This window comes from Chiloscyllium punctatum, chromosome 22 (genome assembly GCF_047496795.1).
Source record: "Chiloscyllium punctatum isolate Juve2018m chromosome 22, sChiPun1.3, whole genome shotgun sequence".
In the NCBI taxonomy this organism is placed as follows: Eukaryota; Metazoa; Chordata; class Chondrichthyes; order Orectolobiformes; family Hemiscylliidae; genus Chiloscyllium; species Chiloscyllium punctatum.
Genome location: NC_092760.1, coordinates 66,646,900 through 67,800,332, shown reverse-complemented (window position 1 = coordinate 67,800,332; position 1,153,433 = coordinate 66,646,900). Strand labels below are relative to the sequence as shown.

Below are 1,153,433 nucleotides of genomic sequence, written 5' to 3'. Positions count from 1 at the left end.
TTGACAAACCTTCTGAAATCCTTCAAAGATCTGACTAATAAAATTGTTGAGGTGGAGCATGTGGATGTAGTTTACTTGGACTTTCAGAAGGCTTTTGACAAGGTTTTACCTAAGAGATTAGCATGTAAAATTGAAACTGTAAATTCATAAGGAGCTACAGATACAGAGAGATTAGATAGGTTAAGTCAAATGGGCAAAAATCTGGCAAATAGAGTGCAATGTCAGAAAATGTGAAATTGTCCATTTCGGTAGAAATAAGAAAACAAAAAACACATTGTCTAAATACTAAGAGGTTGCAGAGTTCAGAGCTGCAGAGAAATCTGGGTGTCCTTGTGTATAAATTGCAGAAGGCACATCCTTCACAGGTAGAAAATAATCAAAAAAGCTAAGACTCTATTGATGGAAGGACATTAATGCATTGGAAATAATTCAGCTAAGGTTTAGTAAACTGATATATGGAATGAGCAGAGCAGATCGCCTTATGAGCTAGGCCAGCATCCGTTGGAGTTTAGAAGAGTCACAGATGATTTAATTCAAACATACAATCCTGAGGAACTTGATCAGACAGATGTTGAAAGGATGTTCTATGTGGCAAATCTAGAAGTATGGGTGAAAAATACAGAGTCAGCTATTTAAGCATAGATTAGGAAAAAAGTGTTCCTGAGGACTGTTGAAGGGTGCTTTTGTGACTTGAAGCCTGTGTCTAGTGCCATACTACAGGGGTTGGTGCTGGGCCCCTTGCAGTTTGAAGTGAACATTAGTGATCAGACATGAATGTAGAAGGCATGATCAGCAAGGTTGCAGATGACATGCAAATTGACAGTGGGTAAACTGTGAGCAGCAAAGCCTTCCATGACAGGACAATATAGATAGGCTAGTCAGACAGGCTGAAAAGTGACAAACAGAGGTTAATCTTGAAAAAAGGTGGGAGGTGATACATTTTGTGAAGTTTAACAAGGTAAGGGGGTACATGTTGAATGGCAGGACAGCTTCAGAGCGACCTTGGTGTGCATGTCTATAGATCTGTGAAGGCAGCAGGAAGATACTTAAGGCAGCATGTGGAATACCTGCCTTTATTAGTCAACGCATTGAGTACAATTGCCAGGAAGTTATGACAGAGCATTATGTAATATTAACAGCCACAGCTGAGTACTGTGTGCAGTTCTGTTCATCATACTATAAAGGAAGATGTGATTGCATTAGAGGAGAGTGCAGAAAACAAATCACGACAATGTTGTCTGGGCTGCAGTGATTCAGCTAAGAGAGACTTGATAGGCTGGGGATGTTTTCCTGAGAACAAAGAAGGCTGAGGAGGATTCTGATTAAGTTGTACAAAAGTTAATGGAGCATAGACAGGGTAGATAAGAACAAAATTTTTCCCCTTAGTAGAGGGATTAACAATCAAGCTGCACAGTTAAGATTAGGACCAGGAAATTTAGAGGGGGTTTGAGAGCTGCCAGTCAATCTCATTACCTAACTCTAGAGCTGCTGGCTAACTGCAACCAGCCCAATGGAACATCAGACCTAGGCTTGCTGGGGAAGACTTAGATAGCTTAAGAGAGAGGGTAAGGCAGGTGGATTTAAATCCACATGGAGAGGAAGGAAGAGTGGGGTGGAGTGCTCCTGATGAAAAAGGTGCACCCCAGGGGTGGTACAACCCACCTTTGTTTAAAAAGTTCTTTTGTAAAATAAACAGGTTGCCCTACTCTTTTTCGACTGCCTGCAAATTAACTGTACTAATGTATGGACAATTGACCTGTCATTAATTAAATATGGCAGTTGTGCTAATTTCTGAGTTTACTACCACCCATATTACATGGGTTAGGTCAGGGATAGACAGGAAAGTGGCAGATTGGGCACCCACTTACTTTAGGAGCCTCCCCACCCCTGTCAAAAAATACACTGGGGGCATGTGAAGTCTAGCCCCCACCCCCTAGTCAAATAATTTGCCTTTTACCTATTTCAACGTGAGCACCTCTATCTTGTTGCAATCAAAATTCACTATATCAATCTGTCAACAACACTTTTTTCATTCCACTCGAGATTGAGTATCCACTAATTGTCCATTGCCTTCTAAAGATTTCAGAAATGTTTCTATATAGAGAAAACACAAAATTAGGTTATTGTTGTCAATGTCCTGCAACTTGACTGGAACCATTGAACAGCCACGTCAGACCAGGAAACAAAATTCCAATGTCAGTTCTGTGATTTTATTATGTTCTTTCTCACCTCACCAACACCATACACACACTTCTCTAATGGTCAGCAATACATAACAAAGTACTTAAGTCAGGTTGAAAAGTAATAGAAATAAATTCAGATCATCTAATGTTAGATGTTAATCTTAACTTTTTTTTTGAAAGAAAAAGGATCTTTTGGAGTAAAAGATCCCAAAAGGTTCTTAAATTTACCTCACCAAGAATTTAAGTTCACTGTGCCCTTTCCTACATCAGTCATTATTCATTATAAATGTAACAGCCTCAATCCTTCTTCCGCATTAGGAAAAAAATAACCTTTTGTATTTAAAAAAAATTCAACAACTTTTGAATAATCCATTAGGAAAGACCGTAGAGATTAGTAGTGTTGAAGATGCATTAGATTTCACACTTGGTAAACTGGAGATCAAAAACAAAGAAGCTTGATGGCATAACCAGTCCTGACTTTTACCTTTAGCCAAGAGTAATTGCTTATCAGTAATGGCACAACTGAACAAACAGCTTTTAATTTGTTATTCCAGTTTGGATTCAATGCAACCTTGCAGTTAGTATCAATGACTATCACAACATTTTAAAACTGGATGCTCAGAGCATCCATGTCATGATAACTGCATTGTTGTGCAAAACAGTTCTACATGTGTAGCTGCCATTCTAAGTTCAGACTGATTTAAATTATTTGACAAGTGTGTAACTTATTTTTCCTTAACAGTTTTCCCCTTCCTTTTTGGTGTGGGTTCTCTACATTTACTGTTCTTAGAGCACTACATCTCACAGAAGCCGTCATTCAGATGTGAGCGTGGGCAGCGTGATGCAAGAGAATTCAATTGTGGGAGAGCAATACCTAGCCTTAAGAATACTCACACATGCATACTTCCAGCAGGAGCCTGTGAATGTTGAACAGGAATTTACTAAATGCAGTAAATGCAAAAATCTAACTTTCAGCAGTTGTCTCATGGGGTTCTATGCATCCAATTAACCATCACAAAATGCAAGAACTTGAGTGGAAGAGGAGTGCAAGGATCAAACCTCATCTTTACTTCATTCCTTACATATATCTTGATCACTAGTTTAAATATGCACAAACTACAAAGATAAATTTATCCAGTTTCAGTGTAGTGGCAAACATGTAATTTTCGAGAGAATTAAAAGCCAATGAAAGCAAAGACAAATTGACAACATCCTGAAATGTTTATTTGCACAAACATATAGGTTTACTGAAGTTACCAAATGCAGTAAGGTTTATTTCACCTCCTTTTAGTCCAAACCCCCACAATTTAAAGAGGATAGATTTACAAAGTATTTTACAATATATTCATTTAAGCACTTATTCAGCTCACGTCTTAAAACTTGAAAAAAATAGCTTTGTGTTAATACAAGAATGAATCAAAAGAACAGAAGATACTTTAATAGCCATCCGAACGAACTGAGATAGTCACTTCTATCTCAGGCGTTTTGCTCCATTTGAAAATCACCAAATAATAAAATTCATGAGATTATTCCAACCTCAAAAAACATCAATATTACATTGTACATCAAAATTTAATGACAAAAGGTTTTTTTTTATCTGAATTTGCTGGTAGCTGTTAACAAAGAAGTTATTAATCCTCTTCAGTTCTCTAGAGGCATTCTTAATTAAGTGCAATTGTGCTGCTGAAAAGCACCTGTAAATGTAAGATTTAAAGCAGTAAATGAAGGGAGAGCAGGCAATTCTAATTACAATGTTATTGCACATGTTGGTGAAACAGAAAAAAAAAGATTATTTTTATTTTGAATGATTTGAAGATACCTGGGATTCTTTAAGTATCAGGTCAGCGATCTCTCTGGTGCTACACTATGTTGTCCACGACATTCACTCATCTAATGATCAATGCAAGCATATGTACCATTTCAATTGGTACATCACAAGTTCTTTGACATATGTGAAGAAACTTTGTTAGGACAATTTCACCTAGAATTCAGGTAGTGTACGAGTTGCAGAAAGCAAAACAGACAAAAAGTAGTTATAATGTAACTCTGAAAATAATGTTACTTTTGGTTGGATGTGTAACATTTAAATAAAGCAACAATTGATTTTTAAGCATAAAACTGAAAATTGCATTGCAAAGTTACATAGACAAAATTAATATGTATAAGCATATGTAGTTCTTAAAATGCTACATTCTAGATCCATTATAGCAATGAATATACTGAACTCCCTATAGACATCTCAGGAGAATTTTAGTACTGAAGCAAACTAATAGTTTAATAAGCTTCAAATTCACTATTACAAGATTAAATTAACCAGCTAATGCATTTGGAAGGTTAAGCACAATAATTTTCTCCAACTAAACTAATTTGAGGAATGGTGGAATTGATTGAAGAGGAAGTTTACTTACTGAAGTGCAATCTTTCGTGAAAAAGGTGAGCGTTGTATTGTGTGACCTTCCCCAATGCACCTGAGCTTACAAGAGGGCAGTATAACAACATGCCAAGTTTAGAAAAACATGAGGAATGTTGGAAGATGTCCATGGTTAATATTTACATTAATTCACAGAACTGGGTAACCTGGCACATGGCAATATTTCAGATTAAAGCGATTTCTTTAAAGTGAAAATAAATCAATTTCAGTACCTCTTTTAGGCAGGGTGAGGAGGTGGTTCATACTATGTTTACCTTTTTTTTAAAACCATGAGCATATTTAGTCTTGATTCTCAACTTGCGTCAACAAAAAAAAATAAAATTTAAGTCCTATTTTGTCGCCTGTAACATTATCCTGTTCCACTGTCTTGAGCCTTGCAACACAGTTTATCATTAGGACAAAGATAGACCAACACTGGCTTTTTCAATACAATTAAAAACAAGTTGCTATAATGGATAGGACATTTGTTGTTGCAGTTATTAACATGGGCCTGCAGCTTACCACCAAACATCTGACCACAATTATACAAGTGGAGCAAGTACCTGAGCAAAGGGAGAACTGTATAACTACACATCCGATTAGGAGAGTGTAGAGCATACTGTCCCACTGACACTGTATATTCAAAAGATAAATAGAACAACAGCCTATAACTGCACATTAGGAGTTCAAATATTTCAAAACTGGATTTTATCATCCCATGACCCATGACTTTGGGTGAGCAGTGAACACAAGTGACTATTTCACTTATATAAACCGAACGTCTGTTTTTTTCCAGCTAATTTCATGAAATAGCATACTTTTTATTTAATTAATGGCTGAGCAATTTTAAAAATGTGCCAATGATGCGAAACTTCACTGCAGTGGAATTAAAACACTGCATTGCAGTGAATAATCACTTAAAGCAATGGCTGATCTACCAGGCGTGTTTCCAAACATTCAAAACCAAGATGATTCATCCGTGGAATAAATGTGTTTAAAAAAGCATTGAAAATAATTGACATCCATGTGGAAAAAACCTATGGTGCCTTTAGTTGTGGATAATTCGCAGGCACAAAAGAACTTTTAGATTATACTATCACAAGTTTATATTCCATTTAAAATTATTCCTCAAATAATTTTTTCCATTTATAGCTGGCACAGTAACAAAATCTTGCTTCAGAATATGAAAGGTACAAAACATTTTTAAACACCAAAATCACAACAAATAAAACAGAAACTAAAAGTGCCTAGACAAACAATTACCAAATGTTAACAGTTAGACATAGAAAAAGGAGTCACTCCTTCAACCCTGATCTGCCTGCTGCTTTTGTCTATTTAAATTAGCTTAAAATGTTCTGACCATATACAGTAAGGAGCAGATCAACTGCATATGCCCAACTAATATACACTATGAGAAAACTTCATTATTCAACTACAATGAATAAATTTGGCATTTATAATTAAGCAGCACAGAGCATAGTGAACCTTATAGGTAGGAGTTCCTTGAACAGTATTTAAATTGAGATAATTGTTCCTTCCAGAATATGGTATTTGATATGAAAATCTGAATGCAGTCAGAAGTTCATCCACATAAAAAAAGTTAAAGCCCATGAGAAAATGAAATGCATTGTTTAGTAGACTACAGATGCAGAATCAACTGAAGTATTTCAAAAGATGATGAATATTAACCTAGGAATTAAAGTTATAGATACAGTATATAGAAAAGACATAACAGCAATTTAAAAGAAACAGCTGCCATCACTGAACAACAGATGAGGGAAGTTTGTTGGGCAAAATAATATGGAGATATTTTACTGCTGATTGAGGGGAATTTTGTACAACTACATCAACTGGTTGCATAGGAACACTGAAAAAGCAGCAGGCCATTCAACAAAGTTTCATGATTCAATGAGATAATAGCTGATCTATGGGCTAACTCCATCTACCCAACTTTGGCCTATATCCCCTCAATACCTTTGCTATTGAAGCAATAACGCAATTTAAAACTAACAACTGATTCAGCACCAGCTGCCATTTGTGAAGAGCATTCCAAACCTCTCCTAGCCTAATGTGTAGAAGTGCTTCCGAACATCTATCCTGAACAGTCCAGTGCTAATTTTTAAACCGTGCCCGTAGTCAACCTTGACTTTTCCTGTGGATATCTTGAAGGTTTTGATCACCTTAATCTTCTAAAGTCTAGATCAATACATGCATCTCCTCATACCATAACCCCTGAAATTCATATCACTCTTGTACTTCCTTCAAAGCCCTCTTAAGATTTGGTCCCTAGCTCTGCTCACAGTATTCAAAGTAGGGTCTAATCAAGGTTTTACTTCTGCATCATTATACTCCAGTCCTCTAAATACATGAGCCAGCATTCCATTAGCCTTCTAGATAATTTCCTGCATCTATTCTTGGCATGTTAAAGATCTGTGCATTTGAACCCCTAAGTCTCTTTGGACATAGTATGAAATTAAATAGTTTATCTGGAAAACATCCTGATCTATCTTTTTCTACCCAAAATGTATAACCTTATACTTGCTTACACTGAAATCCATCTGCCACAGTTTACTATGGTTTTCATCTAGCCTATCAATATCCCTTTTAACTTTATGCTATCATTTCTACTGTCTATAATGCTGCCTAACTTGGAGTCATCAGCAAATTTGGACAGTGGCATAGAAAGTAGTGTCCAAGTCATTAATTATTAATGATAGAGGCCCAAACAGATTTTTGTGGACACTAATCACAATGGCATTTTGGAGTACCTGTTATCCCTACTTTCTTTTGCCTACCATTCAACATATTTCCCAATCATGTCAGTAATTTGCCCTCAGTTCCATGGAATCCTACCTCTTAACAGTCTGTTTCAAGTAAAATTCAGTTCAAAACAATTTAAATCCATACAATACACAAGCTCTCTGAAAAGTATAAGGATCTTTCAGGAGTACATGTTCCACATCAGCTTTAGATGAAAGCGTTGCTTGTGCATTCTAGTAACATTCAAAGATAATATGTTGGCTCTTTCATGGAAACTAGCAAGAAGTTGTGGCACGTTAGCTGCTCAAGCCTTAAGATAGTGGTGGTTACAGATTTGCCTGGCTGCTCAGCTAGCCAATCCCTAATACAAAGTTGAAGGGTCAGTGTTTTGGCTCTGACCAGTTGAAGCAAAGGTTCAGTATGAAGTAACGTATAGCAAAACAGTGAGGAAGGGATCTATTCTCTTATGATAAAAAAAGAAATATCTTCAGATATTTTCAGATAGATAAGATGAATTTAGAAGATAGTTGCAGTAATTTCTGTCTGTGTAAGTGCTAATTGTAATATACTGCTTGTTCATACATCAATCAACAATACTGTTCTGCTGGCAGGTGTAACAGCACAACCACTGGGCAAGCTAAAAATTCAGTATAACAAGTGCACATATGGAGTTAACAAGAGAACTTGGAATGCAAATAAAAATCTAGACAAAATATTCAACAAGGAAACTAAATTAGGTTAGTATATTTTAGAAATCAGGGAACAATTGTACTAATCATTTTCACATGAAGACTACTTGGTTCTTACTCCTGTAGTGTGCTGAGACAATAAGGAGTAATATATTGATTTGCAAAAGAGATTCATCGGAGGCAAACTTAAATGCTAAATTCGCTATTTGTAAAATAAAAATTCACACAACATAGTACTCGCAGAGAGATATCCTTCACTGGGTGATGTGGCTCTGCCACTGTGCTAATAGGATAGATCTCGATCAGATCTAGTAACTCAAAACCTAAGCATTCGAGGTACTTTCAGCCATCAGCAGCAGAATTGTATTCAACCACAATCTGAACTCATGGCCCAGAATTTTCCCCAACCTACCAAAACCATTCAGTTAAAGAACTGTATGAAACAGGTGCAGTATTAGACTATTTGGCCCTTGAAGTCAGCTGTTATTTAATAAGGTCAAGATTGATCATTGTGTTTCAATTTCCCCATCTACCCCTGATAACCTTTGATCCCCTTGTCTAACACGAATCCATTCAACTTTACCTTAAACATTTAATGACCCTTCCTCCACTGTTTTCTGATGCAGAGAATTCCAAAGTTTCAACCATCAAAACTTCTCATCTGCACTAAAAGGCCGATTCCCAAATCTAAACAGTACCCCTAGTTCTGGACTGACCCAGAAGAGGAAACATCCTTTCCATGTAAACCTTGTTAAGGCCATTTAGGTTTTATTACAATCGAGACACCCCTCCTCTAAATTCCAGTCAAAGTATGCCCAGCCTGTCCAATCCATTCTTTAGATAATTCACTCAGTCCAAATGTTGATCTAGTAAACCTCCTCTACATTGGAGACAATGCATTTATATCCTTAAATTAAGAAAAACAAAATTAATGTTGCAGATGAATTATCACCATACTATATAATTCAACATACTCTTTACTTTTATGTTCAACTATCTCATAAAGGATAGCATCTCATTAGCCAGTTTGATTATGCTATACATGCATTAGAATACTTAAATCCCTCTGCATCTCAGAATCCTACAGTCATTCTCCACTTAATACATTGCTTTTTCATTCTTTCTGCCAAAGCAAAGAATTTCACATTTTCCCCACATTACTACTTTATCTGCCAGATTTTTGCCTGCTCATTCAACCTCTACCTGCAACTCAGCTCATCTTCATAACATACTTTCCGACCTAACTTCGTGTAATCTGTGAAAGAAATTGAAGCCCTAACATATACTACGTTGGATTCCACTTGTCACATCCTGGCATTCAGAGACTTAATTATGTACACAATGTTTTCTGCCTGCCAGCCAATCTTCTGTCAAGAGAGATACACGTCACCCACTATATGAGGAGTACTAGTGGGCACATCAACAGTGTTAGACATACCAAAACATGAGGAATTAGCCTAGCAAATCTACAACACTACAGCACCTGAAGCCAAGTAGCAGAATCAGCATGCAATATGCAAAACTAAGCAACCCCACAACCAATGGACCAGATCTTGCTACGTCCAATTGTGAAAAGTGGTGGACGCTTAAACAACCAATAGGAATAGATTCTGCAAACTTCCTTCCAATGATGAGAGCGCCCAGCACAGGGAGACAGATAAGGCTAAAGCATCATCATCCATCTTCAGCCTGAGGTGTTGAGTGAATGATCCACCTTCACCTCTCCACCGATGTTGCAGTTCAGATTCCAGTTTTCAACCAATTCGATGCACCCTACACAACATTATAAAATGACTGAAAACACTGGATATTGCAAAGACTATAAGCCCTGACAACTTTCCATCAATAGCATTGAAGATTTGAGTTCCAGGATCTTTTTCACCTCCAGCTAAGCTGTTCTAGTACAGCTACAACACTGGCATTACCCAGGTAATGTGGAGAACTGTTTTTGCATACAGTATAAATCTGAAAACTGGCCAAATCTAACCTGTCCAATCATCTTTCTATTAGTCTCAGATAATTGATGGAACAATCACCTAGTGCTCTCAAGAGAGAGAGACTCTAATCTACTCACTGTTGCTCAGTTTGGACTCAAGATTAGAATGCAGACAGACTCTAACCTTACACCGTTAATGCATTGTCTGAGCTGAGATGACACTTTTTTAAAAATAAAGCCTTAAGTTACCTCAGGAATGTGATTTGAAAGAAATTTGGCATATACATATTAATGAATCAAAACCTGCAACCCATTCAAAAAGATGACAGACTTAACAGCAATCTAGGTTTATTCAATATATCACATCAGTTGCTTGACACGATGATCTTTTGCTATAAATTGAGTCCTTTGATCCTACCCCCACTTGCTAGCTGAGGAAGAAGCAGAACTCCAAAAGCTAATACTTCCAAATAAATCTGTTGCACTAGAGCCTGGTGCTGAGATATATTTTAAGTTTGGACTCTGGCAGGGCCACTCAGCTCTTGGACCAATCATAACTTTGAACCCAAGGGTGAGAATGACTGCCCTGAATATCAAGACAGCATTTGACCTAGTCTGCCAAAGAGCCAAAGCAAAACTAAACTCTGAATCAGCAAGAAAACTCTCCACTGGTTGAAGACACAGAAAGGATGATTGCTGCAGTTGTTGGTGGTTAATTATCTCCATTCATCACTGTAGGAGTTTCTGTAGTAGACGAGGATGTTGCACACCGCTGAACCAGTTGAGACTTGATCCTACAGCCTCCTGGTTGGGGGGAGGAGCACCAACTCTGCACCACAAGAGTTAATTTCTGTGGGTGAATAATTTTAAAATCAACTATTCCGAGATGGTATTACACAACAAGACAAGGTGTGACTTGAACCAATACCTCTTAGCTCAGAGGTAAGGTCACACTATCACTGCATGACAAGAACCTACAGGAGAAAGTGAGGACTGCAGATGCTAGAGTTCAGAGTTGAGAGTGTGGTGCTGGAAAAGCACTGCAGGTCAGACAGCATCCGAGGAGCAGAAAAAAAAAATAGACATTTTGAGCATGAGCATTCCTGATTAAGGGCTTATGCCCAAAACATTGATTCTCCTGCTCCTCAGATGCTGCCTGACCCTGCAGAGCTTTTCCAGCACCACACTCTGACAAGAGCCTATAGTCTCAGTGGGTAGTGATCTCAGCCTAACCCTCTTTAGCTACTTCAAAAGACCTGCTCTCCACTAGAAGATCAGAATTGGGAATATCTACTTCAGTCTGCATAATGTTCAGTAGTACCTTTCCTGACTAGACACTGAAGCAGTTCATGTTCATATAAAGACATCTGAACAACATTCAGACATTTGGCTGATATATGGCCATATAATTACTGCACCCATTGAAAGGTCGAGACTAAGAATTCTTATAATTAACCCACAGATTTGCTCCTCAAAGTCTGTTGACAAATCATTTGTTATTTTCATTTTCAAAAAACAAAAGTGGAAAATAAGATTTATTCATGCAGAATTAGTATTTTTAAAAATTCAGTTTTATTTTTGCTCAAAAGTAAAATCAAGGATGAGATCATTCTTGTCACTAAACTCTATTATATCTCTCACCAAAAATAAATATATTTTGGGGTCATTATTTCTTTGTGGGGGGTGGGAGAGGAAAAGAGAGCACCTTGTTGGGGATAAACTGGTCATCACATTTTTCTACATTTTGACTCTGATTATAGTTCAAAAGACACACTTTCAAGCACTGCTAAGATATCAAATTGGAGAGTTTTTCAATTCTAAAAAGGACAGTTTTATGCATAAGGAAAGCAAACCAATGAATACTGAATTGAAGAAGAGTTCAATAACTTTAGGGTTTGATGTCTCCCATATCCTTACCCCAAATCCAACAACTTTGCCTGGTTATCACTTGTCAAAAAGTCTGGCACTGGAAAAAGCACAGCAGGTCAGGCAGCACCCAAGGAGGAGAGTTGACATTTCAGGCATAAACCCACACTTTTCAATTCTGAATCTCCAGCATCTGTAGTCTCACTTATTAACACGGTTTGCTATTACACACCACCCATTGTTAGCTAGCCATTTCACCCTCCCAGCCAGATTGTTATCTACTCCTTTGTTTGCCTAATTACTCCCCTCTCTGAGCTCTATCCCCACCTACTGTTTACTCTGTACCCCTTCCCCACACCCTATTTTCTGCATATAAACAGATTTTCCTAGCTACCATCAGTTCTGAGGAAGGGTCAGTTGACCTGAAACGTCTCTACAGACGTTACCAGATCTGCTAAATTTTAATTTTTTTTCCCCTCACATTTAAAACATCTGCAGTTTTTGTTTTTTAGTGATAAATGATTAGTCAGTCAGTCTAACACAATAAGTGCATACACAAGTTATTCAAAAACACTCGCTTATTCAGCACTGCCATCCATCAAAATTCCACCAACTCCAACTACTTCATGTTGTGTGTGCACCATTATAATGCCAAGGCCCAAGTTCAGGGATTCCCTTAAAGGTTCTCTATCTCTCTTGCTCCATTAACATATTCATTGAAATCTAACTCTTTCACCAAACAGCTACCATGGTCATTTGCCTCAGTGTCAATTTTTTTTAATATTGCTTCTGTGAAGCTCCTCTGTACAGTTTGCTGCTTTAAAAGCCCAATGCAATTGCAAGTTGTTGTTGCATTACAATATTTAGTAAGTTGCACTACATGATTATCAGACTGTATTAGTAATAGTTCAATATTTTGTTTCAACTCCAACTCTCAGTGATGGTGAGCTGCTAAAAATGTAATAGATTACTTACCAATAAGAAGAAGAGTTCCAACTGCCAGGCCTCCTCCTAAAAAGAAATTAACATTATAAAAATTTCAGTGTCCTCAATAATACAGAAGGTTTTAAAAAGAATTATTCAGAAATAGTTTTACATGAAAAGTTACAAGTTATGAACAAAAACTGAATATTGTACCATTTATCAAAGATAAAATTATAAAAGACAAGTTAGCAACATAAAACCACTCACAAGATAAAAGAAAGAAATCAGCATAAGCCTCAATCCCACACAGCATCTTTTCCACTACAATACTAATAGATATTGGCTAATCCACAAGCTATTCCAAAGAAGAGCAAGGATATTCACCATGGGGTCCTGCACGACATTTTTGTTTGAAACAGAAAAGAAATTTTGGGTGATCCCTTTGCTGTTTGTGGAACCTTGCTGGTGACAAATGTTTGTCTACATTACAACTGACTCCATTTAAAAGGAAATGCCATAAAAGGCTCTCAAGCCCTTTGCAATGCCTTCTAATCACAAAAGGTGCTACAGAAAACGAAAGCTGTTTTTTCTTTTGAATCAGTACACCTAAGAATGTTTAACATGTGATACATTTTCTCACTTGGAATTCCATACAGAACATTTTGACACTGGGTCTAATCCAACAAATAACCTGAGAGAGTGAATGAGCTTCACTGGATTTACTTTCAGTATCTGGCACATTCCCAATTTGCATGTTTGAGGAGATGCATAGAGGTCATCAAGACCTGTGCACAATAATAAACTCCTTTGGTATTTTCTCTAATACTGTGCTAGTTCTCCCAAAGGCTAAAGTTTGTTCAGCTGGCAGTAGTTAAATTGCCAGACTCAGATTCACTCACATTGGTCAAAAGCCTAGTCAACATACAAAAAAGGATTGCGAGCCACTGGTTAGCACACTCAACAAATCTATTTATGATTGCTACACCAGTTGCACGAGCTTACAGGCAACTAAAAAGAGGCCATTATACAATTTTAAAAATGATTAGAAAACCAAAAAATGATTGAAATGCCCAACACAATCTTTTGAACTTGGATAGGGAGGCTATTCTATTCACAATTCCCTAAAAAGCTTTTTTGCATTCATAAAAGGGATACTAATTGGGCAGTTATGATATTTACAGAAGCCCTTTTCCTCCTCAAAATTATAGAACTCAAACTTTGGATTAGGTTATTTTCAAGTGTCTAAACAAATCTGCAAACTACTAGAGCACGGTGGAACGCTCCCTCCAATTCCAAACTTGAAATTTCACATACCGGAAACAAGGATGTGCAAAAGTCAGAAGGATACAGCTATAGTTTTAATTACCAGTCTTGAAAATACAAAGCACTGTTATGATAAAGATTTTGATTCCAGTAACAGCATTACTTTTAAACTTTATTCAAAGATTGACCCAATTTTGAAAAGTCACTATACATACTGGATTACAACTTAGTAGTTCTCTACTAGGCATAGGTATCTGCTCTCAGGTCAAACTCCATTCAAAAGCCATAAATCAAAATCAGTCCTAAACAAATTGTACAATTTAAGTGGTTACTGGAGTTTGATTAATAGAAAGTGACATCTATATAATCCAGTTCTTGTTATCTCAAATAAAACACTTAAAGTTTGATATCAATGTACCCTCTATTAACTGAAGAATTTTTTTGAGAGATTAAAAATCTATGTTCACAATGAACTGCATACATCTTAAGTACAGACAAAAACAACTGTTCTCGAATTTGGAATAATCATGCAGCATTAACAAAATCAATACCCAAATCAAAAGGCTGAAAACATTTGAATAGGGCAAGCCAGCAAATAAAAAATACAACTGCAATATTTTGGGCTGTGTTTTTTCGACATAAACAGGTAATAAAATAGATATTATAAAATTTATCGAAGGCAGGGACCTTGTACAGGACACAGCGAGCTTCAGCTGGAGTGCTGCATTCAGTTTTGGGCACTACACTTTCTAGAAAATATCAGAGAAGGTGGAGCAAAAAGAAAAAAAAAAAATCACAAATGTTTCCAGGGATAGAGAACATATGAAGATTGAAGAAAGAAAAAATGGTTTCCTTGGAGAAAATGCCATTAGGAGATTTGATGGAGGTATTCAAAATCACAAGGGTCTGGACAGTAGGTAGGGTGAAACTGTTCCCACCCATGAAGCTATAAAGTGCAAGTGTTTGTAGATTTAAAAATATGTTGAAAAACAGTATAAAAACCCAGGTCTGGCAGCATCTGTGAAGAGAAATCAGAATTAATGTTTCAGTCGAGTGAAACCTGCTGAGCTTTTCCAGCAATTTCCATTTGTTTCTCATTTACAACATCTACAACTCTTTTGGTTTTTTATATAAAGAAACATTCACATAGCAAATGGTTATGGCCTGGAATGAACTGCCTGTGTGTGATGGAGGCAAGTTCAATTACAGTCTAAGAGATTCTTGGAAAATCAACAAAATCTGTGTACAAACTTACTGGGAGAAGGCCAGAAATGACTAAGTAAATTGTTCAATCAGAATAGACACGATGGTCCAAATAGCCTCCTTCTATGTTATAGCCATACTGTGAAAAATTCCACTGAACTTCAAGTCTTCACAGAATCTCAGAATTATTACAGTGTAGAAAGAGGCCAATTAAATATAAAGAACATGATAGTGAAAATCTGCAACAAGAATAAAAAGGTGCTGGAGTAACTCAGATCTTGCAGCACCTGGAGAGAGAAAAAGAGTTACAGTTGAGTCCAGTGACCCTTCAGCCCATTGCACCTGCACCCTGCTCAATTATCTTGGGCTAATCTCCCAAGAGACAGCCTAACCACCACCCCTTGACATTCAATGGTGTTACCATACCAGGCCCGCTGTCAAGGAAAGGCCACCAGCATTCTCAAAGATCCACCCCACCCTGGCAATATTTTTCTACAACCTCTACCATCGGGGAGAAAGTACAGAAGCCTGAACACACGCACCAGCCGGTTTCAAAACAGTTTCTACCCTATTGTTGTTAGAATACTGAATGGACACAAACTCTTAACATTCGCCTGTACCTGTGCTTTTGTCTTTGCCACCGTTTACCTATTATTTACTTATCTATATTACTTAACTCTGATCTGCCTGTATTGCTCGCAAGACAAAGCTTTTCCACTGTGCCTCGGTACACGTGACAATAAATTCAATTCACTCAATCGCCCACTATCAACAACCCAGGAGTTATCATTGATCAGAAACTCGATTGGGCTCACCACAAATGCAGTGGCCACAAGAATAGGTTAGAGGCTAGGAATATTGCAGTGAGTAACTCACCTCCTGACTTCCGAAAGTCGACAAGGTCCAAGTCAGGAGTGTGATAGAATAGTGCTGAAAATGTGTTGCTGGAAAAGCGCAGGTCAGGCAGCATCCAAGGAACAGGAGAATCGACATTTCGGGCATAAGCCCTTCTTCAGGAATGAGGAAAGTGTGTCCAGCAGGCTAAGATAAAAGGTAGGGAGGAGGGACGTTGGAAATGCGATAGGTGGAAGGAGGTGAGGGTGAAAGGCCAGAGTGGGGTGGGGGCGGAGAGGTCAGGAAGAAGATTGCAGGTTAGGAAGGCGGTGCTGAGTTCGAGGTATTTGACTTGAGACAAGGTGGGGGGAGGGGAAATGAGGAAACTGGAGAAATCTGAGTTCAACTCCAGTTTCCTCATTTCCCCTCCCCCCACCTTGTCTCAGTCAAATCCCTCAAACTCAGCGCCGCCTTCCTAACCTGCAATCTTCTTCCTGACCTCTCCGCCCCCACCCTACTCTGGCCTATCACCCTCACCTTGACCTCTTTCCACCTATCGCATTTCCAACGTCCCTCCCCCAAGTCCATCCTCCCTACCTTTATTTTAGCCTGCTGGACACACTTTCCTCATTCTTGAGGAAGGGCTAATGCCCGAAACGTTGATTCTCCTGCTCCTTGGATGCTGCCTGACCTGCTGCGCTTTTCCAGCAACACATTTTCAGCTCTGATCTCCAGCATCTGCAGTCCTCACTTTCTCCTCCAGTGTGATAGAATACTCTGCATTTGCCTGGACGAGTGCAGCCTCAACAACACCGAAGATGCTTGACATCATCCAGAACAAAACTGTCCATTTGACTGCCACTGCATCCACAAGCATCCACTCCCTCCTCCATTGATGTTCAGTAGCAGGTGTGTACTATCTACACGATAGTACTGCAGAAGTTCACCAAAGATACTCAGACAGCACCTTCCAAACCCATGACCATCCAGAAAGGACACGGGCAGCAGATTTATGGGAACATCACCTCCAAGCTACTCACCATCCTGACTTGGAAACATATTGGCATTCCTTCACTGTCGCTGGGTCAAAATCCTGGAATTCCCACCTTAATGGCAGTGTGGGTCAACTCATAGTAGGTGGACTGCAGTGATTCAAGGCAACAGCTCATTACCACCTTCAAGGGCAACCAGGGATGGGTAATAAATGCTACTTACCCAATGACACCCACATTCCACAAACTGAGCAAATAAAAAGTCCCTGCACACCATTACTATCCTGAAAAAAAAAAGGACAGCCATAGACTGGTTAGCAAGGTTAATATCATATGGAATACAGGGAGAACCAGCTATTTGGATACAGAACTAGCTCAATGGTATAAGACAGAGGTTGGTGGTGCAGAGTTGCTTTTCAGACTGGAGGCCTGTGACCAGCAGTGTGCGACAAGGATCTGTGCTGGATCCACTGCTTTTCATCATTTATATAAAAATGATTCGAATGTGAACACAGAACGTATGGTTAGTAAGTTTGCAGATGCCATCAAAATTGAAGGTGTAGTGCACAACAAAGAAGGGTAACTCAGTAGAACATGATTGTGATCAGATGGGCCAACGAGCTGAGGACTAGCAGATGAAGTTTCATTTAGGTAAATGTGAGGTGCTACATTTTGGAAAGGCAAATCAAGGCAGGACTTATACACTTAATGGTAAGGTCCTGGGGAGTGTTGCTGAGCAAAGACCTAGGAGTGCAGGTTCATAGTTCCTTGAAAGTAGAGTCCAAGGTTGATAGCATAGTGAAGAATACGTTTGGTATGTTTGCCTTTATTAGTCACTGTATTTAGTGTAGGAGTAGGGAGGTCATATTGCAGCTGGAAAATACATTAGTGTACTTTTGGAATACTGTGTGCTATTCTGGTCTCCCTGTTATAGCAAGGATGTTGTGAAACCTGAAAGGGTTCAGGAAAGATTTACAAAGATGTTGTCAAGGTTGGAGGGCTTGAGCTGTTAGGGAGAGGCTGAATAAACTTTGACCATTTTGCCTGGAGTGTAAGTTAAGAGGTGACCTTAGAGGTTTATAAAATCATGAGGGGCATGAATAACGTAGATAGACAAGGTCTTTTCACTGGTGTTGGGAAAGTCCAAAAGTAAAGAGCATAAATTTAAGGTGAGGGGAAAGATATAAAAGCGACCTAAGGGGCAACTTATCCACAGAGGGTTGAGTGTGTATGGAATGCGCTGCCAGAGGAAGTGGAGGAGACTGGGACAATTACAACAATTAAAAGCCATTTGGATAAGTATATGATTAAGAAGTGTTGAGTGGGATATGGACTAAATGCTGGCAGATGGGACTAGATTTATTTAGGATATCTGCTCAGCATGGACCAAAGCATCCATTTCTGTGCTGTCTGACTCTAACAACTTCTTCAATGCCTCAACTGAACCTGTCTCCACCACATTTCTAGGCAATGCATTCTATACCCTAACTGTGCATAACAAGGTTGTCCCTCACACCACCTGTGCTTTGTTTGCATATTACTTAAATTCATGACTCCTTTTTCTTGTCTCTTGTACAAGCAGGAACAATTTCATATCAGCATACTTTGCACATGGTTTTGAAAACCTCAGTCAGGTTGACATTCCAGGTCACCCCTCAACCTTCCCTCCAGGGACAACAGTTCAACTATAAAATTAGACTGAAGAGGTTGGAAGTTTCTCAAACCTGGAACCATTCTGGGAAATCAATTCTGCATTCATTTCAATGCCTTTGCATCATTCTTATAACCTAAGATCAACAAGTGGGTTGTACAAGCTCAACATCACCTCCCTACATTTGTACTCTATGGTCCTGATAAAGCCAAAAACATCCTGCTTTACTTACTGTTCTCTACACTTGTTCTACCACTTTGAAAGCTCTGCACATACATACAGGAGAAAATGAGGACTGCAGATGCTGGAGATCAGAGTCAAGAGTGTGGTGCTGGAAAAACATAGCAGGTAAGGCAGCATCGGAGGAGAATTGACATTTCAGGCAAAAATCCTTCATCAGGAATGTACATGCATGCATCCAGGTCCCTCTGCTCCTGCAGCATCTGAAGAATTGCACCCTTTTGTTGTTTTTTCAGTGTCCTCCCAATCATACTTCTCTGCATTGAACCTCACCCCCACCAATTTAGCCAGTCCACCAACTTGTCAATGCTTTTTTGAAGTTCCACAATATCGTCCTCATAGTTCATAATACTTCGTCTGAAGGTTTGGAAAGTATCCCCGCACTCCAGATAGTCAACCCCCTGGGCGAAACAAGGAAAAATTATGAACAGCTGAGTGTCCCTTGCCCGATCTGTTCCTTTGTCAATCAGGGGTCAGTTACGTGGGGTGGGGAGGCTGAGTCTCGAATTACAGACACCCTCTACTTGCGTCTTCAGTTACAGGAACCGGGCTCACTGACCTATAATATAGTCTAGAGACGGTACCCCAGTAGACAGTAACAGCTGCCCATTCCGCAGTGACGGCCGAGTCCCAGGCACCCGTTGGCTCCGTATCTTCCGCTGAAAACTCGTGCCACTGCAAGATGCCATCTTCGCACGGCTGTTGTCCGCGTTGCACTTTGGGTAAAAGGCAGGGGCGTGGCTGATAGGCGTGGTCGGCAACACCAATCAACAGCGTCCTAGGAAGGGCTATCCAACCAGCGCTACTGTTTCTAACCGTCGCTGTCAGGGGCGCATAATAGCTTATTTGTGATTGGTTTATCCCCTTACCTTCCGTACCAGCGGGTCTTTGAGAGCACGCACGGCTGACGTTGTGAAAGCCTCGTGTTAATCTTCAGTTTGAGAAGAAAAGGTACAGATTTGAACTTTACTTATTTTAGAAGCCGTTGTTACTATTACCAATGTCCTTGATTTAAATGAGTTAGACATTTAATGGCACCGGAGATTCAAAGCTGTCAAACCGTAGCCAACTGTCACTGGAGGGTATTTGATCAAATGCGCATGCGCCTTGTTGGAGTTGCTGTTTGGAGTGCTGCGTTGGAACTACAAATCCCACAGTGTGCTGTGGAGGACTTGAAAGAGAGAAATAGGAGTGAGATCCAGTGGAAAGTGGATCTATGTCATGTATGACTATCGACAATTAAAAATAATGAACTTCTTTAGAAGAAGGGTCACTGGACTCCAAACGTTAACTCTGTTTCACTCCACAGATGCTGTCAGACCTGCTGAGTTTATCCAGCAATTTCAGGTTTTATTTCTGAGAGTTAAAAATAATGACTTGATTCCATTTCATCAGTCAAATCATTGCCAGTAGATCATTTGCAATGGCTGCTTCTGCATTGTTCTTTTTGATTACCGTCCCCCCACCCCCACCCCAATATTTTGACCCCTCCATGGACTGTAGCCTGCTTTGTTACAGTTATCACCTCGTTTGACCCTGTTGTCACTAAGGTATCACATGGCTTAACCAACATTCAAAAGTGAGTTGATTCGTGTGTGGGCTCTCTCATCAAAAAAGAAAGCAACAGAGGTCACAAAAATATGTCGTCATAATGTCCAGTGTACTTAAAATACATTTCTACGAACAACCCCCTTTTCTAAAAAACGTTTGCATATTGTCATTTACTGTGACAAGTTAACCAGTTTGCCCATTCTATTAAAGAAATTGTTATGAACAAAATGATTATTTATTCTCATCAGTTCTGCCTTCATTCATCCATAATCTCTCAAGAATTCAAGTTATTATTATTTGCTTTTCTCATGTCTGTGTGATGTTCCACCTATGTGGGAATACTATTCTCATGGACAGTGCTTGCTATTTTTCAACTTTTTCGTGGTGTGTCGACATTGTTGGCTAGGCCAGCATTTATTGCCCATCCACAATCATCCTTGAGAAGGTTGTGGTGAGCTGTTTTTTTGAACTACTGTATCCTTGGTTTGTAGATATACCTACAAAATTATTAGTAAGGGAGTTTGGGAACAAGTGAAGGAAGGACAACATCGTTCGAAGTCAGAATGATGTATGGCTTGAAGGCAAACTTGTAGATGGTGGTATTTCCATGCACTTCCTGCCCTTTTGTTTCTAGATAGTACAAGTCATTGGTTTGTGAGGTGCGATCAAAAGAGCCTTGTTGATTTGCTGCAGTACATCTTGTAGATGGTACTGTCTGCTGCCAGTGTGCATTTGCTGTATACATGGATTGCCCAGTACAGTGTTTGGTTAATGGTAGCCCTCGGGATGTTAGTTATGAAGGATTCAGGCATTTGGAAAAAAACATACCAAGATATACCTTTCTCATCATGAAGCAAGCCATGTCTTGCTGCTTGCTGGTAACAAAGCACTCACCCAACTGACTTTGGTAGTCTGCTTTGTGAAACCATCAACAGGACCTCTATCTCCTTATCATGTTCAGACTCTAGGGTTTTAGAACCAACTAGGCAAAAGTGACGACTGCAGATGCTGGAAACCAGAGTCTAGGTTAGAGTCGCGTTGGAAAAGCACAGCAGGTCAGGCAGCATCAGAGGAGCAGGAAAATCATTGTTTCGGGCAAAATGGGGGTGGGAATGGAGGCAGGGAGCCTCCAGAGTGGAGAGATAAATGAGCTCAGCACCATCCTCATAACCTGTCCTACCCTGCCAATCTCCCTTCCCACCTATCCATTCCACCCTTCCCTCTGACCTATCACCTCCATCCCCACCCTCATTCACCCATTGTACTCCTTGCCACCTTCTTCCCAGCCCCCCACCCCATTTATCTCTCCACCCTGGAGGCTCCCTGCCTCCATTTCTGATGAAGGTCTTTTTCCCGAAACGTTGATTTTCCTGATCCTCGGATGCTGCCTGACCTGCTGTGCTTTTCCAGCACCACTCTAATCTAGACTCTCGGGTTTTAGAAGCTGACCAGCTCTCAATTGTGATTGATGGTTTTTATGTATAAATTTCTCCACAGAGGGCAGGTGTATGCCACTGTTGAATTTCTTGGAGCATTCCACAGCAATGTGACCAGACCTATCCATTGCAACACTGGGGACAGGAAGAGCCAAACAACGTCATGACACTTTGTGTTTGCATAATGTGGATGTCCACAACTATGCCTAGATGTGGCTATGTGGATAAAATGTTGTGAATGCTTTCCCCCCACTTTATCTCAAGATTTATACATGTCCCTGAGAACAAATTGCCTTTTTAATCTCTCACTAAATAACTCAGGTGATTTCCACACTTTGTGAGTTAAAAATTGGTTAAATTTGAACCATTTTCAACAGCTAGGCAAAAGTGAGGACTTGCAGATGTTGGAGATCAGAGTCCAGCTTAGAGTGGTGCTGGAAAAGCACGGCAGGTCAGGCAGAATCCGAGGAGCAGGAAAATTGACGTTTCAGGCAAAAGCCCCTCATCAGGAATCTTTACAGCAGCTGATGACCAGGTTCTTACCTGCAATGGAGAGGGAGTATTTTTCCCATGTTTGCACTGTATTCTTCCAGTTATACAGTGCATATGTGGGCACCTTCAAATTATATTCCCAGCCCCTGATAGTGAAGGGGACAAAGGACTGGTTGATCCAGCTTCCAAATGACACAACTTCACTCTTGTGTCAAATTATCCTGGATCCCAATCTCTTTCAAGTAGTTGCAGATGCTCATCAGTCTGTGCACTGACTGCACGTCTGAGCAGAAGACAGTAAATTCATCCGTTTACTGGAGGCTTTAATCTCAGTATCTTCACTACTTGGACAGTCAGCCCTCTTCTGCTTGCAAAGGATTCCATAGAACACATGAACATGATGGGAGGAATTTTAATTGCTGCAGCAGGGGCAGTCTTGAGCTACCTGGCTGTAAACCTGAGGTCTCTCCCTACGTTCTCCAAGCTATTTACCTCCTATTCATACTTTAAGACGCTCTTTTTCCTTTTGACCAAGTTTTTGGTTTTCTACCATACATCGTTCAGTGCCAGACTTGCATTATAACACTCTTCTGAAGAGCCTTGGGATGTTTTAATGTATTAAAGCATCATTACATGGAAAAGGTTTTTGTGCAAATTGGATGTGTTTTTAAATATAAAGAACACAAAATACAAGATGAAAAACATCTATGCAGAAAGAAACAGAGTTAATTCTTCAAGTTTGTACCCTTTCATCAGAGTTCAAATTGGGTTGCACTGATTGCATAAACGATGCGGAGACTATATTCCAAGCATGATTAAACTGATCAAATTGTCCGAGAGAGATTGCAAATAATTGTAAACTCATATGGACATGTTAAGAATTAGGTATGTAAAGCCACATTGTATGTACATTGAGTTTGATTAATCAAAGTAGCTTTTTCTTAATATGTTAATTTATTTTAATGTTTAGATTTACTATTAAAAGAAAACGTAATGTAAACTTGCTGAAAATAGTCCAGTGTACTGACTGAGCATTTAAATTATATTTAAAAACTATGAGGTGAAATTCCGCTTCTTGAGTTTCTCAAACTACAGATAGTGCATCAGTGGCTTGTTTGATGTGCTCATCGATTTCTTCTTCCATTGAGGTCAACACGGTTCTTGTTCGGTTTGTAAGTTTGCTCACTGAGTTGGTAGATTTGTTCTCAGACTTTTCGTCACTACGCTAGTGAGCCTCCGTTGAAGCGCTGGTGTTCTGTCCCACTTTCTGTTTATATGTCTTGGTCTATAAATATCATTTCAGTTTTTCTTTCACTGGTTGCTAAATGGGGTTCAAATTAATGTGTTTATTGATGGAGTTTCAGATTTGGACCCTATTTATCAACCTCTGAAAAGAAAAGAACCAGAAGAGATATCACCCATCTTAACAGGCCAAGACACTTAAATAGAAACCGGGACAGAACGCCAGTGCTGCAATGAAGGCTCGCTGATGACGTTACCTAGCATGGTGATGAAACGTCTGAGAACAAGCCTAGCAGCTCAGTGAGTAAACTTACAACCTGAGCTACAAATCTCAAAAATCACAAACAGTTTTTGTTTACTAAATCATTTTTATGTCATGGGAGTATGATATTTGTAACTGATTTGAATTTATTATGTGAATATCAGTGTTTGTTATTTATGTGCAGTTTTTAATATTTTGTTTCACATGCTGCAAATTAGCTTTCTTCAACTGCAGCCCCAATTGCCTTAGAAAGTTCCAATCCAGTCTTTCAGGTAGGGCATTTCAAATCCTAATTAACCTCCTGCACAAGATAATTTCTTCCCCTTTCCATTCTAGCTTTCCCTGAGGCATGTTACACTTATCTGCATTAAATAGCCTCTGCAATGTGTCTATCTATTTGACCAAATCATCCTGAAATCTGCTACAGTCCCATTTGTTATTTACAATGTAGATATGCTTTACAAACTTCAACATTGTTCTGAGTTTGTAAAGAGAGTACAATTATATATAATAAAATCAGCCAATGATCCCTTGAAGTCCTCACTGCACATTAAGCTCCTACAATTTAGCTAATTTCATACTTGCCTTACTGCTATCGCGTTACAATCGTGTAATTATGTCTTCTAATTTCTAAGTAAGTTTGGTACTTTATCAAATGACCTTTGAAAGTCCTTATATAAAACTTTTACAGCATTACCTTTCTCAAGTCTCATTCTTACTTCATCAAAGAAGTAATAATAGAAAAGGATATTTTCATTGGTCTAATATGAGGAGTTGTTTCCACATGCAGAGTAAAATCTTATGTGTCAAAGGTCAAGTATACTGACTGAAGAGCCAGCAAAAGACCCATACTGCTTCTGTTCAGACAGTTGTATTGAACCATGAGCCAATCAGGTAGCTGAGAGGCCAATAATTGGTATTTCCCCAGGAAATCAATACCCTAGGGGAGCAGAACTTGCTGACTGATGGCTGTTTCCAATTATAGACTGCAGCTCTTTAGCTTAACAGTGCCACCATGGACCTGTGGCTGCTGCTTGAATAACCGGCACTCAGGATTGCAGAGCCATCCAGGCTACAGTTACATAATGTCAGAGTAATTGGCTTGGTGGAGGCTATTGGGAGAGGGATGTTGGAAGAGTTAACAGAAAGGGCAGGGACATGGCTCTCAGCAGGCTACCCCTTCCTCATTGAATTCAGTCCCAACTATTGGGGCACTGAATGCCTTTGTTAGGGGACCATGAACACTAGGGAAATTGGCCACATGGTTTTAATTGTTTTGCATTCCACATAGTATTGAGTTGCCGAGCAGAGGCCGATAGCCAACTTCGGTACCCACGAGGGTGGCCTTAACCAGAAACTTGGGTATATGTCACATTACAGGTGACCCCACTACACTATACACACACTCATACACAAGCACACATATACATTAACTCTTACGTGCTCACACTCTAATGCAGCCCCTCTCATACACCTGCTGTCTCTCATGCACACACGTACACTCCACACACTCTCACCCACACGTACACCCTCTCACAGGCTTCTGCTCTGTCACACCCAGGCGCACACTCTACCAAGCACGCACACTCTCATACGCACACTCACATGCACACACTCACACTCTGTCTCCTCCCCTCCCAACCACACATACTCTGTCTTTCCCACACATGCATGCACACACACATATACACATATACGTCTGCAAGGTGAATTTGCATTTGCAGAATTGTATTTGCAAATACATTCTATTTTGTTCCAAAAGCGCACAATCTGTAGGCTGTCAATCCGTGTGACATTTTATAAATTAATACTTTGGAAATAGAACCAACCTGACTCAGGATTGGAATACATACAGACTCTAACCTCACACCTTTAATGCATTGTCTGAGCTGAGATGTCACCTTTTTGTATAAAACCTTAAGTTATCTTGGGAATGTGATTTGAAAGAAGTTCTGGGATTTATGTATTCGTGAATTGAAACCTGCAACCCATTCTAAAAGATGAAAGACTCAACAGCAATCTAGGTTTGTTCAATATATCAAGTCAGTTGCATAACACTTCGATCTTTTGCTATAAATTCTGTGTCTTATGATCCTGCTCTACAGCTACCTGATGAAATAGCAGTGCACTGAAAGCTAGTGCTTCTAAATAAACCTGTTTGACTAGAACCTAGTGTTGTGTGATTTTTAACTTATTCCACATGGCAACAGCCCAGTCTGCAGCTAAGTTAATAACAGTGGTTATTAGTTAGGCAATTAGGGGCATCAATTGTTTGCAGTAGAAGAAGATTGACCGTAAGCCTTCCCACTCATAACTTAATTCTGAAGGAGGCAGGTAAAATAACTCTACAAAACCTGCTATCCTGTCAAGTTACCTTTTATTTACACGTGCATAACACAAGACACTGACCTAGTTAGTTCAGTGTTGGCTGTGAGAGTGAACAGAACCCCTGAATCTTCTGTTTTTTTTTCTTTTTTTTACCCCCACACTACCTCCTAACTGCGGTAGTGCTTATTTTTTCCCCCAGCACCCATGTTGTGTGTGTGCAGGTGTGAGACACAGTGAAAGACACAAGGTGCACGAATCTTTATTCAAATTTCCACCACCAGGAAGAAAGGAAACACCCGAGTAGCCTGTGACAAGCAGTGCCCTTCACATCAAAGGGCAATGCTGAGTGATCAAACTTTTTTTTAATTTCAAAAATATACTTTATTCATAAAATAATTTGATGGTCGGTACAGTTGGTCATGCCATACATACATAAACATTTGCACACAGAGATCAGAATTTATCATTTGTATATACAGGTCTGTACGTTTATCAATCATATATCCATATATTTAGCTGAGGCGTCAGCAGAGCCCAAATGACTGTGTGGGCCCCCTGTTCTTCTTAGGCATGCAGATGTTGCACGGTGGTCTTCCCCCACCACGCCTTGCCGGCAGCTGCCCCAAGCTTCAGCGCATCCCTCAACACGTAGTCCTGGACCTTGGAATGTGCCAGTCTGCAACACTCAGTCGGGGTCAACTCCTTTAGCTGGAAGATCAACAGGTTTCGGACCACCCAGAGAGCGTCCTTCACCGAGGTGATGATCCTCCAGGCACAGTCGGTGTGTGTCCCGGGGAACAGACTATAGAGCACAGAGTCCCATGTCACGGCGCTGCTCGGGACGAACCTCAACAAACATCACTGCATTCCTCTCCAGACTTCTTCTGCATAGGCACATTCCAGAAGGAGATGTGTGACAGTCTCGTTCCCTCCCGCAGCCGCTTCGAGGGCAGTGTGCGGTGTGGCTGAGAGTCCGATCTCACAGGCAGAGCCCTTCTCACCACCAGTCAAGCCATGTCTTGGTGCCTGTTGGAAAGTTCTGGCAATGAGGCATTCTGCCAAATGGCTTTGACAGTCTGCTCAGGGAACCGCTCGATAGGATCCGCCCTCTCCTTTTCCCGAAGGGTCTCAAGGACACTACGTGCTGACCACTTCCTGATGGACTTGTGGTCAAAGGTGTTTTTCTTCATAAACTTCTCCACAAAGGACAGGTGATATGGAACAGTCCAACTACTTGGAGCATTCCGCGGCAGCGGGGCCAGGCCCATCCTTCGCAACACCGGGGACAGGTAGAACCTCAGTATGTAGTGACACTTGGTGTTTGCGTAGCGGGGATCCACACATAGCTTGATGCAGCCACACACAAAGGTGGCCATCAGGGTGAGGGTGGCATTGGGTGTATTTTTTCCCCGTTTGCCCAGATTTTTATACACTGAGTCCCTTCGGACCCGGTCCATCTTTGACCTCCATATAAATTGGAAGATGGCCCGGGTGACTACAGCAGCACAGGTTCTGGGAATAGGCCAGACCTGTGCCACGTATAACAGCAATGACAGTGCCTCACACCTGATGACCAGGTTTTTTTCCCCGCAACCGTAGCTTCCATCTGCCCAGTTTCTGCCTCACTTTGCTGATGCGCTCCTCCCAAGACTTGGTGCATGCCCCAGCCCCCCCGAACCAAATACCCAGCACCCTCAGATGGTCGGTCCTGACGGTGAAGGGGATCGAGGATTGGTCTGCCCAGTTCCTGAAGAGCATGGCCTCGCTCTTGCCTCGGTTTAACAGTCAAGGGGATGCAGGGATCAAATCAAAAGTCTTCTGTTTTTTTTACAGAACCTCTGACACTTTTTTTTCCAGTTCTTAGAGTGAGCAGAACCCCCTGACTCTCCTGTTTATTTTTTTTTACAGAACTTCTGACACTCCTGTTTTTTATTTTTTTTTTGCTTATTTTTCCCCAGCACCCGTGTGTGTGCAGGTGTTTAAATCTTTATTCAAATTTTCACCACCAGGAAGAAAGGAAACAGTCGGGTGGCCTGTGACAAGCAGTGCCCTTCAAATCAAAGGGCAATGCTGTGTGATCAAACAGTGAAGGGGAGGGCAGAGATCAAATCAAAAATCTTCTGTTTATCTTTTTTTTCTTTTTTTCTTTCTTTTTTAGGATGTCTGACTCTCCTGTTTTTTTTAAGGTGGAGTCCTTGCAGTACATGCACACTGGTCCAGCTCCCTCAACAGCCAGCTCTCAGAGTCAGCTGACTCTCCTGTTTTGTTTTAACCCCCACACTACCATCTAACTGCATTAGTGCTTATTTTTTTCCCCAGCACCCATGTTGTGTGTGTGCAGGTGTGACACACAGTGAAAGACACAAGGTGCACAAACCTTTATTCAAATTTCCACCACCAGGAAGAAAAGAAACACCCAAGTGGCCAGTGACAAGCAGTGCCCTTCACATCAAAGGGCAATGATGTCTGATCAAACAGTGAAGGGAATGGCAGGGATCAAATCAAAAATCTTTTTTTTTCTTAACCCCCACACTACCGCCTAACCGCGGTAGTGCTTATTTTTTCCCCAGCACCCATGGTGTGTGTGTGTGTAAGTGTGACACACAGTGAAAGACACAAAGTGCACGAATCTTTATTCAATTTCCACCACCAGGAAGATAGGAAAACACCCGAGTGGCCAGTGACAAGCACTGCCCTTCACATCAAAGGGCAATGCTGTGTGATCAAAACAGTGAAGGGAACGGCAGGGATCAAATCAAAAATCTTCTGTTTTTCTTATTTTTTTTCTTTTCTCACGCACAGTCACACACTGATTCAATCTCCAAAAGGGGGAAAAACACCCGAGTGGTCAGTGACAAGCAGTGGCCCTTCACATCAAAGGGCCTACTCCTGTTTATTTTTTTCCTTTTGTTTTCTTTTTTTTCTATTTTAACCCCCACACTACCGCCTAACTGCAGTAGTGCTTATTTTTTCCCCAGCACCCATGGTGTGTGTGTGTACAGCTGTGAGACGCAGTGAAAGACACAAAGTGCACGAATCTTTATTCAATTTCCACCACCAGGAAGATAGGAAAACACCCGAGTGGCCAGTGACAAGCACTGCCCATCACATCAAAGGGCAATGCTGTGTGATCAAAACAGTGAAGGGAACGGCAGGGATCAAGTCAAAAATCTTCTGTTTTTTTTTATTTTTTTTCCACACTACCGCCTAACTGCGGTAGTGCTTATTTTTTCCCCAGCACCCATGGTGTGTGTGTGTGCAGGTGTGAGACTCAGTGAAAGACACAAAGTGCACGAATCTTTATTCAATTTCCACCACCAGGAAGATATGAAAAACACCCGAGTGGCCAGTGACAAGCACTGCCCTTCTCATCAAAGGGCAATGCTGTGTGAGCAAAACAGTGGAGGGGAGGGTAGGGACTAAATCAAAAATCTTCTGTTTATTTATTTTTTTTTTTTTTTATTTATTTTTTTTTTTGTTAACCCCCACACTACCACCTAAGTGCGGTAGTGCTTATCTTTATCCCCAGCACCCATGGTGTGTGTGTGTGCAGGTGTGAGACTCAGTGAAAGACACAAAGTGCACGAATCTTTATTCAATTTCCACCACCAGGAAGATATGAAAAACACCCGAGTGGCCAGTGACAAGCACTGCCCTTCTCATCAAAGGGCAATGCTGTGTGAGCAAAACAGTGGAGGGGAGGGTAGGGACTAAATCAAAAATCTTCTGTTTATATCTGTCAGCCAGGTCTTCCTGATTGGACCGCATTAACAGCCCCATTCCACCTGGCTGACCTCATTCCAATCTGTCTACATCCAACACCCCTCCCCACCCCAAAGTCCTATTGCGTAGACTTGTTCTTTTTCCAATAGCTTCTCCTGGGGCATTTTCGCACCAGATCTGGTTCCTCTAACTCTGCCTTGGATACTGACGATCTGTATGAGACCATAGTCCACCTCTTGCACCCACAGCTTCTTAGCCAAAATTCATCTTCTTCTTCTTCTTCTTTAGCTGATAATGACATCAAGGCTGCGATATCTGCTCTGTACTTCTCATCTTCAGAGATTTCTTCGATGCTAAGCAAAGGGGGAGAACCCATGAGGTCATCAGCCTTGCTGATGTTCTGTGGGGCTTGGTAAGTTTTGCCCCTGCCCTGTTTTGAGGTTGCACCTTTTGCATGGTCCAAGTGCTTGGTAAGGACCGCTTCTCCTACCTGAACTTTGTATGCCACAGGACCTGACCTCGCGTCGACCATGCCTCTTATCCAATTGGGCCATCTCAGTGATTTCAACACCAAACTTTATCCCCAAAGTAAGCTGCTTCTCTTGCTTAGAGGAGTCTTGTGTCCAGTATAGGTGTTCCTGATCCCATTCACCCTCCCACTTGAGGTCTGGGAAGATCAGATTTAACCTGATGTGGAGACCTTTCCCCACTAGAAACTTGCTGGAGCTGTACCTGTAGTTGCATGAGTGTTAGTCCTATAATCAAACAGGAATTGGGACAGTTTGGTATCAAGTGATGCTATACGCTGTTTCTTTTAGCTTGCCTGCAAAGGTTGAACTGCTCTTTCTGCCAGACCATTGGATGATGGATGATATTGAGTTGCCCTTATATGCTGAATGCCATTTGGCTTTTGGAAATACTTGAAATATATGCTAGTGAATGATGTCCGGTTGTCTGTGACCAACAACTCTGGGAGTCCATGTATTGCAAAAGATGGTCACAACTTTTCAATTGTCAACCCCCTGTTTGATGAATGAACTCCATGCACATTCAACCATGTTGAATGGATGTCCACAATGATTAAAAACATAGAGCCCGTGAAAGGATCAGCATATTCAATGTGTACGTGGCCAAGATTTACCTGGCCATCCTCATGAACATGGGGAGCTGCTGGTGGTAATGTTTTGTCCTTGTTGGCACTCTGAGCACTGCATCAGCCATGATTGAATGGCGGAGTGGACTCGATGGGCCGAATAGCCTTACTTCCACTCCTATGTCTTATGGTCTTATGGTCTATGGCACCACCCAGGCAGCTACATCAGCATCCAATCCTGACCACCAGATATGACTTCTCATCAATGTTTTCATTTGGAAACATCTGGATGACCCTGGTGGAGTTCAACCAGTATCTAGTGGCAACCTTTGCTTGGAACAATCACTCCCCATAATAATATACTGTCCTGTCTGGTGATCAGGTCTTGCCAGGTCCAGAAAGGTCTCAGTTCTGATTGTGATGGTCCTTTTGTTTCCCCCATTACCAACAGTTTTTTAGTTTTGCCAAGATGGGATCCTTTTGTGTCCACAGTCTGATATTGTCAGTGGTGACTGGAAAGGTATCCAGAAAGTTTAAAATCAGAATGGATTCTTCTAGTGGCAGCACCACCAGTGGTGTATCTGCCAGTGGGCGGTGGCTCAAGGCATCACATATGAAACTAGGCCTCCTGAATGGTGACCCAACTTTTAATTGCATGGACTCAGAATAAGAGCCCACCACTGAATTCGACTTGAAGCAACGGGCAGCATGGCCCTGTCCTCTTTACAAAGCCCAGCAGGGGGTTTGGAGTCCGTTACTAATACAAGTTTACATCCTCAAAGATATCAGTGGAACTTTCTCACACCAAAGATTACTGCCAAATCTTCCTTCTCTCTCTGGGCATATTTGCACTCTGCATCAACCTAAGTTCAGGAAGCATCTCCCGGGTGTTCCTCCCCACTGTGCCACTGGTGATCCAACACTAACCTGGAGGTGTAGCATGTTAGCAATACATCTCGCTTGGATTGTACTGTGCCAACAGTTTAAATGAAGATAGCCCTAAAGGCTACATATTGGTTACGAGATAATTTCCAGAGCTGATCCTTTTTCAATAGCAGATGTAACGGTGCCAGGATGGAGGCCAGATTACACATAAACTTTCCATAGGGAAGACCTAAGCTCTGGTACAGACGTGGGATCCAAGGCACCTTTGATCACTCTCATTCATCTTCCAATGGGTATAAGGTTTTAGGGACTGTATAGCTCAAGTAGGTCACTAGTAGTGCTTGGAACACACATTTTTCCCTCCTTCGGTGCACACCCACCTTGCAGAAATGTTTAAGCACCATGTCCAAATTCTCCAAGTGCTCTTTATTGGTCTTTCCAGTTATAAGCACATCATCTAGATAAATGGTGACTTGGGGTATACCTTGTAAAATGCTCTCCATCACCTGCTGGACAATGGCACAGGCTGGTGATACCCCAAAAAGCAATCTCGTATATTGATACAAGCCGTTATGGGTATTAATTGTAGCATACTTCTGGGAATCCTCATCTAATTGCATTTGCAAGTGTGCATGGCTCATCTCCAGCTTTATGAAGGACAGCCAGTTTTGCGTGCAAGTCCTGTATGTGGCAAGTGGTTTATCATTTATCTGAAATTCCCACAAAGGCTTCATAATCGGTATGACTGGTGCTGCCCATTCTGCAAACTGCAGTGGTTTGATTATTCCTTTGCTTTCCAGCTTCCTGATTTCTACCCATAAGGCAAATTGCACTGAGCGGGCCTTGCAAAATCATAGAATTGCTTCTTGATCAACATATAATGTGGCATTGGCCCCTTTGATAGTCCCTAGCCCTTCCTGAAGAGCATCTGATATTGAATTAGGACTTCACTCAAGCTTCCTGATGAAGGGCTTATGCAGAAGTGACTCTCCTGCTCCTTGGATGCTGCCTGACCAGCTGTGCTTTTCCAGCACCACACTCTTTGACTCTGATCTCCAGCATCTGCAGTCCTCACTTTCTCCTTCACTCAATTAACCATTTTCTAATCGAAAAATGTCAAGCCAATCAAGTTGAAATGTTCTCAACTAATTTCGGCCCATCAAGCTTGGGCCTGAGCCTTTTACGATAGTTGTTGCTAACTGAACCAGCTGCTTCTCATAAGAGACCGGAACCGAAGTTGTAGGGGTTCTGTGGTATTGGTTTTCAGCATGATTGAGGTCTTATGCATGTTAAGGGTTGGAGTCCAGACCAAATTTTGTTAAAGACTGGTACTACAATCACTGATACAACTGTGCTTCAATCCATCTCCATTAGAACTGGATGACCATTTATGGAGTTATACAGCGCAGAAACAGACCCTTCAATCCAACCAGTTAATGCTGACCATAATCCCAAACTAAACTAGTCCCACTTGCCTGTTCTTGGCCTATATCCCATTAAACTTTTCCTATTCATGTACTTAGCTAAATATCTTTTAAATGTTGTAACTGTACTCCCATCCACCACTTCCTCTGGCAGTTTATTCCACACACAAACCACGCTGTGCTAGAAAAATTGCCCCTTATGTCTTTTTTTAAATCTTTCTCCTCTCACCTTAAATATATGCCTGCTAGTCTTAAAATCCCCCAACCGAGGGGGAAAAAAACACCTGCCATTCACCTTTATCTGTAACCCCCTCAATTATTTTATACATCTCTGTAAGGTTACCTCTCAATGTACTATGCTTCAGCGAAAAACAACCCAGCCTATCCAGCCTCTTCTGAGAACTCAAACCCTCCATTTCTGGCAACATCCTGGTAAATGTCTTCTGAACTAGACATTAATTCTGATTTGGATCTTGCCATTAATTTAACTGTTCCAAACCAGTAGGTGGACTTATCAGCATGTGCACACTTTTGGATACTGGCCTGTGAGTTCTCTTACTCAAATCAGGCCTAGTGGGACTCTTTTGCTGTCTCACGTCCACATACTGGCAGCAACTACAATGGTTGGGATTGAGAAAATTTTAACCATTTGGCTTGGGCTTTGCGTTGTTTTGGGGTTTTGCTATGGGCTGACCTAGAGTCCTTCTGTTCAGGATATGTCCTCAGTGAGGCTATGCAATTGCCTTCACTCAAATGGTTGGCCTGGCAACTCGCATATCTCATAAGTCATATGCTCCACTTGCCACATTTTTAATGACAAAACCTTCCTGAAGTTCAGTTGGGGTTCAGCTTAGTAGGCGCTTTTGCATGGTTGCATCATTAATACCACCTACAAAATGGTCTTTCAGCACCTCACTTAGGGTTAACCCAAAATCGCATGCCTCTGCAAGTCATCTCATCAAAAGTCCTGATATGCCTGCTCCTGGTCCTCGAACTGCTGGGTAAAACTGAGGGCATTTCCAAATTAGATCTGTACTAATTGAATATTTAAATCTTAAAACTATGTAAAAGATTGTGAATATAAATAAATACATGTAGTTTGTTGTGTTTGAAATTGATTGATCTATTGCACTCATTTGGCTAATTTTTCCTGGATTGTACAAATATTAGTGACAAATCCAAAGGAAATCTCTTACCAAATAACTGAAGAACTGCAAATCCTAGAAATCAGAAACAAAATCTGAAATTCAGCAGTTCTGGCAGTGTCTGTGGCAAGAAGGCAGAGTTAATGTTTCAGGTCCAGTCACCCTTCTTCGATCTTTTCTTCAGACCCTTTCAGCATTTTCTCATTTTGAAATCTCTAACTTCATGTTTATACTCTTGGAGATGAGTACTAATGTATTGCAATGGATCATATATACTGTGGCCTCAAATAATTTAATGTTTTAGTGAATGTTGAATTTTAAATATCACATGCATACACTTGATCATTCTTAAATCCAAAAATTTCATATTCACAAGTCAGCAGTAAAATGTGACAGGAAAAGCAGGCACCAGTTGCTGAGTAGGAATCAAAGCTACCAGTAAAGTACAAGGAGATGAAAATTACTAATACAAAATTAGCGTGTGAGCAGACAGATATTAATAAAACAGCTAACAAGGTGCAGAAGAAGAAACAGTGAAGTCAGTCAAAATATTATTGAAAACTCTTCCAAGTGTAAGTAACATGGAGATGTACTATTAAAAATAAGATTTGGAACATAACAAATACATTAAATAGTTCATAAGTAAATCAGTAAACACACGTCTATTTTATATTTGAAATGCATACATAAATATTTCCCTTCATTTCTCCTCAAGTCCTTGAGTAAAGATGCTCAATCAAACAGCAGTCTCTTAGAATGCATTAGTGTCACTCTCTGCCTGTCACTGGAGACTGTAATGCCCAAAATACATCTGTGTCGACGTGTATGTCACCTTGATGGACCAGAATACACTGAATACAATTAAGGCTGCCTCTTTCTCCTCAAATTAAGACCGGTACTGGAGAGGGATGTAAAATTTGGTGCTTAGAAAGTGTATGTAAGTGAGAGGGCTTCAAGTTCTATCTTAGGGCAGAATTATAGGAGGTTCCTGATTGGCATGGGACATTTTTGTTTCCCAGCATATTAATTAAATGCCCACTCAAGAACCTGAATTGCCAACCAAATGCAGACAACCTGACACAAACTCCACCACTGGTGTAATTGTGATGGGGCAGGAATGGGTGAGTAGATAGTGGGCACACTGCCTATTGGATTTAATGAACACACACCCTCACTTTCAAAGCCATCCATTAAATGTCTCTGGTGTGATACAAAATAATAAAAAAAATCTTATTTTAAATGCCAGGCATCTGTATCAGTTGGTGCATATTGTTGAATTCTCAACTTTCAAAATAGTAAGGAATATTAAAAGTAAAAAGGTATGTTTTTATACATAATTCTTCAGACAGGATAATAGAGTTGAGAAACTAATTTGCCAATAAAAATGTTAATTCCATGAATAAAATTACGATCGACCTTACTTGCTTATTTTAAGTCAATTGTTATGATATCATCAGCCATTGGTCTAGTGGTTTTGTGGCTGGAGTAGTAAATCAGATAATGTTCTTGGGCTCTTGCCATGGGAGATGATGGAATTCCAACAAAAATCTGGTTGGAAAAGTCCAATGATGACCATGAAACCATTGCTGATTGTTTTGAAAGTCCCTCTGGTTCTCGTATGTCCTTTTGGGAAGCAAACTGCTATCCTTACATGGTCTGGCGGCACGGTGGCACAGTGGTTAGCACTGCTGCCTCACAGCGCCAGAGATCTGGGTTCAATTCCCGCCTCAGGCGACTGTCTGTGTGGAGTTTGCATGTTCTCCCCGTGTCTGCGTGGGTTTCCTCCGGGTGCTCCGGTTTCCTCCCACACTCCAAAGATGTGCAGGTCAGGTGAATTGGCCATGCTAAATTGCCCGTGGTGTTAGGTAAGGGGTAGATGTAGGGTGGGTTGCGCTTCGGCGGGTGCGGTGTGGACTTGTTGGGCCGAAGGGCCTGTTTCCACACTGTAAGTAATCTAATCTACATGTGACTCCAGATCCACAGCAATGTGTTTGATTCTTAACTGTCCTCCAAAATACTTTACCACACTTTTCTGTTGTACTAGTCTAAAGGAATGAAACTAGATGGATAACCTGGCACCCACAAAGGCACCAACAAACTGCAAACACAGGTCCCACTGACCCCGCAAAGACCTTCTTACTGATATCTGAGCTAGTGCCAAATTAGGAGAGCTGTCTCGCAGACTATTTAAGCAATACCTTCACATAGTCAAACTTATGGAATTATACCTTTTGTACACAATGTCCCAGACAATGCTTATATCATTCCTGGGTATTTACTGTCTCACTAGCGAGACAGACTAAACAGAGGTGGCAGCACAGTTGTATACCGTTGGGACGTAGATGCTGTAGGAGTTGTCAATAGGGACTCCAGACCTCATGAAGTCTCATAGTACCAGGTCAAACATGGGTACAGAAACCTACTGATCACTGTTTACCATGCCTCACTTGGCTGTTGAATCACTATTCCTCCAAGGTGAACAGCACTTGGAACAAGCACTGACGGTGGCAAAGGTGCAGAGTATATTCTGCATAGGGACTTCGATGTCTATCTTAAAAAATGGCTCAGCAGTACCACTGCTGATAGACTAAATGAGTATTAAAACACATGACTGCCAAGTGGGGTTTGTAGTAGGTGGTGAGGGATTCAACAAGAGGAAAAAATATACTTGATTACATCTTCATCAAATCTCCAGCCGCAGATGCATCTATCCATGACTTTGTTGTTGTGTGACTGCCACATACTTCTCATGGAGACAAAGTCCCATCTTCACTTACAGAATATCATTCATCATGTTGTGCCACCATCACCTTGCTAAACAACGATGACTTTGAACTTTTACAGATCTAGCACTTTAAGATCTGACAACTATGAGACACTATGCGCCATTAGCAGCAGTTGAATGTACTCCAAAACAATCTGCAGCCTCATTACCCCACATATCTCCTATTCTACCATTACCATCAAGTCAGAAGCTCAACTCAGGTTTAATGAAGAATGCAGAAGGGCTTGTCAGGACTGGGACTGGTTTATGTTTGGATTATGATTAGACTGAAGGATCTGTTTCTATGCTGTCTGACACTGTGTGACTCTATGGCCAGCACTAGGCATATCTGAAAATGAGATGATAAGCTGTGCAACCCACAAAACAAGACTACTTTCATACCAAACAGCATAAGCAACATGTGACACAAAGCGCTCCCTCAACCAATGGATCAGAACTAAGCTCTGCATCACTGACATACCTTGTCATGAATGGTGGTGAACAATTAAACAGCTTATGGAGGAGGAGACTCCATAAGCATTCCCATCCTCATTAATAGGAGAGTCCAGCATATCGGTGCAAAAGGTGAGGCTGAAGCATTTGCAACAATCTTCAGTCAGAAATACCAAAAGAATGGTCCATCTTCGCAATCACCAGATGACAGTCTTCAGATAATTCGATTCACTCCACACAATATCAGGAAACAGCTGGAAGTGTTGGATACTGCAAAGGCTATCGGCCCTGACGACATTCCAGCAATAGTACCGAAGACTTGTACTCCAGAACGTGTTCCTAGCCAAGTATGTTCTAACATGGAATACTGGCATCTGATCAATTATATATAGAAAATCACCCTGGCATTTTCTTTACGCAAAAAGTCCAACCGAGTCAAATGCAGCCCCATTAGTTCTTCAGCTCTGTGATGGAAGATGCTTATCAAGCAGCAAAAATCTGCTCACTGACACTGAGTTTGGTTTTCATTCAGGGCATTGAGTTCCTCATTAAAACCACAGTTCAAACATGGAAAAGAGTTGAATTCCAAACTGGAAATGATGTCAAGACAAGCATTTGACTGAATATGGCATCAAGGAGAACTGGCAACACTGGAGTCAGTGGGAATCAGGAGTTGGAGTCGGACCTGGCTCAAAGCAAGATGGTTATGGTTTTCGGAGGTTAGTCAATTCAGCTCTGGGACATCTCTGCAGTTACTCAGGGTAGTGTCCTTGACCCTACCATCTCTCGGTGCTTCATCAGTGTCATTAAGTGCGAAGTGGGGATGTTCACATTGATTACACAATGTTCAGAATCATTTGTGAGTCATCTGTTGCTGAAGCAGTCCATGTCCAAATGCAGCAGGACCTAGACAGTAACTAGGTCAGGGCTGCCAAGTGGCAAGTAACATTCATGCCACATAAATGCCAGGCAATGACCATCTCAACAAGAGAGAATCTAACAATTGTCCCTTGACATTTAATGGCATTAACATCACTGAGCCCCACTATTAGTATCCTAAGAGTTACCATTAATCAGCAACTGAACTGAAGTAGCCACATAAGTCTTTTGGATACAAGTGAACATTTGAGACTAGGAGTCCTGCAGCAAGTAACTCACTCCAGACTCGCTAAAGCCTGTTTACAAGACACAAGTCAGGAACATGATTAAATTCTCCTTATGTGTTTGGATGTGTGTAGTTCCACCATCATTCAAGAAGTTTCCCATCTAGGATATAGCAGCCCATCTTCTTGCACTACATCCACAAATATTCACTCCTTGTATCACTGACTGTCAGCAGCAGTAGGGTGTACCATCTATGAGTTGCATTGTAAAAAATCACCAGGGCTGCTTAGATTGTCCTTCCAAACTCTCAATCACTACCATCTAAAAACAAGAGCAATAGATATATGGGAACTCCACCAATACCATGTTACCATCCCAGCCACTCATCATTATGACTTGGAAATATATTGCTGCTCCTTCACTGTTACTGGGTCGAAATCTTTGAATTTCTTCCATAACAACATTATGGGTGCAGCAAATGCCCTGCGGTGGTTCAAGAAGGTAGCTTATCACCACTTTTTGAAGGGAAACTAAGGGCAGGCATTAAATGCTGGCCATCGATGTCCACATTCCATGAATGAATAAAATTAGGCTTAATTGCCATATTATAAAGTAATAAGCCTTACAATTCACTGTAAGCAGGAGATCTATGAGTAAAGTAGTTAACATTTTGAATCTAACATGCATTTCCTGTAAATGCCACATATCAAATTGGTTTGTTGTTGAGTTCTGTTCCTCCAATTGCAACCACCGCATTTAAATCCCTATCGTCATTAAACCACTATTAGCAGTTATTTCAACTATCTTGGCCCTAACCTGAGAATTCCTTCATTAATCCTCTCTGTTTTTTTTCCCCCATTCTATCCTCCTTTAAGACACTACTTAAAATTTTGGTTACTGGTCATATGCCTCCTTATTTGACATGCTGTGAAATTTTGGCCAGGATTTTAAGGAGTGGTAATCATGTGATGATTAGCAATACAGTCCTTTTTTATGTTAAGAAAGAATTCTGAATCTCTGACTCTGACAGAACATGTAACGGTTCACTGAGAGTGTGCTGGAAATCAAACCCTCTATTCCTGGAATTATCATAAAAGTTAAAGATTTTATATAAGTAAACAAAATTCCACAATTTTCCTGTCTTTTAGACCCAAGTTGACAGAGAGCTTAGGAAAGGTTTCTTTACTTAACAACTATAGTGATTTATTACAAATAATAAGACTCTATTTAGGTATAGGTAAACAATTATGAAGCATCTCAAATAACTCTTCTGGTTAAAATCCTTACCCATTTATAAGCATCCACATGCACAATTGGGAAGGCAATTCACTGGTCTCTGTCCACAGGGTTTGTGCAAATGATCTCTTTGCTGGTTAGAACACTGTTTCTTGATCTTCGTTTCCAAGAAACTTGCATTTGCTTGCAAGAGGCATGGAGTGACTGTTTCTTACTTACAAATGGTCTCTAACTTACTAGTTGAAAGTTACAGCTCATGCTAACTGGTAAGGCATAAACTAGCTTCTTTCATTCTTAAGGAGGTTTTTACTGCTAGAGAAAAGAAACAGATCCTGCTCTGGCAGAGATTTGATGACTCTCAAAAGAGCAAAGAACAGTGGAGGGCTGGAGCAGGCCCTTCGACACACCAAGCTTGCACTGACACATGATGCCTTTCTTGACTAAAACCTTTCACCTCTACATGGTCCATATCCCTCTATTCTCTCTCTATTCAAAAATCTATCAGGATGCCTCTTAAATGTTGCTATTGTATCTGCCTCCATCACCTGCTCTGGCAGCGTGTTCTAGGCACTTACTACCCTCTGTTTAAAAACAAAAACTCACCCCTCACATCTACTTTAAACTTATTCCCTTTTACCTTAAACCTATGTCTCCAAATAATTTATATTTTTACCCTGGGAAAAAGACTCTGACTGTCCATTCTATCCATGCCTCATGATTTTGTAAACTTGTATCAGATTGCCCCTCATCCTTCAATATGCAAGAGAAACATACGAAGTTTGTCAAATCTCTCCTCATACCTAATACCCTCCAAACCAGGCGATTTCTTGGTAAACCATTTCTGTACCCTCTCCAAAGCCTCCACTTCCTTCTGGTGGGGTGGACCAGAACTGTACACAATAATCTAAATATCGCCTAACTGAAGTTCTATATTGCAGCAACATGACTTGCTAATTTTCATACTCTGTCCGAACCATGCCATTTGCCTTTTTCATTTGGAGATGCCGCTATTGGGCTGGGGTGTACAAAGTTAAAAATCACACAACACCAGGTTATAGTCCAACAGGTTTAATTGGAAGCACTAGCTTTCGGAATGCTGCTCCTTCATCAGGTGATTGTCAACCACCTGACGAAGGAGCAGCATTCCGAAAGCTAGTGCTTCCATTTAAACCTGTTGGACTATAACCTGGTGTTGTGTGATTTTTAAATTTGCCTTCTTGACTACCTTGTATTACCACCTTCAGGAAATTGTGCATCTGCATGCTTAGATCCTTCTATATGTTGATGCTACTTAGGAGTTTTTTACATTTACTGCATACATCTTTCCTGCAATAGGTTTTCCAAAATATATCACTTGGCATTTGTCTGGATTAAATTCCAACTGCCATTTCTCTGCTCACATTTCCAGCCTATCTACATTCTGCTGTATCCTCTGGCAAACCTGCTCAATATTTGAAACTCCCCCAATCTTTGTGTCAGCCACAAACTCATTCTCCTCCAAATCATTACAAACAACAGGAGTCCTATCACTGATCCCTGGGGAACAACATTGGTCACAGATCTCGAGTCTAAAAAACACTCTTCCACTGCTACTCTCAATCTTCTAATGACTAAGCCAGTTCTGCATCCATTTTACCAGCTCATTGCGGATCACATGTGACTTCACCTTTTAATCAGCCTGCTATAAAGGACCTTGTCAAAAGCCTTGATAAAGTTCATGTAGTCAACATCTACTATCTGTCGCTCATCAATCATCTTTTACTTCCTCAAAAAATTAAAATAAAGTTTGTGAGACATGACCTTCCCCACACAAAGCCATACTGCCATACTGTTAATATGTTTGTACTATTCCGAATGTGAGTGAATCCTATCCAGTGAATCTTTTCCAATATTATCCCTACCACTGACATAAGGCTTACTGGCCTGTAATTTCACAGTTCATCCCTTTCGCTCTTCTTAAATAAAGGAGCTCTCTTGTGACATAGTGGTAATGTCCCTACGCCTGAACTAAGAAACCCAGGTTCAAGTCCCACCCACTTTAGAAGTATGTAATAACATCTCTGAACAGGTTGATTAGAAAATTAGGTTAATTTTTGAAAAAAACAAAGGAACAGCTATTCTCCAGTCCTCTGGGCCCTCTCCTGTGAGGATACAAACATTTTATACAAGTCCTCAGCAATTTCCTTACCTGCCTCTCTCAGCATTCTGGGATAGAGCCCATCAGGTTCTGGGACTTGTCTATCTTAAGGACTGTGACTGTAATGCTTGCAAAATGCTGTGACTGTAATGCTGGTGGGCGGCACGTTGGCACAGTAGTTAGCACTGCTACCTCACAGTGCCAGAGACCTGAATTCAATTCCCGCCTCAGACAACTCTTTGTGGAGTTTGCACATTCTCCCCTTGTCTGCGTGGGTTTCCTCCGGGTGCTCCGGTTTCCTCCCACAGTCCAAAGATGTGCTAGTCAGGTGAATTAGCCATGCTAAATTTCCAGTAGTGTTAGGTAAGGGATAAATGTAGGGGTATGGGTGGGTTGCGCTTCGGCGGGGCGGTGTGGACTTGTTGGGCCGAAGGGCCTGTTTCCACACTGTAAGTAATCTAATCTAATCTGGGTGGCACGGTGGCACAGTGGTTAGCACTGCTGCTGCACAGCGCCAGAGACCCGGGTTCAATTCCTGACTCAGGTGACTGACTGTGTGGAGTTTGCACATTCTCCCTGTGTCAACGTGGGTTTCCTCCGGGTGCTCTGGTTTCCTCCCACAGTCCAAAGATGTGCAGCTCAGGTGAATTGGCCTTGCTAAATTACCTGTAGTGTTAGGTAAAGGAGTAAATGTAGGGGAATGGGTGGGTTGCGCTTCGGCGGGTCGGTGTGGACTTGTTGGGCTGAAGGGCCTGTTTCCACACTGTAAGTAATCGAATCTAATCAAAACATCCGACCTCTTTTTTTTAATATTGACATGACCTAGAATATCAACGTGCACCTCCCGAGACACCTCATCCACCGTATACTTCTTCTTTGTGAATACTGATGCAAGGTATTCATCAAGGAAATCACCCACATCCTCTGGATCACATATAAGTTTCTTCCTTTGTTCTTGAGTGGACCTCTTGCTCCTTATATATGTATAAAATGCCTTGGGATTTGACAAAGACATTTCATAGCCCTCTCCAGCCTCCTATCCCTTGTTTGAGTTTTTCCTACTATCTTTATATTCTTCGAGGGTTATGTCTATTGAACCTTGGGTTGATACAGATTTTCTTCAGGGAGGCAGTGTGGTCTGCGGATGCTGAATTTGCAAGCGCTGCTTAACATCATTATACTCTGAAATTGCAGCATCTGTGTCCTGAGGGTCACAGACCACAAACTTAACTGGAACAGCCACAAAAACACTGACTGGAAGCATGTTAGAGGCTGCAGTGAGTAATTCACCTCTGTGATATTAAAGAGTTAATTTCCTCTGCTGATCTGCAGGAAATTGGATGCCCCGAGGCTTAGGTGGGATGCCTCTGACTTACATACTAGATTTGTAAGAAATTACACCATCATCTCCTATAATTTGGAGCCAGTTACACGGCCACTTTCTTGCCATTCAAAAGCCTATTTACATTTTCATCCTGTATTCAGAAATCTATAAGAACATTACAGTTGGAATTTGACTACTTCCTGTAGTTAAAAAATACAATTCACATCAGATCTGACCATTAAGGGATGATTTGCTTTGTTTCTGGAGTTAATGTCGTCACTGCATTGTGTCTTGAGTGGCATGTGACTGTGAGGGAGTGACTGGGGGTTGTCTTGTGAGCATTACAGACCGTGTTGTAAAGATTTCGTATAAAGGAAGAACTGTTTCCTTTGTTCAGAGAGCTTCCCTGGACACACCTCGCAGGCATGGCGAAGAGTGTTCAGGGGTTCTCCAAAGCTTGTATTGTACTGTGCTTAATAAATTTTGCTTGTTCACAGGAGTTGGCATGTTGTAGTTGCATCAAGTGTGTAAGGGTCTCAGGGAAAAACGAACTTAACTGGATTTTTCAAAGCATTACTGACATCAATGAAGCACAAACCAAAACTGTGACTGAGTAATTTCCAATAGCCCAGATGAGTGCAGTTGCACCAGCTCTCCAGAATCTCGACACTATGCAAAAGAACAGCCCACCTAACTATTGGTACTCTATCCACCATTTTAAATATTCACTCTCTTCAGGACTGATATGCATTGCTTCAACGTGTGCCATCTACAACATGCACTGTACTGACTAGCTAAGCTTCTTTTTGACAGCACCTTCCAAATCCAGGAGTACAAAGTCAGCAGGCACATGACAATACGACCCTGCAAGTTCCCCTCCAAGTCACACCTCATCCTGACCGAGAAATATATTTCCATTTCTTTACTGTTGCTGAGTAAAAATCCTGAAATTTTCTGTGTAACAGCATTGTGGTATGCTTAAAGCAAAAAAAAAAAATTGGTTCACGAATGCTTTCTCAAGGAGTGGACAAATATGCTGCTTCTCAATGATGCACACATCTCAAAAAAAATGTTCTTGTGACACCAGTCAGTGAAGACCAGAGTACTCACCATTTCAGCAACATCCCTCTCTGAATCTTAGCTTTCAAAACAATATTAATTTTTGATATGGTGGCTCTTGGTGAGATCTTGTTGTTTCTCAACTGGGATCTGTTAACTTATTACAGGGCCTACACATCAATATGCAATTAATTGTATGAGAGTACCTAAATTTATTTTGAGAGGAACTCAATGGAAAATTCTTAAAAATATATTTCTTTCATCTTTCTGTTTAGATGTTTACAATTTTTCCTCCATTTCTATCTTCTTTCTTTGTTTTTAAACATGATTTTCTTTGATAATGTCACCCTTATCATTATATTTTTAGCATTCTTTTATTTCTGGAATCATTGACAGGACCATGCGGTTTATATTGTACAGAATATGCTGTACAGATTCTGCCAGTAAATTTGCTGCTGACAGTTAGTGGCAGGACTTGGAGCAGTAACAATATTTTATACCAGCTTGTGCCATAGTATAATGTCACTAAAACCTACACTGAATGCTGCTACACAGCTAGTGACAGGTAGAGATAAAGCAAGCTGTAAGCATTTAAGAAACCATTATTATTTCTGTCTGTTCAGGAAACTTTTTAGAGCATTCTTCTTAGAGTACGTGGACTAAAGGAATCATAACAAAATATTGCTTTATACTTTCAGATTTTGGCCTCGCTTTTTGCATTAACTTAAAATGTTGTTGTTATCACAGAGACATTAATGAGTTTTATGAAAATTTATAGCTCAGGTTGAGGTTCTGGATGTAAGTTTGCTCGCTGAGCTGGAAGACTCGTTTTCAGACATTTCGTCACCATACTTGGTAACATCATCAGTGAGCTTCCGATGAAGCACTGGTCATAGAGTCATAGAGATGTACAGCATGAGAACAGACCCTTCAGTCCAACCTGTCCATGCCGACCAGATATCCCAACCCAATCTAGTCCCACCTGCCAGCATCCGGCCCATATCCCTCCAAACCGTTCCTATTCATATATCCATCCAAATGCCTTGTAAATGTTGCAATTGTAGCAGCCTCCACCACTTCCTCTGGCAGCTCATTCCATATACCTACCATCCTTTGCATGAAACAGTTGCCCTTTAGGTCCCTTTTAATATCTTTCCCCTCTCACCGTAAACTTATGCCATCTAGTTCCTGACTCTCTCACCCCAGCGAAAAGACGTTGTCTATTTATCCTATCCATGCCACTCATAATTTTGTAAACCTCTATAAGGTCACCCTTCAGCCTCTGACGCTCCAGGGAAAACAGCCCCAGCCTGTTCAGCCTCTCCCTATAGCTCAAATCCTCCAACCCTGGCAACATCCTTGTAAATCTTTTCTGAACCCTTTCAAGTTTCACAACATTTTCTGATAGGAAGGAGACCAGAATTGCATGCAATACTCCAACAGTGGCCTAACTAATAACCTGTACAGCCTCAACAGGACATCCCAACTCCTGTACTCAATACTCTGACCAATAAAAGAAAGCATACCAAATGCCTTCTTCACTATCCTATCTACCTGCGACTCCACTTTCAAAGAGCTATGAACCTGCACTCCAAGGTTTCTTTGTTCAGCAACACTCCCTGGGATCTTACCATTAAGTGTATAAGTCCTGCTAAGATTTGCTTTCCGAAAATGCAGCACCTCAGATTTATTTGAATTAAACTCCATCTACCACTGCTCAGCCTATTGGCCAATCTGGTCAAGATCCTGTTGTTATCTGAGGTGACCTTCTTCGCTGTCTACTATGCATCCAATTTTGGTATCATCTGCAAACTTACTAACTGCACCTCTTATGCTCACATCCAAATCATTTATGTAAATGACAAAAAGTAGAGGACCCAGCACAGATCCTTGTGGCACTCCACTTGTCACAGGCCTCCAGTCTGAAAAACAACCCTCCACCACCACCCTCTGTCTTCTACCTTTGAGCCAGTTCTGTATCCAAATGGCTAGTTCTCCCTTTATTCCGTGAGATCTAACTTTGCTAACCAGTCTCCCATGGGGAACCTTGTCGAACGCCTTACTGAAGTCCATATAGATCGCATCTACCGCTCTGCCCTCATCAATCCTCTTTGTTACTTCTTCAAAAAATTCAATCAAATTTGTGAGACATGATTTCTCATGCACAAAGCCATGTTGACTATCCCTAATCAGTCCTAGTACCTCGCCCATTTTCTGCGTCTCCACACAAAGGTTGCCTTGCTGATCTTTGAGGGGCCCTATTCTCTCCTTAGTTACCCTTTTGTCCTTAATGTATTTGTAAAAACCCTTTGGATTCACCTTTAATTCTATTTGCCAAAGATATTTCATGTCCCCTTTTTGCCCTCCTGATTTCCCTCTTAAGTATACTCCTACTGCCTTAATACTCTTTTAAGGATTCGCTCGATCTATCCTGTCCATATGTTACATAAGCTTTCTTCTTTTTCTTAACCAAACCCGCAATTTCTTTAGTCATTCAGCATTCCCTACACCTACCAGCCTTTCATTTCACACTAACAGGAATATACTTTCACTGGATTCTCATTATCTTATTTCTGAAGGCTTCCCATTTTCCAGCCATCCCTTTACCTGCGAACATCTGCCCCCAATCGGCTTTTGAAAGTTCTTGCCTAATACCGTCAAAATTGGCCTTTCTCCAATTTAGAACTTCAACTTTTAGATCTGGTCTATCCTTTTCCATCACTATTTTAAAACAAATAGAATTATGATCACTGGCCCCAAAGTGCTCCCCCACTGACACCTCAGTCACCTGCCCTGCCTTACTACCCAAGAGTAGGTCGAGTTTTGCACCTTCTCTAGTAGGTACATCCACATACTGAATCAGAAAATTGTCTTGTACACACTTAACAAATTCCTTTCCATCTAAACCCTTAACACTATGACAATTCCCAGTCCATGGGAACCTGGACTGTAGCTTTAGGGTACAGGACCTTGAGTGTAGGGAGGTTAGGAACAAGGCATCGATCTCGAAGGAGGGTGCCGGTAAACAGGATGGTGGCTTGAAGTGTGTATACTTCAATGCCAGAAGTATAAGAAATAAGGTAGGTGAACTTGCAGCGTGGGTTGGTACCTGGGACTTAGATGTTGTGGCCATTACAGAAACGTGGGTAGAACAGGGACAGGAATGGCTATTGCAGGTTCCAGGGTTTAAATGTTTTAGTAGGGTCAGAGGTGGGGGTAAAAGAGGGGGAGGTGTGGCATTGCTTGTCAAGGATAGTATTACAGCGGTGGAAAGGACGATGGAGGATGACTTGCCATCTGAGGTAGTTTGGGCTGAGGTTAGAAATAGGAAAGGTGAGGTTACCCTGTTAGGAGTTTTCTACAGGCCTCCTAATAGTCCGAGAGACGTAGAGGAAAGTATTGCAAGGATGATTCAGGAGAAGAGTGAAAGTAGTAGGGTGGTTGTTATGGGGGACTTTAACTTCCCAGATATTGACTGGGAAAGCTATAGCTCGAGTTTGTTAGATGGGTCGGTGTTTGTCCAATGTGTGCAGGAGGGTTTCCTGAAACAATATGTAGACAGGCCAACAAGAGGTGAGGCCATACTGGATTTGGTTCTAGGTAATGAACCAGGCCAGGTGTTAGACTTAGAGGTAGGTGAGCACTTCGGGGACAGTGACCACAACTTGGTGACTTTTACTCTTGTGATGGAAAGGGATAAGTGGGCACTGCAGGGCAGGAGTTATAGCTGGGGGCAGGGAAATTATGATGCGGTGAGGCATGACTTAGGATGTGTGGATTGGAAAAATAGGCTTCAAGGGAAGGACACAAATGATATGTGGAGCTTGTTAAAGGAGCAGCTATTGGGTGTCCTTGAGAAGTATGTACCAGTCAGGCAGGGAGTAAAGGGTCTTGTGAGGGAGCCCTGGTTTAATAAGGAATTGGAATCCCTTGTAAAAGGGAAGAGGGCGGCCTATGTAAAGATGAGGCGTGAAGGTTCACTTGGGGTGATTGAGAGTTATAAGGTAGCCAGGAAGGATCTAAAGAGAGAGCTAAGAGCAGCGAGAAGGGGACATGAAAAGTCCTTGGTTGGTAGGATTAGGGAAAACCCTAAGGGTTTCTATAGGTATGTCAGGAATAAAAGAATGACTAGGGTAGGAATAGGTCCTGTCAAGGATAGTAGTGGGAAGTTGTGCGTGGAGGCAGAGGAGATTGGTGAGACACTAAATCAATACTCTTCATCAGTATTCACTGTTGCTGATGTGAATATTGAGTCACAAGTGATTAGAATGGATGGCTTTGAAGTATGTAGGGAAGAGGTCTGGGGAATACTGGAAAGAGTGAAAATAGATAAGTCCCCTGGGCCTGATAGCATTTATCCTAGGATCCTCTGGGAAGCTAGGGAGGAGATAGCGGAGCCATTGGCCTTGATTTTTATGTTGTCGTTGTCTACAGGAATAGTGCCAGAAGACTGGAGGATAGTGAATGTGGTCCCCTTGTTCAAGAAGGGGAGTAGGGACAGCCCTAGTAACTAAAGGCCAGTGAGTCTCACTTCTGTTGTGGGCAAAGTCTTAGAGTGAATTGTAAGGGATAGGATTTATGAACATCTGGATAGGAATAATGTGATCAAGGATAGTCAGCATGGTTTTGTGAAGGGCAGGTCATGCCTCACAAAACTTATTGAGTTCTTTGAGAAGGAGACCAAGGAAGTGGATGAGGGTAAAGCAGTAGATGTGGTGTATATGGATTTTAGCAAGGCGTTCGATAAGGTACCCCATGGTAGGCTACTGCAAAATTTACGGAGGTATGGCATTGAGCTTACATTAGAGGTTTGGATTAGGAATTGGCTGGCTGGAAGGAGACAGAGGGTAGTAGTTGATGGTGAAGGTTCATCTTGGAGTGCAGTTGTTACCGGTGTTCCACAAGGATCTGTTTTGGGACCATTGCTGTTTGTCATTTTCATAAATGACCTGGAGGAGGGGCTTGAAGGCTGGGTGAGCAAGTTTGCGGATGATACGAAAGTCGGTGGAGTTGTGGACAGCGAAGAAGGATGTGGCAGGTTACAGCGGGATATAGATAAGTTGCAGAGCTGGGCAGAAAGGTGGCAAATGGAGTTCAATGTAGCTAAGTGTGAAGTCATTCACTTTGGTAGGAGTAACAAGAAGATGGATTACTGGGCTAATGGTAGGCTACTTGGTAGTGTGGATGAGCAGAGGGATCTTGGTGTCCATGTACACGGATCTCTGAAAGTTGCCACCCAGGTAAATAGTGCGGTGAAGAAGGCATATGGCGTACTGGGCTTTATTGGTAGAGGAATTGAGTTCCGGAGTCCTGAGGTCATGTTGCAGTTGTATAAGACTCTGGTGCAGCCTTATCTGGAGTATTGTGTACAGTTTTGGTCGCCATACTATAGGAAGGATGTGGAGGCACTGGAACGGGTGCAGAGGAGGTTTACCAGGATGTTGCCTGGCATGGTAGGACGATCGTATGAGGAAAGGCTGAGGCACTTGGGGCTGTTCTCATTGGAGAAAAGAAGGTTTAGGGGAGATTTGATAGAGGTGTACAAGATGATTGGGGTTTAGATAGGGTTGACAGTGAGAACCTTTTTCCGCGTATGGAGTCAGCTGTTACTAGGGGACACAGCTTTAAATTAAGGGGAGGTTGGTATAGGACAGATGTTAGGGGTAGATTCTTTACTCAGCGGGTTGTGAGTTCATGGAATGCCCTGCCAGTATTAGTGGTGGACTCTCCCTCTTTATGGTCATTCAAGCGGGCATTAGATAAGCATATGGAGGTTATTGGGCTAGTGCAGGTTAGGTAGGCTTTGGTCGGCGCAACATCGAGGGCCGAAGGGCCTGTACTGCGCTGTATTTTTCTATGTTCTATGTTCTATGTTCAGAAAGTTAAAATCCCCTACCATAGCTACCCTATTATTCTTACAGATAGCTGAGATCTCCTTACAAGTTTGCTTCTCAATTTCCCTCTGACTATTGGGGAGTTTATAATACAATCCCAATAAGGTGATCATTCCTTTCTTATTTCTCAGTTCCATCCAAATAACTTCCCTGGATGTATTTCCTGGAATATCCTCCCTCAGCATAGCTGTAATGCTATCCCTTATCAAAAATGCCACTCCTTCTCCTCTCTTGCCTTCCTTTCTATCCTTCCTGTAGCATTTGTATCCTGGAACATTAAGCTGCTAGTCTTGCCCATTCCTGAGCCATGTTTCTGTAATTGCAACGATATCCCAGTCCCATGTTCTCAACCATGCCCTGAGTTCATCTGCCTTCTCTGTTAGGCCCCTTGCATTGAAATAAATGCAGTTAATTTATTAGTCCTACCTTGTCCCTGCCTGCCCTGGCTGTTTGACTCGCTTCTGTTCTCAACTGTACCAGTCTCAGATTGACCTCTTTCCTCACAATCTCCCTCACAATCTCCCTGGGTTCCCCCCCGCCCCCCAACCTTACTAGTTTAAATCCTCCTGAGGAGCTCTCGCAAATCTCCCTGTCGGTATATTAGTCCCCTTCCAATTTAGGTGTAAACCATCCTTTTACAGGTCACGTTTACCCCCAGAAGAGATTCCAGTGATCCAAAACCATGAATCTTTCTCCCATACACCAGCTCCTCAGCCGTGCAATCATCTGCTCTATCCTCCTAGTCCTACCCTCACTAGCTCATAGCACTGGGAGTAATCCAGATATTACTACTCTGGAGGACCTCCTTTATAAATACCTGCCTAACTCTCTGTAATCTTCCTTCAGAATCTCAATCTTTTCCCTTCCTATGTCGTTGGTTCCAATGTGGACAATGACCTTTTGCTGGCCCCTCTCCCCTGTGAGAACATTCTGCACCCTCTCTGAGACATCCTTGATCTGGCACCAGGGAAACAACACACCATTCTGCTTTTTCACTGCTGAATCGTCTGTCTGTACCTCGGACTAGAGAGTCACCTAACACAATTGATCTCTTGGAATCTGATGTACCCCTCGTTGCATTACAGCCAGTGTCAATACCAGACACTTGGCTGTTCATGCTACATTTCCCTGAGAATCCATCAGCACCGCCCCCCCCCCCCTCCCCCGCCACATTTCCAAAACAGCATATATGTTTTAAATGGGGATAGCCACACCAGGCTCCTGCACTAGCTGCCTACCTCTCTTACCTTTCCTGGAATTAACCCATCTATGTGACTGTATCTGAGACTTTCCTCCCTTCCTATAACTACCATCCATCACATACTGTTGCTGTTGCAAATTCCTCAATGGTTCTAACTGTCTCTCCAACCGATCCATTTAATCTGATAAGATTCGCAACCAACAACATTTATTGCAGATATGATCCGCAGTAACCCTTAAACTCTCTTTAACTCCCACATCTGACAAGACACACATATCACTCGACTAAAGGCCATTTTTGTTCCTTCACAATCTACAGCCCCAGAAAATAATACGTTTGTATTACTCTACAAAACACTGCCCCAGGTTAAATTGATAGTCATGGCCTATATTTTAAGTTTAATCAAGAGACATATCTCAAAAAACATATAATCAAGAAAGAACCCACTCTACTTACTACTGCAGACTTTCTGTAGATCCCACTTAAAAACAATACACTTATCTGCTTCTGTGCTGTGAACTTCGCCCAAACAGTTCCTCTAAGATCAGTTGTGAATTTCAGTTTGTTAATTTTCCCAGACGCACTCTGATGTCCAGCGATACATGAATTCAAACAGCAAAGGCAGTAACTGTGGAGGTTTACTGCTTGTCAGTTTCTTTCTCTCTCTCCTGCACTGACCTCACCATGTGCTTCCTTTGTCTGTTCTTCTCCCTTTTAAAACTGCTGTTGTTTTGACTTTCTCTTTCCAAACTTCCAAAAGAATGCATCAGCATATAAAACAGTAATTGCTGCTCTTGGAATTCAAGAAAATCACCTCCAACACCTAAAATACCTCAATAAAGGAGCAGCTGTTACACCCAGCAATTTTTCCCATCCTCCATCTTGGATTACCCAGAATGGTGTTATGACCTGCTTTTTCCTTTATGTGTTTAGGTTTTCTTGAGTTGGTGATGTCTTTCCTGTGATGATTTCATTTCCAGTACTTTTTCTCAGAGAGTGGTAAATGACATCCAAGTTGATGTGATGTTGATAGAGTTCCGGTTAGAATGCCATGCTTCTGGGAATTCTCATGCATGTCTCTGTTTGGCTTGTCCTAGGATGGATGTGTTATCCCAGTCGAAGTGGTGTCCTTGCTCTTCTGTATCTCGGGATACTAGTGATAGTGGGTCATGTCTTTTTATGGCTCTTTGATGTTCATGTATCCTGGTGGCTAGTTTTCTGCCTGGTTGTCCAATGTAGTGTTTGCTACAGTTCTTGCAAGGTATTTTGTAAATGATGTTCATTTTGCTTGTTGTCTGTGTAGGGTCCTTCAAGTTCATTTATTGCTGTTTTGTGTGTTGGTGGGTTTGTGGGCTACTGTGATGACAGGAGGTCTGAGTAGACTGGCAGTCGTTTCTGAGATGTCTTTGATATAGTGGAGAGTGGCTAGGGTTTCTGGACGTGTTTTGTCTGCTTGTTTGGGTTTTTTGATGAGAAATTGGCAGACTGTGTTCATTGGGTATCTGTTCTTTTTGAATATGCTGTATGGGTGATTTTCCTTGGTTCGTCGTAGTTCCTCTGTGCTGCAGTGTGTGGTGGCTCATTGAAATAATGTTCTAATGCAGTTTTGTTTGTGAGTGTTGGGATGATTGCTTCTGTGGTTCAGTATTTGGTCTGTATGTGTTGTTTTTCTGTAGACGCTTGTTTGAAGTACCCTATTGACTATTCACTCTACTGTGACATCTAGGAATGGCAGTTTGTTGTTGGTTTCCTCCTCTTGTGAATTTTGTACCAGTAAGGATATTATTGATGGTCTTAAAGATTTCTGTTAATTTGTTTCATTTGGTTGGTGACAAAGGTATCATCTAAGTAGTGGACCCAAAGTTTGAGTTGGATGGTTGGCAGAGCTGTTTGTTCGAGTCTCTGCATTACTGCCTCTGCTAAGAAACCTGATATCAGAGATCCCACGGGTGTTCTGTTGGCTTTTCTGTAGGTTTTGTTATTGAACGTGAAGTGGGTGGTAATGCGTAGGTCCACTAGCTTGATGATGCTGTCTTTGCTGATGACGTTGCTGGTGTTTGGTGTATGTTTTTGGTTCTTCTAACAATGGAGTTAATGTTTCTTTGACCAGGTTGATGTTGATGAATGTGAACAGGACTGTTATATCAAAGGAGACCATTATTTCATCCTCTTCTGTCTTGGTGTTTTTGATAGTGTTCAGGAATTCTTGGCTGGAGTGAATGGAGTGGTGTGAGTCTTCTACTAAATGTTTTAGTCTTTGGTGTAGTTCCTTGGCTAGTCTGTACGTTGTTGTTGTTCCAGGTAGCGAGACTATGGGTTTGAGGGGGGCTCCTGGTTTGTGAATTTTGGGTAGTCTGTAGAAGCGTGGTGTGTTAGATCCATCTGGTTTCATTTTTTGGAAGTCTACTTTGTTTAATTCTCCAGATTTCTGAAGTTTTTTGTGTAGGGTTGTGATTCTGTTCTCTAGTTGTGGGGTCGTGTCCATCACCACCTATTGGTAAGTTTCGCTATTTGCCAGCAGTGTGTTCACTTTCTCAATTTAGTCTGTCAGTTTAAAATGACTGTCAAGCATCCTTTGTCTGCAGGTGGGATAACTACATTGGACAAATAGGCAGAAACTTGCCACCAGGATACATGAACATCAGCTAACCATAAAAAGACATGACCCACTATCACTAGTTTCCCTAGTATCCATAAGGAAGGACACCACTTCGAACTGGGACAACACATTCATCCTAGGATAAGCCAAACAGTGACATGCATGAGAATTCCTAGAAACATGGCATTCTAACTGTAACTTTATCAACAAACACATTGACTTGGACCCCATTTACCACCCTCTGTGACAAAGAACAGGACATAACATTACAGGAAATGACATCACTAACCCAAGGAAACCTAAAGACATAAATAGAAAGCAGGTCATAACACCAGTACTTCACCGGAGGCTCACTGATAATGTTACATAGTATGGTGACAAAACATCTGAAAATGAATCTTCCAGTTCAGCAAGCAAACTTAAATCCATCACAGAGACATGGCTGAAAGAGGGACAGGATTGGCTGCTTAACATTCCAGTATATCAATGTTTAAGGCGAAATTTACTCACTCCCAACCACATTCTCTAATTCTTGCATAATTTGGTTTTGTTTACCTTCCCGCAATTTGACACCTTCATCTGAGGACTACTTTTTTCCTTATCCATAAGAATCCAAACACTTATAGAATTATGGTCATATTCCCAAAATGCTCCCCCAGTGAAACTTTGTTCACCTTGCCGGACTCATTTTCCAATACCGGGTGCAGAATAGCCCCCTCCCTCATTGGACTATTCACATACCGTTTCAAAAAAAAACTCTCCTGGGCACACCTAACAAATTGCTCCCCATCCAAAATCTCTGGCATTCAGGGAGTCCCAATCTATATGGGGGAAGTTAAAATCATCCACCACAACAGCTGTGTTACTTTCACATCTTTCCAGAATCTGACTGCATATCTCTTCCTCTATCTCCCATTGGTAGTAGGGAGGTCTGTAGTACAATCCCAGCATTGTGATTGCACCTTTTCTATTCCTGAGCTCTATCCATAATGCCTTGCTGTAAGATCCCCACAGGGTGTCCTCCCTCAATGCAGCTGAGTTATTTCCCTAACCAGTAATGCACCTCCCACACACCTTTTGCTTCCTCCTTTGTCTCGTCTAAAACATTGATATCTTAGAATGTTAAGATACCAATCCTGTCTCTCTTTCAACCATGTGTCTGTGATAGCAACAACATCACAATTGCATGCATCAATCCAGGCTCTAATTTCATCATCTTACTGTTATACTTCTTGCATTGAAGCAAATACATCCAAAGCCTCTAATTCCGCTGAGCTCACTAATCTCTCCCATGTTGCTCTTCTTCTTAGCTATATTTGCCTTAGTCTCAAGCTTTTCCCAGTCTTTATACTTACTGATCTGCTGCTCCACACTAGTTTAAACCCTCTGAGTGGCACTATGAAACCTCCCTGCCAGAATATTGGTGCCCCTCCAGTTTAGATACAATCTGGCCATCTTGTACAATTCCAACCTTCCTTGGAAGATTTTCCAATGATCCACATATCTGAAGTCTTTCCCCCGCACCAGATCTTTAGTGACGTCTTCAATTATATTATGTCTCTTGTACTATGTCTCTGTTTCTAGCCTCAGTAGCACGTAGCATAGGCCATGTATCATTATTATTCTAACTCTTACTGTACTGCATTTGGAACAATGTCAACTACAGGTTTAGGGGTGCAAAAATCAAAATATTTCAGAAGTTTTGAAGTGCAGAGAGGTGGAGATGGAGTATATCATTTACTTGTCAAATTGAGGGGTCTTTTCAATCAATATTTGAAGACATTTGAGCATATTTGAAGTCTCCTTCCAGCTGGCAATGGAGAAAGATTAGGAAGGTGGAGGTTTACCTCTGACAACAACCTGCCACTTTATAGCACTGCTACTACTGCAGCAACCTGATCTCCCTGACATCTATCTAATCAACAGTACTAATAGCTCTCATTCAATATAAAAATCAACAGCACAAATTTATCCAATAGGCCAACCTGTATGAAAAATAAATCTCTCTACATTTAATCATTCACTTCATGTTACATTAGAGTGTCACTACAGATGACAATTTCAAGAAATAGGCCTGATGAACAGGCTGAAGTACAGGAATCTGAGTCCAACTCTCATTTGGGAAGAAATAAATTCTAGTAGATAAATGGAGTGTGGGTATTAAAGGGTCAACAAGAATTTAAAAGTTTTTTTTAAACCAAAGTGAGCAATTGATTGACTCATTTTTCTTAGGACTAAAGCATCAGTAGAATTCTGTCAGTGCTAGTTTGATAGCACAAGTATGCAAAGAAGTAAATGAAGCTACAATAATCAGGATGTGGAGGGAAGACAATAACAAAAGAGAAAGATTTGCATCTTGGATTTTATTTCTCTTAAATATATATTTACTCTTTAAAAGAAGTTTACACATTTGTAGTTTGCTACAGACTATATGCTATAATCTAGGTTTCACAGTACTTACAGTTACATTCAGTAAGGATTATTTATAATTATATAGTTACATTAGGATGAGGGGTGTTAATCTTGTCACTTGTCAATGGTAAATTAAAGAACTGCAGGCTAAGGGATAATGATAATTAGAATTTATTAGACAGTCTACTGTCAATTCAAAGTCACTTAATTTGAATTACTGGATAATTCAAATTCAAATTGTGCTAAAATAAAGTGCTGTTTTATTCCAGTTGCTTAATTCAGATTACCAGATAATTCTATTACTTTATGAAAAAAGTCAGTAAATGAACAGCAAACTGAGTAGAATTGGGTCAGATTTCATTTTCTTGTACACGGGCACAGTGAAAAAACCTTTTAAATTGAGATATTAGAGTTGTAAGAATATGAAGAATCAGCACAAGGTCGTTCATCGTCTGATGAAAAACCAGGTATAATGAATAGGTATGAATAGGTAATTGTTTTTAGAATAGTCATTTTATGATCAAATTAAGTTAGCAGAGAGATGGTGATCAGCAGCTTGTAATATAATTATGAACCCTTTAGTGTTAAATGGATTATTGTTAAAGATAAATATTTAAATTGAACCCACTTGCTGTCATTTGCCCCTATTTAACAGCGTTGTTTCAATTATGGAAGCATTACTAGAATTTTCTTCGGATATATTAGATTTTACTGGAGAGAATGTTGAGTCGAAGCAGTAACAATATTCTATACCAGCTTGTCCCACAATATAATGGTGCTAAAATATAACATTTCATAATATCACAATTCAAGAAGCCTAGATTCCAGTTATTTTCAGTGCTCAAGCCGAAAAGAATAATGTTTGTGCGAAGATTTGTAGCTTGGGTGCTCGTTGTTGTGATTCTGTTTGCCGAGCTGGAAATTTGTATTGCAGACGTTTCGTCCCCTGTTTAGGTGACATCGTCAGTGCTTGGGAGCCTTCTGTGAAACGCTTCTGTGATCTTTTCTCCGGCATTTATAGTGGTTTGAATCTGCCGCTTCTGGTTGTCAGTTCCAGCTGTCTGCTGCAGTGGCCAGTATATTGGGTCCAGGTCGATGTGCTTGTTGATTGAATCAGTGGATGAGTGCCATGCCTCTAGGAATTCCCTGGCTGTTCTCTGTTTGGCTTGTCCTATAATAGTAGTGTTGTTCCAGTCAAACAGGAAGACAGCTAATGATCCGCATCCATGAACACCAACTAGCCACGAAACAACACGACCAGCTATCCTTAGTAGCCACACATGCAGAAGACAAGCAACACAAGCAACAGAAGACAATCAACGAAGGTTCTGAAAGCACAGTCATACTGATCTCAACATTAACAGTTTCTATCTCTATAGATGCTGCCAGACATGCTGAATTTCTCCTGAATTATGTTTTTATTATGAATTTTATTACATTGGCATCATAAAATGATGCTTCCTTAAAGTACCCTGTCAGCTTAGAAAATGCTAGCCAGTTTCTCTAATGTCCTTCCCAATGAGCACTTATGCTTTTGTCAATTCAGCAAGCTGCCAAAATCAATCCCATCAATTTGACACATATCACAGCCTCCCATAAAGGTCAGTATTAAAGGTAAATAGGATGATTCATTAAGGCTTTTATGTCATTGTAACTACAATCCCATTCATAGAGTCATAGAGATGTACAGCATGGAAACAGACCTTCGGTCCAACCCGTCCATGCTGACCAGATGTCCCAACCCAATCTAGTCCCACCTGCCAGCACCCGGCCCATATCCCTCCAAACCCTTCCTATTCTTATACCCATCCAAATGCCTCTTAAATGTTGCAATTGTACCAGTCTCCACCACATCCTCTGGCAGCTCATTCCATACACATTCCTGCTGACTTTCTCTGCCAGCTCCATCTAGACTTTTTTTTGATGGAGGAAGGTGTCCTTTTGCCAATCTCCAGCATGAGAACCATTCACTAAAAGCCTGGAGGAGAACTTGAAGAGTCAATGTTAAACCAATGGTCTTACAGCTTTAGGATCCTCCACTTTGAGTGGCAGCAGCAAGAGGGGGAATGGAACAAGCTTATTGTTAGAGATATTATTTCCTCCTTGGTAAAGGAGCCAGAATGAGACTCTGCTTGCAATGTAACACGAGAATGGAGCAAACCTCTGGCCTTCTCCACACTGCTTCAGTATCAGCTCTAATTGCTGCTCTTTTTCCACAACTGTATGTGAAAAAAAAATGTGCAGGTTAGGTGAATTGGCCATGCTAAATTGCCCTATAGTGTTAGGTGAAGGGGCAAATGTAGGGTAATTGGTCTGGGTGGGTTACGCTTCGGCGGGTCGGTGTGGACTTGTTGGGCCGAAGGGCCTGTTTCCACACTGTAAGTAATCTAATCTAAGTAAGTAATCTAATCTAATCAAATGCCAATGACCCTAAGGCTGCCAACAACCTGAAATATGTGGTCATTTAATTTGGTGACGGAGATTGACTTTCAGTTTATGCTTTGACCCCTTCGCACAGTTGTCCTACCATAAGCCCGATATTTATTTAGGAACCCACACAGCAGAGGTTGGCCAGCATTTCTGTCCATCAGCCACTAATCGGGAGCAGGAGAGAACAAACAATTCACTTTCCTTAAGCCACTGGAATGTGTTAAATACAATCCACAGCACAAATTAGAAATTGAACCTAGGGACTAGATTTTGTTGTCTCACAGTTGAAGGTGAGTCAGCAAGACATGGCCACTGATTAGTATAAGCAGAAGTTCTATTTCTGTTGGCAACTATTTTGTGGGACAAGTCACAGGGTGTGGATTAGGAAGCCTTCCCACCTCAATCAGTAGGCATGAGGTCACAACTTCCACATGGTAGACAGCCTTTAGGAACCCTCCGGAACCCTGCTGAGTGTGTACCTTACCAAATGCACTTTGGAAATGTATTGGATCTACTGGTTCCTCTTTACTTATCCTGCTGGTTATTTTCTCAAAAATCTAATAAGTTTGTCAGGCATGATTTCCTTTTCATGTTGACTGACTCTATTTGAGTGTATTACATATTTCTAAATGCTCTGCTATTGCATCTTTTATATTTGACTCTAACATTTTCCCAATGACAGATGTGAAGCTAACTGGTCTATCGCTACTGCTTTTTATTTTTCTCCCTCCTTGATTCAATAAGGGTGTTGATTCAATAAGGTCTAATTCCCTGGAACTTTTCCAGAATCTAAGGATTCTTTCAAGAATCCATCAGTTCATCCACTATCTATTAATACCCGAGGATGCAACTGTCAGGTTCAAGGGACCAATTGGCTTATATTCCCAGTAGCTTTCCTTGTACTTTTTCTCTAGTGATAGATGGTATATTTATTTCATCCCAAAATTGAGCCGTTACATTGTTTAGTAGTTTTGGAATGTGATACTCTTCTATTGTGAAGATTGTTGCAGAGTATTTACTCAATTGCTCGGCCATTTTCTGGATGCCCATTATTATTTTCCCAGGTTATGTAATTCAGGGTTATGTTCACTTTGTCTTTTTATGTATTTAAAGAATGTAAAGAAGCTCTTACTGTGCTGTGATATTACTTGCTATTTAATCCTTTGTTGTTTTGTTCTTGCCTTTTTTATAATTTTCTACCTTATTTGGTATTCTTCAGTTGATCTTTAAAACTTTCCTAAGTTTCTGGCTTACCACAAATCTTTGCTGTATTGTACTTCTTTTATTTCAATTTGATGCTATCCTTAACGTATGTGGTCAACAATAGTTAGTTTATCTCCTTCCTAGAGTCTTTCTTCCTCACTGGAATATATCTCCAGCCTCCTTTTCCAGCAATCCAATGTTCACTATTGCCTTTCTGTTACCTTTCAGATATCTTGAAAAAAAACTCTTGCAATCTTCTTTTATATTACCATCTAGCTTACCCTTATTTCATCTTCTCCCCTTTATGCTCTACTAATTTCTAAAGACTTCCTAATTCCTTTGGCTTCCACTAATCTTTTTCTTTTGCTTTTATACTGCCTCATCCTCCCGGAATATGTTTGTTCTTCCTTGGGATGAATTTCTACTATGCCTCCCGAATTGCTCCCAGAAACTCCTGCCATTGCTACTCCACTGTCTTCCCTGTTAGTGTCTCCTTCTAATCAACTCTGAACAGCTCCTGCTTCAAAGTCTTTGTAGTTACTTTTATTCAATTATAATACTGTTACATCTGATTGCACTTCTCTCTCTCAAACTGGAGGGTGAAATCTATCATATTATGGTCACTGTCCCATAGGGATTCCTTCTCCTTAACCACCAATCAAGTTTACCTCATTAGATATCACCAAATCCAGAATTGCCTGTTCCTCAATGGGCTGTTCCACAAGCTGCTCCAAAAAAATTCTCAGAGACATTCTGATTCTTGAGACCCCTACCAAACTGATTTTCCCTGCCCACCTATATATTGAAGTCCCCCTTGATCATTGTAATATTGCTTTTCTTACATGCCTTTTCTATCTTCTGATTTTCTTCTTCCACGCATCCTGACTACTGTTTTTTCCTTTGAGATTCCTCAACTCTATCCACACAGATTCCACATCTTTTGACTCAATTCACTTCTTGGTATTGATTTAATTTAATTTCTTACTAAGAAGGCATCCTACCCTTTCTGCCCATCTGCCTGACATAGCGTCATACAGCATGGAATTGGTCCAAATCATTCGTGCTGACCAAGTTTCCCAAACTAAACTAATCCCTCTAAACCTTCCCTATTTGTGTACTTATCCAAATATCTTTTAAATGTTGTAACTGAACCTGTATCTACCACTTCCTCTGGCAGTTTATTCCACATAAGAACCATCCTGTGTGAAAGCATTGCCCTTCAGGTCCCTTTTAAATCTTTCCCCTCTCACCTTTTACCTGTGCCCTATAGTTTTGAACTCACCCACCTGAGGGAAAAGGTCTTTTCTATTCACCTTATCTATGCCCTTTGTGATTTAAGAAACAAGGTCATCCCTTGACCTATTATGCTCCAGTGAACAATTTCTCAGCCTATCCAACCTCTCTTTATAACTCAAGTTCACAGCTCTCAACCCATTGCAAAACCTACAACATCGTACCTTCCAATTTCAATCTATGCTACAAGCTGCTTTACTTTGTTTTACCTTGCTGTTCACCAGGACTCTGGGCCCAGCATGATTCCTGTCAAGCCTGTCCTATCAGAATAGCTCCCTCCTTCCCCAGTTTTGATGCCAGTGTCCTATGAATTCGAACCTGTAACTAATTCCCCTTTTACCTTCAATCTGGAAAGGAAGAAGAATAACTAGAGAGAAAGAAGGACCCCTCAAGGACCAAAGTGGACATGTATGTGTAGAACTGCAGGAGGTGGGTGAGATCCTCAATGAGTATTTCTCCTCTGTGTTTACTGTGGAGAAAGACATGAAGACTAGGGGACTTGGGGAAGTTAGTGGTCATATCTTGGGGACAGTCCATATCATAGTACAGGAGGTGTTGGATGTATTAGAATGTATTAAGGTGGATAAATCTTCTGGTCCTGACGAGATATAACCAAGAACACTGAAAGAATCGAGAGAAGTAATTGCGAGGGCCCTGGCTAGGACTCACCTTCATCCCCCTCCGTCCACGCATCAATGAATTTAATACACGCCGTGACGTCGAACAATTCTTCTGTCGCCTTTCACAATCAGGACTCCCGCCCACCCCTTTGCCCACCTCCAACACACTGCATCCATCTGGACACCCCGCGCTGGCCTATTACCTGCCCTCGACTTCTTCATTTCCAACTGCCGCAGGGACATTAACCGCCTCAACCTGTCTACCTCCCTCCCCACTTCAACCTCTCACCTTCACAGCGCGCAGCCCTCCAATCCCTCTGCTCCAATCCCAACCTCATCATCAAGCCAGCGGATAAAGGGGGCGCAGTGGTAGTCTGGCGCACTGACCTCTACACCGCTGTAGCCAAACGTCAACTCGAGGACACCTCTTCCTACTGCCCCCTCGATCATGACCCCCTCCCCCATCACCAAACCATCATCTCCCAGACCATACAGACCCTCATCACCTCAGGAGATCTCCCACCCACAGCTTCCAACCTCATAGTCCGGGAACCCCGCACTGCCCGGCTCTACCTCCTTCCCAAGATCCACAAGCCTGACCACCCTGGCCGACCCATTGTCTCAGCATGCTCCTGTCCCACTGACTTCATCTCTACCTACCTCGACACTGTCCTATCCCCTCTAGTCCAGGAACTCCCCACATACGTTCGAGACACCACCCACGCCCTCAACCTCCTCCAAGACTTCCGTTTCCCTGGCCCCCAATGCCTCATCTTCACCATGGATATCCAATCCTTCTACACCTCCATCCGCCATGACCAGGGCCTCTAAGCCCTCCGTTATTTCCTCTCCAGACGTCCCCAACAGTACCCTTCCACCGACACTCTCATTCGTTTGGCCGAACTGGTCCTCACCCTTAACAATTTCTCCTTTGAATCCTCCCACTTCCTCCAGACCAAAGGGGTAGCCATGGGCACCCGTATGGGCCCCAGCTATGCCTGTCTCTTTGTTGGCTACGTAGAGCAGTTGATCTTTTGTAATTACACCGGCACCATTCCCCACCTCTTCCTCTGCTACATTGATGACTGCATTGGCGCCACCTCATGCTCCCGCAAGGAGGTCGAGCAATTCATCAACTTCACCAACACATTCCACCCTGACCTTAAATTTACCTGGACCATCTCTGACACCTCCCTCCCCTTCCTGGACCTCTCCATCTCCATTTATGACAACCGACTTGACACTGACATTTTTTACAAACCCACCGACTCCCACAGCTACCTGGATTACACCTTTTCCCATCCTACCTCTTGCAAAAATGCCATCCCATATTCCCAATTCCTCCGCCTCCGCCGTATCTGCTCCCAGGAGGACCAGTTCCACCACAGAACACACCAGATGGCCTCCTTCTTTAGAGACCGCAATTTCCCTTCCCACGTGGTTAAAGATGGCATCCAACACATCTCGTCTACATCCCGCACCTCCGCCCTCAGACCCCACCCCTCCAACCGTAACAAGGACAGAACGCCCCTGGTGCTCACCTTCCACCCTACCAACCTTCGCATAAACCAAATCATCCGCCGACATTTCCACCACCTCCAAACAGACCCGACCACCAGGGATATATTTCCCTCCCCACCCCTTTCCGCCTTCTGCAAAGACCGTTCCCTCCGTGATTACCTGGTCATGTCCACGCCACTCACCCTCCAAGCCTGGCACTTTCCCCTGCCATCACAGGAACTGTAAAACCTGCGCCCACACCTCCTCCCTCACCTCTTTCCAAGGCACTAAAGGAGCCTTCCACATCCATCAAAGTTTTACTTGCACATCCACTAATATCATTTATTGTATCCGTTGCTCCCGATGCAGTCTCCTCTACATTGGGGAGACTGGGCGCCTCCTAGCAGAGCGCTTTAGGGAACATCTCCGAGACACCCGCACCAATCAACCACACTGCCCTGTGGCCCAACATTTCAACTCCCCCTCCCACTCTGCCGAGGACATGGAGATCCTGGGCCTCCTTCACCGCCGCTCCCTCACCACCAGACGCCTGGAGGAAGAACGCCTCATCTTCCGCCTCGGAGCACTTCAACCCCAGGGCATCAATATGTACTTCAAAAGTTTCCTCATTTCCCCTTCCCCCACCTCACCCTAGTTCTAAACTTCCAGCTCAGCACTGTCCCCATGACTTGTCCGGACTTGTCCTACCTGCTTATCTCCTTTTCCACCTATCCACTCCACCATCTCCTCCCTGACCTATCACCTTCATCCCCTCCCCCACTCACCCATTGTACTCTATGCTACTTTCTCCCCACCCCCACCATCCTCTAGCTTATCTCTCCACGCTTCAGGCTCACTGCCTTTATTCCTGATGAAGGGCTTTTGCCCGAAACGTCGATTTCGAAGCTACTTGGATGCTGCCTGAACTGCTGTGCTCTTCCAGCACCACTAATCCAGAATAATATTTTTGAGTCATTGTTAACCAAGAGTGAAGTCCCAGAATACTGGAGGGTAGCGAATGTTGTGTCCTTGTTCAAGGAGGTCTGCAAAGAAAAATCTGGGAACAATAGACCAGTAAGCCTAATATAAGATAAGTTACTTCAGAAGATTCTGAGAGCTAGGATATACATGTATTTGGAAAGACAGGGTTTGATTAGGAATAATTAGCATGGCTTTGTGCATGGGAGATCATACCTCACAAATTTGCTAAGAGTTCTTTCATGAAGCGACCAGGAAGGTTGATGAGGGCAGGGCAGTCTTATATGGATTTCAGTCAGGCCTTTGATCAGGTTCTGCATGGCAAACTGCTTTGGAAGGTTAGATCGCATGAAATCCATGGGGGCTAGCAAATTGGATACACAATTGGCTTGATAGTAGGAAGCAGAGGATAATAGTGGATGGATACTTTTTGGATTGGATGCCTGTGATTAGTGGAATGCCTCAGGGGTCAGTACTGGGCCCATTGCTGTTTGTTATCTATATTAATGATTTGGATGAGAATGTACAATGCATGATTAGTAACTTTGCAGATGACACTAAAATAGGCGAGATCATGGACAGTGAGGAAGGTTGTCAGAAATTGCAGCAGGTCCTTGACCAGCTGGGGAAGTGGGCCGAGAAATGGCAAATGGAGATTAATATAGTTAAGTGTGAGCTCTTGCATTTTGGAAAGTGAAATCAAGGAAGGAGTTTCATGGTGAATGATAGGGCCTAAAGGAGCATGGTGGAACAGGGGGACCTTGGAGTTCAGGTACACAGTTTTTTGAAAGTGGAGTCACAGTTCTTTGAAAGTGGAGTCACAGGGCAGTGAAGAACTTTTGACACACTGGTCTTCATCTGTCAGGGCATTAAGTATAGAAATTGGAAAGTTATGTTGCAGTTGTACAAGATGTTGGTGAGGCCGCACTTGGAGTATTGTGTTCAGTTTAGGTCACCTCGTTATAGGACGCATGTTATTAAACTGGAAAGAGTGCAGAAGAAATTTATAAGGAGCTTGCCAGGACTCAATGGTATGAGTTATAGGAGAAGTTGCACATGCTAGGACTTTTTTCTTTCTGAGGGGGGATTCTTATAGAAGTGTACAAGATCATGAGAGCCAGGGAAAGGGTGAATGTACTCAGTCTCTTTCCCAGGGTTGGGGAATCAAGCATACAAAGGCATCAGTTTAGGTTAGAGGGGAAAGAATAAAAGCGAACCTGAGGGGCAACCTTTTTACACAGAGGGTAGTACGCATGTGGAATGAGCTGTCATTGGAAGTGGTTGGGGCAGGCACATTAACAACATTTAAAGCACATTTGGACAAAATGCACAGATAGGAAAGGTTTAGAGGGATATGGGCAAAGTGTGGGGAAATGGGTTTAGCATTGATGGACATTTTGATTGACGTGGACCAGTCTGGGCTGAAGGGCCTGTCTCCATGCTGCAGGACTCTATGACTCCATGACAGTATGAAAGTAACCTAGATAAAATAGTCAAATTAGTAGCTATCACCAATGAACTTGTGGTTGACCTGTGATGTAATTTTTTCGTTTTGGGCCCTGAGGCTTCAATTTATCCTGTTTTAAAAAACAATTTTACAAACTATGAGCCAAAAAAAAACTCTTTGCACCCCACATCTTGCAAGGATTCCATCCCATTCCTTCGCTCACATTGTATCTGTACAGATTATGTCACCTTCCAACACAGCGCTGTTAATGTGGCTTCCATAACCATGGTTTGCCATCCACTGTGGGTGACGGGGCCCCCAACCATATCCGACCTATCACCTGTACTTCTGCCCTTGTCCCTTCCCATCACGCGCAACAGCGTGATTGGGTCTCCCTTGTTCTCACTTTTCATCCCACCAGCCTCTGCATTCAAAGGATCATTCTCTGCCATTTCACACAACTCCAGCAGAATTCCACCACCAAAAATATCTTCCACTCATTCTCCCTGTCTGCATTTTGCAGGGATCGTTTCCTCCAGGGCACTCTAGCCCATTCCTCGACCACCAACACCACCCCACCTTCCCACGGCGCCTTCCCATATAACCACAGAAGGTGCAGCACCTGTCCCTTCACCACCTCCCTGCTCACCATCCAAGGGCCTAAACAATCTTTCCAGGTGAAGCAGCATTTCACCTGTAACTACTCAATTTCTTGTGTACTGTATACGCTGCACTCAATGTGGTCTACTCTACTGGGTGGGTAACCACTTTTCAGAACACCTCCGGTCCATGTGCAAGCATGACCCTGACCTTCCCATAGCCAGTCGTTTTAATACAGTGTCCTGCTCATGTGCTTACTGGAGGAGGAACATCTCATCTTCAAACTTCTGGATTCAATTTTGAGTTTAACACCTTCAAATTGTGAACCCTTTCCTTCCCTTTCTTTTAGCTTTGCGTGTTACATCTCTGTCACCATCTCCCCTCTCGCCTTTCCCATTCTGTTTTTTCGAGTCGGGCAGTTAGACACACCATTGTTCTGCCATTCTCACATTCTGATCACTCAACCTGAACTATCAACATCCTTTCTCCTCTAGCACTTCAACCCCCCGACCTACTATTGCATAAGTGCTGCCCCCTCCACACTTCACGTTAGCTCTGATGAAGTCATCTAGCACGAGCTTTGCCGCATTGAATTCCCCTCTGCATTGAACTTCCCCCGCTGCCTTCAAACGTCCCAAACTGTGTACTCATTTGGACTGTCTCACTCCTTTCTGAATGTGCAAATTTACTGATCATGCACTTTCAACAGATTCTCTCTTAAATAGAGCTGAGATGAGCAGAGATGACCGTCACTGTTAAGATGTGGAAGTGCCAGTGTTGGACTGGGGTGGACAAAGTTAAAAATCACACAACACCAGGCTACAGTCCAAACAGGTTTATTTGGAAGTACTAGCTTTAAGAGGGCTGCTCCTTCACCAGGTAGCTGTGGAGCAGGATCATAAGACACAGAACTTATAGCAAAAGCTCACAATGTCATGCATGCAATGATACGATATATTGAACCAACCTGGATCGCTGTTAAGTCTTTCATCTTTTAGAATGTGTTGCAGGTTTCAGTTCATTCATCTGTAAATCCCAGAACCTCTTTCAAATCCCATTCTCGAGATAACTTAAAGTTTTATATAAAAAAGTGACATCGCAGCTCAGACAATGCATTAAAAGTGTGAAGTTAGAGTCTGGCCTTTTTCCCCCTTTGAACCTAATTCCCAGATATATTCACTCAACCTCCGTGTCTCACTCTGTCTCAAGCAAAGCATCCTTCAAACTTACCCTCCTCATTACTTGGAAGACTACAAAATCTTTTGAAAGTTAAGCTAGGGTAATTTCAAGGGGAGTAAGCATGGCACGTTGGTAAATTAATATTGAGGAATGTCAGAGCTGAAAAATGTGTTGCTGGAAAAGCGCAGCAGGTCAGGCAGCATCCAAAGAGCAGGAGAATTGACGTTTCGGGCATAAGCACGTCTTCAGGAATGAGGAAGGTGTGCCAAGCAGGCTAAGATGAAAGGTAGGGAGGAGGGATTTGGGGGAGGGGCATTGGGAATGCGATAGGTGGAAGGAAGTTAAGGTGAGGGTGATAGGCCGGAGAGGTCAGGAAGAAGATTGCAGGTCAAGAAGGCGGTGCTGAATCCGAGGGTTGAGATAAGGTGGGGAGAGGGGAAATGAGGAAGCTGGAGAAATCTGCATCCATCCCTTGTGGTTGGAGGGTTCCTAGGCAGAAGATGAGGCGCTCTTCCTCCAGGCGTCGTGTTGCCATGGTCTGGAGATGGAGGAGGCAAGGACCTGCATGTCCTTGGCGGAGTGGGAGGGGGAGTTAAAGTGTTCAGTAAAGGTTAACTGCATAGAAGTACCAAATTTTAGGCAGACATCAGTTATGATGGAGCTTCTCTCAGAGAACCCAGGAAAGTCATATCTGTAATTTTAAATGTAAGCAATTAGGCTCAAATCTGTTATTGGCATTTATAAGGGATTACCAAGCTCTTAATAGAGATTCTTCAGTGCAGTTATCATTCTATCCCATTTCTTGAAGACTCTCTGCAATCCATATCATCTTTGGCTGAAAGAACACGCTGAAAATAAGGTGTTGGACCTACTCAGCAGGTCTGGCAGCACCTGTACAGAGAGAAAAGATAATGTTTTGAATTGAATACAACTTCTTTAAAATAGATATCTGTTGATGTGTCTCTCCTAAATTGCAGCACAAATTGAGGAAATGCTGATGATTGTCCTTACATGATGGTTTAAATTTTAGAGCATTGACATATTTGTTAGTCTTGAGACAATAAATAAGACTTTCCCCAGTTTTGAATGGAAACAAAAATCCAGAGAAATGTTTGTAATTTTGCATTGCAACTCCACATGTAAAATATCCCTTCAGGTTGAAGGAATAAGAGAGATTGTATGAATACTTTGATTTTTATAATAGGTAGCTACGTCAGAAATAGTGACACAATTTTACACATACTAGGGGCAGTGGGAAAATAAATAGAGAAAATTTTCACCACTGGCTGATAGCTAACAGCTGTCACAGTAATGCTTCAGCAGTTCACAATCTCATTCACATTCATAGTTTGTGGTTTAAGAAATGGCAGAAAATTGGAACCTAAAGTACTTGGTTTGAATTGCATACAAGGGTACTTGAGACTGAATCAAAAAGCCTATTGATCGCCTTGCTGTTAACGTGCTAGAGCCCTTTGAATTGTACAGTTACTTGCAAATGTTATATTATCAAAGGATAATGCTCATGAAGCATGCGGACATTGGTTCAAAACAGTCAGCTGAGCTGTTAGTACAATGTTTTGGATGTGTTTTTACATTTTAACATTTCTCAACGATACGTATGTCTAATGAATAGTCATAAAAAGTACAGTGTAGACTTCCTAATCCACTTCACTTTACATATGTTTTGGAATGCTTCTTGTACTAACTGTTCAGTATTTGATCATTCAAGGAGGAGACATTTCACTGCCATTAATAATATTTGTGCTTCTAATCTTCTCGATGGCATCTGCCATTATACTGCAAAGCCTGTTTCTTTCTCATTCCTGTTATGTGATATTATTTGTCTGTCGATTAAAGTTTTGTGCTCACTAAATCAAATTAGCTGCAGCATCACCCGAAAATAGAGTGAACCATCGTATGATCAAACTCCCTTATGAGGCATGCTGTGTAGTGAAACAAGGTATTTTGGTTGTTTGGATACTCATAAGTGTCTCACAGCATGTGTTGGCAACTATGATCTCAAAGAAGATGACTCCATTTACCCCGCCTTTACACACATCATAATGGAATGAGTTTAAACAATAACTCTAGAGACTAATAGGGACATTTAATCTTGGAAATTCAGGCTGTGAGTGGTTGATGGCGCAACATAATTCAAGGCTGCTTTGGAATGACCAGATGCTTTTCTCAAGAGCTAAAGGTTTTTCTCTGGCATCTTTGGATGATATAAATATGGATGTAAACTGAAAGGAACAGTGAGTGTTACAGAGAGGTTTTGAAAACCAAAGAGATTCTTCTTGAATGCAATTTTAGAATTTAGTCTTAAATTATCATCTAGTTTTCTGAAACTATTTCAATGTAATTTTTGAATCAGATTGTTTTGATTAAACAGCTTCCTTTCAGTGTGAAGGAGAGTGAAAACAATGTAGGGCATAGGTAAAAATATGTCTTTGAGCTGTGGGAATTCAATGTTCTAAATATATGTAAGTTATAGGAGGATCAGAAGGCTCACCACAGTAAAATGGCTTTTAGTGACTCATTAGAGTTATAATTGATCATTGTAAATGTTGACTTTTGCAAAAGCCATGTATATGTTAAAATTAGTTAATAAAAAGTCGTTCAACATACAATGCTTTAAAATGGCAATTTGTTTGCACATGTTTAATGATAAATTATTCATAAGTAAATACATTTCTAAGTTTTACTTTACCCTGAACTATATTGTGATGTTTCGGAAGCAGTAGGAACCACAGGATTTCAAATCCTATTTGATGGAAAGCTTTTTCTTATACTGTAACTTCACATGATAATTTGGCAGACTTTATTAATGTGTATTCTGCTATTTAGTATTTTTTGCATATGTATTCCAATATATAAGAGACTCAAACTGTATCAACAGAATATTTTTGAGCTTCAATATGTTGTGTAGAATTTGAAAATCATCAATGACCATTCAGGAAATGAAACAAAAATATGGATCTGACTCTCTGTCATCAGATTTTTGATATTTGATGTTGTCATCTGAAATTCCTCTGAATGTAGGCTCAGTTATAAATTTGACATTTATTGTGAAACAAGGTAGCAGAAAAAGGAATTGCTACTGAATGCATTAAATATTCATAGGCTAATGGTCTGTGGTAATATTTCAGAGTGTGTGTTATTTAAAATTGCTGGAATGACAATAATTGCAATTTCTACAGATTAGATAGAACATACACCTGACATTACTGTTACTGTCTTTTAAACTGAAGGGTCCACTCTGTGAGATTAATTGTAGTTATCTTATTAAAATATCTACTTAATCCTTATCACTAGGATCACAGATAAATATAGTCAGAAAATTTGATGGTTATACATAACACTAAATTTGGTTTGGTAAATGACTGAGTTTTCTCAGGCTAAGCTCATAGTATGCTCACCTCAATGGGAAATGTGATGACATGATATAACGGGAGGCATGAAGAAAATTAGTTTATGATAGCCCTGGGTCTAGTTTATACAATTACTGCTACATGGAAATTAATGGACTGGAATTCATAGAGTTAGAGAACACACCTGATAAATTTTGACTAGAAGTTATTGAATAGGAAAATATTTAATATACCTTTTAAGACAGTAACCTTAATTATTTTTGAGCTCAGTTGAATAGGAATTGAGAGTATTGTGCAGTGTGGACATCTGGGAATATAGAAGATATGAATGATCAATAAATGTACCTGGGATTTCTTGTTGTTTTACATGTCAGGTGCTTCAAGTTATAAATACATTTCCAAACATTGTGCTTTAATTTTAATAAGGATTACTTGATAAAATAATTGTTCACTTGCAAAATAATTAATTATGGCTAAAAGTTATTTTCACAATATTTAATAATGATGTCAAAGGTTCTTAAGAGTGTTGTATGAAGAATTTGAATTAGCAGCAATGAATTGTATTTATAAGTGCATTCAACATAGTAGAACATGTATGTATTAGAACATGTAACATCAGTTCATTGATAGCAGTGTGCATTATGAAATGAATAATATATTAATGTAATAATAAATTATCTCCCTTCTTGTTCCTTGCCCTCAAAATAATTATACACTTCCCTGCAATTAATGATAATGGCTCAATTGTGAGAGGTGTAAAATATTCTCTATTTGTTTGCATTGTTCCATAATATTTTCTCTACTTATTTTACTAATATTGACAAAGTTTTAATTCACACCTTTCTTCTAAATAATGATTTATCTGCAATGTATTGATAAAGTAAAAGGTGGTGTGTTAAGTTAGTTCATTGGTTTCAGTTAAGCATTGTTACTACGTCATTATTTAGATGAGAGGGCTCTGGACCAATGCTATTAAAGGAATTGTCTGCAAGTTTGTTTTTGCAGGGTGGCAATCAGCTTCTTCCCCGCTCTGATTTCAGTGCTTTTGCATATTTTTGTTGCCTCTCAGTCTACTTGCTGCCCCTTATTTTTACCTGTTAAGCTGGAACAACTTAATTTGACTGTATTCAATAACCACAGCAACTGATAGTAGTTGCTGCTCCTTGATAAGGATGCTGTTAGCTTTTTCTGTATCACTAATCAAGACAATTCATAAGAATTACCAGTGAAAAGGGAAAATAGCTTATCCAATATTGAACTTGCTTTAATAGTTGACAGCTATTCTCTGAAATAAACCAAAGAGTTATGGATACTGTAGACCTGAAACAAAAACAGAAATTGCTACAGAAACTCAACAGATTTGGCAACATCTGTGGAAAGAATGCAGAGTTACCATGTTGAGTCTGATGATTCTTCATCAGCATAACTTCATGAAGGTGAAATCATGCCTAAAAAATTCTTTGAGGAGGTAACGAGCAGGTTAGGTAAGGAGAACCAATGGATATAATATATTTGGATTTCCAAAAGACACTCAATAGGGTTCTGCATATAAAGCTATTTAATACGAGAAGCACCCATGGTGGTGGAGGTAGGATGTTAGAATGATTAGAGGATTAACTAACTGATGGAAAGCAAAGAGTTGGGATAAAAGGGGCATTTTCAAGATGGCAACCTGTAACTAGTGAAGTGTCATAGGGATCAGTGCTGGGGCCACAGTTATTTACAAGTTTTTTAAATGACTTGGATGACAGAAGTGAATTTACTATTGCTGAGTTTGTAGATAACATAATAATATTCAGGAAGGCAAGTAATGACGATAACTCAAGTAGTCTCCAGTGGGATATAGACAGGTTAAGTGAGTGGGCAAAAATGTGGCAAATGAAATTAATATGAGAAAACGTGAGGTCATGTACTTTGGGAAAAAGAATAGTAGAGGTGACTATTATTGAAATAAAACTGCAGCACAGAGATTTCAGATTTCTTAATCATTATTAATAGGGAGGGCTTGCTAAAACTGTATAATGCACTAATCAGACCACAGCTGAATACTGTGGCCCCTTACCGAAGGAAAGGAGATCTGGCATTGGAAGCAGTCGAGAAAATGTTCATTAGGCTGAGCCAGGGTTTAGAGATTTTTGTATTGGAGAGTTGAGTAGCTTGGTCTTTGAACACATTGGAGTTCAGAAGAATGAGAGGTGACCTTACTGAAACATGTAAGACTCTTAGAGGGGAGAAGGTGAAACATGGAAGTAAGAGAGCTAATAATATAAAATAAGAGAGCAAAAGTTTTCTAGACATCTAAAAGGTAAGAGAGAGCCAAGAATGGACATTTGATCACTGGAAAATGAGACATGAGAATTAGTAATATGGATCAAAGAAATGGCAGAGAAGCTGAATAGATACTTTGCAGCAGTTTCCACAGTGGAAGATGTCAGCAACACACCAGAACTTAAAGAGAGTCAGGGACAAAGGTGAATATAGTGACTATCATGAAGGAAAAGATGCTGGGGAAGCTGAAAAGTCTCAAAGTGGATTAGTCAGCTGGACCAAATGGGCTACAGCCCAGAATTCTGAAAGAGATAGCTAAGGAGATTGCTGAGACATTGGTTGTGATCTTTCAGGAATCACTGAAATCAGGGCGCATCCCAGTGGACTGAAAACTGGCTAATGTAACACCCCCACTTAAGAAGGGAGAGGGGCAGAAGACAGGAAATGAAAAAGGCTGATAAGCCTGGCCTCAGTCATTGTTAAGATTTGAGAGTCCATTATTAAGAATGAAATTATGGAGTACTTGGAAGTGCATGGTAAAATTGGGCTGAGTTTACATGGCTTCGTCAAGGGGAGGTCATGCCTGACAAATCTGCAAGAATCCTTTGAGGAGCTATTGAGTAAGTTAGACAAGGAGAACCAGTGGACGTGATCTATTTAGATTTTTCAGAAGGCCTTTGACAAGGTGCCACACAGTAGGTTGCTAAATAAGATGAGAGGTACTGGCATGGACAAAAAAATTGGCTGACTGGTTGACAGTAGACTGTCAAGATGTAGGAATCTTTTTTCAGGATGGCAGCAAGCAGTTAGAGGATTTCCACATGGTCTCTATTGGGATCACAACTATTCACATTATGCATTAATGATCTGGATGAAGGAACTGAGGGCATTGTTGCTACATTTACAGATAATACTAAGATAGGTGGATGGACAGGTAGTGTTCATGAAGTAGAGAGGCTTCTGAAGGACTAGGACATGCTAGGCAAGTGGGCAAAGGCATGGTAGATGGAATGTAATGTGGGTACATAGAACATAGAACATAGAACAATACAGCACAGAACAGGCCCTTCGGCCCACGATGTTGTGCCGAACTTCTAACCTAGATTAAGCATCCATCCATGTACCTATCCAAATGCCGCTTAAAGGTCGCCAATGATTCTGACTCTACCACTCCCACGGGCAGCGCATTCCATGCCCCCACTACTCTCTGGGTAAAGAACCCACCCCTGACATCTCCCCTATACCTTCCACCCTTCACCTTAAATTTATGTCCCCTTGTAACACTCTGTTGTACCCGGGGAAAAAGTTTCTGACTGTCTACTCTATCTATTCCTCTGATCATCTTATAAACCTCTATCAAGTCACCCCTCATCCTTCGCCGTTCCAACGAGAAAAGGCCGAGAACTCTTAACCTATCCTCGTACGACCTACTCTCCATTCCAGGCAACATCCTGATAAATCTTCTCTGCACCCTCTCCAAAGCTTCCACATCTTTCCTAAAGTGAGGCGACCAGAACTGCACACAGTACTCCAACTGTGGCCGAACCAAAGTCCTGTACAGCTGCAACATCACCACGACTCTTGAATTCAATCCCTCTGCTAATGAACGAGAATACTCCATAGGCCTTCTTACAAACTCTATCCACCTGAGTGGCAACCTTCAAAGATCTATGTACATAGACCCCAAGGTCCCTCTGTTCCTCCACCTGACTAAGAACCCTACCATTAACCCTGTATTCCGCATTCTTATTTGTTCTTCCAAAATGGACAACCTCACACTTGGCAGGGTTGAACTCCATCTGCCACTCCTCAGCCCAGCTCTGCATCATATCTAAGTCCCTCTGCAGCCGACAACAGCCCTCCTCACTGTCCACAACTCCACCTTTCTTCGTATCATCTGCAAACTTACTGACCCACCCTTTGACTCCCTCATCTAAGTCATTAATAAAAATTACAAACAGCAGAGGACCCAGAACTGATCCCTGCGGAACTCCACTTGTAACTGGGCTCCAGGCTGAATATTTACCATCTACCTCCACTCTCTGCCTTCGACCGGTTAGCCAGTTTTCTATTCAATTGGCCAAATTTCCCTCTATCCCATGCCTCCTGACTTTCCGCATAAGCCTACCATGGGGAACCTTATCAAATGCCTTACTAAAATCCATGTACACTACATCCACTGCTCTACCCTCATCCACATACTTGGTCACCTCCTCGAAGAATTCAATAAGACTTGTAAGGCAAGACCTACCCTTCACAAATCCGTGCTGGCTGTCCCTAATCAAGCAGTGTCTTTCCAGATACTCGTAAATCCTATCCCTCAGTACCCTTTCCATTACTTTGCCTACCACAGAAGTAAGACTAACTGGCCTGTAATTCCCGGGGTTATCCCTATTCCCTTTTTTGAACAGGGGCACAACATTTGCTACTCTCCAGTCCCCTGGTACCACCCCCGTTGCCAGTGAAGACGAGAAGATCATTGCCAACGGTACTGCAATTTCCTCTCTTGCTTCCCACATAATCCTAGGATATATCCCGTCAGGCCTGGGGGACTTGTCTATCCTCAAGTTGTTCAAAATGTCCAACACATCTTCCTTCCTAACAGGTATCTCTTCTAGCTTAACAGTCCGTTTCACACTCTCCTCTTCAACAATACGGTCCCTCTCGTTTGTAAATACTGAAAGAAGTACTTGTTCAAGACCTCTCCTATTTCTTCCGACTCAATACACAGTCTCCCACTACTGTCCTTGATCGGACCTACCCTCGTTCTCGTCATTCTCAGGTTTCTCACATACGCATAAAATGCCTTGGGGTTATCCTTGATCCTATCTGCCAAGGATTTTTCATGCCCTCTCTTAGCTCTCCTAATCCCTTTCTTCAGTTCCCTTCTGGCTATCCTGTATCCCTCCACTGCTCTGTCTGAACCCTGTTTCCTCAACCTTATGTAAGCCTCCTTCTTCCTCTTTACTAGACATTCAACCTCCCTCGTCAACCAAGGCTCCCTCACATGACTATTTCTTTCCTGCCTGATAGGTACATACATATCAAGGACACGTCGTATCTGCTCCTTGAAAAAGTTCCACATTTCCACCACATCCTTCCCTGACAGCCTATGCTCCCAACGTATGCTCCTCAAATCCTGTCTTACAGCATCGTAATTTCCCTTCCCCCAGTTGTAAAATCTACCTTGTTGTGCGCACCTATCTCTCTCCATAACCAAGGTGAAAGTCACAGAATTGTGGTCACCATCACCAAAATGTTCACCCACTAACAAGCCCACCACTTGTCCCGGTTCATTACCGAGTACCAAATCCAATATGGCCTCCCCTCTGGTTGGACACTCTACATACTGCGTTAGAAAAGCTTCCTGGACACACTGCACAAACACCGCCCCATCCAATCTACTTGATCTAAAGAGCTTCCAATCAATATTTGGGAAGTTGAAGTCGCCTATGACTACGACCCTGTGGCTTCTGCACCTTTCCAAAATCTGTTTCCCAATCTGTTTCTCCACATCTCTGCTGCTATTGGGGGGCCTATAATAAACACCCAACAAGGTGACTGCACCTTTCCTATTTTTGACTTCAGCCCATACTACCTCCAGAGGCAGATCCCCCTCAAACTTCCTTTCTGCAGCCGTTATACCATTTCTAATTAGCAATGCCACCCCCCCCCTCCTTTTTTACCACCCTCCCTAATCTTACTGAAACATCTGTAACCAGGAACCTCCAACAGCCATTCCTGTCCCTCATCTATCCATGTTTCCGTGATGGCCACAACATCGTAGTCCCAGGTACCGATCCACGCCTTAAGTTCACCCACCTTATTTCTGATACTCCTTGCGTTGAAGTATACGCACTTGAGCCCATCTCTGTGTCCGCAAGTAGTCCCTGTCAGTGCTACCATCTCCACAGCCTCCCTACAGTCTTGGGCATCCTGACACACAGCTAGCTTACTTGCTGGACTACAAGTCCGGATCCCATCCCCCTGCCAAATTAGTTTAAACCCCCCCGAAGAGTGCTAGCAAACCTACCCCCCAGGATATTGGTGCCCTTCTGGTTCAGGTGCAACCCGTCCTGTTTATACAGGTCCCACCTTCCCCAGAATGCAGTCCAATTGTCCAAATATCTGAAGCCCTCCCTCCTACACCATCCTTGCAGCCACGTGTTCAACTGCACTCTCTCCCTATTCTTTGCCTCACTGTCACATGGCACCGGCAACAACCCAGAGATGACGACTCTGTCTGTCCTAGCTTTTAGCTTCCAGCCTAACTCCTTGAGCTCTTGAATGACCTCCCCACCCCTCTTCCTACCTATGTCGTTGGTGCCAATGTGTACCACGACTTCTGGCTGCACACCCTCCCCCTTAAGGATTCTGAAGACACGGTCCGAGACGTCTCGGACCCTAGCACCCGGGAGGCAACAAACCATCCGAGAGTCTCGCCCATGTCCACAGAACCGCCTGTCCGTCCCTCTAACTAGAGAGTCCCCTATAACTAGCGCTCTCCTCCTCTCCCCCTTTCCCTTCTGAGTCTCAGAGCCACAGACCCCTTCACTGCAGCTTACACCTGCAAGGCTGTCCCCCCCAACAGTTTCCAAAGCTGTATACTTATTTTTTAGGGGAACGACCACAGGGGAACCCTGCACTGCCTGCTTCTTCCCCTTCCCACCTCTAACTGTTACCCAGCTACCTCTGTTCTCCGGCGTAACTATGTCCCTGTAGCTTCTATCAATCACCCTCTCAGCCTCTCGAATAATCCTCAGTTCATCCAGCTCCTGTTCCAGTTCCCTAACTCGTTCGGTGAGGATCAGGATCTGATTGCATTTCCTGCAGACGAAGTCGGCAGGAGTATCGGTGGTCACCCCTATCTCAAACATCCTGCAGGAGGAACATTCCACCGCCTGCGCTGCCATGACTGTACACTTTGTCTCCAAAAACAAGAACACTGAGTCAATAACACTGAGTCACTTACCTGTGGACTTTAAAGTTAGGTTAGAGGAGGAGGGTGGGAGGGAGGCCCTACGAAAGTAGGACCTGGGGTCTAGAACACACTCACTCAAATACTAATCACTTACCTTCCCGCCCAGCTATGCGCTCCAACCTCATTTCCACTGCCCGCTACAGGTAAGTAATTTTGAAACAAACTGTCTTACCTTAGCTGTAGTCTCCCGGGTTCGCTTTTCCTCGGCCGCTGCTCCCACTCAACTGACCGTTGGTGATTAAAGGGTGAGTATTTATACTCACAGTTCTCCTTCCCGGCTGCCCCTCTGTTTGCCGTCACTTCCTCTGCTGCTCCCGCTCTTTTTGTGAAGAGAGAGAAAAAAAAAACACCGCTGCCCGCTACAGGTAAGTAATTTTGAAACAAACTGTCTTACCTTAGCTGTAGTCTCCCGGGTTCGCTTTTCCTCGGCCGCTGCTCCCACTCAAAATTAACATGTGGTGTTATATATTTTAGTATGAAGAATAGAGACGTAGACTGTTTTCTAACTGGGGAAAGGCTTTAGAAATCTGAAGCACAAAGGGACTTTAGAGTCCTAGTTCAGGATTTTCTTCAGTTTAATGTGCAGGTTCAGTTGGTGTTTAGGAAGGCAAAGGCAATGTTGACATTCATTTCAAGAGGGCGAGAAAATGAGTAGAGATGTACTGTTGAGGCGACATAAGACTCTGGTCAGACCATATTTGCAATTTTATAAAATGTTTTGGGCCCCATATCTAAGGAAAGATTTGTTGGCATTGAGAGGGTCTAGAGGAGGTTTACAAGAATAATCTTGGAGGTGAAGAATGTATTAAATGAGGAACAATTGAGGACTTTGTGTCTGTACTCAATGGAGTTTAGAAGGATGAGGGAAGAATTTGATTGAAATTTGCAGGAGATTGAGAGGCCTGAATAGAGTGGAAATGGACAAGATGTTTCCACTTGTTGGAGAGACTAGGACCCAAGTGCACAACCTCAGATTGAAGGGATGACCCTTAAGAATTGAGATGAGGTGGAATTTGTTCAGCTAGAGAGTGGGGTTTCTATGGAACTCATTGCTGCAGAATGCTGTTGAGTGTAATCAAGATTGAGGTAGACAGTTAGATTATTGACTAATAAGGGGATTCAGTGTTATGGGGAGAATTCAGGAGAATGAGGTTGAGAAACATATCAGCCATGATCGAATGACAGAGCAGACTCAAGGGATTGAATGGCCTAATTCAGCTCCTACATCTGATGATCTGATAGTTTCAAAGGGTAGATGCAGCTAGAAAGAGTCTAATCTCTGAGTAAGTGTTGTCCATTTAAGACCGAGATAAGGAGGAATCTCTTCTCTAAGGTAGAATTCTTTATCAGGAAAAGCTGTGGAGGCTGGGTCATTGAGTTTATTCAAGGTCTAACTGGACAGATTTCCAATCATTAAGGTAATCCAAGATTATGAGGTAAAAACATGGCAGTGGAATGGAGGAATATCAGATTAGCCATGATCTCATTGTATGGCAGAGAGGACTCGATGGGCGAAACAGTTTATTTCTTATAGTAATATGAATTTTGTCTTATGGTAATATGAATTTAAATTGGCTTATCTATTGTGGTGGAATTTGAATACTTGTCTTGGAGCTGTCATCCATTTCTCTAGAGTAGTGATCCAGTTGACATACATAATAGCCAGCACCAGATGGTTTGGGACCAAAACTGAGGTGTGAACAGAGTCTTCTGCAATTCAGGAATCAAAGAATAATTCGCATAGTTGGTGAAATGTGTTTTTAAGATGTTTGAAATGCTTTCCCAATTGTTTGTATATCTGAGGATATTGTTTAAAAAAATAGGATAAATAGACAGTCTTTTCCCTGGGGTCGGAGAGTCCAGAACTAGAGGATATAGGTTCAGGGTGAAAAGGGAAAGATATAAAAGAGACCTAAGGGGCAACGTTTTCACGCAGAGGGTGGTACGTGTATGGAATGAGCTGCCAAAGGATGTAGTGGAGGCTGGTACAATTGCAACATTTAAGAGGCATTTGGATGGGTATATGAATAGGAAGGGTTTGGAGGGATATGGGCCGGGCGCTGGCAGGTGGAACTAGATTGGGTTGGGATATCTGGTCGGCATGGACGGGTTGGACCGAAGGGTCTGTTTCCATGCTGTACATCTCTATGACTCTATGGCTATGTCTACATTACCACATCATGCAGACAAATGTAGAGTTTGGAAATATTGGTCAGAATTGACCAAAATGAATCCAGGAACATTTCACTCCTAGGTTTGATTGTTGTTGTGGAAATTCAAATTATCTTACAGAATGTTAAGGACATCCCAGTAGACTAGGAACAATGAATAAAATATCTATTCAAATGCAGATGAAGTTTTAACTCTGAATCTGGAGTTCCATCAATTTTGTGTTTATAGCTAACAGCATGATTTCATCGATTATCAGGAAGAAAACTGAATCTTACTTGTATGAGAATGATATAGTAGAAAGAGTAGATTGTGTTTCACCACACACTTTAACTTGTTAATGAGTGTGATCTCCCAAATGGAATGTGACAATATAAATAGATCATTGATTATCAAGGAAATTTAAGATTATCAGGGAAATTTCAGATGCGTGATTCCAGGTTGGGGGGAAATACTGAGTGTACGTGCCCAGCATTAGTTCATGTACTTTATTGTTTCTGTTCTACATGAATTGAATTCAGAATGTGAATTCATCTGACCTGCAGATGATATTAACCAGTGTGCTTGCAACTTAGATCAGGTGGCCAAGAACCTAAAAAAATGAAGTTGCTTAAGATCTACAAATGGGTAAATTATTGCAGATGATATTTGGTACAGACAAGTCCACAAAGAAAGATATTGGGAAAAAATAATGCATGTCTGGTATCTTACACATTTTATGAATATAGTTAATAATGAGTTGAAAGGGATCAGGTATTGATTCCACACTTTTTACATTAAATAATTGTAGAGCAGTAATAAGCTTATATCACAACCAAGTTTAAAGGAGTGCACTGTCTCACTCTAGTTGTACTAATCCACTGGTTGCTATATATATAGGGATTTACTCAGTTACCAATATGGTTAATTGTATGCCTTCTCTATATAAGGTTCAGAATAGAAAGATCAACAACCAGGTTTCTCTAATAAACAGTAAAACTATTGATTTCTTGTTAAGAAAGACTTGTTCAATAAAAGTGCAAAACTTGTTAGCGCAGTTTGAAATATGAAAATATAAATATTTACTCCTGTAATCCAACGCATCCACAAACACATGTATACCCGCTAGGTAGTGAAAAAAATTAAATTCTCTGCAGGGATTGACTTTGGAAAAAAAAAGTCTTTGACAAATCCTACCTTGTTCACAAGGCGAAAAAGGATAAAGAATGAAATATTTCAGAGAGGTTTAGATTTGTTACAGATGTAAACAGTGTTAGCAGTTGGGACCTTTGGAGATACAGCTTGCTCAGAAATTTCCGAGAATAAATACTTAAGACAAATTTCAGGGTAATGGCTGAACCAGGCTTTTGATTTTCCACACTGAACTCACAACATGAGACTCTTAGGCCAAGATTGAGCAGAGTAGCTTCTTTTCTTCAGCAGCTATAACCCAATTAAAAGCGAAATAATCACCAAACTCAATTCCTGACAGCTATAAAACCAGTCAGCTGGTTTCCATTAAATTAGTTCAAGCAACCAGCTCAAGCTATGTGACTTTCAAGATGTCTTTAAAAAAGATCCCATTGCCCTTTCTTTAATTTATTTAAAGAAAAAGGTTCAGTAATCCAAATGTACAACTGTCCACAATCCTTTAGCAAATCATCAAAAATACGAAGACTGAAGCATATTCATAACACTATATGAAAGAATGATACATAATATTCCAAGTCAAGTTGACGAAAAGTTGGAAGAGAATTTTAAAATTGCAGAATACTTTGATCAAGCTAAATCTTGGCACTATATTCATATTTGGTCACCAAGGAGAAAGATTCAGAATTTCTTTTAACATATTCCAGGAAAGTGGAAAACAATGGCATTTATTGCCCATTTCTATTTTCCAAGGGAAGTAGTGAAGATTTCCTTCAATAGGAGCAATCTATATTTGTGTTGGAATGTTTTAGAACATTATCTCAGAGGTGATGAAGTGACAGCCAAGTATCTTTGTCATGCTAGGTGTCTGACATTCAGTATTAGTTGAGTGGAGGTTTTTTCCCCAACTACATTTTGCAAAGAGTGAGGCTGTATCTTTGGTCCCTTTCAAAAATTGATTTCATCATCATTGTCTTTGTTCTTTTTTCTGGAAAATGTTTGAGGTTGAACCACATTATTTGCAGCCTGTGTGTCCCCTGACTGAACTTCAAACTTCATATTCTCTCCCTCAGCAAACCGTTTTCTTTTTCATTTTTCATTTCTGTAGCATCAATATCTTTGCTCTGTCTCTGCTGAAAACCCATTCATTCACTTGACCTTTCCAATGGTCTCCTGTCTGCCTCCCTTCTTCCCACATAAGAGGGCATTAGGACTAATTGGACAAAATCTTTTAAGATTACTAAATGCATAGGAATGATAAATGTAAAATTATTTCCAGATATATTTCCAGAAGCACATCTGTGAAAAGAACAGTATGGTATAGGGGGATGTCAAGAAGTTCCTCTTTGAATATACACCAGTTAATACATGGAATTTGCAGTGCTGAGAAGATTAATACTTCAGATTCATTCAAGAAACCGTGACATTGCATGATGTACATGTAATTAATGGATGTCTCAAGGTTTGGAAAATTTGTTAATTCTTAGGTTATGTTGTTAAAGACCATAAGAAATTGGAGCAGTAGTAGGCAGTTCAGTCCCTCAAGTGTGCTTTGCCATTCTCTAGGATCATGGCTATTCTAGTAATCCTCATATCCACTTTCTTGCTTTTCCCCCGTAAACCTTGATTCTCCTACTCATCAAGAATCTGTTGATCTCAGCCTTAAATATCAACAAGGACTCTGCCCCTACAGTTCGATGAATCAAGGAGTTCCAAAGACACTCAACTCTCTGGGAGAAGAAATTCCTCCTCATCTCAGTCTTAAAATAGCATCTCTTTGTTCTGAGACAATGTTCTATGGTCCTAGACTCTTCGTAAGGGGAAACATCCTCTCAACATTTACCCTGTAAAGGCCCTTAAGGGTCTCTTTTAGAAGTTTAAATGAAATCATTTCTGTGTCCTAAGCTCCAGTAAGGAGATTCCCAACCAGTTTCATTTGTTCATTTGTCAATCACTCCAAACCTGGGATCATCCCAGTGAGCCTTCTCTGAACTACTTCCAATAAAATGATAGCTTTCTTTAAATAAGGAGAGCAAAGACCAAAACTGAGGCAACACAGTGGCTCAGTGGTTAGCACTGCTGCCTCACAGCGCTAAGGAACGGGTTCAATTCCAGCCTCAGGCGACTGTCTCTCTGTGTGGATTTTACACATCCTCACCTTGTCTGTGTAGGTTTCCTCCGGGTGCTCTGGCTTCCTTCCACAGTCCAAAGATGTGCAGGTTAGGTAAATTGGCCATGCTAAATTGCCCATAGCGTTCAGAGATTTGTAGGTTAGATGCATCAGTCGGGGTAAAATGTAGAGTAGTAGGGGAGGGAAATGTGTCCGGGTGAGTTACTCTTCGGAGGGTCAATGTGGACTTATTGGGCCGAAAGGCCTGTGTCCACATTGTCGGGATTCTAAGATCATGTCGGGATTCTAACAAAACTGCTCACAGTACTCCAGATGTAGTCTGACCAGACAATTGTGCATTTTTGGTAGGTCTTCGCTTCTATTACAGCCCAACACTCCCCACCCTTGAAATAAGGGCTGGCAGTCCATTAGCCTTTCTGATTACCTGTTATACCTGTGTGTTAGCTTTCTGTAATTCTTGCACCAGTATCCCTGAGTTCCTTTGCAGGCAGCTTTCTGAATATTTTCTCCTCCAGTTAAATAATATTCTGTTCTTGTTCTCCCTTCCAAAATGAGCAATGTCATATTTTCCCACATTATATCCATTTGCTAACTGTTTGCCCACTTACTTAACCTATTAGAATCTCCCCGTAAAATGTTTGTAACCCTCTCACAACCTGCCTTTCCACCTGATTTAGTGTCATCTACGAATTTGGCTACAGTATATTTATTTCCTTCCTCCAAGTCATTAACATATATTTGAAACAGTTGCGATCCCAGCACTGATCCCTGTGGAACCCTACTGGTCACAAATCGCCAAATCAAAAAAGAACCCCTTATCCCTACTCGCATGTTCCTGCTCATGAGCTAATTCTCCATCGATGTCAATATATTAGCTCCAAAACAATGGGCTCTTAACTTATGACAACATTTTATGAGGTACTTTATCAAATGCCTTCTGAAAGTCCAAGTATGACTCATCCATTGGTTCTTTTCTATCCACTCTGGTTGAGACTTATTCAGAAAACTCTGATGAAATAGTCAGACACGATTACCCATTCATGAAGATATGCTGACTCTGCTTGATTAGATTATGATTTTATAAATATTCTGCTATTACTTCCTTAAAAATTGATTCCAATTCTTTACCATTATAGATGATGGGCTAATCAGCCTATAGTTTCCAAGAGTTGCATCCCTCCCTTTTTGAATGGGGATCTCACATTAACAGTTTTCCAATCCTCTGATACTTCTCTAGAATCCAATGATTCTTTTGGAAAATCATGACCAATTCATCCACTATCTCTGTAGCTACATTTTTTAGGATCCTAGGATGCAAGCCATCACACCAGGGGATTTACCTGCTTTTAGCCCCATTAGTTTATCTACTGATACTTCTTTAGTGATGGTGATGGTACTTAATACCTCTCTCGTATTTTCAAATATTAACAGAATTTTCAAAGTATCTTCCACCATAAAGATTAATGAAAAATATCTGTTTAACTCCCATGCCATCTCCTTGTTTATTGAAATCATCTCCGCAGATTCCTTTTCTGAGGGGTCTATGCTCACTTTGATCTCTCTCCTTTTCATATATTTAAAGAAACTATTATTGTCAGTTTGTACATTCGTTAACTAGTTTTTCCTTGTAGTTTATTTTCTCAGTATTATCTTTGCTGGATTCTGAATTTATTTCAGTCTTTGGGACTATCACTGACTTTGGCCTCCTTTATATGCTTTTTCTTTCAACTTACTACTTTCAACTTTGTGGGCGGCACGGTGGCACAGTGGTTAGCACTGCTGCCTCACAGCGCCTGAGACCCGGGTTCAATTCCCGCCTCAGGCGACTGACTGTGTGGAGTTTGCACGTTCTCCCCGTGTCTGCGTGGGTTTCCTCCGGGTGCTCCGGTTTCCTCCCACACTCCAAAGATGTGCAGGTCAGGTGAATTGGCCATGCTAAATTGTCCGTAGTGTGAGGTAAGGGGTAGATGTAGATGTAGATGTAGGGGTATGGGTGGGTTACGCTTCGGCGGGGCGGTGTGGACTTGTTGGGCCGAAGGGCCTGTTTCCACACTGTAAGTAATCTAATCTAATCTAATCTAATCTTACTACTTTCCTAATCTCCTTGATTAACCGTAGTTGATTTATTCCTCTCAGAATTCTTCCTCCTTATTGGGATGGGTTTTTGCTGAGAGTCATGAATTACCTCCTTAAATGTCTGCCTTTGATTGCTTATTGTAATTCCTGCTAATTTATCCACCAGTTCACTTTGATGAACTGTATTCTTATTTCATTGTAATTCTCTTTATTTGGGTTAGACACTGTTGTTTCTTTTCACTTTTCAGCTGAATATTAAACCCTATTATATTATGATCACTGTTTTCCAAGGGATCGTTTACTCTGAGGTCATTTGTTAAACTTGCCTCATTACCCATTAGCAGATCCAAGATAGTCTGCTTCCTAGTTTGTTCCATGACATATGCTCTAGGAAACTATCTGTAATGCACTCTAAGAATTTATTGTCGTCGCTACCCTTTCCAATTTGATTAACCCAGTCTATTCTCTGACTTTGTATCCTATTATCAAGTAGTATTTATACAACAATGTTCAATATTTTCCTCTCCAATCAATATTTTCCTGGCTTTGTTGCTGGCTGCTCTGCACTAGTTCAACATATTGAGGTATTTTTCCTTTCTATACACTACACTTGCCCATGTTAAATTTCAGCTATGATACCTTAGCTTACTCCATAATTTCTAGCTGGCTCATCCAATTCCAATGCTTATATACTGTCAATCTATGTGACAGTATTGCAAATGTAACCAGTTTGCATGGAGATTCTAAATGCAAGTGATTGATGCAATTTAGAAACACTAAAACATGGACCACATCTAACTCAGTAATTCTGCTACCTTGACTGCTCTTCTCTTATATTTGCAAATGTTACTTCTCGATGGGAGTTGTAGCTGCTTCCTGACCTCTGCAAATTATCTTTCTGCAATAAATAGCAGAAATAGTCAGTCCATTCACTCATCCATTTTTAAACCTTAAATCATTCCTGTGTTCAGCTTTGTTCCAAAACAGATCTGTTCATTGGCTGTCTCACTCCATAACTACCATTACTCTGGATCTTGGAAACTGTCACTCCGAAGTATTAAACTTCAAACTCAAAACGCATCATCAAATACCTTCAAAGAGTCATAGAGTCATGCAGATGGAAGCAAACCCTTCTGTCTAATGAGTCCATGCCAACCATATTCCTAAACTAAACTAATCCCACTTGCCTGCACTTGGCCCATATGCCTCCAAACGTTTCCTGTTCATGAACTTTGCCAAACGTCTTTTAAGTGTTGTAACTGTATCTGCATCCACCACTTCCTCTGGGAATTCACATACAAACCACTCTGTAAAAAAGTTGCTAAGCATGTCCTTTTTAAAACTTTCTCCTTTCACCTTAAAAAATCCCCTTAGTTTTTTTACCTACCCACCATGGGGAAACGACACTTGCTATTCACCTTATCTATGCTCCTAATGATTTTATACACCTCTATAAGCTCACCCTTCAATCTTCAATGCTCTAGTGCAAAAAGTTCCAGCCTATCTAGCCTATTTTTATAACTCAAACTGTCAATTGCCAGCAACATCTTGGTCAAGCTTTTCTGAAGCCTCTCCAATTTAATAATATCCTTCTTATGGTAGACTGAGCAGAAGAGGCCTGTGGAATCTCAAAATGACAACTCAACACCAATACTCAAAGATCTGAGCAATGATGGCAAGCATGCTTAAATGCCTTCTTAACCACCCTGTCTACCTGTGATGGAAATTTCAAATAATTATTTACTTGAATCCCTCAGTCTGTCTGTTTTACAACATTGCCCTTGGCCTTTGCATTAATTGTATAAGTCCTACCTTATTTGTTTTATCAAAATGCAATACCTAGCATTTATCCATCTGCCATGCGTCAGCCCATTAAGACAATTGATCAAGATCTTTTGGCAATTTTAGACAACCTTCTTCACTGTCCACTATGCCACCAATTTTGGTGTCATCCGCAAACCTAGTAACCATGCCTCCTATATTCTGATCTAAATAGTTTATATAAATGACAAATAAAAGTGGTCCCATCCCTGCGGAACACTGCTGGTCACGGGCCTCCAGTCCAAAACCCAACCTGTTCAGCCATGTTATATCACACTTTCATGGCAGTTCGAATTTGGATTTGAAACAGGACCTTCTAGACCAATTATAGGGACACTTGCACAGTACCACGTGACCCACTCCACCCATCCAACTTGATGTTCGTTGCCTCCTAATATCACACTTTTAATTGCTTTGGGTAATTTTCTACAATAGAGATCTGATATAAGTGCATTTCAAGTGATCTTTGTGATATTGGTTAAGTATGATTAGCCAGGAAATTCTAGAAAAAGTGGCAAACGTTATTTCGTATCAACTTGAACCAATACAAAAGGCAAATGGGTTGTTTGATTGATAATGTAAAAATCCCTCACTACTACTGTATAAAGTCAGCTTAAATTGTCTGTTGATTTCCAGGAGTGAGCTTGAATAAGAACCTTTAAATTCAGAGATGAGAGTGCTGTCCAATTGTGCCAAGTTAACAACGCTTTAATTGTGACCCACAATAATTTAGAAAATTGCATATTTTTTGTCAACTCTATAAATCTATTGTCTAAATACAAAAATATTTATTGAATAGTAACCTGTTCACATCTGACATCTAAACCCAATACTGTTACCTGGGTCACCATTTGCACATTTCCCAGAAGGACTATATATCTGGAAGTTTGGATTACTACTGCTGATAGTAGATTCTCGTCTCCAGGTAAATATATTCAAGACTAATAGTTACTTTTTTTTTCTGAAATACACTGATATTTTCCAGTGTTTAAATTTATTTCGATGAGTGCCTAATATTGCTGAGTGATGTATCGAGGGTGTGAAAGGCTGGTCAGTATATTTTCAGATGTTTATAGTATATTTACCAAACACAAAGACAAATCAGGCAAGACTTCTTCATCTAGTATTATTCACACTGTTATTGTACATTAAAATAAGTCCTATGAAGACCCTCATGTAATGTTACTTGAGGAATGGAATGTGAAGCATGCACATTGATATTCAGTTATTGTTCAATAGCACATTCCCATGATTGCAATTACTACTTTAGATTTAGAAAATTGTTGTAGAAGAGATCCTGCAAGCTCATGATGGTGAGGAGAAATGTTTATCCAGAAATTATTACCACCATGCAAATTGCCATTCTGCAATATGCAGAGCTGCATCAATATAGCTATAGAGGTGTCTTTCGCACTAAATTATTTGAATCTGCGTGTATCTTCCACTGTATTTAATACAGTAACATATGTGGGCTCATGGTTAGCTGAGAATGGTAACAAGCAGTAATATAATTGAGTTCAGATGAAATCTTAAATGCCAAGAGTGAAGCTCAATTACTTTATAATCATCTACTGAATTCTAAAACGTAATTACAGTTTTAAAGACAGCCCCTAGTGTGGGTTTTTTATAATGTATATTGTTTCCACTTTATATGCAGTCTTTATTCTGTCTTTCAGCCAACAGCAGCTGTCGGTGTGGGTGCTGAGGCTTTGATATTGTATGTCCTTCATGTGTGACAATGCTCATACAAGTGAATTAGTGATAGTGATATCATTACTTAAGTTTTACCATGCTATAAAAAGCAGTTTGTTATTGGAAGCTTTATGTCTGGTCTGTGAATATCGCTTAGCAGGTTGTAGCTTCTTCAAAAGCTGCAAAGATGGTAGAATACTTCTCAGTATTCATCAAAAGCCAACAAAGATTTGTTGCTAAATGATGTGGTGAAAACAATTTAGAATTTAGATATTGATTAACTTTACCTCTTATGAGCAATGTAGTTTTTTTTTAGTGCTTTGCTTTAATTGTGATGACCAACCTTGTTTCACTGCATCTTAAACTCTACTTATTGGCAATTACTGCTGGGATAAACATTGTACACTCTCTTTCATTAGATTTAAACACTCTCAAATTTGTCCTTCGTCACTGCCAGGCTTAAATGCTACCTCTGCTTTCCAAAATTCTCTTAGCATTGTAGTATGGTGTATCATAAAGTTGAAATCGGAGGCTTAATTACATTAAGAGTAATAACACAGCCGAACCTATTGAATACACAGTGGATCACATCATTTTTATCCTGTATTAGCTGAGCTAAGCAACACAAACAGAATAATCAACATACTATTTGGCTGTCATCTGCAGTGTAGAGACTAGAGATCACAAGGAGTTTTCCCTTGCTACAGTGATAGCCTTTTTATTTTAGACTCCCATCTGGGAGACTATGAGCACATTATCATACTGAACGCAGGGTTTTGTGTAATCTGCTTAGTGGCGCTGCAGTCCAGATCCTTCATTGCATATTTTGCAATTTATAATTTAAATGAGAACGCTGTTCTGACAGGCTTTGAAATTTATTAAAACTCTTTTGTGCATATGCTTTTGTTCTTGACTAATAGGCTCAGCATATTTTGGATGCTCAAGTGAAATGATTAATTTTTATTCATGAGTTTTAAAGTCTAGGGATTAAATGTGGATTGATATTGCTGTTCCCGTTTATGAGTATGAGATGAGAGGTGTTTTTTGTTAAATAAGGAGGAAAGAAAACAGTAGCTTCCCTGTCATAACTGATCAGTAACAGGAATACAATTCTATTACATAATGTCTTGGATTGAGACATTTGGAGGCTTATTTATCCAATTTTGTAAGCTGTCATGCATAGCTTCTGTTTGTGCACTTTTTGGCTAAGCGTGAAAGTATTAATGCCAGCGTTAAAAGTGAAGACTCAAAGCTGACAAATGGTAAATATAATCATTTAATGTTTGAAAAAAAACTTACTCTTAACAGAAAATAGTAAATCAACATAACCCAAACTGAAGTGAATCAATCAAAAGTGTATTTTTGTGTTTGAATCTATAGATTTATGTGCATTACTAATATTAACATAGATGATATATATTTACTTTAAACTTTTTGGGAGAAGAAAGGCACTGTACTAAAAGTTGTACATTTCTCTTCTGCTAGGTGTTTTCGGATTTCAGTGTCTCGATTGAAACTTACTTTTTAGGGAGCATACTGCAAGTAAAAGTACTACACCAATAGGTGATCTAGCGTGACTTTTATCCTCCTGATCATGAGATAATGCTCGCAAAAGCAGAAGCCTGAAAATGAGAGAAAAATAGTTAACCTTGTTGCTTGAAATTGGAAAAAAAATTCACTTCTCTTGAGGAAAAATGCATTGACTTAATGGAGAGATCTAATTTCTATACTTTTTATGATGGAAGTTGTTGAATAATACCATCAAAATCTGAATCAAAACTGCAATGCAAAGAAACAATGAACTGTTTTAAAGAAAAAATACTTTAATCTTATATTTATAATGAAAACTTTCAAATATTTGATTTCAAATTTACATTTGATAAACATCTTATTTCATGGTGTAGTTAATGTTTGTCAAAGTTATTTAAAACATTCTCATTGAAGAAATGTATTACTTTTAGTGAATTCAGATTAAGAACTAATTTGTTCTTTTAAAAAGTCTCTATTTTAAGTTAAATGTAAGAATAATTTTAACAAATATTTGCAATTTAGAAATAAAACACAGATGTTCTGCTAATTGGAGCGTTTATTGATTTCTCTGTAGTATTGTGAAAACTGTCATTTGTAATCCCCTGTAAGGTCAGTCCAGGTGTAAATTTCTAGCAAATCAGTACGCATTTAAATTGAAGTTGGAATTATGTAGTGAAAAAATAAACGAGAACAATGCCCTGCTTTGCAAAGAGCTGTCAGTCAAAGAGATATAACGGGTGATACATTAAAGCTTGAAATGATCAACTAATTTATGTGAATCCTTGTCGTTTCAAAGAGAAAAGAAAATGCTTTATTAGTACAGAGTAAAGCCTGGCCACACAAAACAAGGCAAGTGCATATGGATAGTTCCTTGATATTGTTCACTTGCCATGTAATCTTATTATGCAAAGTTCTAATCTTCACCTAGAATGAATGCCCTTGGGTCACAATATAGTCATATCAGGGTATTTTGGGTCATGCTTTGTGATCCTTGGCTTATTCTTTCCAGTAGAGCTGGGATTTGAGAGCATCCCCAGACACTCTCAAAAATCAGTAGCAGAATCAGCCAGAACCTGATGCAATGTTTGGAAGGCGAGACCAACATGAGGTCCCTGGTAGGATTAAAGTTGATTTGTAGCTGCAGGATTTTCTAACAGATGTATTATTGGACAGGGAATAGAGGCCACCGGCACAGTGAAATTGGATCACATTTGCCATTCTTACTGCATCCACTGGTTGCTAAAGCAGCAGCTGCATGTGGATTTTACTTCTTTCAGGTGAAGTGACTTGCAAGTCATTTTGAAGGAATGAGATGAAAGCAGCTTTGGTGACATTTCTGATGCCTGTAAGATTTAGTACAAATGTAATGCGATTATTGATAAACACCTTCAATGTTGGGAACCACCTGGCAATATCACTGCCAGGCCCTGGGAAATAATCCTTTCCCACCTCTTTACTCTCAGTTGGGAACTCAAAGTGATTTCTTCTATTTTGCGCTCAATAACAAATGTAAACAGAGATGGTTTCAATAAATACTGAACTTTATTTATAACCGTAGGCATTAGTTTTGAAGCATTTTTATTTTTAATTACTAATGTGTTCTCAAATGGGTTTTCTTGAATTGTAAAGATAAATGTGAAGCAAATCATGAACAGTAGATGAAATATTTTTGTATATCAACTGTTTCTTTATTACAAATATTTATTCTGTCAAATTTTTAATATTCATGATCAAACGTACAAATTTTGTAGGCAAATAGAAATTGCTTTGTGAATGATGTTACGACACAGGGTAAACCCTCCTGCTTAACTTACACCACCAACACAGAAAAGATTTATCCCATGCAGTAATTTATGCAAATTCAAGAGGCCAAGAACAATTTAAAATAAAAATTAATAGCCTTATTTCTTAAAGTATAACAGCAAATAATTAACTAGCAACTATTTATAACTCCTTCCTCTAACCTATCTTTTACCTTCTCTTTCTTACAATGCTAGTCCGATAAACTTCCCCCCCCCCCATAAAAAAATCAAGTTTTCAAAACCAGCCAGATGTTAAATCTTTTCTTCATATCTTCCTCGGTCTTCTTCTTCTTCTTAAGGATTTCTGTTTCACAGATTACTGATCGATAAAGGTACCTTTAAGAGAGCTATTTTTCGGGCCGTCTCCACATGTTGGTGGCATGGCAGTTCTCCTCCCAACTGTTCAATATTCCCTGGTCTTATACCCACAAAGCATCAGATTGTGTCATTGGTTTTTAAGATTGTCAATATACTAAATTCAAACTTGATTGGAATTTCTTTTTTTTGGGGAGGTATAATTTAAACTGATTGGCCTAATTCGAATCTGTTTTTGTCTCCAGGCAACCAGCTACACTAACTGCTGGGTTACATGCTACATTGTATCTTGTTGAGAACATTTCATGCTATCAGATAGTTAAAGGCTAGCAGAACTTTCTTAAAGATACAGTACACTCACATCTTCATAACACTGAGAAGATATAACATAAGCACGAAAAATTGCCTGTCCTCTTCCGAAGTGCTATTGTTTATCAAGTTTTTAAATATAGATCTCTTTGAGTGAAACTTTGTTCTATTCATTAAAATTATCTACTGAATGTAACCTTCTTTTAAATTGGTATTGTGTTGCCACTGAATCAGTTTCTCTGTATTTCCATTTGCGATAAAAGCAAAAGCAGACTGCTCCCTCTCTCAAGCCACCTTTTCCATTTGTCAAGATCATTTCTTAGTCTCTATCTTTGCTACAACTTTACATGCTGCCTCGATGTTTCTTCATTCCCTTATTATCCAAAAAATTCAGTTTACAATAGGCCATTTGAAATGTTCAAAACCCTTTTGAGAGAAGTAATTTCTCCTAACCTCAGTATTAAATAGCTAACCCTTTATTTTGAGACTGTGGATTATAGATTTCATATTGGGTTCTTGGTAGTTAACGTGTATTGCTGCCACTAGTTCTCCTTTCTAGATCTTCTCTAAACAACATGTTCAGAAATGTTCTTACAACTTCGAGAATAACTGGGACTTGAACCCTGGCTCAAAGGTAAGGACACTACCTCTGGACCACAAGAAGTTTCAAAGTGGTCACAATAAGACTCAAACCTTTTGATGACATCACCATCCGTACAGAAGTTAGATGCCTTATTAATTAGGCTATATGGTCACCAAATATATATATTTTTAAAATCAATCTGTTCAGACATGTTATGACACACATTTGGGGCAGGTGAGACTTGAACCTAGAACTCCTAACCCTGAAGTAGGTACAATACTGCGGTGCCATAAGAACCCCTGATCCTCCTTTCTATACAAGGTCTAATGGTCTGTCTAATTATTGATGGTAGGGGATAGACCAAAAGTGAGTCTAAATTAAATGAGGCACTTGCCTTAGAGAAAAACAAGCAGAAAATTGCATGATAGTAATTCAAACTATTGACTAGTTTGAATAATTATCCAACACAAACAGGAGCCAATGATGACATTTCTCTTTCCATCTTTCAAGACTACCTGAATACCAAGCCAGGCGTATGTGACATAATCAGATTGAGTGGAGTTTAATATACCTTTCACATGAGCAAGTGACTGAAGTGTCAGTGGGGGAGCACTTTGGGACAAGCGATCATACTTCTGTTAGCTTTCAAATAGTTCTGGAAAAGGACAGAACTGATCAAAAAGTTAAAATTCTAAATAGGAATAAGGCCAATTTTGATTATATTAGACAGGAACTTTCAAAAATTGACTGGGGGAAGCTATTCGCAGGTAAAGCAATGGTTGGGAAGTGGGAGGCCTTTAAGAATGAGATAACAAGAGTTCAAAGACATTATGAAGGGCAAGGCTGGTAGGTGAAGGGAATGCTGGATGACTAGAGAAATTGAGGTTCCAATTAAGAAGAAGAAGGAGGCATACGTCAAGTATAGACAGCAGGGATTGAGTGATTATGATGTCCCTGACTTCTTCATGTGCAGGAAGTGTGTCCACTCTTGTTAGACTGCATGATGGTTCTGAAGCTGCAGATGGACTCACTTTGGAGAATCCGCGATGCTGAGGACGTCGTGGATAGCACATTTAATGAATTGGTCACATTGCAGCTTAGGATTGCTGAGGGAGGAAGGGAATGATTGACCAAAAGACAGAGAAAGAGCAAGAAGGCAGTGCAGGTGTCCCCTGCGGTCATCACCCTCCAAAACAGGTATACCAGTTTGAATACTGTTGGGGAAATGGCTCACCAGGGAAAGGTGGCAGTAGCCAGGTTCATGGCACCGTGGAAGGCTCTACTGTACAGAAAGGTGGGAAAAAGAGTAGAAGTGCTATAGCCATTGGGGAATAAATGGAATGAAGTCCTACAAGCAGAATTTAGGGAGTTAGGAGCCAAGTTAAAAAGTAGGATCTCAGAGATCGTAATCTCAGGTTTGCTACCAGTGCCACGTGCTAGTCAGATTGGAAATGAAAGAATAGGCAGGATGAATGAATGGCTTGAGAGATGGTGTAGGAGGGAGGGGTTCAGATTTTTGGGACATTGGGATTGGTTCTGAGGGAAGTGGGACTATTACAAATTGAATGGTTTACACCTGGGCAGGGCTGGGACCATGTCCTCAGGGATGCTTTTGCTAACACTGTTGGGGAGGGTTTAAACTACTGTGGCAGGGGGATGAGAACCAAATGAGGAGGTTAGTGGACAGTAAGGAGGTAGTAACTAAAGCCTGTAAGGAACTAGATAATGAAGTCAGTGTAACTAAGGGGAAGAGTAGGCAAGAAATAGATGATGAATGCAAATGGAAAGGTAGTCTGAGGTGTTTTTGTTTTAATGCGAGAAGTATAGTAGGTAAGGCAGATGAACTTAGGGCTTGGATTAGTACCTGGGACTTGGTTGAGGGAAGGGCAAGATGCTAACTAAATGTCGCAGGATGTACATGCTTCAGGTGGGATAGAGAGGGAGGTAAATGGGGTAAAGGAATTGCATTACTGATCAGAGAAGATATTACAGCTTTGCTGAAGGAGGGCACTATGGAGGACTCGAGCAATATGGGCAGAGCTCAGAATTAGGAAGGGTGCGGTAACAATGTTGGAGCTATACTACAGGCTTCCCAACAGTGAGCGTGAAGTAGGGGAACAAATATGTAATCAGATTATGGAGAAATGTAGGTACAGCAGGGTAGTGGTGATGGGAGATTTTAATTTTCCCAACATTGACTGGGAATCACTTGGTGTTCGAGGTTTAGATGGAGCAGAATTTGTAAGGGGCACCCAGGAAGGTTTTCCAGAGCAGTATGTAAATTATGGGCGGCACGGTGGCACAGTGGTTAGCACTGCTGCCTCACAGCGCCAGAGACCCGGGTTCAATTCCCGCCTTGGGCGACTGACTGTATGGAGTTTGCACGTTCTCCCCGTGTCTGCGTGGGTTTCCTCCGGGTGCTCCGGTTTCCTCCCACAGTCACAAAGATGTGCAGGTCAGGTGAAATGGCCATGCTAAATTGCCCGTAGTGTTAGGTAGGGGATAAATGTAGGGGTATGGGTGGGTTGCGCTTCGGCGGGTCGGTGTGGACTTGTTGGGCCGAAGGGCCTGTTTCCACACTGTAAGTAATCTAATCTAAAAAAAAATAGTGCAACTCAGGTAGGGGCCAAACTGGTGGTACCCAGCCAGGTGGTTGATGTTTCAGTGGGGGATTACTTTGGGAATAGTGATTACAGTTCTGTAAGTTTTAGAATACTCATGGACAAAGACGAGAATGGTCCTAAAGGAAGGACTTCCTAATTGAGGGAAGTCCAACTATAGCAAAATTTGGCAAGAGGTGGAGAATGTGGTTTGGGAGTAGCTGTTTGAAATCCACATTTGATATGTGGGAGGCTTTAAAGAGAAATTGATTAGAGTGTAGGACAGACATGTCTCTGTGAAAATGAGGGATAGAAATGGCAAGATTAGAGAACCATTAGTAACAGGTGAAATTGTGAGATTAGCTAAGAGGAAAAATGAAGCATACATAAGGTCTAGGTGACTGAAAACAGATGAAGCTTTGGAAGAATATTGGGAAAGTAAGAGCAAACTGAAACGAGGAAATAAGAGGGCTAAAAGGGGTCATGAAATATCTTTAGTAAACAGGGTTAAAGAAAATTCCAACGCCTTTTATTCGTATATAAGGAGCAAGAGGGTAACGAGAAAAAGGATTGGCCCACTCAAGGACAAAGGTGGAAAGTGTGAAGTCAGAGAAAATGGGTGAGATTCTTAATGAGTACTTTGCTTCGGTACTCACCGAGGAGAGGGGCATGATGGATGTTGAGGTTAGGGACAGATGTTTGATTATTCTAGGTCATGTCGTCATAAGGAGGGAGGAAATGTTGGGTATTCTAAAAGGCATTAAGGTGGACAAGTCCCCAGGTTCGGATGGGATTTATCCCAGGTTACTTAGGGAAGCAAGAGAGGAAATAACTGGGGCCTTAACAGATATCTTTGCAGCATCCTTGAATACAGGTGAGGTCTTGGAGGGCTGGCAAAACACCACCAGTGCTTCATCCGGAGGCTCACTGAAGTTGTTACCTAGTATGGTGACAAAACTTCTGAAAATGAATGTTCCAGCTCAGCGAGCAAACCTACATCCAGAACCTCAACCTGAGCTACAAATCTTCTCAAAACTCATTAACATCTATGGGCACAATACGTTAAAACTGTCCCAAAAATGGAAAACCAATGCCATCCAACAGAGCACCACCTGCAAATAGCTGTACTTCCTGCACGAATGCCTAAGGAAACAGGTATTACTTAAATATTTTAAGTACACACTTCCCTTTAACACCCCACTAGCCAAAAGAATAGTAGAATAAAACAGCCACAGAATGCGTAGAGAAATGATTAATGATGCCCACAACATACTCTGTAAATATAACCGGGAAATTTTGCACCAAAAATCTTTACTCGCTAATGCAACAGACCATGAATAGACAGACACAGCACAACAAGCCATAGACATTAGACAGTGACAAACACAGAAAATGAAAAAACTAGACATGCAGAAAAAAAAAACTAGACAAAGTTACACAAAATAACAACCTGACAGCACAGAAGTATGGATAAAAATCTGATGTGACCGACCCTTAACAGGCATTGAAAAAGCCATCTTAGTAAGAGGAATAAATTACAATTTCCAGGATGCAGACAAGAAAGGTTTCTTAGCATTATAAACAACACTGAAAGACAATCACTCACAGAAGAAACCCAGCACACCATCAGACAGATAGTCACACCAACATTAAGCAAGAAAAAAGAAGGATGCGCACTCAATACACAAGAAAGAAAAGGATTAGAAATACTAAAAAAGGTAACATTGTTATCCTACCTGCAGACCAAGAATGCATGACTCATTTTAAATCAAAGAAACTATATTGAGAAAGTGAACGCACTAATTGCTGATACCACACTTACCAACAAGTGGTGATAGACTCGATCCCATAACTAGAGAACCGAATCGCAGCCCTACTCAAAAAACTTCAGAAATCTGGAGAAATAAATAAGTCCGACTTCCAAAAAATGAAACCAGATACATCCAACACAACACACTTTTATGGATAATCCAAAATTCACAAACCAGGAGCCCTCCTCAGACCCATAGTCTCGCTACCTGATACACCAATTTACAGATTATCCAAGGAGCTACATCAAAGACTAAAACTCTCAGTAGAAGACTCAAGCCACTCCATCCCCTCCACCCGAGAATTCCTGAAGACCATCAAAGACACCAAGATAGAAGAGAATGAAATAATGGTCTCCTTTATGTAACAGCCCTGTTCACATCCATCAACATCAACCTGGCCCAGGGAACACTGACTACACCATTAGAAGAACCAAAAATACATACACCAAACACCACCAACCTCACCAGCAAGGGCAATATAGTCAAGCTAGTGGATCTATGCCTGACCACCCACTTCACCTTCAACAACAAAACCTACAGACAAACCAATGGAACACCCATGGGATCTCCAATATCAGGGTTCTTAGCAGAGGCAATAATGCAAAGACTCTAACAAACAGCTCTGCCAACCATCCAACCCAAACTTTGGGTCCGCTGCATAGATGACACCTTTGTCATCACCAAACAAAACAAATTAGAGGAAACTTTCAAGACCATCGATAAACCCTTACTGGCATAAAATTCACTAAAGAGGAGGAAAACAACAACAAACTGCCATTCCTAGATATCACAGTAGCAGGAACTTCAAACCAGAATCCACAGGGAAACAACACATACAGACCAAATATTGAACTGCAGAAGCTATCACCCCAACATCCACAAATGAAGTTTTGTTCGAACATTATTTTAATGAGCCACCACACACTGCAGCACAGTTGAACTATGAAGAGCAGAGGAAAATCACCCATATAGTTTATTCAAAAAGAATGGGTACCCAATGAAAATAGTCCACAGATTTCTCAACAACAAACCCAAACAAGCAGACAAAACACGTCCAGAAACCATGACCCACTCTCACTAGTAGACTTGCATATGGATGAGGAAGGCACCACTTCGACTGGGACAACTTAACCATCCCAGGACATGCCAAACAAAGACATGCATGAGAATTCCTAGAAGCATGGCATTCCAACCAAAATTCTATGAACAAACACATTGATTTGAATCCCATTTACCACCCCCAGAGAAAAATAACCGGATATGACATCACCATGGGAAATGATGTCACCACAGGAAACTACATCACCAACCCAAGGAAACCCAAACACTCAAATAGAAAGTGGGCTACACCACCAGTACTTCATCCGGGAGCTCACTGAAGATGCTATCTAGTATGGTGACGAAATGTCTAAAAATGAATCTTCCAGCTTAGCAAGCAAACCTATATCCAGGATGAAGAACTGCTAATATTGTCCCCTTGTTTAAGAAGAGTATCAAGGATAATCTAGGTAATTAGAGACAGGTGAGCCTGATGTCAGTGGTAGGGAAGATGCTGGAGAAGATACTGAGGGATGGGATGTATTTACATTTGGAAGAAAATGGATTTATGAGTGATAGGCAGCATGGGTTTTGTGCAGCGAAGGTCGTATCTTACCAACTTAATAGAATTCTTTGAGGAAGTGACAAAGATGATTGATGAGGGAAGGGCTGTAGGTGTCAGAAACATGGACCTCAGTAAGACGTTTAATAAGGTTCCCCAATAGGCTGATGAAGAAACTGAAGTTGCCTGGGGTCCAGGGTATACTAGCTAGATGGATAGAGAACTGGCTAGGCAACAGGAGACAGAGAGTAGTTATGGAAGGGAGTTTGTCAAAATGAAGAACTGTGATCAGTGGTGTTCCACAGGGATCCGGGCTGGCACCACTGTTGTTTGTGATATACTTAAATGATTTGGAGGAAGGTATAGGTCATCTAATTAGCATGTTTGCAGATGATACTAAGATTGGTGGAGTACCAGATAGTGAAGGGGACTGTCAGAGGATGCAGCAGAATACAAATAGATTGGAGAGTTGGGCAGAGAAATGGCAGATGAAGTTCAATCTGGGTAAATGCGAGGTGATGCATTTTGGAAGATCCAATTCTAAAGCGAACTATATGATAAATGAAAATGCACTGGGGAAATTTGATGTACAGAGAGATCTGGGTGTTCAGGTCCATTGTAACCGGAAGGTAATACAGGTCAATAGAGTGTTCAAGAAGGCATATGACATGCTTTCCTTCATAGGACGGGGTATTGAGTACAAGAATTGGCAGGTCATGTTACAGTTATGTAGGACTTTGGTTTGGCCACATTTAGGAACTACAGTTCTGGTTGCCACATTGCCAGAAGGATGTGGGTGCAGAGGAGGTTCACCAGGATGTCGCCTGGTATGGAGGGCGCGAGCTATGAAGAGGGGTTGGGTGGATTAGGAGGTTGAAGGTGGACCTGATTGAGGTCTACAAAATCATGAGAGGTATAAACAGGGTGGAGAACAAGAAGCGTTTTCCCAGAGGACTCAATTACTAGGGGTCACGAGTTCAAGGTGAGAGGGAAAACGTTTATGGGAAATATGCGTGGAAAGTTCTTTATACAGAAGGTGTTGGGTGCCTGGAATGCATTGGCAGTGGAGGTGGAAGAGGCGGGGCAGGGAGCAGAGGGATACAGGATCCTTGAAAAATAGGTGACAGGTTTAGATAAGGGATTCTGATAGGCACAGGCTTGGAGGGCCAAAGGGCCTGTTCCTATGCTGTAATTTTCTTTATTCTTTTATTCTAATATAAGGGCAGTCGTGTACATTCAAGGGGGAAATCGGGAGGGCAAAAAGGGGACATGAGATATCTTTAGTAAATAGGTTTAGGAGAATCCAAAGTGATTCTGTCCACTAACTAAGGGCAAAAGAGAACCCAGGGAGTGGATAAAGCCCCTTAAAGATCAATATGGCTGTCTGTACGTGGAAGCACACGAGGTGGGTGAGATACTAAACAAACCTCTTGTGTCGTTATTTTCTGTGGAGAAGGACATGGAAGCTATGGAACTTAGGAAAAGATGTAGTGATGTCTTGTTCAAAAGAAGAAGTCTGGGTGTCTTAATATGCACAAAGGTCAATAAATCCCTGGGACCTGATCAGGTGTATCCTAGAACTTTGTGTGAAGCTAGGGAAAAGATTGCTGTGCCCCTGGCTGAGATATTTGTATAATCGATAGCCATGGGTGAGGTGCTGGAAGACTGGAGGTTGGTTAATGTGGTGCCATTATTTAAGAAAGGCTGTAAGGAAATGCCAAGGAACTACAGACTGGTGAGCCTTATGTCAGTGGTGGATGAGTTGTTGGCGGGATTCTGAGGGACAGGATTTAGACGTATTTGGAAAGGCAAGGACTGATTAGGGATAGTCAGCATGGTTTTGTGTGTGGGAAATCATGTCTCACTAACTTGATTGAATTTTTTGAAGATGTGGCAATGAAGATTGATGAATATAGAATGGTGGACGTTGTCTATATGGACTTCAGCAAAGTGCTCAACAAGGTTCTGCAAGGTAGACTGGTTAGAAAGGTTAGATCACATGGCACCGGGGGAGTTAGTCCATTGGACACAAAATTGGCTTGAAGGCAGGAGATAGAGGGTAATGGGGGAAGATTGTTTTTCAGACTGGAGGCCTGTGACCAGTCGAGTGTCATAAGGATCAGCGTTAGGTCCACTGTTGCTTGTCATTTATAGAAATGTTTTAAGATGAGCATATCGGAGGTATGGTTATTGAGTTTGCAGATAATACCAAAACAGGTGGTGCAGTGGACAGTGAAGCAGATTATCTCAGAGTACAATTGGACCTTGATTAGATGGGCCATTGTGCTGAGGAGTGGTAGATGGAGTTTAATTTAGATAAATGTGAAGAGTTGCATTTTGGTAAGACACACCTGGGCAGGACTTATAGTGGTAGGGCCCTGTGTAATGTTGCCTAACAGAGCGATAGAGGTGCAGGTACGTAGTTCTATGAAAGTGGAGTTTTAAGTAGACAGTAATGAAGAAGGCATTTGGCATATATGCTTTCATTGGTCATAACATTGAGCGTAGGAGTTTGGATGTCACGTTGTGGCTATATAAGGACATTGGTGAGGCCACTTTTGGAAAATTGCATACAATTCTGGTTGCCCTGTAGAAGGATGTTGTTAAACTTGAGAGGGTGCAGAAAAATTTACAAGGATGTTGCTAGGAATGGAGGGTTTGCGTTATAGGGAGAGACTGAATAGGTTGGGGCAGTTTTTCCTGGAGTGCCGGAGGCTGACAGTTGACCTTATTGAGGTTTATATTATCATGAAGGGCATGGATATGTGACGAGCCAAGGTTGTTTTCCCAGGGTGGGGTAATCCAAAACTAAAGGACATAGGTTTAAGGTGACAGGGAAAGGATTTTAGAAGGACCTGAGCAATAACTTTTTCATGCAAGTTGTGGTGCATATATGGAATGAGCTGCCAGAGGAAGTGGTGGAGGTATGTACAGTTACAACATTTAAAAGACCACTGTGGTGGGGGGGGTGGGTGTAATCCAAGATGACAGCAAACTAAGAGGATCGCGTTGCAGAGCTTCACACTGCAGCACAACAGGACGAGCTTTTAACCTGCCCATCCTGGACCATTGCAATATCCTGGGGCTCTAGAAAGGTCGTGGAGTCCCAGGAAACTGAAAAGTTAACTTACCTGCTTTTCTTACCATCCAGAGATGCTGAAGAATGCAGGAGGAGTGTTCGAGGCCGGGCCTGTGGTCCAGCCTGCAAGATCCTTATACTCGATTACCTATCAGGTCCTGGGGAACGAGCTCGTGAAGTCTCGCGAGATTTTGGGGAAGCCGATGAAGGAGAAGCTGGCCCCGATCTCTATCATGCTGCAGGAGCATGAACAGCAGCTTGGAGACCTGGAAAAAAGGATGGATGAGGTTGAGTACAGATGAGGTGGAAGCTGATGCCAGTTCCATCAAGGATAGAATCCAAGCTGTGGAGACGCAGGTTCATAGTTTGTGCGACCAAGTGGATAATCTTGAGAACAGGGGTGGAGTGGAGAAGGTCTTAACAGGCTTTCTAGAGTGTTGTGTCTTTCTGTAGTCAGCTGAGACTGCTTTAAACCAGGTAGCAACCTCAGATCAGGCTGGAATAGTCTTGTGTTGTGGCCTCCACTGCTAGTCCTGGGGGGAGACGATGCCCTGCTTGTGCAACCTACATCCATCATGACCTCCAGTCCCTGCTTGTACAGCGAGGCACTGATTTCCCTTGGCATATTTTGTCAGATGCATATGTCAGGAGCTGTGCAGGACAGTGCTTGCCTGAGTGCACAACAGGCTTTCAAAGATGGGGTGGACTCAAGGTATGCCAATGAGTTCTGGAACATCAGCTAAGTGGCGATTTGTACTGGAAAAGGCAGAAACTAAAATGGGGCTGGAATTGGCCATGAGTAGTGTCATAGGACTGTGGAAGGTAATCGATCCAATTTGTTTGGGAGGATATGAGACAACATGTTCGGTTTTGTGGTGGAAAACCCTTGAAAAAGCTTAGTACAACTCAGAGTTCACTAAAATAAAAGACTCTGCAGAAATATTAGCATTTACATCCAGGGCATGAACGCAAACTTAATAACACTACACTCAGATTAAAAAAACGTGCATGGCTGTTGTCTTTGTTTATGAATATTTTATCGGTTACTGTTTGGAAGAGACAAACTAATAGGTCAGTCTGACCACAAGCCACTTCAAAGTATTTTCTTCAAATTGCAGGTCCAAAGCACCTGCATAGAACATTGCTCAGTTTAGAAAGATACCTTCTAAATGTGCCATGCAAGCAAAAGACCCAGATGTGTATTGCTGACATGCCATTGAGAACTGCAATCCTTCTAAAGGAAGAAGACGATAACAGAATGTGAAATCTTCTGGATTGGAAGTGAAACAGCAACTTTATATTCTGTAGAAATCGTCTACCCAGCCAAGACTTTGAATCTGATAGCCAAACATCTTGCTCACATCAAGGAAATTAACCAACAAGATGAATCTCTCCAAGTGCTGCAAAATATAGTCATGGAAGGATAGCCAGAAATCATCTCTGTGTTCACCAAAACTTACAGTGATAAATGGACAGGCCTAGTTGGCATTTTGAACAAAGGAAGTAGAGTAATCAACCCTAAAGGGTTGAGAGAAGAGATGCTAAAGCACATTCATGCAAGCCACCAAAGAACTGAGTTGTGTCTGAGAAGGCAAGATTAAATCAGAGTAAAGAGATTAAGAACCATATCTGCTAGTGTAGTGGGCATAAAGAGTACCAAGCTAAGTGAGCTAGACAGCTTCAAGTTACACATGATATGCTAGAAAGACTATGGATGACGCTGGAAATAGATGTCTTCACTCTGGAACAAACTGATTTCTTATTCAATTGTGGAACATGTGTATTGCTGGTTGAGCTAGAATCTGCTTGGCCTTGAGAAGGTAGTGGTGAGCTGCCCTTTGAACTTCTGCAGTCCATGTGCTGTAGGTAGACCCACAGTGCCATTAGGAAAGGAATTCCAGGATGTTTACCCAGTGACACAGAAAGAATAGTGATATATTCCAAGTCAGAATGGTGAGTAACCTAAAAGCTTGCACTTGGTTGTGTTCCCATGTATCAACTGCCCTTGTCTTTCTAGATGGAAGTGGTCATGGGTTTGGAAAGTGCTGTTCTAACTATCTTTAGTGAATATCCGCAGTGCATTTTGTAGATAGTACAATCTGCTGCTACCAAGTTTGGTGGTGGAGGGAGTGAATGGCACTGCATCCACAAAAAATCAAGTAGGTACTTTGCCCTGGATAGTGTTGAGTTTCTTGAGTGTTGGTGGAATTGCACTCATCCAGTGAAGTGGGGAGTATTCCATCACACTCCAGACTTGAGGCTTATAGATGGTGGACAGGCTTTTCGGAGTCTTTCAGCATAAGCTGTGAGATCAGTGGACTTCAACAGGTCCCAGTGAGATTGTTGAATGCTTAAAAACTCACTTCAGTCATTCCAGTACACTTCATTATGGCACTCCCAACATTGTGATGAGCGACAACGGTCCTTAGTTTGTAAATGAAGAACTCAACCACTCCATAAAGATCTTGCCCCAGTCAAATGGAACTAACACTCAGAGTAAGGTGGCAGTGAAACATGCCAAATGGGTCATAAAGAAACCTTGAAAATCCAGCACAGATGCAAGGCAATCCTTAAGTGGCAAAACACATCTATTGATAATATGGAAAATATCATGGCACACCTTCCTCATTCCTGAAGGACTCATGCCCGAAACGTCGATTCTCCTGCTCCTTGGATGCTGTCTGACCTACTGCGATTTTCCAGCAACACATTTTCAGCTCAGCTCAAAAGTGAACTTGGGACCTGTATAGGAATTGTTGTCACTGTGGAAATGAGTGACAAGATATATCTTCATAACAGCAACCATGTATACAAAACTAGAGAAGCTGTTCCTTCATTGCAGGCAGCCAATCAGGAAGATGTAGAGTCACAGATCAGAGATCAACCATCGGAGTCAGAGGCCCACAGCTCTCCAACAGCAAAAAAGGAGCAACAGATACATAATGACACAAGTGACACTGGAATGACACTCCACAGAAAAGAGTTAGTATCTGGATGAATAGGCAACAGCTTGGGTCATTCACAATGTTAATAATGTACATAAATTTCATTTTTTGTTTTTTACGTGCAATGTAGGCTGACTGGATGGAAGTCCTATTATGTTTCTTGGATTACCAGAATCATGTGAGCTCTGCAAATGAAGTATTGTAGTGAAGCAACCATCTTCCAAGCAATTCTAGGAATTCCCCCTGCTCTCCCCAAATTAATGCACTAGGACTGAACTTTCTGCAGCAACGATCATTGTCTTTGTTATCGCTTTTTGTAATCCCCATAGCATATACAGCTGAACTCTGTTGCTATCCACACTCCTGAAGCTGCTGGCAGCTCCTCAGAGCAGGACTTCAATTGAGGGGCAGAAGTCCCACTTTTAACTTTGGTGTATTAAGGTTGCAGTTTGGACTTCTTCTGGGTGTGCTGGCTTTTGCCAATTTCCCTTTTGGAGGATAGAACAGTCCTCTTTGGTAAGCGAGCAAGTTTTTAAATGTCATTTTAGTTAACTGGTTTCCAACATACTAATGTCTCAGATTGATGGACTCAGTGGCTGTCCAGTCAAAATCTAAATTTAATCTAGATCAGAATCTAATGCTGTTGAGCAACATTGGTGATGTGACTAGAATCTATTTACCACAGCTTGTACCTGCTGCAGAAATTGTTCCATGGTATAGTAGCATACAAATGTTTGAAGCATTCCAGGAAAGTCATAATAATATAAAAATTGGTTAAATAAAGAATTGTGCTATATGGATTAAATTCCCTGTTAACATAATAGATGACTTTTGGAGGAATATGTTAAGCATTCACATGCTTCAAATTTTGCCTTTGCTAATATAGGACCACAGTTTTTGCAAGTCAGACTACTGCAACTTTCCATATTTCTACTAAACATAGTAATTTATCTTTTCTATCTCAGTTTATGCCCTATAGTCATTAACATTTACTCGGCCATATTGCCTTCATTTTATTTAAGATTCTCTTACAGTAGACAATCATTTCTGTAATATTGGTGACGATCATAGAGTCCCTACAGTGTGGAAACAGGCCATTCAGCCCAACAAAACCACACCGACCCTCTGAAGAGTATCCCACCCAGACCCATTCCCCGATTAATGCAGCTAACCTACACATCCCTGAACACTGTGGAAAATTTAGCATGGCCAATTAATCTAACCTACTCATCTTTGGACTGTTGGAGGAAACCGAAGCACCCAGTGGAAACTGATGCAGACGCTGATAGAATCTGCAAACTCCACACAGACAGTCGCCCAAGGCTGGAATTGAACCCAGGACCCTGGCGCTGGGGCAGAAGTGATAGCCAGTGAGCCACCGTGTCAAAAATAAACTAATATCTGATTTTTATATAGCATGTTTACTGTGATTTGACTTTACTGTATTCTTTCTTTCAGGATTCTGGCTTTCATTTCTGGAGGAGATCTAACATGTTAAGAAGATTGTTTGGCAAGGTGCTGGGATTCACAGGCTTTACCATTCAGTATGGCTGTATTGCCCACTGTACCTTTGAATACCTAGGAGAAATTGTCATGGTATGTCTTTATGGCTTTCTTTGTGACAAAGTATTGTATTTTGCAATTTATTGTTTTTTTCTGAAAATCAGTGAAACTTCGTGGCAAAGCTGCAGGGACTAGAGAGTTGTTTTTCGTGAGTTAATTCTCCTGAGTTCACACACTGATAATCACTATAGCTGGAACAGAAGAATAAAAAGAATTGTAGATAATCTAGTAATATAATCAGTTACTTTGATATTATTAGCTCTCTGTAACACTTTACTTAGAACTTGACCACCATTTTACCTGTTATAAATACCTGTTGAAAATGTAGGAAAAAAATAGAAAGCATTAGTTAGATGTGCTGTTGTGGATTATGGAAACATTGCTTCAATTGTAGTGCTTGCGGGTATTACCTAAAGATTATTTATTATTAGCATCAGGAAATAAAGCATATCTCTGCTTTAAAAGTCTGGACCAAATTTTCTTCCATTTCTGTGGATCTGTAATAAATTAATGACCAGAGTGTATATCATCTCTGTTATGTTGTGGTCGGTATGTTAACATGTCTAGGAGAGATATGCTCACGATATTATAAACTGATCGTAACATGTGTTCTGAGGGTATAAAGATCTCATACTCCATCTTACCTTGGAGTACTTGAAGCATGACACTTTTGCAAGCATGTTCCTCTGCTGTAAACCTATAGCCTGATATTAGTCCAGACACCTGAGGAATGTACTGCTTAAATGTAATAATTAGCTGTAATAAATATCTGATGGATGAGAGAAACATAAGGATTGCAGTATCACGTCAAAGGCATGTTGGATGTAAACTCACACCATGGAGCAGTGGTGACTGTCTCTAAAAGATTCCAGTATTTTAGAGACAGGTATGTGGAAAACTAATTGAAGACCAACCAGATAACAGCTTTAGAGAGTAGGAGATTTGGAGGTGGATAGTTCCTTACCTTTAGGTAGCATGGGTTTCTGCGAGTGCAGTCAGCTGAACAGATCATTAGGTAGGACATTAATCACCAGAAAAATAATATTAATTTGTTCAACTTTAGGACTAACAGACTCAGACTCAGGTCATACAGAAAGCAACACCAATACTCCATTAACTAGATTGTTGAAAGATGCTACTGGAACACTGGAAAGCCATTTAAAGATAATTGGGAGGGGTAACACTCTTAATCAGAGATAGTATTTGTGCAATAGTGATGTCTTGATTCAGGAGTTCAGGTTATAGAATCTGTTTAGATGAAGATGAGGAAATATAAGGGTAAAAGTAAGAAGTGATCTACATACCTCCAAACAGTAAACCATAATGTAGCATGAATTTATACAAGAAGAACTATTGACTGATGGTGATATCAAGGGCCAGCAATAATTGTGGGTGATATCTTAATATAAACTGGAAAAATCAAATTGTTAATAGATTAGATTAATTACAATGTGGAAACAGGCCCTTCGACCCAACAAGTCCACACCAACCCTCCGAAGAGAAACCCACCCAGACCCATTCTCCTACATTTACCTCTCTACCTAACACTACAAGCAATTTAGCATGGCCAATTCACCTAACCTGCACATTTTTGGACTGTGGGAGGAAACCGGAGCACCTGGAGGAAACCCACGCAGACACAGGGAGAATGTGCAAACTCCACACAGACAGTTGCCTGACGCGGGAATTGAACCCAGGTCTCTGGTGCTGTGAGGTAGCAGTGCTAACCACTGACACCATGCCGCCCACAAATAGTAGCCTTGATGAGGAGTTCATTGAATACTTTTGAGATTGTGCTGCTCTGAGAAACTTTCTAAAACTGACCACAGAGCTAACAGTATTAAGTAAAGACACTAAAGTAAAACCAAGAACAGTGAATGCTGAAGATCTAAAACAAAAGCAGAGAAATTCAAGCCTTGCAGCATTTGTGGAAAGAAAGCAGAGTTTATATTTTGAGACCAATATCTCAAAGAAGGGCCACTGGCCTCCCTGTTAACTCTGCTTTGTCTCCGTAGATGCTGCCAAACCGACAGAGTTCCTCCAGCAATTTCTGTTTTTAAGTAAAGGCACCTCTGGGTAGCAACAGTCATAATGTGAATAAATTTTATATTCAATTTGAAAGGGAGAGGAAGATTGGGATGAAGGCTAGCATTTTAAATTTGAAAAGGGACAACTATATGGGCATGAGCTAGCTAGCTTAGCTAGTTGAAGTCAGTTGGGATATTAGGCGAGCAAATAGATCAATAGTGAAACTGAGACAAGCATTTAAAGGGATATTTCAGAATAAGTATCATCCTATGGTAAAGAATAATTCGAAGGAGAGGACCCATCATCCATAGTTAGCTAAAGAAGTTAAAGAAAACATCAAACTTAAGAAAAAAGCATACAATTACACAAAGATAGGTGACAGGTTAGATGACTGCTCAGAATGACTAAAAAAAAGTTAATCGGGACAAAAAATAGCGCATGAGAGGAAACTAGCTAGAAATGTAAAAACCATAACAAGAGTTCCTATAGGTATTTGAAAAGGACAAGTAGTAGAGTATTGGTCCTTCAGATGTTGAGAATGGAAGTTAATAATAAATAATAAACAAATGGTAGATGTAATGAATAAATATTTTGCTTCTGCCTTCACTATAGAGGACAGAAAAAAATCCCAAATGCACTTGTAAATCTGAATGTTGAAGGAAGAGAGGAACTCAGTCAAATTATAATCTCTAGGGAAATGAGCAAACTGAGCAAACTGATGAAGCTGTAGGTTGATAAGTCTCCATGTTGTGATGGACTTCATCCTTGAGCCTTAAAAGAAGTTGTTCTTATTTTTGCAATGTCCTTTAAATTCTGGAAAGGGACCGTGAAATTGGAAAATATTATATACTCAAGAAGGAAGAGAGGGAAGATACAGGAAACTAAAAGGCATTTAACTTTGTTTGTCATGGTGAAGCTGTTAAAATTGATCATTAAAGAGGTTATAACTGGGCACTTTGAAAACTCAAGGTAATTGGGAGGACTCAGCATGGTTTTGTGAAATGGCAATGCTGTTTAACTAATTTATTGGAATTTTTTGAGAACTAATTGGCACTGTTGAAAAGGGGATCCAGTTTTCTAAAATTAATTTATGGGGTGTTGGTTTTGCTGGTTTGAGTCATCATTTTCTACTCAGTTTAATTGTCATTGAGAAGGTAGTGATGAGCTACCTTGATGAACTGCCACAGTCCATTTGTTATAGATACAGTGTTGTTTTGGAAGGAGTTCCAGGATTTTAACCCAGTAACAGTGATTAACAGAATATATTTCTGAGTCAGGAAAGTGAGTGGCTTGGGAGGGAACTAGCAGTGGTGGTATTCCTCTGTATTTATGCCTTTGTGGTCTATCAGGTTGTGATCATCAGTTTAGAATAGAATAAAACCATTGAATCCCTACAGCTTGGAAGCAGGCCATTTGGCCCGTCAAGTCCACGCCGACCCTCCAAACAGCATCCCACCCAGATCCACCCCACTACTGTAACCCTGCTTTTCCCGTGGCTAATCCACCTAATCTGCACATCTTTGGACTGTGGGAGGAAACCCACACAGACCCGGAGGGAACATGCAAATCCACACAGACCGTCATGTGAAATCAAACTGGAATCGAACCCAGGTCCCTGGCTCTATGAGGCAGCAATGCTAACCACTGAGCCACTGTACTGCTGTTTGCTATTGTTTAAGAAACCTTGGTGAATTTCAATTGTGCACCTTGTATATAGTACACAATGATGCTATTGTGCATTGGTGGTGGAGGGAGTGAATGTTTGTGGATGTGATGCCTATCAAATGGGCTGCTTTGTCCTGGATGGTATTAAGGTTCTTGAGTTTTGGAACAGTAGTCATCCAGGCCAGTGGATGAGTATTCTATCATATACATAGCCTGTGTTTTCCAGATGGGGGATATGCTTCGGAGAGTCAGGAGGTAAGTTAGTGTCTACAAGATTCCTAGCCCCTAACCTGCTCTTGTATTTAAATGGCTGGCCCAGTTCAGACTTGGTCAGTGATAAACCCCAAGCTGTTGATAGTTAGGGATTTAGTGATGATAATGCCATTGATTATCGAGAGACAATCGTTAGATTCCCCCTTGTTAGAAAGTCATTACATTGCAGTTGTGTTGCACAAATGTTATTTGTCAGCCCAAGACTGATTATTTCTCCAAATCTTGCTGCAAATGGACATGGACTGTCTCCGTGTCTGAGCAGTTGCAAATGGTATGAATGTCGTGCAATAATCAGTGATCACCTCCATTTTTGACTTTATAATGGAAAGAATTGATGAAGCAGCTGGAGATGGTTGGACCAAGGATACTACCCAGAGGAACTCCTGTAGCAATGTCCTGCAGTTGAAATGACTGTTCTCCATTAGCCAAAACCATCTTTCCTTATGCTAGATATGACATCAATCAGCAGAGACCCTTCCTCTGATTTGTATTGAGTCAAGCTTTTTTGTTAAGAGCTCCTTGAAATCATTTGATCAAATGTGGTCTTGATATCAATGGCAGTAGCTCTAACCTCCCCTCTGAGTACTTCAGCTTTTATGTCAATGTTTGAACCAAAGCTGTAATGAGTTCAGGACTGTGGTGGAACCCAAACCGAGTGTTAATGAGCAGGTATTCCTTGGCAGCTGCTGCTTGATAGCATTGTTGGTGATCCTTTCCATTGCTTTACTAATCAAGAGTAGACTGATGGGGCAATAATTGGTGAGGTTGGATTTAACCTGCTTTTGTGTATCCGACATACTGGGAATTTTTTCATATTGCTGGATATATTCCACCATTATAGATGTATTGAAGCAACTTGGCCAAGGGATCAGCAAGTTCTGGAGCATAATTCTTCAGAAAATTGCCAGGGCCCATAGCCTTTCCAATATCCAGTGCTTTTGAGGCATTTCTTGATATTATGTGGTGTGAATCGAATTGACTGGATAATGGCTTCTGTAATGTTGGGGTTCTCCATTAGGAGAAAGTGAGGACTGTAGATGCTGGAGATCAGAGCTGAAAATGTGTTGCTGGAAAAGCGCAGCAGGTCAGGCAGCATCCAAGGAACAGGAGAATCGACGTTTTGGGCATAAGTTTCCTGAAGAAGGGCTTATGCCCGAAATGTCGATTCTCCTGTTCCTTGGATGCTGCCTGACCTGCTGCGGTTCTCCATTAGGAACCAAGATTGATCACCTGCTCAGCACTTTCTGCTGAAGACTATTGTAAATACTTCAGCCTTGCCTTTTGTACTGATTGCTGGGTTCCCCACCATTGGGGATGGGGTAATTGAGGACCCTCCTCCTCCAATGAGTTGTTTCATTGTCTACCACCATTTGTAACTGGATTTTAGAGCTTAGATTGGATCTGTTGGTTGTGGAATTGCTTGGCCTTGCCTATCACTGTTCTGTCTGTAGTTCTGTTTTGTAGCTTCAACCGTTTGACAACTCATTTTCAGGAATGCCTGGTGATATCATTGGGTCCTGAGTCAAAGCTTTGGACTTCAGGGCAATTCCCTCCTGACTCTATGCAACCATGCTGCCACCTCTGCTGTGTATGTCCTGCTGGTGGGACAGAACATAGCAAGGATGGTAATGGTGTTATCTGTATGAAATATGATTCATATGGATGACAAAGTCAGACTGTTACTTGACTTGTCTGTAAAGTGGCTCTTTCAATATGGGTACTCAGAAAAGAGGACTTTGCAGCTTCTTCAGGTCTGTGACGTCATTGTCATTTCCGACGTCAGTATTAGGTGGTTATCTGTTTCATTCCCTTCTTTCTCAGACATTTTAGTGGCTTGATACAAATGAGTGGCTTGGTAAACCATTTCAGAGGACTGTTGGAGTCAACCACATTGCTGTGTTTCTAGGGATCACATGTAGGCTAAACTAACTAAGGATGGTAAAGAAGTCCTTTCTAAAAGACATTAATGATCTAGATGAGTTCTTACAGTAGGGATTTCATGGTCATCATTAAAACTTATAACTGATTTTATTTTTCTTTTTTGAATTCACATTCCACCCTCGGCCATGGTTAAATTCAAACCCAAGACATGAGAGCATTACTGGATCTCTTGATTGCTAGTCCAGTTATAATACTGCTACATCAACACTTCCCCATACTGCTGATGTAATATAAAATGGACTTCCAGAATACAGTTTGCAAGGTTCCATGTAAAAAGATGATGTGCAAAGTAGGAACTCATGCTATATACTACATGAATAAAATATTGGCAGGAAGTGGAGTGTAAGTATAAGTGGGTCTTTTTCAGATTGGTAGGATGTGACAAATGGAGTACTGCAACTTCTTGTCTAGGAACCTTAATGTTTTATGATTTATACCAATGTCTTAGATGAGGCAACTGAAGGCATGGTGGCTAAATTTGCAGATGACACAAAGATAGGTAAAATGGTTTGTTGTTAAGCTGACAACTAAGATGTACAGCTTAGGTACGTTTGCAAATATTTTCCAAATGGAATGAAATGTGAAAAATGCACAGTGTTATGAAGGTGCAAGGGATACTGTACCTTTTAAGAGAGTTAAAAGCTAGTACAACAACCTGGCACAGTACCAAGTGTTCTGAACAAGGTAACAATGTAACATTTGGTCGAACATCTAGATTAGCTGGGTTGCTTGGAGACAATAAAAACAAATTCCAATTTGGCCAATCAGTTTAAATTATACCCCAAAATACCAAACATCAATCAAGTTTGAATTTAGTATTTTGACAGTATTAACACCAAAGAAATCATCCGATGCTTTGGGGTATAAAACGAAAAGAAAAATTGATCAGTTGGAGGAGAACTACCAAAAGACCAACAGATGTAGGCTGCTAGTAAGAACTCTGAAAGTACCTGTCTGAAGAAGGAGTTTGCACAGGAAAAAAGACCAACACCAACCTGGAGAGACCAACGTACAGAGGAAGATACCAAGAGAAAATTCGACAGCTGGCTGGTTTGAAATTTGAATTTTTTTGTAAATCTTAATCTGGGGTTTTATTGGACTAATATTGTCGCGGAGAAGGTAAAAGATAGGTTTAGATAAATGAGTTGTAAATAGTTGTCATTTAATTATTCTCTATTAGACGGTAAAAAATTAAATTGTTAGTTTTTACTTTAAATAGTGACTTTTGGGATAGTTCTTTGCATCTCAAATTTTAATAGATTACAGTATAGGTTAAATCATTTCGATGTTGCAGGTTTACATTACCAGGGAAGGGTTACCCTGTGCAGTAACAGTTTGGGGACTCGTCCGCAATTTGATCTGCTTTGGGCAGATTTGAATAGATTTGGGGGTACAATAAATCCAAGTAGATTTAAACACTTGCAGGTTAGTGTCCTACATTTTTAAAAAAAAACCGAGGTGAGACAATTTGTTTAATTTCAGTGACTTGCGGTTGATTAATTTAAAAGTGAGAGAAATAGCTCTTAAAAATTGCTAAAATGGTTCTGGGGTTTGAAGATGATTCTCAAATTTATCAAAAAAGTTTAGAAGGAAAGAAAAAGGCCATACCTTTAAGAATTAGAAAATAGGTCAGATTTGTGTTTAACCAAGGACAAAAGTAAAGCAAAAATTATAAGGGAATTACTCAAATACTTAGGTGTGTCAAAGAAACAGACGAGTGCAGTCGAGGTAGAAAAACTTAAATTACATTGAGGAAAATGGAGTTAGAAGATAAACAAAGGGAGAGAGAAGAGAGGGAGAGAGAGAGAGAGAGGAAAAAGAGAGAGAGAATGTTCTTTGCTTCTAGAGGGAGTGAGAAAGAGGGAGAAAAAGGGGAAAGACAAAACGAGGGAGAATTTGAACTTGACAACCACCTGATGAAGGAGCAGAGCTCAGAAAGCTATTGCTTCCAAACAAACCTGTTGGACTATAACCTGGTGTTGTGTGATTTTTAAATTTGTATACCTCAGTCCAACACCGGGCGTCTCCAAATCTTGAATGTGAGAAGTTGCGAATTTGTCAGCAAAGTTAACAGGATGGGGATTAAAAGAGACGGTCATGATATATGCAAATGCATCAAAACTCTGCCACATTTTGTTGAGAAAAATGTTGAAGCCTTATTTATTTCATTTGAAAAATTGACTAGGGAAATGAAGTGGTCCGAGGATTTATGGGTAATGCTAGTTCAGACTAAACTGGTAGGCAGATCTTGTGAGGTATTTGCCGTGCTGTCAGATGAGGGGTCAAGAGATTATATAGAACAAGTTATTTTAAGTGCTATGGACTGGTACCAGAAGCATACAGACAGTGGTTCAGAAACATAAAGAAGGAACCAGGTTAGACTTATGTTGAGATAGAAAGAATTAAACATAGTCATTTTGATAGATGGATGCGCGCTTTAGAGATAGATAAGACTTTTGAGGCTCTAGGAGAGATTATTCTGCTAGAAGAGTTTAAAAACTCACTTCCAGAGATATTAAGAATTCACGTGGAGGAACAGAAGGTGTAGGAAGTGAGAAGGGCTGCAGAATTAGCAGGTGAATACAGGTTGGTGCATAGGACAAGCATAGGCCAGAATTTCATCCTGTGAGGAATAGAAGTTAGGAGAAGGGGTGATTCTGCACTATGAAACCAAAAGGAGAGAGCATTAGTAAGAGTTTACTACAGGCTAAAAAGGAAGCCCAAGAGGGAGGAAAGGAGGTGAAAGGCCTCAGGTGTTTCCACTGTGGTAAAGTGGGACACGTAAAGTCACAGTGCGGGTCATTAAAGAAAGGCACTGTGGGAAAAGATGTGGTAAAAGAAGCTAAGCCAGTGGCATTAGTAAAAGTAGTAAAGGAGACCCCAAGAAGAGTCAAGGAGCTGCAGGAGAGTGCACAGCCGGGTAGGGGCTGGGTTTGGAGTTAGTACCTGATCTCTACAAAGAATTCACCTCTGTGGGTAAAGCTTACTCAGAAAGAATGGGGGAGAAGGACAAGAACTTACAGTGCTGAGAGATATAGGATCTAACCAGTCGCTGATTGTAAGATATGAGCGAATATACACTCTTTCTGATCTGTTACCCGAGAGTGTGGTAATTTGTGGGATAGATGGACAGAAATTTAGTGTTCCCCTATGTAAGATCAGGTTGGAGTGCCAGCTCAAGACTGGGGAAGTTAAAGTGGGGGTGATTGACAGGGTGTCAGTTCCAGGAATTCAATTTGTTCTTGGGAATAGTTTGGCAGGATCCAAGGTGGGAGTGACACCCCTTTTGTGGAGAAGCCCAAGGAAGACCAAGAAACTGTGGAGTTAAAACAGAAATATCCTGGTATTTTCCCAGACTGTGTAGTAACCAGATCCCACTATCATAAGTCACAGTATGAAGCGAAAAGTAAAGAGAAAGATGAAGGAGTTGAGGTTCAGTTAGCGAACACCCTGTTTGACATAATTGTGCAGGAAAAATTTGAACAGACAGAGGGTCAGACGGAAGTGTTTAGTGCTGAAAGGCTAAGGGACTTGCAACAGCAAAACAAGACAATAAAAGATTTATATGTGGATGCATACTCCAAAAGGGAGGCAGAGAATATTCCTGAGGGTTATTACCTGAAAGGTAGAATCCTAAGACGGAAATGGAGACCACGGCAGATTAGTGCTGAGGAGAAATGGGCCAAAGTGCACCAGAGTGTGTTGCCGGTAGCACACAGGCAGAAGGTGTTACAGGTAGCACATGCAATACCTGTAGGATGTCGCCTAAGGGTACGAAAAACTCAGGCTAAGGTACAAAAACATTTTTATTAGTCTGGAATGCACAAGGATGTGGTTAGTTTTTGCCGTACGTGTCATACCTGCCAATAGTAGGTAAGCCACAGGCAGTAATAAAACCAGCACCTTTGTGCCAATTCCCACATTTGAAGAATCTTTCACGTGGGTTATAATTGATTGTTAGGTCCCCTCCCAGGAACTAAAAGTGGGAATCAGTACGTGTTAACCATAATGGATGTGTCTACCAGATTTCCGAAGGCAATTCCATTACTGAGCATCAAGGCAAAAAAGGTGGTAGAGGAGTTTGTAGCTTTCTTCAGACGGTGTGGGCTATCCAGAGAGATTCAGTCGGACCAAGGGTCAAATTTTGCTGCTAGGCTGTTTAAGGAGGTTATGGATAGCTTAGGTATACAGCACTTTAAATCCAGTGCGTATCATCCTGAATCCCAGGGAGCTTTAGAAATATGGCATCAGACCTTGAAGACCACGTTGGGAGCATACTGTCAAGATTACCCGAATGATTGGGATAAGCGTATCCCATTCGTATTGTTTGCCATTAGAGGTGCCCCAAATGAATCTACTCAGTTCACTCCCTTTGAGTTAATATTCAGACATGAGGTGAGAGGCCCTTTGAAATTAACTAAAGAAAAATTGACAGGACCAAAGTCTGAGATCTCACACAAATTATGTTTCGGAGGTTTGGGAGAGACTAAATCGAGTAGATGAGTTAGCTAAACAGCACCTCAAGAGAGCACAGTTTCAAATGAAGCAGGTGGCAGATAACAGCTCTAAGACGTGGATATTTTTCTGAGGGGATGACGTGTTCGTACAGTGATAGGCGATCCCTTCAAAGCCAGGTTTCGTGGTCCCTATCAAATGGGGAAAAAGTTGAGTCAGGTGAACTATCTAGTAAAGATGCCAGATAGAAAAGAAAAGGTATCGGGGTATGTCATGTGAACATGTTTAAACCATATTATACTAGAGAGAAAGAACTGGAGAAACAGGTATTAGTTTCTGCCTGCTAATCCAGGTGTGTTGCCATTTTTAATTTTAAAAATCCCTACGTTAACTGGAACTGTGTGCTGCTGGAAGGTGGAATCTATATTTATGACAGTGATATTCTGCACAATGATCCATTATTGAATTGTAGTCACATGGTTAAAAATGTAACAACATAAGAAATAGGAACAGGGGTGGTCATTAAGCATCATTGATAAAGGTCATGGCTGAACTTCAACATCAATTCTACTTTCCTTGATCATTTAGTACCCAAAATTGTCTCAATTTGACTCTTAATATTTCATTTAATGAGTATATTTACAGCTGTATTTCACAGAAAATTGTAATGAATCATAACTAAATGATTGAGCCCTTATCCTGAGACTCCTTGTCCTGAGACTATGTCCCTTGCTGTATACTCTCCAGCCAGGGGAAATGTCCTATTAGTTACTATCGTGTCAAACTTCCTACTTTATGCATTTCAATTCAATCATCTTTAATTCTTTAAACATCTGGTGAATATAGGTCCTTTCTGCCCAATCTTGTGTCATAAATTCAGCCCTCTTATCCCATGATTCAATCTTGAAAACCATTGTTGCATCCATTATCAGGCAAGTGCATCTTTCCTTCATTGAGGAACCTATGTTTGGTGTCACCAACCTCTATCTAATTGCAGCAAGATTTCCTTATACTCCAAAACCTTTATAATAAAGGCTAAAATACCATTGCCTTTATTTGTGTGCCTGCATGCTAACTCTGTGATTTAATGGCATAGTAGGTAGGAACTAGAGTAGGCCATTCATCCTGCCAGTCAACATGATTGTGGCTGATCCTATACTTTAATGTCATTACACACATTATCCCTCTGTGCTTTGTCACCTTCAATATCTTGATATCTGTCACCCTCTGTCTTGAATATACTTAATGACCGAGCCTCCACAGCCCTCTGAAGTTGAGAATTCTGAAGATTCATTACCAATTATATGGAAACAATTGTTTTTCGTCTCAGTCCTAGTCCTAGGAATGGAGAGAATGAGGAACTGAACGAAATGAGTATTAGTCAAAAAGCAGTTTTCAATAAATTATTGAGACTGAAAGTTAACAAATTCCTGGGATCCAATGCTGTATTTCTCAATGTTGAAAGAGGTGGAGTGTAAAGACTAAATACATTGCTAGTCATCTTTTGATATTTTATGGATACTGGAATGGTGCCTTCAGATTGCAAGCTTGCAAATGTATCCCCATTATTTATTATTATTTTTATTATTGTCAAAGGAAGGTGGGCGAGCCAAAACAGGGAGCAACAAACTTATTAGCCTGACATTAGTAATAGGAAAAATTATTAAAATCTATAGTATAGGATGTGACAACTGCACACAGGAAAAAATGACCTGATTGGGCATTGTCAACATAGCTTTATGAAAGGGAAATCCTATTTAACAAACCTTTTGAAACATAGATGCGATGCATTTGGATTTTGAGAAAGTGTTTGAAGTGGTATCACCAAAGATTAGTAACACATTGGGTGAGAAGAAATACACTAGCATGAATTGAGGATAAGTTACAGAAAATAAACAAAGTAGGAATAAATGGGCTATTCTCAGACTGTGGCTAGTAAGTACTAAAATACTTGGTCCTAGCTGTTTACAATCTATATCATTGATTAGGTTTTGCAGTTCAAATGTAATATTTCAAAGTTTACCAATGACCTGAAAAAAAGTGAAAATGTAGTTTGTGAGGAGAATGCAAAGAAGCTTTAAGAGGATTTGGTCAGATTGAATGAGTGGACAAGAATGTGTCACATAGAACATAATGTGACTAAGTATGAGGGAAACATCTTTGGTCAGAAGAATTGAAGTGCCGCATATTTCTTAAATGGTGAGAATCTGGAAAATGTTAATGTCTGAGAGACTTCTGTGTTTTTGTTCATAAGTCAATGAAAGTTAACATGCTGGCATAGCAAACAATTAGGAAGAAAAATAGTACGTTTGCCTTTGTCATAAGAAGAGTTGAGTACAGGAGTAAAGATGTCTTCCTTCAATTGTATAGAATCTAGGTAAGACAACACTTACAGCATTGGTTATGTGTAGTTTTTGACTTTTTATTGAAGGAAGGATAGATTTTCATAGGGGAAATGCAGCAGAAGTTCACTAGACTAATTCTAGGGTTCGTGGAACTATCCTATAAGGAGAGATTGTGGAGACAGGGCCTGAATTCTTAAAAGTTTTAGAATAAGAGGTGATCTAATTGAAAGTTATAAAAATTTTTAAGGTGCAGAAATGAAAGATGTGGAAGCTTGGTTATTGACTACGTTGAGGAGATAGATTGACAGATTTCTAGATACTAATGACATTAACGGAAATGGAGATAGTGTGGATGATTGGTCACAGTCTGGAGTGGTAAAGCAGGCTTGTGGGATGAAAAGCCTACTTTTGCTCCTATGTTCCTGTGTCCGAAGTGGCCTAACTTTTATTCTGAGACTCTGTTTCCTAGTTCTTAATCAAAAGTTCTAGTTCTAAAGCATCCTTCCTGCATCAACCTGTCAAACCCAATAAGAATTTTATTTTATAATTGAATGAGATCGTGCCTCTATTTTGTGTCTTATAAAACAAAAATAGGATATTTACCATTGGAGAGTGAAAAGGGAAAATAATGGCAATATTTTTCTTCCTTTGAAAAAAATCTTTCATTGAAATTTCAGAAGAATACCTTAGAAGTTTTAATACCACAGTCAGCAGAAACTTCAGGTGTTCCAAGAAAGATTTTTCAACATGCTTGCTTAAATATGTTCAATAATTTTGCTTAAAATGCGGCAATGTATTTTCCTTCATTTGCAGTGTTCCGGTCCTTCCATGGAGCCTACAATTAAGACCTATGATATAATCATCTCTGAGAAACTCAGTCGACAGTTTTATCGCATTGAAAAGTAAGTTGCCACAAAATTACAAGTATCAGAATCTTCAAAATATGTAATTTTACTACGTAGATTCATTTATTTTGTTAAATTGTTCAGAATACACAAACGAATATGTTTCCTCTAATCTCACTTGGAATTTTGTTCACAGAGGTGATGTGGTAATTGCTAAAAGTCCCAATAATCCCAAAATGAATATTTGCAAACGAGTGATTGGTCTAGAAGGAGACAAAGTATGCACAAGTGGTCCACTAGATGCCTTTAAGACCCATAGATATGTGAGTATTACTTTCTTTAGGTAGTTGCTTCAACAATAATCATTACATTTGAACATTAAGTAACAACAGCTAAAGCCTACATAGGCCAACAACACATCTAGTGAGCATGTAGAAAGTTACTGAGAGGTAACACTATGATCTTGACAATTGCGTAAAAGTTTTGAGGATAGGAGTGATTCATCACTGTGATTGTATGTCTGTGAGATATATTGCTAGAAAAGGGTTGAATCCGTTTTGCTGAGATGACAAGACTGTTGCATGAAGAGAGACTGAATGAAATACGGCTATATTCACGTGAATTTAGAGGAACAAAGGGAGATCTTCTAGAAACCTGTAGAATTCTAACAGGACCAGACCAAATAAATGCAGGAAGGATTTTCCTGATGACCAGGGAATGCAGAACTAGGGATCACAATTTAAGGAACTGCATAGGCCATTTTGGACTGAGATGAGGAACTACCCAAAGAGTAGTGAGTCTTTGGAATTCTTTGCCACAGAAAACAGTTGAAGTCAAAACATTTATTGTTTTCAAGAAGGGGTGAGATATACGTCTTGGAGGAAATGGATCAAAAGGGATAAGAAAAAGTGTGAATGGGGTCTTGAGTTGAATAATCAGCTATAATCATATTGAATGGGGAGCAGGCTCAAAGTAGCAAATGGCCTACTCCTGCTCCTATGTTATGTTTTTATAATGTCTACATTAAGATCTTTCCCAGTTGCCAGACAGATGGGCAGAGGGGTTGAGGTTGCCTTGTTACTTAGAAATCAAATTAAATCAATAGCAAAAAGTGATACAGAGCTGGAACTCATAGGCTCTAGTGGGGTAGAGTTGAGGATTGGGAAGCTTTTAAAAACCAAAAAAAGCAGTAAGGGAGGAGAAGATAAAATGTGAGAGTGAGCTAGCTAGTAACATAAAAGAAGATTACAAGAGGTTTTTTTAAAGCTATTTGAAAGGTAAGAGAGGCAAGAGTGTACATTGGACCACCTGAAAATGAGGCTGAAGAAGTCATAATGGGAACAAAGAATTGGTAGAGGAACTGAATAGGTACTTTGCATAGTTTTCACAGTGGAAGACACCAGCAGCATTCCAGAACTTCCACAGAGACAGAAAGTAGAGGTGAGTATATTGGCCATCACTAAGGAGAAGGCGATGGGGCAGCTAAAAGATCTAATGGGGGTTAAATCATCCGGATCAAATGGATTACGACATTGGTGGTGATATTTCAGGAATCACTGACATTGTGGAGGGTACCAGGGACAAGAAAAGAACAAACATAACACCCCTGCTTTAGAAGGGAGAGAAACAGGAGACAAGAAACTATAGGCCAGTTAGCCTGACTTCAATCATTGGTAAGATTTTAGAGCCCATTCTTAAGAATGAAATTTGCAGAGTACTTGGAAGCACATGATAAAATTAAGCTGAATCAGCCTGGCTTCTTCAAGGCGAGGTCATGCCTGACAAATCTCTTAGAATTCTTTGAGGAGGTAATGAGCAAGGTAGACAAAGGAGAGCCGGTGGATGTGATCTATTTGGATTTCCAGAAGGCCTTTGACAATGAGACTGCTAAATAAGATAAATGTTATGGCAAGATACTGGCATGGATAGAAGATTGGCTGGCTGGCAGAAAACAGAGAGTCAAGATAAAAGAATCTTTGTCAAGATGGCAGCCAATGAGTAGTGGAGTTCGGTAAGAGTCCGTGTTGGGACTGCAACTATTCATGTTGGACAAAGCAACTGAGGGCATTGGTGCTAAGTTTGAAGATGACGCAAAGATAAGTAGGGAAGCTACAGAAGGACTTGAACAGGCTAGGAGAGTGGGCAAAGAAGTGGCAGATGAAATACAATGTGGTAAAGTGTGAGGTTATGCATCTTGGTAGGAAGAATAAAGGCACAGACTATTATCTATAAGGGGAAAGGCTTTGGAAATTTGAAGCGCAAAGGGACTTGGGTGTCCTAGTACATGATTCTCTTCTGGTTCACATGCAGGTTCAGTTGGTGGTTAAGATGGTAAATACAATTTTGGCATTCATTTCAAGAGAGCTAGGAAATAAGAGCAGAGATATACTGATGAGGCTGTATAAGGTTCTGGTCAGACTGTATTTGGATTATTGAGTGTAGTTTTGGGCCCCATGTCGAAGAAAAAATTTGCTGGCATTGGAGGAGGTCCAGAAGAGGTTTACAAGAATGATTCCAGGGATGAAGGACTCCTCATATGTGGACAGTTTGAGGACTTGATGGAGTTTAGAAGCATGAGAGGGAATCTGATTGGAATTTACAGAATACTGAGAGGTTTGGATAGAATGAACATGGAGAAGATTTTTCCAATAGTAAGAGAAACTAGGACCCAAGGGCACAGCCTCAAAGTGAAGGAGCGACCCTTTAGAACTGAAGTGAGGAGGAATTTCTTCAGCTAAGGGGTGGTTAATCTATGGAACTCATTGCTGCAGAGCACTGTGGAGGCCAAGTTATTGAGTATGTTTAAGACAGAGATAAACAGACTCTTGATTGGTAGGGAGATTACTGCTTACAGGGAGCAGACAGAAGAATGGGATTGAGAAACATATTACCCATGACTGAATGGCAGCACAGACATGATGGGCCATTTGGCCTAATTCTGCTCCTTTAACTTATGTTCTTTTGTCAAATAAACATTGCTCCTGTGTCTATATCTTATGATCGTAGGCTCTTTTATTAAAAGTACATTGGCAGTCTCTTCTGAATATGTTGAGTCAATGACTATGCTCAATGACTATGCTCAAGATAACTAAAATGTCAGATTTCAGTCTTGAATCATCTTATTTGTTCAGTATTACCATCAGCTGGAATCATGCCAATATATCCACAGCATTATTTATTGCTCACTTCTGCTTTAAGCTCAGCAGTGATTCTACTGCAATAATCATTGGGAATCTTTTCCTGTAAGAATTTTGGACAATGGTTGATTTATGAAAAGCATTGAGTAAATAGATTTGAGGGTGTATTAGTTCACCTCTATTTTTATTATCTAAATACAGTGAAATAGGACAACACATCATGGAGCTGTATCTATAGCCTTTGATATGACTGTGCTATAGGTAATTAATTGTGTGACCCTTCTAAAGTCCTACTTAATCAAGTAAATTGATGGCAAAATTGAAAGCTTGGGCTCTCTGGAGTAACCAAACAGGGTTAATATTTAATTTTGAGCATCAATTGCTATCAGTATGTTATTGGCTTTGAAAGCACTGATATTTCATCAGGGATTATGATTAAAATGCTTCTTGTCCAAACACATTGCTTCTATTTGCCCTTGCTTTTAATACTATTTGCTTTAGCTTTAAGCCTTGTTTTGCCATATGGTCAATGTTGCCAACGTTCAGATTTCTTTTCCCATTTTCATTCAAAGAGTCACCAGATTAAAATACTCTTGGCATCATAAACCACTGATTTGTCATTTAAACAGGAGGAGTGCCTGATGTCACTTTATTCAGCTAGGATCTGTAAATAGGGAACTGTCTGCTTTGTCACTCAGAATAATAAAAGCATGAGTTACACATCTATTTCACGGCAATAACTTCTTCACAATCAATCACTACAAATTGCTAATGCCCAAGCACTCGCTGATGTTGGGGAAATTTGTTTACTCTTGTGTTTAAGTGGAGCGTATTACCAGGATGACTCAGTTCATTCATCCTGGATTTCTATGGCCAATATAATTGCAGACAAAGATTCATTAGTTAGTAGATAGTTTACATTGGATGGTGAATGGGTGAGGGATACCAAGGGTTATGCACAGTGGTTAACCCTGAATCATTTTCCATATCAAACAACACTTCTGCCTGTGGTGATTACAACTCAAAGTGCTGTGTTGATGTCCAAATCAGTTATCACAAATGGTAGATACACTTTGCTTGCAGCAAGTGGTAATTGGATATGTTGATACTCCCTTGTTGGATTAAAAATATTGTTTGCTTTACGTACCAACTACATGACTCACCTTTGACTTATATTGGTTGTTGTTCTGCAATCTGTTACTTTTGGCACTTTTACACTAATGAGCTTGTTGCTTATTCAGTGTTCTGGCCTTATATTTCCTTTAATAGATTAATATGGTTTTAACTTATGACCTGGTATTGTTCAAGATGGTCAAAACGCGTGGTACAGACAATTGAGTATACATTGTTTGGGATAAATTTTACATGCACCCATTATGCATGTTCCAGCTTGACACTAGCCCACCTTCCCACCCAATCCCAAGCTCACTCCCAAAATATGCCATGAGGATGAATTCCAAAATTGCCAGCCTGCCTGCCTGCCATAATGAACTTGTTCAGATTCTGTAAGCACATGATCAATACCAGTTAACCTCGAGGAATGCACCTTAATAGTTATGTTGCTTTGCAATTATTTGATTTTTTGATCTATTTCTTTCATATATTCCATCACTAAAAGGACTCTTTTCTGTTGTATACATTACTATAATGTTCCTAAATTCATCATTGGCAATTGCCCTTTCTCTGCCCCATTATTATTTAGAAACTTAGTTGAGGTGTCCCCAGTCCAGTCCCCAATCATTTCTCCAATAAATGACATTCAGATTGTGTAAGCAATAAATCCACTGATTTCCTAAAAGATTACCTTTTTGCATTCCATTTCCAGTTTCTTTTAAGCATTTTTCATTGGTGGCTTGCTCAATAGGAAGAGTATTTTGTTTTGATTCTCCTTTTATATTTATACTTTTGCATGTATATCGATGATTCCACAGTGCCATTCCTATTGGATTCTCCTTTCTTTGTGTTACTCCAATGTGAGTTGTAAAGACTGCTGAGAATGAATGTTTTCCTAGAATTTTTTTTAATGCTTCAAACATTGCTCCAAATGTCTTTCTTTCTGAAAACCTAAATTCTATTAACACTAGGATCCCCTGACAACAGCAAATGTCTTTGACTTGACTGTGAATGCTTCCCATGGACTTCCAGACAAGCCCAGTTGGTTGAAGCACATGCAGTATGTTTGCCACACAGGCAGTTGGCAAATGCTGTAGGTGCGTTATTAACATAGCACTGCACTGTACAGCAAGGTGCCTATCCCTGTATTGATCACTGTTGTCAAGCCTGACAAGGAGTCTGGCTCTTTTCTAAATAACAAATCAAGGCAGAAGCATTGTAAGCTTTTAAGCCCTGAGTGAGATGCCATCATGCCAAAAAGGTATGGCATGGCATGGAAGGCAAGGCAAAGCATGACAAGGCAGAGCATGCATGTTGGTGTTAAGTGAGTGAGTGTTCAGAGGATGAGGTAGCAACCTGGTCCAGTCTCTGAGCTGCTTGCAGCAGCACTTCAATGATAGTAACCAGTGTGCTCCAAAGTGCAGGATAATAGTTCAAAAGCATACTGTAAATGGATTTGAGTTGTGGCCTGATGGAGAGACTGATAGATGTTGGATAATAGCATGCGGCTAGTGCTCTGGAGTGTGTCCTGTTGCATCAATGCTGGTGGCCGAGACAGCTTTGGAGGGGCGGCGCAAGCTGTGGTTACTGAGTACCCAGTTTAACTTCATGCCAGTAATGCTTGACATAGATTTTTTAAATCCATCTCATGGTACAGTAGGAAACTGTACTAATGAGATGAGATTTGGTGTTAATGAGGATGTTAACAAGCAATAGTCACTATTAATATACATCTTGTCACTGCCCAGTGAGAATGTCCTCTCAACATCTGCAACCCTGTTGGAAAATGAAAGTAGTTGCTCCTGATGTCATGATAGGCCTCACTTGACATCTAATGCAATTCTCCCAAATTCCTTGTGATAGCCTGTATCATTCAGGGTTGTATAATTTTAGCACAATCTAACAATTTAAGGGAAAGCACTAAGTTAGAAATCTCCAAGTAGAACTTTACAATCTTGTATATAGCCTCTTAAATCCCATGATATGTTCTTCTACAGAATATTTATCCTGCTTTATAAATTTATCAAAGTCAGACCATTTCTCAAATGCATTTAATAGGCCAGTCTCTGAATACTCAGTCTTAAAGCTTCTTCTGCCTCTTAGGGGTACCTGAACTGAGCTGGAAAATAGTAACCCACCAGCTTTTGTCTCACTGTGGCAGTTTAACACAGATGGTCAGCTACAACTTGTGCCTCTCAGTGGTGACTTCATGCAGAAGGCGAGGCAGTAGCTTGTTAGAGTTTTATTGAGGTATTGGGAACATTGTAGTGTCAATGGAAAAGTCTGGAATATGTGCTTCTGAAGGGCATTGATAATGTTGTATCAATATCAGAAATAGTGTATGTGCCCGCGATATACACAAATATGAAGAATATGGTGTATGAATGAGGAAAGTAGAAGTGTGGTGGGGATGATGAGTCCAGTTGGTCAGGAGGCAAAACCACAGTCAATCCATTAGCTGAGCCATTTTTAATTTGTCAGGTTGACCACACAGTACTGCTTTCTTTGCACTGAAGCTCCTGATTGGTCATGGAATTCAACTCTGCTGCCATTCCTACGTCTTTCACTTGGAATTCATCTGCAGCTGTCAGTAGCATAATGTGTCCTACTTGAATTTCCTGAATACTGACTCTCTCAAGATACCAGTCTTTACATTTAATTTAGCCTACACATCAACAAATGAAGTAAGTGAGGAAGGAGAGCTGAGGACAAACATAAATTGTTAGAAACAATAATAAATTTTGGGGCGGCGTGGTTGCTCAGTGGTTAGCACTGCTGCCTCACAGCACCAGGGACCTGGGTTCGATTCCAGCCTCAGACCACTGTCTGTATGGAGTTTGCACATTCTCCCCTTGTCTACGTGGATTTCTTCTGGGTGCTCCAGTTTCCTCCCATAATCCAAAGCTATGCAGGTTAGGTGAATTGGCCATGCTAAATTGCCCATAGTGTAGGTTGTATAGGCTACGTGCGTTAATCAGGGGTAAATGCAGAGTAATAAGGTTGGGGAATGGGATATTCTTTGGACAGTTAGTGTGGACTTGTTGGGCTGAAGTGCCTGCTTCCACACTGTAGGGATTCTATAATAAAAAAACAATGAGCACAATCAGAAAACCTGCATGAAGAAAGTGAAAGCAACAATGGAAAAGGTTGCAATGAAAATGAAATGCACTTGTGTTGAAAAATGGTTTGCATTTACATAGCTCTAAAGTACTTCACTGCTAATACAGCACTTTTGTAATGTTATTCATGGTATTGTAGGATTTCCTAAAATGCTCATTAGGAGAAGGTGAGGACTGCAGATGCTGGAGATCAGAGCTGAAAAATGTGTTGCTGGAAAAGCGCAGCAGGTCAGGCAGCATCCAAGGAGCAGGAGAATCAACGTTTCGGGCAGAAGCCCTTCTTCAGGAATGAGGAAGGCGTGCCAAGCAGGCTAAGATAAAAGGTAGGGAGGAGGAACTTGGGGTAGAGGCATTGGGAATGCGATAGGTGGAAGGAGGTTAAGGTGAGGGTGATAGGTCGGAGAGGGGATGGGGGGCGCGGAGATGTCGGGAAGAAGATTGCAGGTCAAGAAAGCGGTGCTGTGTCCAAGGATTGGGACTGAGATAAGGTGGGGGGAGGGGAAATGAGGAAGCTGGAGTAATCTGCATTCATCCCTTGTGGTTGGAGGGTTCCTAGGTGGAAGGTGAGGGGCTCTTCCTCTTGCATGTCCTTAGTGGAGTGGGAGGGGGAGTTAAAGTGTTCAGCCACAGGGCAGTTGGTTGGTGCGGGTGTCCCAGAGGTGTTCTCTGAAACGTTCTGCAAGTAGGCAGCCTGCCTCCCCAGTGTAGAGGAGGCCACATCGGGTGCAGCGGATGCAGTAAATGATGTGTGTGGAGGTGCAGGTGAATGTGGAACAGTCCATCTTCAGCAGCTACACTGGCACCACCCCCACCTTTTCCTCCGCTACTTCGATGACTGTATCGGCACTGCCTCGTGCTCCCACGAGGAGGTTGGACAGTTCATCCACTTTACTAACACCTTCCACCACGACCTCAAATTTACCTGGACCGTCTCAGACTCCTCCCTCCCCTTCCTAGACCTCTCCAATTCTATCTCGGGCGATCGACTCAACATGGACATTTACTATAAACCGACTGACTCCCACAGCTACCTAGATTGCACCTCCTCCCACCCTGCCTCCGGTAATATTCCCAATTCCTTCGCCTCCGCCGCATCTACTCCCAGGAGGACCAATTCCAATACCGAACAACCCAGATGGCCTCCTTCTTCAAAGACTGCAATTTCCCCTCAGACGTGGTTGACGATGCTCTCCACCGCATCTCCTCCACTTCCTGCTCCTCTGACCTTGAACCCCGCCCCTCCAATTGCCACCAGGACAGAACCCCACTGGTCCTCACCTACCACCCCACCAACCTCCAGATACATCATATCATCCTTCGTCATTTCCGCCACCTCCAAACAGACCCCACCACCAAGGATATATTTCCATCCCTTCCCCTATCAGCATTCCAGAAAGACCACTTCCTCCGCGACTCCCTCGTCAGGTCCACACCCCCACCAACCCAAACTCCACTCCCGGCATCTTCCCCTGAAACCGCAAGAAATGCAAAACCTGCGCCCACACCTTCCCCCTTACTTCCCTCCAAGGCTCCAAGGGATCCTTTCATATCCGTCACAAATTCACCTGCACCTCCACACACATCATTTACTGCATCGCTGCACCCAATGTGGCCACCTCTACATCGGGGAGACAGGCCGCCTACTTGCGGAATGTTTCAGAGAACACCTCTGGGACACCCGCACCAATCAACCCAACCGCCCCGTGGCCGAACACTTTAACTCCCCCTCCCACTCCGCCAAGGACATGCAGGTCCTTGGCCTCCTCCATCGCCAGACCATGGCAACACGACGCCTGGAGGAAGAACACCTCGCCTTCCGCCTAGGAACCCTCCAACCACAAGGGATGAATGCAGATTTCTCCAGTTTCCTCATTTCCCCTCTCCCCACCTTATCTCAGTCCCAACCCTTGGACTCAGCACTGCCTTCTTGACCTGCAATCTTCTTCCCGACCTCTCCGCCCCTACCCCCACTCTGGCCTATCACCCTCATCTTAACCTCCTTCCACCTATCGCATTCCCAACACCCCTCCCCCAACTCCCTCCTCCCTACCTTTTATCTTAGTCTGCTTGGCACACCTTCCTCATTCCTGAAGAAGAGCTTATGCCCGAAAAGTCGATTCTCCTGCTCCTTGGTTGCTGCCTGATCTGTTGCGCTTTTGCAGCAACACACTTTTCAGCTCTAATATGCTCATTGTTTTCTTTTCTGTTTCTATCAACATCTGTTTGGCCTAAGATCTTTCTCCTCATTTTCTTTCATTTTGTTTGACATGAAGAGAAATATTGCAGCCAAAATTAACCACATAAAGATTTCACGTACACAGAGATAATGACAATTGAATCTGGTTTTAGTTTTTCTGCTTTTTATTTGTTCATGGGGTATGGGTACTTCTGGCTAGGCAAGTATTTATTGCCCATTCCTGTTTGCCTTTGATTTGAGTGGCTTCTTAAGTCATTTCAATGGACAGTTAAGAGTCAATCAATTGTGGGTTTGGAGTCATGGCCAAACCAAGTAAGAATGTGATTTTGCGTTAATGATTCAGATTTATTTTCACAACAATCATGGTCACCATTAGGCTAGCTCTTAATTCCAGATTTTAAATGACTTTAAATTTCAACATCTGCCAGGGCAGAGTTTGAACAAATGTCCTCAGACCATTAGCTTGGAGTTCTGGATTACTAATCCAGTAACATTACCACGCGTTAAACATTAGTTGGGACATAAGGAAGAACTCTGATCATCTTAGAACTTTGCTGATCTTTGTATAGTATCATAGGATCTTTTATGAATTTGAGAGGGTCTCAGTTGATGTTTTATTTGAAGACAACATGAAGGACAGTAACTATGTACACTGCTGAGACGTTATTGTAATAACTGATATCTATATTCAAACTGGTAGTATTTTTTCTCTCCAAGTTGTTTACATTCCATTGATATATTTCATAATTATATGACAATATGTACAGTTCTTTTAATTGTCTGCTGTGAACCTGACAGGCTAACCCTATGATAACATAGTGGTTTAGTAGCTTGGTATGAGTGAAGATACTTATTCTGGGTGTCAGTATAAGAACCCACGTGGATAATGTGGAAAAAAAATTCATGAACCTGGAAATTACACTGTGCAATATTGTTAACACTGCCATTAAAATATCAGACCAGGAAATTTGATATGAATGCATTAAGTGTTCACATGATAATATCACAGCATATTTTCCAGGCTGTTTCCTGTAGATGTCATATTTTAGTGTATTATGAAAGATAATTTTTAATGTACTATCACGGAGAGTAAAGAAATAATTTTTAAATTTAGCATTCAGAATAACATAAACATCACTCTCAAACAAGATGGTGAAGAAACCTGGGTCTATGAGAAATATTGTATAATGAGTTAAGTCAGCTGCCACACCCATAATTGTGAGTTCAACGTCAGTTCTGTCATTGTGAGTGGTCTTCAATCTAATTTAGACACTTGCTAACTGCCTTATTCCATAAATGTCATTTTGGCACTTAGCTAAAATATCAGGAGCAGGGGATAATAGCAGGGGATAATTTCAGTACATGTGCATTTTGTTTTTTTATATTACAGATAGGGTCAAAATTATAGTTTGTAACCACACTTGGCTATACCAGTAATGATGGCCATGCATTCACTTGTTGAATTTAGTGCCAGCAAACATAGGAAAAGAACTTTTAACGTGTCCGCGTTGCTGATAATTCAATGCTTTTTTGCATTAATAATTAATTTATCAGGTAATTTGAATATAGGGATATTAACCTCCTCCTCCTCCTCCTCCTCCTCCTCAAGATGGCGGCAGAGTAGCAGCGCTGTGTTCGAGCTCTTTCACTTCTGTCTGCTTTTCTTGCTTCTTTCTTTTTGCTTTTGCTTTTTATTTCTTTTCTCTTTCGTTTTAAGTATTTTGCATCTGTGAGGCATTGGTGACAGGTTATGCCTGAGTGTGAGAGGAGCTGGCCAGGGACTTGGTGATCGAAGGCTGTGACTGGGCCTTGCCTAAGCATGTTCTGGGATCTGGCAAGGGACCCAGCAATTGGAGGTTGCGAGTGGCCCTTGCCCGAGCATGTTCGGGATCCAGCAATTGGAGGATGCGAGCAGGCTCTGCCCAAGCGTATCCTGGGATCCAGCAATCAGAGGCTGTGAGCAGATCCTACCAAGCATGTTCCAGGACTACGTTGCAGCATCGGTAGTTATAAAATTGGAGGTGGCAGTGGCAGCAGGAGGAGAGTGGGCGCAGTAGTGTCAGTGGCAGCAAGCATTCAGCTCCTCCCGACACTCCAGACTATGGTTTGGCCCAGGAGCCTGCTTGGAGATAAGACTTTTAATACTTTCGTATCTGGATTTTTCTGATTCCTTTTAGCTTTGTTTCCTTTCTTTCTGCTGGTTTTTAAGTTCCGGTTTTGTAATCGAGTATGTAACCAGGATGCCCCTGGCTATGTTGGTGGAGGTGAGATGGTAGTGAAGAATGGTGACTTTTGTTCCAGCAGCGTGACAAAGGGGACTGACCACCAGGCTGGTGGCCCGTGATGAAGCACTTAACAAGAAGGATTGGAAAATTGGTTACTTTCTTTACTTCTTCATTTTTCTGTCTTTATATTCTTTGTTTTGGTTTACTTTTTTGTGTTTTAAGATGACACCGGAGAGTGGCAACACTATACAACACTTTTCACAGTATTTTGTAACAAGATACATGTGACAATAAATAAGCCAAATCAAATCAAAAGATAATAATATAACAATGTGAGAATGAAGTGATTTAAAATAATTAAAATATCAAATAATTTTAATTAAACAGCTTTCAGTTATGAGTAGACTGCATATAGAGTGCTCAAAAATTTCTTTCAGTGAGATTTGTTATCATAGAGTTGGAAGGAATCTAGACTTTTGAAATATGTACATTCCCCTAGCTACCAAAACATAGTGAGGAAGAACTTGGTTTGCTTGGTGGCACTCAGGATCTTCAGATCAGGAGATTATGTTTGTTAACCTTACATTAGACTGATAGGTTTCTTGATATTTCACTATCAGAGATATCATCCTTGAGTAAAATGTCAAAGAAATGTCTCAGTAGTGGATGTTGAAGAGTAGTGTGTTCGACATGGTCTGTATTGTTTCAAGTGGTCAATGAGGACAATTCAGTCTTTTTTGTAATGTGTTTAGAGGCATTCAACTGACTGGCATACACTTTACAACATAGAATAGGAGCAAACTTTTTTAATAATAGCTGATAAGACTAGTGAAACATTGGACTTGAGACGTGTTGAAAATCCATAATTCACATCTGATATTTCTGAGGCCCAAAATCTGTAAGTGGTACGTTGAAGATGACTAACATTAGAAAGTGGCTCAAATGGAGACCTGAGAATAGATAATCTCCCTATCGTGTTGAGTGTCAGCTTGGCTCAATGGCCCCAGTTTTGTACCTGACTCTGAATAAACTCTGTTCAATTTCCATCCCTGAAATTTTAAGCATACGCTGTAATCTATTTGACACCTCTTTGTCATACTCATGGAGTGCTGCATTTCTGGATGCCCCATTCACCAGATATTGATTCCGGTGGACAGAAAATATTCTCTGGCAATATTAAAATAGCTGTTTCCACCCCTGTCCTAGTCAATATTTATTCCTCCATAAACATGACTAACACACAGCTATTTATTTTAATGCTCTGATATGCATATTGACTGTGAGATATTGAGGACTTTGTGTATCCTGATTAAATGGAAAGCACTATAAATTCCTTTATTTTCCTTCTGTCAAGAGCAGTTAGTGGTGAAGGGAGCCCCAAAACAGGGGGGAAAATGAGTAAGCATGGTACAATCATGATTTATTTTCAAATATTAATTTAAATTTATTTTTCAAGGATCTCAACAATATATAGTAATAATGACTGAATGACTTAAGGCACAAGAGACAATTACAAAATTTGAGTGAAATTGACAAAATGTGGAAGGGTAGTAAAAAGTGAATAAGATAGTAATAGAATTTCAGTAGGCTTAGACAGACTGGATGTGGACAAATGGCAAATGGAATTCAGTACAGGAAAGTGTAAGATGATATGTTTTATTATGAAGAATGAAGAAAGACAGTACAGACTGAATTTTTCAACTGAGACATTAAACCAAGGTTTTGTCTACTTTCTCAGGTGTATGTAAAAGATCTTATAGCACTATTTAAAAGAAGAACAGAAGAGTTGTTCAATACTTATTCCTCAATCAATATCATCAAAGGAAAAATATTCTGGTCATTCTTGCGTTGCCGTTTATGGGAGTTTGCATTACATTTTCCTACATTACAATAGTGATTAAACTTTAAAAGTTTTTGTTGACTGTAAAGCAATTAATGATGTCTGATAGATGTAAAAGGCTCTATATAAATGCAAGTCTTTTTTAAATGGCACAGTTTCAAGGGAGTGCAAAAACACACCTGAGATTTTCGTGCACAAACCTTTGAAGGTGGCAAGATCGTTTAAGAAAATTATTAGTAAAACATATGGGATCCTGATCTTATAAATAGAGCTGTAGAGATAGAGCACAGAGGAATTTGGGAGTCTTTGTGCATAAATCACAAAAATCTAGCACATAAGTTCAGCAAATCATAGGCTTTTATTTCAAAGGGAATGGTATTTAAAAATAGAAAAGTCTTGCTAAAACGATAAAAGACACTGGTTAAACCATACATTGAATCCTGTGAACCGTTTTGATTACCTTACCTAAGCAAAAAATCAGGCATTTGAAACAGCCCAGGGAATCTTAGGTGTGGAGTAAATGTCTCATGAAGAGAAGTTGATCAAGTTAGTCTTGATTTATTAGAGCTTAGAAAAATTCAGGGTGACCTTATTGAAACATACAAGATTCTTAGAAGACGTGAGAGGATAGGTGAAGATAGAAACAAACACAGAAAATGCTGGAGAAACAGCATGTCTGGCAGCATCTGTGGAGAGAGAAATAGAGTTAATATTTCAAGTGCCATATGACTATTCTTCAGAACTATGCTCTCTCCAAAGATGCTGCCAGGCTTACTGAGTTGCTTCAAAGTTTTCTGTGTTTGCTTCAGATTTTCAACATCCACAGTACTTTTCTTTTTGATGCAAAAAAGTTGTTTCCCCTAGTTGTACAGTCTAGGATCAGAGGGCATAATCTCCGAGTAAGGATCAATCCAGTTAGAACAGAGATAAAGAGGAATTTCTTGTCTCAGAAGGTAGTGAATTTGTGGAGTTCTTTACCCCTGTGGGATGTAGAGGCTGTGTTGTTAAGTATATTGAAGGCTCAGATAGACAGATCTTTAACCAGTAAGAGAGTTGCGATTTATGGAGAAAAGTTAAGAAAATGGGGTTAAGGAGTGTCAGATCAGCCATGATTTCATTGAATAGAGACAAAAGAACTGCAGATGCTAGAATCCAAAGTAGTCAGGTAGGAGACTGGAAGCAGACAGCAAGCCAGACAGCATCAGGAGGTAGAAACGTCGACGTTTCAGGTGTAACCCTTCTTCAGGACTGATAAATAATTCATTGATTTCATTGAATAGCAGAGTGAACATGAATTGCTGACTGGCCTACTGCTGCTCCTACACCTTATGATCTTACAGTACAAGAAAATATTTTTAGACTTCATAAAATATTAGTCCAACTTCATCTGGAATGATTTCTGCAACTCTAGCTGCTACAGTTTAAGAGGCAGCATGAGAAAGAACCTTTCATGTAGTGAATGATTTATAATACAGTACTTGAGGGCCAGTGGAACCAGATTAAATAGTAGCTTTCAAAGTATACTAGATAAGTCATTGAAGGAGAAAAATTTGCAGGGCAATAAGGAAGGAGCAGAAGAGTGGGATTAACTGCATTCTCTTTGAAACAGTTGATTGGTGATGTCATTTTTTTTGCTGTAATATTTTGAGTTTCTGTGGACTATATTGCAGATTTACAGTCCTGTTTAAGGGAAAGAAATTTGACAGGAATGCAGTACATTTCAGCATAACAGTTTGCCTTGGTTCTTTAATTAGCTGCCATTTGACGAGTCAAAGACATAAATTTAATTATGGCTTGGTCATTTTGTTCAGTGATATTTTACTTCCTTTCATCATTTTTTGCTTAAATCAAGGGAGGCAACACCTGTTGTTTATTGGGGGAGAAAAGCCTTTCCTTTGTTCGACGAACACCCACAGGCAAAGAAGCAATTACATCTGTGACTTTGTACCAAACTACAAGACACCATTAAAGATCTCTGTGGGGATAACCAAAAAAGGGGAACATTCTCTTTCAAAATGTCTCAAAATTAAGTTAAATAAGGTTCAACACATTTTTCTATCTCCAATTTCCCAAAGATAAGTGTGGTAACACCTGTGAATTAAGTAAAATTAAGATCAAACTTCTTTTGTGTTTTGACCATTTATAGTGTTCCAGGTGTAATTTAGCTAGTTATTAAATTTCCATTATGATTGATATACAGGTTACTCAATAGCTCTGTTGAGCAGCATGGTGATTAAAATACACCTTGGCCCTAACTAATAAAACAAAGCATGTTGTTTGAGATAGCAGTTGGAAGGAAATTTTGTCATACTTAGTCTAGTTAGCTGCTGCTTGCACAGCTAGGTCTTAATGTTTGCTTGTGTCATAAGCACAGATACGGAATAATCCTCAGCTCTGCAAATACAATCTGGGAACAGAACGTTCTGTGTTTAAATTCAACTATAGGGTTTAAGTGCAGAAATCAATGTTGACACCCTTGTGCAAAACTGAGGAAGCATTGCACTGTCAGAGGTGCCATCTTTTCAATGAGATGCAAAACCAAGGTATCATCTGCTATTTCAACTGTATGTAAAAGAATCCATGGCATTATTACAAAACAAAAGGGGAGTTATCCTCAGTGTTCCGGTGAATATGTTTCCCTCAATCAACCTCACCAAAAAGATAGATTTTCATTTCAGTGTTTGTGGGAATCTGCTGTGCATAAATTAGCTACCATATTACTTACATTACATTGCACTTCGTTGGCTGTAAAGTGTTTTGAGATGTCTAGTAGATTTCTTCTTTATTTTTTCACTTGTGGGACATGGACATCACTGACATTTATTGCCCATCCCTAGTTCCCCTTGAGAAGTTGGTGTTAAGCTGCCTTCTTGATCCTCTGCAGTCCATGAGCTGTAGGTAGACCCACAATGTCCCTACGGAGGAAATTTTAATATTTTGACTCAACGACACTAAAGAACAGCTTCATATTTCCAGGTCAGGAAGGTGAGTAGCTTCTCAATTGTACCAGCCTCAGACTTATCTCTTTTCTCACTATCTCCTCCCCCCTACCCCATTACTAGTTTAAAGCTTCCCAAGTAACATTAGCAAATCTCCCCGCCAGGATTTGATCCTCTTGCAACCTGTCCTTCTTATACAGGTCACTTCTACCCTAGAAGAGATTCCAATGATTGAAAAATGTGAAGCTTGCCCCTTACATTAGCTCCCCAGCCACATATTCATCTGCTCTGTCCACCTGTGCCCCCTCTCACTTGCACATGGAAGCAGAAGTAATCCAGACATTACTATCCTCAGGGACCCACTCTTTAAATCTCCTGCCTAATTTCCTCTATTCTCTCTTTAGAACCTCACCCCTTTCTCTCAAACTCCTCCCGGCCACTCGCCCCTTTGAGAATATTCTGCACCCTTTCCAAGACATTCTTGACCCTGGCACGAGGGAGGCAGCACACGATTCTGATGTTTTACCATCAGCTGCAGAAACATTTGTCTGTGCCCCTGAATACAGAATGCCTTCTGACCATCGATCACTTGGAACCTGACGTACCCCTCATTACAGTAGAGGGTCAGACTAACAAGTGCAAGAGGTGGGACATCATGTTGAGCTTGTACAGGATGTTGGTGAGGCCACTTTTGGCGTGCAGTGTGCAATTTTGGTTGCCCTGTTATAGGAAGGATATTATTAAATTGGAGAGGATTCAGAAAAGATTCACAAGGATGGTACTGGGTCTGGAAGGTTTGAGTTATAAGGAGAGGCTAGATAGGCTGGGACTTTTTTCAGTGAGGCATAGGAGGCTGAGGGGTGACCTTATAGAGGTTTATAAAATCATGTGGGGCATAGTCAAGGTCATTTCCCTTGGGTGGGGAGTTCAAAACTAGGGAGCATTTCATAAGGTGAGCGAAGAAAGATTTGAAAGGGACCTGAGGAGTAATTTCTTCACACAGTGTGGTTCATATGTGAAATGAACTGCCAGAGGAAGTGATAGATGCAGATACAGTTACAACATTTAAAAGACACTTGGGTAGGTACATGAATAGGAAAGGTTAAGAGGGATTTGGACCAAATGCAAGCAAGTGGGACAACTTCAATTTGGGAAACTTGGTCAGTATGGATGAATTGATCTGAAGGGTCTGTTTCTATGCTGTATGACTCTATGACTCTGTCTTCACCACAACATCCTGCACCGTCCTCTTCTACCTCTCATCAAGCAAGTCAAAAATGGCAAACCACCGTGGCTCATCACACCATCTTGCCTGCTTTCATACTAGCTCAGGCATTACTTCAGGCATTCAGGACTTTGTTTTGAAGCTTTCGTATGTTTCCATTAGGTGACTTTGCACTCATCTCATGTATCTACACAGAATTAATTTTAAAGCTGTTAGCTTCTTTTCCTAGTACTCATTCACTTTACACTTACTTGGATACTGCCAGTCTCTGTTGCTTGCATTGTTTGTTAGGATTTGGAGAGCCTGTGTTGGACTGGGGTGTACAAAGTTAAAAATCACACAACACCAGGTTATAGTCCAATAGGTTTAATTGGAAGCATTAGTTTTTGGAGCGCCGCTCCTTCATCAGGTGACAACTACCTGATGAAGGAGCGGCGCTCTGAAAGCCAGTGCTTCCAAGTAAACCTGTTGGACTATAACCTGGAGTTGTGTGATTTTTAACATTGTTTGTTAGTGCATTGGGACAGGCAACAGCTTGTCACAGCTCAGAGCAACTGAACAGTCAAGGTGCTGATCATGTTGCTGTATGGCACAATGTCAAACCTACAGCATCTGCCAGCAGCTTATACGGAAGCATACTGCATGTGCTTCAAGCAAACTGCCCTGTGTGAACAGGCAGCAGTCCCCAGTGGAATCAAGGTAGACTATAGTCAACTAGGCAATACCGGCACAATCAATAGCTCAACTGCCTCCGGTGCAGGGGTTTGGTTACTGTCGGTACTGGAAGGGTAGGTGCAAGCAGCCCAGAGATGACAGTAGGTCAGTTGGGTGTTGCAGGCTCTTAAATCTGAAGAGCAGGCCAACACAAAGCAGGTGACTGAGTATAATAATATTAAATGGAAGAGCAATTTGTAGTGATGCATGAGCGAGGGAGATGATATAGCATCCCCAATGAGTTTTTCTAAAACATAGAGGGCACGAAGGATTATTCATTTGGGAAAATAAGGGGTGAGAGCTATTGAGTGGACATAATGCATGCAAAATGGGGTTGTAAGCTTGGTGAAATATGAATGCAGTAGGAGAGTTAAAGTGAATGGAGGCCCTGTGAGTCTGAATAGCAATGAGAGGATTGTGGTACTTACCCTTGTGAAATGCAAAAGATCATTAATATCCTCCATGCACTGCTGCATATTGTGTTTAACCTGGCACACTGTATTGACCTAGGCCAATATTTTCGTATACAGTGATTGAGTTGAGTGACATGGCCTTCTTTGCCAGTCAGCAAAAAAAATGCACTGCCCTCCTTTCCTAGCTATTCCAATACAGCTGCAACACTGGAATCTGACCAACAAAGTGGAAGGTTGCCCAGGTATGTCCTGCACACAAAATGGTCAAATCCAACCTGGCTAATTACTGCCCCATCAGTCTACTCTTGATCATCAGTAAAGTGATGGAACATGTCATCAACAGTGCTATCAAGCAGCACCTGCTTAGCAACAATCTGCTCACTGTTGGCAAGTTTGGTTTCGTCCAGAGCCACTCAGCTCCTGACCTCAATACATCCTTGGTTCAAACATTGACAAAAGAGCTGAATTCCAGAGGTGAGATGAGAGTGACAGCCCATGACACCAAAGCTGCATTTTACTGAGAGTGGCATCAAGCAGACCTAGCAAAACTGAAATGAATGGGAATCAGCAAACTCTCTGCTGTTTGGAAACCTGGCACATAAGATGGTTGTGGTTGTTGGAGGTTAGTCATCTCCGTTCTGAAACATCTTTGCAAGGCAGTGTCCTCGGCCCAACCATCTTCAACTACTTCATCAATGACCTTCCATCCATCTGAACATCAGAAAAGCTGATGTTCACTGATGATTGCACACTATTCAGCACCATTTGCATCTCTTTTGATATTGACACTGTCCATGTTCAAATCCAACAAGGTCTGGACAAATTCCAGGCTTCAGGCAACAAGTGGCAAGTAACACAAGTAGCAGACAATGCCCCTCTCCAATAACTCAGAATGAGTTCAGTTATGTTGAGAGTAAGGCAAGGCTGAATGGTCTTTACTTTAACATTTGAAGTGCAATAGGTAAGACTAATGAGTTAAAGGTGTGGATTGACACACACAATTTGTGACATTGTTGCCATCAGAGAAAAATGGTCAAAGGAACTGCAGGACTGGCAACTTAGCATTCCAGTGTACAGGATCTTTAGGCAAGATAGAGGAGGGTGTAAAAAGAGTAGTGGAATAGTAGCACTATTAATTAAGAAGTCAATTACTGCAGTAAGGAGAGATAATACCTTGGAAGGGTCTTCAAATGAGGTTTTGTGGGTAGAACTTAAGTATGTTAAGAGGGCAATCACATAACTGGGAGTGTATTATAGGCCCCCAAAGAGTCAGCAGAAAATAGAGGAGCAAATATGTAAACAATTCACAGAGGTGTGTAAGAGTAGTTTGAATTAGGAAAGTCATAGTATTAGAGTTTTGGGAGGAAGGATTTCTTGAAATATATCCAGATGAGTTTTTGTATCAATATCCAGAAGGCCCAACAAGGAATAGTGCAGTGCTGGATCTGGTTCTAGGATAAAAAACCAGCCATGTTTTCAGTGTGGCATTAGAAGAACATCCTAATGATAGCAACTGCAACCTGCTACACTTCAAATTTCTTATGGACAAGGAAAAAAGGTGGCCTAAAGATGGCTTGGGATTGGGGGAAGGCAGATTTTATTAAATTAAGCAGGATCTGGCCAAAGTTGACTGGGAGCAGTGGAGGGCATTCAAAAAGGAGCTGGAAATAAAATAGATCCAACATGTACCCTTGAGGGGTAAATATAGGAGCAATAAGTTGAGGCAATCCTGGATGGCTAGGACAATTCTGGTCTGGATGAGAAGTAAGAGAAAGGCTTTCAGCAAGTCCAAAGGGAACAATTCAGCTGCACTTCTAAAGGAATATAGGAAGTGCAAGAGGGAACTTAAGAAAGCAATTAGAAGAACAAAAAAGGGGGCATGAAAGAGGAGCTGCAAACAAGAATAGGGAGAATCCTAAGATATTTTATAATATTTTATATTAAAGAGAACAGATTAACCGGGGAAAGAGTACAGCCCATTATGGAACAAGGGGGAAATCTGGGTGTGAAGCCACAGGATATTGGAAGGATACTAAATTAATACTTCTCTTCAGTCTTTACTCTGGAAAAGGAGAACATAAGTATGGAATCAGGAAAAGGGACTATGAAGAACTTAGAACAGTTTGACATAGGAAACAGGGCAGTATTGGAGGCTCTGACATGCTTTAAAATGGACAAATCCCCTGGCCTGGATGAATTGCATCCCAGGCTGCTGAGGGAGGTGAAGCAGGAACTTAGAGGGGGTCTGACGCAAATATTTAATTCCTCTCTGACCATGGGAATGTGCCAGAAGACTAGAAGATGGGTAATGTGGTTCTACATTTCAAGAAAGGGGGTAAGAATGAACTAGGAAATTATAGACTGGTAAGTCTCTCATGAGTGATGAAACTATTTGAGAAAATTCTAAAGGAAAGAATTAATATCCACTTGGAAAGTCAGCCTGGCTTTGTCAGATAGAGGTCATGCCTAAAAGCTTGTCAGAATTTTATGAAAATGTGATTAAGTGTATGGATGAGGGAAGTTTAGCTGATGTAGTTTATATGAATTTCAGCAAAGCTTTTGACAAGGTATCACATGGGAGACTAATTAAGCAGTTTAAGACACATAGAATTCAGGGCAACCTGGCAAGATGGATCAGAAACTGGTTTAGTAATAGGATACAAAGGGTAGTGGTAGAAGGCTGTCTGAGTGACTGGAGCTCAGTGTCCAGCAATGTACCACAAAAATCAGTACTGGGACCCTATTGTTTGTTATGTTCATAAATGTATAAATAAAAATGTGGAGGGAGTGTTAAGCAAGTTTGCAGACAACCTAAGATTGGTAGAGTGAAGAAGATGGTTGTAGATTACAGGAAGATATAGATAGGTTGGTCAGATGGGCAGAGCAGTGGTAGATGGCACTTAACCTTGTTAGATGCACTTTGGAAGAAGAAACAAAATGAGGGAGTATTTAATGAATGGCACTACACCGGGTAGCTAAGAGGAACAGAGGGATCTTGGGGTAATTATTTACAGATCCTTAAAGTTGGCAGAGCTTGATACTAGGATAGTTAAGAAGGCATATGGGAAACTTGCTTTCATCAGTCATGGCATACAGTATAAGAGCAAGGAGGTAATATTGAAGTTGTAGAGGGCATTGGTTAGATCACAGCTGGAGTATTGTAGGCAATTCTGGTCACCTCTCCACAGGTAGGAAGTAACAGCACTAGAGGGGGTATAGAAGAGATTCATCCGATGTTGCCTGGGTTAGAGAAATTGAGCTATAAGGAGAGACTAGGTAGGCTTGTGTGTGTTTCCTTAGAGCAGATAAGGCTGAGGGGGGAACATAATTGAGGTGTACAGTCTGTTCTGGTAGAGTACAATAGTTCCATTCCCATGAGATCCCGTGTTATAAGAAAATCGTGTAATAGCAGCACCATTTAAACCAATGAGAGTGGAATTGCATTGAAGCCAGTATAGGTTAGGAAAGTTCATGTTCCATAAATAATGGTCTAAATTCTTCAATTGCGTTATCGCCAATTCGTGTTAAAGAAACACGCATTATAGCAGGACTGACTGTACAAGATTATGATGGGTATGGACAGGGTGAGCAGGGAGCAGCTGTTCCCCTTGGTTGAGGAGTCAATCATGAGGGGTATAGTTTTAGGGTAAGGGGCAGGAGGTTCAGAGGGATTTGGGAAAAAAAATATTTCACTTAATGGCAAGGTCCTGGGGAGTGTTGTTGAACAAAGAGACCTTGCAGGTTCATAGTTCCTTTAAGGTGCCATTGCAAGTAGACAGGGTAGTAAAGAAGGCATTTGGTACGCTTGCCTTTATTGGTCAGTGCATTGAATAAAAGAGTCGGGAGGTCATGTTGCAGCTGTACAGGACATTGGTCAGGTTACATTTGGATTACTGCATTCAATTCTGTTCTCTCTACTATAGAAAAGACGTTGTGAAACCTGAAAGCATTCAAAAAAGATTTACAAGTATGTTGCCAGGGTTGGAAAGTTTGAGCTATAGGGAGAGGCTGAATAAGGCTGGGGCTATTTTCCCTGGAGCATTGGAGGCTGAGGGGTGACCTTATAGAATTTTATAAAATCATGAGAGACATGGATAGCATGAATAGTCAAGGTCATTTCCCAGGGTAGGGGAGTTCAAAACTAGGGGCATAGGCTTAAGGTGAGAGTGGAGAGATTTAAAAAGGTCCTAAGGGGTCATCTTTTCATGCAGAGAGTGGTGCCTGTATGAAATGAGCTGCGAGAGGAAGTGGTGGAGACTGGTACAATCACAACATTTAAAAGGCATCTGGATGGCTATATGAATAGGAAGGTTGAAAGGGAAATGAACCAAATGCTGGCAAATGGAACTATATTAATTTAGGAGATCTGGTCACCATGGTTGAGTGGGACCGAAGGACATGTTTATATGCTGTACATTTCTATGACTCTATGACAATGAAGGCAAATGTGCTAAACACCTTCTTAACCATTCTGTCTACCTGTCATGTGATTTCAGAGATCTTTGTACCTGAACCTTTAGGTCTGCCTGTTTGACAACACCACCCAACATCCTACCATTAACCATTTAAGTCCTGCCTTTGTTTGCTTCAACAAAATGCAGGGAGCTGCTGCCATTAGCTTACTACTCTGACTTCTATGCATTGGTGCCATCTAATTTCTCAGGAAATGAGGAGATTTGGAAGTACACAGACATAAGGCATGTTTAGCTAATAATGAGAAAATAAGGTAGTCACCACACATTAAAAAGATTCTGAATTCACCATTTAAACCCTAAGGGAAAAAGCAGAACATTTTCTTGACATCAAGAATCTGATTTTTCCTATTATCGCCACATCTTGCCATTGCTCAAGAGAGTGGAAAATGCTATGCTAAATTTTTAGTCAAAAAGCACGTTGTCAGCTTTCATACAAGTACTATGTTAGAGGGATTGAAATCCATCCTTTTCCATTGTCTCACTATGGCAAAGTTGGTAGGGGGGCAGGTGAGACACTGTTTCTGCCCCCAAGATAGCATAAAAGGAGGCAAAAGTACATGTGCATCCATGAGGAGTTGGACAGCTACCTTCAATCATATGTAATTCTGGGTTCTATCAAGTAGGTTCGAACCATGTTGATTTTGAGTTCAGCAGGAAGCTGGTGATAAATTCAAAGACCTTGAAATTTCCTGGCTAATGGGTCAACCTGCACACAACATTCACAAAAGATTTTTTTTGGCCAGAAGTTGAAGATTGAAGTTTACATACCTGTTATAACAATCTGTTTTCAAATACTGTGCACATACGTGACTATATGCACCGTATTTGAAAACAGGTTGTTGGGTATATCAGGTCCAAATAGTTACCTGTTGTTTTAAAATGATCTTTCTCTTTAAAAAGCCACATAACAGATTACTAATTGAACAAAAATAAGAATCAGAAAAAGAAAATGGTAGTTGAATCAAAATTATTTGAAATGAAAGCTGTTACATAGTTAGATTACCTGTCAAAACTTCATTACAGCACCAATCATAATCAGTTGGCAACACTCCTATGTCAGTTGACTCTTGTCAAGCTGTGAGCTGAAGACGGAAAACGAGAGGAAAATTGGAAACTACTGTACACAGTACATGGCTGGGTTGGCACTTCAGTGCAATGCTGGAAGTTGTTGCGTTGTCTGGATTGTCATTCTTTCGACAAAACATTAAACAGAAGCTCCACCTGCCTATTTGATGAGTTAGAAGATCGCAGACTACTATTTGAGGAAGTGCAGGGAATTCTCCCAGTGTTCTAATATTATTGTCTCAACTATTATAACCATAAAACAAATTAACTGACCACTATTTCATTACTTTTTAAAAACAACAATACTCGGTGCTTAACCAGTTACCTTATTTTCTCATGCAACAGTATATACAATGTAATTCGTTAATTGCGCACAAGAAAGACATAATATGACCCTATGTAAACACAAGTTTTTTTTTAATGTGTCCTTCTTGCGAATGTCTTTGCTGGAATATTTCGCAATTCATTGCAAGGACGTAGCAGTCAAGACGTACAGCATCACAGCTGGTGGGAAGAGTAATTACCGGCTGAGACATTTTACACCAACAGTTGTCACTTAAAATGCAGACGCAAGAATTTATAATAAAAACATGACAGAATGTGAATGCAGATGCAAGATTTTTAATATTTGTAGATGTAATAGTGTTGCCATTGTTTTCTGACAAAACTCAGGAATTATTCTGCACAGGATGTAAAATCCCTGATTTTGCTTGGACCAGAAGAAAAGCTTTTATTTTTGGTTGTGATACAGTTGTTAAAATAAATTTTAACAATAGCACTTTATCCTGTTATACAACAGAACCTGGCTTCCTTTAACGCAGTTCATAAATGGTGAGACATTTTGCCTTCCTGTTGTGCTGTCATTTGAATGTCTGTACTTTGAGTTTGAACAACGCTGTAAAAGAGGTTCATTGTACATGTCTTCTCACAGGAATACAATGGCCTCCAATTAGTCTACACAGTAATATTTTATAAGAATGTATAAAAATCCATTATTTTCTATTTTAGTTCTTTAACTGAAGATAATGTATGTGAAGATAGGTGGGAGGAGGCACATTTGGAACATAAAGAACAACATAAGGGCTGAACGTTTTGGTATTTTGTGCTTTATTCAATACTAACAATAGATGTGCAATTGTAGGGGCTTAGCATGTGAAACAATGGAGAAGTACATTAAACAAAAGCGTAACTTGTGTCTTTATTTTACCTTGTTGATAAACCACTATCTAATGCTCAGAAGATGATTCACTTGTTGCCTAGTACTGAGAGAGCCTTTGTATTGTTTATGAATATAATTATGTTGTTCATTTGAACAAGTGATAAAATGAACTATTGTTAACTGTGTGGGTGGAAACTGCTGAAGCAGAGATAGCTTCCAGGATGTAAGTGACGGAGTCTAGTGTATGTATTTATGTGATTAAGGGCACAATTATGTAATCAATGTTATCCAGCATTTTGGTGATGGATTATTATGCCCCATACCAGAAACAGATTTAAATCTCAGAATCCACTTGCATTCTAATCCATGTGCATCTTGTATTGGTAAATTGGCCAGCTAACTAGTACTACTAATAGTACTGAAGCACTCTTCATGGGCAATATTGTAAATTTAGATTTCAGGAATACCTCTTCCAACTTGAATCAACCTGTTGTTGAAAAGGAATTCAGCCCTCCCCTCATAACTGTAGTAGAAACAGGGAGGATGAGAGAAGAGTTCTTACCTAACTTAGGGACTATCTCCCACACCCCCCAAAAAGAAAATACAAATAAGCTGATCACTTAATGTAATCAATATATAAAATTACATTTCTCCTGCCCTAAGGAAAAGCAAAACAAAATCCAGAATTTTAAAGAATATTCCTTTATTTCAACTTGTTAAAATTGTAATTTGTTTAATCAGATTATGCAGTGTAAACAAGAATATACCTTTGAGTTTTTGCAGGTGATATCTCAAAAGAGGAGCAAGATAATACCTCACTAATAAAATTCTGAGTCAGAACTAGCGGCTACTTCTGGAGGCAAGAGTGTGGTACTGGAAAAGCACCGTGATCAGGCAGCATCCAAGGAGCAGGAAAATTGATGTTTCGGGCAAAAGCCCTTCATCAGGAATGAGGCTGGGAGCCTCGAGGGTGGAGAGATAAATGGGAGGGGCGTGGGGCTGGGGGAAAGGTATCTGGGAATGCACTAGGTAGATGGAGGTGGCAATAAAGCTGATAGGTTGGAGGGGAGGCTGGAGCAGATAGGTGGGGAGGAAGAAGGACAGGTGGGATGGGTCATGAAGACGGTGCTGAGCTGGAAGGTGGGAACTGGGGTAAGGTGGGAGGGGAAATGAGGAAACTGGTGAAATCCACATTGATGCTACTTCTGGAGGCAATGTTTTCAGCTAAATTACAGATTTCGACATTGATGTTGAGGTACAGTTACAGATTTTCACTTGGCTCTTCATTTTCAAGTGTTGATTATTTAACAGAAATTGTACATTTGTCATGTAGCATAAAGTCATCAGCAGGGAATTCAGTTACAAAGAGTGAATATTGTATTATTTGTCCAGGTATCAGTGATTGCACTTCCGACGTAATTTATTACTTAAATATCTTGAGGATTTGATAAGGGTCTTTATAAAGGCAGGTTGGGATTAACAGCTTGCAAAAATAAGGACAATACAAACCTGCCAACACAATTTCCTTCAAACACTTTCTTCCTTTTTGCAGTTTACAGTATGAAGAGGTGTTCAATGTGCAGTGTGATGTAAATGTCAGCATTCTATATTCAAAAAGTACATAGGATATGCCCAAACCCAACTGCCGCAAGTACCTTTCTATGACCACCATGCTTTGGATGTGTATGAATTAAGTGAACAATTCTTTCAAAGTTTGCTTTCTTCATTCAAACATAATATATCCCAGCCACATTTATGTTCAATTTGCAAATTCATTGTGAACCTTGGTGTAGTCTTTTTACATGATACAGTGCAGAATAATACTTGAATCCATCACATGATCCTTGCCAACCGTCAATGCCTGTCCAAATTCTGGAGTAACCAGCTGGCGTATCTCAGATGCCAGTGAATGTAGGAGATGACCTTGTTGAAAAGTACATGATTCTTAGAGGACATGACAGGATGGATGTGGAAAAGTTGTTTTCTGATGTGGGAAAATCGAAGTCTGGAGGGCATAATCTTAGAATAAGGGGTCTTATACTTACAACAGATGAGGAGGAATTTCTTCTCTCAAAAGGTTGTGAAACTGTGGAATTCTTGACCATACATTGCTGTTGATTCTGGGCCATCATGTATATTCAAAGGCTGAGATAGATAGTAAGGGAATCAGGAGTTATAAGAAAAAGACAGGGAAGTGGAGGTGAGAATTATCTGATCAGCCATGGTTTCATTGAATGACAAAGCAGATGATTGGCTTAATGGCCTACTTCTGCTTTTATGTCTTATGGTGGGTGTGTGTAAGTAGTGCCCATGGAATGTGATTTGAGATGTTGATGCCCAGCCTCCAACATTGTTTTGGAACAAGTGACCAGCTGACTTTGCATTTGGTAGTACGGGAAACTGAATATTAAATAAATAATGTGCTGTTAGTAAGACATTTAATAAACTATAGTCCATCCTTAATTGGCAAACCCCCTTTGTCTAATTGAGAACTCACTTTGTCGCTCGGTAGATGCATAAACAATGCAGAGAGTTGCACGTGACCTTGTCGTAAGCCTCACAGGACTTCTTATGTAATTCTGCTGCATATTTTGCCATAGCCCACATCACTCAGGCCCCTATAGTATCTTGCCCAGTATATTTAACTTTGATTGGAAGATCTAGACCATTATTTCTTAATGAACAGCTGATTGTTGACTTCAGCACAAAAGCTGAGAAGAGGTTGAGAAGGAGAATTCTTCATGGAAACCTCCTGAAAGTTATCAAATGATGAAAGCATTAAAAATTCTTATGTTCTTGATCCAAGTTTATTTGTATGGCATAAGAACAGTGCTGAAGTAACTCAGCAGTTCTGGCAACATCTGTGGAGGGAAAAACAAATTTAACTTTTTGAGTCCAGTGACCCTTCCTCAGAACAAGCCGGACTCAAACTGCTAACTCTGAGTTAACCGCTGAGCTTTTTCAGCATCTCTGTTCTTTGATTCAGATATCCAGCATTTGCACTTCTTTGTTTTATTTTCTTTGCAGGGCAGTATACCTTACTTAACAAAAAAGCCATGGAAAGCTGCCTTAAATGGGAACAAAGGGGTGAAAAGTCACTCCAAGTGTAGCAGGTTTCAGGACAGCAATTAACCCATTGAGTTTGAATTCACAGGAAAATGGAATCCCACTCAATTGCTATTGAACAAACATTTGTGAAACACTTCTCAGGACTGTGCTTGAACACTGCTTCCCTGTTTACCTATGGTTTCAATCTGTGCACTGTGCTTTCAGTTGCTTTACATATCCCAGTGGATGAGAATTTGCAACATTTCCTTTTCAGAATTTACTTAATGTATGACTGTAGTCATTGATTGTTATTTTAAATTTCATTTATTGGAAAGACAAATGTTAACTCTTTCATGTGGAATACTTGATAACTGCAATGCCAGTATTGAAAGCTGGAACATTATTTGTTTTCTTTTTACATTTCTACTATATCATTCAAATTATATTGGACAATAGTTGTAGCTGCCAGACCTATATTAAGTGGTCGTGGGGTGTGCGTTTGAGGGGTGGCATGGGGGGAGAAATAAAAGACGTATTTGTTTTCATCCTCATTGAAAATAGTCTAAAGACCATTCTCAAGAATATGTTGTTTTGAAATTTTAGTTTCATAACAACTTCACTTGTTAAATAATAAATTAGTGCATAGACAAAATGCATCTTCAAAAATGGCTCTTTGGAGCTTCTTAAAGCAGCAACAAGCAGCTTAAAATACTACATATAAAGAAAACATGACTCATTTATTTGCTACATTTCATGACTCCTGGATGTATTAAAACATTTTATAGGCAACTATTTTTTGAACTGTAGTCACTTATAATATGAGAGCCATGGCAACCAATGTGCATTCAACAAGCTGCCACAAACAGCAATGTGATAATGACCAGATAATCTGTTCTGTGATGTTGGCTGAGGGTTAACTAGAAAAATAACTTGCCTCATTCTGGGATGAAGAGTTTGTTTGATAGAGAAAGGTTGATCAAGATATGCCATTACAGTTTAGTAAAATTAGAGATAATCTTATTGAAACATACAAGATCCATAGGGGGCTTGACAGTGTCTTATTCCGAGCCCCCATCCACTCCTCTTGCAATTTCCTCCTCCCCAAAACCTCTCTTGAAATCTCCTTCTTCACATTCCTCTTGCAACCTCCACTTCCCCTACCCTCCTCTTGTAGACTCCTCTGTTCCTCTTCTTACAGCCTCCTCTCTCCCACATCACTCTTCAAAACTCCTCCTTTCCATTCCTATCACAGTCTTCTTCTCCCCATATGCATCGCTTCCAGCCTTTTCCCCCTGCCCCTTTGTGGAACTCCCATTTTGACAATAATTCCTAAAGTAAAAGAACCTGCAACGTAGAATCTGCACATTGTACAGGTATTCAAGGTATGGTCTTATCAGTGTTCTGTACAATCAAAGCAAGTTTTCACTACTCTTTGACTCAAATGCTGTTGCGGCAAAGGCTAACATACTATTAGCCTTCCTAATAACCTGCTGCACCTGAATGTTAGCTTTCAGATATATTGACAAGGCAGCCTAGATCCCTTTGCACGTCTAAACGTTTTAACCTCCTACTGTTTAAGGAATACTTTGCGTCTGTGTTCTTCCTATCAAAGTGAATAACCTCACATTTTTCCACATTATGTTCTATTTGACATTTTCCTGTCAACTCATTAAGTCTGTCCAAATCTTCTTGAAGTTGCTTTGCATTTTCCTCACAGCACACATTCTCATACAGTTTTTGTTTGTCATCTGTGAACTTATAAATATTATATTTGGGTTCCACATCCAAATTTTGGCAGGTAGATTCCAGGTCCTGATCCTTGTGATACCCCAATATGGAGAAAGTGAGGACTGCAGATGCTGGAGATCAGAGCTGAAAAATGTGTTGCTGGAAAAGCGCAGCAGGTCAGGCAGCATCCAAGGAGCAGGAGAATCGATGTTTCGGGCATAAGCCCTTCTTTAGGATTCCTGAAGAAGGGCTTATACCCGAAACGTCGATACCCCAATAATCACAGCTTGCTAACTCAGGAAAAACCCATTTATTCCTTTCTCTGTTTTCTGCCTGTTAGCCAATCTTAATCAATACTAGTACATTACTTCCCATTGTATGTGATGTGCTTTAATGTTGCTAAAAACGTCCTTTAGGGAATTTTATCAAAAGTTTTCCGAAAATCCCAAGTATGCTATATCCACTGACTCCCCTTTATCAATTCTGTAAGTAGCATCCTCAAAACAAAACTCCCAACAGGTTTGTCAAACATAATTTCCTATGCACAACTCCATGCTGACTAAGTGCAATCAGATCATTATTATCCAAATGTTAATTCATCATATCCTTTGTAGATAGTAACCCTAAATTTGCTGGTTCAGCCAAAGAGAGAAAAAACATATGAAGCTTGCCCTATTGAAAGGTCAGTAAGTTGGATGGCGACTTGCATTTTCTAAAGAGATATATGTATGTTTAAATGAACTGCTGCAATCCATCAGGGTGATACAATTCGTCTAGGTAAGGTCTGTTAAAACCAGATGCGGGATACCACATGTGATAATTGACCATTTGCCAGCAAAATCAAGTGTGGTTGATCACAGGGTTGCACTGTATAACTACCATATGGTAGTTTAGACAACAGAAAAGCCGCAAGGAAGTAGCTTGTACAAGAAGCATGAGAATGCTGGCCTGGGGTCTAGGTTTGTAACAATTAAAAGATAAGCCTCTCAGCTAGGTCAGGAACGGGAGTCATCTGATCAAAGACTGGGGATTGGGACAGAGTTGGCTGATCACCTGTTTTGCTCTGATCCTCAGACAAGTCCATGTAAACCAGATCACTTGTGATTGTAAATATGGTACAGGCAATCTTTATAACGTACTACGATTTTTTCAGTTTTCAATAGTATACCCTACTTCAGTAAAGAATAATTGGGTATACCCTGTTGCTATGACTGCCTTGGATTATTGATATTCAGAGTAAACCCGATGGACCAGCCAATATTTTCATAACAGATTTTAACATTTTCTTACTTCTGATGTAAGGCTAATAGGTCTGTAATTCCCCACTTTCTTCCTCCTTAAGTACTGGGAAGAAACTTACGAACTTCCAATCTACAAGAACCAAATGAGAATCTGTAGAATTTTGGGAAGTGATTACCAATGTACCCTCCATGCCTATAGCTAACCTTTCTAACAGTCTGGTTTGTTAGATATCAGTTCCTGAGAACTTAGCAGTTTTCAGCACTATTAATTTCTCCAACACAGCTTCCTCATTACTAAAATTAAAAATCATATAACACCAGGTTATAGTCCAACAGGTTTGTTTGAAAGCACTAGCTTTCAGAGTGCTGCTCCTTCATCAGGTGGATCTGGAGTAGAGGATGAAGGAGCAGCACTCCAAAAACTAGTGCTTCCAAATAAACCTGTTGGACTATAACCTGGTGTTATGTGATTTTTAACTTTGTACACCCCCAGTCCAACACTGGCATCTCCAAATCCTTATTAACACTAATTTCTTTCAATTTCTCATTCTCCCTCGCATCATGAATCTCTAATTCTGGATGATTTATTTTATCTTGCTTAATGAAAACAGGTGCAAAATAATAATTTAGTTTCTCTGCCATTGTTCTATTCCCCATTATAAATTGTCTTGCCTTTGCCTGTAGTAGATCCACATGTTGAGACTTTTGCTATCTATTGTTTTTGTTTTGCTTTTTAATATTTATATCTATTCTCTTTTTTAAAATCATGTTTCCTGGTCCTCATTTACTGTAATCTAAGATCCTTCCAAAACTCAGGTTTATTACTATTTTTGGCAACATTATTGGCCTTTTCTTTTTATCATATATGATCCACAACTTACTATTATTAGCCACGGTTGAGTGACAGTTTTGGGGTTTAGAACATAGAACAGTACAGCACAGAACAGGCCCTTCAACCCACGATGTTGTGCCTACCACTGACCCCCTTGTATGCACCCTCAAATTTCTGTGACCATATGCATGTCCAGTAGTCTCTTAAATGTCCCCAATGACCTTGCTTCCACAACTGCTGCTGGCAATGCATTCCATGCTCTCACAACTCTCTGTGTTAATAACCCACCTCTTACATCCCCTCTATACTTTCCTCCAACCAGCTTAAAACTATGACCCCTCGTGTTAGTCATTTCTGCCCTGGGAAGTAGTCTCTGGCTATCGACTCTATCTATGCCTCTCATTATCTTGTATACCTCAATTAGGTCCCCTCTCCTCCTCCTTTTCTCCAATGAAAAAAGTCTGAGCTCTGTCAACCTCTCTTCATAAGATAAGCCCTCCAGTCCAGGCAGCATCCTGGTAAATCTCCTCTGAACCCTCTCCAAAGCATCTGCATCTTTCCTATAATAGAGTGACCAGAACTGGACGCAGTATTCCAAGGGTGGTCTAACCAAAGTTTTATAGAGCTGCAACAAGATCTCACAACTCTTAAACCCAATCCCCCTGTTAACGAAAGCCAAAACACCATATGCTTTCTTAACAACTCTGTCCACTAGGGTAGCCATTTTAAGGGATCTATGTACCTGCACACCAAGATCCCTCTGTTCCTCCGCACTGCCAAGAATCCTATCCTTAATCCTGTACTCAACTTTCAAATTCAACCTTCCAAAATGCATCACCTCGCATTTATCCAGGTTGAACTCCATCTGCCACCTCTCAGCCTCTCTGCATCCTGTCAATGTCCCGCTGCAACCTACAACAGCCCTCTATACTATCAATGACACCTCCAACCTTTGTGTCACCTGCAAACTTGCTGACCCATCCTTCAATCCCCTCATCCAAGTCATTAATAAAAATTACAAACAGTAGAGGCCCAAGGACAGAGCCCTGTGGAATGCCACTCATCACAGACTTCCAGGCAGAATATTTTCCTTCTACTACCACTCGCTGTCTTCTGTTGGTCAGCCAATTTTGAAACCAGACAGCTAAGTTCCCCTGTATCCTATTCCTCCTGATCTTCTGAATGAGCCTACCATGGGGAACCTTATCAAATGCCTTGCTGAAGTCCATATACACCACATCCACAGCTCGACCCTCATCAACATTTCTAGTCACATCCTCAAAGAACTCGATAAGGTTTGTGAGGCATGACCTGCCCCTCACAAAACCGTGTTGACTGTATTGAATCAAGCCATGCTCTTCCAGATGGTCATAAATCCTATCCCTCAGAATCCTTTCTAACACCCTTGCAGACGACAGACGTGAGACTTACTGGTCTGTAATTGCCGGGGATTTCCCTATTTCCTTTCTTGAAGAGAGGAATTATGTTTGCCTCTCTCCAGTCCTCAGGTACGACTCCAGTGGAGAGTGAGGATGCAAAGATCTTCACAAGTGGCGAAGCAATTGCATTTCTCGTTTCCCAAAGCAGCCGAGGACAAATCTGATCCGGGCCTGGCGACTTGTCAATCTTAATGTTTGACAACATTTTCAGCACATCAGCTTCCTCTATCTCTATCCATTCCAGCATGCACACCTGCTCTTCAAAGGTTTCATTCACTACAAAGTTAGTTTCTTTCGTAAAGACAGAAGCAAAAAACTCATTTAGGGCTTCCCCTACCTCCTCAGACTCCACACACAAATTCCCTATGCTATCCCTGATCGGCCCTACTCTTTCTTTGACCATTCTCTTATTCCTCACATAAGCGTAAAACGCTTCTCCCTAATCCGTTCTGCCAAGCCTTTCTCGTGCCCCCTCCTGGTTCTCCTCAGACCATTTTTGAGCTCCTTCCACTCCTGCCTGTAATCATCTAGAGCTGAGCTTCCTCCACCTTATGTAAGCTACCTTTTTCCTTTTGACGAGAAGCTCCACCGCTCTCGTCATCCAAGGTTCATTTATCTTACCACTTCTTGCCTGTCTCAGAGGGACATATTTATTCATCACTTGCAACAACTGTTCCTTAAACAGTCTCCACATGTCTATAGTGCCTTTACCATGGAACAATTGCTTCCAATCCATGCTTCCTAACTCATGTCTAATCGCATCAGAGTTTCCTCTTCCCCAATTAAATATCCTCCCATTTTGCCCAATCCTCTCCTTCTCCATAGCTATGTAGAATGTGAGGCAGTTGTGGTCACTATCACCAAAATGCTCTCCCACCACAAGATCTGATACCTACCCTGGCTCATTTCCGAGCACCAAGTCTAGAATGGCCTCTCCCCTCGTAGGCCTGTCAATGTACTGTGTTAGGAAACCCTCCTGAACACACCTTACAAAAACAGCTCCATTCTGCTTGAAGGAGGTTCCAATCAATATTGGGAAAGTTAAAGTCACCCATTATAACAACCCTACTAGTTTACACTTTTCCAAAATCTGCCGACCTATGCTTTCTTCCATCTCCCTGCTGCTATTGGGGGGCCTGTCGTAAATCCTTAACGAGGTGACTGTTCCTTTGCTGTTCCTAATTTCCACCCATACTGACTCAGAAGGCAGATCTTCCTCGACAATGGAAGCTTCTGTAGCTGTGATACCCTCTCTGATTAGTAGTGCTACACCCCCTCCTCATTTTCCCCCCTCCCTATTCTTTTTAAATGCTCTAAACCCTGGAATATCCAGCAACCATTCCTGCCCCTGAGAAACCCATGTCTCTGTTATGGCCACAACATCATAGCACCAGGTACTGGTCCATGCTCTAAGTTCATCACTTTTAGATTGAAACCCTCCTTGAGGTCAACAAGTCCCACTTGAGATGAAATGACCCTCCCTAAAGTCAACCAAACCCGCCTTGAGGTCAGCAAGACCCACTAAAGGTCAACAAGACCCACCTTGAGGTCAACAAGATGCACCAGAGGTCAACTGACCCTCCGTAAGGTCAATAAGGGTTTATGTGCCTTTCAGAAATGCAAGGTTTTATAGTAATTCTGTAAACCTGATTACCTATGTTCTATAATACCAGTTAACATATTGTCCTCATCCACCTCAGCCAATTTTGTCCTTCATACCTCCATAATTTTCTTTGTTCAAATTTAATAAGCTAGCTTCAGATTGAACTATCTCACTTGCAAACAAAATATAAAATTCGATCTCATTATAGTCACTCGCTTCTGAAGGTTCATTTTCAACAAGATTATTGATAAGTTTTTACCTGTTACATAACACTAGGTTCAAATAGCCCATTTACTAATCAGTTCCTCAACATTCTGCTCTAGAAAACCATTCCTAACACAGACAAGAAACTAAACATCGACAGCACTCATTTTTAAAAATTGTTTTGAATCCCTACAGTATGAAAACAAGCCAATTGACTCAACAAGTCCACATGACCATCCAAAGAGTAACCCACCCAGACCCATTCCCCTACTACTTTGCATTTACCCCTGAGCCATGCACCTAACACACCCCTGAGCAATATGGGCAATTTTCTAACTTAGCCAATTCACCTAATCTGCACATCTTTGGACTATGGGACGAAACCGGAGCACCCAAAGGAAACCCATGCAGACATGGGGAGTATGTGCAAACTCCACACAGACGGTTGCCTGAGGCTGGAATCGAACCCGGGTCCCTGATGCTGTGAGGTGGCAGTGTTAACCACTGAGCCACCGTGCCTCTGTAGTTTGGTTTTCCTTTTGTTTACGTAAAAGAAAATACTTTTTACCATAATTAAGGTTTTCTAAAGAACTGCTACTATATAATAAACTTCCTGTGATGTTGCTTATAACTAATTCCTGAAATAAATAAATTTGAGTCAATTTTCCTCTATGTGACAAATAACTAAATCAACTTTGTTAACCATATATCTTACGGGGAATCTAAGGTGGCGGTGATCTGAGAAGATCACACTGCAGAGCTTCGCATTGCAGCAGGAGCAGGACGGTCCTTTAACCCACCCAACCCCGGTCATCAGGATTTCTTGGGGCATTGGAAAGATTGTGGATCCCCAAGAAACATTTAAAAATTGACTTACCTGTATTTTCAGCTGTCCAGAAATGCCTAAAAAGGGAGGAGGAGCATCTGAGGCCGGGCCTGTAGCAGCCTCAGAGCCGATTACTCTCCAGGACCTGGTGAACCAGCTCTCGAAATCTCGTGAGATGTTGGGGAAACAGATTGAAGAGAAGCTGGCTCCAGTCTTTCTCATGCTGCAGAAGCATGAGCAGCAGCTGGGAGACCTGGAGAAAGGACGGATGAGGTGGAGCACAGGGTCACAGCGGTGGAAGCTGATGCCAGTTCATTCAAGGAAGAGATTCAAGCCCTGAAGACGCAGTATCGTAATTTGCGTGACCAATAATCTTGAAAACAAGGGCAGGAGAAAAAACATTCGGATCATTGGTCAACCTGAGGGTAAGGAAGGTGAATGGCCTGTGGAATTTGTTGAAGATTGGCTTCTGAAATTTCTTGACTTGGAGACTGGCATGAGAGGATTGAAGATAGAGAGGGCTCACCAGGTCGCAGCACGGAGGTCGCGTCTGGGTCAACACCCTTGTCCTTTCCTGGTGCGGTTCCATCATTACCAGGATAAGGAGAGAGCCATGGAGGCTTCCAGACTCCAGGGGAAGGATCCAAAGGCCCTAATTTATGAGGGGTTTAATATCATGTTTTTTCAGGACTTTTCAGCGGCGGTGATCCAGAAACAAAAATCGTATGATGGTGTCAAGAGAAGATTGAAGTAGCTTGGGATTCAGTATTCCCTGAGATATCTGGCAGTGCTTCGGATCACCTTAGATGGATCCATGCATCTCTTTGACACATCGGAAAGGCAAGAGACTTTGTGGACAAACTAACCTAATTTAAACAATTGTAGTGTGTATAAATATTGTTGCTTGGGTATGCGTTTATCATTCTGTAAAAGAAATGGAGGCAATCCGGTTGGAGCTTTGTTTTTCCCCTTTTTTTTCCTCTATTGATAATAATTTGGTTCAAACTATGTCTGGCTGTGGTTAAGATGTACATTTTAAATTTCTAAATTAGGACATACCAAAGGATGGTGGGGTATTTATTTCCCCCCTTTTTTTATGAAAGAATGTTTTTTTATTCATATTGATATTCTATGGGGCGTTTATTCTTTTTAGCTTGTGATTGCGATGTGGCTGTAGCTGGGAGAAGTGAACGTGGTTGAGATGGTTAGATGCCTATTTATGGGCAGTTTGGGATGGGTAGTTGCCCCCTCCGGGCAGGGGGTGAGTTCCCCTACTCAGCGCTATTGGCGCTTTATATGTTGGTTTGTTTTCTGGTTTTTTGTTGTTTTTTATTTTTAATAATTTTGTATGTTTGTTAAATGTAGTGGTTTTAGTTTATGTAGTTTTTATATTTGGTGGACCATGCAACACTAAGGCTCGGCAATTTGTGGTTCAGGTTTCTCCTCTCTGGAATTTAAATGTAATTGCAGAAGATTATGGCTAATGATTTGATTAAATGGAATATCAAGGGAAGTCACTCACCAGTTAAGAGGAAGAAGGTACTCTTGAATCTTAGAAAGGAAAAGGTGGATATTGCTTTGTTACAGCAGACCCATTTGGATGACAAGGAGCATCTGAAATTACAGCAGAATTGCTTTAACCAAGTTTATTTTTCATCATTTAAGAGCAGAGGTAGGGGAATGGCTATATTGGTAAGGAAAAATCTCTCATTTAAATTGTTGGAATGTGTTAAAGACACATATGGAAGGTTTGTAATTCTTAAAGCCTTGATAAATGGGGAAGAATATGGCATTTTAAATGTTTATTGTCCCCCAGCTCATCCTCTTAAATTCTTTTTCTAAACTGATAAGTCTCAAGTCTCGGCACATCATTATAGGGGGAGATTTTAACTGCCTCATGGACCCCACAGTAGACAGGTTGCCTAAAGGTCCCTTGATACCCTCTGCACAAACTAAACAGTTATTGGGTCTGTGTGGGGAATTAGGGTTGGTGGATGTCTGGAGGTGTCTCCACCCTAAAGTTAGGGATTTCACATTTTTCTCCAATCCGCATAGTTGTCACACAAGGATTGATTTTTTTTCTGACCCCTGCGGTAACCCTGGATCTGGTGGCATCCTGTATGATTGGTAATATTGCCTGCTCTGATCATGCTCCAGTGTACCTCATGGTTAAAATTAAGGATGTTACAGTGGATTCAAGGTGCTGGTGAATGGACACCTTTATTCTCATGGACAGCAAGTTTGTGGAGTATTTCTCTAGGGAACTTCAGGCATTCCTAGACATCAACATAGGCTCGGTTGATAGCTCATCTGTTCTCTGGGAAACTGCCAAAGCTTATGCCAGAGGGTTAGTTATTTCATATTCCACCAGTAGGAAGTGGCAGAAGGGTGAGCAGCAACGTCTCCTTGAAGCACGGTTGAAGGCAGCCGAGAAGGCCTATTTTGACAGACCCTCGTTGGTCAAACTACAGAGGATTACGGCACTGCAGTCTACACTAAATTCCATGCTCACGTAGACGGCAAAGAAGGAGCTGGCTTTTGCAAAGCAAAGGTTATATGAGCATGGTGACAAGCCAGGCAAATACTTAGCATACCTTGCCAGAAAGAGGAGTGCCCCACAAACCATTACAGCGATTAGGGAAGGGTCTGGGAACCTAACATGTGATTCTAAAAAGATTAATGTGGCATGCCAGAGATTCTACTCTAAGTTATATCAGTCTGAGAATTGTGAGGAGTGGCAGGCCAAAATGGAATCCTTTCTTAGAGATTTGAAGCTCCCGGGTGTGACTCCTGAACAACAGTCCTTTCTCAATGCCCCATTATCAGAGCAAGAAGTGCAGGAAGCTGTGAGGAAGCTTCAGAGTGAAAAGGCGCCCGGTCCTGATGGACTTCCCAGTGAATTCTGTAACGAATTTATAAGTATACTGTCAGGCCCAATGCTGAATATGTTTAATGATTCATACAGTCATGTTTGTCTCCCACCATCTCTGAGAGAGGCCAATATTTCACTTATTCTTAAAAAAGGGAAGGATCCGGAAGACTGTGCTTCATACAGGCCCATCTTGCTCTTAAATGTGGACTTTAAGATCCTCTCTAAGGCTCTTGCGTTAGGGCTGGAGACTGTGTTACCCTCTATTATTAAAGAGGATCAAACGGGCTTCATAAAGTGTCGCAAATCCTCCAATAACGTTAGAAGGCTGCTTAATGTAATTCAAGCATGCCAACAGCAGCCAATACAGGGATTGGCGATTTCTTTAGATGCAGAGAAGGCATTTGACTGAGTTGAGTGGCCGTACCTTTTCTATACTCTAGACCGGTTTGGTCTGGGCGAAGTTTTCATAAGATGGATAAAGGTTCTCTACAGTGTACCTCTCGCTGCGGTCATTACCAACAGGGTACGATCAAGCAATTTTATTATTTCCCCTTTCATCATTACTTTTTACATTGGTGATTGAACCATTGACAGAGGCCATTTGTGGGGACCTCAATATATCAGCTCCAGAAGTGGGGTCAAAATTACATAAGATCTCGCTGTATGCAGATGATGTTCTAATTTTCTCGGCAAATCCAGCAGTTTCAGTGCCTTGCCTGATACAATGCACTCTCGTGTTTGGCGCTTTTTCAGGGTATAAGATTAATTTTATTAAATCAGAGGCTATGCCTATGGGTGGTCTTCCGAAAGAGTTGGCTCTTGAGAGTGACTATAGATTCCCATTTAGGTGGTCACAGGGGGGGTTTGTGTATTTGGGCATATTCATTACTCCAGTTCTGGATTGGCTGTTCAAAGCCAATTTTACTCAATTATTTGAAAAAATTAAACAAGATCTCCAAAGATGGGAGACACTTCCAGTCTCAAGGTTGGGTTGGATAGTGCTTATTAAGATGAATATTCTCCCTCATTTGCTATACCCTGTACGGATGCTCCCACTGATTTTCAATAAACAAACACTCAGGAGACTGAACAGTTGGTTCAGCTCCTTTATCTGGCACTGTAAACGGCCCCTCATTAAATTAGCCAAACTGCAGTGGCCTCACAGATTGGGGGGAGTAGGCCTTCCGGACATTAAAAATTACCAATTAAACTCGCTTTTGACCTACGTAAGTGATTGGGTTTGTGGGGACCCTCTTTCAATATGGCTAGACCCTCTTTCAATATCGAAGCCTCCCAGGCAAGGTGCCCCCTTACCAGTTTGCTGTTTTTGGACAAAGTGAAGACAGTTAGGGAATATTGCTATAACCCAGTAGTCATCAATACTGTTAAAGCATGGAGGGCAATTCGGCAGAGGGAAGGTAATATTGGCAAAACATCTTTGTTTACACCTTTAGTGGGTGTATGCCGAGTTTTCAACCAGGTATGATAGATTCAGGATTTAAACATTGGGCAGCTAGGGGTATATCTTTCATGGGTGATTTATTTGAGGGAGATGTAATGATGTCTTTCGATTAGTTAGTACGGAAGTACGAGTTACCTAATAGAGACCTCTTTCGTTTTTTTCAAGTTAGGGATTTTATTCAAAAAAGACCACACTTTTGACTGATCCCTATAAATCTGACATAGAAAGAGGAGTATTAAGGGCTAAGAGTACACTCTCTGTCAGTACTCTATATCACCAATTGGGGGGTGCCACCTCAGATGAGTCTGATCGACTCTGCAAGATGTGGGAAAAAGAGCTGGGTGTTGAAGTTTCTTCAGAGGCATGGGAGGATATTTGGGAGAATGCATGGAAGATATCAATTTGCAATAGGACCCATGCTTTACAGTTGAAGATTCTCCACAGGGTCCACTTAGCCCCAGACCATTTGTTAAAATTTAAACTAGGGGTATCTTCCCCAAGTGCAAGGTCTGTACGGGTACTCTTACCCATTGTCTTTGGTCTTGTGACAGGCTTCAAACATATTGGAGCACTGTGGTGGGTGCAATGGAGAGGATTTGAGGTGTAGGGATGGAGAAGGACCCTATTTCGCTCCTTTTGGGCCTACTCATTATATTTCCTTCAGACTCGCATAAAGAAAAACTTTTCAATATTCTTACATTCTGTGCAAGGAAGAATATCTTGCTAGGTTGGATACCAGAAAACAGCCCAGGCCTGTCGGGTTGGCGGAAGGTTATTACGGAGCATATTCCCCTGGATTTTCTCACAAATATGGTACACCACAAAACTGAGAATTTTTACAAGACATGGCAACCCTCTTTGAAATACTTGGACACAAATTTATCTGCAACACTAACAAGGGCTTTTATATAGCCGTAACGATTGTGTTTCATGAGTCCAATATCCAGGGAGGAGGAACTGTGAATGTATGAGTGTTTTGTTTGGTTGGGCTGAGTTATTACTATTTATTTGTTTGTTGTTATGTATTTATTTAGTTAGTTAAATAGCTAGTTTAGGTTTTTTTTAATTTTATACTTCTCTATATATGTTTATACATTCGTATAGGAGGATGGGTTGGGGAATTTTTTTTATTTGGGTTTAGTTTTGTACTGTTTTGAATTGCATTGTTTTGTATTTGTTGTAATATTTAAAAATCTATTTTTTCTTAATAAAAATATATTATAAAAAAAAATATACCTTACAATGTTTGGGAATATAATAGATGACTTCAGATGACTTGCAAAAGCTAGGTGATCTCTGTTTTCAGTCTTACGAATAGCCTGAAGTCTGGAGTGCAGTTGGGATTTTTAATGCAGTGTCATACTGAGCTAGTGTCTTCTGGAGGGAACCATAGTTGAAAGAGAAGAGGAAGAGACAAAGGGCTAGAGTGTAGAGAGCAATTGGAAAGGGCTTCAATGTAGGATAAAGTGGGGAAGGGAGTAAGGAAAAGTGTATAGCTAGGGTGAGTGGTAGTGGTGATGCTGTAAATAGGAGTTAGAAGTTACAGTATGCCATGTGTGAAAAGTCTGGGGTGCAGACCAGCTGAATGTGTGAGAAAGGTTACCTGGAAAATGGTAAAGCATGAAGAGGGCTTGAGGATCAGAAAGTCACAAGGTTGACAACAGCAACCGAGCAGCAGGATTGTTGAGAGTGAAGTGTAATTTAAACAGCAACAATTTGCATAGCAGCTTTAATGTAATATTCTGAGACACCTTTTAGAAATTTTACCATGAACGTCATAGACAGCTGACTAAAAGCTTGGTCAAAGAAATAGTTTTAAAGAGCATCTTAATGGTGGACAGCAATGCATCAAGGCTTAGAGAATTACAAACCTTAGGGTTTTGGCACATGAACGCATGATCACTGATGGGGAGATGCTGAAAGAGAATGTGGGGCAGAATTTTAAATTGAAACCAAAAACTTGGAAGAACTTTGGACAGTTAACATTTTGATGAAAATACTCAGAAGTACCATAAAGACAACTTTATGGGTGCTGTGCTTGTGTGGAACTTTGTATATCTATTTTAAAGGCAGGGTCTTATAGCGGTCTGAACAACATACGCTATGGCAAGATTTATAGCAGAATCATATGAGAAGTCTGGTGAAGCCTATCTCAAGGTCAGAAACAATTTGCTGCATCTTTTAACCATCTACTGAGCAGTAAGGCGAGTTTCTCATCAGGAAACAATGAGTTGCTAATTATGGCAATCATAGCTTACTAAATGCCTTATTAAGGCACAACGTATCTCATTTGTATTCAGTTTCCAATCTTACCTAATGCAGTGAAAAAGCTAGATATGAAAAATTCTCAACATGGAAGTCAGAGCGGGTGTCTGGCAACCACAGTCCACCACTGGTAACCACTGCTCACCTTGAAATAGCATCTCAGTGCATGATCCATGCACGCCAACCACATGCATCCCTTGTCCATGGAAATTGACATCCAACATTTGACAAGCTTTTGCGATCCTCATAGCAACTCTCCAATCCACTTGAACGACACTCAGTTAGTATAACAGCACAAACTTGCATTGCAACCAACATTGAAAGGCTGCTGCAAAGACAATTTGTATGCATGGACAGGCACCCAGCTCAGATTGGACAGGCTGCACCTCAGGGCTGTTTACTTGCTCTCTTAGTTTAATGCAAGCAGCATCCTTACTTTTCCTAGCCTTGTCTTGTTGTGCCAATATTAATGCAGTCACAAACAGTCCTCAGTCAAGAGGGAGTACATCTTGTTATAAGGTACTGTGCTACATAAATCTCACACCTGCGTTGTGTGTGGCACAATACAGTACATGGTAAACACACTGGACTCAATGGACTGAATGCCCTGATTTCATAGGGATTCTGTGATTCTGTTATGGAGTTCTGCAAGGGTCATTGTTGGGACCACAGTTATTCAAAATATACCTTAATGAGTTGGACAAAGGAACTCAAGGCATTGTTGCTAGGTTTGCAGATGACCCAAAGGTGGAAGGACAGGTAGCGTTGATGAAGCAGGCAGGCTACAGAAGGACTTGGATGTGCCAGGCAAATTGGTAAAGAAGTGTACAGTGTTTCAAAGTGTGAGGTTTATAGAAAGATTAGACATTTAATCTATTTTTTAAATGGGGAAAGGCATCAGAAGCCCAAAGGGATTTAGGATTCCATGTTGACAACTTTCTTAAGTTTAACATGCAGGTTCAGTTGGTGGTTAGGAATGCACATGCAAGAGGGTTTGAGTACAAGAACAGAGATACACTGCTGAAGCTGTATAAGGCTCTAGTCAGACCACATTTGGAATATTGTGACCAGGTTTGGAATGCATGTGTGTGTGCCTTTCCAGCACACACTGAGGGTCCTGAACCTGGCTGTCCATAGTAGCTATTAGGCGAAAGTGAGGACTGCAGATGCTGGAGATAAGAGTCAAGAGTGTGGTGCTAGAAAAGCACAGCAGATCAGATAGCATCTGAGGAGCAGGAAAATTGATATTTTGGGCAAAAGCCCTTCATCAGTAGCCACTAACCTATCTATCAAGGTAGCAAGTGATTGTGTGTAGCTTCTGGGAAATAAAGGTCATTGCGTCCCTTATTTCTGTCTGTCGCTACTGTTCCTCTATGTGCATGTGGATGAAGTCTCTTACTGCTGACACTAAAGGGTCCTCTTCTGCCTGGTGCTGAGCAGATGCCTAGAGTTTGGCAGTCCTCTGAGTACCAGCACCTGACACTCCTATATTGTGGCCATTTCAGGGACATGAATAGAGCAGGGAGAGGAATGGTTGTTGCAGGTTCTGGGATTTAGATGTTTCAGAAAGGACAGAGAAGATGGTAAAAGAGGGTGAGGTGTGGCATTGTTAGTCAAGGACGGTATTACTGTGGCAGAAAGGACGTTTGAGGACTTGTCTACTGATGTAGTATGGGCTGAGGTTAGAAACAGGAAAGGAGAGGTCACCCTCTTGGGAGTTTTCTACAGGCCTTCGAATAGTTCCAGAGATATAGAGGAAAGGATAGCAAAGATAATTCTGGATAGGAGCGAGAGTAACAGGGTACTTGTTAAGGGGAACTTTAACAATCCAAATATTGATAGAACTACTCTAGTTTGAGTACTTTAGATGGGTCAGTTTTTGTTCAATGTGTGCTAGAGTGTTTCCTGACACAGTATGTAGACAGGCCAACAAGGGACAAGGCCACATTGGCCAAGTGTTAGATTTGGAGGTAGGTGAGCACTTTGGTGATAGTGACCACAATTCGGATATGTTTACCTTAGTGATGGAAAGGGATAGGTATACATCGGAGGGCAAGGGTTATAGCTGGGGGAAAGGCAATAATGATGCGATTAGGCAAGATCTAGGATGCATAAGATGGGGAAGGAAAATGCAGGGGATGGGCACAGTTGAAATATGAGCTTATTCAAGGAACAGCTGCTGTGTATCCTTGATAAATATGTACATATCAGGCAGGGAGGAAGTGGTTGAGTGAGGGAGCCATGGTTTATTAAGAAAGTTGAATCTCTTGTCAAGAGGAAGAAGGCTTACGTAAGGATGAGACATGAAGGCTCAGTTAGGGTGCTTGAGAGTTACAAGTTAGCCAGGAAAACCCTAAAGAGAGAGCTAAGAAGAGCCAGAAGGAGGCATGTGAAGTCGATGGCAGATAAGATCAAGGAAAACCATAAAGCTTTCTCTTGGTATGTCAGGAATAAAAGAATGACTAGAGTAAGATTAGGGCCAATCAAGGACAGCAGTGGCAAGTTGTGTGTGGAGTCCGAGGAGATAGGAGAAATGCCAAATCAATATTTTTCATCAGTATTCACACTAGAAAAAGACAATGTTGTCAAGAAGAATACCGAGATACAGGCTACTAGACTAGACAGGATTGAGGTTCACAAGGAGAAGGTGTTAGCAATTCTGGAAAGTGTGAAAATAGATAAGTCCCCTGGACCAGTTGGGATTTATCCTAGGATTCTCTGGGAGGCCAGGGAGGAGATACAGAGCCTTTGGGTTTGATCTTTATGTTGTCATTGTCTGCAGGAATAGTGGCAGAAGACTGGAGGATAGCAAATGTCCCCTTGTTCAAGAAGGGGAGTAGAGACAACCCTGGTAATTATAGACTGGTGAGCCTTACTTCAGTTATGGGTAAAGTGTTGGAAAAGGTTATAAGAGATAGGATTTATAATCATCTTGAGAGGAATAAATTGATTCGGGATAGTCAACACGGCTTTGTGAAGGGCAGGTTGTGCCTCACAACCCTTATTGAGTTCTTTGAAAAGGTGACCAAACAGGTGGATGAGCGGTAAAGCAATTGATGTGATGAAAATAGACTTCAGTAAGACATTTGATAAGGTTCTCCACTGTTGACTATTGCACAAAATATGGAGGCATGGGATTGAGGGTGATTTAGCAGTTTGGATCAGAAATTGGCTCGCTAAAAGAAGACAGAGGGTGGTGGTTGATGGGAAATGTTCTTCCTGGAGTTCAGTTACAAGTGGTGTACTGCAAGGATCGGTTTTGGGGCCACTGCTGTTTGTTGTTTTTGTAAATGACCTGGATGAGGGCGTAGAAGGATGGATTAGTAAATTTGCAGATGACACTAACATCGGTGGAGTTGTGGATAATGCCAAATAATGTTGTAGGTTAAAGAGGGACATAGATAAGCTGTAGAGCTGGGCTGAGAAGTGGCAAATGGAGTTTAATGTGGAAAAGTGTGAGTGATTCACTTTGGAAGGAGCAACAGGAATGCAGAATACTGGGCTAATGGTAAGATTCTTGGTCGTGTAGATGAGCAGAGAGATTGTGCCCATGTACATAGATTCCTGAAAGTTGCCACCCAGGTTGATGGGGTTGTTAAGAAGGCAGATGGTGTGTTAGCTTTTATTGGTAGAGAGATTGAGTTTTAGAGCCATGAGGTCATGTTTCAGCTGTACAAAACTCTGGTGCGGCCACACTTGGCGCATTGCATAAAGTTCTGGTCACCGCATTATAGGAAGGATGTGGAAGGTTTTGAAAGAGTTCAGAGGAGATTTAATAGGATATTGTCTGTTATGGATGGAAGGTCTTACAAGGAAAGGCTGAGGGACTTGAGGTTGTTTTTGTTAGAGAGAAGAACGTTGAGAGGTGACTTAAATGAGACATATAAGATAATCAGACGATAGTGAGAGTCTTTTTCCTTGGATGGTGATGACTAGCATGAGGGGACAGAGCTTTAAATTGAGGGGTAATAGATATAGGACAGATATCTGAGGTAATTTCTTTACTCAAAGTAGTAGGGGTGTGGAATACCCTGCCTGCAAAATAGTAGATTTGCCAACTTTAAGGGCATTTAAATGGGTCATTGGATAGATATCTGGATGAAGATAGAATAGTGTAGGTTAGATGGGCTTCAGATTGGCTTCACAGGTCTGTGCAACATTGAGGGCCAAAGGGCCTCTACTATGCTGTCATGTTCTATGTTCTAACTGTTGCAGTAAGGTGAATACCTCATTGCGGATCTGATTGTGATATGGGAATATTGCCCAATCAATTGGAGAAACTAGACCGATTTGAGTAGTTTTGCAGCTCTAACTTGTTTGCAACACAGGAATTAATTTGTCAACCTATATAAAAGTGTATTTTCTCCAGCAGACATTGTCTTTCAGGCACACTAATAGTTAATCTGAATGCACCACTTCATGAGCAATTCTGATTAGATTTTCCATGGAGAAAGGAATCAAAATATGATGGAGCACAAATTTATTACCTTCTCATTGCTAGTGATACCTGTCCTAAGGAACTCAATGCGCAATACACAACCACTTATCGCATAATGAAAACTTATGTTCACAGATGGGCCTCAATAACTTCATTCCTCAAGTACTTTGTGTACATCACAACAATCAATACATGAACTGTTAATATTATTTCCTTATTTGGAATGATTGTAGAAAGAAAACAGTTTTCACACTACAGTGTTCCCATTAATAGACTGTGCACTGTGTTTATCCCCAGGCCTAAGGCCACTGATGGTGTGTTGCCTTTTGGATTTAATTCATCACTGTTTTTTTTAACTAACATTTAACTTCTACATTGTAGAAATGATAATACACATCACATATAGATAATTAGAGGTCTTCGTCATTTTTAGGTCTAGATCATTAAGTTGCAGAATATGAAAAGAGACTTTAGCTGGTTCTTGATGTCCATTATCAGAATATAATGTGCTCTTCCAGCATTCAGTATTGAGAACTGTGGACTTAATTAGAGCTCTGACAACCGACTCTGATAAAGTGATGAGATTATTCATAATTGATGTCACAATCAATTACCATTTGATTCTTTACAGGGCTACTGGCAAGTCTAGCCTTGGTGCAGGCCCCAGGATGCTGATCATTGTATGGCCGTCCTGTTCATGCTGAGTCTGTGACAGCAGGCCAGATCTTTCATGAAAATTCTAATGACCCCTTTTGAAGTCTAATAAATTAATGACCTTGTCATCTTACTTCAACCCTTGCAGCTTCATCTTGGAAACATTTTTTTTTATCATTAACTAACTTTTTGCAAAACGGAGTACAGACCAAGCAGACGTGACATATTCTCATTGTCGTAGCCTATGCTGTACTACTGTAAACTGTTAATTGTTAATAAACAGAGACAGGGATTTGATATGGCAGGTATAAAATAACTGAGAAAGCACTCAAAGGCCCTTTTAAATAGGCCATGTTCTAATTGGACCCTGAGAGACCAGCATCTCGGAGCTGACTCCTAGGATTGACTAAATTCAATTCCCTTATTCTGGTGACAGAATCATACACACACAAAATGTCTGCAAGTATGCTGCCAGGAGAATGAAGCAGTTCAATATGTGTACATACTGGGGTCAACGCGTGAATGATTATGAATCCAAATTACAAAGTTAAAAATCACACAACACCAGGTTATAGTTCAACAGATGCATTTGGAAGTACAACAATTACCTTGTAAAGGAATGCTTCCACTTGTGGAAGAATCTTAAACTAAGGTTCACAAGTATGAGTTGGTTACTAAGAACCTCAGTAAGGAATTTCGGAGAAACCTCTTTACCTTGCTTTGTAAGAATTGTCGTGCATAAGTAAGAAATGCCTTTGGCCTTTGCAACTGCAGGAAATATCAATTCCAAGGTTTGTTTTTCTTGATATGCAAAGAGTGCACAGAACTACTCTCGTACCTTTGTATGTACATAAGGATGTTTAATGAATAAAGTATATTTTTGCAATAAAAAAGTCTTTACCTTCTCTATGGCTAGAATGTGGAACTCCCTATCACATGGAGTACTGAGTCAAAAAGCACAGAGCAGTTACAGGGAAGCTGGATAAACACCTGAAGAAAAGGGATCAGTAAGATGTGCTGATAGGGCTATTTGAAGTAGGGATGGTGGGAGCTTGGGATATCTATAAACACTGGGAGGGTTAGTTGGGCAAATGATTTCATTCTGTGTTGCAAATTCTAGATAATTAATTTAGCAATAGTGTAAGGCTGATACAAGCATACAGTATTCCAGTCATTGGTAATTCTGGACAAATCAGATCCCAAAGTAAAACATGGATTGATAAACTAAGTTTCCTTTTCCTTTACTATAGAGGTCAGTCACTGGACATATTCACAAGAGGCTGCAATGTGCTTTTAACAAAACAAAACATAAAAGTTCATTACACTAAGAAAAGCACAATTTACTTTGTTGTGTGCAAGAATGATTGAAACAATCTTATTACAAATATCAGAAAGAAAGATACAATTTTCTTTAACGGAGCAACAACTTTACAGACACTCAAACCTCAGTGGAAAGTCACTGCTATCTTCTTGCTCAGCTGGCTCGACCATAATCAGTTTCCTTTTGACAAGTTTCTGTTCATTCACTTAATGCTATTTAAGTCTGTTAATGTATCTCCCTAAGATACTTGAAGCAAGCTGCTAATGTAACTCACATTACTTTAAGGAACATGGGTTGTCTTCTGCTTTTGGAGATTTCTTCTCACTGACCTCTAAGCTTCTTAGAAGTTTATTAGCCCTGATTACTTGGAGACTGGCACGAACTGCTGTTATGAATCTCTTCCCTCTGAATGAATTTGATTCTGCTGTCCCCACCTCCCTCTCCCACACCTATCTCTCTGGAGATTGTTAACTCAAATCCAAAAATACCGTGCAAATACCTCACGTGGCTTTCTGGTCATTTAGCTTAAATTGCATGACTTCTTGTCAAGCTACTTTGAACTCACCGTTCAAAATGACTGATAACCTTAGATTAGATTAGATTACTTACAGTGTGGAAACAGGCCCTTCGGCCCAACAAGTCCACACCGCCCCGCCGAAGCGTAACCCACCCATACCCCTACATCTACATTTACCCCTTACCTAACACTATGGGCAATTTAGCATGGCCAATTCACCTGGCCTGCACATCTTTGGACTGTGGGAAGAAACCCACGCAGACACGGGGAGAACGTGCAAACTCCACACAGTCAGTCGCCTGAGGCGGGAATTGAACCCGGGTCTCAGGCGCTGTGAGGCAGCAGTGCTAACCACTGTGCCACCGTGCCGCCCACTAACCTTTTAAAAATAATCAACCCTTCAAAGAACAGAAAACTAAAAGCCATTTTTATTCTACATTAAAACCCAAGTTCCCAAATAACAATAATATATTTTGAACTTTTGTCACACAGTACTCTAAAAGAACACAAACTGGAGTTTCAAATGGGGCAATTGTTTAAGTCTTTTACTACTGAGAGTGGATAGTTCTATTGTAGAACTCTATGTGATATATAGTTCAGAACTGTGACAGTTCTTGTCTAGTTACAGTTTGCAACATTAAATAACATCTGAATTACTGAGCTATGCTACAAATGCTGATTCTCAATCCCATATGTACACCAGAAATATTTGCAAATTACTACTGCTGACAGTAAAAGCTCAAAATTCATCAGTCCTCTTCTCAAGTGAATTAATTTGGCTCTGATGTATTAATTAGATGTGAAGATGCAGATGTTGGACTGAGGTGGACAAAGTTAAAAATCACACAACACCAGGTTGTAGTCCAACAAGTTTACTTGGAGGTATAAGCTTTCGGAGCGCTATTCCTTCATCAGGTAGCTAGTGAGGCAGGTTCATAGGACGCAGAATTTATACTAAAAGATCAAAGTGTCATAGAACTGATGTGGGTATTAAACAAACCTAGATTATTGTTAAGTCTTAGAATGGGGATGCAGGTTTCGAGTGATTAATATGTAAATGCCAGAACTGCGAGTGTGTCTGAGAGAGAGCGTGTGTAAGAGAGAGGGTCTGTGTGAGTGTGATTGTGTGTAAGAGTGTGTGCCTTTGTGTGCTTGTTTTTGTGTGAGTGTATAGTGTAGTGGGGTCACCGGTAGTGTGACATGAACCTAAGATCCTGGTTGAGGCCATCCTCATGGGTACCAAACTTGGCTATCAGCACCTGCTCAGCAATTCTGCTTTGTTGCGTATCCTGAGGTCCACCTGAAGATCCAAGGCCAAATGTTCTTGACCGCTAAAGTGTTCCCCAACTGGGAGGGAATATCCCTGTCTGGCGATTGTTGCGTGATGTCCATTCATCCGTTGTTGTAGTGTCAACTTGGTCTTGCCAATGTACAATGCCTCAGGGCATCCTTGCCTGCAGAGTATGAGATAGACAATGTTGACTGAGTCACATGATACCTGCTACGCACATGGTGGACAATGTCCCCACTTGTAATGTCGACATTCTCTTGCAGGTTTCCCACACACTCCCTTTCTCTGTCTGTCTGTCTGTCTCTGCTTCTCTCTCTCTCTCTCTCTCTCTCTCTCTCTTCCCCCCCCCCCCCCCCCCTCTCTCTCTATCTATCTATATATTCTATTTTGTTCAAAAAGCACACAAGTCGTAGGCAGTCAATCCTGTGCATTTTCTAAATTCCTACTTTGGAAATAAAACCAGTCTGACTCAAGGTTGGCATGTAGACAGACTGTAACCTCGCACCTTTAATGCATTGTCTCAGCTGAGATGTCACCTTTTTTTACATAAAACCTTAAGTTATCTTGGGAATGTGACTTGAAAGAAGTTCTTGGATTTACATATTAATCACTCGAAACTTGCATCCCCATTCTAAGTTATTAAAGACTTAACAGCAATCTAGGTTTGTTCAATACTTCGCATCAGTTGTATGGCACTTTGATCTTTTATGATAAATCCTGCATCGTATGATTCTGCCCCACTAGCTACCTGATGAAGGAGCAGTACCCTGAAAGCTTGTTCTTCCAAATAAACCTATTAGGCTATAACTTGGTGTAGTGTGAGTATTAATTAGAAATAGTCTAATTATTTTGTTTCTATTCAGACTGCAAATTTGTTAACATATGTGGTATACTTTGTACCCAATACACCAGAAAGCTCCTAGTGCACATTATCTGCAAAATGAGCATCAATCTTCCCACTTTCACAGGCATAAATTATCAATAAAATCTGGCCTGCAGATATCTTCACATGCTTCCATGTCAACACCATGAATAGTGATAATATTAGGGCAACACTGTAGTTCAGTTTAGAATTAAATGACATTTCTTACAATTTTCAACAACATTACATACTTACAATTGAAGAACAGCCAACTGAGCCCTCAAACCTGTTCTGTCATTTCGTGAGGGTATGGCTGATCTCACTCCATATTCCTAACTACCGCTGATAAGCATTCATCCCTTGTTTGTCAAGAATCCAACTACCTATAGAATAAAAATATTTGAGCATTGCTTCCATCACTAGGAAGTGACACGCAATGCTCTTGAAGAAAAAAACTTCTCATCTCTATCTTAAATTAGTGACCCCTTAATTTTAAACAGTGAGCCCTAGTCTAGATTCTCCCTCAAGTGAAAACATTCTCTCCACATCTACCCTTCCAAGATCCCTCAGAATCTTATATGTTTCAATCAGGTTGCCTCTTCATTTTCAAAACTTCAGACGATAGAAGCTTAGCCTGTTTACCCTTCCCTCATAAAACAAACAACCTATTTCTTTTATTAATCTGGTAAACTTCTCTGAACTGCCTCAAATGCATTTTCTTTTGTTAAAGGAGACCAATCCTGAACACAATACTCTAGCTCTGGTAATTAATGCGTAACCACTCTAATTTACATTCAAATTCCCTCACAATAAACAATAACATTCTATTAGTTTTCCTAATTACTTGATGTATCTGCTTACTGATCTTATTCAATTAATCAACTAAGACACCGAGATCCCTTCGCATCTCAGAGCTCTGCAATCAGTCATCATTTAAATTATATGCTTGTCTTTTGTAGCCTCCTTATGTCCTTTTCACAGCTTACTTTCCTACCTATCTTTGTATTATCAGAAAGCTTTCAGCCAAACCTATGGATCTTCATCCAAGCCATTTATATCAACTCTAAAATAATTGACAGCTTTATTTGCATATTGCCTTTAATGTAAAAAAGGCAGCTTCCGGGTTGTAATGGATTCTGTTCTTGAGCACATTAGCAAGTTGAACACAATACAGGACAATATAAAATAACCATTCATAAGTATGAGGAAATTAGTACACCCCATTGAGGGTCTTGTTTGTAAATACGAGAGCTTGAAATCAAACGTTCGTAAACTGGGAATACCTGGACTTCACAAGAAAACAAATTAAGATATCAATATTTCCACAAAGGAGTTAATGAAGTCAGATAACCAAAAGCTTGGTCAAAAAGGTATATTTTTTATTTTTCTATTCATTGATGCAAAGTGGGTGTTGCTGACCCGGCCTGTATTTACTGCTCACTCGTATTTGCCCTTGAGAAAGTCGTTGAGAGCTGCCTGCTTGAACTGCAGGAATCCATGCACTGTAGGTACATCTACAATGCCGTTCGGGTGGAAGTCTGAGGATTTTGATCCAGCAACATTGAAGAACAGTGATATATTTCCAAGTCAGGATGGTGAGTGGCCTGGTGGAGAATTTGCAAGCAGTAGTACTTCAATATGTCTGATGCCCTTGTCCGACTAAATAGTAGTGTTCAGGTGTTTGTTCTGCTCTCTAAGAAACCTTCGTGAATTTGTGCAGTGGTATACACTGCTACTACTGAGCATCGATGATGGAGAGAATGAATATTTGTGGATGTGGTGTCAGTCAAGCTTTGTCCTGGACGTTATCAACGTTAGCATGTCCAGGCAAGTGGGAGTGTTCCATCATATTCCTAACTTGTGCCTTATAGATGCTGGATGATTTTGGGGAATCAGAAGGTGATTTGCTAGCCTCCGACCTGCACTCGTAACCATAGTACTTATATAGCTAGTCCAATTCTTTACTTATCAACGTTAACCTCCAAGATGTTGATGCTACAGTTTCAGTGCTGTAAGGAAAATGGTTAGATTCTGTCTTGTTGGTGATGGTTATTGTCTGGTCCTTGTATGGCACAAATGTTACTTGTCATTTGTCAGCCCAAACCTGGATATTGTCCAGGTCTTGCTGCATTTGGGCATGGACTGTTTCAATGCCTTAGGAATTACGAGTGGTGCTGAACATTGTGTAGTCATTAAGCAGCATACCCTTTTGTTACCTTACAATGGAAGGGAGGTCATTGATCAAACAGTCGAAGGTGGTTATACTTTGGATACTACCTTGGGGGACTCCTGCAAAGATTTCCTGGTGTTGAGAATACTGATCTTCAACAACCATAACCATTTTCTTTTATGTAAGATATGACTCTAACTAGTGGAGAGTTATCCTTCAATTCTTGTTGACTCCAGTTTTACTCAAAAACTCATGATGCCACACTCAATCAGGTGCAGTCTTAGTAAGACGGTGTTATTTTCTGGGTCTGTAGATCGTGAAGGAGCAAAAATGGCCTTTGCAGTGATATGTACTTCTTGTCAGATGTGGGAGTTTAAAGAGAGTTTAAGGGTTACTGTGGGTTATATCTGCCATAAATGCTGTTGGATGCAAATCTTATCAGATCGAGTGGATCAGTTGGAGAGACAGATAGAAGCGATGAGGAATTTGCAACAGCTACAGTATGTGATGGATGGCAGTTATAGAAAGGGGGGAAAGTCTCAGATACAGTCACATAGATGGGTTAACTCCAGGAAGGGTAAGAGAGGTAAGCAACTGGAGCAGGAGTCTTTTGTGGATATACCCATTTCAAACAGGTATGCTGTTTTGGAAAATGTAGGGGGGGATGGATTCTCAGGGGAACGTAGCACGGACAGCCAACTTTCTGGTATTCAGATTGGCTCTAATGCAACGAGGGGTACGTCGGCTTCCAAGAGATCAATTGTGTTAGGGGATTCTGTAGTCCGAGGTACGACAGACATTTCTGTGGCCAACAGAGAAAAAGCAGAATGGTATGTTGTTTCCCTGGTGTCAGGATCAAGGATGTCTCAGAGAGGGTGCAGAATGTTCTCACGGGGGAGAGGGGCCAGCAGGAGGGCATTGTCCACATTGGAACAAACGACACAGGAAGGGAAAAGGTTGAAATTCTGAAGGGAGATTACAGAGAGTTAGGCAGGAATTTAAAAAGGAACTCCTCGAGAGTAGTAATATCTGGATTCTTCTGATGGTACGAGCTAGTGAAGGCAGGAATAGGAGGATAGAGCAGATGAATGCATGGCTGAGGAGCTGGTGTATGGGAGAAGGATTCACATTTTTGGATCATTGGAATCTCTTTTGGGGTAGAAGTGACCTGTACAAGAAGGATGGATTGCACCTAAATTGGAAGGGGACTAATATACTGGCAGGGAAATTTGCTAGAACTGCTTGGGAAGGTTTAAACTAGTAAGGTGGGGGGGGGTGGTGGAGGGGGGACCCATGGAGATAGCAAGGAAAGAGATCGATCTGAGACGGGTACAGCTGAGAACAGAAGTGAGTCAAACAGTCAGGGCAGGCAGGGACAAGGTAGGAATTATAAATTAAACTGCACTTATTTCAATGCAAGAGGCCTAACAGGGAAGGCAGATGAACTTAGGGCATGGTTAGGAACATGGGACTGGGATATCATAGCAATTACAGAAACATGGATCAGGGATGGACAGGACTGGCAGCTTAATGTTCCAGGATACAAATACTACAGGAAGGATAGAAAGGGAGGCAAGAGAGGAGGGGGAGTGGCATTTTTGATAAGGGATAGCATTACACCTGTGCTGAGGGAGGATATTCCTGGAAATACATCCAGGGAAGTTATTTGGGTGGAACTGAGAAATAAGAAAGGAATGATCACCTTATTGGGATTGTATTATAGACCCCCCAATAGTCAGAGGGAAATTGAGAAGCAAACTTGTAAGGAGATCTCAGCTATCTGTAAGAATAATAGGGTGGCTATGGTAGGGGATTTTAACTTTCCAAACATCGACTGCGACTACCATTGTGTTAAAGGTTTAGATGGAGAGGAATCTGTTAAGTGTGTACAAGACAATTTTCTGATTCAGTATGTGGATGTACCTACTAGAGAAGGTGCAAAACTTGACCTACTCTTAGGAAATAAGGCAGGGTAGGTGACTGAGGTGTCAGTGGGGGAGCACTTTGGGGCCACTGACCATAATTCTATTTGTTTTAAAATAGTGATGGAAAAGGATAGACCAGATCTAAAAGTTGAAGTTCTAATTTTGACAGTATTAGGCAAGAACTTTTGAAAGCTGATTGGAGGCAGTTGTTCGCAGGTAAAGGGACGGCTGGAAAATGGGAAATGAGATAACAAGAATCCAGAGAAAGTATATTCCTGTCAGGGTGAAAGGGAAGGCTGGTAGGTATAGGGAATGCTGAATGACGAAAGAAATTGAGAGTTTGGTTAAGAAAAAGAAGGAAGCATATGTTAGGTACAGACAGGATAGAGCGAGTAAATCCTTTGAAGAGTATAAAGAAAGTAGGAGTATACTTAAGAGGGAAATCAGGAGGGCAAAACGGGGACATGAGATAGCTTTGGCAAATAGAATTAAGGAGAATCCAAAGGGTTTTTACAAATATATTAAGGACAAAAGGGTAACTAGGGAGAGAATAGGGCCCCTCAAAGATCAGCAAGGCAGCCTTTGTGTGGAGCCACAGAAAATGGGGGAGATACTAAATGAATATTTTGCATCAGTATTTACTGTGGAAAAGGATATGGAAGATATAGAGTGTACCGAAATAGATGGTGACATCTTGCAAAATGTCCAGATTACAGAGGAGGATGTGCTGGATGTCTTGATACGGTTAAAGGTGGATAAATCCCCAGGACCTGATCAGGTGTACCCGAGAACTCTCTGGGAAGCTAGAGAAGTGATTGCTGGGCCTCTTGCTGAGATTTTTGTATCATCGATAGTCACAGGGAGGTGCCGGAAGACTGGAGGTTGGCAAACGTGGTGCCACTGTTTAAGAAGGGTGGTAAAGACAAGCCAGGGAACTATAGACCGGTGAGCCTAACCTCAATGGTGGGCAAGTTATTGGAGGGAATCCTGAGGGACAGGATGTACATGTATTTGGAAAGGCAAGGACTGATTCGGGATAGTCAACATCGCTTTGTGCGTGGGAAATCATGTCTCACAAACTTGATTGAGTTTTTTGAAGGAATAACAAAGAGGATTGATGAGGGCAGAGCAATAGATGTGATCTATATGGACTTCAGTAAGGCGTTCGACAAGGTTCCCCATGGGACACTGATTAGCAAGGTTAGATATCATGGAATACAAGGAGAACTAGCCATTTGGATACAGAACGGGCTCAAAGGTAGAAGACAGCAGGTGGTGGTGGAGGGTTGTTTTTCAGACTGGAGGCCTGTGACCAGGGGAGTGCCACAAGGATCGGTGCTGGGCCCTCTACATTTTGTCATTTACATAAATGATTTGGATGCGAGCATAAGATGTACAGTTAGTAAGTTTGCAGATGACACCAAGATTGGAGGTGTAGAGGACAGCGAAGAGGGTTACCTCAGCTTACAACAGGATCTAGACCAGATGGGCCAATGGGCTGAGAAGTGGTAGATGGAGTTTAATTCAGATAAATGCGAGGTGCTGCATTTTGGGAAAGCAAATCTTAGCAGGACTTATACACTTAATGGTAAGATCCTAGGGAGTTTTGCTAAACAAAGAGACCTTGGAGTGCAGGTTCATAGTTCTTTGAAAGTGGAGTCGCAGGTGGATAGGATGGTGAAGAAGGCATTTGGTATGCTTTCCTTTATTGGTCAGAGTATTGAGTGCAGGAGTTGGGAGGTCATGTTGCGGCTGTACAGGACATTGGTTAGGCCACTGTTGGAATATTGCATGCAATTCTGGTCTCTTTCCTATCGGAAAGATGTTGTGAAACCTGAAAGGTTCAGAAAAGATTTACAAGGATGTTGCCAGGGTTGGAGGGTCTGAGCTACAGGGGGAGGCTGAACAGGCTGGGGCTGTTTTCCCTGGAGCGTCGGAGGCTGAGGGGTGACCTTATAGAGGTTTACAAAATTATGAGGGGCATGGATAGGATAAATAGATAAAGTATTTTCCCTGGGGTCGGGGAGTCCAGAACTAGAGGGCATAGGTTTAGGGTGAGAGGGAAAAGATATAAAAGAGACCTAAGGGGCAACTTTTTCACGCAGAGGGTGGTACGTGTATTGAATGAGCTGCCAGAGGATGTGGTGGAGGCTGGTACAATTGCAACATTTAAGAGGCATTTGGATGGGTATATGAATAGGAAGGGTTTGGAGGGATAGTGGGCCGGGTGCTGGCAGGTGGGACTAGATTGAGTTGGGATATCTGGTCGGCATGGACAGGTTGGACCGAAGTGTCTGTTTCCATGCTGTACATCTCTATGACTCTAGTATGTTAAAGAAACAAGAGTGAGGTTGAGAGGTGAAGATTTGAAGACAAAGCATCATACAGCTTGAGACCTGGACAACTGAAGGCATGACCACCAGTATTGCAGCAATTATGACTGTGAATACATAAGAAGCTAGAATTAGAGGAATGCACATATCTTGGAGCATTGTGCGAGACTACGAAGATAGTGAGGGCAAGATCTTGGAAGGACTTCATAATAATAAGAACTTTAATATGAAGGCATTGCTTGACAGTGAATGTCATCAAGCATGGGGAAGAGGACTTGCTGTGAGTTAAGGCATAGAAAGTAGACGCTTAGAAGATCTTGAATTTACAAAAGATAGAATATTGGAGGCCCACAAAGGATGCTTAAGAATAATCAAGTTTAGACATAGCAAAGACATGGATGAGAGTTTCAGCAGCAGATAGCTAAGACAGGGGTGAAGTCAAGTAGTCCATGAAGATGGAAAAAGGCAGACTTAGAAATCGCACTAATATGATGTCAGAAGCTAGACTTGGAAAAATGTCACTTCAAGTTGCAAATGTTCTGGTTTAATCTTTGACTTTTAGCAGGGACATTGATGGAATCGGTATTTTCGGAGCAGAGAACCAAAAATAGTTGATTCAGTCATCCCTGTATTTATTTGGAATAAATTTCTGCTCATTCAGTTCTGGATATCCAATAAGAAGTCTGATCATTTAGCACTATTAGAGGAATTGAGAATGGTGTTGTTGAGGTAGAACTGGTGGCATCAGTCTACATATGAAAATTAATGTCTTTGCTTTTGGATGGTGTTTCCAAGGACAGACGCAGATTTGACATAGGTGAGCATTGTAGGTAATAGAAGGCATCACAAGTCATGTTCAGCCTATGATTAGATAGATAAAAATGGAACCATGAGAAAATAGTCCCATTGAGTAGAGAACAATGGAGAGGATTTGGAGGAGATGTTTTCCAAGAAGTTTTTTTTGTTGATATTGTTCTATGCTTTGTTTAGGAATGCATTTACTCTTTGTTCATCTCTCATATTTTTAAAGTGCAAGTACTTTGCAGTTGCACTTCTGTTAGACAGTCTTTTCTCATCTAACTGTTTTGTTGCTATACTATTAGCATGACAGGGAGACAACATACTAGACAAAACTGTATCTTCCCTGAACAAATCGGAGGAAAGTGCCAGAGTAAACAAAGGTAATGAAGATCGACAAAAGGTGAATTATTGGAGAAATTTTTATCCTAAAACAAATATGGTAATTAGGCATTCACATCAATCAGTTTAGTCTCGCCTACTTTGTTTAAAAAAGAATATGGGTCACACTTGCCTCTTCAGCACTATTGCAAACATCGTTCTGTGGAAGCTTTCATTGTGAAATTACACCCAAACTAACTTTCCACTTATTGAGATGAATTTGGAGTTTTTTTTATTATTCATTCACATGATATGGGTGTCACTGGCCAGGCCAGTATTTATTGCCAATTCCTAATTATCCAGAATGGATATGAGCAGTAGTTTTCTTCCCTGAAGGACATTAGTCAAGCATGGGATGGTGGCATCTCTGCTCGACCAGCATTCATTGCCTATCCCTGATTTCTCCTGAGAAAGTGATGATGCGCTCCTTTGATAGACTACTGCAATAAATAGGGGTGGCAGGGGAGAGGAGGCGGCACGGGCCGATGTTGGTACACCTACAGTGCTGTTAAGAAAGGAGTTTCATGATTTTGACCCAGTGACAGTGAAGGAATGGTGACACAGTTCCAAGTCAGGATGTTATGTTGCTTTGTGGAGAAACTGCAAGTAGTGGTATTCCCATGCATCTGCCCTTGACCTTCTAGTTGTCAGAAGTCACAAATTTGGAAGGTGCTATTGAAGGAACCTTGACATATTTCTGCAGTCTATCTTCCCTTTGGTACAGATCACTTCATCAGAGTTGGAGGGAGTCAATTTAGGAATGCCTCTTTAGCAGGCTTCTTTATCCTGGATGGTGTTGAGCTCCTTCAGTGCCGTTAGGGATGCAATTATCCAGGCAGGCAGAAAGTATTCTGTTATACTGCTGTGAATAGGTAACTCACTTGTTTGGATCCCAGCTGATGTTATTAATGGACAAGTCAGATCCAGAATGAAAATCTAGCTTGACAGATCATATTTTGTTACTTTTTTTTAAATAAGATGGTCTTTTACTTTTAATACAAAAGCTTATTAGAAAAAAGAAATGAAGAAAAAGAACAAACTATTTACATATAACAAAGGTTTAAAGATTGTGAAACACAGTAAAGTACAACACCATTAATTCCAACAGCACCCCTTTACAGTATTGACACCAGAGAGAGTTCCTTTCTTATCACATCTATAGGGCTCAACTTAACTAAACTAATTTAGACTTGAGAATCTGATGGTCTATTTGTTGAGTATTCACACAACAGAATTTAGACTTTCTCAGCCTTAAATAACCTCTTCAGGGTATTAATGAAACATTTCTATCTGGAACATTAAAGATAAACTCCTTTCACAATAATAACCTATTTCTTAACAGCCCTAAACTATCTAGTTTCTTCAGGCAAAATTGTTCACATCCAGCTCAACTCGGACTTCTGCAAAACTGAACCATAAGCTGACTTCTTCAAGCTGTGGCTGTTTCCCTTAAGCCAAAAAAACCCTCACTGCATATATTATCTGAAGTCTAATGGACTACAGTATTTACTTTATTCACCCCTAAAAACGCTGTGTTCACAATTTCGTGTTAGCCTCCAAGAACAATCGCTAACACTATGTTTTTTAAACAAACCAAGGCCTTACAAATTAATCATTAACTGCCTTCATAGACACAGAGGAAAAACTTAATGCCACTCGTTCAAAATCCAAACTCCAAAGTCATGATATTAAAAACATACATTATTCACACATTTTACATCACATACTCACCATAAATTCCCAGCCTCTGACCTCATGTTACAATATGGCTGGTCCAGTTCAGCTTCTGGGTCAATGATGATGTCAAGAATGTTGTTTAGTAGACAATTCAATAATGTTAATGCCATTGAATGTCAAGCAACTATGGTTAAGATTTTTCTGAATGAGATGGTCATTGTGTGGCACTGTGTAGCATGAATATTACTTATGATTTACCAGCCAATGTCTGGATGTTGTTCAAGCCTTGCTGCTTATCAACATGGGTCAAGATTAAAGTGGTGCTGGAAGTACACAGCAGGTCAGGCAGCATCCGAGAAGCAGGAATATCGACGTTTTGATTCTGCCCGATCCTGCAAAACGTTGCGTTTCCTGTTCCTCGGATGCTGCCTGACCTGCTGTGCATTTCCAGCACCTCTCCAATCTTGACTCTAATCTCCACACTTTCCCCTGCTTATGAACATGAGCTACTTCAGTATCTGTGGAGTCTTAAATGTTGCTGAACATTGTGCAATCAATTATTAGTAAACATTCCCACTTCTGAACTTATGATGGAGAGAAAATTAATTAATGATGCAGCTGAAAATGTTTGGGTCTAGGATGCTACACTGATACACACTCCTGAAGCAATGTCATTGGACTGAGATCATTCACTTCCAACAACCAGCGTCACAGAGGAATCACATATGTTTCATGGCACTGAAAGAGACCATTAGGCCCAACATTTTTTCGCCAATCTCCTGCTTTTTCCCATGTGCTTGAATGTTATTTTTATCAACATAATTATCCTTTTGAATGCCTCAATTGAATCATAACTGTCTTCCTTTTTTCTGGATGTTACTCCAACCACTGGAGAGTTCTCCACTGATTCCCTTTGATCCAGTTTTGCTAAGATTCCTTGATGCTGATTGCAGTCAAGTGCTGCTTTGATGATAAAGGAATCCCTCTAACCTCACTTTCCAGTTACTTAATAGCTTGATATTTGCTTTTTTGACTAGCATTGGCACTTAAAATTCTGCCTCACAAAATTCATCTGCAAGTGACAACATTGTCTTCATAACTTAACTTCTCCATTAGTACTTGGTGTTCTGCATCTGCCAGTAAAACAGACAAAGCTCATTAAGTTTCCTTATGGAGGGTCCATCACATGATCATAGTTTCACAGGAAATGAATGACAAGTGGCCAATGAGGGATATTCTAAGGATATTCTATGTCTCTGTGTAGTGATGGAAAAACCTCTTGGATGTAGGTAGAATAGTGAGGGAAGAGAAGTGATAGATCATCATGCAAATCATTCCCTGCACTGTTAGTTTTTGGACATGCTCAGTTTCCTACTGTTGGTGTTCATTTCAAGTACAAAAAAGAAGCTGCAGCTCGCCTACTGCTTAAATCTAGTTCTATGAATATTTAATGTGGGCCTTTACTATAAGTTATTGTACTAGTTCCCTGCTACTCAAAGACAACATATCAAAGATTCAACTTATTGTTGACCCATTAATACCAGAAGGTAATTCATAGCTGGTGAGGTGAGCGTGCACATGGGCTTAATAGTCCCAGTGTCAATTTTACTGTGCAGTGGATTCTGCAGTCAGTTTAATCTCGAGTTTGACAGGAAGTAAGGATGTCTTGTTCTCTGCTGCATATTTGACAATCTAATAAAACCAACAAAAACTGATCACAACTTTAGAGATTTACACAGCTCTTTGGAGGGTTGGTGCAGAATCGATGGGCCAAATAGCCTCTCTCTGCACACAGTAGGGATTCTGTGAGAGTAGCTAAAGTGATCATTGCTCTCATATAAACATGAGTAATTATTTGGAATGAGGAAATGGTGAATATATTGAACAAATATGTTATGTTTTTGTCATGATAGAAGACACAGGTTAGTCAATGCATTCAAACATGTTATGACATAACTCTGGAAAAGATAAGACTTGAAATTGGGCGCCTGGTCCAGAAGGAGGAATATTACTACTCCATAGCAAGAACCCAAGTTATATACCAGAAATAAAGGCTTATATGGGGCCAAAGATTTTGAGGGAGTAATTAACATTAGCAGAGAACAATTATTAAAATTAAAGGGATTAAAATCTGGCAATGTTGTAGTGTTATTTCCACTGAACTAATAATCCAAAGAGCCAGGTACTGTTTTGGGGCCCCTGGTTTGAATTCCACCATGGAAGAATTTGAATTTTTTAAGAACTTATGATCAAAGTTTAATTATGAGTACTCAGTTTACTAACCTACTTTCAAGGGAAGTCTGCTATCCTTACTTGCCTGGCTGACATGTGACTCCACAGCTCAATATAATTGACTCTTAACTGCACTCCAGAATATCCTAGCAAGTCACTCAGATATACCAAACCACAAAGTAAAATCCAATTACCACTTTGGAAGTCTGCTCTCGATCATCAGAAAACTGATGGAAGGGGTAATCAACAATGGTATCAAAAACACTTGGTTAACTTTAACCTGCTCAGTGATGCTCAGTTTGGGTTCTGCCAGGGCCACAAACCCTGATCTCATTACAACCTTGATCAGACTTAGACAAAAGAACTGAACTCCAGTGGTGAGGTGAGAGTGGTTGACCTTGATAGGAGTCCTGGCTAAACTAGAGTCAATGGGAATCTGGGGGAAAAGCATTCCACTGGTTGGAGCCATACCTATTACAAAGGAAGATCATTGTGGTTGTTGGAAGTCATACAACTCAGCTTCAGTACCTTTGCAGTTTATTTGCAGGAGTTCCTCAAGATAGTGTCCTAGGCACAACTATTTTTAACTGTTTTAGCAATGACCTTCCCTTTGTCATTGGGCTAGAAGTGAGGTTGATGATTCCACAATGTTCAATACCATTTGTGATTCCTTAGATACTGATGTTGTCTATGTCTAAATGTAACAAGACCTGAACAATATCAGGATATGGGCTGACAGGTGGCAAGTAACATTCACATCACACAAGTGCCAAGCAATGTCCAATTCCAGCAAGACAGGATCTAACCATCACTCCTTGACACACAATGATAATTTATATAAATGATTTGGACGTGAGCATAAGAGGTATAGTTAGTAAGTTTGCTGATGCCACCAAAATTAGAGGTGTAGTAGACAATGAAGAAGGTTACCTCAGATTACAACGGGATCTTGATCAAATGGGCTAATGGGCTGAGAAGTGGCTGATGGGATTTAATTTAGATAAATGCGAGGTGCTGCATTTTGGGAAAGCAAATCTTAGCAGGACTTATACTGTTAATGGTGTGTTGCTGAACAAAGAGACCAGGGAGCGCAGGTTCATAACTCCTTGAAAGTAGAGTTGCAGGTAGATAGGATAGTGAAGGTGGCATTTGGTATGCTTTCCTTTATTGGTCAGAGTATTGAGTACAGGAGTTGGGAGGTCTTGTTACGGCTGTACAGGACATTGGTTCGGCAACTATTGGAATATTACGTGCAATTCTGGTCTCCTTCCTATTGGAAAGATGTTGTGAAACTTGAAAGGGTTCAGAAAAGATTTACAAGGATGTTGCCAAGGTTGGAGAATTTGAACTATAGGGAGAGGTTGAATAGGCTAGGGCTGTTTTCCCTGGACCGTTGGAGGCCGAGGGGTGACCTTATAGAGATTTATAAAATCTTGGAGGGGCATGGATAGGATAAATAGACAAAGTCTTTTCCCTGGGGTCGGGGAGTCCAGAACTAGAGGGCATAGGTTTAGGGTGAGAGGGGAAAGATATAAAAGAGACTGAAGGGACAACTTTTTCGCTCAGAGGGTGGTACATGTATGGAATGAGCTGCCAGAGGATGTGGTGGAGGCTGGTACAATTGCAACATTTAAAAGGCATCTGGATGGGTATATGAATAGGAAGGGTTTGGAGGGTTTGCTGGCAGGTGGGACTAGATTGGGTTGGGATAGCTGGTCAGCATGGATGAGCTGGACCAAAGTGTCTGTTTCCATGCTGTACATCTCTATGGTAAAAACAATGACTGCAGATGCTGGAAACCAGAGTCTAGATTAGAGTGGTGCTGGAAGAGCACAGCAGTTCAGGCAGCATCCGAGGAGCAGTAAAATCGATGTTTCAGGCAAAAGCCCTTCATCAGGAATACAGGCAGAGTGCCTGAAGGGTGGAGAGTTAAGCGAGAGGAGGGTGGAGGTAGGGAGAAAGTAGCATAGTGTATAATAGGTGAGTGGAGGAGGGGATTAAGGTGATAGATCAGGGGCGGGGGGAGGGTGGAGTGGATAGTTGGAAAAGAAGATAGGCAGGTAGGACAAGTCATGGGGACAGTGCTGAGCTGGAAGTTTGGAACTGGGGTGAGGTGGAGGAAGGGGAAATGAGGAAACTGTTGAAGTCCACATTGATGCCCTGGGGTTGAAGTGTTCCGAGGTGGAAGATGAGGCGTTCTTCCTCCAGGCGTCTGGTGGTGAGGGAGCAGCGGTGAAGGAGGGCCAGGACCTCCGTGTCCTCGGCAGAGTGGGAGGGGGAGTTGAAATGTTGGGACATAGGGTGGTGTGGTTGATTGGTGTGGGTGTCCCAGAGATGTTCCCGGAAGCACTCTGCTAGGAGGCGTCCAGTCTCCCCAATGTAGAGGAGACCGCATCGGGAGCAATGGATACAATAAATGATTTTGGTGGATGTGCAGGTAAAACTTTGAAGGATGTGGAAGGCTCCTTCAGGGCCTTGGATGGAGGTGAGGGAGGAGGTGTGGGCGCAGGTTTTGCAATTCCTGCGATGGCAGGGGAAGGTGCCAGGATGGGAGGGTGGGTTGTAGGGGGGTGTGGACCTGATCAGGTAGTCATGGAGGGAACCGTCTTTGCAGAAGGCGGAAAGGGGTGGGGAGGGAAATACATCCTTGGTGGTGGGGTCCATTTGGAGGTGGCAGAAATGTCAGTGCATGATTTGGTTTATGCGAAGGTTTGTAGGGTGGAAGGTGAGCACCAGGGGCATTCTGTCCTTGTTACAGTTGGTGGGGTGGGGTCTGAGGGCGGAGGTGCAGAATGTGGATGAGATGCATTGGAGGGCATCTTTAACCACGTGGAAAGGGAAATTACGGTCTGTAAAGAAGGAGGCCATCTGCTGCGTCCTGTGGTGGAACTGGTCCTCCTGGGAGCAGATACGGCGGAGGCGGAGGAATTGGGAATATGGGGTGGCATTTTTGCAAGAGGTAGGGTGGGAAGAGGTGTAATCCAGGTAGCTGTGGGAGTCGGTGGGTTTGTAAAAAATGTCAGTGTCAAGTTAGTCATCATTAATGGAGAGGTCCAGGAAGGGGAGGGAGGTGTCAGAGATGGTCCAAGTAAATTTAAGGTCAGGGTGGAGTGTGTTGGTGAAGTTGATGAATTGCTCAACCTCCTCGCAGGAGGATGAGGTGGCACCAATGCAGTCATCAATGTAGCGGAGGAAGAGATGGGAAGTGATGCCAGTGTAATTACGGAAGATGGACTGTTCTATGTGTCCAACAAAGAGACAGGCATAGCTGGGGCCCATACGTGTGCCCATGGCTACCCCTTTGGTCTGGAGGAAGTGGGAGGATTCGAAGGAGAAATTGTTATGGGTGAGGACTAGTTCGGCCAGACGAATGAGATTGTTGGTGGAAGGGTACTGTTGGGGACGTCTGGAGAGGAAACAATGGAGGGCTTGGAGGACCTGGTCATGGCGGATGGAGGTGTAGAGGGATTGGATAGCCATGGTGAAGATGAGGTGTTGGGGTCCGGGGAAACGGAAGTCTTGGAGGAGGTGGGGGGTATGGGCAGTGTCTCGAACGTATGTGGGGAGTTCCTGGACTAAGGGGGATAGAACAGTGTTGAGGTAGGTAGAAATGAGTTCAGTGGGGCAGGAGCATGCTGAGACAATGGGTCGGCCAGGGTGGTCAGGCTTGTGGATCTTGGGAAGGAGGTAGAACCGGGCAGTGCGGGGTTCCCGGACTATGGGGTTCGAAGCTGTGGTTGGGAGATCTCCTGAGGTGATGAGGTTCTGTATGGTCTGGGAGATGATGGTTTGGTGATGGGGGGTGGGGTCATGGTTGAGGGGGCAATAGAAGGAGGTGCTGTCAAGTTGGCATTTGGCTTCAGTGGTGTAGAGGTCAGTGTGCCAGACTACCACTGTGCCCCCTTTATCTGCTGGCTTGATGGTGAGGTCGCGATTGGAGCAGAGGAATTGGAGGGCTGCACGTTGTGAGGGTGAGAGGTTGGAGTGGGGAGGGGGGTCAACAGGTTGAGGCGGTTAATGTCCTGGCAGCAGTTGGAAATGAAGAGGTCGAGGGCGGGTAATAGGCCAGCACGGGGTGTCCAAGTGGATGCAGTGTGTTGGAGGTGGGTGAAGGCATCCTTGGAAAGTGGGCAGGAGTCCCGATTGTGAACGTAAGCTCAGAGGCGGCGGAAGAAGTGTTCGACGTCACAGCATGTGTTAATTTCATTGATGCTTGGACGGAGGGGGATGAAGGTGAGTCCTTTGCTGAGGACTGATCGTTTGTCCTCAGTGAGGGGGAGATCAGGGGGAATGGTGAAAACTCGGCAGGGCTGGGAGCTGGGATCTGGTGTGGGTGTAGAGCTGGGAATGTGGCGGAGCTGGTAACTGAAGTGGGTGTGGTGGTGGGGGGGAATGGGGGTGGAGTCATGAGCAGTGGTGGTGTTCCCCTCAGGGTTCTGGGAGGCAGGGATGGTGACAGTGGGATCTGAGGGGGGCGTGTCAGCAGAATGCGGGTGAGTGGCATTGGTGGGGGCGGAAGTGGTGGCAAACATGGCAATGGGGGGGCGGAAGTCACTGAGTGTGTGACATCAGCGATGATGTGAGGGGCGGAAGTGATGTCACGTGTAGTGCATGAGAAATTGTGAGGGGTGGAAGTGGCCATGACAGGGGTGGAAGTGACATCAATCAGCGTCGGGTTGGTGGCTGCACGAGCCGCATGGCTAATGGCGTCCGAGCAGTTCCAGAGGCCGGGCTAATCTACTGGAATGTTTGGGGAGCGCTGGTTATGAAGGTTGGTAGATAAAAGTTTGTTGTACTTACAGTTTTTGATGTTTGAGATGGAGTTAAAATACCGTTTGTTGAGAGTATGAATTCTCCTGAGGATGTAGTACAGAGTGGTCCTTTGCAATTTTGAGAGAATATGGCCCTCAGCTGAGGCAGGGCTGACTGCAGAGAGGTTAGGTGCCAGCACATTGCTGCGAGCGTGGAGTGGAGGATCTTGAAGGAGAACCGTTGCTGGTGTTTTTGAATCTGTAGTCTGTACTGTTTGCCCTGTTCGGTTCCAAACTTTGCTGGTTTAAAGGTGGTCCGGAGTCCGTGTGGGATGAGTTGGTTACGGAGGCAGGCACTGAGGAAGCAAATGTGGCTGTGGTAGCGAACTTGTTTCAGGACATGGTTGAAGAGCTTCAGAGCAGAGGAAATGACTTGGGAGTTGCAGTGGGAGAGGGACTCCCTGAAATTCTTATGGAGAGAGGAGGAAAACTTCTTCAAGGCAGGCATCCTTGCAAGAGGATTTGCAGTCGGGTTAAAATCAACTAGGTAAGACATTGTCATTGCTGAAATCCCACTATCATCATCCCTATGCATTACTGTTGACAGAAACTGAACTGGAATAGCCATGTAAATACTGTGTTTGCACAAGCAAGTCCCAGGTTAGGAATTCTGCAGCAAGCTGCCCTGCCAACATCTAAAAGCCTTTCCACCATCTACATGTCACAACTCAGAAGTGTTATGGAATATTCCTCAGTTGCCTGAATGAGTGCAGTTCAACAACACTCAAGAAGCTTGGGGGCATGGTGGCACAATGTTTAGCACTGCTGCCTCACAGCGCCAGAAACCCGGGTTCAATTCCCGCCTCAGGCAACTGTGTGGAGTTTGCACATTCTCCCCATGTCTGGGTGGGTTCCCTCTGGGTGCTCCAGTTTCCTCTCAGTCCAAAAATGTGCAGGTTAGGTGAATTGGCCACGCTAAATTGCCCGTAGTGTTAGGTGGAGGGATAAATGTAGGGGAATGGGTCTGGGTGGGTTTCTCTTCAGAGGGTTGGTGTGGACTTGTTGGGCCTAAGGGCCTGTTTCCACGCTAAGTAATCTAATCCTTGTTTGTGTTACCATCCCAGTTGATGTTATTCCTGGAAAAGGCAGAGCGCAGACTGAAATCTTGCTTGGCAGATCGTATTTTTATTTTTATTTTTGGTTTTAACGAGATAGTCTCTCAATGAAACATAATCACTAAAATTGCAGATTTGATTGTAACAATAAAACAGAAGTTTATTATGCAAAAGAAATTAAAATAAAAATGAAAACTCAATTTTGCAAACAATAGACCTTTAAAGACTTTAAAACCCATGATAAAAATACAATCTTATGAATCCCAAAAACATTCCTTTACACGACCCAAAAGCACCCCTTTATAGTACACACAGCAGAGAGAATTTCTTTTTCTTATCACCTCTATAGGCTTCATGTAATTGTAACTTAACTCCCAATCTGCAGAATCTGATAGCTTGTTCCTGGAGACTTCATACCCCGAGCCTAAACTCTCTCAGCTTCAAGTTAGTCTTTTGGATTTCACTCAAACACTTCTGGTCTGAAACTATTATGAAACTCCTTGATCAGGGATTATCTATTGTTTAACAAATCTCAACAACTTCTCAGTTTTGCAGGAGCAACTGCTTTATACATCCATATCAGCTTCAGTTAAGAATTTTTCAAAACATCCCCTAACCAAAACTAAAACTGAAAGTTTTCTCTTCAAAGATAGGTTGTTACCCCCGAGCTTTAAAAAAAAATCCAGAATATTAATGATATTAAAATATACACATACGAAACACCTTAAATTACAATTGGCACAACATCCACAAACGTTTAATCAAGAGTTGTAGGAAAAAGGCAGGAAAGTGGAATTGTGGAATATCAGATCAACCATGAACTAATTGAATGATGCAGTAGATTCAATAGGATGAATTCCTCACTCTGCTATCATGTCTTTTGGCCCTACTTTCAAGGACAACTGGGGATGGGCAATAAATATTGGTCCAGACAGCAACAACCACATCCCATGAATGTATAAGTTTAAACTGTAGTATACTTGAAGTTCCAACAGGCATTGATAATATGCTACTCAAAGATTAATACATAAAATAAAAGCTCTTTGAACTGAGGGTAATATTGCAGCATTGATAGAGGATTGCCCCAATGGACAGGAAGCAAAAGGTAGGGTAAAATATTGCATTTTCAACATGGCAGGCAGGGATTGGTGGAGTGACACAGGGATCCATTCTGGGGGTCTCATCTTTTTCAAATTTTTGTCTTTTATAAAATGACAGTTATATATCTATGTTTGCTGATGATACAAACCTAGGCAGATTGCAAGATATGAGGAGGACACAGAGAGGCTGTAAAGAAGTATAGACATGTTAAGTGCATGACCATCAAGGATGGAGTAAGATGTGGAGAGGTGTGTCACTATTTATTTTGGATGTAAGAATAGAGATACATAATATTTTTAAAAGGGATGAAACTTGTAAATGTTGATATTCAAAGGGATTTGAGGTACTTATAACAAGGAACACAAAAGTTTGTATGCAGCTACAGTGAACAATTAAGAAGGCAACTGGTATTCCAAAGGGATTTGGGTGTAATAATATTAAAAAGAAATTCAATTGTAATGTTTTGAAAGACTCCACTGAAATACTGTGGGTAGTTTTGGTTTCCGTATTTAAACAAGGATGTACTTCCCTTAAGCAAATCAAAAGCTGACAAATCTTCAATTTATATACAGAACCGCCCCTTCTCTTTATTGGGTTTTCTAGGTGTTGGCTTCAAAAGCTGTCCTGGATGTATTTTAAGAATTTCTTTCCATTAAATCTTTCATGGAATAACTGCACCCAATTAATGTAGGAGGAAATTCCCCACTATCATGCCCCTATTATTACTAACTTCATAAAGGCTACATAAAGTAGGAGTGTAAGGTTACATCTTGTTCTTTGCAGAAAAAGCTTAAAACTGAGCTCTTGCTGAAGATTCGTGCTGGAAAAACATCACCTTGAACTTACATTTCACATATTTTCTGTTTTGGGCACCTTAAAAGTGAACCTGGAGATAATGGTTTCCAATAATAGTAGCTTGGCTTGTAAGGCATTTTTATGACCTAGGTTAACAGCTTCAGTACAGTAGCAGCAAAACAATTAAGAATAATACTTGTGGAAAATGAATAATCATGAACACTATTTTAGAAAACGTAGTTAAACATTACTCAATTGCACCCATCCTGTCTTTATTTCACAGGTTCCTGTTCTAAACTGATTAATTCTGACTCTATTTACATGACTTTTCTTTAACATTTTTCTTCCTCCTTCTCATGGGCTTGTCTTTAACCAAACAACTCCTTGATTGCTGAGACACATTAAGTTTGCTGTCACCACACTTTGAACCAGATGATGAGCAAAATTGTTGTGAGTTGACTTATTGGCTTTTGCTCAGTATCTTTCCCAGGCACCCCAGGTGAAAATGGGACTGTCTGTAACTAAGACCGCTGATCAAACAGCTTAGACAAGCAGCCTGTCAAAACACCAACACATTGAATCACCCAAGGCCTGCTTATTTCAGGGTTACTACTGTGTACAATCCATTCCAATCCTTATCTGTTCAATTTGGCCCTATTGTGAATTTTATACCCACCATTAAAAAATTTTAAATTTTGCCTGAAAATGTGTTTGATTCACATTATGTAAAGCATTCTCAGCCTGTTAGCTGGATTTTAATCTTCAGCTTCCCAGTGTTGGCTTAAGATGTAACCCTGTCTTCCAAAAAATTGATGTCTCTCGTCATTAGTTTAGAATTAATTTTGATTTTTAAACCAGTTTGCTATTTCACGTAAATTAGCTTCCATGTGGACTTTTATAATAAGCATTTCCAAAGTGAGCACAAAAATATAATCCGTACAACTTTGCAAAACTCTGAACAGACTAAATTGTGTAGCTTTAACCTAACAGTATCTGAAGGTATGTCCTTGTGAGCTGAACTGAGCCTGTTTCATTGCGTCTTGGAGAGCCAGATATAAATATTTAAATCAATATTCCCATTAATTTGGAGACATCTCAAATTTCCAGTGTTAACAACTGTTTTTGTTATGAATTATCTTCTCCTGAGACATTATCCCAAGTTCAGATGCTCATGAAATTCAAATGGAATCTGTGAGCAAAGAAAACAAAACACAAATAAGACTGTGATATCTGGGTTCACAGGTTAAACTTGTTTAATGCATTTTGCTCTTAATATATTTGTACAAAAGTAACAATTTCCAAATGAGAAATCTACACATCAATGTTGACTATTATGGTTGCAGTTTGAGACAACAAATTCATCAGTAATTCACTCCACTGCAAACAAAATACAAAGTACTAAAGTAAGTTAGTCTGCATAGGAAAGAGTTCCTCTATGACTCCTTTCCTCTATCAGTTGGCTGCACAGATTCTATTGCAACTGTCAATGAGAGATACAAGGCTGTACTATAAACAAGGTAGTTCAGATGATTGGAACTTAAAATAAGGAATGAGGTTTAATGACAGAACATGATTTCTACTCAAATATTAAATGACAATTTTCTAGCTGTATCAACTATCTGAACTATACTTGCCGTAATGGTATGAGTTGCCTTTCCTTCCTTGGCCAGAGAAACTAGAATATACTGCATATCTTAAAAATAAAAGATATTACATGATTATGATAAGTATGTGTAAATTGAATCGCAATTAATACGCAAGCATGATCTTGTCCTTGTGAAGTTGTTCCTTGGTCATTTTAGGAAATTTCAGCAATTTTTGAACAAGAGACTTCTATCTTAAATTCTTCTTGGATGTGGAAGAATAACAACTGCTAATAACAGTTAGTCTGACAAGGCCTGGTAACTGAATGGCCTGTAAATGAAACACCTTCCCCACTAGAAGCATAAAAGGTTATATGCTCATTTAAAAAAGGGCAGAAGCTCCACAAGAATTAAATGGCCTTAAAGGTCACCTCCTTGACATGTTCAGCAGTAGATTCATCAGGTACAGTCCTTTTGTTTATCAGCATCCAAGGTCATTATTTTACAGTCTAACAGTTGCAAGTTGGGACCTAGCCTGCTGCTGATGCTGAAGGCACCACCCAATCTATGCAGCTAATTTGAAAATGCCACAGTCAAGGCTATGAATACATACAGTGTTATCATAGAATTAAGACTTGCCACAACTACAGACATATGAGGCAGATTAAAACACATTTACATCAGTTTTCTGGAGCTTATTTTTCCTGGAACAGGTTACTGTCCTGAAACAAGACCATATAGCTAGAGGACAGCCACTCCATACCGAGGAATCCCACCTGCTCTAAGCACATGCCATAAGTACGTTGGAAGGATTTGCAGGTTGCTAATAAACATGGGCGGCACGGTGGCACAGTGGTTAGCACTGCTGCCTCACAGCGCCAGAGACCCGGGTTCAATTCCCGCCTCAGGTGACTGACTGTGTGGAGTTTGCACGTTCTCCCCATGTCTGCGTGGGTTTCCTCCGGGTGCTCCGGTTTCCTCCCACAGTCCAAAGATGTGCAGGTCAGGTGAATTGGCTATGCTAAATTGCCTGTAGTGTTAGGTAAGGGGTAAATGTAGGGGTAGGGGTAGGGGTATGGGTGGGTTGCGCTTCGGTGGGGCGGTGTGGACTTGTTGGGCTGAAGGGCCTGTTTCCACACTGTAAGTAATCTAATCTAATCTAATCTTTACCCATGTATTAACACTATTTTTGGGATCGTCAGGCAGAATGGCACTTGAACCCGGAACTGCAGAAACATTATTTGCCATGTCACAAGACCTTCAGTGTTGTAATATTCTTAGGGCAAGCAAGCACAAATAATTTCATTTCCATGTACTTTTCAGTTATACTTGGCACCTTGAAATATTTATATTTTTATGAAATATTTCTCTTTAGGTACCAAAAGGTCATGTTTGGTTAGAAGGTGACAATCTACAAAATTCCACAGATTCCAGGAATTACGGACCTATTCCTTATGCCTTAATTCGTGGTCGAGCATGCTTTAAGGTAAACAATGGCAGCAGTCCAAAATGTACAGTTTACGATATGATATCCAAAAGGTCTACATTTACTTCTTTGAATAAAATTATGTAGGATTTTTCAATATACACTGATCATAATGATGGAAAAACATTAAACAAGCAAATAAGAAGGAAACAATCATATTAAATGTTCATTTTTATTTTGTAGATTTGGCCACTGCACGAATTTGGTTTCCTGAAAGAAAGCCCTAACAGCACTTCTCCACGATGAATTTAGTAGACGGCAATGATTTATTTCTTAGTCAAACAGACATTTAAATGAAAACCAACTTCAAACCGGATGTTTTCCAATCAGAGACTTTTTAAGCACTGGATAAAGTGGTGGTGATTTTTGACCACAATATGCTGTAATCAGAACCGTTTGCAATAATAAAGAAATGCTACAAGAAGAGAACGAGGTGCACAAAAATGTTGGAGAAACTGAGGATCAACTATTAACAGGGAAACCGCTTTGGTACTGTATACCTTTATCCCCATATTTGCATGACACAATAGGCAATTGGTAATTTGCCCTACAAAATATACAGGTAAAATCAACTACAATGCTCTGGCATTGTAGTCCTATACAAAGGCATTAGTGAACCAGTTGGGGCTTTATGACAGTTACATTTTATATTCATTTTTGTTACAAATACCTTTTTATTTACAGTTTTTAAAAAAAAAATTGAATTCAAATGTTCAACCCCTTGAGATAGGGCTTAAATTCCTATTTTCTGAGTTACTACCACAGGCCTGTGGCCTACTTATCCAGTAACAGAATGGTGTAATTGTCCCATTTGTAAAAGTTGCATATGCTGCTATTGGCTGAGATTTCAGGAAATCACAGGTGAAAGATGTAATGTTTATATTGAACTTGTACTGGTGCTGGAAAATTCCTAAACCTTAATGCCTGACCAGAAAAGTGTATTTTCATTTCACATTCTGCATATTTTGGACAGATTGAGGGATGAGGGTGCCTTCTCCAATTTTCCTATTATTTTTACACTGAATATTTACCACAATTCAAAATTCCTGCCTTCAGCTTTTTTAAGATTTGATTTCTTCAATTATGAGCCAATTGCTATTTATGTTGCAGAACCATATCTATTGAAACATAAGCTGCTAAATCCACTTATAATGGAAGCGGAATTCGGCAATAATGCATATCTTGCACATGTGAGAATACGATTGTTCCAAGCTAGACTTCACATGTCTGGCTGGAACCTAACTCAGGAAGCAGTAACAAGTCTACAGACACCAGTGCATTGTTGGGTTGAATGAGCTGGCTCATTCTTGCTCCCAACAAGTAAACCCCAGCAAAATGACTGTGATAGCAACTGTTCATACCTGCCAGGATTGAGTTTGGCATTGCTAGTTTTATTTCATCAACTTGCCTCTGACTATTGTCAGTACAGGAAATCTTGTATTCTAATGCTGTAATCACTCTAATTATATTTTCTCCGATATGATGTGGAAACATCGAGCTATATAAAGGATTTGTATTGCATTATTGTAGGTGTTCACTCATACCACATCTTAAAATGCCTCCATACCACATACGGTGCCAAATTTGCTCAGTTGGATGCCAATGTCTAAATGTTAACTTAAGATACCAAAACAGGTGCTAAAGGACAGCTGACATCAACCAGTTTATCTCATTTATGAATGACTGCACTTGTGATTGTGGAATTTATCTTGTAAAGAATCAGACCAAACTCAATGGGCGAAATGGGCCTCTTTCTGTCTGACTAAACCCCTGTTGGTCAATGTCTTTTGGTGATAGAACACCTACAGCATTTCAAATTTCTGTATTTTGTTGATTTAAAAACAGAACTGTAGGAATTAGTGTTGAACTTCTCCAATAAAAAATTTATTGTATTCAAAAAGATGTATTTTCTCACTGGCAACACTTGGTTGAGGAGTCTTGACTATGACAGAATTTATATTGCATTTAGTCAGCCTAAATTTCCAAGTCATATTTGAATTATGTTACAATCCTGTTACAGGCTGTTAATGTTTAAAGAGAAATCCAATACCTTACAATTAAGTGATAGAACTATGCCATGAAATTTCACATTTTTTGTAAAATTTATTCATAATCACATTTATTTATAATAACATTGATATAAAGCAAGGATCATTAACTTACCACAAGTACTTATAAACTGCAATATTATGACATGAGTTATACTTCTATTTCCAACAAGATCATCCCACCTGAGGCTTCCCTTATACATGAGGAGGATCTTAAAGGATAATGTAGCTTTTTTTTTTAAAAGGGAGGAAGTGCTGGGTGTCTTGAAATGCGCAAAAGTGGATAAATCCCCAGGACCTGATCAGGTATACCCTAGAACTCTGTGGGAAGCTAGAGAAGTGATTGCTGGGCCTCTTGCTGAGATATTTGTATCATCGATAGTCACAGGTGAGGTTCCGGAAGACTGGCTAACGTTGTGCCACTGTTTAAGAAGGATGGTAAGGACAAGCCAGGGAACTGTAGACCAGTGAGACTGACGTCAGTGGTGGGCAAGTTGTTGGAGGGAATCCTGAGGGACAAGATATACATGTATTTGGAAAGGCAAGGACTGATTAGGCATAGTCAACATGGGTTTGTGCATGGGAAATCATAGTCTCACAAACTTGACTGAGTTTTTTGTGGAAGTAACAAAGAGGACTGATGAGGGCAGAGTGGTAGATGTAATCTATATGGACTTCAGTAAGGTGTTTGACAAGGTTCCCCATGGGAGACTGATTAGCAAGGTTAGATCTCACGGAATACAGGGAGAACTAGCCATTTAGATACAAAACTGGTTCAAAGGTAGAAGACAGAGGGTGGTGGTGGAGAGTTGTTTTTCAGACTGGAGGCCTGTGACCAGTGGAGTGCCACAAGGAGCGGTGTTGGGTCCTCTGCTTTTTGTAATTTACATAAATGATTTGGATGCGAGCATAAAAGAGATACAGTTAGTAAGCTTGCAAATGACACAAAAATTGGAGGTGTAGTGGACAGCAAAGAGGGTTGGCTCAGATTACAACAAGATCTGGACCAGATGGGCCAATGGGCTGAGAAGTGGCAGATGGAGTTTAATTCAGATAAATGCGAGGTGCTGCATTTTGGGAAAGCAAATCTTAGCAGGATTTATACACTTAATGGTAAGATCCGAGGGAGTATTGCTGAACAAAGAGACCTTGGAGCGCAGGTTCATAGCTCCTTGAAAGTGGAGTCGCAGGTAGGTAGGATAGTGAAGAAGGTGTTTGGTATGCTTTCCTTTATTGGTCAGAGTATTGAGTACAAGATTTGGGAGGATGTTGCGGCTGTACAGGACATTGGTTAGGCCACTGTTGGAATATTGTGTGCAATTCTGGTCTTCTTCCTATTGGAAAGATGTTGCGAAACTTGAAAGGGTTCAGAAAAGAGTTACAAGGATGTTGCCAGGTTTGGAGGATTTGAGCTCTTGGGAGAGGCTGAACAGGCTGGGACTGTTTCCCTGGAGCGTCGGAGGCTGAGGGGTGACCTAATAGAGGTTTACAAAATTATGAGAGGCATGAATAGGGTAAATAGGCAAAGTCTTTTCCCTGGGGTCAGGGAGTCCAGAACTAGAGGGCATAGGTTTAGGGTGAGAAGGGAAAGATATAAAAGAGACCTACGGGGCAACGTTTTTACACAGAGGGTGGTACGTGTATGGAATGAGCTGCCAAAGGAAGTAGTGGAGGCTGGTACAATTGCAACATTTAAGAGACATTTGGATGGGTATATGAATAGGAAAGGTTTGGAGGGATATGAGCCAGGTGCTGGCAGGTGGGACTAGATTGGGTTGGGATATATCGTTGGCAGGGATGGGTTGGAGCGAAGCATCTGTTTCCATGCTGTACATCTCTATGACTCTATGACCAACTCAAAAGGTAGGCCTTAGCTCTCTGGAATTCACTTAAAGTTTCCTCAGTGTTCCAGCTATTCTCCGTGAGATTTTATGGGAATTCACCCATTAACTTTTAGGCAAAGTGACTGAGGTCAACTGTTTTTGGATGTTATGACTGGAGATGGCTCAGCTCCTTTTTCTGGTTGCTAGCAGATACACAACTGCCTTTTCACAGACATTCAAGCGCACTGAGTTAACGTTTATGCAATAACGTTTGGTCAGGACCAGTATAGTTTTATTCCAAGAGCTTCAAGCTAAGCAAATATTTCAGTGTCTTTCTCTGTCACATTTCTCAAACTGAACTCAAGTCCCCACTACTTCCTGTGCTGCAAGGGATACAATTGGCCTACAGTTAAAAGAGATACAAACATTTTTGAAGGGTCACTGGACCCAAAGTGTTAATACTGCTTTCTGTCTGCAGATGCTCCCAGACTTGCTGAGGTTTTTGTCCAGCAAAAGAACATTCTAATCTCCATAGCCCATCTCCATGACTATGTGGCATGCTTCAGAATGTTCTCAAATAGAAATTGAAACTTCATCTTCAACACAAAGCTTTAATTCTGTAACTATTTCAATAATTAATCTGCTCATGGATGCAATTATCCACTGTCTAGATGTTTCAGGTCCTATCAAGTAACCCCTTTTGTTTGCAAGCTGGTTTCACCCTCTTTTGATCTGGGAACTATCTACATAATTTGAATCTGTTATTGAAGTCGGATAGATTTTCTCACTCCAAGAAGCTAAAATGAAAGATTATTTACTGCTCTACCTCTCAGCTTGCAGTATATGCATTGATTAGTTTTTAACTATAATTAGCACCAAGATTGTTTGAATTGAATTCACTTAAGATGCATATCGATTTCTTAAATAGATGTTCCCTTTATCTCGCATTGGAATTTAATTCCAAAAACTATAAGTTATATTCTAAAGCAAATGAATTATGAACTAGATGTTTGGAACAAATGCATTTTTCCAAATATAGATGAGAGACAATCAAGCAATGAGTTTTTGGATTAGATTCCCAACAGTGTGGAAACAGGCCTTTCGGCCCAACCAGTCCATACCGACCCTCTGAAGATTAACCACCCAGACCCATTTCCCTCTGACTAATGGACCTAACACTATGGACAATTTAGCATGGCCAATTCACCTGACCTGCACATCTTTGGACTGTGGGAGGAAACCGGAGTACCCGGTGGATGCTAGGAAATTGTTTCCGTTAGGCGAAGAAACCAGGTCCCGTGGACACAGCCTTAGAATTAGAGGGGGTAAACTCAGAACAGAAATGCGGAGACATTTCTTCAGCCAGAGAGTGGTGGGCTTGTGGAATTCATTGCCACGGAGTGCAGTGGAGGCCAGGACGCTAAATGTCTTCAAGGTAGAGATTGATAAATTCTTGATGTCACAAGGAATTAAGGGCTACGGGGAGAATGTGGGTAAGTGGAGTTGAAATGCCCATCAGCCATGATTGAATGGCGGAGTGGACTCAATAGGCTGAATGGCTTTACTTCCACTCCTGTGTCTTATGGTGTTACCAAGAGGAAACCCATGCAGACACGGGGAGAGTGTGCAAACTCCACACAGACAGTCATCCAAGGCGAGATACTGGATTAGTGGTGCTGGAAGAGCACAGCAGTTCAGGCAGCATCCAATGATCAGCGAAATCGACGTTTCGGACAAAAGCCCTTCATCAGGAATAAAGGCATTGAGCCTGAAGCGTGGAGAGATAAACTAGAGGAGGGTGGGGGTGGGGAGAGAGTAGCATAGAGTACAATGGGTGAGTGGGGGAGGAGATGAAGGTGATAGGTCAAGGAGGAGAGGGTGGAGTGGATAGGTGGAAAAGGAGATAGGCAGGTCAGACAAGTCCGGACAAGTCATGGGGGGGACAGTGCGTGTTCCGAGGCGGAAGATGAGGCGTTCTTCCTCCAGGCGTCTGGTGGTGAGGGAGCGGCGGTGAAGAAGGCCCAGGACCTCCATGTCCTCGGCAGAGTGGGGGGGGGGGGGGGAGTTGAAATGTTGGGCCACGGGGCGGTTTGGTTGATTGGTGCGGGTGTCTCAGAGATGTTCCCTAAAGCGCTCTGCTAGGAGGTGCCCAGTCTCCCCAATATAGAGGAGACCACATCGGGAGCAACGGATACAATAAATGATATTAGTGGATGTGCAGGTAAAACTTTGATGGATGTGGAAGGCTCCTTTAGGGCCTTGGATAGAGGTGAGGGAGGAGGTGTGGGCACAGGTTTTACAGTTCCTGCGGTGGCAGGGGAAAGTGCCAGAATGGGAGGGTTGTTTGTAGGGGGGTGTGGACCTGACCAGGTAGTCGCAGAGGGAACGGTCTTTGCGGAAGGCGGAAAGGGGTGGGGAGGGAAATATATCCCTGGTGGTGGGGTCTTTTTTTGGAGGTGGCGGAAATGTTGGCGGATGATTTGGTTGATGCGAAGGCTTGTAGGGTAGAAGGTGAGCACCAGGGGCGTTCTGTCCTTGTTACGGTTGGAGGGGTGGGGTCTGAGGGCGGAGGTGCGGGATGTGGACGAGATGCGTTGGAGGGCATCTTTAACCACATGGGAAGGGAAATTGCGGTCTCTAAAGAAGGAGGCCATCTGGTGTGTTCTATGGTGGAACTGGTCCTCCTGGGAGCAGATACGGCGGAGGCAGAGAAATTGGGAATACGGGATGGCATTTTTGCAAGAGATAGGGTGGTAAGAGGTGTAATCCAGGTAGCTATGGGAGTCGGTGGGTTTGTAAAAAATGTCAGTGTCAAGTCGGTCGTCACTAATGGAGATGGAGAGGTCCAGGAAGGGGAGCGAGGTGTGAACTGAACCTGGGACCCTGATGCTGTGAGGCAGCAGTGCTAACCACTGAGCCACCGTGCCATCCCAAATTAGTGATTAGGGTTGAAAATGTACATTTGTGTTTTCCAGGAAGTTAAAATAAGAGCAGCAACAGGATTGGTTTTGAAACTGAGGAGAAAGTGTAGGGGAATGGTGACTGCAGGTGCCATTTCATGGCAATTTCAATTTTAAAAAGATATCAATGATTCAGTGTCTAGCTTATTAATTTATAAATAGTACTGAAGTGAATAATGTTGCAACATATCTGTTTGTTAGGCATAGTACAAGTGAGATTAAAATCTAAAATGTGATTTTTTTTTAAAATTAATGGATAAATGCCAATAAATATCCAGGGAATAACCATACATTCAACACTTCAAACATATTAAAACATATTTTACAATTTAGGTAAACAAGATTATTCATCCTTTATTCACTTCAACAATGTCCATGTTCACACCTCAGACACTGATCCCAAGCATAGAAAGACTTCTTCTCTGCCTTAAGACATCATCCACTTAATATATTTTCCTACAAAGTCACATTATGAGTGCATGCTTCACTGCTGTAATGTATTCATACAAACATAAACTGGTCCTATTATTTATCCTCCAGCTGCTTAAGAAGACATTAGTCATTCCTAAGCATTTGCAAGAAAAAAAATGAGTGTTGAGAGGATTTTCATTTCAGACTCAGGCTATTTAAAAGTTAGGCCGACATATTACTAAAACTTGCATTCTAACCTTTTGTTTTAATTCAACTGATGGAGTCATTTAAGTTTCAGCCAGGCAGCTCCATAAATCAGTACTTCATCACAGTCAGCATTTCTAATATTCATTCTGCATGACAGCTGCTAGGCTTCTGTGGACGATACATTCTAAAAGAAAACTCAATTGAAGGATATCAACTTCCGTTCAAGATCTCTATGCTGAGAGAGCAAGAGTTGCAACAAAGGAGAAATACGTTTTCTTCCACTTCTTCTTTTGAAAGAACATATTCACCACCGCATCGACAATTGTATTTGTAGCACTGATCAGCTTGGAAAAGAAAAGTATAGTCTGATTAATATTTCTGTGTTGCATAAATCAAACTTTTACAATGTCTGGACCTTATTAAAATATAACATATCATTACATCGGAGTTCTATTGTTAAAAAAAGTGCACATTTCTAGTGCTTTTAAATTCAATAGAATGTTATTAACTATACATATGCTTCGGTATTACATTAAGATAAAACCAGCTGTTCACTAATCTGATACATTGTTCAATATGGAGGAGAGGTTCAAACTCTCAACCTCAATCACCAAGATGATTTGATTTCATCTGTCTAAAAGTGCTCTCTGCTCTTACTCCAAGTTGATAGTGGAAATTTCCAACCCGAGTACACCAAACCTCTTGCTTCTTTGACCCAACATTGATAAACTTCAATTTCTCAGGACAAGTAGACTGAGAATGGAAGAAAAACACTTTGGCTAAAATTCTGCTGTTCCAAGTCACATGAATATATCACAATTTTAGGTTCCTACATAGTCTTACACCATTTCATCTAAACAACCACCTCTAGTCTTGCATTTTCTGCTTCCCCCACTTCAGCAGTGTATAGCATGGAAACAGACCCTTCAGTCCAGTTCGTCCTTGCTGACCAGATATCCCAACCTAATCTGGTCCCATTTGCCAGCACTTGGCCCATATTTCTCTAAACCCTTCCTACTCATATACCCATCCAGATGCCTTTAAATGTTACAATTGTACCAGCCTCCAACACTTCCTCTGGCAGCTCATTCCATACACACACTATCCTCTGTGTAAAAAAAAAGTTGCCCCTTAGGTCCCTTTTAAATTTTTCCCTTCTCACCTTAAACTTATGCCATCTAGTTCTGAACTCTTCCAATCCAGGGAAAAGACCATTCTATTTACCCTGTCTATGCTCCCTCACTATATTATAAACCTCTAAGGTTACCCCTCAGCCTCCAATGCTCCATGGAAAACAGCCCCAGCCTATTCAGCCTCTCCTTGTAGCTCAAATCCTCCAACCCTGGCAATGTTTTGTAAATCTTTTCTGAACCCTTTCAAATTTCACAACATCTTCCGATAGGAGGGAGACCAGAATTGCAGACAACATTCCAAACGTGGCCTAATCGATGTCCTGTTCAGCTGCAACATGACCTCCCACCTCCTGTACTCAATGCTCTGACCAACACTTTGTTCATTTAACTCTACCCTTTTGTACACTCTCTCTTTCCTACTCATTGTTGTGTAAACTTCAGCCAGACTCTGGTCTCTGGAAATCTCTCCCAAAGCTTTCAACTTTCTCACTGAAAAATGTCTCAAATTCTCTTTGATCAACTTTGCAATATTGCCTCATCTATTCTTTGCTTTCTTGGTTTGGCTTCCTGCCTTCCCATAGTGCACTTTCTGAAATTGCGTGGATGTTGTACAAGTTAGCTGCACTAAATGTTGTGGTAGCACTAGTAATGATGATGTCTCTATAATTAAGGCATGGCCCCATAATTGCAAGTTGCAGGTGGGATCATTATTGGTGCTGTATTGCTGGTGTTATTCTCAGTTTCAATGAGCTATTACATAATTTCAAATTAAAAATACAGTGACCAAACCTAATCCATGTAAAAATATCAAAAATTGCTTCTCAAAGCTGTATATTCCCAAGGCCAATGATCCAAGGTACCATTGCAAACGGACATCCCACTCTTGGAAGAGAATACTAATAACAAAAAATAGCTGTGTCTTCAACACATTGCTCTGGAAAGTGTTCAAAAAGAAATAATAATTGGCAAAGAAGCAAATACGTGACAGCCCACACAAAAAAAAAACCAAATTACATAGCCTCACCATACATTCCAACCTAACTTCTTTCTCTTGCAGCGTTGGGTCATTTCCCAGGCTGCAAACTCTTCCTGACAATAAATACTACAGTGCTTGGAATTTATGTTCTGGCATGGTTGAGCTCACTGGGATTCAGGGTGGGTAACCCCAAAATGGACTGCTGAGGATTGTGAAACTCTGTGCTTTTGCATTGTGAAAAATGTTTGAAAAGAAAGATATGAAACTGCCCTCCAGGTCTCACCCCCAGCATCCTGACACACTCCTATGTCAGCAGGGAACTTTCAGAGATACAAAGTTAATACCTAAATCCCTTTGTCATTGAGCTTTCTTCCCACATGTCCTCACTACTGATTACAAACAATCAAGTGCAGTTGCTTGATTAATATTGCATCACATAATGCCCACATACAGTTAGTTATTTTTAAGCAGTCCTTGAACTTCCCAAACCATATCCTATTGCATAGTTGACTTTATAGTTTTTGTAATTAATGTAGCAGCCATTTTCCATATATCCTCCATGTTGAGCAACACTTGGAGGAAGCACTGAGGTTAGTAAGGGTGCAAATGTACACTGGGTGAATTTCAACGTCCACCACTAAGAGTGCTTGGCAATAGCACAGCTGATTGAGCTGATCAGATCCTAAAGGACATAGCTGCTAGATTTGTTTCTTCCCTCACCACCTGCCACAGAACCAGAGGGAAAAACACATATCATCTCATCATTTGCAGTCTGCCTCCAGCTTGTACGTGACAATATCAATTAAGAGTGGCCATCACACAGTCCTTGTGGAGACACCTTCACATTGAGAATATCCTTTATTCTGTTGTATAGCACTACCGCAATGAATTGGCACCAACTTTGAACAGATCATGCAACTCAAGATAGTACTTCATGGATACCCAGCCAGCCATCAATAATAGCAAAACTGCACTCCAGCGTAACCTGCAACCTCATGGCCTGCATATTACCTACTCAACGATTACTATCAAACCAGGAGATTAACCCTAATTCAATAGAGTACAGGACAGCATGCCAGGAGCAGCACCGGGCATACCTAAAAATGAAGTGTCAACCTGATGCAGCTGCCAAACAGGACTACTTGCATGCCAAATAACATAAGCAGCAAGTGATAAATAAATCTAAAACAATCCCACACCAATGGCTCAGATCCAAGCTCTGCAGTTCTGCCACATTCAGTTGTGAATGGTGGTGGGTCAATTAAACAGCTCACTAGGGGAAGAGGCTCCACAAATAGCCCCATCCTCAAATAATGGAAGAGCCCAACATGAGTGCAAAAGATAAGGCTAAAGAACTTTCAGCAATCTTCAGTCAGTAGTGCCAAGCTGATAATCCATCTCGGCCTCCTCCAGTGATCCCCAGCATCACAGATACAGTCTTTAGCCAATTTGGCTCACTCTACGTGATATCAAGAAATGGTTGGAGGCACTGGATACTACAAATGCTATAAGCCCAGACAATATTTTGATAATAGTACTGAAGACTTCCGCTCTAGAACTTGCCACTCACCTAACAAAGTTCTTCCAGTACAGTTAGAACACTGGCATGTACCCAACAATGTGGAAAATTGCCCAGGTATACCCAGGTACACACAAAAAGTAGGACAAATCCAACCCAGCAAATTACCATCCCATCAGTCTACTCTTGATGATCAGGAAAGTGATGGAACATGTCATCAACAGCATTATCAAGCTACACTTGCTCAGCAACAACCTGATCAGTAATGCCCAGTTTGGGTTCCACCAGGGCCATCCAGCTCCTGACTTCATTACAGCCTTGTTTCAAACATGGAGAAAAGAGCTGAATTCCAGAGGTAACATGAGAATGACTGCCTTTGACGCATTTGATCAAGTGTGGCATTAAGCAGACCTAGCAAAAGTGAAATCAATGGATATTGGGAACAAATTCTCCACTGGTTCAAGTCATACCTGGCACATATGAAGATGGTTGTAATTGGAGGTCAACTATCGCAGCTCCATGACATCGTTGCAGGTGAACCTCAGGGACCTAGGCCTAACCACCTTCAGATGCTTCATCAATGACCTTCCTCTATCAGAAGGTCAGATGTGAGGATGAGCTCTTATGATTGGATGATTTACACCTTCTCAGATGCTGCAGTCCATGTTCAACCACAACAAGATCTAGCCAATATCCAGGCTTGTGCAGAGAACTGCTGAGTTACATTCATGCCATACAAATGCCAGGCAATGACCATCTCCAGTAAGAGACAATCCAACCCCCACCATTGACATTCAATAGCGTTGCCAACAATGAATTCAGACTATCAAGATCCTGGGAGCTATCACTGATCAGAAACTCAAATGGACTCACCACATAAACAATGGCCACAGGAGCAGATCAAAAGCTGGGAATATTGTGGCGAGTATTTCACCTTCTGACTCCCCAAAGCCTGTCCATCATCTACAAGTCAGATGTGTGATGGAATACTCTCCACTTGCCTGAACAGCTGTGGCTTCAATAACACTAAAGTAGCTTTACACCATTCAGGGAGTGCAGCCTACTTGTTTGGCATCGCATCCATCTGCATTGACACCCTCCACCATTGACACTCAGTAGCAGTATTTACAAGATTCACCTTCCAAGCCCACAACCACTTCATCTAGAAGGCCAATGGCAATAGATAATGGAAACACTACCACTTGCAAGTACCCTCTAAGCCATCACCATTGTGATTTAAAATATATATCACCATTCCTTAATTGTCACAGAGTCAAAATCCTGGAATCCCTCACTAAGGACATTGTGGGTCAACCTACAGCTCATGGATTGCAGCAGTTCAAGAAAGCAACACACCACCATCTTCTCAAGGGCAGTTAGGAGAAGGCAATAAATGCTGCCCAATTAGCGATGCCCATGTCCCATAAGTAGTTTTTTTTTAAATCAAGAAGGCACAAAAGAAATGAAACGAGTAATGAGTTCATTTATTCTTGTTGACATTGGTTGAGTCCAAAAATATGAACCAAGGCACAGAAAACTCATTTATTTAGCTTCAAATCTAAAATTTCCACCTGAACCATCAGCATGTCTCATCTGAAGGATGGGAACTCAGACAATGAAACATACCCCCACTACTGCACTCACCTATCAGCCTCAATTGTGCATGCAATCTGCAACTCACAACCCTGACACAGGAGTAATATCCATTGCCACTTATATCAAGAGTTTCAAAACCTTCCTAACCTCAGCAACTTCCAGATAAACCAGCACTTATTCTTACCTGCAACCCAATGCATGTCTTCTAAAGGGACTTGTGCATCAACTGGCCACGTCTGTGACATGGTCACTTCTGAAACATAACAAGAAAGAGCAGTTAATTTCATCAACAGACAGTAATAGTTAATTTTGCAGAAATATGTCACATTTTCAAATAATTAATTTTCCCTTAGTCTTTATTATGTAGAATGTAGAGAACAGAAATGGATCACAGTTCAACTGGGTCTATGCCAGCATTTATGCGGCACGACGCATTTTATTCCCATCAACATCTTCTACTTCTTTGTCCCTCGTAATTATCCAACTTCTCCTTAGGTGCATCTATGCTATTTGCCTCAACTACTGGTAGCACATAACCAATGCATAACAAAATTTCTCACGAGCTCCTTATTGAATGTATTAGTCATGATGTGGAGGAGTTGGTGTTGGACTGGGATGGACAAAGTTAAAAATCATACGACACCAGGTTATAACCCAACAGATTTATTTGGAAGCACCAGCTTTCGGAGCGCCATGCCTTCATCAGGTAGTTATGGAAAATAAAACGCAGAATTTATAATAAAAGATTACAGTGTCATGCAGCTGAAATGACATATTGAACAAATCTGGATTGTTGTTAAATCTTTCATCTTTTACAATGTTTCGGTTCATTAATATGTAAATCCCAGAACTTCTTTTCAGTCACATTCTCAAGATAACTTGAGATTTTATAACAAAAGGTGACATCTCAGCTCAGACGATGCATTAAAAGATGTGAGGTTAGTGTCTGGCTGTATCCCAATCTTGAGTCAGACTGATTCTATTTCCAAAGTGGAATTTAAAAAATATTACATGTATTGAGTGCCTGCAGATTGTGCATTTTTTGAGCAAAATAGAATGTATCTGCAAATATAAATTCACTCCATAGACTTATCTGTGTGCGCGCGTGCATATGAGGCGGGGGGGGGGGGGGGGGGGGGGTAGAGAAGACACACACACACACACACACACACACACACACACACAGAGTGAAAGAGACAGAGAATTTATTAGTGAGCATCTCATCTTTCTGTACAACCCCTAGTTTTGACCTGCTGCGCTTTTCCAGCAACACATTTTCAGCTGATCTCCAGCATCTGCAGGCCTCACTTCCTCCTCGACTGATTTGTATAATTTGAATCAGCGCAGCAAAGGAGATCTGCTTGCTCCAGACACCTGCTAACAGAGTAATTTACAAAATGCCTTGTAACTTAGGGCAGAACAGATCAGAGCTCAAACGAAAATGCAAAACTGGAGCGGAAATAGACCATTCGGCCCATTCAAACCTGCTTGTCATTCAATAAGATCATGACTGATTTGTCTTTCAAGTTCCTTCTTCACATTTACCCCCTAAATCCTGATTCCCTTGCCTGACAAGAATCTACCTCTGCCTAAAAAAAATTCAATTACCTCACCGCCACTGTCTCCCGAGGCAAAGTTCTAAAGTTGGACAATCCTCAGAGAATAAATTCATCGTCATCTGCGCTGAAATGGTGACCCATAATTTTTAACAGAGACCTGAGTTCTGGATTCACTGACAAGGGAAACATTCTTTCCATATCCACCTTATCAAGATCATCCAGGATCATCTGTGACCATGCAATCTTTCTTCAGTACTGCCCTCGGGGTGTTAGACTAGATCTTACATTTCCGATCTGCAATCGAATGTAATCAGTTGATTCAGAATTGAGTGTGCTTCCAGTGGATTCTAAATAAGACCGACAGAGCTTTGGGCAATATTCTGACATAAATGCGTTGATGCCAAGTATTTACTGCAAATGGCAATACAACATGTCTTCCACATCAAATATCATTATTTGACCCAAATTACACGATATCCACTTTGGAATTGATTCTCAATTTTTGTTTCTTAGCATTCCTGTTAAGGACATTAATTATTTTGTTACGTTAAAAACTCTACATAAATACAACTTATTGTTGTATTGGAGTAGAAGCACAAGCTTAGTTAAAATATATAAATAAAAAGAAAGTGAAAGATGTGGATGAAAAGATAATCCGGGAGTCATAATCCCTGAAAACACAAGGCACAGGCAAATAATAGTGAAACAGAAAAGGCCAGTAGATGTTTTGGTTTCATAGAAAGCAGCAAAAATTTATAGAAGACATTGATTGGGCTACAGTGAACAAATTGAGCACAAGTTTGACAGACTAGTGAAAGGACATTAAAACCATTGAAAGTAAACAGCACAGAACTATCAGATTGATGCAAGAGATGGGAAGCTCATGTTCTAATCAGATGCATCAGTATTACAACTGAGTAAAGATAACTACAAAGACATGAAGGAGGAGCTAGACAGGGTTGATTGGAAGGGGATCTTAGCAGGGAAGATGGTGAAGCAGCAATATAGGAACGTGAGAGGATAATTTGGCAGGCACAGCAGAAATTCAACCCAAAGAAGAATAAATATATTTGGGGAGGACAAGGCAATTGTAGCTGAGAAGGAAAATCAGGAAGAGTATAAAAACCCAAACAGAAAAAGTACAATGTGGTGAAGATTAGTGGGAAGCCAGAGAACTGGAAAGCCTTTAAAAAACAGCAAAGGATAACTGAAAAAAAACAGTAAGTGGGGAGAGATGAAATATAAGAATAAGCGAGCGAGTAATATAAAAGAAAATTGCAAGAGTTTTTTTAAGGTATCTAAAAGATAGAAGATAGGCAAGAGAGTGTGCATTGCACTGCTGGAAAATGAGGTTGGAGAAGTAGTAATGGGAAACAAAGAAATGGTGGAGGAACAGAATTTGCTTCAGTTTTCACATTAGAAGACATCAGCAGCATACCAGAACTTCAAGAAAGTTAGGGAGCAGAGGTGAGTGCAGTAGCTATCATGAAGGAGATGGTGCTGGAGAAGCTGAATGGTCTGAATGATGGACCATTGGACTATACCCAGAGTTCTGAGGGAGATAGCGGAGGAAATTTCAGAGCCATTGAATCACAAAGTCAAGGAGGGCTGGAAGATTAGTAAGATAACATCTCTTTTTAAAAAGGGAGAGAGGCAGATAGGAAACTATAGACTGGTTAGCCTGTCCATAGTTGTTGGTAAAATTTTAAGAGTCCATTATTAAGAATGAGATTGCAGATTACATGCAAGTGCATAGTAAAGTAGGGCTTAGTCAGCATTGCTTCAAGAGTGCATAAGGAGTACAGTAAGGGACTAAGTATGTAGTCTTGCGTAGTACTCGTGTTGAGGATTATGGTGGAGGTGTTGTTGCCTATCCTTCTTGAATCTGATTTGCGGGTCAGGGAGTCAAGGATCCAGTTGCGGGGGGGGAGCAGAGTCTGAGATCTCGGAGATTCAAATGAGCTTTGATGCTGTTGAAGGCAGAACTAAAGTCAATAAATAGGAATCTGACATAGATGTCCTGGTTATCCAGACATATGGCCTTGTATCCAGGGATGAGTGTAGGGCCAGGGAGATGCTGTGGACCTATTGTGATGGTAGGTGAAATATAATGGATCAAGGAAATCTGGGAGACTGGAGTTGATGCATCCCACTACTAGCCTCTCAAAGCACTTCATAATGATGAAGGTCAGAGTCACTGAGGTAGTCATTACGGCATGTTGCCCATTTATAAATCAAATGCTGCTGTTGTAACAAGGGAGGTCACTTTCAGGAAATGTGCCCCATAGCAACTTACAGCCACAGAAAACAGAAGATCGAAGACATACAAAGGTGATATAAGGTAGTAGTCTCTAGTACAAGATAAAATCAAACTTTTTCTAAGGAACCCAAACCAAACATTTTATCATGTTGACATGTGTGTCAATTGGCATCGCATGGATTTCAAGTTAGACACAAGAACAAATGTTATCAATCAGCAAGCCTCAACTGCCAAGACAGTGTTTACAGCCAGCAGAAGTTCAACGACATGGTCCATGGAGCACTGCACTTAAGGCTAAAAGGTATGCTACAAGCAATTGTCCACCATAGACAAAACCAAATAATAGAAGATGAGAAACAAAAATTGCTGGAGAAACTCAGACGGTCTGGCATCATCTGTGGAGAGAAAGCAGAGTTAACATTTAAAGTCCAATGATCCTTCTTCAGCACTGATGATAGGTAGGAAAAGAATTGTATATGCTAAAACGCGGGTGGGAAGGGGCAGGTGTAGAATAAAGGTGTAAGCAATAGGTGGAGGTACAGCCCATAGGAAGAGAAGAGGAGTTAGGCAGACAACGAATGGAGAATAGTAAGCCAGGGAGAAAGAAGAGCTGTCTGTAAAAATAACACCAAGTTTCCAGTTTCCTGCCACTTCAACACACCACCATGTTCCCTGGCCAACATTTCTGTCTGGGGTTTGCTGTAGTACTCCAGTGAGGGTCAGTGCAAGCTGGAAGAACAGCATCTCATTTTCCACTTGTGGACCTTATAGCCTTCAGGACTCAATATTGAGTTCAATAGTTTTAGGGCATAAACAGAGTTTTTGATATCCTTTACCCACCTTACATCACAGGATCTGGCATCAAGGCGGCATGGTGGCTCAATGGTTAGTAGTGCTGCCTCACAACTGCAGGGACCTAGGTTCGATTACAGCCTTCGGTGACTGTGTTACATTGCATGCTCTCCCCTGTGTCTGCATGAGTTTCTGCCAGGTGCATGGTTTCCTTCCACAGTCCAAAGATATGCAACTTAGGAGGATTGGCCACACTAAGTTACCCTGTAGTTTGGAAGGATGTGTAGGCTAGAGAGTTAGCCATTCTAAGTGCAGGGTTATGGGGATAGTGTGGTGGGATGCTGTTTGGCGAGTCAGTGGACTAGAAGGGCTGAATGGCCTCTATCCACATTGTAGGAATTCTGTGATCACATGAGCTGCTTTCAGCACTACCAATTCATTTACACCTACTTGTGGTCCCAAAATCAGATAATTTTTCTCCTTAGCTTTCCATTATCTATCCCTTTCTCTACCTGTCTTTCTCCCCCTCGAAACTCCATCTCCACCTATTGTGTATTCCATCACACCCACCTTCCAAGTGTTAGCCTGTATACCACTTTTTCTTAGCTTTCATCAGTTCTGAAGAAGGCTCCAAAATATTGACATCCACATATGCTACCAGACCTGCTGCGTTTCTCCAGCAATTTCTGTTTTCTGTTTCAGAAAAAACATTCCCCACAGTGAGCATTTGATCATGAATTCATCCCTCATTAGAAAGGCAAGAAATATTACCTTCTCAATATTTCTTAAAAACATACAACCATTCTGTAATCATTTTGTACATATCTAACTTCAGTTACTAGAGTCTCTGCTGGACCTCGATGGCTCCCCTGTGAAGATCATGAAGAGCACCAAATTTCTTGGCATATACCTGGCGGAGAATCTCAGCTGAACCCTCAACACCAGCTCCGTAACCAAGAAAGCCCAGCAGCATGTCTACTTTCTCAGCAGGCTGAGGAAAGCCCAGCTCCCACCCCCCCATCCTCACCACATTCTACAGAGGGTCATTAGGAGTACCCTGACCTGCTGCATCACTGCCTGATTCGGGAAGTGCACCGTCTTCGTTCATATGACCCTACAATGGATAGTGAGAACAGCTGAGAAGATCATCGGGGTCTCTCTTCACTCCATTACCAAGATTTAGTTCACACACTGCATCTGAAAGGCTAACAGCATAGTGGAAGTCCCCACACATCCCTCACTCAAACTCTCTTCCATCCTGCCATCAGGCAGAAGATACCGGTTTCTCACGGCCAGACTGTGCAACAGTTTCTTCCCCCAAGCCATCAGGCTCCTTAAGACAGTTTAATCAGACACTTTCCCATCTAATATTATTTTGTATTGCTGCTAGGAAAATATCTATTCATCATTCTTCTGTTACACTGTAACTTGCATGTTTTGCACTTCTTAAGCACTTTATGCTATGTATGATTGTGTCGTTTATGCTGTCAATGTAGCACCCTCAGGATTGGAGGAACACTGTCTTGTTTTTACTGTATCAGTTGTATATGGTAGAAAGAACAAATAAAAATTACTCTACTCTAAATATAGCAAGGTACTACACCTCTGGTCAAAATTCCTGAAGGAAGGTCTAGAGCCACAAGTATGACAATGACTTAATACCACTAACCTCTAGTGACACACAAATGATGTAGCCTGAGGTATTGTACGCAATGTTGCCATAAACCTAGCATTAAAATGTGAAAGTCAAGATTCCTTCACTAGTTTAAGAGGGTAAACATAGAATTTAAAAATAAATGGTTGTTTTCTTTTCATTCACAATGCCATATTCAAAACCTCCCAAATATGACAATATGGGAGGTCTTCTATCAGCCTATCACGCCTGCATTTTTAAAAAAAGTTATCAAATTAATCCCACTTCTCTGCAATTCTCCATAGCCATGAAAATGTTTCTGTTTCACGTAGTTAATCAGTTTGCTTTTGAAAGTCACAATTGTAATTGCCTCCCTCACCTCTTCACACAGCACTTTTTTGATCACCATAATTCCCTTTGGAAAGGATTGTCAACTCATCAACCTCCTGGCTTTTTCTTTGCTAATTGCATTCAACAACAGTTATAGAAGGTGAATAAAACTTTTATTATCAAAACTATTCAAGCATTTTGGTCAAATCGATAGGAACCTTGAGAAAAAAAGCAGGAATTAAATGAAATTTTACAAGATTTTAATACAACTAATAAAGTTAGTAAAGAAACTTGTGAAATTCCTGCATCTTAGACTTAAAAATCACACAAGTTATAATCAACAGGTTTAATTGGAAGCACTAGCTTTTGGAGCATTGCTCCTTCATCAGGTGGTTGTTCTGATGAAGGAGCAGCACTCCAAAAGCTAGTGCTTTCAAATAAATCTGTTGGACTATAATCTAGTGTTGTGTGATTTTTAGCTTTGAACATCTCAGTCCAACACCGGCACCTCCAAATTATATCTTAGACTTAACAGTGAAGGAGGTGGTGTTTAAGTAAGTCAGCCATATTATTTCCAATGGCTGGCTCTTTTCAGTATCATTTTTCTGGTTTTCATTTCCTTCATCAATATAATAGATTCGGATTTCATGATCTCTTGTATATGGCAATCTCATTATTCATTTTGTACAATTTTTTTTAGAAATTGGACTAATCAATTCAGTCTCAAATTCAAAAATTGGCTCCCCTGGTTCTGCACTGCCCGAAGAGATACAAATCAAATGCCACAGCTTTGCTGCCAATGTGTAGGCTGCCATTGAAATTATTTGAGCAGAATAGCTAACTAACTGTCCCTGCACTACCCAAAGTTCAGAAGAGTGCTCTTGTGGGTGACCCTATGTGGGTCAGCAGCAACATGTGAAGCCATGGTAGCATGATGTCATTCATCTCTAGTGGCTGATGTGACAATCAACTTCCATCAGTACACTTTGCCGCTCCTTCCAAGTCGGTCACCAAAGTCCTCTATTGCAGGACTCATCTGTGACATTTAATTAAAGCACAACACGGTGGATGCTGAAAATCTGAAATAAAAACAAAGTACTGGGGAAACTCAACATGTCTGTTGGCCTCTGTAAGGGGAGAACAAGTTGACTTTTTGGCTCCAAAGAAGTCACACCTTACTTGAAATATTAACTCTGCTTCTCTCTCCACAGATACTGCCAGACCTTCTTAGCTTCTCCAGCTTTCTGTTTTAATTTCATTTGTGATCTTGTCATGTGGTGAGCTGGTGCAAGAATCAGCTTTTGCAACCAAGCCAGGGACAGTGACTCATACTTGGTGACTTACTTACTGTAGATCTCAACTCTGTATCAGCTCTTAGACTACATTAGGTGTCAGCATCTAAACTGGTGGTTCTGTGTCATTGCAAATCTAATGGTAGGACCTCCTTATTACTGATGCCATTTCACTCCTTCCTTTAGGGTTGTCGCTGGCAGGGATCATTTCCTGGCTATCTTTAAGCCGGAAATAAAATTATGTGTGGGAGGGTGGATTAGTGGAAGGTGGAGTTGGGTAGAAATCCACCTTTTTGATTAATTATCCAATTCTTTTCTCCACACATTTTGACAGTCCATTACAAATTATAATCACACTGCATTTTGTTTGCAAATCATAAACTGATATTTTCTGGCTCTTGATCCTTCAGGCACTGAAAATAGTCCCTCTTTTAATGATTCTTCTCTCAAACTTCCCTTCCTAAACAAAAGCCACAGCTTCATCAATCTATCCACAAAACTGAAGTTGTCATTTTCAAAGTGTAGTGATTGGAATGAAGTCAGGCAGGTGGACCTCATAGAATAAGAGTTCCCTAATTTGGACTGTTAACCTGCTCAGGGAGTCCTGCCTGACGGATATAAACTAGAGATTCAGGGGGTCTGTTCACTCTAGGAGCCAGCTCTGAGGTGGTTGGGTTAATGTCATGTACTATGCACGTGTAAATAAAGGATGACTTGGTGACAGGATATCAGTTATTTCACAAATATTTCCTGTAAATATGTTATGCAGTGCCTGTAAAGCTTTCATATTCTTCCTGAAGTGTAGTTCCCCAATTTAGACAATATGCCAGTTGAGGCTAAACCAGTGACTTTTTTTAAAAAAAAAGAAAGGTAGTTAATGATCTTAACTGAGCCTTCACTTCCACAAACTCTCAATTTTCTGAATCTACCATCTCAAGTAATTCTTACCTTACTAGATTGTGGTGGATTTGTCAGTGATTGAGTTCATAGCTCACTCCAAAGACTAGGAGCATATCATTCAGGCTTATGCTCACAGTGCAGCACTGAGATTGTGGTACATTGTTGAAGTGCTGTACTATGTGTGACTTGTTTAACTGACATTTTCTCTGGCCCGCAGTTGTCTGTAAATGATCTCATTATAATCTCCTTGCTTTTGTACTTGTGACTTTATTTACATAGAAAACATATAGGATCTTAGCCTAACAATGTTGTGAAACTGCACTGCCACCTTCAATAGTTTGTGCACATATATCCAAGGCCTTTGCTCCTTCACCCCTTTAGAGGTGTGCCCTTTACTTCACATTGCCTCTCATCATTCTTCATGACATTTCATCACTCTTTTCTGCATTAAACTTCTTCAGTCCATTTCAGCAGCTCAGACTATATACTCTTGAAGTCAGACTTTATTAAGTAAATGAGGTAAGTAAATCTTCACACACAGGCTGGTCTCAAATTGCAGCACTTGTGCCCAGAAAATGGTGGGAATGGACTTTCTGCCAAATGAGCAAAGCTTAAATGTAAGTATTTAATATAAACAGTGCCTTTTACAAATAACATCCTGAAGTAAATTAATACTTTTGTAGTGTTCTAGATAACATAGCAGCCAGTTTGTATACAGTAAATTCTAACATAGACCAACTTGATAGTGATTGTTTCATCTGTTTCAGTGATGTTGGTTTAGGGATGATAATATTCTTTGAAATTGTGCTGTGGGATCTTTGATGCCAAGCAAGGGGCCAGAAAGAACCTCAATTTAAATACATCACACATAACACTGTACTGCACTTCCAACAATGTACCATGCTCTCAAAACTGCACTGGCAGCATAAGCCTGAATGATATGCTCCAGTCTTTGGATTGAGCTGTGAACTCAAGCTCTGACTAATTCACCACAATTTTAGGCAGTCAAGAATTAGTAGATGATAGGTTCAGTAAATGGAGAGTTCGTGGATATGAATGCTTAGTTATGATCATTTCACTGTACCTCAATATTTCAAAAGGCGCAATTATTCATTTGAGAAATGATAGACTGGATCTCCTTAGTATTTTGATAACTGATTTGACATGCCTCAAACTCTTTTGGTGCACCTGAATTGATTTACTAAACTTACTGTACTTCAACAGTGAGAAAATATACATTCACCACTCTGATTACAGCCATAAAATTATTAGACTAGATTCCTTAAAATGTGGAAACAGGCCCTTCAACCCAACGAGTCCACATCAACCCTCCGAAGAATAAACGACCCCGACCCATCTCCCTCTGACTAATGCACCTAACACTATGGGCAATTTAGCATGGCCAATTCACCTAACCTGCACATCTTTGTGATTGTGGAAGGAAACCGAAGCACCCGGAGGAAACCCACGCAGACATGGAGAATGTGTAAACTCCACACAGACCTGGGCTGGAATCGAACCTGGGACCCTGATGCTGTGAGGCTGCAGTGCTAACCACTGAGCCACCGTGCCGCCCACTATTGTTCTTCTGAAGCACACTCCTAACTTTTCTCTCTGCATGACAGCCTATTAGATGAAACAATTCTGCATAATGAAATTTGAACATGGTGAAATGAAATAGATAAAATGCCAAGAAAACTGAACAGTGGAAATTGTATACGGAATCAGAAAATGCTGAAATTACACGGCAGGTCAAAAGAGAAAAATAAGTTTTGATGTTTCATCAGAACTAGTTAGGAGTTTCTTGGAGTTTTGAGACATGGATGCTGGCAGTTGCTGAGTAAAGGAGTCTTAATCTCTTTGAAAATATTTATTTTTGGTTTATATTTAACATTTAATAAAACTTGTTTTAATTCTAAATTTCCAGGCTTTAAGCAAGGTTTTACAAACACTCCACTGGAAGATTAAAGAAATTAAAGAAAGCAGCTGAAACTATTTTTTCTGCAACATATAAAGCTTAGTCCCTCAATGTGACTTAGCACTTGAGTGTGGCTTTGAATAGTGTTGGGGGCTTGGCATTTAGGGTACTGAATGATAGTCAGAGTTATACAGCACAGAAACAGATCCTTCAGTCCAAGCAGTCCATGCTGAAAATAATCCCAACCTAAACAAGTTCCACCTACCTGCTCCTGGCCCACATCCCTTCAAACATTTCCTAATCATATATCCATCTAAATGTCTTTTAAACATTGTAATTGTACTGCATCCATCACTTCCTCGGGAAGCTCATTCCACACTCAAACCACCCTCTGTGCAAACAATTTGCTTCATGTCTTTTTTTAAAATCTCTCTCCTCTCACCTTAAAATGTGACCCCTTGACTTGAAATTCTCCATCCGAGGGAAAAGACAACTCCCAGCAACTCCATCTATACTTCTCACTAATTTATAAACTTTTATCAGGTCACATCTCAACTTCCTACGCTCCAGTAAAAAAAATCCCTGCCTATTCAGCCTTCCTTTATAACTCAAACCTTCCAGACCCGGAAACATCCGGGTAAATCTCATCTGAACCCTCTCCAACCTTCTTATAACTGGGTGACTAGAACCAGACACAGCATTTAAAAAAGGCCTCACCAATGTCCTGTACGACCTCAAAATAACATCCCAGCTCCTATACTCAAAGGACTGAGGAATGAAGGCAAATGTTCCAAATGCCTTTTTAACCATCCTGTATATATGTGATGCAAACTTTAGAGAACTATGTACCTCACCCGAGGTCCCTTTGTTCTACAACACTACCCAAGGCCCTACCATTAACTGTTTAAGCTCTACTCTTGTTTGTTGTACAAAAAATGCAATACCTCGCATTAATCCAGATTGAACTTTGTCATTTTTCAGCTCGTTGACACATTTGATCAAGATCCCTTTGTAATCTTAGAAAACCTTCTTCATGAATTTGGGTGTCATCTGCAAACTTACTAACCATGCCTTCTTCATTCTCATCCAAATCATTTATGAATGACAAACAAAAGGGGACCTAGAACCAATCCCTGTGGAACACCAGTGGTCACAGGCCTCTAGTCCGAAGAGTAACCCTCCACCATTACTCCGTCTCCTGCCATTATGTGTCCAATTGGCAAGCTCTCCCTCAATCCCATGTGGCCTAAATTTACTAATTAGTCTACCATGCTGAACCTTGTCAAAGGCTTTACTAAAATTCAAATGAACAACGTCAACTTCTCTGCAATCAACCACCTTTTTGGTAACTTGCTTAAAAACTCAATCAAGTTTATAAGACACAATTTTCCTCGCACAAAACCATATTGACTATCTCTAATCAATTTCTGGCTCTCTAAATGTCCAGAAATCCTATTTTTTATAATCACCTCCAACAATTTACCCACAACTGAAGTCAGACTCTCAAGTCTATAGTTCCCCAGTTTCTGCTTACAACCTTTCTTAAAGAAAGACACATTAGCCAACCACCAGTCATCAGGTACTTCACCTTACCTTCCCATAACATTCTGGGATCCATTAGATCAGGTCCCGGATATTTATCCAACTTTATATTCTCTAAGACCACCCGACCTTCCTCTTAGGTAATGTTAACTGTTTTAAAAACAGTGAGATGAGGGAAGAATAATTCTTTGTTCTTTGTGCTTTTTCTAACTTGCTCATCCTCCAAAAATTAGTTCTTCCTCTCCTACAGGGCAAGAACCTAACAGTTTGGCAAACATCTAATAAGTGATTATGGTCTATTCTGTTCCTACATTTGTAAAAGGAGTATAGGATACCAGCAGTAAAGTTCATAAAATGTTTAAAACAAAACAAACAATTGAATAATTCAGTAGTGAATTGAAACACATTAAGAATGGCAGGATGGGTGAGGTGTCATGACTATAATATATCAGGAAATCTGGGTGCCAATGCTAATATGGGCAAAGCAAAAATGTCTGTGGTAAGGTCTTGTAAGAGAACAGCTCTGCTTTGGAGTATATGAGTTGGATGTCGATTAGCAAATACTGAGACACACCAGGGTGGGGGACTGCTATTTCCATACTTTGAATGATGAGGCAGTCCATTGCTTAAGTCTTCTGATTTGGTAAGTGATCAGTGACAGAAAGTATTGATCACAAGTGAGGCAGGAAAACAGATGCAGAGGGTATGAGTGCAGGAATCTCAGCCTTTGCAATTTTTGAACAGTTCTGAGGTTCTTTCAGGTGTCAGGGCTGCAGGGTGGATGGCACTGTGTTAGTGAAAGCCTTTCAAGTGGGGAAAGTAAAAAACAATATAGCGGTAGTAAAGCACAGTATAATGAGGAGGATCGACACCAGTTGCTGCAGCAAACCATAAGACTATATTAAAAATGTTTGAATATACTTAAACAATTAAATAATTCCACAGATCCACTGGCCTCCAAGAAATTCCTCCTCATCTCAGTCTTAAATTGCCAACCCCTTATTCTGAAATTATGCCCTCTGATACTAAATTCTCTCATGAGGGGAAACCTTTCCACATCTACCTTGTTAACTCCCCTAAAAATCATGTATATTTCAATAAGGTTGCTCTCATTCTTCTGAACTCCAGTGAGTACCCGCCCAACCTCCTCAACTCTTCTCATAAGACAGCCCATCAGAACTGGGATCAGCCTAGTAAACCTTCACTGAGTCCCCTCCAATGCCATTATATCTTTCCTTATATAAGGACCCAAAACGGTTCACAATACTCAGTGGTTTGACTAGTTTCTTGTATAGTTTTAAAAAGACATCCCTACTTTTATATTTCATTCACTTTGAAATAAAGGCTAACATTCTATTTACATAGAACATAGAACAGTACAGCACAGAGCAGGCCCTTCAGCCCACGATGTTGTGCCGACCATTGATCCTCATGTAAGGTAAACCTAATGTACGAACCCTCAAATTTCTGTGACCATGTGCATGTCCAGCATTCTCTTAAATATCTCCAATGACCTCGCTTCCACAACTGCTGCTGGCAACGCATTCTATGCTCTCACAACACTCTGTGTAAAGAACCCGCCTCTGACATCCCCTCTATACTTTCCACCAAACAGCTTAAAACTATGACCCCTCGTGTTAACAATTTCTGCCCTGGGAAAAAGTCTCTGGCTATCAACTCTATCTATGCCTCTCATTATCTTGTACAACTCAATTAGGTCCCCTCTCTTCCTTCTTTTTTCCAATGAAAAAAGTCCGAGCTCAGTCAGCCTCTCATCGTAAGATAAGCCCTCCATTCCAGGCAGCATCCTGGTAAACCTCCTCTGAACCCTCTCCAAAGCATCCACATCTTTCCTATAATAGGGCGACCAGAACTGGACTCAGTATTCCAAGTGCGGTCTAACCAAAGTTTTATTGAGCTGCAACAAGATCTCACAGCTCTTAAACTCAACCCCCCTGTTAATGAAAGCCAAAACACAATATGCTTTCTTAACAACTCTGTCCACTTGGGTGGCAATTTTAAGGGATCTATGTACCTGCACACCAAGATCCCGCTGTTCCTCCACACTGCCAAGAATCCTGTCTTTAATCCTGGACTCAACTTTCAAGTTCGACCTTCCAAAATGCATCACTTCACATTTATCCAGGTTGAACTCCATCTGCCACCTTTCAGCCCATCTCTGCATCCTGTCAATGTCACGCTGCAGCCTACAACAGTCCTCTATACTATCAACGACACCTCCAACCTTTGTGTCGTCTGCAAACTTGCTAACCCATCCTTCAATCTCCTCATCCAAGTCATTACTAAAAATTACAAAGAGTAGAGGCCCAAGAACAGAGCCCTGTGGAACGCCACTCACCACTGACATCCAGGCAGAATATTTTCCTTCCACTACCACTCGCCGTCTTCTGTCAACCAGCCAATTCTGTATCCAGACAGATAAATTTCCCTGTATTCCATTCCTCCTGACCTTCTGAACGAGCCTACCATGGGGAACCTTATCAAATGCCTTGTTGAAGTCCACATAGACCACATCCACCACTCGAGCCTCATCAACTTGTCTAGTAACATCCTCAAAGAACTCAATAAGATTTGTGAGGCATGACCTGCCCTTCACAAAGCCTTCCCTATTATCTGCTGAACTTAATATATTAGCTTTTCATGATTTTATGCACAGGACTCTTAAACCCTTCTGTGTTGTAGCTTTCTGCAGTCTTTCCCTACTTAAATAATATTCAGCTCTTCTATTCATCCTCACATTTTCCCCATATTATATTCTGACAAATTTTTGCCCACTTGTTTAATCTGTATCTTTTTGTAAATTGTGTGTGTCATCCTCACCACTTGCTTTCCCACTATGTTTGTGTCATCTGCAAACTTGGCTACAGTACATTCACTTTTCTCAACCAAGACAGAATATATTCTAAGTAATCATGGCCCCAGCACTGATCCTGTGGCATTCCACTCATTACAGGTTGTTTTCCTGAAAATGCTGCTGTTGTTCCAAATTTCTTCTATTTGTTAGCCAATTCTCCTTCCATCCTAAAATACCGCCTCCAAATGTGTTAGGACCAGTGTTCTAACAATCTAGGTAAGGAAGTAGAAAGGGCTTTAAAATAAATTGTGGACAAAAGGATAAATTTGGGAAGGTGTGCAAAGAGTGTAAACAAGGCAAGAAAGAAAGCTTTTAATATGGGAAACAGCAAACAGACCATGGTAGAAATGGATAAAAGTGTACATATTTAAAAGTAACTCAACAGACAAGGCTAAAGATTACAACAATTTTAGAAGTCACAGGATGCATTCCAACAAGAAATAAAAATTTCAAGTGGAAGAGCCATCAATCATGGTTAACTAAAATGGTTAAAAATAGTATCAAACTTAAAAGAAAAAGCATATAATTGCACAGATGGGTGATAGGTCAGAAGATTGGAGAATATAATAATCAGCAAGGACTAAAAGGTTAATAAGGAGAAAAAAAATTAGAGCATGAGAGAAAGCTAACGAGAAATAACAGATATTACGAGTTTCTACGGATAGCTTAAAAAAATGAAAATAGAGAACAAAATCAAGACTGAGCCAATATAGTGAGTCTGGAAAACTAATAATAAAAAGGATATAGCAGATGAACTGAACAGGTATTTTTCATCTACCTTCACTGCAGAGAATACAAGTAACATCCCAGAAATAGCTGTATATCAGGAAATTGGAGAAAGAGGGACTAAAGAAAATTTCAATCACCCAGTGAAGCAGTACTGAGCAAATTGTTGGAGCTGCATGCTGTTAAGTCACTGGGTCCTGATGGACTCTATTCAAAAGTCTCTTTTAAAAAAAAGCATCTAGTAAGATAGTTGACATATTGATTCTAATTTTCCAAATTTCCTTCGGCTCAGGGAAGGTTCCATTAGACTGGAAAATGGCAAACATAACGCTGTATTCAAAAACGTAGGGAGACAGAAAGCAGGGATTTAAAGGCGAGTTAACTTAACATCTGTCATAGGGAAGATGTTTGCAGACAGAATTAAAGACAAAGGGTGGTGAATATCTGGAATGGACTGCCAGAGATAGTGGCGGAGACAAGTACAATTTTGTCATTAAAGAAACTTTTGGACAGGTACATAGGGTGGGATAGGGAATGAGGGATATGTATTAAACGCAAGCAAATGGGCATGGATTAATTGTCAAAATTGGGTGGCATGGATAAGTTGGACCAAAGTGCCTGTTTCCATGCTGTAAACATCCAAGACTCTATGCTATAGTAGGGCTCATGGGGCTACAAATGAAAGGATTATCAGCAACCTCCCAGAAATGCCTCCATTCTTCTGACTACAAGGTAGAGTGCTCTTAGGAGGCAAGGACCAAGCAAAACCATGTTCCAACACAAATTATTGCTTTCCCCTGTCCCCATCATTACCGAGGAAAGCTTCTTTTCCACCTTAATTCTCATCCAGGAGCCAAGTGACATTTTCAAAATTACGAAATGGATTAGTTGGGTACGCATGCATAAGTTATTTCCACTTCCATGCATGTCCATTACAAGAAGCATAAAAGTACAAGATAGTTATGAATAAATCAAATAGAAAATTCAGGGGAAAGTTCCTCAAATGGGTAAGAGTTTGTGATATTTGTTACAACATGGAGAAGTGAAAGCCAATGTCATGCTTACTGTTTTCCCACTTAAGTGAATTTATAAGGGTGGAAAAAATAGAAGGGTATAAAAATAGGGAGGGAGGAAACTTGTACAGAACATAAACACTGGCATAGACCTGTTGGTCTGTCTATCCAGATTACATTTTATGTAATATCAACTTCTAATTAATTACTGTAACATCACTGAGTATCATGAGTACATGCAAATTGAATAAAGACAAAAACAAGTATTTTGAAGAATGGTGTCACTGACTTAGTTTTAGTCTCCACCGATTTTGACTTATGGCAGCAATCACGTGAATAGTTAGGAGCGAGTTACAGGACTAATTTAAGCTAAGAGTTCAGATGACATTATAAACAATAGAATCAAAAGGCAAGCAGTTTATAAATGTCAAGTTATTCCCCTGATTGCATCATAGGCTTATAACTCACTACCTGACAATCTGTTATGGTATAACATCATCTTGGACTATGGGAATAATTCCCCTCTCTCAGCAGCATAAGTGATGGCTGATCCTGCACATCATGTCCTTAATGTGCAATGACATTCAGACAAGAGTATTAATCCCTTGTCATATCATCACTGTATTATTTATTTGGCAGCTGGTTACCAGAATCTAGTGTTTTTAATATAAGCAAACGGTACATAATTTGATAAAATGGATAGAGGATGTTACATTTATTTCCACTTAGTTCACAGCAGTGATTAAAAAAGATTCTAAATTACAGTCTTTTGCATTGTTTGTATCCTACGTAACATAATAAAACATTAAGGAGGCAGCAGTAGTCTTAAATCCTGCAAATGATTTTCTCCCTCTAATTGAAATGTGCTCTTATTGTAGATGTATCTGAAGGTGTGGGTGGTTGTATTTCCAAGCCGCACCTCCTCCTTCACATAAAGCTTACAAACAGCACACACTCCATTAATTAACTCCTTTGACTAGTGTTCATCTACTGCTACCTGACAAATTATACCCAGATGTTATTGGAGTAAGAACAAGCACAGATCAAAGTTGCTGAGGGAGATGTGTTTGATCTGTCACAAGTACCAAGTCTGTTGATGGAAGCAAATTATTTCCCTTTAGATTAATCCTAAGCAAAGGGCCACTAGGGGAGAAACTGACAGTGAAAGCTTCCAGCCAATCAACAGGCTTTACAAGCAAAGTCCCACAGGACCTTGGGAAACAGCAGTGTAGCCATGACAATCTGCTGCTGTACATCATTTATTAACCCAATGCTTGCTGTCTGCCAGCCACTTTAAAGTTGGATCAAGTGGAAAAGGTATCATTGATTTTCTGAATATAAAAGAGATTGACTTAAGTATTTAACTTAGAGGCAATATTTGACATGATGACAGAGGTTCTTAGTTTCTTTTCACTGCCAAATGTAAATGAGGTACCACAAGAACATGCATTAATAAAGAAAGACAAGAGAGTTTGGATAATTGAGATATAGATAATTTGAAACAATCACAATGTTCCTAAAATTTAAAAAATATTTATAGCCTTAAAAACAGACTGTTCTCAAAAAATAAAACAAATGCTCTTATACCCTTTATGCTTCAGACAACTGGAGATTTGGCATTGGATGCCATTATATAGTGTCTTCAACACTGAAGCAGGGATGTCAGACTCTTAGCTTGGTTAAAAAACAGTCACTCTTTGCATAGAAAAATTGTTTTGATCATACAATTTCTACAGTATTTTGCACATCTGGCAGGCCATTTGTACTCATGGTGCCTGACCTGGGGTGAGATGTGCAAAAATGCAATTCTCTTTGTTAGCATCGCCAGGAAAATGTTTTGCATTGAAGAGGCACAAAAAATGTTGGGGGTCAAAAATCACATTTTTAATCCTCACCGAAACTTTAGATTAGCTCCTTCACATCATTTTTTTTTCTACTCAGTTGGGCTAAGCAGTGGCTGTACACTAAGGTTCTGTGAAAACTTTCATCCATTAGGTTTATGGAGAGGCAAGAGCCATGTTTGAGAACTGTTAGATGGCCCACATTCCACACTAATAGTTCTACCTTTCAGGATGTAATGGAGGCTAAGCTGCCCAGATGAAACTGGAGGTCGATGCTGGGACTAGAACTCCAATCTCCTAAGCTCCATTCTTCCATTACCTTCAAATACAATCCTCTTCCTAAATGAAAAAAAAATTCCTCATTATAAATCTCTGGTTTGTGGAGCCTGAGTGGAGCAATGACAGCTAAATAGGGAATTGACTTCGAGTTACACACAAGTGGCACATCTGGTGATCCACTTTCCTTATTTGAACCCATGATAAATGCAAATGGCAATGAGATGAGGAGTTCTCAGAAGAAAATGAAAAGTCATGAAAACATGATGAGGAAGGCAGATGGTACAGCATGGAGACGGATCTAACGTTACAGCTTTGTGAGAAGGTGTTTGTGGCACAGTTGTAAAGTGGAGACCATGAAGGTTGAATTCAGGAGTTTGGCGAAGGAAAGTAAGATTGAAGATTATACTTTGTGGAACTCAGTTGAGTGGGAATTGCTGTTTGATGACAACTGATGGTAAAATCCGTGAAGGAAAGCAACTGGAATTCTATCAGAGGAAGATCAGGTCTTTGAAGAACTTCACATTAGAAACTGGAACCATTCATGCTGACAGCACTTCCTGAGATCTAGCTTTGTTATAGCTGCTATTTATTATGAAGTATATATGGACTTTGTTTTGCCAGCGAATCCTGTATAATTTTATTGAAAATTGGAATTGTTTGGTAAATTTGGTTTCTTTTGACTTGTTGATCTCCACAGGGATCATAAAATCTCAAAACATTTACTTAAATTTCAAAAGGTTGCACACACAATAGACTCTTCTATCCTGTGACATTCAACATATTTTAAATAAAGCATAAACACAATTTGTCCAGATAATTAAAATAAGCTTTTTAATACCCAACATTCTTGTACATCTTTAACGCAAATTATTTTGCTAGAAATGCGAACAAAAAGTATTGTGTTTGTACCCATATCACTCCAGGTCAGGCAGCATACAGCACACCTACCAGACATACAAAATACCTTGGTCTCCATAGTTTGTTACAAAGGGTGAGTTGCCAGATTGCTTTCCAAGGTAGAATCAGTTGCTATCAATCAATGCATGCTTATTGCTCTTTGTATCCATTGGAATTTCACTCTGTTCCTAAAAAGTACTGTTCATAAACTTTAGTCCATTTATTTTATAAAAGTCTTTCATAATTCCAAAGCCCTATAACAAGTCACCTCTCAAACTGCAAGTTCAGATGTGGAATATAAATAATTTCTCGTATGAAGAAAATCAAGGATCATTCTTGAAATGGTTATTTTTAAATTTTAACTACTGAACACATCCCGATGTGAAATGAAGCTGCCAGCATCACTGGATCACACTAATATAGTGGAGAGGGAAAGAAGTGCAATTGTCACATAATAGTGAAGGGTGATGCTATTTTTATAAAGAAACCATTAATTAGCTGTAATCTTTGCAAGATTGACCTACTTGTGACTGCCCCCTGTTATGATGTGATGGTTCAAAAAGTAATTTACCAAGAAAATCCTTGTCACATATACACAGAATACAGTAAGGTACTGAAACTGTTTCCTAACCACAGGGAGCGCCATTTTCAGAAGATAATATCATATTGCTGAACAGTATTCTCAGCAACAGAGACCCAATTGACTGGATATGGCACAATATCAAAGATAAAAGCCACAATTAAAAACCTATAAAATAATTCATTCTTCAACTTTCAATGTTCTTTAATGTTACCAGTGTAGGCTAAATATATGACAACTGCATACAGTTTCAATTTGCACCAATGCTAAAGGAGCCTCTGCTAGATTCATTCAGCAACCTGACTCTGTCTCCAGAAGTACACTGCAACCTCAGCATTAGTCACAATGTCTGTGTCAATGCAGCCTTAAAAGACTCTGTTGTTTAACAGCACATTTTTGTTTAAAAATAACCATGTCGACTATAAATATGGAGTTTTAATGATACACAAAGATGAGAAACAGATAATTAGATATTACAATTCTGATATTAAAATGTCTGACCGCTCCAGTCTTTCATTTTATTTTTAACAAGTTGCAGGTTTCAATAATCTGACTACATATGATCAATTATTCAGTTGTGGAGACAAAAGCCTCACTAAACATTTGAAAATGCAATCTAGACTGATAGTTCTATACTTTGCTGAGGGGGTACTGGACCTTTGGAGGTGCCAGCCTTCATGCAAAAAAATTCAACTGAGAAAGCTCCAACTGTCCTTTGAACAGGACTTAAAATAAAAGAATGGGAGTTCTGCTAGATTCCAGGGCAACATATCTTTAAACAAATACTTCTAAAAACAGACTTTCTGTATATTACACCCTGATATTTCAGTTACCTTGCAGGTCTGCCATATTTCACTATTTTACCATATTACAACAGTGATTACTCTTCAAAAATATTTAAATGACTGCTAAACATTTTGGGATATTCTGGGTGGGCTTATGAGCTTTAACATAAATACATGATTTTTTAATCCAAATTTAGTCTTCTAAAATTACAATAGGATGTGCTCTAATGAAAGTCATGGAGGGATTCTGTGTATGTCGTAAGGATGTAGCAGAGGGTATTCGAAACTTATCGAACCAAAAGGCAAGTTGCATTTATGAATAACCTGGTGGAGAAACATTTCTGATGAAGGACTGTTCGTGTACCATGTTCCCACTTGACAGGAGTACAGGTTCTAGAAAACTAATTTGCTTGCTCATTGAGCCAGTAATTAGTGGACTGAATCAATGCCTGTATAATCTGTGTGAACTAGTATTCACAATCTCTTCTGGAAATCTTTCGAGATTAGATCATTGTTGCTTTTCAATTGGTTTTAATTTACGTTTTACAAATGGTGGAATGGTGGAGTAGGTGTCAGATTTTCCTTCTTTGGATTTTTTCTACTGGAGTAAAAGGGCAGCTTTCAGAGATGTTGTGAAAAATTATTGTCAACTTAACTTATTTTTACAGAATGATTTTGACCATTTATTCCAATTAACCAATTTGTTTTAAACAGGTCAACAACTCATTTGAAACAATTAGAATATGATCGGAACCCAAGGAGAATGCAATTATATTTTATCTCATTAGCTTTAATTGGGCTGTTTATATTTAAACAGGTTCAGTGAATATTTGTCTCAATGTAAAGTATTTACTCACTTTAAATTGTATGCCAATATACACTATTGACAAATTATCCTTGCCATAAACGTAAAATAATTTCCACTAAATGTCTATGCTACAGCATTACATAATGGTTGTCATTGTACTGAGATATGCAGCATTGAGGTGAAGGAGCATGCTGTAAGTGGACTGGAGATATGCCATGAGGGATCTTAGAAGTTGGCACATATTCGATTAAAATATCCATAAACATGCAGAAAGTTCTTCCTAACATTGCTGAACACTGAGTCATAGAAACATGAAGCATGAAAACAAATGCTTCGGTCCAACCCGTCCATGCCGACCAGCCCAATCGAGTCCCATATGCCAGCACCTGGCCCATATCCCTCTAAAACTTCCTATTCATAAGCCCATTCAGATGCCTTTTAAATGCTGCAATTGTACCAGCCTCCACCACTTCCTCCAGCAGCTCATTCCATACTCTGCATGAAAAACTTACCCCTTAGGTCTCTTTTATATCTTTTTCCTCTCACCTTAAACCTATGCCCTCTAGTTCTGGAACCCCCCACGTCTGTTTATCCTATCCATGCCTCTCATGATTTTATAAACTTCTATAAGGTCACCCCTCAACTTCTGAAGCTCCAGGGAAAACAACTCCAGCCTATTCAGCCTCTCCCTATAGCTCAACTCTCCAACCCTGGCAACATCCTTGTAAAGCTTTTCTGAACCCTTTCAAATTTCACAACATCCTTCCAATAGTAACGAGACCAGAACTGCACACAATATTCCAAAAGTGGCCTAACCAACGTCCTGTACACCTGCAACATGACCTCCCAACTTCTATACTCAATGCTCTGACCAACAAAGGAAAGCATACCAAACACCTCCTTCATATCCTATCTACCTGCGACTCCACTTTCAAGGAACTATGAACCTGCACTCCAAGATCTCTTTGGTCAGCAACACTCCTGAGGAACTTACCATTAAGTATATAAAGCCTGCTCTGATTTTATTTTCCAAAGTGTAGCACCTCATATTTATCTAAATGAAACTCCATCTGCCACTCTTCAACCCACTGGCCCACCTGATCAAGATCCTGTTGTAATCTGAGGTAACCTTCTTCGCTGTCCACTATACCTCTAATTTTGGTGTAATCTGCAAACATACTAACTATACCTCCTATATTCACATCCAAATCATTTTTATAAAATGATGAAAAGCAGTTGGCCCAGCACCAATCCTTGTGACGCACCACTGGTCACAGGCCTCCAGTCTGAAAAACAACCCTCCATCACCACCATCCGTCTTTTATCTTTGAGCCAGTTCTATATCCAAATGGCTAGTTCTCCCTGTATTCTAGGAGATCTGACCTTGCTTACCAATCTCCCATGAGGAACCTTGTCAAACACCTCACTGAAGTCCACATAGATCACATCCACCACTCTGCCCTTATCAATCCTCTTTGTTATTTCTTCAAAAACTTAATCAAGTTCATGAAAAATGTTTTTCCCACGCACAGAACTATGCTGACTATCCCATATCAGTCCTTGCCTTTCCAAATACATGCAAATCCTGTCCCTCAAGATTCCCTCCAACAACTTGCCCATCAAAGTCAGGCTCACCAGTCTTTTGTTCCCTGGCTTTTCCTTACCACCTTTCTCAAATAGTGGTACCACATTAGCCAACTTCCAGTCTTCCAGCATCTCACCTGTGACTATCAATGATACAAATATCTCAGCAAGGGGCCCAGCAATCACTTCCCTACCTTCTGACAGAGCTCTTAGTCATGGGGATTTAGGTTCTGATCAGGTCCTGGGGATTTACCCACTTTTATCCATTTCAAGGCATCCAGTACCACCTCCTCTGTAATATGGACATTTTTGAAGATGTCACCATGTATTTTCCCACATTCAAAATCTTCCATGTCCTTCTCCACAATAAACACTGATGCAAATTACTCATTTAGTATCACCCCCATCTCCTGCAGCTCCACATATGGGCTTCCTTGCTGAGGTCTGAGAGGCCCTATTCTCTCCCTAGTTACCCTATTGTCCTTGTCCTTAACATATTTATAAAATCCCTTTGGATTTTCCAAAGCTATCTCATGTCCCTTCTTCGCCCTCCTGGCTTCCCTCTTTATTCCTACTACCTTTATACTCTAAGGTTTAATTTGATCTCTCCGGTCTACACCTGAATACGCTTCCTTCTTAACTAAAACCTCAAATTTTCCGGTCATCCAGCTTTTCCTACACCTACCAACCTTTCCTTTCACCCTAACCGTCTCTGGACTCATGTTATCGCATTCCTGAAGGCTTCCCATTTTCCAGTCATCCCTTTACCTGCAAACATCTGCCCCCAATCAGCTTTTGAAAGATCTTGCCTAACACCATCAAAATTAGCCTTGCTCTGATTTAGAACTTCAACTGTTAGATCCGGTCTATTCTTTTCCATCAATACTTTTAAACTAATAGCATTGGTTCCAAAGTGCTTCCCCACTGACACCTTAGTCACCTGCTTTGCCTTGTTTCCCAAGAGTAAGTCAAGTTTTCCACCTTCTCTAGTAGGTACATCCACATACTGTTCTTGTATACACTGAACAAATTCCTCTCCATTTAAACCCTTAACACTATGGCAGTCCCAGTCTGTGTTTGGAAAGTTAAAATCCCCTAAACTGAAGGGTCTATTTCCATGCTGTACATCTCTATGACTCTATAACCACCCTATTATTCTCACAGATAATTGAAATCTCCTTACAAATTTGTTTCTCAATTTCCCGCTGACTATTAGGGTGTCTATAAAACAATCCCAATAAGGTGATCATCCCTTTCTTATTTCTCAGTTACATCCAAATAACTTCTCTGGATGTATATCCATGAATGTCCTCCCTCAGTACAGCTAGAATGCTCTCCCTTATCAAAAACACCACGTCCCCTCCTCTCTTATCCCCCTTTGCATCATTCCTGTACCATTTGTATCCTGGAACATTAAGCTGCTAGTCCTGTCCATCCCTGCGCCATGTTTCTGTAATTGCTATGATATCCCGGTCCCATTTTCCTAACCATGCCCTATATTCATCTGCCTTCCCTGTTAGATCTCTTTATTTGAAGTAAATGCAGTTTAATTTATCAGTCCTCTCTTGTTCTCTGCTCTGTTCCTGCCTGTTTGACTCACTTCTTTTCCCAACTGTACCAGTCTCAGATTGATCTCTTTCCTCATTATTTCCCTGGGTCCCACCCTCCTACCTTACTAGTTTAAAAATCCTTCCAAGCAGTTGTAGCAAATCTTCCTGCTAGTATATTAGTCCCCTTCTAATTCAGGTGCAATCCATCCTTCTTGTACAGGTCACTTCTGCCCCAGAAGAGATTCCAATGATCCAAAAATATGAACCCATCTCCCCTGCACCAGCTCCTCAGCCACACATTCATCTGCTCTATCCTCCTATTCCTACCCTTACTAGCTCGTTAACCAGGAGTAATCCAGATATTACTACCCTCGAGGGTGTCCTTTTAAAATTCCTCCCTAACTTCTACATTCTCCCTTCAGAATCCAATTCTTTTCCCTTCCTGTGTCTTTAGTTCCAATATGTACAATGACTTCCTGGTCCCTCTCCCCTTTGATAACATTCGGCACCCTCCGTGATCCTGGCACCAGGGAAACAACACACCATTCTGATTTTTTGCTTTTGGCCGCAGAAACATCTGTCTGTGCCTCTGACTAGACAGTCCCCTATCACAATCGATCAGTTGGTGCCCAATATACCCCTCATTACATTACAGCCAGTCTCAATACCAGAAACTTGGCTGTTCGTGCTACACTCCCCTGAGAGTCCATCACTCCTACATTTTCCAAAACTGCATACTTGTTTGAAATGGGGATAGCCACGGAAGACTCCTGCACTACCTGCCTACCTTTCCTGGAGTTAACCCATCTGCCTGACTGTTTCTGCGGCTTTTCTCCTTTGCATAACTGTCATCCATTACACCCCCAGCTCTTTTAAATTCCTTATCGCCTCTAACTGCCACTCCAACCAGTCCATGTGATCTGATTGTCTTTGGTTGCAATTCTTCTTCCTACAGACATAATCATCAGTAACATGGAAACTCTCTCTAAACTCCCATATCTGCCAGGAAGAGCATATCACCCTACTAAAGGCCATCTTTGCTCCTTCACAATCTCCACACTGAGAAAAAAAGCACTTGTCTTTTTGATCTAAGAGATCATGCACCACAGTCACATACGATGCTGTTTGTGAATTTGAATAGTATTACTTAAAAATGCAGGATGTGGTATAGCACTAAAGATGAACATGAATTTAGGATACAACACACAATCAAGGGCCTGGAAGAGAAAAAGGATGGGTGGAGACAAAATTAGTTTAAAAGCAAAGAAGTGGAGAAAGAAGTAATTACAGTAATTTTTACAAGGGAAAAAATATCCTGGAGATGAGGGAATTATTTACAAAATCAAGTGGCATGGTGATCAGTTGGGGGAATTTAGGTAGTTAGCAGATTAGAGGGAATGGGGGCCAAGGAAGGAGAAAATGGAGAGGGCATAAGCCAGACAGGAGAGAAACTGAACACATATTTATGGTAAATGTTATGACATTAGATGAAACTTTAGAAGAATTTCCATAATTGAAGTTTCAGGTAGAAAATGTCAAACAGTAATATTGGAGCAGAAAATTTTTAAAATGCAAAATTGCAATTAAAAACTGACAAAGACTAAGACATACACTATAAAGTAAGAATTTCTAAATTTTTATGCTGCAAACTGTATACATTGGAGTCTTACAGACCAAGGATAAACTTTATGTGAAGGTCGCCATTAATTCTGCATCACTCAAGATGGTATAGAAATCTAAGGAAGATTTTTCAAAACTGAACTTTAAGAAAAGCAAGCTGGTGATCTGTTACCAAGATAAAATCATTCCTTTTCATAAGTGAAACAAAGCCAACAGAGTGACCACATCAATTCTATTCAACATGATTTATCTTCAAACCCTCGATGATTAATCTTTGCCATAGTGCCAAAGTGGAAAGACATAACTTTGCTATTCTTTTGGCATTTGCCAAAACCATGGGCTCAACTTTACCAAAAATTGGCTAAGCATCAATTTCAGTGAATTTGATGGAAAATTTCATTTCGTGAGCTCTAGTTAATTATCTCTACAATTTGTCGTATTACGTACACACTATACCTCAATGGCACCCTTCTCATACTTTCAAGCACTCACCAACAGTGGAAGTACTTGTCACTGCTGTGACCTCTCAGGATTCTCAGTGCTAACAGCATATGTTAAACCCAGTTTTGTACCAGGTTAGGTGCTGCCAAACAGGAGCTGCACACCACAGTTCACAGTGTGGGGGGGGGGTGAATAAAAAATTTATGATTTGGAGGGCACTTGGACTAGGTGATACTTAATTGCTAATACAAGCTCCCACTCGTAAATGAATTCCTATCTTACATCATCACCTGACTGATTGACTGCCATTATAACTGCAACTACAAGAATCAAGCCACATAGAATATTCATACGCAAATGGCCATACCATCATATAGCCCTGTCCCTGTACTCATTCGCCAATGCACTAATGCCCAGTATTGTAAGGCCATCTTTTCATTGTCAAATATGAGCACATCACATGCTGGAAAACCTTCAAATGACTGAAACTGTTAACTTGTGAACAAAAGCAAAAGCAAAGAACAAACAAAAAAAATTTCTTTTGGGAACAACCAAGTATTGTTTGCTTTTCTAGCAACAATAAAGTTACAGTCAATGAATGATCACTGCAGAGCACCTCAAATGGATAGGACAAGAGTATCAGTTACAGGTAGTGTAGGGGTCCTTTGAGAGGGAAATCAGGAGAGCCAAAAGGGGACATGAGAGCTTTGGCAGATAAGATTAAGCAGAATCCAAAGAAATTCTACAACTAATAAAGGGCAAAAGAGTAACTAGGGAGAGAATAGGGTGCCTTAAAGATCAAGGCCTTCTATGTGTGGAATCATAAGAGACGGGTGTGATCCTGAATGATTACTTTGTGTCAGTATTTACTGTGAAGAAAGACATGTAAACTAGGTCATTTAGGGAAATAAAGAGTGATGTCTTGAAAAGAATCAACATAACAGAAGAGAAGGTCTTAAAATACAAAGGTAGATAAATCACCGGGACCTAATCAAGTGTATCCTAGGACTTTGTGGGAAGCTAGGGAAGAAATTGCGGGCCCCCTAACAGAGATAATTGTTTCAACAGTAGCCCCGAGTGAGGTGCTCGAGGCTAGCTAATGTGGTGACATTATTTAAGAAAGGCTGCAAGGAAAAGCCAGGGAACAACAGACTGGTGAGCCTGACCTCAGTGATGTATAAGTTGCTGGGGAAATTCTGAGAGACAGGATCTACATACATTTGGAAAGACAGCGACTGAACATGAATAGTCAGCATGGATTTGTGCTGAGAAATAGTGTCTCACAAAACTGATTTGAGTTTTTCTGAAGATGTTACCAAGAAGATAAATGAAGGCACAGCAGTGTCTGCATGGACAATGGCAAAGCCTTCATAGAACATTACAGCGCAGTACAGGGTCCTTCAGCCCTCAATGTTACGCTGACCTGTGGAACCAATCTGAAGCCCATCTAACCTACACCATCCCATTTTCATCCATGTTTATCCAATGACCATTTAAATGCCTTTAAAGTTCGCATGTCTACGACTGTTGAGGGCAGGGCATTCCACACCCCTACTATTCTGAATAAAGAAACTATCCCTTCATCTGTCCTATATCTATCACCCCTCAATTATGTCTTTCCAAATGTATGTAGATCCCGTCTCCCAGAATTCTCCCAGCAACAATCTGGACTCCCGCCCACCTTCCAAGGACCCCTTCGCCCACCTCCAACACACCGCATCCACCTGGACACCCCACGCTGGCCTACTACCCGCCCTCGATCTCTTCATTTCCAACTGCCGCCGGGACATTAACTGCCTCAACCTGTCTACCCCCCTCCCCCACTCCAACCTCTCACTCTCACAACGCGCAGCCCTCCAATCCCTCAGCTCCGATCCCGACCTCACCATCAAGACAGCAGATAAAGGGGGCGTGCAGTGGTAGTCTGGCACACTGACCTCTACACCGCTGAAGCCAAACGCAAACTCGAGGACACCTCTTCCTACCGCCCCGTCGACCATGAGCCCCCCGTCCCACCCCGTCCCATCACCAAACAATCATCTCCCAGACCATACAGAACCTCATCACCTCAGGAGATCTCCCACCCACAACTTCCAACCTCATAGTCCGGGAACCCCGCACTGCCCGGCTCTACCTCCTTCCCAAGATTCACAAGCCTGACCACCCTGGCCGACCCATTGTCTCAGCATGCTCCTGCCCCACTGAACTCATCTCTACCTATCTCGACACGGTCCTATCCCCCCTTGTCCAGGAACACCCCACATACGTTCCAGACAACACCCACGCCCTCCACCTCCTCCAAGACTTCCGTTTACCCGGCCCCAACGCCTCAATTTCAGCATGGATATCCAATCCCTCTACACCTCGATCCGCCATGACCAAGGCCTCCAAGCCCTTTGTTTTTTCCTCTCCTGATGTCCCCAACAGTACCCTTCCACTGACACGCTCATTCATTTGGCCGAACTGGTCCTTACCCTTAACAATTTCTCCTCTGAATCCTCCCACTTCCTCCAGACCAAAGGGGTAGCCATGGACACACGTATGGGCCCCAGCTATGCCTGTCTCTTTGTTGGCTACATAGAACAGTCGATCTTCCGTAATTACACTGGCACCACTCCCCACCTCTTCCTCCGCTATATTGATGACTGCATTGGCGCCAACACATGCCCCCGCGAGGAGGTCGAGCAATTCATCAACTTCACCAACACATTCCACCCTGACCTTAAATTTACCTGGACCATCTCTGACACCTCCCTCCCCTTCCTGGACCTCTCCATCTCCATTAATGACGACTGACTTGACACTGACATTTTTTACAAACCCACCGACTCCCACAGCTACCTGGATTACACCTCTTCTCACCCGACCTCTTGCAAAAATGCCATCCCGTATTCCCAATTCATCTACCTCCGCCGTATCTGCTCCCAGGAGGACCAGTTCCACCACAGAACGCACCAGATGGCCTCCTTCTTTAGAGACCGCAATTTCCCTTCCCACGTGGTTAAAGATGCCCTCCAACGCATCTCGTCCACATCCCGCACCTCCGCCCTCAGACCCCACCCCTCCACCCTCAGACCCCACCCCTCCAACCGTAACAAGGACAGAATGCCCCTGGTGCTCACCTTTCACCCTACCAACCTTCTCATAAACCAAATCATCTACCGACATTTCCGCCACTTCCAAAAAGACCCCACCACCAGGGATATATTTCCCTCCCCACCCCTTTCCGCCTTCCGCAAAGACCGTTCCCTCTGTGACTACCTGGTCAGGTCCATGCCCCCCCCACAACCCATCCTCCCATCCTGGCACCTTCCCCTGCTACCGCAGGAACTGCAAAACCTGCGTCCACACCTCCTCCCTCACCTCCAACCAATGCCCTAAAGGAGCCTTCCACATCCAAAGTTTTACCTGCACATCCACTAATATCATTTATTGCATCTGTTGCTCCCGATGTGGTCTCCTCTACATTGGGGAGACTGGACGCCTCCTAGCAGAGCGCTTTAGGGAACATCTCCGAGACACCCGCACCAATCAATCACACCGCCCTGTGGCCCAACATTTCAACTCCCCCTCCCACTCTGCCGAGGACATGGAGGTCCTGGGTCTCCTTCACCGCCGTTCCCTCACCACCAGACGCCTGGAGGAAGAACGCCTCATCTTCCGCCTCGGAATACTTCAACCCCAGGGCATCAATGTGGACTTCAACAGTTTCCTCATTTCCCCTTTCCCCCATCTCACCCCAGTTCCAAACTTCCAGCTCAGCACTGTCCCCATGACTTGTCCTACCTGCCTATCTCCTTTTTCACCTATCCACTCCACCCTCCTCCCTGAGCTATCACCTTCATCTCCTCCCCCACTCACCCTTCACAACTTCCTCCACCAACCCATCCTCCTGTCCCAGCACCTTCCCTTGCCGCTGCAAGAGGTGTAAAACCTGTACCCACACCACCCCCATCTCCATCTAAGGCCCCCAAGGAACCTTCCACATGTGGCAAAGACTTTCCTACACATCCTATGCTACGTTCTCCCCACCCCCACCCTCCTCTAGCTTATCTCTCCACACTTCAGGCTCTCTGCCTTTATTCCTGATGAAGGGCTTTTGCCCAAAGCGTCGATTTTGCTGCTCCTCAGATGCTGCCTGAACTGCTGTGCTCTTCCAGCATCATTAATCCAAAATCTGGTTTCCAGCATCTGCAGTCATTGTTTTTACCCCCTCAATTTAAAGCTATGTCCCCTTGTGCTAGTCATCACCTTCAACAAGGTTCTGCATGGTAGACTAATTAGTAAGGTTAGATCCCATGAGATTCAGGGACAGCTAGCCAATTGGATACAAAATTGGTTTGATGGTAGGAGACAAAGGCTGGTAGTAAAGGGTCATTTTCCATTCTGGAGGCCTTTAAGCTGCGATATGGTACAAAGAACAGTGCTGGATCCACTGCTGTTCACCACTTATATAAGCGATTTGAATGAGAATATAGGAGGCATGGTTAGAATGGCACCAAAATTGGCAGTATAGCTGTCAGTGAAGAAGGTCATCTGAGACTTAAATGGATCCTGATCAACCAGTGGGCCAAGGAATGGCAGATCCAGTTTAATTTAGAGAAATGAGAGTTATTGTGTTTTGGTAAGATAAATCAGGGTGGGACTTATACATTTAATGGCAGTGTCCTGGGGAATGTTATCAAACAGAGAGAGACTTAGGGATACAGGTATGTAGTTTCTTGAAAGTAGCATCACAGGTAGACAGGGTTGGAAAGATGGCATTTGGCACACTTGCCTTCTTCAGTCAGAGCACTGAGTACAGGAATTGGGCCTTCATTTTACAGCTGTACAAGACATTGGTAAGGCCACATTTGAAGTACTGTGTATAATTCTGGTCACCCTGCTATTGAAAGGATGTAATTAAACTGGAAAGGGTGCAAAAATAAGTTTCAAGAATGCTACTTAGATGGGAGAGTTTGAGTTACAAGGAGAGGCTGAATAGGCTGGGACTTTTTTCTCTGGAGTGTAGAAAGCTGAGGGGTGACCTTTTTGAGGTTATAAAATCATGAGGAGTATAGATAAGGTGAATAGTCAAGTTCTTTTCTGCAGGGTAGGGGCATCCAAAACTAAAGGGTATAGGTTTAAGATGAGAGGGGCAAGATTTAAAAAGGGACCTGAAGGACAGCCTGTTCTCACAGACGGTGGTGCGTGTATGGAATGAATTGGCACAGTGAGTGGTAGAGATGGGTACAATTACAACATTTAAAAGATATTTGGTCAGGTAAATGGATAGGAAAGATTGAGGGAGATATGGGCCAAATGCAAGCAAATGGATTTAATCTGTTTGAGGGACAAAAGGTGGAGCCAAAGGCTCTGTTTTCATTCTGCACAAGTCTATGACTCTAAATCGTGTCTGTCTTGTTCAGTCGAACGCTGCATCATTTTGTCATTACTGAAGCTGATGTTTCTTCTGTTCAATATACTCATCCTCCTCCTCGAAAGATAGTGTCCAACATCCATCACAACCTTCTTTGCCTGCTCCAGTTGTGATGAACACAACATGCGAGGATTATGTAGCAAACTCCATCTGGACTATACAGCATGCTACTACTACTACTACTACTACTACTATCCCATCTCTCCAATACACTTCTCTACCTTGCAACCAAAACTGATCCAAGCATCAGAACCTCACTTCAACAGGTCTATTGACTGTTACACAATTCCTGTCATAGAAGAATAGGCTGCACTGTATCTGTGCATTTATCTGTGTAATGCAGTCATTCAGAGAAAGTGAGGACTGCAGATGGTGGAGATCAGAGTCGAAAAGTGTGGCACTGGAAAAGAAGAGCAGGTCAGGCAGCATCCAAGGAGCAGGAGAATCGATGTTTTGGCATAAGCCCTTCATCAGAAAGGTGGGGTGGAGGAAGGAGGCCGAGAGGTAAATTGAGGGGGTTACATTTGGGGATGGGGGAAAGGTAGCTGGGAAGGCAATAGGTAAATACAGGTGGGGTGTCATCGTGCTGGGTCGGAGCCGAGGGTGGAGCAGATAGGTGGGAAGGAAGATAGACAGACAGACAGGTGAGACAGTTGGAGTGTTGGAGACTGGTGCAGAGTTGGATGGTTGGATCTGGGATGAGATAGGGGGAGAGGTCTGAGGAAACTGGTGGAAGATGAGGCGTTCTTCTTCCAGGTGGCAGGTGGTGAGGATTTGGCGGTGGAGGCAGCCCAGGACTTGCATGTCCTTGACAGAGTGGGAGGGGGAGTTGGTGGTTGGCCACAGGGCGGTGGAGTTGTCTGGTGTGTCCCCCCTAGAGATGTTCTCTGAAATGTTCTGAGAGTTGGCTTCCTGTCTCCTTAGTGTAGAGGGAAACCAGAGAGCAACAGACACAGTAAATGAGGTGTTTGGATGTGTAGGAAAGTCTCTGCCACATGTGGAAGGTTCCTTGGGGGCCTTAGATGGAGATGGGGGTGGTGTGGGTACAGGTTTTACACCTCTTGCAGTGGCAAGGGAAGGTGCCGGGACAGGAGGATGGGTTGGTGGAGGAAGTTGTGAAGGGAATGGTCCCTGCTGAATGCTGATAGGGGTGGGGAGGAAAACACCTTCCACCCAGACCTCAAGTTCATCTGGACCATTTCGGACAACTCCCTCCCCTTCCTGGACCTCTCCGTCTCCATTTCTGGCAACTGATTCAACATGGACAGCTACTTCAAACCCACCGACTCCCACAGCTACCTGGACACACCACCTCCCACTCTCCCTCCTGTAAAAATGCCATCCCTTACTCCCAATTCCTTCGCTGTACCTGCTCCAAGGAGGAGCAATTCCAATCCAGAACATCGCAGATTGTCTCCTACTTCAAGGACCACAACTTCTCTTTCCACGTGGTCAACAACGCCCTCCAATGCACCTCCTCCACTTCTCGCACCTCCACGCTTGAACTCCACCCCTCTACCAAAACAAGGTTAGAACCCCCCAATCTCACCTTTCACCCCACCAATCTCCAAATACAGCAGATCATTCTCAGTCATTTGCGCCACATACAGTCAGACCCCACCACCAGAGATATATTTCCATCCTCATCCCTATCAGCATTCTGCAGAGACCATTGCCTCTGCGGCTCCCTCATTAGGTCCATGCTCCCCACCAAACCACCCTCCACTCCTGGCACCCAGCTACCTTCCCCCAGGCCCACAGCCCCTCCATTTCTCTCTCAGCCCCCTTACCCCACCCCATATTCCTGATGAAGGGCTTATGCCCAAAACATGATTCTCCTGCTCCTCGGATGTTACCTGACCTGCTGTGCTTTTCCAGTGCCACAGTTTTCAACTCTAATGCAGTAATTAGCCATGGTTAGAAAAGATAGCCCTAGTCTCCTAGTATCCATTTTTGTATGGCATCCAGGCCATGAAATGAAACAAGAACATGAGAGTTCTCATTGATGGCAGCTTCCAGAATACCTGATGCAGACTTCCTGGATGTGAAACCAATGATCACAGATACTTATACACTAATGGAATGAAACCCCTTTACAATGATGTCCTCAGTCATATTAAGACATGGTGCGCTCAATGCAATGTCTGTACAGTCTACAGCACCCTACCCCTGGGGGAAGCCAGTTTTGTTGGCAATGCTTACAGCCCAGACTGAAGCACTGACCTTGTCATGATGAAACCATATGGTACAGTACGATCTGGCAAGAAGTGCATCAACAACAGTACTGATACACTTGTGGGTTGCGAACTGAAATTCCACACAGGACCCAGCAGATCCTCAGAAGCAGCCAGTTACATAAACCTGAGCATAGTTGTCACTTTGATGGCCACGGAGATAGAACTGCTTCAGATTGCAGATTTTGCTCCAGCAGTTGGCAGAGCTCTGTGACCACGTCTTGGGATATGGCAATGCATCTCATTTATACGGAGGAAATGGTATGAAAGATGATAGATTCTGGGTTTCTCATATATCTTCCGATTTGAAGGGACCTTCTGCTATAACTTCTTCACGTGGAGGATGCTCAACAGCTGCTGGTGTTTGTTGCTGGTCCTGGATTTGCTGGCCTATCTGTTCCCCTCCCAATTCTTTGCATCTTCATATAACTGCAGCAACAGCAATGATAACTTTAGTGAATAGAAAAATAAAAAACAGAGGAAGTTCTTAATAATGTGAATAGTCAGCACTCGCATCATAAGCAAAAGATGGTTTAGCATAGTCCTTGATACAGTAGGACATGCAGGACTCCAACAAGGAGGGCCATGGAATGCCAAATGGACTTCTGACCAAAGGAACCATAATTTGAAATTTGCAATACAAGCCATTTTGCACAATTACAGTTGGAGATCATAAGAGTGTTCAGAATACTGAAACTTTGTTTCCACAACCTCCTCACACCTACTCCAAGAAAGGCAGTATTTTATGGACATTTGTGAACTGTAAATATTTGCCAACAAAAATCAACTTCATGCCCTCTCAAAGTCTATCTTGGATTGTCTTGGTGAAACATGGCCTGCAGGTGATTGCTTGAAGAACGGTTGAGATTATTTCTGCTTTACATATACGATTATGATCCATTTTGATATGGTCATGATGGTTTATGACCAGGATTTGCATTCCACAGAGTCAGATACTACATGCATTTTACACACAAGGAAAACATGTATTGTGTAAGTGCATGAGTACTGCAATTGTCCCTTGCCTCATGTTGCTCACAAGTAGAGCTGCATGCTCAATACACAAAAAAAAACTTACTCCATTCACTCAGGGTGTGGTTGTAGCCATTTTCCACTACCATTGCGCACTCCTGATTTGGATGAGGGTGGTAGGTAATGCAGTTTGCCCTTGGTAATGTGAGTTGCAGGTTCAGCCTGGTAATCAAGTGGTCCCCTGCACCTCCAGATTCCCTTTTTTCCTCACACTCCCTGTCAAACACCATCAGTACTGTACTTCCACACATTCCCACCAACTCTTTCATTTGTGCCTTCACCTTCCAAATGACACACAAGATCCAGTCCTACAACTTAGACACACCAACCATTGTACGATATCGTAACCTGTTAAAGTCAGATTGATTAGGACCAGTGGCTCTTGCTTCAAAAATAACCCATGTCTCCAATGCACTATTGTCCCTCACATGTATGTTTAGTTCTTCCATCACAATTATTCTCCCCTCTGCAACCCAGCACATTGCCTTCAATCTGCACAAATAACCTTTTTGCCTTGGAGTGTCGAAGGCGGAGTGGTGATCTTGTAGAGGTTTATAAAATCATGAGGAGCATGGGTAAGATGGATAGCCAAGATCATTTTCCTATAGTGGGGGGCAGGGGGGGGGGGGAATAAAACTAAAAGGGGAAAGATTTAAAAAGGACCTGAGGGGTAACTTTTTCATGCAAAGAGTAGTGTGTGGATGAAATGAGCTGCAAAGGAAGTGGTGGAGTCAGGTACAATTACAATACTTAAAAGGCAACTGCATGAGTATATGAATAGCAAGAAATATGGGCCAAATGCTGGCAAATAGGATTAGGTGGATTGTGATGTCCAGTTGATGCAGATGAGTTGGACTGAAGGGTCGATTTCTGTGCTGTATGAGTCTATGACTTCCCCAACTTCCCTACTGCACCAGTGATCCCAGATAATGCCCCTTGGGCAAACCCACAGGATTGACTGTGGTTCATTCCCTGACCGATGTGGAAGGACAGCCCCGACTAATGAGTGACAGATCTCTATCTGATCTCTGTGCAATTCCTCAGTTGACTTATCACAAAACCCCAGAGGGGTTGAACCTGACCTGCAGGATCGGCTGTGGGTTTTAAATAAGGGATTTATCTGTAGCCATGGTGATTTATTTCCTTAAGACAGCCTGCATGTATGCAAGTATGTGTGAGTGTGTGTGTGCGTATGCACGAATGTGTCTTTGTGTATGTGAGTGCAAGCGCGTGCGTGTGTGTGTGTATACACGTGTGTGAGTGTGTGACAGGGAGAGAGCGTGAGCGAGAAAAAATTTGGGAGGCTAATGAGAATTTACTTAGCTCGTGAGGTTCTTACAAGAAAACAAAGTAAAAATTCTGCATTAAGTTTTTAGTTAGAAGGTCATGGTTTTTATTTTGATCAGGGAAATGACTATTTCATGGATTAAACAGGTTATGGTCTCACTTTGTCATTTAGCAGATGTCTTGACTGAAGCTCAGTGTATAAAACAATTGCTCCTGAGAAAGGAAGATAGTTTAGGACTGTTAAGAATTAACTCAGTGTAAAAAGTTTCATTTAAAAGTTCCAGACCAGAAGCTGGGGTTGATTAAAATCCTTTGGGGTTATGTAAAGCTGAGAAGTTCTAAGCTCAGTTACATGATAAATCAAGGAAGTGGACATCACAATCAGGCACTAAAGCCATCGCTAAGTCAAACCCTATGGGGGAGAAATGGGATTTCTCTGTGGTTGTTAGGTACTGCAATGGGATGCTGTTAAGGGTTCATGAGTTTGCATTTTTGCTATGTATTTCAAAATCTTTACCGTGATATTTGTAAAGACTTTTTTTTCTTTTTTACCTTCATTTCTTTCGCACAGTTTGTTTTTATTATAAAGACCAAATATGCACATTGACATTCGTGTTTCAATGTAAAGCCACCTCAATAAAATCAAAAATAGAGCAAAATACGATCCATCAAGCCAGATCTGAGTTTGGGATATTGCTTGTGCAGTAATAACATCAGCTGGGATTAAAGCAATATAAATCATTACTTTATTTGTACTATTGTTTTCGCTTTACACATTTATATAACTCACCCCTAGAAATGCCCTTAAGGCTGTGAAACACTTTGGCTATTTGGATCAATTTAATCAAATGAAGGTTAAAATCCAAAATAAAACTTGCTTTCTTTACTGAATTATTCTTAAAGCTGTCCAAATAAAGTTAGGACTAAACAACTACATTCTCATGCAACAGCTGATAAAAACCGTTGAGAGTCCAGAAATAGCCAGAAAGGACAAGCCTCTGTGAACTCCTGTCCTGCTGGCTTTGATCTGACAAAGAGGGTGGAGCGATTGTGCAGCTCCATTGTCTCAACTGTCAGATCAGAGAAAATACTGTAAGACTCATCATTAAGGTTTATGGGGCTGCAATTGAACAGGATTAAAAATAAAATCTACTGAGATCCTTTTAGACAGAGAATAACATTAAATAACTGTTAGAGACTTGGCTCAATAATACTTTACTCTGGCTTTGCTAAGGCATTTACAATTCCAAGAATGGACATGTTCTTTCCCAGCTGCGCAACTTTATTTATTGAAGGTTACTCTTAAGCTAGATCTTGAAATGATCATCAAGCTTTAATGCTCTGACTTTTTAAGAATACACTATAATGAATTATCAATACATTGAAACAGCTTGTAAAATTCTTTCCATAAAACATAGACTTCCCTCCCTAACAAGGACCTATACATATGTTATGCCCAACTGTGAAAATATACAAAAAGATTTTTTTTAAGACACTAAATATTATGGCTAAATGATAGACATGAGAAAAGATCTTCCCAAATCAAAATTATTTATTTTGAAAAGCATTCCTGACAGATAAACTTTGTCAGATATTGGCCTCTGATATTTATAAATAGATGTTTCTTATATGATTGGAGGAGAATCTTGTGATAAACACATGCACTTATCTATTGCTGTCAATATGTTGATTCCAGTGGACATCAGACTTGCCATAACCATTATATATGGGGAAGGGGTTGGTGATGGGGTGGTGGTAGTGGTGGTATCAAGATAGTTTAGAGTCATAGAGATGTACAGCATGGAAACAGACCCTTTGGTCTAACTCGTCCATGCCGACCAGATATCAATGCCCAATCCAGTCCCACCTGCCAGCACCCAGCCCATATCCCTCCAAACCCTTGCTATTCATATACCCATCCAAATGCCTCTTAAATGTTGCAATTGTACCAGCCTCCACTACTTCCTCTGGCAGCTCATTCCATATACGTACCACCCTCTGCGTGAAAACATTGCCCCTTAGGTCTCTTTTATATCTTTCCCCTCTCACCCTAAACCTATGCCCTTTAGTTCTGGACTCCCCGACCCCAGGGAAAAGGCTTTGCCTATTTATCCTATCCATGTCCCTCATAATTTGGTAAACCTCTATAAGGTCACCCTTCAGCCTCCGACGCTCCAGGGAAAACAGCCCCAGCCTGTTCAGCCTCTCCCTATAGCTCAAATCCTCCAACCCTGGCAACATCCTTGTAAATCTTTCCTGAACCCTTTCAAGTTTCACAACATCTTTCCGATAGGAAGGAGACCAGAATTGCACACAATATTCCAACAGCGGCCTAACGAATGTCCTGTACAGCCGCAACATGACCTCCCAACTCCTGTACTCAATACTCGTTTGAAAAGTAAAAGTATTAAAATACATTCTCTCAAACTGGAACTCAATTTTTTTATTTAAAATTTGCTGAAATGGTCATAAAATAAGAAATGGATATGTCATCGTTAGTAATCCCAACACACATTTGTATTCAATAAATTTACAATGTGAAAATTACTGACTTGTACATAGTACATCCCATCAGATATTCTTCGAAAGATTCTTACTATCTGTTGGACATAGTCTATAAATTGTCTGCAAAGTACAAATCACAACGACCATGGAGAAGATCTTTCTCCAGTGCTAGTTGTTCCATCCCAATTTATATTATGACCTGAATGAATTAACAATAGAGAATAGCTTCAAAGGAGCTCAGAAACAGTATATTGTTTGCACATGCAGATAATTTGGATGATACTCCCAATTTTCAATCAACAGCAGATGATGGGCAAGAATCAAATGGCAGTCATCAGTTTAAGTGTCAAAATAAGCAGGAGTAGACAATATTTTTGACGAGTCCTTCTTAAAGGACAGTAAACAACAGAACTATTTCAGAACATTGCGCTACCAGCTTCACATATTCTTCCCTAACAAAAAATAAAAGCAAGGCAAGTTCAATTGCTTTCTCTGCTAAGATGTAGCTAAGATGCAGAAACATTTACCACTTTTTTTTGAAAGATTGCAAATTGATTTTAATCAATGAAGCCAGCAACATTCCAACCTTTTTTTGTCATTTTAATTACAATGTTAATGGAAAACGGACATGTTCTTGTTTCAGAAGTGCAGAGAGCAATTTCTGACACTATTCCTGCCAGACTATTAACAGACCACAGTAATATCACACGTACCTTCAACTTCCCAAACACTGTGACAATCAAGTGGATAAACAGTTACAACTGTCAAATATTCTGGTCAGATACATGGATATGTTCCTACTCATCTTTACTTCAAAGCACTTCAACTTCTATGTCTTAAAATACAGTCTTTCATTAGACTATTGCATAAAATTGTGATGGATATGACTTCTCAAAATCAATGGATGTACATGAACTATAGCTTGTTTATATACAGGCATGTTTAATGTACAATTCCTTGAAACAATGTAAACTAGCATAAGGATTACACTAAACTAGCATAAGGACTACACATAATAGTTTTCAAAAAGTTATACTTTTTAAAACAAAAAAAATCACAAAATGGAAACAAGCTATCTAAACAGATTGAAGGCTATGTGAGTTACTTCTGATAAACTCAACTGTTTATACAATCACCAGTTGCACAGAACCTCTAAAATTATCAATTATTTTTATTATATCAAAGGCCACATCATTAATGGTAAAGGTGGATTTAGTAACATTAGTACCAGTAATTTCGAGACGAGAAGGCCGGTTCATAGATGCCAGTTTGCCATATTTAATTTCTTAGAATTTTAGAGTCCCTACAGTTGGAAACAGGCCATTCAACCGAATAAGTCCACAACGACCCTCCGAAGAATATCCTACTCAAACCCAATCCCTATTACTCTACATTTACTCCTGATTAATGCACTTAGCCTACACATCCCTGAACACAATGGGCAATTTAGCACAGCCAATTCACCTAACCTGCACATCTTTAGACTGACAGGGGAAACTGGAGCACCAAGAGGAAACCCACACAGACACGGGGAGAACGTGCAAATTCCACACAGTCGCCAGAGGCTGGAATCGAACCCGGGTCTCTTGCACTGTGAGACAGCAGTGCCAACCACATTGCATATTTACAAGTGTGATTTAGCAATAGAATTGAATGGAAGTATCAGAGTAACCTTCCTCTAACTTGGGAAGTTCTCAACTTAATCAAGCAAGTGTCAAAAGAATATTGTCTTATTTGATGTAATCCAACCTTTGGGATGGGAAAGTAGCAAATAGAATATTAGTAATAACACAAGTACATTAATAATCCAAAATTTCAACAGGAAAAGCAATTCAATATTCTGGTACTTGTATACGTCTTTTAAAAACAGATTATTAATATAATAACTGACTTGTAAATATAGCAGACATCACAAAAAAAAGTAAAATGCATGGTGATCATAACACTGGAGTCAAGACTGATTACAAAACAATATCCTCGAAATAATTAAAATAACATATTGAAATCAGGTGCAACAGTAGACTAGAACAGAGTTTCCTTTCGGATGTGCAGGGGTTGGAGGGCATGCCTAAGCAAACAAAATCTAACTGGTAACATAACAGTACAGGCCTAAAAATCATTGCAATAGAGAAAGATTTCTTACAATGCCTTCACAGAATTAGAATCACTAACTGGATGCAGATGTGGCGTGTCTTCATCAGACACATTGAAAAGTGGTGGTGCCTACACATCAATTTTGGTCAAGAGTATATTGCAGTGAATGACTGTTTTTTTCCACAAGCAGTACACAACTATTGACTTTTTCTCTTCCCCTCCCCCATTAGCTGTGTAGAATAGATTTACATTTGTTGAAGCTGTAATGGAAGTCTGAGGGTACCCTGTCCTGGGGCCAGAAAAGAAGACAAGCTATCACATCATGTAATGGCAGTCCATCTGTGACAGACCTGACCTACATTTTTCCTCCTATTGCTCACAACTGTCTGCCTGTGCTTTAAGATGTTGTATTATAAGTAGAAAGGAAGCGCATATCAGGTATGACTAGTTAATGCCTTTAGTGAATCTAGATTTAATCTTCCTCATAGCCATTGAGTACTAATCTTCCAGCAAATAACATGAACAATTAAGGAGTCATTTTGTCATTTCATCTGAAATTCTCAATACAATAGTATCATTCAAAACTATTATCCATAGATCATGTTGAATTCCATTTCATTAACAAAGATGTCCAAAAAATGCAGCAAGGGTTTAGGCATTTGCAAATCAGGTTATACACTGAATTTATAGTTAGCAAAGAGAGAATTCACATTTTAAAAAAATGCAGAAAGTAGATTTAGTAAAAGTATGCAGAAAGAAGATTGCTCTTATCATGGCTAGATATAAATAATCTGAGTCGATAAAATCCATAAAAAGCTTCTTTTAATTTAAGTGATACTGAATTGGTGACTTAGAAAGTTGCCTTCACAAAGCAGAACCTACCACGACGCTGCAGGTCATACTCTTTCTTTGTTTCTTCATTCCCTAGTATTTTCCACGCCTGATCAACTTCGATGAACCTCTGTACGCACTCCTCAAGTTCTCCCACTGGCACATCTGCATTCTGTTTGTCTGGGTGATACTGCTAATCAGAAAGTGGATGGGGTAGGGGGTAGGGGATGAGGGAAGAAGATCGGAAAGTAAAAAGTTGGGTGAAAAATATTAATACGTAGCTCAGAATTTGTATTTGGAAGGGCAGTGGAGAGTTAGGCGATCAGTATTACAAGTTAAGACTGTTGGGCCCCAGAGACTGCAGTCAGGTTAATTAAACTACAGGAGTCACAGACATCGATGTCACAACCTGCTCAGATAGCATTTTATGGATAATTTGCTGTTGGCATTATGGACAATTTGCCAGGAGATGTTGTGAACAGGACGAAGCAGCAGCAAAAAGAGGGCAGGAGATGTGCAAACAAGAAAAATAACAGACAAATCAAATGTGCAACTATTGAAAATGCATGAAATTAAGAAAACAGTATTTTTTTTTTTAAATTGAGCAAATATTAGTGAATCCAGTTAATAATTATCATCAACTAAGTTAATTTGTTCAGCAGTTATACCAACATAGGAATGCATTTTGTTTATCTAACGGAGAAAATTAATTACAAATGCAGAGAATGGTTATAAATAAATCCTACTCCTATTATATTGGACTGAAAATCCAACACAGGGAGATGCTTGAACTGTCAGTTTACGATTAATTTCGTTGCAATAAATAAGGAGTACAACCTATTTTGTCTTTGACCGTATTAATGTCACATCTTATAGCTCCTGATGGGGTCTGACATTAGCAGGGTGAAACCATATGAAAAATCTATCTTGCCACTGAAATGATAAAACCTTCCACATACTGTATTACATTTGAGAGAACACCACTAATTAAAACAGAGTGTGGTCTCCTTATCTACATCCCACTAAATTAATTACCAGCTGTACTTTATGCACTTTAAAATGTAGTATTGGACAATGTAAATGGTGCTTGACTTTCTCTTCTCTGAGGAGCATTGCAGTCCTTTCAAACATAATAATAAGAAAGCCTTAATACAAACAGGTTGCTGTCTGGGAGCACCTCTCACTTGACATTTAACTCATTGTTCTTTGTCCTCTTTTATTGTGGAAGTACCTATGTAGCATTTAATTAAAACAAGAGCACATCTGCTCGTAAACGTTTAAGCTTCCGTAATCCACTAAACACATCTTTTGTGATCAAGGTAAAAGATTCAATTTACTGAAAGGTATTGAGTACTGTACGAGAGACTGAATAGACTGCTTCATATAAGCAGGATTATATCGATTGAGAAAAACTGCAGACTGAGTTACATAACACAAAATGCAAGTGTCAGGACTTTTAAAAACAGTATTACCTTTGAACTCGGCAAACCCAGTTGAGTTCTTACTATATGATTACATTTCTTTTTCTATGCAATTTTACTATCTAAGCTGCCAGAATGGCAACTGCCTTATCACTACATGTACACATTACAGTGAAAAGCTTTAATCACATTTTGCCCAATTTTTAGAAACCTTAGATGAGCAATGGGAGTTTCATCTGCCAGCCCTAATTAGCACTTGATTGAGTTTTCATATGTTACATTAAAAGGAAACCCCAAAACTATTTAATGGTATCACTTAACTCTACAGTGACAGAATTTGGTTTGAAAATTATGGAGCTTTCTTGAACACAGCAATGCATGCTTGCAGAGGTTTGTGGTCAAAGGTACACTATCATTTTGTGCTGAAAATCAGTTTGAATGTCTGATCTCACTATCAAAACCGCAAAAGCACTATTTTACTTTGTAATGTGGATGTACATCCTGCCTCTTTCAATTGCAAGCAATAACGAATTGTTTCAAAACAGGGGAAAAAGCCAGCTAATCGAAAGTAACAATGTAATGTTAAAACAATGCATGCTACCTACATTTGCAGAATGGTCATATTCGTAACCTTAATGGACTTAGTTGGCCCACTTGTCGAAAAAACATTTTCCACGACTTAAGGGCTAACCAATCCCCAAAGGCACAAGGAAGTTGAATACAAACACAGTTCTCAAATTGTATAACTAAAAACTGGTTTTTCAGTGCACCATTCGAAGGAAGCAGCTCCAGCTTATGGCAGCCAGATTGATAGGGGAAGGGGACAGAGACACTCAGAAAAGGCAAAATACAGCTGATGCCGCAAATCTAAAATCAGAACTAAAAGTGCTCAAAAACTCAGAAGGCCAGGTAGTATCTTTGGAGAAAAACACATTTAATGTTTCAGGTCAAGTGAATTGAATTCTGATGAAAGGCCATTCGTCCTAAAATGTCAATTTGGTTTCTCACCAAAAAAAAGGTGCTGCTTGAACTGCTGAATTCTTCGAGCAGTTTATTTTTACCTTAAAAAAAAGGCAAAGTACAATTCAGATTAGAAAATAAATTTACTACGTTCTTAGCTTGCCATTAAGTGTCACACAGAAACAAACTTAAAAGGGAAAATTTTAATTCCTCAAAAAAACTATAATCATATTTTTGTTAAATAGGGGCATCACAAAAGAACAAAAATGTGGAAAAGTGGAGTCCAGGTAGATGTCTTTTATGCCTGGATGATGAACAGGAATTTAGGCCAGCTTTTTTTGTGGATAACTGGTTTCCTGATTTTGCATCTATTGGCTCATCTCTGTTTTTAATATTAAACTCTAGTTCTGAATTCCTCTCTATCTGCTTTATTTAAATTGTTTAATCACTTTAAGCACCTTAATCTTGTTGACACAAGAAAATACAAATCAAGTTTATGCAATCGTCTGTTATAATTTTTCTCCCAAACTTACAATAAAATAAAATTATAACCAAATGGTAGCCATCAGGACCTCATTCACATCATAAAACTACACCCTTTCCCTGAACCGAGGTCACATTTATCCAGTCTGTATACCCATACGATGTGCATCTGCTGCTCTCCAGGCACCCAGCAACCTGGTCCTTTAATCTGGCTGCATTTTTGGACACCATAATGTAAATGGTGATCTTAACAATCCAAACCGTTTCATCACAACATCCCTCCACAAGTCACACAGATATGTCAAGTCTCCATAATAACCACTGCATTCACTAGTTCAGCATCAGTGTACCAGAAGTACTCCCTGCTGATTGTGAATCGCATGATGCGATTTACTATCCTTGCAATTCATGAGCTCAGCAGTGCCCCAAATTACTGCAATTTATTTTTCATAAAACCATCAAGTCCTGTCGCATGTCCTCTGTATAGGATAGTCCTCTTAAGGATACAACATTCATGGCACTGAACTAAATGCCTATGATTATACTGCATGATTTATGTGACATTAGTCATGGTGGTGTTATGAAATAATTAGTTACATATAGTGCATCACACCTGGCTACAACTAATGAACAAATTGGAGAACTTTTGAGAAAATATTGTTTGAAGAAGATAAAAATCATAAGCCTAGAATTTTACTACGTTTTTGGTTCAATATGCCTTGGTTTTTGATTTGTTACAAGCTATTTATATCTCATACATATTTTAACTCTTTCTCTGCAATTAGTTAGTTAATTTTGAACTCTATTTCAGTCATGGTTAATGGCAAAGAATTCTACATTCTAATCACTGCTGATTTTATGCTCCCAACATCTCTTACTTCTTTGTGTTTTTTTTAAAATAGTCTTAGGAACTAATAAAAACAATACAATGTGCATTTTATAATTTCAAGACTTCTATCAAGCCATGTTTTAAACCATAGTTCAAGTAAAAGTGCCCTCTTAATTGCAAATTTGCATTCTTGGTTTATACGAGATGAACTTGTGTTGAAGCTCTTCTTTCATTCGTTATTTCTTTCTACTACCAGTCCATCCATTCTGAAACATCCTTTCCATTACTTATCTTGGATAGCATCCTGCTACTGCTTTAAATCTGGAAGGCTTCTGATTGGTCCTTCAGTTTTGAGACTAGCTCACCACTCTTTAATTAGAACATGCCTTCTAACCCCATGGTGTGGGCTTTTTGACTTGCAGCAAAATTTATAGCCACAAAAAACTTTTCAAATGAAACAATGGTTATCCCATTTTACGTCCAGCTACAGAGGCGGGATATTTTAATCTCGTTACATTGTTTATTGTGAAAAACCCACATACTTAATTCTTAATTTCCACTCAATGAAACAGTTGAAGAATAACATGCATGAATTCATAACATATAAAACTGGGTACATTTTTTCTAATTCTTTCATGTGGGTTTCACTGGCTTGGTCATCAATTACTGTCCATCTCTAGCTGCCCTAAAGGTCAGTTAAAATTCAACTACGGTAGATCTGGAGTCACATGTAAGCCAAACCAGGTAAGGACAGCAAGTTTCCTTCCCTACAAAAAAATCGTGAGTCAGATGAGTTGTTACAACAAATAACTGAATTACATGGTTACCATTACGCTAGCTTTTCGCTCTGGGATTTTTACAGAATTCAAATTTCACCAGTTTCCATTGGGGTATTGAAAGCTAAGTCCCCGAAATACTGGACTGGCATTCTAGATTACTAGTCCACTGACACTGACTATACGCCACCACCTGCCCCAACATGGATGGTTACACAAAAATGGGAGTAGGCATTTAGTCCTTAAGTGCCTTTTCTGCCACTCAATAGACCATGATTGTTTGGTGACCCAAATCCGTACACCTGCATTTGCCCCACAGTCCTTTACACATTTGACGAACAAAAATCTATCAATCTCAGATTTTAAATAAACAATTCAACCAGCATTAACTGCCACTTTTGGAAGAGAAATCCAAATTTCTGCCACACTTTGCACGTAGAAGAATTTCTAACTTCACTCCTGAAAATGTCTGGTTCCAATTTTAAGGTTATGTACCCTTGAACTGGACTCCCAACTATCAGCAAATGGATAAGTAAAGATCGCAGATTTTCCCATTAAAAAAAAGTTGCTTTTACATTGTATATAAGCTACTGAGCTACTCCAAATTGCTGAGTATTTTAATCAGATTTGCATGTGTCATGGAACCTCTCATGCAAGCTTTGATGCAAATCTCTCATATCTGAAAACAGCTTCATCTTATTACAAGTGATGAGCCACTAGTGACAGCAAACTCATCATACACTACAACAAATTAAATACATAGTGTAAAAATATAACTTGTTTTTGTGAAATCTGAAGGTAAATTACTTGTATCAAAACAATCCTCCATATCTTGCATTGTGGACACCTTAGTTCATCTGGCCCCAATTAGGGACAAGGTCTTGTCAACACTTCTATACTTCCATTCATTAATTTATCATTCTGTCAAATTAGTAACACTGCAGTGGTGCCTCAGTATTCCCGAAGCAGTGTTACCTGTTGTCTGCTGAAAGCAAAAAAAAAACAAATTGTAAGGTCCCAAGGTAAAGCACCTGTCCAAGATTAGACGTTTACAAGGTTTGATTACAAAAAAAATTTGAACTACTTTCTTCTACAATCAAGTGGGCATATATAATTCCTTGATTTGTTTACAAATGAGAAATTGCATTTATATAAAACCATCACATTGGACAACTGTGCAACCAAATAATTACTTTTATGATGCAACCACTGACATACATGTAATGGTAAGGTCAGAAATAGCAAATGAGTTAACTGGGCAGATAACCAAATTTTGGCAGTGTGGCTGAGAAAGGAATGTTGACCAAGAGATCAGATGTATCATGGTCTTCTTTCAATTGTACATTCCAAACCTCTGACCTCTGCCACTTAAAAAAATAGAGGGCAGCAAGTCCATGGGTACATTATCACCTGCAAGCTCCTCAGCAAGCCACACAAAGAACAAAGAAAATTTACAGCCCAGGAACAGGCCGTTCAGCCCTCCAAGCCTGAGTCAATTCAAATCTACTGTCTAAACCAGTCACCCAATTCCTAAGCATCTGTATCCCTCTGCTCCCCACCTACTCCTGCATCTGTCCAGACTCATCTTAAATGAATCTACCGTGTCTGCCTCGACCACCTCTGCTGGCAATGTGTTCCACACACCCACCACCCTCTGTGTAAAGTACTTGCCGCATGTATCCCCCTTAAACTTTTCACCTCTCACATTGAAAGCATGTCCTCTCGTTATTGAATCCTTCACCCTGGGAAAAAAGCTTATCTCGATCTACCCTGTCTATACTATTCATGAATTTGTAAACCTCAATCAGGTTCCCCCCACCCCCCACACCCACACTCACAATCTCCTTTTTTTCGAATGAAAACAAACCTGACCTACTCAACCTTTCTTCATAGCTAGCAACTTCCATATCAAGCAACATCCTCATAAACCATCTCTGCACCCTCTCCAAAATGTCCGCATCCTTATGGTAATGTGGCAACCAGAACTGTACACAGTATTCTAAATGTGGCCGAACCAATGTCTTGTACAATTTTAACATGACCTGCCAGCTCTTATACTCAGTACCCCGTCCTTGGACCCTTGGGTACAATGGACCTGCACTCCCAGATCACTCTGCCCATCAACTTTTCCCAAGGCTCTTCCGTTCATTGTATTGAATTAGACTTCCCAAAATGCATCACCTCACATTTGTCTGGATTGAACTCCATTTGCCACATTTCCACCCAACTCTCCAGTCTATCTATATTCTCTTGTATTCTTTGACAGTCCCTTATGCTTTCTGCTACTCCACAAATCTTCATGTCATCTGCAAACTTGCTGATCAGACCAACAGTGCCCAATTCCAGATCATTTATATATATATAAAAACAACAGTGGCCCCAGCACTGATCCCTGTGGAACACCCCTGGTCACCTTTCTCCATTTCGAGAAACTCCATTCAACTACTTCTCTGTCTCCTGTTGCTCAACCAGTTCTTTATCCACCTAGCTAGAACACCCTGCACACCATGTGACTTCACTTTCTCTATTAGTTTACCATGGGAAACCTTATCAAAAGCCTTACTAAATTCCATGTATATGACATCAACAGCCCTTCCTTCATCTATCAACTTGGTCAATTCCTCAAAGAACTCTATTAAGTTGGTAAGGCACGATCTCCCCCGCACAAAACCATATTGCCTATCACTGATAAACCCATTCTTTTCTAAATGTAAATAGATCCTATCCTGCAGTACCTTCTCCAGCAACTTTCCCATCACTGACGTCAGGTTCACACACCTGACTTGGAAACATATTACCATTCTTCTATCTTGGCTGGCCTTGTCTTATACTATCTGGAACTCCCTGCCTCATAGCATTGTTAGAGTGCCTTAACAATGCCAGCTGTTATAGTTCGAGGTAGCAGTTCACGACCATTCGCTTATAGGCAATAAATGCCAGTCTGCCATCAACACCCAGGTACCATGAATTTTAAAAAAGTCAGCTACACTTCTGCATTATTAGATATTATCACTTTGCCATGACTACATATATGGGGCAGAAGGTGGGGTGATGGCAATATTAGTGGACTGGTTATCCGGAGATCCAGGTTAGTACTCTGGATGTATGCGTTCAGCATGGCAGACATTGAAATGCGAATTCAATTAATAAATTTGGAATTCAAATCTACCTGTGATGGTATAAAACTATCATTGATTCTGCTTTTAAAAAGTCACATAGCTCATTAATGCACTTTAAGGAAGGAATTTGACCATCGTTACCCATTCTGGCCTAAATGTGACTCCAGACCCACTCTTGACCATGCTCTTAAAAGGCCTAGCAAGTCACTGTGTAAGGTGAATTAGGAATGGGCATGAAAGAAAATGTAAAAATCAGTTATTGCACTGCCTACCCATTAAGTGGCGTTCATTTGTTGGACACTCAGTAACATCAGTGAGAAGTTTAATACCAAGATGCATGAAATACTCTTGCAGATCAAAATTTTAAACGTTATTTTCAAATGCTGTAATGTTAATTAGAAAATGCTGGACCCCAGTGATCCATTGGCCAGACTATTTCTTCCAATGCTTCCAAAAATGATGTAACACAAAAGATGTCAATATAATTTTTTTGGAGGTGTCATCACATGGTTGACTCTCAACTATCTTTTGAAAATACAGACCTAGTAAGCCACTCAATTATAAATGCACCAAGTGAAACCTTATCCATATGGATTTCTGCAACTCATGATGCAGAATACTACATTCGAAGAGCACTTAAGAATGGGAAATAGATGATGACTTTGCAATCACTATCCACAACATAAGAGTTAATATTTTTATAAAGCATGGCTAATGAGAACATCTTGTTAATGAATTATTTTACCCAAAACAAATCCCCAACTCGTAACAAATGTTAAAAATGCAGAACCTTTACAATAGTTTGAATGTACACAAACTATCCACTAGCATGCCAAAGCAGAAAGATCACAATTATTAGTCAGTGGGTTAACTATAGAAAAATCCAAGCATGGTGTCAAAAGCACAGACTCCTCACATTTGAATTGATTATTCATGTTACCGTGTTGGGAATTTCAATCATAATTTTCCAGTTGTATATGTGTGTCTATCACAAGCTTGGGTTTGCTAATTTCGCAGGTTTGAACAGAAGTGGAAACATACAGACTGTTAAAATTAACAGTAAAAATATACATGAAAAAGTGTAAAATCTGGTCCTCTATTTTTCTCAATTGAAAAAGCTGTGTGTCACAAATAGGCAAGAACTTGAAGACATCATCTGGAGTCTCTAAATTCTGTCCATATAAAATGTATAGTAAATGCAAATTTTAGTTTTGACAAATTGCGTCCATGCTAAATTTAAAAAGGAAGTCCTAGTTCTCCTTATTTCTCTTGAATGCTGGCATCAAAGTATAGCTTACAAAATACCTTCAGAAAATTTTCTCAACCATACAAACATGTAAAAAGTTTTAATAATTACAATTGGGTCTGTGCAATCTGCCATATCATGTCATGATGTAATTTCTATATGTTATCAGACCTCACTACCCATTTCGAGTAATCGCCTTGTAAATAAACAGGGTGTAAAAACGTAGGTCAACTTAAGAGAACAAAAACTAAGTGTGCATGTTAAAAGTCTGAAGCAGAAAGAACAGAAAATGATGGAAATGTTCAGCAGGTCTGGCAGAACCTGTTACATGCAAAATAAAAGGTAACATTTCTATCATAACTCACTTTCATAGCCACATCTCTTTCCTCAGCAACTATCTCCCACTCAAGATGGACACCACATGGATTCCACTAAATTTTCACCTTTAAGACCAATACAATTACAGAACATCTCATGGACATTCAGCAGTCCTGGAAACAGGCTTAATGTGATGGGTTATCACGTGCACAGATTTGAACTTTTCCTTTCACAGTAACAACAGAGTCATGTCAGAAAATTTCCTTTATAACTGATTTTCATTCTAGGGAGATGGGGATATGATAGCTTGACTTACTGAACAAACTTAGATTGAAGACAGTCATGGGAGGTGGTCAGCAATTGAGATGAATTGATCAGAAAGCCCGTCTCAGTTGTCCCCATTTTTTGAAGGGTTTTTTAAAATTCATTCACAGGATGTGGGCATTGTACACTACGGCAGCATTTATCTCCAATCCCCAATTGCTTTGAGGATAGTTCGAACCACGTTGCGTGGGTTTGAAGTCACACACAAGCCAAACCAGGTAAAGATGTTAATTTCCTTTCCTAAAAGGACAGATGTGAACCAGATGGGTTTTCCCCAACAATTGACAACCTCATACTCACTCTATGCCATCTCTTTAGTTCTGGACCCGGAACACAGCTAACGAGAGAAAAAAAATTATCCCAACTCTGGCTAACCAACAGAAAACAATCTTTTATCCAAGCTAATAAACTGTCCCTAACCCCATCTTAGCCTATGTGCAACACCTATCAAATGCCTTCTGGAAGTCCAGACATACAACATCTACAGGATCTCCATCATCCATATTGCTTGCTACATAGAGTCATACAGCCCGGAAACAGATCCAACCAGTCCATGCTGAAAATAATCTCAAACCAAATTAATCCCACCTGCTGCTCCTGGCTCATATCCGTCCAAATCTTTCCCATTCATGTATCCATCCAAATGTCTTTTAAACACTAACTATACAAGGATCCATCACTTTCTCAGGAACCTCATTCCACACGTGAACCACCCTCTGCGTAAACAGTTTGCCTCATGTCTTTTTCAAATCTCTTTCCTCTCACTTTAAATATGTGCCCCCTAGTCTTGAAATACCTCATCCTAATGAAAAGACAACTAGCATTATCTCAATCTATACTTTGCATTATTTCATAAACTTCTTTCAGATTGCCTCTCAACCTCCTATGCTCCAGTGAAGAAAGTCCCAGCTATCCAGCCTTTATCTTTATACTCAAACTTTTATTTTCAAAGAACTCTAGTAAATTAGTCAAACATGATTTACCCTACATCAAATCATGCTGACGCTGATGGGTTGCAGGTTAACTTTCCAAATGTCCTGCTATTACTTCCTTAATAATGGCTTCCAATAATTTCCAAACTACACATATTAAACTAGCTGGCCTGTAGTTTCCTACTTTCTACCTCCCTCCTTTTATAGAGTAAGGGTGTCATATTAGTATTTTTCCTGGTATCTCCCACATCAAGAGAATTACAGATTATAAGCACTGAATCCACTTTCTCTCAGACCTTAGGATGTAGACTTGTCTGCCTTCTTCATTCCTAATAATTTGCTCTGTACTTTTTCCCTAGTGATGATGATGCTTGTTTAAGTTTCTTGCTTTCTTTGACCCAGAACTGCCTGTTATTATTGGAATGATACTATTGTCCTCCACCATGAAAACTGAAGCAAAATATTGAGTTAGATTCTCTACCATTTCTATATACCCCACTATTAAATCCCTAGTCTCATCTTCCAAAGGACCAATACTCACTCAAGATGGAATTTTTACAACATGATTTCTTAGAAATAATGTAAAATAGTTTAATTTGTGCTGTATGCTACCTACTTTTTAAACTGAAAATCAAGTGTTTTTGCAGAAGCAACTAATCAAAGCTTTCAACATCAGAGATGGGGGTGTCATTGTTTTAATTACTGAAAAACTTGAGTTTTAGGGAACATGAGGTCCTTTTGCTAATAACTGCCTCGCAATCCTCTCTGAAGTTTGAGTTCTATTCCACAATTCCAACAAGGAGCATAAAGAAGACACCCCTGAAGCTACAAGTTTCCCTGAAATCTTACTTTCTTGAGAAGTTTGAGGACCTGAATTTCCAAATACTTGTGTTTATAGACATTTTAATGCTTCACGTAACTGCACCCCAAATCTCCTTGAACCTCCACTGTCTTTTGGTTTACATAATTTATAAAGTATCATGACATTGCTTTTTTTTGGATGCAAAGTAGATAATTTCATGTTTCCTGACAAGGAAATCATTTGTCATCAATCTGCCCAATCACATTCATATTGGCATTTGAGAAGGTAGTGGCGAGCTACCTTCTTGAATCACTGCAATCCATGTGGTAGGAGTTCACCCAGTATCTCTCCTTGACATTGGTAAAGTTGGATATAAATCTATTCTGTCATTTAAGTTGTTCATGAATACAATGAATAGTTGAGGCGCCTTCGTGGATCCTATGGGTTACCATTGGTCACATTCTTCTAATTAGCTTACCCAACAACTGGAGGAAGATGCCTCATCATCTGCCTTGGAACGCTTCAACCACATGGTATCAACATCAACTTCAACTGTTTCCTTATCTCCCCTCCCCCCACAACTTCTCAGATGCAACCCTCCAAGTTGGCACCACCCTCTTGACCTGTCCTATCTGTTCATCTTCCTTCCCACCTATCCGTTCCACCCTCCCCTCAAACCCATTACGAGCACCCCCTACCTGCATCTACCTATCGCCTCCCAGCTACCTTACCCCCCCATCCACCATTTATCTCTCAGCCCCCTTTCGTCCTCCCACATTCCTGATGAAGGGCTAATGCCCAAAACATCAACTCTCCTGCTCCTCAAATGCTGCCTGGTCTGCTGCGCCTATCCAGCGCCACACTTTTCAACGCTGATCTCCATCATCTACAGTCCTCACTTCTCCAGTTAGATTACTTGCCCATTACATCTACTCTCTGTTAAGGTTAATATTTGCCTTCAATTCCAACAATTGAAAAACATCATGAGAATCATACTGATCCTCGATAACCTGTCAACTTATGCAGAGATGAACCTCCTATGCTCAAGTCCAATTATGAATAAGTCACTCATCCTCTGAACAATCATAATCTTAATTGTGTTCACGGTGATCTTTCTGACTATGGCCTCCTATAATGTACCAATGAAGCTTGATGGAACTACATTTCATACAGTCACAGAGTTATACAGCATGGAAACAAACCTCAGTTCAACTCATTCACGTCGACCAGTTATCCTGAATTGATCTAGTCCCATCTGCCAGCATTTGGTCCATATCCTCTGAATCCTTCCTATTCATGTACCCATCCAGATGCCTTTTAATAGTACCTGCATCCATCTCCTCTGGCAGCTCATTCCATATAAGCACCACCTTCTTCGTGAAAAAGCTATTCCTCACGTCCCTTTTAAATCTTTTTCCTCTCAGTTTCAACCAAATATTGGACTCCCCTATCCTGGGAAAAAGATATTGGCTATTCACCCTATCTATGCCCCTCATGATTTTATAAACCTCAATAAAGTTACCCCTCAGCCTCCAATGATCCAGGGAAAAAAGCCTTTCCCCATAGCTCAAACCCTCCAAGCCAATCCAGTCCTTATAAATCTTTCCTGCAACCTTTCAAGTTTAACAAAATCTTTCCTGCAGGAGACTGAGCAGAATTGAATGTATTATTCTAAAAGTGGTCTCAATGTCCTGTATAGCCACGTGACATCCCAAATCCTATACTCAATATACTGATCAATGAAGGAAAGTGTGCCAAACGCCTTCTTCACCACAATCTTCCTGTGACTCTACTTTCAATGAACTATGCACCTGCATCCTGGATCTCTTTGTTCATCTTTGATAAGGCCTTCTGGACTCAACACAAAGTTGAATAATACCAAGCCAAAACCTGTGCTCTTTTTGCTCTCGAGTCATACAGCACAGGAAAAAAAAGCTCTTCGATTCATTAATTGCACCAAAAACTACCTACTTAATTATTCAAATTCAATTTACCAGCACTTGACCCATAACCTTGTATGTCATGGCATCACAATTGTACATCTGGGAGTGCTAGTACAGGATTCTCTAAAGGTTGACTTACAGGTCGAGTCAGTGGTTAAGAGGATTACAGGCTTGCGAGAAAGGAGCTCAGAAATGGACTGAGGAGAGCCAGGAGGGGGCACAAAAAAGGCTTGGCAAGAAGGATTAGAAGCCAAAGGCATTTTACTCATATGTGAGGAATAAAAGAATGATCAGGGAGAAGGTAGGGCCAATCAGGGATAGCGGAGGGAACTTGTGCATGGAGTCTGAGCAGATAGGGGATGCCCTAAATGAGTTTTTTGCTTCGGTTTTCACCAAGGAAAGGGAACTTGTTATAAAAGAAAACTTAGAGGAGCTGGGATACAGTCTTGACCAGATCAAGATTGATGAAGTTGATGTGCTAGAAATTTTGGAAAACATTAAGATTGATAAGTCCCCACGGCTAGACCAGATTTATCCTAGGCTGCTCCGGGAAGCGAGAAAGGAGGTTGCTAAGCCGCTGGCGAGGATATTTGCCTCCTCACTCTCCACGGGAATCGTACCGGAGGATTGGAAGGAGGCGAATGTTGTTCCTCTGTTCCAGAAGGATAATAGGGAAATTGCTGGCAATTATAGACCAGTCAGTCTTACGTCTGGTCAGCAAAGTTTTGGAAAGAATTCTGAGGGATAGGATTCATGACTATTTGGCAAAGCATAGTGTGATTAAAGGCATCAAAGGCTTTGTGAGGGGCAAGTCATGCCTCACAAATCTTATTGAGTTCTTTGAGGAGGTGTCGTTGACGACGGTAGAGCAGTAGATGTGGTGTATATGGATTTCAGCAAGGCATTTGATAGGGTTCCCCATGGTAGGCTCATTCATAAAGTCAGGAAGTATGGGATACAGGGAGATTTGGCGATCTGGATTCAGAATTGGTTAGCTGACAGAAGGCAGAGAGTGGTTATACATGGAAAGTATTCTGCCTGGAGGACAGTGTTGAGTGGGGTCCTGCAGGGCTCCGTACCTGGGCCTCTGCTCTTTGTAGTTTTTATAAATGACTTGGATGGGGAGGTTGAGGGGTGGGTTAGTAAATTTTCAGATGACACAAAGGTTGGAGGTGTTGTCGATAGTATAGAGGGCTACTGCAGGCTGCAGTGCAACATAGACAGAATGCAGAGCTGGGCTGAGAAACGGCAGATGGAGTTCAACCTGGATAAATGCAAAGTGATGCATTTTAGAAGATCGAACTCGAATGCTGAATATAGGATTAAAGACAGGATTCTTGGCAGTGTGGAGGAATAGAGGGATATGGGTGTGCAAGTACATAGATCCCTCAAAGTTGCCACCCAAGTGGATAGGGTTGTTAAGAAAGCATATGGTGTTTTGTCTTTCATCAACAGGGGGATCGAGTTTAAGAGCCATGAGGTTTTGCTGCAGCTCTACAAGTCCCTGGTGAGGCCACACTTGGAATATTGTGTCCAGTTCTGGCCGCCCTACTATAGCAAAGATACAGAGGCTTTGGAGAGGGTGCAAAGAAGGTTTACCAGGATGCTGCCTGGACTGTAGCGCTTACCTTATGAAGAAAGGTTGAATAGGCTCAGACTTTACTCTCTGGAGAGAAGGAGGAAGAGAGGAGACCTGATAGAAGTGTACAAAGTAATGAGAGGAATAGATAGAGTCAGTAGCCAGAGACCTTTCCCCAGGGCAGGATTGACTGGTACATAGTTTGAAGATATTAGGAGGAAGGTATAAAGGAGACGTCAGAGGTAGGTTTTTTACACAGAGAATTGTGAATGCATGGAATGAGTTACCAGTGGTAGTGGTGAAAGCAGAGTCACTGGGGACATTTAAGTGACTGCTGGACATGCACATGGATAGAAGTGAGTTGAGGGGTGTATAGGTTGTTACTATATTTTACATTAGGATTAAATCTCGGCACAACATTGTGGGCCAAAGGGCCTGTTCTGTGCTGTACTTTTCTAATGTTCTAAAGCAAATGTAATGTTGTCATTTATTTAAAGAGGGTCAGAATGTAAAAGTAATGAGGTGCTACTAAGACTTTAAAAAGCTCGGTTAGGCCCCATTTAGAATACTGTGTCCAGTTTTGGGCTCCACACCTCAGGAAGGACATACTGGTACTGGAGCATGTCCAGCGGAGATTCACATGGATGATCCCTGGAATGGTAGGCCTATCATAAGATGAACAGCTGAGGATCCTGGGATTGTATTCATTAGAATTCAGAAGGTTGAGGGAATATCTAGTAGAAACTTACAAGATGGCTTAGAAAGGGTGGACACTGGGAAATTGCTTCCGTTAGGCAGCGATACAAGGACTCTTGGGCACAGCCTTAGACTTAGAGGGGGTCAATTTAGAACAGAGATGAGTAGACATTTCTTCAGCCAGAGTGTGGTGGGCTAGTGGAATTCATTGCCACGGTGCGCAGTGGAGGCCGAGACATTGAATGTCTTCAAGGCAGAGATTGATAAATTCCTAATCTCGCAAGGAATTAAGGAATACGGAGACAGTGCGGGTAAGTAGCGTCGAAATGTCCATCAGCTCTGATTGAATGGCTGAGTGGACTCGATGAACCGAATGGCCTTACTTCCACTCCTACTTCTTATGGTCTTATCTCAATATTCATGAGTGTTATGAGGGCTTTTGCCTCTACCACTCTTACAAGCAGCGAGTTACAAATACCCACCACTTTTGGTGGAATAAAAAAGTTCTCATTCCTTCTAAACTCTTTGCCCCTTACCTTAAATTTATATCCACTGGTCACTAATCTCTCAATCAAGGGGAAAAAGTTTCTTCTTGCCTACCCTGTCTATAAAGCAGGAGAATCGATGTTTCGGGCATGAGCCCTTCTTCAGGAATCCTAAAACGTCGATTCTCCTGCTCCTTGGATGCTACCTGACCTGCTGCGCTTTTCCAGTAACACATTTTCAGCTCTGATCTCCAGTATCTGCAGTCCTCTCTTTCTCCTACCCTGTCTATACCCTTCATACATTTACACATCTCAATCACGAACCCCATTAGTCTCCTCTGCTCCGAATAAAACAACGCCAGTCCATCCAAACTCTCTTCAGAACCAAAACTGTCTAGCACAGACAACATTCTGGTATATCTGCTCTGCATCCTCTCCACTGCAATCCCATCTCACCTAATAATGTGGATTCCAGAACTGCACACAATACTCTAGTTTTGGTCAATTTTTCAAACAAATTCAGCATAATTGCCCTGCTCACAAACTCTGTGCCTCGGCAAATAAAGGCAAGTATCCCAAATGTTTTCTTAATCACTTTATCTTCCTGTCCCGCTATCTTAAAAGAACTGGTGGATATGCACACGTAGATCCCACTGATCCTTAGAGTCACAGATCATAGAAACCCATAAAAACCCAACAGGCTACTCAGTCCATTGAGTCCACACCAACCCTCTGAAGGCATTCCACCTAGATCCATCCCCCTAGCCTATCCCTGTACCTCTGCACTTTCCATGGCTAAACCACATAGCCTGCATATCCCTGGACACTATGGGCAACTTAGCATGGCCAATCCACCTAACAGGCACATCTTTGGACCATGACAGGAAACTACAGCACCCGGAGGAAACCCATGCAGACACAGGGAAAAACATGCAAATTCCACACAGACAATTGCCAAAGGGTGGAATTGAACCCAGGCGCTGCGAGGCAGCAGTGCTAACCATTGAGCCTGTGTGCTTCCCAGGGTCCCACTATTCATCACATATCCCCTTACCTTGTAATTATGTTTCTATGTTTCCTACTTATTTTCAAACAGCTTTTGTGTTGTTAATGATTCTGCTTTTCACATTTCCATTACTTATAGGAGACCTTCCGTTTCTTTACTTAACCTATACCACCCTCCAACCTTTTTCAGTTCTGATAAAAGGACTGATAAAACCAGCATCCTAAATTTGCAGAATTTTCAGTTTGTAGGAAATTAAACAATGAAAAATGCCCCTCTAACCCAAAATATGGCTTCAACACAACTTCACCATGGGGCAACATGGCAGTTCAGTGGTTAGCACTGCTGCCACACAGCGCCAGGGACCTGGGTTCAATTCCAGCCTTGGGCAACTGCCTGTGTGGAGCTTGCACATTCTTCCAGTGTCTGTATTGGTATCCTTCAGGTGTCCCAGTTCCCTCCCACAATCCAAAGATATGCAGGTTAGGTGAATTGCCCATAGTGTTCAGGGATGTGTAGGTTAGGTGCAATAGCCAGAGTTAAATATAGGGGTAGGGGGAATGGATCTGGGTGGGTTACTCTTCAGAGGGGCAGTGTGGATTTGTTGGGCTGAAATGCCCATTTCCACACTGTAGGAATTCTACTGTACTTGTAAACTAAGAGTGGAGTTTTATAAGAGTCTGTACAACATGGGCTATGCCAAGAAATGTGGCAAAATTGCAGGAGAGATCCAGCAAAGTCATCTTGATATTGGAAACAATTCACTCCATTTTTTAAACGAAGTTTCAGGCTTTGAGGTGAGATTCTACATAGTAGGTGAGTTGGCTATTAAAAGGGAATATTGTTTGTTAACAACCTTCTGAACCACAGATTTTTTTCACCAATATGATGCCACCATAGGAAAACTACATGTCAAGAATTCTTGACATGCAATTTAGAACAGGTGCTTGGTGACATCAACTTGCCAGTGGTTGCAAACAACCTCCATGTTGCTCATCACACAACAGCATCTCAGGTCACGATCCAAAAGGCACCAGTCACATGCTGTCAGCCCATCAGGATCTTCAAGGCAACTCTTCGATTCACTTGGAGAATGCTTAAGTACAAACCTGTATTGCAGATCACTCTGACAACTATCACAGAAAAGCTGCTGCAAAGACATTTTGCTTGCAAAGACAAGCATCCTGGGGCATTTCATCCTTGACAAGTGAGCAGGCAGTACATAGGCCATTGAGGATTAGGGGTGTGGATGGTTTGATGGGAAAAACAAGAGCAAATGAAAGAAGTTGTTGCATTCAAAGGAGAGTGGCAGAGCATAAGCTTTGATGTGGGTGGGTGCAGTCAAAAAAATAGAATGAGAAAAAACCAAAAGAGCTGCAGATGCTGAATGCAGAAATAGAAATAGAATGAGTCTGACACAGCAGAGAGAGAAGAATGTGATGCTTACCCTGACAGGTACAGATCATTGCACCATTCCTCCAGACTGTAGATATGGTACTGACCCGGTAGCAACCTTGGATCAGGTAATTAAGAGTCTGGTGGTGTGCCTTCATTGGCAGTGCTATGGGAAGTGGACAGCCCTCCTCTGGACCACTAATCAAAGGGCCATTTTCCCCTTTTCTAACATGTTCAGCAATATGACCTTTGATAAGTAGAACAGCTTTGGGATGCCAGTGCTCATCTTGGTGCACAGGCAGCACACACACTAGGGATGCTAGCCTTTCAGTAGGTATTGGGTGAATGGCAAGTTTCCACATGAATGATGAGTGGTAGAATGGTTAAAAACAGATGAGAAAGGTACCACAGGAAGTTGATGAGATAGGTTTGATAAAATGCAATGAGATCTCTCACTAGGCCTCCTGAGAAAAATCCTCTGTGAAACTTGATGAAACTGACTCAGCTAAAAGATGCAAGATTCACGTGTATGTAATTGTTGCCAACTGAAGTCACACAATATCCCACACAAGCATCAGAGATTCTCAGTCTTCTCTTTGACCAATCCCAACACCACTTCTCTGGAGAGAGGTGCATTTTCTCATTTCTCCCTTCCAAGTTGGGAAGTGCGTGCTCCATAATCAGGTAAATGGTAAGCCGTTTTCACAGTTTATCTTACAGTCACTTCAAATGATGATCAAGACACCCAAAAGTCAAAACAAACAAGAGCTGTATAACTTAAATGTTGAGCTTTAAAAATAGACACGGGCACTTAAAAAAGCCATAATAACTACTTGAAAATTCACATGACAATGCCAGTATTGTAGTAAAAACTAGTCAAAATTGCTCACATAGTCAGTTCCTAAACTCTGCTTTGCTTTTTCTGAAAGGGTGAGAAAGATAAGAAAACAAACTGTGCAATTCCCCTTGGGACGGAAGAGGAAGGAAAGTTAGTTAGTTGAAGGACACCCTCAGACCATCTCCCCTGCAGCTAGTTTAAGAGCAATAATAGGAAAAGCAAATTACAGTGTCAAACACAATAGGATCTAAAACAGGGAAAAAAACAGAAAAGAGTAAAATGCTTCATTGCGTAGTTACGAAATTAATTGAGTCTATTTTGGCTTTTATAAAGCTAATTTTAATAACTACCTGTTTTATTTTATTTGTCCTTTATAACAGATCCTAATTTGCAACAGGAAGCTGCAATCATACATTGAAATCAACAGCAAGGTTATTGCAGAACTTAATGTACTGTCATTGGGCTGATGACCCTGAAGCCCAAGGATATCCTCTTAGAGTTTAGGTCTGGTGATAAAATGTCTTTATACATTGATAACTTCTCCGCACTAGAATTAAACTGCTGTCATGCACAGTTCATTTCAAAACACAAAGAAATGCCAAGATAATCATGAAACAAGCCACCAACTGATCAGAGCCCTGTAACCTGCATCAGAAGAGGGCATATCTAATATTTGGCATGCACACCAACTACAGAAGGCGGCTTCTTTCATTTCTAATCCAAAGTAGTTAATAAATTATATTCTTGATTCACTAAGATGACGACATTTTAGCAAGACGAGAAAGGCAGATACCGAGCCTGAAACAGATTCCAACAATATCACACTACTGCCATCTAATGCCTGTGCAAAGCAAGAAAACCCTTTCAAATTTGTGTACAAAAAAGGCCTGCATCTTTGTGTTATGAAGAGAAGAGTAGATTTTAAAGGGAAGGAAACTTCTTGATTATCCATCTAGATTAACTCATATTAGTTGGGCCTTCCCCTTCAATCATCAAACTAATTATTAGTAATCAAGAGAGATGACCGTTGTTTGTTTGACCAGCTTCTTTTGAAACTTCCAGATAACACCAACAGTATTTACATGAATTTTTTTTGGATAATTCATTGTAATATTGAACTTAACATAGAGGTAATTACTCTTCTATTGAAAAACACAGCATTCGATCATAAAATTTTAGAAGATGTATTAAAAGTTACTAGCTGTAGTTATTGGCAAATGAAAACAACAATCTGGATTGGACACACCTAGGAACAGACATTTAATTCAAATGAAAAGTTGTTGACACATTGCGTAGCGTGGCTGTACTTGCTACTGTATTGTTCAAGGGTTTTATTTTCTTGTAAATGACCATTCTGCAGCAGATTATAACTCAATAATAAGAATTTCAGACCCATCAGAACATGGTCTTGATGGTCTGGCAGCCATCAGCTTCAAAGAAGTTTCTGGAAGTTTTGCTGCTATGTCCAGTCAAATGATTACACCAGAGATTTTTGCTGGACTGTTTACTATGTTTTTAAAATAGTAATTAAATACATAGCTATGTGTTAACAACTAGCTTTACTTCATTCATTACAAATGTGCACAAATACAATTATAATAGGGACCCTGAAGATGCCTACACATCCAACACCATGATTGTCTGTCACCTCAGACAATCAACTGAAATAGTTTCCACACAACACATATTGTACAAAGTACATCAATTTTGCTGTTAAACCTCCTTTCAAATTATTAGTGATCATGATCTTGGCTGGTTCTGTAAAATGTTTTTCCTTCCTGAACACAGTACATGCAATTGTCGATTGGAGATCCTTTGGCGCAGCAAGTCACATTCATACCTCTGAATCAGAAGCTCCAGGTTTGAGTCCCATTCTAGAACTTGATGGCAAGCACATAACACAGGGAAACAGGTTGCTTTTCAATGCGCACATCTTTTCACTTCAGCACAGAAGAGATTCACCATGATATTGCCTGGGCTGGAGCAATTGAGCTATAAAAGGAGAGACTAAATAGGCTTGGGTTGTTTTCTTTAAAGCAGAGAAAGCTGGGGGCAGATGTGACTGAGGTGTATAAGATTATGAGGGCTTTGGACAAGGTGTGCAGCTGTTCCCCTTGGTTGAGGGGTCAATGATGAGGGGGGGCATGGTTTTGGGGTAAGGGGCAGAAGATTCAAAGGGGATTTGGGAAAAATGTTTTTCACTCAGAGGTGGGAATCTAGAATTCACTGCCTAGGAAGGTAGTGGAGGCCAGAAACCATACTACCTTTAAAAAATATTTGGATGAGCACTTAAAAAATCATAACATTGAAGGATGTGGGACATGAGCAGGAATTTGGGAGTAGGGCACCTTTAGTGGTAGTTATTGTCAGTACAGACTTGATGGGTCGATGGGCCTTTTCTGCACTGAGAGAGTCTATGCCTCTGGCAGGAGGTAAGAGTGACAGCATTTCTTGATCGGCCATGCTTGATACAGAGTGCTACCTCTTTACGATCACATCTGACTTCAGGCTAGCTAAGCTTTTCAAGAAAAACAAGCTACAGCCAAATTAATCAAATGCTTGTATTTATTTGCTTCTGACACAGAAAATCTTTACATATAAGCTTCATTACAATGGTTACTTTCAAAATAAGAACACCTACACCACCTCACGTGGGCATCTGATGTCAGGCCCATAAGTTACTGCAATGATGCCAAACAGTGTGCATTTTGTTTTGGAAAGCTGCTTTGAACCACTTTAATGTGCCTGATAAATATAAAATGATGTTTGAAGAGCAAAAGTCAAGGGTGACACTAATAATACACTACACTATCAAAGGTAACACCTTTCAAATGAGATATTCAGATGAGATCCTATCATATGGATGTTAAAAAAAAATCACAAATCACCAGAGCAGGAGACTTATCTGCAGTGTCCTGGACGATATTTATTCTTCATCACAAGAGTCAGATTACCTAGTGTTATAAAATGTTGTTTGTGAGAGCTTACTGTGTGCAAATTGGCTGCTATGTGTCCTACATTACATTTCAAAAGTACTTCATTATGGTGAACTGTTTTGCTGTGTCCAGTGATTGTACCAAGTCATACATAAATGAAAATCTTCTTTTCTTACATATAGTATTCTTAAAGAATTTCACCAGTATTACTCCAATATTATGGTATTATTTCCCCAACACTACAGTGAGTATTTCATTGGCTTCAAAACGTTTTGGCACTCTTCAAGGCTTTGAAAAGCTCTATATAAACACACATTCTTTATTTATTTCACATGATCAGTTAAATCCTGGTCTTACTTGCTTAAGTGGACAGTGAAACCATTCCTCATAGTATTCAGAAAGGAGCAGGGAGCTTGCTTGGTGTCTACTTCAACATCTTTTCATCAATCCCCCACTACCAAAACAGGAGCAGTTCATTGTTCCTGTCCATTTAGAAGATGACTGTCTGCTTACGGTATATTAAGCAGTAAGCCTGGAGAGGTGCATTTCAAATAATTAGGAAAAAAAAAGGTGCAAATATTTAGATTAGATTAGATTAGATTAGATTTACAGTGTGGAAACAGGCCCTTCGGCCCAACAAGTCCACACCGACCCGCCGAAGCGCAGCCCACCCATTCCCCTACATTTACCCCTTACCTAACACTACGGGCAATTTAGCATGGGCAATTCACCTGACCCTGCACATCTTTGGACTGTTGGATGAGGTACAAGTGAAGGAAAATATTGTGATGAATTACATTAAACAAGATGAAAATTATATAGATTGTATTTTGAAATTTTTTGTTTCAGTCTTCAGAAAGGTTAAAACAGGCTGGTTTTGACAAGTCAAGAAAGTTGAGGCAGTGCTGCTTTTAGCTATTTGAGAACTTAATCAATCCAATTCTGCCCTCTAGCAAATGTTCTGTGGCTTACAGTAATGTATGGGCTATTTACTAGGAAACAGTTCTAAAATTATTATGAAGACAGAAAACGACTCATCAAACCTTCTGATCATTAACCACTGTTTACATTTTGGATCATTTGCTTGAACAAAACACTGTAAATCAGGCACTACTATAGTGCTAAGGCCAATTAACACATGGACACACAATGTAGGCTTGCTAATCTGTCAACAGACAATACTGCCTGCAGTCAAGATCACAGATATTTAAATAATGTATCATGCTCTCACTAGGTGAGAACCTATTGCATGTTTGGTGTGTTTTTTAAGTGCAGAGTTTTTTAAAGATGCAAACTGTTTAGATGATTGCTTACTTTATAAATTGAATGTGGAATAATATGAATTTACTTCTAAGTACTTTACGAGTTGAGTAGTAGAATAACTTGTACTAATTTTAAAAAACGAAAGAACTGCAGATGGTGGAAATCAGAAACTGTTTTCTCTCCACAGATGCTGCCAGACCTGCTGAGTATTTTTTCAGTAATTTCTGTTTTTGTTTGTGAACCTGTACTAGTATAGTGCCTTGAAAGCAGAAAATATCTACAGGACTATTATCGAACAAAATTTCTTGCCAACCTCCTTCAGTGAAAAAATTGTGGGGTCAAATCCCATTCAGAGAATTCACCTCAAAATCTAGGCTGACGCTCCAATACAATACTTTCAGAAAGGCTGACCTTTCAATGCAATGTTAAAATATCTGCCTTTTCAGGAGATGCAAAAGATAGTGATACTATCATGGAAGAACAAAAGGAACATGTCCTGCCTTTTGGACAATATTCAGACATCATTACCCACTCACTTAAAAAAAAATCAGATGTTTTGGTCTTCATCTCACTGCTGATGGTAGGAACTTTCAGCAATAATTAGCTGCCAAACTTCTCACAACACAATACTAACTACACTCCAAAACTATTCATCTAACTGCAAACACTGTGGATCATCATGAAACTATGAATAGCACTATGTACCAGTAAACGCAAGCTCTTTCTTCTCCTTTCCACTGAATGGAGAACACAGCAGATTACAATATCTGTATAAGCAATAAATCATAACATATAATCTAGAGAAAAAAGACAGCTCTAGAATATTAGTGGGGATGGAAGAAGAACAACAACAAAATGACACCCTAAGCCACATAAGACACAGGACCAATGTGATAGAGATAGATTTTCAGACGCTTTTAAAAGGAGAGTGAAGCTAAAACATCCCACGCAATATTCAGAAAAAAATGTATGGATGCCTTTGGATCATGTGAGTTCACAATTCTTTTGAATAACAACCACCACTACATCTTATATATCACCTTTAACATAGAATCCCTACAGTGGGCCCACACCGACCCTCCGAAGAGTCCAACAAAGAGTAACCCATCCAGATCCAGTCCCCACCCTATTACTCGACATTTACCCCTGACTAATGCACCTAGCCTACACATCCCTGAACACTACGGCCAATTTAGCATGGCCAATTCACCTAACCTGCACATCTTTGGATTGTGGGAAGAAACCAGAGCACCCAGAGGAAACCCACGCAGACATGGGGAGAATGCGCAAACCTCACAATCGCACAAGGTGGGAATTGAACCCAGGTCCTCAGCCTGGCAAGGCAATAGCGCTAACCACTGAGCCACATATGATAGAATTCATACAGCAGTTTGAGGGAGAGAAGCTGGAATCAGATGTAACATTATTTTGAGTAAAAGGAACTGCAATGACATGAGCAAGGAGCTGGACAGAGTTGTTTGAAAAATGAGCCGAGCAGGGAAGACAGTGGAGCAGCAATAGGAGAGGTTTATTCAAGAGGCATAGCAGGAATTCATCCCAAGCAAGAAGAAACATACTAAGGGAAGGACTGAAGCATTAATGTGGTGAAGATTAGTGGGAAGCCAGCAGATTGGAAAACTTTTTTAAAAACAGCAGACGATAACAATAGAAGGAGTTAAGGGGGTGGGGGGGAAAATATGAAATATGAAATGTGCTAACTAGTAATATAAAAGGGGACTTACAAGAGTTTTTTTGAGATATCTAAAAGTTAAGAGAGAGGCAAGAATGGACCACTGGAAAATGAGGCTGGAGAAGTAATAATGGAGAACAAAGGAATGACAGAGGAACTGAATAAGTGCTTTGCATTGGTTTTCACTGTGGAAGACACCAATAGCATACCAGAATTTCAAGAGAATCACAGGATAGAGCTGACTATACTGGATATCACTAAGGAGAAATGCTGGGGAAGCCAAAATGTCTGAAGGTGGATAAATCATCTGGGCGAGATGAACTACATTCCAGATGTCTGAAGGAGATAACTGGGAGATTATAGAGGCATTGGTAGTGATCTTTTAGGAATCACGAGAGTCCCTGAAGGCTGAAAAATGGCTAATGTAACACTGCCATTTAAGAAGGGAGAGGGCCAGAAGACAGGAAACTATAGATTGGTGAACCCAACCTTGGTCGCTGCTAAGACTTTAAAGAGTCCATTTTTGAGGACGAGATTGCGGAGTACTTGTAGAACAGTGATGTAGGGTGGGGTGGCAATTGCTGATTAGTCTTAGAGAGCAATGGGCAAGATAACACCTAAATCCAGGGCCTGGCTCATAAACAAAATATCAAATAGTGTTTGAGAAAGCAGAAAAATAAGAAGAAAGTGCTCTGCAACAGTACAGTCATAGAGATGTACAGCTTGCAAATAGACCCTTCGGTCCAACCAATCCATGCTGACCAGATATCCCAGCCCAAACCAGTCCCACCTGCCAGCACCCGGCCCATATCCCTCCAAACCTTTCCTATTCATATACCCATCCAAATGCCTTTTAAATGTTGCAATTGTACCAGCCTCCACCACTTCCTCTGGCAGCTCATTCCATACACGTATCACCCTCTGCATGAAAAAGTTGCCCCTTAGGTCTCTTTTATATCTTTCCCCTCTCACCCTAAACCTATGCTCTCTAGTTCTGTACTCTCCCACCCCAGGGAAATGACTGTCTGTTTATCCTATCCATACCCCTCATAATTTTGTAAATCTCTATAAGGTCACCCCTCAGCCTCCAACGCTCCAAGGAAAACAGCCCCAGCCTATTCAGCCTTTCCCTATAGCTCAAACCCTCCAACCCTGGCAACATCCTTGTAAATCTTTTTTGACCCCTTTCAAGTTTCACAACATCTTTCCGACAGGAAGGAGACCAGAATTGCGCGCAATACTCCGACAGTGGCCTAACCAATGACCTGTACAGCCGCAACATGACCTCCCAACTCCTGCACTCAATACTCTGACAAATAAAGAAAAGCATACCAAATGCCTTCTTCACTATCTTATCTACCTGCGACTCCACTTTCAAGGAACTATGAACCTGCACTCCAAGGTCTCTTTGTTCAACAACACTTGCGAGGATCTTACCATTAAGTGTATAAGTCTTGCTAAGGTTTGCTTTTCCAAAATGCAGCACTTCACATTCATCTGAATTAAACTCCATCTGCCACTTCTCAGCCAATTGGCCCATCTGATCAAGATCCTGTTGTAATCGGAGGTAACCTTCTTCGCTGTCCACCACACCTCCAATTTTGGTGCCATCTGCAAACTTACTAACTGTACCTCTTATGCTCACATCCTAATCATTTACATACATGATGAAAAGTAGTGGACCTAGCATCGATCCTTGTGGCACTCCACTGGTCACAGGCCTTCAGTCTGAAAAACAACCCACCATTTGAGCCAGTTCTGTATCCAAATGGCTAGTTCTGTATTCTGTGAGGTTTAACCTTACTAACCACTCTCTCATGGGGAACCTTGTTAAACGCCTTACTGAAGTCCATATAGATCACATCTACCGCTCTGCCCTCTTCAATCCTCTTTGTTACTTCTTCAAATACTCAAATCAAGTTTGTGACACATGATTTTCCATGGACAAAGCCATGTTGACCATCTCTTGCCTTTCTAAATACATGTACATCCTGTCCCTCAGGATTCCTCCAACAACTTGCCCACCACCGACGTCAGGCTCGCTGGACTATAGTTCCCTGGCCTCTCCTTACCACTCTTCTTAAACAGTGGCACCACATTAGTCAACCTCCAATCTTCCGGCACCTCACCTGCGACCATTGATGATATAAATATCTCAGCAAGAGGCCCAGCGATCACTTCTCTAGCTTCCCACAGAATTCTAGGGTACACCTGATCAGGTCATGGGGATTTATCCATCTTCATGCATTTCAAGACATCCAGCACTTCCTCCACTGTAATATGGACATTATTCAAGGTGTCACTATCTATTTCCCTACATTCTACAGCTTCCATATCCTTTTCCACAGCAAATACTGATGCATAATACTCCTTTAGTATCTCCCCCAATTTTCTGTGACTCTGGATCTTTGAGGGACCCTATTCTCTCCCCAGTTACCCTTTCGTCCTTCATGTATTTGTAAAAACCCTTTGGATTCTCCTTCTCTTGTATTTGCCACAGCTATCTCATGTTCTCTTTTTGCCCTCCTGATTTCCCTCTTGAGTATACTCGTACTGCCTTTATACTCTTCCAAGGATTAACTCGATCTATCCTGTCTATGCTTCCTTCTTTTTCTCAACCAAACCCTCAATTTCTTTCGTCATCCAGCATTTCCTATACCTACCAGCCTTTCCTTTACCCTAACAGAAATATACTTTCTCTAGACTCTCGTTCTTTCACTTTTGAAGGCTTCCCATTTTCCAGCTGTCTCTTTATCTGCGAACATTTGCCCCCAATTAGCTTTTGAAAGTTCTTGCCTAATACCGTCAAAATTGGCCTTTTTCCAATTTCTATCTTTTTCCATCACTATTTTAAAACTAATAGAATTATGGTCGCTGGCCCCAAAGTGCTCCCCCACTGACACCTCCGTCACCTGCCCTGTCTTTGTACACAAGAGTAGGTCAAGTTTTGCACCTTCTCTAGTATGTACACCCACATACTGAATCAGAAAATTTTCTTGTACACACTTAACAAATTCCTCTCCATCTAAATCCTTAACACTATGGCAATCCCAATCGATGTTTGGAAAGTTAAAATCCTCTAACATAACCATGCTATTATTCTTACAGATAGCGGAGACCTTCTTACAAGTTTGCTTCTCAATTTCCCTCTGACTATTAGGTGGTCTATAATACAATACGAATAAGGTGGTCATTCCTTTCCTATTTCTCAGTTCCACCCAAATAACTTCCCTGGATGTATTTCCGGGTTATCCTCCCTAAGTACGGCTGTAATGCTATCCCTTATCAAAAACGTCACTCCCCCTCCTCTTTTTCCTCCCTTTCTGTCGCATTTGTATCCTGGAACATTAAGCTGCCAGTCCTGCCCATCCCTGAGCCATGTTTCTGTAAGTGCTATGATATCCCAGTCCCATGTTCCTAACCATACCCTGAGTTCATCTACCTTTCCTGTTAGGCACCTTGCATTGAAATAAATGCAGTTTAATTTATTAGTCCTACCTTGTCTCTGCCTGCCCTGACTGTTTTATTCACTTCTGTTCTCAACTGCAAGAGTCTCAGATTGATCTCTTTCCTCACCATCTCCTTGAGTCCCACCCCCGCATCTTACTCGTTTAACTCCTCCTGAGCAGCTCTAGCAAATCTCCCTGCCAGTATATTAGACCCCTTCCAATTTAGGTGCAATCCGTCCTTCTTGGACAGGTCACTTCTACCCCAAAAGAGATTCCAATGATCCAAAAATGTTAATCTTTTGCCCATACACCAGCTCCTCAGCCATGCATTCATCTGCTCTATCCTCCTATTTCTGCCCTCACTAGCTCGTACCATCAGGAAGAATCCAGATATTATTACTCTCGAGGACTTCCTTTTTAAATTCCTGCCGAACTCTCTGTAATCTCCCTTCAGAATCTCCACTTTTTCCCTTCCTATTCATTGGTTCTAATGTGGACAGTGACCTCTTGCTGGCCCCTCTCCCCCTTGAGAACATTCTGCACCCTCTCTGAGGCATCTTTGATCCTGGCACCAGGAAAACAACACCATTCTGATTTTTCGCTGCTGGCCACAGAAATGCCTGTCTGTACATCGGACTAAAGAGTCCCCTAACACAATTGATCTCTTGGAACCTGATTAACCCCAAATTGCATTACAGCCAGTCTCAATACCAGAAACTTGGTTGTTCGTGCTACGTTCCCCTGTGAATTGATCACTCCCTACATTTTCCAAAACAGCATACTTATTTGAAATGGGGATAGCTACAGAAGACTCCTGCACTAGCTGCCCACTTCTCTTACATTTCCTGGAGTCAAACCATCTATGTGACTGTATCTGTGACTTTTCCCCCTTCCTATAACTGCTATCCATTACATACTGTTGCTGTTGCAAATTCCTCATTGCCATTAACTGTCTCTCCAATCGATCCATTCGGTCTGATAGGATTCGCAACCAACAGCATTCATTGCAGATATATTCTGCAGTAACCCTTAAATTCTCTTTAGAGACTCCCACATCTGACAAGAAGTGCATATCACTCTACTAAAGGTCATTTTTACTTCTTCACAATCTACAGACCCAGAAATAGCACCATCTTATTCCTCTACAAAACACTGCCCCAGATTAAATTAATAGTTATGGCTTATATTTTAAGTTTAAATCAAGAGACATATCTCAAAAAAGAACCCATACATTTAAAACAATTCACTTATCGGTTTCTGTGCAGTGAACTTCACCCAAACAGTTCCTCCAAGATCAGTTGTGAATTTCACTGTTTGTTAATTTTCCCAGATGCACTCCAATATTCAGCGATACATGAATTCAAACCGCAAAGGCAGTAACTGTGCAGGTTCACTGTGGTGTCAGTTTCTTTCTCTCTCTCTCTCACTCTCTCCTGCACTGACTTCACCAGGTGCTTCCTTTGTCTGTTCTTCTCCCTTTTAAAATTGTTTTGACTAAAGGAACACAGTGAAATTTGAACTAGAATATAAAGCTAGCATTAGTGATGGTGACACCTAACAGCATGGTGGCTCAGTGACTAGCACTGCTGCCTCATAGCACTAGGGACCTAGGTTCAATTCCGGCCTCGGCAGCTTTCTGTGTGGAGTTTGCACATTTTCCCTGTGTCTGCGTGGGTTTCCTCAGGGTGCTCCGGTTTCCTCCCACAGTCCAAAGATGTGCAGGTCAGGTGAATTGGCAATTCTATGTTGCCCATAATGTTAGGTGCATTAGTCAGAGGGAAATGGGTCTGCGTGGGTTACTCTTCGGAAGGTCGGTGTGGACTTGTTGGGCCAAAGGGCCTGTTTCCACACTGTAGAGAATCTAATCTAATCAATTGTCATAAATAACTTTAAGATAATAAATGTCCCATATGGGGCAACACAGGAATATTATAAAACAATGATTGACATCCTGAGATATTAGGACTGATGCAATAAAGAGACAGGATTTCAGAAGCTTTTCAAAGGAGGAAAGTGATCTAAAGAGGTGGAAAAGTATGGGGAAAATTTTACTTAGCTGAAGGCATGGCCACCAGTGATGGGAGTAATTAAAATCAGGGATATTTAAAAGGCTGGAATTAGAAGAGTGTGGATACCTAGAAGGGTTAGGGACAGGAGACTGAATGCATAGGAGGGGCAATATTATTTGAAGACAAGAATGAGAGCTTGACTGGAGCCAATACAATTCAACAAGTAAAGAAGCAATACGGGAATGGGAAATGCTGCGAATCGTCACAGCAGAAAAGATCTCAATGATCTCAAAGTTAACAAGGATTGAATGTAAGAGACCAGTCAAAGGTACATTGGAATAGCCAAGTATCGAGGTTTGATGAGGTCACAAATAAGAATTTCAGCAACAGATCAACTAATATGGGGAGGGGCTGAGCAAGATTTCAGTGGTGCAAACAGGCCGCCTTGGCAAGTATCCAATTGGCAAGTCTGCACCAAGATTGCAAACAGACTGGTTTTTATCTGGTTTAGTCTCAGACTGTTTCCTAAAAGAGACAGAGTCAGTGCTCATGGTCTAGTTCATTTCAGTAAGTAGTATTATAGTTTACAAAAGTGAAGGCATCAAGACAGGAGGCAGTGGTGAGGTCGATCTGGAGTCAACAGCATATATGAAAATTAATATTGTGCATTTCTATGATGTTGAGTAAGAACAGCAGGTGTTTGAAAAATAGGATAGAGCAAAGGATAGATTCTTGGAGAGCACCCAGAGGTAAATGTTGAGGAAGTAGGAAGATAACCCATTTCAAGTCATAATCTGGCATGACTAGATATCTAAGAATGGAACCAAGTGACAGCAGACTCATCCTGCAAGGTAACAGTGAAGAAGCACTGCAGAAGGATGGCATGATTAACCATGACAAAGGCTGCAGATAGATCAAGATAGATGAGAATGGATGGTTTACTTTTGTTGCAAAAAGCCAAAGTGTGATTTGTGACACTGATTTGATTGTTTCGCTCGCTCCTAAGGTAAAGCAGAATTCCTGAGTGCAGGGATTTAAACACTGGAGTTTCTGGAAAAATGGGCACAGATTTTGGAAGTGACAATAGGCTCAAGTGATTTGGAAGGAAGGCATGGTCAAAGGCTGGTCCTTTACAAGAGATGAACAATAATGGCAGATTTAAATAGGAGGGTGACATGACCCAAAGACAAAGAACTGTTAACATGGGGGACCTGCAGTAGAAGATGGATGATGAGTAGTTTAGGCAAAAAATAGTTAAGGAAGCTGAGAATGTTTCTTAAAACAAGTTGAGCTTAGATAGGGGAGATAGGAAAGAAACAACACAAAAATGAGAGTTCGGGTCTGTTAGGGAGAAAAATGGCAAAGAAAACTAATTGAATACTCTCGATCACAGAGACAATGAATATCACAAGCTACTCAATTAATTTTTAAGTTGAAGGTCAAGGAGACTGGAAGACATTTTCAACAGACGTTTCAGAAAAAAAAATTTTAAACACAGAATGACAATGTTCAGTTCTCTTTAATTATTTTGGCTGTAAATTTTGCTAATTTATTTATCCATCAATCCAGTGAATGTTTGCTCTAAGAGGGCTGGGTGACTTTGAACAAGGTGACAGAGGAGGGGTCAAAGAACATTTTTAAGGCAGAGATAGGTAGATGTTTAACAAAAACAAATTGCTGAACAAACTCAGCAGGTCTGGCAGCATCTGGAAAAAAAAAGCCGGGCAAACAAATACATTTTTGTTAGGCAATGGTTACAGGAAGTAAATGAGAATATGGAATTCAACACAAACAGAAAAGTAATAATGTTGTTCAACGGTGAACAGACTCAAAAGGCCAAATGCCTTTTTCTTGCTCCTAATTGGTATGTTGCCTCTCCTTCTAAAGTATTTAATTAGCCCAGCATTGATCATGTTTTTCTCTTTCACCAGCCTAATTCCCCCTCACATCCATCAGTGACTAGCTACCCCAGTCTACTTCAAACACAAACATAACACACTGATGTGGTGTAAAAAGACTGTACTGTAAACACCATAACCAACTCATGTCACTTTCACTCCTTTTGTTTCATTATTTGAATATCAAACTCTGGGAATACACTTCATGGTGAACTGGATGACACAATAGGATGAAGCATTATAAAGTGTCATACACAATATATTATTCTGATGTTATAATGAGGCTATGTACATCTAAGATCCCAAACTCGTTCATAACACATTTCAACTGTTAAATAGTTGAATTATTTCCAAATGAATAGCAAGTGCCGTATTGAAGCCATGCAAGAAGTGACAGAAGAAATAATCAGTTAATTCAAGTAGCTTTGGCTCAAAGTTCTTATTGAAAATAAAAGCAGATGATGATAGAAATAGTCACCAGGTCTGGAAACTTCTGTGGAGGGAGAAATCAAGATAATGATAGGAACTTGCACTGTTTTGAGTGGTGAGTCCAGCGGTGAGAAAGTTTGGAAAGTACACAAGATTGTACCCAAATCAATTCTACATCCTGAGCTTGCGAACCAAGGTCATCTCTAACTAGTCGCAAAGCACTTTCTCACAATACCTTTGAACGACTATAGATGCGGGAGATATAAGAACATTCAAATTCAACTTCTCAAGCCTCCTCTGCAGTTAAACAAGATAATGCTACAGCAAGATCTGCCGTAAAGGCCATATTCCCACCTATCCATTTTAAAAATATCCTCGGCCTAAAAAGGTATTCAATTCCACCTCACACTGGGAAAGTGAGTTTGAAAAACCTGACAAATCTTCACAGAAAAAAATAATTCTGGTTATCTTCTGCTTAAATGAATAAAACATAAGATTTAGGAGCAGAAGTAAGCCATTCAATCTACTGTATTGTGTTTGTGCCACTATTTAATAAGATCATAGCTCATCTGATAAATTTCAACTCCACTTTCCTGCCTTTTCCTTATAACCTTCAATTCCCTTACTGATTTAGTCTATCTCAACCTTTATATATTTAATGACCCAGCCTCTACAGCCATACATGATAAAGAATTCCTGAAAAGTCAAACTGTGGTCACTTTCCAAAGATCCAGCTTGGTTTCAATCCGAATTGAAAACATTTCATCATTCTGCAGCTGACAGCACTTTGAATTAGTTGACAAGAAACCCGGTAGACCTGAGGAAGTCAGTGGAATCCAGCATGTTTTCAGACCCTTGACAAACAGGAATGTTTTTGTTTTCACATTTTGTTTTAAAAATCCACTCTGCAGAGGCTTGTGTTTCATCGTTGTTTCTACATTTGGAATTAAAGGGATTAGAGTTCTAATTCTAGATTACAGTTTAGATATTAACCTGCATTTGCTACTCATTTTAATGATAGGTTTTGTATTATAATAAATTGATTATTTTGAGTTCATTAAAAGAAGCCTGGTGAACAGTCCTTTTGTTCTGGATAGCAGTACAAAGGGAATAAATTGGCCATGTTGGTGATTAAGTCAACACATTTATACAAATGGTGTGACTGGTGGAGCAATGGGGCTTGATTACCAGTATATTTCTCCTGACACAGTGGTAACAGAATAAAGGAGACAAATACACTATTTTCCAATGAGGAGATATTTCCATTGTCGAGGGAGTTTTAGGAAATAAAAATCAATGCATTTATTATTTCAGCAGCCACATCTTTTAGAACTCTAGGGTGAAATTCATCAGGACTTAAGGACTTGCCAGCTTTTAGTTCAAATAATTTTCTCTTTTCCTGGTGAATGTAGTAGGTTTAAATTCCTCCTTCCCTTTCTTCTTCCGATTCATAATTATTTCTGGGTTACTGATATGTTACTTATATACTCAATAGTGAAGGCAAGACAGATAATATCACTTCATCAAACAATTTGTTATATTCCACTATCAATTCCCCAGATGCACTTTCAGAGGACCAATGCTCATTGTATTTACCCTTTGCCTTTGTAAATGCCTGTAGAATATTACATCTTTTTACATTTTAAAAAAAGTCATCACTGGATATTAAGGGCAGCACGATGGCTCAGTGGTTAGAACTGTTACCCCACAGCACCAGTGAACTGGGTTCGACTCCAGCCTGAGGCGACCGTCTGTGTGAAGTTTGCATGCTCGCACCATGTCTGCCTGGGTTTCCTCTGAATACTCTGGTTTACTCTCATAGTCCACAGGTAGATAGGATAGTGAAGGAGGTGCTTGGTATGCTTTTCTTTATTGGTCAGAATATTGAGTACAGGGGTTGGGAAGGCGGCTGTACAGGACATTGGTTAGGCCACTGTTGGAATATTGCGTGCAATTCTGGTCTCCTTCCTATCCGAAAGATATTTTGAAACTTGAAAGAGTTTAGAAAAGATTTACGAGGATGGTGTCAAGGTTGAAGGATTTGAGATATAGGGAGAGGCTGAGCAGGCCGAGGCTGTTTTCCCTGGAGCATCGGAAGCCAAGGGGTGACCTTGTAGAGGTTTACAAAATTATGAGTGGCATAGATAGGATAAATGGACAAAGTTTTTTCCCTGGGGTGGGGTAGTCCAGAACTACAGGGCATAGGTTTAGGGTGAAAGGGGAAAGATATAAAAGAGACTTAAGGGACAACCTTTTCACGCAGAGAGTGGTACGAGTATAGAATGAGCTAGTATATTCTATGGTGGAAGTGGTGGAGGATAGTACAACTGCAACATTAAAAAAGGCATTTGGATGGGAATATGAATTGGAGGGATATGGGCCAGGTGCTGGCAGGTGGGACTACATTAGGTTGGGATATCTGGTCAGCATCGATGGGTTGGACCAAAGAGTCTGTTTCTCTATTACTCCATGTGCAAATTAAGTATATTGGCCATACTAAATTGCCCCATAGTATCCAAGGATGTGTTGGGCTAGATGGATCAGGCATAGTAAATGTGAGGTTACAGGATATAACAGGGTCTGGGTGTGATGCCTTTGGTGGATTTGTATGAATGACCTTGTTCCACAACGTAAGGTTTCTATGAGGATGTGCATAACATCACTTATATCCATTCCTAATTGCTCTTCAGAATGTATTTGTGAGCTGCCATCTTGAACCACTGCAGTCCACTTGCTAAAAGGTATACCCAAAGCAGGATTGGGAAGAGACTTCCAGGATTTGGACACAGTGAAGGAACAGTGATATTGTTCTAAGTCAGGAGGGTGCCTGACATGAAGTGGAACTTGCAGTTGGTAGTGTTTCCAAGTATGTCCTTCTCGGTCGTAGAGTTCACAGGCTTGAAAGGTGCTTTCTAAGGAGCCTCAGTGAGTTACAGAGTATTACAGCATGGAAAGAGGCCCTTCAGCCCACTGTGTCCATTCTACTCAGAAAGAACCTAAGTAAACTAATTCCATTTCTTGGCACTTGACCTGAAGCCTCATATGTTGCGGTGTTTCTAGTGTTCGTCTAAATACTTCTTAAATGTTGCAATGGTTCCTGCCTCTACCAGCTTTTCAGGCAATGAATTCCAGATACTCACCAGTCATTGAGTGACAGAAGTTCTCCATAATCTCCCCCTAAACCCTTGTAGGTTACTTAAATCTATGCTTCCAGGTAATTGATCTCCCTAAGGGAAGAAGTGAATTCTCATTGACACTATAGCTCTTGATAATCTTGCACACCTCAAACTAGTCTCCCCTCAGCCTTCTCTGCTCCAAGGAAAACAATCCTGGCCTATATAGGATCTCTTCACAGCTAGAATCTCCTCTGCACCATCTCCAATGCAATCAAATCCTTCCCACAGTGCGATGGAAAGAACTCTATACGGATCTCATCTGAAATATGGTATCCACTGCTGCCACTGTATATCGAGGTGGAGGGAGTGAATATTGAGAATGTTAGGTGGTGTGCCAATCAAGTGGGCTGCTTTGTGCTGGTGGTGTCAAACTTCTGGAGGTTTGGAGTCACAGCCATCCAGGCAAGTGAAGAATATTCTAGGCCACTTCTCATTTGTACCTCATAATTGGTGAACAGGCTTTGAGGAGTCAAGAAGAGTTACATGTCACAGAATTCCAGACTTTTAAAATGCTCTTGTAGTACGGTATTGATTTTGATACGGATATGGCTGTTCCAATTCAGTTCTGTTCAATGATAAATCATTAGGTGTTGACAGTGGGGGATTCAGCTATGGTAACCTTCTCCTGTATTCCAATTTCTCCCTTCTTATTCATTATCTCGTCATCCTTTGCTGTTCTTTATACTCTGTCCAAGTTCCTGACTTGCAATTCATTTTTGCAAGACTACAACAGATATTACCTTACAATTTAATAAATTTTAAGCTTTTTAATTGGCTACGGATGGTACACTTTTCCCTTGCATTGTCTCTCACTGAATTAAGGTTAACTTTCCCAAAATTTGGCTAAGTGTCAATTTCAGGGGAATTTCATGGAGGGTTTCTCTACAATCTTTACTCTCACAATTTTTTGCTGAACACCTCAGAGTATACATTGCACTTCCATTTATGACTCTCATGCAATCTAATAGTCAGGAGCAATGAAATGCCAGGACCTTACACTGTTCACACCATTAATACCATACTTAAATCCCAGCTGCAAACCATTTCAAATGCTGCCAGCCTTATCTGAAGTAGTCATCCAGGTCAATGCTTTGTCCGCAGTCCAGTAATTGCGCAGCAGTGCCACAAGAATGTTAATGACATTCTACAGTCTGCAAAGGTTAACTGCCACTATCTTGTCCTTGCTACCTCATACTTGATCCTCTGCCACTGCACCTCTCTCTCTCGAAGGCACAAGGTTTACTATTCGAAGTATTGCATGCAGCAGCTTTCCTCAAATTGCTCTCACCCACCTCAACTTGCCAAAATACTAATGCTCCTTCCCTCTACACTTCCTACTCATTCAGAACACCTCAACACCTTTCATAACCAAGAACAGACTAGCCCCTGACTGACCACAGTTCCTCTTTATTGAACTAAGGGCTGCTCCCCTTTGAACTGCTGGACATGTCAATTTGATTGAATGCTACACCTGCATGTGCTTCACACACTAACATGTGCATCCCCTTGACTGTTCATTGTTGGCAAACAGGAAAAGCTAGCTGGCTTTCAGTATGTAATAAAAGGCAAGGCTAAACAAATCAAAGATGCTGTGAACATCCAAATAAATGCAGTGAGCGAACACTAAAGAAAGCAAGAGAAAAGGCCAGAAATGCACCCTATTCTGATACATGAAATGAGCACCTGTCCTTGCACATAAAGTAGCATTGTAATGTAAGGTGTAGATGAGTTTCAAAGTGCAGTACAGGCAACCCCCAGGCTGCCAAGTTGATTTGTACGCAAGTTGGACCACAATACAGGAAAATATAAAATAGCTGTTCATAAGTAAGTATGATGAAACATTCACATGTCAGATCTTTAAAATTAGTATTAATACACTCCTGTATGGGATCACATTCATTAAGTATGAGCAGTCATAAGTCCTCCTCTATTGAAGAAATGAATTTCAATGTGAATTAGGATGAGATATGCTATGATTATGTGGTGAGGTGCTTTTTTGATGCAAACCTCTGTGGACGGAGGATACAGGCATTCACTGCCTATGGGGTGTGCTCTGAGATGTTAGGAAATGCACGTAAAGATGGATGCTCAGAGAAGAGCTGTGACTATCAGGTGGTCACTATGACTTTCAAGCAAGGAACTGGCATTGTCTAATTTGTCTCTGGTACCTGGGAAAATAGCAATGCGCATAGAGGTAGTGAGATAAGATGATAATGAGATGTTAATATTTTGCAAATAGGTTCCTGCTACTCACTAGCAAGATTCTGATCCAGCTATTAAATCGGATTTTCTTTCCTTGACATTGAATATCTCATTTTCCCAACTTTCTCACCACTGACCTCGTCATTCACAGACTGATGAAATTCAGTTCCACACATTGTTAGTATTTGGGAATTTGGAATCTAAAGGTAAATATGCTTTTGGTTTTTTGGTTTTTGGTTCTGCGACGGTCAACTTACATCATTAGTACCTTACTGGACTACAACGACTAGATCCTACGCTATCCACTGCAGTTCTCTTCCAGCCTAAAGTAGATATCATGAACCCGGCACCAGGTAGGATACACAGCTGTCTGGATTTATGATCTCAACTGTCAACTCCCCTGACCATCTTTATACTTCTTCAAAATTAATGTTCAACTACACTCCTGTTCCACTCCTATTCACTCCTTTCTTGATTATGTGATTATACACTTAGTTCCTGAGAAGTACAGACACATCCCTAAATCCAAGATCCTCAAGCCTCAGTGAGGAATGATTAAAAAGTATTACATTCAAACAGCAAAGAAGAATACAGCACAGGAACAGGCCCATCTACCCTCCAAACCTGTACTGACACACTTTGCCCTTCCATGCAAAAACTGTCTTCACTTACAGGATCCGTATCCTTCTATTCCCTTGCTATTTACGTATTTGTTTAGGTGCTTCTTGAATGCTGCTATTGTGTCTGCTTACACCACCTCCTCTGGCAGTGCCTTTGTGCAAAATACTTGCCTCGCACATCTCTTCTAAACTCCCTGCCCCCTGCACCTTGAACCTAAGTCCCCTAGTAATTGATACCTCCACCCTGGGACAAAACCTCATACTTTCTACATTATCCATGCCATTCACAATCTTATAAATTTCTATTAAGTCACCCCTCAACCTCCTGTGTTCCAGTCAAAACAAACCCAGTCTATCCAACCTTTCTTCATAGCTAAAATACCCCATATCAGGAAATATCTTGGTAAACCTTTACTGTACCCTCTCCAAAGCATCCACATCGTTCTGGTAGTGTGGTGATCAGAACTGTACGCAACATTCCAAGTATGGCCTAACTAAGGTCCTATAAAGCTGCAGTATAACTTGTCTATCCTTATATGCAATGCCCCTTGCAATGAAGGCAAGAATGCCTAAGGCCTTTTTACTACCTTATCTACCTGAGCTACCACCTTCAGTGATCTGTGAACCTGCACACTCAGATTCCTCTGCATATCAATACTCTTAAGGGTTTTGCCATTCACTGTATAATTTCCACCTGTACTTGACCATCCAAAATGCATCACCTCACATTTGTCTGGATTAAACTCAATCTGCTATTTTTCTGGCCATGCCACCAACTGATCTGTATCCTGCTGTATCTTCTGACAATCCTCCTCACTATCTGCAACTCCACCAAACTTTGCTTTGTCTGCGAACTTACTAATTAGACCAGCTACGTTTTGTTCCAAATCATTTATTTAGATCACAAACAGTAGAGATCCCAGCACTGATCCCTGTGGAACACCTCTTGTCACAGCACTCCGTTCTGACAAGCATCCTTCCACTGCTACCATCTGTCTCTTATGACCATGCTGGTTCTGTATCCAGCTTGCCAGCTCATCCCAATACCATGTGACTTCACCTTTTGTACCAGACTGCCATGAGGAACATCAAAGACTTTACTGAAATCTATGTAGATAACATCAACTGCTTTTCCCTCAATCATCTTTGTCACCTCCTCAAAAAACTCAATCAAGTTAGTGAGGCATGCCTTTCCCTGGACAAAACTTATTCGTGATAGACAGCATAGTTAATTTGCTTCTAAACACATTCAGATTTATCGCTGAGAATATTTTTCAATAATTCCCCTACCACCAACCTGACACTTACAAGCCTGTAATTTCCTGGATTATCCCTGCTCCCCTTCTTAAACAATGGGACAACATTGGCTATTCTCCAATCCTCTGGAACTTTTGGCCAAAGAGGATAGAAAGATGTCTTTTAATGCTCCAGCAATTTGTTCTTTTGCCTTCCTCAATATTCCGGGATAGATTACATCAGGACCCAGGGTCTTATCTACCTTAATACTTTTTAAGGTGGACAACACCTCTTCGGTTTTAATAGTAACTTTGCCCAAAAATTTGAAACTCTCTTCCTGGAGATCATCCTCCACCAATTCCTCCTCTTTGGTGAATACCGACACAAAGTATTCGTTTAGGACCTCACCTACCTATTCTGGTTCCACAGATTCCCTCCATTGTCCTTGAGTGGGCCAACCCTTTCCCTGGCAACCCTCTTTTTTTAATATGTATAAAAATCCTTGGAATTCTTTTAATCCTGTTTGCTACGGCCCATTAAATACCCATTTTAGCCCTTCTAATTCTTTGCTTAAGTTCTTTCCTAATATACTTCAAGGCCTTCATCAGTTCTTATTCTCCTAGACCTTATGTATGCTTCCTTTTCCTTTCTGACCAAAGTCATAAATTCCCTGGTCATCCAAGGTTCATGTAACTTGCCCCATACCGATCCTTCATTCTCACAGAAAAGTGCCACTCCAAAGGTATGTTTATGTCAAGTCACAGAACTCGTGACAAATATGCCACCATAAATGTCCAACGGATCAAATTTTCTCTCCAGCTTTCAGTCCCATATTGTTTTGGACCAGGATGGATCTTCTCAGTCAGGTTAGATCAGTCGTTGTTACTTCAGTACAACATTCAGCAGTACAATTTTTTAGCTTATCATCATTGATCTCATTATTTTTCTTTACCTGCTTCATCCGGTGTCAAAATGGGTCTTTTTTACTATCAGTTTATGTAACGGAGTTTACATAGTGTAATTATTTAACTTAAGATATTAATTCATTTTTTTTGTTTCAGATTTATAAATACTCTCACATATGGGATTTCTCTTTGATCTATCTTTTGCGACTTTACCATTCACTTAAAACATTACCATTATTCACCTGCTTACAGTGAAAAACAAACAGGAGTAATGCTGCTTTTCAATACATGTTCCTGCTCCACAAAAAAAAACTCACCAATAGGACTAGTTTCTGATAATTTTGTCTGAGCTCCTGCATACTGTGTGACGGACTTGCACCAAGAATTTCATACCAGTCCTTTTGAAGAATATTTTCAGATGTCATCCTTCAGCAGCTTTTCACTTTCGTATTGTCAGGATAGTTTCTTGAAAAGTAAAACAAACATGATGGTAACTGATTTTCGTCCTGTATATTTAATTTTGTAACTTGACAACATGAAACAATAAACAAACTTAAAAATGAAGTCTAGAAAGCAGAATGCCAATAAGAAAAGAACTTTCATCAATCCAGAATTCTTTAATAGTTAAGGGGAGAAAGATTTTTTCAGAAGCTAACAATGTATTTTCCTGCACATATTTTTTTAGAATTAAGGATCCAATGGGTACTAATATTTAGCAGATGAATTTCATCAATTTCACCACTTTCTTATTCTTTTTCAATTTCTCATTAAGCTATCTCTATTTGCAAATCACACAAGGCATGAGGGTTCATAGAATAGCTTCGAAAAACAAAATTTGTATGATAAGCTAACAGTATGCAAGTGCTTAAGAGGAAGCCAGACCAACATCTAATGGAGAAAAAATGCCACAGTCAAAATTTTAAATGTGGAAAAATGGAACAAGGCTCGAGTAGATCATAAGCACCAGTATGGACATTTTGAATTGAATCCTGTTTCTGTATTGTATATCCTCTGTACACCATTCTGTCTTTCTTGAGTTTACGAAGTCCCATTCTCCTACTTTGTTTGAGCTGTTTGTTGTATTCTTCACTGTGACGATCCAGTATCATTTTAAGAGCTTTGATTAATTCAGTATTCCACACCATTTGTGATAATTTATTCAGAGCTGTGAAAACATTTCTTCAATTTCCCATATTGTGTATCCAAAATTTATCAAAATCGTAGCACCTGGTCTTTGATTTTACAATCAGTAAAATTCTATTCATTAATATGTTTATTTTATCATTCTGAACACCTGAGGAAATTGCAATGTCAAATCTCAGATTTTGGAAATGAAAATATATTTGTTCTGGTCTTTCCTTGATATTCAGGCCAATCATTTGAATAATCTACTAAACAGTTGAGGGAGCAATCTTCATTTTTAATAATTTTTGTATTTTCTCTAAATCACTGCTGTTATCTAATAGTTACTCAGTTCCCACCAATATCAACTTATGTTTCTGCACTCTGATATACAACATTATTAATCACTGTTCACAAATGTGAGGTATATGTCAGGTCTAATTTCGCTGTAAAGAATGTCAGATTCACAGTTGATGAATCTCTTCACATTCAACTTCAAATCTTGCTATGACATAGAACATCACAAATCATATTTAACTTCATATTTTAAAACAAGGTTGGTATATAGAAAGAAATTCAAATTGAAATGATATTTTGCACTGCCACCAGAAATTATATTTTAAACTCTTGAAAACTTGTTTTGTGAAAATATTGCCACTTAAAACAGCACATGAAGACTGCAATATAAGCAATAAATGCTGAAAAACAGAATAGGCCAGGCAACATCTGTGAAAATAATTATTATTTTATAATATTACATATTCTGATCCTAGGATGCAAGTTTTTTTAATTGCATGATAAAATCAATAGCTGGATTCTGAATGCAGCACACCTGGGGACTTTTATTGTACATTACAGGATGGCACAATACCTCACCTTGTTGCTTTACAGGTAAAACATCTGTAACTGCTTCAATTCCATTCAGGAAAATTGCATCAGTTTTCAGTAGAACTACAAAGAGGGACAAAAAGAAAATAGCAAAATCAGAAAACATTAAGAGCCTTTTTTTTAATAAAGCAAGTTGACAGAGCAGCAGATAAAATGACTGTTGCGGCACAAATGAAACTCAATTCTCCAATTATACAGTCAGAGAGCTGGACAGCATGAAAACAGATCCAACTCATCCATGCTGACCAGATATCCTAAATTAATCTAGTCCCATTTGCTAGCATGTGACCAATATCCCTCTAAACTCTTCCTATTCATATACCCATCCAGATGCCTTTTAAATGTTATAATTGTACCAGCCTCCACCACTTCCGAAGCAGCTTATTCAATACAGGCCCCACCCTGTGTGTGAAAAAGTTACCCCGAAGATTCCTTTTAAATCTTCCCTCCCCTCTCACCTTAAACCTATGCTCTATCGTTTTGGACTCACCCGCCCTGGGGAAAAAAAGCTTGGCTATTCATCCTATCCATGCCCCTCTCGATTTTATAAACCTCTAAAAGGATGCTGTAAAACTTGAAAGGGTTCAGAAAAGATTTAAAAGGATGTTGCCACAATTGGAGGGTTTGAGCTATAGGGAGAGGCTGAATAGGCTGGGGCTGTTTTCTGCAGTGTCTGAGGCTGAGGGTCGACCTTATAGAGGTTTATAAAATCACGAGGAGCATGGAAAAGTACAGAGACAGGGTCTTTTCCCTGGGGTGGAGGTGTCCAGAACTAGAGAGCAGAAGTTTAGGGTGAAAGGGGAAAAATTTAAAAGGGACCTAAGGGGCAACATTTTCACACAAAGGATGGTGTGTATGGAATGAGCTTCCAGAGGAAGGAGGAGGAGGCTGGTACAATTACAACATTCAAAAAGGCATCTGGATGAGTATATTGGAAGGTTTTAAAGGAATATGGGCCAAGCGCTGACAAATGGGACTAGATTAGGTTAGGATACCTGGTTGACGTAGACAAGTTGGACTGAAGGGTCTATCTCTACGCTGTATATCCCCATACTCTATAACTCAAATGTTCCAATCTGGATCCAAATACAGGCAGACAACCCTTTATCCAAAATTCCAAAAGCTCCAAAGTCCGAAGGTTTTTTTTTGTAAAGTTTATTTTCTCATTAACAAGGTTGTTTGGTGTCCAAACAGTTAACCCAAGTCCACATCCACTCGATGCGTGTCACTCAGATGCAATATGTGGGGGCATGGCCCAGCACTGACAGGCCTCAATTTTGTTTCAGAGCCCATTTTACTCACAGTAAGTCTATGCATTGGAAAGATTTTTTTTTAAATTTCACCATCAAACTGCCAATTATTTTAAAATGCAAAAAATTCTGAATTCCGAAAACCAGCTGGTCCCGAGCATTTCAGATAAAGGATTGTGCATCTGTACCTATTTTTGCCATGGTCAGGGGATTAGATCGTTCCTTAACCTAAATTCTAGAGAATAAAGGCCTAATTTATCCTCATAATGTACACCTGAAATCAAGGTATCATCCTTGTAAACCTGCTTTGAACTCCCTCCAGGACCAAAATACCTTACTAAGGTGTGGTGCCCAGATCTGCTCACAGTCCTCCAAATGGAGTCTAACTCGAATTTTGTATAACTGCAGGAAAATGTTTGCATCCTGATACTCCAGCCCCTTTACATATGAAGGCCAGCATTCTAAGAGCCTTCTTGACTATTTTCTGCACTTGTTTAGGAATTTGAAAGAGCTATGAACCTGACTTAGATCCATGATTATTAGACTACTTTGACATTGATCATCTTTCCTTATTTATCAGTATACGAACAAGGAACAAGAGCCTACTCCACCATTCAATAAGATCATTGCTGATTCTCACCTCAACACTACATTTCTGCAAATCCTTGATAATCTTTAACCTCTTTGTAATCAAGAATCCATCTAGGGACAAAGTTTCAGGACCAGTGACCTGAATTGACTTTGCTTTCTCTCCACAGATGCTGCCAAATCTGCTGAGTTTCTCCAGCAATTTCAGATTTGTGTCCATGCACCAGAATGAGGGAGGTGATGGTCTAGTGGTACTATTGCTAGATGTAATCCAGAAACCCAGGTAATGTTCTGGGGACTTAGCTTCAAATCCTGCCACAAGAGATGGTGGAATCTGATTTCAATAAATATGTGGAATTAAGAGTCTAATGATGTCCACTGCAAGAAAAACCCATCTGGTTCACTAGTATCCTTTAGGGAAAGTAACTACCACCCTTACATGATTTGGCCAGATGACTCCAGATCCACAGCAATGTGCGATTGACTCTTAACTGCCCTCTGGGCAATAAATGCTGGTCTCGCCAGTGATGTCCTCATACCCAGAATGTATTTTGAAAACAATTTTTTTAAAGAATCCAACTAACTCGGCCTTTAAAAAAATTAAAAATTCTGCTTCCACTGCGTTTTGAAGAAAGGAATTCTAAAGACGAGCGAATTTATATCATTTCCCTCAACACCTAATATGTTTCTGTAGCACCTGACATAGTAAAACAACCCAAGACATTTTCACAGAAGCGTTTTCAAACTAAATTTGACATAATCCAATTATATTGTGCAACTGCGCCGAAATTGGACGGGGGCCGTCAAGTTAATGCCTTTTCTCCACATTTTTGTTGAATTTTGTAACTTTTCTCCCACACACAGACACACGAGCTGCAGAGATTCTGTAGTACCAATCACTCACAACAGGTTACAAAGTATTCCAAATGCAAGATGTTACTTGCTACAACGGCACGCATCCTTTCTGTAGTCAGGAAATTATAGGATCAAATCACACACACCGGGGTTTTGAGTCTGTATGTCTGACGGAGTGCCAAAGGAGTGCTGCACTCCCCGCGGTACCATCTTTCAGGTGAGACGTTAAATCAAGATACCGTATGGTTCAACTGCACTTCAAGCCGAGAGGATACCAGGGCCGCCTCGTATCTAACCTGCGCGCGGATTATTTGTTTAACGGCCGCCTGTATACCCCGATCGCCTCGTTACTCACAGCGGTGCTGATACCTTGGCGCGGCCCCGCCTTTCAGGCCTCGCCGGCTCCTGTCCCCCGCGCTGTGGCCACGAGCCCCTCGCACGCGGCCTCAAGCCAACGCCGCTCGGATCGGAACCAAGTGCGGGGGGCTGCAAACGCTGCCCGGAAGCGAGACGCTGTTGCAGGACCGGAAACCTTTGAGTGTCGGAACCATTATATTATTTTGACAGAAGGAAAGGAAGCCGTTGTGGGTGGCGCGCGCTGAGTCGATCGGAGAATTCGCCCCACGAGCAGAAACTCCAACCGAGTGGCCTACTCCATTTTTATGTTAACTACCAATGCATGGAAGGGATGTGCGCCATGTTAACAGCAAAGGCGGCAGGAGATTGAGGAGGTGGCTCAAGAGCAATGGGGCATGTTTGGATGGAGGTGTTTCGATTTCTTAGCAGAGAAAAAGCACACATTTGGATAAAAATTGAAAGAACAGTGGATCAGAAACAAAAAAAAACAAATTGCTGAAAGCTCACCAGGTCTGGCAGCATCCGTGAAGAGAAATACGAGGTGGAGTGAACCTTAGAACTGCAAATGGGTGGCACGGTGGTTCAGCGTAAATCATTGACTAATGTTATCAAACAACTGAAATAGGTACGAAACAAAAAAAAAAATCCAAAGAACTGTAGATGCAGGAAATCAGAAGTGAAACCTTTTGAAGGGTCCAGATGGATCTGAAACATTAACTCTGCCTTCTTGCCACAAATACTGCCAGGCCTGCTGAGTTTTTTTTAAAGCAGTTTCTGATTTTGTTATTGAGATAGGCAGGTTGGGCTGAGTGGCCTCGTGATGTACGATTATGTTGGAGATAGGAGGGCTGGTTTAGCACAGGGGTGGAGCTCACGATATGGAATCAGTGGTATGGGAAGAACAGTGGATTCTGGGGTATGTGATAAAAGGGCAGCTCTAGGCTTGGAGAAAGAAAGATTTTGGTATGAAAATGGGTCAGAGTATAGATTAGACGTTTGACTTACAGTTGTCATTTACTGATATAGTGAAAAGTGTTTGCTTTAGCACAGTGAATGGAAATATATAAAATTTGGATTTGGGGCAACTGGAAAGCAGTAGGTGAGGAGTAAAATTTAAAAGTCAAGCAGGTTAACTTTTTTTCAATTTAATTTACAGCTTTTAAAATCTAAAAGAAACTGAATTTAGATCAGCATCCAGCTTGGTGGTTAACTGTCAATCAGTTGGAAGTGATTGCTCGGACAGGAGCTAATTACTGAGAACTGGGCATTTAGTCAGCATTTACAACAAGCAAATTACTGTAAATCTGAAATAAAATTAGAAAATGCTGAAAATATGTATCAAGTCTAGCCACATCTGTGGAAAGATAAATAGAAACAAGGATGATGGCCTTTCACCAGGGATGTCACTGCATACTTAGCTAATTAGTTGTGCCTTTATCCCAGAAATCTGATCCTCAACACAGGCTTTTCAAACTGTGGTACTTGCCAAAGTCACTGAGGCAAAAATGTGATGGAGGGACATCAATCAATGAAGTTGATGGGCTGAAAAACCTTTTAATCAGCAAAACTACAGCTTTTAACATTTTGCTGCCAAGAAGTATCCAGGTATCCAAACCATATTTGTCAAGGCTGCAACTTGATTTTACAATTGATGAAGATAATCAAACCTTATCCAATCTTACATTTGCTGCAGTGGCTACATTAACACAATTGCAGGGAGTCTTGGAATGCACAAATGGCAGTCAAGACACCCTATAATCATGTAGCCAAGGAGACGACTAATTTTAAAGTATTTCATTCTATAGATTTTCAGTTGGAATGTGCTCATTTGAAAGTTTTCATTCATGTCTGTGCAAAATATCCTGGAAACTGCTGTGGTTTCTTCATTCTGTTGCAGTCACATTGCCTACAGGTTTTCACACCTCTAAAAAGTGTTAGTCTACTCCCTCGGCTTGACTAATGAAATCTGTAGGCACCCTTACGACTAATTCAAAGGAAAGTCTACAGGACGCACGTGAGCATGAGAGCAGGCATTGAGCAAGCTATTGAGTTTCAGTGATCCAGTTCAGGTACCTAGTAAGTTCAATGGATTCTCTTCAATGTACATCAGAATGAGATTCAAGAATTTGTGCCTTGTGCAACATTGCTTTGAAGAGAGATATAGAACTGCAAAAGAAATAAGGTCATGATCCCTCTACATCTTCAAAAAAGGAACCTGATATGATCAGAGTGCCTGTAGCTAACTACCAGAGAATTCTGCAACAGACTCATGGAGACATAGTTCAGATAAGCTTAAAGAATATAACCACATGCTGTTCTTTGCTGCTGATCCCCATTTTACAGAGTCCACCCTCTCAGTCTGTGTCATGGTGATGATGACTCTCTGCACACCTCTCAGTCTCCAATGTTTCATCCTTGTGGTCACCTTTCAATTTTTTGATGCTCAAGACTTCCAAGAATTGTCATTTTCCCAGGCACTGCAGCCCATAGAAGAGAGCAGCAGCACACCACAGATTAAAAGATTCCTTCATTTGAGCTGACAGCAGGTCTGCAAATAACTTTAGAGGCTATTATAGAATTGTGATCTGCACATGATGAGTCAATGAGCATGAATATAATGCAGCCAGGCCAAGGAATGTCCTGCTGGCTCACCAGAGGACAAAGTCACAGATGAGTTTTGCTTTAAGAGACTCAGATGAGGCCCTCAGTAGGGCAACACAAGAATATTAACGTCATATATAACAATTTGTCAATATGGCAACCTTTTCCTGAAAAGAATGATGGTGTCCAAATCCAAGTTTGTGGAGGGTCTGCAACTGTTGCTCCATCTCCTTGTGCTTCTGACCTTGAGTTACTGAAGTTACAGCCTCTAAAGGTGTTGGAGCTTTTTTGTGGAGTCTTTTGCTTTCTTGTGCGGGTTTGACAAAAGTTTGTGCCCAGCTAGGAGCTCTCAGTATCACTTACAAAAATGTAACAAAGTACTTCCAGAGATGATATAATAGTTGAAGTTATTCAAAGCTAATTTAACTGAAGGGATGGTGTAAATATGTTAAAACCATATAAGACATAAATAGAAAAAATATCTTCGATATTAAAAATCGGATTTTAACCTTTCGTTTTTTTCAGGTCAGGGATTTTATTCAAAAAAGGGACCACGCTTTTGACCGACTCCTATAGATCTGTCACGGAAAAAGGGTGCTTCATGCTAAAAGTACTCTGTCTGTTAGTACTCTTTATCATGTGTTAGGGGGTGATCTTTCAGAAGACATTGAGTGACTTTATGGGATATAGGAGACAGAGCTAGGGGTTGAGATCTCTATGGTGACATGGGAGGACATTTGTGAAAATGCAAGAAAGATTTTGATCTGTAGTAGTACCCATGCCATGCAACGAAAGGTTTTGCATAGGACCCATTTGGACCCAAACCATCTTGCAAAATTTAAGGTGGGAGTACCTTCATTATGTTCCAAGTATAAAATGAGTATTGGTACTGTCACTCATTGTCTGTGGTGTTGCTGCAGGCTCTAGACATATTGGAGTGCTGTGGCAGGAGTAATAGAGAGGGTCTTGGGGATCAAAGTTAAGAGGGACCCCATCTCTCTTCTACTGGGTATACCCAATTTATCTTCTTTAGACACTCATGGGAAAAAAAGTCTTACTTTTTCTCACACAGTCAGGATATTATTTTGATGTGTTGGGTCTCTAAGAACCCCTCAGGTCTGTCAGGTTGGCATAAGCTAATCATGGAACACATTCCTTTGGAATTTCTTATGAACATTCCACACTGAAAAACTGAACATTTTTATAGGATATGGCGGCTCTTTGTGGACTCTCCAGATGTAGATTTATCTGCCATCATAACTAGGGCTTTTGTGTAGCCATGATTATCTGATTTAGTGAACTTTATGCACTTGAAGGAAGAATTTCGAATGAATTCACGTGTAATACTCAATGCTGTCGGAAGTCGGGAGCTAATGTTTTATTGTGCTGAGCTTTTTTTTTATTGACTTTACTGAGTTGTTCATCTTGCGCAAGAGAATAGTTGTGTTTTGTTTGCATTGTTGTTTCTTGTATTGTATATATAATATATAGTGGTGTTTTTTGTTGTAATTTTATAAAAATATTTTACAATAAAAAATCTATTAAAAATAGAATTTAAAAATTTCTAGAAATACTAGAATTTAAAGCTGACTGTTTTTAGTTCATATCACCAACTATTCAAAGCATTTTACCTGCAAATAAATGAACAATTAAAGGTGGGGTTTTCTCCAGTAATAATATTTAATGCTGACCAAGTGTGTTAGTTTAAGAAAATCTTTGGGCACATCTGTTAATACTTTATTTTCCCTCAAATTGTTTCCACTCTTGATTAACTGTTCCCTTTTGCTTTAATAAAAACTTCCCTTCAAGAATATTCACTAAAATATGGATCAGCGCTTTTTTTCATGAAACACCACAAATGAATATTTATATTACAACGGGGACTGCAATTCAAAATGATATAAGGATGTAAAGCTTGAAACGCATGTTATAAGCTACAACATGAGACTTAAAGATAAAAATCTTTGAAGGACCCCTTAAAATGCGTAGCTACTGAATGTCTTCATACTGTGTCAGCAGCAATGCTTAGGGTGTCTAGATCATCTGTTATAAATATGTTTTGCTTACAGCAATTTAAAATCAAATTCAGGTATTAACTGTTATTTGAATTGTTTGTAATGACATTCTTGTAAATAGCAAAATTTTACATAATAAATAAGTATCCATTGTGCATGTCTAGAAGCCCAGTAAACAACAGATATGAGTATGTATTTGAATTGATTAATGTATTTTTCTCTGTATTTGAATCTAACCAAATTCATTACTTACTTATTCCAAGAATAGAAATAAGTGAGATTTCCCAGATTGCATTCCATATCAGGCTTGGATTTTTCCCCAAATTATTTTGTACTTCATACATTTCCTTCTGAGCTGTAAATGACTGCATGATTATATTTTCATTTAATTGCAAATAGATGTCACTTACTTTAGCATGAAAAGATCTTCAGTCATGTGCAATATCTACTTATTTGCAGAGATCGTGTAGCATTGTACGAAACTACATTTAATTCAATAAACCGATTACGGCAAGTTAATCTTCAGAGTCATGCAAGTCTGCAAGAACAGATTACCGTAGTTTCTAGATCATAAAGAACAAGATTCCACTACATCAAATGCTTTGACATTCTTGACTGAAAAAATTGTGCCTAGAAAAACACGTGGGAATGAGGTCTCAGGTGTGTAAGTAAAAACATTTCCAGTGTTAATCTGTTCAGAGTTTGAATCTGCATCTCATCTCGATTAATGACTTTAAATGCTGTTTGTTAATCTTTACTAATTTAACACTGAGGTACAATTGTTATATGTCACATATTCAAGAAAAACTTTAAACAACAGTTTATAACCAAGAGATGTCTCAAATACTGACATACAGCCTTGCTTTTAGTGTGAATAAATGAAAAGGCATACTGAAATTAAAGCATAAATTGCTTTAATCTCTGAAAAGGTTTGCTGTGTTCCAAATCCAACAAGATATGGCTGAAGAGTGGTTGGGGTTGTAATGAAAATGGAGTACTGTAGTCATACTCTGAAATTGTGGAACTCAATTTTGAAGATATGCTGCAAACAACAATAAGAGGAACAAGTAGATAATGATTTCATATAATGAAATCTTGCCCAAGAAATTTGTATTCCCGTCACAATATTTAAATCACACCACAAGGTCAAATAATAAATAATTGTTTCTACCAAATAATATTTGCAAATCAATATGAAAGCCATTTCAATAGCAAAGTTAGATAGCCCGTAGTTCTTTAATCACTTAAAATGACCAGGGATCATGGAAATTTGGAACCACTTAAATGAAACAGCATTGATTCCAACTGTGCAGTTGAACACATTTGTTATGAAGAAAAGGAAGATGATGACATAAGTTTTTTAAACAAACTAATTAGAAAATATTGCATATTTGAATTTTTTGATTACTGAAAATTATTTTGGCAATAACTTGAGACTTGATGCATTTGGATATGCCCTTGCCTGAACTTGTCGTATTTACCAGACAATAGTGACAAGCACCATTAGCCTCACCATTATGTTGATGACAAATCTCGGTAATTATGATTATTATTTATACTTCATAAGCAGCAAAATGCTTTGCAACAACCTGATGACATGAAAAACTTGTCTATAGCTACAGATGTTTTTAGTTAAACTACAAAATTTAAGGCGATTTGGGAAGTAGACAAACAGAGTGGTTGAAGCAAAGGTGTTGCTTCACAGCACAAACTGAAAAGCAGGAAAATGCAAAATCATGATATAGCAAAACTTGGCAAGATTATAATGTTAAAACTCAATGATTTTCATTAAAAATACGGACATAGGAAATTTTAAAGGAAATATTTGTTTTCAGAAGTATGGCAGAAAAGGAAATACACACAACTATACATCCCATAAGTATAAACTATGATTTGTTCATGGCGAGTTATGAGAATGTATTCTGCCTTTTATCATCTTATTATTGTTTCATTTCTTTCTTTGCTTCGTGCACTGTTCTCTTTGTCTTTGCCTCACATAATCTATATTTTTTTCTTGATTTGTTGTTTGCCTTTTATCCTGTGGTTGTCTTCTGTTTTTTTCATGTGTGAGAGGACTTTTTTTACCATATAATATTTCAGTTATTATCCTCCTCGATGATGTTTTCTACCTAAATGCTGTACATGACCTCCTTCATTAATCCTTAACATACCTTAAGACTGATCCAACCGGAGAAAGAAAATATTTTTGTGACAATGATGCAAGTTTTGAAAGGTAGTGCCTCTTTCCCATTTACTCAAATTAGTAGCGGGTTGGAGCATTTGCCACTCAAATGGCAACAGCAGGTAACATTCAAGAAGTTCAACACAATCCAGCACAGAATAATCTGTTTGATCAATGTCAATCTTCAATTTTGGTTCATTTGCATTCTTTCCGTCATCAGCATCATGTTTAAGATTTGAGCTGCAGAATTCTTTGCATAAATTCACCAAGATTTCAAAAGCAACACCCAGTGTTGAAACTTTAAACTGTGTTATCCAGGTATTCCATAGTTTGTATTTCCTGTGTAGCAGGAGACCTCATTTAATTGTGTCACCGTTATGAGACTTCTACAAGCATAAACAGATTTATTAGGTAACACACTATCCTCTTATAAATGCAACATTTTGAAAAATGACATTTTGTTGTTCGAAGGAATGAAAGGTAATTGTCAACAAGGAAGTGGTCAAGGGGACAATTTCATAGCCTGTGGTTATTGACCAAGAAGGTTTATCCAGTTTATTGGCATAGCATAGATTACCAAAGTTTGGGAGAAGATTTGTAGCTCGGGTGTTCGTTGTTGTAGTTCTGTTCACTGAGCTGGGAATTTGTCTTGCAAACGTTTCGTCCCCTGTCTTGGTGACATCCTCAGTGCTTGGGAGCCTCCTGTGAAGCGCTTCTGTGCTGTTTCCTCCGGCATTTATAGTGACCTGTCTCTGCCGCTTCCGGTTGTCAGTTCGAGCTGTCCGCTGTAGTGGCCGGTATATTGGGTCCAGGTCGATGTGTTTGTTGGTAGAGTCTGTGGATGAGTGCCATGCCTCTAGGAATTCCCTGGCTGTTCTCTGTTTGGCTTGCCCTATAATGGTAGTGTTGTCCCAGTCGAATTCATGTTGCTTGTCGTCTGTGTGTGTGGCTACTAAGGATAGCTGGTCGTGTCGTTTTGTGGCTAGTTGGTGTTCGTGTATACGGATCGTTAACTGCCTTCCTGTTTGTCCGATGTAGTGTTTTGTGCAGTCCTTGCATGGGATTTTGTGCACTACATTAGTTTTGCTCATGTTGGGTATCGGGTCCTTTGTTCTGGTGAGTTGTTGTCTGAGCGTGGCTGTTGGTTTGTGTGCTGTTATGAGTCCTAGTGGTTGCAGTAGTCTGGCTGTCAGTTCAGAAATGCTCCTGATGTATGGATGCTAGGACTATGCTATGATGTAGGACTGCACAAAACACTACATCGGACAAACAGGAAGACAGTTAACGATCCGTATACATGAACACCAACTAGCCACAAAACAACACGACCAGCTATCCCTAGTAGCCACACACACAGACGACAAGCAACATGAATTCGACTGGGACAACACTACCATTATAGGGCAAGCCAAACAGAGAACAGCCAGGGAATTCCTAGAGGCATGGCACTCATCCACAGACTCTACCAACAAACACATCGACCTGGACCCAATATACCGGCCACTACAGCGGACAGCTCGAACTGACAACCGGAAGCGGCAGAGACAGGCCACTATAAATGCCGGAGGAAACAGCACAGAAGCGCTTCACAGGAGGCTCCCAAGCACTGAGGATGTCACCTAGACAGGAGACGAAACGTTTGCAAGACAAATTCCCAGCTCGGCGAACAGAACCACAATATAGATTACCAAACCTGAAAGTAGGGTTGATGAACATGGGTAGGTAGGAAAAGAAAGGGGTTCCAATTAAACAAGCCACCACGTTTTTGGGGTCGACCAGATCTTCCCCTTCACTACTCTGAGGAGAGTACAAGGACTGTTAGCACCAAAGACTGCAACATTGTTAGGGACAATCATTTCACTACTCAAAACTGCTGCCCCGGCTCCTCTGTTCTATGGGACACCTTCAGGATTGGTCATACACATTCTTAATTAATTAATGTACTATATCTAAACTGCTTCTTATAAAAACTAAAACAATTGGAAAACTGCTACAAATTATTGACTGCCTGCATTAGGTAACTGTGTTCATAAATTCCCCAAAATCAACAGTGGTGTCAGCAATGGGATATCACAGGAGGCTTTATTTTGAGGAGCTGGGAAGCACTCTTAGATTATAACGAAGTGTGTTGAGTAATTCTTAAGTGAAACAATAGTTTTTGCATTAACGAGATAGTGGTTGTCAAAGATGTTGTGTAAACCAGGGCAGCTGGTCCAAAACCTACATTAGGTGAAGTAGAAGACCCGAATAAATGTTAAGAGTCTATTTTAAGAAGGTTCAACAAGGTAAGATTAAGGTAAAAGGAAATATAGAATAAGATGGCCTACAGGACCCATAGCTCTGCAGCTGAATAGTTACAAAGAGTCTTAGGGAGAAGTTGCAAAATAAAAGAGAAAGTGTCGGCTTACAAAGTCAGTTAAGACAGGTGATAGAAACGTAGTGAGGTACACAGAAAAAAGTGTTAGAACAAGACAGTCAGGTATGTGTAGCAAATGTGAGGTTGAGGGGATAACAAGGGTTTGCCAGGGAGCTCTGAGAATTAAATCAACGAAAAGCTTCCTCAAAGCAGACCAAATCCTTTGTACAATCTAAGTGAAGAACTCCAGATGAAAATTAGTCAACAAAGGTCACCAATTGCTGAATTCTCTGCCAGTAGGATTAGTGACTGATGAGTGTTGCAAAGGAAGTATGAGAGTAATTTCCCTGGTGATTTCAGGCATTGGTAGGTCAGTATTGTTGAAAGCAAACCTTTCCCTCTCTTGTACAATGGAACAAAGCCTATGTATGTCGTCATAAAAGCCATGGCTAAAACTAAGCAAGAAGAGTTGTTGCTAATGAGAAGTTGTTGCTAATGAGAAGTTCACAAATACACACAAACATCTGTCACCACTTGTGTTTAAGAACTTCAGGGAAGACCTGAATGTCACAATAGATATGCATTCTGATATCTTTCATGTGGAAATGAGAAATGTTTGGAATATCTTACCTGGAGTTAGAAAGTGATGATTTCAAACACATCCTCCTAACTGCCTGCTCCCTAGACATAAAATCCATTTGCAGTTCTCTTTTTATTGTGAAAGAATTGCTTGGGAATTTAGAAGAGGACATAAAAAGGGCACTGGGAGAAGCAAATATTGATTTCCACTGTGTATGAATTAGTATCAAACGGTCACCCAGTAAAAGTTCCAGTGTGTTAGCAGAGAGGTTTCATAGCTGCTACCAAAAGACCTGGTTAGAGGAGGGAGAAGGTCTAGATGCGGGTGAATACTGTGACTCTCCAAGTTTCAACAGCTTCTTTTTAAAAGGGCTCCAGCCATAAGTCAAGTGCATTGGGTGTTTATGCCAGTTAAACAATGGTCCGCGATGAGTTTATCTGTTAAAATAACTGAGCAAAGACGCAGGTCATAATAACCTTTGAGAATTTGGGAATTGCTTACATTATAGCTGGTGAGGGCCACTAACCCAGCCAGAAATTAGGATCACCTAAGAACCAAATTTGTTGTTTCCATTGCAATTGTCTACACCAAGCAATAGTATGCTATAGTAAACAGGGGATGAGAAAGAGTTTAACAAGGAGAGCAAGAAGTACAAATTCTTTCCCCTTCTGTACAAATAAGTCCTGACTCATATGAGCAACATTTCGAGGGACCAGAAGCGGCAAAAACACCATGAGATCAGACAGGGACTTGGCAATGGTGACTCAAAAGCTTAGCCAAACAAGCTAGAGTCTGTTATGATTTCTCCAGACCTCACAGGGAGAGATAGTGTCATCTCTCTGATATGATGGTCATGGGAGACCAGTAGTCCATACTGATGACAGTGGAGGTCTTCAGTAATTAATGTTAGCCAATTCTTATATGAGCTTTATCCAGGAACCCTGTCCAGACTCCACAAAAGGCTTGCATTGTTTCCAGAAGAGCGAGAAATTTTAGAAGTGTTTCAAGGCTAATCAGGCAGGAATTTAAAAAAAGGGTCTTCAAGGATAGTAATGTCTGGATTACTCGTGGTGCTACATGCTAGGGAAAGTTGGAATAAGAGGGTAGAGCAGATGAATGTGTGCCTGAGGAGCTGGTGCATGGGAAAAGGGTTCACAGTTTTGGATCATTTAAATCTCTTAAGGGGTAGAAGTGACCTGTATTAGAAGGATGGATTGCGCCTGAATTGGAAGGGGATGAATATACTGGCAGAGAGATTTGCTAGAGCTGCCAGTAGGATTTAAATGAGTATGGTGAGGGAGTGGGATCCAGGGTGATAGCGAGGAAAGAGATCAATCTGAGACTGGGGCAGTTGAGAAAAGAAGCAAGTCAAACAGTCAGGGCAGGCAGGCACAAAACAGAGAATAGGTAGCACTGGTAAATTAAGCTGCATTTACTTGAATGCAAGAGGCCATAGAGATGTACAGCATGGAAACAGACCCCTCGGTCCAACCTGTCCATGTCCACCAGATATCCCAACCCAATCTAGTCCCACCTGCCAGCACCCGGCCCATATCCCTCCAAACCCTTCCTATTCATATACTCATCCAAATGCCTCTTAAATGTTGCAATTGTACCAGCCTCCACTACTTCCTCTGGCAGCTCATTCCACACATGTATCACCCTCGAGTGAAAACGTTGCCCCTTAGGTCTCTTTTATATCTTTCCCCTCTCACCCTAAACCTATGCCCTCTAGTTCTGGACTCTCCGACCCCAAAGAAAAGACTTTGTCTAATTACCCTATCCATGCCCTTCATAATTTTGTAAACCTCTATAAGGTCACCCTTCAGCCTCCGATGCTCAAGGGAAAACAGCCCCAGGCTGTTCAGCCTCTCCCCATAGCTCAAATCCTCCAACCCTGGTAATATCCTTGTAAATCTTTTCTGAGCCCTTTCAAATTTCACAACATCTTTCTGATAGGAAGGAGACCAGAATTGCACGCAATATTCTAACAATGGCCTAACCAACTTCCTGTATAGCCGCAACATGACCTCTCAACTCCTGTACTCAATACTCTGACCAATAAAGGAAAGCATACCAAATGTCTTCTTCACTATCCTATCTACCTGCGACTCCATTCTCAAGGAGCTATGATCCTGCACTCCAAGGTCTCTTTGTTCACTAACACTCCCTAGGACCTTACCATTAAGTGTATAAGTCCTGCTAAGATTTCCTTTCCCAAAACGCAGCACCTCGCATTTACCTGAATTAAACTCCATCTGCCATTTCTCTGTCCATTGGCCCACCTGGTCAAGATTCTGTTGTAATCTGAGGTAACCCTCTTCGCTGTCCACTATACCTCCAATTTTGCAAGGAAGGCCGATGAACTCAGAGCATGATTAGGAACATGGGACTGGGATATCATAGCAATTACAGAAATGTGGTTCAGGGATGGACAGGACTGGCAGCTTAGTATTCCAGGATACAAATACTATAGGAATGATAGAATGGGCAGCAAGAGAGGAGGGAATGTGGTGTTTTTGATAAGCGATCGCATTACAGTTGTACTTAAGGAGGACATGAAGGGCTTTTGGACAAAATGTTGATTTTCCTGCTCCTTGGATGCTGCCTGACCACCTGTGCTTTTCCAGCACCACTCTAATCTTTTCCAGCACCACTCTAATTTCCAGCATCTGCAGTCCTCACTCTCGCCATTGCTGGAAAAATAATCCATGGAAGATATTTGGGTGGAACTGAGAAATACAAAAGGGATGATCACCATATTGGGATTGTATTATAGACCTCCTAATAGTCAGTGGGAAATTGAGAAACAAATTTGTAAGGAAATCTCAAGTTATCTGTAAGAATAATAGGGTGGTTATGGTTGGGGATTTAAACTTTCAAAACATAGACTGAGACTGCCAGAGTGTTAAGGGTTTAGATGGAGAGGGAATTGTTAAATGTACAGGAAAATTTTCTGAGTCAGTATGTAGATGTACATACTAGAGAAGATGCAAAACTTGATCTACTCTTGGAAAATAAGGCAGAGCAGTGACTAAGGTGTTAGTAGGGGAGTGCTTTGGGGCCAGCAACCATAATTCTATTAGATTTAAAATAATAATAGAAAATGGTAGACTGGATCTAAAATTTGAAGTTCTAAATTAGAGGAAGGCTAATTTTGATGGCATTAGGCAAGAACTTTCAAAAGCTGATTGAGGGCAGATGTTCGCAGGTAAAGGGACGGCTGGAGAATGGGAATCAGAAATGAGACAGTGAGTCCAGAGACAGTATAGTCCTGTTAGGGTGAAATGGAAGGCTGGTAGGTGATGAGAATGCTGGATAGTTAGGGAAATTGAGGGTTTGATTAAGAAAAAGAAAGAAGCATATGTCAGGTATGGACAGGAGGGATCAAGTGAATCCTTAGAAGAGTATAAAGGCAGTAGGAGTATACTTATGAGGGAAATCAGAACGGCAAAAAGGGGACATGAGATAGCTTTGGCAAATCAGTTCAAGGAGAATCCAAAGGTTTTACAAATACATTAAGAACAAAAGGGTAACTAGGGAAACAATAGGGACCATCAAAGATCAGCAAAGCAGCCTTTGTGTGGAGCTGCAGGAGATGGGGGTGAAACTAAACGAGTGTTTATTGTGGAGAAGGACATGGAAGATATAGAATGTAGGGAAAAAGATGGTGACATCTTGAAAAATATTCATATTACAGAGGAGGAGGTGCTAGATGTCTTGAAACGCATAAAGTGGATAAATCCCCAGGACCTGATCAGGTGTACCCTAGAAATTTGTGGGAAGCTAGGGAAGTGATTGCTGGGTCCCTTGCTGAGATATTTGTATCATCAATAGTCACAGATAGTCACAAGCCAAGGATCTATAGGCAGGTGAGCCTGATGTTGGTTGTGCGGACGTTGTTGGAGAGAATCCTGAGGGACAGGCTTTACACGTATTTGGCAAGGATTGATTGGAGATAGTCAACATGGCTTTGTGCATGGGAAATCATGTCTCACGAACTTGAGTTTTTTGAAGTAACAAAGAGGATTGATGAGGGCTGAGAGGTGACTGTGATCTATATGGACTTCAGTAAGGCATTCGATAAGGTTCCTCATAGGAGACTGGTCAGCAAAGTTAGATCTCATGGAATATAAGGAGAACTAGCCATTTAGATACACAACTGGCTCAAAGAAAGAGAGTAATGGTGGAGGGTTGCTTTTCAGACTGGCGGCCTGTGACCAGTGGAATGCCACAAGGATCGTTGCTGGGTCCACTACTTTTCATCATTTATGTAAATGATTTGGATGTGAGCATAAGAGGTATAGTTAGTAAGTTTGCAGGTGACACTAAAATTGGAGGTGTGTTGCACAACGAAGAACATTACCTCAGATTACAATGGGCTGAGGAGTGGCAGATAGAATTTAATTTAGATAAATGTGAGGTGCTGCATTTTGGGAAAACAAATCTTAGCAGGACTTATACACTTAATGGTAAGGTCCTAGATAGTGTTGCTGAACAAAGAGATCTTGGAGTGCAGGTTCATAGGTCCTTGAAAGTAGCTTCGCAGGTAGATAGGATAGTGAAGAAGGCGTTTGGTATGCTTTCCTTTATTAGAGTATTAAGTATAGGAGTTGGGAGGTCATGTTGTGGCTGTACAGGACATTGGTTTGACTACTTTTGGAATATTGCATGCAGTTTTGCTCTCCTTCCTATTGGAAGGATGTTGTGAAGTTTGAAAGGGTTCAGAAAAGATTTGCAAGGATATTGCCAGGGGTGGAGGATTTGAGCTATAAGGAGTAGGTTGAATAGGTTATGGCTATTCTCCCTGGAGCATCTGAGGCTGAGGGTGAGTTTGTAGACATTTATAAAATCATGAGGGGCATGGTAGGGTAAATAGACAAAGTCTTTTCCCTGGGTTGGGGGAGTCCAGAAGTAGAGGGCAGAGGTTTAGATTGAAAGGAGAAAGATATAAAGGGAAGTAAGGGGCAACTTTTTCATGCAGAGGGTGGTGTGTGTATGGAATGAGCTGCCAGAGTAAGTGGTGGAGGCTGGTACAATTCCAACATTTTAAAAGCATCTGAATGGGTATATGAATGGAAGGGCTTCGAGGGATATGTGCCAAGTGCTGGCAAATGGGACTGGATTAGGTTGGGATATCTGGTCAACATGGACAAGTTGGACAGTAGGGATTGTTTCCATGCTGTACACCTCAATGATGCTGAGACTTTAATTGATTTTCAAGAATAGACAGCTAAAGTCTCACTTATACTTTTATCTGATGGTTGGCATTTCCAATAATGCAGCATTTCCTCTATTACACTGAAGTCTCACCTTAGATTTTGTGGAGAAAGTGAGGACTGCAGATGCTGAGATCAGAGCTGAAAATGTGTTGCTGGAAAAGCGCAGCAGGTCAGGCAGCATCCAAGGAACAGGAGAATCGACGTTTCGGGCATCAGTCCTTCTTCAGGAATGCTTTCCTTTATTAGAGTATTAAGTGTAGGAGTTGGGAGGTCATGTTGCGGCTGCACAGGACATTGGTTTAGATTTTGTGCTCAGGTTTTGAAATAAGCAAGACAAAGCAAGTATTTAAATCACTCATTTTATAATGTTAGTTCAGCTTAAAATGTTTCACAGTCAATGGAGTACTTTGGAAGTGTAGTGACTTTGGTACTATATGGAATCATAGCCCTCTGTTTGTACAAAAACAAGGCCTGACAAATGGCAATAAGAGAAATGATTAAATTAATAATTTTAGTGATGTTAGTACAAGGTAAGTTGGGAACTTACTTGAATATCTCATCAGAGAAACAACAGTGTAGGATATGACAGTATAGAGTTGTCTCAATATCGTCTGAGGCTATGTGCTCATGTCTTTAAAATGCAGCTTTCCCTCACAATTTTTTGATGCAAGGTGCTATAAAATGGGCCATGATTTATGTACCTAATTTTGTTTCTAGATTCTCCTTTATTATTTATTTTTTGACCAGCACAGCATAAATGGTGGGGGTTGTGGCCATTGCTTCTCACCCATGATGTCACTGGCACTGAACTTTATGATGTCACAGCAGATGGAGACTACATGAAATACCTGTGTCTGGTTTAGTCAACAGTTGAACAAAATAAACAGACCAAGAAAGAGGGACTGCAAAACATTGGTGAGTATTGAGCTATTTAATAGTCTAACATTTAAGAAGTGTTGTAAGTGATACAAGTAGAATGTGCAAAATGACACAAGAACAACCTCAAAGGATTAGTCAATGAAGACGATTCTGCAGTAATTAGCGATTCCAATAATAGTTCTTGAGGCTTATCTGGAGTAGGAGGGATGATGCCACTGTTGGTATTTGGTGTAATCAGTGCTGTATCAATATGAAGCCCAAACAGTTTAGCATATCCCCCTGTGATATTTTAATATAGACACTTTATTGTATAACACCTGAGTCTGACATTGAACGCTTGGTAATAATGTGATGCAGATCTGTGGGACATCATCTCAATTGTAATGTTGAAAGAACCAATTCAATTTTGCTGAGATACAATTTGAAGGAGTATGAAGTTTGCATAATGAAGACAAGTGACAGCATGTATTCAGGATGATCAAGAACTTGCCTCAATTTAATGATACATTGCTTAATGCATTGTTGGGTGTAATAAGGAGTAGGAAAGAGAAACGGGACAAAGAATGTTGCTGCAAAGTATGCAAGGCTGGAGGTGACAACAGAAGACAACAGCAGGAAGATTCTTTCACATCCCTGGATTCAAAGCGAGAACAACTTTAATGACATAATTGCATTAAGATAGGCTGTGCACTTCACACACCTCTCCCTTTTCCACCATCCCGACAAATTCTGCAACTTTTCAAGCTTACTAAATCATAATTCCTCAACCATTTATTCAGCAAGCATATCCTTGGTTCTTTGTCTGTGAACTTCCCCTCATGCCCATCTATCCATTGATTACTACTATCCTCATTCATCCTTCTTACACATATTAGTGTGTGGACCTTATAGACATACATAATGTTCAAATCTGCTGAATCCAATAACAATAACTTATATTGATATTGGACTTTGAATGTAATCAAAATCCTTAAAATGATACACGGAGGCATTCTTAAATTATTTTAGGCACATCAATAGTTTTAGGGCAGACAACTAAAATGTTTGGTTAAAAAAGTAGATTTAAGAAAAATAAGGTGGGGAGATTTAGGGAGGGAATTCCTAAGCTTTAATATTAAGTAGATGCTCCCAATCATGGGGCGATTAAAATTGGTTATGTTCACGAGTTATATAAGTATTAGAAGAGCAACTATCATGGAAGGTTGTAGAACTGGAGGAGATAAGTATGAACCAGGCCACAGAGAAATTTAAAAGCCAAAATTTTTAAAATTGGGACTTTATTTAACTGGAAGCCATTATAGGTTAGCAAGCATACAGATGGTGGATGAATAACATTGGTGCAAAATAAAACAGACAGGGGTGTGTTGGATGACATCAAATTTATGGATAGTAGTAGGTGGGAAACCATCCAAGATTGAATTAGAATAATTGAGTCATGAGGTAACAAAGGCATGATTGAGGGTTTCAGCAGCTGAAGAGCTGATGCAGATGTGGAGGTGGGCAATGATTGGAGATGGAAAGAAAGAATCAGTTTTGGTGATAGCAAGGATAAATGGTTGAGGGCAAGGATAGCATTTCAAAGTCAGAAGTAACTGTGTGGGAGTAGAAGAGAAACTGTTGCTGGTGGTTTTCTAGTTGTAATTAGATAAATAAGAATAGAAGCAGTTGGAAGCATTCTACCAAATGGATAATGGCAGGAGGATTGTGGACTGATGAACAATTATGACAAAGGCTGCAAACATTTTTTTAAAATGAGTACTACAGATAGTTTTGTCACAGTCTTGTGAATTGTCATTTGTCACATCCAAATAAGTTATTTCAGATGGTGACAGGGGTGGAAGTCTGGTAGGAGGGATTCAAAATGGAATTCTTGGAAAGACTGACACAAATTTGAAAGGCCACTATACATTCAATGACTGGAAGAAAAAGGGAAAGGTGGCAGGTAGACCAACAATTTGCAAAAATGGGAAGAGTTAAGAGGTTTTTTTGAGGAGAAAGAGAGATGATGGTGGCAGATGTGAAAGAATGACGGTCAGCATCTGAGGATAGAAAACAGTCAACAATGTCAGCTAAGAGGAAAGGCAAGTTAGTTTGTCAGGACTTTGGTTAGAATACGTTAAATTGAACAATTTGAGCTCAAAGAGGAGAAGAGCAATGATAGACGAGAAACTGAAGAAGATAATGTTTAAGAATCCATCAGGTGAACAGATGTCATCAGATGTTCACAGGAAGATGCTTTAAAACAAAAGGAGAGGGAGAAGACCAAAGATGTTTCTCCATCAATTTCACAGATGACTGGCACATCTAAGAAGAAAGGAAAAAAATCCAAAATACTTAGAATCAAAAAATATTATGATCTCTCAGTTACTCAAATGTTATACAACACTGTCACGCTGATTTGATTTGAGGAGAATGCAATATGATCATGAGCCTAATGCAATGTTTCAATGCTCTTACCTTTCTACTACTGCTTCTCTCTGCCAGTAGATATTCATAAAACAACATACACTATTTCCTGCAAAATTCGTAGTTCTTTCTGGGGCTATGCCATTGCTTAAATTTGCATTACAGTGAGTCCAATTTGCTAGTTAGCTGAAAATCACTCGGTGACATTCAGTTCTCAAGTGAGCAACTGCAGACAGTAGTGGCATGAAGTACTGCGTTGATAAGAAAGAGTCTGTGTTGGAGGGCATAGTCTTTTCTAAGCTCTGCTCAGCTGAACATTGATGTTACCTTCTGGAGGTTGTCAATGGAAAGAATAATAATATTGTGGTAGCAGAAATGTTTGACAAATTGGTCACTCTTCCATGTACACTGTCTATGATTGCTAAGAGAATGGAGGAATCCTGCTCAAACTTGAGTCGACTGATGTCACAGGCAATTATGTTGATATCTGTTCACCGATCGTCCAACTGCAATCAGACGAGGCCATGGAGGTCTTGACCACAGACTCTAACTGCCAATATATCTAACGCTTTAAAGAGGATGGCAGATGCTTTAGCTTTACAACATGTCATTGATGTGTGCAAAGATACATTCCAGTAGACAGCTGTAATTAAAGAAGTGGCTCATGACGGATGATGCCAAAAGAGGAGGTGAAAATAGGAATTCTACTTAGAACACTCTCACGTCTCACCTATTGAGCCCCAGTTACATGCTGACTCCTCAACCAGTACCCAGCATACTCCATTTTGTCCCAATGGCTCCATCTGCCCCCGCACAGGTGAAGGTGCTGTGATTTCTGGAGGTCATTTGTCAAAAACATCTCCACATCAGAATAGGATTCTTTGCCATCACCATGTAAGAACAATATCAACAGGAGAGCAAAACAATGTTGTTTCAGAAAATATGCACATGGGAGGTGAACAAAATATTATATTGTTAGTTTTTCATTGTTTAAATGGAATCACATAAACTTTATTGCTTTGTAACACTTTTCTATGTTCTTTGATTGCAAGGTGGCAACACAGCTTTTATTGATGTATGGGCAGACATGAATCTATGGGGTCAAGTAGGATGGATGTGCAATGGGTCAATGATTGGACCGCTTTACTGCTTTGTGTATGAAAAATTGTGAGGTGAGGAGGGTACAGAGTCATTATGAGATGTGATTGTTACATCAGTCCAGTGACTAATAACCCAACAATCTCTGGCAACCACGACAGCAAGCTGAATGGCTGTTGCTATGTTAAGGTCACTACCTTCATCCTCCCTCCACTCTTTCTCAGTTATGAACCCAAAATTATATGTCTCTTTCTGCATGAATGCTGAGTAATTACAACATTTGCTTTATTTATTCCAAAAGCGTGATTCTCATTCACTTGTAAAACAAATAGTGTTGTGATCAGTAAAGTTAAAATTTAGTGTGTATTATATCTAAAATTAAAATAACAGACAAATCCTTAAATCTATTCCTTAATCTTTATCCTTAGTTCCTTACCAAAGAGCCAACTCAAAATTTACAGTTCCCATTCAGAAAATGATTAAATATGTAATTATCTATATAGTCTGATATTAACTAATCCAAGTTATATTAACAGCTATACAACTAAACATTATATTTTGATTGAATAGACAATGAAATTACAAGTTAATATTTCATTATTAACACTTCTGATAACAGACCAGCATTTTAACATATAATACATAATATTTGAGCAGGTATGATCAACTAATAAAATTCATAAATTTAATCTTATGAACTGTTAAAACAACGAACTTTAGATGCTGGAACTCTGAAATACAAATTGAAAGTGCCAGAGAAACTCAGCAGATCTGGCAGCATCGGCAGAGAGAGAAGCTGGATTAATGTTTCGTGTTGAGGGACTCTTCTTCAGAACTGAAAATGTCTGGGGCATAGGCAGCTATCTGTAAGTATCCTATTCTCTTCTTACCCTTCCTTCTCCCCAACTTCCATTATCAACATGAATACGACCCTTCCCCAGATATTTTCAGTTCTGATGAAGTATCACTGGACTCAAAACATTAACTCTACTTCTCCCTCTACAGATGCTGCCAGACATGCTGAGTTTCTCTGGCATTTTCTGTTTGTCTTATCAAATGTAATTTTGGTGTGCCACAGTAACACGGCACCTACTCATACAAATTAATAAAATTCATGTCCAAGATTAGCATAAAGTTGAAAAAGTTATTTTCTCATTGAAAAAGTTAACAGTTTTGACTTAAGAATCTATAGGATATATTAGAAATCTAGTTAGTACGGCAGATAAAATATAATAGATTTAGATTTTATTGGCATTTGTTCTTAAGTACGGGGTAAAAGAGTACAGTGAAAAGCGTATAATGTTGCTAAACATGGCACCACCTTAGTTACAAAGTTGCAGAGCTGCAGTCAGTGCTCGCTGCTGCCATAATCCAGGCTTGTGCTGGGCCCCGGTGGCTGCCACAACTCGTTGCCACCACTGCCTCCACATCTCCAAGTTTGTGAACATTCAAGGTGCATGCTGGGCTTCCTCCGTGCTGGGTTCATTCGGGCTAGGCATGTTCGAGGTCCACCGCAGGTGCCATCCGAGCTCACGAGGTAAGTAAGGAAAATAGAACGTAAAAAACCAAACAAGAAAAGAGAAAGAAAAGAAATGCAGTTGGAACGAATGACCTCCCACTGTGCCACCATTTTGCATTTCGATATGGCTAAGTTAAGATTAGCCACTGTTGCAGGAGGAATGTAGGTGTTGTATATTTCTTAAATTCTAAAAGATTGGAAAGTTGACATCCAAAACATTTTGGCAATCTTCTCAGTCATTGAAAGTTAAAATGTAGCTGCAACTAGTAATTAGGAAGTCAAGTGGTATGTCAGCATTTATTGCAAGAGGATTTGAGTATAGAAATAAAGATGTCTTGCTTATGTTTGAAATATTTGATTCCCTTAGCTAAAGAAGGATATCTTTCCATAAAGAGAGTGCAGTGTTAGTTTGCCAGAATAATTCCTGAAATTGGAAGACTGTTCAATGAGGAGAGACTGGTCCTGTATTCTCGAGACTTTTAAAGAATGTGAGGTGATCTCATTGAAATTTATAAAATTCTTGAAAGGCTTGGCCAGGATATGTGCAGAAAGGATGTTTCCCTGGCTGAGGGGTAGAGAATCAGGGACAGAGTCTCAGAATAAGAGCCAAGCCATTTAGGACTGAGATAAGGAGGAATTTCATCATGCAGAAGGTAGTGGATCTTTAGAATTCTCTCCCCCAGGGATTGAAGAAGTATAGTCATTGTATACATTGAAAATAGAGATTGATAGATTTTTTGATAGTACTATCATGAAGGGATATGAAAAAGATGTGTTGATGTAGATGATTAACCTATGATCCTGCCTCACTAGCTACATGACAAAGGAGCAGTACTCTGAAAGCTTGTACTTCCAAATTATCTTGTTGGACTATAGCCAACACATGCACCCTCCCACAGACTTATACCCCATTGCACTCACATACATGCACACTGTCTCTCACAGACACTCACATCCCCACGCACACCCACCCACATGCACACACTCACTCGATCTCCCCTGCAACACACACATAAAAGTTTGAGGGTGAATTTGTACTTGCAGAATTACAATTCATTTTGCTCAAACATTGCATAAATTCACATACAATTCGGCCAATCCCACTTTAGAAATAGAATCAGTCTGACCTAACATTGGGACATAGACAGACTTTAACTTCACACCTTCAATGCATTATCTGAGCTGAGATGACACCTATTGTTAAAAGCTATCTTGTGAATGTAACTTTAAAAACATTCTGGAATTTACATTTGAAGGAGTCGAAACTAACATGATCACTCTAAAAGATGAAGGACTCAAGCTAAATTTGTTTCATATTACATACCAATGACACTGCAATCCTGTTGCTATAAATTCTGTGTTGTATGAGTCTGCTCCACAACCACCTGATGAAGAAGCAGCGCTTAGAAAGCTAGTGCCTCCAATTAAACCTGTTGGCCCATAACCTGGTGTTGTGTGACTATTAACTTTGTCCACCCCACTCCAACACGGGCACCTCCAAATCATGTTCTTCCAGTTATGTGTAATCAATTTAGTTGTCACACCTTTTCCTGGTATTTTATTGACCTTTTATTGACCTTTATGAACATCAGCATGAGGCATCACTTTCTGTCATGGAGATATCTTTTGTCTTTTATGTCAATGATTTTCTCCTTATTGTTCCATATAAGATTGAATTTGAAAAAGGAAATGAAAATGATATATTTTCTATAATGAACAGCTAATCTGCAATAGCAGTTTTTACTGGCATAATGAGTTGAATATCGTGTCTGTGATTACACTGTCTGTAAAGCACAGACTCTTTGATTGCTCTACATACTTTCTCTAACTGTGGATTATTCCATAGATAAAGAAATGAGATAAAAAGGCCTGAATCTCACAACTGAGTGAGTGTAATGACATACTGAATGAACTAAGTTGAAGTAATAATTATCTAGTGAATACTGTTTGAATTTGCATTCTTGTTTACTTGACTATTTTAAATTGGATTAACAACTGGCTGAGATTTCAAACTATTACATCCCTGGCCGTCTCCTGCTTGCCAACATGCCCACTGTAGGCATGTCCCACATGATGACACAATGGAATCCCTAGGCAACTTTAACCAGAAATTATTCAGTGACTGATTTGTCATTTAAACCCAAGCAGAGAAGGTCGAGTAACTTAAGTCAGTTTTTGTATTTCTGTTTCATTATGTTGTCAGCTTGTCTCTCCCTTCTCAAACAAGTCTTCTCAAGTCCCCTACTACACCCCCTCTAAGAACATCTCACGGGAATCCAGATCCTTAGTGAATACCTCCCATGGCAGGAAAGTCTTCTCCCAACCACCAGCCAACTAGTATTTCCCATGAATGGTACTCATCAGCATGCAGATGAGGCCAAAGAAATAGAACTTCCAAGGTCCTTAAATTTCCTGTGCATCTTGGCCACTTGTCTGGAAGCATTTTGGACTTTTAAAAGATTTCCACTAGCAGAGGATTAAATATTAAAGTTCTGAAAGATACAGGGAACAAAAATATTTCAGGTTGTGATTTTCTTTGTCCTGCAACCCAAGGTATAGAATCCAATGAACATTTGCTAGTAATTAGGTAGATTTATTTTAGTAGGCGACAGAATTGTTTCTCTTTGTTGGCTGCGACAATTAATGATTGACCTGTGAGTTAAGCCTGATTACAAAGTGCTTTGGTCACATGGTTTTTGTGTCTAGCAACTGTTGCTAGAGATCCTAGGCTTTGGTTCTTGCCTGTGATTCATTGTGGAAGAGTTTATCAGTGGACAACCTTGATGATAATTGCAAACTTTGAAAGAAAACATCAAAGAAATGGAAACAGCTTCATAGAATTTTAATTCAGGTACATTGGAATCTTTTGATAGTTGTGCTCTTAATGAAAACATGATTTGGAGATGCCGCTGTTGGACTGGGGTGTACAAAGTTAAAAGTCACACAACACCAGGTTATAGTCCAACAGGTTAGAAGCACGCTAGTTTTCGGAGCGACGCTCCTTCACCTGACTATCACCAGATGAAGGAGCGTCGCTCCAAAAGCTAATGTGCTTCCAATTAAACCTGTTGGACTATAACCTGGTGTTGTGTGACTTTTAACTTCATGAAAACACTTCTTGATTTCCTGTTTATGTACCAGTAACTGAGGCATATGAAAGGGCTGAGTAAAGAACAAGGGTAAACTAAAGAAGTACTTATCTTTTATAGATTAAAATTTACTAAAAAGTAATGGGGTACGTTAGACTTAATTTTAATGTGAGGACATGGATTGCATTGTAGTACACCTGAAATTATTTTTTGTTCTTGGACTGATTAACATGTATTCTAACAAATAATTGTGACTGGTTCAGATAATCAGCAAGGCAAAACCACACAAAGAAATCAGAATAACAAAATAAAAAGTGAACAGTAAGTACATCACATTGAAGACACTCCAGTAAAGCTAATTAATAGCAATCATTAAAATAAAGAGCAACAAAACATCTTTCTAATAAGCCTTAAACCTAGATTCTGATTTTAGTCACTGTCACGTTAATTCCAATTTGGTATATAATCGGGTTTAAATGTATCAAATGTATGTGGGTGGATTTAAGAACACTGCTCCAGTATATTTTTGCTACCCATTTGGCAATTGTATAGCATAGATACGTGGAGAAAGATAGCCTCAACTTCTATGTCCAAATCTAAAATAAGTGTTAGTGAAAGCATAATGATAATGATAATGTTACTAGACTAGTTGTCCAAAAGCCCAGATTAAGATCTAGAGACATGAGTTCAAATTCCATGATGGCAACTGCAGAATTCAAATTTAATTAATTAAATAAAACTGGAGTAAAAACCTAGTGTGAACAATGGTTATCATGAAACAACTGGATTGTCATAAAACCACTTGGTTCACTAATGTCTTTCAATTTTAGAGAACGAAATCTGCTGACTATATATGATGTGTTCTATAGATGAATCCAGCCTTGCAGCAATATGGTTAAATTCTATCTGCCCTCTGATAATGCCAAGCAAAACACACATTATTTGCAGGCAAGTGGCTCAAAACCACCCTGACAAGGGCAATTAGGGATGGGTAATATACACTGGCCTTTTCAGCACAGCACAGTGCTCATGATTGAACTGAAAAAAAAATGACAATCATATTTGAATGTGTGCGGCATATTATATGAGTGGACAGGCCATACTAGATATACAAAAAAAGTGAGAAAATAGCACCAGCAAAATTTACACACAGTTCATATCTCTCAACTGTGCTCTTTCTTGAAAACCTGAAAAGATGACTGATGATCATTCAGGAAAAGAAAAGTCAGGCATATCTGTTTCCTTGAGTCAAATAGCAGGAGTCCATAACTTAACTGATCGCCTTAAAGTGGAAATGCCTCCTTTCAGAAGTAATCAATTTCCCATTGAAAGGATTTTAATGTCTCCTTGCAATAGATGGAAGGGAAGATCATTGTTAATTTGACTTTGTTAAGGGCATGTGATCAAGTTCTCCTGGGATTTACAAGATTTGAACAAAACTTGAGGACCATCCCAAATTTAACGTCTGCCTTGGAGACTCTTTTAAGTACAGTAGTGTTATTTGCTCCCTGGGCATTTAATGACCAGAATTGTCCTTGTACAACTCCATATTTATATATTTTTTAAAATGAAGCAGATCTTAGCAGGAGTTATACACTTAATGGTAAGGTCCTGGGGAGTGTTGGTGAACCAAGAGACCTTGGAGTGCAGGTTCATAGCTGCTTGAAAGTGAAGTCGCAGGTTCTGGTCTCCTTCCTATCGGAAGGATGTTGTGAAACTTGAAAGGGTTCAGAAAAGATTTACAAGGATGTTGCCAGGGTTGGAGGATTTGAGCTATAGGGAGAGGCTGAATAGGCTGGGCCTGTTTTCCCTGCAGCGCCGGAGGCTGAGGGCTGACCTTATACAGGTTTGTAAAATCATGAGGGGGATGGATAGGATAAACAGACAAGGTCTTTTCCCTGGGGTGGGGGTGTACAGAATGAGATGCCATAGGTTTAGGGTGAGAGGAGAAAGATATAAAAGGGACTGAAGGAGCAACTTCTTCACACAGAGGGTGGTGTGATTATGGAATGAGCTGCCAGAGGAAGTGGTGGAGGCTGGTACAATTGCAGCATTTAAAAGGCATCCGGATGGGTATATGAACAGGAAGGTTTTAGAGGGATAGGGGCTGGGTGCTGGAAAGTGGGACTAGATTGGGTTGAGATATCTGGTCAGCATGGACAAGTTGCACCGAAGGGTCTGTTTCTGTGCTGTATATCTCTACAATTCAATAACTATGACTCTATATCTTCTGTACATACCCTTTTGGGGTCTACTGTAATCTTTTTGATGATGGACTGAGAAACTCTTGTTGGACAAGGAGAGCATATGCACATCACTTAACAACAAAGTGGATATTTACATTTATATACTATCTTTAATGTTGAAAAATTAATCCAGAATACTTCACAGTGAAAGCAAAAGTCATAATTTAATCTTACTGCATCAAAAATCTGTGGAAATGTTAAAACAAAACCTACCCCGCTTCTTTCATTGTCGATAAAGACAGGTAATTCCAAAGACAAAATTTATTTACAAGCGAAACACTACTTTAACTTGAGGCCTGGATCAAGGACTGTTTCTTAAAATCCTTTTTCTCAAAACCTGCTACTTTTCTATCAATTCTAGTTGTATAAACAGAGAGACATTGCTCTGACATTCTTATTGCTTTAATGGTCTGTCTGCTTGCTAATCAACTACCCTCGCTCATGGGTGTATAGTCTCCACAGACATTTCATGTTGTGTCCATTTAATAACAGCATCTTCACTATAATTAAGAATTGATGACACTCTGGAAAAAGGTACAATTGCTTGGTATCCCCAGTCATGCACTCTAATGAACATGGAATGAAAAATAGACAGACTGAGTCAGTTACGACATGTTGATATGTGATGGATTCACACATAACCCCTACTATTGTGTTGGAAATTTCTGTCCCGAAAAATATTAGAGCACCAATGTAATTTGCAAGAACTTTCATGAATATCTCATAGAAATAATGAGATTTTGGAAATTTACTTTTATAGCTTATGTTTCTTCTGCACCATGAACACACTGTGGCTTTTAGTATGTATATCGTACAACAGCAATTTGCCAAAATTTCTTTAACAGCGCATTCAAAACTTGTAACTCAAACAAACAGAAGGACAAAGGTGGGAGTGATTTGGAACATCATTGACTCTAAGTTTGCATCCATTACACAACATCCTATACAATTTTCTTTTGGAGGATGTGAGCATTGGTGGCAAAGCCAGCATTCTTTGCCCATCCCTAATTGTCCTTGAAAAGTGGTGGTGAACTGATTTCAGTTTCAATTCATGTACACCCACAGTATTGCTAGTAGATTTTAAATATTTTGACCTGGAGCAGTGAAGGAATGTTAATATAGCTCCAAATCAGGTTAGTGTGTAACTTGGATGAGATTGTGCTTGTGGTAGTGCTCCCATGCACTTGCTTCCCTCATCCCTCAAAGTGGTAATGGTCTCAGGTTTGGAAGGTGCAACTGAAGAACCCTTGACAACTTGCATTACATCTTGTAGAGGTGCTGCAATGGTACACCTATAGTAGGGGGACTGTATTTTCAAGTTGGTAGATTGATTCCCAATCGAGTAGCCTGCTTTGTCTCAAATGTACTATTGGAGCTGCACTTATCCAGGTAAGTTGACAATTTCCATCATGCCCCTGACTTTAGACTTGTATGTGGTGGACAGGCTTTGGGGAGTCAGGAGTGAGGAACCTGCAGTCACAGTTCTCAGCCTCTAACTTGTTCTTGGCATCACAATATGTACATGGCTGGTCCACTTAGGTTTTTAATGAGTGGTAACCTCAAGAAGTTGTCATGGGGGATTTAGCAATGGTTAATTGTCAAGGGGAAATGTTTAGATTCTCTCTTGTTGGATACTGTCCAGCTCTTTATGCACATGTATAATTAGTGTCTGATAAAGTTAGGCTGACACCCCAGACATTCATTACTCTGTTGAAAAACCCGAGCCCTTCCTTGATTGACAACTTTCTCTCACTGATATCTGTTGTCAACTTCACAATGTTCATTTATGGAAAGCTACGAGGTTTCAGGTAAAATACATTAAAAGATCAAGTTAATTGATACTTTCTTTGGCTTATAGTTGAAAGGATTTTTTTAAATAGTAGAAATTATTTAGTGCATGTTTAAGGTTTTTTTGAACATTTCTGATTATCACCACAGTTTGTTCTTTCTATACAGAATAGTAAGTGAATGTGAATGAAAGTGTCATGGGGGCATGACTGAGTGGGTGGAGTAGCATAGTCTAACACAGAGACATGTGGAGCGGAGGTATAACCTGAAGTGAGGGGCCATGTGGGTGGATGGGACAGCATGAAGTGGAATAAATGGACCATGAAGATGGTGGAAGTGAGAAAGTGTGAGGAGAGAAGATGAGAGGTCCATTCTTTCCATAGCATCTGCAATGGTTTTCCAAAGAACCCAAAGTGTTTAACTCATCTCAGTCCTCAATGGCATCCTCTTATTTTTAAATTGTGCCCCCAGTTCCAGATTATTTAACCATGCAAAACATATTACCGGCATCATCTCTATATATTCCTACAAGCATTTTGTAGGTTTCAATTAGATCACCTCTCATTCTTCGAAACTCAAGAGGATATGAATCTATTTTGTCCAATCTCTCTTCATAGGCCAACCTTGCCACTCATTCTAGGAACAAGTTTGGTGAATGTTCATTGCTCTCCCTCTTTGGGAATTATAATATCTTTCCTGTGATAGGGAGAATCACCTTGATACCCATCTGCTATTATGACTGCCTCTGACCTTTTTCTCAAATCAGCTGACCAAGCTGCAGCTGAATCTGCTCCTCTATGCAATAACCATTCGACAAATCTATTTCCCATAGCTGGAAGCCTGAGCCAGAGATTTTCCTAATACCCACCATCCAACCTCAAGGATGAGGATACAGGCCATTGAGACTGCCTTATTGACAGTCACATCAACTCAGTCGTTAAAGTTATCTAACTTGTAGCTGAGTGTCTTAGCATGACCACTGACCACTGAAAATGATTGGTGAATTCACCCTAACTACTCATCATTGCCTACTTATTTACTTTTGAAAGCATTAATTTTATGACAGTAAAATCCACATAAAAAAGAACAAACAGTCTGCCCCTAGACATAACATAACAGAGGCTATTGTCAGCTCAAATCACACAGTGAGATGATAATAGATTAAGCATGTACCAAAATGAATGAAAACTTCCCTCTGTTTATATTTAATTTAGCCCAAAGGTATATAATATGTTTTGGCTCCAATCTTAGGCTATAATTATTGCCCCTCAAGTTACAGATGTGACCTTGATTGTGCAACTGTGTCAGAAGCTAATGTTGGTTGGTCACTTCTGTATTCCTCAAGGGGCGTACTTTTCAACTTGATGCATTTTATTTCTACACAGTATCCTAGATCCAATGACAGAGATTTCTATGAGCATGATGTTTTGTTTAAAAAGGATATGTTTCCTGCTGAGCTTAGGAAAAGAATAAGGAGAAACATTCAGAATGAATGATAGTGAGCCAACACTAATTCTATTAGGTATTATGAACTGTGAGGAGAATAGTGTGCAACTGAAAAAAGACATTGACATGTTCATGGAATGGGTGGGCAAGAGGCAGATGAAATTTGATGCAGAGAGATTTAAAGTAATTCAATTAGACAGCAAGATATGATGTGAAAAAAAATCATAATTGTAAAATGGATGCATGAGCAAAGGGGCCTGATGATATGTGTAAGAATGTATTGAAGATGACTGGGCAGGTGACACAGCAGTTAAAAACTAAATGAGATCCTGTTCTTTATAAAAAAAATTTCCAAAAATATAGTTTTTCATCAATTATCTATAAATAAATACAAGTTCTAAACAGTACTGGATACATTTTGCAGAAAATACATTCGAATTTTGACATTCTCTCATTACAGCTTCAATCCAGTTGCAACAAGCAGACATTTTCTAAATATGAAAGGGAACGATTTACATTTCCATTAAGGTTTAAAGAGTATCTTGAAATTTAACAGACTCTCATTATATTTTGGCAGAATGACCTTAGACAGAGGCCTTTCCCCACTGAGTTTTCCCGGCAGCTGTCCCAAGCTGTCCCTCAACACATATTCCTGGACTTCGGAATATTCAAGTCTTCAAATATATTTATTAAAATTATTTATTTTAAGTTTGGGTTTCTAGTTTTTGATTAGTAACTGATATTTTTTCTGTATGTCTGAATCACTTCTAAGTATTCTTTTTATAATTTTTTTTATAAAAGGGCTTTTGAGGCTTTGCTTAAGAGTGGATCAGTTTTGTGCACTCCTAATGGATTTTTGTTTATTATAGATTGTTTGCAACCGAACAAGGTAAATAATGGGGCCTCAATGTTTGTTAGAGGCTTCTGGAACTTGGTTTTTTTTGAGCTTAAGGGAGACACTCATAACTTGGGCTGGGAAACTTGGATTTCAGTTTTCACTATGAGTGGAGCAGTCATGTGAAGCCCTCAGAGCAGGATGGCTGTATAGATCTGATAGATACTTCAGAGAAGAGAAGGATAAATAGTGAGCATAGGTTACCTTAAGAGTGAGGAGTTAGCATTTGTCCCAGACCAGAAGTGTTGTGATAAAACCTTAAAGAAGTTATTTAAAGCTGAGCACATTTAAGGAAGTGCATAATTGTTCCAGGAAAATGTAGTTTGCAGTTCTAGTCTAAAAGATGAAGTTACAAGTAACTAAAACCTACCAAGGTATTACATACTGGGAATCTATATATGAGTGGTGTTTTGGGTACCATAAAAAAGTTTTTTTTAAAATTCATTTGTGAGACAAGGCTGTGGCAACATTTATTGCCTGTCCCTATTTGTCCTTGCAAAATTGGTAATGAGCTGCCTTCTTGAACTGCTGCAGTCCATATGCAGTAGGTAGATTCCCCCCCCCCCCCCCCCCCCCCCAATGCCATCCAGCAGGGAGTTATAGGATTTTGATCCAGAGACACCGAAGGAATGGATATATTTCTGAATTAAGATGGTGAGAAGCTTGGAGGAGAATTTGTTCCCTTGTATCTGCTATTCCTGCCCTTCTAGATGGTAGTGGCCATGGGTTTGGAAGGTGCTGTCTAAGGATCTTTGATGATTTTCTACAGTGCTTTCTATAGATGGTGTACACTGCAGCTGCTGAACATCAGTGGTGGAATGACTGAATGTTTGTGGATATGGTGCTAATCAAGTGGACTGTTTTGTCCTGGATGGTGTCAAATTTCTTGAGTGTTGTTGGGATTAGACTCATTCAAGCAAGAGGAAAATATTCCATCACACTCTTAACTTGTGCTTTGTATAAGGCGGAGTCGCTTTAGGGAGCCAGGAGGTGAGTTACTTATTGTAATATTCCCAGCCACTGATTTGCTGTAGGCTAGTCCAGTTCAGTGTTTCGTCAATGGTAACCCCTAGAGTGTTGATAGCAATGGCAGTAATGTTGATCAGTGATTGTAATGCCATTGAATACCAAGGGGTGGTAGTTATATTGTATTTTACTGATGACAGTCCTTACCTGGCATTTATTTGATGCAAATGTTACTTGCCACTTGTCAGCCAATTGGATATTGTCCAGATTTTGTTGCATTTGAACATGGACTGTTTCAATATTGAAAAGTTGTGAATGGTGATGAACATTGTACAATTGATATCAAATATCTCCACTTCTGACCTTATCATGGAAGGAAGGTCATAGATAAAGCAGCTAAAGATGGTTGGACCTGGGACACTACTCTGGAGCTAAGATGACTGACCTCCAAAAACCACAGCAAGTTTCCAATGTGAAATGTGAACCTACAGGATTGACTTGTGCAACAATACAGTGTTAAGAATTTGAATGAATGTTTTGTAAATTTATGGCAGGGTAATCATTTGAGGTTATAAATTTTGTTACCTTTTTTTCTGGTCACCTTTAAAATTTTGAAGTCTTTTCATCACTTTTCCAAAGTTCTCTCTTGTTTGTTTAGTGATCAGTTTCCTTTCATCTAGCAAATCCTTTATCCAATAATCTCAGGACCAACTCATTTTCCAGAAAGGTAATTTTAGGTTTTTGGGTTGATTATAGTCCGTTTGTGATTATTGGTTATTTAGGCCCTTTGGATAAAGACTTCACTTAACCCAAATGGACCTAAAAACAAAATTGTTTCCCAATGGTCCAATTGGACTGAGCAGACTTGAAAAGACCTAAAATCAAAGTTTTCTGCCCCAAAGGGCTAGAACTCAGCAGGTCAACAAGGTCCATTCAGGTCTGCTTCCAGCCTTTTCAGTTTTCGGATATACAGATAATGGATCCCTGACCTGGTTCAGTACAATGACTGCTAAGAAACATGCTGTTAACCAAGTTGAAGGTGGATTCTACCAGTTGCTGCAGCTATAGAAAAGTAGTGAAAACCAAATAAGACTGTTGTATCTGGTAAATTCTAAAGATGTTGAACAACAGAGTTGTGAGAATATTGTCTTACAAGATATCATGATGCACAGGCAAGGTATCTGTTTAAACACAAAGATGGCAGTTTTACATGTATCAGTTGTTGGTGGATCTGCTCATAATCTGTAGCAAGACTGATGGAGATCATACAGGGGTCAAGTTGTTGTCTGAGCATTTTAGATAAAAGCATTATCTAATTCAATTTCAATTTCCGTCTCTTGGTTTGCAGTTCTACACTTCACAACATCTTGAGTGCATATTCAAATATTTTGTAAGCATAACAAAGGTTATAAAGGCACAGTCAGATATCGCTGATATATGAAACATGTACTTATACAACTACTAAATTTGAAGCTCTATAGAAGGTTCACTGGACCTGAAAAATTAATTCTGCTTTCTCTCCACAGACGCTGCCAGTGCTGTTTAGTTTTTCCCAACAATTTCTGTTATTGTTGCTGAATTTGGTCTTTTTGGATATGCCTTACTATGACAGACGCCACCAAAACATTATAATAGCAAAATATTATGAATGCTGGAAATTTGAAAGAAAATGCTGAAATTTGTCAACAGAGCTGGTAGCATCCATGAAGAGAGAAGCAGAGTTAATGTTTTGGATTTATGATCTTTCATCAGAATTGATCAATATAGTGTTTAGTACAGTGATGATAATAGTTTACCTCTGTTATATTGAAATAAAGTTAGTTTTGAATGTTGTTGCATATTATGAAAGCAATACTATAGCATTTTGCAAATATGAGGGGCATGGATAGGGTAAATAGGCAAAGTCTTTTCATTGGGGTCGGAGAGTCCAGAACTAGAGGGCATAGGTGTAGAGTGAGAGGGAGAAGATATAAAAGAGATGTATGGGGCAACATTTTCACGCAAAGGGTGGTATATGTATGGAATGAGCTGCCAGAGGAAGTGGTGGAGGCTGGTACAATTGCAACATTTAAGAGGCATTTGGATAGGTATATGAATGGGAAGGGTTTGGAGGGATATGGGCTGGATGCTGGCAGGTGGGACTAGATTGGGTTGGGATATCAGGTCAGGATGGATGGGTTGGACCGAAGGGTCTGTTTCCATGCTGTACATCTTTATACAAAAGATATATACAAAAGATTAGGGATTCTGAGTAATCCAAGATGGAGGACGGGAAAAATTTCTGACAGTAACAGCTGCTCCTTTTTTGAGGTATTTTAGGTGCTGGAGGTGATTTCCTCGAATTGCAGGAGCAGGAATTACTGTTTCATATGCTGTTTCATTGTTTTGGAAATTTGGGAAAAAAAGTCAAAACAACAGCAGTTTTAAAAGGGAGAAGAACAGACAAAGGAAGCACATGGTGAGGTAATTGCAGAGAGAGAGAGAACCTGCACAGTTACTGCCTTTGATGTTTGAATTCGTGTATGAATAGGAAGGGTTTGGAGGGATATGGGCCAGGTGCTGGCAGATTGGACTAGATTGAGTTGGGATATCTGGTCGGCATGGACGGGTTGGACCAAAGGCTCTGTTTCCATGCTGTACATCTCTATGACTCTATGACTTTATGAAAAAAGCTATAAAGAACAGTGATTTTTCCTTATTTCTACCATATCTAACATGGTCTTTCTAAATTTATGCAGCTCTTTTAGTACAATATAAAACTGACTGAGACATTTCACAGAGGCACTATGATAAAATTGGGTACTGAGACAAAGAGGTGTTATGAATTTGGTCAGATGTAGATTTTAAGCTGACCTATAATGCAGTAAATTACCCAAGTGAGGGGAATGCTATTGAACTTCAAAACAGAGGAAGCACATTGGAGGAAATGGTGATGTGTCAAAGGCTGGACATTTAAGATGATGTGGGGTAGTTATTAGCAGAGAGAAAAAATTGGAGATTAAATTAAAATTATTCTCATGCTGTGTTTTTCTAACTAACATATATACTTGAGTTTTGAAGAGCATTTTTAGGCTGAAATTAGGGGGTCGACTTATACACAAGGTATTGTTTTTGAGGGATGAAATTCATGCTTGGCATGAGTCAAAAAAATGGACAAACAAGAGCCAGATCTCTATATAACATAATAAAAAACAAAAGGAAAAATAATTATTGAATATTTATCTACAAAATAACTGTCTCCATTCTACCTGCTAAAGTAGAACAGAACTGTCTGTATTCCAGTTACCAGCACTGTAAAGTGCATGTAGGTCTACACGTATGCACAAAAGTTAATAGACATACAAGCAGATGGTCAGGCCATCTACCGGGGCTATTTGTACAACACACAATTCATGAAATAAAAACAGAGAAGCAATAAAAACAGAAAAAAAGTTTAATTGTATTTTATTAGAAAGGACTGCATGACACCGTTAATAATATACGATAAACAATTTACATCAAAAAACTGATATTCACAGCAAAAACTCTTCTCACCGTATATCACAAATATTATGGGATAGCTGCTTAAAACAAAAGTTACCGATATATGCAAAGGTCCATTAGAATTCTTCAAATTCCCTGTCCTCATCAATTGCACCACTGAATAATTCATTCCACTTGTCTGAGTCAAGCATGTCATTGTATAGATCATCTTCATCTGCCCTCTCAAGGTGATCAATTTATGTGTCATCACTTCCATCTGACCATAAATAATCATCCTCTGTACCATTTAAAGCATTAAAAATTCCACATTTTTTGAAGGCTTTCTCACCAATTTCAGTTTTAACCCCCTTCCAGGACTCAACAATCCACTCATATACAGTTGCAAGTAATGAAGCATGCATGTTGCCACCCTTTGTAAAGCTTTTATCCCCTTCTTGCATCCAAGTGTCCCATTTCCTTCGTACTAAGTCCTTAAAAGGTTTAGTGGTGCTGACATTCAGTGGCTGCACCATGCTGGTAAGGCCTTCAGGAATCATTGCAATGTCAGTATTGTTATCTTGAAGTTCACTTTTCACTCTGTGTGATTTGAACATATCCCAAACCAGTAAATGTTTTCCTTTCTAAGTCCACCGGGTCACATATTCCAGATCTCCCCAATCCAAGTCTTGCAGTCACCTTCATCCATACACCCCCTTTTTCATTGATGAGGACAACAATACCTTTCGGAAATTTCTGTTTGGGCTTGATTTTCTGCTTAAAAATCACCACAGGCTTTAACTTTGTTCCATCTGCCATACAACCAAGCACCACTGTGAATCGACTCCTTTCATGGCCAGTTGTCTTAAGCAAAACTGTTTTTGCTCGAATTTCGTCCACAGTTCTGTTTCCTGGCATATCAAAGTGCCTTGGGATTTTGTCCATATCGCCAATGCATGAGAGCCTGTACCCGTTTTTCTTCCGACTTCTGATTACAAAGCGATGGAACCCTATTAACTTGTCATTAAGTTCTGCTGGTAGACGTTGGGCAATCTTAGTTTTCTGTCTAAGCACTAAATCTTACTTTTTCATGCACCTACTGCATCATCCAGCACTGGCTTTGAAATCACTGAATTAATTTTTTTTGCTTCATTTTTGGCACGTATTCTTATGCATTGCCGAGTCACTATGATTCCATTCTGATGACACTGAATTACCAAGTCAGCAATCTTTTCTTCTAGTTTTGGCCACTTGTTCAGCTTTCTTCAGTTGGCATACTTCGCTTTTGGTATAGCTTTTAACTCTGGCTTATTTCCTTCAATCTCAGACAAGTGGGCGGCACGGTGGTACAGTGGTTAGCACTGCTGCCTCACAGCGCCTGAGACCCGGGTTCAATTCCCGCCTCAGGCGACTGACTGTGTGGAGTTTGCACGTTCTCCCCGTGTCTGCGTGGGTTTCCTCCGGGTGCTCCGGTTTCCTCCCACAGTCCAAAGATGTGCACGTCAGGTGAATTGGCCATGCTAAATTGCCCATAGTGTTAGGTAAGGGGTAAATGTAGATGTAGGGGTATGGGTGGGTTACGCTTCGGCGGGGCGGTGTGGACTTGTTGGGCCGAAGGGCCTGTTTCCACACTGTAAGTAATCTAATCTAATCTAAAAAAGTTTTTCAGAAATACAGAACTCCATTGCAGCTACGTTATTGTTGTTCTTCTCTGCAACTTCAATAACTTTTAGTTTAAACCGTATACTTGTTTCTTCATGATGCCATTTTGTAAGAAAAACTTGGGTGAGTTTTACAATACGTTCAGACCACAACTGTACGTGACACCTACTTCTATGAAACTGAAAGTCGAGGTTGAGGGTTACCATAAGGTCCCATTGATGTTTGCATGCACAGGTCACATATATGTCTGTAAATATTACATAAATAAATATATACTATATCTATCTATCTATATATATATATATATATATACACACATTATGCAAATATATACTGGTGCGCGTAAGCATGTAAATAATAACACATATATATGTGTATATAAATACTTACGCATACCAGTATATATTTGCACAACGTGATTTTCAAATTGTTAAATTAAGTGTTGATAGCTATGTATACCATGTGTATATAATAATTATCAACATTCAATTTAATGATTTGAAAGTTGCGTTGCACAAAAATATACTGGTCTGTGTAACATGTGATGACGCAGGTATTGAATCAAAAATGTGTATTTGAATCAAAAACGTGCAAATCATGTCCTTTAAGGCTGCATATATGGTCAGGAAGAGACTGCTGAAAAACTAGGGTAGACACAAGGTATATGAAAAACAGCAGATGTTTTTGGCCAAAACTAAAGGATTGGCTTATACATGAGGTCGACCTATACACGAGTACATATGGTAGAGGCTTGCAATTTATGTGCTCCTCACAATCTTCAAATTTCTCTCATAAACCAAATGTTAATTGGTCCATTAGTTACTTTAAAGGAAAAGGTTTGATTAGCAAAAGCATCAATTTCCCAAGTTCCAGGCTATTTATGAGCAATAGAATCCAGGCTAAATCAGTCGTTTAAATCTCTTTCAACTTCAGAAAGTAGTTATTGGAAACTGTGGTGGATATTTTTGCAAATGTCATGGAGAAATAGTCATACCAAAAACTGTATCGTCTAAAAAAATATATAAAATGGCACCCATATTAGAAGTTACTGAAAATTGCAGAAAAAACTATTCTGCAAAGAACAGCTAACTGTTTAATAATTTCATCAAATAAGTTTTTCCCTAGTGCAATTGATATTTGAATTGGAAAATTTATATGCCTTTTATTGAACAGCCATATAAACAATAAACTGGCAAAGTGAATGATTGTTCTATGCATTTTTGTGACTCAACCTTTACTGTTAATTGAGATGGGAATTATCTCAAACTATTCTCCCTGCTTTCCGTGCGATGTTCGAGTGGAGAGGCACTTTGACTAGTGTCTTTTGTAGCTCATTAGCAATTTCTTTAATGAGCTTTTTTATCTCTCTGTGATAGATAGATAATGCAACAGACAAGTGACAGATTGTTTGCCATTAATTATTTCCATGTTTCAAACCCATTACAAAGCAATTAGAAATCTGACAGTAGATTCACTCTGCATTACTGATAATCTAAAGTGATGAGAAGTGAGAGGTGATGAATATTAATTATCTCTTTTCATATAATTATCATAAATTATTACCTTGTCTTTCATGTCATTAAAAGTAAGTGTATATATGAAAAACATTGCCATGCACAAATGGTGTTTTGTAGTATTGTTATAGCCTTAATAACAGTGTCCAGAGAAGCCTTAATTGTTTTGACATGTAAAAGTATTATTAGATTATGGTTGTCACAATTAAAGTATTTGTAGAGCGATCCTTTCAAGGAATAATTCATTTGAACTTTCTTAAACTTTTAAATTTCCATATCACTTTGAAGTGGCCTTCAACATAAATGTTCTAGTCATGATTTTAACAGATTAGAGAAAAAAATGCGTCTGATTAGTAAGTCTGAATAGGCTACTCATCCGCAGAGTCAGACCCAATGACCAATATACATACATATTCAAACCTGATTCACTGGTTGCAGTAAGGAGTAGAGACCTTCAGCTTATATTTCTTCTTAGCATTGAGACACAGGTCAATTGTAACATCTCTACCCCCAGCCTGACTAAACAATGCCAGTGATGAAATCAGCGTTTTCCTAATTTGTCGGGCCGAAATCTACATTGGGAAGTGTGTTTACCATTGGTATGTTTGCAGTAAAAATATTTAGTACCATACTGATTAACTTATGATGGGTTAACTGGATAAAAATCTATTTAACACAGAATTGAAGGCTGTAATAATTGAGGAATGCACAGAGATGATTTGATCTGATTGTATTAGTTTGTTCAGGTAACAAAATGTGTGGCAGATACAATGTTAGCCAAATTTTTCAGTGTGTTTGAAAAGAATCAATTGAAGATGCTAATATTTTTGCTCTATTCCCTAATATATCAACTCCTCACTCTCATCTTGGCCATTCTCCCAGCATATCTCCACTCTTGAACATGCAAGGGATACAGGCTTGAAAAAATATGGCAGCCATTCATTTATTCATTCATTGCCAGATTCAGCTGGACAAAGCAAAACATTATCGTGTCCTATTTTTATCTACTAAAACTGCTCACACTTTCAGCATTTCTCCATGAGACCTCCTGTTCCTTCCATCCTATTCACATGAAACCATTGACCATCCAACTTCCTGGTCCTCACTTGATTTTGGTAGCTAACAGCTCCCCCCTCTCTCTCTAGTTACTGCTTTTCTCTTTAAATGTATTGTCGTGATCTCCTCCTCAAAAAAACCTTGACCCCACTGTCCTTGCAATGTACCGCTCCAGCTCCAAGCTCCCTTTCTTTTCCCAAAATCTTCTCTTTGAACATGTTATCAGCTGCCAAAGTCTGTGCCCATCTTTCCCAGAACTGCATGTTTGAATTTGTTCAATTTGATTTCCCTGCTGCAATAGTGTTGTAACAGGTCTTATGAAAGTCACAATGAGATCTTGCATGTCTGTGGTACCGGTGTGGGAAAAGATTTGCTTACCCACAATAGGCCCACAAAAGCAAATTGGCCAAATTGTACCAGGGCACCCAGAATTCGCGAGCAGCTCACAAACTGGGTCAGACAGTGCGCAGACAATGGAATACACTTAAAGCTCCCATGGACATGACAGAGATCTCAAAACCCGAAGGGCAGTTTCACAACCCAGCAATATCAAAGCCACACAAAGAGCATGACAGACAGAGAGACCCCACAGGACAATGGAAGCACCTCACCACTTCAGAAAAGACTTTAACACCTACCTGTGAATATGAATGGAACCATGATACTGTCAGGATGTTGCATTGTGTGAAGGAACAGGACATTCATCCGATAAGCTGTTTTCCAATTTGCATCCTTGCAACTAAATTACTCCATTTCCAGAAACATTGTAGTTTCTCATTTCTTAATCAGTGTCATTTTGTAGCATTACTATAAAACTGGTCTCATCCCCAGCTCTGGGAGGAGAAAATCTGATCAGTCTGTGCAGACTGTCAGTTCTGTGTCAGCCTGAGTCAATTTCTCTTCCAGCAATATCGCTTGCAATAAACTGTTTGTCAGTTTCACTTTGAGCTGTGTTACGTGATCTCTAACCTATTGGGCAAATTTCTCTGACAATAGGAAAGCTACACATTTTCTCCTCCTTAACCTGTCTGAAGTCCTTGGCACAGTTAACCATGCTATCCTCCTCCAACACCTCTCCATTATTGTCCAGTTGGGTGGGAAAGGTTTGTCTCCCCCTTCCACTCCACCAAGGACATACAGGTCCTTGGACTCCTCCATCGCCAGACCATAGCAACACGACGGCTGGAGGAAGAGCGCCTCATCTTCTGCCTAGGAATCCTCCAACCACAAGGGATGAACTCAGATTTCTCCAGTTTCCTCATTTCCCCTCCCCCCACCTTGTCTCAGTCAAATCCCTCGAACTCAGCACCGCCTTCCTAACCTGCAATCTTCTTCCTGACCTCTCCGCCCCCATCCCCACTCCGGCCTATCACCCTCACCTTGACCTCCTTCCACCTATCACATTTCCAACGCCCCTCCCCCAAGTCCCTCCTCCCTACCTTTTACCTTAGCCTGCTGGACACACTTTCCTCATTCCTGAAGAAGGGCTCATGCCCGAAACGTCGATTCTCCTGTTCCTTGGATGCTGCCTGACCTGCTGTGCTTTTCCAGCAACACATTTTCAGCTCTGATCTCCAGCATCTGCAGTCCTCACTTTCTCCTCGAAGATTTTAACCTACTGTGAATCCTCTTGCAAGGTTTGTCTTACCTGATTATATTTATATCTATCTAACCATAGCTGGAGAATCACTTGCAATTACTCCTTTTTGCGTTTACTCACCAACTCTTTTGGTCTCCTTAAGAATCTTTCCTTGACTTCCTCCGATTTCCCATCTACATGAACCCATTGAGCAACTTTATGGGAATGGTAGTTTTGACACATGCCGAAAACAACCAGCCGAAAGTACCCCAGTATCTTCTCTTGGCTCTTCCACTGTTGCAGTTATCAAACTATTTATCTGACATTCAGTTTCCTCCAATTAAATATTGGGAAGAATGTTGCCATTTTCCTTTGTCTAAGTTCTGTTCGCAAGCTACTAACTCCACCCCTCTTGCTGGCAACTGACAGAAACTAAACCAGTGCATTCACAATCTTAGTGTTATATCTGCCCTTGAAGTGAACTTTCAATCTCTATTTCTACCTCCATAACATTGCCTGACTTTGCCTGCCTCTGTTTATCTGCTGTTAAAACCTCATGTTTTATCTGTAGACTTGACTATTCCAATGCATCTTGGGCACATTCTTTGCTCTGTAAATCATTCAAAACACTGCAGCCTGTGACTTTACTCAAGTCATATGAGGATAGAGTGGGAAAATGGCATTGATAAGCTATGTTTGCTTCCTAGATTAGATTCCCTACAGTGTGGAAATGGGCCATTCGGCCCAAGTCCACACCAAACCTCTGAACAGCAACCCACCCAGACCCATTCCCCTACATTTATGCTTGCATCTAGCACTACGAACAATTTAGCATGGCCAATTCACCTAACCTGCAAATCTTTGGACAGTGGGAGGAAACCAGAGCACCCGGAGGAAGGATGGGGAGAATGTGCAAACTCTACATAGTCAATCGCCCGAGGCCGGAATTGAACCCAGGTCTCTGGCGCTGTGAGGCAGCAGTACTAGACAGTGAGCCACCGTGCTGCCCCAATCAAGCAAAGTTTGAATTTTAAAATTCTTATCTCAGTTTTAAAATCCCTTCATGGCTTCTCTCAGCCTCATTATGAGCAGCACGGTGGCACAGTGGTTAGCACTGCTGCCTCACAGCGCCAAAGACACAGGTTCAATTTCCACCTCAGGCGATTGACTATGTAGAGTTTGCACATTCTCCCCCGTGTCTGCGTGGGTTTCCTCCGGGTGCTCCGGTTTACTCCCAAAGTCCAAAAATGTGCAGGTTAGGTGAATTGGCCATGCTAAATTGTCCGTAGTGTTAGGGGAAGGGGTAAATATAGGGGAGTGGGTCTGGGTTGCGCTTTGGTGGGTCAGTGTGGACTTGTTGGGCCGAAGGGCCTGATTCCACACTGTAAGTAATCTAATCTAATTTATCTCATCCCTTCTGATCCCATAACCTTAAAAAAAAATTGCCATGTGGGCTAGAGTAAATAGACACGGTCTTTTTTCCTGGAGTGGGGGAGTTCAGAACTAGAGGGCATAGGTTTAGGGTGAGGGGGAAAGATTTAAAAGGGACTTAAGAGGCAACATTTTCATGCAGAGGGTGGTGCATATATGGAATGAGCTGCCAGAGGAAGTGATGGAGGCTGGTATAATTACAGCATTTAAGAAGCATCTGGATGGGTATATGAATAGGAAGAGTTTAGAGGGATATGTACCAAATGCTCGCAAATGGGTCTAGATTAGGTTGGGAGGCCTGGTTGACATGGATGAGTTGGATCAAAGGGTTGACTCTGCTTTCTGGCTACTGGTGCTGCTTTTCTCCATAATCTCAGGAGTATTGCATCTCATACCACAAATTCTGTAGCTAATATTTGGTGCATTTTAAACTGATCATATTTTTTAAAGGCACAAGTTCTAATTTATGTAATTAAATAGTCTATGGAGAATGTGAAGCTAAAGGACAAAGTTTAAAAATAAGACTGCTGCCATTTAAGGCAGGGACACGGAAGAATTTCTTTTAACAGAGGATTGTTAATTTTCTAATTCTTTTCCGAGACAACAGTTAGTGCTGAATCAATTGAATGTACTCAAAGCTGATTTGGACAAGAGAGTTGAGCATTATAGGGTTTTACAGGAAGATAGAGCTAAGGCCATAATCAGATCAGCCATGATCTTATTGAACAGCAAAGCAAACCTGTAGGGCCAAAATACCAACTCTTCCTCCTATATATTTTGATGGTAAGGCAAGTAAATTTTGATTGCTGCTTGTTGTGGGAAGATTACAAAATGGAAACTGTTGTATCTGGTTAACAGCAGAAAATAAGAGTTTGAAATGCAGTATTTCTTTCTGGTCTTTCTATATTTTTGAAAATTTGATATGTTCTATTCAATCTGCAACAACGCCTGTAGATTGGTTGTTTGCAAATGTTACTCCACTGCTTATGAAATGAGTGAGAGAGAAAACTACAGACCTATTATCCTGATGTCAGTAACAGAGAAATTAGGAGAATCTGTTGTAAGGATTTGATTACTAGTTATTTAGAACATAATTGTCTGTTTGGGCAGGGTCAATATAGATTTATAGAGAGAAAACCATAATTAACAAATCAGATACAGTTTTTTGAGGATGCTACTAACAAAATCGATATGAGTGAACCAGTGGATATGGTGTAGTTAATGAGATTCATAAGTGAAGTTAAAGTTCGTGGAATTGACGTTGTAAAATAGCAAAGATTGAGGTTAACAGCAGAAAACCAGGAACAAAAATAGCTGGGCTGTTCTCAACTTGGCAAGTGAATGTGGTGTACTTCAAGAATAAATGTTTGAGCCAGAGCTGTTCACAATGAAAGATTTGGATGTGGGAACTAATTATAATAATTCCAAGTCTGCAGATAATGTAAAACTCTTGGTGGGAATGTGAGTTCTGAGCAGATTGCAAAGAAGCTTCAAGGTAATTTAGGTCAGTTGAGAGTGGGGAAGAGGTTTGCAGATGAATTACACTATGGATACACTTGAAGTTATCCACTTTTGTAAAAGGATTGAAAGTGGAGTGTTTCTTTAATGGTTAGAGATTGAAAAGTGTTCTGTCCAAAGGGACCTAGGTGTTCCTGTTCATAAATGAATGAAAGCTAGCAGGCAGGTAGAGTATGCAGTTTGGAGGCAAATGGTATTTTAACCTTTATTGCAAGTGGGTTTGAATACAGAGACAAAAATATCTTGCTTCAGTTTTATAGAACACTGGTGAGACTGTATTTTGAGTGTTGTTACTGTTCTTGTCAATACTGCTTGCCATAGAGGGAGTGCAGCAGAGGTTCACCTAACTGATTCTGAGGATGGTGGCACTGTCCTATACGGAAAGATTAAGTTTATTTCTGCTCTTGTACTCTCGGCCTCCTGAAATAAATGCTAACATTGCATTTGCCTTCCTAATTGCCACTTGAACCTACATGTTAACCTGAAGAAAACTCTAAACTAAAATTCCCAAATCCTTTTATGCTTCAGATATCCAAAGCCTTTCCCCAATTAGAAAATAGTCTACTGCCTCTATTCCTCCTACCAAAGTGCATATCCTCACACTTTCCCTTATTGTATTCCATCTACCAATTCTTTGGCCACTCTCCTAGTCTGTCCAAGACCTTCTCTAGCCTCCCTGCTATCTGCTCAACTTGGCAACAATGCCCTCAGGCCCTTTGTCCAGATCATTAGCGCATAATGTGAATAATTGTGCTGCCATCAGAGACACCTGTAGAACTGCCCTAATCACGGGCTGCCATCCTGAAAAATACCCCTTTATCCTTGGTGTCTGTCTTCTGCCAGTCAACTAATCGTCTATACATACCAGTACCTTGCACTCATGTCATGGGCTCTTATCTTATTTAGCAGTTTGCTGTGCAGCACCATGTCAAAAGTTTTCTGGAAATCCAAACAGATCAAGTTCACTCCTTTGTCTCGCCTGATCATTACCTTCTCAAAGAATTCTAACAGATTTATCAGGCATAACGTCCCATGATGAAATTGTGCTGACTCAGCCTAATTTAACATGCATCCTTAATAATGGATTCTAAAGTCTTACCAAGGACCGAGGCCAGGCTAACCGCCTATCATTTTGTCTTCTGCTTCCCTCCCTTCATAAACAGGGGTGTTACATTAGCCACTTTTCAGTGCTATGGAACACTCCTGACTCCAATGATTCCTGAAAAATCACCTCCAATGCCTCCACAATCTCCTCAGCTATCTCCCTCAGAGGTCTGGAGTATAGTTTATCTGGTCCAAGTAATTTATCCACCTTCAGACCTTTCAGCTTGCCTGGCACTTTCTCCTTAGTGATGACCACCACACTCATCTCTGCTCCCTGGCTTTCTTGAAGTTCTCTTATGCTGCTGGTGTCTTACTTTGAAAGCTGATGCAAAATATCTATTGAGTTCCTCCGCTATTTCTTTGTTCCCCGTTACCACTACTTCAGCCCCATTTTCCAATGGTCCAATGTCCATTTTTGCCTCTCTCTTGACTTTTATTTATTATAAACATTTTTTTGTATTATCAGCAAGCTTACTCCCATATTTCACCTTCTCCTCTCTTACTGCTGTTTTAATTTTGAAAGGCTTCCCAAACCTCTGGGTTCCCACTAATCTTCACCATATTCTTGCTTTTTCTTTTGCTTTTATGCTGTCCATGATTTCCCTTGTCAGCAATGGTTGCCTCATCCTCCTCCCCCGAGTATGCATCTTCTTCCTTAGAATAAAGTTCTGCTGTGGCTCCTGAATTACCTGCCATTGCTACTCCACTGTCTTCCCTGCTAGGAGCCCTTGCAATCAACTCCAGCCAGCTCCTCTCTGATATCTTTGTAGTTACCTTTACATATCTGATTCTAGCTTCAGCCGCTCAAACTACAGGGTGAATTCTATCATATTGTGGCCACTGTCCTCTAGGGCTTCCTTCACTTTAAGCTCCCTAATCAAGTTTGCTTCATTAAACATCACAAAATCCAGAACTGCCTGTTCCCTAGTGGACTATAACTATAAGCTGCTTCAAAAGAACATTACACAAATTAGTTTTCTTGAAGTCAGCTACCAACCTGATTTTCCCAGTCCACCTGCATATTGAAATCCTCCATTGTTATTGTAAAAGTGCCTTTTTTACATGCTTTTTCCATCTCCTGCTTTATTTTCTTCCTCACTATTGCTAGGAGGCCTGTACATAACTCCAATCAGGGTCTTTTTTACCATTGTGGTTCCTCAACTCTACCCTTTTGACTCTACGTCACTTTTGCTATAGATTTAATTTAATTTCTTACAAACAAGGCAACATTGTTCAATGTGCCTATCTACTTGTCCTTTTAAACTTGCATGATAAAATTTTCTGTTTCATTCACAAGATCTCCCAGATCTCCCTCTGCTGCACTTCCTTGGAATCTCTGTCCATTTAAATGGGCAGCACGGTGGCACAGTGGTTAGCACTGCTGCCTCACACCGCCAGAGACCCGGGTTCAATTCCCGCCTCAGGTGACTGACTGTGTGGAGTTTGCACATTCTCCCTGTGTCTGCGTGGGTTTCCTCTGGGTGCTCTGGTTTCCTCCCACAGTCCAAAGATGTGCAGGTCAGGTGAACTGGCCATGCTAAATTGCCTGTAGTGTTAGGTTAGGGGTATGGGTGGGTTGCGCTTCGGTGGGTTGGTGTGGACTTGTTGGGCCGAAGGGCCTGTTTCCACACTGTAAGTAATCTAAATAAAGTCTGTCATTTGATTCTTCCTACCAAAGTACATGACCTCATGCTTTCTGACGTTAAACTCCAGTGCTGCTAAGTTCTTTTCCATTTACTCATGGAATGTGGATGTCACTGGCTGGGCCAATATTTATTGCCCATTCTAGTTGCTCTTGAGAAGGTGGTGAACTGTTGATGTTGGTTCATCCATATTGCTGCTAGTAAAGGGGTTCCAGGATTTTGAAGTAGCAACAATGAAAGAATAGAGATATAACTCCAAGTGTGAATGGTGAGTGGCTTAGGGAGGTACTTGTAGGTCACAGTTGGTTGTCCTTCTAGATGGTAGCAGTTTATTGGTTTTAAAGATTCTGTCTGAGCAACCTCAATTAATTTCTGCAGTGCATCTTGTAGATGATACATATTGTTGCTACTTAGTATCTGTGGTGGAGGGAGTAGATGCATGTGTGAATGTAGCCAATTAAATAGGCTGTTTCATCCTGATGGTGTCATGTTTCTTGAGTTTTGTTGGAGCTGTACTTAGCTAGGCAAGTGGGGAGTATTCCATCAAGCATTTAACTATGACCTTGTAAATGGTGGATGCACTGAGGAGAATCAGGAGGTGGGTTACTCATTGCAGGATTCCTAGCCTCTGCTGTGCTCTTGTAGTCATAGTATTTCCATGTTTAGTTCAGTTGAGTTTCTGGTCAATGATAATGCTCAGGATGTTAGTAGTGGCATATTCAGTAATTGCAATGCAATGGAGTGGTGGATACATTCTCTCTTGTTAATGATGGTCATTACATGGCATTTGTGTATCATGAACGCTATTTTGGACATAGACTGCTTCAGCTTCTGATCATGGAATGATGGCCATTCACTGATGGAATAACTGAAGATGGTTGGGCCTAGGACATCCCTGAGGAACTCCTTCAGCAGTTACCTGGAGCTGAGATGATTGACCTTAGCTTTGCGAAAAAATGGCAGCTATGTATTGAATGCATGGGGTTGCTGTATATGTGAACAATCCCACTGGATATATTTAGATCTAATAATTAGGAGCATGACAAGAGCTAATCATTTCCCATCAAGGAGAGGACAAAGTCTTTGTTGAGCACGTTGACTTTCAGAGTAGCTATTATTATTATACGCAACATGGAAGGACAATAAGTAGCAGGAAATATTTGAAGTAGGTGGAAATTCACCAGTCTTGGTCAAGATTTTGAGGTTGAACACGAGTAAATAAGATTCAGGTTTGAATTATTTTACTTCAGGATTTATCATTTTTCCCACCTTGGTTTCAGATACATTGACAGAGGCATGCACGAAACATCGTATTAGCCATCAGCGTGTTGGCAATTTCCAACAGTTCTTGGCTAGACAGCAGCTTTACCCTGATATTGAACTAGCACTGACTAGAGTGACAAAATGCCATGCCTCTTAATGGGCTAGGATGGAATTGGGTGGGGGAGAACATATTCAGGGACATAATGGATAAAATCTGGGAACTAAATAACAGTCTTGTTTTGTGTCAATTGTTTAATTACTTGTCAGCGCAAGCTGCTCAAAAACGTTTCAAAGCAATAAAGCAACTTGTGCTTCCTGTGCACTACGCATAAATTGAGGAGATTGACAGTATTTCACAGTTTACATTGGTAGCAGCTGCATGAGAAACACTGTTATTGTATGAACTGTCTGGATAAATTGGTCTGAAATGAAAACAGTATTCCAGTAGAAGTTGCCCTGGATCGAATCCGAATATAAGTTCTGGTGATAAGTTATTGACCTTAAATGTGAACTCTGTTTCTCTGTCCACAGCTGCTGCTTGATCTATTGGGTATTTCCAGCATTTTCTGTTTTTATTTCAGATTTCATGCGTTCAGTTTCAGCTCAAGCTGTAGCATTCTCAACTCTGAGAGAGAATGAACTGGGTCAAGCCCAATCTGAGAGCAAGTGTCATTGTGACACTCAAGGTGTGCAGCGCTATTAAAGATGCTGTGCTTTGGATCAGATGTGAAACCAGGGTTCCACATGTATCTTCTGGTGATTTTTAAATACTACCATGATGCTAATGTGTGTGAGTGATCAAATGGCCTTTATTACTAGAATATTTGAGTAATAGAGTAAAGGTGTCTGTGCAATTGTGTAGAACTTTGATAAATAAGGTTATATTTGAAGTAATTTGCATTTTGATCACCTAATGAAGGAGGTACTTACAATACAGGAGTTTAAAAAAAGGCTCACTGCACTGATTCCTGAGATGGTGACATTTTCCAATGAGGAGAGGTTTTTTTTATTCATTTATGGAATGAGAACGTTTACTGCTTATTGTTAGTAACCCGTGAGAAAGTGGTGGTGAGCTGCCTTCGTGAACAGCTGCAGTCCATTTGGTGATGGTAGACCCACAGTATTATTAGGGAGTAAGTTCCAGGATTACCCAGTACGCATGAAATGAGTATTGTTAGCCAAGCCTGAACATTGTCCAGGTCTTACTGCTTGTACACATGGACTGTTCCAGTATCTGAGGAGTCTAGAATGTACAGAACATTGCATGATTATCAGCAAACATCCCCACTTCTAACCTTACAATGGAGGGAACGCATTAACAAAGCAGCTTAAGATGGTTGGGCCTAGGACGCTACTCTGAGGACCTTCTGCAGAAATTGTCTGAACTTGAGATATCTGATCTCCAACAACCAGAACATCTTCTTTTGTATGATTCCAGCTTTGCTAGGGCTCCTTGATGCTACTGTCAGTCAAATGATGACTTCGTCAAGAATATCATTCTCCTGTGGAATTCAGCTCTTTCATTCATGTTTGAACTAAGGTTGTACATTCTACTCTCTTACCACTCTCAGAGCTTCCTCCAAATGGTGTTCTATGTGTAAGAATACTGAAACATCCGCCTTCGGTGTTGGGGCAATATGTTGTAATCATTTGGAGGTTTCCTTAATGAAGTTTGACCTGATACCATTCATGCACTCTGGCATCAATTTTAAGGAATCTGAGGGCAACTCCCTCTGAACTGCATACCAATGTGCTTCCACCACTGTTGGGTCTGTCTTGACAGTCAAATAGGACATACTCAAGGATGTTGATGGTGTTTCTTGACATTGTTTGTAAGGTATGATTCCATAGGTCTGACTAAGTCAGGCTGTTGCTTATCTAATCTGAGAGGCAGATCTCTCCTAATTTTGGCGCGAACCCCCTGAGGTTAACAAGCATTTACAGGGTCGACCAGATTGTGCTTTTCCTTGTGCCCTAGTTGATGCCAGGTGGTCTGTTTGATTTAATTCCTTTATTGAGACTTTCTAGCTGTTGATAAAACTGAATTGCTTGCTTGGCTATTTCAGAGGGCAGTTGAGAATCAATCACATTGTTCTGCTAGGAATGAAATGATGCCTTGATGTCAAGAACATCACTCTCACCTCACCTATGGAATTTAGCTCTTTTGTTCATGTTCAAACTCAGGTTGTACATCCTGCTTGTTTACCATACCTGTGGGGTAGCATGGTGGTTCAGTGGTTAGTACGACTGCCTCACAGTACCAGGGACCTGGGTTCAATTCCAGCCTCGGGTTACTGTCTATGTGGAGTTTTTTACATTCTCCCCGTGTCGGTTTGGTTCTCGGTTTCCTCCCATAGTCCAAAGATGTGCAGGTTAGGTGGATTGGCCATGCTTAATTGCCCACAGTGTCCAGGGAGGTGTAGGTTGGGTGGATTAGCCATGGTAAATGCAGGCTTACAGGGATGGGTAGGGGTGAGTCTGGGTGGGATATATTTCGGAGAGTCAGTGTGGTCTTGTTGGGCCGAATGGCCTGTTTCCACACAGTAAGGGTTCTACTGAACCCATTACAAATTGAAAACTTGTCTATCTTCTCATTATAATTATTCAGTGTCCAAGCAGTCACTGGACTCTGGTGTAATAAATTCCACAGAATCATAATCCTTTGAGAGAATTAATTCCTCCTTGTCTCTGTTTTAAATATACCACACTTTAACCTAAAACTATGACTTCTCATTCCACATTGCCCTACAAGGGGAAACACCTGCTCTGTGTCTGCTTTGTCAATTCCACTTAGCATTTGTATACCTCAACTAGATCTCATCTCATCCTTCTAAATTCAGGTGAGTATAAGATTTAGCTGCTTCATCTCTCCTCATAAAACAAGCCTTTCATCTCTGGAGTTAATCCAGTGAACCTTCTCTGAACTACCTCCAATGTAACCACTCCGTCTGGGTAGGGACAGACTCAGTCATCAGAAAAGTAAACTGTAAACAGGACTCCGACTGAGAGGGGGAGTGAGGACATAGAGTGGAAATGCTTTGAGCAGATTTCCCACTTGTTTTGTTCTTTTGTGGGGCTTGAACACTACTGGCAAAGCCACAATTTATTGCCCATTTCCAATCCCCTTGGAGAATATGATGATACATCATTGCTCTAAACCAGGTCAAAACATAAAATTCAAGTCCATTTTTGTTATTTCTTTTGTGTGGGTTTTTGTACGATTACTGGGAGTGACCAAGTTTCCAAGAAAAGTACCTCAAAATAAGTAAACACTGGCTTATATTGTAATTGAATTATCTGACAATTCGGATGGTATATTTAGATCCATGTTAGGCAAGTTGCTCAGAGAATAATTAAAATTTGGAATCTGCTATCACAGGGAATGATTGAGCTGAAGAGCATGGATACATTTAGTGGGGAGCTAGTTAATTAAGTAGGGTAAAGAAACTGGAAGATATATTAGTGGGGGTGAAATTAAAGATAAAGGGAAGAAGTTTGTGTGGAGCATAACAGGAGCGTACACTTATTTGGCCTAATAAACTGCTTCTATACAGTAATTCTACTCTGCAATTCCATGTAGTGGTAAATCTAAAGGTTTTCTTTGTAGAACTTAACTGAAATTACTGAACATAATCTCTGAAAGTCTATCAATTGCACTCTAGAATGTGACTCATTTTGTTGACCTAGTACGGTTTTGATTATAGAAATAGATACAGGAGTTCTTTCTGCATTTTTAGGCTTGGTTATTAGTTTTCCCCTTGCACAGTAACTAGGCTGAATGATTGAATATATATCATGATTTGGAGATGCCGGTGTTGGACTGGGGTGTACAAAGTTAAAAATCACACAACAGAGACTATCTCGGGGATCCAAGATGGCGGCGACCCAGCAAGTCTGAGTATATAGTGCTCCTCCCAAGACTTGGGTAAAGTGGGTCACCCACCCCCACCACACTCACCAAATCATTTAAAATAGCTGTTTAATTTACTTAGTTGCTTAGTATTAAATTTAAACAATCTAATCTTTAGTAAAAATGACCGAAGGGAAGGGAGCCCGCAGCTCTCAGCAAGCAGGAACCCCTCCCCCACCCTCTCCAGCTGCAGCAGAGGCGTCCAAAGTCGCCCCGGGGGACTTACCTACGGTGGCAAGCCTTGTGGAAATCATCTCTAAACTCGATGCGAAGATCGACTCTTTCATTGAAGAGTCCCGAAGTCGATGGGACTCACTCTCGGCCGCGCTGCAAAAGCACGACCGAGACATTAAAGAAATCGAGCGCCAAGTCGGAGGGGCGGAGCTAAAGGCTGCGACCTCCGAAACTACAGCGCAATTGGCCGTGGATCGGGTCTGGACTCTCAAACAGCGAGTCCGGACCTTAGAGAATCACATTGATGACCTCGATAATCGAGGTCATCGAAAAAAATATTCGTTTGCAGGGCCTTCCCGAACGGGAAGAGGAAGGCAAGCTTACAGCGTTTCTCGAGCAGTGGCTGCCACAGCTTTTAAATCTGGAGGCTGGATCAGGCCAGGTAAGGGTGGAATGGGCCTACCGGGTCGCAATACGCGGGCCCAGCTCGAACCAGTGCCCCCGCCCGGTCCTGTTCCGGCTGTAGAGCTATAGAGAGAGGCAGATACTCATAGAAGCTTCTAGAAATCTTGGAAAAGATTCCCAAGCCATGATCTATAAAGGATCCAAGATCATGTTATTCCAGGACTTTTCCCCAGCTCTGGTCCGAAAGAGGAAGGCATTTGATGAGGCGAAGAAGTGTTTCAGGGACTTAAATATTCAGTACTCCTTACGTTACCCAGCGACGCTACGCTTTAACCACGAAGGATCCGTGTATAACTTTGGATCGCCAGAAAAGGCTAAGGAATTTTTGGACTCTCTTAGATAAATTGTAAGAGATAATGGATGTTGGTTTGCCTTTCCCCCACTCTGGTTTATATCCCCCCCTTTTTCTTTTTTCTTATCTTACTGTTTAATATTATCTTGGGGGGTGGGGACAGGGATTTATTTATTTGTTCTCTATTTAACGATTTTCTCCCCCCCCTTGGGGTTGTTTTTTTTATTATTCTATGTATGTATGTGGGTATGTATATATATTATATATATGTGTGTATGTATGTGTATGTATGTAAGCCGGGGGTTTTAGTTAATGTTGGTGGGGGGAGGTGGTTACCTTATTCTATTTTACCTCTGTCTCTAGGAGCGGGGTTGTTTTCCCTTGTTATTTTGTATTATTATATTTAATTATTATTTGTTGAGGTTGTAATTTTATAGTTATATATGTTTATACATGGTATTAACATTACCAAATATATCCAGGTGTTGGTGTGGGTGGGTCGGGGTGGCAGTAGGGTGCTCACTGTTAACTCTAGCTTTGTATTATATCTGAATTCTCCTCATCCTATTGAGGAGCGCCTGGGTCAAGGGTGGGGCATTGGTTGGGAGAGGATACGATGGACCTTTGGAAAGGAAGTGACACCCCCTGGGAACAAGGGGGAAAATCTCCATTTAAATACGTTTTTGTTTATTATTTAGAAATAGTTTTGTATTATACTGTTATGAGTGTATTAGAGAGCCTTTATTTTTGTGAATTTAATATGCTCTATGCTCGGGATGTTCTGGATAGGGTTTTCCCCTCCCGAGGGGTCTCGGATTTGCCCGGATGATTATGGTTGATCAGTCGGTTAAGTGGTGCACCTGGAATGTCAAGGGGAGTAATTCGCCAGTCAAAAGGAAGAAAATATTATCAAATCTTAAGAAAGAAAGAGTTGATATAGCTCTCCTACAGGAGATACAACTGTTGGATAAAGAACACTTGAAATTACAACAGGGTGGATTTGATCAGGCCTTTTTTTCTTCTTTTAGCTCAAAAAGTAGGGGAGTTGTTATTCTTGTTCGGAAGAATTTCCCTTTCAAAATCCTAAATCAGATAAAAGACGAATCTGGACAATCTATTTTGATTAAAATTGGAGAGGAATATGGGATTTTAAATTTGTACTGCCCCCCGGCACACCCCTTTAAATTTATAACGGAAGCCTTTTCAAAATTGATGGCTCTTGGTGCCCATCATATAATTATAGGGGGAGACTTTAATTATATTATGGATCCGGAAATAGATAGGATTCCCAAGAGTACTGCTGGAGTATCTCCCAGATCTAGACAATTGGTGGATCTGAACAAAGAATTAGGATTAGTAGATGTATGGAGATGTCTTCATCCATAGGGCAGAGATTTTTCTTTTTACTCCAATCCACATAAATGTCATACCAGAATTGATATGTTTTTTGCCCCCTCGATTTTTTTAAATTCCATATCATCCTGTAAAATAGGTAGTATAGCAATTTCCGACCATGCTGCTGTATATATGGAAACCAAGGCGAAGAACAACGGGACATCCCCTCGGCATTGGCGTATGGACCCCTTCCTAATGAAAGATAGTAAATTTGCAAAGTACTTCTCTCAAGAATTTAAAACTTTTTTAGAAATTAATTTAGGTACGGCTAGCAACCCATCAATGATGTGGGAGACCCTCAAAGCTTACGCACGCGGTTTGATCATCTCCTACTCAGCGACCCAGAAAAAATTAAAGGGAGAACAACAGTGTCTGCCTGAAGCTCACTTAAAAGCAGTTGAAACAGCATATGCTGATAGACCTTCTATTATTAAATTGCAAAGGATTACGGCCCTTAGGACAGCTCTCACCACTACGCTTACCCAAACGGCTAAGAGGGAAATATTATTTGTAAAACAAAGGTTATATGAATTTGGTGACAAACCGGGTAGATACTTAGCATTTCTTGTAAAGAAATAAAAGGCCCCTCAAACTATTATGTCTGTCAAGGAAAGTACGGGTATTTTGACTCATGATCATAAAAAGATTAATGCAACCTTTAGAAAATTTTATTCTGACTTATATAAATCGCAGGATTGTGAAGACAGGACTAGGAGGATGCAATTATTGTTTAAAAATTTGACCTTTCCGGGCCTAATTCCGGAACAGGTATCAGTCTTAAATGCTCCGCTAACAGTCCAAGAAATACTTGACGCAATCAGGCAACTTCAGAGCGGTAAGGCACCTGGCCCAGATGGTTTTCAAGCTGAATTCTATAAAGAATTTGCAGAAATATTGGCTGGTCCACTTATGGACATGTATAACTATGCATAGTCAGGGCTGTCTCTCTTCGCTGAAAGAGGCAAATATCTCTCTTATCCTTAAAAAAGGAAAGGATCCAGAAGATTGTACATCATGCAGACCAATATCCTTGCTAAATGTAGATTTTAAAATCCTTTCTAAAACATTAGCATTGAGACTAGAAAGGGTACTGTCACATATCATAAAGGAGGATCAGATGGGGTTTATTAAGGGCCGTAGATCATCCAATAATATGAGAAGGGTTTTGAATATGATTCAAGCCTGCCATCAGGGAAAGATACCAGGAGTAGTAGTTTCATTAGACGCAGAATAGGCATTCGATAGGGTTGAATGGTCATATTTGTTTTACACATTGGAAAGGTTTGGCATTGGAAAGGTGTTTACCAAATGGGTCTCAACATTGTATAGTGATCCCAAAGCAGTTGTGGTTACCAATGAATTAGGTTTGGATAGCTTCAGTGTGGGTAGGGGCTGCCGTCAGGGATGTCCTCTCTCGCCATTGTTATTTACGCTAATAATTGAACCACTAGCAGAAGCTACACGAGCTGATCCTAATATAACGGCCCCGAGGATTGGTACAGGTAAACATAAAATTACCCTTTATGCAGATGATGTTCTTCTATTCCTCAGTAATCCTCTGATGTCCGTACCTCGCTTAATCTAAGTTATTAATACATTTAGCGCATTCTCAGGCTATAAAATTAATTTCTCAAAATCGGAGGCTATGCCAATGGGTGGCCTTGCTTTGATACCCCACTTAGTGGACGGATCCCATTTTCCCTTTCGTTGGTCCCTGGAGGGTTTCTTATATTTAGGCATTTTTATTACCCCAGTATTTGGTCAGTTGTAACCAAATGCAAAGTTTGTAACCAAACTTTGTGCATTTACTGGAAAGGATAAGGCAGGATCTCCAGCGATGGGGAGACCTTCCAATTTCTTGGCTGGGTAGAATAGCACTAATTAAAATGAATGTCCTGCCCCGTCTCCTATACCCTATGAGAATGCTTCCGGTGATGCTGCTGAGGCTGGCACTACGTAAATTATATGGCTGGTTGGGTTCCTTTATCTGGAATCATTAAGCTGAAGAAGCTACAGTTTCCACAGGCAAGGGGAGGATTGGACTTCTCAGATTTTAGGAAATATCAGTTAAGTTCCCTATTAAGTTACATAGCTGATTGGGTCTTGTCTGATCCACAATCAATCTGGTTGGACATTGAGGCTTCTCAAGTAAAATACCACTTATTAACCTTTTATTTTCAGACAAGAGGAAAATCATTACGGATCACTGTAAAAACTCTATAATACTAAACACAATTAAAACTTAGAATATAATGCGGCAAAATGAGGGCAACTCACATAAAACATCCCCTTATGCGCCGATAGTGGGAGCATGGGGATTCTAACCAGGGTTTACAAATGCCACTTTTAAACTCTGGAGATCCAGGGGTATCTCATGTCTAGGGGACCTATTTAAAGATGGGGTCCTGATGTCTTTTGAACAGCTGCGTCAGAAATTCGGATTACCTAATTCGGAGACCTCTATCGATACTTCCAAATTCGAGATTATATAAAGAAGAAGACTACGTTATTAGATAGTCTTTATAAATCAGATAGAGAATGTAGAGTACTACGACCAATGGGGGTATCTTCCATCAGTACTACTTATCATTTACTACATGGACAATTTGCTTAAAACATGGGATCAGGATTTGGGACTAGAAATCTCTATAGAAACATGGAATGACATTTGGGAAAACGCCAGAAGAATCACCATCTGTAACAGAACTCAGGCTATCCAGCTGAAGATACTTCATAGGGCCCATATAGCACAGGATTGATTGGCAAAATTTAAGGCAGGAGCATCTCCAATGTGTCCCAAATGTAAAATAGAGGTGGGCACTCTTGTACATTGCCTATGGACCTGTCATAAGATCCGTAGATACTGGACTAAAGTAGCAAGTACCCTGACAGAAATTTTAGGAACGGAAATTAAAGTGGAACCTGTATCTCTCCTTTTGGGCTTTTCGAACTTTCCCTCCCTGGACATGTACGGGAAGAGACTATTTTCTACTCTCTCTTTCTGTGCAAGGAAAAATATTTTGGTAAACTGGGTGACTGAGGGCCCCCCTGGATTTTCAAATTGGCAAAGATTAATTATGGAATGTATTCCCCTTGACTTCCTTACAAATATGGTGCACCGAAAGACTGAATTATTTTATAAAATATGGCAGACCTTCTTGAATTACATAAATACAGATATTTCGGCTATCCTAACAAGGGCTTTTATTTAATTGAGAATACAAACCTGGCTGGTCTGGGGCCCCTTAGGAGAGGAATCCCGCACGAATACGGGTTTTGTTACATTTGATGTTAACACATTCCGAGCATGTATCTCACTACCCAATTACTATGTTATCCGTTGTTTTTTTGGGTTTTTTTCCTCTCTCTCTTATTTGAATAATGTAAGAGACTTAAATATACACTCTGGTTAGTTGTAGGTTAGATTAGTAGTTAGTTGAGTTTTGTTTTTTTTCTCGGTATTTTTCTTTTGTTAAATTTTGGCTATTGTATATTTAAGATTTAATTGTATATCAATGTTTGTTCTTGAGAGTTTTTTTTATTTTTGTAAACTTGTAAAAATGTTAAATTTCTAATAAAAATATCTATAAAAAAATCACACAACACCAGGTTATAGTCCAACAGGTTTAATTAGAAGCACTCTCGCTTTCGGAGCACTGCTCCTTCATCAGATGGTTGTGGAGGACACAATTGTAAGGCACAGAATATATAGCAAAAATTTACAGTATAATGTAACTAAAATTATACATTGAAAAATACCTTGATTGTCTGTTGAGTCTTTCATCTGCTTGAATACCATGATAGTTTCACTTCTTTCATGTGTAAATCACAAAACATCTTTTTAAAAGTTGCATTCTCAGGTTAACTGTAACAATTGGTGTTAGCTAGACAATATATTGAAGGTGTTAGCCCCCTGTGTTCTCTGTCTATGCCATGATGCTTAGATTGGATTCTAATCTAAAAAGTGAGATAACAGAGTTTTACCTGAATTCATGCAGTTTTTGAATTGAATATACTCTCCATAAAATCAATGAACTTAGCAGAACTAAATCCTGTGTAATAGAAAGAAAATTTAACTAATTCAGTCAAAAGCAGTCACAATATTTATAAAGGGCCTTTAGCACAGTAAATGATTGAAGGTGTTTCATTAGAATTATCAGAAAAAAATTGACACCTAGTCACAAAGAAGGCTGTTCAAACAAAAAGCTTGATCAAAGATGAACTTAGATTTCAAGAAGCTTCATTAAGGAGGGAAGAACAGTAAAGAGTAAGAGAGATTTATGGATGACGTTGTCATTTTCATGGCTTGACAATTGAAATTGTAGTTCTAATAGGAAAGCAATAATGCACAGAAATCCAAAATCGGAGTAGTGTAGAGATCTCACAGCTGGAGGAAGCTATAGTGATAGGGATGAACAAATGGAAACAAAAATCAAAATATTGCAGGTGCTAGAAGTTAAAAGAAAGAGCCAAGAGGAGACATGAAAAGTTGTTGGCGGATAGGATCAGGGTAAACCCTAAGACTTTGTACAGGTATTTAAGGAATAAAAGAATGACAAGAGTAAGATTAGGGCCAATCAAGGATAGTGTGTGGAGTCAGAGGAGATGGGGGAAGCACTGAATTAATATTTTTCGACAGTATTCACTCTAGAAAATGACAATGTTGTCAAGGAGATTACTGAAATACAGGCTACTAGACTAGGTGTGATTGAAGTTCACAAGGAAGCGGTATTAGAAATCCTGCAGAGTTTGAAAATAGATAAGTCTCCTGAGCCAGATGAGATTTATCCTAGGATACTCTGAGAAGCCAGGGAGGAGATTGCCGAGCCTTTGGCATTGATCTTTAAATTGTCATTGTCTACAGGAATAGTGCCAGGAGACTGGAGGATAGCAAATGTGGTTCCCCTGTTCAAGGAGGGGAGTAGAGACAACCCTGGTAATTATAGACCAGTGAGCCTTACTTCAGTTGTTGGTAAAATGTTGGAAAAGGTTATAAGAGATAGGATTTATAATCATCTTGAGAGGAATAAATTGATTCGGGATAGTTAGCACAGTTTTGTGAAGGGTAGGTCGTGCCTCACAAACCTTAGAGTTCTTTGAGAAGGTGACCAAAAAGGTAGTTGAGAGTAAATGAGTTGATGTGGTGTATATGGATTTTAGCAAGGCATTCGATAAGGTTCCCCACAGTAGGCTATTGTACAAAATGCGGAGGAATGGGATTGTGGGAGATATAGCAGTTTGGATCAGTAATTGGCTTGCTGAAAGAAGACAGAGAGTGGTGGTTGATGGGAAATGTTCATCCTGGAGTCCAGTTACCAGTGGTGTACCGCAAGGGTCGGTGTTGGGTCCACTGCTGTTCGTCATTTTTATAAATGACCTGGATGAGGGCGTAGAAGGGTGGGTTAGTAAATTTGCAGATAACACTAAGGTTGGTGGAGTTGTGGATAGTGACAAAGGATGTTGTAGGTTACAGAGAGACATAGGTAAGCTGCAGAGCTGGGCTGAGAGGTGGCAAATAGAGTTTAATGCGGACAAGTGTGAGGTGATTCACTTTGGTCGGAGTAACCGGAATGCAAAGTACTGAGCTAATGGTAAGATTCTTGGTAGTGTAGATGAGCAGAGAGATCTCGGTGTCCAGGTACGCAAATCCTTGAAAATTGCCACCCAGGTTGACAGGGTTGTTAAGAAGGCCTACAGTGTTTTAGCTTTTATTAATAGAGGGATTGAGTTCCGGAACCATGAGGTTATGCTACAGCTGTACAAAATTCTGGTGCGGCCGCACTTGGAGTATTGTGTACAGTTCTGGTCACTGCATTATAAGAAGGATGTGGAAGCTTTGGAAAGGGTGCAGAGGAGATTTACTAGGATGTTGCCTGGTATGGAGGGAAGGTCTTACGAGGAAAGGCTGAGGGACTTGAGGCTGTTTTTGTTAGAGAGAAGAAGGTTGAGAGGTGACTTAATAGAGACATATAAGATAATCAGAGGGTTAGATAGGGTGGGCAGGGAGAGCTTTTTTCCAAGAATGGTGATGGCGAGCACGAGGGGGCATAGCTTTAAATTGTGGGGTAATAAATACAGGACAAATGTCAGAGGTAGTTTCTTTACTCAGAGAGTAGTAAGGATATGGAATGCTTTACCTGCAACGGTAGTAGATTCGCCAACTTTAAGTACATTTAAGTTGTCATTGGACAAGCATATAGATGTACATGGAATAGTGTAGGTTAGATAGGCTTCAGATTGGTATGACAGGTCGGCGCAACATCAAGGGCAGAAGGGCCTGTACTGCGCTGTAATGTTCTATGTTCTATATTAAAACACACACACAAAGCAGATCGCCAGCATCTATTGGGCTGAAATTAGTCAGTGAACATTCCAAGTCTAAGATTCTATTCTTGTCCTGAGAAAGGGTTCTCAATCTAAAACATCACACTAAATTTGTCACAGATGCTATCTGGCTTGTTGAGCACTTTTAACAGTTTCCTGTTTTTGTAATCACAAACTGATAGTGCAAGATGGTTGGACTAACAATTTATTTCTATAGTGTTGTTGAACAGGGACCTAAAATTTGCATCACAGGTGGACAGAGTAGTTAAGAAGGCATTTAGCACACTTGCCTTCATTGCTCAGATCTTTGAGTACATGAGTTGGGATGTTATGTTGAGTTTGTGCAGAATGTTGATGAGGCCTATTCTGGAGTACTGTGTGCAGTTCTGGTCGCCCTGTTATATGAAGAATATTATTAAACTGGAGAGAGTTTAGAAAAGATTTACCATGAACTTGCTGAGAATGGAGGGTTTAGTTATAAAAATAGGCTGGACAGGCTGGGACTTCTTTCACTGAAGCATAGGAGGTTGAGGGATGACCTGAGAGAGGTGAATAGATAAAATGAATAGCAAAGGTCTTTTTCCTAAGGTGAGGGGAGTTCAAAACTAGGGGTCATATTTTTAAAGTGAGAGGGGAAAGATTGAGGGGCAATTTTTTTATACGGAGAGTGGTTAATGTGGGGCATGAACTGCTAGGGAAAGTGCTGGATGCAGGTCTTTTAGATTAGATTAGATTACTTACAGTGTGGAAACAGGCCCTTCAGCCCAACAAGTCCACACCACCCCGCCGAAGCGCAACCCACCCATACATTTACCCCTTACCTAACACTACGGGCAATTTAGCATGGCCAATTCACCTGACCTGCACATCTTTGGACTGTGGGAGGAAACCGGAGCACCCGGAGGAAACCCACACAGACACGGGGAGGATATGCAAACTCCACACAGTCAGTCGCCTGAGGCGGGAATTGAAACCAGGTCCCTGGCGCTGTGAGGCAGCAGTGCTAACCACTGTGCCACCGTGCCAGGTCTAGTTAGAAAATTTTAAAAACATTTGGATAAGTACATGAACAGGAAAGGTTTCAAGGGACATGGGCCAAATGTAGGCAAGTGGAACTAGTTCAGTTTGGGAACATCATCAGCATGGACTAGTTAGACCGAAGGTCTGTTTCCATGCTGTTTGACTCTGTCTCTGTTATGGATTATGATGTAGAGGTGCTGGTATTGGACTGGGATGGACAAAGTTAAAAATTACACAGCACTATGTTATAGTCCAACAGGTTTATTTGGAAATACTAGCTTTCAGAGTGCTGCTCTTTCATTAGGTAAGTAGTAGGGCAGGATCATAATATACAGAATTTATAGCAAAAGATCACAGTGTCATGCAATTAAAACTATATACTGAACACACCGAGATTGTTGCTCAGTCTTTCATCTTTTAGAATGGGTTGCAGGTTTCAGTTCATTAATATGTAAATCCCAGAACTTCTTTTAAGTCACATTCTTGAGTTATCTTAAGGTTTTGTAAAAAATATGACATCTTAGCTCAGACAATATATTAAAGGTGTGAGGTTACAGTCTGTCTGTATCCCAATCTTGAGTCAGACTGGTTCTATTTCCAAAGTGGGAATTTGGCAACTACTGGCCAATCCGACCAAAGGACACACCTGTGAACTGAACAGGTTGATCAAGACTTTTGATCCAGTCCTTCAGAGTACCCTATGCACTCTCATCCCATGTACTTCTCACATATGGGAATTCTATTGCCTTCCAACAATAATAAAGCCAACACACCTGGTCATTCCATCGTGTCAAGCAACAGAACCCTGAGTGAGAACCTCTCTGGCCATGTCGAGGGCACCTTGAAACCCATTAGACAGGGGACCCCGGGTTTCTGTTACGACACTACAAATTTCTCACAGAAATTCAGCACCCACGGACTAGTCAAACCAGGAACATACCTCGTCACTACACCAGCAAACCCAATGATGACAGCATCACTGCGACAGCCTCAGTACTCAATACCAACAACTGCCAATCTCCGAGCACCATCCTACAACTCATCCACTTCATCCTTGATCACAACGTTTTTACCTTTGACAACCAGTTCTTCATCCAGACACATGGAACATCCATGGGGACCAAATTAGCACCCCAATATGCCAACATTTTCATGCACAAGTTTGAATAAGACTTCTTTGCTGCGCAGGATGTCCAACCAGCAATACATCAGATATATTGACAACATTTTCTTCCTCTGGACCAATGGCAAGGAGTCACTGAAACAATTATACAGTGATAATCAACAAGTTTCATCCCGCCATCGGACTTACCATGGACTATTGTTTAGTATCTGTCTCACTTTTGGACACATGCATATCCATCAAGGATGGGCACCTCAGCACCTCACTCTTCTGCAAATTCATGGATAACCTCATGATAGTGTATCTCTCTTGCCTCCACCCTAAACATATTAAAACCGTCATCTGCTACAGACAAGCCCTATGCATACACAGGATCTCTTCAGATAAGGAGGAATGTGATGGACATCTGAAGGTGGTGAAGGATGCCCTCGTAAGAACAGGGTACGATGCTCAACTCGTCGATCATCAGTTCTGACATGCCACAGCGAGAAACCATAATGACCTCCTCAGGAGACAGATATAGGATGCAACCGATAGGGTACTCTTTCTTTGTCCAGTATTTCCTGGGAGTAGAGAAATTATGCCGTGTTCTTTGCAGCCTACAACACATTATCGATGACGATGAGTACCTCACCAAGACCTTCCCTATGCCTCCATTTCTCACCGACAAACAACCGCCAAATTTTTAACAAACCATTGTTCGCAGCAAATTGCCCAGCCTTCAGGACAACATGGACACAACACCATAAAACCCTGTCATGTGTCAGAGTGTCAACATGGATACCACCATTACACATAGGGACACCACCCACCATGTGCAAAGTAGGTACTCATGTGACTCAGCCAATGTTGTCTATCTCATATGCTGCAGGCAAGGATGCCCCGAGGCATGGTACATTGGTGAGACCAAACAGACATTATGACAGTGGATGAATGGACACCACGCAACAATTGCCAGACAGGGATGTTCCCTCCCAGTCGGAAAACACTTCAGCGGTCGGGGAACATTTCAGTAGTCAGGGATATTCGGCCTTGGATCTTTGGGTGACCATCCTCTCAGGCAGATACGCATCAATGTAGAATAACCAAGTTTGGTACCCATGAAAATGGCCTCAACTGGGACCTTGGCTTCATGTCACATTACCAGGTGAACCCACTACACTATATATATATATATATATATATATATGAGCACGCATACACACACACTCTTACATACTCACCCACTCACATAGACCCTCTCTCAAACACACGCTCGCTCTCAAACACACACACATACATCCACACACACAAACCCAAGCACACACACCCTCTCACAGGCTTATACTCCGTTACATTCACGCACACTCTACCAAACACGCACACTCTATCATGCGCACTCACATTCACACACACACTCACACACTCTCTCTCTCCCATATAGAAGTCTATGGGGTAAATTTGCATTTGCAGAATTGTAATTGCAGATACATTCTATTTTTCCTCAAAAGGCACAAAAACATCAGGCAGTCAATGCAGGCAGTCAGTCCATATACAGAGGAACCTTGAGTATCTGAACAAGATCGGCAGGCACTATTTCGTTCGGAAAATCGATTATTCAGATAATCGGTTTTAGCTTAAACAGGGGAAGCCATACTAATCTATTGCTGTGCTGTGGTGGAGAATTTGTTTAAATCTATAATTTTAATGAGTCTGCCATTTAAACAAACTAACCTTTGCAATCTGCAAATTACAGACTAAAATGAGAAGAACTAAACCCTTACCATGAAATCCCAGCATTAAACAAGGTCTCAAACAAATTCTACAATTGCAAGACCATTTATAGTATCAGTTTCTGGAAACTCAGTCTCGTGATAGAAAGACGGAAGCTCTGCCTCGCACATGCATTTATGTTCTTGACCATTTTTTTAAAAAATGAACAGCCCTGTAAAGTGCCAGGAATACTGTGAAACACTTACTTTTGCAAAGGGCTGTGTAACAACCTTTACCTAAAATATATCCAGTCTCTGATGCTTGAGCTGCTTGTGTTTCTTTGTTTTGCCAGCGTTTTCACATCTTCTTCAGTACAGGTAAATCGAATACACTTACCTTTTTGATGTAACATTTTTGCGAGTCCTTGAAATCTTCTTTGGATAATCCAATATTCGGATAATCGAGATTCAGATAATCAATGTTCCTCTTTAACATCTTATAAGTTACTATTTTGGAAATAGAACCACTCTGACTCAAGATTGGGATACAGACAGACTCTAACCACAAACCTTTATTACGTTGTCTGAGCTGTGACATCACCTTTTTTTTTAATAAAACCTTAAGTTATCTCAAGAATGGGGCTTAAAAGAAGTTCTGGGACTTACATATTAATGAACTGAAACCTACAACCCATTCTAACAGATGAAAGATTTAACAGCAACATAGGTTTGTTCAATACATCATTTTAATTGCATGACACTGTGGTCTTTTGTTAAATTCTGTGTCTTATGATCCTGCTCCATGGTTACCTGATGAAGCACTCTGAAACTTCCAAATATAACTGTTGGACCATAACCTGGTGCTGGATGATTTTTTACGTTTATCGATTATGGCACTGGTTTTCAGTTTTCACATAAAGAGTCAGGGAATACTATCACAAAGGCCTGAAAAAAAATCAAAAAACGGAATATTGCTGGAAATATGAAATAAAGCAGACATTACTGGAAATGTTCAGCAGCTTATGGAGTATTGACTTTTATGGGACTGAAAAAGGCCCTTTGACCCATTATGCACATGCTGGTCATTAAGCACTTATCTACTCTGGTCTCATTTTCCCACACTTGGCCTATAGCTTTGTTTGCTGTGGCATGTCAACTGATTATTTAAATGCTTCTTCAATATTGTGTTGGTTCCTATCTTTAATGTTCTTTCAGGTGAGTTTCACCCTCTGGGTGAAAAAATTCTTCCTTAAATCCCTTCTAAAATCCGTTGGTTACTAAGGAAAACTATTTCTTCCTATTAACCTGATCTTTACACTTCATAATTTTGTACACGTCCAACCTATTTAGTCTCTCCTCATAGCAGAAATGCTCCACCCAAGGCAATATCCTGATAAATCACTTCTGCACTCACTCTACCTCAACCCCAACCTTCTGAAGAAGGGTCACTGGAGTCGAATCATAATCTCTGATGTCTCTCCATTGATGCTGCCAGACTTGCTGAGTTCCTCCAGCAATTTCTGTTTTTGTTTCACATCCTTCTTATTGTGTAATGGCCAGAACAGCACACAATCTCCAGTTGTGGCCTAACTAAAGTCTTACAAAGGCTCCATATCAACCTCCTTACTCTCATATTCAAGTCAGCATGACAGCATCTGTGGAGAGAAATAAAGTTAATGTTTCAGGCCTGTGACCTTTCAAATCACAAATTCTGGCAATAACATAGAATTTTGGTTATGGCAAGCCATGGATTTCCAAGTATTCGTTTTATTTTTGTATTTCATTCATGTCTGCACGGCGTAGGCACTTAAAGTGCACATTGATGCAGAAGGAGGACGTAAGTTGCAAAGCATTGTCAAAAATTTTTTTAGAGATGGGTTATGCAGGCCAGTGTGCACTAGAACTTTCTTTGAGCACAATATATGCAAATTACTAATTGAATGACTGCTAATTGCTAATTAGCAACTCAAAGAAGTAGAATTGTGATAATTCTAATTAGAAAGGCATGGAGAGTTAAAAATATCCAGTGTGTTTTAGCACCTGTGTTTAAGGGACAGTAGCATCATTTATTTGATTTCTTGGTGCAACTAGCAATGTAATTATTTTGTTCCCTTTAAGAAGTGAAATTCAATTGAGTGACTTTTTATTTGAATAACAAAGATTTAAAGTGCATGATTTTTTTCCCAGGGTAGAGGAGACACAAACAATATTCTGAAACATATTGTAGAATAATGTCTACAACTGAAGAGGATTATAACTTTTAAATACTTTGAACTTGCTCTAAACTGATTTTAAATATCAATAAGATTCACAGTCTTGTTAATATGAAAAGTCACAATGGCTAATGTTCCTAATTGGCTGTACATGTAACATATATTGAGATGGTAACTATCAGTGACAGCCAGATATTGCTGCTGCGACTCAGCTTTATTTGATTTATCTGCAAATCAGTGCATACACACAGCACATTGGTAACAGTTTACAAATGATTAATAGTTGCCATATTCAAGGCAAGGCACTTAAAATGCTTAATAATCTGTTAGCACATGTCCCAGTAATAGAGGAGAGTCAAGTTCATCTTCCATTAACTCTGATTTGGGGTTACACGACTGTAGTTGTTTTGGCACTTAAAGACCCAGTAGACTGAAAGCTAGTGAATGTAACTTCTTTTTCAAAAAGGGAGGAGACTGAGGGCAGGAAACCACAGGGCAGTTAGCTTATATGTTCTAAGAAAGATATTAGAAGCCATTGCCGAAGGTTTTATGGCATGACACTTGGAAAGGTTTGAGGAAATCAGACAGAGCCAACATTGTTTCGTGAAAGGGATATCATATTTAACCAATTGAGAGTAGATCTTGGGGTAGTAATTGGCTGTGTTGGATTTGTTCTGCTTTTTGTATAGGATATAACTGGGCAACTTTCCACATTGCCATATTGATGCCAGTGTTGTAACTGTACTGGAGGAGCTTCACCAAGGGAGTGGCAAGTTCTGGAGCTTTATTAGTATTATTATTAGTATTACTAATACTTGAATTGTTTAGTTACCCAGCACCATTCATAACTGGATGTTGCAGGACTGCAGAGCTTAGATCTGAGCCATTGGTTGTGGGATTGTTTAACTGTCTGTCATTTGCTGCTTATGCTGTTTGGCAATCCTGTTTAGTCGCTTCACCGGGTTGTTACCTCATTTATAGGTATGGCCAGTGCTGCTCCTGATATGCCATTGCACTGGGGTTGATCACCTGCTTGATGGTAATGGTTAAATGGAGGATATTACTGGCCCATGAGGTTGCAGATTGTGTTGGAATACAATTCTGCTGCTGCTGATGGCCAACAGCACCTCATGGATTAGTGGTGCTGGAAGAGCACAGCAGTTCAGGCAGCATCCAACGAGCAGCGAGGGCTTTTGCCCGAAACGTTGATTTCGCTGCTCGTTGGATGCTGCCTGAACTGCTGTGCTCTTCCAGCACCACTAATCCAGTATTTGATTTTCAGCATCTGCAGTCATTGTTTTTACCTTGTTGATTTTAGCACCTCATGGATGCTCAATCTTGGAGTTGTTATATCTGTTTGAAGTCTTTCACATTTAGTATGGTGATAATGGCACACAACACGATGGAATGTGAAGATGGGACTTTGTTTACACAAGGTTTGTGCAGTTGCTACCCTTACTGATACTCTCATGGACAGATAAATCCCCAGCAGCAGATTGATAAGAATGAGGTCAAGTACATTTTTCCCTCTTGTTGGTTTCCTTGCCATCTGCTGCAGATCCAGTTTAGAAGCTACATCCTTTAGGACCTGACCAGCTCAATCAGTTGTGTTACTGCTGAGCCATTCTTTTGGTTTACATTGAAATCCCCACCAAAGTACATTTTGCATGTTTGCCACCCTCAGTACTTCTTCCGTGTTTTTCATCTTGGAGCACTACTGATTCATCAGCTGAGGGAAGATGATATATGGTAATCAGCAAGAGGTTGCCTGCATAATCAACATTCCTTTTGCATCCTTGGAATTTGTGTGGTAATTTCTACATGAATTGCACACTTTTGACTCCAGGGAAAAGTCATCTTCTTCCATGATAGATCTATGTTGTATAAAACATTGAGTAAACTCTATTCCTAAATTATGAAACTGAGCTCCTACATATACAGCAAAGTTGAATTTTATATTGTCATATAGATACCAGTTTTACATAATTTGATGTTTTTAATGCATATTAGACAGATTAGGTACTGGAAGTGACAATAACTGGGTTCCAATAGGACACTTAGCTCTAGATGTTATTACTGTCATGATGCAGACATTACCAAAAGATTGGAATATTAAAGATGAAATGAAATTAACTGCCCTTGACATCTACATCTTAACTGCATTTGGCTGATTGTAGAAGCAAGGAGTCCTAGTAAAATTGAAGTCAAAGAGTATGAACGATATGTTTTTGGAATGTTTGCAGTCATACCAAGCACAAAGAAAGATAGTGGTTGTTGTTGAAAGCCAATCATCTCAGTCCCATCACTGCAGAAGTTTCATAGGGTAATGCCAAAGTCCCATTATCTTCAGCTGCTTTAACAATGACCTTCCCTCAGTCATAAGGTCAGACATGTGTTATTCACTGATGATTATACAGTGTATTATACCATCTTCAACCACTCAGAGGGTGATGCTGTCTATTCCTTCTCTGCAGCAAGAGTTGGATTAATTTTGGCTTGAATTTATATATTGTAAATATCAACTGTGCCACAAAAGTTCAAGACAAAGATAATCTCTCACCAGAGGGATCCTAACCTCTGCTTTTGGCATTCAAATCCCTCATCAACTCCGTGAGGGTTGCTATTGACGAGCAATAGAACAGACACATTTGGCATTGAATTAAGCATCACATGATAAAAGCTGGATTGATTAGGAAAAGTCAGCACAGATTTCTAAAGAAGAATTTACGTTTAACTAACTTGCCGGAATATTTTCAAGAGGTAACAGAAAGGCTGGATGAGGATAAAGCTGTTGATGTACATGAACCTCCAGAAGGTATTTGATACAGGGCCACACAACAAATGTGAGGAAAGTTATAGGTCGTGCAATAAGAAGGTCAGGGGCATTATAGATGGAAAACAGGGAATAATGGTCAAATTGATGTTTTTTGGACTGGAGAAAAATTTGTAATGGAGTTCCCCAAGGTTGGTATTAGGATCCTACCTTTTCCTAGTATACATTAATAATCTACATTTTTGGTGTGCAGGGCATTTTAAAGTTTGCAGATGACACAGAACTTAGAAGAATTGTAAACCATGAGGAGGATAGTGTAAAACATCAAAAGGACATAGATAAATTGTTAGAATAGGTGACCATGTGGCACGTGAGTTTCAATTTAGGGAAGTGTGAGGTGATGAATTTTGGTAGGTAAAACACTGAAATATAGACTGATAGAGTCATAGAGGAACACAACAGAGGAAAAGGCACTGCGGCTCATCAAGTTTCTTCAAAAACAACCACCTACATTTTCTAATCCAATTTTCCAGCACTTCACCGATAGGGTTTCTCCCACACCACCCTTACTGGCAATGAGTTTCAGATTTGAGTAAAATAGATTTTCCTCACATCCCTCTAAACCTTCTGCTCCTTACCTGAAATACATACTTCCCAGTCATTGATCCATCCACCAAGGGGAAAAGTTTCATCCTGTCTGCCTGGTCTATGTCCCTCATAATGTAATACATCTCAATCGTATCCCCCATCAGTCTCTTCTGCTCCAAGGAAAACAGTCCATTCAATTTCTCTTCATGAATGAAACTGTCCAGCTTAGGTGATATCTTGGTAAATCTCCTCTGTGTCTTCTCTAGTACAATCACATCATTCCTTCAATTTGGGTTCCAGAACTGCACACAATACTCTTTCTGTGGCCTCTCCAATGTCTTATACAGTTCTAGCATAATCTCTCTGCCCTTAAAACTCATCCAATATGCCTTCTTCACCACTTTATCTACCTGTCCTGATAACTTAAGGATCAGGTGGACATGCACACCAAGGTCCCTCTGCTTCCCGGGGCCCTACCATTCCTCATGTATTCCCTTTCATTGTTTGTACTGCCCAAGTACATCATCTCACATTTATCTGGATTGAAATCCATTTGCCATTCATCAGCCCATCTGAGCAGCACATCTATATTCTCCTGTAACCTAAGGCTTTCCTCCTCACTATTTACCATCCATTTCGTGTCATCTGTGAACTTACTGATCAACCCTCCTATGTTTACATCTAAATTGTGTTACACATACTACAGATAGCAAAGGGCTCAACACTGATCCTTATATAACCGCATTGGACAGAAACCTCAAGTCATGAAAACACCTCTCAACCATTTCCCTCTACTTACTGCCACTCAGCCAACTCTGGATCTGATTAGTCATATTTCCTCAGATCCCATGGGCTCTTACCTTCACTATATGTGTCTTGTGCAGGATCTGATCAAAAGCTTTGCTGAAGTCCAAAACAAAATAAGGGTACAATTACAAATAGGGTGTAAGAACAAAGGAACCTGGATGTATGAGTGCACCGATCATTGAATGTGGCAGGACAGTGAAGAGAACAGTAAGTGAAAGCATGCAGAGTTCTCAGCTTTATTAACAGGGGCATTGGGTACAACACCAAGGAGGTGATATTGAACCAGATGTTGGTGGAGTTAGGTTCACTGAAGCATGCAAGAGGGCATCGGGTAATTATTGGATAAATATAATGTGTAAGGATATGGGGAAGAAGTAGGAGATTGGCACTCGGTAGTGATGCTCATTTAAATACACGGGAAGACTTTTGTGATTCTGTGACAGAGGCTGGGAATTTCCCTTTAGAAGTTAAAGTATGGTGATGAGTGAATTACGGATTGTTGCTTATGCTTTTTCCAAGGGCAAATTATCTTATGCAATTTGTGCTTCTCATGTCATTACGATGCAAGCATAATGTTTTATGATTGACCTAATGAATCATATGAAATGAACAAGCAGGAAATTTTCTCCCCTGGTGAGATATTCTAAGATCAAAAGATCTGCTGCCACAGTTAAAAGCCTGTTTCACTTAGAAACTGGAGCTTCACTCATTGAAATCCAGGAGACTTGAAGGAGCCTCTGGTGATAACTGCCGAACTCACTGATGAAATTTCACTTGTATTATTGGATGAAACATGGGACAAAGGAAGGACATCTTCCTGGAAGATGGTACCAGGAGGCCACCCCGTCAACCTTATCTGGCCTGGATCAAAATAGCAATGCAGGCCAGTACCACTGGCCCTCAAAAATGCAACCAATTGCAGTGCCACAAGAAAATAAATGATTTGAAGTGCTCTGAAAGTTAAGTGGTACCACTTTCTTTCTGCAAATTCACACTCTTCGGGACACCTCACAGTCTAATGCTGTCCAACACAGGTAGCTCAAGAAGGATCCAAACCGCCAAGCCCCAGCTTCACATCCACCTCCTGTCCATCAACATTTCCTGGGCACTGCACGTCCTGCATTTACGAGGGATGGCAGAGTTCTGCAAGGTCACAAAGTGCTACTTCACCATTTGCTATCATATTTATCTTTCTCTTCATCTGATTGTCGGTCATGTTTGCTGACAACAGTGTCAAGAGGACTGTAGAGAGGTGTGGGACCTAAAGATCCTCACCATCTTTTGAGGAGCAGGCAGTAGAACCTCCTGGAGAATCCTGGGATAGTTCCTGTGCCAGTGGAGATACAGGAATGGTTCAGCCATTGATGATATGGTCAACCCTAGATAGGAAGAGGAATATCAGGCAGTCATGCCAGAGACCCTGGTTTCGAACAAAAGGTATGGGGTTTATCCATGTTCTCAGAACTGTGGTGGCTTTGACATGGGAGCATTTGGTTGCCTCCATAGAAAGGGTGGTTGCCACCTTGGCAGCTACCCAGGTTCAGCAAAGTATTCAGTAGCTACTGGATATGTACTCAGATCTGCTGTAGGTACTCAGCAGCTCCCTCCAGGCCCTCTCAAGGAGACAGTTTGGTGCAAGCGAAAAGGAGAACTGACAGATGGGTAGCTCAGAAGCTTCTTCTCAGGATACTCCAGAGCTGCCCTTCTTCCCAAGGCTACTCTGTCTAATGACTCCATGGCTTCCAACAGCTGAGCATATGCCTCAAAACTATGCTGGACAGGGCCTTCTGGGATGAGAGCCCCCAGAGGATAACTGCTAAAGTCTTCTAAGAAATACCATTCAGCAAGCTCCCTTCTTCCAGGTGTGGGAATCATCCGTATAACGAAATGTAGTGGGAGAAAGAAATATCTTTTAAGGATACATTGGTGGCATAGACGTTGAAACTTGAATCTCTGCACTTTTGTAAATATATGTCTTTTGATCTCTGCTAATATCTGTTGTAGTCTTACTACGCAAATAGAAACTGGAAAGGTTCTCAGAAGTGAAAGCATGTTCCACCATTGATAAGATATGTAGTTTTTTTAACTGCCACACCTTTGTACCTGTCTCATAATCATTCGAGATTGCCTCATTTTTCACAGAAGCACACAAATTATGGATCGGTGACAGGGTTTCCACATCACTTTTAGAATCATAGGGTCATAGAGATGTACAGCATGGAAACAGACCCTTCGGTCCAACCTGTCCACGCTGATCAGATATCCCAACCCAATCTAGTCCCACTTTCCAGCACCCAGCCTATATCCCTCCAAACCCTTCCTATTCATATACCCATCCAAATGCCTCTTAAATGTTGCAATTGTACCATCCTCCACCACATCCATTGGCAGCTCATTCCATACACATACCACCTTCTGCGTGAAAAAGTTGCCCCTTAGGTGTCTTTTATATCTTTCCCCTCTCACCCTAAACCTATGCCATCTAGTTCTGCACTCCCCGATCCCAGGAAAAGACTTTGTTTATTTATCCTATCCATGCCCCTCATCATTTTGTAAACCTCTATAAGGTCACCCCTCAGCCTACGACGCTCCAGGGAAAACAGCCCCAGCCTGTTCAGCCTCTCCCGATAGCTCAAATCCTCCAACCCTGGCAATGTCCTTGTAAATCTTTTCTGAACCCTTTCAAGTTTCACAACATCTTTCTGATAGGAAGGAGACCAGAATTGCATGCAATATTCCAACAGTGGCCTAACCAGTGTCCTGTACAGCCACAACATGACCTCCCAACTCCTGTAGTCAATATTCTGACCAATAAAGGAAAGCATACCAAACGCCTTCTTCACTATCCTATCTACCTGCAACTCCACTTTCAAGGAGTTATGAACCTGCGCTCCAAGGTTTCTTTGTTCAGTAACACTCCCTAGGACCTTACCATTAAGTGTATAAGTCCTACTAAGATTTGCTTTCCCAAAATGCAGCACCTCGCATTTATCTGAATTAAACTCCATTTGCCACTTCTCAACCCATTGGCCCATCTAGTCCAGATCCTGTTGTAATCTGAGGTAACCCTCTTCGCTGTCCACTACACCTCCAATTTTGGTGTCATCTGCAAATTTACTAACTGTATCTCTTATGCTCACATTCAAATCATTTATGTAAATGACAAAAAGTAGAGGACCCAACACCGATCCTTGTGGCACTCCACTGGTCACAGGCCTCCAATCTGGAAAACAACCCTCCACCACCACCCTCTGTCTTCTACCAATAACACTGATGTTCATGATAAGATTTAGGGAGGAACCAGGGCTAGAGTTGTTCAATTGATGGACCATGCACACACACACCCACTCACCTCAGAGAATTGATGGCAGAAGCTATCATGTTATCTGTAGACTCCAGGAGGGAAAGGTCTATCTCAAAATCATGCTATAAAATTTAAGAGTGTTGGCAATAGCCACATCACCATGTCAAAATCTCATAACTGTAGACCCAAATTAATGGAATAGCTTAACATTGATAGCTGATAATCGTGGATGTATTTCAAAGATACAGTGAAGGATTATTGAGTCATGAAATGGTTGCAGCATGAAAAGAGGTCCTTCATCCCATAGTTTTTGTGTGGGCAGCAAACACCTGTTTATTTTAATTCAATTTTCTAGCACTTAACTGTAGCCTTGCATGCTCACATTTCAAGTGTTCATCTAATTTGTTCTTAAAATTTATGCTCCTTACCTTGAAAATGTGTTCCCTCGTTATCGACCCTTCTACCGTGGGAAATAGTTTTCTCCTTTCTACCTTATAGAATCACAGAATCCCTACAGTGTGGAAAAAGGGCCTTCAGCCCAACATGTCCACAACAGCCCTCCAATGAGTAACCCACCCAGACCCATTCCCCTACCCTGTTACTCTACATTTAACCCTAACTAATGCACCTAACCTATACATACCTGAACACTAAGGGCAATTTAGCATGGCCAGTTCACCTAACCTGCATATCTTTGGATTGTGGGAGGAAACTGGAGCACCCAGAGGAAACCCACACAGACATGGGGAGAAGTGCAAACTCCACACAGACAGTCACCCGAGGCTGGAATCAAACCTGTATTCCTGGCGCTGTGAGGCAGCAGTGCTAACCACTGAGCCACTATGCTGCCCAATCTATGCTCAAACTTGTACACCTCAATCAGCTTGTTTCCCCCTCAACCTTTTGCATTGTATTGCACAGCCGTACGGGGTAGTGAAAATGTAAGGTGCATAAGAAGCATGTGGAATGGCTTGGTAATATTCACTAGGTAGTTGACTTTCTAAGGCGGAAGTGGGTTCTGCAGATGCTGGAGATTAGAGTCAAGATTAGAGTGGTGCTAGAAAAGGACAGCAGGTCAGGCAGAATTCGAAGAGCAAGAAAATCAACATTTTGGGCAAAAACCCTTAATCAGGAATGAGGCTGATTTATTTCAGAGGTGTAGATTCTCTAAGTGAAAGATGCAAAGATCACCATAGAGCAACTTTCGAGAAGTGCATCATCACAAAAATGTTCAATATATTCCAGCTATTTTAGTGCTAACATTGCTCCAAGCAAGGTTTTCTCACATGCCTTAGCCTTTGTAAAAGTGAGGAGATCTGAACCAGAGTAGAAAACAAAAGTCACCATTTTATTGCACAGATAGGGTTCATCCATTCTAAATCCACATTTCAGTATTACTTTGCAAGCCTCATTGTGATTTTGTCTTTAGTTACACTGTCCCTTAAGGGATGTCAGTTTATTTTAACTTGGTCCATGTATTCCTGCTTATTTAGAAAGAGTAGCTCATTCTACTCACTTGTGACATGATCCCATGAGGTGCTGTGTGAAAATACATTGTGGCCTGATTGACATCTTGTCGTCTCCCAGGTCTCCAATAGTCAATAGCAGCTAACTTCAAGCCAAGATTAATGGCAATTTTTTGGGCTAATCTAAAAGAGCCTGGGAAGGGGTAAAATCATCGTAATTCCAGAGGACCATAGGGCTGCCCTCTCATTAGAGAGAGACAACTGATAGTAGTTTAACCTGAAGATAATTTCAGGATTTATGGTGTTCCAGCAGCAGTAGATGTCTCGAAGCCCCTGATTAAGAATAAATATAGTTAATTGGGAAGGCAAAGTTAATTCCAGCAACTTGTGCAATTAATGAGATGCAAATGCATGCGTGATAAATTTCTCCACTTGACGCCAAGGGAGTTGACTTGCCTTCAGAAGAATGAGAATGTTGTTGCTAAAATTTATGCCAACAGTGAGAGCCTGTTTTTCAAACTTTCACTCAATTAAGTCCCCAGGCCAGCCACTATTTTCACCATCTCTGGGAGCAGAAAATCACACTCACAAAATCTGTGGCTACACTAACTGTGTATTTTGTGATAGTGACTCATTTGCTGACTCCTCAATAGCTTTCCATCATCTCAAGACACAAGTCAGAAGTATGATGGAATAAAATGTGCAGTCAGTTGATGAAGAAGGTTTTGGGAGTCCACCTTCACTCAATTTCAGACTTATTCACAAAGTGAAATATTACTTATGAGTAGTTTCTAACCTAATATTAACGTTGGTGGTGGGTTACTATGTGTTTCTTCATATTTATTTTAATAAATTCAACATATCTAACTCTACAGCGTTATCTTCTTCCAAATTAAGGTTGAACAATAAACTTTATGACACTTTCTAAAAGTCAGCTGATAGTTCAGTTTGGCCGTGTTTCGGTTACCCAGCATTATGTTTAACGCATCCAGAGCTGCTGCTTTGGCCAACAGCTGAATAGATGAACTGCATTCATTGTCACAGAACCACAGCTCACAAAATATTGATGTGAACCCTCTTCATCAAACACAATTGCAACTCTAGGTTTTAGCACCTGTGGTGTGGCTACATCTCTCCTTATGCTCTTTTGAGTATATCAATTAACCAAACTAACTAAAGAAAGAATGACACCCTGACTACAAGATATGATGGTATTTTACATATCACTCAGGGCAGATGAATTACTGTGGTATTTTTTAAGTGCATGTTGTAGTTTGGAGCCATGGATAGTAAGGGTACAGGCTCCAAAATTCTTCCTGTCACCTGGCTGCCCCAAAATCTCCCTACTATTACCATTAACATTGACATGTATTGGAAGGACTTGCAGATTGATAACATGTTTGGTAGCTTTATGAACTGTAAGTAAGTAATCTAATCTCTTTTGAGTAAATCAATTAACCAAACTAACTAAAGAAAGAATGACACCCTGACTACAAGATATGATGGCATGTTACATATCACTCAGGGAGGATGAATTGCTGTGGTATTTTTACATGCATGTTGCAGTTTGGAGCCATGGATAGTAAGGGTACAGGCTCCAAAATTCTTCCTGTCATCTGGCTGCCCAAAATCTCCCTGCTGTTACCATTAACATTGGCATGTATTGGAAGGATTTGCAGATTGATAACATGTTTGGTAGCTTTATGAACTGTACTTTCTTTGTTCATCAAATGCTGAGATTCTGCGTCAGAGACATGTGTTTCTTTATGTTATCTTTTAAAACAAGATCTTTATTATTTAGAAGTTGTAGTTGTAAGGCTAAGAAGCAATACTGGAAATGTGTTGCTGGAAAAGCGCAGCAGGTCAGGCAGCATCCATGGAGCAGGAGAATCGACGTTTTGGGCATAAGCCCTTCTTCAGGAATTGGTGCTTCTGCCTGAAGAAGGGCTTATGCCCGAAACATCGATTCTCCTGTTCCTTGGATGCTGCCTGACCTGCTGCGCTTTTCCAGCAACACATTTTCAGCTCTGATCTCCAGCATCTGCAGTCCTCACTTCTTCTCTAAGAAGCAATACTCAGAAGATGTAACTGTTTGACATCTTCTGGCTTGCCCTGTGAACTTCTTTTGCAGCATTTCCCAAATTTCTTTTTTCATTATTTCCATTAGTTTTAAGTTATTTGTTGAAAGAGCCATTCAGCATTTTTCCATTGTTATACCAGCTTGCACAATGATTGCCCCTCACCTCTCGATGCTTAAAATTAATTTGTACAATTAACATGCTATCCACGAGTGTGGATGAGTGAAACTTCAGACCACTTAAAATGCTCAACACATATCAAAGCTTTATTGGCATCCAATTTATCATATTAAAAATTCATTCCTTCCACCACCAGTGCACATGGCTGCTTTAATAAGACACATTATAAAGCAGCAACTTATCAAGGCGTCTTGACAGCGCTTATGAAACCTACAACCTTTATCACCTAGAAAATAAGAGCACTAGACACATGGGAAAATGACCACCTGCAACTCCCCTCCTTGTCACATACCTTTCTGACTAGAAATTATATCACTGTTCCTTCATTGTCACTGGGTCAAAAGCCTGGAGCTCCCTTTCTAACAGCACAAATGAGACTGTCTACCCCACGAGCTATGGATGCAGTTCAAGAAGGTGGCTCATAACCACCATCCCAAGGACAATAAATATTGGCCCTGTCAGCGATGCCGGATCCCATGAATGTATAATTTTTTAAAATCCAGTTAAGATTTAAAAGTAAAGTGAAAATATGGAAATCATAAATATTAGCATGACATTCTTTCAGAGACAGAAATGTTGAATTTCAGGTGCTTCAAATTGACAATATTTCTAACGTATACATTTAAATGGCTTGTAGATTTTCTTATGATTATTTTGATTCAGGTTCAGAAACTAAGGCTTGTTAAATCATATTGCAATGAACATGAATTAAGGTGATCACAGGATTTTTATTTAGTTTCATTGTTTCTGGGTCTGTTTTATCATTTCTAACAATGTTTTTGCTCTAACTCAACTCTCCTTTTTCCCTTCTAGATATGAAATGGGTAAAAATCAGAGGCCAAAGAGTGCAAGCACATCTAGCAGCAAGACATCTGCGACTACAGCCAGGGGCAGTGTGCCATATACCGATTCTCTGAGATCACAATGCAGCAGCTTGGAAGATGCTTTAGTACAAGAATATATTAAAGAGATCAGTAAATTTCCTTCATCATCCCAGCGTTTGCCAAGGTAAAAAATTTAGTACATTGAACTATTATTCAACTGCTTTTGTGGATTAAAGATTTCTTAATCAAATAAAATGATTGAAGTAAATACCTGGTGGAAAAATACAAGAAAAATAAAAGATAAATAACTCATTCGTAAATGTAGTAAATAAATTAGAAGTTGCGACTGGAACACTGATGACTGTATTTTAGAGGCAGCTATTAGAATGATAAAAACAGGAGTAACCAATTGAAATTTTGGATGGGTTTTTAATAACCTCAACTGAAAGGAGGGCTATAGAAAAAAAAACAAAAACTACAACAAAATAGTATCTTTCCTTCCATCCTGACAATAATATCAATGCAATATAGTGATTGCTGACCTGTATCTATTCAGAGTTTAGATCAGAGTGGTACTGGAAAAGCACAGCAGGTCAGCTTGCTGTGCATGCTCAACTCTCAAACAACATGAAAAGAATGGAAGACTTGCATTTACCTAGCACTTTCCATGATAGTTAGACCTTTCAACACCTATAGTCTATGAAGTACTTTTGCAAAGTGCCCACTGTAGTAATATAAGAAACTTGACAGACAATTTGCATACAGTAAACTCCAACTTGATCATGACCTGTTATTTTGTTGTTGATTTGAGAGATTAGTATTGGACCAAGATGTCATGGATAACTCTTCTTCTGCTGTTCTTCAAAATACCACCATTGGATATTTACATTCACCTTGACAGGCAGCTATGACTTCAGTTTAATGTCTCTTCTGAAGCATGGCACCACCAACAATGTAGAACTCCTTAGTACTTCACTGACATGTCAGCCAGACTTTTGTGCTCAAGTTCGGGAATGGGATTTGAACCAGAGCCATGTGACTCAGAGGTGATGCTACAAGCAGATCTTTAATGATGTTGTACAAACGTTTAGAACTTCCCACTTCCGCAGTAGAACAGAAAGGAGGTCATTTGGTGCTATCTGGATCGGAGGTGCCAGTCAAATTTACAAGATAATTACTATCTGTTGGTAATGATTAGTGATAGATGGTATGAACTGAGAGAAAAAGTGAAGGACCAATGGACTGAAAAAGAGAATGAAATGTGAAAAGGAAATAGTTAATTAGAAAGGAAGGAAAAGAAATAATCAAAGGAGGAAAAGGCAAGGCGAATAAAGGAGCGGGAATGAATGAAGAAAAAGGGAGACAGTGGGAATAAAAGGTACAATGGATGGAACAAGTGAGATAGAGAGATAAGGGGAAAAGCAGTAAAAATGAGTGAGATAAATGAGAAAGGAGTGAATGATAAAAATGGGGCAATATTAGCAAGGTGGGATTAAATTGTAAATTGGGAAAGAAACATGGAATATCTAGGAAAAGAAGGTGAAAAGGGAAGACAACTTGTAAGAAAGGGAATCAAAACTAGAAATACAATACATATTGTATATCAACAGTCACATTTAAGAGCTGTGTTCAACCATTTTTTTTGTTAAATGCTTGTATATCCAGTGAGAGTATTTTTCTTTGTACTTCCTTTTTTTCTTCTGTCTTTTTATTCTGTAATATTTGGAAATTTTGATACTTGGAAATTTTGTTGCCTGATTTTGACTTCATGACAAAGTAACACTCATTGCCCACCCCTAATTGCCCTTGAACATTTTAGGTTTTGAGGAGAGGTCACTGAACCTGAAATGTTAACTCTGATTTCCCTCCACAGATGCTGACAGACCTGCTGAGCCTTTCCAGCAATTTTTGTTATTGCTCTGAAATACTTAGTGGCTTGATTGGCCACTTTTTGCACGTTCCTTTCATGAAAGGTCAAAAATGATCCAATTTGTTTTTGTACCAGCTCACATATTACCCCATTTTATTTAAGCTTTTTTCTGAGCAACCTCTTCAGAGATGTTACACAGCTCTGGAGCAGATGGAATTTGAACAAGGGCCTCCCAGTGCAGAGATAAGGACACTACCACTGTGCCACAAGAGGGCTCCTTAGCTCACATATTTCCTCTGTTTCTCTCCCTTTGCAGATGAGGTTAGATCTGCTGGGTTTCTCCACCATTTACTGTTTGTTTCATGTTATGACAGACCGCTAGAGCAGATAGGACTTGAACCTGGGCCTCCGAGCCCAGAGGTTTAGACATTACTACTGTGCCACAAGAATCTCTAGCTCACATATTACCACTTTAACAGAGTGCAACTGTCAACAATTATAACAATGCCTCATAAATATTATTATATTACTAATGGTGGTTATTAGTTTAAAAAAGCTAAATACTATTGTTGTGAGCTCGCACTATTTAGACTGCAATGAGTTCTACTCAAGGACAAATAACAGATTATCCATATCCATATCAAACATTAATCCCAGTTGAACATGTAATGATAAAACTTTGCATTTCAACCTTTGCATACAAATATAGGTTCTAGTTGAGAAATTGTCTGGTCTTAATTCAAGGTGGTGGTGGTGTACAAAGCTTCACCCCTTGCAATCAGTACAGTTTTGAAAAGCAGATTTGAAATATACAAATCCAGCAGCTTTTGCTTTGTTGCTGTATTGATGTGGTGCTACTCCATTCTTTCAACACTTAAATTCATCTCCTAAAATGGAATAATACAGAAGAAAGAAACAATTTGCACGTGTATAGCACCTTTCACAACCTCCAGCTGTCCCCAAATGCTTTACAGCCAATTAAGACATTTTGAAGTGTATTTGTTACTTTAATGGAGGAAACATGGTTGTCAATGTGCATAAGGCAAGATCCCATAAACAGCAATGAGATAATGATCAGTTTTAGGGGTGTTCGTTAAAACATAAACTTCAACACAAACTGCAGGGAGATCTCCGTTGTTATAATTTGAAATACTGTAATGTTATGGAATTTTTTTCTTCCATCAGACTAAGCATGTGAAACCCTAGTTTAAAATTTCATCTGAAACATAGTAGCTTCAACACTGCTTCACTGGAACTGATAGCATAGATTTTAATCTCACATCTCTGGAGATTCACTTAAACTTACAATCTTCTGACTTAAAGATGCTGCTGAACTACAACTGACACACAATTTGGATAAACAACTTCAGACATATTACATCGGGTAAAAGTAAAATACTGCAGATGCTGGAGATCTGAAATGAAAACAGAGTGTTGAAAAACCTCAGGCCTGCAGAATCAGTCGAGAAAGGAACAAAGTTAATATTTCAAGTCCAATATGACTTCTTTGGAACTCTCTTTTATCTTTGTGGCTTGATTATTTGGATTGCAGGAGGCCAACATGCATACACTGTAACTTAGAGAGCTGATGCCTGTACACAGTTCTTCTTCAGGCAGGCAGAAGTGTGTACTGCAGATGCTGGAGATTAGAATCAGGATTAGAATGGTGCTGGAAAAGTACAGCAGGTCAGGCAGCATCCGAGGAGTAGGAAAATCGACGTTTCCCGAAACATCAGACATAAAACACCTTCAGTTCTCTTACCTTGTGGAGCAATTCCTAAATATCTGCCCTCATTGAAAGGCTGTTGATGCCAAATAAGTATGATTTAAAGCTAGAAGACAAGGGTTCAGATCAAGTATACATCATATCAACCAGCAAATGTCCCACTATTGTTCACAATTTTAGATGCCGGCTGTCAAATTGCCTGCAATTTAAAAAAATTAATGTTGCTTGGAATTAAGAAAAACATTATGCTTTTAGAACATTATCATGCCAAATATTAGCCATTTGTGGATACCTTTCTCAATACTTCATTTTTAATGAAAGAATCAGGAAGACATTATATATGCATTATAATAAAACTTACAGACTTAGTGGATTTCCAGCAATTGAATACAATTCTTTCTGCTGTTGTAAATTGTTTTATTCAAAGGATGTACATGAAAGTCGTTGACCGTGAATTCTAAGACTCCAAGATAAGCAGACAGATAGAAATCTTTTAAAGTTCCTGTTGTGTTGGCTCTGACTTCAATAGAAGGCAGACATAACAAACTGTTACCTGGGCCAATTCTACTGTGACCTGTCTAATTCAACTGGACATTGATGACTGGCATATGCCTGAAAAGCTGTCCCCAGGGTTCCTAACAATGTCACAAGTACTGAGAGTGGGTGCTGCAGCCTGCCTCAATGCTGTTGGCAAAGCTGTGCACTCTTCAAGGATACATGAAATGCATGAAAATGCTTAATCAAAGTTCAATCTTTTTAGCCTGTGGCAGGGAACACTCATGCTGATTATTAATGGCAGAAAAGTAACTTATGGCTGGCATATAGAAGCAAAATGTTATTATGTATTATGATTTTAGACTCTTTAATTTAGTACTTTCCTATCCTTCCAAACCACCCCTCTCAATTTACCTCTGTGTAAAGTGTTAATATCGAATGCTGCCAGGACATGTGTAATGTTGTTAACAGCAAGATAAAAGTCCAATCACAGAAGATTGTTCCACTTCAACTCTGTGAATTTCTTATTCCAAATAAACTAACCTTATTGCTTCTATAAGTGAGATAGACAGATTAGTACAACAATGCTAAATTGTGGACACTTTTGTATTGTGCATCAATGGCCACTGGTAACTGGGTTTGATATTGTTCACATTCATTGTCCGTAGCCTTGGGGTCAGTGCAAAAATAGCACTTGAACTCATCAGCCTAAACAGGCTTTAAACTTAGTCTCCAGGGGTGAAAGAACATTACTTTAACTTACTCAGCACTCACTCCATTATAATATAAAAGCAGACAGTCTCTTTTATTTAGATTTTCAAAAAGAATTTTCTTTTTTTTTAAGAAGTGTATGCAGGAATATTGCAAGTTGTAACCATATATTTACTTGCAATTTCTGAGTGATAAGCTTGATGAGTCAAGTTATTCTTATTGCAATATTGTAGAGCACAAATTAGATAACCTATTAGGAATAAATGAATAAATTGACTAATTCAGAAAAAACTTGAAAAGTTTGGTACCATTATTTATAATTTTTCACATATCCATAGATATTAGTAGTTCTATCCAATAGTGATATTATTCATTGTTTATTTCTAACAGGTAGGGCAGCATAGTGGCTCAGTGGTTAGCACTGCTCATCACAGCACTGGGAACCCGAGTTCAATTCGATCCTCGGATGACTATGTGGAGATTGCACATTCTCCCCATGTCTGTTTGATTTCCTCTACATACTCTGGTTTCCACTCACAGTTCAAAGATGTGCAGGTTAGATAGATTGACCATACTAAATTGTCTATAGTGTCTGGGGATGTGCAGGCTAGGTGTATTAGCATAGGAAATGCAGGGTTACAGGAATAGGGTAGGAGGTGTGAGTCTGGATGGGATGCTCTTCAAAGGAGCTATGAGGACTTGATGGACCAAATGGCCTACTTCCACGCTGTAGGGATTTTATGATTCTAAATCTAGGCATGACAGAGGGCCAGGCCATCATACATTTATGATTCTACAAATAAGAAGTGTAGTTAGAAGCAAATAAAACTGCAAGCTAAACAGCCTGGATTTCAAGAACTTTTAGCTGATTTGACCTTACACTCTGGAATTCACTTCTGGAATCCTGTCTGCTTTGATGTTCCTCTTCCCCTTTTAAGAATTTATGCCATCTCTTGCGCTTTCCTTTGGTTATTGCTTTTAACTTTCCTTCTTCTTGACTTTGGCCCCTGCTTCATGTAGCATATTGGAATATTCACCCTGTGAATGTGCTAAGTTTTAAAGAAACTGTTTCTTGGCAATTCACAGAAGAAACCTACACTGACCTTGGGGAGCGAGGTGGGCAGATGAAAAGATTCATCACTGATGGTTTTTGGAAGAGCTTTAAAGAAAGTGTGTATAGTGGAGGCACGTAAGAATTCAAGCAGGGAAGGGTAAGGAAGAGAATTCCACGATGTGAACAGGTGGCGGGTTGAGTGGGACCCTGAGATATCAAAGTTAAAGAGAGGTGTATGAGAAGCTAGAGTCAGAAGAATAGAGGGGTTTGTGATATATTGGAAAAGGCGTAATAAAATATCATTCTCATTTGCCCTTTTGTATTCTGGGTGGTAGAGCTTGTCTTTAGATTATTTTCCTAAACCGCCCTTCTGAGGTGGGTGGTCTCTTATGAATCTTTATCACCCAGGAGCACAAGTACTAGAAACTGCATCCTGTTAAGAATTGTGCTAATATGAAAAACTCATTTTCTTATTATGGACTTCAATCCCTTTTTGTACGGATATGGTGGCAGTGGAAGCACTGATCTGGCATGGCTCTGGAGGAGGTCTTTCTCATCCCTCACATGTTACCTGGCAACACAGGAAGGCAGTATGATGATTCAAATCACTCTGCTACTGTCCCTTCTCCCAGCTGAGTAATTGGATTTGGAATAAAATGTTATGAAGTGTTTGTCACTGCAAGAGCTGCCAGCCTTGGACTGTGAACCATTTAGGAGTCACTCCAGTTACCACTTCAAATGGTGCGTTTGATGTTGGAGTTTATCGACTCAATTATTTTTTAAAATACTGATGCTTATTTGCAGGGCATGTTTTAGACATAATTCCCTTTGGAATCTTTAAATTTTACAGTTTGAAATTTGCTTTAATTGAAACATTTTAAAATGCTTTCAGCTCTATTTTAACACAATACAACTTGCTGTCATTGCACGAATAGACAACATACTTAATGTATCTGTGTGATTATCTGACTGCAAACATACGGAAACATACACATTGCACAATACTGGTAAGTTAAGGGCATTGTGCAATGTGACATTTCTACATTGTAGATTAAATAGAGAAGGCAAGGTAAATCTAGAAGTTAAATGGGATTTAAGTGAATTGCACAACAGCATTGTGTCAGTTAGAAAGTCAAGAATACTAACACATGGTAATGGATTAGAAGGTTTTTTTGTCTGCAGTTGGTGGATTGTATATTTAAGTAATGCCTGCCCATGCGAATTCTCACAAATAGTTGTAGTGTTGGAAGAAAAAAGAAGAGTATTTGACATGCATGTAATACTTTGGCATCAAGCCGCAGCAAGTCTAAAACCCTGCCAACTGTCATTATCCTTCTGGTAAATTCAGTTCTTATAAACTGTGTGATAGCACAGGACTGCATAGTTCCCATTGAACCAGAGTCTGTCTGAGTAGCAGCATTTTCCACTCTTGAATGGGACTGTTGGCCTCATGGGGATTCATGTCTTAGAATGTAGTAAGTGATTAGATTGGCCCAGATTTTAAAATGCTCCACTGTTCTACTGCTGCTGAAAGACATTTCCTATTCTTCCCCGCCAGCTTTGTCAAAGCAGTGGATTATCTCTGTGGTCTTCTTTGTGGTGTGTAGTCTAACCTAATGCCAGTTTAAAGGCTTGTGATATGTAAGAAAATGTGCTCTCTTTCTCCACATCTCTTTAACCTGAGGATCACATAACTAAGTTGGAACGAAGATTATAGTCTTTATTACATTTATGTTTGTTGAATGAAGATGTTGGGATAAAATTTGATTTGTATTATCATAGTTTATCAATTTTTTAGTATATGTTGTTGTAAAATAAAAGATACATCAAACATAGGGATCAGCTATTGTTACAAACACATGTCCAGTGCAATTACTTCATGCACATCTTTGGAATTGGAAGATATAATGCAATTCTTAAGATTATTCTATACATTGCCTCAAAATGACTATTGGCAATATTGTTGAAAGTTGGTTAACTTTGATCATAAGCAGTTCCTAGACTGTTGTTGTAATGGAGCCATTAATCTGACTATTTTAAATGATAAGACACTTCTGTTAAAATCACAAACAAATTAAAGTAATAGCATTAAAATAAAGGCTTTTTGTGTAAAATCTGAGAAAGTCCCCGTGCAGAAATGGAATACTGAACCAATCAAACCACATGTCACCTTGTTAAATTGCACTCTGTTCTCCTGTCTCATTGTCATTTTCATTTAATATCTCAACTAGTTAAGTTCGCAATCCTGTTCTACTCTTAAATATCCTTTTTACCAAGTAAATATCTAATTGCTTCCTAAAATAATTGATAGACTTTGTTTCAACAACATCTTGTGGCACAGAATTTCATATTCGAGCAACACTCGTATCATGATAATTTTTTTCTAGCTTCCCTCTTAATTATTTTTGTGTTTTCTTAAATATGTACAGTGTTTGCCACTATTTACTCTCACATAACTCTGCATTAACTATAAATCCTTTAACACCAGATATTTCAATATTTTTAGGATCTGTGTCTTGTTTATAGACCTGAACAAACATATTTAAGGTTACTTTAAAGTTCAGAATAAAGCTTTCTAAACAAAGATATTATTTTCAGTATTTATTTTGCCAACACAGTTCCTTGAATCAAGAATAATATATAACATTCATTTTAATATATATTGTGTTTGATGTATTAAGAAGGAGAAAGATTTAGTTTAAGTTTGGATTTCTTCTGTTTGTTATGCTGAGATGTTTGGAAGTTTGTTTATTTGCATTTTGATGAGAATTTTACATTATTGAGCTGAAAGCATTTTTTAAAAATGGAAAAAAAACTATAATTGCCTTGTGACAAAAGATAGAGCTAGAGAGGGAAATATACAGAAAGGTAATTATGCAGTCAGTCTGTGGGTATGCTAAAAAGTAGAGGCTGAACTGTTAAAGGTTTTAGTAAAACAAAGGCGGAAACAAAAGTGCTGGAAACTGAGTTTTGGGAATTAGTGTTTGCACTGAAGTTATAGTTAAAGTAATAGTCAGTTTAGTTTATAGTTTGTTTTAGGTATTTCAGGAAGAAATACCAGATGAAGAAAAATAGCATCCAGTGGATGCACAGAAATTAATTTGAAGGAAAATAATTTTAGTTGTGCCAGGCTGAGTTAGAAACTTTAATGTGAAAATTGTGGGTGATTTTTCACTGAGGTTTGTTTGTTCGTAAGAATATTTGTGTAATGAAATACATAGTATGAATTGAACCTTTTTTGGTGTTTTGTAGTGAGACTTATCCAATTCTTTTGCCCAGTGTAATATTGTTCTTTTTTCTTGTTTAATAAATATTTTATTTATTGTGTTAAAAGTACTTTGAAAGCCTGTTTTCCGTAACTGACCTCCATGGTTAAAAGCTAGGTTTTATTGACTTGTCCGGTATTAATATCAACTGGAATCATAACAAATTGGGACTTACTGCTGGGTTAAATTCTTTGATTCAGTGAATTCTGTGGTCTGTGAATCTTTAAGTGCGAGGAGGTACTGGACATAGGAACAGAAGGTTTGCTGTGAAGTATATTGTATGGTTTGAATTTTAAAATATCTTGGACTGTTGCTAAGACTTTTGTAGGAGTGAAAAATGTAACAGTGAATTATTTTAATTATTTGACTAAGGCTCTTCTGAGAAAGTTAGCGCATAAGCTGAAGATAGAAATAAAAGATCTTGAGTATTCCTGCAGATGATGGAATTTGAATAAAGTAAAAATCAGAAACTAAGAGATTAATGATGACCATAAAACCATTGTCAATTGATGGAAAAACCCATTTGCTTCACTCATGTCATTTAGGGAAGGAAACTGCATTCTTACTAGGTTTGGCCAACATGTGACTTCAGACCCAAAGCAACGTATTTAACTCTTATTCGTCCTCTGGGCAATTAAGACTGAGCAATAAATGCTGCCTTAGCCAGTGATGTCCACACCTTGTAAATGAGTACAACGTATTACCCATCATTTAAAGCAATGTTCTTCCCTTTTCAAATTTAAGTGCAATCCGATCAGCCAAAAGAAAATATAGGATAAATAGTTCATTGTTAGTGCTGTATGAATCTAAAACCTAACACATATATTTATTCATTGGTCTTCTACTTACTTGTCTCAGTGTTACACATATGATTGCATATTATTTGTCAGTGCCTTGAAGCATGAATTGTAGTTTGACTCTGCTAGTTCGTATAACATTCCATCCATTGGGGATCTGAGAGGCAGGTGCAATAATTGGACTTGTTTATCTTCATGTGGGAAAACGCTGTTTCAAAGACTTGAATTTACAATCTTAACAATGACTTCATTACATGAGAAAGGTCCATAGCTTCACTTGTCAATGCTTCCTGGTTGATTATATAATGGTAATTGACAAAAGATCATTTCTGCAATATTCAATAAAACTTACGTTTGTGCAAACTGTGGCAGGGGCACTGTCATTTGTGATGGAAACTAGTTTCTTGGTTGGAATGTTTCTCTCAAGCACATATCTTTTGACTTTGTCGTAGATATCCTCAGTCCTTGTTCCCTCTTTAAGTGGCAAATGGGTGTGAAATGTAATGATAATTGTTATGATTGAATTGCAGCAAGAAGCATTCACAGTCCTTCAGGTTTGTATCTAAGATAGCGCCATTGTAAAAAGCCATTGTAAAAACTTTCACCATGCTCCTATACTTCTGTTCTGGAGTACAAGTGGCAAGAAAGGATATTCTATTCTATCTTTTCTAGATCCCACTATAGTTGTTGAAAGACATCTTTGGACAAAGCTTTCATTCATCTTGCTATTGTGGAAGCACGTAACGGTGTGCTCTGGATTGCTGTTATTATTTCTCTTTTGTCCTTGCATCTCTGAATGAAGAGTCAGCAGCCACAGCTTTTGCTTCGTTAATTACTTTGCCATCTGCAAATGATTTCTTGTATTTTGCCAGGAGATGATAAATGCAAAGTGATGCTTCAGCACAAGCCTTACCTTCTGCTGTTGATTTGGGAAAAAAAACTGTTGAACTTTCATAGTATCTTACAGCTCATCAAGTTCCTTTGCCCATAGATTCATTACCTTCTGAGAAAATAAATTCTTCTTCATCTCTGACTTAAATCAGTGATTGTGTCCTCTTGTATGAGACTTGCCCACAAGGGGCAACAATCTCTTCACATTCGCCCTGTGAAGTCCTCTAAGAATGTTATATGTTTCACTACGGTTGCCTTTTATTCTCCTAAACTCCAATTAGTGCAGATACACCCTCTTGCTTCATAAGATGGTCCCTCCATATCCAGGTTTGACTGAGTGAATCCTCTCCTAACTGTCTCCAATACCTGTTCACAGTATTCTATGCTTTGTATAATTTTCACAATACTTCCCTATTTTTATTCCCCATTGCCTTTGAAATAAAAAGCAATATTCCATTTTTGTTCCTTCTTACCTGATGAACTTGTATACTAACCTTGTCTTGTGATTTATGCATGAGAACTCTCAATCTTTTTGTGTTGTAGCTTTCTGCAGTCTTTCTCCATTTATACAGAATTCAGCTCTTCTATTCTTCCTGCCAAAGTGCCTAACTTTATATTTCCCACATTATCTTCCATCAATAAAGTTCTGCAATACTCTAATATATTGATTTCATCCGTCAATTCCTAGGATATTTCTTGTTTATTTGCTTACATTGCCAACACAATGATAGTCTTTCTGGAGCAAACTGAGACATGATGCATCAAGCTGGCAAAGTCTGTTAGCCATTTTTCTCCGTTCACATGACTTCCTGAAGCAAACATCACATAGCGGCATGATGATAGACATGTGTGCGGTGAGGGAATGTGGGTGGGCTGTTAGGGATTCTGCATTTGATCAGTCAATCATGATCTATGTGTTGAGATCATAGATTTAACATTGAATGGAGAGAAAACTGAAAGTGAAATCTTACAGCTAGAATTAATGCAGAAAAACTGAAAGAACTACAGATGCTATAAATCAGAAGTAAAAAAAAGGCTCAGTGACTCTGGGAGCATTTGTGGAGAGAAATCAGAGTTAACATTTCAGGACAGTGATCCTTCTTCAGAACAGTAGATCAATTGTGGTTGAGCAAAGGAGTGAAAGGTTATTAAGGCTTGGCAGGAATGCTGATTTCAGGTAAAGGTTCAGATCAGCCCTGACCTCATTGAATGGTGGAGGAGGCTCTGAGGAAAGGTTACCAAACCTGAAACATAAACTCAGATTTCTCTCTATAGATGCTGCCTGACCTGCTGAGCTTTTCCAACAATTTTCTGTTTGTGTTTTAGAATTAATAAAGGTTCAGTTGTAAATGAAAACAAAAACCTGAATTGGAGGAAAAAGAAAGTCTCAGGATAGTCAAGAAAATTTTCCCTCAGTTATTGCTGAAAAGAATCAGATCAGTGCAGGTCCAGAATATTTTATTTCAAAGGGACTAATATTTCCTTATCGTTCTAATGCATAAGGCAAACCAATAAAGATATTGAGAGATACTGGATTAAGGTAGTGTTGCTGCTGAGTGATGGTATGATTTATCATCTAGGGAGGTTAATGAAAGAAAAGAAGTGCATCCGTTGATAGTCAGTCATTAGGCCAGTTCAGTTATATAGAGTTGAATTAAATTTAAATAGTAAGTGAAGACATTGTGGTTGGAGTAGTGTCACAAATCCATATTGAATGAATTCATTTCATCCTGGGGAATAACCTGACATGTTCAAAAATATAAGCCTCACTGACTGTATTGAAACAACCATTGAAAGTAAAAGAAAAATATCCCTGATTATTTCCTGATAGTATTGTGACTAGATCTCAGGCTCATAGAATTAGATAGGAAGGGGGGAAAGCTGTGAGAATGAGACTAACATGTTTGTCCACTTTATTCATCAGAAATGTAACAGAATTGAGATCTATATCAGAAAACCAAATCAAAGCCAATATCTGGATGTTTTTACTTCAAAGACAAAGTGACAATTGGGAAATGTAGACCATCTCAAATCTCAACCAGTGAGGAATGGGCCATAGTCCATCAAGTGGTAGTTCTATCTAGATATCATAAGAAAAGTTTACAATGGCACATGAAATTCAAATATCTGATCACTTAGGTATTAGAAAACTGCAAGATAAAATGTTAAGGTACATTATTTGCCATTGTTACATAATGATATGGACATATTTTGCCAGACAGCTGTATTAGGTATTAGGAAACATCAATTATAATTAAATCCATCTCCTTAATTCTGATGCCAGTTTTTGAGGACTCACTTTGTACATTCTTTATATCTTATAGTTGTGGTAATGCTACCTAAAACTAGAAGTTGGAATCACTAACTTTTAACAATTATTAATGTTCCAGCAAGATTTCCTGAGGTAGTGCCTTTTGATAGTGTTATAGCAAAACTGCTGGAGGAAAATTACTTTTTTTTAACTAGATATGATTTACCGAAAGAAGTACAATCAGATCAAGGTTTAGTTTTAAATTGTAAGATAAAAGTATCTCTGAGCTTCAAAATGAAGGCTTGAAGGGCTGAAGTTGATTATGTGCTAGTTTGAGATCAGCTATCATAATATAATGGTTTGCCAATAGTGGACAAAATGTGAAGGAGAATGCTGTTCATGCAGTATTTAATGAGATGTTGGTGAAGGCACATGAAAATGGAGCCTCGCACCTGCCAAGTAACTGATTTGCCTTTCAATTAAGGAATTGTTAGTGCCTAGTTTCTTATGAGAGAAGGGAGAATTGCAAGACAAACATAATTGAGGTGAGTTGGTATATCAAGGAGGTGCAAGTGTTAGAAAATAAGGTGCAGTCACTTATCAGGAAGATTCTGATCATTGGTGTTGAAACCATAGGAAAAATTAGAATGGATAATGTCTGTCAGTTGCCTGTAGTGCCAAAACTTTGAGCTTTGCCATTTTTACCTGCCATGTTTTTCATTTTTTCATTTTCTTTGAAAACAACTATTGCAAAGATAGTGGTAGAGATGTTAATCTAGTTGTTTGCTTAATAAGGATTACTGATGGACATTAGTTCATTCAAGTTTTTAATATTATGTCTAAAATCTTTCAGGATGTATGAGTAGACTAGGTATAATACAATTAAATTTTACCTACTAGGCACAAAGAGCTTTAGAAGGGTACCATCAAATCATCAAACAGGGCTTACTGTTATGAATATCTTCATGCTTGGGGGAAAAAAGGCTGGAATTTCTTTATTTGCCTCCCATAATTCATAGAACATAGAACATTACAAAGCAGTACAGGCCCTTCAGCCCTCAATGTTGTGCCAACCTGTGGAACCAATCTGAAGTTCTAACCTGCACTATTCCATTCTTGTCCATATGCCTGTCCAATGACCAAACAAATGCCTTTAAAGTTGGCAGGTCACACATCAAATGTGTCTACTGGGCTTAGTCCTTTACAGTTAGTTTACAGGCATGAGATATGAAATCCTCTAAATCTAATCAAAGAAATACTTGTAGGACAGAAGGCTGAATCCTTCATGCGAGCCTATGTATCTGTATTCGAGAAGCAGCTCACAGGAGCTTGCAATGTAGTTCACCAACACCTTAGGGCAGTGCAAACAGAGTTTGGCTGTTAAGTATGCCAAATCCTGAATATTTCAACAAGGTGATGAGATCTTAGTATTACTGCCTTTATAGGGTGAACCACAGAACAGTTCAATAAAAAGGTTAGGCAAAGTAAACTATTTGATTAACGCACATCACCTGAGAAAGATTCATCTCTGTCATTTGAACATTTTTTGGCTTAAAACATGCTCTTCTGCTCAGCAGAGAACATTCTTGATTCTGTATGCCATTGAGAGATTCTGGCATTTTTCATCCTTTTTAATCTGAGCTTCTTCATGACCTATCTTTTTCATTTAGATGAGAATTCACCTGGACCTTGAATTTTTTGTATTATGCACTTGATATGGTCTGATAGCACTAAAACAGTGACTCCAGTATCTAATTTAAATTTAGTGGGATGTCCATTTTCTTCTGGTTTAACACTCCAGTGTTTGTTCTCATTGTTAATTTGTCCTAAGAAAGTTTTTTTTCCCCTGTTCCTGTGGTTTTCTGACTCCTACAAATGTGGCATTGCTTTAAATATATGTTCTTTTGACTGTCTGTCACCTGCATTTTAAAACAACAGGTTGTTTTAAAATGGCCAACTTTTACATAGTTGTGGCACATTTCCCCCTCTGCTGAGCATTCTTCATGTTTGTGTGGCCTGTTTCCACCACACCAGGGACTTTTCAGGATGATGAAGGGCTTTTGCCCGAAACGTTGATTTCGCTGCTCGTTGGATGCTGCCTGAACTGCTATGCTCTTCCAGCACCACTAATCCAGTATTTGATTTTCAGCATCTGAAGTCATTGTTTTTACCATATATTCTCTGTGTTAGTGAATTGAGATTTTTGTGTGTACTTTTCCCTTTGTAACCTACAAACTGACTCCTAGATATCTTTTACCTGTGGTTCATCAATGTCTACTTAAATAAATACCGAGTTCTGTTACTGAGGTTCTAACTGAATACTGCTTTTGTAAATGTTAAATCTTCCTTGGATTTCAATAGGTCTGATCTGCAATTTCAATCATAGTTGGTAGCGAAACAGTTTGAATTACAACCCTTCATAAGTGCAGTATTTTGCCAGCTGTAAAAATCACAGTTGAACAAGTTTATGTTTCTCCCTTTATTTCCTTCTATTAAAACACGCATATTCAGTAATTAGCCTTTGGCAAGCATTGAAGTATATGCTGACACCCGGATGCTACTTTATACAATGCTATATTTATATATTGTTATTTTTATCAACACTTACTAAGACATAGTTAATGATTGCACCTATAACAAAAAGTAATGCACTGACCTGTTTTCTCTGACTTTTATTTTTAAATATTAGGGCTGTTCTGTGCCTGGTGAATCTTACTTTTCATAGAATAGAATCCCGACAATGTGGAAACAGGCCCTCCAGCCCAACAAGTCCACATTGACCCTCCGAAGAGCAACCAACCCAGACCCACCCCACATTTACCCCTGACTAATGAACCTAACCTACACCTCCCTGATCACTCTGGACAATTTAGCACGGCCAATTCACCTAAACTGCACATCTTTGGACTGTGGGAGGAAACTGGAGCACCCAGAGGAAACACACGCAGACACAGGGCGAATGTGCAAACTCCACACAGACAGTTGCCTGAGGCTGGAATCAAATTCAGGTCCCTGGCGCTGTGAGGCAGCAGTGCTAACCACTGAACCACCATGCTGCCCAAATCTTATGCTGTAACCTCAGCCGGTGCACGAATTGAACCCACACTGCTGGCATCATACTGCATTACAAACCAGTGTCCAACTAACTGAGCAAAAGAGCCATACACAGTTCAGTCGTCCCATTCATGTGCCTGGTGGTATGGACCAAACCAAACCTCCTTGCAAACATATCAAGGAGATAGCCGAAAGTCTAACTTTTGTCTTAGTTAATGGGAAGTGTAAAGTAGGTAAAAACAATGACTGCAGATGCTGGAAACCAGATTCTGGATTAGTGGTGCTGGAAGAGCACAGCAGTTCAGGCAGTATCCAATTAGCTTCGAAATCGACATTTCGGGCAAAAGCCTTCCTGATGAAGGGCTTTTGCCCGAAACGTCGATTTCGAAGCTATTTAGATGCTGCCTGAACTGCTGTGCTCTTCCAGCACCACTAATCCGGGAAGTGTCAAATACTGTGTTTCAGATGTAATTTGATTGGTCATGCTACTTTGCTTTAAGCAAAACACTCTTTATTCTGGCCCTTACGTAAAATACGAACGAAAGAAAGAAGAATTGGTTTAACTTTCACTCTATTGAAATGTTTTATGACTATGACTAACAGATTATTTAACTACTAAAAAAACTGTTCCAATCTCGTACCTTCCCAGAGATGCATTGTTGGCAAAGGTGAAGTCAGTAAAATGGGTTATCTCACATGTGATTCTGCCAGCAGAAAGAGAACCCAACTTTTAGCTGAAACCGTGAGAAAATTCTGGTAGAGAGAGAAAGAGACAATTTCCACACTAACTACTTAAAGCTAACCTAAAACCCTTGGTTCTGTGGGAATCTGTCTCCACCCATTCATATGACTTCTATTGTTCCAACTTTAAAAAAAACCCCATGGCCTCACAAGCTGTTTACTTTCTTGGTTTAAAACAGACAGCTTGATACTTCAGTCCCAACCTCTCTTCATAAAATAAAACCAGGACAAAATACTCTTCTTAAAATCATAATATCATCATGCTGGTGTGGTCTCTTGATGGCGTTGGAATGTCTACTTGAGATGTAAATCAGCTTCTTAGCAGCCACTAAGCCCTGGAACATTTCTTTGTATGCTCCTGTGTCTGATCCACTGCTCATGGCTTTTGGTCATTGCTGTCTGGTCCCTAGGTCTGTTTTCCAGCTTTCTCTATTGATAAGTCCTTGGAAGTTTTTTTTATTAGTTCTATGGACCTTGATATTGCTGACTAAGTTGCTTTCTTTTTAACCTCTTCCTCTGCCACCAAGTTTTGTCATGTGTTTTAGTTCAAGCACTGTTTAGTCTCTCAAAAGCATAACACTTGAGTCCATGGTACTTCCTTCAAGGATCATTTATTAGAAGCTTGATCAATACACATGTTGACTTCACACAAGGTCAGAGCTTCACATGAGGTCCTACTAGCCCTCACTAATTAATCATGTGAATAAGGCAAAAAGGTGTGGATGCTGACAAGCTGAAAGAAAACTGAGGTTACTGGAGAAACTCAGCAGGTCTGGCAGCAATTGTGAAGAAAAATCAGAGTTAATGTTTTGGGTCCAGTGACCCTTCCTCAGAACTAATGGTAGCTAAAAACATGTCAGTTTATATGCAGAAGATAGGGTGGGGAGAGGGAGTAAGGAGTAAATGATAGGTGGGGATACAGCTCAAAGAGATACAACAGTTAGACAGACAAAGGAGTGATAATGTTCTGGCTAGGAGGGTGAATAGCTGTTAATGGAGACTGTTAGTGGCTAACATAGGTAGTGTGTAATGGCAGACTATGTGATAATAAGGCTTGGTGTGTGGGTAGGGGACTATGACATGGGAGAGTTCAGGCCCTAAAATTATTGAACTTGATGTTGAGTCCAGAGGGCTGCAGAGATCTAAGTGGAAAATGAGGTGTTGTTCTTCCAGCTTGCACTGAGTTTCACTGAAACACTACAGCAAACCTCACTCAGAGATGTTGGCCAGGGAATATGATGGTGTGTGAGAGTGGAAGGCAACTGGAAGCTCAGGGCCTTTTTCTCAGGCAGAATATAGATATGAACAGTACTCCAGATGATTCTCATTAGTGCAGTAATGGTGTCCCTTTGCACCAGAAAACCTGGATTCATGTCCGTCTGCACCAGATGCATCACATAGCATGTCTGAATAGACTGGTTAGAAATTTCTATACAGTCGGTTCTGATATAATGCGTGGTTCTTCAATGCGATTTGGCTTTAACATGATTGAAGAATTTAGACTATTATTTGGAGAACACAAACTTTCCTGACCTGCATTGGCTATAAGGCGATTCTGGCTCCATTAGTTTAAATGGCGTGGCTATTGAGCAATTTTCTTATAACATGAGATTGCACAAGAACAGAACTATTGCGTTATAGCAGAAGTGACTGTACAGTCTGGTGAACTTGCAATCCTTTTCAACGCATCTTAAATTCTGAGGATTATGGAATGAACTTCATGGTATTAGAATGTTCACAACAATTAAATAGGAGTTTCATTGAATCTGGCTAAATAAAGTAGAAATTTTTTGTTTAAATTTGCAACTGTAAGTTTTTTTATTGTCTTCTTCCTTTTTAGAAAGTGTCGATCACCATACAAGATGACAATCCACATTCGTACACAAAGGGCTAAACCACCTTTGCGGTCTCCGGTTGGATCTCTTCCATGTTCACAGACCAGACGATCAAGATTTCAAAGTTCCATTGAAAGCTGTGGTGTGGTTTCAGACTGCGAGAGCAGCAACTCAATCCATAAAAAGAAAAGCAGCCTTCGATTTCCAAGGATCAAAAGATGTTTGAGTGCTCCCCCTGGATCAGTTAGGTAATTACATCAAGGCCATCAAGGTTGCTTTAAATTAATTAACTCTTTCTCATTACGTAAAATGAAATCTAGAATAGCTGGTTTCCTCGTTGATACCTCAACATATTGCTCTGGAAAAACATCTTGCAGGTAGTACAGGAATTCATCTATCATATTGGCATTGCTAATGTGGTTTGCCCAATCAATATGTGATTTAAGTCACCGATGATTACAGTAGAACCCTAGCTACATGTTTCTATAATTTCCTATTTAACACTATCCCCTATCTTACAACTACTCTTTGGAGATCGATATGGACAACTACCGATCTAATGTTTTCTGCACCTTGTTGTTTCTTAGCTCTAACAAGGCTAATTTTATATTTAGATTTTCTGCATCAGTATCTTATTTTCACAATTGCATTGATTCCATCTTTTCGTAACAACACACCAGTTCCTTTTCACATCTGTCTGCTCTTTCCAAAGTTTGAATGCAGTTGGATGTTCAGTTTCCAACCTTGCCCATCCTGCAGTTACAATCATATCATACCCGCTTGCAACTATTTGCACTATTCATTTTTCTACTTTATTGCAAGTGCTCCATGCATTCCAACATCATGCCTTTAGATTAACTTTTGACATTTTTACACACGTTTTACACAACGGCCCTAGTTTCTGCTAGCCCTTGTATCCTTTGCTTTCCACTTTTGCTTTCAGTTTGGTATTGTTCATTTCTATCTTACTGTCCCTGACTCTTGTCTCCCTGCTCAGGTTCTCATCCCTCCTTCCACTCTAACTTAAATTCTCCCCCACATTACTAATAAATACCCCTGTTTGTACATTGGTTTCCTGCTGTTCTATAACCCATTCAGCCTGTATAGATTCCATCTTCCCCAGAATCCGTTCCACTGCCTCAAGAATCTAAATTCCTCTGTTTACACCATCCTTCCAACTATGCATTCATTTGGTCTGTTCTCCCATTCCTGATCTCACTAACACAGGGAGTAATCCTGAGATTACTCCCTTTGAGGACCTGCTTTTTCATTTACTTCCTAGCTTCCTATATTCTGGTTGCAAGAATTCATCCCTCTTTTTACCTATCTTGTTGGTACTGACATAGATTAAAACCTCAGGGTGTTCTGCCTCCCTCTTCCGAACTTCCTATAGCCATTCGGTAGCATCCTTGACCCTGACACCAGGGAGATAAATACCATCCTGAGGTCACGTCTATCTGTTCCCTTCCTGATCAAATCCCCTATTACAATTGTATTACCAATCTTTCATTCTTACATCACCCTCACCCCATGCACCTGGTGCCACAAACTTGGCTCTCATTGCATTCCCCAAGAAACCATCTTCCCCAAAAGTATCCAAAAGAGAAAATCTGTTAGAAAGGGAGACAGCATCAGGAGACACCTGCGCAATCTGGCGGGTGATTTTACTTGGTCTGCCTTCACCCTTTCTGCCTGTCCACTCTTTAACTGTGGTATAACTACTTTGCTGTGTGTGCTATCCAAGTTCCTCAGCCTGTGAAGCAAATCAACTAGAATTATCCATGCTTCCCAAATTGTACTGTTTTCTTATTAAAATTGAACAATCAAAGTAAATTACAAAATAATAACAGATTGTATCACTCTTAAAGAGAACTGGAATATGTTAATACCTTCAGTTTCTGTATTAAATTATCCACTGTCCTTTAATTCTTCTTTGATGGTGTACATGATCTTGATCTTGCAGTGATTATTTTCCATTTTAGTGATTAAACATCTTGGAAGGTTGACTCATTTGTCTATCCATGGAGCACATCTTCTATTGGAGGGCCTACTTTTTTTTGTCTCTTTGGAGGCTGAAAAACACGTTATATTGTGCCCTGTTTGTTCGCAAGTTAAATTGTCAAAATTACATTTTTGTTTCGTTAAACCCAAAGATCCAAAGAAACAAAAAGTAACACAACAGCCAGATTCCTTAGTGTCTTAAATTATTTCACAGGTTGTATTTATAGGCATTGAGAAAAAAAAAGCTCTGTGTAGTAACAAGAAACAAAGAATTGCAGATGATAGAAAAATGAAACAAAAACAGAAATTGCTGGAGGGGGTTGATCATTGGACCCAAAATATTGACTCTCCACAGATCAGTAAGGTTGATGAAAGTATATTTCTCTATTTCAGATGGCAGTTCAGGAGCATCAAGAGGTTGTGAGATCTGGGGAGTTTCTCTAGCAATTTCTGTATTGTAATATATAGCCTGAAATGCTATTAAAGTTTGGTCTCAGACAATGATGCATCATAACAATGCAGACATTGGTGAGTCAGTTCCAGATTACCATCAGAATTACGCTGAAGCAGGCTATCCAGTCCAACAAGTTCATGCTGCCATTTTGCCTCATTTGAGGCTGAATAACACATGTAATTTTAAACCCCATAAAATAGAGCTTAAAAAATATAAGAATTAATTTCCCATGAACAGTAACATAGAAAACTGCTAACATATAATAAAAAAAGATGGGAATGAAATTTCTCTATCCCAGGATATGAAATGGGCTTATATTGAATCAGGATCTAATTTTGCTCTACATTTAATTTCACTAAAATTTGTACAGCAATCATTCAAATTCTTTTCAGGGACTCATTTCTTAATTCTACTATTACTTTATTTGGTTTAAATTAAAAATGTCAGCATTTTTGAACCAGTGTAAAATAAAAACTGACACAATTTATAACAGGCTGCCAGTTCACTCCAAGCCCATTTTATGTTGCTGTCATAGACCTGTTTCACGTCTGCTCTGACTATCACAGTACACATCGCTTTCCATATAGTTTTTGTTACAGATGCAGGATGATCTCACAGCTGAACTGCCATCTGAAATGGAGAAATATTCTTTCATCAACTTTACTGATCAAACAATAATGGAATTGACTTTTGATCTTACTGGATCCAACACCATAGTAAAATAAGGCATTTTGCACAAACATATCTGCCTTTACAAACAAACAGTGTGTACTTTGACAACCATTGGCGATCTGTTAATATACATAAAAAAGATAATTTATTTAAAACTGAGAGCTTATATTCCAAATCTCACTCTTTGTGATAGTTACAAACGATATTTTTCACGTCATTAACTGGAGTCTGTGTAAAATTTCCCCTCCAAATGATGCACTGTCTGATTTGGAACAATTTTGTTATGCCTTCACTGTCACTGGTGCAAAAAACTTAAACTCCCTCTCTGACAACATTATGTACCAACAGCAGATACACTGTTTGATTCAACAAGGTGACTTACTACCACCTTCTCCAAGGCAATTGGAATTGCAATTTTGAAGAACATTTGTAGCTCAAGTTGTGGATCAGGTTGTAAGTTTGTTCATTGAGCTGGTAGATTTTTTTCTCAGATGTTTCGCCACCATGCTAGGGATTGTCCAAGTCGAACTAGTGTCCCTCTTTGTCTGTGTGTATGGATACTAGTGATAGTTGGTCATGTCTTTTGATGGCTAGTTGGTACTCATGTATTTTGGTGGCTAGTTTTCTGCCCATCCGTCCAATGTAATGTTTGCATCACATACAAAATACCCTGCAAGAACTGTAACAAACATTATATTGGACAGATGGGCAGGACACTAGCCACCAGGATATAAGAGCACCAACTAGCCACCAAAAGACATGACCACTATCACTCGTATCCATACACACAGATGAAGAGGGACATCAGTTCAACTGGGACAATACATCCATTCCGGGACAGGCTAAACAAAGACACACACAGGAATTCCTAGAGGCCTGGCATTCAAACTGGAACTCCATCAACAAACACATTGATTTGGATCCCATTTACCAACCTCTCAGAAAAAGAACCGGAAGTGATATCACTCACCACAACAGATCAAGCCACATAAATAGCAACTGGGACAGAACACCAGCGCTTCATCGGAAGCTCACTGACAATGTTGCCTAGCATTGTGACGAAATGTCTGAGAACAAATCTACCAGTTCCACAAGCAAATTTATAGCCTGGCAATTGGATATTGTTCAACATTGCCAACATCCCAGATATTGCATAAACAGTGTCCTTGGATGGAACTCATTGGTTTATGAAATGGCTGAAATTAGCCAGGATTGTCTGAAAGTAGCAGGCCAGAATGGTAGCTAAATATCAAAACCATTCTGAAGAACCCCAATGACTCACTAGTAAAGTCAGCAGTGATCACTATTAATAATCTTATTGAATGAATCAACAAGCCCAAGGGACTGAGTCATGTTTCATAGATTGGAATCAGAATTGTAGAATGCTTATAGCACAGAAGAAGGCTATTTGGTCCATTTTGCCTCTGTTGACATTTTGATTCAGCAAGTTACCTTGTGTCATTCCCCTTCAATCTACCTGCAGATCAGTACATTTTTCCTTTACAGATAATAATTCAGTTCCCCTTTGTATGCCTTGATTGAACCAGCCACCATCTTTCTAGATCCTAACCACTTGCTGTATAAAACAAGTTTCCTCATGTCACCATTGTTCCTTTCACTAATTATGTTAAATTTCGGTCCTCTGATTCTTGATTCTTCCAACATTGACCAACAATGTGAGCAGCTTCTCCTTAGCTATTCTATCCACTTGCTTCATGATTTTGAATATTTCTTTCAAATGTCCTCTCAATCTTTTCATCTTCAAGGAGAACATTTCCAAACTATCTATTGCACTAGACTGGTATTCCACATCCCTGGAATCATTCTTGTCAAAGATTTCAGCATCATTACAATGTCTTCAAATCCTCCCTAAAGTGTGAGGTCCAAAATTGGACATAGTACTTCAGTTGAGGTCATACTAATGATCTGTATAGGTTTAACATAACTTCCTCGCTTTTGTGATCCATTATCCCTATTGATGAAGTTGAGGATGCTGTATAATTTATGAACCATGTTCCAACCTCCACTGCTACTATCAATGCTGCTATGTTCCAAGTTCCTTAATCACTGATTTATAGGAACTTTCTTGTACATAACAATTCACTTTGTTTATTGCATTTTACACACACTTTGCTACTCTTGTATCATAGCCATTCATGTTGTTTAATAACTTGGATAATTTTCCTCTTTATGCAGGAAGGCACACTCTTCGTTATCCTCAAGGCTTCTATCAGGTCACAGAAATAGCAAAGAAAAGCCACTCTTTAAACGTCAGCAGTGGATCATAAAAGTGACGGCTTACAAGAATGGGACAAGTGACGTGTCTGCAAAAATAACAGCATCTAGCATCAAACTGGTAATGGCTAATATATGAGTTTCTTTGTCACACTAGGTACAACAGCATTAAGAACCATTTCTAGTTCCATTTGGTTCTAGTAAGTGGCTTAACAAATTTCATCTTTACGTCTTAAATCCTTCAACCATTTCAGAATTTATTAGGCCATTAAGTAATGCTAATCTTCCTAAAGGTTAAGCAAACCCCTGAGAATATTAATGGAGGCTCCTACTAGTAGTATGAAGAAGTAGAAATGGCATGTCAATGAACTCATCTGGGGACTAGAGAATGGGCAAAACAAAACCCCTTTTTGTGGACTGATATCTTGTACTCTAAGAATACCTGATGCAAAATTTATTGTTTCTAAGAGTTTAATGTCTGTTATAGGACATCACACAGACTTTGGAGAGTAAGGAGTGGGTCACAAGCAAGGGCTACACTTTCAGGCATCAAAATAGTTCCTAATCAAAAACATATTCCTTTTGAAGATGTTGTCATAATATCTCATTGTGGAGGCTAGAGGAGCAAATGTGTTCATCCCAGAGTCATCACAACTGCTTTCTGTTGCTCACTCCAATCCCCTTCAGAGGTTCACTTTCAGGCTACTGACATTGAGGGAAATGGATCGATATTAACATACATTTGAATTAAGAGTATAATTGGCCATTCAGCACCACGAGCCTGCTCCACTGTTCAATAAGGTTACTGCTGAATTGACTGTAACCTGAAATCAGCATTCCTGCCTACCCTTGATAATCTTTCATTCGTTTTGCTTCACCACAATCTATCTACCATTCTGAAGAAAGGTCACTGGATCCAAAATATTAATACTGATTTCTCTCTACAGATGCTGCCAGACCTGCTGAGATTTCCAGTAATAAGTAAATGAATAAGAAATGTTTGTAGGGATATGGGCCAAGTGCAGGCAGGTGGGACTAGTTTAGTTTGGGATTATGGTCGGGATGGATTGGTTGGACCGAATGGTCTGTTTCTGTGCCTTAAGACTCGATGACTGTGTGACTCAATCCTGCTTTTGCATCTGATTTCCAGCATCCGCAGTTCTTTCAGTTTTTGTTCCCAAATACTCACAACTCTGACAGAATTTTTATTCCACATCTCTGTTTTAAATGGGTAACACGAGTTCGATATTTTCCCATAAGAAGAAATATCCTTTCGATATCCACTCTGACATGATTCTCCCTGGTTTTAATCAGGTCATCTATTTCTCTTCTAAAATCCAGCAGATACAAGCCTATCCTGCGGGCATAAACCCTTCTTCAGGAATGAGGCTGGTGTGCCAAGCGGGCTGAGATAAAAGGTGGGGGGGGGGGGATAGGTGGAAGGAGGTGAGGGTGATAGGCTGGAGAGGGGGTGGTGGCGGAGAGGTCAGGAAGAAGACTGCAGGTCAACAGTCCCAACAGGGGTTGGGACTGAGGTAAGATGGGGGGAGCTGGGGATTCCTCATTTCACCTCCCTTCCACCTTATCTCAGTCCCAACTTGCGGATTCAGCACCACCTTCTTGACCTGCAATCTTCTTGCCGACCTCTCTGCCCCCACCCCCTCTCCGGACTATCACCCTCACCCTCACCTCCTTCCACCTATCGTATTCCCAGCACCCCTCCCCCAAATTCCTCCCCCCTACCTTTTATCTCAGCCCGCTTGGCACACCAGCCTTATTCCTGAAGAAGGGCTTATGCCCGAAACATCAATTCTCCTGCTCCTCGGATGCTGCCTGGCCTGCTGTTTTTTCCAGCACCACATTTTTCAACTCTGGTCTCCAGCATCTGCAGTCCTCACTTTCTCCTCACTTTGATACAAACCTAGCGTGTCCAACCTTTCCTCACAAGTCAGTCCAGATATTAGTCTGTAAAATCTCTGAACTGCCTCCAAAGCATCTACATCCTTCCTTAAATGAGATGTCTAATATTGCACACATACTCCAGATGTGGGCTCATCAGTGCTCTGTATAACTGAGGTATAACATCCTTACTTTGATATTCCATTTCTTTCATGATAAATGATGCAATTCTATTAGCTTTCTTAATTACTGGCTGCTGCTACATACTAATCTTTTATGATTCCTTCACAAAGATAAGATTCTTCTGGAACTCAGAGCTCAGCTAATATGCTTCTTTTTCATTCCTTATGTCCAGCGATTCTCCATTTCCCATGCGATTCTCCATTTACCGCATGTTTGCCAATTCACTTAAGCTAACTATATCTTTTTGTAACCTCCTTACATCCTTTTCACAGCTTACTTTCCTACCTATCTTTGCAATTTTCAGCAAATTCAGCAATGGTTCCTTCCATCCTTTCATCTAGGTCACTTATATACATTGTGAACAGTTGAGATCCGAGCACCAGCCCCTCTGGCACATCACTCATTGTATCTTGCCAATTGAAAAAGACACATTTATGCCTACTGTCAGCTTCCTGTTAAACAGCCAAGCTTCTTGCCATGCCAATTTGCTAACCCACATCTTGAGCTTTTATTTTTCACAATGACCATTCCCTTAAGAAATGCCTTCTAGAAATCTAAGTACAGTACGTCCATCATTTCTCGCAGGACATGTTACTTCCTTAAAGAACTCCAACAGATTGGGAAAGCGTGATTTTCCTTTGACTCTGTCTGATTGCCTTGAGCTTACTCAGCTGGCATGCTCTATAACTTATTTCATAATAGTTTCTAATATTTCCCTGTGAGAGATGTTAAACTAATTGGCCTCTAGATACATATGTGCCAGCAACATCTCCAGCAAACATACTGTACATTCTTCAACCAAATAGACATGTCTCAATATCTATATGAAGCAATCCTCAGTCAAGTTCAAGGGAGACATCCTTTCCTCAGAGGGCCTTGGCACAGTAAGTCAAGTGCAACCTCCAGTATCAGACGAGGGGCTTGACCATGGCCAGTCAGTTACTGATCACTTTGGTGGATCATGATTCTCTCCTTATAGAGGGTGAGGAGATGAATATTAAGCACCCCACCACTCTTCTTGACTTGTTACTCCTAATTGTAAACCTTTTTCTCTTGCCATGAGACAAAGGAAGTGACTGAATGAGATCAAAGTGGCTGGCACCACTACTACCTCTGATTATGTTAGAAATGATGAAGTGTCCCAACTGAGTGAGCAGGCAGAGCAGAAACCCTGAACGGTTAGTTGTGTGAGGTATTGAGTAGGTGAGAGCGAATGAGGGAAGATATTGTGTGCCATAGTGAGAGCGATAGACAATGAGCCTTGGTGGGAGCTATGTGCGGTAGAAGAGATAGAATGAGTGGATATGGGGCCGACCAAGGTCTTTTTCCTGGGGTGAGAGAATCCAACATTAGAGACCATAGGTTGAAGGTGAGAGGGAAAAGATTTAAAAAGTACCTGAGGGGTATTTGTTTCATGCAGAGGGTGGTACATGTATGGAACAAGCTGCCAGAGGAAGTGATGGGTACAATTACAACATTTAAAAGGCATCTGGTATATGAATAGGAAGGATTTATGGGCCAAATGTGGGCAAATGGGACTAGCTCAGATTGGGATGTTTGGTTGACGTGGATGAGTTGGGCCAAAGGGTCTGTTTCTATGCTGTATGACAAAGATTCTATGAGTGTGAGGTAATAGAGATATGGTAATTACACTTGCCCTTGCAGAGGACAGAGGATTATTGATCTTCTTGAGGCATTGCTGAACATTTCTCCAGACCGTGGAAACAGTATTGATATGGGTGACAACCTCAGCTCATGGTACTATGGTCTGGTGGTGTGGTCTTCTCTGCTTGTCCTGAGGGAAGAGGATTGCAGTCGTCATTGATAAAACAATGTATCATTTCAGTACAATTTTTTTCAGTACAATGTGATGTTTCAGTTGGAGTTGGTGTACTTGGTCACCACCTTGTCTCCCTCCAACACAGAATGCTTGGCCATCTGATGCATAGCAGTCTGGATCTCCCGGGAGCTGTTGGTACTGCTCTTGTTGTAATAGGTCAAAAGGGAAGATGCACTCACAGTGTGTTCAAAGATTTAATTGGTGGATGAGTTCTTAATGTTCATGGCCTTGGAGGAGATGCTAGTGTTGGGGTGCACCTCCTTCACTTTGCAGGTGTTGATGGTGTAACTTTCTTTCCAGGACTTCTTCCTCTTCTTGCCGCTCTTTGTGGGTGGTCTCTTCTTTACTTCCTTCTGCCTTCTTGTCAGTTTGAACTTTCCTCTCCTCAATCATGGTGACAGTCAACTGTTCCTCTATTCACATGTCGGGATAATTCACATGAACTGTGCTGGGCAGGTCCAAATTGAAAATAATTGCATAGTTACATGACCTGGCTTGAAAGTTGGCACTGGAGTCAGGGATCCTGGGAGTGTTGCAGGCAGTGTTGAGTACTTCCATCTGTGGCAACTGAGAGCATAATGAACAGGGTGCCATAAAGGTGTGATGCATAGCTAATGAGGGAAATTTGAGAAGATAGCATGAGAAATCTCTCTAGGTCTCATGTAGAGATTCAAGATTCAGGTCATAATCCACGTAATTTTGCAGCAATGACTACTATATCATACTTATTCATTTGCATTTGTGCTCTTGGTTCATTTGTTTTGTTTTCTTAAACATAAAATGTTAATGAGGTCCTAGACCCAATTTTGGAATGGCCAGTGATACCTTTGTTAGGGCACTCTCTCCCTGTTCAAGGCTGTACCTGTTGTTGAAGGTAGACCCAGACAAATTTCTACTTTGGTAAATTTGGCTCTTAAGTATTAGATTAACCTTTCTCTCCAATTTTTGAGTTATTCACAACATATCTTTTCAGTAAGCAATTTGACAAATATTTTCACATGGAAATATGAAGATATCTGTCTTGGTGTCTTTACCCAATGTTTAATTATTCTGATTTAGTGATTTCTCCACTGTATCTAAGAATAGCTCACTGTCTTGTACCTGTTTATGCAATAAAGTAAAGCCAGGAAGTGAAAGTATTAAGGAAATTCATTGAACAAGTTTCTGTCTTTCCTGTCCTTGAGACGTGAGGAAAAGCATATCTTTGTTCAAGGATGTGTGGTGTCAGACAATTGGTCAGAAAGAAAATGGCAGAGAATGACTAAAAATTAATCTGGAGGAAAATATTAGAGTTTGAGAGGAAGCTAGCTAGGAATGTAAAAACAGATCGCAAGAGTTTCTATAGTTATCTAAAAAAGGAAAAGAATAAGCAAAGCAATGTTGGTCCTCTAGGGAGCGTTGAGAGTTAATAGTAGCTAATAAGGAAATGGGAGATGAATTGCATAAATATTTTGCTTCTGTATTCACTATAGAGGATACAAAGAAATATTCCAATAATAGCTGTAAATCAATAGGAGGAAGGGAGAAATAAACTTCATGAAATTACATTCACGAGGGAAGTGGTACTGACCAACTGATGGAGCTGCAAACTAACAAGTCTCTGGGTCTAAGTGGACTTCACCTTCGGGGTCTTGATAGTGGAGGCTAATGGGCCAGTAGATGCATTTGTGTTACTTTTCCAGAATTTCCTCATCTTAGGAAAGGTTCAATCAGATTGTAAAAAAAGCAAGTATAGCCCTTCAAGAAAGAAGGGAAGCAGAAACTGAGAAAATATAGGTCAGCTAGTTTGACATTTGTGTTGGGGGGTGTTTATTAGAAATGATTGTTAAAACAATTAAAGTCATGTTCCTGGAAAACTCAAGGGGTTCAGGAAAAGTCATCACTGTTTCATCAAAGGGAAATCATATTTATGCAATTTTTATTTGTGTTCTTTAAAGTACAAACACACACTGTCTATAAGAGGAATCATATACACACTCTGCACTTGAATTTCCAGAAAGCATTTGATAAGGTGTCACATTACAAGTTATTGTAGAAAATAAAAGCTCAAGGATGGAAAATTTTCTGCCAGGTAGAAAACAGAATATGTATATATTTATTTGCTGGGGTGACTTGATTGAAGTGTGTAAGATCCTGAATTGGATTGAAAAAGTGGACATGGAAAGGATTTTTCCTCGGGTGGGTTAATCCAGAACTAGGGGCTCTCTTTAAAACTTTGGAATTTCCCATTCAGGACTAAGATAAGAATAAATTATTTTCTCTTGGAGGGTTGTGTGAATTTGGAACTATCTGCTTCAGAATGCAGTGATGGCAGGATCAATGAATATTTTAATGACAGAAGCAGATCGATTCTCGTTAGGCAGGGTATCACAATTTACCAGGGGGGATGGGGATAGATGGAAATGTGGAATTCAAAACGCAAACAGATTAACCATTATTCTTTTGAATGGCAGTTCAGGCTCAAGAGTCCAAATGGTCAGCTTCTACTCCTTTTTCATAAGATTTTGTGTTCAGAAGGTCAAGGATTTGAAGGCAATTTAGCTATTTCAACAGCTCAAATTCAATAATTTATAAAAAGAAATTTGAACTTCCAGATAATAGCTATAAAAATGGTATGGCAAGATTTGCATTTTAAGATACCTACCATAGCAAAAGACTAAATATTGCATTGACTAAGCGTTATACTTTAAACCACAAAAAAATGTTTTTTTAAATTTTAGATGAATTGAGAAACACATTTCATAGATAAATGCTAAATTGTCCTTTAAGTAAACATTTGATTCTCCTGAAAGAGTCCAAAATGACTGTAAGGTCCTGAGAGGTTACATCTGATGGCACCTTACCCTGCATGGAAATGTTTCAACAGGAGAACAGTCTTTCAAAATGCTAGTTTCCTGGAAATTTCTCTCCAAATAAAGCTAGGCAAATCTTTCAGTCCCATCTTAACTATCCACGAATTTGATCTTTCCAATCAGAACATAAGCATCCATCAGGATTCCTGAGCAGCAGAGATCCATAGAAACTTTCGGCCTTTGGCTACTCTCTCTCCTTGACTGTAGCAAGCTAACTGTGTTTGAGAATTTTCACAAATATGTTGAAAGTCATTTCTCTAGCCAATTTCAATGGCAACATGAATCATATGGGCCTAGAATCCAGGTTAAAATGCAGATAACTATCCTTTATTTTGCAACAAAATGGACAGGTTAAAGAAAAACTGTTCACAGCTGTACATTCTCTATTTATTTTTCAGACTTTGAGGAGCTTCACAGGCCTGTATACAAACCTTGCATGTTCTTTCTTGTAAATTAACAATTTTTGTTCCCTTTCAACTTTAATCCCTAACAATAAACCACTCTTGCTTGATATCAGGTAGACTTCAGAACATTATTTTTTAATTTTATTTTAAATGAAGACACAGATCCAAATGAATGTTGTAATAGATTTTGAGGGATATGGGAAAACAAAATGCATATTTGAAGAAAAAGGGATGACAGAGAGAAAATGATGTTATCTGAAAAAGTGAAAAAGTAGGCTTGAATAGCTTTATTGAGTTATTAAAAATAAATTGCTGTAACAATCTGACAATCACATTGCTGCCCATTAAAACAACTGAGATTAATACACATTACAAATCAAGCTATTGCACATTTTTATGTTTCATCGCAAGAGTAATTTTAAAAGTCTAATTAATTTAAATTTGGACTTCTGTAACAGTTACTTTTAATCTTCTTTCCACAATAAAATCATGAGAAGAGCCGCAAATATGCTTATGTAACATTACATGATATTACATTATACTCTGTGGCTGTGTTACTGTTGTAAATCCCAACACTTCTTTGAAACTTACTTGAAGATATGCTTTTTTAGACTAGGAGGTGAATATTCATGCTTCTATTGATGCATTTTTTGCACTATGCCCATACCACAAAATACCGCCGAAAATAAATGCATCATTTCATATTAATCACTTTGAAGACCTAAAATCTTGTCTACTTCAAGCTATAGTGAACTTGGTAAATGCATCTTTGGTATTGCTATGCCTGGGGGACAAGCCATGTACTGGGAGAACCTACAAAACTTGTACCATCAATGGGTGCATTTGCACTTCAAACATAGTCTCAGTATGTAATGATTTCAGCTTTGCTTTGAAATTTACTAGGCAGTCGAAGCCAAGAGTTGGGATCTAACTAGATGTTTGAGCAATGAGAGCCTTGGAAATTCCCTGAATTTGAGCACAGTTACTGTAGTGTACAATTGATCCATGCCCATTGCTTAACCAATGCTAATGAACTCTTTAAAATGACTTTTCTGTGCAGCCAGTACTAGCCACATTGCTTATTGCTGGTCAATATTATGAGTGGCCTGTCCAACTTAAAATTAGTCTGCACTGTTTTAGGATAACCTATACCTTTCAAAAGGGGCTGGAGGTTGGGTGCACGATAGCTGGATCAATTGCTCAGAGTCTCTGAAGAGAATCTGACCTATGGAGCATATAGAACTGGACAACAGGGGAACAGTGGGCTCCATGCTACTGAAGAATGTGTAGAAGAGTTGAGATATCTTCTAGCTGCTGGGATTTGGCAGGATGGGAGGTAGGGTTGCATATAGAAAGGAGGCCCACTAAATACACTGTCAAAAGAAGTGGAAGCAGACTGCTGGCGTGAACAATGGCTGGAATGTATGAGATGATTATTTGACTTTAATATTCAATAGAGCATGATGTTCTCTATGTTTTGCTTTGGAATGTTTATTTTGTTGTGGGTCTTATATTTGCATTGTAGCCAATTGGGTGCTGAGTTGTTCAGGTGTGGAATGATTGAGTATAGGATGATTGATGAATGGCAAATCGGGGTTGTATTTACCAGTACAAAACTGGGGTTACGACTTCCCTACAAGCCCAGCCATAAAGGGAATGTCTGGAGGCTCCTTCCTTCTTCTTTCTCCTATAACAGTTCATATGGTAACCATGTGGACTGCAGCAGTCCAAGGAGCCAACTCACCACCAGCTTCTCAAGGGCAGTTAGGGACGGCAATAAATGCTGGCCTAGCCAGTGAATCCCACTTACCATGATTCCTCCTCATGGCCTCTATTCATTGCCCACATCATGTTGTATCCTGTGGGAAATGTTTGCTAGTGCATTCATATCTGAGAGTAACTAGTTTCTGCAGAAGCCTTGAAGTCAGCAAAAGAAATAATTTGGCACCTGTCGCACAAATCCCTATTCACTCGTAGAATGACACACATTGATAGAAAGCTCCAAGCATTTGTAGAATTGTAGCAAAATCCAAAATAAATTAGCCACCAATTATCCTGCAGATGATTGATAATCCTATTAAATAAGTGAGGAGAATGGGAGACAAGGGGTCCTTTCTAATACTGAATGCGTATGTGAGGTAAAGAAAGCATGTCAGGTGGAGCATGCAGCTTCAGAATGGTAATATTATGGCTAAGTAGGCATTGTATGCTGGTTGACATGATCAGCCAGCTCTGAGTATATTTGGCAGATGTTTACTGCATGCATGACGACAACTGTGGCAATATGAGACTGAATTTTCAATTGCCATGGGATCGAGTTCAGATATGAGTGGGTTGCAAAATTATTCACTTGGACAGTGTTGCTGGTTCCTTTGTCTCCACAACATGTTTAGATTTCAAAGGAAGAGTGTAGAGGAGATGGGGTGGAAGTCAGCAATCCACACTTCTCCAAGTAATTGTTTGTCAAACTTGTTATTAAGAGTTTGGGAAGTGATATTTCACAATTTTTGAATTACTATCATTGGAATCATGGAGAATCTGGGGACACATTTAAATTTATTTGTGTAAAGAATAGAATGGAATGGAATTAGGGCACATCAGAGAAGTGTGAAAAGTCTGTATAAATTTGAACTCATGCAGTGGCACAGAGTTGCCATTGTAACAGGTGAGAGGCTTGATTTTGTGAGAACAGAGTCTGCATTCTTGTGAGAATTGTGAGGCTACCTCTCACTATGCCCTGGCTCTCTGGAGCTCTTCATCTGGATAGATGGCTCTCCTACTCTCCATAAATTTGCTTGGCACTTCATGAGGCATCAAAATATTGGCATAAACCAAGCAATGCAAGCCTAATCATGGCTGCTACAGGCCATGTACCTTTCAATTTATCCATCCGTCAATGGATGCTAAATTGTGATTTTCTGATGACAGGCTGAGACGCAGAGATGAAGTCAGTGGCATTTTTGTGGCGTATTGAACACTACACTGGCCCATAGCAGGCTTCTATTTGTAATATATTTACATTTCATGAATACTCCATAGTGATACAAGTTTCGAAATTAAAAAGGTCAGCAGTGCATGTGAATTTCTTGGCATCCAGTTCATAATCATAACAATATAAAAGTAAGAATGGGCCATTCAGCCCTTCAAGCCTGAACTGCTATTAGAGATCATGGCTCATCATCTATTTCCATATACCCTCACTATTCCTATATTCGTTGATGTCATTTCTAACTAGAAAACTACCAGTCTGTGACTTCAACTTACTTAATGATTGAACATCTGCAGCTCTCTGGGGCAGAGAATTCCAAAGATCTACCACCATTTTAATGAAGAAATTCCTATTCATTTCAGAATAGGTTTGTCTTTTATACTGAGACTGTATCCCCTGATTCTAGATTCCACAGCTAGGCAAAACACCTGTTTCTGAATCTGTTTTGTGCATCTATTTAAAGGTTTGCAAGTTTCAATGAGATCATCTCTCACTCTTCAAAACTCCAGAGACCACAAGCCAAGACTCCTCAAAGATCCCTTATAGGAGAGTCCCATTATAGACAGTTCCAATCAGTTTTGTTAATCTCCCTTGCACTTCCTCTCTGATAAGTACATCTTTTTTTTAGGCAGGGTCCAGAACTGCACACAATACTCCAGGTAAGCAGAAGGGCTCTAGTCTACTCTTTATCTGGAAGAAGAGCTCCACAAGGGCAGAGTGAGAAGTAGCGTCACAATACTCACAAGAATGCAGTCTCTCTCTTCTTACAAAATCCAGATAGTCTCACCAATGTTCAATATGACTGAAGCAAGACTTCTTAAGCTCTTATAACTCTAGTAAAAGCTACAATTTCTGCTTCTGCTTGCTACATCTTCATCAGTGACTTATGAACAAATATGTTGAAGTTCCTTTGGATTTTAAAAATCCAAACACACTACTTCCACTAATTCCTCTTTATTGGCTCTGTCACCAAAATTCTCAAAACTGTTTGTTGAGGCCAAAATATTGAATGTTTTCAAGAAGAAGTTACATATAGTTATTGGAGCTACAGCGATTAAAGTGTAGGGGCACAAAACAGGAACAGGATATTGAGTTGGATGATCAGCCATGATCATATTGCATGATGAAGCAGGCTTGAAGGACTGAATGGACTACTCTTGCTCCTATTTTCTATATTTCTAGATTAAAAAAATTATTAGGCATATCAAATATGACCTTTCATGAATCCATGTTGGCACTGCCAATCAGGCAATTGTTTCCTAAATGTCCAGTAAGCATTTTCTTTATAATAAATAGTAGTATTTTCTCAAATACTGATGTCAGGCAAACAGGTCTGTAGTTCACTGTGTTCTCTCTCACTCCTTTATTAAGCAATGAGTTGCATTTGAAACTTTTCAATCTCTGCAGGCATCATTGCAGAATTAATAGAATTTTGAAAGATGATTACTAATGCATCCAGTATCTTTGTAGCCATATCAATATTCATCAGTTCCTCATCAACTTTCAGCCCCATTAATTTATCCAAGACTTTTTAAAATAATTTATTTCAGTTTTACACTCTCACTCGACCATTGGAATTTAACTATCTCAGGGAGTCTTCTTGAAGCTTTCAAAGTGATGTGCTGTTGTCATTTATGTGTAGTTATGCATAAGGTCAATAGTTTTCCTTTCTTAACTCTAAGGTGTGAGAGAGAAAGGAGGCAGATGGACTCTTGCATGAAGAGTCAGAACTGGAAAGGGTGAGGCATTGGTCAGAGTAGAGTAATGAGAAGGTTCAAGAGATAGAGCAGAAGAGTGTCTTGAGGTGAGTTTGGGACATTAAAGAGTGATGTAAAAAGTACCTGGTTCAGTGATGTGAGGCGGTGAGGACAATATAGTTGAGATAAGAGATCAAGGCATCTGAAAGATGGTGTCAGTACTGCTGAAATATATGTTCACTGCATTGTGTTGGATGGCTAAGGTTCTTATGTGGCGTTGTGTTCACTTGTTCAGAAAAGATTTACAAGGATGCTGACAGGGTTGGGGGATTTGAGCTACAGGGAGAGGCTGAATAGGCTGGGACCTGTTTTCCCTGCACCTTTGGATACTGAGGGATAGCCTTATTGATACGACATGGCAGGGAACCCCTTCTGTTATTTAAACCAAGCATCCAGAAAAGCTCACCTTGCCTTGGAATCTGTTAAAATATGAGTGACAGAGAACTCCCAAATTCCACTAGTTAAAGAAAATAAAATCAATTTATCCTTTACCTGTAAAAGTGTTCATTAAACAACAACTATTCACAACTCTAAGCCCCCTTTTCTCTTAACTGCTTATTATCTGCCTTCAACTCTATAACAACATAATGTTCCAATAAAACACTTATTAAAATTACATCAACTTAATTTCAAAACCATACAGCAGTGTCTTCTTCTGGTTGAAGGTCTCCCTGGGTTGTCTTCTTTCTTTAAGTATGTTTCATATGAAAAGGTATCTTTGGTGTAGAGTATTCCTAATTTCTTGGCTCTCAATGGTAGTTGCTTTGTCCAATTTTCAAAATGCCTGCCTTTTTTATATCCCCAACATTTAATCATTTCATTGGTTCGATGTTGGCAAAACAATAAATTCAAACTCGATTGAGTTTTATTATCCTGGGGCAAAACAGCAACCAACTCAGGTATCAATTTCACAGCCAAATGTTACATATTTTCAATTTTCCAGTACACTTTGAAACTGTCATCTAATCATATGACATAGGTGCTTATAAACTCTCAGTGCAGAACAACATTCACACTCTCTTAAAGGTACAGCACACACCTTCAACTTGATAACACCTCCATCTTTAAGAAAAAAAATGAACCATCATAATGAAAATATCGCTTTTTTTTCTAATTCTTAATCCCATTACAATGAAACACAAGGGTCATTAGCCTACGTTCACCTTAATTTCTGCACCCGCATATATAATATTATAATCTGTCCAATCTTATCTATACATTTTCCTTTAAATCCATGATAACATATCTGCTATCACATCTTTATGACCCGCAACATGTACAATTTGTAAATTAAAAGTCTGTGACATAAGACTTCAATGAAATAGTCTCATACTTTTGTCTTCAAGTCATTCCAAGAATGTAAGAGGATTGTGATATGTGTGCACAACTGTCTTTGACACATTGCTCGTCACTTAAACATTAAAATATTGTAAGGCCAGTACCAAACTCAATAATTCTTTTTCGATGGTAGAGTATTTTTTCTGGGGAATGTTGATTTTCTCTGAAAAATAGCCAACTGGCCGTTCAATTCCATCATCATCTGTCTTTGGCAATAAAGCTCCAATTCCTATATTGCTAGCATCGATTGAAACTTTGAAGGCTTTCAAAAAATTTGGTATAGCTAAATCTGGTGCAGTGATTAATTCTGCTTTTAAATTGTCAAATGCCTCCTGGCATTGTTTTGTCTGCTGAAATTTTGTCCTCTTCTTTCATACATTGTTAGCAATGGCACCATGCTGCTGACATTTGGAACAAACTTCCAGTAGAATCTGCTTAGTCCCAAAAATAGAAGCACCTGTTTCTTTGAGGATGGTCATGGAAATTCCTTGATGACCTTCATCTTGGCATTCCTTATGTCCCAAGAATGTCACCTCTTCCTTCATGAATTCTGTTTCCTTTAAGTTTATTACCAGTTTTGCTTCTCTTAATTGTTCAAAGAGCTCTGCCAACTGAACCATGTGATCTTGCCATGACTCACTAAAGATTACTACATCATCCAGATAAACTACACAGTTTGTTAATCAAACCACAACTCTGTTCATGAGTCTTTAGAATGTGGCTGGTGCATTCTTCATTCCAAAAGGCATCACTTTGAATTGGTCTCGTCCATTCGTTGTTACAAATGCAGAAACCTCTTTGCTTCTTCTGATGAAGGTACCTGCCAATAACCATGCAGTAAGTTCAACTTTGTGATGTAACTGGCCTGTCCAACTTTCTCTATACAGTCCTCCAATCTTGATATTGGGTATCCATCCAATTTTGTTAACAGTGTTGACCTTCTGATAGTCCACACAAATTGTTGAGTCCCGTCAGGTTTGGAAACTAACATGATCGGCGAACTCCACTCATTCTGACTCAGTTCGATGATATTTTCATTGAGCATTACATCCACTTCTGGACCTATGTGGCTTTGAAAGGATTAAGTCTGCAGGGGTGTTGTTTTATCAGAACAGCATTCCCTACTTCCACCTCATGGACAATAGTATTAGTCCTCCACATCTTATTCCTGCATATGACCTTATACAACTGCAACAAACCTTTCAACTGAGTTCTTTACTCCTGAGACAGAAAGTTCACTCACGCATCCCACTCTTCAAGGACTTTATTTAACATATTTTGAGACACATCAAACTTCACAACATCTGGATTTGATTCCTCACGCTGTGGGGTAGTAATGAACACTTGTTGCTCAACTTCCCTTTCTCTTAAACTAAGGTTTCAATATATTCACATAACATACCTGATACAAATTTTTTTCTATCCGGTATCTTTACCAGACAGTTTACCTAGCTTAACTTTTGCTCAATCTGATAGGGACCACTAAACCTGGCTTTGAAGGGATCTCCTCCCACTGCTAACAATACCCATGGGAAAACATCCGAATTTTAGAGTTTTTATCTGCCACCTGTTTCATTTTATACTGTGCCCTTGTCAGGTGCTGTTTCGCTAACTCACCCACCTGATTTAATCTCTCCCCTCACCTCAGATACAAATCTAAGTGTCAGATCTCTGACTTCAGTCCTGTCAATTTTTCTTTTATTAATTTCTAAGGCCCTCGCACTTCATGTCTGGATATTAACTCAAAGGGAGTAAACAGAGTTGATTTGTTTGGGGCATCTCTAATGGCAAACAATACAAATGGGATACCTTTATCCCAATCATTCAGATAATTCTGACAGCATGCTCTTAATATGGTCTTCAGGGTCTGTTGTCACCTTTCCAATGCTCCCTGGGATTCAGGATGGTGTGCACTTGATTTAAAATGCTGTATGCCTAAGCTTTACATGACTTCTTTAAATAGCCTAGCAGTAAAATTTGACCCTTGGTCTGACTGAATCTCTCTGGGTAGCTCCTGTGAAGAAAGTTACTAACTCCTGCACCACCCTTTTTGCCTTAATATTCTATATTTGCCTCCGGAAATCTGGTAGACACATCCATTATGGTTAGCAAGTATTGGTTCCCACTTGTAGTTTTAGGGAGGGGACCTACATAATCAATCATAACCCACGTGAGAGGTTATTTGATGCGGGAATTGACAACAAACATGCTGGTTTTATTACTGCCTATGGCTTACCTACCATTTGGCACATATGACATGTACAGCAAAATTTAACACCATTTAGCAAAATGTACACCACAGAATACACCTTCTTTAAAGACTGCAATTTTCCCTCCTACGTTGTTCAAGATGTCCTCCAACACATCTTATCCACATCTCGCACCTCCGCCCTTTAACCCCACCCCTCCAATCGCAACAAGGACAGAACCTCACCTAGTCCTCACCTTCCACCCCGCCAACCTCCGTATACATCACGTCATAGAGTCAGAGAGTCATAGAGGTGTACAGCATGGAAACAGACCCTTCGGTCCAACTTACACATGCCGACCAGATATCCCAACCTAATCTAGTCCCATTTGCCAGCACTTGGCCCATAACCTTCTCAACGCTTCCTATTCATATACCCATCCAGATGCCTTTTAAATAATGCAATTGTACTAGCCTCCACCACATCCTCTGCCATCCCATTCCATACACACACCACCCTCTTGTGAAAAAGTTGCCCCTTAGGTCTCTTATGCCCTCTAATTCTGGACTCCCCCACCCCAGAGAAAAGACTGTCTATTTATCCAATCCATGCCCCTCATGATTTTGTAAACGACTCTGAGTTCATCCCTCAGCCTTCGATGTTCCAGGGAAAACAGCCCCAGCCTATTCAGCCCCAGCCTATTCAGCCCCAATAGCTCAAACCCTCCAACCCTCCACATCATTGTAAATCTTTTCTGAACCCTTTGGGAGAAATATCTATGTCCAAATTCTCTAAGTGCTCCTTATTGATTTTCCCTGTTATTAGTAAAAATTGAGATAAATGACAACTTGGGGTAGGTCATGTACAATGTTCTCCATTGTCACCTTAAAAATTGCACAGGCTGACAAATTTCCCAAACAGCAGTCTCATATACTAGTACAAATCCTTATGGGTATTAATTGTAGCATACTTATGAAAATATGGCTCAGGTCCAGCTTTCCAAAGGACAGCCTCCCTGCTCAATGTGAGGAATTGAATATTTATCCAGTTGCAAAAAAGCCGTGTGTTTAAAGTCTCCATAAAGATGAACTGACTTGTTGGGATTATCAATAGGTGTGACCAGTGCTGCCCATTCTGCAAACTGGAGTAGTTTGATGATTCCTTTGCTTTCCAGCCTTCTGATTTCTGCCTCTACTTTTGTCCATAAGGCAAATGAAAGGAGTGGGCCTTGCAGAATGGTGGAATTGCTTCCTGATCCACATGCAAGGTGGCCTTGGCTGCTTTGATGGTCCCTAGACCTTCCTGAAAAACATCTGGTTATTTAATTGTGACTTCACTCAGACAGCCATTATCTAAGTGAAAACTGTTGAGCCAATGCAGATGAATCTTTCTCAACCAATTTCACCCTATCAAGCTTGGGCCCGAGCCTTTTACTAAATTCAGTGGGAACTGAACCAGCTGCTTCTCATAAGAGGCCAGAACCAAAGATGTACCCTTAATCTGTAATGGTTCCCTGGGATAGATTTTCAGTCTAGCCAAGGTCTTGTGCAAATTTAAGGGTTGGAGTGCAGAGTGAATTTTGTTAAAGACTGGTTCTGTGATTACTGAAATGGCTGCACCAGTATCGAACTCCATCAGAACCAGGTGACTACTTAACCAGATGTTTATTTTGACTGGTTCCGATTTGGACATTGCTAAGCAATTTAAAGTTCCAAACCATCTGTAGGTGGGCTTCCTAAGGTTTGCATTCTCCTGGATACAACCTTATGAGTTCCCTTACTCAATTTAGGCCTGGTGGGACTCTTTTACTGACTCGAGACCACATACCAGTAGCAACTACAATGGCTTGCCAGCTCAGATCCTGGAGAAAACATAACCCATTTGGTCGAGGCTTGGCTTTGTTTTGGGGTTTTGCTGTGGACTGACCTAGAGTCCTTCTGTTCAGGACATGCCCTGAATGACACTGTGCACCTGCCAACATTTCCATCACCTACAAACGAACCTCACCATCAGAGATATTTTTCCCTCCCCACACCTATGCACTTTCTGTAAAGACTGTTCCCACCGGGACCCCCCAACAACTCACCCTCCCCTCCCGGCACCTTCCCCTGCAACTGCAGAATTTGCAAAACCTGTGACCAGACCTCCCCACTCACCTCCGTCCAAGGATCCAAAGGACCCTTCCACATCCACCAAAGCTTCACTGCACTTCCACACATGTCATTTACTGTATCTGTTGCTCCTTATGTGGTAGCCTCTACATTGGGGAGACTGGCCGCCTACTTGCAGAGTCCTTCAGAAAACATCTCCAGGATACCCACACTAATCAACCCCACCGCCCCGTGGCCAAACATTTCAACTTCCCCTCCCACTTTGCCCAGGACATGCAGTTCCTGGGCCTCCTCCAATGCCATTCCCTTACCACCCGACGCCTGGAGGAAGAATGCCTGATCTTCTGCCTCAGAACCCTTCAACCCCATGGTATCAATGTGGGCTTCACCAGCTTCCTCATTTCCCCTCCCCCCACTTTACGGCAGTTTGAAACTTCCAGCTCAGCACCATCCTCATGACCTGTCTCATCTGTCAATCTTCCTTCCCACCTATCCGCTCCACCCTTCTCTTTGACCTTTCACCTTCACCCCACCTCCATCCACCTATTACACTCTCAGCTACCTTCTTCCCCTAGCCCCATCCCCTCCCATTTACCTGTCCACCTCCGAGGGTCCCAGCCTCATTCCTGATGAAGGGCTTTTGCCCGAAACATTTGATTTTCCTGCTCCTCCGATGCTGCCTGACCTGCTGTGCTTTTCAGGCACCACTCTAATCTTGACTCTAATCTCCAGTATCTGCAGTACCCACTTTTGCCCAGCAAAATTTAACCACATCCTTGTGCAGTCCAGGCCAATAGAAATGCATTTGTACCTTAACCTGAGTCTTCCTTACACCTAAATGACCTCCTACTGGTAATTTATGTGCTAACCATAACACTTGCTGTCTGTGTGTTACCGGCAACACAATCTGGTGCACTTCCACCCATCTCTCCTCTGCACTAACCTGCCGTGGTCTCCATTTTCATCTTAGGATTCTATCTTTAAGATTATAACCTTCAGGATTACATTCTGATTCCTTTTCTAAGTATGCATGTACATATCTTGTTGACTCGCCTTTTTGTTGTAAGTCCATTAGCCTTTCAGGAGTAAACACCACTGCCTGACCCTCTGCCTGTTCCGGTGTATCTTGCACCATTACATCAATCAGGGTGTCTGCTAAATGAACCTCAACTCCTTCACCTTTCTCTTTAGGTTTTGCTTCTTGCTATGACTTATGATATAGGGATCTTGTTACTATATGGTCTGGAAAAATTCCAGGCTATTTTTCTTTTAGCTCCTCAGTTCCCTGGTCTTCCTTGGGCTCCTCCACAGCAACGAGTGTCACTCCCACCTTGGATCCTGCTAAAACATTCCCAAGAACAAACTGAATTCCTGGAACTGTTGCTCTGTCAATCACTCCCACTGTTACTTTCCCAGTCTTGAGCTGGGTCTCCAACCTGATCTTACACAGGGAAATGCTAAATTTCTGTCCATTAATTCCACAAAATCCAACTCTCTTGGGTAACATTTCAGAAAGAGTGCAAATATGTTCTTCTCTTACTATTAGAGACTAATTAGATGCCATATCTCTCAAAATTTTAATGTCTTTCCCTTCTCCCCCTGTTCTCTCTGAATAAACTTTACCCAGAGAGGCAAAGTCTTTTTCGAGGTCAGGCACTAATTCAATACCCAGCCCTGCTAGGCTGTGCGCTCTCTTGCAGCTTTTTGACTTTTCTTGGGGTTTCCTTTACTACTTTCACTAATGCCACTGGCTTAGCCTCTTTTACTGCATCTTTTCCCACAGTGCTTTTCTTCAGTGACCAGCATTGTGACTTACGTGGCCCACCTTACCACCTGAGGCCTTTCACCTCCTTTTCACTCTCTTGGACTTCCTTTTTAACCTCTGGTAAACTATTACCAGTGTGCTCGACTCTTTGCTTTATAGTGTAGGATCTCCCCTTCCCCCAATTTCTTTCCCTCACAGGATGAAATTCTTGCTGGAAGCTATATTTTGCCTTATGCACCAATGCATATTAATCTGCCATCTCTGCTGCTCTTCTCACTTCTTAAACTTTCTATTCATCCACATGAATTCTTATCATCTCTGGAAGTGAGTTTTTAAACTCGTCCAGCAGAATAACCTCCCTCAGAGTCTCATAAATCTTATCTATTTTTAAGGCCTGCACCCATCTATCAAAGTTACTAATTTTAATTCTTTCAAACTCAACATAGGTCTGACCTAGTTCCTTCTTTATGTTTCTGAACCGCTGTCTATATGCTTCTGGTACCAATTCATGAGCATTCAAAATAGCCTGTTTGACATCTGCATAATCTCTTGACCCCCCTTATCTGACAGCGCTGTAAATACCTCATTAGCTCTGACTACCAGCTTCATCTGAACTAGCATTATCTATAAATTCTCTGACCACTCCATCTGCCGAACCAAATTTTCAAATGAAATAAAGAAGGCTTCAACATCTTTCTTATCAAAATGTGGCAATATTTTAACATATTTGTATACATCATTACCTTCCCTCTTCATTTCCATCCTGTTAACATGACTTTCCTGACTAATTCGTAACTTTTGAAGTTCAAATTCTCTCTGCCTTTCTCTTTCTTTTTCTCCTCGGAGCACTTCAACCTCAGCGCATCAATGTGGACTTTACCAGTTTCCTCATTTCCCCTTCCCCCACCTCACCTCAGTTCCAACCTTAGCTCAGCACTGCCCTCATGACCTGTCCTACCTGCCTATCTTCCTTTCCACCTATCCACTCAACTCTCTTCTCTGACCTTTCACCTTCGTTCCCACCCCCATTCACCCATTGTACTCTTTGCTACCTTCTCTCACCCTCCTCTCTGACCTATCACCTCCATCTCCACCCCCACTACCTATTGTACTCTATGCTACTTTCTCCCCATCCCCATCCACCTCTCACTTATCTCTCCACTCTGCAGACACCCTGCCTCTATTCCTGATGAAGGGTTTTTGCCCGAAAGGTTGATTTTTCTACTCCTTGAATGCTGCCTGACCTGCTGTGCTTTTCCAGCACCACTCTAATCTATACTCTGGTTTCCAGCATCTGCAGTCCTTGTTTTTACCTAAATGAATAGGAAGAGTTTAGAGGGACATGGGCCAAATTCTGGTAAATGGGACTAGATTAATTTAGGATATTTGGTCAGCATGGATGAGTTAAACTGAAAGGTTTGTTTTCATGCTGTACACCTTTGTAACTCTATGATTCTACAATATTATAATCAGCCTCACTGAGATTGCTTCATATAATGTCTTTTTTAATGCATAAAAGGGAAAGTAAAATGATCCTGCAAATTCAGTCATGTCCCATGACATAGTGAGCAAAACATTGGACACTAATATGAACATTCAATACAAAATGAATGCAGAAAGGCAGGGATTGTTTCTTCCACCATAAAAGAATTGTCCTTTACTGCCTTGTAACCATTAAAGCATAGCAACCTTTAGGCATGACTGTTAATTTAGTTGTCTGACCAAGCTAGGCTCAACAAATAATGATGATGAACACATGAATATGGTGAAATCAATGTAAAGTGAAATCTTTACAAGTAAAAATTAATTTTAAAAAGCATGTGTGCCACATTTGTGCTCTCAAAATTTCTGTTGGTAGCAGTGTAGTTGGGCAGGAAATTTGTGGCCATGAAACAGAGCCTCTCTGTTGACCAGAAGGATCTTTGGTAGGAAATTTATAAATGCAGCTTTGTTTGCTGATGGCATGTTTAATCAATGAAAACCTTTCCTCCACCATCTCACTGAACATGTTTTACATGTCATGCATGCTTCAATATCTAGCTATAGTCATATAGTAAAAGGCAGAAAGAGAGAATGTAGAAGTGAAGTGCAGTTCCAGTTATGATGTGGGGAATGCCATGCTGCTAACAAAATTCTGACCCTGGAGGTCTTCATACATGTTATCCATAAGAAGGATTGTATTTCCTATCACTACCAGAAGGATGAACAGAAAAACAATAGACCAACATTGATAAACACAATTGGACTGCATTAAATGGTTGACTAAACTTGCATTCTGATAATTAGGTCACCCACTGTTGCTTTGATTGGAAAGTTTGGAAGATTCTGGTCACTACCCTGCTTGGTATGGCAGTTAGTCAATAATAAACTTTACAAGAGGCACAATTTTGGTTTATACCACCCTTTTTCCTTAAAATGGTAATTGAAGATTTAAATGCAGCAATTATCTTAGTTTAAAAGAAAACATATTGGGGATGATTTCCTCAGTGCATCATTTACATCAAAATTGGAAACTATAGTCTTTTAATTAATTGACTTTGAAATCAAATCAAACATTTCACTGTGATATCATTATGTGCTGTCTTGCTCTACTACTTATGCTGATTAATTTTTTTGAATTATTAAGAAACAGATTTATTCTTTGATTGTGATACAAGTGTAAAATGGAAGTGCACCCATGATGAAATATCTAATAATCAAATCTCTTTGTCTCCTGATCTATAAAAAAAGTAGCTTTTTTAGTGTTTTATTAATATTGGAATTTCATTTCCATTCACAGTTATTAGAAGCCTGCACTACAAGGCTTGACTTGAATACAGCTGCAAGAAGGGTATTTCTGGCAAACGGTCGAGAAGCATTTGAGCCGAGGGACATTCCTCATAATGCTGATGTTTACATTTCAACAGGAGAGCCATTCATGGATCCATCCAAAAAAATAAAAGGTACAAAATTGACACACAACATGCTGAAAATACAGAGTACATCAGTCAGCATCTGTAAAGTCAAAGGTCATGTTAACATTTGAGCTGAAAACCTTTGTTTCTTTTATCTTGACAAACACTGGTAGGCCTTGAATGTTTTTCCTATGTTTTTCTTGTTTTAGATCTTTGACGTTGACAGTTTCTTTTTATCTTTTTATTTAAAATGTACAGATGAGTGCATTTAAACTATAGTAGCAATTTTTAATCTGTACACTGTCAGAACTACCTTGGCCATCAGGGGCTTACTCCTGCAAAATGACCACTTATAAGTGAGACTTTGTTTTGACCCTGAGACCTCTTGTGGTTGAAAAGACAAAAGCCTTACTCATTTCTAGAGTACATATTATTTATTGACAAATGTGGACAATTTTAGATGAATTTAAATAGACCAAAGAGGTATTCTGGATGCAGTACAATAAAATACACCAGGGACAATACTGAATTTTGATTTTATGTGGTACTTAGGCTAAACTACTCATTACTTAAAACAGATGCAAGAATTGTACATATGCAACTTCCAGCTGCAATTAAGTAGAAAGGTGTGTGAGTACCATGTGTACTGATTGTGGTGATGAGCTTGTATTTGTTCCTCTACAATTCTAACACAGATTCACGCATTAAAAAAATATTATTCCTGAAGGTTTTCAATTGAAAGTTTCAAACCATATCTCTCTAGTTAGTATGACCGAGCAGATTGTGCTTGTGCTGCTTTTAAGTCCATTTTATTATGAACTGCGATAAAGATTTTAAATCCACTTATTTTAAACAATTAAATGCTGCTGCATTAATTTGCTTTCAGACATACACAGTGGATGTCTCTTGGTGTCAATAGCATATCTTTTAATAGGATGTGCTTACTGCTTACAAAACACAGCCTTCAGAGCTTAGTTTTTAAAAATAATTAATACTGATTTGCTTTCAGATCTTAAATGTCGAAGTCCATTCTAAAATCTTTCCTTTTCCATTGCAAACCTCAAAGGTTTTATAATTCTTAGTGCTTAATGATAAGCATTTTCATCTTCTGGAGGACTAGTTTTACTTCACAAATTACACTTTGCACACTCCTTGCATATTAAACCATCAACGTATGCTAAATTAGATTCCATTTTAATATTTAACATTTTAAAAGAGATTGCAATATAAAATCCAATTGTGAAATTTTGGCTGAAATACAATTAATCACCATAGACTTTGGAAGATGAATGTTGAAAAGAAAATCTAGGCTTGATAATCCCTGTATTGCGAAAGCTACTGCAAGTGTTCCAGCTGCACTTTCCCTTTTAATAGACTAAACTGGGAGGACAGACTTTATGCTTTGTTTGTGTTTCTTTTGGCTGTATTTCATGGCGACATGCACTGCTGTTCTTTCAGCACCAAAATGTTGGCACGCAATGCTGAAATTTCATACCAACTCTTGCTGGATCAGCAAGCTTAACCCACAGAAATCTGGTGCTCTGTTATTGCTTTTGACTGATAATCAATCTTGGTGCTGCTCGACAGTTGTCGCTGGGACACAGACTAGAGCAGGTGGCAGATGGGCTTGTCACCAGAGAACAGAGATAGAAGGTATACCAAGGCAGAACATAATGTGCAATGTTCCCATAACTTTAGTAGGGCGTGTTAAGAGAGTTGCAAACGTGATAAAAAGGAGCAGTGTAATGAATAAGTGACTTCTATGATAGTGGCAATTTAGTCAATATTCTGGGGAGAATGAAGTTTCAAATAAATAAAGCAAACTAAACAAAAATCATATGTTTTATACAGCTATTATTTCCAACAAGGGAATAATCCCCTAACTTGCCTGGTATACATATTCAATGCAAGTGATACAACAAAGATGACACAAGAATGGTTTATGTTCTTATCTTGCTTTATTTTGCTGGACAACCTATAGTACCTGTACATTGAACTTTCATTACTTTATGAAGTGTTTCTGAGTGTTGCAACATTGTAATACCAATGTTCAGGTTTGGCTAATTCTTGAAATACTGTAAAAGAAATGCTGGTGCAATGATTTTTCCAAATGAGATGTTATAGGAATATAACTCATCAACTCATAGCCACAGTGCTAATATTGCAAATTCCTAACATTAGCAAGAATGACTGTTAAGATATTTGTTCATTTTTTCATTTATCTACTTGATTTATTTCTACCGGTTCTTTAATCTATTTCCCACTGTATCCATATTATGACCCACCTTATGCACCCAAACAGTGAACCTGATGTGCTTTTACATGTTAGACATATCCTAAAAGTATTGGATGTAGGTTTGCTCGCTGAGCTGAAAGGTTCATTTCCAGGCGTTTCGTTACCTTACTAGGTAACATCTTCAGTGGACCTCACATGAAGCAATGCAGAAAATTCCTGCTTTCTATTTATATGTTTGGGTTTCTTTGGGTTGGTGATATCATTTCCTGTGGTGAAGTCACATCCTGTTCCTTTTCTCAGGGGATGGTAGATGGAGTCCAACTCGATGTGTTTGTTGATAGAGTTCCGATTGGAATGCCATGCTTCTCAGAATTCTCTTGCGTGTCTTTGTTTGGCTTGTCCTAGGATGGATGTGCTGTCCCAGTCGAAGTGGTGTCCTTCTTCATCCGTATGTAAGGATACTAGTGAGAGAGGGTCATGTCTTTTTGGGGCTAGTTGGTGTTCATGTATCCTGGTGGCTAGTTTTCTGCGTGTTTGTCCAATTAGTGTTTGTTACAGTTCTTGCATGGTATTTTGTAAATGACGTTAGTTTTGCTCATTGTCTGTGCAGGGTCTTTCAAGTTCATTAGCTGCTGTTTTAGTGCGTAGGTGGGTTTGTGGGCTACCACGATACCAAGGGATCTGAGTAATCTGGCAGTCACTTCTGAGATGTCTTTGATGTAGGCTAGGGTTTCTGGACGTGTTTTGTCTGCTTGTTTGGGTTTATTGCTGAGAAATCAGTGGACTGTGTTTATTGGGTACCCATTCTTTTTGAATACACGGAATAGGTAATTTTTCACTGCTCTGTATAGTTCCGCTGTGCTGCTCATTGAAATAATGTTCTGATGCAGCTTCGTTTGTGGGTGTTGGGTTGATTGCTTCTGTAGTTCAATATTTGGTCTGTATGTGTTTTTCTGTAGACACTGGTTTGAAGTTCTCCATTGGCTGTTCACTCTACGGTGACTTCTAGGAATGGCAGTTTGTTGTTGTTTTCCTCCTCTTTAGTGAATTTTATACCAATAAGGGTATTATTGTTGGTCTTGAAGGTTTCCTTTAACTTGTTTTGTTTAGTGATGACAAAGGTGTCATCCACGTAGCAGACCCAGAGTTTGGGTTGGATGGTTCTTTAGCCCATAATCAAATGACTTTCCTCTGATGGAATCTTTAGTGTGTTGATCCATTGAAGCTAATTTTACATAACTTGATTCCCTCTTGGACAGCATTACCAATTGAAAAAGCAGTGTGAAAATTTCACTGTGAAATGTACAAGAAGCAGTTCAAAAGTCTGCACATTTGATAATAACTCACAAGGTGTGAATGATAAAATGTGACCTGCTAAATAACTGGATCTGTTCCCTATCTTGCCCAAGTCCATTATCTCAATTTGAATTGGGCTAAAAAAAATTATAACTCTAGGCGACCTGATTTTTAAAAAAATCTAATGTAACCAAAGGAGGAATAGGAAGAATTCTTCTATGTTGTCCATGAACACCTCCTAGTGGTTGATTTGAGAACCAAGTTGGCAGAACTTCAAGTCAGTCTTTTGACCAAGAAATGTTTATGCTTAAGACAGCTTGGTACTCAAAAAAAAACCCATAATGGTTTGAAATAGTTTGAAAACTGGTGAAAGGGAAACGCTGGACAAATGCCAGAAAGTATTTAATCATGCAAAATGCAGTCAACATTTGGATGACCTTCTTGGGTGGAGTCAAAATAAAAACATTACAGCCTTTTAAGAGACAGATAGTGTCACTGGGGTTGGAGAGAATGGAAGATTTTCTTTCTTCTGTATAGATGAATTAAGATGGGCTGAATGAGCTCCCTTATTTATCCTCTCTGTGATCTTGTGATATAATGGCAAAGAATCATGCAATGTTCTAAATAAGGGAATGTCTAGATTTTTTTGTGAAGGAAAAGAATGAGTCTGTTCAGAAAGGAAATCATTGATCATTCACCTGATTGCTGCAAACTGTCTTTCTAGCATGGGTCCTTCTATTATTCGGTCATTTACAATGGAAAGAAACACTCGCAAGGAGAACACTTTGGAAATTGAAGGGCTTACAGCTTCTGTTTAATAACGTGATTGCACTGGCTGTCATCGACTGGATAGCTATGATTTCCAAAGCTTGCATCATTTTTTGCTGGGAGATTGAGATTGCAGAATTTCTCTTATAAACCTCTTGTTTAAACAGGCAGTTTCTCTGGCTAGACACTGACCTTATTCTAATTACTACAGATACTCAAAAAGTGGATAATATGTTTGCCAAATCAAAACCACTTTTGTCTTTGAGTTTGCAAAAAAAGATGACTGTATAGAATGATTACCTGTCTACGAAGGTCACTTAACTCAACTCACAGCATGCAACTAAATTAAATGTATTGGTTATATGTTGGTTTGTGATGACATTTATTACTTAATAACTTGCCAACTAGCTATTTCGAATGAAATGCATTGAGCAGATAAATGACCAGGAAGGAGCGTTTCTTTTTAATTCAAAAGGTACAGCTAAAGGTGAAATGAAATAGAAATTTATCAAACAAGCACGTTATGAATCAAGTTAACACAAACATTCTGATGTAAGTACCCTCTGTGGGAAGTTTTAACAGGGCACTTGAGAACAAGATGCTAATGTTGAGTAAAATTCATCGCATTCTTATATTTGAATCAAGCACACCACACCCTGCTCCTCCTGGAACAAGTCCATAATCTAGGTTGGCATGTCAGTGCAACATTAGGGAGTTTTATGTTGTTGTTCCTCTGAAATATAAATCAAGGCTCCTGCCTGACTATTCAGATGGATGCCAAAGACCCTTTGCTACTTTACAAAGACTTCTCCTGTTGCCATGACCAGCATTCCTCCCTTAAACACCAGCAGCAGAACAATTGACTTTTAGTCAATCATCTTGATGTCTGTATGTGAGATTGTGCTGGGCACAAATTGGTTACCACAAAACAACCATGACGACTCAACAAATAAAGTTAATTGGCTGTGACATCCTGGAAGGTGCTAAATAAATGCAAGTTTATTCCCTTATTAAGTGAGGTACTTAATTGCTTAACACCATTATTGTAAACAATCATTTTTAACAGTTAATAAGAATGTAAGTGAAGAAAAAGAATAATGATGTAACTTTCAAGACATAAGTACTCAAAGTCTTGATTCATTTCAATGATTTCATTCATTGCTGTAAACATTGCTTGAATTAGTTTTACGAAAGCAAACTACATTCTTAGTTTTTGAATTATGTTTCATTGAGCTGTCTCATTTTTATTCTTTACCTTTTATTCAAATGAATTGTTTATGAATTCATTCATTTCTTTGAGACTTTGTCTTATATTCTTTTTCTTCATATACATTAATGACTGTTGATATTATTTGGAGCTACATGTTTAAGGTGGTTTATATAACATACATACTTTGGTGTTTAAATGGAAGCTTTAACACATTTGTCAAAGTGTATTTGAGCCTGTAGTGATGATCAGAGAAAATGTATTTATTTCAGTATTTGCTTGCTGATATCCCCAATAGTGGTTGCTCAGCTAATTCTTCTATCAAACTTAATATCTCCCAATAAGATGTTTCTTTCAAGCCATGCTGGCTTTCAATTTATTTGTAATTAATAATGTCACACTTAAGTCATCAAGTCAATTGATCTCCGAGTCATCAATACTTGCTTTTTTTGTGGAAGGATTTGGTGCCACTATAACATTTCTAATTCAAAATATTCATTTTGGGATTATTTTATATTTATGTATCTCTACAAGAACATTCAGATCACAGATTTTAAATGAGGAGCAAGTGCAGCTGCTGAGGAAAGAATAAATTCACATTACATATTGTTTATTAATTATAAATACATTTCATCTGTAGTTTGTCCTTTTCAAACGCCATTAACGCTGCAATGCCTTGTCATTTGTAATATCCTTTAAAATGGAAGATGGTTAAAGAATATATCTGTACTAGTGAGAATGAACTTCACAAACAGTAAATTCATGCTGAGATGATCTGACGTGACACATTCTGATTGACAGAATATGTGTGAGCTATGTATAATAGAATGCGTGATTGCTGTAGGTGTATGTGTCAGAAAAATGATGGATTCAAATCAGCTTAATTGCTGTCTAATTTGGTAATAGTAGACACCAGATACGATTTCAGGTAACAAGTTAACACATCTACCTTTAGGCATCCAGGAACCTGTATGTCCTGTCATTTTCAGTATTTCAGAACGTGCAGAAATCCATCAGTTTAATGAACCTGAACTTCTCAGTAATATCACAAATGTTTCCCAGAATGTTTGCTAATTTCCATACAGCATGACTGCCAAAACAGATTTAACTGTACAGTGAAATTCTCTTCCATGTAATGGGTTGGGCTATGCAGAAGAAAAGTTAGGTCAAATCGAACTTGCATCCAAGAGGAATGATCATGTCATGATTGGCTGTAAGAATAAATTTGGACAAAGTCCTTGCAAATATGAGGTCATTCTCAGACATATTTTCCATTAGGGCTTACTATATTTTGAAGCTGTGGTTCTAAGATATGCTTAAGCCTTTACTGACTATGTTTTATATTCCCAAATGTTAAAATCCCATTTTTAATGAAAAACTTTGGGGGAATCTGGAGTGATAGGGGTTTGAAGGAGGTCTGTTCTATTCTGGAAGGCCATTTGTTAACATACAATATTCCAGCCAATCTTTACTCAGTCTTACATTTATTTACAAAGTGAAATGTCACAAGCTTTTACCTCCTAATCCAGCAACAGCACACTTTCAGTGTGTCTTCCTTTTATATTTTTTACTAATCAATCTGTTTGGACTTGCTACGGCATGTCATTGTGGCAGATGGGGCTTGATCGTGGAATTTCTGACTAGGAGGAGGGACACTACCATTGTATCACAAGATCCCTTGTCTCTACAAATACTCCAGCATCCCTGGTCAATACCCACCCTGTTGTATATAATTAATGTATAATAATGATTAGAAAATATCTACAATTAACAGGTGTAGAATTATTTTGGTGAAGTTGCAGTTTCCCTACCTCTGAGCCAGAAGGTCTTTGTTCAAGTCCCATTTACACCAAAGGTGTGAAATGACATATCTGAACAAGTTGATTGAAAAGTATCTACAACTAACAAGGACATCAATAGAAGAGATAGATGGTGAGAAGCTTGGGAAAGGACCGAGGGGGAAGCAGATGACAATTGTAGGAATGTTCAAGTGGAATTGGGGCATAGTGATAGTGGACAGTGGAAAGTATCAGCTTGCAGAGAGGATGTCTGATCACCGGGGAGGTTAACAAGGTAGCTTGTTAAATTTCATATGAAATACTTTTGTCACACTTTCTGTTTTTCTTGACCATAAGAAGTGCTGGAAATACTTATTCTGTCTAGCAGACTTCACCTCCCCTGACATTTGTTGTTTTCCATACCTGGGTTAAAGCTGCAAAAGAGACCCACAATCTCAGTAAAATAACTAAATGAGTGATCAACATTTGGATAGCCAGCTAGTCATGTATCTCAGTTGTGCTATGTTTGAGACAAATTGAATGAGAGGTTGCAACTTTTTAATTTGAACTTCCAAATTGACCCCAACAACTTTCTTTCTGTGAATTTTAGATGTCTGTAAAGCATCTGTTTGACTTAATTGGTCACACTCTCACCTGTAAGATTGAAGGAGATGAGTTCAAGCTTTGCTATAGTCTCGAGCTTATTATTATTATTTTACTGGACTTTATTATTTTACTGAGGGAGTGCTGCATTATCATTGAATGAGCTGTTAAACTGAGTTGGTTTTGCAAAGCAAATCTGTAAAGAAACTAGTGGTGCTTTGTCAAGGTTCATCCTGAGCAATTCTGTTATGCAGACTCAATGCTGTCCTTTAGGATGTAATGCACACCAACACAAACACCAGCTACTACTGAAAGACCATCATCTTGGTAAAAGATGTTCCTTGATCTGTCCAAAACATACTGGTTTCCAAGTGCAAGGAGCCTTCAATGACTGGGCATTGCAGATTGTCACATTCTAACTTCCAGGAACAAGTGATATGGATGCATTAAAACTTGGGTCAGTGGTTGCAAAGACTCTCTTTGGAAGGGCTACTGTCTTTAGTCCTCCCACCATAGTACATGGAAAGAAACTGATTTGCACTGCACTTAGCAGTTGAAATTTAAGTATACATTATATAAGACACAACAAATTTTATCAATGAATATACTTTTGGGAGGAAGCAAAGAAAAAGGCTGTAAAATAAGACCATGCCTGCTCAGTTGGATGCCAAAGATACCCCTGCTCTGCTGCAGAAATGAAAGAAATTAATACTGTATATTGCAAAGCTATATTTATCTACTGGAGCCATTGGCCGGGCCTTGGAAGGTTAGTCTGTCGACCTTATAGTATTTAGCTAGCTGCAACTCCAGATATGGTCCCAGAGACAACTTTAAGAAGTGACTGAAATCAAACTGCTGCAGTACCAGCTTAGGATCTGAGGTCAGTCTGGAATGGGAATGAGAGGTATTATCTTCTGGTAAGCCAGTTGATGAAGGATGATAGTGAAGTCAATCTTTATTCAATTTTACGTTTATTTACAGTGTGAAGTATTGCAAGCATAAATGTCTTATATGTACAGGTACTCAAGTGAAAGCCAAACACTTGAATATAATTAAATTATTGTACAAAAGTATGAAGGAAGAGATGGCACTAATTACGGAGCAGTATAATAACTCCTTTAAGATTTTAAGTTTAAGCCAACTTCTGTTTTTGATGTGAAAAGAAATGTGCTTAGGAAATTGACAGGGGCCTAGTATTTGAAACAATACCAGAATACCAGAATGAGGCTCTGATGTTGTTTGGGCAGAGGAGATGGATATCCTAAATTTGACCCTGAATGTTCTCCTGGTGCATGGCCTCATATGTCTCCTTCAACAGTCATTACCAAAAAGATTGAAACATTTATCTTGTTTTATCTACATAATTTAAATGTCACTTTATCTACATAGCAATATGGATGAAATGCACAGTGATACCAGCAGCATAGGTTCAATTCCCAAACCTACTGAGGTTACAATAACTAAATCGGTTTAGGAGAAATTAATCCTCGTTTAGGATTAATCCTCGCCACAACATTGTGGGCTGAAGGGCCTGTTCTGTGCTGTACTTTTCTATGTTCTATGTTCTAACTCTCCTTCTCAATTTTTCCCCTTGCAGTGACCCTCAGGTTAAACCACCACCAGTCGTCTCTCCCTAATAAGAGAGCAGCCCTATGGTCCAGTAGGACTATAGTGACATTACCTTTACAAGCAATGGTCTCGCACATTATGAAAGATTTAACAGGTCATGACCACCATTTGTTCTGATTATAAAACTTGCATAAAACTTGCTTGATCATCGCTTATGTCAATAAAGATAGGGAAACAACACCGGAGTTCATTCTGCTAATTAGCAGCGACACAACCAAAAAAAGTGGCACTGTCCCTTTTAAAAATCTGTAATTTTCACAGAATTGTTATTTAGCAGAAGGAGGCCATTCAGTCCATCATGTCTGCACTGGCCCACTGAATCAGCAATTTGTTTCATGTCATACTCCCACTATTCTCCCTGTAATGCTGTATACTTCATTTTCAGACAACAGTTAATTCCCTGCGGAATGGTTCAATACACCTGCACCTGCCATTTTTCGGGGGGTGAACTCCAGGCCTTAACCAGCCATACATTAAAATATTTTTTGTCCTATGACTTTTGCTAATTTTATATGTGTGCCTTCTCAATCCTTTCATAGACGGGACCAGTTTCTCCCGACCTTTTCTGTCCAGACTTCTGTGGTTTTGAATACTTCTACCAAATCTTCTTGGAGTCTTCTTTTCTTGGGAAGATAGACTTAACTCCTCCAATCTATCCTCATAGTTGAAGTGCTTCATTGGAACCATTCTTGTGATTCATTTCTGCACTCTCTCCAGACTCTTCAGATCCTTTCTAAATTGTGGTACTTAGTATTGGAAGTTATATACCAGCTGAAGTGAGGTAGTATCTTTAATATAACCTCCTTTACTGAGAGTACATTGCACAGGCACAAATGCTGAGTGATGAATGTGTTGAATACAAGAAAAATGAATTGCAATGTCCAATGAAAAATTAACGTTTTTGGAAATTTGAATGCCTGCATAATTTTTCTAGTTTTAGTGCACAGTCATGATTCTGATAATTTTTTGGTTTTCATGTCAATATCCTATCACTTTGAGATGACTCAGGTGATGATTCATTTAAGAAATGCCAATCCCTATTCATGCCTTGCACATTTGAGTTTTATTTTTGTGCCAATCCTAGGGTGTGGAAGAACATTGTGTCATGCCCAGCTTTAATGTGAACCTGTTAAACCCATACAAAGCACTTACATTTACTTAGTTTGACAGTTATTGGACAATAGTGTAGTTAAAAGCTATATGCCATAAACGTGAATGTATATAATGTGGGAATAATCTAACTACACACCAGGTATAAGGCACAGTCAAATTTTGATGATACGATCTGAAAAACTGCTAATGTGGGAGTTATAGTCACCATTGGCAGCAGCACAAAATGGCCAATAGTGAATTGGCAGCCTATTTGCACTCTATTTCATTCTTCACGATTGTGGTGTAGAGAAACATAGTACCAATTTGTGCTCAGCAGGGTTCACCAAACAGTAGTGAGATGAAATGCCCAGCTTGTCTGTTGTAGTGATGTAGGTTGAGTTTTAAACATTGGCTAAGAGACCTGGCAGAATTCCCTTGCTTTTCTTCCAAATAATACTGTGCATTTATATTTACCTCAGAGGGTAGAAGGGATTTCAGTTTACTGTTTCACCTAGAAGGTGGTATTTCCAGCAATTCTGTCTCTGCACCAGGAATGTCAGCTTGATTATTTACTTGAGTCCCAGAGCTGAGAATGCCACATTGAGTCAAGGATAATATCTAAACATGGAGATCAATGCATTTAGTAAATGCCTTTCCAAGATGTATTTATTCTACAAAGTTAAACTTGTTAAATGTTGAGGTTAGGTGAAATCTGCAAATAGCTGTGTACCAACAACTGATGCTTGGGTTTACAAACCAGATGTGAAGAATTTTTCACTTCACCATTCTTCATTCATAATGCCTTGCAGGATGTATGGAAGAAGAGTCTGGAGTTTGTTTGCCTGCTACATTTCAACAACTATATATAGAGATGGTATTGGGGGAAATATATCTCAACAATTTATGAAAGTGTGACCATTCACTCAGTTTGACTTCCTCACAAACGGTGATAAGATTATTTCCATTTTGCCTTTTAGTCAGCCATATCTATTTCAGATGGGGGGAATATTATTCGGTTAGCCTTGCTCACATTGTTGAAAGAACCATAAAGAAGCAAAGCAGTAGTGTTCATTGTCATCATCATGTTGTATTAGCAGTCAGCCAATCAAACACAATCTTGGAGAAGCTTGAAGGGAAAAATATACAGGGTGAAATTTCAGCAAAGGAGGAGAATCCAAGATGGAGTTGAGAAAGAAAGCTGCATCAATAACTGTGATCACTCTCTTTCGTGCTAAACATAATCATTCTTGCTACTGATTAATGCAATTGAATTTGCTATATATTGAATGGTCTTTTCTGATTACCAATTTTCTTTCCTTACCCTGAGAGCATTGAATCTTGTTAAAATTTGGTACTGTGAATCTTTCACACATTATAGTTATCATCTCAAGGTGTATGTAGAAATAATAACCATAGAGTGTGAGCAGGATATTCCATCTGAACAAATGAGTGACAAGCCTTGTGTTATCCTCACCTATGTTCATACATGCATATACAATAGGAAGCAGTAGAGAACAAATTGGAGGAGGAAATCTTGTTGATTTAACCCTTCACAACCCAGGTTGTTGCAGCCAGAGCAAGGTCTAAGGCTCGAGACCAGATGATTGGAGAGTTCAGAGAAGTGGTGGTAGTAGTGGGGAGCTTAGCAGTTGTACACTGCAGTAAAGTGTATTATTTGTCTGCATCCTTCAAACCTTCAAACTCAAGTGGGATCAGACATGAAGTCTAGTGATGTGTGCATTTTAATTGATTAAAAAGCTCATTAGTATTTGGAGACTTAAAGTCAGATTTCTGACCCTCCTTTATGGGTTATTATCCTGACACATGCAATGAATCTTTTATTGAATAGTTACCAGACTAGTATTCCAGCCTTGACTCAGCTTTTAGTCCCATGATATTTAGTGACACAAGGAGCAGCAGATAATTATACCAATCATTTCACATCTCACAGTTATGATATAATCTCAGCACTACAATACATAGATGAAAATCAGTGTTATTAACTGTGAAGATTATTGGGCAAGTTTTATGTAGATCTACTCCCTGTAAAGATTTTATCTTATTTGACTATTTTGTCTATTGCTGTTCCACCCCCCAGTCTTTATGTGATCTATCTACAACTTGTCTATACTCAATGAGGTCCTGAGTGGGGAGTTTGTGTTGTGTATCTACAATCTTGCTCTTGTCTAACCAGGTTCTTCTTCCAGTGGGGAGCATAACTTAAATATGACTTGCATTCCCATCCGATGCTAGTCTGTTTCTCATGGGGATTAGAATGTTAAATGATGTTATGACCCATTGTCCAGTGAAGAATCATGCCGTAAAACTTGCTTTGCAAAATTTAATGTTATTATTTATTACATCACACTAAATTAAACTGAGAAATTGGACTCTGGAGTAGAGTTCTGTTTTTGGTTGCATATCTTCAATGCTGCCTTTACAGGATAATGTGTTTTCACAGTTTGTGAACAACTGTATTCATAAGTGAAGAAGCTGATTGTTGATTGAGTGGTTTTGACACTACAAAGTTATAGAGTCATTCAGCTAGAAAACAGACCGTTCAGTCCAAATAGTTCACGCCGACCATGTTCTCAAATTAAACTAGTCCCACTTGCTGCATTTGGCCCATATCCCTAGGAAGCTTTCCTATTCACATCTCTATCCAAATGTCTTTTAAACTGTACCTGCATCCACCTCTTACTTTGGCAGTTCATTTCACACACAACTATTCTCTGTGTAAAAATGTTGCCTCTCAAGTCCTTTATAAAACTTTCTCAGCTCAACTTAAAAATATGCCCCCTAGTTTTATAGAACATAGAACAGTATAGCACAGAACAGGCCCTTCAGCCCACGATGTTGTGCCGACCACTGATCCTCATGTATGCACCCTCAAATTTCTGTGACCATATGCATGTCCAGCAGTCTCTTAAATGTCCCCAATAACCCTGCCTCCACAACTGCTGCTGGCAACACATTCCATGCTCTCACAACTCTCTGTGTAAAGAACCTGCCTCTGACATCCCCTCTATACTTTCCTCCAACCAACTTAAAACTATGACCCCTTGTGTTAGTCATTTATGCCCTGGGAAATAGTCTCTGGCTATCGACTCTATCTATGCCTCGCATTATCTTGTATACCTCAATTAGGTCCCCTCTTCTCCTCCTTTTCTCTAATGAAAAAGTCCGAGCTCAGTCAACCTCTCCTCATAAGATAAGCCCTCCAGTCCAGGCAGCATCCTGGTAAACCTCCTCTGAACTCTCTCCAAAGCATCCACATCTTTCGTATAATAGGGCGACCAGAACTGGACGCAGTATTCCAAGTGCGGTCTAACCAAAGTTTTATAGAGCTGCAACAAGATCTCACGACTCTTAAACTCAATCCCTCTGTTAATGAAAGCCAATACACCATATGCTTTCTTAACAACCCTGTCATAATTGAAAGCACTGTTAGAGTCAAGGTAATATGTAGGAGAAGGATCATTGCTATTCACTTTATCTACGCCTCTCAAGATTTTACACCTTGGTAAGCTCACCTCTCAATCTCCTACGCCCCAATGAAAAATGTCCCAGCCTATTTTTGTTACTCAAGCCTTCCATTCATGGCAATATGATGGTAAATCTTTACTGAACCCTCTCCAGTTTAGTAATATCCTTCCCATACGAAAATGATCACAACTGCACACAATACTCCAGAAGAGGCCTCACCAACATCCCTTATGACCTTAACATGACATCCCAACTCCTTTACTCAAAAGTCTGAGCAATGAAGGCAAGTGTACTTAATTTCTTCTTAAACACCCTGCCTACCTGTGATTCAAATTTCAAAGAATTATGCATTTGAATCCTTTGTCTCCCTGTTCTCGAACACTACCTATGGCCCTACCTTTAATTGTGTTGGGTAGAAATTCTTATCAAGCATTGACATAAAATTGACCATCAGGTGCACTGTATAGTTGGCATCTGACCCAATACCACCTGTTTGACCATGGCCAAAATAAATTGCTATCCCCTTTACTTTTAATGAATTGGTTGATGTTTACTTACAATGAGTTCAATTCAACTTTATCTGAATGAAAATAGGCTTGGGGGCTTCAAATGAGATTGGAGAACATAAATTATAATTTTGTTTACATTATTACATACAAGCAAAATACCACTGTTCTTTGGCAAAATAAAAATGCAATAAAAGTAATATTGTGGATCCATTACTGAATGATCGACTGATTAGTCAGGGAGGCATGCTAAGGTGAATTTTAATTATGACTAAATTGTGATATTACTCTTCCATACCCTGAACATCTGTTCCCTTCAGGAATAATGATTTATGCCCACTATCAGCATGGCCAGCTTGCTACAGCTTATGTCATGCTTAGTGGGAAGTGATAGAGATTTTAAAGGTATGTGCAGCAAAGTGGAGTAAGGCCAATATGTGTTAAAGTGATAAGGCAGACAAGGGCACTTTATTAGATGGAGCCAAATGTTAACTTTAGCTTTTTTTAACAGACCACATGTTATTGACCAAGAGGGTGAGTTGGACAATGAAAGGAGTAGTGCTTCCTGTTGATAAGAAACGTGGCAAAACAAAACCTGTTCTCTCGAAGCGTCTGAAGAAGCTCACTGAAAACACCTCTGTCAGAATCTTGGTTTTTAAGAATGGAGCTGGGCAGGATGGGTATGAAATCACTACATCACTTGAGGAGAAACAACAGGTAAAAGATAAGCAATTTATTGTGTTATTTTTGGTAAACATCTTCTTTCCCACAGAGTGCCAGCTCTCATCCAGGAATGTGGCTAGAAGTTCTGCTGACTGAGAAAATTAACAACAATTATTTTTTAACAGCGTAATTTACTTATTTTGAAAAGAAAATTATCATTTTTAAACAAGAAGTAAAATAAAACACACATTGAACATGACATAATTATGTTAACAAGTTAGTTTGATGAAGGGCTTTTGCCCGAAACGTCGATTTTACTGCTCCTCGGATGCTGCCTGAACTGCTGTGCTTTTCCAGCACCACTAATCCAGAATCTGGTTTCCAGCATCTGCAGTCATTGTTTTTACCTAGTTTTTAGCTAGCCAGGATCATTTCAATACATATAATTTTTGAAAAAAGTTTTTGTACACATCTCGTCCTGGAGGTTGCTAATAACTTGAAACTATATAGATCATTTGATGATAGGATAGTCCATGTAATAATTGCTTTCAAAATATCAAATTGTTACTGTAATTTGCTTGACTATTTGAACAGTGGTTTTCACAGACCCCACTACTTTTCTCATTTTTTTCTAACTATTTAAATTTACATGTCTGCATCTTATAAGGCATTAGCTACTAATTATCAACACCGTTCCTAGATGTTATATTTCTTTTGGCAATGACATGGTGAAGAGTTATTGTTGGTATTATCAATTAAGGATTTCTAATATTTAATAACGACACAGGAAATCAAACTGTAAGCTAACAGAACTTACCTTAGCTCCCATCTGGAAAGGTATCAATATCTCACATTAACCATGTATCTTGTTTGGACTTTAAGAAACAAAAATGCCAACATTATTATAATAATTGCTAACATTATTAGGCAAGAAACACAGTAGTAATAAACCACACAATAAAAAGTTTGAATAATTTGTAAAGCATTTGCAACCCATAGCAGAGAAAGAAAAATCTTCAATAAATTCAGTAGGGTATCTAAATACAGGAGTTGGTATAAAGTGAAGAAAAAAACACAGGTTCATTTACTGAGGGACAGGGAAAAGTTTAATAGCATTCAGAAATATTCACTCAAGCAAACAAAGGAAAATTCAGCAATTCAAAGAAACTGTGTGAGATTTTTCAATTAGGCTAACATAAATATGTTGATGTTAAATATACTTCCTTTAGAAACAGAACATACTTTTACTCAAAAATTTAGCAAGTACTTCATTGGTTCTTCTTCACAACTAACGTGAGTGCGAGTAGTGGTTTGCCGAACTTACTTTTGCAATATTCAAAACAATTTAGTTGGTGATTTCAACAAGATAAAATGAATCATTGCAGAAAAGCTGAGAGTTGAAAGGGACAAATGGAAATCCTAACAGATATGGGCCAAATGCAGGCAGGTGGAACTAGTTTAGTTTGCAATTATGTTTGGCATGGACTGGTTGGACCGAAGGGTCTGTTTGTATGCTGTATGTCTCTATTATGACTCTATGTCTCAATTTTCTCACTGTTCAGCCTACATTTCTCAAGTCAATCCTTTGATTTAGCACTACTTTTGTCACAGGGGCATTTTTCAATCTCAACATTGAGAAATGTGTTAAAAACAAGGAAATTAAAATGAAGTCAAAAGAGTAAAAAGGACATTAAAAATGTGTATAGTATTCTGGGTTCAAAGATATGGAGGTGTTCAATTCAATTTTGATTGCTGGGTATACTTAAAGGTTCAACAGATGCTTGATTGTGCTTAACTTAGACAATTAGATTTTCTTTCTTCCTGGAGTCTTTTAAAATGTAGATATCACTTAACATTTACTACTGTACATTGTAGCCACATGTGGCTTTTAGTGAAATTGCTTTTACTTCTGTTATTCAAAATAACAACCCTCATTTGAATAGTTTCTAAAAACATTTCTTTATGCATGATACAAAGTGGAAGATCTTCATATGATGGATAGCTCTACTGATACAGTGGTAATTCCTTTAATGTTTTAACCCATTTGTGTAAATTTCCATTGTTGTTTCAGCAAAGTATTTATGATGAATGCATTAATGCTTCTTTAACATATAGATGAAACAAGTTCAGACAGCTCAGTAAGGAGCTGTCCATTCATATGTACAATGTTATAATTTGAAGGACACTTTTAGTGTTGTTAATAAATTATAATTTTGACTGTTTGTTTATTTTCTAATCTAGATTGATAGATTTTTAAGTAACAATTTAACTTACCATTTACACTCATAGAGTCATAGAGATATACAACACAGAAACAGACCCTTCGGTCCAACTTGTCCATGCTGACCAGATATCCTATATAAATCTAGTCCAATTTACCAGCATTTGGCCAAAATCCCTCTAAACCCTTCCTATTCATATACCCATCCAGATGCCTTTTAAATGTTGTAGTTGTATCAGCCTCCACCAACTTACTCTGACAGCTCATTACATACGCGTACCACCCTCTGTGTAAAAAAATTGCCCCTTAGGTCCCTTTTAAATCTTTCCTCTCTCACACTAAACCTATGCCCTCCAGTTTTGGACTCCCCCACCCTGAGGAAAAGACCTTGCTTATTTATCCTATCTGCGCTCCTCATGATTTTATAAATGTCTATAAGGTCACTGATGATGCAGAGAAAATAGCCCCAGCCTATTCGGCCTCTCCCTATAACTCAAACACATACAGCACTTTTTTGCCAATTTTAAAGCAGATGCGTAGAGTAGGTTGGAGTACAGATTTTCTTCTGCAGTGCAGCACGAAGGTGTTGGGGCCCAATTTTGCGGTTTGGTGGAGCAATGGTGCTGCAATGTTATCAATGTCAGAAGTTGACAATACACTGCAACAAGTTTACGATGACAGCTACGTAGTAAATTAGGAATTCACAATATAGATGAGGAAAGGCATCCAGCCATTCAAATTGTCCATCTCAAGATTACAGTACATTTAGATTGGGTAATACTGAACCCAGCAGGGACGATACCTTATCTGTCCTGAGCAAACAAATGTTGAGATTACCTCCTGAAATGAGCATTAGGCACCTTATTAATATACTCAAAGAGGGTAATGATTATTTTTGGATGCCCTTCTACATTGCCTGAACCAATGGTGTTGGCCATGTTTCCAATACTGTCTCAACACAGTGGAATTCTGATGAGGTGAAAGTATAAAGCTTGTATTTTAATAGGGCCTTAGCTGGGGAGATCCAAGATAGTACAAATCAACAGTTTTAAATCCACAAAATTGCTGTGTGTCAGTTTTTTGATTAAGGAAGATGACCAAGGGAAAAGGACAGTGAGGATTGCAACAAGCAGGGCACTCCCCTGCAGCAACGGATCCACCCATGACCACAATGTTAGCCTTCGCGAACGTCCCAGGGGACTTATCTTTGGAGCAAAGCCTGGCCTCGCAGTTCGGGAAACTCCGAGAGAAGATTAATTCAGCGATGGAGGAGACCCGGACCAGGCTGGAACCGATCTCGGCCATGCTGTAGAAGCATGACCAGGAGATCAAGCATCTTGGACAGAGCGTTGTGGAGGTGGAGCAGTGGACCGTGGCTTCCGAAATCACAACAGAATCCTCGGCAGGCCCTGGAAAGACAGGTACAGGCCTTAGAGGAGCAGGTTGACGATCTTGAAAATCGAGGCTGTCGGAAGAACATCCACCAATCGGGCTGTTGTAACAGGAGGAAGAAAGCCAGCTAGTCACTTTTTTGCAGCAATGGACCCTGCAGTTTTTGAGGCTGAAATCATAGGGGGCTGGGTGTGGGTCAAGCGGGCCCATCAGGTCCTCAATGCTCAGGCCCGGATAGGACCAGCACTCCCACCCAGTCCTATTGCAACTCCAGCATTATAGAGCTAAGCAAATGGTGTTAGAAGCTTCCAGAGCAGTGGGGAAGGATATACAAGGAATCAAGAATTATATTCTTCTAAGACTTTTCTGTGGCTGTGATCTGCAAGAGGAAGGCCTTTGGTGAGGTAAAGAAGAGGCTGAGGGAATTGAATATTCATTACACTTTAAGATATCCAGCAAAATTATGTTTCACACATGGAGGGTTTGTGTTTAACTTTGAATCATCAGAAAAAGCAAAGGACTTCCTGGACACATTAAAGTAGACTGGCTGGCTCAAATAATATGGATAATAGTGTTTATTTTATTTTTTTTGTCTGTGGTTTGCCTGGTTTACCTGATTTGTTCTTTTAATATGTGGGGGTCCCCTTTTTCTTTTTCTCTATCTTCTCCCTTCTTTAAGCCCTCCCATTATCCCTTTTTCTATCATTACTTTCTCTTTTCTCTCTCTTAGTATGGGATTATGGGTGGGGGGGGGTGGGGGTGGGTGGGGGGAGGGGGGGAGGAGGTGAGGTTTGGGGGCCCGGTTTTTGTTTTAAATACCATGATTGCCTAGGGTCAAAATATGGATGGGACGTGCTGAATGCCCACTTTTAATTTTCTTGCTATAAGATACATGTAATTTTTTTACATTGTTTTGCCTGGGTTTGGGGCGTGGCTTCAGTTGAAGGAGCCATGGAGGGGTTAGTGGGTTGTGTGAGTGTCCCCTGTGGGCAAGGAGGAAAGTATCCTCTTATTTGTTTTATATGCTGGTTTATTGTAGTAGTCGTTGGAAGTTTTGATTTGATAGTTTTTGTAGTTGTATTCTCAAGTTTATACAAACGGTTTACTGTTTTCACTTGACGCATTATGTGTGGGGTTCTTTCACAGGTGCTCACGGGCTGTCTCAGACGGTTATGGCTAATAGTTTGTTTAAATGGTGCACCTGGAATATTAAGGGGAATCATTCACCAATTAAGAGAAAGAAGATACTTTCAAGTCTTAGAAAAGAAAGTGCCAATGTAGCCTTGCTGCAAGAAACAAACCTAACAGATAAGGAGCACTTAAAGTTACAGCAGGGAGGGTTCAGCCGGATGTTTTTCTCATCCTTTTATTTTGAAAGCAGAGGAGTAGCTTTACTCATCGAGAAGAATCTCCCAATTCAGCTGTTAGACCAAATTAAGGATGAATATGGGCGGTTTGTGATCCTTAAGGCTTTAATTCATGGAGAGGTGTATGGGATTTTGAATGCATATTGTCTCCCGGCACATCCCCTCAAATTTTTAGTTGATGCACTTTCCAGGTTGATGGCCCTTGGAGTGCATCATATGATTATAGGAAGAGACTTTAACCGTCTTATGGACCCCGAGGTAGATAGGATTCCTCGGGGCCTCAAAGGCATATCTCTGCACTTCAGGCAACCTGAGTGGGGAGAAGGTCTTGCCCTCCATCATAAAGGAGGACCAGATATGTTTTATTAGGGGTCGCATGTCTTCTAACAACATTAGAAGAGTACTAAATATGGTTCACGTAAGCAAGCAAGGGTTGATTCCGGGCTTGGTAGTCTCCCTGGATGCAGAGAAAGCATTTGACCGGGTGGAGTGGCCGTACCTCTTCTATGTCCTGAAACGGTTTGGTATTGGAGGGATCTTTGCCAGGTGGGTGGCAGTGTTATATAGTGACCCTAAAGCATGGTTCTCACTAGTGATATAAGGTTGTAAAATTTTAGTATTAGTAGAGGCAGCCCCCTTTCACCATTGCTCTTTACATTAGTGATTGAGCCATTGGCAGAGGCTATTGGGAGGGAACCTAATATAATTACCCTGGAGGTAGGATCAGGATGGCATAAGATCACCCTTTATGCAGATGACATTCTTCTTTTTCTAACTAATCCGATAATATCTGTGCCCTGTTTAATTCAAGTAATTAATCTATTTGCTTCTTTCTCAGGGTATTTTATGAAGTCGGAGGCCATGCCTGTGGGGGGTCTTGTTAAAATACCCGATCTTGGGGGTGGAATCCGATTCCCTTTCAGGTGGCCACAGGGAGGTTTCCTGTACTTGGGCATTTTTATCACCCTGGCCTTTGATCAATTATATAAAGCTAATATTGTGCAGTTGCTCGAGAGGATAAGACAGGACCTTCAATGCTGGAAGGATCTTCTGATATTCTGATTGGGTAGAATAGCTCTGGTGAAAATAAATGTACTTCCTCGTTTATTATATCCCATGCGAATGCTCCCTTTGATGTTGCTCAGGCAAGTGCTACAGAGGCTTACCAGTTGGCTCGCCTCTTTCATCTGGCGTTACAGACGGCCTCTTATTAACCTCGCCAAATTGTAGCTCCCGCAGGGAATGGGGGGTGTGGATTTTCCAGAGTTTAAGAAATATCAATTAAGTTCCCTATTACCCTATGTGGCTGATTGGCCTTGCAGGACTTCAGGTCAATTTGGCTGGACATCAAGGCAGAATGCCCCCTCATTAATTTTTTGTTTATGGACAAGATGAGGACTGTTATGGAGTTTTGCAGAAATCCGATTGTCTTTAATATGGTTAAAGCATGGAGAATAATGTGACAAAGTGAGGGCAATTTACAAAAAAACTTCCTCTTTTACTCCCATAATAGGAATGCCAGGATTATAGCTGGAATTGATGGATTCTGGCTTTAGGCTCTGGGAGTCTAGAGGAGTTTCCTATTTGGGAGATTTATTTCAGGGGGAGGTCCTGGTGTCTTTCCAGAAGTTGACCCAGAAATATGAACTATCCAGGAGGGACCTCTTTCGTTATTTTCATATTAGGGACTTTATATAGAAAAAGACCACATTAATGGTGAGTCCCTATAAGTCTGAGGTGGGGAGGAGGGTACTTCGGTCCATGGGTACTCGTTCAATCTGCACTCTCTGTCATTTATTAGGAGGTAGTGTCTTAAAGGACATTGAGCGGCTGTGTGGGATCTGGACTCAAGAATTGGGGATGGAGATCTTGTCAGAGGCTTGGGAGGATATTTGAAGAAAGCAAGGTAGTTTTCGATTTACAATAGGTCACAGGCTATGCAATTGAAGATACGTCACAGGGCTTATCTGGCACCAGAGCGGCTTGCGAAATTTAAGACAGGAGCGTCTCCAATGTGCCCCAAATGTAAAACGGATATTGGTACTCTTACTCATTGCTTGTGGTTATCCACAAGCTTCGTAGGTATTGGGGCACTATAGCAAGTGTCTTGGAAGGGGTCTTGGGAACCGAGGTCAAGGTACAGCCAGTGTCTCTCCTCTTAGGTTTGTTGATTCTCCCCTCTTTGGATGCACATGGGAAGAAACTGTTTAATATTCTTTCATATTGTGCGAGGAAGAACATTCTGGTGAGCTGGGTGTCAGGACATTCGGGGTGGCATAGGTTAGTTATGGAGCACATCCTCCGGACTTCCTTTCAAGTATGATGCACCAGAAAATGGAACTCTTTTGTAGGACGCGGTGGCCATTTTTGAACTATATAGATGCAGACTTGTTAGCTATATTGTTCAGGGCCTTTGTGTAGCTGTGAAGGCTGTGTCTGGCAGGCTGGGGGCCTCTGGGAGGAAGAATTCCGAATAAATGCAGGTATGCCACTTGATGCTTCTGGTGATGGGGAGCTTTGGTGTGGTTGCGCTGAGTGTTGTAACTTAATTTAGTTTAATTTGCCTTGGTTCACTTTGATTTAATTTAGTTTTCTTTATTTAATGTATTTATTGAATTGTAGTATGGGTAGGGGGGTTCCTTTTTTTCTTTTAAACTTTGTGTAGTAGAGTAGTAGTTTGTTTACTGTTATTGTTGTCATATTATTAGATTGTTATACTGTTTTGAAGTAACTTTAAATTTTGTAAAAAAAATCAAAATCCTTGTAAAAATATTTACAAAAAAAAGGGCCTTAGATATCATATTGGATCAAAGCAGTTTAAACTGTGAATTTGTTTTGAAAATCAGTGATTATGTTGTAATTGTAAAGCCATGGCAACTATTTTGTGCCAATGAGCTGAAAGATCTGTAACTTATTTTTGGGTTGATTGTTCAAGGATAAAATATTTGTCAGAATTTGGGGAGGACTTCTGCTCCACTATCCATGGTGTTCTCGGACCATTCACCTCTTCCTTTTTCTCTTGTTAGATCATTATGATGCACAAAGATGAGAAAATTCCACTTGTGGAGAAACTAAGGGGTGGATTTCATGGTGTTTGAAGTTTCTACCCCTCTCTCCCAAGTGAAAAGAAGTTTGAAACCCTACCCTGGCAGCTTGCCCCATTACCCATCTGTCTTGTTTTAAATGCATTTGGGCAGGAAGTCCAACCTCTGTTTGATTGGTTAGCAGTTCTCTGATCATGGCAGTGCCACTAGAACTCATGGTCACTGCTGGGAATGCATGTAGCTGTGGACCTGAAGTTAAAGCAGGGTACAGCCTGAACCAGGCACAAAGTGCAGTGAGGGAGATAGGGGAGGGGAAATGAGGTGTACAAGGAAGGTGGAGGGGACCACAATGGGGTACTGACATTGTCGGGAGAGCTTCTGTTAAGGTAGATTTTCAGCGTGAGCCTATCATGCGCAAAAGCAGATGGGTCTCTTAATGGCTCTGCCATCACTGATAAAATTGTAGTGTGGGCAGGAGCAATTGGGTAAGTAGCAGGATGGCACCCATGGTATTTTACTGGTCTACATGCCTGCTAACTTCACATCTTCAGAGATATTTGTCTATTTGTCAACTTCTCTGGCTTCATTCTAGTGGTCATTGCGATCTCAGGTGACAGTGCAGTTTAAATAATATTGAATTATCAGCCCATTTTTCATCTCACATGATTTTCTTTTCTTATAAACTTTAAAAATAAAGTGGATTGGGTGTAAAATTTGACTTTTCCTTTGGTCTACTCAGTGATCTCTGGTTTTGGAATCACTAATTACTTTTCTTGATCTCCTCACACCTCACCACATGTTAAAAAGTTTATTAAATATCACCATAACCCTCAATCCTGCTTTTTAGAATAGCCTTCAAAAAATTACTTTTGCCTTTTATATTAGGAATATTTAATTCATTTTATTCATGTTTCTTTTAATTTTCATTTACAGTTTCTAGATCAATGCACTCAAAAAATCAAATTAGCACCACCAGCTAAACGACTGTATGACTGGCATGGTGATCGAATACGGGACCTAAGAACAGGTATGTCCTGACACTGCAAAGTGTCTGTTTTATTGAAGCATGAAATATTGATCTATTCTTACAATATCATGAGACACCCCTATTTTAGAATTCACGGGCTGAATGACTATATTTAATATGAATAGTATTGAGGTGAATATCGGAGATCCTAGAGTCTGCATGGAACATTCTTATCACTGAGTGTGGGTTGGTGAAGGTGAACGACAGTGACATAATCTTGTGATCAACTTGCACCTACATTACGTGGCTCCAATTTGTGGCACAACTCAGTGATACTAGTTCTTGTTAATTTGGAATGATTTCATCGATATCTTAGATTTTTGACAGTAAAGCAAGTAAAGAATTACCTGGTGTAGCTAGTTTGAGCATTGGGAATCAAAATTAACAAAATCTGATGCATTTATTGAAACGATTACACCTCTCTGTGAATCATTTGTATAAATTTGTGTCACACATAATTTGAGCAACATGGATTTATTTACATTCTGAAAAAACATGAGAAAATTCTAAAATTAATGTCTACGTACTTGAAACATTCAAGAGATAAAATTGTGGCCAGCTGCAGTTGCTATGCAGTTTAAGAAACAAACTGGGCATCTCCAATGTATCCCAAATGTAAAATAGAGGTGGGCACTCTTGTACATTGTAAAAACAATGACTGCAGATGCTGAAAACCAAATACTGGATTAGTGGTGCTAGAAGAGCACAGCAGTTCAGGCAGCATCCAACGAGCAGCGAAATCAACGTTTCGGGCAAAAGCCCTTCATCAGGAATAAAGGCAGTGAGCCTGAAGCATGGAGAGATAAGCTAGAGGAGGGTGGGGGTGGGGAGAGAGTAGCATAGAGTACAATGGGTGAGTGGGGGAGGGGGTAAAGGTGATAGGTCAAGGAGGAGAGGGTGGAGTGAATAGGTGGAAAAGAAGATAGGCAGGTCGGACACAGTAACTGAGCTGCAAGTTGGAGGGCATCTTTAACACCCTATCTCGTGCAAAAATGCCATCCAGTATTTCCAATTTCTCCGCCTCCGCCGTATCTGCTCCCAGGAGGACCAGTTCCACCATAGGACACACCAGATGGCCTCCTTCTTTAGAGACCGCAATTTCCCTTCCCACGTGGTTAAAGATGCCCTCCAACGCATCTCGTCCACATCCCGCACCTCCGCCCTCAGATCCCACCCCTCCAACCGTAACAAGGACAGAACGCCCCTGGTGCTCACCTTCCACCCTACAAACCTTCGCATAAACCAAATCATCCGCCGACATTTCCGCCACCTCCAAAAAGACCCCACCACCAGGGATATATTTCCCTCCCCACCCCTTTCCGCCTTCCGCAAAGACCGTTCCCTCCGTGACTACCTGGTCAGGTCCACACCCCCCTACGACCCACCCTCCCATTCTGGCACTTTCCCCTGCCACTGCAGGAACTGTAAAACCTGTGCCCACACCTCCTCCCTCACCTCTATCCAAGGCCCTAAAGGAGCCTTCCACATCCATCAAAGTTTCACCTGCACATCCACCAATATCATTTATTGTATCCGTTGCTCCTGATGTGGTCTCCTCTACATTGGGGTGACTGGGCGCCTCCTAGCAGAGTGCTTTAGGGAACATCTCCGAGACACCCGCACCAATCAACCAAACCGCCCCGTGGCCCAACATTTCAACTCCCCCTCCCACTCTGCCGAGGACATGGAGGTCCTGGGCCTCCTTCACCGCCGCTCCCTCACCACCAGACGCCTGGAGGAAGAACGCTTCATCTTCCGCCTCAGAACACTTCAACCCCAGGGCATCAATGTGGACTTCAACAGCTTCCTCATTTCACCTTCCCCCACCTCATCCTAGTTTCAAACTTCCAGCTCAGTTACTGTCTCCTTGACTTGTCCGACCTGCCTATCTTCTTTTCCACCTATCCACTCCACCCTCCCCTCCTTGACCTATCACCTTTACCCCCTCCCCCACTCACCCATTGTACTCTATGCTACTCTCTCCCCACCCCCACCCTCCTCTAGCTTATCTCTCCATGCTTCAGGCTCACTGCCTTTATTCCTGATGAAGGGCTTTTGCCCGAAACGTTGATTTCGCTGCTCGTTGGATGCTGCCTGAACTGCTGTGCTCTTCCAGCACCACTAATCCACTCTTGTACATTGCCTATGGACCTGTCATAAGATCCATAGATACTGGACTAAAGTAGCAAGTACCCTGACAGAAATTTTAGGAACGGAAATTAAAGTGGACCCTGTATCTCTCCTTTTGGGCTTTTCGAACTTTCCCTCCCTGGACATGTACGGGAAGAGACTCTTTTCTACTCTCTCTTTCTGTGCAGGGAAAAATATTTTGGTAAACTGGGTGGCTGAGGGCCCTCTTGGACTTTCAAGTTGGCACAGATTAATTATGGAATTAATTATTGACTTCCTTACAAGTATGGTGCACCGAAAGACCGAATTATTTTATAAAATATGGCAGCCCTTCTTGAATTACATAAATACAGATATTTCGGCTATCCTAACAAGGGGCTTTTATTTAATTGAGATTATGAACCTGGCTGGTCTGGGGTCCCTTAGGAGAGGAATCCCGCACGAATACGGGTTTTGTTACATTTGATGTTAACACATTCCGAGCATGTATCTCACTACCCAATTTCTATGTTATGTGCTGGTTTTTTTTTCTCTTTCTCTTATTTGAATAATGTAAGAGACTTAAATATACACTCTGGTTAGTTGTAGGTTAGATTAGTAGTTAGTTGAGTTTTGTTTTTTTTCTTTCTCCGTATTTTTCTTTTGTTAAATTTTGGCTATTGTATATTTAAGATTTAATTGTATATCAATGTTTGTACTTGAGAGTTTTGTTTATTTTTGTAAACTTGTAAAAATGTTAAATTTCTAATAAAAATATCTATAAAAAAAAGAAACAAACTGGACATCAGTTTCTCCATAAGATTGGAACCAAAAAGTTTCTGCAAGCAACATCTGTGAATAAATATGACATTTTTAAAACTACTATTTAAACTACTGAGGCATTTAATTATTTGGTATAGTTAGATTTTGCTGTTTTGCAATAGCAGGGGAATAGTAGGATTTTGTTTTGAACTCATCCCCAAATATTGCTAATCATATTGTATTATCTGCTTATTGTATTATCATAAAATTAGACACAATTTAATTGTTGTTGCCTAAAAATGATCAATGTGCATGGAACGTTAATATTGTTACATTGTGAAGAGCCAATATCAAGGAATAGAAATTGATATTCAATGGAAAGCTCTATGAAGGTCAAATTGTCCAGGACAAAACAGCCCATTTGATTGGCACCACATCCATAAACATTCACTCCCTTCACCAGACACTCATTGGCAGGAGTGTGTAATATCTACAAGATGCACTGCAGAAATTCACCAAAGATCCTCAAACAGCACCTGCCAAATCTACAACCACTTGCATCTAGAAAAGACAAGGACAGCAGTTACATGGAAACACCACCACCTTCAAGTTCCCCTTCAAGCCACTCACCATCTTAACTTGGAAAAATATCATCCTTCCTTCACTGTCACTGGTTCACGATCCTGGAATTCTGTCCCTTTCAGCATTGTGGGTCAACCCACAGCACATGGACTGCAGCAGTTCAAGAAAGCAACTCACCACCACCTTCCTAACGGCAACGAGGGACAGACAATAAATGCTGGCCAGCTAGCGACACCCACATCCCACAAATGAATGAATAAAAATCAACAATTTCTGGAAAATATGAGAGCATTTAGATAAACCAAAAGGCAGGCCATTAGAGGTTTTAATTCTATGTGTTAGGGTCCAGAGTCTATAAAATAATTGTGGATTCATTATAACCAGTGGTAAGGCACTTTAAATCATACAGAGAATATGGTTCAGATTCACTAAGGTAATATTTTGAATGGAAAATTCTTGCAAGGAAAGACTTGACATGCAGCAACTACTTTCACTTTAAAAGAGGATATTTAGTGAAGGTTTTTAAAACCTGTAGGTTATAATAGAACAAATAAGAAAAACTGGACATAATAATCCTGTCCTTCAAGATGGCGTGAGAGATGTCAGAAAGGGAAATAAGGGGGCAAGTTGGCCATGGAAAGGAACATTCATTAAGTACTGGGCGAGGATTCCTGTAGGCAACTTTCTTGACTTGCTAGCAGGTAAGGTAAATGTTCAAATAATGGTCACTTAAGGGCCTTAACTTACCTCTCAATCAACTGCCTCTCTGCTGACCAAGAATGATGGCTAGTTCCCTAAGACAGAAACCATGGCAAAAAGCTAGGTGTGTTGGTGGGGTGACCTCCCATGCTCCCCTCAGGCATCTCTTTCTTCTTATAACCCCAACCCATAAGAGGAAAACAAAATCTTAGCTTCTTGTTGTTGGGTATCTGAGGCCTCGAATGTTGGATTTTGGAAAATGAAGCTGCTCACTTATCTTCAACTGTTTTCAAACATCTGTCTGCAAGACTGTGGAGTCTTCTTTATAAATGACAACTGCTGTGTACCATGATGTGTGTTTTGCCTTCAGTCAGGATTTCTTTACATGTTGGGTCAATGCTTATTTTGTCTCCCATACATGGGAATCCAGACATTGCTAACATGATATTGAAGAAACTGAACAAATGTTTATTGCACTTCGCTGTTATGCATTCTGGGTGGAATTGGACCAGATCCTGGTGCTGTGAGGCAGCAATGCTAACCACTGGGCCACTGTGCCACCCTGCTTAAGCTTGTCACACTTTAACTGGCATGAAGTAAAATATCCTCAGGTCACTTATGAAGACACTGTGATGATATCATGAACTTGCTTCTTAGATTCTTTGATCTTGGTGGCAAATCTATTCAAGATCAATATCAAAGAATTTGGATTTTCAGCATTATCAATTTCTATATATAGAAGAAAGAACTAATTTCTTTCTCATTAAAAGCTAAGCTTTTTCAAGACAGAAGATATTTCTAACAGAAAAGGGCAAAAAGAAGCAAAGCTGAGGGCTATAAATCTGTGCTGAGACAGTGAATACTTGGATTATCTGTGTCTCTCCCCTTGAAATAAAACAAATTAATAGCCTGATATTTCTGACTTTTTTTTTAAGAAGTAGCAATTAAATGCTCCTCACAGCACATATAAGAAAACACAGTTGACAAAATATTAAAGAACAGTTTTCTACCGTAACAAGTCTTACCTGCCTCTGGTCCTTTGGCCAGTTTTGCCATTTTGCTTCTCTAATTTGACGTGAAAGTAAAGGGAAGCCTGTGTGGTGCCATGATTCTTTATTTAGTGTGAACTAATGTCTAATAGTAGAAAACTGTAACTGCAATCCTGCATTTTAAACCAACAATGTTGTACAGGTCATTTTGCTATAATGTGCATTTCGTTAATGCGAATTTGCTATAACGTGATTGGCGAATTGGGGACACTGTTTCTAAAGTGCAAACTTTTAAAGTATGTGTTGGCTGTAAGGCGATTACAGCACCAATACTTTAAGAGCAGTTTCTAAAGCTGATTTTTCTACAATGCGGGGTTGCACAAGAACACAACTATCGTGTTATAAAAGAACTACCTGTACTTCTTAATCCAACATTTTTAAATTGACTAAGGAGCAGCAAGGTGAAAAATAAAGTGAAACGGAAGCAAAAGAGAGAAAAATAAAAAAGAAGAAAATCAAAACCAGCAAAAGAACAAATACTGTACTGCCTCTTTTGTCTTAAAAGAAAGAGCAAATATCTTCATTAAAAAAAGCTTGCATCTAATTCTGGATGAGGGCATCCAATGAAACTTTCACTGAATTACAAATTTCCAAACAACATTTGCCGTTTTATTTTATAGATCAATTGGTGGTCTTAGGAAGAAAGCTGTGAAAATTATGCTTTTCATTGGCAAAGAAAGGCTTCACAGAATTAACACAACTGATTCTTCTGTGGATAAGGAGACAGATCCAAAAAAGATCTGAAAAGTTCTTAAAAACCAGCTGAAGGTCCTTTAGAAAGTCATCTTACTCATCTTAATGTATAATGGATTACTAATTCCATAAGTAAAGGCAAAGTACTGCAGATGCCGGAAACTTAAAAGCAAAGTGCCAGAGAAACTGGTAGTATCTATGGAGAGGGAAACAAAGTTAATGCTTCAAGTCTGATATGTCTCTGCTTTGGAACTGTCTGTTTTATGCATTAGCATGACAATACTGAAGTGTCAATACACCAGCTCATCTTGGATTCCCAAAATCTATACCAAGTCGATATGAAGGATCCAGTAGTTGCAGAATTGCCACATATGCACAGACCTTGGCATAGTCACATTTCATGAGATTCAAACCAGATCCATCGTGGTGGAACAGACTACAAGTGGCAGAATTGAATCAGTTAAATTTGAAGGCATTCTCAAATTTAATCTGATATACTTTAACCAGAGTCACTGTGAACAGTTGAAAATGAACAACTACAAGAATTGAAAAAGACCATTTAACAGGAATGGCTTGGCAGTATTAAGGAAGTCCCAAAGAACATTCATTCATTTTGATTATACAGAGACCAATGCTGGCATTTCATAACAAATTATTTTCAACAATCCTCACACCAAAACCACTATGCCAACAAATCATGGTCATGTTACATTCGGGACGCATGAGTATTCAATACATGGCTAGAGCATAAAACTATGTACTGACCTGCAATGGAGCAGGATATTCAAGGTCTATGAGACATGAAATTACATCAACACCAGCAGTGCATCTACATCCATGTGATTTTTCATCCACTTCTATAGGATGAAGGTAGCAGAGGACCTATACAGTGTGTAGTGCACAGGAAAGATTACATCCTTATAACTGATTACTTCTTGAAATTTCCCATTGATTGACAATTTAGCAACATGTCAAGTGCAACCATTGGTGATATGATGACGATGTTTTTCAGGTTAGATGGTGTACTGAAAAATATATTGTTTGAGAAACATACTGAAGTTTATAGCAAACCATTTAAAGATGTGTATTAAATGAAGAGTTATCCATATTGTATCAGCATACCCTTATCCCAATTGAAACAGTCCAGCAGAATATTTGGTAGAAGCCACTAAATCAATGGCGATCAAGTCTCAAGCAACAATACAAGAAGTTTGCATTTATATAAAAGAACTCAGATGCTGGACATCTGAAACTCTCACAGAAAGTGCTAGAAAAACTCAGTAGATCTGGCTGCATCTGTAGAGAGAGAGGCAGAGTCAACTTTTCAAGTCCACTGTTAAAGGATTTGAAATATTTTAATGAAGTTTGAGTTGCTAATTTTGTAAACTCTTTTTATCTGTTTATATAATTACTGAATTGACAGCACCTGCTGATGCACAATCATATATATTTGTCTGGGACATTTTTTAACTTAGAAAAAAGGGAGATGTTGTATTATTTCTCTTAATTAGTATGTCAGTACACCTTTAGTAGAATTGTTCATGATACCGTGTGAGCTAAGAGTATAAACCTCTCAAACTCCACCTTAACTGGAGCTACTTGACCCACGGTAAGCTGATGAAAGCCACCTTCTTTCTGTAACCAAAAAGATTAACACCAGCCCAGACTCATCTGTGTCTGTGAACCTCAGGCTAAATCATTAATTATATTGGCTGACTGCAAATTATATCGAGTTTTTTTGCAGAGATTTCTGCCAGGATGCCTAGCATGTTTTCTCAAAATATCTTACCAAACTTGCCTCATTTACTACTTAACCTGGCACCATGGAGTCCTTCTCATCTGATTTAAGGTCCATTTTACCATGCACTGTACCCAGAACATCTCACCGCTCAGCAATATCCAGGATGTCATTGGCATCCCCTGCACCTGTATCATCTTTAGCAGGCTGTTGTGTACTTGGACAAGCACAGTCAGTCTGCACAGCTTTTCAGACATGCCAGCAAGGGAAGATTGATATCTCACTTTGCAGACCCATACCTGGATATCCTGCTGAACAGGGTGGTGCAGACATAGGATTTTCACTTCTTCCAAGACTAGCAGTGGAGGTCACAACACCAGTCCATTCCAGTCTAGTCCAAGAATGCCATCCAGGTTAAAACAGTCTCAGCCATCTGGAACACCATGAGAAGGAGGTCGGTGTTCTCCACTTCATCAGCGTAACTGCCACCATCTTCCCTCTGGTTACGCACACTCTCTCCATCTCTGCTACTGGGCCTAACGGACAGCAAGGCTCATGCTCCACCATGCTCATTTTTGCCTGCAACATCTTTTCTCATTCACTCTCACCCCTGACACCAGTAACCCTCTTTCAACTACCAGTCACTCATTCTGGACAATCCTCCCCCCACTAAACCTACACCACCCTCTTTCATTTCCCTAATACTTGCATCTCTCTTGTTCAGGAGAAAAATGTCTAACAATAGGGCAGAATGACTGTGGGGGCTGCCCAACATTTGACTCTTCACTGGTTACAAATTATTTACAGTGTGGAAACAGGCCCTTACACCCAACAAGTCCACACTGACCCTCCAAAGAGCAACCCACCCAGACCCATTCCCCTAAATTTACCCCGTCACCTAACACTACGGACAATTTAGCTTGGCAAATTCACCTAACCTGCACATTTTTGGACTATGGGAGGAAACTGGAGCACCCGGAGGAAACCAACGCAGACATGAGGAGAATGTGCAAACTCCACACAGACAGTTGCCTGAGGTGGGAATTGAACCCAGGTTTATGGCACTTTGAGGCAGCAGTGCTAACCATTGTGCCACCATCTGCAACGTCGTCCGCACCGTGTAGACAGCATTTTGCCTTTGACCACCTCAGTGATTGACTGACCATGTACAAGCTTCTGGACTGTTGAAGCCTGCTGTTAACATAGCAGGCCAGGTCTCCCTGCTTGGAGACTATCCTACTTGACTTGAATGAAGCCTTCTGACAATCAAGCTTCCTGCCTCTGTGTCTGTGCTAATCAACAGGATAAAGCAAAACTAATATGAGGCTGCTATTTTTAACCGGCGGGGAGAGGGGGGGCGGCGCAAAACACAAAAGCGCAAGGCAATGCAATGCATAGCAAGGATGCTGTGATCATTCAGGTTGGGTCAAAGTAAATGAGCATAACACAGCAAATGAATAACATGGAGATACAGCTCAGTGTAGTCCATATGCTGAATGCGTATCCCTGAACACAAAGTGTTCTTCTGTAACATTGCCACATTGTAGTGGTTATGGGTCAAAATTCAATATTGAAGTGCAGAAATTAACTGCTACTGGAATAGAGATGTACCATGAGGTTCTTAGAGGCTGGCACAGATCAGATGCCAATGTTCATCGACATGGCGTGGCTGTGGCTGGTGACCATGGAGTATACCCTGAGATGCTGGCATCCAGAATCCAACATGGAAGTCCTTTAGAACAAGTGGTGAGCTGAATTTGCCAGGTATCTGCTCTGATTTCCATGTGCCTTTGCGATGTCTAGATTGATCAGTGCATTCAGTAAGTTAGGTAGCTGCATATTAGTAAGGTGAGTTGGTCTGTTAAAAAAACATTTAACAAGCAATAATCCCCCATATTTGGCAGCTCACTACTGCTGAGTGAGAATCTTGCCATGCCACTTGTCAAAAGAGTAAGAGATGGAGCAAGATGCTCCCAATGCCAGAAATCTCACCAGAGCCCACGTTGCTGCGAACCCTATAAGATTCTGCCCCTAGTGTTAGTATATAACTAACAGTGAGCTGTAGTAAATGTTAATATATAACCAACAGTGAGCTGCAGCTAATGTTAATGTATAACTAACAGTGAGCTGCAGTAACTGTTAGTGTATAACTAACAGTGAGCTGTAGTAAATGTTAGAGTATAACTCGCGCTGAGCTGCAGTGTGTTAGTGTATAACTAACAATGAGCTGCAGTAAATGTGAGAATATCACTCACACTGAGCTGCAGTAAATGTTAGTGTATAAATAACAGTGAGCTGTAGTAAATGTTCTGCCAGATTCTTAAATACCACATTACTCATGTCGGAAGTTATGGCAGATAATGAAGGCACTGTTACATCAGGTAAAGATATTCTACTGGAGGCAACTTGCTGCTCTGCTGCCAGTTGTCCTCTTAAGGGCCTACACATTCCTGGCCTACAGTTACTTCAGCTGGAGACAGGAGAAAAAGCAGTTGGCCCAACAGATTAGCTACTGTGTGCAGGCTGTCTGTTGGGCAGGGGGATTAGGAGAAAGGGGCTCCTCCCCATCTAGAATAATCTATATGTGATTGAGGAACTGGACATAGGGCAAGGTGTGTGACCACTGAGATTCACCTCTCTGCCTTTGTGTCTTATTCCTGTGGCTTGACACCTCTCTTCCTATGAAATAACCCTGGAAGGATATATAATTTCACCCCCTAAATAATATTTATCTTTGCTGTGGTTGCTTCTCTATCCTGGGAGTCTAGGTGTATTGACCTCCTCCGTGGCACTGTTAAGTTCTGAGCCTGCAGTCCCTAATCAGCCAGCAACTGGCACCCGCTCACGTGTGGTCCTAATAGTGTTCGAAAGCCAATTGGACACCACGAGGTGCCTGACTGGCAGAAGATCCAGTAGACTTTCACACTAACAGAAAATGGGTTTCTCTCCTCTTGTCTCTGCCTCTTTCCAATGTTTATTTTAAGACACAGGTTTGTAATTACCCACCCACCTTTCACTATTTCCACCTCAATATGGATCATCAGCTCGGTGAAAGACACTGTTTGGTCTGCCCGAAACCTGTTGATCTTCCAGCTGAAGGAATTGATCACGACTTGAGTGTTGCAGACTGACACATTCCAAGGTTCAGGACTACGTGTTGAGGGACGCGTTGAAGCTTGAGGCAGCTGCCTCCAAGACGTGGTGGGGAAAGACCACTGTGTAAGGTCTGCCTGCCAAAGAAGAACAGGGGGCCCACTCAGTAAGTGGGCTCTGCCGACGCCTCAGCAAAATAGCTGGATAGTCAATGTACAGACTTGTATATACAAAATATTAATTCCGATCTCTGTATGTAAAGCAATGCAATGTGTGCATACGAATAGCATGATCAATTGTATAGATATCCAGATAATTTTATGAGTAAAGTATATTTTTGAGATAAAAAATATTCCACCTCAATTCTCGTCCTGAGACATCTGAAGGCCATGGGGGTGGGGTGGGGGGAGAGTGTGTGCTAGAAAGTCGCAGCTTGCCTCAATCATTCAGAAGCAACCCAGGGATCAATTTCTATCAAACCTCCAGTCTCTTACTTCAAGAATGTGTCAAACATACACATCTGCTGTGGAGAAGGAACCAGACTGATTTTTACCCCACATACTGACAGAAACTGTTCATACTCACTATTTAAGATATTGCTCAAATAATTTTCTTCACTAACAATGAAAGTAAATAAAACAAGAAATGCATATAGATCTGAATATATTCCTCCATAACACAGTCTGAACCCTAGAAAAAATTTATGCAAAAATGCTGTTGCTCATTTTCTTAAGTAGCATTCCATATACTGACCCTGTTCAAAGTGAAAGTACATAGAATTGCTTTCTTTAGCATAACAAGCATTCAGAAATTCTATACACTTTTACTTTGGTTATATAAGCTACTGTTGATATGTCAGCAGAGAAATTAGTTTTAAACCAATAATTTTGTTTGCAAAATTTTCAGACAGGTTAGTATTGAAGTTGTAAGAAATCTCCACATTTAGAAAGCTATTGAAACATGCAATACCAATGTATTATTAGCTCTTTCAGCACAGCAGTCAGGTTCAGGAACAGATTAATCTGCATTTTCTTCTTACATTTTGGAATGCTTGTATGTGTACAATGACCTTGTAATTTAGGTCAGTTAATACTCTAAATTGTTATGCTATATCCCAATGGTAGTTAAGAGATGAGGAAGCTGGGTGGTAGAGTAAGTAAGGGAGATAAAAAATATTGTAAAAGCCCAAGCACTCCCTATGACTAGGCCCCATTCAGAAGCAGCGAGCGTATGATGAGTGCAGTGGTTTTGAATATCACCATTAGCTCCCATGCTGTTTTGAAGCAGGCCTGGAACATGGCAACTTTCTTTTATAGACACATAGCCTCTTCACTCTCAATTTAACCCTACATCTGATGAGCCCGTTACTCCAAACTTGATTTCATGGAACAAGGAGTGGATATAGTTACAAATGATCAATGACAATCCTTGAACTGAAGCAGCAAGCCATGAACGATTTACACATTTTGCTCCACTTGCTCAAGCAGAAGATCTGCCAGCATATTTAATGCATAACCGCTTCAACAATTTAAGATGGGAAAAAATGCACAAATCAAACTACGTTCTTATAAGTAGCAAAGCCTTACTTGATTGCGTGCCTACTGCCCATTTATTGGCAGACTGCAAACCTCCATCAGGCAGACAAAGCTAAAGAACCCAGGTGCAGAACAGCGGCTGTGAAAAGAGGCTTTTTTTTATTTTTCTTTATGATTGTACAAATATATTACCCGAAGTAATTTTTTTTTATTTTCTCAGGAATAAAACCATGTTCCATTAGATGCACTAAGCAACAATAAAGAAAAATCAACATCATGTTCCAGATCTGTAATGTTGCTTCCCTTCAGGCTGGGCCTGTCAATTTAATAGGATCACTGCAAAAGCAAAGCAGCTGTGAAAGATTGCTTTAAGTACAGCAATCGTGCACTTGTCATTCCATTCAGTGGTTAATGAAAAAAATTCCAAATTCAGATAGGCATCAATATTTAAGAAAACTGACTACTCTCGTCAGCACCTGAGGGACAATAAATGTGACGGCGAGCGTATAAACAAAAAGTCACAGCAGCTGTTGCCTTAATTTTGCCTGAGAAAGAGTGATTGGGATGACATACTTGGTGTTTAGACAGCTTTTTGAAAGCTCCATGTTGGTAAATGAGGGCTGCTGCAAATCAGTTCCTGAAAATGAGTTTGAAAGCATGGAAACAGCAAATGTTGGAAATATTCAGCAGGTCAGGCAGCATCTATGGAGAGAGAAGAGTTAAAATTTCAGGTCAATGATCTTCTAATGTCCACAACCTGAAATGTTTTTTTCACCAATGCTGCCTGATGTGGTCAATATTTCCAGCATTTTCTGCTTTTACGCTTTTTATATCAAGAGAAATTTGGTTTTGAAAGCACACGGATTTAAAAAAACAATTTATTTAGTATTGCTGATACTCAAATTAGTGTAATTTTATCAAAATATCATGGGAATTAAAGTGGACTTATAAGATCTATTTATGTACTTTGTAATTCTGAAGTTGTAAATGCAATCGATTTTAATTAAATAATCTCACATTAATCTGTGCTATGAATATGAATGTTATAATATTGGTAATTTGCAAGTTAATTATCCTTTTTTAATACTTAAATGCAACTTCATCATAAGTGCTTAAATATTCACAAAAACATTGACTGTAAATGATACTAGCTGCAGAGGCTAATTTCTGGATGGAAACGACAGCGCAATTCAGTACACTTGCAGTTCAGTTGCATAAAGCTTCATAAAGGTCAGTGGGATATATCTGGCATTTTGCTCGATATCATCTATGACAATCGTAATTATTATACACAGCTGCTCCCCTGGGCTCAAAATCACTTTAGAAAAGGGCTAATGCAAGTTTCAGAACAATGCAAGTTATGTTTCAGCAAGCCTTGCCTCAACTCATCTGTGATAAATGAGAAGATAAGGCAATCAGTGCACACCATGACACTGTGCAGTTAGTTAGGCACACTTCAGATCTATTCAGGTGTGCTTGGTAAGCTTCACAATTCCTACAGTTGGAGGCTGAGTGCATATGTATATATATCGTTTACACTTGGTGGTGACCACTAGTCATCAAGGAGTTGCTCCTATCAGAGCTTCTTCAGGTCATATATGAATAATAGATACTGAGAATTGGGCCTGGTTCTGAAAGCAGTGTAGTTTATAGCTCAGACTGGTGTCTGCAGCTGTGGGTCAGAATGGATATAAGATCCTTTTCTTTTAATGATGTTTTCCTGCAGTTCCATTGCTCGACAAGTGCCTGCAGAATTCCAACACACCTCTCCGTGGACCTGTCTGGGTCTCTAAGGGGGAAGGGTTCATCCCGTCAGGAGCTAGGACATACATCCAGGGAATCCTATGGGCTGTAAACCAAAAGCTGACGCCTGCAAGGAATTACAGTAAGCAGGTGAGATATAACACTTTTAAAGAGGCTACTTTTCAGTTGTATTTGTTATAGTTACAGACAGTGATTGGCACTTATGCCATTAAATAAATGTGACATGTATTACATGTGTTCCAGTACCCAGTGGAGGCCAGAATACTTTCACTGTGATCTCTGAGCCAACAATAATGATGCTAATTGTATCTGTCTTTCAGTGTAAGATGTCATGTGCCTAATCTTTCTGCGACACACTGTGAAATGTTACAGCAATTCACACACTCGGGAATGCTGTGAATGCAAATATTTCATTCTCGAAAAATGACAGACCACCCTTCCCCTTTTCTTCATGGCCATAGAGTTTCTTTTAAGCTACAGTAGAAGTCTAAGTCTTTCAAGTGATACATTATAATGCGTCATTCTGTGCTTTTATCAGAGAATTAACTCATACTTTCAACAATAGAATAAGAAAAAAACGCTTTTAAAAGAACTCTAAGTAAACCAGAATAAATAGAATAGTTATTGGTTGGATTACAGTGAAATAGTATGACGAAGATATTCTGATGATCAATGAGACTACTTAAAAATTTTTAATGCTAGTTCAGCATTTAGATGTGCATAAAATCTATTTTGTAGTTAATTGTGTGGAGATTTTGTAGATGTGGATGCAAACTGATAATAAAAACAAGTTTCTATGATTTCACCACGAGTCAGGCTTAGTTAAATTGTTGATGAAGTCAAATACACTATTTGTCCTCTTAATAACTTTTAAATCAAAAATTGAGACTTAAGCATATACAATCCATTTCCCAACACTGCCACAAACCTTGGCCCTTCCACCTTCAAGTCCCCACTATCCCCCTCCCCGAGACACACACACACACACTTCTTTATTACTTATAAAGTGAAGTTCAGAAAACTTAACACTTTCAGCCACTCTGGGCAGTAGCATCTAATTAGCATTCCCATTACATGGTTGTTTTGGTGGCAGGGATGCTGCAGCTGGAATGCTATTGTGCTCTATCCCTCTGTTTGGGGACAAACACTGCTGGGGAAGGAACGTGTGAAAAAGCCACACCATAGCGACTGAAAGAGGGAGGCAGTGTTTTCTGTAGGCTTCAAGCTGGGTAGCTGTCATTCACTGCCTCTGCACAGCTAAACAGCTCAAAAAAAGAGAAGACAGAACCACCTTTCAATTTAAAGTCCATTCCTTCTTTTTCTGTCCTTAATTTAGCATTTTGTTTTTGCTTACACTTTTTAAAAATCAATCAAACAAAAATTCTGATGAATTGAAATATATATTTTTGCTCTTTGAATTCATATGAAATCATATGATTTGAATTTATAAAAATATTCTATTACCATCTACAAATGTTACTGATTATTAAATATTCATGGCACTCAATAGTGTTAGTGGGAAAGAGTCCTTGAACACTGTAATATGCCAGTTTCTCTGCAGGAGTATAATTCAACAGGTTCTGTACATTCATAGTCCATTCAACAGCTTGGAAGGCTTAATATGTCATCAAAAACTTTGGTGAAATGTTACATTGTTTAAAAAATGTCAATTAGAAGTGTACATTTATTAGTTTCTTAAGTATTTCAGACAAAGTTTCAGGAAGCAAAATATAATTTGCTGAATCTGAATAATACTACATGTCTTTTAATAATCTTTATCTTCATGATTGTCTGTAATTTTCTTGATCTTGTCATTCAACAAGTTTGAACTTCTGGTAACTAAGGCGCTGCATCAATGCTCAATGATTGTCAATGTTCCATTTGAGGTTTCCTTTTCCTCTTTTGCAATATTCATTCATTTGTACTACAGGCTTCCTTATTCAATTCTGACTGCTCAGACATGGTGAAGATTAGAATTAAGGTGGCACATTATACACAACATTTTTCCTTAAATTGATTTTTATTTTACTACATTAAGATATTAATTAAACAATGTCTTCTTAATGCATTCTGTGTCCTCTGTGTGCTTTCGGAGGCAGTGATGAGTAAAGAGAAATACTAGCAAAATTCTACAAAGTTGTCAACCCCATTAAGAATGAGTGCCTGGATTATAACTTGTCTTTTATTGGAATGTGCCAATCATGTATGAGAGCAGTGGTGTAAAAGATAAGCATAAAATTTTGTGCCTAAGGTAGCCAAAGCTTTCCTTGTTACCAAAATTGGAAAGGCTCTAATCCTTTTTGTAGCTATACTGATCTTCTGAAAATAGTGAGGTGAATTGCACTGAATTCATACCTTTGTGTTTTTTTCCTAAAATGATTTTCATTTTAGTCTTGCAATGAACTTGATAGCACTTGACATAAAATGTGACAGAATTGACATATACTGTAATAGGACATTAATGTGACATAGAGCAGTTTAAATTATCTGCAACATTGCAGTACATTTTAAACACTAGGCTCATATACATGTTTAAAATGAAAATAAACTACAGGTTTTAAAATGTGGCAGATGAAAAGTGAATGTGAACATCAAAGTGGAGAATGTTTATGGTTATGTCAGGATGTTGTTCTTTCTAGTTTATCTCAGTAAATTGTATCCATAAAATGAAATCATTCCAGATATTTCAATGTTATTTTAATTGACTTAATCTCATTTAACATATAGCTTTGTGAACGATAATATTTGATTTACGTATAAACACATATAGTTTTACATTTATACTTGTAAATATATTGTTAATATACATCTGTATTGCTTTGTTTATAAACATTTTATGATTAACTGTTTTATATTGGGTGAGGTTCATTGTGGTTAATCATTCTGTTTGCAAGTAAAATGATCCATCTACTTTCACTGTAAGAGAAAATCAGATTGTGCAATTTCATCATTATTGAAGAGTTTTAGAGGATTTATCTGGAGATATTTACATGAGAGTTGCATTATGTATTTGTATTTTTTGTTTGTTTAACAAGTGCAAATTGTAAGATGAACATTAAGTCATCAAATAAAATTTAATTGAATGAGGGAGTTGGGACTGAATTGTGCAGAAACTTATAAATCCACAAGAGGATTTTTAAAAAGATCTTTGTTGTTTTCATATGTGACTGCAGCCAACAAAGAATAATTTAAAGCATTAAATTTAATTGGCATTCACAAACTGAGAAGCCTAATTAACTCTGTCTATAGTACTGTTGCTTGCTACATGAATCCTTAAAGGGACATTCCAGGTTGGGTTTATAAAATACTATTGCAAGTTTTACTAGATTACGTGTAAATGGTTTCCAAGAAATGTATTTATAAGAATTTGAAATCATGGAACAGCAGTTCTGCACATAGGGATGTCCTCAGCTAATTTTCTATTCTCTGCTCATTTACTTAAGTGATAGAACACACACTGACTTCAGTGTCAAATTGAGTGCTGAATATTATGTTGTAATCCCAACAGACATGCTGATTGTGCAATTTAGCTTCATGAAACTATTCAGCTAAGTCTCGCAAACCAATAGCATGATTTTGGAGGGAAAAAGGTTTATACCAAAATCATACAATATAGCTATGTTGATAAATGTGTATGGAAATGTGAATGTGGTGCATGCCTGAGCCAGGCAAAGCAGGTGGGTCCCAAGTTTGTTCACACTCTGCCTTAGGTCAGCTGTCCTCAGCTGCAGCATAAGTAGAGCAATACAATCACCATCAGTGCCCTGAGCAAAGAACAGAAGAAATATGCCAGCGTTTCTAATGAAAGGGAAGTGCAAGTGGACATTGGCTGCTGACTGAAAGTTGCTTGCTGCATGTGGTCAAATAGCTTGTCATCACTCAAATCACACAAGAGAAATGTTAAAATTACACACCACTTAATAGTCCAACAGGTTTATTTGAAAGTACAAGTTTCCCGGAGCACAGCTCCTTCATCAGAAAGCTTGTACTCTCAAATAAACTTGTTGGTCTATAACCTGGTGTTGTGTGATATTTAACTTTGTCCACCCAGTCCAACACCAGCATCTACACAACAAGAGAAATGGACAATAGTGTGATATAGCACAGGAGTTCTGCAAGTGCAGATCCACGTGGGTCTGTGGATCTAAGCAGGAAAAGGAATTGAGGAAATATCTTTTCCTGTTTTATAATATTCCAAGTTTACTGAAGAATAATAGTAATTATGAAATATTCTATGCTTTATTTGCTGTTATTTATGACTACATTGTTCTTAGCATGAATTATTGCACGTTAAAGAAATTCATTATGTAAAATGCTCCAGGATCCTTTTAGAGACATGATTAGTGCTCAATAACTGCAAGCCTTTGTTCCAGATATATGGACAAGCAGGATCTTAGCTGACAAACTGATAAAGTCTTTGAATATGCAAAAGAGTTAACTGTTTCTGGAAAGTTTATTGTAGACCAGCTGTAGTTATCAAAATTTTAGTAAAATCAGGCTGAAAGCTTTGCTTGCCATAAAACTACCTTTACGTTGTACCAATGAGATCATCTTTGTTTTGAGCTGTTATGTTACTGCATTCTATTAGCAGTTTTATTTAACTGTTTAGGATATTGGCATATTGAATTTTGTGTTTGCGCAAGTATAATTTCTGAAGCAATTGAATTTCCCCAGGGCTTCTCCTGTGTATTCTCTAACTTTAGTGGACAATCTGTGGAAAGTTCCAAAAACAGGAGGAACCTGTGAAGAGGGTTTCCCTTTGAAAATACAACCTCATGTTGTTTTGACTTGGCGGTGACCATTAGCCATTTATAAATTAATCTCACACCAACATGACAGTTGAGATTATGTGCTCAGGTCTGGAATGAGGTTGAAATGCCACAATTTCAGACTCAGAGCCGAGAATTCTGCAAACTGTGGCACGTTGAGGTATCTTACGAGTTCAGACTACCTCACAGTATAATATTCAAACAAAGAAATTATTAGAACAGCAACCAAAACATTTTTAAAAAATGTTCTCAGAGTATTTGTAATACCAGTAAAGCATCATTTATGGTCCATTCCTAATTGCCGAGACGATGGAGTAGGGTTTTCCTTTAATTTGCTGCTGTTTGATCCTCTCAAAGAGAGTATCAGGCAAGGAATTCCACGATTTTGACCCAACAATGATGTAACAACAGAGATGGATTCTAAGGCAGGATGCTATGGGACTGAAAGGGAGGCCAGCAGGTAAAAGTCCTCATAGTCTCACCCAAACCATAATGTTGCTCCCTCATTAAAGAGAGATGACTGGTGGTGAGTTTAACTTGAGAGTCATCATGCCTCAGGCAAGTTACAGAGGTTGAGAAGGAGAGTCCTTCATGGTAACCTCAGCTGGTATAAGAATTGAACCTATGCTGTTGACACCATTTTAAACCAGCTCTCCATTCCATCAAGCTAACAGATAAAAGCTCATAAAATGTTCTTGTTCCTGTCCTTCTTGGCTCTTCAAGTAATGCATTTAGAAGGTGCTGGTTAAAAATATACGGAAACATTACGCAGCTCTGCAAAATCATTCTGAAAAGCTTTGAAGTTCAGCCCAAAACGTCATAACTTTCAAGATTTGGGTGTTGTTGGCCAAACTATCATTTACTGCTCATTCTTAAATGCCCTTAGTTATGCTCTTAAACTGCTCTTTCAGCAATTTTATGCAATTGCATGGCTTTCTTGGTCACTTCAGAGATCAATAAGTGTCAACCAGATTGATTTGAGAATTTAAGATTTGAGGGCTTTACCAGAAAATGACAAGAAGGTTTTATTTCCCTAAAGTGTAATGGAGAACAAGTAGGTTTTTATAGGGTGGTTACTTGTTATTGATACTAGATTTTGAAAACATTTTATTGAAACTGGATTCAGATTCTGAAATTATCATGGCTTGATGTTAATTCATGCTCTGTGTGTTACTAATCTAGTAACATAACCACTGCTCTATAATTTCAATGCCTCATTATATTAAATATAATGATAACACTGACAGAAGCCATTAATTGGTCCAGCAAGCCAAAAAAATGTCTGTGAAGGAAGTGAACATGTCAATGTTAACATGGCAATATGCGTACTAAATAATATTTCCATTCCCATTTGCAATTGTGCCCTAGTTCCACCTCTGCTTTGTTCAATTTCTAGTTGGGGCAATGAACCTCAGTGAAAATATGCTGGCCTCAGATGTGCGCCAAGAAATAATGGGTTCTTTGGAGGATGTAACTAAAGTTCAATTCTTGTGTGGGCAGGTGTAAATGAGAAGGCAAAATACCAGCCTCTCAGAAACTAGTCATTCAGGTTTTGATTAGTTTACAAACAAAAACACAGAAATTGCAGTAAAAACTCAGCAGGTCTGGCAGCATCTGTGGAGAGAAATCAGAGTTAATGTTTCAGACCGAGTGATCCTTCCTCAAAACAGGTTTTGGGGATCTGAAGAAGGATCACTGGACCTGGAACATTAACTCTGATTTCTGTCCACAAATGCTGCCAGACCTGCTGAGCTTTTATATCAATTTTGTTTTTTTGTTTTTAATTTCCAGAATCCACAGTTCTTTTTTAAAATTTGATTCATTTCTGTTGTTATTAGTTCAGCCTCTGGGAGACCAACATCTGTCAGCTGCCTCCCAACCATTAAGGCTCCTTTGTATTTCTTGCCTGCTACTCACACAAGGAACTGGATATAATGGTGTAAATACTGTCAACTTGTGTATCCAGACCTGCATCATCCAAATTAAAACAGCACCAATGCAAAAGCAGCTTTAATAGTTTTATTCAGACATTTTCCCCTTCCCTTTAGGTGAGAATTAAACCCCTGCATCAAACTCTGACTATTCATGATAAAAACATATGTGCAGTGCCCAAGGAACAAAGCAAGATATTTCTAAAATATCTCTGCTGTCTGAGGACTTGCTCAAATTGAGGAAAGATGCATGAATAATATGACTGGAGACCGATTCAGAAAATCCTCCAAATTCTAGTGGAAACTCAGTTGAGTTTGCTTGCAAAATTGAAATGACCATTTTAAAGTGTCATGGTAACAAGTGTACAACAGGGAGACTTTGTCAGCAAAGCCAACCCACACAGTCCCATTCTTAAATGTTTATTAGCCAGCTAGCACCTCAAAAGCATTGTCAGCTCCCTGATATACAGAGCTGAGTTACAGCTTGTAAATGAGAAAGAGAGAATGTTATTGCAAGGACAAGGAGATTCAGTCGTAAAGATGGTTTCGCAAATGTCATGGTACAAGTGAAAGAATTGAACTTGCACACACCAGTTCTACTAAGCAATTTTGAATTCTTGGTATAGTGTTGTAGTATATATTGGTCCAATTTGTTTATTTGACACTGTATTAATGTTACAGGTATTGTATATGTTACATGTTAATATTGGGGGCTTGTGGTGGCATCAGAGAGGTTGCAATCCCCCCCCCTCAACACACACACATGAAACCAATTTGGGTTTAGCCAGCTTTTCTATCTGTATTTATTCAAAATAGGCTGGAAAAAAACATATTTCTATACCTTTTACTTCCCAAAGGAGAATACGTTATATTGCGCTAATGTGAATGGTAATGCAATATTGAGGAATGTCATTATAGTTGTGCTGTGTCAATTTGACAAAATCTGAACTTTGTTTTCACCCTTCAGTTCTTTAATCGTATTTGTTTTATTTCATTTGGAAGACTGAACTTAAGGAAATCTATCATTAGGTAAAGTGTAATGCTGGTTACTCAGAATTAATAGAGCAAATTGTGAAGACAAGCTATATAAACTTGGCTTTAATTTTGTTAAATTTAGAAGGCTTAAGAGAGGGGATCTAATGGACGTATTCAGAATGATCAAGGCTTTCTGAAGGAAAGATATAGAGAATCTATTTCTTCAGGTGAGAAAATCCAGGATAAATAAGCATAATCTTAAAATTAGACCCAAGGTACTGAGCTGTGAGATCAGGAAGCACTTCATCATACAACGAATAAAGGAAATCAAGAACTAATTTCTTTGAGAGGTTGTGTGTGATGCAACAATTCAAGTGTTCTAGACTGAGACTGATACATTTTTGTTAGGTAAGGTTTCTCAGTTGTATTGAGGAAAGGCAAGAAATTACAGTTCAGGTACAAATTATAATCTAATGAATAAAATGATAGCACAGACTTGAAGGAAGAATGGATTAGTGGTGCTGGAAGAGCACAACAGTTCAGGCAGCATCCAAGTAGCTTCGAAATCGACGTTTCGGGCAAAAGCCCTTCATCAGGAATAAAGCTTTATTCCTGATGAAGGGCTTTTGCCCGAAACGTCGATTTCGAAGCTACTTGGATGCTGCCTGAACTGCTGTGCTCTTCCAGCACCACTAATCCAGAATCTGGTTTCCAGCATCTGCAGTCATTGTTTTTACCTCGTTGTTTTTACCACCTTGAAGGAAGAATGGCCTACACCACTTCCTATATTCTGTGGTTTATTCTCTCAGTGCAGAGAGCTGTGATATGAGTTCTGGCCAAACCTGTTTCCTCTTTATTTGGTTACAGTAAACTCTGCATGCTTATGACAACACATACAACCATTTTAATATTTAAATGTGTAACTAATACAATGAAAGAAAGAATTTCCGCTTTATAAACTTCAATTAAGGTACATGGCTGCATATTGTGAGCCAGGTTTGACATGGCATTGAAAGTACACCCCATGTGATGTTAAACAAAATCAGTCTAAGGCTCCCATTTACATTAATTTTCCTTAAAGTCAGCTGGTCTGTGCATAGTGTTAACACTGTAAATATAATATTACCAGGATTGGTATAAGCTTCATAACTTGCAGTATGAAAATGTCCTTATGTAAATCTCACAAAATAGATTTTGAATAAAATTATGTTCTCCTATTTTTGTCTCACCATTCCTCTCCTCAACTGATTGCTAGATAGATAAGATCTTAATGACATCATTAAATGTTCTCTCAGTACCCTGATATATAACGTGGTTGTTTGCTTGATTTTAAGTCAGGAGTCCTTGATTTCAGATATAAGAAATAAGAACTGCCTCTTTTTAGCTTTGCTTACTTTAGTTTCATGATTCTTCCTGTACAGAGTTGAATATGAAATAAATTTATAGAATCTAACAGTGCTATAGTAAAATAAGTCATTTGGCAGGTCAGAATTAGGTAAGATGTGGTGAAAAGACTCACTCGACCTCACAAAGAGAAACTCTCCATGAAACTTGATGAAACTGACACGAAGAAAAAATAATGTGGTTGAGCTAGCCCTATGGGGTATGTGCTTTCTGCATAGTGTATAGTGGGTGAATGCACATGGACGTGTCAAATATTGGCATAGGAACAAGATAGGCCATGGTGTTGTTTAAGGAGAAAAGCTTCACATGTGAGACATGCAGAGCATGGTAGAGTTTGGGGGCATACTTTGGTAGAGGGGATTATGAGAGGCCATAGATTGTGTTTGCAAGGTACACTTTGGCTTAAGGGGCATAAGGAGCCAGGGCAATTGTTTAGGGAGGCATACCTTGGTATAGGGGTGGCCAAGATGAGGATCTTTTAAATTTACCTTTCAAAAGATTTATTTGTGCAGACTATGGTGTATAACTCCTCTGAAATTCTGACGCTTTAAAATCTTGCTTGACTTCATGAAAGTTATGAGGATGTAGGTCATACCTAACTCCACAATGAAACCTGGAGGTCTGGAGTTCCAGGCGCTAGCTGGTGATCTGAATCAGCCTAGAGCCTTAAAAAGGCACTCCCAAAAAAATCCAGGAATGGAATTAGAATCCTGGAATTGGATCTTGGCCACCATTTGTAACGAGCTCCCAAATCAATTAGGCTCAGCAGATATCTGGTCCTTAGAAAAGAATCTGATTCAGCTGGGTTTCTGAAAACTGAACTTAAGCTTCGCAAACCACAATGTTTGGGCAAACTGAAACTGATTGAGGAAGGATCACTTGACCCAAAATGTTAACTTTGATGTCTCTCCACCGATGCTGCCAGACCTTCTGGGCATCTCCAGCAATTTCTGTTTTTGTTTCTGATTTTCAGCATCAGCAGTTAATTTGGTTTTTAATAAACAAAACTACATGCATCATTCTTTATATGGAATATGGGTGATGCTTAATCTCAGATTGAATGCTCTGAGGGAAGAGAAAAGAAGTTTGCCTATTTAGAAACTAATGCCTATTTTAAAACTAATGGAAGAATCTACAGTGCTCTTCCTTGTGTCTTGTGGCAAAAGAACCAAGGAGGTTAGGTTGGGAACAACATTGGACTGAGGCACCTACAATCAAGATATGGTAATGCAAGTTTTCCTTTGACGATATAGCTGGACCTAAAGCCAGTTAAACATAGTTTCTTGAGTACTGTGGCATACTTATGGTTGCTTTTCTATAAAATAAATTACTTTAAGGTAGGATAAGAATATTCTTGATGGAATAAACTTAATTGCCTGGCATATGTGGGTACGAACAATATTGTTAAAGCAATCATATTTTCTTTGTTTATTCCATAACAAGTCACCAACTTTATTATATAATTAAATGTTAAATCACATGACATTTCAATTTTATTAAAATGAGGTGTTTGGATTTCTCTATGAATGTTAATGTAACTGGATTATAACAAAAATCAATTCCCTTTGAAAACTACTATTGAATCTACTTCCACTTCCAGGTCATGCAACCAAGGTCATGATATCTTATTAGGTAAAAATAAATCTGATCTCTTTTCTTTTGTTTTTACTTTAATTCTGTGCCCACTGGCTACTGAATCATGCAGCACCAGTAACAGTTTGTGTTTAGGAACTGTTTTGCAGCCAAATATGAATGGTCAGAATATTTATGTTAAAGTTCTGCTCATTCTAGTTTGCAATTATACCATGATCCTATTGTCATCTCAGATTATTGATTTGAACAAGTCACCCATTTGAAGAGTTATTGTCACATGATCCCTCTGAAGGAGAGGTGAGAATTGTGCCACTTTCTAAGTCACACCTTTTTTTGTCTGCAATGTTATAAATCAGTGTATCTTAAGTGAAGCCAGGAGATTTGCTAACAGAGGTAGATAATCAAACTACAAAATAAGGTTGGTTCCATCAGCAGATAATTATTACTGTTAAGGTAGTTACAGTAAGAATCTATCCCCGTTAAAAATAACACAATTTGTTTGAATGTATTTAATGACATCGCAGATTTCTTCTTGTTATCAATACAAACCTTATCGCCCTGACCTATGGGGAAATTGCAGGAGTAAAACATCCCTCTTTAATTTACATTATATAATGCAATTAGCCCTTGTAACAATCCCATACATCACTGAAACCAAACTAATTCCCCAAGGAAAGGCTATAATTGACACAAATCAGTTTTGGATTGCCATCGGACCAAAAATGTGACAGTTCCAAACTTTTCTCGATTAATATTATCACTTCGTCTTCTGATCTGCTTCTATAGTTCTGTAGCTTTTTGTCTGCACTGCAAATTATTCTCTAGCCGAGACGCTTGACAGGCAGTGTGCTAAAATGCCTCTATCAATGACAATTGATCGTCAGGAGCTGAATGCAGTGACCAGCTAGTTTGTCACTCTTGTGAAGTTTTATTTTTCTCCTTATGGGTATCTGTCCCTAATGACTGCAACTGGGAAAGCACTGATGCAACTTTAAAAATCTGTTTTTGGGATGTCAGTGTCGCTGGCAAGGCCAACATTTATTGGCTTTTGGTATTGCCCCTGAGAATGTGGTGATCAGCCATCTTACTGAACTGCTATATGTGGCAAGAGGTTTGCTGACAGTGCGGTTTGGGAGAGATTTCTAGGATTTTGATCAAGCAACATGAATGAATGACAATATAGTTCCAGTAAGGATGGTGAGTGATCTGGAAGGGAATTTGCCAGTAGAGATATTGCTATGGGTGCAACAATGACCCCGCACAGTTCCATCCATGAGGATATCCAGGTCCCTATTGGCAAAGGGCGTGTCAATTTCACTCTGTCCCACATGTATGGGGAAATTGTCTGGAATCAAGAAGGATAACTGCAGACTGCCAATGCCTGATTGACTGCATGGCTAGGCTTGGAAGATGGCAATGGTGCTAGGAATCCCAGAATGTCTGGGCAGTGGCCAATAATTCTACTTGTATTGCGTGGGAGAAGATAACAAGTGGTGCACAGTGCATAAAAAATGAGGCAAGTTAGGGAAGACAGTGTGAAAAAACTGTGGTGGCCTTTGTCTGTCTAGATGGTAGTGGTCGTGGATTTGGAAGGTGCTGGTGATTTGCTCATTGCAAATCAGAATGAGCAGAATTTTATCATGAATATTCTGACCATTCAATGGTGAAATGCTGCAGTAGCATCTTATAGATGGTACACACAGCTGCAATAACAGCTTTGAAAGGAAAGCTCTGTGTTTGGGTAATTAGGATGGTGATAGATTGACAAAGTTTGTGAGGTTCTCCACAACCATTTCGATTAATTTCCCTATTTTAACTTGTTCTCCCACAGATTTGTGTTTTTGATCCTTGAAGTTCTCCACTAGTTTAAATATTAGCAATAAAAATACTCATCAGCTGATGTGAGAACAGAATTTGGTTAAGTGTTAGATGAGACTAAAAACTTGTCTGACATATTGCAAATATTTCAATGTATTTTTACCTTGAAGTTGCTTTGAATTGTAATTCATTTTTCCAAAGTTGTAAAACTCATTTTAAGACTATGAAAAGAAAGAAAGTTCTGAAATTCTGTCACTGCTGAGAGCCTCTGGCAATAGAACTTTGATAGGCAATGCTGAGAGAAATCTTAAGAATTTCGAGAGAATGAAAAATATTTTCTTGATGGACAAGACTATTGAGCGATTGAATGGATAAGATGGCTTGGGAAATCTGTGATTTCAGGGACCAAACCATTGAAATGTTTCTAAGGACATTAGAATGCAGTTTGTGCCTGAGATGGACCGTCAGGTTGTGGGGGTGAAGGGGGTTTCTTAGTGCAAGATGCAGGGAGGTGATGAAACCTAATGCCCAGGACATTGGCTGTACCCACTAATCTGTAAAGTCAGTGTCAAACCTGCTACAGCTGTTTTCAGAAGTCACAACAGAATTAAATATCAATCAGGCCATTACTTAGCTGCCGTGAGGGTTTCTGTACCTTTAAAGGCAAAGATTCCCTCTACAAGAACAGTTATTCAATCAAAGAGCCAGCAGTCCTTTTGTCCCAGTAGCACCACTGGGAGTATTGGCCACTGCTCCCAATAGAGCTGCATTAGAATGCAGCAGGGTTTGGACTAGCAGTCACGGAGGAAGACAAATAAGTAGGTCAGGCTTATTGCAGCTATTCAAGGAGGAGCCAGTGATGCCTTTCAAAGGGGTGGGTTTTGCCACTGAGGGGATCCTCTGGGGGTCATAGGGTGCATCTTTTGGTAAAGCATTCAAGAAATGGATAACTTTACTGGAGCACTTGCCATGCAGTGTACAGCAGGCCCTGACCTCACTACCACTGGTAGAATACCAGCAGAATGATGACATTATATGGCCTCCTGTCTTAGACAATTCCTCATGGTAGAGAATTACTTACTTCCACACTAAAAGTGAACTCTCAGATAACTGAACAGTCTACTGCACGATTGACTGTTTCTGGTACAGGAGGGGTTTATAGGTGGTTGTGCTCCTTTGCCTGTCACTGCTTAACTTTAAGTTGCTATTGGCACTGAGGCTGAATGTGCATTGATCCTTTCCAGATGCTATCCCTCCACTTTGAACTTTCTTAGGCCAAGGTGTCCTAGGTGTTGATCAGTGTTACATGTTTTTTAAACTTTGAGAGTGTCTTTGAAGTGTTTCCTTTGCCCTGCTGGGGCTCACTTGCTGTGTCAATGCTCTCATTAGAGTGTTTGTTTTGCAAGTCTTGTACCAGGCATGTGGATGGTGTCACAAGCCCGGTATAACTGACTGAGTTTGGCTGATGTTTGATGCTGGGGATGTTGGCTTGAGTGGGAATGCTGACAATGATGCTTTTATTTTGCCCTTTGGATTTTCAAGATCTTGCACTGGGAGCACTGGTAGCACTTCTCCCAGGTTTTGAGGTGCCTGCTGTAAAACGCCACATCTCTCAGCCATATAGGAGGGTTGGTATTGTTACTACTTGATGTACCATTGGCCTGCTGCCAGCTTTGATTTCCTGGTCATCAAACACTCTTCCTCAGGAGACACTGCTCTGGTGTGCTGAAAGTGGTTTTAAATCTCATTTTTGATGTCCGCCCTTATTGTCAATGTGGTTCCAATGTATGGAAAGTGGTCAATGTTACTCCAAGGCCTCATCGTGGATATTGATGACTGGTGCTGGACGTGAAAGTGCGGTTGGGGGCACTGCGGTGTGGCATGGCTATTGGTGGAGGACTTTAATTTTACAAATTCTTAGTGCAAGGGCCATGTGTTCGGAAACCTCAGTTATTTGGCTGATTAGCAGTGTCAGTGCCTATGTCATCATGAGAGTCAGGTTAGCGATGGGTATTCTGCCCTTGTTTTCCTTCATGATTCCATAACACTGCTTACTTCTAACCCTACTTTTAAAATTCAGTCATGGGATGTGGGCATTGATGGCTGGACCAACATTTTATTGCCTGTCCCTAGTTGCCCATAAGAAGGTAGAGGTGAGCCACCTTCTTCCACCACTGATGTCCATGTACTGCTGTGCTGTTAGGGAGGAAATTCCAAGATTTTGACACAACAACACTGAAGAAGTGACGATATATTTCCAAGTCAGAATTGTGGGGGGCTTGAAGAGGAACTTGCAGATAGCGGTGATGTTCGCATTTATCGGTTGTCCTTGTTCCTGGTGGTGGTCTTGAATTTAGAGCTGCTAAGTTTGTTTGGTGAATTCAGCAGTGCATCTTGTAGATGATGCACATTGATGTTACAGAATGTCAGTGGTGGAGAGAATGGACATTTGTGGATGTGGTGCCAATCAAACAGGCTGCTTTGTCCTGTATGGTGCCAAGCTTTTTGAGTGTTTTTGGAGCAAATGGGGAATGTTCCATCAGACTCCTGATTTGTGCCTTGTGGATGGTGGATAGGTTTTGGGAAGTCAAGATGTGAGTTACTTGCTGCAGGATTCTAGCCTCTGACCTGCTCTTGTAGTCTCTGTATTTATATGGCAAGTCAAGATTGGTTTCTGGTAATGGTAATCCCTAGGATATTGCTAGTGGGAGGTTCAGTGATGGTAACGTCTTTGAATATCAAGTGATGATATCGCCTGGGGTACGGAGAGTGGTAATTAAATCCTGCACAAAGTCTCCTGGCGTCATCTTATGGAGCAGGGGTTAATACCTTAGTTTTTCCTAATTGGCTGTGTAAACTCTCCTCTAGGTTTTCATCCTTCCTTAAATTGTTTTACAGCAATCATAGAAGGTGGCTGCATTATATAACAAATAAGATCCTCTCCTATCTTAATACCTCCAGCCTCATACTTTAAGCTAAAATTATGCTAAAAAACTAAATCAGGGCGAAGGCTTCTTGTCACACCAGATTGATGAAAATCTTACTTTACAAAAGGTTTGTGCTATTTATACTATAATTTATTGCAACTAGATTCCGTTTTTTATTAAATATGTAAGAAGGGTTCTTTAGATGTAGCCCATCTCTTCTGATAGGCATGCCATAAATACCTGTGTTCGTTCCTCTAGAGTATTAGAAACAGTTAACAGAAAATAAATTTTGAAAACTCCATTGAATTTTATGGAAATGTCAAATATTGACTTAATATTGCTAAGGAAGTCATTGAGCTCTGCTCAGCCAACTTATATTCCTGTTAGATATAGGTTGTTTTTACATGATACATTTTTACACTCTGAAGCGTAAATACAGTCTAAACCAGGAGAAAAAACCTTTGTCATCAATGTACATTCATTTATCAATGAGAATGGGAGGAACATAATGGGCTGCTGAAGGCAGAAGCAGACAAGTCTGATCCACATATCGAAGATTGGTTTGAAGCAGCAACAGCTTGACAACAACCTTAACTTCTCATATAAATGTGACCTAAACACTCAGGAATCCAGATTGCACAGAGTTGAGAAAAAATTTTTATAGCACGGTGGAAAATTAAAAACCTCATTCTGGATCTGCAATGGGTGCTGTGCATGGATCAAACCTAACATCAGTTAAATGAAGTGAAAATTGTATTCTTGTCTTGATAGAGATGAAAATGGATTTCTGCTGATGAAATTGATATACTTGTCACTTTTTAAAATGCTGTTAGCAATTTGCTTCACCAACAAAAGTGCAAATTCCATATGATAGTAGACTCGCGATCTGAGCAATCAATAAAAGCTTCAATAATGTCTGCTTCATTACACTTATAATAAAAGGCTATAGATTCACACAACATAAACGTAAGCACATGTTGGGATGTTTCGAGGGCATGTTTCGGTCGACTCTAGTACAACATTGCCACCTTGAGGCACAGTGCAGTGATGTTTGTAGCTATCCTAATGCAATTCCAGATGGAAACAGCAGGGAGAATTGCCTGATCCTGAATGTCCAGGGAATGTGGCTTTCTAGCCAGGAGGGTGGGATCACAGAATTAACTCTACTGAGCCCAGAAAGGACTGTTAACAAAAAGGGCGAGTGTACAATTAATATTCATTATCATAAGGAATAAGTTACTCACTTACTTCAAGATGAATAACAACCTCAGCTAATATAACTACTAAGAGTGAAGAATGCAGTAAAAGTACTAAGCCATTCTGTCCCTTGTCCCTATCAATTGAAACATGGTTGATCAACACATCTCTATATAGCACTGCATCCCATACCTAATAGTTGCTAATCAAGAAGTTGAATCTCTTGTCTAGAGGAAGAAGGAGGCTTATGTAAAGATGAGACTTGAAGGTTCAGCTAGGGCACTTGAGATATACAAGTTATCCAGGAAGGGCCTAAAGAGAGAACTAAGAAGAGCTAGGAGAGGACATGAGAAGTATTTGGCAGGTAGGATCAAGGAAAACCCTAAAGATTTCTATAGGTATGTCAGGAATAAAAGAATGACTAGAGTAAGATTAGGGCCAGTCAAGGACAGTAATGGGAAGTTGTGAGTGAAGTCCGAGGAGTTAGGAGAGGCGGTAAATGAATATTTTTTGTCAGTATTCACATTAGAAAAAGACAATATTGTTGAGGAGAATACTGAGATATACGGTATTAGACTTGACAGGATTGAGGTTCATAAGGAGGAGGTGTTGCAATTCTGGAAAGTGTGAAAATAGTTAATTCCCCTGGACCGGATGGGATCTATCCTAGGATTCTCTGGGAAAACAGGGAGGAGATTGCAGAGCCCTTTGCTTTAAATCTTTATGTCATCTTTGTCTACAGGAATAGTACCAGAAGACTGGAGGATAGCAAATGTTGTCTCCTTGTTCAAGAAGGGGAGTAGAGACAAGCCTGGTAATTATAGACCAGTGAGCCTTACTTCGGTTGTGGGTAAAGAGTTGGAATGGATTATAAGAGATAAGATTTATAATAATCTAGAAAGGAATCATTTGATTAGGGATAGCCAACATGGTTTTGTGAAGGGTAGGTTGTGCCTCACAAACCTTATTATTAAGTTCTTTGAGAAAGTGACCAAACAGGTGAATGAGGGTAAAGCGGTTGATATGGTGCATATGGATTTCAGTAAAGCTTTTGACAAGGTTCCCCTCGGTAGGCTATTGCAGGAAATAAACAGGCATGGGATTAAGGGTGATTTAGCGGTTTGGATCAGAAATTGGCTCGTTGTTAGAAGACAGAGGGTGGTGGTTGATGGGAAATGTTCATCCTGGAGTTCAGTTATTAGTGGTGTACTGCAAGGATGAGGGTATAGAGAATGGGTTAGTAAATTTCTGGATGACACTGAGTTGTGGACAATGCGGAATGGTGTTGCGGGTTGCAGAAGGACATGGATAAGCTGCAGAGCTGGGCTGAGAGGTGGCAAATTGTCTTTAGTGTGGAAAAGTGTGAGGTGATTTACTTTGGAAGGAGTAACAGAAACAGAGAGTACTGGCTAATGGTAAGATTCTTGGCAGTGTGGATGAGCAGAGAGATCTCTGTGTCCATGTGCATAAATCCCTGAAAGTTGCCACCCAGGTTGATAGGGTTGTTAAGAAGGCATACAGTGTGTTAGGGTTTACTGATAGAGGGAATAAATTTCAAAGCCATGAGGTCATGTTGCAGCTGTACAAAACTCCAGGGTGGCTGCACTTGGAGTATTGTGTGCAGTTCTGGTCGCTGCATTATAAGAAGGATGTGAAAGCATTGAAAAGGGTGCAGAGGAGATTTACCATGATGTTGCCTGGTATGGAGAGAAGGTCTTATGAGGAAAGGCTGAGGGACTTGAGGTTGTTTTCGATAGAGAGAAGGTTGAGAGGTGACTTAACAGGGACATGCAAGATGATCAGAGGATTAGATGGGGTTGACAGTGAGACCCTTTTTCCTCGGATGGTGATGGCTAGCACGATAAATATAGGACAGATGTCAGAGGTTCTTTACTCAGAGAGTAGTAGGGGCGTGGAACACAGTCTGCAACAGTAGTAGACTTGCCAACTTTAAGGGCATTTAAATGGTTATTAAATGAATATATGGGTGATAATGAAATAATATAAGTTAGATAGGCTTCTGATTGGTTTCACAGGTCAGCACAACATGGAGGGCTGAAGGGCCTACACTGCGCTGTAATGCTCAATGTTCTAATTGTGGTTCGTCACATGATATCACTGTAGGGCAAAGTGACGAGGAAGTTCCCAGGACTTGCATCATCCAATATGAAGATTGAACCTGTACTGTTGCCTTATCCTGCACTACACCAGCATCCTAGCCAAGTGAGTTAACCAATCCCTCCCTAATTTCCTTCTCTTTAGGCTATACTCATTTTTTTTTCAATCCTCTAGAGTTTGAATTTCCAAACATTTTCCAAACATAAGGAAGTTACCATTGGTATGAAGTTGTAGTTGCTTCTGGTGATTTTTCAACTTGTGAACCAGAGTTGTCTGCTTCTTCCTCTTTAATCCATGACTTTTCTCTTGTTGTCTTATTGGGAGCGAGTTCCAGATTTCAATTAGACTTTCATGTAAACAAATGCTTTATGATTTGAACTGATAGCCCTTATGTTCATTTGAAGATACCACATAATTTCCAAGCTCATTTCCCTTAATTTTTTGAGCACCACTTTAGAATCATGGTTCTTTAAAGGTCATAATGTTAAATGACATTTTCTAAATTGTTACAAAGTTAGACTACTATGATGAATTAATTTTTATTTTATCATTATTTTCTGTGACACATTAGTTTATAGTAAAAGTGATCAGACTCTGAGTATTAGAGACAAGGGAATTAAAAATAAATTATTTAACAAAATTAAAATTATTTTAATTAGTCGTTATCCCCTTTGCAAATTATTGATCGCAGCTTTTTAAAGGAGAGGATATTCTAGCCCACAGAACTAACGAGATCTGTTTATCAGTGTACCTCCTATCAATCTTCACAGTATGGAACTGTACCTGCAGAATGTTAGGTGTGGCTCAATGGAGTGACAATATTGTAGTCCTTACTCCAACCTGCATTGATTCACTTGTAGCTTTCCTGTTGATTACACATTTTTGACTGATATGGCCATCCAGTGACTTAACTGACTATTGACAGAACTCATTCAAATAGGGAATCTGGGCTTTAGTACACAAGGTACACATGGGTCAAGCTTAGAATCATGTTGTGCCAGCTTTGTAATACAGTTATTTTAAACTTAACATTTGCCTTGCATTCTCTCTGTAGAATCTTCTTCTGTTTCAATTATGCACTATTCACTTTTGCATGAAAAGATGAAATGAATTACATCTTGCAGCAAAATATTCAATTTTTACCAATATTTCAAACAAAGAAATTTGGCTAACATCTTTCCTCACTCTCATGGAGACAATTTAAAATGTAGTAACCCTCACTGCTGTCCAACATTCAGAGGAAATCATTTTGCCCAATTTATTTCTAATAAAATTGTTCATGGTTATAAAAAAAATCTTCTCTGAGGCTTTTCTGTCCCAGTGAGAATAGTCTCAATATCACAAGTGTCCTCTCATAACTTTTACTTCCTATTCCTGGTGAATATATTGCTGTGCACAGTCTACAGATTTAACGTCTTTCTTTAATGGAGTGTCTGAAACTGTTCATAATATTTTAATAATGACCTAAGCACCGTCTTGTACAAATTTATTGATGTCTTTGCTCTTGTACACTCTAAGATTCATATTTCCCTTGGTGATTTTTATAGGTTCCATATTCTGTATTTGTCTGAGGCAGCAAACAGGAAGGTTTACTTAATAAATTCCTTCCAGCTTTCTGATACATTTTCCCAAGGAGTTACAAATGATTTAGTTCAGTGTATTGAATATTTGGAGAGGGAGGCTTTCTAACCCACACATCCATTGGTGGACATGTACTGTAGGATGTCTTTGACAGATGTGTTGAGATTAACTTCATAAATCACAAAATGGGACTATGTATCCTGGGATACATGAATGGTTATGAAATAGCTTCAGAGGAAAAGCTTCATAATGAGCCCTTTCTTTGGATTGCATTGAACAAACTATTAATGAAATGGTGCAATCTTGTAACCCAAACATTTGTGGAACTCAAACTCTCTCACATCTTTGTAAATCTCTAGTTAGGCAGTACTGCTGCCAAGAGTTTGAATTTTATCTGTCTGTAGTTATGTCATTATTGAAGTTTTGTTTGTAATTTCTTCATCATCTCTATACTTCCCAAGGTCCTTTGGTGTATTTGGCTACGTGATCCCTGAGGCCAAGACATTTGAGGGATTTGATGTCTGAAGTACTGACAGTAAATTTTTATGGAAGGTGGTGAGGATCTTTTCCCCTTCTTCAGGCATATCTTTGGTTGTTCCTCTGGAGTCTTCTCCATTCCTTAGCCGAGTGGGAAAACTTGCCAAGGAAGACCGCTACAGTGGCTCCCTCCCCCCCTCCCCCCCCCTATTATTTATAAAGGCCTCTCATAAATATAGGGAAGAATTGGCTGTGTAATTCAGCTTTTTAAACTCCACCATGCTTTAACAAAGTTTACGATGTGCCCAATAACACCTAGTAATTGTAATATATTCATTTTTTTCTGGGTCAAGTGAGAGTTTGTTTGTACACTTATTGTATTAATACCTATTTATTGCTTCAGTTTGCATACCATTGAACCTAGAAAGAGAGATGTGGTTCAAGCTGATGCTTTAAAAGGATTTTTTGTGCTGGGAAAATGATGAATTTAGGATGAATTTAGGGCTTATTCAGCTCTTAACAATGCCAGAGAAGAAAAATGTAGGGTCATCCTGCCTTTTGTGTGCCATCCAGTAAAAGCTAACATTTGAAAAGTCATGAAGGGAACTTTTTACGTGTGAACATCACCTCTGCTCAATTGGTATCACTATTGCATCAGAATTAGAAAGCTATGGTTTCAAGCAGCACATAACCTTCAGGATAGCGTGCAGGATGTGCTACTTCACCAGAGAACATTGGGTGTGAGATGTTTAATCAAAATCCTATCTCTATAGATGGATGCTAAAAATTCTAAAGCATTATATGAACAAGGAAAAGGAACTCTTCTGTTGTTTTAGCAATAATACCTTGTCTAAAGAAAATGACTGAAAGAAAAGATTTCCATGAATATAGTCTTTCATCTCATTGCTATTTGCAGGACTTTCCTGTTTGCAAAATGGCTGCTACTTTCACATTTGTGATAACAACTTTTATTAATTGTCAATTTATGACAATATTTTTTGAGGATGTAAATCTTTGGAACACCCTGAGAGACATGATGAAGAGTTATATCATTAGAAGTTCTTCCTTTACTTTGCTCTAAAATTAAATTAAAGAAATTCTCTGTAGCATTATTGCATCAAGCAACTTTTTTGCGATTAACATAGCCTCTAATTTGGCACAGCTGCTAATGCGGTACAGAAATAAATTAGCAGCTGTAGTGTAAATGGAGATTTAGTGAACCCTATTGACCTCAAGTAAATAAATGTAAGTGCGTATTCTGCCACTAATGTTGAGGATTTGCAATGTGCTTGTTCTATGATGTTGACATTTAGTGTAATAGCCAGTGTTTTAAAGTATATTAACTATATATGTACATGTTGAATAATAAGAGACTGTTAGTTTGCAATAGCAGAATGTACATTTAGTACGAATGCTTTCTACAGGATATGTCCATCATTTCATAAGTCCAATTTATAGCTTTGAATAGATAGGTGCATGAGAAAGAAATAATAGGTTCTTAATGTCTTCTAATTTAGCTCATAGTTGTACAAAATAATAAATAACTGGAAAATATAGCAAAATCTTTTTGATGTTACACAAAACCCTAATATGTGTTATTACTTTCTTTGAATTTACACAGGTATATGTGCTGTCAGATTAGTGCAGAGACTTCGAGTGTGGGAGAGGAGTGGGGGAGGGGTGGGCGGGGTTGTCACAATAATGGAAGTGTGGGTTTGACAGTTCTGCCTGAACAGCTTCAACACCCACAGGTATTATTCATGTGACAACAATCACAAAGCTTCCCCTTGTCAAACCGAGGGGCACACTGACCATAGCGTTCCATCTTCACCTGACATGCCGCCTATTTCGTGACAGCCTTACAGTGCTTTACTCTTGCAGCTGAAACTCCCACACTTCATTTTGAGGGTGGGGTGATGAGTGGACAGAGATATGGTTGATCTTGCAGATTTCCAACTGCTTTTGTCTGCACAGTAGGATAAGAGAAAGACCTTTTGTAGGACATGTGTTTTTTTTGCTGCTTCAATAGTGTTTTCTTTGACTGTCAGGATGAAATATGGATGATAAAATGAATCTTTTTAATCATTCGTAGTCTCTCTATGTTTTATTGGTTTGTGCTCTCTCCTTTCACCCTGTCTGGAGAATGTTAAATATACTATAGTAAAATAGTTCCCCTCCATATTATAGATCTTTAACAGATTACATGCTTTAGAACTGTTGTTTTCTTATGTCTATCAATGTGTACTTGTCCCTTTCTTTATCTTATTCGGTATGTATTTTTGTAGTGCCTAATCCTGTAGTTCACAAAATGTCTTTACGATTAGTTGAAATGTCAGTGAACAAAGAAGTCACAAAATATTTAATCCAACATCACTGATAGTAGTGGAACTTGATGTCAAAAGTAATAAAAGTCAACACAAAACATTCAGCCTTGGTTTTTGAGAATAACAATGCCAATTTTAGACAGAGTTCCTAGCATATTATCAGTCTTAAATCCTATTGTCTGTGAGGAACTTTATTAGGGCTTCAAATAGCATTTAACCCTTTCAATCTGCTGAAAGATAACAGTACCTTTCACCAGATGATGCCAATGAAAATTAATCCGGAAAAATTCAGCCCCCAATATTTTAAAGAACAGATAAAATTACAAACTAAAAAGCAAACATAACTGCTTAAACAATATTAGATTTTGTATCACAATTGTATAAAGTCTACTCCAAATAATTAATCAGCAGATCTGCTTTTATGTATCTTTCACCTTTACATATTCCCTTGAGCCTGAACGACCTGTTTAATCTGAGGTTTATTTTGGAAAATTAAATTTGTGTACGACATGTACTTTAAATTGACACAGTTTAATGAAAGAATGACATGGAATTAGACCCAGACCTTCTGCAAAGAGTTCTGCTTCATGTCACTTCATATTATTTTGAACTTGTTCATGAATCCTAGAGGGAATCAAAGCTTGATCTACTCCCTTCTGAATCTACATAATTCTGTGTGACGGCCCAGTCAAGAGGCGTCTCCCCGTGATATTTAAATCCTCACATAACCAAAAAATGAATTAACCCTTGCAAGGTATTCATTGAAGTATTTACCTCATACAGTTTGGAATGCACTTAATATTATAATATAGTTTTAAAGGAATCCTTTATCAAAAGTCAAGGTCTATTGAAACTTTATGAACAAAATGAGAATTTTTCCATCTCTTGCAGGGAAAGCCCCATTTCCTGCTTCAGCCTCACAACCTCAGCACAAATTCATATCACATTTGTATACAGATCACTGAAGTGGTGTTAGGAAATACTTTGCTCAAAGTTTAAATATTTATGTGTATGTGTAAAATGTATATGTCTATAAATGTACACACTGTGTAACCATTTCAATTTGTAAAAATTCCACAGTATAAAATTGGCTCCCTCTCAGCCATGAATCTTACAGCCTGAAAGATTTGTTTAACTATTATGTTTGTTAAATATCATTAAAAAATTTTGGAGACTCCAAAATCCTTCATGAAATAGCTATGCTGGGCATATTCCATCCTCTATTCCGTGAGGGACAAAAGGCCTTCTGGTTTACCAAAACTAAATTATTACTGTTGCGCATTTTCATCTGCCCTATTAAAACAAATACTTCCATGCTGTAAATGCAGTGGAAATATCAATTGAACTGTATGAACCTTTTGGACTGTTATGTTACAAACCCAAATTAACCATCAAGGTGTTCTAGCACAACTTTAATAATTGACAAAAATTCAATGCTAAGTCGTTGTGTGTGTATGCTCAAATATATGAATCAAATAATTTAGAATCAGTAACTATAATTCATGCTCAGTTTATGAGGCATATCTAGATATTATAATTAATACTAACCCTTAAAATGCGATACCCAACTACAGTATGATGTGCAAAAATATACTTGTATAAAACAGTATTTGGTTGGCACTTATTTTGGGGTAAGATTATTGTTTGTAATGCTTTCCCGTAAATGCTTAGCTTACTTGTATCATATTACTCTCCCTGCTATCTTAATATTGAGTTAACCTTTATTTCTAGCTAGCTAAATTCTCCTTTAAAAAGAGTAAAGAGAATGCACTCCTGTACAGCAAATTAAAAATTTGCATGGCAATTTTCACTAAATGATATTTTAAACATTATGACTGTAAGTGTATTTGTCGGTTCACAAATGTAAACTACATTTTGAAATGCTGGTTTTAATTATTTAGGTTCAATTGCCCATTTGCTACTTCTATTTAAATTCTGCATAAGGATGATTTGGAACTCTGATGAAGGACTCAAACTGCAGTGTAGTATTTTGAAAAAATATTTAATTTTCTACCAGTCATGTAAAGTATTTTTAAACAGCAAGGCAATTATAATGTTTGTTCCTACTAATGTAAATGTTTTAAATAAAGTGGTAATCGTAATGGATATAGACACCTATCAGGAGCCAAGCCATTTTTCAGTAAATATTGTTTTTGTGTGTAGATCTGTCCTGAATCACTGGGCTGGAAATGACCATGGTTGATAATAGAAAAATATTGAACACATTTGCACAAGACTCATTGGTCAACTATTTTAAAAAGAGTGGAGAAAGTGAGGACTGCAGATGCTGGAGATCAGAATTGAAAAATATGTTGCTGGAAAAGCGCAGCAGGTCAGGCAGCATCAAAGGAGCAGGAGAATCGACATTTCGGGCATAAGCTTATGCCCAAAACGTCGATTCTCCTGCTCCTTTGATGCTGCTTGACCTGCTGCGCTTTTCCAGCAACACATTTTTCAGCTATTTAACAAGAGTGTTAACTTGTTTAAATAAATGAGAAACTAACTTTAAGAGTAATGCCATACAAAATGTGGCAAACATCTGTCCTTTAATATCAGTGATCAGCAGTTATCCTCTCTGTTACATAATAACTACAGCAGGTATATTTTATCAGATTACCAATTGTGAAAAAAAATTATTCTGGCACCATCGTCTCAGAATACGTGGGGATAAGTTCTCATGTTCACCTGCGTGGGTGGTAATCTGGTAAAGTGCGTGGACCAATCGATATGAAACCCACCTTAAACTTGTTCCATCATTTCACTGGAATGACAATTAGACACAATCTATAAAGGACAGTCAGTCTTTTCGACCAGGTTACCACCCAGGCAGTGAAGGTGAAAATCTACTGGTAGCAGAAAAATGTTAATGCTGTAGAATGCAGCGCAGATCATTGAATGATGTGATTCCTGTAAGGTCCACGCAATATTAAAAGCTGTCATTTTTATTAATTGATATTCAATAAAACGTGTTAGATGTCTGCAGATACATAATTTCCTGTCATTTTATTCAGTATTTTAAAGTGGGCTAGTCTGAATTTGATGGTGCATAGGGTGCAGAAAATATATTAGAATAAAAGAAATGTAGTTTTACTAGAACATTATGGGATTGTTGATGCTGGAATATGAATACTTAACTTGGTTAAGCCAAAATCTGTGTAACCTTCATGGAGGCTCTAACTTTTACACCTCCTTTAAATAGTAGAGCAACATCAATAGCAAGAATTTTACTCAGCAACAATTTATCAAAACTGTAAACAGTAAAACCAGAAGAGTTTGAGAACTATCGATCAACTCTGTTTTTGAATTTAAGATAAATTTTGTGCTATTAGATTCAGATTTTCAGAACTTATGAATACCTGTAGTCCTTATCTTATTAATATTAATAATAAGCAGCAATCGTTATATGATTTCAACTTGTTGTAGATAGGTGTGGAAAGGCAAGTAGCCATATGCAAAGGCTGACTTTCCCATGATTGATGTATTTCACATTTTGTTTTAAACATAAACTTGTCAAATTTAAAAGACATTATCAGCTGATTAACTATTGATGAAAACTTTAGTAGGTCCAACATACTGTCGAAAGTTCTTTGTTTTTGTATGTTGAACATTGAAAGTAATATAACATTTTCAAAGATTTACTAACTTATACTATGAACAACAAATAATCTTTTTTGGAAATATGAACTAGACAACAAAATTTGCAACTGAAATAGTGGATGTATATTTTACCTTAACGTCTCACTACATCAATTTCTAATTTAAAATTGCTCTATTACACATTTAAAAGTCAAACACTTTTATCAGCACAGCTTCAGGGTAGGTGATTTCACCTCAAAAATGCTGACAGAAGATATAATTTATTTTTATATGAAATATAAAGGTGTATTATGTGCACAGACATTACAACAAAACATTACCACTGAGTTATTCTCAGATTCACTTATTTCACTATGAACGTCCAAAAAACAGTAAGTTGTCATATTTGGTCTCCATCTAAAACCTCCTTTACTTTAGTGAGTTTCTTGTCCACCCCCGCACCACCTTCATCTTCCATGTAACCATGTCTCTTTACCCACCGATCCAGCAATTAGAGCACATACACAGCATCCACCCTCTGAAGAGTGGCATTAACAATGTTGTCACAGTTAAGTTTAATGAAGGGTGAACAAGGCCATGCAAGCTTTGAGGGAATGACAGAGCATTCAGGATCCCGAACCATTCGCTTTTGTCAACAAAAAAAAAGAAAAGAGATCCCATCCTTATAGTAGGACAGGCTCAGCTTAGTTTTTCTTTGAAAAGGGTCAAGTTTTCTTCTGTTGTTTCATCTGCTTTTAAAAAGACAATTCAGTCATTGGATATCTCTCTTTTGATCATTTTTTTGGAATCTTTAACTATTGACTAAATATTTGTTTTAAAAAATCCCTCAGAGCAAGTATTTTACCTACCTTTTTAACACATTGGTATTAGTACTTTTTAAAAAGCATTCCCTTCAGAAACACTGTCTCATAAATCTTCATCACCATGGCCTGTTATCCTGCATTAATGTATATATGCATTCAGAGAACCGTATCATGTTCATAGTTGCCTTCTTCCTTTTCGTCTTCACATTACCTTTGCTATTTTCCCTCTTCTCTCCCTCTGCTCTTCTTGTTTTCACATCGATCTCCAGGAACATCTTCTTCATCCCAACTACTGAATGCTCAGAATCTACTTCCTTTCTGTTATTATCTCTTCCATCACATTGTTTAAAGCCACTGCCCACCACAATCTGTGTGAAAAATCTCTATCTACTGGCATCCAGTAATTATGTGATAGCATTAAATACAAGGTAGATATTCTGTGATGTGGAAAAAGGCAATATGTTCATTTAGAATTAAAGCATAATTGAGGATTTGCTTTGCAGTTATTTGGTGCTACACTAAATAAGGACCAAAGCATTTTATTCTTTATTGAAAATATTCATTTTACAACTGCTTATATGTAATTTATATAAATGTAAAATTATTTTTTGGACTGGTAAATAGAATAAATTAATTAAGAAATGTATTGCTAGATTTAGGGATTTATAGACTAAAGAGAGATATAACTGGAACTGAGTGGATATATTTTCTTGGAACTGCAAAACGTTAAACTTATAGATTATAGAAGGACAATATGTTTTGTTTTCTTTTGTCAGGACTTTGCATGAATTGTAAATTCCATAAAGGAGGACTGACCTCATACAATAGTATTCAGTGTCTTTTTCTGCCTGTTTTTGTAACCTAAATTTAGCTTTATTTGTATTTTAATTAATGTTCCAGATTAATATAGTTTAAGGATTGTATGAAGCGGCTGCTTTGAAACATATACAAAAACTATGTATCATTTTCAGGAAAACTCATTATAACAGTTTTTAAAAAAATCCTAATGTGGTCATTAGAATAAAATAAATCGTTCCTTATATAGTTCTATTTGATTCCCAATTGAGATAATTAATGCTCTATTCCATTACTTCAGCATGCGATTGTGTGCTGAATCCTATCGAATATTTAACTACTTCTCCAACATTATTTCTGATTCTCCCTGGATTAGGATTTTCATTCATTTCAGGTAAAACCACAGTTGAGCAATCTTTGCAGCTTATTTACTCTCCAAATAAATTCAGCCAGAGCCAAAATAGGGATAACAAATAACATTAATTAAGCTAAGCAAAAACAAATAGACATTCATATTTTACTCGAGTGAAGTAGTTAGGCATAAAAAATACACAACCACTGTTCTCAGATATTCCAAAATGCTTCACATATCATGAAATTATTTTGAAGTGAAATCTCTTGATATATAGACTAACAGATCTGAGCATTATTTTTTGAAGCAGTTATTCTATACCCAGTCTATGAATTGCCTATAATAAAGGTAGAATAGAAGCGATTTAGATACTAGATGAGGTCTGTTAAGCAGTGCAAATATAACAGGATATAAATCATTGCAATATATACCATTTTTAGGTTAGAAATTTAGTTTATATGCCTCAAAACTTTTCTGAAAAATGTAGCAATTGTAATTCAGTCTCAATAGATGGTTGCAAAGGAAATTAGTCTCATACTTATAAGTCAAGATTTGCTTTACCCTCCCTCCAGGCATTTATAGCAGACAGCTAAATTCTCATTAGCATCAAAAAAACAAAATGTGTGTGAATTCTGTTACCTATTTATGTGCTTTTACAGTACAATTTCTATTTTTTTAAATGATCTCCTGCTAAGTTTTCACAATCCATTAATTCTTGGATCAACATCAGAAGGAATGACAGACCAAACTGAAATTCCTGTAAGACACAGATGTCAGGATCAAAAGTCAGAGACATTCTGAAAACAGCAGGGAAGCATGCTTGCTGGACCTTAATCGTAACAATTAGTATCTGCCATGTGACAATCCCCTTTCCATTTATATTTCTGTAAGACCAAGCATGCTGAAAAGACACAGTGTGTTTTCTTCAGTTGAATTAAAGTTTCATTTTCTGGTGGACTAATGACTGCCTCTTGACTTATACAAGTGACTTCTACTTTTCTGTCAATACTCTGAGTGTCGTGATGAAGTTATTTCTTTACCCATTACTCACTGATCATGATATTTGTTGTGCGAATACCATTACGTTCCTGTTTATCACAGTCATGTGGATAACTAGTTGTGACAATACTTGCTACATGAAAATCACCTAGCAACCTCTCTGGCCATCTTCATGATCTTCTCTGCCTCTGCTTTACAAGAAAATACAAACCTACGAATAATTTGATTATAATTTCAACTTGAGGAACCAATTTTGTTTTTTTGCATTGTTTAGGTTGACAATGCACATAAAATTTTCGTATATGGGGGTCCTTCTATAAGAGCCAGGAGCACAAAAGTTGAGGGAATAAATTGCTTTGAAGTTTTCTTCTCTAGACATCAGAAATCTGGTAATAATGTTATCGCATAGTAGCTTCCATGGAGAAGACTGTCTTAGTAATTATTGAAAGAACTGAGTAAAGTGAAGGAATAAAGTGGACCTTAGGCATGAGTAAGGGCAACCTTTCTCAAAGTATTGTATCTCCATAACACATTAACAAAGTAAGTGCCTTAAAGGACAATTTAAACTGGCCAGTGTATTGACCGAATGGTAAGATTTTCCACAGCCTCATTTGTGGAAAAGGAAGTAAGCCATGGCTGAGAAAATGTTGGAGAGATGCCTAAGAATGGTACTCCAATGCAGTGTTGTAATCAGGGAGTTTTTCCAGTGATGGGGCCAAGATAGACAGCCCTCTTACTCATGAAAGAAAATAGTTTGGTGAAGCCTTGGGAGCTGAAGGCTCTATCCTGAAAGAAGGTGCTGCAGGCAAAGGAGGCTCCCATAATCCTTGCATTGGCTATCTGCAGGGACATTGGCAGAAGTGGGTATGGCAGATGCTGGAGATTAGAGTCAAGATCAGAGTGATTCCTGATGAAATGCTTTTGCCTGAACAACCAATTTTCCTGCTCCTCGGATGCTGCCTGATCAATCTGGGGGACATACCTTCTTGAGTTATATTGAGAGCATCCCACGCAGATCCATCTCCTATCCTTGTAGCCCTGCAGTTCCCATGGCAAATCCATCAAGCCTGAACAATGCTGGACACTGTGGAAAATTTACCATGTCCAATCCACCTAACCTGCACATCTTTGAACTGTGGGAGGAAGCTGGAGCACCTGGTGGAAACCTGGAGTACCCAGAGGAAACCCATGCCGATACGGGGAGAATTTGCAAACTCCACATAGACATCGCCCAAGGATGGAATCAAACCCACGTCCTGGCACTGTGAAGCAGCAGTGCTAACCACTGAGCGACCATGCCACCCCTTTTGGGAATTATCTCATTGAAATTGCTCAGCCAATCTTCCTGCAGGTAAATACAGGTTTGAATTCCGCATTCATCCCAAGATTGGAGTCCTGAAGCTTACAGGAAAATCCTGTCCAATAACTTCATCTATGGATCAGACGTTCTGACTTAGCTCAAGCTGATGCGATTGGTAGTTATAAGGGACTTCTTGGAAATGGATTTGGACAAGACCAATTTATTTCCTAATAGATGTAGCTTCACTAATGAAAAAAAAATTGTTGATTGGCACTAAACTGTTAATTTTGTTTTAGAGAGCCCACAAGAATTGCTGGTTCAAAGTAACCAACTCATGTTTTATGCCATCCTGATACTGACAAAGCAATGACATTCATTAAGTTGATGGTCACAACTAGTCCCATTACCCCGCAATAGATATTAAAACCAACAAATTAAATTATTAGCTGCGAATATGCCATCAACCTCCATTTAATAAAATGCAATGTTGAGCCAGTACTGTACTAAGATCTGACTAATATGACTGAGTCACAATCATCCATGTGAATGTAGGAGATTTTTATGTCATCAAACCTCTGGCCATAATGAATATTCTATTCAAAAGTATTGCAGGATATTTCTAAGCTGAAATAAGGAGATATGATTGTATAATTGTGTGATTCACCAGTGGAGAATTGAGTGCTTGGTTTCACTAACATATTGGTATTTGTGCTATCAGATATTGGCAGCAGGAACCGTAAAAACCACATTCTTTTTTTGTGAGTGTGGAGTTTGAAAGATCAGTCTTGGATGCTGTGTGAGATTTTCATTCTTTCTCTACAAGTGACTCTTCTGTAAATGTCAGAACACTAAAGTCATGAACTGCTTGTTCACCTCTCCCGGGAGATTACATGGCTGCAGATGGCCAGGAAGTGTCTAGTCATGATGCTCCAGGTCGTCTGCAAGTGGGGCAGAGCTTGATGAACTGACTAGTCTTTTCCAGTTCATTAATTTTGTAGGTTCATATGTTTAATGAACAGCCATGTAAAGTGGGAATTAAAAAGAACTGAAAACTTTTAATGACTTCTAATAGTTCCTTCCGAATGAATAACATGAAGATGTGAATTACTACAGGTGTTATTGTCATGTCAAGTTTCTCTCTCTCTCTGCTATTATCATGGAAGTACAGATTTGATCTGTTGATATCTCCATTTTGTAAGGTAATCAACTTTTGCTGCGGCTGGCAGTAAATTCTTCCCTCTAACTACTTTAATGGGGAGTTCACCTAACGTTGAGCTTAATACACCATTCAATAATGCCCTTGCTAACTCAAAACTCCAGTCTGTGGTAATCTGAATGCTTTTTTTCTTTCTGAACTAGGTCTTTAGAATTTTAATTTCTATGGTTTTGCAAAGATGCGAATGTTATAAATAAAAAATGAAGAGTTTGCATTTTTATAATGTTTGTCACACCTCAAAATGTCCTAAAGCACTTCACAGATAATGAGCTACCAATTTTAACCGGTAAGTATGACAGCTATGTTGAACACTGCTTAGAACACAAATGTTGTAAGAGAGAAGAAAAAAATATGTTTATATGATCATAAGTTAAAGGTGTTGAGGGAAAGTTCACATTCGATCATTTCCCTTTTGAAGTTTAGTCAGAATTTTCTATCCAAACAAGGATTGGAAGTAGTTATATACAGCACAATGCCAAAAAAAATTGAGATGAATAGTTCTGTGGTGTTGGTTTGGAGAACAATGTTGACTTGAACACTAGGCCTATTCCCCTTCTATTCTACGAATGGGACCTTGTGCCTCCAAATGTACAAGTTAAAAGGAGATCAGTTCAATAATGTCTCCAAAAATGCAGATTCCTTCAGAAATCTTACTACATATAACTTAGATTATGTGTTGAAGCTCTACAGTTGGACTAAAGACCTTTAACTTAAAGACAAGAAATGTACCATTTCAGGCAATAAGTGCTACTAGCACAATATCCACATTGGACAGGATGTAACTCCCCATCCCTCTCTGCCATCCTGGGATCATGGGCAGTATGGGTATAATTGGGTGGGAAGGTCAAGAGATCGCCATCTTTCAAACTCCACCATGATCAAATCAAGGATGGTTTGAGATAAATGTTCACCCAAGAACCTCATCACACTGCTGCTGACATTGGAAAGGTTGTACATTGAATACATTAGTTGGCAGATAAATTCCGGAGGTTTCATTGAAGGCAAGCACCACCCTTCACTACAACCTTCCCACTCACCACCCTCACCTTGGCGTATTGGATAGCTCTGGTGAATTTGCCCCGATCACCTATCTTCTGTGCTGGCCAGGCTGCAGTCCCACAAGTAGCCACTGCTTCTGGTGGTATTGCTAAATGCTGATTGGACAACAGTACTTGGGAAGCGGCATCTTCAGTTTTAAAAGTTCAGGACTTTGAGGGAGGCAGATAATAAGCTGACTGACCTTTAACCCAATCATCACTTTGAACAAGGTTGGAGTGGGCTTGCCGCTGGCTTTCTGGACAATGTATCTGACGAATTTATCCCATTGTGCAACTAACTTACAAAAACACAAATGCAATAATGACTCAATTCCCCCTCTTGCTATTTATTAGGGTTGAAAGCAAGACACAGACTCCAAAGGCGAATTTGGTTAAAGTGTTGTGCAAATTTACTGTGTGAGCACAGACCCATCTGTGTTGTGTGAACTGCACAGTAGTCAATGTGTGTCTGTGGGATTTTTTTATGCATAATTATTGGGGAGGAGGGTATATTTTCTGTTGGTGCCTGGCACAATGATGTGACATGAGAGGTGATAGCTGGCAACAGAGCAGTGCTGTTGGGCATCGATGCAAGGTGTCTCATGCTGTTGTCTAGGAGATTAATTTACCAGCTGTTCTGAGGAAACATCCCAATCTGTGCCATGCACTAAATATCATCTGGCAGTAAGGAGTGAAACCATCTTTTTTATTCAAAATAAAATTAATCAAAATTCAAGTTTCAGAATATCAATGTGAATGTCTTTCTCTTACGAATGTGAGATTTATTTCCAAGAGCAGAGATAGACTGTTTAGAAGTTTTCCAAACAGACAAATCTCTAAATTTTTAAATACCTTGCCTGCAATGGTAGAATGGTGTAGAAAGTGCCTGCCTGTCGCTCTCCAGCCATCCCACTTTGCAGGGATCACAACTGGACAATTTTATACAACAGAACTAGTGAAATACCATGAAAAAAAAGCCTGTGAGTGCCTGCTGGGTTTTTTTCTGACCTTGAGATAACCTGGAGACGTTGTTGAGATAATAAGGAGAGGAGCCAATTCTCTGCTAATCTAGAGAAGCAACAATAATTAGCCTTTTATTGACCTCCAAACACTTTCCCACAGAAAGTACCTGAACAGGGGCCTTCAAGAGATTAACAGCTAAACACTGTAACCATAGAACAGATCCTAAACTACCTGTGAGCAATGCCAAAGAATATAAACTAATGTAATATATACAGGTTCACAAAAAAGTAATTTATATGATTTTAATAAATTTCTTTCATTTATTTTGTAATCCCATTTCTCCCTGAAGACATTTTCATTTTACATGTTAAACATCTGTCCATGATATTCAAACTGAAAAGTAACAATTTTATTTGCTCACATATTTTTCATATCTCTGCACTGTAGGTTTTATTGACAGGGCAATGTCTACAGTGATTCGCATCCCCCCACTCCTAGTTACAAATGCTGAAGAATGTATTTAGTATACCCTAATATCTGATAATCGATGTATGCCATAGTTTTTTTCCTTTGTCATATTAAAATTGATTAGTATTGTATTCTAGATAATAGCAATTTGAATATAACAAATATAACCATCTGATGGTTTTCTTTAAAATTCGATGGTGATATCTTCTTTTTGTGGTCCTAAACCACATTTCTATAGTGAAACAAACTTCAAAGCCAAGATGACAAGCATGGAATTACATATTCAGGAAAAATACTATGGCCATTGTATTTTTAAGTACCACATGCTGAATTTACCTTTTATAGATATTTTATTGTGGAATTCAGTAATAAAATAAAGCAGTTTGAATCAGTGGGAAATGAGTTCTTTTGATTGCCACTTTAGTGACATGAGTTGAATTGCCTTAATGGTTCTTAAGATTCTTCAATGAAAGAACTTGTGGCACAACAGTTACAGCGATCCTTCAGCTAGGACTAAAGACCACTTAGCATTTAATAGGTTGATTGATATACTTGTGGTACAATGCATTTGCCAGTAAAAAGCAAGGCAAGATAAACAGCACTTTGTCCTCTAATCCTTCATGTGATCCACTGTTTAATTTCTTACACTTTAGCCATCAAAATACAGCGTAATTCTTGGCTTTAAAGGGTATAATTGAATGTCTACAAGAAAGATTTTTTTTCTGTACTAGTCATATTTGTTTATCTGGCTCTTGTTTAAATTTATTCACCGTATTTATTTTGTGAGTGCTCCATAATCAACCAAATCATTCAGAATTAAAAACAGGATTCTGTTTATCTTCAAGTTTTTATGAATATTTTCTCCAGTTCACACACTGCACTTTATGGGTGCAATTGAAAACTTTCAGCTGGGCAATGATGCTGAGACAAGGATCTGTTGAAACATAGACGATGATACATTTTAAATGATTACTGTCTTAGTATAAATTTCTTGTTGTAACTTGTCAACTTTAACCATCAGTTTCTTTTATATTAGCTTTAGTCAGTCCTTCTTAAGGATAAGAGATCATGGCTGTTTCTTGACAGTGGTACTTTAACGGAGTAGCATGATTATTTAAATGCCCATACACATTTTTAAACCACAATAAAAACATTTTAATGCTTCAGAATGCCCATCAATAAGGGGCATTAGATAGTAAAGAAGTATGATTTGTACCTGAAGGGTTTCATTGTTAATAGAAATTTAGAAAGTGGGTGCAGGAACAGTCCATTTGGTCCTTTGAGCTCACTATACATTTAAAGCAATCATGACTGATCCTATATCTCAATACCATGCATCTGCTCTCTCCATACAACTTGACACCTTTGGCTTTTAGAAGTGTGTCTACTTCTTTCTCAAATATGTTAGTTTTTTGGTCTCAAAAACAGAAACTGCTGGAAAAGCTTAGCAGGTCTGGCAGCAACTGTGAAGACAAATCAAAGTTAACGTTTTGGGTCTGGTGACCCTTCCTCAGCGTTCTTTCTGTGTTCTGAGGAAGGGTCACCGGACCCAAAACTTTAACTTTGATTCCTCTTCACAGATGTTGCCAGACTTGCTGAGCTTTTCCAGCAACTTCTATTTTTGTTTCTGATTTACAGCATTGGTAATTCTTTTGGTTTTTATTGGCTGTATTTGGCCTCCATAGCTTCCTGCTGTATAGAATTCCACTGTTTCACCACTCTGAGTGAAGAAATCTCTCTTTCTCTTAGTCCAAAGTGGCTTACCACAAATCCCGATACTGTGACCCTTGTCCTGGACCACCCCCAGTCAAGGGAAACATCATCCCTCCATCCATTTTGTACTGGTCTGTCACATTATCAGGTAAAGACAACCCAAGGTAAGTTGAGAAACCTGTGTACCTGGGACTTTAAAAACTCAGTCAGAACTCTTAATATTGAAAGGTGAGTACAGTCTGAGGTGGAATATGAAGTGAAAACCTTCTTTGAGATGTGGTGCTGCTGTAACAAACTAAGAAAGTCTATAAAAATATAATTTGTCTCATGAGGTTTTTCAATGAATAAAAAATATTGCATTGTAAGAGAATCCTGTCAGAGATCTTAAATTTACAAGTAGCTTTTAAGGACAAAGACCCAGCAATAGCACTGTACTAAATTGGAATTGGTGAAATGTATTGTATTGTTGTTAGTAATAGCAGAATTGATGTTCAGTAGACAGAATAGTCTCAATTTCGCCTTTGTATTAGAGTTTGCTATTTAAAAATGAAATGCACATATTCTGTACTGGGAAATGGAAGTCTTTTCAGGCATCCATTATCAATGTAGTCAGGTATAACAAAACTGTTTCCCAACAAAATATCCCAATCTCAGAATAGCGCCACCTATTGTACCAGAGAACCATTTTTCCAAATTCTAAATTCATAAAATTGGGCTTACTTGAATGACATTGCTAATTCTTGCCAAATTGGTGACAGTTGTGAATTGTAGCTCTTTACCCACTATAATATGGTTTAAGACAATCAAGTACAATGCACATAAGATTATTACACCCAGCAGACAGTGGTGCTAACATGATTATTTCATTCAACAGTCTTGAGTAATTCCGTGTAGCGAGCCCAAGGCAGGGGTAAACTATCCATGCTATTTAGATCCTTTAAATTTCCTTGTTGAATTATTTATTTTCCATGAGTCTTCGTCATAGCAGCACCATGGTCATTAGAGTGTTGACTCTTTAATGTGTAATGTGCAATTGCACAAATATTTCCTGACCTCAGCTATATCATTGATTAGAAATGATGAACAAAACCAAATGCTTTTTTCCATAGGAGGATTAGAAGCCAATTGATTCAAGTTATTGTTGCTGGTGGCTAACCAAAGGAGATTGTATTAGCAGGAAGAATTAGAACAACTTCCTTGTTCATCCACTCAGCTCAGGAACAAACATAACTTAGGAAAGCCAAGTGAGAAAGGGCAAATTTTGTGCTATATAAAAGGGAATAAGAGAGTCCCGATTTTAACTTGATCTTCTCAATGGGAACAGGACTGATTAATCTTGGACTCTCATTTTACACTCCACCCAAGTTTATGCTTCATGGATTTGTGGTGAATAAAATCAGATGAATGTGTAGCAGGTGCCCCATTTTAATACCTCTTTGCACTGCCTCGCAAAAGCAATCAATGTAATCAAAAACCTCCTCCCACCTCAGTTGTATTCTCTTCCATCTTTTTTTAATAGCAGAAACTATAAAAGTTTGAATACGTGTATTCAAGAACAACTTCTTCCCTGCTGTTATCAGATGTTTGAATGGACCTCTTGAATGTTAATTCTGATCTCTCTCTCTCTCTCTCTCCCCCCACCTTCTCTGTGACTGTTCTGCTAGCCTGATGCACTTTGTATGGTACAATCTGCCTGTACTGCATGCAAAACAACACTTTTCACTGTATTGCAGTACATGTGACAACAATAAAAAATTAAAACTTTAATTTATTGCTGGGTTATGGTGGGGGGCACTGAGGGGTTTGGGTCGACAGATGAGATTTCACCGCCAATGAGTAATGGTTTTTGCCCCACTCTTTGCATTGTTCTTCTTCTTGAATCACAATTTCACTTGCTTATGCCCCACTAGTAGTTAAAGCTATATAACCTATTATTTCATGCTTCAATGACCCAAGACTTGATTATGAAAGAAGCAACCGGAAATAGCAAGCTGGTGGAATCATGCATATCTGCACTTCTGGCAGAGACAGATCAGCTCATGAGTTCTCATTCTTTTAAACCACATTGATAATGAAGGCACATATTTTGCATGTTCAAATGTCAACATCACAGGCAGAGGTTACAAAATCATTAATTGATTTGATCTCGAGATATCTTTGTAGTGACAATCAGTCTGATTCTCCTTAATCCAGCTAAGTATGAAAGCTCGCTGTGAAATTTTGCTGATAGTTTTTTGTACATGATATTGAAGCAAATACGTTTTCCTTTCCTCATTGGATTTCACAAATAATAACCATCTGGTGCACATTAAATGGAGGAATCAATTGCATTGAGAAGAAAATATCATCTAAATATATTCTTTAGTTGTGATGCTATGAACTTAATGCTTTTCTATTCAGTTTGCAAATGGAGCCAATTTTAAACTTGAGGCAATAGATTGCCTTAATCAAAAATCTTGATTTTTGGATAATGGTTTGGCTCATTTACATTGTGGTTACATTTAACTTATGGAAACCCTTTTTATCATGAGCCAAAACCTCAGTACAGATCACTGGAGCCGTTACGAACACACAACTGTATCTGCAGTATCTAGCTGTATGCATATTTAATTAAATGTTCATCCATCAGTATTAATGTTCCTGATTCTGTTACCCTGATTTTGAGATCTGAGCTGATGTTAACATTAGACAAGTCATATTTCAGAATGAAACCTGGCTGATTACAGTCTAACTTTGACCTCTGCTGTTTAAAAAAGACAGCAATTACTGAACAATTCACGCAAGTCTGACATTTTGCTTTTAACACAAATAATTTATTAAGCAAGAAAATACATGAACTGTATTACACCAGTATACTAGACAAAAAGGCTGTAAAAGTTTAATTACAAATACTGGAAAAGGATTCAAACTATTCCTTTTAGCCCAGCAAAATCCTCTCAAATGCCAAAACCCCAGCGAGAATTTACAATTATCTCCACTCTAAAGCTTATTTTTCAGACTGGTAAACTTGTTTCCTTCCTGTGATTTTATGCAATTTCAACAAAATGCTTTGACCTCAGCAAGTATCTCTGTCTTAAACACTGAAAACAAACTGCAAATGAAACTCACTATAACTTAAGCTTCTGAGTAAACACATGAGTTTTGCAAATTCAGAATTCAGCAGTCTTGCAGGATTTCTTTTGACAGAGTTTAACACTCCTGCCTTAACAAGCTATTACACACTCTGACTGTCTCCCTTCTGGATTTGATTGTGCCCAAAATTCAGCACTGTCAGTTTTGCAAGTGTCATGGAGGATTTTTCTCTATGAGCACCTGCGAAGTATTTCATGCAATTGTCCACAGCTCAGTTCACTGTGTATGCACCATGTCCTTGCACAGCTGCAGTTGTGCTATGGTGAGCACTCACCATCAGCAGATGTACTTGATGTTGCAGGGACCTCCTGGGGTTCGTGCCACCAGTGCCACATTTAAATGCCTTCTGCTACTAGGTACCAGCCAGGAATAGTACTTCACAGTACACGTGGGAGGGAAATGAAAGTTTCTGATGGAAGGTGGCATGGGCAATACTTCGTCGGAAATAGAACTTCACAATTGTAAGAGTTTTGTCTCTTTATATCATCACTTGACTGATCAATTATCATAACCATCACAGCTACCTGAACTAAGTAACATAGACGACTCATCCTTACCACCATGCTGTGTTAGAACCCTGTCTAAAGGAGGACTACTCTTTCACAAACACCCAGCACAGCATAATATCTTGTTATTGCTCAATTTAGGAGTAACATGTGTTGGAGAGCCTTCAAACAGCTGAAAGCATTGACACTTATTAAAATTATTTAATGGATGGCACAGTGACTGAGTGGTTAGCACTGCCTCACAAGTGCCAAGGAGCCAGGCTCAATTCCAGCCTCGGGTGACTGTCTGTGTGGAGTTTGCACATTCTGCCTGTGTCTGCTTGGGTTTCCTCCGGGTGCTCTGGTTTACTCCCACAGTCCGAAGACATGCAGGCTGGGTGAATTGGCCATGCTAAATTGCCAATAGCGTTCAGGGATGTGTAGGCTAAGTGCATTAGTCAGGAGAAATGTAGAACAGTAGGGGAATAGGTCTGGGTGGGATATTCTCCAGAGGGTGGGTGTGGACTTGTTTGGCCAAATGGCCTGTTTCCACACTGTAGGGATTCTATGATGATTTTACTATTGAACAACAGGATATGCAAAGAGAAAGCTAACAGAAAAGCTGCATTTGCTTGTGGGAATAAACAGAAGCAACAATTTCCAGTCAATGAATGATGACCTCACCCAACTCACATCTATTAGAAATGAGTGTTAACTCAGATCTGACTGTCTTGTTTACACTACTTTGTTATGGCGAAGGTAATTTTCCTTCTCCTCAGATGACTGCTGCCCCTCTCCCAGCTCTTGATCATCCATTACATCCTCTTGCCTTCTGTAGTTGTGTTGGGATTGTGTGGCATATTCAGTCTGCGGCGTACTGCAAGTTCCTATTGACCAATCCAAGCATCAGAATTTCATCTTTGGGAGGCCTGAGGTCTGCTCTGTGATGGCCCTGGTAGATGAATAGCTCACATTGTATCTGCACTTGACGTCAGCCAGGAGGTTGGGTAAGAGAGTTATCAGTCATAGTACAAAGGTTAGCCCATGTCTCCCAATGACCAGCCTTCGTAAGGCATCCAGTCCCAATATAAAACAGAAACATAACAGTTTCTCAAGAATATTGACAACTTTTAGGGTATTTGGCACAGATGTGGTACTGATGAAGCCTCTTCTGTTGATGATGTCTAACACATGATGATATGGTGTTTTAAACCATGTGTAAAGTCTATAGTGCCCTGTACGTGGTGGAAGCTAAGTTGACAGATCCTACTGCCTAAATTGCAGCATGAAGCTCAACATGCGAAAACCAGATGAAACGATATGCTCTGGCACAAATGATATCAGTTACAGCCTTGGTACATTTGTGAGTTGTGGATTGAGAGCTCCCACGTAGATCTATAGTGGATCATTGGAAGCACTGTTACCTTGATGGCCAATAGAATAGATGGTCACCCACTCCTTCAGGTCACAGGTCCAGACCCAATAGATGGCACAGTTCTAGGATGGTGTGCTTGGACATCCTCAGTCTGCACCTTACTCATCTGGATAGATGCTAGTCTGCCTGTCCTTCCTTTGCATCCTGAGGAGACCTTCAGCTGTGGCATCTTCATGTGCAGGCTGTTCAGCAATCGTTGGGTGTTGCTGCTGGTCTTCAACTTGTGTTGAGGAGAAAATATTGAGAACCAGCAGGAGACGCAGAGAGTTCTTCAAGAAGTAGGTCTTTTATTTGCAAGCAAAAAACCGTGACACTGAGAAAGCAGATTCTCGAATGCCCCCGAACCTCAGGGTCCGTGGATTTTTATATCTTTTTTTATCATGTTTCTGTTAGCTTATCAGCATGTCCAACGATATTAATCAAAGTACCTCACTCTAGCAACACAATGAAACGGGAATGTTAGTTCCCATTATCTCTTTAGTTATACATTCTACTTAATGTTATTCTAATGTCACGGTTAGATATTTATTGCTAACTCTGCTACAATGGTCTTTCATTCCAGAGGAGAACATGAGGACTGCAGATGCTGGAGATCAGAGCTGAAAATGTGTTGCTATTCTTTCATTCCAGACCTACTTAATATTTTCCCAATGTCATGATTAGATATTTATTATCACTTCTGCTACTGTGATCTTCCATTGCAGACTAACCTATCATGATAGATATTTAGCTGTTCCATCTATTACAATAGTCTCCTGTCTCAAGCTGACTCTACTAACTATTAATAAGATATTTTAATGTCATGTCCCAAATATTTACAGTCCCAGCCCTGTCATAATAACACTTAACAGAGAAACTTGCTTTATTACTAATGTTATCTCATCACGCCATAGTGAGCTTTCAAGACTTAACCTTACTCTACTAATTGGTGTAAGAATGTTCCACTATGGTTATTCCCATCCTGCCTTCCACAGACCACAGATTGCCAGTGGTCTTCAAACTTTAACCCTCCCCATGCTTTCATGTTCTTTATTTTCCATATTCTCCCCTTTGAGACCTATTGTTCTCACCCAGAGAAAGAAGACAATAAGCTCAGCCTCTCTTATGCCCAATACAAACAATATAGGTCCCAACATGGACTAAATAATTTTCAGAGTCTGAGATTTAAAGGGTTCTTCCTCCATTCCTGGGATCCCTTGGGTCAAAATCCTATCCTCCAATAACCAGAACAGGAAAAAAGATCCAAGATTCCTCACAATCTAGGACCCGCGTATTCTTCAGAAGCATCATTGACGTGGACATATTCCTTGCCCCGTGGCGGTTGTCACTTCATAATAGTACAGTGGTGGGGTTCCATCAGAGGAGTAAGCACTTCCTGGGGTAGCTGAAATGACCACAAGTTTCCATGTAGTGACGCGAACTAAAAAGGACTTAATAAAAGAAAAAGCACAGCAAACGACAAAGGCGACAACAAGCAAAATCGCACCTACAATAAGACCAATCTTAACAAACCATACTCCCTAAGACTCTAATATATTATTCAGCCAATCAAAAGTCTGATGACCAAGCCCCGCTTTGTCTTTTAGCTCCCGTGTTAGATTCTTTAGATTTTCCATTGCTTTAGTAAAGGATCCCCCAGGGCTAGTGTTGTTAAATATAAAGGTACAGCAATGTTCCCCAAACATCACACAAACCACACCTTTCTCTGCCAGTATCCAATCTAAGGCCTGTCTGTTTTGCCATGTCATTTTAATAGTAGCATCCAATTGTTCTCCCAAGGCCACATCGTCAGTATACTTGATAAATCTCTGCTGGTTATAATAAATGTAATTAATCCATTCAGCGTTCTTGCTAATCCCTTTCATTGGGATAAGAGCTTCCCAGCCCACAGCAATCTCATTACGGGCCTTAAACTCATTCGAAATACCTCTTGGCGATCCGATGGCTATCAATCCGAATTGTCGGATCAGAGACATATCGTCGCTTAGTTTGGTGCAAAGCTGACTGTGACATCACATCAAACTGCACATGTGATGATATTACTACCTTGTGTAGGAGCATTACACAGGCACAGCTGCCACTCCAGTCAGCAGGCAGCGTCGGGTGCAATCCTCCTTTTTTATCACACAGCCACCAAGTATCTGCCAGTGGGACGTGTTGAGAATTTAAAACAGCCCCAAATGTGCTATCCACCTCGACTTCAATTGTATTCCTGCAAAGACTCTTAAAATAGCCTACTGGTGTGGAGCCATTTCGCTTAAAGCATTCAAAACTCAACCCTTCCCGTATCCTGAAAGCAATCACGGGGAACGTGTAATTAGTCTTACTAGGTGCCACACCATCATTGGAGTTGCTGCCAGCCCACATCATCCTGCTGATAGAACTTAGAGGTCTGAAGTAGGAGGCACCAAAATGGGCAATGGAATTGCCTGTAAGTTGACGAATCATCTGGATTAAGAGGTCGGCTAGAGTGCCATTGAGTACAGGTGGTCAAGTTATAAGGCATAGGGACAACATAGTATGAGGGGGTTGCCTGAGTACACAAGAAATGGTGCTGTCTAGCCACCATTACAGCTGTATAGTTTGCCCATTGATACCAGCGATTGTCACAGACGCGTACCCATGTTAGGGCAGCAAGGTCGGCACTTCGAATACATCTTTGCCTCCCAGCCTGAATGACCCTGGCATTACCAGTCCAGCTCTGCTAAATTAATGGTCTCCAAGTCTGAGTGTAGGCCTGGCATCAGAGAGGGGAGTATCGGGGCATCCCGCATGTCTTACCCATCCCAGTGCCAGGAGAACTATGCCCCTCATCCCCATCACAATAATCTCTAGAATGATCAGTATCCCCAAGAACTTCACCTGTACCTTGTTCAGAACCCTGTTGAGGGGTACTAGCCTCCTGTGTGCCCTGTCCGTGTCCAAGTTCCTCAGCCTCAGCTCCACTTACTTCAGTGTTAGAGTTAGTTTGTGCTGTTGGGAGAGCTTTAGTACAATGATTAAGGTGGTATCAAATGTGTTGTCCTTCCACTTGGATGGTGGTAGGTGATGCCTTAGTCACTACGAAAGGTCCCTCATTCCAGTGTCTTCAAAAAACCGGCACATCCCCGGGTGTAATAGGTCCTTCCTCATTGACAGGTGTCGGTTCCCTTTTTGTTTCCTGCAGGTGGATAGTCTCATGTATCATAGTTAGCTGCTGCATATATTGCTTAAGTTGTAGGCTTAACCGCTCCAAGTTAGACCCTTCATATGGGCCTCTCCACCTGGGCACTGGCATAGGTCTACCTGTGAGCATCTCATGTGGTGTTAGATTGGTCATGTGATTAGTCTCCATGCAATAACTCATTAGTGCCAGCAGCAGCGCATCAACACAATTAAGGTTGTTTAATTTGTTTAATTTGGCTTTCAATGTCCCATTAATCCTTTCCACCATACCCTATGACTGGGAATGATACACGCACCCAAACCTCTGTTTGATTCTCAAAGACTGCAGCACCAGCTTAACTACTTTCTGAATGAAGGTATATCCATTGTCTGAACTAATTTCTGATAGTATACCAAACCTTGGGATGACTTCATTCATCAGAAATTTCACTACTGTCCCAGCTCCTGGTTTCAACCTTATTTCTACTGGGCTAGCTGATATCACTCTCACCACATCTGTATCATGCTGTGACCTCAAAGTAGCTAGTAATGCATCCAATCACTCATTACCATGTTGATCACCTTCCTCCACTGTCACTGGCATGCTCCGCTGGGGTGTTACCTTGACTTCCTTCAGTTTCCCTGTCATGTTGCAGCATGCTAGGATTTTAATATAGCTGCCATCCCTGGATTCCCAAACCCCTGTCGTTCCCTGTTTCTACATGCCTGGCCATAGGTCCTAAGTCTTTAGAATGCTCTCCCTTATTTACCAGTAAGGTTACATGTGGTGTGGTACCTGATTCACGATGCCACTTTTCCAAGAACACATTTCTCTCTAATTGCAGGATCACTCCCTGCTCCCCTAATACTATTGCTTTACTTCTCAAATGTTGTGGAGCAGTGACTTCCTGCTGCCACTGCTGCTCTAACACCTCATCCTGCGATGCATCAAATATCACTGTACAGTGCATCTCAGACTTAAGTGGTCTTGCTTTAGTCAACATTGTCAAAACTTCTGCTTCCCACTTCCCCCAAATGTTTTGAATATCACTTGCTATATCCCCTATCCAATAAACATTAACTTCTTGCATCACTAATTGTGTATTGGCCTTTTCTATGACCAAGCCCTGCTGTGTGCACTCCAATCTTACCTCTAACTGTAGTAAAGCATTGCTACCTAACAAGTTAATTGGCGTCTCTTTAGACACTAATATTGGCAGAACTATCTACCTACCTTCCATTTCTAATCTTACTAGAGCTGTAAATCTGGTTAATTGTGATTTCCTTGAGAACCCTATAATTTTAACAAATTTACTTGACATGGGAAGGTGAGAGGCATACCGCAACTGTACACAAGTGTCTGTCGCTCCAGTATCTATCATCACCGGTGTCTGCCGCCCTTCTATATTAACTCGTATTACTGGTTCTTGATCAGCCTCCCATGCTACAACAGAGTAGTGCCCCTTCCCACCCAGGTCCTCAGGGCATCCCTAACACATCCCATACAGGTTAACAGGTCCTGCTAGGCCTGTAGGTGTCTGGGAAGTGGCCACTGAGGAGTCCTGCCATCTAGGCCTGCTGTAGGGCAGAGAAGGCCCGGTCCAATAAGGGCAATTCCTCCTAAAGTGGCCTGGTTGATGGCATCCCCAGCACATCATTTCTGGTCCCTCTTGAGCCTGATTATTTATCATGTACCTTAGTCCCCCTTTCCTATGTCCTTGTCCTTGGGGACCCCAGTTCTGTTTCGGCTGTTGTTTAAATCTGCCCTGCCCCAGATACATTACTTGCAGGAAGGCTTCTCTAAAAACCTCCATTGTTGGCATGGGACTTCCTGGCCCCTGTCTGGCTTCCTGATAGGACCCCCCCTTGCGCTGGCACTTGGTTCACGCCAGTATTGATTACTGTGTCGGTTCTTACTGGCAACACCTATTTAGCCTTCTCTTTTTCTTTCTAAGTTCTTCGAGCTGCATTTGCGCCAGCTTCCTTTGCACCTCCTCCTGTTGTTCAGAGTTTCTCTTTTCTCTTTTCGAAACCTTTCAACTGCGTGAGCTACATGATCTCTCAATTGCTGGTGGCTCATCGATGATGTCAGACCCACCACCTCCTCCAGCCTTGACCTGACTTGGGAGGGCATTGCCTCAATGATAGAATTTCGGAACATTGTGGTCAGCAACTGATTAGTCTCCATGTCCTGCTCTGTTTCCAGCCTCCACTTCTTTAACTGTTTTTCCAAGTAGGCAGCCAGGTTTTCACTTTCTCCCAGTAGATCCCCTCTCAGAGCCTGGGGGTCCATTTTGGTTGGGTAACAGTCTCTTAAGGCTTGCCATACATTCTGTCTCACTTGATCAAACCCTACCCCATCAATCATTGGATTGTCTGCCGCATTTTTCAGATGGGCTCGGACCATTATTTCCTTTAACTTTGGGAGTCCTACCAACCTCACCAGCAGTACCTTCAAGTCTCCTATAGCCAGCAATCACCCTGTGGTTTCATCTTCAAAAGCCCTGATTCACTTTCCCGCTCCCTCATGTAAACTGGGCAGTGCATTCTTCAGCCCTTCCAGATCCTGAGTTCCCCAAAGAATGTATTGTGGGTTTCTCCCCTCTTTTATAAGGAGCGGTAGCATCCTTCCCTGTTGGCCCTTTTTCCCTTTACTGACACTACTTCTCAATAAATCCCCCTCGGGCTCTGAGTGCGATGCTATTTCTAATTCCTCCCGTTCTTTAGGTACTGGGACCTTTTTCTTTCCTTGTCTCTCATCATCCTTTTGCTTGCTTTCCATCACTTTCACTGCTTTTCTCTTCAGCCCTTCTTTCGTATCGCAATGAGTATTCCTCAATTGCCTTTTGTTCCCTTAGCCCACGCAGCACACTAATTCATGTTTCAGCTCTTCTTCCTCTCGTTGTATAGCTTCTATTTGCTCCTGCCTGTCCCTTTTCTCTCTTTCACTTCTTTCCCTCGGTTCATTTTTGTCTTCCGCACTTGCATCCCATTCTAACTGTCCCTCTATTTCTACTGTTCCCTTTATTACTGGACACTGCTTCAATGCCTCTTCATTTGAGTAGGGAGGAGATCTATTCAACTCCTCCACATCTGGGTATGGGGGTTGGGGGGGGTGCGGGGGGAGGGGTGGTGGGGAGCTGATTCCTGCTTTTCTGTTTCCCGTAACTGCTCAGCTTGTTCTTTTGCAACTTTCCTAGTCACTACAGATGCCTGACAAGCTACCTTCAGTTCCTCACCCTGCTTCCTGAAAAGTTTCAGTATTTCTATCTCCTGATCCCTTTTTTGATTTCTATTTTTAGATTTATCTTTCAGCTTATAGTTCTTAATTAATCCTTCCATCTTATTGCACATTTGTATATCAAAGGTACCTTCTTTTGGCCATTTAGTCAATAAATCCTTAGTTCTTCTTTCCCATTTCTCAGAAATTTTTACAATATCATTTCTTGCCACTGGAAATTTCTTACTCAGTACCTCAACTGCAGTCCCTTTATCCATCCTATGATATATTTCAGTCCAACTAATCTATTATCTTTGCTCTCATAAATCACCTCCTCATACCATTCAAGTCCGGCAGTGCTTTGTTCAATAGTATAAGCAATTCCTAACTTTATAACTTTCAATTGTCCCTTACGAATCTATCAATTTCTAAACGTCCTCAATTGCAGCTAGTTAATACAAACAACCTATTCTCATTCATTCAACCTAAACCAATCTAACACTGCACCTTCAAGATACACCAATCACTAACGGTTTCTTGAGAAATTTCTCTCTCAAAAAAAATCTTAAATTTTCCCCGTGCAAAATAAAATCAAAATACTCCTGGATCTTGAGCTCCAGGGAAAACACAATCATTTAACCACCACAAATAATTATGCATACAAATCAGATCACAATGATTAAACTATAAACTCTCTCTCTTACACACACACACACACACACACACCCTGCAAACAGCCAAGGATTTGGCCATAAATCAATCACTGTCAGCCAGAACCTTACTTAAACAAACCCTTTGTTCATTTCCAAAAAACCTATTATCCTACAGGCCTTATCTAAAACCTTTAACAGTCTAGTAATACTATAACACTATGACTATTAAAAATCACACAACACCAGGTTATAGTCCAACAGGTTGAATTGGAAGCACACTAGCTTTTGGAGCGACGCTCCTTCATAATCACCTGATGAAGGAGAGTCGCTCCGAAAGCTAGTGTTTCCAATTAAACCTGTTGGGCTATAACCTGGTGTTGTGTGATTTTTAACTTTGTCCACCCCAGTCCAACACCGGTATCTCCAAATCATGACTACTATGACTATTGTTTGCTATTTTACTTTTAATCATCCATTACCAATCTGCCAGCTTTCTAAACAGGTCTATCAGCGCTTCCAGTAAAACAATTTCCCATTATTTATTATGTACTATCTATCTATAGGGTCTTATATTTCTGCCCTATCTATTTATAGGGTCTTATATCTCTGTCCTATCTATCTTTAGAGTATTATATTTTGATTAGATTACTTACAGTGTGGAAAACAGGCCTTTCAGCCCAACAAGTCCACACCGACCCACCAAAGTGCAACCCACCCAGACCCATTCCCCTACATTTATCCCTTCACCTAACACTAATTCACCTAAACTGCACGTTTTTGGACTGTGGGAGGAACTGGAGCACCCAGAGGAAACGCACGCAGACACGGGGAGAATGTGCAAACTCCACACAGTCAGTCGCCTGAGGTGGGAATTGAACCCAGGTCTCTGGCGCTGTAAGGCAGCAGTGCTAACCACTATGCCACTGTGCCACCCACATCTCCCCTATCTTTCTATAGGGTCTTATATTTCTGCCCTATCTTATATACACCATTTGGACTTTTTACTCAAACAATTGCTACTTTTCTATTCTTACTCACCCCTTACCCCACGGCGCAGTTTTCTCGACCAATTCTCCACGTTTCCTTTAGCAGCAATTTACCCCTTGCCTTTGGATCTTGGATTGGAGAGACCCTCCGGCAGGTTCCCGCACCTCTGGGTCCCCGAGGACCACTCAAAGCCAACAGAATATAGTCCAAATTCAGAGCAAAAATGCTAACTTCTTTTTTTGTTGGGTACCCTTATCCTGTCAGTCTCGGGAGTGACCCCGGTGGTCCAAGAAGCGCCCTGTTACTGCCGCCCTCTATTCAGGTGGGTCTCTGCATGACCCTGCTCGCAGCGCCAAATTTGTTGTGGAGAAAATATAGAGAACTGCCAGGAGACACAGAGAGTTCTTCAAGATGTGGGCCTTTTATTTGCAAACAAAAAACTGTGACACTGAGAAAGCAGATTCTCGAATGCCCCCAAACCTCAGCGTCCGTGGATTTTTACATCTTTTTTATCATGTTTCTGTTAGCTTATCAGCATGTCCAACGGTATTAATCAAAGTACCTCACTCTAGCTACACAATAAACCAGTGATGTTAGTTCCCATTATCTCTTTAGTTGTACATTCTACTTAATGTTATTCTAATGTCACGGTTAGATATTTATTGTTAACTCTGCTACAATGGTCTTTCATTCCAGACCCTACTTAGTATTTTCCCAATGTCATGATTAGATATTTATTATCACTTCTGCTACAGTGATCCTCCATTGCAGACTAACCTATCATGATAGATATTTAGCTGTTCCATCTATTACAATAGTCTCCTGTCTCAAGCTGACTCTACTAACTATTAATAAGATATTTTAATGTCATGTCCCAAATATTTACAGTCCCAACCCTGTCATAATAACACTTCACAGAGAAACTTGCTTTATTACTAATGTTATCTCATCACGCCATAGTGACCTTTCAGCCTTAACCTTACTCTGCTAATTGGTGTAAGAATGTTCCATGATAGTTATCCCATCCTGCCTTCCACAGAACACAGATTGCCAGTGGTCTTCATGCTTTAAACTTTCCCATGCTTTCATGTTCTTTATTTTCCATATTTTTGCTGGTCTTCAGCTCGCTGGAGCATTTGTTCCTCCTCAATTTCTTTGTGCCTTTATTGCAGCATGGCCACAGTGACACCAACTCCTGCTATAACTGAATCCCATTGGTCATGGTCCCATTAAGTATCAGAAACACCAGTTCCTCAGTAACATAAGTAGTTGGCATTCACATTACACACAAATGACAGTTTAGCATAGTTCTCAATACAATGGGAAATGGAAAGTCCTTGACAGAGAAGGTCACAAAATGGCTGTTTATGGATCTCTGACACATTGGACCTTATTCCCATTGTATGCAGCACAAGCCATGTCACACAAGTACAATAATAGGAGGTTAGGAGGTTACTGTGGTAGGATTACTGAAACCTTATTCCGTCTGACCAACTGGATCCCCAAGAAAGGCAGCATTGCATATAACAGCATGCCGTCAAATACTTACAGTGCAAGGTGAAGAGGAAATCAACTCCATACCCATACCTTTGTTCGGTTTTAGCAGACCTCGGATTGCCTTTGTGAATTATGGCCTGAAGTGAGACATTTTTAAAGTCACCTATGATTCATTCTGCTTCACAGACATGAATATGATAAATCATAGTTGGATGCTATATGTTTCACATGGTACAGTGCTATGATTATATACATTTTTTACTGTGTACCTGATTAATTCAATTGACCCTTGAAGGGCCTTACACTACTCATAAGCAGAGCCTCCACCCTCAGATAGATAAAAAACTTTGTTCTGCCACCTCCAGGTGCGGTGACAGTGATTTTCCATTTCCATTGCACATTTGAGATTTGGTTCAGGATGGAGGGGAATACAGGTCAGAAAGTGTGTCTCAGAAGGTTCAGCCTATCATCTAGGTTATTCTCAAACCTTCATGTTCCTTTGTTCTGTGCTCTCCCTGTTGCTCACATCAGTTCTGAGTTTCTTTTCAGTCTCTATATCACCACATTCCCTCTTGAGCTTCGGGCCTACAGCATAATTATGACAACTGTGTGATGCACTGCAGTCTTGCCAAAGCCAGGGTGATGTTGACTGACAATGATACCCACACCGGTAATAATCTATCTCCTCAAATTTAGTCTTCCCTTTTATGTGTTACGTTCCAATGTGTCATAATTATTGTCCCCTCGGTATCCCAGCATGCTGCCTCCAGTCCCCAGCATTGATTTCCTTCATTTGCTCATCAAAGCATGACCCCTGATAACTCTGCTTGTCTATTATTGAGCTGACACCCAGAATTGACCATTCTGACTGATGACTAACCAGACTCTTGAAGGATACCTGTGCAGCTCCCTGACTGATTTACCACTAATCCTTGAACTGGTTATGCTGGAGCTACTGGACTGACTATGGCCTAATTCCTGGATAATGATATGGAACCCTTATCCCTGACCGCCCTAAACAGCTAACTATCCCTGTCTCGATCACTGGAATGAGTTTAGATGATTCCCTTGACTGACTGAGGTGGGACATCTTGACTAATAATAGACCCCCTTGACTTGACTGAAGACTGGTCTCCTTTAGACTTTGGAACAGGGTCATTTGTTTGCATGTGCTGTGTGTTTGCTACATAAACTGGTTCAACTGTGATATTGTAGGTGTCAGATTGATGGAGCATGATGGCATACTGCAACCTGGTCAATTCCCTTGACTGATCAGTGCAGGCCTGGCATTGCATCTGAGTTAGAAGGCAGGCTGGACACATGTACTGTGAGCCTGTATCTTCTGGATGAGGTGAAAATGTGCAAAAAGACAAGACAAGGTAAAGGTACAGTGAGCCTTAAAACAAGCACAAAGGAATGAGTGCTGAAAAAAAAGAATGAGTGCTGAGAGCAAGCGAAGATTCCTAAGGTCGCATCCTGCCCTATTAGATGAAATTGATGCAACACAGCCCATGTGCAAAACAGCAGCCTTGCAATATAAGGTGCTGGTGTTCTCCAAAGTGCAGTATTAAGGTAGTGATCTGTGTGCTAAGTGAGTCAGAGATGTACTGTGATGATGTGGTGAAGCTTTTGTATGCCTAATATCAACCTCTGTGGGAAAAGAATGTAGAAAGTTGCTGCCTTGGAACATACTGTGACCTGTTGGGGTAGTTAGCCAAAATGGATAGCCACAGGAGCAAACAGCAACTTGGAGTTATGAGGAACCTTCTCAGATGTTTATGTTGGCAACTGTCACTGTCCAGTCTCTCTGGGAAAATAGCAAACTGCATATAAATGATGTGAGGTTAGGTAACAATGGGTTGTTAATTCATGCAACTAGGCCTTTCGCCATTCAGCAATGAGATTCTCGTCTCACCTTGTGTAGAAAATTGGAGGTTTTCACCTCCATATTGTTAATCTCATTTTTCAAATCATGCCATATTTTCCTACCCAACACACAAGACCATAAAACACAGGAGCAGAAATTAGGCCATTCAGCACATAGAGTCTGCTCTGCCATTCAATCATAACTGATAAGTTTCTCAACCTCATTCTCCTGCTTTCTCCCTGTAACCCCTGATCCCCCTGATACTCAAGAACCCATCTATCTCAGTCTTAAATATACTCAATGACTTCCTATCGCGAATATTGTCCAGGGGCAGGGAAGATTCTACTTCTTGTAGTTCATGGGTGCCTGTTGCTAGGCAACAGTACCATATTTTTATTGCACTAAACTACTGTCCCCTTCTCTTCCTTTCTAGGTTGTAAAACCTCATTTAAAAATAAATGTAAATCCACAGGCCCCCAGACTCCTTGGCACCTCAATCACGGGAATAACTCTAAGAATCGTATTCTTTCCCTTGCTAATATGAAAATTATAAAATACAAATTAAACTTAAAGTTAAACATTACTCCTAACACTAAGAGTGAGTTAAATCCAGGCTTGACTTGGAACTGGACTAAGCTGCTAAACTAAGAAATTTTCCAGTTACCTCATTCCAATTCACTGTAATCTGTCCCCCAACTATTGAAAAGCAAAAGATTTCATATATGTTCAGACAAGCCCTAATTTTTGTTGCAATATAATTCTTTTGTTGTATTCTTATCTTTTGTATAAGATCCAGCTTATACAATGCCTTGGGACAGCAGACTTACAATGAAATAAATGCAATTATCTACATTTTCCTGGGTAGTGACATAGCCCAAGTCAATCCTTTGATTGTGACTGCAAATTATTAAATGAAAGTTCAAGATCTTTATAGATCACTAATCACACTTGCTATTCTTGCTAATTCATTATATTCTGACATGTGTTATTGTTAACGTGACATTTAACATCACGAGAGCATTTAGGGAGACAGTATATTATTGTCTTATGTTTTTTCTCAAACCTTGGCGTATCCCCATTCACTTCTTGGGCATTTAGCTGCTGTGACCTTGGATCTTTTGTTTCCAGACCAGCACCATTCCTTCCCCTTCCTAATTTCCTGCTTTCAAACATCTGGAAACTAACACTTGCCCAGCCACACCACACCCAAGAGAAAGAGAACAATATAGCACTGATAAAAAGGCCCCATCCCATGATTTGACATTTGTAGCCACCAGGTCAGGTAATGGTACTACTGCAGATACTATTGAGTCTTGTAAATACTAGAATCTGCATGTGTTGAGTCACTGGGCACAAGTGTGTTACATCCAGTTCCAGGAATAAGAATGTTTCAGCTGCCAAGTCACCAGGCTGTGAGGTCTCAGAGGTGTTCTGCACACAAGGCTAAGATGAAGTATTTGATTAGACAGAATATAGAAAAATGCTCATGACAATGACAATATAACCAATTTCACAATGCTCAGCTGAAATTTAACTTAATCAAAAAGAAGGACTTGATCAGAAGATTGAACCATCTATGGTTGATTAAAAAGCTAATAAAATTGAGAAAATTGGTTATGAAAATAAAACACCAAGCAATATGAAAACAAATAGCAAGAGCTTCTATAAATATATAAAGATGACTTCGAGGATGTGACTGGAGAATCAATAATGGGGAACAGGAAAATGGCAGATAATTTAAGCCAATATGTTGCACTTGTCTTCATGTTAAAGAACACTGTAATCATCCCAAAGACATCAGATTAGCAAGGTTTCCATGGAAGGAAATGTCTTATAACAGTGTCTATCACAAGGGACAATGTTTGTGACAAACTAAAGGGGCTGAAGGCAGCCAAATTGCCAAGACCTGATGACCTGCATCCAAGGTTTTAAAGGATATCATTGCAGAGTTAATGCGGCCATTCGTCAAAATATTCCAGAACTCACTGAATTCCAACAGATTGGAGAAGTGCTAATGTGATGCCCCTGTTCAAGAAAAGAGGGAGACAGAAAGTTGGAAGCTATTAGCCAGTTAGTCTTAACATTTGTTGTTGGGAAAATGCTTGAGACCATTATTCAAAAAGGATATAGCAGGATTTAATAGAAGCTACTGTAATCAAACAGAGTCAAGGTGATTTTATGAAAGAGAAACCATGTTTGACAGATTTGCTAGATAGATAGCTCTGAGGATGTAACAAGTAAAGTTCATAAAGTGTAAATGATAGGTAGAGTGTATTTGGATTTCCAGAAGGCTTTCGGTAAGTTGCCATGTAAAAGGTTCTTGCACAAGACAGGAGCTTAATGTATTGGGGTTAACATTATAGTATGGATTGAGGATTGGGTCACACATGGAAGTCAGAATTAATCGGTCTTTTACATATTAGATTAGATTCCCTACAGTGTGGAGACAGGCCCTTCGGCCCAACAAGTCCACACTGACCCTCTGAAGAGTAGCCCACCTGGACCCATTTCCCTCTGACTAATGCACCTAACACCGTGGGTAATTTAGCATGGCCAATTCACCTAACCTGCACAAGTTTGGATTGTGGGAGGAAACCCACGCAGAATATACAAGCTCCATACAGACAGTCACCTGAGGCTGGGATTTGAACCTGGGTCCCTCATGCTGTGAGGCAGCAGTGCTAACCACTGAGCCACCGTGCTACCCCCAGCCCAAACACAAATATAGCAAGCAGGCACCCCTGAGATTTGAACCCAGGACCTCCTGTCTACTAGACAGGTGTTTTAACCACCTAAGCCACAGTGCCACACTGCCAAATATTAGACAGACATAAATAGTGAAGTGCCACAAGAATCAGTCCTAGAACCTTAATTATTCAGTATCTAATAATGACTTGGAGGAGAGGTGGGTGGGGGCAGAGTGTCATGTATCCAAATTTGCTGATAGTGCAAACAAACAGAGGAGGACATGTTATGATGAGGCCATAAGGAATCTTCAAGGAGATATAGATAGGTTGAGTGAGTGGGTGAGTTGATTTATCAAGAATTTATCGAGATTTATTAAGCTTAGGCCTTTATTTATTAGAGTTTAAAAGAATGAGGAGTGATTTTAATGGAAGATCTTTCCATAACTGGGGAAGTCTCAAACTCGGGGGCATAGTCACAGAATAAGGGGACACCCACCTAAGGAACTACCTCTGTCAGAGAGTAATCAATTTCTTGAATTTTCCATCCAAGAGACTTCAAGAGGTTAGTTCACTGAAAGTATTTAAAGAGAGGGAGGGATAGATTATTGAAATATCAAGAAGTTGATTGTTATACTGAGTTGGAATGAAAGAGGAGTTGAAGCCTTGGGAAGGTCAGGCATGTTGAATGGTGGGGCAGGTTTGAAGGGCCGAATGGTCTACTTTTAATATTATTTCTTGTGTTCTCATGTACATATTGGCTTTGCCTTGTAGCTGAACACAAATTCCTTGGTGAATGGCAAGAGGGTATAGGGTAAATAGACAAGATCTTTTCCCTGGGGTGGTGGAGTCCAGAACCAGAGGGCATATGTTTAAGTGAGAGGGGAATGATTTGAAAGGGACCTAAGGGGCAACTTTTTCACACAGAGGGTGGTGCGTGTATGGAATGAGCTGCCAGAGGAAGTGATAGAGGCTGGTACAATTACAATACTTAAAAGGCATCTGTATGGGTACATGAATAGGAAAGGTTTAAAGGGATGTGGGCCGAGTGCTGGCAAATGGGAATAGATTAATTTAGGATATCTGATTGGCATGGATGAATTGGACTGAAGGGTCTGTTTCTGCACTGTACATCTCTATGACTCCAGACTCTGTGTCATAAAGTTAAACACAGAAAGACAAATAACCCAAAAGACTGTTTGACAGAGCCAGATATTGAAGACTTTTGGAGTATTCAGGACTGGCACTGTTCTCAGTATGAGCTGCACTGAAATAGACTGGAAGTTTCCATAATGCTATGTCCAGTAGTGTGACAGATCAAAACTTTATAATCTATTAGTTTTGGTTTAGTTGAGTTTAGTTGTATTTAGAGGAAAGCTCCCCTCAGACTTGTTCATAATGTAATACGATAAAGGACCATGGTACATAATTGCAACATTTGTTCAGCCATGCTCCAACCTTCTGTACATTTTTTATTCGGTCATGGGATGTAGGCATTGCTCGCATGGTGATTTATTTACATTAGTGATTTATTTGTGCCCTTGAGAAGGTGTGTAAGCCATTTTGCTGGAACACTGCAGTCTGCCAGGTGCAGGTACCTCTATGGCACCATAAGGGAGTTACAGTATATTTCCTTTTTAGGGCAGAGTTAGGATTAGCATTAGGGTGGCCTGGATTTTCACTTCTGAGGCAGGTGCATAGAATCTGGAAATTTCCTGGCACGCCACATCAAATAGTGTCCCAAAAGAAGGAATCTTCACTCTGGGAGGTGTGGGAAAGTTAAGGAGCACTGAGGTTGTGTCCATCATACCACAGAAACAATTCAGAGGCAGCCATAGAGGCTGCCGAATGAATCCTAAGGTGGGGTGATTAAAAGACCCATCTCAGTGTAATGATACTGCATCCCAGTTGTGTAGAAGAAAGTGAGTACTGCAGATGCTGGAGATCAGAGTCAAGAGTGGGACCCAGCTATGCCTAGGTGCCTGTCTGTCGGATATGTGGAACAATCCATCTTCCGCAGTTACACAGGCACCACCACTCACCTGTTCCTCCGCTACATCAGTGACTATATTGGTGCTGCCTCATGCTTTCACGAGGAGGTTGAACAGTTCATTCACTTTACCACCACCTTCAACCCCCAACCTCAAATTCACCTGGACCATCTTGGGGGCACCTCCCTCCCCTCCTGGACTTCTCCATCACCATCTCCAGCGACCGACTAGCTATAGACATTTACTACAAGCACGACTCCCACAGCTACCTAGACTACACCTCCTCCCACCCTACGTCCTGTAGAAACGCCATCCCCTATTCCCAATCCCTCCGCGTCTGCTGCATCTGTTCCAAATTCCACCCCAGAAAGTCCCAGATGGCCTCCTTCTTCCATGATCGCAACTTCCCTTCCCTTCCCTTCAGTGCATCTCCTCCACTTCCCTCACTACCGCCCTTGAACCCTACCCCACCCAATGCAACAAGGACAGAACCCCCCGGTCTTCACCTTCCACCCTGCCAATCTCTGTACATATCACATCATCCTCTGCCACTTCTGCCACCTCCAAACAGACCCCACCAAAAATATATTTCCTTCCCTACCCCATCAGCATTCAGGAGAGACCATTCCCTCCGCAACTCCCTTGTCAGGTCCATGTCTCCCCACCAGCCTACACCCACTCCTGGCACTTTTCCCTGCCACTGCAGGAAATGCAAAACCTGCCCCCACACCACTCCCCTCACGTCCATCCAAGGCTGCATGGAATCCTTCCACATCCACCAGAAATGTACCTGTATCTTGACCAATGTCATTTACTGCATCCGTTGCACCTGGTGTGGTCTCTTCTACATTGGGGAGACAGGATGTCTTCTCCGCATCATTTCAGAGAACATCTCTGGGACACCTGCACTCACCAGCCCCACTGCCCCATGGCTGAACACTTCAACTCCCCCTCCCACTCTGTCATGGACATGCAGGTCCTGGGCCTCCTCCATCGTCAAACCTTACCACACGATGCCTGGAGGAAGAGCGCCTCATTCCGCCTTGGGACCCTGCAACCACATGGGATAAATGTGGATTTAAACAACTTCCTCATTTCTCCTCCAATTATCCCAGTCCCAAGCCTCCAACTCAGTGCCTCTCCCCTCTGAGCTATTACCTTCTCTGTCACCTTCATCCACCTATCACTTTCTCAGCTACCCACCCCCTCCCATTTATCTCTCAGCCCCAGGCCACAAGCCTCATTCCTGATGAAGGGCTTATGATGGAAATGTTGATTCTCCTGCTCCTCGGATGCTGCCTGACCTGCTGTGCCATCCCAGTTGTGTAGTTGAAAATTAAGCTTTCTGAACCTCACAGCTCACCGTGCCCCATCCATGGCAATTTGTGGCAAACCAAGACCCTCAACATAGCCAGTATAATCCTGCACACTCCCCATGCTAACCCTATATTTCCCCATTCATCCTCATTGCCCCTTAGAGCCCCATGTCAATTTCATGCGAACCCATCTGTTACAACACGGGATAAATCCCTCTGCTAATTTAAACCCGACACACAGCAAAGCTCATCTCGTGCCATAATTTATTAAATTTTAAGAGGCAAAGAACTATCCCAGAGATCATTGTTTAAAGTAAAAATTAACAATTTTATTCTTTAAGTCCAAAAGAGAACATTAAACTATTTACAACTCATTTCTCTTAAACCTATCTTTTACCTCCCACTCTGCAGTACTGGTCTGATAAAAATCCCAATTAAGATTTACAAAAATAATTCTATTTTCAAAACCAGCTGTTGAATCTATTATTTGTATCTTCCTCTGTAGATTTTCTACAGCATTCTGCTTCACAGGTCTTTCAAATGAGCAGGTACCTTTCAGAGAGCTATTCCACTGACACCAAAATTGGAGGTGTAGTGGACAGCGAAGAGGGTTACCTCAGATTACAACAGGATTTGGACCAGGTGGGCCAATGGGCTGAGAAGTGGCAGATGGAGTTTAATTCAGATAAATGTGAGGTGCTGCATTTTGGGAAAGCAAATCTTAGCAGGACTTATACACTTAATGGTAAGGTCCAAGGGAGTGTTGTTGAACAAAGAGACCTTGGAGTGCAGTTTCATAGCTCCTTGAAAATGGAGTGGCAGGTTGATAGGATAGTGAATAAGGCGTTTGGTATGCTTTCCTTTATTGGTCAGAGTATTGAGTACAGGAGTTGTGAGGTCATGTTGCGGCTGTACAGGACATTGGTTAGGCCACTGTTGGAATATTCTGTGCAATTCTTGTCTCTTTCCTATTGAAAAGATGTTGTGAAACTTGAAAGGGTTCAGAAAAGATTGAAAAGGATGTTGCCAGGGTTGGAGGATCTGAGCTACTGGAGAGGCTGAACAGGCTGGGACTGTTTTCCCTGGAGAGTCGGAGGCTGAGGGGTGACCTTCTTGAGGTTTACAAAATTATGAGGGGCATGGATAGGATAAATAGACAAAGTCTTTTCCCTGGGGTCAGGGAGTCCAGATCTGGAGGGCATAGGTTTAGGGTGAGAGGGGAAAGATATAAAAGAGACCTACGGGGCAACGTTTTCGTGCAGAGGGTGGTACATGTATGGAATGAGCTGCCAGAGGAAGTGGTGGAGGCTAGTACAATTGCAACATTTAAGAGGCGTTTGGATGGGTATATGAATAGGAAGGGTTTGGAGGGATACGGGCCGGGTGCTGGCAGGTGGGACTAGATTGGGTTGGGATATCTGGTTGGCATGGATGGGTTGGACCAAAGGGTCTGTTTCCATGCTGTATATCTCTGTGACTCTATGACTCTCTGACTTGTTGGTCTTCTTGGCAGTTCTCCCAATGTCCAATAAAATATCCAATTTTATACCCTGAAACATTGGATCATTTCATTGGCTTGATGTTGTCAAAATACTAAATGCAAATTTGATTGGATTTTGGTATACGGGGCATAATTTAAACTGATTGGCCAAATTTGATTTTGTTTTTGTATCATGGTAACATACCTCCAGATATTTTTTTCACCCAGTGTTACATTTTAAAATCTTTCAAAACACTTTGTGTTAGCCAGAAATTTCAGCTCCCTTAAATGTACAGTACACATCTACAACTTCATAACACATTTCAGCCCATGATCCTTTATTTTTCCCCATTAGGCCTTAAGTTGTTTATGACAATGTTGTGTCAAATAATGCTAACTGTTGCCACCTACCCAACATCCATAGCGATTATGCCCTCAATGCCAGCTTCTATCATGAATAGAAGTCAGGACGTAAGATTTAGATTTTTTTTAGACTAGATTCCCTATAGTGTGGAAACAGGCCCTTCGGCCCAACCAGTCCACACCGACCCTCCAAAGAGTAACCCACCCAGACCCATTTCCCTCTGACCAATGCACCTTGTACTATGGGCAATTTAGCAAGGCCAATTCACCAAACCTGCATATCTTTGGACTGTGGGAGGAAACCAGACCACCTGGAGGAAACCCGCGCAGACATGGAGAGAATGTGCAAACTCCACACAGAGAGTCACCCGAGGCTGGAATCGAACCTGCGACCCTGGTACTGTGAGGCAGCAGTGCTAACCACTGAGCCATTGTGCCACCCAAAGATATAAGATATATCTATGTATCCAATACAGATTTAATCATATTTTAAAAAAGAATTTTATTGATGATAACTCATTCAAATACATTTAAATGCCTTCAAGTACTTAGTCCCTTTTATGAGTAAGTATTTTACATGCCTCCACATCAAACACTACTACTTCCAAAATAACAGCTTGGAGCTATCAATAAAATTGTAATCTTACATTTCCCACCCCCGTTGTGATAATGATATGTCATTGAAGCAGTAAGCTGTAGTAATAGTATGATAATCACTCCAGACTTATGTCAACAAGCAGCAACTGAAAGAATAACCTTTTTGTTCACACTCAGAGTCAGGCAGGCATTTGTTTTAATCCAATCTTTAAAAGGCAGTGTAATGTATATAAATAACTTGAAGGCTTGACATTTCACAAACTTTATCCACCTTTTATAAACTGCTTTGTCTACTCTTAAAAAAATATAAGTCACATACTGCAGGAAATGGACCCTCCCCCAGGAAAAATGCAGTTTCTTTAAACTTTGCAATGAGTTCATATGGCCTTGCTGTGTTCAATGTTCCCTTATGTGTGAATAAGATCCTAAAACTTTCCCCAACTGGCAAAAATAGGATTTGTCAGAAATGGTGGGGGTGGTGGGAGATGGAGAAGAGGTTAGTGGGACTTCTGGGTCAGGGATCCTGGTGCCATTTTGAATATGGCTTCCAGTTTCCATTCCATAAAATTCTGGAGCCTGTGTGTGATTCAGAAGGGATCCAGCATGTGGTGGTGTTCCTATGGGTCCATTGCTTTGAGTTTTTAGGAGATGGACATCATGGGTTGGAAGGTGCTATTGAAGGAAGCTCGGCAAGTTGCTGCAGTGCACATTGTAGATGGTGCACTCTGCTGCCACTGTGTGTTGATAATGAAAGAGAAAGCTTATTTATTCCACTTCTCACTTTATACCAGTTGTCTGTTTTATTCAGGAGTTACGTTTAGAGTGGTGCTGGAAATGCACAGCAGGTCAGGCAACATCTGAGGAGTAGGAAAATTGATGTTTCAGGCAGGAGCCCTTCATCAGTAATGAGGCTGGAAGCCTCTCCACTCATCCTCGGATGCTGCCTGACCTGCTGTGCATTTCCAGCACCTCTCCAATCTTGACTCTAATCTCCAGCATCTGCATCTCACTTTCGCCTGTTTTCTTCAGGACGTACATCTTTCCTGGTTGTATCTTTAGAGGATGCACATTTGGTATTGAAGTTAACGTTTTACCCTTCTATATTGATTCTTTCTTTATTCAAGTTTATATCATTGAAATTGCAAAGGAAATAATTATGCTAAAGGTGACCAAATCTGACTGATATCAATAGACTTGTAGTCTTTACAAGATTTACTACTGCCTCACAATATTCATATTAGCCATTTCTGAAAATACCTCCATTTATTATGTTAGAGTTCAAGATTAATTTTCTGAATAAAATATGTTTTCTGATTATTATTATCTTACTATGTATGCTTACAATGTTGATACCCATGTTCCTCACATTATTTAAAGCAATAATCTGCTGAACGATCACAGCTATTTTGGGTTTCACTCCAAACATATACTCTTATCTTTCCAGGAATGTATATGTCTTTATATACAGAAAAGTTATTTTACTGATCTTTCAGTATCAGCTGTGATTGCGGGTGTAGCAGAGCAGTTGAATGCAATGATCACATACCTTCATAGAGTCAGGCAACCAAACCTACAGTTTAGGATGAACCTGAATTACACAGCACTTCTGAAAGGGTTAAAACCTCCCTCCTCTTTCATTTCTAATTGGAGTTGATGTATGGTTGTATGAAGTGTGTGCTGTTGTCCTACAATGCAAGCATCCTTTGACAACTCTTTCCAAAACCCATGGTTTCTACCACAAGATGAAGGTCTGTCCTTCTCAAACTCTCTCCTTGCCCGAAGTGTGATGACCCTCATCAGTCATCTCTCTAGAATGAGAGAGCAGCACTGTGGTCTGGTAAGAAAATGGTGAACGTATCCTTTAAACCACAACAGCAGAGGATGCATGAGTACCATTCCCACCTGCAAATCCATTTTGTAGTGATTGTAATAAGGCCATCCAGGTGTACCTCATAGAATATGAGTTCCCTGACTGGGGCTGTTAACCTGGTCCAATCAGGGAGCCCTGGCTGACAAATATAAAAATGTGTCAAAAAATGTGGCGCTGGAAAAGCACAGCAGGTCAGGCAGTATCTGAGGAGCAGGCAAGTTGATGTTTCAGACATATACCCTTCAATGTAAAAAGTGTACGAGGCATCCTGTTCACTCTGAGAGCTGGCTCTGAGAGAGCTGGATCAGTGTCAAGGACTCTCCATGTGTAAATGAAGGGTGACTTAGTGATGGGATACCAGCCTCTGTGGAGTTATTTCACTTTCCAAATCATGCACCATTTTGGCTTTGAAGTGCATCAACACTCCTTCACTGTTACTTAAATCAAAATCATAGAAATCCATCTCTGACAACACTGTGGATTGACCTGTTCCCATTGACTGCAGAAAGAGCAACTTCTCATCAGCTTCTCAAGGCAACTAAGGATGGATCACAAATGCTGGCCCCATCAGATCTAGCACAAGGAATTAAACATCCCTTAATACTATTTTGAAGAGAAACAGGAATGTTCTGTATGCTGAACTGATCAACATATTATGTGGTCATAATTCTATTGCTGTTTATATGACATTGCCACAGACAAATTCACAGCTGCATTCCCTACCTTATAATAATGACTAGACTTCAAAAGTATTTCATTCGATGTAAAGAAATTTGACACATCCTGAATTGTGAAAGGTGGTATTTAAATGTAAATCCTTTTTGTTGCTGCTGATGAAGCCAGGGAAGAAATGCAATTAGATCCATTGCTCTCTGTAGAGCCCTGGAAAGAGTTGGAAAGAATGATTTCAGGCCGGGTAACTAACCTGCTCACTTTGAACTGTGCAGCAGCCTAATTGGCACTGTATAATGAGATTCATGTAATCCACGATGATCTAACTGATCATATGCCTCTGACATCAGTAAGAGAGAAGGCACCAAATTAGAATGAGCAGGTGAGGAAAGTGATCTCAGGCATTACTTACAGATTTGCATTTGGGAGCATACTGTATTGCTGTACATAGGGAGCTGAAGAGCCTTACTGATAAGGAGCAATCCGCCTCAGAGAGTGTTATGTGCACACATCCATTGCTTGAGATTCTCCCAACAATTATCTCAATGTGCAGTCTCAATTGACTCATAGCACAAGATAAAACAGTCACCACTGTTGAATAGATTTAAAATTGATCCCTGCACACATATAGGTGCCAACAAATATAAAAAGACAATGGTGGGAATTCATTCATTTCACTTTTATGGCTGTTTGATTCTATGTCTCTATAAAAAAATCTGGATTAATCAGTTTGCGAATCCAGTAAACTGAGTTAAAAATCACACAACATCATGGCTTACCATTGCTCATCTCCCCTGCTTACATTGGAAGAGCTACCAGTGTAAAAATGTGTGTAAAATTACACAAAGTCCAGCTCAGATCAATGACTCTTTAAAATACCATCAATTTAGTTGTGACAAGGACTTATTCAAAAATCTATCTCTATAAATTATATATTATACGAAACACCTGTTGTCTTGGATTCCTTTTTAGCCTCGTGTGAAAAATTTGATTGAATAATATGATTGTGCACTTCTGAAATTACATTCCCTTGATTATTTAACTTATGTTTCAGTTATAGATTTTTTGCTTCTAAATTAGCATAACTTGGTAGTTAGTTGTAAAATTGATTTAAAATCAACAAGTAGATGACAATGAAATGCTAGTTAAAACAGATTGAAGACAAAGATTTTGACCTGTACATATTGCCTGTAATATCAGCAAAATCATTGCTCAATTTAATTTCAGTTGGCTGGAACCGCGACAAATAGCTTACATCTAATTTTTTGTATTTTGTTTTAATGTTGAATCTGATATCTATGAAAACTTAGAAAATTAGCAAACATCATGAGGCTTTTTAGAAATCTGGAGTTTACCAATGTTACATATCTGTATTTGACTTAGTTGATAGTTATAAAACAAAATCATGGAACAGTTACAGCATGAAAGGAGGCTATTCGGCCCAACATACCCATACTTCTTTGCAAAACCACCTCAGCTAATACTACTTCCCTGCCCTTTTGTATTATTGGATTTTTAAAAAATCTGTTTTTCTAATCAACCTGCTCAGAAATATTATTACACATCATTATTAAACCAGGCCTCTAACTGCTGGGTAAGGTCACTGCCACTGCACCACAAAAGGAATCTTCAAGCGATTATCCAATTATCTTTTGAAAGTTATAACTGAATTCGCCACCATATCACTTTCACATGATGCGTTCCAGATTTTAACCACTCATCATTCAAGGAACAATTGTCTTTTGCCATTCACTATCTCTCGGCCTTCTCTGGCACTTGATCCTTCTGCTGTTGGGAGTAATTTCTCTTTGGTTACTTTGTTTAGATCCCTCAGGATGTGAATGCCTCTATGAAATCTTAACTTTCCCTTTTTCAGGAAGAACATAAACTGCAGCATGATCTGGTTGGCTAAATGGCCTGTTCTGAATTAAAAACAGAAAGTGCTGGAGAAACTCAGCACTTCTGGCAGCGACTGTGGAGAGAGGGACAGAGCTAACATTTCAAGTCCAGTATGACTGTTCTTTGGAACAAGCCTGTTTCTGTGTTGCATATTGTATGCAATTCGATGTAAGATCCCCAGCTTTTCCAATCTAGTTTCTTTGCATGTGGGAAGTATGTGAAATGTTTAGCTCTAGATATTGAAAAATCTGCAGATTATATAGTACTGTATATGATGTTCAATTTTCACTTAATAACAGGCATTGCTGCAGTGTGGAGTAAATAAAGGATTAATTGTGAATTAGAAATCAGTTGCAGAGATGACGTTTTGGACAGTATTTCTCTGAATAGTGTTTTTTACAGTAAATCACCAAAAGATGCCATCCCCATTTTAGTTCATATTTGGAATATGGAAAGTAGTTGAATATATTTTTTCTATTGCACTTGTTCTTAAAAAATACACCAACTTGAACAATTGTTGTAAATAGGGAAGTTAAAGCTATGCCTTCAGTGTCTTCAAATCAATCTGCAACACGTCATGATGACCAAATATTAAAATATAACAGTTAAAAGTTTCTCTTATTTCTTCTGATGTTGGATTTCTCATCTTACATGTTCTTCCTTATCTCTGTTAGATGGTAGACTAATCACATTGTCTCCCACTGTAACTTACTTTTTAAATGATTTGGAGATGCCGGTGTTGGACTGGGGTGTACAAAGTTAAAAATCACACACCAGGTTATAGTCCAACAGGTTTAATTGGAAGCACACTATCTTTCAGAGCGCACTTCCATCTGATGAAGGAGCGATGCTCCAAAAGCTAGTGTGCTTCCAATTAAACCTGTTGGACTATAACCTGGTGTTGTGTGATTTTTAACTCTTTACTTTTTTAAAGGACTTCTAACTCTTCACCTTCCAATCCTGTCACGAAATGAACAGTTTTTTGAAACAGAGGATTGGGATCATATAGATATATTCCTGATCAATTTATTCAGAAGTGTTTTTACAGACCTCTCTGGAGCAGGTTCAACTTGTACCGGGCCCCTTTGCTCTGAGGTAGGGACACAACCACTGCACTCAAGAGACCCTTTTAAGATCACAGATATTTTCTAATCAATCTGTTCAGAAATAATATGACACACACCTCCAGAGCAGATGAGACTTGAACCCAGCCAGGCCTCCTAATTCAGAGGTAGGGGCACTACCACTGTATCTCAAGAGACCATCTTAGGATCGCATAGCCTCTAATCCTTGATTAACCTTAGCTGGTTAATTTCTACATTGGTAATCAATAAATTGGGATCCTTAGCTTGGCTACTCAATAGCTGGGGGTCAGTTAGCTATGTTGGCTGGACGGCTCATTTGCGATACAAAGTGATGCCAACAGCATGGGTTCAATTTCCACACCAGCTCAGGAAAGTATGAAGGACTCTTCTTCTTAAACTCTTTGCTGGCTTGAGATTAAAATATTATTGCCAGTCTCTAATGAGAGAGCAGCCTTATGGCCTGGTAAGACTAGTAACTTTACTCAATAGAATTAGAAGTGACAAAAATGTGAAATGACAATAAGCAGAATTAATTTGCGGGTATGGTCAGAAGCAAAACCATTTGGTTGGAGTGGGCAGTCCTTAAATCGAAAATGTTGTCAAAGCATCAGTTTACTTGTTTTTATTTGTTCATGAGTTGTGAGCACACTGGTTGGGCCAGTATTTATTGCCCATCCCTAATTGCCCATGAAAAGATGGTGTTGAGTTATCTTTTTGACTATGAAGTGGTCCTAGCGCTGACTCATGGTGCTGTGGTGGCGGCATCTGCATCCAACGCAGGTACACGAGGACGGAGGCGAGTTTGGGCTCAGTATGAGGCTTGGAAGCATCAGCAGAAGCTGCATTGGCGAGGTAGGCCTGAAGCGGATTCTTGGCGGTAGACTTGAGATTGGGCTGGTACAGTAGCTGGCAGCATCTGTAGTGTCTGCAACGGTGCAGTCCAGTGAGGACCCATTATGATGGAGGGCCTCAGTGAAGGTGAAATGGTACTGCAGAGTGACAACTTTCATTACAGCAGCGAAGGGGACTCGAGCCTGGCCACCAGGCCCATGGACCATGACAAAGCACTTAACAAGAAGTACTGTAAAGTTGAACATTTGTTCTTTATTTCTTTACTTTTCTGCATTTACATTCTATGTTTTGGTTTACTTTTCTGTGTTTTAATATGGTGCTGGAGAGTGGCGAAGCTATACAACACTTTTAATTGCATTTTGTAACAAAATACATGTGAGAAATCATCTCTAATTGCTCTAACCAGTATATCGCTCATGGCTCACAACATAGGAAAGGATTGATTAGGGATAGTCAACATGGCTTTGTGCATGGGAAATCATGTCTCACAAACTTGATTGAGTGTTTTGAAGAAGTAAGAAAGAGGACTGATGAGGGCAGAGTGGTAGATGTAATCTATATGGCCTTCAGTAAGGCATTCAACAAAGTTCCCCATGCAAGACTGGTTAGCAAGATTAGATCTCATAGAATACAGGGAGAACTAGCCATTTGGATACAGAACTGGCTCAAAGGTGGAAGACAGAGGGTGGTGGTGGAGAGTTACCTTTCAGACTGGAGGCCCGTGACCAGTGGAGTGCCACAAGGATCAGTGCTGGGTCCACTACTTTTCATCATTTACATAAATGATTTGGATGTGAGTATAAGAAGTAGAGTTCATAAGTTTGCAGATGACACCAAAATTGGAGGTGTAGTGGACAGCGAAGAAGGTTACCTCAGATTACAAAAGGATTTTAATCAAATGGACCAATGGGCTGAGAAGTGGCAGGTGGAGTTTAATTCAGAAAAATGCGAGGTGCTGCATTTTGGGAAAGCAAATCTTAGCATACTTAATGGTAAGGTCCTAGGGAGTGTTGTTGAACAAAGAAACCTTGGAGTGCACATTCACAGCTCCTTGAAAGTGGAGTGCAGGTAAATAAGATAGTGAAGGCAGCATTTGGTATGCTTTCCTTTATTGATCAGAGTATTGGGTACAAGAGTTTGGAGGTCATATTGCGGCTGTACAGGACATTGGTTAGGCTACTTTGGAATACTGTGTGCAATTCTGGTCTCCTTCCTATCCAAAAGGTATTTTGAAACTTGAAAGAGTTCAGAAAAGATTTGCAAGGATGTTGCCAGGGTTGGAGGATTTGAGCTATAGGGAGAGGTTGAATAGGATGGGGATGTTTTCCTGGAGTGTCGGAGGCTGATGGGTGATCTTATAGAGGTTTACAAAATCATAAAGGGCATGGATAGGATAAATAGACAAAGTCTTTTCCCTGGAGGGGGCAAGTCCAGAACTACAGGATATAGGTTTAGGGTGAGAGGGGAAAGATATAAAAAAGACCTCAGGGGCAACACTTTCACACACGTGTATGTAATGAGCTGCCAGAGGAAGTAGTGGAGGCTGGTACAATTGCAACATTTAAGAGGCATTTGGATGGGTATATGATTAGGAAGAGTTTGGAGGGATATGGGCGGGGAGTTGGCAGATGGGACAAGATTGGGTTGAGATATCTGGTCGGCATGGATGAGTTGGACCGAAGGGTCTGTTTCCATGCTGTACATCTCTATGACTCTATGTTGCTGACTCAATACCCTCTGTAGTGGCCCAACATCACTACCTTTGGCAATTGACCTTGCCCAATTTTCTCACGTGCGCAGAATAAAATAAGAAGAGGGCTGCTGCAGAATACTAGAGATATAAAATTATTCTGTAAAATGTATTAAATGCTCCTGAAGAATTTAAACAAGATGGGGCTCACTTATTGGCTACTTTTAAAGTATGTATTTCTGGTACTGTTTTAAGATACATTGGGTCTTGGAGGAGCATTTCTGTGTTTGTAGCTGATTGATTTTAATGACCGAAAATTCCCAGTATGTCATGATGATGATATTATCAGAGAATGTTTTCAAACTTGTAACATTTCTATTCAGAGGAGAGATAAGTCATTTAAGGCAAACAGATGAACACTGATATTATAAGGAATGCATGATGACTTCACCTGCGCATGTATCCTACTCTCAGTGTTTTATCAATCTGTTCAGTTAATCTTAGTTAATCTAAATTGAAATCTGAATGATGACTTCATGAAGGCATCAAATTCCATGAAATGTAATATTGATGCTAAATCCTCACTTTATTAGGGCTTTAGTTTGATTATATAGACTCAGCGATAAATCTTCAATGCTAGCAAGCTTGGAGACAGGAAGGACATTGATTAGGGAGGGTGGTGGCATACATCAACCCCACTGCAGTCCTGCCTCAACCTGAGTTGAGTTCTGTCAGGGAAAGCCAATAGTTGCCTCTTCCACCCTACCATCAGTTGAGGCATTTAATAAGCTACATAATGATTCCTTAAGGGCATCATCTCACTGCTTCTGGGATTACGCCAATTGCACAAGGGCCCATTACCATGTGGCATTCATGGTAGCTAAAAATAAGCGGCAGCTTTTTACTCCAAGCCTTAGATCCTGATCCTGCTGTTCCATCTCCTTGTCACCCCATCCTATTCTGCAAAATACCACCCACTATTTCTCCACATTATTTTCTGCAGCCTGGGTCACTCAGCAATCCTGGGACTCCAGTGGGTGTTTTTCATGCAGCAGCTACAGCCTCCCCTATATTACTGCTGTGCTGCTGCCTGGCAGCTGGCAGTGGTCAATAATTCTGCCCTATGGTCTTGATTCAATGGGAAAGCCCTCGGTGGTCTTGTCAATGTCTGGTTGGCTTGTGGTTCAGAGGACCTCCAAAAGGAGGCTGCGTGGGTCCTTCCTAGTGGTCCACATGGCAGATGAGACCCCTCCAATGCCTCAACAACATCCTTCATATTAACTGCAGTATTTAATGCCATAGCACGTGCTTCAAGTAAATTAACTTCAAGCAATTTTAGAAAATGTAATGCTGTCACCCACTTGTTCTCTGTTATAGAGTCATAGAGATGTACAGCATGGAAACAGATCCTTCGGTCCAACCCGTCCATGCCGACCAGATATCCCAACCCAATCTAGTCCCACCTGCTAGCACTCAGCCCATATCCCTCCAAACCCTTCCTATTCATATACCCATCCAAATGCCTCTTAAATGTTGCAATTGTACCAGTGTCCACCACTTCCTCTGACAGTTCATTCCATACTCGTACCACCCTCTGCGTGAAAACATTGCCCCTTAGGTCTCTGTTATATCTTTCCCTTCTCACCCTATGCCCTCTAGTTCTGGACTCCCCAGCCCCAGGGAACAGACTTTGCCTATTTACCCTATCCATGCCCCTCACAATTTTGTAAACCTCTATAAGGTCACCCCTCAGCCTCCGACTCTCCAAGGAAAACAGCCCCATCCTATTCAACCTCTCCCTATAGCTCAAATCCTCCAACCCTGGCAACATCCTTTTCAATCTTTTCTGAACCCTTTCAAGTTTCACAACATCTTTTCAATAGGAAAGAGACAAGAATTGCACGGAATATTCCAACAGTGGCCTAACCAATGTCCTGTACAGCCGCAACATGACCTCACAACTCCTGTACTCAATATTCTGACCAATAAAAGAAAGCATACCAAACGTCTTCTTCACTATCCTACTCCACTTTCAAGGAGCTATGAAACTGCACGCCAAGGTTTCTTTGTTCAGCAACACTCCCTAGGACCTTACCATTAAGTGTATAAGTCCTGCAAAGATTTGCTTTCCCAAAATACAGTACCTCGCATTATCTGAATTAAACTCCATCTGCCACTCCTCAGCCCATTGGCCCATCTGGTCAAGTTCCTGTTGTAATCTGAGGTAACCCTCTTCGCTGTCCATTACACCTCTAATTTTGGTGTCATCTGCAAACTTACTAACTGTACCCACTTAAGATCGCATCCAAATCATTTATGTAAATGACAAAAGGTAGTGGACCCAGCACCGATCCTTGTGGTCACAGGCCTCCAGTCTGAAAAGCAACCCTCCACCATCACCCTCTGTCTTCTATCTTGAGCCAGTTCTGTATCCCAATGGCCAGTTCTCCCTGTATTCCATGAGATCTAACCTTGCTAATCAGTCTCCCATGGGGAACCTTGTCGAATGCCTTACTGACGTCCATATAGATCACATCTACCGCTCTGTTCTCATCAATCCTTTTATACTTAAGGGAATCTACTTGTTTTCATTCAAATTGCATTAAAACACAATCTTTTTCATACTACGTTTCTACTTCTTGTGTCATTCACGTTTAAACTACTGAATACTTTTTTTTGGCATATGACATGACTTTGAATAATCAGGATCAGGGAGCACTCGGACATTGCTGTATCTTACTTTCATTTTACTGAATTTTAAAACTCTTCAAAGTATTTAGGACATTAAAGCTTTCCAGACTTATATAAGTGGAGAAATGGTATCTGATGATGTCCAGCCACAATCATGAAAAAGTACAGTTAGTCAACTGGAAAATTGCACAGAATGCTATTTAAGTGAGAATACTTTATGAAGATACATTTCTAAATGCTGTGACATAGGGTTATAGATGTGTAATGTTGAGACTCATAATGGGGGATGAACTAAGTCTTATTGTGAAGCTCATTATATTTCTGAAGTGGTGCAGAAGGCTTGCTGTAAAATTCAACTGATGTTTATCATCATTTTGAAACTTTTACATAAAGGAAAGTTATTGCATAAAACTAAATGTGTACCCTAGAGTCATAATGGATTTCGACCCTGTTTATTCAGTGTAACCTTTTCTTAATTGTATCGAAATCTTACAATAATTGCTATCCACATTTTTCTAATTTGTACATTTTCATCCCTCTGGTAATATTATTCTGATTCTTATCACAACAAATCTTTGTAAAGTCCCAGTGACAATGATGTCAGTGCCAATGAATCCTGCCTCAGTGAACCATGTGTGCATTTCACTTCAGGATACTTTAAATAACTCTCTATCCTTTCATTTCACCAGTGCATCAGTCAGCACACACAATCTTTATGATGATGGGGGGCAGAAATCACATGTACTACCCCAAATAGGAGACTCTGAATCACTGGCCCTTGAAACTATTCAAACACAAATTCACTTGAGAATATCTTATCAGATAGAAATGTGTGTATTTGGTAAACAGGGATACTTTAACAACAAACAAACAATTACTCAGAAGTCGTTGTTAGTGATAAAGGCAAGCATTATTAATACATGTTTATCATTCCTTTGTCTTTTAAGAGGAGAAATTTGCTTTTTGAAGTGTAGAGATGAGATAAACGCCATGCCAGTTTGACTGCGAATGTTGCCAGCAATAAATACTAAACGATAATTATTACAGGGCAAAAGCTGCAACATTGTCCTGACTTTCACATTTATTGCTATCCTTTATTGTTGTGAGGTCAATGTATTGAAATTTCCTACCTATCATTGTTATGAGGGTACCAATATGAGAGAACTTTAGGGATCAAGAAGAAGATTCGTTACCAGCTTCTCAGGATGATTAGGAATGGGCTATACATGTCACATTGTGATTATCCTTTATATCTGAAGAACAAATGTTTTCAAGAGTTAGATATAGTTCTTAGGGCTAAACGAATCAAAGGGTATGGAGATAAAACTGAAAAAAAGGATGATAAATCATGAGCAAATGGACGAATGGCCTACTCCTGCTCCAACCTTCTAAGTTTCTAAATGAATGTTTATGGAAAAATGTATTTTCTTCTCTCGTGTCTGTTTTGCTATTCTGCAAACCTATAAACTTCAGCTCATCTAAAATGCTGCCATTATCTATGCTGTACCAAGCCCTGCTCACTGGGTTAGAAGGGGAGCTGTTGGCCTAGTGGTATTATCGTTGGACTCTTAATCCAGAGACCCAGATATGAATCCTACCAAGGCAGATAGATTTTGAATTAGATAAAAATCTGGAATAAGTCATTTAATGATGACCATAAATCCTTTGTCAATTGTTTGAAAACTCACCGGGTTCACTCATGTCCTTGAGAGAAGGAAACTTCTATCCTTCTCTAGGTCTGGCCTACATGTGACTCCAGACCCACCAGCAATGTAGTTAACTCTTAAATGTTGGCCTGGTCAGCCACGTCATCATCCCATAAATGAATTTTAAAAACCTCATCATGTCTGTACTTGTGAACTTTGCCTCCTGATTCCCCAAATGTCTCCAAATTAAATCCCTCATGGTATCATTCCTCCATTTCTTTGTAAATTCCTCCAGCTCTATAACTTTCTTAGAACTCGCAAGTTCCTGTAATTCTTTTTTCAAATGTATTATCCTCCCTTTGACCCTTGATTCACTGTCAGACCTTCATCTGTTCAATTTCCAAATTCTGGAACTCCTTGACAAAATACCAGCCTCACCACCTCATCATAGCTTATGTTGGAATATGTTAATAGCACGCTTCAGCATTGTTGCACTCTGCAGTTCACTGGCACTTTATTTTTCAATGCTCCAGCCAACCCTGTCTACACACAGGGACTCAGATCCACGAAATGCACCAAGAATGGATGTATCTCCAATGTTTTAGTTAGCTTTTATAGTGCTCACCCACTTTGCGCAGTCAAGCGGTTGGATATGTTGCTGTATGGTACCTTGCTATGACAAGGTCTCACACCTACAACTTGAGCAGGGAGCTGACACAGTAAATGCACTCATATGCTTCAACCAGATGGTCATATTTCAATGTCTAGAAGTTGTAGGCACTAGTCGAGTCAAGGGGGAACCACAGTGCGTGAGGGGGTGGTGCCATGATCAGTCAAGGACAAGTCCCAACTCAATCCAGGATTTGCCTGTGGTCAATTGGGCACTTGGTACAGTCAGACTCTGGAGATCAGTCTCTGTCCTGTCTGGGGATTGAGTCACATTTGATTATGCAGTGGGGAATTACTGGTAAGGCAGTTGGAAAACAGTACAGAAATCAATAAAAGGACTGGGCCATCCTCAGGTTGGTTCTCAATGGGCCATGTTCAGTCCTGGAGATTTGAGTAGTAAACATCAATGCGAGAGTATCAGGTGGCAGTAGATGATGTGCAGAGGAAAGTAGGAAACTCAGGTCTTGGAATTGGAGCCAAAACACTGGGATCCAGAGAAAATCCTGTTTTTGAAGTGTACAGCTCCAGATGTGAGGATAAAAGCTGGTATATTGTGGACAGCATAAGGTAGAAGGGGTCAGGGAGTCCTTCACAAGCGACTCCTACCTTGGCCTCGCTGGCAGGTGGTGACAGTGGATAATGATGTTGGACATTGCTATATGGTAGTTCTGAGGCTCAGGGGGTTAGTAGGAATTAATAATCAAATAAAAGGGTTGGGTGGGAATGCCAGGAAACTCAAATCTGATGGGGTTGACAGGGACTGCTATGAAAATGGAACATGAAGGTTGTGGGATGTGGAAGCACGGGGAGATTGGGAGATGGTGGCAGTGACACCTAGAATGTCAGGTAAAGCCTGTAAACCGCAAACAGGATTGCAATCTCAAAAACATTAATCTTTCACTGCACAGTAAATCTGATAAATAACTGCCAGCACGACCATAGTGAACAAAATAAGTTTGTTTTAGTCTGCATGGATGGGCTTCACTTGTGGCTGACGTGAGACCCTTCAAGCAGCAATGAATTAATCACCAATCACAGATTGCAAATGGTACACATTGCCATAACATTAATATGCATGTGCAGCTCATGACTTCATCATCAATACTATTCCAAATCTTGGTCATGGTATTTTATAACAGAATTTTATACCATTAGTGGGGATCAGAATAATGTTTCTAACTTTACCCAAACTTTTTTAATTTGGCAATCAACAGTGCATGGTACAGTGTAATGACAGTGGACCAATTTCATTGGTAATCTTCTGTCTTTCTAGGTGTGGAGATGCTGGAGTTGGACTGGGTTGGACAAGGTCAAAGATCAAACAACACCAGTTTCTAGTCCAATAGGTCTATTTAAAATTGCAAGCTTTCGGAGCTCTGTCCTCATGTGTGGTAAGATAGGGAGGTATAAGACATGGTATTTATAAGCAACAAGTTAACAACTTTAAAATTAACTACCCTTGTTGAATCCTTTAATCAGTTAGGAGGTTGACTGCTGATTAAAATGCAAATTCCAGATTCTTTTCAAGTCTTTGTATCTAGATAATTAAAGGTTTTATCGATGTACAAGAGGTGACATCTCAGGTTAGACAATACACTTTAGGTGTAAGATACTGCTTCAACTCTGTCTACGTTTAAGCTGATGTGAGATTTTAAAATTTTTTTGACAGAAAAGAGTCTTGAATGAAATAATGTGTGTGTGTATGTGTGTGTCCCTCTCTATCATAGCACACATGAGGAAGGAACTGAGCTCTAAAAGCTTGCAATTTCAAATAAACCTTTTGGACTATAACCTGGTGTCATTTGATTTTTGATCTTGTCATTTTAGATGAACTTGGACTATATTAGAGCTGAAAATGTGTTGCTGGAAAAGCGCAGCAGGTCAGGCAGCATCCAAGGAGCAGGAGAATCGTGTTTCGGGCATGAGCCCTTCTTCAGCCCTTCCTGAAGAAGGGCTCATGCTCGAAACGTCGATTCTCCTGCTCCTTGGATGCTGCCTGACCTGCTGCGCTTTTCCAGCAACACATTTTCAGCTCTGATCTCCAGCATCAGCAGTCCTCACTTTCTCCTTGGACTATATTAGCCAGGCAAACTAAACAATCTGTTCAATCTTATAACTAGTTCACTAATCAGGTCAGGGTTTGTACTCTTAGTAGTAGGGTGCAAGAGACTGTGTCCAAACAAAGACATGTTTGGGTGCAGGTTCACAGTTCCTTAAAGGTGGAATCACAGGTAGATTGGGGAGTGAAAACCATATTTGGTACACTAGACTTTATTGGTTAGTGCATTGTGTATAGGAGTTGGGATGTCTTGTGTCTGTGCAGAACATTGGTTAGGTTACTTTTGAAATGCTCCATCCAATTTACTTCTCACTGCTATAGGAATGATGTTGTTAAACTTGAAAAGATTCAGAAAAGATGTCACCAGGGTTGAAGGATTTGAGCTATAGGGAGAGGCTGAATAGGCTGAGACTGTTTTCCCTGGAGTGTCAGAGGTTGAGGGGTGACCTTATAGGAGTTTATAAAATCATGAGGGGCATGGATAGGGTAAATAGTCAAGGTCTTTTTCCCAGGATAACTATCCAAAACTAGAGGGCATAGGTTTAAGGTGAGAGGGGAAAGATTTGAAAGGGAGCCAAGGGGCAACCTTTCTACACAGAGAGTGGTGTATGTATGGAAAGAAGCTGGTACAATGACAACATTGAAAAGGTATCTGGGTGGGTACATGAATAGGAGGGATTTAGAGCGATATGGATTAAATGCTAGCAAATGGACCAGATTAATTTAGGATATCTGGTCGGCATAGACGAATTGAACCAAAGGGTCTGTTTCTGTGCTGTTCAATTCTATGACTATGACTTCATTTCAGTTGGCTTCAACTGAGCTCCAAACATGTCTTCATAGTTCATAGAACAGTTATAGCAGAGAAGAAGGCCATTCAGCATCTTATGTCTGTGCCAGCCCTCTACAAAAGCATCTCATACAGTCCTGCTCTGTCCTGGACTTTGCCCTTACCCCTGCATTTTTCTTCTTGTGCTGTGGGATCTGTAGATTATACAAATTGTGATATGTTAATATAAAGTACTCCGAAGTTTAGATTTTTGAATTTGACCAGGTGGCAGATGGCTTTACTGTGTGTCTGAATGCATGTAATGATTAAGTTGTAAAAATTCTGCAGCATTGATGATTTCTTTTATATAGTTTGAGAGAAAGAGCCTCCAAGAGTTCATGGTGTTTTGTTTACACTGGGAGAGAGGTTATGTGCAAATAAAGTGCAGTGTATTACATTATGTTTTCTTAGGGAAGATTCTGTTCTTTTTTATACTTGGAGGAATCATAAAGCTTAAGAGAAACTTTCAGTTTTATTTGAAGTCTGGGACTGATCTGCAGGTGAAGATGAATGTGTAAAGGAGTTCCTCGTGAGAAAGGAAGAAGATGATTAGGATTTGTTAAAAAGTAGATTACTTCAGAGTGAGAAGTTTAGTGCTGGAGCCAAAGGGGCTATTTGAAGGTGAGACAAATCGCTCAGGTACATGAAGACTCCAGGAAGAATCTACCAGGTTCTCCAGATTTGCCAGCTGAAGTCACAGTTAAATTAAGGCTATTGAGGTAACAAAGAAGAAAATTGTCTCCACTGTGAGTATTGTGAAGAGGTGTAGTTTTGGGATCAATGGGATTATATTTTCTCTGTTTCAAAATATTCTAATGTGGATTATGTGCAAATAGTTTGTTTCATTCTGCTTTATCCTCATTTCATGTGTGAAATAAACTTCAGTTCTCTTGTTAAAACCAAATCTGCAATATTGCATACTTATTTTGCAGTAAGACGCAACTTTGCTAAAGCCAAAAAATAATCTTTGTGCCAGATTTCAGTCTGGGATCTTACTTGTCCAATAATAACATCAGGAGGGATCATAACATTATTCAGATAACTATCCAATTGCTTTTTCAAAGTCATGATTGAATTTGCCTCCACTGTCCTTTCAGACAGCACATTCCAGATTGTAACTACAGGAAAGACATTTTCTTTACGGATATTGTTCTTTTGCAAATGCTTTAAATCAGTTTTCTGTGGTTCTTGGTCCTTCTGGAAATGGGGATAGGTTTGCTCTTTGCACTTTTTCTAGACTCTTAATTGTTTTGAACACATCAATCAAATCTCTCAGCACAAAGACTAGCTGCCAGCAAGTAAATGCAACGTGAATGAATGTTAGGAAATGTAGCAAACAACTATTAGACACATCCTCTTTAGTTGCAGGAAATGCTTGTGTCCCTGTGAGCAAAGTGACCTGGCAGAAACATGCAAGTTATAAAGGTTGTTGCACTCCAAGGTGAAGTCCTGAAGGATTGAAACAGTCTGAGAGTTGGATTGAGAGCAGGTATAATGATATAGTGAGGATCATGCTTTGCTGATGCCAATTCAAGTAAAGGAAGGGCGGAGGAGGATGATATCCATTGAGCAAACAGGGACATTGTGATGAAGGCAGAGCTGATTGAAGCCTGGAGAAGCAAACGATGAACTGCTGCATTCAGGTAACTGTGGATTTTCATATCAGGAATTAGTACTAGCTAGTTCCTCAGGCAAGGAGCAAAGAATTGGGGAAGTGATGTATAAACAGGATAATAATAAGATACAAATGAAGTAGTCACCATTACTAGGGAGTTCACCGTTTAAACTTTAAGGGGGTAATCAAAAAGATTTTTCTTGATATCGCACTTCAGGTGTTTCAGTCTTGTCTGTTTTTTTTTGCCATTGTCTACATTGCTGAAGAGAGCAAAAAATTCCACCCAAAATTCCAAGGCCAAGCTAGACTTTTCTAAAAATTCACCTTAAAACTTCTTGTATTGTAAGAGTTACCTGAAAGGAGTTATTTCCTAGAATAGTAAGATTCACTGATAAAACATTGACCTTATGAACCTGTGTTTAACATTTATTAAAGATACACACTGAACTGATTGAGACTTCCACTGTAGTTAGCCCTGTCCCCTACCTCCTTCACCCCCCGTACCCTCACCACTTTACAGTTGTAATTCATAGATCTTGAAACATGCAAAATATAGCCTCTCTCCTCAACTTCTGCTCCTTAAGGAATGGTTGAGAAATCAGTTTCACTTTGCCAGATATTCTGCCTCACTTAGTTTTCTTTGCCAATACTTTGAGATAATAGATAGTACCACTTAAATTTGTATTGCACCCTGCATTATAAAAATGAACAATGACTGTAATTTTCCTTTTTTTAGACAAATTGTGGGGCTGGTGTGTTAGGTGTTAGGTTTTGACTAACTTGCTGGGCGCCCCACTGTGAAAGCTTGTCAGATCATGTGTCATCCTGTTTGATAAAATCTGACTGGTGACCTTCCTCATTCCTGATGAAGGGCTTTTGCCCGAAACGTCGATTTTCCTGCTCCTCGAATGCTGCCTGACCTGCTGTGCTTTTCCAGCACCACTCTGATCTTCACTCTGGTGGCCTTCTTGACCAGTTGTAGGCTTCAACAACAGCCTCCAGGCATGCCAGAAGCTGCAAGCTGGCAATCTCTGGGTCCTAAAGAATTTGATTGAGGCGTACTATTCAATGGACCTAATGGCAAGGTCTTTTTCTTTTGCTTATTTTGGCTGAGAAGGAGAGGGAAAGGAAATTGAGACAAAAGATAAGGGCTAGGGAATGGCTTTCAGAAGCCACTCCATTGCCCCCTCCCACCAATACCTCTCATTGCCCCAAGACAGGAGCCAATGGTGAACCCTCCTAACTTGGCAAGCTTACCCTGGTTATCAGTTGGGAAGCTGGTTAAATTTATCATCTGCTGAGAAGGCAGGTAGTTTTGGAGCAGGCACTTTGAGGACCTTATGTGGCTGTCAATTTATCATTTAAAGGCCTTACTTTCTGGCGAGTTAAGAAAGCCATCAGTGGACCTTCTTGCCCATCTCTTAATTGGTGAGAAAGGGCAATTGCCTCTTGAGGGTAAAATTGTTCAATATTTTCTCTTCTTCCCAACTCCAGGAAACTGAATATTTCATCATCTGTTTTCAGATGTTAACAAATTGACTGACTCTTTGATCCAATGAAAGTAATGCCAGTTCTGATTCAGAAAATTAAATGCTCAAGTATGTCAGAAGTATATAAATGTAGGTTGACCAATAAAATCAGTAATATGTGACTGCTGTCAGAGCTGCCACTCTTTGAATGAGATTGAATCACCTTTAGTGACACCACTGAGTCCATAAATCTTCTGGTATCTAGGTCAACATGTATGTACTAACAAACAGCATTAAAGAAAAGGTTTAACTAGTCTTTCAATTTTGTTCTCTTTGTGGGATTTTGGCTGAGCACAAAATGGCTGATACAATTTGCCGACAAGAAAAAAGTGACTGCGCTTCTGAAGTTAAACATTCATATAAAGAGCTTTGGGATGCTTTGAGAACATGAAAGGCACCATAAAGTCCACTGTGTTGATTGAAAAACCCTTTGCTAACAATGAAGGGACCTACATGCTGATGACTCATTCTCAATGTCATCATGCAAAATGAGATACACCAAACTCAGAATAAAAAGAAAGTAAGCCACTGCATCTTTGGAATCAAAATTGATGAACATTATAATCTTTTATTTTTGAAGCTGAAAATCTCCTGTGTTTTACAGTGGGTCAATACAACTGCTGTCTGTATGAAAGCAAATACTTTGGAAACCGGAAATAAAAATGGTGTTTGTACTCAATAGGCCAGGCAGCAATTTTGGAGAGAAAGCGGAGTTGACAGATACTCTTCTTCAGAAGATTTTCATCCTCACCACCAGTAGTGAGAGTTGGGAGAATTCCTGGCTCGGCCACTGAGAAATTGCCCATGAGAATGGGATTTCCATTGTGGTGGCTGAGGCAGAAATTGATCCAGTTGAACCTGCAAATTATTTTGAGACAGCCACAGGGGCCACTGCTGGGTGTGGCAGCTGGCTGTTCAAAAGGCTTGGTTCAGTGCTGTGCAACTTCATTCCTGTGGCAAAGAATTTCACAGGCTCACAACTCTCTGGGTGAAGAAATTTCTCCTCACCTCTATCCAGAAGACCTACCACATATCTTTAGAATGTGTCTCCAGTTCAGGATATTCTAATCATCAAGAACTTCCTTCCTGCATTTACCCTGTTTAATCCTGTTAGAATGTTATATGCTTCTATGAGATTCCCCCTAATCTTCTTAACTCTAGTGAATATAGTCCTAACTGAGCCAGTCTCTCCTCACACATCAATCCTGTTATCCCAAGCAACAATCTGGTAAGCCTTCTCTACACTTGCTGCATAGCCAAAACATCATTCCTCAGATAAGACCAAAGTTGCACACAGGATTCCAGGTGTGGTCTTAACCAATGCCCTATACAAGTTGCAGCAAGAAAACTCTACTCCAGTACTTGAATCCTATTGTTATAAAGCCAAAATATAATTTATCTTCTTTATCGCCCACTGTATCTGCAGTGTTCAAGAATTCCCAGGTCCTGTTACACTTCTTCCTTTCCCAATCTGTCTCCATTCAGATCATAATCTACCTTCCTGTATTTCCTACCAAACTGGTAAACTTCATATTTGTCCATATTACTGCATCTGCCATGTATTTGCCCAGTTATTTAACTTGAGCAAATCACACTGAAGCTTCTCTGTATACCTTCCCACCCAGCTTTGTGTCATATGCAAACTTGGAGAGATGATACACAGTTACCTCATATAAATCATTAATATATGTTGTGAATAGCTGGGGCCCAAGCACCGATTCCTGCAGTACCCCACTATTCACTAATTACCAGTTGGAAAAAAGAACCTCATACTCTTTCTTTCCTGTCTGCCAACCAGTTCTCATCCATTTGGTATTTGTATACCACTTACACTAACTTTGTCAGCCAGACAGGAAAAGCAGCTTTTTGATTATTTTCCAAATAAATTACAGCCTCTTTGCACTCAAAGCAAATGTTGGCTTGTCATTTTCACCATTACTAGTGACTGATGGTAAACTTTATGATAACTGTGCTTAAATATTAAAAGTCCAATGATCGTAGAAGATTTCTTGCTTCATTTAGTGAGGCTGCACTGATCTCAATCAGTTCTGCACACTATAGTAAGAATGCCTTAAGATTCTACACACACCAACTGGAGAAAACAATAGAGGCTGAGTTACCTGTACACTTGATTAAAATAAATAGAAAATGCTCATACAATGAAATACAAATGAAACACATATAAATGAAATACTCAGTACATCAGATATCCAATATTAAGAAAGAAAATATTTGAAGCCAATTACCTCTTATCCAAGATAAACATTTTTAGAAATTAATGGCTTTTAAGCAGGTGCAGGACTAGGAAAAAGAGAAAGGTCTGTGGTACAGTAGATAGGCAGAGTGATTAAATGGCAAAAATGATTACGGAACAAGTCAGAAGTAAGTGATAATGCGACATATGTCTCCTGTACACTTATGTTTGCTTCACTATATTAAAAGTGTTGCATATATCTGGAGTGAAGGCCAGATTTGAATTTGGATTGAAGGAAAATAAGCCTCCCTGGAGGAGGGTGTCTCATTCCACTCGGTCCTGGAATCATGTCATGCCCCACTCTGCAACTACTTAGCATTGGTGTGAAAGGAAAACCTCTTCATACATTACATGGGCAGGTGCAGCCTACATTTACCAACTTCTGCTAAGTGGGTCTAATATTGTTTTGAAGTGAAGTATAAAATGAAAAATAGCTGCAAAATAAATGACTACGAGAGATTGATAGCAAAAAAATTGCCTGGAATTAAAAAATTATGCTAGCATGAAAGCTTCCGAACAAATGGGCCCAAGTGGGTGTAAGGCTGGCTGTAGAGGGATAGAAATCAGAGGAGCAGGAATCCTAGTTACAAAATATCTTCTGAAACTTGTAAGATTATCTTCAATGTAACTTTGCCTTACATATATAGAAATGTATTTTATAATTAAATATTTATTGTTTGCTATTTTGTTAGTACAAAGTAAAAAAAAATCTTTATTGAGGGCTGTGAAACAAAAGATTGCATATTTCTAACTCTGAAACAGGGAAACTGGCAGAGTACAATCCAAGATATGTTCTTTCTGAAACGAACAGCTTCTTGGTTTGTCAAGAATGGTCGATTAATTCCAGTAAGTTTTTGGAGGGTCTCAAATGAATACTAGTGAGTACAGTAATAACAATCTGAGAATGTCTGACAAATCCCCAGGATAAAACACGTGTTTGCCCATTCTATTGAGGCTCTCTTTCAGCAACACCCACAACCCCCACCTCTCTCTCTCTCTCTCTCTCTCTCTTGCTCTCTATGTCTTTCTTGTTGTGTAGATTCTTATAAAATAAAACACAAGCAGGCAGCAGGGAGATTACACTTCAGTGCAGTCTGTATTCTAGTAGAGAGAAATAAAGTTGTTTAGTGAACACCTGCCATGGTGTCAATAGAGAGGCTGTGAACTGAAATCACACCAAGCATAAGAGGCTGATGAAGGGGTGCAGGTTTTCACGCTGCTAGCAGTCAGAATTTAAAGGGAGAATTGCTATTATAAAGCAGAGTTCATCAAAATATGCACTGGCAGACTAAAATTACACCTGGTGTTCTGGTGGAGCTTGGCTTTGTCCATGACCATTAGTAATGTTTTTTATTATTCGTCCACATGCTCTGACTTGCTTCTTTCTATATTAGACTTCAATTGGCTTTGATGCTTTTACTTCAGTGATGAGGTGTTGATTTTATCTTCCCATTGAGCCACTTTATGTACTGAAGTTTTTTTCTTATCTTCTGTTCTTCTGAGCATTTTTCACTCCAGGTAGAGGTTACACAGTTAGGCAGTGCAGGTGAATGGAGCATGAAAACTGCTGGGGAAGAGATTGGAATTAAAAGCAATGCCATTGAGGTATCGTTCTTTTGAAACTGTGCACTTTTTCCGTTTCTTATTCATGTAACTTTTTAGCTGATACAGTAAAGATCTTTCATTTCCAAAATCTCTGCTATGGGTGAGGAGTATCTCCAGCCAAGATTAATAGATCAACACTTGACATTTTCATAAGAAATCCCTTTGTGCAATATTTCAATGCAGGCATTACGTGCTTGTTTGAGTCAAATTAATGCCAGTGTTAGAATTAAGGACAAGGGGCTATCTTACAAGCTTTGTCTATTTCCAGTCTGCCCTCCTAAGTTCTGTGAGCAATTTTACTTGATCAGAAATGAACTTGGTATCATACAGAGTGCATTGAAATATGTAAGAGTCACTATATAATCTTAGTGATATTTCTCAGGGAGGGGGTTGTTGACAGTTCATAGTCAAAAGATTTATACTATTGACAATGACAACCTCAAGAAAAAATATAAATTGACCTTAAATGAAGAGAAAACCAAGAATATAAAATGATCATGATTTATTCTAGGGTCTGATATGAAGAAATTTAAAATTAGTTCTGGTGTTATATTTATTTAAATACTGAAAATCTAGTGTTGCTTTTGTTGGAAATGTTGCGACTATGATTCAATGTAAAATTAAAGTGTCGCATTGCTTCTAATATTACGGCTGTTTGCCAACAGTAAAGAGACTCAGGGTACAGAATTAGGATCAAAGCCTTTGATGTCCTAGGCCACTGATTGTACCCATCATCGAAGAAAGGTTTTAGTCAAAAAAATCAATCCAGTGCTGTCTATCGATTTGAAAACATCACAGCTGCTTCTAATAAGTGGACTAGATGGGCTGGTTTCTATGGGGCTGGAATTACCTTTCGATTGCCAATGCCTGGGTGTTGGTCCTCTCAATTGCTGTGCTACCTTTTCTGATCAATACTGAATCATCCAGTGGATAGTAATTAGCTTTTAGAGAAGCACTCAACAAAGATCTGTGGTGACTCTGATAGACTTCACCAGAAAAGGTCAGGCAAAATCAGCAGTGAACTAGAAGGTGATGGATAAAGAAAAAGACCCCTTCCCTGAGAAGTACTTAGCTCTTTTTTAATTACTGTAATTTTCAACAAAAGTAGGAGAGTGAGATGATGAAGTACAGCACTTTCCTCCCTGCTGTTCCTGATGAGGCTTGATAGTCCTCAAAATTACGCATTGACTCTCGTTGATTTCTCCCAGTGTTTAGTACTAATAACCTGTAGGGTCTTTTTTCTCTCTACCTCTCAGTCCTAGTGTCACTGCAGTAATTACACTGTGTGAAATCTGCACTGCAATCACAGCTGCCAACTCTGAGCTTCACAAGCTAGGTCAGACTTTGTACTGCACAGATAAAATGCTAGACCGACACAAGACAGGAAGGAAAGGAGTTGGGTTTGATTCAGAAGTATACTTCAGAAACAGAAACCTTCAGACTATTGATTGTGCACAATTGTGTTCATACACATTTTTAAATGAGAAAAAAAAGTAAAGCTACTTCATATTTTAATGACTTTCTTCTTAAGCTATTTACCAACAAACTGTCCACTGAAAAGGTACGTCTAGGCAATTATTAATCAGCATTACAATTTGCAACAGATTTTTCCTCTATTTTTGATAAAACAAATCAAAATTTGTTTCTTAACCACTTTCTGTGATACGTAGATTTTTTTTTCCATTAATGCATTAATGTCCACAGCAGAGCCAGCATGTACTGCACATCCCTAATTACTCATGAGAGAGAAACAGATACAGAGCAATCGGGAGAGAGAGAGAGAGTGGTGGGTGAACCTTTTTCTTGAGCTGCATTATTCCACATAGTACCGTTAGAATTGCACATCTATGGAGACACAATGAGGATATTAAAATTAAGTAAAACAAAAATAGTGGTACCTCTACAGAAATGTGAGGCTCTGAACCCAGTATGTGGTCCTGTCTCCATTTGAACCTGCCTGCCATCTTTTGATGAACTTTTGCCTGCTCTTGTCTTGTTACACAGCAACAGAATAATCTACCTTACTGAAGGTGGAATAACTGGGCATCACCAGTTTTGTTTCCCAATTCCCTTTCCAACTTTCAAAGTTTTTCTCTTAACCAGCTAATCATGCCTGAAACTAGTGACATTGTAGCAATGTTCAGAACTAATCTCCCCTGAAGTTAGATGAGAGAAATCATTGCTCCAAGACAAAAAAATTGAATTTGGTCATTGTCTTGAACAATAGAAGGAACTTTAGTTTAATGGATTATTCAAGAGGATTACCTAATTCTGTAAAATGAATAACTTGTACCCTCTGCTTTTTAATGTTAAAGTATTAAATATTTAATATTAAACAAAACTCATTCCAGCATGGATCATCCTCACATTAGTCTACTCAGCAGCTGGAAAGAATTACTCTCCAGTGTGTCTGGTAAATAATCAGAGGCGCTATGGAAGCTAACATAAGCTTTCATGAAAAATCACAAGAGAAGAAGTAAAATATAATTCTTTTTGTTTCTGCAGTGGGATGCACACTATGGCCTGCCAACAATCCAGCAGTCATTGTGCATTTACATTTTAAAAGGTAATCTATTCAGCTGGGAACTATCAAAAATACACTGCCAAACTTCTCCATTAGCCTTTTGTGTTTTTTCACCATATTACAAAGTTTGCAACATCAGTGCCTGCAATGTGGTATTTTAAACAAGCTTGTTAACTGTAGTAGCCAGTCCTATTTTTTTTAAAAGAATCGCTTGCAGTTATAAAGACCTATGGCTGGCTATTTTGATTCAAGTGTGCAGATTTGCGGTTCAGAAAGGCATGAAGGTGTTAAAGAGGTAAGTAGGTGTAATGGCACATCTAATTCATTTGTTCACATTTGGCAGAATAAGTTCTGTGTAAATAAAGAATGCTTAAGTGCAGTGTATGATGGTGGCAAGGTTTCTTTTTTGGGGGACTCTAATCGGTCACTTCTCTTTCCCATACATAAACGCCAGCCAGTACCCGATAGAAACAAAGGAACCTCTCCCAGTGTCTGAATACAGTGACACTCATTCTAAGAGGAGTGGGGCAGCTTTTTGTAGGCACACTGCTTCAGACAAACAATGGCACACAATGAGTTATTGACTTGTTTATATATGGGGCTCTTTTCACTAACTAAATCTGACTCCCACAGTCTGGACAAATGATTGATTTCGCTGGTAGAATGGGAAGCCCTATGCATTTAACTCTATAGTGTAAACTGTTTCTTCCCCATTTGTACACCCTGAATAGAAGCTTATTAAAATGCACTTTCCAAAAATACCTGCAGCTGGCCATTATGAGTGAGTTCTGTATATATAAATAAGTAATTTGTCCCAGTCTTTTGTATGGCAACAGGGCATTGGAGTTTCATGTGGGTAGATATGAATGCTAGAATAATCAGTCTTTCACCAGACTGCAGCAGTTAATGTAAATGTATACATGATATGAAGTTATTTTTTTCAAACAATTACATTCATATTACAAAACAGAAAGGAAATGAATTCCTCTGCCAAACTATGTGTCTAGAGGCAAATCTGTTGAATTTCATGCTCACGGCAATGAATGAGTTCAAGCCACATAAACTGTATCAGGGCACCGTCCATTGAGCACAAAATACTATTATGGTCTGATGTAGCATAAATGCAGTTTGGCTTCTAAATGAATAAAATTGACTCTAGGTAATTTTCACAGCTGCATGGACCTGCGCACATTACTAATAAAAAAAAAGCCTGATAGGAAAATAAAGTTTAGAACAGAGACACGCTGTGTTCAGACTTTATTTTTGCGTTTTAAATGTAGATCACAATAATGAATGAGAAAGGATGGCAATTTAAGAGCTGTTCAGAATTTCAGCCTGATTGCATTTTTCTTGATCCTTTAAATTAACAATGTAGTTTTGTGATAGAGACATTTGGAAATTGTAAAGGTTACCTTGGTTGTGCAAGTAATTTCTTATAATATTATTTGTACAAGTCTGTAATTTCAGAAATTCAAAATGCCATTTTTTAAGTGCTGGTAGACAGGCATAAAAAAAAGCAGTAAGATGTCCATCATCACAGAAATTCTCAGGTTGCAGACTGAACAATTAAACTGTTAACAGAGGCAACCTCTGTACATATAATCACTTGTAAGCTTATTCGTGTCAACCTCCATTGATTTTATTTGAACATAATTGCTACAGAAGTGATATTTATTAAGAGGCACTTTGAAGTTTTTAACTAAACTGCTAATGAATTCTCTTCCAGCCATTTCATCAGAATCATTTCAGTTTGTTCAAAGATGTTCACTTATGAGAGGTCTTTAACCAACGTCAGACTATAGAGAAGCTAATTGTGTGCGAAACCATTCTGACAAATGCCAAATATAAGTTTTAAAATTTGTTTTTCTTCCTTTTAGATATACCATGCTTTGAATGGATGCACACGGAAGATTACGCACAAAGCCCTTCTCTCTATGACTACAGGAGAACTCTATAAAATAAATGAAGATGTGAGAATTTTTTTTATTGCCTTTCTAATAAACCAAGTCAGAGTTGTCCTGATGGGGGAGGGTATAAAAGGTGTTTGCTGGGAATTTGTAGCCTTGTTGCTCAAAAATACAACCTGGCCTTTACATGCATCTTGTGTAAATTCAAAAGCAAACTTCGAACATATCAAATAGTGGAAGTTAATATAGTGTTTAGTGGCTGTGAAAGGATAGTTGCAGCACACTTGGAAGAAGGTGGCTGGATATGAGCTTAGCATTTTTATGTGGCTGACTGCCTTTGCACACAAACAGATTGAAATATGAACAGACCTAGTTATGTGGGGTCACAAAAGGCCAAGTTTTGTCTTCTACTCTATTCAGATTGCTTTAGATTGGTGGGGGTAGCTTTGGCTGGAAAGAGAATTCTTGATATTGTAGCTTATGCTGTGTAGTTAAAGTAGTAACTGCAATTTACAGCATACAAGTGAATGAGGAAATAATTCTCACGCCCAACAAAAAACATAACATTCAATCAATTACATCAGTAATTAATAAGAGTTTCATTAATTCATATTCTTTCTTGTCTTTAGGAATAAAGAGTTTTTTTTTGATGTGGTAAACTTATCCTTGAAAGGACAAGGGATTTTTAAATTGCTTGCTTTTAGTGTTATTTGAAATGTACCCTTCAGCAAATCCAGAGTTTATTAGAACAAAATCACTACTTAAAAATGTGTAAGTGAAATATCCACTTTTATGAACTCATAAAATTAAGTGCAGAAGAAAACGGGAAAAAACACATTCAATATCTTTAGATTTTTCAGAAATTAACTTAGAATAGCACATTTCACAATTATTAGAAATATAAAATAGAGCCTGTGCAATTGTTCCGTGGAATAATTTAAAATTGTGCTTCCTATGATTTTAGCCAAGATTCTTGGCCATTTAATTGGATTACATCTCTCCCTGGCTGACAGAGACCATGTTAGATTTATACACTGATATCCTGCATCAAGATCAGAATGTTTCATTGCTTTGATTTTAAATCTAATGATTTAGTACATCAATAAATGAAAGCAACAGATGGACTAAAATCAGGGAAGGAATGTGTCTCTCTATTCTCGGCTTTTAATGAGTGCCTTAAGAAATACTTAACAAAAAGAAAAATGATCTATTGTATTAAGCAGTTCACAAATTGCAGTGAATGCTTCATGAAGGCTCATGCGATGTGATTTTCATTCTCTTATGTGTAAGCATCATTTAACTCACAAGAAGGAAAACTGCAGAGGAATTATGATGGGCTTTAGAGTTTAAACTCTAAGATGGTACTTCTGATTCATGAAGTCTTTGTTTACATACCTAGTGCACATGTACTACATGCACCTTTCACTATGTTCAATTGGTGTGAAACAGCTAAAGTATGGAAGAATCTGATCCAAGTGTGATAACCTTTTGGAGATGTAAATTAATTATAAGAAACCTTGGCTGTGAAACTGGACCCTATCATGCCTCTAGTGTTAGTGAAGCCTGGAATGCTGAAAATGACAGCAGATTCACTTCAGACCACTTTTAGCATGGTCTCTGTGACACACCATATTTGGAAGTAGGGTTGCAACTGTATATTGGAAAAGTATGAAATAGGCAGATTGTGATGCCACTCAGCATCTAAAGCTAATTTGGCATGTTCCAATATACTATTTTTTATCTCATAAATCCAGTTAATGTCCTCTTTTAATCATGCTGAGCAGAGCATGTGTTCAGCTTCTCTAGATGCCACCCATTAGCACTTCCTAAAGGGATCAGCATGGAACTTCCAGATGGGGTGCATTGACTTTCCTTTGGTGCTGCAGTTGTAGAAGAACTGTATATGTGTTATTGGAGAAATTCTCAAAATGAGTTGGAGTCAGATGGAAATGGTGATTTTTCCAAGGAACAGGATGGGGTGAAGTAGGATTTGAGAAAATAGACAAAGTATATAAAATCATCCTGGATCTTCTTGGCAATGCCAGCCGCAACAGTCTCAGCCACTGTGGGCTCAATACTTTGCAGCCTTGTCTCCTTCAAGGGATTCAGGAGCTACAGGCATGTCTGCCTTCTGGAGAGTCTTAGCAACTAATTCCTGTTATCATCAACTTTAGCAAGCACGAAGGAGGAGTGCCACTGAGTTTGTTGCAAGGTGATTGGGTGACGTTCCTATCACAGGTGAATACCTATAAGTGTGTGAAAACAGGGAGACGTGGGTGTGAGGCCTGCAAAACAAATAAATGTGTGAGGGTGAAGTGGAGCAGAAGAATATTAGAAATGTGTCCTGATTGCTAGAAATTGCTGATGGGTGAGTGATTGGAGTGCCTTGAGCAGTACGTGTGCTTGGCAGTGCGATGGGCAGGAGGAGGTATTTCAGGGTTTTAGGTTTACACTTGGGTGAAGTTACTGAGCTTTGTGTGGCACTACATGAAGATCTTGAGCGTGTGACAATACTTTGTCTTTAAGAGATGTATTTTGTTCTCTTTTTTCATGAAGAAAAGTTAAGATCAGAGGTACTGATTGGTCTGTTTCAAAGCCCATAAAATAAACAGCTGGTGAGGCCTTGAGTTTTTTTTTCTATAGTTGGAACAATAGAAGCAGCCTGAAAGGGTGAGGTCAAGTGCCTGCAGATCTAGTTTTAGTTTTTCAATAGCAGTTGCTGGCATCTAGAAGCTGGGTTTGGAATCTGCAGTACATCTCTCTCTGCTACCTTATCTCTCTCTTCCTTGGAGTTTTCTCTTGTTGTTTTTCTTCCTGAACTGGAGCATTGTCTGTGAGAAAACCTATTTTTCAGAACTTTGCCTTTTGCCAAGAGAGTCTTTATGGGATGTTACTATATTGGAATAGTTAATTAGTAGGAGCTAATATATCTTTTTTTTATGCATTTCAACAGCGTTCGAGTTAAGACAATTCTTCCTTTTTATTTTGTCTGTATTCTAACGGTATGTAAAAGTAAAATGTGTTTTGCTTGTCATCGAGCAGTTTGATCAATTGAATTGCACTTGGAATGCAATACACTTACACTTACCTTTGAAATAAGGAAAGGTTAGAGTCTAGACTATCTTCTGAATATATTTTGAGGGAGTTTGATTTGGCCCATAACAAACTCTTATCGCAATTGAAATCTCTAATTCCAGGTTGACTTTAGGATTGCTGGACTCAAAAGCAATGGGTGGTGAGTGTTGGTGTCTTTTGTGTTGGGCGTTGCAGCCAATTAGTTTAAACAGGGTGTGCCTTATGTAATAATGGCTCCCTCAGACACTAAGAGTTTCCTGGGGGTGGAAGAAGTCACTTTGAGAGTTTTACAGAAAGCAAGGAAGGCTTGGCAAACAAGCTGGAATTGGGATTGCCTGTATCTGTGAGGAAAGGAGAGATAATCGTGTCAATCATGCAACACTTACAATTGCCAGGTATGCCATTGGGATCTTTGAAAATGACTAAAATTCTATCACAAATGAAGCAGCTTGAGTTAGAGGCAAACAAAAAAGAAAGAATTGGCCTGGCAGAACATGAAGAAAGAGAAAAGGAAATGAAACAGTTTGAATTATGCTTAAAAGCAGAAGAAAAAAAGAAAAGGAAAAGAAACCCGAGCAGAAAAAAGGGAGAAAGAGAGAGGAGAAAGAGAGAAAGAGTTTTTCAACTTCAGAGGTTGGATCTAAAACCTCAAAGTTGGCTTAAAATGGCAGAGATGAGGTGAAAGGTAGGAGTAGTGATAAGGGCAGTGATGGAGATCAATCCCATCATAGCCAAAAACCTGGTGGGGATCTATTTAAATATGTCCAAGCATTGCCTATGTTTGATGAAAAGGGTGTAGAAGCTTTTTTCATTTCAGTTGAGAAAATGGCTAAACAAATGAAGTTGCCATTGGGTGTTATTGATTCACACAAAGTTGGTAGGTAGAGCCAATGAGGTATTTGCATCACTGTCAGAGAAGGTATCTGGAGAGAATACTGAGGTGAAAGTGTCATCTTAAGTCATATGAGCTTGTACCAGAAGCCTACAGACAACATTTTAGGAATCTAAGGAGAGAACTGGGTCAAACTTGGTTACCAGACAATAAAGATGAGAGACAGCACATGTCGTTATGCACCAAGGAATTAGAAAAAAGTAGGGAAATTTATCAGTGGAACAAATTTTAAAACTTTGTATCTGAATGCACGAAGCATTCGAAATAAAGTGTAAATGGGTACGATATAATTGGGATAAAGGAGACATGGCTGCAGGGTGACCAAGGATGGGAACTGAAAGTCCAATGGTATTCAGTATTTAGGAAGGACAGACAAAAGGAAAAGGTGATGGAGTGGCATTGCTGGTTAAAGAGGAAATTAACACAATAGCAAGAAAGGATATTATATCTTACAATGCAGAGTCTGTATGGGTTGAGTTGAGAAATACCAAGGGGAGAAAACATTAGTGGGTGTCATATATTGACCCCTAACTGCAGTGGTGATGTTGGGAATGGCATTGAACAAGAAATTAGAGATACATGTGATAAAAGGAAAATCAGTGATCATGGGTGATTTTAATCTGCTTGTAGATTGGGCAAATCAAATTAGTCAGAATGCCTTCGAGGAGGAATTTCTGGAGGCCGTATGGGATCATATTCTTGACCCATATGTGAAGGAACCAACTAGAGAACTGGCCATCTTAGACTGGGTACTGTACAATGAGAAGGGAATCATTGATAATCTAGCTGTGCGAGACACCTTGAGGATGAGTGACCATAACATGATAGAATTTTTTATCAAGATGGAAAGTGAGATAGTTGATTCAGAGACAAGGTGGTTGAATCTTAATAAACTATGAATATATGAGGCATGAGTTGGCTTGATAGATTGGGGAGAGTCACTTAAAGGGATGACAGTGGATAGGCAATGGCAAACATTCAAGGAACACCTGGGTGAACTGCAACAACTGTTTATCCTTGTCCAGAACAAAACAAAAATGGGTAAGAAGGCCAAACCATGGATTACAAAGGAAATTAGAGATAGTATCTAACCCGAGGAAGAAGCATACAGATTGGCCAAGAAAAATAATAGACGTGAGGATTGGGACCAATTTAAAATACAACAAAGAAGAACCATGGGATTGATTAAGAAGGGGAGAATATGGTACAAAAGTAAGTTTGCAGAGAACATAAACACCAGCACTAGGAGTTTCTATAAGTATGTGAAAAGAAAGAGATTAGTGAAGACAAAAGTAGGTCCACCACAGACAGAAATGGGAGAATGTACAATAGGGGACAAAGAAATGGCTGAGCTACATAAAAGACAACACATATCAGATACCAGAAATATTGAAGAATGCAAGATTTAGTGAAAGACAAGAACTGAGGGCGACCAATATTAGTAGACAAACGGTGCTGGGATGATTGAAGAGATTGAAGGCAGATACATCACCAGGGCCTATAATCTACATACCAGAGTACTTAAGGAAGTGGCTCTAGAAATAGTGGTCATCTTCTAAGATTCTATAGGCTCTGGAAGAGACCCTGCAGATTGGAGGGTAGCTAATGTTACTCCAATATTCAAAAAGGGAAGTAGAAAGAAACAGGGGAATTATAGACCAATAAGCCTAATAGCGGTAGTGGGGAAATTTCTTGAATCCATTATCAAGGACTTTATAGTGGAGCATTTAGAAAGCAGTAGCAGAATCAGACAGAGTCAGCATGGATTTATGAAGGGGAAATCATGCTTTACAAATCTGTTGGAATTCATGAAGATGTAACTTGTTGTGTTGACAAGGAGGAGTTAGTCAATGTGGTATATTTCTGCTTTCAGAAACCATTTGACAAAGTCCTGCATAAGAGAATATTGTGCAAGGTTCAAGCACATGGGATTGGGAAAAGTGTATTGAGATGGATAGAAACGGGTTGGCAGAGAGGAAACAAAGAGTAGGAATTAATGGGTCCTTTCCAAATTGGTAGGCAGTAACTTGTAGGGTGCCACAGAGATTGTGCTGGGACCCCAGCTACTCATAAATATATTAATAACTTGGATGAAAGAACAAAATGTAACATCTCAAGTTTGCGGATGATATCACATTGAGCGGGAGGGTGAACTGTGACAGGATGCAGAGATCTTTCAGCATGATCTGGACAGGTTGGGTGATTGGGCAAATCAATGGCAAATACAGTATAATTTGGATAAGTGCAAGGTTATTCACTTTGGAAGCAAAAACAAGAAAGTGGATTACTACCTGAATGGTGGTAAACTGGGAGAGGGGAGTGTGCAATGGGACCTGGGTGTTCTTTGCACCAGTTGCTGAAGATAAGCATGCAGGTGCAGCAGGCAGTAAGGAAAGCAAATGGTACGTTGGCCTTCATTGTGAGAGGTTTCGAGTACAGGGGCAGGGATATGTTGTTGCAGTTATACAGAGCCTTGGGGAGGCCACACCTAGAATATTGTGTGCAGCTTTGGTCTCCTTTTCTGAGGAAGGATGCTGTTGCTTTCGACGGAGTGCAGAGAATCCAGGCTGATTCCAGGAATGGCAGGACTGACGTATGAGGAGAGATTGACCAGGTTAGGATCGTGTTTGCTGGAGGTCAGACGAGTGAGGGGTTGGGAGGATCTCACAGAGACTTAAAAAATTCTAACATGTCTAAAGAGGGCAAATGCAGGGAGGATGTTCCCAGTGGCGGGTGTGTCCAGAACCAGAGGTCACAGTCTGATGATTCGGGGTGGATCATTTAGTTTGGCGATGAGGAGACATTTCTTCACCCAAAGAGTGGTGGGCTTGTGGAACGTATTGCCACAGGAAGTAGTTGATGCCAAAACATTGAATGTATTCAAGAAATGGTTAGATATAGCACTTGGGGCAAATGGGACCAAAGGTTATGGGGAGAAAGCAGGATTAGGATATTGAGTTGGACAATCAGCCATGATTGTGATGAATGGCAGAGCAGGCTCGAAGGGCCAAGTGGCCTCCTTCTGCTCCTACCTTCTATGTTTCAAACATACCTAAAGTTTGAAAGTAATTTTGATAGGTGGATAAGGGCATTAAAAATAGATCAAACATTATAGAGGTGACTTTTTTGGAGAAGTTCAAAGATTCACTTCCTGAAGTAATGAGAACTCATGTGGAAATTCACAGAGGTAAGAATGCAAGATAGGCAGCAGAAATGCCAGATGATTATGTGCTTGTTCACAAATCAAAATTTGGCTTCTGATGTCAATTTCAATCTGTGAAGGATAGAAATTGGGGAAAAGAGAAATCCTCAGCTGGTCAGGAAAAAGGAGATCTCATTGAAGATAATAAAATATAGTTTACCATAGAGTAAAAAGGAAACCCATGAGAGAGAAAGAGAAGTAAAAAAGCTGAGGTGTTTTCACTGTAATAACGTAGGCCACATGAAGTCGAAGTGTTGATGGTTTAGAAAAAGCACTGGGAAGATGGATGTGGGAAAACAGGATAAGTCAGTGAGGTTTGTTGAAGTGGTAAAGGAAAGCACAGTGGAATCTGAAAAGCTGCAAAAGAATGTACAACCCAGTCAGGGGTTGGTTGAGAAGAAAGTGCCAGATCTCTTTCAAGAATTTACTTGTGCGGGTAAGGTTCACTCATGTATGCCAGGAAGAGTAGATTAAGAAGTTAAGACTGACTGGAGCAAGTCAATCTTTGATGGGGAGAGATGAGAAGATAAATAATTTGGAATGAATACTGCCAGAAAAGGTTGTAATATGTGGAATTCATGGTAAGAAGAATTGTGTTCCATTATATAACGTGAGGTTGGACAGTCTGATGTAATTTGGAGAAGTGAATGATAGAGAAATTCTTGGTTCCAGGAATACAGTTTATCCTTGGGAATGATATAGCTTGATCACAGGTGGGAGTGATGCCTACTGTGGTTGAAAACCCAGTGGAAAATCAGGCAACTGAGATGTATAGGAAGTATATTCTGGGATTTTTCATGACTGTATTGCAATAGGATCACAAAGCCATAGGTTGAAACAGGAGGTAAAATCAAAGAATAAAGATAAGGAATGAAGTCCAATTATCAGAAAGTATGTTTCATTAAATGGTTGAGAAAGAAGCAAGAACAGGTGGAGGATGGAGTGGATATTTTTAGTTCAGAGAAATTAATTGAGTTACAATAAAAAGATGAAAAACTAAAGCAGTCGTATCAAAAATCATAGAAGAAGAATCTAAGTGTATCCGAGAATGTTATTATCTTAAAAATAAAGTCTTGATGAGGAAACGGAGACCATCATATATTCAGGTGGATGAAAAATATGCAGAAGTTCATCAAGTTATATTGCCAAGGGGTTATAGAAAGGAGGTATTGCGGGTAGCACATGAATTACTGGTAAGAGGTCGGAGGTCGCGGCCTTTAGCTTCGCCCCTCCGACTCGGCGCTCGATTTCCTGGATGTCTTGGTCGTGCTTCTGCAGCGCGGCCGAGAGTGAGTCCCATCGATTTCGGGATTCTTCAATAAAAACGTCGATCTTCGCATCCAGTTTGGAGATCATTTCCACAAGGTTTATCACTGTAGGTAAGTCCCCCGGGGCAGCTGTGGACACCTCTGCTGCAGCTGGAGAGGTTGGGGGAGGGGGTCCTGCTTGCTGAGAGCTGCGGGCCCCCTTCCCTTTGGTCATTTTTACTAAATATTAGATTGTTTAAATTTAATATTAAACAACTAATTAAATTAAACAGCTATTATAAATGATTTGGTGAGTGTGTTGGGGGTGGGTGACCCACTTTACCCAAGTCTTGGGAGGAGCACTATAGACTCAGACTTGCTGGGTCGCCGCCATCTTGGATCCCCCCACTGGTAAGAGGTCATTTGGGAGTAAGGAAAACTCAAGCCAACATCCAAAAAATATTTTTGTTGGCCTGAACTGCGTAAGGATGTGGTTGCATTTTGTTAAATGTGCAATACATGTCAGGTACTTGGAAAACCTCAGGCAGTGATAAAACCAGCATCCTTAATATCTATTCCCGCATTTGACCAACCTTTTACAAGAGTCATAATTGATTGCGTAGGATCTACACCTACAACAAAAAGTGGGACTGGGTGTAGGTTTGCTCGCTGAGCTGCAAGGTTCATTTCCAGACGTTTCGTCACCCTACTAGGTAACATCTTCAGTGGGCCTCTGGGCGAAGCACTGTTGATAATTCCTGCTTTCTATATATATGTTTGGGTTTCTTTGGGTTGGTAATGTCATTTCCTGTGGTGACGTCATTTCCTGTGGTGACATCATTTCCTGTGATGATGTCATTTCCTGTTATTTTTCTCAGGGGGTGATAAATGGGGTCTAACTCGATGTGTTGTTGATAAGAATTCCAGTTGGAATGCCATACTTCTAGGAATTCTTGTGTATATCTCTGTTTGGCTTGTCTTAGGATGGATGTGTTGACCCAGTCGAAGTGGTGTCCTTCCTCATCTGTATGTAAGGATACTAATGAGAGAGGGTCATGTCGTTTTGTGACTAGTTGATGTTCATATATCCTGGTGGCTAGTTTTCTGCCTATTTGTCCAATGTAGTGTTTGTTACAGTCCTTGCATGGTATTTTCTTCTCAAATCTTCTCAAAACTCGCCAAAAAGTGGGAATCAGTATTTGTTGACCATAATGCATGTGTCTACTAGATTTCTAGAGGCCATTCCATTATGCAGTATCATGGCTAAAAGGATTGTAGAAGAATTATGCAAAGTTTTCACCAGGGCGGCACGGTGGCATAGTGCCTCATAGCGCCAGAGATCCGGGTTCAATTCCTGCCTCGGGCAACTGTCTGTGTGGAGTTTGCACATTCTCCCTGTATCTGCCTGGGTTTCCTCCGGGTGCTCCAGTTTCTTCCCACAATCCAAAGATGTGCAGGTTAGGTGAATTGGCCATGCTAAAGTGCCCATAGTGTTAGGTGAAGGGGTAAATGTAGGGGAATGGGTCTTGGTGGGTTGCTCTTCGGAGGGTTGGTGTGGACTTGTTGGGCTGAAGGGCCTGTTTCCACACTTTAAGTAATCTAATTTAATCTAGATATGGACTGCCCAGAAAAATACAATCAAATCATGAATCAAATTCTACATCAAAGTTATTCCAGGAAGTTATGGATAGTTTGGGAATAAAATAATTCAAATCCACTGCGTACCATCTAGAATCACAGGGAGCATTACAACAGTGTCATTAAACTTTAAAGACCATGTTGAGAGCTTATAGTCAACACAATCCAGAGGATTGGGATAAAGGAATACCATTTGTAGTGCTTTTTCAATTAGGGATGCACCTAATGAATCAATTAAATTCAGTCCATTTAAATTATTTTTTGGGCATGAGGTGAGAGGACCACTGAAATTAATTAAAGAGAAATTGATAAATAGAGATGACATATTTTGATTGATTTATTTATTGTTGTCATGTACTGATACACAGTGAGAAGTGTTGTTTTGTGTGCTGTAGAAGCAGATCGTACTATACAAAGTGCATCAGGGTAGCAGAACAGTGTGCAGAATACAGTGTTACAGCTGCACAGAAGGTGCAGAGGGAGAGAAAGAGTTCAGAATTAACATTTGAGAGGTCCATTCAAAAGTCTGATAATGGTGGGGATGAAGCTATTCTTGAATCTGTTTGCACGTGTATTCAAACTTTTACATCTTCTGCCTGGAAGAGGGTGGAAGAGAATATAACGAGAATGAGTCTTTGATTCCATGATTAGTGGGACTTTGATTATGTTAAAAATCAGACAACACCAGGTTATAGTCCAACAGGTTTATTTGGAAGCACTAGCATTTGGAGCGCTGCTCCTTCATCAGGTATAAATCGCAAAACTGCATGAATCCATGTAAGATTCTGTAAACCCTTTTTTTAGATTAGAATCAGTCTGACCATTGTGCCACAGACACCATCACAGGGCAGCTCACACCTTCAATACATTATCTGGGCTGACATGACATCAATTGTTAAAGTTCACTTGAGAATGTAACTTTTTTAAAAATGCTTTACGATTTACATATGAAAGAACTGAAACCAACATGATCATTCTAAAAGATGAGAGACTTAACAAACAATCCAGGTCTTTTTCAATATATAATTTCAGTTACATCACACTGTAAACTTTGCTATAAATTCTATGTCTTACAATTTTAATTCTCCACAACCACCTGTTGAAGGAGCAGCGCTCTGAAAGCTAGTCCTTCCAAATAAACCTGTTGGACTATAACCTGGTGTTGTGTGATTTTTAACTTTATACACCCAAGTCCAACACTGGCATCTCCAAATTTTGATTATATTGGTTGCTTTCCCAAGGTAGCAGGATGTTTAGATGGAATTAATGGATGGAAGCTTGGTTTAAGAGATTGAACGTATGCTCAAAGAAAATATAATCAATGTAAGTTGCAGCAAACGGAGCTAACTCATAGATATGGTGCCAAAACTAGATGTTATCCAATGATTATATGTAGACTTTCAAAAAAGTCAGTGTAGTTACAAAATCTTATTCCTATCCTATTCCATGTTTGGAAGACTATATTGAGAAGATGGAACAAACAACTTATATTTCTAAGTTGGACTTACTGATGATACTGGCAGGTACCTTTGTCCAAAAGAGGAAAGGAAATTTCGGCTTTCATGAGATCGAAGGAATGTACCAGTTTAAAGTCATACCATTTGTTACAAAAAATGTGCCTGCCACATTTCAAAGACTAACCAATAAAGTAATTTCTGGTGATTTTTAGTTGCGTATGGAAGGAACATTTGAAGCATTTATTGAAATTCTTTGATTGACTTCAGAAGGCTGGCTTGGTAATCAACTGGCTAAGAGTGAGTTCACAAAAGCCCAAATCACTTTCTTGAGCCATGGTCAATAGTCAGATGGCCTCATGGGATGTGAAAACAAAGGCTATTAGGAGGTTTCCCATTCTATCAACAAACAGAGAAGTACTGTGATTCCCAGGATTGAGTGCTTTTTAATCGGATGTGGGTACTGACTTTTTGCAGTGTGGATGCTCCACTGACTGACTTGTTGAAGAAGTACAGAAAATTTCAGTGGACGGAGGAATGTCAGAAAGCATTTGATAGTCTGAAAGTTTGTTAATCACCACCGCAGTGTTAACCACACCTAATTATGCAAAGCCATTCAAGTTGGCAATCAATCTGAGCGATGGAGGTGTCGATGCTATACTCTTACAAGAAGATGATGAGAAGATAAAAAGACTTTTTGGGTATTTTTCCAGGAAATTGAATAATCATCAACAGAAATATTGCACAATTAAGAAGGAGACATTGAGCTTGGCAACATTTCTATTGCTAGTAATATGTCTGAGCCAATTTGATATACTAACCATTCCTGAAGAAGGGCTCATGCCCGAAACGTCCATTCTCCTGCTCCTTGGATGCTGCCTGACCTGCTGCGCTTTTCCAGCAATACATTTTCAGCTCTGATCTCCAGCATCTGCAGTCCTCACTTTCTCCTATACTAACCATAACCTATTACAATTTTTGGAAAAAATTAAGGTTAAAAATTCCACACTCTTTAGATGGAGCTTATTATTACAGCCATTCAATTTGAAAATTATCCATGTGGCAGGATGAGAGATCATAGTTATCCAAATGTTGTCACAACTTTGGTGAAGAAAGATAGAGGTATTCGATGGCAGGACAAAATGAACTGTAAGAGTGAATGTTTGCATGCTTGGAATCAATGTAATATACATGTATTGTAGTGCACTAATAGTGTAAAACTCAAGGTTTTAAAAAGTGTATATTGATATATACTGATGGTTCATTTGCTTTTAAGGGGGAGGTGTGACAATACCGTGGCTTTAAGAAGTGTATTTTTGTCCAGGTTTTTTTTAAAATGAAAGAAGGTTGAGATCAGAGGTGACAATCGGTCTGCTCCAAAGCCAATAAACAGCTGGTAAGGCCTTAGGGTATTGTTTTTCTAAGGTTGGAACAATAGAAGCAGCCCGAATGGGTGGGGTCAGTTTCCCTCAGAGCCAGAATTTCTAGTTTTAGTTTTTTCAGTAGCAGTTTCTGGGGTCTTAAAGCTAGGTTTGGAAGATGTTGTACATCTCTCCCTGCTACTCTCTCTCTTTCACAGAATTTTCTCCTGCAATCTTTCTTCCTGGATTGGAGAATTGCCTGTGATACTATCTATTTTACTGAATTTTGCCTTTTGCCAAGGGTGTATTTATGGGCTGTTATTATATTGAAACAGTTAAATAATAGTAGTTAATAGATATATTATTTTGTTAAGAAATTTGAAATGGTTAGTTAAGTCAATTATTTTATTTTTATTTTGTCTGAATTTTAATGGTAGTGTAAAAATAAAGTGTGTTTTCCTTAATATCGAATACTTTGACCAATGTAATTGCATCTGGAACAATACACTTACCTTTAAAATAAGAAGAGATTAGGGTCTAGACTATTTTCTAAATATATTTGGAGGAGGCTTGATCTGGTTTATAATAAGGGCCATGATCCTTCAATTGCAGGCACACTGAGTCAAAGTCCAAGGACTTTGCTTGGCAGCAGAATTAAAATTGAGGCCTACATTTTTGCAAACATAGATGAGAATTATTTATTTCATATTGATTTTTCAAATGCAAGCGATATGTTAATACAGCTTCTTTCTAGAAAAAAAAAGCAGATGTATGTAATTCAGCCCTTTGAACTTGCTCCACCATTCAGTAAGATGATGTCTGATTATTCACCCTAGTACCCTGTTTTTGCTTTCTCCCATACTATTTGAACCCTTTAGCCCTAATAACTAATTAATAGAAGACTAACTCCAGAAAATCAGCATTATTCACTCAGCATCCTGAAGGAATAGTGAAAAAGCCAACTGTAAATTTCAACAGTTGTTTGACAGTTTGCAAAAAAAAGTTGGATTCCTATACTATGGAGTAACAATTGTTTTGAACCATTCTATATACAAGTGCAGTAGGAAATGGCCTTGCCTTCAAAAAATGCTTCAGCCAACATCCGAAAACAAATGCTTGATCATTATCTAGCCAGTTCAGAAGTCATGGTGCATCCAAAACATGAACTCCGTTTCTCTCTCCACAGATGCTGCCCAACCTGTTGAATTTCTCCAGCACATTCTATTTTTAATCTAGTCATTATTACCTCGCTGTCTGTTGAATTTTGTTTTGAGTGAATTGACTGTGATGTTTTCTGCTGTAATATCAAGACTAATATATTTTAAAAAGATTGAATTTTTAGTAAACAAATGGAAAGAATCATAAAAGTATGGCGCTGGAAAAGCACAGCAGGTCAGGCAGCATCCAAGGAGCAGGAAAGTCAATGTTTCGGGCATAAGACCTTCCCTGAAATGTCGACTCACTTTCTCGGTTGCTGCCCGACTTGCTGCGCTTTTCCAGTGCCATGCTTTTCAACTCTGATCTCCAGCATCTGCAGTCTTCTCTTTCTCCCAATGGAAAGAATCATGCCAAAGATGGCTCATTAAGAGTTTTACTCGAACAAACAAATTAAAATCAACATCAACTAACCATTCTTTAGGAGGTAACTAATACAGAAAAATGCACTTCCTTCATTAACTTTTTATATTTTGTGTTTATATATTATATCACACTCTCAGAAATATAGCCTTGTAGACTTAAGTCCAAAATTCTCCTGAATATTCCAGTCAGCTCCTTTCTTCCTGCTTCATCAGGGTAAGTTTTCCATTCTCTTTTTGAAAGTTCCTTCACTTAATCTTTGTGTATTATCATACTGATTTCCAGCAGCAGAATACATTTTAACAACGCCTTAGTTTTTAAGTCTCTGCAAGTCCCATCTCTTCACACAAGGAAGTAGTTTTCACTGGCATTCTGGTTGGTAGCTAAAACAAAAACAGTCTTTATATTTTTATTGACACAGAAACCACTGTTTACAATTTTCCTGTCCAGGTCTTTGTATGCAGCAAGACCAGCTGACCTGCTTGATGTCCAGGTGTGAAAACTGCACTTGGCTTCTATGGGTTTTGACCGTGGCCTCATGGCAACTAAATTATGTAGGTTTCCATTCTTTGGAGTTCAATATGATTTCACTATGTTCCATTTTATCTTCAATTGAAAGAAATTCTTTAAGCCCAAACCATCTACAAAAGTCTCACTAGAACGTACACTATAATCATATTCAAACTTATTATCTGTAAATTATTTTGGTGCATTACACGGCTGTTTATGCTATTAAAATCAAAGCCTTGTTTTTTGGTTATGAGTGGTAATTTTAGGGAGTGGGGGAATTATTTTAATTAAAAAATAATTGACTTTGATATATTATACTATGATGTGTCAACAAATCTTTACACCTATTGTGTGCACGTTTGGAGTGGCACCGTGGCTCAGAGGTTAGCCCAGCTGCCTCACAATGTCAAGGAACTGGATTCAATTCCACCCATTGGGTGATTGTGTGGAGTTTGCACATTCTCCCAGTGTCTGCATGGGTCCCCTTTGGGTGTTCCAGTTTCCCCCTACAGTCCAAAGATATACATGCTGGGTGGATTAGCCATGGGAAATGCAGGTATTGCGTGGGATGCTCTTTGGAAGGTCATTGCGAACTCGATGGACCACATGGCCTGCTTCTACACTGTAGGGATTCTATATGTTTATGACTGCTACAGAATTAACAGAAGGCAAAGTTTACATTGCCATTTTGTTTTAATTGGGTGAACATATCTTCTAAAAAATGATGGAGTGAAGAATTTCAAATACATTCACTAACCATTATACATTTGTATTCCATAGTATGATTTTATAGGTTGAGTAGTTAATTCACTAAAATATAGAGCATTTACCTTTCTGAGATCATTAGGTTTTGTAAACCACAGCAAAATATTGGAGCCTTTTATGTTTTCTTTCTGCTTATGACACTTCACAAAGATCCAGATGGATACCTTGCATTGCACAGTGTAGTCGGTGAAATTTGAAGACAGATTATTTTTCTGACTGATGTAGACACTAATCAGTAAGAGATGAAGTCAAAAGGAGTCAATGGAAGGGCAACAGCTATATAGTGTGCACTACAGCACATGTCAAACCTAGGGAGGTGTTTTGCTGTCAAAAGATTGTCAGATTCAAGTTGAGTAAAACTTTCTCAACAGAAATAGCATCAAGAAAGTCTAATAGGTGTGACTTCAATAATTATCCCTTGCTAACAGCGTCTCATATTTTAACCCCTTTAGTTGGAAAATTTGATCGATGAACTGCGAGCTGTTATCAAGAAGTACAATAGTCAACTCTCAAAACTTGGCCCACAGTTACAGGCTGAAGAGGAATGGCAAAGGGCCCTTGTGTCCCGGACTATGAATAGGTTTCCAGCAAACACCACTCTCCCAAAAGGCCTGCAGCTGAAAGTAGGTGTCATTTATCTCAATGCTTTATAAACAATGTTATAATGTTCAATTTTCCCTTTAAGTTATGTTTCACATTGAACAAAAATGTGACTCATATATCCACCAAGGAGTCACCATATGTTTATTTAATAATCTGTCTGAACTAAACCATTCATGTCTGACTGTTATTGCTATCCACTTGGTCCTGTAATCTCAATCAGGAAATAAAGACCTGCTTTAATGAATTACTTATCTGCATTTCTTAGGAATCCAGGAGTAGCTCAAATACTTTTAAAAGTTTCAACATGTAGACAAATACAACAGTCATTTTGAACACAGTCAGATCCCACAAATACCAATATCTAGACAATTGTTATTAATTGAGGTAATAATATCTAATACTTATTATTCTGATATGACTTAAATTACACGCTTTTTAATATAAAATTATTGAGTGGCAGTTTATTCCCAGATTATGGCCAGATTTGGGAATGCTGATCTTCTATCTTCAACTTCCCTGAACATCTAAATTTGTTAACTGTTTCAGCTGTATTCTGTGTGCCTCTCTATATTATAAACTGTGTTGGTTACTTATATGCATTGATCCAGTTTTTATAGTTCTGCACAAAGCTTATGAATTTTCCAAACCTTTTCCTTTTATGCACTGTTCTGTTTCTTAATCTCATTAATACATTGTATCTTACCTTGTGGCAGAGAAGACATGAAAATCTCTTCCTAAATATTGATTCATTTAACATGTTGTTAATACTCTTGTTTGAGAATCTGCAGCTTCCTTAGTTAATGGCATCCAAGCTGTGCATTAACCATTGCCCCATATATCAGACCCTACAAGATGTTATGTGACATCATTAGTCCTTGCTTCTAATGAGAAAAGACATTTTAGGTAAACAGTTTTTCCATGGCAGTACATTACAAATCAACAAATAACCTCCTATCAGTCATGAACTGCCCAGGTTTTAAATCCCTGTGTCTTTTCAAGGTGTAAGAATACTTGCTAAGGGGAAGGTTTCTTTTGTTTGTGCTACGAAAGCAGATAAAACACACAAATAGCGATTAGTTGTCATTACCAGCCTGAGGCAGTGTTTCCCTCTTCTCAGCATGTCACCAATCAGATTTGGATGATTCAGGCCTAGAACCTGTTCAGAGTGCATGCCCATTCCCCTTCCCCCCTGCCACATATTGGACCTCAGAATTGAATAATTCCTTTCTTGTCTGTGGCATCCTGAAGCTGCCCTGGAAAATGACAACAGGAAGGCAGTGAAATCTGCGCTGCAATACTTACCCAGTAAACAGACACATAATTCGAATATAAGCATTCAACCTAAAATGCACAGACACAGGCAGAGGAGTGTATTTGACCTCCTGCTTTATTTGTTTTGTTTTTGCTTCCAAATTAGTGACTTGTCAGGGAGTGTTTGATTTACTCATATTACTCTTTTCATTGCAGGCACATCTGTGGGACAGGTTCAAAAAGTTTGTTCACTTTGTCAGTTTGGTTTGTAAATGGTCATTGCAAGTGACATGACGGAAACATTTAGCAAGACACATGGACCACAAATAAAAACAAACTGCCTTTGGTAAAATTCTGAAATCAGAAAATAGGAGGAAAACCTGCCTCTAAATGTCTTTTGTCTTGCTTTTGTTTGATGCTGCAGTTCTAATATTTTCTTTTTATATTAGGATGTGGTCAATATTAGAGTACATAAGTCCAGCATTTTTGTGCCTCATTCCTATGTGTTTTTTCAACAGATAGTCATTAAATGTGTACTGCACCCACACTCCAGATCTCACATTCCAGACTTCACCTTTTTACTGACAGGAAATAATCTGTAAAAATAATAATAATTTATTTTCTGATTAGTATGTACATTTCAGACAGTGCACCTGCACTGCTTGTTATATGTCACCAGGTTTTGTTAATAATGTAATATTTTATATATTCTATGCAATCCTTAATCTATTGCCTTTGGAAGCCAAATTTTGCCCTAATTTTAGGGTATCTAAGATTAGATTAACCCAAAAACAACTTTAATAGCACTATCATCGACAAGAGGAAGAGGTGAATATAATTTTACTATTGTCATCTTCCATGCATAGCAGGGATAACTTTTAAAAAGACCTTATCCATTTTGCACTTTGATAGGCGTGTATAGTGGTGTACTGGTGTATTTCCCCAAAGTCTTTTAAAAAGGCCCATTGTTCCCTTTATGTTAAAGTAAAAATTTACTTTAAACAGCAAATTAATACATCCAAACTCCAGAGTGAAGGAAAGGTTATCACAACATACACACACGTACACACACAAAGGAAAAAAAGGAGTGAATACAATTATTAATTTCTCAAAGATTGAAGATATTGACATTAATTCACATGAATTGGATGTGAGTAATCAATCCGAGCTTACTTTCACAATCAGGACTCCCACCCACCTTCCGAGGACCCCTTCGCCCACCTCCAACACACTGCATCCACCTGGACACCCCGCGCTGGCCTATTACCTGCCCTCGACCTCTTCATTTCCAACTACCGCCGGGACATTAACCGCCTCAACCTGTCTACCTCCCTCCCCCACTCCAACCTCTCACCCTCACAACGCGCAGCCCTCCAATCCCTCTGCTCCAATCCCAACCTCACCAAGCCAGCGGATAAAGGGGGCGCAGTGGTAGTCTGGCGCACTGACCTCTACACCGCTGAAGCCAAACGCCAACTCGAGGACACCTCTTCCTACTGCTCCCTCGACCATGACCCCACCCCCCATCACCAAACCATCATCTCCCAGACCATACAGAACCTCATCACCTCAGGAGATCTCCCACCCACAGCTTCCAACCTCATAGTCCGGGAACCCTGCACTGCCCGGTTCTACCTCCTTCCCAAGATCCACAAGCCTGACCACCCTGGCCGACCCATTGTCTCAGCATGCTCCTGCCCCACTGAACTCATCTCTACCTACCTTGACACTGTCCTATCCCCCCTAGTCCAGGAACTCCCCACAAAAGTTCGAGACACCACCCACGCCCTCCACCTCCTCCATGACTTCCGTTTCCCTGGCCCGCAACGCCTCATCTTCACCATGGATATCCAATCCCTCTACACCTCCATTCGCCATGACCAGGACCTCCAAGCCCTCCGTTTTTTCCTCTCCAGACGTCCCCAACAGTACCCTTCCACTGACACTCTCATTTGTTTGGCCGAACTGGTCCTCACCCTTAACAATTTCTCCTTTGAATCCTCCCACTTCCTCCAGACCAAAGGTGTAGCCATGGGCACACGTATGGGCCCCAGCTATGCCTGTCTCTTTGTTGGCTATGTAGAACAGTTGATCTTCCGTAATTACACCAGCACCACTCCCCACCTCTTCCTCCGCTACATTGATGACTGCATTGGCGCCACCTCGTGCTCCCGTGAGGAGTTTGAGCAATTCATCAACTTCACCAACACATTCCACCCTGACCTTAAATTTACCTGGACTATCTCTGACACCTCGCTCCCCTTCCTGGACCTCTCCATCTCCATTAGTGACGACCGACTTGACACTGACATTTTTTACAAACCCACTGACTCCCATAGCTACCTGGATTACACCTCTTTCCACCCTATCTCTTGCAAAAATGCCATCCCGTATTCCCAATTTCTCCGCCTCCGCCGTATCTGCTCCCAGGAGGACAAGTTCCACCATAGGACACACCAGATGGCCTCCTTCTTTAGAGACCGCAATTTCCTTTCCCATATGGTTAAAGATGCCCTCCAACGCATCTCGTCCACATCCCGCACCTCCGCCTTCAGACCCCACCCCTCCAACCGGAACAAGGACAGAACGCCCCTGGTGCTCACCTTCCACCCTACAAACCTTCGCATCAACCAAATCATCCGCCGACATTTCCGCCACCTCCAAAAAGACCCCACCACCAGGGATATATTTCCCTCCCCACCCCTTTCCGCCTTCCGCAAAGACCGTTCCCTCCGTGACTACCTGGTCAGGTCCACACCCCCCTATGACCCACCCTCCCATTCTGGCACTTTCCCCTGCCACCGCAGGAACTGTAAAACCTGTGCCCACACCTCCTCCCTCACCTCTATCCAAGGCCCTAAAGGAGCCTTCCACATCCATCAAAGTTTCACCTGCACATCCACCAATATCATTTATTGTATCCGTTGCTCCCGATGTGGTCTCCTCTACATTGGGGAGACTGGGCGCCTCCTAGCAGAGCGCTTTAGGGAACATCTCCGAGACACCCGCACCAATCAACCAAACCGCCCCGTGGCCCAACATTTCAACTCCCACTCCCACTCTGCCGAGAACATGGAGGTCCTGGGCCTCCTTCACCGCCGCTCCCTCACCACCCGACGCCTGGAGGAAGAACGCCTCATCTTCCGCCTCGGAACACTTCACCCCCAGGGCATCAATGTGGACTTCAACAGCTTCCTCATTTCCCCTTCCCCCACCTCATCCTAGTTTCAAACTTGCAGCTCAGTTACTGTGTCCGACCTGCCTATCTTCTTTTCCACCTATTCACTCCACCCTCTCCTCCTTGACCTATCACCTTCATCTCCTCCCCCACTCACCCATTGTACTCTATGCTACTCTCTCCCCACCCCCACCCTCCTCTAGCTTATCTCTCCATGCTTCAGGCTCACTGCCTTTATTCCTGATGAAGGGCTTTTGCCCGAAACGTTGATTTCGCTGCTCGTTGGATGCTGCCTGAACTGCTGTGCTCTTCCAGCACCACTAATCCAGTATTTGATTTTCAGCATCTGCAGTCATTGTTTTTACCTTGTGAGTAATCAATGTCCAGTGAGTTCTGATAGTTGCCTAGTCAGGCAGTATTTCTGAGAATGAATTCATATGCGAGTGAATTCAGTTGAAAACAAAGAGTATAATTCTTGCAGTTGGTGTTCTTGGGACACAATTGTAGTGTCCCTACCTCTGAGCCAGGAGGCCTCAATCAAGTTCCACTTGGTTCAGAGATGCCATCATAACATCTCTGAACAGGTTGATTAGAAAACATCAATAATTCTTGTGGACTGAAATTGAGTTCACTTTTCAGACGAAATGCAGAGGTCTCCCTAGAAATCAAGATTTCAAAAGAGGTTGAGACTAGCAACACATTGTTAGCCAAGCCTGGAGTTGATATGTTGTTTTCTATCTTGATGATAAAAGTAGGTTGAGCAAAGAGGCCAAATGTGTAGAATTAAAACAATACAAAAAAACACAATTTTTTTTTGGCTGGTGTTCCTCAATGAGTCCCCATGATTAAGTAAATGACATTGATGCACTGAGTGTGTTGTAACAAATACCAGTGAGGACCATTAGCACCAAATTAGGCATAATGATTTTAATGGTTTTCCTTTAAAGTGAACCTAGTTGAAGAAGACACATTCTCTGTGGCTCCTTTGAGTGGGTTTGGTGAAGATGACTGCACAATGCAAGGGTGACATTCCAGAAGGAGGATGAGTTAGTTTTTGTTCACTGAAAGTTTCTAGAAAGTTCATTCTGTGTCTGACAACCATCTTAAATCCAACAACTGTCCATTTAGAATAAAAATGAACATGGGAAAATACTTTGCTCTTTTTTAAAAAAAAATCTTCATCCTTTCTGGGCATTACAAATACCTTTAACATAATAAAATGCTTCACAGGAGCATTCTAAAACACACCATGTGGTAAAACAACATGAGATACTGATTACATGAGATGATTAAAAGCTTAGACAAAGAGATAGGTTTTCTAAGCAGTATTTTAAAAGTGCTGAGGGATGTAAAGTAGTGTTGGGAGAGAATTCCAGTGCTTATAGTTTAAGCAACTGAAAGCACAGACACGAATGAATAAGCAATTAAAACAGATGTTGAAGGGGCCAGAATTAAATGTGTGCCTCAGATGGTTATAGAACTCGTTCAGATTACATATATGTGGAAGAGCCAGACAGTAATCAGGGACTTGAGATTGGCCTAACCTAGGGAATTAACACAAAACAAACCTCATGAACAAGGAAGCTGTAACTTGGCTTGAAGGCACTAGATTTGTAAAAAGGAAATAAAGCTAATTAATGATGGTGGATGAGCAGTGGAATGGCACCAATTAATTGAAAAGCAGATTTTCAGTCACTGCTCAGATTCATAAAAGTTTTACACTTGAGGATGAATCAAAGGGCTGCTAGTGCTCCAAGAAGGCTTATTGACTTTAAACAAACAAAGGAATTATTGCAGCATAAATGCCACCTCAAAAAAATCCTTAAGTTTTATTTACGATATTTGGATTTGTGTATTGTAGGAACATATCCCTGAATGGCCTCACAATAGTTTCTTGAAGTTCTGACAATTAGTAGTAGTAATTTCCTTATGCTTTCTCACTGCAGAGACATATATCTGAAGGGTTAACAAAGTCCTCTTCGCAGTAACCTGTTTATTGGATTTAATGTGGCCATGCCCCAACTCTCATTCTGTTTAAAAGAATGATTATCATATAGATCAAAGGCTTGCAAAATTGAAAGGAAACATAGTCCAGAGGGAAAGCGATGGACAAGTAGCATATTTACTCCTGGTCATTGCTACGGGAAATATTTGACATAGATGGAGGTGGTACTGAAGCGAAAATGATCATTATCGTCAACCCCCATCAAAATGGAAACTCTAACAAGATTAGAAATTGGTTATTTTATTCAGTGAATTGAAACAAATTATTTTGGGGTTCAAGGTGTTTGCCTAGTTTTTTTCACTATTGGATTTAGAAGTCTTAAGAATATCCACTTTGTATCTGTTGAGTGATAGAAAACATAGACAAATAATCTAAGTAACAAAGAGTGATGGACTTCACAATGTGTCAAATTTCTCATTATCTCAAAGGAGGGACCTCAATAAAAATTCTAGAAGACTTGATCTAGTTAGTATTGCAGGTTATTGCTGACCTGAATACTGAAACCAAACTGAACTGAATTAGGTAGGATTCAGTAAATGCCAGCAACACTTGAGGCAAATTGTAGTTTGCAAGATGTGATGGAAATGGAAATGCAACTAATTCTCTGTTTACAAGCCAATGAATCAGTAAAATGCATTTATCATTAATTTTCTCCATCATCTCCCAAGACAGATGGATGACATACAAGTATCACATCTAATTAATAAAAGTATCTTTATTCAATTACTGTTTACTTTTATTAAACTTAGTAGTTCTTCTGATTATATCTTACAAGTTTAGGGTTTTGACATATGCATGGCCTGCAGTGTTTCACTAATAATATTGTCCTCTGACCTATGGGGTTTGTGTATTTGCTGAAAGTGTCTGAAAATACTGAAATTGGGAATGAAGTTAAACTTTTGTGACAGAAACCGAGTGCTTGAGCAGAGCAAAGTTCCCATTGTGTTACTTTTCTCCAGATTTTAAACACCACATTTGTGTTTACTTTGCCCATCCTGGGGATAAAATGCCATTGTCTGCTTTCTCACAACATTTGCAATTTTACAGTAAATTTCTCATATATCTGTTACACTTACATTTTAGCTGCTGTTGAACTCCCTGCGTTAGCACAGTGTCAGTCAATTGACTGCAAGATACACAATTGGCTGGTCACCATATGTTAATGAATTATTATCCTTCACATTGACAGTATTGGGCCCTACTCAATTTTGAGCTACAAAAACTGATCCATCTACCCAGCTAGATGTCCTAGCCTGATCCAGTTGTTTGTTGTCAGAAAGTCAAAGTCAATGCTTCAAGCTCCACCATTACTGGATTTAGGATTCTTGAGAATATCCACATTAAATCTGTTGAATTAAAAAAAAATGGAGTGATCAAATTCACAACATGCTAAATTTCTCATTGTCTCAAAGGAAAGACCTCAATAAAAAATCTAGAAGACTTGGTCTATTTTATTTAGTATTTCATTTGATCGTATTATCTATACAATCACTTCACCCTGTTGAGAAGCTGTTGTTGCATTTTCTAAAGTATTGGCTTTCTGATACCTCTTGGATAGATGTAAACAACCTTTACAAAAAAAAAGATCTGGAGAAAGAAGCAATGGTTTATGTTGAGGTTTGTCTTGCGCAGTTCTGATGTAGGTCTTGGTGTTCTAGGGGCTGTTCTCTGAGACACACAGTCAAACATCAGCTGTGCCTGGAGGATCATCAGCTGATTGAAAGATGTTCTTTGGCCTTCCCAAAGCCTGTTGGTGTTCCAGTGCAAAGAGTTGTCCTCAATCAAATATTCCAGACTGGTACATTTCCTTGGTCTAGGCCTATGTGCTAAGGGATGCTCAAAAGCTTGGGACAGTCACTGCAAAGGCACAATGGGAAAAGGTCATTGTCCAAAGTCTTTCAGCAATAATGTACTGAACAGCTGAAAATTTATAGAACCCCTTGAGCTGGATGTATGTCGTGAAATAATAAAAAAAACCATCATTGGATAAGAATGAGCATAGATAGTTAATCTTGCAAATTTTGAAATTGAAGTGAGGTACCAGAGAGTGTCAAATATTCAGCTGAGAAAAGTGCGTGTTTTATTGTATCTTCTGTATCATTTGAAATACTTTGTAGTGTACATTTTAATGTTTGACAAAAATATTCCTTTGGTACTAATAGGAATAACCATTTTTCTTCAAATATCAACAAAAACAGCTCATTTCACATTTATGAGATCTTGCTCTGCACAAATTCCCTATTGTCTTTGCCTACCATAGCAATAGCTATTGCAATTTACAATCTATTGGCTGTCAGTGTGTATTGACATGCTACATAAAAACGTTTTTGTTTTGAGATTAACCATTATAATTCAAAAATATACAAAAGGCAATTCATTTCAGGCTAACTTCTGTTTAACATATCTTCCAGTCTGCAAAGAATCCTTGCCTTACAGCAATTACACTCTTATTAATCATGAGTTGCATTCATCTACTGCCTTAAATGGGTTGGGTAACTTAAATAATTTCGATTTTGCAGAGGAATGTTCAGGAAAATAACTCTGACCTATAAATATAACAACACATCCTCTGACAAAAATCACAACTAATGCCTTTAGAGATCCAGTCAGAGGATTATAATAGTTGGACATTCAGCCCTTCCACTTGATTTTCCACTGAGTTTGATCTGTATCTCCCTCTACCCAGCCATCTTAATGCCACAAGTCTTAATGCCCTCCCATAACAAATATTTATTGGTTTACTCAACTGACACCTCATCTGTGTGATTAGGTTAGGGTAGATTAGGTTATCTACACAGTGTTGAAACAGGCCACTCAGCCCACACCGACCCTCCGAAGAGTAACCCACACAACCATTTCCCTCTGACTAATGCACCTAACACTATGGGCAATTTAGCATGGCCAGTTCATCTAACCTGCACATCTTTGGACTGTGGGAGGAAACCCACGCAGACACTGGGAGAATATGCAAATTCCATACAGACAGTCACCTGACGTGGGAATTGAACCCAGGTCCCTGACGCAGTGTGTTCTCAGATGATTGCACAAGTCTCTAAACTACTATTTTGAAGAATACTAGGAGAATTCTTCCCAGAGTCCAAACTTTACCTTTCAGAGAGATCAGGTTATTTAGCTATTAACTCATTGATTTTTATGAGAGCTTGCTCTGCACAAACTAAATACTGCATTCCTCTCCATGATTACTGACTACACTTTAAAAGATGTATTTCAATGACAAGGAACATATTTTAGAATGCCTAGGAGTTAGTGAAAAATACTAGATAAGTGCAGATGGTATTTACCTTGGTAAGTATCATTGACAAATGGGCGAACTAAACCTTCTGTACAAATCTCTGCATTATGTGTTGGTGTAAATACTAAAAACAAAAGGAAATATTACATTCTCAAAATGTTATAAAGCAGTCAAGAAAATGACACACAAGCTGGAAAATATCTATTAACTTCAACCCTTTTGGTGTGATTCCTTCATTAGGTGTATCGGAATGGTCAGAACACTGGAGAAGTTCTCATCTATATTAACATGAAGGCCATAGAGAAAGAGTCAGGAAATGACAAATTCATGATGGAAAGAGTAAGTAGTGTTTTTTTGCTAGAGAAAAGAAACATTTTTAAAAAGTATAAAAATAATAATAATTATTTTCATTTAACCAAACTTACAGCAATTTTTACTTATTTAGTCATCTGGAAAACAGACAGGTCTGGATTCATTGCTGGGACACATTCTACCTTATGTTACACTCCGCTGAAGTCAACAAAATGACATTCAACATCGTGTAAACAACTGTACTGCACTATTCCGAGTTCCCCACTAAAACAAAAGCCACCTTTCCAAACTTTGTTTAGCCTCAATTGTTAGTCAACAGTTCCATACTTCTGAAATTGGTTTGTTTCATATCAATCAATAAAAAACTGAGAAGTCACACTAGCCGCATGCTCCCAATACAATAGGAAACACGTTTCATTGGTCTTCATATCCTCTCAGCATACTTAAGTTACTCCCCTATGACATCTACTCAAAAACATGCCTTGATAAATAATTACATATGATTTACTTATACGTGATGTCCTCCAGAAATATTTAAATAATTTAAAGCTTTAATTTGTGGAACAATAAGAAAATGATGGCAATTTTAAGATCTAAATTATTTCTGTTTCAACTACGCTTCCATTTTTGACTGTTCATATGGGAAAGTAAGGCTCCAAAAGTAGCTGACCTTGGTAATTAAGAATTATAGATTGGTAACAGCACATTTAGCTCATTGTGCACTTATCAACTCAAGAACAATTCAGCTAATCCTATTCCCTCACCATTCTCATGAGTTTGGTAATTCTTTTCATCAAATAATAATCCTTTTGAAAGCTATTGTTGAATCTGCTACCACTACTCTTATACAGTCTATTCCAGATCTTAACCATCTGCTGAGTAAAAGTGGTTTTCCTCACATCACTTTATACTGTTTCGCCAATTACCTTAAATTGGTGACTGTTTTAAAATGGTTTCTCACCAATTACGCAGTCCCAAAATATTAAACTTCCATCAGATTTCTATTCAACTTTCTTTTTCAGAAGAACAACAATCTCAGATCCTTCAGTCTTTCATTCCAGGAGCCATTCTCATGTCTATTTTCCTTATCGTCTGTAACCATTTCATATCGTTCCCAAAACACTGATGCCCAGAATGGGAAATAATACATTTCAACCGTTCACTATAATTTCCACGCTATAAGACTCAATACTCCAGCAACCCAAAATGCTTCATTAACCAGCCCTGCAACTTTTATGTCGACATAACCACTCTTTCTTTTCTGAAATAAAATCCTGCTGTTTGTGCATCCTGTTTAGAAATGGGTATTGGTATTTGTCTCTAATTGCAATCGGGGTTTTACCAACTGTGTTAGAAACCCAATTTGCATATTTAACTCACTGCTCGCTCATTTGTGGAGCTGCCTCATTATTGCTTCGGGTGTTCATGGAACACGTCAATTACTTAGCCACCCATTATTCAGACTGGAAATCAACGACTGGTCGGTTAGTGGCCCTGAATCTTCATTTTTTTTCTCTGTTTGTACGTACATTAGTTTTGAAGGGAAACAAAAACAATATTGGGCAAGTGTAAAGCGGGCAACTGATGATTGTAGTGAACAATATGCAGTCTGTCACCAGTGCAGGAGTAGGGGTCAGACCAATGCTAATACAGTTGCACCACCTGCTGGTTAAAAAGTCTCTGTTCTGGTTTGGTTTCTTACATGATAAACAATTCAATTATTCACACTTGCCGAACACTCTTTTGAACTTAATTAATATGTTAGGATTCCACTTGCACAAGATCTGAAACTATTTTTTTTTCAAATCATTCTTTCCTTTACGATCCTGTCCTAGTTGCTACAGATGATTTGTCAACGGCTCCAGTGCTCATCCGGCTATCACGCTTCAGGTCTCAACCTTAGTCCTACTCGGTTGTTTGATGAAAATGGGCAAGAAATAAAAAATCCCCTTTTCCTTGAAAATGATCAAAAGGTTTGGGTGTCTTACGGAGAAGACTACAGGTAAAATGAAAATGCACTTGCTATCTCTGTGATCTCAGGCTGACCTTCCTTGTTGGTTATCTTGTGGGAACGGAACCATCCCAGGTAATAACTGTTTCACTTCATCCCTGGGATTTTTTTTTCCCCTTTCTGAGGTTTTGTCTCCAGACATACCTGGGGAGTGTGACATCTCTGTCTGACTAGCTTTATCTATAAAGCTCTGTCATAGTTTCTGATGTCTGTTTGTCAGCACCGCGAGAAGGAATTTTTCATGTTTGAACAGTCACCTTAATGATGGCAGATGGAAACACTCCAGGGGGGACAGCCCATCATCTTGTCGTCGTTGTGGGCTGTTCTGACCTGGTCTCCAGCATTCGTGTTTTGTCCACTTTTAAGCTGAAATGGACAGTAATTGAAAAGTACCTTAAGTGAATTTTATCAACCCCTCTGACAACGCAGTCCCTGCTGTTTGTGCTGCTCCCAATACTGTCTTAACCTCTTATGTACCAGTGACAAAAACAAAATAGAATCAAAAATAGATAGGACTTCCATTCCCTATGGGTTTTTTTCTCATTTGTGAGGGACAGAAGTACAACAATGTGTTTCACGAGTTCTTCCATGAAAGACTAAGATAAATCAACTCGACACAAATTAACACAAGACAGCAAATGGCTTGACAAACTGGAACTAAAGCTGCAAATTTGACATATTGGTTTTAAAGACAGGTTTTTGAACTGAATTGAAGCATAAGTTTTCTGGAATTGTGTTCATTTGTTTTCCAAACTTCCAGCAAGTTTTGTTTTAAAACTGATATCGATTCATCTCGATTGAATTTCTACATCCTACTGAAAATGCAGATTTTGTTTAGGGGAGTATTTACAACTAGCAAAGAATGAACAGCACAATTTTTATTTGCATATTAAACCAAAAAACAATCCGTACGGTTTATTTTCATTCTAACTGGAAATTAGTAAATTTGATGTGTCCCATTGTCACTTAGGTGGTAAACTGAACGGGCAGAACGAAACTTGGGTGGGTTTTGTAATGTGCAGACGATACATCCCATAGGTATATCACCTTAAAACTGGTCTCATTGGAAATTTCTTGGGTTGAATTGTCCCTTTCTTAAAAAAAAATTGAAACTGATAAGTTAATTAACTGAGGGAATATGTTAAGACTAAACACTGGTTTCATGAAGGCCATCTCGAAACTATTAGCATCACTGTGGCATTGCACAGAAATGATCTGTTGATAGATTTTGTCATGTTGTAAATGGGAGAGGGACATTACATAATACCTTGAAATGAATGGTGGTGAGCCTTTGAGTAAATGCAAACCTCCATCAGGTGAAGTATTACACCTGACTTATATGAAACATTTATTTATAAACACAGGTTGTGACATTGCATTGTTTCAATCTGGCACTTCTTTCAGTCCTTTTTTCAGAGTGTAGTATGAATGCTATGCCTAGGTGGCACACAGTGCAGAAAGAAATCTGGCATCATTCTCAAGCGACAGGAAGAGGCTGCTTAGACCGAAAATAAAGTTCCCTTAGGACAAAATAAAAAGATTTCATTTTATTTTGAAGTTGACCTCTGTTTGGTTCAGGGCTCACTCCTCCCTTGTCTCCCCAGATGCCTTGTTAGCAGTAGACATGCACAGCCACTTCTTGGAACCTGTCCTATCATTGGCCAGGTGGTTGGCCACATCTGTCCATGCTCATTGGCCATATTGCTTTATGGATAATCATTCCAACCAGATATTTTAAAGAACCACTACTTAAAGTGGTTTAAACCACTACTTTAAAGAACCCATTACCACTAAGCTTAAGATAAGAATTCTTGATTTCTCCCTGAAGCTGTATTAAAGAAATCATAGAATCTCTACAGTACAGAAAGAGGCCATTTGGCCCATCAAGTCCACACTGACCATCTGCAGAGCATCTGACCCCCTGGATACTACAGACAATTTTAGCATAGCCAATCCACCTAGCCTGCACATCTTTGGACTGTGGGAGGAAATTGCAGCACCCACAGGAAGTCCATGCAGACACCAGAAGAATGTGCAAACTCTACATTGGCAGTCACCCAAGTCTGGAATTGAACTTGGTTCTGTGGTGCTGTGAGGTAGCAGTGCTAAGTACTATGCTAGCCTCATGAGCTTAATGTGTTCATTTTTTTTGTTGATGTTCCTCTGGTTTATTTCTAGAATTAATAGAATTCTAGGAACAAGAATCATTGACCACCCTGAATCTTTCTGCCATTTAATAAGGTCATGGCTGATCTATAACTCAACCCTAAATACCTGCCTTAGCCCCATAATTCCTTAATATTTCTAAAAAAAACTTTCAATCTCAATTTCATAATTAATTGACACAAGATCAACTATTGTTTGCAGAGTAGAATTCCAAACAACTACCATCCTTCAAATGTTGAAGTGTTTTCTAACTTCAAATCAGAAAGGGCCTTATCCAATTGTTAGGATACATTTCCTAGTCTAAGATTCTATAACCTGTGGAAATAGGGCACATAAGAAAGAATGTATATATTCTCCTTGATATCTTGAAAATCTCAATCAAAACGCTCAAACGTATAGATTCTAGGGTATATAATCCTTGTTTGTGTCTTTTAAAAAAAAATTAATCGTTGAAATCCAGATAGGTTTGCCCTCTAAAGCCAATATCTCCTTCCTAATTTGTTGTGCAGAGACTGAACACCGTACTCCCAGAACTGGTGTGACAAGGGCTGAGTACAACTGCAGAACAACCTCAAACCCCTGGTATCCTAGTTCACTAGATAGAAAGTGCAGCCATCTTCTATACTTTTCAATTTGCCTTTCTGTCCAAGTCATTTTAACCTGTTTGTGTGGGCCCCAAACTTTTCACCAATTGAAAAGTACTCTGATCTATATTCTAGACTTTCAACTAATGACATTATGATAAATTCAAAAATTATTGGAGTAGCAGTTCCCATTCAATGCAAGGTAGAATTTGAACTGTTTAATAAAAGTAACTTCATTGTAATATATAGTGCATAATGTATTATTCTGCTGCTAAAATTAATTGGATTTTAAATCAGCTAGTCTCTTTAAGTGTACGGGGACTAAAGGTTGTGAATAGACATGCCTTGAAGGTCAAGTAAACTACTTGCCGTTAGACATATGCTAAAATCAGTGATACACTAAAAGCCTGTTTTGGGTGTGACAAATTTGCGTGCAAAACACCTAAAGGGTTAAAACATTTTTCTATATATGAGCATTATTTTTGTACAATGTGTGTACTTCTAATGAAGGGATGGAGCTGTAATCAAAGTTAATTTGTCATAAAAAGCATGGCATAATGTCTAATTTTACAAATTAGATCATGCGTTAATTTGAAAGCTTGAATGGTTCATTTTTTGGAATTATGTATATATTTTTATTCCAATTAGCCACCCATGACAACTATACAATATGTAGTGCAATTATATTGGAAGGAGTGTAAAATAGTCAAGCAAGAGACATACAGTGATTAAAAAAAAATCCTCGGGCATGGTCCTGTGGTAAAATTAATGTAGAAGCCATTGGAAACTTTATAAGTAATTATTTCAATTACTTTGCCATTTAATCAACTTTTCTAAAATTGGGTTTTTTTGGGGTCATTAATTATAAATGCTTGTTTTAAACATATAAATAATTGGAATCAGAGACTGTTAAAAATGATGGAGTTGAATCTTTTATAAAATAACATTTGCATGGTCATTTGAGTTAATTGTCTTAATATTTTTCCTTCTGTGAAATAAAATAAACCTGGCAATTACTTGTTGCTGTCTGTTTTACAGGAGCATCTGCAAACCATTCCTGTGTGTGAGGTTTGACCGGGTAATAGGAGTTATCGAGCAGGACCAGAAGGTGGTTTATAAAACTTCTCTGGAATATAATGGTCCCTTAACTGGCATGGAAAAGTATGATACTTTAACACATTTTAGCCAATATCTCAGACTTCCCTTTTTACATTGAGATACTCTTTTAAATGAATTACAGTATTACATTTAAAAGCCATTTCATAGAGACCCTCTCACTACTTGCATGAAGCTCATGAGTCATGCTTGAATTTGGTCTGGGAATATCTCAAGATCCCTTTACAGAAACATTAAAACATCTAGACAAGGTTTTACAATACTACTGTACTTTTGTAAATGCGAAAGCCCCATTACAAACATTCACAGGGGAGGGTAGTTAGGTAGAAACATTGAAATTATGAGTGGGGTAAGCAATTTGGCCTTCAAGCCTGGTTGCATATTCAGTAATATCATGGCTGATTTGATTGTGATCTCTCCTACACTTTCCAGTCTGTACGTCATTACCCTTGCCTGCCTTGTCTGTCAAAAATCTATTTAACACACTCTTGAAAAAGTATAATAACCCAGCCTTCTCGATTCTCTGTGGAAGAGAATTCCATACTCTAATGACCCTTTGAGAGACAAAATCTTTCCTCATTTGTCTTAAAAGGGACTCATCTTATTTTTAAACTATGTCCTCTAGTTATAGTTGCTCCCACAGGAGGATATTTTTGTTTATATAAATTCATGGGATGTAGGTGTTGCTGGCTAAGCCAGTATTTATTTCCCACTCCTTTTGAGAAGATGGTGATGAGCGACCTTCTTTAACTACATGTTCATAATGTACTGTGCATAACACTATTTCAGAGCAGATCAGAGGTGTTGAGGGTTCACCTGTTATCATGGATAGAGGATTGGTGAACTAATACAGGACAACATTCAGACAAAGGGGGCATTTTCAGGTTGGCAACATGTAACTAGTGGGGTGGCAGAGGTATCAGTGCTGGCACCATAATTATTTACAATACATATTAATGACTTGAATGATGGAAGTGAAAGTGCTATTGTCAAGTTTGCGGGTGGCAAAATAGATGGGAAAGCAAATGATGTGGACGACCGAATCTACAAAGAAGTATAGACCGTATAAGTGAGTGGGCAAAAATCTGGTAGATGAAAAATAATGTGGGAATATATATGAGATTTTGCAATTTGGCAGGAAGCATGGAAGAGCTGAATATTATTTAAATAAGGAAAGACTGCAGAAAGCTGCAGCACAGAAGATATTGGGACGGTTCTTGTGTGTGAATAACAAAAACGTTGTATTCAAGTTCAACTGGTAATAGGGAAAGCAATTATGGAATGTTGGCCTTCATTTCAAAGGGAATGGAGAATAAAATTAAGGAGGTGTTACACATCTGGAATGCTGTCAACAGTTTTGGTCACTTTATCTAAGAAAACATATACTGGCATTGAAGGCAGTCCAGCGGGGTTTCACTAGGTGCATTCTGTGTACCAAGGGAGTTCCTTATTAGGAGAGGTTGAGTAAGTTGAGTTTGTACTGTTGTAGTTTGAATGAATGAGAGGTGACCTTATTGAAATCACACCTGATCTTAGGAGGCTTGACATGTTAGATGTGGAACAGTTATTTCCCTTAATGGCTGTCAAGCTGGGACATTAAGTACATTCAAGGCGGAGGTAGACCAATTTTTAATCATTAAGTATTATGGATACATCTGGAGGGAATTCCAGGAGTTTGAATCTGCAACAATGAAGAAAAGCCCATAATTTCCAAGTCAGCTTGTCACGTGGTTATGAGGGAAACTTGTAGGTAGTGGCTTTCCTTTGCACTTGCTTCCCTTTTCCTTCTAGGTGGTAGTGGATGAGAAGATGCTGTTAGAGTAGTTGAGTTAAAACAGTGCACCATGTGGGTGGTGCACATTGCTGTTACTGTGCATTGGTGATGAAGGGAGAGAATGTTGAAGTTGGTGGATGTTGTGTCCCAAATGGTGGAGAACATTTTTTGTTGGAGCTGTGCTCGTGCAGGCAAGTGATGAGTATACCATCATGTTCCCAGCTTGTGCGTTATAGGTTTTGCAGAGTCAGTAAATTACTCGCCATAAAACACCAAGACTCTGACCTGCTCTTCGATCTGCAATGTTTATATGACTGGTCTAGTTCAGTTTCTGGACAATGTTAACCACTAGAATGTTAAAAGTAAAGGATTCAACGATGGTGATTGGTCCAAGGGGTGGGTTATGGTCAGCCAGGACTGTCCTACGAAATTATTGTAGAGGGCAGGTGAAGGTCAGTTGTGGGTTTCATCATTGGTGGTCAGAGATGAGGGCAGGGGGACCTGGGGGAAGATGTAGGTGACTTATCTCAGGACAAGGCCCTCACATCATCCCTGATGCCACACGCTCAGTGACTTCCCCTACTGCCATGATCACCACCACTTCCGCCCCCACCAGCACCACTCACCTGCATTCTGCTGACACGCACGGCACAGACCCCACTGTCACTATCCCCACCCCCCAGAACCCCGAGATGAACATTACCCCTGTTCATGCCTCCACCCCCATTCCCCCCACCATTACACCCACTCCAGGTACTGGCTCCGACCCCACTCCCAGCTCCACACCCACACCAGATCCCAGCTCTCGGCCCTGCCGAGTTTTCACCATCCCTCCAGACCTCCCACTCACTGAAGACGAACGATCAGTCCTCAGCAAAGGACTCACCTTCATCCCCCTACGTCCACGCATCAATGAATTTAATACACGCCGTGATGTCGAACAATTCTTCCGTCGCCTCCGCCTCCGAGCTTACTTTCACAATCAGGACTCCCGCCCACCTTCCGAGGACCCCTTCGCCCACCTCCAACACACTGCATCAACCTGGACACCCCGCGCAGGCCTATTACCTGCCCTCGACCTCTTCATTTCCAACTGCCGCTGGGACATTAACCGCCTCAACCTGTCTACCCACCACCCCCACTCCAACCTCTCACCCTCACAACGTGCAGCCGTCCAATCCCTCTGCTCCGATCCCAACCTCACCATTAAGCCAGCGGATAAATGGGGCTCAGTGGTAGTCTGGCGCACTGACCTCTACACTGCTGAAGCCAAACGCCAATTCGAGGACACCTCTTCCTACTGCCCCCTCGACCATGACCCCATGACCCCACCACCCCATCACCAAACCATCATCTCCCAGACCATACAGAACCTCGTCACTTCAGGAGATCTCCCACCCACAGCTTCCAACCTCATAGTCCTGGAACCCCACACTGTCCGGTTCTACCTCCTTCCCAAGATCCACAAGCCTGACCACCCTGGCCGACCCATTGTCTCAGCATACTCCTGCCCCACTGAACTCATCTCTACCTACCTCGACACTGTCCTATTCTCCCCTAGTCCAGCAACTCCCCACATATGTTCGAGACACCACCCACGCCCTCCACCTCCTCCAAGACTTCCGTTTCCCCGGCCCCCAACGCCTCATCTTCACCATGGATATCCAATCCCTCTACACCTCCATCCGCCATGACCAGGGCCTCCAAGCCCTCTGTTTTTCCCTCTCCAGACGTCCCCAACAGTACCCTTCCACTGACACTCTCATTCGTTTGGCCGAACTGGTCCTCACCCTTAACAATTTCTCCTTTGAATCCTCCCTCTTCCTCCAGACCAAAGGCGTAGCCATGGGCACACGTATGGGCCCCAGCTATGCCTGTCTCTTTGTTGGCTATGTAGAACAGTTGATCTTCCGTAATTATACCGGCACCACTCCCCACCTCTTCGTCCGCTACATTGATGACTGCATTGGCGCCACCTCGTGCTCCCGCGAGGAGGTTGAGCAATTCATCAACTTCACCAACACATTCCACCCTGACCTTAAATTTACCTGGACCATCTCTGACACCTCCCTCCCCTTCCTGGACCTCTCCATCTCCATTAGTAATGACCGACTTGACACTGACATTTTTTACAAACCCACCGACTCCCATAGCTACCTGGATTACACCTCTTCCCACCCTATCTCTTGCAAAAATGCCATCCCGTATTCCCAATTTCTCCGCCTCTGCCGTATCTGCTCCCAGGAGGACCAGTTCCATCATAGAACACACCAGATGGCCTCCTTCTTTAGAGACCGCAATTTCTCTTCCCATGTGGTTAAAGATGCCCTCCAATGCAAATCGTCCACATCCTGCACCTCCGCCCTCAGACCCCACCCCTCCAACCGTAACAAGGACAGAACGCCCCTGGTGCTCACCTTCCACCCTACAAACCTTCGCATTAACCAAATCATCCGCCGACATTTCCGCCACCTCCAAACAGATCCCACCACCAGGGATATATTTCCTTCCCCACCCCTTTCCGCCTTCTGCAAAGACCGTTCCCTCCGTGACTACCTGGTCAGGTCCACACCCCGCTATGACCCACCCTCCCATTCTGGCACTTTCCCCTGCCACCGCAGGAACTGTAAAACCTGTGCCCACACCTTCTCCCTCACCTCTATCCAAGGCCCTAAAGGAGCCTTCCACATCCATCAAAGTTTTACCTGCACATCCACTAATATCATTTATTGTGTCTTTTGCTCCCGATGTGGTCTCCTCTACATTGGGGAGACTGGGCGCCTCCTAGCAGAGCGCTTTAGGGAACATCTCCGAGACACCCGCACCAATCAACCAAACCACCCCGTGGCCCAACGTTTCAACTCCCCCTCCCACTCTGCTGAGGACATGAATGTCCTGGGCCTCCTTCACCGCCGCTCCCTCACCACCAGATGCCTGGAGGAAGAACGCCTTATCTTCCGCCTCGGAACACTTCAACCCCAGGGCATCAATGTGGACTTCAACAGCTTCCTCATTTCCCCTTCCCCCACCTCATCCTAGTTTCAAACTTCCAGTTCAGCTCTGTCTCATTTACTTGTCCGGACTTGTCCGACCTGCCTAGCTCCTTTTCCATCTATCCACTCCACCCTCCCATCCCTGACCTATCACCTTTATCTCCTCCCCCACTCACCCATTGTACTCTATGCTACTCTCTCCCCACCCCCACCCTCCTCTAGCTTATCTCTCCATGCTTCAGGCTCACTGCCTTTATTCCTGATGAAGGGCTTTTGCCCGAAACGTCGATTTCGCTGCTCGTTGGATGCTGCCTGAACTGCTGTGCTCTTCCAGCACCACTAATCCAGTATTTGGTTTCCAGCATCTGCAGTTATTTTTTTTACCTTATCTCAGGACACTCCAAGAAGTCCAGGGGAAGATGAGTAGAGCCAGGGTCTGGGTAAGCCTTGACAACCCTTAGGGAAATAACTGTTCCACATTTCACATGTCAAGCCTCCTAAGAATAGGTGTGATTTCAACAAGGTCGCCTCTCATTCATTCAAACTACAACAGTACAACCTCAACTTACTCAACCTCTCCTAATAAGGAGCTCCCTCGGTACATAGAATCAACCTGGTGAAATGTCGCTGGACTGCCTTCAATGCCAGTATATGTGACCAAAACCATTCACAGCATTCCAGGTGTGTAAGACCTCCTTAATTTTATTCTCCATTCCCTTTGAAATAAAGGCTAACATCCCATACTTGCTTTCCCTATTACCAGTTGAACTTGGATACTGGTATGCTGGGGGAATAGGTATCAGGATATTGTGTATTTGCAGTTACTGGGTACAACATAATTAACAAGAGGGGAGTAAGTGCTCTATCAGAGGGGTGTTCAAACAGATCACTATTACTCTTGCCTCTCCATGAGCAGTGTGTAGGTCAAAAAAGGGCATAAGAACTTCCAGAGTCAGGAACATGTGAAGTTAAAGGGAGGCATCTTGATAGCTATGTAAGAGGGCTTAATTGAAACTGGGGGCTGAAGGGAGAGTCTGAAGGGCCACTGGGGCCAAGGCATAGTAACACAGAAATGAATGTGAAGAATGTCAGGGGGTGGGGGTGGGCATGGAATTGGTAAGTCATAGATGAAGTGTGAAAGTCACTCACTGTCCTAAATGCTAATTTGAAACTGCACAGTAAGTTCATGAGATGGTTGGAGCTGCATGAGAAGTCAGGAGCAAGTTCTTGTTTTCTTTTGGAAGACAGCACTTTCAAAATTCGTTTTAAGGCACAGCAAGGGGCAGTTGCAACAATCATGCTTTCACTGGCTAAACAACGCGACTTTGCTGTCTTCAGTTCTTGCTTCATGTGGAGGTTAGAGGATGATCTTGGATGTCACATGGTACTCAAATTATTCAGCTTTGAATGCATTTATGGGGATGTGAAATACAAGTCATGTAATCTAGTTTGTTAGTAGAGCCATCTAGTTGACAGGAATCCTGAGAGAACTCTTTCCTTGATGTGTGCCCCTTCAATGCTTTAGAATGCACAGACTGTTAAGCTACCTTGATAAGCTTGAAAATCCTGTTTGACAGCATTTAACTTTGCACTTTGTATAGCTTTTCTGCATGCTGTTGGGCTGTGAGGGAATGTGGATATCTCCCAGCCCTGAATATTACTGCAGTTTCTTAAAGCTCATGCAAAAGAATGACCTTTCCCTTCTGAGATGTGTGGATTCATCACTGATTTCACAGCCATCCATAAGATGGTTATAAGCCCTGAAGAAGGGCTCATGCCCGAAACATCGATTCTCCTGCTTCTTGGATGCTGCCTGACCTGCTGCGCTTTTCCAGCCACACATTTTCAGCCATGATTTCTGCAGGCCAGGCTCTGGCAAATTCCCCTAGACATTGCCTTTAGCACTTACTTCAACCATATTAAAATACAATGCCTTGGCTATATCCTCAAAACTAAGTTTTAAGGATTTGTGATTTATCAGCTCTGTACAGTCAAGGAGTTGGATGGTTGTGAGAGATGAGCATTGCCTGGCAACTGCAACATCTTGCATTGATGGACTGTGTGAAGAGGCTCCTCATCTCTCGTGTGTAACATAAACAAATGCTACATCAAAAATAGTACCACAGCTGACATTAATAATCCACATCAAAATCTATTTCCAGTGCTATAGCCGTCACCTAACCTAAGTGCCTTTTTTTTCTCTCCTTCCCATTACATCTTGGTGCAGACCACAAGTGCCCATAGTTGAGGTGGAGGGAGCCAACTGTGGTTGGCCCTGTGACTTGGATTGTTGGTTCCCAGGCCCTTTTCGGTTTAGAGGGCTCAGGCCTACTGACAGACTCCTGCCCAGATGTAGGCTCATATATCCACTTATATTGCTGCAGACAGAGAGTAGTTGAAGGAATGGGGCACCTCTGGAGTACCTTGAAGAGATTTCTGGACTCTTGCATTTTGTGTTATGAGTTGATGGACAAACTAGATCCCAGTGTAAGACTTGGCTTGATAGATTGTAAGTTTTAATTTATTATATGATTGTAAGTCATTCAACATATTTACACAAGGCTACCAATGATCTTTTAACAAAGTAACAAGTTTATTGCACCAAAGAAAAAACAAAATTATGCACATGTGAGACAGTTTAGAAATATCTTAGCATAATTAGCAAGAGGTCCAACCCAGTTCCTAACAATATCCTTTGCAGATATTCAATTCCACTACATTTCCACTCCGATTAAACTGTTCAATATCTTGCTTAACTGACTCTTGCTAATTTTGATGGCGTAGAGACTTCTTTCCAACATTGAGGTCCTGACTTCCTGATGCCAGGAGATTTCTACAAAGTCTCTCAAACTGGAGATTCCACAAATTAAACTCTTCCACTCTGGAGAGTTCTACACAAAAGTCAAACTACCCTTCAGCAAGGACAAGCATGGTCTTCTGAATAGAGTACCTGATCATTCTGAACTGACCTCAAATTAAGAGTGGTCCCTGACCATTTAGTTTTTTCTTGTAATAAAATTCAGCACTGTATGCACTCAATTCATTAAAAGCACAGAAATCCTGAAAGGCAATTAAATTTAAGGCACATCCTTTCTTGGAGATGATGTTAGTTCACCATTCCAAATGACTTCCAGCTGTCTGCAGGTTAAGCATATCAATTAGGGCTGAGAACAAGGCATTTCATCTGGCAGTCCTGAGTGCCAGAGACCTTGTGCATGTCTCCTGTAAATGACTTTGGATGAGTCTGTATAGACTCAACATATTGTGCTGCCTGATCTAATCTAAATAGAGTACCCAATAAGGTGAAAGTCCCTGTATAGATGGAAAGTTCCTTCCTGGTACATCCTATGAAGATTTACAGACTACCTCAAAGATAGAGATGTCAGTGGGGAATGTATACTGTGTCCTCTTGCTTTGAGGCGCCTCGGTGCTGCTATATAAGAGAAGCAACTAGTCAGAGAAGATGGATAAAAGTTTATGCAGAATATGAATGAGTTGATGTTGGTGGTAATTGGAAAGGAGCATAGCACAGTAAAGTTTATTGGATTAGTTGCCTATTGGTGTCTCGCCATTAGCAAAAGTAGTCCTGGTCATCCGTGGCCTACCTTTTCATAGGGGTGTGATGTTAGTCACGGCCCTGATTGTATTGGCCCCCTCAGCTTGGTATTGGGCCAATTTTTCCTGCAATGAGATAAAGGAATGGATTGAGTATGTAATTTTGCACAAGCATGAGTTACGGTGAGATATGTGGAATGAGTGAGTACCAAGTTCAGAAAGTGGGAACATTTTTAAAAATTGTAGGTAATGAGGTGTGTGAGTGCTTCAATGGATGTGATGCCGGGGTTGTTGTGTGTCACCCTTGGTGAGAAATGTCCAATGGCAGAGTTAATGAGTTAGTATGTGGAAGTAAAGAGAAGATTGTACTTCTTCCTCCTTCAGAGTTCAGGAAATTATTGAACTTCTTGCAGCATTGCTGGCCATCTCTCTCACATTGGAGACTGTTCTAACCTGTGCTGCTATCTCTGTCCAGGCTGACTGGGTCTGATGGTGTGGCTTCTTATTACAGGCATCAGCTTAAAAAGGGCTAACTTTTTCTCTCTGTTACCTCATCTAACAGAAAGTGAGGAGTGAGCTTCTGTACATTTTTGTCAGAATTTAGGGACATCTCAATGCAGAGGGTAGCCCCTAACTTGCAGCTTTGAAAGTAGATTAAATCAGATTAGATTCCCTAGACTGTGGAAACAGGCCCTTTGGCCCAACAAGTCCACACCGACCCTCTGAAGAGCAACCCACCCAGACCCATTCCCCTACATTCACCCCTGACTAATGCACCTAACACTACTTAGCAACTTAGCATGGCCAATTCACCTAACCTACACACCTTTGGACAATGGGAGGAAACTGGAGCACCCGGAGGAAATCCACGTGGACATGGTGAGAATGTGCAAACTCCACACAGACAGTTGCCCGAGGTGGGAATTGAATCCTGATCCCTGGCACTGTGAGGCAGCAGTGCTAACCACTGAGCCACCGTGCTGCCCGTAATATCCAGTTGATCTTTAAATATAGTGCCAGAACCTTGGAAGCTGGCAGGTCTCATATCCTTGGACTGAAAGATGCGAGAGAGAGATGGAAGAGAAACAAGAGAGAGGCAAGTAACTGAGAGGGGGGAGGAGGAGGAGAAGAGGTCTCAGCAGGATGCTTTTTTTCAATGAGGAAGCTAGGACTGCAGATGCTGGAGATCAGAGTCAAAATGTGTGGCGCTGGAAAAGCACAGCAGGTCAGGCAGAATCTGAGGAGGAAAGTTGAAATTTTGAGCATCAGCCCTTCATTCTGATGAAGAATTTGTACCTGAAATATAGACTCTCCTGCCTCCTCGGATGTTGCCTGACCCCTGGTGTGCTTTTCCAGTGCCACACTTGTTTTGACTCTGCTTTTTCCCACAGGGGTATTCTGGGAGAATTTCTCCTAAATCAACCTAAGCCAGGAGCAGTGCCAATTGTCTCTATGTTATATCAACAATGCTCACAAAACTCTGCAATCTCATGAACCCGGATGCTAACCTCAGTAGGATAAGGATGGCAGTGAAAACTGTGTCCCTGAATTGCAGGAGGTAGACGTTAGTTGTGTTCTCTCTGATTAGAGGAAAGCAGTAGAGTATTTACGTGGTTTTCAGTCTCATTGGCTTCCCTATAGATGCCAACTACAACAGACATGTGGCTTTGTGGCACTGCATCTAACTGTTAAGATGTACCACAACCCAAAGGTTGCCAATTCAAGAATGTGCAGTTGGTGTGTGACTCTGCTCAATGTACCATGCTGATGAATGTCTGACAGCTGTCATGATGCCTTTATTCTGTTCCACTCTGCTGTGCCCCCAGTATTTGAACAATCCTGTTGAGCCAGAGGGTGACTGCTGAATGGCAAGGGCTATTCCCCTAACATCAGACTCATGACTTCAGAGCACAACTCAATCAGACATGGCCAAAATGTATCCAACGGCTGCTGGACACCCACATGAAATATCTTAGAGCAGAAAACTTAGGTGCTGAAGAAACTCTTCTTCTGCTTGGATCACTCTGGAGTACTCCTACAGTACACTGAGGTGTTTTCCATTTTGTGGTGGTTTACTGTCTTCGTCACAATAATGGTCTTAATGCAAAGTGGCTGTTCACAATGCAGGAAATGACTTAATCTACATTCAGTTTGTTTTTGCAAGTGAAAATCCGCCTGCACTTTCTCATCATCACAATCTTCAAGCTGACCTTTCACGACATAATTGTGCACTTCACTGAGCATTGCTTCTTTGCTTCTTCCTTGTACTTTCACTTATCTCTCTAGCTGATTCCGACACGTCATTAATGTATTTAAAATAACTCACTGGTAATTCATTGACTTGAGATGAATCTGTATTCAAGGAAAATGTTGAAAGAATAACAGTTTGCATCATATACTGGCATATCATATTTGATATCATACTGATAGTAACTTTTAACATTTGGCTGCCTTTCTCAAAGACCACTTTATCCCTTTCTTGTACGTTCTCAGTGTCAGCTGTATTTTTATTCATCCCTTTCGTAAATAGCTCAGCCTTATTTAATTATAACTAATTTCTTCCCACAAGGGCGATATAGTTTCTTCTATGGCTGCAAGTAATAGAATGCATCATTATAATGCGCAGTAATGCCAACTTGACCTTGTACTAAAATATTGTTATTGGAATAACTATTCAGTTTCACTCTACTTTGTATAAAGAACTGACATAGAGACCTTGTATTCTCCTTTTGAGATAAGGGGCACTGCAGCTGTATTAATGAGGAAAGTAAATTGTGAATCTTTGAATATTTTTACAGCGGGCACTGGAATTATATCATCAGCTCTTTTACCATCATTCAAATCAGCTGTATTTTAATTAGTTGAGAACAATTAAGTCTTCCTACTCTAGAGTCAATTTCTGTTTCCATATCTATCTTTTCATAAATTTTGAGTATTGTTGCATTCCAGAAACAGCGTTATATCTAGCACAACCTTGGGGCAAGCTGTAACCTGGAGCTTCATGCTTATTACTGTTTGCTCTAATGCTAATAACATCTGGATGTGAGATACCTTTGCCAAAAGGATAGCCATTCGAATAGAAATGGTTGATATATAGAGAAAGATCTTGGGGTCCAAGTACGTAGCTCTCTGAAAATGGCATCACAAGTGGATAAGGTGGTAAAGAAGACATAAGGCATGCTAGCCTTCATCAATTAGGGTACTAAGTATAAGAAGTTGATAAGTCATGTTGCAGCTGTATGGAACTTTGGTTAAGCCATGTTGGAATATTGTGTGCATTTCTGGTCCACAAGCTATAGAAAGGACATAAAGGCTTTAGAAAGGGTGCAAAAGAGGTTTACCAGGATATTGCCTGGATTGGAGTGTATTAACTAGAAGGAGAGATTAGACAAACTTTGATTATTTACAATAGAGCATCGGAGGCTGATGGTGACCTTTATAGAAGTATATAAAATTATTAGAAGCATGAAGTCTTTGCAGTCTTTTTTCCCAGGTTGGAAATATGTGAGAGAGATATGTGAGGAAAGTTTTTTTTTACAGAGGGTGGTAGGTGCCTGAACATACTGCTACAAGAGGTGGTAGAAGCAATACCTTAACAAACTTTAAAAGGCATTTAGACAGACACTAGAATGGGCAGGGTTTCGAGGGATATGGACCATATGTGCAGGCTGATGGGATTATTTTAGAATGGCATCATAGTTGGCACTGACATGGTGGGCTAAAAGACCTGTTCCTGTGCTGTGCTGTCCTATATTTTGTGATTGGTGGCTACCGTGGCAATGGTGGTATCTGGATATCTGTCTCTGAGTGTGAACTTGGCTGTTGTGGACTGGATCTCACCAATATCCAGTGAACTGCTCCTGCCAGCTCAAGAGATGAACGTCTTTGCACTTTGCAATCATTTCTTTCTTCCATTGCCATAATTATGGTCTCTCTGCACTTCTCCTTTTAAGTCAGTTTATTGGCTTTGCTCAACAACCTGACTTTTTTTTTGTTCCTGAGGGTTGGCTACAAGTATGTTCAATAAGTGCACACCATACCCACAATGATGTGGATATTTCTTTTAATTTGAAATGTAATCTACAACCATCTTCCTTAGCAATCAGTTCCTTCCACAGAAAGCAAATCTCAGTGCCATCTCACTCTTAGATGTCCTAATATAAACTAGATTCTCAATTTCAGCACGGTCCTTGTAATTGGAATCTTCTGGTTACCATGAGAAAGAAACCACCTCAAATACATTTGTGAGGAAGACAATTGACTGTTTGCTTGCTTAATCTAAGTCACTGATGTATATTGCAAACAGTTGAGGCAGCATCACAGACCCCTAAGGGATTCTTTACCACCAATGCATCACCTCTCAGGCTGACAAGCAAAAGCCTCTATTAACAAAACATCTCTCAGGTCCCCAGCAAGAATCCCATCTTGCCATCTGGAATTCTATTTGGAAATGCAACAAGGTTCTCCCAATGTTGAGAAAAGCTTCGCCCAACCTTCCACGTAATTCAGTCCAGTTTTCTCACTGTAATCCACATCATTCAGCCCCCCCCCCCCGAATAATATTTCACCTTTGCTCTCTTCATCTAAGTCATTCATATAGATTGCAAATATTTGAACGTTGCAGAACTCCATTGATTATACACTAATAGTTTGTTTGTCTCAACTTGTTGATTTTTGTCAATTAACTGATCCTCAATCCAAGCTGATATTTTACTCCCCTCTTTGAGCCCTTATTTTGCAATGTACCATTTTGTGTGGCACTTTATCAAGCAGGGCTTGGCAATCCAAATATATTGTACGTTGTAGCATATTATAAAATCTGACCATTTGTTTTATTGCCCTCTCTGCTCAGTGCCTGCTGAGGACAATTAAATAATGCTAATTCATTAACAGCTGCCTGCATTTGAGCATGTGCTAATCTCACCCAGTGTAATACACAACAACAAGGTGATGACAAGACTGGACATTTATTTTCCTCTCCGGGAAAGGATTCCCTTCTTTTAGGGGTTGAGGAGCCAAATGTTGGACACTCCACCATTCAAGGTCTTTCAGCTGTCTCGTTTATTGGCCGTTTCATCCTAGAAAGAGAAAGGGACAGATTTGGGATGGAAGTGGCTGGCACAACTGTTAGTACTGGTGCAGGTTAGAGTACAAGAGGTGAAATGTCCAGAGTGAGTGAGTGACAGTGTAGAGGGCATGCAGGATTGTTAGTGGAAGGGTGGGGTGGGAGAGAGTGTGTGAGTGAGTGAGAGAGAGACTGGATGATGAGTAATGGGAAGTGAGCAGAGTCATAGGTTTAAAGTGAGTATGGTTTAACAGAGAAGATTGTGGATTTTATCTTGGCAGGGCTGAACGGGTCATGGATCACTCCTTATGCTCCTGACAACACCCACCCTCGTGGCAAACCTCTGCTCAAACGTCTGCTTATTCCATACACATAACAACCTCTGCATGAAAATGTTGCCCCATAAGTCCCTTTTATATCTTTCCCCTCTCACCCTAAACCTATGCCCTCTAGTTCTGGACTCCCCCACCCCAGAGAAAAGACTTTGTCTATTTTGTTGTATCCATGCCCCTCATGATTTTATAAACCTCTATAAAGTCACCCCTCATCCTGTTCCTCAGGATTCCCTCCAACAACTTGCCCACCATCAGGCTCACCGGTCTATAGTTCCCGGTTTGTTCTTAGCACCTTTCTTAAATAGTGGCAACATGTTAGCCAACCTCCAGTCCTTCGGCACCTCACCTGTGACTATTGATGATACAAATATCTCAGCAAGGGGCCCAGTAATTTCTTCCCGAGCTTCCCACGGAGTTTGAGGGTACTCCTGATCAGGTCCTGGGGATTTATCCGCTTTTATGCATTTCAAGATATCCAGCACTTGCTCATCTGTAATATGGATATTTTTCAAAATGTCACCATCTATTTCCCGAGATTTTATATCTTCCATGTTCTTCTCCATAGTAAACACTGGTGCAAAATACTTGTTTATTATCTCCCCCATCTTCTGCAGCTTCACATGAAAGGCTGCCTTGCTGAACTTTGAGGGGTCCTATTCTTTTCCTAGTTACCCTTTTTGTCCTTAATGTATTTGTAAAAACACTTTGGCTTCTCCTTAATTCCAAAGCTATCTCATATCCCCTTTTTGCCCTCCTGATTTTCCTCAGTATACTCTTACTGCCTTTATACTCATATAACAATTCGCTTGATCCATCTTGTCTATACATAACATATGCTTCCTTCTTTTTCTCAGCCAAACCCTCAATTTCTCTCATCATCCAGCATTCCCTACACTTACCAGCCTTTCCTTTCACCCCAACAGAAATATACTGTCTCTGGACCTCTCATTATCTCATTTCTGAAGGCGTCCCATTTTCCAGCCGTCCCTTTACCTGCGGACATCTGTCCCCAGTCAGCTTTTGAAATTTCTTGCCTAATACCGTCAAAATTAGCCTTCCTCCAATTTAGAACTTCAGCTTTTGGATCTGGTCCATCCTTTTCCATCACTATTTTATAACTAAGAGAATTATGGTCGCTGGACCCAAAGTGCTCCCCAACTGACACCTCAGTCACCTGCCCTGCCTTATTTCCCAAGAGTAGGTCAAGTTTTGCACCTGGTCCAGTAGGCACATTGACATACTGAATCAGAAAATGTTCTTGTACACACTTAAATTCCTCTCCATCTAAAACCTAAACACTATGGCAGTCCCAGTCTATGTTTGGAAAGTAAAAATCCCCTAACATCACCACCCTATTATTCTTATAGATAACTGAAATCTCCTTAAAAATTTGTTTCTCAATTTCCCACTGACTTTTATGGGGTCTATAATACAATCCCAATAATGTGGTTATCTCTTTCTTATTTTTCAGTTCCACCCAAATAACTTCCCTGGATGTATTTCTGGGAATATCCTCCCTTAGTGCAGCTGTAATGCTATCCCTTATCAAAACTTCCACTCCCCCTCCTTTCTTGCCTCCTTTTCTATCCTTGCTGTAGCATTTATATCCTGAAACATTAAGCTGCCAGTCCTGTCTATCCCTGAGCCACGTTTCTGTAATTGCTATGATATCCCAGTCCCATGTTCGTAACCATGCCCTGAGTTCATCTGCCTGACCTGTTAGGCCTCTTGCATTGAAATAAATACAGTTTAATTTATCAGTCCTACCTTGTTCTCTGCTTTGTCCCTGCCTGCCCTGATTACTTGCCATCTGTTCTCAACTGTACCAGTCTCCGATTGATCTCTTTTCTCACTATCTCCCTGTGTCACACCCCCCACGTTACTAATTCAAATCCTCCCGAGCAACTCTAGCGAATCTCCCTGCCAGTACATATTAGTCCCTTTCCAATTCAGGGGCAATCCGTCCTTCTTGTACAGGTCACTTCTACCCCAGAAGAGATTCCAATGATCCAAAAATGTGAATCCTTCTCTTATACACCAGCTCCTCAGCCATGCATTCATCTGCTCCATCCTCCTAGTCCTACCCTCACTAGCTCATAGCACCGGGAGTAATCCAGATATTACTACTCTCGAGGACCTCTTTTTTTTTTAAATTCCTGCCTAACTCTCTCTATTCTCCCTTCTGAATCTCATCCTTTTCCCTTCCTATGTTGTTGGTTCCAATGTGTACAATGACCTGCTGCTGGGCCCTCTTTTCCCTTGAGAACATTCTGCACCCTCTCTGAGACATCCTTGATCCTGGCATCCGGGAGGCTACACACCATTTTGATTTTTTCACTGCTGGCCACAGAAACATCTGTCTGTGCCTTGGACTAGAGTGTCCCATAACACAATCGATCTCTTGGAACCCAAAGTACCCCTCGTTGCATTAGAGCCAGTCTCGATATCAAGAAACTTAGCTGTTCGTGCTACATTCCCCTGAGAATCCATCACCCCCTATAATTTCCAAAACAGCATACATATTTGTAATGGGGATAGCCACAGAAGACTCTTGCACTACTTGCCTGTCTCTCTTACCTTTCCTGGAGTTAACCCATCGATGTGACTATCAGTGACTTTGCTCCATTTGCATAACTGCCATCCTTCACACCTCTTACTCTCGTAAATTCTTCATTGCCTCTCACTGTCACTCCAACTGATCCATTTGATCTGATAGGATTCACAATCAATAGCATTTGTTGCAGATATAATCCTCAGTAATACATAAACTCTCCCTAAATTCCCACATTCAACAAGAAGAGCATATCACTCTATTAAGGGCCATTTTTTGCTTCCAATCTACAGACCCAGAAAATAGCACCATCTTATTCCTCAACAAAACACTGCTCCAGGCTAACTTAATACTTATGGCTTATATTTTTAAATTTTAATCAAGAGACATATCTCAATAAAACATATAATCAAGAAAAAAAAACAACTCACTACTGTCGATTTGCATCAAGGCAGTACTTAAAATTAATCACTTATCTGTTTCTGTGCTGTGACCTCTCCCAAACAGATTCCTCCAAAATCAGTTGTGAATTTCACTGATTTGTTAATTTTCCTCGATGCACTCCAATGTCCAGTGATACATGAATTCAAACAGAAAAGGCAGTAACTGCGCAGGTTCACTGCTGTGCCAGTTAGCAGTGTGGGTTTCTTTTTCTCTCTCTCTCTCTCTGGCATTGGCCTGACCACATGCTAGCTTTGTCTGTCCTCTCCGGGTGGCACGGTGGCACTGCTGCCTCACAGCACCAGAGACCTGGGTTCAATTCCCACCTCAGGCAACCGACTGTGTGGAATTTGCACATTCTCCCCGTGTCTGCGGGGGTTTCCTCCGGGTGCTCCGGTTTCCTCCCACAGTCCAAAAATGTGCAGGTCAGGTGAATTGGCCATACTCAATCCCCTGTAGTGTTAGGGGCAGGGGTAAATGTAGGGGAATGGGTCTGGGTGGGTTGCTCTTCGGCAGGTCGGTGTGGACTTGTTGGGCCGAAGGGCTTGTTTCCACACTGTAAGTAATCTAATCCCTTTTAAAAGTACCGTTGTTTTGACTTTTTTTTCCCTCCATAGTTCCAAAACAATGCAACAGCATATAAAACAGTAATTGCTGCTCCTGGAATTAGAGGAAATCACCTCCACCTAAAATATCTCAAAAAAGGAGCACCCTGTTCAGCTAGAAATTTTTCCTATCCTCCATTTTAGATTATCCAGAATCCTCAGCCTTGTGGAATCTTGTTGGTTACTCCTTGTTCTACACCTGCTGTGATTTTCCTTTTGGTGCTGTAACATAAGAACATAAGAACTAGGAGCAGGAGGAGGCCATCTGGCCTTTCAAGCCTGCTCTGCATTCAATAAGATCATAGCTGATCTTTTCATGGACTCAGATCCACTTACCTGCCCTCTCACTGTACCCCTTAATTCCCTTATTGTTCCAAAAAAAATTATCTTAGCTTTGAAAATGTTTACTGAAGTAGCATTAATTACTTCACTGGGCAGGAAATCCCATAGATTCACAACGCTCTGGGCGAAGAAGTTCATTCTCAATTCAGTCCTCAGTCTGCTCCCTCTAACCTTGAGGCTACGCCCTCTTGTCCTAATTTCACCTGCCAGTGGAAACATCTTCTCTACTTCCATCTTATCTAATCCCTTCGTAATTTTAGGTGTTGCTATAAGATTCTCCCCATATTATTCTGAATGCCAATGAATATAATCCCAGTCTATTCAGTCTCTTCTCATAAGCCAACCCCCTAAACTAGAGTCAACCCAGTGAACCTCCTCTGCACCTCTCCAGTGCCAGTACATCCTTTCTCAAGTAAAGTCACCCAGCTAATCTGCAAAAAGTCTCAGTCCAGTTGATTTGTCAGCCTCTGGCAAGCTGCTGAACATTTTTTCTAAGGCCAAAGGGTACGACCTTACTCTGGTACAAGCCTGCCAGGATGACAAAGGCTGAGTTTTCTCTCATTCTGAGGGTTATGGAAACTTGTCTGTACCTCAGCAAAACTCACTCCTTAAAAGGATAGACTGAGTGGCCAACCTTATCTGTAAAACCTCAGCACATGGACTTGGCATGGAGTCTACTCTTGTATTGAATTTCCGGTGGTACATGTAGAGCCTTTTTGGGGTTAGTGCCATGGGGAAGCTCTAGCTGAGTTCAACTATTTCAGTGTCTGTGTTTTTCTGGATTTCCTGTGTGACCTGTGCCAGCTTGTCAGGGCACAGCTGGTGTGACTTGCGATATACTCTGGGGGGTTCTTCCATGCTCATGCCATGGACTGTTACCTGGGTACCCTTGGCTGACCTTGGTGGATTTCAATAACTATCCTGAGCAAGGTGGCCAAATCAAACAGGATATTTAAAATTTAAGATTCTGATGTCTGGCAACCTTGGAGAAGCCTTCAGTTCCTCCTTCTCAACACACTGTACCTAACTGCCCTTGGGTATGTCCACCTTCTGGAAACCAGTTGACTTGGTTCTGGGTTTATTCCTGCATTGGAACTATTTTCTGTTACTTTAGAGAAGGCTTGGTCCACAAACTGACCCATAATATTTGGAATGCTACTGCCCTTGGGAGCCTACTTGCTATTGCTATACTACCCTGTGGCAATTCAACCATGTGAGACATCTCCCTCATTAACTGAGTGTCAATCAGAACTTCCCTATTCTCTGTCTAAGGTTGGGAAAATGGTGGGGCATCCAGATCTCCTGTTTTTCTTGGATGCTCTCCTTTTTAATAACTTTTCTGCCAGTTTTGAGACCTTTCTGTCTTCTTGTGCTGTCCTATATCTTTGGGGACACCCTTGCTCACAGGTGTTGAATTAGCTTTGGTGGATCTACCTGGTGGCCTTTCACTGGGTAAGGCACCTTGCTCATCAAGCAGAAGCCCTAATTTCTTTTTAAACCAAGGGAGGCCATTCTCTTGCCAATCAGGTGTCTAGGGTGTAGGTTTGCTCGCTGATCTGTTGGTTTGATATCCAGACGTTTCATTACCTGGCTAGGTAACATCATCAGTGGTGACCTCCAAGTGACACCAATTAGGTGTCTGTTTGGGAGCCTTTCCTTATATCCTTCTAAATGTGGAAGAAAGGTTTCACTTAGCCAAACTTCTTGTTTATTCAGGGTCATAGGCTCTAGGTCTTTATGAATTCTATAGGTACTTTTATTGAGTCCTTTTTAATGTTAGAGTACCGATTTCACCTTTCTTTTAAAAATGAAGGGAGCTTCCCTGTCCTTCCTTACTCCTGACAAGATTCCTTTACCTCCTGCAGGTCTCTGAATGTTTTCCAGCCTTTTGCAGGGTTGCAGGGCTGTACTGAAACCATTTGGTTTGTCCAGCCTCTATGGGATATCTCCTGACCCCTTCTGGCTCTTTCGGGTCTTTCTTGGCCTTTTGAGCTCTGGGTTTTGTCCTGACTGTGTTTTCAGTCCAGGAAGCACTGACTTAGCTGGCTTTAGCATCCTTGGCTTTCCCACTACATTTCCAATTTCTGTAGTCCAATTCATTTCGGTGACCACTAACAAACTCTTTTTATTTAATATTTAAAACAGAAGTTTGGTTTACTCATGCATTTGGGGCATGATGGTCACAATGAATGAATAGGTGACATCATGGTAATGCCACTAGATGAGTAATCCAGAGCCTGGATAACCTTTTGAGAGCATGAGTTCAAATTCCTGTGGGTGCTGAAAAACTTGAATTATAAAAAATAATGACAGGATTTTAAAAAAAGTCTCCCTAATTGTAACCATATCATCACCGTTGTCACAAAAACCCATCTAATTCATTGGTGATCATTCTTTACAGAAGGAAATTTGCCACATCGCTAGAGTTGCTGCTGCAGAAATTAGAATGGAGGCGAGAAAGCCTCTTTGCAAAGTCAGAAGGCCTTCCAGGCTGATATCTGATCTCATTTACATCTGATTCCAGATCCACAGCAATGTGATTGACTCTTAATTGCCCTCTAGTTATTAGGAATGGACAATATATATAAAAAAAAAGTTGGCCCAGTGAGTGATGCTTTCATCCCATGAATAAATAACAAAACAAAAAGGTGTACAAAGAAGAAAAATTTTTTTTAAAAAAGGAAAAGTAGGGAAGGGAAATGGATGTAATAGAGGGTAACTTAAAGATCAGGGTATGGACTTAATTCATGTAATTTTTGCCTAATTCCAGCAAATCAGTGTCCAATGAAACTCTTTCTTTCTTCAAAGGGGCTCATTCAGGCAGCTGCAGTTGACTTATGTATCAGAGTTCCTTTTTGTAGTGATGAAGGCACAGCAAGATGATACTCATACTTGGACACTTCAGTCAAATTTAAGATTCTTCCAGGAACTAGGTTTTGAAGAGCTTGAGACTTGATGACTTATTGGTTTTCTTTCAATCTCGTCTGCTGTATTTGCTGCTCATATTACAGCCTCCTTTACATTGTTGGAAACCACATGCAGATTGGGTAACTGCTTTGACAATGTGTCCATATTGGTGTGCTGGTGCTTTCATATGCCTCCAGTTGTCCTATAGGTTATTGTCTCCTGCAATAGAGAGAGAAATAAGTCAGTGACTTTGGTGCAATGTCTTTGGGTGATATGCCTATTATTGTGTGTGTGTGTATACGCACGCATGCAAACTGAGTCGTGGGTGAGACTTGCAACAGTGCTAAATGTAGTACAGTGGTGTGAGGCCAGTATTGTTGACAGGAATTGAAAGAGGGTGTGGTGAATGAAGTAGTTTGTGAGGCTAGTGGTTACTTGTAAGAATATGATTACTTGTGTATGGTCATTAAATGTTTGCATTTCATCCAGAACCCTGTAACCGGACATTGAAATCATGAAGTTGATATTAAAGTGAGGCAGTAAGAACTTGAAAATGAAACTTTAGTTACTTCTTTCTCGTAAGAAGATTTCATTCAAATACCTCTGCCTGGGAATATTTCAGTTGTTTGTTGTTGTGCTTCCTGAAGGAAAAGCAGTCATAAATTGAAATTAAAAAAATTATGAAAAAAACTTGTAGTTTAAAATGAGGTTGTTGTAATGCACAAAATTTAATGTGTGATTGACTTTATAGATGTGAGACTTGGGAAGTGTGCACAGAATTCCCGGACAACTATGACTGGGCATGCTCGTATCAATCCGGTTATGAAAAGATGGATATGACAAGGAATTATCATTTCCTTCGATGGAAAGTAGGTACTACTCCGGTTTAACTGTTGACCAAATCTGGCAGAATTTTCTTTGTGATATTTATTACACTTGAGTTGAAAACATTCATTGCTACTTCATTGACTTAATTGAAGCATTGGGTCAGTGCTAAGGCAGTTGGTTTAGGTATATTTAATCTATGCCTGTATTGGCACATCCTAAATACATTTTAGAGGGTGTGCCGGAAATAGGGCATGACCCAAAATTCACCTTCAGTGCTAATATCCTTGTTTCTTAAACCTACAAGCACTCGCCATCTTCAAGACATTTTGCAGAAATGTTTACTCAGGGATTGTTTTGGGAGTGGACAGTTTATAGCCGCAGTGGTGATTATTAATATCAGTAAATGTGTTGTCATACTTGCATGGTTAATAATGTTGCTGTAACTGCAAAACATTGGAAAGTAGGGTTAAATTAAAGCCTTTGATTTGCATTACTTGTTGTATAGATGACTGATGTATTAACTCTGATTTCAGCTACCAAAACCTTCCCTGTTCTGGGAAAACCCAAAATCTGATAGCATTCATTGGTGAAAGGGTCAGGTGGAAATATCTGTGCAGAATCAGATCTGGGCTATGTTGAATAATTTAAAATATAAGACAGCATGAGATCTCATGCTGTGAGATTTGTTTTTATTCTTCCTAGCTTTGTCAGAAACAGCAGAGCAGATGGATGAAATGATGACATATATTCACTCTCTTACGAGTGACTTCATCTATTTCTATAAGAAAAACTTATCGTGTGTGTGCGTGTGTATGTGTGCCCTCCAACGCAGACCCTAGCAGAAATTTCACACTTAGTGGAAGGGAACCTCTGTTGAATAAGGCAGACAGATTCTTCTGGCACTTGTAGATCTGGGTTTGAGCCATTCTGTCCAACTAGTGTCTCTCCAATGTTTGAGTGGAAAAGGCAGAAGCTTGTCCAGTTTACTCAGACAGACTGTCATCAACCCTTTGTTAAAGGAATAGACCCCTCTCCTCTTCAAGATGCTTTATCTTATTTCTTGGTGCACATATCTCCTATTGACCTACTTCCACCACAGTGTCTCTCCAAAAGATGGTACATCAATTGTCAGCTCCAAAAAACACACCTTTTGTCAACACTTTACGTCTTGCATTCATCAGAGCAGCTCTCAAAAAATTCCAACGTAAAAAGAAAACAATATTGAAACTATGTCCGAGGAGATTGCTAACTGGTTGCCAAATAAACACTGACCGAAACATTACCATAAGAATGCACCATTTAATAATGTCTGACAGTAAACTGCCAAGCTTTGTTTCAATTCTAAACCAGGCAGTTTGACTCTGATCAAGGAATTACCCCAACAAAAGAAACAGATTATCAATTTTGTTCAGTTTTGTAGGGTTGGTTTTGTGAACACAGGATGGTTGGGTATAGTTACTTGTTGTGAACTGCTGAAGGGATATGCAGAACCCACAACACAGTGTCCAACATTAGATGTGATTCCAAGACTGGACAATACTTGCTAAATCCGGAGTGTACAATAATTATGCTGGCAATCAATTTAAGATAATCTGTTGGGCTCTCAGTATTGTGCACTTTCTAGCACTAGAAGCCACATATATTTGTGCACAGAGCCCTGTTCTTGGCAGGCAGAAAAAAAAATGTACAAACTGCTTGTTCTAACTCAATGAAATAGGTGACAGCCATTTGCTGGTTCATTTTTCAGGACAATGCCTTGACCAATCAGTGTAATCCTACTTGGTTTTAAAATACAAACAAGGCTTGGTAATTAGCTGTCATTCATCATTAATTGGTCCATTCTCCATAGTTGTACCTCTACCAATCTGAGTCCACTTGCCAATCAATCAGGATTTTCCTCTGATACAGTATAAATGTTGGTTTCTCTTTTTTTTGGTATTTCTTACAAATTGTTCTTAAGATGCAAGACAAAATGCTTTGACATTAAGCAACACCCAAGTTCTATACCACAAAATGACTATTTGTCAGCTTTTTCATAGTCCTTATCAGATCCAGCAATCAGTTGTGAATGATTGGCTCATTAATCTTTCCTGCTATGTTATGACAATGGGCCTTGTCTCTCCCCAACAGTAGAATTCAGATCAGAAACCCAGGCTTTAGTTGAATGACAGGGATGAATGCTTGACATTGTACTCTGTTACATAGCACTGTATCTCACCCAATTCACCCAAAATCTATTGGCAAAGAGAGCATTCAAGTTTAGGATCACTACAAAGCCAGCATGGTTTAAGCTATTCACTTTGAATTGAGTGACAGCAAAGATGCATACGTTACAACAAATATTCTATAACAGAAGACATTTTCAGAAATATATTTGGTCATCAAAATAAGGATACCCCTCACCTTCATTCCTCAATGCTCCCAGATTAATGAGTTCGATGGATGAAGGGCTTATGCCTGAATATCAATTCTCCTGCTCCTCAGATGCTGCCTGACCTGTTGTCCTTTCCCAGCACCACACTCTCGACTTACTATATTGCAACTATAAAGCATGCATGGAAAATTGTAGCTTTAAAGAGTTAAAGCTTAGCTATAATAGAGGATTTGCCCTTTTTAAATAGCACTGACAATAGCAAAATGCCTGCTGATACAATTATGCGTTGTGTTACCCCATGTCAACTAGCTTTGACTCCTTTTTTCCTATTTAACAAGTATTTCAATGTTTCTTTTCTCTCCTGGAAAAATAAGCTCATAATTAGTCTGTACTGCTGTGGAGCTCCAAGCTGCTGCCTCCAGCAGTTTGTCTGATTGTAAAGCTGTGGTATTTTGTGCTTTGACTTGTTGTTTGGTGTCTTCTGAGCTATAAACAACACTACTTCATGGTGTTTATCTTCACTGTGGCTGACAAATGTCATTTGAAATGGAAGTTAAGAAAGATTGAAAACTAGAGCCAAAATATTCGGAAAGAGCATTGAGGTGAAAACCAGTAAAAATAGATGATGAAAACATTAAGAAGAATACCAATTTAATATTGTTTCATGCTTTGCTTTGCAAATAGAATGATCCACAACTGGTCGTGTATCCTTCTATTACTATTGAAAACAGATCTGAGAAAGCTGCTTCCATTAAAAAGGAGCAAAAGAGAAACAAGATTTCAGAAGGAGCATCAAAGTGGACTTTCTCTTATATATGGGTTATTGCAAAGGTACAAAACCAGTCAAATAATATATTCTGTTGATTAGATCCAGGTTTAAAAAGGCTGAAACATCCCACAATATTGCCTGAAATATTGTTAAGAGGGACAATATATCACACATGAGACATCTTAAAATTGCCCTGAGGAGAGTAAAATAAAGTAAACTAACTTAACTTGAGGATGTTATGTATTTTCAGGAAGATGGGGACAATGGGATTCATTTTTAATTGTTCCAGTAGGCAGCCAACATAGACACCATGGACTAAATGGCCTCCTTGAATGTTGTAAACCATTCCACAAGAAATAATTTGATAAAGGAACCATTATGAAAACAAAATTACAAATTTTGTTGAATAGTTTTATTTGAAACCCAGCAATGCTTATAACCTTCATGTATATAATCATATAATGTTCTGGCGATGTGGGTTCGAATCCTGTCATGGCAGACAGTGAGATTTGAATTGAATTTCATCTGATGATGACAATAAAGCCATTGTCGTAAAACTCATCTGGTTCACTAATGTCCTTTAATGGAAGGAAATTGTCATCCTCATCCTCGTCTGGCCGACACATGACTCCAAACTCTCAGCAATGTTGACTCTTAACTGCCCTTGGGCAATTAGGGATGGGTAATAAATGCCAGCCTAGCCAGCGATTCCATGACTAAATAAATAAATCAACAAGTTGAGTTTGGACAGCAGAAGTTTAAAAGCAACTAGAATTGCAGGGGAAATATTTTCTGATTATTGTATTTGAGAATGGGGGCATATTTTCCAATTGGCTTAATAGCCACATTAAAACAGGGATCTTTGGCAGTCATTAAGAATGTGAACCAAATATGAAATAATATGTGCCATTATGAATAGGAGAAGGCAACATAACCTAAGGAGAGTATAGCCTTCAAACTATTCAAGGTCTCTGCTTCCACCACCTTTGCGGAAAGGTAGTTCCAAAGACTCACATCCTTCCAAGAAAGAAAAAAAAGTTACCTAATGTCTGTCCTTGATTTTTAAGCAGAGACCCTTTTTTCTAGATTCTCCTATAAAAGGAAACATTTTCAAGCCTACCCTGTCAAGACTCTTAAGAATCATGTATGTTTTAATCAAATAACCTCTTGACTGTTCTAAATTCAAGTAGATACAAGCCTAGCCTGCCCAATTGTTCTTCAGAAGACAACTTGCTCATTCTAGATATTGATCTAATAAATCTTCTCTGAACTTCCTCCAGTGCATTGATATCCTTCCTTAAATATGGTGACCAACATTGTGCAGTGTACTCCAGATGCGATCTCACTAATGCATTGTGTATCTAAAGCACTCTTTACTTTATATTCAATTCCCAATGCCACAAGTGACGACATTCAATTAGTTCTGCTAATTACTTGCCATCTCTGTGTGCTTACATTTTGAACTTCATGCAGAAAGACACCCAGATCCTTCTACATTAATACCATTTAGATATTGTACTTCTTATTCATCCTGCCAAAAAGGGCAATTTCCCATTTTTCCCACACTGTATCCATTTACCCCATTGCCCACTCACTTAACACAACCACTTTTTAAAAACTAACCTCCTTTTGTTCTCTTCACAACTTACTTTCTTAACTGTCTTTGAATCATCAGCAAATTTCATAACCAAACCTTCCTTCCTTTCATTGAAGTCACTTATATGAGGCTCCCTCATCAAACCCTGTGGCACATTTTATATCTTACAAACCTGATAAAGACCAATTTATATATACTCTCTGTTCCTCGTTAGGCAGCCAATCTGGTATCGATGCCAATATGCTACTTCCGACACAGTGAGCATTCATATTCTGCAATAACCTATTGTGGCACCTCATCGAATGTCTTCTTGATATCTGAGTCCAGTGTATTTGCTAGTTTCCCTTTCACTTCTACCACATATTTCCTCAAAGAACTTCGATAGGATGGTAGAACATGATTTCTTTTTCACTAAAGCATTTTGACTCCACCTGATTACCTTGAACTTATTTAAGTGCCCTATTATAATTTATTTAATAATAATTCCAACATTTTCCCTATGACAAATGTTAAGCTAATTGGCCTGTAGTTTCCTCTTTCTGTCTCCCTTCCTTTTTCAATATTCTAGCCTAGTATGGCCATCCCTGAATCCAGGGAGTTTTGGAAAATTAAAACCAATGCATCAACTATCTCATCAGTCACTTTCTAATCTCCCCTTGACTTTGGTCTAAGGATAATGCCCATCCGAGCCTGGGCACTTCCAGCCTGCAGCTCCAACAATACACTCAGTATCGCTTACCTGGTGATTGTCATTTATTAACTCTATTCTTTAAATATTTTTAGAAATATCGCATTTTTATATTTTTAATTAGCTTTCTCTCATCCTTTTTTTTATTTGGTTCCAGGATTGATCAGGTGTTTTCTGATTATAGTATCTGAGAACGTGGGCAAATTTTCCTCTTGGCTTAATAGCCACATTAAAACAGTGATTTTTGGCAGTCATTGAGTGTGTATCAATTACAAAATGATATGTCCCATTATGTGGAGGAAAAGGCAATATAACCTAAGGAGAGTGCAGCCTTCAAAGTATTTAAAGTCTCTACTTCCACGACCTTTGCAGAAAGGTAGTTCCAAAGATTCATAACCTTCTAAGACATAAAAAAAGTTAGCTATTCTATGTCCTTGATTTTAAAGTAATAAACCCTTGTTCTTCCTCAGATCCTCCCTACATATCTTGCCTTTAACTTCAAATCACTGTCCTGTAGTTCTCCATTAATTGGATTAGCTTAGTCTATCTTATCAAAAACTACCATAATCTAGTACTCATCGATCAAATCTCCCCTTGATTTTGGTCTAAAGAAAGCAATCACAGCTTCTCCAAGCTAATCCTGTTGCTAAAATCCCTCATCCATGGGACTATCCTTATAGGTGCAATCTTTTAAAGATCTTTATACCATTCCTGAATTGTAGTAAACAGAACCGGAATAGTCTGTCAGTGGCCGAGCCAGAACTTTAGAAATGTTTTGTATAACTTCCCAGCTTTTGTACACAATACCTCTCTTAATGAAGCCCAAGACGCCATATGATTTATTAACCAATATCTCATGGACAATGAAATTTATGTTGTCTCTTAGTACACCTTTTGCTGAAATGTATTGCTTTACAATTCTGTATTAACCACCATCTGGCATTTGTCGGCCTATTCTCCCAGTCCACTGATGACAAATTGCAGCTAATTGGTATCATCCTCTTGACGATCACGCCACCAAGTTTGATATCATTGGCAAATTTTTGAAATTTTATTCTGTACTCCAGTGCCTAAGTAATAGTGTCAGAAGTTACAGTTTACAGTTGAATGTGGAACTTCACTTTGAGAATATTGATGCTTTAACCCATTGGAACATAATGACCTCACCATATCATCTTCTTTTCTGCTATTCATCTCTTTGTGCAATGGATGCAAAGGCTGGAATGATCATATGTCGTGCTGTTCCCCAACTCTGCCTTGCTGTCAGTGATCAACCCATCCGGTTGAAGAGTGTGGGTAATGTGGAGTTTGAAGGTTATACGTTAGTTGTGCAGAAAAGGTATGATGTTTCTTTACAAGCATAATCATTAAATCTGTTTGATATGCCATGCATACTATATAATTTAAAAAAAACACACACACAACATTATGGCAGAATCTGTATTGTTGAAGGCCAGAATTAACCATTAATTTCTGACTTCATTGTAATAAGATTACTCCTGAAAAATTTGAATTAAAAGCATGATGTTTAAATGCCTTCCTGTATTAAATTCATAATAATGGAGGGTAAAAATTAATATTGGCAATTTGAACAAATGCATACTCTATTTTGTCTGGCCATGGGTTACTTTCTTTCATTCACTCTTTTAATTGAGTTGGCACTGGCTTAGTACCTTAATTAAAATAGTGACAGCGAAATGTCATCTTCATCAAATATTCTCACTAGCGGTAATGTTCACTGAACTTTGATCTGTGGCATTATCAGTTTGATGCCATTGAATTAACATTCAAGTACTTAAAATGTGTGCATTATCTGGGAAGAGTTATAGATTTTTAAAAAAACTTTTTTTTTTCCTTTCTGATGTCTCCTATTAGTTTCCTCACCTGTAAACTTTTTCTTTTAGCAATTGTGATTTCTCCAGCACTCACTATGCAATCTGTTGATGTCCAGAAACTTGGAAAGGGATTCACGCAAAGAAAAATCATCAAATCAGTTTAGTCACACTTGTCCTTAGTGGTGACTATTATTACTTTTCAATAAACTGGAAGAAAGAAAGAAGATATAAAAGCATCTTCCAAACCAAAAATACCAAACATTTTCATTTTTTAAGCTGTTTTACTAACGTTATGTTTTTCTTACTCAGAATATTATTGGTGGTTAAAATAGTTGGTCACACATCCTAGTGCTAGTCCATTATTAATATTGCTCTTGGGCATGTTGGAGCATAAGTAGGCCATTTAGCCTATCAAGTCTACTCTGCCATTCACCCACCAACTGGATTCATTCCTCCCATTGACCAACCAGGTCGTACCCTCTACCTCGCTTCACCTATCCCCATTTCACCACCCTGCTCCCACCACCCCCTTTATCTGCAGCTCTCCCACACCCACCCCCAGTCCTGAAGAAGGATTACACCCAAAATGTTGACTTCTGCGTCTCCTGATGCTGCCTGGCTTGCTGTGTTCTTCCAGCCTCCTGCGTGTCTAATTCAGTGAGATCATGGCTGATCTGATAATCCTCAACTCCACTTTCCTGCCTGTTCCCCATTAGCCCATGATTCCCTTCCTAATTATAAATGTGTCAATCTCTGTCTTGAATATATTTAATTACCAAACCATTACAACTCTCTGGGATAGGGAATTTCAATACCCTTAGAGAAGAAAGTCTCCTACATCTCTGGATAGAATACCCCTTATTCTGAGATTTTGCTGTCTAGTCACAGACTCTCCCACAAAGGAGTAAAAGCTACTCCACATCTATCTTATCATATCTCCTAAGATTCATAAGGTTGCCTCTCATTCTTCTAAACTCCAGTGACTATAGGACCAACCTGCTCAACCTTTTTTCTGAGGACAATCCCTCCATATCTGGTATGATTCTCTTGAAACAGCTGTAGAGTACCTCCAGTGCCAGTATACCTCTCCTTACATGAAGGACCCAAAACTGTTTACAGTGTTCTATTTGTGGTGTGATTAGTGCCTTTATAGTGGAGAAAGCTTTTTGTGGTTTTTATGCAGGAGAACACTCAAATCCTCCTGAGCTGTAACTTTGTGGTCTTTCCCCATTTTAAATAATATTCCAATTTTCAATTTTCCTGACAAAGTGCATAAACTCTCATATTCCCACATCATATTCCATCTACCAAGTTTTTGCAAACTGGCATAACTTGGCCACATCTCTCTGCAGTGTCATCCCCTGTAAATGCCTTCCCACCTATTTCTGTCATCCACAAACCTGGTGATAGTTTCCTCATCCAAGTCATTAATACGTATTTGAAATAATTGATCTGAGCATTGATCATTGTGGCACTCCACTAGTTGGAAGTTACCATCCTGAAAATGGCCCTTTTGCCCCAGCTCTCTGCCTTCTATTAGGCAACCAGCATTCTATTTATGTTAATATACCAACCCCAACCCGTTGGGCTCTTATCTTAGTAAGTCGTATAAATACTTTCCAAAAATCCAAATATATTACATCCACTTTCCCCCTTTTATCTATCCTGCTTGTTACCACCTCAAAGAATTCTAATAAATTTTCCAAGCATGCTTTCCCTTTTGTGAAGCCATGCTGACTCTGCCTGATCATATAATTTATTTTGAAATGCCCTGCTATTACCTCCTTTATAATTGCCTCTAACATTTCCCCAATGATAGGCATAAAGCTAACTTGGCTATTGTTACATTTTTTTTGTCTCCCTCCCTTTTCAGATAAAGGTTTGACAGTTTTGCAATCCTCTGTGGCTTTTCCAGAGGGCAGGCAAGTGGGGTGATTTGAGTGAAAATTTCCTTTTTCATTGATCTCCATTTAATTAATTTAAACATGATTTAAATCCAGTATTTTATGGAATTGAAATTACTATTGACAATGTACAACGCTTAATTTACACACAACAAATCTTTGTCTAACATTTTAGTGTTGGTCTTACTTAGCTAATTTATTTTAAGTGGATTAACAGTGCAGGAAAATATTCACAACAAGACATTCTACTCTCTGTAGTTAGTATGCTGGGTATAAGTAGTTCTTTATTTATTCTTTTTGGGACACAGCAAAAGCCATATATATTGCTCATTTTGATTGAAGAAATGCAATTGGCCTTAGTGAACTGGCAAGTTTCCTGCAGTCCTATGACCTCTGCCCACAGAAGCATTTAGAGCAATCTGTGACAGCCATCAAATGCACCGCTTGAAAATGGTGTCAAAATGGTATAGCTGAAAGTGTGAAGGTTTTCTCAGCAATAAGAATACCAGCTAAACTGAAAAAGACAGCAAAGGAGATCCTGCTGAACATGTTTTGAATTTTAGGGCTCTAAAAGAGCCAGGTACTGAAAGAAACAATATAGAGCTAGAGTCCTACAGCACGGAAACAGACCCTTCAGCCCAATTCGCCTATGGCGGCCAAGTTTCCTAAACTGAACTAGATCCATTTGCCTGCTTCTGGACCATATGCCACTAAACCTTTCCACTCCATATACCTGTCCAAATATCTTTATATGTTGTAATTGAATTTGCCTTGATCACTTTCTCCTGCAAATCATTCCATACACGTACTGTGAGAAAGGTTTGCCACTCAGGTTCTTTTGAAATCTTTCCCCTTCCAACTTAATCCTATACTCCCTGATTTTGGACTCCCCTACCCTGGGGAAAAGACGGATCTTGACCAGACAGGCCAATGGGCTGAGAAGTGGCAGATTGAGTTTAATTCAGATAAATGCGAGGTGCTGCGTTTTGGGAAAACAAATCTTATCAGGACTTATACACTTAATGGTAAGATTCTAGGGAGTGTTGCTGAACAACCTTGGAGTGCAGGTTCATAGCTCCTTGAAAGTGGAGTTGCAGGTAAATAGGATAGAGAAGAAGGTGTTTGGTATGCTTTCCTTTATTGGTCAGGGTATTGAGTACAGGAGTTGGGATGTCATGTTGCGGCTGTATAGGACATTGGTTAGGCCACTGCTGGAATATTGCGTGCAATTCTGGTCTCCTTCCTATCGGAAAGAGGTTGTGAAACTTGAAAGGGTTCAGAAAAGATTTATAAGGATGCTGCCAGGGTTGGAGGATTTGAGCTACAGGGAGAAGCTGAACAGGCTGGGACAGTTTTCCCTGGAGCGTTGGAGGCTGAGGGGTGACCTTATAGAGGTTTACAAAATTATGAGGAGTATGGATAGGGTTAATAGGCAAAGTGTTTTCCTTGGGGTCGGGGAGTACAGAACTAGAGGGCATAGGTTTAGGGTGAGAGGGGAAAGATATAAAAGAGACCTCGGGGCAACTTCTTCTCACAGAGGGTGGTATGTGTATGGAATGAGCTGCCAGAGGAAGTGGCAGAGGCTGGTACAACTGCAACATTTAAGAGACAGTTGGATGGGTATATGAATAAGAAGAGTTTGGAGGGATATGGGCCGGGTGTTGGCAGGCGGGACTAGATTGGGTTCAGATATCTGGTCAGCATGGACGGGTTGGATCGAAGGGTCTGTTTCCATGCTGTACATTTCTATGACTCTATGACCTTAGCTATTCACCTTATCTATACCCTTCATGATTTTATAAACCTTTTATCAGGTCACCCCTCAGCTTCTTACACCTCGTAGAAAGAAGTCCCAGCATGCCCAGCCTCTCCATTTAAGTCAAACTTCTAGTCTTGGTAACATGCTTGTAAATCTTTTTTGCACCCTTTCCAGTTTAATAACATGCTTCCTTTAACAGGATGACCAGAATTGTAGGCAGTATTCCAAATGTGACCTTACCAATGTCTTATATATGATGTGACATGACATCCTGACCCCTGTACTCAATGCTCTGACCTAAGAAGGCAAGCATACCAAACATTGCCTTCACCACCCTTCCTACCTGTAATGCCACTTCCAAGAAACTATGAACCTGCATCTCTAGGTCTCCCTGTTCGACAACAAACCCCAGTACACTACCATTAACAGTGTAAGTCCTGCCCTATAAAAATACAGTTGAGGAGACATGAGACAGAATTATAATTCTTTTCCACTTTGAGTAAACACTATGAAATAGAATTAATTAGATAACTAAGCAAAGAAGAGTAGCATCTTATTATATGTTTAGGGCAAAAATGCTTGAACACTAAATGTTCCAGGATATAGATGCTTCAGACAGGACAGGGAGGGAAATAAAAGGGGGGAAGTAGTTGTATTGCTGATCAGGGGTGGTATCACAGCTGTACTAAAGGAGGATACTATGGAGGGCTTGAGCAGTGAGGCATTATGAGGTAGACCTGAGAAATAAAAAGGGTGCAGTTACATTGTTTGGGCTTTTTCTACAGGCCTCCCAACAGTAAGCACGAAGTTGAAGAACAAATAGTTAAACAGATTATAGAAAGATGTTGAGGCACTACGGTGGTGGTGATGGGAGATTTTAATTTTCCCAACATTGACTGGAAAACACTTAGTGTCAGATGTCTTGGTGGGGCAGAATTTGTAAGGAGCATCCAGGAAGGTTTTCTAGAACAGTATGTCAATAGTTCGATGAGGGAAAGGGCCATATTGGACCTAGTGTTGGGGAATGAGCCAAACTAGGTCGTAGACGTTGCAGTGGGGATTTCTTTGGCTATTGTGACCACAATTCGGTAAGTTTTAGAATACTCATAGACAGAGATGGGAGTGGTCCTAAGGGAAGAGTACTAAGCCGGGCCAAGGCCAATTATATCAAAATTCAAAGCCATTTGAAGGCAAGTCCACATTTGATATGTGGGAGGCTTTCAAAGTTAGGTTGAAGATATTGTAGGATAGGCATGTCCCTTTGAAAACAAGGTATACGAAAGGCAAACTTCATGAACCGTGGATGACAGGAGAAATCGTGCAACTTGCCAAGAGGAAAAGGGAAGAGTACGTAAGGTCCAGGCAGCTAAGAACAAACAGGCTTTGGAGGAATATCGGGAGAGTAGGACCAATCTTAAATGAGGAATCAAGTGGGCTAAAAGGGGTCATGAAATAACTTTAGCGAGCAGAATTAAGAAGAATCCCAAAGCATTTTATTCTTATATAAGAAGCAAGAGGTTAACTAGAGAAAGGGTTGGTCCACTAAAGGATAAGGAAGGAAGGTTGTGTGTCAAACCGGAGAAAATGAGTGAGATTTTCAATGTTTACTTTGCATCAGTGTTCACTGAGGTGAAGGACATGATGAATGTTGAGGTTAGAAATAGAGTTTCTTTATTCTGGATCATGTTGACATAGTGAGGAAAGATGTGTTGGGTCAGCTAAAGGATATTAAGGTGGACAAATCCTCAGGACTGGATGGGATCGATCCCAGGTTGCTGAGGGAGATGAGAGAGGAAATAGCTGGGGCCCTGACAGATATCTTTGTGGCATCCTTAAATACAAGTGAAGTGCCGGAGGACTGGAGGGTTGCTAATGTTGTTCCCCTGTACAAGAAGGGTAGTAGGGATATTCCAGGTAACTACAGACCACTGAGCCTGAAGCCAGTGGTGGGAATGTTGCTGGAGAAGGTACTGATGGATAAAATCTATTTATATTTGGAAAATAATGGGCTTATCAGTGATAGGCAACATGGTTTTGTGTGGGGGAGATTGTGCCTTACCAACTTAATAGAATTCTTTGAGGAAGTGACCAAGTTGATAGATGAAGGAAGGGCTGTAGATGTCATAAATGTGGACTTTAGTAAGGCATTTGATAAGATTCCCCATGGTAAGCTAGTGGAGAAAGTGAAATCACATGGTGTGCAGAGTGTTGTAGCTAGGTGGATAAAGAACTGGTTGAGCAACAGGAGACAGAGAAGTAGCTGAAGAGAGTTTCTTGAAATGGAGAAAGGTGACCAGTGGTGTTCCACAGGGATCAGTGTTAGGGTCACTGTTGTTTATGGTATACATAAATGATCTGAAAGAGGATATTGTTGGTCTGATCAGTAAGTTTGCAGATGACACGAAGATTGGTGGAGTAGCAGAAAGCATAGGGGACTGTCAAAGAATACAGGAGAATATAGATAGACTGGAGAGTTGGATGGAGAAGTGGCAGATGGAGTTCAATCCAGACAAATGTGAGGTGATGCATTTTGGGAAGTCTAATTCTAGACCAAACTGTACTGTAAACTGAAGAGCCTTGGGAAAAATTGATGAACAGAGAGATCTGGGAGTGCAGATCCATTGTACCCTGAAGGTTGCTGCACAGGTGGATAGAGTGGTCAAGAAGGCATATAGTATGCTTGCCTTCATCAAACAGGGTATTGAATATAAGAGCTGGAAGGTCATGTTAAAATTGTACAAGACATTGGTTTGGCCGCATTTAGAATACTGTGTACAGTTCTGGTTGCCACATTACCAAAAGGATGTGGACGCTTTGGAGAGGGTGCAGAGAAGGTTTACGAGGTTGTTGCCTGGTATGGAAGGTGCTAGCTATGAAGAGAGGTTGAGTAGGTCTGGATTGTTTTCATTAGAAAAAATGAGATTAAGAAGGACCTGATTGAGGTCTATAAAATCATGAAGGGTACAGACAGGGTGGATAGAGATAAGCTTTTTCCCAGGGTGAGGGGCTCAATAATGAGAGGTGAAACGTTTAAGGGGGATACACGCGGGAAGTATTTTATACGAGGGTGGTAGGTGCCTGGAATGCATTGGAGATAGTAGAGGCAGGCACGTTAGATTCATTTAAGGTGCGTCTGGACAGATGCATGAGTAGGTGGGGAGCAGAGGGATACAGATGCTTAGGAACTGGACGATAGGTTCAGACAGTGGATTTAGATCAGCTCAGGCTTGGACGGCCGAAGGGCCTCTTCCTGGGCTGTAAATTTTCCTTGTTCTTTGTTATTCTTTGTACTATACTGAAGCATTGATTTCTTGGAAGAGCAGAGGTTTTGATGGCATTGAAGATGCATTTTGAATGCTGTACTTATGTTTTTTTAATCAATAGCATGTGTTCAGGATCCTTGGTCAAGGAGAGCAGTTTATTGATTAGTATGTTACTAAAAGGATAGCTCTGGCTGAATCCTGAGATAACTGAAAGATGATCTCAGATGGAATTGCCTTGAGAAAAGAGAACACATCTCTGAAATCAGAAAAGTAACAACTCCTTAGCAGCACGGTGGTGCTGAAAACATTAAAATGATATGGAATGTGTAGGACTAAAGGATCCCAAAGCTTTTTGAAGAAGTCTCACTATCCTGCCCCAACTATTGAAGAAACATGGCTGCAGCTTGCCAAGGCAAAGGTCTTTACTAACCTTGCTGAGAAGAATTTATTGACAAATTAAGCTCGATGAAGTCTACAGTTTTCCAACCACAATCTGGACACCGTACAAATGGCTGTGTATGCTATTTCATATTTCATCTGCTTCAGAAAAGTACAAATGGAAGCAGCATGAGGTAGACTTTGAGTGAAAACTATTGTGGATGATCTCCTAGGCTATGAATGCTGCCACATTCATAGAAGATGTTGTAGACCATAGTCAGAATCTAATGTGACTGCTTCACAAAGCTTGATAGATGAACCTGAAGCTAAACAAGAAAAAAAAACAACCGAAGACACCTCAAGTCAAGTACATAGATCACATACTTACAGCAAAAAGACTCCTCCAGATCCTGATCCTGGTGTAGCAGAGATGCAGCAACCAACAGAGGCGTTAAGGCAGTGTAATGATTTGTTGAGTTCCTGTACTATTTGGAAAGTTATTGTCTTCAGAATGAACTACCTGAGCTCACTGTATTGGATGAACACTGATATTGGGGTAAATAACAAGAAGCAAGCCAACCAATATATAAGTACAATTTCATTTCTTCAAAACATCTTTGTTTAAAATTTAAAACAGAAAAAGTGTAAGCACTAATGAATTGCAACACACATGGTCACAAAGAAAATTCACTCATTAAAAAAAATAGCATGTTAACTTTAGACAGTACAATTTCATGACTCTCTGCATTTGCATTGTAAACATTGTCTTTAAATCTTGCAAGTCTCTTATTGGTGCTTGTATGCATGGTGGTTGATTGTTTATCTGGTATCTGCTCAATTCTTCAGAGAAGTTTTATTCCTGTAGTAAGTTCTGTTTCCATGGCAAATGTTGTCCATTGCTGAGAGCAGCAGACATTCTAAATTTTATTAGTGTTGAGATGACATATTCCTTTCAGCTCCTGCAATGAAGGAAAAGCTTCTCTAGGTGCCTGCATTTGAGGACACATTGCATGTAATGAAGGTGACAACTGCACAACACAAGTGCAGCTTGCTCCAGGACTGACATTAGTTGAAAACACTAAATGATTGCACTCTGACAAGTTCTCCAATAGTCAGCTCTGCAAATAACTTTGTAGTTTTATCATTTGGATCTCTTTCATTTAATCTTGATTGTCACTCTTGGAGAAACCTTGAAAAAAGGTATGCTTTCCTTTATTGGTCAGAGCATTGAGCAGCAATTCTGGTCTCCCTCCTACCAGAAGGATGTTGTGAAACTTGATGTTCAGAAAAGAATTACAAGGGTGTTGCCAGGGTTGGAGGGTTTGCACTGTAGGGAGAGGCTGAATAGGCTAGGGCTTTTTATCCTGGAGCATCAGAGGCTGAGAGGTGACCTTAGAGACGTTTACAAAATCATGAGGGTCATGGATAGAGTAAATAGACAAGGTCTTTTCCCTGGGGTAGGATATCCAGAACTAGAGGGCATAAGTTTAGGGTGAGAGGGGATAGATTTAAAAGGGACCTAAGGGTCAACTTTTTCACACACAGGGTGGTGTGTGTATGGAATGAGCTGCCAGAGGAAGTGGTGGATGCTGATACAACTACAATATTTAAAAGGCATCTGGATGTGACTAAGAAGGGTTTGGAGAGACATGGGCCTAGATTAGGTTAGGATATCTGGTCGGCATGGACAAGTTGGACTGAAGGGTCTGCTTCTGTGCTGTATATCTCTATGACTCTATAATTGTGATACTATCCAGGAGAAAGCTGGATTGGTATTCCATTTAGCACCTTCAACATTCATTCCCTCTGCCACTGACATAATGGCAGCAGTGTGTAGTATGTTTTCAAAATAAAAGAGTGCATTTTAGTAATTCGCTAAGACTCTTTTGTCAGCACCTTCTAAACCCTTGACCTCTGCCATCAAGAAGGATGTGCACAGCAGAAGCATAGGAAGACTACCTGCAAGTTCCCCTTCAAAGCAAGGCCATTAGACTTGGACCCATCTAGCCATTCCTTCACTGTGACTGGGTTAACGTCCAGAAGCTCCCTCCCTCCACAGCACTTTGGGTGTCCTTACACTATTCAAGAAGGCAGCTCACCATGAGATCCTTGAGGGCAATTAACTATGATCTTATTGAATGGTAGAGTAAGTTGGAGCAGCTCAATGCATCACTTCTATTCCCAATTCATGTATTTATATGTCAATTGGAATGGGCAATAAATGTTGGTCCAGTAGCACACTCATTCCATGAATAATTTTTAAAAAACTAACAATATTGTATGAGTTATCTATATTTAATGTGTAAAATTCAGTTCCATTAATGTTAGTGGAGTTGAATATCAGACAGTGACTTTCATGACTAGCCGAAGTGTTAACACTTATTGTGTAAACTAAAATTCTACCCATTGTATTGTTTCAGACCCTATCAAGGTTTATTGTACTCCTGACCTTCGTTGCTCATCCACTTTTATAACTACTATGCTACTGAAACTACTGAAGCATTTCTTGTAACATGATCTTCATTTTATTTATATACAACAGTTTTTGGATACTTTTTTCATGTTTTTTTTCCACAGAATGAGACAATGTCCAGAACAGCAATGGGGGTTTAGTACAGCTGGTCACATTTACTCCATGGTTTGTATTGCATCTACTACTTTGAAATAGTCACCCGGTAGTACAAATGATCACAGCAGTTTTGCTATGGGAGGAAAGGGTACAGTTTGGTTGGATGAATCAACTCTGATTGGCCAAAGCATTGCCATGGAGAAAGCAATGTGGCTTTATAGGCTTCCTAAGCTTCCTGGTAATTCCTAAAAGTCACAAGGCTTGAACTCAATCTTTTATTTGTCGAGAATGGATTTCTGCATATGAATATATCCTGTTTCCAGTATTGGTAATCTCAAATGATTATCTAAAATGCATCATTAACATAGCTTTTAATACGTTGGGCAGAATTTGTTGAACAATTCCCCAATTGCAGAACCACCATCTCTAAGTGGATGTTTTATTTTGCACGGACTGTTTGAGTACATCTGTACACTGTTATGAACAAGGAAAGGAACATATTTGTTTGAATAGCCAGTTGTTGGTATGTACAGCCAATTTGGCAGAATTCAGTAATATTCTATATGATTGTGAGTTCCTGCCCCTCTTGGAGAGGCTACATTTGCTCGTTGCTTTCTCCATGGAAACATCTCAACACACAATAACTTGGCTTGCCAACCAATTAGCACCTTTTACTCTGTAGTATAAATTATTGTGATCATTTGGAATTTAGATTATTGTGTTTGTGGTGAGTGCAGTGTGAAGAACTTTGGAAATGTGCACACTGTTTCATTCATACTTTGGAATTCTTCATTCAAATTATTTAGTTAGAGTTGACCTTTTCTGCTAGATTCCAAGAAATTTGGCAGCTGACAGGTTTGCTCTGTTTACTAGTTGTAGTGAAATCGCCAACATCTCCACAACAGACACACTTGTAATTTTGCTAAAAGAACGTACCCTGGAGCAAAGTTTGCATAGTTTGTATAACTTGGAATGTATTTTGAGCTCAAAAACCTTGACTATTCATTTAAGCATTTCTTCAAACTGTTTGACTGTGTATTTTATCCATTTTTTAAGCTCTTCTGTATTGCACTGTTTTATTATTGAGAAGGAGCCAGACAGGTATTCTACTTTTAGACCTCCAGCTCTTTTTATAATTGGAAATGCTGGAGATAAAGCTCTCTGGCCAATCTCATTGTGCTTTATGTGATAAAATTCCTTTTTTTTCTATTTGCCATTCTGATTGAGCAGGAATCATGGACGTGGCATTTGTCTGAGCTGTATATTTTGCATCCATTGTGTATTTCCTGCAGAGTACGTGATCATCTATGAAATTTGGTTGGGGGGGAATGGAGGTGGAACTGCAGGAGGAGGAGAACAATTAGTTATACTTTTTTATATGATAGTCATAGAGATGTACAGCCCAGAAACAGACCTTTAGTCCAACACGTCCATGCTGACCAGATATCCTAACCTAATCTAGCCCCATTTGCCAGCACTTGGCCCATATCCCTCCAAACCCTTTCTATTCAAATGCCCATCCAGGTGCCTTTTAAATGCTGTAATTTTAGCAGCCTCCACCATCTGCGCTGGCAGCTCATTCCATACATGATCACCCTCTGTGATCACCCTCTGTGTGAAAAAGTTGCCCTTAGGTCCCTTTTTATATCTTTCCCTTCTCACCCTAAATCTATGCCCTCGAGTTCTGGACTCCTCTTCCCCCCCCCCCCCCAAGGAAAAATACCTTGTCTATTTATCCTATCCATGTCCCTTATGATTTTATAAACCTCTATAAGGTCACCCCTCAGCCTCTGACACTCCAGGGAAAACAGCCCCAGCCCATTCAGCATCTCCCTATAGCTCAGATCCTCCAAATCTGGCAACATCCTTGTAAATCTTTTATGAACCCTTTCAAGTTTCACAACATCCTTCCGAATCCAGATCTCTGGATTTCAATAACACACTTGCATAATTCTACTGCAAGAATTGCAAGATCTTTAACTTGGGGTCATTAAACTATGGGTCATAAGAGTGTATAAGGAGAGGCAATAATACCTAATTCAGTGTTCGACATAGATTTAGGAGACAGTGGTTAAATATCACTGTGATGCTTCAGAAATTCTTAAAATTTACTCACTGCAGAAGAAATAATCCATTTACTAATATCCTAGCCATTGTTGGGGAAAAAAGGTAAGACTTGCATTTATACTAAGCTTTTCATGATTACCTGATATCCCAATGCACCTTTATAGCTCATGAAGTGATTTTGAAATGTATTGACTGTTGTCATCAGCAGCTAATTTCCATGCATCACGATTCCACAAACTTAATGTAGTAATGAGCAGGTAATCTGTTTGTGTGATTTTGGTGATGGGATAACTGTTGGCCAGGACATGGGGTGATAATTCCTTTGTTTTTTCTGAGATAGAGCCATGGGATCCTTTATATCCACTCTTGCAAGTGGTTGTGACCTTGTATTACATCACATCAGTTAGCAAACAGCTCTGGCTCTGCTGCTCTTGCTCAGTACTGCACTGATGTGTTCACCTTGATTTTTGTGATCCAGTCCTAGAGTGGAGTAGGAACCTCCAGAATGTTAACAATAAGCCAAAGCTGACAACCATGTAATTAGAAGCCAAGAAATTCCTGGAAAGAACAAACATTTCTAAGTTCACTGAATGAAGTCCAAATTGATCTAAAAGGGTTACTTATCCCAATGATATCATTGTTTCTTAGAGTTAAAAAAATCTTAATGACATATAGATCAGAAATCTCCACCCTGAGGTGGAAGTTGGATGGAAGGATGGATAAAATTGTTTCTCATGATTGGCTGGTGTGTTGGTCTGCAGGCATATGCTTGCCTCTGGACTATTTTCAAAGCACCTGTCCAAAGGTGCTAATGGTTCATGAATTAAAACCAATTGAGGCTACCCTTCATGTGTTGATTTGATTTTCCAGAAGTTTGATCTCACCCCAGTAATGGCTGGAGCCTGTAGATGGTGTAGATGAAATGGTGGAGGCCTCCTGGCAATGGGGTGTCGATAGGGTGACGTTGGAAGGGATGTTTCTGGGAGTTTAGCTGGAGGGATATCTACTGTGCCTCCGTTGGTTGCGTTGTTGTCTTTGAGTCAGAGAGTTTTAGTTTCAATCCCCCTTCAAGACCTGGTCACAAGAATTGAGGCTGAAATTCTTGCGAAGTAGCATTGCACTGTCAGAAGCATTTTTGATGAATGTTAAACCAATACCTTATTGACATTTTCTAGGTGGTTGGAAAAGATCCCCTGACACTATTTCAGGGGATCCCGCTCTGCTATGTTGGTCTGCCAGTTGTACCTATAATAGATATTTTCAAATCAATTGACTCAGAGATGTTATGAGACACCACTGGAGCAGATATAACTTGACCATGGGCTTTCTATATATTTAGCATCATTTATGTCTTCAGACAGGGCTCTTGCAGTTTCTCACCTACAGCAGCAGCAGCACCCACCTCTCCCAATGGAGTTGCTGTCTATAAAAAAAACATTCAGACATCCCCTGTAGCCCTCTTGGCTGTGGACTCCATCCTCTGTCCTTAATTTGATTGGGTTCCTGAAGGAACTTAGCTTATAATCTTGGCTGATACTCCATAAAAAGAATTTAGACAACCTACTTAAGACTATGTTGAATTGTAGGATAGCCTGTCCTGCTAAAATGAGATTACAAATTCCTATTGTGCTATTTGAAGAAGGGCAGGATGTTGGCCTGGTGTCTTGGTCAACATCACAAAAGGTGGATTAGGCTAAGGCCACCCCTAATATTTTCGAGGAGAAAGTAAGGACTGCAGATGCTGGAGATCAGAGCTGAAAATGCGTTACTGGAAAAGCGCAGCAGGTCAGGCAGCATCCAAGGAACAGGAGAATCGACGTTTTGGGCATAAGCCCTGAAGAAGGGCGTATGCCCGAAACGTCGATTCTCCTGTTCCTTGGATGCTGCCTGACGTGCTGCGCTTTTCCAGCAACACATTTTCAGCACCACCCCGAATATTTGTCTTATTCATTTCACTGTTGTTCATGAGATCTTGATGTGTGCAGACTGCCTTCTGTATTTCTCTGTGTTTCAACAGTCATGGCTTTATTGGCCTTGGAATGTTTCCGCGTTCCCAAGATGGTCAAAATTACTTCATATATATGCTTCCTTTTATACTTTCCTTTTAGGTAGAAAACAGGATGTCAGTGTTGGATGAAAACTTTGCAATTCCATTGAAGATGTGCAATCACAATATTCTCTTCTTTGTTCGGTAGTGTGCGATGTCATACCTACATTAGTAAAGTGATGTTCTCTTAAATCTCTTTTGTTGTTTTTTTCTTTCCATAGGCTCATCCTGAAATGGTTCTAACTTACATTGGGGAACTGAAGTTAAGTGTAGATGCGATCCAGACTCGACAACAGACACATTTTGAGTCGTGTTCTTTAAATGACCAGGGGCGGAACAGCAATTTGGAAGAAGAGGTCAGTAATAGAGAAAGAAAGCCTGAAATTGTGTGCAAAGTTGTTATGTGCAATCAAGTCCAACTAAAATTCACTGTAGATTCAGCATAGCTGTTTTTTTTTACATTTTTAAATGGCTGCTTGTTAGTACAGAAGGGACAAGACGTTAAAACTTTTTTCTTGTACTGAAAAGAATTACACATAAGAAACAGACTAGAACACAGGGATGCCATTTTATACAGCAAGGAAATAGAGTGCTGATTGGGTCATCATTAGTATGGAGAGGCATCCAAAATTCCCTAGACTCTGAAAAGTTCACAACTGATTGGAATATATCAGATTGGAATTTAAAATGCCAGAATTGTAACATCACAGATCAAGAAAGGAGAGAGAGACTGAAAGCAGAAAGCCATTGGCCAGTTAGCCTAACAACTGTCATTGAAAACATGCTAAAATCCATGATTAAAAGATAGCAGTGGGACTTTTAGAAATTCATAACAATATCGTGGCAAATAGGGTGTAATGGGATGAAATGGAAGGTTTTCCACTTTGGCAGGAAGGAATGTTCACTCTAAGCTGTTCAGGCGGTCTGTGCACAGCATGGACTTTTGACTTCTGGTTCTGGAAGTTGCTACTGCAGATGGATCTCTGAGATCTGCACAGCAGCAGAAAGTATGAGGGGGAAAGTGGGCAATAAGAACAGAAAAACCATCTTACTTAAGTTGAGAGAGAGAGAGAGAGAGAGACTGTAGAATGCTGCAGTAAATCTGATTCCAGTTTTTGTTAGATATGAATCACAAAATGATAGTAGGTATGTAAAGAATGGAATTATGATGGCCTATGTTTCAAAGGGAATGAAGTATAAAAGTAGGGAAGCTTTGGTACAAGTGTACAGGGATTTGATGATTCTGGATTAGTGGTGCTGGAAGAGCACAGCAGTTCAGGCAGCATCCAAGTAGCTTCGAAATCGACGTTTTGGGCAAAAGCCCTTCATCAGGAATAAAGGGATTTGATGAGACCATCAGAGTACTGTGTATAGTTTTGGTCTCCTTACTTGAGGGGGACCTATTTACATTGGAATTAGTTTGGAGATGTTCGCAAGGATGAGCACTGGCACGAAGGGATTGTCTTATGAGGATCAATCGAGCCTATTGGTGTTTAGAAGAAGGACAGGTGATGTTACTGAAGATTCTGAGGCAGCTCGACGTGGATGCAATCTTGAATTAAAACACACAGCTTAAAAGTAAGTAATACCTCATTTAAGATGAAGAGAAGGAGAAATTTATTTTTATTCATGAATGGATTATGAGCTCTGCTGGGTAGGCCAACATTAATTGTCCATGCCTAGTTGCCTTTGGAAAGTGATGGTGAACTGTCAACCCAAACTCCTATAGTCCATTTGATGTTGGTGCGCCCACAATGCTGCTGAGGAGGGAGTCCTAAAACGTTGACCCAGCAACAGTGATATTTCAAAGTCAGGACGGTGATTGTCTTGGAGAATGTGTAGGTGGTCATGTTTCCATGTATTTGCTGCTTTTCACCTCAAACTAGTAGTATTTCTTTGTTTAGAAGGTGCTGTCTACAGCCGTTTGGTGAATCTCTGCAGTACATTTTGTAGATGGTACATACTGTTGTTAGTGTGTGCTGGCTGTAGAGGGAGTGGATGCTTGTGGATGTGATACCAATCAAGCAGGCTGCTTTGTCTTGGATGGTGGGTGTGTTGTTGGAAAAGCACAGCAGGTTAGGCAGCATCCGAGGAGCAGGAAGATTGACGTTTTGGGCTGGAGCCCTTCATCAGGAATCTTTTTAGAATCCAATTCCTGATGAAGAGCTCCAGCCCGAAACGTTGATTTTCCTTCTCCTCCGACGCTGCCTGACCTGCTGTGCTTTTCCGGCAACACACACTCAACTCTGATCTCCAGCATCTGCAGACATCACTGTCTTCTTGTCTGAGATGGTGTCAAGCTCTTCATGTTGTTAAAGCTGCACTCGTGCAGACAAATGTCTCTGAGTCATTAGCTTTTGGAATTCATTTTCCCAGAAAGCAATAGACACTGTTGTCTAAATATATTCAAAGCTTAATTAGACAGATTTTTGATCAACATGGCAGTTGACTGTTGTTGATTTGAGTGAAAAGTGGAGTTTTGGCTTTAATCAGTTTAAACCATGATCTTGTTAAATGACAAAGCTAGTTCAATACGTGAATAGTCCATTTCTGCTATTTATTGTAATTCTTACAATTCTTATTGCTGTGGATAGAATTGCAAATTCGAATGGAATCAACCTGCAAAATATAAACAAAAATGCACCTCCAAATCTAATTATTTTTAAACAAAAATACAGTGCAAGAGACCTGAAATGAATGTAAGTGAAAATGAAATAAAAATCTGAAAATGCTGGAAACACTCAGGATTTCATTTGTGAAGAGGTAGAAATATAGAGTTAACATTTCAGGTGGATAACTTATGAACTTTTCAGACATTCAACCTAAAATATTAGCTCTGTTTTTCTCTTTCCATGGATCTTGTCTGACCTGTTTTGAGCATTTTACTGTTGTTATGAAAATTATGGATTGCTTTGAACTGAATTTGCCATCTCAGTGCAAAGGCTGCGGTCAGATCTTAACCTCAATTCCATAGCAAATATTCCAGCTAAGACTTTACTCTGTAATGGGGCATACAAATATTTTAAGCAATTGATGGCATTCCTTTTGTGTGTTAGTTTTACACAGGCATGTATCTGTTTACTTTCAATGGATTAGCAAAGATTGTGAACATTGGACCACCATGGTACAGTATTAAGCGGTTGTGTTGTGTGGTGTCATATCTCAGTTATTTTTTGTTCGGAAACCCAAGCGCCATTTTTTCACTAAAAAATAACGTGCAGTGTAAGTATACTGCTTAAAATGCTAGTTCTGAGATTGAATTGCCAATATCATTGTGCCACCACTCTCATAATGGCATACTCCCTGATTAGTAGCTTGATCAATTGTGTCAATGGGTCAACTTTCTGGCCAGAATGCCCCATTTAAGAGCAGGTGTTTAGTCCCATTCAAATGGACCATTAACTTGGTTAATGAAGTGGCCAGAAATGCATTAAGTTTCTAAAAAACATCATGAGTAATATAAATGGATGTTGTTTCAATGAAGTTTTTTCTTCTTCAACTAATTCAGATCGAAAGATTTTGATTTTTTAAAAAAATAACCTGTCTGGTGTAAACGCAATAAGAAATGTCAATTTGTTTAGTCAGACTCCAAATTCGTGCCTTATAAATTATGTTGTCAGAGCATGGTGGAGACCGGATTTAGAATGATTGTGAAACCTTTTAAATTACATAACTTGGTAAGGATTTTTTAAAAAAGGAGTAACAAATAATCCACATTGTTCATGGTCCATTAACATTTTGAAGAGTGCAGTAATATTTGTTTGACAAACCATGATTGTATTTCTAACTTGAATCAAAAGACACCATATTTTGCATTAAATACATGGCTGAGAAATAATCTTTGAAATGATAAACTTATTTTGTTTCTTTAATTCATTGATAAGCTGAGGTAGGGGACAACTGCATCGATGACCAGCTTGCCAGGGTTAATGAGAATTAGATATATGAAATAAAAGCAGTAGTTTGTGGTGGTATCAAATTTGTCTTTTATCAGCCAAAGACAGTTAAGCAAATTCTTTATTTTAAGCAACACAGTATGACTGACTGAGAATAGGAAATGGTGCGTTAATCTTAATATGGTATGAGCAAGAATATGTAGGAATGATGTGTTTAAGGATTGCAAATCGTATTTTAAAAATATCTCTTAGTATTTAGAAAGAAAGTGGTTAAATGATTATTGTTATGGCACTATATATTATTGACGCAACAGAAAGTACTGGAAAATCTCAGCAGGTCTGGTAGTATCTGTGGAGAGAGATCAGAGTTAATATTTCAAGTCCAGTGACCCTTCAGAACAGATTTGTTCCAGATTTCCACATCTGCATTCTTTTGGGTTTGTTTTAATGTTAGATACATTGGTGCAACTATCAACTTTTTGAGTGTTGTATGAAGCTGATAAAAGAGCTATGAGGGGATTACTTGGACCATTTTTAAAAAACAATCATCACGGGATGTGGGCATTACTGGCTATATTGCCCATCCTTCATAATGAGAAGGCCATTTAGAATCAACCACTTGGCTCTCTGAGCAGGGAAGGGTGGTAGATTTCTTTCCCTAAACTACATAAAAGAACAAGTAAAGTTTTTACAACAATCAACAATGGTCACATAGTTGAAACTAGACCAGCCTTTCTCTCTCAGGTTTATGTTGAATTCTAATTTGACCATCTGCTATGGGGTTAAAGCCCAAGAATATTTGCTTGATGCTCTGGATTACAACCTAGAGCCATTAACAAAACGCCACAACCTTCCATTTATCTCAATGTGAACATTCACAATATCTTGCCCAACAATCTCAGACTAAGTTGGCCAATTAGTGCCAAAAGTAAAACTATGTACTGGGATCTGACTAAAACCTCACAAAAGTCACCATATTGGACAACTGTAGATGACAGATTGAAAAGAATTTTCTCCTGGTTAGTCTTTGGTTATTATCCTGCATTTTACCAACCAGGAGACCAGTGCTTAATGTACAGAATTATCAAGTTTGTCTGGTGTACCTCTCTTTAACATGTATATGCCATTTGCTGTTGTTGAGAAGAATTTCTCTCCACATTTTCAGCTGCTTGTGAATTCTCAGGGAAATCACTTGTAGAGGGCAGGTTTCTAAGATCTGGTTGCGCATAGTTGCTATTTTGGAGCTGTAGCTTGTGCTTTTAAGGTTAGGCAGTGTATCCCTTTTCTGAAAGCAATCAATTGTTGGACATATCACTGAGCCTTTCATCCAGATTTCTTAATAAAGGACGATGAGATGGGTTTGTCATTGGATGAGACAATAGTAGATTGTTGTGAGTGGGTTGCAGGAAGAGAAACATTTTGTGGGTGGTGACAACTCATGCCTATTGAAATCAGTCTGAATAAAATAAAATAGCATGAGAGAGACCTCTTGGAAAAATCCCTCTGTGCTCAGCTACATATTGATGGCATGCATATTTAACTTTGCCAGCAACAGTTAACTTCGAGACCTACAAGACCAGGTCAAAGCTTCGGAATCCTGCTGCAGGCAACTCGTGACTCAAACTTGTTTACCTTCTACAAGGCATAATTGGGGAGTGTGATGGAATAATATCCATTTGGCTTTGATGTGTACATCTCCCACAACATCAAAGAAATGTGGCATCATCCAGGATTATGCCACCCATTTGATCAGCACCCAGTTTACTATTTTAAATATTCTCTTCCTGAACAGTAGCAGTAGATAGTATGGGATAGAAAATTAATTACAACAATTTGGAAGTTTCCCTCAACGTAGACACGCAGGAGGCTGGAAGAACATAGCAAACCAGACAGCATCAGGAGGTGGAGAAGTTGACGTTTCAGGTGTAACCTTGCTCCAGGATGCCTGCTTTCTACCTTGGATTCCAGCATCTGCAGTTTTTTTTTGTCTCTAACCAAGTTTCCCTCAACAATGTCTTCCAAATCCAGGATCTCGAGGAGAAGAGCAACAGATGCACAGGGCCACCATTACTTGAACGTTGTCCTCCAATTTGTACAGTCTTGACTTTCAGCTATTATTATTCCTCCATTGTTGAATAAAAATTTTGGATTTGCCTTCCAAGCAACAGAATGGGTGAACTTATAGCACATGGATTGCAGCAGTTCAAGAAGGCATGTCATTACCAACTCAGGCACAACAAAGCATAGGCAACAAATGCAAGGGAATTGCCAGTGATGTCCATGACCCACAAAATAACTCAAATATCTTGCAGCTGATTACAAAATCCAAACTAGGCATTTTATAAGAAAATACATTGTAAATAATGGGCTGAATCTTAAGGTGCTTTGGCTAGGTGTCAGTTTTGTTGAGATTCATGGAAGGCTTTCCTTACTGAGGCCCAGTGAGATCTCTTGCCAAACTCGACTCATTAATTGCCCACCCCACTTCTATGGTGCACCTCTCGCCTGATTCTAGTCTCATTCTACCACTCACCATATACAGAACAATTCGCCACTGCTGAGATATCCCAGAATGTGTCACCCTTCGTGCTGGCTCTTTTAAAAAGGCTCTTCTGTGATGGGACAAGTACTGTTAGCCCAGAGATGTCCTGTGCTTTTCCTGATATTTGCCCTGGATGTGGTAGATTAGTGATCCCACTTTTGGGGCAGGGACCCCCAGAGGTCCTGCTGGATGGGGAGGTGCAGAGTCAATGCCTCCTTCTCCCAGGACCAGCAGTGGAGGCTACAACACTAGACCATGCCAGCCTGGTCTGAAGTTATCACCTGGGTGGGTGCAAACTCAGCCCTACAAAGGAATGCCTGACAATGCTGGTAGAAGGTCACCAGTATCTTGTCTCTGGTAGCACTCACTCCCCCTATCTCTGCTATTGTACCCACCTCCACTGAGATTAATGTTGTGCCACTTTCGTTACTGTTTGCAATCACTGTAGCTCACCACAACCCTGAAACAACTAAGCCTGCATGCCCACTGTGCTGCATATTCACTTGCTCAAGACCCCTCCCCATCTGCAACAAAAATAGCTCTGGTACCCACTTCCATCTCCGTTAAGACCTGTCTTTCTCTGATTCCAGAAGTACAGCAAGATAGAAAGGCGGGTGGTAGACTGTCTGACATTCTACTCTTTGCCTCTTATAAGGAGAGGATCCTGACTCTGACCACCCCCTGTGACTGACTGACCATGTTCAACTCCCTGAACTGATATTGGAGGCTGTTCTTGACCTTTGTGCTGGGACACCTTGACTAAAGGCTTTTCCCTTTTGACTGAGGCCTGTTGATATCTGTGCCCCAGCTTCCTGGGATTGTGTTTGCACTAAACAGCTCGACAATGGATCAGTACTGTGTGCCATTGACATCTCTGGCTGCAGGGCAAGGTGCAGGAAGGCAAGGCAAAGTTGCTGTGAGCATCGGGGTGGGCTCAAAGTGTGTTAGAGCTAAATGAGCCCAAGTGAACACCCCGAAGATGCAGCCTAATTCAGTCCACGAGCGTAGTGCGTGTCCCTGAGCGCAAAGACTCCTTGCTGCAGGATTGCAATGATAGTTAACATTGTGCCCTACGGTGTAGAAGCATGAGTGGATTGGATATGTGCCATGAGGATTCTTAGAGATTAGTACATGTTGGATGCCAATGATTGTGGACATGGAGTGTGTGTAGCACATGCACCTGAAGTGTTTCCTGAGATGTTGATGTCCAGTGTCCTTTGGAATAAACAGAGAGCTGAAGTTGCCAGGTTCCTGCTTTGACTTCCATGTCAAGAATCTGGCAAACTTGTCTAGTCAGCTCAGGTGGTAGGATAGGAAGCTGTGTAATAATGAGGGGAGCTGTGCAGTTAGTAAGGTTGCTAACAAGTAATAATCCTCATTATTAGACAACTCCCCACTGCCGAGCAGAAATGTCACCTTGATGCCCAGAACCTAGTTCAAATATGCAGAAAGTTTCTCCAAAGTCAAGGAATGCTTTGCTGGACTTCTCCGATGATACTGCCACATGTCTCACTGTATTCTTCTACTATCCTGCAATGTCCCTAGTTATAATATTATTTATTATTTTGAAGTGAAACTTTTTTTAATGTCAAAACGTAAAACAACAGCTGACTTTAAGCAGTAAGTACATTGGTCTTGGCAATATCTTCTAAGGATCAGAGAAAGAGTTTCTCTATTACACACACATACAACTGTCAACATCTTGACTTCTTTTGCCATGAGGCCCCAAAATGCCCAAGTACTGTAGTTGGAAATGAACGCAGTGAGGATTAGTTAGTTTGATTTGCAGTGATTAAATATGTTAGTGTCTTTCCATAAAATAGCACTGATTTGAAGATTTGTTTTTAATTACAACAGAATTGCCCCTACTGCTTCCAATTACTTTCATTAACTGAGGAAAATATTGTTAATAATTGTGCAATTTAGCCAAAGGATTTTAGAAGCATGATAAGGAACTATGCCAGTGCCTCTTGAGTGTTTTATGTAGATTTAAATAGTGAAATAGTATTACATTTTATTGAAGGGAATCATGTATTCATTTCATGATGTTATAATAATTGTGCTCAAACTCAGGTCTCTGCAAATAGCTTGAGGAAGGGTAACCACAAAGATATTTGTAGGGACTCAGAAGTCCAGTTACTACCTGAAGGATGCCTTGAGGCTGTTAAGCAGCTGACTGCAGTACTCCTAACAAAACTGGAAGAGAAACACCCTTGGACTACAGCCCAGAGGTAAGCTGATGACACTGCTGATATTTATTGTTCAATGACATTCGATGTTTTCCTTTAGTTTCATGTGAGATTGATGTTCTGGATATTTTTGAAATACCTTTGAGGCCCTGAGGCTGGGCATCATCAACAAAGACAGATGTTGGAACAAATCTAGGTGAAAATGACTGTTAAAACTCCAGACTAGGCACTGTTCTACTGTTCCACAAAGCACTTATTGAATCATAGAATCCCTATAATGTGGAAGTAGGCCATTCAGCCCATTAAGTCCACACCCACCTTCTGAACAGCATCTGACCCAGACTGACACCTCTCCACACTATCCCTGTAACCCTGCATTTCCCATGGCTAATCCACCTTTTCTACATATCCATGGACACTATGACACAATTTAGCATGGCTGATCCATCTAACCTGCACACCTTTGGGCTATTATTGATTTAATATTTACTCACTATGGCTCTGAATGGCTTAAGTGGAGAATTGTGTTTTTCTGAACAGCAGCTGAAGAGAAATTCACATTTACAGAGAACTACTTTTCCAATTTTGTTGAAAAGTCAATTTTGTTCATGTTTGGAAGTATAACATTGATGACTGGATGTTATGTTTCCCCACTGGTAGGTTTGAAGTGGGGTGTGTGTGACACAAAATGATTAGTGGGTGGTCTTCCAGCTTACCTACCTGCCTGCCTAAGATTCGACACTTGGTGGAGGAGACTATGGGATACATGCCACATTTGGTCCTATTGAGGTCCTTAACTAAACAAGTAATGACTAATTAAAGGCCTCATCTTAACCCATCTGGTATTTTGCCCACAATAGTGGAAACCCAATCCTTGCCAAATGCTTCAGAGCTTTAGTTGAATGGGCTATTGAGCAAGGGGTGTCATGGGGTCCCTCAGATACACCCACCCCGTGTTCCAAGGTCATACACACTTTTAAAATGTTCCCCTTCGACAATTGGGACTCAAACATTTGAGAAAAATTAATGATAGGAACAGAAAATGCTGGAAAAACTCAGTACATCAAGCAGCATCTGTGGAGAGAAACAGAAAGGAAATTGGTTAACTCAGTCAGTTAGACAGCTAGCGTGTGGCTCAGATTAAGACCACAATAGCTTGGGGTTCGATCCTTTTTCCAGCAGAGGTAAACTTGGGGATTGTTACCTAACCCTACCCACAGTAAACCAAAAACAAAATCCTGGCACTTCCCAGATCTAGATATCAATCATTATAACTGAAATAGCAGAATGATTACAGCATGCAACACCTGAGTTTGAAATTGTTACTGAAATTTTCCTGATCAACTTGTTCAGAGATGTTATGACACACTCCTGGAGCAGGTGGGTTTTGTACCCAAGCCCCCAGGCCCAGCGATAGGAACACTACCACTTCACCAGGATCGCCCTTCTTGAAAGATGTTGTTAACTAGTCTCTAAACTAGATCTAGACTCATGAGCATATTATGTATGCAGTCAAGCCGTGTACCTTGGACGATTAGCAGGTGGGTGCAAATGGGACCTGCTCCTTACTTGAATTTGTGTATATTAGTTAAAATTGTCACTGTATATGTGTACACAGCTATTTTCATGTATGAAGTGCTATTTTCTGGATGGATTGCAGTAGGTACAGATCAATGTGGGGTTTTAGGCATGAGTGTTCATGACCATCTGTCAAATTTTTACAACAGGTGATGAATCCACAATGTAAACTTTATACCAAGACAGAAACTTGCACATTAATCCCTATTTATCATTTGAGTTCCTGTCATTTAAATCACCTAATTATCCTACCATTCTCATGTATTTCCTGCATTCACGTTTTCTTATGATGAAATTTGTTATCTTTGATTCTCTACTTACTACCTTATCATCAACCAGTGATGAGGCAGTTACAGAGAACAGCTCAGGGCCTCCTTAGTTTCAGACTGAAAAAGTATCTTTCAGCCAGCTAAGTGCTATTAGGAATATTTTTTTCTCTTAACAACAATCTTCATTTATGCAATGTCTCTCACATTGTGAAAGATCCCAATAACATTCAATATACAATCACATAACAAGTTGGATGTTGTTAAACCGGTGAAACCAGTATCTTGTAACTAGAGTTGATATGTGTTCAGAAGCTTCTCTTAAAATCACATAAAACATCAAGTTTGCTAACAGTTTGGTTCAGTCTTGGGTATTTGCTGGCAGGAGGGATCAGTTAGGTAGCCATGGAACAGTTTGTGGCAGAGACTGAAGACATGGATGGAAGTTTGTTATTGTGATGGTCGACCTTGCATCCCACAGGGTGACAAATTGATAAGAGCTCCTTCCCACTATCATTTATGTCCAGGAGGAGTTGTTTTATTGAAGTGCAATCACACATTGAAGGGGATAGCCTCTCAGAGGAAAATAAATATGGCAGTCAGATATTGGGCACTAAGAATGAATCTTATGTTAAGCAGCATTCGTCAAGATTTAAAAGAATAATTGTTATAAGGGACTAACCTGTCAGGGGCACAGACAGGAGATTTTGCAGCCACAGTTATATACCCAGGATAGAAGGTTGTCTTCCTGGTGCCAGGGTCAAGGATGTTTCAAAATGCTTGAGGCATATTGTCAAAGGGGAGGGTAAGAAGTGAGAAGTTGTTGTACATATTGATAAGAATGACTTGTTAGGGAAAGGATTAAGGCTTTGCAGAGTGGATGTAAGAGGTTAGGTAGAAGGTTAAAAAGCAGAACCTCGAAGGTCATAATCTCTGGTCTACTCCTGGTATCATGTTCTAGTGAGAATATGAATAAAGAAAATAGGGCAGATAAATCACAGGCTGAAGAGATGGTGCAATGTGCAAGGATTCTGATAACTGGATTATTGGGATCTCTTCTTGGTCAGAAAAGACCTGTGTAAAAGGGATAGTTTTCAGCTGAACTGGAAAGGGAGCAAAATCTTGGTGGGAATATTTGCTAATTATATTTCCAGAGCCTTGAAAGTAAATGTGTCCGTTCGGCTGTCCCTAAGTAGCCGTGAAAATAGAAAGGCAGATAAGGATGTTTCTGAATCAAAAGAAGCATTTTAATTAGAAAAGACAGACAAGAGGGGGTCAGAATGAGGTAACTCTGAAGAATTAAAGCAAGGAGTCTTACAGGTAAAGCTGATGAACTCAAGGCAGGTATGGGAACATGGGACTTGGACATCCGAGCTATTACAGAAATTTGGTTGAAGGAAGGGCAGGATTGGGAGCTCGATGTTCCAGGTTTTGGATGGATAGGAAGTGAGGACAAGTGACATTTTTGTTTCAGGAAGGCATTACTACTGTATTAACAATATTTCTGAGGGATTGTCCAGTGAAGCTATATGGGTAGAATATAGAACTTAGAAATAAGAAAGGATGATCATCTTGATGGGATTGCACTATGGATCCCCCAAAAGTCAGAGGGAAATTGAGGAGACAATATGTAGAAAGATCTCAGATGTTTGTAAGAATAATATGGTTATAATAGTGCAAGATTTTAATTTAATTGACTGGAACTGCCAGTGTTAAGGGCTTGGATGGTGAGGAATTTGTTAAATGTGTTCAATATAATTTTCTTTGTCAATACTTAAAAGTACCTACTGGAGAAGGACCAAAGCTTGACCTTCTCTTGGGAAATAAGGCAAGGCAATGACTGAAGTGTTAGAAGGGAAACACTATGGAACTAGTGATTAATTCCATTAGTTTTAAAATAGTTATGGAAAAGGATAGACCTTTCATAAAAGTTAAAGTTTTTAAATAGAGTAAGACAATTTAAAAAGGTATGAGACAGGAACTTTCAAAAGTTGATTAGAGAAAGTTATTTGCAGGTAAAGGGATGACTGACAAGTGGAAGGTTTTCAAAAAGTGACAATAAGAGTAAGGAATAATGGATGAATATTGCAGTTGTGGTCAAGAATAAGAAGGAGGCATATATGAGATATAGATAACTGGAATCAAATGAATCTTGGCAGTATGGAGGAACAGAGGGATCTGGGTATGCAAGTACACAGATCCCTCAAAGTTGCCACCCAAGTGGATAGGGTTGTTAAAAAAGCATATGGTGTTTTGACTTTCATTAACGGGGGATCGAGTTTAAGAGCTGCGAGGTTTTGCTGCAGCTCTACAAATCCCTGGTGAGATCACACTTGGAATATTGTGTCCAGTTCTGGTCACCCTACTATAGGAAAGATACAGAGGCTTTGGAGAGGGTGCAAAGAAGGTTTCCCAGGATGCTGCCTGGACTGGAGGACTTGTCTTATGAAGAAAGATTGAATAAGCTTGGACTTTTCTCTCTGGAGAGAAGGAGGAAGAGAGGAGACCTGATCAAGGTGTACAAAATAATGAATGGAATGGATATAGTCAATAGCCAGAGACTTTTCCCTGGGGCAGGATTGACTGGTACGAGGAGTCATAGTTTGAAGATATTAGGAGGAAGGCATAAAGGAGACATCAGAGGTAGGTTCTTTACGCAGAGAGTTGTGAATGCATGGAATGCGTTGCCAGCTGTAGTGGTGGAAGCAGAGTCATTGGGGACACTTAAGCAACTGCTGGCCATGCACAGGGATAGTAGTGAGTTGAGGGGTGCGTAGGTTAAGTTACTTTATTTTATATTAGGATTAAACCTTGGCACAACATCGTGGGCCAAAGGGCCTGTTCTATGCTGTACTTTTCTTAAGAGGGAAATCAGGAGGGCAAAAAGGGGATATAGGATATAAGAGAACCTTTGCAAGTTTAAGGATAATCCAAAGAGATTCTACAAGACCATTAAGAGGAAAACAACTAGAGAGAGAATAGGGCCGCTTAGACAACCTTGTTGATCTTTGTGTTGAATCTCAGAAGGTAAGAGAGACGTCAAATGAATATTTTATAAAAATGTCAGTTTTTACTATGGAAAAAGAAATGGAGGCTAGTGAATTTGGGGAAATAAATATTAATGTTTTGAAAATGTCTCTTTTTTGGAGGTCTTGGAAAACATCAAGGTTGATAAATCTCTGGGACCTGATCAAGCATATCCCAGGACGTTACAGGAAGTTAGGGAAGAAATTGTGGGGCCCCTTGCAGAGGTGTTTGTATCGTCTGTAACCACGGGTGAGGTGCCAGAGGACTGGAAGGTGGCTAATGTTGTACCTTTCTTTAAGAAAGGCTGTAAGGAGAAATCTGTGAACTATAGACCTGTGAGTCTAACATCAATGGTGGGTAAGATGTTGGAGGTGATTCTGAAAGATTTACATGCATTTGGAGAGGCAATGACTGATTAAGGAGAGGCAGCATGGCTTTTTACAAAGGAAATCATTTCTCACAAACTTGATTTGAGGTTTTTGAGGAGGTAACCAAAAAGATTGATGAGGACAGAGTGATAAATGTTGTTTACATTTTACATGTTTACATACAAAGTCTTCGACAAGGCTCCACGTGATAGACTAATTAATAAAGTTAGATCACATGGAATTCAGGGAGAGCTTACAAATTAGATACAGCTCGGCTAACAGAAGCACAACAACGAGCACTCGAGCTACAAATCTTCTCACAGACTTTGAAATTAGATACAAAATTGGCTTGACGGTAGGAAACAGAGGCTGGTGGTGGAGGATTGTTTTTTGGACTGGAGGCCTATGACCAGTAGTATTCCACAGGGATCGGTACTGGGCCCGTTTTTGTTTGTCATTTATAGAAACGATTTGGATGAAAATTTAGGAGACACGGTTAGTAAGTTTGCAGATGACTCCAAGTTTGGTGGTATAATGCATAGTGAAGAAGGTTATCTAAGATTACAAAGAGTTCTTGTTCAATTCTATCAATGGGCTTAGGAGTGGCAGATGGATAATTTGGATAAATGCAAGGTATTAAATTTTGGTAAAACAAACAAGACGGGTCTTATACAATTAGCGGTAGGGCCCTGTGTAATGTTGTAGAACAGAGACCTAGGGGTTCAGGCACAGAATTCTTTGAAATTTGCATCACATGTAGCTGCCTTAAGTGGTTAAGAAAGTGTTTAACATGCTTGCCTTCATTGTTCACAGTTTTCGAGTATATGATTTGGGATGTCTTGCTGAAGTTATTCAGGATATTGGTGAGCCAGTTCTGGAGAATTGTGTACAATTGTGGTCACCCCGCAGTAGGAAGAATATTATTAAATTGGAGAGGGTTCAGAAAGGATTTAACAGGATGTTGCCAGGAATGGAAGATTTGAGTTATGAAGAAAGGCTGGTTCCTTTTTCATTGGAGCACAGGAGGTTGAGGGGTGATCTTTAGAGAGATTAATAACATCATGAGGGGCATAGATAAGGTGGGTAGCAGAGGTCTTTTCCCTGGGGTGTTGGAGTTCAAAACTAGGTGAGAGAAGAAAGATTTAAAAAGGGCCTGAGGGGCATCGTTTTCACACAGAGCGTGGTTCATATGTGGAATGAACTCCCAGAGGAAGTGGTGGATGCAGGTGCAGTTACAACATTTAAAAGATATTTGGATAAGTATATGGATAGGAAAGGTTTAGAAGGATATGGGCCAAATGTAGGCATGTGGGTCTAGTTTTGTTTGGGAACATGATCAATAACGACTAGTTGGACCAAGGAGCCTGTTTCCATCCTGTATGATTCTAAGTATTTAGGTGGCCTGAGTCAAATCTCCCACAGATTCAAGTCAACAAGCAGGTTGAAACAAATCCCTTCAGAATTGCCAGCCAGTTGAAGTTTAGTGAAGGGTGGGATAAGTGGTTTGGATACAAGAGCAGGGGAGTTGCTTTCAGTGTCCCTGCTCATTCTCCCAAAGCGGAGTCCCTCTGTTCTGCACTGAATGTCTACCAATGGCATGATTTGCTGGGTGACCTCTAGGAGACTTGTGCAAATCCTGTTAAGTCCTGCAGCCAGCGTGTAGTCCTGGTTGTCTCAAATACAATTGGATTTAGGTGGTTCATTAATGGATCTAATTGACACCTAATCACGAACAAGCAGGATTTTAGTGCCAGGTTCTTCATGCCCCCACCTAATAGGGCCATTTTTCACTATATGGTTATTCCCACTTACCCTGCTGCCTTCAACTCTAAAATACACCCATTGCACTGGTCTCATGGGCATCATTGAATGCTGTCCAATGGCATGTGGCAACATCACTAGACTAGCAATCCAGACTAATGCTTTGGGGACAGGTGTTCAAGTCCTTAATGGTAGCTGGTGAAATTTAAACTGAGTTCATAAAAGCTGAAATATGGACCCAGGTTCAGGAGGAATAGTTTACCCTTATCGCAGTCACATAAATGTAATTTCATAGAAATCATAGAATCCCTACAGTGTGGAAACAGGCCATTTGGCCCAACAAGTTCACACTGACCCTCCGAAGAGCAACCCACCCAGACCTATTACCCTACATTTACCCCTGACTAATGCACCTAACCTACACATCTTTAATCACTGTGAGCAATTTAGCATGGCCAATTCATCGAACCCCAACATCTTTGGATTGTGGGAGGGAACGGGAGCACCTGGAAGAAACCCAAGCAGACACAGGGAGAATGTGCAAACTCTACACAGACAGTCACCTGAGGCTGGAATCGAACCTGGATCCCTGGCGATGTGAGGTAGCACTGCTAACCACTGAGCCACCGTACATTGTGAATTCACGAATGGCCATTTTGATGCAGTGCTGGGTGGAAAGCTGGTAAGAATGAAACCTGACTGCAGCCAGATTGGAAGGTAATAGTTGGACTTTTAAGATATAATATGTTGGTACCCACATGAATATGGCTCTTGGAAACCAAGGATTAACTCTTTTCAGTTTTAGTCATAAAATTACCCTTTTTGTCTATTTGTACAAAATGGGCCTTTTCTAAATAAAGAAAACCTGAATTAAAGACCAGCATCTGACAGAAAATTAGGACAATACAACTGTTGGAGATCCAAACAGATACTGGCAATGGACAAATGTATTAATAAAATTCTTGGAGCTCTCTGCTGATTCAAGGTATTGAAAGTCCTGCAAAATCATTAATGTCATTTATTTGTCGACCATGTTTGACCAATGAAGTAAGATTGGATGCAAATCTTGTGAATTCTACTTTCTTTTATTCATTTGTGTGATGTGGGTACCACTGGATGATGGTATTTATTGCCTATCCCTAAGTGCCCTTGAAAAGGTGAACTGCCTTCTTGCTGCAGTCTTTGGGATGTAGGGACACCCATAATACTGTTTGGAAGGGAGTTTGATCATTTTTGATACACCCATGACAACGAAGCAATATCATTTCAGGCCAGGATGATTAATGGCCTGAGGGTACATGCAGGTGATGATGTTCCCATGCATCTGCTGCCTTTGATCTTCCAGTTGGTAGTGATCACAAGTTGGAAGGTGCTGTCAGAGGAGTCTTGGTGAGTTACTTCAGTCCATTTTGTTGATGGTGTGCACTGCTGTTACTGTACATTAGTGTGAAGGGAGTGAATAGTGAATGTGGTGGATACAGTGCCAATTATGTCGATGGTTTTGATGTGGATGGTGTCAGGCTTCTTGGGTGTTGTTAGAATTGTACCTGCCTAGGCAAATGGAGAGAATTCCGTCACGCTCCTGAATTGTGCCTTGTAGATTGTGGACAGTATTTCGGGAGAGAGGAGGTAAGTTACTCATTATAGAATTCATAGCCTCTGACCTGTCATTGTAGGCTAACTGTAGTAACATGCCAATGTTGATAATGGGTGACTCAACAATGGTAATGATGCTGAACATCAAGTGCTGATTCTTAGTTTCTGTCTTAATGACAATAGTCATTACCTGGCACTTGTGTGGTACAAATGTTAGTTGCTACATTGGCCCAAACCTGGATGTTGAACCAGTGTTGCTACATATGGAAATGGACTATTTCATTATCTGCAGTGTTGTGAATGGTGCTGATCTTTGTGCCATCATCAGCAAATATCCCCATTTCTGACTTCATGGAGGAAAGATCATTGATAAAGTGGCTGAAGATGGTTTAGCCTAGGACTTAATCCTGAGGAATTTCTGCAGTGATGTCCTATGGCCCATGGTTTTCTAGTTTTGCCTCCAACTACTTATTTTCTACTTTTCTGTAATTCCCTTCCTAAGCAACATTCTTGCAGAGTCTAGAAGATTCGCTGGATCTTTAAGAATTGTGAGATTCGGTTGCAGAAATCCTACTTCTATTTCTGACAGATTCCATTGTTGCTGGAGGAAAGGGACTGTGGTCTGATTCTCTCAGGGGGGATGTTAAACTGTAGCAGGGTCATTTGAACTTAATGTTGAGTTTGTGGGCCTGATTTTATTTCTTGTAAGAGCTGTAACCCTTAGCCTTTAAGTCACAAATTAATTGAGTAACTACAAACACTTTTGAAGGGTGGATAAGAACTGCTTTAACTGCCATTGTCTAAAGGTTTTTTTTAAAAATCCCCAACTGCTTATACTGTTTAAAGAAAAACCTGGTTCCTGCTGTCAGTAATAGTTTAAAAAAATGTTCTAAAGTTCCACTTAATTGATAAGCCAGTTGTTGTAGAATTTGTTTGAGCAGTTTCTATAGAGTTCTTTGGTGCCACTTCCCTAAAGGCTATTCATTATGGTGGGCTTTCAAAAACTAGAAGTATTCAGTTGAGTTCACATATTGATTGACAGGTTGAAGAGGCTATTAAAGGATTAAAGTCATGAACAGACACTTGTTTTTTTATATAAGAAATTAATCATTTTGGTTATAAAAACTTTGCTCTAATGAAAGGCATTTTTTCATCATCAAGTTTACACAGTGAATGCTATGTTAGATTTTTAGAAGATGCTTTATTTCATCTCCATGTGGCTGCTGGATTCTACTCATTGTGGATCTGGATGTGTGGCATTGGATTTGACATGGAAGTTAGCAGGGTCTATGAAAGATGGTTGGGTTGGATGGGGGGGGGGGGGGCGGGGGCGCATGAGTTGACATAGAGGGAATGAGAAGATGAGAGGCCTAACATCTTAAAAAAACGTGGGGGATAAAGGCCACGAGAACCAAGGCGCATTCTCTAACCAACTCATTTCAGCACTTGTCTGCCACCATAGCCTCTCATGTCCTGATTCAGCATCAGAAAGCCCCCACCCACATCACTCCAAAAACCACCTTAACCAAACAGAAAACCTGCAGTTGGGTTACTTCTCACGAAAGCAAGTCTAGCATGTCGGAAATTGAAGAGCCAATCTTGGCAGCCCAAAATGAGGAATCTCTACTATTAAATGTCCCTCATCTTTCAACGTTGCTGAATAGTCATTACTTTCACAAACATTCTGGATACCTAAGTTGCCTTCCTTATTTCATTGTTGATTTTCCTATGCTCATATCTGTAGTTCTTTCTGTGTTGAAAATATTATATAAATGGAGGCTCTTGCCATGATATTAATGTTCCCTTTGTCCACAGACACAGCTAGAAGAAGCATGGCAGTTGCTGCCAATGGTAGTTAATATTCTGATTCAAATGCTGAAATCTAAGAAGAGGATTTTTGTTCCTGTGGTCTCTTGAGATGTCCTTCTTTCCCTTCCCATTTCCTTCTCACAATGTTTCTTTGCACTTGAAGAGACGGGCCAGCAGCACACGCTAGAAAGTTGCTGAGCAGCTGTATAGTGGGTATAATGTGATGGCCACTTCCAGGTACGAATAGAAATAAGCTGCTCCTTCTTGAGCTATCCTAAGTGGGAGTGCAGGATTTTGCAACAATGAAGGGACAAGCAGCGTAGCTCCCAGTTTGAATGGTTTGTAGCTTAGAAGGGAAATTGCAGGTGATGATCTCATGCTGGTTCATGAAGTCGGTTCATCACATCCACAAGGGCAATGTGGGGATTATAGCCCTTAAAAGACTGAAAAAAATGAAAATTGTTTAGGTAGCATCTAGCATGTTGACCCAGTTATCTGTCACCTCTCCTAATGTCTCCCTCATTTACTCCAAGTTTACTTTATTTTCTCCTTGAATTTTTTTTCTCACATTTAAAGGGTTACAAAAATGTAAGTTGTTATTGGCTTTCATGGGGTGAGATTATGTAAAAAGCAGCAAGTAAATTACTGCAGATTAGGTGCTTGCTGGTTCGGTTGTTTACTTCTACAAGGTCTACATATGTGAATTATACTATTCTAGACACTAAATAAGAAGACCCATTTTGGGGAGTTTTTGTTAGATGCTGACAACAGCTTAGTAAACTCAAAACCATAACAAAAATAACAACCATGACCTAGTCAAATGGTGGAACAAGTTTAGGAGGCTGAATGGCCTCCCCATGTCCTTCCTCCCCATGATGCAGAAACATTGCATGCAGTTGTTGAACTTGGAGGCATGAAGAGTTGATTTGTTGGTATTAGTTTTCCAATCCTTTATTGGCACACCTTTATTTAAATCAGACAGCAAACCTCACGCAGCTGATCAAGCGTGCCGACCCAGCTTGTCACCAAGTGACCTGTGATAAGGAAATAATGAACTGTGAGTATCTGTCATCATAACCACTTCTGACAGTTTGGCTACAGGCTCATCTGTGTTACTTGCACAGAAAGGCCTTTGTTGTTCCCACTAGTGACTTTGCAGACCGCTGTGGGGTTTGCTAGCTGCTGCACTCCTCCTACAATATCCTGCTTTAAGGACGAGCAGCTGTCAATGACAAATCTGGCATTTGTCCTGATGATGCACTTGGCATTTATTTTTGTCTCTTTTTTTATTTGAAAAAAAAATACAATGAGAGAGTGTATTTTTAAAAATATGCCTTCTACTCTATACTGCTGTCTATTTCTCAAATACGACACTTCCAGATGTAAACAACAGAACAAGGTTTGTTTAAAAGTGCACTCTGGTCAATTAAGTATTTATAAGGTGGTCTGACACTTTACTTAAGGACCTCATTTTCTATATAATGATGCAATCTGAATTATTTAAAAGGACTTGCTAATCTTTATTGCGCTTTCAATAATTTAGTGATGGCTGTTTGAACACTGTTTTCCTTCTGAGTCCCTGCATTAAAAAATATATGGGGTGTAAAGGAATAAAATGGTTTGCCATTTTAATTCTGTGACTATAAATATAATAAGTTCATTAGCATAAACTCATTAAGAAAAGCACATTTTGCTGTTTAACAGTCAGTGTTTAGGGCTGTGAAGGATGGATTAGGTTTCTGAGAATTAAATAGTACCCATCGTATATTTCTTCCATAATTATGTTCTTCAATTATTTAATTTTACATGAAGTTGAGAGAAGAACTAGTTTGTCTAAGGGAACATTTTGATTTTGCTGATATCAAAAGTCAATGAAAAATATAATTCTCTGTCGTTGGAGCCTTTTTATTCAGGTAATTTCCAGAGAAAAAAATAATTGGTCTTAGATAATTTTCCATGGCATTTGCTCTCTTGTAGAATGGTGATCATGACTGTGCCATTTAACTGCTAACCATCCTGTTTCTTTAAAGTCTAAATAGGTAATTCAAACTGTTTTTAAATACTGGGTTATATTGGGGGGGAAATTCCAGTGAATTACTACATATTTTTTTGAAATGTCTTTTATTATTTGTAACAAAGATTGCCAGTTGATGTAAGCTCAACACATAATAGTTACAAGACTAATGTGAACAATGATCATATCTTCTCTGTCATTGCTCATAGTCCATTGAATTACACATTGTTAGAAGTACTGACTGAAGCAATATATATTTGGCAACCAAGGTGACCTTGTGGCCAAGGCCATAAAGTCCAATTATTGTAACAGTAAGCGGAGTATCACGTTAACTATTCTGTAAAGAAACTGTGCAGAATGGAAATGTTTGTCAGGACCACCCTTTATTATTTAGCTAGTTCTCCTCTTTTTACTCCTGATTAGAATTTGTAAGAAAAGCTGTTTGTTATTTGGAGGGATTTGGAAAAAATACACACTAGATACAATTCCAATTTGTGTTAACAATGTCACCAGCTTGAGATCAGACCTACCTCTGGGAATTTTCCCCGATTTATGTAACTTTTAGAAATTGATTATAAATATGAGTGGTGTTTTGACATATTCTTTACTTTGATATTGTACGGGTGAGTTCTTTATTATTTCCCCACCATTGAAATCACTATAAATTCCTGCTATAAGTTTCAGACATCCCAGAACAGTCTCAAGCTAAACTTGATTGCATGTGGGTTTGTTTAAAAATAAAGTCAGCATGCATGTCAGTAAGTCTGGTTCATTTGATAGATTCCATCTAGTGCCGAAGTACTGATGCAGAATTAATGTAATCCAATTCAAGCAGTCTTTTTTTTAACACAGCCTCTGACCTATTTGTTTCTGCCTCTGAATCTTTCTCTGCAGTTTCAAACTATGATTGCAAAATTCAAGATTTATCTTGCTTCTTTTACTTAGTTGGAACTGCTCAGTTCATAGACTCAACTGATTAACTCTTGCCCGAGATCCTGGAATTTTTGGATCTGTTCTTTCTAAGTTTAGTAACTTCCAATATCCAAGGTGCCTTTTCCAGTTGCTCTCCTCTGCTTATCTTCCTGAAAAAACTGCAATTCTTTCTTCAAAATATGTTTTTTTATTTGTGTACCATTGTCTATCAATCAATAATGCATTCTGTGGACAATTCATATTTAAGATAGGTATTATTTTTTATTTTTAATCTTCAAATATTATTTTACTGTCATTCATATTACATTTTTCTATCAAATCATAATTTCTTTGTACTTCATGACTAATGTCACTTTCATTAGTTCACAAATGGGTAGCTCAGGAACATTTCAACTCAAAATTAAAAACAGGAGGAATAAGTAAAATTCAATAACTCTTTACATAAGTGTTTGCTCATCTTTGACATGTGAGTCAGAGGTGTTCAGCGTACCCCTGCGACTTCAATACTAATGGAGGCTTTTAGCATTGTCAGTGAAGCCACTTTTCAGATGTAGCATTAAACTTGGGACCCATTTGCGTATGCAAAAAGTCCCATGATATTGTGCCTAAGAAGTATAGGAAATTGTCCCTAGTCTGCATTAGCTTCAACTAACATCACTGAAACTATTGTGTTTTTCATTGTTGTCTGTGTAAAATTTTAAGCTGTTTTACACATTTTTACTATTTTGTAGAAGTAGAGAAGTGCCTCATTACTTTCTCGATGTGGCCCACAGCCTGTACTGGACAAACCATGTTGGCTTTTTCTTAGTGTCACCCACATTAATATCACTCAAGAATGAAAGATATTACAAATTCTTTGTGTGGGTATGTATTTCTCCTCAACTGAGTTCCAGATTTTGTCCATGTTGTTCTATAAATATATCTTAAGATATATTTTTAGAACCTCAATTGTTTCCCAAGTGTACCAAAATTTTTTTGGGGTATGCTTGTCAGAATGTTTATGGGTTCAAGGAGTTTCTGAGGTAATTGTTTAAGCTGATGACCAAAGTGCTGATGGAAATATTTTTCATAGAACCAACTGTAAAACCCACCCAAGTGGATGCTGAATACATCATGGCAAAATACAGACTTGTATTAGATGCCCTGGCCAATATTCCTCTGAAAACCAATATCATTTCAAAATAAATGAGTTGTTAGCTACATTCTACTGTTGTTTGTGGGAAGTGGTTGCCATTTCTGTCTACATGATAGCTGCCACTGCACTTTATGGTAATCCATTGCACCAAAATAATTTTGAAAAGTGTAGCTTTGGAGACAGTAAAATGTGCTGTATGAATACAGGTTTCAAAGGTTTGCACCCCTTATGCTTTTTCTCCTTTCCCATTTGCAATTTGGAAAAACCAAAGAAAAATGAGAAGAAATTATCTCATCACAGCCATTGTCTGCTCCAACACTACTGGCACCCTTCAGCCACAGTCGACACAAAGGCCTCCAGTTTCACATGTTGTCCCTGCTGTTTCCATTTAAAAACAAACTGTTTAATTCTCAATTTTAATAATCTCCTACTGCTTGGTAAGAGAGATGGAATTGATGGAGGTTGGGTCAGTGTAATGACACCTGAGCAGGCGTGAGGCCAATTCTTCTAAGGTTTACAGTGGAAGAAGTTGGATGCCTGAATCTGATACTGAATTAACTTGCAAACTGAGACCTCACCATGGTATTAGATATCCCCTGTCATTTACAAAGCAATGCAATTTTAAGCAGAAATATCTTGAAGCTAATTTCCAATCTTCATAACGTTTTCAGACTTTGATTGCCACAAGGGTAGTTAAGTCTCCAGATCATCTAAAGGTCATCAGAAATTCAACCCCAATGTGTTCTTCACCTTTCCTTGTCAACAGACATTACAATTACTTAGGCTTCTAAATTTCTGCTGAATAAAGATTAGAACTTCAAATATTTAATGCACTTTTATTAAGTTCTTTTCTCGGTTATGTTCATAGAGGTCTCAGTTGATATCGCGGAAATAAATGAGGCTCTGAAATCTTGCCCTGTTGGAGCTCACATAAATAATTCAACACTTAACAGTGGTGAGCCTCTTTGGATCCATTGCCCATGGAACGGATTGGAGCCAGCACAGCACATGCTGCCGTGTCTCTGCATGGTCTTGATGTGAAACAGTTTCACCTGTGGGTGATAACAGCTTCTAACCTCCTTACAGTAGGGTTAGCAAGAATTAATCTGCAGTTGATTATTAGGGAACCATGGGGTACCTTGGCTTTATATAATGGTGTAAAATGGGGGATTGCAAATTGGCAACCGGTCTTACATTCCTCTTGATTTATATTTCCATTGATCCAGCCCCATGATTCCAGACAGTAATGTATAATAAGCCTGAAGAAAACACTGCTGAACAGTTACTTTGGTTCCTCGGCTTTCTTTAATTTTTATTTCCCAGCAATGAATAAAACAGTCTCAGTTGAGTTTTAAAAGATAATCTGGCAACTTGCGTGGTTATATTTTCCGGTGACAGACCACAATTATCAGCTTTATTGAAAGCACTTTGATAGCATGATGTGAGGGGATGTGAACTCGCTGGGTTACGAGTTCACTTCCAGCTTATTGTATGCCAAATGTGATATTCTTTGGCACCTGTACATATATACTATTCAAAGTACAAGTTTTTCCTTAAATATGTGGCTGTGATAATACATCCTACTATTGACATTCAAACTCTTAATGAACTGATAAGATTCATTTCTCCACTAATTTCATGAGTTAACACAAGGGAAAAAAAAACGTGATTCAACCCATTCAGTTTGCTCCACATTTCATTTAAATCATGACTAATCTGATAAAAAAGAAAGTGGGGAAAGGAAATTTGTTGAGAGTCTTTGTTTCTGAATAATGTATTGCCAGTAATTTCCAACCTTTTAATATACTTCTCAGTTTTTTGCCATAAAAATCAATTCTCCCACTTCTGACATTATTTATATAAAAAAAGCATCATACACTGAAAGGGGAGATTCCTGTAACAGCACAAAATAGAAAATTAGACCAATCCAAAGGAGACTGGGTGAACAACCAATAGACTTGTTTTTAGCTCTTCTCTATTGTGCTAAAAATATTATCATTGTAATAGGAGGAAGCGTTTAGCGGAGTGCCCCTGTTTAGAAGGCCAGTGGGGAATGGGTTTGTATCCTGCAGATGTGAATTTGATTATTTTGATTCAAAGTCTGGTTTAGGATGAGAATTAAAAATGGTGAATACAGTGGACTAGACCAAACCCCAGATGTGGTGCATGCCCAAGATGTCTGCTTACGCTGTAGGCATAGATTCTCTGAAAGTATCACGAGGGAGTACCAGGAGAGGCAGCCTTGCTATATCTGTGGTCTGTTTCGGCAGCAGAACAGCCCGAAATCCTTATCCTGCTGTACAATCACAAACAGCAACAACAATTGGAATATGCAGCTGAGAATAAGAGTGGTGAAGTCTGGACATGTTGGAGGCAGGTAGAAAAAATTATTATTTCAAATGAAATGTTGAGTTCGCTGTTACCAGATGTTGGCTTATTTTAGATCAGCTGATTCTACTTGGGTTAGACTACAGTACCTTCTGACAGGGTCACTGTCAGGCAATCTGATATTACTTCAGTTAGTGTCTTACCTTTGTGACACAGCCTTCTTTGAGTAGTATGCCCTTAGAATTTATTTCTTCCCCAGTTGTAAAAAAAACTTTTCTGAGATTTCCAAACATTTCTTACATTATTACCAAGCCTAGAAGCTCTCCAGAGGATTTTAATTCCATCTGTCAGCCTGCCTGTAACAACTGAAACCAACTTCTCGTTTCTTGAAAACTTTGTCTTTTGCACTTGCAACTTTCCGACTTTGGCTTCTCCAGGTGTAAGAGGATAATTTAATATATAGAGGCTTTGCTGACTGATAAGTGACTTCTGTGTCTCAGTTCAAAAGCACTGTTGGCTGCAACCAGACAGTCACAGAGACTTGCGCACAAAAGGCTAGACTGGCACTTTGGTGTGAAGTTGAGGAATGGCTGCACAGTAAGAAATATATTTTGGGTAGTTGTAAAAGATTAACAAGGATGTTGCCAGGGTTGGAGGGTTTGATCTACAGGGAGAGGTTGAAGGCTCGGGCTACTTTCCCTGGAGCATCGGAAGCTGAGGGGTGACATTATAGAGGTTTATAAAATCATGAGGGACATGGATAGCGTGAATAGCCAAGGTCTTTCCTCCAGGGTAGGGGAACCCAAAATTAGAGGGGATAGGTTTAAGGTGAGAGGAGAAAGATTTAAAAGAGACCTAAAGGGCAACTTTTTCCACATAGAGAGTGGTGCGTGCATAGAATGAGCTGCCAGAGGAAGTGGTGGAGGCGAGTACAATTACAGCATTTAAAAGGCATCTAGATGGGTATATCAATAAGAAGGGTTTAGAGGGACATGGGCCAAATGTTGGCAAATGGGATTAGATTAATTTAGCATATCTGGTCAGCATGGACAAGTTGGACTGAAGGGCCTGTTTCTGTGGTGTATAAACTTTAAATCTCTATGACTCTATATCATTAAACTATTTCAAAGACCAGGGAGTTCTCCCTGATGTCATACCAATGTTTAAAGCTCATTTAACTTTCGAAAACAGCTTGGCTGTTCATTTACTAGCTGTTCTTTGTGCGATCTTGACAATTGGTTGCTGTGTTTTTTATATTACAACAGTGACCACACTCAAATCCACATCATTGGCTGGAGAGAATTTTAGGACATCCTGGAATTGAAAGATTATAAATGCAAATTTTTATTTTTTAAAGGGCTGTTGGGCTGTTACACAGTTTATCTAACATAGTTGCAGCTCATTGTGCAGTTTTATTTTTCACATTAGTAGGGTTGTATTAAAATATGCATTTTTCATAAACTTGTATTCTCAGCTACCAAATGGAATGGAATGAACAGTTGAGGTTACCTTCATTGCAACCAGGAGTTCCATTTAATAGCCTGCTGATACTTTGTAGGTATTTTCCAATAAACCTGTTCAGAGATGTAATTGCAATCCTCTTGAGTAAGTGAAACTTGATCCTAGGCTTCCTAGATCAGAGGTAGGGACATTCCCACTGTAGCACAAAAGCTTTTATATGTCTTTTTCCTACCCATACATAGCTCAACTATTGTTGATACTGAATGCTGATGGGATGCAGACAGTCCTACCATCACCCCTCGATGGCCTTGAACTACTAACCTTTCACTTAACAGCTGGAATGCACTGACCAGTTGAGCCACAGAGACAGATACTGATGCTTTATATAATGGGGTCAGTGACATGTTAGCTTTGGAGCAACAGTCAAATTCTCACTGTTCAAGTGGGAGAATCTACCCTCAGCAATCTTCTGGTTGAGTATCTGCTGCATTTTGATAATTGTGTCAAAAGCTAAGAGTGGGAAGAATCTTCTGCCAGAGATGGCGAGAAGCACATTAAGTTAGACAGGATGGCTAAATACCCAAACCTTGCTGCCACCTTGTCTCCACCAGTGTCATGTTCTGGGTGGGAGGGGACATAGTTAGCCTTTCCATCCTGCTTTCAGCTTGAGAGCTCTTCAGTGTTAACTAAAGACCACAAGAAACTCAGTCTGTCACTGCTGGGATTAACCCTGCATCAGGTCAGCCTAACAGACTAAAATGAGCAGGTAGCTGGTCACTCCTGATGTAAGAAGGGGTTGAGATGGTCATTACTTGAACAATTAGAATCATTTTCTGATATAGGGACTGTGTGTAGAATGAGGGAGCCACACCTCGTATCTTGCTTCCACATACCCAGCCATGTTTCCCAACCTTAGAACTCTCCATCCGAAATCACTGGGCTTAGTCCTGGTCTAAAGCATTCCTGGAATTCAGGAAGTACTCTTCCACCAGTATTGATGACTGCCTCCCAGGTTCTGCTGAATGCAAGAGCTACTGGGTTTTGATTGACCAACAATACTCACTAGGCAGGTCCTCAACCTATGGAGTCTCAATTTCTGCGATGGGGTTAGGGTTCACTCTGACCCTGACCCTATCTCAATTCCGGGTGAAGGTCTGCAAATGGCCTCACTGATGCCAAAATGGCCTGAGGTTTGCTGGGCTTGCCCTCATAGAAGAAGCATGGGCTGCCGTGATCTCCAGCTCATCAAAAAGATTCTGCCCATTATTGCGGAATAAATTCATCTCTCAGAATCAGCCATTGAACTCTTCCAACATTTCTTGTAACCTAACAACATTAAGGTACAATAGAGAGTTAAGCACAATTTTGTTGCTGCTGTTTTTAACCATCTTAGATTTTGATATGACAGCACTTGTGCCCATTTCTGCTTGAACCTTTGATACAGCTGCTTTTTTGTCTGTGCTAACCAGTAAGGCAAGACAGAGGTATTATGAGCCTTTAGGTTCAGAATGAGGCAGCAAAGTGCAAAAAGGCAAGGCTATGCAACGATGCTGCAAACATTCAGGTTAGTGCAAAGTGTGTGTGTGCTCTAAGAGCAAGCAATGAGCCCAGAGATGCACCCTGCTCTGTTACATTAGGTGCGTATCTATCCCTGTGTGCAAAGTGACCTTGTGGCAGCATTGTTATGGAGGGTGTTGGTGTACTCCAAGGTGCAGCATTGAAGTGGTGGGCTGTCAGCCAAATTAGTACAAATGTGTCATCATGATGTGGTGAAGTTGGTGCATGGCTCATACGAGGTAAAAACAATGACTGCAGATGCTGAAAATCAAATACTGGATTAGTGGTGCTGGAAGAGCACAGCAGTTCAGGCAGCATCCAACGAGCAGCGAAATCAACGTTTCGGGCAAAAGCTTTTGCCCGAAACGTTGATTTCGCTGCTCGTTGGATGCTGCCTGAACTGCTGTGCTCTTCCAGCATGGCTCATACGACCTCTTTGGACTATCAATGGAGTCTTCCCTAAAGTGCTGAGACCCTCTGAGGGGGTGACATGATGGCTCAGTGGTTAGCACTGCTGCCTCACAATGCTAGGGATCCTGGGCTCGATTCCACCCTTGGGCAACTGTCTATGTGGAGTTTGCACATTCTCCCCATGTCTGCGTGGGTTTTCTCCAAGTTTTCTCCCACAGTCCTAAGGTGTGCAGGCTAGGTGGATTAACCGTGGGAAATGCAGCCTGGATTACAGGAATAGGGTAGGGGGGGATTGGATCTGGATATGATGCTCTTTGGAAGGTTACTGTGGACTAGATAGGCAGAATGACCTACTTCCACACTGTAGGGATCCTATGCTGGTAACTGCTGATCAAGGTGGAGACCGGGAGGGGCAAGTGTTGGAGTTGGAGTTGGAGTTGCCAAGCACCCACCCTAACATTTATGTCTGGAATTGTTGGCAACTAATTTTCTCCACCATGTATGAGAACAGGAAACCACACATAAATGAGATAAGATTAATGAGATATAATGAATGCAAATAAATAACTTACTGCTCACGAGCTGTTCAAAGTTACATGGAAAATCAGACTTTTTATCAATGATGAGAATCTTATTTTTCCAATATTGCTAAATTTTCCCCAAATAACTTCTCATTGTTACTGGTGTACAGGGGATGGAAACATTCATCCCTTTAAAAAAAAGCCGACCATTCTGTAGCATCCATTAAATCTAAACTGAATAGTAGCGCCGCAGCTACAAAATCTCAACCACAGTTCACAGACGCAGCTCAGCAGGATTATTTAAATGTATAAACAACTGATATATTTTTCTAATGAGTAGTTCAGTGCATTGCTCCTAATTTCTACCTGTTTGAAAACAGTTTTGCCTGTTACTGATTATTATTGATGAGAACAGCCTTTTTGAAAGCAATAGCTACACTACGTGTTTCATTTGCGCATCCATGAAATATTCATCTTCTTGCCCTGTTTGATGATGTAAATCCTTGACATTGTATGCTGTAATTTGTTTAAGGTTAGCAAAACTCAGGCATGAAATCAGACACATTATAGGATACTGTTGATTTGTCTTTTTACTGGAGTTATAATGTAACAAGATTTAAAGTAATTCTTTAATTTAGGAAAATCTATACTTTGTACATTAAGAAATGGAGCGATAAGTTAATTTTACTGAGATTTAACACACGATCCCCAAAATTACAAACTGATATGCGAATTAATGCACAAACACTGAATTGCTTTTAGCTGAAATTCCTCTTACTCCTATGATAGCAGGTAATTTTACACATTTACTTTCAACGGAAAATAGAAAGCAGTCAAGTAAAACATTTGTGTACTAGCGTCCCATGGAATAAGGAACCTTTTGAAACTAGTTTTATGATTTTCCAGTACTACATTTACTTTCTAGTTGAAAAATTATTTCTACCTCCTTGAAGGAAGAGATTTGGAAATGTATTACATTGTCTTGGTACAAAGTGTTTATACTCTACACAGAAAATTAAAATGCACTATGCTAACATATAAATATTGAATTTTTTTTACAGCAATCACACAAATAATATCTGTGCTAATATCAGATATTATAAATTCAATGGCTCTTTTAAGCAAAGGGTAATAATGCTTGTAGATATTCCTTACTCTTTATAGCACATGAGAACATCATGAAGTTATGGCTTAATCAATCCTTCATAAGGATTGGTTATGAAGATAGTTTTTCATGATCATTTTCGTTAAAACTTGTGAATTCCAAGATTACTTCATGCAGACAGATAATAATTTACTGACTGAATATTGTACTATTTTTCAGGAAACAACAAATTCCTAAATTAGCAGTTAGGTGCATGAAACTGAACAGAATTAATTATTTGTGCAATATTAACCCATGCTGCTTTAATTTTATTTAAGAAATATCTGACATTAAATGCTGTTGGCTCCTAAGCAACTATATCTGTTCGAGAATGGAGGGAAAGATTAATTGACTGCAATTGTGTTCAAACCTATTTATTTTTCCAGTGTCAGATGCAATATGTTCTATTTTGCTCCATATGCTAGAACGAGCAACCCACTCTTCTATCTCTACTCAAAAGTGCAGATTTACCTATTGCTTTGTAAAACATAATTATGACATATTTATTATTCTCTGAATTTATTTCCCCACTAAGAGTAGAACTGGAAGCATAGTTGCCATAGTCCTAAGGTGGTTTAACCTTAATCTTAGGCAAGGGGACATGGTTGAGAAGGCAGGACCTTACTTTCAGCTGGAATTGAACCCGTGAGGTTGGCATTATACTGCATTGGAAACCAGCCATCCAGCCAAGTGAGCTAACCAACCTTCATTTGGAAACCGTTGATAGCCTCATGTATGGGACAGATTTAGACCAGTAAGGTTAGAGACCAGAAAGACTGTTCATAACATAAGTATAAATGCTTCCATTAATGTACCGGGCATTTCTTTGGCCTAAACAATTTTTTTTAAGAAGAAAGGACTGTCATTGATCTAAAGGCATGATTGTCAGCTCTTCATAGTATCTAAAATGCATCTTCATTCAAAAAAAGTCTTGTTCTTTCCACACATTAACTGACTGTGTTTCTCTGCCTTTATTTTAACTGTGATTTGCTTGGTTTTTGATTGCACATGCCCACAGCCCCACATATCAGACACTTGAGTATCCATTTTATGTCTGTGAATTCGGCAAGGCATCAATGAATTTCAATGCCAATACGTGAGCTGAAAATGCACTGAAATTTTACAGTAATAGTAGAATTAAGACAGTGTTATACTCAAAACCTAATGATGTAAGATATCTGATTCTTACACCTGAATTTTTTAAAGATCAAGCATGTTTATATTCTATTCAGGTTCTATAATTCTCCATAATACAGATGTATTCTTTAGTGACAGACAATTAAACATTAAGAGGAGGAATGGAGTTCAGTTCATTTACTGCAGACTTCTTAGTGTGCCTTATTTTAAATGATCATTTAGCATAGTTGGAAATCATTTTAAATTGGTGAAAAATACATGATAGATTTATTAATGAGGTGTGGATAACAATATCAAAAAAGGACAGTGCTCTTCGACTCTCTCAATGCTTAGACGTATAGCTGTGTACAAAATCAGAGTAGGTTATTGCTGACAGAGAGGCTGATGAATTCCTTTTTGTTCATTTATGATTGTTGCTGTTGAATGTTATGCACATTCCTGTGGGTTGATCAATCAGAATATTGATAATAATTGGTGTGTTGCTAGTTAAGTGTCCTGAAATCCAATGCATTGATCTTTTCCAAATGAACGATGTCCTCACTCAGCTGAATATCCGTCAGCCTTGGAGGTCAGGAGATTGGAGAGGGGCTGAGATATCCGACAGGCTCATGCTTAGTATTCCCATTGGTGCCATGCTTCAGTGAAGCGAGTATCCCAAGCTCAGTGGCATTTCCAAATGTAGCTCAGCTGGAGTTCTGCACTTATTGCATGAGTGGGACAGACAGTGTGGTTGGGGGGGGGGGAGGGGGTGGGTGATGGTTTCATTAGGTGAGGCAATACGTAATTTCTTTCAAAGCAGTAGACGGACCTCTACCACCCGCCCGCATCTGTTTCTTGCACTATACACCAACAACACTTAAAGTCTTTCTGCACATTTCAGACTCAGCAGTAAAACAATATTTCTGACGGATAAGTGGAAAGGTCCATTCTACCATCTGCACAATGCCCTTCTCCCCAATAATGCAATTCGCTTAATGATACACATATACATTTCCACAAAGCTAACAAATGACACTTATTGTAGGAAGGAAATTTTCGGTGAGTTGGAAATAAACAGCACCCAGTATTCATAGAATCCTGACAGGCCAAATGGCCTCTTTCTGCACCATCAGACCTTCCCACCCAAGTGGCCCCCAAAAGAAAATCCTCGTAATGCCACAAATAATTGCCTTAGCCTGCAGGGCAAGTTTAAATAGCCAACCCACCTAACCTGCACAGCTTTGGACTGTGGGCAGAAACTGGAGCACCCAGAGGAAACCCACACAGATACGGGGAGAACGTGCAAACTCCACAAGTCACCTAAGGATGGAATCAAAACCCAGTCCCTGGCACTATGAGGCAGCAGTGCTAACCACTGAGTCACCGTGCCACCCTTGACTAAATGGATTGTTGATCTATTTAAGGAAAAAAATAAAATTCCTTCTTAATGCCCTGTATTCTTCAAATTTAACTCTGAGTAACACTTTGATTTGAACATTTTGGAAACAGCTACATATACTTCACATGTAGATTGTGTGATTTATTATTGATTACAGATTCAGAGCCTTGAACTATAGAGTGATTCAGATTGCTAATGTAAAGCAAATAGAAGGCGTTGCACTTGATATTTTGTCACCATTACAGTTAACCACTTAAATGAATAAAGTGTCATATAGTCAGTGAAAGCAAGAGCACCAAAGTTGGACAACCCTCTAAATGGACAAAAAAAATCTTGTCTTCGCTGTAAGGTTGACCTCCAAACTAGTGGGCTAACTCACAAAGAAAAATCCTTCTCATGTGCACCTTATCAAGACCATTCAGGATCTTCTACAGTTTAATTAAGTTACTCCTTGCTCTTCTGAACTCCAGTAGAAACTGTGAGGGGAAAAGGGAGGGGGCACGATAGATAAGGGAGTAATTCCATTCCCTTGACAAATCCCTTTTGAAAAGGTGAGTTTAACCCATTATTTCCTCTTTAGTCAGATGAGACACTGGTTTGTTTCTTAAATGTTTATTCCTGCATCCATGGAAGATATACACATCAAGAAAATGGCATACGTTTCCAGTTTTCTTATGGAAGTGAATACTTTATGCTATTTCTACAGCTTCCAATCAACAATTACTGCAGATAGTTTCTGGTTAAAGGGCGAGACTCACAAAATCCTATATCTACCCAACCTTGGTTGTGGAATTTGCCCTCCAAGTTGGTTCACATGACTGTACTATCTAATCCTGTTCAAACTAACACGTGGTTGTATTATCCAATCATATCATTACATGTCCTAATCTGTAACTGTTGATGCATATTTGTTGTTACAGGAAACCTATACTGCTCATTTCTTCTCTCCTAGCACCTCATTCACCACCCCTGCCCCCCCCCCCCCCTCACGCCCATGAGTCCCTCCTATAATCTATAACTTCTATTTTGCCCTTTTATGTATTAGTTAAATAAAGTGACCTGTTTGGAACAAATTATGTTTCATGAACTTGCTATAATTTTTTTTCTCAGACAGCAGAGTTGATGAGGGTAATGTGATTGATGCAGACTTCAAAAGGTCACTTAATAACAAGTGTCATATACAGGCTTGTCAGCAAAGTTAAAGCCCAGGAATAATATAGTCAACAGCATTATGGATGTAAAATTAGAAGAGTGACAGGAAATAGAACAGGGGTGAATGGCTGATTTTTGTTTGTAGGTGTGTATGTAGCAGTGTCCCATAGGATTGTTGTTAACACTTATGCTTCCACATTGATTTTAAAAAATGACACGTTTTGTTGTAAGTTCTGATCTTGCAGTCATCTGGACAACTTGAAAGAAATACTGTGATAAGAAGAAGTAACAACTATATTATAAGAGGAGAGTGTGGAGTCTCATGTAGTTAGTTGATGACAAACAGTTAATTTCCAAGCTTTGTTTAAATTTTAAACCCAGGCAAGTTGACCCTGATTGGTAAAGGCAGTTCCCCATGAATGAACCAGAAAATGCTGTCACCTAATTTTTGTTGAATTGAAATGGGCAAAATGTGTCTGTTTTTTTTCTGTCTCCAAAGAACAGGGCCCTGTGTATTAATATGTGCACTTTCCAGATTGTGCAAGTGTGCCACATTGTGTATATGACTGACAATCCTAAATTGGTAATCAGCATAATTTGTCATACATTCTGGATTATTTAGCAATTGTTATCCAATCTCAAAATCATACTTAAAGTTGGACTGTGTGTTTTCAGTTTTGCAAACAGTTGCAAACTGTTGAAGGGTCATGCTTCTTTGTATAATCCACCAGTCTCTGGGATGTATGGCCTATATACCTAAAATCACACCAGCGCTGACATTCATACAACATCACTCATTTGTGTGATAGGCAGTATGTCTTGTATGGGTGCATTTTTAAGAATTTATTCATGGATAGTGGGGTCACTGGCTAGATTAATAATTATTGCCTATCACTGGATATTCTTAAGCCTTCTTGAGCTGTTGCGATCCAACTAGCTTTGGGTAAATTCACAATACCATTGGAAAGGGAGTTGCAGCAACACTGAAGGAATGGTGATATATTTCTAAGTCAGAGTTGTGACTGTCTTTGAGGGGAACTTGCAGATAGTGGCATTCCCTTTTTTTGATGCTACTTTTTGGATTGTCATGGTTATGGTTTTTAAGGTGCTGGCTAAGGAGCCTTCATGAAATTCTACAGTGCATCTTGTACATAGTACACACAGCTACTGATGTGGTGGAGGGAGTGGATATTTGTAGACGTGGTGCCAATTAAGCTTGCTGCTTTAACTTGGATGTGCATCAAGTGTCTTGAATATTGTAGGAATTGCATTCTTCCAGGAATGTGGTTGCCTCTCCAGTGGTTGATTCTACTGAATTGTTTGCTTGGCTGTTTTAGAGGAGAGTTGAGAGGCAATCATATTGTTGTGGGTTTGGAACCATATGTAGACCAAATCAGGTCAGATAGCAGTTTTCTTCTGTACAAGACATTAGGTTTTTGTAACTATCAACAATGCTTCTATGGTAGTCATTGGACTTTTCATTCTGGATTTCTGTTGAATTTAAATTCTACCATCTGCTCTGGTGGGATTCAAACCCAGATTCCCGGGCATTACCTGGGTTGTTGGATTACTAATCAAAAAATGCGGTGCTGGAAAAGCACAGCTAGTCAGGCAGCAACTGAGGAACAGGAGAGTCGACATTGCGAGCATAAGCTCTTCATCAGGAACATTCTTGCTGAGATATTTGTATTATTAATTAGTCGCAGTTGAGATGCCGGAAAACTGGAGGTTGACTAACCTGGTGCCACTATTTAAGAAAGGTGGTAAGGAAAAGCCAGGGAACAGTAGACCAGTGAGCCTGACATCAGTGGTGGAAAAGTTGATGGAGGGAATCCTGAGGGACAGGATGTAGATGTATTTGGAAAGGCAAAGACTGATTAGGAATAGTCAACATGGCTTTGTGCGTGGGAAATCATGTCTCATGAACTTGATTGATAGTCTTTTGAGGAAGTAACAAGGAGGATTGATTAGGGCAGAGCAATGGATGTGATTATATGGACTTCAGAAAGTCGTTCGACAAAGTTCCTCTTGGTAGACTGGTTAGCAAGGTTAGATCTCCTGGAATACAGAGAGAACTAGTCATTTGGATATAGAACTGGTTCAAAGATAGAAGACAAAGGGTGGTGGTGGAGGGTTGTTCTTCAGACTGGAGGCCTGTGAGCAATGGAGTGCCACAAGGATCAGTACTGGGTGCACTACTTTTCATCATTTATATAAATGATTTGGATGTGAACCTTGGAGGTACAGTTAGTAAGTTTGCAGATGACACCAAAATTGGAGGTGTAGTGGACAGCGAAGAAGGTTACCTCAGAGTACAACAGGATCTTGATCAGATAGGCCAATTGGCGGAGGAGTGGCACGTGGAATTTAATTTAGATAAATGTGTGTTGATGCATTTTGGGAAAGCAAATCTTAGCAAGACTTATACACTTAATGGTAAGGTCCTCGGGGGTCTTGCTGAATGAAGAGACCTTGGACTGCAGGTTCATAGTTCTTTAAAAGTACAGCCACCGGTAGATAGGATTGTGAAGAAGGCGTTTGGTATGCTTTCCTTTATTGGTCAGAGCATTGAGTATTGGAGTTGGGAGGTCATGTTGCGGCTGTACAGGACATTGGTTAGGCCACTGTTGGAATATTGCGAGTAATTCTGGTCTCCTTCTTGTCAGAAGGATGTTGTGAAACTTGAGCGGGTTCAGAAAAGATTTACAAGGATGTTGCCAGGGTTGGAGGGTTTCAACTGTAGCAAGAGGTTGAATAGGCTGGGGCTATTTTCCCTGATGTGTCGGAGGCTGAGGGGTGATATAGAGGTTTATAAAATCATGAGAGGCATGAGGGGCATGGATAGGATAAACAGACAAAGTAGTTTCCCTTTGGTGGTGGAGTCCAGAACTAGGGGGCATAAGTTTAGGGTGATAGGGGAAAGATAGAAAAGGGACCAAAGGAGCAACTTTTTCATGCAGAAGGTGGAGTGTGTATGGAATGAACTGCCAGAGGAAGTGGTGGAGGCTGATACAATTACATTTAAAAGGTGTTCTGGGTATATGAATAGCCAGGGTTTGGAGGGATATGGGCCAGGTGCTAGCAGGTGGGACTAGATTAGGTTAGGATAGGCATAGATGAGTTTGACCGAAGGGTCTGTTTCTGTACTGTACATCTCGGTGACTCTATGATAAGTTGGAAGACTTGCTAAATTAGTTTTGAACAAGTTTTTCACTTCAAGTGGATTGGTTCATATTTCTGAAGACCATACAGGACTTGTGCATGAAAGTAATGCAATGTCAATGTGTTTATTTGATATTTCTTGCCTATTCACCGGTGTGATCTATGGACATTTCCATTGCAGCACTGTAACATGGTGATCAAAACCCACCATGATAATGTGGATTAATATTCATTGAATTTTCAAAAGAGAGTTCAGTTTTAAACAACATGTGTACCCAAATAGACAGTGTTGCCATGGAATCCATGCTAGGCCCGGCTCTCTCAAGCATTTTTTTTGGGTTCCATAAGAAATGTGACTTCAAATGAATGACTCCTAACCTCCTACCCCATGCACATTTCCGATATGTAGATGACACGTTTGCTATATTTGAATCCACAGCTGCATATACTGAAGTTTTTATAATATATTATTAATGTGTGAGAGCTTGGATTCTAAAGTGGAAAAACAATTTATAGCTTAAAGTTGAAATTGTATGTTTACTTTGTGTGTTAACAGAGGTTTAGATTAATTTCACATTTGTTTTGTGAAGATGATGGTGTATCTGAGAATTTGTTTTATATAAATGTAAACTCTTGAGGAGATACTTCAATGTATTAAGGAAAAAGGGAACTGAGAAAAATATTGCTGTTACCTCTCTTCAGGAGTATAGTAAATGTAATGGCAGAATAATGGCAGAACAATCCCATGAGAGAAGAGATTGGGATTCTCTTCTCTCCCTAACTGCAAAACTGCTATTATTCACAATCTCCAAGACATCTGGCTTTTAAAAAAAAGTAGTTTCATGTCAGTGAGAGAAAAGCTTCAGAACTGAAGGCTGTTGATGTGTCAGACAGGAAAGCATCCATCAAGACTGGTGAAGACATGAGCTGAAGGGACATGTCATGGAATGAGTGAGCTGAGTTAGCAGCTTGTTTTGTTCTTGCCTCTCAGGAAGAGACAATACCTGCAGGAAACAGTGGGTGAATGAATTTGTTGCAAGCAACAGTGAGGGTGGTGCGGTATCAGCTTTTGTGGGTGAAGGGTGCAGTAGTAGAGTGTGAGTATGAGGTTGCAGTGGGAAGAGAGTGGTACATGAACTGGTCGAGTGGAGAAGGTCACTGACTTTCCTTTTGTATTGCTGGCCATTCCTCTGCTCCCTGGAGACATCATGTACCCTGGTGGCAACCTCAGACTAGGCTTCAGTGTCTGATAAAGCACAGCAGTCCATGCAGCATCTGAGGAGCTGGAAAATCGATGTTTTGGGCAAAAGCCCTTCATCAGGATGAAGGGTTTTTGCCTGAAATGTCAATTTTCCTGCTCCTTGGATGCCATCTGACCTGTGCTTTTCCAGCACCACTCTAATCTTGACTCTGATCTCCAGCATCTGCAGTCCTCACTTTTGCCTTCAGTGTCTGATAGCACAGCCTCCATTGCCAGTCCTCTGGGAAGAGAATACCCATTCTTTTGCAGCACCCTGTCCACCAGGGCTGCCAGTCGGAGAAATGTGGTGGAACTGAGAAAAGTTGCTCTTGCAGAAGGTTGGCTTCGCAGAGTGAAGTGCTGCTTGTCCTGTAGTCATTCTACAATTGTAACAATGCATAGCTGTTTCAGTGGGCGTGTTGAATTCAGTAGCCTCCTAGTCTATTGCTATGGATCTATGACGGAAAAATATTTTAAAATCCTGTGTCTACCTTCGTTTGGTTAGTGGCAGAGCTAAAATTGAGATGGTGGATGTCACTGTCCCACTGTCAATTTTCCAGGCCCTTCCTTTTGATATCTGCTTGATTCAGATAAAAAAACCATATTTATCTCTGCGACATGTATTGGATGCAGAACAATCTTAACTGCCTACTGGTGTGAACTATCAGCGATGACTACTACACTTTGTCAAAACATATATTACAGCAAGGATGGTCCAGAGAAACAAGTGTTAAATTGCAGTTCTTTCCTTCACAAATACAGGGTGAGCTACACTGGGTAGGAAACAGGGAAAACTGACTCGCTCTTTTGTACAAGCCTTACCTGCCTACTGTGCTTGTTTCATTATATGAATGGCCCCAGAGATTTTCTCCCTCTTGGCTACACTTTGGAAGGTAGAAGGCCACTGAGTTCCCAGTAATTTTTTTTATTTCAAAAAAATACTTTATTCATAGAAAATAAATCTTTAGTACATGGATAGTTAATGAACTAGTTACTTCCAGGCTGCAAATTAAGTCTTTGATGTCCACGTTACTCTATATATACAGGCAACTTCTTGGCCTATAGCTGAGGCAACAGTGGGGCCGAATTACTGAATGGGCCCCCCTTATTCTTCGGCAGAAGGACCTTACATGGTGGTCTTTCCCTACCACACCTTGGGGCAACTGCCCCAAGCTTCAGTGCGTCCCTCAGCACATAGTCCTGGACTTTGGAATGTGCCAGTCTGCAACACTCAATTGAGGTTAACACCTTCAGCTGGAAGACCAGCACATTTCAGGCAGACCAAAGAGCGTCTTTTACCGATTTGATGATCCTCCAGGCACAATGGATGATCGTCTGGGTGTGCTTCCCAGAGGAACAGATTGTACAGCACGGTGTCCCACATCATGGAGCTGCTCGGGACAAATCTCAACAAACACTACTGTATTCCTTTCCAGATTTCCTTTGCATAGGCACATTCCAGGAGGAGGTGTATGACAGTCTTGTCCTCTCTACAGCCACTTTGAGGGCAGTGTGCAGTGGGGCAGAGAGTCCGGGCATACATAAAGGATCCCACAGGCAGAGCCCTTCTCAACACCAGTCAAGCCATGTCCTGGTGCTTGTTGGAAAGTTCTGGCAATGAGGCATTCTGCCAAATGATTTTGACAGTCTGCCCATGGAACAACCCGACAGGATCCATCCTATCCTTTTCCCGAAGGGTGTTGAGGACACTCGGTGCTGACCACTTCCTGATGGACTTATGATCAAAGGTGTTTTCATCACAAATGTCTCCATGAAGAACAGGTGATACGGAACAGCTCAACTACTTGGTGTTCCGCGGCAGCAAAGCCAAGCCCATCCTCAGTGCATAGTGACACTTGGTGATTGCGTAATGGGGATCCACACACACAGCTTACTGCAGCCACACACAAAGTTCTCATCAGGGCGAGGGGAGTGTTGGGTGTGTTTTATGTCCCCCTTTCTCCAGATCTTTATACATGGTGTCTCTTCGGACCCGGTCCATCTTTGATCTCCATGTGAAGTGGAATTTGCAACGGGTGACTGTAGTGGCGCAGGTTCGGGGAAATAGGCCAGACCTGCACCACGTACAACAAAACTGAGAGCATCTCACACTGGATGACCAGGCTTTTACCCATGATGGAGAGCGGCCATTGCTCCCATCTGCCCAGTTTCTGCCTTGCTTTGGTTACACGTTCCTCCCAAGTCTTGGCGCATGCCCCAACCCAGTAATGCTGATGGCCTAGTTGGATGACCTTAAGCAACTCTAGATTTTGAAGACTGATCTGCAGCTTGTAACATCTTAAGACTAGGGTTTCTTGGTCCCATTGACTGTGCCACGAATAAGACCACAGTCAGGGGCAACAGGCAAATTGTCAGACTGAGAGGAGACCGTGGATGCCTATCCTATAAAACCAAGGCCTATCTCCTTGTACTGCATTGGCTCAGATTTGTTCCATTCCCCATTGCAAAGCATTATGTGGGCATTATTTACCTTCAGATGCTGCTCAGCTAGGAGAATATATTTCCAGACGGGATCAAAATCCTTGAGGATAGTAACATGAATAAACCTCAGCATTTCTTTCCTCATAAGTGATTTCAAGAAACTCATGTGGAACTTGAATTAACAAATGACCCCTAGGGCGTGCTGTAACAGATTATATGGTGGTCAAAAACACTGTGACTCCCATCACACAATAGAATAAGAAGACAGAAATTAGTTGACCATGTGTGTGAAAGACTAATATTAATAAAAGATAAATACAGGAAGTTGAATGTAAAGAGTGTTAGTAAAAAATAAAGAGAACCAAAAGATAGATCAGAAAAATTGAAAAAACAGCAAGATTGTCTCTGCTTTAAAGTCTGAACAAAAGAAAAACTTGATGTCCTGTTGAGTGGCCGATGAATTTATAACTTTATTGTTTCTAGCACTCACTTTTTTCATTTTCCTCATATTTTCTCAGTCTCTCTCTCTCTCTCTTTCCCCCACCCCTTTTTGTTTTCCCTTCTGTTTGTCTCTGGCAGTAATTTTGTGAAGTGTAAATACTGGTGATATTGAAGCAGTCATCCAGTATACAACCCTCAAATTTGTCTGGTGTATAAGACGTAGCTGATCTGAACCTGACTATTTAGGTCCCGAGGGCACAGCCTTCGAGTAAATGAAGACCTTTTCAAACGGAGATAAGGAGAAACCTCTTCAGCCAGAGACTGAATCTTTGCCACAGAAGGCTGTAGAGGCCAGGTCATGGAGCATAATTATAATTGAGATAGATAGGTTCTCAGTATCAATGGGATCAAGTGTTAGGGAAGAAAGGGTTTTGGAAACTTAGCCATGATTGAATGGCAGAGCAGACTCAATGGGCTGAACGGCCTGATTTCTGCTCCTATGTATTATGGTTATTCGACATATTGTCTAAAGTCAAAATTATATTTCATTATTTCTGTTTGTCCGTCTCTTAGATGTGCAAATCCAACATTTCTGGTACATCTTGCTGACTCTCATTGCAGTATTTGAATAATACAAGGTAATAAGAATATTCTTGCTGCATCAATGTTCAAAATATTTTCTAAGGAGTGCCACCTTGCTCACTCATTGTCTATCAACTTGTATAGTCCATTGCTCAACATGTAATTGCAAGCCCACCTTTTAAGTCACTTAACTTTTGTTTTCTTGCTCTTAACACAGGCCTAAGTCTCCTCAATTTCTCTGTCACACAGCAAATCTCAGCAGGAAACTCAGGCCTGACGTAAAATGCCCTTTCGAGGGATTATTTCCCTCACCATCAAGTCCTAAAATCAGCCCCTTGTCTGCATCACAAACTCAGTTTGAATGGTCCCTGCTGAGCATTGCATCAAATATCATCCTTACATTGTTCTGTTTATTTCCTTATTCTTCTTCAACGCTCTTAGGGAAACGTTTGCAGGCAGGAGGTTAGCATTCCACTGAGTTGAGTCTAGTTTAATATATCATTTTAAACTCAACATCACAGCTCAGCTATCAGACTTCAGCCAAACTCTAATGTAACTCACAAGGAGAAAAATTATATGTTAATCGTTATGCATTCTTGAAAGTAACAAGTAAGCTTGTTATGACTGAAATATTACTGTTCAATTATATTCTTTCTTCTAAAAGGCATTGCATGGTTGTGAATGCATAAATGACTTGTCAAACTAGCCTGTAGAATCTTCAGGAGATGACCCCCTTGCCTGAATGGTAGAATATGTTTATCACCTGTCAAACGATCCACATAATTGTCAGGACGCAGTCTGACAGAAAATAAAAAGTAAAGTATTCAACATGTCAACTGCAACCATATATCTCTAGAACTTTAGTTCAAAGATTATGCAATAGAAAATAATGAAAAATGACTTTGTCACTGACCCAAGGGAAAAACAAGTATTTACACGCTTTGAAATAAACATGCAAGTCACTGTCACTCTAGATGTTTGTTCTCCAGGATGACTTTCACTTTAAGGATAGGATGGAAAGCAGAGATTGCATAGTTTCATTCACGCAGAGCCAGTCACAAAGTGATGCTGTGATATGATTTCTGTCAGAAACAATCTGTTTGAAATTTCTGTCCCTTACTTATGAACAAGAGTCGCTTGTCTTGTTTCCTAACCCTAGGTGATACGATCTGCTGCCTTGTCAGATAGCATTTGATGCCAGTGACTACCTGCTTGTTGACTAAATGTAGAATCACAGTGGTGGCTGAAGCCTAAGGGCAACTTGGGTCCTGTCTCTTCCTGTAATTAGCACAAGCCTCGGGTGTTGGAACACAGCACAAAATTGTTGCTGGGACAAAGTAATTCACAAGGACAGCAGCTTTTTTAGTTGAAAATAAAATCAAGTGCTCAGCTTGCTAGATGATTCTCACTTGTGGAAAACAGTTTCATTTGTAAAGCTGAAGGAAAGTACACTTGCTGCAGAAAAGAAAGCATTTTAGAGGAGCATTTATTTTATTAGGATATCCTGATAGCTCCACCTCTCAGTTCAGCGGTCATGATTACTACTTATGAAGGAAAATTAGCTGAGGGGGATAGGAATCATGGAGTCATAGATGTACAGCATGGAGACAGACCCTTTGGTCCAACTCATCCATTCCGACCAGGTATCCTAAATTAATCCAGTCCTGTTTGCCAGCATTTGGCCTATACCTTCTAAACCCTTCCTATTCATCCAGATGCCTTTTAAATGTTGTAAATGCACCAGCCTCCACCACTTCCTCTGGCAGTTCATCCCATACATGCACCACCTCTGCATGAGCAAGTTACCCCTTCGATCCCTTTTAAATCTCTCCCCGCTCACCTTAAACCTATGCTCTCTAGTTTTGGACTCCCCTGCCCCAGGGAAAAGACCTTGACTATTCATCCTATCCATGTCCCTCATGACTTTATAAGCCTCTATAAGGTCGTCTCTCAGCCTCTGCTGCTCCAGGAAAGATAGCCCCAGCCTATTCGGCCTCTTCCCTACACACTGTAGCTCAAACCCTCCAACCCTGGCGACATTTCAAGTTTCACAATATCTTTCCAGAGAGACCAAAACTGAATGCAGTATTCCAAAAGTGGCCTTATCAATGTCCTGTACAGCCACATAATGATATCCTCACTCCTATACTTAATGCAGTGACCAATAAAGGAAAACATACCAAACACCTTTTTCACTATTCTGTCTGCCTGTCTCCACTTACAAAGAACTGTAAACCTGCACTCCAAGGTCTCTTTGTTTGGCCACATTTCCCAGCACCTTACCATTAAGTGTACAAGTCCTGCCCTGACTTGCCTTTCCAAAATGTCGCACCTCACATTTATTTTGATTAAACTCCATTTGATCAAGGTCCTGTTGTATTCTGAGACAGTCTTCTTCACTGTTCTCTGCACCACCAATTTTGGTGTTATCTGCAAGCTTACAACTGTATCTCCTATATTCACATGCAAATCTTTTCTATACATGACAAAAAGCAGTGGACACAGCACCTTGCGGCACACCGCTGGTCACAGGCTTCTAGTCCGAAAAGCAACCCTCCACCATCACCCTCCATCTCGAAGGCTATCTTGATACAGTAGCATGAGGCATGGTGGGAGACTGCTCATGTAGACCAGTTGTTTGAAATTATTTTAATGTGGTTATACTTCAAGAATAACAACTGAAACAGTCATCCATCTGAGCTCATCAATTAAATTGAATTTAACAAATCTGGTAATTTCTAGGCTATCACCAGGAAACAATTACGTTGAAATCTTCCTGATTTGTCATAAAGCCAACAGATTCAGAAATATTCACTGTGAATGGTCAGTCTATCTAATCTGGTCCCTGTGTGACGAAAAGGCTGCAGAAGAGATCTACAAGAATGGTAGCTTGGTTCCAGGAATCAGGAACTTCTGTTAAGCTGTTCTCCTTTGACAAGAAAAGATTAAGAAAAATCTTGATAGTCATGTTCAATGGAATGAGAGACAGAATAGCTAGGGTTCCCATTTCAGAAGGGCTAAGAACAGGAAGACACTGATCTAAGTTGACTGATTAGAGAAGCAATATGGCAAAAGGAAATCTTTTTTAACATAGCAAATGGTTGCCACCTGGAATGCACTACTTAAAAGTGTGGTGGAAGCAGATTGAATCATGGCTTTCAGAAGAGGATTGGATGATTATCTGACAATATAATATTTACAGGGCCTGGTGGAAAGACAGGAGAATGGGCAACAAGGTGAGTTGTTCTTGCAGAAAGCCATAACTGGCCAAAAATATTTTAGTCAGTGTTGAGTGTGTGAGGGCAGGTAAGTGATAGATGATCAAAGATCCTAGAGGGTGGAGAGGTACCATAGGACAGGTCAGAAGTCGGGGATCCGAATGCTGCTCAAGGTTGGCATTTGCTTCACCTACACTTGTCATTGTCATCATGGAAGTAGGAAGGTATATTGGGTTTAGCAGATAAAGGAACTTACTTCCTGGATGTTCCCCCTCTTTCTTGGATGTTGTTGTTTGGTTCCCCAACTTCGAGAATCTGCTTGTTTCTCAATAAACCCAAAGAGCATGTAGCCTTATTATCTCACTGTGTGAAATAAAGGAGGGTATTGTGGATATTTAGCAGTTTGCCCCTTTGGAAAATGGTGCCAGCTGCATTGCACTTTTTTTCATGCAGGTTGGTCGTCTGCCCTCTTTCCTATTTCAAAAAAGCTGGACGTGAGTGAAGAGGAGGTGAGTTTGGATCAATGTTCTGATTTGTTTTCAGGCAGTAATCCCACACATGTCCTAAATTGTCTTGGTTTTTGTGATTAAAATTTGCTTGTATACTTTTGCATGAAAGATGCAATTGTCAAAATCTAGATGTGCCACAATTAGTTAGGCTTTTTCTTTCTCACAACTGTATTTTCCCCATTCCATGGACATCTTTTAATTGTGTGATTTCATAAATAGGGAAGTCTCATTTGAAATCCTTCTGCTATTGTGCATCATGATCTGAGAAACAGTCATGTGCTATAATAGGTGTTTCTGGAGAGAGACTTGTATAATTTATAATGTTTTTCTCTGTCTTCAACAAAGGCTTTAAAATAGGGTCAGTATTTTTCTTGCTTTGTTAAACCCAATGGACTCCATTTTTGCCAGGATCCAAAGCATCCACCAGTTTCCACATTACTGCTTGGAAGAGGAATCGTCTGACAAAATTAGGAACCAGATTTCAGTTTCAGATAAGGGTCTTTGTAGGACTGCTCCAGCAGGTTTTGTACAGGCAATTGAGCTGAATGGGGCCAGGACACCTGACCGTCTGGAATTCCACTCTCTCTCACTACTGCCTAACTTATTCTGGCAGCTACCTGATTAAGACCAGAAGAAATAGGGACAGGAGTAGACCATTGAACCTGCTCTGCTATTCAAAGAATCACAACTGATCTGATACTCCTCAGATCACTTTCTTTCCCTTTCCCCATAGATTCTTGATTAGTAGACATATCAATCTATCAGCCAGGACTGGAAGGTTTCAGCTACAAGGAGAGGCTGAATAGGCTGGGACATTTCTCTCTGGAGCATCAGAGACTGAGGGATAACCTTATAGAGGTATATAAATTCATGAGGGGCATGGATAGGGTGACTAGCCAAGGGCATTTTTCTTAGTTGGGGGAAGAGTCCAAAACTAGAGGGCATAGGTTTAAGATGATTAGATATTTTCATGCAGAGGGTAGTACATGTATGGAACATGCTACCAGAGGAAGGTTGGAGATTGGTACAAATACTGGCAAATGTGACTAGGTCAGATTTGAATGTCTGGTCAGCCTGGACATATTGGATGGAAGACTCTCTTTCCCCCAAATCCTTGAGTTCTTGATCCAGTAAGAGTTACCCCATTACTTATTGTGGTACCCATTGCTTCTAAGTTTGGCTAAAAAGAGGACTCAGTCAGAGGGAGAGGGGATGGGGAGGTCTATCATCAGATGATAAAACGTTGCAATGGGGCACATAGAGTAAAAAAGTTACAGACATTGCAATATGTTTAAATATTTCTGAGGAATGGGCAGCAACACAATGGTGAAAATTAACATAGGCTTTGCATTAGAAAGGCAGGCAAATCTGCTGCTGTTGGTATGTCTTCCTTAACAAAAGCAGTTGTTCCTAATTTCATGTGTTTCAGATGTGGCTCAAGTGGTAGTGCTCAGCCCTCTGAGTCATAAAGATTGAGGTTCACATGCCACTTGAGCTCAAAAATCAAGGCTGACTCCGCAGCGCAATAGGAAGGAGGTAGTATGGGCTGAAGTCAGAAATAGGAAAGGTGCAGTTACCTTGTTGGGTGTTTATTATAGGCCCCCCAATAGCAGCAGAGATGTGGAGAAACAGATTGGGAAACAGATTTTGGAAAGGTGCAGAAGCCACAGGGTCGTAGTCATGGGCGACTTCAACTTCCCAAATATTGATTGGAAGCTCTTTAGATCAAGTAGATTGGATGGGGCGGTGTTTGTGCAGTGTGTCCAGGAAGCTTTTCTAACGCAGTATGTAGAGTGTCCAACCAGAGGGGAGGCCATATTGGATTTGGTACTCGGTAATGAACCGGGACAAGTGGTGGGCTTGTTAGTGGGTGAACATTTTGGTGATGGTGACCACAATTCTGTGACTTTCACCTTAGTTATGGAGAGAGATAGGTGCGCACAACAAGGAAGATTTTACAATTGGGGGAAGGGAAATTACGATGCTGTAAGACAGGATTTGAGGAGCATACGTTGGGAGCATAGGCTGTCAGGGAAGGATGTGGTGGAAATGTGGAACTTTTTCAAGGAGCAGATACGACGTGTCCTTGATATGTATGTACCTATCAGGCAGGAAAGAAATGGTTGTGTGAGGGAGCCTTGGTTGACGAGGGAGGTTGAATGTCTAGTAAAGAGGAAGAAGGAGGCTTACATAAGGTTGAGGAAACAGGGTTCAGACAGAGCAGTGGAGGGATACAGGATAGCCAGAAGGGACCTGAAGAAAGGGATGAGGAGAGCTAAGAGAGGGCATGAAAAATCCTTGGCGGATAGGATCAAGGATAACCCCAAGGCATTCTATGCGTATGTGAGAAACCTGAGAATGACAAGAACGAGGGTAGGTCCGATCAAGGACAGTAGTGGGAGACTGTGTATTGAGTCGGAAGAGATAGGAGAGGTCTTGAACAAGTACTTCTCTTCAGTATTTACGAACGAGAGGGACCGTATTGTTGAAGAGGAGAGTGTGAAACGGACTGTTAAGCTAGAAGAGATACCTGTTAGGAAGGAAGATGTGTTGGACATTTTGAACAACTTGAGGATAGACAAGTCCCCCGGGCCTGACGGGATATATCCTAGGATTATGTGGGAAGCAAGAGAGGGAATTGCAGTACCGTTGGCAATGATCTTCTCGTCTTCACTGTCAACGGGTGTGGTACCAGGGGACTGGAGAGTAGCGAATGTTGTGCCCCTGTTCAAAAAAGGGAATAGGGATAACCCCGGGAATTACAGGCCAGTTAGTCTTACTTCTGTGGTAGGCAAAGTAATGGAAAGGGTACTGAGGGATAGGATTTACGAGTATCTGGAAAGACACTGCTTGATTAGGGACAGCCAGCACGGATTTGTGAAGGGTAGGTCTTGCCTTACAAGTCTTATTGAATTCTTCGAGGAGGTGACCAAGCATGTGGATGAGGGTAGAGCAGTGGATGTAGTGTACATGGATTTTAGTAAGGCATTTGATAAGGTTCCCCATGGTAGGCTTATGCGGAAAGTCAGGAGGCATGGGATAGAGGGAAATTTGGCCAATTGGATAGAAAACTGGCTAACCGGTCGAAGGCAGAGAGTGGTGGTAGATGGTAAATATTCAGCCTGGAGCCCAGTTCCAAGTGGAGTTCCGCAGGGATCGGTTCTGGGTCCTCTGCTGTTTGTAATTTTTATTAATGACTTAGATGAGGGAGTCGAAGGGTGGGTCAGTAAATTTGCAGATTATACGAAGATAGGTGGAGTCGTGGACAGTGAGGAGGGCTGTTGTCGGCTGCAGAGGGACTTAGATATGATGCAGAGCTGGGCTGAGGAGTGGCAGATGGAGTTCAACCCTGCCAAGTGTGAGGTTGTCCATTTTGGAAGAACAAATAAGAATGCGGAATACAGGGTTAATGGTAGGGTTCTTAGTCAGGTGGAGGAACAGAGGGATCTTGGGGTCTATGTACATAGATCTTTGAAGATTGCCACTCAGGTGGATAGAGTTTGTAAGAAGGCCTTTGGAGTATTATCGTTCATTAGCAGAGGGATTGAATTCAAGAGTCGTGAAGTGATGTTGCAGCTGTACAGGACTTTGGTTAGGCCACAGTTGGAGTACTGTGTGCAGTTCTGGTCGCCTCACTTTAGGAAAGATGTGGAAGCTTTGGAGAGGGTGCAGAGAAGATTTACCAGGATGTTGCCTGGAATGGAGAGTAGGTCGTACGAGGATAGGTTGAGAGTTCTCGGCCTTTTCTCGTTGGAACGGCGAAGGAAGAGGGGTGACTTGATAGAGGTTTATAAGATGATCAGAGGAATAGATAGAGTAGACAGTCAGAAACTTTTTCCCCGGGTACAACACAGTGTTACAAGGGGACATAAATTTAAGGTGAAGGGTGGAAGGTACAGGGGAGATGTCAGGTGTGGGTTCTTTACCCAGAGAGTGGTGGGGGCATGGAATGCGCTGCCCATGGGAGTGGTAGAGTCAGAATCATTGGCGACCTTTAAGCGGCATTTGGATAGGTACATGGATGGGTGCTTAATCTACGTTAGAAGTTCGGCACAACATCGTGGGCCGAAGGGCCTGTTCTGTGCTGTATTGTTCTATGTTCTATGAAGGAGCACTGCATTATCAGAGGTGCCATTCTTCTGGGTGAGACATTACACCAAGGTACCATTTGCCTGCTGTGGTAGATGTTCCTTGATGTTCTAGCAACTACCTATCTCTCAGTCAGCATCACCCAAAAAAAATGTCTTCTGGTCATTATCATGTTGCTGCTTCTAGGATCTTCTTACTATATGCAAATTAGCTTCCATATCACAGAATACAACAGTGACTACATTTCAGGAAATACTTCACTGGCTGTTGTGACATTTGAGATGTCTGGTGATTGTGAAATGGAAGTCTTTTTTTTATTTAATGACTGGCACAGAATTAATGAGCTGAAAGGCCTTTTTCTGTGCTGTAGACCTCTATGTCTGTCTTTCTCTGGCCATGTGTTACTATGTGCAAAATGGCTTCTGTGTTTAATGGCAGTCACTCTGTGAAATGCTTTGAGGTGTCTCTGAAAAGTTCGATAATATGTTGCATGAATGCAAGTTTTTTTTTCAGAATTTTTAGTCTGACAAATCATACACTTAATTAAAAAGATGGCTTCGTTATTTCTGCTTTTGATACTTGCACAATGAATAGATATAGAATGACAACTAAGCCTTGTCTTCAGAATTACAATTCAGACGTTACAATTTACCTTTCCAAAGTGTGTTTTTGTGAATAGTAAATACATTGACTCAGTTTTCCCCAGTTTGTGGTTCTAATAACATGCTCTTGGATCAATTCCTTATAGTTAGCTATCTTTTCACCACATTTCATCCTTTCTGTATTCCCTGTAAGTATTCTTTCAGATGTATTATTAGACTTTTGTGAGTCACAAGTCCACACAGTAAAATAAATATAATTCATGAGTAAGGAACCACTGATAACAGTCTTATGAGACTTTGAATATCGTGTCCTGATAGGAAGTCTCAGTACCATAAACATTTGTATTGGTTTGAATGACCCCAGCAGTGCAGTGACGAAGGAATCTAACTGTGCTTTAGAATTAAACCTTCCAACTTCCCATATTTCAGCTGGATACTTGCAAACAGAGTCCATAAATTATTTTTAAATGAGATAATTGCTTGAAGCAAAAAAGGACGCATAAAAGGTATGGAAAACAAGCCGGAAACAGAATTGCACAGAGTAATTACACAAAGTCAACAGGGTTGTTTGAAAGGGAAATTGTGTTTAACTGCAGTTATTTTAGAAGACACAACTTATAGAATAGCCGGAGGAGAAGTATTGGATGTGGTGTACTTTAATTTTCAGAAAGTCTTTGATAAATTAGCACACAACAAGTGATTATGCACAATCAAAGCACATGGGATTGGTGGTAATATACTGGCATGGACAGGGAATTGATTAGCCGATAGGAAATAGAATAAGAATAACCTGGCTCAGTTTTGGAATGGGAGCCAGTATTTAATGGGGTAGCAAAGAGATCTGTGCTTGGGCCCCAGACCCCAGTGATTTACAATTTATATCAATGATTTAGATGAGGGTATCAAATGTAATATTTCTAAGTTTGCTGACAACACAAGACTGGATGGGATTATGAGCGGTGAGGAGATGCATAGAGGGTAATTTAGAAAAGTGAGTGGGCAACTGCATAGGTAAGGGTGAGGTTGTCCTCTTTGGTAGATAAAAGGAATGGCAGAGTATTATTTCAATGGTGATAAACTGGGAAATGTTGATGTACAAAAGGACCTGAGTGTCTGTATATGCGTTTCATGGAAAACAAATCTGCAGGACTGGCAAGACATTAGAATTTAGAGTTAGCTTTTATTGTCATGTGAGGGTTTGAGTACAGGAGCAAGGAAGTGTACAGATCCTTGGTGAGACCACACCAGAGTATTATGCGCAATTTTGGTCTATCGCCTCAAAGAAGAAGATGGTCTTGCCAAAAGAGGGAACACAACAAAGGATGGCCAAATTGATTCCTGGGATGATAGATTTGTCATTTGAGGATGGAATAGGCTTTCTAGGCCTGTATACATTAGAGTTTAGAAGTGAGAGAGGATTTCATTAAAACACATCAATTTATGATAGAGCTGGACAAACTTGGAAAATGTTTCTTTTGGCAAAGGGTCTTTAGATCAAGATGCCGCCATTTTAAGATATAGGGTAGGTCATTTTGTACTGGGATGAGAAGGAATTTCTTTACTTTGTGGATGCTGGACCCATGGACTTCTGTATCGCTGAAGACTCTGGAGGTTAAGTCACTGAATGTACTGAAGATATAAATAGATTTTTAGATGCTAAAGGTATTAAGGGGTATGAGGAGAGAGTGAGAGCATGATGTTGAGATAGTGGGTCAACCATGATCATGTTGGATTGCAGGATGAGCTTGATGGGCCAAATGGCCTACTCCTTCTAGAGTATCTTTATATGATGTAATAAGGATAAAAATATCTTTGAAGAAATGACTTTTAATACTTTCAACAGGTTGGAGCTATTGTAAATTGAATTGAGTCAAGGCTTTGCTTAAAAATGCAAAGCCACCTCAAGGTATGTTTTCAAGCATTGGGTTTCCCATTCTCTGCTGCCCTTGTTCTTCTACTTGGAAGGTATTGTCTAAGGAGCCTTAGTAAATTTCTACAGTACATTTTGTTGATGGACTGTACCCTCAATTTACCAGCTTCCTACCCTCACTTTCCCAACCTAGTCATTCTCCCAATATACCCCTCATCCCTGTTCATGAAATTCAAGAGATGCAAACTTGACAAACAGCTAACTTAATCATTCATTGCCTGGCTAAAAATATGTCTGGACAATGCTGTCCATCACTGAAATGATCTACACATGAAAGATGTTGTGAAACTTGAAAGAGTTCAGAAAGGATTTACAAGCATGTTACCAGGGTTGGAGGATTTGAGCTATAGGGAGAGGCTGAACAGGCTGGGGCTGTTTTCTCTGGAGCATCAGAAGCTGAGGGGTGACCTTATAGAGGTTTACAAAATCATGAGGGGCATAGAATGGATAAATAGACAAAGTCTTTCCCCTGGGGTGGGGGAGTTGAGAACTAGAGGGCATAGGTTTAGGGTGAGAGGGGAAAGATATAAAAGAGACCTAAGGGGCAATTTTTTTCACACAGAGGGTGGTACGTGTATGGAATGAGCTGCCAGAGGAATTGGTGGAACGTGGTACAATTGCAACATTTAAAAGGCATTTGATTGGGTATATGAATAGGAAGGGTTTGGAGGGATATGGGCCAGGTACTGGCAGGTGGGACAAGATTGGATTGGGATATCTGGTCGCCATGGACGGGTTGGACCAAAGGGTCTGTTTCCATGCTGTACATCTCTGACTTTATAATTACTGTCCAGGAAGAAATAAAGTGCCCAACATTGCTTCCCTGCCACCTTCTCTTGGAAATTCTTAACTTTGTAAACAACCTTCTCCTGCCTCCTTCACTCTTAAAATGAATTTTAATAGTTACCCAGGAGCTAGACTAGGTTTTTAGTCGTCTGACCTTTCCTTGATTAACGATTAAATTAACTGTTGTAGAATCCTTTGAGTTCTCTGATTCAAATGGTCACATTGGTCAACATTGTATTTAATCACTATGACATTCATATGGGGGTTGGCGAATTTCTTGAACAACAGGAACTGCATTTTTTTACACAGAAGAATTTTTTTTTAAAAGTGAGCTATTTATATGTGAAAAACATTTTAGAATGTTCTTAAATACATAGCAAAGTCTCAACCTTTCTTCTGCCACTGTCTGTTATAGAAACTCATGTCCAGAGAACTTACTTTCCAATCTCGATTCTTACTACCTAGCTTACTCATTGCAGTCCGCAGCAAGGAAACTGTCAAGAAAATTCAATGAGCCCCTTCCACATCAGCCAATGTGAATTTTCACAAGTCTGTCAGTCTAAACTTTCGGAGTTGTAAAGCTAAAATAGCCCTTATCATCACTGCCTAAGTGCTACTTGGCCTTGTTCCACAGTGTGGCCCAAATAATTTGATTTGGATGTTAAATAATCTAAGCTCTTCTGCTGAGGTAGCTTATTCACTGAACTGCTCTGAATGCTCCTCCTACGAGGAAAACTAAACTTGTTTCAAAAATTAACACTGGTGTCTTTTGAATTAAAATGAAAACCCTGCTTTTGAACAGATATTAAAATAAAATGTTCTCATGTAGATTCACTGAATTTAGTCACTGTTCTGGACTTTCTAACCTTGCTTTCATTTCTTTAAAATAAAGCCATTCTCAAAAGTAACCAACACATACATTTGCCTTTATTTTGAAGTCTGCACTCTGAGAAATTAGTCTAAGATATATGCCAATGAAGAAAGTAAAGTAATCCTTCTAAGACATTTTTATTTTGTGACAGAGTTATTTTTAACACTTTGTATGTTATAGCAACAATAACATATTTACATCAAACATACAATAAGTTTCATGAGAATCATTTTACATGAAGCCTTTTTAATTATGTTATTCTGCTCCCTTGATAGAACATCTCCACTACTGTATTTTCCAGTCACATTAATTATTGCTAAATTATATGGATGGATGGATTATTATATTCCACTGAAACAGCCATAAATTCTCATGTCAAAATTACTCCAAAAATTAAAATGATTGTGTTTTTCTTCAGAGTTGTTTGATATGTCAATTTCAAACTCATGTAGAGTCAACACAAGACTCAGTGTCTCTTTCTCCACCATTGAATATTTCTGTTTACAGGTATTAACACTTCTTTAACTGTAACTAGCAAGTGATTGCTTCCCTTTTCATCTTCAAAAACAGCATCCACACCCATGTCACTGATATCAACTACCAGTTTGAATGGCTTCAGTGATGTTAAAACTGATGCAGTTGTCAGCACAGCTTTCAATTTGTCAAAGGTAATCTGACATTCTTTTGTCCATTCAAATTTTTTTGCCTTTTTCAATAATTTTATCAAAGAAGCCATTTAATTGACGAAATTCAGAACAGACACTTGATAAAATTTACACATGACAATACATCACTGAATTTTGCATTTTTAACTCTGCACAGGAGAAGCTAAAATAGCCCTATATCATTTTTGCCTAGGCGCTACTTGGCCTTGTTCCACAGTGTGGCCCAAATAAGTCACTTTTGCTTTGGCAAATTCACTTTGAGCCAGATTTATAATCAAGTTAGCTTTGTCTAACTGATCAAACAGTTTAGTCAAGTAGCATAAATGTTCTTCCTACTTTTGATTGAACACAACCAAGTAAGCAATATAGTTATATCATCCCTCAATTCTTTTGTTGATCAGTATTGCAACGTTATTGCTGCATTTATCATTCCAAATAGCATGACTTTAATTTCATAGAGTCTATCGTAAAAACTCACGGTTTTATCAATCAATGGAATTTGCTAATATCCTTTTAGAAAGTTAATTTTGGTAATGAATCGTGTGTGTCAAATTCTCTTAAAGCAGTCCTCTAATCTTAGAGAAGGATGTGAGACCGCTTTTTTAGTGCATTGGCTTTGTGATGATGAATACAGTTTTCTTTGCAACCTCACTGTTTTTGCCACCATGATAGGTGAGCTCCAGCTACTGTGACTTATTGTCCTTCCATGATCTTAATTTCTTCCTTCTAGCAAATTTCTCTTAGAACATAGAACAGTACAGGACAGTACAGGTCCTCACTGTTGTGCCGACCTTTTATCCTACTCTTAAGATAAAACTACCTACAGACTCTTCAATTTACTATCATCTATGCACCTCTCCAAGTTAAATGTCCCGAATGTATCTGACTCTACCATCACTGCTGGCAGTGCATTCCATGCACCCACTCTGTGTAAAGAACCTACCTCTGACATCTCCCCTAAACCTTCCTCTAACCACCTTAAATGTATGCTCCCTTGTGATAGCCACCCTATCACATTTCCACTCTAGAAAAATGTCTCTGGCTATTCACTCTATTTATGCCTCTCATCATCTTGTACACCTCTAAGTCTCCTCTCATTCTTCTTCACTCCAATGAGAAAAGCCTGAGCTTTCTTCATAAGACATGCTCTTGTTTCCGCATATGGAGTCAGCTATTACAAAGGGGCATAGCTTTAAATTAAGGGGTGGTAGGTATAGGACAGATGTTAGGGGTAGATTCTTTACTCAGCGAGTCGTGAGTTCATGGAATGCCCTGCCAGTAGCAGTGGTGGACTCTCCCTCTTTATGGGCATTTAAACGGGCATTGGATAGACATATGGAGTATAGTGGGCTCGTGTAGGTTAGGTGGGCTTGGATCGGCGCAACATCGAGGGCCAAAGGGCTTGTACTGCACTGTATTTTTCTATGTTCTATGTTCTCCAATCCAGGCAGCAACCTGGTAAATCTCTTCTGCACACTCTCTAAAACTTCCACATCTTATCTGAATCTTATTTGATTCTATTAGAATGTAAGTTTATAGGTAACACAATCCTTACACTAATGTCATGCATAGCCAGAGATATTTCTTTTGGTTTATTCAAGAAAATTGATTTATGTGTCTGCGAGTCAGTTTGATATTTTTTCTGGTAGAATAAATATTGGGCAACTTAACTTTTTAAGCATCTCTGTATTACCCAATCTAATTGCTGAAGGATTAACTTTGAATTTTCAATTTCTGATTCATTCTCCAATATTGATATTTTTATTCACTCCCTGTTTCATTCACTACCATAAATACACTTTTATTCAAACTATCCTTTCTGTCACAGTATCTTTTCAACACATTAACATGACACAGTTGCTGATTTTTTTTCCTCCTGTCTGGAATATTCACTACATAATTCATAACATTGAGTTTCTTTTCGATTTGTTATGGTTCAGTGAGCCTTGCTTTTAATGGTCCCCCTGAGACAAGTGGCAGAACTAACATAGTCTCCAACAACAAAATGTTGAACTTTGGTCTCTTATCTAGTTTTCATTGTTTGTTGAGCACTTCGTAAAGACCAAATAATTTTCTGTATTTTTGATTGTGGAATTAAATAGGGAAAAAGAGCTGTTTATAAACTAAGGATTGTGGAAGGAATTACTGCCCTTCAAAAAAAAACTTACTTTAACAGCTACTTGGTTCAATTCTAATAACTTGCAGATTTCTAACCAAACTTTGTACTGAAACTTTGGAAGTTTCACAAACTAAAGTCTTCTGCTGAGGTAACTAATTACCAGAACTGCTCTAAACCCTTCTTCTAGAAGATAAACCAAATTTTATTTCTAAACACAATCCTTCTGAATTGATTGAAAACCTTGCTCTGAACAGAATTTTAAAAGCTTGCCCATTCTTGATTCTTCTATATTGAAAACAAAGCCTTAGATTTTAATCTACCTGTCATAAACCCAACTGTGGAAACGGCTTTTAGTTTATGCTGCCAACAATTGCAGTCACCTACTCTCTGACAGACTGGATTCAGTCACTGTCAGAAAGAAATCTCTTACCTTGCATTTTTTTTTTAAAGAAAACTATTCACAAAAGTAGCCAACACCCATCTGCCAAAGTTTTGAAATCTAAATTCCAATAAATGACATTTATCTATACATTATGTACTTTCATCATAGCATCCCTTTCTTATTAAATTAAAAATGGGTCAATGATTTTCTGATGTGTTGTGTATGAACACTTTTTATCCTTTATAAGACGTTTGCTTCCAAAGGTGTACATTTTTTATTTTCACTGTGGCAGTATTAGGAAGTCTTGTCATCCCTCCTAAAACAAATATTTCTCCTCTGACTATGCCTACCATCAGTATCACTGCATTGTTTTGAACCAAAAATACCTTTCAAGTGTGTAGGTTATGTGGTCTAGTGTGTTTCTGGTCTAAAGAGAAATGTTTTGTGGAGTAAACAAGATGTAAGTTATTGCAACAAAAAGCAGTATGCCTGACAACATTTTAAACAGAGTTAATGTTTTGAGTCTGATATAAGTCGTCTTTTGAACTCTTCTTGGGGTCTGCTGTTCTCTTCTGAACTACCAGACCTTTAATCTCTTGGATTTCTTTAAGTCATCACTCCTGCTAAAGTAGTCACTTTTCTCTCTGCCTTTGACCTGTTTTTTTCTTCTGTTCCAAAATGATTCTTATAGGTATAAATGTTCTTTGGTAATCCTTGAAGTATTCTTCACTTTTGAGTCTTACCATGAGGTTTTTTTGGGGGGGAGGCATTGCTGTCCTTAACAATTAACAATATCTGTTTGCCTTGAAGTCTTCTGGGCACTAGCATGATTTCCTCATTGGGACAGATGCTAATAAATTAAATATTCAGATGCATGGTGGTCACCGTTTTGTGTGTTCTGCCATATGTATCTCCTAAGTGTATATGTTCTTGGGGTGCTTAATGGTTTATTGTGTGTAATGGTCTCTGCCTTCTAGTTGAATGAGAGGAATCTTGCAGAGTAAACAAGCTGGAGTTTATTGCATTTCTGCAACTATTTAAAGATTATAAGAATAGGCTGTACATTAATATGAAGACCTTTGGGAGAAACTAGCCTTGGGTCTGTCTCCTACTTTTCTCTCCCCTCCCCCCACCAAGTCTCCTGGATTGGGGAAACCTCATATGTGAGACAATCTAATTTACTAATTTTGTCTTTGCCAAAGTGGTTTTTATGGGATCAGAACAAATTACTGTAGATGCTGGAATCTATACGAAAAACAAAAAAATGCCAGAAATCACAACAGATCTGGCAGCCATTAATGGAGAGAGAGAGCAAACTAACATTTTGAATCTAAATGACTCTTCTTCAGTGTGCAGTGTTTATAGGAGGATACTTTATTGGACCAGTTGCTGTTTTCTACTTAAATAATCTATTATTCTGTTAAGTTTTCTAATAAAGTTAGACCAGTTCTTTTTTCTTTTGCCTGTATTTTAACTGTAGAGTAAGAATATAAAGTATGTTAAAGCTGAGTAGTGTAACCAGATGAAATACATCTGGAACACAACACCTTACTCTTGCCTTTAAATAAGAAAAGGTTGAGGCTAGGATATATCCTTGATGTATTTGAAGGGGGCTTAGTCTGGTCTATAACAATGGTGTGCTCCAAATTCCTCCTCATGGATTGAGTCCACTGACAAGTCAACATCTGACATGCTTATGCCAGTGGCCCGAACTTCGGTGGTCATGAAATGCTTTGAAAGGCTGGTCATGGCATTAATCAACTCCAGCCTCCCCAGTACTCTTACCCCACTCCAATTTGCGTATCGGACGGACAGATCCATATTAGATGCCATATCACTTGCCCTTCACTCCTCCCTAGAACATCTTGACACCAAGAACAGCTACGTAAGAATCCTACTCATTGACTACAGTTAAGCCTTCAAAACTATTATCCCCTTAAGACTGATTACTACACTTAGTGAGCTTGAACTAAGCCCCATTCTCTGCAACTGGATCCTCAGGTTCCTGACCCACAGGCTACAATCAGTGAAGAATGGGGACAATATTTCATCCTCACTAATACTCAACATTAGAGCTCCCCATGGGTGTCTACTCAGCCCCCTACTGTACTTACTGTATACCCATGACTGTTTTGCCAAATACCAGACTAATGCCATTTACAAATTTGCTGACGACACCACCATAATCAGTTGAATCTGAGATGGCAATGAAACAGACTACGGACAAGAGGTGGAAGACCTGGAAAATAATGCACTGAGAACAACCTAGCTCTCAATGCCAGCAAAACCAAGGAACTCATTCTTGACTTTCAACAGGATGTTACTCATGCCCTCCTGCACATTAACAACACAGAGGTGGAAGAGTGGAGAGTGTCAAGCTCCTAGGAGTGGTCATCCACAACAAGCTTTCTTGGACTCCTCATTTGGACGCACTGGTTACAAAGGCTCAACAACGTCTCTTCCTTTGTCAGCTGAGGAAATGTAGCGTGACAGCGAATACACTTACCAACTTTTATAGGTGCATCATCGAGAGCATTCTGTCTGGATGAATCACTACCTGGTATGGCAAATGTACTATTCAAGATGGTTACAGAGAGTGGTGAATTCTGTCCAGACAATCACAAAGGCCAACCTCCCCTTTATAGAATCCAACTACTAGGCCTGCTGTCAAGGAAAGGGTCCCAACTTGGCAATGTTTTTCTACAACCTCTATCATTGGGGAGAAGGTACAGAAGCCTGAATACATGCACCAGTCAGTTTTGAAACAGTTTCTACCCTCCTGTTGTTGGAATACTGAATGGACTCACAAACTCTTAACACTCACCTATACCTGTGTTTTTGTTTTTGCCACTGTTTACTTATTATTTACTATCTATGCTACTTAACTATGTGATCTGCCTGGATTGCTCGCAAAAGAAGCTTTTCATTGTGCCTCTGTGCACATGACAATAAATTCAATTCAATTCAATTCTTAGATAAACTGCTCCACATCTTTTTCTTTCCTTGGCCATGGCTTTAGTCCTTCAGCTGACTCTTATGGCTTGGTCAGTCAGTTCCTTGATCTTTACAACAAATTTCCTTCTTAGACAAGGTGTTCTATGTTCAGGCAGACCTCAAGGTATCATTGTCTTCAATGGGTAGTCTCACTTGGTGGTTTTGAAACTTCTTTCTAAACTTCATATGGTGTTCCAATTTGAAGTGGAAACTTATGCAATTCCTTTGCTCAGAAGAGGTTCGCTGTCTCCCTCAGTCTCTGTAGATCCTGACTCTACATTCTGATATCTATTTCTCAAATCCAATGATCTTTCTTCAGAACGGGGTTAGGGTCATTTGATCCGAAACGTTGACTCTGATTTCTCTCCACAGATGCTGTCAGATCTGCTGAGCTTTTCCAGCAATTTCTGTTATTGTGTGTATGTATAAATACCTAAACAACAGTTTGTGTTGGGGTTTAAGACGTGTAAATACAAAACTTTCTGGCACATTTCTGAGCACTTGATTCTCTTTGTTTTCAGCTGCTCTGTCAATTATCTTACTATCACTGCCTAAATCTATAATAGTGTTCAATTCAGTACTATCCACTCTCATGACTGCTTATACCGACAGAAAATATATCCATGATTTCTACTTGCATCTTCAGCCTCTTCAATTAGTCTTACAGTTGTGCTGCTTTCATTTCTTCTTGATGTTTGGCAGGCTTTCCTGTTCATTGCTGCTTCTGCAATTCTTGACAAAAAAAATGATATTTCTCCTCTCTCTCACTTTCTGTACATCTTTTTGTCTACACCTCTTCTGTCTCACCCCAAATTGCCATATTAGAAACACAGTATCTCTCAGACTTATGCCATTTGCATTTTCACGTGCTTGGATTCCATTGTGCCATTTGGTTAAACTTAGATTTTATCATGCTGAAGGAAGAGATGACAAGCAGGAGTCTGGAAAAACACTTCAAGCCAGGCAGCATAAGGAGATGGAGAAGTCAATGTTTTGGGTGCATCTGAAATTTTGACTTCTCCACCACCTGTTGCTGCCTGGCTTACTGTGTTCTTTCAGCCTCCTGCCTGTCTACCTTGGATTCCAGAACCTCCAGTTTTTTCTTGTCTCTTGAAGGAAAAGATGAGACTAAGTTTCATGCTGTTAAATTGTCCATTTACTGTTTCTTGCAGTGATTTTCAAAGTATCATCGAACATTATATCATTGTTTTCACCAAACTATGCCTCAATTTATCCGATCTTCAAAGTTGGACACTTGATCCATTTTCTGGTTATTCAGATCTGTTGCATTTTGTCACATTCTAACTGCATTCATCTGACACATACTTCAAACAAGTCATAAATTAAGCTACTATTTCCCTTATCTTGGTCACCTATTGAAACATGTGCTTTTGGAATGTGGAATTTCAGCATAACGTTTTTACTGCATGTTCATAACCTGCCATTTCTCCCATCTTAGTTAAGGCTTTGAAAATTTCGTTCACCAAAGTACTTGCAGCAATAAGGCCTGTCACTGGGCTTTATGTACCACTGTAGCCCTGACCAGAACAAACTATGACTGTCAACACACACATTAAACTCCTCCAAGCAAGCTATCCATGGATCAAAAAGGCTTTGTTCCCTAGATTGTGGAAGTCAGCTCCAGAAAACTCCATGGCTCTCCCCTGATTGTCTTTATAATTACTATTTTATTCTGCACTTTCACCCTCATCACCAATGACCTGTCTCAGGTTGTAAGAAGGTTTTGTGGCACTGATTTGAATTTTAACAAAGATTTAGTAAGTCTTAATGGAGGATGCTTCCCATTGCTCTTTTATTTGCATTCTGTCTCCTAGATAGTAACCTTTGGTCAAATGACGACTCATGGAGTTTAAAGTGTTCCTTGTTATTTCTTAATAGTCAAATTCTCCTTACGATATGCCCATTCTGTTATTCTAGAATGAAATAAGGGCACAACCTCTTCCTTCATTAGAGGGTAGTATTCCTTAACTCCATCTATAATGAGTTTTGCAAATTTATAGTTAGCAAGGACTTCAGAAGCAGGGTTTCCCCTGTGTTCATTATCTTTTGTTTTGTAGATGGTATGAGAAAACCAATGAAAGAAAATTGACCCATCTTCCATACCAAAACCTTATATTCAGTTGAACCCTGCCACTACTGGGTTTGGAAACTATTGTCAGAGGATTGCATAGGATTAGCAAACATAAACAGGCCATCCTGTCTAACTTTTCCATGCCAACATTTATATTCCACTCAAGCCTCCTTTCCTTTTTCCTCAATTAAAAGCATCAAGAATATCATTTCTTTAATACTCTCCCAATTGCTTACCTTGTCTTCCCTTAAATGCTTCTGTACAATTTTCTTCAATGAATCATTGTCTTAGAAACTTCCATATTCTCATCACTGTCTGGGTAAGGATGTTTCTTCAAAATTATTTATTTGATTTCTTGGTGACTACCTTCCCTTTAAGGTCTCTAGTTCTGGTGTTCTCTGGAAGCAAACGTCTTCTGCCTTTACTCTATCTGAACTACTCAGCATTTTAAAGACTTATATCAGAAGAAAAGAGGCATAGTCATTTCATTCTCTCTTGATTGATATTACTCAAAAAAGGGGCAGGACATTTTGGGCCAAGATGAGGAGGGATTTCTTGCCTCAGGTGACTAAATTGCTCTACTTTCGAACAACTTGGTTAGTCATTTCAAAAACTGAAACTCAATGAATGAATGATTTGTGTTCCATGTATTTTACAGTAAAATACATTGAAAAGCTCTTCCACTGTTGCCAGATCTGGCACCATTTTAAGTAGTTAAAGAATAAGAAAATATATAGAAAGATAATAGCTTAAAGTGAATTAATTAGTTCTTAGCCAGCACATCATCAATGATGCTTGCACTGCCATCCCTCCTCCAGTGCCTCACCGAAGTCTACATTGGACCTAATCAATGTTGAAATCGCCAGTCTTCAGTTGCCATCTTTTGCCGCTGGGCCAATTCTCCTCACTACTGCCTCTCCGCTGCCTGTGCCGGACCCACTAACATCAGATTTGCTTCTCTTGCTGCTGGGCCTACCTCGTCAATGTTGCTGTGATACCCTTCCGCCACTGCCGCCAGTGTCAGACCCAACCAATGACAAAGTCACCAATCCTCAGGCTCCATCTTTCGCTGCTGGGTCTGCTTTGCCAACGTCGACTCTGCTGATGTAGAGTCGCTGATTCCGATGCCAGGTCTTGTGATTGCAATGGAAAAGTAACTAAGGGCTCACTCTAGTCCACTCTGGGCTCATTCACTGCTGCCACAAAGTCTGTGCTAGGCTCACACATTGTTGCCACCCAAGCTTATGGTAAAAGGTAAGTAAAGGAAAAGAAGAAAAACAACAAGAAAAGAGAAAAAAAGAAGAAAAATGCAGAGGGAGATTTGCTGTGGTTTACGTGTGTTCCACAATGCCAGTCACACTTGTCTTTTGAACAAGCAACCCTAAATCTGGCCTTTTTCAAGAAAACAAAAAGAAAACTTCACACTACTTTTATTGTGATATTAACTGCTCATTAAAAAAAATTAAGATGTAAAGCTAAAATTTTACCTGAACTGATTTTACAGTTTGATTCAACACATCAGTTGCTGTGCCTCATACTGGGAGATGGCTGACTTGTGTGCTATCACTTCTGATACACTGGAATACTATATAGCATGCTGATCGAGATTTCACTTAGCAGTAAACTACCACTAATTGCTACATTCTAGATGCTGAATTAAAATTGATAACCAAATCAATTGCTGTATCACTTGACTTTGAAAGTAAATGTATTTTTTGCCTTTGTCCCTTTCATGGCACGTTAAAAAAAACTTCATGCAGAACAGCTGTAGAGTATTGAAAAGCCGATTTTTTTTTACATTAAGTGCTGCTCAATTAGCCTTTGTTGATCCGCATGATTCAGGTGAGATAGGAGCAAGATCAGATCAGCTTTTGCATAAAAATTCATCATGAAAAATGTAAATTGGTAAAATTTTACCTCATTCTTTTCCCCTTCGGGCTACCATGACAGGCCTGCAGCTGTAATCATCTCAGTATGGTGCCACATTGGATGTAGTACAAATGATCACATTTGTGTTGAATACTCGCTCATTTAAATGTCATCCTTGATGGGACTGTACATCAGCAAAGCAAGAAAATAAACATCTAGCAGCTGAAGACAAGCAAATCAGTACACAGTCTCTGAAGATGCTGTGATCCTAATGCACAGAAATTGCCTTTTAATTACCCACATTTCCTTTCACACTTGTAATTGTTTCAGTTTCACGGAGAAAGTCCTGTAATTTGAAAGCTATTTGCAGCTCATACAAGAAACCGTAGCATTTTATACACCATTGCACTGCAAATATTTTATTGATTAAAGGGCTGGCCCTCCTTTATGACCAATATTTTGGCCAAACTAACTTAATGATATAAAGCAGTACAATTAGTGGTGAAACTGGATTTTACTAAACACATTTTTGGGGGTGGGTTCCTTCTGGGGGTGGTTTTAACATGGGAGCATGTAAACTTTAAATCTTTGATGTATTGATCAGTGATGCAATCTTCCTGTGTCTTTATTTTAATTGAGAATGAGACATTGGTTTTGTCACTGGCTTTCATCCTCATGTTGAATGTTCCATAATCACACATGCTGCTGACAACTGGGGAACCAGAAGTAATTTCTGATGCGTTTCAAAAAAAGGTGGCACGGGGTGGGCAAGGGAGAATCCAATACAAGTTCCTCGTTGAGTTAAATCAAGTCATGCTCAACAGTGCGAAGTGCAATATCCCCCAAGACAATGATTTGTTACATAGAATTTTACAATAATGTTTAAAAACCACTTCCCATCCTGTTTTATTTAAGCTTATTAATGTATCTTTCTGTTCTGTTCTCCTTCATGCACTTAACTCGCTTGCCCTTAATGGCAGCAATGCCAGTTGCCTCAACTATTCCATATTCAAACCATTTTCTGGGTATAAAGGTGATTGCTTGAGTTTACTGCAGTATAGTACTAGCCTTGAAATTGATTGAACTATACATCAGATACAGTAATTGGTGGAATGCAATTAAATCGTGCTATAGTGTACAATTCTGGAGGAGGATGGGGAACCATAAATACGTGAGATTCAGGAAGAAAACAATTAGCATGTAGCATTTAGTGGCAGGTTGTCAACTGTATTTGTTTGGCAATGGATAACCTAAGAATGCCTAACCAGTCCATTCCAAGTTTAATTTTAGCTACAACAGTGTGTATAAGAAAATCTGTTGCTACATGGGCTTTGTAGGTTTTTTTGTTTTAGTTTACCAATATTAAGGATAAAGTATTTGCCTCTATAATATGCACACCGACCTTTTCATTAGCATTACTGATCTGAGGAAAATGGAAGCGAACAATGACAATTTCTGATATTAACAGGTCAACAATTAACATGTACTTATGACAATCCTATGCCTGCTGTTTTAACAAAAATGTTAGAATTAAGCAAGGCATTATGTCAATTAAAATAGCAGACCCAAAAAAAGTGACATAATTGTATCTAAAGATTTGTCTGCTAATGTTGGTAGCAGTAATTTTTAGATTCTATGTGTTTGCAGAACAGAAATAGCCCAGGATTACAAGAAAATAGTGTTGTGTATCGAATTAACTAAATTGCTACTACACTTTCAATTTTGTGCTAAACTGTAGGCAATTAATATATAACATAAACATAATATCTCAAACATATGGAGAGAAGATTAATTGTGTTGCACACTTAACTAGCTTCAACATAATCTTGATATATCTGTCTCCAATGCTTATTGTTAATCAGTGTTTTGGTTTAATAGTTAAACTCATTAGTAATTCACTGTTCCTTTAGTGGTGTTCAATGAAAATCCTGGAATTCTCTCCCTAATTAAATTTTGGGTATATCTACAGCATATGGACTGCAGTTCAAGAAGGCAGTTCACTGCCCCCTTCTCAAGGGCAAGTTGGGCAAGCAATAAATGCTGGTACAGCCAGCACTGCCAATACACCATAAGTGAATTATTTAAAAAGGTCAGCAGGTCAATTGACATAAATTTCTGTTGCTCACAACATTAAATCCCATCTAAGTTAAATACCATCCACTGAAAATATAGGATTTGACCAAAATAAAAAAAAATAAAATTTGTACTTAATTTATTTAATTTGGTAAGATTGAAGAAGCAGATACCAGTCCTATCAGCATCATGGTAACTCAACAAGCAAATGCCCATTAGGTTTTAATTCAAATGTAGGGTTTAATCAAGGAATGCTGCCTGGAGACTACAGAATTTTCTGTAGCCAATGTGAGCCTGCTGCCTGTTTTGGCAATAGTTTTATAAGCTTGATTGAGAAAACCAAGGACAAGGCATGAAAAGTGGAACAAGAATCATGAATAATCACTGAGCCTTCCCTAAAACCGGGATTGAAAATAATATGGATAGTTGTGTAATTGATTATTGTTAAACTATATCGTGACTTAGTGTCAAAATTAGTTACAGCTGAAAAGAAGGTCATCCTGCCATTTGTGTCTTTGTGAGGGCAATACAAAATTAATCTCACTGTCCTCTTCACTCCCTTTAGCCCACAATCTTTCTTTGCTGAAAATGCTTATCCACTCTTGCCTTAAAGCAAGCACTGTGTTCTGACTCAACCATTCCTTGGGGCAAAGCAATCCATGCCATAACCGTCATGACTTAAAGTGGCACATTTTTCAAGCCTAACTGTAGTTAAACTAATATTTCTGACAACTTATATAAATTATTGTCTGCTGTAACTTAATGCTGTAAGAACCAAAAAAAAACCCATAGCGTGAATAAGCTGAACTGATTACTTTGAGCATGAGATAGACATGGTCAGCATGTGGAACAGAAAGTAAAAATGTTCCCCTCGAGGCATATTTTACTTAATTCTGTTTGTCCTATCAATTAAAAATTAATTAGGTAAAAGGAATATGAGATTAACAGCTTACTAACATTAATACTAGCTGGGTGACACACCTCCTACTTGGAAGCTTGTGGATTCAAATACTGCCTCACGGACTTAGATTCAAATGGCCAGATTTTTATGATGGAGGTGGGAATTCATAAATGGAACTAATCCAGTATTTCATTCATGCTGTATCACAAGACTTCCAGGAAGCATGAATTTCCATGCTCTAAATGCCCTAAAGGATGACACGGTGACTCAGTGGTTAGCACTGCTGCCTCACAATACCAGGGACCAGACTTTGGGCGACTGTCTGTGTGGAGTTTGCACATACTCCTCATGTCCGCGTGAGATTCCTTCCACAGGCCAAGGATGTGCGGTTAGGTAGATTGTCCATGCTAAGTTGCCCATAGTATTCAGGGATGTGCAAGCTAGATGGATTAGCCATGGGAGATGCAGAGTTATAGGGTTACAGTAGGTGGTTGAGTCTGGATGAGCTAGTCTTCGGAGGGAGGTTATGGACTCTATGGGCTGACTGGCCTGCTTCCACACTGTAGGGATTCTATGATTGGCCTGTCAGTGAAATGAAGCTGTTCAGGATCCAGAGAAGGCAAGTTAAAAGGCCTGCTTCAGTTCCCAAAAAGATTTCCACGCAGTTCTTCAATGTGATCAATGGCTTATCTGGAGAGTGTTAAATCTTCTGTTATACAAACCTAACATAATAATTGAATGCTAAATAATCTATAAAACTCCATAAAGAAACGAAGGCATGCATTTTCACCATAATGCCAGAGTTACCCATTATGGCAAAATTGTGGAAGTGGCTTGAAAGTACAAGTCCTGTTCTTGAATATGGCATTTACTGTTTGTGTGGGGGTGGGAATGTGGTTGTGCTGGGTTTTGGAAAGACAGCTGGCCATTTAAATTATCAACTGCTTCTACTGAAATGGGATTTTGGCATCCGTGGATCGTGGAACATGGAATGTGCTCATTAGATCTGGACAGGGAAGGAACCCCTCAGAGTATAGTTCCTGGGACAATTTTGGGGTGTGGCAGGTTGTTGCCAGGTACTTTTGGTAGGTGCATGGTCATTGTCCTTTGGCATTGTAGACAGTAGTGAATTTGTGCCTATAATGTATAAGTGACTTGGTGTAGTTAAGCTGTCAAAATAGTTAAGAACTGTTATACGAATGCAAGTGATTTTCTCAATAGAGTGTATTCTGCAAAATAAAATTTCCTAATGTTAAGATGTCATTTCTGTCTCCTGTGTTCATGGGTACCGGTGGATGGAAGGTGAAGGTGGAAAGGTGGAGAATGGAAATATGGGTTGGTGTGAGTTGGCACTAAATTGACATAGGAATATGAGGGCAACAGTGGATGGGCACAGAAGTCGGGGGGAGGCATCGAGCATATGAGGGATGATGGGTTGGGAAGAGGGCATTTGGAGGCATGGGTTGCATGGATGAGGTTTATTTGGGGATTAAGGATACGGCAACCTCGTCAAATCTTCCCAGATAATCTGGCCAAAATTCTAATTCAGCCCATTTCCCACCCACCTTTCTGGACAGAAAATGTTGTGGGATTTGTCTGACCATTATTAAAGGTCAGATTTACAGAGTCAGGCATTCCTTGGCCTCTGCATAAATTGGTGCTTACCTCTTCAATCTAGCTAGCTAGCTATGTGAACAGAGCCAAGATTTTGTATAATGATTAAGCAGTTGAATTGCATTTAGAGCCCATAACTCTCCCCAAATAAACAATGTGCCTTCAGAACTGCTTTCACACCAGACATCTCACAGTGGAAAATACTGAAACAATAAATGTCATAGACTAAGAAAGACCACTCAAAACATTCTTAAACAGGCAGCCCCAGAGCATAACTTTGCAATTTAAGTAAGTGTACTGTGAAAATTACCTGGATTAAGTTAGTTAGGTTGACTACTAGATTTTAAAACAGACCAACATTTATTCACAAAGTTACACAATGAAACACCAAGAACAGAATAAAGAACCCCTACAGAGCTCAGCCTATTCAACTAGACTTAATTATGCTGTTCCAAATATACACAACAGTCTCAATAAGAAAAACTCCCTTTAAAAGCCAGTATAAATGGAACACATGCTTACAGGTTGAAATTGAAGGGCAGAAAAGAGAGAGAGAAAGTTTCCACATAGCTCCCTGTTGAACTCCCAACCAGTTCAAGACTGAACTAAAACTGCTCAGCGCAGCTAGAAAGCTGGCCACTCCCCTTTCTTTATACAGGTCACTTCTAAAACATGACCACTTTGGCCTGAAGTCTCGTCTGTTTACATATAAACAAAGGGCCTCTCAAAATCCTTTTCATCTCTGATTGGAACCCGGCCTGGTTTATTACCCCTCTGGAAAAAATCAAGGACAGAGTATCCTTGAGCCAAGGAACAGCTTTTAGAAAAATCAAGGGACGAGCTTTGTGACACCTTCGCCCTTAAAAGAAGTGAACAATCAATACCAAACATGCACAACTACATGCAAATTCAAGCCACGGTGAACCCGCCACCAAATGCCTCCGTATCTCATTTGAGTTTCGACAACACATCAGCAATCATGTTTTCGATTTCTGCCACAGGCACAATTGTCAAGTGGAATGGCTGCAACAACAAGCTCCATCTAAACAGTCAACCATTTTTGTCCTTAAACTTTTCCACAAATATCAATGGTTTGTGATCAGTGTATACGATTGTCTCAGATGCATTTCTGGTAGTATATATACTGAAATGTTGTAATGCCAACACCAAGCTTAAAGTCTCTTTCTCCATCATTGAATATTTCTGTTAATGAGCATTGAACTTCCTGGAAAAATACCCGATGGGTCTTTCTATCCCCTTGTCATCGTCTAGCAGGAGCACTGCACCAACACCCACATCACTGGCATCGATAGCCACCTTGAAAGGCTTTGTGTAATCCGATGTGGCTAATACTGGGGCTTTGGTTAACACAGTATTTAGGCTGTCAAATGTCTTTTGACAGTCCGCTGTCCACTGAAACATCTTGCCCATTTTTAACATTTCAGTGAGTGGAGCAGCCACACTGCTAAAGCTTGGCACAAACTTTTGGTAAAATCCACTCAATCCCAAGAATGGAGTACTGCTTTTGTTTTGTTGTTGACAGCGTGGGAAATTCCCCAATTACTTTCGTTTTCGCATCCCGTGGGGCCATTTGCCCGTGTTCAATAACATGGCCCAGGAAGGTGACTCAGGCTTTGGCAAATTCACTTTTCGCAAGGTTTACCACCAAGCCTGCCTTCCGAAGTCAATCGAACAAGTCTGACAAATGCTGTAAATGTTCCTTCCATGAAAGACTAAAAATCACCAGGTCGTCAATATACACCAGACAGTTAGGTAATCCAGCAATGACCTTATTAGTCAGTTTCTGAAAAGTGGCTGGAACTTTTTCATACCAAATGTCATGACTTTGAACTGATATAGTCCATTTGACGTTACGAAAGCTGAAATTGCCTTTGCTGTCTCTGACAGAGGTACTTGCCAGTAGCCACTGAGCAAGTCCAACTTAGAAATGTAAGTTGTTTGTCCCACTTTTTCGACACAGTCTTCCAACCTTGGAATTGGAGATGCATCAATCTTTGTTACAGCGGTGACTTTGCGATAGTCCACACATAACCATTGGGTACCATCTGGCTTTAACACCATGACTATAGGTGAGCTTCAGTCACTGTAACCCACTTTGATTATGCCATCTTGGAGCATGCGCTCAATCTCCTTCTGAACCTGTGCCAACTTTAGAGGATTATGCCAATAAGGTTGTTGCTTAATCCCAGGAACAGGCCCTTCAGCCCTCCAAGCCTAAGCCAATCCAAATGTACTGTCTAATATCCCTCTGCTCCCCACCTACCCATGCATTTATCCAGATGCACCTTAAATGAATCTACTGTGCCTGCCTCTACCACCTCTGCTGGCAACGCGTTCCAAATGCCCACCACCCTCTGTGTGAAGTACTTGATGAGTGTATCCCCCTTAAACTTTCTACCTCTCACCTTGAAAGCATGACCTCTCATTACTGAATCCTTCACCCTGGGAAAAAGCTTGTCTCTATCCACCCTGTCTATACCCTTCATGATTTTGTAAACCTAATCAGGCCCTCCCTCAATTTCCTTTATTCTGAAAATAAACCTATTTTCTGAAAATAGGTGAAAATAAACCTAACCTACTCAACCTTTCTTCATAGCTAGCATTACAGGAAACATCCTCATAAACCTTCTCTGCACCTTCTCCAAAGCGTCCACATCTTTTTGGTAATGTGCAACTAAAACTGTATACAATATTCTAAATGCAGCCGAATCAATGTCTTGTATAATTTTATCATGACTTGCCAGCTCTTATATTCAATAACCCGTCCAATGAAGGCAAGCATACTATATGCCTCCTTGACCACTCTATCCACCTGTGCAGCAACCTTCAGGGTACAATGAACCTGCACTCCCAGATCTCTCTGCCCATCAACTTTTCCCAAGGCTCTTCCGTTCATTGTATAATTCGCTCGAGAATTAGTCTTGCCTAAATGCATCACCTCACATTTGTCTGGATTGAAAGCCATCTGCCACTTTTCTGCCCAACTCTCCAGTCTATCTATATCCTCCTGTATTCTCTGACAGTCCCCTATGCTTTCTGCTACTCCACTAATCTTTGTGTCATCTGCAAACTTGCTGATCATACCAACAGTGCCCTCTTCTAGATCATGTTGTTACAAACAACAGTGTCCCCAATACTGACCCCTATGGAACACCACTGATCACCTTTCTCCATTTCAAGAGAGTCCCTTCAACTACTACTCTCTGTCTCCTGTTGCTCATCTAGTTCTTTATCCACCTAGCTAGAACACCCTGCTCACCATCTGACTTCACTTTCTCCATTAGTCTACATTGGGGAACCTTATCAAACGCCTTACTAAAGTCCATGTATATGACATCAACTATAATTCCCTAAACTTTGACACATAGTTCAAATGGGTGGTCTCTGAATTATGACTTATTAATTTATCCTTAATCAGTTTTAACAGTCCTCTTACTTCATGCCCAAAAATTAATTCAAATGAACTGAATTTGGTTGAACCATGTCTGATTGCAAAAAATACAAATGGACCTCCCTTATACCAATCATCTGGATAATCCTGACCATAACCCCTCAACGTGGTCTTTAGTGTTTGATGCCATCTCTCTAGTGCTCCCTGCGATTCCAGATGATAGATTTGAATTGCTTTATTCCCAAATTATCTATAACCTCATTGAATAGTTGGATGTAAAGTTTGATCCTTGATCTGACTGGATCTCTATTGGTAGTCCATTTCTAGTAAAAAAAAATTGAAGTAGTTCTTCTACAACCCTTTTAGCTGTGATGTTGCATGATGGGATTGCCTCTGGAAATCTAGTCGACACATCCATTATTGTTAATAAAGACTTATTCCCATTTTTTGTTTGAGGTAGGGGACCTATGCAATCAATCAAGACTCTTGTGAAAAGTTCCTCAAATGCTAGAATAGGTATTAAAGATGCAGGCTTTAATACTGCCTGTCATTTTCCGATTAGCTGATATGTATGACATGTCTGGCAAAATTCTACTGCATCTTTGTGTAGTCCAGGCCAGTAAAAATGTCTTTGTATTTTAGCCTGTGTTTTCATCACCCTTAAATGACCTCCAAGTGGTAGCTCATGTGCCACTCGTAGCACCTCCTTTCTAGACCCTACTGGCAAAACAATCTGATGAATCTCTGCCCATTTCTCATCTGCTTGAATGTGTGATGGTCTCCATTTCCTCAATAGGACATCATTTGTTAAGTAATAACACATTTTCTTTCTCTGTGAATGGCTTTTTATATAACTGTTTTAACTCATCTTTCTGTTGTAATTCAAACAGCTTAGCAGAGCTGAAGATACTGGCATATTTACCTATTTGCTCCTTCTCTGTGCCACTTATCTGATCAAAGAAAGTTTTGGATGACTCTATGTCAGCTTTCTTATCTGTGCCTTTTGATCTCTCCTGCTTCAGCTTGTGCCTCTGTGATCTTGTGATCACACAATCAAGGAAAATTCCTGGATAAAGGTCCTTCATTTCTTCAGCTGCCTGTGTCTCCACTGGCTTTTCAACTAGAGTAGGCAGCATGCCTGCGGTGAATCAGTTATATCATTTGCAAGGACAAATTGTATTCTAGGAGCTGAGAGTTTGTCCAGTACTCCCACTACAAATTTTCCACTCTTCTCTGGACTCTCTAGCCTCACTTCACATAATTGAGCACTTTTTGTCTCACCATAAATTCATGTTACCAGTACCTTTTCTGGCAATAATCCCTCAGGAATGCATATCTCCTCATCCTTCAGCATGACAGACTGGGAGGATCCTGTGTCCCTTAATATTATAACCTCCTTACCTACTACTCCTGGCCTATGTGAATAAACTTTACCCTGCATGTATATGTTTTAAGCAGATCTGGCACTACCTCCTTACTCAACCTCTGATTATCTTGTACACTCTGAGGCAGTTGTCTAACTTCCCTTGTGCTGTTTGTTACTAGTCCAACAAAACTTCCAGGCTTGTTTGGTTTTTCAACATCTGCCTTTATCCTAGTCCACCAACACTGTGATTTTGTGTGGCCTGCTTTATTTCAATGAAAACAACAGAGCTTTTTAATTTCTTTGTCCCCCTCAAGGGTTTCTTTTTTACCCTGTGGTAAGTTATCCTTGTGATCTTCACTGAGATATACCTTGTCACGTGAAGATTTCTCTTTGCCCCAATTTCTATCCTTCATGAACTGAAATTGATTCTGGAAGCCAAACCAAGTTTTATGGACCAGCTCATAATCATCAGCCACTTCAGCTGCTAACCTTGCTGTTTTAACTCTCTGCTCTTCCACATGAGTTTGCATTACTTCAGGCAGTGAATTTTTGAATTCCTCCGAAGTAATTACCTGTCTAAGGGCATCATAGGTTTGCTCGATTTTTAAAGCTCTTATCCATCTATCGAAATTACTCTCTTTGATCCTTTCAAACTCAATACAGGTTTGACCAGGGTCCCTCCTTAGATTCCTTAAACCTTGTCTATAGGCTTCTGGTACAAGCTTATATGCACTTAGACTCATAGACTCATAGAGATGTACAGCATGCAAACAGACCCTTCGGTCCAACCTGTCCATGCCGACCAGATATCCCAACCCAATATAGCCCCACCTGCCAGCACCAGGCCCATATCCCTCCAAACCCTTCCTATTCATATACCCATCCAAATGCCTCTTAAATGTTGCAATTGTACCAGCCTCCACCACATCCTCTGGCAGCTCATTCCATACACATACCACCCTCTGCATGAAAAAGTTGCCCCGTAGGTCTCTTTTATATCTTTCCCCTCTCACCCTAAACCTATGCCCTCTAGTTCTTGACTCCCCGATCCCAGGGAAAAGACTTTGTCTATTTATCCTATCCATACCCCTCATAATTTTGTAAACCTCTATAAGGTCACCCCTCAGTCTCTGACACCCCAGGGAAAACAGCCCCAGCCTGCTCAGCCTCTCCCTAGAGCTCAAATCCTCCAACCCTGGCAACATCCTTGTAAATCTTTTCTGAACCCTTTCAAGTTTCACAATATCTTTCCGATAGGAAGGAGACCAGATTGCACGCAATATTCCAACAGTGGCCTAACCGATGTTCTGTACAGCTGCAACATGACCTCCCAACTCCTGTACTCAATACTCTGACCAATAAAGGAAAGCATACCAAACGCCTTCTTCCCTATCCTATCTACCTGCGACTCCACTTTCAAGGAGCTATGAACCTGCACTCCAAGGTCTCTGTTCAGCAACACTCCCTAGGACCTTACCATTAAGTGTATAAGTCCTGCTAAGATTTGCTTTCCCAAAATGCAGCACCTCGCATTTATCTGAATTAAACTCCATCTGCCACTTCTCAGCCCATTTAAAATGACTTTTTTCACCTCCTCATACTCCCCAGATACCTCCTCTGGTAGTGATGCAAATACCTCACTAGCCCTACCTACAAGTTTCATTTGGATCAACAAAACCCATATTGCCACTGGCCGCTGCATTTGTTTAGCCACTTTTTCAAATGAGATGAAAAAGGCTTCCACATCCTTCTCATCAAATTTAGGCAATGCTTGAACATACTTAAACAGTTTCTGACTTCAAGGGCTTCTGACTACCAGGGGCTTGCTCATCCTCACTCTCTTCCTCACTAGGCCTACCTTCAGCCTTTATCTCCAGCCTTTTCAGCTGAGATTGTTCTTAAGTGTCAGTTTTTGAAGTTCAAAAGCACTCTCTTTTTCTTTCTCTGCTGTCTCTTTTTCTCTTTGTTCTGTTGCTCTCTTTTTTTCCCTCTCTTCTGCTTTTAAGCATAACTCAAACTGTCTAATTTCTGCTGCCCTTTCCTTAACTCTCGCCTCTAACTCAATCTGCTTCATTTGCAATTGAATTCTTGCCATCTCTGTAGATTCTGATGGTTTCTCCAGCAAGTTGAAATGCTGAGCTACTGCTGTAATGATCTCTTCTTTCCTCATAGAAGCAGGCAGTTCCAATTCCAGTTTCTCTGCTAATACTTGCAACTTTGTCTTATTGACTTTTTGAAAAACTTCCAAAGTCACCGCATCCACATCCAGAAAACTTTTGGAGACGAAAGTGCCATTCCTATCCCAAGCTTTGTCTACCTAACCAAACCTACACCTGAAATAAATAAAGACACTAGCACCTACCACTCGCTGATTAAAATCCCTCATAGAGCCCCCAATCTGTAATAGACTAAGCCAGACCCATTCAAAACATTCTTAAGGAGGCAGCTCAGACCATAACTTTGCAATTTGTTTCAGTAAGTGTACATTGAAAATTACCCAGATTGAGTTAACTAGGTTGACTACTAAATTTTAAAACACACCAAAATTTATTCACAAAATTACACAATGAAACACCAAGGACAGAATAAAGAAACCCTACAAAACTCAACCTATCCAACTAGACTTAATTATGCTGTCCCTGCTATACACAACAGTCCCAATAAGCAAACTCCCTTTAAAAACCAGTATAAATGGAACACATGCTTACAGGTTGAAGTTGAAGGGCAGAAAAGAGAGAGAGAAAGTTTCCACACAGCTCTCTGTTGAACCTCCAACCAATTCAAGACTGAACCAAAACTGCTCAGCTCAGCTAGAAAGCTGACCACTTCCCTTTCATTACACAGGTCACTTCTAAAACATGATCACTTTGGCCTGAAGTCTCGTCTGTTTTTATATATAAACAAAAGGCCTCTCAACATCCTTTTCACCTCTGTACCAAACCAGACTGATCGGAGCCCGGCCCCGTTTGTTACCCCTCTGAAATAAAATCAAGGATAGAGTATACTTGAGTCAAGGAACAGCTTTTAAAAAAAGAAAGGGACTAGCTTTGTGACATAAAATAATTTTGGCATTCTATAATATATGTTCAATACGCTGCTCTATTATTTTATTCATTTAATGAATGTTTAAACCACCAATGACTTCGCACATTTGTAATGTTGACCTTTTGCTTAACAACTTACCCATTGGTGAAAGTAGTAATCTGTAAACGTATCACTTAAGGAATAGTTACATCTTCCAATCATAACACTGTCACAACCTACCTTGCTAAATACAGATACCCCTTACATGACAACATTTCATGATAAACTATAATGGAGGCAAAATCATTTTACTTACCTTAGAACCGCTTCTTGCCTTCAAGTCATGGTTCATTTCTCTATGCAAGTGTGATAGCTGCTAAAATCCAGCCATCTTTATGAAAGTTAAAACACCCACATAAGGTTGAATCTTCATGAACACCCAATATAGTCCAATGCTTCCTTAATAGTGCTGGCCTCTGCCAGGGCCCCGACCCTCATGAAACTTGGCTGATGGTGGAAACAGATATTTATTTTTATTGTCTCACATCTCTTTGGTGCCAATTGTACCTGTGGAAACATGACCCCCAAAGTCATCATATGAAACATGACACAGAAGCAAGCTATTTGGTTCACCATCTCTGTTCAACAATTCACTCAGCCCCATTTCCATGCTCCATATCCATAGCCCAATAAGTATACATCTCTCAGTTGGCTGTGTGGTTTCCTGCTTAAGTTATGCTGTGAAAATACATTCATGGTGATGCTAGGGAGGTAGTTTCAGAACTTTGATCTGACAAAAGTGAAGGAACAATGATAGAGTTGCAAGTTAGGATGGTTTATGTCCTAGAGAGGAAATTGCAGTTAAGTGTGTGTCTGCTGTTCTTGTTCATGGGTTTGGAAAGTGCCATTGAAGAAGCAATAGTGAGCTGCTTCAGAATTATAAAGTGCACACTGCTACCTGTTGTAGAAGGATTGAATACTCAAAGCAGTGGATGGGTTGCTAAACAAGCAGTTTGCTTTGACCTGGATTATCATCTGCTGTGTTTTTAAAAATTTTCTTAATAGATATTTTTATTGAAAACTTAACATATTTTTACAAGTTTACAAATAAAAAAGCCCCAAGTATAAACATTAATATACAATTAAATCTTAAATAAATAATAACCAAAATCTATCAAACAGAAAAAAGAGATACCGAGAGAAAAAAAACCAGAAGTCAACTAACTACTATCTAACCTACAACTAACCAGAGTGTATAATTAAGTCTCTTACATTATTCAGGGAAAAAAAACCCGATGGATAACACAGAAATTGAGTAGTGAGATAAATGCTCGGAATGTGTTAACATCAAATCATAACAAAACCCGAATTCGTGTGGGATTCCTCTCCCAAGGGGCCCTGGACCAGCCAGGTTTGCCATCTCAATTAAATAAAAGCCCTTGTTAGGATGGCCGAAATATCTGTATTTGTGTAATTCAAGAAGGGCTGCCATATTTTATGGAATAATTCGGTCTTTTGGTGCACCATATTTGTAAGGAAGTCAAGGGAATACATTCCATGATTATTCTGTGCCAATTCGAAAGTCCAGGGGGGCCCTCAGCCACCCAGTTTACCAAAATATTTTTCCTTGCACAGAAAGAGAGAATGGAAAATAATCTCTTCCCGTGCAAATCCAGGGAGGGTAAGTTCGAAAAGCCCAAAAGGAGAGATAGTGGGTCCACTCTAATTTCCGTTCCTAAGATTTCTGTCAGAGCACTTGCTACTTTAATCCAATATCTACAGATCTTATGACAGGTTCATAAACAATGTACAAGAGTGCCCACCTCTATTTTACATCAGGGACACATAGGAGATGCTCCTGCCTTAAATTTTGCCAATCGGTCCGGTGCTATATGGGCCCTATGAAGTATCTTCAACTGAAAGGCCTGAGTTCTGTTGCAGATGGAGATTTTTCTGGCATTTTCCCAAATGTCATTCCACATTTCTATAGAGATTTCCAGTCCCAAATCCTGATCCCATGTTTTAAGCAGATTGTCCATATCTCCCGATACTTCATCATGTAATAAATGATAAATAGTGCTGACCGAAGATACCCCACTGGCCGAGGCACTCTATGTTCTCTATCTGATTTATAAATACTATCTAATAGCGTAGTCTTCTTCTGTATGCAATCTTAAATTTGGAGGTATCGAAAGAGATCACCATTAGGTAATCCAAATTTCTGATGCATTCTGAAGGATCCCTTCTTTAAACAGATCCCCTAAATAGGAGATACCCCTGGATCTCCAGAGTTTAAAAGTGGCATCTGTAAGCCCCGGTTGAAACCCCCATGCTCCCACTATAGGGGAGTATAGGGGGATGTTTTATGTGAGTTGCCCTCATTTTGCCGCATAACATTCCAAGCTTTAATTGTATTTAGTATTATAGGGTTTTTACATTGATCCGTGATGATTTTCCTCTTGTCTGAAAACATTTTACTTGAGAAGCCTCGATGTCCAGCTAGATTGATTGCAGGTCAGACAAGACCCAATCGGCTATGTAGCTTAATAGGGAACTTAACTGATATTTCCTAAAATCTGGGAAATCCCATCCTCCCCTTCCTGTGGATGCTAGCTTCTTCAGCTTAATGAGGGGCCATCTATGATTCCAGATAAAGGAACCCAGCCAGCCATACAATTTACGTAGTGCCAGCCTCGCCGGAAGCATTCTCATTTTAACATCTGCTGTGTTAAAAAAAACTTCCTTGTACTCTCTCTGCATCTCTTGCTTAAAACTTTAAATCTATGTCTCCCCACTGCTCTTTCTGCCATCAACTAAATAGAAGAACTTGTCTATGTCTAGAGTATCTAATCTTGTTATAAGTTTGTACGCTTCTGTCAAATCTCCCCTCAATTTCTCACCCTAACCCAGGTGATGTATGTCCTAAAAGACTTATACACGCTTAAGAATTCACCTGTGTTGTTGCTCAGTGCAAGGCAAAGTATAGCTTCTTCTAGTAGGGCAGGCACAAGGAGCAGCAGTAGTGTGAAAGATGTATTGCATCGCACTTGGCTATATGCCACCATTTTTTCTTTAATTTCTGGCCAAAGCTCTAAAATTCCTCATGTCATATCATCTTGGGAGTACCAGTCGCCTCCAGGGCTGCAGTTTTTTGAGGAGAAGATCACTAATGCCTTCACAGCACAGTTAGTGATGCATAATAAAGATCCTCCTAGATTTTTTAAAAGCTAAACTACGATATTATTATGGTGCTAACACTGATGTTTAAATTACAGACACATCAGGAATACCTGCTGTCTATTTTTGGCATTATCTTCAAAATGTTCATTATATGTATTACCAAAGCTTTAAGAAGAACGATGAAGTTGTGTGTGCTCTTAGAATTTATGATTACAGCAAAATTACTTGCACCCTGGATTAAGGAAGAAAATGCTGCTTTTTTGTGTTGTGTATTAAAAAAGTACACTGGGCTGGATTTTGTCATGGGCTCTGGGAATCAAATTTTGTCATTACTTCTATGTCTCAAACCTTGTATGCTTTACGAGTGAGCTACAACCTTCATTTTATTGGACACATTCTGTTTAAAAATTAGGGAACACCCTTTTAGGGCAATATAAAAGTATTCTTTTTCTGACTTTGAAACCCTTGGCACCAAAGTGATGGAAGTAGGTGGGGCAGGGGTGATTACTGACAGATTCTTGATTGGTAAGGGAATCATAGATTATCGTTTGAAGCTGTTCTAATTGAATGGCACAGTAGGCTTGAAGGAACCAAACACCTACTGCTGCCCATAATTTGTATATTTCTCTGTTCAATATGACCTTGCAGGATCAATTCCTGGCACTCTGAATACATAGAATACATGGCTCAGAAACACGCCATTCCTCTTCCAAAGCTACTTAATGGAGGAGCAGCACTCCAAAAGCTAGTGCTTCCAAATAAACCTGTTGGACTATAACCTGGTGTTGTCTGATTTTTAACTTTGTCCACCCCAGTCCAACACCAGCACCTCCAAATCATGATTTAAAGAACGATAGTTGTGTAGTGGTAATGTCATTAGACTAGTAATCAGAATACAGCGTCAGTTAGTTCAGTTGGTTGGATAGTTCATTTGCTTTGCAGAATGGCACCATCTGCATGGGTTCAACTCCCACACTGGTTGAAGTCACTATGAAGGTCCTGCCCTCTCAACCTGAGGCATAGTGACCCTTCGGTTAAACTCACCAGCAGTCATTTCTCTCTCTGTAGTGAGAGAGCCGCTTATGGTCCTCCTGAACTATGGTTCCTTTACCCTTTGGGATCATGGATCTAATGCCCACTATGGCACATGGTGTAATATGAACTGAATTTTTTTTAAATTCTGAAAAGTTAACTTTGTTGATTGTCGCAAATACTCATCTGGGTCAGTGATATTCTTTACGGTGGAAAGTCTGCCTTCCTTGCCCACTCTACAGATGATTCCAAGCTCATAGGAATGTGGTTGACTCTGAACTGCCCCCTGGACAATTAATTCTGCCTTTGCCAGCGAGGCCAACATTCCATGAATGAATATAGAAGTATCCAGGTTCCTTTTAAGGTTTTAGGTTTTTATCTCAAACATCAACCTGGGCAGCGAATTCTAGTTACCCTCTGGATAAAAAGACTTTTTCACATGTCCATGGTAATCCTATCCAACTCAGCTTAGTCTGTAAGAAGAAACCATAAAAAATGGTACAGCATAGAAGGGGGCCATTTGGCCCACCATGTCCATGCTGACCTAAGGACACCCAGATGCCCTTTCTAGTCCTTTTTTCCTACACATGGCCCATAGCCCTGCATGGCACTTAAGCTGCAGATCCAGGTATTTTTTGAAAATTTAGTGTCTCTGCCTCCCATCACCAACCATGGCAGATATCCACAATCACTTGCATAAAAATGTTTTTCCTCACATCCCCTACAATCATTCTGCCACTGAGCTTGAATCTATGACTCCTTGTTTTTGAATTCTCTGTTAATGGGAGAAAGGTTCCTCCTGTCTATTCCATCTCCACCCCTCCCAATTTTGCACAACTCAATCATGTTGACCCTCTGCCTTCTCTGTTCCAAGGAAAACAACACCTATCTCTCCAATCTCTCCTCATTGCTGCAATTCTCCAGGCCTGGTAACATTCGAGTAAATCTTCTCTGTTCTCTCTCCAGAGCAATTAGGTCCTTCTTATAATGTACTGTATACAATACTCCAGTTGTGGCCTCACCATATATAATTTCATCGTTCTATCCCTAATTTTGCATTCTATACCTCTGCCAATAAAGGAGAGAATTCCATATGCCTTCTTTACAACCTTATCTAAATGTACTATTACATTTGGGGACCTGTGCACTTGTAGTCCAAGCTCTCTCACTTTAACTGTTCCTCTCAGTACATTCCCATTTATTATTTGTTGCCTTTTACTGTCTGACTTCCCTAAATGCATTACGTCACACTTATCAGATTTGAATTCCATTTGCCACCTTTCTGCCCACTCCACCAATCCATCAAAATCATTTTGGAGCTTACACCAGTATCTAATACAGTATCAGTCGTCTGCATCTTTCAAGCTTCCCAAGATTCTAGTATGATTCAGAAAATTAGAAAGCCACAAATGTAACACCCCTATTCAAGAAAGGAGGGAGATACAAAGCAGAAAACTGTAGGCTCGATTAGCATCGGTTATTGGGAGCAAGCTAGAGTTGACTATTAATGGTGTGGCAAAACATACTAAAAGCCAACATTGTGTCATGAAAGGGAAATTGTGTTTGAAAAACATATTAGAATTTCTTTTAAGATATTAACAAGGAAGCTGCATAATGGGGGACCCATAGATATAGTATATTTGGATTGACAACAAGCATTCAATGAAGTAGCATCATAAAAACTGCAGAAAATAGAAGCTCATGGTCTCAGAAGTGAAGTGATAGCACGCTGGCTAACAGGAAACAAAGAGTTAGAATAACTGTGTCCTTTCCAGGCTGGAAATCTGTAACCAGCAGACTACTGCAGGGATTCCTGATCTGGTCTCAATATTTACTATGGATTTTAATCACTGGGATTAAGGGATAAACAGTACTGTAAGAAAATTTGCCAATGATTCAAAAATAGACAAGAAGTTGTGAGGAAGATGCAAAGAATCCAGAAAGTGACATAAAACCGGCTTAATTACATGGACAAATATTTGTCAGATGGAGTATAATGTTGGAAAATATCAGTTGTTCATTTGGTAGGAAGAATAGAAACATAGAGTATTATTTAAATGGTGAGAGACTGCAGTGTCCTATGGTATAGAGAGGGTCCTTGTACATGATTCAGAATACATTAACATGCAGGTACATCAAGTTTTTAGGAAGGCAAATAGAATGTTAACCTTTCTTGCAAGATTGGAGTTTAAAGTAGGGAAGTCTTGAAACATTATACACAGCATTGGTGAGATTGCACCTACAGTACTGTGGACAGTTTTGGTCTCCTCACTAAAAGTGAGGAGAGTGCTTGTTCTCCAGGGTCACTTTGTCCCTTTTTCCCACCTGGACTCTAAATGCTTAAATCATAAGTGACTTCCCTATTCTTCCTACTAAAATATGATGATCTATGTTGAACTCCAATGGTCAGTTATTCTGACCGTTCTGCAAATTTTTTGATGTTTCCCTTAAACTGGTGCAGTAACTCTTAGCATGGCAACTTTAGAAATTTGCTTTTTAGTTTGCTTTTTAGTTCCAAAGTCCAAATTGTTTTGTAAATTATGAACTCCAATGATCCTTATGAGACATGACTTTCCACCACTCAATAGTTGACCTTTATTCCCAGTCTCTTTATTCTATTTTGAGGCCTGGTGAGATGATAACATGATTTTAGTCCTGGTTGTTTTATGAGGAAAGGTTGAGACTGAGGTAAGGAGCAGTCTGCTCAAAGCCAATAAAGTAAACAGTTTATGAGGCACATAGAACCCTCAACACTGTCTGCAGGTTATCTCCTCACAGGAGGTAATATGTTGAATGCACTCAAAGAGGATCAATACCATGGTCTGAATGGATTGTATCCATGTATTTTTCAAGAATCTAATTCTGACATGACTTCAGCAAATGCCATCACCCTTGGAAAATGGCAATCGATTGCTGCATTAATAGCCTTAAATTGCTTCCCAGCATTTCTGGGCTGTTGACAGCAACTGGGAAGGTGTTCAGAGACGGGGATCATTGGAGAGCCAACCAAACACATCATTTCAAAATCTTCCCATTTCCTCTACAGCCCAACCCCTACAAAGAGCTGAGATAACCTCCTGCCACATCCCACCCTCATTCCCACACCCCCAGTGTTCGCATAAGCATGGTTGCATTATACTTTGAATACTGGAGGCTTGCCTAGATTAATCATTGGATCTCATCAGTTTCTGGTCAACACAGAGGCAAAAGGTACGATAAATTATTCCTAGTTAGCTCCACACTAAACTTCACCCCTGATGGGGTCCCTTGCTAATGATGCCGGGATTGTACAAAGATGAAGGCTGGTGCTATCTGATGAACCAGGGCTGACCTGGCAAGAAGATGAATCATTGAGTTTTAAAATGAATGAATGTTGGTATTTTAGATAACAATTGACATCTGAAATGAGTCACAGGAGACTGTAGACTACTGTACCTTCATACCGTAGCAGATTGGAGTGATAACCATGGATCACCTTTTCTTAAACAAAAGTTCACTTTTATTGTTACTGACTGGGTGGGAATGAGGCTATTGTCAACACTTTGGCCAGCTTCTGCTTTCATTGTCTCCACATCATAGACTACTGTCCACTTTCTGCCAACAATTATATGAGGAGCACCAGTTAATCCAGTCATAACCTGCTGAGGTACAACCCTTGTCTCCCCCAACTCCTGCCAATCACCACCAATGCATTTTCAAAGTTAAGACTAGCTGTCTCCCAAAAAGGTTGCATGCTGTTCACTGGATCTTTGAGAATGTGGCAATGTTTTCAGGAATTGTATGGGAGAGTTGCCAGAAGCCTCTGTAAATATGTTAATCAATACAGGGAGACCAGAGAAATGTGTTACTTTTTTTTAGGAGTTAGGTGAGAATGTTGTCACCACTTACAGGGATTTCTTTGGAGTATGCCAATATTTACAGGAAATCCTTAGGGGTTAGCAATTTCTGAGAAGATTTGTAGCTCAGGTGGTTGATAAATATGTAAGTTATCTCACTAAGCTGGAAGGTTTGTTTTTAGATGTTTCATCACCATACTAGTAACATCATCAGTGAGATTCTCCAGTGAAGCGCTGGTGGTATGTCCCACCTCTCTATTTACAGGTCTTGATGTCTTAAGGTGGGTGATATCATTTCCGGTTCTTTTTTTTCAAAGGAAAGTAGACTTGTGCCTCACCACCCACTTCACATTCAATAACAAAACCGTCAATGGAACACATATGGGATCACCAATATCAGGGCTCACAGTTGAAGCAGTAATGCAGAGACTTGAACAAGCTGCCCTCCCATCTATCCAACCCAACTGTTGCGTCTGCTATGTGGATAACACCTTTGTTATCACAAAATGGAATAAATTAGAGGAAACTTACACCATCAACAATATCCTGACAGGCATAAAATTCACAGAAGAGGAGGAGGATGACAACAGACTCCCATTCCTAAATGTGACAGTTGAACGTACAGTTAACGGAGAGCTTCAAACCAGTGTTGACAGAAAAATAACAAACACAGACCAAATACTTAACTTCAGAAGTAATCATCCCAACATCCACAATCAGAGCTACATTAAGACATTATTTCAATGAGCTACATCACATTGCAGCAGCCAAGAACTAGAAAAAGCAGAAGAAAAACAGGTATCCAATAAACAGAATCTGCCGATTCCTCAGAAACAAACCCAAACAAATAGACGCAATGCCACCAAAACCTATAGTCACATTACCTTACATCAAAGACATATCAGAAAACACTTCCAGACTACTCAGATTCCTTGGTATCATGGAATACAAACCTACCTGCACACTTAAACAGTGACTAATGAACCTAAAGGATCTATTAGATACTACCAGCAAAACTAACCTCATTTACAAGATACCATACAAGAGCTGTAAAAAGCACGACATTGGACAAACTAGCAGGAAACTTGCCACCAGGATACATGAACACCAACTAGCCACCAAAAGTCATGACCCACTATCATTAGTTTCTATACATACAGACAAAGAAGGACACCACTGACTAGGACAACACACACATCCTATGACAGGCGAAACAAAGACATGCACGAGAATTCTTGGAGGCATTGCATTCTAACCCGAACTCCATCAATAAGCATATCAATTTAGATGCCATCCACCTTTCCTTGAAAAAAACTGGAAATGACATCACCCATCTTAAGAAACCAAGACCTATAAATGGAGAGGCAGGGCATACCACCAGTGCTTCACTGGAGAATCTCACTGATGATGTTACTTAATATGTTGACAAAACGTCTGAAAACAAACCTCCCAGCTAACTTATATACGAATCCTTAGGGGTTTCTCAATGCTCCCAAGGAATTTACAGGCTTGTGTTAATATTCACCTTTGATTCCAGGATGGTGCTAATATTTGCACAGAGCATGTGGGAAAGTTTTAATATTTCCAAGGAATGCCAACCAATTGCCACTCTAACCCCACACTTGCCTTACATAGTCACACTTTCAATGGAACTGTCAAAGTGCCTGGCTGCACTGTTGCCACATTTCAATCTCACAACACCTCATACTGGCTGCTGGAAAAGAGGGCATGGTTTCTGAAGATCTTTTTTCTACTGCTTTGTGGACTCCTGGACAGGTCTGTAACAGAGGCCCCTGTCCAGGAATCTCCAGCACAGAAGACATCTAAAGGTGGGTGGTTAATTAGAAACCCAATCAGGGTCAGAAATAAGGTGTTGGAATATCTGATGTTCCTGACTCAAACTTCCCATCTCTTTCACAAAAATCTGACCCTTTTTATCAGTGGATATTAAGAACCTGATCCTCACCAATTTTAAGTTCCTTTTCCATTTTTGCCAATTCATCATTCCCAAGTGGCCATTTATGTGTGTAGCTCACAAAGCTTATTTACTCATTTAAATGACTGTAGTCTGTTTGTTCCTCTTTGGTCTGTTCCTCAGCTCGTACTCCTTGTTCTTCAGTGTATTGGCATCACAGATTAATACCTGTATTCCGCCAACATCTATATGGGTGACACTAGCTAAACCAGGCACAATGTGCTATGTAATATGGCACTACCTCCTTCTCTCATATTAGACAACTCTCTCATTTCTTTAATTCTCCTTCTACTTCCATTCCTGCACGCCAACATCAGCAATGGATCATGGGACTGTTAATATTTTCAGAAGATTGGGTTAGGATTTTCACTGGGTCGAGGGTATGTGCTAACAGTTACAGTGGATCCCTGTCTGTGTGTTAATATCAGTAGAATTTGCCTGGATATGGGGTCACTTATACAGAAAGAAGAGTAATGTAAAAACCAAAGTACTAATAGTGCTTTTTTGGGTGAACTCCTCACTTCTGCTGCTATTTAATAACATTAGCTGGATAAAACATTATAAACGTATCATTGTTATTTCAGTGGTGCATAAAAGACCATTAAACAAATTCATGTTGATGATGGTGATGATAATGATGATTAAACTGCAGCTTACAGCCATTTTAAACTTCACAATGGTTTAGCAAGCTGAATCCCAACGATGACAGAATACACTTATTAATTCAAAATAAGTTGACATTGCAAAATATGAGAAACACTTTGGAACTCAATAAACATTACTTAGTTTATTAACAGCCACAATAGACAAGCTGGATTAGTGTGACAATGACAAAGACTTAAATTCAAAGTGTGTTAACATTTCACAAAGCACTTCATGGGAGCTTTAATGGATAAAATTTGACAATCTGCATATGTAAGCATAAGCGTTATTCAAGAGATAGGTTTCAAGAAGTGTCCTAAAGAGAGATGGAGAGTTTTCAGAAGATATCCAGCAGTTCAACCAATAGGTACAGCTGCCAATGGCAGAGCAAAAATAATCGGGGAATGGGTAAGAGGCCAGAATTGAAGGACTGCAGCTACCTCAGAGAGTTGTAGAGCTTGACCAAGTTAAAAAGGAAATGGAGGAGTCCATGGAAAAATTTGAAATAATATAAATAATATATTGCCTCACTAGCAAACAAACTATGTCAGCAAACAGTGGCTTGGTTGACCTACATGGAAGGTTGGCCATGTTTAAGGATTTGTTTGATATGGATGAGGAAAGCATATCAATCCATCCGAAGTTAATCTATCCACCATGAGCCTGCAGTCCTAACACAGCATACTTCTGTTCCTTAAACTCCCAGATGTTTAGCTAGGGCTCTGTTATCTTTGCAAATACTTGAACTTAGGAGATGGAGAACTTAAACTGTCTTAACATTCATTTAAATTTTTGCCACATGTCCTTCTGTCAGTGTTCAGCTCAAAATAATATTCTGAATCATCTGGAAAACCCTAAGTAAATCAGTGCTAATAACTGGGGAAACACCAGTTCAACCCAAGTTTGAAGGTTCTAGTAGGATCATCAAAGTCAGGTCACATGGATCAATTCTGGAAAACTATAACTTCTCTGTCCAGGGTGAACATTTCAGCATTCACTGCTATTAGGACTACAATATCCAGGTCCATTAAATTCAGTTCCCAATGCAAAAACCTCTCTCTATCCAGGGTCACCATCCTTCTCCTTGACAAGGGTTTGAAGCTGAACCAACCAAGTTCTCACTATTTTTGACTTATTTGATTGTGAGATTAGCATATCCATGCCATTACTAAGACAGCCTATTTCACCATTCTAAATCATGGATAATCATCTATCTCAACATTGCTGCACTATACGTCTGTCATTAGTAAGTAGAAATGTATCCATCTCTTGAACTGATTTAATGACGGACCTTCCACAGCCCATTGGCATAGAGAATCCCAAAGATTCACTTCTGAGAGAAGTAGTTCCTCTTCATTTCAGTCCGAAATGACTGCACCCCTAAATTCTTAGGTTTTAGTCCCTCATAGCTAGAGGACATATTCTTTCTGCATCTACTCTTTCTATCTCCATAAGAATGTTCCAAGTTCCTATGAGATCATCTCTCACTCTTCTAAATACAGGCCCTCTCTCCTCAATCTCTGATAGTCCCACTATCCCTGAAATCAGTCTGGTGAACCTCCGCTACACCCTCTATGGCAACTACTGTTTGGTGGCCTGTAAGCCATCTCTAACAGCATTTGCTGAAATCCTGTCTCACAAATACACTGATCCCTCTATTTTTTATTAGTACTATTCTACCTCCTTTCCTTTTACGTCTTTAGCACCATCAGTTATCTTGTTGCAAATGCTGCTTTTAATTCTGCTATATTAACACTGTTCTATAATTTGACCCAGATTTGTGTCTGTTGATTTCCAACTTAATTTAGAAGTTTTCTATATTTCATAGCCAAATTTGTGTTTACCATTTCGGAAATTATTTTTGGTTGCAATGCCCTGACAGACTAGTTTGAAACAAGCACCTGAAGGAGATTCATACCAGCCTTGAAATGTTAATTCTGTTCTGCTGCACAGAGGCTGCCAGAGATGTCGAGTTTCTCCAGCATTCTCTATGTTTTTTTTTCAGGTTTCCAATGTATTTTGCTTTCAAGTTTTGGATCCTCCCTAACAGTGCTACTAAATCTCTGTGAGGATGTTAGTTCTAGTCATGTTAATTTGTAACCCATTCTCTTGTACAATCCCTCCTGTCCCTGAACCAGTCTGAATCATGCAGAGATCTGAAGCGCTTCCTCCTGCACCATTTTTCCAGTCATATTTTTATTCACTATATCTTCCAATTTTTTTACTTGCAAGCACACAATCTTGACAATACTACATTTGAGGTCCTGCGTTTCAGTTTAGGACTTCATCATTTTTCTACCAATTTCACTGGTGAACTCTATTTCTCTTTCCAGAGATGCTGCCAGACCTGCTGAGTTTCTCATGCATTTCAGATTTCCAACACCTGCAGTATTTTACTTCAAAGTTAACATTGACTACTCTTCACTGACTACTCTTACATCTGCTAAAATGAAAGATTGAGACTAAGTTTCACCATTCATCAAAAATGCAGCACTCCCTCAGTGTTGCAGTACAGTTTCAACCTCTTTACTGGTTAGGCCTGGATGAATGATGTTCAAATTTAGAGATTTGAGTAAAATGACACATTCTGGTCATCAGTTTCTCTTGAGAAATGAGAATAGATTTTGGAAGAAACCACACTTGAAGAGAATGGGGTTCAGGAAATGTGTTGCCTCTACGCTGCTTTCCTATCTCCAAATGCTTACCTTCAAGAATGGCTCCCTGTGGGATTGGCGAATTTGCTGAAAACGTCTAAGTTGGCAGAGAATTGAATTAAAGTAACGGCCCTTTATTTTAATCTGGTTGACAAATGTTCAGCTCTCCTATCCAGAACCAGATGGTTGGCATCTCTCTGACCATAATATCAACAGCTTGTGATATGCAGATATGTTACAGAATTTTCTGCAAAATTTGGCTCCTAACAGACTGTAAGTAAACATACTTTATTTATAGGTTCAAATGCCATATAAAATTACATTAACAGCTGTAGAGCATGAGTACTACTGACAATTGCAATAACTTGTATTTCTATAGTGTCTCGAATATAATGAAATGTCCCAAGATGCTTCACAGGAGCAATATGAAATGCAACTTGACACTAAATCAAGTGCCGAAATGTTAAGGCAGATGATCAAAAGCTTGATCAAGGGATCTGACAGTTGGAAGGTAGGGGAAGCTTGCTGAAAGGCACTTCCCTGTCTTTACTGCTACTCTTTACTTGCTTCTCTCATGACACCTGTTCCATGACCCTCTTCCCATCATCATGTTCCTGGTTGCTCATTAATATGTGACCTTGAGTGGATGCAGTAACTGGTAACAGCTACCACTCCTCCAGTGATGCAGCTGAGCACTGGAGCCTCTGGTCTTTTAATGGCCAGCAGTTCTCAGTGGCAAGACTTCTACTTTTAAGGAGCTTGATGCCAGGAAAAGGCCTGTTAGATGCCCAGGTAGCACAAGATGTGGCAGGTCTTCTCAAAACAAGTTGACACATGGTCTCACTGGCTTCCCAATACTATCCAAGGCTCCAGTACAAGATTCCACCCATAATTTCAAGTCAATGGCATATTAATAGAGTGTGTTCCACTGAAAGATTATTATGCTGAGAGAATTTCTCTGTCTGCAGATGCCAATGCAGCCTGATCTGCTGTAATATTTTCTGTTTTATGCCATATATTTATAGACTTCGTTAACAGTAAATTCTTGCCTCCCAAGTCAGAGCTTTACACAGCAAAGATGCACAATGAAAATTGTGGCACCGTCGCCACTTCAACTGCAATGGTCCCTCATGAATTGCTAGCCATTACACACAACTGGAAATGAGAATTTCCATACAAACTTTTAACTTTTTTTCCCATCAGTCTGGAATAGTATTTAATTCTGCAGGGTGCTATCCCAGTCACTAGATTCAAGTTAACAGAGTTTGCTAACTGAGTTCAAGTAACATTTCAAGCTGAAAGTTTGAAGTACTTCTATTTGTTCATTCATGAGAGCTGGGCTTTTCTGGCCAGGCCAGCATTTATTACCCCTTCCTAATTTCCCCAGGAAGATAGTGGTAAGCTGATCTCTTGAACTACTGCAGCTGATGTGCTGTAGGTACAACTCAGTGCTGTTCGGAAGCAAGTCCTAAGATTTTGACCTATTGACAGTGAACAGAAGGTGATCAAACTCCAAGTCAGGTTAATGTGGTGCTCGGAAGGGAAAGTTCTGAAGATGAAAGTGCTGAAACTGGTTGTGGTTGCCCTATTTCCATGCTTGCCTTTTCTTTCAACATGTTTGGAATTGGTGCACAGCTTTCAGCTGACATTGACAACTTAGCTTGAGGTTTATGTGGCACGCTTCAAATAGAGTGTAAAATGTGTGCTCAGATCTCAAACCTGTTCCTGGAATCAAAATCTGTTTGACATCAATTGACCACAGATGGCACACTGCGATGGTCATGACTATATGCCCACTGCTCTGCAAATAGTCAGGTTTTGGATTGTTTTGTAGTCACTGTTGTACCAAAGGGGAGGAGAAGGCATTCAACAAACCACATTAGGCAGCAGTTGTGCATTTCCTCATGCACCGCCTCATGGCAATAGTGATTAAAACCTAGGCGCAGATTACAGACTTACTGTCTCAGAGTGACTAACAATCTAGTGCAAAGAGATGGAAAGGGGCAGTAAAAAAGTGTATTGCAAGGTATTATTTCCCACTTTAAGTGGGTTTTAGTTTGTAGGCTCAAACATTGATACAGTAAATGTACTATAGGAGAAGAGGCATTAATTTAGTGATTACAATCTGTTTTACTATTCAGTGCAATAATTGTGAACAGTGGTTAGGATGGAAATAAGACATTGGCAGCATCTTCTGAGAAGGGGAGGATTTCAGTCAATCATCTGGCATCTTCAAGATGCTTTACTGAGATAACCAGCCCTCCAGGAAGATCCTGAAGTCTTGAGCAATTGATGAGTTACCTCCTCCAGTAAATAATCAAGGAGTAAAATCTTACTTCCATTAAAAATGTTTTCTTTAAAATATTTTCTCTGAACATTTTGTTTAATTGTTACAAAAGTATTGGCGGTCGTAAAGAAAGTCTTGTTGATTTTTGTTTTATTTCTTCATGGGATGTGAATGTCACTAGCCAGACCAACATTGCTGATCCCTAGTTGCCCTGGTGCTGATCTGCCTTCTAAAACCATCACAGCGCTTGGGATGAGGAAATACCCACAGCGCTTTTAGTAAGAGAGCTCCAGGATTTTGATCCCGATGACAGTGATGAAACAGTGATATAGTTTGAAGTCAGGATGGTGTGTGACTTAGAAGGAATCTTGACACTGGCGCCTTTCCAATGCCCCTGCTACCCCTTTCTTTCTTGTTGGTCGAGCTTCTGAATTTGGAATGAACTTTCAAATGAGCCTTTGTAAATTACTGCAGCACACCTTGTAGATGTATTGCTGCCACTGTACGTCAGTGGTGAAATTATGAATGTTGAAGGTGATGGGTTGGCTGGCAAACAAGTGGACTACTTTGTCCTGGAAAGTATCAAGCATTTTGAGTGTTATTGGAGCTGCATTCATCCAGGTAAGTGGACATTATTTCATCACATTTCTGACTTGTGCTTTGTAAATGTGCACACTCTCTGGGAAGACATAATATGAGTATCTCGCCATAGAATTCCCAGTTATATATATATGGTCCAGTTCAGTTTCTGGTCACTGGTACCTCCCAGGATGTTAATCATGGAGGAATTCAGTGATGGTTAGATACCTTGTCAGAGATGGTCATTGCCTATCCCTTCTATGGCAACTTATCAGTGAAAACCTGGATTTAGTTCAGGTCCTGCAATATATGAATGCAGACTGCTTCATTTTCTGTCTATGAAGTGGAAGAGCTGGTGTTGGACTGGGATGGACAAAGTTAAAAATCACACAACACCAGGTTATAGTCCAACAGCTATAACCTGGAATTATAATTTGGAAACATTAGCTTTCAGAATGCTGCTCCTTCATCAGGTAGTTGTGGACCTGAGAAAGAAGCAGTTCTCTGAAAGCTCGTGTTTCCAAATAAACCTGTTGGACTATAACCTGGTGTTGTGTGATTTGTAACTCTGCCTATGAATGCTTAACATTGTAGAATTGTCAGGAAACATCCCCATTTCTGACCTCATAATCCAGGTAAGATCATTAATAATTGACCGGCGAAGCTAGACTGAGGAACTCCTACAGTGGCGTCCTAGGGCTGAGATAATTCATCTCCAAAAAGCACAGTCCATGCTAGGTATTACTCTAATCAGCAGAGAAGTTTCCTCTGATTCCCACTGATACCAGTTTTTCGAGGGTTCGTCAATGCTGAGGGCATTCGTTCTCACCTCATTCCTGGATTTCAACACTTGTATCTGTGTTTGGACCAAGGCTGCTATGAGGTCAGGAAACCAAACTGAGCATCAGTAAGCAGGTTATTCCTTTGCAAGTGCTGCTTGATAGCACAATCGATAAGCCCTTCCATCACTTTGTTGATGACGGAGAGAATAGGATGGTAATTGTCCAGGTTGGATTTGTGCTACTTTTCGTGGACAGGAGATACCCAGGCGATTTTCCACATAATTAGGTAGATGCCAGTGTTGAAGCTGTATGTGAACAACATGGGTGGAGGTGCAGCTAGTTCTGGAGCACAAGTCTTCGGTATCTTTGGTGGAATGTCATCAGGGACCATAGCCTTTGCAGTTTCCAGTATCTCCAGCTGTTTCTTGATATCGCATGGATATCGAGCTGGTTGAAAGACTGGCATTTCTGACTGAAGGTGCATAGGAATTCTTCAACTTGTCTTTCACGTTAATGTGCTCATTCATCATTGAGATATTAATGGAGCCATCACCTCCTGTTCATTGTTAAATTGTCAACTACTATTCCCAACTGAATGTGGTAGGACAGTAGAGCTTAAATCTGGTCTGATCTATTAGTTGTGGAAGCATTTAACCCCATCTATTGCATGTTATTTCTACTGTTTGACATGCAAATATTTGTGTGTCATATATTTACTCAGTTAACACTTAATGTTTAGGTAGGCTTGGTGCTGTACCTGACATACCGTCTTGAAATTTTCTTTGAATTGACCTCCCTGGCTTAATGTTAATGGAAGATATGCCAGGTAATGAAGTTACAGCTTGTGAATAATTCTGCTGCTGTTGATGCCCAGAAGCACCTTATGGATGCCCAGTTTTGTGTTGCCGTACATCTGTTGGAAGCTTGTCCCATTTAGCATGGTGGTCATGCCACATAATACAATGGAGAGTATGTGAAGACAAGACATTTTCTCCCAAAAGGATTGTACAGTAGTCATACACACTGATATTCTCGTGGGTATTTGGATCTGCGGTGGGTGGTTGGTGAGGATAGGGACAAGTTGGTTTGCTTACCACCTGGTGCAGATCGAGTCTAGCCACTACGTCTTTTGGGACTTTGGCAGCAGATTTAGTATGTACTACTGAGCCACTCTTGGTGATGGAGATTGAAGTTCCCACCCAGAGTACATTCAGAGCCTTTGCTAGTCTCAGTAGGAGACTAGCAAGGAATGTTTAACATGAAGGAGAAGGAACGTAGGGATGGGAGTAGGCCATTCAGCCAGTCAAGCTTGTTCTGCCATTTAATACAATCATGGCTGATCAAACACTTTGATGCCTTTTACCCCACACCATCCCTATCAATCTATCAAAGGTGAAAAATGAAAAATTATGACTGCTAATTTCTACTTTAAATGTACTTAAACACTGACTTTCCTCAGCTCTGTGGGGTAGACAAGTCCAAAAGTTCACAACCCTGTGAGTACTGATTCAACAGTCCAGGGGTAGCTGTAGGTGGTCATCAGCAGGAGGTTTCCTTATGCATGTTTGACCTAATGCAATGAGATTTCCTGGGGTCCAAAGTCAATGTTGAAGACCCTCAGGGCAATCCTTTTCAATAGTACACCACTGTGCTGCCACCACTGATGGATCTGTCCTACCAGTGAGATATATCCAGGTTTGACGGGAGTGTTTTCTGGAATATTGTCTGTAGGATCTCATCCCATGAGTCCAGAATGATTCACTCAAGTACAGGAAATCCATTTTACCTTCCAATGTAATGTGTTGATCGATCAAAGGAGGGGCAATTAGAGGTGGCAGGTCATTTGATTACAAATGCTCACAACGCATTCAGCCAGAGTTGGAAATCATATCCTATGGATGTGTGAAATACAGAAGTTCAGATGTTTGCATACATCAACTCATTTATAGAAAATGTTCATACTCGGCAAAAGGTAATGACTGACCAGGTGAATTGTAGCAGTATTATGAAGCAATGTTAAAATGTCAACCACAAGATTAACCAGCATTTTCCCTGTGATTTTTAAATCTAATGGTAATAAAGGCTTGCTTTCAGTACACTAAACAAAACTCCCACACACAATTTTCAAACAGTTCCTTGGACACAATTTGTGGTGTTGTTTAAATTGTTAACACCAAATTAAAATATGACTCAATTTGCAAAGTATTTTGTTTTATTATATATTTCTCTCCTTAGATTATTAGAATTAAAATTGAGTCAGATTTGACCAGAAAATGCCACCAGTCAGTCAAATTCATTAAGAAGCAGTACAATAGGTGTAATGTTAATGTAGCCTGTCTCATGTGCATGACTGCATCACGCTCAATTCTTTACTCTTTCTGGCTACTTTTTAGTCAATTGGTGCCAATGATGTGAAAAGGGATATTTTTAATTGAGTCAAGTAAGAGTAAAATTGGTCTTCTGCAAAGATCTAATATAGGCTCTAATAAAGTGGCAGCTCCTTTTACATTGATTTGCTATTGTTTCTGCTTGACTATTAGAGACAATGCAGTCTCAGAAACTGCCATTAAAGATGACATTGCATAAACATTGAACACTGTTATTCCAAAAGAAGCATAAGTACAAAAGTAGGCTTTGGACACCTTCATCTCATTCAACCACTGACTTGATCCTAATTCCATCCATCTGCTTTCATTCCATATGGTGGCACGGTGGCTCAGTGGTTAGCACTGCTGCCTCACAGCGCCAGAGACCCAGGTTCAATTCCCGCCTCAGGCAGCTGTCTGTGTGGAGTTTGCACATTCTCCCCGTGTTGGCGTGTGTTTCCTCCAGGTGCTCCGGTTTCCTCCCACAGTCCAAAAATATGCAGGTCAGGTGAATTGGCCATGCTAAATTGCCCATAGTGTTAGGTGTTAGGGAATGGGTCTGGGTGGGTTGCTCTTCGGAGGGTGGGTGTGGACTTGTTGGGCCTGTTTCCACACTGTAGGGAATCTAATCTAAACAAACTCTGAATATTCTCCCCTTCATTTCAAACCAAAAATAACAATCTCTGTTCAGGAATTTCCAATTAACCCCAGCCTCAATGGAGAGAAGTCCAGGTTTCCAATATCCCAGAATGACCCTGTTTTTACATTATCCTACTTGTATAATGTTGAAATAGTGTTTAAATGAATTTACAAGACCACCTATTACAGGGAAATCGCAATGAGCCAAATTTGAATTACCCAAAATTCCAGGTTGTAGTGAAGTGGTGAACTATTTCTGCCTGCAGAATAGGAAATCAAATAGAGGACGAGATACTGAAATTTCAGACAGTTAATTTTGGATTAGCTAGACTCATGTACACTTGTCATCTCTGCATGAGTTAACCTGAGAAGACTTTGGCCACACAGGCACATGAAATCAAAATTGTCATCCCCGTGCCAAGCAACGGAAAAATACAAGATAGTTCTTCACATTTTTCAATCCCTTTTACTGTACAAGATCAGGCCATTATATGCATGAACAAATTGAAAAACAAACTCTTTTTTTCATATATTTACCATGTAATTGTGTTTTAATTAGTATTTTTTACATAAATTAAGTCTCATAAGACCTTCCTCAGCTACCCTGAAGTTTCAATTTTCACAAATTTTTGTATGGGCCTATGATTCAATTTATGAGTTTATTGCATGCAACATTATATTTCTGTCACTATGCTTATAAAAATGGAGTCTGGCTTTGAATTATTGAAATGCATTCAGCAACTGTCCATTTTGGTATTTATAACTACTCAAAAATGATAATAATTATAACATCCTAAATTTGGAGAATCCTGCCTTGAACATTTGACGTGTTCTTGTCAAATAAAGAACAAATAATAGATAGGGAGAGTGTGGTGAAGGGACCAAGTGATGGAGGAGATGCTTAAAATAGTACAACATTGCCACCATGTGGTTTAACTTCCCTAACGACTCCCAGGTAACATCCACAGCTAAAATGAACTCTGTGGTTTATAATGGGCAGATGTGTAATCTGAACTATGGCTATTGCTTAACTTGTAAGTTCCTTTTTTACTTTGTATGTTTTAGAGTGGTCTCCAATATAGGAGACAGATGGGGATACTTTGTGAGCTTCCATCTTCAGTGCAGACACTTGCTGTATGGGAAACACAGGTCATATAAATCAGGTATATAGGTCAGGATACCCAATTCCAGCTTGCTGTGTTTCACAGCAATAGCAGTTTTACGAAGGCTGGAATGCTAACTAGCATAAATCTCACCAAACCTCTGATTTCTTTGCAGATGTGTTTCACTCGGGATTTAATGACTTTTGTGCACATTCTTCAGTGATAATTCAACTCAGTGATGCAGAATCTGTTTTCTTAAAGTTGGGTCACTCTTTCCAGCATCGATTGCCAGTCTAGCTTTTTCTTGCTTAATACAATGCTTTATCTTCATTTCCAGCAGTGCATTTCTTTTTGATGTTGCAATTCAGTATCTTAGATTGTTTACAGCCACTTAATCCACTGTGTTTGCATTTGTTCTCTGCAAAACAACTCAGCTACATCCACTACATACTTTTTCTATACCTCCACAATATTTTCCCTTCAAATGATTAATTTTTCCCCTTTTAAAAGCGCATCTAAATCAACTTTCATGTTACTTTCAAACAGTACAATCCAGATCCTAAATAATGATTGTGTTAAAAGTGCTTTCTTTACATCACCTCCCTTTCACCAATGAGACCATTTCCCTTAAGATATTTTGTCCTGCTACCTCTTTGGAAACCTCTATCAAATCACTGGTCAAATTTCTCTTTGCTAAGAAGGAAAGGCTTGGCTTCTTTAATCTCTTCATGAATCTGAAGACCCATCTCTCAAGTACATTGTGGGGAAGTAGTACCTAGTGATAATGCCACTATTCCAGTAATCCAGAAACCCAGGCAAATTGTCTGGAGACATGAGTTTGAATCCCAGCACAGCAGATGGAGATATTTCAATTCAATAAAAATCTAAAATAAAAACACTGCTCCAATGGCAACTATGTATCTATTATTAAATGTTGTAAGCAAAAACCCACCTGGTTCACTAATGTCCTTCAGAAAAGGAAATCTGCCTTTCCTGGTCTGGCCTACATGTGCCTGCCAACCCACAGCAATATGGTTGACTCTTAACTGCCTTCTGTTCAATAAATGCTAGCCTAGCCAGCCATGCCTACATCCCAAACAAATTTTTTGTCAATGCTTCTGTACCCTCTCAAAAGTGTTTATATTTTCTCTGAAGAATGGCATCTAGAATTGAATGCAATATTCTCGTTGAGGCTGAACCAATGTCTTGTGAAGGTTGATCTTTGTTTTGTATTCCATATATCCATTTGAAAAGCAGCTCTAGTAGGGGTTTTAACAGCTTCCTCAAACAGCCGTGCACCTTCAAAGATCTCTGGACACAAACCGAGGTCTCTCTATTACTGTGGACGCTTTATTATTGAATCCTCTTTTTTGTATTCCTTCATGGGATGTGAGTTTTGGGTCCCTCCAGGCTGGGCAACTGTGCAGCCACTGCGATGATCCATACATAAATCGACGTGCCAGTTGGTGTATGGACACATTGTTTTCTGATTTCAGAAGTCACTGCTCCATACAAATGCAAAAAATAGGAGAGAACGTAGGTTGGTGGCAAGACCAGCGTTTACTGTAAAGGCAGTGGTGAGCTGGCTTCGTAAACCACTGCAGTTCATTTGGTATAGGTACTAGTGCAGTCGAAGGCTATGGTACTGGAAAAGCACAGCTGGTCAGGCAGCATCCGAGGAGCAAGGGAGTCGATGTTTTGGGCATAAACACTTCAACAGGATTCCTGATGAAGGGCTTCTGCCCGAAATGTTGACTCTCCTGCTCCTCAGATGCTGCCTGACCGGCTGTGCTTTTCCAGCACCATACCTTTCGTCTCTGATCCCCAGCATCTGTAGTCCTCACTTTTTCCATAGGTACTAATGTAGTTCTGTAAAGAAGGAACTTCCAGGATTTTGAACCAATGGCAGTGATGGAATGGCAATATAATTCCAAGTTGGGATGGTGTGGGAAATAGAGAGAAACTTGGAGGTGGTGGTGTTCCCAAGCATTCTTGTTTTCTTAAAATGCAGACTTTATAGGCTTGAAAACTCACAAAAGAATTGGGGCATGGAAATAACAATGGCACATTGAGCTCTCTAATGTGTGCACAGCACATCAAGGGGAGCGAGCATTGTAATGCAACCAGCAAGACATTGGTAAATCTCTCCCATTTCATTGACAAGGGAACACAGCTGACTTATGGGGAATATCACCCCATCAGAACTAGTGAGTACAATTTCCACGATTGCTGTTTGATCGAAATCAGATCATGTTTATTATGCACACTGCGCACTGAAAATATATTCCAAAAACATGGTCCACATATTGAAAAGAAAAACAGAAAAACCTCCATTTATCCAGAAGATCTCACTGTCTTTGGCTAAATTATCCTGGGTTTGTAATTCAAAATTTGAGGTCACCTAACTGAGGAAAGAAATAATTGATAATTTCCACATATTTCCACCCCTTACTGCTGCAATTTAACCTCAGTATCCCATCCCACACCAGTTTATGCCAGAAGGAAGTTAAAAATGATATTCTTTTGTACAAAACAAGTGGTGATCAATTCTACATGATACAAAAAAATGAAATAAATTTATAAAAGGTTGGGCAATTTAGAAGCAACATGCTCTCATTTCTAGCTCTGCTTCTCTTTCAGCAGACGTTTCCCACCCTGCTGAGTTCCCTAAAACTTTATTTTGTGTTTCAAATTACTAATATCCACAATTGATTGCTTTTATCCCTTTTCTAGCCCCCTCACAGTTTTTGTTAGTAAGTGAGTCTTCTTTACATTTCAGATCATGAGTTCAGCTTATATCACCAGAAAAGATTTTGATGTTGTAGCGTTGAAATATTTATTTACATTAATATTAGTGTTTCCATATTTGGAAAAAAAAATCCTGGCATGATTTTTCTTTCAACAAATGCCATTATTGTTTCATTAGATGGGCCATCAAGCATGAAGGAACAGCAAAGCCTGGCCAGTGGAAACATTCAAAATTGGAGAATCCACTATGGAACAAGTTAACCTACATGTGGCCTGTACTGCCAGATGGTGAATTGAATGAGGTAATAGCACTTTACTGATAAGTAGACAATATTCAACAAGTCTATAAATTTTTCATATGACATACAAAACCCAGCAATTGACATTTCATCAGTGAAGAATGCATTTGGTTAAAGATCTCAAATGGAGGATAAAGTGTCCTTGACTTGAGGTACTCAATAATGGAGATTCGAGGTCTTCAATAACTCTAATGCAATTAAATGCAACAATGATTTCATGAAGCTAAATATTACTTATAAAAAAAAGGAAATAAACTCGGATTAATATCATCGTGCTTTATGTTGCTCTGAAACATGTCAAAGCCCTTCATATTCAAGCATTTGTGGCAGCCCTTTTGAATGCTGCAAGATCCAAATAGATGAATGATGAGTTGATCTATTTTGATTATGATTTTTCACATAAGGATAATGAGGTTGGAGTTTTAGAGCAATTAGGCAGATATGGTTTAATTAAGGAATTGAAATGAATTCAAATATGGAAAAGATGCTTCATCATCCTTTGTATAGCGCATTGAAGCAAGGTTGATGATACTTGCTTTACATTCATAGGCAATAGTGCAGAAGGATACATTCAACCCTTCATATCTGCTTTGCCCATTTTACAGGGACAACTCAGTTTGTGCAACTTCCCTCATCTTTGCTCTGAGATCCTGTTATTTTCTTGCTCCTCAAGTAATTGTAAAATTTCCAGTTGAAAGCCCTAACTGAATTTGCCTCCATCAACAACTCAGGCAAATTATTTCAGTTCCTAACCACTCGCTGTGTAAAAACATTTTTCCTCATGTTCCCATTGGTTCCAATATCAATCACCTTAACTCTGTGTGCTCTGGTTCTTGACCCTTTGGCCAACGGGAAGAGTTTCCCTCTATCTTCTTCTAAACATTCATCAGATCATCTCCTAATCTTCCTTGAACAAAAGAAAAAGGAGTAAGAGGAGGGAATTCAGCCTTTAAGACCACTCTGCCCATTCAATTAGAACATGGCTGATATGATTATGGCCTGAACTACACTTTCCAGTCTAACCCCAATCATCCTGACTCCGTTACAGACCAAAAGTCTCTTTAAATCAGCCTCGAGCATAGTCAATAATTTGACTTTGTGTGGCAGAGAATTCCAAAGATTACCAAGCCTCAGAGGAAACAGAAATTGTTTATTTCAATTTTAAATAGAATGCCTCTTATTCTGAAACCATTCCCCTTGTTTTAGATTCATGCAGGAGTTGAAGTGTTTCCTCAGCATCCGTTCTGTCAAGTTCCCTCTGAATATGATTCAGTCAGATCGTTTTCTCCTATCTCTCATTCTTCTAAACTTCAAAGATTAGAAGCCTAACCAGCTTAACCTTCTCTTATTAAATAACACCGTAACCCCAGGAATCAACCTAGTGAAACCAGGAAACTGTAATAGCAGAAACAGATGGCTAGATATCTGCTTCTCCACGTGTGTTTATTATGCATGCTTGACTAAGCTCCAAGATTCTCAGGTGGATTAGCTGAGCAGATATCTATTTGGGCTAACTGAAATGGAGTGCTTACTTTTCTTGATGTACATCTTTATTGAGTAATGATATATTCTTTCAATTATCTATTTGGTCAATGCCTTTCTATTTATTTGAATAAGATTGAGTGTGAGGTGGATACAGCTTTTGTTGATACTATAATGACCTTGTTTGATTGACACTTTTATAGGGTTATAAGAAGAGTAGGTTTTCTTTAAAGTGGATTTCTACTTGATGTTCCTTTTCTTCAGCAGTTTAACACTTGCAATTATTACTAAATAATTCATTGGTTCTGTATGTAACGTATAGTAGGTAAATAGACATGAAGGGTGTTTGGACAACTTAGAGGTGGTATCAAAATGGAAGAACCATGGGATATGGAGGGAAAATGGAGGCAGCATACAGATAAGACTATTCAAACTTACCTTTCAAAGTACTCCAGAATCCAAACCATGTTTGAAGGTTAATGGACAAGCTATGAAATGCTAACAGACATAGAGAAGCTGGCTCAACTACAAGAAAATTGGAATGGGTTATGAGATGCCAATGCTTGGAATGGAGCCAATCGGGTTGGGCTAGCAGCATCAATAGCCTCATTACCAAGCCAAAAAGAAATGGCAGGGCTGGGCTTGAAGGCAGCAGTTCCAAAATCAGATCCTACCTGCCATTTTTAAATTGCCCTTAATCTGGCCCAACTCTGCTAATCTGGGAGAAAGTGAGGACTGCAGATGTTGGAGATCAGAGTTGAGAGTGTGGTGCTGGAAAAGCACAGCTGGTCAGGCAGCATCCAAGGAGTAGGAGAGTTGACATTTCAGTCATAAGCCCTTCATCAGGATTCGTGATGAAGGGCTTATGCATGAAACATTGATTCCCCTACTCCAAAGATGCTGCCTGACCTGCTGTGCTTTTCCAGCACCACACTCTTGACTTTGCAAATCTGGTCCATAGTTTCAGATCTTCAAACAGGGTGTGCAATACTAGTACTATGATATTATGTTCACTCTTACCTTTAGGATTCTTTAACATAGGATCATTAATAAATCCTGTTTAAGTAAACATCTTGCCTCGCCTTGGGAGGTCTTGTCTCACAAATTTGAGTTTTTTGAGGAAGTGACAAAAATTATTGGTGAGGGTAGGGCACTTGAGGGAAGGAGTTTTTTTCATGGAGGCCTGTGACCTGTAGTGTTTCACAAGGATGAGTGCTGGGACCTTTTTTGTTCATAATAAATAAAGAAATGATCGATGATTACTGAGTTTGAAGACAAAATATATATTGGTGGAGCTATGAATAGTAAGGACAGTAGTCAAAGGATGCAGCAGGACATAAATCAGTTGCAAAGTTGGGTGGAGAAATACCGATGGACTTTAAATTGAACAAGTGTGAGGTAAAGCATTTAGGGAAGTCAAATACAAGAGAAAAATGCATAGTAAATGGCAGGACCCTTAGGTGCCTTGATATGCAGAGAGATTTCAGGGTTTAAGTCCACAGGTCCCTGAAAATGTCAATACAAGTGAATAAGGTGATAAACAAAGCATAGAGCATGCTTGCCTTCATCAGTTGGGGCATTGAATAAACAATTTGGTAAGTCATGTTGCAGCTGTATAAAACTTTATTAAGGCCACATATGTATAATTATGTGCAGTTCTTGTCCCCACTGTAGCGACAGTAACAAGGTCAGTCAGGTAGACCTCATAGAATATAGGTTCCCTGACTGGGGCTGTTAATCTGGTCCAATCATGGAGCCCAGGCTGGCAGATTTAAAAACAGAAGTGTCAGAGATCCTGTTTACTCTGAGAGCTGGCTTTAGGGAATTGGAGACTGTCCATATATAAATAAAGGGTAACATGGTGATGGGATACTGGTCTCTGTGGAGTTATTTCACCCACACTATAGGAAGGATGTGGAGGCTTTGCAGAGGGTACAACCGAGGTTTACTAGGAAGTAGTCTAGATTGCAGTGTATTAACTATAAGATAGGTTAGATAAATTTGAATTGTTTTCACAAGAGCATCGAAAGCTGATGGGTGACCTGAACGAAATATATAAAATTAGGACTGGCATGCATAGGCTGGGTTATCAGAGTCTTTTTACTGGGGTGGAAATATCAAGTCCTAAGGGGAAAGCTTAAAGGAAATGTGCAAGGAAAGTTTTTGACACAGACGGTGGTAGGTGCCTGTAAAGTTCTACTGGGGAGGCCGTTGAAGCAGACATGATGGCAATGTTTAAGAGGCATTTAGGCAGACCCATGGATAGGCAGGGTATATCAGGAGACAGACCATGTGCTATCTGTAAGAATAATAGGGTGGCTATGTAAGGGGATTTTAACTTTCCAAACATAGACTGGGACTGCCATAGTGTTAAGGATTTAAATGGAGAGGAATTTGTTAAGTGTGTACAAGAAAATTTTCTGATTCAGTATGTGGATGTACCTACTCGAGAAGGTGCAAAACTTGACCTACTCTTGGGTAATAAGGCAGGGCAGGTGACTGACGTGTAAGTGGAAGAGCATTTTGGGGCCAACGACCATAATTCTATTAGATTTAACATAGTGATGGAAAAGGATAGACCAGATCTAAAAGTTGAAGTTCTAAACTGGAGAAAGGCCAGAACTTTCGAAAGCTGATTGGGGGCAGATGTTTGCTGGTAAAGATATGGCTGGAAAATGGGAAGCCTTCAGAAGTGAGGTAACGAGAATCCAGAGAAAGTATATTCCTGTCAGGATGAAAGGAAAGGCTGGTAGGTATAGGGAATGCTGGATGATTAGAGAAATTGAGAGTTTGGTTAAGAAAAAGCAGGAAGCATATATAAGGTATAGACAGGATAGATCGAGTGAATCCTTAGATGAGTACAAAGGCAGGAGGCATATACTTAAGCGGGAAATCAGGAGGGCAAAAAGGGGACATGAGATAACTTTGGCAAATAGAATTAAGGAGAATCCAAAGGGTTTTTACAAGTACATTAAGGACAGTAGGATAACTAGGGAGAAAATAGGGCCCCTCAAAGATCAGCAAGGCGACCTTTGTGTGGAACCACAGAAAATGGGGAAGATACTAAACAAGTATTTTGCATCAGTATTTACTGTGGAAAAGGATATATGGAAGATATAGAGTGTAGGGAAATAGATGGTGACATCTTGAAAAATGTCCAAATTACAGAAGAGGAAGTGCTGGATGTCTTGAAACGCATAAAGGTGGATAAATCCCCAGGATCTGAGCAGGTGTACCCTAGAACTCTGTGGGAAGCTAGAGAAATGATTGCTGGGCCTCTTGCTGAGATATTTGTATCATCGATAGTCACAGGTGAGGTGCCGGAAGACTGGAGGTTGGCTAACGTGGTGCCACCGTTTAAGAAGGGTGGTAGGGACAAGCCAGGGAACTATAAACCAGTGAGCTTGACGTCGGTGGTGGGCAAGTTGTTGGAGGGAATCCTGAGGGACAGGATTTATGTATTTGGAAAGGCAAGGACTGATTAGGGATAGTCAACATGGCTTTGTGCGTGGGAAATCATATGTCACAAACTTGATTGAGATTTTTGAGGAAGTAACAAAGAGGGTTGATGAGGGCAGAGTGGTAGATGTGACCTATATGGATTTCAGTAAGGCGTTCGACAAGGTTTCCCATGGGAGATTGATTAGCAAGGTTAGATCTCAGGGAATAGAGGGAGAGGTAGCCATTTGGACTCTGAACTGGCTCAAAGGTAGAAGACAGAGGGTAGTGGTGGAGGGTAGTTTTTCAGACTGCCTGTGACCAGTCGAGTGCCACAAGGATCGGTGATGGGTCCTCTACTTTTTGTCATTTACATAAATGATTTGGATGCGAGCATAAGAGGTACAGTTAGTAAGTTTGCAGATGATACCAAAATTGGAGGTGTAGTGGACAGCGAAGCAGATTACCTCAAAATATAACAGGATCTTGATCAGATGGGCCAATGGGCAGAGAAGTGGCAGATGGAGTTTAATTCAGATAAACGCTAGGTGCTGCATTTTGGGAAAGCAAATCTTAGCAGGACGTATACACTTAATAGTAAGGTCCGAAGGAGTGTTGCTGAACAAAGAGACCTTGGAGTGCAGGTTCATAGGGCCTTGAAAGTGGAGTTGCAGGTAGATAGGATAGTGAAGAAGGTGTTTGGTATGCTTTCATTTATTGGTCAGAGTATTGAGTACAGGAGTTGGGAGGTCATGTTGCAGCTGTACAGAACATTGGTGAGGCCACTGTTGGAATATTGCGTGTAATTCTGGTCTCCTTCCTATCGGAAAGATGTGAAACTTGAAAGGGTTCAGAAAAGATTTACAAGGGTTGGAGGATTTGAGCTATCGGGAGAGGCTGAGCAGGCTGGGGCTGTTTTCCCTGGAGTGTTGGAGGCTGAGGGGTGACCTTATAGAGGTTTACAAAATTATGAGAGGCGTGGATAGGGTAAATAGACAAGGTATTTTCCGTGGGGTGGGGGGGTCCAGAGCTCGGGGGCATAGGTTTAGGGTGAGATGAGAAAGATATAAATGAGACCTAAGGGGCAACATTTTCACACAGGGGGTGGTACGTGTATGGAATGAGCTGCCAGAGGGTGTGGTGGAGGCTGGTACAATTGCAACATTTAAGAGGCATTTGGATGGGTATATGAATAGGAGGGGTTTGGAGGGATATGGGCCGGGTGCTGGCAGGTGGGACTAGTTTGGGTTGGGATAACAGGTCAGCATGGATGGGTTGGACTGAAGGGTCTGTTTCCATGACTCTATGTGCAGGTAGATATGATTAACATGGCATCAAGATTAATGCTGACATTGTGGGCTGAAGGGCCTGTATCTGCACTGTACTATTCTATGTTCTCTGTATACACATTGCCACATCCCTCTCCTTATTGCAAAACCACCATTCCACGTCTTCTTCCCCAAGCCCTCTTTCAGTGGTAACCTTACCACCAAACCTACCCCGTCCTCCTATTCTCCTTGCCCATCTCCTTTTCAGATGCCCTCCCATGCCCAGATGTGGCAGATGGAGCTCTCAGATATGGCAAAAGGCCATATTGACCTTGGCAAAAAGCATCCCTATCAAAAGGACACACCTCCCAGCCTTGGCTAAAGGCAGCACCCAACCCTTCAACCTTCGCGTAAGCCATCTGGCTCCCCATCCCAGCCTCAGCTAAAGGCAGCTTCTGAAACCTAGCTCCTGGCCTCAGCTAAAGATGGCTCACATCTCGACCTCAACTAATGGATGTTCCTGGCTCCTCCTGCTATCCTGGTTCTCGGTCCTGGGCAAACATTCCCCTGGCAACTTTCTCACTTTATGCTTCTTGATCATCCAATCACAGGTTACTTCCCTCGCATATTTGTTCCTCTTGGCTCATCACTCAGCCTATCAGCAGCAAGCATCGGAGAGAATCGGCCTGTGATTGGAGGTGTACCTCAACATCATTGCTGTCTGTTCTATGTCCAGTACAACGTCGCCAATGCTTGGCTGCCCAGAATTTTCCCATGCCTTTTTTGGAAATGATGGAATAGAATCATTGATTTCACCACCCTCTCCCCAAAAATATTTTGAGCATTGCTTATTATCTCCCTGTCACTAGTGTAAACTACTGACCCAATTTAGAGTTAAAATAAACTTTGAAACTCAACCAACAATTATATCCCTTATTTAATTAATACCTCTAGACTTCAACTGTCAGGTCCTGCTGTGACACACTCCCGCTGACAGTCCACTCTTTTCTGTAAAAAGGTCAGAAAAACACTTGCCTCCATTTCCTCACTGACTAAAATTTGGAGTTCAGTATTCTGTTGAAGGTCTGCTCCATAGGAAAGGGCTCAATGCTACTTACTTAATAATATTCAGATTGTACAAGCAGCTATAGTTAATTCGATGTAGCTATTTGGACCAGTTTCTCACAGTAAATAGCGTTGATATGGGTGGAGGAGAATGGGAACTGGGTGCTGTTCTAAAGGGCCAGACCAAAACCAGGACCATAAGGATGATGTCAACTGAATTGTATGCTTTGTTGGAGGAGATTTAAAAAGAAACACATTACATAGAATTTGCAGCTAAATCAAAGTTCACCCAGATTCACAGTTGAGAGTGTCGTGCTGGAAAAGCACAGTAGGCCAGGCAGCATCCGAGGAGCGGGCGAATCGACATTTCAGGCATAAGGCCTTCATCGGGAATGAGGCTTATGGGTAGGGGCTGACAGGTAAATGGGAGGGGGGTGTGGGGTTGGGTGGGGGGAGGCTGCTGGGAAAGCGATAGTGGGTGAAGGTGAGGGAAAAGGTGATAGGTCGGGGGGGAGTGATGGACTTATCAGGAGCTGTGGTGCTGAGTTGGAGGCTTGGGACTGGGATAATGTGGGAGAGGTGGAAATGAGGAAGCTGTTTAAATCCAGATTCACAGTTGTAATAATAATTCATCTGTCAGGGTTTGCTGTAATTCAGTGAAGCTGACAATAATCTTTGATACCGGTAGAAATACTAACATTGTTTGCAGTGATCACCCATTGCACTGTTCATCTTGTTGTAGATCAAAATTTTAGATATCATTTAAATTGATGTGAACTTATACTTTCGTAGATGCAGTGATAGTATTCAAAAAATTTAACAATGCTAAATTGAGTTAAAAGTGACACAATTATGTTTTTGATAATGTATGATTTCATACTGATGAACAATCTCTCTGGCTAGGAAAGCTTAATATTTGTGGAATGTCACATTATTTTATTATTTTAAAATCCTATAGATGTTTGAAGTCCAGAATTTATATGTTTTAAAAATTTAAGATAAATATGCGCATGGTCCAATCTTTATTTGTACTCTGTAAAATGATTAAATTGTTAAGACTCGTTAAGATTGTTTAACTTCCTTATGTGCTGTCTGTAAGAATACTCCAATATGATTGGCTGATTAGCTTGTTTGATATTATCACCACACCTGTATGTGGCATGGTGGCTCAGTGGTTAGCACTGCTGCCTGATAAGCACCAGGGACGCAGGTTTGATTCCAGCCTCGGGTGACTGTCTATGTGGAGTTTGCACATTCTCCCCATGTCTGCGTGAATTTCCTCCCAGAATCCAAAGATGTGCTGATTAGGTGAATTGGCCATGTTAAATTGCCCACAGTGTTCAGGGATGTGTAGGTTAGGTGCATTAGTCAGGCGTAAATGTAGAGTAGTAGGGTGGGGGTGGTATGTCTGGGTGGGTCACTCTTCAGAGGGTCAGTGTGGACTTGTTGGGCCAAAGGGCCTGTTTCCACACTGTAGGGATTCTATGATTTGATACCTGAACTAAACTAAATTTAGGAAAAAACATTAAATCAATATGACAGATCGCAAGAACTTTGTGAGTGACTTTTGCTGAGGTCTGTGGCAACATACTGTTGCTGAATGAAAATGTCAATGAAAAGGCATTAATATTACTTTTTAACTTGTTAAAATTAGGAATATGATTGGCCAATTGAGGGGTCCCTTCTCCCCAATGCTCCGCCGCTGCTAAAACCATCTCAGAGAAATCATGCTGGATACACACCTGTGAGAATAAAGGTTCTGAAGAATGGGGAGAGAGACAAGTCCAGGATATTAACAGTTACAGGACCAGATATCACAAACATGCTCAAGAAAACGTAAGACCACAAAATAGCTTTTTCACTTCAGTCATAGTCACTGAATAACAGTGTGAAAGCAGTTCCTTTTGAGAGTTCAGCACAAACAATGTACATGTTGAAGTTTTGAAGATTTCATCTTTCCACTTTCACTAAATGATCCACATTCTTACATTAGGCTGCTGCACTGTAAGAACAAATACTACATCCACTGAAAATGTATTTATTAGCATGTTTTGAAAATGGATTAAAATTATTTGAAATGGAACAAAAAAGCTTGAAAAATCCTTAAAGTGATAGGAACAGTCATCTGTTTCTGATTACTTAAAGTACACTGTCTAGATAATAACACACTATCAAGGTATATTATCTGCCAGCAATAGTGGCACATGGTCTCTGGTAATCATTCAATTTAGGACTGTTAAAATCTCCGAGCACTTGAACTTAGTATTATTCTCGCTCAAGAGTAGAAATTATTGATTGATCTGCAAAGCAATAATATTCTGCACGAGCTAATTGATTGCAGTGTGAGGGTACTTTTAAATTTTAAAAAAAAATCAATTGTTCCAGAGAATTCTTGGTCTCTGCAACAAACCTAAAATTTTCTGTGTGTTTAGTCAGGGAATGAAAGCATGTGAAGGTGGAGTTTTACACTTTGTTGATTTAGCACTGCATGGATGTAATACTAATTTTGCTACAAACTTGGAATAAATCAACAGAAAGGAGACCATTGTGTCTTGACGGGTAAGAACTACACAATTAGCCCCACTCTCTTGCTCTTTCCCTCTGCTTGCAAATGTGTTCCTTTCAAATATTGATCTTATTTCTTTGTAAAGGTTACAATGAATTTGCTTCCCTCACCCTTTAGATTGTGCATTTCAAATGATAAAAATTCACTTCATGCTATTTCCTCATTTCCCTCTTATCCTTTTGCCAATCATCTATGAAATGTTCTCTCTGACCCTCCTCCCACCAATACAGACTGTTTTTCCATGTCTATCAAAATCTATCAAAACATACTTCATCAAAACCATAGGGAATTGTAAACATAATGTATTAAACCTCAGTTCAACCTTGTCTGTTAGAAAACAAACAATCCCAGCCTCTCCCACCACGTAACTGAAATCTCGTATCCAGTACCATATTTGTAAATCCTCTTTAAGGTTTTGTTATTCTTATTTACTGCTATATCTTACCTCTGAGTCACAAAATTCTGGGTTTGAATCTCACTCCAGAACTTAAGTACAAAAATCAAGGACAACATTCCAGTGCAGTACCCAGGAAGAGCAGTAATGTCAAAACTGCTGCCTTTTGGATGAGATATTAAACCAAGAATCCAACTGCATTCTCAGGTGCATGTAAAAGCTTTTCAGCCACTGATTTAAAGAAAAAAGGGGATTATCTGATGTCGTGAATAATATATATTGCAAATGAACTTTACACAGGATTCATATTGGTTATCACATTGCTGTTTGTGTGAATTTGCTGTATGTAAACTGGTGCCACGTTTCTCTAATTGCAACAGTGACTACAATTCAGAAGTATTTCATTGGCTGTAAAGCATTTTGAGATGTCCTGTGGTTGTCAGAAGTGCTAGGTAAATGCAAGTCTTTCTACTTTTTGCTAAAGCATGTGCCCAGAATCGGAGGTAGTGCTCTAGCTCTGATCAAACCACTGTTCTATAAAGGTTCAGCCTTTGTACACTACTACTATATTTTCAAAACCAAGAATCCCATATACTTTTCAACAGTACATCAACTTGCCCTCGACATAGAGACTGCCCAGGAGGCTTTTTGGACTTTTTTGGCAGGCTTTAAACTAAAACACAATTAATTCAAGTATGTTGACTACATAGACACCGCCACCCACATTGTAGAAGCGTGTAAAATCCAACTGATGGGAAAAATATGCCACCATCGCACACAACCATATATAAGCCAAGCTCTCTCCTAGTCTGATACTAGCTGCAGTTTAAACATAGCATGACAGTTACAATTCTTTCTAGTGTGTCCTACCTCAAATCTGAAAAAGGAAACATTGCAGCATTTTCAGACTTGCCTCATTTAAGTCAATTAGTATGTTCATGTCTAATTGTGTGTTGTTTTTGATTTTTTTTTAGCAGCACACTTACTGATTGTCAGTCTCATTTACAGACATCTTAGGCTCCGTGTTTCATGGGGCATAAGAAAATGGTGAGAAGGCACTTGTAATTTGCAGTTGCTACAGTGAACACATTCATTGCAGATACTGTGCACAATCCTGGCCAGCCTTACTGAACACTCTCCCACTGTGATGACTGACACAAAAAAGGCTCAAATCTCCATTTTCAAGCTGGCTTTGCAGCGATAGTCCTCATTCTCGATTATAAACCTCCCTTACCCAGGATGTTTTTCTGCTTCTTCATGCAGTCTAAACCATGCCACCCCTGGGTTGTTTCTTCCCTTTGTGTGAGTGGTCATCTTTTTATTTAATTCATACATGTTTCAAATCACTTCATGAGAAGTCTGCTTTCGCTACGAACAAGCAATTGTGATTTTCATAATGTTTCACTTCTACACAATTTAATATTGTAGCCAGACACTATGGTAACTCTGAATTAACTAAGTGGCCATTTTTTATTTGTTATTTTGGTCATTAGTGGTGGAAACTAATGCTTATGAGGGAATTGAATCCAACCCTAGACTTGCACACATTTGCATTTTCCTGCTTTTCTTGTATTTTACTGCTTTTACAGAATTGTAATCAAAAGCAGGGACTCTAATCATTTTTGCCCCTATCTAGCATAGTAAATATTGGATATCAGGAGACTATTTAATTCCACAAGACTTTTCTGCCAATCAATTAGATCATGGCCCTATTTTAGGTTTGATCATGGTGTATTTTAACTCAATTTACTAATCCCAGTTCGCTATAGTCCTATGTAAAACAAATCATCAATTCCAGATTCTAAAATTTTTTTTGATCCCTCAGTTCCATGTCTTTTAGGGGGAAATAGCTTCAGATTTCCATCATACGATGTGTGAAGACATCCTTTTTGACAACGTTTCTGAATGGTCTAGCTTATATATGTTTAATCAAACTGTTCAACCGTGTTATGATGCACCTTGAGAACAAGTGGGTCTTGAACAGGAAGTCTTCTTGATGGATTAGCTCTCATTTTAAGGTTATTCCTCCTTTTTTCGGTGCTTCGTTATTCATTGAAATAGTTTATCTACTCTATTAACTGCAATCATCTTAAACATCTCAATTTGATTACCTCTTAATGTTCCAGACTCAAAAGCAGACAATTCTAATCTAGGCAACCCTGTCCTTCTAGTTTAACCCATCTTGACATGATCTTGCTGAATCTGTGCTATGTTCCGACCATCTCCTTCCTGAGGTTAGGTGACCTCTATTGAACCCAGTATTCAGAATGTGGTCTAGCCAGAGCACTAGATAATACAGTTGGAGCATAATTTCCTCATAAGTGAGAACAATTGTAAAACTTCTGCTGTCAAGCCAACAAAGTCAGATTAAAATATAAACTGCATTTGGGCCTGTATACTCCTGTGTTACACTGGGTGGTGCTCTAAACCATCAGAAGAGCTAAGCAGCATGAGCACAGCAAACAATCAAGTAAAATGGACACAAATGAAGAAGGTATAGCTGGAAATAACTTGGTAAGAAACAACCATGGATTAAAAAGGGGAAGATATTTCCTATTATTTCTTTAATCCTTTTTGGCAGTAATTGGGATAATGGCACATTGAATAGTTTGGACTATTTCTCAGAGGATGGTTGGCGAGTTTCCAAATGAGAAATTTCCAACAAAACTATAAATCATTAGACCATTGGGTATAACAAAGGTCTGGCTAAGAATCTTGTTACAAAGCAGAATGCAAAGAAACAAAGTGTAGAACCCCTGTCAGATCCATTTATAGAATGGTCACATTGACTAGAGATCCAAGAAGAGGTAGAACAGTGGAGAAAGGGGATGCAGCAATAGATTTGTAAGGGGGTTATTGGTAATATAAGAAAATGCAAAACAAATGAAGTTTGACCTTTTCAGATACGCAGTATATTACTCAATGCCCAAACACTGGGGAACATAGTGAAAGAATGCATGCAAGTGAATTTTGACATGAAAATCCAGAAAGCTCCTGGGAGTGACAGCAGGCACATAATTACAATAGTTTTTAAAGGAAAAACTAACATAATTCTGGGGCAATATACAGAATAACATAAAGTATAATCCTGCTCTGTGCCCACAAACTGAGCTGAATAAGCAATTTAGAGTCATAAAGTTTTATAGCTCAGAAACAGACCTTTGGGCCAACTTGTCCATATTGAACAATATCTTAAATTAATCTAGTTCCAATTGCCCATATTCCTCGAAACCCTTCCTATTCAAACACCCATCCAGATGACCTTTGAATGCTGTAATTGTACCAGCCTCCACCACTTCCTCTGGCAGCTCATTCCATACAGGCGGCAACCTCTGCATGAAAATTGCCCCTTAGGTCCCTTTAAATCTTTCCCCTTTCACCTTAAACTTATGCCGTCTAGTTTGGATTCCCCCCACCCCAGGGACAAGATTTTAGCTATTCACTCTATCCATGCCCCTCATGATTTTATTAGCCTCTGTAAGGTCACCGTTTGGCCTCCAACAGTGCAGGAAAACAGCCCCAGCCTTTTCAGCATCTTTTTATAGTTCAAAACCTTCAACCCTGACAATAACCTTATAAATATTTCTGCACCCTTTCAAGTTGAACAACACCTTTCCTATAGTAGGGAGACCAGGATTAAACACAGTGTTCCAAAAGTGGCTCAACCAATGTCCTGTACAGCATTAACATGATTTCCCTACTCCTATACTCATTCTGGGGAGAAAGCAGTTCTCCTTACGGGTTCAATTCCTGCCTCGGGCAACAGTGTGTGTGGAGTTTGCACATTCTCCAAGTGTCTTTGTGGGTTTCCTCTAGGTGCTTTGGTTTCCTCCCACAGCCCAAAGATGTGCCAGCTAGGTGAATTGGCCATGCTAAATTACCCATTGTGTTAGGTGCATTAGTCAGGGGTGAATGTAGGGGAATGGGTCTGGGTGGGTTACTCTTTGGAGGGTCGGTGTTGGGCCGAAGGACCTGTTTCCACACTGTAGGGAATCAAATCTAATCTAATCTAAACTGCTGAGTTTCCTGACTCATTTCAGTTACTAATACTGAAGCAGACTCTGAATTACAAAGTGGTATCCATACTTAAAATGTTAAAAGTATCCCACCTCTCGATGTGAAGCACCTGAAGTTTCCAACATGAAAAATAGCTGCAGACATGTGAAATTACCCATATTAAGGACACTGGATTTGTTTAGTGCAAATGGATTTTGTAGTCACTTCAGAGACATTCTGCCATGAGTAGAAAAAAAGTTTCTCTGACTTGTTTGCTGTTCCTGCCCAACCTTACAGAATTTGTTGCAGAGACTAGCAAACTGAAATAACTTGATTCTGAAATGTAAGTTAATTTCACATGAGCTTTGCTTCAATTTTCTGATCTCAGTTCTCAACCCATTATCTGACCCCAGAAGCCAGTAAAGTATTGCTGGCTCCAGTGGGGTATCTGACACCCAGAGGATGTTGGGGCCACAGGAATGAGATGGGGAGAGTCAGTGGTGTGGATTTTTTTTTAAAAAAACTTGAGATTCCTGAGATAGCAAATGCAGATTCCAATGCATGTCTATTTATACTCAAATATTTTAGATATTTTGTTTATCATGTTTGAAAATTGTGGGCTGGGAGGTTTGTAAGGAAAGAAAGGTTTACAATTCTCTAACTCCATCCATAATGTCCCAAAGCACTTTGCTGCAAATGGAAATACTTTTGAAGTTTAATCGCTGTCATTATGTGAGGAAGGGACTATTGCCTCAATAGTGGATTATGAACGTAAAATAACTTTTAGAATCTGCAGCATGAGAAACATTTACAAATTAATATGCAATCCATGAACTGCATGTGTGAATCTAAATAGCGAATGAATGGACGAAGCATGGACTTACCTACTGTGGAAAAATAAACTGCTTCTTCAAACAAATGCAAGATACAGTAAAGAATTGAAAAGTTGGTTTGAAGGCAGTATAAACTGGTGCAAATAATGAACACATCTATTTCTATTATTAGCAAACCTCTTAGAAATACTGAGAAATCGGTCAGCTGTGTTCAGTTCAAGCAGAATCATTCAATCTCAGGGATGACTAAAACTTCTACACAGATAATGAGCTGCATATGGAGCGATCTGCTGTAATGTTGAATCAGAAGCCCATATCATGAATCACCCAATATTCTTGAACTTACTGACTTACATTAATTCTTTATCCACCATAGAATCATAGAGATGTGCAGCACAGAAACAGACCGTTCTGTCCAACTCGTCCATACTGACCAGATATCCTAACCTAATCTAGTCCCATTTGCCAGCCCTTGGCCCAGATCCTTCTAAACCCTTCCTATTCATATACCCATCCAGATGACTTTTAAATGTTGCAATTGTACCAGCCTCCACCACTTCCTCTGGCAGCACATTCCATACATGCATAACCTTCTGCTTGAAAAAGTTGCCCCTTAGGTCCCTTTCAAATTTTTCCCTTTTCACCCTAAACCTATCCCCTCTAGTTTTGGAATCCCCACTCCAGGGAAAAGATTTTGTCTTTTTACCCTATCCATGCCCCCCATGATTTTATAAACCACTATAAGGTCACCCCTCATCCTCTGATGCTCTGGGGGAAACAGCCCTATTCTATTGAGCCTCTCCCTACAGCTCAAATCCTCCAACCCTGGTAATATCCTTGCTATAAATCTTTTGCTATAAATTCTGTGTCTTTTGATTCTGTCCCACTAATTATCTGATGAAGGAACAGTATTCTGAAAACTAGTGCTTTCAAATAAACCTGTTGGATTATAACTTGGTGTTGTGTGATTTTTAACTTTGTCCACCCCAGTCCAACAATGGCACCTCCACATCATAACATCCTTGTAAACCAATATCTCAACTTTAAATATCTCTCTGTGCCTTTGTCTTGCCCTACTGCAGTAAACATCTCTAGTCTAAAAAGCTTGAATTTCTACACTTCTCCAATTCTAGTGCTTTCTCACATTTTGCCAATTTCCTTCATCCCACTATGCAGCACCATCCCTTCAGCCACCCGGAGGCTAACTCCGTAAATTCAATATTTTCAAGGCTGATCAAAAAAATCAATGGCTTTTACTTGGTTCATTCCGATACCCCTGAGAGCAACTGGTAATCAGAAATTAATCAATTGTACCTTAAACATGCTTAAAGAGTGAACCTCCACACCTCTCTGGTAGAAAATTCCAAAGCTTCGTAAGTTGCTCCGTAAAATAATTTCTCATCTTAGACCTAATTAGCATCCCACTCATGATTAAATTGTGCCCACTGTCATCTCGGGAAAAAGTCTGGTGAACCTTTATTACACTTTCTCTATGAAAATAACATCTTTCCTGAGATAAGACCACCAAGACTGCACACAGTACTATCGAAGTGATCTAACCAAACTTTGATACAACTGAGGTAAGGCTTCAATGCTCCCTTCATAAACTTTCACTTGCTCCCTACCTCTAGCTCCCTAGTTAAGATGCTTCTAACTGTTTGGAAAACCTTTAGTCACCTGGCCTCAAGTCTCCTTTACTCTGTGTCATATTGTTTGTTTAATTATAGCCCGGTGAAGTAATTTAGGAAAATTTATTAAATGTTTATATAATGACTTTATAGTTATGGTTAAAACATAGCAGCCAACTTAGACACAGCAAAATCCCCCCACACAGAAACAAGAAAATCTCTGTTCTAGTGATGATGATGGCGGAGACATATCACCTAGAATGCCAGGAAGACACCTTTCCTCAACAGTTACCCCCATAAAAACATCAGGGCATTCTTACTTGCTTCTCTGCTGGTTCAAAAGGTGTAGTATTGTTTGTAAGCCATGATTTTGGAGTTCCAGTGTTGGACTGGGGTGGTCAAAGTCAAAAATCACACAACACCAGATTATAGTCCAACAGGTTTATTTGGGAGCACTGCCATCAGGTTGATAACCACCTGATGAAAGACCAGCGCTCTGAAAGCTAGTGCTTCCAAATAAACCTGTTGGACTATAGCCTGGTGTTGTGTGATTTTTATCATTGTTAGTAAGCACATGGAAGTGACCTAAAAGTAAAATGAAGAACTGGATGCTGGAAATCTCTGCACATTCTGAAGAAGGGACCTAAAATGTTGCTTTCTCCCCTGAAAGACCTGCTGAGTCTCTCCAATAATTTTTGTTCCTATGCAAATGTCCTATTTGGGTCAAAAGTCTAACCAATTACATGGGCAACAATTTGTTTCAGAAAAAGTTACAGTGCTTAGCTAGAAGAAAGAAAGAGATACAATCTGAAAATTCAGACAAATGAAGTTCAGTTTTGATATCGCAATGACATTACAGCTCTGACAAAGAACATCAAACACAAACTTGTCTGTTTTCTGGTCATATTCATTGCTTAACTTCTACACTTATCTTTGATTATAAGCATTTACAGGGCTTTTCTTTAAAATGATGCCAAGCTCATTTCAGTTAATAACACAAATATATTGAAAGAGAAGATAGTTTTCTGAAATCTGTTTCATTAAATAATATTAGTAGGGAACTGAAGGGCAGGGGACCTCAAAGTCCATCACAAGAGTGGCTTGGTAGCACAACTATTGATACAGCTGTCAAGTCCTAAAGGATATAGATGCTAGACTGAGTCTGTGGCAGGTGGTGAGGGAACCAACAAAAAGGAAAAATCTATGTGACCTTGACCTTACCAACTTACTTATCACAATTGAATCCAACCATGACAGTGTTGGTAAGAGACGCCACTGCACAATCCTTGTGAAGACAAAGTCCTGTTTTCATCCTGAGGAAACCCTCCATTGTGATACATAGTACCATTACCATGCGAAATAAGATAGCCCTGAAACTGATTGAGTAACTCAAAACTGAGCATCCATGATGTAGGCCATCAGCAGTAGAATTTTATTTATCCACCATCTATAACCACATGACCTGGCATATCCTTTACTCTACCACGACCATTATGCCAGGAGATCAAACTAGTTCAAAGAAAAATGCAGAAGCACATGCTGGGAGCAGCACGAGACATACCCAAATAGGAGATGTCAAACTGGTGAAGGTACAACAGGACTACTAGCATGCCAAACAGTGGAAACAGCATGCAACAGATTGGGTTAATTGATCCCACAACTAACAGAGCAGATTTTAGCTTTGTAGCCCTTGCACATTTAGTTAAGAAAGATGGTAAATAAATAAACAACCAAGAGGAAATGGAGGCTTCACAAATATGGGGAAGGGCAGAATGTCAGTGCAAAAGACAAGACTAAAGTATTTACATCCATCTTCAGCCAGAAGTGCTGAGTGGTTGTTCTGTTGTGGCTTCCTCTGGAGGCCCCAGTCACGCAGATGCCAGTTTTCAACCAAATTAATTTATTCCAAGGGATATCAAGAAATGGCTGAAGGCATTGGATAATGCAAAGGGCTATGGACCCTGACAACATTCCAGCAATAGTACTAATGATGTGCTGTAAACTCGCCAAGCCGTGGACAAGCTATTCGAGTACAGGTATAGCTACAACACTGGTATCTACCCACCAACATGTAAAATTGCTATCAAGCAATAGAGTCAGAGTCATACAGCACAGAAACAGGCCCTTCGGCCCAACTCATCCATGCTGACCAGCTTTCCTACACTGACCTAGTCTTCTTTGCCTGCATTTGGCCCACATCCATCTAAATCTTTTCAACCTATATACATGTCCAAATGTTTTTTAAATGTTGTAATTGTACCTGCTTCTACCACTTCCTCTGGTAGCTTGTCCCATGTATACACCACACTGGATGATAAAAAGTTAGCCTTCAGGTTCCCTTTTAAATCTTTCTCCTCTCTCCTTAAACCTATGCCTTCTACTTTTGGAATCCCGACCCTGAGGAAGAGACCATGACCAGTCACCTCATCTATGCCCCTCATGATTTTATAAGCCTCTATAAGGTCACCCCTTGGGATCACCCAGTAATAGTTTCTTTGAACTTCGTCCATTGCCAGTATATTTTTCCTTAGATAAGGGGGATCCAAACTGTTGTGGGCTTTGCTCTTGTTGTGGGGCTTTCACAAGTTCTCCTTCAGATACAATCTCACAAAAAGGGTTTCAGATGATGGGGGAGAGCAGATAAAGCCAGACCAGAGTGAGGAGATAAAGGAAGGGAAAGTGAACAGTGTACAGGAGTTAAGACAGGGTTAGCAGTACTTGCAAAGGGATAATCTATTCATTGGTACAAAGTAGAAGTTGCTGGAAAAGCTCGGGAAGTCTGGCAGCATTTGTGAAGAGAAATCCAGAGTTAATATTTCGGTTCCGGTGACTCTTCCTCAGAAGTTCTGAGGGAGAGTCACCAGACCTGAAACGTTAACTCTGGTTTTTCTTCATAAATGAGGATTTAAGCTATAAAGAGAGGCTGAACAGGCTGGGGCTGTTTTCTCTGCAGCGTCAGAGGCTGAGGGGTAACCTTATAGAGGTTTACAAAATCATGAGGGGCATGGATAAGGTAAATAGACAAAGTCTTTTCCCTGGGTTCAGGGAGTCCAGAACTAGAGGGCATAGATTTAGGGTGAGAGGGGAAAGATATAAAAGAGACTAAGGGACAACATTTTCACACAGAGGGTAGTACGTGTATGAAATAAGCTGCCAGAGGAAGTGGTAGAGGCTGGTACAATTGCAACATTTAAGAGGCATTTGGATAGGTATATGAAAAGGAAGGGTTTGGAGGGATATGGACCGGATGCTGGCAGGTGGGACTAGATTAGGTTGGGATGTCTAGTCAGCATGGATGGGTTAGACCGAAGGGTCTGTTCTGTGCTGCACATTTCTATAACTCTATGAAATGCTGCCAGACCTGCTTAGCTTTTCCAGCAACTGCTGTGTTTGTTTCTGACTCACAGCATCCACAATTCTTTTGGTTTCATCTACACATTGATTCTTATTTTTGGTTCCACCAGGACCAAATAGTTCCTGATCTCATAATAACCTTGATCTAAATATAGCCAAAACAGCTACAGTGTAGAGGTGAGGGGAAGGTGACTGCCCTGACATCAAGGCAGCATTTGACCAAGTAAGGAATCAAGAGCCCTAGCAAAACCAGAAACAATGAGAAATGGGGGAAAACTCTCTGCTAGTTCAAGAGCAGTCCCCAACAACCACCTTTTACCAATCTACTGTTGCAATATTTAATGTATTCGCTGCAAGTGCACTGGATATCTAAGCATTCTGTTGTCTTAAAGAACTCCCAGTTTCTAATAGCAACAAAACTGTATTTCATTTTAGTTCTCATTTTAGAGTGAGTTGAACAAGGGAGCTAATTTTTAGTCTATTGATATTTTTGAAACTGATTTATCCCACATTAACTGTACAGTTGTGAAAATTCTGCTGTTATAAATTACTCCATAAAGCAAAGCTGATCCTGAAATTGAAATCTCTGATGCATGGAAAATTAGTATCAGGTATGTTATTAACTAGTCTATATAACAAAATCCTTTTGAGTATTTTCTGAGTACTTCAAATGAAACAAATCTTTGACGCGTTCAGTCATGTAAATACAACTACTACACGTTTATTGCTGCCATGGTCTCTGACATGGAAATACCATTCTGATGTTCTTATTAAGATATTGTATATCGTATCGTTCTTCTAAATGGGTATTACTATTCCTATTACGTCATACCAGCAGGAAAATTGAGGATGTACTATTTTTGTCTTCATTGAGCAGTTGAAGATATATAGGAGGTTGTTATTTGCCTGTTCCTTACCTCTTTGATTGCTGGTGTAGATTGTACATTTGTCAAGCATAGGATACTTTTCTGAGGTGGGAGTAAAAGGAAAAATTGAACAACTGTAGAAAATGTATGAAATTGCTTATTTCAAATTACCTGATAATTATGGTTTTATATTCCCATAACTGAATTACAGGTGCATGACTCATTGGTAGCCTTTGTGCATTTATTCCTGTAAAGCACAATTGAGTCCCTGTTAATACTCAGCCTTACAAGTACAAAAATTGTAGGTTGGATTTGTACAGTGCAAATGTAGCTTTGAGGCTGGCAAGAGAAAAAAAATGTGCCTGAGAGTACCATACAAATGTTTGTATAGATTACATTTCTAAGACTAATGTTTTTGCCAAAAAGCGAGGAGTCGATTTTTACACAAGCACAATTTTTGACGGGTTGAACGCCACACTTTATTTCCTTACTGCAGAATTGCCAGGTTAGAGACTCTTCTCTTCAACCCTGTTATGTTGTGTCCCACAACAGATGTGCAATATACCTTTAAGGGACATGCTCATAAAGTTTGTCAATGTGACATAGTATGTCACCTAATTCATAGACTCCACTTTACTGAGCTCAGTTTTCTTGCAGCATTACACGCTGAAGGAAGTTTGCTGCAGTTCATCTGAATTATTTTGCTTGCAAGTTATTGTGATTGTAACGTACATATGTAGATATCAGGTGCTGTATTAAAAGTTCTTTGAATTGTTCAGACTAATGACCTACATCTCATCCGTTTTGCTATGGGAACTAATGTAAGTATTACAGCTTGATAATGATGGATCATCAGTATATCAGCTACCACCTTACACCATGGTGACAATATGATATTAAGTGCCAATAACTGCTTATAAAGGAAACCTCACTGAAAATTATAATGTGGAGGTGCCAATGTTCGACTTGGGTGCACAATATTGAACATGACACAATACTAGGTTGTAGTCTAGCAGGTCTGTTTGAAAATACAAGCTACCTAAGACACAGAATTTAGAAGTAAAAGATCAGTGTCATACAACTAATGCGATGTATTAGACTTAATAGCCATCTAGCTTTGTCGAATACATCGCATCAGTTGTATGACACTTTGATCTTTTACTATAAGTTGTGTCCTATCTATCCTGCCCATTAACTACCTGAAAAAGGAGCAGTGCTCTGAAAGCTTGTATTTTCAATAAACCTGTTGGACTATAACCTGGTGTAATTGTCATTTTTAATGAAGATTAGACAGCTGTGCATCATAAAGCATTTGAATGACCAGAAACAATACATGTATTAGTGTACAGATCTCCAACTTAAACAGCCAGGGGCAGATTTACCTTTTTAAGACCTATCAAGCTAGGTTTTAAGGTTTAAGACCTATCAAGCTAGAGCCCTCCACCACATTTACATAAGTAAAAAAATGAAGTTTCAGTTTGCTTTTTGTCATAAATATAAGATGCAAAAATTTCTTATGGATCAGCAGTTAACAGACTTCTTACAGCCTTAACACTTATAGTCAAAGAATACAATCATAGGTATCCTGAAGAAAATCATTGCATTGCTAACCTAGAGTAGTTTACCTATGTATGGTATTTGGAAAGTGTCACCATTTTATCTATCTCAATTTAGTACCATAGTTAGTGTGATGTTGTCAGTCTTTATTTGGTGAAAACTCCCTCTGGTGGCTGAATCCTGTTTTTTCTGTCATGAAGAGACATATCCATGATGACAACTCTGATTGGCTTTTGAGCAGGTGGACACAGTGCATGAACAGAAGAGGGACAGAAACTTCCAGACTGCAAGAGAGAAAGGCTGTCTCTCCTCTCTGCAGTGATGTAACTGAACCCTGGAAGATAGCTATAAATTCTGTCCCATTTAAAGTTATTGCCTCTAACCAGTGAAGGGAAGACTGGACAATTAGCATGTCAATTGTCCTGTGTCTGCAGTAAAGAACTGAAAGAACTTTGAAAGAATGAGAAGCTCGGAGTTCAAAAGGGATATCTCATTGAATCCTGTGGACTAGTGCTATCAAACTGTATTTCCCCAGTTGTTTCTTCACCATCCACAGCATCCATATTTGTTTATGTTTGTCTAAATATATGTGTAGGGGGTTTAAGAAAGGATAAAGTTTTAGCCAGGAGAATTAAATGTTGACAAGTTGTAGCTTTGACTTTTTTTAATGAATAGTAGGATTTTCTTAGGTGCAGAAACAGTACCAGTGTTTTCTATTAACCTGAATAAGTCAGAAATTGAGGACTTTGAGTAATTTGAATAAATCTTTAACATTTGTGACGACCTGGAGTGGGCTTGAGTATCAACACACTTTCCCACGCAGTTCATGACACAAGATAAGTGCAGTAGAAGCCAGAAAGCAGTTTTATCACTGAATTTTTACTTATAAATAAATCATTACCTCCATGGAGACAGACAGTCTTTTCACAAAGCAGGAACAACATGCAGGATTCCCTTTGAAAGCTGCAATGCTCAATTTTCCTGTTTACCTAGGATGAAGAATCGGATATGTCTGTGAAAAACCGAAACTCTGTTTTGGAAATAGCAACAGATTTTTAAAATTCATTTTCAAACTCTGGTCAAGGTGGTGGGATTTCCTCTGTTTTATTCTTAGGCACCAACTTAAGCTGTGGGTGAACCTCCTTCAACCTTTGGTGTTCTTCTCCGATATCTTGAATTCTCTAGCTGCTGCCCAATTATTTTTCAGCTCTGCAGTCTGAATGTTGTAAAGTTTGAACAGGACAAGTGTACTGCTGCCTTCACGATATCATGTTTCTATATAAGTGGGTGGGAATGGATGAATGCAGTGCATACCACTGAGGTGGTAACCTTGATAGCATGTATTGCTGAGACAAGGAAGTGAACAAAGGATTTCAACAGTGCATTATTCTATGATTCTACTAACTAGTAGGTTTGCTCCAGGACAATTTTGACTTCAGTGACAAGTGGTGGTAAGTACAAAGGATTTGGCATCTTTGGCTAAAATAGTCAGGGATTAACGTGTACATAAAATCAACTATTACTCATATATAGACAATAGGGTTTTTGTTTTCAATTTATTGAGCTGCACAAAGTTCACAATTGAACAGGCCACTGGGGATTCTAAATCACCTAACACTTCCTAATGCCAACATTGAGAGTTCTCCACCTAGGGTATGTGGAATTGTCAAGATCTCAGTATAACGAGTAGATTGAGGCCAAACAGCCGACATCTTGATGCCTCCCACATGGGAGGCATTGAAAAATCCAGTTTGGATGAAAAGTCATTGACCTGATATATTAACTCTTTCTTGGTCTCCACAGATGCTGCCAGACCTGCTGAGTAATTCCAGTATTATCTGTTTCTATTTTGATTCCCAGCTTCCAGCATTTGCTTTTAGTTAGCTTAGTCCTGGGCTGCCAATCCAATATTAGATAGACATTTTCCAGTAATGTGAAGATCACCAATGTAATTAAAGAGCCTTCGGCTGCAAGATGTAACTGCAGTAAAGTTTGACTTCATACATGAACACATTTTGCAGTTATGAAGATTAATTCATTAATGACTATTTGGATATGTCTTTCAAAGACCTGTCACTGACATGATGGGCTGGAGGGTTTTATTCTGTGCTATATGATTCTGTACTTAGACTACCATAGTTCTTTGGAATTGGAAGTCAAAACACAGCCCACTGAAAATCTGAACTTTCTATAAGAAATCCAATGCAAGGTCTTAATGATGGGACAATGCTTGATAAGATTGATTCGTGATTCTTCAGGTCAAATGTCTCCAGAGAAATAGACATTCAATTGAATCAATAAATTATCTTATTATGATATTTTTGAGATACATGGTTGTTTTACAGGCTGGAGGAGGTTAGACAGTGATGTTCACCATGGTTTAGTGCTCGGGCCGCTCTTTATTTTTGATCAATGCATTACTTCACCAAAGGAAAACAATTAACCCATAGAAAGCAACCATCCCACGAAAAGTGACTGCGGGATAGAGTCCCCGGCATGCAAAACAACATTTTTCACTGTGTCTTGTTACATGTGACAATGTGATAAATCAAACTCAAACTCAAGCTTGTTTTTTGGAATACAAAGTAAAGTTTCAAACCTTGCTGATGTGACCACATTTGGAAATGTGGCTCACAGTGAGAATGATAGCAATTGATAGCAAAAGGTTATAAATTCACAGCAACAGCAAGATAGGGGAGAAGTGGCAGATGGAATTTAATGCAGAAAAGTGGGAGTTATTCAAATTTGGAAGCAAAGGGAGAGATAGAGGTTTAACTGCTCGGTTCTAGTGGGTGTTTTGGAGAAATCTAGGTGGGAGGGAAGGGTGATGGGAGAAGAGGAAAATAAATGAGCAATGGGGAGGGAGTGAAGGGTTGATCAGTGGTGGGTGGTTGGGATATGAGGGAAGGGTTGGCTGAGTGAAGGTGGAGAGGAAAGGCATACTGAGTCTTCTTCCACAATGGAATATGAAACGCTTGGCTGACATCTGTGCGAGTACATAAAATGACATTTTTATAAAGTGCTTTCCTGACAGGGGAATGGAATTGAGGCTAAGGTGAGATCAGCCCATGATTGTACTAAATGGTGGAGCAGGCTCAAGAAACTGAATTGCTGACTTCTGTTCCAAATTATTATCTTCTTAAGAATTTATATGCTGTTTATTTATTGCTTTATAAAACACAAGTTAATAATAACATACCAAATGTAACTACGCTGTCTGATTGACATTTTGTTTTTGTTCACATCTGGGGTCACATTATCATTAACCTGAGCAACAAGTTTTCTCACAAATCACTAATGATTGATTCATGGCACATGGTCATCATTTGTTGCCCAACGCCGATTGCATTTTTAAAAATTCACTTGTGGGAAGTGTGTGTCATTGGCCAGGCCAACATTGGTTTCCCATATTGAGTTCATAGATCATAGAATCCCTAGAGTGTAGAAACAGGCCCTTCGGCCCAACAATCCACACTGACTCTCTGCAGAGTATCCCGCCCAGACCCATTCCCCCTATCCTATATGTACCCCTGACTGTTGCACCTAGCCTACACATCCCTGAATACTATGGGCAATTTAGCCTGGCCAATTCACCTAACCTGCACATCTTTGGACTGTGGTAGGAAACCGGAGCACCTGGAGGAAACCCACGCAGACATGGGGAGAATGTGCAAACACTACACAGACAATCACCAGAGGCTGGAATCGAACCTGGGTCCCTGGCGCAGTGAGGCAGCAGTGCTAGGTTACCCTGAGCCACTGTGCCTTCGACAAGATGGTAGTGAGCTACCTTCTGGAAATGCTGTAATCTATGTGCTGTGGGTAGACCCATAATGCCCTGAGGGAGGGAATTCCAGGATTTTGGCCCAGTGACAATGAAGGAATGGCGATATATTTCTAAGTCAGGATGGTAAATGGCTTGGAGTGAAACTTGCAGAAGGTGGGGTTCCCACGTATCATATATTCTTGTCCTTCTGGGTGGAAGTGGTCATGGGTTTGGAAGGTGAAGTCTGAGGAACTTTGGTGAATTTCTGCAGTGCATCTTGTAGATGGTACACACTGCTACTACTGAGTGTTAGTTGTGGGGGGAGTGGATGTTTGTGAATGTGGTGACAATCAAGCAGGCTGCATTGTCCTGGATGGTGTCAAGCTTTCTGAGTGTTGTTGGAGCTGCACACGATCAAGAAAGTGGTGAATATTCCATCACACTCCTGACTTGTGCCTTGCAGATGATGGATAGGATTTCCAGAGTCAGGAGGTGATTTACTTGCTGCAGTATTCCTAGCCTCTGTCTTGCTGTTGGAACCACTGTATTTATGTGGAGTCCAGTTGAGTTTCTGGTCAATGGTAACCCCCAAGGGTGGCACAGTGACTCAGTGGTTAAGACTGCTGCCTCACAACTCAGGGAACTAGGTTTGATTCCAGTCCCGGGTGACTGTCTTTGTGGAGTTTGCACATTCTGCCCGTGTCTGCGTGGGTTTCCTCTGTGTGCTCTGGTTTCCTCCCACAGTCCAAACGATGTGCAGGTTAGATTGATTGGCAATGCTAAATTGCCCAAGATGTCCAGGGATGTACAGTCTAGATGGATTAGCCATGGAAAATACAGGGTTACTAGGAGAGGGTAGGATGCTCTTTGGAGGATCGGTGTGGACTCAATGGGATGAGTAGCCTGCTTCCCCACCAAATGGATTCTATGATTCTATATTCATAGTGCAGGTTCAATGAATGGTAACACCATTGAATGTCAAGGGGCGCTGATTAGATTGTCTCTTACTGAAGATGATTATTGCCTGGCATTTGTGTGGAATAAATGTTACTTGCTATCTGTCAGCCCAAGCCTACCTATTGTCCAGATCTTGTTGCATTTGAACACAGACTGCTTCAGTATCTGAGGAGTCACAAATGTACAATGTTCAGTATCAATCTTCAGCAAACATCCTCATTTATGATGGAGGACAGATCATTGATGAAGCAGCTGAAGCTAGTTGGGCCTAGGACACTACCCTGAGGAATTCCTGCAAAGACGTCCTGGATCTAAGATGACTGACCTCCAACAACCACAACCATCTTCCTATGTGTCAGGTATGAGTCCAACGGCTAGAGAGTTTGCCCCAATATCGACTGATTCCAGCTTTGCGAGGGCTCCTTGATACCACACTCAGTCAAATGTGACCTTGATGTCAAGGGCTGTCACTTTCATCTCACCTCTGGAATTCAGCTCTTTTGAAGCAAGGCTGTAATGGGGTCAGGAGCTGCGAGGTTCTGATGAAATTCAAACTGGTGTCACTGTGCAATTATTGCTGAACATGTGCTGCTTGCATATGTTTACTGATGGGGCCGTAATTGGTCTGGTTGAATTTGTCCTGCTTTCTGTGTACAGGATGTCCCTGCGCAATTTTCCACATTATCAGGTAGATGCCAATGTTGTAACTGTACTGGAACAGCTTAGGATTGGCAAGTGCTGAAGCACAAATCTTCAGTATTGTTGCCAAAATGTTAGAACATAGAATATAGAACATTACAGCACAGTACAGGCCCTTCAGCACTCGATGTTGCACTGACCTATGGAACTAATCTGAAGCCCATCTAACCTATGCTACTCCATCCTTGTCCATATGGTTAAATCAGAGTGGTGCTGGTAAAGCACAGCAGGTCAGGCAGCATCTGAGAAGCAGGAAAATCGACATTTCGGGCAAAAGCCCTTCATCAGGAATACAGCATCTGCAGTCCTCACTTTTGCCTAGTTGATTCCATCATTGTCCATATGCCTATCCAACGACTATTTAAATGCCCTTAAATTTGGCGAGTCTTCTACTGTTGCAGACATTGTGTTCCAGGCCCCTACTACTCTCTGAGTAAAGAAACTACCTCTGATAACAGTCCTATATCAATCATTCCTCAATTAAAGCTATGTCCCCTTGTGCTAGCCATTGCAATTTGAAGAAAAAGACTCTAACTGTCCAACATATCTAACCACCTGATTATCTTATATGTCTCAATTAAGCCACCTCTCAACATTCTTCTCTCTAACAAAAACAGCCTCAGTTCCCTCAGCCTTTCCTCAGAAGATCTTCCCTCCATACCAGGCAACATCCTAGTAAATCCCTTCTGAACCCTTTCTGATGCTTCCACATCCTTCCTATAATACGGTAACCAGAACATATGCACTACTCCAAATGTGGCTGCACCAGAGTGTTGTACAGCTGCAGCATGATCTCATGGTTCTGAAACTCAATCCCTCTACCAATAAACGCCAACACACCATAAAAGCTAACAATCCTATCAACCTGGGGGGAGTGGCAACTTTAAGGATCTATGCACCCAGACACCGAGATCTCTCTGCTTATCTACACTATGAAGAATCTTACCATTAACCCAGTACTCTGCATTCCTGTTGCTCCTTCCAAAGTGAATCATCTCACACTTTTCTGCATTAAACTCCATTTTTCACCTCTCAGCCCAGCTCTACAGCTTATCTATGTCTCTTTGTAACCTACAACAACCTTCAGCACTATCCACAACTCTGCCTACCTTATGTCATAGGCAAAGTTACTAACCCATCCTTCCACGCCTTCATCCAGGTCTTCCATAAAATGACAAACAGCAGCCGACCCAAAACAGATCCTTGCAGTATACCACTAGTAACTGAACTCCAGGATGAGCATTTCCCATCAACCACCACCCTCTGTTTTCTTTCAGCTAGCCAATTCCTGATCCAAACCGCTAAATCACTCTCAATCCCATGCCTCCATATTTTGCGTGTTAGCGTACCATGGGGAACCTTATCAAATGCCTTACTGGAATCCATATACACCACATCAACCAATTTACCCTCATTCCCCTGTTTGGTAACCTCTCAAAGAACTCAATAAGGTTTGTGAGGCACGACCTACCCTTCACAAAACTATGTTGACTATCCCTAACCAATTTATTCCTCTAGAGATATTTATAAATCCTATCTTTTATAACCCTTACCAACACTTTGCCCACAACCGAAGTAACGCTTACAGGTCTATAATTTCCAGGGTTGTCTCCACTCCCCTTCTTAATCAAGAGAACATTTGCTATCAGGCCAAAGGTTTGACAATCGCCTCCCTGGCTTCCCAGAGAATCCTAGAATAAATCTCATCTGGCCCAGGGGACCTACCTATTTTTTACTCTTTCCAGAATTGCTAACAACTCCTCCTTGTGAACCTCAATCCCATCTACTCTAGTAGCTTGTGTATTAGTATTCTCCTCGACCACATTGTCTTTTTCAAGTGTGAATATTGATGAAAAATATTCATTTAGCGCTTCCCCATCTGCTCTGACTCCATGCACACTTCCCACTACTATGCCTGATTGGCCCTAATCTTACTCTAGTCATTCTTTTATTCCTGATATACCGATAGAAAGCCTTAGGGTTTTCCTTGATCCTATCTGGCAACTACTTCTCGTGCCCCTTCTGGCTCTTCTTAGCTCTCTCTCTCTAGTGAGTGGCACGGTGGCACAGTGGTTAGCACTGCTGCCTCACAGCGCCAGAGACTCGGGTTCAATTCCCTCCTCAGGCAACTGTCTGTGTGGAGTTTGCACATTCTCCCCGTGTCTGCATGGGTTTCCGCCGGGTGCTCCGGTTTCCTCCCACAGTCCAAAAAAAATGTGCATGCTAAATTGCCCATAGTGTTAGGTGTAGGGGAATGGATTTGGGTGGGTTGCTCTTCGGAGGGTCGGTGTGGACTTGTTGGGCCGAAGGGCCTGTTTCCACACTGTAAGTAATCTAGTCTTTCCTGGCTAATTTGTAATTCTCAAGCGCCCTAACTGAGCCATCACATCTCATCCTAACATAAGCCTTCTTCTTCTTGACAAGAGATTGAACCTCCTTTGTAAACCATGGCTCCTGCGCTCGACAACTTTCTCCCTGCCTGACACGTATATACTTATCAAGGACCCGCAGTAGCTGTTCCTTGAATAAGCTTCACATTTCAAACCTGCAGTTTCCTTCTCCATCCTATGCAACCTAAATCTTGCTTAATCGCATTGTAATTGCCTTTCCTCAGTTGTAACTCTTGCCCTGTGGTATATACCTATCCCTTTACATCACTAAAGCAAATATAGCCAAATTGTAGTCACTCTCACCGAAGTGCGCACCTACCTCCAAATCTAATACCTGGCCGGGTTCATTACCCAGTCCCAAATCTAATGTGGCCTCGCTCTTTGTTGGCCTGTCGACATCCTGCATCAAGAAATCCTCCTGCACACATTGGACAAAAACTGACCCATCTAAAGTACTTGAACAATAATATTCCCAGTTAATATTTGGGAAGTTAAAGGTCCCCACAACAATTACCCTGTCACTCTCTCTCCTATTGAGGATCATCTTTGCTATCTGATCCTCTACATCTCTGGAACTATTTGGAGGCCAATAGAAACAGGGTATCCTCTCCTTTCCTGTTTCTAACTTCAGCCCATATAACCTCAGTCGATGAGTCCTCAAACATCCTTTATGCAACCATAATACAATCCTTGACTAACAATGCCACAGCACCCCTTCTTTTACCATTTTCTCTGTTCTTACTGAAATATCTAAATCCCAGAACCTGTAATAAACATTCCTGTCCCTGCTCTATCCATATCTCTAAAATGGCCACAATATCAAAATCCCAGGTACCAACCTGTGCTGCAGGTTCACCCACCTTATTCCGGATACTCCTGGTGTTGAAGTAGACTCATTTCAAACCAACTTCTTGCTTGTCGGTGCCTTCTTGCAATCTTGAAATCTTAGTTCTCCCATATACTCGAACTACAATTTTGATTCCATCCCCCTGCTGAATGAGTTTAAACCCATCCGAAGAGCATTAGCAAATTTTTCCCAAGGATATTGGTACCCCTCTGGTTCAGGTGAAGACCATCCTGTTTGTAGAGGTCCCACCTACCCCAGAAAGAGCCCCAATTATCCAGGAATCCAAAACCCTTCCTCCTGAAATCCCTGTAGCTACATGTTCAACTCCTCTCTCTCCATATTCCTTGCCTTGCTAGCATGTGGCATGGGCAACAAACCAGAGATAACAACTCTGTTTGTTCTCGCTCTAAGCTTCCACCCAAGCTCCCTGAATTCCTGCCTTGAATCCCCATCTCTCTTCCTACCTCTATCATTGGTGCCTATGTGAACCATGACTTGGGGCTACTCCAGCACCCTCCCACCGCCCCCACCCAAGGATCCCAAAACCATGATTAGACATCACAAACCCTGGCACCTGGGAGGCAACACACCAACTGTGAATCTCTCTTGTTCCCACAGAACCTCTTATCTGTCCCCCTAACTATGGAGACCCCAATGACTAATGCTCTGCTCCTCTTCCCCCTTCCCTTCTGAGCAACTGGAACAGAGATCTGTACCCCATTGCTTACCCCCTAGAAAGTCATATCCCCAAATAGTATATTTGTTATTGTGGGGATCCCTGCACTGCCTGCTGGTTCCCTTTCTGTCCCCTGATGGCAACCCATCTACCTTCTTCTTTTACCTGTGGTGTGACTACCTCCCTGTAACTCCTCTCAATAGCCCCCTCCGCCTCCCAAATGATCCAAAGTTCATCCAGCTCCAGCTCCAATTTCTTAATGTGGTTTTTGAGGAGCTGGAGTTGGGTACACTTCCCACAGAGGCAGTCAGCAGGGACACTACTCTGCAGGAGAAACATTCAACTGGCCTAACCTCCATTCCCACTGTTCTAAATTACCAATCGGCACACAGAATCTTTTTTTTGGTTAGTGGAGGAGGATGGGTTGGAGACACTGCCTGAGTGGCATTTAGAATAAAGCAACCACCCACACATAAAGCCTTACTTACCCAGCAGTCCCGTGTCCACTCCTGCTCAATGTGCTCTTCGCCTATACATGAGGTAAGCTTTTATATTTTTAAAAATTTATCTTGCCATTGGGCCTCTGGTCCTCGCTGTCATTCCTCCCACTCCAACGCAGCCAAAACAAAGAACGCTGAACTGCTGAAGTAAGCTTTTATTTCTATTAAAATTTACCTTCCCGTCGGGCCTCTGATCCTCGCTTGTTGTCAGGGTCCATAGCCTTTGTGGTATCCAGTGCCTCCAATTGTTCCTTGATATCATGTGGAATGAATTGAATTGGGTGAAGACTAGTAACTGTGATGCTGGGGATCACTGGAGGAGGTGGGAATGGATCATTTAATTCACACTTCTGGCTGGAAATTGCTGCGAATGTTTCAGCCTGATCTTTTGCATGGATGTGCTCAGCTCTTCCATCATGGAGGATGGGGTATTTGTGGAACCTCCTCCTAAAGTGAGTTGTTTAATTGTCCACCACTGTTCAAGACTGGATGTAGATGGACTGCAGAGCTTAGATCTGATCTGTTGGTTGTGGGATCACTTAACTCTGTCTGTCACTTGCTGCTTATGCAATTTGGCACACAAGCAGTCCCATTTGGTGGCTTCACCAGGCTGACACTTCTTCTTCAGGTGTGCCTGGTGCTGTTCCTATCATACCTTGCTGCTCTCTCCATTAAACTTGGGTTGATCCCCTGGCTTGATGGAACTGGTTGAGTGGGGGATATGCCAGCCCATGAGGTTACAGATTGTGCTGAAGTACAATTCTGCTGTTGATGGCCCACGGTGCCTCGTGGGTGCCTAGTCTTGAATAGCTAGATCTGTTGGAAGTCTGGCCCATATTGCTTGGTGGTAGTCTTACACACCACGATGGAGGTTATTCTTAGTGTGAAATTGGTCACTCTTATCAGTACTGTCATGGATAGTTGCATCATCAGCCAGGAGATTGGTAAGGATGAGGTCAAGAACGTTATCCCTCTTGTTGGTTCTCTCACCAGCTGCTGCAGACCCAGTTTAGCAGCTATGTCCTTTAGGACCCAACCAGCTGAATCAGTGGGATCAAACGTAAGACAGTGGCAAATTAAAATGGGGTTACATCAGAAAGTAATTTGTGAAGCAATGCCATAATCCCTTGTTTCACTTTGCATAAAATATATAAGTAAAATCTATATGTAATCGAGCAAGGACATGTTCTGATTAAATTGGACTTCAGTCTGTATTATTATGTAAATTACATTGAACACTAAAGTACAAAGAACAATACAGCACAGGAACAGGCCCTTCGTCTTACCAAGACAGCGCCAACACATGATGCCTTTCTAAACTAAAAACCTTTTGTCTCTACGCAGTCTGTATCCTTTTATTTCCTGCCTATTCATATATGTGTCAAGATGCTTCTTTAACATTGCTATTCAACCTGCCTTTACCACCTCCACTTATCACCCTCAGTGTAAAAAAATTGTCTATCACATCTCTTTTAAACTTACCCCTTTTAACTTAAACCTATGTCCCCTACTTACTGCATTTCTACCCTGGGAAAAAGACTCCATCTATCCATTTTATCCATGCCTCGCATAACTGTAAACTTCTATCAGGTTGCTCCTCACCCTTTGATGTTCAAGGGAAAACAAACCAAGTTTGTCCAAACTCTCCTCATAGCTAATACCCTCCAAACCAGGCAACATCCTTGTATACCATTTCTGTACCCTCTCCAAATCCTCCACATCCTTCTGATGGTTTGACGACCAGAACTGTGCACTGTTCCAAATGTGGCCTAAAGTTTTATACAGTTGCGACTTGACTCGTTAATGATTATTTTTTTTTAGATTAGATTAATTACAGTGTGGAAACAAGCCCTTCGGCCCAACAAGTCCACACTGACCCGCTGAAGCACAACCCACCCAGACCCATTCCCCTATATTTACCCCTTCACCTAACACTACGGGCAATTTAGCATGGCCAATTCACCTGGCCTGCACGTTTTTGGACTGTGGGAGGAAACCGGAGCACCCGGAGAAAACCCATGCAGACACGGGGAGAATGTGCAAACTCCACACAGTCTTTCGCCTGAGGCGGGAATTGTGCCGGGTCTCTGGCACTGTGAGGTAGCAGTGCTAACCACTGTGCTACCCACAAACTCTATGCCTCACCAATGAAGGTAAACATGCCATATGCCTTCTTATCACCTTATCCACTTGTGTTTTCGCTTTCAGGGAACTGTGGACCTGCATGCCTCGATCCCTCTATGTTGATGCAAACTAAGGGTTCTGCCATTTACTGTATCCTTCCCTCCTGCAATAGATGCATAACCTTGCCTTTGTTTGGATTAAAATGCCATTTGCTATTTTTTCACCCCTTTTATACTCTGCAGCAATCGTCCCTGTTATCCACAGGTGCCCCAATCTTTGTGTCGGCTGCAAATCATTTACATATATTACAAACAACAGAGGTCCCCCTCTGATTCCTGTGGAACACCACTAGTTACATATCCCCAGTCAGAAAAACACACTTCCAACATTATTCTCTTTCTTCTATGACTAAGTCAATTCTGTATACATCTTACCAGCTCACTGTGGATCCCATGTGATTTTCTCTTTTGGATCAGTCTGCCATGAGGAATCTTGTCAAAGTCCTTGCTAAAGTCCATATAGACATCTTCCGCCTGCCCTCAATCAGCTTTGTCACTTCATCAAAAAAACTCAATCAAGTTTTTGAGATACTACCTCCCCCATACGGAGCCATGCTGCCTATCGCTAGTAAGTCCATACTTTTCCAAATGTGAGTAAATCCTTTCCATAAGAAGCTTCTCTAATAATTTCCCTACAACTGAGGTAAGGCTCATTGGCCCATTATTTCCTGGATTATCCCTTTGCCCTTCTTAAACAAAGGAACAATGTTGGCAATTCTCCAGTCCGCTGAGACCTCTCCTGTGACTAAAATGATACAAAGGTTTCATTCAAGGCCCCAGCAATTTCCTCATCTGCCTCCCTTAATATTCTGGGATAGAAACCATTAGGTCCTGGGGTCTTGACTACCTTAATGCTTTTCAAAACATGCAACACGTCCTTTTTTCTATTGACAGGCTTGTCCCAAGACTCACCATGTCCTTCTCCTTTGTGACTACCGATGCAAAGTATTCATTAAGATTTCATTCAATTTCTCTGTCTTCACATGAAAATTACATCCTTTGTCCCTCAGTGGACCTATACTTTCCTTACCTACCCTCTTATTCCTTATATATGTATAAAACACCTTGGAATTTTTTAAATACTGTTTACCAAAAACTCCTTTTAGCTCACCTAATTGCTTGTTTGAGTTTTTTTCTGTTATCTTTGTATTATTGATAGCTCTGTCTGTCTTCAGTTTCCTAAACCTTACATATGCCTCCTTTCTTTTTAAATAAGCTCTCAATTTCTCGTCATCCGAGGTTCATGAATCTTGCCATTCCTTATCCTTCATTTTCACAGGAAAGTCCTGAATTCTAATTAATTGGCCTGTAACAGATTTCCACTTGCCAGATGTGGATTTAACCTCAACCAGCTGCTCCAAATCTACATTTGCCAGTACCTACCTAATATTGTAGTAGTTAGCCTTCCCCCAATTTGCATCTTCATCTGAGGACTACTCTTATCCTTATTCACAGGTAACTTAAAACTTACGGAATCATGGTCACTGTTCCCAAATGCTTCCTCACTGAAACTTCAATCACCTGGTCAACTTCATTCCACACTATCAGGTCTAGTATGGTCCCTTCCCTAGTTGGACAGTTTACATATTATTTGCAAAAGACATCCTTGAGAAATGTAACAAACTTCCCTCCATCCAAGCCCCGGCACTAAGCGAGTCCCAGTCAATATATGATTTTTGTCATTTATTGAAATGTTTTGGATGTGGACATAGGAGATATAGTTAGTAGGTTTGCAGGTGACACCAAAATTGGAGGTGTGGTGGACAGCAAAGAACATTATCTCAGATTACAATGGGATCTTGATCAGATGAGCCAATGGGCTGAGCAATGGCAGATGGAGTTTAATTTAGATAAATGTGAAGTGCTGCATTTTGGAAGAAAAAAACTGGGGCAAGACTTGTACACTTAAAGGTAATAAGGTCCTTGGGGTGTGTTGCTGAACAAAGGGACTTGGGAGTGCAGGTTCATAGTTCCTTGAAAGTGGAGTCACAGGTGGATACGATAGTGAAGAAGGCATTTGGTAAGCTTTACTATATCGGTCAGAGCATTGAGTATCGTGGTTTGGAGGTCATGTTGCAGCTGTACAGGACATTGGTTAGGCCACTTATAGGAAGGATGTTGTGAAACTTGAAAGGATTCAGAAAAGACTTACAAGAATGTTGCCAGGGTTGGAGGGTTTGAGCTATAGGGAGAGTCTCTCCTAACAATGGAAACATCTTCCCAACATCCACCCTGTCCAGGCCACTCAGTATTCTGTGATGTTCTCTCTTATCAGTAGCACAACTCCCCCATCTCTTTTACATCCCTCTCTATCTTGCCTATCTAAATCTCAGAACATTAAATAGCCAGTATCATCCCTCTCTCAACCTGGTCTCTGTAATAGCTAGTGTATAATAGTTATATGTACTAATCTGAACTGTAAGTTCATCTGCCTTACCTGTCATTCTCCTCACATCAAAATGATTATACCTCAGACCACCCATCTCTTCCGGTCTGCTCTTATTCTTACAGGAACAGGCCTTTCGGCCCTCCAAGCCTGCGCCGACACATTTTGCCATTCCATACTAAAACTGTCTTCATTTACAGGAACCATATCCCTCTATACCTTTCTATTCATGTATTTGTCCAGGTGCTTCTTGAATGCTGTCTGATTCCACCATCTCCTCTGGCAGTGTGTTCCAGGTACTCACCACCTTTTGTGTGAAAAGCGTGCCTCACACATCTCTTTTAAACATTCCCCGCGCCCCCTCCCCCCCGCGCGCCCTCTGACTCCACACCTTGAACCTGTGTCCCCTCGTAATTGACCCCTGCTTCCTGGGAAAAATTCCCATACTTTCCACTCTATCCATGCCATTCACAATCTTATACACTTCTATCACGTTGCCCCTCAACCTCCTGTGTTCCAGTGAAAACAAACCCAGACTATCCAACCTTTCTACATAGCTAAAATCCCCCATACCAGGCAATATCCTTTTCTGTATCTTCTCCAAAGCATCCACCTCATTCTGGTAGCGTTGGTGATTATTTTCCAGAATTCGATAGATTCAGTATCAGATTGGAGGGTGGCTAATGTTGTACCACTTTTTAAGAAAGCAACAAGAGAGAAAGCAGGAAATTATAGACCAGTTAGTCTGACCTCAGTGGTGGGAAAGATGCTGGAGTCAATTATAAAGGATGAAATTACGACACATCTTGATAGCAGTAAGAGGATAGGTCACAGTCAGTATGGATTTATGAAGGGAAAATCATGCTTGACTAATCTTCTAGAATTTTTTGAGGATGTAACTCTGAAGATGGACAAGGGAGATCCAGTGGATGTAGTGTACCTGGACTTTCAGAAAGCCTTTGATAAAGTCCCACATAGGAGGTTAGTGAGCAAAATTAGGGCGCATGGTATTGGGGGCAAAGTACTGACAGTATATATTAATGATATAGAAGATGGTATTAATAGTAACATTAGCAAATTTGCTGATGATACAAAGCTGGGTGGCAGGGTGAAATGTGAGGAGGATGTTAGGAGATTACAGGGTGATCTGGACAGGTTAGGTGAGTGGACAGATGCATGACAGATCCAGTTTAATGTGGATAAATGTATGGTTATCCACTTTGGTGGCAAGAACAGGAAGGCAGATTACTACCTAAATGGAGTCAAGTTAGGTAAAGGGGTAGTACAAAGAGATCTGGGTGTTCTTGTACACCAGTCAATGAAGGTAAGCATGCAGGTACAGCAGGTAGTGAAGAAAGCTAATAGCATGCTTGCCTTCATAACAAGAGGGATTGAGTATAGAAGTAAAGAGGTTCTTCTGCAGCTGTACAGGGCCCTGGTGAGACCGCACCTGGAATATTGTGTGCAGTTCTGGTCTCCAAATTTGAGGAAAGACATTCTGGCTATTGAGGGAGTGCAGCGTAGGTTCACGAGGTCAATTCCTGGAATGGCGGGACTATCTTATGTTGAAAGATTGGAGTGACTGGGCTTGTATACCCTTGAGTTTAGAAGACTGAGAGGGGATGTGATTGAGACGTATAAGATTATTAAAGGATTGGACACTCTGGAGGCAGGAAACATGTTTCTGCTGAGGGGTGAGTCCCGAACCAGAGGACACAGCTTAAAAATAAGGGGTAGGCCATTTAGGACAGAGATGAGGAGAAACTTCTTCACCCTGAGAGTGGTGGTTGTGTGGAATGCTCTGCCCCAGAAGGCAGTGGAGGCCCAGTATTTGGATTCGTTTAAGAAAGAGTTGGATAGAGCTCTCAAGGATAGTGGAATCAAGGGTTATGGAGATAAGGCAGGAACAGGATACTGATTGAGGATGATCAGCCATGATCATAATGAATGGTGGTGCAGGCTCAAAGGGCAGGATGGCCTACTCCTGCACCTATTGTCTATTGTCTATTGTCTACAAATACCTAACACTCCAGTGAAAACTTGTCCCTCACTTCACTTTAAGGTTTCCCACGCAGGTTAGTACCTTGCATTGGGTTTCTTCTCAGAAAATTTCTGTTATATGGGGAAAGTGTAATGCCAAAAGGACCAGGGAATTCTCAAAGAGCCTGAGGTAAAGTGTGGACATTCACCATTCTGTAAAAAGGTTCAGAAGAAATGTGGGGTAGCTGAACGGGCATCAGAATCACAGAACAGCAACACTAAAGGGAATAGAAGAGGGTTTGGTCATCCAGCATCTCAGATGGAGACCAGAGCTCAGTCAGAAGTCGACAAAGTTAGAACCGCATCACATCGAATTGTAAGTCAAGCACAATAACAGTACAAAATGGTTGGCACCTTATGAAAAGTGGGCGGTGTAAGTTACTGTTTGTTCCCTTTGGGCTGCAATGAGAGGATTAGAGTTTGATGCCCTGTTCAGGGCCAGTTGCAATACTCAGGAGCCCAGTGATTTGGTAATGCTACTGATCTGGCTTCAACTAACACTTCATCAACAGGTCATTCAATGTCCAAAAATGTACATTCAGAAATACGGCCTAGCACAACCATGACTCAACTAATTACCACCCTAAGAGCCTACTCTCAATCATCAGTAAAGTGTTGGAAGGTGTCATCAACAGTGCTATCAAGCAGCACCTGCTCAGCAATAACCAGTGTTGCCCAGTTTGGTTCCTCCAGTGTCACTCAACCCTAACCTCATTTCAACCTTGGTTTAAGTATGGGAAAAAGAGCTGAATCCAGAGGTGAAGTGAGAGTTATGACGCTTGACATCAAGGCTGCATCAACTGAGTGTGGGCATCAAGGAGCCCTAGCAAAACTAGAATCAATGGGTATCAGGGTGCAAACTCTCCTATGGTCAGAGTCACACGAGTCACATAGGTAGATGGTCATTGGATATTGGAGGTCAATTCTCTCAGCTCCAGGACATGTCTGCAGATGTTCCTCAGGGTGGTGTTCTAGACCCAACCACCATTAAACTGCTTCAACTTTTCTTCTAAAAGTAGGGATTTTCACCTATGATTGTACAATGTTTAGCACTATTCGCAACCCTATAAATACTGAACAATCCATGCCCAAATACGGTAAGTCCTGGATAATGTTAAGATCTGGGCTTACAAGTGGCAGGAAATATCCGCACCACAGAAGTGTCAGACAATGACCATCTCCAACAAGAGAGTGTTGCTATTGCCCCTTAAACAGTCAATGGCATTATCATCCTAAAACCTTCAATTTGCTACGGGTTACTTTTGACCAGAAACTGAGCTGAACTAGACATATAAAGACTGTTTTGTAGGAGCAAGACAGAGGCTAGGAATACTGAAGTCAGTAACTGACCTCCTGGCTCCTCAAAGCCTTTCTGCTATCTACAAGGCACAAGTCAGGATTAGCACGTAGAATCCAGCACAGCACAGGCCCTTCAGCCCTTGATGTTGTGCCAACCTGTGAAACCAATATGAAGCCCATCTAACCTACATTATTCCATTATCATCCATATATTTATCTAATGACCGTTTAAACGCCCTTAAAATTGGCGAGTCTACTACTGTTGCAGGCAGGGCATTCCATGCCGCTACTACTCACAAGTAAAGAGCGTACCTCTGACATCTGTTCTATATCTATCACCCCTCAGTTTAAAGCTATGTCCCCGCATGCTAGTCATTGACATCTGAGGAATCTCACTGCCCACCCTATCTAATCCTCTATTAAATCACCTCTTAACCTCCTTCTCACTCATGAAAATACCCTTAGTCTTTCCTCATAAGACCTTCCATCCATACCAAGTGACATCCTGGTAACTTTCCAATGCTTCCACATCCTTCCTATAATGCGGTGACCAGAACTGTGCGCAATACTCCAAGTGAGAGAAAGCTCCCCCCCTTGCCTGAATGAGTCCTGCTCCAACAACACTCTAGACACTTGACACCATCCAGGACAAAGCAAAATAGACCCCAACCTTTCCATGGAGACAACAGGATACTGCTAGTATTGCTGGATTCTTCCATCCTTTAAGCCAGCATCTGGACTGCCCTGTGATCTGTCTGCTGTTCCTGGGCTGGACTGTGCATTTTCACAGAACCATTATTTGCCAAGGCCATAGGGTTGTCTTCTACCTACAGCTGAGGAAATGGATGTTCTCTGGTGCCAGAGAACTGGGAAACTTCTTCCTCTGCCAGTTGTGAGTGTGTCAGTAATGTGCTCACCAAAGCATTTCCAAATCTATTCCAGGTCAAATACCATTGAAATAAAATTTTGAGCTTGTGGAGGGTGCATATGAACACCTTAATGGTACATGCTCTGAGAGTTTCTCCTGAAGTGAAGATCTTAGTGCTAGCTTATTTTTAGCAGAGATTTGTTAGTTGTTACTTGTGCATGAATGAGAGAAGAAATAAATTGTTGAAGCAGAATAAAATCCTGTGCAAATTAAGATTGAGTTAGCACTGGTGGTAATGGAAGACCAAAATCAAGCACAATGTTGGTTGGAAATGGTGGTTTTCTGCAATGAGACAAAGCAAGGGGCTGAATATGATGGAAGAGTTGTTAGTGTTGAAGCAGGAGCATGAGCGTGAGAGATGGTGAAATGTATCCAGTGAGTGAATAGGATGGACAGAGGGCAGATAGGGTTATTAGTTTGAAAGCAAGGTGTGCGAATGGCTGAGTGGACATAATGCATGCAATTATGAGAGTTGCTGTCAGTGTGATAGAATGAGTAATGGCCCTGTTAGAGATGAGTTGAGTTGAGAACAGATAATGGCATTTACCTTTGTGAAGCTGAGAATATATTTATCTAATATTTTCTTTTTGTGTTGCTGTGTGTTTCACTGATCTGGGTTGTTGTCTTGGTCCAGACTGACTGAATCTGGTGGTGTGACCCCTTCGGCAATCAGCACAACAAAGCATTCCTTCCAACCACTGTATCCATGAACATCTCCAAGTCTCAGTCAATAAAACAAGGTGCCAGCTTCCCTTTCCGTGACATGTCCTTAATTATAATTGGCCAATAATGCAGTGTAAGGATAAAGGTTAGGTTCTAGCACATAAAATGGTGTACAGCTGAGTTTTAAATATGGTGGCATCAGTATGAATGCCAGAAGGTCCTAGCACTGGCAAGAACTTGGGCATCCCCTGCTGCCTGATCCCATGAGAAGGGCACCATAGATTTTGAGCACAATTGAGGTGAAGATTGCATAAGAAAAGTTGCTCTGAACCATAATGCACTAAACACCATGAATCTCATGTGACAAAACATTAACTCACAATGGGAAAATGCAGGCTGATGAGTGACCTAGACATAGCCTGTAGTAAGGTTTTCTTTATGTGCTTTGTTTACAGCTTGTACAATGGAGACCTCGTGATGAGCCATATCTGTGTTCTATTTACACTGACTGCCTTTCTCCCCAGCCAGTTTGGCTTTCATTACTATTCCTTCAATCTCACTAACCTATACCTCTATATCAGTCAATTTCATATCCATGCTATGCTATCCCTTTTATTCCATGTGCTTTGTGCAAAACACAAGGTTGAAGCTTTTGCAATGATCTTCGGTTTGAATGATCTATCTTAGTCTCATCCTGATGTCCCCAACAACACATCTGCTAGTCTTCAGCTAATTTGACTCACTCCATATAATATCAACAAATGGATGAATGTACTGGACTAAGCAGAGTCGCTGAACTCTGACAACATCCTAGCAGTAATGCCGAAGACTTCTGCTCCAGAACTAGATGTGCCACTAGTTCTGTGCTATTCTATTACAACTAATATATCAATCCTATTTGAAGTGATAACTTGAACAGATATATTCTATCTGCAAAGGACAAGTTCAATCTTGCTAATTATCACCCCTCAGCCTACTTTCAATCATCAGCAAAGTGCTACAAGGTGTCAGATAAAACAACACTTTGTCAGTAATTATTTGCTCATAAATCAAGTTTGGATTCCACTAGAGGTGGTGTAGCTCCAAACCTCAATGCAGCTTTATCCAAACATGGACAAAAAAAACTTAAGTCAGAGGTGAAGAGGATTACTAAACTTAATTCCAAAAAATATTTGACCAATTGAAATGAAACTGAAATCAATGGGAATCAGACAATGGATTTTTACAACCTGGAATCATGCATAGCATAAAGGAAAATGGTTGTGGTTGTAGATCATCATCTCAGCCCCAGGTAAGCTTGCTATAGGACGGATGTAATTAAACTGGAATGAGTGCAGAAGAAATTTACAGTTTAGGCCAAACCAGTATTTTAATCAAGGTTCATCATAACTTGCTCACCTTGGTACCTGTTGCTTCTGTTATGTAGTAGGCTCATACTTACCTTTTTAATGATTTGGAGATGCTGGTGTTGGACTGGGGTGTACAAAGTTAAAAATCACACAACACCAGGTTATAGTCCAACAGGTTTAATTGGAAGCACACTAGCTTTGTGCTTCCAATTAAACCTGTTGGACTATAACCTGGTGTTGTGTGATTTTTAACTTTGTACCTTTTTAATGAGCTGTATAGAACAAGTAACCTGAGAAGGTGGGAAATAGACAATAGACAATAGGTGCAGGAGTAGGCCATTCTGCCCTTCGAGCCTGCACCACCATTCAATATGATCATGGCTGATCATCCTTAATCAGTATCCTGTTTTTGCCTTATCTCCATAAATATGAGCATCTAATAAATAACTAATTCATTGTTTCTAGATACAATGTTGCAAGGACCAAGATTCGGTGGAGAGGAAGAAGTGAATTGCAGAGAAGCAAAGATATGCAAGCAGATCCTTCAATTAAAGTGCATGAACTTGAATTTAAACAGTTTCTAGAAAGGTAATACTGCATACTTTATAAATTGATAGTAAGAAGATTTCAGATATCCTGCTTGTAAACTGAATGTGTTTACATGAAAAGTTAAAGTTCTACCTTCGCTTACCTTTCCCATTGAAATGCTCCTTATGTGAATTGGATTTAATGTTGTGTGGATTATCTTCTTGATCCAAGTATTAATAATTTTTTGACATTTCTCAAACTGGGCATCTTGCACTGGGTTCTAATATTTGAAATTTTCACTCCAGCTATTTCTGTATTGCAAATTGCTGGCAATGTGAACTGATAAAGGAATAACAAAGACCATGGAATATCTTGGACCTCATTGAATGACAGGCTCCCAAAAAAAAAAGCCATGCCCTTTACCAATTAGATTTAAGGATCAAGAAAGAAACAGGAGAACAATGGAAATGGATTATACTTTAAATATCTTTATAATTAAAGTCATCTCTGAGAACAATCAGAGGAGTGAGACTCCGTGGTTTCAATTATTTCTCCTTCTGTGCTTCCATGTGACCTGTTACGATCACAAACCATTAAATAGGGTCCTTATACTATGAAGTTGCAGCCCTAACATTCTGATAAATTTAATTCATATTTATATGAAACAATTCCAGCAGTTTCTCAACAGTCAAAGACAAATTTGAGGACAAGCCCTGTTTTGTGTGAGGCTAACACTGGAGCAACTCAAATGATCCAGCATCTCTTCCATGCAATAAACTCCTGTCTTTTTTTTAATACACACTAATAACAGAGTGCTCCATTAAACTCGCCATTGTATGTGCAGCAAATTCTGATGCATTATGTCAGATAGTTGCTACAGTTATGAGAGTCATTACTGAGAAAGGATGATGCTACCTGTCAAAGTACACTGCCATAATGAGATTTAATTTCAAACTAAGTAGCAATAGCTGTGCTTGTCTTCTGACATTGAGGTGCCCAGTGCCTCAGCTGGTGATCACCCTAATTTATCTCCACTTTGGATCATCATTCATTCAGCAGCTGAATTTATTTCAAACATTAAATGATTGCCCCGAGGTACTCGAATTACTATACCAAAGCTGTTCTGATGATTTCTGCAATAGACAAAAGCTGATTAGAATGCAAGCACCATGCTGCTATTTTATTGTAACAGAACTGACAAGGTTCTGCTTTTGTTAATTCCATTTGAACAAAGATTAGAAAGAAACAGTTCTGACTCTAAAATAGGTACGGTTGTCATACCCTGCAGAGGTCTGTAGAGCCTTGGAATCCAATGGATATTTCAGGAGTTTGAAATTTTTAAAAACATTTTATGTGGATCTCTGTCCATGTTTTATTGAAAAATCAGCGTTCTCAGTGCAATGTCCCTGACAACAATATATTAGGCAACTGTTCAGTACAAAAGGTTGTGGTCTATACTACAATCAGATGACTGCACTCATTTCTTGCAGAGAATGATGGTAAGAACTAGGTAGTTAAATTATTGGTGTGTTCAGGTAAGGGACAAACTTAGTATAAGTGAACCAGTCTATTCACCCCATCCCAACCTCATTAACCACGTTCCCAAACTCATCTCAACAGGTCTGGTAGCATCTGCGAAGACAAATCAGAGTTAATGTTTTGGGTCCGGTGACCCTTCCTCAAGTACAAGTGCTCCACCTACCTGGACCCTTCCCTCTGGCCTTGAGAATTGTCATCGTGAAATTGGTTGCCTCAATTTCTTAGCCCCCACCCCCCTCAGCCATTCCAACCATTCCCTATGAACTGATTGCAGTGACTGTGACTCTAATTATGTCTGTTGACAAACATGGTGTTATTGTTGTCTGGCATACTGACCTTTATGTTCCAGAAACTGAGGGCCAGCTGTAGGATACTTCCTCCTGGTAGTGATTTTTGACCTCCTAGACCAAGACCCCACCATGAAACATCAGGCCATTGTGTCTGCAATGGTCACTAATCTCATTTCATCTGGTGATTGCCTCTAAACTCATAGCCCCCAACCCCACACAGCCTGCTTCTACCTCCTTCCCAAAATCCACAAACAGGACTTCTCGGGCAGAACCATTGTCTCTCCCTGCTCCTGCTGCACAGAACTCATCTCTTCCTACCCCCTCCATTTTCTCTCCTTGTCCAGTCCCTTCCCATTTACATTGGCGATTGCTCTGATGCTTTCTGTCAGTTTTGCATTTCCAATTTGCGGACTCCAGCCATTTCCTCTTTATCATGGACTTGCAGTTCCTTCACATGTCCATCTCCCATCAAGGTGACCTCAGAGTTCTCCACTTCTTCCTAGAAAAAAAAGGCTTGAACTGTACTCCTTCACCACTGCCCTCCTCTGCCTGTCTGAGCTCGTCCTCACCTTGAACACCTTCCCTTTTAACTCCTTTCATTTTCTTCAGTTCAGAGGTGGTCATGGATACTCTCATGGGCCCTGCTTATGCCTGTCTCTTTGTGGGGTACTTGTAACATTCCTTGTTCCAGTGCACACTCACAACTCTTTCTCCAGTAAATTTATGATGTAATCGATGCTGCTTCCCTCTCTCCTCTGGAATTGGAAGCTTTTATCAATTTTACTTCCAATTTCCTGCTCTTATCTTCACTTGGTCCATCTCTGACTCTTCCCTTCTAAGATATCTCTGTTTCTGAGGATATGTTGGCTACCAATTTCCATTACAAACCAAACGACTCCCCAGTTACCTTGACTATACACCTGCTTCTTGAAAAAACTCTAATCCATTCTCCTAGTTCCACTATCTCTGTCATATCTGTTCTGATGATGCCAACTTCAACAAGGGGGCCTCCAAAATGTCCACCTTCCTCAACTGAAGATTCCCCAGCACTGTTGTGGACAGGCCCCTCAGTCGGGTTTGACCTATTTCCCTTACTTCAGCCCTCATCCCCTCTTCTCTCCTACAAAAGTGATTAGGTCCCCCTCATCCACCTACTATCCCACCAGTGTCCACATCCAGAGGATCATTAGCTGCTTTTTCCAGCTTCTGCAGTGGAATGCTACAACCAGCCACAGGGCAGCATGGTGGTTCAGTGGTTAGCACTGCTCCCTCACAGCGCCAGGGATCCGGGTTTGATTCCAGCCTCAGGCGACCGTCAGTGTGGAGTTTGCACATTCTCCCAGTGTCTGCGTGAGTTTCCTCCGGGTGCTACGGTTTCCTCCCACAGTTCAAAGATGTGCAGGTTAGGTGAATTGGCCATGCTAAATTACCCCTAGTGTTAAGTGCATTAGTCAGGGGTAAATATAGGGCAGGGGAATGGATCTGGGTGGGTTACTCTTTGGAGGGTTGGAGGGCCTTTGTTAGGCTGAAGGGCCTGTTTCCATACTGTAGGGAGTCTAATCTAAGCAAAATTCCCCTCCCCTCCCTTGTCAGCCTTCCACAAGGACTGTTCCGCTCAGGACAATGGTTCATTCCTCCTTCACTCGCAACCACGCCCCCGGCCCAATTGCTCCATGGCATCTTCTCCTGCAACCCTAGGTGTAACACCTGCCCACTTATCTCCTCCCTCCTCAGTATTTAAGGGCCCAAATATACCTTCCAGGTGAAGCAGCACTTTACTCAAATCTAGTCTGCTGCATTCACTGTTCACAATGTGGTTTCATCTACATGGGGAAAGGAAGTGTAGACTTGGGTGACTGCTTTGCAGAACACCTACATTCTGTCCGCAACTAATACCCTAAGCTTCCAGTTGCCTAGCACTTCACACACTGCCCTTTCCCAGGCCAACATCTCTGTCTCAGGCTTGCTGCAGTTCTCCAGCGAAGCTCAGTGCAAGCTAAAAGAACACCACTTCATTTTCCACTTGGGAACTCTGCAGCCTGTGGGACTCAATATTGAGTTCAACAATTTTACGGCTTGAGGCACCTTGTCCCATGTCCTTATCCTAACCCCCACACACCAGGCCTTGTCATCACTGGTTTGCTATTACACACAATTCATTGTTAGCCACCAGTAGTGTTCATTAGTAGCTATGCATTCTCCTAGGGGGATTGTTATCCAGTCCTTTGTCTGTCCAAATGTTCTTCTCTCTCTTTGGGCTCCATCTCCACCTATCATTTACTTTTTACTCCACCCCCGTCCTTTCTTCTGCATTATGACCAACTTTTTCCCAGCTACCATCAGTTCTGAAGAAGGGTCACTGGACCCAAAATGTTAATTCTGATTTCTCTTCACAAATGCCGTTCGACCTACTTTGGATCTACTTTGTGACTTGACCTACAACCGGATCTACTTTGCAACTTGATTCAATTCTGACAAAGATAAACTGGATAAACACTACATAAGGTGAAATCCTTTGAAGCTGGTTCCTACCCTGATTACAAAGTCACATATAAGCATCCTCTATGACTTTGACAAAGTTACACTTTCTTCCCTTGTCCCTTGTGACTTGTTTGCAGTTTCAATGTGGTTGACCCCAAGTTCTCCCACACCTTGAAACTGGGACAGCTCTTACCTGCCACTATTCAGACCTAATCATAATCAAAAATTATTTCCATTGGATTTTCGTCAAGCTCATGTACTTTTGACATCTGGTGACTTTCAAAGACTTGTTCTTAACTCCTGAAAATAGACTTCCTGAAAAGGGCACTAATTTCCACATAGTCACTGACAATACCCTACTCTCCTACCTTACCACCTCCCTTGATTCCTTCCTTATCTTGAAATTGTCCGATTGCTTATCCTTCATCCAATGTAGAATGAACAGTAATTTCTTCCAATCAAATATTAGAAAAAGCCATTGTTTTTGTTTCCCAATTTGAGGCTAAAGCACTCTATTTGCAGCCTTGATGTAATTTTGACCCCAAGATAAATTTTCAATAGTCAGGGTCATTGCTAAGACCCCTGTCTCAGCTCAACTGTTGCTGAAACCCTTATCCATGCCTTTGTTTCCTATTAGTTTGCCTATTCCAACACATTTTTGGCTAACTTCTCACATTCCACCCTTCAGAAACTGGAGGTTAGCCAACAACTGCCTTATCTTAACTTGCAACGAGCATTACTTAACTAATATAAGTTAGCAAGCACAGGAAAGTCCAACTTTAAAATTCTCAACTTGTTTCCTTGCCTCTCCCAATGTCTTTCTGCTCCAGTTCTACGATCTTCCTGAATATCTTCTCTCCTCCAATGCTCACTTCTTAAGCATTTCCAACTTTAAGTGCTGGACCATCAGTGGTCATACCCTCAGCAAGCAAACTCCTTAGATTCACACTCTCGCCATAATATCTCTCTAATTCTCTCTATCCTCCCTAACATGCTCCCTAAATCTTACTTGTTTGATCAAACTTTTGATCATCTGAGCTATTATCACTTTGTGTGGCTTGGTGTGCATATTCATTTGTACCACTCCTGTGGAGCACCTAAGAAAATGTTTCTATATTAAAAGTGCAATATAAATACAAGTTGTTGTTTTCAGAGATTGGTTTGAATCATTAAACTGCTTTACTCCATGATAATTTCGTATGTAGAGGTGCAAACAAAGATTTGTTCAATCTACAATTTATATGAAAAAGACAACTGCATTGGCAAAATCCATTACAATTCTCATCATTGAGCTCAGTGATGCCTCTGACCATGGAGATCACTAATATTGATCTTAGTACAAAATTATGTAACTTGGGGTCAGCAATATAGGAACAGGAGTAGGACAGTGCTTTTAGCCACACGATCAATGCTATATGCTGCAAATTTAGTGGTTGACTGAATTCTTTCGATAGGTGCACCTTGATGTTGGGTTTGCCTTTTGCAGCCCGCAGGCTGTTTGATGAAACAGGGAAAGAACATACTCTTCTGAAAGATCTCCAGAGGGATCAGTTGGTAAGTTTGACTTCTGTCACTGTGTCCAAAACTTGGAAGCTCCTCCTTAACAACGCTGCATGTACCTCCACCAAGAGCAACTAAAAAGGCCACACCATCTCCTCATTTACAATTTTAAAAAAGCAGTAAATGCTAATCTTGAAAACATTGCCCATGCCCCATAAGAGGATTTTAAAAATTCTTAATTTAACACCTTTGCTGCATAGCTTTGACTATTAATCAGTCTTGAAATTGGCCAACATCTTTTAGAGGAGTGAATCCAAATTTTGTGAAAATATTATTTCTGATTTCTCTCCTAATCACCTATCCTGAATTTTAAGTCTCATTCTTGATTGGTACATCAGAATCCACTTTACTGAATTCTTTCAGTGTTTTCAATACCTTTGAGGAAGGTTTTGGATATTATAGTGGGTATAGAAAAGATTTACCAGAATGGTACACGATTAGGTTAAACAAACAGGAGTTATTCACTCTGGAGCAAAGGCATGGTACAGGTTTAAATGATGGTGACAGCTTTGGGAAGGTAGACATAGAGAAGCTGTTCTTGCTAACTAATGTTACATGGACTAGGGACATGGTGGACAAGAGATGTGGGAGAAACCTGATGAATAATATCTTTGCTCAATGAGTGGCGATGATCTGGGACCTGCTGCCTATAGGAATGGTAGATGCGGAGACACTCAATAATCCCAAAAGGAAAGTGGTTGGGCGCTTAAGGGAAATAAACCATTGGAACCAAGCAGGAAATATGACTGACTGGATTGCTCTACAGAGGGCCAGCATGGACTCAATGCGTGACATGGCCTTCATTTGTGCCTTAATGGCTCTCTGACTCTATCTTTCAGGTTTATGTTTCCTGTGGAGAGGCATGGATAGATCCGAACTTAACCTCGTTGGAGCAGAGGAAACGTCTCCAGCTTAACAAACTGACATGTGATATTGCTTTAATCCGCAGCTACAGTGCCATGCGCAACCCAGAAGGTATTATCAGTGTTGTGGCTCTGTTTGCCGAGCTGGGAATTTGTGTTGCAGACATTTCATCCCCTGTCTAGGTGACATCCTCAGTGCTTGGGAGCCTCCTGTGATGTTTCCTCTGGCATTTATAGTGGTTTGTCTCTGCCACTTCCGATTGTCAGTTCCAGCTGTCCGTTGCAGTGGTCGGTATATTAGGTCCAGGTTGATGTGCTTATTGATTGAATCTGGATGAGTGCCATGCCTCTAGGAATTCCCTGGCTGTTCTCTGTTTGGCTTGTCCTTAGTAGCCATACACGCAGATGACAAGCAACATGAGTTCAACTGGGACAACACTACTATTATAGGACAAGCTAAACAGAGAACAGCCAGGGAATTCCTAGAGGCAAGGCACTCATCCACAGATTCAATCAATAAGCACATCAACCTGGACCCAATATACCGACCACTGCAACAGACAGCTGGAACTGACAATCGGAAGTGGCAGAGACAGGCCACTATAAATGCCGGAGGAAACATCACAGGAGGCTCCCAAGCACTGAGGATGTCACCTAGACAGGGGATGAAATGTCTGCAACACAAATTCCCAGCTCGGCGAACACAACCACAACAACAAGCACCCGAGCTACAAACCTTCTCACAAACTTTGTATTATCAGTGGCTTAGAAACTTGACAGAGCAGCAATGTCACAGCACCAACTAAACCTCTCAAAATGGGCAGGTGTGCTCATCCCACTCACAGATTCAGAGCAAATAGGCTACTCCTGGATCACCACACACTGATGAACACTAATCCCCACCCTTAAAAGTTATCTCTTATCTCCATGATCACTAATGTTGATACCACAATCAATACCACTATCAGCCATGGAGGTAGCAATTCCCCCATTCCCTCCCCTCTCAACTATATCCCATTGATTGCTGTCAATACCCAACATGCCTCAGTGAGCTAACCCTGATATACACATGCACACATAACCAGGCCTTTCTGAGCAGACAGGAAGAAAGTGAGGACTGCAGATGCTGGAGTTCAGAGTTGAAAAGTGGCGCTGGAAAAGCACAGCAAGTTAGGCAGCATCCGAGGAGCAGGAGAATTGACGTTTCAGGCATAAGCCCTTCATCAGGAATGCTGATGCTTTGGAGCTTTGGAACTGAAGGCTTGTGACAACGGTACCCTCTTTCCAGCAACCAAACAGGCCAGGAGAAATACCACCCCTTTTTGTCAAAAGTCAAGGACAGGAGATGAATCTTCATGGTGTGAAGGGGCTTTCAACCATATTTTTAACCAGGAAAAAACAATCGAAACTCCCAGAGCAACTGTATTTCCTTAATTTTCCCAAGGTTTCTGAGGACAGGTCCAAAAATCCTTATAGTCCACAAAACATCACTCAACATGCACAGTATGAAGAAAGCAAACAAGGTAATGACCAAGGCTTCTCCTGGATCCCAACATTTGTCATCAGAGAAGGTGTAAAGTCAATAACTTTCTCCTATTGATCATCCAAGGGGCTCTGTATTTCCTGGATGTTTATTAGAAAGAGGGTGTAGTTGTCACAACCCTTCAGCTACTTGCTGAGGATCCAAAGGATCAGTATGAGCTTCCAGCAAGACTGTAACTCTGATCTAAATACTGCTGAAGTAGCTCAATGAGTAGCACTCTTGGCTCTGGTGAGAATGTTGCCAGTTTAAGCTCAGCTCTAGAGACCTGAGCACAAAATTCAGCTACACTTTTGGAATCTGATGGCATAAGGCAAAAGAGTGTAGGAGTAACTATAACTGGACAGCTGTTTCAAAGAACCAACACAGGATGAGCAGAAGAGCCCCCAGATGTGCTATATATCTTTTGTTTTATTAAATTGTGAGATATGGGCATTTCTGGCTGGCCAGCATTTATTGCCCATACCTGGTTATCCTTGAGAGGGTGGTAGCAAGCTGCCTTCTTAAACTGCTACAGTCCACCTACTGTGGGTTGACCCACAATGCCATTTGGGGGGGAATTCCAGGATATTGGCCCAGCGACAATGAAGGAACAGCAACATATTTCCAAGTCAGGATGGTGAGTAGCTTGGAGAGGAACTTGAAGTTGATGGTGTTCCCATATATCTGCTGCCTTTGTCCTTCTAGATGGAAGTGATTGTGGGTTTGGAATGTCTGAGGATCTTTGGTGAATATCTGCTGTGCATTTTGTAGATGTTACACACTGCTACTACTGAGTGTCATGGTGGAGGGATGATTGCTTGTGGATGTAATGCCAATCAAGCTTTGTCCTGGATGGTGTCAAGCTTAAGAGTTGTTGGAGTTGCAGTCATCCAGACAAGTGGGGATCATTCTGTTACATTCTTGACTTGTGCCGTGTCGATGGTGGACAGGCTTTGGGAATCAGGAGGTGAGTTGCTCGCAGCATGAATTCTTAGCCGCTGACCTGCTCTTGTTGCCCCTATGTTTATGTGGTGAGTCTAGTTAAGTTTATGGTCAATGATAATGTCTGGGACGTCGATAGTGGGGGATTTTGTGATGGTAACACTATTGAATGTCAAGGGGTGGTGGTTAGGTTGCCTCTTATTGGTGATGGTCATAGCCTGGCAGTTGTGTGGCATGAATGTTGCTTGCCACTTGTGAGTCCAAGCCTGGATATTATCCAAATCTTTGAACATGGAATACTTCAGTATCTAAGGAGTTGCTATGGTGCTGAACGTTGTGCAATTATCAGCAAACATTCCCACATCTGACCTGGAGTACAATTCTGCTGCTGTTGATGGCTCATAGTGCCTCATGGATGCCCAGTCTTGAGTTGCTAGGTCTGTTTGAAGTCTGTTGCATTTAGCACCATGAAAGTGCCGCAAAACACACACTATAATTCTATAAATGTGTTCTAGTTTTGTTGTCTTTCCCATACACATTAAACTAAGGCTCTGTCTTCTCTCTTAGATAGATGTAAAAGATCGCATGGTACTATTGCAAAAAGGAGCAGGGAAGTTATCTCCAATGTCCTGTCCAATATTTATCCCTCAACTAAAGTCATATCATCTGATCATTTTTATATTGCTTTTTGGGGGAGCTTGCTGTGTATAAATTGTTTGTTTTACTTGCTACACTTCAAAAAGATTTTCATTGACTGTACCATAATTTGGACAAAGTCATGAGAGGCACTTCAAAAGCAAGTTTTTTATTTTAAAAAAAACAGCATAACGCATCCTATTAAACATGTGTTTTTACCTTGCAGGTTTGGTCCTTGAGGTTGTAGGTACTCTTATGCCTGGAGCTAAGTTGGCATTGGCTGAAAGTGTCGTGCCCATTAACCATGGAGAAACCACTTCTGAAGCAGATAAGCAAAATCAGCCATGCACTGCAACAACTGATGAAGATCATAATGAAAATAGAAACTTCTTAACTGACCTACTGTAAGAAAGTGAAGCCGTTGTGTTAAATATAGTGAAGCTGTTTTAGCCACTTGTGATTGATATATTCACTGCATTTTTCAACTGCAGTCCTATCTAAATGGACAAATGTACTGATTGGAAGCAAAGTCCAATGGCATTTATTTAAGCTTCTGCCTCTGGCGACTGACTGTGTGGAGTTTGCACATTCTCCTTGTGTCTGCGCAGGTTTCCTCCGGGTGCTCCAGTTTCCTCCCACAGTCCAAAAATATGCAGGTCAGGTGAATTGGCCATGTTAAATTGCCCGTAGTGTTAGGCGAAGGGGTAAATGGAGGGGAATGGGTCTGGGTGGGTTGCGCTTCAGCGGGTCGGTGTGGACTTGTTGGGCCGAAGGTCCTGTTTCCACATCATAAGTAATCTAATGTGAATATGTATTCAACACTACTTTTTGGCAATGAAGCATTTTGTGGTATTGTGAAAGAATCGTTCATATTTATTTAATTATGCAGCGCATTATTGTGCCCATCCTGTGTTGGCTGTTTGAAAACGCTGCCCAATTATAGTTACTCCCATACTCTTTTGCCTTATCCCTTCAAATTTCTCCTGATTAAGTATTTATCCAACTCTCTTTTGGGAATTACTATTGAATCTGGTTCCACCACCCTTTCACCTGGTTAGTTCCAGAATATAACAACTTGCTACATAAAATAATTTCTCATTTCTTCCTGCAGTATTTTTAGCAATTACTGTAAATCTGTAAACTCTGATTACAACTCCACCAGCCAATAGAAAAATAGGCAAAATACTGCAAATGCTGGAGATCTGAAATAAACACAGAAAATGCTGGAGAAACTCAGCAGGTCTGGCATCATCTGTGGAGAGAGAAATAGTTAATGTTTTGAGTCCAATAAGATCTTTCTGTATGTACAACTGAGGGGATTAGAAAAGTGTAGTTTTAAAACTTTTGACAGAGGTAGAGGAGGAGTGAAGGGAACAGATGCTATGCGAAAACTAAATGGGTTGCTAATTTTGGTTATTGAGACACAGAGATATAAAATAGGTATAAATTAAGATGTGAAAGAGAGAAAATGAATCCTCTGGCCTGAGAATGAAGAAAGGGGTTGGGGGCACTGTAAGAAAAGTGGAGGACAGATTCACATGGTCAACTTTTGAAGTTGTGGAATTTAATATTGAATCCTAGAGGTTGTAAAGTGTCTCTGTGGAAAATTAGGTGTTGTTCCTCAAGCATGCATTGTGCTTCATTGGAACACTGCTGTAAATCCAGGATAGAAATGTTAGTGCGAGAACAACAGGGTTTATTGAAACACTTATGGGTCCTCTAAGGAAATATCTGGTGAAATAAATTAGATATTAAAAATGCAGCTGTGATTGTTTGTATTTTCCAGTGATGCACATACCAGAACCCATCTTACTGTCGATGCCCGTTACCCTAAGGAACATTATCCATGGGAAAGAAAATCAAAGGCATTTGATGACGATGGAGTCTCATGGCAAGAAGATGGGAAATCTTTCACAAACATTGATTTATACAATAAATACAGGTTAATCACCACTTTTTTGATTATCTGATAGTGGAACCAGACATCTTTTTTTTGGTAAACATTTCCTTCTCAGAATATAATCATCATCAGCAGAGCTATGGTTTATTTTCCATCTGTATTTACCATAGAAAAATGTTGGCTGGTCTTCTTGAACCATTTCCATCCATGTTATGAAGAGAATCACTTTCATAGGGATCCAGGACATCGAACCAATGAAAAGGGACAACTCCACATTAGGATGTTATGTAAATAGATGAAATTTCTATTCCCAACTATCCTCTACTCTCCAGGTGGAGGTCATCACAGGTTTAGAAAGTGCTATTGAAGCAGTGTTGGCAAGTCTCTTCTTGATATTCTTCCATGGGACAAGGGCATTGTTGATAAAGCCAGTAATGCATAGTCATCCCTGATCACCCTTGAATAGAATGTATTGCTCAATGTTTCAAAGGATGAGTAAAGTGTTAACTACACTGATGTAGATCTGGAGTCACATTGTAGGTCAGACCAACTAAGGATTTCCTTCCTTAAAAGAACATTAGTAAATCATCTGGGCTTTCCGAATGATAGACCTTAATTTCATAGTCACCATTACTGAGTCTAGCCTTTACATTCCAGATGTACTAATTGAATTCTAATTCCACCAGCTGCAATGGTGAGATTGGTTTCATAGCCCTGGGCCTCTGGGATTGTTACTTACTCTGGATATAGGTTTGCTCGCTGAGCTGGAAGGTTCATTTTCAGACATTTCGTCACCATACATGGTAACATCTTCAGTGTGCCTCTAGACAGATTGTCAGGATTAATGAATTGCCAGCTATTCTATTCAATTAATGGAGTGATGGGCTTGTGGACAGGAATAGAGATTCTTCCCACATATTTCACCTGAAAGTCATTATTTTAATGACAAGCATTAACCTACCTTAAAAAGGAGCCGAGCAGTTACTACGCTGGTTTTGTCTGGTTCAATTCCAGTCACACGTGCACTCGGAATTTTATTTGGATAACCTGTGCTTAAATTCTGTTAACTCTGATAAGTAGTGGCTCAGTGGTTAGCACCGCTGCTTCACAGCAATGGGGACCTGGTTCAAATCCAGCTTTGGGTAGCTGTCTGTGTGGAGTTTGCACATTCTCCCCATGTCTGTGTGGGTTTCCTCTGAGTGCTGCAGTTTCCTCCCACAATCCACAATGTGCAGGTTAGGCAGATTGGCCATGCCAAAGACAAGTTGCCCACAGTGTTTAGGGATGTGTAGGTTGGGTGCATTAGTTACGGGTAAATGTGGAGTAGTAGAGGAATGGGTCTGCATGGGTACTCTTCAGAGGGTTGGTGTGGACTTGTACCGCTGAATGGCCTGTTTTCCACACTTTAGGGCTTCTATATGATTCTAGTGCCACTGCTTCACATGAACAGAAGATGTACATTGCTCAGTAGATTAGTTTGGACATTTGCAAATATGATTGCATTAGTTTTGTCTCCTTTAAAAAATAAATACTTTTATTACTCTGAATCACAATTTTAAAAGTTTATACTTTTGTTACATTCAATAAGTTGCCCACAGGGCTGAAAATGTACCATGTACATTAGAGTGTATTTGTCAGGATTTGTTGACTGGTAACTTCTAGTGTTGGTTGCACTGAAGTTTGTGAGGCTAGTCTTTTGTGTCTGCATTATATCTGTAACCTGACTTCCCTTCCAGTTCCACTGTGCAGCAAATGCATGATCTACCTTAGGAACTGGTGCTTGCAGTCCCTTGTCCACCCATCCTCAGCACCCATAGACCTCTCCTGTAATGAGTTCACATTATGTAATAGTATGTTCATACCACCATATACTTGACACTCATTTCTGTCTCACTTCCATCTTTTACCAGAGAAACGCTGTTAGGAGTTTATCACAGCCAGATCCTTGCCCCACATGCTCTCCTGTGTTGATGGCCTTGTGTGAGAGAGTTGCAATCTTCTGTCCCCAAGATTTTCAGAAGTTTTCTTTATATAATTGACACAACTCACAGCTCATGTTTGCCCACAGGTCCCATCCCAAACCTCTCAAACCACAGCGGATACATCAGCAGCAGTTCCAGTTCCAAGACGGACACATCATAATCTGCGGCTGTCCTTGGCTTGTGGTGGGAGTTCTGGAGATGAATGCCCAACCAGGCGCTGAAGTAACACTGATGGAGAAGAAAGCTGATGATATCTTTCAACGCTGGATATGGAGAGAGGACAACAGGTAAAGCAATATCCTTTCTCAAAAGGTTTGATTGTAGTTGAGTGCTGTGGTTATTACTGAGTTTGTCTTTCGTAGGAGATGGCAATAATAAAGTGAGCATTTGTAGAGTATGATTTGTTGTCGTTGAGAGAGTGGTGTGAACATTCATTTTGAACTTCTGTCTTCCATGTGGTGAAGGTGTGTCTCCAGTGCTGTTAAGGCAGCAGTCCAGTGTTTTAACCAATTAATGTTAAAAGAAGTACTGATGTATGACAAAACAATATTGATGCGTGACCTGAACTCAATATAATGCCCAGAAATAACTCTTTATGAAACAATCTTTTTCTTTTCCCAAACCAACTTCCTAGTACATTTACCTCAGTCCAGAAGCATCTCATCTAAACTCTCATTTCTGTGTTGGGTGATATATTTTGTTAAAAGATTAGATAAATATAGATGAAGAAAAGTCATTGAAAAGGTTACTTTTCAACCTCTATATTTTTTGTTATCTTATCCTGTGTTTGGAGCTGTGCCGTTGCAACATTTAAATTATCCAGCTCCAAATCCATTGACTGATCCCAGTAAACAGCTGGGAACCCAATTTTCCACCCTGTCTTCAATGTATCTTAGATATTATTAATGATGCACTTTCCTGAGCTCCTGTTCTCCTGTCCCACCAGATTTGCTCTCTTCACCCATTCCACAAAAAAAAACCCTCGAGCCCTCCATCCCTACATCAAGGTATGACAGTGCAAAAGAGACAGCTTGTATTTGTAGCCATATAAAACCAAAAGGTCCACTAGATTGTTTCTTGGCATGTGAAATTGATCTTTGCTTAGAGATTGAATAGAGTGGATTTAAAAGCTTCAACATAGATGAGAATTGGTTTTATTGAAAGTTATAAAATTTTTAAAGTGCTAGACAGGCTAAATATCGAGAGACTGTTCCCTCAGGTTGAGAGTGTGTTGCTGGAAAAGCACAGTAGGTCAGGCAGCATCCGAGGAGCAGGCCTGAAGCATTGATTTTCCTGCTTCTTGGTGTGGATTTCCTCCAGGTGCTCCAGTTTCCACCCACAGTCCAAAAATGTGCAGGTTAGGTTAATTGGCCATGCTAAATTGCCTGTAGTGTTAGGTGAAGGGGTAAATGAAGGGGAATGGGTCTGGGTGGGTTGTTCTTCGGAGGGTCGGTCTGGACTGGTTGGGCTGAAGAGCATGTTTCCACACTGTAAGTAATCTAATCTAATCTAATCTGATCTCCAGCAAACCTCACTGTCTCCTGTTCCCCCAGATTGTTGAGTCCTGAGCAAAGGGTCATCATCTTAAATATCTGACTCCATATCCTGATACTAAGAAAATAAATTTCTTCACTGAGAAGCCAATGTGTTGATATTCTGCAGCTGCTAAGTCATTGAGCATATTCAAGACTGGTTCAATAGATTTTCAAACACCACGGAATCAAAAGATAGGACAGAAAAGTAGAATTGCTGTAAAATCTGAACCACAATTTTACTGAGTGGCAAAATAGGCTCAAGATGCCTATGACCTTGTCCTGCTCCTATTTCTTATGTTGTAATATTTAGTCTCAATCGGAAGGGGAAAAACTACCACCTTGTTAATTCAAAACTGAGCCTGTGTGAAGTCATTTGCTTCTCGATTACTAATACAACTCAAACTTTGTGCATTGACTATCAACAGAACTTTCCATTTAATGGGTAATCCTGATCTGGTGCTTGCAGTCTCAATGACCCAAAAGAACTCAGGTTATGGCAAGAGTGTGATGGAAGTTCAGGGATGTTCAATTATCCTTCAGGTCAGCAAAAAATTCCATTGTTCCATTCAAAGTTGAACTTCATTTGAACTGTGTATTATAATGAAATATTAACATACATGGTCTAGTGGAAACTATATGACTGCCATAAAAGCATACAAAGTCATGTCAAATCAAAGGAAAAATAATCACAGCTTAAAGTATTCAATGCAATGTTACATTTACTATGGCCATCACCTTAAGAATACATTTATGCTTCAGCTTTCCACTTTGAGAAGAAGTTTGGATTCAATGTGACTGTGATGTGGACGAGTGGCCTCACACTGGCTTAATTTAGGCATTATAAAGTCCACTGCCCAAATGGGTTTAAAAGATGGCTGAGTCCATCATAGGAGTCTTCTCTTGGAGTTGACACTATTGAGTTTTAGTAAGGAGGCTGTGCATTCAAGTCCTACTCCGGAGTTTTGAGTGAAAGACCCAGTCTGACACTTTATTAAAACACCGAGGATGAATAGGAAAAATCCCCTTGACGCACTTTAGAGAAAAGCAGGACTTTATTCTGGCATTTCCACATTTAATCCCCAACACACAATGAGCAGCTAAATCTAGCCATTTACTTCGTGGCTCTACATGGGACCTTGAGGTACACATTGAGTGTCAGTTGTGGCTCAGCAAATAGCATACTTGCTACTGAGTCCGAAGGGTGTAGGTTTACATCCTACAACTAGAAATATAAGCATGTCATCTAAGGTATTGCCTCAATGAAGCACTGATGACATTTAAAACTTTAGAGCTTCTGTTTTTTGGAAATGATGTTAAAGCAAGGCCTAATGTTGCCTCTTTGAGAAACTTGCAAAATCCCATATGGCACTATTTAAAAGAGGAGGAGGGGCATTCTGGCTAATGTTGCTACCTAGATTATTTGCAGGAAGCACATAACTGGAACTTGAAAATGATTTCATGATTCAGTGGTAAGAGGCAGCCCCATTAGAAAGCTAAGTATCTTTACCTTTTCTACCCTTGAATGACATCTATAAAGATCGCCCTTTATCTGAATTTACATTTCTTCAAAGTAATATTTTTAATATCTCACTACAGAAGTATAAAGGATACAGTTATGGAGCCGCTAATCAGAAATGGTTCTGGATGCCAGAGATAAAGGTTCTGAATGCATTTTATACTTCAGTATTGGACAAAGAAATCACAGCAGCCAACCAGGCCTCTGTGTGCACCTTCTGCATCTGTAAAACAGAGGAATTAGACCAACCTGTAAGTGAATCAGAAGCTCCATTTATAGTTAACTATTTTATAAATCAGATTGAATCTTTTAACTCATTTATATTTGCAGATACAGTTACTTCAGCCAATTGATAATAAAGTTTGAACAAATGTCAAACCAGGCTTTGAGGAATTTTGCTTACTTGGAATACATATTTTGTTTTATTTTGTAATTTTACTGAATTAAAGCAATAATTACGCCAAAACTAAACTGTCATTCTTGGTTCTGGATAGTGCGAGTCTCTTTAAACCAAAAAGTAGCAAATGTATATCCATATTGAAACATTGTCCCATATGATTCTGTATGACACACAAGCATTCTGCAGTTGCCAACAGCAACGACCATTAAAGGATACCTGATGTGGGTTCATTGACTAGAAATGAGTGAAAGATCTAACCCATCAAATGCCTTCCTTGCTATGAGTGATTAGAGCACCTGCAAAGTCCTCGCTACCATCTAGGGATGTGCCTAAATTAGGAGAGTTGGCTCAATGATCGGACAGGCAGCAGTCTGTTACATATGAATCCATCAATTAGGCACCACCATCACTATCCCTGGTTCTGTCCTGTCCCACCAGCAGAACAGACAGGTCCACAGAGATGGTGGAAGAGTGTTTACATAGTCTGGCGGATTCCTTAGCATTGCCTCCTCATCCCATGAGGCCTCATTCATCAGATCATACATGGGAAGGAAACCTCCTGCTGATTACCAGCTGATGAATCAGTATTCACTCATATTGAATATCAGTTAGAAGCAGCACTGAGGATGGCAAGTGCATAGAATGTACTCTGGGTAGGGGACTTTAATGTCCATCAGCAGGAATAGTTCAGTATCACCATTACTGAACAAACTGGCCGAGTCCTAAACAATATAGTTGTTAGAATGGACATATGGCAGGTGGTCAGGGAAACCACTAGCGGGAGAAAAAAAGCGTTTGGCACTGTCTTCGCCAATCTACTTGTTGCTGATGTGCTTGATGCTGATGTGCCTGTCCATGACAGTTTTGATATGAGTGACCACCACAATGTCCTTGAAAAGACAAAGTTCCATCTTCACATTGACAATATATTGTGTGGGGTTATCACCATGCTAAAGCAGGAAGGTGGAGTTGAGAATTGCCAGACCAACCATGATTTTATTGAATGTCAGAGCAGACACGATGGGCTAAATGGTCAAATGCTTCTGTTCCTCTGTCTTATGGCCTTGGGGAGCAGTATGCAATGGACAGAACCAGGCAATCTCATAACCAATGGCTCAGAGCTGCAGTCCTGTCACATCCAACCAAGAATGATGGTCAACAATTAAATGACTAACAGGAGGAGGAGGATCCTCAAATATCCCCATTCTCAATCGTGGGGTCAATGTGTCCAATACATCAATGCAAAGGACATGGCTGGAGCATTTCCAATCTTTTGATGAATCATTACCCACTTCCTCTCAAGGTCAATAGCATGGATGCTCGCCTTCTGCCAACTTGATTCATTCCACATAGTAGCAATAAAAGTTGATGACGCTAGTTATTGCCAAGACTGAGTCCTGGTAATAATTCAACAATAGTGCTGAAGACCTGAGCCCCAAAATTAGCTGTGCCTTTCACTGTTATCCTAATACAACTACAACACTGGCAACTACTTTGTGCTGTGGAAAATTATTTAGGTACATCCAGTTTACAATATGCAAAACAATTCCAAATCAGGTGGTCACCACGCATTAGCCTACTTTTGATCATCAGCAAAGTGAGGGAAAGAGTCATCACTGGTGCTATCAAGTGACACTTAACAGCAACCTGTTCACAGATGCTCACTTTGGGATGGGCCAAGGTCATTTAGCTCTGGACCTCATTACAGCCGTGGTTCAAATATGACAAAAGACCTAAACTCTAAAGGTGAAGGCAGAGTACCCTTGACATCATGGTACAATTTCAGAATATGGTTTCAAAAAGCCTGAGGAAACCTGGATTCAATGGAAATTGGTGGCTGGGGTGGGTTGCAGGTGGGGAAAGCTTTCACTTTGGTAAAAGCAAGGACTACAGATGCTGGAAACCAGAGTCTAGCTTAGAGTGGTGCTGGAAAAGCACAGCAGGTCAGGCAGCATCCGAGGAGCAGGAAAATCGACGTTTCGGGCAAAAGCCCTTCATTAGAAATATTCCTGATCTATTCCTTCATCATCTCCATTCCTTCATCATCTATATTCCTGATGAAGGGCTTTTGCCCGAAACATCGATTGTCCTGCACCTCGGATGCTGCCTGACCTGCTGTGCTTTTCCAGCACCACTCTAATCTTGCCAAAGCTTTCACTTTGTTAGACATATACCAAACACAAAGGAAGATAATGATGATTGTTTGCAGTCATTCTTATCAGTCCCAAGACATCAGGAGTCTCTCAGAATTGGGTCTTAGATCCAACAATCTTCAGCTGGCTGAATGACTTTCCAACAATCAAAAGGATTAGAAGTGGGAATTTTCAGTAATGTTCAGCACTATGTGTGACAATTCCAATACTGAAGCAGTCCATGTCTATATGCAATATAGATATGTCTAGTGTTGGTAAACATCTCATAATACCCATGCTAGACGAGTGACAGAAAATGGCTATCTCTGACAAGTGAGAATTTAATCATCTTTTGCTATTCAAAGCCATTAATATTGCTGGATCTCCCACTAACATCATCCTGGAGTTTACAACCAAATTAGAAGCAAAGTACTTAAGATTCTGGCAATTTGAAATACAAAAATAAGAAAATGCTGAAGGAACTCAGGTTTAGCAACAGCTATGGAGAGAGACACAGAGTTAACATGTTGAGTCTAGTATTAAACTTCTTCAGAACAGAGTTTCAAAAAAATAATATTGGACATGAAGCATTAAATGTTTCTCCCTCCACAGATGCTGCTATGTTCTTAGCTTTTGCTGTTCTTATTGCTGTGGGTTATGATTGACCACAAACTGAATTAAACCAGCATCTAAACACGTCTACAGGAACAGGCAGGAAACTCTAAACTATAAACCAGCATTTAACACTATATACAGGAACAGGTAGGAGACTACAAACTATAAACTGACATCTAAACACTGTCTACAGGAACAGGCAGGAGAATATACACTATAAACCAGCATCTAAACACTGTCTACAGGAACAGACAGGAGAATATACACTATAAACCAGCATCCAAACACTGTCTACAGGAACAGACAGGAGAATATACACTATAAACCAACATCTAAACACTGTCTACAGGAACAGACAGGAGAATATAAACTATAAATCAACATCTAAACACTGTCTACAGGAACAGACAGGAGAATATAAACTATAAACCAGCATCTAAACACTGTCTACAGGAACAGACAGGAGAATATACACTATAAACCAGCATCTAAACACTGTCTACAGGAACATACAGGAGAATATAAACTATAAACTAGCATCTAAACATTGTCTACAGGAACAGATAGGAGAATATACACTATAAACCAACATCTAAACACTGTCTACAGGAACAGACAGGAGAATATAAACTATAAACCAGCATCTAAACACTGTCTACAGGAACAGACAGGAGACTACAAACTATAAACCAGCATCTATACACTGTCTACAGGAACAGGTGGGAGAATATACACTATAAACCAGCATCTAAACACTGTCTACAAGAACAGACAGGAGAATATACACTATAAACCAGCATCTAAACACTGTCTACAAGAACAGACAGGAGAATATACACTATAAACCAGCATCTAAGCACTGTCTATGGGAACAGGTGGGAGAATATACACTATAAACCAGCATCTAAACACTGTCTACAGGAACAGACAGGAGAATATACACTATAAACCAGCATCTAAACACTGTCTATGGGAACAGGCAGGAGAATATACACTATAAACCAGCATCTAAACACTGTCTACAGGAACAGACAGGAGAATATAAACTATAACCCAGCATCTAAACACTGTCTACAGGAACAGACGGGAGAATATACACTATAAACCAGCATCTAAACGCTGTCTACAGGAACAAGCAGGAGACTGCAAACTATAAACTAACATCTAAACACTGTCTACAGGAACAGACGGGAGAATATACACTATAAACCAGCATCTAAACACTGTCTACAGGAACAGGCAGGAGACTACAAACTATAAACCAACATCTAAACACTGTCTACAGGAACAGGCGGGAGAATATACACTATAAACCAGCAACTAAACGCTGTCTACAAGAACAGGGGGGAACTATAAACTATAAACCAGCATCTTAACCAGCATCTAAACACTGTCCACAGGAACAGGAGGGAGACAATAAACCTTTAGTAAGTAAGTCACCTTCTGCTTCCCAAAGGCCTGGCCACCACCTCCATGGAACAAGTCAGGAGCATGATAGAATACTCTCCACTTGCCCGGATGAGTGCAGTTCAAACAACACTCAGGAAACTCAACATTATCTAGAACAAAGCAACTTATTTTATTGATAACTGACCCACTGCCTTCAGCATTCACTTCCTCTATCACCAAGACACTGTGGCAACAGTGTGTACCACCTACAAGATGCACTAGACTAACTCATCAAATGTCCTATAACAACGCCTCCAATTCCTTTGACACTTAGGAGGACAAGGACAGCAGATACATGGGAACATAGCATGGTGGCTCAGTGGTTTGCACTGCTGCCTCACAGCACCAGGGTCCCAGGTTTGATTCCAGCTTCAGACAACTGTCTGTGTGGCGTTTGCACATTCTCCCTGTGTCTGCATGGGTTTCCTCCCACAGTCCAAAGATGTGCAGATCAGGTGGACTGGCCATGCTAAATTGCCCATAGTGTTAGGTGCATTGCTCAGAGAGAAATGGGTCTGGGTGGGCTACTCTTCGGAGGGTCAGTGTGGACTGGTTGGGCTGAAGGGCCTGTTTCCACACTGTGGGGAATCAAAAAACCTCTACCTACAGGATTGCCTCTAAGTCAAAACCATCCTGACTTGGAACTATATTAGTGCTCCTTCACTGTTGCAGGGTCAAATCACTAGATCTCCCTTCCGAACAGCACTGAGGATCAAATATCCCATGGACTACTGCCGTTTATATAAGGCAGATCACCATTACCTTCTCAGAGGCAATAAGGCAGATCACCATTACCTACTCAGAGGCAATAAGTGCTGTCTAGCGAGAAATGCCTGTGTCCCATGAATTAATAAAATAAGAATAGTTTTCAACAAATCTTACATCACTAATGGAGACTGCCATGGCTCATTGTGTCTGTGCTAGTTGCTTGAAAACACTATTGAATTAATTCAACTCTCCTGCTATTTTCAATATATCCAGTTTCCTTTTCAAATCTTGCTATCAAATTGGCTTCCCCTATCCTTTCAGACAGCCTATTCCAGATGTTATCAAATAAGACTGTAAAATAAAAATGCTTCTTATCTCCTGTCTGCATTTTTTTGTTAGTTATATTAAACCGGAGTCTTACAGTTGCCGATGTTCCTGTCTGAGAAACAATTTATTCTTATTTACTTGACCAAAACATATCATAGGTTTGAATAACTCTGTTCTGCCCTTAACCTTTGTTGTTTCATTGAGAATAATCCCATCTTCTGGGGTTTGCTCCCCAACTGATGCCTCTGATCCCTAGATCACTTTGCCATTGTTCCACTTGCTCCAATCAATTCAAATGACTTGAAGCACATTTATATTGTGATGATGATGCTCCTTTAACAAGGTTATGCCGTCCTTGGGTTTTGTTTTGCAGAGAGGTTGTAAAAACAGCAATTCTGAAAAGTCAAGGATTTGAAGGGTTTTGGGGCCAATTTGATTATAGCTAACAGATACTGCATCAGGCAAAAGGCTTTCAAATTAAAAAATCACTTGTATAATGAAAGAGGAATGACCAGTTCTCCCAGCTCAGCTTTTCTCTGATTTGGTTTGGTTTGGGTTGGTTTTTAGCAGTCTGGCTGTTTACAGAAAGCAGTCAGTGAATTTTGAGGCTGCTGGTCCAAGAAACAGTGACATGGAAGAAGGTATTTCATGCTGAATCTCTCTGCCCTCTCTCTAATATCTCTCCTGCAATTGACTTTTCTTTTTTTGCCAAGGGGTCTTTATGGGGATTGTTGCAAGTATTTGGAACAACATCATTAAGTTGGGCTAATCTGTTAGGTTTTCGGAACAGTTATTCTATATTCGGTTCTCTTTTGTTTGTGTTTCATTTGCTAATCTTATAAATAACTTCTGTTTTATTTAAAACTAAATGGTTTGACCAGCTGCATCACTTCTGGAGTATCTGTGTTACACTGGCTTATAACAACTAGCAAAGTTAGGGGCTGGGCTACTTTCTTGAAATGATTTGAGGGAGTCTGGCCTGGTCCATAACAGACTGGGGGCTCTTTGCAGGATTTGTTCTATAGTTCCAATTGGTATTAGGGTTGCTGGACTCAAAGGCTGTGAGTGGTAGGTGTTAGTGTCTTTTCTTCTGGGTGTTGAATTCAGTGCTTGGGATAGCAATGGCTCTTTTAGTCGCCAAGAGGTTTCTGGGGGTGGAAGAAGTGTCTGGGGATTTTACAAAAGGTGATTAAGGCCAAGCTACTGGAATTAGCAGACAAGCTGGAATTGGAGCTGCCTCCTTCTGTGAGGAAAGGAGAGATAATTACAGCAGTAGATCAGCATTTAAATTTTCTGGAAACACAATTAGAATATTTTGAGATGGCTAAAGTTCAATTAAAAATGAGACAGCTTGAGTTAGAGGCAAAAGACAAGGAAAGGGCAACAGAAATGAAATGATTTGAATTACAATTAAAAGCAGAGGAAAGAGGGAGAGGAGAGACTGAAAAGAAGAGAGAGAAAAGGAAGAAAAAGAGAGAGTTTGAACTTCAGGAACTGGCACTTAGACAAGTAAGTTAGCTCAAAAGGGTGGAGATGATGGCTGAAGGTAAGCTTAGTGAGGATGAACAAACCCATGGTAGCCAAAGGCCTGGTGAGAAACTGTTTTAATATATCCAAGCATTTCTTAAATTTGATGAGAAGGAGTGGAAGCCTTTTTCATCTCAGTTGAAAAGGTAGCTAAATAAATGCAATGGCCAGTGAACATGTGGGTTTTGTTGATCCAAATAAAACTTGTAGGTAGAGTTAGTGAGGTATTTGCATCCCTATCAGGTAACTGGGGCATATGAGGAAGTGAAGAAAGCCATCTTAAATGCATATGAGCTTGTGCCAGAAGCCTACAGGCAACATTTCAGGAATCTAAGGAGGGACTCTGGTCAAACCTACATTGAGTTTGAAAGGATTAAACAAAGTAATTTTGATAAGTGTACAAGGGCATTAAAAATAGAGCTATGATGTACTTAGAGAGCAGATTATTTTGGAGGAGTTCAAAAATTCACTTCCTGAAGTCGTGAGAATTCTAATGGAGGAGCAGAGTTAAAACAGTAAGATTAGTGGATGAAATGGCTGATGATTATGAGTTGGTTCATAAATCAAAGTTTGGCTTCCAAAATCAATCTCAATCTGTGAGTCTTAGAAATTAGGGGAAAGAGAAATTCTCATGTAGAAAGGGAAAGGTAGATGTTAGTGAAGATCATAAGGATAACTTACCACAGGGTAAAAAGGAAACCCTTGAATGGGACAGAAAAGTTAAAAAGCTCAGGTGTTTTCACTGCAATAAATAAGGCCACATGAAATCACAGTGTTAATAGTTTAGGAAAAGCACTGGGAAGCCAGATGTAGGGAAACAGGACAAACCAGTGAATTTTGTTGGAGTGATAACAGAAAGCACAGGGAAGGCTAGAAAGCTGCATCAAAATGTACAAACTGGTCAGAGTTTGGTTAAGGAGGAAGTGCCAGATCTTCTTAAAATGTATTCCTGCGAAGGTAAAGTTTACTTGCATAGGCCAGGAGCAGCAGGTAAAGAGGTTACACTGTTAAGAGATACAGGATCCTTTCAATCTGTAATGTTGAAAGGTAAGGAGATATGTACCTCTGAAGGACCCCTCTGTAGAACTCCAGGGAAAGTGTTGGGATAGAGAGAGGGCGGGAGGTCAGTCATTTGGAGATAGTGCCTGTTTAATCACTGTAAACAAAAGATGTGATCACTGTTGGAAGCACGTCTTTGATGTAATGTTTCTATCGGGACCTCAAGCTCTCCTTGGGTTAATCCGATTTTCAGATAATTGGTATTCAGATCATTGAGATTCCTCTGTATACTTTTTGTGATCAGAGATGCACCAAATGAATCAACCAAATTCAGTCCAGTTGAATTAGATTTTGGGCATGAAGTGAGAGGACAGCTAAAATTGATTTAGGAGAAATTGATAAGTCAGAATTCAGAGTCCACATATTTGAACTATTTGTCAAATTTTAGGCAATGATTAAATAGAGCAGGGGAGTTGGCTTGACAGCATTTAAAAGTATCACATCATATAATGAAACAGGAAGCAGACAAGAAATCAAAAACTTGCAATTTTGCAATAGAGGATAAGGTATTAGTGTTACTTCCAGTGATAGGTGAACCTTTAAAAACAAGGTTTAGTGGACCTTATCAAGTCGAAAGGAAATTGAGTGAGGTGAACTACTTGATAAGGAACTCCAGACAGTAAGAAATCTCACAGTGTGTGTCATGTGAACATGCTCAAAAGGTATTTTGACAGGGAAGGAAAGCCAAACGACACTGTGTTATTGGTTACTACACAGAGTGAAGAACCAAGTTCAAGGGATTCTGAATTGGGCATTCCTCAAAGTAAATTGGACAATGAGGAAGTTGTCAAAAATTGGGATAAATTACTGAGTTACCTTCCATAGGATAATCAAAATGACCTGAAAGTTATTGCTATTGCATAGCGACATACATGAAAATAAGCTGGGCAGTACTCACCTGTAGATTTGTTTGTGTGACTCGGGAGGATTTAAATTAGTTTGGCAAGGGGATGAGAACCAAAGCTACATGTCTGAGAGGGGGTTGGTTGTAGATGGGACTGTGACAGGATGTAGTGAATTAATGGAAAAGGTTTTCATGTGATGAAACAAAGGGATTGGTTAAAGTGTGTCTGATTTAATGCAAGGAGAGTCAGAAATAAGAGTGATGAACTGAGAGCATGGATCAGTACTTGAGACTATGATGTTGTGGCCATAACGGAAACGTGGGTTTTACAGGGTCAGGAATGGTTGCTAGATGCTGCAGGGTTTAGAACATTTAAAAAGAACAGGGAGGGTGGAAAAAGAGGAGGGGGTGTAGCATTGCTAATCAGAGAGTGCATCACAGCTACAGAAATGAAGGTTGTTGAAGGTTTATTCACTGAGTCAGTATGGGTGGAAGGTAGGAACAACAAGGGAGCAGCCACCTCATTGGGGGTTTTCTACAGACCCCCTAATATTAATAGAGAGATTGAAGAGCTCAAATGCCAGCAGATTTTGGAAAAATGCAGATGTAGCAGGGTTGTTGTTATGGGTGACCTCAACTTTCCCAATATTGACTGGAACCTCCTTAGTGCAGATGGTTTGGATGGAGCTGTTTTTGTCAGGTGTGTTCAGGAGGGTTTCCTTACTCAGTATGTAGACAGGCCGACGAGGCCATTTTGGATTTGTGCTCGGCAATGAGCCAGGACAGGTATCAGATCTCGCGGTGGGAGAACACTTTGGTGACAGTGACCACAGCTACTTCACATTGACCATAGCCTTGGAGATGGAAAGGAGCAGTTACCAAGGCATGATATTTAATTGGGGAAAAGGAACTTATGACGTTATCAGACAGGAGTTGGGAAGTACAGATTGGGAGCGATTGTTTCACAGAAAGGGCACAACAGACATCTGGAGACTGTTTAAGGAGCAGTTGTTGTGAGTAACGCACAATTTGTTCTTCTGAGACAGGCAAGAAGGGGTAAGATTAAGGAGCCTTGGATGATGAGAATAGAGGATCTTCTGATCAAAAGGAAGAAGGCGGCTTATGTAAGATGGAGGAAGCAAGGATCTAGCACAGCTTTAGAGAATTACAGGCTTACTACTTAGGAGCTCAGAAATGGACGGAGAAGAGCTAGGATGGGGCACAAAGACGGCTTGGCAGGAAGGATTAGGGAGAAATCAAAGGCATTTTACTCATACGTGAGGAATAAGACACTGATCAGGGAGAAGGTAGGACCGATCAGGGATAGCGTAGGGAACTTGAGCATGGAGTCTGAGCAGATAGGGGAAGCCCTAAATGAGTTTTTTGCTTCACTTTTCACTGAGGAAAGGGACCTTGTTTGAGAGCTTTGAGGAGCTGGGAAACAGGCTTGAACAGGTCAAGATTGATGAAATTGACATGCTGGAAATTTTGGCAAACATTAAGATTGATAAGTCCCCACGGCCAGACCAGATTTATCCTAGGCTGCTCCAGGAAGAGAGAAAGGAGGTTGCTAAGTCTCTGCCGAAGGTCTTTGCCTTCTCACTCTCCACGGGAGTCATACCGGAAGGTTGGAGGGAGGCGAATGTTGTTCCTCTTTTCAAGAAGGGGAATGGGGAAATCCCTGGCAATTACAGACCAGTCAGTCTTACGTCTGTGGTCAGCAAGGTTTTAGAAATAATTCTGAGGGATAGGGTTTATCACTATTTGGAAAAGCATAGCATGATTAAAGGCAGTCAGCAGGGGTTTGTGAGTGGCAAGTCATGCCTTACAAATCTTTTTGAGTTCTTTGAGGAGGTGACGAGACAGGTCGATGAAGGTTGAGTAGTGGATGTGGTGTACATCGATTCCAGGCATTTGATAAGGTTCCCCATGGTAGGCTCATTCATAAAGTTGGGAGGTATGGGATACAGGGAGATTTGGCTGTCCGGATTCAGGATTGGTTGGCTGATAGAAGGCAGAGAGTGGTTGTCGATGGAAAGTATTCTGCCTGAAGGTCAGTGGTGAGTGGTGTCCTGCAAGGCTCTGTTCTTGGGCCTCTGCTCTTTGTAGTTTTTATAAATTACTTGAATGAGGAGTGGGTTAGTACATTTGCTGATGACACAAAGGTTGGAGGTGTCATTGATATTATCGAGGGCTATTGTGGGCTGCAACGTGACATAGACAGGATGCAGAGCTGGGCTGAGAAATGGCAGATGGAGTTCAAGCTGGATAAATGCAAAGTGATGCATTTTGGAAGGTCAAAATTGAATGCTGAATATAGGGTTAAAGTCAGGATTCTTTCCAGTGTGGAGGAACTGGGGAATCTTGGTGTTCAAATGCATAGATCCCTCAAAATTGTCACCTAAGTGGATAGGGTTGTTAAGAAAGCATGTGATGTTTTGGCTTTCATTAATAGGGGGGATCGAGTTTAAGAGCCGTGAGGTTTGCTGCAGCTCTACAAGACCCTGGTGAGATACACTTGGAATATTGTGTCCAGTTCTGGTCGCCCTATTATAGGAAAGATACAGAGGCTTTGGAGAGGGTGCAAAGAAGTTTTACCAGGATGCTGCCTGGACTGGAGGGCTTGTCTTACGAAGAGAGGTTGACAAAGCTTGGACCTTTTTCTCTGGAGAGAAGGAGGAAGAGAGGTGACCTGATCGAGGTATACAAGATAATGAGAGGCATGGATACAGTCAATAGCCAGAGACTTTTCCCCAGGACAGGATTGACTGGCACCGGGGTCATAGTTTTAAGATATTAGAGGAAGGTATGGAAGAGACGTCAGAGGTAGGTTCTTTACGCAGAGAGTTGTGAATGCATGGAATGCATTGCCAACAGTGGTGGTGGAAGCAGAGTCATTGGGGGCATTTAAGCAACTGCTGGACATGCACAGGGACAGCAGTAAATTGAGGGGTGCTTAGGTTAGGTAATTTTATTTTAGATTAGGAATAATCCTCGGCACAAGGATTGTGGGCTGAAGAGCCTGTTCTGTGCTGTACCTTTCTATGTTTTATGCTCTATAACCTAATTGTGCGTGACATAGGTATAGGAGATGCTGTTCAGAATAAGCAACGTCCTGATAGACATAACCCTCTAAGGTTGGCATAAGTTCAAAAGGAGATTGAATGCATGCTCCATACGACATAATCAAAGTTAGTTTAAAGTTCCTGGAGCTCACCCATAGTAATGGCGCCAAAATCAAATGGTATCCAATGATTATGTGTGGACCATCATAAAGTCAATGCAGTTACAAAGACTGATGCATATCCAATTCCACAGTTGGAAGACTTTTTGAAAAGGTGGAACACTCAACTTATGTTTCTAAGTTGGACTTGCTTAGAGGATACTGGCAGGCACCTTTGTCCGAAACAACGAAGACAATTTTGGCTTTTGTAACTCTAAATGGACTGTATCAGTTTAATGTCATGCCATTTGGTGTGAAAAATACACCAGCCACATTTCAGAGACTCACCAGTAAGGTCATTGCTGGATTGCCCAATTGTGCCGTATACATAGATGACCTGGTGATTTTTAGTCACACGTGGAAGGAACATTTGCAACATTTGTCAGAATTGTTCAATCAACTTCAGGAGGCAGGCTTAGTGATAAACTTGGCTAAAAGTGAATTTGCCAAAGCCCAAATTACCTTCCTGTGCCATGTGATTGGACATGGACAATTGGGCCCATGGAACGCAAAACAAAGATAATTGGGGAGTTACCCATCCCATCGACAATAAGAGCAGTACTATGATTCCAGGGATTGAGTGGATTTTATCAAAAATTTATATCGAATTTTAGCAGAGAGGCTGCACCATTCACTGGATTGCTAAAGAAAAGGCAAGGTGGAAGTGGACTGTCAGAAGACATTTGACAGCCTGAAGACTGTGTTAAACACTGCCCCAGTGTTAGCCACAACTATATTATGCAAAGCCATTCAAGGGGGCTATTGATGCAAGTACTGTGGGTGTCAGTGCTGTACTCTTGCAAGAAGATAACAAGAAGATAGAAAGACCTATCAGGTATTTCTCGAGGAAACTGAACATGTATCAGCAGAAATATTCAACAATTGAGAAGGAGACTTCGAGCTTAGTGTTGGCATTACAACATTTCAATGTTTATGTTACCAGTAATATTTCTGAGACAATCATATACACTGACCATAACCCATTGACATTTTGTGGAGAAATTTAAGGACAAAAATGCCAGACTGTTTAAATGTTATTACAGTAATTCAGTTTGAAAATTGTGCACGTGGCAGGACAATAAATATGATTGCCGACACAATGTTGAGACTTGAATGAGAAATGGAGGCGTTTGGTGGCGGGAGTAAAACAGATTTGAACAAAACGTAATAGTACGTGTTTGCATGATTTTTGTCAATGTAATGTATATGTGTTAAGGCAGCATCCTGTTCGTGGAAAAAGACCATTTGTGGATTTACTGCAAAGTAGAAATGTGAGGGAGATAGTTTCACTTATTTTTCAAATTGTTGAAACACTTGCCCTTCAGAGTAATCTAAGGTGTATTAGGCAGTATTCATGGCCTGGCAATGATTGTGTTGGACCCTTTCATGAATTTGCACAATATGCAAGTTATGATTTCACCAGGACTGCTACCATGGTGCAGGCTGGTTTTGATATTACCTCCCCCAGCATCACAATTACACAGTGAGCAGATGGCTAGGGCCATTTCAATGAGTTTGGCAATATGAGTGATCTTGTAGAGCATGGAACTTTGGGAGTATCAACAAGTTTATTGACTGATAAATTTAGTCTTTCAGTATAGGAGCCATTTGCAGATTGCTCAACTAACAGATCAAGGTTTCTCCATTTCAGTGGTAAACTTGCACATAGTGTGAGTAAAGAAATTAGTAAAGAAATTCTTTTATGCAGCTACGGATTCAAATATCTCAAAAGTGTCAACTATATGTCAGAAGTATGCAAGAGGTACTGGTTATTCCATCCAAGACATGCTTGGCATGGTAACCATAAAAGATGTTTGCAAGAGCTGGGCATAGATGGCATCCCATGGCTCACCATCTATTTAAATGTAAATGGTGTTGTCGAAATTGAACTCAACTGCGCAGGTTGCTAGATTCATAAGTTAGATTAACACCGATTCAACACCAGTGGTACGTCTAGATCACTGTGATATAGTGATATGGGGCTTCCTTGAGCCTATATTGAAAAATAAAATTATAAAGTGCACATTGATACACTACAGTTCTCCATATGAAAGTAAAGGAATCTTTCACAGTGTCTGTGGAAAATGTGGCTGCAATAGTTCACTCACCAGTTGGCCAATACATGTTGTGCAGAGCCAGTATTAGATAATTCAGGGTGTAAAGGGACACTGCTTCTATGCATATTGGGTAGTCCATATAGTGCCCACAGTGAGATGTGAAAAAGAAAACCTGCAATATCATCAGCTAGCAGATTACCAACATTATGGAGGTCCAACAAGGACCTTTGCAACTTGACCTTGAGTGTACTGTGTGTTCATGTGTCATGCCAGGTCCTATAAATTTATATTTGGAACCATCATTGATAGCAGCCCAAATTTTGTTCAGGTTGGTATATTTGTTGAACATAGAATCATAGAGTCATAGAGATGTACAGCATGGAAACAGACCCTTCAGTCCAACCCGTCCATGCCGACCAGATATCCCAACCCAATCTAGTCCCACTTGCCTGCACCCAGCCCATATCCCTCCAAACCCTTCCTATTCATATACCCATCCAAATGTCTCTTAAATGTTGCAATTGTACAAGCCTCCACCACTTTCTCGGCAGCTCATTCCATACACATATCACCCTCTGCGTGAAAATGTTGCCCCTTAGGTCTCTTTTATATCTTTCCCCTCTCACCCTAAACCTATGCCCTCTAGTTCTGGACTCCCTAACCCCAGGGAAAAGACTTTGCCTATTTACCCTATCCATGCCTCTCATAATTTTGTAAACCTCTATAAGGTCACCCCTTAGCCTCCAATGCTCCAGGGAAAGCAGCCCCAACCTGTTCAGCCTCTCCCTATAGCTCAAATCCTCCATCCCTTGTAAACCTTTTCTGAACCCTTTCAAGTTTCACAACATCTTTCCAATAGGAAGGAGACCAGAATTGCATGCAATATTCCAGCAGTGGCCTAACCAATGTCCTGTGGAGTTGCAACATGACATCCCAACTCCTGTACTCAAAACATGACTACTTCAGTTCCCTTGTCAGTTTTATCTATTTAAATATCAGGATTTTTCTTGAGATTTCACCATGACTATTTCATAGATACTTGTTTCCATAGATCCCCTCAGTGTGGAAGCAGGCTATTTAGCCCATCGATCCACACCAGCCCTCTATCGAGCATGCCCCCAGATGCACCTCCCCATCCTAACCCTGTGACCTGCATTTACTATGGCTAATCCACTTAGTCTACACATCCCTGGATACTATGGGCAACTTAACATGGCCAATCCACCTAATCTGCACATACTTTGACTGAGGGAGTAAACTGGAATGCCTATAGGAAACCGATGAAGACACAGGGAGAATGTGCAAACTCCACACAGACTGTCCCAAAGTGAATTCAAACCCAGGTCCCTGGTGCTGTGAGGCACTTTCTATTCCATTCTCCCTCTTCTTTTGTTACTTTCTCTTAAATGTATCCATGCTATTTGATCTGTGGTAGCAAGTTGGAGATGGTGAGAACTGCAGATGCTAGAAAGTCAGAGTGGAGCTGGAAAAAGCACAGCAGGTCAAGCAACATCAGCGGAGCAGGGGATTCGATGAAAGGTTCTGACCTGAAATGTCAACTCCCCTGCTCCTCTGACGCTGCTTGATCTGCTGTGCTATTTTCAGTTCCATACTTTATCGACTTGTGGTATTAAGCTCCACAGTGTAACCATCTTGCTTATTGACCTGTCTTACGACCTAGTGTTGGATTCCTTTAAAATTGGAAATATTTATCCATCAATTGCTTCATAATTGTAAAATCTTCCTCAGGTCGCCCTTAGCCTTTTCTGGTCTAGAAAAAAATAATCCTACCTAGTTCATCTTTTCCTAATAATTTATAACGTCTGGTAACTTCCCCCATACTTCTTCCATAGTATAAAAGCTGGAATGCTAAGTAGTCTAACTCTGTGTGTGTGCACGCGCACCTGAGTGTGTACCTGTGTGTGTCTGTGTGTGTGCGTGTCCTTATCTCATTTATCTTTAGAAGTGCTTATCTATGTGTCTTCTGTTCTTCCTTTAATTTTTATATTAGGGTTATTATATTACCCATGCCTGCACAAAGCAGAAGACTATGGTTTGTTTGGCATGTTCCAGGGCACTGAGAGGACAGAACATTATGACAAAACTCAACCCAGGTAACTCATTCATCTGCGCAACAGGCCGGGAACTTAGCCAGATTGAAGAAACAGGGCCTTTTAAATGCATTAGAGTTACAAAGGTAAGCAATGCTTTATTCTGGTTGAATATTTAACCAAGTGAGAATTGATACTGCTGTGAGTTACATTGTGCCTGCCATTGAATTAGAAGGGGGGCAAAATTTACATCAGGATTCATGGCAAACAATAAATCTCACATCACTTTGCTTCCTCATCAAATTGAGCCTATTTAAATGTATTTCCTGTGAATTACAACAGTGTTTATGGCTGAAACTTGAATGAATGATTGATTTATTGTTGTCACATGTACTGAGATACAGTGAAAAGTGTTGTTTTGCATGCTAAAGCAATATCCATGAATAAAAACTTTTTTAAAATAAAACAAAGTCAATGGAGGACCATGTCAGTCCAACTATCAATATTTCCAGCTTATTCCATGAATTGGAGCATGTTAAATACTATAAAAGTGTGTAAATGAAAACAATCCCTGTCACTAATAGCATTGTGGTTTCCAGGGATGTTTGATAGGGGAATTACTTAAATCAACTCCATTCTAGCTGGGACTTGTGGTATCATCATATGCAACTTCATGAGGAAGGGCTGCGTCATTGGTATTGATAATAAGATTGAGTTCATTTGGGAGCACCATGGGAACTGTCACAGTTTAATGTAAGATTAGTACATGGGATGAAGGTTCATGGATCATCATTCCAGACTCATGATTTCTCTCCATTGCTTACTTTGTGGTATATAGCACCACCATACATGAATTGTTTACACATCATATTTTGTGGACCGATCAGAGAAATTGGGATTGTCTACTTAGTGCAGATAAGGAAAAGTGAACTTTTAATGGAGAAGTAAGGCGTTTTGATAAAGTGAATCGGTAGAAACTATTTATATTGGAGGGATAGTAACCAGAAAACAGATTTAAGTCTCTTGGTGAATGTACTTATATGAGGGAAAGCTATTCAGTTGCTCGAGTCTGCTCTGCTTTTGATTATGGCTGATGTGGATCTCACCTCCATTTTTGATCTGATCTGGAATGTGTTGCCTAAAAGATCTCTGAAAGATTCAATAGCAAATTCCAAAAGAAATAAAAACCCGACAAAAATAAAGCAGCACTCTGGAGACTCCAACTAATGGGTAGCACTTTCAAAATTCCTTCAAAATTTACATTCATCTTTGCAATGCCTCTGGAATACTTTGGCATCGATTTCCCCTCAGGATTCTCTTGTGCAATGCAGTGGGAGTGCCCAGAAAAATTATACAATATAACCAGAGACTTCCTATGTGGACCAAATGTAAGTTACGGTTTCCATTTCAACTATAACCAAGACCTCAGTGGTTTATTCACATGATAAGCTTCTCCTAATAATGTGTCCTCACTCCAGCTATGGCAACAAAATCAGTGACAGCAGTAATACCTTTATGTAGCAACTTTAATGTACTTAAAAGCCATAAGGTGCTTTGTAGGAAAGTATCTGAAAAATCTGATACCGAACCAAATAGTGTGATATTTAATATTAGATATTATCTGGGTCAAAATTCTATGTTTAAAGATATGTGTCATAGGAGCTCAGAGATGAAAATTTTCGTAGAGTCATAGAAGCATAGCATCATCCAGCATGAAAACAGAACCTTCGGTCTACTCGTCCATACTGACCAAGTTTCCCAAACTAAACTAGTCCCACTTGCCTGCATTTGTCCCATATCTCTCCAAGCCTTTCCTGCCCAAATGTCTTTTAAATGTTATAACTGTACTTGCATCGGCCACTTCTTCTGGCAATTCATTATACATATGAAACATTCTCTGTGTGAAAATGTTGTTCCTTAAGTCCCTGTTAAATACTTTTCCTCTCACCTTAAAAGTATGCCCCCTTGTTTTGAACTCCCCCACCCTAAGGAAAAGACCTTTGCTATTCATCTTATTTATATTCCTCATGATTTTGTAAACCCCTATAATGTCACCCCTCAGGAATGAATATCTGGAATTTAGGGCTTTAACCATTGAAAGCAAGGTTAACATTGGTGGCATGATTAAAATTGGATGCACAAGGTGTTGCACATCACATTTGTAAAAGCTGGCAGATTTCACTTCTGTTTTTTGCAGACTGACCTTTCTACCTCTGAAGTTGAAAATACTTTGGCTTACTGGGAAGAGAAATGGATTTCTTTGCGGAAGGAGACCTCAGTGCAGACAATCTCACGTGAGATCTCAGCTGCCAAGACCCAACTGGCAGTAAGAGTCATGGCCTACCGAAATGGGGCTGGATATGAGGATGGTCAATTGATCATTGGGACAACATTTTCCTCGGTAATATTGCCAGGCTAAGTAAATAATCTGCTCAGATGTAGGACAGCAAATGCTGGTTTGCCAGCCTCTCAGGAGAGATGATTGCCAATCATTCTCAGCACTAATGATATGTCTACTCTAGACACATAGAATCATAAAACCCCTGCAGCAGTGGGTTTGAAGGGTAAATGTGCACATGGAGTAAGTGGAAGGCAGGTGCATCCTCACATGTCTGCTGTAACCATCATCTCCGTTTTCCATTGGAAGTTCTGTGATATGCATTTAATGTTGGGTTACAGCTGAATTCTACCAAAGCAGCATCTTTGACTGTTTATTGCTCAGATTCCCAAGCTATCTATATATTTAGAACTGCGCTATGTATATTTAAATTTCCTGCATACCATTTTAATTATATATTTTAGTAAAGCTCAGCACTGTGATAAAAGTTGAAGAGAAACATTTCACTAAATCTTATTTATCTGATATTTTAATTGTCTGCTCCTTATGTTGAACTTGCTGTGCACTTTCTGAACTAAGGGCTACAATATTTGTCACCAACTGCTGATTGAGGTGAGAGGACAGCATGTGCTCTGCATCTTATACTCCTGCCAAGGCCCACATTAATCATCATGTTGTTGACGATAATAATCAGCCATTGTGTGTATGGAGAGCAGGCAGATACAATGCTTATTTAATCACAACCCATCATTTCAACCTCACTACTCCAGTGAATGCTCTCTCTTAAAGACGATCTATCTAACTTGCAGGTTGGTTGCTTCATATGACCAATTAATTCTTGCAGCCAGCAATGATGTGCCATCTTTTCCTGCTGAAGAAAAGCCAAGTGTGACAATGACTGTGTTGCAATATATTTAGGTGATGTATTTGACACGATGTAATAGCTGGAAGTATGCTCAAGCTGTGAGTTGTGAGCGTGTGAGCTTCAGCGATAATTGTGTAAGGATCAGTTGAAGCATTTTGATGTGAGGCTTGAGCCCGATTGACATAGATTGTTGGTCAGCGAGTGATTATTGGGAAGATTTAGAGTGTGATTATTGGAGTATTGTGTGAGACTGATTGTTTAGTTGTAAGAAGTCAGGTCAAGAAGATGCATTCATTGACCCGATCATTCGTGTGAAGTAATTAAATTTCTTGGGTCATTGCACACATGTCCTACACTTGTGATTCTATAAGTTACATCCACATAACTAGAGAATGCTTCCTTTCCATATTGTGCCATTTTGCCTCCTTCCTGAAGTCTTCAATCCTTCCATCCTCTGTATCAGGCAGAAAGCACCTTGCCCTTAAGAGGTTCAGATTGGCCTAACGTTGGGCGAGTTGGCTTTGTTGCGCTCCCTTGGCAGGAATGCGGGTCACTTGATAAGCTGTGCAGTAACTCAGTGCAGGACTGCATAGCACTGCATGAGCAAGTGGCATGAAGTTTTGCATTCTATCTGTCTCCCTTTATTAAGGTGTGGCATAACCACGTATCACTTTTCCTGGGTGTGTTCTCAAGAACTAGCTCCTAACAATATTAACTAAAGTTTAATTGTTGGTAAATCAAAATACAGAGGAAAAACAATTGACCAATAAACCTTGATATTGGTAGGTGTGTGGAGAGAGATAAGAGATGACTTTTAGAAACAGAGAAATCTGAAAAATCCAGTGGTGCTTCCATTGTTTTCCGACTGCCATTCCTTTGCCCACTCTCCTAGCTTGTCCAAGTCCTTCTATAGCCTCCCTAATTCCTCAACAACACCTCTCCCTCTACGTATCTTTGTGTTATCTGCAACAATGCCCTCAGTTCCTTCATTGACGTCATTAATGTATGAAATGAATAGTTGTGGTTCCAACATTGACCCCTGCTGAACGCCACTAGTCACCAGCTGCCATCCTGAAAAAGACCCCTTTATCCCCAATCTCTGCCTTCTACCAGTCAGTCAATACTCTATCCATGCCATCATCTTGTCCCTAACACCATGGGCTTTTATCTTATTTAGTGGCTTCCTGTACACTACTTTGTCAAAGACCTTCTGGAAATCTAAACAGATCACATCCACTGGCTCCTCTTCATCTACTTTGCTCATTACCTCCTCAAAAAATTCTAAGAGATTTGTCTGGCATGCCCACCCTTGATGAAGCCATAGTGACTATTTTACCATGCACAGCATTGTGGGTCTACCTTCAGCACAGACTGCAGCGGTTCAAGAAGGCAGCTTATGATCATTTTCTCAATGACAAATAGAGACACGCTATAAATGCTGTCCTGACAACAATGACCACATCCCACAAGTGAGTTAAACAAAAAGCATTGTTACAACCCATTGGCAGGCGGAGACTCAATTTTAGAGGAAGTACAACAAGCTTCCTGCTGGCTTGCATGTTTCCAATTTATAGGGGATCTGAAGGGATGTTCCCCCCATTCATAGGTAATGACAGCCTGCCATTAGGGAAGGCAGGAAGTACTGAGAGCCAACTCCATTTCCCTTTCCCCTGCAACTTCAGCTGCATGACACCCCCACACAACCCACTATTCCTCAGCTATCACTCATCTGTGGGCTCATGTGGGTGCTGTACCACCTTACTAATGGCACTGCCAGGCAATAGATTTTTCTGCAGGTGGGGCTTTGGTCTTGGGAACCTTAATTCCAAAGAAGTCCCAGTGTTGCCGAGTGAAATGCCTGAGTGGCACATAATTGTTTGTTACTGGCAATGGGCAATGGCTAGTACACAGTATTGCCATTTAATCCTTAAAATTAGTGCTGCCAATCATTTGAACAACTAAGTTGCTCATTAAGTGATTTTCTTGTCAACAATGTAATTTCTAGGCTTAACTTTGTTCATCATTGTTGCACAGTGCTGTGTTATTGAATTTAAAGAAATTCATTCCCCCTTTTCAGAACAAAGAATGTCTCACAAACTGTGTCAATGTTAATAATTATGTTCCCCCCATTCCTGTGCTATTTATTTTCCTTTATCTTCTCTGGTTGTTTTAATCTAGTTGCTTGCCACATGCACTCAAAGACTAGCACTCACCAGACCGGCATGCAGACTGTACACAGCTGATGGGATCCTGATCCTGACCCTACCTGAGTTGATAGCATGGGCAGTCAACGAGACGTTGCAAGAACACAAATCCAAAACAAAACAAAATGATGAGGATGAGGGTGGAAGACCGAGTGAATTGGGAAGTGAGGAAATCAAAGAAGGTATGTCATTCCCTTTAAGTTCAAATTACTTCAGCAGCCACACACTGGCTTCTGGGACTTGGTATCTGATATTGAGTAACTGATAAAGAGTCAACTAAAGGAAGTAAGGAAAGCATAAAACATAATGAAAAAAGTATTTAAATGTGCCCAGATAATTGGAAGAGCAGATGATTGGTCAGAACATAAAGATTGGTAGAGAAACCAAGGCTTAAGCAAGAGAAACAATTAACATCTAAGAGGAAGCTAGCTAGAAATATAAAAGGTAGATAGCAAGAGTTCCTACAGGTATGCTTAAAAAGGAAAGAGTAAATGCAGTGTGTGCTAGTCTTTTGTAGAGTGAGAGTGGAGCGTTGGCAGTCGGCCATATGGAAATGGCAGATGAAAAATAACAAATGTTTTGCTTCTGTCTTCCTGACAAAGGATATAAAAAGTATTAGACACAGCTGTAAATCAGTAAGTGGAAGAAAGAGAGGAAACTACAAGCCAAACAAACGGCACTAAACAAACCGATGGAGCTGCTGGTTGATAGGTCCTTGGGTCCTGAAGGGCTTTATCCCGTGGTTTTAAAAGAGGTAGTTAATGAGGTAATGGATATATTAATGTTACCTTTTTTAAAAAAAATCACTAGATTCCAGAAAGATTCCAGGAAAGTAGCCACTACAACCGCTCTAGTCAGGGAAGGAAGAGGTAAAAAACAGAAAACTATAGGCTATAGTTGATGAGTCATATCTGTTTCCCTTGACATACAGTTTAAAAACCAAGGGTCATAGACTCAAGCTAAGTGCCACAAGGATTAGAGGCAGCATGAGGAATTTTTTTTTACACAGAGGGAGGTGGAGGCAGAGATTTTAAACTCTTTTAATAAATACTTGTGTCTGCACCCTTAAGTGCTTTAAGCTGTAGGACTATGAGCCGTGTGCAGCATGGTGGAATTAGAAAGGCCATCTTGGTGTCTTTGGGTCGGCATGGACAAGATGGACTGAATGGCCCCTTTCTGTGAAATTGATGCAAATGTCAAGGATGTCTCTGAACAGCCAGAGGTTGTGGTCCATATTTGAACTAATGACCTGAGCAGGAAGGGTGATGAGTTCCTGCGAAAGGGATTTAGGGAATTAAGCCGGAAGTAAAAAAGCATGACCTCTAGGATTGTAGTCTCAACATTACTCCCTGTCCCACTTGCCAAGGAAATCAGAAGTAGGAAGATAGTACAGCTCAATACCTCGCTAAAGAGCTAGTGTAGGAGGGATGGATTCAGGTATTTGGATCATTGAGATTTCTTTCAGGGCATGTGGGATCTGTGGAAGTAGGATAAGTTGCACTGAGATTCATAGAGTCATAGAGATGTTCAGCACAGAAATAGACCCTTCGGTCCAACTCATCCATGCTGACCAGATATCCTAATCTAATTTAGTTCCATTTGCCAGCACTTGGCCCATATCCCTCTAAACCCTTCCTATTCATATACCCATCCAGATGCATTTTAAATGCTGTAATTGTACCGACCTCCACCACTGCCTCCAGCAGCTCATTCCATACACGCACCACCCTCTGCGTGAAAAAGTTGGCCCTTGGGTCCCTTTTATATCTTTCCTCTCCCACCATAACCTATGCCCTCTAGTTCTGGACTGCCCTACCACAAGGAAAAGATCTTGTCTATTTATCCTATTCATGATTTTATGAACCTCCATAATGTCACCCCTCAGCCTCCGATGCTCCAGGGAAAACAGCCTCAGCCTATTCAGCTTAAATCTTCCAACCCTGGCAACATTCTTGTAAATCTTTTCTGAACCCTTTCAAGTTTCACAACATCCTTCCAATAAGAAGGATACCAGAATTGCATACAGTATTCCAAAAGTGGTCTAACCAATGTCCTGTACAGCCACAACATGACCTCCCAACTCCTGTACTCAATACTCTGACTAATAAAGGAAAACATACTGAGCTCCTTCTTCACTATCCTATCTATCTGCAACTCTACTGTCAAGAAACTATGAACCTGCACTCCAAAGTCCCTTTGTTCAGCAACACTCCCTAGGACCTTACCATTAAGCGTGTAAGTCCTGATCTGATTTGCTTTTCCATAATGTCGCACCTCACATTTATCTAAATTAAACTCCAACTGCCACTCCTCAGCCCATTGACTCATCTGATCAAGATCCCATTGTAATCTGAGGTAACCTTCTTCGCTGTCCACTACACCTCCAATTTTGGTGTCATCTGCAAACTTATTAACTATACCTCCTATGTTCACATCCAAATCATTTATATTGAAGAGGCACCTATATCCTTGCAGGAAGTTGCTAGTACCACTGAGGAGGGTTCAAACTAGTGTGGCAGGGCAGTGGGTACCAGAGCATGAGGTCAGCATGTGGACAGAAGGTAGAGGTTAATAGGATGAACAGGTAGGGCCAGTTTAATGAACAAGATGCAACGATAAAAAGTGTATTGAGAAAAGCAGGGGGGAGAAATAATAAGATGCTGGAGGGCATGATAGAGTGTGCAGCCAAAATTCTTTATACAAATGCATGGAGTATAAGGAACAAACTAAATGGGCTTCAGGCATAGATTCAAATGGGAAATTATGATATAGTAGCCATTACAAAGACATAGCTGTGAGTTAGTCTGGACTGGGAACTAAATATATCAGGTTATAAAGTATACAGGAGGGATAGAGAAAATGGCAGAGCAGGTGAGTAACATTGTTGATTAGAAACAGAATTACTTCTATAGAGAGGGAGGATTTAATGAGGGGAAAGCGCCCACTGGAGACCTTATGGGTGGAACAGATGAACCACAATAAGTCATAGCTAAAACCACAATAGATGTAATATATAGACTGCCTGGTTGCAGCTCAGCAGTGTTATATTGCATAAGGGCTGAAATTAGGCAGTTATGTAGCAAAAGCAGAGTAGTATTAATGAGGATTTTAATCTTAACATAGACTGGGAGAGATAGACAAGCATTTCCCAGAAACGTTGGAAATTTCTTGAATGTGTTGAGAATACTTCCCTACGGCAATATGTCTCTGATGTGACAAAGGGACAAGTTATATTGGATCTAGTAAGGAGCAATGAGTCTGATTTAATTAGTGCCCTAATAGTTTGTGATCATAATATGATTGAGATTCATGTTGTGTTTGTGAGAGGTAAACAAAGATCAATAGAACAATAGAACAATACAGCACAGAACAGGCCCTTCGGCCCACGATGTTGTGCCGAACTTCTATCCTAGATTAAGCACCCATCCATGTACCTATCCAAATGCCTCTTAAAGGTCGCCAATGATTCTGACTCTACCACTCCCACGGGCAGCGCATTCCATGCCCCCACCACTCTCTGGGTAAAGAACCCACCCCTGACATCTCCCCTATACCTTCCACCCTTCACCTTAAATTTATGTCCCCTTGTAACACTCTGTTGTACCCGGGGAAAAAGTCTCTGACTGTCTACTCTATCTATTCCTCTGATCATCTTATAAACCTCTATCAAGACACCCCTCATCCTTCGCCGTTTCAACGAGAAAAGGCCGAGAACTCTCAACCTATCCTCGTACGACCTATTCTCCATTCCAGGCAACATCCTGGTAAATCTCTGCACCCTCTCCAAAGCTTCCACATCTTTCCTAAAGTGAGGCGACCAGGACTGCACACAGTACTCCAACTGTGGCCTAACCAAAGTCCTGTACAGCTGCAACATCACTTCACGACTCTTGAATTCAATCCCTCTGCTAATGAACGATAATACACCATAGGCCTTCTTACAAACTCTATCCACCTGAGTGGCAACTTTCAAAGATCTATGTACATAGACCCCAAGATCCCTCTGTTCCTCCACCTGACTAAGAACCCTACCATTAACCCTGTATTCCGCATTCTTATTTGTTCTTCCAAAATGGACAACCTCACACTTGGCAGGGTTGAACTCCATCTGCCACTCCTCAGCCCAGCTCTGCGTCATATCTAAGTCCCTTTGCAAACGACAAATGCCCTCCTCACTGTCCACAACTCCACCTATCTTCGTATCATCTGCAAATTTACTGACCCACCCTTCGACTCCCTCATCCAAGTCATTAATAAAAATTACAAACAGCAGAGGACCCAGAACTGATCCCTGCAGAACTCCACTTGTAACTGGGCTCCAGGCTGAATATTTACCATCTACCTCCACTCTCTGACTTCGACCGGTTAGCCAGTTTTCTATCCAATTGGCCAAATTTCCCTCTATCCCATGCCTCCTAACTTTCCGCATAAGCCTACCATGGGGAACCTTATCAAATGCCTTACTAAAATCCATGTACACTACATCCACTGCTCTACCCTCATCCACATGCTTGGTCACCTCCTCGAAGAATTCAATAAGACTTGTAAGGCAAGACCTACCCTTCACAAATCCGTGCTGGCTGTCCCTAATCAAGCAGTGTCTTTCCAGATACTCATAAATCCTATCCCTCAGTACCCTTTCCATTACTTTGCCTACCACAGAAGTAAGACTAACTGGCCTGTAATTCCCGGGGTTATCCCTATTCCCTTTTTTGAACAGGGGCACAACATTCGCTACTCTCCAGTCCCCTGGTACCACCCCCGTTGACAGTGAAGACGAGAAGATCATTGCCAACGGTACTGCAATTTCCTCTCTTGCTTCCCACATAATCCTAGGATATATCCCGTCAGGCCCGGGGGACTTGTCTATCCTCAAGTTGTTCAAAATGTCCAACACATCTTCCTTCCTAACAAGTATCTCTTCTAGCTTACCAGTCCGTTTCACACTCTCCTCTTCAACAATACGGGCCCTTTCGTTCGTAAATACTGAAGAGAAGTACTTGTTCAAGACCTCTCCTATCTCTTCCGACTCAATACACAATCTCCCACTACTGTCCTTGATCGGACCTACCCTCGTTCTCGTCATTCTCAAGTTTCTCACATACGCATAAAATGCCTTGGGGTTATCCTTGATCCTATCTGCCAAGGATTTTTCATGCCCTCTCTTAGCTCTCCTAATCCCTTTCTTCAGGTCCCTTCTGGCTATCCTGTATCCCTCCACTGCTCTGTCTGAACCCTGTTTCCTCAACCTTATGAGTTACTAGAATTTTGGATTTAAGTAAGGTCGACTTTAATGGGATGAGGCAGAGATTGTCCATGGTAAACTGGGAAGCTCTTCTAACAAGTAAAACAATCGAGGAAGAATAGAGGGTGTTCAAAGAAACATTAATGCTATTTAGAAGCAATTTATGTCCATGGAAAGGAAAAGCTTCACCTCACAAAAAAAGCCATGGATATCTAAGGAGGTAAGGGCAGCAAAAAATGCAAAGAACAGTACAGATCCCAAAGAATGGGACAGATACAAAGACCAACAAAAGGCCATAAAGTGGCTGAGAAGAATGATGATGAGGGATTATGAAAAAAAACTCGCAAGGGACATAAAAGACAATGAAAAGTGAGTTTATAGTTGTACAAAGAGAAAGTGGCTGGTTAATGTTGGCCCATTGAGAGTGGGGATATTGACAGTGACCATGGGAAATGGCAGAGAGGTTTTGATGGGTCAAATAGCTTTCTTTTGGTCCTATGTTCAACAGAAGATTGACAGAAAACAGAGTATGTATAAATGGGTTCTCTGATTGGCATAATGTGACAAGTGGGATCCCACAGGAGTCCATGCTAGGACCTAAACATTTTACAATTTACTTCAATGGCTTAGGTGAGAGGAGTGCAGCCATAGTAGCTAAATTTACAGATGACACAGAGGGAAGTATGGTTTGAAGAGGACATAAGGAGTTGACAGACCATTATTGACAGGTTGAGTAAGAGGGCAAAAATCTGGCAGATCAAGCATAGTGCTATTCACTTTGGCAGGAATAATTTTTTAAAAATTAACTAAGTGGAAAACAATTGTGAATTTCCAAATTGCAAAGGGATCCAAGTGTTCTAGTAGATGAGTCATAAAATGTTAGCTTGCAGGTACAGTAAGTGATTAAGAAGGTTAATGGGATGCTATCTGTTATTATGAGAGGAATTGACCATAAAAGTAAGGATGTTACACTTCAGTCATGTATTCATATTACCTTATGCATTCATATTCAGAGAGTTGGGGATTGAACCTTCAATTTTCTGACTCACATGAGAGTACTACCCGCTGAACCACAGATAGCACCTGTTTCAGCTAGAAAGTCTGGTGAAACATCGGAAAGGATGTAAACGATAGGGTGAATAGGAGATTTATTTTGAGGCCATTTACTGCCCCACTTCTAGGATGGATGCAAATAGGATGAAAATCAGAGGAATATCAGTCTTTTATCATACACTCACTTGCCAACATAGTTGATTCCTGTGATTCATGTTTCCACTCCTAGACTGGGCTGAGCCATCGACCCATGGGACTGACCACTTGGTACAGAGATTGCCCCGGATCACCACAGAGGACTTGGAGAGTATAGACACTGAACTCATTAGCCTCATTGTCAGGAATCCCATAGAGGTCTGGGTGTCCTGTGGTGAATCATTTGTGCCTTTGAGTGGTAAGAACTTACTATTTGCCAATTTGAGTTTTAAAAATGTGTGTAGCTTGGCATTCATGCAGTGTTTTCACGCAACACTTCATTACATAGCCCAATATTTTTGCATTTGAAACAGAAAAGTGTTGAAAATACTCAGGTGGCTAAGAAGAATGGCCTGGAAACTTGAACAGAATTTTATTCCTCAATAACTTGTGGTTTGGGATTAGATGGGATATTCCTGTAAATTATCCTGATTGGTGCAAATTAGGGAGTTAGGATGATTTAATTGAGATTTTTTGGATTATGAAAATAATTGATGGAACAGGTGGGGCAAAAAGTTTTCTATTGGTGTGGTCTCCATGAAAAAGGGACATAACTTTAATGGCAGAGCAAAGCTATTCAGTAGATAAGTTCTGAAATACTTCCTTTGGAAAGGGTGAATGAAGTGTAGAATGTTCTACCACGACAGTCAATAGATGCTAGTCTAATTAATACACTGAATCTGAGATGAGTTTGGTTTTTCCAGGCAAGGGTACAAAAGGATATATAATCAATGTGAATGTCAGAGTTGAGCTATACATTAAGGAAGGTGCAAACAAAATCATTTTGACTTGGTGAAATAGTATAAAATGGGCGCAGACCAACCAATTCACATTGCAATAAGTTTATTAAAAATTGAGAGAGTGGTATAACCGACAGAAAGCGTCTTCGTCAGCTTCCTGCTTAGGGAGCAGTATTGAACATCAGTCACATTCTGCCACACCAATTATTTTCAGCACTTGAGCTTACGCTGGTATTCCACACTATGCTGTCTGTGAAAAAAGATCCATTGTGCATATGATTATGCTTTAGTTTATTACATCCTGTGGAAGTGGAATCCAAAGGTGCAGATGTGAAGAAATATCTGTGGTGCAGTCAAACCTTACAAACAGCTCTTCCTCATGGATTTCTGTGCTGCACTATTTTTAACAATGAACGTTTTAGCTCTAACAGAAAATTTACAACATCCACCTGGCAATCAAATTCACTGATATAAAACTACAGAACAACTTCTCCTAACAAGTTGATTAAAAGATATCTATAAAACTGCAAAACACAGTGGAACAGCATGTGATAAATATTTCACTATTTAAAACAAGTGACTACTTTCTAGGGAGGCATATTCTCGGCTGCTGCTGAAATGATTAATTAATTACAGGTTAGGAATGTGCTTACTTTTGAAATATAATGAATCCTGCAGCTTATTGTCTCATTTAACTTATTATGCTTTTTCTGGTAGCATTCATTAAGACAAAGTAGCAAAGAGGCCTGGAGGGAGTCAATGCCAAATGTCCCTATATTGTAAAATATATCATGGTAAACTCCTCATTGTTTGCAAAGGCCAAAATTATAAACTATTTCATTGTCTTCTCTGGATCCTCATGGCTGGGGAGTCCAATGCAGGTTTGGCATGGATGTTCACAGAGTGGGCAGTTCATGCAGTCAATATTGGTGCTCAGGAAAGCTTCTGACACATAGAGTCATAGACTCATACAGCATGGAAACAGACCCTTCGGTCCAAACCACATCCGGCCTTCCACTGGGCATGTTGGATGTTGTGGATTTGGTGTAGATGCTGTTTGAAATATGCTGAAATTTAAGTGCTTATCTCTACATGACATGGTCAGTTGCAATGTTTTCCCAATAGAAGTGGTCTGCAGTGCAGTTTGTAAGGGTCTTTTTCAGGTGTTCACATATTATTTGGCCGACCAGTTTGATCTTTTATCCTGGAGACAATTGGCTGCTACTGGGGAGGCAACGGCCTTGTGGTATTGACACTATTAATCCAGAGTCTCGGGTCATGTTGTCGGGGCTTGGGTTCAAATCCTGCCATGGTAAATGTTGTAATTATACATTCAATAAAAACCTGGAATTAAGAGTCTATTGATGGTCACAAAACCATTGTCGATTGTTGGAAAAATCCCCATCTGGTTCACTAATACTCTTTTGGGAAGGAAACTGCCGGCCTAGCTTACACGTGACTCCTTACTCACAGCAATGTGGTTGACTCTTAAATGGGGTATTAGGGATGGGCAATAAATGCTGGCCTAGCCAATGATGCCCACATTCCACGAATGAATTCAATAAAAATTTGCTTGGGATTGCTACATAACATATAGCTCACATTCAAATGCAAGTGAATCTAACATGATTGAAAAGCTCAGGAAGGAATCCCCTCTGATGAAGTTTTCTGATGAAGGTTTGTTTCTGTGCTTTCAATGACTGAATAACAAATCATCATTTTTATGGAATACTACAGAGATTTGAGGAATGAGATCAGTGAAAAAAACTGGCAAAATCTGGAAAATATTTAGGTTTAATAACATTGGAGCATGACTCATCCAGTCAAATAAACAAATTTTCTCAGTTTTTTTGAATTTGATCATGGGATGTGAGGGTCGCCATCTGGGCCAGCACTTATTGTTCATCCCCAGTTGCCCTGGAGGAAGTGGTTTTGAGCTGTCTTCTTAAACTGCTGCAGTACTTTGGATATAGGGCTACCCTCCATGTTGCTAAGAAGGGGATTCCAGGATTTCTATCCTGTGACAAGGAACAATATACTGTAGTTCTAAGTCAGGATGGTATGTGACTTGGAGGGGAACTTGCAGATAGTTGTGTTCCCATGACTCTTTCACCTTGGCCTCCCCGTGATAGAGATTGTGGATTTGGAAGGGTTTTTGAAGATGTCTTGATGCATCTTGTTGATGGTATATCTGTCCCTATGTATAGTAGTGAAGGGAATGACAGGATATTTTACTTCAAAGACAGAGGGGAATCCATGAGATATGTGATGAGCAAAGAGATAGATAACTGCCAAAATGGAACACACTAGGCAAAGTCTGAGTTTTAAATACAAATACAGGTGTTTGGATGCTAGCAAACGTTTCGAAAATATGCAAAAGGCCAAGGTCATAATAAGTCATTACTGATCATAGTGTTACATTGCAAAGGAAGAGAAGTTGCCTCAGACCAATGCATGGCACACCAGTCATGCACACCTGAATAAGGAAAAACAATCTGACTTTGTTGGTGATCATGTAGTGAAGTTACTTCAGGGACTTCACATTATTCAATCCATTTAAATGGTGGAGTCAGACACCAACATTCTTTTTCACACAATATTCAGTGGAGTAGCATTCTATATGATATCATCTAGCCCTCGTATTTAACTTTGCATTTCTGCTGTCTTGATGTTACTGGCTGTTCTGCTTTGCTATGGCACACGGATAGCAAGTCAAACCAAATCAACCTCAGTACCATTGATCTCATAATACGGTGATTTAAAAATACTCAAAGACTCTTTGTGGTAGTGTCCCTAACCATGGATCAGGAGGCCTGCGTTCAAGTCCCACCTGCTCCAGAGGTGTACAATAATATCTCTGCACAGGTTGATTAGAAAAATAGATTAAAAATTACTCAATTGTTCTCACCAGACCTTACAAATAACAGATCTTGGATACCAAGTTTAATTCCATTCAACTACGGCCAACATTTCATTTTGCCTTCTTAATGACTTGCTGAATCTATGTACTAACCTTCTATGATTCTTGCACAAGGACATTCAGGTTGCTTTGCACCTCATAATTCTGCAAATTCTTCCATTTTGTAAATGCCCATCATCACATCTTGGGTAAATGTCCTTCTTCCATCAATCCATTGTGACAATTTGGTAGGCCGCCTTAATATAATTTCTCATTCTTCTAATCTATAGAGAACACAGGCACAGTCTCCTCAATCTCTTCTCATAATGCACTGTTGCCATCCCAGGAATCAGTGTGATAAACCCACGGTGCATTCCCTCTATACTTGACAATAGAAAGGAGACCAAAACTGTAATCATATATTTGGTACAGTCTCATCAAGGGTTTATACAATTGCAGAAAGAATCTTTACCCCTGTACTCTAATCCTTTCTCAATAAAGGCCAACGTGCCATTTGGCTTCCTAACTGCCACATCTGCATGTGAGCTTATAATGAATAAGGCACCAGATCTATTTGCATGTCAACACTTCCAATCTCTCACTAAACTGTGGTCAATAGTGACACAAACGGTTATTGAGAAAGGATAAGAGTACAGGGGTAAAGATTCTTTCTGCAATTGTATAAAGGTTTGATGAGATTGCAGTAGCAAACTAATTTAATCATCTTCCTTTGTTTCGATATCAGTCAGTGGCATTAATATCCGAACACCAGAAGTACCATCAAATACCTTTAGAGGGCCCTATGTACCTATGTGTTTTCAACTGTTCTGGAGATAATCAGTACTCAGTTTAGTTAGTAAAAGCTACTGATTTCTAAAGTGCCTGCTATGTTGAACTTTTACAAAGAGCAGCATAGAAGAAGCCTTTCAACCCATCCGATCCAAACTGTTTTTTCATACTCCACCTGAGCCTGCTACTCGATCTCCACCTCTAACAACATATCCTTCTATTTCTGTCTCCCTCATGTACTGATCTAGCTTCCTTCAAATGCTTCAAACTATTGTTCACCTCAGCGACTCTAAGTGGTAATAAGTTCCATATTCTAATCATGCCAAAGATGATTGAAGGCTCCAAATTTGGGACTCAACACAACCCATCGCTAGGCTCTTAAGGTTGATGGTGAAAGTGAAGAGCCATTCAAACAGATCCCTTTGCCAAATGGCCTTTATAGCAGGATCTGACAGCCATCTTTGTGATTTTCTGGTGCAGTACATAAATTATCAGCCTCTTCTAGGGTAGAGAGCTGGTTACTGGAAAGAATTTGGACTCACTCCTTTTTGTATCTATGTCAGTATGCTCATAACCCTCAGCACTCCATCCAATGGGTTCACCAGGAGCCCTGAAATATTTTGTGTTCTAAGCCTGATTTGCATTCAGTCAATGAGCTACTGAATAATGCCAAGAGCAACTTGTCAAATTGGATTTAGGGTGGGGCAAAACATTCAACTACGCCACAGGAAGATCAAGCTAGTGTTAGGCAATGAAAGCAGGTGGGTAAGGTGCACCATCCTAGTGTCTCCTGTTTCTACATTACATAGTATCCTCTGAAAGATTGCAGCTCAGCTCTTTAGGAATCTTGAGCATTCATGCATCTCAATGGCCTACTCCTGCTCCTAATTCATGTGTTCATATGTTAGAAAATGATGCATGCTACCTGCTCTTGGTATGTCTAAGTCAGAATGCTGGGGGCTTATTTGGATTCTAGAGGTTTGAGTAACAAAGAAGCTGACATTTGATTGCTGAGGAAATGTTCCACTGTTGGATATATATTTTAGAATGCAAAGTTAATCTGAGGACTTGTATGACTTCATGTGCTGGCCATAAATAATCCTTGTCATAAAGACAAGGTCACATGTCTTCAGGAACCCAGCTAGTATTTATTCCTCAATCAGCATCACTAAAAACACATCATCAGAGTCATTAACATATTCTTGTTTATGGGAGCTTCCGCTGACCATAGCTGTTCAGCATATTTCCATGTATTACCAAAATACTTACAATTCAAAATAGTTAATTTACTGTAAAACTGAATGTCCTGCATCCATCTTGAGCTTGTGTGTCACCATTTCTCAAAGGTGCTAGTCCACTACTGTACTCAAATTTAAGTGGCACCTTCGTATTATTTACAACTTTCAAAAGACATTAGGGGTTTGCATGAGTGTACATTTGTCATTAAAGTACAGTGTGCCGCTTTAGCCTCCAAACTTGGTTTCTGACTGTGTTAACAGATGAGCTACAGATGCCTACACAATAGTCACATTGTAATTAATTTTGTGTTGTCATGGATTTTCTGTGGCAGCACCCCATGTCGGTGCCACATATATAATTTGTTAATATAGAAACAAAGGAATATAGAATATGGGAGCAGGAACAGGCCATTCGGCCATTCAAGCCTGTTCCACTAATCGAAATGATCATGGTTGATCATTCAATGCAGTATCCTGTTCCTGCTTTCTATCCATATTATCCATTTTAACATTCCAAATTGTGAAATTTAGAGTTCTCTTACTTTGACCACAAACGTGGTAATCCCACTGGGGATCCCAGCTAGCAGAATATGTGTCAGATTATTGTTTGAGCAACTTTTCCAGCCCCTCCCTCTTTGGGGTGAGCAGAGGGTATCCTAGAAAGTACGACTCAATAACAAATGCTGTTGCCCAACACAGGCATCAGGACATCTGCGTGCAGATTCTTGACTAGAGACTGCCAAGTTGCAGCCTGTTAGTGATCTTCTTTCGCCATGTCAGTTAGTAAATGGATCCTGATAGAAGCCTGCAGATGCCATTATTTAAGGTGGGGACCTTGAACTATGGTCATTGTCCCACTGATCTTGACAGTTTGGTGGTCAAGGTTTGGTGATGTATCCAACCATGATGACTGGGACCACTTTGCTGCCGAAACCTTCTCTCCATATAGCAACAGGTGAGATGCACCATCTCCCTTCAGCTGCACTATCACTTAGGACAACCAAACTGGAAAACCTTCACATATCCCCAATGGCGGCATCAAATAAAGTCAGCTGCATTAGACTCCATGCCCAGGCCGTTAGATTCAATCATTATTGTCACCGGAACCAGATCAATGAAAGTGATGCTCAAATATCTGATCTCCCAGAATGAAAATGAACCATTTCAGAACAACCTAAGTTCTTAATTCAAGAAGACAGCTTTTCATCAGCTCAAGGTTGACTCCCAAAGGCAAATATAGAATATCAAGCATGTGTGCGTTGGAAGAGAACACCTGCTGAGCATCATGACATGAACTCCCCCATCCCCAATAACAACTTCAGGAATGTGATGGCTGTAATTACCTTCAAGAAGGATGGTACATTATGTTTTGGGAACTAAAATGATACTTCCTTCATGTCCAGAACAAGGAACAACCTGACACTCATTAGTCTGATTCATGAATTTCCTGTCACTGAGGAAATGTTTTGGGAGACAAAGTGTGGCATTAGCTCACAAATCGAGGGACAGTCAATGACATGGTAATCTAGATGTCAAATTGCCTTTGCTTAGTCCCTTTTCCTACATTACAAAAATTACACTGACCTCACAATGTAACACAAGTATTTTTACATGCAAAAGATAAAGTAGCTAGGCAATTAAATATATTTATATATTGTTCTTACTTTACTTAATGCAAAACCTGTTACTAAACATCAATCATTTTAGATGTAGCATTGTCTTCAAAAGGCACAACATATATTATTACCTTTAAATGCCTCCTGCTTCAGTTACATTTAATTGATGAACTGTTGCTGTGCTCAGTCAACTGTTACTGTGAGATTGATAGTTTGTTTTTAGAATCCCTACAGTGTGGAAACAGGCCCTTTGGCCCAACAGGTCCATACCGACCCTTCAAAGAGTGTCCCACCCAGACCCATTCCCCTACCACTGTATATTTCCCCTGAATAATGCACCTAACCTACACATCCCAGAACATTATGGGAAATTTAGCAGGGCCAAAGCAACTAACTTACACATTTTTGGAATGTTGGAGGAAACCGGAGCACCCGGAGGAAACCCACACAGACATGGGGAGAATGTGCAAACTCCACATAATTGCCAGAGGCTGGAATCGAACCTGGGTCCCTGGCACTATGAGACATCAGTGCTAACCACTGAGCCACAGTGCCACCTCAAGTCAAATAGATTGCCAGACTGTCATTATGAAGCTAGTAGACCATCAGTGTGAAGCTGGTAAATTGTCAATGCGATTGATAGAATGTCACAAGAGCTTGGTGGATTGTTGTTGTGAAGTTGGTATATTGTCAATGCTTGTTACTGTATTGGTACATTGTCACTGTGGTTGGCAGACTGTGCCTGCAAATAGTAGACTATCAACATGAGGTTGATTGTCAGTCACTCCAATTGAAAGACAGGACTTGGTGGGGGAGACACTTTTCAGTCAACTGGTGCAATTCTGGTCTACTTGCTATAGGAAGGATATTGTGAAACTTGAAAGGGTTCAGAAAAGATGTACAAGGATGTTGCCAGGGTTGGAGGGTTTGAGCAATAGGAAGAGGCTGAATAGGCTGGGGCTATTTTCCCTGGAGTGTCAGAGGCTGAGGAGTGATGATATAGAAGTTTATAAGATCATGAGAGGCATGGATAGGATAGACAAGGTCTTTTACTGGGTGCGGGAGTTCAAAACTAGAGGGCATAGGTTTAATGTGAGAGGGGAAAGATTTAAAAGGGATTGAAGGGGCAACGTTTTCACACAGATGGTGGTTCATGTATAGAATGAGCTGTCAGAGGAAGTGGTGGAGGCTGGTACAATTACAGCATTTAAATGGCATCAGGATGGGTATATGAATAGGAAAGGTTGAAAAGGATATGGGCCAAATGTTGGCAAATGGCATTAGTTTTAGTTAGGATATCTGGTCGGACTGGAGGGTCTGTTTTCATGCTGTATATTTCTATGACTCTATGACTCGATCTGGACATTATCCAATCAGTCTATAATTGGGTTTGCAAGAATTTTGCCTAAATGCTTGTAGAGCTGATTTCAAATGAACACTACAGCTTGTTTGGCATCCTCTTGTTAAATGGAGGAGGCATTGCTAATGGAAATTTTCTAGCATTCTTAGATATAGCTGATATACAATACAGGCATCACTGCTATTTTGGAGCATTGAGAATAACTGCTTTGTGCACTCAGAGTTTTGTTGACTTGTGGAGGTCATTGTTGTCAAACAATCACTGCCATTATTTGTAGAGCTGGCACAGCTGTTCTGATATGGGATCTTCTCAGCAATGGTGGCCTTTTCTGAGAGGTGCCTGCCAAGGTGTGAGAGATGCTCAGTATATTAAGAGGTTTCTCCTCCAACATGTATGACAGATAGAATATCTGATGAACCACGTCCGGTTTGATATCTATGTTTTGTTTGGACAATATTTAGAGGCAGATTGAATCTTATCTATGCAGAATTGAAAAGATCAAGAGCATCTTGTCAATCTGGGGCAGAGTGAGGAAAAATCACTGTAGTCATTTGCATATTGTAGGCAATGAATGACAATGGCAGTTAGTTAACTTTGATAAGAGAGGTTGAAGAGTTTTCGATCTCAGCAACATTTGATATGCACACTAGAGGTGATTGATCTTCTCTGGGTTAAAATTCTGGAATTCATTTTTGAGTAGCATTGTGGATCAAACCACAGCAGGTAGACTGTAGTGGTTTAAGAGGGCAGCTCACCACCACCTTCTCAAGGGCAATTAGGGACTGATAATAAATGCTGTGCCAGCCAAAGAGGCCCACATCTCATGAGTGAATGAAAAAGTCATGAAGCAGTTGCACAATTGTGATGAGGTTTCTTAAACATCCAGATCTCTGGAGAACAACCGACAGAGCCTTGCAACAACTGAATCAAATGCTTAAGGCAAGTTGATAAATACAGTAAAGAATTTCTGTTGTCGATCTCAACATTTTTCTGAATTTGCCATGTCAGAAGTTCCTCTGGAAAGCTCCTCAGCTACATTGTATCTATGGCAAGATTCTCTCAGCTTCAGGAAGGAAGCTATTCAGGAGAATGCATTTCAGAATCTTCTCTGATTTGGAAAACAGAAATACATTGACAGTTTCCACAGCATGATTTAACTCCCTTCATGAAAATAGTCACAACTATCAGTGTTGAAATCAAATGGGAATCGTTTTTCCTTCCAAACCTGCAGGGTCAGTGCATGGAGTCTTAATGTGGGCAAAGGACCACCTGCTTTGAAGACTTCCATTGGAATGTCATCAGGGCTACAGGTTTTGTCATTTTCCATCCATGTGAATGCTTATTGCAATTCATCAATGAAGGACTAAGCACAGAATTTGACTTCCTCATGACTTGTGCAGCAGCCGAGAACTGATGTGATTCTCCAGTGCTACTAAGCAATGATTCATGAATGGAAAGTAAAATTTGTTGGACTGAATTCTGTACCCTTTGGGAACTGAGAGCAAATTTACCTTAAATTAGTTGTGTGGTGGAGATAGAGAGCCACTAATGAACCCATATTGAAATATTTACTCAGAAAGCTAGGAGTCTATGGATCCCCATTAAGAACTCTGCCTCTATATGACTCAACTCTCAAACATACACTATCATACATCATCTCACACACACATGTCAATTCACAATCTACAACACACTGACACATGCTTATATATACATCATAGTAAAACACTCAGTCATAGCTCTGTCACGTTCACCCATATACTCACTCTAACATAACACTTTCATTTTTTCAAGCATTCACTTTTAATCTGTCTCACAGGCAAGCACTTTATTCGCACATATTTACTCTCACATTCTATTACATTCACAATATACTTTCCTCAACTTCCACAATGAAAGTAGACACATAGTTTTGCATTTTGCCCATTTTGCACAACACTAACAATCTGAGAAATATACCCTTCAGGGCAGAAGAGGGGATTCACATCAACTTCTCTATTATTTCAGCCAGGTCCTCGGGAGATCTGCTAACATCAAAACCTCGTTCGAATCAGCAGTTTCTCTGCCAAGTAAGCATTAATCTAAGACACCTCCAGTGTATGAGTAATTTATAAATGCCTCGGTCAATATAACCTGGAAAGCTGTAATCTGTAGAATAGTAACCATGGCTGTCTTCTAATTTCAGAATCAAACAGAAGACTGAAACTGCAACGGAAACAATGGCTGCAAAAGCAGAAAGTTCTGTTTGATCTTGATAAAATGAAACACAAAATGCGTCATATTCAAGGTAATGAAACAGAGAAAGCTGTTGTGCACACTGAGAGTCAGTCCTGTTGCATAATTCGTCACCTGCATCCCTTTCATTGATACATTGCTTGGGCTGGCAATTTGATGACAAAACCTTCACTTTTCAGATGTGAAATGGATGTTTAAGCATCACTGTGAAGTGTTCATTAATTGAACGTTATTATTCAAACCAGTGTCTACAGTTTGCATCTAAAATAGGTTTTAGGCCATTTGCATACAGTGGGCCATTATGCCTTATTGAAAAAACAGACTACCTTGATCCAAACCAATGTCCTGACACTTTCCTATTCTAGTTTTTTCTTCATTTGAAACTGGGGTGATTACATTACCTAAGTTACATTACCTGAGAAAGAATCAGAGAGTGAAGTTCCACCTCAATCGCTTAATTTTTACAGGGAGGCGAGTGGGATCAATGGGACCAGCTAGCATGGTGCCCACCAAGAGTTCAATTCAGCCAGTAGCCGTAGCAGGAGGGTGGACAGAACCTTCACCAGAGGAGGTGAAACTCCTGGAAGATGTACAAAGTATGGAGGTAATTGCTTCTCTCTATGGTCAAATTAAGGATTTTTCTAAAAGCTTAGTTTGACTCAGTTGATAGTGCTCTTACCTCTGAACCAGAGCATTGTAGGTTCAAGCATTTCCACGACCTAAGCAAGTGACCTAGAATGACACTCCACAGGAAAGCCTTGTTATCAGAAGTGTACTATTCTTGACATAAGTTATTAAAGTCAACCTTTAATTTTTAAAAGTTTTTAATTTGATTCAATGAATCTGATGGACAGTGGCAATTGGTGTCCTGAGGAAAATGGTTCTCTCAGCAAGCATCATGAAGAAAATAAGCTGGTCATTTGAGGTGTTGCTGTTTGTGGAATTTTACTATGCATTTAGCTATGTTACAATAATGGCATTCCAAATTGTGCGAACTATTTGGAATTATTTCTCAGGAATCTTTCAAGCCAGTTATACAAAGTCAAATCTTCTTTGTCTTCACCATCGTATTAAGTGCACTTTTGAGAGGTTATAAAAGTTTCTTAAATACACCTAAAGTTCTGATGGTTACAAAAGAGCAATTAGGTTCAGCCAACAACCTTCTCACTGTCAGTATGATGTGCAACTTTACTTATTTTTGATGACTGGTGACTGAGCAGTTGAGAACATTGACCATTAAGTTTCAAAAATGAGGTTTCACATGTAATCCATACACTGATGGAATGATAGCCTTCTCTCTCTGAAATGTCGGTGAAGATTCTAAATTAATTGGGTCTGAGGAGCAAGGAAGTGCAGATCATTTAGGACTACTCTGAGTGATTTGGCAGGTTCAAACAGGAAGGCTGTCAAGAGAAAGGGAAATGGAAATGGAAAATGTCACACTGTTGCAATACTAACTGTTTTTCAAGTATGACATTGAACCAAATATTGAGGCAGTGGTGAGGCAACTTTAAATTTTGGCTCCATTCTCCTTAATCTTCAGTGTTTGCTGCCAACACTGGAATGTGGGTAGCAAAGTATTAAATTTCCTGCCATCCTGATAACATTTGCTCTCATTGGAGCCAAGCTCATAAGTGTGATGAAGTTAAACAAATTATTTATTTCTGGTATTTGTCTAGCAGTGTCTTTACTTTTAAATATAGAAATAAGTTGAGGAACTACTAGTGATCATGCAATGCTTAAACATCCCAGTCATTAAGTCTTTTCCACCATTCAATTGATGTCATGGCTGATCTGCTTGCGTTTTAAATTCCATATTTCCATCTTTTCCCAAAACCTTTGGTTGCTTTGCTGAACATGAATCTACTTCTGCCTTAAAATATTAAATGACTCTGCTTCTACTGACTACGTTGGCAGAGAGTTCCAAAGCTGCACAATCCTCTGAGGGAAAAAAATTTGCCAAATTGCTGACCTAAAACGTTCAAATGGCAATCGGTTCGAGATTTTAATGTAGCCAATGACCCTTTTATTTTCAATGAAGTACCTTCCACATCATATGATATGTTCTGATCCCATCATAGATGTTATACACAGTTTGTCTTTTTTTTGTCAGGATACCATAGGGAGGGGGAGAATCTAGCCAATCTGTCTCAAAAGTTCTTGTTTTGGATTTTTCATTGGGATGTTGCCGGCTTCATTCTCAGCTGTTGCACACATGCACATTTTAAATGATGTTGACTCTCCCATTTACTGATTGATATCTGTATCACTTAGATGCATCTATCAGAAGTCCATGCTATGCTAAAGAAAGAATACCCCTCATTTCACAGCAAGTTGGTCTCCAGTCAAAGGCCTCTGTACAGTCAGCCAGATGTCAAGAGAGTTCTGGCATACCTGAACGGTGGTTTCCCAGATCAAGGCACCTATGTCTTTGGCAAAACTATTCAAGAGGTAAGTAGTTAGTAAAATACCCTCTTTACTTCCCATTGGTGACTGTCTACTCAACTATTGCTGTTACTGACCAAGCAGTACAAACTACAGCACAAATGTAAATTCACTTTCCCTTCCAAGTGCCACCATAAGTATATTCTGTCCCTACTACAAGATACTGGAGTGAAAATTAGCAGGTGATGGTGCTGATTGGATCAGAGCACATGCCAGATGTAACATTTTTAGATCAGCTTATTTAAACAACTGTTACATAGAGTCATAGAGATATACAGCATGGAAACAGACCCTTCAGTCCAACTCATTCATTCCGACCAGATATCCTAACCTAATCTAGTCCCATTTGCCTGTACTTGGCTCATAACTCTCTAAACCCTTCCTATTCATATACCCATCCAGATGCATTTTAAATGTTGTAATTGTACCAGTCTCCATCACTTCCTCTGGCAGCTCATTCCACACACACACCATTCTCTGTGTGAAAATATTGCCCCTTAGGTCCCTTTTATATCTTTCCCCTCTCACCCTAAACCAATGTCCTTTAGCTCTGGACTCCCACACCCCAGGGAAAAGATGTTTTCTATTTACTCTATCCATGCCCCTCATGATTTTATAAACTTCTATAAGGTGACCCCTCAGCCTCTGACGCTTCAGAGAAAACAGCCCCAGCCTGTTCAGTCTCTCCCTGTAGCTCAAATCCTCCAACCCTGGCAACATGCTTGTAAATCTTTTCTGAACTCTTTCAAGTTTCACAACATCCTTCCAATAGGAAGAAGACTAGTCTTGCACACAATATTCCAAAGTGGCCTAACCAATGTCCTGTACAGCACAACATGACCTCCCAACTCCTGTGCTCAAATGCTCTGACCAATAAAGGAAAGCATACCAAATGCTTTTTTCACTATCCTATCTACCTATGACTCTATTTTCAATGAACTATGAACCTGCATTCCAAAGTCTCTTTGTTCAGCAACACTCCCCAAGACCTTACTGTTAAGTATATAAGTCCTGCTCTGATTTGCTTTCCCAAAATGCTGCATCTCGCATTTATCTGAATTAAACTCCATCTGGCACTCCTCAACCCATCTGATCAAGATCCTGTTGTAATCTGAGGTAACCTTCTTCGCTGTCCACTACACTTCCAATTTAGTGTCATTTGCAAACTTACTAACTCTACCCCTTATGCTCACATCCAAATCATTTATATAAATGCCAAAAAGCAGTGAACCCAGCACTGATCCTTGTGGCACTCCACTGGTCACAGGCCTCCAGTCTGAAAAGCAACCCTCCACCACTGTCCTCTGTCTTCGACGTTCGAGCCAGTTCTATATCCAAATGGCTAGTTCTCCCTGTTTTGTGTGAGGTCTACCCTTGCTAAACAGTCTTCCATGAGGAACCTTGTTGAATGCCTTACTGAAGTCCATATAGATTACATCTACTGCTCTGCCCTTATCAATCCTCTTTGTAACTTCTTCAAAAAACTCAATCAAGTTTGAGAGACATGATTTCCCATGCACAAAACCATGTTGACTGTCACCATTTACTTCCCCATTCTATATCTTCCATGACCTTCTCCACAGTAAACACTGATGCAAAATACTCGTTTAGTATCTCCCAAATCTCCTGTGTCTCCACAGATGGACTGCCTTGCTTGTCTATTCTCTCCCTAGTTACCCTTTTGTCCTTAATGTATTTATAAAATCCTTTGGATTCTCTTTAACCCTATTTGCCAAAACTATCTCATGTCCCCTTTTTGCTGTCCTGATTTCCCTCTTAAGTATACTCCTACTGCCTTTATACGCTTCGAAGGATTCGTTTGATCTATCCTATCTGTACCCGACATATGCTTCCTTCGTTTTCTAAACCAAACACTCAATTTCTCAAGTCATCCATCATTCCCCACACCTACCAGTCTTTCCTTTCACCCTAACAGGAGTGTACTGTCACTGGACTTTCGGTATCTCATTTCTGAAGGCTTCCCATTTTCCAGCCATCCCTTTACCTGTGAACATCTGCCCCCAATCAGCTTTTGAAAGTTCTTGCCTAACACCATCAAAGGTGGACTTCCTCCAATTTAGAACTTCACCTTTGATATCTGGTCTATCCTTTTCCATCACTATTTTAAAACTAATAGAATTATGGTCACTGGCCCCAAAGTGTTCCCCCAATGGACACTTCAGTCACCTTCCCTGCCTCAGTTCCCAAGAGTTGGTCAAGTTTTGCACCTGCTCTAGTAGGTACATCCACATACAGAATCAGAATTTTTTCTTGTATACACTTAACAAATTCCTCTCCATCTAAACCCTTAACACTATGGCAGTCCCAGTCTATGTTTGGAAAGTTAAAATCCCCTACTATAACCACCCTATGATTCTTACAGATAACAGATCTTCTTACAAATTTGTTTCTCAATTTCCTGCTTACTATTAGGGGGTCTATAATACAATCCCAATAAGGTGATCATCCCTTTCTTATTTCTCAGTTCAACCCAAATAACTTCCCTGAGTGTATTTCCAGAAATGTCCTCCCATATTACAGCTGTAATGCTCTCCCTTACCACTCTCCCTCCTCTCTTGTCCCCCTTTGTATCATTCCTCTAGCATTTGTATTCGGGAACATTAAGCTGCTAGTCCTGTCCATCCCTAAGCCATGTTTCTTTAATTGCTATGACATCCCAGTCCCATGTTCCTCACTATGCCCTGAGTTCATCTTGTAGAGAGTCTTTCTCCAGGTGTCAACTGGTCCCCCCTGCGTTTTTCCTCTTATGCTGATCCAACCTGTACCATTCCACTGACACTTTCATCCGCCTGGCTGAGCTGGTCCTCACCATCAACAACTTCTTCTTCCAAACCTCCAACTTCCTCCAAACCAAAGGGTTAGCCGTGGGCACCCGAATGGGCCCCAGCTATTTCTGTCTCTTCGTCGAGTATGTGGAACAGTCCATACTCCACAGATATACCGGCATCATTCCCCACCTTTTCCTCTGCGACATCGACGACTGTATCAGCGCTACCTCATGCTCATACAAGGAGGTTGAACAGTTCATCAACTTTACAAACACCTTCCACCCCAACCTCAAATTCACCTGGACCATCTCAGATGCCTCCCTTCCCTTCCTAGACCTCTCCATCTCCATCTCCGGCGACCAACTAAACACGGACATTTACTACAAACCCACCGACTACCTGGAATACACCTCCTCCCACCCTGCCTCCTGTAAACACTTAATCCCTTCTTCCCAATTCCTCCACCTGCTCCCCGGAGGACCAATTCTACCATAGAACATCGCAGATGGCCTCCTTCTTCAAAGACTGCAATTTCACCCCCACGTGGTCGACGATGCCCTCCAGCGCAGCTCCTCCACTTCCCGCACCACCGTCTTTAAACCCCACCCCTCCAATCGCAACAAGGATAGAAACCCCCCACTCCCGCAGTCCTTACCTTCTACCCCACCAATCTCCAGATACATTGCATTATCCTCTGCCACCTAAAAAACAGACCCGACCACTAGGAATATATTTCCCTCCCCACCTTCATCTGTGTTTCAGAGACCATTCCCTTTACTACTCCCTTATCAGATCCACGCCCCCACCAGCCCATCCCCCACTCCTGGCACCTTCCCCTGCCACCGCAAGAAGTGCAAAACCTGCGCCCACACCCTCTCTCACCTCTGTCCAAGGACCCAAAGTATCCTTCCACATCGGACAGAAATTTACTTGTACTTCCACGCACATCATCTACTGTATCTGTTGCACCCAATGTGGTCTCCTCTACATCGGGGAAACAGGACGCCAACATGCGTTTCATTTCAGAGAACATCTCTGGGACACCCACACCAACCAACCCCTCCGCCCTGTGGCTGAACACTTCAACTCCCCCTCCCACTCCACCAAGGACATGCAGGTCCTGGGCCTTATCTATCGCCAAACCTTAACCACCTGGTAGACTGGAGGTAGACTGCCTCATCTTCCGCCTTGGGACCCTGCAACCACACAGGATTAATGTGCATTTCACTAATTTTCTCATTCCCCTCTCCTCCTGCCTTATCCCAATCCCAAGCCTCCAACTTGGCACCGCCCTCTTGAACGGCCCCACCTGTCTACCTTCTGTCCCATCTATCCACTCCATCCTCCCCTCTGACTTATGACTTCCACCTGCACCCTCATCTACCTAGCACATTCCCAGCTATCTTCCCCAGAGCCCCACCCTCCTCCTATTTATCTTTCAGCCCCCTAGCCCACAAGCCTCATTCCTGATGACAGGCTAATGCCCAAAACATTGATTCCCCTGCTCCTTGGATGCTGCCTGACCTGCTGTGCTTTTCCAGTACCACACTCTTGACCATGAGTTCATCTGCCTTCCCTGTTAGGCCTCTTGTATTGAAGTAATGCAGTTTAATTTATCAGTCCTACCTTGTTCTCTGCTTTGTCCCTGTCTGCCCTGACTGTTTGACTCACTTCTTTTCTCAGTTGTACCAGTCTTAGATTGATCTCTTTCCTCACTATTTCCCTGGGTCTCAGCCCCCACCTTACTATTTTAAATCATCCCCAAAAGCTCTTGCAAATAACCATTCCAGTATATTCATGGCCTTTCAATTCAGGTACAATTGACCCTTCTTGTACAGGTCACTTTTACTCTAGAAGAGATTCCACTGATCCAAAAATGTGAACCCTTCTCCCCTGCACCAGCTCCTCAGCCACACATTCATCTACTCTACCCTTCTATTCCTACCCTCACTAGCTTGTAGCCCTGGGAGTAATCCAGATGTTCCCACCCTAGATGACCTAGCTTTTAAAGTCCTGCCTATCTTTCTACATTCTCCCTTCAGAATCTCATCCTTTTCACTTCCTGTGTCTACAGTTCCAATGTGTACAATGACCTCCTGTTGGCCCCTCTCCCCTTTGAGAACATTCTGCACTCCCTCTGAGATATCCTTGGTTCTGGCACCAAGGAGGCAACACACCATTCTGACATTTCGCTGCTGGCTGCAGGAACGTCTGTCTGTGCCTCAGACTCGAGAGTCCCTTATCACAATTGATCAGTTTGAACCCGATGTACCCCTCATTACATTTGAGCCATCTTAATACAAGAAACTTGGCTGTTTATGCTACATTCCCCTATGAGTCCATCACCCCCTACATTTTCCAAAACAGCATACTTGTTTGAAATATGGATAGCCGGAGAAGACTTCTGCTGTACCTGCCCACCCCTCCAACCTTTCCTGGAGTTAACCCATCTGTCTGACTGTATCTGTGATGCTTTTCCCCTCCTATAACTGACATCCATTACACCCCTAGCTCTTGTAAATTCCTTATTGCCTCTAACTGCCACTCTAACTGATCCATGTGATCTGATAGGATTTGCAACCAAAGACACTTCCTGCAGACATTGTCATCCATAACATAGAAACTGTCCCTAAACTCCCACATCTGACAGGAAGAGCATATCACCCAACTGAAGGCCATCTTTGCTACTTCACAATCTCTAGACCCAGAAAATAGCACCGTCTTTTTGTTCTAAAAAACAGTGCTCCAGGCTAACTTAGTACTTATGGTTTTTATTTTTAAAATGTAATCAAGAGACTCATCTCAATAAACATATAATCAAGGAAGAACCCACTCTACTCATTACTGTAGACATACAGCAAGGTTACACTTTAAAACTATGCACTTATTTGTTCCTGTGCTGTGAACTCCCTCGCACATTTTCCTCCACTGTCAGCCATGAATTTCACTGTTAATGTTTCCTAGACGTATTCCAATGTCCAGAAATACGTGAGCTCAAACAACAAGGGCAGTAACTATGCAGATTCCCTGTTGTGTCAGTTAGTAATAAAGCTTTCTTTTTCTCTCTCTCCATCACTGCCCATGTGGTCACTGCCTTTTGTCTGTCTTCCTCCTTTTTAAAGTGCTACTGTTTTGATCTTTTTTTTCCCAAAGTTCCAAAACAATGCAACAGCATATAAAACAGTAATTAGTGCTCTGGAATTCAAGGACATCACCTCCGACACCTAAAATACCTCAAAAAATAAGCAGCTCTTACAGCCATATTGTTTTCCCGTTATCCATCTTGGATTACCCAGAGTCTTTGGGTAATAATTAAGATGGCAGTACATTTGCCTTTGTTCATGACTTTGGTACTTACAGACTGGAGAATTCTAAACCACTCCTGGCGGGTCTCCTGCATTATGCCCTCTGTCAACTTGAAGTCATCCAAACATTTGCTGCCTATGTTTTAATACACATGTTAGCCCTGTGCTCATCAATTAACTTGTGTTGGTCTCTGATCAAGCACTGTATTGACTTTAGAATTCTTAACCTTGTTTTCCTATCTCTGTAATCTATGCCATTTGTCAAGGTATCTGTTCCCATCTAACTCAGGCCTTTGTATATCCCTGATTTTAATTGCTCCACCATTGGTGGCTATATCATTGGTTGCTCTAAGTTCTGGAAATCCTTTCCTAGACCTCTCCACCTCTTCACTTTTATTTAAGATACTCTTCAAAGCCCACCTCTTTGACTAAGTCTTTTATCACCTGACCTAATGTTCCCTTCTGGGGTTTGGTGTCATTCTTTGTTTGCAAAATGCTTCTTTGAAGTACCTTGGGACATTTTATTATGTTAAAAGCATTACAATTTCTCTTCCAAATTCTGCTTCCTGCTAACTCCTTCTGTACAGGCAAACACCCAGCTATTGAAGTATAGAAGTCTTAGCAACTGCTGAATTTGAGTACAAATTTCAACTCATTCACTTCAGAAAGAGATGCTTTAAGCAAATAACATGCCTGCATCAATCTTAGAGACCAATCCTTTATATTTTATCCTAACCTACTTTTAATCTTCATATGTATCTTTAGCTTCGAACCACTTTTACTGGAGTGAATACAGCAGTAATTTTGTAATGAACTTATCTTTAACTTGAAGATGCCGGTGTTGGTCTGGGGTGTACAAAGTTAAAAATCACACAACACCAGGTTATAGTCCAACAGGTTTAATTGGAATCACACTAGCTTTCGGAGCGACACTCCTTCATCAGGTCATTATTACCTGATGAAGGAGCAGCACTCCGAAAGCTAGTGTGCTTCCAATTAAACCTGTTGGACTATAACCTAGTGTTGTGTGATTTTTATCTTTAACTTGTTTAAGACTAAAGCTTTGCTGTTTGTTTTTGTTTTAAATTGAAACTAAAGTCGAAAACTACAAGTGGGTATACATGGGCAATACAAGTTTGCAATTCACTGATTACTCAGAGCACCTAATGTGATCATGATGCATGTAACACTACAAAGGAGTTGTAAAGTTGTCTGATGTTTTTTGCCATGGGAGCCTTCAACATTTTGTAGCGTATTAACTGATAGTTGATAAATGGTATAGCTGAGTTATCTTTTATTTCTGCGCCTTTAAGGTATACTGACTTTTGCCACATCTGTTTGCAGTTCTGGTGGGCACTTTCTTTTATGCAGTTGCACCTTGTTCAATGCAACCCTGTGACTAATATCCCACACATAAAAATAATAATATAGTTTTATATAGTGGTGTAAATGTAATAAAATGTTCCAAGCTACTTCAAAGAAGCATTTTAAATAAAAAAAGAACAAAGAAAATTTACAGCCTACGAACAGGCCCTTTGGCCTTCCAAGCCTCAGCTGATCCAAATCTACTGTCTAAACCTGTCACCCAATTCCTATGCATCCGAATCCCTCTGCTTCCCACCTACTCATGCATCTATACAGATGCATCTTAAATGAATCTACCATGCCTGCCTCTGCTACTTCTGCTGGCAACACATTCCAGACATCTACCGCCCTCTCTGTATATCCATGTATATCCCCCTTAAACTTTTCACCTCTCACCTTGAAAACGTGACCTCTCGTTATTGAATCCTTCACCCTAGGAAAAAGCTTATCTCTATCTACCCTATCAATACCCTTCATGAATCAGGGCCCCCCTCAATCTCCTTTTTTCTAATGAAAACAAACCTAACCTACTCAACCTCTCTTCATATCTAGCAACTTCCATACACAGCAACATCCTCATAAACCTTCTCTGCACCATCTCCAAAGCGTCCACCTCCTTTTGGTAATGTGGCCACCAGAATTGTACACAGTATTCTAAATGCAGCTGAACCAACGTCGTGTACAATTTTAACATGATCTGCCAGCTCTTATGCTCAATACCCCGTCCGATGAAGGCAAGCATATCATATGTCTTCTTGACCACTCTATCCAACTGTGCAGCAACCTTCAGGGTACAATAGATCTGCACTCCCAGATCTCTCTGCTCATCAACTTTTCCCAAGGCTCTTCCGCTCACTGTATAATTCGCTCTAGAATTAGACTTCCCAAAATGCATCACCTCACATTTGCCTGGATTGAACTCCATCTGCCACTTCTCTGCCCTACTCTCCAGTCTATCTATATTCCCCTGTATTCTTTGACAGTCCCCTATGCTTTCTGCTACTCCACCAATCTTCGTGTCATCTGCAAACATGCTGATCATACCAACAGTGCCCTCTTCCAGATCATTTATGTATATCACAAACATTAGTGTCCCCAGCACTGATCCCTGTGGAACACCACTGATCACCTTTCTCCATTTCGAGAAACTCCCTTCAACTACTACTCTCTGTCTCCTGTTGCTCGACCAGTTTTTTATCCACCTAGCTAGAACACCCTGCACACCATGTGGCTTCACTTTCTCTATTAGTTTACCAAGGGGAATCTTATCAAACACCTTACTAAAGTCCATGTATATGGCATCTACAACCTTTGGAACAAAGCATGACTCCAAACATTAGGGAACATTAGGTCAGGTGAAAAAAGACTGAATCAAAGAGGTGGGTTTTGAAGAGTGTCTTAAAGGGGAAAAAGCAAAGAGGTGGAGATGTTTACAGAATTTACAGCAATCAAAGATATAACCACCAATGGTGGAGCAATTAAATGGTGGTTACACAAAAGGCCTGAATTAGATGGGAAACAATTCCTTGACAAACAACATAGAGTACAGAGATGGGGAAAGGATGAAGTCATGGAGGAATTTTAAAACAAGATTAAGAATTTGAGAGTCAGTACAGCACTTGATCAGGAACAAACACTGGTTAACGTCCGAGCATGGCGAAATTTCTTGATCCTCACTAGTTCTACAGTTATGTTACTGAAGATTGTTTAAACTATTTCATCACAATAGAGTTGACTTCTAAAAACGTTTCGCCTTGCACTCTCCCTGACTGGGAATTTTCTCTCTGAGGGTGACCCTCAGAGTTCTTCTTGGGGGACTCTATACAAAATAATGCTCGCACCCCGTCCTATCCATTTCAAAACTTGAAATAGCTACTAATCCAACTCTGATGAAACATGATTCTAAATTGAAGGTAGCCTAGGCCTGGCCATGGGCCCATCCATAGTCTTTTTGTTGAGGGAATTAACTTCCTTAACTGTCCCAACAATTAGCTTGAATGGTTCTCATTGTTAAGTTTTGACAAGCTATCAAAAACTATTCATGTCTTCAGGGTAACCATTAATAATGAGGTCCTATTTGCTTCTGGAATTGTTCATAAACTTTCAAAAAGTCCATTGTAATTTCTTCCTGAGGTAAATACAGATTATTCCCAATAAAATCTGAATCCACAAGGACATGACTTCCAGAAGGCATCTTGTAAGATTATTTGTCAGTTTTAAAGTCAGATTGGCTTTCTTTGCAAAATATAACTAGACAGACCCAAACCTCTGACAGGACCCACACTGAAGCTGCACTTTACATGTGAAAATCTTGCTGAGATGTTCTTTTTCAAGGGCTTTACACATCAAAATATTGTAAGTCAACCTAGCTGTATGGTGCATGGACATTCATGGAAACCCAGTACAGGAATATATGTCTCTATATCTGTTCTTTCAACCTTGAAATCCCTTATTCCAAACTGACACCAATTATTAAATTTACCTTCACTTGCCACTATTTTTGTTATTATAGCTCCAGGCCTTTACTTTAAGCTCTGCTATTTCCTCCTTTCATCTCTGTGCCTCGATGTCTGTTCCTTCTTTCTTAAGATACTCCTTAAAATCTAATGTTTCATTATGTGGCTCAGTGTCAAACATTGTTTGAATACATTCCGGTGAACATTTTAATTTGTTCAAAACACCATGTCAAAGTAAATTGTTGTCATTGTAGGGATTGCTGGCACACCCATATTTATTGCCCACTTGCAGTGGTCTGGATCTTTTGCCACAGGCTTAAAGAGAACTCAAATAAATTAAAAATCACACAACACCAGGTTATAGTGCAACAGGTTTAGTTGGAAGCACTAGCTTTCCAAGCGCTGCTCCTTCATCAGGTGGTTGTGCAATCTGACGATCAGGTACAACCACCTGATAAAGAAGCAGCTCTCTGAAAGCTAGTGCTTCCAAATAAACCTGTTGGACTATAACCTGGTGTTGTGTGATTTTTAACTTTGTAAACCCCAATCCAATACCGGCATCTCTGAATCAAATAAGTTATGCAAATTCTACTTCCTTTAATATCTTGTATATGCCTGTCCAAATTCGAGAAGAGTTTTTAAGACAAAATGAGGCATTCTCTATGAAGGCAATGGAATTTCATCTGGTGCTGCAGTAGTTTAAATCTTTTATTTAGGGGCTGTATTAATACTGGAGAGATGTTGTGGTGCTGTGATGACATCCTGCCTCTAAACCAGTGTTCAAATCTGAGTCCACAATCTATTGGCCAAGGAGGGAACCTTCATTATGCAATGAAACAGGTTGTGTATCAACCTATAAACATTTCCAACATTTGTCAATGGCAAGCAATAAGGGTGGACAAGATAGCTGGTCAGCCATGTTAAAAAATAAACACTGGGAGCATCTACCCTCGCTATCTATATCTCCATAGTACAAGATGCGTGTAAAAATATATTTTCCCACAGCAACTCAGTGAGTAGGTTGACAGATTTGGCTCGACACCTTGCTACATTGGCACCAACAGCATGAAGTTTGACCCCTGTACTGGTTCTGGTGGACATACCTCCTTGCTCTATCATGGTGGAGGTTATGTTGGTGAAGGTTGGACCTGCTTTCAGACAGGGAAAAACTCAAAAAGAAAAAGAAAAATTGCACTGGGTCAGGAGGTACATAGGAACACTTCAGTGTACAATAACAACAGCTTTCATTTATGTGGCACATTTAGCATAGTACAAAGCTTCAAGGTGGTTCTTAGAATATAATAAACAAAATTTAACATCAAACCACTAAAATATTAGACCAGATGACCAAAGGTTTGAGCAATTTTAAGGGAAGTCTTAAAGCAGGAGAAAGAAGTGGAGAGGTGAAGAAATTCAAGGTGAGGATTTCAGAGCTTGAGATTGAGATAACTGAAGCCATGGCCACAATGGTATGTGACGGATGCAAGGTTTTCCCAAGAGGCCAAATTTGGAGAAATATAGACTCCTCGGAGGGGCCAGAGACTACAGATGTTGGAAGAACTGAAGTCATGGAGGGGATTTAAACACAGGCATCAGAAATTTAACAAAAGCAAAATATTTTGGATGCCAGAGATCTGAAATACAAACATAAAGTGCTGGAGAAAGTCAGCAGCTCTGAAAGCATCTATAAAGATGAATACAGATTAAATGTTTTGAGTATACTATGATTCTACTCGAAACTCTGAGATGAGAATTTTAAATTAGGGTGTTGTGACAGGCAGCGTATGTCAACCAGCACATGGTGATGAGTAAATGGGACTTAGTGCGAGCTAAGATACAAGCAGTAAATTACATATAGCAAGACACAATCTTCAGATGAGTTGATGTTTAATAATTGGGTCTGAATAAAGCTTGTTCAATTAATTTCTTGGCATTTCTGTGACTATACAACTAATACAACTGCTGACTGATTTTGCTAACTGTCTCATTGTAACCCCATTTCTGTCATAGTTTTTTCTTGTTGAATTTAATATTGAATTTAAATGCTTTTCAATGGGCACATATGAAAGACAAACAGCAAGGACAAATCATCAATCTAATTAGGCCTTATCAAACTACAGCAAACAAACAGTAGAATTTGTCTCAATTCATTTATACAATCTATGTATTACCGGAAGCAACTGTTTTTGTAAACTTCCAGAACTTAGCTAAGTTTACCTGTGGATAGTATCTAAACAAATGATGGTGAGAAATTCTCATCTCATTCAACAACACCAAGTTATATAATACCTTTATTGTAATAAAATATCCTCAGGTACTTTGCAGGAGCACTAAAAAAAGTATGAAGCCAAGTCACATAAGGTGATATTAGGTCATATAGCAAAGAACTTGTTCAAAGAGAGGCTTTTAAGGAATATTCAGAGCAAGAAAGAAGAACAGAGAGAGACAAGAGAAATATAGAGGGGGATTTCCAGAGCATAGGGCATTGGCATCTGGAGGTGGCCGTCAATGGTGAAGCAATTAAAATGGGGGTTGCTCAAGAGGCCACAATGAGATGAGTACAGTTGTCTGGATGGGTTACGAGGATAGAGAGGATTACAGAGATAAGAAGGGATGATTGAATGGATGGATTTGAAAACAGGATGAGAATTTTAAAATCAAGATATTGTTGGTTTGGAGCCAAAGTATGAAGCAATAGGTAAATAAATCTTGATGTGAGCTAGGATACTTAACAGCGATGTTTACACTGAAAAGCAGTGGAGTAAATGGATAAACGGGAAGGAGATAACAGCAAACTAATCGCCCAAGATTCGCCTGATTCAATTTTTGAGTGAGCGTTGAAATGGATGGATAACTCTTCTGCTTAAAATTGGCAGGAACTTCACCAAGGAGTTTCTACCTGGATCCAGGAACTGAGTGCTGAGCATCATAGTCAGCAGAATTTAACCACATTAACAACTTCCAGTTGCCCCTCTAACAGTGAAAGATGCATTGACGTGTATAAGGACGAGTAAATAATAAGTGTTTCCCTAGCCTCTCAGACAGCCAGCTCCTATTCTCCTGTACAGTTATCCTCACACCTTCCCCCTCCCATCGCAGGATAATTGCTCCCAATCCCCACACCTCACCAACTTTAAAGCAATGGCATTCAACACAGCTCCACACCTTCTCAATTCCTACCAACTACCAGTGGCTCGTCATTTGCATTCAGATAAGTTCCCACCATGCAACTGTCAATAATGCACCAGCAAAGGAATAAATCATGAAGGGATCCAGGTCACTAACTGGAGTGAGACTGGGAGGGTCAGCTACGGGTCCAGGATCTGACACTCTCTGGGCCCCTTGCCTTCCCAATGCCGGGCATCTCAAATTGAGTGCCCTTAGTGAGGGACAACCCTCTTTCACTATGTCCATCCGCTAAAGCTCCAACAGGGTGCATCTCCCGAGCTTCCTGCATGGTGATTTCTCCATCTGTCAATAGCTGATTGCCTGCGGCAATGAAATGGAGGCTGTTAAAGGTAGCATCAATTGCTCATTCAAGCATCACAATTCACAGCAGGACATCTACAAGCCTTCCATATAAAATATGGAACATAAAGTAGAGGAAGCTTCAGCCTGATTTGTGTTCAGTCAGCATTATTTGTTTCTTCATAGAACATAGAACAGTACAGCACAGAAGCAGGCCTTTTGGCCCATTATGGCTGTGGTGACCACGATGCTATTCTAAACTAATCCCATCTGCCTGCATGTGATCTGTATCTCTTTATTCTTACCTTGTTCACACATCTATTGAAATGCCTTTTAAACTTTGCTGTCGTAATTTTTTCTATCCCCTCCCCTGACAGTGCATTCCTGGCACCTATTGCCCTCTGTGTAAAAATCTTGCCTCATACATCTACTTTAAGGTTTCCACATCTCATCTTAAACCTATTCCCCCTTGGATTTGATGTTTCCACCTTAGGATATCATTGCTATCATGATGACATGGTTGAGGGAGGGATGGGGCAGATGGGAAAGGATGGTGCCGTAATAATGATCAAGGAGTCAATTACTGCAGGAAGGAGGGACGGTGTTTTAGAAGGTTGTTCAAATGCGACCATGTGGGTAGAACCAAAACAAGAAGTGGACAATCACTATTCTGGGTGTGTATATAGTCACCCAGTCAGGGAGACTTAAAAAAAAGACACAGACTGGAGACAAATCTCAGGGAGGTGTAAATGTAATAGAGTAATAATAGTAGGGAGTTTCAAAATCTCTGGTATTAACTGGGTTGCATGCCACAAAAACTTATTCTGTTTCCCTGTTTTAGCTTCTTGAAAACTGCACTGCTCGACTTAAGCTACGATGCACAGCTAAGACCCTCTTCAGTCCTGACGGAGAGCAGATCACCTCGTGGGAAAGAATAGAGCGAGACATGTTGGTGTGTGTCTCCCTGGGTGAGCCTTTCATGACTAGTACAGGTTGGTACTGTCTTCTTGACATCTTGAGTGAATTCCAGAAAGCAGATAAAGAAAAAGTGCTGACATACAGAATGTCCCTTGAATTAATGGGCTTTATCAGTCTGGGCAGGGAGTATGAAGCCTGTTTTATGTTGTCTCGAGCATTAATTAACAGCCTATGTGCACACATTCAAACTTGAAGGATGTAATGAATCAGACAAATTATGTGACTTGCCATGCAGTTACTATTTTTATATAGTACACTTTCATTTTAAACAATTAATATTTACAAAATGCAATACCAATAGAAATGAAGATTAATACTGTTTCTACAATTGGTAGTCATACCCAGATTGAATAGTAAATTTAATATCAACTCCAAATGAAGGCACAGTTCCACACTACCACTTTGTGAGTATCTCAAGGCACACTGCTAATAGAGTGCAGTCCTAATGCAGCTTTTTCAGAGATGCTATCCTTCAGATGAGACATTAAACAGAGCCTTCACCTGCCTTCTTAGATTGGTGTGAAAGATCCCATGGCCCTATTTCAGAAGAGCTATGGTCTTAACGCTGGTGTCCAGTATAAAATTTATTAATAAACATGAGTAAACAAGGATTAGCATGTCATTAAGGCTACAGGAGAGTGTGGTAAATGGAATTGAAACACCCGTCAGCCATGATTAAATGGCAGAGTGGACTCGATGGGCTAAATGGCCTTACTTCCACTCCTATGTCTTATGGTCTTATTATCACATTGCTATCTGAGGAAGCCTTCTGTGCACAAATTGGCCACCATATTTCCTGTGTTACATCAGTGACGACAATTCAGAAGGAATCTGTTGGTCCTTATAAAGCACTATGTCATATGAAAGATGATCATTAAAGATGTGATTCTAAAAAGTCACTTTTTAATCACATCTTTTGTGATCTTTCATGAGAAAGGATCAGTTTTAAGCATTTTAGGAACAAAAACAGAAATTGCTGAAAAAACACAGCAGGTCTGGCAACATCATTGCAGAGAGTGTGGAGTTAACATTTCGAATCCAATGACCCTTCTTCAGAACTCCAGAATTTTGATCACTGGTCCTGGATCGTTAATTCTGCTTTCTCCCCACAGATGCTACCAGACCTGTTGTGTGTTCTTCCATCAATTTTTGATTTCCATTCTAATTTCCAATTCTTTGTTTATTTTTTCTTAAACATTTTAAGCATTTGTTTGAAGGATAAAAGGATAGAGTTCTCCTGCTGTTCTTCGAATAATGCAATGGGTCCTTTTACATCAACTTAAGGTGTGAGACAGCATCACTGCAAATGTGAAGGGCAACCGTTCTATAACAGTACCACATTCTCTCAGTAATTGTCCAATGGTTGTTTTACCACTGTCTGTGATCTCACAATTTATCATCCTACAGTTTCCAGCATGTCATGTGAAAATGCAGAATCAGCCTTTAAACTCACAATTAGCTCTCAGTCTTTGGTGCTTTTACCATTCAACAATATGCAAAAATGGTAAGAAAAACAAATTTTTTGAAAAGAAGCTGTTTTAATGATAGAAGACTTGAAAATCAGAGAGCACAGGTTTAAGTTGTTTGGTAAAAGGATCAGAGGCGACATGTCAGTCAGGTGTGGCTTTCAAACATTTTTCAAATCCATTGATATCAATTCAACTGTAACCATTAAAGGGATTTGAATAAATACTTGAAGGAGAAAATATCTTTACAAAAAAATTGAAGAAAAAAAGTGGTGTGTGGGATTAACTGACTTGCTCAACGAAAGACTTGGCCCAGACATGATAGGCTGAATGATCTCCTTCTGAACTATTCTGTGTAAGTATAATAATGCTAAAGGGATGCATTTTATTATCTAGCTTTGAAATTCAGCTCCTTTAAACAAATAGGAAAAGTTATTCATGTGCTATGAGCAATTGGCTGCACTTCATTCTGATTCTTCTAAGGAGAAAGTTATCAGGAGAAGGTTAAAGGTTGAATTTCTACTGCGTTCAGATGACGAAACCAATTATTGAAAGCACACTTTGATTTGATGTCTAATTGTTGTGGATCATCCCGAATATTTGTCACAATAGCTTCCAAGAACACATACATAGTGAATTAAATCCAGGAGGAGTCATGGACACTTTGGAAATATTGTGTTAGTATTGGCAGCTGTTTTCATCATGGTAATACACTCTATTCAACATGCATTGTACATGGATGTGATCTGTTGTTCAGAAGTTTAATCAAAGCAATTTCAATATGAACACAATGAAGGAGGAATATCTATTGGTCTAAGACTGTGAATGCGCAGTGTCAAACACAGAAACATAAGTATTGTATAAATTCAGTAAGTTAGGCAAGTTTCCTGAATTATAACATCATTGGATCAAATATGTGCGGGCAATGTTAAAGTTGGATCTATGTCACCTATGTGGAGTTCCCTTTTCTGTTACTTACATGCATTTTAAATTGATTCTCTTCACTGTCTACAGTACAGAAAATAAATAAAAATATGGATTTCACCTCAGCCTCTCTCCCTGTCAGTCTAGAATATGTCATTCAATATCCAGTCTACGATCGTCAATTATGTTAAAGTGACAGTCAAGCACTCTGATACAAGAGCAATGCAGAGGGTACATGCTGATGTGAATGGTAACATATCCACCTGCCTCCTTAAAACCTCTTTGTTGTCCACCAGACTCAATTGAAGACTATTATGGAACATGCACTGTTTGCCTGGATAAAAGACCTTGCAAGAACCCCAAATAAGCTCAAGTGACATTCAGAGGAGCCACCCTCCTCAACAGACTTAACATCCAATCCTTCAATTAAGAGGGTACTATGAATAATCCATGGGTCACTTCAAGAGAATCTCCCTTTCAGTGACCTCTTCCCCAGAGAAGAACTAGAGCAACACTGCTATATGAACACAATCTCCTCCAAATTTATATGCCAAATTCTTAGACCATTCAAACTTGGATGTATGTCACTGTTCCTTCATTGTCACTGAAAAAAAATCTTGGACTTTCCTATCTGAAACCATGTCGCATTACCATCAACTCAAAGACTACTGTGGCTCAAGAAGATGACCCACAACCACTTGCCCTGGCAATCTAAAGATTGGAAATCAATGGGCTTTACTAGTGTTTACCTAAATCTGTAGATCTTCCATCAAGACAATTTGGAATCTGTATAGCAACATCTGGCCTTTAACAGAGTAAAACTATCGAAGACATGTCAAATATAACTTGAAACTAAGCCCTCTCAGGAGATTCTAAGTGAGGAAACATGTGGTCATAGAAGCATCTTAAAGAAGTAGAGAGGGGTTGAAAAGCTTAAATGTTTAGGGAGGGAATTTCTGTGCCTAAGTTCTAAATTCTGGCTACCTGTCTGTAGAAATGGCAAATGTTGATTATATAGAGATTTCAGTAAGAGCAAATCTATTTCCTGTTGGTTGTAGGCTAACTTATTCAATAATGTCAATGTTAGTACAAAGGCAGACAGACAAATCATTTTTAACTATTTTGTTAATGAAGCTAATCTAGAGTTATCTCCAATGGAATTGAAGTTAACATTCACATTTTAACATTTCTCCAAAAACATTCGAACTATATCTTTTTTTTAATACTTCTGTGCCGTCAATGACCTACCATACACTTTCAGAAACACACAGACGATTGAAATGGTATTATTGCCTTTGCCTTTCACTTTTGTGGGCTCCCTTATTTAAAAGATGCAAGTTTGAGTTCCATTGCCACTTACTGCACTTGCAGTACCTCACTCAAGTGAACTTGAAAAATGCCTTGCAATGACAGCATTATGCAAATGTAAGCTAAAATGGCAGTTGTTACTTAGGGATGCCGTGGATGACGAACACACACTGCAGGAAGCATCACAGTGATTTGGTGCTCTGCTTAGTTTGGGAACAAGATGCTTTGATGTTACTGTAGAGGGATATACATTCTGTATGAATCCATACTGTGCCAGATCTGAGAGTTCTGTTTCTGCTTATCCTCAGGTATAAGACTTCAAAAGACCCTGGACTCAATCTTTCATCACCACTACTTAATCAGAGAGAAAATCCACTAAAACAATTGTGAATGGACAAACATAAAGTAGATTTTCCCTCCATGATAAACTCCTCATAACAGAAACAGAAAAGTCCACAGCAGTAGGATAACACTGATCCTATTCCCACTCAAGATCCTTGATACACAATGAAATGATGCAAAAGCACGATAATGAACAGTGTTCCCTGGATTTAAGCAAATAAGGAGAGCACCAAGACCAGCAGCAACTTTTGCAATTAAAAAGTTGACTGAAAGCAATCAACAATATTTCAGGTGAAGTCGCCACCAGGTCAAACTGGCTGACTATTAGTGTCCCCTTGCTGAGAGGAGTGTGCAAAAAAAACTGAAATAATTCAAAGTTTGACTAAGTTGAAAGCAGACATGCCATAGTCCATCTGTCTCAAACTTACAAACAGACTACAATATAAAATATTGGGCGGATACATTTTCTCAGATGTGTTGATTTGGAAGCTGAGATGAAAGGTCAGAAGCAGACCTACCATCTATCACAGAGCACTGTGAGTCAGTGATTTTCAATTGCTGCATTGCTTTTTCTATGTACCTAAGGTAAGGCAAGGACACGTTCTACCATTAAAAATAAAGGTTGAGTGAGTCATAATGGGTAGAAAATCATAGTGTTTTGAAGGTCTTAATAGAATATCAGCATTTTCCTGTAGATTAACTCAAGTCTCCGAAGAACTTCAACAATTGAGCTATTGGTACACAGAAATGGAAGTGCAAGAATGTACAGCTAAATGAATAGGAAGTGTATAAAGACATCCCAAATAATATAACAGACTATCTAGCTATTGTTGAACAGAATAGTTGAGAACAATGCAGGCTAACAACTGAGCCAGAATATCTTGTCTTCTGTACTCAGTGGTAGGCATTTGTTCTTCTCTATTGAGATTCGTGTACTGCAGAACAAGGCACACCCAACACATAATACTAAACAATACAAACTTAATGTGCCACTCTGAATATGTTGCAATCAATGTGTAACATTGAACATGTCACACTTAATGTGTAAGACTGAACATGCAACAATGAATATGTAGAACTGAACATATAGCACAAACTGAACCTATCGCATACTTCTATTGAAATTCCATCTCCTGTATTGAATGGATCCATATGGATTGATTCCTCCATTAAAATAGAAAGAGAGAAACTTAATACAAGTGCATTCAGCAATCATATAATTATTGGCATCAGCAGTTTCTGTCTCAATCTGTTTTTATTTTGGCTTGCTGCAGTGAAATACCTTAATCTGCTCATTCTGCTGATTATTTTCTCCTTCCAAATCCCTTTCCTTTTTTTTCCAGAGGGCCTTAACTCCCGCAGGTTTATAATTGCAAAACATGGGCTCACCTCCAATTCCTCATCTGAGGAGCCAGTATTCTAGTAGAAGCCTATCAGCAGCTGGCACGCACATCCAGGATTTTACATAAAGTCTCAATTATTTTAATACTCTGCTGACTAGCCTTCTACTCTCCACGAGCAATGTACCATTCAAAGACCTCTACCTATATCCTAACTTCCACCAAATCTCTTTCACTTGTCTGTGCATACTGACCTACACTGAGCCCTGCTGTATAAATACAATGACATTAAGTTTCTCACTATTGTATTCAAAGTCATCCATCTCTAAACCCCTCTGTGAATTACTTGTTCCTTTAATACTTGCCTCTTGTCCATCCTAATTCCTTTCCTATGTTCAGTTGTCTAGATCCTAAACTCTGGAATCCCCTCCCTAAACCTCTCCCTTTCTCACATGAATCCATGATAAAATCCACTTTATGACCAAGACTTTGGGAATCTCTTTCCTCATGTGGCTGGATGTCAATGCTTGCTTTCTAATGATGTCTTCTGAAATACCTCAGGACATTTTGTACTATTCTATACTAATGGTCCATAAATGCACGTTGTTACTATAGAAAATGGGGGCAGGCAACAACATTCTGCTTAACACTGAAGATAATTTAGGTGCAGTCTCGATTAAACTTGTTAATTATTAGATAAAATAAAGATGAGTTCCTTCATAGTTTTAAGATACTTCTCATCACCATCCTTTTAGGTAGTGCATTCACAATCTGAACTATTTTAAGACAAAACTCATCTCCACTCTGGCTTTTTGCCAATTAGGTAAATACATGTCCTTTGATTACCCACGCTTCTACCAGCGAAAACTGTCAAAGCCATTCATAATTTGAACAGCTTTGCTAAATTTTACATTAACCTTCCCCACACTGAACCAATTTCGCTTTCTCAAAGATGGCAAGGTGTTCAATCGTGTCTTCTTTCAGCAGATAGGAAGATGGACCTTATACCCTTCCTTTTGTCAGTAACTCAGTACTACATCAGGCAGCTACTCAGGGGAAAACGCTTCCTGAGCTGCATTGAAATGGTGTGATTACAGTGCCATTATTTGCACATTCGAACCTGACAGAGGCACAGCTATTGCTTGACTGCACGCTTAATCGACCTTTTTCCCTAATAAAGGCAGGCGTAACACATTCATGCACACACGCTGGCTGACATAGTCGCATATAATGTTACTATTGTCTATGACTGGCCTTAGCTTCTCCCAGAGGTGATCCATTGACTTTTGTCTGCTGCCTATTGAAATGTATAGGGGTCAGCAAGGCTGTACAAATGTTACTCTTGTCACATTTCTGCCAGACTAAGGTTGTCTCTGGGAGCCTCTTGTGAGTTTACAGTTCATGCTTGAAATCCTCGCTGTTCCTTATTTCCTGCATTGAAATGAAATGCTGGAGCCAACTGTTATCGGAAAGAAAAATCTACTTGTGGAATTTAACCGCCATAAGTATTTTGGAGATTTTCCTTTTTAACTACTATTTGCAGAATGCAGAACACACTCCAATGAATTAAACATGTATTTTCTGCAATGTGTTCCCAATTTAAAAGAAGATCCATCAGGTTTAAACCAGACTGGAGGAATGCATGAATCCATCCCACACTAATAACAGAATAAACCTCCCATTCATCGTTTTGCTATTCTTTGGCAACTTACCTCGGTTTTCGTGAAACATTACCCATGAGAAAGTTTACTCAAAGCAGTATATCAAAATTAAAATGCTATCTACTAGTTGTATTTGTTGTACCACTACTTTCCAGCATACTTGTATTTGGTTTGTGCCTCATTTAGGTATCAGCCATATCACTCTCACCTCTGAGACAGACATTGTGAGTTTAAGCCCTAATGCAAGGATATGAATTTAAAAAGCCTCATTCTGGAGCTAATTCAAAGTGCGGTATTTAGTGAGAGATATTAAACCAAGGTCCTGTCTCAAGTGGATGATGTAAAAGATCTCCATAGTGCTACTTGGTAGACGAAAAGAGGTTCTGATGCAAGGTCGCAATCTGAAATATTGGACTGAATTTTACCAAAAATCGGCTAAGAGTCAATTTTGGGGAATATTTTGAGAGTTTTTCTTTGTAAATTCTAGAGGGATGGCTCATGCACTTTTCCACAGCTCACCTAATTATGTAAGCACCACCTCTCTATGGCACCGCTTTCTCGCAGTCCCCCAGTTATCACTGATGGATGGATTCAACACAGCTATAATTTTCTGGGATTCCCATCTCTGGGGCCACATTTACAGTCTGACCGCGTACCAGGTTTGTTGCTGCCAGCCAGGAATTACCCTTCATAGTTGTGGGGTTGGAAACTTTGAGCACAGATGCATGTTCACCCCAATTTGCTGATAGGGACCAGGATGTCTTGGTGAACAGATAATGGAGTGGAGGACCATTCTGTTTTCTCACAAATGTCAGAGGAGCTAACAGCATTAGATCCTGGTGAGAAATTTGGCACTGTTGGATGAAATGTCCAGCGAGACTTCTCTTGATGTTGAAGCAATAAATTAAAATTTTCCAACCAAGTCCTTAATGTTGAAAGGAAGTTCTCACTGGTCATTAGTGAGACACCTATAAAACAGATAATTGCTCCTTATTACTTAATCTCACCTCATTACTCTGCAGTCCACTCTTCCATCTATTGGATAGAAACTAGACACTGTGACTTCCTAACATTAAAGTCTGGGTGGGTACCTAGTGATTCCGACTTACAGCTTGCTCTCCAGAGCTCTACCTTGGTTACGCAGCACCAGTAACTCTCAAGGCACACACGCACCTCATGCAGTGACTACATGTTCCCCATGTCCACAGATGGAGACATTCAGCACATACCAGCTTCTTCACACTATCATAGCACATCTCTAATTCGCAATTCCTTATACCTCAGCACTGTAATGCTACGCCAGCCATTGAAGTGCACTAGCCCATCTCATCAGAATGTGGCTACATGGAAATATGCAGGCATGCACAGTCACTCAACTCACGCATTGGACCAGGTTGCTTCTCAGGGTCATCCATTCGCTTCATTAGTACCCTCTCACTTTGCACCTACCTGGATGGGCACAGCATCCCTGCATTGCCTTTCCTTTTATTGTGTTTTGTCCCCTCAGTCTAGTTGTTTAGCACAGACATAAAACCCAGGAAGCCTTTCATGTTTGTCAGCAGTTGTCAGCACCATGCTATGTCAATGTCACTCCTGTACCATGTGCCTGTTGTCACTGCATGTACTGCAAACAAGCGGCCATGTCTCAAAGTCCTCAGTGAAGTCAAGGGAGACATTCTTCAGGCTGGCACTGTAAGACAAGGGCAGCTTCTGATATCCCTACAAGGGTTTGGGCATCAAGTGGTCAGACTCTAGAAGTCTGTCCTTCTGCACTCCGAGGAGTGGGTGGTCAGCCCTATGAGTTCAGTACAAGCAGTCCCAGGGAGTCACAGGAATGTAGATGGGGAGTGGTACAGTTATCGGTCAAGGGTAGGTCAGTCATCATTTGAGGCAGTCTGGCTAAATAATTTAATTCAGTACAGTTCAATGCTGTCACAGAATCAGAGAATTATGTAGTACAGAAGAGGCCCTTTGGCCCATCAAGACTGCATCACCAAACATATATTACTACCTACACTACCACTGTCCTGCACTAGTCACAATGTCCTTTGTTCTGAAGCTGGATTGGAGGCACCTAGCCATACCTTAGTCTTGGACTTTGAGGTTTGGTTTGATAAACACCCCCACTGCATCCCACGGGATATTTTTATCTAAAGGGCGCAGGCATGTTGATTGTATCATACCGTGCTCTGTATGATCTCATACCACAGGCAGGGTCACAGGCAGGGTGGTAGTGGAAGGCTGGCCACCTTTCTGGTGTCTTAGCGAGGAGACTTCTGGGGGTGCCTGTGTGTAGTTCCACAACTATTCATGTTATACATTAATGATCTGGACGAAGAAACTGAGGGCATTGTTGCTAAGTTTGCAGGTGATGTGAAGACAGGTGGAGGGACATGTGTGCTGAGGAGGCAGGATGCCTGCAGAAGGATTTGGGCAGGCTATGAGTTTGACAAAGAAATGGCAAATGGAATACAATGTTGGAAAGCGTAAGGCTACGCCTTTTTCTAGGAAGAATATAAACATGGATTATTTTCTAAATAAGGAAAGTCTCTGGAAATTTGAGGCACAAATGGACTTGTGAGTCCTAGTTCAGGATTCTCTAGAAGGTTAACCTGCAGGTTCCATTGACAGCTAGAAAGGCAAATATTGTGTTAACATTTGTTTTGAGAGAGTGAGAACACAAGAGCAGAGATGTACTGTAGAGACTGCATAAGGTTCCGGTCAGACTGCATTTGGAATATTCTAAGCAATTTTGGACCTCCTATCTCAGGAAAGATGTGCTGGACTTGGAAGGGGTTCAGAGAAGGTTCACAAGAATGATCCCAGGGATGAAGGGCTTGTCATATGAAGAGCATTGAGGACTTTGGTTCTGTACTCAATGGACTTTGGAAGGATGAGGGGGATCTGATTGAAACTTATGGAGAACAGAGAGGACTAGATAGAGTGGATGCAGCGAAGATATTTCCACTAGTAGGAGAGACTAGGACCTGAGGGTGCATCCTCAGAGTGAAGGGACAGCCCTTTAGAATTGAGATGAGGAGGAATTTTTTTGATTAGAAGGTAGTGATTCTGGGAACTCATTTCCACAGAAGGCTGTGGAGACCAAGTCATTGAATGTATTTAGAACAGAGGTAATTAGGTTCTTAATTACTAAGAGAATCAACTGTTAGAGGAGAATGGGGTTGATGAACATGTCAGCTATGGGCAAATGGCAGGGTAGACTTGATGGGCTGAATGGCCTAATTCTTCTACTATGTTTTAAGGTCTAAAGAGGCTGCAAAGAGATGTAGACAAATGATTAGGCAACTAGGTGGCGTTTGGAATATAATGTGGGGAAGTGTAAGGTTATAGGAATAGAAAAACAAAATTTTTTTAAAATGTCTGTCAACGTTGATAGTGAGAGAGACTTGGCAGTACTCATAAAAAGAAACATAAAGTTAGCATACATGTTCAGGGAGCAATTTGAAAAGCAACTACCTTATTCGCCATTATCTCTCGAGGATTGAAGCATAATAAGAAAGAAGTTTTGCTGATTGCTTTTTGATGAGACCATACCTGAAATACTGTGTCCAACTTTGGTCTCTATAATTAAATAGTTTCTCATTAACCTGTTCAGAGATGGCACTACACAGCTTTGCAGCAGCTCCTTGCAATGGAGGCAGTGCAGCATTTGTGAGCTAAATTGACGCCTGGGATAAGAGGTTTCTCTATGATGTGAAGCTGAGTAAATTGGGTCTATATTCTCTGGAGTTTAGAAGAATGAGAGGCGATCTAAGAGAAACATTAAGATTATGAAGGGGCTAGACAGAGTAAATGCTGGCAGGTTGATTCACCTGGCTGGGCAAATCTCGAAAATAGGGAAAGAATTTTAGGTTCAGGGACTATTCATTTGGACTGTGATGAAGTGAATCTTTGGAATCCTTCCCCTACTTTACACCCCGCTCCCCGCAACCTCAACAATTGCAGATACACCATCAATGAATATATTTAAGACTCAGATGGACTTTTATTTGATCTCTCAGTGATACACAAAGCAAACAAAATAGAGTTAAGGCCTAAGGGGTGGCATGGTGGCTCAGTGGTTGACACTGCTGCCTCACAGCACCAGGGACTCTGGTTTGATTCCTACCTCGGGCGACTGTCTGTGTGGAATATGCACATTCTCTCTGTGTCTGCATGGATTTCCTCCGGGTGCTCCGGTTTCCTCCCACAATCCAAAGATGTGCAGGTCAGGTGAATTGGCTATGCTAAATTGCCCATAGTGATAGGTGCATTTGTCAGGAGTAAATATAGGGTAGGGGAATGGGGCTGGGTGGGCTAGTCTTCAGAGGATTAGTGTGGACTTGTTGGGCTGAAGCTGAAAAAGTGTTGCTGGAAAAGCACAGCAGGTCAGGCAGTATCCAAGGAGCAGGAGAATCGATGTTTTGGGCATGAGCCCTTCTTCAGGAATCAGGCTCATGCCCGAAACATCGATTCTCCTGCTCCTTGGATGCTGCCTGACCTGCTGCGCTTTTCCAGCAACACATTTTCAGCTCTGATCTCCAGCATCTGCAGGCCTCACTTTCTCCTTATTGGGCTGAAGGGCCTGTTTTCATACTGTAGGGAATATAATCAGCTAGGATAGTATTGAATAGCAGAGAGGGCTTGACTAGTCATACAACCTTCTCCAGCTCCTTGTGATTGCTTAACATCAAACTTGGCTGTCCAAGCAATTGGCACTGCCTAATAATATCTCACAGACCTCAGTTTGTGACTTTACTTTGTAAAACCTCTGTGAAACAACTTTCTTATTGTGTTCATGGCATTAGGTACATACAAACTGTCATTATTAAAGAAACGCGTTCATGCAGAGGCAAAATTCTGAAATGTTAGCAGCACCGTTGGAGAAATATCTCTTTAGGCATATTGACATCTGCTGTTGAAAATTCAAAGTGGCTGTGCTGTAATTCTAGAAAGCAATGTGGCTACTGGCAAACAGCCCAGTCTGTCTAAGATAAGATCAGCTGCTCTTTTTCTTTTGCCTGGAACTATAATTAAGAACCAAAGGACCTTAAAAAAGTTTGAAAAACAAGCATTTTATTAGACTTATTCCTCACACAATCAAGATAGAAACATATTCTTGCTGGATGTGACAGAAAGCATAGGTTTCATTTACATCACTCTTTGAAGAAAATTAAAACTATGGACCTTGGTATTATTCCATTTGCTGCAAAAACATGTATGCCTTCCTGAATCAGGCAGCATTCCTCAAAGGGTCACTCGAACGATGGATTTCACTGACAAAATTAGAAAGGGCTGCTTGACCTGCTGCAGGTTTCTCCAGGTTTTGGCAAAACATATGGAGGAGTTCCATTGAGGCGAGATGGCTGCTGGCCTTCAGCAGGACACAAAGGAATTTTAGTGATTTCTGTGGGCCACGGAAAAATAGAAATAGGGCAACTCCCTACAATCAAAGATACCATTTAGTTCAATTACGTTGTTTCCATAAAATAGCTGTGTAAAGCACTGAGTATTGTCTTTACGTTTTGTCTGTTCTACAAAGTTGTTGGCTATTTGGTTCAATTTGTCTCTGAGCTTGTCCTTGCAGTTTGAAGCTGTCTCTAGCCAGTTGCTCACACGACAAGGTGCAACATTGGCCCATCCATAACCACAACTACGCTAGGATTTGCCTACGCTAGGATTTGTCAGTGGAATTGCCCCAGGTGGACTGAGGAAGTGCTTCAGTGATACCCTCAAGGCCTCACTGGCAAAGTGGGATTCGCTGATCCAACACCATCCCAAGTGGAGGAGGAGCATCTGGGAAGGTGTCGAGCAGCTCGAGACTTGCTTCTGGAAAAAGCAGAAGCCAGGCAAAAACAGCATAGGAATGCACAGCCACACCAATGCCCCATTCACCCTTCTCATGACCATCTTCTGCACCTAGTGCAACAGAGTCTGCAGAAGCCACATTAGTCTGAACAGCTAATTATGGAGTCACCCTGAAAGTGGAAGAGGGTCATCCCCATCTGCAAGGGACTGCAATCATAATTGTCAGTATCCAGTCATCACGACAACTTCCTGAAACTGACTCAGGATAAAATGTGAACAGGAGGCTTTATTGTTTGAATTTAAAATTTGCACCATTGTTTTCTTTATTCAGAGAGTAGTAAGGGTATGGAATGCTTTGCCTGCAATGGTAGTAGATTCGCCAAGTTTAAGTGCATTTAACTCGTCATTGGACAGGCATATGGATGTACTTGGAATAGTGTAGGTGGGTGGGCTTCCGATTAGTAAGACAGGGCGGCGCAACATCGAGGGCCGAAGGGCCTGTACTGCGCTGTAATGTTCTATGTTCTATGTTAACCCTTCATGGTCTCACCCTTCCTTATCCTTGGAACTTCCTTCAGCCCCACAACTTTTTAAGATATCCTCAGTTCTCCAGTTCCAGCTTGTTGTACATTACCCATTGTAATTGCCCACCATTGCTGGCCGTACCTTCATCTTTCAAGGCCCTAAACTTTTGATTTCTTTCCAAAACCTCTCCACTTCTGCTACTCTCTCTCCTTTTTAATGTTACTCCTTAAAAGATTCCACCTGTTCTTCTTACGTGGCTTGCATTATGAGCCTAGATGACACGAATATTGAACAATTCAGATCTCAGAGTCATACCAGGTCTGATTGAAACTAACTTATTCTTTAACTGTGCTTGTCGGTGACTGAACACATTCGTAAGAAATTGTCCCTGTACTTTAATCACACAATGATTATTTATTAAACAAGAGAATATTACCTGCAGGATTGTTCTCCTCGAACGCAATAGTTGTGTTCCTGTGCAACACTGTGTTAGAGAAAATCACACAATATAAATAATGGGGCCTATGGGAAAATCAAGCTTGGGGCAAACCACCAAATGTACCAGTCAAAATCAAAGCAAAAGTAGTAGTAGCGCAGTCGAAATAAATCTTTAAATCATTATAATAAAATAATATAGTAAATTTAACACTTTAACACTAAAATCATTATGTAGAGGTGCTGCTGTTGACCTGGAGTGGACAAAGTTAAAAATCACACAACACCAGATTAGAGGCCAACGGGTTTATTTAGAAATACTAGCTTTCAGAGCGCTGCTCCTTCATCAGGTAGGTAGTGGAGCCGGATCATAGGACACAGAAGATATAGCAAAAGATCAGTGTCATACAACTGTTGTGATATATTGAACAAACCTAGATTGCTGTTAAATCTTTCATCTGTTAGAATGGGTTGCAAGTTTCGATTCATTAATATGTAAATCTCAGAACTTCTTTCAATGCAGAATTCTATTTGCAGATACATTTTATTTTCTTCATAAAACATGCAATCTGTAGGCAGTCAATCTATGTAACATAGAACATAGAACATAGTACACAGAAAAGTACAGCACAGAACAGGCCCTTCGGCCCATGATGTTGTGCCAAGGATTATTCCTAAGCTAAAATAAAATTACCTAACCAATGCACCCCTCAATTCACTGCTGTCCCTGTGCATGTCCAGCAGTCGCTTAAATGCCCCCAATGACTCTGCTTCCACCACCATTGCTGGCAACGCATTCCATGCATTCACAACTCTGCATAAAGAACCTACCTCTGACGTCTCCTCCATACCTTCCTCCTAATATTTTAAAACAATGACCCTCATGCCAGTCAATCCTGCTCTGGGGAATAGTCTCTGGCTATTGACTGTATCCATGCCTCTCATTATCTTGTATACCTCGATCAGGTCACCTCTCTTCCTCCTTCTCTCCAGAGAAAAAGGTTCGAGCTTAGTCAACCTCTCTTCATAAGACAAGCCCTCCAGTCCAGGCAGCATCCCGGTAAACCTTCTTTGCACCCTCTTCAAAACCTCTGTATCTTTCCTACAATAGGGCAACCAGAACTGGACACAATATTCCAAGTGTGGTCTCACCAGGGACTTGTAAAGCTTCAGCAAACCCTTGCGGCTCTTTAACTCAATGCCCCTGTGAATGAAAGCCAAAATATCATATGCTTTCTTAACAACCCTATCCACTTGGGTGGCAACTTTAAGGGGTCTATGCACTAGGACACCAAGATCCGTCCGTTCTTCCACACTGCCAAGAATTCTGTCTTTAATCCTATACTCAGCATTCAAGTTCAACCTTCCATAATGCATCACTTTGCATTTATCCAGGTTGAACTCCATCTGCTATTTCTCAGCCCAGCTCTGCATCCTGTCTATGTCGTGCTAAAGCCTGCAAAAGCACTCGATACTATCAATGGCACCTCCAATCTTTGTACCATCGGCAAATTTACTAATCCATCCCTCAAGTCATTTATAAAATCTACAAAGAGCAGAGGGCCAAGAATAGAACCCTGCAGGACACCACTCACCACTGACCTCTAGGTCACTCATCACTGACCTAACATTTTATAAATTCTAACTTTGGAAATAGAACCGGTCTGACTCAAGATTGGAATACAGACAGACTCTAACCTCACACCTTTAACACATTGTCTGAGCTAAAATGTCACCGTTTTTTTATAAAACCTTCAATTATCTAGGGAATGTTGGGAATCTAGGGAAGTTCTGAGATTTACATATTAATGAATCGAAACCTGCAACCCATTCTAAAAGATGAAGGACATAACAGCAATCTAGGTTTGTTCAATATATCGCAACAGTTGTATTGCACCATGATCTTTTGCTATAAATTCTGTGTCCTATGATTTGGCTCCACGAGCTACCTGATGAAGGAACAGTGCTCCGAAAGCTTGTGCTTCCAAATAAGCCTGTTGGACTATAACCCGGTGTTGTGTGATTTTAACTGAAATCATTGAGTACAGCACTGTGCCTTTCGCAAAACTCTCCAGCAGAAAGCGCGTAAACCGACTGACCACATGATTCTGATGCAGAAGTCCAGCTTCTTCAAGATTCTCTCTGGGTTTGAAATAAAGCTCCTTTTAAATGTAGACTATTGCCAGTTTCAAATTAAGTTTCAAGACTTGCAGCGCTGATTGCATTGCTGTTTTAGCTGAATACACTGAATGTGCATTTTGCAGATAGAGGATCCTGAGGCCGGTACTTTGCTGTTCAGTTAAGTGCCGGGGATGGAATCACGTAACAGTGAACAGGAGTTTGTTTCATAAATAAAGACCACAATTCACTAATCATATTACAGTCAAATCACATTTTAAAAATGTGCGTTATAGGAGAACTACCGGTATATTACACTAGAAAAAACAGTAAAGATTTTATTACAGGTATCAGAAAATAATTCAAATTTACATAATTTCTTTTATCAGGGCAACATTAAAGATCAAAGAACAAAGAATAATACAGCATAGGAACAGGCCCTTCGGCCCTCCAAGCCTGCGCTGACACATTTTGCCCTTCCACACTAAAACTGTTTTCACTTACAGGATCCATATCCCTCTGTTCCCTTCCTATTCATGTATTCATCCAGGTGTTTCTTGAATGCTGCTGTAGTGTCTGCTTCCACACCTCTTCTGGTAGCATGTTCCAGGCACTCGCCACTCTTTGTGTGAAAGAAATTGCCTCACAAACTCTTTTAAATTTCCCCTGCCACACCTTGAACCTGCAACCCCTACATCCTGGGGAAAATTCCCATACTTTCCACTCTACCCATACCATTCACAATATTATAAACTTCTATCAAGTCGCCTCTCAACCTTCTGTGTCTCAGTGTAAACAAACCCAGTCTATCCAATGTTTCTTCATAGCTAATACCCCCAACACCAGGCAACATCTTGGTAAACCTTTACTGTACCCTCTCCAAAGCATCCACCTCCTTCTGGTAGTGCATATTCTTACAAATACCAAGCACTCCAGTGAAAAGTTATCCCTAACTCCATATTAAGGTTTCTCGCACAGGTTGGTACACTGCATTGGGTTTCCTCTCAGCAAGTTTCTGCATATTCATCTAATGCTTTTCCTTTAAGCTGGAATCTCTCCCTGAGACACCTAAAATAAACTGCAAGATAAATTCTATTATTTTAACTTCAGAGAAAACAGAAGTTTACAAAATTCAGTTTCCCCGAGATGTTCTTTTCCCTCCACATTTCTCACTACAGCATTTAACACTTCAGCCTGTTCTCTTGCAAACACACATACACAGACTGACTGACCTTTTGGATCGTTCTGCCTCTGTGTGTTCCAGGACCCCTATCACTGGGCAACAGTGTAGTTTTTTTTATTACTGCACTGAACTATTCACCTCTTAACCCCATGGTCACAAGACCACATTAAGAAATGCCAAGCTCCTCAATGTCAAGAAAGCTAAAATCATGACTCCCCCTTCTTAACACACAAAACACACAAGTAAAATCACATGTTGTTCTCACACTTGGCTTCACATTTTTTGACAATGCTCCTATGAAGTACTTCAGTATGCTTCATTGCATTAAAGGAACTATGTAAATTCAAATTGTTGCTACTGTTTATATGGTATAAATGTGATTGTCAAATGTTTCTTCATTACACCCTTATATTGTTCAATAAAATACTTGTCCTCTGGATTTAACTGGAAATCGTTGGAAATGCAAAACTTGACAATAGTTTAATTCCTACTACATACTCTACTGACACTTTTATTATGTGCATATCTAATATGTTCAGATGTGAGTACCTATTATAGCTGTTGATGGAATTAGTTTCTAAGAAAGAATAGTAACATTCACCAACCACTAGTTTTTTTCTCATTCTGACAGCGAGTCGTCAAAGAGTGGAGATCAGAGCCAATTATGCAAAAGTTCTAAAAGAACAGGGACAAGATGCTACCAACATTGTCATCACCTCCAGAATGATGTCTAAAGCACAGGTATACATTAATTGAAGCATTTGTGTCCTCTGTAAAGAGAAAATACTTATTGGAAACTTTGGTTTCCTTTTCAATTGGTGTTTCCCAGTAGTAGGAGAGGGGAAGCATTTGAGAATTGTTTTGGATGATAGCCAATGTTTTAAGATGAGCGCTAGGCCACTTACATACATCATGTAGGAGCTTAACATGTGCTGCAGGGCCTTAATAACATTTATTCAGATTTTAGCACAACTCCCGGACATTTTACAGATTTAGATAACATCATTTTCTACATTAAGGACAGTTGTTAAATAAGTGCAACGTTGGTGTGAAATGCAAGTGCTTCATCATACCACTAAATTTGCAGAATAAGTCCAAAGCATTGGTGTTCTCCTCAGTTTCTGGGCAATATTCATCCATCAGCCAACATCGTGAAAAATAAATAAACTAGTTGTTGTCATATTACTATTTTTATGGCACAGTTGTGTGTAAACTGGCCATTACATTTTTGATTGCAAAGTGTCTGGCTGGAATTCTCATTGGATGCAGGAACTGGTGTGAAATGTTTGGAAAGAGTAAAACCCTTCTCTCTGGATGTTTTAATTAAGGTTGCTCAGGTTGAGAGCTGAAAGAGTACGGCACTCCCTCAGTTCTGTTCTGGGAGGGTCAGCCTGGAAACATGCTCAAAGATAGATTTGTCTGTTCAGAAGCAGGAGAGAGGGGTTTGCACTTTTTCCAGGTCCCAAAACCTTCTGTGCAATGAGGTGGGGAAGCAATCATTGACCTGTGAATTTCACAAAGATGCCCCGTTAATTGGCATGAAGACAGGAACCCCATCTAATTAAGGGTGGCAGTCAGACTCAAAAAATTGGAAAGTTATTCAGTTTGAGAGAAATAGCAGGCAGCACTACAACTGCACTTCAACATTCTCAGCCACTTTTTTATAAATGAAAAAGCAGAAAATGTAGCCTGGCCACTGATTTACAAGCAGACCTTTAGCAACACCCACATCCAGGGCTTGCAGGTCTACCAGGAATATTGGTTCCCTGGATTGCCATTGGTTGTAGTTCCAAGCAACTGAACTGATCCCCACTGCTCCCCTACCCTACCTACACTGCATCAAGAAACTAGAGGCTGACTGGGAACTTCCAGTGAACCCTTGCTCAACAGGTTATTAGTGAACCCAATCGATTATCTGCCTTGTGGGTTATGCTGTGCGTGCAACCAGGAAACAAGCATGCCAACTAATGCCAGTATTTTGGGGCTTCATCCATCTCTGTTCCCAATGTCAGTACGATCTGGCAATTTCTCTCAAGATATCAGGATGGGTCTTAAGTCCAGAATCTTCTGACCCAGAGGCAAGTCTGTTATCCACTGAGCCATTGATGCCATCAAAAGACCTTAGCGAAACAGAAGCATTCCATTTCGGCTGTTTGTTCCAGGATTTTCTGTGGCTCATCAGCTAGATTAGTAACTTAGAGAACATGGAAATTAATGTAAGAGAGAGTTTTTTGTTTAACCATCATTCCTTGATTACACTTCTCAGCTACTGTTGTTTCTGAACAGGGTTTGGCTCCCAGTCCTTTTCTGGCCATTCTCCCAGCCAGAGAAATTAATGAATGAACTAGACAGGTAAGTAGCAAATCACAATCAATCTTCCAACATAATGATGTCGTAATGTAATTGTTAGTACTTTCATCTGTATTGGATCAAGCATAATTCTTACTTTTCTCATCGAGTGATAATGGAGAATCTGAAAAGTCTCTGTTTATTGTCCAATTCTGTTATTTGAACTTCCTTAGTGCTGTATTATCACGGAACACATTTAAGTTGTGAAGTTTGTAGAAGTGGTGTAAAATTCTGTCGACATTCAAATTCTGATGGAAGGTACAGGTTTTGCTATGAAATGTGATGCTTACTGTAAAATAACAGCTATCAATTCCTATGATTTTCAATTGTATTTTTATTTGGACTATCTTGTATATGTTAATATATTTCTGGCATTGCCTGTGTATACTGAATACATTTCCAGTGATCTCCTCAAATGGTCAAAATATTCCCAATAAACATTGAAGCACTCCTCGAAGTTTCCATAGCTTTTGACATACTCCAGTGTTATCCTCTTAATTTCAGGACTTTGTAGCCTGGGGTCCAGGCCCTAGATCTCTCCAAATAGTCATTTGTTGCCCTTAGGAATTCTTCTAGTGGCAGCATGGTTGAGAGGGAGGCACAAGTTGGGAATGGTCCTCTTCAACCTGTCTTATCTGAAGTATGAGCAATATTGAGGCAGATAGTGAATCCATTTGCCTCCGGGCCCCTGGGCTATTTGTTAACCTCAGTCTCATATTTGAAGCCATGCCGTGTTCAGGATGTGTTTGTCAGATCTCCAAAGCTCATCTTCCATTGCCATTTTGCCATTGGCGAAACCACAACCTTGTATGAAATAAAGAAGTCTGCATTTATGGGCAACATTATGGCAATGTGGAGCATTGCAATCCATGAGTGCAACAGGTGAGACTGTTGTACCTGACCGAATTTGGCAAAAATTGCCCTGTTTGTCACATCATAATTCATTCCAGGCTGAAAACAAGTAACCTGACCACATCATTTTCTTACATTAACTGTTAAACTCGTTTTAAGATCCTGGAAAACACAACTGTAAATATAAGCAATCTGTAAATTTGGTAGAGTCTGTAAAAAGGAGGCCTAAGATGGGTTTGACGTTGGATGTGGAGTTACCTTTAATGTAATCTTCCTCCCAACCAACTACAGCTCAATTTTCTGGTTTTCTCATTGCAGTGAGAATGTCAAGGTCAGAGAGATCAAATTCTGAAAACCTGCATTTCCCTGATAAGGAATTGGAATTGCTAAATTGCAATGGATTCCTGTCATTAACCCTTTCAATGTCCCAGCGATGGAGCAACGTTGAAGCGATATTGCATTGGAATTGAAGACGCTAGGGAAAAGTTACAATCTGTTTGCCAAAGAGATGCTGTGAAACAAAACCAGCTGCTCTTCTGCTTGTTCGATGTTTTAGATGTTTCAGGCACTGAACTACAAAGCATTTGAATTGGGCCAAATGAGATTGAAAATGAAAAAGAACTTCTTTGGAAGAAAGAAGATCAATGCCAAGCGATCCTTTATTTTTAAGAAAGCAAGTTGTTAGTATTCATGAAATTAGCAACTATGCCAAAAGCTTTATCCATTACCTGCTGTGCAGTCAATTTCCAGCTGTAGCAACATAAAGTAAAACTTCCCCTTAGAATCCCAGGAGAAAGTGTGGACTGCAGATGCTGGAAATCAGGGTCGAAATGTGTGTCGCTGGATAAGCACAGCAGATCAGGCAGCATCTGAGGAACAGGAGAATCAATGTTTCGTCATTCCTGATGAAGGGCATATGCCCGAAACTTCAATTCTCCTGCTCCTCGGATGCTACCTGACCTGCTGTGCTTTTCCAGTGCCACACTTTTCAAGTTTAGAATTATAGAGTCATACAGTATGGAAACAGGCCCTTCGGCCCAACCCGTCCATGCCAATTAGTTTTCCTATTCTGAACTAGTCCCATTTGCCTGCATTTGGCCCATATCCATCTGAATCTTTCCTATGCATGTACCTGTCCAAATATCTTTTAAATGTTGTAATAGTACCTGTCTCTTCCAATTCCTCTGGCAGCTTGTTTCATATATGCACCACCCTCTTTGCGAAAAGGTTGTCCCTCAGGTTTCTGTCATCTTAAACCTTACATAAATTTGTATAGCACCTTTCAATATCAAGAGACAAAGTGCTTTACAAACAGTAAACTACTTTGAAGTGCATCATTCTTGTATTGTAAGAAGCACAGCGGCTAATTTATACACAAGCTCCCACAAGTGGAATGATGTAGAAAAACAGAAAATCTGTTCGTAATGATATAGGTTAGAAAGTAAATATTGACCAGGGATAATTCCCCTGCCCTTACTGCCATGGATCTTGTTTATTACCAGAGAGGGTATGCAGGGCTTCATTTTATGATCTTAATCAAACGTCCAACAGGGCAGCACTCCTTCAGCACTGCACTAAACTGTCAGCTTCGATTTTTCTGCTTAGCTCATAGAATGAGACCTGAATGAATCACAGAATCCCTTCAGTGTAGAAGCAGGCCAATCAGCCCATTGAATCACATCAACCCTCTGAAGAACATCTCACACAGATCCACCCCCTACCTTATAGCCCTGCATTTCCCTTAGTTAATCCATCCAGCCTGCACATCTCTGGATTTTACAGGCAATTTCCCATGGCCAAACATCTCTGCTCAAAGGATTTAAATTCCACCCTATCCAGTTGTATGAAGAAGTGGGTCCTGGCATCAACCTTGAATTATTAAGTTGTAGCTTTAAGATTATGCCCCCATGGTCATGGTCAGACCCTCGCCCACCAAAGCGAGTAGTTTCACTCTACCCCATTAAGTCCTTTATGCATTTTAAAGACTTCAATAAGATAATGGCATGATCTTCTGGACTTTTCTATACTGCGAAGGGATGCAAGGTTCACATATCCAACTGGACAACATTTAACCCTTAAGCTCCAGTATCAATGTGCAGAATCTATATTCAGTGCACTTGTTCCAAGCCCATACATCCTGAGGCAGAATGTATAACATGATGGGGGTGGTCTCTGTGTTGGAGAGCACTTGGATCAGAAACACCAGCTGGAGATCGAACAGGTGGTGAGATTATTAACTGTACAGCAAGGACAACAACATACAATGATAGAACAGAGTCCGTGGAAGAGCTGAAAACAGTGGCTTCAGTCTTCTTGATGCTCAGCCAGAGGTTGTTGAAGTTTAACAGAGCCTGGATTTTATTGCCTCTAGACTCGCCAATTCCACTGCATTTCTTGTTTGTCTCCAGCCGTCCACCTTCCATGAACGAGAAGTCTTCCCAAACTCTGCTGTCCCTATTCTAACTTGGCCCTTGTTCCATTCACCCATTACACATGTTTCTTTTCATTCTCAAGTTCCTCTGTGGCCTCATGTCTCCTTAGTTCTGTAATGCCCTCCTGCACTAACTTGCTCTGATTTCACTGAGTCTTTCCGTTGTGGTCACAAATTTTTATCATTCTACCATTGTTGACCATGTCTTCAGCTCCCTAGACCCTGAACTCCTTCTTTAACATGATCCTTAAGATCTAACTCCTTCAACAAGCAAATGATCGTCCATCCTAATATCTCCTCACACGTCTCAGTGTTAATTTTTTTTCTGGCCATGCTTCTATAAAATGACTCAGGGTGTTTTATTATGTGAAAGATGCCAACTCAAATTGATAGAAACATTAGAGTGTGGGATCCCATGAATTTGCTGTCTGTGGAATTCAGTAAAAGTAGGCTGCAGGTTCTGTTTGGAGCAGCGTGTCTGCATGGAGTAAAATTAGAAGTAATAAAAATGTATTTGAATCCTTGACAACCCCACCATCATCAATCAGAACTTAAACTGCAAACTTCAAAGCTGAAATCATGTTTATGTTTCACTTCATAAAAACTATCCCCCCAGGAAATTGTGTGTACCTTAACTATACTCTAACTTAATTATAGGCTTGTGCTGGAAAGTAAAAATTAAAATGTGTTTATTTTAGATTGAGTCATCTCTGCTTAAATATAAATAGAAAGCTTTTAAGAAGCTTTTGTAATTGGATTTGTTTAACTGGACAGGACTTGCTGCCCACCAGATGATGTCATATGATGAGGGCAAGTGACAGGACGAATTACGAAGTTTAAAAACAAAACTTCACAAACACAGTTAACCTTTCTGGTAAAATCATAGGCAATTTTGAAATTTGGAAGCATTTTTACTCTGCATATGTGATTCTGAATATTTGGTGAACGAGCTATTGAAAAGTGAAGTCATGAAAGAATCCTTAGCTCAGAGCACTTCAACCAAATATAGTTGCAGCAGCAAAGCTGCTGCTGATCTCAAGAGTTTAATCCCAGTGCTTTGATCCCACCTTGATTAAAAACTTGCTGACTGAACAGAACTGAATTACAGATAACACTGTTACTGGGCACTGCAGAATACTGGCTACAATTTATTGCTACTGCATGAATAATAAAAAAGGAAAAAAAGAAAGTTAACTTAGACTGAAAAGGCTAAACAAAGAAATCCTGGCCCCATTATCTCGCAGTTAGATAAGTATTGCCTAGTGCCTCATCATCTCCTGTGTTGGTTTAGCACTGACTAGAAATAATGATTTAATGATTGCTGCTTCAAGTTTCAAGATCTTTCTCTGTGCAACCTTCTGAAATTATTGTAATGCAATCAGTGTTTTTCTTATTTTCACAGTGGTCTGATCCAATCACAATCAACCACAAAGAGAGAATGTATTGAAATCACATGGATAATCATTATACTTCTGGTAATTCTACTAAATAAATGGAAGAAATGTTGACGCTTTGTCATGCATTTTATATGGTGTGTTGTAGTCTAACAAAAGAAACAACTTGCATTTATGTGGTGCCCTCGACATCCTAAAATGTTTCACAGCTGGAGAAATTTAGTCATTGTTGAAATGCAATAAACACTGGGGTGGCATGGTGGCTCAGTGGTTAGCACTGCTGCCTCACAGCGCCAGGGACCTGGGTTTGATTCCAGCCTCGGGCAACTGTCTGTGTGGAGTTTGCACATTCTCCCAAGATGGCAGCGTCCTGTTAGGATCGCATTTGCTGGGCTCCATTCAGCAACACCAAACCGAAGATACAGGACCCCTCCCAAACACTTTACTGTGAGTAAAACCACAGTAAAGTAGCTAGAAACCTGAAAAAAATCTATTTACCTTTGTCCTTGCAACTGGAGAATGCCGAAGAAAGGAGGAAGCTCACCCACAGCCGGGGCCACGGTCCAACCCCCTGAAGCAGCACTGGTTGAGTGCTTGCCAACAGCTGGCCAAATCTCGCGAGATCCTGGCGAAGCAGATCCAGGAAGAAAAATTGAAGAGAGATTGACTCCTGTATCTGCTATGCTGCAAGACTTGGGCTGCAGGGGTAGAGGCAGAGACTGACTCCTCCAAGACTGGATTGAAGCCCTGAGAACACAGATCCACAGTCTGTTGGATCTGGTAGATGATCTCGAAAACAGGGGCAGAAGAAAGAACCTGCACATTGTTGGCATACTGGAGGGGATGGAAGGTGAGCAGCTGGTGGAGTTCTTAGAGAAGTGGTTCCAGAGTTCCTTAGTTTGGAGGCTGAGAAGGGAAGGGAAGTTATGTTAAGGGATGGGTGACGTATTTATTTTTAGTTTTCTTGTCTATAGTATTAACCTTGTTCTTGGGTGTATTTTTTTCTCTACCGGATGGTCGGTATATATAGTATGACGATAGCTGTTAGGAGCTGAGAGGGCAGTAGGGATGGTTAGTAGTGTTGTGGGATATGTAAATACCTCCTTTGAATGGGAAGGTAAGTTCCTCCAATCAGTGCCTTTGGCGATTTTTTGTTTTTGTGTTTTTGCTGTACATAGATTTTGTACATTTTGTAGATTAGTTGGCTGGAGTTATTTTAGTCTGCGTAGCTTTTGGGTTTTGTGGATTCTTTTGCATTAAAGCTCAGTGATCTGTAGTTCGAGTTCTTCTTTTCTGGAGTCTCGGTGGTGCTATGGAAGGTTATCGCTAAGGATATGTTTAAGTGGTGCACCTGGAATATTAAGGGAGTCATTCACCTGTCATGAGGAAGAAAGTTCAGCCTTAAGGGGGAGAGGGTGGATGTTACCTTACTATAAGAAATACACATGGATGATGCAGAGCATTTGAAGCTGCAACTGAATGGGTAAGACCAGGTTTAATTTTCATCTTCCATGGGCCATTTTAGTTAGAAAGAATCTCCCATTTAAGTTATTAGAGTGCATTAAAGACACACACGGGAGATTTGTAATCCTTAAAAGCTTTGATACGTGGGGAAGAATACAGGATCTTAAATGTTGACTGTCCCCCAGCCCACCCCCTTAAATTATTGACAGACGCACTTTCTCGCCTCATTAACCTTGCATCTCAACATATCATCATAGGAGGATATTTCAATTGTCTCACAGACCTGACAGTAGACAAATTGCTCAAAGGCCCGCTGATATCTTATTTGTGTTTTAAACAATTAAGGGATTTGTGTGCTGAATTAGGGTTGGCAGATGTTTGGATGCACCTTCACCCTACTGGCAGGGACCTCACGTTTTTTTCGAACCCACGTAAATGCCATACCAGGATTGATCTTTTTCTGATCCCTGCAGCACATCTGGGCCCTGTGGCACCATGTACAATTGGCAATATCACTATTTCCAATTATGCGCCAGTGTATTTAATGGTTGAGAGTAAGGATATGGCGGTAAGCTCGAGGCAATGGTGACTGGACTCCTTCATCCTCAAGGATAGCAAGTTTATTGAATTCTTTTCTACTGAGTTCAGGGCCTTTTTAGATATTAATTCAGGCTCAGCCAGTAGTCCATCCATTCTTTGGGAAACAGCTAATGCCTATGCTAGGGCTTGGTTATTTCCTATTCAGCCAGTAAGAAGTGACAGATGGGTAAGCAGCAAAGCTTGCTCGAGAAGTGTCTGAAAGTAGCTGAAAAGGCATATTTTGACAAGCCCTCGCTGGTTAAACTGCAGACGATCACAGCACTTCAATCTACTCTGAACTCCATGCTCACATGGACAGCCGAGAGGGAGCTTACATTGGCAAGTCAAAGGCTGTTTAAGCATGGGGATAAGCCGAGCAAGTACCTAGCATACCTTGCAAGGAAAAGGAATGCTCCCCAAGCCATTGCCTCGATCACAAAGGACACTGGAAATTTGACCTACAATTCTAAAAGAATGAGTGCAGCATTCCGGAAATTTCACTCTGAATTATGCCAATCTGAAAGCTGTGAGAGTGGGCGGGTTAGGGTGGAGTCGTTTTTAAAGAATTTGGACCTTCTGGGAGTGACCCCTAAACAAGAGTCTCTCCTTAACGCCCCATTGTCAGAACAAGAGGTGCAGGAGGCTGTGAGGCAGCTCAAGAATGGAAAGGTGCCGGGTCCTGACAGGCTCCCCAGTGAGTTCCATAAGGAATTTATAAGTATATTGTCAGGGCTGATGCTTAGTATGTTTAATGACTAACATAGACGTGGCCTTCTCCCACCATTTCTAAGAGAGGCGAACATCTCTCTCATTCTTAAAAAAGAAAGGCTGTGCTTCCTATAGACTCATTTCACTCCTGAATGTTGACTTCAAAATCCTATCTAAGACTCTGGTATTAAGGCTCGAAACTGTACTTCCCTCCATTATTAAGGAGGACCAGACAGGATTCATAAAAAGTTGCAGATCGACAGATAATGTCAGCAGATTACTTAACATGATTCAAATATGTCAACAGCAGTTGGTACAGGGATTGGTGATCTCCTTAGATGTGGAAAAGACATTTGACAGGGTCGAGTGGCTATATTTTTTTCATACTTTGAAGTGATTTGGCATGGAAGAGACCTTCATCAGATGGGTCAAGGTTTTGTATACTGATCCTTGTGCCTCAGTCCTCACCAATAGTGTATGGTCAAGCAATTTTAATATTTGTAGGGGCAGTTGACAGGGCTGTCCCACATAACCATTGCTTTTCACATTGGTGATCGAACCGCTGGTAGAGGCAATATGCAGGGATCCCAATGTCACCTCTCCAGAAGTGGGGACGAAGTGACATAAGATCGCACTGTATGTGAATGGGGTTCTTGTCTTCTTATCAAACCCAACAGTGTCAGTGTTAGACCTGAATTAATGCATCAATTTATTTGGTGGCTTCTCAAGGTATAAGATCAACTTTGCGAAGTCAATGGCCATGTCCAAAGGTGGTCTCCCAAGAGTGCCTGATCCTGAGGGAGGATCTCGGTTCCCCTTTAGATGGTTACGGGAGTGCATTCTCTACTTAAGTATATTTATTACTCCTGTTTTTGATTGGCTATTTAAAGCCAATTTTGCCCTTTATTCAACAGAATCAAGCAGGACCTTTGTAGATGGGAGATGCTTCTGATCTCTTGGTTAGGTCAGATAGCCCTCGTTAAAATGAACATTGTGTCCCACCTATTGTATCCTAAGTGAATGCTTCCGCTGCTTTTTACTAAGCAAATATTTAGAAGACCGAATGGCTGGTGTAGTTCTTTTATCTGGTATCGCAAGCGGCCCCTAATTAAGTTGACTAAATTGCAGTTACCTTACAGACTGGGAAGAGTGGGCCTTCTAGATATCAAAACAATCAGTTAAGCTCATTGCTATCTTACGTGAATGATTGGACCCAGAGGGACCCTCACTCACTTTGGTTGGACATCGAAGCAACTCAGGCAAGGTGCCCCCTTATTAGCCTGCTGATCTTAGACAAAGTGAGAACAGTTAAGGAATATTGCCATAGCCCAATAGTCATCAACACTGTCAAGGTGTGAAGGGCAATGCATCAAGATGAGACCGATATTGCCAAAACATCATTTTTGACACCTACAACTGCTCTGTCAAGCATTCAGCCAGAGATGATAGTCTCTGGGTTTACACTATGGGCAGCTAAGGGTGTATCTTGCCTGGGTGATTTATTCAAAGTAGACATACCGATGTCTTTTGACCAGCTGGCCTGGAAAGAAGAATTGCCCAGTAGGGACCTCTTCCAGTTCTTTCGAATTAGAAACTTCATACAAAAAGAAACCACACTTCTAATCAATTCTTATAGATCTGACATGGAGAAGGGAGTGTTGAGTGCTGATGGTACATTACCTGTTAGTAACGCTAATCATCTATTGGGAGAGTGTCACTCGGATGAGACCGAACGGCTTTGTAGGATAAGGGAGAGGGAGTTGGATGTTGAGATCTCTTCTGAAATATGGGAGAATATCTAGAAAAATGCAAGAAGGATCTTGATTTGCAACAGGACCTACGCCTTGCTATTGAAGATTCTCCACAGGATCCATGTGGCCCCAGACCGCCTCACTAAATTTAAAGCGAGAGTATCTCCAATCTGTCCTAAATGTAAAGTGAGCATGAGCACCCTCACTCATTGTTTTTGGTCCTGCCACAGACTTTGGGCACACTGGAGCGCTGTGGTAGGCGAAATAGAGGAGGCCTTGGGGACAGAGGTGGAGAAGGACCCCAGTATCTATTCTTGGTTTTGTTAATTCACTTTCATTGGTGGCACACAAAAAAACAGGTTTTTCAGTATCGTCACTTTTTGTGCCAAGACAAACATTCTATGAGGGTGGGTGTTGTAAAATCCATGATTGGCGTAAGCTAATCATGGAGCACAGGCCTGAGGACTTTCTTGTGAATATGGTGCACCATAAAACTGAGAATTTCTATAAGATGTGGTGGCCCTTTTTGGACTATTTGGATACAAATTTGTCCACCATACTAATAAGAGTCTTTATATAGGCATGCCAATTCTATGTAATGGATTTAGTATCCAGAGGGAAGGGACTATGAACATATGAATATGTATAACCTTATGCCCTCGATGATCGAGGACTATTGCTTTGTTTTGCCGAGCTGTGTTATGGTTATTATCATTATTAGCATTGTTAAGATTTTCCTTTTTTTTAGCTTAGTTATTAGTTATTATTTATTTATGTAATTAACAGGTTTCTTTTCAAATAATAGTTTGAATTGCTTGGTTTTGTATTTGTTGTAATATTCAAAAGAAACATTTTTCTTTTTTTATAATAAAAATATATTTTTTAAAAATGTGTGGAGCTGGAAAAGCACAACTGAACAGAGTGAAAAGCTCATGTTCAAAACATCGATTCTCTTGTTCGTCGGATGCTGCCTAACTTGCTGTGCTTTCCCAGCACCACACTTTTTGTCTCTGACCTCCAGCATCTGCAGTCCTCACTTTCTCCTTCAAGATTTCTGTACTACCTCATTCCGGTTACTGTATACATCTCCAATTTGAAGCATTCCACTATTAATTTGATTTTGATTTGATTTATTACTATCGTGTTTACCAAGGTACAGTTAAAGGTGTTGGCTGATGTGCTCTACAGGCAGCTCTACAAGTGCATCAGAGTAATAGAACAGAATGCAGGATGCAGTGTTACAGATGCCAAGAATGCACAGAGAGAGATCAACAGTAACATTTTTTGTTGATGACTGAGCTCACTGCTGATCGGCCCCAAGCTCTGGAATTTCCTTCCTAAAGCTGTCCACCTCTCCCTCCTCCTTGACTAAACTCTTGGAATGAGCTTTCAGCATCAATTCCTGTACATGGCTCAACACAATTTGTGAAATTTCTTGGGATTTTGTGGTAGGTCAAAAGCACAATATAAATGGAAGTTGATATTGTTATAACATTTAACCACAAATATGCAAATTTAAATCAATTCATGCTACATGTATGAGGAACACAGACTGTACATAAGCTGGGTCTTGTGTGTAGCTGGTGTTGCTGGGAGCTGCTGTAGACAAACCAATGGATATTGGACCCTCAACCTGTCCATGCAAAGGTCCAAACATCTGCTTCAGGCATTTCTAAAGGAGTACTACATTTATCATTTCCCAAAATCATGGTTTTACAAAGCACACAAAAATTGATTTCATGCTTAACATTGCACAAGTTTTCCTACATTTACTTTTAGTTGACTTAAAAATGGGTAAAGATACTGCTTTAAACTAATGGACTGTGGAAGAAGATACTACATTTAAACAGGTTTATTGGGAGGTACAAATATTTGGAGCACTGTGCCTTTGTCAGATAGCTAGAACTGACGATTATAAACTGAAGTTGCATGATTTTTACCTTTGTTCACCCCAGGCCAACACTGGCACCTCTACATCTTTAAACAAAGGATTACTGGGACTCATGTGTTATATCTACAAGGTAATCTTATTCAAGCAGTGGGGGATGCTGCTAGATACCTCAGTGTATGTTGAAGGTATTTTTGGCCAGAGGCTTTGGATTGGTTCTTAAACCAGGACCAGTTGTGGGTGGTCAGGGGTATTCAGCACAGTAGCAACTTCTTGATTATTTCCAGGGTGAGTGGCTACAGGTTTGCGTTTGGACAATACAGCAGAACCATTCATCCTGTGAAGGAGAAATCACCTGTCTCCACCCCCAACATTCCAAGCAGCTGCCCATTCTCTTTGTCGTTGCAAATTGCCTCCCTGAGAAAAAAAAGGGGAAACCATCTTCAGACACAATGAAAAGGCAAATCATTAACCACTGAATGAAAAGTCAGGCTTTGGTGAGAACACATCTTATATCTTCCTGGGAGAGCCAAAAGGCATCAGAAGGAAGCAGCTTATTGATGCCTGCAATCTAGATTAGAGCCAGAAAAGTACTTCACATTTTTCCAACCCATATTATTTATGTCTTGCCTTGTCTCTATGTGTATCTGTGTGCATGTGTATGAGTTATTTTTTCTTCTTTTAAACTGGATAGGTTTAGCGTTATCAGTTTGTAATACCTTTTTTTTGCCAGTGTTTGCAATAAATAGCTATTTTCTTGTTAATTACAGAAAGCGGATGAGTGTTTTTCTTTAGCCTGGGCTTGTAGGTCAGATAAGTTAGGGACTTTAGATAATTTAATTAAATCTTTTGTGACGATTACAGGAGTAATGGGGCTTGGTTTTCAATGCACGATCCTAGTGAGTTGTGGCAGTATGACCCACATGTCAAAAACAAAAACAAAAAGCACACAAAGACAAGAAACGATTGGCACATAATTAAAATAAAACTCTTAGTAGATTGATGATGTCTACATGGCGTGTCAGTGGAAATGAAGGAGAATAATAATTTTAACAGGATGATGTGAGATAAAATGATATACCAAACTTATAGTTCCTGAGGTCCAATTGGAGTCATCAAATGTTTTTGTGTTCTCACTGCTGTTCTGTCCTATTTTGCAAACAAATAATTAAGGAAGCACAGTTTTATATTAGGTTGTCTTCATGAGTTAGAGGAGGGAGATGCATAGAGATAGTCTCAAACTTGTAGTGCTATTATAGCACAGAAGACCATTCAACAGATACTGAGCCAACTACAGATCTCTGTAGAGCAATCTAGTCAGTCTCATTCCAACCTCCATGACTTTCCAAGTTTACTTCCCTCATGTGCCCATCCAATTCTCTTTTGAAATCACGGATCACCTCCACCACCTTCATAAGCAATGAGATCTGGTTCATTACCACTCACTGTCTCAGAGTTTTGCCTGAACTTCACTATATTCACATGCAGTTTAAAAGTTTAAGGGGTGAATTGACCTGTTTTCAAAATATTAAGGGGATCTGAGAAGTTTGTCCTTTGAAGGCACATTCACACTTAAGATCATCTAACAGATGATATCCAACATACTAGAAGGTATAGAAGATATCATGTGATGCATGAATGACGTTCATATCCATGGAACAATTAGGAAACAACATGGCTAAAGAGAAAAAAAGAATTTTGAAAATGTTGCAAGATGCTGGCATGACATGCAATGACAATTGTGAATTTTCAAAACTAACAATAAAACTGTTGGATCATATTGTCCCAGCTAACAGAAATCACAGTCAATTTGCAGAAGCTGAAAGCTATCAGAGAATTTTCACAACCCAGGAATATAACAAACACTAACGGTTCATAGATATGTTAAAACCAATGGGAAATGAATTATCCCAAGTAAATGAATACCTAAGGTAATTCTTGGAACAAGATCCATGGTGCTGGACTGAGCACCAACAGCGGGCATTTGATTTCAATCATCTCATAATGTTTTGAGTACATTGTGATTGTGAACTTTCAATTATTGTAGCAGTGGACACATCACCCATAGGTCTAAAAGCAGTCAGTTGCAGATTCAGCAAGTTAGGATAAAAAGACTTGTTCACTATGCTTCATAGACTCTCAATGTATTCAACTACATTATGTAGTAATAGAGATGAAGCATTTGCAGCAACTTAGACATGGAAGAAGCTTTCTCATTATGTATTATTCCTTCAAGTTAATATTGAATCTGACTACAAACCATTGGCAACTCCATTTTGTACAAGGGAGGTTGCAAGGATGCCACCCAGAATCCAGAGATTTTGATTGGAGCGATTGTGGTATGATGTGTGTGAGAAAAATACCAGATTATTGTTGACACTCTATCAAGGATAAATATTTTGTCTGAGTAGTCAAAGATTTCACAGCTTAATCATTCAAAATTTGTCAGTAATGAAACATAGAAACATGGATAATAGGAGAAGAGGTAGTCCATTCAGCCCATCAAGCCTGCTCCACCATTCAATTTGATCATGGCTGATCATCCAACTCTGTTCCATGTTCCCACTTTTTACCCTTTCATTCCTTTAGCCTAAGAACTAGACCTAACTCCTGTTTACAAACATTCAATATTTTTAACATATAACGGTTCTTTGTGACAGACATTTCCATAGACTACCTATTGTCTGGATGAAGGAATTTCTCCTCATCTCATCCTAAATGGCCTACCCTATATCCTTAGACTGTGACTCCTCCCCCATGTTCTGCGCTACCTGGTCATTGGAAACATTCTTCTTGCTTTTATCCTGTCCAGGTGGTGAGGAAGTTACAATAATTTCAAGAGGCACAATTGTGTAATGAAGAATGTGCATACATTTGGTTATACAGCCTTGAAAGCTGACCAGAGAATATCCCAAATTACACTGTCCTGTGAGTGCACATTGAACAACATTGTCATGTCAGCATGAGTGATCAACCATGAGAGGTTAGTGGTCCCCTAACTCTATCTAGATATCCTCTAGAAGATTTAACTAGGATTTTGGAACTTCCATGTGTCAGACGAGGGTGCAGCAATTTGTATGGTAATCAGGTATCTCACATTCTGTCAAGGGCATGGATCCACAATTGTGCCACCTGTGCCATTCATAAGAGCAGAAAGAATACCTTGGCCCTGCTCTTTTCATTAGACCATTGGAATGCCAAATGTTGAATTTTTTTTTGTATGTGAGTTTTTAGTTTTTCTTATCCTGGTTAATTACAATTCCCATTGAACTGAGGGTCAGACTCAACTCTGAAAACCACTATAACCTGCCTGGAGAGGATGGTTTTCATCCTTGGAAATTCCAGATGTTGTCATTTCAGGCAATGGGCAATAATTTGTCAATTTCTCTTTCCAGTCTTTTATACCCTTATATGGATAATATATTTTACAAAGTACTCTCAATCCAAACATGAAGCCAAGCAAGGGGGAATTCACCATTAGAAACCACCTGAGAAATTCTGGACATTCCTAATTAACGACTGTTGTACACTGTGACAGAACAGCTTCACCCCATGGCTATTTCTGATGGTTGTCTTCATTTGTAACAAAATCACCTCACATCGTACTCAGCTTTAAATGCTGATATGGACTTCTGGTCACATTCCTCATTGGCAGGGGTATCTGATAGTTAAAGTTGAAGGTACGTCAATATTGAAACAAACACAGAGAATGCTGAAGAAACCCAGCAGGTCTGGCAGAAAGAGAAACAGAGTTAATGAACTCAGTATGACTCTTCAAAACAACAGACTCGAAATTTTAACTCCTTTCCTCTCTCCACAGATGCTGCCAGACCTGATGAGTTTCTCCAGCATTCTCTGCATTTATTTCAGATTTCCAGCATCCACAGTATTTCTGTTTTATTTGACTATCAATATTGATTTGGTAGAAGGCCAAAGTCTCACAATTTTCACTGCACTGGATTTTCAAACTTATAGCTCGGGAACGCTCTTCTTGTTCTGCTGATAATACCTCAGCAGAAACTCCGGCAAAATAACATTAGCAGAATAGAGATAGCTTCAAGGGTTCTCTTGGACTAAGTTCTGAATGCAAACTGGTCAAGATCCAGGATCTCTTGGGTCAGTATTTCCTGCCATTTACTTTCTCTGTGAACTCTTCCCCTTACCCCATCTTCTGCCCTGATTCCTGAAAATATTGAGGCGAAATGTGACAATACCAACAACTTAAATCATGCTCCTAACAATTTTCTAGGCCTGTTTTACACCATACCAATGTTAACATTATTATAAAATAGGTTGTCAATTGTCAAAGTGCCCATTTCAGGTAATTGCTAGAGACCAACATCACTCCCACTGACTGTAGAGAAAAAGGCTTGCCTTCTGTTACCTTACAGAATTGACAATTACTGAAATCTTGGATAGCATCAGAAGCACAAAGCTCATTCTTTTCTTGACTTGTCCACAAGTTTACTCTTCCAGTAAGGGTTCCCTGTACAGTAATAGAGAATGAGACACATTGTCGATTTCCTGATTGCCTCAGCTGACTCAACATGGTGGATTAAGCCGAAAGTATTCCTTATTAGCTTAACTGCTCATTGCCTTAACCAACAGAGCCAATAGGGAGCTCCCATATACATCTTTAAACATATTTTTGATGACTTCAAAATCAACAGAAGATGATTAATCTCCTCAGCTCGACGTTTGGGCATAAATTAATAAAGGGTTAGAGAATTTATAGGGAGTCATTTGCAGCATAATGTTTTTATTATGCTCTAGCTGTACCAGGGAAATTAATTATTGACTGCTTGCTAAACTAACTGTTAATCTTTATGATGAAGAATTGAAGCAGCTATAAAATACTTGATGCACAACAGAACTAGTTAGGTTACTTTGTGCAATTTGCAGCCAGGTAAATTAAAGCTATTACCATCCAAAAGGCTTTGTATTAATGGAGCTGAGTAATTCGCTGTGTTCTCTCACCTCTTAGATGCACTGGGTCTGTTTCAGTTCCCCATGGGCATGACTGAACAGTAGAAAACTGCCCTCACAATGTAGCGCTAATTGCCTCTTATTTGATTCTTGCAGAGAGGCTATAATGAGAGTATGGGGAATGTCTGAGTATCAGGGATATGCATTCATGTATAGTTGAACTCACATACACAAACAGCTCAAGTGTTGCTACCGTGGTTTATGTCATCCTTGAGATGGCATTACAGCATTCACCTCTTACTTATGATATGTGTACCCTACATTGTAAATCTGCAAAGATGAGCTAGAAAGTAAATTTGAATAGTCAAACAGCATAAGAACATATTAGGGGTAATTGAAAATAAATTAATAACTGGAAAAGGGGTGATTCTGGTTCTAAAGCCAAATGGGTCTGTATAATTATGTGTTGATCTCACACAAGTCAATAAAGCTGTGACAAGAGAAATCTATACAGCCAAACATATGACATGCAAAGTAGAAGCAGAAATAAGCCACTTGGCCCCTTCAGCCAGCCTTGCTATTCAATAAGGTAACGGCTGTTCTGATTATTCCCCAGTAAAATAAAACAAAGATCATAAACAACAGAAACAAAAGCAGTAAGCGCCGAAAGACATAACTGTTCCGACAAAGGATTACTGGACCTGAAATGTTAACTTTGTTTCCCTCTCTACCGATGCTGCCAGAACTTCTGATGTTCTGAAGCGTTTTCAATTTTAGTTGATTATTCCACAGTCCTGACTGCCCCCTAACAATCTTTCACTCACTTGCTTATTTAGAATCTGTCTACCTCTTATTATGATTACAGACCAGACTGGCAGTTATGTTAAGGTCTGCCAAGGACAATTTTAGTGCACAATTCCGTGATCCAGGGGACGTACTAGAGGGATAAAGCCAAAGGTTCCATGGTTTTGAACAAACAATAGAAACTTCAGCACCAGAACAAGGAAAAGTTTATAATGCATATATAATTTATATTCTAACGTCGGAAATTAGCTTATAGTTTACATGGGTAATAGACAGTGCTGAAACATCCCTGAAGATGTATCAAATAGCAAGTGCGATCAAAACCAATCCCTTGAGAAAATATTTATTTCTGAAATATATTAGCCCCAAATATTTGTTAATTGATGTTTTTAACCAAAGAATGATCCATTTTATTAGAAAGAACATGCAAGACAATATAAAATGAAGGATTTGTTCCAAAAGAGGTGCAGGAAGAGGATCCTGGATATATATATATATATATATATATATATACATAAGATATTGAAATTGGCAGCTAGAGTTGAAAATAAATCAGACAGCATTTTCAGATTTATTAATAGCAGCATAAAATACAAAAGCAGGGAGTTTATTTTAAACTTGGAGGAAACACTGATTTGGCTTCAACTGAAGAAAAGTGTCCAGTTTTAGGTACCTTTTTAGGAAAGATGTGAAGCATTAGAGAAAGTGCAAAAAGGATTCATTAAAATGGTTGCAGGGATAAGGAACTTCAGATACATAGATAAATTAGAGAATTTTGGACCAGATACTGAGAGGTGATTTGAGTTATTCCAGTTCCTATGTGGAGTAGGTCATGAAAACCAATTCACATCAATGGAAGAGTCAAGAATAAGAGGAGACAGATTTAAGTTAATTCATGAAAGCCACATTGGAGATATGAAGAACTTAGACATGCAGTGATTGGTTAAGATCTCAAATGTACAGGGTACCAGTGTGGTGGAGGTAAGTTTAGTTGAGGCACTATGAGGGAATTAAATTATTATCTGAAAGGAAGAATGGGTACGGCTAGCAGAGAAGATGTGGAATGAAACTAGGTGAGTTATCTATTTTGAGGGCCAGGACAGACAGAATACACCAACAGAGCTCCTTTTGTGCTGAAGCTGTTCTGTGATCCTGTGAAATGTTCACTCATTCATTCAGACAGGTGAGGAGAAATAAACTTAAACACCAAATGCAGTCTGTCCATAATCAATCTAGTTGTTTGGAAATAAGGACTTGTGTGTTTCTTAGCCCCTACGAATGTACAGTCCATTTGAATAACAGGAGCAGGTTTTCATGGGTTTAAATAAAAACAAATTATTTATATATTTACACACTCTGACAATCTAAATGCTATGTCAACCATACACCACTCACTCCAGAGAGAGCCAATCAAAGAAGGTAGCAACTTCTACAAAGTGTTAAATTAAGGGACTAGGGAACAATTCTCCTGTTTGGCTTGTTGCTGCTTGAAAGTTCCAGTTCCTGCTGGTCCAATAAGTTAAGAAATCTTTGTCACTCTTGATGAAGTTTATTTGATTTCAAATCGTTTGAGTCAAATATCGGGATTGTTGCAGTGTTCCCTCAAAGAAGTAGCTTTCTCAGAAGATCATGAAACTGATTCCTTGCGGTTTCTGCACCTGAGGCCCCATTTTGGTACTGTTAAACTTTTAAGAAGGAGGAAACAGTCTGGGAGAGTTTAAAGATTTTATAGCTTCCTGACCCTGAAAAGCAAACAAGGCATTGCCTTTTCTACAGCACCTGTAGCTTGTGATGTTCTCATTTTCGGTACAAGAAACCAATTACTATCACATGATTGCCTGCTATTGCCCATCCAGAATGGCTTAAAGCTGAAAGCCATTATGACACAGTGGAAATAGATGGTGCCTCTTCGTAACAATTTGTGTTACCTGGTTTTCTGCAGGATTCCTTTTCTGAGCTTGCAAGCTCAGTGTCAAAAAAGTCTGGAAGTTCATAGTCCTCAGTTTAGAGTAAAAGAACAATGATAGGTGTGAACTTCACTGGGAGGGGGACTGATTGGGATGTCTACTCATGGCAAATATGGCCCATTAAATATAATTCAGTTATGGAATTTCCAGAGCTTGAGATAATCTGTGTTGAAGTCAACTGAGCCTTGGAAACTATATTGGCTATATGGTTAATCTCCATTTAAAAAATAAATCAGAACTTTTATATGCATAGTGTCTATGTTTAAAATAATGAGGAGGAAATGTTTGTATTTGGCAGAATATTGTAATCAGTTCTACACATTGGAAGCTGAATATCTCATCTATTGAAATCATATATCATCATTTATTGACTTGTAAGAAGCTAAAAAGCATGTTTTACAGTCGAAATCATTGCTTACTAATAGATACAATGGATGTAAGAGCAAGCAATTAGTTAAGGACACCACAAGACAAAAAAATGGGTGACGTAAACTTTATTGTCAGTGTCCTTTATGGAGACAACCTATTTGTTTTCATACTGCGGTTAACACTAAAAATGAGACTTGGAGCAGAGATGGTGTTTTAGCCAAGAAATGCAATCTGCTGTCCTGAAAAGACCAATTGCCATTTTCACGTGGGCAGGAATGGAGTCAGCTTGAGATTAATGCATGCATGGCTCATGGCCTTTTAAAATCATCAGCTGCCACCAGTGAAGTAGGACTTCAGTAGTCTTGGTTTGTGAAAGCCAAAGTGTGCAAAATAGACTGATTAAAGCAGGTCCAAACTTTGAATGTCCTTTAGAAGGGGCAGGTATCTCATAGAACATAGAACATAGAACAGTACAGCACCGAACAAGCCCTTCAGCCCACGATGTTGTGCCGACCATTGATCCTCATGGGAGGTAAACCTAATTTACGAACCCTCAAATTTCTGTGACCATATACATGTCCAGCAATCTCTTAGATATCCCCAAGACCTCACTTCCACAACTGCTGCTGGCAACGCATTCTATGCTCTCACAACTCTCTGTGTAAAGAACCCGCCTCTGACATCCCCTCTATACTTTCCGCTAAACAGCTTAAAACTATGACCCCTTGTGTTAACAATTTCTGCCCTGGGAAATAGTCTCTGGCTATTGACTCTACCTATGCCTCTCATGGTCTTGTGCACCTCAATTAGATCCCCTCTCTTCCTTCTTTTTTCCAATGAGAAAAGTCCGAGCTCAGTCAACCTCTCTTTGTAAGATAAGCCCTCCATTCCAGGCAGCATCCTAGTTAACCTCCTCTGAACCCTCTCCAAAGCACCCACATCTTTCCTATAATAGGGCGATCAGAACTTGACACAGTATTCCAAGTGCGGTCTAACCAAAGTTTTATAGAGCTGCAACAAGATCTCACAGCTCTTAAACTCAATCCCCCTATTAATGAAAGCCAAAACACCGTATGCTTTCTTAACAACCCTGTCCACCCGGGTGGCAATTTTAAGGGATCTATGTACCTGCACACCAAGATCCTGCTGTTCCTCCATACTGCCAAGAATCCTGTCTTTAATCCTGTACTCAACTTTCAAGTTCGACCTTCCAAAATGCATCACTTCACATTTATCCTCAGACCATTTTTGAGCTCCGTCCTCACCTGCCTGTAATCCTCTAGAGTTGAGCAAGACCCTTGCTTCCTCCACCTTACGCAAGCTGCCTTCTTTCTTTTGACGAGAAGCTCCTCCGCTCTCGTCATCCAAGGTTCCTTTATCTTAACCCTTCTTGCCCGTCTCAGAGGAACACAGTTGTGCATCACTCGCATCAACTGTTCCTTAAAGTCTTCACAGTTCCATGCCCTTTCCATGGAACAATTGCTCCCAGTCCATGCTTCCCAACTCATGTCTGATAGTATAATAATTTCCTTTTTCCCAATTAAATATCCTCCCATTGTGCCTGCTTCTCTCCTTCTCCATAGCTATGTAGAATGTGAGGCAGCTGTGGTCACGATCACCAAAATGCTTTCCCACCACAAGATCTGATACCTGCCCTGGCTCATTGCCGAGCACCAAGTCCAAAATGGCCTCTTCCCTCGTCGGCCTGTCAACGTGCTGAGTTAGGAAACCCTCCTGAACACACCTTACAAAAACAGCTCCTTCCAAACCATCTGCTCGAAGGAGGTTCCAATCAATATTGGGAAAATTAAAGTCACCCATTACAACAACCCTACTACATTCACACTTTTCCAAATTCTGCCGACCTATGCTTTCTTCAATCCCCCTGCTGCTATTGGGGGGGCCTGTAATAAACCCCTAATGAGGTGACTGCTCCCTTACTGTTCCTAATTTCCACCCATACTGACTCAGTAGGCAGACCCTCCTCGACAATGGAAGCTTCTGTAGCTATGATACCCTCTCTGATTAGTAATGCTATACCCCCTCCTCCTTTTCCCCCCTCCCTATTCTTTTTAAATGTTCTAAACCCTGGAACATCCAGCAACCATTCCTGCCCCTAAGAAACCCACATCTCTGTTATGGCCACAACATCATAGCACCGTGCTCTAAGCTCATCACTTTTATTCCTGATACTCCTTACATTAAAGCAAACACACTTTAACTGATCCCTTGGTTCTTTCCCAGGAAATTCCTTCCCACTAGCTGTGCTACCTCTTGCGGTTGCCTTATCTCCATCAACTCTCACCACTGGTATATAGCTCAGGTTCCCCCTGCCAAAGTAGTTTAAACCCTCCCGAACAACTCGAGCAAATCTTCCACCCAGGACATTGGTCCCTTTCCAGTTCAGGTGCAGCCCGTCCTTCATGTACAGGTCCCACCTTCCCCAGAAGGCATCCCAATTATCTACATACCTGAAGCCCTCCCTCCTACACCAGCTGCGCAGCCACGTGTTAAGCTGCGCCCGCTTCCTGTTCCTCGCCTCGCTATCTCGTGGCACTGGTAGTAAACCCGAGAACACTACTCTGTTCATCCTGCTCTGCAGCTTCCACCCTAACTCCCTGAAATCACTTTTTATATCCTCGATCCTTTTCCTGGCTATATCATTGGTGCCAATATGTAACACGATTTCTGGCTGTTCGTCCTCCCCTTTCAGAATCGGAGATGTCCCAGACCCTGGCACCAGGGAGGCAACAAACCTTCCTAATTAGCCTTGCTAATATATATGGTCATTTACTTTCCTTCCCGGCAGCCCCTCTGGTCCGTTTCACTTCCGCATCTGCTCCCACTCCTTATGTGGAGGAAAAACACTGCTGGCCACTACGGGTACGTAATTCTAAAAAATCTCCCTTACCTTAGCTGTAGCCTTCCTGGTTCGCCTTACCTCCGCTGCTGCTCCCACTCAAAAAGGTCACTGGATCTGGTTCTGGGACATAGTTAGGGAAAGTAAAATGCACTTTTGAGGAGATAAGTTACCTTTGAAATTGTTAATAGTACCCATAAATGTGCACACTGTTTTAAAATTCATTGCAATTGCCAACAGACCTTTATAAACAACTGTCAAAACCTTCAGAATCACCTGTCAAAGGGATCTTGTTAAAAGTGTATTGAGAACTTATCAAAGAGATAGTCAAAAGGACCTTAGTAAAGTGTCAAAATGACATCTCGAAAGCAAAGTGAGCTGTCAAGCTGTCAAGGCACTGAATGATGTTTCACTGTCTGTTGACGTAAGCCTGTGAGTTTCCATTGCTGGTTTCACAACCACCCATTATCCAGGAAACTTGCCTACAATTTTGAGTTTGATTGGTAACTACAGGTAGTTATAAACTCTTCAGTTTCAGCCTATGAATTACAAGGTTTGTTGCACTTGAATGAAATGTTTGTCCATATAAGACATTATTTTGTTAGAAATAAAATAAATGCTGTAAAACAGGTTTTGATGAATTAGAACTTTTTAAACAAAAAATATATAGTGAAGCCAGCAATAATGCAATTTTATCCTCAAGAACTTTATCTCATCCCTACTTTAGTCCTGAGATTTGTTCATAATGGACACTAGGTAAGTTGGCTTGTGGGGTATAATAGAAAAGGGTGGTTATTGGGTGGCATTGGTTGACATGAGTTGGCACAAATTTGACACTGGGATTGTAAAGGACCATAGATGTTGGATGGAAGTGCATACCTTGGCACAGGGGCTTAGTGAAAGGCCATGGAGTTGCTGAGAGCATAGCACGGCATGGTGGCATGATGGTCAATGAGGGTGGGAGTAGCAGCATACTTTGGCATGGAGAGCAAGAGGGCATGAGGGAGATGGGGATTGCCACTGATGGGCATGGCAAACATGTGGTAGTTGAGGATGGAGAGTTGGAGGCCTACCTAAACATTGTTCTTTATTTTGACATGTTGGACACCATGCCCAATCCCCAAGCCAGCCCTTCTGGATAGTCCACCTCTTCACACTACCAGCCTCCTCAGCCCTTCCTCAGGGTGACACACACTGTCTTCTAATCCTGCCTGCCCACCATCCCAGAATGGAAGTGCACCAGATTTTCAATGGTCATGCTCACGAAGCTGTGAATTCCCTGTCTCCATGCACCCAACACAGAGTGAAAATTGTGGTCAGTCATTCTCAGAAGCGTTGTTCCCTCAGGTCCATTTTGAATTTATACCCACTCCCTCTGAACCTGACTCCTTGGTAATGAGGTGGATTAGCTTGTTATGGTCAACATTTTGTAGACCCATTTGAATCTTAGAATGCAAACAAGCAAACATTTATCAGCTCTCAGCTTTTGTTTTCCAGACACATTTGATTCCATTACTAGTTGTAACTTCCCCAAGGTATAAAAAAATCTGAGTCTTAGAGTATCTGAGAATTCTTGTTTCATACTGCATAGCTGCAGTGAATATAGTGTTGATTCTTTTTAGAGTAGCAGTGTTTACCCTGATCTGTGCCCTTTTAAAGAAGTACCAGTGCAAAACCTGACCCATCATCAGTAGATGTCATATTGGTCTGAGTTTAGATGTGCTGGATTACATACAGCAACAGAGATCAAGCTGTTATCTCTATCCCTTGATCACTGGCATCTGTCAAAACATAATGGCATGATGTTCTCAGGTTCTCTCAAGAGAGCTTACTAGACTGGGGTCGTGAACAGTTGACCTCTCTAATCTCCTGTCAGACTGCATTCCAGACTTGCTGATTGAGACAGTTCACAAGAAAGCACCAGACTCCAAAAGTGAATGCATTCATTTAAATGTAGCTTCTAATCTCATAATATTTACTTCCATGTTCAATTCACTTTATGCCACATGCTCAGCAGCTCGAACTGTAAATCTGTAACAACAACTTATTTCATGTCTTTAAATGTTGTTTCACAGGAATGCAATTAATTGCACAAAAAAAGCACTCTAATCTAACAAAAGGTGACTTCAGATAGGAGGAAAAACAAAGACGGAGCAGTATTAAAACTCTTAAGAGTCTACAGCATAGATACAGCCCTTTGGCCCATATGTCTATGCAGACTAACCAACATCAAAATACACTAATCCCTACTACGCCCTGGCATTTTAAGTGCTTATCCAGATGTATCTTAAATGCTGTGAAAGTAGCTGCTTCCATCATCCTCTCAGGCAACACATTCCATGTTTCTACCATTATCTAGATGAAAAATATTTTTTCCCAGATCTCCCTTAACCTACTTATTCCTCACCTAACATTTATACCCTCTGGTCTTAGACAAGTCTGCCATGGAGAAGAGACTTTCACAATCTACCCAAACAATGCCTCTCATAATTTTCTATGCCTCAGTCAGAATGCCGTTCCTCCTAATCTCCAAGGAAATCAAACCCAGCCAATCCAGACACTCCTCATAACTGAGGAGGCAACATCCTGGTGTATCACCTCTGCACCTTCTCAAGTGTAATCATGTCTTTCAGACACTGTGGTAACCTGGACTGCAAATAGTATTCTATCTGAGGCTTAACCAATGTTTTATAAAGTTATGGGGTGGTACGGTGGCTCCGTGGTTAGCACTGCTGCCTCACAGCACCAGGCTCCCAGGTTCAAATTCAGCCTTGGGTGACTGTCTGTGTGGCGTTTGCACATTCTTCTCTGTGTCTGCGTGGGTTTCCTCCGGGTGCTCCGGTTTCCTCCCACAGTCCAAAGATATGCAGGTCAGGTGAATTGGCCATGCTAAATTGCCCATAGTGTTAGGTGCATTAGTCAGAGGGAAATGGGTCTGGGTGGGTTACTCTTCGGATGGTTGGTGTGGACTGGTTGGGCCGAAGGGCCTGTTTCCACACTGTAGGGAATCTAATCTAATAACAAGACTTCCTTACTCCTATATTCCACGCCCCAGCTAATGAAAGCAAGCATCTCATGTTTCTCTTCACCACCCTGTCAACGTATGCTGATACTTTCAGGGATCTGTGGACTTTACACCAAGATACCTTTGTTCCTCAGCTTACCCTAATGACCCACCATTCATTGTGTATATCTTTCCCTTATTAGACAAACAAAAATGCACCACCTCGTACTTGTCAGGATTAAATTCCATCTGCTATTGCTCTGCCCAATTTGTCAGCTGATCACTATCAGACAGTAACCTGATAGCATCATCCTCACTATCAACAAGAACCCCTATTTTCATGCCATTGGCAAACTTACTAATTATACTTGTATGTTCACATCCAAGTTGTTAATGTACATCACAAACAACAAGGGTCCCAGCATTAATACCTGTGGTACACCTCTGGTCACAGGCTTCCAGTTACAAAGACAACATACCGTAAATACCTCTTACCTCCGATTTGCAAGCCCATATTACATCCAGTTTGCCAACTTGCCTTGGATCCTATGGGTTCTTAACTTTGGTTGCAGGTCGATAGGATAGTGAAGAAGGCATTTGGTATACTTTCCTTTATTGGTCAGAGCACTGAGTATAGGAGTTGGGAGGTCATGTTGCGGCTGTACAGGACATTGGTTAGGCCACTTTTGGAATATTGCATGCAATTCCAGTCTCCTTCTTATCGGTAGGATGTTGTGAAACTTGAAAGGGTTCAAAAAAGATTTATGAGGATGTTGCCAGCATTGGAGGATTTGAGCTATGGAGAGGCTGAACAGTCTGGGGCTGTTTTCCCTGGAGCATCAGAGGCTCAGGAGTGACCTTAAAGAGGTTTATAAAATCATGAGGGACATGGATAAATAGGCAAGGTCTTTTCCCTGGGTTGGGGGAGACCAGACCTAGAGGGCATCGGTTTATGGTGAGAGGGGCAAGATATAAAAGGCACTAAGGGACAATGTTTTCACGCAGACAGTGGTGCGTGTATGGAATGAGCTGCCAGAGAATGTAGTGGAGGCTCGTACAATAATAGTATTTAAAAGGCATTTTGTTGGGTATATGAGTAGGAAGGGTTGAGAGAGATATGGGCCAAGTGCTGGAAAATGGGACTAGATTAGGTTAGGATATCTGGTTGGCATGGACGAGTTGGACCAAAGTGTCTGTTTCTATGTTGTACATCTCTATGACACTCTGAGTCTATGACCAGCATTCCATTTAGGTCCTTGTCAAAGACCTTACTGAAGTCCATGTAAACCACGTTAACTGCACTACCCTCATCAATATATGTAGTCACCTTTTCAGAAGAAAATCTAAATTAAATTAGTTAAACACCATCTCCTTCTAACAAATCCACGATGACCATCCCTGAACAATCCACGACTTTCTAAGTATTGGTTAATCTTGTTCCTCAGAAATGTTTCCAATAATTTCCCTACCACTGATGTCAAACTAACTGGTCTGTAATTGCCTGCTCTATCCCTGCTACCCTTCTTGAACAAAGAAACTGCATTACCTATCCTCCAGCCATCTGGCATTTCACCTGCAGTCATTGAAGTATTAAATATCACCAGCAGAGCCCTAGCAATCTCTTCCCTTGCTTGGGATACATCGCTTCAGGCCGTGGGGATATATATTTTATGTCCACTAAAATATTTAATACCTCCTCCTTCTTAATCTTAACATATTCTAGAATCTCACTATTCCCAACTGAAATCCCCAGCTACAATGTGTTTCTCTTCTGTGAATACAGTTAGAAATATTCATGTCAGACCTCATCCACATCATCTGGCTCCATTCATAGATTGTGCCTTTGGTCTCTAGTGTTTTTTTATTCATGCACAGGATGAGGGCATCACTGGCTAGTCTGGTATTTATTTGCCCATTTCTGATTACCCAGAGGGCAATTTAAGACTCAGCTACATTGGCTGTGGATCTGGAGTCACATGTAGGCCAGGCCGAGTAAGCATGGCAGTTTCCTTCCCTAAAGGGCATTAACAAACCAGATGGGGTTTCCTAACAATCGACAATGGATTCATGACCAATATTAGACTCTTAATTCCAGACTGTTGTTGAATTTAAATTCCAGCACCTGCCATGTTTGCCATGATTTGAACTCAGGTTCCCCCGGACATTACCTGAGTCTCTGGATTAATAGTCTAGTAATAAGGCTACTAGGTCACCAGTTCCCCTGGTCCCACTCTTTCAATGGTAACTTCTTACCTCTTAACATACGTACAAAAAGCCCTAGGGTTTTCCTTGATTCGATCTGCCAAAGATATGTTGTGGCCCTTCTATGGACACCTAATTTCTTTTTTAAACAACCCTCGATATGCTCTATACTTTTGAATGGCCTACCCTGTTTAAATGTGCTGTACTTGACATATGTTTCCTGTTTTCCTTTATCAAACTTTCTATATTCCTTAATAAAAACCAAAAGAAGTGCAAATGCCGTAAAGCAGATATGAAAACAGAAATTGCTGCAAAAGCTCAGCAGGTCTGGCAGCATCTGTTCTGAGGAAGGGACTCTGATTTATCTTCACAAAAACTTCTGTTTTTGTTTCTCAATATCCCTTGATATCCAAAGTTCCCTGACTTGTTGCCCTCATCCTTCACTCTTAAAGAAATATGCTAGGCTTGAATTCTCACTAAACTATTTTTAAATGACTCCTACTTTCCAAATGTAGACTTACCTACAACTGCTACTCCCAGTTCTCTTTGTGAGATTCTGTCAATGATATTGGAATTGGCCTTCTCCCAATTTAGACACAACTTCTGAACTATCTTTATCACTTTCCAGAATATTTTGAAATTTACAGAGTCATGATCACTATCCCAAAATACTTGCTCACTGACACTTCAACCACTTTACTGGCTTCATTCTCTTGGTTTAGGATTTAGCACTGCCCCATCACTCACAGGATTATTTACACACTGGCACAGAAAGCTCTCCTGGATTGTGAGAAACGAAGCTCACTCACTTCAATAATTTCAGTCTGAGACAAGATCTGAAGCAATCTGTATGTTTATTGTACACTTGCAAGCATGGTGCCTAAAATAGACATGCAGAGTTTAGCAAGTACATATCTTCTATAGGATTCACTACTCCAAACCCGGTGCCCATTACTACTGTTTATCTCTTGCCTTATCCGGCCTTGTGCATAACAAAGTACAAGTTTTACTTGGCCATTTCACCACAAGCTGCAGTGGTCCATTGTTAGGTATATCCTCCTTCACTGCTATCTATTTCCCCCACTTGTGATTTTTCCTCCCTTTCCCCAACCATATTGATCCTTATGACCTTTTAATTGGGGTTTGTTTTTTGTTTTTGCAGAAGTGGGAAACAGATGCTTATAACTACTGCTTGTACAAGCATATCTGGCTTAACCTACATCCTCACAGCACCTTATCTGTTTGTCTGTAACATCTACCATTGTTTGCAGGCATATTTCATTCTTGTATGCACATTTTAGCTAATACAAAAACAATTACATATTTCCTTCACATAGTTTTCATTCTTGTTGACTCAGCTCTTGGTCGAAACGATTATACACTGGTGTGAGTTCATTTACTTTGCATAAGTAATTATGATTGCAGAAGTAACACTACTTTACCTATATCCCACAATTTCCCCATTTTTCTTTAATTACCATTTGTTATCTTCTGCATTTTTCTTTTAAGCATCACCCCCAAAATTCACAAGCATCATTCTGGAGATTTCATCCATCTTGGTCTCACTCATCCCCTCATTATTTAATCGATAAAGTTCCTCTGCCTGATTCCCTTTTTGGGGCATCTGTTTCATTAAGGCTGTCTCAATCAGTCTTTGGGTGTGCCCTCGTATACAGGGTATGACACATTAGCCAATGGCTACCAATGCCCCGGCTCCTACTATCAGGGAAGTAAGGATGGAAACTACCACCCCCTTCCTTTTTCCAAACCATGATTCAAGCCATCCAGTGAGAGATGTGTCTACTCCTGAATTCTCAGCCAGTTCCTCTGCTAAGGTAGTCAATCCCCTTTAGGCCCAAGTAATTGAACCATCAGGTGCAGTGTTATTAGGAATAAAGGTACAACAGCTTCCTCCTAACATCACACACACACACACACACCCTTTTTCCGCTAAAATCATATCAAAGGCCATTCTGTTTTCCCATGCCATCCTACTTGTCGCATCAAGCTGTTCTGATATTCCTATAACTGCATCTCTTGTATAATTTATAAACCGCTGCTAATTATAGAAAATGTAATTTATCCAATCTATATTTTTATTAATTGTTACCCACCAAAGGGGAGCTGACTCAAAGCCTGCTGCAATCTGGTTACGAGCCTTGAACTCATCAGGTACCCCCCCCTAGGGACGCCTACAGAATCGAGATAAATCCTGTCATCGAAAGAAGTATCTAACAGTGATCTCTTACTCCTTCCCTTTTTCTCTACTATCTTTTCCTTCTCAAATGCCAGGGTAAATGGAATTGCCAATTGTACAATTGCACATATCCCTCTCCAATCCGGAGGGAGGGTGGGTCTCAATATTTTGCCTCCACAGTACCACCATATATCCACTCGGGGAACCTTTAGTGCTGAGTAGTTCCCTCCCTTGTCCGTTTCGGTGATATTCTTAATCTCTGTACATAATTTCAGCTCCCCCACGTCTCTAAACCGATTTGTACCTCGTCTATGCACACACAACGTGTGATTTCCGACTGCGGCTGAAAATGTAGGGGGGGCTTTTGAATCTTTCTTCTCCAAGGGAGGGAACATCAAAGATAGGGAGGTACAATTCCTATAATTCCATGCAGTCTTATCCTGATGCAGGGCTATCATACATTTCATGCCCTTCCTGTCTCGCTTCCACCCGAGCGGAAAGGGAACCACCTGGGCCACTGGTCTACTGGAGGCACGTGCATAGCAATTGCTCTTATTCAGACTTTTTACAGTATACTTTACCCATTCAACCCAGGCATTTGCATCCCCGTACCCAGTTTCTATTTCAATGGTCTGTTTTAAGTCCTTTACCTCTATAATTTTTACTACTTTAAGGTCATCGGGAAAGGTGAAAGGTTGTACCTTATTATCCAGTAGTTCTGCCCGTTTTCCCTGTCCTACGCTAATTCAAAAACAACAGCCCGAGAAATCATTCCCTTTTGTTTTCATTTCTATCCCAAATGTTTCATTTAATTGTACCTGATAGGTGCCCCCCCCTCCAAGAATTGCTTCGTGCCATGTGGTTTTCTTTACCGTTAGGTATATTGAGTTACACTTTTTATCAGGACAATCGAGAGCTGGTCGGAAGGGTGCCCGGTGTACTGTGGCGAGACCATTATACCAAGTACCATCCCCGAGGCCATCCCCATAGGACTTAAGATGTATCTCTGAGCTGCGCTACTGTCTCTGATTATCTACATCCCCACAATTTACTAAGCTGCATGCATCAGCGTCTATTACTTGTGGATTATCAGACTCAGGAATGTGAATAACACATATGAAAATTATATTTGACAAAATCCCAATATAAGAGGGCTAGTATCATAACTCTAAGCATCCCCAGCATTCTAAAAATCGTGCTGAAACACAAAAGACTTAACATACAATCCTACAGAAATAATCCTGCGCTCGCGTCACCACTGTATAATCAGTTGCTCAAAGTCTTTTAGCCTGAGTTTCAGCGGTTCTTGCGTTGATTCGGCAGTCCAGACTTCTTCCTCAACTGGAGATTCCACTGGCCCTTTGATCCGAGTGTAGTGAGTCCAGCCTTTCTCCGCCATCCTTATTGCCGTTTCGGTGGTCAAAAGAGCCTGATACGGCCCTTCCCAGTCCGGCTGCAATTTAGTCTCTGTCCATGATTTTACTAAGACCCAAGCGCCCGGCCGGATGGGATGAACAGTCAATTCAAGGGGCGGAGTCTGTGCAAATAAACTCTGTTTCCTGAGGAAAGACAAAGAGGAGGACAAGCCCAGTATATACTTCTTTAAGAACAAGTCTTTAGTTTCGGGAATTGGCAATCCTCCATTCATTCCTAGATAAGGTAATCCAAATAAGATTTCATCGGGGGATAGTCGCAAATCTTTCTTGGGGCTGTTCGTACTCGCAAGAGAGCTATAGGTAAACATTTGGTCCAAGGGAATCTGGTTTCTATTATCAATTTAGAGAGCTGTCGTTTGAGTGTTTGGTTCATTCTCTCAACCCTTCCCGATGATGGCAGGTGCCATTGAGTACGGAACTCCCAGGAAATTCTCAACCCTTTCATTACCCCCGTAACATTTTAGAGGTAAAATGAGTTCCTTGGTCAGAATCTATACGGTTCACTAGCCCATATCAGGAATTATGTGCTCTAATATTGTTTTAGACATCCCACTCGCAGTGGCGGTAGCTAGGGGGTATGCCTCAACCCAACCAGATAGATGATCTACTGTGACCAGCATATATTTTAGTCTTCCTACTCTGGGGAGTTCAGTATAATCTATGTGTATACTCTGGAAGGGTCTCAATCCTGGGTCTCTTCCTCCCGGGGTCTGTTTTCTCAAGGTTTTCTTATTTACCTTTCTGCATATTATACATCCATCACGTATTTGTTTAGCAATTGTATATATTCCTTTATATCCATATTCCCTAAGAACTAAATCACGCATTGCTTGTACTCCCCAATAGCTGCCTTGATGTAGGACAGTCATAATTTCTCGCATCATCATTTTGTTTAACATTTCCCTTCCATCAGGTAACATCTAATGTCCATCTGCTGTTTTTGCAGCCGCTAAATCTTTCAATTCCTTTTCCTCTCTTTCAGTAAATATAGGAGCTTCCTGAGGATCTGGGATAGTAGGTATTAGGGAATGAATAACCACGTCTTGTGGGTTCAGGGCTGCTTTCTTAGCCATTTCATCGGCTAATCTATTCCCCCTAACTTCTGGTTCATTTCCTTTCTGATGACCATTTACATGCACTACCGCTATTTCTCAGGGGAGTAATAGGGACTCCAAGATCCGTTTAATCAACTCCTCGTGTGCTAATTCCTTCCCCCGGCTATTGTTCAGTCCTCTTTCCTGCCATATCTTTCCGAAAGTGCCAACACCAAATATATATTTAGAGTCAGTGTATACTGTTCCCTCTTTATTTTCTAACACCCGAAGGGCTCTTTCCAATGCATAGAGTTCGCAGGTCTGAGCCAGCCACCCATTTGGCAACCTTCCTGCCTCTACCACACTACCTTTTGTCCCGTCTACGACTGCATACCCATTATGTCTTTTCCCTTCAGTCATCCAGGATGATCCGTCTATAAAAAGTCAGGCTCCTGCATGAAGCGGAACATCTCTCAGGTCCATGCGGACCTTAGTTTGGTATTCTATAATGTCAAGGCAGTCATAGTCTGGATTCTGAGGAGACTCTCCTTCCCCTTTCCAAAGAAAAGCAGCTGGATTTAAACAATTGTCCACGACCAACACTAGATCGTCCATTTCTATTAATATTGCCTCATATTTCAGAATCCGCGAGTCTGTCAACCATCGCCCAGCTTTCTGGTTTAGGATAGGTCTCACTTGGTATGGAGTGCTTACTATTAGGTCTCCCCCAAATGTAAGCTTTCTGTTTTCCTCCACCAACAGTGCCGTGGCAGCCACGGCCTGCACACACTCAGACCGCCCCCTGGATACTGGTCCAATAGCTTTGAAAGATATGCTACTGGCTGTTTCATTCCTCCCCACCTCTGGGTTAATACTCCCAAAGCCGCTCCCTTAACCACAGTAGCAAAGAGGTGGAAACGTTTATCTAGAGAAGGTAAGGCTAACACGGGGGCATGGATCAGATCTCTTTTGAGTTTCTCAACTAGTTCTTTTGCCTCATCATCCCAACTTAGACACTTTGGTTCCTCCTCTAATAGTTTGAGATATAATTTCTTAGTCTTTTGAGCATAAGGATCAATCCACAATCTGCAATATCACATTAGTCCCAAAAATTTACAAAACTCCCGTTTAATCATGGGCAGCGGCATCCCCACTATTCCCTCTATCCGTTCCGGGCTTATCTTTTGCTTTCCCTCACTAAACAAATTGTCTCAAGTATTTCACTTCTCGCTCCACATATTGTAGTTTGTTTTTAGATACTCGCAGTCCCTGCTGACCCAGGAAATTCAATAATTTGTTAGTGGCTTCTACTACTCTTAGACCATAAGACCATAAGACATAGGAGTGGAAGTAAGGCCATTCGGCCCATCGAGTCCACTCCGCCATTCAATCATGGCTGATGGGCATTTCAACTCCACTTATCTGCATTCTCCCTGTAGCCCTTAATTCCTTGTGACATCAAGAATTTATCAATCTCTGCTTTGAAGACATTTAGCGTCCCGGCCTCCACTGCACTCCGCGGCGATGAATTCCACAGGCCCACCACTCTCTGGCTGAAGAAATGTCTCCGCATTTCTGTTCTGAATTTAACCCCTCTAATTCTAAGGCTGTGTCCACGGGTCCTAATCTCCTCACCTAACGGAAACAATTTCCTAGCGTCCACCCTTTCCAAGCCACTGGGTCCTCAGGTTCATTCCAGAGTATTTCCGCATTGAGTCACTTAATCTTTGCAAGAAAGCTGAGAGAGTCTCATCTTTCTTCACTCTAACTTCTAAGTCTTGAGTCAAATTCTGCAACTTTGGAACTGCCTCTGTTATTCCTTTTAGAATCAGGTCTTTCAATTCCCTCATTTCTTCTCTATGCTCCGGGTTTTGATTTTCCCACTGGGGCTTTCTGAGGGGAAACTTTGTCGATCCCTGTCCAGCATCCCCATCCCCAATGGGATGTTCCCTGTCCCATATTTTAATGGCTGCTCCTCGTATAAGTCCCCTTTCTTTCCCAGTAAATAGTATATTCAAAATAGACATTAACTCAGTCCACCTATACAGGCTGGGCCCCAAAAATTGATCAATTTGTTCAGACAACCCTACTGATCCTCAACCAGGACCTTCATCTCCTTTTTAAATGTTCTGACCTCCCCACTGGTGAGGGGGGGCACTTACAAACCCAATCTTTGTCCCCTATTGGTACCTCCCAAAGGGGATAAGTCTTTATGTTCTTCCCCTTTTTTTGTTTTTGTTTTTCCCCCTTAGGCTTTGGTTTAGATACTCTGGAGGCCTCCGCTACTTCATCTTCCCTTTCTTTTGTTGAGGATTGAGGGTCGGGAACTACAACATCCCCATTCACCGCCCCTTTGACCTCCTCTTATGGGTCATCCGTTCCCTGTCCCTGTCTGTCTGTCTCTCCTCCTCCCCCATTTTCACCTAATCTGATTTTATGGTACGGGGGGGTCAAGCAGCCAAGAGGATCCAGGAACTGGGTGGGACAGAGGGGGAATCCCTTGTCTTTACTACCATCATTCCCAAACTGCCCTTCCAACAGGACGCATAGTCCACCTCTTCTTGACTAAAAGGTTGTTTTTTATTCACATACAAATCAAAATACTGACATACCCAATCCTCGACCAAACCATACTTTGGCCAGAAGACAGCCAGATGAAGGATTGGTTCTTTGCTCCATACTAAACAACAATACTTAATCATTTTCTTTTTATCTTTTTCCTTTGTACAAGTGTTACTTGTCCATTCACGCAACATCCACCCCAACGGACTTTCAGGAGCAATGTTACCAGGGACTTTTTCTTCCTTTACTTCGTCACAGTTCGACTTACTCTGCCTACTCCCAATTTTTTGGGACCCTCACCACTCCCTCAGCAATTAAATACCCGTTTTTCCGGCCACCAAGGCAATACTTAAAAGTCAGTTTTCTTACCTTGGTCTATGCACAGAGTTGCCTGGCCCCTTTTTGCCATATTTTCTATCGACCTCCTTTCACTGTCTGATTCAGATGTCTCTCTTGTGGGATTCATACCAGCCGCCCAAGGGAGCGGACCAAACCAGGACACGAGACTGCTCCTCAATTGGGAACGGGGCGCGTCTTCCCAGTGTCCAAGGCCAGCCACTCCCCCTGGTGATGGAAGAATATCCAGGACGAGCCCCCAAGTGTGAGAAACGAAGCTCACTCACTTCAATAATTTCAGTCCGAGACAAGATCTGAAGCAATCAGTATGTTTATTATATGCTTGCAAGCATGGCGCCTAAAATAGACATGCAGAGTTTAGCAAGTACATATCTTATATAGGATTCTACTCCGAACCCAGTGCCCATTACTATTGTTTATCTCTTGCCTTATCCGACCTTGTGCATAACAAAGTACAAGTTTTACTTGGCCATTTCACCACATCCTGCAGTGGTCCATTGTTAGGTATATCCTCCTTCACTGCTATCTATTTCCCCCACTTGTGATGTTTCCTCCCTTTTCCTAACCATATTGATCCTTATGACCTTTTAATTGGGGTTTGTTTTTGTGTTTTTGCAGAAGTGGAAAACAGATGCTTATAACTACTGCTTGTACAAGCATATCTGGCTTAACCTACATCCTCACAGCACCTTATCTATTTGTTTGTAACATCTATCATTGTTAGCAGGCATGTTTCATTCTTGTGTGCACATTTTAGCTAATACAAAAACAATTATATATTTCCTTCACATAGTTTTCATTCTTGTTGACTCAGCTCTTGGTTGAAACAATTATACACTGGTGTGAGTTCATTTACCTTGCATAAGTAATTATGATTGCAGAAGTAACACTACTTTACCTATATCCCACATGGATGAACTTTAAAAATTCTATTTAAACCATTCACACTAAGTCAATCCCAGTTAAAGTTAGCAAGTTAAAACTCCCCATTTGTCCAATATCATTCTACACATCTGATTTGCCTACATATCTTCTCCTCCCTCTCCCTCTGACAGTTGGAGACCTGTAATATATTCCAAGTAAAGTAATGCACCCATTTTTATTTCTAAACTCTATCCAGATGACCTCACTTGAAGACCCTTCTTGAACATTACTGCAGTGATGGTCTCCTTTGTCAATAATGTAATGTCCTACCTCTTTTACATTTCCCCCATCATGATTGAAACTTCTATACCCTGGAATATTGAGTTGCCAGTCCAATCCTACCTTCAGTCATATCTCAGCGATTGCAACATTATCATATTCCTAAATGCAGATCAAAACTTTAACTTCAAAGACCTTACCGGTCAGGCTCCTTGCATTAAAATAGATACAACTTAATTTTCTGGACCTCCCATGTTCCTCATTCTGCTCATGTCTTCTCCACCTACTGGACTGTTCTAGCATTCCTTCTATATCTGATTGGACCTTGATCGCAACATTACATCTATTCCGTGTCACGTCCTGTTGCCAAATTAGTTTAAAACCTTCCCAACAACATAAGCAATCGTTCCAGCAAAGGATTGGCCCCAAAGACACAAAGTCTGAGAGAATATATCCAAAAGTATAATAAAGAAGATCTTTTAAGGCAGGAGGATATGTAATGGGATATAGTCTTAGGAGGAAAACCTCCAAAAACATCAAATTTCATTTTAGTGGAATGGAGCAAGAGAAAAATACAGTCAGCTCTTCAGAACACTGGAAGGGAAAGAGATAGGTTTGAATCTTTGGAAGGATTTGGAAACTGGGATAAAAGTTTTGAAATCACCATGTTGGAATAAATAAAATCTAAATGGAACTTTGTTTGGAAGTGCATATTATATGGACTTGCATTTAGATGAAGATTCCTTCAGGATAACTTAAACTACTTTACATGTAATGAAACACGTATAAAGTACAGTGAGTGTTGTAGTAAGTGTAAAATATGGAACATAGATGAATTAACCATGGTCAGTTTGAATATTCACACAATAGTTCTTGAGCGTTTAGTGGAGAGAACACTTTGGAAGTCAAGCCTGTATTTGATAGGATCACAAGGGTTTTGTGGCAAAAGGTACTACATAACTTGGGGGCAGATGTACCCGATGCTAGAATGGTGGAAAAAGATTGTCTCGGTAGGCAAACATTGCGGTTTATAACTCAGATAAGTGGTTAAAATGGGATAAAGCTAAACTTCTAAAGATCCACGCTATCAATAATGTATTTGCATGCTGTCAGTTGCATATTACTGCAAACATAATCATTAATTAACAATTAATTGGCTGTGAGTAAAGATCTACTGGTAACTCAGGTATCACAACATTTAATGTGTCACATTTTACTCTGTCTGGCTGCAGTTGAAGGAGTGCTGTTAATCAGCTTTTCTACCTCTGTATTGCAACACAATAAAATTAAAACCTTTAAAAACTCTTAAAATTGACCCCAAAAGTTCCTCATCAGACTTCCTAAAATTACTAATCCCAGACCATGTGAATAATCAATTCCAGTCACTAGTTTGCATCTTAAACAAAAGACTTAACAATTTATTAACAATGAAGTAATTTTAGCAGAGCAAAACATAAACAACAAAGTTAAAAATCACACAACACCGGGTTATAGTCCAACAGGTTTAATTGGAAGCACACTAGCTTCCAATTAAACCTGATGAACTATAAACTGGTGTGTGATTTTTAACTTTGTACACCCCAGTCCAACACCGGCATCTCCAAATCATAAACAACAAAGTAATCTAATTGGTCTATGGTTTAAATTCAAAACCTTTGTTTTCAGCTGTATTCACAAAAAAGACAGACAAGCAGACACACAAACACAGTTAAGGGATAAATAAAAGGAAATAACAAAACAAGCTGGTTTACTTAAGTGGTTTTCATATTGCATTGTTTCATAGGGGCATAGATGATGGTCTCTTGGCTGATTTTCTGAAGATATTGGTCAGGACCTTTTCAGTTACTGAGACAAAAGCAGTGATACTTATAACTCAGTATATTTTACAGTCTGAATTTCTATGAGCTGCTAATGGGTGGTTAGAGCAGGGAGCTTTCAAATCTTCATTCTGTAGCATCAGCAGCCAGCGTTATTTCTCACTGAAGACATAGAACCCAGTTCAAACTCTGGTCTGTCCTGACAGACTGACAATCTTCTCCACAGGTTCCCAGTTACTATTGAACACCTGCCATCTGCTTGACTAGAATGTCTTTTTCAAACTTACTGGAACCAATTCCCAGGTACTGACATCATTAATAGCCATTTTCTGCTATTTGCTTAAACATAATGCTCTTCCCCAGTGATGAAGGGTCTGCAGAACCTTTTGATTAGGAACCAAGCTGCAATTAACTTGGAATCAGGCCTCACAAACAAACAAAAGCTTGTTTGGTTCATTTTCCTTTCCACACAAGCTGCTATCCACAGCCCAAGGTCATCTCGAGCCTAGGGTTCCCAGTTCATAGCTCCAAATCAAAATTAATGATGGAACAAAATAAAAATAATGAAATATCAGCAAGGGCTCTCACAGTACACCATTGTTCTAGTCACATGATACTACAGCTCACAAAGTGAAATAAAAGTAATCTTTTCCAGTTACTAAAATGATCAATTAAATATCTCATTTATAGGAGGGTTTGAACAAAACAATCTCTTAATTAGCTTTCTTCATGAATACAGTTGTGGGGTTTCTTATCTAAACAAAATGTATTCAATAAAGATGCAATAATTCAGTAATGCAGCATTATAAATGCTTAACCCTATAAATATCTCCAAAGCACGCACACGAAACACACTCTTCAGGACAGGAGACTAAAAAAAAACAGAGTTCTTTGATGTGATTGGCTTCCTGGTAAAGAAGACACTTTGATCAAAATGTTATTGGAACTAAAAAAGATAAAACATAGGATATTCAAGAATCTGTTGTGTTGCAGTCCTGGCACATATTGAAATCCTTTTGAGATGATTTTTGGATGTTCTTCAAATTACTCTTTCAAAAGAACAAATAGGTTTCATCCTGAACTGATTGAAAGAATTTCTTTTCAGAAGTGGGAGAGATCAGCTGGGCAGTCTTTCCTCCAACTCAGTTTGTTCTAAGCTTCCCCTCTAAGTGAATCATATACAACAAGAATGTATCCAAGTCAGTCACTATTGAAAGGGGCTCAGGCAGGTTCTATTGTGAAGGAAGCAGTATTCATAGTGAGTTGATTTCCGGGAAGATTTGTTCAAAAACATCTCTAATGTGTGCAATGATTATTCAATAACTATTGCTATTCAATTCTTTTTAAATAAGACTCCAGTTTTGTCCACAAAACTTGGTTGTAAATGCAAGCAGTGATAATTTACAAATTTTGTATGCCTTTCAGCCTTTAAGCGAGAAGTCAAAAATTGATATTTCTTTCTTAATGAAAAAGAATTTCTAGCAATGAGTCTGTTTCTCCTAACTCACCTTCTTGGAGAAAGCAATTTCTAATGTTTTTTCAGTCTAGTGTAGTTTCAAATTGGACTACTGATCTTGTTTGTTTTCCTTGTCATTGAACTTATATAAAAAGGATTTCTTAAATTATTCTGTCATTAGAAGTTAGCATCAGTGGCAAGACCAACACTTGTGGCCCAACATTAATTGTCCCCAGGGAGGTAATTGTGAGCAATGTTCCAGTGAAGCTCAACGCAAACTGGAGGAACAGCATCTCATCTTCCAACTAGGCATGTAACAGGTGCCGGTCTCAACACTGAATTCAACAACTTCAGAAGATTATCCCATCTCGACCCTATTGTTTTCATTCTGCTCTGTAATTTTATTTCATTTATTTAATTTATTTTTTTTATATTTTTTTCACTGTTCTGTACCTCTTATTTCTTGATTGTCTCTCTTTCTCTTGCTCCCCACTCTCTCATCACCTTTTTCTCTCCTCTTCCCCCTTTGCTACCTTTCTCCCCTGTTTTCTATTTTGCCTCTGCTTCACCCCTCCCCCCCATCCCCCACATATTTTGTCACACAGCACTGGCTTCAGCCTTGGTCATTCACAGCTCCTAATCTCCCTATAATCTCTCTATGCACTGTCATTATCACCTCTTTATTGCTACCTTTGCTTCTGGAGCCATGACTCATCTTCTCGCAGCCGAGTACAAATACCTCCCTATTTCTCCCTTTTTTTTAGCTTTGACAAAGGGTCAGTAAGACTTGAAACATCAGCTCTTTTCTCTCCTTACAGATGCTGCCAGACCTGCTGAGATTTTCCAGCACTTTCTCTTTTGGTTTCAGATTCCAGCATCCGCAGTAATTTGCTTTTATATAGTGGTGAGCAAGTATCATTTTAGCCAATGCGAGGCATCAGGAGTCTAGGAAACGTTATTTATTGTTATGTAATATGAATGAAAACCCTCTTTTTTTAACATTTGCTCTCGTTCTATTTTATTCTCAAATTTCAGAGGTGCAACATGTTGAATAGTGTGGCATAGGGCTCAGTGCTGGGATACTTGATTAGTGGGGCTGGAAGAGCACAGCAGTTCAGGCAGCATCCAACGAGCAGTGAAATCGACGTTTCGGGCAAAAGCCCTTCATCAGGAATAAAGGCAGTGAGCCTGAAGCGTGTAGAGATAAGCTAGAGGAGGGTGGGGGTGGGGAGAGAGTAGCATAGAGTACAATGGGTGAGTGGGGGAGGAGATGAAGGTGATAGGTCAAGGAGGAGAGGGTGGAGTGGATAGGTAGAAAAGGAGATAGGCAGGTCGGACAAGTCCGGACAAGTCAAGGAGACAGTGCTGAGTTGGAAGTTTGAAACTAGGATGAGGTGGGGGAAGGGGAAATGAGGAAACTGTTGAAGTCCACATTGATGTCCTGGGGTTGAAGTGTTCCGAGGCGGAAGATGAGGCATTCTTCCTCCAGGTGTCTGGTGGTGAGGGAGCGGCAGTGAAGGAGGCCCTGGACCTCCATGTCCTCGGCAGAGTGGGAGGGGGAGTTGAAATGTTGGGCCACGGGGCGGTTTGGTTGATTGGTGTGGGTGTCTCGGAGATGTTCCCTAAAGCGCTCTGCTAGGAGGCGCCCTGTCTCCCCAATGTAGAGGAGACCACATCGGGAGCAACGGATACAATAAATGATATTAGTGGATGTGCAGGTAAAACTTTGATGGATGTGGAAGGCTCCTTTAGGGCCTTGGATAGAGGTGAGGGAGGAGGTGTGGGCACATGTTTTACAGTTCCTGCGGTGGCAGGGGAAAGTGCCAGAATGGGAGGGTGGGTCGTAGGGGGGGTGTGGACCTGACCAGGTAGTCACGGAGGGAACGGTCTTTGCGGAAGGCGGAAAGGGGTGGGGAGGGAAATATATCCCTGGTGGTGGGGTCTTTTTGGAGGTGGCGGAAATGTCGGCGGATGATTTGGTTTATGCAAAGGTTTGTAGGGTGGAAGGTGAGCACCAGGGGTGTTCTGTCCTTGTTACGGTTGGAGGGGTGGGGTCTGAGGGCAGAGGTGCGGGATGTGGACGAGATGCATTGGAGGGCATCTTTAACCATGTGGGAAGGGAAATTGCGGTCTCTAAAGAAGGAGGCCATCTGGTATGTTCTATGGTGGAACTGGTCCTCCTGGGAGCAGATACGGCGGAGGCGGAGAAATTGGGAATACGGGATGGCATTTTTGCAAGAGATAGGGTGGGAAGAGGTGTAATCCAGGTAGCTGTGGGAGTCGGTGGGTTTGTAAAAAATGTCAGTGTCAAGTCGGTCGTCACTAATGGAGATGGAGAGGTCCAGGAAGGGGAGCGAGGTGTCAGAGATGGTCCAGGTAAATTTAAGGTCAGGGTGGAATGTGTTGGTGAAGTTGATGAATTGCTCAACCTCCTCGCGGGAGCACGAGGTGGTGCCAATGCAGTCATCAATGTAGCGGAGGAAGAGGTGTGGAGTGGTGCCGGTGTAATTACAGAAGATCAACTGTTCTACATAGCCAACAAAGAGACAGGCATAGCTGGGGTCCATACGTGTGCCCATGGCTACGGCTTTGGACTGGAGGAAGTGGGAGGATTCAAAGGAGAAATTGTTAAGGGTGAGAACCAGTCTGGCCAAACGAATGAGAGTGTCAGTGGAAGGGTACTGTTGTAAGTACAACAAACTTTTATCCACCCACCTCCATAACCAGCGCTCCTCAAACATTCCAGAAGATTCCCCTGGCCTCGGAAACGCCATTAGCCATGCAGCTGACGCAGCTACCACCCCCATGCTGAGTGATGATGTCACTTCTGACCCCATCGTGGCCACTCCCACAGACAGTGGGGTCTGTGGGGGGCGTGTCAGCAGAATGCAGGTGAGTAGCGCTGGTGGTGGCAGAAGTGGTGGTGATCATGGCAGTAGGGGTGGCGGAAGTCACTGAGCGTGTGGCATCAGCGATGATGTGAGGGCCGGAAGTGGATTACACCTCTTCCCACCCTATCTTTTGCAAAAATGCCATCCCGTATTCCCAATTTCTCCGCCTCCGCCATATCTGCTCCCAGGAGGACCAGTTCCACCATAGAACACACCAGATGGCCTCCTTCTTTGGAGACCACAATTTCCCTTCCCACGTGGTTAAAGATGCCCTCCAACGCATCTCGCCCACATCCCGCACCTCCGCCCTCAGACCCCACCCCTCCAACTGTAACAAGGACAGAACGCCCCTGGTGCTCACCTTCTACCCTACAAACCTTCGCATAAACCAAATCATCCGCCGACATTTCCGCCACCTCCAAAAAGACCCCACCACCAGGGATATATTTCCCTCCCCACCCCTTTCCGCCTTCCGCAAAGACCATTCCCTCCGTGACTACCTGGTCAGGTCCACACCCCCCTACGACCCACCCTCCCATTCTGGCATTTTCCTCTGCCACCGCAGGAACTGTAAAACCTGCGCCCACACCTCCTCCCTCACCTCTATCCAAGGCCCTAAAGGAGCCTTCCACATCCATCAAAGTTTTACCTGCACATCCACTAATATCATTTATTGTATCCGTTGCTCCCGATGTGGTCTCCTCTACATTGGGGAGACAGGGCGCCTCCTAGCAGAGCGCTTTAGGGAACATCTCCGAGACACCCGCACCAATCAACCAAACCACCCTGTGGCCCAACATTTCAACTCCCCCTCTCACTCTGCCGAGGACATGGAGGTCCTGGGCTTCCTTCACTGCCGCTCCCTCACCACCAGACGCCTGGAGGAAGAATGCCTCATCTTCCGCCTCGGAACACTTGAACCCCAGGGCATCAATGTGGACTTCAACAGTTTCCTCATTTCCCCTTCCCCCACCTCACCCTAGTTCTAAACTTCCAGCTCAGCACTGTCCCCATGACTTGTCAGGATTTGTCCGACCTGACTATCTTCTTTTCCACCTATCTACTCCACCCTCTCCTCCCTGACCTATCACCTTCATCCCCTCCCCCACTCACCCATTGTACTCTATGCTACTCTCTCCCCACCCCCACCCTCCTCTAGCTTATCTCTCCACGCTTCAGGTTCACTGCCTTTATTCCTGATGAAGGGCTTTTGCCCGAAATGTCGATTTCGCTGCTCGTTGGATGCTGCCTGAACTGCTGTGCTCTTCCAGCACCACTAATCCAGTATTTGGTTTCCAGCATCTGCAGTTACTGTTTTTACCTCAGTGCTGGGATCTCAACTACTTACAATTTTCATAATTAACTGAAGGGACAGAAGGCAGGGAAGAAAGTAAGTTTTGAAGAGGACACAGAAGGTTACAAAATGATATTGACAGGTTAAATAATAGGCAAGAATGTGGCAAATGAAGTACAATGTGGGACAATATGAAATGGTCCATTTTGGCATATCAAAAAAAAGCACATGTTCTCAATGACGAGAGATTGCAGAGTTTTATGATGCAGAGTGATCTGAGTGTTCTCGTGCATGAATCACAAAAGCTAAGTATGTAGTTAGACATAGTAATTAGGAAAAGTAAGAGAATGATATATTGTTTATTGTAAGGGGAATGAATACCAAAGTGGGAAGGCTATGCTTCAGTTTTAGAGGCACTGGAGGGAGATATCGGAAGTACTGTTCAGTCTTAGTCACATTTTTAAGCACGGATATAAATACTTGGAGACAATTCTGTGAAGCTTTACTGAACTGGCATTTGGAATGAATAGGTTACCTTATGAGGAAAGGTTGAAGAAATTAGGCTTGTATCCATTGGAGTTTAGAAAAGTAAAAGATGACTTGCTTGAAAAATATACAATCCTGAGGGATCTTGACAAGATAGACGTGGATAGATGTTTCCTTCTAGGGAAGAGTCTAGAACTAGGTATCATTGTTTAAAAGTCAGAGATTGCTCATTTAAAACAGAAATTAGGTGAGAATGTTTCTCACAGAGAGTCCTGACTCTTTGGAACGCTTTTCTGTAAAGATGGTGGTGAAAGCAGAGCCCTTGAATATTTTTAAGACAGAGGGAGATAGATTCATGTTAAGCAAGGTTGGGGGGTGGAGTGTTGGGGGGGTCAGTGGGGAGGGGAGCAGCAAAGGTTATTGTGGTGGATAAGAAGGTGGATTGGAGTTTATGATCACACTCCTGACTTATGCTTTATAGATAGCAGACATCTTTTGTGGAGTCAGGAGGTCACTTAATTGCTGCAGAATTCCCAGAACTGTCTAGTTCTTGGAGACATAGTATCTTTATGGTTAGCGTAGTTCAGTTTCTAGTCAATAGTGAGCTACAGGATAGTGATCGTGGGTGATTCATGACGGGATTGTTGTTGAATGTGCACATGACATCCTGTGCTAATAAAAACTGAGTAGGTCTTTGTTTTCTTAACCATAAATATTTATTACTTATCCATTAATGCAGTACATTACTGTTTGTGGGATCTTGCTGTGTGAAAGATTGCTGCTGCATTTCCAACATAATAGCTATGATATCACTTCAAAAGTAATTCATTAGCAATAAAGAAGTTCAGACTGTCTTGATGTCATGAAATGCTTTGTATCAGTTTCAAACTTCCAGCATCCACAATATTTTGCCTTGTGCTTTTTTTAATGAACCAAATACCTACTCAGTCTCACACCCAACCACTCATGCACCCTGACTTGCCTTTGGCTTCGATACAGGCCTAATTTCTATGTCATACAGCATGAAAATGTTTTAAAATTGGAGTGCAGATGAGGAATTATAATGGACCATAATATAAATTGGTTTACCTCGAGGTATCTTCAGAATAAGCATATAGTATAAAGGGAGCTTTAAGCTTAATAAACAGAGAAAAAACCTCATTTCAGGGTCCTTTAACTTCCACTTCATTTGAAGTTGGACTACCAAACTATGTGGACTCTGTGTGTATTGATTTCCACACTGCCAGCTAATATAAATTGACGGTCATGCAGTGGAAATTGCTCTTGGCCATTTACTGCTCCCCGAGTAAAAGTAATCAGTTTGATTGATAAACAAGGACCCAGTTAAAACAGCTTTAATGAACATCTATTTGTCTTCAGTTCTTTGTAAAAACCATGTGCTCTGTAAAAAAAAATCTTTGGTACTTTGCAGTATATCTGAAAGAAAACATATTGGAGAGACTATCAGCAATAGAGTTTGAGAACGTGCATTCAGAACTTGTTTCTAAAGCTGAAAATTAAAAGCTGGATTCAGTAAACGTGATCGTGAAGCTATTGACCTGTTATTAAAAAAAAGACTAATATCATTGTTGTCCTTTAGTGATGGAACCATTCCATCCTCACCAGGCCTTGATCAGCTATGGGCTAAATTTACATAGAATCCGTGCAGTGCAGAAAGAGGCCATTCACTCCATCAGGTCTGCATGACCCTCGGAGGGCATTCCATTCAGATCCACCCCATTCTCACATTTACCACGGCTAACCCACCTAGCTGACACATCTTTGGATTGTGGCAGGAAACTGGACCCAGAGGAAACCCAAGCAGGGATGTGGAAAAAATGCAAAAACCACATGGTCGCTAATGGCTGGCATTGAACCTGGGTCCCTGGCACTGTGAGGCAACGGTGTTAACCACTGTGCCACCCATTTTATAACTCATCTGAAAAACAGATGAGTGAAGCTACTGCCAATCAACCCATGCTTACCCACCTGGTGAGGGGAGATGGGGGCAAGAGAGGGATGTAGAGTAGGTCACTTGCCAATGATCAATTGAGGTTTTTATGTCAGCATTTTAAAGGCTCATGCTGTCACATTCTACCTCCTCTTCAAGGTAACCGTCTCTCATCACTAACTTGCCAGGAAAGCTTTTGGGCATCCCAGGCCATGACTTCTTGCCTCCTGAACTCCTGATTCCTCCAGGCAGGGAGATCCCTAAAGCCTTGGATTTATTTACAAACTTCACAGGAGTTAAAATCTCTTCCGTCTTCACCATGCGAACGTGTTGCTCTCCAATAATGCTGCCCTGAATAATTCTACCCACCCACACCCAAAGAGTTCATTGCAAGGACAGCATTGCCCATGATTAGGCACCATGTTAAAAATGGGTCTCTGGGTGGGTGCTTTTCTATGGGGTAGAATGTGGAACAAGGTAGGAGATTCAACACTGGCTCCCACAGTTTAGGTGGTTTCGTACATCATGGGATCTAAACCTTTCTGCCTCATTTCTCTAACTAACAATGTTGTTTAAAATTCCCATCATTGATCAAGCATTCTAGCTCTCCATATCTCCTTTCATCTGAGGCATGGTGGCCCTTCGGTTAAACCATCACTAGTCACCTCTCTCATGAGAAAGCAGCCCTAGGTCTGGTGACTTTACCTTTATCTGTTTTAAATTACTTAAATTTAAATTAAAAAACCATGAGACATTTTAATATGCTAGAGGAGCTGTATAATTTTACAATGTTGTTTAATTTCTCTCATCTATGCAACTTGCCCTCATAATTTAACCCTTTTAATTCCATTCCCATTTTGATATCCTTGAGTGCTTGTGACGATCTGGCAGACAGACAGGGCAATATTCTGGTGTGTGACTTATCGGCAGCTTGCAATGGAGTGCATACCCTCACATAATATACAAGCTGTCAGCTGAACTGCTTTACGTCCCTTGGTTCTTTATGTTATCAAGGAGAAGTCAGAAGCCGTATTTCCAAACAAGAACACTTTATTTTATGAGCACTTTTACTGTCTTAGGTCGAGCTCTGTTACCATCTTTCACAATGACTGATACTACATATGGATGTATGGGCAGGTAATGCTCTGTGTGTACACCAGATAGGAATCTGTGGGGTGGATTATTCTTCTTCTTTACCTGATGTTATTGATTTGGTAGCATATTGGACATTGGGTAAACACAAAATAAACCAAGAAAGAACCCGCCTGACTTTTCTCCCCCTTTTTTTCAATTAAGTGGATTAAAAAAAAAGGTGAGGTCCCTTATGAATATATTAGGTTTACTGCTTATTTTCCTTGTATAATTTCTCTTCATTACTTACCTTTGATCCTTTTACTGAATTTCGAACTTTTTAACTTATCCATCATTGCGTTTGCCTATTTCTAACTTTGTAACATCACCTAGCTCTGCCCTCTCTCAAATCCTCTGCTGCTAAAATTCTCATCCAAATTTCTGTTAATTCTAGACTCAACTATTCAGATGGTCTCCTAGCCAGACTCCCGCTTACTTCCTCTGGAAATTCAAGCTGAGGCAAAACTGTTGACTGTATTCCCACAAAAGCTCCTCCATTATCCCACCCATACCTATTCTTGTGGTCTCCATGAGCCTTATAGCTTGCCAAAGAAATGTGTACCCCTCCAATTCTCAGACGTCCATACAATTCATCATTCTACCAATGGTAACCAAGCCTCCACTTGCCTGGTAGCTATGCTCTGGAATTAATTCCTTGAACCTTTCTGTCATTTTACCATTCTTTCTCCCTTTAAGGTGTTCATCAAAATCAATTTCTTGAGCAAAACATTTTATCAGCTATTCTAATATTTTCTGATGTGCTTTGTTATTAAGTTTAAGTGAAGAGCATTGAGGCATGTGAACTGTGTTATATACGTGCAAGTTGGTGCTTTTGTTCAAACATGCCAGTAACCTGTAATCAACCCCTAATTAGTTACGTTAGTGTAAGTGCAACAAATCACCTTGCTATTTCCTATTTTTAATCCTTAAAAACTGTTTAAGGATTATGCTTCCAAAGGCTCAGTAAAACTAAGTCAACTCCTATGCTTATTCTGGAATATCTACCATTATTGAAACATTTCATGTGTTCATAGCTCAAATAAGCAAAAGCTTAAAGATCTTGAGTCAGTCTCAAATGGCCAAAGCATCTTCACTCAGAGAGAGGTTAGTCGTCACCACATGGGGACAAATATTATAGATGGATTTAAGGTAAAATAGATAACCACGTAAGAAATGAAGCAATACAAGGACATTGACTGCAGCAGGTCACCACCTTCTTAAGGTCAACTGGGGATGGGTAATCAATGCTGGTCAGCTAGTAATTCCAACATCCTGCGAGTGAATAAAAAAACAAATATTTTGATAGGATGAGATGAAGAGGAATTGGAGGAGGTTGATGGAGCATGAATACTGACATAGACTAGTTGAGTTGAATGGCCAGTGTTGTAAATTCTGTCTAATCCCTGAAAGGGATAATCTCGACCACATATCTTCTGCTTTTCATTCTTTCAAATTCACTATTCTTCTGCTCTTCAAAGCAGCTCTCTAAAGATCCCAAAGTACTATTTGCAAAGAAAAGGAGTTAACTTCAGTGTCCTGACAAGTATATATGTCTCTGACAGACATCACTGAACCACCAGATGACTTAATCATTATCACATTGCCATTTGTAGGATCTTGCTGTGTGCAAAATTGGCCAGTATGTTCCATACAGCACAAAAATGATTGGATGCAATTGCAAAATCTACCATTCTTCAAATACCAGCAGTTACATACTTCTAGTTTTCCATATGTTTCATATCACCAAACCTCCTGGGATCAACTTTCCTTGTGGTTCCTGTCAGTTAGATAGTGGTGGCCTCAAGACAGTGGTCAATAGGTCCACCAACCTGTTAATGTCATGAAAGAGGCCAATTTTGAATGTGAATTCACCACTTCATCCAAAGGTTGTGTTTGATGGATAAATTAAAATCCCAGTTGCTGTTGTGGGCTAGAAAAGCAGTAGTGTTGCCCTGGGAGAAGAGAAGGTAAGGTGAGATCAAATTATGAAGGTTTATGATTAAGTTTCGGGACACTGTTTCCTGTATCAAGTGTGTTGATGATGAGAAGCCACTGTTAAAGCAGTCAGCAATAGAACTGGAAGGAAACTGAGGAGAAGCTTTTCACAAAGAGATTGATTGTAATTTGACTTATGCTGCTTGCAAGTAGTTGAAATTAGATTTCATAGGAATTTGCAAAAAAGGCAGTGGAATATGTACATTGAAAGGACTAATTTACCAGAAAATGGGAGAAAGATAAGGGGAGGTCTTGCGCTTAAGTCCCACCCCAGGATTTTCAATTGTGCAATGGTAGGTGTGTACATGATGTGGTTAAACAAGTTGATATGCCTATGGCAGGCGGTAAGTGCATGAGACTCTTTCGGGACAACTTTGTGGTGATAGCAGTCTAACAGCCTCGCCATTTAAAAAAATTCTACATGCAGGTTCTTGCAATAGACTGAAACACCCCAACAATTGACAACCTTGTTTCAAGAGACTAGCAGCAGGAGAATAATAGTGAAAACTGGCAGATGGAACTAAACTGGATAGCCCATTCAATTAGCCAACACAGATAGGAAGTGTCAAGTTCTTCTATGCCCTATGATTGTATCCAGTGTGAGGATATGCTGAGTTCACACTAGCAGTCAGGCCAAAGCAGCCCAGAGAAATTGGGGTGGCACAAATAATCCTGGCCTCACTCTGCAACATGATAGCACTTGTACTATCCATTCAGTTCCCTATTAATGATTCAAAATGCCTTGACAAACTCTTTACCATGAAGGGGGACATGTCTTTTCAGCACATCAGACCTGTAGTCCCTTAAAATTTGATCACGTTTTATCTTTGTTTTAATTGTTTCCCACACAGCTCTGTAACTGTTCATATCTTCACCAGCAAAAATCCACAGAAAAGCAAAATGTGGCAGTTACTGGAGATCTCAAGTAAAACGCTGTGGAAATACTTACAAGGTCTGGCAGCATTTGTGGAGAGGGAGAGAAGCAAAGTCAATGCTTCAGTTCAAAACAGGCCTCAAATAGTCGCTCTGCTTCTCTAAAAATGTAACCCAGTTTTGAGATTTTCAGTCAAATTCCCAGTCCCAACAGTTTTTCGAAATGGATAATTTGTTTTCTCAATTACCTTTTTGTCAAAACCTGCTTCCTGACACCAACCTGGATTGACCCAACTCCAGCTGGAGGATTTAATATTTAATTTTATTCCCTCTAGTTCTGGGTTCCTTCACCAGAGGAAATTGTTTTCTTGAGTTGCTTCCATCAATTCCTTTGATCACTTGAAATGCCTCAATCAGATAAAATTTCCAGATCGCGGCAAATGTTTCAATGTTTTTGTGGTAAACTGTAAGCTCTGCCTCAGCAGTTGGCATTCCCATGTCTGTGTCAGAAGTTAACAGGTTCATTGCTCTATTCCATAAACCTGAGGACATCATTCAGGCTGACATGTCAGTACACTACTGAGAGAGTGCTACACTGTCAGGGGTGCTGGCTTTTCAAGGGGGAGACATTACATCAAGACCACATCTGCCCTCTCAAGCGGATATAAAAGATCCTTATCACACTACTTTGAAAATGAATAGGGCAGTTTAGCCTGGTGGCCTGGTCAATATTTAGTCAACATCACTAAAAGTAGATAATCTAACTGTTGTCACATTGCTGCTTATAGAAGCTTGCTATGTACAAATTAGCAGCAGTGTTTCCCACATCGTTCACAAAACCTTTTGAATAAATTCAGGTCCCTTCTTTTTTAAACTGTGGAAGGTTGACTGGAACACAGATATTCAGCAGCTTCTGTTATGACATGTTATCATTTTCAATTGCAATATGACACAGTAGATATTTTCTTTGTGCTGGAAACAGAAGTCATCAGATAGTCATCAACATCATTAACGGACAAATGGATTCCATGTTTTGACACTGTGAGGTCAACCCCATTATGTAGCGTTAGTATTTAACCTTGTTGTCTAGTTCGCTCTTGTCTCACAGTTCTCAAGATCACAAACTAATGATAGCTCAGGAAGGTCATTTGTTTAAACAAGTTAAACCCTTCCTCCAGTATAGCTAAATTATTCAATATTGTCTTTCCATTCACTCTTTGACCAACAATCAATTTTTTATTCTCTTTAAAGTAGCATTTTGGTTCAATGCATATATGTTGCATCATTTCCTTACGCATAATATCAGGCACATTCAATCCCACTTGAGACAGGGTGCCATTCTTTATATGAAGTAAATTTTGACAGCACTGCACCAGCCAATGAGCTAGATGTGGGCAGGGCAGGCTGCACAGCAAACAGTGTCTATCTTATCAGTTAAAAATCACACAAACAGGTTATAGTCCAACAGGTTTAATTGGAAGCACACTAGCTTTCGGAGCGACGTTCCTTCATCAGGTGATTGTGGAGGGCTTGATCGTAACACAAAATTTATAACAAACGTTTTTGCTATAAATTCTGTATTATGATCGAGCCCTCCACAATCACCCGATGAAGGAGCGTCGCTCCGAAAACTAGTGTGCTTCGAATTAAACCTGTTGGACTATAACCTGGTGTTGTGTGATCTTTAACTTTGCGCACCCCAGTCCAACACCGGCATCTCCAAATCATATCTTATCAGTGAGTGACAAGTACAGTCTATATACTGTCTCTCAGTGGAATCATCGCAATCCATGGAAGGTGGGAGCACAACGAAATTCTGAAAGTTCACCGCTTGTTGGACACCAATAGATAGTGAATAGGTGTCATTTTGGCATTGGACAGTCGATTTTGCTGAGATGAGAGTTTATCCAAACTGGAAAGCCGCCTGCAGCAGCAACTTGGAGGGCCATCGGTCTCTCAGTGATCCCATTATTCAGCCACATGATTGAAAGGATGGAACCTGGACAATGTCTGTTCTAATGGAGAGGTTTTCCCCTCCACAGTGATGGCACTTTTATAATCATTTTTTAGTCATGATTTCAGAGGCAAACACTACCAGCAAATTATAATGTTGTGATCGTATCCACCCGAACCACTTCAGATAGATTCATTGCCTGCCAATCCTTATTATCATAATTAAGATGGGGCTTAGTTAGCTCTACAGCTGGTTTGCAACACAGAGTATCACCAACTATCTGGGCTTAATTCCTGAGGACAGCTGAAGTTATCATCAAGGACTGTCCTTCTTAACCTGTCACCCCCACCTGAGGCATGGTGATCCTTAAGTTAAACCACAGTTAGTTGTTTCTCTCTCATGACAGAGCAGCTATAATGACTTTACCTTTGTTAATTTCAGGTATTAGTACCTTGTGGGAAATTTGTCCACATAAGGTCTCCAGCAGAAGATGAGCTCACTCTTGATAAACAGCAAAAGGATGATTAAGTAGTAATTATTATCTAGTTACATTATGCCTAAGGTACATGATGGACTCTTGTCATTAACAGTCAATCCAACTTATTGCTCATGAAACATTGTGGTACAACAATAAGACTTCCATTGTTGCTATTCACCTGAAGATACTCCTTAATTAGAGGAGGAAACAGCCACATACAGTTCGTCTTGTATAGTCATAGTGAGATTGATAAGGCACCCAAATGAGTGTACTGTTTTGAAGTATTACCTTTTATGTCAAAGGAGCTGAGACAAGAGGCGATATTGTTATGGACCAGGCCAGACCCCCTCAAAACATTTCAACAAACTAATCCAGTCCCTAACATTGCTAGTTGTTTTAAGTAGATGTACAGAAGATATTCCAGGAGAGATGCAGCTGGTCAAATCACTTAGTTTCAAACAAAACAAAATTTACTTACAAAATTACTGAATGAAACATAGACAAAAGAGAACAGAATACCAAATAACAACCTACCAAAAACCCAACAGATTATCCCAATTTAATGAAGCTGTTCCCAATACTTGCAACAATCCCCATAAATATCCTTTGGCACAAAAGGTAAAATCAAACCTGGGGTCATACAGGAGAGAAGTCAGAGAGAGAGGAGGGTCCGTGTGGACCTGCTTCTTTGGGGTCCAGCAGCTGTTTTAACTCCACTGCTAAAACCAAACCAAACCAAACCTGATGAAGAGCTAATGCTCGAAACGTCATTCCTAATAAAGAGCTTATGCTCAAAATGTTGACTCCCCTGCTTCTCGGATACTGTCTGACCAGCTGTGCTTCTCCAGAACCACACTCTTCAACTCTGATCTCCAGCATCTGTAATCCTCACTTTCTCCAAACCAGAGTAAAGCTGAGTTGGGAGAACTGGCCATTCCCCTTTCAGTGTTTTTTTTAAACTTTAAGGCCTTTTTCCTGAGGCAGTATTTGTTAGCTATAATCAAACTGGCCCTAGAACCCATCAACTTAGTCTTTTTGGAGTCTGTGTCTTTTAAAACCACTCTGAAAAGAAATTTAAGGACAAAATGATCGTGTTGAAGGAGCAACATCATCAAAATAGAAGGTCACAGCCTACACAGTGAAGGAAACATGTTGTGGTCAGTCACTGAAAGACATGCAGAGGTACCATTCAACAGTTCTGATCACCTCGGGACCAAGATTCTGTATGAAGATCTAACTAAACAACTGAAGTTGTAAATGTATAATATTAGTTTTGAAATGGAACTTGTATCCAAAGTTTGTTTCATGTCATAAACAGATAGAGTAATTGGTCCCTGAATAAGAATCTTAGATCTGTCCCCTGCCTTTGAGTTGTAGTAATGTAACGTATAACTGAAACTACAGTAGTCTCCCAATAAAAGCAAGATCATTTCTCCATAAAAGCCAGAGATAGTGGCCTAGTGTAAACATGTCTGCCTTCTGTGCATCTTTTATGCTGCAAGTTGAAGGGCTCTTGTGGTACAGTGGTAGTGTCCCACCCTCTGAACCACGAGACTCATGTTCAAGACCTACTTGCTCTATCTCTGATTAGAAAGTACATATTACAGCTCAGGAAAATTGAAGTGGAAGGCAGCTACATTGTACAAATCAATTACAGTGAGTGATTGACAGAGAATCTTGAAATCAATTCAGCTTGCCAAAAGACAGACTATATCTAAACTTACGCCCACCTCTCATTTATTACCTGACAGCGTTTTATCAATGTTCATTTAAATTATTAATGGCACAAGTTACAGGAAGATGTAAGATTTTTAGGTTTTAAAGATGTTTAACTAATTACATTAGATGGAATCGATTGTTTTGGTCATCTGCTGTTCAATTGACCAATGTAATCGAAGAAACAAGAAGTTTAAAGTAGCTAACTTTTTTGAAACTTTTGACCAGACTCAGTGAAAAATGGTTCAATAGTATTTGGAGGGTTAACTCTTAAACCTAACTCCCTTGTGTCGTTTTCTTCATTGCACCAAACAATGATGTACTATGCACACTGTGAAATGTTCAAGGAACTTCTGGAATTCAGTTAATTAAGCACATCAGTTTCTTAATGTGATCAATTTTAATTAAAAGGAATTTTAATTGAGATCCTACTGGTCTGTGGAGAACGGTTGCACGTTCTGTAAAGCATGTGCTGTGAGTGGGACTGGTTTCACTTCAGATTTGCAGACACCTAATTAAAATGGATAGATTCTGAAGCCTTTGTACTCAAGTGGTTTTCATTTCATGACTATTAATGATTTTAATGAACTGAACTAATTCAGCAGTTTCTATCTCCCTGTGCTAAGTCACTGATCATCACAACTTTAGTCCTATAATGAGTTTCCATTTCCTAACAGTGGCAATTGATCGGATTGAACGATTTGTGCTGCAGTGCAGAAAACACAACCTGGTTCAGTAAATGAAAGCTGTTCTTTACCATGTGTTTGAGCTGCATGTTATTAAATTTTACTAGTGCCACAGATTTATCATCTGTAAATTCTTTTTATTATAGGAATCTTTGGAAATTTATTTCCTGTTTCACCAATCATTTGGCTATATATTATTAATCATAGCTGTGTGTTGTGCAGGGTATGATGTGTTCTATAAAAATTAAGAAAGCCTGCTTCAGAAATAAATAACTTTTTGTCTCCATTTCTCTCTTTTTCAATTTCTATCCCTTTCTCCCCCTCTGTGTCTATGTATTCATCTTATTCAGCAACCACAATTATGATAGAATAGCTACCACAGAACCAATGGATACAGTGGCAGCAGTATGTATTATCTATCAAGTTCCTTCAACCAGCTTTCTAAACCCATGTCTTTTAAAACCTAGAACAGTGCTTTGCAAGTGTTTTCCCACTGTGACCCCATTGGGAGGTTTGAACTTTGCTGTGACTCCTCAGTGAGAATTTGGGGGTGGGGAAACCTGTGGGACTGAGAAGGAGGAACCAGGCCTCAAGGACTGGTTGATTAAAACATGTCCATGACCAGGCCATTACACAAGCTAACCTTCCATCCATTGACTGCATCTATGATTCTCACTCCCTCGGGAACGCAGCCAACATAATCAAAGACTCCTCCCACCCCAGTTATAATCTCTTCCGACCCTTTCCATCAAGCAGAAGTTACAAAATCTTAACACATGTACCAACAGATTCAAGAACAGCTTCTTCCACTCTGTTATTAGACTTCTGAATGGACCGCTCAAATTTTAAATTTAATGTTGGTTTTGCTCTTTGTGTACCTTTTCTGCAGCTGTAACACTGTATTCTTGGCTGTGTTCTATTCCCGAATGCAACATGGTATAACCTGCCTGTACTGCATTCAAAACAAAACTGTTCACTGTACCTAGGTACATGTGACAATAATAAATCAAATCAATCCCTGCGTTGAAACAGTGGGAGGTTTTAAAGGGATATCGCAGCTATTACCATTCAGTTGGATTTCCATGGCACCCATGGATACCTCAGAGCTCTCAAACATCCTGGAGGGTCTGAATGGACCTGGAATGACAACAGCACTGAATGCAAGGAATACCATCACCTGCAAGATCCCCTCAAATCTTACAAAATTCTGACTTGGAATTATGTCACCATTTCTTCACTATCGCTGGGGCAAGATGCTAGAACTCCCTCCCTAACAGTACGGATGTGCACCACAACTATTTTCTCAAGAGGGATTGGGGATGGACAATAAAAGTTGGCCTTGTGAGCAATACCCACATCCCAAGAATAAGCTAAGTGTATAATAATCCATGCTGGTAGCTATTTAAGATGTAGCAAATACAAACTGATCCAGAGCAAACTCAAATGAAAGCGAATATCGCAGAAACAGAAATCTGAAATAATAGCAGGAAGTGCTGGAAATATCAAGTAGTTCAACAATATCTGTGGCAAGAGAATGGAATTGACATCTCAAGTCAATGTCCTTGCATCAGACTTGATTTAAGTTATTTGAAAAGGAAAAAATAAAGGAGGAAACCTGTGTCTTTCAAGCTTTTTGGAACTTCCAAAGAACTCTAAAGCTAGTTCAAAGAATCACAAAAGTGCTACAATGTAAAAGGAAGCCATTCAATAAATGAGTATCATTACCTAGTGTCACTCTCATGCTTTTTCCTGATACCATTGAACATTACTTTTTATTGGCATAATCATCCAATGTCCTCTTGAATACCTCAATTGAATATTGCTATAGAAGGTGACAGGGTATTTGCAGGAAACGTGGCCCCACAAAATCTTTCTTAATGATATTGATTGAGGGATGAACATTCTCCAGGATGCAGGATACAGTTGCCCCCATTCTTCTGAGAAATAGTGCCATGAGATTAACCTGAAAAATCCAGACAGAGCCTCTACTAAGTGTTTTACCTGAGAGTTAGTACGACTGAAAATTTGACACTCTATCAGCACTTCAGTGGAACGTTACAGTCGATTCCATATTAAATGAATGACCTCTTAATTTGTGATTTTGCCCTCTGTTCCTAGACTTTCTCTTAAATAATCTTACAGCATTTACCCTTCCAAGCCTCCTATAGGTTTCAATAATGTCCGATTCTTATCATTCTAACTTTCATTCTTCTAAACTCCAACGAGTACAAGTCTGATCTGCTCAATCCCTTACATAAGAAAATCCCTTTATATCCAAGTTTAGCCTGGGGAACTTTCTTTGGACTGCCTCAAATGTAAGTTTTTTTAAGATAAGAGGACCAAAATTGTTCAAAGCATTTTAGCAGTGGTCTGGTTCGTGTTTGGTACTGTTTTAACAAATATACTCAATTTTTATGTTTCATCCTCTTTGGAATAAAGGCCAACATTCCATTTGCCTCCCCTATACTTGCTGAACATGTATGCCAATATTTTTGCGATTCAAGTACAAAAACTCCCAAATCCCTCTATGCTTCAGATTTCTGCAGTCTTTCTTTATCTAAATAATACTCAGCTCCTCTATTCTTCCTGCCAACACATATAATCTTGCATTGTCCCTCATTTCCATCTGTCAAGTTTGGCTCAGTCACTTAAGCAGTCTATATGGCCCTGCAGACTCTTTGTGTTATCCTCGCTCATCGTCTTCCCAACTAATTTTGTGTCATCGGCAAATTTGGTGATAGCATATTCGCTTCCCTCCAAGTCTGAATATACATTGCAAATAATTCTGACCTCAGCACTAATCCCACTAGTAACTGATTGCCATCTTGAAAATGTTCCCTGTATCTGAACTCTCTGTCTTCTATTAGTTAGTTAATCCTCTATCCATGCTAATTTATTACTGCTCTAAACCTATTAAGTAGCTTTAGCTATGGTATTTTTAGAAATCTAAATATATTACATATCTATCCTTTATCCTTTATCCATCCAGCATGTTAACTCCTCCTGGAACTCCCTCCACAATGGCATTGTGGGGTTATCTGCACCAAAAAGATTGTAGTGGTTCAAGAAGGCAGCTTACCACCACTTTCACAATGTCTACTAGAAATGGACAATATCAGTAAGGCCCAAAGGAATTTTTAAAATGAATTCTAAAAAAAATGTCAGTCATGATTTCCCTTTTGAAGTCATGCTGTCTCTGCTTGATTATGTCATATGTTTTTAAATGGTCTGCTATTACAGCCTTTATAATAGACTCTAGCAGTTTCCTAATGACAATTGTTAAGCTAACTGGCTTATTGTTACTTTGTTTTTATTGTCTGCCTCTTTTTTCATTGAATAAAAGTATTATAATGATGGTTTTCCAACCATCTAGAATTTTTCCAGAATCGAAGAAGTCTTGGAAGATTACTCCCAGAGCATCTCTATATCTACTTCCTTTAATATTCCAGGATGCAATGCATCAAGTCCAGGAGATTGATTGTCCTGATAGTCTTTATATTTATTCTATTCTCCCCTCTTGCCCCTTAGTACTTTTAGAATGCTCATAGTGTTTTCTACCTTGAAGGTTGATGCAAAGTATTTATTCAACTGCTCTGTCATTTCCTGGTTCCCCTTTATTATTTCCTCAGCCTCATTCTCTCAGAGGCTTGTGTTCATGTTTTTCTCTCTCTTTCTTTTCATATATTCAAAGAAGCAATTCAATTATTTTGCTCACTAAGATTATTTTCTCACTTTTTAAAGTCACTTTTTGTTAGTTTCTTTTCCCCAATCTTCTGGTTTGCCACCAATCTTTGCTGCATTGCATGCATTTTTGTTTTCAATTTGGTACCAACTTTCTTGGTTAATCCTCTTCGTCATAGAATCCTTTTTCTTGATTGGAATATTGTTTTGTTGTAAGTCATTAACTATTTTCTTAAACATCTGCTACTGTCCAGCTACTGACTGTGCTAAACACCAAACCCTAGTCTACTCTGGAGAACTTCATCCTCATTTCTTTGTAATTATCCTTATTTACATTTAGTGCAGTTGTTTCCAATGCAATTTTCTCACCTCAAACTGAATAATTAATTTGACTGCATTATGAACACTTTTGGGATGGGATCTTTTACTCTGATCATTCTTGCCTCAGTATAAAATAGAAATAAATTCCGAAATAGTCTGATCCCTGGTTGGATCCACAGTATGTTGTTCCACAAAACTGTCCCAGATACATTTTATGAACTCTTCCACATAGTTACCTCTGCGAATTTGATTTCCCTAATCTATATAAAAACTAATGTCACCTAATGTCAACTAATTAATATACCAATTTTTTTACTTGCCCTCACAGAATCACAGAGTCATAGAGATGTGCATGGAAACAGACCCTTCGGTCCAACCCGTCCATGCCGACCAGATGTCCCAAACCAATCTAGTCCCACCTGCCAGCATCAGGCACATACCCCTCCAAACCCTTCCTATTCATATATCCTGCCAAATGCCTCTTAAATGTTGCAATTGTACCAGCCTCCACCACTTCCTCTGGCAGTTCATTCCACACACGTACCACTCTCTATGTGAAAAAGTTGCCCCATAGGTCTCTTTGAGATCTTTCTCCTCTCACCCTAAACCTATGCTTCTAGTTCAGGACTCTTCCACCCCAAGGAAAAGACTTTGCCTATTTATCCTATCCATACCCCTCATAATTTTGTAAACCTCTATAAGGTCACCTCCGATGCTCAGCCTCTGACGTGCCAGGGAAAAGAAGCCCCAGCCTGTTCAACCTCTCCCCAGAGCTCATATCCTCCAACCCTGGCAATATCCTTGTAAATCTTTTCTGAACCCTTTCAAGTTCCACAACATCTTTCTGATAGGAAGGAGACCAGAATTGCAGCAATATTTCAACAAGGGCCTAACCAATGTCCTGTACAGCCGCAACATGACCTTTCAACTCCTGTACTCAATACTCTGACCAATAAAGGAAAGCATACCAAATGCCATCTTCACTATCCTATCTACCTATTCTCTGTCCACCAGCACACCTAGCATCAGGACACCGATGAACTCCTTCCCCCAGTGACTTCTTTCCCTTGTTATTTCTTACTTCAACCCATATGGATTCTATACTTTCCAATCCAAGATTATTCCTTGCTTTCGAACTTATTCCATCTCATACAAATAAAGCTAACCCACAATCCTTTACTTTCCTCTTGTTCTTTTGAAAAGTCACATGCCTGTGTTTATTTAGTTCGCACTTCAATCTCTGAGTAACCATGTTTCTGCAATGGCTATAAGATCATACCCATTAGCCTCTAATTTGTGTCATTAATTCATTTATTTTATTCTTATTCCTATGTGCATTTAAGTGAAAAGCCATTCATTCTGCCTTTTTAACCATGCTTTTCCCTCTTTGAGGGAAATTTGTTGCTTTCTTATGTTTGTACACCATGTCCCTCCTGTCTCACACATCACCTAAACATCTAACCTGCAATTCTACCATATCCCTTTGCTTTCTAAGCCCATATATCCCCTCACCAGAGCCCTAAGCCTAGTAACTCAAGGTTAAATAAGGATCAATATATGAAAACTGAATTAACTGAAGTGTTCTGGCATTACTAACCAAGAGAATAGATCAACAGAAATACAATGGCAAATAGTTGAGGAGATACTTCTGAATACTCAGGATAAATATATTCCTACCATTATAGGAAAAATTCTAAAGGGATTACCCACCATCCACGGTGAACTAAAGAAGTTAGGGTAAGCATCAAACTTAAGGCAAAGCCATATAATTGTGCAAAGATGAGTGGAATGCCATGTGACTTCTCAGAATATAAAGTATGACAGAGAATAACTGAAGGGTTAATCAGGAGGAAGAAATTAGATTATGACGGAAAGCTAGTTATAAATGTAAAAATGCATAATTAAAGTTTCTACTAGTATTTAAAAAGGAAAACATCCTTTAGAGCAGCCATTCTCAACAGTGGCTATATGGTGCCTTTCTAGGCCCTGGCACATTTGAAGGGGGCCTCAGACTGAAAACTCTGAGAAGGGGAACCCCAAGGGTTAATGGGGGCCCTAACCGAACCAATGAAATACCCCTCACCTAATTTGGAGCCCGATATCATGAAAATTGCAGAAAAGTACCAAGCTCGATGATAGAATTAGGATGGATAGATCTTCAATTTCATTCAGTTTTTTGTAAGTTTTGTCAAGTATGTCGGAAAGTTCAAGTTTTCTTGCTGTTCAATAATAATTGATTTTCTGTCTATCTGTTTGCGTTGTCTCTGTTTGAAAGAGGAACTCTGGAACCTGCAAAGAGGTTCTTGGGGGCTGTGCCAAAAAAAAATCGGGTGAGCATCAGTGCTCTAGAGAATAAAAAACAGGGAGTTAACAGTAGAAAGTACAAACCTATAAAAGTCAGCAAAAGTAAATCAAATGGATTTATATCAGATATTATATGGGAAAATATGAAATTGGTCACTTGATAAGAATTATAAAAAAAGCAGAGTGTTACTTAAACAGAGAATGACTGCAAAGAAATTTAGCAGTTCCAGTTAAAATTAGTGGCCACCTTTTTAGGACAAATAGGAGGAAAATTCCTTTTTTTAACTCAGAGGGCTGTGTGAGGTTGGAACTTTCTGCCTCAGAAAGTGGTGAAGCATAATAGCCCCTGACCGTCAGCCCTCTAAACCCAACATACCCCCTGACCTAACATTCCCAAGATCCAATGCTGCCTGACCCAGCATCAACATCAACCCCACCCCACCAGACTGTGACCCAGCTGGACCCGAGCCTACTACCTTGATCCTCTTGACATATCAGAAGCATATGCTCAACTGGCACTCTATGCACCACTGCACTTACCTCACTTACTTGCACACTTCTCTCAGTGGCTTTCAAAGTCTCAGAATATGACACATGCTGCTGACAATGGGATTGTGATTGCCATGCTGATATTCTCCTGCATTCATGGATTCCCAGATTTATTCAGACTGCTTTGGGAGGGAAGCTTCCTGGCCAGGAAACCTGCATGGACAACTCACCTAAATCAGTAATTTTGTTTTGTCTGATCAGGATTGGAAGGAAAGTCTCTGCTCTTGATTGAAAAATTTGAGCCAGTGTTCTCTTTACAGTGATTCTGTCCGTGTTTGTCATCGCACTTGTTCAGCGCTGCACAATTTACAACATTCCATGGAAATACCATGAAGTTCCAGACTTTGTCATTGCCGCCAATCCAGTGTTGGTGAAGATCAGGATTGAGATTTGATTATCTCTAAGAAATTGCAATTTACTTGCACAACTGAGCGTATTTCAAAGAATAAGCAATTTTTCTGGAAACTTTCTGTCGTGACCCCACCCCTCACTGACTAGAATATTGTATCTGCACTTTCCCAAGAGACCTGTTGAGAAAGACTTGTTCCATTGCTCTAAGTACAACAAACTTTTATCTACCCACCTCCATAACCAGCGCTCCTCAAACATCCCAGAAGATTCCCCTGGCCTCTGGAACTACTTGGACTCCATTAGCCATGTGGCTGGTACAGCTACCACCCCCACGCTGATTGATGATGTCACTTCTGCACCCATCATGGCCACTCCCGCAACCACCTCCACCCCTCACAGTTCCTCATACATCACACGTGACATCACTTCCGCCCCTTACATCATCGCTGATGTCGCACGCTCCGTGACCTCTGCCACCCCTACTCCCGTGTCTGCCACCACTTCCGCCCCCACCAATGCCACTCACCTGTATTCTGCTGATACGCCCCCCACAGATCCCACTGTCACCATTCATGGCCCCCAGAACCCTGAGGGGAGCATCACCCCTGCTCATGACTCCACCCCCATTCCCCTCACCATCACACCCACTCCAGTTACTGGCTCCGCTCCCACTCCCAGCTCCACACCCACCAGATCCCAGCACCCAGCCCTGCCGAGTTTTCACCATCCCTCCAGACCTCCCACTCACTGAGGACGAACGATCAGTCCTCAGCAAAGGAATTACCTTTATCCCCCTCCGTCCACGCATCAATGAATTTAATACACACCGTGACAGCGAACACTTCTTCCGCCGTCTCCGCCTCCAAGCTTACTTTCACAATCAGGACTCCCGCCCACCTTCCAAGGACCCCTTCGCCCACCTCCAACACACTGCATCCACCTGGACACCCCGCGCTGGCCTAATGCCCGCCCTCGACCTCTTCATTTCCAACTGCCGCCGGGACATTAACCGCCTCAACCTGTCTATCCCCCTCCCCCACTCCAACCTCTCACCCTCACAACACGCAGCCCTCCAATCCCTCTACTCCAATCCCAACCTCACCATCAAGCCAGCAGGTAAAGGGGGCTCAGTGATAGCCTGGTGCACTGACCTCTACACCGCTGAAGCCAAACGCCAACTCGAGGACACCTCTTCCTACCGCCCCCTCGACCATGACTCCACCCCTCCCTCACCAAACCATCATCTCCCAGACCATACAGAACCTCATCACCTCAGGAGATCTCCCACCCACAGCTTCCAACCTCATAGTCCAGGAACCTCGCACTGCCCGGTTCTACCTCTTTCCCAAGATCTACAAGCCTGACCACCCTGGGGCACACGTACGGGCCCCAGCTATGCCTGTCTCTTTGTTGGCTACATAGAACAGTCGATCTTCCGTAATTACACTGGCACCACTCCACACCTCTTCCTCCGCTACATTGATGACTGCATTGGCACCACTTCATGCTCCCGCGAGGAGGTTGAGCAATTCATCAACTTCACCAACACATTCCACCCTGACCTTAAATTTACCTGGACCATCTCTGACACCTCCCTCCCCTTCCTGGACCTCTCCATCTCCATTAATGACGACCGACTTGACACTGACATTTTTTACAAACCCACCGACTCCCACAGCTACCTGGATTACACCTCTTCCCACCCTACCTCTTGCAAAAATGCCATCCCGTATTCCCAATTCTTCCGCCTCCACCGTATCTGCTCCCAGGAGGACCAGTTTCACCACAGAACACACCAGATGGCCTCCTTCTTTAGAGATCACAATTTCCCTTCCCACGTAGTTAAAGATGCCCTCCAACGCATCTCGTCCACATCCTGCACCTCCGCCCTCAGACCCCAACCCTCCAACCGTAACAAGGACAGAACGCCCCTGGTGCTCACCTTCCACCCTACCAACCTTCGCATAAACCAAATCATCCGCCGACATTTCCGCCACCTCCAAAAAGACCCCACCATCAGGGATATATTTCCCTCCCCACCCCTTTCTGCCTTGCGCAAAGACCGTTCCCTCCGTGACTACCTGGTCAGGTCCACACACCCCTACAACCTACCGTCCCATCCTGGCACCTTACCTTGCCACCACAGGAATTGCAAAACCTGCACCCACACCTCCTTCCTCACCTCCATCCAAGGCCCTAAAGGAGCCTTCCACATCCATCAAAGTTTTATCTGCACATCCACTAATATCATTTATTGCATCCGTTGCTCCCGATGCGGTCTCCTCTACATTGGGGAGACTGGGCGCCTCCTAGCAGAGCGCTTTAGGGAACATCTCCGGGACACCCGCACCAATCAACCACACCGCCCTGTGGCCTAACATTTCAACTCCCCCTCCCACTCTGCAGAGGACATGGAGGCCCTGGGCCTCCTTCACTGCCGCTCCCTCACTACCAGACGTCTGGAGGAAGAATGCCTCATCTTCCGCCTTGGAACACTTCAACCCCAGGACATCAATGTGGACTTCAACAGTTTCCTCATTTCCCCTTCCCCCACCTCACCCTAGTTCCAAACTTCCAGCTCAGCACTGTCCCCATGACTTGTCCTACCTGCCTATCTTCTTTACCACCTATCCACTCCACCCTCCTCCCTGACCTATCACCTTCATCCCCTCCCCCACTCACCTATTGTACTCCATGCTACTTTCTCCCCACCCCCACCCCCCTCTAGCTTATCTCTCCACGCTTCAGGCTCTCTGCCTTTATTCCTGATGAAAGGCTTTTGCCCGAAACCTTGCTTTTGCTGCTCCTCGGATGCTGCCTGAACTGCTGTGCTCTTCCAGCACCACTAATCCAAAATCCATTGCTGTAGCAGCTGGATGAAGCATACCTCAACCATCAAACCAAAAAGAAATCATATGAGGTCTTTGAATGAGACAATAAATAGGTTGCTTTTGGCAGATGTTAAAGATCTAAGGACATTATTTTGACAAGGAAAAGGGAGCTTCTTCCAATCTTGACCAAAATCTATATCTCAATCAACATCCCAAGAACCAATTATCTTATCATCACCACTCATCTGATAATACAAACATGTTTCGCCAATAGATTGTCTCGTAGCTTACATAAAACAGTCACAACGCCAATCATACTTCATTAGCTCAAAGGTACCATAAGATGTGTTGATGTTGTGAAGGCACTATATAAATGTATGTCTTCCTTTATTCTTTCCCAAACAGACTTATTTTAGATCCTATATCCCTGTGACATTAAGTTTATTTTCCAGATTGATTTTAGATTTTTATTTGATCACAAAAAAGTTTATTCAAAGTATTGAATCTAGCTTTAAGCCTCCATTATATTTCTTAAATAATGGGCAATGCTTTGCTTTACAATGACAGTGAATGGATTAAAATACATAATTCCCTTATTCCCAATTCCTCTGCATCCACTGCGATTGCTCCCAGGAGGACCAGTTCCACCACAGAACACACCAGATGGCCTCCTTTTTTAAAGACTGCAATTTCCCATCCCACATGGTTGATGATACCCTCCAGGGCATCTCACCCACATTCCGCACCTCCGCCCTCGAACCCCATCCCTCCAACCACAACTAAGTCAGAACCCCTCCAGTCGTCACCTTCTACTCCACCAACCTCCATATACATCGCATCATCCTCTGCCATTTCTGCCACCTACAAATGGACTGCACCACCAGAGATATATTTCACTCCCCACCCCTACTCGCTTTCCGTAAAGACCATTCCCTCTGCAACTCCCTTATCAGGTCCCCATCCCTCACCAACCCACCCTCCCCTCTTGCACCTCCCCCTGCCACCACAGGAATTGCAAAACCTGCACCCACATATCTCCCCTCAGCTCCGTCCAAGGCCCCAAAGTTGCCTTCCGCATCCATCACAGTTTTACCTGCACTTCCACAAGTCATTTACAGTATCCATTGTTCCCGATGCAGTCTCCTCTACATTGGGGTCACAGGATGCCTACTCACAGAACGCTTCAGAGAACATCTCCAGGATACCTGTATCAACAAACCTCACTGCCCGGTTGCTGAACACTTCAGCTCCCCCTCCCCCTCTGCTTAGAACTTGCACATCCTGGCCCTTCACCATTGCCACTCCCTTGCCACCCGACGCCTGGAGGAAGAATGCCTCATTTTCTTCCTCGGGATCCTCCAACTCCAAGGCATCAATACGAATTTCACTAGTTTCCTCATTTCCCCTCCCCCTATCTTATCCCAATTCGAAACTTCCAACTCGGCACTGCCCTCATGACCTGTCCTAACTGTCCATCTTCCTTCCCACCTATCCGCTCCACCCTCCTCTCCGAACTATCACCATCACCCAACTTCCATCTACCGATTGCACTCAGCTACCTTCCCCCCACCCCAGCCTCCTCCCATTTATCTCTCCACCCCCTTGGCTCAAGCCTCATTCCTGATGAAGGGCTTATGCCCGAAATGTCGATTCACCTGCTCCTCAGATGCTGCCTGACCTGCTGTGCTTTTCCAGTACCACACTCTCAATTCAAATGTACAGTCAGTTCTTCGATAATGCAATGGTTACGTTCTTGTGCAACCCCGTGTTGTTGAAAAATTATGCTCCAGAAACTGTGCTTAAAGTGTTGGTGCTGTAATCGTGTTACAGCCAACATGCGTTTTAAGAGTTCGTGTTTTAGAAACAGCGTCCCCAATTCGCCAATTGCGTTACAGTGAATTTGTGTTGACGAAACACATGTTATAGCAGATCAACCACATTTTCAGTATCACTAAATCTAAAATAGTCAAAAAGCATCAAAACATCAATTCTGAAAAGCTGAAATGGATCCAGAAAATGCTGGAAATACTCAAATAAACCAGCAATGATGGAGAGGGAAACAGAGCTAATGTTTCAGGTAAATAACCTTTCATCACAATAAGGATAAAAGTAATCTCTGTTAATTACCCAAAATCAGAGCATTCATGATTGTTTAATTATATTTTGTTATGAGATTTTGAAACTTTTTCTACAAAGACAATTCAGCCCTTTGTGTCCACACTGACCCTCTGAAATGTTACTCACCCAGATTCAGCCCGTTACTGTATATTTACCATGGCCAATCCAACTAACCTGCACATTGAATCATGGAAATATTCCGCATGGAACAGACCTGTCGGTCCAACTTGTCCATGCTGACCAGATATCCAAATTAATCTAGTCCCATTTACCAGCATTTGACCCACATTCTTCTAAACCTTTCCTTTTCATATACCCATCAGTCGCTTTTTAAATGTAGTAATTGTATTAGCCTCCACCACTTCCTCTGGCAGCTCATTCCATATACGTGCCATCCTCTGATCCTTCAGTCCCTTTTAAATGTTTCTCATCTCACCTTAAACCTATGCACTCAAGCTTTGGTGTCCCCTATCCTTTGAAAATGGACTGTGTGAGGAAACCGGAGCATCCAGAAAAAACCCACACAGATACAGGGAGAACATACAAACTTTACACAGACAGTTGCCCAAGTCTGGAATCAAACCCAGATAACTGGCAGTGTAAGGCAGCGGTGCTAGTACTAGTCACCCATAATGTGCCTGTTTCCATTAATATCCTTATATTCAAAAATTTTCAAATGCACCCATTTCTTGTCTCCAACTCCTTACCTCTATTCTGCTTTGTATCTCTTATTTGTATTTTAAATTGCTATCTTCACAATGGAAAATGCCTATATATATGTGGCATATTGTAATTACAACCTACAGCCAGTAGTGATGCTGTAGTACCATGGTTTTCTGACTCTCAGTTCCTCTGTCTGTACCACAGAGAAAAGCTTATGTTCCACCAAACTCTACTTCCCTCCTCCCCTCACTGTAAGTTCTATGCCTCTCAGTTCCTCTGTCTGTACCACAGAGAAAAGCTTATGTTCCACCAAACTCTACTTCCCTGCTCCCCTCACTGTAAGTTCTAGAATTATTGCCTCCTTTGGTTCAAAGTTGACCCTAACATCTTTCTGTATTGAAATACAATCATGTACAAATGTACATGTCCATTTAGTCTGCCATAGTCATGTGACCTCTACCATGAGACCCACTCCCTTTAAGCAAACATCTTAAGTTTCACACTATTGGGTTGTACATTCAAAACACCCTCCATTTTGGCCCTAAAACCCATTACCAAAGATCCTTTACAGCTCATCGAGCCACTTCAACTGAGTGTGTAAGTAGTCTTTTATTTCAAACAATTCAATCATGAATCAGTAAGCTTTTATCTAATTACTTGGAAATCTCCTTTCATTTTTAAACCAATTTAGTGCCAAAGGAGTGTTGGAAACAGAGTTAAAATTTTGAGTGCCGTGACCTTTTGTCAGAAAAGCCCTCAGGACTCAACATTGAGTTTAACCATTTTGGAGTGTGAACACCTCCTTGTCATGTTCATTACCCACCCTCACAATGCCAGGACCTGTTCTGTATGGATTGTTCTCTGAACAGTGAACCAATTTTCAAGAATTTTTTAGGGAATGTTGCTGAACAAAGAGACCTTGGAGTGCAAGTTCATAGCTCCTTGAAAGTGGAGTCGCAGGTAGGTAGGATAGTGAAGAAGGCGTTTGGTATGCTTTCCTTTATTGGTCAGAGTATTGTGCATAGGAGTTGGGAGGTCATGTTGCAGCTGTACAGGACATTGGTTAGGCCACTGTTAGAATATTGCGTGCAATTCTGGTCTCCTTTCTCTCGGAAAGATGTTGTGAAACTTGAAAGGGTTCAGTAAAGATTTACAAGGATGTTGCCAGGGTTGGAGGATATGAGCTATAGGGAGAGGCTGAACAGGCTTGGGTTGTTTTCCCTGGAGCGTCGGAGGCTGAGGGGTGACCTTATAGAGTTTTACAAAATTATGAGGGGTATGGATAGGATAAATAGACAAAGTCTTTTCCCTGGGGTGGGGGAGTCCTGAACTAGAGGCATAGGTTTAGGGTGCGAGGAGAAAGATATAAAAGAGACCTAAGGGGTAACGTTTTCACGCAGAGGGTGGTACGTGTGTGGAATGAGCTGCCAGAAGATGTGGTGGAGGCTGGTACAATTGCAACAATTAAGAGGCATTTGGATGGGTATATGAATAGAAAGGGTTTGGAGGGATATGGGTTGGGTGCTGGCAGGTGGGACTAGATTGGGTTGGGATATCTGGTCGGCGTGGACGGGTTGGACCGAAGGGTCTGTTTCTATGATGTACATCTCTATGACTCTAATTCACAATTTCCATTATCACCTATTCAGTATTATTATCAGCATTTCCTTTGTCTGCTTCTCTTTTTCTTTCTCTCTGGGTAACCGTCTCCATCTACTTGTCTCACTTGTTTTCTTTCCCACAACCCCACACCCAATATCAGCATAAATAACATTATTTCCCTGCTGTTTTTAGTTCTAACAAAGAGTCACTGGTCTCGAAGTATTAACTCTGAATCTTTCTCCACAGATGCTGTCAGACCTGCTGAGTTTCTCCAACACTTTCTGTTTATTTTTAAGCTAATTTCTCTCCCTTAGCAATAATCAATGGTATTCAGAGACTACAATATAGTTTGCATGCCAAACAGAAGATATGTTTCACTTATTTGTTTTCCCCTAAGTGCCAAAATTGCCGAAGAACAAAGTTTGTTGTCACTTTGAAGGTAAATGTTGTGGATGCTGTGATCTTCTAGGACAATGTTCTACTGTACACCGTAGCATTGGTTACCATCCAGAGTAATGGATTTCCACCTCATTCTTGGAGAGAGTTGTGATTTGAGTAGGAAGAGATCAGAATAATGATAATTATTAAGTAAAGATGAGAAAGTGATCATAAAGCTTAAGCTCAAAACCTATTAAGCCAGAGGATTCACCAGTTTGCCTGTTGAAACAGGCTTGGTAGCATAGCTGGAAGGCTCCATGTGTAAGTGCAAGAGTCGTTGGAGAGCAAAATGGTGCTGGAAAGAATAATTAGGATATATTAAAGTATGAACCCATTCTCCAACAGAGTGAAGGACTGTGCCTTGATGGAATGAACAGGCCTTGTGTGCAAACACTCCTGGGAAGACTATAAAACATCACTGCTATTGTAAATATAAAACAGACTGATCAAATTTAAACAGTTTCTCCAGGAAGTAATGGATGAAGTTATGCTGATGGTAGGTGCACGAGTCTGAAAATGGCAGTATCATTCGCATCAACGGGTTCATAGATACCTGCAGTTTAAACATAACGATTAAGCTCTTGTTTTAACTGAAATCTATTAAAAGAAATAATTTCCACTTACATGACATCTTTACCAATTCCACAAAGTGCTTTACAGTCAATTAAGTATCTTTTGGCAATTTTTATTCACTGTGTTTTTTATTCATGCATGGGGACGTGAGCATCACTGGCTGAGCCAACATTTATTGCCCATCCTTAGTTGCACTTGAGAAGAAGGTGGGAAACTGTCACAAAGTTATCACGGAGGGAGTATCAGGATTTCAACCCAGTGACACTGAAGAAATGGCGATATATTTACAAGCTAGGATGGGGAGTGAGTTGGCAGGGAATCTTGCCATGGTATTTCTATATATAGATCTGCTGCTCTTGTCCTTCTAGATGGAAGTGATCATGTGTTTGGAAGGTGCTGCCCAAGAAGCGTTGGTGAATTTTTGTAGTGCATCTGTACATGGTTTACAGTATGTCAGTGACGAAGGGAGTGAATGTTAGTGGATGTGATGCCTTTCAAGTGGGCTACTTTGTCTTAGATGGTGTTGAGCTTCTTGAGTGCTGTTGGTGCTGCACTTGTTTGTTGAGTTGTATTCCATCATACTCCTGAATTATGCTTTGTAGATGGTGGGGCAGGATTTGGGAGTCAAGAGGTGGATTATTTGCAACAGGATTCCTAGTTTTTGACCTGCTGTTGTAGCCACCATATTTATATGACTAGTGCAGTCACTTTCTGATCAATGGTAACCTCCAGGATGTTGGTAGTGGGGTATTCAGTAAGATAATGCCATTGAATGTCAAGAGGTGATGGTTAGATTCTCTCTTGTTGGACATGTTCATTATCTGTCACTTGTGTGGCATGAATACTGCTTGCCACTTGTCAGACCAAATCTAGGTATTAACCAGGACTTGCTGCACTTGGGTGTAGAAGCATAGAAACTAAGAGCAGGAATCAGCTGTTCTGCCCCTTAAACCTGCTTCACAATTCAATATGATCATGGTTGTTCTTCTATCTCAATGCCATATTCCCACTTTCCTCTGCCTGCCTTTAAATATTTATCTATCCTTTTGAATATAGTCAGTGATATAACAACCTTCTCATTCTTCTGTGATCGGGAAGTTGACAAGTTCACTACCCTTTGAGTGACAAAGTATTTTCTCATCTCAATCCAAAATGGCCAACCCCTGAGGCTGTGACTCTGGTACTAGACTTCCCAAACAAGGAAAAAAAACTCCTTGCATCTAGTCTGACTAGCCCTATTGGAATATTTGATCTTTCAGTCAGATCCCCTCTCATCCTACTAAACTCCAGTGATAACAGGCATAGTCAAACTAATCTCTTCTCATGGGATTGTCCTGTCAACCCCAGTATCAGCCCAGAGAATCTCCACTGCACCCTCTCTATGTCACCCTCAGTAGCGAGATAAAAACTGCTTGCAGTACTCTGGATGTGGTCTCCACAAGGCCCTGTGTTACTGCAGTAGGACACTACTATTTCTGAACTCAAATCTTGTTGCACTGAAGGCCAATATACCATCTGTCTTCTTGATAGTTAGCTACACCTCCCTGTCTACTTTCATTGACTGGTGTACAAGGATACCCAGTTCCCTTTGTACATCCACATGTCCCAAAATATCACGGTTTATATAGTATTTGCCTGGCCGTGGACTGCATCGGTATCTGTGAAGTCGCAAATGATGCTGAACGTTGTGTGCAATAATCAGCAAACATTCCCACTTTTGACCTTGTATTGGAAGGAAAGTATTTGATGAAGTAGCTTTGGCTAGGACACTACCTGAGGATTTCCTGCAGTGATGTCCTGGAGCTGCGATGACTGACCTCCAACAAAAACACCATCTTCCTTTGTGTTAGGTATGACTCCAACCAGTAGAGATTCTTACCCCTGACTATCATTAACACCAGTTTTGCCACATTCAGTCAAATGCAACCTAGATATAAAGAGCAGTCACTCTCACCTCACCTCGTTTATCTCTTTTGCTATGATTAAACCAAGGCTCTAATGAGGTCAGGACCAATGGTCCTGGCTGAACCCAAACAGAGTGTCAGTGAACAGGTTATTGCTGGGCAGGTGTTGTTTGATAGCACCGTTGATGACTTTATTAATGATTGAGAGGAGACAGATGGTGTTGATCATGTTGGGTTTGTCCTGACTTTTATGTACAGGATACACGTGGTCAATTTTCCACATTGATGGGTTGATGCCAGTGTTGTAGCTGACTAACAGAGTGACAAGTTCTGGAGCACTTGTCTTCAATCATATTGCTGGATGCTGTCAGGGCCCATACCCCATTCAAGCATGGTTCCAGCCATTTCTTGATATCACGTGGAATGAGTTAAATTGGCCGAAATGTATGAAGTGTGGCAATCAATTTCCACAAAGCAAACGCCCACAAACAAGGTGTTCTGCATTTATTAGTACTGATTGGTAGAGAGAGAAATGTTTTTGCAGGAAACTAGGAATATACCCCTTCCTCTTTTGATATGTCCTCTCCTCTTCCATGAATTACTCAAGGGCATCCAACTAAGATGGCAGACAGGGCTCCAATTGAAAATAAATGCTTCAGAGAGATGGTATCTCCGTGAGTGCAACACTTTAGTAGTGCTCTGGGCGTGTCAATCTAAATTTTGTACTTACGTTTTTGAGGTGATCCTTCTGATGCCAACTGGAAACAGCTACCAACTGAGTTACAGCTGCTGCCAAAGTATCCCAGTTACTTGCCAGGTCACCATTTATACATCTCCAGTTAGGCTAGAATAAAGTAGTATCCAACTATTCAGTGTTTGATTATTGTTGTATGGGCAGTCTCTGCAGTACTGCTCATGATGAAGGTTCCTACCACCATCCACTTTTTAGAGATAGGAAATGACAGGGCTTCCTTGGCCTAGTATGCTGGAGAAAAGCAACAACCTCATCTAAGTGCAAGTTTAACAAGATGTAGTTTATTGCATGCTAGCAGCTTGTTATAGCTTATGAAATTCAATATCCCCTTCTGTGTACCACTACAGCAACTGGCCATCTGAGGAACTGAGTGATGACAAAGAACTCAAAGCCAGCACTGTCTATGGAGTATTAGTATTATCTGCTCTTCTGTAAGCATTGGAGACACAGGCAGTATAAAGCAAACAGCCTAAATCCATGGAGAAGGCATCACCTCTGCTAAATTGTGTAAATTTAACATAGACTACTGATGTTGGAATGTTTGCCTTAGAGCAGAGAAATTTAAAGGGAAATTTCATTAAAATTAGAAAGAGCTTTGTTCGTAAACAAGGAACAATTATTTCCATTGCCATGAAGGATTAGCCAGACAACACAGATTTAAAGGTGATTTGTAAAGGAGCTGAGAGGAGTTAGAAACCTTCTTTTGTGCCACAAGTTGTTATAATATAGAACCCACAGCCTGAAAGAGTTGTGGAAGCAGATTTAATAGTAACATTCAAAAATAAATTGGCTAAACACCAGAAAAGTCAAAGTTTGCAGGGCAGTGGAGAAAGAGCAAGGATGGTCAGTCTAATTGAACATTGAACATAGAACATTACAGCGCAGTACAAGCCCTTCAGCTCTCGATATTGTGCTGACCTGTGGAACCAATCTGAAGCCCATCTAACTGACATTATTCCATTCTCGCCCATATGCATATCCAATGACCATTTAAATGCCCTTAACATTGGCAAAACTACTACTGTTTGCAGGCAGTGCGTTCCATCCCCCTACTACTCTTTGAGTAAAGAAACTACCTCTGACATCTGTCCTATATCTATCACCCCTCAATTTAAAGCTACGTCCCCTTATGCTAGCCAATGCCATCTGAGGAAAAAGGCTCTCACTGTCCAACCTATCCAACCCTCTGATTATCTTATATGTCTCAATTAAGTCACCTCTCAACCTTCTTCTCTCTGACAAAAACAGCCTCAAGTCCCTCAGCCTTTCCTTGTAACATCTTTCCTCCATACCAGGCAACATCCTAGTAAATCCCCTCTGAACCCTTTCCAAAGCTTCCACATCCTTCCTATGATGCAGTGACCAGAACTGTACGCAATACTCCAAATGTGGCTGCACCAGAGTTTTGTACAGCTGCAGCATGATCTCATGGTTCCGAAACTCAATCCTACTACCAATAAACGCCAACACACCATCTGCCTTCTTAACCCTATCAACCTGGGTGGCAACTTTCAAGGACTTATAGACCTGTGAGCCTGACTTCGGTTGTGGGTAAAGTGTTGGAAATGGTTATAAAAGATAGATATAAGAGCAGTTGATGTGGTGTATATGGAGTTCAGAAAGGTGTTTGATAAGGTTCCCATGGTAGACTATTGCACAAAATACGGAGGCATAGGATTGAGGGTGATTTAGCGTTTTGGATCAGAAATTGGCTAGCTGAAAGAAGACAGAGGGTGGTAGTTAATAGGAGTTCAGTTACTAGTGGGGTACTGCACGGATCTTTTTTGAGTCCACTGTTGTTTGTTATTTTTATAAATGACCTGGATGAGAGCATAGAAGGATGGGTTAGTAAATTTGTGGATGACACTAAGGTCAGTAGAGTTGTGGATAGTGACGAAGGATGATATAGGTTACAGAAGGACATAGATAAACTGCAGAGCTGGGCTGAGAGGTGGAAAATGGAGTTTAATGTGGAAAGGTGTGAGGTGATTCACTTTGGAAGGAGTAACAGGAATGCAGACTACTGGGCTAATGGTAAGATTTTTGGTAGTGTAGATGAGCAGAGCGATCTCGGCGACTATTTATTATTCTATTAACTGAACAGCTATTTCAAAATGCTGGGGCAGGTACAATGGGCAAAATGGCCTGTGTCTGTACTGTATGGTTCCAGGATGCTACAATAGATCAGACAAGCAGTTAACCAGTGTGAAACAGAGTGAACACATGCTATTTGAGTTGCTGCAAACATGGAGTTTGAACAATATGGACGAGCTGTGGTAAACATCCATTTTCCACATTGTCATTCCATTAAAACAGTGGGCTTCAGTACTGCATCAATGCTTTAATAATTTATTTCCTAATGGCAATTTCTAGGCTATGCTCGGGAATGAAATAGGAAGTGTCTTTACAGATGTCACAACATGCAGGTTCAGAATTCCAAAGTTGTTTTCATTACTGTTGTGTAATCGATAAAACAGTTGTTCTTTTGAAGCAACCAAGTGGTGTCTAGAGGATTATTCATTGATTGGTGTCAAAGATATCACTGTCACTGGGGTAGACACACAGTGTTGTGACAACTGTTTTAACAGCTGATGACTAAGTCCCCATAACTCACAATGAAATAATAGTGAGCAATTCTGGTTGGGTTATCTGTTCCTGGAGAATTCCTCTTTGGTCTCCCATTCCACTTGTTACAATAGCCCTCGCTCTTCCATCTCCCATGCCTTTATAACTAATAAATAAAATCGCCCAACATCCCAGATGTTGCTCGAAGCAATATCCAAGAAATGGTCCTGCAATCTACAGGCAGTCTTGATGGTCGACAACCCCACTGTGACTTCCCTAAGCCTCACCCCAAAGTGTCAGGTTTCCAGAATCGTACTCGCCTCTGTCAAGACCATCTGGGCTTCCTGCTGCATGCTAAAAGCCCAGCAATGCACCAGATTGATTGAATTCGGTAATAGCCCTACAGGTAGTGGGAGGGAAATGGAAAAGAGCAGCTTCTAAGAGTGTATAAGGGCATAGTTGACACTTCTTTGTAAATGGGTGAAACTTGCACTCATAAATGTGTTGCTACTTTACATCATCTGCTTGACTGCCATCATAAATGCAGCTTTAAGAATGAAGCTGCACAGGTTACCTGTCATTCATATAGTACCATGTTGGAACACAGTATAAGGAGTGCTATTTTCTCCTTAATGCTCAGTGAAGCATAAAAAGTCTTGTCGGTTCTCGATGTGGGAGCATCACATGTTGGAAAACCTTCACACAGCTGAAAACATTGACTTTTGTTGTTTATAACAGAACAAAGTGACAAAAGAGAACCAAGCAAAAGAAAACTGCACTTGCTCCTGGGGAAAAAAAATGAGGCTGCTCGCCTTTTAAGGAACAACAAATTTACAGTCAATGAAAGCTCACTTTATCTAATTGACACTGATTGGAACCAGGTTTCAATCTAGTCTTATTTGATTTGTTGCACCTGATGTTGAATGTAATGCTTTTATCTCAATATCCTCATCTTCCTCTTCAGAAGACTATTGGCACTCTCCACATTGTCACATTCCCTTTTTGCCTGCTCCAGTTGTTTAGGGTACAGCATACTAAGATTATGCAGCTTTCTACATGGTTCTGCAAGGCACTCCCCCAACTGAGCCAAGAATCACAACCTAATTTGCAGGAGACCTATTATCTGCCCCATGGTGGAAGAATGGGCTACATCATGACTATGTTAGAGCTGAGTCTGAAAATTACAGAAAGAAGTCATCATTCTGGCTGCAGAGAGTTGCTCTTATCTCCCAGTAACCATCCCTATCAGGCACCCTTATTCTTCCAGCCTCCTGCTTATCTACCTCGGATTCTAGCATCTGCAGATTTTTTTGCCTCTAACCCTTGAAATGGAGTAGGAACATGAGAATTCTCAAGGATATAGAATCATAGTAGCTTCCAGGGTACTAGGCTCAGGGGAAGGCACTTATGTTGGTGAAGACTGCTGCCCAGGCTATAGCACAGACCTCATCAAATGCACCAAGATGAAGTAGTGTGATCTGTCAAACTGCATTGGCAGCAGCCTTGATATATTTGTGGATTGAGGATTGAGAAAGCCCACACAGATCACCAATGGATCCCTGGAGGCAGCTGCTTGCATACAAAATTAACACAGCTGTCACTTTGGACATTGGGATAGGATGGGACACTCACTAATTCAGGCTGCAAGTCCCACTCCAGGAGGATGTCTGTAGTTCATGGTGGCAATGAGCCTCACTCAATTGGAGGGAATGGTATCAAGGCAAATAGATAGTAGGCGTCCTGTATTTTATGTGCATCTTGAGGAAGCTTTCTGCTGCACCTTCTTCATGTTGAGGCTGTTTAGCAGCCATTGGAGGTTGCTGCTGGTGTGGGCATGCTGACACATTGGTTCACCTTCATCTTTCTGTATATTTGTTGTACTTCGCAGCTATACCAACAATATCCTTTGCTGTGATGAACTCCATCTGTCATGGTTCCAGTGAACCTGTGTGGGGAACATGAAAAACAGAGCTGGTCCTCAGTAATGACAGGACACATCATTTGCATCACACATAAATTAGAATTTAGTAATATCCAGTGGGACATGGAGGATCCAACAAAGAGAATCATAACAGGACTGCATATGGCTGTTTGTCATAATGGATCTTACCCTGCTGTACTTAGCACAAATACAGTCGAAAATTCTTAATCCAGTAGGATTATTGAAAACTTACCACTACAACTACCCAGCCTTACATTATCTTTGTGCATTGTGATCGACAGATGACCATTTTAAGATTGTCTGTGATTATTTCTGCTTCACAAAGATGACTATGATCATTTTGTAGTAACTAATGACATGGTCAAGATAGTTTGTAACCAGGATTTGCATCCCATGCAGTTGGTCACTGCATGTGTTCAGGTGTAGGATTCGCTGATTCAAGATTCCTTTAACTGCATCGTGAAAGTGTCTGATTAATGCAATTGATTCTTGAATGCCCTCACATTGGTACCGAGAGCTTGCATGGTCAGACAGACAAAAAAACAATTAAGTTGATAGTTCCAAGAGGTTATTAATAGATTAACTGAGGTGGGTTTATTAATATGAATATTTGTTTTTATAAGAGATTTAGCACGAGAAGGATTTAAAATGTATTGAATGGCTTTAATAAATGGATTTTTTTAATATAGTATGATCTGTAATAGATGCTTAAAACTTTATTTTTTAAAATCTTGACATGGCTCTTAGGATTTGTCCATGGGTTGGCATGGGTTAAAGCAAAACGTGTAAGGTATCGGAGCATGGATTGATATAAGTTAGCATAGATCTATAAGATAATTTGAAGGTATTTAGAAAGGTTCAGTATGAATTGGTTAGATTGCCAACTCCGCCGGAATGACTGTAAATCTACTGGAATCAACATTAATATCCCAGGTGTAAGAAAAAAATTCCAGAGAATTGGAATGCCATTTGTGTACAGCAAACATGTATGACTCCCTTCCAGGTAGGTCTTGGTCAAAAATCAGCGTTGATATAAGTTAGGTCATCGAATCACTATTGAATGTTCTGCTCCTGGTTACAGGTGTGCATGTTCTTTGCTGCATTGCTGAGTTCGGTCGATATTACAGAACACACAGGTTTTAGTCGTGCCTATTTAGATATACACTGACAAATAAAATGTTTGCTGCCCGTGAGTAAAATTCCATTTTAGTTGCTCAAATGAAGCTTTGACTTCAGCAAAGTTCATTTGTAAGACGCCTCGATAGTCTTTTGTGAGAGAGTAAAAGAAATGGATTAAGGTAAAAAAAACAAATTAAGAGTAGCTGAGATGATATGTGATGTCAACGTAATAACAATGTGGAAGAGTGTCAGGTTTTGGTGGTTAAGTAATTAAGATTTACAGCTCTTTGGCAGGTCATATTATCATTCGACCATTAATCCAGAGACCTGTAATGCTCTGGGATTCTCAGTTCGAATCCTGCCATGGCAGATGGTAAAATTTGAATTCAATAAAAATCTGGAATTAAAAGTCTAATGACGACCAAGAAACCATTGTCAATTGTCAAGAAAAACCCATCTGCTTTACTAAGACCCTTTAGGGAAATAAGATATCAGCCTTACCTGGTCACCTACATTTGACTCCAGACCACTGCAATGTGTTTGACTTTCTACTCCTCTCTGGGCAATTATGGATGAACAAGGCAATCTAGCTTAGCCAGCAATGCCCACATTCTGTGAATGACTTTTAAAAATGTGGTTAATAACCATTGTTTTCTATACTTGAATCTAGCAGGTTGCAAATTCATTTTCTTGAGTGAATAGTTTCCAGATGTCATATCTGCTTCACAATCAAGTGGATGGATGACCTGCCATCTTTGATGAATCACCACCCTAAAACCATTCACGCTACTCTATGATGTCACTTCGTTGACAACTCTTGGAATAGATCCAGCTTGGACGGGCAACCGGAGTGAGTTTGTGGATGGTGAGGGCAGGATGACCATCTAGAGTCATTGAGTTATACAGCATGGAAACAGACCCTTCGGCCAAACCAGTCCATGCTGATCATGATCCTAAACTAAATTAGTCCATATCGCCCCAAACACTTCTTATTCATGTACTTATCTCAACACCTTTTAAATGTTGGAACTGTACCCGCAACCACCACATCCTCTGGAAGTTCGGTCTACACACACAAACCACACTCTGTGTAAAAGATTGCCCCTTGTGTCTTTTCTAAATCCTTCTCCTCTGACCTTAAAAATATGTCCCCTGGTCTTGAAATCCCCCACTGTAGGGAAAAGACACTTGCCATTCACCTTATCTATGCCCCTCATTATTCTATAAATCACTATAAAGTCACCCCTTAACCTATGCTTCAGTGAAAGAGGTCCCAGCCTATCCAACCTCTCCTTATTACTCAAACACTTAAATATAACTCAAATCTGCTTTGGGTACAACTGGAACAAAATTCCATGAGTACCAGGGAGCCTCTCAAAAAGGCTTCTTCAGCACTCAGCAGGCTCTGACGCTGCCTCTGTATTGTTCCAACAGCAGCACACGCTCACACAAACCTCCAAGACAAAAATCAGGCTGTTTACGGCTGTTACTCCAAGATAAATGTTCCACCAATACTCTTCATCAATGCATTATATCAATTTAAGAAAGTGAGAGCATTTAGCCCCTCAAAGATGCTCAACCAGTCAATATGTTCAAGAGCTCTCCTTTAGTGAACTCAATATATATCCATATTCATCCCATTTTGCTATAAACTATGGCATATATATCCCATAAACTATCAACTTCTGTTTTAAATTCAATGATTCAGCTGGCTTCAATTGTCATTTCAGAAGAGAGTTCTAAATGGTTATAACAACAGCAGCATTAATGATAAACCATGGATTTATGTAGTGCTATTAATGTGATAAAACATTCCAAAGGAAGCATCATAAAAAAAATGACACCAAGGCCACTGAAAAGACGTCAGGTGAGATACCAAAAGCTTGGCCAAAGCTGAAGGTCTGAAGGAATGTCTTACATAATGAAAGTGAGGTAGACAGTTGGAGAGGTTTAAGGAGGGGATTTCTGAGCATGCAGGAATTAAAATCTGGGATGCTTAAGAAACCGCAACTAAACAGAAGCATTTCACAACATTGTGGAGCTGGAAGAGATTACAAGAGTAAAGAGGGGCAAAGGCATGGAGGAATTTGAAAGCAAGAACAAGAATTTTAGAATTGAGGCCTTAATTAATTAGAATGAATGTAGGTCAGTGCAAGTTAAGACCTGAAGGGAGAGTTTTGGATGAATTCAAGTTTAAGAAGGGAGAGTGCAGGATGTCAGCTAGCAGTGCATTAGAATGGTCAAGTCTGGAAGTAACAAAAACATGACAAAGGTTTCAGCATCTGGCGAGGCAGAGATCGGTGTTAATGCTGAGATGGAAATAGGTCACTTTAATGATTGAGTATTTACACAGTTTAAAACTCATCCTATGACACGAAGGCTACAAACAGACTGGGCCAACCTCCATCACTCTGGATGAGAAGAAAGGTTTCCAAGTTTCACCCCTGATAGATACAATGCTGTTCATTTCCCTGTGGGCTTATTTTTGCGATGAACTGCAGTAAATTTTTAATTATGACACTTCTGATCAATGGTCTTCATTACACTGACACTTCACACCTTTTCTTTGATTAATCTGAATTTATAAACCATTTGTATAAAACTATGTGCTGATAACATGTAATATGAAGCAGATACAGGTATCAAAATCTGAAGGAAATATCTGATATTAGAAGGCTTCTTACTCAATTTGATGCGCTTTTTTTAAAAAGGCAAATCCTCTTGGCAAAAGAATAATTGCAGTGAAAATATTCTCCTGTTTATTAATTGTGTTTAAATGTACCAGTTGGGCCATTAAATGTCTGATTCAGTAGTGTCTGATTGGTTTGTTACTGATGTGTAATGTCTGTATGTACATAGTGCTAATGCGTATTTGTTCATGAGGATCATACTAATTTCAACAGTGTCAGTGTCAACCTATTCTAGTGGGTAACACTCCTGTCTCTGAGGCAGGTGTGGGTTCAAGTGTCTCTGAAGACTTGAGCATGAAAACATGTGCTGGTCCTCTCAGTACACACTAGGTGAGTGCTGCTCTTGTAATAATATCTGGTTAGATACTGTTTGATTAAGAAATAAATATAATTAGGCAGGCACAAGCATAATCAAATGTAGGCATCAGCTCAGCCACAAGAGCAGAAATAAGACATTCACCCATTCGAGTCTGCTCCGCCATTCAATGCAGATGCAGAAATGCAGATGCTGGAAATCAGAAAAAAAATCAGAAATTGCTGGAAAAACTTAGGCCCAGCAGCATCTGTGGATAGATTGCAGATTTAATATTTTGGGTCCATTGACCCTTCTTTAGAACTGAAGAGGGAACAAGGGCCAAAGACCTATTCTGAAGGAAAACAAAAACAGAAATTGCTAGAGAAATTCAGCAGGTCTGGCAGCATCTGTGGTGAGAAAGCAGAATTAACATTTGGGTTCAGTGACCTCCTTCAGAACTACTAACTTGATAACCCTCAACACCACTTCTCTGCATTATCTCCTTAACTGTTGATTCCCTCACTGATTTATAAATCTATCTCAGTTTTAAATATACTCAATGACTCATTCTCAGCCCTCTGAAATAAAAAGAATTCCGTAGATTAATTACCCTCAATCAAAAAATTAATCTTCTTCATCTCTTCTCAATAGATGTCCCCTGATCTGAGATTGTGTGTTCTGGTCCTGGATTTTCCTGTCAAGTCACCTATGAATCTTAAATGTTTCAGAGGCGAGGAACCCCAGCAAGCAACTCAATTCCTGACTTCCTAAGGCTTGTCCACCATCTACAAGGCACAAGGAATACTCCCATTGCCTGGAATGGTGCAGCTCCAACAACACCCAAGACGTTTGACACTGTCTAGGACAAAGTAGCCTCCTTAATTGGTGTCACATCCACAAACATTCAATTTCTTGACCATCAGTGCTCAGTAGCAACAGTGTGTGCTATCTGCAAGATGTCCTACATAAATTCATCAGGTCTCCTTAGACAGCACCTTCCAAACCAAGACCACTTCCATCTAGAAGGAGAAGGGTAGCAGATCCTTAGGAAAACCATTGACTTCAAGTACCCCTCCAAGCTGCTCACCATCCTGATTTGGAAATATATTGTTATTCCTTCACTGTGGCCTGGTCAGAATCCTGGATAAGGGCATTGTGGATCTTCCAACAGCACATGGACTGCAGCGATTCAGGAAATCAGCTTACCACCACCTTCTTGAGGACAACTAGGGATGGGTGATAATGCTGGTCCAGCCAATGGCCTCCACGTCCTATGAAGAAATAATAATTTTTTTAAAAAGGTCTCTTCTCATTTTTCTAAATTTTACTAAGTAGATGCCCTTCCTATTTAACCTCTCCTTTAAGAAAATCCTTCCATACCTGGAATTAGCCTAGTGAACATTCCTGGACACTCCCCCAACATCTTTCCTTAAAATCAGCACTAAGACTGCTCACAGTATTCCAGATGCGGTCTGACCAAAGTCTTGTACTGTTTTAACAAGCCCTCCCTAATTTCTCTATTCTCTTTGAAATAAAGCAGTCAGGCAGGAGGTTGGAAGAACACAGCAAGCTAGGCAGCATCAGGAGGTGCAGAAGTCGATGTTTCGGCTGTAACCCTTCTTCAGCACTGAGGGTGGGTGGAGGGGGAGCTGCAGATAAAGGGGGTAGTGGGGGCAGGGTGGTGAAGTGGGGATAAGTGAAGACAGGTAGAGGGGAGGTCAATGGGAGGAATGAATCCAGTTGACGGTAGGGAGCAGTGGAAGGGAGGGGGAGGGGCTGGGAGGGGAGTTGGGGGATGAGGAGGGATGTTATTTGAAATTGGAGTCCTCCAGGCTGTAGGCTGCACATACGGAAGATGAGGTGTTGTTCCTCCAATTTGCAATGTGATTCATTGTGGCAATGGAGGAGGCCAAGGACGGTCATGTTGGAAAGGGAGTGGGAAGGGGAATTAAAATGGGTGGTGACTGGAAGGTCCAGTTGGCCTATGCAGGCCCAGCTGAGATGCTTGATGAACCATTCCCTAACTTTATCTTTGGTCTCCCTGATGTAGAGCACCTGATGCAGAAAATTAGGTTGGAAGAGAGGCAGGTGAACCTTTGTTGCACTTGAAAGGACTGTTTGGGACCCTGGATGGAGATGAGGGATGTGGTGTGCCAGCATGTTTTTCATCTTTTCTGGTTGCAGGGGAAGGTGGTTCCCTTGTTCAAGAAGGAGAGTAGGGATAACCCTAGTAACTATAGGCCGGTGAGTCTCATTTCTTTTGTGGGCAAAGACTTAGAGAGAATTGTAAGGGATAGGATTTATGAACATCTGGATAGGAATAATGTGATCAAGGATAGTCAGCATGGTTTTGTGAAGGGCAGGTCGTGCCTCACAAACCTTATTGAATTCTTTGAGAAGGTGACTAAGGAGGTGGACGAGGGTAAAGCGGTAGATGTGGTGTATATGGATTTTAGTAAGGCGTTTGATAAGGTTCCCCATGGTAGGCTACTGCAAAAAATATGGAGGTATGGCATTGAGGGTGAGTTGGAGGTTTGGATTAGGAATTGGCTGGCTGGAAGAAGACAGAGGGTAGTAGTTGATGGTAAAGGTTCATCTTGGAGTGCAGTTACTAGCGGTGTTCCGCAAGGATCTGTTTTGGGACCATTGCTGTTTGTCATTTTTATAAATGACCTGGAGGAGGGGCTAGCAGGTTGGGTGAGCAAGTTTGCGGATGATACGAAAGTCGGTGGAGTTGTTGACAGTGAGGAAGGATGTGGCAGGTTACAGCGGGATATAGATAAGCTGCAGAGCTGGGCAGAAAGGTGCAAATGGAGTTCAATGTAGGTAAGTGTGAAGTGATTCACTTTGGTAAGAGTAACAAGAAGATGGGGTACTGGGCTAATGGTCGGATACTTGGTAGTGTGGATGAACAGAGGGATCTTGGTGTCCATGTACACAGATCTCTGAAAGCTGCCACCCAGGTAAATAGTGTGGTGAAGAAGGCGTATGGCGTACTGGCTTTTATTGGTAGAGGAATTGAGTTCCGGAGTCCTGAGGTCATGTTGCAGTTGTATAAGACTTTGGTGTGGCCGCATCTGGAGTATTGTGTGCAATTTTGGTCGCCATAATATAGGAAGGATGTGGAGGCACTTGAACAGGTACAGAGGAGGTTTACCAGGATGTTGCCTGGTATGGTAGGAAGATCATATGAGGAAAGGCTGAGGAACTTGGGGCTGTTTTCATTGGAGAAAAGAAGGTTTAGGGGTGACTTGATAGAGGTGTACAAGACGATTAGGGGTTTAGATATGGTTGACCATGAGAACCTTTTTCCACTTATGGAGTCAGCTATTATGAGGGGGCATAGCTTTAAATTAAGGGGTGGTAGGTATAGGACAGATGTTAGGGGTAGATTCTTTACTCAGCGAGTTGTGAGTTCATGAAATGCCCTGCCAGTAGCAGTGGTGGACTCTCCCACTTTATGGGCATTTAAACGGGCAATGGATAGGCAAATGGAGGATAGTGGGCTAGTGTAGGTTAGGTGGGCTTGGATCAGCGCAACATCAAGTGCCAAAGGGCATGTACTGCGCTGTATTTTTCTATGTTCTATGTTCTATGTTCTAAGGTACCTGGGGTTTGGTGGGGGTTGGTGGAGAGAGTGGCACAAACCAAGGACTGTTGAAGGGAATGGTGGAAGGCAGAGAGGGATGGGGAGGGGAAGATGTTCTTGGTGGTCGGGTCTAGATGGAATTGATGGAATGGTGGTTAAGGATGATGCATTGGATGTGGAGACTCGTGGGGTGATAGGTGATGACAAGAGGTACTCTGGCTTTATTGTGTTTTGGGGGGTTAGAGCAGTGGAACGGGGAATGGAGATGGTGCGGTGGAGGGCTGTTAGGATGACTAATGGAGGAAAAGCAAGATGTTCGAAATAGGTGGACATCTGGGATGCTTAGGAGTGGAATGCCTCCTCGTCCAAGCAGATGCAGTGGAGGTGGAGGAGTTGGGAAAACAGGATGGAGTTCTTGCAGGATACAGAGTGTCAAGAGGTGTAGTTCAGGTAGTTATGGGAGTCTGTGGATTTGTAGTAAATGGAGAGGTCATGAAAGGGGAACGTGGGTGTCCAAGATGGACCAAATGAATTCGAGGAAGGGTTGGAAGTTGTGGTCGATGAAATATCTAAAATATATTTATTGCATGGTAAAAGCTTATTAACATTAAGTTGAGAATGTCAAAGAGAGGTAGCATTCTTGGGGAACTTCTTCCCCTCTGGGATGGATATGTGAATCATGGTACTGTTTGGAAGTGAGCCAGGGGAATCCTCCATTGCTTCCCGGCTAGTTTTTTGTTTCTCAGTATTAGTATTGTGGAAAACAGCTAATCTGGTTATGATCATATTTTGTTTATGTGACAGTGCTTTTTACAAATCATACTGTATTTCCTTTGTGGTAATGGTCCTCCACATTCAAAGCATCATCCTTTAACACTTCCATCAACTCCAACTAGATCCCACCACCAAGAACATCTTCCCCTCCCCATCTCTCTCTGCATTCCGCAAGGACCGTTCCCTTTGACAGTCCTTAGTTTGTGCCACTCTCCTCATTGACCCCTCCAAGCCCCCAGGTACCTTTCTCTGCAGCCAGAAAAGATGCAAAACCTGCTGGTACACCATGCCCCTCACCTCCATCCAGGGCCCCAAACAATCCTGCCATGTGAGATGAAGGTTCACCTGCTTCTCTTCCAACCTAGTTTACTGCATTAGGTGCTTCTGATGTGGTCATTTCTACATCGGGAGACCGAACGTAAACTTAAGGAGCGGTTTGTCGTGCATCTCAGCCAGGCCCGAAGAGGCAAACCAGACCTCCCTGTCACCACCCATTTTAATTCCTCTTCCCACTCTCTTTCCGACGTGACCATCCTTGGCCTCCTCCATTCCCACAATGAATCCCATTGCAAATTGGAGGAACAACACGTAATCTTCCAACCAAGCAGCCTACAGCCTGGAGGACTCAACATCGAGTTTTCTAATTTCAAATAACTTTCCTTTACATCTCCCGACTCCCTTCCCAACTCCTCCCCTCCCTTCCACTCCTCCCTGCCACCAACCGGACTCATTCATCCTATTGACCAACCAGGTCATACCCTCTGCCTGTCTTCATCTATCCCCACTGCACCACCCTGCCCCCGCCATTCCCTTTATCCGCAGCTTTCCCTCCACCCACCACCAGTCCTAAAGAAGGGTTATACTTGAAATGTCGACTTTTCCACCTCCTGATGTTTACTGAGTTTTTCCAGTCTGTCTACTTTGAATTCCAGCATGTGTAGTTTTCTTTCTCTCTAACCCTTTTAAATAAAGGCCAACTGTCCATTTATGTTCTCTGTTTCCAGCTAGACTAGTATACTTGCTTTGTGTATTTCTTACACAATGAAATCCTAATCCTTCAGTGCTGCTTTCTGTAGTCTTACCCATTTAAATAATATTTGGCTCTTCTATTCTTCCTGCCACAGTACATAATCTCATATTTTCTCACATCAAAGATAGTGTTGCAATTAAAAGGAAAAATAGAAAGATCCCCTTTGAAATTAGATATACCAAGAATGGGAAATGAAAGTGTTGTACATATGCTATTAATTATATCAACAGACTACTGATCAGCACAGACAACAAAAAGATATAAACCTTTGATTCAACAATGAAAAGAAGACATGGAAAAAGACATGGCAACTTCACACCTACATGCAAGCCTAAGCTGTTAATTGCAGGAGGAATTTTAGAACCATCCAACTGATAAGAGATGTCAACGATTCCTGTCAAAAGTTTGCCATTAGACACCAGAGTCAGAAAAACCTCATAAGGAGAGAAAAATGAAAGTTTTCTTCATTGGTAAACCATTAATGAAAAATTATTTTAAGATTGAAAGAATAATGAAGAGGTGAAAGGAATACCCCAATAAGATTATAAAATTTGAAAGCAACTTGAGATGAAAGCTCACAAATTCATGAAATAATCTTCACTGAATAATTAAGAAATTGTAAATGGTACCGCACCCTACATAAGCAGGAGGAACCTATACATTTGCAAAGTAGGGGGGATCTGAAAAACATTAAAATCAAATCATTTCACTAAATTTTCAGAAGTTTTAGGGAACTGTCAGATAAATACTTCTCAAAATATATTTTCTGTCACTGGGTGAAGGGAGGTGACTCGTGTGGGCTTTAAGTTAAAACTTTACTTTAATCTTGATGGATATTCTATTCTTTGGTAGATATTCTACTCTTAACTATTCTAACGTATTTCTAGATATTCCCAAATGTTCTCTGATATTCCCAAATAGTTAGAAATAACATCAAACTGGATCATATAGATTTGGTATTACATTTTTAAATAGTTTTCGACATTGCAGGATCCTTTTCTACTTAAAGTGCATGCTAATAAAATGATAAAAGTTGTAAATCTCATTTAAGTTCTTTTCTATGACAACTGGAATGAACTATACACTTTATATATTCTTTAAGTGTGATAGTTTATATTCTGGGAAAAAAAAGAATTCCCAAACCATTGAAATATCTAAAATATATTTATAGCATGGTAAAAGCTTATTAAAATTAAGTTGAGAATTTCAAGGAGAGGTAGCATTCTTGGGCAACTTCTTCCCCCCGGGATGGATATGTGAATAATACAGACCCAAAACTAATCAAGTATGGGATTGGCTGACTTTAATTTAGTAGACTGAAATGAGCAGACTCCTGATCTAAATTAGTTGTAAGTGTCAAAATCTATGAATCACTTTGCACTGTCCACAATTATATCAGATTAGATGCTAAAGTGAAGTCCTAGGCTCCTAGCTCAGGTATGAATGAAAGATCTCATGGTACTGTTTGGAAGTGAGCCAGGGGAATCCTCCATTGCTTCCTGGCTTTTTTTTGTTTTTCAATTAGCATTGCAGAAAACAACTTAACTGGTCATTATCATATTGTTGTTTGTGTGATAGTGCTTTTTACAAATCATGCTGTATTTCCTATGTGGTAATGGTGATTACATTTCAAAATTACCTGTGAAGCACTTCATGGACTTCTGAAGTTGTAAGAGGTGGACGGGTGACAATGAGAGGGAAAGAAGCTGGAGATGGGGGTGACCCCAATATTTTGAAGCATCTTTTCTATGCCAACCCAAACATACTCCTTCACGATCTTAAAAGACCTCTAACAGATCACCTGACATCCTTCTCTTTTCCCCCTCTAGGCTGTTCAATCTTACCTAACAGTCATAGACATGGTATGAATGTTAAGCAAAAGATTACAGTTGATGAGAGGAACAAACGCGAATCCGTGATTTCTTATTTTGTTAGTCGCAATTTAACAGGCAAATGGCAAAAAGAAGATAATGTGATTACCAAAGAGAGAAAGCAAGGTTCTGTTATGGTCTATTTGCTACTGTTGGTGATAAATCAGGTATGAGTTAGGGATGTGATGCATGATAATACGTATTAACTTCTGTAACCTTCTGCAGTCCATTTAGAAAAAAAATTATCTGCGCTTGTTACAGTCTTGTTAGAAATCAGTTGCAGAAAATTGTAGATTAGCAAAAAGTTAAGTATTACATTCCATGTCTGACCATGTACTACAGGAAATGAACATTTTGAAACAAGATTCTAATGAATAATATGAGGGCTGTTATCACTCTTGGTTTACTTAAGAAGAGATGAAGGAGTTCCAGAATGCAGGGGTATATGTGATGCATAGCTTGCAACATGTCATATACACTTGTTCTAATGTACCTGGAAATTGTAATTATTGGAGGTTCTTCCCAATCAGGGATAAGACTCTAATATCTACCTGTAAATCCTCTGTGTGCCATTAAAGTATTCTGTGGACCTATTTACACAACCTATTGAAAATTGCCCCAGATCGGTCTTGTGCATTCAACAATTGAGGTTTCTCCTTCAGTTCTGATGAAGTCACTGAACTTGAAATATTAACTCTGCTTCCTTCCCACAGATGCTGCCAGATCTGCTGATTATCGCCAGCAATTTCTATTGTTTTCTGAGCTTCCTCCTGATTGGATGTCCATGTCTGAGGTAGGAAAAACCTCCCTTATTGTTTTTCCTAGATCTAGGAGTGTCATAATCTCAGAATGATAACTGATCATTTCAGACTGAGATAAGGAGAAATGTCTTTCATAAAAGATTTAAGTCTTTGACATTTTCTACCCTATGAGGGTTATAATGCTCAACTAATCATTTTATTCAGGACTCAAGTGGATAGATTTCTCGATGCTAAAGGAATGAAATAATATGAAGATGGCAAAAGTGGGGGAAACTATAGTTGAAGCAGAAGATTATTGGATGGAGAAGCAGGCTTGAATGTCTATATTGCCTAGCCCTGCTTGTAATCTTTTATATTTTCTATTTGTTTTGATACAAAATCAGGCCTGACTAAAGTTTGTTTATTAGTGCTTATTTAATATTCCAATTTGCCAGAAAGAAAATCCTGCATTATATAGCTTCATGGACCTTTTTTAACTAAACACACTGTAACAACTTACTCCCAGTAGCAGTGAACATGGAACATTGCACGGTCACACCTACTCAAAGCTGTCACAGTCTGAATGCGCGATCTATATTTATCCATTATGAAAGACTTCTGTCAAGAACAAGTGCATTTCCTCCATGATCTTGGAGTTTATTTCTTTTGACATCTACAAACACCAACATGGAGGCAGTTTGATCCTGCTCTTGCCTGCCTGCCACCCCCCAACTACCCCTTATCCTTGATTCCGTTAGGGCTGGGGTGGCATCTCTAAATTGGGATTACAGAGTCACGGCATTTTCAGGCTCTGCAAGCAATTATGAAATGAATAGAACAAAAAGAAACAGCTCTGCAGTTTGCAGTCCTTACACTCCCTCTCTGCAAATATGCTCCCCTTTCCACACATGCTAAATCTATGACACTTCATGCTAACCCAATTCTCCAATAACTCAATTTATCTTTAGACTATCCATACTCTTTCACCCAGTCTCATATACCCACATGTTCCATGCCAAACTCTGCCCCCAACTCTTCCTCCCCGGTGTTTATATCCTCCATATCAACTTGAACCAATCAATGCCAATGTTGCTCCCACCCACCACTTTTAATCTTATCTCCACCAGTCCAACTCATCCAGTATCCACCATGGAAGACTCAAGAGATCTGTTGATACCAGACAAAGTTGTTTGTCTATCAATGACAAGACTTTAGTACATTGAAATACCTTCAACTAATATCTGCTGAAACTAAACACTTCACGAAAGTACTTTACCACTTAAAAAACCCAAAGAATTCTATTCAACAGCAACTTGGAGTTGTCAAACTGTTCACTTAACTGACTCCCCACTGAGATAATGTTAGTTTGTAAAATAAGTCCTGTAGCAAAAATCCTTTAATGGTAGTCCTAAGGATTACGTCACCAGACAGAACTAAATAGCAAGTACAGATCTGTTTAACTTCACACATTTGTTTTTAAATTTAAATCCCAGCAGAGTCAAATCACTTGGCAACTTCAAAAATTCTGAGCAGTTTTGATAATTTTTTGGCAAGTTCACAGTTTGTTGCCATGTTTACAATGCCAATGGGTTTATGTGCTTCGTACAAATATTCATATGCACATTAACCATTCTGTCCCAAAGATGTCCCTGGAAAAAATCAAAAAGTATACCCCAACGATACAGAAGGTGTGGTTTATACCAAGTCTAATCTGTGCTTATGTTTCAAAGACACACAAAATCACAAAATCAGCAAAATCACACAAACTTAGAGGCAATTTATGACTTATGTGGGCGCTGCCTCCAAGAGCCAAATATGTACAATTTAGAAATTGCCTCAATTCCTCCTCACACTGCACCTATGTAAAACTGGCTAAGGCTGAGTTCAGGGGAGAGACTTCCAGATCCAGGCCTCTGCTAACACTTTCAATCAAATGGAAAACCCCTGTATCTGCAAGAAAATTCAGGCCTTAGTATCAGTATGTCTCAGTTCATAGCACAGCCGTGAAACAGAAGCTTATCTATTTTTGCTCTGTCAAGACTTAAGTAGAAAACCTAAGTTCAGTTCAGAAGTGCTATCTTTTTGATCTGATATTAAACCAAGGCCATGCCAACCCTTTCAGGTGCACTGCTCTGAAGAAGAGCTGAGATACTCTCACTGGTGACTTAATAACATTCCCTCTTCAATCAATCTTACTGAAAATCTGACCATTATCTGACCATTACCAAATTGCTGTTTGTGGAAGTTTGTTGTTGCAAGTTGGCTGCCATGTTTCCTTACATCATAATAGTGACTGTAGTAAAAAAGTATCTCATTGGTGTGACTGTTTTCAGTGGTCATAAAGGTGTGAAAGGAAAGCAAGTACTTTCATCCAAAATACTGATAAAGAGATAATGAGAAATGAACCTGTCACTGACTGCAACATAGAGTCATTACTATTAATAACTACCTTCCTTCTATGAGAACTAAGCACATTCCTTTGTGCAACAATGTTAAGAAATTCAAAACACACGGTCACTATAGTCCCTCATATAATGGAACAAAACTCCAAAATATGTCAAAACATTTAACCTGCTGTCAGTGGTGTTGGTTGGATGACAACTGTTGGAAGAAAATCATCATTGAACAGAATTGCAGCAACGTTAGCCCAAAAAGAGGGGTAATTGCAAATAGCTTCACAAGAGCACTATCTAATCACCAGCTCTCAGAATGGAATGAGTTAATCACTCAGTAAAAAAAGCACTTTGAGGAAAATGCTGCCATGGTACCCAATTGCATGTTTGTTTACAACTGATTGCTGTTACATGCAGAACTTTCTGCCTCAAGCATTTAATTTAATCTGAAAATCAATTAACAAATGACAAACATTCAGTGCAAATGATGGATCGCTGTTCTTTACACAATTCCAGTATCCATTGCCTCTCCTCAACCAAATAAGGATAGCCAGTGACTTATTCTTTAAGAAAAATGGTCTGTGTTAAGAAACATTACCATTCCTTCAAGCAATAGAGAAGTATTTCAAGCAACCCATAGGAATCTAATCTCTAAATTGCTCTACTGTACATGTTATTTCAAGAATATACTAAATGCATGTAGCAATGTGCTGTACTGCATTAACAAAATGACTTTATTCTCTGGAGAGTTGACTGTTGTTCAACTGGTGACAGATGGCTATGGGTTCAAGTCTCACTCTGGAGACTTGAATGCAGAACCTACATTGAAGCTCCCAGCACAGTATGGGGAAACATTGTACTATCTTTAAATAATATCTAGAAGAAAACATCTTAAATAAAGTCCTTAACTGCCCTTTCATTGCATGTAAAAGATGTAAAAACACTATTTAACAAAACTGTTTAGGAGTTCCCTCTGAAATCCTGAACAATACTCATCTATCTCTATTCTTTATTTAGTGAATACAAATTCCTGAAAACAAACTACAGTATAGCCCTCTCATTTGCAGAGCCTTAGCTGAACATTCAGCAACCTAGTCTATGGAGAGCACAGTTCTCAGTAAGGTGCAGCATTGTATAGGTCTGTCAGCAACTGCATAAGGAGTTTATGCCATCACTGGAACATCAACACGGCCACAACTTAGCTTGGACATAATCAGCAAGGGCCAATGGAAAGAAAAATGGCTATGATCACGTTGTTATTTGTACCCGCTGCTGCCATGTTTCCTACATTAAATATTGACAACAACTCAACCATACTTCAATGGCCGTAAAGGGTGTCAGATGTTGTGAAAAGTGCTTCATAATAAATCTACTCTTCCTTTGTTTCAAGAGTATAATTGCTACTTCTTTTTCTCTTGATGACTTTTGATTGGAGAAGATGCTTTTCTTTTAAGGGTAAACTTTTTCTGCTAAACAAAAGCACAAAAGTCCTTCCAAGTTGATTGAAGGATTGTTTGGAGTGCTTTTCTTTGTCAGCCTGAGAGTGCTCCAGGGCAGGTGAGCGAGGTTGCATGCTCTGCTAGTCTCTCATCGAGGGATAGGCACAATCCTGTGTCAGCTAAAGCATGATATGTCCCTCACATTCTGTGCCATACCTGCTTCAATAACCTCCAGAGGAGCAGCAGTAATATAAGCCTGGTGGACAAATTGAGCATATTCATTCCAGGCATCTTAACTAGGAATGCCTTGACTGCAGTGGATGATGATTTGAAGAATCAGTAAATTTTCTGTCATTGCAGCAGAGGGCTGCAGCTGGTAAAATGTGTTCTTTCAAACAGAATAATTAAACAAAATAATTTGCTTATAATCAGTAACTGAATAATCATGAGTAAATTATTCACTTAAAGTGTTTTTTTAAAGGATAAGTAAATTGGATTTTTATTAATCACTGGCATTATAAATTGTGCAAACGTAATATGATGTCAGATTAGAGATTTAGGTGGTGAGTTAGGTTATCTTGTTACTTTGTATTGCATTGAGTCATTCAAATTGTAGAGCACAAATGTAAGCCCTTTGTCCCTATACTGGTTCACTGATAGTATATTGGAATGGTGAAAAATCTTGCTTCTAAATCATTGTCAGTCAACATCTTCATGTTTCAAAACTCTTATTTATCATCTAATTGTGATGTTCTCCATGGTATGCTTGTTTCTGTTTAGTTTTTTTTGTCCTTAAACCATCTGAGGTCAGCCTGTCTCCATATTAAATAGTTGTACAAGAAGCTAAAGGTATTACTTTCAAATAACAACTTGCATTTACTTTGCAGCTTGAACATAGTAAAAGGAAATACAAGTGTAATCAACAAAAAGAAATTGATACAAAAAGTGATGTGATGAAGGCATCCTGATGAGATAGACAATCAGAACTGTATTGCGGTGGAATTTCAGAGTTTGGGGACCAGGCAATTGAAGGCACAGCCACCAACATTGAACACAGGAAGTTGGGCATGTACAAAAGGCCAGAACTAGAGGAAATAGATATTCTCGAAGGGTTGCATGACTAGAGGCTAGGGGAAGAGAGAAACATGGATGAATTGCAACAAACTGAGAATGTTAGCTCTGTGATGCTGCTGATTGGCAGACAATGCATCTGTAAGGACAAGCCTGATGGGTGAACAGGAATTGGTTCAATTGGGATACGACTGAAGAATTTTACATAGATGTCCAAATCTATGAAAGATGGGAGGTTGGCAAGGAAGACTTTAGAATAATTGAGTCTAGAGTTAGCCAAGGAATAGAAGCAAGTTTCATTGAGAGATGAGCAGAGAAATGCCTGATTGTATGGAGGTGAGAGTGGGTATTAAGGGTGATAAATAGAACATAAACTGCTGGGCTCACAGTTAGATAGGACAATGTATCGCACCCATTGCTATCATTTGGTCTACACAGTTCCATTCCAAATGTTTCTCCATGTGCGATGATTGCATCTCTTTTCAGATAGTCCCATTAAAACCACCCTGCATTGAGTAAGTTTTAAATAGTCTACAACAGGATTGCATCTGTTAGTCATTGTTGACTCTCACTGCAGAGGTAGAATTCTTCTCATCTAATCTCTGTTTAATCTTCATAGATTTTCCTGCACATCCAAAGACCTCATCTACTGTGTCCGTTGCTCTTGATGTGGTCCCCTCTACATTGGGGAGACAGGATGCCAACTCACAGAACATTTCAGGGAACATCTCTGGGACACAAAAGAGTCCCACCACCCTGTGGCGGACCACTTCAACACCCCCTCCCACCCTGCCAAGGACATGCAAGTCCTGGGACTCCTCCATCTCCAAATCTAAGCCACATAACGCCTGAAGGAAAAACACCTCATCTTCTGCCTTGGGATCCTCCAACCACATGGCATCAACGTCGACTTCACCACTTTCTTCATCTCCCCTCCCCCCACCTCATCCCATCTCCAACCCTCCAACTCGGCACTACCCTCTTGATCATCTCCTACTTGTCCATCTTCCTTTCCACCTATCCACTCCACCCTCCGCTCCAACCTATCACCATCACCCCCCATCTGCATCTACCTATTGTCTTCCCAGCTACCTTCATATCACCCCCACCTCCACCTTCCTATTTATCTCCCAGCCTCCTTCCTCTCCCCACATTCCTGATGAAGTGCTTATGCCCGAAATGTCAACTCTCCTGCTCCTCCGATGCTACCTGACCTGCTGTGCTTTTCCAGTACCACAATTCTTGACTCTGATCTCCAGCATCTGCAGTCTTCACTTTTTCTCTGTTTAATCTTGACCATTGAAGACTTCTGTGGTAGTTCTTCACTTTTTCGATTGAGGTGACCAGCCAGAATGGCCTGTGATGGTGAAATTCTGTGGTCATGAAAGGACACCTTTGGATGCTACATCCCATTGGTCTCACTTTTGCACTCAACTCTTGAGAAATTGCAACATTGAACCAGGGTTAACACTATATCTTAAACTTTATGTTTTCTTTGACAGTATTCTCCCACTTCCAGGTTCCTGCACAGCAGTAATGAAAACTTTATAATAATGTTTTAAATGTTTGGTTTTCCATTTTATGTATCTACCCTTCCAGTTAAAATATAATGCTTCAGCAATTTATTGTCTATTATTGGAATTTTAATAAAGAGGTATAGCTGGATAGCCATATATGAGCATTCCTAAATATTATGCAGCAAGATCTGTACGCTTACTGGAATCCATCATCCTTTATTACTGGTTTTTATGCCTTTACACTGCTAGATAGAGGAAGACTGGAAGAAAACATGCTGAATATTTAACAAGGAATGACAACAGTCAATTCAAAGGGAGGAGAATATCCGTTATTTGGATTTGAATGGGATAATGCACTTTGGGTAGCTCTCCCTGTCTGAAATATCTATGGGGTAATACTACATAACATAATGAAAAAGAATGGGCCTTTCAGCTTGTTGAGTCCACTCCACCCTTCAGAAAGATAAGGACTGATCTTCTATTTGAACATCATTTTCCTGCACATCCCTGGATGTTTTAAATATGTAGAGATATATCAATCTCAGTCTTAAATATACTCAGTGACTGAGCCTCCATATACCTCTCGGGAAGAGTATTTTCATGGTTTACCATCATTTAAGTGAAGAAATTTCTCCTCCTTTCTGTCCTAAATGTACTGCACCCAGACAGATTGGCACAGCAAAAGCATGCTGGGCCCATAACCCAGAGGTCAATGGATCAAAACCAGCCTCTGGTATTTGGGGCGGCCCAGTGGTTAGCTCTGCTATCTCACAGTATTGGGCCAAGCTTTGATTTCAGCCTTGGGTGACTGTCTGTATGGAGTTTGCATGTTCTCCCCACATCTGTGTTGGTTTCCCACAGTCGGATGATGTGCATGTTAGCTGGATTGGCCATGTTAATTGTCCATAAAGTCCAATGATGTGCAGGCTAGCATTAGCCATGGGAAATGTAGGGATAGAGGGTCTGGTTAGGGCGGTGTATTCTCAATGGGACGAATGGCCTGCTTCCACACTGTAGGGATTCTTATTCTGAGATTGTGTCTCTTAATTCTAGGTCCCCCATCTTGGGCCAACAGGTATGTTATGGTGAGATTACCTCTCATTCTTCTCAACTTCAGAGAATAAAAGCTCCATCCTTATAAGACAATTCCTCCTTTGGATGATTTAGTTTAATGAAACTTTGTCGCACTCCTTCTATGGCAAATATGCTTTTCTTTAATGAAGGAGACTAAACTGCAAACAGTACTCCAAATGTAGTCACACCAAGGTTACAAATAATTGCAGGAAGACACCTTTACTCCTACACTCAAATCTTCTTGTAATAAAGGTCAACATGTTATTTCTTTAATGATTTTTGTCCTTTGTCTTTACTATAATAATGTGTGATTAGTGTATGCTCACAGTCAGCGTGTCTGAGCTAAGGATCTTAGAGGTTTTAACATTCCCCTGATTAATGGGAGACGATAGCCTAGTGGTATTATTTCTAGGCTATTAATCTAGAAACTCAGCTAATATTCTGCCATGGCAGGTGGTGGACTTTGAATTTGGTTTTTAAATATTATGGTATTAAGGACGACTGTTGATTGTTGGAAAAATACATCTGGGTCACTAATGCTTTTCAAGGAAGGAAATCTGCTACTCTCACTTGGTCTGGCCTACATGTGACTTCAGATCCACAGCAGAGTGGTTGACTTTCAACTGCCCTCTGGAAATAGCCTAGCAAGCTACTCAGTTATAACAGTATAACAAAGATTCAACAAAGAAGTGAAACCGGATTGGCCACTTCTTATTGACATGGGCACCAAAAACGACAACAACAAAACAGTCCTCTCAAGCTGCAAAGTCCTCCTTACTAAAACCTGGGGGCTAGTGCCAAAATTGGGAGAGCTGACTCACAGACTAATCAGGTAAAAACAAGGACTGCAGATGCTGGAAACCAGAGTCTAGATTAGAGTGGTGCTGGAAAAACACAGTAGGTCAGGCAGCATCCGAGGAGCAGGAAAATCAACATTTCAGGCAAAAGCCCGTCATAAGGAATAATCACAGACTAGTCAAGCAACAGCCTGATAGAGTTGTACTCATGGAATCATACGTTACAGACATTGTCCCGGACAACACCATCACCATTACCATCTCTGGATAGGTCCAGTCCCACCTTCACTTGGGGAGGTGATGGCCTTGTCATTTTATTGCTCGTCTGTTAATCTAGAGACCTTGGTAATGTTCTGAGGACATGGGTTTGTATCCTGCCATGGCATTAGGTGGAATTGGAATTCAATAAATATCTAGAATTAAAAGTTTAATGAACAAAGCAGCTGAATTCCAGAGATGTGGTGAGACTGGCATCAAGGTCATACACAGTGATATATAGTTGAGAGGAAGTTGCCCTGGGAGAGCTCAACTTTGAACCCAGGGACTCCCATAAAGTGTCACTACCATGGCACTAGGTTAAACATGGTAAGGATACCTCCTGCGGATACCTCTTTCATCTGATGAATCAGTCCTCTTTCATGTTGAACAAGACTTGGAGGAAGCACTCGGGGTGGCAATGGGACAAGGTGTACTCTGGGTTGGGAATTTCAATGTCCACCACCAAGACTGGCTTGGCAGCAATATTATTCAAGGTTTGCATAAATATAGGACAAACAGGCAGATAACTAGCAATCCACATCCACGAACACCAACTAGCCACTAAAAGCCACAACCAGCTGACCCTAGCAGCCACACACACACATGACAAGGACCACAAATTCAACTGTGACAACACAACGATCAAAGGACAGGCTAAACACAGGGTATTGTTGTTAAGTTTGCAGATCACACAACGATAGGTGGAGGGGCAGATAATATTGTGGAAGCGGGAAGGCTGCACAAGGACTTGGACACGCTAGAGTAGGAGATTGGACAAAGAAGTGGCAGATGGAATACAGTGTAGGAAAGTGTCAAGTTATGTACTTTGGTCGGAAGAACAGAAGCATAAACTATTTCCTAAATGGGTAAAAGCTTTGGAAATCTGAAGTACAAGAGGACTTGCGAGACCCATTTTAGAATTCTCTTAAAAGGTTAACATGGAGGTTCAATTGGCAGTTAGGAAGGAAAATGCAAAGTTAGTATTCATTTCAAGAGGGCTAAGATAAAAAGAGCAGGGATGTCCTGGTGAAGCTGTATAAGGCTCTGGTCAGACTGTGAGTCATGCATTTCAGGAAAGGTGTTTTGGTGTTGGAGGGGGGTCGGAGGAGGTTTACAAGAATGATCTAGGGAATGAAGTACTTGTCATAAGAGAAGCAGTTGAGGACTCTGGTCTTTAATTGATGGAGTTGAGAAGGATGAGGGAGATCACCAAATCATCCACAGACTCCATCAACATCGACCTAGACCCAATATACCGGCCCCTACAGCAAACTACTGGAACCGTCAACCGGAAGCAGCAGGAACCAAATAAATTCTAGAAGATACAGTACAGCAGCGCTTCACAGGAGGTTCCAAAGCACTGAAGGTGTCACCTAGACAGGGGACAAAATGTCTGCAAATCAACTTCCCAGCTCAGTGAACATATCCACAACCACAGCAACAGTACTACTGAACAATCTGGTCAAATCCTCAGGACATAGCTATTATGCTTGATGTCATTCTTGTCAGTTTGCCAGCTGTAGATACGTCTGTCCATGAGAGTATTGGTGAAAGAGACCAGTCCTTGTGGTGGTAAAGTCCCACCTTCACTTGAGGAGGTGATGGCCTAATCATTTTATTGCTAGACTATTAATCCAGAGACCTTGGTAATGTTCTGAGGACATGGGTTCGAATCCTACCATGGCATTAGGTGGAATTGGAATTCAATAAATATCAGGAATTAGAAGTTCAATGGACAAAACAGCTGAATTCCAGAGGTGTGGTGAGACTGGCATCAAGGCCACATTTGACTGAGTGTGCCATCAAGGACCCCTAGCAAAACTGAAATAAATGGGTATCAGAGGGCAAACTCTCCACATTTTGGAGTCACACCTGGTACGTAGGGAGATGGTCGTCATTTGGAGGTCAGTCATCTCAAATCAGGGCATCTGTGCAGGAGATCTTCAGGGTTGCATTGTAGGCCCAACCATCATCCCTCCAGCATAAGGTAAGAAGTTGGAATATTTGCTGATGATTGCACAATGTACAGCACCACTCACAACTCCTCTGATACTAAAACAATTTTTGTTTGAATGAAACAAGATCTGGAAAATGTCCAGGCTTGGGCTTGGGCTGACAAGTGGCAAGTAACATTTGTATCGCACAAATGCCAGGCAATGACCTTCCCCAATAAGAAAGGGTATGACTACCATCCTCTGCCAACCAATGGGATTACCATCACAGAAACCTGCACTAGGATTGGAATTAGATTTTACTGCCACATGCACTCAAGTACACAAATATAGGAGTACAACAAAAAGTGTACAAAGTCACCATTCTCTGGCATTATCTTAAAGTACATAGTACAAAACCAGAATTTTTTAAAAAAATATACAACTGTCTGAGACACATTACTGGCAATATAAATATTGAAATGTTGCAATGCGAACACCAAACTTAAAGTTTCCTTCTCAATCGTGGAATATTTCAGTTGATGATTATTCAATTTTCTGGAAATGACGGAACAGATTCGATGGGCTGAATGGTTCACTTCTGCTCCTACACCTTCTGGTCTTACGGTTCTAAACACTGACACAGGGTGAAAACGGGGAGGGAAAGAACAAAAAAAATTGTGATGAGATGAAAAACAGAAATGATTACATTTTCTTCTCATTTATTAGATGCATGTATTTCAAAACCCAGTATTGTTGATGGTCTCTACGTAAGTAGTAGTGAGCTGCAGGATATGGTTAAACAAGGGTTGATCTTAAACTCCAGATTTTTTGGTCAGAAATAGGGAATCACCTTTTACCTGAGATTGACTTTTATTCAAGTATATACAGTATGTCAAATTTGAAGTCTCTTACTTTATTGTATAACCCAAATAGTTAAGAATATTATGCACATAAATCAATTGAATTCAATCACATGCAAATATAAACCTGCAGCAATATTCTTATATATTTCATTTTTTGCTGTGGTGTAAAATCTCTGTTTTCACACACAATTTTCCATGCCCTGACTGTATCTCACAATCATGGGACTGTTATGGAACAGAAGAAAGCTGCTCAGCCCGTTGTGTCTGCATCTGAGCATCACGACTTAGTTCAACTTTCCTCCACCACACTTCCAGGTAGCACAGTCCAGACCCAAACAATTAATTGTGTGGACCAAGTTTTTTGACATCACGTTCACGTTTTTTGCAAATTAATTTAAATCTGTGCCCTCTCATTCTTGATGCTCTTACGAGTGTAAAGACAATATCTTTTGCTTTTGATATTTTGGTGGACTGAAACAGGAAATATCTGTTTTAATTTAAAGCACCGATTTCTGCCCTTTTTAAAAGTCGAGAGTGTGGTGCTGGAACAACACAGCTGGTCAGGCAGCATCCAAGGAGCAGAGGAATCAACATTTTGGGCACAAACTTTTTATCAGGAATTCTGATCTCCAGCATCTGCAGTCCTCACCTTCTCTTGTAATTTGACTCTCATTGTAAGTACTCTTTATGCACCTGCTTGCTTAAGCGGTAAAGAGTGCCTGGTTTGCAGATGAGCTGGGTCCAATCAGCGTTTACAAAGGCTTCTGCCTGCCAACAGTTATGCAGCTGGCTTCCACAGTTGTTGGTAAGGTTACTATCATCGATAGCTTGTCACTGTTCCGTAGATCAATTAACAGCTTGTTGCCGTCCAGTGCATCTGAATGCAGAATCCCTTCAATTGCAACTCAAACTGTGACACTGCTTGTTAAAACAATTGTTTACACTGTGCCTGCAATAGGTGTCAGATTACTTTGCAAAACATGTAGCACCTTTAAAAAATGCTGGTTTTTAAAACAGTTTTTGCTCATTTCAATGCAAATTTCTTAAAAAGACAAAGATAAAAAGACACAGTCCATATGAATTTCAAAGCAGATGTGCCCCTCTACGTCTTTCCTACCAGTTGGTGTTGTAATAATTACTCTGAGCAATATCACCCAAGCTCTTTTTGTACCCTAGCTCTAGCCAAATGTGTTCTTTGAACCTTGTGGGAGATCCTCTTTCTCCAGCACTGTAACACTCTCCTTAACTGATGCTGCCATCCCTTCGCATTTCCTTCCTTTTCTATGTTTTCTGAACACCTCATGCCCAAGAATATTTAATATCCAGCTCTCCCTTTTCTTGAGCCAGTTCATTGTTATCACGACAACATTACATTTCCATATGGCAATCTGTGCACATAACTCACCAATCTTATTTATTAAACTACATCAATTCATAGGAGAAAGTGAGGACTGCAGATACTGGAGATTGGAGTCACAAAGTTTGGCGCTGGAAAAGCACAGCAAGTCAGGCAGCATCCGAGGAGCAGGAAAGTTGATGTCTCAGACATCCTGATGAAGGGCTTATGCCCGAAATGTCGACTATCTGCTGCTTGGATGCTGCCTAACCCATAGTGCTTTTCCAACGCCACACGTTTTGACTCCATACATTCATATAGATGTACAGTAATCCTGATTTACACTTAATTACTTTCTCCCTGACTCACTTCAGGGAGGTGATGGTCTTATAGTATTATCACTGGACAATTAATCCAGACACTCAGCTAATATTGTGGGAACCTGGGTTTGAGTCCATGACAGATGTAGGAATTTGAATTTGATAAAAAAGATAGAATTAAGGATCAACTGATGATCATGAAGGCATTGTTGATTGTCAGAAAAGAACAGCAGATACATGGAAATACAACCATCTGCATGTTCCCCTTCAAGCCATTAACCATGCTGACTTGGAAATATATGGCTGTTCCTTTACTGTCTTTTGGTCAAAATCCTAGAACTCTTTCCTTAAGGAGTCAACCCACAGCATGTGAACTGCAGCAACTCAAGAAGGCAGTTCACCATTGCCTTCTCAAGGGTAACCAGGGACAGACAATAAATGCGATTAACTTACTATTCTCTATCCAGTGCTATATGTCTCTCAAAGTATTTTTGAACCCTGGTACACTTGTCTAATATTCTATCTTGCTTCCTACATCCCCACTAAGTTGGTTTAGAACTCTCCTAACAGCAAGAGCAAAGGACTCTATCCCAGTTCTGTTCATATGCAACCCATCCAGCTTGTACAGTTGCCATTTTTCCCAGAACCAGTCCCACTGTCCCAGGAATCTGAAGCCGTCCCTCCTGCACAATCTTTCCAGCTACACATTCATCTGTCTCATCCTCCTATTTCTGTGCTCATTATGTAGAATTGAAGTCCTGTTTTGCTAATTTTCCACCTAGCTCCCTGAATTCTGATTGCAGGATCAAATCTGCCTTCCTGACTAAGTCAGTAATACTAAAATGGACAGCAACCTCTGATTTTTCACCCTATACAAGAAAGATTTCTTGCAGCTGTTCTGTGACATCTTTGACCCTGGCACCAGGGAGGCCATATACTCATACTGGAATCATGTCTACAACCACAGAAATGCTAGTCTGTTCCCCCTATCGAAGTCCCAATAACTATTCTCTTCTTCCCTTCCTGTATAGTCAGGCCATGCATGGCCCTGATTTAGAGTCATAGATAGAGTCATAAAGATGTACAGCATGGAAACAGACCCTTCGGTCCAACCTGTCCACGCCGACCAGATATCCCAATCCAATCTAGTCCCACCTGCCAGCACACGGCCCATATCCTTCCAAACCCTTCCTATTCATCTCCCCATCCAAATGCTTCCTAAATGTTGCAATTGTACCAGCCACCACCACATCCTCTAGCAGCTCATTCCATACACGTACCACCCTCTGCGTGAAAAAGTTGCCCCTTAGGTCTCTTTTATATCTTTCCCCTCTCATCCTAAACCTATGCCTTCTAGTTCTGGACTCTCCGACCCCAGAGAAAAGACTTTATCTATTTATCCTATCCATGCCCCTCATAATTTTGTAAACCTCTATAAGGTCACCCCTCAGCCTCCGACGCTCCAGGGAAAACAGCCCCAGCCTGTTCAGCCTTTCCCTGTAGCTCAAATCCTCCATCCCTGGCAACATCCTTGTAAATCTTTTCTGAACCCTTTCAAGTTTCACAACATCTTTCCGAGAGGAAGGAGACCAGAATTGCACGCAATATTCCAACAGTGGCCTAACCAATGTCCTGACCAGCCACAACATGACCTCCCAACTCCTGTACTCAATACTCTGACCAATAAAGGAAAGTATACCAAATGCCTTCTTCACTATCCTAACTACCTGCGATTCCACTTTCAAGGAGCTATGAACCTGCACTCCAAGGTCTCTTTTTTCAGCAACACTCCCTAGGACCTTACCGTTAATTGTATAGTTCCTGCTAAGATTTTCTTTCCCAAAATGCAGCACCTCACATTTATCTGAATTACATTTCACTCCCTTGAGGAATCACTCCCCTCACCGTGTTCTAAAACAGGAAGCTGGTTTGTGATTAGGACCCCGGGGGCGCCTGCACTAGCTGTCCATTTCTCTTGGACTGCCTGGTGGTCACCCATTCCCTTTCTGCCTCCAAGCCCCTCAGCTACAGTCTGACCACCTCTCTGAAAGTGCTGTCCTCATAAGTCTCACCCATTGGAACTCTGAAACCCCAAGCTGGTTGTATTTCCTACATATGGGTTTGACAAAGGACCACACTTTACAGACCACAGTCAGCACAAGAGATCGCTGCTGCCATATCTTAACTTGATTCCTCTCGTGTTAATTTTATTTTGCTTGTGCTTACTGTATTGTTTTATTATATTGGTGCTGATGTTCCCTTATTCTTGGTATTTCTCAGTTAAACCCAAGTATAGCTACTTCTTTAAATTTAATGCACTTTTCTAATTTCCAGTCAAGATGGTGGTGGAATAGTCGCACACTGTGTGGGCTACTGTGCCCAGAGCTCGTCTGCTCCATCCACTTCTACATCTTTTGCCTTCTTTCCCCACTTTTATTGAACTTTTAACTTTCCTTACCTTCTGTGAAGATCTGGGACAGCATGAAAATTTCTAGCATGTTGGAGGCCAGGTTCGTTCCCCATGGCAGCAGTGGACAGGGTCATGTTTGTATTCCTGGTGGTGATGGCAGATGGAGGCGAGATTGTGTTCCTGATGGTGGCAGCAGGAGGTGAGTTTGGGCCCTCCGCCTAGATCCAACAGCTTCAAGCGGTGGCTGCAGTGCTGAGGTCAGCCCAGTGCGGCCTCATGGTTATGGCCTTATGAGTAGAGACAAGATGGCGCCGACAAATGGTGACACAGTCGTGCAGCAGCAGCGGCGAAGAGACTCAAGGCTAGCTGACTGCTTCCTGCTGGTGGGGTCTCAGGGTGTCAGGGTGGAGGAGCCCAGATTCAGGCCTGTGATAAAGCACCTAGAGAGAGAATGCAATGTTGACCTTCTAACTTTATTTCTTTATTATTCTACTTCGTACCAACGATTTTGTATGCCTGTATCATTGTACCTAAGATATCACTGGAGAATGGTGACTCTGTACATTTTCCATTGTATTCCTGTATCCCTCTACTTGAGTACACATGACAATAAAACCTAATTGTAATTCTAATTTACAACAATTTAAAGGCAGACCTGAATAGCAGTTTCTTACAAATGAATGAAAAACAGTTAAAAAAAACACATATCCTCACAACCTTCCATCAAATTCCCCACTCATCGAACTTTATTTCTTCTGTTGAGCCTTGCAAAATGCACATCTTACCCCTCTGCACCAAATTTCCACTTTGAACTAAATTCCCAGAAATACTCACTCGGCCTCTATCTCACTTACATGAAGTCTCCTTCACAATGACCACGCTCTCTTACATTATCCTCATGAAGAGCTTCTTTTCTTTAAAATACAAGTAATTTCCTGACAGACATTCCAGGTGCTGTAAGCATTAAAGTATATCAAAAGCAAATCTCAAATATCAACCAGCATCTGATAGGAGAGTATGTCGTGGCAGGATTTTGAATTTTACTTCTTGGTTATCAAACGTCTGAACAAGTAACAGGAGTACTCCACTCGTGTGCACACAAGTTTATTCACCATTCAATGAGATCACAGCTGATTTGATTTTAACTTCGACTGTACATTCCTTCATATCCCCGATTATCTTACACCATCTTTGTAATTGAGGATCTATTTACCTTTACCTAAAAATATTTAAAGATTCTGCACCACTGCCTTTGAGGAAGGGAACTCCAAAGATTCATTACCCTCGGAGAGGTAAAAAATACTTCTGAATCTCTGTTTTAAATGGGTGCCACATTATTTTTAAATTATGACCCCTGTTCTAGATTCTTCCACAAGAGAAACATCTTTTCAACATCAACCTGGTCAAGTCCCTTCAGGATCTTATTTGTTTCAGTTAAATTACTTCTGATTTGTCTCAGTTGCAGGGTGACTTCACTGTACCTACACCTCAAAATGTTCTTCCTCTAGGAGAAGAGTCAGTCAAATGCCAAAAGAAATCCGAAGGCCTCACAAGCTATTTACTTTATGGGCTTGGAACAGACCACTTGGCAGCTCCGTCTCAACCTCTCTCCTGAAAAAAACAAACCAAGACAAAATACACCTCTTAAAGCCATAGCATCATCAAAGGAGCCTGGGTGGAAATGGCTGATGTTTCAGACTATTGGCAGTCTTTGTGATGGAGAGACTATGTGGTGAGAAGGTCAGCTCAAGACCACATAGCTCATGGTCAAATAATCCAAAGCGTAAGCTCCTTCATTGTTGTGCAGAAAATGTCCAAACATGTCAAACAAAATAAAAAGATGAAGGATCTGAGGTGCGATGGAGAAAGATTGAAACTGAACTTGCTTCTTCCACAGACAATGTGCAGATTCTACTTATAGGTTTCCTTGAAGGCATGATCCTGCTAAGTCTCCTACATAGCCTTCAACAAATTACATTATGACAATTGTTAATAACTATTTGCAAATGAATCAAAGGGGTAGATATAGAGAACTGGCTATTTGTTGTGAATTGTTATGATTCAGAATGCACAGTGTGAAAGGGTGGTGGCAGTCGATTCCATAGTAACTTTCAAAAAACTGTTTTCTATATAATTAGTAATGGAAGTCTGTAAACAGTGCGGAAGATTTGGGGGAGTGTGACTAATTGGAAACTCTTTCAAAGTGTGGGCACAGGCAGATTGGAACAACCAACAGGCCAGTGTTGATATGATTTTCCATGAGTCACAATGGAGGCCAGTATAATTGGAATCTTTAACCTCTTTTACTGTGTAGCTAACAGGTTATAAATCATGGTCATATTCTTTCATGTTCTCTTGTGAGCATCGAATGATTTCAAGCTCTGTTTTCTGGCTTGTAAGATTAACGCTACAGTGGTGCATGATGCTGAAAATACTAGCCAAGTAGAAATTGTACTTTTCAAGTAACAACCAAATGCCTTATCTACAGCAAGTGAAACAAAAGAGAAATGTCAGGTTGTGATTAGAATTCTCATTGTGTGGGGCCGGAGTTTCAAGTAAACTAGATTGACTAGGGCTTCTGGTTGCTATTCCCAAAGAATAAGAGCAAACCTACTGGGCTTGCATAGAAACCTAGAAACTTCCATGGTTATATTTCTGTTACCAGAAATTATTATTATTGAATTATTGAACTCAGCTTCACAATTTATCTTGGCCTTGGACTGGCAGCCTCAGGGTTCCTCATGTAATATCCAAAAGCTAACTACTACATTCATTTAGTATTCTATTGATTATCTTCCACTGTGTTCTCAATGGAGTAATCCAATTCTATTTCAACCCAATTGACCATCTTACACTGTGTAATCAAATCATATCTTACGCCATGACATGTTTACAAATCAACTTGCTTTCTGCTTTATTAAACTCCTTTATTCTTTCATTTTGTATATATTATTAAGTAAGTATTATGTATCTACATAGAAAATCTAAAAGACAGCTGCTGTGGTACCTACTTAGACCAGGGATTGTGAAATATAAATATGATTTTCTAATGCAAACGATGTACAAGTCCCTTTAAGCCTCCCTTTGGATTATTAAATGTGAATAAAATACAGATCTACATTTGAAATAGTCTTCATTTGTATAATTTGGCCTGGATGTTCACACAGATGGGGAGCCTCTCCATTATAAAGAAAATAATATGGGAGGCCTGAATTCAGAAGTCCTGACCTCAAATCTGGGTCAGGAGGGTCAAAAAGGAATAGGCGAAATGGGGACTGCAGATGCTGGAGATCAGATTCAAGATTAGAGTGGTGCTGGAAAAGCACAGCAAGTCAGGTAGCAGCCGAGGACCAGGTAAATCGACATTTCAGGCAAAAGCCCTTCATTCCTGATGAAGGGCTTTTGCCCGAAATGTAGATTTACCTGCTCCTTGGATGCTGCCTGACCTGCTGTGCTTTTCCAGCACCACTCTAATCTGGACTCAAAAAGGAATAGGGTTAAGTCAATCTTAAGAAGTGCACATTTTACAGAAGCAACTGACCATACAGAACTATTATTTGGCATTATTTTTGTCAAAATAGGTCTTGAACAAGTTCTTTCGTGGGATGTGGGTATCATTGGCTGCACCAGTGTTTATTGCCCATGCCTAGATTCCCTTGAGAAGATGGTAGTGAGGGGCCATCTTGAATTTGGTGTAGGAACATCCACAATGCCATCTGGGAGGGAGTATCAGGATTTTGACTGGCAGTTAGGTCCTTTTGTTGGAGGTACTAATTTCTTGGGACTTGAATATTACTTGCTGCTTGTCAGCCCAAACCTGGATCTTATTCAGATCTTGCTTCATTTGGGCATGGACTGGGAGTTTTGTGAACATTGTTCACTGATGATTGCGCATTCGTACTTCTGACAATATGATGGAGAGAAGGTCATTGATGAAACCACTGAGGATGGTTCAGAACATTACCCTGAGGAACCCCTGCAGAGGTATTCTAAAACTGAGATGATTGACTTCCAACTACAAAAAACATCTTTCTTTCTGCCGAGTATGGCTACAACCAATGGAGAGTTACTTCCTGATTCCTATTGACTCCCTTTTCCGGCTGGATTTTCAGCTAGAACTCTTTGACGTCAAATCAGTAAATTGCTGCCTTAATGTCAAGGGGAGTCACTCTCATGTCACCTCTGGAATTCAGCTCTTTTTTCAATGTTTGAACCAAAGCTGTCATAAGATCAGGAGCTTACTATCGGGCCCTGGTGAAACTCAAACTGAATGTCATTGAGCAGGTTATTGTTAAGTAAGTGCTTGATGGCTTACTTTACTGATGATCTAGAGTCGATTGATGGGGCAGTAGTTGACCACATTGGATTCATCCTGCCTTTAGTGTACAAATATACCTTGATTTTCCACCCCAATTGCAACTGTACTGGAACAGGTTGGCTAAGGGAGCAGTACGTTCAGGAGCACAACTTTCTAGTAAAATTGCTGGAACATTCCTGAGGTCTTAGCCTTTTTGACATCCTGGGCCTTTAGCCACTTCTTACTTTGACATGGAGTGAATTGAATTGGCTAAAGATTGGTATCTGTAGTGCTGGGGAGCACTGGAGGAAGCCAAGATCATTCAATTGGCACTTCTGGATGAAGATTGTTGCAAATGTTTCATCCTTTTCTTTTGCACTCATGTGTCGGGCTCTTCCATCATTGAGAAATATTTGTGGGGCCTCCTCCTTCAGTGAATTGTGTAATTGTCCACCACCAGTGACTAGATGTGACTGGCCTACAGATCTGATGCATCAGTTTTGGGATTACTTGACACAGTCTATCATGTTCCCTTCCCACGTGTCAACAATGCCCTCCAGCACATCTCCTTCACTTCCTGCATCTCCGTCCTTGAACTCCACCCCTCCACCCACAACAAGGATAGAACCCCATTGGGCCTCACCTTCCACCCCACTAATCTCTCAATACAATGCATCATCCTCCACCATTTCTGCCACCTACAGTCAGACCCCACCACAAAGATATATTTCCTTCCCCACCCCTTTCAGCATTCCACAGAGACCATTCCCTCCGTGACTCCCTTGTCAGGTCCACGCCCCCTCCCCCCCCAATGACCCACTATCCACTCCAGACATCTTCCCTTGCCACTCAAGAGGTGTAAAACCTGTGCCCACACCACCCCCTCACCTCCATCCCAGGCCCCAAATATTCCTTCCACATCCAAACACCTCATCTACTGTGTCTGTTGCTCCCAATGTGGTGTCCTGTACATTGGGGAGACAGGACACCAACTTGTGGAATGGTTCAGGGAAAATCTCTTGGACACATGCACCCAAAACCCCATTGCGCTGTGTTGACCATTTCAACTCCCCCTCCCACTCTGCTAATGAACATGCAAGCCCTGGGCCACCTCCACCACCAAATTCAAGCAGCTGATGCCTGGAGGAGGAACGCCTCATCTTCTGCCTCGGGTCCCTCCAACCCCATGGCCTCAATGTCGATTTCACCAGTTTCCTCATCTCCCCTCCCCCCACTTTATCCCAGATCCAACCCTCCATTTCTGCACCGGTCTCTTGAACTGCCTACCTGTCCATCTTCCTTCCCAGCTATTCACTCCACCCTCCGCTCTGACCAATCACTGTCACCCCCATATTCATCTACCTATTGCCTTCCAAACTACCTCGCCCTCAGACTCACACCCCTCCCATTTATCTATCAGCCCCCTTGGGACACCCCACATTCCTGATGAAAGATTTATGCCCGAAGCGTCGACTCTCCTGCTCCTCGGATGCTGCCTGACCGGCTGTGCTTTTCTAGCACCATACCTTTTGATTCTGAAATCCAATATCTACAGTCTTCACTTTCTCACAGTCTATCACTCGCTGCTTGTACTATTTTACACACAAGTAGGCTTGTTTGGGACCTTCATCAGGTTCTCACTCCAGGTTTAGATATGCCAGTGCTGCTGTTAACATGCCCTCCTGCATTCATCATTAAAATTTAGTACTTAAAAGACTAACTGACTTCATATGATGAGTTCTGTCCATCAGAGTGCTAAAGAAACTCAATAGGTCTGGCAGCATTATAGGAGAGAGTAACAGTCTTACAGTCATACAGCACAGATACAGATCTTTTTGTCCAAAACATCCATACCAACCAGATTTCCTAAACTAAACTAGTCCTATTCTTCCTGCTGTTGACCCACATTCCTCCAAATCCTTCCTATTCATGTATCTGTCCAAAGTCTTCAAATATTGTAACTGTACCTACAATTACTACTTCTTCTGGCAGTTCATTCCAACACGAACTACCCTCTGTGTGAAAAAGTTGCCCCTCAGGTCCCTTCTAAATCCTTCCCCTCTCACTTTAAAACTATGCCCTCTAGTTGTGAATTCCCCTATCCCAGGGGTAAAAAATCTTTGCTATTCACCCTATCTATATCCTTCATGATTTTATAAACCTCTATAAAGTTACCCCTCAACCTCTTATGCTCCAGGGGGAAAGGTCCCAATTCTGTCTAGCCTCTCCTTATAACCCAAATCCTCAAGTTTTGGTAACATCCTTGTAAATCTTTTCCACATCCTTTCCAATTTAATAAGATCTTTCAAGTGCAGATTCAAAGTTACACTGGCATTGTAACATTAACTGTGTTTCTTGCTACAGATTCTGCCAGACCTGTTGAGTTTCTCTGGCACTTTATATTTTATTTCAGATATCCAATATCCATAATACTCTGCATTTATTGGATACAAACAATTGTTACAGCTATTAGTTTGAGTTGTTCTAATGCAAAATTTCTTAAGTTAATGATGATGTGTACACAATGTTAATTGTTATATTTTACATTTAAAAACATGTGAATTTCACTGCAACAAAGTAGAAAGATTATGAATCACCATATCTTAAAAGGGCACAAAACATACTAAATTTGGAAACTTGGCTTGAATTCATTATCTTTTCCTTTCTCTTGGAAAAAGTAAAAATGAAGAAATTTTCCAATTTAATGAATTTCAACAATCATTAAACATTTGAAAATGATCCTTTTCAGCAGATCTGGGGAATAATTCTGGACTATTCAGAAGATTTTCAACTTTAATAGCAGTAATTAAACATCATGTCTGAAAAGGAAATTAAGAAAGTAAAAGTAGAACAGTTTTCATTGAAATAATAAAGTTTCTCATTTGCAAAACTTTACTAACAATTCATCTTCATTAGCTAAAATGATATTATATAAAACATGCTGATGAAGACTCAACATTTAATATGATTGAGTTAGTTCTGCAATTTAAAACTGAACAACAAAATCAGCTACAAATACAAGAGTTTTGAGAAGATTTGTAGCTCAGGTTAAGGTTCTGGATGTAGGTTTGCTCGCTAGGCTGGAAGCTTCATTTCCAGACATTTCATCACCCTACTAGGTAACATCTTCAGTGGGCCTCAGGCGAAGCACTACTGGTAAGTCCTGCTTTCTATTTGTATGTTTGGGTTTCTTTGGGTTGGTGATGTAATTTCCTGTGGCGATGTCATTTCCTCTGGTGAAGTCACTTCCTGTTCTTTTTCTCAGGAGGTGGTAGATGGGGTCTAACTCGATGTGTTTGTTGATAGAGTTCCAGTTGGAATGCCATGCTTCTAGGATTTCTCGTGTGTGTCTTTGTTTGGTTTGTCCTAGGATGGATGTGTTGTCCCAGTCGAAGTGGTCTCCTTCCTCATCTGTGTGTAAGGATACTAGTGAGAGAGGGTCGTGCCTTTTTATGGCTAGTTGGTGTTCATGTATCCTGGTGGCTAGTTTTCTGCCTGTTTATCCAATGTAGTATTTGTTACAGATCTTGCACGGTATTTTGTAAATGACATTAGTTTTGCTTGTCTGTTTAGGGTCTTTCAAGTTCATTAGCTGCTGTTTTAGTGTGTTGGTGGGCTTGTGGGCTACCATGATGCCAAGGGGTCTGAATAGTCTGGCAGTCATTTCTGAGATGTCTTTGATGTAGGGGAGAGTGGTTGGAGTTTCTTGATGTGTTTTTTCTGCTTCTTGGGGTTTGTTTCTGAGAAACCAGTGGACTTTGTTCATTGGGTACCCATTCTTTTTGAATACACGGAATAGGTGATTTTCCCTTGCTCTGTGTAGTTCCTCTGCGCTGCAGCGTGTGTTGGCTCATTGAAATAATGTTCTGCTTCATTTGTTTGTGGATGTTGATCTACCAGTCCCTGAGAAAAAGAACAGAAACTGACTTCACCACAACATATGACATCACCACAGGAAATTACATCACCAACCCAAAGAAATCCAAACATATAAATAGAAAGCAGGACTTATCAGCGGTGCTTCGCCTGAGGCCCACTGAAGATGTTACCTAGTAGGGTGACGAAACGTCTGGAAGTGAACCTTTCAGCTCAGCGAGCAAACCTACATGCACAAATAAAAAGAATTCAAAATTCTTTCAAAAGTTTTCAAGAAAATCATTTAAATGACAGGAGAAACAACAGTCAAATGTAGTAACAGTAGGATGTTGCACCTTCAATCAGAATTAAGGTCGCTGTTACTTCAGACAAAGCATTAACCAGTCTGTCTAAAAATGAGAAACAGAATTATTTCACATCTACAAAAGAAACCCAAGAAAGACCAAATTAACACAATATTTTATTTTAAAGGTCCAGTCACATGACATGTTTAAAATGGCAAAATGTCAGAGAAGAGTTGAATATCTTTGACAATATTCTCACAGCACTTGACTATTACTGTAGATTAAACACAAAATGTATAGCAGAAACAGAAAGATTTAATAAGGGGAAAATAGCTTCCAGGAGGTGTTGTTGGTAACTTTATTAAAGGTCTTTACGCATTGTCAAAATGTGTGATTTACAGCTAGAATTAATTCAAGATAAAATTATGATCAGAATTTCTGATACATTTCTTTCAGATACATTAAAATAACATGAGGGTCTCACATTAGAAGGAGCTATCCAGGTGGTGGTATAGAGTCATAGAGTCATGGAGATGTACAGCACGGAAACAGACCCTTCGGTCCAACCCGTCCATGCCGACCAGATATCCCAACCCAATCTAGTCCCACCTGCCAACACGTGGCCCATATCCCTCCAAACCCTTCCTATTCATATACCCATCCAAATGCCTTTTAAATGTTGCAATTGTACTCGCCTCCACCACTTCCTTTGGCAGCTCATTCCATACACGCACCACTCTCTGAGTGAAAAGGTTGCCTCTTCGGTCTCTTATATTTTTCCCCTCTCACCCTAAACCTATGCCATCTAGTTCTGGCCTGCCCCACCCCAAGGAAGAGACTTTGTCTATTTACCATATCCATGCCCCTCATGATTTTATTAACCTCTATAAGGTCACCCCTCAGCCTCCGACGCTCCAGGGAAACAGTCCCAGCCTGTTCAGCTTCTCCCTATAGCTCAAATCCTCCAACCCTGGCAACATCCTTGTAAATCTTTTCTGAACCCTTTCAAGTTTCACAACATCTTTCCGATAGGAAGGAGACCAGAATTGCAAACAATATTCCAACAGTGGCCTAACCAATGTCCTGTACAGCCGCAACATGACCTCTTAACTCCTGTACTCAATACTCTGACCAATAAAGGAAAGCATACCAAATGCCTTCTTCACTATCCTATCTACCTGTGATTCCACTTTCAAGGAGCTGTGAACCTGCACTCCGAGGTTTCTCTGTTCAGCAACACTCTCTAGGGCCTTACCATTAAGTGTATAAGTCCTGCTAAGATTTACTTTCCCAAAATACAGCACCTCACATTTATCTAAATTAAACTCCATCTGCTATTTCTCAGCCCATCTGATCAAGATCCCATTGTAATCTGAGGTAACCTCCTTTGCTGTCCACTGCACCTCCAATTTTAGTGTCATTTGCAAACTTACTAACTATACATCTTATGCTCACATCCAAATCATTTATATAAATGATAAAAAGGAGTGGACCCAGCACTTGTGACGCTCCACTGCTCACAGGCCTCCAGACTGAAAAACAACCCTCCACCACCACCCTCTGTCATCTACCTTTGAGTCAGTTCTGTATCCTATGAGATCTAACCTTGCTCACTAGTCTCCCATGAGGAATCTTGTTGTATGCCTTACTGAATTCCACATAGATCACATCTACCGCTCTGCCCTCATCAATCCTCTTTGTTACTTCTTCAAAAAACTCCATCAAGTTTGTGAGGCATGATTTCCCATGCGTAAAGCCATGTTGACTATTCCTAATCAGTCCGTGCCTTTCCAAATACATGTCCCTCAGGAGTTCCTCCAACAACTTGCCCACCACTGACATCAGGCTCACAGGTTTGTAGTTCCCTGGCTTGTCCTTACCACCTTTCTTAAGCAGTGGCACCACATTAGCCAACCTCCAGTCTTCTGGCACCTCACCTGTGACTATCGTATAAATTGAAATCTGAAAGCAGCACAAGAAAATGATACCAACAGAAAGCCTTCCTACCTGAAGAATATCATCATACTTCAGTAATATTCTAATGCAAAAAGAGCAAACATCGCATAATGATCCAACAGGAAAAGGTTTTAAAATCCCGTGATGCTGCTCGAGTTATAGAATTAAACAAACATACAAACTGAAATAACATTTAGCCTTTTCACACACCATCATAACTTTTGTAAGAAAGTTATGATTCTAGCTAATGGTATTACTGGACAAGTCGAGATGTGGCCTTAAAGAGGTTTATAAAAACATGAGAGGCATGGATGGGGAGTTCAGAACTAGAGGATATAGGTTTAGGGTGAGGAAGGCAAGATTTAAAAGAGACCTAAGGGGCAACTTTTTTCATGGAGAGGGTGGTGCATGTATGGAATGAGCCGCCAAAGAAAGTGATGAAGGCTGGGACAATTACAATATTTAAAAAGCATCTGGATGGGTATATGCATATGAAGGGTTTAGAGGGATATGGACCAAGTGCGGGAAAATGGGACTAGATTAATTTAGGATATCTGGTTAGCATGGACGAGTTGGACTGAAGGGTCTGTTTCTGTGCTGTTCATCTATATGACTCTAGGATTCCAAGTCAGATCTCAGAATGAAAACTGACTTGACAGATCATACTTATTTTTTTTGATAGTTAATGTGGAGTTTAGTCTTTGAAACGTATACGCATGAAGCTGTAGATCTTTCAAAATAGATAAGTTACTCACAAAAGAGAATTTCTAAAAAGCTATCTAAATGTAGAAAACTCATTGCAAGATCTAAAACACACAACAAAACAAAGTTTCAACCTGTTTCCCGACACTATTACAGAGTCCAGGTCCAGAAAAATTCTTGTCTTAACTGTTCAGTGTTTCACCTAACTGAATTCTAACAGTTCCTTAGCTTTCCCTCTGGAAACAGTTTGATGGGTCATTTCCAAATCTGCTGACATGGATATTTGCACAAACCTAAGAACCTAAATATCTTCAATTCTAACAATCTGCTGATTTCTAACCAAATTCTCTCCATTTGGAGATATTCAGTTCTCATCATGGGGAAAGTGTATGACCACCAAGGACATTGCAATTCTCAAAACCTTGGATTCAGGGGATAAATTGCGAACCTGAATAATTATTTAAACAGATTGAAAATAAATCAGGGTGGGGGTGGGGGAGCGGTGATGTAGAGGAGATTGAACAATCATCGGGTATGCAGGAACAATGGCATATAATGCATCATGAAGTCTCTAACTTGAATATACTTCATGAGCCAACCTCAAGCCCTATGCCTAAAGAATTTAGTCCCATTTGCCAGAAAGTTAGATTCCCTACAGTGTGGAAACAGGCCCTTCAGCCCAAACCGACCCTCCGAAGAGTAACTTACCCAGACACATTTCCCTCTGACTAATGCACCATGGGCAATTTAACATGACCAATTCACCTGACCTGCACATCTTTGGACTGTGGGAGGAAACCCACGCAGACATGGAGAGAACGTGCAAACTCCACACAGACAGTTGCCCAAGGCTGGAAGTGAACCTGGGACTCTAGCACTGTGAGGTAGCAGTGCTAACCACTGTGCCACCTTGCCGCCTCAATTTGGCCCATCTCCCTTTAAACCCTTCTTGTTCATATATCCATCTAGATGCCTTTATTGTAATTGTTGCAGCCACCATCACTTCCTCTGGCAGGTCATTCCATATAACACCACCTTCCACATGAAAATGTTGCCCCTTAGGCCCCTTTTTCTTGTGGAGGCTCGAAAAGATGTCCAAATCAGTGTGGCATGCTGTATCCATTATGTCTGAAGTCAACAAAGGAGGGATGTCCTGGATGCAGAAGAAATGGGGAATTGAGAACAATCTTCTGAGGATGGAGATATCCAAGAGAGCATGAATGAGGTAGGCATCAGTGAGCATGATAAGCCAGTCAGAACGTAATTGAAATTAACAAACTATCCAAAACAACAGTGTTCTTTCCAGGAAAATTACTGATTTAAAAAAAAATAAACTCTAATGAAACAACAGTAAGTTCTTGTGCTGAAACTTTTCCAGACAACCAAAGGATTATGGTCCGTATAAATAACAACTGATTCCAAATTTAGGGATATATAATTTGTAAAGTGTCAGGGGACGAACTCAAGACTCTACATTTCTGAAGTTGAATATTTCTGTTGACAGGCATTCAGTTTCTTCGAAAAATTACTGACAGGTCTTTCAATCTCCATTTTGCCTTCCTGTACTAAAACAACACCCACATTGATGTTGGCATCAACTACCAATTTGAATAGCTTCTCATAATTCAATGCTGCTCAAACGAGTGCAGTTGTCGGCACACCTGCAATGTCAAAGGCATTCCAAGATTCTTTTGTTCATTCAAATTTCTTGCCTTTTATCAATAAATTTCTCAAAGGACCCACAACAATGCTGCATTCAAAATAAATGTCTGAGAAAATCCATTTGTGCCAATATATCACAGAATTTCACCTTTCATCTTAGGCATGGGAAATCCAAAATAACCCTTATTTCTTTCTTCTATAGGTGCAACTGATCTTGTACCACAGAGTGACCCAAACTCTGTTCTGACAATTTCACTTTTAAGTAGATTTATAACTAAATTAACTTTGTAACAGATCAAACAGTTCATTCAAATGATGTATATGTTCTTCTCAGGTTTTGTTAAACACAACCAAGTTGTTGGCATCAACAATGCAGTTATGTAGTCCTTCAATCATCTGTTCATTATTTGTTGGAAAACTGCTGATGATTTTTCATTCCAAATAGCATGACTTTCCATATGTCCATCTGATGTTACAAAAACTGATCTTTCTTTGGCTCTCATACCTTTTTCACAAGACAATGCTGGTGACTGAGACATGAGCATCCAATTACTTCAATACAGATCTCCACATTTGGAACAGGTTCATTTTGTTGATGTTTTGACTTTGTGATAATAAATATAGAACTTATCACAATTCATTGATTTCCATGTTATCACAGCAAGTGAGATCCATTTACCGTGATTCATTTCAATAACATTATTGTCCATCATCATTTTCATAGAGTTATAGAGACATACAGCACAGAAAAACCCTTCAGTCCAATTCATTCATGCTAGCCAGATATCCTATATAAATTTAGTCACATTTGCCAGAATTTGGCCCATATCCCTCTAAACCCTTCCTGTTAATATACCCATCTAGATGACTTTTAAATATTGTAATTGTTGCAGCCACCATCACTTCCTCTGGCAGCTCATTCCATACACACACCACCTTCCACATGAAAATGTTGCCCCTTCGGTCCCTTTTTGTTTCCCCTCTCACCTTAAGCCTATGTGCTCCAGTTCTGGACCCAAGGAAAAGACCTTGCCTATTTATTCTATCCGTGCCCGTCATGATTTTATAAACCTCTGTAAGGCCACCCCTCAGACTCCGATACTCCAGGGAAAATAGCCCCAGCCTATTCAGCCTCTCCCTGTGGCTCAGACCCTGCAAACCTGGTAAAATCTCATGAATCTTTTCTGAAACTTTTCAAGTTTCACAACATTCTTCCGATAGCATCTTTTCCCTCACAAGCTAATTTATTTGGATTAAGTCTGGAAGGATGTTGTTTCAGAGATAATGCATAGATTACATCCCTGACAGCAGCCAAAGATGTTTACCTACAGTATTCCCACAAAACAATTTAGAAGATTGAAATAGACTGTAACTGACTTCAATAGTTTTCTAGATGATAACGTTATGCTACAAACTTTCTAAGTACCTCCATATTGTGCAATCTGATTACCTGTGGATCAATTTATGAATTTTCAATTTATAATTCAATGTTCAATTGTTCTAATATTTTTAATTCACTCCCTATTTCTTTTCCAACCTTAAATGCTCTTTTCTCCTAACTATCCTCATTAACATCAATAATTAAGAATGAATTTTGTAACTGTCTTGAGTGATCTCTCTCAGTTTAATAAATTCGAAGGAAATATGTTCTCCATCTGCAGTTTTTCTACCATTTTCTTTTCTGAGACCCTTTTAATTGAGGATCCCTCAGGGGTTCCGGTTACTGCAATTAGTCTCCCATTTAACTTTCAACAATTGGCTTTAATGTGTTCAATTTCATTACATATTATTTTCTTCACATCACCTTTTGGTTCTAGCCATTCCCCTTGATTGCTTTGGAATCCTTTTGGTTTTGCTCCCTAAAAATAATGGCTCTTTAGATGTAGGTTTCCTATTCCTGCAGTTTCCTAAATTGTCTCACTGCGTCAGACAAGCTAGCAGGAAACTTGCCACCAGGATACATGAACACCAACTGGCCACCAAAAGACATGACACAGTATCACTAGTTTCCATATGTACAGATAAAGAAGGATACCACTTTGACTGGGACAATACACACATCCTAGGGCAGGCGAAACAAAGACACCCCTTAAAAATCTTACTGACGTGGCATTCTAACCAGAACTTCATCAATAAACACATCAATTTGGATGCTATCTATCTTCCCTTGAAAATAAGAACTGGAAATGACATCACCCACCTTAAGAAACCAAGAGCTATAAATATAGAGGCAGGACAAACCACCAGCGCTTCACCGGAGACTCTCACTGACAAAACGTCTGAAGACATTCAAGCTCAGCCAGTTAAAGTACATACTTGTCTATCAACCCACTACTATCTGGGTGACATAAGTATCTATCACAACTGCTGCTTCTCAAATCATTGAAAGTTTATGATCACCTAAATAAATATTAAGGTATGCTGAAATGCTGCTTTGGAATTCTTCCATAATGGTGATTCCCGTTATTCTTTCAAAATGGATGCTATCTATCTTCCCTTGAAAATAAGAACTGGAAATGACATCACCCACCTTAAGAAACCAAGAGCTATAAATATAGAGGCAGGACAAACCACCAGCGCTTCACCGGAGACTCTCACTGACAAAACGTCTGAAGACATTCAAGCTCAGCCAGTTAAAGTACATACTTGTCTATCAACCCACTACTATCTGGGTGACATAAGTATCTATCACAACTGCTGCTTCTCAAATCATTGAAAGTTTATGATCACCTAAATAAATATTAAGGTATGCTGAAATGCTGCTTTGGAATTCTTCCATAATGGTGATTCCCCTTATTCTTTCAAAATATTTTTCTAACCTTAGTGATTTATGCCACTCATCTCACAACATTTTTCTCTCATGCAAATTCCATAAATGTCTGATTAAGTTTCTTTCTTGTAGTCCTGAATTTCAATTGATAAGTTTTAGGGACAAGTTCATTCTTTATCAACAGTTTTATAGTCTGCAGATTGTACATCTGAGACACTGGCATACCCAGTCATAGTTGTGCCTGCCAAAACACTCTAACATTAAGGATCAAACATCTTTTTTCACTTCATCTGCCCAGCTACCTGGTTACCTTCCCAAGTGATATGAAATATCTTTCAACTCTATTCTCATTAAGTTTAGGCACTAAACATAGATTTTTAGTAAAATCAAATCCCACACTGGAATCAGAAATAATCTTCATGCTATTACATCTTCTTTCTTACTCTACACTTATCTCTTTCTAAGTCATGTTGTCTTATTTAACTCTGAAGTCTGAGCTTTTAAAATACTTTTTTCCTATCTTCTGTCTTTCCATTGGACCTTTTGTCTTTCTCTAGGGGAAAGTGAGGACTGCAGGTGCTGGAGATGAGAGTTGAGAGTGTGGTGCTGGAAAAGCGCAGCAGGTCAGGCAGCATCCGAGGAGCAGGAGAGCCGAAGTTTCAGACAAAAGCCCTTCATCAGGAATGTTTTTCTCTTTGTCTCTCTAATTCAAGCTTTTTTGTTTCATTTCTAACCAAATCCTAACTAATTCCAGCTGTGACATTTCAATTTCAGGCTTTCCTCCTTCAAATTCTGGGTTTTGCATAATCCCTTTAAGCAACTCATCCTTACAGGATCCTGTTTTTATTTCTTCCTTCTAATTATCTTCAAATCCCCTCAATTTATCCTTAGTCGAAGCATCTATTGTTATGCCTTTTACTTCCGGAAAACTCTGAGTGGTATTCAAAGGCCTTTTAGTAGTCGAATAAACATTTCCACAGCCTGTGCGAAATACAGAACCTCTGCATAACATTTCCTTAAAAGAAGTCCAAATCTCTTAAATTTAACAAATTCAAATTCCAGTCAAGAGCCCCACTTGATATGATCCCAATTGATGGTACTTCTGGACAGGTCAAATTCCAGAATGAAACCAACTTCGATACTTCATATGTTTTCTGTTTTTATTTGTTCAGTTAGTTAATTTGGTGGTTAGTCATTCAAACACATTCACACAAAGCAGCAGACATTCTTCAAAACAGAATAGAAGTTTATCACTCAAGGAAGAATTAAAACAGAACTCTCCATGTAGAAGAAAGGTGCAAGATTTGAAGCACACAGTAAAATAAAGTTACAACCCCTTTTCTGACCTTGTCAGTTATAGAGACTCGAGTCCAGAGAAATTATTCCCTTATCTCAGCTCTTTTGTGTTCAACTTAACTCACTGCTGACAATTTCCTTGCCTGTGGAGCCAATTCAATGAGGATTGGGAAAAGGGAATTCCCTTGTTACTGTTGTCATTAGGAATGCCAAAGTGAGTCCACAGGATTCAGAAATTTTAAGCTAATATGTGGATATAAGATGAGTGGACTCCTTACGTTTTATTTTATTCATTCATGGGATGTGGGCCTCCTGGCTGGGCCAGCATTTATTTTCCATCCCCAGCTGTCCTTGAGAAGGTTGTGGTAAGCTACCTTCCTAAACCGCTCTAGTCCATCTGCTACCACCAGGGAGGGAATTCCTGGATTTTCACCCAGCTCCAGTGAAGGAACTCTGATATATTTCACAAGACAGGATGGTGAGTGGCTTGGAGGGGAACCTGAAGGTGGAGGTGTCCCCATGTATCTGCTGCCCTTGTCCTTCTAGATGGACATGGTCGTGGGAGTGGAATGTGCTGTCTGAGGATTTTTGGTATATTTCTGCAGTGCAGAATAGATAGTGTAGATGTGTAGTGTACAGAGTACACACTGCTGCTACTGAATGCTGATGTGGAGAGTGTGAATGTTTATGGATGTGGTGCCATTCAAGCAGGCTATTTTGGCCTGGATGGTGTTAGAGCTGCACTATTCCAGACAAGTACGTTACACTCCAGATATTCTGTTACACTCCTGATTTGGGCCTTGTACAACCGTAAGAAGGACAGAACGCCCCTAGTGCTCACCTTCCATCCTACCAACCTTCGCATAAACCAAATCATCCACCAACATTTCCGCCACCTCCAAAAAGACCCCACCACCAGGGATATATTTCCCTCCCCACCCCTTTCTGCCTTGCGCAAAGACAGTTCCGTCCTTGACTACCTGGTCAGTTCCACGCCCCCCCTACAACCCACCCTCCCATTCTGGCACCTTCCCCTGCCATTGCAGGGGCTGCAAAACCTGCGCCCACACCTCCTCCCTCACCTCCATCCAAGGCCCTAAAGGAGCCTTCCACAGCCATCAAAGTTTTACCTGCACATCCACTAATATCATTTATTGCATCCGTTGCTCCCGATGCAGTCTCCTCTACATTGGGGAGACTGGACGCCTCCCAGCAGAGCGCTTTAGGGAACATCTCCGGGACACCCGCACCAATCAACCACACCGCCCTGTGACCCAACATTTCAACTCCCCTCCCACTCTGCCGAGGACATGGAGGTCCTGGGCCTCCTTCACCGCCGCTACCTCACCACCAGACGCCTGGAAGAAGAATGCCTCATCTTCCGCCTTGGAACACTTCAACCCCAGGGCATCAATATGGACTTCAACAGTTTCCTCATTTCCCCTTCCCCCACCTCACCCTAGTTCCAAACTTCCAGCTCAGCACTGTCCCCATGACTTGTCCTACCTGCCTGTCTTCTTTTCCACCTATCCACTCCACTCTCCTCCCTGACCTATCACCTTCATCCCCTCCCCCACTCACCTATTGTACTCCATGCTACTTTCTCCCCACCCCCACCCTCCTCTAGCTTATCTCTCCAAGCTTCAGGTTCTCTGCCTTTATTCCTGATGAAGGGCTTTTGCCCGAAACATCGATTTTACTGCTCCTCAGATGCTGCCTGAACCGCTGTGCTCTTCCAGCACCACTAATCCAGAATCTGGTTTCCAGCATCTGCAGTCATTGTTTTTACCTAGGCTTTGGGGAGCCAGGAGGTGAATTACTCACCAAAGTATTCCGAGCCTCTGACCTACTCTGTAGTCCACTGTGCTTATGTGGCAAGTCCATCTGAGTTTCTGGTCAATGGTAATCCTCAGAATAATGATAATAGGGGATTCAGTGATGGTAACACCATAGAATATCAAGGGGCAGTGGTTAGATTGTTTCTCATTGACTGGCATTTATGTGGCACAAATGTTATTTGCCACTTGTCGTCCCAAACCTGGATATTGTCTTGATCTGGTTGTATTTGAACATGGACTGCTTCAGTATTTGTGGAGTTGTGAATGATGACAAATATTGTGCAGTCAATAATGAACATCCCCACTTCTGACCTTATGGTAGAGGGAAGCTTATTGATAAATCAGTTGAAAACGGTTAGGCCTAGGACACTACCTTGAGGAGATGCCTTGGAGCTGAGGTGACTGACTTTCAATAACCACAACCATTTTCCTACATGCCAGGTATGACTCCAATCAGTGGAGAGATTGCCTCTGATATCCACTGATTCCATTTTTACTAAGTCTCCTTGATGTAGCACTCAATCTAAAGGCCTTGATGTCAAGGGCAGTCACTTCCATCTCACCTGTGGAATTCCACTTTTTTGTCCATGTTCTGATCGCTCTGTTATTATTAAACCGGGAAGGGTTCAGAAGAGATTTACCAGGATGTTGCCGGGAATCAAGGGTTTAACTTATAAGGAGATGCTGGATAGGCTGGGACTTGTTTCGTTGGGGCATAGGAGTTTGAGAGGTGACCTTTTGGAGGTTTATAAAATAATGTGGGGTATAGATAACACGAATGGCAGGTGTCTTTGCCCTAAGGTGGGGGATTTGAAGACTAGGGGGCATATTTTTACTTGGACCCCATTTACCACCCCGTGAGAAAAATACCAGGAAGTGACATCACCATTGGAAATGAAATCACCACATGAAATGTCATCACCAACCCAAGGAATCCCAAACATATAAATAGAATACAGGAAACACCAGCAATACTTCATCCGGAGGCTCACTGAAAATGTTACCGAATATGGTGATGAAATGTCTGAAAAATGAACCTTCCAGCTCAGCAAGCAAACCTACGTACAGAGAGTGGTTCATGTGTGGAATGAACTTCCAGAGGAAGTAGTGGATGTGGGTACAGTTACAACATTTAACAGACATTTAGATAAGTTCGTGAATAAGAATTGTTTGGAGGAATATAGGCCAAGTGCAAGCAGGTGGGACTGGTTTAGTTTGAGATTATGGTCAGCATGGAGTGGTTGAACTGAAGGATCTGTTTCCACGCTGTATGACTAAGTCCAAAATTAGTCCACACCAAAATTGGAGGTGTAGTGGACAGCAAAGATTACAATAGGCTGAGAAGTGGCAGATGGAGTTTAATTTAGATAGATGCAAGGTGCTGTATTTTGGGAAAGCAAATCTTAGCAGGACTAATATACTTAATGGTAAGGTCCTAGGGACTGTTGCTGAACATAGAAACCTTGGAATGCAGGTTCATAGTTCTTTCTAAGTTGAGTCGCCGGTAGATAGGATAGTGAAGAAGGTATTTTGTATGCTTTCTTTTATTGGTCTGAGTATTGAGTATAGGAGTTAGGAGGACATGTTGCGGCTGTACAAGACATTGGTTAGGCCACTTTTGGAATTTGCATGCAATTCTGGTTATCGGAAGGATGGTATGAAATGTGAAAGGGTTCAGAAAAGATTTACAAGGATATTACCAGGGTTGGAGGATTTGAACTATAGGGAGAGGGTGAATAATCTAGGGCTGTTTTCTCTGGAGCATTGGAGGCTGAGGGGTGACCTTTTAGAGGTTTATAAAATCATGAGGGAATGGATAGGTTAAATTGACAAATACACTTCCCTGGGGTGGGGCAGGCCAGAACTAGAGGGCATAGGTTTAGGGCGAGAGGGGAAAGATATAAAAAAGATCTAAGGGGCAACGTTTTCACACAGAGGGTGGTACATGTCCGGAACGAGCTGCCAGAGGAAGTGGTGGAGGCTATTATGATTGCAACTCTTAAAAGGCATCTGGATGAGTATATAAACAAGAAGGGTTTGAAGGGATGTGAGCCTGGTGCTGGCAGGTGAGACTAGATTGGGTTGGGATATCTGGTCAGCATGGATGATTTGGACCGATGGGTCTTTTTCTGTGCTGTACTTCTCTATGACTCTATGACTATGTGCCCTACCCATTCACTGTTGGCTGTACATCTTCCCCAACTGTCCTGGCCCAAAACCCTGAAGCCTCCAGAATTACTGCCCCTATGTCCATACTGGAGAAGTATGGATCCCCTGACTAAGACCAGACTGACAGATGCCTGGCTGTAGCCCTTATCTTACTGTACTGGGATTCCTGACTGATGGTGCCTCCATGGATTTCAGTGAGGATACTTCCCAAGACTTTGAGACGTGGTTGCTCACTTGCCACACATGGAATGTGTTTGCTGTATAAGAGGCTGGTTCATGGTGCAGGTCAGAGATTGATGTAACGGAATGCTGTACAGCAAGACGTATACGTGGTTGGTTGCTGACCATGTAAACAACACGCCTGCTGTTGTGACTATGCTAACATGCAAGTTAAGAGGGGATGGCATCCAGGTAGGCCCCAAGTGAATAACCATAAAGAGAATGTGTGAGCAGCTCTGAGATAGAGTCTGGATCAATCTGAGTGCTTATCCTTCCCTTGCAGTTGTCAGTGCACCCTGCCAAGCAGGTCTATGCCTCCTAAGTGTCCTGGAAGTACATCAGAGAGGCTTCAAGGCCAAGATTGATAAATTTTTGATGTCACAAGGAATTAAGGGCTATGGGGAGAATGCTGGTAAGTGGAGTTGAAATGCCCATCAGCCATGATTAAATGGCGGAGTGGACTCGATGGGCCGAATGGCCTTACTTCCACTCCTATGTCTTATGGTCTTAAGGTGTCATAAGGATCCTGAGAAGTTGATAATTATTGGATGCTAATGTCCATGGACAAGCAATGCATGCAGCTGGTGCCTGTGGTTCATGCCGTGGTATGGCAAGTGATATTGTGGCTCCTCAAGCTGAATTTGCCATATTTTAATCTTTAGAAGTAGAATGAGAAGTTATATATTAGTAATTCAAGACATGCAGTTAATAAGACTACTAACAAGCAATAAACCTCTTATTAGGAGACTCACCACTGCTGAGTGGGAATCTTGCCCCAGTACCTGGAACTTAGTTAAAAGATCCAGTGACTTGCTTCTCGTATCAAAATAGCTTCACTGGAATTCTTGATTCTGCCACATTTCTAAACAAAGCCCACATTGTTCAGGCATCTATAAGTTTCTGTCCATAATATCCAATGTGGCTCACTATCTGATTCCATTTAATAATGCTCCTATGCCATCCCTATGTTATATTAAATTCACTACACAAATATAATTTGTTGTTATTACCATCAATATAGGGATGACATCATATTAATCACTAAGGAAACTTAAATTCAATGTCCTCGTTCCACAAAGATCAATAACATTTTCAGAACAAGACCACTTTTGAAGCTTGTTTCAACAGTACAAGATCAATGAACTGAATTAAACAAATTGGTGTTAATTTTAACAATAACTTCTGTCGAATATTGTATTTTTTTTAAAAAAGGATGCTGATGTAAGGACATGGTGTGTTAGGAAATTAGAGAGCCAGAATATGGATTAAGGTAGTTAAATGCAGTACCTTTACCTGCAGAGTCCTAGTGACTTCATTTATTTACTTATGTATTTACTTTTGCTGATGTAAAGGGTTAAACCTTTATTGAGCAACAGTTTGCTGGCAAATGAAAATCAATTGATAAGCTTCTTACACGTTCAGGAACAGGGTGGTAGAGATATGAGATAATAAGATGACAAATATACAGTAAAGCCCAGGGAGGAAGTCAAAATGTTGACATGAAGTGAAGACAGGAGAGTACCTTTCATAAAATCCTAAAGGAAGATGTATATCTTAATGATCCATTGATCTAGAAATGCTGTATGATTTTAAAAATTATGAAAATGTGTCAAAGTAATACATTATTCAATGAAACAGGAGCAGAAAAGTTGAATGAAAAAATAACTTTTAACATTATAGCACCTTCCACATCCTTAAATCCTAAAGCACGTTAAATATTTTTGAGGTTTAGTCACCATAGGAAGAATAGCAAACAATTTGTACACAACAAGATAAAACTAACAGCAAGCCAATGATGATCATTGTTTTTTTAAATTAATGTGTTTGAAGGGTAAGTGTTGGCCAGCACCTTCTCTTCTCAAATAATGACAGTGGGATGTTTTACGTCCACCTGTGAGTGAAGCAGGAGCTCCTTTTAATTCCCATCGAATAGGCAGGATTTCTGGTGTGTAGCACTCCCAAAGTGCAGCACTGAAGTGTCAGCCTAGATTTTGCACAAAATTAAATCCACTTCACCTTCTGACTAAGTGGTGGAAGTGCTAACAAATGGGCCATAGCTGATAATTGTAAAATACCACTTTAAAGAGTCAAGATGGGCTTTCAAATGTTCAGTTGGCCACACGAGTCTTTTCCTGGTCGTGAAAAAAAAATTACAATAATGAACTCTATTCACAATGGTGTCTTCATTTTCTGAGTAAGAAAAATGGAGTTAATCACAGTTGTTTTGGGGGGATAATGTATATTTAAAAAAGAAGCAAACCCTTAAGGGCCCTCTTGTGGTAGGGCCCTCTTGTGGTACAGTGATAGCAGCATCCCTATCCCTGGACTTGGAGGCCTGTGTTCAAGTCCCACCTGCTCCAGCAATGTATACTAAGATCTGTGACCAGTTTGATTAGAAAATTAGGTCAGAAAAGAAAAAAATCAAGATAGGGCCCTGTTGTGTTGCAGTGGTAGTGTCACTGAAAGCTTCTTTTGAAGGAGATTCAAATTTACAATACTTTTCATTTCGAGCTAAAAATCAAATTCAGACACCAAGATACATCCAAACCCAGGAGCAGATTGAGAACTGGTTACCTTCTGCAGGCTCTTGCCCGAAACGTCGATTGTCCTGCTCCTTGGATGCTGCCTGACCTGCTGCGCTTTTCCAGCAACACATTTTCAGCTCTGATCTCCAGCATCTGCAGTCCTCACTTTCTCCTACAATGATGAGCAAACATGCTGGGGTATTGAGGGATCATTCTACCAATGCCAGGACTATACAAGAAAAATGACAAATTCATTATGATTGGTTCTCAATGGCAAGGTTTTCAAGAATTACAGGACTGTACAGAATAAATGAAACATAATCAAGGACAGCACTACACATGATTGGTGAATGGAAAGGAGTTAAACCTTAACATTACAGAGTGACATACAGTCTATTTAACCCAACAGATCCATTTTGTTGTTTTTGATGCACCAAGGCTCTTTTTCTTCCTCTAACTCTATTCAGCTCATGTGTTTATCTAGTTTCCCCTTAAATGTACCCATATTACTCCTCTGGTAAAACATTCCACATTCTCACTCCTCTCTGGTTTTTCCTGAATTCCTTATTGGATTTATTTATAACTATACAATTTATAAACTCATGCTTTGGATTTGTAAAAAGTGATTTCATTATTTAATTTTGGTCTTTTGTTATTGGTAACCTTTGGTTAATCATTTGAACATACCTTAATGTCTGAATGGATTTTTAACTGGATATGAAAACCATTGCAAATTTGAATTTCCTTTAAATAGAGCTTTCCACAACCTCGATTTTAAAAAAAAATTCCAATTTCTTTTTATACTAGTCAAGAAACTCAGCAAAATTCTAAATTCATAAACATTTACCAGGCAGTCTAGATAAGGGAATGTGTAGAGTTCCTTTCACTTCCTGTGACATCAACTTAAGGGGAAATCTAGACACAAGTCTTTGTATCTCAGATGGAACATCATAATATACGACTGTAATGTATAGAATTCACTGCCTGAAAGTGTGGTGGAAGTAGGTTTAATTGAGGCAATCAAGATGGGCATTGGATGGCTTTTTTGGATAGTAACAGGGGTGTGAGGAAAAGGCCGAAGATTGGCACTGGATAATAGAGAGGACTCGATAATAGGTGCAGTCACAATGGGCCAAATGGCCTTCTTCTGCACGGTAATAATTCTATGATTTAATAATGGGGGGAAAATATTTCAGCCAAAGTTTCTGGAGCCAAAGATGTCCTGAGGGCCTCAACTTTGCTTTGCTACAAGAGAGCAACTAAAGTGATGTTGAAACACTGACAATGTGGAAATTTGTTTCAAGCAAGTTACTGATTGGCATGAAATTATACAGAAATTCCAGCATAAAAAGGGCATTCTGTCCAATAGTCTGATCAACTGTTTTTGCTCTGAACAACTCTTTACCCTCTTTATCTCATTGCAGTAACATCCTTTTCTATTTGATTTTCTTTTAAGTGTTTTCTTAGCTTCCCCTTAAAAACATCAATGTTTTTGCATCAGCTATTCATGTGGTTGCAAGTTACACAGTCTACCACAGTCTGGGTTAAAAAAAAAAGGTGTCTCCTATGTAATGGATTTGTCAATGACTTCTTTACACTTATGGATATGAACACCATTGCTAAATCTGAGCAGGACAGAAATATAGTGTCACTAGAAATGTAAAAGCTCACTTTCTCAATAAAGGTGAATGAATATTGGTTATGATGGCCACGAGTTAAACCAAAGATTATCTATCTTGACACTTTGAGTAGGCCTACAATACCTGCATTAAAGTCCTAGTATGACTCGGGGAAATGTATTTATGTTTAACTCCAACATGTAATGTTTCAAGAAACAATGTAGCGCATGAAATACTTTTGAGTTGACAAAAATAAAAATGTAAATATTTTGACCCATGTTGAAAGTCAATGTTGCCGAGTTGCGGAAAGGTGCCGTTTATAAAGTATTTACCTCACTATTAGCTTCGTTTGCTAACAATGTAATGGCTTTCAATAACAGAGGTAGAACAATTCCACTATGATTTGATTAAATACACTTTTCTTCCAGGCAGTAGCATGTACGTGATATAGATTAGCTGGTGTTGTGTCAGTTACTGCTATAGTGAAAGCTTGAGTTAGGAATAAGATTAAAAGCAGTTTTAAAAAAAAACAAGAAACAAACTGGTAAGGTGGTCATGAAGGTTAAGCTGGCAATACAAGGTGAAGATGAGACAGTAAAAGGAGGGAAACACCGAGTGACCTTTTCCTCAACCATCGATATGTTGTATTTGTATTTGTCCTTCGTTGTGATTACTATGTAGTCCTTGTGGAGACCATGTTAGAGCTTCACATCGAGCAAACCCTCCATTATTGTGTGCGGCTAAAAGATAAATGGGAGGTACTTTGAACTGCTTTAGTAATGTGAAACTGGGCATCCATGAGATGCTGTGGGGTCATCAACAGTGGCAGGTTTATATTCAACTGCAGTATTTAACCCCATGGCCCATAACATTCCCTATTTCATCAGGAATATCAAGCTGGGAGATCCACCCTAGTTGACTTAAGAGTGTAGTAGGGCTTGGCAGGAGCAACCCAGGCATATCTATAAATGAGGTCAACCTGATGAAACCACAACACGGAGCTACTTGCAGGCCAAACAACAAAAGCAGTATGCAATCAATAACAATCCCATAAGCAACAGATCAGATCTGAACACTGCAGTATTGCCACATCAGGAACTGAATTGACTTGAATTGAGTTTATTGTCACGTGTGCCGAGACACAGTGAAAAGCTTTGTCTTGTGAGCATTACAGGCAGATCACATAGTTAAGTAACATAGATAGTAAATAATAGGTAAACAGCCACAAAAACAAAAACACAGGTGCAGGAGAACGTTAAGAGTTTGTGAGTCCATTCAGTATTCTAACAACAGTAAGGTAGAAACTGTTACAAGACCAGCTGGTGCATGTGTTCAGGCTTCAGTATCTTCTCCCCGATGGTAGAGATTGTAGAAAAACATTACCAGGGTGGGATGGATCTTTGAGAATGCTGGTGGCCTTTCCTTGACAGTGGGCCTGGTAGATGGATTCTATAGATGGGAGGTTGGCCTTTGTGATTGTCCAGGCTGAGTTCACCACTCTCTGTAACTGTCTCCAATCTTGAATGGTACAGTTGCCATATCAGGTAGTGATACATCCAGACAGAATGCTCTCAATGGCACACCTACAAAAATTGGCAAGGGTATGCACCATCAGGCCAAAGTTCCTCAGCTGCCTGAGGAAGAAGAGACGTTGTTGGGCCTTTGTAGCCAGTGCGTCCACATGAAGAGTCGAAGAAAGCTTGTTGTGGATGCCCACTTCCAGGAGCTTGACACTCTCCACTTGTTCCACTTCTGTGCTGTTAATGTGTGTGTGTTGGGGGGGGGGGGGGGGGCGGCATGGGTAAAATCCTGCCGAAAGTCAATAATAAGTTCCTTGGTTTTGCTGGCATTGAGAGCTAGGTTGTTCTCAATGCACCATTTTTCCAGGTCTTCCACCTCCCGTCTGTAGTCTGTTTCATCGCCATCTGAGATTTGACCGACTATGGTGGTGTCATCGACGGACTTGTAAATGGCATTAGTCTGGTATTTGGTGATGCAGTCATGGGTATACAATGAGTACAGTAGGAGGCTGAGTACACAGCCCTGGGGGGGCGGGGGGAGGGGGGCTGTAGTGTTGAGTGTTAGTGACGATGATATATTGTCCCCAATCTTCACTGATTGTGGCCTGTGGGTCAGGAAACTGAAGATCTAGTTGCAGAGAGTGGGGCTTAGCCTGAGACCACTAAGTTTAGTAATCAGACTCGAGGGGATAACAGTGTTGAAGACTGAATTGCAGTCAATGAGTAGGATTCTTATGTAGCTGTTCTTGGTGTCAAGATGTTCAAGGGAGGAGTGAAGAGCAAGTGATATGGCAAGGTAAGTGAAATGAATGGTGGAAGACAATTAAACAATAAATGGGAGAACAACAATCCATAAACATCCCCATTCTCAATGATGGGGCAGTCCAGGGCATCAGTGCAAAAAAACAGCAGTGATCGATTTCCATCCATCATCAGTCAGGAGTGCTGAGTGCATGATCCACCTTGGCTTCCTAAGAAGACCCCCAGTATCACAGATGCCAATCTTCAAGCCAATTGATTCACTCCATGTCATATTGTAAAGACTGCATCATTTTATTTTCCATATTTTTGATTCAAAAAAAGGACTGTATTAAAACCAAATATTGGATCAAGGAAGAAATTGCTGAACTTTTAAAAAATGTCACTGAAACTCATTGTGTGTGGTAGTTACACTACTACTTTGTTAACACAGTTTGGACAAGGTTATTTGTCAATGGCACAGCACATGTGGCAGGAGAGGGAGTGGGGTATATTGTCTGAGAGTCAACTGTCAGTATCTAGCTGATTGGTTTGTGCAATAGTGACTAGTGAGGATGCCAATGGATTAGATTTTGGACATTTGAACAGTTTGTGGGTGTGAAGGATACAGGCAGAAGCATTCAGACTGCTGGAAGGGCCAGTTGCATTTCTGTGTGTGTGTGTGTCTCTCTCTCTCTCTCTCTGCAGTAAACTAACTGAAAGCCTTTCTTTTCTCCCACCAGTTGCTATAAGATGTTGCCTTTAACCAGTAACTAAGTGTCTGTCTGTGTATCTGTGTAGGAGTTTTAAAAAGAGGTTAGAGTTTTGCCCAGAAGAAACATACATTGATAGTTCATAGCTGAAAATGTGTTGCTGGAAAAGCGCAGCAGGTAGGCAGCATCCAAGGAGCAGGAGAATCGACGTTTCGGGCATGAGCTCTTCTTCAGGAATTGATAGTTCATAGCTGTCTACTTGTGATTACAATATACTTTTTTGTTATAAACAGTAGCTCTTGTTAAGAACAGGAGCATAGTCAGTGTTTTCTGTTAACTTGATTCCATCAAGTACGTAAATCATTGACTTTGCGAGCTTTCATTAAATCTTTCATAGAATCCTGACAGTGTGGAAGTAGGCCATTCAACCTATCGAGTCCATACTGACCATCTAGTCCAGTCCAGACCATCCCATCCAGACCCATCCCCCTACTTATCCCTGAAACCCAGCATTTCCCACAGCTGACCCACCTAGCCTGCACATCCCTGTGCACTGTGCGCAATCTAGCATGGACAATCCACCTAAACTGCACATCTTTGGACTATGGGAGAAAACTGGAGCACCCCAAGCAAAGACAAGCGACACAGGGAGAATGTGCAAACTCCACACAGATAATGACCTGAGGGTGGATTTAAACCTGAGTCCCTGGTATTATGAGGCAACAGTGCCACCACTGTGTTTTCTTGTTGCAACCCCATGAGTAGTAAACCTTGAGAATTAGTGCGTTTTCCCAAGTGGATCGAATAATAACAAAACACTGCTTGAAGAAGGAGCTCCGTCAATGTTCAAGAAGTCTGGCACCATCCAGGATCAAGCAGCCATTTGATTTGGACCCTATTCACCATCTTCCACATTCACTACATCCACCACTGGCTCTCAGTATCAGCAAGATGCCCTTGGGCCACTCACCAAGCTATTTCAACCACATCTTTTACACCCTCATCAGCTAGAAGGACAAGGGCAGCAGATGCATAGGAGCACTGCTAATGGCAAGTTCCCCTGCAAGGAACACACCACCCAAACTTGGAATTATATTTTCATTGCTTTATAGTAACTGGATCAAAATCTGATGAACTTGATAGATTGGAACTACTTTTATAAGTAACTTGAAGAGCAAAAAATCCATTGTGTGAGTAATTAAGTGATGCTATGTCTTCAGGCAAAGTTGGAAAGCCTGTAAGTTAGCATATGGTGCTGCATTTGAACACAAACTGCTTTGAACACTTGCTATCTCATGCAATTTCTTTTGTTTATTTGCTATCCCATGTGTAATTTATAGTGTGTACTAACAATAATTTTCAAAATAATTCAAAGTTAATTTACATGGAATCTGTTTCGTGTTAAAAGGATAAGCCACAAAAATGGAATCTTGTTGCTAATTTATTCATTTGTGGGGTAATTCAGTAAATTTGGTTATTTGAAATTTGTTTTCTACTTGGGGATTGTATCACTTTTTGTCCTCTACTTTTTGTCATTTACATAAATGATTTGGATGGGAGCATAGGAGGTACAGTTCGTAAGTTTTGCAAATGATGCCACAATTGGAGGTGTAGTGGATAGCGAAGAGGGTTACCTCAGATTACGACAGGATATTGACCAGATGGGCCAATGGGCTGAGAAGTGGCAGATGGAGTTTAATTCAGATAATTGCGAGGTGCTGCATTTTGGGAAAGAAAATCTTAGCAGGACTTATACACTTAATGGTAAGGTCTAAGGGAGTGTTGCTGAACAAAGAGATCTTGGAGTGCAGGTTCATAGCTCCTTGAAAGTGGAGTCACAGGTAAATTGGATAGTGAAGGCGGCGTTTGGTATGTTTTCCTTTATTAGTCAAAGTTTTCAGTACAGGAGTTGGGAGGTCATGTTGCGGCTGTACAGGACATTGGTTAGGCCACTGTTGGAATATTGCATGCAATTCTGGTCTCTTTCCTATCAGAAAGATGTTGTGATACTTGAAAGGGTTCAGAAAATTGGAGCTATAGGGAGAGGCTGAACAGGCTGGGGCTGTTTTCCCTGGAGCGTCGGAGGCTGAGGGTTGACCTTATAGATGTTTACAAAATTATGAGGGACATGGATAGGGTAAATAGGCAAAGTCTTTTCCCTGGGGTCAGGGAGTCCAGAACTAGAGGGTATAGGTTTAGGGTGAGAGGGGAAAGATATAAAGGAGAACTATAGGAAAACATTTTCACATAGAGGGTGGTACGTGTATGGCATGACCTGCCAGAGGATGTGGTGGAGGCTGGTACGATTGCAACATTTAAGAGGCATTTGGATGGGTATATGAATAGAAAGGGTTTGGAGGGATATGGGCTGGGTGCTGGCAGGTGGGACTAGATTGGGTTGGGATGGACAGGTTGGACCGAAGAGTCTGTTTCCATGCTGTACATCTCTATGACTCTATGACATTTAATTTTAAGAAATCATCAATGAACATCTTCAATTCTGATCTCATCATGGAGGGAAGGTCATTGAAGAAGGAGCTGAAAATAAAAATCACACAAGATCAGGTTATAGTCCAACAGGTTTAATTGGAAGCATTAGCTTTTGGAGTGCTGCTCCTTCATCAGGTGGGTGTGACAATTAAACCTGTTGGACTATAACCTGGTGTTGTGTGATTTTTAACTTTGTACACCCCAGTCCAACACCGGCATCTCCAAATCATGAGCTGAAGATGGTTAAGCTAAGGGCAGTGAGCTGAGAAATTCCTGCAGAGATGTCCTGGATCTGAGCTTATTGACCTCCAACAATCATAACCATCTTCCCTTGTGCTATTGGGACTCCAGGTTTCCCTTTGATTCCATTGGCTTTAATTTTGCTTGGGCCACTTGATGCCACACTTCATCAACTTGATCTCAAGGGTAGTCACTCTCACCTCACCTCTGGAACGCAGGTCCTTTCTCCCCAATATAGAGCAAGGTTGAAATTAGGTCAGAATTTCAAAATTTCCTGTCAGTTTCTATGATATCAATTTCATGAGGCTATTGAATCTAATGCTGGTACTATTCCTGGTCATTCTGTGCAGTTGGACAATTGGGTAATTCCCCACGCTTTGAGCTGGCAATACTCTATGTGACTGCGACCAATTTAATTCAAAATAATTTGAATGTAACTCTGCTCCAGTCATATAGCTACACGGCAGCAGCAGAGTGTGAAATCTAGCTGTTGGATATGAACTTCCATTCTGTTCAGTTTCAGCTCTTGTTACACTTCATTCCTCTTTCTAACATTGAACACAGCCTGCATAATTCATATTTTAAAAGGTTTGACATCGGCATTAAAATAGCAGAGAGGGATTTGCTATATTTGTACAGTGACATTGCTGACAGCAATTAGCCTTCTACATTTTTTAAAGCTCGTTGTTTGTGGGAATGTTTTGTCAAGCATTTCCACTGGGTATGTTTAATTGAGTGCAAGTCTGAAAAATAAGTCCATCTTGAGTTAAAACCCCTTAGGCCTAAATATGAGCTGGGTGCAGAAAATGTAGTAACTTATTAAATAAAATATTCCTGGATTATGGTAATGTAACATGCACCTTTTCTTTGACATCACTTAACATTTTGTGTGGTATTCATTTTTAATGTCACGCAAGGTGTAGCCTGGTCTTGTCCCACCTGTATTAATTTGTAGAACGGTAATTCAACTAATTACGATGGGTGAGCTGGGAATCTTTCATTCTGAAATTGATTCTTGCTCGCCAAATGGAGCCTGAGATTGAATCTGTGAATATAATACTCTTTTTTTTGTTCATTGCTATGAGTGTCTTACAGCTAGTGTTGAGACGACAGTGTATAAACATTTGCTACCAGCAATCCTTCATTTACTTCTCAGAATTAAAATGTGTTCAGCTGAAGGTATCTTTAATTGTGATTATGTTAAAAACACAATTATGACCTTAGAAAAAGATAGTATTTATATAGCACCTTTTTATAAGAAAATCAATGATTTATTTTTATTATTCATGCTAGCATTGCTGACCATCTTGAACTGTCTTTGAGAAGGTGGTGGTCAGCTGCCTTCTTGAAGCACTGTTGTCCAGGTGATGTAGGTAATCCCACAATGTTGTGAAGGATTTTGACAGTCACAGCAAAGCAATGGAGTCATTGTTTCAAGTCAGAAAGGTGTGTATAACGTTGTCGGGGTTTTGCATGGATCATTCTCATATGCCGTTTATGCTTCGATTTCTGGATGGTAGTTGTCATTGGTTTGGAAGGTGCCATTGAAGGTTCTCTGATGCATAGCTGCAATGCATCTCACATTAGCACAGGAGCTGGCATGCCACTCTAATGGTGGACATAGTGGTTTGCACTTACATAATGTCTTGCACAAATATAGAAATTCCCCAAGCAATTCCCAGTAAATGAATATTTTTGAAATGGAGTGACTGTTGTAATGCAGGAAATGCGGCAACCAATGTAATAATGAACAGGTCTGGCAGCATCTGTAAGGAGAGAAAAGAGCTGATGTTTCAAGACTAACGGACCCTTTCTCAAAGCTTTGCCAGTTAGACTCGAAACGTCAGCTCTTTTCTCTCCTTACAGATGCTGCCAGACCTGCTGACCTTTTCCAGCATTTTCTCTTTTGGTTTCAGATTCCAGCATCCGCAGTAATTTGCTTTTATGTAATAATGAACAGAATGTTCACTTGATACTTTCCCTAGCTGTACATTATAAATCTAAAGTCAAACATCACATGACAATGGGTTATAGTTCAACAGATTTATTTGAATGCATGCTTGCAGTTCAAAAAAACCTGTCAGACGATAAGCTGATGTTTTGTAAGTTTTGACTTTGTCCCCCCCAATCCAAAACTGGCACCCTCATATTAAATCTAAGATTTTGGTTTCGTATGGCCTCATCTGCTCTGATAAGCTTAGGCCAGACTTCAAGATATTTCTTCAAAAGGTAGTTGTTCACAAAAAATTCATAGCGTAATTGCAGCAGGCTATTTCCAATCTCCCAGCTGAATCTCTACCACATGACTACTAATATCACAGTTGCATAAGCTTAATGATATCAGTAGCTCATTGCATATTATTTAACCGCTACCTCTAAAGGTTTCTGATTACGTTTGGTGTGCTGAGTTTCCTTCTAACCCCTCCAAGTTAAATCTAAATTGAGGAATAAATATTTTGTTGGGACACCAAGGACAAGCCTCCAACATTTATTCAAAATAATATCATGAAAATTTTACAGCCACATGAGAAGGCAACCATAACTTCACTTTAAAGTTTGACCCAAAAATAACAGCAACTCCAAAAGCCCAGTTATCTCTCCCTACTGTATTGAATATTTTCAACACCAGTTGTGAGCTTTAGTACTTGAAGTGTGTTTTGAACCCACAGTTGTCTGAATTAAGTGAGTATGCTACCCATTGATATTATACAGCTCAGGCACAGTTAAAAGTATTTTACACAGAAAAAAACTATTTTGACAGTTGATATGTGGTTTACCTCTAGCAGCATTTCTTCTCCTGACACAAAATGCTTATGTTATCCATAACATAAGAACTAGATGTGGATAACATGGTAGAGAAAGATTTAACAGATATGGATGTAGGCTTGCTCGCTGAGCTGAAAGGTTCATTTCCAGACGTTTTGTTACCTTACTAGGTAACATCTTCAGTGGGCCTCATGCGAAGTACTGCTGAAACTTCCTGCTTTCTATTTATATGTTTGGGTTTCTTTGGGTTGGTGATGTCATTTCCTGTGGTGATGTTATTTCTGCCAAAGCCTCTACTTGAGCTACAAATCTTCCCAAAACTCGCTATTTAACAGATATTTATTACAGCTCACTGTAATAAATATATATAAATATTACATTCACAGGCACTTCCATGGATGGGCTAATATTAATCCACTCAATTACAAAGCTTAGCATGCTTCCACCAGTACGTCATGCTTCAAGTCACACGAGTTAAGATGGAGTCTGCGAATTTTATGCCTTCAGGTTCCATGCTTTGATACAGTGGTAACATCATGAGCTTGTCTCTTAAAGGTTTGTTGACATGCTAACTGATTCACACTATAACATCCCCTTTTTCCAAGATTCTAAACACACGTACAAGCACTTAGGCATGTGTTATCAAGCAGACCAGTTATAAAACCTTCAAAGCGTTACATTGCAGTTTTTAATTGCTAATCTCATAAACTCTGTTTTATCTGCTTGTGTAATTCTTGTTGTCAAGCTGATAATTGCAAAACAGGTAAAACAGAGCTTACGGCATTAGCAATTCAAACTCTAATGTAACGCTTTGAAGATTTTATAACTTGTCCTGATTTGGTGATCTGATACGCATCTGGTCGGGTGCATTGTATCCTCTGGTCGTATTTGATAACTTGGTTGTTTTTCTATTAGTTGCTGTCTCCCTACATAACTGCGCAATCATCTGAATTTTCTTCCTCACTTTCTTACTGCGTGATTGGCATGTCACGCATCACTCTGAACTGACTGCAGTAGCTTCACAATGCAGCACCATGATCAGTAATGATTTAGTATGATCTGGTTTGGTTGTAAATTGCAGAAACCTTTGCCAATATCTACACATATATACTTTTAGATTACTTACTTACAGTGTGGAAACAGGCCCTTTGGCCCAACAAGTCCACACCGACCCTCCGAAGAGCAACCCACCCAGACCCATTCCCCTACATTTACCCCTTTACCTAACACTACGGGCAATTTCGCATGGCCAATTCACCTAACCTGCACATTTTTGGACTGTGGGAGGAAACCGGAGCACCCAGAGGAAACTCATGCAGACACGGGGAGAATGTGCAAACTCCACACAGATAGTTGCCTGAGGCGGGGGTTGAACCCGGGTCTCTTGCGCTGTGAGGCAGCAGTGCTAACCACTGTGCCACCGTGCTGCCCATACATATTTATATTTCTAACTTTCACGCTCTGCCTGCTCTGCATTGTGGCAATATTTTATCTAGGTAGCATAGTGGCTTCTGAGGTTAGCACTGATGCCCCTCAGTGCCAGGGATGAGGGTTCAATTCCAGCCTTGGACGACTGTCTATGCGAAGTTTGTATATTCTCCTCGGATCTGCATGGGTTTCCTCTGGGTGCTCCAGTTTCCTCCCAAAGTCTAAAAATGTGCAGGTTAATAGATTGGCCATGCTAAATTGCTCATAGTGACCAGTGATATGTAGGCTAGGTGGATTAGTCATGGGAAATGCAGGGTTGTGAGATGATGGTAGGATGTTTTTCAGAGGGTGAGTGTAGATTCAATGGACCAAATGGCCTGTTTCCACACTGTAGAGATTGCATGATCTGCCCACTTGTGGTGTGACTCTCATTCTCCTCTACCTTTGAAGAAGAAAATCTCTCGTGTTGGAATGGTTAGACACTTGGTTGTTGAGCAAAGTTGTTTACCTTGCCTTCTAAGCACAATTTGTTGAGGAGATTATAATTCCTTCTGTTTTCCACAAAAATGAACCAATGCAATGTGAAAATTTTGTTTTGTTAGTTGACACTTGATGATCATTGATTTGATCATATACACTTCAAGACCATTTGAGAATGGATTGTGGGATCATGACATGATGTTTTTCACTTTGTAAATATTAATACAGGTTTTTAAGTGGTTTTCCAGTGTTTTACAGTCCAAATTGGCAGCACGGTGGCACAGTGGTTAGCACTGCTGCCTCACAGCGCCAGAGACCCGGGTTCAATTCCCGCCTCAGGTGACTGACTGTGTGGAGTTTGCACATTCTCCCCGTGTCCGCGTGGGTTTCCTCCCACAGTCCAAAGATGTGCAGGTCAGGTGAATTGGCCATGTTAAATTGCCCGTAGTGTTAGGTAAAAAGGGGTACATGTAGGGGTATGGGCGGGTTGCCCTTCAGCGGGTCGGTGTGGACTTGTTGGGCCGAAGGGCCTGTTTCCACACTGTAAGTAATCTAAAAAAAAGTTGAATTACAGTTTGGATACAGTTGATTGTCTGAATTCTTTGATGTTCCAGAATGTTGTCTAATTGATCATTATTAATGTTTTCAAATATCCACCACCAACAGCTCGGAATTATTTCTTTATAAATGGATACCATAATGTGTGTTTTGCCCCCAGCAGCATGGATTGACCTGATGTAGCAATGCTTGTTTTATCCCATGTAATGTAAAAACTAGACTAGGTAATATGTTATTGAAAGACTGAAAGGGTAATTATTATAGATCACTAGTATGTACAAATACAACAATCACAGGACAGTCTTATGTCTGGGCTAATACTTAAGCTATTCAGTTGCAAAGAATAGCATGCTTCCACCAGCACATCATGCTTCAAGTCACCCAGGTTAAGACAGATTCTGAAATGGAATTATATCTTCAAGTCACACATATATTAGTGACAATATCGTGAGCATGGTTCTTAAAGTTATACTGACATATTGACAATAATGCAATAAAATTTATTTACTTCTGGTAGCCATTTTGCTCACAAAAACTTTCTTGCAGAAAGCAAGTTTTTAGGAACATATGAATATTAGATTCAGTCATTCATCTCCTCAAGCCTGCTTCACAAATCAGTTAGGTCATTCCAAACATTTGCCAACCTTCATTGAAGCATATATATTTGATCTGTTCCCAAAAATATTTATGGATATTCTCTTGTTTCCATATCAATTTGAGTGTGGAAGCTCAAGATATTACTGATAAATAGGATTAAACAGGAAATTTGTTAATGCAGTTTGAGAGCATAAATATCTGCCAAATATGAAAAATTATGGAAGGACTGATATGGGTTAATTCACAATATTTACAAGTATGCAGCATATTCCACAATTGACACATTACTGGGCGATAAAGGGTTACACCTGTTCATCTCAAAGTCAGTTGAGTTTCTTCAAATCTGGTTGGATGGCCCTCCATTGGCTATTGATACTTTATCCTATTAACCCCAATTTGCAAAGATTCAGAACACCTACCCACAAAATGAAAAGTCCGTGTTGTGTCAAATTGAGATGGCCAGGCAGAATGCGAAACAGGGATAATCAGAATATGCAGACAAAAACTATATTATTTTTCTTGGCTGTTCACTCTTGATTTCCTCTCTTTACTGATGATGCAGTGATTGTTGGCTGATTTTCAGGCAATAATTATTACTAGATTTATAGTGAAGACATTAGTCCTGATCTTCCAGTCTCCAGATCATCACCAACTAGACATAGCCTCAAAGATGCACATTAGAACCCCATGGAACCCTAATTCAATGACTCTATGGAAACTGCTCAGTAAGTTTGCATTTCAAAAGAACAATTCACATTGTCCCTTCAAAAAGGTCTCCAGCTTATAGTTGGGATAATTCTACTTACTTATCTGGATACTCAGCAAGGAAATGTTAGATAGATTAAAAACATATCTGGGTAGCTTTGCAGCTGACATCCCCCTCCAACTTCAGACTCTCCACACACCTCCCAGACTCCCTGTCCTACCTCCCAAATCCTCCTTCATCCTGACCACACCTGACTGATTACCCTGTTACTCACTCATCACCAGGAACTGCAACCTGACATGACATCACCATCTGGCTCCTTCCAGGTCCCAACGTTTGCATGAGTCCCCATGACCTGACCTTCAAGACTCCCCAACCTCTCAAATCTTGCCTGACCAGACCTCACCACCTGACCCCCAACCCCCTCCCCCCCCCCACTATTTTGCCGCCTCCTTGACCCACCTCACACAGCAATCATTCTATCCATCTCACGAACTCATGCATCTACCACCCTGCTGCTCTGTCCACTTCACCAACATGCACTATACCTACCTGCAACCTTTCTATCTCACACACTTCACTCAACCAGCACCTGACCCACCTGATTCCCTACAAACCTGCTACCCTTATCACCTTGATCCACCTTCCACCTGACTAACCTGCTACCCTACCCAACATATCCACCTAACACCATAGGCCATTGCCCATTCGCCTCATTCACATACCTCCTCTCCATAGCTTTTCAAAATATCTTTGGGACATGTAAACTCTTTACTTACCATTTTCACAGCAACTAGTACCATAAAAGGGGGGGGGGAAATAATATTAGCCTCCGGGGGAGAATGCCGACCTTGACATTCCCCACCCCTGATGAACTGGAGGAAGATGGGAAGGACAATCCCCTAAACACACGTGTCCCCTATTATCTTCCAATCTGTTTCCGGTGATAAGCACACAAAATCTGCCCTTGTTGTGCAGTAAAGGAGAGAAGCAATGTTGGAATTGCTGCTTTGTAGACAAGATGTTAACAAAACTATATTATTGTTCTCATTGTATTGCTAAAGGGCTTGTATGGACTGTGCGGAGGAAAGAAAAACATATTAATTTTATTTAGGAATATCTAACTGTGGCTTCATCTTCTGACAAGGTCACTAGACAGAGCAAGATCACATTACTTCCCATAATGAGGTATTCCGAATTTGATTAGCATATCACAAAGTCACGCTTTATGCACTTCAACAACAAAACCAACCCGTCTGCCCCTTTTGTGGTACTATTTGGAAGAAGAGCAGAGGAACTCCCAACTGGCAGTTCTCTCTCGAATAGTATTGCTAAAACATTCTATCTGGTCCTTTTTTAATTGCAGGATCCAGACTGAAGCAAAGACCCTCAACTGATGGAATCTCACATGACTTAAATTTGGCACCAAATAGGGAGCATATTCAGTGCAGAATCAATTTGATTTAAAGCAGGAGCTTGCTGGATCTTTCAACACTTTGTAATGCTATCTGGCCACAATTTACTTTGCAGAGCAGGGACTCTCTATTTCCAATTCTCAAAACATTTAAAATTCCAGTCTTTAGGAGGAAGCTCTGAACATATGTATTGCTGTGCCAGGGCACGACTTTCCCCTGGGAATAATGATTATGATTCTAGACAGTCAAAGTAAACATGGTTCCGACTGGCTGGCACCTGAACCTCAGCTATCAGTCTCAGATCTGTTGCTACTGTCTAAATTCACTGTTGCATTTGTACAGAAACTTCCATTAATATAAAAGACATTTTTAGATTAACTTACTTAAGTCAGTGGCTTCAGCTGAAGGGGATTTCACCCATCCAGGATAACGGAGAGAATTGGAGAATTTTCCCACTCAGAAGGACCACTGTGCCTGCAGCAGTCCTTTAAACGAACTGTCTAATTAATCAAATTCTTTTGCTCTTTTGCTATAACCCAGATTGACATTTCTCTTCAAATACTTGTTGAATTATTTTTGGAAGTCATTATTGAATCTATGACCAACTTGCCCTGTACCCTTTTCAGATGTTGCTTTCCAAATCAAAGTGGGTCGCTCCACTAAAAAAAAACAACTCTCCTCATCTCAGCTCTTGTTTACTTACCCAATTCTCAAATCTGATTACTGATCCTGCTGCCAATAGAAATAATTTCTCCCCATGTACTCAAAGCAGTTTTTCTTATGATTCTGAGCGCCTTTCTGCTTTGTAGACAAGATGTTAACAAAACTATATTATTGTTCTCATTGTATTGCTAAAGGGCTTGTATGGACTGTGCGGAGGAAAGAAAAACATATTAATTTTATTTAGGAATATCTAACTGTGGCTTCATCTTCTGACAAGGCCACTAGAGACAATACCCTCTCTGCTGGAAAGTGCATTGTTTTACGTGAGCAGAATCTTGTAGAAAACGGTGTCAGTGGTGGGCTGGAGAGATGGTGGGATGTCTGCATTGCCTGTTTTTGCGAAGCCCTGCTACATCATGTGACGGTCAGTGGGTCATCCCTGAGACCAAGAAGCCAGGGGGCAGGTACCTTGCTGACCATGAGCTGCCAGACTATCAAAAACCAGCAGTTCTATCAAACAGCAGTACCATAAGGGAGCTGTTGCTTTTACCAGCATAACATAAATCTATAGCTGAGGCACCATTCTGGATTCCAGACCACAGTTGATTAGTGGTAGGAAGGAAGACATGGGCTAGGGCTTACAAGAGTGTCGCCGCCACCAATGCTGTTTAATCAGACTCCAGTGTCCTCTGAATGAAGGACTGGATCTTGAAAGACTGGAAGCAAACAGGACAAGGTTTGCTTGTTATGCTCGCCCCTAGGCAATCTTGCAAGGTTATCATTTAGCAGCAAATCAGCAAAGCCATTCACAGACTCAATCACAGTGGCAACAGGAAGGTTGGGGTATCCCCATCCACCTCCCTTTCTCAACACCATATCCTCCATGGGGAGAGAATACCACATTACAGGCTCTACATAAATGCAAGTTGCCTCTGTTCGAAAGAAAGCACCTTCAAGTTTCTCAAGTCTGTCCATGGAACTGAAACTCCTCATCCTTGGAACTGGGAAATGAGGACGGTATGGGGTTTGGAGTGCATATGCAGAACATGAAATCGCTGGACACAGCGTGTTATACTGTAACCTACAATGGTCTTCTTTCAAAATAGTCAGCAGGCTTATAACATTAAAGAAAGAAAACTGGATGCAGCAATTTGAAATCAGGTTTAATGACCATTCCATAATGAAGGATAAATAATATTGCATTTATGGTAAAAATGGATTTCTTCACTTCAGTCCTCATATTTGCTAAAGGTGTCTTTAAGGATATTTTGAAAGGAATCTAATTGTTATGGTCATGCAGTAATGGTGGGACAAGGCTAGAAATCCTGAGTTATTGTTATGCTATTCCTCACAACTTGTATGCAATTTACCTTCAAAAGGTATACCCTTGTATTGTTTGCAACATATGGGAATTTCGAGATGCTTCTAGCAGGCTGGATGACCATATCTCTAAGAAGTGCCACTGCTTCAAACAGCTTGATTGCTGAATCTTAAAATGTTGGCTGGAGACACCGAGGTGCATCCATGAGACTGAAAGCTACATGCACAGCATGTTATCTGAAGTGGTCACCCCATGGACTAAGGAGCTGCAAGCAGAGGGAATTAGTGACCACCAGGTGTATTTCCCTTAGCGGGAAATGTAAGAGCAATAACCCAAGAGAACCATGAAGGTCTAGCAATATTCGGGACCGGATTAAGGAAGAAAATTAAGGATTTTAGCAGGTGTGAAGGGAGCAAATACAGGAGCAAAAATGGTATAGGAAGACAATGACCTCGTGGTACAATCATTAGACTGTTAATTCAAAAAATTAGCTAATATTCTGGGACCCTGATTCAAAACCCATCATAGCAGATGGTAGAATTCAGTCTGGAATTAAAAATCTAATAGTGACCATGAAATCATTGCTGAATGTTGGAAAAACCCATCTGACTCACTAATTTCCTTTAGGGAAATCTGCCATCCTCACCTTGTCTGGCCTACATGTGACTCCAGGCCCACAGCAATGTGATTAGATTACTCTTAACTGCCCTCTGAAATTTTCTCGCAAGCCACTTGGTTAGAGACATAAAGAAGTACAGCACGGAAACCAATCAGTCCAATTTGTCCATGCTGACCAGATATCTGAAATAAATTTAGTCCCATTTGCTAGCATTTGGCCCATATCCCTCTCAACCTTTCCTATTCATATATCCATCCAGATGCCTTTTAGATGTTGTAATTGTATCAGCCTCCAACACTTCCTCTGACAGCTTATTTCATTCAGGCACCACTCTGTGTGAAAATGTTGATCCTCAGATCCCTTTTAAATCTGTCTCCTCTCAATTTGAACTTATGCCATCTAGTTTTGGATTCCCCAACCCAACAAAAAAGACCTTGTTTATTTACCCTATCCATGGCATTCATGATTTTATAGACCTTTATAAGGTCACCCCTCAGCCTCCAACACTGCAGGGAAAATAATCCCAGTTGATTCAGCCTCTTCTGTAGCTCAAACCCTCCAACCCTGGCAACATTGTTGTAAATCATTTTTGAACCCTTTCAAGTTTCACAAAATTCTTCCTATTGCAGGGAGATCAGATTTGCATGCAGCAATCCAATAGTAGATGAAACAATGTCCTGTACAGCCTTCTATAATCAATGCACTGACTAATAAAGGAAAGCATACCAAATGCTTTCTTCACTATCGTATCTACCTGTGATTCCATTTTCAAGGAACTATGAACCTTCACTCTAAGGTCTCTTTGTTCAGCAACACTCCCTATGGCCTTACCATTAAGTGTATACAAAGAACAAAGAATACTACAACACAGGAACAGGCCCTTCAGCCCTCCAAGCCTGCACCGATCCAGATCCTCTATGTAAACCTGCTACCTATTTTCTAAGGGTCTGTAGCCCTGTGCTCCCTGCCCATTCATGTATCTGCCCAGTTACATCTTAAATGACACTATTATGCCCACCTCTACCACCTCTGCTGGCAATATGCTCCAGGCACCCACCACCCTCTGTGTAAAGAACTTTCCATCCATATCTCCCCGAAATTTTTCCCATCTCACTTTGAATTCATGACCTCTAGTAACTCAGTCCCGCACTCTGGGATAAAAGCTTCTTGTATCCACCCTATCTATATCTCTCATGATTTTGTAGACCTTATATCAGGTCCCCCCTCAACCTCCATCTTTCTAATGAAAAAATCCTGATCTTTTCAACCGCTCTTCATAGCTAGTGCTCTCCATACCAAGCAACATCCTAGTGAACATCCTCTACACGCTCTCCAAAGCAACCACATCCTTTTGGTAATGTGGTGACCAGAAATATATGCAGTATTCCAAATGTGGTGGAAACAAAGTCTTACAGAGGATCCTCAATTATCCGAAGGACACAGTAGGGAGTATTTTGTTTGGTTAATCGAATGCTGGAAAACATAGTTAGCCAAGCATCGGGAACTTGCGATCTTGTTCCGATAATCTGAAATTCGGTTAATTGAATGCTGCATAATTGAGGTTTCTCTGTATACAACTGTAACATGACCTGCAAACTCTTGTACTCAATACCCCATCCAATGAAGGAAAGCATGCCTTCTATCAACCTGTGTTGCTACTTTCAGGGAACAATGGACCTGAACACCCAGATCTCTCTGTATAACAATTTTCCCCAGGTTATATATAGCTCGTTCTTGAATTGGATCGTCCAAAATGCATTACCTTCCATTGGTCCAGATTGAACTCCATATTTGCCTGGTTCAACTCTAGATACTGTAAATCTTGCCCTGAATTGCCTTTCCAAAATGCAGCACCTCACATTTATCGAAATTAAACTCCATCTGCCACTCCTTGTTGACAGTTGCTGACAGTGAGGAAGGATGTGGCAGGTTACAGCGGGATATAGATAAGCTGCAGAGCTGGGCAGAAAGGTGGCAAATGGAGTTCAATGTAGCTAAGTGTGAGGTGATTCACTTTGGTAAGAGTAACAAAAAGGTGGGGTACTGAGCTAATGGTCGGATACTTGGTAGTGTGGATGAGCAGAGGGATCTTGGTGTCCATGTACACAGATCTTTGAAAGTTGCCACCCAGGTAAATAGTGCAGTGAAGAAGGCATATGGCGTACTGGCTTTTATTGGTAGAGGAATTGAGTTCTGGAGTCCTGAGGTCATGTTGCAGTTGTATAATACTCTGGTGCGGCCGCATCTGGAGTATTGTGTGCAGTTTTGGTCGCCATACTATAGGAAGGATGTGGAGGCACTGGAACGGGTGCAGAGGAGGTTTACCAGGAGGTAGGAAGATCGTATGAGGAAAGGCTGAGGCACTTGGGGTTGTTTTCATTGGAGAAAAGAAGGTTTGGGGTGACTTGATAGAGGTGTACAAGATGATTAGGGGTTTAGATAGGGTTGACCGTGAGAACCTTTTTCCACGTATGGAGTCAGCTATTACGAGGGGGCATAGCTTTAAATTAAGGGGTGGTAGGTATAGGACAGATGTTAGGGGTAGGTTCTTTACTCAGCGAGTCGTGAGTTCATGGAATGCCCTGCCAGTAGCAGTGGTGGACTCTCCCTCTTTATGGGCATTTAAGCGGGCATTGGATAGGCATATGGAGGATAGTGGGCTAGTGTAGGTTAGGTGGGCTTGGATCGGCACAACATTGAGGGCCAAAGGGCCTGTACTGCGCTGTATTCTTCTATGTTCTATGTTCTATGTTCTATGTTCTATGTTCCTCAGGCCACTGGCTCATCGGATCAAGACCCCATTGTACTCTGAGGTAACCTTCTTCACTGTGCACTCTGCCTCCAATTTTGGTGTCATCTGCAAACTTACTAACCACACGTTCTTTGTTCACATCCAAATCATTTATATAAATGACGTAAAGCAGTGGACCCAGCAATGATCCTTGTGGCACACTGCTGGTCACAGACCTCCAGTCTGAAAAGCAACCTTCCACCACCACCCTTTACCACCACCCTCTGTCTTCTACCTTCAAGCCAGTTCTACACCCAAATAGCTTGTTCTCCCTCTATTCTGTGTAATCTAACCTTGCTAAACAATATAACATGACAAACCTTGTCAGACAACTGGGTAATCCAAGATGGAGGATGGGAAAAAATTGTGGCTGCCTGGGCTGCTTATTTTTGAGGTATTTTCAGTGTTGGATCTGACTTCCTCGAATTCTAGATTAGATTAGATTACTTACAGTGTGGAAACAGGCCCTTCGGCCCAACGAGTCCACACCGCCCCGCCGAAGCACAACCCACCCATACCCCTAACCTAACACTACGGGCAATTTAGCATGGCCAATTCACCTGACCTGCACATTTTTTTTTGGACTGTGGGAGGAAACCGGAGCACCCGGAGGAAACCCACGCAGACACGGGGAGAATGTGCAAACTCCACACAGTCAGTCGCCTGAGGCGGGAATTGAACCCGGGTCTCTGGCGCTGTGAGGCAGCAGTGCTAACCACTGTGCCACCGTGCCGCCCATAAATAGCAGTAATTACTGTTTTATTAGTTGTTCATTGTTTTGGAACTTAGGGGAAATAAGATCAAAATAACGGCACTTTAAAAAGGAGGAAGGGAGACAAAGGCAGTGACTACATGGGAAGTGATTCAAATTGAGAAAGAGACCTATACTGCTGTCTGACCCAGCGGTGAATCTGAACAGCTGTTGCCTTTGCTTTTTAGTTTAATATCCTTGGACATCAGAGTTTGTTCTAAGAAAAAAATAAACAAACAGTTCAAAAGTGGTTAGGGATAGGTTATAATTGCTGGCCAGGCAATGACATTCACATCCTGCAAGTAAATAAATAAGAAAGGGTGCAAATCAATGGAATGTCTTGTGGAGTATAGAAAATGTAGAAAAGGCAGATTAGAAAGCTATTAGGCGAGCAGACAGGCGACATGACAAAACACTGGCAGATAAAATTGGGGAGAATCTCAAAATATTCTATAAGTATATTAAGGAGAAGAGGATAATCACTGAAAAAGTAGGGCCCATTAGGAACAGAGGGCACAATCTGTATCTGGAACTGAAGGGATAGCAGGACTGGTGGTGAGAAGGTGGATGTTTGGCTCAGCGGAGAGGAGGTATCAGGACTAGATGCAGCCAAGGATGAGGTGACAGGCTCTGCAGGGTGATGGGAGGTCAGGATTGGTGAGAGGAGGTCGTTGTAGGGGGGAGGTGGATGTGGCGGTGAGGGACAGAAGAGATGTTGGTGTCAGCATCAGAAAGCAGTGGAGTGGGGTTGGGAAGGAAATGTTGCAGCCACCAATGGGGGTGACATCGGTACTGGAGTTGGCCAAGAGAGATGTTGGCGCTGATAGGTGAGAGATGTGTTAAAGTCGATAGGGTTTCAAACTGAAAGTGTGGCAGGTTAGGGGGCTCATGGAATCTTGCTGGGATGGGGGAGGAATAATTTAATAGTTACCCTGGATTTGGATGAGGTACTTTACTTGTCTAAATTTTCCTGGGTAAGGATTAATTTAGTGAGAGTGGAACCCCCTGAATTCTCAGTCTTTAAAGCATTCATTCAGAGGGCTCTATATGTGGGAGAATTGTACATTGGAATCTTCAATTCCCTGGGTAATTCCAATGGAGTCTGCTGTCAAATCCCACAGGATTCCTGATACATAACCATAGTCTATGCTGCTCCAATGCCTATCTGGCCGTTAGAACATTTGGGTCATTATCTCACTTGAAAATCATGTCAGGAGATGTATATTTTTTCCAATACATCTACAGAAATAGTTATGATGCAACAAGGTTCATGTCAATCATGGTGATGTAACTATCACATCTCTCTTTAGCTACTGTTGGGGGCATAACGAGACTCCTCCCCTTTATGGAGGGATCACTGATGGTGGGGTGGGGGGGGTATAGATTTAAGGTAATTGGCAGAATGTTTTGAGGACATTTGAGGGAAAACTTACCTCACCCAGAAGGTAGTAGGAATCAGGAACTCTCTGCCTGTAAGGCTGGTGGAGACCAAAATCCTCATTACAGGTAAGAGGTGCCAAGGCACATAAAGCTAGGTGCTGGAAAATGTGATTAGAAAAGTTATGTGATTGTTTCTGAATAGTAAGCACATGATGGGCTGAAGAATCTGTTTCTGTGCTGTAGATCTGTATGGCTGTGACATCAGTTCAGGAGAAGACACTATCAGTCTTGAATGAGCATGTGTAGAGTGAGGTCTTAGACATGACTAGAGAGCTGTTTTTGATAAGATACTGTGTATGCAAACATAAATAAAGGAGGGTTCTTTGGATATAAGTTTTAAGAACCTTAAGTGATAAGGAACAAGCCACCTCAGTGATAGTGTATGTGCAGACATCCAAGGGCTGAGATACTGCAGGCTATTATTTCAATGTGCAGATAGCAGTATTGGCTTAAAGTATAAGATAAAGCAATAGTGACAATCTTGATTTGTTTCCCATCTCTCATTGCCCTGAGAGCAAGAGGGTCAACTGAGTAGCATGAAAGAGGAGTCACATTTTTACTAGCCCATATAGAGGTGACAGGTTCCTCCCCAAAGGGCACTAAAGACCAATTTAAGTTTTTACAACAATTTGGCAGCTTTCAACTTCAATTTTCCCTGTGACAGCTCACAAACGATCAGACTTATTGAATTTAATTTCGCAACTTACCAAGGTGGGATTTGAACTTGCAACCTTTTGGTTGCTAGTTTAGTGCCATAACTTATGGACCAATATACCCTGAATATGCTTTATTTAGAGGCTAAAATTCTTTGACTTAAACCAAAAGCCTCAATTTTTTATGAAGGGAGTGAAATAATTGCTCACTATTAGAAACATTACCTGGTCTATGTAGCAAGCAGCAAAATAGAATTGTGCAAGGTGACTCCTATATACAAAAGTGCTGCTATCACCTTGATGGGCTAAATGTAATAAAATTTGTTTCAGTTAGTAATATTTTAGTATATACCAAAATTGCTGCATTTTTATAAACTGTTTGGTGTCTATGGTTTTTCCTTCTTATTCAGGTGATTGGAAATGAACCAGAAGGGAGACTACTTTCAAAAATGGAACGAAAACTAACACAATACAAAATCAAAATGCTCAGAATGTTGGAAAACGAAAATAAAAGCAGAAAATGTTGAAAATTCTCAGCAGATCTGACAGCACCTGTGAAGATATAGAAACAGGAAATTCATCTGTTGTTGGACTGTAAATATGGTAGTTGGGGTGGAGGGGTGAGGGGGATGCTAAGTTATGGGCCTATCAGTCTGTGCAAGGGTAGGCCCAAGTCTGCTGGACACCCTGGCAGCTTTAAATAAGGGTGGTATCCTCCTTATTAAGGTTCAGGGGTTTCCCTGTTCTCATCAGAGACAAACCTCCAAAGTCATACTCATTCAGCCCCATCCTGCCCCCAACCTCACAACCCCAACCTTCAAACCTCTCAGTGAGATCTGCCAACTACTGATAATAGTACTGACAGTGACCAATAGGGAAGGTAAACCCACAGGATCCAAGGATATTTGACAAATCAGATCCAGAGTCGGCTGAGTGGCCGGAACCAGAGAGTGCTTATCGATGGGTACTTTTGTGACTGGAAGTATGTGTCCGGCTGGGTCCTGCAGGGATCACTTCTGTGACCTATGCTGTTTGTGGTATACATAAACAGTTAGGACCTGAATGTATGAGGGTTGATCTGCAAGTTTACAAATAGTACAATAATTGGTGGGATGGTAAATAGTGAGGACGATAGCATTAGCTTACAGGAGGAGATAGACAAGCTGATAAGATGAGCTGATTAGTGGTAAATGGAATTCAATGTGCATAAGTGTAAGGTATTGCATTTGGACAGGACAAACAGTGCAAGAGAATACACGGTGAATGGTAGGATCCAAGAAGCACCGAGGATCAGCGGGACCTTAGTGTTTATGTTCACAGTCCCACTTAAGGTAAGCAGGAGAGGTAGATAAAATGGTGAAGAAGGCAAATGGGATATTTTGCTTTAAGAGCTGAAGGTTATGCTGGAACTGTATCAAAAGTTGGTTAGGTGACATTGGGTGCAGTTCTGGAATCCACATTATAGGAGGGATGTGATGGCACTGAAGAGGGTATAGAAGAGATTTACCAGAATGTTGCCTGGGCTGGAGAGGTTTAGATATGTAGAGATTGGATAGACTGGGTTGTTTGCTTTGGAGCAGAGGAGACTGAAGTAGGACAGTATTGAAATATAAAAAGTTATGAGGGACATAGACGGGATCTATAGTAGCATTTAAGAAGTATTTAGATGTACATTTGAAATACAAAGGCATACAAGGCCATGGGCCAAGTGCTGAAAAATGGGATTTGGATACTTAGGAGCTTGTTTTCGACCAACATGGTGTCGATGGTCTGAAGAGTCTTTTACTGTGCTGTAGACCTCCATGACTATAACTAGTCCACAGGTAAAAACAATGACTGCAGATGCTGGAAACCAGATTCTGGATTAGTGGTGCTGGAAGAGCACAGCAGTTCAGGCTGCATCCGAGGAGCAGTAAAATCGATGTTTTGGGCAAAAGCCCTTCATCAGGAGTACAGGCAGAGTGCCTGAAGGGTGGAGAGATAAATGAGACTTATCTCTCCACCCTTCAGGCACTCTGCCTGTATTCCTGATGAAAGGCTTTTACCCGAAATGTCAATTTTACTGCTCCTCGGATGCTGCCTGAACTGCTGTGCTCTTCCAGCACCACTAATCCAGAATATAACTAGTCCACATTAAAACCCTGTGTTCACTTTTCAGTCTGGAAGTGTCAGTATTGCCTGTAGTTCCAGTAATGGCCACCACTCAAACCCAGTGCAACAGGACTGACGGAATTGCTAGCAGGGTGTCAAAGTGGGATTTTCTAACTCCTTATGGTTTGGGCAGAGGTCCTAACCTCAATCAATTAACCTTGTTCCCAGCTAAAAATAGCTGCTGGGTAGCTAGCCTCTAGGAGTGTGGGCTCAAGTCTGTTTTTTTCAGTTTGAGGAGCAGGGAATTTGGCACTCTATAAAATCCAACATACTGTTTCGCTCTCCACAAATTACTCCCTGGCCTGCTGAGTATTTTTAATTATTGTTTGATTAACCAAAGATCTATTTTGCCTTATTTCAGCAACTGAGAGAATTGCTGAGCTTCAGTTATGTGAAAATAACAATAATAACCTTTGCAGAAGAATATCAATCTTGGACAAATTCTTTGACGTTTTAACATACCCAGGAGGGGTGGAGGAAGCCCACTTGCTGTAGAATGTTTAGATTTTAAGAAAGCCTTTGATAAATGAGCTGATCAGTAATTGTGGAGGTTTTAGGTATAGATTTGGAGCTGGTTAAGGAATCGACAGTGACGGAAGAAGGTACAGGTAAAATCCAAACTCAACCTAACGTGGAGTTCAGGAGGAAGGTCTTTACCTACTCAGGAGCTGAAACGTGTGTAACTCACTACACATGGAAAAATTTATGTATTTTTCATTTATTCACTTAAGCTTTTCTGAGAAGGTTGAGTGTTTATTCCCCATCCCTAACTGTCCTTTGGAAGCTGATGGTGAGACACATTCTTGAACTGCTACAGTCCATGTGGTAGAGTTACATCCACAATGCTATTAGAGAAAGGTGACTGAAATGCATGTTCAGAAGATTGAATCGTTGAGATGAATAGCATAGATATCTTTGAGAGAAAGCTAGATAAACACATGAAGGAATAAAAATGCAAAATGAAAGAGGAGCACTGCAGGTCTGGATACATCTGTAGAGAGTGAAACAAGCTGCCAGACTTGCTGATTTCTTCCAGCATTCCCTGTTTTATTTCAAATTTCCAGCATCCACAGTAATTTGTTTTTGAATCACATGTAGGAGAAAGAAATAGAAAGATATGTTGACAGGATGAGATGAGGAGGGGTGGGAAGAGACTAACTTTAACACAATCACTGACACAGACTCGTTGCGTGGGAGGTATGATTCTATGCTGTAAATATTTTGTGACCATTACATGGATGTATTATTGTCTTGGGGATGTCTGATAAACAGAGCAGCCCAATGGTTTGTAATAGGGTCAGAATTGCATCTAATCAGCATAAACTGCTAATGATGGAAAGTGCAATCCATGCTAGAAAAATTACTTATGATGCTAAACTGAGCTGGTTATGGGTCTGTCGATTCTGATGAAGCAGCCTAGGGATGCAAGGTAAAAACAGAAATTCTTTGCAAGTGGAATGAACTATGGCAGATAGGTTTCAACATTGATAGATCAAGGTCTTTCAAGAGATGAAAAAACAAATGTTATCTTCTGGTGAGTGAGTGAGATTGATCAGGCTTGAAGGAGACTGGAAAACAGCTGTGAATGATAGCAGACACCTCTTCCAATCATTGCTGAGTGTATGTCAACAAGGCAGGAAACTGCTGAGTTATATTAACCAAGCACCCTGTAAGCATGGAGCTGTATCATTGAACTTGCCTCAGTTATGCCTGAAATATTACATTCAGCTCTGGCTACTGAAGCAGAAAGAAAATATTCAGGTACTAGAAATACCGTAGGAAAAGACCTTAAAACTGATACCTGACTGAGTAATATTAAACTAACCCACTTGTCAGGAAGCTGCCTGAATTGTTTGCAATGATGATCTGAAGTCATGGGGTTATAGAGGTTATATAGCATGGAAATAGACCCTTCCATCGAACCTCTCCATGCTAACCAGGTATCCTAAATTAATGTAGACCCATTTGCCAGCATTTGGCCCAGATCTCTCTAAACACTTCATATTCATATACCCATCTCGGTGCCTTTTAAATGTTGCCATTGTACCAGCCTCCACCACCTCCTCTGGCAGCTCATTCAATACACGCACCACTTTCTGCGTGAAAAAGTTGCTCCTTATGTCCCTCTTAAATCTTTCCCCTCTCATTTTAAACCTATGCTCTCTAGTTTTGGACTTCCCTACATTGGGGAACAGACCTTGGCTATTCACTCTTTCTATGCCCCTTATGTTTTTATAAACCTCTATTAGATCACCCCTCAGCCTCCAACACTCCAGGGAAAATAGCTTCTGTCTATTCAGCTTCTCCCTACAGCTCAAACCCTCCAACCCCAGAAATATACTTGTAAATCTCTTCTGAACTCTTTTACGTTTCGCAACATATGTGGGCGACACGGTGGCGCAGTGGTTAGCACTGCAGCCTCACAGCGCCAGAGACCCGGGTTCAACTCCCACCTCAGGCGACTCTCTGTGTGGAGTTTGCACATTCTCCCCATGTCTGCATGGGCCCCGCTCTGGTTTCCTCCCACAATCCAAAAATGTGCAAGTTAGGTGAATTGGCCATGCTAAATTACCCATAGTGTTAGGTGGAGGGGTAAACGTGGGGGAATGGGTCTGGGTGGGTTGAGCTTCGCCGGGTTGGTGTGGACTTGTTGGGCCAAAGGGCCTGTTTCCACACTGTAATCTAATCTAATCTAGACATCTTTCCTATAGCGCTAATGGACAGGTTATAAAACTTACAAAACTTCACATAGCATTCCTATGCTCATTGAGAAATATTTTGATTCCTGGTTTATTGATGGCTCAATTTTAAACTTCTCACCCTTCTTGTCAAGTTTCTTTCTGTCTTTACCCCTTCCTCACTCTGTGTGCTTCCTCTGACATACAACCTTCCAAGGTCTCTGCAGTCATCAAATTCAGTCCTCTTTTGCATCTTGGATTTTCATCATTCCACAAGTAATGTTGTGTAAGGGCCTGCCAGGATTAACCTGAGGAATGCCTTAAGCACCATCTACTATGATGGCAAATGGCCTTTGGAACAGAATTGCTCAGGATTTAGAAGGGGTAAAACCCAAGATTAACATCCCCCTCATAGTCTATGTGTAACCTGTAACTGGTTGCATATATGCAATAAACTACTTATTTAAAAAAGAGCTTCTTCTAGTTAGACTAGGAAGTATTAGTTCTTGACCTCATCGAAGCAGACCCTGCAGGTCCCTACAATTAACAAGGATAGTGACAGCAAAACTACAAAATGCTGAGATGCAGACTCCATTTAGTTGCACATACAGCACCTTCAGCTGCCTGAGCTCGATAATTCCATCCTTAAATATTTTGTCCATCTTCTCCTTCTTTAAAATGCTCCTTAAAACTTATTATTTTTGTTCTGGTGTTTGGTAATTTGTCCTAATGTTTCCTTTTGTGACTCAGTCTCAAAATTTATCTGATTGTAATAGTGAATGGAGTGGCACTAGTTTAATTGCTTTTGCAGAGAGCAAGTTCAGCTTTGATGGACTGAATATCTCCTTCTGTGGTATAGACCCCTTATAATTCTATATTATGATTCAATAATTATGCCTGCAGCACTTTTGGATGATTTACTATATTAAAAATATTGCTTAAGGCAAATTCTAATTCCCATTAAGAAAATTAATTTAAAATATCTTTCACCTCTAATGTCAGAGGATAATGTTTTGAGGAGATCTTAGAAAATTGCAAGCTCAGGAAAATGAATTCTTGTGGCATTATGGAGACATACAACACTGAATAGGACCGAGAAAGATACATGAAGCAATATTTTAAATTAAATTTACTTATTTCAGTACAGCAAGGAGTTGCAGACTTGCAGAAGTTCACGACTAACTTTAAGAAACATACCATCATACAAAATACGATGAATACTTGGAATGGTTTTGTGGATAGGCTTTAGTGTAGTAAAGAATGAGAGAAAAGAAACACTTGCATTTGTGTAGTTCCTTTCATGATCTCAGGATGCCTTTGAAATCAACTGAGTACTTCAGAAGCGTAATCACAGTTGAAGGAATCATAGCCCCAATTTCTGCATCATAAGCTCCCACAGCCAACAATATGATAAAAGACCGATAAGTCTTGGTGATGTTGATTAGGGACATACATTGGCCAGGGAGAATGCTCCTGTCCTTCTTCAAAGATAGAGCTACCTGAGAGAATGTTTGCGGCCTTAATTTAGTATCTAAATGAACAGTTATTTACTTGGAATTATTCAAGAGGTGCTTAGTTGCTGTACTGTGAACTGGATGGTCTCTCTCATTTATATATCTCTTTGTAATTATGTGAAGAAACCAGTCACTTCTCAAAGCACTACAGCTGTAACAGTGAGAATTAGGAGTTAAGCAGCTCATGACGAGAGTGAGTTATCCAAGAAATCAAAAGCCTGTTTTAATTACAGTTTAATTAATGGAGCTCCTCTTTAGGTCAGGGGCTGACTGGCATTTGGACCTCAGGAGACTTTCAGGGTACAAAGAGTAGGTGAGTTAGAGCAAAATAATTTAATGTTATGTACCAAGAAACGAAAGGTGACTAGAATCAAGCGCAAATCAAATATGTAAAGCGGGACAGCAGAAAGACACAGAGAAATATGAAGAACAGATTAGAATAAACAATAATAAAAGTTTCTATTTATTTAGTGACTTTAACACAGTAAAAAGCATTCTCAAAGACTTCACTGGGGAAGAGTATACTTTTCACTTCACATTGAAGTTGTGTTGCTGAAAGGTTTAATTGGAACACTCTTAAGCGATTTTCCCATTACAGCTAACATAAATGCTTTAGCTCGTTTCTGGAAGATTTCTCATAGATTAAATATTGAAATATTTTACCCTGTATGTTTATACACTGTACATTGTTAAATTATTATATTCACAAATTATATTGAAAATTAAATAAATTTAAAAATATATACATTTTATATAGTGGTATAAATAACATATAGTATAAATAATATAAATTTTCTGACTGCCTACTCACTCACCAATTCTTTTGTTTTCCTGCATCTCCATTCATTGGCTATCATGGTTTCAACCAATTGGCTCACCACAGCTGTACACTCTGATCCTTTGGGGAGGTTGTCACTGATTCCCTCACTTGCCATTCCTATCGCAGTCGAAAGTGCCACTGGCCAACACTTCTACTCATCTCTTCCTTTTCCCATACTGTCACTGTGTGTGAGGGCTTGGGAACTGCCTAACAAGATTTAAGAGGCAACTTACTGAGTGAGAACCATTTCAAGTTGCAGGATCACAGAAGTGAGACGCAAAATGGAGAGGCAGAAAATGTTAACACCAGCTAATGGAAGGGTTGGTGGTGACTAGGGTGGTCAAGGAGTAGGACAGACCATTCCAAAATAGTGCCAATTAGATGACACAATGTGACATTGCACCTGGCACTAAGCAATGATAATGCAAATCCACAGTGCTAAATGTGATTAATTGCCCTATTAAAAACACAACAGGAAATCAAAACAATTCAAATTCATGTTAAAGTAAGGAGTTTCTGCAGATACAATATGACACTGAGCCACACCACAAGATATAAGGACAGAACCCCTAAAGCTAGATCAAAGAGGTAGCATTTAAGAGCAATATTAAAGATGGAGCAGCTGAAAAATCGAGTGGTTTAGGGAGAGAATTCCAGCACTTACGCAGCTGAAGGCATGCTTGATAATGGTGGGCAAAAAAAAATTTAGAAATGCACAAGATACCAGAATTGGAAGAAAACCAAAATTATTGGCTGTCTTGTGTTTACTGCAGAGCTGATGGTTGATGAGATTAACCCATGATGACTACGCCCTCAAGTGGTTAAAATGGACGAATCAGTAACATCACAGGGGTGTTCGGATGATGATCCATTCCTTCAGACAGACACCAGAATGCTTTTAATATAGAGATGTCGTGTTGTATACCAACTATTAAGCCCTGTTTTTCTGTGACCTGAAGCATAATTTAATATTTAGTTGCTAACATAACCTGTCACTTTAATGTTACTGTCAAAGATCTGAATATGTTGTGAGTTTAGTTAGAGGCTAATTGTTGCTGTTGAATGGGTTCACTTGATTGGCAGCAACTTGGCTTCTCTTATTGATATGTCCGTGACCTTTACAGATCATCACAAGGTCAGGATAAAAAGACAGATAATAACAGGCTTTCACTTCTTTTGTACACTTTTCTTTATAAAAGGAGATTTTTTCACTTGTGATTGTTTCATACAAAGGACAGTGCCTGGAATGTGACACTTTGGATCTGATGACTGAGTTGTGACAGACACCCTTAGAATTCTTTATATAAATATAAGTGTATAATTTCTCAGTAGAAATCATACTTTTTGACAGTGTGCTCTACTATTATACACTGTTTCTGAAAAAGCTCCTTATCTATCAGGTTCTTGAAGGAATATCACAGGTTTGTAAAAGATATTAACTGTGCGCCTGGACACCAAGCAACTGCAACAATCAAGAATTTAGTGACCTTCAGGATAGAGCAATTCATTTGTATGTTTCCAAGACGCTGGACTCTACGTCTATCTTTTTCCACCAAACCTGCATTGTTATTACCATATTTAATATTGAATAACCATGCCAGTTCACTATATTGATGTTCACAATGAAGTTGGCTACAACCATCCTCTTCAAGTGTAGGAAACTACTGGTCTTGCTTGGTCTACTGTGATAGAGACAAACCACTTCCTGGTCTAACGAGACCTTTTAAGGAATTTCTATACCACTATGACTGCCAAGCAATTCTTGTCATTATTAACATGATACATTTGTATATGTATTATATCTACCACTACCACACCACTCCCAAAGTTTCTGACTTCACACATTCAGAGGACTTTAAGTTTGCACTATCTTCCCAGAATGTATTCTCTTCGGACTTAGTAGACTATTCGTTTTTCAGGTGGAAAACTGTTGACGTTGATACTTTTTTCTAACAGTCTGAAGTCTGTGGTTCACTTACATTGTCAAGTTCAACATTGGAATGGTCCTAATGGTTGGCATGGTGGCTCAGTGGTTAGCACTGCTGTCTCACAGCACCAGGGACCTTGGTTCAATTCTGGCCTCGGATGACTGTCCGTGCTGAGTTTGAACATTTTCCCAGTGTCTGTGTGGATTTCCTCCAACTGTTCAGAGAATGGTAGCTGTCTAGAACTTACTGCATAAAGGGACACAAATCCCCCAGCATTTAGATGAACAGTTGAAGTGCAGCAGCATACAAGATCTTCCTTTCTAAACATTCTGCCCTTTACCTTAAATGACCCTTGGCAATTGACTCTTTCACTAAGGGGAATATATTCTTCCAATCTACCATTTCTATGTGAAGTGCTGGAAAATTAGTCGTGAGAAGACAGCTGCTTAATGGCTGACATGAATACAATGGGTGAAAGGTTCTCTTTTGTGCTGTATACCTTTATGACTCTGATGTCCTGGCATACATGATCATGTCAATAATCATGCACACAGTTGACTCTGATGTTTTGGTAGACATAGTTTGCTCAAGAAGTACAATGTTGAGATGTTTCTTCAATCATTGTTCCAGACGAACCAACAGATTTAACCCTGAACTCAACAAAAGAATTATTTTCTGAGATTCAGAGAGCTAAGTTGGGTAGCCTGTGTCACAAACTGCTTAATCCCCAATTCATTCCAGGTACCAAAGCACTCCTTATCCAATTCAAAAGGTCTAGTAAAGGTCTAAAACAGAACAAGCGGTTATCATTCATCTGATTTCCAGAAAGTCTTTTAAAAAAAAAAATTCCAATACCCATAGTGATCTTTCAATGACTTATTTTAAAGAAACCACTGCAGTTAATTATACAAATTCATTTTGTAACAATCCTTCAAAGCTTAAATCCTCCAATAAATATTAAGTATGAAACACCTTTGTAACAAGGTTTGGATAAAGGTGGATTAAGTAGATAGGGATGGTATAGAATAGACATAGTTAGGAGGACTGAAATGATCCTAGGGGAATGGACTGAGAAAATGGAATGCAGAGAGGATAATCAAAGTGATGGGGCAAGGCAGGCAGGGAAGGTTGGGAGCTGCACATTGAGGGTGGGGAACACGATGGGGTAATTTGATGTACTGTGGAGTGAGAAAGAGCAGGTGAATTGAATAAGGGGCAGAATAAGGCTAAAGCTGGGCATGGGAATCTGGATGGGATTGGGATCAACAAAGAGGAGGAATATCGAAAAGAGATAATGAAAGAACAGATATTATAGGTGGAGATTAAAGAAAAAGAAGAAAGAAAAAGTCCATCAACAGGGATGGGGTTATGAATAAAGTTTAGAGGTAAGGGGAGAGGGTGAACAAACCAAATGAAAATTTAACAACTACCATCTTTCTCATTAATTGACAGGCAGAATAAGGCCTCATGAAGAATGCACTGTGCAAGTGGGAGGGGACCATGACCTGTTCACTTTTTCTGTAGTTTTACAACAGTATGACACTGATCTTCTGATATGTATGATCACATCAATAATCACATACTGCTGAGTGTGCTGGCTTGGTATATATGGCTTACTCAGAAAATACAATATTGAGATGCCTTGCATGGTGCAAACACAGCCAATGGAGGGAACTGAAACATAATCTGAAAAATACTATTGTGCGATTACTCCTATTAAGTGAAGAACTCACTGCAGAATAAAGACTCCAACAGAAAACCAACATCACAACCGTATCCCGTGATTCCTTTAACTCTGGGAAGAAGGGTACCTAAGACACACCAAAAGGATGATGACATGTGCGCTGGTTGGGGGTCAGGGGAGATGTTTCCATTTGCAACCATGCTGGAGGGCTCAGAGGCTCCTGTATCTGAATGTTAGGGACATGGGGAAGAAGCTATTATGTTGGCTATAGATTTCAAGGTTACAGGGGATTATGAAGGTCATCAAGAACCAAGTTGAGCTCTTTGGTACAGGCATAGGAAGCAATATTAAGATCAAGGCTACAACAATTTTGCACAGAGCAGAATGAGGAATAGGAAAACTAATCTTGGGTCATGGAGGATGCACTTTACCGTGTAAGGGCAGCTGCCAAGCTCTCACCCAACAAGTGAGTCACTTGTTAAGAACTGAAGGAATAGTTTGACTATGGCAAGATCTCAAATAGAAAAGAAAAATCTCATTCTGATATTTCTTCACAGATCATTGCTTCCATTCCAGATGTTGGACTAAGTTAACCCAGCAGAGGGATTGGAATTCCTTAGGTTAAGAGGGAGGAGAACAAGGAATGACAAACGTAAACAGAACCAGAAATATAAACGTCGGGGAACTGCAGCTGTGGACAAGCACATTGCATTGCAGTATACAAGTGTCCTGTAAGTAGACAGGCCAGGTCATGTACCATGATGGTTCTTCGCTGCTGACACATTTCGGTTGCCAAAGTCTGTTCATGTGGGATTCCTGTGGGCAACGCTCATGGAGTGTGCCTTGGGATGTCAGATCCCAGCGTCCAACATGGAGGCCCTCTGAAACAAGCAGAGAACTGAAGGCACCAGGTACCCGCCCCGACTTCCATATCTAGAATTCTCTGCATTTAATTTGTTTGATGTGTTTGAAGTTGAATATTCATCAAGCTATCACATCCGTTAATTCAGAAGCTCACCTCACTGCCTGGTAGATGGATAAAAGATGCAGTGAATTGCTCCCAAAATCTGCCACACATCCCACCATAGCTCATATTGTCCAGGTCTCCATAAAATCCATCCACTCCGACTAGAGACAATAAGGAGGACCAGAGATTAGATTTCATTCCTCTGAGATCCTCACCTGCTCTGCCCACAAGTCCTTGTAGCATCATCATAGTGGGTGTCGCTGATGTCACTTCTCAGTTTTAACGCTTTCAGGCCCACATACTGCTTTTATCCACCATGTCAGTTGTGGCCTCATGACTAGGATTCTTGCCTGTGAGTCAACGTTAGGCATTTGAAAACTGCTCCAGAGCGTTCAGTGCCTGTCTGGGCCAGTCCTCTACTACAGGACTGAGAGAGCGCTGCAATTTTGGTGCCAATTTTTCAGATGAAATGTTAAATCAAGCCTTTCCAACTTCTTAGTTGGACGCATCAGTTAGGGCTAAATGTAGAGTAATAGGTGAATGGGTCTGGATGGAGTAGTCCTCGGAGGGTCTGTGCAGACTTGCTGAATCAAAAAGCCTGTTTCCACACGGTAGGGATTCTATGATATTCAGAAATCCCATCCTTCATAAAGGAAAAATATATGATGGAACTATTTTGAAGAGCATAGTCGTTTTTAATTGCAATGTGGAGGTGCCAGTGTTGGGCTGGGGTGGACAAATTCAAACATTACACAATACTAGGTGATAGTCTAACAGGTTTATTTGAAACCGCAAGCTTTTGGAGCCCCCACACCTTCCACAGACAGCTACTGAAAGACACAGAATTTACAAGTAAAAGTTTAAAGAGTCATACAACTTATGCAAATGTGTTGAAAAAATTTAGATTGCTGTGAAGTCTTTAATCAGTTAGAATGGAGGTACAGGTTTCAATTGATTAATGTGTAAATCCCAGAATTTCTTTCAAGTTACTGCTCCAAGATAACTTCAGGTTTAATCAGAATAAAGGTGACACCTCTGGTCAGACAATGTATTTTAGGTATGAGGCCATGTTTCAAGTCTATTTGTCTCTGTCAGACTGGTTTTATTTCCAAAGTAGGAATTTATAAAATGCCACATTGTTTACAGATCATGTGGTTCTTGAACAAAATAGAATGTATCTGCAAGTACAAATTAAAGACTGAATAGCCATTAAGGTTTGTTCAATACATTCGCATAAGTTGTATGACACTTTGGCTTTTACTTATAAATCTGTCTCCAATGTATTTTCTCTCACTAGCTGTCTGAGAAAGGAGCAGGGATTCCAAAAGTTTGTGGTTTCAAATAAACCTGTTGGACTATGATATAAATGATGATTTGAAATGAACATAGAAGATATAGTTAGTAAGTTTGCAGATGACACCAAAATTGGAGGTGTAGTGGATAGTGAAGAATGTAACCTCAGATTACAACAGGGTCTTGTCCAATGGGCTGAGAAGTGGCAAATGGAGTTTAATTTAGATAAATGTGAGGTGCTGCATTTTGGGAAAGCAAATGTTAGCAGGACTTATACACTTAATGGTAAGGTCCTAGGGAGTGTTGTTGAACAAAGAGAACTTGGAGTGCAAGTTCATAGCTCCTTGAAAGTAGAGTCGCAAGTTGATAGGATAGTGAAGAAGGTGTTTAGTATGCTTTCCTTTATTGGTCAGTGCATTGAGTATAGAAATTGGGAGGTCATGTTATGGCTGTACAGGACATTGGTTAAGCCACTGTTGGAATATTGCATGCAATTCTGGTCTCCTTCCTATCGAAATGATGTTGTGAAACCTGAAAGGGTTCAGAAAGGATTTACAAGGATGTTGCCAGGGTTGAAGGATTTGAGCTATAGGGAGAGGCTAAATAGGTTGGGGCTGTTTTCCCTGGAGCATCGAAGGCTGAGGGGTGACCTCATAGAGGTTTATAAAATCATGAGGGGCATGGATAGGGTAAATAGGCAAAGTCTTTTCCCTGGGGTGGGGGTGTTCCAGAACTAGAGGACATAGGTTTAGGGTGAGAGGGGAAAGATGTAAAAGGAACCTAAGGGGCAACTTTTCATGCAGAGGGTGGTGCATGTATGGAATGAGCTGCCAGAGGAAGTGGTGGAGGCTGGTACAGTTGCAACATTTAAAAGGCATCTGAATGGGTATATGAAAAGGAAGTTTTTGGAAGGATATAGACTGGGTGCTGGCAGGTGGGACTAGATTAGATTGGGATTAGTGGATGAGTTGGACCAAAGGGTCTGTTTCTATGCTGTGCATCTCTATGACTCTATGACTGTGTACTGGTGTTATGTAATTTTTGACTTCATTTTTAACCATGACATCATTTTTGTCATTACATCAATTACTTTTAAATTCATCCATGCCTTGCTCCTTCCTAACTGGCATGTATAGTTCCAAAGGAGGCCATTTGGTATGTAAAGTTTGTGGCAGCTCTTTGCAAGAACATTCCTGTTAGGTCCACTCTGCTTCCCCTTCCGCATAGATCTCTTCAACTTCCTCCAACCTCATAATCTTGTTAAGATCTTAGTATTCAATCCTGGCAACTTGTGTATCACTACTTAAAACTCTCAATCTCTCTCCTCCATCTCTCTCCTCCAAATCCCCCAGGGATTTTTAGTCTTACTCGCGGCAGGATCTTCATGATTAACTTTATGTATGAGAAACATGAGGTGGTCGTGGACAAACCCAAGACACATCCAAAGCCTCAAGGTGGTTGATACCATGCTGAAAACAAATGTCATTGGTATGGGTGACTTGGAGATCTGGAACTACAGCCTCTGGGTAACATATAAGCAGAGGTGATGCTGAGAGAATATCTAAAGAAAATCTTACTGTCCTGTTTTTAGATTTCTAGTCAACTTCCTCTTGTACTCTCTCTTCCTCTTTCTTAAATTTTTAGCTCTTTTAAAAAAAATTCTCTTTAATTTTTTGACCAGCGACGAATCTTTGAGTAATTTTTCTTTAAGTTTGATACATTCTTAAACATGTTTTTATTTGACCACAAATGGTCAGTCCTCCACTTAGAATTTTCCTTTTTTATTGAAATGTAAAATCTGGAACTTGCTGCCACAAGACTATTAGATGCAGAGATAATCATTGATTACAAAAGGAAATTGGATGGGCTATTGACAAAAATTATGTTGCAGGGCTACAATGATGATGTGGGGGAATGCGATTGATTGGATTGCTCCATGGAGAGCTAATATAAATTTGATGGGCCAAATGGCCTTTTGCTGTGCTACAAGTGTCTCCTTAATCACATTGGCTACAATCTGACAGTATTTGCTTTTTATAGAACCCAGTGATTTTCATTCTATTGAATGGTTGCAAAAGATTAAAATCCCCATTGATTATAAAAACTCATTTACTGTCATATACAATCCATTTTTTTAGTGGTGTAAAATATGGGAAATTCTATGTTCGAAGACAAAGAACCTTTCCCCTGCTGTGACTTGTAAAACAAGTGCTTTTGAAATGGTTGATTTATTGCAGTTTGACTCATTAAAGTACCAAGCATCCTAATATAAACAGTGTGTTTACATATACAGGATATGTCAACTTCAATTTGAAGCCCATTTATCTTCATTGTGCATCAAAACTGTTTACAAAGGTTTACTTCAGGTCAGCATTAAGTCAGCTAGCAGATGCAGTACTGTTTTTGCATAATCACATGCATGTCTTTCTCCACCTATCAAATGAATTGTACATCAGCTTCACACGCTACCTCGTATGTACACCAAGATGGCACTTGAATTAGGAGCGTCTGGGAAAGCCTCAGTCACCCCGAGACTTGCTGCCAGGATAAAGCAGAAACTCGGCAAAAATAGCATGAGGAGCAGGTTACCACACCAATGCCCCACCCAGCCCTTCCCGCGACCATCTTTTGCCCCAAATGTGACAGCACCTGCAGAAACCACATTGGACAGTACAGCCACCTACGGACTCACCCTGAGAACAGAAGACAGTCAACCTGGTCTACGAGGGACCCACTGGTGTCGACATTCCTGATTGCACAAGGATGGATCCTACATGTAATTCTACTGATTCGGGAAACAGCTACAGGAAAAATGACGTGCAGCACCATCCAAAAAGAAAAGCAAAGTCTTCTTTCCTTCCAGTCATCAGGAGTAAGGAGGGAGGGCACCTATTTCAAAAGGACTCCGTTTCTGAAAATCAGGAAAATCGAAGCATCAGTCTGATCTTGCCTTCAAACATTCCCCACTCTAATTCTTCTCACAAGGCCCCCACTCTGCCACCCCATCATGCTGCCCTACACCCTTAGCCTCTCATTTGTCCTGGGACTCGGTTGTGTCCATTACCAGTGGCTTCTATGCCTCCATTGATGCTCGATGCAGTGGAGAGCCATTCACTTCTGACCACCAGGTCACAGAGGTGTGGGATTCCACCCTCTGAATCTCTAATCCTGGGAAAAGCCTAACAGTGATCACTTCTGGTTTTCATAATGAACACCAGAGCACAGGAATTGGAATCAGACATGGGCCATTTAGCACCTCAAGCCTACCCACACTGTGTGATCGTAATGAGATCAGACTGCTGAACTTCAGAGAATATGAGTTCCCTGATTGGGAGCATGATCTGGTCCAATCATGGAGCCCGGGCTGACTGATATAAACAGGAGTGTCACGCATCCTGTTCACTCTGGGAGATGGCTCTGAGGGACCTGGTTCAGTATCGAAAACTTTCCATTTGTAAACAAAAGGCTTGCTTGGTGACAGGATGCAGACCTCTTTGGAGTTATTTCCAAGAGCATGACTAATCTACTAGTGTTATAATTCCACATCTGTCTCCGATTACGAAGGTTCCTTTGCCTATCAAAAATCTATTTATCTCCACCTTAAACATATTCAATGGCCCTGCCTCTGACACCTTCTGAAGCAGAGTGCTCCAAAGAGAGTAAATAAATCTCCTCATCTTGGTTCTATAGGGTTGACTCCTAATTGAAAGCAGTGGCGCCCTAGCTTGGACTCATCCACAAGAGGAAACATCCTTTCCATGTCCATCTTGTAAAGACTATTCAGGTGATATGCCTCTCGATAGACAGCTAATGTAAAGACTCTACCAAGCAAAGACAGTTGCATGTATGGGTTCCTTGGTTGCTTGGTTGAGAGATATCTAACATAAGGCTGGGTTCTTTGGATATGTGAATGTCCCACTGATTACAAAATTAATAGGGACTTCATAATTCCTACTTTTCATTATTAAACAGTGCAATGAGATGAAAGGTGTCAGACGTGGATTCTGGGTAATCCAAGATGGAGGATGGGAAAAAATTCTGGCTGTAACAGCTGCTCCTTTTTGAGGTGTTGGAGGTGATTTCCTCGAATTCTAGGAGCAGCAATTACAGTTTTATATGCTGTTGCATTGTTTTAGAACTTCAGGAAAAAAAAGAGTCAAAACAACAGCAGTTTTCAAAGGGAGAAGAACAGACAAAGGAAGCACATGGTGAGGTCAGTGCAGGAGAAACAGAAAGAAAGAGAGAGAGAAAGAGAAAGAAACTGACACCACAGTGTACCTGCACAGTTACCGCCTTTGCGGTTTGAATTCATGTATCGCTGAATGTCGGAGTGCATCTGGGAAAATTAACAGTGAAATTCACAACTGATCTTGGAGGAACTGTTTGGGTGAAGTTCACAGCGCAGAAACCGATAAGTGAATTGTTTTAAGTGTGCCCTACAGAAAGTCTGCAGTAGTGAGTAGAGTGGGTTATTTCTTGATTATATGTTTTTTGAGATATGTCTCTTGATTAAACTTAAAATATAAGCCATAACTATTAATTTAATCTGGGGCAGTGTTTTGTAGAGGAATAAGACAGTGTTGTTTTCTGAAACTGTAGATTGTGAAGGAGCAAAAATGGCCTTTAGTAGCGTGATATGTGCTCCTTGTCAGATGTGGGAGTTTAAAGAGAGTTTAAGGGTTACTGCAGGTTATATCTACAATAAATGCTGTTGCTGTGAATCTTATCAGATCAAATGGATTGGTTGGAGAGACAGAAGCAATGAGGAATTTGCAACAGCAACAGTATGTAATGGATGGCAGTTATAGGAAGGGGGGAAGTCTCAGATACAGTCACATAGAGGGGTTAACTTCAGGAATGGTAAGAGAGGTAGGCAGCTAGTGCAGGAGTCTGCTGTAGCTATACCCATTTCAAATAAGTATGCTGTTTTGGAAAATGTAGGGGGTAATGGATTCTCAGGCTGAGGAGCTGGTGTATGGGAGAAGGATTCACATTTTTGGATCATTGGAATCTCTTTTGGGGTAGAAAGGACCTGTACAAGAAGGACGGATTGCACCTAAATTGGAAGAGGACGAATACACTGGCAGGGAAATTTGCTAGAGTTGCTCGGGAAGTTTAGACTAGTAAGGTGTGTGTGTGGGAGGGGAGGGGGGTGGGACCCAGGGAGATAGTGAGGAAAGAGATCAATCTGAGACTGGTACAGTTGAGAAAGAAGTGAGTCAAACAGTCAGGGCAGGCAGGGACAAGGTAGGACTAATAAATTTAACTGCATTTATTTCAATGCAAGGGGCCTAACAGGGAAGGCAGATGAACTCAGGGCATGGTTAGGAACATGGGTCTGGGATATCAGAGCAATTACGGAAACATGGCTCAGGGATGGGCAGGACTGGCAGCTTAATGTTCCAGGATACAAATGGTACAGGAAGGATAGAGAGAGAGGCAAGAGAGGAAGGGTTATGGTGTTTTTGATAAGGATAGCATTATGACTGTACTTAGGGAGGATATTCCTGGAAATACATCCAGGGAAGTTATTTGGGTGGAACTGAGAAATAAGGAAGGGATGATAACCTTATTGGGGTTGTATTATAGACCCCCTAATAGTCAGAGGGCAATTGAGATTCAAACTTGTAAGGAGATCTGAGCTACCTGTAAGAATAATAGGGTGGTTATGGTAGGGGATTTTAACTTTCCAAACATAGACTGGGACTACCATAGTGTTAAGGGTTTAGATGGAGAGGAATCTGTTAAGTGTGTACAAGACAATTTGCTGATTCAGTATGTGGATGTACCTAGCAGAGAAGGTGCAAAACTTGACCTACTCTTGGGAAAAAAGGCAAGGCAGGTGACTGAGGTGTCAGTGGGGGAACACTTTGGGGCCAGCGACCATAATTCTATTAGATTTAAAATAATGATGAAAAAGAATAGACCAGATCTAAAAGTTGAAGTTCTAAATTGGAGAAAGGCCAATTTTGATGGTATTAGGCAAGAACTTTCGAAAACTGATTGGGGGCAGATGTTCGCAGGTAAATGGATGGCTGGAAAATGAGAAGCCTCGAAAAATGAGATAACGAGAATCCAGAGAAAGTGTATTCCTGTTAGGTTGAAAGGAAAGTTTGATAGGTATAGGGAATGATGCAGACTAAAGAAATTGAGGGTTCGGTTAAGAAAAAGAAGGAAGCATATGTAAGGTATAGACAGGATAGATCGAATGAATCCTTAGAAGACTTTAAAGGCAGTAGGAGTATAGTTAAGAGGGAAATCAGGATGGCAAAAAGGGGACATGAGGTAGCTTTGGCAAATAGAATTAAGGAGAATCCAAACTGTTTTTACAAATACGTTAAGGTCAAAAGGGTAACTAGGGAAAGAATAGGGCCCCTCAAAGATCAGCAAGGCGGCCTTTGTACAGAGCCACAGAAAATGGGGGAGATATTAAATGAGTATTTTGCATCAGTATTTACTGTGGAAAAGGATGTGAGAGATATAGAATGTAGGGGAATAGATGGTGACACCTTGAAAAATGTCCATATTATAGAGGAGGAATTACTGGATGTCTTGAAACGTATAAAGGTGGATAAATCCCCAGGACCTGACCAGGTGTATCCTAGAACTCTGTAGGAAGCTAGAGAAGTGATTGCTGGGCCTCTTGCTGAGATATTTGTATCATCGATAGTCACAGGTGAGGTGCTGGATGATTGGAGGTTGCTAACGTGGTGCCACTGTTTAAGAAAGGTGGTAAGGATAAGCCAGGGAACTATAGTCCAGCGAGCCTGACCTCAGTGGTGGGCAAGTTGTTGGAGGGAATTCTGAGGGACAGGATGTACATGTATTTGGAAAGGCTAGGACTGATTAGGGATAGTCAACATGGCTTTGTGCGTGGGAAACCATGTCTCACAAACTTAATTGAGTTTTTTGAAGAAGTAACAAAGAGGATTGATGAGGGCAGAGCAGTAGATGTGATCCATTTGGATTTCAGTAAGGCGTTCGACAAGGTTCCTTATAGGAGACTGGTTAGCAAGGTTAGATCTCACGGAATACAGGGAGAACTAGCCATTTGGACACAGATCTTGCTCAAAGGTAAAAGACAGAGGCTGATGGTGGAGGGTTGTTTTTCAGACTGCAGGCCTATGACCAACAGAGCGCCACAAGGATCGGTGCTGCGTCCTCTATTTTTTGTCATTTACATAAATTATTTGGATGCGAGCATAAGAGGTACAGTTAGTAAGTTTGCAGATGACACCAAAATTGGAGGTGTCATGGACAGCGAAGAGGGTTACCTCAGATTAAAACAGGATCTTGACCAGATGGGCCAATGGACTGAAAAGTGACAGCTGGAGTTTAATTCAGATAAATGCGAGATGCTGCATTTTGGGAAAGCAAATCTTAGCAGGACTTATACACTTAATGGTAAGGTCCTTGGGAGTGTTGCTGAACAAAGAGACCTTGGAGTGCAGGTTCATAGCTCCTTGAAAGTGGAGTCGCAGGTAGATAGGACAGTGAGGAAGGTATTTGATATGCTTTCTTTTATTGGTCAGAGTATTGAGTACAGGACATTGGTTAGGCCACTGTTGGAATATTGCATGCAATTCTGGTTTCCTTCCTATCGGAAAGATGTTGTGAAACTTGAAAGGGTTCAGGAAAGATTTACAAGGATGTTGCCAGGGTTGGAGGATTTGAGCTATAGGGAGAGGCTGAACAGGCTGGGGCTTTTTTTTCCCTGGAGCGTCGGAGGCTGAGGGGTGAGCTTATAGATGTTTACAAAATTACAAGGGGTATTGATGGGGTAAATAGACAAAGTCTTTTCCCTGGGATTGGGGATTCCAGAATGAGAGGGCATAGGTTTAGGGTGAGAGGGGAAAGATATAAAAGAGACCTACGGGGCAGCTTTTTCACACAGAGGGTGGTACGTGTGTGGAATGAGCTGCCAGAGGATGTGGTGGAGGCTGGTACAATTGCAACATTTAAAAGGCTTTTGGATGGGTATATGAATAGGAAGGGTTTGGAGGGATATGGGCTGGGTGCTGGCAGGTGGGACTAGATTGGGTTGGGATATCTGGTCGGCATGGACTGGTTGGACCAAAAGGTCTGTTTCCATGCTGTACATCTCCATGATTCTATATAAATGCAAAAATGTTTTTTCCTCCTTGATTTCTTTTTTTCAGTTCCTCCTTCCTCTGCACCTCAGCTGAACTGTTGCTGAAACCCTCATTCATAATCTGTTACTGGTAGATTCAGCTATTCTACCTCCCATGTCCAAACTCATACAGAGTCTCAATCACCCACTACTCCTGACCTCAGTGAACTACATTGGCTCCAGTTTTGGCAAGGCTTTTGAATAAAATTCCAACCTTTACTTGCAAACACCCAAGTGACATTGCTTCGTCTAATTGCTGTAAGCTCCTCCATCTTTATAACACCCTGCAATTTCTACTTCCCTCCAATTCTTGCATTCTCCTTGTCCTTGATTTTAATTGTTCTATCTTTAGCAGACTTACCTTCAGCAGCCCATACCTGAGATTTGGAATTCCCTCCCTAAACCTCTTCCTGCTCCTTTAAAATAATTCTTCAAACGCAATTCTTTGACCAAGCCTTTGAACACCTGTCCCATATTCTCATTATGCCAATTCCTATTTGATAACATTCTTGTGAAGTATTAAAGCATCATTGCATTAAAAATTCTTCACAAATGTTAGCCACTGACGTTACTTACTACATCAGGGTAAAAACGACTAATAAAAATTCAAGCACAGGTCTTCAACCTTTCCATTAAACAAATTGAACCTGTTTCACTATTTTTCCAAGTCACAACTTCTAAGAGGCTCTTTTTCTGGGCTTTTCACAAATGATTTTCACACCAACTGACAAGGAAGTTCATTTACCTCAGAATGTGTTCCAGCAAATATGACTTTCTTATTGTCTTTAGCAGTTTACCATAGAACATGGAATAATACAGCACAGGAATGGGCCCTTCAGCCCATAGTGTTGTGCCAAATTAAACTAATCTCTTCTGCCAGTCCTTAGTCCGTAAACCAATTGATTCTGATTGCATGCATATGGGAACTACTTAATAACAAAATTTGTTATTAAGTCGTTCCCATATGTAGTTATATGGAAAGACTGCAGAAGCAGAGATTCTGTAGATAGTGGTCTGATGAGCAGGGAATGTTATGGAAAGGTGCTCAAAATTAAGGGGGAGGGTACTCAACGGAATAGATAAGGAGAAACAGCGTCCACGCACAGGACAGTCTGAAACATAGGCCACAGGTTGAAGATATAGGGCAACCCTATCTTTCAGTTACTTGTGGTTTACCGTAGCTTGTTACATATTGCAGGGAACTTTCTAGAATCAGGGACCAGGAGGCTGTCAGGAAGGTTCGTTTCTCATTTAATAGAATGGGTTTGCTCCTATGCACAGTTTCGGGCTTCCGCGGTAGGTCCTGAAACGTATCCCCCACGTATACAGAGGGACTACGGTAATTGGTTAAAGAACCAGAAGGTGAAATGAGGAGAGGTTCTTTCATATTTGCATGCTGTGTTATCAAATGGGGATGCAGAATCAATAATAACTTTCAGACATACATTTGAAACAAACATACTGGAGCTGCTGTCAGGAAAGAAGAGTGAACTGGCATTATTTGAATGACTGCATCAAAGAGCTGTCACTGGTATGGGTTGGAAAAATGCATTTGTGCGTTTTATAATAGCTGGCTTACCATATCTACTTCTGCTGTAATTTTGCTTTCATTTTACTCTGTAGTACCCATTGAACACATTAAATGAACCACGAATGATGAGCTAAATGACCTCCTTCGATGTTTTATCGTTCCATGGGTTGAATTTTACCAAACATTGGCTGTGTCCATTTCAGCAAACTTCATGGAGATTCTCCCTCTGTAAGCCCTACTGTATTTTCTCATGCTACTCTCTGCAGCTTGCTTCTAGCTATGCACCACATCTCTACGGCACACTACTCACACACCCTTCGCACTCATCAAGGCTGACGGAGCTGCCACTGCTGGGACCAACAGATTCCTTTAAAGCTCAGTCGTGCACCTGGTCAGGCACTGACAGCAAGGAGCTGCCCTTGACAGAACATGTAATGGGAAGGGAATAATCAAAAATAAAAGCATCAAAAGGCATATGGGTGGCAAAGCTAATACTGCATTGCAAATGTAAGAGCACGTATTGCTATTTAGGAACAAGCTACACAGGCTTTCTATCCTTAGTGTCATCCATCTTTGAACCATATCCAAGAGTTTGTGACTCTTTCCTAATGCTCAGCATAACCTAATCTTGTTCATTATCAGAAAATTACATACAGGAAAGCCTTCGATCATATTGAAAACATTCATTTTTATTCGGCAAGAGCAAAAGTGAATTAAAAAAAACAAAACTTGCATTTGCTTTTGAAAACAGAGAGGGGAAGTTTGTCTTTTGACCAGCAACAAACGTACAACCAGGTGATGAAGAAGCAGTGCTCCGAAAGCTTGTGATTTCAAATCAACTGGTTCTGACTTTGTCCATCCTAGTGCAACACCAGCATCTCCACAGTTGTGTGGAGGACATCTGATGATGACTGTATAGTACACTGATGGCTGACCAGACCTCTAACTTATCTCTGTGTGCCTTCCTCATTGAATTACAGTTCTCCAGATTAGTTGCAAAGGATCTGTAGGACTCACTGTGGCTTATTCCCCGAATTGCTGTGATACAGACCGTGACCCTGCTCACTTCACGCACTGACTGACTCTGGCCAGATCCGTTGACTTACTGCACTGGTACCCCCTACTGATCATTGGCTTCAAAAAGAAAGGTGGAGAACATGTCCCCATTTACATCAACGGAACTGAGGTTGAGAGGATGGAGAGCGTCCAGTTCCTCCGAGTGACAATAACTGACAACCTGTCCTGGACTTCCCGCATAGGTGTGATGGTCAAGTAGGCACAACAGTGCCTCTTCTTCCTCAGGCAGCTCAGGAAATTTGGCATGTCCATCAGGACCCTCACCAACTTCTACAGATGCACCTTTGACAGCACACTGTCTGGGTGCATAATGGCCTGGTATGGCAATTGTTCTGCCCAGGACTGTAAGAAAGTACAAAATGTTGAGTGTACAGCCCATCTCGGAAGCCAATCTTCCATCCACGGACTCCATTTGCACAGCTCACTGCCACAGAAAGGCAACCAACATCATCAAAAACCCATTGCACCTCAGTAATGATCTCCTACAACTCTTCCATCAGGCAGATGTTACAGAAGCCTGACCATACATGCACCAACAAATTCAGGAACAGTTTCTTCCCAGCTGTTATTAGACTGATGAATAGACTCTGTGGCCTCAAACAATGCTGACCTTGCTAACGCTGATCTTGCCTAGCGCACACCCTGTGAAATGTAACTTGAATGCCTCTGTGTAAGTCTTTTAATCTGTACATCCAGACTTACTATGGTCTGCCTGTACAGCTTGTAAACAAAGCTTTTCACTGTACTTTGGTACACGTGACATTAATATGTAAATCTATGAAGTTTGGCTCCCTTGCCCAGGCTGAGGACTATTCCCCGAGAATTTACAATGTGCCCATTTGGTTGAAGCACATCCTCTTGGAACATAATGCAGGCATGAGGTTGATGCAGCACAGTACTGTACACCAGCAGAGAGCGGCGGGAGCTGGGCGGAAGTGAAGTCGAAGGGCAAAGCCGGTCGGGAAGGTAAGTGATTGTTATTTAAGAACTTACCTCAACACCAATGGTCTTTTTGCAGCAGAGAGCGGCGGGAGCTGGGCGGGAGTGAAGTCAGACCGCAAAACCGGTTGGGAAGATAAGTGATTGTTATTCGAGTGGGTGTGTTCTAGAGCCCAGGTTCTACAAAGTAGGGCCTCCCTCTCACCCTCCTCCTCTAACCTAAATTAAAAAGTCCACAGACTTGCCCCAAAAAGAGGGTCCAAGGAAGTTCCTGTGGATTGAAGAGTGAGGCTTTAGCTCAGGAGTCTTTGACAAGGAGATTGAGTGAAGTGATTACGCCACAGTTGAAGAGGGTGAAGACATGACTGCCAAGCTGGTTCAGTGTGCTACGTGCTTGATGTGGGAGGTCAACGACTCTGATGTGTCTGGCTCGTATAAGTGTGGAAAGTGTGTGCACGGTCAGCTACTGACAGAGCATATTGCAACGCTGATGAAAGAACTCGAGGACCTTAGGCTCATCCGAGAGAACGAGATCTTTCTGGACAAGACCTTCAGTGAGGTTATTACATCGACCATACCAGAAGAGAGCAGAAGAGAGCAGACGATGAGGAAGGCAGAGAGGAGACAGGTGCAAGGGACCCTGGGGGAAGTACCTATCAGGAACAAGTTGAAGGTTTTGGAAACAGTAGAGACAGATGACACTGCCAGTCCACGAGGCGGCCAGGGCTGTCAATCAAAAGTTGGCGTGGAGACAAAGCGGAAGAGTTGGACATCGCACAGATCCTTGGTAATAGGGGATTCCATAGTGAGAGGACTGACCGGGGTTTTTGTCGCAGCAGGCGGGACTTAAGGATGATGTATTGCCTTCCTGGTGCCAGGGTTAAAGACATCACAGACAGAGTGCAGGAAATCCTCAAGGACGAAGGTGAAGAGCCAGAGGTGGTGGTACATGTCGGCACAAATGATGTTGGGAAGAAGAGGAGGAACATACTACAGCGGGACTTCGGAGAACTAGGAAGAAGGCTGAAAAGCAGGATGTCGAGGGTGGTTATCTCCGGTTTGCTTTCAGTTCCTCGGGCTGGTGAGGCCAGAAACAGGGAGATAATGGACTTGAATGTGTGGCTGGGGAACTGGTGCAGGAAGCAAGGATTTAAATTCATGGATCACTGGGGTATGTTTTGTGGTAAGCATAAATTATACAAGAGAGATGGTTTGCACCTTAATAGGTTAGGGACCAGCATTCTGCCAGGCAGGTTTGCTACTGTAACACAGCTATGTTTAAACTAAGTAGCGGGGGGAAGGGACAAACTAAATGTTTAAGAAGGAAATTGAAGGGAAAGTTAGAACAAGGGAAATCAAGAAAGACACTGTATCAATGAGGCAGAAAACTCAAAAAGGGATCATGCTGTAAGGTTGGGTGAAATAGGAGTTGATGGGAAGGGTGAGGGCAGTAACAAATTAAAAATACTATACATGAATGCACAAAGCATTAGAAATAAGATATATGTGCTTGAGGCTGTTTCGGAAATTGGCAGATACGATATTGTGGGGATAACTGAGACGTGGCTTCAAGTGGACAGATCCTGGGAAATGAATATTCAAAGCTACACGTGCTATCGTAAGGACAGACTGACGGGCAGAGGGGGTGTGGTGGCCATGTTGGTAAGGGATGATATTCAGTCCCTTGCGCGGGGGTACAAAGAATCAGGGGATGTAGAGTCAGTGTGGATAGAGCTGAGAAATTCTAAGGATAAAAAGATCCTCATGGGAGTTATCTACAGGCCCCCAAACAGTAGTCTGGATGTTGGATGTAAGTTGAATCAGGAGCTGAAATTGGCCTGTTGCAAAGATGTTACTACAGTTATTATGGGGGATTTCAACATGCAGGTAGACTGGGAGAATCAGGATGGTATTGGACCTCAAGAAAAAGACTTTGTGGAGTGCCTCCGAGATGGATTCTTAGAACAGCTGGTGCTGGAGCCGACCAGGGAGAAGGCAATTCTGGATCTGGTCTGGTGCAACGAACCAGAATTGATCAGGGATCTTGAAGTGAAGGAGCCATTGGGAAGTAGTGACCATAATACAATAAGCTTCAATCTGCAATTTGAGAGGGAGAGGGTACAATCGGAAGTGACAATATTTCTGTTGAATAAAGGGAACTATGGAGCTATGAGGAAGGAGCTGGCCAAAGTTCAATTATGCAATACCTTAGCAGGGATGCCAGTAGAGGAACAATGGCAGATATTTCTGGGTATAATGCAGAAGATGCAGGATCAGTTCATTCCAAAAAGGAAGAAAGATCCTAGGAGGAGACATGGGTGGCCGTGGCTGATGAGGGAAGTTAAGAAACACATAAAGTTAAAAGAGAAAAAGTATAACATAGCAAAGAAAACTGGAAAAATGGAGGACTGGGAAGCTTTTAAAGAACAACAGAGGATTACTAAGAAGGAAATATGCAGAGAAAAAATGAGGTACGAAGGTAAACTGGCCAAAAATATAAAGGTGGATAGTAAAAGCTTTTTTAGGTATATGAAAGGCAAAAAAATGGTTAAGACTAAAATTGGGCCCTTGAAGACAGAAACAGGGGAATATATTACGGGGAACAAAGAAATGGCAGAAGAATTGAATTGGTACTTCAGATCTGTGGTCACTGGGGAAAACACAAGCAATCTCCCTGAGGTAACAGTGGCTGAAGGACCTGAACTTAAGGGAATTTATATTTGCCTGGAATTGGTGTTGGAGAGACTGTTAGGTCTGAAGGTTGATAAGTCCCTGGGGCCTGATGGTCTACATGCCAGAGTACTGAAGGAGGCGGCTTGAGAAATCGTGAATGCGTTGGTGATTATTTTCCAGAGTTCGATAGATTCAGGATCAGTTCCTGTGGATTGGAGGGTGGCTAATGTTGTACTACTTTTTAAGAAAAGTGGGAGAGAGAAAGCAGGAAATTATAGACCAGTTAGTCTGACCTCAGTGGTGGGAAAGACGCTGGAGTCTATTATAAAGGATGAAATTACGACACATCTAGATAGTAGTAACAGGATAAGTCAGAGTCAGCATGGATTTATGAAAGGGAAATCATGCTTGACTAATCTTCTGGAATTTTTTGAGGATGTAACTCTGAAGATGGACAAGGAAGATCCAGTAGATGTAGTGTACCTGGACTTTCAGAAAGCTTTTGATAAAGTCCCACATGGGAGGTTAGTGAGGGTGCATGGTATTGGGGGCAAAGAACTAACTTGGATTGAAAGTTGGTTGGCTGACAGGAAACAAAGAGTAGTGATAAACGGCTCCATTTCAGAATGGTAGGCAGTGACCAGTGGGGTACCGCAGGGATCAATGCTGGGACCTCAGCTTTTTACAATATTTATTAATGATATAGAAGATGGCATTAGAAAATTTGCTGAAGATACTAAGCTGGTGGCAGGGTGAAATGTGAGGAGGATGTTAGGAGATTACAGGGTGACCTGGACAGGTTAGATGAGTGGACAGATGCATGGCAGATGCAGTTTAATGAGGATAAATGTATGGTTATCCACTTTGGTGGCAAGAATAGGAAGACAAATTACTACCTAAATGGAATCAATTTAGGTAAAGGGGCGGTACAAAGAGATCTGGGTGTTCTTGTACACCAGTCAATGAAGGTAAGCATGCAGGTACAGCAGGTAGTGAAGAAGGCTAATAGCATGCTGGCCTTCAAAACAAGAGGGATTGAGTATAGAAGCAAAGAGGTGCTTCTGCAGCTGTACAGGGCCCTGGTGAGGCCACACCTGGAGTACTGTGTGCAGTTCTGGTCTCCAAATTTGAGGAAAGACATTCTGGCTATTGAGGGAGTGCAGCATAGGTTCACGAGGTCAATTCCTGGAATGGTGGGATTACCTTACACTGAAAGACTGGAGTGACTGGGCTTGTATACCCTTGAGTTTAGAAGACTGAGAGGGGATCTTATTGAGACATATAAGATTATTAAAGGATTGGACACTCTGGAGGCAGAAAACATGTTTCTGCTGATGGGTGAATGCCGAACCAGAGGACACAGCTTAAAAATACGGGGTAGACCATTTAGGACAGAGATGAGGAGAAACTTCTTCACCCAGAGTGGTGGCTGTGTGGAATGCTCTTCCCCAGAGGGCAGTGGAGGCCCAGTCTCTGGATTCATTTAAGAAAGAGTTGGATAGAGCGCTCAAGGATAGTGGAATCAAGGGTTATGGAGATAAGGCAGGAACAGGATACTGATTAAGGATGATCAGCCATGATCATATTGAATGGTGGTGCAGGCTTGAAGGGCAGAATGGCCTACTCCTGCACCTATTGTCTATTTGTCTATTGTCTATAACATGTCCACCCTCTTTGACTGATGACTGCTGACCAGCTCCCTGGCTTTGTGACTGCACTAAAAGGAAGGCAAGACCAATATATTTTGTGCCTTTAAATTCTGGCTGAAGGGACAAAACTCAAAAAGGCAAGGTGAGATGGCACCCAAGTCGGCAGAATTTAATTCAGTACCAAGAGGTCAAGCAAGGATGCCTGAGATGCCACCTGGTCCTTGAGACTGATGCTTGTCCCTGCACACAAAGTGTCCTGACAACAGCATTCCAACAAAAGGTGTCGCAGCACTCCGAAGTACAACGCTGAAGTGCAGAACTGTATTGTAAGCCAGTCAGAGATGTGCCCTGATGATACACTGAAGCTGGTACATTTCCAAAGCCAATCTTTGTGGATAGGTGATGTGAGCATTCCCTGCCCATGGAGATGTGGGGCACTGCTCTCCAAAATGCAGGTCTGGACGAGCCAGTGATGACCTGTAGCCACCAAGTAACTAATCCAACTTTTGTGTACAGAATTGTCTTCTGATTTCTATTTGGTATGTGGCAATATAGAAAACTGCATTTCATTGAGGCATAATTAAGTAATAATGGCATGCTCATGCTTGCAACTGGTGTAAATGAGCTTCTCACCATTAACCTGTGAGAAACTTGTCTTGGTGTTCAAAACTTGGTTGCAGAATGAAACTTCTTTTCTCAATATTGAAAATCTAATTTTTCCAATCTCACCCTATTTTCTCAACCAACTTGCTCATATTGTTTTAGGGGCATATTCCACTTCATGAGATTGTAATACAATTGTTTCTTTATTCTTTCAGTGATGTGGGAATAAGTACAGATGAACCACAATTATCCGAAGGACATGGCTGGAGAGTATTTCGTTCAGTTAATTGAATTCCGAATAACTGAATGACAGATAACATAGATTACCCAAGCATTGGGACCTTGTGATCATGCTGGATACGCCGAGATTCGAATAATCGAATGCTGAATAATTGAGGTTCCTCTGCATATAATGCTCATCACTAATCACTGGAACTTATTGACTTACTCAGAGGGCGGTTACAAGTCAACCACATTTCTGCAGGTTTGGAGTCACATATCTGTCAGACACACCTATTAAACACTGCAGATACCCGTCCCTGACAGACATTAATAAATCAAATGGGTTTTTACACTGCTGATGATAGTTATAATGATCACAAAAACTGAAATTGCTGGAAAATCTCAGCAGGTCTGGAAGCATTTGTGGCGAGGGATCAGAGTTCATGTTTCAGATCAAGTTCTGAAGAAGGGTCACAGGACCTGAAACATTACCTCTGATTTCTTTCCACAGATGTTGTCATACCTGTTGAGATTTCCTAGCAAATAATGTTTCTGTTTCTGATTTCCACCATCTGCAGTTCTTTCGATTTAAAAAAAAACTTTGTTATAATGGTCACCATCACTGAGCCAAGCCTTAGAGAACAGATTTATTAACTTATACTGAATTCACCTGACTTAAATCTATAACATATTCAAATACAATGCCTGTCTGTTATCTACAAGAGGAATTACTCTATTTAGTTGGATTGACACCTTCCCTATAAAAGTGGAGTGAGTAAACCAGACAATAGCTTTATATATTTGCCTACTATCAATCCATCCTAATCCAGGTGTAAAGGGGAACTTTCTCACACTTAGTGATTTACCTATGGAATGCATACAAACAGAACTGTATTGCTGGAGAATTCAAAATAAAAAGTAATTAGACTTCTGATTCGACAGAGTCGAGAGTTTTAGGCTCACAATGTGAGCTTCAGGGATGGAATTACTTAGAGTTTGTCCTGAATGATGAGATGAGTTGAGGAACTGATTCTCCCTCATACTGGTTGAGTTAGCTAAATGGGAGCATCTTCAAGAATGAACTTAACTAAAAATCTATACTAAATATAAAGTCAAAAAGTGTGGCGCTGGAAAAGCACAGCAGGTTAGGTAGCATCAGGGGAGCAGGAGAGTCCTGATGAAGGGCTTATGCCTGCAACGTCAACTTTCCTGCTTCTTGGATGCTGCCCTGATCTGCGGTATTTTTCCAGTGCCACACCTTTTGATTCTAATCTCCAGCATCTGCAGTCCTCACTTTCTCCTAGTCACTGAATATAAAGTGTGAAGGAGCATACACAGCAGATTTCAAATGATTGTGAGACACGGAACCTGTGTGGCTGGGTTTGCTGTAATTTTCAAATTGAGTTGTATTGTTTTGCATCAGGGCAAATGCTGTGCCTAAAGATACAAGCATAATATTCATGCTGAATTGACTCCAAAAAAAGTAATTGGTTTTTCCAACTTAAAAGGATAAAAAGTTTACAAATCTTTGAGAGCAACTTAAAAGTGATCATTTTCCAAAACATAACATAAGGGCCGCTCTAGACGTTTCTTCCTCAAAGACTTGAAAAATTGAAAGGGAAGGTTTATTAGTCATGCAACATGATGAAAGAGCAAACATACAGCGATGAAAGAGCAAACATACAGCAGCTCAATTGAAAGGTGGCCTGTTAGCTTTGTTGTGAATAGGCCTTAAACAGACCTGCTATGACCTTCAGTATAAAGCAAGACGACACTGAAAAGACACCTAAAAAATATCTGCAAGTGGATGAAGGATTTCTTCATGGTACTTGCTTCCAGAATCTATCACCAAAACAAACTACTCTTGCCTCAGAATGGATGGTGATATACATCAGTCCCCATAGTTTTGAAATTTACAGCGCTGAGCTGGCTGTTATTTTGTGAGGAGGTATACTGCACTCTCTTAACGTTTTTGATAAACTCCCACTGACAACAGGTATGATGAACGATTGTAAAAAGAATTGAATCAAGGTGAGGGAAGACAACTCCAGGAGTGGACTGGAAGAGGTTTTGTGAAATAACACCTTCAAAGAAAAGATATGATGGGCCCTCCTTTTTGATTCGCAGCAAGTAATTACTTGCACAGGCCTCCTGTAATAATTTCGATTAGAGCCAAAACGGAAAAGTCAGTAACTCAAGGCACTGGGACAAGGTGAAGGCAAGGCCAGAGTAGTGCAGATCAATATTTCATTTACTCTGCAAGCTTTGCCTCTATCCCTTGTATCAAGTTCTTAACAAAATCATGAAAGAAATAAGGTTTCTAAAAAAAAAAGCCATACAAGGCCCTAATTTCCTTTGGGTTCTCACAGAATGCATGAAACTGCCAGGCAACATCCAGTCAAGGTCATTTGTTACATATCTGTTGGAAAATAAAATCATTAACATTGGAAGCAAAAGTGAAATATGTTTACAAATTCAGATGGTCCGTCTGCTGCTTTAGGATTTTGCTTTCACAATTATTTCCAGAAATTGGGAAAGATTCAAAATATTTTCAAAAGGAACTACAATTATTAAAGGTTAACTGGTAGAGTTATTCATCTCTATCAGGATTTATTCAGAGAATCATTAAATCATATAATCATCAAGGGCCCATTCAGTTCATTCTCCTCTTTGGTGGAGCTATATAATTAATCTTTCCCTCTAGCCCTGCATTTCCTTTCACTTCAAGTATTTATCCAAATCTCATTTGAAAGTTACTGTTGAATCTGCTGCTATCACCCTTTCAGGCTGTGCATTCCAAAATTAAGATCAATGCTGAATTTCTGAGCTATCTTTGTTTTATTATTTATTTTCAACAAAATTAAACGCAAGAGGAGGGTGCAATCGTGGAGTGGTTATGTCGCTGGAGTGGCAATATCCTGATGCCTAAAATAATGATCTGGAGACATGATTCAAATTCTACCACAGCAGATGGGAATTTATAACTCAATTAATTAAATAAAATTGGAATAAAAAGCTTGTATCAGTAATGGTGACCATGAAACTACCAGATTGTCATAAAAATCCATCTGGTTCCTTCATGTCCTTTAGGGAAAGAAATCTCTCATCCTTACCTAGTCTGGGTCTATGAGTGACTCCAGACTCACAACAAAGTGACCCACTTTTAACTGGCTCTGAAATAGCCTGGAAAATCATTTAGTTATAAAAAATAAGCCAACTCTTCACCATCCTTTTAAGGGAAATTAGGGATGGTCAAGTAAAGTTGACTTTAGCAGCGATGTCACATTACATAAATAATTCAGGAATAAAAGATGTTTGGGTTGAATGTGAAATTTTTGCTATTTCAGATGATCATTGCCAGAAATAAGCACTCCTAATAAGTCAGCCTTCAGCAGACTATAGCACTTTTCTCATCAATGTGCTTCAGCCACACCTAATATAAAAGTGCTACCATATTTTTCCCATGTGATGTCTCTGATAGATATTGCTGTATCACCCTGAATACGATTGCATTATCAGCCCTCACGCAGTTGCCTTTGTATTGAGATTTCCCGAACACGGAGTGGGTGGAGAGAGAATGACCTTTCTTCCATGCAGTTCACATCTTGTTTTGGAGGCTAAAGGTCACTGTCTGTTCCATTCTATTTCTCCCCTCTTTTATTAATTGATGCCCCAATGTCACATTAATTGCATTTTCCCTTACTATTTGAACTTAATGTCTGGCATTTTAATTTTACTTATCTTCTGTAGACTCACATATGAGTGCATTATGAAGCAACCATAAGCATGTACAGTACAGAAGGAGCCATTTGACCTATCATATCTACATTGACAACTTGCCTGAACATCCAAAAATGACTCCCACTATCCCACTCCGTCTCGACCATCGCCCCTGGATATAACTCCCTTGAGTCTTTATTTGGGAGGTTAAGACTTTTGCACTTTGCTACTGTGTCCTTTAAGCTGCTACAGCATCACTTAAAATCCCACCTTTGTGCAGGCAAGTTTTGACGAATAGTCCTAACCAGATGCTCCACACAAAAGTAACAAGATAAATGAGAAGCCTACTGTACATTGCAAGACACACGAGAATCCTTCTACTTAATCATTGTCACCCTTCTGAAATACCCTTTCAGAATTTCTACTCTATGGATACATGATTTGGAGATGCCGTTCTTGGACTGTGGTGGATAAAGTAAAAAATCACACAACACCAGGTTATAGTCCAATGGGTTTATTGGAAGCACAAACTTTTGGAGTGCCGCTCCTTCTTCAGGTGGTTCTGGAGCAGGACCATAAAACACAGAATTTATAGCAAAAGATAACAGTGTCATGCAAACCTCAATTGTTGGTTAACACTGTAACCTGGTGCTGTGTGATTATTTTACTCTATGGATACAGTTAGCTATTGTATGAGAAATATGCCAGAGAGGAAAAAAGCCAAATAAACACAACCTGCATTTTGATGGTACCTTTTGTGGCCTCACAATATCCCAAAGCCTTTACAGTCAATGTCTTCAACATGTGGTTATTTTTACAATGTTGGAATCTTGAAATCAGAGTCTACATAGCAAGATCCCAGGAACAGCACTGCGTCCAAGACCAGGTAATTTGCTTTTCAGCAATATTCATTGAAAGATAAATGAGGAAAAAAATTCTTTGCCCCTAGATTTTGCTCCCACTTCAGAGATTTTTTTATTCCAATAATCATTCTTTGCAAATCTAAAAGAAAACTGGTTCAATTCTATATCTGAACAGCATATTAAAATGTATTTTTATATAATCTATAAATCCAGTTTTAAAAAATCTTTTCATTTACTTAGCCTGAAAGCACTGAGATTGTCAGTAATCTTTCCCAGTAAAAGCACGACTGTCCTTTTCACATGTACTCATGCGAGTCTCAAATGTCTTATTCTAACAATCAATACAAAACTTGTTTGTATTCACGAGAATGACTTTTGCAATTGCTTCAGGTGCTCAAATGTGCATGGAGGGCAGTTTGGAAATGGTTTGGAAGAAATCAAATCCTGTCCACTTGTCTGGACCAGGACTGGGATGGATTTAATTTAGACCAGTCTTTTACAGGTCTTTCAGTGGAGATTTGATTTGATATTTAATTGAAGGGCCATGCTCACACTGGCTCCCTGCTGTTACCCTGGATAGTATTGATGTGAGCATCAGCAATCACTTGTCATTCTCTCTTATTTGCCACAAAGCTCCAGCATCAAGAACTAAAGTATTTCAGCTTCATATAGTCAATTACTTCTACTATTTGAAATGTCCTGTTTGCATTTTTAAAAGTAGAGAGTTTGAAGCATCATCATGAAATTGAAATAAGAGGCTATGGGTGGAATTTTCTGCTCCCTTAAACTGCAAGAGAACATTGAGAAAATACAGTGAAAAAGGGAAAATCATATTCTCAACATTAAGAAAACAATTTGTAATTATCCTGCTCCCATTCAAACAGTGAGTTTTCCATCACGTTAGTGAACAGTGAATAGCTCCTCCACATCATATCTTATTTCAAGTATTTGCATCTTGTAATTAGCTAAGATCATTTCATTTCTCTATAGGTCTCAATTCTCCTCTCCTTCCCCACCAAAGGCACCAAATCCCAATGTTCAAGTCCCAATGCCTGCTTGCTACTTGTCTTCACCACAATGTCCCTTCATATTCCATGGACACCTTCCTCCGCCACATTTTGTTCATACAACTTGCTATCAGCAAACCACCAGCCTCACCACATCGCCATGCTTGCTTTCAGACCAACACATAAACTACTTCACCCTTCACTTTGAAGTTTAAGGACTCCTATATCTTGCTGGTTGCTTTGCACGCAGGGACACTCTCACACCTCATGTATCTCCAAAGGATACATCTAATGACTTAACTTACTTTCTTAGTGCTCTCTCACCTTGTGCTTATTTGGAACCTGCCAGACTCTGACAAGCATTACTTTATGATTTAGAGGGTGAGACAGTCCACTGTATATTTTTTTTTGAACATGGAGATGGAGGGAGTTTTTACTCTATGATTACCCACAGGAATGTTCCTCTTCCTTTGCTCTACTCAGACATTCCTCAATTTAAACAAGGAAAGTTCTGGATGTGCTCCAAAAGAATCGGAGGCAGTGGTTTCTTCTGATCTCAGAGGCTCTGCCTGAAAGGGTGAGAGAAGCAGAAGCAAAAGGAAGGTGGGTAAGTGTTGGAAGGGGAAGATTTACAGGGTTATGGAGAAAGCCGAGAGTCTAATATGGCTGATTATTGCAGCTTGCTTAAAGAGCCCAGATAATAGATATCCTCCTGTGTAGCATCAGTCTGTGATTCTTGTGACCCATCTCCGCAGACACTGCCGACTGTAGCAGTTTTGTTACACATTTCCAGCATCTGAAGTTTTTCTTTGCATTTTGCTCACCGAAAATTCTCACATCAATGAGCTGACCACAAACTCAAATCTCCAGTTTGTGTACATGAGTGTATTACCCTTGATGTGGGGAAAATGTTTTCCACAGCCCAGCATTATAATAATCCTTCACCATATCTTGGGCATGTATATATTTGTGTATAAACCTGACAAAATCGTGATGATGTAATGTGACTGCACAGGTGCTGTTGAAGTGAGAACTGTATTTATGATGGTCTTCTGTATTATGCATAGCTCCATGCAAACCCTGCTACTGATTAGTTGTAATCTATAGCTTTAATAACTGTTTGGAACTACTGCAATATGTTTACTCAGGCAACAGGAATACACTGTGCAACTCGACAGCAGATATGCTAAGTTGTGTCCTTTGCATCTGGCACTTGTCATCATCCAGATATCTACTTACAAAATAGCAACAACTTACACTTACATTGCACCTTGAAAGTAGGAAAACATCCTAAGATAATCCAAGGGAACATAATTAAACAAAGTTTGACATTAAGCCACATAAAGGGTTATTCGGAAGGACTTTATAGAACCTTATAGTACAAAATTATGAGGGGCAAGGATAGGATAAATAAACAAAGTCTTTTCCCTGGGGTCAAGGAGTCCAGAACTAGAGGGAATAGGTTTAGGGTGAGAGGGGAAAGATATAAAAGAGACCTAAGGGGCAACGTTTTCACACAGAGAGTGGTACGTGTATAGAATGAGCTGCCAGAGGATGTGGTGGATGCTGGTACAATTGCAACATTTAAGAGCCATTTGGATGGGTATATGAATAGAAAGGGTTTGGAGGGATATGGGGCGGGTGCTGGCAGGTGGGACTAGATTGGGTTGGGCTATCTGGTCGGCGTGGACATGTTGGACCGAAGGGTCTGTTTCCATGCTGTACATCTCTATGCCTCTATGACTCTAAGAGATCTTTTGGTGCATCGAGTCTGTATTGTCAGAGATACACTAAGTTTACACTTGTCCCACTTTCCAGCATTAGGCCCATAGCCTTGAATGTTATGACATTTGAGAGGTTAATCCAAGTACATTTTAAAGGCTGTGAGGTTACCCACTTCAATTACCCTCTGAGGAAGAGTATTGCAGACCCCCCACCACCCCAGGTGAAATATCTTTTCCTCAAAACTCCTCTAAACCTCTTGTCTGTCCTCTTAAAATTATGTCCCCTTGTTATTGATCCCTCTACTAAGGGGAATAGCTGCTTTCTAATCACCCTCGCCATGCCCTTCATAATCTTATACATCTCTATAAAGATCCCCTCAACCTTCTCTGCACCAAACAAAACAACCCAAGCTTATCCAGGCGCTCTTCATAGACAAGTGTTCCATTCCAGGTGAATATCCTCGGCACCCCTCCTGTGCAAGCATTTCCTTCATACATTGAAGGTACCAGAACTTCACACAACATACCAGTTGTGGCCTAGCCAAAGCCTTGTACAGCTCCAACATAATCTAACTGTTCCCATAATCTGTGCCTCGACTGATAAAGACATGTTTCATATGCCTTCTTAACTGCCCTATTAACCTGCTCTGCTACTTTTAGGAATTTGTGGACCAGCATCCCAGGGTTCCACAGTTTCCCCTGAGCTGCCTCGTGTCCTGCCTTCCATTGAATATATTCCTTTCTCTTGTCCATTCTTCCAAAGTGCATCACTTTATATTTTCCAGAACTTAATTCTATCTGCCATTGAACTGCCCATCTAACCAATTCATCTATATACCCCTGTAACCTGAGACCTTCTTACTCATTTGATCAAAGAGGTAAGTTTTAAGGAGCATCATTAAAAAAAGGAGACAGTGGCAAAGAACTAGAGAGCTTAGAGAGCTAAAGTCTCAATTACTAATCATGGAGCGATCAAAATCAAGGATGCTAAAAAATCAGAATAGTAAGGTTGCAGGGTTGGAAGAAGTTGTGGAGGACAGGAAGGCAAGACCATACAGGGATTTCTGTTCTTAGTCATTATTTATTTGCCTGCTGAAAATCCCTGCTTTTCTCATATAGACCCAGGAAGGATCCAGAAGCAAAATGTTGAGGATGATGGTGAATTTTTCAATCATTGGTAAAGAATAGCCAAAAGCCCAGCCAAGTCTGCTTTGAAATGTCTGTCACCGCCTGGGATGCCAATAGGAGCCACCTGGAATGCTGCTGTTCTGAAATATCAAGGAAGTTGGTCCTCTCTCTGCACAGTTTATGCTCTGTCTATAGTTTCCAGTGACCACTCCCACTCTGCCATTCCCAGCTCTGCTGCTCCTGTCTCAGCTCTTCCCTACTCTCTGCTGTCCTCACTTTGCCATCACTCCTCTCTCTGTTCTGCCCGAGTTTCACCGATGTACCCTTTCTGCTGATTCTCTCCAGTGTAGCCCTCTGTTGTTCCCTCTCAACTGTGCAGATATAGGCTTGACTCCAATTTAAGTTGAACTCAAATGCAACTCACTATCACACATCACTCACATGACTATAGGTTTTCAATCCTAGCCCCAGTCATACTAAATTTACACCTCACGTACTATATAATTCGTGTCCTTTGACACTGAGTAATAAGGCACTCTTCATCCAACTTCGATCCTCGAGACCTATTATTTGGCCAACCGACACTGTAGTAACACCATTTGTATGATATTTTGATCTCTCTGATTATAGCGTCTGTGCCTAAACGTTCTTTTCACATCCCCTAATGAAGGGACAGCTCTCTGAAAGCTTGTGATTTCAAATAAACCTGTTAGACAATAAGTTGGTGCTGTGTGACTTTTGACCTTGTCCACACCAGTCCAACACTGGCACCACAATATCCTAGCAATACTTAATCAGCTAAACATTTGTTTCCGATCTATAAACCAGCTTCCCATCCATCAACCAGCTTCCCATCCATGCTGATAATTTTCCTTTTATGGTGCATACCTTAATTATTTTTAACAAGCCTTTTCCGGAACACCTTATTGAACACCCTTTCTGTGATGAAGACTTTGTGATTTCAATATATTTTCAATAGGTTGTTTTTGTTGATACATGACATTATACACATGGCAACAAGTTTTGAAGTAAATTAAGTTAAATAATTATAAAAACCAAACAAACTCTTAATAATTAAATTTAAAATTTGAAAAATGTAGGTGAAGAGAAAGAAATCTTAAATAAAGTCAAACATAGAAAAAGTAAACCAGCTTTATATTGCGCAAGTATGTGGGCATTTGAAAAGTCAAAGGTGAGCACATGCAATCAAAAGTTATCATCAGATAGTTGGTCTGAACCGATTATCTCTTTTTATGAAAATGATTTATTGTATGTTTAAGTTTTTAGATTTTCAGTTAATAAGATTTTTGTGTACGTTAGTAGAATTGGATAAAGAAGCTTCAGTTTAGAAAGTCAGGGGAGGTTATTTTTAAGTCAAAGGGACTGTAGCTTACACAGAGGGAAGAAAGGTTTTTTTTATTTTTAATTTAAGTTTTGGCCTTTGAAAACAATGTTTCCCTTCTGAAAAGGGAAGGATACAGCGAAAATAGATTACCTTAGAGAAAAAAACTAGTGATACTTCCAGACCAGAGTGTTGGGATAAAAGCCTGAAGAAGTTACTTAATACTAAGCTCAAATGTATAGTAGCTTCAGAAAGAAACTATCTACAGTTCTAATCTATAAATTACAGTCACAAGTGACTTAAACCCATCATGGTGTTTTAGACAGAGATGTTGCTGTAAATACTGTGCAAGAGGCATTTTAGGCTACCATATAAAATCTGTACAAATGCCAGTGTATTTCTTTTCAATTTATAAAAGAGTACTTTGAGATCTATGGGATTATACATTTGCTGTGAGTTTAAAAAGCTTTAAATTTGTGTTAAAAGTAAATTAATCTAGTAGATTTATATATAAGTAGTTCAGTCTACATACCTTTATTTCTTTTGTTAATAAATTTCTGTTTTAATGTTAAACCAAAATCTGAAGCATTTTATACAAATATTTTGGAGAGACCAGCTTGCTAAAACCAAAACAAAAAGAAAATCTCTCAAGCAAAGTTTCAGTCTAAGATATGATTTCTTCAGTAATAATATCAGGTGGGATCACAACACTTGTAAAAATCTAGCTATGCTATTTCTACTGGGTTTCCTTTATTTAGCCATTTCCTGGCTTCTATAAAAAATAAGACTGTTAATTTTGGCCAACATGACATTCCTTTAATAATCCTGGTTGGCTCAATGCTCTTGGTTGTTCTCCCATGTTTTACCCTCCTTAAAACTGAGATCAGCAAAAGCCCTGCTGCCTGTCTTAGCAAATAGCAAGAGCCATTCTATTGCTCATGTGTTCCATGACCTACATTGGTTTACAAGCATTTTTAAAATTGGTATTGAAGTGCCTGCAGTCATTACGGTCAAGAGAGAGAAAGAGAAATAAAATAGCATAATTGTCACTCCTGGTTGCCATCCTCCAATCCCCACTCCACCAACCAATCATCCCTTTCGGGAAAGTGCGGGTGTGTGGGTATTAAGTGAATCCATGATCAAGAAGGCCAACAACAGCAATTTGCATTTATATTGGACCTGTAACATAGAAAACATCCTAAGTTACTCTACAGAGGCTAGGGTAACAATCAGGTCAAGTGGGTCAAGTGTTCTACTGTCAACATTCCATCTGGGCAGCAGCTAACAAACAGGGATTTGTAAAGTAACAAAGACCTTTCAGTGTCCAGCCACGAGAGACGAGGATTGAGGAAAGAAATAAACGGGTATTTTTAACTGAGTAGTCACATTTATAAATAAAATCAAAAGGGCACTCACTGCAAAATGTTGCCAGATAAACAAGGATTCTCTTCAGCCTCGTCATTTCAGAACTTTTTGTCTTCCTATTTTAAACAGTGTTTGGTTCCCTGATCTGAACTCTATCTGCAGTGCATGATTGAACCGGATATTTGGCGCATTGCCCAATTGTGTACAAAAATGCATTCTATGTATAATAAGAGTGTTTCCAATGCCATTTTAAAGAGGACAGAAAACCAAAAGAGATCATGAGGTGAAAAGGGAATGACAGGCAGATCAATGCAAGCAATGACAAGAAAATGAAGTGTCGGCTTTCCACTTGATTTTTGTTTATCTCCGCCCTTGGCTCCGTTTGTGCCCTGATTCCAATCATTGAAGAAAAGAACTATATAAAATATAGGCACTGCATGTGTTTTCTTTTTGCCTTCGCCACAATGTCCCAATTCTTTTCTGCTTCAGCTTTTCTGAATTTTCACAAGAGAAGCATTCGGTGATCTGCATTCAGCACCAGAGAACATAGGCCCTGGAACCAGTAATTGCCTCTGACAGGATTTAATTACCTTCTCCTGGCCCTTTTTTCTTTTTGATTAGAGACCGACCCCCGGCCTCAGATCAAATGAGACAGTAATAACAGGCTGAAGAGTGGCAGCCAATCACAAGTCAGATGGTATAAGTGACCTTGTTGAATAGATGCTGATTGGTGGTGTCAGGTCTGTCAGTGATGTCAGTCAACCATCAAACAGTAGATGAGGGAAAACAAAGTAACCCTTTAACTACTGAAGCACATAAAGAAATCATCATGTATGAATATGGAGATGAATAGATCTGTGGGTAAATCGATGAATAATAGATGTCTAGACAAAGAATCAGATTAATAAATGCACAAGATATTAGATAACCAGACAGATTGATGTCAATACACATTCCATTCTCAATAATTCAAGGTGAATACTTTAATTAGAATTCAATATTTCAAAAGTTGAGTTTAAGGGATCTTATTATATTTACCAATTTTCCCTTTGTCATACAAACAAAAGACTTGTCATATTTACTGTATTATGCTTTTCATAACCACCTACAAAGACTGTATCCTTTTTCTTTCTGTATTTTTAGTTTTGGGCTTATGTCCGTAATGTCAAGTCTCCTGCTTCTCGGACTTTGCTTGACCTGCTGTGCACTTCCAGTGCCACACGTTTCGACTCAAATAGGAAAAGGCCTGTTTTAAAATCAAGGACAATGGAAGGACTCACTGCATGTTTCAAAACAAGTTGCTGAAACTCATTGTGTGTGGTGCTTACACTGTTGCTACGTTCGAGTAATGGAGGCAAGATATTTATAGATAGTCCAGGACCTCAATAATTCAAAACTTTTATGGTGTCCCAGTGAGCAGGAGGGTCTTGCGAATCACTGCACATTTCCTAATGGGTCATAACAACATCACATATTTCAAAGCACTTTACAGCTTACATTTAGAAGTGCCAATATTCATGTATCACAGGAAAAACTACAGCCAATTTGCACTTAGTAAATTCCAATAAAGAACCACATGATAATGACCAAATAATACATTTTTATCATAATAATTGAGGGACAAATATTGACTAGTTGTTATAAGTATGAAGTTAGAATTCTCATGGTGCAATGATAGTGTCTCTATCTCTGAGCCTGGAGGGTTGGGTTCAACTCCCACATGCTCCAGAGGTGTGCACCATCGCTGAACAGGTTAATTTTTAAAAATTGTAAAATAGTTTCCCAGTTTCCCTGAGACTCTGTGAACTACCTGCTGATAAGCCCCCCCAACCAAGGCATTCTTGCCTTCATAGAAACATAGAGTATAGGTGCAGGAGTAGGCCATTCGGCCCCTTAAACCTGCACCACCTTCAATATGATCATGGCTGATCATGCAGTTTCAGTATCCCACTTCCACTTTCTCTCCATACCCCTTGATCCCTTTAGCCACAAGTAACACATCGAGCTCGATCGTGAACATTTCAAATAACCTGGCTTCAACAGTCCTGTGGTAGAGAATTCCATAGGATCACAACTCTCTGAAAGAAAAAGTACTTCCTCATCTCAATCCCAACAGGTTTACCCTGTTTTCCTAGACTGTGACCTCTAGTTGTGGACTTCCCCAACATCGGGAATGTTCTTCCCAAATCTAGCCTTTCCAGTCCCATCAGACTTTACACCTTTCTGTGAGATCCCCTCTCATTTTCCTAAATTCCATTGAGTAAAAGCCCAGTCAATTCCATCTTTTTTCATATTTCAGTCCTGCCACCCCAGGAATCCACCTGGGGAACCTTGGCTGGACTCCCTCCATGGCAAGAATGTCTTTCCTTAGACGGGAAGACCCAAACTAAACACAATACTCAAGGTGTGGTCTCACCAAGGCCCTGTATAACTGCAGCAAGACATCCCTAATATAATCAAATTCTCTTGCTATGAAGGCCAGAATGCCATTAGCTTTCCTCACTGCCTGCTGAACCTGCTTGCCAACCTTCAGCAACTGTTCCATCATGATACCCAGATCTCGTTGCACCTCACCTTTTCCTAAACTGCCACCATTCAGATAATCATCTGCCTTCCTGTTTTTTGCCACCAAAGTGGATAACCCAACATTTACCCATATTATGTTCCATTTGCCAAGTATTTGCACCATCACCCAGTCTGTCCAAGTCACCCTGCAGCCTCTTACCATCCTCCTCTCAGCATACACTGCCACCTAGCTTAGTATTTTCTGCAAACTTGGAGATATGGCATTCAATTCCTTCATCCAAATTGTTAATGTATATTATGAACAGCTGGGGTCCCAGCACTGAACCCTGCGGTAGCCCACTCATCACTGCCTGCCACTCTGAAAAGGACCATTTATTCCAACTCTCTGCTTCCTGTCTGCCAACCAGTTCTCTATCTATGTCAATACATTACCTCCGATACCATGAGTTTTAATTTTGCTTACTAATCTCTTGAGTGGAACCTTGTGCAAAGCCTTTTGAAAGTCCAGATACACAACATCCTTCACCCTTGTCTACTCTACTTGTCACATCCTCAGCCATCAGAACACCGAGTAAAGGAGTTCAAGTTATAAGTAGAGACTGGGAGTTTTTTCCATAGAGCATAGGAGGCTCAGTGGTGACCTTATAGAGGTTTATAAAATCATGAGGGGCATAGATAAGCTGAATAGCAAAGGTCATTTCCCGAGGGTAGTTCTTCAAGGAAGTGACCAAGTTGTTAGATGAAGGGAGGGCTGTTGATGTCATATACATGGACTTTAGTAAGGCGTTTGATAAGGTTCCCCATGGTAGACTAATGGAGAAAGTGAAGTCACACGGTGTGCAGGGTGTTCTAGCTAGGTGGATAAAGTACTGATTGAGCAACAGGAGACAGAGAGTAGCAGTTGAAGGGAGTTTCTCGAAATGGAGAAAGGTGACCAGTGGTGTTCCACAGGGGTCAGTGTTGGGGCCACTGTTGTTTGTAATATACATAAATGATCTGGAAGTGGGCACTGTTGGTATGATCAGCAAGTTTGCAGATGACATGAAGATTGGTGGAGTAGCAAAAGCATAAGGGACTGTCAGTGAATTCAGGAGGATGTAGATATACTGGAGAGGTGGGCAGAAAAGTGGCAGATGGCTTTCAATCCAGACAAATGTGAGGTGATGCATTTAGACAAGTCTAATTCTAGAGCGAATTATACAATGAATGGAAGAGCCTTGGGAAAAGTTGATGGGCAGAGAGATCTGGGGGTGCAGGTCCATTGTACCCTGAAGGTTGCTGCACAGGTGGATAGAGTAGTTAAGAAGACATATAGTATGCTTGCCTTCATTGGACGGGGTATTGAGTATAAGAGCTGGCAGGTCATGTTAACATTGTACAAGACATTGGTTTGGCCGCGTTTAGAATACTGTGTACAGTTCTGGTCGCCACATTACCAAAAGGATGTGAACGCTTTGGAGAGGGTGCAAAGAAGGTTTACGAGGATGTTGTCTGGTATGGAAGGTGCTAGCTATGAAGAGAGTTTGAATAGGCTAGGTTTATTTTCACTAGAAAAAAGTAGATTGAGGGGGGACCTGATTGAGGTTTACAAAATCATTAAGGGTATAGACAGGGTGGATAAAGACAAACTTTTTTCCCAGGGTGAAGGATTCAGTAACCAGAGGTCATGCTTTCAAGTTTAAGGAGGATACACGCGGCAAGTACTTCACACAGAGGATGGTGAGTGTTTGGAATGCGTTGCCAGCAGAGGTGGTAGAGGCAGGCACAGTAGATTCATTTAAGATGCGTCTGGACAGATGCATGAGTAGGTGGGGAGCAGAGGGATACAGATGCTTAGGAATTGACTGACAGGTTTAGACAGTACATTTGGATCGGCTCAGGCTTGAAGGGCCGAAGGGCATGTTCCTAGGCTGTAAATTTTCTTTGTTCTTTGTTCTTGTTCTTTAAGAGACCAAAACTAGAGGCCATAGGTTTAAGGTGGGAGGGGAAAGATTTAAAGTGACCAGAGGGGAAACTTTGTCACACAGAAGGTGGTGTGTATTGAGAACAAGCTGCCAGAGGAAGTGGTGGAGGTAAGTGCAGTTACAACATTTAAAAAACTCTTGGGCAGGTGCATGGATAAGAAAGGTTTAGAAGGATATAGGCTAAACTTAGGCAAATGGGATTAGTTCAGTTTAGGAAACCTGGACGAGTTGGGCTGAAGGGTCTGTTTCTGTGCTGTCTGACTCTGACATTGTCCTAAGCCCTCAGACTGACTGTAACCCATGCCTGGCCTGAATTGGCACTACAGCCCTACTAAGTCCAGACATTGGACTGATTCTCCACAACACCTTGACTGACCTACCTGTAAACTGGTTGCTCTTTATCTTCAGGGCTGAATGTGGCCCAGTTCCCAAAATGCAAGACTCACATCAAAACAAACATTTGGCTAACTGTGGCCAACCTCCTAGCCTGGAATCGATAAGCCTGATAACTGAGTGCGATCATACGATCATACGCCAGACAGACTCTTATCCCCTTTGTTCCTCTTAAGGACTCTTCCCCTTTACTATCAGACTTGGCCATTTGCTTAATGCACATGTACTCTGTTTGCCATGCAGACTACTGGCACATGCTGCAGGTCTGATGTTGATGCAGTGTGTTACTGCACAGTAACATGTAATCCCCCTTGACTGTTCAAGGCTCCTCCCTGTGACAAGCTCCCAGCACCTCCTTCTGTGTAAAATGACAGTGTATGTCACAGAGGCTGGTAGCCTGAAAGTAAACCCAAAATGGTTGAGTACTAAGAAAGCAAGTGAGGAGACATAACATGCAACCTGTGTGATTGCATAAGATGCATGTCTGTCCCTGCTCAAACATGTGCCCTGACAGAATCATGCAAGCCCTAGAATGGGTCTGGGGGCATGCTCTTCAGATAGTCAGTGTGAACTTGATGGGCAGAATGGCCTGATTCCACACTACAGGGATTCTATGCTTCTATGATTCCATGATTCGAGATTTCCCTGAGCACCAGTTACTATTGTCTTTAACCAAATAAATGGTTGAAGGACTGTGGTATGTGAGTTGGTCTGAGAGTAGGCATGGTGATGTGGTGAGGCTGGTGCTTTTCTAATGCCAACTTGCATAGATGAAAACCCGAGGAGGTTATTGGCCTTGGAGCATGTAGGGACATTGTGCTGCATACATAGCTGCAGCCACTAAGTACCCATTCTAACTTTCATGGTGGGAATTTCAAGCATCTCATTTTTCAAGAAGGGGAGCAGAATTAGAAATGATATAGAAATAAAGTAAGTTGAATTAATAATGAAACTGAAATTCACAGAAATAAAGTAGTCACAGCTCAATTAAGACACCAATAACTAGATAACTTCTGCTTGATTCTGATTTTTTCTCTCCATTCTCCTGTACTTTTCCAAATTCTCACCATTGTCCATGCCATACTAGGGAAGAGAAAAATATGCCCTGAATCTCCAAGTGCCAGGCAAATGTTTGAAATCTCAGATTTTATAAATAGTCAGGTATACATGGTGTTGCTGCAACTGAACTCAGCTGCAGAGTTGCTGCATTCCTGAATTCAATTAATACCGATTCCTATAAACCTTAGTGAGTCTCATCAACATGATATCATGTTACAGTGCCAGTATCCATGACTTCCTTGCGTAGTACATTGGTGCATAGGCTTGCAATATCAAAGGAATACATAGAGATCACATTGCTATTGATATGCAATCCCTGTATAGTCTTATTGAAAAAGACTTGAGGGGCTGACTCCTACACCTACTCCAGATTTGTATATTCTCATGTTCATAAATATGAAGGAAACCTCTACCACGTCAGTGAGAAAGTTGCTCAAAATGAGTTGTCGCAATTCAACCAACTATTTGGCCAATTCATGATATTCAGAGCCAAAAATAAGACAAGTATGGGTTTATAGGGCCATCACTTTGTGTTTTTCTTTGGGGCAGCCTGTAAATATGTGGATACAGTGATCAATGGAAGTGAATCTTATTGGGTACATTATCTTGCAACTCATTGCTCTTTCATAAGTCCAAGAAATACCTTTTAAGCTTGCTTTTGACTTCGTCAGATTTACAGATATTTAAGTCCAGGTTTGCCTTGAGTCCTCGCAAAACTGACACACATTCATGGGTATGTGAAAATCAGGCAATTTCTTTAGAATCCAGCAAACGTGTACATCTTCACTGATACTGATTTTTGGCAGGATGGCTAGGATTGGATGAGTTCCAATTCAGGTAGTACCTCTTCCTGTTTGATGTGGATGAAGACATATCAAAATTGAAACCATTCACACACAGGGAAAATTCCTCACTTTAAGGCAGTGCATAGCCAGAGAGGTTTCCTACTTGTTAATTGCAAATGCCAAATCGTTTCTGCCTCAGTGAGTTTACGGTTTAGGCATGTTTTTAATGAGTTATCTTTACGGCGCTGTCATGTATTGAAGAAATTTAGTGGCATAAAGGGAAAAGCCCTCACCATGGACATTAGTTTGGGAATTTGTAGTTACATTACCAGAGAAGAAAAGAGCTAGCTCTCATTCTTTTCCTTATATTTGTAGACAAATTTATGACAGTAAGATAAGGAAAGATGAAAGGAGGCTAGAATGGATCATGAATATCAGCAATCAATAGATTAGTAAGATCTACACCTCTGTTTTAGTACTTGATATTCCACACAACTCTACTGAAATCAATCTGTGTTTTAAAGTGAAATATTTGATTGTTGCTTTACAAACATGTTAAATTAACAGGCAGCAAAATATCAGTTGGTCCATCAAACCCTGTCCCACATCACAAACCAAATCTTTTTCCCTCTCTACAAACAATGGTATCAACTTTTTGTCTCCTTACCTGATACAATTAAAAGATTAAGACAGAAACAGAGAAGGTAATTGAATATGTTAGAATTAAATCAGGTACACAAAGATGAATAATAAAAAGGAACTAAAGATTGGGGTAACAGAAAGACAAGGAAACAGAAAAGACAAGTAAAATAATTGATCTTGCTTTAGATTAGATGAGATTTCCTACAGTGTGGAAACAGGCCCTTCGGCCCAACCAGTGTACACCGATCCTCCAAAGAGTAACTCCCCAGACCCACTACCCTCCACCTAATACACCTATTGCTATGGTCAATTTAGCATGGCCAATTCACCTGACCTGCACATCTTGGACTGTGGGAGGAAACCGGAGCACCCGGAGGAAACCCACGTCGACACAGGGAGAACGTGCAAACTCCACACAGACAGTCACCCGAGGCTGGAATCAAACCTGGGACCCCTGAGGCACCCTTCACCATATGCTTGTAAGCTAATGTAGTTCGCAAATGTTCAATGCTACAATTTTATAAAATTCACTTCATAAAAAGCTATACATTTAACATAGTGTTAAGCTCAAGTCCTTATGTTGTAGATATTTTGTATTCTACCTGTCCAAAAATGTTATTATACACCACTGAAGCAGGTGGCAATTAACACCTGGACCTCCTGGCCCCAGGGTAGGGAGATTACCACTGTCCAAAGCCCTCCTCTTGCTTGGTGAATTTAATGGACAATCAATGTGCAGATCCAGCAATATAATGGCAGAACTAAATGAGAGATATCACTTGTGTGGAGCAATGCAATTGACTATCAAGTTCTGGGAATTTGCAACACATAGTGTGTACAAAGTTTGTGAGAAGATTTGTAGCTCAGGTGCACATTGTTGTGGTTCTGTTTGCCGAGCTAGGTATTTGTGTTGCGCTTCACAGGAGGCTCCCAAGCACTGAGGATGTCACCTAGACAGGGGACAAAACGTCTGCAACACAAATTCCCAGCTCAGCGAACAGAACCACAACAGCATAGTGTGTAATTAGGATTTAATGTCTGGAAAGTTAGGGCCAAACCTTCCTCTGAGGAACCTGTAAGCCAACTCCATTTGACAGACTCTGACAATTCGTCATCTGGTCCCATTTGTTCCTTTGAGGAAGGATGTCCCACTTCAAGAACTGCTAAGCAACCAGGGAGCTGGCAACTCTTACAGGCTAAACCGTACCACTAGGATGTAATTTTTTTTTGTTATTACTTACCAGTTTATGGTAATGTATAAATGTAAACTTTCAAACCCTTGAAGGAATAGGAAATTTCTAGTGCCATGAAAAATGCATTAAGATTACAATTTTTCTTACAATGTTTTTTTCAGATCAGTCAAAGTACACTGTGCTGCTTCCTTTGAACTGGAGCCTCTTAATATTTTTGCTTCTGAATACTTTGCATATCAAGCAAAGTTGGTTTTCAAAAGAGATTAATCATAGTTTCAGGTAAAGAAGAGTCCAGGAAACACAAAAAATGGTCCAATTTGATGTTGCAGTTTTCAATAGTTATTCCTATGGTATATTTGATATGATCAAAATCACACCATATTTTGAACATTCTTAAGGAGGCACAAACATTTAAGACACGGGTAAATAATTTTTTTTTAAATACCAATGTAATAATTCCAACTAGCTTTATTCCAAGGCTGCTTCAATTTCAAATTTTAAAGTTCCTTCAAAAGATTCTGACTTATTTTGGGGTGTTAACTTATTCACCCTTCGCCATATGCTTGTAAGCTAATGTAGTTCACAAATGTTCAATGCTGCAATATTAAAATCATCACCCTTGTTTTCAGATCTCTCCATGATATTTATCCATATGGGCTCTTCAACCTCCTTCAGCCCAAAGAACAGTCAATGATTCTCCACCCTTTTTTGGCTCTGGCATTTGATCAACCCTCATTTCCTTTTCACACCAACTGGTCTTCTCTACAGAGGCCACCTGTTAAATGCCACAATTCTCTCCCTAAACCTCTCCCCTCTCTACATGCCTCTCTTCCTTTAAACACCACCTCTGCGACCAAATAACTTACTGAGTGTACCTCGGAGAAAGCGAGGACTGCAGATGCTGGAGATCATTTTATGATGAAGTAAAAGAAACATCCACAAATGAGCACGTAATGTCAGTTCTGTGGGAATTGTTGTCTCCTTTATGCCATTCCTCCAAAAGCTTTGTCATGTCAGTACCTCACTGAGAGAGAGATGACATTCAAACACACTGGAAAAGCACACCGCATCAGGCAGTATCCGAGGAGCAGGAGAATTGATGTTTCAGACATAAGCCCTTCATCCCGCTGCCTGACCTACTAGGTGTATCTACACTGGATGGACAGCAGCAGGTCAGAAAAAGCAACTGATCACCACTTTCTCAAGGGCAATTATGGATTAGAAACAAATGCAGGCATTATCAGCAACATTCTTAACAAAAAAAATTCAATCACTTGGCCTCATGCCACCTTTTTTGGCTTAGTGTCAAGTTTTATTTGATTACATTCCAATGAAGTGTTTAGTATAGATTTACTATGTTAAAAGTGTTACACATAGGCAAGTTGTTATTCTTATAGGAATTTTAAAGAGGATATGTTCACTTAGAAAGTTGTAAACATTAACACAGTGAAAGAAACAAATGGGTTGGTGAGACCCTCTAACATACTAAAAAAGTCAAAATAGCCAGAAGGGAGAAGGTTGACAGACATAATGTTATGTTGTCCTCCAGACTGGACAGGGAGATGGCAAGGAGGCATTCATCTGAGTAGAAGACAAGGAGTAAAGCACCTGGTACCTTCCTGATGCTCCCTGATAAAGTCAGGAGTGGGGAAAGCCAAGGAGTGCCTGAAGTCAATTAAGACTCTTCAGTGACCAATTCACAACCTCACTCTGCCAACTCCAGTAATATATTCTTTTTTAGTCATTTACAGGATGAGGACATCGCTGGCCTGGCCAGCATTTATTGCTCATCCCTAATTACCCAGAGGGTCATTCAGAGTCAACAACATTGCTGTGGGTCTGGAGTCATATCGACGAGATAAGGATAGCAATTTCCTCCCTAAAATACATTAGTGAACCAAATGGCTTTTCTTACCAACAATTGATTCATGGTCATCATTAGACCCTTAATTCCAGTTTGTTTTTGAATTCAAATATCAGCAACTGCCATGGCGGGATTTGAAGCCAGGACCCCAGAACACTACCTTGATCTCTGGATTAATAGTCTCGTGATAATACCACAACTCATCACCTCCCTAGGTATCCTCAATGGCAGGATCCATACAGTGTGGGGAAGCCATTAGTTACACACTGATGACCTCCCTGAGACTCGCGGTGGGCCATAATAATCAGGCATTCTGTGTCTGACTGTAAGGGCCATCCCTCCCGCACAATACCTCCCTTGCCTCCCATCTCTTCAGTAGTATCCATTGATGCTGGTGCATTAGGGCAACCTGCTGTTGCAGCACTGACCACTGTACATGCTGGCAAGGCTGAGACTAATGTCTGGTTTCTCTTTATCTTTGAAATCCTGGAATTCCCTACTGGCAGGCAGTTTCCTGCCCAAATGCCAATCAATCCAGTTAGAGCTCCTGGAGATGGCAGCATGGCCAATAGATCCACAGTGTGCAATTTGAGCTCCATATACACAAGGTATTCTTGAACATTTCATCACAAGGTCCAACTCACAGTACTCCTGCGCAGGCAAACAGGTATTTGTCTCATTTCCTATTCTCATATGTTTTTAGAAAGCATGTGACCATTTCTTGTGCCTCTGACTTTTCGCTGGAGTTTTGCCATGTTTAGTGTGCAATGAGTGCATAAATATTACAACTTCACACCCGACATGTGTTTGAATGTCATCTCTCTCTCTCAGTGAGGTACTGACATGGCAAAGCTTTTGGAGGAATGGCATAAGGAGACAACAATTCCCACAGATCTGACATTACGTGCTCATTTGTGGATGTTTCTTTGACTTCATCTTAAAATGAACATTGATAGCCTCACCATCACACTTATACCAAATACCAGATCATGAAGGGAAGGCACTAAAACAATGGAAAGCCTCAGCATTTTTATATTACTATAGGTTAACTGAAGCAAAATTGTGGAAGTTAATTCATTTTTAAAACTTAATCACTATGTCAGAATAATTGCTTTTAAAATTAATTTTAAGCGCCACTAAGACATCATTTACTGCTCTACTCTATGCTGTTAGTGCAGTGTGAGGATATAGGGGATGTGTAGGTTCTGAGGGGCATGGTACCTGGCTGCCAGGCAGAGAACTGATATTTTCTGGGATAACTTTCCTTTCTCTAGTTGTCAAATGTTACTGGAAAATGACACTGACGTCAGTGCCAGTTTGGTGGGCAAAAGCATGAGAGTCACTTTTGCTGGATGCTATGACATTGTAACAACTAGAATATATAACAACCATTTGCAACGTGCAGCAGCATTGAATTTGAACCATTACATCACCAAACTGAAATGCAATCAGTTTGAGGGTGTTAAGGGATCAGATGCTGGTCAAAGGTGATTTCCTATATGTAACTAGAGGTTGCAAATTGAACTTGGGCATCTCAATAATGTTGAAGCTAGCAGGAATAATGGTACAAGAGGCCACTTCTGGTTAAAGGGGAACCACTATTCATGCAACTTTCAAAGATACTGTGTGAACCTCAGAAATTCAAGTCCACATCTATCATGTGAGCACAATGATTGGCAGTGCAGAATGCAATGTAAAATTTAGTGTTTGATATGACTGTAGGATTGGTGTTACACTAAAGCCACTTCCTTTCCTGACATGTGATGTTCACTCTGCTGGCCTGGCACCTACAGCCAGTTCCTGCACATGCCTGAGGCAGAATGTGGATGTATGTTGCCAACTTGTCCCCTGTTATTAACATCCAACATGTCTCACTGTGAGGTGAAGAGTGTTCAGCAGGATCCAATACTGATTATTGTACTGAGATCGAAGAAACCCTTTTGTTCCTTCTATCCCCAATTTTTTTCCATTCCACTGAAGGTGCTGGGCCCTGCTGCCAGTGCCGTGTTAGTCTCTGTGGCTGCTTATCCAAGAAGGTTAAGGTAGCTGCAAGAGGGCCAGGGCTGATGGTAAATCCAGGAACAGCAGCGGCTCTTCATCAAGGATGAGGAGCAATAGGTCATGGAAAGGTCGCAGCCACAAAGCTCCCCAGGATGCATGAGGTCCACAGCAGATACAGAATTTTCTGGCCCCCAACGCCATTTCCTGGGGATGAACATGGCAAAGAGCCACTGTGGGCTTTGTATGTGCCATGACATGGTGACAGAACTATTTCAGATGCTGGGCCAGGAGCTTGGGGCTGTGGGAGTAGGAAACTATCCTCTCCCAGTGCTGGGAAGCTCACTGCAGCAATGAACATTTATGTGACTGACTCCTTCCAGGGGAAGGAGAAATAGGGGAACTTATGTGGGATTGTCAGCCATGCATCCAGAGATCCATCAGGACAATGACCAGTACCATCTGTGCAAGATCACATCAGTTCATTGTGTTTCTCTAAAAGCCAGTATTGCATCCCAGGCAGTAGGATCCAGGATGGTGGCTGGCTTTCCTCATGTGCAGTGTACCAACAACCATACACACGTGGCACTGAGAGGGTTATAATGCACAGAATTCATCAACAGGAAGGGATTCCATTCCATTAATGTTCAGGTGATCTGTGATCACAGTTACCACTTCCTGGAGCTGTGTGCCCACTCCCTTGGCAGCTAGGTGCCCTCTACCCTCCTATGTCCTGGAGCACTCACATGTACTTGGTGTAACAAAGCCGATGAACTAATGGCACAGATAATAGTGAATGATTATGATGTAGTAGGCATCACAGAGACTTGGTTACAGGGGGGTCAGGACTGGCAGTTAAACCTCCATGGTTTTTCAACATATCGAAAAGACAGAGAGGTGGGCAGAGGGGGTGGGGTTGCCTTGTTAGTTAAGAACAAAATTAAATCTATGGTAATGAATGACATAGCGTCGGATGATGTGGAGTCTGTGTCGGTGGAATTGAGGAACCACAAAGGCAAAAAAACCATAATTGGAGTTGTGTACAGACCTCCTAACAGTGGTCAGGAGCAGGCACGCAACATGTACCGGGAAATAGAGAAGGCATGTCAGAAAGGCAAGGTTACATTGATCATGGGTGACTTCAATATGCAGGTGGACTGGGTAAATAATGTTGCTAGTGGATCTAAAGAAAGGAATTCATGGAATGCTTACAGGATGGCTTTTTGGAACAGCTTGTCATGGAGCCCACAAGAGAGCAGGCTATTCTGGACCTAGTGCTTTGCAATGAACCAGACTCTATAAAAGATCTTAAAGTAAGGGAACCCTTAGGAAGTAGCGACCATAATATGGTAGAGTTCAGTCTGGAGTTTGAAAGGGAGAAGGCAAAATCTGATGTAATGGTGTTACAGTTGAATAAAGGTAATTATGAAGGCATGAGAGAGGAACTGACTAAAATAGACTGGAAGCAGAGGCTAACCGGGAAGACAGTAGAGCAAAAATGGCAGGAGTTTGTAGGTATAATTGAGGACACTGTACAGAGGTTCATTCCCAAGAAAAGAAAGATTAACCGGGGAGGGATTAGACAACCTTGGCTGACAAAGGAAGTCAGGAAATGTATTAAAGAAAAAGAGAGATCCTATAAAGTGGCTAAGAACAGTGGGAAATCAGAAGATTGGGAAGGATACAAAAGCAAACAGAGGCTAACAAAGAGTGTAATAAGAAATGAGAGGATCAAATATGAAGGTAGGCTAGCCAGTAATATTAGAAATAATAGTAAAAGTTTCTTTCAGTACATAAGAAACAAACGACAGGCAAAAGTAGACATTGGGCCACTTCAAACTGATGCAGGGAGCCTCTAGTGATGGGAGATAAGGAAATAGCAGGAGAACTTAACAAGTACTTTGCGTCAGTTTTCACAGTGGAAGACATGAGTAATATCCCAAAAATTAAAGGGTGTCACGGGGCTGAGTTGAGTATGGTTGCCATTACGAAAGAGATAGTGCTAGAAAAGTTAAAAAGTCTTAAAATTGATAAATCTCCTGGCCCCGATGGGATACACCCTAGAGTTCTGAGAGAGGTTGCTGAGGAAATAGCAGAGGCATTGGTTGAGATCTTTCAAGAGTCACTGGAGTCAGGAAAGGTCCCGGATGATTGGAAGATGGCTGTAGTAACCCCCTTGTTCAAGAAAGGATCAAGGCAAAAGATGGAAAATTATAGGCCAATCAGCTTAACCTCGGTTGTTGGTAAAATTCTAGAATCCATCATTAAGGATGAGGTTTCTAAATTCTTGGAAGAGCAGAGTCTGATTAGAACAAGTCAACATGGATTTAGTAAAGGGAGGTCATGCCTGACAAACCTGTTGGAATTTTTTGAAGAGGTAACAAGTAGGTTAGACCAGGGAAACCCAGTGGATGTGGTCTATCTACACTTTTAAAAGGCCTTTGATAAGGTGCCACACGGGAGGCTGCTGAGCAAGGTGAGGGCCCATGGTATTCGAGGTGAGCTGCTGGGATGGATTGAGGATTGGCTGTCTAACAGAAGGCAGAGAGTTGGGATAAAAGGTTCTTTTTCAGAATGGCAGCCGGTGATGAGCGGTGTCCCGCAGGGTTCGGTGCTGGGGCCACAGCTGTTCGCATTATACATTAATGATTTGGATGAGGGAACCGGGGGCATTCTAGCGAAGTTTGCCGATGATACGAAGTTAGGTGGACAGGCAGGTAGTACTGAGGAAGTGGGGAGGCTACAGAAGGATCTAGACAGTTTGGGAGAGTGGTCCAGGAAATGGCTGATGGAATTTAACGTGAGCAAGTGCGAGGTCTTGCACTTTGGCAAAAAGAATAAAAGCATGGACTACTTTCTAAATGGTGAGAAAATTAATAAAGCCAAAGCACAAAGGGATCTGGGAGTGCTAGTCGAGGATTCTCTAAAGGTAAACATGCAGGTTGAGTCTGTGATTAAGAAAGCGAATGCAATGTTGTCTCTTATCTCAAGAGGGTTGGAATATAAAAGCAGAGATGTACTACTAAGACTTTATAAAGCTCTGGTTAGGCCCCATTTGGAGTACTGTGTCCAGTTTTGGTCCCCACACCTCAGGAAGGACATACTGGCACTGGAACGTGTCCAGCGGAGATTCACACGGATGATCCCTGGAATGACAGGTCTAGCATATGAGGAACGGCTGAGGATACTGGGATTGTATTCATTGGAGTTTAGAAGATTAAGGGGAGATCTAATAGAGACGTACAAAATAATACATGGCTTTGAAAAGGTGGATGCTAGGAAATTGTTTCTGTTAGACGAGGAGACTAGGACCCGTGGACACAGCCTTAGAATTAGAGGGGGTCATTTCAGAACAGAAATGCGGAGACATTTCTTCAGCCAGAGAGTGGTGGGCCTGTGGAATTCATTGCCACGGAGTGCAGTGGAAGCCGGGACGCTAAATGTCTTCAAGGCCGAGATTGATAGGTTCTTGTTGTCTAGAGGAATTAAGGGCTACGGGGAGAATGCTGGTAAGTGGAGCTGAAATGCGCATCAGCCATGATTGAATGGCGAAGTGGACTCGATGGGCCGAATGGCCTTCTTCCACTCCTATGTCTTATGGTCTTATGGTCTTATGGTCTTATTTGAGAGTCCAGATGACTTATAAGACTAGTTACTGGGCAATAAGTGCTATCCACTGCAACAATGGCTCATGACACCTTAGGGTAACTCCCTGACTGATGTGGAGCACAATTTTAATGACAGCCATGCCTCAGCCAAGCCAGGGTGGACCAGAGTACAGGGCTGCAGAAGCTGTGATTCCACTGTTTGGACTAGTCTGTAGGGACCCTCCAGTATATTCTGATAGAGTATGCTGCATCATCCTGATGTGCTGTATTCTGAAGAAAATAATGAACAATATTCTGGATGCAGAGAAGTAGAGGGAATGAGAACAGTCTCCTTCTAAGGAGCATAAGGATACTGGAGAGGAGGAAACTGTCCTAGGGTCCACGACAGAGGTCAGCTGCAATGCCAGCTGCAAGCCAGACAGCAGCTCATTGATGCCAATTCCAATGGAAGGGAGGTGGTAGCAGAAGACTTGAAAATATTTTGGTCATGCTGCTGAAATCCGATTGGCAATGTAGGGGTGCAGTCCAGCATTTGTTGGCTTCATTTCTGTTCCTTTTTGCTTGCAGTAAATAAAAGCATAAATTTGTGTTTTTAATATATCTGACACCTTGTCTGTATGTGATGTGCCCCTACTGGACAATGACAAACTGTGGATCTGCAGTGGACACTGGGGCAGGGTAGCACTGGCTTAGAGAGGTTGTTTGAATGGGATGTAGCTACAAACAAGTAAATTGTATAGTGTGATGCCTAAGCAGCAATGATGGTGAGAAAGTGACATAGTATGTATGAATGAGCATTGACCATGTCCAATATATGCCTTGGCCACATGACTTTGTGGCTTCTATGTCACTGCCATTACATTGCCACTAAGGGGAGAGACACAAAATTGCCAATGCTTGCCTAGGGATGTTGGTATTTCAGGAGATAGCCACTGAGTGGCATGTTGTTGTGGAAATGGCATGTGATAAGATGAGGTAGAAATTGGGCATGAGAGATGCCATGTGGCTAGTTTGGCAAGAAATCTTATTCAACCTTGTAGCATAAAGCTCTTGAAAAAAATCTGATGTAACTCAGACTGAGCTAATAATTTGTAAGAATCAGCCTATAAACCTCTGTGATTGCACAATATCTTTCAAAAATACCATTTTGAAATATACCAAAACCCTGTAGAAAATTTGTGCAGCAGCAGCACAATGTAAAGAACATTGAAAAGTGCATTATACTGGAATTACAAACCAAAGAGAGATTACCTTTGTGATTACCACTTTATCTAAAAGAGTTAAAGGCTCATCAATCATGGGGTCATCAAGTCAAATGGATAAAAGCAGCCTATGTCTAATAGTTCATGTTTGTAGCAGAACAACAGGGATTTCATCACCTTGTTGAAATTAATTTCGCGAACATGTTTCCTATTACCAACCAGAGGCTGTATCTGTAAATAATTTACAACCATGAATGGCATTTATTAAAGGGGTAGAAAAAAAAAGTCATAGACCTAAAAGAAAGTAATACAAACTGATTACAAAGCAAACTAAGGCCTGTGTATAGAATTGACAGCTCTGTAATTTTCAGACTTACTATTGTGTATGCACAGCTATCTGCCTTGACATTTAGCACTCCATTATTTATTGGCCCTGTCCATGATGAAGCCCCAGGGATGACAGATCTTTTCCATCTCGGAAGCTAAAATATGCCAATTTTCTTATATGGATACAGATATCTTAGCAACCAGAGTTCGCATGCACCAACCTAATCCTCTGTGTGCTGAAATAATGATTGTGCATTCAGCCAAGAAATATGACATGACTATATTTCTTTTGGTCTTGAGTGACAGTGAACTATAATTCATCTTTTGGCTGTTTTGAATAATTTGAACTAATACTATTTAACCCTTCACACATTTCAAAATTGTTCGGCAGCATAAATAGCCCGGAATCAAGTTTCATTTCACCCACACACAAAAGGCTATGACTTCTGCTTTTCAACATAAGGGTGTTCTTAAAACAAAAAGACCTCAAGTAAATCCTGCATAGCATTGAGTGTAGTATTATCTTCCACATATCACAGGAACTCTTTCTATCAAGATTGCTCTCATCAGAATAGCTATAAAACATGTTTCTTTCCCACTCAAAAGGTGGTCAAACTATTGAATGACAAGGGAAGTTAAGGATCATATTAGATACACAAAAAGGTTTATCATGTTTACAAACAGCTGCATCTAAGACCAGACAGCACAAGTTTAAAGAGCAAGTGGTTTATATGAGATCTGACAAAAGATGCTTTTCACCAGAGGGTGGTAGAAATATGGAATGTGCTGCCTGAGAAATGGTGGAGGCAGGTACTCACACAACATTTAAGACGTATCTGGATGAACACTTAAAATGCCAGGGCATATTAGGCTATAGACCAAGAGCAGGTAAATGGGGTAAGTGTAGTCTGTGTTTATTGGTCAGCATAGACATGATGGGCTGAATGGCCTGGTCATACATGATTGTATGACTCCATCTATCTTTCTCATAATTTTGGATTCATCAATCAGATCCTCCCTCAGCCTCCTCTGCTCCAAGGAAAACCAACTAGCCTATCCAGTCTCTCCTCATAACTGTGATTTTGCTTGCCAGACATCCAGGTGAATCTTCTCTGCAACATCTCCAGTGCAATCACATTGTTCCAATAGTGTGGTGACCAGAATTGCCTACGGTATTCCATCTGCGGCCTAACTAATGTTTTATAAAATTGTAACAAGACTTCCTAACTCCTGTATATTGTGTCTCAGTTGATGAAGGCAAGCATCTTGAATGCCTTCTTCCCTGTCTACCTGTACTGATACCTTCAGTGATCTATGGGCTTGTACTCCAAGATCCCTTTGTTCCTCAGTATACCCTAGGGACCTACCATTCACTGCATATTAAACTCCCAAAATGCAACACCTTACACTTATCAGCATTAAATTCCATCCGCCATTGCTGTTCTCAATATTAAGCTGTAGCCTGAGACCATCCTTCTTACTAACAACAACATCCTCAACTTTGGTGTCACCTACAAACTTACAGGTTAAATCTTCTACATTCACACCCAAGTTATTAATGAACATAACAAACAGCAAGGGTCCCAGCACCAATCTCCCTAATACAGTGCTGGTCAGACTTCCAATTATGAAACAACCCTCCACCATCACTCTTTGGCCTCCTATTTGTGAGTTAATTTTGGATCGATTTTGCTATTTGACTTGGATTCCATGGACTTTTCCTTTTAGGACTAGCCTTCCATGTGAGTCCTTGTCAAAGTGTTACTGAAGTCCATGTAAACCCAACAGCTGCACTACCCTCATCAATATATTTGGTTACCTTTCAAAAACTCATATTAGTCAGTCCTCTAAAGAATCTGTGCTGAGTCTCCCTGATCAGTACCTGACTTTCTAAATGTTGATCAATCCTGTCCCTCAGAATTTTTCTAATAATTTCCCAACCACTAACATCAGACTAACTGATCTATAATTACCTGGCCTATCCCTGCTGCCCTTCTTGAACAAAGGAACAACATTAGCTATCCTCCAGTCTTTTGGGGATTTGTGAACCTTTATGCTGACTAAAACATCTAATATCTCCTCCTTATTAAACTTAAAGTCCTGGAACCTTGCCATCCCAATTGAAATCCGGGCTACAATATCTTTGTCCTCTGTGAATACAGATGAGAAGTATTCACCTCATCCACGTCCTCTGACTGGTTGTTCCTTTGGTCATTGATAGATTAGATTCCCTACAGTGTGGGAACAGGCCATTCGGCCCAATAAGTCCACACCGACCCTCTGAAGAGTAACACACCCTCTTCTGACTAATGCACCTAACACTATGGGCAATTTAGCATGGCCAATTCACCTGACCTGCACATCTTTGGATTGTGGGACGAAACCCACACGGACACTGGGAGAATGTGCAAACTCCACACAGACAGTTGCCCAAGGCTGGAATCAAACCTGGGACCCTGGTGCTGTGAGGCAGCAGTGCTAACCACTGAGCCACCATGCCACCCAATAGGTTCCACTCTTTCTGTAGTAATCCTGTTTATGTTATCATACATATAAAAAACCTTGATGTTTTCCTTGATCCCAACTGTCAATGAAATTTTGTGGCCTCTCTTGCCTCCTAATTTCCTTTTTAAGCAACGTCCTGCACTCTTTTACTTTTAAAGGGTCTCCCTGTTTTTAATGTGCTGTACCAAACATATGCTGCCTTCTTTTCTTTATCAAACACTTGATATCTCTTGGCATCCAGGATTCCCTGGATTTGCTGGTCTTGCCCTTCTTAGAGAAACACACTGGCCCTCAATTCTCACTATATTGCTATTAAAAGACTCCTATTTTCCAAATGAAACATAATATTCCTAAAAAGCTTGTAGATGCTTAGAATATATTCCCCTGGCTGCCTTGTCTGGAAAACAAGATGACAGATAACTCATTTAGACTGCTATGAGAAATTTCTCCACACAAAGTGTTTGGAGTTTTTGAAATTCTCCACATGAGACAGCTTGGCTTGTAAATATGTTGAAAACAGAGCCCCTGGGTTTTGGAATATTAAGGAATTAAGGGATATGAAGATTGTACAGGAAGGTGAAGTTGAGACGGAAGGTCAAAAGTGAGTTGGGGATCTGTAAGAACACCTAAAAATGTAACATTAAAGATAACGTGCAATTGCATTGTGAGGGAAGAGGAAATTTAACAGGACATTGCCAATACCACTGGATTGACTCTGAGTGCTTGCCTCCATCACATTGAAGGGTTTTAGTCTCAAAATGGAAATTTGTCAGAAATTTCCACATGCCATCCAAAGAGTGTACTTGATTTATCCTTTAATTGTACTTACTTGCCGGTAGTGTGGAGCTTTCAATCCCTGAGCAACCTCCCTCAAAATAGGCTGGAGGGAGGAGGCAGACCTCCAAGTATCGAATAAATTTGAGCAATATTATTTTTTCATATTATAAATTATTGTTAGGGATTTTAAAAATTTCAAAATTATTCCATGGGTGGGAAGCAATTGTGTAGTGGTATTATCACTGTATTAGTAATCCAGGACCCAGGTAATATTCTGAGAACCAGATTCAAATTTGACCATAGCATTGGAATTAAAAGACTAACGATTACAATGAAACCATGACAGCTGTTATAAAAGTTCCTCAGGTTAGTGTCCTTGGTCTAACCACCTTCAGCTGCTTCAGCAATGATGTTCCCTATATCATAAAGTCAGAAATGGTGAATGACAGCTGATGATTGTGCACTGTTCTCACATACTGAAGCACTCCATGTCCAAATGCAACAATATCAGGCAGTCCTAAAGAAGGATTACACCTGAAACATTGAAGTCTCTACCTCCTGATGCTGCCTGGCTTGCAATACCATGACTTGGGATGATAAGTGGCAAGTAACATTTGTACCAACCAAGTGCCAAGCATTGAAAAGTGAGAATTTAATCATTTCCCCTTGACATTCAACAGCATTAACATCGCTGAATTCCCTACTATCAATAGCCTATCATTGCCCCTCAAGTTAACTGGGCTAACCATATCAATATTGTGACTATAAGGGCTAGTTATCTTTCAATGAGTAACTCCCTAGAGTCTGCCCACCATCTCCAAGACACAAGTCAGAAATGTGATGAAATACTTCCTGTTTGACTGGATGAGAACGAAGAAACAGGAGCAATAGAGCTAGGACATCTATCCACTCAAACCTGCCCTGCCACTCGAGAAGAGCATGGCTGATTTGTCCAAGGCCACAACACCTCTTTTGTGCCAGCTCCTCAGTTCCCTCATCTCCTTAATTTAAAAATCCACCTCCATCTGCTTTAAATATTTTCTAGCCTTCACAACTCTCTGGGTTAAAGAATTCTAGACATTCATTTCCCTTTGAGAGAAGATGTTCCTTTGCATTCAATTTTAAAGACATAGCCCTTTAGACTAGAATTATGTCCCCTAGTTCAATATTCCCCCATTATTGGAAACATCTCCTCAATACTTACCCTGTCAAGCTCCTCTGAATCTTATATATTTCTATAGGATTATCCCTCACTTCTCTAAACACTAAAGAATAATTGTCTAACCTATTTAGCCATCCTTAATAAATCAATCCCTCCTCTCTAAGGCTCTTGCGTTAAGGCTGGAGACTGCGTTACCCTCTATTATTAAAGAGGATCAGATGGGCTTCATAAAGGGTCGCAGATCCTCCAATAACGTTAGGAGGCTGCTTAATGTAATTCAAGCATGACGACAGCAGTCAATACAGGGATTGGTGATTTCTTTAGATGCAGAGAAGGCATTTGACCGAGTTGAGTAGCCGTACCTTTTCTATACTCTAGACCAGTTTGGTCTGGGCGAAGTTTTCATAAGATGGGTAAAGGTTCTCTACAGTGTACCTCTCGTTGCAGTCATTACCAACGGGGTACGATCAAGCAATTTTAATATTTCTAGGGGCAGCCGGCAGGGCTGTCCCCTTTCACCATTACTTTTTACGTTGGTGATTGAACCGTTGGCAGAGGCCAATCGTGGGGATCTCAATATATCAGCTCCAGAAGTGGGGTCAAAATTACATAAGATCTCGCTGTATACAGATGATGTTCTAATTTTCTCAACAAATCCAGCAGTCTCAGTGCCTTGCCTAATACAATGCACTCTTGTGTTTGGCGCTTTTTCAGGGCATAAGATTAATTTTATTAAATCAGAGGCTATGCCTATTGGTGGTCTTCCGAAAGAGTTGGCTCTTGAGAGTGACTATAGATTCCCATTTAGGTGGTCACAGGGGGGTTTGGTGTATTTGGGCATATTCATTACTCCAGTTCTGGATTGGCTGTTCAAAGCCAATTTTACTCAATTATTTGAAAAGATTAAACAAGATCTCCAAAGATGGGAGGCACTTCCAGTCTAATGGTTGGGTTGGATAGCACTTATTAAGATGAATATTCTCCCTCGTTTGCTATACCCTGTACAGATGCTCCCCCTAATTTTCAATAAACAAACACTCAGGAGACTGAACAGTTGGTTCAGCTCCTTTATCTGGCACTGTAAACGGCCCCTCATTAAATTAGCCAAACTGCAGTGGCCTCACAGATTGGGGGGAGTAGACCTTCCAGACATTAAAAATGATCAATTAAGCTCGCTTTTGACCTACGTTAGTGATTGGGTTTGTGGGGACCCTCTTTCAATATGGCTAGATATCAAAGCCTCCCAGGCAAGGTGCCCCCTTACCAGTTTGCTGTTTTTGGACAAGGTGAGGACAGTTAGGGAATATTGCTATAACCCAATAGTCATCAATACTGTTAAAGCATGGAGGGCAATTCGGCAGAGGGAAAGTAATATTGGCAAAACATCTTTGTTTACACCTTTAGTGGGTATGCTGAGTTTTCAACCAGGTATGATAGATTCAGGATTTAAACATTGGGCAGCTAGGGGTATATCTTTCATGGGTGATTTATTTGAGGGAGATGTAATGATGTCCTTCGATCAGTTAGTACGGAAGTACGAGTTACCTAATAGAGACCTCTTTTGTTTTTTTCAAGTTAAGGATTTTATTCAAAAAAGGACCACACTTTTGACTGATCTCTATAAAGCTGACATAGAAAGAGGGGTACTAAGGGCTAAGAGTACACTCTCTGTCAGTACTCTATATCACCAATTGTGGGGTGCCACCTCAGATGAGTCTGAACGACTCTGCAAGATGTGGGAAAGAGAGCTGGGTGTTGAAGTTTCTTCAGAGGCATGGGAGGATATTTAGGAGAATGCAAGGAAGATATCAATTTGCAATAGGACCCATGCTTTACAGTTGAAGATTCTCCACAGGGTCCACTTAGCCCCAGATCATTTGTCAAAATTTAAACCAGGGGTATCTTCAGCATGCCCCAAGTGCAAGGTTTGTATGGGTACTCTTACCCATTGTCTTTGGTCTTGTGACAGGCTTCAAACATATTGGAACACTGTAGTAGGTGCAATGGAAAGGATTTTAGGTGTAGGGGTGGAGAAGGACCCTATTTCGCTCCTTTTGGGCCTACCCATTGTATTTCCTGCAGGCTTGCATAAGGCAAAACTTTTCAATATTCTTACATTCTGTGCAAGGAAGAATACCTTGCTAGGTTGGATACCAGAAAACAGCCCAGGCCTATCGGGTTGGCGGAAGATTGTTATGGAGCATATTCCCCTGGATTTTCTCACAAATATGTTTTATATTTGTTCTAATATTTAAAAATCTATTTTTTCTTAATAAAATTATATTATATATTAAAAAAAAATCAATCCCTTCATCCCAGAAATCTGCCTAGTTGATCCCTTTTGAACTGTCTCCAATGCCAATATATCCTTTCTTAAATATGGGAATCAAAACTGTACAAAATATTCCAGGTGGAGTTCCAACAACTTTCATTGAGCTGACCCCATTCAGGACAAAGTAACCTGTTTGATTCGCATCACATCCACGCCCTCACCACTAGTGATCAGGAGCAGTGTGTATGATTTGCAATGTGCAGTTCAGAAATTCACCATAGTTTCTTAGACAGCATCTTCCAAAAATGTGACTATCAACATCTTGAAGGACAAGGGCAGGAGAAACAAGGGAGCATGCTACCTGCAGGTTCCTCTATGAGCCACTCGCCATCTTGACTGGGAAATATATTTCTGTTCCCTGAATGTGTTGATTCTCTTTCACCCAATAGCTCTCTGCTATTTTCTCACTCTGAGATCTCATTGGTCAAAGTGATAGACTGCGAGCTCCACTATCGTTGAAGTCCAAGATGTCCCATTGCTCTCACCACACAATTATCAGCTCATGCTTCCAAGAATTTATAATATGAAACTTTTAAGGCTAAAAGGTGGATGGTAAAGTTTAACTATTAGACCAGGTATCTAAATGCCTCATTTTAGCAAGAACTAGCCAAATGTATAACATTTCATTAAGAGGGAGAAAGCAAACAGTGTACCCATTGTTATTTCTGCAGTATATCCCACCTGAAAGCCAACAAATCTGAGGTAAATGCATTTGAATTAAATTTTCTTTCCCCTCAATAATCAAAATGATTTACTGCCAGAAAGATGCCCAAAAGGGATACACAAGAATGTAATTTACTTGTAAAGTTATATTTTGTTTCACAATGCACAAATTTCTTGGCTTCTTTTCAATATTCAAAGAATAGTATCATTTATATCTGATTAAATCAGCTTCACAATAAGTTCATTTCAATGCATTATAACTTCTTAATAATGGTATAATTTGTTCTAAATTGAGATTTTTTTCATTCAGATATCTTTGCAACGTGGTTGTTTAGCAATTAAGAAACACTAATAATATTAGAATTAAAACTTCCTTTGCTCTTCAGGTTGGGATTCTATACTGTCAGAAACTGAAGGTTGAGGGGTCTACATAAGTACAAGAGAACAGAACTAGGGGCAATCAGTAAGAATCAGTAACCAATTAATCCGATGAAGAAATTCAGCAGGAGCTTGTGGGCTCATGGAGGGGTGAGAATGTAGACGTTAAAGTAAATATCTTGATTGTGTTTAAGAGGAAGCTAGATAAGCATATAAAGGAAAAGGGAGTAAAAGATATATTATTGAGATTAGTTGAAAAGGGAAGGGAGGCATTTAATGTTGAACATAAACTCTAACATCAATCTATTTCCATGCTGTGAATACAAGATGACACAGATATCAAGGTTCATGTGACAATTCCTTCCAAACCCCATAAGCTCTACCACCTAGAATAAGCACTAGGACACTATCATTTGCAAGTTCCTCTCCATACCAAAGATTATGCTGACTTGGAACTATAATTCCTTGACTGGATCAAAATCCTGGAAGTCTCAGTGTAACAGTACTGTGGATGTACTAACACATGAGGACAATAGACAAATAGACAATAGGTGCAGGAGTAGGCCATTCTGCCCTTCAAGCCTGCACCACCATTCAATATGATCATGGCTGATCATCCTTAATCAGTCTCCTGTTCCTGCCTTATTTCCATAACCCTTGATTCCACAATCCTTGAGAGCTCGATCCAACTCTTTCTTAAATGAATCCAGAGACTGGGCCTCCATTGCCCTCCGCGGTAGAGCATTCCACACAGCCACCACTCTCTGGGTGAAGAAGTTTCTCCTCATCTCTGTCCTAAATGGTCTACCCCGTATTTTTAAGCTGTGTCCTCTGATTTGGCACTCACCCATCAGCAGGAACATGTTTCCTGCCTCCAGAGTGTCCAATTCTTTAATAATCTTAAATGTCTCAATCAGATCCCCTCTCAGTCTTCTAAACTCAAGGGTATACAAGCCCAGTCACTCCAGTCTTTCAGTGTAAGGTAATCCCGCCATTCCAGGAATTGACCTCGTGAACCTACGTTGTACTCCCTTAATAGCCAGAATGTCTTTCCTCAAATTTGGAGATCAGAACTGCACACAGTACTCCAGGTGTGGTCTCACCAGGGCCCTGTACAGCTGCAGAAGAACCTCTTTGCTTCTATACTCCATCCCTCTTGTTATGAAGGCCAGCATGCTATTAGCCTTCCTCACTACCTGCTAGACCTGCATGCTTAACTTCATTGACTGGTGTACAAGAACACCCAGATCTCTTTGTACTGCCCCTTTACCTAAATTGATTCCATTTAGGTAGTAATCTGCCTTCCTGTTCTTGCCACCAAAGTGGATAACCGTACAGTTATCCACATTAAACTGCATCTGCCGTGCATCAGACCACTCACCTAACTTGTGCAGGTCACCCTGTAATCTCCTAACATCCTCATCACATTTCACCTTGCCACCAGCCTAGTATCATCAGCAAATTTGCTAATATTATTACTAATACCATCTTATATATTATTAACATATATTGTAAAAAGCTGCAGTCCCAGTACTGATCCCTGCAGTACCCCACTGGTCACTGCCTGCCATTCCGAAATGGAGCATTTATCACTAATCTTTGTTTCCTATCAGGCAACCAACTTTCAATCCAAGTTAGTACTTTGCCCCCAATACCATGCACCCTAATTTTGCTCACTAACCTCCTATGTGGGACTTTATCAAAAGCTTTCTGAAATTCCAGGTACACTACATCTACTGGATCTCCCTCGTCCATCTTCAGAGTTACATCCTCAAAACAACAGCAATTCAAGTAGACAGCGAACCACCCCATGTCAAGGACAAATAAGGATGGACTACAAATGCAGGCCAGCCACCAAAGCTCACTTCTGAAAGATTTAATCTGAAAAATAAACTCCCTCAAACTCCTGTGATAAGAAATTACTTGGATCACTATTTGGGATGTGATGGTTGAATGAACAATGAGCTATTAGAGCTCAGGTTTTACTAACCTATTAACATTCGCTGTCTGCTGTCATTCATTCATGAAGGATGGGCAGTAAAGGAATTACTGGAGGGGTCTATCCCCCACAACATTTTGTGCAGAACATGAAAACAAACTGAAAAGATTAGGAACCATTTCCTCCTTAAAGCATCATCTTAGATCTGACTTAGATCGTTTTTAACCAAAAAAACATAATTGTGTTCTTGAGTTATTTTTATACATCCCTGGCTAAAACATATAACAATATGTTTATCTATCTTTTAATCTGTTCTGTCTTTCTATTAATATTCATAATGCTATGATTGACATGTGAGATCCAAACATCTAATGAACAATCAGCAAATGTTACTGTTTTTGATATGAAAGTGACATTACAATCTGCAATGATATTAAGATTAGTAATTTCATGAAGGCAAATAGAATTGCTTTCTTTCATTGCAATCTTGATTTAGATCATGACAATTGTCACGAAGCTTTTATCAAAATCATCATGTTAAAAGTTTAAAATGTTGACTATCTGCCATCAGTCTATTACTTTTAGAGGGTTTCTCCCTTCCCTTTAATCTCCTATGCCCATGCCATGCAGTTTTCCACTGTCATTGGTCATGTCTGAGTCGTGTTTCCTGACTGGCTATCAAGCAAAAACATAGCATTTAGCCCATGCTGGTGTTTATGTGCCAACCATGCCTCATCACACCCCTCTCAACCATGCAAAATCAGAGTGTCATATTCCATTTCCTTGCTATTATTGCAATGGATATTTTGAACTCATCTTGGTCTAGCGTGGGATGGGGCAATATGATAGAATAGGTGAAAGTGAGCACTGCAGATGTTGGAGATTAGAGTCAAGAGTGTGATGCTGGAAAAGCACAGCAGGTCAGGCAGCATCCGAGGAGCATTTCGGGCAAAAGCCCTTCATCAGGAATCAATATGATAGAATCCCTACAGTGCAGAAAGAGGCCATTCAGCCCATCAAGTCTGCATCAACCCTCTGCAGAACAACTCACCCAGATTCAGTCCCTCTCACCTATCCCTATAACCCAGTTGGCTTGCACATCCCTGGACACCATGAGCAATTTAGCAAGACCAGTCTACTTAACCTGCCCATCTTTGGACTGCGGGAGGAAACCAGATCACCGAGAGGAAACCCACACAGGCAAAGGGAGAATGTGAAAATTCACACAGACAATCACCCAAACTTAGGTTCCTGGTGCTGTAAGGCAGTAGAGCTAACAACTGAGCCACCCTGCCACCCATTCAAAAGGTTCAACCATTCTATATGACTTGGCATTCACATTTTGACAATTAGTTCATGGCAAGTCTGTCAGTTCATGAGTACGGTGAGATCCCAGATTTCATCAGAGGTTTGTATACATCTAACTGGTTTCAGAAAGAATGGGGGAGAGAACAAGTCTGCTTTTACATGTGTTTGCCTTACATACTATTCACCTCAAACAAAGTTCCACATGCTAACCACTCTCTGAATTGAAAAGTAAACTCTGCTAAGGTGCCAGTTGGATTTAGTAGTGACCATCTTTCATTTAGGGCCCTTTGATTTAGTCACCTACCATAATAAAAGCATTTTATCAAGTAAATCCTTTCACAAACCCAAAGACATAATCAGGTTGGCCCTCAATCCATTATTTTCTTGAGAAAAGTTTTGCCAGCCTGTTCAATATTCCTTGCTAGTTAAACCCTCCCAGGTTGTGAATTTTTATTACATCTTCTCTTGTTCCTTCATGTCATTTTATAATGTGTAAACCAGGAATGTGCACAATGCTGTAAGTACAATCTAAACAAATTCTGTATGCGCCTCACATAATGTTAAAGCTGATAAGTATTGAATATAGAATAATATTTGATTCAACCAGTGAATAATATCTCAGAAGACTGTCTGAAAAGGGTTGATAATACCCAATTGCAGATCATTCACACTTGTTGATCTCCTACGTGATCAACAACTTGGGAGTGGCTCTTCCTCTAATGCAGTGTAAAAATTTAAGTTTTAGTTTAAATATGGCTAAAGTTTCTATTCCCCATATTGGTAGACTTGGCGATTGAGTGGTAAAGTCAGAAAAATAGCAGAGAGCCATGTTGGCATTACTCTTTAACACATTCCCATTACTAAGAACCTCTGAGGGCATATTGGGATCCAGATTGGTTGCCTGTTGAAAGGTGATGACTAGCCAATTTAAATAATTAAAGTCCCAGTGCACATCCCAACTACATTTTATTAGTGAGAGTGACCTACTGCATACCAAGGGTGTCAACTTAGTGTAATTGGCTCTCTGTGGCAGGCATCAGAGCCAAAGTTTCCATTCCCAAAGAAAGGACTGTGGGCACCATACCTGGGATCCTAAGGATTCAGGATGAGGGTTGTCTCCGCAACCCCCTCTCCACCCCCCCACCCCATCCAAGGTATTTCTATGTTCTTAAATAATTATTTATTTTATAACTCCAAGATTGCTCCATGTTGAAGTGGCCCTTGTGTTCAATTTGCCTCAACAGTGTCAAGGTCTCCTGTGGGCGCTACCAAGGCTCCATAGCTGCCCACCTTCTGGGTTATGGCTCATGGAGCCAATCTGTCACACCTTGGTTCCAACATCAGAGTCTTGAAAGCCACAGGAAAATTCTGGCCATGAGTTTTCACATCCTTTCTTCCAGAATATATCTTAAGAGACTTATTCAAGTCTGAACTTCATCTTACTTCAAGCATTTCAGTGTGAAGCTGGCAAGAGTTCAAAGCTAGCCATCTGTGCCATCACAGCATTTTACATTGTAGGGCAAGTATTAAGTTTATATTTTTACTTTATGCAGGAAACATGTCTCTGCTGTTTTGACATTTCGAGAGAATAGTAAAGTTAGCAATTACTATAAATGATGCATTATCCTGACTAACTGTTTGATGTTAAATCACATTTTGCTGTCAATTTGCTTTCTGGCAAATTAAAGCAAAGTACACAACAGCAATGTGTTTTAATATAGCACTTTTAATGTAATAAAACACCCAAGGGTTTTCACAGAGCCTTTATAATTCTAAACTTACACTGAGTCACATAAGGGTCTACTTGAGTAGATGGCTACATGCTTGGTCAACAAGCTAGTTTTTTAGAGTGATTTGAAAGATGACTTAGGAAGACAGATAGAGGTCCTAAGGATTCAGGATGAGGGAATGCCAGAGTATGGGATCCAACTAGCTGAAGCCATAGCCACCATGGAGCATGTAATATCAGGGATAATCAAGAGGCTGGATTCAGAGCAATACAGATGCATGAGAAGATTGTGGAGTTGGTAGAAATAGCAGAGACAGGGAACATGTTGGAAAGAAGGATGAGAATTTTCACATCAATCTGTTGCTAAAATGTGAGTCACTGTAGATCAATGAGCACACACGACACCATTTTGATAGGCCAACTGCAATTTTTTCCCCTGACATGCAATATTCAAAGTCCAGCGTATTTAAGGATTTAGATTAGATGAGTTGAGTAAATTGGGAGATGATTGTACCTATATTTTGAGGATCAGATTTATAGTGGAGTATTTCTAACTTTAATATAACTGTGGAACATAATGCCTTGTCATCCCTCCCGGGTGTCTATAACTATTGAGCCAGTTGATCACACCACCAGGATTACTCTTGCCTGGTTCAATACCTATTCCTTGCAGTCATTTTCAAGATATGACATAAGGTGACTAAATCTCCAGGATCTGATCAAGTGTATCTCAGGATGATGTAAAGAAATTGCAGGGCTCCTAGCAGAGATATTTGTATCATCTTCAGCCACGAGTGAGGTGCTGGAAGACGAGGGGGTGGCTAATGTTGTCCCTTTATTTAAGAAAGGGTGCATGGTGAAGCCTGGAAACTATAGACCTATGAGTCTGACATTAATGATGGGTAAGTTATTGAAGGGGATTCTGAGAGATTGGATTCACATGCATTTGGAGAGGCAAGGACTGATCAGAAATAGTCAGTATGACTTTGTGCATGGGAAATCTTGTGTCACAAACTTAATTGAGTTTTTTGAAGATGTAACCAAAAAGATGGATGAGGGCATATGTTGTCAAAATAGATCTCAGTAAAGCCTTTGACTGGGTTAAGTATGGCAAATTAATTAGTAACGTTTGATCACATGGGATTCAGGGATGCTTGTCAATTGGATTCCAGATTGGCTTGACGGTAGGAGACAGAAGGTAGTGATGGAGGGCTGTTTTCGAACTGGGAACCCGGGACCAGTGATGTTCCACCAGGATCGGTACTGGGTCCACTTTGTTTGTTATTTGCATAAGTAATTTAGATGAGAATTGGCAGGCATGGTTCATAAGTTTGCATTTGACATCAAAGTTGGTGGTATCATCAATAATGAAGAGGGTTATCTAAGGTTAGAAAGGGATCTTGATCAATTGGGCCAATGGTCCAAGGAGTGGCAGATGGAGTTTAATTTGGATAAATACAAGGTATTGGATTTTGGTAAAACAAATCAGGACAGGACTTATACAGTTAATGATTGGGCCTTGAGTAATGAGGTTGAACTAAGAGACGTAGGGATTCAGGTACATAATTCTTTGAAATGTGCATCACAGATAAATGGGGTGGTTAAAAAAGCATTTAGAACGCTTGCCTTCATTGCTCAGACCATTGAGAACAGGAGTTGGAAGGTCATGTTGAGATTGTACAGGTCGTTAGTGAGGCCACTTTTGGAGTACTGTGTGTAGGTCTGGTCGGCCTGCTGTTGGAAGGATGTTATTAAATTTGAGAGGGTTCAGAAAAGGATGTTGATGGGATTGGAGGGTTTGAATTATAAGGATAAGCTGGATAGGCTGGGACTTCTTTCACTGGAGCATAGGAACCTTATAGAGGTTTATAAAATCATGAGAGGCATGGATAGGGGTAAACCTGTCTTTTCCCCAGGTTGGGGGAGTGCAGAACTAGCGAGTACAGAATTAGGGTGAAAAGGGAAAGATTTTAAAGGGACCTCAGGGACAACGTTTTCATGCAGAGAATGGTTCGTATATGGAATGAACTGCCAGAGTAATTGGTGGATGCAGGGATAATTACAACATTTAAAAGATATTTGGACAGGTGCATGACTAGGAAAGGTTTAGTGGGATATGCGCCAAAAACAAATGGGACTAGTTTAGTTTGGGAAACCTGGTTGGCATGGATGAGTTAGACCAAGAGGTCTATTTCCATGTTATATGACTCCATCACTCTAGGACACCATGATGTGATGTGGAAAGATATACTGATGATCTACCACAATCACACTGTGATACTATGTTCATCCCCAAACACCATGGGTGGCACGGTGGCACAGTGGTTAGCACTGCTGCCTCACAGCATCAGAGACCTGCATTCAATTCCTGCCTCAGCCAATTGTCTGTGTGGAGTTTGCACATTCTTTCCATGTCTGCGTGGGTTTACTCCGGGTGCTCCAGTTTCCTTCCACAGTCTAAAAATGTGCAGGTTTGGTGAATTGGCCACGCTAAATTACCCATAGTGTTAGGTGAAGGGGTAAATGTAGGGGAATGGGTCTGGGTGGGTTGCGCTTTGTCAGATTGGTGTGGACTTGTTGGGCTGAAGGGCCTGTTTCCACACTGTAGGTAATCTAATTTAATCTAAAAAAACTCTGTGTAAAGAACCTACCTGTGACCTCCCCTCTATACCTTTCTCCTAATATCTTAAAACTATGACCCCTCATACCAGTCAATCCTGCCCTGGGGAAAAGTCTCTGGCTATTGACTCTATCTATGCCTCTCATTACCTTGTATACCTCAATCAGGTCACCTCTCTTCCTTCTTCTCTCCAGAGAGAAAAGTCTGAGCTTACATTTAAGGTGAGAGAGGAAAGATATAAAAGAGATCTAAGGGGCAACTTTTTCATGCAGACGGAGGTATGTGTATGGAATGAGCTGCCAGAGGAACTGTGGAGGCTGGTACAATTGCAACACTTAACAGGCATCTGGATGGGTATATGAATAGGAAGGGTTTGGAGGGATATGGGCCTGGGGCTGGCAGGTGGGACTAGATTGGGTTGGGATATCTGGTCAGCATGGACAAATTGGACCGAAGGGTCTGTTTCCATGCTGTACATCTCTATGACTCTATGACTAGAAGTCTGCCAAGTATCAGTTTTGCCATGTTTCATTCTCTCCACAAGATTTAATGGGTTTTGTACACTGTCATGCCAAACCTATCTCATTATCCATGAACCATGCCCCTGCTGATTCTATTCTCCCACTGTCATAAACACAATTATTCGCTACTGCCAAGCCATCTTGGGATCCTGGCACCCCAGTGCCATCTTTAAAGCCCAGCTGTACACTCAGTCAAACTTTGGCCAGAGATGTCCTTCATCATACATACATTGTATGTGGATGGCAACCACAAACAGATATATCTCGCATAAGTGGCACAGCTGACACTTCATCGCAGATATTAATGCACATTAGTATGTTTATTGCCTTTTAAGAACCAAGTTAAACAGCTTACCCATCCTTAGCCTCTTTACATCTTAAAACCCTGTTTGAGACTGCTGCTGTTTCCCCAGTGCACAGTACAGCTCAGCATTGTCCCATTATCACATGCAGGAAAGTCTTCAAATAGTTCAAGTCATTCATTTTTATTCAGCAGTAGCAAAAATAAACAAAAACAGACAGAAGCTGCAGTTGCCTCTGGGAACATAAGATGATTGCTTGCATTTCAGCCACCAACAAATTTACAGTCAATGAATGATCATTGCACACAGTTCACACTGACTGGAATCAGGTGTCAATAAAGTCCTGCAAGGCTTGTTGCCCTTGCTGTTGCAGAACTCCATCATGCTGGAGATGATGATCCTCATGCTCAATGTTCCCATCTTCCTCAATGGAAAAATGCTGCCAATCTCCCTGCTCCTCAGAGTCCACCATATCCCTCTTTGCTTGCGTCAGTTGTCAGAGCACAGTATACAAGATTTATGTGGCAATCTCAGTCTGGAGTGCACTACATGTTCCCCTCTCCAAGACTGATCCAAGTTTCGGAACCTTATCTTCAGATGGCCCTTTGTCTGCAAGAGGTTTCACTCAGGGATTGTGTAACAAAGTCATGATCTGTGGTTGAAAAGGGTTGTCCTGTCCTCCATTTACCAGTTATGTGAGTCAACAGGCCCTTTTTCTCTTGAAGAAGGCAGCTGCATCATGATAAGGTGCTATTAATGCAATGTGCATACAGTTTATTGCATCTGATCCCAGAGGATGTTGGCAAAGTTTACTGCCAGAGCTGCAGCACTGACCTTGTTATGGGGAAACAAGATAAAATGGCACAAGTTACATTGGTAACGACCTTGACACAATTGTCAGTTAAGGATGAAGAGATCCTGCACAGTTCCCAGTGGTTCTTTGGAAGAAGCCAGATGCGGTTTGATGCAGTTGTCACCTTTACAGCCACCTGGATAGAATGGCCTCCTGTCACTGGCTACAGTTCAGCAGTTGTCCTCGTTCTGTGTCAGTGTCCCGGGACATCCTCAGTCTGTGGCAGAAATGTGCCTCACTGACCTGGTGAAAATAGCATCAAGAGCAATAGACTGGGAGCTTCCTTCACATCCTGAGTGGACTTCCAGCTGTGACTTCTTCATGTGGAGGATGGTTGACATCTGCTGGAGGTTGCTGTCAATCAAGGGCTCACTGGTAGATCTGTTGCTCCTCTATTTCTCTGCCCCTTTGTCACACTGCAGCAACAGCAATAACAACCTGTGCAATGGTCGGATCCAAAGAACCTATATAAGGGCTTTGAGAAACAGGCCAAATGCTTGGTAATGTGGACAGTCAGCATTTGGATTACTCCAAAATGACAGTTTAATATGTTCTTCCATACAGTGGGACATGGAGAACTTCAATAAGGAGAACTGTGGCATGCCCCACCGTGGACCAAATATCTTATCCTCCCATCCCAATATCAACCAAAAAAAAGCATGATTGCATACGAGAGCATACTGGCGAATACTTACAGTTCAAGGTGAAGTGGATTCAGTTCAGTGCTTCTGTGCAGCTTATGACTTTTCTTTATCTTTGTGAATTGTGACCGGTATGTACCACTTCAAGATCTCCTGTGACTACTACTTCATGGAGATGACTATCTTCAATCCAATGACATAGTCAGGATTGCTTGTGACCATTATGTGCCTCTGCCAAACAGTTAGACTGCATGCATTTTACACGCACAATGCAATCATTATAGATGCCTTAGACCCATCCTGTGAAAACGTCTGATTAATATAAATGCCTCTTTAAGGGTGTCATAATGCTCAAAAATAGAACTTGCTTTCTCAGACAGAAAAGAAAACACTGACTTGACCCACTCCAGTTTTGTTCTCAGTCATTTTCTGTTACACCTTTAGTATTTGTATGAGGATGGAAGGCAATGCAAATTTCCCTTAGTACACTGAGTCATGCCGCACAATATGATATGCTTCTCTTCTTCACAATGATTTTTCCCTCTGCATCCCTGATGGCTCCTTCCAACTTCCAGAATTCCTTCCCACTAGTGCAGTGGCCCCTGATAATACCCATGACTTTAATTGAGCTGAACCACAGGAATGGATATGGTCCATCCCCCTCACCAATTTTGACTGACTTACCACAACTCCCAGACTTGTTGAACGTGACATTCAGGCCCACCTTGCACATTGTAGTGAAGCAATCCCCTTATTTTGACCACCCCAAGCAGCCAACTGACCATATCCAGGTCCCTGAACTTATATCCATTGTTACCCTGACTGAAACTGTCTCCCTGGACAAGACTGAGGACCGTTCCCCTTAGACTTTGAGATAAGGCCATTTGGTAAATCCACATGCAGTGTGTTTTTTCAGTATGATCTTGGTGTAAGATTGATACAGTACGCAACATGTCATGTGTCATGAGGGTGCAATGAGGCTGCTATGGCGCCAACATCGGTGGATGGGGGTTGTGACCGGTCATTATTCATCATGCCTGATTTGGACAAGTAGTGATATGGAGTAGCTGGGTAACCACACTGACTTTTAAGTCAAGAATTGCCATTGTTTATTTTCTATCTGATGGGTGGGGAATGAGTAACTGAATACAAATTGGGTGAGATTAGGTAATAGCGAGATCATGTAATTGGGCTCTCGCTGCTCTCATAATATTGAGAACCTTACCTCACTCTTTAGCACTTGATTGGAAATTTTTGCTTTTGATATTGAGAATCTCTCAAATTTCTCAACTTTCTCACCAAAGCTCACATTATTCAATGCCTTGGAAGTGCCTGTATCAACAGATTCTTCTTTTGTTTAATTTGGGAACTTTGCAATGTGCTGTCTTGAAGGATTCCTCCATAAGCCATTTGGAGTAGATTAATGACTTCATTTGCTGGCCACTTGCCAGGCACATTAATGCAAATAGCAACTCATGTATCTACTTTCTTGCTGTAGCCTGCAATCATCTTCAGCCTTCCACTTTTAAGGTCTCACTTCACCCATGCATCAATTGATCAGAATAAAAGAGGAAATGCCATATTTTAGCCTGATAGATGAAATTACCAATCTATTTGATAAACTGCTTTGGACTTATATCAACAGCAAGAAGATTGGCCATTAAGGCTTTTTCTGAACTTTTTTTTATTTAAAATATACAACATGGAGCAGTAAGTTCAACTTCTGCTTTTTTGAAACAGCAATTTGCATTTCCATAGCCATGGCCAGCTGTATTCCTGATGAAGGGCTTTTGCCCGAAACGTCAATTTTACTGCTCCTCGGATGCTGCCTGAACTGCTGTGCTTTTCCAGCACCACTCTAATCTAAAATGCTTTTCAAAAGCCTTACTTTCTCCTCTCATGTTTCCTGGTGTGCAACTTACAGCCATTTCTAGCTGCTCTTTAAGTCTCTTAACTTTATACTTCTCTCTCAGTCTTTCATACTTTCCTTTCTTTCTGTCCAGTTCTCATCAGCCTACTTATTTTATTGTTCCACTTCTTCTGTTTATGTTTGCTTCACCTCAAAAGTGTGAACATGGGGTCAATACTCATGGCCTAACCTACTGAGAAATGGTGACACCTGATTATTGAAAGTGCTAAAGAGCAGATCAAATTGTTCGACATAAGACATAGAACATAGAACATAGAACATAACAGCGCAGTACAGGCCCTTCGGCCCTCGATGTTGCACTGACCTGTGGAACCAATCTGAATCCTATCTATCCTACACTATTCCATTTTCATCCGTATGTTTATCCAATGACCATTTAAATGCCCTTAAAGTTGGTGAGTTTACTACTGTTGCAGGCAGTGCATTCCACGCCCCATTACTCTCTGAGTAAAGAAACTACCTCTGACATCTGTCCTATATCTATCATCCCTCCATTTAAAGCTCATGCTAGCCATCAACATCTGAGGAAAAAGACTCACTGTCCACCCTATCTAACCCTCTTATTATCTTATATGGCTCAATTAAGTCACCTCTCAACCTTCTTCTCTCTAACAAAAACAGCCTCAAGTCTCTCAGCCTTTCCTCACAAGGCCATCAGCTCCAGGACATCTGTGCAGGAGTTTCTCATGGCAGTGTCCCCAAACATCTTCAGCTGCTTCATCAATGAACTTTCTTCCATCATAAGATCTGAACTGGGAATGTTCATTAATAATTATACAATACTCATCACCATTCGTGATTCTTCAGACACTGAAGAAGTCCTTGTTCAAATACGGCAAGTTCTGGACAATATCCATGTTTGGGCTGACAAATGGCAAGTAACATTCACACCACCCAAATGTTAGGCAATGACCATCTCCAATAAGAGACAATCTAATCACCACACCCTGACAATCAATTGTGTTACCATCACTGAATCCCTCACTCCTAAGATTGTGGGTAATCATTGACCAGAAACTCATTTGGATTCACTATATAAATGCAATGGCCACAAAATCAGGCAAGAGGCAAGAAATACTGCAGCAAGTAACCTCCTGATTCCCCAAAACCTGTCCACCATCTACAAGTCAGAAGTGTGATGGAATACTCTACACTTGTCTGGATGGATGCAACTCCAACAAAACACAAGAAACTCAACCAATCCAGGACAAAGCAGCCCATTTAATTGGCACCCCATTTAACAACTTCAGTGATCACTCCTTCCACCATTGATACATTCTGGCAGTAGTTTGCACAATCTTCAAGATGCACTGTAACATCTCCCCAAGGTTCTTTAGACAAATCGGCAATAGCTCCCACCTAAAAGGACCACCCTCATCTGCAAGTTCCTTTCCAAGACACATTCCATCTTGAAATGGAACTATACCACCATTTTTCCACTGTTGTTGGGTAACAATCCTGGAAACAACTCCCCAATAGCATTTCAGCTGTTTCTGCACTTCAGTGGTTCAAAAACTTAGCATATCATTACCTTCTCAAGGGCAATTAGCAATGGATAATAAATGCTGACCATGTCAACACCAGAATCTCCTTAATAAATAAAAACAAAATTATTTATAGGGTATCTTCCACATCATAAAATGGTCCAATATGCTACATAGGCGCCTGTTAAAAGAAACACTTGAAGAAGCTGCATGAAGTCTGAGGAGGACAAATGGCCAAACACCTGGTCAAAGGAAGGATTTAAGCAGCATTCTTGAAGGAGTGTAGAGAAGTGGGATGCTAAAGGCACATCCACTACTAGTGAAGAAAAGTAATTTGCTGAAATGGAAGAGGCCAGTATTGGAGGAGAGCTGAAATCTTGGAGGTTTGTTGGGATGGATGAATTCAGCCTGTTCTTAATAGATGTTCTGCTTGTTTCTCCTCCTGACATTTTAATGGCTTTTCCTGATGCTTTGGTTCTAATTTTCCAATATTTGCCAGTTCTAGAGAAGGTTCAATTACACAGAACAGAGCAAATTAACTCCTTTATTCAAGCATGGAAAGAGACAGAAAGCAGGAAATGACAGGCGAATTAGTTTAGAATCTGGCATTGGGAGAATGTTAAATGCTATCATTAAAAAATTTAATGCACGGCACTTATAACATGTTCAAGGCAATCAGATAAACTCAATATGGTTTTGCGAAAGGAAAATTATGTTTAACCAGCTTATTGGTGTTCTTGAAGTGAATTGTGGAAAAGGGGGAATCAGTCGATGTATTGTACTTAGACTACCAGAAGATTTTTAATAATGTACCACAACAAAGATTACTACAATAAATAAACAGTTTAAAATTAGGTTAATGGGTTGAGTAGAAGATGGCTATGTAGCAGGAAACAGACAGCAGTGTTTTTTTTTCTGGTTTGAAAGATGTAATGAGTGGTGTGTCACAGTGAATAGTGCTAGGCTTCAACTGATTACAAAGTGGTGACTGAGAGTATGATTTCTAATTTAGTAGGTGACTCAAAAATAGATGTGAAATTTGACAGGACAAAGTTTTTTTTAATAAAAGCTTATTATCAAAGCGGCTAGAAACTGCAAACCTCTAAGATCAGCGATGATTTTATTAAGTGGTGGAGCAGCTCAAAGGGCCAAATAATCAACTATTCCTCCAATTTCGTGTGTTCATATATCAGTAAAGGCCCATTGTACCTGCAATGATGCTCAGAAACAATCCAAACCTGAATTGGGAGAGGGCTAATTTTAGAGGGATCAGACTGAGTAAAATAGCACCAAATATTGACAAGAAAAGCTAGATCAAAATAATGGTTGATAACTAAAGTAGAAATATATCAGACATGATTTAGGTACAAGAGGAATAGAAAGGCTAAGGTCTGCGTTGCTTGGGTGACAAGAGAGATCAAGAAAATGGTGAAACAAAAATGGATGAATGCCTCATGTCAGGTAAAATTTTCACATAAGAAGCTGGTCAAATGAAATAATCTGGGGAGGAAATGAAGAGGAAAGTAAGACTGACAAAGGAAAATGTGGGAAATGAATGGCAGTAAAATGTTACCTAAAAATTTTCGGCAATCACATAAAAACCAATAGGAGTGAAGTAAAGCCTCTGTGGATCAAAGAGAGTGATATATGTTTAGAGGTGCAGGATATGGTGAGAATACCTATTACTGACTTTGCATTTGTGTTTATTAAAGAAGATAATTCTGATAAAATATTGCTAAAAGCAGAGCGTATACAATGAATGATTTGCAGTGAAAATAGAGACTAAAAGTACTGGAAAAGTTGGCTGTGCTTTGAGGGGATAAGTCAATTTGTCCAAATTGTTGTACATGCTATAAGTTGTAATGTTTCCAAAAGAGTGTGTGTTGACGTTGCATTCGCTTCACACATTGTGATGATGTCCTACAGTCTTTAGATAAATAAACATTTAGTCTTGCATAAGGTCCTGAGGAATAAGATCCTGACTTCTGGAAATTCTGATTTTGCCCACTGTTTGATATTAATTATACCTGTTATAAATCTACCAGATTACCAAGTGTGTAAAGTGAACTTACAAATTCAAGAACATTACCACTCTGAGTGAAATATGTTTTCATCAAATCCCCTCTAAGTTCTGCCTTTTACCTCAATTGAATCCCAACAGTGTGGAAACAGGTCATTTGGCCCATCAAGTCCACACTAACCCTCCAAAGAGCATACCACCCAGACACACCACACTACCCTATCCCTGTAATCCCGCATTTCCTGTTGCTGACCCACCTAGCCTTCACATCCCCAGACACTATGAGCAATTTAGCATGGCCAATCCACCTAACCTGCATGCCTTTGGACTGTGGGAGGAAACCAGAGCACCTAGAGGAAACCCATCCAGACATGGGGAGAATGTGCAAACTCCAAACAGATATTCGTCTGAGGCTGAAATCAAACCCAGGTCCCTGGCGCTGTGAGGCAACAGTGTTAACCACCGAACCACCTTGTTATTAATCCTTCAACTAAGGGGAACAGCTGTTTTCCCTTAGATTCATGTCCTTCTAAATCTTATGCATGTCTATCAGGTTCCCCCTCAACCTTGGCAAAGGAGAGGACTGCAGATGCTGAAAACCAGAGTTTAGATCAGTGTGGTGCTGGAAAAGCACAGCAGGTCAGGCAGCATCTGAAGAGCAGGAAAATTGACGTTTCGGGCAAAAGCCCTTCATCAGGAATCCCCCTCAATCTTATCTGCTTCAATCAACCCATGCTTATCCAGTCACTCTTCATCATGAAAGTGCTCCATCCCAGGCAACATCCTGGTGAAATTCCTCTGCACCCCCTCCAGTGCAACCACATTCTTCCGATAGTGTGGTTGCCAGAACTGCTCTCAGTATTCAACCTATGATCAAATCGAAGTTCTGTACGGCTCCCTACTCTTATAATCTATTATCAAATGATAAGGGAAAGTGAATCATACATCTTCTTAATTATCCTATTAACCTGCCCCGCTAATTTCAGGGATTTGTGGACAAGCACCCCAAGATCTCTTTGTTCCTCAGAGCTTCCTAATGTCCTACCATTTATTGAGTACTCCCTTGTCTTGTTACTTCTTCCAATATGCATCAGCTAACACTTAGCAGAGTTAAATTCCATCTGTCATTGATCTACCTATCTGACCAATCTTTTATATTTTCCTGTAACCTAAGGCCTTCTTACTCTCTGTCAATGCCCCAAACAATCTTCATGTCATCTGCAAATTTATTTATCATGCCCCTCAAATTCTAATCTACATCACTTATATATGTATCACGAACATTCAAGGACCCAGCACTTGTCTCTGTGGTACACCACTGGACACCCACCTCCAGTCACACAGATATCCTTCTACTACACCATCTGTACCCTGACGCTGAGCCAATGTTGGATCCAATGTTATAGGACAACTACTTGGGTTAGCAGGCAATAGATCACATAGAATTTCCTGAGTAACTTCCATGGACTAGTTACTAGATTTAGCAGGAATTTATGAAATACATCCGGGAGTTAAAAGATCATCCAGTGGAGAAAGGATTTTCAAAGAATCATAATCAAGTTCAACAGTCCTCAAGACAAAGACTTACTAATCTTCTAGAGCAGAATGGCTTTCTCCAGAATCAGGTCTTCTTTGGATCATAAGAAATCTGACAAAGACTCATCAGCAATTTCTACAAAGAATTCTGTTTTTTATGAATTCTGACTTGAAGTCACCATAGTCACATTTCTCCAATAATCTGTAAGGATCATTAACAATATCACCAATGGATTCTCCTAGATGTTGGACTCTTCTATTAAATCTTACACTTTCCAGGGAGAAGGGAATTTAACTACAAGGTTAGGTTAGAGAAGCTGAGGTTCTTCTCCTTGGAACCCAGGAGTTTGAGGTGGAGATTTCATTGCAGTTTTCAAAATTAGGCCAGATTTAGATAAGCTAGACAACAAAAACAGTTCCCAAGGACTAGAGACACAGATATAAGACATTGGGCAAAACCAGGCTGTGTGGATGTAAGGAAGAATTATGAAACAGCAATTGGTCATTGAAACTTGCTATCTACTGGATGGTGGATTTCCAGACAGTCAATTATTCAAAAAGAAATATTACACTTGATGTGTTCTTTTGGGAAATAAACTTGTTGGACTATGGAGATAGGGTAGCAGAGTAGAACTCATGCGCTTGCTCCACAGAAAGCTGGAGTGGATTCAGTGGAATGATTACCTCCTTCTGTGCTGTAATGATGCTATGACTCTGGAATTCTATGACTCTAAATGTTATATATCTTTCAGGCAAGAACTCTAGTAATAATGTCCCTTGCACTTATCCCTGGCTCTTGCTGCTCCATGTGTATCTCTACATTTTAATCTGGCTTAAATCATGCATGTAGGGAAGATACATTCAAAGTGATTTCTTTTGAACAGTGAATGATTTTATGCAACATCTGTAACATACTGTCTTTATATCAAGTAACACTTGCAAATCTGTCTTTTGATTTATTTTGAGTATTAGGTCTAATGCAGTAACATGAAATAAACTATTGGGAAACATGAAATGTTTGTTAAGTTCATTACAGAACATACCTGACAGAACCTGAATTTTTTTTTCCAGTTTTAGAGGCACAGTGTTGTAATCTCTAGAGGATTTGTTGATACTTGTAATGCTGCATTAACATATTTAATGCAGGCAGATTAGTATAATTTAGAACCACACCTTCAGAAGTATCCCAACTGCTCTGTACCTGAAAGGGATATTTTCTAATGATCCTGTTCAGGGATGTTGTGACACACCTCTGGGGCAGATGGGACTTGAAACCAGGTCTCCTAGCTCAGAGGTAGGGACACTACCACTGCATCTACAAGAGACCTAGCACCCACTAGCTGAATCCATTTTACAATACGTGATAAGAGGTGTCAATAATCTCATGCAGGTGTTGAAAAACTGCAGATCATTAATAATTAGTGCTTGCGATGTCTCAAAATCATCCCCACTTCCCCTCCCAACTAGATGCCTTATTTCTCTGAAGTCCAATAACTCTCCTTTTGGAAGTTGGTTGCTAGTTTTACAGGGAAAAAAAAATTGCCAAGCCATAATTGGTAGCTGCATCCTGCCAACTTTTGTCTAATTAATGAAGTTGCCTCAGTGACTGCCTTTGACAATGTTTTCTGTATCCAGTTTGCAAACTGTAACATTGGGCATGGTTCATGAATAACTTCCACTCATGGAGCAAATTGTTTGAATTGTGTGAGAGGTGCTCCTGATGGATTTTTGCACAGCAGCCGGCAAGTTTGAACTTTTGTCGCATAAGTTATTATGACGATTAAAAAAGACATCCTTTTAGAATTTTCCCTGCAGCCCCAAACACGAGTAATCCTGGCAATACTAGTAAAATGCATGTATGTGGAGGTGTAATACAAACAAAGTGAAATGCAACAACAGCATATAGTGGTAGAAAGATGAAATAAAAACAAAAGATGCTGGTTCCTCTTTGCTTTCCAAGTAAAGGCACTTCTTTCAGCCCTTGGAAATACAGGGCAAGGGGAGATATCCTCTGTTTGGAGTTCCTGGTCCTTTGTGGAGATCACTGAGTCCAATAATATAAAGCCTTAATTGCCAATGATTTAAACATAAAAGCGTTTAAATTTCACAACACAGGAGCCCATTCAGCTACCCCTGTCTTTGCAGCTGAAAGAAAGCTTTTCCTGACCCAATCCTGCTTTTTAGTTCTTGGTTTGTAATTTGAAATGCCACAACATTTCATTTGCCAAATCAAAAAGGTTCTAAATAGATAAATGATTTCTGCGTCTGCCACCCTTTCAGGCAGTAGGATCCAGATCCTCTCTGAGGAAATGTTTTCTCTACTGGTATCAGCACCACACCCTGACACAGGAGACGGAAAGAAAATTGTAGCCAATTAATTTAGTCAAATTTCAGAATATAGAAGTGGCAGACATGTACTATAAGAATATCATCACCTACAACATCCCACATTATAATGAAGCACTCAGTGTAGTGAATGTCTCATAACATGACATAAAATGCCTCATAAAAAGGTCAGGAGCCAACCCCAGTATCTTGCAACAGATATAATGCTATCACTGAGAGGTTTATAATGAGGCAGAGGTGTACTTGTGGCTCATTACTCACAATGCTTTCATTCCACTCATCTATATTTTCTCTTTATTCTTTACAACCGAGGTTGATGGAAGCACTTGCACAGTGTGCTATATTTGTGAATTTAGGCTGTGCGGTCGCTGCTTAAACAATGCTGGTTGGGATTAATTGCCTTTTCTACTCACTGAAACTGAGGGTGAATGTAGCAAAAAATACCAGTTCCTTAATAATGTCTGTGGTAAATACGACATATTCGTATGATTTTCAGGTTTAACTATCTGCAGATGAAGCTGTTGAACATCTTATGACTTGAGAATTTTTTAAAAATATGGTGTAAAGGCTATTGTGTAATATATTGTTCAAGCATTTGAACTGATGGAACAGTAAATAAAATGAGAACTACATTCAGAATGTTTCATGTTATGGTCCAATATTAGGCAGAGAGCAAATCTTGGCACAAGCTAAAGGAATTTTCAACCAATCTCTGCTACATGAAGATAAGCATTTCTTGTCAGCAGTCAATGATAATGTGATGAGGTTGTGTAAAGTCCGCTTACGTTATAGTGTTGGCTAGCTTTTAACTGTTTATGAAAACAGCAACAGACTGACATTAGGTGGAGTTACATTACTACCTTCGTTCCAATGGAGCATTTAACCATTATTTACATGTCAAAGAACTTGTGGATGCTAATTCAGTAATGCACTGATAAGGAGCCTGCTTATAAAACATAGCCCATCCTAAAGGCTTTTATTTGCATTGTATAGGCACTGGCCGATGCCTGAGCAACTCTTCCTTTTAATTAACTGCTGCCATTAGCAGAGTGACAGCCTGCGCGTTAACTGCTATGCAATGTGCCAGATTTCAGTGACTCCATAAGGTGGAAAAGAATGTAAAACCCGAGCTGCAATAGGGAACTGAGAAATGGTTCCAAAAAACACAAAGGATTATCCAAAAGGTGGAACTCGTGTGGGAAAAGGCACAGGATATACAGCTGTAGAATACTGCTTCACTCAAAAATGCTTGACACTTGACAAAATTACTTTGCTCCCTCTCAAAATGCATGCACAGATAGCTCACTTCTCCCCTGTGTCAGTGAGAATCTCTGCAATATTAACACCTTTAACTTCAGCATCAAATATCTTACTGAGAAGATTCATGGCTGCTGCAATTCTTACCAGCATTAGAAATTAGACAGCATAAAAATGTAAAATATAGAAGGTAAAAATAGCACAGAGAAGATAAAAAGAGACTGACAAACTGAACAAGGGGTTTTGTTTAAAATAGCAAGAAGCGCAAATTCTCCCTTGATGCAACTTCTAAGATGCATAAATATCATCATTGATCAAATTATCCTAATGGTCTTTAAAATACAAATCCATGCTCACTTTTTCAACATTTAGATTACTTATAGCATGGATACAGGCCCTTTGGCCCAACAAGTCCACACCAACCCGCAACCCAACCAGACTCATTCCCCTACATCTAACACTACAGACAATTTAACATGGCCAATTCACCTAACCTGCACATTTTTGGATTGTGGGAAGAAACCGGAGCACACCCATGCAGACAATGTGCAAACTCCACACACAGAGTCACCTGAGGCGGGAAATGAACCCGAGCCTCTAGTGCTGTGAGGCAACAGTGCTAACCACTGTGCCACCGTGCTGCCCAAGTATGCATTCCAATAATTTCTCTTCAAAAAATGGCACAGTGCAAGAAATCATTTAGCTCTGTGTCTATACTGACTGCATTTATGTTAAGTGTAATATTCCATTAATTGAAGAACAATACAGAAGAAAAGGGTAATAATACAATGGGTTTGTGTTGCTAGACTAGTAATTTTGAAGCTTGAAGTAAGGCCTGGAGTTTTGCTCCTGAGTTGATAAAAACCAATCCAGGTAAAAGTGGCTTAAAAGATCGGATTCTCATTCTGGAATGATGGGGCACTAGAAATTGGGCCAAGCTGCCCCAAAACATGTGCATGTGAATGGAAACAGAAGGCCTGCCTTGGTTTACTCGTATTGCGTTGAGTTATTCAAAATATGTTTTAAGACAGAAACAACTTTCCAACCCTTACACCTCATACCACCCCATAACCCAATACACTTCCTGTGCCACCTCCCTTCCAGGTGTTTTCACCTCATGCCACTCCACTCACTTCATAATCTCCATGCCACCTATACCCCTCAACTCACTCCCTTCAGTGACTCATATCTTTCATGCAAACCTAGGCCATGACTCATCTCTCTCAGCCCCTCAAGCTGCCTATATCAACCCATGCCTCTACTCCTCTCCATAGCCCCTTATATTCCTTTTGCAAACTCATGTAATCTATAATACTCTTATCTCTCCATCTTAATTCACCTAGTATTTCCTCAGGCAGATATTATGAACCAAGCTGACATAATATAAACTATGTGACAATTGCTGATGTGGCTGTTTTTTTTTAAATGTCCTGACCTTAAAATTCCTTTAACTAATTTCTTATGATAACAAACATTTCACTGAAGTACTTAATCCTCTACTCATGAAACCAAACATTTCATTTAATTGCTTTTGAAAGGTAATATTTCTATTCCATAACTACTTAGAGATGTCCATCAAAGTGATCAGCAAGTAGAAAACCCACTGTGACAATGTTAGGTTGTAAAATTAGTCATGCAGCACAAATCCTTTAGTGATAGCTATAAAGTTTATATCAAAAGAGTGAAATAGAAAGCTGTTTCTTTATTGAAACTTTTAAATAAATATTAAAGCCCAAAGACACCTTACCTCTCTAAAACTTGTCTCAGGACAATATCCAAAGTCATACTTTGCCTTTCCAAAAAGGACTCCTGGTATCCAAATGAAACCATAATGTATAGATATGTTCCTATTGGCTCTAATCTGCACACTTTGTGTTTCTGACACCTACCTCACCAAAATCACACTAATTGTCCAAACTGCTGATTAATATGAGTACCTGCTCCTAGAAGCAAATGATGGGCAACTTAAAATACACCCCATTATCCCTCCTCAAAGACATCAGAGTGTGTTCAGGGACAGGACTTCAGATTCAGTTCTCTGCCAGCATTTGGGTGCAATGTCCCCACCTGTTCAAAATTCAATAATACAGACCCAGAGACATGAGCTCAAAATTAGTCATAGTAATGGTGACCATGAAATGATTGAATTGTGGTAAAATGCCCATTCTTTACAGAGGGAAATTAGCTATCCATCCCCTGTCTGACTTATTTGTGGTTCCAGGTAAACAGTAAAGTAATTGATTGTCAACTACCCCCTTCAATTCAAGAGAAAACTCCTCATCGCGTTTTATTAGGGATGGACATAAATGCTGGCCATGACAGTGCTGCCTAAATACTGTAAAGGCATTTTAAAAAAATGATAGGATACCTTATGCCCCTTCATACAATGAGAGAAAATGTTTCTTTTGAATAATGTTATGACAGACTATGCATGATTGGAATTTGTTTTATGAAGTTAATTTGATGGGTTGGTTTATTTCTGTACCTCATGAGAATTATTCTACTTTGAAGTGTGTTGCCATGGTGTAATTGGTGAATCTCAAATCAATTCAGTAAAAAAATGTACATCCGAATTTGTGATAATTATTTTATGAATGGTATCTTTCAGGAATTACTGAAATATTCACAGTCCAGTTCACAATTTTAACAACACATGGCTAAGTAAGCTGTGATAGAAATACATGGACACTAGAAAAATATTTTTACATTTAGCTTTGCTTAAAATCTATTTCAGTCTTTTCAAGTGAAGAAAGAAAGATTTGCATTTATATAGGCTCTGTCATAACCTTTAGGCAAAACAAACCCGTTAAATAAAATTTAATACTTCTAATTAAGTACACTTGAAGTCACAGTTGCAATGTAAGAAACACTATAACTATTTTCCACACAGAAATGATATAGTTACAAGATTTGCTTTGTGATGTTATTTGATAGATAAAGATTGGCGAGGATAATGAGGATAACTTTTCAGATCTTCTTTAAAGCAGTGCCATTGAACTTTTTTTTCAATTACTTCAAAGGGCAAACACCTTCTTGATTTAACTTTTCATCCAAATTACAACACCTCCAGCAGTGAAATACTCTGTCAGTGCTGCACTGGGAGCCTATAATTTTATGGTCAAGTCTTAGGACTGGGAAATGAACCAACAATTTTCTTCTGCAAGGGTGAGAATAGGACTCAGTGAACCATAGCTGACACCCTGTTAAGGAATTTGGATAATACTAATTCAAATCACAACCTAGTTTCTGTCTCGCATCAGAACTACAACTTCTGAGAACAAATGAGACAAGAACAAGAAAACAAGAACATTCCAGAAGGAAGTTACGACTTAACGTAAACATGGAAAACGAATGGGGGCAAAATGCTGACTCGTTTCCACCTTGGCCTTAAGATAATTGACTCCAAACAAAGTGGATGCTTTGGTTATAATGTTCCAAACTTTGCTGGATTCTGGACAATACCGAGTGGATTGGAAACTTATAAATCAACACCTGTGTGCAAAAAAAGGAGACAGAAAGTATAGGCCAGTTAGCCAAATAACTGTCATTAAAAATGCAAAAATCCATTATTAAGGAGGTTGTAGTAGGACATTTAGTAAATAATAATAAAATTAGGCAGAGTCAACCTGGTTTTGTGAAAGGAAAATGGTGTTTGATAAATCTATTAGAGTTCTCTGAGAATGCAACAAGAAGGGTGGATAAAGGGGAATCAGTAGTTGTAATGTATTTGGATTTCTCAAAGTCATTTGATAAGATGCCACAAAAAATGTTATTGCACAAGATAAGTGTGTGTTTGTGGTGGTGGGGTGGGGTGGGGGGGGGGAGGTGGAGAGGGGTTAATGCATTAGCATGGATGAGAGAATTGGCTAGCTAACAGCAAACACATTTAGGATAAATGGATTGTTTTAGGTTATCAAATTCTAATTGCTTGAGGATTGCTGTGATCAGTGCAGTTGAATGGGAGATGATGGTCTAATGGTATTATTAATAGAGTATTAATCCAGAGTTCCAGGTAATGTTCTGCAAAATGGAATTAAAATCCAGCTATGGTAGATGGTGAAATTTGAATTCAATAAAACTTTGGAATTAAGAATCTAATGATGACCATAAAACCATTGTCAGGAAAAACCCATCTGATTCACTAATGTCCTTTAGGGAAAGAAACTGGCTTACATGTGACTCCAGACCCACCGTAATGAAGTTGACTCTTATCTGCCCTCTGGGCAATTTTGGATAGGCAATTAATGCTAGACAATCCAGTGACACCCATATTCCATAAACAATTTTTTTTGAAGTTACAATCAATATGAGTGACTTGGATAAAGGGGCAGACTATGTTTGAGCCAAATTTGTCGATGATATAAAGATAGCTATGAAAACAAATTTGAGGAGGAAGGGAGGAATAATAGATTAAGTAAATGAAAAAAAAAATTCCATATGTAGTATCATGGGGGAGAAAATCTGATGTTGTTGACTGGCAAAAAGAATAAGAGAAGATATTTCATTTGGAGAGAGACTACAGAATGCTGCAGTATAGAGACACCTGGGTGACCTTGTATATGAACTACTTTTGTATGCATGCAGTTATGACAAGTATTGGGAAGATGAATGGAATGTTGTCCTTTATTACGAACAGGATGTAATGTAGACGTTGACAAGGAAGATAAGAGGCTATGTCAAGCAGGCAGGATAGTGGATTTAAGATCATAATCAGATCAACCGTGAACTTATTGAATTGCAGAGCAGGTTCGATGAACAACTGGGTATTTAAAAAATATTTTTAAAAACTTTTAAATGATGCTATGCATGTGTGAAGAACAAAATATGGGAAATTATCAAAATGTTTGTTTGAAATATAAATTGTTTCTCAGCTTTCTCAGTGATACAATTTAGAAAAGAATATGTGGAGTGGCAATTGGTATCCTCCCTGTACCTTGGTCAACACTCATCCTCTATCAGTCATCGATGGCTTGAAATATTAACACGGATTCTCTCTCTGCGGCTGCTGTCTTACCTACTGAGATTATCCACCATTTTCTGCTGTGAAAGGTTAAAATAATCTCTCAGAGATGGGAAGGTAGAGTTAAGGCTGATAATCAGACATGATTGCATTGAATGGTGAAGCAGCATTTGTACCTCATGATGCTGTTAGTATTCATGCTGTTATATTCAATACAATGTGTTAAACATTGCTTGTCCAAATATTTCTATGGCCTTGAAATTAGGCTGTACATTCCCGTAAAACTAATTAATAGATTTCTTCCCAATTCCACACGGTCCGGCTTGACTAAAGTAGAGCTCTTAGAAATGACGTTAAAATAAGCAGCTTCATGCATCTTTTGGAAAAGCATTGTGAGGAATTTTAAACAAAGGTTTGAACACCATCGTGTAACTTCAGGACATTATCTGGGGAAATGAAGATTTGTTTCCTTTGCCTTGCATCATGAATTTTCAAGCGTTAATAACACCAGCTGGCATATTTTATTGTCAGAGGAAAATTTGGCACTTCAGAACCGTGTACTCAATGCAATTTACACAGTTAAGGTATGATTCTTAGCAGCATGAAGAAATAAGGAGCTTCCTGAAAGAGAAAGAGAGAAGTCAACCTGGGTCAGTCTGCATCGCCCGGTCAATAGTGCAGATTCTGCTAGACTAAGACATTGTCATTTTCCCCATAACTTGGCGTTAATAATGATGCCGATATATTGCATGAATCAATCACCGTATACACACATGCACAGGAATGAATGTGAATGAGATGCAAATGAAACATACACACGCCTGATTTGAATGCCATAGCATTTATGCACCAGAGCAAAGATTGCAAATTGGCTGATTCTGGAATAGACCATATGGCAGTCAACAAAAACAAAATCACAGTATGCTAAGGATGCTGAAGTGAATTTATTTTTAAGTAATTTCGACTAGGGGGATAAAGGGATGGTAGGGGTTGGAGAGGGAGAGATCCGTTTGAATCATGTCCCCAACCACTCCAAAGAAAAGGTTAGGCCCAGAAGGATTGTCACAGTGATAATGTTTTTGAATCGCAGTAAAATTAGTCACCCTGAACTGCTCGGTGAAGGTGAACAGAGTGGATCCTTGCACTTGACAACATCACAGCCTAGCTGAAAAAAGAAATGTTTTATCACCTATCTTTGAATTATATAGACAGATAGTCATTACGGCACACAAGTGGACCACTCAGCCCATCCAGTTCATGTTGGGTCTCTGTAGAATCAGGTCCATTGCCCCACCTTTTGCCTATAGGCCTGCAAAGATAAAGGGCAGGTTCAATTGGAAACATAAATATTTCTGCTGTAAAAAAGATTATCAGAATTTTGCATTGGGTGACCAAATATTTCACCAATAATGATATACAGTCACTGCTTCATCAGTTCATTCTTGTTTCATTCTCAAGGGCAGTTTGGGTGAGCAATTGAGATGCTGGTCTAACCAATGATGCTGACATCCACTGAAAAGATTATATCAAAGTTGATAGAACACAAAAACTTTCTAAGATTTGCTGACATAAAACAAGAAATACTGTTTCCTTTGTTTTGGTGGATTAGTTATGAAAGCCCACAAACTTCATCTCTTATGCATTTCTAGCATCCATTGAAACAAATGGAATAAGTTGAGTCCATTTCAATGCTTGGATCAACGATAAAGTGGAAGATCAGATGCCTAGTGTCTCTATATATAATGAGATACTGTAGGAAAACATTCAAAGCCTCTTTGGGTCCGAACCTTCGACTGAATGCTATGATCATCTTAACAGATGAATTGAGGTCAGTATTCCTACATTACAACAGTTACTGCATTAGAAAATTATTTTGTTAGTTTAAAGTATTTAGAAGGTAATTGGGTTTGTAAAATGAAAGCAAATCTTTGAGGTCCACCTGTACGGGTGTATGGCAATTCACATTGCTGTATGACCCGCTGCTCATGATAAAGATTGGAAGGCATCAGCCTGTTTAAATGTAGGAAATTAAGCAATTGCTTGGTCTAGTCTAGCAGAGAAAGAATATTTTCTGATCTAATTAGTTGGCACGATTTAGATTATTGCATGTTAGCACATTCAGCTAACATTTGTCGAGGCCAGGCCCCCTCAATACATTTCGAGAAAGTAACCCAGAGTCTAATTTTGTTAGTTGTTTTAAGAAGGTATAACATGGATATTCCAAGAGGGATGCAGTTCATCAAACCATGCAGTTTCAAACAAAACAGAATTTATTTACAAGATTACCAGATGAAACACAAACATAATATAGAATAACTTAGCCTACCCAAAAATCCAACAGATCATTTGGATGCTGCTCCAAATACTTGCAACTATCCGCCTAAACACCCCTTGGCACAAAAGGTAAACTGAAACACAGGGTCTGACATGAGAGATGTCAAAGAGGATCAACATGGACCTGCTTCTTTGGGTCCAGTAGCTTTTACAACTGCCTGACTGCTTTCAGTGAATAGCCAGACCAAACCAAACCAGAGAATAGCTGAGCTAGGAGAACTGGCCACTTTCCTTTCATGGTGCAAGTGCTTTTTTTAAACTGGAAAGCCTTTCCTGAGGCAGTATCTGTTAGCTATGGTCAAACTGGCCCTAAAACCCTTCAAACGCAGACTTTGCAGAATCTGTGTCTTTAATGACTTCTCTGAAAAAAAACCCAAGGACACCATCACCTTATTAGAGGAACAGCATCAACACACATCAATATGATAGCATTTGGATAGCTACTTGAAGCAGACTTGTGGGTGGCACGGTGGCACAATGGTTAGCACTGCTGCCTCACAGCACCAGAGATCCAGGTTCAATTCCCACCTCAGGTGACTGACTGTGTGAAGTTTGCACATTCTCCCTGTGTCTGCGTGGGTTTCCTCTGGGTGCTCCGGTTTCCTCCCACAGACCAAAAATGTGCAGGTTAGGTGAATTGGCCTTGCTAAATTGCCCATAGTGTTAGGTGTAGGGGAATGGGTTACGCTTCAGCGGGTCGGTGTGGACTTGTTGGGCCAAAGGGCCTGTTTCCACACTGTAAGTAATCTAATCTAAAAAAATGTAAGGTCTCACTCTTTTAAAATCAAAGGCTGTTTTTTTTCCACAAGTCTATATGGCATCGTCACAGTACCCCTCAGTATTAACTCTTGCAGACCCTTTCAGCCACAAATGAAGTAATCATAACTGAGTTTTGAGAAGATTTGTAGCTCAGGTTGAAGTTCTGGATGTAAGTGTGCTCGCTGAACTAGAAGGTTCATCTTCAGACATCTCGACACCACACTAGGTAACATCATCAGTGAGCATCCGGTGGAGCGCTGGTGTTATGTCCTACTTTCTATTTATGTGTTTAGTAATGGCATTTCCTGTATTGGTGATGTCATTTTCTGTTTTGGTGAAGTCATTTCCTATTCTTTTTTCTCAGAGGGTGGTAGACGGTGTCCAAATTAACAGGAAATGACATCACCAACACAGGAAATGCCATTACCAACCCAAGGAAACCTAAACACATAAATAGAAAATGGGCATAACACCAGCACTTCACCAGAGGCTCACTGATGATGTTACCTAGTATGGTGACAAAACATCTGAAAACGAACCTCCAGCTCAGTGAGCAAACTTACATCCAGTAATCATTACTATTGTTTACTTGGCTCAATTTATTAGACATTCATCTTTGATTTTGAAGAGCTTGAGATTCAAAGTTCACTCCAGAATTTGAGGATATATCGATGTTTTATTCCCTGCTCCAATGGAACAAGGCATTGTTGGAGGTTTTTCAGTTGAACAATTAATCCAAGTCTGCTTGGTCCAATAATTGTCAAAAATACTGTTGTATGATTTGATGAGAAAAGCAGGACATTTCTTTTGGTGTCCTAAAATATCAATCATCTCACTGTTCTTTGTTGTACCCTGCAACACATAAAATGGCTGCCCATTTTACCCACATAATGCAATAACACATCGCGTGACAAATCTTTTGGGTGCCAAATGCAATAGAAAATGAAATTGAAAGAACGGTGGATGCTGTAAGTCAGGAACAAATATAGAAATTGCTGAAAAAGCTCAACAAGTGTGGCAGCATCTGTGGAGGGAAGTCAGAGTTAACATTTCAGGTTGAGTGACCCTTTTTTAGAACCCAAACTGAAACATTAACTCAGACTTCTCTCCACAGATGCTGCCAGACATGCTGAGCTTTTCCAGCAATTGCTATTTTTGTTTATAAAAAAGTCCTTTTTTTATTCATTCATGGGATGTTGCTGGTTAAAATTTGTTGCATTCCTCATCTTGCTTGAAAAAAATGATGATGAGGGCTATCTTCTTGAAACATTATGGTTCCACGTGGCAGAGATAGGGAAGGATATAATTCCATGTCTGGATGGTGTGTAGGTTGGAGGGGAACTTGTAACTTTTACGAGACAGCAATCAAGCATCTTTGATCTCTCCAACTATAAGGGAACATTTGTTTTCTTCTAGCAATGGACCAGAAAAACATTATATCACTATCCATGAGACCACTAAGTAAAATTAAGGGAAATGGCATCTAGTTATCTCCAGAAGACCTGGAAAAAAAAGAGACAATACTATAAGGACTGGATTTTCCATGACTGATAAAATTGACCATTCTAAAGAGAGGTTTAATAATAGAATAAAGAAGATTAAATTCAGAATACAATAAAAGTTATTTTCAAAACCTCTGAGTGATTTTGTCATATAGAAGTGTTCATATGAAACAGGATTCATATGAAAGAATGAAGGGGACTTGGAAAAAACAGTTTCCATTGGTTGCTGAGGTGCTTCAAACTAAGTTCATAACATCAATTAACTGGGAACTGGCTAATTACTTGAAAAGGAAGAAAATAGAAGAGTAGGCCAATATGATTAGATTTGATGGCTCCTGTCAAAGTGTTGCCATTGGAAGGAGCCTCCTGAGCTGTAGGTCTGATATTATGATGAACTGACCTTCTCAGACATGTGTATGGTCATCTTCTTTTGTTTGAGGCATGGAGCAGAACAGACAATGGGTGGTTTAACAAAGTTCTGTAGGTCAGCCCGACAGTCTATCGGGGCAGTTGTTTGGCAACGTGGTTCTTTTGATGGAAATGATACAGAAAAGGAGTGGAAAAATGTCAAATAAACTCCAACATTGTCAGACCATAAGAAATAGGAACAGAAATAGGTCAATTGCTCCACCATTCAATAGGATCACAACTGACCCTCCGTTTCTCATTTCCATTTATTTGCATTTGCCCTGTAACCCTTGATTCCGCTACTGATCAAGAATTTATCTATCTCAACCTTAAATATATATAAGAACTCTTCCCCCACAGATATCTCTGGCAAGGGGTTCCAAAGACTCACAACCCTCTGAAAGAAGACAATCCTCCTCATCTCAGCCTTAAATTGGTGCTCCTTTATTCTAAATCTATGCCCTCTGAGTTTAAGACTATGCTCTCTGAACCTAAACTCTACCATGAGGGGAAACATCCTACTAGCATCTACCCTGCCCAGTTTTTTCAGAATGTTATTTGTTTCAGTGAGATCACCTTCACTCTTCTTAACTCCAGTGAGTTGAGACACAACCTGCTTGGCATTTACTCATAAGACAATCTCTCCACACGAGAGATCATCCTAGTGGACCTTCTCTGAACTGCCTCCAATGAAATTATATCTTTCTTTAAATAAGGGGATCAAAACTACTCACAGTACAACAGATGTGGTTTCACTGGCACCTTGTACAGTTACAATAAGACTTCCCTATTTTTACACTCTAACTCCCTTGAAATAAGGGCCAACATTCCATTATTTTTCCTGATTACCTGCTGCACCGATGTGCTAGCGTTCTGTATTTTGTGGGGTGGGGGAGTCCAGAACTAGAGGCATAAGTTTAGAGTGGGAGGGGAAAGATTTAAAAGAGACCTAAGGGGCAATTTGTTCACGCAGAGGGTGGCATCTATATGAAATGAGCTGCTGGAGGAAGTGGTGGAGGCTGGTACAATTGCAGCATTTAAAAGGTATCTGGATGGTTATATAAATAAGAAGTATTTAGAGGGATATGGGCCAAGTACATAGACTACATTAATATAGGATATCTGGTCTGCATGGATGAGTTGGACCAAAGGGTCTGTTTTCGCGGTGTACATTTCTATGACTCTATAAGAACTCCCAAATTTTTTTGTGCAGCAGCTTTATGAAGTTTTTCACCATATAAATAATATTCTGTTCTTTTGTTCCCCCTTCCACAATGAATATCTTCACATTTTCCTACATTACACTCCATTTGCCAACTTTTAACTTAGTTGACCTATCATTATCTCTCTGTAAGCTGTTTGTATACCTCTCACAACATGCCTTTCATCCTATTTTTGTGTCAACTGCAAATTTGGCTGCAATACATTCATTTCCTTCTGCCAAGTAATCAATATATGCTGTAGGCAGTTGCACTCCCAGCTCCAATCCCTGTGGAACCCATTGATCACAAGTCACCAACCTGGGAAAAAAAAATTTATTCCCATTCACTGTTTCCTACCTGTTAGCCAATTCTCCATCCACATCAAGGTATTACATCCAGCATCAGGATATCTTATGACTTATCCTTTTGTGGGTATGTTATCTAATGACATTTGGAAGGTGAAATACAACGCATTTATTGGTTAACCTCTATCCAGTCTGGCTGAGACTTCCTTTAAAAATTCTAATAAATTAATCAGGTATGTTTTCAATTCCATGAAGCAATGCTGACTTTGCTTGGTTAGATTGTTGTTTTCCAAAGTGCTGCAAATAATTTCTTAATAATTGATTCCAACAATAAATGTTCGGCTGACTGACCTGTAGTCAGCCACTTTTTGCTTCCCTCCCATTTTGGACAGGGGCATTGCGTTGGTAGTTTTTCAGTCCTTTGGTCCTCCTCTAGAATCCAGGGATTTCTGGATAATTCCAAATTCCAAATTCATCCACTGTCTCTGTAGCTACTTCATTGTAAAGTGATACAGCACAGAAAGAGGCCATTCACTCTATCCTGACAGTGTTGGTTTTCAGAAATAGCTACTATTCCCTTGCCCTTTGTTGCAGAACCCTACAATCCTCTTTATTTTAAGATGCAATTCATTTTTAAAAGTTACAATGGAAATTGTTGGCACACTCTCTCAGACAGCATGTTTCATCTCCCATGGTTCCATGCATTTTTGTCAATTATTTTGATACTCTTATGCCTCATCTTAATGAAAATTTGAAATAAGAAAGCATTGGGAAAATTGGCTTAGCCTGTTATTGTAATTTCTTCAACGTAAGAACTCTGCTGTGGTTCATTGGATAGCATGGTTACCTTTGAGTTAAAGATTATGGATTCTTAAAATGTAGGCTGGTATTCCCAATGTTAGTGCTGAGAGAACACTGCGCTTGTGGAGGTGACATCTTTTCTGATCACATTTTAAACTGAGATTCTGTCTCTCCTTTTAGCCAGTGCAAGGGATTCCGCTGTTGTGGTGAAGAGCACCAGAGTTTTGTTAGGTGTCCTGTCAACGCTTCCCTCTCTTCAACACATCACAAAAATATATTATCTGGTCATTAATGCATGCAGCTTGGTCTGTGCAATTTAATTGTTGTGCTTCCTTGTAGTATAACAGTGACTAAGGGCTGACTTACCTAAGTCCTAGTCATATTGAGGCTTGTTGTTACAAGGCTAACTGTGTTCCCTTGCCATCAAATTCACTTCATTAACTACCTGCCATGCCCCACAATGTCTCTCACATCCAATTTTCATTCCATGCCTTATTGATGAAATTCATGTTCCATATGAATTATTCTTCCATATTGGTAATTATCCATAAGATAGAAATGCTATAACTCTAGTACGTCGGATGGATCAGTTTTTGTCCAATGTGTACAGGAGGGTTTCCTGACACAGTTTGTCAAAGGGCCGACAAGAGGGGAGGCTGCACTGGATCTGGTGCTTGGTAATGAGCCAGACCAGGTGTTTGATTTAATTGTAGGTGAGCACTTTGGAGAGAGTGACCATTAATCAGTTACATTTAGTTTAGCGATGGAAAGGGATAGGTGCATGCCACAGGTCAAGAATTATTGAAGGGGCAAGGGCAATTATAATGCGATTAGGCAAGAATTAGGATGCATAGAACGGGGTAGCAAAATGCAGGGGATGCAGACAATGGAAATGTGGAGCTGATTTAAGGAACAGGTATTGTGTACCCTTGATAAGTATGTCCCTGTCAGGCAGGGAGGAAATGAAAAGGTAAGGTGGTTTGCATCTCTTGTTAAGTAGAAGAAGGGACTTATGTGTTGATGAGGCAAGATTGTTCAGATGAGGCAATGGAGAGTTACAGATCAGCTAGGAAGGATTTAAAGAGAGAGTTAAGAACAGCAAAGAGAGGACACAAGCAGTCTTTAGCAAATAGAATAAAGGAGAACCCTAAAGCTTTCTATAGGTATGTGAGGAATAAAAGGATGATTAGGGTAGGAATAGGGCCAGTCAAAGACAGAAGTGGGAAGTTGAGTGTGAGATTGGAGAGGTGCTAAACAAACATTTCTCATCAGTTTTCACTCAGGAAAAGGAGAATACTGTCGAGGAGAAGAATGAGGTATCAGATATTAGACTAGAAAGGATCGAGGTTAGTTACGAACAGGTGTTATCAATTCTAGAAGGAATGAAAATAGACAAATCCCCTGGGCCAGATGGGATTTATCTGAGGATTCTCTGGGAAGCGAGGGAGGAGATAGCAGAGCCTTTGGCTTTGATATTTGAGTCGTCATTGTCTACAGGTTTAGTACCAGAGGACTGGAGGATTGCAAATGTTGTGCCCTTGTTCAAGAAGGGCAGTAGAGATGACCCAGGTAATTATAGACCAGTGAGCCTTACTTCTGTTGTAGGAAAGGTTTTGGAAAGGATTATAGGAGATAAGATTTATAATCATCGAGCAAGCAACAATTTGATTTCAGATAGTCAACATGGTTTCATCAAGGGCAGGTCGTGGCTCACGAACCTCATTGAGCTTTCTGAGAAGGTGACCAAGCATGTAGATGAGGGTAGGGCAGTTGACGTGATGTCCATGGATTTCAGTAAGGTCTTTGATAAGGTTCCACGTGGTAGGTGTTGGAGAAAATGCAGAGGCATGGAATTGAGGGTGATTTAGCAGTTTGGATTAGGAACTGGCTTTCTGAAAGAAGGCAGCGAGTGGTTATTGATGAAAAATATTCAGCCTGGCGTCCGGTTACTAGTGGTGTGCCACAAGGATCTGTTTTGGGACCACTGCTGTTTGTCATTTTTATAAATGACTTAGACGGAGGCATAGTGGATGGATTAGTAAATTTGCAGATGACACCAAAGTTGATGGAGTAGTGGACAGTGTGGAAAAATGTTACAGGTTGCAGGGGGACTTAGATAAACTACAGAATTCGGCTGAGAGGTGGCAAATGGAGTTCAATGCAGCTAAATGTGAGGTGATTCACTTTGGGAAGAATAACAGGAAGGCAGAATACCTGGTCAATGGAAAGATTCTTGGCAATGTGGATGTGCAGAGGGATCTTGGAATCCATATACATAGATCCCTGAAATTTGCCACCCAGGTTGATAGTGCTGTTAAGGTTGTATACGGTGTGTTAGGTTTCATTTGTAGGGGGATTGAGTTCCGGAGCCGCAATATCATGCTGCAACTATAGAAAACTATAGTGCAGCCACACTTGGAATATTGTGTACAGTTCTGTTCGCCATATTTCAGGAAGGATGTGGAAGCATTGAAAAGGTGCAGAGGAGATTTACCAGGATTTTGCCTGGACTGGAGGGAAGGTCTTATGAGGAAAGGCTGAGAGACTTGGGTCTGTTCTCATTGGAAAGAAGAAGGCTAAGAGGGGATTTGATAGAGACATACAAGACAATCAGAGGTTTAGATAGGGTAGACAGTGAAAGTCTTTTACCTAGGATGATGACGTCAGCTTGTACGAGGGGTGATAACTATAAATTGAGGGGTGATAGATTTAAGACAGATATCAGAGGCAGGTTCTTTACGCAAAAAGTGGTAAGGGGGTGGAATGCCCTCCCTGCTAATGTAGTCAACTCAGCCACATTAGGGAGACTTAAACAATCCTTAGATAAGCACATGGATGATTTCGGGATAGTGTAGGGGGACGAGCTGAGAATAGTTCACAGGTCGGCGCAACATCAAGGGCCAAAGGGCCTATTCTGCGCTGTATTGTTCTATGTTCTGTGTTCTATGGTATCAATCATTTGTAAAAGAGTCAATGATTTCCTCTGATTTCTGGTTCTGCCATTTAGACTTTGCACAGTCTATAATGGGGTGTTACCTTAAACTGAGATAGGGAGTCAAAAGTTTTTGTTACATTGCCATATACTACAGTTTTTCAGCTATACCATGTCCAAAATGAATGACATCGGCACAGCCACTGTGCAATAATACACTGCCCTAATCTTTGTCTGTCTTTTTAACAAAGCAATATGCCATCTACAAACCCACTGATGCCAATTCACCCATACACAATCTGGTCAGAGCTCTCTGCATGTTTTAAAGGATTTGGCAATGGCAAAGCTTTGGTAGACTTACTGTTTAACTATGGTGACCATTACGTTTCTTTTCATTCCCACCCTTTCTTATTATTGTGCTGATTTCCTCTTTTGTGTAGTCATTGTTCTCCATAAGTGCTTCTGATCTATTTTTATTCACTGTCACCGATTGATTTTTTTTTCTTGTTGTTTACTGCATTTCTTGCACTGGGCTTCTTGCATGCCATCATCACTTTGTATGAGCTTTTTTTGTTTGAAGATTGGAGCTTTTTTCTGTCTGAAGATTGGTGTCATGGTCATTCTGAAGTCTGCCACCAGCTGGTTTCTGTCATTGGCGAGCTTCTGGTTGAGTATTTAATCCAATTCAAGGGTCAAGTCATTCAGTGGGTCTTGACCCCTCAGATGTAGCACTGTGCTATCTCTGGGCTTCACTTCAGGTGCTCCTTGTCATTTGCCTTTGGTTCCATGGGTCAACTCACTTTCTACCACCATGTAGCAATATCACGTCTACACACTTTTAAGTGAACAGTAACAGGCTTTATTAAACTTAATCATAAAAGGATACCTTTTAGAGCCCTGTATACTCAAGCTCCAGTTATACATGATCTGACATCACTAGGGAACATAATCATAAAGTAAGAATATCGTTAAACCTTTACTCCACAGCCTCCTCATTTTTCTTCCCAAACTTCCCTGCTTAGCATGGTTGACTCCACTATCATCTTCTAATGCCTCTATTGAGACTTGCTTATCTAGCTGAGTGTGACAGCACTCAATTGGTTCCATTCCTATCACTGAAGGCATGGCCGCAGAATAGTTTCTAATGACTTTCTTTCTTGCTTCTGCTCCGGCATTGTCAATCCGCAGTGTCCCCCAAGGCCTATGTAAGGTGTTGTTGATGATAACAAAAGATATAGGAACAGAGGACCTAGGAACAGGTGTAAGCTATTTGGCTTTGTTAGCCTGCTCTTCTATTCAATAAGAAAATGTCTGATCTGATTGTAGTCACAACTCTACTTTCCTGCCTGCCCATTAAAGGCTTTTACTCCTTTATCAAGCAAAACTGCATCTAATTCAGCTTTGAATAAATTTCAAAGACCTAGCCTCCACTGTTATCTGGGAAAGAGAATTTCACATCCCAATGCCTATCTGAGATAAAGCCTTTCTTCTCATCTCCAGGTTAAAAGGAAGACTTCTTATTCATAACAGGCATTGCATAGCTCTAGTTCTCAATCATTCCATAATCCACTGTGCCAAACTCCCTCAGGATCTAATGTGTTTCAATAAAATCACCTTTAATTCTTCTAAACTCCAACCTAACCTGTTCCAACTTTCTTCGCAAAATGAGCTCTTCATCCTTGGAATGAGTTCATCAAATATTCCAAAGCACCTCTACAAAACAGTTATTATGCACTTGTACAAATAAGACCAAAAATGTACACAGCATTCCAGAGGCTATACCCTGTAAAACCTCTGGGAAATTTCCCTACATCTACATTCCATTCTCCTTGCAATAAACATTAACTTTCTGTTTGCCATCCCAATCACTTGCTGTAGCTGCATACTAACATTTTGTGATTCATGTATCAGGATATCAAAATCTCAGTACCAACAAGTTCCACAACTTATCTACATTTACGTGGTATGCTGTTTTACTATTCTTGCTACCAAAGTGGAAAAGTTGATATTTTTTCACTTTTTATCCCATCTGTCAATTGTTGCCCAGTCACTGAATTTATCTACATCCCTTTGTAGACTCTTTTAGCTCCACTTGGAACTTAGTTTGTGACCTATCTTGGTGTCATAGGCAAAAGTCACTAACAATGGGCGGCATGGTAGCACAGTGGTTAGCACTGCTGCCTCACAGCGCCAGAGACCTGGGTTCAATTCCCGCCTCAGGCGACAGACTGTGTGGAGTTTGCACATTCTCCCCGTGTCTGCGTGGGTTTCCTCCGGGTGCTCCGGTTTCCTCCCACAGTCCAAAAATGTGCAGGTTAGGTGAATTGGTCGAGCTAAATTGCCCGTAGTGTTAGGTGTAGGGGTAAATGTAGGAGAATGGGGTCTGGGTGGGTTGTGCTTCGGTGGGTCAGTGTGGACTTGTTGGGCCGAAGGGCCTGTTTCCACACTGTAAGTAATCTAATCTAATCTATACATTCCAACCTTCTTCCAAGCCATTGATACAGCATGCAAATAGTTCAAGCCAAACACTGATTCCTTGGCATTCCATTAGTTGCAGCTTGCCAACCCAGAAAAGGCATATTGATCCCTACTCATTGTTTCAGTTTGCTAACAAATTGTTCGAGGAATGAGAAGCATCCGTGCTAATATGTTTCTTTCTATATATGTGCTGCACCATAATATGTATATTGTAGAAATACTCAAGTGTGAAATTCCCATTTTAGAAAGAATGCTTTGTATTTCCATAACATTAGTTGACGATAGGTAAATGTGTTTTACAGCCAATGAAGACTTTTAATTATTGTACAGCAAGATCCCACATCAATGAGACAATGACCATGACCAGATAATCCGCCTCTGCAATGTTGAACAGGATGCTAGTTGAGTGGAGTAAACTGTTCCTTACACATCAAGCCGGTGGTGGGGGGGAGGGGTTGGGGGTGGGGGTGGGGTTGGGGGGCGGTATGCGGGGGAGGTATGCTGCAGTTTCACTCTACCTGTGAGGGCAGACGGGCCTCATCTGAAGGGCAGTATTTCCAACAATGCAGAACTTTCCCAGTATTGTATTGTGTGTGTCAATCTTTGAGTGGAATACCTGATTCAAAGATGCAACTGCTGTCTACTATCTATGGCTGACATCAGCACAATTGCCATCAGTTCACAGACACCTTTGCGCTGTAGGCACATGTCCATAAATAGACAGGTTGTGACTGCCTGGACACCTTGACAGGCAGTTTCTTGCTGGCAGAGAAGACTATTATCCCTTCAGTCTGAAGTGATTTGAATCCAGATCTCAGGAACACCTCCTCCACTGCAAGACCCAGTTCCTACAAAATAGAAATTCAATCAACTTGTGAGGTAATAAACAGATTAACAGGTTAAATCAGCAGATTATTTGGAATATTAAAATTAATCCACACTATATGAAACTCAATAAACAAACAATAAAGAATAATATTAAAACACTGAAAACCTCTGCATTGTATATATTGGAAGATAAGTAGACTCTGCACTGAGATTAATTTTTCACCATTTTGTCCATTCCTCACCATTCATATCAGATTTGATTTTAGCAATGACTTACCCATTTGGCCACAGCACTCTCACTATTGTGAGCACTTAAGTTGCTACAGAATCATTATTCCTGCAGAATTACAACTGAACATGACAAATATTGGTCCAAAAACATTCACCTGAAACTTCATTATTTTGTGAGGAATTGCTGTTTCTCTTTTCATTTATACCGCTCCTGCATTGGCAAGGATATCAACTTCAAAAATCAGCACATGGTGTTCTGGACAAAGATAGAACTTAGCTGACTCATTTTTAAACTCTTCTTCAGAACTTCAGAACTTCTAGACCCGAGTTCAATTCCCGCCTCAGTCGATTGACTGTGTTGAGTTTGCACATTCTCCCCGTGTCTGCATGGGTTTCCTCCCACAGTCCAAAAGATATGCAGGTCAGGTGAATTGGCCATGCTAAATTGCCCGTAGTGTTAGGTGAAGGTGTGAATGTAGAGGAATGGGCCTGGGTGGGTGGCGGGTCGGTGTGGGCTTGTTGGGCTGAAGGGCCTGTTTCCACACTGTAATATTATCTCAGTCTTTATCTCTGTAGGTGCTGTTGGATCGGCTGGGATTCTCTGGGATTTTCTGTTTTAATTTTAGATTTCTGGCATCCAGGTATTTTGTTTTTATTTGAGGGCCGTCATTCCACCTTTCCGAGCTTCCTGTCCTTCCTAAATATCCTGTACAGTTCCAGATTCAGGTTCCAAAATCAGAGAATCATACCATTCAGCCCATCATACCTGCACCGAGTTGTATTGCCAAGTGCCAATCTCCTATCCTTACCCCATAGCTCTGCACACCATTTCTATCCAAATAATCATCCAGTGCCCTCTTGAATGTTTCAATTGAACCTACCATCACCACATTTCCAGGCAACACATTTCATCCCCTAACTACTTGCTGAGTGAAAAGGTTCATCACTAACATCAAGCTTGCTTTGTTTACTCATCACTTTAATCTATGTCCTCTTGTTCAATTTTCTTTTACACATGGGAACAGCTCCTCCCTATCTACTCTATCCAGCCCACTCATGACTGTGAAAACCTCTACCAAATCTCCTCTGAGCCTTTCTCTCTTCAAGACAACTGCACAATTCCTTTTTTTATCTCTCTTCTATTTTAGTTCTAAGCACTGAAATAATCAGATTTGTGGTTTCAAAAGCCTAATTTAAATGAATGCAAATAAATTTCTAGACAACTCTGAACCTCTCATAGAATTCAAAGAGAAACTTCTAGAACTAGAACAATGTGCTTCCCTGCTTAAAACACACAATATACGAGTACTTATAAAAATAAATGTACCAATAATAACATGTTTGGAGACATCTTTTCTGGCTTTCAGATAATTGATACACTGATCTTAAAAAAGGTTTTCAAGGTAAGGAAAGACTAAGATAACAGAAAAAAATTCCTTCTGATGTGTGGGTCAATAAGCTGAGGAATAGATTTAAAAATCATTTCCTAATGATCCAGAAGGGAAATAGGGAGAAATGTTTTCACTCAGAATTGTCAGAAAGTGAGATATTCCAAAGAAAAAGTGACTGAACCTGATCCCGTAGATCATTTTAAAAGGGTAATGGATAAAGTACTGGAGAATAAGATATTTACAGGGTTAGGAGCAAAAATTAAGGAAATGGATAAATAAACACTGCTACTCTTTCAGCACAGGAATGATGGGCCAAATAGCCTCCTTCTTCACTGCAGGTTTATATGATTCTACGAGTGACTGATTTATGATTCAGGCACAAACCATAGACTAAGAGGTTTCAAGGTCATTGTGGAGCAGCAGGGTGCAAGGGATTTGGTGAAAAAAAAATCATTTGGAGCTGAAACAATCCACTCTGAAAATGGATTGAGAGGAGGAACAAGGGAATGGACTCCACAACTTTACTTCATTCCAGCAATGCCTGATGTCGATTCAGATTTAGAACTGATAATTGAATGACACACAGTATAAGGCAGGCAATTGATGACTTTTTGTACAGGCTGCAGACAGAATGATCGAAAGGCATGGAAGGATATTTTTGGCTGAATTGTATATACTCTGCGATATGATTGGGTGAGGAGATCTGGGACGGATGCCTTCATTCGAGTCCACATTTGACAACCATTTTCTTAAAGAGCATGCTTGCCAATTCAGCGAGTGTTTAACTGTTTTTGTGCCCTGACTGTAGAATGCACAGCCTGATAGGTGTCGTGGACTCCTTTATAAAGAGAAAAAAAAGCATAATTTTATATTACCTCACCTGGTCTAAGAACAAAATAAAGACACACAAATCTTCACACACAGCCACACAAACCCAATTGAAGTTCACCAAAATAAATGGTAAAGTGGGAGAATTGATTGAGCAATATTTTAAATTCAAATAAAGATGAATGTTGTAAGAATCTCTTAAGTGGGATGAATCCGGCTGATCGTTGTGATCTACCAGTATCCAGCATCAGGGTATATTCTCAGATGTTGGAAGTCAATTTGCCTTTTATTCCAGAGTTAATAGCTGCTTGGTTGATATTTTAAGTGTCTCCGCCCTCAGACTGTGATTATTCAAACAGTAGACAGGACATGTGGCGAAGTAGGAAGAGAGTGTCCAGTAGGGGAAAAAAATCTCCGAGGAGAAAGTGAGGACTGCAGATGCTGGAGATCAGAGCTGAAAATGTGTTGCTGGAAAAGCGCAGCAGGTCAGGCAGCATCCAAGGAACAGGCGAATCGACGTTTCGGGCATAAGGGCTGATGCCCGAAACGTCGATTCTCCTGCTCCTTGGATGCTGCCTGACCTGCTGCGCTTTTCCAGCAACACATTTTCAGCTCAAGTCGGGGAACCATGGTTCTGTTCATCTCCAGACTGGTTTCTCCATGGTTGTTGCGGTCCATAAAATTTGTTATCTGAAGTCAGTTTGAGTTACGTAACTGCATGATAATTGTCATTATAAAAATATTTTGAAGTTAGAAGTATTGCTATAGAATGGGGAACGGATGATAACTATTCACATTGCCTCTGATGAATTGGTTCCTCTGCAAATATCTTTGTTTAGTAAGCACACAGACAAAAGAGGTGTGAGTTGCACAGGTAGTTAGATCTCAGCACATCCATTCAAAGAAAGGCACCCCACTCTGGGTCTTTAATTGCAAACTTCCCAGAGAATTGAAATAATTCTGAGTCTGTGCAGAAATCACGAATATGACCGATCACTTGGTGACCATCTTAACAGCTATCTGTTTCCACCCTCATAAAACTTAGTCGGTGATTTTTCAGCCTGTAATTGTATAAGGTCATTCTTTTATAAAACACATCTTCACAACATGTGGCTTGGGCAACTTGAGTTTCAGGAGATTAATCCTTTTTCCTGTGGCAACAATTTATATTAAAAGAAGGAAAGTTGTGGTGGTGACACACATAAGAAAAAACATTCATAAGTATCCTGGTGTTTTGTAGGATGTGACAATTCTCCATTACATTCAATGTCAAAAGTATATGATAGTACGTTTTTGACCCTGAGTTGAACTTCTGATCCCATCTCCTCTCTATCATCAAGATTGCCAACTTCCATCAATGTAACATCGACTGAATCGACCTAACCTCTGCTCATCTGCTGGTGATATCCTCATTTACTCTTTTGTTATCTCTAAACTTGATTATTCTGAGGCTGTCCAGGTCAGCCTCCCACCTTCCAACTTACATTAACGTGAAATTAATCAAAATGCTTCTGGCCAAATCCTACCTCACACCAAGTACCATTCATCTATCAGCCTGTACTTGCTGATGTACACAGTCTCATAGCATTTTGCTGTTCAATTTTTCATCATTGCTTTCAGATCCCTCCATAGCCTGACCCCTCCCTAGCTCCTTAATCTTCTCCAGTTCGACAACTCTCTGGCACTTCTTCAATTCTGACCTCTCCTGCTCATTCTTGATTTTAATTATCCCATTATTGGGGCAATGCCACAAGCTAGTAGGGCATTACGGCTATGGAATTGCCTCCCTAAAATGTTGTCACGTCCCTCCCTTTCTCTTTCTCTCTTTTTCTCCTTTAAAATCAAACTCCTTAACCACGCTTTTGGTCACCTGCCCTTCTGTGACTTGGTATCAAATAACACTCCGATTCAATATCTTGTGAGCTTTTATCACATTGAATGCATTGTATAAGTACATGTTGTTCGTACACATGGAGAAATGCATTTGACTATTTAAGGTGAAGTTACAGGCATATAATAAGCACAAATTGGTCAAAGTGCAGCAGATCAGGCAGCATCCAAGGAGTAGGAGAATCAATGTTTCGGGCATGAGCCCTTCTTCAGGAATGAGGAAAGTGTGTCCAGCAGGCTAAGATAAAAGGTAGGGAGGAGGGACTTGGGGGAGGGGCGTTGGAAATGCGATAGGTGGAAGGAGGTCAAGATGAGGGTGATAGGCCGGAGTGGAAGTGGGGCAGAGAGGTCAGGAAGGAGATTGCAGGTTAGGAAGGCGGTGTTGAGTTCAAGGGATTTGACTAAGACAAGATGGGGGGAGGGGAAATGAGGAAACTGGAGAAATCTGGGACACCTGGACCAACCAACCCAACCACCCCGTGGCTCAACACTTCAACTCCCCCTCCTATTCCACCAAGGACATGCAGGTCCTTGGACTCCTTCATCACCAGACCATAGCAACATGACGGTTGGAGGAAGAGCGCCTCATCTTCCGCCTAGGAACCCTCCAACTACAAGGGATGAACTCAGATTTCTCCAGTTTCCTCATTTCCCCTCCCCCCACCTTGTCTCAGTCAAATCCCTCGAACTCAGCACCGCCTTCTTAACCTGCAATCTCCTTCCTGACCTCTCCGCCCCCACCCCCACTCCGGCCTATCACCCTCACCTTAACCTCCTTCCACCTCTCGCATTTCCAATGCCCCTCCCCCAAGTCCCTCCTCCCTACCTTTTAGCTTAGCCTGCTGGACACACTTTCCTCATTCCTGAAGAAGGGCTCATGCCCGAAACGTCGATTCTCCTGCTCCTTGGATGCTGCCTGACCTGCTGCGCTTTTCCAGCAACACATTTTCAGCTCTGATCTCCAGCATCTGCAGTCCTCACTTTCTCCACAAATTGGTCAAAGGCTCTTTCTAGGTTGGCATTTGTTTAAGTTCATATCAAGGAAGGGTGTTGCCTTTGGCCATGATTCTTGATGTTCTGCTGCTGAAACGAGCTTCCTTGCCCTCTGGGCAGAAACATCAACAAACCCTTTTATTGTTGGAATATAATTCTGCTGCTGATGTAAGCAATACAATCACAAAGAGCCTGTGCAGAAATACTAACTTTCTCTCAAATGAGTGAAGCAATTAACTGTGTAAAAACCCAAAAATTCCAATACAGTTTACTCAGACCTTTACTTAACAATTTGGTTATTTTAGCTTAAATAAGCAATAACTACTGTATGTTATTTAATGTGAAAGATCCTGCAACACCAGTTCATGAATGATGTGGAGTTCTGGTGTTGGACTGGGGTGGGCAAAGTTAAAAAATCACACAACACCAGATTATGGTTCAACAGATTTATTTGGAAACACTAGCTTTTGGAGCACTGCTCTTTCATCAGGTGGTTGTGGAGTGTAAGTTTGTAAGACACAGAATTTATAGTAAAGGTTTACAGTGTGATGCAACTGAAACTATATATTGAAAAAGACCTGGATAGTTTGTTAAGTCTCTCATCTTTTAGAATGACCATGTTGCTTTCAGTTCTTTCATATGTAAATTCCAGAACTTTTTTTAAAGTTACACTCTCAAATGATCCTTAACAATAGGTGCCATTTCAGCTCAGCTAATGCATTGAAAGTGAGATTTAAGTTTGTCTGTCTGTGTACCGATGTTCAGACTGATTCTATTTCTAAAAAAGTAGCTTACAGAATCTTACATGGATTCATGCAGTTTTTGAGCAAAATTAAGTGTTATTCTGTTTGCACAATTCACCCCAAAAACATATATGTGTGTATGTACATGTGGGTGTGTTTAGGGGGGGGAGGGGAGTGAGTGTCTGTGTGAGAGTGTGTGTATGTGCATGTGTATGATTGCAAAGAGGTATAAGTCTATGAGAGGGTGCGTGTGTGGGTGTGAGTGTGGGGTCTGTGGGTGTGAGTGTGGGGTCTGTGGATGTGTGAACATATGAGAGAGGGTCTGCGTGAGTGCATGGCTCTGTAGGTGTGTGATTGTGTGCGTGTGATTGAGAGAATGTGTAGTGCAGTGGGGTCACCTGTAGTGTGATATGAACCCAAGATCCAGTTGAGGCCATCTCCATGGGTACTGAACTTGGCTATCAACCTCTGCTCGGCCACTTTGCATTGATGCCTGTCCCGAAGTCTGCCTTGGAGGATGGTCACCCGAAGGTCCGAGGCTGAATGTCCCAGATCACTGAAGTGTTCCCCAACTGGGAGGGAATACTCCTGTCTGTTGATTGTTGTGTGGTGCCCATTTATCGGTTGCGGTAGCCTCTGCTCAGTCTCGCCAATGTACCATGCCTCAGAGCATCCTTGCCTGCACCGTATGAGATAGACAACGGTGGCTGAGTCACATGAGTACCTGCCATATTCATGGTGGGTGGTGTCCCACGTGTAATGGTGGTATCCATGTCCACACTCTGACACGTCTTGCAGTGTCTGCCATGTCAGGGCTGTATGATGTAGTCCTGAAAGTCGGGCAGTTTGCTGCGAACAATAATCTATTTGAGGTTTGGTGGTTGTTTAAAGGTGAGAAGTGGAGGTGTAGGGAAAGTGAGGTGCTCATCCTTGTCAATAATGTGTTGTGGACCTCCGAAGAACATGGCATAGTTTTTCAGCTCCTGGGAAGTACTGAGCAATGAAAGGTACCCTGTCAGATGCAGTTCATGTCCGTCTCCTGAGGACGTCATTATAGTTTCTCATTGTGGCAGGTTGGAACTGGCAGTTGATGCGTTGAGCACTGTACGCCATTCTCATAGGGCATCCATGAGCACTTCCAAGCGCCTGTCACATTTCTCCTAATCTGAACAGCTCCTGTTTACGTGTAGGGCTTGTCTGTTGGGGAAGGCTGTTTTAACATGTTTTGGGTGAAAGCTGGTGAAGTGTAGCATCGTGAGGTTATCCGTGGGTTTGTGGTAGACTGAGGTGCTGAAGTGCCCGTCCTGGATAGAACAATGCAAAAACACAGCCTGGTGTCATGTATCATTTGATGAACATGTGTCATGATTTGGAGGTGACAGCGCTGGACTGGGATGTACATGGTAAAAATCACACAACACCTGGTTATAGTCCAACAGATTTATTTGGAAGCACTAGCTTTCGAATCACTGCTCCTTCATCAGGTGGTTGTGGATTATAAGATCGTAAAACAGAGTTTATAGAGAAAGTTACAGTGTGATGCAACTGAAATTATATATGAAAAAGACCTGGATTGTTTGTTAAGTCTCTCATCTTCTAGAATGACCATGTGGGGTTTCAGTTCTTTCATACTTAAAACACAGGACTTGTTTTAAAGTTACATTCTCAAGTGAACTTGAGCAATAGGTGCCATGTCAGTTCAGATAATGCATTGAAGGTGTAAGTATAAGATATTATAATCCAGAAACACCTGATGAAGAAGCAGCGCTCCAAAAGCTAGTGCTTCCAAATAAACCTGTTGGACTGTAACCTGGTGTTGTGTGATTTTTAACTAAGAATATATGTGTTTACCTCAGCAACCCTGATCAAGATTTAACCTTCAATCAGCTCACCCAACACAGACTCTCTGATTATTATCACAATAATGTGTCTGGGAGCTTCCTGTGCACAATTTGGCAGCTACAGGAGTAACCAAATTTCTAAAATCCTTCCTAAACTAACTTGGGACATGATGCGCTTGTGAAAAGTGCTATATAAATGCATGCCTTTCCTTTTTTAAAAGACAGTGATGCGTGGAGTTAATGTGCAATGTTTTCGTCATTTTTGTTAGTTTTAAGTGCTTAATTTTAATTTCAATCTTTGCAAATTAACTTGAAGTGCTTTAACCTCAGTCATCTTAGTTGTATTAGAGGATACTTATCCCACATTTACTAAAGTGTTTTATTGATGATCAGTGGCCGGAACACTTTGATGTCAAGTTATGATATGCCTTGCAACGAGAATTGTGAAATCTCACAAGCCCACTGCGTCTTTAAAGAAGTCAGTTCGTCCCATTCGCCTGATCTTTTTCACCGACTGTGCTGAAATTTTCTTCCCTTCAAGTATGAGAGATTGACATTAACCCGATCATATCTGGTGTCTCTTACCTATTGTTTAATGGAATTAATCAGATAATCATAGTTTAGATTCAAGTACTTCATTTAGTTGGGAGTAGCATATCTCCTTCCTCATTGCTAACTGATTCGCCTTTAGTGACAATGATGGGTAGTCTGGAGTTTGAAGCACGAGTTGTTTGACCTGTCACTCTAAGGTCACTGCTCAAGTACTCCCTGTGGGATCTCCAGTAATTGTGGTCGCTTGTAAATTGGTGAGGTCAATTAGGGGTGAGTAAATTGCTTATAAATTTCAGGCCATAAGTCACAAGTGCCCAGCGTGAAATGACTGGCTTGCGGACTCTTTTTAAGATTGCTTGGCATCCGTAACAAATGATGACATCTGTAGGGTATGTCTGCAATGTGACAGATGTACTTTATTTGCCTGTGGGTGAGTGAGGTCATCTGGACCGTGACCAGGGCGGGGAGGGGGCACAAATGGAAGTAGGCTTACCAACTCTAGTTATACACGTTCCTGGATGACCTCCTGTGTCCAAACGCTGTCACCAATCAAATGGTTTGTTTTGTTTCCTTCTAAGCCCAGTAATTTTAAACTAAAAGTTGAAAGTTTTCAATAATCTGAAAAGAAAGCTCAAGATCTTTGATTGTCCACTGTGTCTTTTCTGCCACCTGAAGCAATGAACAATGTTGGTGATTAACATTCAATCTCGGAAAGCTGGAAACTCTGAGGTGAGGTTGGAAGAAAACAAATGGGGTAAGGAGAGAGGAGAGGAAGGGGGGAAGGTAAATAGGCTGTTTGAGAGACAGAGGAAGGGAAAACAATGGTGAAAAGGAGAAAGAGGTGAGAAACAGGGAAGACGAGAAAGACATAGAGGGAAGGGTGAATGTGGAGGTGTTGGTGAACAGAAGAGAATTGCAATAAGATAGAGGAGGGAACTGTTTTTCAGGACCAGGAAGCAACTATCCAGGTGGATCCATTTCTTCCTTAGTCAACCGAGCTTTAGGTCAATGTGGTGAGATAGGATCCACCATGTTTGATCAGGTCTGAGGAGGTGCTCATAGTGAGATAGCCCATTTCTCTCCTGGATGAATGTTTGCTAATGTTTCTAGATTGCTTCAAGTTATCCTGGAATTAACGGTGACGCTCCAAGGCATCGCTACGAGCAACTAGGGAGAAAAAGAATTGGTGGGTTTGCACCATTGTGAATGTGGACTATGTAACTATAGCAAAATAAAATACTCATTTCAGTTAGCGGTGAACCAGGGAACAAGTTGAATTAAATCTCATCTTTAAAATTATTTTTCTGCATTTTTTATTGTGGAATGAAATGGGAAAAGAACTGCTTTTTCTAAAAAAAAAAGCAGGAGTTGTGAAAGAGATTGCTGCACTTTTTTTAAAAGCAAATTACCAACACTTCTTGTAAGTGCTTTTAAATGTTTATACTGCCCTTTTGAAGTAGTGATGGAACAAGTGAATGTACACAAAGTGAAAATCGGTCGGCAACAAGTAGTTAATTGGTCTGGGGAGTGATGACCAGTTGTCAATGAGAAAGATTATCTCAGAGAACTCTTTGGAGAGGAGCTATTAAACCACATGCCCCGTTTCTCTTTCCGTGCATAACCCCAATGACTGTTTTTGTCCGTGTCTGTCTGTCTGTGTGTGAGAGGGGAGTTTTGTAAAGGGTTTGAGATTTAACCATAGGTTGACAATTCATAGTTGCTCAGCTGTGTCAACTTATTGCAATAAATACTCATTCTTGTTAAGTACAGAAACCTGGTCTGTGCTTTCTGTTAACCTCACTCTGAAAAGGCAGATAAAATCAGAAATTTTTGAACCAAATCTTTAAATTTTGTGGTGGCTCTGGGAATAGTGGGGCTTAATTTCCAGTCTGTCACTCCAATGAGTCGTGACATTAAACTAAAGAAGAGTGAGAACAGATTGAGATCATATGGGTTTACGACCTGTGTGGTAAGGGAAGAAAGGAGGAAGCATCTCATCTTCATCTTCCAGCCATCATTCTGTTGGGTAGCCTTGATAGGTCAATTAGGTTTTTCTTTGCTGGTCAATTTGTTTTCCCTTCATCCAAGAATAGTCCAGAGAAAGTTTACAAAAGCCACCCAACACAGCATGGTTGCACAGTGGTTAGCACTGCTGCTTCACAGTGCCAGAGACCCAGGTTCAATTCTCACCTCAGGCAACTGCCTGTGAGGAGTTTGCACATGCTCCCTGTGTCTGGGTGCTCCAGTTTCCCCCCACAGTCCAAAAATGTGCAGCTTGGGTAAATGTAGAGGGGTGGGTTGCTCTTCAGAGGGTTGGTTGTTGGGCCGAAGGGCCTGTTTCCACACAGTAAGTAATCTAGTCTTTTTAAAAAAATGACAAAATAAACTTCTCCAATATATCTTGAGAACAATATAGCAGCTAATGGTAAATTATTGGTTACAATAGTCTGGCAACTTGAGTGGATTTGAATTTTGATTGAATGTTTTTCGCTTTTCTGGGAAGAAATATTCTAATTATGAGACATAGGACCAAGTCCCAGATGTTCTACTTGTTTTAAATGACAGTATCAAAGCTCTGAATTATTCAAAAGTCAATCTACAAAAATTTAGAGATAAAGATTAGGTTTGTTTATGATATATTTAAAGGCAGTTAAAAGAGGTGTGTGGAACTGTAAATTTGGAAAAGTAATTGGACAAAGCATAATGGGAAACGAACTGCAGAGCTATAAGGAAAGCAAATGGATTGATAGGACTGTTTTAAAGCCCTTTTAAAGAGCTGATACATATATGCTGGTCAGAATGATCTCCTTTTGTTCTGTACCATTTTAGGATTTTCTGACATGCGTGAACATAACACGAACTGTTGATTCAATATTGGCAGTAGAGTCTCAGATGAAGGAGCTAATGTTTCATTGACTGTTCTGCAAACACATTTCTTGATTCTTCATCAAACTGACGTTCCTCTCCTTTCCAGCCCAGCAAAGGCCTCATCAGAGGAACAGATCTGAAGGAGAGTCATAGAGTCATAGAGATGTACAGCATAGAAATAGATCCTTTGGTCTAACTTGTCCATGCTGACCAGATATCCAAACCTAATTTAGTCCCATTTGCCAGCACTTGGGCCATGTCCCACTAAACTCTTCCTACTCATGTACTCATCCAGATGCCTTTTAAAAGTTGCAATTTTACTAGCCCTCAACACTTCCTTTGGCAGCTCATTCCATACACGCACCCTCTGCGTGAAACAATTGCCCCTTAGGTCTCTCTTATACCTTTCACTTCTCACCCTAAACTTATGCCCTCTAGTTCTGAACTCCTCCACCCCTGGGAAAAGACTGTCTATTTATCCTATCCATGCCCCTCACAATTTTATAAACCTCTATAGGGTCGTCCCTCAGCCTTCAATGCTCGAGGGAAAACAGCCCCAGCCTATTCACCCTTTCCCAATAGCTCAAATCTCCCAACCTTGTAAATCTTTTCTGAATCCTTTCAAGTTTCACAAGATCATTCCAATAGAAAGGAGACCAGAATTGCATGCAATATTCCAAAAGTGGCTTAACCTAGGCCCTGTACAGCCGCAACATGACCTCCCAACTCCAATACTCAATGCTCTGACCAATAAAGTAAAGCTTACCAAATGCCTTTTTCACTCCCTATCTACCTGCCACTCTACTTTCCAGGAGCTATGAACCTGCACTGCAAGGTCCCTTTGTTCAGCAACAGTCCCTAGGACCTTACCATTAAGTGTATAAATCCTGCTCTGATTTGCTTTCCCAAAATGCAGCACCTCACATTTATTTGAATTAATCTCTATTTGACACTCCGCAGCCCACTGGCCCATCTGATCAAGATCCCGTTGTAATCTGAGGTCACCTTCTTCACTGTCCACTACACCTCCAATTTTGGTGTCATCAGCAAACTTACTAACTATACCTCCTATGATCATATCCAAATCATTTATATAAATGACAAAAAGTAGTGGACCCAGCACTACTGGTCACAGGCCTCCAGTCTGAAAAACAACTCCCCACCACCACCCTCTTTCTTCTAACTTTGAGCCAGTTCTGTATCCAAATGGCTAGTTGTACGTGTATTCCATGAGATCTAACCTTGCTAACCAGTCTCCCATGGGGAACCTTGTTGAATACCCTACTGAAGTCCATATAGATCACATCCACCACTCATCAATCCTCTTTGTTACTTTTTCAAAAAACAATCAAGTTTGTGAGACATGATGTCTCAGGTATAAAGTCATGCTTTCTATCCCTAATCAGTCCTTGCCTTTCCAAATATTTGTAAATCCTGTCCCTCAGGATTCTCTCCAACAACTTGCCCACCACCGATGTCAGGCTCACCAGTCTATAGTTCCCTGGCTTGTCATTACTACCTTTCTTAAATAATGGTACCACGTTAGCCAACTTCCAGTCTTCTGGCATCTCACCTGTGACTATCGATGATATAAATATCTTAGCAAGCCGCCCAGCAATCACTTCCCTAGTTTCCCAGCAAGTTCAAGGGTACACCTGATTGGATTCTGGGGATTTATCCACCCTTACGTGTTTCACGACATCCAGCACCTCCTCCTCCTCTGTAATATGGAAATTTTTCAAGATGCCACTATCTATTTCCCTACATTCTATATTTTCTATGTCCTTCTCCACAGTAAACACTAATGCAAAATATTCATTTAGTACCTCCCCCATATCCTGCGGCTCTACACAAAGGCCACCTTGCTGATCTTTGAGGGCCTTATTCTCTCCCTAGTTACCCTTTTGTCCTTAATGTATTTGTAAAAGCCCTTTGGATTCTCCTTAACCGTATTTGCCAAAACTATCTCATGTCCCCTTTTTGCCCTCCTGATTTCCCTCAAGTATACTCCTACTGCCTTTATACTCTTCTAAGGTTTCACTCGATCTCTCCTGTCTGTACCTGACATATGCTTCCTTCCTTTTTGTAACCAAACTCTCAATTTCTCTAGTCATCCAACATTCCTTATACCTACCAGCCTTTCTTTTCACCCAAACAGGAATGTACTGTCTCTGGACTCTCGTTACCTCATTTCTGAAGGTTTCCCATTTTCCAGCCGTCCTTTTACCTATGACCATCTGCCCCCAAACAGCTTTTGAAAGTTCTTGAAAATACCATCAAAATTAGCCTTATTCCAATTTAGAACTTCATCTTTTAGGTTTGGTCTGTCCTTTTCCATCACTATTTTAAAACTAACAGAATTATGGTCGCTGGCCCCAAAGTGCTCCCCATTGACACCTCAGTCACCTGCCCTGCCTTATTTCCTAACAGTAGGTCATGTTTGCACCTTCTCTCGTAGGTACATCCACATACTGACTCAGAAAATTTTCTTGTACACTCTTAACGAATTCCTCTCCATCTGAACCCTTAACACTATGGCAATCCCAGTCTATGTTTGGAAAGTTAAAATCCCCGACCATAACATAGAACATAGAACATAGAATATTACAGCGCAGTACAGGCCCTTCGGCCCTCAATGTTGCGCCGCCCTGTCATACCAATCTGAAGCCCATCCCACCTACACTATTCCATGTGCATCCATATGCCTGTCCAAGGACGAATTAAATGCACTTAAACTTGGCGAATCTACTGCCGTTGCAGGCAAAGCATTCCATACCCTTACTACTCTCTGAGTAAAGAAGCCATCCTGTTATTCTTATAAATGACTGACATCTTCTTACAAATTTGTTTCTCAATTTCCCACTGACAATTAGGGGGTCTATAATATAATCCCAATAAGGTGATCATCCCTTTCTTATTTCTCAGTTCCACCCAAGCAATTTCCCTGGATGTATTTCCGGAAATACCCTTATCAAAACGGCACTCCCCCTCGTCTCTTGCCTCCCTTTCCGTCCTTCCTATAACATTTGTATCCTGGGACATTAAGCTGCCAGTCCTGTCCATCCCTGAGCCACGTTTCTGTAATTGCCATGATATCCCAGTTCCATGTTCCTAACCATGTCCTGAGTTCATCTGCCTTCCCTTTGGGCATCTTGCAGTAAAGTAACTGCAGTTTAATTTATCAGTCCTACCTTGTTCTCTGCTTTGTTCCTGCCTGTCCTGACTATTTGACTCGCTTCTTTTCTCAATTGTACCAGTCTCAGATTGATCTCTTTCTTCACTATCTCCCTGGGTCCCAGCCCCCAACCTTACTAGTTTAAATCCTCCCGAGCAGCTCTAGCAAATCTCCCTGCTAGTATATTAGTCCCCGTCCGTTTCAGGTGCAACCCATCCTTCTTATACAGGTCATTTCTACCCCAGAAAAGATTCCAATTATCCAAAAATGTATATCTGCCTCCCAAACACCAGCTACCTAGCCAGACATTCATCTGCTCTGTCGTCCTATTCCTACCTTCACTAGCTGGCAGCACCAGGAGTAATCCAGATATTACTACCATCAAGGACCTCCTTTTTAAACTCCTGCCTAACTTCCTATATTCTCCCTTCAAAATCTCATCCTTTTCCCTTCCTATGTTGTTGGTACCAATGTGTACAATGACCTCCTGCTGGTCCCTCTCCCCTTTGAGAACATCTCTGTGACATCCTTGATCCTGGCACCAGGGAGACAACATACCTTTCTGATTTTTCGCTGCTGGCTGCAGAAACATCTGTCTGTGCCTCTGACTAGAGAGTCCCTTATCACAATCGATCGCTTGGAACCCGATGTACCTCTCGTTACATTAGTGCCTGTCTTGATACCAGAAACTTGGTTGTTCATGCTACATTCCCCTGAAAGTCCATCAACCCCTACATTTTCCAAAACACCATTTTTGTTTGAAATAGGGATAGCCACTTTGGGACCCAGAACATTACTCTTGTTTCTCTCTCCACAAGTTCTGCTAAATCGGCTGAGTTTTTCTGTTTTAATTTAAGAAAGAGAAAGAAAAGTAATGTGTTTATATAACACCTTTCATAACCACAGAACATTCAAAAGCACTCTGCAACCAATGAAAGTGTAGTTACTACCTGTTTGGGCATAGTAAGCTTTCAAAAACAGTATTAGCATTACAACTAGATCATCAGTTTTAGTTTTTTGTTAGTTAAGGAATAACTATTGGCCAGGACACACCCAAGGATTTGTCTTTTAAATAGTACAATGGGATTGTTTATGTACCCCTCACATAGCAGGTAGCTCTTAAAATTACATTTAATACAAGGCACCTTTTTACAAACTCTTGAATATAAAAAGTAATGCTTGAAACTGACAACCCTATGCCAGTCACTAGTACATTGTTCTGCTCAGAATTTGTAAAGCAATTTTCAGTTATTTAAATACAATTTACTCAGAGAGTGTGGATTGACAGAGTGAGTACAACACATTATTTTAGATAAATCCATTAACTGTTGCATTAATCAAACTGTTTCATGTTACCCTTATTAGTGATACACTGAATGACATGAAGGAATACTTTTATTGCTATTTTTTGTGTAAGGAGTTACATTCTAAAATATTCTCCAGTTACATTCTTAAACATCCTCTTGTTGAGATAGTTCATAGGTGATTCTACACTTGACCATTTGAAACAATGTTTCAGCAAAATAAAGTCTTCTTAAAATGATGTTAATTTTGGTGCACCTTCCTTTGGGATCACTGATCACTACCAGAATAATAATCCTTGCTTGTACATGTCAAACATTTAGAAGTCATAGAGTCATAGAGAAACAGACACTTCAGTCCAACTCGTCCATGCCAACCAGATATCCTAAATTAATTTAGCCCCATTTACCAGCTCTTGGCCCATATCCCTCTCAGCCCTTCCTGTTCATATACCCATCCAGATGCTTTTTAAATGTTATAATTATACCAGCCTCCACAACTTTCTCTGGCAGCTCATTCCATCCATATGCCACTGTCTGCATAAAAAAGTTGCCCCCTAGGTCCCTTTTAAAGCTTTTCCCTCCCACCCTAAACCTATGCCCTCTAGTTCCGGACTCCCCTGACTCACACCTTGTCTATGTACCCTGTCTATGCCCCTCATCATTTTATAAGCCTCTATAAGGTCACCCCTCAGCCTCCAATGCTCCAGGAAAAAAAACAGTCCCAGCATATTCAGCCTCTTCCTACAGCGCAAATCCTCCAACCCTTGCAACATCCTTGTAAATCTTTTCTGAACCCTTTCAAGTTTCACAAAATCCTTCCTACAGGACGGAGACCAGAATTGCACACAATATTCCAAAAGTGGCCTAACCAATGTTCTGTACAGACACCACATGACCTCCCAACACCTATGATCAATGCACTGAGCAATTAAGGTAAACATACCAAATGTAAGTGCTTCAGATTGATGAATTAATTTTGCAAAGCAATGACCATTATTAGGTGAGGTATTTGCATGCTCTTCCCCATTACAACGGTCAGTGCCAAAGCACATATAAATCGGCAACTGTCATTCACTTTTCCCTTCTGTATCTTGACCAATTTTGACAAGATGTTTATTTTATGCTGATCTCTGCTGAGGTTTTATTTCTCTAATTTCTTGCTCTTTGCTTGTTTGCCTTTGCTAGTCACTTATCCACCTCACCTCCCCTCTCTCGCTCTTTGTGTCTCAAGTTATCGATTGTATTATTTTCAGTCACTTTGTATCCCATCAGTCTCTTCAGATTGTTTTACCTCGGTCCAACATGTGAAGATGCCTGATGTGAGTAGTATACGATACAAATCAGTGCTGACAGCAGGATCTTTTCACAGAGGTTTGATGGACTGATGCAACAATGCATTGAGTAATAAATTATCTAACTCTCTCTAAAAAGGCCAAACATGTCCTTGAATTATGAAATTGAAACACACCAAAACATACCCTTAAATATGTAAATTAATGCTGCACAAAGAAAATACCTATAGTGACCAGCCAGAGCAATAAAACAGTAAGAAAGCTTTGCATTTTGATAGCATCTTTCACCTTGAGACATCTCGAAGTGTTTTATAGCCAATGAAGTGATTTGAAGTCACTGTTGTAATGTTGGAAGCATGGTAGCTAATTTGTTCACAGTAACAAACAACAATGACATAAGAACCACATTCTTTAATATACAGTGATGTTAGAAGCAGAGTACATATTAATGTGAGCAATACTGTCCCTGGAAATGATATCCTTGTGTCTTTGCAAAATAGAACCTTTGGATCTTTTACATCCAACTGAGAGGACAGACACTTAGTTTAATGTCTCACCTAATAAAGGATGGGAGTGCTGTAGTGCAGTATTATGCACTAAATGGTTCAACTGAAAAGGGAATGCAAGGGCGGAGGGACTTAAGACTATTTGAACACCAATCTTTGAAAGTAACACAATAGGTTACCAAAGCAGTTAATAAAATCTTTGGGATCTTGATATTTACAACCAGAGACAAAGAGTACAAAAGCCTGCATGCTATACTGGACCTATTGTTATGATGGTAAAAACAATGACTGCAGATGCTGGAAACCAGATTCTGGATTAGTGGTGCTGGAAGAGCACAACAGTTCAAGCAGCATCCAAGGAGCTTCGAAATTGACGTTTCGGGCAAAAGCCCTTCATCAGGAATAAAGGCTCACTGCCTTTATTCCTGATGAAGGGCTTTTGCCCGAAACGTCGATTTCGAAGCTCCTTGGATGCTGCCTGAACTGCTGTGCTCTTCCAGCACCACTAATCCAGGATGGGTTAGTAAATTTGCAGATGACACGAAAGTCGGTGGGGTAGTGGACAGTGTGGAAGAATGTTGGATTAATAGTTTAGCAGTAACACGTCTCAGTCATCACCTCCCTGAATGGGAAGTTAATAACAAATAGTTAAAAAAGGCAGCTATGGTGAATAGAGGAGGAGAGGTTGGAGTGGATAGGTGGAAAAGGAGATAGGCAGGTAGGACAAGTCCGGACAAGTCATGGGGACAGTGCTGAGCTGGAAGTTTAGAACTAGGGTGAGGTGGGGGAAGGGGAAATGAGGAAACTGTTGAAGTCCACATTGATGCCCTGGAGTTGAAGTTTCCGTCTCGGAACACTTCAACTCCAGGGCATCAATGTGGACTTCAACAGTTTCCTTATTTCCCCTTCCCCCACCTCACCCTAGTTCTAAACTTCCAGCTCAGCACTGTCCCCATGACTTGTCCGGACTTGTCCTACCTGCCTATCTCCTTTTCCACCTATCCACTCCACCCTCTCCTCCCTGACCGATCACCTTCATCCCCTTCCCCACTCACCCATTGTACTCTATGCTACTTTCTTCCCACCCCCACCCTCCTCTAGCTTATCTCTCCACGCTTCAGGCTCACTGCCTTTATTCCTGATGAAGGGCTTTTGCCCGAAACGTCGATTTTGAAGCTCCTATTGTTATGATTCCCATGAGGGAACCAAAAATCAAATTACTGAATTTACTAAATGATTGCTCAAGAAGAAATGATCATAAAATTTCGCTTTTTGCAACATGAGTCAAAACCAATGCAAATTAAACATGAATTATTAGGAAAATGATACTTAAACAAAATAAAATTGACTTTAAATAGCCAATATGACAAAGCTTTGCCTTACACAACAACCCACTTCACTCACTGCACAAATGTGGTTCAAAATAGCTACGCAGTTTCACAATATGTTGTTTTGTCATTAGTGCAGAGTAGGTAATGAGCCCTATCTGCTGACAGCTTTCACCTTTGTGTTTCACCGGTATGTTTCAGATCATCAGTGTCCTGATGGTGCAGCTTTCTGCATATAATTTTCAACCAACCTACCAATAAGACCCCAGCTCATTGGAAAGTACTTATGTCTCTGAGCTATTAACATAGGTTTCCAGGTTTTAGATCTTTTTACTCTGTTCACACAATACCTTCAAGAATGCCTGTCTCCTATTCTGCTAAACAGAAGCTGACTTCTTCCTGAGAGAGTGCTTCCCCTTCTCACAAGAATTGTTATTTCTGTTTCCAGCTGTGATTGTTATGTGGCTGCATCTATGCTCTGATCACCTTAACCCTCCAGCTCTTCATAGTTGCAGCTCTCAGTCTCTGCCAGCCATAAGGTAATGTTCTTAACTTCTTTCCTGTTGGTACATCTTCAATGTTCAAGAATCATTAGGACACAAAGACCATTAGTTCTTATTATCCAAAAAAGGTAGAATTAATAACTTTACAATTTGAACAAGCCATAAAAATAATTTTGAATCATTCTTAAAAACAATTCCAGATTCCATAGATATGTTAAAGAAATTACAAGATTTCCTTATTGTACAGCTTCTAAGGTCAAGGGTTATTATAATTGTGGTATAGAATGCTAAAGTGAGGGGATTATGCAGAATATTTGTGAATGGCTGGTTGCACTTCACCTGGAGTATTGTGTCCAACTCTGAGTGATTGTTCTTTAGAATGGATGTAAGATCCTTAGAGAAGCTGCAGAAAGGGTTTACAAGAATGGTTCATGGAAGAAGGGTCTTCAGTTACATGGAGAGTCTGAAGAACAGGAAGTTGAACAGAGATTTGATAAACGTATTCAGAATCAGGAAGGATTTCAACAGAAAAGGCAGAAGAAATTTTTCCAATTGACAGAAGAATCAACAGCCAGAGGAAAGTAATTTAAGGTGATTGGCAAAAGAAAATAGGTGACATGAGGAAAAGTGTGTTGCTGGAAAAGCGCAGCAGGTCAGGCAGCATCCGAGGAGCAGGAAAATTGACATTTCGGGTCAGAGCTCTTCATTAGGAATTCCTGATGAAGGACTCCAGCCCGAAATGTCGATTTTCTTGCTCCATGGATGCTGCCTGATGAGCTGTGCTTTTCCAGCAACACACTCTCAACTCTGATCTCCAGCATTTGCAGACCCCACTTTTTCCGATATGGGGAAAGCCCTATTCATGCTGCATGCAGGATGCAATGTCTGACAGAATGGTGAGGCAGATTCAATCATGGCTTCCAAAGAAATTTTGGGTAAGCAGGTGACCTCGAAGAGAAAAACATTGCTGGGTTATAGGGCAAAGTGTGCCAAAAAAACTAACAGAATTGTTCTTGCAGAAGGCTGACACAAATTCAGTGGGCTCCATTGCTTCTTTCTGTGCTGTAAACATTCTAGGATTCTAAGATAGGTTAGCTCAAGACAAAACTACATCCACTTGTGGAGCATCAGGAACAATAGGGCACAATCTTAAAATTAAAGCATTCATGAGTAAGACCTGAAATCACCTTTCCACATGAAGAGTAACATAAACTTGAAACTTTATCTTTCTAAAGTCAATGATTATGAGGGAACGTTTAGACCTTTCTATCAAATAATAAGAAGCAAAGGCAGGTAAATGGAGTTGATCTAATTAAAAGTTGGCACAGCCGTTGAGTGACCCATATCAGCTCCTAGTTACCTGTAAAAATGTGCTGTGTCAATTCTGGAATAGTTTGTGGAACCTTGCTGAAATATCTATTCACACCACAAATGTACTAGTCAATACTTATCTCCAACAAGGACAGTGTAAGCACCTGCCTTATCATTCAATGGAATTTACCATTGCTGAACCACTGTCAATGTTGTAACGGTTACCATGAGCTATCACCTTAACTGGACATATACATAGTGTGCTTATGATAGCAAGTTCTAGGCTCAGAACTCTGCAGCAGGTCATTCACTTCCTGACCCTCCAAAACCTGTTCACTATCTACAATACACAGGAGTGTAATAGAAGACTCTCCCCTTGCCTAGATGTGTGCACTTCCAATAGTTCTCAAGAGGCTCAATAACATTCAGGATAAAGCAGTCCCCTTGATCAGCACCCTACACACTGCTTAAAACTCCAAATCCCACACTCACCAGCTCACAATTGTAGCTATGTGCACGATCTATAAGATGCACTGCAGCAACTCACCAAGACGTCTTTGATAACACCTTCCAACCTGGTGACTTCTGTCACTGAGAAGGACATAGCCAACAAGCACATGGTAACCCCAGCCTCACAAATTCCCTTCCCAGTCACACCTCATCCTTTACTGTAACAGACACTGAAAACATTGAAGAAAGTAGGCAGATCTGGCAGCATCTATGGAGGGAGAAATAGAGTTAATATTGCAAATCCAGTGTGAGAAACAGCCTTCTCTCACTTCTGAAAAAGAGTCACGTTGTATGCTAAATCTGTTTCCTTCCCCACAGACGCTACCAGATCTGCTGAGCATTTTCTGTTCTTTGTTCAGATTGCCAGCATCCACAGTGTTTTGATATCATTCTTTACCGTTGTTGAGTCAAAAATCTAACAGCATGGTGGATGTACCTATACCATATGGATTGCAGCATTTATGAAGGAGGTTCACAACCACCTTCTCAGGGGAATTAGGAAAGGTACATTGAATGGCGACATTGCCAGTAGTGTCAATATTCCATGAGCAAATCAGAAAAATGTTCTTCATTTATAAGCCAAGCAGAGAACTGTAGGGTGAGTCAATCAACATCTAGATAGCCACATTTCATAACAGGAGTCATTGGAATAAAAATAGAAGTGGGGAACCTGGTTGATTATTTTTTCCCCTTGGTGTTTCCATTCCATTCTAACATATTAAAATAAATGAGAGATGGGATTAAACCCGAACACCTGTCACTTGTGCCTTTGACAAGATAGACTTGTCACCGTGGACAGTTCTTTAAAGCATTAAGAGAATTATTTGTCTAACCTCCACATCAGCAAACCACAGTCATTAATCATATTTCTCATGGACAACAATTGTTCAGTTTGTCTGATGACTGCAATCCTGAATTTAATTGAAACATACAGCACTAAAAGAGATTGTTTGGCCCATTATGCTAGTGCCAGCTCTTTGAAAAAGCTCTCCAATTAGTGTTTTTGTTTCCCCAGGTCTCACATTCTATATATATACACACAGATATGTATGTCATTAACATGTATTGAAGAAAGTAATGCTCCCAATATCGACCCTTGGGGATCACTATTGTATACTTCGTCTACGTTTGCAAATAACATTAATTCACTAATACTCTCTGCTCTCTTGTCCATTAGTCCATTTGACATTCATGCTATCCCTGTCCTGTCAATCCCATGAGCTCCAATTTAGCCAACGAGAACAGTTTTTCGAAGTCCACATTAGCCAAAACGTTTTTTTGAAATCCTCTCCTCTATTTCTTCCTGAAATTGTTTTGATGTTCCATTTTCAATCACACTATAATATCCAGGTTGCCTGTCACAAAAGTCATACAATAACACGTTCAAGCATTGAATACACTTCTGGAGTTGGTCCCTGAAATTCTTCAGGTCCACTGTTCACTTTGTGAGAAGTACATACAAAGAGCTCTCCAGGCATTAAACAGTGGCACATGGAAATTTGATCATGCAGCGTACACTCTGTCTGCTAAGTTACGGGAATAGTTTCATTTGCTACAAGCCCCTTGGAATAATTGAAAGAAATATGCAGAGAAGCCAATTGGAATTTCCTGCATACATTTTCCAAAGATTACTACCTCAGTTTTCCTGGCTGAGTTACACTCGAGCTTTCCATATATGTCATCACACACTTCAAGGTCACACTGCTCTTTCCTAGGGGCTAGGTTGGTGATCAGGGGGCTTTAATGTGATTGGAGAGCTTCCAATATTTCCTTCATTATAGCATTCCCTGAATGATACTGCTATTGCAGATAATGCTCCATTACAGACATAGTCGTTACTGCACTCTGTAGGACTCCTGCTCACTTTCTGTTGGAAAGTACCTCTGCAACTATCCCATTCCTTCTCACTATTTCTGTCTGTTTTGCTTGCATGACAACAGTGCAAGTGAACTCCAAGACCTCTTGGAAACAGCAGGGAAAGTTGACCTTCCAAACAGCAGCTATGCCAATCTGTTGACATTTTCTAGAACAATATACTAACAGAGCAAATTCTGAATATTCAAGATATTCTTAAACTTAATGCATTCTAGTTTTTCACTGCTCCCCTAATTATTCAGTGGATATCCAAAGGTTGTCTGCAATGTGAGTAGAAAATGCTGTTTCTCCCAGGATGGAGAGTTCGGCGGCACGTTTGCTCAGTGGTTAGCACTGTTGCCTCACAGCACCAGGGTCCCACGTTTGATTCTAGCCTCGGGCAACTGTCTGTGTGGAGTTTGCATATTCTGTCTGTGTCTGCGTGGGTTTCCTCCCACAGTCCAATGGTGTGCAGGTTAGGTGAATTGGCCATGCTAAATTGACCATAGTGTTAGGTGCATTAGTCAGAGGTAAATGGGTCTGGGTGGGTTACTCTTCGTAGGGTTGGTGTGGATTAGTTGGGCCAAAGGGTCTGTTTCCAAACTGTGGGGAATCTAATCTACTATCTGACACAACTTGTTGAGGCCTCTCACAAACTCAGAAACCTATTGCTATCTACTGCAAGGTTATCCTACTGTCTTGCAAGTTCTGAAGAAGTCATACAAGACTTGAAATGTTAACACTATTTCTCTCCACAGAACTTCTTCAGCATTGTCTGTCTTTATTTCAGATTTCCAGAATCTGCAATATTTTGCTTTTATGCAAATACTTCTAGAAAACGTTGATGCAAAATGTATTGCAACTGAAGATAACCAAATGGACGCTGGTGGGAAAGGAATGGCTGAAGGATAAATGGAATTTTACAAATGAAGGAGCTTATTCTTTAGAGCAGTATGGAAGAGTCCAGAATTGATATCCTATTTTGATTTTAAAAATTACCTCTTCCACTTAAGCTAAGAATATGATTGAAGCCATTGTATTTTTTCCATCACACGCAGTCTTGTTTAACTCAGTCAGGCCCTGTACTGATGTGAACTTATCTGTTGACAAAGGACAACTCTGTCCTTCAAGCTCCCCTTTTCTCTCCAGCCTGGGAAGATCCTTTTAACTAGTCCCATCAGTTTACACCAGCCTTTGTTTAAAATCACTCAGCAGCCCCTCTCAAGCAACACTTAGCTGACTTGCAGACCTGGCAATCATTGTCAGAACAAAGCCTGTCATTGCTGGTAAGTGAGTGTAACGGGCCTGTGTTTTCACAAGGCTGCTGCTGCCTGTGTGTCTGTTGTGGTGAAGTTGCTTCGACATTTACCTGAGTTCGAGTAGTGCTGCAAAGATTCTAACACTGCCATTCCAGCCAGAGGGTCTGTGCTTTCAATGATGATAAAATAAGACCTTACCTTCCCTCTCGGCACTACAGTATTTGAAAAAGAGCAGGAGTTTTCCTTTGGGCCTGACCAATATCTATTCATTGACCAACATCTAAAACATATGGAAATGAAGTCAGACAAGAAACAGATACAATGCTTGTTTTTTTTTCAAACTGGAGGATGGAGTTGCCTAGGGCTCAATGCTGGGAACACTGGGCAGAATCTTCCCAGTCCTTGAATTGGTGAATCCGTTGGGAAATTAGCATGATATTGGCAGAAATTAGAGTCTTGATATTGGGAGCAACAAGTAGGAGTCTTCAACCAAGTTTGGAACTGTGAGCTGAGAATCTCACTAGTGAGTGGTGAGGGACCAATTTGTACTCATTTGCATGCATTAGTATGTCAATACTACTAATCTAGTTCTCTTCTACAGAATTTCCCATTTTCAGCTGTTTGTGAATTCTCAGGGAAATCACTTTATAGAGGGCAGGTTTCTAAGATCAGGTTACACATGGTTGCTATTTTGGAGCTGTAGTTGTGCTGTATTGGCCTAGGAATATTCCACTCACCAGATAGCAACTACACAGTGACAATTCCCAACATGAATGTCAGAGAGGGTGTCAGGCAATTCCAACTCGCCACTTGCTCCTCTGGACCTCCATGTTAGACACCAGGCACCAACATCTCAATACAAGTTTCATGGATAGCAGCTGCCTGAACCTCTCAATCCCGTGGATGTTGGCATCAGGCATGTACCAGCCTCACCACATCCGCATGTCAATGTTTCAATTTGATGCTCACTGGCACCTTTTCTTGGAAGGCTGCTCCCAGGATATTTTGCTCCCAGGGACACACTCCAGCTCGCAGTCTGGACCAGGATGCTGCTCAGGGCTCTCTTAGCACTCACTCACTTTGCACCTACTTGGACACCCGGAACCTTGCCTTCCTCTTTTACACTTTGCCACTTATGTAGAGCTCAAAGGCTCACAGTACTGCTACCTTGACTCATCTTTTAGCGCAGACACAATGCTGGGCAGCTTGTCAGTCATCATCAGTCCAGGAAGTGAACACCATGCTGTACAGCACCAAAGTTATAGAAATCTCACATTTGCCAGCAGCGTAGGCAGAAAAAACACAAAATGTGCTTAACCCAGTCCATGTCACAGTCTCTAAGAAGAGTAATCCTCAGCCAGGCCAAGGGAGATAGCGTTCAGTTTTGACATTTCCACACAATACGTTAAGGGTAGCATCCACTGTCAGTGTGAGGGTGTGAACCCAATCAGTCGGCTGCTTGGGAGAGTCACAGTAGAGGGTCTATATCACTATTGTCTGGAGATTAGGCTACAGTCAGTCCTGCAGGTCTGGTTTTCAGTTTTCTCTAAGAAAGTCTTGCATGCCATGCATTGGGGTGCCCAAACTTGCTTCCACTTTGAGAAACTGCTGTTTCACATGAACGTTGGAGGTCCGTGCATCAGCAGAAAAATTAGAGGGAATGTCACTTGAGAAGACTGTTGCTCCCAGTTGAGGGCTACCCTCTGTAGCCATGGCTGATGAGTCCATTATGTAATCCCCTGAGTGAGGCTGAGAGCAGATACAATTCAACCCATTCTTCAACAATAGCCACTGTGGATCAGACAATGGGCCTGCTGAAGATGAGGTGCCTTTACTTGAATTGGTCTGGGGTAGAGGGACTTTGTAGTACAATGCAGACAGTGGAACATATAATCCTAGCATGCTGAGCTCTAGGTAACTGGAAAAGGCAAAGAGGGACGTGGCAGACTCTGAACAGCTTGGAAAGTAGCATCAGTCTTCTGAAGGGAAAGACGAGGGCATTATGCAGGAGGAGCACCATTCTCAGAAATAGAGCACTGCAACATCAAGGCCAATAAGCCAGGTAGGACTTAACTGACACATGATTCCAGTAAGATGAGAGCTGGGTGCAGTGATTATTCATTGACAGTAAATTGGTTTCACTCAACAGGTTCCTGTTAGTTCCCAGAGTCAAAAGTAACTTCTGTTTCTTTGGCTGTTGCTGATGAAAAATGAATGTTTTTAACCATTTGAAAGCTTTCCAGCATATAATGGTCTCACTTTGAACAATGAGAAGATGTTGCACTACACTGGGCATTGGGGAAAGAGTAGCACTCCCTTAGGCAGGGTTCTAAGATGTGATCAGGTTAAAGATGAATAAGTTACGTACTTCGGTTCTTAATCAGCAATAATTAACGCATTTGTCTTTACAATAAAGTGTCAGCTGTGTCACTTACATGCCCTCAGGAGCATTTGTGATTTATTTTCTCAATCCCACAACATGCAGGATGAAGAACAATTCCTGGCTGGCAGTGTTTGATCTCCTGCACAGCTTGGCTTTAAAAGAGATGCTGGTGCTAGGAATCCTGGGTAGTCCCAGCAGTGGCGAGTACTTCTGTCCCTGGAGATCGGGATGATTGGATCAACAGAACACCAGGGAGGCATTGTGTATCAGTAATGAGGTGAACTTCATAATAATGTGAGAAATCTCATGGAGAGAAACACTCCATAAAGCTTGCCAAAATGGACAGTTAGCCAATTTCTGGTAAAATTCATGATCTTTATCAACAACAGAGAGATGGGTGTGAAAGGCACACCTTCAACATTTGTGACTGACACAAATCTTGAAAGCACTATAAGATAGACTTCAGGAAAGCATTGAAGGGCTGATGGTATGAGTGGAAGCTAGATGCAATTTAGTGAGAAAAGCAAAGTGAAGGAGTTTCAAAAGCTAATCCTCTATTATTTCCACGACTTCCAACGTGATTCCACTATCAAATGCATCTTCATTTCCCCTCATCTCCTTGTCAGCACTCCAAAGAGACCTTCTGAGACACACTGGCATACTCCTCTGTTATCCCAACACATCATCTCTTCTCCATTGTGCTTCCCTTGTGATTTGAGGAGATGTAACATTTGCCCTTTTCCCAAACAGTGCATTCGGGAGCATGCATTCAGCTAATGGAATGGATCAGGCTGCATCTCCAGGCTGCTTGTTGTCATAATGCTCCCTGTTCTGAGCCTACCTGGATGCTCACAACATCCCAGCCTTGCACTGCCTTGTCTTACTGTTTTGTATTTTGCTCTCTTGACCAGAGACAACAGATTCACTTTACTGTTGTGTTGCATGTCATTTAGCACAGACACAAATCCAGGAAGCTTGTCAGAGTTGTCAGCAGGACAAGTCAACAGGTGTAGCCTTCGCTCAGGGCTTCCCAGCACAGCGAGTGAAGAACAGCCTCTGAGATCTGTCAAGGCGATCAGAATAAGAATGGTCTCCTCCTAATGGGTGATCAGCTGAATGCTGTACAACACACAATCCATCTTGATCCTATTATGGGCTGTTTTCCTCATAGAATGAGATAGAGACAGGTATTAAAAGAGATGAAAGTTGGAGGCACAGAATTACAGTTGATGTAGGTGGGGAAATATCCTGACCAAGCCAGGAGATAAGACAGAGGGTAATACAGGATTAGTGGTGCTGGGGGGTGGGGCGAGTGAGGGAAGATGTCATAGGCATTAATGAGAGTGGTCATGCCTTGGAGGGGGTGAGATGAAGTGAGTATGAGGTCTCAGAGAAAAGATAATGAAACCTAAACTGGCAGAGTGGGAAAGGACATTGACTTTCTTCTTCCAGTGCTGGGAATTCCTCCAGATGATTGAGACTGCTTTAACTCAGTTGGGAACCTTGGACCAGTTTGGCATGGTCTGTGTTGTGACCTCCACTGCTAGTCCTCAGGGACAGCGAAATCCCAAGTCAGTACCAGGAGCTCCATGTTGCTACCCACAAAGCCGGCCCCCATCTTCCCCCTGTCTGCCATGGCTGGGAAAAATGTCAGCAACAATGCAGAGCAGGTCGGCACTGACACTGCTTATTTGGGTGCAAAGTGGACCTTTAAAAATGACTGGGCACAAAGAGTATCAGTGAAATCTGGGATATCTGCCGAGGTATGAGTTGGTCTGGAAATTCCGCGTGGTAAGATGGAGTAGAAATTGGGCATGAGAGAAACTATAGAGGCAGGGTAGTTAATCAATGAAGTTAACATGAGGTTCTCATGATAACAAGACTTCCAAAAAATTCAATGCAGCCAAACCCAGCCAAAAATATATACGATTAATGTTACTATTTACTTATGCCTACTTAGAATGTTTTAAAACCTATACATCGTTTTTCTCTGCTTTCCTCCCACAATCCAAGTATGTGCAGTTTAGGTGAATTGGCTGTGCTAAATTCCCCATAGTGTTCAGGGATGTTCAGGTTAGGTGCATTAACCTGGAGTAAATGTAGAGTAGTAAGGGAATGGGCCTGGGTGGGTTACTGTTCGGAGGGTTGGTGTGGACTTGTTGGGCTGAAGAGCCTATTTCCACACTGTATGGATTCTATGATATGATAGCCAAGGCATTACACTCCATCAATCATGTTCAGTTACAAATTCTTGTGACCTGAACTTGGCATATGCCTGTTTGTGTGGTTGGAGAAGATCCCATGGCATTGTTTCAATAAAGTGGAGGGACCTTTTAGATTAGATTACTTCCAGTGTGGAAACAGGCCCTTCGGCCCAACAAGTCCACACCGCCCCGCCGAAGCGCAACCCACCCATACCCCTACATTTACCCCTTACCTAACACTACGGGCAATTTAGCATGGCCAATTCACCTGGCCTGCACATCTTTGGACTGTGGGAGGAAACCGGAGCACCCGGAGGAAACCCACGCAGACACGGGGAGAACGTGCAAACTCCACACAGTCAGTCGCCTGAGTCGGGAATTGAACCCGGGTCTCAGGCGCTGTGAGGCAGCAGTGCTAACCACTGTGCCACCGTGCTGTGCAAGCCAATATTTATCACTGAACAAACATCATGAAAACACACTATCTGAAGATAATTATATGTCTGGTTGTGGGAGAATATGACATGCAGATTATCTGGTACATTTCCGACATTATAACATGATTTTATAAATACCCTGTATGCCATTGGCCGTGAAGTGCATTGAGTTTGTGAACTTTGCTGCAGAAATGCAAGGATTTTATTTGTTTTTTTTCTCTCTCAAATTTCTACACAAATGAAGCTTATTGCTGCCATCGAAGGATCTAAGTGATGAATGGCCCCCTTTATAATGCACATCAAGCTAGTAACTTGTAAATATATGCAATGTTGCTTAAGAACTGCAGCCTGTGTGCTGGACCATTCAACGAAATGTGAGCTGCTTCCACCTACTTGAGCTGATGCTTAACCTGAACTGAACTTACCACGACCTTTAACATCGCTGCATTACAACAGAGACTATACTTCAAAAGTATTTAATTGTCTGTGGACTGATTTGGAATTCCTAAGATCATGGAAGGCTGCTATTGAAATGAAAAGTTAATAATCACACAACACCAGGTTATAGTCCTACAGTTTAGTCCAGCAGTGCTCCGAAAGCTAGTGCTTCTAAATAAACCTGTTAGACGATAACCCGGTAGAGTATTGTGTGATTTTTTTACTTTGTCCACCCCAGTCCAATACCTGCTCCTCCACATCAGTGAAATGAAAGTTTTTTTCTTTAATATCTTGAAACTCTATGGGGATGGCAATCAGTGTTTCCACCAAGGCACTGTGGGGAAAGACCACTGTCTGAGGTCTTTCTGCCAAAGTTAATTGGGGGGTCTGTTCAGTTATCAGACCTCCTGGTACCTCAAATATATGGTTTGTTATTTGGATAGAGTCAACTCCAATGTTTGTTTGTTTTCTTTGTTTGCCACTGTACAGAACTGAACTGTTTTAGTGACTGTGTATGTATTTTTTATGAATAAAATATAATTTTGAAATGATAATAAGTGGTTCCCTAGGGGATCTTCAAGAAGAGGAAAGAGCTGTGAAATGGCACCAAAACATGTTCTGACTTTACCAACCACACTACTTCCTGTCAGTGGTGATGTGTCAGGTATGGATGCTGAGATAGGACCAGGAGCAAGCGAAATTTCTTCACAAAAAAACATTCAGAGGCTGTAGAATTCACTTTCAGAGTTAGTGACTGAGGCAGAAAATATATCAATATTCTAGATTGGCTAGGTGGCTGACAGGAAAATACCAACTCACCACTTGGCGGATATCCCAGAGTTCACTGGTACTCTTTGTGCACATGTCATTTTTAAAGGCCCACACTGAACTCGGCTAAGCAGTGTCAGTCCAGAGCTGCCCTGCATAGTTGCTGACATTTTCCCTGGCCATGGCAGAGAGGGGGGAGATTGGTGCCCGCTTTGTGGGTAGCAACCTGGAGCTCCTGCTGGATGGGATGGTACTGACTTAGGAATTCTAGAGTAGATTGGCCAGGTGGCTGAAAGTAAAAGGGGTACATTTGAGAAAGTGTATAGGGTATGAGCAAGTAAGGAAAGAGTTAAATTTTGCGTTTTGTGAAACAAAATGTTCAGCTGAGCATGACTTAGATCAGATAGGAACTTGCAGTAAACAATGAGATGCTGGATGCAAGGGTAGTGGGTTAACAAGGTGAAAAAGCATTCATTATGTTAAGCCAGTTAACAAGGTTAAGAACATTCTTTGTGTAACATCAGATGGCTTTACTGTTAATACTCACTGATTGTAACAGTCACCCAGTCAATATGTATATTGCCTTATATGGATGCTCCTCCCTGTAAATGACTATATAATTCATTAAGAAACTGCTGTTTGAGAGAAGACCAAGAACTCATGTCTCTGTGCAGATGGCTCTCTCCCTCCAGGGCCCGGAATAAAGATGAAGGAGGTAAAACTATACTGTGTCTCTGAGCATTTTGCTTCAACTGAGAGGGGAAACAGGACGACAGATTGATACAGAACATGCTGGATAAGCATGATTAGAACCATGTAAGGAAGACAAAATAAAGCTTGAACCAAATAGCGTGTTGGAAGTTTTCTGTTTTCGCATGTGTTAGGTTCATGCTAAAACTGTATGATTACTGAGCAGCACTTTGAAGCAATCCTTAAAATGTTTTGACAGGTCCAGAAGTCAAGGCACCACTGCTGAGTGGCAGCTCGTTTCACGGAGCACCATTGCTTCAGCTGCACTGCTTTTTAAAGCTGCAACCAACACAAGAGCTGATTAGCAAAACAACCATGGCCGAGCTAATGAGAAATGATTTTACGTTATGATCTACAATACAATGCCCAAAAGGATGGTGGCAGCAGACTTAATAATACAAAGGGAAATTTTATTAATAATTGAATGGAGATAAATGTGAAAGGACAGAGGGAAATGGGACTAATTAGAACCACTTTCAAAGAGTCGGCACAGGTACATTTTGTTGCATTTTGTATTGTACTATTTCCTAATTCTATAATTGGAATCCTACCAGGCTCTGAGTGAAGTGGACTTTGCTGAGATGAATGGGAAAATTGAATAAGATGGTAGTCTCAGCATTAAGATCATCTTAGCACAGTGCTCAAGCAGCATGGTTAGATTCTCGCCAGGAAGCAGTGAGTTGCCAACTGATGCTCTCTATCACATTTTAAACAACTTGTTAACATTCAAATCCACCACAGATTGCATTCGTACCAAATGTGTCATACAAGTTAGCCATTGGGAAAACTCGAGCAGATTCTTGACTTCAATTTGTTTGCTTGCTCTAAAAGACTTTGATGTTGTACGCTGGGCACCGACATCTCAGCCATGCTCCACAGGAACTACCTACATATACGCCATATCCACAGATAAAGGAATCCACTCAAGGATGGCTCTGCACTTCAATACTTCACTGTGTTCCTGAGCAAGTGAGAGTAGGTAGTGCAGAGGGCATGCAGGGTTAGTAATGTCACCATTCGGGGTCAGGGAGGTTGAGTGGGGATGATGTTACATACATTAGAGAGAAATATAGAGCATGAGCATTTTTGGAGCTGAGTGCAGTGGCTGAGAGAGAGTGAATGTGAGATCGAAGAGAGAAATTGTGGCATGTACGCAGGTGGAGTGGTGAAGGACTTTAACATTCTTTCTACAATGCTGGGCATTTCTCCAATTCGCTGAGACTGGTTTAACACGGGTAGCAAAATCAAACTAGACTGGCATGGTCTGATGTTGTAGCATCTACTGCCAAACCTGGGGGATGTGGATGTTCTGTCTGTGCAATGCCATTCAGTGAAGAAAATGGTAAGTTTCTGCCTATGACTTGAGAAGCAATGTTGTTCAAATCATCTTCCTCTACCTTTTCATGGTTGGTTCTTCCAATATCACTCAATCTAGGTGTCCAGCTCTATTATAACCTTTCAGAAATAAGGTAAAAGATTTCGATGATGTTTAGAATACTTACTCCATGTATTGTATTATGTATGAATTCTGTCATTTTGGTTTAACACAGGACTATGGAGTTATTTATAATTGGATGGCAGTGTAAAACAAATGAAATTATACCACTTATCCGTTTAGTGTCATGCCCAATAACCCCTTCTATTGAAACCAATGGATTCTTTAAATGGCAGTCATAGTGCCCATTTCACACCATTGTGTAAAATTGAAATTGCCCTCCTTGGCCTTAGTCTTGGTTTTATAATTAAGACACCTCACCTGCTGTGTGATTTTGTTTTCACAAAAGAAAAGAGCGTGGAAGAGATAGAATGTAGGAAAATTGATGGTGACATATTTGAAAGATGTGCATATTACAGAGTAGGAAGAGCTGCATGTCTTGAAACAAGGTGGATAAATCCCCAGGATCTGATCAGGTGTACCCTAGAACTCTATGGAAAGCTAAGGATGTGATTGCTGGGCCCCTTGCTGAGATATTTGTATCAGCGATAATCATAGGTGAGGTGCCAGAAGACTGGAGGTTGGCTAATGTGGTGCCACTATTTAAGAAATGTGCTAACGACAAACCAGGGAACTATAGAGCAGTGAGCCTAATGTTGGTGGTGGGCACGTTGTTGAAGGGAATCCTGAGGGACAGGATGTACATGTATTTGGAAAGACAAGGGCTGATTAGGGATAGTCAATATGGCTTTGTCCGTGGGAAATCATGTCTCACAAACTTGATTTGAGTTTTTTGAAAAAGTAACAAAGTGGATTGATGAGGGTAGATCAGTGAACATGATCTATATGGACTTCAGTAAGGTATTCAACAAGGTTCCCCATGGGCCCATGGGAGACTAGTTAGCAGGGTTAGATCGCATTGAATACAGGGAGAATTAGCCATTTGGATACAGAACTGGCTCAAAGGTCGAAGACAAAGGGTGGTGGTAGTGGAGTGTTGTTTTTCAGACTGGAGGCCTGTGACTGGAGGCTACAAGGATTGGTGCTGGGTCATCATTTTTCATCATTTATGCTCACATCCAAATCATTTATATAAGAGGTATAGTTAGTAAGTTTGCAGATGACACCAAAATTGGAGGTGCAGTAGACAGTGAAGAAGGTTACCTCAGATTACAATGGGATCTTGATCAGATGGGCCAATGGGCTGAGGATTAGCAGATGGAGTTTAATTTAGATAAATGCGAGGTGCTGCATTTTGGGAAAGCAAATCTTAGCCGGACATACACACTTAATGATAAGGTCCTGGGGAGTGTTGATGAACAAAGAGACCTTGGAGTGCAGGTTCATAGCTCCTTGAAAGTGGAGTCGCAGGTAGATAGGATAGTGAAGAAGGCATTTGGTATGCTTTCCTTTATTAGTCAGAGTATTGAGTACAGGAGCTGGAAGTCATGTGGCAGCTGTACAGGATATTGGTTAGGCCACTTTTGGAATATTGCGTGCAATTCTGGTCTCCATCCTATTGGAGGAATGTTGTGAAACTTGAAAGGGTTCAGAAAAGATTTACAAGGACGTTGCCAGGGTTGGAGGATTTGAGCTATAGGGAGAGGTTGAATAGGCTAGGGATGTATTCCCTGGAGCATCAGAGGCTGAGGGGTGACCTTATAGAAGTTTATAAAATCATGAAGGGCATGGATAGGATAAATAGACAAAGTCTTTTCCCTGGGATGGGGTGTCCAGAACTAGAGGGCATAGGTTTAGGATGAGAGGGGAAAGACATAAAAGAGACCTAAGGGGCAACTCTTTCATGCAGAGGGTGGTATGTGTATGGAATGTGCTGCCAGAGGAAGTGGTAGAGACTAGTACAATTGCAACACTTAAAAGGCATCTGGATGGGTGTATGAATAGGAAGAGTTTAGAAGGATATGGGCCTGATGCTGGCAGGTGGGACTTGATTAGGTTTGGATATCTGGTCGGCATGGACGGGTTGGTCCTAAGGGTCTGTTTCCGTGCTGTACATCTCTATGACTCTGTGACTCTATGACTCTAAATGAGTGTATTGGCCATTTGCAGGGCTGTATTGGCAGTCTATAGGAATCCCAATGGGCTTAGACCTCTCCAGGCCATGCTTTGGAATTCAAACTGTATTCAGCACTGTGGCAGCTAGTACACCAGATTGCTGTCTGCCACTTTCTCCCTTGCAACTGCATCTTAATCATTCGTTCTATTGACTGACCCTTTTCTTCTTAATTCATTATAATCAAATTCTTCTCGCTTGTAATGTAATAAAACATTACATCTTCCTGGTGCTCGATTAACAGTTACCTATCACTAACTTACAGTTGATGGTTGACTATGAATGTGAGTTGCTTTTACTGGACAACCTAGTTTGTAGCTGTTTGCCCATAACTATTCGTTTGCATATAGGAAAAGGCTACATTAAATCTTTGTTACCTTGAACTACACCAATTCCAGAACGCAGAAACGAAGCATTTGGCCAAATTGATCTATGTTGGCCTATTGGATATAATACATTAACATACCCTTCCATTCCTATCCCTCTCCCTTATCTAGCTTCCCTATATATGTTATTCACTGCACTCACTCTTTGTGGTAACAAGTTCCACATTCTCTCTACTCTCTGGGTAGGTTTTTTCCCTTATTTGTTATTGAATTTCATAGAATCATAGAATCCCTACAGTGTAGAAGTAGGCTATTTAGCCTATCAAATCTATCAAACGTCTGAACAGCATCCCACTCAGGCCCACCCCCATCCCTGTAACACCGAATTTCCCATGGCTAATCCACCTAGCCTGCACAGTCCTAAATATTATGCCAATTTAGCATGACCAATCCACCCAACCTGGACTGTGGGAGGAAACTGGAGCATTCAGAGGAAACTCACGCAGGGAGAATGTATGCATTCCACACAGACAGTCGCCGACGGCTGGAATCCAACCTGAATCGCTGGCGCTGGGAGGCAGCAGTACCAACCACTGTGCCAACCCAAATTATATGCCATTTATTATATATCTTTGTTATATGCCATTCATCATGACCCTTTGTAATAGACATCCATACAAGTGGAAACATATTCTCCTTGTTTGCCCTATCATCTTGTTTCTTCGGGCTGCATTTTAATACGTTGTGGTCCCCGTGCCCACCCAGCTAAAATGACCTCACAGAAGTATGGTGAGTCCCCTGTCATTGACTGCCAATTGCTTAGGAGTAGGTTAGGGGTCGGACTTCTGTTCTTTGGACATGGGATATCCTACTTCAGAGTGCTGCTTGTCAATTGGATGGCTAGCCACTTTGTTTTCCCTGCAGCAACAGGTTGGAAGTTTTTCTTTATTAATTCACAGGATGTTGGGCCAGTATTTATTATCCAATCCTAATTATCCTTGAAAGTGCTCGGAAGCTATCTTCTT

At 40.5% G+C, this 1,153,433-nt stretch overlaps 4 protein-coding genes across 16 annotated transcripts in view; 2 read left to right on the top strand and 2 right to left on the bottom strand.

Moving 5' to 3' along the window:
• The window catches only part of elp4 (elongator acetyltransferase complex subunit 4), a 642,250-nt gene extending 622,585 nt beyond the window's left edge, over window positions 1-19,665 (bottom strand). For all 4 annotated transcript variants that reach the window (XR_011963758.1, XM_072592591.1, XM_072592592.1 and 1 more), the window contains exons 1-2: window positions 19,511-19,665; window positions 12,820-12,855 (exon numbers count right to left, since the gene is read on the bottom strand). Coding sequence is in view for 3 of the 4 variants with exons in the window: in XM_072592591.1 (XP_072448692.1) it covers window positions 12,820-12,855; window positions 19,511-19,640 (166 nt within the window). In the remaining variant the exon portion in view is untranslated. The remainder of the gene's footprint in view (window positions 1-12,819; window positions 12,856-19,510) is intronic.
• A 149-nt stretch (window positions 19,666-19,814) lies between these two features.
• immp1l (inner mitochondrial membrane peptidase subunit 1) lies at window positions 19,815-197,770 on the top strand. 4 transcript variants are annotated; one of them, XM_072592575.1, is made up of 7 exons: window positions 19,830-19,902; window positions 61,997-62,070; window positions 107,635-107,772; window positions 121,260-121,348; window positions 121,488-121,614; window positions 195,752-195,862; window positions 196,046-197,770. In XM_072592575.1, the coding sequence occupies exons 3-7, from the start codon at window positions 107,668-107,670 to the stop codon at window positions 196,106-196,108; spliced, it is 495 nt and encodes a 164-aa protein (XP_072448676.1). In that variant the 5' UTR covers window positions 19,830-19,902; window positions 61,997-62,070; window positions 107,635-107,667; the 3' UTR covers window positions 196,109-197,770. The 4 variants fall into 4 exon arrangements, with proteins under 4 accessions (XP_072448675.1, XP_072448676.1, XP_072448677.1 ...); XM_072592574.1 differs by lacking the exon at window positions 61,997-62,070 and having other exon boundaries at window positions 19,815-19,902; XM_072592576.1 differs by lacking the exons at window positions 19,830-19,902; window positions 61,997-62,070 and adding an exon at window positions 23,952-23,972.
• Window positions 197,771-203,027: 5,257 nt separating this feature from the next.
• On the bottom strand, window positions 203,028-297,762 carry dnajc24 (DnaJ (Hsp40) homolog, subfamily C, member 24). 7 transcript variants are annotated; one of them, XM_072592582.1, is made up of 6 exons: window positions 297,692-297,762; window positions 294,123-294,197; window positions 292,442-292,589; window positions 251,214-251,355; window positions 208,720-208,788; window positions 203,028-203,655 (listed from the first exon to the last, which is right to left on the bottom strand). In XM_072592582.1, the coding sequence occupies exons 3-6, from the start codon at window positions 292,547-292,549 to the stop codon at window positions 203,522-203,524; spliced, it is 453 nt and encodes a 150-aa protein (XP_072448683.1). In that variant the 5' UTR covers window positions 292,550-292,589; window positions 294,123-294,197; window positions 297,692-297,762; the 3' UTR covers window positions 203,028-203,521. The 7 variants fall into 7 exon arrangements, with proteins under 7 accessions (XP_072448683.1, XP_072448681.1, XP_072448679.1 ...); XM_072592580.1 differs by lacking the exon at window positions 297,692-297,762 and adding an exon at window positions 297,197-297,352; XM_072592578.1 differs by lacking the exon at window positions 297,692-297,762 and adding an exon at window positions 297,183-297,302.
• A 19,576-nt stretch (window positions 297,763-317,338) lies between these two features.
• On the top strand, window positions 317,339-939,126 carry LOC140493745 (doublecortin domain-containing protein 1-like). The gene is made up of 41 exons (XM_072592573.1): window positions 317,339-317,389; window positions 375,318-375,512; window positions 394,025-394,267; window positions 399,343-399,502; window positions 421,488-421,650; window positions 436,715-436,920; window positions 445,824-445,917; window positions 459,904-460,070; window positions 548,516-548,608; window positions 564,720-564,890; window positions 574,798-574,896; window positions 576,705-576,871; window positions 580,669-580,791; window positions 602,066-602,183; window positions 605,201-605,347; window positions 608,788-608,909; window positions 619,287-619,347; window positions 623,614-623,748; window positions 631,904-632,061; window positions 723,980-724,103; window positions 733,008-733,189; window positions 767,696-767,818; window positions 773,523-773,622; window positions 774,468-774,603; window positions 777,818-777,995; window positions 779,378-779,533; window positions 781,560-781,760; window positions 783,434-783,548; window positions 784,605-784,775; window positions 800,877-801,062; window positions 803,114-803,317; window positions 806,298-806,505; window positions 812,851-813,015; window positions 823,644-823,745; window positions 824,161-824,297; window positions 825,968-826,144; window positions 840,363-840,513; window positions 858,241-858,350; window positions 859,896-859,961; window positions 861,129-864,716; window positions 939,000-939,126. Exons 2-39 carry the CDS (start codon window positions 375,325-375,327, stop codon window positions 859,950-859,952), a joined length of 5,598 nt encoding a protein of 1,865 aa, XP_072448674.1. The 5' UTR covers window positions 317,339-317,389; window positions 375,318-375,324; the 3' UTR covers window positions 859,953-859,961; window positions 861,129-864,716; window positions 939,000-939,126.
• The last annotated feature ends 214,307 nt before the right edge of the window (window positions 939,127-1,153,433 follow it).

What these genes read in the sequence shown, in the direction of transcription:
- dnajc24 (XM_072592582.1), bottom strand. Translation starts at nt 292,549, where the DNA reads ATGACATCTGAAAATATTCTTCAAAAGGACTGGTATGAAATTCTTGGT. An exon ending in ATCAGAAACTAGTCCTATTG is followed by an intron (nt 251,356 to 292,441) that starts GTGAGTTTTTTT and finishes CTTTCTGATTAG; the next exon opens with CAGTATCACCCAGACAAACA. An exon ending in AGACATGCATTGGGTTGCAG is followed by an intron (nt 203,656 to 208,719) that starts GTAAGAATAAGT and finishes TTCTTTTCCAAG; the next exon opens with CTGATCAGTGCTACAAATAC.
- immp1l (XM_072592574.1), top strand. Translation starts at nt 107,668, where the DNA reads ATGTTAAGAAGATTGTTTGGCAAGGTGCTGGGATTCACAGGCTTTACC. An exon ending in ACCTAGGAGAAATTGTCATG is followed by an intron (nt 107,773 to 121,259) that starts GTATGTCTTTAT and finishes CTTCATTTGCAG; the next exon opens with TGTTCCGGTCCTTCCATGGA. An exon ending in CAGTTTTATCGCATTGAAAA is followed by an intron (nt 121,349 to 121,487) that starts GTAAGTTGCCAC and finishes TTTTGTTCACAG; the next exon opens with AGGTGATGTGGTAATTGCTA.
- LOC140493745 (XM_072592573.1), top strand. Translation starts at nt 375,325, where the DNA reads ATGGGTAAAAATCAGAGGCCAAAGAGTGCAAGCACATCTAGCAGCAAG. An exon ending in AATACGGGACCTAAGAACAG is followed by an intron (nt 445,918 to 459,903) that starts GTATGTCCTGAC and finishes GTTTTCCTGCAG; the next exon opens with TTCCATTGCTCGACAAGTGC. An exon ending in ATCTCCAGAGGGATCAGTTG is followed by an intron (nt 773,623 to 774,467) that starts GTAAGTTTGACT and finishes TCTATCTTTCAG; the next exon opens with GTTTATGTTTCCTGTGGAGA.